This window comes from Lissotriton helveticus, chromosome 2_1, assembly GCF_964261635.1.
Source record: "Lissotriton helveticus chromosome 2_1, aLisHel1.1, whole genome shotgun sequence".
Lineage (NCBI taxonomy): Eukaryota > Metazoa > Chordata > Amphibia > Caudata > Salamandridae > Lissotriton > Lissotriton helveticus.
Window position 1 is genome coordinate 337,455,273 of NC_136059.1, and position 1,153,433 is coordinate 338,608,705.

The following is a 1,153,433-nucleotide window of genomic DNA, read 5'->3' on the forward strand; positions in this document are numbered from 1 at the left end:
AATTTCCTCCTAGCGTATGTTTGCTATCACTCTGTACATACTTATAGTTTTATTATTGTTTTTTTTTTCCTCTTAGGTTTGAGGAATGTTGGGGGGAGGGGTTAGCCAGGGGCACTACTGCTGTCTATTGTAGTATGCTCTATGGTGATTGTGTAAGCAGGTATTCAATTAGCATATGTACATATGGGTTGACCCATATGTTTGATGGTGTATTTAACTTTGACGCTCAAGGGTTTTAATGCCTTGCCATTCTGTACTGTGTATGTTCTGTGCCCAGAAAATCAAGACAGTTCGAGAGAAAAAATAAGAAATGCCATGAAAAACTTCACAACATTGCTGAACTCCTGTTTGTGGTGCTTCTTAGGCTAGTATTGGTGTTAAGTACTTATAGCAAAGGAAGGGAGATAAGAGAGTGCATTCAGAAACCATGACCTGGCAGCCTGTATCTCATTTGTCCAAACCCCAGTCTTTCATTTCGGACGTGATTCATGAATCATTACTCAACTGCTCAAATGCCATCAACAATGGTCCACATTTATTATTTATCTACAAACAAATTGGCTACAAGTTAGGAAATGTGGTACTGGTATCAAGAAACAGGAGTGTCCAACCTCCTTAATGAAGGCTAAGAGCAAAAGGTTTCTTTTCAGAAGTGTGTAAAACCTGGGGTCCGATGTACTAAATACTGGTTGCAATTTATGACCAATATTTCTTTGACCAGTATAGATATTTTAAAACCGACCTTTGTTGTAAACGGTCGGTTTGTAATAAAAATCTGATCTACCTCATGAATAATAAAGAGGCAGGTCGCAAATTGTGACTCACTCTCATTGGTGGCCATCACAGGGATGGTAGCCTGTTAGGTTCATCAGACCACAATGGCTGTTATTTCCTTTTACTAAAGTAAACCAGTTTTCCTTAAAAATTAAAACCACTGCTGCATTAAAAAAAAAAAACACTACTTTTTAGGTACTTGGCGAGATCAATTGTCGTGTTTTTAGCTACTGAAGGGGGACAGGAAATGTGCACGCTCTCAGACAGGCGAGGTGCACCAGGGACAGGAAATGTGCATGCTTGTACTGCGGTCGTAAGGACAGTTCTTCGAGTGGCCTGTAGAGAGCAACATGTTCTAAGCAGTGGATGGATTTACAGAATAAAACTGGACGGTATGGTCGATGACGTATATTGCTTTTCTACCAAAAACTGCGAATAACACGAGTTGAGTGCACTGTTAAACATGTATTCAGGAAAACTCAGATGTATGTTTGCAACTTACTTGCGCTGCAGTTTGAGACGGGCAAGCCAACAAATTAACAGAGAGCAGAGCCAGAGTGCCGCCAAGAGTCACGAGCCAAGGGTCAGCTCTGTCTCTAAGAGCCTGAGTACGACCAGAGCCCTGGACATGTATGGTACAAAAACCATACAACAAACGTGTAAAAACTTGATACTGTGTCTTCCAAAAAAAAACATTTTTTTTCATTAACTGGAGGAAGCGTTTTAATTTAGCACATCAGATTATATCTTTGCATTGTTGAAGTATCCACTAAAAGGGAGAGTTTTTAAACTTGAACCGAGAAACATACCTGCCCCCGGCCTGATGGCAATGCTATTACTGAACTATGAGACAATCTTCAGGTCTCCTATGTGAAGCCTAGATTCTTAATATAGCCTGCAGGCTAGCATGCTCGTAAAATGAAACAGCGCATGCGTATGATAAGTCCTGCATCTTGTAAGCTGTGTCACAGATGGTGGAACAGTTGTTTACAAAATGTACTGACATCAGAGATTCAAAGATTCCCTAGCTGTATTTTTATGTAGAGCAGACTATTAGGTGTGTGCGGCATCGAAGCGCTGTAAGTTACATCTTTGAATTACGAGCTACCCAAACTTAACCATACCGACTTTGTCTAACTTCTAAGCCTGGCTTTTTAGGAAGCTGGTGATTTGCAGGTTGATTAGAGCAGGGACCAGTCAAGAGATATCTTTCCTTCTTTTTCATTTAAAATTGTTTTATTTTCAAACATCCAGAACTGTGAAAATGCAAGAATAAAAAACTATTCACCTAACACACAGATTTAGAACTTCAAAAACCTCGACGTCTTCATAGACACTTTAATTAACCTGCTACAGAGATCGGTGTGGAACTTCCAGTTTCAAATCCAACTGATTTCGATTTTCATCCTTCTTTGGGATGTTAAACACAAAACAAAGAGTGAGCTGCATTATATTTCGCTTATTTACAGCTTAAAAAGGCAGTGTTAAAGTTAGCCTGTTAAAGTTAGCACTAAAAAACACCCAACAGTATAATTTTAAATTGGGATTTTTTTTGGTGCCTGGAAATAGTATTGAATTACAGATACTCATAATAAGATGTCTTTGAATGGAGACCGCATCAAAGTGCCACCTTTGACCGACATCAATTAAAGAGAATGGATGCTAATTACTTGTATCTTGCACACTGGTAACATGTAATTTAAGACACCACTAATCTTTTCAGAGTTTGGATGATTATAGTTCTCAGACACTGCGTGAAGAAGTTAGCTGATGCTTTTTTCATTCAGGCTTTTAATGCTGTATTTTTTTATTGTATATAAAAAATATATATTTACATGGAGCATGGACTATACAGGAGTGGAGGAAGAAGGAAGAAGGAAGAGAAAAAGGAAAAGGAAAGAAAAAGGCGCCGAGGGGGGGGAGGGGGGGGTGTTTGGCCGCCGGTCTTCCGTCTCTTTGCGGTAGTTCGATGGTTCGAGTAGTTCGAATAGTTCGGATGTCAGATTTCCAAGTCCTGCTTGTCACACCTATACAAAGCCCTCCGCCCCAAAAACACCAAACTCAACGATAAGGTCACTAATTTCTGGGGAGCTTTAGCAGGGAAGGAACTAAGTGAGGCCGAGAAAGCAGAGTGTTGTAACTTGGCACTTGGTATCTTCCATACTCCCCTGTTCCCCCCTCCCTTCTCTTGCCCACTTGGTATGACCTGTAGCTGTCCCTGAAGGCAGCATTAGAATGTTGTGGTTTTCAGTCCTGTCAAGCTGGGAGCACCTTATGGTTATTGTTACTGAATAAACACACCAGAAATATATCCACGTGTGGACATTCTTCACTACATTTGTGGCGACGAAGGAAACGGAGCTGAGCCAGGGTCAGTGGGGTGCTCTCCCCTGGAATGAGTTGAGCTTGGACAAGGAAAATAAAATGAAGAAATAAGTTGATAAGCTGCGTCGGGCGTTCCAAGTATATTGAGAAGCTGAAGAGGAGTAAGACCCGAGTGGAGGAACTTTGAACGGAAAAAAGTTCGTCAGGTGAGCAGCAGAAGCTGATGTGGAAAGCTGAGCGGAGCGGGAGACGAAATTGCTGTTAATCGTTCCCACCGCGTTTTGAAGTGAAATTATGAGCCTTGGTGATGAAGTGAGAAAAAGAGCTCTGTAGGAGAAAGTCCATTAAATGAGCAACTGAGGCGTGTGAAGTGATAATCTATGTCGGGCGTTCTAATGAAATTGAGTTGGTGAGGAGGAGTAAGACCCGAGTTGATGAGCATTGAAATTGATGAAATATCGTGAGGAGAGCAGTTTAAACTAATGTTAAGAGCTGAGCGGAGCTCAGGATAAGGTGAAAGATCGAGTGTAATGGGAGTGAGACCCAAGCACATGGAGATAGTTCGTGAGGTGAGCTGCGGAAGCGCATGAGAAGAGCTGGGCTGAGCGGGGGACGACATTGGTGTTAATCGTTCTTGCCGCGTCTTGAAGTTATGAATAAAAGCCTTGGCAATGAAGTTGGAAAAGGAGCAAAAGTCAGTGTGAAAAGGGACGTGTGAGAAAGTGACCGAGGCTGGAATGCCCTGCATACTCTTATTCCGAAGGTGATACTGAGAGGAATCAGAAATATTAACGTGTGAAAATAAATCCTCCTCAGCCTTTCTGTGTGCAGCCAAGGTTCAGTCACGTCCATTATTATTCCCTTTCAATACCGCCGATAATAACCAACACAGGAAAGACACTGCCACCGTGTGGACACTTTAAGCAATAAAGAGTGATTATAATCCCTGTTCAGCGCATGACCGTTGAGTCGATGAGGAAGAGGTGACGACGGAAAACATCCCTGAGGGGACCCAGGCGCAGTCGGACCTGGTGAAGGAGCGGGGCATTCCGAGTGGGTGAGCAGAACAAAAGGATAGGGAGGTTCGCCTTCGCGGGATAAAGCACCGAGAGGCGGAGAGAGACTATAGGCGGAGAGGTGCTAAAGGCAAGTTGTTTCACGGGGCCTGCTGTGGGGTATGCACTGAGGAGACCGAGGGTGCAGCGTTTCACTCATAGGTACACTAGGACAGCAAACGTCCCAAGTTTAGATCAGGTCGGCTGACTACTCTCCCCTTAAGGAGTCGAGGTACGACATCGGGCGGAGGAGGAGGGGGTCTAGCTGGTTCATGAGGAGACTATGAAATAAGTAAATGGGCTTTTCCGATCCTTAAAGAAAAAATCTGAGTGAGTCATTAACGAACTTCCTTGATTTAGAATGAGTTAAAGTATTCAAGGGTTTCCTGCGCAACGTGGAGGGTGCGCGCAAGTGAAGTATTGTATAAGGGTACAACCCAATCGATAGAAATGTGACCAGTCCCTGAATTCCCAAAAGGCACACCTAGATTTTGATCGTGAGGAGAAGAGGAAAGTGGGTTGTAGATTTACAGTCCTCCTACACAGCAGAGCAAAGTTTTGAAGTGTGACAGGCACCCGAGTCGCCCCCTACAGCTCGTAGTCGAACAAGCGCCGGATGGCACTGCCATCTGTGGGCCATTCTTTGCATCGCACTCTCGTCACAATCCCTGATTTAAAAAAAAAAAAAAAAAAAGACGTGAGGGGTATATGAAAAAATGATAAAGGTGTACAAATAAGAACATTGGCTCGTTAAGGAAGAAATCAGCCGCTGAGGAAATTGGTGGGACTGGAAGTGTCAGTTGCACGGGTCAGGGTAGACTTTGTTCCTGTTTCAGGGTCATTGGGAGCATTTGACGAGGAGGAATCCCCTACACTCGCAGGCCTTAGGATGCAAATGTAACGAGTGTAAAGCATATGCTGCAGCTGTGAATACACCCATACATCTTTTCACTCCGTATTTTGGAATCAGACCCACCCTCCTAGACCAGAGCTTCAGATTCAGTACAACTATTTTGAGGTAGGAGGCGAACTTTACATTTTCACGGTTACCCCTTTAGACAACAGCGTGTTCAACATGGAGTGGGGCCAGAAGTATAATTTTCCGCCGCCAGTGCCGTTTATGGAGGGGGATGATCAAAACGTCGCAGAATGGAGGGTATGGAAAGTATATTTTGAGAACTACATGTCACTTGTGGAGGAAGAAGCTGTGCCCTTTGTACCTAAAGAAAAAGCGGAAATACTACTATACAGTTTGGGAACTGGGGGACGGAAAAAGTACCATGTAATGGAAAAGGCATTTATGAATGGAACGATCAGGAATATTTATGAGGACATCTTGTGGGTGTTGGATGAATATTATGTACAGGTCTCGTTGGAAGAAGTACAAAGGGATGAAGTGAAAAAGGAAAGGATGGGTGGCCACGAGGAAGTCAATCTAAGTAAAATAAACCCGGGATGTACCATCTGTATTGGCGGAGTGATGACAGATATGATAACAGATTCAGGCTCGCGTCATAGTATGATAAGCAAGAGTGAATGGAACTGTAAGTTAGTAAAAAAATATGGAAACGTTTTGCAAGAGGCAAACATATCCCCGAAGTCGTATACAGGGGAGGACATTAGAGTAATAGGATGTCAAGTCATGGATTTAACGTACAAGGGAAATCATAGTAGGAGTACCATATATGTAACAGAAAGTGGACCCACCATGCTAGGGTGGATTGATCAAATGAAACTGAGAATATCACTCAATGGAAGAAGAAGAGAACAAATGAGGGAACAGGCACTGAAACATAGCATGAGTGTGACAAAGGGTGGTGCATCGAGGATCCCCACGCCTCCCTCCCAGGACGCAGAAGTTTTTAATGGGGCTGCTAGTATTAAAGAACAAGGGGAAATCACAGCCAAAGGCAACATGAAAGAAAAACTAGAATCTTACCTATGTTTGGTGGATGAGAGAGAAATACGCAAGAAACAAGAGAATGAAAACGGAGAAGGTTTAATTGGAGAAGAAGAAGAATTCGAAAGGAAGGGAGAACGCATAAGTGCAACAGCAAATGAGCGGAAAAAGATAACATGTAAGGGCAATCTATTCAGTTGCAAAGAGTCGGGGCAAATGACCACGCCGTCGGAGTTCAAGACTAAAGTGAGGGAGGAGTATGAGGTCAATAGGCAAAAGGAAAAGGAAGTGAACTCAAATTTGAAGAGTGAGAAGAAAGGCAAATATCTTCAAAGGCCCTACAGTGGGAAGGTGGAGACAGAGAGCAAGGAAACGCAAAGAATAATACTAAAAGAGTTCCAAATGCCCTACAAAATATCTTCAAAGGCCCCACAGTGGGAAGGTGGAGATAGAGAGCAAGGAAACGCAAATAATAATACTAAAAGAGTTCCAAATGTCCAGTCAGGTCTGAAGAGTTCACGCTATGATAATGGGAGCAAGCATAAGTTTCAGGATCCAGAAAACACCTCTGAGTCCTCCAAGGGAACATGCGGGATGAAACAGGAGAACGGAATTAAGACAGTAGTGGATCAGGTCGTTAAGCGAGAGCTATTTGATAAGGAAGTCAAGAAAGTATTGGGTGCTGGCAATGGCCAAGGGAGGAAGGACAAAAGATGGCCCAGACCAGTCACCGTTGATGACACTGAAATAGAGACATAGGGTGCCAGAAGGAGCTGCCGGGCCCTGCCCTGGCCCAAGTTTCTGCAAAAAGAAGTAAATATGAGCGCTACCTCCAGGACCATCCCTCCATAGGGGGATGGAAGGACTAGTAGGAGATTTGCAGTACTCCAGTTCATGATGTCCATCATTTAGACTGCAGAAGAGTAGGTGGGGTGGCTGAGGTCGCGATTTGGGGATGGGAAGTTCCTGTAACTCCCACTGTGACACTAAGCTGCTTATCCCTTTGCGACACTAGCCAGTATATAGTGTGGGACCCAGCGGAACAGTACCTCCTGCTCCTGCCTTGCCCTCCCCCACCTCTGTTAGTTCCCCATTGTGGATGGTTATAAGTTTTCCTTTACAGTTACCTTCATACAAATCCACCCCGTCGGTACAGCCTCCGCAGGCCTTGGGGGTTTGGGGTGCCACCTCTTTCCCTCCTTCTCTTGTCTCTGCTTCTTCTCTTTTGCTGTTCCTCTCATCGAGCTCTTTTCCTCTCCACTTCTGTTCCCTCGCTCCCTCTGGTCTCACTATCCTTTCTCACCCACTCTGACTCTCTCTCTCTCTCTCTCACTTCTTCCTCTGTTTCATCTTAGTCCCACTCTTCACCCTTCTCTCCTCGTTACCTCCTCGCTCTTTCATCTGCCCTATGTTCTCCCCGTTTCCCCCTTTGTCTCCTTAGGGAGGATGATGTGTTGTAACTTGGCACTTGGTATCTTCCATACTCCCCTGTTCCCCCCTCCCTTCTCTTGCCCACTTGGTATGACCTGTAGCTGTCCCTGAAGGCAGCATTAGAATGTTGTGGTTTTCAGTCCTGTCAAGCTGGGAGCACCTTATGGTTATTGTTACTGAATAAACACACCAGAAATATATCCACGTGTGGACATTCTTCACTACACAGAGCTATGGAGATCGTCCTCTAGGAAAAAGATAACGGCAACGCTAAACCAGACCAAATATTGGCTAGTGCACAAGGCATACTGGACACCGGCCCGCCTGGCCTCCCTGGGAATCCGAGAGAGTGATGCATGCTGGAATTGTGACAAAGGGAGGGGAGACTTAGAACACCTTCTGCTCAGCTGCCCTAAGATTAGGGAATTCTGGGAAAGAATTGGAACACTCATCAATGAGATCACAGGAGTAGCCATACAAATAGATTTCCCAAGTCTAGTCCTAGGCTTTGCATCCCCTTCCATCACAACGACAGAGGATCGTGACCTCATTGACCCATTCAGGCTTTTAGGCACTCACTTTGTACTCATAGTCCTAGTTTACGAGTAGCCAGTTTGGCAGTAACTGTGCTTCTTAACTGCCGGTCTTGCTTCTCGTAAGCAAGGACTATAAGAACAAAGTGTGTGTTTAAGCACCGCTTGCAGGTTTACAAAAAACATAAATTAAAGACATTTTCATTTACAATGCCAATAGTTCAAACTCTTGCAGACGCGAGACCTATTGCAAATGCTTGTTTTAATAGTTGGCAGTGGTTTGCTTCTCTGGAGCATTGCCTACTCCCCAACAAATCTTTTTTTTCATAGCATTCACAGAGAGGAAGGTGTCCCAAAGGGATCCCCATTAGTTTCCGAATGACTTGCCACCTCAACTTAGGAGCCAGTAATGTTTTCATGATTTGCAACGGCATTTCAGTTGCAAAACACTGACGTGTCAATCTGATTCAGAATTTAGAAGAGACGTCTACAACTGGCCCCTTCCAAATGCTGAATTGATATGTGGTTGCAATCATTATTATTACAATAAAAGAACATTTTCGTGTTGTAAACTCCTAATCAGAGCATTTGAGACTATAAAAATGCTTTTTACATTTGGCCCCAAGCGCTTTGGAAACACAGACAATGAACATAAATCTGCCCCTCTCTTCTGCCAGCTGACAGTTCTCCAAGTGGGATATCAAATGATATCTGCAGCAGTTGACTGGTTCTCACACAAGCAGAAATGGCCATAGTCAAATGTAAAAATGAAACAAGCACATTCAGCCATGTTTTGAAGACACAAAGCATTGTACAGCAAGCAGCCGCAAGAATGGCTTTCAATACCATCAGTCTTATCACTTTTGGAGGTCAGTATAACCCTTGACTTGCACTCTTCACACACATCTCCTTCATCACAACACAACATACATCTTCACACATGCTCAAATATAGACATCTTTTCTACCAGCACACTCCTCCTGCACACTACATACGTCTTCGCAAACTAATGAATGCGAACAGCATTTTCTCTAGCAGAGATCACACTCGCTTTCCAATACCTTGATTCCCGAGGGGATGGCTGCTTATAGTTAGCTAGCAGAAACTAGTAGAAAGAACAACATGCCAGATGTCAATGAGGTACTTGATGCAATGAAGGGATCCAGGAGGCATCTCATATTCAACCCGCTGCCTTATATCAGGCTCACAGGATGTACACCGATGCAATCTGGATATGCCTGCAGCATCTTCAATGCACTCAGGCACATATATCTGAATTCCAGTGGCACAGGACCATATCAAACATGATCCAAGCATCTCCAGATTTGCTAGAGTGAAAACTTTATAAACATGGTAAAAGAAGGCTGGTGTCAGTCAGAATTGCTAATGGCCATCTCCCAAAAGCTGCAGGGTAAATCTTTGTGAATAAGGGCAAGAGCCAGTCCACTAGTAACATGACTGGTGGATTGCCTACATTAATCTCAGCTACTGGTTATCACTCTAGGTCAAATGAACTACAACGTGGCCTGAAATAGTCGCATGAAGGGTTTTCTCTGCGCCATCCACAACAAATAAATTCAAAAGTTACCTACAGACATCTTCCTTCATAGCAAAGGTCGTCAAAAGGAGCTGTTTATTAATAGAAGAAATTTCAGGCAAATACTCCAATGTACCAGAGAAAAAGGCTACAGCTTCTGACGCATTTCCGAAAATCCTTAGAAGTTGTATTGTGTCTAATATTATTTAAAAAAGAAAAATCTTTGTAAACTTATAAAACATTGCACATCAAACAAAGTAAGAAACAGTGTGTTGCACATTCTATAATTGACTTATATCACTCAGTAGTACTATTCATGAGTGCACTCTATGTACTAGCCAATCACCATCTTAATAATAACTGCAACATATCACAGAGTAAGTCATATCATCAGTGATTTGTTGTCCGCTGTGGCGTGTGGATAACACTGATTTAAGTCTGTGACTCCTGGGCCACGGTGAGACCAAGATTGTCTACCATTGGGTGTGTTCCCGGTGTTAGGGAGTACTGTTTTGTGTATTGTAATGGAGCAGGAAGGACCTTGGGGATCCCAAATGTCTTTAGATGGCGTCACAGTAGCATAGAATTCTGAAATTTCATTGCTATGTGTAAGGTTGTTAATTGATATTTATAATAACAATTGTGACTATTTCGATAGCCATATTTAAAATTCATTTGCCCCCAGAATCGAGTACACAACTAATGTGCAAAAGCTCATTTTTCCAGTTTAGGAAGAATGAAGGGCTGATTTAGCAATGGAAGATGACCTTAAATCCTGCAGATTACCCAAAGCCCGATGACCAGGGCTTCTCAGTGTACCAGCTGAGGCACTACTTCAGGTCTGGATTTTCTCCTCGCAGTTAATCACCAAGCCACTCGTATTAAAGCATACTGTTTCTGGGCTTGATTTGTACAGATATGTTTGTCTCAGATACCCAGCTATTTGATTAAAGAGATGCTTTTACAGACAGCTCATAACAGGCACATTTACCTTATGTTAAACAAGGCTCTGTCTTGGCCTCCTCACGCCAAGGCTATTTTTATGTCGGAACATTGAGTTTTCTTTTGACAGCGCTGTTTTACTGAACCACTTCCAACAAAAACCTCCTTCAACCCTTTGAACAGTCATTACAGTGACGCTGCTTTGCAGCAAAGAATCAGAAATGTCAGTGAACGTGGTGGTGCAGAAAAAATGAATATACAGGGGAGGGCTGCAGACACCCGGCTCTGCTTAGCTGTAGAATTCTTTTTCATGGAGGCTGTACCCTTCACTAAGTGATTAAATATATGTGTTGTTTTATTTAGATTAAGGCACAGGATTTACTGGGCAGTTAAAGGGACAAACTCCATTACATTCAGAATTGTCCAATGCAAATTGAGTAGAAGATAATTAACAGCACGCATTGGCAAAGCCAATAGGCGTGGCCGTGGCAAGCTACGGAATGGGTATTGTTTTTGTTTTATTGGCAACACTTGCCACAAAAAAAATCAACCCATAATATGTCTTCAACCATCCTGCATTAAAAAAATTACATCAAAAAACAATCACCAAGGTAGCTGTCTCACTGGTGATGTTTTTAAAATAGCAAAACTTTCAGTTGTGCCATGCGTATTGTTATTAGTAGTAGTAGTAGTAGTAATAGTATAGTATTTGTGAAGAAGGCAAGAATTCATACCCAAGCACTCAAACCATAGGCAGCAACAATGTTACATAAGCACTTTTTAACTTTCACACCCCTCACCACCAATCTCTTTGACCAAGATACGCTTCTGACCTGAAATAGTCATCCTAACAGACACAAGCACCTCACTCAATGTGGTCAGAAAAAGTACACGTTTTTGGACTCCCATTATGAATAATGCACGTCAATCGCACTTCTTTTCTTATCATGGCACAGAAATTATATTGATGTCACAGCTTGATGATGTGGTTGGCACTGCATATGAAGGTGATGATTCCCTTCTGATCCTGCTACAGCTGTAGGCAGCACTCGACACAATGGATTTCAGCCTTCTTACGTTCTCTAGACTGAAGTTGGAGGTCACTGTGTAAGTCAAGCTGAATAGGACCTTCTCATAGGGCAGCACACATAGGGTAAAGACCCTTCCTTTTCAGTCATCCAAAGAGAAGGTGAAGTGTTTCTTGCCTCAAAAACCACCTCTATCTCATTTTCTATTTAACATTCTTGTCAGAAATTGGGTCTCTAATTGCAGATGTATGCACCCTGTTCATGTAGGGATAGTCCGATACACAACCCAAATTAACCTGTGCTCACCCTCTGGTAGCTTGGCACATATTAGTCAGGCTTAACTTATGAGGCAATGTGTAAAGTATTTGTGCAAAACCTAAATTACTAACATAGTTGAAACAGCAAAGAAAGACTCCACACCAGTTCAGACAAATAGAGAATATTCATATGAGTAAAACAAGGCCAAAGCAACACAAATCCAATCAGCAGAATTCGACATATGATTTTTTAAAGATTACATCTAATAACAGTGCTTAGAAGTCAATATCGCTAAAAGGTTACTTGAAGTTCAGGCCGACCACGATGAAGGGCAGGCCAGCTACAGGACCAACACAGGGCCTGCTGAAAAGTTCCTTTGTAAGAAGTAAACATCAACGTCGAGAACTCCCTGCATCTGTTCTGATTCACTCAGTCAGGTCAATGCGTCGGGATCGAGCTTCACAATTGGTGTCGAAGGAGTGACACTGCGTCAAAGTCGAGCCTCGCAGCAGAGGCTTCAGATCACAGCTGTGTCATCTGCGAACCACTCAGTCGGGACCTGCTTCATCCTCGTATCGGCACTACATCAGCGCCGGAGGACACTGTCGGTTCTGATCGGCGTAAAGGTGTCGCTGCAACGATTTTTGCAGAAAACAGCTGCAGAACTCACTTCTGAAGCCCAGGACTGGAAGGGGCACCTCAGGCAAGGGCAGCTTTCGCAGGTGGCAGAGTCCGGCAGCAACAGCAGAGTTGCAAGAAGTCTTTGTGACGCTGAGACTTCAGAGAACAGGACACAAGCTCTTGGAGAAACTTCGGTTGAAGGATGTAAATAACAGGTCCAGTCCTTCTCACTACCAGGAAAGAAGCAGCAGGATAGTACAGCAGAGCAGGTGGCAAAGTAGCATTCCCTCCTATAGCACAGCATTCAGGAGGCCAACACAGTAATACAGTCCCTCCTACAGCAGAGCAGCCCTTTTTTCAGGGAGAATGTCCTTGGTTCCAACAAAGTTCTGATTTAGTGGTGTCAGTGGTCCAGTACCTATACCCAAATGTGCCTTTGAAGTGGGGGAGACTTCAAAGAGGCTTTTGGAGATCATAAGGTCCGTGCCTTTCCTGCCTTGGCTCCAGGCTCACCACAGGGGGGTATGCAGCTCTTTGTGTGGGGACAGGCACAGCCCTATTCAGGTGCCAGTGTCAGCTCCTCCCTCCCAATGTACCTCAGGAAAGCCCATCAGGCCGGTGATGATGGGCCATCAAGATGCAAATGTCACATCCCAGCTCCCTGTGTGACTTTCCAGAGGGAAGGGAATGCACAAAGCCCAGCTGCCAGATAAGTATTATTTTTCTAAAAATTGCATTTTCAGTCTTACAATTTAAAATCCGACTTCATCATGAGTTGTGATTTTAAATTGTGAGTCCAGAGACACCAAATTCCAAATCTCTATTTTTTCCCCAATTGGAAATTAGACTTAAAAGATGTTTTAAGACAATTCCAATATTAACCTATGAGAGAGGTAGGCCTTGCAGTAGCAAAAAATTTATTTGGCAGTTTTTCACTACCAGGGCATGTATAGCTTAAAAGTACATGTCCTACCTTTTAAATACACTACACCCTGTTCATAGGGCTGTCTTAGGCCTACCTTAGGGGTGATTTGTATGTAGTAAAAGGGAAGTTTTGGGCCTCGCAAGTAGGTAAACATGCCAGTTCGATATGGGAGTTTAAAACTGCACACACAGGCTCTACAGGGGAAGGCCTGAGCCATGTTCAAGGGCTACTGAAGTGGGTGGCACAATCAGTGCTGCAGGCCCTCTAGTAGCATTTAATTATTTACAGGCACTGGGCACATATAGTTATGTTATGTTATTAATTTTATAAAGTGCAGAGCTGCCCCAGCGAAGGTACGTCCCAGCGCTGATCTCAATACAAACAGAGAGCGAAAGGAGCTAAAGAAGAGGGAAGCAGATTACTTAGGAAATAGATATGTTTTCATAGCCTTTCAGAATGACACATGATTTTGAATGCTTCTAATGTCCACAGGGAGGGAAATCAAGAGTTTAGGAGCCAGAATAGTGCACTTTATTAGGGACTTACAAGTTAATCAGATATTCCAACTATCGATAAGCCAATGTTACCATGTTTTGAGCAAATAACATGTGCAATTTAGCGCTGGTTAGCAATGGTAAAGTGCCAAGATCCTAAAGCAAGCGAAAATGAAGTCAGCAAACCAGGAGGTCAGAATCCCAAAAGTCAGGATAAACCACCCCAAGGATGCCAGGTCTAACAATTCTTATCTGGCCTCTTTTTTTGTCACCATCAGTACTAAAAGGCTGATTGATGGTCTATTACAATGATGATGATAGACAATCTATGTTCATATTAAAAGCCCTCATTGAGACTTTTTCAACTTAATATAAAAAAAGAGGGCTGGAACATTGGTAGTTGAATGTTAAACGGAGGCAAAACAAAAGTCCAACTCGTAGGGCTGGGTGGCAATCTTTGGGCTTTAAACAATCCCCTGAAACCACTGAACTCTTTACATTTCAGATCAGATTTACCAATCCTCCATGGGATCTATGTATTATTCAAGACCACAACCTCAATTCTGAACACCATTTTAGGTAGTGGTGTGTATATTCTTTTTCTGAGCAAGACAACTGAAATCAAATAACCTCTTTGTGAATGAAAAATACCACAAACGCATTCTTGGCTCATTGGTAAATTACAAACTCAAACTCGACTATCCCATTACCAAATTGGGATGTGTCACATAGTGGTAGTTTAAACAACTTTACTTTGCAGAAAAATGGCGGCAAGAATGGTTTTGAAACCATTAAATAGGATAGCATTAAGGAAGGTGTTCTTCTTTCACTGGCGTCTGGAATCAATATTGACCACATTTGTCTGTTGTTTTGTACCTTCATTGGCACCTTTCTCAAAGGACTCTTATATCAGGCAGTGATTGAATATGCCATGTTCTAGAATCCAAAGAATGGGACCACACATTTTCTGTATAGGGGCCTGCATTTGTTAATACATTGCCAGAGAATATCAAACAGCTGTCCACCACCCTCTAGAGGTTCCAGAGGGCTCTCAAAATTCAGCTTTTTAGGGCGCGCATCGGCAGCGCAGCAAGGACGGCGAGTGCTGTCCTCGTATTGAATGTTTTTATGTATTATTAGCTCTCATCTACCAGAGAGCGTGACAAGACCTAATATGGGCTCACCAAAAACTTGCAGCGGGCTTAGAGGGCGCTCACTACTTACTATTGGTTGGCTTTATTGTCAGTCTCATTTGCTCACTTCTTATTAAACGGCTTACCTTTCCTTTCTTCTGTTTGTCCCTCCATTGGAGCAAAGTCTCTTTATCATCCTTTAGATTTGATGGCTTGTATCCTTCCACTGCTCACATTAGGGAATTACTCTTTTCTCTTTGTTTCAGCAGTCCATGAGAGTGCATCTGTTTTGTAACTCCAGCCGTTGTGTGCAGCGCCCCTCCCACAAACACCTGCCTCCCCACTCTGTGTTGCTCTCGCCCTTCTGCTCTCTTGAACATGGTTCACCCCATCATCTGCGGTGCTCTCTTCCTTGTGCACTTCTTTGTTCCCCGCACCCAGTGTTGCTCTCTCTCCCTCATTTGCTGCTTAATCATTCCCCACCAGTTTTTGCAGATATTTCAATTTTTATTTTGGCAGGCCAGGCAGCCGCCATTTGCTGTGTGTGCTACACTACACAAAAAAGGATTTGAGCACTTAGCATTTCTTTTTTTTAAATTCACCTACATGAAGTGGCATCCACTATCTCAGATAGGTCAGTAAAAAAAAAAGAAAAGTGGTGCCTTCCTCATTCTGCAGGCGTCGCATTTGTGGTGAAACATGAACTCAACTACACATTGATGCGATCAGCAACAACCAGATCATAATGTATGTTTTGGTTTTTTTTGACAATGCTGTGCAGCATGTTTGCCCATGCTGTAGGAGTAAACTGCATTGGCAAAGCCAATAGGTCCAGAAGGTGAGACGTATTGGCTTTGTCGGTGCTTGTTTTTCTATGGCTCAAAGACTCATTCCACATGCTAAGTGTTGCTTTTTAAGCAAGGGAAATCTGTTTGCTAATGTCTGGTCCTATCCACTAAGCCATTGTTCATGGAACACCTATGTTCATGGAAGTGGCTTGTGCTGCAATTTACATTCATTTATCACAGTAAAAGCTGCAAATTTACATTTGCAATGTGTTTTTCTCAAACCTAGCATTACCCTGGTATGATATATTGTTGCATGTAAGGAAATGCTATGTTAATACATTTATAAAGTGCATGGCTGCCCCAGCAATGGGCCGTCCCAGCCCTGGGGCAAATCTGCTCATAGGGGTGAAGAGTTGTAGATCCAGACCACATAAGCCTTGGAAAGTTTCTGAAAATGCAGAGTTGCTAGCTTTGGGCATACACAAACCTTTGCAAGGCCCATCTCCCACCCTGGATAGGATCAGGGAATTACTCCTGCCAACAGCATCTAAGATGTATCTAAGATAAGAATGTGGAGCGAAGAACATCGAAATTCGTGGTGGGAGAAGGATCATCTTCTTGATAAAATATATTTTGTCATTAATAAACATAAACAGATGTTTTAGAAATTCAACTGTTTTGTGTTACATTCATGAATGCATAGATGGCAAGGCATTGACGTAGCAAAGAATTCACAAAAGCATTCCACAGCTCCTCTTGGAAATGATGTTCTTATTTAAATTTTTAAAACATTTTAAAGTTTTGTCGATGACATGTATTTTCTTAACATGTTCACTTTTATGGCATTGTATTGCGGAATAGAGTAGCTTTGACATGACTTGTGTGACTATTACCAATTCCCATTCTGAAATGCTTGTAACTTCCATGGCAGTCAGAACTTTACGCCAAGTTAGAAGGACATGTCCAGGAGTAAGTTATTGCTAGTGGATTGGGCAAGTAGAGTTTAAATTTGCTGTCTTACCAGATTTGGATATTCGCTCCGAACTATTATTAGTGGTTAGCTGTCAGTGTTTAATAGTGAAAAAAATGACATTTATTAAAAGAAATGTTCTTTCACATATGTTACAATATTTATAAACATATTTGATTATTGTTATTGCAAATGAGTAGGTAGTTCAAATGAATTATGCTAGTTTCACGTTTAATTTATAATGATTAAGGCTCCCTATTTTCCATTTTTACCTATTTTTTTTAGAGATAAATACAGACAAAAGACTATTTATTTTCATGTCTGTATTTATTTTTAATTGTAGATATAATCCGAAATTGAGTTGTTTTGACTGTGTTTAAATGCTGTCAGCCATGACCACTAGGCCAATAGCTGTGCAGATTGATTCTTTTTACTAGATGGTTTCAGACAATAAGTTGTATCATTCACCTACATTCTGAAAAAAAATATTTTCGCTTTAGAGGACTACTTCTCTTTTTCACACCATACTAAACCAAGTCCGCATATTTGGCCCTACTTAAACGTTAGGCTCTTGGAAGTTAGAACCAGTTACCAAAATGTAAAGAAAATGTGAAGCCAACCTTCTTTTTAGATGATACTTGAACATTAAGTAAAAGTCAATGCCATGTTGGGGCTTGGTTATATTAGATTGGAATGGTTGCTTGTGGGCTTCTTGGCACACTCAGGAGAAAATTAAGCATGCCTTGAACCCTACATTACAATGTTTTGAAAGCAAAGGAAATTCTTTGGAGCATAAAACCCTAGTGGTAGCCAGTTGAATAGTCAGCCTTTTTGTTGTCTTTTTGATTCTAGGAGCAGGTGACATCACATCCACATCAGCTCTTTGAGTTAGATAATGCCTAAGGGCCTAATTACAAGTTTGGTGGTCCACAGGACCACCAAACTTGCAGTGGAGGTGTGGTGGTGGTCGGGGACTGCCGCACCAGCGGTCCGACTGCCGTATTATGGGTATGGCTGAAGGACCTCCATGGAACCACATAAATCGACACACATCTACGATCCCTGCGTTGGTGTGGCGGTCTTGAGGTCGCAATATGCTTGGCTGTCCGCTGCGGCACCATCAAACATATTACATGTTTCCTCACCGCCAGCGGTCTCATGGCAGTTCTCACGCCATTAAACTGCTGGCGATGAGGAGAAAAAGAGGCCCTATAGGTCCCCCTCTTGCCCCTATGCATGGGGATGCAGGCAGGGGGGCACATATTGTGCCCACCTGTGTGCCTGCACCCCTGTTCCTGCACAACATGGACTGCACAGTCCATGCCTTGCAGGAATGAGCATTGGCGGTCCTGCAGTGGTACAGTTCTAATGCTCACATAAAAGCCTTTGTACTGCACCACTGCGGGACCGCCACACCACCTTCCCCCTGGACCACGGAATGACTCGTAATGTTATGGTGAGGTTTGGCGATGGGGGAGCCGGGCTATAGAGTGGCAGCCCACTTCCACACTGTCAAACTCATAATTAGGCCCTAAGTGTCTCTGATATCTAGGTATAACTGAGTGATTGTAAATTCTGGGTGACGATTACTGCATTATTATGTTCTCCTTTGGCACTTGGAGCCAATGCAGGTATCTGAAAGCTCGAACTATGTGGTCTTGGAGGGTCAGCCTCAGAATGAGATGGTCAGCCACGTTCAACATTCTCTGCAAATGGTGCATAGTGATAGCAGCAGTGATTACAACTTGTTTTTATAGAGATCTTCAGACCACACTTGTGCCCTTTCTAAGCATTGTAAATAACGTGTTAAAATGATCCCCTGTAGTAGCACTCATTTCAACATGTTAAGAAGGAAAGAAGTCTGGATGGACCTGCGCTGGATTTGAAGTCCTGACCTGCCAACCACATAACTCAATGTTGGGTGGTTAACTGAGTAAGCCACCGGCTCAACTTTATATTTTAAAGCACCACACCAATGGCCTCGCTCCATTCCAGCTCAACTCCTTATCTGATTACTGTAAGAACGTTGTTCAGAAAGCCTTTATTACACATTAGCCACTCCTTATATTCTTCCTAAGGCATCCTGGCCACAGCCCTGCATATAATCTTGTATTCATGACCCCACAATGAGAGCATTATTTCGTAAATAGCAAACAAACCAGACCTCTTGCTACCTTGAGAAAGACAAACAGCCTTGAGCACACTATCCAAAGCCCTTGACAACTTTGAATCTTCCCACTATCAAAACCTTATCAACTAACTTCAGTCTCGCTCATATTTTTCAAACACACATTAAATAACCCACTGTATTGCCTCATTAATCACTCATCTATATCAAAATGCAATATGCTTGTATGGCCTATTTGCCGAAAAAGATATATTTGACTCTCTGACTAATCCCTATCAGCCAATGGCTTCTATATGTATTTCTCCTGGAAAATTACCACCATAAGCAACCAACTAGCTACACTTCTGGCTGTCTGACCACTCCTTTCTTACCCTCTGGGCGCTTCTCAACTGCATTCATCTACACTCTTAAGCGTTAACACAACGTGCTCATCCAAGCACATTCCTACTATCAGAGTCTCCAGCCCACCCTCAGCAGCAAAAGCTTCTTTCCGTTCTCAGCATATCAAAATGATTTCCCTCACATCCAGTGTTCTTCTCTGCCTGACCTCTTTCCTCAACTATTCCCTCACACCTGGTACATACACAATTTGTTTGAAATCTGCAATGGATATACCCCTTTAACAAGCCTACTGCTGATCCCTCTTGCCACTCAAATCATCCTCCAGTACCTTAGAACAACTAATTTTCCAAGATATAACAACTTGTCTTTAATAGCTTTATATAGCAGGATTATAATAACGTCTCTGACAGCGCCAGCATTGCCCAATATAATAAAAAAGAATGTCCTAATACTCTTGGAGCTCTGCTGCATTCAAGAATTCCACCCAGCTTACTCTACCTTCCTCTCTAAATTCACCAACAATTAGTGAAATGGCTCACAACTGGTTCACATCCTACTTCTCCGAACTCTTTTTGTCAGTCACCAAAGACGAAGAGACATCAACACCTACCCTTCTACCAGTAGTCTCCATCAAAGCTCTGTCTTTGGCCCCCACCTTTCTCACTCTACCCTTCTCTCCTCAACGATATTTCCTCGTGATTTGGTTTCTGTTATCAGTTATATAATACGAACAACCAAATAATTTTCTCATTTCCTCCTTTTATACCTCAGCTCCAGTCACACATCACAATGCGCCTCATTGTGGCCATAAATCAGATGGCATTATTGTCACTCATTCTACATTTCTCTAAAATCAAGGTCCAATGTTTTTGCTGTTGAAAATTGTATTATTTGCCTGTTCAACAGAATCAATCTCTCTTACTGACTCTACCCATTTTTCACTCTTTGAAATTCACCTCCTCTGCCAGAAAACTTGCAGTTCTATCCTGCTCATCCCAAAAAAAATAGTCTTTTTACCAACAAACATACAGAAGTGGATTTCCAATTAATGAATATACACATGATATGAAACAAATGCAAAACAACATAGCTAAACATTAAGCAACTCATTAGTATTCATAATACTGAAAAATTGCAATACAGTTGATCTCTCACAACAAGATAATGTATTGTCTGAACTCTGTATAATTTACCCTTTGCAAACTGGTACATCATTATACTACCACTAAAGCCGACTAACTAACTGTCCAAGAATTAGGCTGCAAGCCTCTTTCTGACACTTGTTTCAAAGCAGTTACACTCAGTTCAAAGCTTCTTCCAGGGGCGGACTTAGGCATGTGCAAGCTGTGCACTTGCACAGGGCCGCCAAACCCCAGGGGCCGCCACGCCAATATATATCCTTAATATAATAATCCTCTGAGGATGGATACATACTTGCGAGGTGGCCCCTGGCAGGGATTTGGCGGCCTCCGGCTCTATTCCACTTCCAAACACCCTGACCCCCCCTCTTCACTGGCCTCCGCGCCTGCGTTCCTCCAGGGGCCCCCTACCTATGTTCCCTGCCGAGGGCCGCCATGAGCCTAGAGCCGCCCCTGCTTCCTCTATGACATCTTAGCCCAATTGACTTCAACTCAAAAACTAGCATTTTAGTCTTCTCATTACTCCTAAGCCACCATGCACCACCCCCACCTTTGTGGGTTAAAAGTGCATGCCATGTGCCAGTTTCCAATTATAGTACATTGAACAACTGATTTGGTGTTTAAAATGAGTGGTGGACATGTCTACTAGAGTGATCAAAATACGATGGACAAGGGGAAGTGGATTTAAAGAATGTTCTCCCACAATTTGGGGCATATTACCAAGGAATAGCGATATTTATCGCAAAATGCGCTCAGCGCATTTTTTTTATCACTGCCTTTCTCTGGATATGCTAGCAAAGAAAACATGCTATTAGCAACGTTTTTCTCCATTGTGCTAAAATATCCAGCGATAGCGGCGAAATGCGTGAATATCGCTGAAAATGCAGCGATATTCACGCATTAGCGATGAAGTGCTCTTAGCCATGTTATCCACCTCCCATTGGATAACATGGCTAAGAACTGGTCTGGGCAGGTGTTAGTATGTGGAGATATTCGCGCTTAGCGCGAATATTTCCATCGCTAGGCCTGCCTTGCTAATAGGCGATAGCAACGTTAGTGACTGCTTTCAGTCCTTAACTGGTTTGGTACGCCCACTTTGCATGTCATTAGCGATAAACATCGCTGACATGCAAAGCGGGCCCCAAACTGCTCGCTATCGCCTAAAAGCTGTCGCTAACATCAGTTAGCGACAGCTTGGTAATAGGGCGATAGAATTATCGCCGCTTGTCGGCTGAAAACGGCCACTAAAGAGGCGATAATTGCCTATCGCCCTGCTTGATAATATGCCCCTTAGTTTTTACAATGAGTAGTGCCAAATGGTAGTACTCGGTACTCTGAGAGAATATTATTGATAAAAATTAAGGTGTTTTAAAGTACCAATCAATAGAGCTTTAGTGGGAGATCTATTCTTAAGTATTTTTGGAGGGAAATTGGCTCAGTAGCAGATTTCGAGACACGCTGAGCTAGAAATGCTGCTATGAACATGAGCGTATTTAGACACAATTTTATACTTTGTGAACACACATTTAGAGGTTTTTAGGAAATATATGAGATTATTTTGTTTGGCAAAATGGCTGCACTGTCTGCACCATTTAGGGTGCATGGTCATGTCTACCGTCAAATTAGTGAGGGTGGGACATCCTCTTGTTCACCATTCTCTAAATAACCCCCAAATATCATGTTAAAACATGCTCACCAGTAAAATGGACCAAAGCTTGGGGGAATTTTTAAACTGACAGTGAATGCACCAAGATCTACATCTCCAAGAAGGTAACTGTTCATGCAGTTGCTTGTGATTCAAATGCCCAAAGAAGCTGCAAGCCTCCCTGACCCCAGTCCAAGCAGTACAACATTGCTTTCTCTCATGAAAAAATGGTGGTGTGGTCTTTCCAATAATTGTGTACAAGCAAGGGAAAGTGATGCTCTTCGATAGCATATTTGCATCTTCATGCTCTATTTCAGTATTGACAAAGCCTCTGTTCCCTCCAATAATTCGCTAACCGTGCCCAAGATTGCACTTCCCTTTAAATGGCTGTGATGAAATTTCCAGTCACCACATATATGGCATAGATCCACCAAGCAATATCTGGGTCTATTTGTATGCAACTTCTCCAACCCAAATGCATATCATTCAGCACGTGTTCAAGGGGTAGAAAATGTTATTCAAATATTGATTTAGTCCCATAGTATTATCCTGGAGAGGTCCATAAAAATCCTGAGTTTGCCCCAAATTTTCCTACTGTAATATCATCAAATTGAACCCAAAATGTCAATTTGTAGTAAAATATCCATTTGACCCGAGTTATCATGCTTGATATCTAACTGAGCCATCCATGTTTTAAAATGCTTTAACCACAGTGTTAGGAGAAGCTGCAGTACTCTGTCTGCTTACCAGAGGTCAGTCTTCTTCAGTATCACCAATGAGTACATTTGTTTAAGGCAGACATTACAGAAAGAAGGCTTCCACTGTTATTGATAAAATGGAGCAGTTGTGATAATCATCGCAAAATTAGCTTAACGCAACTCTTCACATCGCGGGAAAATAACGCTGTGTTACGTTGTATTTTCTAAATGGCGGTACCATGCGATAGTCTCACGATAACGCGTCAAATACATGCGTTAAAATCAATGCGATGCTGCAGAAATTCGAAACACGACCGCGAAATAAGCGGCAATGTCCCAAACCGTGATACAAAAATCAGTGATAACCAGTGACAGGCCTGCAATTCCCACGCGTCATGCGGAAAATGCACCTTAAAAGCAGAGAAAGAAAACGGTGAGATGACAATGTACAAGTACAACCCCACATCCGTTATGTAGAACAAATGTCCATTGTCCTGCATCAAATAGGCGTCTCCTCGCAAACAGTCACAATGTACATTGACATGCAGTCTGCATGTAACCTGCGCCAATGAGGAAACATACTTGGAACACACGCTGAAACCGCATATCCCCTTCACATTGCAGAGGGACAATAAACACCTCCTGCACACAGACGTGTCATGACTATGATCAATCAAGTATGAAAGTATGGACGAATGTAGGGGCAGTGACCCCCTTATGTACATGTTGCTCATGTAGTGAGACTTGAGTCACAGGGTGCATTCCTGCATCATGGTGGTACATATTTAACCCCAAAAGAAACCCTGTTGTCACTTGTAGGTCACAAATGACAGCCTATATGTAATGATTTGGGAAACAAGTGAAATGCCGAAGAGTGGGATTCCGTATTATCTGTGACACACAGAACTGGCATTTTGAATACGTGACACCCTAAACAACCTAGCTGCACAGAGGTGACACAGCCACCATCTATTATCAAATTATTTAATTGTCAGCCCTACATGTCACACTCACACTTGTCTGAGTGATGTGCTTGTACAGTGGAGTGACATGCACTCAGGGAATGCATTTATTTGCAGATGCTGTGCCTGTGGTCACTATTGCTAAGGACTGTCACAATGTGACGTGCTCATGTGAAGAAATTGTCAATGATGGTGTTCCTATGGGCTATTCCTGCTGGGGCTGCAGTAGGATGTGGTCCACCTGCCTCAGCCTCGTCATCATCGTCCGGTGCATCTGGCACTTGTATCCATAGGGCATTGGTGAGTACACATATGTTGTGCATCACACAACATGCAACGATCATCTTGCACACGATGTCTGGGCTGTACTGGAGCATTCCACCTGTGATGTCCAGGCACCCGAAACGTGACTTCAACACGCCAAATGTGCATTCCACGATGCCCCTGGTACGTTTGTGGGCCGCATTGTACTGCCTCTGGGCCTGTGTGTTCGGGGCTCGGAGGGGTGTCATCATCCAAGCGCAGAGCGCATAGCCTTGATCACCTGTGACAGTGCAGAGAGACATGAGTCAATAGTTGGTTATGCATGATGTGTTGGCAGGCTCACTGGTACATTGGTGTGTGATATGTGTGACTTAGTGATTCCTGTTTGACATGTACTGCTTGTAGCAAATGAGCGGCATCAATGTGTACTACGTAGCTTCATTGCTGCTCCTCCATCCCCCCGGGACTATTTACTGGTGCGCATAGCGCGATTACATCACTTGCACTCTGACGGCACACCATTGTCATGCCTGTCTGCGCATGTCCACAAGCCTGACAATGACAGTGTGATGTTGTACGCTGAAGGTGGGCGGCCATGTGTGTGTAGGCCAATGGTAAAGATAGGGCGGTCACAGATGTAGAGTACATGGATGGCTGAACTTGCCATACGGTTGTCGGTAGACCTATGGCTTATGCTGCGGTAATAGCGACACACACAACAGTTTGCATGTAAGTGCATGAATGTCGGGGCACAGACTTAGTGGCACTGGAGCTGAAAAGGTATGCAGTCTACGATGAGGCATGTAGAATGATATAAACTCTGTTATAAATAAATCAAGACTCAGTTCCAAATGTTTGACCTACTCACAGGCAGTCTAGGCTGGAGGCAGCGGTCAGCAGGGGCCACAGCCACGTGTCATTGGCTTGCGATGCACAGAGTTAGGAGTGACACCAGAGCAGTTGTTGGTAGTGTTTGATCACCTCCGTAACGATGATCCTTTTTCCTCCGGACTGAAACGCGTCTTCCTCTTACTCCTCTACTTGCGTACAATGATATGAACTCATCCATTGGGAATTCAAGAATCAGTTCCAAATGTGTGACCTACTGAACCGTAGTGTGGACCGAAGGCAGTAGTCAGCGAGGGACCACAGACACGTGTGGTTGGAATGCTATGCACAGAGTTGGTGGCACCACTTCGAAGGGAGTACAGTGATATCAAACGTCCCCTTATCATATGAATTCTGCCATCAGGATATGAAGACTCAGACTCGGAGGCAGCAGTGGAGGTGGTCAACGAGAAAGGAGTACTCTGGGCCTGTGTCGCGGAGGCCGTGATGGTCGGAGGAGGCTGCCAAGGTCATGGGCCTATGGCGTGGAGCTTGCACCGGCAAGTGGTGGCCCCTCTTTGACACACGCCGGTGTCGGCAGGTGAGCATTGAGGCCGGGGTGCAGCAGGCGCACAGGATCACAGGCAACACCACTCACGTTGTCGACCTCGTGGCGGGGTGAAAGGCGCCACCTTCCCAGACACGTTGGCCATTCCAGAAGAGAACTACACCCAGAGCTACATGCTATTTAATCGCACCCCTACGCTGGCTTGGCGTACGTGGGCCAGCCCACTCTGCTCACGCTTACAGGGGGGACGTAACAAGCTACATTTCCGCCATCTTCCCAACTGCCTGGGGTAACATAGTTATGTCCACTGTCCACTACACTCCGTACACCAGAAGTATATGTCGGCATGGACATGTCTGTGGTCTGCATACTGCAGTCTGACCAGCACATCCACAACACACTTGGCATTGTGACCATTCTCATTCATGGGTCACTTGCCTCCTTCGCACATGCCTGGTTCCCACCTCGCCCCACAATCTGTGGGGCTGAGGTGCCATGCCGTTGATGGCTCATGTACATGGCTAGCCCAGGTTACCACAGTAAGTTGTGCTGTTGTGTCTGGTGTGTGGGCATGCTGTTTGGCATGTTATATGTGAGTTTGTAACATGTGCATTACTAGAGTTTTGAGTTGCATGATTGTGGAGTTGGAGTGTGTGGTGTGTGCATTTGCTACTTACCAATGAGCAGTACATTTCTGTAGGTGCCATCCTGGAAGCGCCTGCTGATGATGAACTGTCGGAAGATGTAGGAATCATGCACACTGCCTGGGTAGTTGGCGATAGCATTGGTGAAGAGTCCCCGGTGGTCCACTACTGCTTGCACATTCATGGAGTGCATGCGCTTTCTGTTGCTGTAATTGTGTGCAGTGTCAGGAGGGGGTACAAGTAGGAAATGTGGGCAGTCAATTGCTCCCCAACACATGCGGGAAGCCAGCTATGGCATAGAAGCCTTGCTTGGTCTCCAGCTGTTCCTGTGCAGTGTGGGGGAAGTGAAGGTGCTGGGGTACCAAGATGATGATGGCATCCAAGACAGTTGTGAAGAACTTTGATAGGGCTGGCTGTGAGACTCCAATGACTCTAGCAGTTGTTGGTTGGAAGGTACCAGAGGCCAACAGATGCAGCACAGCCAGCAGCTTTGTCTGCAGAAGGATGTTGGTTGTCCGCTGTGTTGGTACCGTCAGCCTGTGGGCAATGATGTTCAGGATGCAGAGGATGGTTGTTATTTTGAGCATGTAGTGGGCAATGACATCCTCTGGTGTTAGGTCTGTGAGGCTGGAGTGTTTTCTGAAGGTGTGCTGTCTTTGTCTGCGCTGCCTCTATGGTGGTCCGTGGAGGGTGCGAGGGTGAGGGGGGGGGGGGTGCGGGCCTGGGAGTGGTGGCGGTTGGTGTTGTGGCCCTCTTGGGGCTCCGAGCTGATCGGTAGCTCCATGGCATCTGTTGTTCTTCTGGTGTGGCTCTGGGCTGGGCTCCCTTTTATGGTGCAGGTTGTTGTCCAACTTTAGTTTACACCAAGTAAGAGCAGGTGTTAAATCCCTGCTGCTAACAGGCCTTATCGCCTGTTTTGGGATCTTATCGCCGATCTGGCTGGTTGTTGTGAATATTGCAAAGTTGTGTTGTTGTGGCTTTTTGCACGGGAACGCCTACTCTGCAGCTCATTAGCGATAGTTGCCGGGGTCATCTGTGGCAATGTTTTTTGCAGCTGTTATCACAGCGAAACTGGTTATATTGGATGTTAGCACCAGCTTGTGAATGGGGCGATACATTTATTGCGACTTTGGCTGCGATAAAGTGCAGTCAACTCTGCGATAGGTCCTTGAGAATATGCCCCTGAGTGTATTGTTTACATTTTGCCTTTACAGACCCAGCTGAATGGAGAAGCAGAAAGCCCTTTGCAGAGGCGCAACTAGTGCCAAATTTTGGTGGGGGGAGAAGGGGCTACAAAATATTTCAGGGGGGGGGGGCTGATTCTTCCAGCAATATGCATACTGGAGATGCAGTGGTTCTAAGAAGGGGTGAAAACACAACTAAGCCTCGTTAGCAAGTAAGTGGTCATGTGTGTGTCCAGGAAGCTGTCTCAGCCGGGCTGACACACATGACTGGGGGGCTGAAGCCCTTTGAGCCCAATGGGTGGTCGATCTTGGAAAAGATACGGGTAGTTCCAGGGAAAGACCCTACCTGCATTAGAAAGAAAAAGGAGGTTTTTTGGATTTTTATTTTGAACGCCACACACAAGGGCCTCAACGAACACTGCCCGTGGGAAAATGCCATTTGTTTAATTACCGCTTCAACCAGTGGCCCCGCTGAGGGGATTGGTTCGGACGATCCACCTACATGTCATGTCATAGGGAGAATTCCCTAATGATGTAGCGATACTTGGGGCATTAACCTGCGTCTATGGCTTACTCCCTTGCCAGCCAATTGTAGTATCCCGCCAGAGTCGATGTGTTGGAGTTTATTTAATCCACGTCTCCCTTGGACCTTTACGTCTTGGCATGGCTAGTTCGCACCGCTGTTCTTGTCTGTTGAACCAGTGCTATAATATTGACTGCACTGTTCATCTCTTCCATCTATGAGGGGTTTCTGTTGAATTGACCCCTAAGGACTGAGCAGAGTCCACAGTCCTAAGTGAGGACCAGTATTCCCGTTCCTTATTGTTGTTGTTTTTAATTTTCCTATTTTGTTATTAGAGTGTAGTTTAGTTTCCCCTAAAACCTTCCCATCCCTTTATCTTTTTCCATCCCCTCCCATTTGACTTATTAGCCCTTGGCAGTTTCCTCTCTATTGTTGCCATGGTTTTGACAATCCAGCATCCGGCACTTTGATATTCTGTACTTGACGTTTGTGGACATTTTGTTACCTTGGTTTGGGTCTAATATGCCCTTGTGTGATCGCCCAAGATTGCTAGTATTGCAATACCTGCAGAGTTAGATCTATATGCTATGCCCTTAATTTAGTGGCGTTTGCGGATCCGTTTCGGGTTTTGACTCTCCTCGGGCTGGCTAGGAGTTACTTTCTTCCGCTCCCGCTGGGGCGGACTAATTACAACTCTAATCTCGCGGGACCTTCAAATAGGATCCATCTGCCCGCGTTCAGCCTTTCATCTCTTGTTTCGGTGTCATTCAGTCCGAACATTGGGAAGCTGCCTCCCTCTCCTTCTTTGAATTTGGTGCTCAACAGGTATGCAGCCGGGGCGTTTCTTATGTAGTCAGCTTGACGTTAGGATGCCGCTTATCCATAAACGATATACGTTATTGACCGTTGAGCACACGGCGTGTAAAAGAGTGCACTCGATTTATCCATGCGAGCGCTTGCGGACATGTTAAGTCAGTTTGGGGAATGGATGCCGGGTATCTATAAGTTGTATACTTTATCCATCATCGAGCGCATGTTCTGTCAAAGAGTGTACTCCATTTTTTTACATGAGCATACGCAGATTGATTTATACAGTCGCAGATAGTGACCCGCTGCACCCATAATGCATTGCACGCTGTTTTCAACAGGGGCTGGTATTTCGTCAATTTTCTCCTTAATCTTTTTATTTCTTCTTATGTGTATGAAATTTGTTTTTTCTTTGTCGTTAGCAGCCTCAAGCTTTTAACGTCAAGGGTGGCAGCAGGATAAAGCTTTAAATGTATTTTTACGGTAATTACTGGTTAGGCTCCACTTGAAATAGCCATCCAGGCACACTGGGGAATGATCAGGCAAAGAATTATTAATAGGTATAGATGTCCTGCCCCTGATCTCCATCTTGTCTAATTTGGTCATACGTATCCCGACATGTCCACGTTATACAGATCGGATGCCAAACTTTATATTGGAATGTTTGGGAGACGTTTTTAGGATACCACCTACCGCCTCGACAGATTGTTTGTAATTTCAATTTTGGAGTATATAGGCACCCTTAGGATCGCGCTGCTGTAAATCACGGGATCCCTTGTGTTTTCTTGTTCCTCTCGCGGACATTAGCAGCCACCGGTGTTTAGGCAATGTTGGCATCTCTATAGGAAGGCTTATGTGCTCTTTTACATTACAGAGTTGAATCTATCTGACCCTGGGACTTATCCAAGGCTACTCGGTTATCCGCCCACCCCGTTGGGGTATATCCAGATCCTAGGCCATGAACTCTGCCGCAATGTCGCAGAACTACCTTTAAAACCAGGTAAGTGTTGGTTGTCCGCTTTTTTCGACCTCCCTTATTACTGGAATGGGCCGCACCAGCAAACTAGCAAAGTCTGAATATTTCCATTGTTTCCTTAGGTGCGCTATATCATATATATGGACACGCTATTTTTGAGTTCACTCCCAAGGAACCCTCCGTCATATATACAACTCTCTGACTGAAATCTGCGCCAAAGCGATAGGAACTTTGTGACAGTTCCTCTTTATTGTTTATCAAGAAATTCCTAGTTTGGAATTTTAGGTATGCAATCGCATTGAGCAGTCCCATTGTACGTATATGCTTATATGGCCCTTATGAGATCTGGGCCACCAGAACTTGACAGACGGCTATTTCCTTGGAGATGGTTTTACATGTGCCTTGTGGTTTTTGTAGCAGCTTTTTTGTTCATTATTTGGTCACTATATATGTTGTCTGACATGTTGCTATATATTTGCACTTGTTTCCTTTTCCCGTAAAGCGCCAAGTCCCCATGGTTTAACTACGAGATCCATCAAAATGTAAATTTGAATTGTCTAAGTGAAATTATGAATTTGTGAAATTATGAATTTGTACAATTATTTAAGCCAACGTTCTTTCTTATGATTTGTTTCAGAGTGGTGTTGCTATTCCCCTCTCCTCCTTGTTGTGCCCTGATGAAGGTGTGGCCCTAGTGCAGGCCGAACACCGAAACACGTGTTGGCGCTTGAATATTGTCCCATAACTACTCCATCTGGTCTCCACTGGGTATGAGAACCCGTGGGACTTAAGTCATCAACATCAGGTGGCAATCTGTCTGTGCTGCGAGAAAGATGAATGAATTGTAGTGACGTATGTGTGTTTTGGTGTGAATGATTGAAGGGATGTGCCGGACGTTTATTGAATGAGTTGAGTATTTATTATGTGAATATAAGAACTTTCTATTCTGTTTCTGAATTGATTAATGTAAAAAAATATATAATAAAAATGAAACTATTTTTCTAATTGTGGCCCTCTTGATATTATGATGTTTATTGGTCTTGTGGGTTTTTGACTGACTGCCCTATGTTGGGACTCTATATGAGCCCATATATCTATCATACATAGGCAGCGGTTCTATTTTTTGGATCAATATCTTGTCACAGCCTGACATGTTCTCGAGTAACAAACAAGACTGGCTACAAGGAAAGACAATGTGTTTGAATTAAAGAATTCGGCATGCACCCTCTCTAGTGAGAAAAATTGGGAGAAGCAATTGGCTTCTGAAGGAGACGCATTGGATCACCATATTGCCCACAAGCTCCCACAATTTTCTGCACACATTACAATATTTTTTGCAGCTTAGCAGCTGCTGAGGCTATCCTTGTAATATTATCCCTGGAAGTCACAGCAAGGCGGTTCCTGTGAAGGCCTGTGTGTTCACTTGTGTGGCCTGGTGTAAGAGCACCCACTGCAATGCTACCTATATTGTTGTAATTCTATCTAGGACCCTAATTCGATATTCCTGATTTATGCCCTTATGTGGTTATAATAAATAATATCCTTATAAAGGCATAAGAATCATATCCATATTTAGTCGTAGCCCATGCAGTCCAAATTAAGCAAGGCTACTTCCCCAGGCTCCTAGAGAGTACAACGAGTTCTCTAAACAAAACAAACCTCCAGCAACCTGGGAAATCCCCATGGCTTCAGTTTTGATTTGTCCTAGAACTCCTGCGAGCACTGTAAGAACAGCCAGTTCTTAGTGACATCTTTATTGACGTTTTATGTCCAACCGTACGTCAAACCCGGCACCTTTCAGGTATAAATATACCAACGCTGCCTTAAGCAAACACACGGTGGTTTGGAGCAGAGCGGCTATCTACTTGCCCGAGAGCCCAGCTGATGCGAGAGCCCACGGACGCCGCCCCTCCCTTTTGACGCACTGAGAGAGACGCTGTTTTTTCTCCTGCCGAGAAATCCAGCTCCGGTGTCTCCAGTCACCCTTGCGGGTTGCTGGGATATCGAGTCCTGAAAGAGAGATACCAGACCTCCTGCATTCTATTACCAAGGTAAGGAGCTGACTAAACCCTTAAGAGAATTCTTGACTCAGATTCTTGGCAAAACCAACTTAACTTAAACTGCTACTTACTTACTCCTTCCCACGTATTAGGCTTAGGTCAGGTACACCGGGGTAGGCTATTTAGAAGCACCAGTTGAGTACGTTAGTCAATGTATATATGTATATATATATTTTATCCATTTTAAAGTATCATATGGCTAAGAAACCATATCAATGCTTTTACAGTATTATTTCATAATACTCCTTTTACTGTACGCACATTACTTTATACTAAGTATTGCAATTGTTGCAATTCATTTCTCTTGCATGAGAAAGAAGACTGCTCAATAAATAACACCTTTTATTGAAAACGCCCGTCTCTCTTTTCTCTGCACTCTGGTGAAACTAAGTATGCACGATTGACTGAGTAATATAGCTGTCTATTGTTTTCACACGACTCTAGAGATACACTCTTATTCTGAGGGAGCAAAGTTTTCATGTTTTATGGTTGTCAGAAACTAATCCCTTCTTGTCTAATCAGGAAAGTTAACTCCTTCTTGAACATTCGAGAAAGTTTCTAGTGACCTCTGAGCTAGCTGGCAAAACTAATTAAGTCTAATATAGTCAGTAGAGACCTAGTCGACCTCAGTCCTACGTCTACACTGCTGTTTATATTATTGCAATGCGCAGAGCCTATTGGGAATATAGGAACTACACTACAATATATGCCATATGTGTGTAGCTTATTGAGGGACTCTTTGGTTCAATTGTCTTACTTGTGGAACAAAAGCTCTCTTTTTGCGGTGATTTCAGCTACACATGTTACAGCTGATTAATTTGCTGAAATCCCGTTTTTATAAAGTGAAACTGAATCAAATAGGTGTTAGTGCGCTTTACAACAGAACAGTAAGTGCTTTTGATTCAATGCATATAACCAATAAAAATACTAATGTTAAAGATTGCCGGAATCGCTGTTAGCATGAGCTGAACTCATTTTGTACTTGGCAGCCATTTTAGTTAGCCATGTGCTTGCCATGTGCTATCTCCCCCTTCCAGGGCATTGCACATGCTCAGGAAGGCCAAGCTGATAGAATGCACCTGCTCCTAGTATAGAACTGTCAGACTATTCTTGCTGATGTAAGTAGAAATGTCTCTCCTCCCACATTGTTGAGCAAGCACACTTTGTATATCCATATTAGTCAATTTGCATGCTGGTATGTGCCAGGACCTCCCCTTGGTTTTATGCTGACTAATGTAACCTATGCATATATAAGGCCCCTGTTCTCTGTACTCCTTAGAATGCCTCCTACAGTGGCCTGAGGGTACCGTCTGACGCAGTCTCCCTCATCTGAGGTTAATAAAAATGTTGTTTTGATATTACAGCTTATGTGCCAATCTCTTCTTTATTGGTTTAAAAGGACCAGGTGTCTCAGTGAACCCCTTAGGAGGTTTATATTTCTTCACTAAGGAAAAAAGACTACCTCTTTACTACTCCCTTTGTATTAATGGTGGGTATAACTCCAGCTAGTCATAGATATCAATACGTTTCTTATAGAGCCATATTGACACACATAGTACATAGTACATACATATTATTTCTAATAGATTTTTATTTTCCCAATTATAATCATTTCCAGTCACTTTTTTCCTTTTTTTAATCAAAAGCGTATTTTTTAAATAGCAAAAATTCCCTATATTTGGAGAAAAAACGGTCCTCACCAGCCTATCAAAACCATTAACATACTGCACTCTCTCATACAACACATTCAGTTAAAAGCAGCAATACATGAGCAGGATGCCTCATATGTTCATAAGTACTTGTTGATCCAATATCATTTTTACTGAATTATAACGAGAAAGTATCCAAACTCACAGGTTCCAAATAGTTATACACAACCACAGAAAAATAAACATTTCATAATTTATGTGTCATCCACTAGAAATCGAAGATTAATTTTAATCAGCAGTAAATGAGCTCACACCCATTTCGGTGAAACACCATGATAATGGTGGCACTTTCCTCAGTGCAACGAGAGATGGATGAGACAATTAAAAACATTAAGGGGAGGGGAGGAACTCCAATGTAGGCTCTCCGGGGGGGACTAAGCAAAGAGATATCGCTGTTCCGTGTCTTAGCGGCAGTGGAAAAACGAGTGATCCAGGCTGCACACTACAAGGGGTGTCACCAACATATAGGTGGTAAAGACCAAAATGGTGGGTAAGCTCAACAAAGATGAGAGGAGAGAGTCCTACAGGTTACAATCGCCTTGGTGGACAGTTATCAGCTGGGAGGAATTTGTAGGTTGATAAACCACGCATGGTGTATACAGAGGACCAGCTAGATGAAGTTTCAGGCACCTTCTCCCCGTCCGGGATTCAGAGTCGGAGCCAAGCCGACCAATAATAAACCAAGGAAGGCGTAAAGTCAAAAGATAATTACATTTGAAACCTGCCAGAGTATGGTTCACAGAGGAAAGAAAACAGGCACTGTTACAAGTGTCTCTCGCAGGACAGTCATCAAGCAAGTATGTTGAGCTCCAAGTGGGCCGCAGGCCATATGAGTATCACTGTGATCCATGGTGTTGAAAGCTGCTGACAGATCTAGATTATCATCCTCTCTGGTACTGTCTTCAGTTTCCCATCTGTGGCCATCCTTCACGGCTTTCATTGCTGAAGTCTGGAGTCACATGAATCAAAATAAACTGCAGCAACTTTTGAATTACTAAGCATTATAGTATTTTTGCAGAGTAGGGCAAATTTGAGATCAGTCGATAGTTTTAGAATTTTCTATGTCTATTAGAGGTTTCTTCAGCAAAATGGTCCAGTATTTTTGTAGTGTTGTGGCAAAAGTCCTGAGGTTACTAAGGTACCCCATTATAATTTTAAGTGACCTTTTTCTGCCAGAATCATGTGAATTACTGTGAACTGTACGGGTGGATGTTTGTGTAGGTTCAAATATACACCTTTATATATGCGATGAGGTGTAGAAGGTTTTTCTGAATTAGATAAATGCTTCACAACAAACCCAGCACATACAGATACATATTCACTGAAAGTACATGTAGTAAAGTTTATTTGTAATAATGTACATTATCAGCTGTAAGAACTGGGACCACCAGTTCTCCGGGGGGGTAGATTGGCTCGAGCAGGAAGGCAGCCAGGGGCTTACGTGTAAAGCAGCTACTTAACACACTTTTCCATTGAGACGCGAAGTGGGCGCAATAATGGAGGCCACACCAGCAGTTGGGTTTGAAAATCAAGATCTTTTATGTAGGCTTTAGATCAAAGCAGTTAATGCATTAGCAAATCATCAGCATTTCATTAAAGTACCACATTAAAGCATTTCATGGACGCCTTTCAAAATGCATTTCCTGTAAAAGGGTGAAACATTTCATTAAATACTTCCAGTAAAGCAGAAAACTTGAAATAACACAGCCTGTCGCGTTATACTATTCAGCAGACTAAAAGAGTACTTTCATAAACCATGAACTAGCTTGCAAGAAGCATTGATAAACATTCCCTCTTGTAAATATCATCAATTTAGTAGCCAAAGTCAGATCATCAAAATAGTACTGGACTGAATCACTAGGAGTCAGGATTTAACCCCATCAGAATCTGTAGAAGCCCGCCCCTGCAAGAAATTCAGTACAGGGAAAAGATAACTACTTTATCAACAGTCCAAAGTCCACAAATTACTTTTTCAAGCAAAACTGTATTGCTTGAAAAAGTAATTTGTGGACTTTGGAGTGCTCGATGGAAATAATTGAATTTGTCTGAGCCATATTTATATAGCTCTATTCTCTTGTCGCGGTAACCGACTAGGCTCCATCTTGAGCACCATATCAAAAGTTAGAATAGTGATACCCTTTACCTGCTGTGCGCTCTAGATTATAACAGTTACCTTTGAGAGTTTTCACTTTATCAACAGGCTTGAAAACATTTAGGCCGGCATGAGCAATGCAGGCCACCAAACACCAACAGCCACTGACTGAACGATCTTATCACCAGGAGCTGGAAATAGTTACTTCAATATGGCCTGCTCTTCAGGCATGTACAGTTATCTGGCCCGAGTCACCTAGACACTCAATTACTGCCTCCCAGTTTCTAGAGGCACATTAGGGGGCCAACGGGGCCCAGTCTCAGTTCTCCCCAGGGGAGGGGCGACCTCTGGGCCTTACCCGGCCTTCGCCCTTCTCCCCGGGGGTTACCTTGTGTTTTCGGCCCTCCAGGGCCCTTGCGCAGTCACCAGGCGAAGGAGAGGGGTTTCAACCCTCCCGGGGCCTCGCTCGACCCGGCGCGGTGCAGGTACAGCTTTAGGGCACCAGCGCCGGGGGCGAGGCGGGACGAGCATTCGGGGCTTGGCGCCCGCAGATGGTCAAGTGCGGCGTGTGGGGCCAAGCGGAGGGGGCTCTTGTGGACCTCCACCCCCTCCGCGGTGAGACAGAGCTTCCCCGGGTGCCGGCCTTGCTGTGGCAGGCGCGGGGCGGTCGACCAATGGTTGCGTGTCTTGGGCGGGGGCGCGGCCGATGACGCGGCGGTGCTCCCGTCACGTGATGCGGGCCCAGGAAGGCTTCGGGCCTAAAGCGGCCTGGTGGCTTCGATGCGGCAGCCCTCTCCTGACACCGGGGGCCGCCAAGGGGGGAATCAATGACGCAACACTCCACCGGGGCGCCGGGGGAGTAGAAAGGAGGGTGATTTCTGGCCCAGAGCGGCCTATCAAGGATTCCGGCGGCCCTCTCCTGGCATACGGGGGCCACGGAGGGGGGGTACACGCGACCTCTGAGGAGATTCCTCGACGCCTCAGGAGGGCGCAGAAGGCTCCGGGCCATGGTGGTGAGTCAACCTGCGCTGTGCACTTAATTCCCAGACCGCTACGGGGGCAAATACGCGGCCAATGTAGCGCGTGGGTCAGAACAGCGCCGGGAATCGCCTGAGGCACTCGATGTGGGGGGCGCTCCCAGGGGCACAGCAGGGCTCAGGGCCATAGCGCTTTACAGTATAGGCAGTCCCGGATGCAGCGCTGGACAGGGGGGCACAAGATATAGCGTTTCTCACACAGTTCAGCAGATACTGCAGAGCAGTTCAGTCAGGGGGAGACAGGTAGGGCCAGGAGGGCACAGATGAAGGTGGGGAGTGCGCAGGGCAGCACAGTTCAGTACCTGGTCGATCCCCCAGCAGTCTCTGGTCAAGAGAAAGTAGTCTTCTTGGCGCTTGGATGGTTCTGCGCCCTTAGATGTTGGTTTCTTGAAGAGGGGGGGGTTGAGTTGGAGGCTGGATGAGTTTTCCTCAGTCACCGCAGATGGACCCTGGGGTTCCCTACCGCTGGGCCAGATCAGGGGGCTAGTCTAGGACACCTCACCCAGCTTAAGAGGCAGCACCTAAATCCTGTCACTCCCAGTAGCATAGGTTCCTAACTAGGCCTTCCCGCCTAAAACTCCTGCGTGGGTTCCCCAGGTCAGTGATGCCCCAACTGACTAGAAAAAGTTCCCTCCCTTGCTTAAGTATGCCCAGGTCAGGTGACCACTCTCTAAGGCGGCAAAAATCAGCCCCGCCTTTCTTCTGGAAGGTTCCAGGAGCTTCCCCACTCTGGACAGGGGATGGGTGGCTGGCATTGCAACATTGTATGGGGATCCAGCCAGCTCCTGGCAGCTAGGGTGCTACACTAAAAAGACCACGCTGCAGTAGCAGGGGCCTGTGGCAGCATGTTTGAAGTAGAGAGCACCTGCACCCTAACATGGATTAACCATGAAAAGGTGCCCGAAGACCTAAGGGCCAACAAAAAGAAGGTGGGAAAAATTAGGCAAGGGCAAAAAAAACACAGGGAAAGACCACCCTAGGGCTGACAGGTCTAACATCAGCTATGCAATACTAATAAAAGTCATGGAAAGTATTAAGAGTTCCTTCAAATACTGTAATGCAGGTATGTCACAGTGGCATAGCAGAGGGAGTGCAGGCGAGATTTCGCCAGCACCCCCACACAAAGGGCTAGCTACGCCATTGGTATGCCATGTTTACAGTCCAAAGCTTTAAAGCTTGTGACATTTGCCTTAGTAATGGCAATGCCTCCAGTGCACTTATAAACGGAACCATGTGTTATACCTGACAGTCTTAGAGTGATCTACCTCCAAGCTTCTTGCCTCTGCTCTTCATTTTTTGCTGAACGTATTTTGTTGGCCTTAAGACTTTGAGCACTGACCTCGACGAACCAGTACAAAGTGTATGTGCTCACTTTTTAAAAGATGGTAATATTGGCTTACCCCCAATTGGCACATTTAATTTACTAATAAGTCCCTAGTAAAGTGCACTACATGTAGGCAGGGTGCAGTGTATTCAAAAAGTCGGACGTGCACTTTTAAGGTTTAAGTGTCCCGGTAGTGAAAAACCCCTACATTTATTTTTCACTACTGCAATACCTACCTCTCCCACAGGGTAACTAACATTGGAGTTACTTTATTACATTCTATGTGTAATTTCCAAAGGGAAGAGATAGCCCCTTCAAGCATGGTGTCTCTGGAATCACAATTCAAAATCTTCAATCATGGTGTAGTCATATTTCCAATTGCAATTCTGAAAATGCCACTTTTATAAAGTTGGCATTTACCTGCCTTAGCAATTTGGTGCCTGCAGTCTGTCTCTGATCACATGAATGGATGCAGTTGGCACAGCTACACAATGGGAGCTTAGGTGTGACTTGTTGGGCCGTCACTGGTAGGATGGGAGGGAAGAGAAGGCCAAGACTCACTTACACTTGAATAAGCTTAATCCTGTCTTCATACAAAGGGCCTAACAACCTTCAATCAATCAATCAATCAGGGGTTTCTGTAGTGCGCTACTCACCCGTGAGGGTCTCAAGGTGCTGGGGGGAGGGAGGGGCGGGAGGGGCGGGGGCGGCTCCGGATCAGTCAAAGAGCCAGGTCTTGAAGTCCTTCCTGGACACATGCAGGGTCGAGGAGCATCTGATGTTCACAGGGAGCTCGTTCCAGGTTTTGGCTGCGATGTAGGAGAAAGCTTTCCCGCTGGTTCTGTTTCTGCGGATCGAGGGACCACTGCCAGCGCAAGGTCGACAGAGCAAAGGTTCCTCTTGGGTATGTGGAAGGATACACTCTCATTGAGTAATTTGAGTCCGATGTTGTGGAGGGATTTGTAGGCATGGGTGAGGAGTTTGAAGGTGACCCTCTTCTCTACGGGGAGCCAGTGGAGGTCTCGTAGGTGTTGGGTCATGTGCTCATGGTGCGGTGTCCCGAGGACGAGTCTAGCTGCAGCGTTCTGGATGGTCTGGAGCCTGTGCAGAAGAGTCTTGTTGATTCCAGCGTAGAGGGTGTAGCTGTAGTCCAGTATGCTGGTAATGAGTGCATGGGTGATGGTCCTTCTCCAGTCAGGGGGGATCCACTTGAAGGTCTTACGGAGGATGCGAAGGCAGTTGAAATTAGTGGAGGCAACGGCGTTGATCTGGTGGTTCATGGAGAGGGAGGAGTCAAGGATGATGCCGAGGTTCGGAGTGTGGTCTGTGAGGGTAGGTGGGCTCCCGAGGGCAGAGGGCCACTAGGTGTTGTCCCAGGCGGAGGTGCAGGGACCGAGGATGAGGACCTCAGTCTTCTCTGAGTTTAGCTTCAGACAGCTGTTCTTCATCCAGGCTGCCACGTTCTTCGTACCTTCCTGGAAACTGAGTCTGGTGTCTTCGTGATTCTTCAAGAGCGAGAGGATGAGCTGGGTGTCGTCGGCGTAGGATGCGATGCTGAGCCCATGCTGTCTGATGATGGCGGCGAGGAGGGCCATGTAGATGTTGAAGAGCGTGGGGCTGAGTGAGGATCCCTGGGGTTCTCCACAGTTGATTTCCGTGGTTTTGGAGACGAAGGGAGGGAGTCGGATCCTCTGGGTTCTGCAGTTTACAGAACTGCAATCGTTTTTGAATATATAGTTCAGAGATGTCCTCAGTTCTGGATCCATTCCCAGGGTGCAGCCCTCGTGTTTCTGATGGCTGAAGGGATGAAGAGGAGTCACATGCAACAGCTGCTAGCAGATATAATGTGTGGGGCAGCGTTTGCAAGTATGACAGACCATTGTTCCAGATGTGCGTGTCTGTACGCACGCACACACGAACTGGCTCCCATCACGCACGACCCACTCACACTGATATTAGTAATCAGTGGATGTATGCTCCTATGAGATGGCAGAAGAACAGCTCATTGTACCTGTGGAAGGACAGTGCACCAGGCAAACACTCATTGCTGTCTCTCCAGCTGCCCTTCTGAACGCTCTTCAAGATCCTCCAATCACAAATAATCAATGCCACCCTCGTTGCTGATATCATTGCTGTAGCTGGCTCATGCCTTAAATCTGACTGCAACACGCTAGAAAAAGAATGTGTGGAAGTAGATGGATTTCACAGTTAGGAGCTGTCATTCCTCTTCTTTTTATGTAGCCGGATTGATTTCAACAGTGAATGAGAAGCTTCATTGCTTGAACACGACCCTCTGATTAACAAGGGCAGTGATAATTAAGGCAGAGTGACCCTGGTGGCTAAAAATATCAAGTTTTCCTGCCCATCTAATAATGCCGCCTATCAGATTTATATGTTCACAATTTACATTTGTTAACTTTAGAACAAGGCAGTTTCAGCACAGATATTTGCTTTAAGTGCAGGGAGATAACATCTAAGCATCACCATGCCATCAATGTTCCATTGTTCATTTGAAGATGTTTTTCAGCATGAACAAAATCTGCACAGTCATAAGGATGCAAAAAAAATAGAGAAGGAAGCCTAAACGGAGATCAAATGGAATTTAAAAGAAGACAAGTATTCAGGATCGGTCTGTCAAATGTATCATGGCAAGGGAAGTCTTGAGTTTACCCATTAATGGAAGATTCAAGTCAGGGAGGAAGGGATTTCAGTGAGTAGGGAATTCCGTTTAGCGGATATGTATATCTATAGCAGGCTTGGAATTGGGTTTTGTTTATCTGTATGTTAAGGAAAAAATTTCACTTCTACATTTGTGTTTGCTGATGTTGAAATGCTCTGTGGTAGGGGTATGGCATGGTGACACATAAAGTGTATGCAGTGGCGGCTCGCATAGTTAAGAGCAGTGAGGCAGGGTGGTGGAAGTCCATAGACGACGAGATAAGTAATATTAAAGAAATAAAACCACTTACTTTATGTATTTATTTATTTATTTGAAAGGTTTTATATAGCGCTGGCTAGACCAGGAGATATCAGAGCACTTTACATGAGAATAAGCAGTCAAGAAAAGCAATTGTTCATGGTCAAAAACAAAACAAGCAAGTACATATACAATTAAGTTAAAAGGGGGACAAAACGAACTTTACGTGAGTGGAAGCAATCAAGAAAATAAATTTTTCAGGGTAATCAAAACAAGCAAGCCCAAAAATCCCAGCCCCCAGCCCTAAAAACCCCCAGGTCCCTAGCCCTGAGCCAGAAAATTCACACCTTCAATTCCCCAAACCCAATCTCACACCTGGCCAGCTTCTACAAACCTACTGCTTATGCCTTTTCTTGCTCTGAGCCCTAATACACCCTCTTGTGGTGCTCGTCTGTAATGACCGTTTTATTCCCCATGTTAGCTTCTGAAAACAGGGTCGAATTCTACCTTTTCCCCACCCAGAGCCGAAATTCAACTCTCATCTAAAATTAGTTTTCTACCACTTCCACTTGTTTAATCCTTTTAGAAAGTTGAAGGGACACAAATCCCACTTGTCCCTGATTACCTCATCAAGCTGCATTCAGATCACGGGTACAGGTACGACTTTTACCCCAAAATCCCCCCACCTGCGCCCATTCAAAAGCAAAAGACACACAATTGATGGACGGAATGCAGAACAAATCAAAACATTTTCCCCCGGTCAAAAGATATGGGTCAGTTTCACCCCTCTTCAGCCAGGATAGCTTGAATCCAGTGGCACAGTGAACCCGGAAACCACGTCTAGGCATACCCGGCGCACATAGGGCGAGAAAGCAAAAGACACACAATTGATGGACGGCAGGCAGAACAAATCAAAACATTTTTCCCCCAGTCAAGAGATCTGGGTCAAATCCATCATTCTGTTGCTCACCATGCCTCCCCAGTTTAGACCTGGCCATATGCAAATCAGTTTTGACCCTGTGCCTCATGGCAACAGTCCAGCCCGAACTGCCAAGCCAGGTTCTGCCTGGACCGGAAACAAGCACCCTAGGACCGGTTCGGGGTTTCACCCCTCTTCAGCCAGGATAGCTTGAATCCAGTGGCACAGTTATCCGCGGACCTACGTCTAGGCATACCCGGCGAACTTAGGGCGAGAAAGCAAATGACACACAATTGATGAACATTCTCCCCCAGTCAAGCGATCTGGGTCAAATCCATCATTCTTTTGCTCACCATGCCACCCCAGATTAGACCTGGCCATATGCAAATCATTCTTGACCCTGTGGCTCATGGGAACAGTCCAGCCTGAACTGCTAAGCCAGGTCCTCCCTGCAAGCAAAATTCAGCCAAAACAACTCATAAACACACCAAAATACAGCTGAACCTCGCCAAATCCTATATGCAGAAAACAAACCCATGCTGTGAGCTCTAAACTCCGGGAACCCTAGCCCACTCCAATCCTAAGCCCTAAAAACTATCCCAAAATCCTAAAAACAGCCCTGAACCCTAAAAACCAGCCCAAAGCCCCAAAAACTAACCCTAAACACTCACTCTCAACACTAAACACTAACCCTAAGCCCGAAAAACCAAGCCTGAACCCTAAGCCCTCAACACTAACCCTACACCCAACTCACTAACCCTAAGCCCAACACACTAACCCTAAGCCCTAGACGCCAGCCTTCATTCCTAACCACCAGCCCTCAGCCCTAGCAACAGCAATGGTACCAATGTGAGCATTAGCTGCTCATGTTCTACCAGGTATTAACACACTGGTATTAACTGACCAAAATCATAGAAGTAGTGCATTTGACATCAAAAGCATTTGACCTTAAAGAAGGTGACATTATGTGATCTTGAGCTCAGAGGCATCATATTAAATGACATCTTAGAGTTTCTTGCGATATGCAATTATCAGCAGGTAATATTCACAAGTGCAGCCCCTCCTGACCCCTAAATGTTGCTGCTGACATCCACCACAGATTGTCTGCCCTACTGTTCCTTGCTGACTCATGCTGGTAGGGTTCTTAACACAAAAGTGTCCACATCACCTCTCCTGCAAGTCCTGCAGGGCCAGAACATAATGACTGTTGAATAAATTATAGAGGTTCCACTTACAACCCCTGGGCATTACAGTTTTTATTCTTCAGAAATGTGGCCAAGCGTAGTGCTTCTTGTACCCGTGTTCTGAGGTTGGCCATGCATCACCAGGCAACATAGCTCTGAATAATCAGCATCTGTAATATACATACAGCACTAATATAGCCTCAGGGGTCTAACTTGACATCTTTTACAAGTAGTGATTAATTCGGCACAAAAAATATCACTGTCAAACTTGTTAGTTTGGGCTCCTAACCGTCATGAATAATTCATCGCTCTCTGACACCCTTTGAGATCTGGCTTTTGTTTAATAGAGAAAAAGTAATGAAGATCAAATGTGCATCAGTGCATCACTTTTCTTCTGATATCTGTGTCTTATTACATCCACATTGAACGTGAATCATAGTGCATCAGCCTACCCAGCTGTCCTCAGTACTATCTTGGTGTTGTCGGCATGCCTGCAAGGGCGGCTGTGTATCCCAAATGTCAACATTCCAAACTACTGTGTTCTCTTCATGTATGGAATCACAACTGTGTATCCCAAATGTTCACAATCTAAACTTGGTATGATCTTCATGTCTGGAATTGTAAGAGTGTATCCCAAATGTCCATAAATAATCTAAACAGGGTGTTCGCTTCATGTATGGAATTGTAACAGTGTTTCCCAAATGTTCACACTCAAACGGGGTGTTCTCTTTATGTGTAGAATTGCAACTTTGTATCCAACCTATCCAAAATCTTCATGTCTGGAATAGCAACTGCATATCCCATATGGCAACAACACATTCTTGGTGTTGACTTCATGTTGTGAACTGCAACTCTGTATCCTAAATGTCCACACTACCAACAGGTGTTCTCTTCATGTCTGGAATTGCAACTATGTAACCAGCCTACACACAATCTTCATGTCTGGAATTGCAACAATGTATCCCAAAAAATAAAAATTACAAACATAGTGTTTAATTATGTCTAGACTTGCAAATTTGTATCTTGACAATGCATCACGCAGGACCCATGGTTTTGGTGCACACAGTGGGGCAGTGAGATATTGGGACAGTGACAGTCTGGAATAGGAGGCCCCAGAACAGGGAGACAAAGACATGGGCACTGCAATCGACACAGGGTGATCATGCTCAGAAATTAGGAGACGTGGCCATTGAGTCTCAGAGACGTGGACAGAGCAACACACTGTGCCGCTCTGAGACCCTTCTGGCCTCCGGGGCTCTGCTGCCCTTGTACCGACACACTCGCAAGCCCCTGGAGTTGCCGCCCTCCACTGCTGCTGATTTCCGCCGTTGCGGAGTGCTCGCACCTATCCTTGGCAGCATTGGAGCCGCTTTACCGCCCAAGCGGGTGACTAGGCAGTCCCTTGGGGAGCAGTGTGCTTGTGCTCCTCTCAGCGCCATCCTTGGTGGGTGTCATTCCCAGAGTGCGTGGAGCATGACGTGCTGTCGCCCAGGAGGTGGGTTTCTGCCCTGTGCTGCACTGCGAGATCACTCGCTGTGACCTTGATCCTTGGCGTTGAGGGACTCTGCCAGAGGTGTTGCTGCTCTGGAATCGCGCCCACTGCCCCAGATTACGATTCAGCTAGTTGGGACCTCCGACATTTGGAGCAATTGTTGGCAGCCCCACGCAGGTGGGGCCTTCAATTTTCTGTGCTCCTGGGTGGTTCTTGCCACCAACCCTTGACGATTCTGGTCATTGTCTGGCCACCTGGTTTGGGGCGATCTACCACCCTGCTGGGCGCTGCCCTGTGTGACTTAGGCAACATCGTGGGGCTTGTCACCCTATACATACCCCTGGTGAAGTGCGCCTGGTAGCTGCTGAGGGCGCTTCCCGGCTGGCGGCCCCCTGTGTGCTTGGGGAGAGCTCCTATGAGTCGGAGCCCTGCTGGGGACAGCTGGTGAGGGTTTGCTCTCCCCTGCATAGCCTGCATTCGTGCCTGGCACGGCACTTGAGAAATCACTGGAAACACAGCAGTACTATTTACCCCAGATCGAGGAGCGCAAACACAGCTGAGGGTGGACACATCTCTTCCACCGCTAAGACGGGTAAAGTGGATACGACCCAAATAAAAGTGCTCTTTGACCAACGGAAGACCATAACCAGGGAGACAGAGGGGGCCACTCTTCGGGGGACGTGGTGGAAGACCCTGAGGTGGAACCCGGCGATGTAAAACAGATGTTCGCTGCAGTGCGGAAGAGCCTATTAACCATCGACAGAAAGATCGACTCGCTTGTATTCCGCATGGATAGAATGTCAGAGTGACTAGACAAACACACAGAGAGGATCCGACACAGTCCAGAAACAAATGGCCAAAGCACTGGTGGGGCTACACTATAGGGCGGAGGATTTAGAGGCCAAGCCCAGGGGCAGCAACATCCTTATTACGGGCCTACCAGAGTCCACCTCGATCGGCAACATGGAACAGTTCACGGAGAAACTCCTTGTCGTACTGCTGGGTCACGAAACCTTCTCGGAGATGTTCATGGTGGAGTGGGCCCACCGCTCGCTTGACCTCAGGCTGCCTCCGGGAGCTCCTCTGCATCCGTTAATTGTTAAGCTATTGAATTACAGGGACAGAGACGCAGCCTAAAAATAGCTAGAGAAAAAGGTGTTCTGTCATACGAGGGCTCCACAATATCCCTGTTCCCAGACTTCACCATGAAGGTTCAGGAAGCCAGACTCCAATTTGCCCCCCTGCAGCGGCACCTCAGAGAGCAGAGCATTAATTATGCTATGCTGTACTCGACCAGGCTTAGAGTTATGATGCACGGCAAAGCTAGGTTTTTTACGGATCCTAAATCCCTACAAAAATCGCTTAAAGACTTTTCTAAATCTGGAGACCGGAAATCGGACGCAAAACACCTCGATGAGTCATCTACTGGGGCATCTGGAGGCGTCCTGGATGAACAAGACTGAGGAGGAATCGACTCGCTGCTGTTTCTTATCTTTGTTGTCCCGATCATATTCATAATGTGTGTTCAACTTCTCCCCCGGTAGGCCCCTGATGTCACACTCCACTTAGCATTGAATTCTGTATGGCTCTGTGAGGATCTCCATTGAGTCGCTGAGTATCCTATTGTTGATGATAATGTGAATGTGGTCTGAGGGGAGGCTACTGTATTGGCTCGAACATGTTTTCTGTTTCAGTGGGGATTGCAAGGGGTTCATGTATAGCTGAATGATTGTTCTCTACTCCTGCAACGCGAAAAATGTTAGGTTTGTTGGTTCCGGATGTGCCTTATTAGCTTCGATGGCATAACACTTTGAGTGTTGTCTTTCTAAGCACTGGTAGTGGTGCTTTGGTAACATCCGCTCCGAGTGTTACACACTTTATCGCTTATTGCCCTTTTTTGTACACGGGGGATGGGTGGTGGGGCTTCGACTGTACTGAGTTGGGGTTTGCATGGCGTGGGTGAGGGGCGATAATGTTGTTATGGGTAGTTTCTTTTGTGTGTCTTGCTTTTGTCACAGCGTTGGTATGGTACAAGAAAAATTTGACTAAGGAGATCCGTACAAACGGGTTCCTCTGGGGTGACTTTGTGGATGGCTATCTGGGAGATACCGTGGAGAAAATGTTCCCTCCTTCCATGAGTACTAGGTAATAGGTTAAGATTGTTGACCTGGAACGTCAGAGAGTTGAATGACTATCAGAAAACCAGGATAGTGGTTGCGTACCTAACATGCATAATATAGATATTGCCCTATTACAAGAGACCTATCTTCCTTTAGAAAACCCAATAATAACGCGCAGAAAATTACAGGGTAAGTTTCATGAAGCAGGATTTTCTACACATGCACTTGTGGTCTTTATCTGATAAACCCTAGAGCTGGTCTCTCCCTTGAATGTCTTCATATGGATGCAGTGGACAGATTTGCGATTACTTAATGCAAGAGGAAAGGCATGGAATTCATCATTATAAATGTTTACCACCGGTTTGACCACTCACAATATTACTGAACACTTCTTGAGATAGCACGTCAGTTACCCCCTCTACTGCAAATATGGGGAGGTGACTTTAACTGTGTTTTAAACCCTACTCTTGACCGGTCGGGCCCTGTTAGGTGTCAATCACTAGCTGCTAAGGCAATTGTAGATGAGATAACTGAGCTGGACATGGTAGACGTTTGGCATTCACAGTTCAGAAACGAAGGCGGATACACTCATTAATCTGCTCCACACAATCTATACACTAGGATAGATTACTGGTTTCTTGCTGGTTCACTATGTTACGCAATTCGTGGCTGCAAGGTCTTCCCCCGCTCGTACTCCGACCAATCACCAATCTTATTAGACCTTGAGTGCCCACAAAAATGCCCGGCCCCATTCAAGTGGAGATTCCCTCCATATGCTCTCCATGATGAGGATTTCAGGGCTGAGATGTCTGAAGCCATTAAAGCCTTCTTTTATATGAAATAGGCTCAGTTTAGGGTTTTGTAACTATTTGGAAAACCTTTAATGTTCATATTAGAAGGATAGCAATGGCCAAACACTCAGGAGTCCTGCGCTCTATTAGAGGGCACCTTGCTTCACTAGAAATAAACTAGCTGATTTGGAATGAGAAGCCCTGGGGGAGGCAGTGACAGGAACTCAGATGAACTCAGGGCCACACTGGAGGAGTATCATGAGGAAGCAAACAGGGAGGTCAAATTCCTGGGGAAATACTCCCTAGTGAGGACATACGGGGAGAGGGATCGCCCCTGTGCTACTTTAGCAACTATAATGAAGGGTAGATGGGAGGCTTCAGGTCCCAAAGAGATCAGGTCAGCCTCGGGTGGAATGACTAACGATCTGGATGCTGCTGCTGACCGTTTTAGGAGCTATTACTTGGAGTTATATCGTACTTGATCACACAGTTCTGATGCTGCCATGCTTGATTACATAGAACACATTAAGCTGCCCTGGTTGGATGACGGTCAAAGGAAGTTCCTAATGAGGCCTCCTGAGGCCAGGGAAGTCCTTGATGCGCTAAAGACTATGCAAGCAAAAAGCGCCCCGGCCCAGGATGGTTTAACGGTGACCTTTTACAAGAAGTTCAGGGAGCAGCTAGTCCCACATTTAAGTTCTTTGTTCAAAGAGATGAGCTCAAGTGGAATAATGCCTCCTTCGATGCATGAAGCCTTGCTGGTCACACTCTTAAAGCCAGGTAGGCCTCCACATGACTGCTGTTCATACAGACCATTGTCTCTATTAAATGTAGACACCAAAATATTTGCCAAGGTCCTGGCAAATCGACTAGCCCCTCTTATCCCTGTTTTGGCACGATTCGTCCCGGGTCGCTCATTAACTCACAACTTACGCACATTATTCAGAGCTATTCAACACACCAAACATTAAGGCAGCTGCACATTTTTAGGATGACGAGAAGGCTTTTGACACAGTTGAGTGGAACTTCATGATGCTATGATGTTAAGTCATATGGGTTTGGGCGACCGTTCATTCAACTGGTGGGAGTCCTCTATAACTCCCCTATGGCTCGGTGAGAGTTGGAAATATTGTCACTTTCCCCATCACAATCTGTAGAGGCACCTATCAGGAGTGCCCGCTATCCCCTCTACTCTATGTTCTGGTCGCAGAGCCGTTGACGTGTGCCCTAAGGGAATATCACCGTCACAGAGGGCTTCGGTTCCCCAACTATAATTTAATATTTTCCACCTATGCAGATGATACGCTTCTATACATTTGAGACCCGGACACTAACCTTTCCCCGGTGTTAAGAAAGGTCGTACGTTTTGGGGAATTCTCAGGGCTAAAAATCATTTGGTCTAAATCCGCAATTTTTCCCCTTACCCCTGCAATGCTCCTGATAGATCTAGAAATCCCCCTCTCTTGGTCTACTGACCCTGTAAGATACTTGGGGATCCAGGTACACACATGCTCAGAGACGGTCTTTATGGAGAATTATGGCAAAGCGATTGCCAAATTAGAAGACAACATAAACAAATGGATGCGACTCCCTCTTTCCCCCCTGGGTCGTGTGTCCCTTATGAAGATGGTGGTGTTACCTAGATTCCTTTTCTTATTTTTAAATATACCTATGGTACTCCCCTTCCATTTTTTTAAGCACTTAAAGTCCCTACAGGTTAAGATGGCTTGGGCCGGTAAGCAACCACAGGTGAAATGGAATATCTTCACTCTCTCATATTCTATGTGTGGGCTTGGCGCTCCGGATTTGGAACTCTATTATCTTGTGGCACAGTGCTGACATGCTTTTTATTGGCTTTCATCAGCAGACTCCTCCTCCCCATTTACATATAGAAAGGGTAGATGCGGTGCCCTACCACCTTGATACAACTCTGTTCCACTCTACGGTGAGGCACACTGGCTTTTTGGTCTTGGTTAATGCAACCACGCATGCCTGGCAGCACCATTTCATAAAAAGACAAACCGTCTCCATCCTATACTCCCCCCTAACTCCAATTGAGTGGTGTGCTTGTTTCAATTATCATGGAGACGGAGGTGGTGCATGCCTTAAACAGCCTGTATATTTTAGTTATAGGCGACTTCTTCGCTGATGGGATAGGAAAAGACTGGGAAGACCTTATTGCAGGAAAGCAGGGTATTACTCCTTTTATTATGTTCCACTTCTGTAGAGCCCGTCACGCGCTCCGTGAGATGCTGGGTGAGGAGTTGATGGAACCTCCGGAGGTTTTCCTTTCTCTCTTGTGCTATGTACTGAATCTCCAAGCAAGCTTGTCCCACAAATTTACAGCAGGGTGCACGATTATAGTAAAAATCACTACACTAAAGCCAGACTTAAGTGACCGTAGGATTTAGAGGTCACGTTAGACAATGATACCTGGCGGTATTGCTGCGAAGCCACACAGCGCATCTCCCCGAATGGTCTACACCGTCTCAGTCAGTTTAAATTCCTCAACAGGGTTTATTATACTTCTGTCCGTATGCATAGATATGGCTTGAGAGACTCAGATAGGTGTGAATGGTGTGGCAAAGAGGCAGCAGGACTCTTACATCTGGCCTGGCTATGCCACCCATTCACAAATTTTTTGATTTTAGTATTTCAAACACTAAGTGACATTACCGCACACCTCCTGGCCCTGATCCCTTGCTGGCCATACTGGGCTTTTCTAAGAAGATACGTAAACATATACAGTGCCTGGTTGACATGGTTTTGTTAATAGCGAAACTGGTAGTCGCTATGCACTGGGCGCAAGGTTCTCCCCCCATTCTGACACAATGGTCTAGAGGGATGTATGACGTTACAACGCATACTTTTACATCGCATGCCTTTACAACGCGGTATTTACAACGAATACCATTACAACGCATAGTGCTTTGGGGCGCTGGATAGTGAATAGTTTAATTTACTATTCCAACTCCAGTCCCCGTGGACACTAGGGAAGGTGTTGGACAGTAAATTAAACCTATTCCCTATCCTACAGCGCCCCCCAGCGCAATGCGTTGTAATGGTTTGCGTTGTAAAAGTTGCGTCGTAAAGGCACTGCGTGGTAAAAGTTGCGTTGTAAAGGATGTTTCCCGTCTAGAGACATGTTATTTTGTAATACGCAGTCAGAACTGTATAGTGATCTGTTTCCCCCCAAGAATTTTTGGAGCCTGTATAAGAGTTTTTTAGATGGCAAAACATGATCCCCTGGGTAACGATCTCGCATTGGGTGAAGTCCGGGATGGTTTGGGTAGATACTGCAGACATTGTGGACGTCATTTGTGGATCGCTGCAACAGGTACTCATCTAACCTTTCAGGCCCTCTCTTTTCTTCATCTGAATTTGTGTAGTATTGTATTGTTTCTTGGTCACATCATTGGGCTTGTATGGAAGGAGTCCTATGACAATTGTGAACTCAAAAAGATTATATGTCTCCCTCTGGTCATTTCAGTATTGCTCTCTGCAGTGTTCTTTCAGGAACACCTTTGGATGTACATTTATACACGCTGTGACTATTTGTTGTTTTGTTCTTCCTTATTGCTTTTTCTGTTTGAGCTATATGTATTTATGTGTATAAAACCTATCAAATAAAATAATTAAAAAAAAGTTTACATAAAGATTTACAGGCTTGACTCCTAAAAGCCTGGTAAAATGTTTCACATTTTTGTACTCCTCAATCCCCTACATTAATTTTGCTTTTAACAGAGTCAACCAAATGGGAGATTTTAGCTCATGAATGATGCAAAAAGTGTGCATATGGAAATATACAAATTTCCAGCAAACAACATGAACGCTGAGCACCCTCACAGAATATGCGAGGGAGCATATCAGTACTAGCGCTCAAAGAACCAACATTTAGAGATACTACCATCACACAAAGAGTGGCCAGCCATATGGTCTGCTGTTAAGGGGACGTAAGCCAGCTTTAAGATGCTACCAGCAGGGGTAAGCAAAGAGTTCAGTATTGCATGTGGGAGCTCCATGTGTATCACATTTGCTGAGGGAAGAATACAACATAGGCAAACTATATTTTACTACTGAGCCCACTCTATTAATTTGCTCTTTGTTCTAGAAGCCATCCACCGTATTGCAAGTGCATTATATCCTGTAGCACTTGTAATAAGGCGGACGGGATATGTGTCACATTTGTGATGGTGTAACACGTCTGCCAAACTCTGAATCAGGCCATTCGTTCTGGCATTCTACAGTCCAAGCAAACATCTACCAGTGCCATTTCTCTTCTGGCTCTTTCTCACTCAGCAGAGTTCGTACTTCGCTCCCCATTGCATGGAAGGGAAATTGGGCACAGATTGACCAGATCCTTCCAAGCTCAAAACTTCCAATAAGAATGTGCCTCACTCTAATCAGGAAGACTTCTGATTGACATGTGAAGTGAAGGCCACACAGTGTGTGTAGCCCGCTGCCTGAGTTCAGCTGCAACAATAAAAGATTGAACAGTTGTTTTTGTTAAACATGGAACAAAGCTCTGAAATTAATCTGCCAGCAATGGTGCAATCCAATTGTTTAAATAAGTCGTCATTCGATGCTGAGATATTTACGGTTTGGGAATATGATCCCAAGTATTTTATCTTGCCAAAAGCAAACTGGAGAACTCTATGTTTGAAAAGTGCAACTAATCCATATCTGGACTGTTTGATGTTAGTGTGTGCCTTGGGCAGCTGGTTCAATCATTTCTAGGAATTGGAGTGATGCAATAACTTAAAAGTGTAGGGGGTGGAGGTAAGGGTGGGTGGTCCTAATGAATACATCCACACACCTGAGGAATGTAAACACAGCAGATGGGGTGAGAGTATATATGGGTAAGTGTGATTATCTGCCCTGTTTGTGATCGAGTAACCCATCTGGCAAACTCTACATCAGGCCCTAAGTCCAAGTATAGTGTTGTACTCTTCTGCAAGGCACTTATAAACGTCTAGCGAGATTTACAACATACACTAAAGGACTTTAACCAGAAATGGTTCTAAAGTCCACATTATAACATACACTAAAGGACTTTAACCAGAAATGGTTCTAAATGCCACATTAGCCTTCGATGTCAGTTTTATCTTCAAAGTAAAACAAATGTGGCACTTGTGGCAGAAAAGATTTGGATCAATGCCAATTTACATATAGTGCCAAACTTCTTCCAACAACCATCCCCTTAGCTTCATGTTTCACTTTACCTGGAAGATCAATACCTAATCTATGGGTGCATTTAACTTCTAATTGGCAGGAGTACACAAAAATCAAATAGCTGCCTCTGAGAGAAGTTAGCCACTGCACCTCTTTGAGGAACTGACATTGCTCTAGATTTAGGCCTTTTTCACAGGGCTTGCCAAACTATCCAATATATGATTAGAGCGGTACACATCGTCTTCCCAGCCTTGAAAAGTGAAACGAAAGGTTCTGGAACAAAAGACCATTCACTGGCTTTGTTTTCCGGGAGTTTCCCTTTCAAATCAGACACCTAGAACGTGAGCACTGCTTACTCGAGTTTACTACCAGAATATCAAAGCTTTCTTATCAACCTGCTAAAAACCTCATGGCAAAAATATCGACTACCAAGAATATCATGAAGGTAACTATACATAATTAAGTATAGAATTACTAAACGGTACTCCACATATATGTATCTTGATGATATCTGTATCATCAAGGTATATTGATCTGAAGTTCAGAAAAGTAAATCCATTTGCAAGTCACACAGCACTGCTGTGCTTTTCCAGTGATTGTGGGGCATATTACCAAGGAATAGCGATATTTATCGCTAAATGCACTTAGCGCAGTTTTTTTATCGCTGGATATGTTAGCGGAGAAAACATGCTATTAGCAACGTTTTTCTCCATTGTGCTAAAATATCCAGCGATAGCGGCGAAATGCGTGAATATCGCTGAGAATACAGAGATATTCACGCATTAGCGACGAAATGCTCTTAGCCATGTTATCCACCTCCCATTGGATAACATGGCTAAGAACTGGTCTGGGCAGGTGTTAGTATTTGGAGATATTCGCGCTTAGCGCGAATATTTCCATCACTACGCCTGCCTAATAGGCGATAGCGATGTTAGCGACTGCTTTCAGTCGCTAACTGGTTGGGTACACCCACTTTGCATGTCATTAGCGATAAACATCGCTGCCATGCAAAGCGGGCCCCAAACCACTCGCTATCGCCTAAAAGATGTCGCTAACATCAGTTAGCGACAGCTTGGTAATAGGGCAATAGAATTATCGCCGCTAAAGCGGCGATAATAGCATATCGCCCTGCTTGATAATATGCCCCTGTATTCTTTAAAATACAAAGTCAGGAAACACATCCCCTCCAGCCCTGTGCCATCTCCCTCTAAAACATATAGGGGAACGTAACTGATTGCATGCCCTTTGACCCCAAACACCTCACATCACGTGGTAATGCACGTCGAACTGCCATTGCAGCTTTTTGCAACACTTAAGTAAACTCTCGAGCCTGTTTCCTGTGTATAAAGAGTAAACACTGACCTAAGTTGCAAGGCAACTAGAATGGGGCTTTACAGAGCTATCTATAGGGACTGCAAGCTGGAACGAACATAGGGTTAACACCTGCTACCCCCTCGTTGCCACTAAGAGATGCTCCATCTGTTGGCTGTATGACACGCAGCCATAAAATATTAGAACCCTAGTCTGCTTGTCATGACATTTTCATTAATTGGAATGCATTCCCCAAGCATCTAGACCCTGCTTTATCTTTACATTATTGCTACTTTTTTGAGCTATCAATCTCTGTACAATGTTTGACTTTTCAAGTACGCTCTCTGCTCCAGACAGAGTGAGTCATGCTTTCAAATGTAATTGTAAACATTTTAAGCTCTTTTAGAGATAATATCTCTTGGACACTAAGAGTTATTCATGCCGTGGAATGTAATGTCAGAATTTCTAAACCCTTTCCTCCTGTTAGGGCTATTTCTGAAGCCAATAAAATGTTCAATCGCTTCTTCTTTTTAAAGCTATGGGTGCTTTCGAATGTAATCTTCGAATTTGAAAGCCCATTTCTCTTCTTAGGGCTAATCATTCATTGGGAAACAACATTTCCTATGGGTGTTCCTCTTTTAGGACGCAATTAAATAACTTCCACACTTCTCTGTGGAATTCCCTTGGAAACATTCCAGTCACTTTTCTCTATCACTGTCGTCAGGACCTATGCATACTCTCCATGTTCTGGCTGCAGAACTGCATGATTGGTGCTGCAACAAGTTCAGCATTGTGATGATGGACAGCCGATCCAGCACACTAGGTGCCCGGCTCTCAGACTGCAGTGCAGCAGGGTGTTGGGTGGCACTCGTGTGGGACCTATTCCAAAATGGCAGCTCTATTTTTGTATTAAAAAGCCAGGCATTTAATGAGCCACATCCAATATGGCACCCACTGAGAGGAGTCTGACTTTCACCTTTTTATCACATCACTTGGCAACTGTTGGAGTTGGCGGCTTTTCTCTTTCTCCGTTGAGTTTGTTTCTCCCTCCTCCCTTGCTTATTTTTTTTGTATGTTTTCAACCCAGCCCTTCCCCTGGGTTAATCTGCTAAGGCTAAGTCATTGTACTGATGTTTGTGATTCTTTACCTGTTGCTTCCAGTGGTACCTGTCTCCTTCACTTCCTCTGGGCTAGCAGTTGTAAACCTTGCGGGAGGTGGGGTTAGTTGCCTTTTCTGTGATTATTGCATTTTCCCCGTCGTGCAGCAGCACATCTAGAGCCAGATATAGAAAACACTGGTTTCATAATATTGGTTGTAATTTGCACCCGTATTTTCGTGACCAGTGTGGTAAGTTGCGAACTGACATATGTATGTACTAGTAAATATGTTTTTGAAAAAAGTAGTCTTAGTTGGTCACAATTTGACCTTCCTTATGAATATTAATGAGGTTGCAACCCACTACAATATGCAGCCATCACGGGGATTGTGGCTTTCTGGGGTCAGAGGAACAGCATGTCTGTAATTGCTTTGTAAGATATCAAACTTAGTTTAATGCAGCCCCCTTTTCTTAAAGGAGATAGGACTACATTTAAAGAGAAAAGTTTCTATTTTTTGTTAAATAGGAGGCTTTTCCTGTGGACCACTGCCTCCTCTAAAACAAACTTTTTTTTAACATTTACAAAGGGGAAAAGGTTCCTTTGTGAATGGGTTGCCACCTCCTATGAGATGTTGGTAAAATATCAATGTTATGTGAATGGATTTCTGCTGCGCTACATTGATAAATAGCATATCGATTTGGAATCCTTTATAACCCAACCTGCATCTTCCTAATGAGGGATCCCCATGGGACTCTTTACCTGGCTTTGGGCCGAATAATTTGTCAGCCTGACCTCTGTCCAGGGACTGGAAGTTCCCTATTTAAAAGCCCTTTCCAGTAGAAGGGCACTGCTTCTTTAAGAGACAATACTAGCCTTACTTGACTCATATTCCACTCCTTATTTTGATAGCCACCTCATACTCACACATTACTCAAAACTAAGGTTTCCGAATGACAAATCATTTTAAGTGGGAGGTGCTGCTACTCTGTTCACCTGCCCATGATGACACCCTATTGAAACCACTCTGAGGTTTATCTCAATCTGTAGCTCGCGGATTTTACGAATTTTTGGTAAATTCGCGATCCGCGAACTCCTGCGAATTTACCGCGAATTCGCAAATCCGCGAGCGGCGGATTCCGGGGGCAAAAGTTCAAACCTTGCTGGCCTGTTGTAACTATTTTACGATGGCGCCGGCAAGCTGCCAGCGCCATCCTCAAATAGTTACTAAGTTAGCTTCAACAGGAAGCTCTAATAGATAAAATAAAGCAGGTGCTCGAGCACCTGCTTTATTTTATCTATTAGAGCTTCCTGTTGAAGCTAATTTAGTAACTATTTTAGGATGGCGCTGGCAGCTTGCCGGCGCCATCGTAAAATAGTTACAACAGGCACAAAACGGTGGCGTCTTCTTGAATAAATATGAAGGGCAGGGTTCATTCTGGCACGATGGTCCTGGCACAAAAATTAAACCTCAACCGGAAGCACTTACAGATACCAATTAAGCATGTGCCCTAGTTGAAGCTTAAATTCAGTGACTCATTCATCGGCCCAAAAAACAATCGTGAGCATTGTCAAGGCTGGGCAGATGTGCCTTCTTCCCAAATATACCATCGAAAATCAGCTGTGATGCTGGACAGAGGCCTTTGCATCCTTGACTTTCACGAGCGCAATCCTCGTGCTGTTCCTGTGGCCAGGAGCTTCTGTATCTTCATCTGCTGCTCTGATCGGTCTCTGACCTTTTATACACACAAGAGGCATGTGCACTCGCACATGGAAGCCCCGTCCGTTTGGCCCCGCCCACACACTCGTTGTGTGCACCGTCTTCCCGCCATTTACCCACTATGGTAGCTCACTCAAGGGACCCCTGCGCCCTTCGGCGCGATTGCATAGTAACACACACCTGGTCGCTGTAGACAACTCTCTGGCACTTTAGGCAGCTGTAGTGTAGTAAAAGCACTATACATTTACCCAACGAGGTATGGCACAAAACGGTGGCGTCTTCTTGAATAAATATGAATGGCAGTGTTCATTCTGGCACGATGGTCCTGGCACAAAAATTAAACCTCAACCGGAAGCACTTACAGATACCAATTAAGCATGTGCCCTAGCTGAAGCTTAAATTCAGTGACTCATTCATCGGCCCAAAAAACAATCGTGAGCGTTGTCAATGCTGGGCAGATGTGCCTTCTTCCCAAATATAACATCGAAAATCAGCTGTGATGCTGGACAGAGGCCTTTGCATCCTTGACTTTCACGAGCGCAATCCTCGTGCTGTTCCTGTGGCCAGGAGCTTCTGTATCTTCATCTGCTGCTCTGATCGGTCTCTGACCGTTTATACACACAAGAGGCATGTGCACTCGCATGGAAGCCCCGCCCCAAATCCGCCGATCCGCAAATCCGCAAAATCCGCGGATTTTGCGGATCCACGATCCGTGAATACGCAAATCCGCGAATCGTGGATCCGCAAAATCCGCCCATGCTTACCCATAATAAGGGCAATGGCTGCTCATGGTCACCTAGCAGAGCCCCTGCCTGTTGTACCAGAGGCAGTGCTGCTAATGCAGGTGTGCCCTGCCCTGCAGACAACACTGCCTATCACCAGTGGCGGTGCGTCCATTAGGGCGCTTGGGGGTGGCCCCACTAATTATTTTGAGGCACTCAAACAAGCGTTGTGCTCGCGCCATCACTCACTCACATTTTCAATCCGAGGACAGCCGGCCAGCCACTGGACCACGCCAGAGGCAGTTGGTTCAGAAGGGGAACGGGGCAGCAGGTGTTCAGTGCCAGTGATGACATCGATAATATCAGGTGGTCGGCGTAGCACACAGCAAGAGTGCACATGTTCAGGTTTACGGCTGAAAAATGTTGCGACCAGCCCAAACCAGCACACTAGGCTGATCATTAGAAGAGTGAGGATTGTTCCATGCAGCAGCCCCCAGTCTCCCAATGAGCTGCAAGTATCACTGCTCAAGCCAATCCTGGTGCTGCTGGAGCATCATCTGGATTGGCTGAGATACACTCAGTACTTGCCAGCCAGCCAGGGGTGAGCATGATGTCTGAGCCTCCTCGAGGCAGACACACCTCGTGTTCACTGCTACTGCCTGGGGCAGTATGACTGCTTATGGGCCTGCCCTTGGTGCGAACACACAACGAGGTACCTCCTGTTGTTGGGGATAGACAGGAGGCAGGTCACCCTTCTTGCAGACTTCGCTGGCCGTCTCGGCGGGCTCCGACCCTGCTCTGGTAGTGGTATATAACCAATCTGGTCGGTGTCCCCTGAGGAGCTCCATTGAGCCAGAGCAGAAGCGATAAAGCCAGAGCACCGCCATCAGCAGTAGCAGTGCTGCGCCCGGGAGCAGAAAGGCTAGGGGAGGAGGCGACGACACCGTCAACTCAAGTGGCAGCTGCCCGCCAAGAAGGAGCTTGGCCGCCGTGCTGACCAGCAGGGAGCCAGCACAGCACCACGCTCTAAGACAAAAGAAGCTGCGGGGAACCGACTCCATGGAGGCTGCCTGTCCAGGAATTAGGCTCCGCGGGACAAACGCAAGAACTTCCTTGTGAGAACCTGACCATCAAAGTGCACCAGATACAGGTAGTTGCCAAGAACAGGGCCCACCCCTGGATATCAGTTAAGACGGCATGTGATTTAAACTGCAAATTGTTCTATACTGTAGATGTAAGTTGCAGTGTGTTGGGTGTGAGTGGGCCATATATATTATTTTTCATTGTTGTTCGTTTGCTTTTCTCTCCTATAATTGTAGGGCAACAAGTAGCAAAATGCATAGGAAACATTTCAGTAAGGGCGAATTTCAATTGACAAGTGAGTGAGACCATGGTAACCTAATTCCTAGTAGGTCCTGGATAGCTGTTGGCATTTAGGCGCCCTCTGTGACAGTACTTGTGTGTTATTCACTATTCTATAGTGATTCTGCATTTGTGGTTGTCCACTTTAATCTGCTCCAAAAAGCACTAACAATGAAGGAAGCTCTGCTGGATAACCACTGCTGTCCTCTGAAGTTTCTGCCTCCGTGAATCAGGTTACAGTTGTTCTTAAGAGTAAGTATGGGCGAAATTTGGTCCGCATAATCCGCAAATTTGTACGAATTTGCTGATTTTTTTTTTTGCGTGTTCACGGGGCGCTTTGCGTGTTCGCGGGCCGCTTTCAGCGCGCCGACCACAAAGTTACCCATGCGGTCGTACATGGGCGCGGCCATCTTGTTTGCGTTGCGTATTTCCGTTTCCGGGCGCTAGTTGCATTCTCGCGTTGTGCGCGGGCGCGATTACGTGGTCGCGTGCGCTTTTGCGTGCTCGCGGGGTAAATATCGCGCAAACGTACCCACGTGGTCCTCAATGGGTGCGGCCATCTTGTTTTTCATTTATTGCTATGGTTCTGGGCATGCTTTTTTAATACTCCCCTAATCTTTGCAATCCTTTGATTCTTTGAACTTTTTTTTAATCTTTTTTACTCATTATCCATCCCTCTCTTTTTCTACATCTATATTTTGTGTTTTTTTCTACTTTTGGTTACTTTAAAACTACTTGTTTTTAACTCTTTTCTTTTATTTACTTTTTCCCTATTCTCTTTCTATTATTTCCATTCCTGTCCAGGACCATGGCAAAGGGAGCCGGGAAGAACAAGGGGAAGGGTCCCACTTGCGGGCGATTAAGGGGGGGAGGATGTATTGGCCCGGGAGATATTCAGCACCTCCTGAAGACCGTGGCAGCAGGGGGCATGTCCGGTTCAGGGTATGGCCTCCGGGAGCGTCGCCAGCTCTGGGATAAGGTGTGCCGGGCCAGGCGTAGGAGTCGGGGGTCCGGCGCACCTATCATCAGGCGACGCACCGGTGGGCTGACCTCCTTGACCGGGAGCAGGACCTGCTCCACCTGCTAGGCGTGGCGATCCCTGGCCTTGGTGAGTAGCTATTTAATAACTACTTTGTTTTCTTCTGCTCTGTGTTATATTGCTAATATATGTTTTTCCCGAAGAGCATGAATGCTGCCGATTCGATTACATTGCAGGTAATTCAAGGTTTAAATAGCTTCTGTGATCGCCTGCTCAGTGGCGTTGCTACTATGCTTACTTGTTTGCAACTTTGTGCTCATTTGAGCAGAACTGCATAATGCTAGAGAGACTAGAGACTCAAGTCTAGTCCTTCCTTTGTACTCCTGCTGCCACTAAGAAGAGATAGTGGTGGATTGATAGGTTGAGTATATTATGACTTGTTATTTAGTAGTAGGACATTTTTTAGTGGTCTGCAATCATTATGACGGACTGTGTCTGTCACGTCGCGTGCTGCTGAGTCCTGGCAGTCGTAGTAGAACCTTTTTGTTGTTGGTTTAGTTAGTGATTTACATAACTTTCCAAGTAAACGGTCTGCGAATCCAGCAATACTGTACTATCTATCCTAGTTGACCAGATCAGATAGGTCAATCAATACATGTAGTGCAATTGTTGGTAATTTGTTTCCCCGAGATAATTTTAGATTGTGGTCAAAGAAATCAAATATTTCAACAACAAGAAAATCATCCATTTTTGTGTTTATTTTATGATCACCAGCACCTCCAAGGGGCAAGAAGACCACACCTGAGACTCCGGCGGAACAAGGTGGGCAGGATCGGTCCTCTGCAGGCTCTTCTGCTGGCCCCAGTAAGTTGTTCTGTTGTTAATATCAATAATAAGACTTCCATAACATTTACAGCTCCTATTCATTCCAAACTGTTTCCTAATTCTATTTTTTACAAAATAGTCTTTGATCTTCTTGTAGACTGTTTCTACCTTCTTATCCTGCCTCTACCATCACTCTCTGTGCTACTACTATTTACTATTATTATGAGTCGGTCTGTGTAGGTAGCTAAGCTTGCCCAGTCGGCAAACGGTGTTAAACAAAACTCTGATCCAGAAATAGCTCTAGAGGCACTGAGCACAGTCCTCTGGGTTGCCCTTGCTGTCTATTCTAGTCTTCTTAATGTTAGTGTTTTGACAATTTCCAACAACAAAATGTCAATGTCCACCAAGAATAAGCTAGTAGTTGGCGTTTTGATTTGATAGTAGCACATACCATACCGCTAGTCAGGGACTATTCTGCACATACAGAGGTATGGACAAGAGAAATAGGACATTGTTGATGATAGGTGCAGTTTGACTTTCCACATACCTTAGTCAGAACAGAAGTTGAACCCTCAATCCCCTGACCGACTGTCTAGTGTGTTTGACCAATGATTATACGACCCAGAAGAACAGAAGAAGACTACCGAGTCCCGACCTATCAGAGTCACGGAAGCATGCTTGCAAAGTGCAGTAGTGCAACTGCAAACCCTTCCGCTCACTCACTCGTGAACAAAAACCACACAGTGTTTTTTAGTTTTAAAGTTTTATTTTTAAATAAGAAATAAAAAAACAATTTCTTTATTTTTAATAGCGCAGTATTCCCAGCGAGCAGTGGTGATAGATGACGTTAAAGTTTAAACACCCTTCCCTAGTATATACTTCAACTTAACACATCTAATTATAAATAGTAACAGTGCGGGACTTGGAAGCCCTCACCTTGTTGGAACTTCAAGTCCTCCTGGTGGTGATGAGGTGTAGTTGGTTCTGTCTGTAATTAGAAAAATGTTGCACGTTAAAAAGCAAGCATTCATCAGTTGTGCCAAAAAGTGTTGTATTTTACGGCTAAGCATATAAGTTAACACCCTCCCCAAAACTGTGACTTTTTTTCTGTCCCAATAATTAAAAATTGTTTATGTATTAACATTTTCTGTATGGCATCTAAAAATATGACATGTTTTTTCTAGGCGTCATCACAACATCGTATGCGGCACTTCCCACCACCAGTGCCGGGGCCAGCAGCGTGGAGGGGTCCACTCCAGGGGCAGATGCGGCGGCGCCACAAGTGCCACCAGGAGGAGCTGCTGCGGGGGATGGCTCAGCAGCGGCGGATGGTGGTAAGTTAATATACTCCTTACTTATTGACATTTTAGAGTAGGCTCGCAAAGGGGTGTATGATGTACTGTACAGTAGACAGTACACTTGTAGAAGTACACTGTACTGTTATGAACAGTTACTAATTTAGAACAACATTTTTGCCAATCACGGAGAAGACAGTCACCCTTGACTTAGCCATAGCATTAACGGCGGTAGTTCTCGAGTAAGCAATGGCCCCCTCTATTTGACTTCAACTCAGCTGTGAAACGTTTATCGTGAAGCCAAGTCAGATCAGATGAACTTGAGGGAAGTGATGAACTAAAAGGGAAAGAAGGGTGTAAGGAAGGACAAGCGAGTCGTAACATTTATGACTGTAAAAAATGATACGTGTTTTTGAATGCATGCAGAGGTGGCTGATAGGAAGGAATCAGATGCATGGCTGCTTGAAGCAAGTATGGTTGGAGGAGAAAGAAAAGATGACTGCCTGTGTGGGTGAATCAGAAAATGCATGTGTGGTGTGCATTGCAATATATCATTTGGGTGAAACTGAAATGCAAGTCAAGACGGTGGTTTACCAAATAAAATGAATAGGGTGTTAGTTGGTTGTTGAGAAAAAGTAAAGTTGGTACAGTTGAGACATTAAGAAGAATGATAGACGTTTACTTTGGAAGCATGGATGGTATCTTCTTCCTCATAGATAGCAGAGGTGTATGTAGAGCAGACGCTCAGTGGATGAAGAGTGTTACTTTGTTTGAACAGCATGTCCGTGCCAGAATAGCAAAGCAGAGGCAATCCAAATACTAGAAGTTGTGATTGTTCAGAAATTCTCCCTTGACCAACAGTACAGTAGTTTACTTTGCAAGCACAGCCTATATTGTGTATGTATTGTATAGCTGACATTATATCAAGTCAAGTCCCTTCATCCGGCAATTATGGGTATCACACTCACTCCCTATGTTAATAATTTTCTTTCAGCTGTTTCAATCATGGGTGGACTATCGCTGTTGTTCACTCAATCTATCACAACAAAGCACCTTAAGTCATCCATCATATAAGCAAAGATCATGTGATCGGCTGGATACATGATCAGAAATGAATAATCTTCATTTTCCTTTTGTAGTACTGAAGGCCTGGGGGGGCAGGGTGAAATATAAATTACATTGAGCAGTAGCCCTTGATGTAACCGAGTATGGCCAGTGCCACCCCTATGGAAAAGTAAGAGCTTCCCTATCCCCACCTGCATGTACTGCTTAAAGTAATGCGAGTCTGCGTCATCATGGCTTGTGTCTGTTTTTCTTGGGTGCAAGCTGACTGAGCTGGCATTATGCCGGCTACCACAAGTTAACGTACAAGTACTTTCTTTCGCAAAACTAGAGAAAAAAAGAAGAAGACTGGTGTACTCTCTGACTCTCTGACTATGTAGTGAGTCCATAGTGCTGCTAGTAGAATTACTGAAACCCCCACTAATGTTACAGGCCTACAAAGATGGCAGAAAGATACATGCCAAAATGTTATACTGTGCTTGCAAGTTGCTAGTGTTACTGTGAGACAACTTTCTGTTGAATTAATTTGTGTTATTGTTAAAGAGTATTGGTTACAGTATTTTTCTTTCTTTCTTCAAATAGATGCTCCTTAAAATCTCACCAGAAAGGAGATGTCTGTCCGGGCCAGGGCCCGGAAAGCTAGAGGCCATTTGTGCAGAATATCGCCGGCTGTGGGCTCGGCAACAGCTGCATCCTCCTCCAGTGCCCCTGGGTCCACCAGCCAGCAGGCTCCAGTACGGCGCTGTGGTCCGACAGCCTCCCGCCGCCGCCGCCCCGCCGCCGCCGCTCAGCTGCAACAAAACCAGAAGCTGCCCCCCCCAGAGACTGGATGGCACGCCTGCGCCGGCTACACTGCCGAGTGGACTACCTGGAGCGCACGGTGGAGAAGCAGAAGCACCAGCTCCAGGACCTCCGCAGAGAGCTGCGTGACCACCTTTCCACAGGACACCCCTGGAAGTGACTATGTCCCTTGCCCCTTTTTTAAAGACTTTTGGGGGGGTGGGAATTGGGAGTTGGGGATTCTGAGGGACTTTTTGCGGGACATTGAAATGGGCATTTGTTGGGGTTAGGGAGGGGGGTGGTTTGGGTCATTGGACTAGTTTATTTTTGTTAGGGTAAATATATAATTATTTATTTTACATACTTCAACATAGTGTACACATTCATATTACTTTGTGGGGTGGTGGGCGGGGGTTACTGCACGTTTGGTTTCCTCAACCTTACCAGAATGAATTATCTAAAATGTCAAAAAATTTACAAAAGTGCCACTAACAGAGTTAGTGAATTCAATTGGCCTACTAGTATTTTACTAGTACTGCTGTCAGTCTCTCCTCTCCTCCGAGTCCTAGCCCATTATTCTACCTCCCCAAAATGCTTATCTTACCTGTGATTGGTATTTAAGAATAGAGCTAGGCACAGCCCTGGCTGCATGGCAAATGGCGATTACGGTTGCCCATGAAATCCATCCAAGACTGAAATTCCATTGTTGTGGTGGTACTAGGAGTGGTACCACACTAGCAGTAGGAGCATATAAAAAACAAAGGAATAAAATGAGACATTGAGTGGCCCGAGAGGAGTATTAGAAGGAACAGTATATTTGTAGACTAAGCAATGCAGAAGATAAGTATGGGGAAAAAAATTGTATGGATGGTTATGGCTACAACAAGAACAGTGAAGAAAAATTAGAGGTTTGTGGCACACCTAAGTGTAGTAAAAGTTCAGCTGGGTGATCTGTAACAAAAGATTTCCGGTCGTTTCTGGGCGCCTCAGGAATCGGCCCTTCTGGCTGGTAAGGGACTATTATAATACGAACAATGTCAAAGGAGTGTGGGGAATTCCCACACTGGTTCCTGTGGAGCTCCTACAAGGGCGAAAATGTAGCTTCTATAGGTTTTTGATGGTAATCAAGTTCATGAGTCAAAGGCAGTTTATCATGAATTTATTGGTGTGGGTCTCATATTTCAATCATATTGACTCCAAAATTATTTATCCAAAGTTTCATAATGAAGACACTTCAAGCAGAAAAATCCCTATGCATTTCGGGACAAAAGTCCCTTCATCAGGGGACACGAGTGATCTAAGAGGAAATAAACACTGATTTAGGAAATGGACGCGACCCTGTATTTGATGTAGAGAGAAAAAACGAGAAACGAGGAAAAAACCGGATGGAAAGAAAAAAGAAAGAAAAACCTCATGTTAAATTAATGCACCATGGTGTTAAAAAAGCTCAAAACGAAGTAGCAATAGGGTGATAAATGTGGTGGAAGAATGGAGGCTTCACGAATTCAACCCATGGTAGGTGTGCAAAACAACATAAACATATACGAATGTAGCAAGAGTTAGTTCGAATGAATGACGCCAAAACAGATCACCAAAAAGTCAGACTCTTTGTGCACAAAAAAAAAAGGTAGTGTGACGTAAAAAGTGAATTCTCACCAGTATTTCCAAAGAAACCGCGTTCTGTGGCGAGTGTCGGGGAAAGTCAGTTCACGGAAGTGAAGAGGTGTGTCATAGAAGTAACCGGGTAAACATGGAAGACAGACTACGAAGAGTACGAAGCAGTGTCTGTATGCTAGGTGATTATGGTGAAACGCCCGAAGAACTGGGAAAATATTGAATATACAACGGGGTCAGAACAAACAATATAATACCATCTGAAACAAAAAAATCGAATAGCGATCTAAGCATGGCCATTAAATGCTGGATACAAAATCGACTGTACATTTGAGTGTCGGCCATCTTGAATAAGGAATACATAACAAAACATTGAAATAAGGTGATATAAAATAGTGAGAAAAAAATAAAAGTCAAGAAGACAATGAGGTGGATTGAAGGAAAGAGAAATGGTCTGAGGAGTAGAAAGAAATGTGACAAGAGCGTTATTATTTTCTCTCGAGGTAAAATAGAAAATTTTTATCACGGGGTATGGTATGGAAAAAAGCATGAATATATAAAAAAGCGTGAATATAAAAAAATATAAATATGAATAAATTGTGGGGAAAAAAAAGATAAGGGGAGTACAATTGAAAAATAAGGAATGGGAGGTAGATAAGAGAGTGCGTCAATTAGAAAAGCAGGGTAAACACAGTAAGATGACAGGAGAAAGCAGTGAAAATCAAATGAAATAATAGAAGAATGTTTAAAGGCAGCAAGAACAGTGACACAGCAGTGTAACAAGTCTTGACATGTAGTAGGATGATGTTGATGTTGGATCCAATCGATGGTGGGCATGAAATTCATAATTGATTTGAAAATACTCATTGGTGTTTTTTTAAGCAGAATTACAATATCCTATGATTCCTCTAGCTGCCTTAAAATTGATTTGAGGAGGTTGCTTGCACCTTATCCTCCCCAGCAAGTGTGTGGAATTATTGCTGTCATTTAGTCACACCTCAATGAAAACCACACAGCCCGGGGAAAGAGGGTTAGGGTTTGAAAATTGGATGGGAATGGGGTTTTTTGGTAAAGTTTTGTGGAGAGAGGGGAAAAAAACACTGCATGGACAAACAACAAATGAAGAAAACAAATCTTTGGATATGAAGATATCCATAAATCTTTTAAGGGACATAAAGGAAGCGCATGCATGAAGTTGTTTGGTTCGGTTACTGAAAAGTAGTACTAACTACAACTTACTAAGTAGTACTAAACTATTAGACAAAACAGGGCTGCTGTAATTACGCAATTTCACTCAGAGAGAGAATGACTTAGTAATACATTACATTAGTTTTAAAAATAGTAAAGAAAGTTATGAAATAGCTATAGGGATGAATTTGAAGCAGAGAGTCACACTCATAGAAGTTCACAACAATAAGTTATTTAAAAGATAAGGAGAAGTGAAGAGGATACTGTAACTGTATGTTGTTGTTGTCCTGTTCAATTTGGGAAGTTGCATGCATCCAGCCATTCCTCTTATTAGCGGTACTCCTCCATTCCATCTGACGCTCCGTCGATCAATCTTGGTGACCAGACACACTGTCCACTGCCTGCCTGGCGGATGCGTAATTGCGGATTGATGTTGTTCCCATGGAACAAGGTAAAAGCCGGCCTGCAATTGTTGATGGAAAAACAGGAAGGGATATTAAAACAGCACTGAGAAAAAATATAAGGTAAGGTGTGTAGTGCACAAATAACACTTTCAGAGGTGACAGTATTTATTTATTTATTTATTTTGCCATTTGTTAAGCGCGACGAATACCCATAGGCGTCTCGGCGCTAGATAATTCACCTAATTCTTTCCCAGGAGGCTCATAAGAGGAGTAGTTAATTATTGATCGAAGAGCCACGTCTTCAATCCCCTGCGAAATTGCAACAGGGAAGAGCAGGTCCTGATGTGCTGCACAAGGTATTCCATAACTTGGATGCAGCAACTGAGAAGCGACGATCACCCCACGAGACTGTTTTAGATCGTGGGGTCACTAGTTGGTTGAGATTGGCCGATCGAAGCTGTCTGGCCGGTTTATAAGGTCTAAACTGATCCTTAAAGTACTGTGGACCTAGATCATGGAGTGTTTTATATACTATACACAGTGACTTAAATTTGATCTGGTTACGGATTGTCAGCCAGTGATATTTCCTGATGGTATCTGATATGGACGAGAACTTGGGTGTTCTCGAGAGCAGGCGTGCTGCTGCGTTCTGAATTGTCTGAAGCTTAGTGGTTACCCTTACCTGTGCATTTAAAAACAGTCCATTACAATAATCGAGGGACGATAACACTAAGGAAGTAACCAGAGTTTTGGCGGCAAAGTCAGGCAAAAACGGAATGATTTTCCTGATCAACCTTATTTTATGGTGGGCTGTTGCCGCTACCTTGTTCGCATGTGCTAGAAAGTTAAGGTTGCCGTCGAAGATTACTCCCATGTTCCTAACCTTAAGGGCTGGCCTGGGGGGGTCACCAAAAGCTGAAGGCCACCAGGTTGCTGACCAATCGGGAAAAAGGGGTCCAAAGATAAGCACCTCCGTTTTTTCGGAGTTAAGCTTAAGGCAGTTCGCTGCCATCCACTCTCCGATTGCTAGCATTCCACGTTGGAAGCGCTCTGCCACCTCGGGTCCATTGTCTTTGATGGCCAAAACCAGTTGTGTGTCATCAGCGTGTGAGGTTATGCTCATCCCGTATGCTTTGATGACATTAGCAAGGTCCGACACATATATGTTAAATAGTGTCGGACTTAGGGATGAGCCTTGAGGAACCCCACACGGTAGTGACATCTTGACAGATTGATATGGGCCCAAGGTGACTGCCTGAGATCTATCAGCCAGGAAGGATGCGATTAGATCTCTTGCAGTAAGGTGAATGGCTTTCTTTTCGACACGGTCGACCAAGATCTTATGGTCGACCGTGTCGAAGGCCGCCGATAAGTCCAACAGTACTAGCACTGCTGTTGCTCCATGATCTCGGATTGTCCTGATATCATCGGCGGCCTTAATTAAAGCGGTTTCCGTGCCATGATATCTTCGGAAACCGAATTGTGATTCATCCAGGAGAAGATGTTTCTCTAAATGATCGACCAGCTGATGATTCATGGCCTTTTCTATCACTTTGGCTAAGAATGGGAGGCTTGCGATAGGCCTGTAATTCTTTAATTCAGCCTTATCAAGAGTTGCTTTCTTCAGCAAACTGCGGTAATAACTGGGATGAGTGTGTCCATCACCAGTGGGAGCACTGAGAAAGGGCAAGGGTCTAATGTCGATCCAGTTTTAATAGAGGAGACAATAACCTTTATTTGATCTACAGTAAGTGCCTTGAAACTTGTCAAGGCTTTGTCCAGAGGGAGATCAGAGAGAGCTGATATTATAGGCCGCGGGGTAAAAACCTGGTAGATGTCATTAACTTTAGAAAAGAAGAATTTAGCCAATTCGTCACAAAGTAATTGGGAAGGGGGTGGGGTAAGATCGGGGGCATTACCTGACAATGATCTGGTAATGTCATATAATTGCCTGCTTGAGTTATTGGCTTTTTCTATTTGATCTGAGAAGAACGTTTTTTTTGCTTCTATGATCATAGCTTTATAAACAGTCAATGACTCTTTATATTTGGCCTTATCCTCCGTATCATAGTTTTTTCGCCACTGCCTTTCCCTATTTCTGTTCAGTTGTTTTTGCCTCCTTAATTCCTCTGTGTACGATGGGGCGGAGGGAGTGATTCTGTTCCTTGATAGAGTTTTAATAGGTACTAGCATATTCGTGGCATGACCTAGCCATTCATGATATTGTTGAGTGGAAATATTTGAATCAGTAGACAACAAAGGACAAGTGCTGTCCAGAAGCGTTTTTAATTCAGTCTGGTTTATATTTTTCCAGACTTTAACTGATCGTGGGGTCAGGTTATTGATCTTATTCTTCAAGTTTTCATTAATAGTCAGTCTACTAAATACCACATGGTGGTCAGTCCAGGGCATAGGTAGGATGTTTGATATATGTAGACCCTCCACATTCGAGAAAATGCCATCTAAAATGTGTCCGGCTTGATGGGTAGGGGAGGTGACCATTTGTCTAAGCCCCAGTGTGGCCATGTCAGTGACAAGTGCCCGTGTGTCCCTATCGTCTTCTTGCTCCAAATGGAAGTTCATGTCACCCATAATAGTAAAAGACTCTTCCATTACTAATGATTCCATTATGGTGTTTAGATTAGCTAGAAACGCGGTCCTTGTGCCAGGTGGTCCGTATAACAACAGTCCCTTAAAATTAAAAAGGGGAGTGAGCTTAATGCCAAACTGCAAGGCTTCACATGCAGTGGTTGGAATAGGGGATATTTTAACGGGAAACCGTTCTCGAGCTATAATTGCCAATCCACCTCCTTTTTTTCGTGCTCTGTCCTGTCGGTAAGCCTTAAAGCCCTACGGTACTGCAATTACTAAGTCCGGGTCTGACGCATCATCCATCCATGTCTCCGTAATAAACAGGACATCTAGGTTGTTATCGGTAATAAGGTCCGCTATTTCCTGCCTGTGTTTGCAGGCTGAACGTGCATTAATTAGAGCCATGAGGATGTCTTTTCCTCTATAAGGGGTTTGTGGCTTAGATTGAATCTTATGATTGTTAATACGAATCATGGTGTTACAATCAGAACATATAATATTAACATTTTGTATTAAACTTGATGGATCATGCTGTCTGCACCGAGAAATGGGAGATGATTGCAGCTCTATCAAGGATGAGCGGGAGTAAACCAACCTTTGATCCGGTAGAGCCTGGCCAGGGGTCATGGCCCTAGGCCCGGACTCAGCGCGGACGGGCGCAGACGGGCTTGCCTTTGGCGCGCCCGCTGCGCCCGCCCGCTGCACGGACGGGTAGACAAGTTATATTTAAGCATCTCTTAGGGGGATTTGGAGGAGGGCGTGAGGCGTCCAACAACAGGAGCGCGACCCTTTCCTCCCAGCAAGATGGCGTCCGAGGTGGGTGTAGTTACGGTGTCAGCCCCGAAATCGGCTGCACCGTGGATGAAAAAGTGTAATTCTAAGCTTCGGTGCGATGCTAATCTCGCCCAAAGTGCGTGAAAGTACAAGATAAAAATGCACAGTTAAAATATTTACACTCTTAAAATAATCAGGTAGTTCGTAATCAACTGCATAAATATGAACACTGAGAAAGGTTAGATTGGGAGCCCCCGGCTTCCGCCTCAGGGGTAGATTTAGTGAAAAATCGCCACAATACAATATCACAGCCCTTAAGTAAGCTGGGAGGGCGGGAGGCGTCCAACAACTGGAGCGCGACCCTTTCCTCCCAGCAAGATGGCATCCGAGGTGGGTGTAGTTACGGTGTCAGCCCTGAAATCGGCTGCACCGTGGATGAATGTGTTACATACAGGCATCATTTCTAAAGTGCATACTCTGAGTCTCCTTTTCAAGGATGGTAATTGCACACAGCAGGCCAGGGCCATGCAGACGGTCAAGGCAGGCACCACTGAGTGAACCAACCTGATGATGTAGCATACCTCTTTGACACAGACAGACAAAGCATATCTAATTTTATGCAGCAAGCCACATAGCCACAATTTTACATGAACTGCTGTCTGGTCTCTGGCATACACTACACTGGCTCAACCACTCCCATACCATGACTAGACAGACATGTAGGTCTGCTGTGGTTGTTGTTGACTTGTTTACCTGTTGTTTGCCACTCACGAAACGGCCATATTTCTTCTGTAAACCGACAATGATGATGATCCATCCATCCCAGTGAGTGACTGTGTAAAGAATAAATATAATATGTAACTTTAATCATCAAGACTCATCATCATCATGGTATGTTATTGGCAAACTCAATGTTTACACACTGAGTCCAAGGACATTAGAACACATAGATAGGATTCACTTCATGCACAACAAACAAGCAACAATTGCTTTCATCAGAGCCAGACAGCCAGTGTTGTCCACCACTTCATTACCTGTTCCACTTGTCATCATTTTATTCTTAAGTGAAGGGCCACAGGGCAGCCTCTCGTGTCAATTTCAGAAGGTGCAGTCAGCATAGTGAGTCATTCCAGTCCCACTTCTTTTGAGGGGACTCGTGTATGGACTGTAGCAAAAGTTTCTAGATTCTGCGTAATCCCGCCATCTGCCTTGAGGGAAATGGATAGGGGGAGTCTGGAGGAGGAAGAAAGAGGAGCATGACTGAGTTGTGAACTTCAGAAATGCAGACAGCGGCACCTTCAATATGGTAAAATAAGACGAAGACAGTGCTGCTGATGGATTTTTTGTGATTAAAGTTTTGTTGTGCTAAAAGTTGCAAATCAAAGAAAGACACACAGAAATAAAAGTCAAAAAGGACGGAAGAAAACAAAAAGTAAGTTTTTCAAGCCTAGTTGTCAGGGACGTAGAGCTCGTCCTCAAACTCTGTGAATTGAACATGGAGTAGGTCAGCTAACAGAGAAGAGCTTCCGTCACCTAAGTCGGTGTCCTCTTCGTCCTGCGTGGATTCACGTATTTTGTAATCTGATGGTATGAATTGCTGATTCATCTTGATCATTGTTAACCTCTCCACATTTTTGGGCGAGAGGCGGGACCTTTTTGAAGTGACAATGGCACCAGCAGCACTGAAAACTCGTTAGGAAGACACACTTGCGAGTGGACAAGACAAATAATTTATAGCCAGCCTGCTGAGCAGTGGCCAGTGAGGCCTTTTCCCATACCAATACACCAATGAGTCACGATCAATGTAGACCTCTGTTGGGTAATCCAGATAGGCCTGCACCATCCACTCAAGGGCCTCCCTGGGTGGTGCTCCACTTTGCGTACCATGTGTTGCCTTTGCATCAACACTGGAGCGAGCAAACCCTTGTTGAGTTATCCAATCCGCTTCTGACAAAATTATGGCTGGGCCTGGTGTAGGTGATGATGACAAGGATACTGTTGCTGCTGTTGGTAACGGCTGTGAGGGAAAGTGACTGCCTTCGGCCACAGAAGTGGACCTTGAAGCCGGATGGCCTGCTGCTTCAGTAGTACTTGTGGTGTTTCCTTCAATTTCCTGCCGCTCTTTTTCGAACCGAGTTGCTGGCACAGCTAGCCAATGTTTGTACTTTGAAACATCTTCTTCATCAAAAGGAATGAATACTTTGCTGGTCAGTGCCTTTTTGTACCGTGGATCCAGAATAGTATCAAAAATGTAATGTTGTTCTAAATGTCTTTTTTTAAGCCTTTCATTGACAAGTAGGCGGCTTAATAAGCTCTCCGCCAACCGATATGCGTCTTGTTTGTGAACATCAGCTCGGAACGTTGAAGACACCATCTTCAGTTGTTGCTCTAGCATGAACAACAATGGGATAGCTTTGCCCAAACTACAGTCCTCCCTGCTTACTTCACGGGTGAAGACCTCAAAAGGATGAAGCATGTCTGTCAGGCTTTTAACTAGGTCCCATGACTCCGGCTCTAGCCTCATGTCTTTCATAGCAGCAGACCGTATGTTAATGCTATTGATATACTCATTGATTACCAAGTACTGCTCAAACAGACGTTCAACCATGTAGAAGGTTGAGTTGCAACGTGTTGCCACCTCCTGGATGAGTCCTTTGACTGGCACTCCACGGCTACGTTGAATGATCCTCATCTCCTTCCGGGCCTTAAAAGAATGGCTGAAATGTGTGCAGATTCTTCGGCAGGTGGTCAGTAACTTGCTGACTGTGTATTCTATTTTCAAGAAATCTTGAACAATAATGTTAATGCAGTGCGTCAAACACGACACTCTGAAGTAGCCACCATCATGCATGGCCTTAACTATATTACTGCCATTATCCGTGGAAACATAACCAATCATGCGACTTCTTGGCACCAACCATTTAGAGACCTTACTCTTGAACTCATCCAAAATGTTTAATGCAGTATGAGATTTCTCCATGGCAAACATGGCTACTGTTGCATGTTTCCGACTCGCATGAAAAATTGTGGCATGGTCAACACCTGTAGACATCTTTTCTCTAACCCCTGCAAAAGAGACCCAGTATGCAGTGATGCACATATAATCCTTGGCTTGGCAACTGGTCCACATGTCTGTTGTCAGGTGGATAGTGTTAACAGCACTCTTCTGCAAAGCTGACCCAATCACTTCCAGCACATCTTCATGTAGTGATGGAACCGCAACTCTGGCAAAATAGGACCGGCTAGGAACCTTCCATTTAGGGCAGACTGTTGCCACAAATTCTAGAAAACCCACCACTTCCACGAAAGAAAAAGCGCTAGCATTTTAGCCAGCTTTGCGTTATACAGGCGTTCAAATGGCGCCTCCGACCAAAACATGCTTTTAATGGTGGTCTGGACCGTTTTCATATGTGATGATGATGATCCAGACTTCTTCAACCCAGTTAGGCTTGTGATGTACTTTTTCGCATTGGTGTCTCTCCCAGACTATTAATGTGCCTCATACATGTTGCTGGGGTAGAGGGTGAGGGCGCTACCACTGCAGTGCTGCTGCCAGGGGTACTCGGTATACCAGAAAAAATGCCTGTCGCTTCTTCACTTCCCCCCTGCACGATCAGCCCCTTGTCATCATCAGATGCAATATGAATGGATACATTTGGACTTGTTGTACTTTTGGCTTCCCGCATCTTCCTTATGTGTGCCTCCCAAATGATAGTGTGGTGTTTTTGGAGATGACCTCTCTGGCCTGCGGTACCATAGTTGGTACCAAGCTTACCCCGACTAACTACAGTTTTACAAATCGAACAAACGACCATGTTTTTTGCCTTTTTGCTAACACTAAAGAAGTCCCAAACTGGGGACTGGAGATATCTGCTGGTGGTGGAGGTGCTACTTTCAATGCCAGATGAAGAGGAAGATGGGCGTGGCTGAATTTGACTCTGTTGTGCACTTACAGCACCACTACTTGAGGTAATGGAGGTCGCGCTGGATGGAGGTCCCTGCCGGCCCTTCTGACAAGAAAATATGGAAGCTGTAGGTCGTGTTGGTGTAGTAGTTAACTGCATTGGTGGTGGTACCAGCGCCACGCCACCCACATCACGCTCAGCAGCATTTCGGGATAGGGTTAAAATGTCTGTCTGCTGCATGCCCGCTGGGGCTGAAGTGACGACTGTGATGACTGGGTTGTCGTCAGACTGTTCATCAGCAGCAGAATACACCACTTCGTGTTCGTCGTCATCATCAGCCATAAGTGAAAGCCTTGCGGGAACTATCCTTTTAGGCTTAGCTACCTTTGTCGGCTCATGGCGTGCCTCACTCTCAGACTGCATTGGTGGGTTCCAATCAACATCAAGATCATCAGAAGGAAGGGGGCTTGAAGAATAACTTGTAGTAGTAGCCCTCCTTGACCTTTTTCTTGCTGGGGATCTGGAAGACAATGGATCATCATCAGGAGGAGTGGCTTCCTCGGATGATACCTCCGCTTGAATCTTGATTTCCTGATACGCCTCTTCTTCTGGAGGAACAAGCATTGTGGGCAGTTGTGCCGCTCCATTCGCCTCTAGTTGCGCCTCTCCATGCGCCTCTCCATGCGCCTCTCCATGCGCCTCTACTTGCGCCTCTCCATGCGCCTCTCCATGCGCCTCAACTTGCGCCTCTCCTTGCGGCTCTCCTTGAGCACGTACTTGCGCTTGTACTAGTTGCACCTGTGGATGTTGTTGCGGCTGTGGTTGTTGAACACTCGTCAGATGAGTTACACCCTGCGTTGATTGGATGCTACTTTCTTGCGATGAGCCAACATCACTGGTCGATGGTGATTGAGCAATTAAAGTGGCTGCCTCTGCAACACTCATGGCCTTAGACCTAACTCGGCGTGGTGGCACTGAGCCCAATGAAGCGGAGGTGCTGCTCCCAGCTTGGTCCCCGGTGGACACCGCTGCTGCTGCAGGCGTAGATTTTTTTTTCCCCAAAAAAGTGTCTGTGGGCACACCAGTCTCCTTGGTAAGTGGCGCCACTTGCTTCTTCTGCTCCTTCTTACTGGCAGTGGAAACTTTTTTGCTAGAGGAGCTACGGCCACCTTTCTTTGGGCCCATCTTCTTCAGATGTCAGAACAGCTGGCCGCAGTTGCACGAGTTGCAGAGTTGTCTGTGGCCACACGTGAGGTCACGTGACGTTGTGCTGCACACACCGCTGCAGGACTTCTTCCTGGCACGGATGATGATGAACGATGACTGATGTGATTCTATTGTGCACCTCAAAGGAAAGGAAGCCAGAGGAACATCAGTTAAATAAATGTTGCATATGTCGTGCTTCAATTAATATTTGCAACTAGGCATTGGATTTATTATTATTACAACAACACACCCAAAAACGGAAAGACACAAAATAAAAATTGCAATTCTAATCCAAAATGGATGTTTAAAATAATAGAAGAGAGACCACACAGAAAGACTTGGTCCATGCTCCACTGAGTACCCCTGGGCTTAATGGATGAAAGCAAGGCAAACTGGGTGCAGGCCTGAGCACACTGCCTGGCTTCAAAATGGCCCCTTGAGCCTTGACCCCCACCACATGGCCAGGCCCTGCCTGTACCAGGCCTCAAAATGGCCCCCAACCACATGGCCAGGCCCCAACAACACCCCAAAAAGTCGGAAAGCACATAAAAATCACCACAATCCAATGCCATCCATGCCCATGCCCTCAATGATGTTTACATTCAAGAGACCCCACAGAAAGACTTGGCCCATGCACCACTGAGTACCCCTGGGCATAATGGATGAAAGCAAGGCAAACTGGGTGCAGGCCTGAGCACACTGCCTGGCTTCAAAATGGCACCTTGACCCCACCACATGGCCAGGCCCTGCCTGTACCAGGCCTCATAAATGGCCCCCACCCACATGGCCAGGCCCCAACAACACCCCAAAAAGTCGAAAAACACAAAAAATCACCTCAATCCAATGCTATCCATGCCCTCAATGATGTTTAAATTCAAGACACCCCACAGAAAGACTTGGTCCATGCACCACTGAGTACCCCTGGGCATAATGGATGAAAGCAAGGCAAACTGGGAGCAGGCCTGAGCACACTGCCTGGCTTCAATATGGCCCCTTGACCCCCACCACATGACCAGGCCCTGCCTGGTCCAGGCCTGAAAATGGCCCCCACCCACATGGCCAGGCCCCAACAACACCCCAAAAAGTCAAAAAACACACAAAAATCACCCCAATCCAATGCCATCCATGCCCTCAATGATGTTTAAATTCAAGTGACCCCACAGAAAGACTTGGCCCATGCACCACTGAGTACCCCTGGGCATAATGGATGAAAGCAAGGCAAACTGGGTGCAGGCCTGAGCACACTGCCTGGCTTCAAAATGGCCCCTTGACCCCCACCACATGACCAGGCCCTGCCTGGGCCAAGCCTCAAAATGGCCCCCACCCACATGGCCAGGCCCCAACATGACCCCAATAAGTCGAAAAACACACAAAAAACACCACAATCCAATGCCATCCATGCCCTCAATGATGTTTGAATTCAAGACACCCCACAGAAAGACTTGGTCCATGCACCACTCACTACCCCTGGGCCTACTGGCTAGTGTGGCTTTACACGCACCCCAAAAATTTTTAAAAAATCCACATATAATAGTGAGATAAAATTCCATGACATATGAGATTTAAGTTCAACCAAACTCACAGAAACAGTTGTATCATGCACCCATGACTAACCCTGGGCCTACTGGATACTGTGGCTACCCACAATATATATTTTTAAAGTTTTAAAATTGTAGTTGCAGCAACGGCAATGCCCCCAAACAAACAACACCACTTACTTGTAAAATCTCAAATCCAAAAGTGATCCAAACTCCAAAGTCCAAAAAGTCCTCAAATACAAATATCCAGCAGCAGCCACAAAAAGTAATCCTTCCAGCTCCAGATCCAAATGAAAAGTGACCAGGACATGGGCAAAGCACTGGGAGGAGCCTGCTGGACAGGGACAGGAAGTTGGAGACTCTGGGGCACTTCCTTCCTCCCAACCCCCCAAAAATGGACTCCTTGCACAAAAAATTGCAGCCAAATGTCAATCTGAGGAGTTATTCTGATCAAAATCATCATTTTCGGAAGGTTTATGCTGCCTGCGGTGGATTTCTTGTGCAGAATTGCAATTTTTGCAAGTTCGGGAAAGCGAGCTGTTCAAATCTCCCGCCGGAAGTCAGCTGCGCGCTGCATCTACGTTTTCGCAATTGTTTACTCCCGCGATGCGTGATCGCGGTCCCTTATGACGTACTCGCGTTGTCAAACTCTCGCTGTGTAAGATGGCGGGCCGCAGTGACGTACTCGCGGTCGAAAAACTCTCGCACGATCACGCAGCAAGATCCAAAATGGCGCAGCACACGCAAACCAGGAGAAAAACAACTCGGCAAACTCAGAATCACAGTAAGTCAACGGTGCGCGCGCGATATTGTATTTTTCAAGCGCGACCAAGCAAAAAAAATCCGCCAGCTTGCGAATTGCGGATTTGTGGGCAAATTCGTGGGATTCGCGGACCACGAAATTGCCAAAAATCTGCAAATTCCGCGAGCGGAACGGATTTTACGCCCATACTAACTTAAGAGCTGGTTAGTGCCCAGTGTCATTTTGGGTCTGACATGGAGGTCAGCTTTTTATGCAATTTCACTTTGAATGCAGTGTGTTTTTTGACCCTCTGCTTTGAACGGTTAAAGTCAAGATTGAGGTTCCACAGTGCCTTGTGTTGAATGTTTAAAAAACAGGAATGGCTGAAGACAGCAGACACTCAGCTGTGGTTGTGTTAGACCATGAACTGTGTGTACAACTTTAAACTAACATTCTAGGATATCTAATTATCTCTATCTCAGTGTTTTCTAGCTTCTTGCGTTTTTTCTATTTTCTGTATTCTTCTGTGTCCAGCAGTGTTTTCTAGTTGTCTAATGTGTTCTAGCTGCTGTTGTATCTTTATTATTATTGTAAAGCTTTTTGTGCCTATCTGGTTCCTCTGTGTCTATCAGGTTTTTCTAGCTTCTTATGTGTCTACCCAGTTGCTTCCTTTGTGGGGTCCTCACAACTAAGCGCCTATCCATTCAGTTGTCTGGGGTATGGGGTTACACGTGTGTCAAAGCTCTTGCGGATTCCTGACATACAGCGGCTTTACAGACTGGTGAGTCTCTCACGGCCTCCAAGCTGACTTGTGTTCTGCGCCTCGTTCCTATCAAAGCTGAGTCCAGTCCCCATGGGCCCACTGAGGACTCGTCGTGTTACTGTTTCTAGGAGCAACTTGTTTGAGCCCCTGTGTTGTTTATAGGTCTTTCTTTGCTTCTTGGCGCTACACAGACACATGGAAAGACACGGGCACAAATCTAACCTTACACCCAATAGTATATTGGTTTCTTTTTGTGAGCCTAGGATGTCAGCAGAACAAGCGGTAGACAGTTTTGCCAGTCACTGTCTTTGTTAGAACAGATTCACAATTGTTTTATTAACATTCCTGCTTTCTCAAATTTGCTTGAAAATGCACCATTTGCCCACTCTTTTTCCAAAACAATTTTCGGGGGGAGAACCCCACAAAACCCACCGTAGGTGGTTCGGGCTCGCTCTCTATGCTTGTTCTCTACAGTGCTGTACGACAATTGTTTTACGCTCACCACTTTCAAATGTCATCAGCCGCCACTGCTATCTACCCTCTCTTCTATACCGGTTTATAGTGCATACCATGTTAGGTTCATTCAACGCAAGACTGGCACACCATTCCAGGCAGACTGACACACCATTCTGGGCAGACTGGCACACCATTCCGAGCTGTAGGTTACTATCGGAACAGCGATCCGTGGCGTTCAGGTCCAGGCCAGAGCTGGCATTAGCCTTCCTTTCTGTGCACTCACGAGGCACTATGTAGCACCAAAATGATAGGTCAGAGTGTGAAGTCCTCGCTGCTGAGATCTGTGTGTAACCTGCAGCAACCGTACCTATAGCAGGCTGTGAATGGCAACTAAGATTACCAGCTGTTCCAGGCCTGTCCATCACGCTTTTGAGATGGGCACACTGATTACTACTGAGTAGGGTGGTACTGTCCTCTGCTATTAAAGCATAACGAAAAAGCAAAACTGCAGCAATTTTTTTTTACATAAAGTAGCTCGTATGCAAGTGCTCATTGGACTTTGCCCATGGCACATTACTGCTTTACATTGCTATAAATCGCTTTATTACTAATCTGAGGTCTTTAAGAAGGAATATTTAAAATAATTGAGTTCTGCTTCGTGTTTCTGGCCCAAGGTAAACACGCTTAAAATCTTTATATAGCATTGATGCGGTATTGAAGCTGGGTCAAAGGTTATAGCAGCATAGTCTTCCAAGTACAGGGTGTCCTGGACCTGGTGCTCAGCATGCCTCTTGTAGGCTGCAGCAAATCATGAGCGTGATCAGTGGGCCACTGGGTCAGCCAGTAGTTCACATGCAACAGCATGCACCGCACCATACAAGTCGAACCTAGCCTGTAACGCATGGTTACATGTATGACACATGATTATCTCAGTTACGCAGCCACCCTGAAACGTTAAACATGTGAGCTATGCTGTAATCCAACATTTAATTTTTTTGCGTTACACCGTGCGCCAGATTTGGAAGATCCTGCCCGGCAGCTGCAGTTTATGAACACTTATAAAACGTCTAAATATGTCCGCCATGGAAGAGTGGGAAAGGGGTGCACAAAAACAGTCTTGTGTTATTCAGAGGTCGGTTGGGCGATGACATTTGCAGTCACCATAGAAAATGCTTGGAAAACCTTTAAAACCAGAGGTGTGTTGGTATTCACAAATATTCCACATGACCGTAGCCACCCTGAACAAGCATTGGCATTGCCAACAGGTCTGGGTGATGAATTAAAGTCCATTTTGAGCCACGATGGTTAAGGCACTCAAAAAGTTGCCATTCGTGCACTCTGCCACTCATCTTTGCACTCATGCATCCATTCACAGACTCACTGTTGCATTCATGATGAAACAACAAAGCATGCACACTCAACAACATAAGAAGGATACATTAAATGAAAAGTAGAAAAAGAAAATATGCTGATGACTAAACATGGTGGATAAACATAATGATTCCATGGGACTCTTCTAGTTTATGGTAAATGTGACTTTAACTCTTTATGCTAATCTCCAATCAACATTTATTCTCCAACACTAGGTGTAGTTCAACATATACAATAAATCAAAAAAGTGCAGACAGCGCAGTTCTCAAGTATGTGATATTATGCTCATTGTACAGTGATGGATAAATACAAGCTGGATGTTTATTTGAGTTAATAAATTCAACAACAGTCTGTTTTTTCATCCCAGATTCTTATTTCCAATTTAATTGTGTAATACACAATTCAGTATATAATTGTCGACGTTTCGCCCCTGCAGTCAATGTGCAAGGTTCTCCTCGGGACAATAAGTGCCGTTTGGCACTTCACCTCTTAGCAGTACACTTTGTTCACATGCTGGGTACACTTTTTGTATGCTAAACCGGGTACAGTGCGTCTCTTCCGTCAGCAATAATCCGAATGCCTAGTCGAAACGATACACAGTCCACCCTTGAGACAGTTTGTGAATGACTGGAGGTGAGTGTCTGGAAAGTTTCAGTACTCTGTCCATCATCTCCTAGTGTTTGCTATGTGGAGCTGCTGCACGCTCCCTATAAATTGGGATGAACATCCTTTGAGAGAAGGCAGACGTGCTGAACTCCCCGAGCATGGGCAACACGACTTAGAGGGAGCATGCTATTCTTCATAAAGGTAGTCTCCTCAATGCCACTTTGCACACGTATGCTGCAGTTTATTGCAAAATGATAGCACAAGAACAAAGCAAACAGAATGCAAGCTTTTGTTGTTCATTGCACTTGTGTTTTTTCCACTATGACACATCTGGTGTCATAGTGTGACACATTTGTGTGCTCAATAAATCTCACTACCATAACATAACTATTGTTTTAGCCTTAAACGGATCACTCATAAGGAATCTGACACCATTTTTCCCGGTGAACCAATAAGGCTTATAGGGCCAGATCTACAACCAGTTTTTGCATGCGCAAACTGGGTTTCGACCCGTTTGTGCACTCAAAAACCTGAAGTCACATGTACAAACACTCTTTTGCGACTCGTATAATAGTGCTTAGCGACTCTGTAGTAATGACAGGAGACATCCACGAGGTTGAGTAGATTTATTTAAGGTCTGATGAGAAGATCCAACAGACAACGCCTGACGAGTGTGCAAGCACAGCACTGGCTTAGTCCCAACTGTACATTCCAACTGTCACCAGTCTCTAGACCAACTGTCAACATGAGCTTGGCTCGCACGCCAACGGGCAGTGCGAGGCAGATACTAACAGAATGTCCACGCGTCAGAGGCGCGTGTGGATAGAACACTACATAAATCTCTTTCCCTAGAATGAGGGAAGAAGAACACAAGAGCAGAGAAGGGAAAAATGGAAGTGGGAGGAAAGGAGAGAGAGAAGAGCGAATTACCTGAATCTTACAGGCACTCTGATGTCCCTGCAACTCCTCCTGGGGGAGACAACAGGGTTGTTAACAACATCCAAAACTCTGAGATTTTGAACAGACGAATGTATTGGGACTGTGTCAGAGCCTTGGACAGGCCTCTTACCACATAGGTCATTGACCTTTACAATCTTGTTCATGTTCCACTTATTACGCTTATTGACACGAACAGTAGTGCCACAGATTTTATCAATGCAGACTGGTTCGCTGAACTTGGAGTCACCTTTCCTGACAAAACCTTGTTTCTTTATTCTCACCATGTCACCCACAACAAATTTCTGGTTGGAGACATGTTTCCTGGAGTTGAAGTATGTTTTTTGTTTGGTTTGTACATTGCAGATTTTGTTTTTAACCATGTTGTCAAGCTCATGGGCAGGCATTCTACGTTTGAACCACTTTGACATCCACGCAGCTCTAAAATCAGGTCTAAAATAAGAGCAGTCCTTTCTGCCTTTAAGTAGTTCAAAGGGAGACACATCTGAGGACGAGTGGGGCGTGGTTCTGTAGAACTACAGCATGGTTCTGACAGCCATGGGTATGCTTTTGTTGTGATCAATGGTCCAGCGTATACAGTCCCCAATGACTCTATTAAGTCTCTCCACCAGCCCATTCGTTTGGGGATGATAGAGTGAGGTTTTGATGTGGATGATGGAAGATTCCTTAAAGAATTCTTCAACTTCAGCAAAGATAAACTGTACCCCATTGTCAGAGATAACAGTCTTTGGAAATCCCTCCCGCATGAAAATCTCTTTCATGAAGTCGAGAATATCTTTAGAGTCAACTTTGGCAACAAATTTGACTTCTGGCCATTTGTAGTAATAGTCCACTAAAACTATGGCGAACGGAGTCGAATGAGGTAGGGTGTGGAAGGGACCCAACACGTAGATAACTAGTTTCTCTCAGGGATTGTCTGGCAGGGGAATGGGGGTGTGGGTCGGGTTGGATACGAGTAGCGTCTTGTCACAGCCAGCACAAATGTTGCATTCTTGGACAAGTGCGTCAATGTCTCTGTCCATCTGAGGCCATCAGAAGTATGCATGTACTCTACATTTGGTGAGTGTAGCACCCGGATGACCCTCATGAGCTTTAGTGGGTAGAGTTTTCCTGAAGTTGAAAGGGGGAACAATCTTATCCAACCTGAAAATGAGACCATCTTCAACAGATAATTCCTCACAGATTTTTACATACGGTTGCACATCAACATTTAAACTCTTCTCTTTGGGCCAGCCTTCAGTAATGTATTTCCTAACACATTTAAGTACTTCATAAACAGTCCATAGCATCATACCAATCACTTTCATTGACCGAACTAACATGTTGTAGTTCAACACTTACGACTACGGCAATTTGGTTTAACTCCATCTTCTGACCTGTTTGGAATGGGTGGCAACCATGAAAGAGTGTCTGCACGTACTTTCTTTCCACCAGGGATGTGTACAATTTCAAAATTCAATTGGAGAAGTTTAGATGCAAGATGTGTGGTGTCACTTTACCGAAACCTGTGAAGTTTCTATGCTTTTGGCAATGCGAATGGACGCTTCAAGAGAGGGATTCTCAAGTGAGAGGAGCTTTTGTCTAATTGCTCTATCAGAACATTGGCTTATGAACTGATCTCGTACCAACTGCTCACTAAAGTTGTCAAACTCAGAAAAATTATAAGGGCAGTGATGTATGTACAACCAAATCCTGGGCACACATATATTGGTTTAAACAAATAAGGTCAAATGACGTAAGTCTATAGAAAAGTCAATTGGAATGAAAGTTCGCAGAAGAGTCTTTTCTTGTTTCTTTAATTCAAATCACGTAGAAAAGCAACCAGCAAACAAAAACCAGCCAACACGTGTTTCATCAAGGAGGATACTCCCATGACTTCTTCAGGGCTGTAGAGCGGAGCAGTATACTCGAGATGCCGGTGATAATTCCAACCCGGCAGGTCTGAACCGCAGGGTGAGTGAGAGCGTAACACAGTGTCTGTATAATATTGTCCGATAGTGTAGGGTCAAGGGCAAGCCAAGGGCGGGCAAAATGGTACGTGTCATGTAGTCATTGATCCATAATTAAAAGAAAGTAGAGCTTGTTCAAGTGTAGAGTAGCGATTCATCCGGACCACGTCAGTGTTGTGGATGCCAGGGGAAGACACAGGTGTGTGTTGGAATCCTTCCGGAAGGATTCTGACGCGAGCCACGGACGGAGCTTCACTGCAAACAATCGAAATCTTGGAATCTCTAACACACACCCGTGTCTTCCCCTGGCATCCACAACACTGAGGTGGTCCAGAGGAATCCGACGAGCCCCAGTGCGGGCTGCCCCTAAATCCAGGCCCCGGCCTCTGCTCGAGCCACGTGTGCTAGGCCTCCATCCCCGGGCCCGCCTCCGCTGCCGCTATGCGGTGTCCACAGCCGCCCAACACGGGTACCAGGGATGGCGATGCTGCGGGGCAATCTTCCAGAAGGGCATTTAGCTGTCTAGAACCCCTTTGAAGCTATACAAAGCTGATGTTGGTGGGCGGTGAGACGGAGCTCATGAGATCGCATCCTACCTCGCCTCCATCTTGGCCAGACCCCCAAAACATGCTTGTTTATATAAAAAAAAATATTTTTCATGAGTCAGCATTTCTTACTCTAAAATTTACAAGATAAGTCATATCTAAAATTGTAGTATGACAAACCTAGAAATAGAAAATTCTTTGTCAATCAGGCCTGAATTTTCAGGAGTAAACAAAATCTAAAAAAGAAGAAAGACAACTACTCTAAAAAAAAATCTTAGTGAATTAGGCACTATGGAGCTTATTTACAAGCCCCTTGAGCTGCAGGTGTGTCACTTTTAATATGGGACAAAGTGACGCAGCGGCGGCGTAAGCGGCTTGTAAATTAGCCCCTCTGTATTTTGAGAATTCAATCATTCAAGGCTGGGTCAGACTTGCACTCCTAGAGTACTGGATCATTATGCTTCTTAAACAACAACTTTAGCATCTGCAGAGCTTTCATGTGTACCAGATCCAGGGATGTTTAGCTCAGTTAGTGCAGGCTTTTGCTTTGCATTTGGGGAAGGTATTCGTAATTGTGTCAAGGCATACACAGGACTACAAGTCTCAGAATGCAAATGAAAATCCTGGACTGGATGAGCTACTCATGAACTTGGGAGATATGGTAGCTCTACTTCTTGGCGCAGAGGTCAGAGTGAGGTGTGGTTATCAGGATTGCTCACCTGTTGCTGGTTCGAAAAGTAGAAGGAGTATTGGACTGCGAGCACGTTGGAGCAGCTCTTCCTTTTTCCTTTATACTCCACTCCTCGCGGAACCCGCTCCGCGGGTCCCGCATCGCCTCTGGACAACTTGGACTGCGCTGTCAGAAGTGCGCTGTGCTGTGAAGCTGAAAGCCTGCTTTGAACAATACTGATTGAGCTTCGGTGGCGGTGGTGAGTGCAGGGCTGCGAGCGAGGGCAGGCGCAGGACTACCAGTCCCAGGAGCGCCTGACCCTCGGCATCTTCATCAGCTGACCCGCTCTCCCTGCTGGCTCCTCCCCCGCCTCAGCGAAGCTAAAAACCAGCGTGTCAGTTTCCTTGTTGGATTGCTCACCTGTTGCTGGTTCGAAAAGTAGAAGGAGTATTGGACTGCGAGCACGTTGGAGCAGCTCTTCCTTTTTCCTTTATACTCCACTCCTCGCGGAACCCGCTCCGCGGGTCCCGCATCGCCTCTGGACAACTTGGACTGCGCTGTCAGAAGTGCGCTGTGCTGTGAAGCTGAAAGCCTGCTTTGAACAATACTGATTGAGCTTCGGTGGCGGTGGTGAGTGCAGGGCTGCGAGCGAGGGCAGGCGCAGGACTACCAGTCCCAGGAGCGCCTGACCCTCGGCATCTTCATCAGCTGACCCGCTCTCCCTGCTGGCTCCTCCCCCGCCTCAGCGAAGCTAAAAACCAGCGTGTCAGTTTCCTTGTTGGATTGCTCACCTGTTGCTGGTTCGAAAAGTAGAAGGAGTATTGGACTGCGAGCACGTTGGAGCAGCTCTTCCTTTTTCCTTTATACTCCACTCCTCGCGGAACCCGCTCCGCGGGTCCCGCATCGCCTCTGGACAACTTGGACTGCGCTGTCAGAAGTGCGCTGTGCTGTGAAGCTGAAAGCCTGCTTTGAACAATACTGATTGAGCTTCGGTGGCGGTGGTGAGTGCAGGGCTGCGAGCGAGGGCAGGCGCAGGACTACCAGTCCCAGGAGCGCCTGACCCTCGGCATCTTCATCAGCTGACCCGCTCTCCCTGCTGGCTCCTCCCCCGCCTCAGCAAAGCTATAAATCTCCCACTTGGTACCGCAACGCGGGAGCGCGCGGGAGCGCGCCGGGTGAAGCCCGGGACAAGGGCGGGACCGTCTGAGGCCGTCAGAGGCTGAAGTAGGCTGGGCTGGGCCCCCTCCCTTTGAACTCTGGTATTATTTAGTTTGACATTTCTCTACAGGCTTGTATTGTACCTTAGGGTTGCGGGAGTTTCTATCTATTTCATCTTGTGTAAACTATTCTCATGACGGCTAAAAAACTGCGTTCTGGTCGCGTTCTAGTAGGGAAATCTGGGTCTAAAACGAAATCTAACCCTTTACGCAATAAAATTCCGTCCTCCATGCAACTGAAAGGCCAGTGTCAGCTTTTCAACTTATGGGATAAAGGGAAAGACAAGTCGATTGAGCTGCAGCCCCCGAGCGAGGTTCCAGAATATAATGTTCCTGAGTCTGCTAATATGGTTATTAACGTTTCCTCTAGCCTGAGTTTGGTTCCTAGTCAATCTTTGTTAATACCTGCTAGCCCCGAAATAGTAAGGGGTTCGCCTTTGACTTCAAACGACTCGCAACTGAGACTGAATTCTCTTCTTGAGTCTTCGGGTAGTAAGGTTTTGAAACCCGATAGTACTGTTCCCCCCCAAGCGTCTCTCATGGAAGTTCCCAAAGTTATAGTGAACACTAGCCCTTTGTCAGTTTTGCCAGTTAATCCGCCCGTCCTAGTAGGTGATTTTACATTACCTGACATCGATCTAACAGCTCACAAGGATCGGATGACATCCTTACAGGGGAAATCTAGGGGTATCCCAAATTCAAATGAAGTTATAACCATTTCAAGTGCGGGTCCTCTAAGTAGTACACCCTCTAATAAATTGGATTTTTCCCTTGCTCAATTAAATTTTACCTCTTGTTCTGGCCCTATTTTGAACAATTTAGCTGAGGGGTCTCCAAGTATTGATGGGAGGTTAATTTCCAATTCATTATTCTCTTTGGAATCTATACTATCTTCGATTCTGAGCCTACTTGAAAAATTTGTTGGAGGCTCTGAGTGTATTTTTGACACGGTAACTCAAATTTTAAAAGTTCTTTTGCAAAATAAGAATGGACCAGTGTCTGATTGCCCTCCAACGCTTGCTACTCTGATGGAGACCCCCAAAAAGAGTTCTCCAAGTGCTCAAGTAGCACTGGATTCAGCTCAAACTCCTCTCCTCATGGATGGCCAAAAAGCAATGAATCCAGTAGCGCTACCAGCTGACCTTAAGATTTTCAAGGCGGTTTCGTCTGGTGCTAATTGCATAGCTTCCATTAGTGATAAGATAGAGGTAGTATCTACGTCCCCAGTCAACCATAAAATTGAAACTCCCTCTCTTTTCCCTATATTTTCCTTACAGTCAAAAAATGAGGAGATCTTTATAGCAAATACTGGAATGGTAGAAAAATGGATTCCCCCAAAACACAAAAAGATCAGAATAAAGAAGAGAAAACTCATTCGAAGATTCTCTAAAAAAAGACAGAGAAAACTTCTATTTGATAAAAGTGTGGAACCAATTCTAGAAGATCCCCCTCAGGCTGAGCAGTCTTCTGCCTCTCAGGAAGATATGATTGCTTCCCTAAAGTGGAACTCATGTCTATAGGATTAGGTCCCATAAGTTCCACTAACCCTTTCCTCCCCAAGGTCACTTCACCTTCTGTTAATCCTTCCTCTCCTATCTCAATCCTTCAGCAAGGCCTCTCCAAGATGTACCCAAGCTCACCTCTCCTTCTGTTAATCCTTCCCTCTCCTCTCTCAATCCTTCAGCAAGGCCTTTCCAAGATGCACCCTCAATTGTAGTCATTCCTCCTAAAGAAAAAATAAATGTAGATACTTTGTTTCTTGATTTTTCCCCTTATTTGAAACTGATTTAATTTTAAATAGATCTGCCTTACTTATTTGTTTCAAAGAGATTGAAAGTTTAAAATTAATTCAAACATCTGATTTGGATGTAGTATTCCTTCTTAACTCTTTGATAGGGAGATCCACAAGGGTGAAATTCCAATCTAAAGTAGTGTTAAATCTTATTTTACAGTGGGCAGAGGAATTACAAATCAGAGGAATAGATGTTATGCCATACTTTGGGGAAAAACGAAATCAATGTGCTTTTTCCAATTTGTCATCTCCCTCCAATACGGGTTTGATGTCGTCGGATTGGTCTAGTTCTAGATCGGAGGACTTAAAAATATGTGTGTCCAGGAATGAAAGGCGAGTGTCATATAAAAATCCTCCTCTTAAACAAACTGTGAAGGATGATCAGTCTAAATGGAGTTGGTTACCTGGAGTTTTAGCGAGTAAATATGCTTCCTGCCCCAAACCGCATTCAAATTTTTAACAGAGAGCTGAAGCTCATTTCGTGGAATACTGCAGGTTTTAAAGATCATAAGGAGAAACTATGCTTCTTGCATTCCCATAAGGCGGATATAATCTGTTTACAAGAAACATGGGTGGAAGGGAGATTAGCTCTAGAAAAAGATTACTTTGTTTTGGAAAATATTGCAACCTCCTCTAGAAGAGGCCATGCAAAGGGAGGTATAGCATGCTTGTTAACAAATAGAATAAAATGGAATTATTCACATTATCTCGATCCAGGGAAATTGTTCCAGGCAATAACCTTAAAAGATGTATTTGAGGATTGCCCTAATAGATCGCTGGTAGTGATAAACATCTATATTCCCCCAAATTGTTGCTTTAATGACGGTCTAAAAACACTGTTCTCCTTTTTAACTAAAACGATGGATGCTTCCCCGTCTCCTCATGTATTAATGGTTGGGGATTTGAACTGCAATATATCCAATTGTGGGCTGGATTTGTTTAGAAACAACCTTAGGGAAGAGTCTCTGAATATACCATCGGCCCAGTTCCCTGCTAAAGTTAAAACTAACAAAAGAGGTAAACTTGTCCTAGAAGGCCTACATAAAGTTGATTGTTTAATAGTAAATGGGAGGCTCCCCTCTGACACCCCGGCAGCTTTTACGCATAAATCAAATAAGGGAAAATCTATCATTGACTATGTTATGGTAGATTATGCTTTATTTTCCCAGTTGAAAAATATGAAAGTCATAGAGTCTAATCTTAGTGACCATAATGCGTTGATGCTTATAGTCTCTGTCAGTCTTCCGAAAGTGGATTCTTGGAGTATGGATACGGATCTGGTGAATTTTGACTCCAATTCAGGGAAATGTTTCTGGAATTTTCGCTCTTTTGAAAGTTTGGTGTCCCTTTTGAATCAAACTGTCAAGAGTTTACCTCTCTGGGAAGGGAGAGAGCTGTTGGGATTTGCTAACTTTTTAGAATCGGTAATTTCCGTAGCGAAAAAGAAACTTTGTGTGAAAAAATCTTTTGCAGTCCCTCATCCACTGCGGGCTATAAATATAGAAATAAATAAAGTAATAAGGGGGCAATATTTATCATTTACCCAAGAAGCCAAGCTTAAGTTGTCAATTTTAAAAAGAAGGAGAGTTAGGCTTAAGGCCCGTTTAAAACGCAATAAGGAAGACTCTCTTTGGATACAACTGAGGGAAGCTTCTTATAACGGCCAAACCAAGATTTTCTGGTCTTTAATTGGCAAGGGTTGTGGGACTAGAGCCAGTGCCACTCCTATTGCCATTGAGGAACAGATTTGGGTCCAATATATCGAGAATTTGTACAGTAACAATAATTCACAATTATACATGGTGGAATCTAATTATGTTTCACGTGTATTTGATTGTCCATCGGAAAAGGAAATCGAATTTGCTATTATGAACATGCGTTCCTCTGGTGCGATGGGTCCAGATAAAGTCCCCATCTCTGTATTAAAACAACAGAGTGAACTTTGGAGCAAAATCCTCTTTCCAGTGTTTAAATTTTGCTTCTCTAGTGGAACAGTCCCCCCCTCTTGGAAAGGAAGTATCATTGTTCCTTTATATAAAAAAGGGGCAAGAGATCTTCCCCAAAATTATCGTCAAATCGCTTTGCTTGACGCCATTGGTAAGGTTTTCGCAAAATGTATTCTTACCTTAATGAACCAATGGGTAACTGAGTTTAAAATCCTGCCTATTGAACAAACAGGTTTCAGACAAAATCACGGAACTCTAGATAACTTGACGTCATTACAAGTTATCACGGAAAAATATGTGAAAGTCCGTGGTGGGCAGGTATATGGCGCTTTTATTGATTTCTCCACCGCATTTGATAAAGTGGATAGAATATTGCTGTGGAGAAAGTTATTTGATTTAGGTATGCCCCCCTTTCTTATTAAGTTAATTCGCGCTCTCTACTCAGATACCTGGTGCAGAGTTCTACTGGGAGGTGAACGTGGTTTATCTAAAATAATTTTTACCTCTAATGGGTTAAAGCAAGGTTGCCTTTTGGCTCCTTTGCTGTTTTCCCTTTATACAGTTGATTTACCTTTTGCCCTCTCAGCATGCGCTGGTATTGCCCCGTCTTTGGGTGGAGTTCCAATTGCATGCCTTATGTATGCAGATGATATCTTGATTTTGGATCTTACCCCGAAGGGCTTGAATAATCGCTTGCAAGCGCTTTCTGAATACGCTGAAAACCATTACCTATTGATAAACACGGCAAAAAGTAAAGTGATGTGTTTCTCCGGTAGGAAGAAACCTAAATTCCTTAACTTTCCTTGGGTTGTGGGGGATCAAAAATTGGAAATTGTGAAATCCTACACCTTCCTTGGCAAAATTGTCACAAATAATCTAAGTGACAAAGCACATATAGACAATAACTCGCGGAAGGCTATTTCACAGGGAAAGAGTTTAGTATCCTTGTATAAAGCCACAGGTAGAAGGCATTTTTCTATTCTTCTAGATGTATTTAGAGCGAAAGTTCCTGCCTCCCTGTTATACGGAATAGAGTTAATAGATCTAAAAAAGTGGAGTTTTTTAAACTCCGCGGAAGGGAAAATTTTGCGTAGTTTATTATCTGTTAGTACAGCAAATTCGACTGCTTCCCTGAGACAGGAACTTGGTATACGTAGTAGCTGGGTTCAAGGTTTGGCCAGTATCATACGTTGGGTAGTAGGTATAGCAAAAAGTGAGTCTAACACCTTAAGACATCTTATAAAAAATGAATTGCTGGGAAACTTCAATGACTATTCCATGATTGTAAAAAACTTCAGATTTGCCGTGGTACAATTGAAACTGGATAAAGAGACTTTATTTTCTTTATCCTCTTACCAATTAAAAACCATCTTGAAGTCTACCACATGGGAACTGGGGTTTTGTCAGGATAGAGATTCCCGGCTGTTAAAAAAAGGTTGTACTCCTGTTATTGAGTCCTGTATTTGGCGGAAAGCTCAACCTTATATGTACTGGAACATCTCTCATGGCGTTCGACGCTTAGTGTACTTAATAAGACAAAATCTGCTTCCGTTGAAAGTTCTTTGTGCCAGATGGTATGGCCATTCAGCACTTTGTGATCTTTGTCAGATGTATGACCAGGACTTAAATCATGTTATTTTTGTTTGTCCTGCCCTGATGCCTTTCAGGCGTAGATGGTTACGACCAATTTGCCATCAACTCAACATTCTCTCAGCTTCGTCATTTCAGGCGGCCTTGATTAACCCACCTAATGAAATGTTTTGTTTGGACTGTACAGTTTCTTTAAATGTTTTTTGGACCTGTATTAAGATGTTAACTTTTATTTTGTTCTTAGTGTTGAAATGACATTTTATGTGCTTCTTGCTTTGTATGTATATTCTGGCTTTTATGTGGACCTCATAAAGAGTTCCTTTATCATAATAAATAAAACTTGACCAAAAACTTGACTTGTGTGGTTATCTGTCCATTGCTGCTTTAGATCAATGTGTTCACCACTGCGGAGCTTACATCGTATTATGAGCCAGCCCAGGCTATATTTAACTACTTTGCTATGTATGTTTTTTCGGAATGCGCTATGTCTTTTGTTGACAGCACTATTTGGTTTGCAATTCACCCCGTTGCTCTGTTAAGTAAACAAAGCAGGTTATCTCTGTGGACAAGCAGTATCTTGGTGAAACAACACACATATCCACAGGGGATCACAGTGCTTCCGTGCGTCCTCAAGAGACCCAGAGATGAAAAGCTGGAGCTTGATTGGAAATGAGATATTGCAGCAGGGAAACTCCTTTCAAGTCTGTCTGCTGCACGTACACTGACGCATGTACGCAGCTCTGAGCTGGCACCAGGCTGATGGCATCAAACTGGTGAAGGTGAACAGCATGCATTACATTTCAAAATGCAAAAGGTGCATGTAGGCTTTACTAGACGTCGAGAGTTCAAGTGCAAAGCTTGCTCTAATAGTGCAATATGCTATTGTGTTATTGGATTTTATTGGCAGAGTAGACTGATTTGCCCACAGGTTTAAAATAGTGAGCTAAAAGCTGGGCTGTCTTTGGGTGGTCTGTGCCTTTGTACTCCTTGCCGTGCTATGCTAAATGATTCAAGGCTTGCAGGGCCTGGGATGCACCGCCATATACATGTGGCCTCCCTGCACAGCAGAGTGCTGGGGATAATGGGTGTTGTCACGCACAAGTTTGAAATTCGAAATGGTTGGACACTGTGCATCACTTGCACAGAGGTTAGTGTGTACTATCCATGATAACCACAACTACCTTCAAGTTGTACCCTCTGTGCACGCACTGGAGTCAATTCAAATGGCCGTTCACTGATGGCAGATCCACCACCAATAACACTGCCTTCAGCTGCCCTCAAAATGAGGTGGCAGGCAGAATGTACAAGAGGGCTGATGGGATATTAGCCAAATGTTGGTGGAAGTCTGATTTCTGCCCCATCTAAGTGAAGGTTTCAGTCCTTTATCTATAAACACACAAATAAGGCTTGCTTTAGAAGTGGTAGATTCTCATAAAACCATCATTAGTGTATATTGGGCCATATATGCTATATTGGTGCTTCCTGAAATATGTGGAAAAAAGTGCAATCACCACCAGTCTGACGCTATTTCTTCAAACAAACGGTTTCAAATCTGCTAAAACACGTATGCAACATAGGTTTTACTGAGTGTGGAAACAACTTAACGAAAATAGACGTTTGTGTCAAAACATGTGTACCATCAAAACATGGAGCAAATGCAAAAAACTGTCATCATACATTGAAAGGGCTATTTCGACTCACCAGCTAGTGTGAAACTCAAAGCACATGGCACGATTATCTGTGATGCTGCCAGGAAATGCTTTTAAACTTGCCTGTAAGTCGCTCATATTTGGAGGCAACATAAGGAAAGTCAACTTTTACTGTGTTTGGGAAATACATCTAGAGCATAGGCACTAAAGAGACTTCCAGAAGGAGCTGGGCTTGACATCTGTAATCTTATCATCAAGTTAACAATAAACCTTGGAGGACATCTAAATGTGCTGTCATTCCCTGTGGGACTGATAACACCATTTTATAGGGGCTGACTTTCCTGTGCAAATCACATGCAGGAACATTTCGAAAAACATTTGTAAGCAATATGTAAATGCTCCCAGGCCAAACAACGATTGGTTGGATGAAAGGATCTTCATTCCTCTCCTTACATACATGAAGCATTATGGCAGCCCTTACTAATTAATGGAGGAGTGCTCTAAGAATGACATTCTCTGTAGAGCAGGGATATTGGTTGCCGTACATAACACAGCAGCATTTATTTTTACAGTTTATATAGTGTGAAACTCGCCCATGGGGCAATGGGAATTAATGCACAATGAGAACCAGATGTTAAACTTTTTTTTAGGCGCAGGAGGTTACGTGATTTGCCCGGAATCACATAATTTTTAGCCAACTCCAGGATTCAAAGCTGGTTCCCCAGTTCCAAGGTCTGCTACTATTCCTGTATCGTATGATATATAAAGTACAGATCAGATCAAATTACAGGAACCAGGAACTGACCTAAATATAACTGGCACAGTCCCAAGCAGCAGAGTCTGCCTTGTTAAATATGTTTACTTCACCCATCGTAATGTTCCAGAAATATGTTCAAGTGCTGATGTGATGATTTGAAGCCATGTTCTTGGTGCAAAGGTTAGCCACTGGGGGTCAGATGTACGACTGTGAGAAATAGCGACTTGCAATTTACGAGAAATAGCGATTTGGAAATTACGAGTCACTAAATCTAATGTATGTACAAATCTGGACCTCGATCTGCGATTCGCAATCGAGTTACATCGCAATTACCGACCTCACATTTAGTGAGTCGGGACGTGCTTGCGAATTGCGACACTGTCGCAATTTGTAATTGCACTCGCAATTAGAGTCTGAGGCTTTAAAAATGTCTAGACACTTCCTGGAACTGCAGAAGGACCCCAAACCTGGTAGTGGTGTCTATCGTGATTCCCGCATAGCAGTAGGAGTACACTGTGGAGCCAGAACACACTCAAGACTGCATCCAGGCACCAGCTTGGCCCTGCAATGGCCAGCCGGCAGTGTGAGAAGTGAGCAAAGAAGCACAAGAGAAAAATCTAATTTTTCGACAGAGAATTAAAAATTCTCAATGATAGTTGTTGCAACAACCATGAACAGCTGATCGGGCGGGCCTACCAGACATTTCCTCAGTCTGAAAAATGCTAAATCTGGAGGGAAATTCAGCAACAGTTTAATGCCCTTGGAGATGCAGATAAGGCCATTGATGATCTGAAAAAAGATAGTAAGACCTGCACTCTCGTGCAAAGGAAATGACTGCAGCACGGCTGGGACAGTCCCAAGGGTCTGGAGCGGGGCCATCTAATGCTCCCCCCATCTGTGGAGCCCCAACAGCAGCCACGGCCCCTGCAGGTAAGAATGGTGGGGAGGTGGAGCCGGCTGGGGGGGGAGTTAGAGACGACCACAATGGAAAATTACATATTTATTTAATTTTCCCCTTGTGGTCGTCTCTCGAAATCACCCCCAAGCCGGCTCCACAGCCCCACTGCTCTTACCTGCAGCGGCCCCAGCTGCCCAACAGGATCCTGGACAGGATACAGAGGCAGCTTGTGCGTCAGGGACCGTCCACACCTCTGCACGCCCCTCTGGTAAGTGTAAAATACCTATTATTTCAGCATACCTGCCAGAACCCTGCAGTCCACAGACATGCAACACAGATACCCTTAGACACTCCATTTCATGCACCAAAGGTCACAGCTGTTGCATCATGGGATATGTAGTCAGGTTCACAAACAGTGGAGTAACTCTCTGAGATAAGTTGAATAACATGGTTCAACCACTGAGATAGTGTTTCATACATGCAGGGCAAACAGAGGAAGAAGCAGAAGAGCAGGACTTTGCCCAGATGGAGGCAAAGCTGGATGTCCAGCCAGAGTTGCAGCCAGGTACATCTGACAATCAGGGCAACACATCCCAGCAGGCAACTGCACCAGCAACAACTCCTGTCACCAGGATCCGACAGCTGCTGTGCTTACAGAGGCAGCAATGGGCGAGGCCTTATGCCAACTTCCCAGCAGGCACGGGCCACCAGGTGGAGGCCAGCGGCATCAAGCAGGCAATGCTGCTAATTCAGCGGCTGTAACAGAGACATTTGAAGGTGATTAACAGGAAGCTGTCCCAGGGATTCACAAACCTATCCCTCCAATTGGCAGACAACCAGGCCTGGCTGCATGTCAAGTTTGATGCATGCACTGATTATGGTGATTGGACAACTCTGCACCGAGCTGGTGGAGGTGAGAAGCCAGCAGAGGTACTATGTATGGAGCAGGGCAAGAAGGATGAGGGCCTTGACCTGGGCGATTGGCAGCCTGGCCCAGGTAACCACCCTCCATCCACTCAAGATATACGCTTTCCCTGGAGGTGGAAATGGCCCAATATAATAGAGATGTGGCCAGAGGTCTGCTGCATATGATCACTGCTGTTGAGGCCATACAGTCCTCCAGTCTTGTCACTGGGGTAATGAGAGATGCTCCTGACAGCAGAGTGTCCAGCCACAGCAGCCTGCACAGCAAAGACACACATGCTGCATAGGAGCAGCAGCAGGCAGCCCACATTCCCAAAGGGTAAAACCCACCAAGCAACCCAAAAAGGCAAGAAGTGACTGCATATTGCATGTTTACCATACTATTGCCACCATGGCCCATTGTTGGCGGTGGAGTAACCGCCCTTTGTCAAATACATTTTGGTTGTGTTGCCCATGAAGGACATGTTGTGCTGCAGTTCATTTCTTTTTTTTTTGTTTAAATTTTTTTTATTTGCATTTTGAATTAATATAACAATACATATGATATCAATTGTAGGAAAATAAACAAGTTAATACAGATATACAAAAAAAAAATATGCAATAAGCCATAGGCAAATAACGGGAAGGATAAAAAGTGGAAGGGAAAAGTGAGGAAAGGGGGAGAGAAAGAGAGAGAAAAACGAAAAGGGGGATAGGAAAAAGGAAGAAAGAAGTAGGTAAAGAACGTGTGGGAATATCAAAAGTCACTCAAGATGGATGGTGGGAGGAAAGATAGGAGGCAAGAGGGAGCCAGAGGAGATCTGATTTTATTTTTAGGGGAACAGAAGAGGATGAGGCAATAGCAATCCTATGTTCATCACATATAAAATTCCACCAAATGTGAACAGAGATCTTAGAGTTATCTTTCCAACACAATAAAACAACTTTAAATGCAATAGCCAGAAACAGGTCCAACAATCTTGCAGAATGAGAAATAAGAACAACATCAGTAGACAAGGAACCTAAAAAAAATGTTGTAAAGATAACGGGGCAGAACAACCAAATATGCGCATACAAATCTTCCAAACCTCTTTCCAAAATGATAGGACTGAGGGGCATTCGTATAACATGTGTTTAAGTGTCCCCGTCTCTTTAGAACAGGACCAACATAAGGAGGAAGAAGTTTGTGAAAACTTATGGATATTAACAGGAGTAAGGGTTGCTCCAAGATATATAAAAAACAAGGATTGAGTAATACGAGCAGCAGGAGAAATTTTGAACAGTTTGGACCATATACGATCCCACAGTATGGCAGAGAAGGAAGTATCAAGATCAGTTTCCCACGCAGTCTCAACAGGAGATTTAGGGCGAAGTGTGACAGTGGAGAGTAAAGACGAATAAACAAGTGCAGCCTTAGGCTGTTGAGTAGAAAATAAAGGGTATAGAGGTGAAATAGGAATAAAAGAGGGAAAAACATCAGGCAAGGAAAGAGAAGCTAAGTGTGACTGGATAGCAGATGTAATAATGGTATATTCATTTACATAAGATGGAGGCAAGTTAAATAAAATTTGCAAATTGTGAAATGTAATGATAGATTCACCATCAAAAAACTGATGTACAAATATTATATTCTTTTCTTTCCAATGCTTAAAATAAAATTATTTACCTTTATAGCGAAGAAATTTGTTATATCATACATCAGACAATAGAAAACATTGTAATGGGGAAAAGGTAGAAGAAAATACATTATGTAACATAGATTGGGAGTATTTCAAAACAGGAAATTTGGATATAAAAGAACAATTTGACATAAACACAATATGCTGAAAGGAAAAGTCCTTCATAAGAGAACGTTCTAGGAGAACCCAAGTAGGTATAGGTGTATCATTAAAATCATAAGCCAAGGAAAAGGATTGTTTAATCAGGAAGGCGGAGTGATACAGTTTAAAATGTGGAAAGCGTACACCACCTTCATTTTTAGGACGATACAGTTTATGCAGAGCTATACGGGGATGCTTATCATTCCATAGGAATTTAGAACAAATAGCATTAATGCGTGTAAAGAATGAGTTGGGAATCTTAAAGGGAAGCATAGAGACAGTATATAGTACATGGGGAGTAATCATCATTTTAATCGTATCCAGTCTGCCCCACCATGAGAGAAGTAAGGGGGACCAAATTTGGAGAAGGGATTGGATTTTCTTGATAAGGGAGTCAAAAGTAAGTTTAAGCATGACATTCAAGAAGGATGCAAACCAAATACCCAAGTATTTAATTTTAGAAGGACACCACGCAAAATCAGTATTATTAAACATGAATTGATAACAAAGCGCATTAAGTGGGAGGACTTCTGTTTTGGATAAATTCAGTTTATATCCCGATATAGAGGAATACAGCTGAACTTCATCCAAAAAAGGAGGAAGAGAGGATTCAGGATTAGACATATATATCAAAACATCATCCGCATAAGCAGACAATTTAGTTTCAATAGAGGAGAGTTTAAAACCAGTAATCGAAGGATTAGAACGAATTCTCTCTAAAAAAGGCTCAAGACACAAAACAAATAACAATGGAGAAAGGGGACATCCTTGTCTCGTGCCTCTAGATAATGAGAAAAACTTGAAAACTGATTGTTAACAAAAATACTGGCACGGGGAGAAGAATAAAGGAGTTTGACCATTGAAATAAAAGAGGGACCAAAACCAAACCATTGCAGGGTATGGAACAGGAATTGCCAATTGATACGATCAAAAGCTTTTTCAGCATCTAAGGAAAGTGCCGCCAACGGGACCTTGAGACTTTTACTGTGAGCGATGACATTGGAAAACATGCGGGCATTGTCCGCAGCCAGTATTCCTTTCACGAAGCCCACCTGGTCCGTCTTGATAAGGCGGGGGATAATGGAGTCAAGACGAGACGCAAGGATTTTAGCAAAGATTTTGCAATCGTAATTAGTTAGGGATATAGGGCGATAATTTTTGCAATGGGAATGATCTTTATCAGGTTTGGGAATTATAATAATGAGCGCCTCCAAAAAAGATCCAGAGGCCTTCGCATCTAAAATAAAAGAGTTAAAAAGTTGAAGGAGTTTTAGAGCAAAAAAAGCATGGAAAGAGGAATAAAATTCCACAGGTAGGCCATCCGGACCAGGTGCCTTTGATTTTTTGAGTGAGGTAATGGCTTTCATGACTTCTTGAAGAGTGATTTTACCTTCAAAGAGAGCAAAGTCATCCGGAAGTGATGGGGGTGGGAGAAGGCCATCAAAAAAGGACGTTAGGTTTGCATTAGAGGGATGAGTGTCATCAGTATATAAGTATTGGTAATAATTATGAAAGACTTCAGCAATGTCTTCATCTGCTGAAACCAATCTATTGAGAGAATCATTAAAAATTGGTCCGACATTTTTGCTATCAGATTTAACTTTCAAATAGTTTGCAAGCATTTTCCCCGCTTTGTTTTGGCCACCATGGAATTTGGACTTGATTTTAAGGAGAGTGTTACAGGCTTCATTAGTAATGATCTTATTGAGTTCAGTTTTAGCTAGGACTAGACCTTGAAGGGCAGAGGAGGATTTAGAGGAAAAATACAAATGTTCAAGATTTTTAATTTTCAAAAGTTGATCCTCATATCTCTTCCTATTCAGCCTCTTCTTTTTAGCCACATATGAAATAGTAAACGCTCTGAAAGCAGCCTTAAAAGTGTCCCAATTATTAGGAATGGAGGTATCGTCAGGATTATTAAAGGAAAATAATTCATTAAAAAACTCCGCACTTTCTTTAAAAAAAACTGAGTCAGATAAAATAAAGGAATTAAATTTCCACCGGCTAAATTTAGAGGAGATAAGGGAGAGGTCAAGGGTAGTATAGACAGGAGCATGGTCAGAGATAAATATGGAGCCAATTGCAGATTTTTGAATGGAAGGGAGCAACGATTTACTAACCATAATGTAATCTATTCTGGACCGGGTTTGGTGAACATTAGAAAAAAAAGTATATTCCAACACATCAGGATTGCACAATTTCCAGGAATCATACAAAGGACGCGAGGCAATGGCTGATTGAAAACACTTGTGAGATTTGTCAGGTTGGAATTTGCTAGAGGATAGTCTATCAGAGAAAGGGTATAACCATTGATTAAAATCACCAGCAATAACAAAATCGGGGCAGTCAATGGACGAAATCAGGGCTTTAATGTCATTCCAAAATTTAGGGTCAGGACGAACCGGGCCATATATATTTAGCAAAAGCAGCGTCCTATTTTGTATAATCACTTTAGCCATTGCCCAGCGTCCCTCGTAATCATGTTGAGAAGAAAGAATCTGTACATTTAGAGCTTTGTGAAATAAAATAGCAACCCCCCCCTTTTTTAAGAACAGCAGGAGAAAAAACTACTTGACCCACCCACTGCCTTTTCAGTTTAAACGATTCGACGTCAGAACAATGTGTTTCTTGGAGAAAAGCAACCTGTGAATTAAGTGTAGATAAATGAGACAATACCTTTTGACGCTTGACAGGGTGACCAAGACCTCGCACGTTCCAGGAAACAAAGTTACACACATTGAGGGAAGGCATGATTGACGACACAAGGATTGAACACATGGCAGGGGGAAGGCTACAGAAAAGGAAATAACAAAAACAAAAGAAGCATGAGGAAGGAACTCCCAAAACACTTAAAGCACAAATACAAAATCTACTCATAATGACAGAACACACCAGATATAGGAATATTCGAAAGAGAAACCACATAGGAAAAGCGAAACAAGAAGCAAAGGAAAAAGGAAAAAGAAAAAAGAAAGGAAGGTAAGGGAAAGGAAGAGGAACAAAAAACACAGAGAAAAAAATAAACAGATCAAGGCAAAGAAGCCTGATCGGAGAGAAAGGGAATAACCAAAACATTAGAGGCATGGAAACACCAGACTTGGGCCATATCCCCACAAGCTACCGACAATAAATGGACATATATAGAAGAAGAGAAGAGTAAAAAGTGTAGGAGCAAAAGTACAAGAGCAATAGGGAAGATTAGAAGGGTCACGTCAGAAGAAGTCATTGAGGAAGAGGAGAAGAATCACAACTAGAAGGATAAGAACTGCAAAGAAGAAGCAAGAAAAGGTAATATTAAGTAGCAAGGTCCATAGTTGCAGGAGAGACACTTTGCAGGAAGGCATGCAGTTTTTGAGGATCATCAAAAGAGCGTGTGCGCCCATTGTGCGTAATCTTGCAAAAACAAGGGTGTAGAATGCCATATTGGATGTTTAGCTGTCTCATGAGCGGTCTGAGATTCAAGAATTCCTTTCGTCGGGCATTCGTCGCAGATGAGAGATCTTGGGATATGAAAATATTATGACCTGACCATTGGAGACGACGCTTGAGTCTGGAAGCCTTCAAGACAGACATCAACTCTGTGAATTCCAGAAAAAGCATAATGATGCCACGAGGTTTGTTAGAGTTAGAGTTCATACGGCCCAGGCGGTGAGCCCTCTGAATATTAAGAGGGAGTGATGCAGGTTGAAGATCCAAAAGATCCTGAAGAAATTTACGTAGGAAAGACACCATGTCAGAACCTTCCACATTTTCCGGAACACCATAAACGCGTAGGTTGTTTCTACGGTTACGATTTTCCAAATCCTCCGTGTGCAACTTGAGCTTATGGATCTCTTGCTCTAAGAAAGGAATTTTAACTGAGGCATCGTGGATATCACTGACTCTGTGCTCCAAATTTAAGACTTTGCCCTCCATAAGAACCCACCAGTCCTCAATCTGTTTAAGTCTCTCACTAGTGGCTGTCATGAATGGTTGGAGACCATGGACCTCCTCAAGGATGGAGTCCAGTACAGGATTGGAGGAAGATTTAATTGGAGAGGGCGGGTCATTTTTAAGATGTTTAGGTTTAGTGCCAGTTTGAGACAATTTGGGCACAGGCGAGTCATTAGCCATATTGGAACTGTAGATGGAAGCCAGAGGTCATTGGAGAAGTAAGAGAGATACAGAGGACACTGCACAGGGCAGCCCGTGCCAATTATAATGACAGGGCCTCACCTGGTCACTCAACAACAAATACGATTAGAATGAACAGGCTAGGTACTGGAAGAGGAGATAACAGAGCGTAATACGCAAATTTAGCCGTTCAGAGTTGGTGAGGAGACATCGCAGGCGGGAAACGCAGGCAGTAAACTAATAGATAGTATCAGCTCCCATAAGATGCAAGTATGAAGATAGGTTCATATAAGTTGATCACCAGTGAAACCAATCCATATTAGCTGAGGCACAATGGCAAGAAAGACAAGGCTGAGGCAGAGAGAAACTTCTACATTGATGTATCTAAAATGGCGGCACCTCTTCCAGTCACCTCAGACAGTGGAGCATCGAAAAATCGGCATTAGGACAGATTTCAGCAGATTCCAAACATCAAAAATTCATAGAGTGAAGAATAAAAGTCATTGCCACAATTGAAATGCGAGCACAAGCACATGCGGTAAAATAGCGGGCTGTAAGATGCGATGAAAACACCGACGCGGGCACAGCGGCCAAAATGGCGGCCGCCCGCGTCTAAGGAAAGTCAATATTTACCGCCGCGTATATTATACCCTTCGCCGCATGGAATCTTCGTAGGACTGTAACACTGTGTGCACGGGTCCTTCCGCCGACTCTGCAGACGTCCAGCCGTCAAACAAAATGGTAAACAAAGCTCCTACGACACCTGCGGTTATAGTCCAGCGGGGAGCTCACAGGAACACCGTCCTCACCGGCTGCCGCGCAAGCCACGCCCCCGCTGCAGTTCATTTCTGAATATCCTGAAATCAAAGAGTTTCCCAGTTTGTAAAATCTACTACTAGTCTTGTCATTTATGGAGGGTGTTAGGTAAATGGATATATCTTGCAGTGAGAAAAATTGTCTGGCTATGTGGTCCCTGCGTCGTCTCCCCTCTGCTGTTCTACTTTACTCGGGTGGGTGTAAGACAGGTGGGCCTGGGTCATCGCCCTCTGAGTCTGTGTACAGTGTTGTACCGTCTCTTGTATGGGTTGTTGGGAGACAGGTAGGGTGTAATATCTATGGCTGCTGGGCATACACAGTCACCTAGTGAGACATATATGAGGGTGAGACAACATACAGAGAGTAATGTTTTCACTGCTACACTTCACTTTGTGCAACACATTGCATTACCTACGTGGTATTCTTCATCAAAGTCCCCCCTTTCTAGTTGCTGGTGAATGCCACTGTGGTGAAAGATGTAGGAGTCATGGATGCTCCCTGGAAATTTTGCTACAATATCTGTGATGATGTGTTGTGTATTGCAGACAACATTAATGTTTAGTGAATGCTTGGTTTTGCAGTTCCTGAATATGTATTCAGGTGGGATGGGGACATATGGGCACATGGGTCCCATCTATGCAGCCAATTACCTGTGGAAATCTGGCTATCCTGTATCACTGGCTTATTATTTTCTGAATTTCTATAGCAGTCCTGGGCAGGTAGATGTGTTCGTGTATGTGGTGGATCATGGCGTCAAGGAACTTGCAAAAGAAACATAAAAGCGCACTCTGCGACACCCCTCCGACCACTGCAATGACATCTTGGCAACTACCAGTGGCCAATAGCTAGAGGGAGAACAACATCTGGGCATGGGTGGGGATTGCATTGCTGCGCTGGGTTCTGCTTTCTAGTTGTGGCTTCAAGATGGCTATTAGCTCTACAATAACTTTGCTACTCAGCTTGTACTGCTCATATATCTCTATGTCGTGTCAAACATGGTAAGCCTGTAACTGAAAATCCTCTCCTGTCTCCGCCTCCTCTGCTGAGCAGCCAACACCCACATCCTCCTCGTTGTTGCGTACAGGGCAGCCATTGTAGTAAGATTTGTGATGCATTCTGGGCTTGTTTCTATAGGTCGGGCCCTGTTACCACCTGGTTTGGATTCATGGTAAATTGCATGTGCAAATGGGTCTTTTTGCGCTTATATGCAAATTGTGACTCGTCTGTATATGATGGTTAGCGATTCGCAAATGGCGAAACGCTAGTTGAGACACACAAATTCTGCAAGCATATTTTTGTGGCTCAGTAATCTGTTGCATCGTAAAATCTGATTTGCAAATGTCTGTCGTACATCGCGTGCGGCCCATTTTGCATGCACAAATTGTTTTGCCACTTGCAAAACGGTCATACATCCGTCCCTAAGGAAATAACCAACCATGCATTTGTTATTTTACATCTCCCTTATTAAATGCTGCTGCAGCCTGCTTCTTCATCACTTTGCTTCTGGTGGCATGCAGCTATTCTTCACTTGTAGCTGTGAATGAGGTCCGAGGGTAAATAGCGTGATTTGGTTGCAGCTCAAGTCAGCAAATTCAGGAAGGAAAGATTGGGGTGAGGTAAGAAGTTGTCAAGAATGGTCAAATGGGGGTTTGTTGCTGTAGCTGATTCACGGCCCCACAAACATAGCAGAATGTGCAGATCGAGTTTGCTGCACCATAGGTCATGATACATTTGCTGTACATTTGTTGTACATAATCAACAAGGGAAAGGATCACTAGTCCTGCGTAAACCAAGGTATGCAGGTAGGTAAGTGGGTGTCTCCCAATAAAAAGACCCTCATACACGTGTTTTGTCTTGATTTCTCGTAGCGGTATATGATGGGTGCCCGCTCGTTTTTACACGTGAGTGCGTAATCCTTGGGTCAATTCTTTTGTGTGCACCCTCCGCCAGGAGGCTTTACCTTTGGTTAAGGCAGTAGTGATCGTGGAAAGGTGGGTGGAGAGGTGGTGATGTGTGAAAAATTGCCCGGACAGCCAGAGATTGGACTTTAATAAATCTGGATTCGGACAATTATAAAATTGTTTCGTGCTGCTATGGAATTGGTTATGGATTCTAGCGCACTTTGATAATGTGATAAAAAACGGTCGACATGTTTCAGCCTGTGTTGCCAAATGGTCAGTAGGCTTTCTTCAGGACCAGTAAGTGGTGGGGTGAATAAAAGTGAAAGAATAGGTAAAATTATAACCTGATTCTTCGGATAGTAGAAGGTCGCATTGTACCTGTAAAGAAAAAGAAACGTACACACAACAACGAAGGGGGGGGGGGAGACACACAATTATGTACAATTGTACAATCTCAAAATCACTAGATTTTGAAAAGAAACTAAAAAATGGCATCAACTCTCCCATTCTCATGCTTCAGCGAAGGAAAGTGATTTTGCTATACTTATAATTAAAGCTAAGGGCACTGCACTACAGTATAGCAAAATCACTTTCCTTCGCTGAAGCATGAGAATGGGAGAGTTGACGCCTGATATGACCGTGATTCTGCGCAAAGTATTGCCATCTTTTAGTTTCTTTTCAAAGGTAAAGCCTCCTGGCGGAGGGTGCACACAAAAGAATTGACCCAAGGATTACGCACTCACGTGTAAAAACGAGCGGGGACCCATCATATACCGCTACGAGAAATCAAGACAAAACACGTGTATGAGGGTCTTTTTATTGGGAGACACCCACTTGCCTACCTGCAGACCTTGGTTTACGCAGGACTAGTGATCCTTTCCCTTGTTGATTATGAATAACTAAATGGAGACTGAAAGGATCCGATCTCTCTCTCCCCCCCCAATTGATTATACGTAAATTTGTTGTAAGCAACCTTCTTGTCAGGCACTGCTGTGATCTGCACACAAGAAATTACACACTTTGGGGACTTCATTATGGCTGATTTTTAGATCTTCAAATGTATACTAATCGTGCAATGCTGATCACTTCTTTTAGAGGTTTTCCTTGAATCTTACTAGGATACCACATCGGGGCCTGTACTGCCCGCCCTTACGCTTCTTTTGAAATAAAAAATCATGCCACGTCATTAGTGATAAAACCTGGTGACTCCCCTCTCATATTCTGCCCTTTAATGACATAGGCCAAGGGTTACTCTGTTTTTCACCCCAGCATGTTAATAAACAATAACTTATGAAGGGGGCTGAGGATCAGTTCTATGTGAAGAGAAGATATAAGGATGTTGCTCGGTTGGGGGGCGTGGCTAGCAGCCGATGCCAGCAGACGCAGCCTAACGAGGCTCCCGTCCCTAGCCCCGATAAATCCTTCTTTTATCCCCCAAACAGCGCGGACTCCCTGTGAAAACCGGGTCGAGTCTGCCCCTGATATCGGAGCCTGCCCGGGAAGAGCGCCAAGCGTGTACTTCACCCGCAACCGGTGCTGCGGCCCCCGCCGGTCCCAGACGGGACAGACACCTAAAATGGTGGCGTGGAACTCCGAGACCCGCCGGACTGAGCCCTGAGCGACCTGGCACCCGGGGAACCTGATACTCCCGACTGCGCGAGGTGAGAGCGGTCCCAGAGCGGCTGCTGGAGTGCGGAGATCAGAGCGGAGCCGGCAGCGGACTGGGAGGCGCCCAGCAGCGGCGCTGTGGAGGAGGGAGAGTTCCGTACCTCTGAGGGGCTCCAAACTCGAGGTCCCGGCTTCTGGGCCTGGGCGGCTCTGGCGGCGGCGCTGCGGCGCCCGACCCTGCGCTGGCGTGTGCAGACCACGGGGTGGACAGAGAGGACGCCGCCAAGCCCAAAGCGCCAGCGGGGCACCCCCACGCACAAACAGAGGCACCTGAGTGAGCTCGGACAGGGGAGTCTGGAGGCTGAGTGAGAGGTGACTTGCCACCAGAGAGGCGGTGAACGAGCCCGGACTGAGGACCCAGCATCCCCACTTTGTAGAGCCCGAGTGGGGGCCCGGCGGGCTCCTACGCTGGACTGAGTCTCCGAGCAGGGCGTCCAATCCCGGGGGTAGTGCCCCCCCCCCACCCCCGCACACAGCTGCCCCGCTTCGTTGCCTACCACACGGGAGGAGCCTGCGGGTGTGTGCGACACCCTGCGACGACCAGCCGGACAACCTGACCGCCGTGAGGTGAGCTCCTGGGTGTGAACGTTGGAGCGGTGGGTTGGTTGGGGCCCGGCAAGGAGCTGGGCGACACACCGACAGCTGCAAAGCGGCGACTGCCTGGCGGCCGTGCATTCAGCCGGCGGGTGGCTCCCTGGCTGGGTGAACGTAGAAACTGGCGGCCCCGCTACTGGAGCGACGTCCGGGCCCACCGCTGGGAGGCCTGCATCGGCGGCAGTGAGGATCCCTTACACGCAAACACCCTGCGCAATAGCAGAGGCCTCGGCGGCCCGAAGTGGTGGGGGAGCAGCGAGGAGACGACGCCAGTGAGCGGCACGGGGGCTTCAGCTGGCCAGTGGCGGGAAGCGGATAACGGCAGACCGACTTCGAGTGGGCGCCCCTGGCCTCACAGACCGCGGACTACAACAGACTGGTCGGTGACGGCTCTGCATCGACGGAGTGACCGGCCAACCGGCTACGTGACCTGTCGGTCTCGGCCGCCTCCACGTTTGCCCGGCGGTTGGCCCGGAGGAGGCATGGGGAAACCGAAAGGGCCAAAAGGTGACGCAGGGGCGGCCACGGAGGCCCCGGACGCCATGCCGCATACCCAGTCGGACTTGCTCACGATGCAGGACAGAATCCTGGAAGCTATAGCGGCCACGAGAACCGCCTTGCAACAAGACATTGCTCAGGTGTCGACGGGCCTGGGACTCCTGCGGGCAGACCATGGGAAACTGGCCGACAGGGTCAAAGACGCAGAAATTATCCTGAAGGAAGTGGTGCCGGGACAGAAAGCCTTGGAAGGGAAACTTACGGACGCCCTGGAGCGTATCCAGACACTGGAAAGGAGGGCGGAAGATGCGGAAAACCGAAGCCGGCGGAACAATGTACGGCTGGTAGGCCTTCCGGAGAAAAGCGAGGGGACGGACATGCTGGGTTATGTGGACAACTGGCTACGGACAGTGGTGGCGCCGGAAGGCCTCTCCCCCTTTTTCACGCTGGAAAGAGCTCACCGAGTGCCTGCCCGACCCCCCAAACCGGGGCTCCCCCCGAGACCAGTGGTGATCAAAGTCCTCCACTACAGGGACAGGGACTGGCTTCTGCAACGAGCAAGGGAAGCGGGCCCGTTCCAAGTTGACAATAGCGCAGTCACGTTGTTTCCGGACTACACCTTTCAAACCCAAAAGCAACGAGCTTCATTCCTCTCCATTAAAAAGGAACTGCGGACGGAGGGACTGCAATATTCACTGTTATTCCCGGCGAGACTCTGAATCTCGGTGGATGGGAAGGCACTGTTCTTCAATTCATCAACTGATGCCTGGGACTGGTGGGACTCCTACAAGGCTGGAACGGATGGGGCCCACCAAAGGGCGGCCGCAGAGGACTTCCAAAGGGGCGCAGTGAGGAGATCAAGACGAATTCGGAAGAGGGGCCAACACCAGAAGCGGTTGACGGAATCACAGACAACGATGGAAAGGAAGGCGGCACTGCTAGCGGTGAAGGAGGTCTCAGGCTCGGAGGTACCACAGCAGGAGGAGGACTCGAAATCGATCTCAGAGGACAAGCAAACAGGGTCGGAAACTGAACTGTCGGAGGTGGACAGCGTGAAGGGCCCGACGGTAACGCCACAAACGGCGGAGGAGATCTTCGGCAGCTGAGTTTTGAACTAGGGGATGTGGGGGCTGGCAGCGTCGATCTGGAGGGAAAGGCGAAACTGACCGATGGAGCAGGCTGCAGTGAGACTGAACTATCGTGAGTTTGGATGTACTGAGGGGGGCGAATGGGAAACGGGACGCTAATTTAGCTGCGGTAGCTAGTACTCGCACCCAGAGGCCCCTAAGGCCACCGCAGTACAGATTGCGGGCTAGAAAGTTTTGAGAGCACTTTGCTCAATTGTTTGGACGGGGGTAACTCTTCTACAGTTAGGTCCTGTTCTAGGGGGGGTGGATGTCTGGAGATGTTGGGGTTACTCAAGGCAGGGAGGGGGGTAGGGGACGGGGAACAGAGCTGGGGAGGGATGTAGGACGAAGGGGGTGGGGAACGAACAAGTTGGGGAAGGGGGGCGGGAGGGCCGTTACTGGTGTCTGGCCACTGTGGAACGGGGCTCTTGGCCTTCAATGCCAAGACTATGGATAGTGTGGGATCATTAAAATGTGTGTCATGGAACGTGCGGGGTCTGAACTCGATGACTAAAAGGCACAAAGTTCACTCATACCTAGTCCGCAGAGGGGTTCACATCGCCTTCCTACAGGAAACGCATCTGACCAAACAGGAGGGGGTGGCACTCCAAAGGAGGTGGCGGGGTCACCTGTTTTACACCACATATTCAGCGTTTGCCAGGGGGGTGCTGCTATGGATTCGGGCTGGGATCCCCTTCCAGGTCACTAGGCATACTGAGGATCCGGAGGGTCATTTTGTAGCAGTTGAGGGGTTACTCAGGGGCCGTGCCATAGCGCTCTGCAGCATTTATGCGCCCAACACTGAACAGGCACCTTACTTCACTAAACTCTCCACGAGCTTGGCAACCTACTTCGCGGGTCCGATGTTGCTGGGGGGAGACTTTAACTCTATAGCAGACACTACATTGGATAGGTCACACCCACCGCTCCATGCTTCCCCGGTGCACAGGCTAGCGAAACATAGGGTACATTGGCAAGGGCAGTGGGATCTCACTGACGCATGGCGCGCACAACACCCGGCTGAGCGGGACTATTCCTTCTATTCTGGCATGCACGACCTACATGTCCGCATCGACGCGTTCCTATGCTCTCATCAGGTTCTCCCGGCGGTTGCGCACACAGAATACCTCAAACGTACAATATCGGATCATAATCCCCTGCTGCTCACCCTGACCTGGATGAACGGGACTGCTCCGATTCCAACATGGCGGCTCCGGCCGGACACGTTGGATGACCCGCCCTTTAGAACGGACTTGGAACTCAGAATCACCCAATATTTCACTGAGAACGAGGGGACCGCCTCTTCCAGAGCCGCTGAATGGAATGCATTCAAGGTGGTGGTAAGGGGGCACTGTATAGGGAAATTTGCGGGGATGAGACGGACGCTGGTAGAGGACGTGGACAGGGCGGAACGGACGCTGCGAGCGGCCGAGCGATCGAGGCCCGGCCATCCCGAATTGCAGAGTAGAGTTAGTGAGGCGAGGGAGGCAGTGGCGGTTGAAGTAGAGCGCCTGCGCTGCTTCGATTATAAAGCTTATGTGACCAGGACACTCGCTGAGGGGGATAAGACGGGGACACTCCTAGCCTGGCTGGCCAACCCTCACAGAGGGTCCACCCCAATACTATCCCTGGCGGGAGCAAACGGGGAAACCTATCACACGCAACCGGACATAGTGCGGTGCTTCCAAGATTATTACGGTGCCTTGTACAGGAAAGGGTTGGAGTACCGACCCGAGGCGACGGAAGCCCTATTGGCAGAGACCCAATTGCCCCAATTAGACCCGGAAGACGCTACGGCTCTCGGGGGGCCGATTGGCCTTGAGGAGATTAGAGGAGCCATCAAGAGGATGGCGCGAAACAAGACGCCGGGAATGGATGGTCTCCCTATTGAGTTTTATGTGAAATATATGGAGCTCCTGGCCCCGAGACTCAGAATGGTGTATAATGAAGCCAGGGAGAAAGGTGAGCTGCCCCAATCGATGCGCGAGGCGATCATGATCCCTTTGCTTAAACCGCGCAGAGATATCGCGAACCCGACGTCATACCGACCGTTGTCGATGCTGACGACGGACTACAAAATTTTGAGCACGATTCTGGCCGGGAGATTGATCACTCATATGACGGGATTGATTCATAGGGACCAGTCGGGCTTTATCCCAACCAGGAACACGACTCACAACATTCGGCGGCTGCTCAGGCTGCTGGCGGACCCCCCACAAACGGCGTTTGCCCCAATGGTGTTGTCAGTCGACATCAAAAAGGCCTTTGATAGCCTGGAATGGGACTACCTCTATGCAGTGATGCGGAAATTCGGTCTCGGGGAGGGTTATGTGAACTGAACCACAGTGCTCTATGCACGGGCGGGGGCGAGGGTGAGAGTGGGAGCTCTGATATCGGACCGCTACGATGTGAACCGGGGGACGAGGCAGGGCTGCGCGCTTTCTCCGCTGTTGTTTGCACTGGCCATGGAACCATTTGCAATGCTGGCCAGAAGGGGCGATGCGTACCCCGGACTGGAAGTGCGCGGGACCTGCCACCATATATCATTGTATGCGGACGACCTTTTGCTGTTTTTGGAGAACGCTGATGAGGCGGTCAGGGGTGCAGAGGATCTTCTGCAGAGATTCGGGGTGCTCTCAGGCTTAAGGGTGAATTGGGAGAAGACATGCTTATTCCCGCTCCGGAAAGGGGAGGCATGCCCGACGACCACCAACAGAGTGCGCTGGGAACCTGATTGCCTGCACTATCTTGGGACCTACATATACCACGATCCCGCCAACTTGTTGGATGGGAACATCGGGCGATGTATCCGAGGATTGAAGGGCAATATGGCTTTCTGGGCTACCCTCCCCCTGTCTATGACGGGGCGAGTGTCCCTCCTCAAAATGATCGCCCTGCCGCGGCTATTATACTTTTTTAGGACCTTGCCGGTGTGGATACCGGGAGAAGTGTTCAGGCACCTGAAGTCCAGCATAGTAGCTTTTCTATGGGGAAGCGGCAGGCGGCGTATAGCACTGACGACTCTCATGCGCCCCAAGGATCAGGGCGGGCTAGATGTCCCGGACTTTGAGCTCTATTATCTGGCAGCGCAGCTTCAATTCTTTACGCAAGAAGTGGCGAGAGTGTACCGGGGGCCGGAACATGAGAGGGACGCGGGTACCCCCGCCATGTGCTGGCCTATATAGCTCTCCAGCAGAAATTATTACTGAGTGGCCTGACCCAGGAAGAAAAGACACTGCGGTTATGTTGGACTCGCATGCAAAAGCGTGCAGGCCCTGGTCACCCTTATGCCCCAGAGATGCCGTTGGGGATGCTGACGGCACTTCCACATGGGGGGGATTGGTCGAACCTCCAACTGTGGGAAGAGGCGGGACTTCAGATGGTGGGGGACTTGTACTCCGACGGGGTGCTGATGGAGTTCGGTACCCTGCAGGAACGCTATGATCTTCCACGGGGTGACTACTTGGTGCATGCAGCAATAGTGCGGGCGCTTCAGGCACATTGGGGAGAGGGACTGATGGAACCAGAGACATCGTTGGCATGTCAATACACGATGATGTCAGCAGGAACGAGGAAGGCAGTTACATGTCTTTACTCCAGAATGCACACAGAGAACATTCCACCACTCACACGTCTCAAGGCACAATGGGAAGAAGACTTGCAGAGGGAAATCCCAGACACAACATGGTCCCAACTGCTTCAGCGAGCAAGGAAGAGCACCAGAAACGCCCGTTTCCAATTAATACACCTCTATATCCTGCACAGAGCCTACCTCACTCCAAATAAGATAGCAAGATATTTTGGCGCAGTTGATGCAGCATGCCCCAGATGCACGCTAGTTGGCGCTGACTTGCAACACATGCTTAGGACCTGCCCGCGCATCCAAGAGTACTGGGAGGGAGTTGGGGACGCCCTAAATGAGGTCACGGATAGAGCACTACACTATGATAGCGCGGTCGTCCTCCTACATTGGTTCCCACACACGCGCAAAACGAAATTGACGAGCAAATTTATTGACATGGGCCTTCTGATCGCAAAGAGGGAGCTCACTAGGGGTTGGAAGTCAAAGTCAGCTCCGACACACAAAAAATGGCTGAACGAATTTCTGAAATGGGCGGCGGCAGAAAGCACACTCAGATACCAACTGGCCCGGCGGACAGCAAACGATAAGGCTCAGGAGGCGGCACTGGCGTGGGAGGCCCTAGTCCAGGCGCTCAGAGATAGTATGGAGTTGAGTGACGAGGAGGAGGGAGTGGCGCTACAGGGAGCCCCGAGGGAAGGGATATCGGACCCTGCACTGACACCTGACACAAGCACCTAATGTACTGTTTCCACAATCCTACACACACAGCGTTGCCCGAGATTTTACACTGGACAAGTAGGCTTAGACACCAGGGGGACGGGGAGGTAGGGGAGGGGAGAGGGGGGTAAAGTTGACCTGTTTATTTGGATGGAGAGAGATTACGCATAACTGTAGAGCAGGGGGGCAGGATAGGCGATGTCGAAATAAAAGCTGAGAACATTGTACAGATGAGCTGTTTCTATGAGTACCACCTGCACCACACTACAAGATTGACCGCCACCCAGCCTCCGGGATGTGGGTCGAAAGGCTGTGTATGCAAACGATAATCGGGCAGTGCCCGCAATTGTACTGGAGTTATTGTTGATGGTGGTACAAAATATTCGACCAAATCTCTGCAATAAAAATTGTTTTACAAAAAAAAAAAAAAAAGGATGTTGCTCGGTTCTGCAAAAGCCCTTTTCTATCCCCTGAGCATTAATAGTGATGTGCACCTTCACTGTAAAAAATAAGGAATCCAAAATATTGTGCCCCTTGCATTCTCACTTTTCGAGAAGGACCACTCAAAATTCAAATGACTCAGAAGAACAAGTACACATTTTGAGCTCGAATTTGCTAACATTAATAAACTCGGGAGGAAAACATTTCACAAACCTTAACACAGTTTTCGCAAAAGGTGAGCTACAGTGGCCTAGCAGTGGTGCAGTTGGTCTCAGTGCAAGCAAAGGGGCATGGGCCCTCCTTTCATTAACATCTCAGTCCCTCCCGTACAAGCCATTCCTCAAACACCTCCCACTTCATCATCCTTTACCTCGCCTATGCGCACAACCATACCACAGTCTGTGAACTGCTACTTTGGGTGTCCAAGGCATAACTTTCCCAAGAGAAGAAGCAGAGAAGAAACATTGCATTTTTTATGACTAGATTAACCAATCGCCATGGATATTAGAACAATATTTTACCAAAACGAAATTGCTTTGCAGAGTATTCACTTCTGACTGTTAAAGCCCCTGCTAATGAGCATTTATATTGTCACGCACCTAGATGTAGTAGCAGTTTGCACAGGGCAATTAAGAATCAGATCACTTCTCAGCAAACAATACAAACCTAATCTGAACTCACACATTGTCTCTGTCTATGATGAACGACAATGCATACCTATACCCCCGAAGTGGGAGTAATTTCACCAAGATATATAGAAAACATTTTTTTAACTATAAATTGTACTAGTCCTTTCCATACGGTCTACAAAGGAAAGCATGATTTGCACGATAATAGTGCTTCCTATTAGCCAAGTTGTTAATGTTTCGTTTTCTAATCATGAGTTCCCTTTTCACAAGACAGATCAGCAGGGTTGAAGTCCTGGTTGCAGTAATACACACCAATCTATGAGACATTTTCAAAAGTAAGCACACAGTTCTCCTAGGTATGGTTTGCATATTTTTTCAGTTTGTTGCACTGTGTCCAAGGCAGTTATTTAAAAACAGTTTCCCCCATTTGCGCTAAATCACAGCACTACAATCTCGAAAGAAAATATGAAATCACCTGTGATTCAGGTAGCATCACAATTTGCTTCAAACTGCACCAGCCAGCTATCATTTTCATGCACTGGTCACAGTCTATCATGACGATGATGATGTTGAATAGGATTTATAAAGCTCTCAGCTGCTCCACATGCATGCACGTTTCATCTCCGATGCCTTTCCTATTTTACACGCTGTTCATACAAATTGTCTGATAGCCACCACACCTCACTTAGGTTGAAATTCTTAAAAAAAAAATAAGACTTCTACACCCATAGATCTGTTCTGATGTTGGTTTTTTACGTTTGGGTGTTAATTTCAAATATTTGAGAATTCATAAAGCCTTCCAAAAGTACTCCTGGAAAGCTGTGGCAGTCACAGATTTCCAGCTGTACTCGTGGAAACTTTAGCAAATGTCCATTCATGTTCATACAAAGGCATTTCCACATGCCTAAATGTACATAGTGTATAAGTATGCTTGTGAAAAGGTGTAGCATGAATGCAATTACATTCTTCCATCTACAGGGAAAAATCTTTTTCTTTTGGAGAAACCTCTTTCCCCTTCATTCCCACAAATAATGATGGCATTCTGAACCCACTCCAACTTAGAAATTGATTTATTACTGTCCTTGACAGAAGTAAATCTCTGAACATCTCCATGGTGAGAATGAGCCGAGAAAAGGTTTGTGAGTTCCTCCAAACAGGTAAGCTTGTAACTGATCCCAAACTTTTTTTTTTTTTTTTTTTTTTATTTTGGTAAACCTTCATTGTACATAAAGCAGTTACAGTCACGGGCAAGCAAATCAATAGAGCCATAAGCATGCAACATTTCTTCTTCCAATTGCCCGATCGCAGCCCAGGATAGGGACCGTATCATAGCGATACCAGGATGAAGGAGGTTTCTTTTTAAGAGTTTCTAGAGAGTACAGGATAAATGCCGAGCAATCGTTTCAGGACCTACAGCAGGCCATCAGAATGTGTAGCGGCCACCAGCATAACAATTAGAGTGGGAGTGAAGGGCGAAATAAACAATACAAAGTAGCCATCATTACAATCACCATACGTGATAAACCAATGCCCCACCCCACAAAAACCGAATACACTACAGGAACCCTGTGAAACAAAAACGCAGAAAAGAAGAAAGAAAAAGGGGTCATAGAACCAAGGAGGAAACAAGAAGACAGAAAGAACCCCCCCCCTCCAACCCCCCACCCCGCACCCCTGCAGAAGGCCATGGCCTACCCCCCCAGCAGCGTGCCCGTTGCCCTAAATGGAAACCCGAAATTTAGGAAGACAAAAGAGAAAGAAAGAAAGGTGGAGGAGGAGAGAGAATTAACATACTGGCCCCCAGCCACCACACCCATCCGAATCCCAACCCTTCAAATCGGCACCAGGGTAGCCATCATTTCAATCAACGGAAGGCATGTCCCACATAGTCACCAGGAAATCAAACTCAGCAATCCAGGACACGACCTCAACCCTGTCCCGTGCGTTCCAGTGCACCAACGGAGCCCAACCGCAGTCGACCCATTCCCATAACAAATATTGCGAGGAAACGGAGCCCCAAATCTAGTCCAGACTGCAGTCCACACACAATGAGGCGACTTATCGGAACACAAACACAGTCATCAGCATGGCAGTCCAACAATCCCAATATCGCTCCGAAGTGTATCTTCCAGGTCACATGCACAAGATCCGGGAGGGAGAGGAAAAACAAAATGTCCGACAGTATCTGAGGCAGCACTAGGGTTTTCGGGAGCATAGCGTAGAACGATACTGCCACCTCTGAGTCCAGCGCCAGTCCTACCGAGCAGTCCGAATGTCCGGGAGCCTGCTCACAAGTTACCACACGAACCGGGACCTCCGATGTTGCAGCGTTCACAGGGGCCACCATCGCGCTTTTCCCGGGTACAGAACCAGGCAGGTCATTGTGAGCCTGAAGACTGTCTGGTAGCGAAAGTCTCAAGGTAGACACCATGGCATCCAGTTTACTCCCCAATGCTCGGGCGCCACTTTCCAGGGTGGAGCGCAGGGCACCAAGAGCAGCCAAAAGGTCACGACACGTCAACCCAACTCCATGTGCCAACACTGCCATGCTCCCCATTTCCACGCACTCCACTCCTTGCTGCAAGCCAGTACTTCGGGTGTTACACTCCACATTATCGATTTGGTCAGCTAGCCGCTCCACTAACGTGTGGGACCGAGCCTCAAACATAGGCACACCAGGCTCCATGACAGTGCAGCAATTCTGTAGGGGCAGTATCAATAAATGCCCAATCGGCAGCATCCGGTGCAAGCCATCCGTGAAAGGGAGCAGTTCATGTGAGAATTCGGGAGCAGCCCGCCAAAAGCGGGCCGGGCGGCCAACAGCGTCCGATCGGCGCACTTGAGGTTAGGCACATAATTACACAAACCCTCGAAATTACTACGCCAGGCGTATTCCGATCCGCACCGCTGGTTGTGCTAGCTGTCCTCGGCCAGAAACAAGCCGATCATTTCTTTGCTCCAGTTGAACGACTCCTCCCCTGCACGGGTGACCGCTGTTGTTCACTCAGTTCCCGGCCCCGTTCAGAAGGCAAAGACCCGGTTCCAGCTCCATTGCAGGCCGCAAGATGCAGATGGATATTTCTCCGGGTGCATGGCTGGGAGAGACCTCGGGATCACGCGACCTGTGACCGGGCGTCCTCACCGACGCGAGAGTGTGAGATAAGTCCAGGATTTATCACAGGATATCAAGGCGGGAGGAGAAGGGCCGCGGAGCCGAGGTCTCAGGCGGCCATCACAGTCGCTGTCTTGGCTCCTCCCCCTGATCCCAAACTTTAATGGTATTCCTGTCCTGGACTATGTCTTCCAATAGAAGATATATTCAACTAAAAATCTAAGTGTTAGTTAATCTTTTTTATTAGTGTACAACCATGTTTTATAAATGGCACAAGTGGCTTTATATTAATAAAATGCGGCTACTGGTGCATGTGAGTAAAATAAATTCAGCAAATTACTCTGAAATTGGACGTACAGGGTCAAATTATGAGTCCCTGGAAGGATAATAATTATTTATCGCACCCAATAAAAGTCTACACCCCAGGGGTCAGAATTCATCAGATGTGATAAATATCACATCTTCCAATTTTTCTCTTTGTAATAGAAATAACATGCAGATTTTGGTGTTTAGTGCACCAAAATCCACATGTTCTGGAAATTACCTAGCCATTAATCCCACATTAATTCTGCCAGATTTGACTACAAAGCAAACTAACAGGTCTCTCATAATCAGGTCCATAGTGTCCAATATCACTTTCATGAAATATTTCTCCCTTCAGGTTTTACCAAATATTTATTTCAAACCAAACTTCACACATTATCTGCCTCTTTACACACACATACCAACCCTCCGGATTCAGACGGAAGACTACCGATTTCAAGGCTAATCTCCGGCCTCCCAATTCCTGCAGGCAAAACCTGATTCCTCTGCAGGCTGCAGATGGCAGGGGCAGGTCTTGTGTGACTCTGATGATGGCCACTGGAGTCAATCTATCCTGGCTGAAGACGGCTGATAGCCAGAAACCCATCCTAGGATGCTTGATTCCGGTCCAGGGAAGACATGGCTTGGCAGTTTGGGCAGGACTGTTCCCATGAGGCACAGGGTCAAGACTGATTTGCATATGGCCATGTCTGAAGTGGGGTGGCTTGGTGAGCAAAATAACGATGGATTAAACCCAGATCTGTGACTGGGGGTGAATGTCTTGCCATTGTGCAACATTCCGTCCCTCATCTTGTGTGTTTTGATGAACTGACAGTAACCTGCTCCTGCAAGCAAGTGCAAAAATTTTTTGTCATGCCTATTCTGCCTGCCATAGTGATTTATCTGCGCTTCTGGCAGGTATGGAAAAAAATATATATTTGAATTTCTGATATCTGATCCTGCAGCAGCACACTTGCAAGTCCCAGACATGCCTATAGGCCCGATGCAGTTTGCAATAGAAGACAATGGGAGAAATACATTCTCCTGATTATTTTAAGAGGAATTCCCAGTTTCCTCTTCTAAAATGTTGGCATGTATGTCTCTACACACTCAGCTGCAGAAGCTAATCCCTACATAGCAACACACACTGTACTCTGTGAATATGCGGTGTGTAGAAGTGTTTTAGGTAACCCGTATTTACTGGAGACTGGAAGGAGAGCTAAACACAACGTATGAAACGTGTTTGCCTTTAGTGGTGCTAATGAGGATTGTGGTTGCCTGCTATTGAGTTAGTCAGACTCCGGAACCATCGAGGGACTAGTCCCAAATACTTTGATGGAGTTTGTCTACCAGACATTAGCTCAGACTCCTTTAGCATCAATGGAGGATCCCCACTTGTACACAGCTTGTGTTGGAGACAAACCTGATATCAATGATCATGCGCCAGGTTTTCGCCCTGCCCCCTTTAATACCGGGGAGAGGTCTTACTGCTCCTGTGAGTGGAACGGGGAAGCAGAAGGCTACCATACCTCACAACTACCTCTGAGTAAAGAGTCTTACATGTCTAGAAATACTTTCACTCTTTTAATATTCAAAATACTTCCCATTGACTTGAATAGTGTCACCCACTTTTCAATCCTTCGCAACCTAAAAAAAGTTTACCTCTATTGGTTGCACTAGTTTCGCTCACCATAGTAGTTGACTTTACCCTCCTTGGATTCTTAGGTTGAAGAGTATATGGCACATGCATAAAGTACATAAGGATTTTTACATCCATACTAACATGCTTTAGTCACAATATTACATCTCCACTGACCCCTGAAAAAGCATTATGGAAACAACAAATGATCAAGGAGCCCTCCCAGAACTCAGATCTTCTCCTTGTTTGGGGTTGAGGAAGTGGAATTAGAAGGGAATGGGACTAAAGATGTGGGGGACCGAAATGAACTGTCTAATTCAGCTACAAGGCCAATGTTTGAAAAAAGTAAGGGCCCCTTAGGTACCCGAAGTCCTAAGTCTATAGAATCCATAAATAAAATGGTGCGCAATAGCACACTGGGTTTAGATATAACGTCATCATCTTCAGCCTCTATGTTGGGCATTATGCTGATGTTGCAAAAAATGTTGCAAGGGCTGTTAGAAGTCTCAGTGTTAAATAATACCCTGTTAAATAATCATGAAATACAGTTTAAAAGAATGGTAGAAGAACTTCAGGGGATCAGGAGTCAGATGCCATCAATGGTTAGACCAGTGCAAGACCCCCTAACAGAAGGCCGTATCGAAGGCAGTACTGGGGTCAGTGCGCAAGGGAGTGATCAGCAAGATGTGTATGTCTCCAGATTGCCGATGTTGAAAAAGAGGCAGGGGGACTTTTCTTGGCCAAAGCTCTTGAACCGTTGGTAATATCCAAGAAGGCTAACTCAACCACAGGGGAGAAAGAAGGGCTTTACAAAAGGGAGGTGAAAGGCGGAGCAGCCCAGAGTACAAGCTTATGAGAATGAAATCCAGCAAAATAGTAAAAGGGAAAGAAGGTACCCAGAGAGTTCATCTGATTTAGCAGCAGTTGAAGCTGAAGGGAAAAGGGTCCCGCGAAAATGTACTCGCAATTACTGTAGAGAGGCCAAAAGTCTAAAAATCTGTGGAAACAAGCTGAGAGGGAAAGAATCTCCAAGAAGTTCAGCGGTTGGAGGTATTAGAACTAATACACTATCTAGAAAGGAGGAAATTGGGATACAAAAGCATCAGATTCTAGCAATAAGCTGTGGATATATTTTAAACCCATTGAATCAGAGATGGGGAGGAAAAAACAAAGGAAGATCGTACCTTAAAATCGTCCCAACTTCTATTTTCCTTTGCTAAGAGCCCAAACTTGAAAGAAATTGGGACTAAGGATTTGAGACAGGTAGGATTTAGTAGTAACAACAAAGGCATTGAATATACATAGATCCAAGTTTATTCAGGGCTTGTTTAGGCAGCAATTCAGAAAGCTGAATAGGAGACATTAAACGAGGGGATAAGGATAATATTTGAAGTAGAATTCAAAGGGGAAAAACAGTTAGACTGAATCTTTCTGAGATACCACGTAGGCTTGGGAAAAGGTAGATGAGATGGACAGCGGGGGGCATGGGGAAAGGGCAAATATTACAATCGCGGTAGAGAATCAGGAGCGTAATAAAAATTGGGGCAAATGGAGAGCAGGCAATAGCATTTTAAGTACATCCTCGTGGGATTTGAACAGGTCAGGGTGTCGATTAGGACACCGAGTTGCCGCATAGCTTGAAAATAATCTCTCGGAATATAAATCGATTTGGAGGGCAAACAAAAGTGGAAAGTTTAAAGCACATAGCACAGAACGTTGTTTGCAGGAAACATGGCTATGCTGCAACACCCCAGTAGTGGAGGGTTTGTTCAAATTCATAAACCAGCCCATAAAAAAAAAAGATTTGGCCGTCCCTCTGGGTGGATCATGACTCTCACCTCAACCAGGACAGCAAAAGAGGTGAAGCCAATAAGTACAACATGTAAATGGTTGTTGATTTGCAAGGTATCCCAATTAGTCACCGAAGAGAATGATGCCCATCTAATTCTCATAAATGTGTATATTCAATAGGGATCCCAAAACGAATATGATACTGAAATAGGGCTTTTTACAGAAGATATAAATACCTTAAATGAAATGTATGGAAATGATACGATGGTGGTAATGGGCAATTTTAACCATAAACTAAATTACGGAAAGATAGATCAATGGTTTGAGGAAATTTTCAGCGCTTATGATAAAGGACCAGCTAAATTCCCCACCTGTTCATCCACAAACAGGATGAAGCGTTAGGGAAATTTTTAGGATCTTAAGGGTTATTCTGCTTAAATGGCAGGATGGACTCTGACCGGAAATAATTAAGGAAAAACCTAATTGGACAGGGTCCATGGAAGATTTAGAAACAGTTTTTACGGCAGAAAAAGTAAAAGAAACAATTAAGAAGCTAAACTTATCTCGTGCAGCAGGGCCCGATAATCTTCCGTCCATTATAATCAAAACACAAATAGATTGGTGGGCAGGATTCCTATACCATATGTTTATTGCTATTTTAGATTCAAGTTATATCCCAAAATCTTGGAGAGGGGCGATTATTAGACCACTACATGAAAAGGGTGATAGGAAGGACCCAAGGAATTACAGATTAATCAACCTGTTGGACATTGGAGAAAAGGTATTCTCCAAAATAATCCTGGGCAGATTAAAGGAGTGGGTGGAGTGGCGGTCGATAGTGCCAGTGTAACAAGGAGGCTTCAAGGAAAGACATTCTACTATTGATCACTGCTTTTTTGTATGGGCAGTGGCACGAAAGTCCTTGGAGCAGCAAGGAAAGCTGTATTGCTGCTTTGTGGTCTTTCACGCAGCCTTCAATTTGGTGGATTGAGAGTGCTTATGGAAGACCCTGAGACACTATGAGGCCCCTGAGGATCTCCAGCTGGTAATTCAAGAGTTGCACAGCCAAAATGGAGCACAGGTTATTAAAGATACATCAGGGGGCCTAACATCTGAAATAGCGATAAATAATGGCCTCAGACAAGGCTGTGTTTTGTTCCCGCTTCTCTTTGCCATATTTTTAGAAGATCTGCCTTCTATCATGGGGTCTGCCAAAGGTGCTCGCCCAAAAGTGAATGGGAAGCATTTGTCCTTTTTTTTGCGGTTTGTCGATGACCTAGTAATTTTGGATCAAACTGAGATGGGTCTACAAAGGAAGCTAAACATCTTCAGCTCATATTGTACGACAAAACAAATTACAGTAAACATGGACAAAACGAAAATTCTGTGCTTTGGGAAGAGGAATATGAAGTTCAATTGGTATTTGGGTCAAACCAAATTAGATATTGTAAATGAATATAAATACCTTGGAATATGGTTTGTTATTTCCTTAAAGAGGGGCCTGCATTTGGAGGCGCAGAAAATAAAAGCACAACTAGCGGTATGTGGGCTGAAAAGATTTAATCGCAGCTATGGTGATATGTCCCACAGACCATTGCTAAGGGCCTACAATGCAATCATCCCCCGCAACTCCAATGTGGTACAGAAATTCTTTGAATGGATGGAAAAGCTCTTGGGATAAGGACGAAGGCGAATGTTTAAAATCATTACTGTCCCTCCCTAGTTTTTCAATGATTCAGGCAATTAGATTGGAGCTAGGATTGACCGCATGGAATGTCCAAGTACAAGTAAGCTAACTTAAATTCTGGAAACGCTTGGGATCAGGGGAGGTTACAAAAGTGTCCCAATGGTGCATGAAGGAGATTCAGCACAGTGAATTAAAATCGGCCAAAACTAAAAGAAGTACACTCCAGACCATTTGTGAACACTTGAATGTGAAAATAGATCTGTGGACCTTGCAAATCGATGTAATAAAGAGTGTACTTAAATTGCGGGGGAAGGAATTGTCTAGAGTGGTAGATAGGGAGTACCTGAGTAAGAAAGACTCTGTAAAGTTTATGAGAAATAGCTGGGAGAAAGAAATCAGTTACCCCTATCTAGACACATTACCGAACCAATGGCTGAGAAGTTTTAAGGACAAGAATTGGTATTAATCCAGCCTTGTCAAACAGAATAATAAAATCAGGCTTGATGTAACCTGATGGAAAATGTACGTGTAAGATAGAGACGAAATTTAATATTTTACACATTTTATTGGATTGCCAAAAATGTTTAAACCACCCTAAACTGTTTATACCTCCGATCTTTTTAAAATATGATGTAAGATCGCTTACACAAGCATGGGAGCTACTTGCGGATATGGAAAATTTAGATACTGCAATAGCTATTCGAAAATATAGGCAGATTGTAAATAGGTTCCCTGCTTGACTATAAGTTTAAGTGAACTTATGAGTATTGTGATTTAATATGAAGTTTTATGGTTTTAAAATTCTGCTTGCAAAAATTGTTAGGAATGAAGTTCTAAGATAAATAGATGTTTAATCCACGGAAACTTTGATTTTAAATGGCATAAGAAGATGAGTTTTCTATTGCTTTAGAATTCTTTTATTTCTTTCTGTAAGAGCTTATGTGGTTTAAAGACCTACGGTCTAAATAAACCTTACTTATCACATTGCACAGTACATGTCCTCTTCATCGTGCGTGGGGAAAAGAATGTTTTAACATTTTTCTTTTGAAATCCTAAAAATAAATTATCTGGCTTAAGCTTACTTTAGCAAACTAATCATTGAGTGTTACTGCAAACAACCATGGATTGTACTTTGCAGTGGCAAAAGGTTATCGTTTTATTATTCCTACTGCAGTCAGTAGAGGGGGCTGGCCAGAGCAGGGGGAGGAGTCAATCAATCAATCAAGAACTTGTAGAGCACTCTACTTACCGTGAGGGTCTCAAGGTGCTGGGGAAAAGGGGGGGGGTGGGCGCTACTGGTCGAACAGCCAGGTCTTGAGTAGCCTTCTGAAGGTCAGCAGGTCTTGGGTCTATCATAGGCTCAGTGGGAGGGTGTTCCAGGTCTTGGCGGCAAGGTGGGAGAAGGATCTGCCGGTGGTGGTTGTTCTTTGAATGCAAGGGACGGTGGCGAGGGCGAGGGCGGTGGAGAGGAGCTGGCTGATGGGGATGTAGAAGAAAAGTCGTCTATTGAGGTAAGTTGGCCGGTCTTGTGGAGTGCCTAGTGTGCGTGGATGAGGAGCTTGAAGGAAATCCTCTTGTTGACTGGGAGCCAGGGCAGGTTTCTCAGGTGGGGGTGATGTACCTGTGACGTGGTACGTCGAGGATCAGGTGTGCAGAGGCGTTTTGAATGTGTTGCAGTCGTTTGATGAGCTTCGCCAGGGCTCCCTCGTAGAGGGCGTTTCCATAGTCGAGCCTGATACTGATTAGGGCCTGGGTGACTGTTCTTCTTGTATCTGTCGGGATCCACCTGTAGATCTGGCGGAGCATGAGGAGGGTGTTGAGGCAGGAGGAGGAGACTGCGTTGACTTGCTTGGTCATGGAGAGTGTTGAGTCGAGGATGACTCCCAGGTTGCGTGCATGGTCGGTGGGTGTCGGGGCAGCCCCTAGTGCTGTTGGCCACCAGGAGTCGTACCAGGCTGGGGGGTTGGAGCCAGGGATGAGGACCTCCGTCTTGTCCGTGTTCAGCTTCAGGAGTGGTGTGCACTGCACTCCCTAAGTGTGCATGAACTGTCTGGCCATCCCTTTGGGGCCGACTACACATTGCATGCGCATTTTGCATGTTCCCCATCAGGCTGCATTCAACAGGCTCCCTGTTCCCATCTGAGTGCCAAACTACAGTGCTCAGACCACTCACAACGCTGTAATTGGCTCAGAGGAGCCTGTGTGCCCGGGTGCTTCCTGCTGCCGGCCCGGACAGGAAGAAGGAAGAGAACGAGGACAGAGGAGAGGCGGTGGCCAGCTGTTTTAAGTAAGCCTTTTTTTCTTTTTCTTTAATTCCTCTCCCCCCCTGCACCCCACCACCCACATCTGGTAGCAGCCCCTAAAGCCTTTTAACCAGATTATTGCTGTCTCTTTCACTACACTCTGAACCCCTGGGATTGATTTGCTTGTAACAGGACTCAGAAACGACGCTGCAGCATTTCATGCATTGTATTAATTCTCTGCTGACTGAGGGTCCAAGTGACACATTTTAAACTCGAGGAAGTGCACTGCCTCCGAACTGTGACTGTGATGAGCGCATGCACAATAAAAACACACTCTACAATGCTGCAAACCCAGCCTAAGCTGTGACTTTCCTTTGGAAGGGCTAGAGCAGCACACAGGGGGCAATATTCATGGCACCCTCCTGCTATTAGGTCAGTCGGTGGATGGCCACGTGACCCACAGGAAGGTACTAAAGGGGACAAACCCTTGATGTTTCTCTACTGCCAATAGGAGTATGTTTTCAGTAGCCACCTGGCAGAGTAAGGTAGCCATGGGCAGCGCCATACTTTGGCCCCCTGACCTCAGGCAGATTATGTCACATCCAAACCAAGTGGGGTTGGCAGGGGTAGTTAGGTGCACTTGCCACCTTGACCTGCCTCTTTTCCGATGGTGCCAAGTGCAGAGGAATTGGGGGTCACAGCAAGACGAACAGAGGCAGCGCTGGGTCCTTTCTTGGTTAGTTGAGCTAACTTAAATTCCATTCTTGGTCCTCATCTTCTTGAATAATTATATAGGATCTTGCAGGGGAAAGCGTTGCGTAATTTTACACATACGCGCAGCCATATTCAGGTCAATTCCTGCCTCTGCTTCTCTCCTGCTGTGCGGCTGGTTACTGATCTTTAGGATCCAAGTAAGAGGTAATTATAAAAGCCTACGATATTGGGTAACAAACGCCAACAAAGAGCATACCTCTTTTGGTCCAGTTAGTTGTAGTTGAAATTGGTGTAGCTGTTAACTGGGTACTCCATGGTGTATGCAGTTCTGTCAATCCAGATTGAACTGACTGGACACGAGCAGTAATAGATTGCTTAATTCCTGGCATAAGCAACCATACATCTGATGAAGGTTGGCATGTTTGTTTGGAGGCTGGCCTATGTTAATGGTAGCAGTGGAATGTCAGCGGCAATCTTGGATTGGATAGGGTCAATGGATCTGGTTTCGTAATTTGAAGTAGGGATGGCACTCTTGTGAATTGGAGGCATACAGAATGACTACTTTGTGGAAATAGTCACATAATAACAGTTTGGCTTTAGGGTATGTTATCCACCCAATAGGCGTTTCTTGCGCATTGGTAATATTATCAAGTCAATATACCAGGTTGGCACAGCAAATACTCCCACTGTTTCTTCAGAGCGCTTTTGCTTCAGGAATCCCAAATATGCCCTACAGTCGTTCTTGTTTCACTTATGATTATCCTGTACCTCCACAGTATCTTCGAACCAGATACATTTAGGGGCATATTTACAATGCCCCTGCGGCACTTTTGTGCATCAGAGCATCACTTTTGTGATGCTCTGGAGGCCGAGTGTGCTGGCCCATATTTACAAGGCCATGCAAAGCCACCCTGTATGACTTTTCATGTCCTTGTAAATATGGAGTAATGCAATGCCTTACTCTGTGTGGAAGGGGCATTGCATGGGTGTTGCTGTGGATGTTCCCACGCAACAACCATGGTTTTTGACACTGCCACAGATTTACAACATAGTTTAAATCTGGGGGAGCACCAAAACTAGCGCTTTCCCAAAGCAGGCGTAACAAGGAGAAATGTTTACATTTCGTACAGTTTTTTCCTCTTTCCACTGGCGCTGCATTCTGCAGCACAAATAGAACCAGGAAAACGTCTCCTTTGATTGTTTTTATACAGGAAGGTGCTTGGGTCTGGGCCTTTGGCTGCAATGGCACAAAGGCTTCACCCCTCCATTGATCAAACAGGCGGCCTAAATATCAAGTGAAATTGTTCTTGCTACATGTTCTGTGTCATAGTTTGCATTCATTTTTCTGACAACTTCAGCTGGCTATTCCCGTTGCAGGTTTAAGCTATCTTTCTGCTCAATATGACTACAGTTGTCCCAATGTACTTGCATATTGCCTATGTCTTATGTTCGCAAGTTTACAGTTGCCCACACATCAGCAATACCATAAGGTATGTCCATTGTTATTCATGACACTTATCAAAATGTTCCTAATAATCTACAAGGCCCCTCGGTGCAAAGCCGATTGTAGAACCCTTATTCTGTGCAAGTTCGTTAGGGTTGTCCAAGGCCTGACAAATGCATCTTTGCCTTTTCAACATACAAATACATGTTGTTAAATTTGTTGTGACCACTCCAAAATCTAGTTTAACATTACACCTACTGTGGGCATTCCATTGTTTTTGCCCTGGTTGGTCCCACAGCCGTTACCGACCGGTAAATGCCTACCTACATCTGGCCCCGAATGCCTTAGATGCCACTGGTAGTGCTGTCCACAATGGGGTCCAGCACTGACTATTTTCCATCATCATGAAAGCCAAACAACTGATTGGGATGGAGACAGGTCGGACAAAAGCATCATATTTTTTCATGTGATCTGTATTGCTAATACTTTAGATTTTTGGTAGGATACTTGTGATCAAGAAACTTTATCACAAGTAATGAGTTATATTCCACATGAATGTGTTGGCCGACAGATCACACAGCTGTCGGATAGTGGCATATTACAAATAATAATACCTGCATCTCCACAGACTACTCTTAAGTCAGAGAGAGGAAGAGTTTATTTTATCATGCATAGTTAGTTAGAACTATTACATGTACATTTAATTATTTTTACAAGACAGGCCATTACAATACAGTGTGTCCATTAAAACACTGTATAATCAAGTAGGGCTGTGCCAAGCTGACAAGAAAGTTAATGTAATTTCGGCATCACGTAGACAGCGCCATCAAATCAAATGAAATATCAGCTTATTAAAATCAATCAAAATATTGAACTCAAAATGTTAGATATCGACCAATGCCTGCTTCAATAGGGATCCACTAAAACTTTGTCTTCTAAGTGACGTGTGGCTTTCGTCAAGTAAAAGTGCTAATCGTACTGTGCAATCCTCTTGCTTTAAGGTGCCTTTTCGCTGCCTTTGTGGTATGCTGAGTAAAGTGCTATTTTCCTGCTGGATAAACCTAGGGGAATGAGGTGCATAGTATTTACAGTTCATTATACAGTCGCTGACCTGATCAGATAGCAGTGGGAACAGGTGAAATTAATGGCAGGTAGTGGAGTATAAAGTGATACTTGCCTGCTGCTTCCTAAGGTTGACCATTGCTCTAGAATTTTTCCAGCTACTTGGCGACGAGGTTCAAGATTCTCACGGCCCTGCATGATAATTGCACCGAGGACCCTTCCCAGTAAGGTGATTATAACTGGTCAGCATGATCTGATTTGCAAGGCTCTTCGGCCACATGCATCAAACGATTTTGGAGTCTCAAACGGTGCGAATCGGAAAATTCGGCCGTTTGCGATTCCAAAATCACTTTTTGGTATGCATGAAACAAACCACAATTTTTTGCAATTCCTAACAATGCGATTGCATTTAAGGAATCGCATTTGTGCGATTCCTTAAATGCAATGCATGAATGTTTCAAAAAATGCGAATTCTGAAATAGGAGGTGCAAATTAACACGAGGTTGACCCTCGTGTTAATTTGCGAAATCTTTCAAAAATGCTCAAAAAAGCATTTTTGAAAGTGTCATGTTACACACACACATGTCCTTTGGACATGTGTGTGTGAAACTTGCACTTAAAAAAACATTTCAAGGGTGCAGGGGGGTCCTTTGGACCCCCTCAGCACCCTTGAAATGCATCAACAAATTGCGATTCGCAAAACAAAAAAAATGCAAAATGCATTGAATCCTATGGGCCTCTAGGCCTATAGGAATCAATGTAATGCCATTCCTTAATTGCGATTCGCAATTAAGGAATCGCAAATACCGAAAATTAAGAAATCCCAAAAACTTTTAAGATTTCTTGATGCATAGGATTTTGCAATTCCTAAATTGCGATTCCTTATTTTCCCAATTTAGGAATAGCAAAATCCTACAATGATGCATGTGGCCACTGCTTAACCGCGGTGCAAATTCCGCCGCATTGCAGCGGTTTTAGCGAGTGAGCGGGGCAACGGACCTGCGCAGCACTAGCCAGGTAGTGCTTGTGACGGCCGTTAGCCGACAGGAGCATGGAAGGGGTGAAAGATAGTCGTAAGAATTTTTGTCTGTGTATGCACAATGCCAGTGCCAATGCACAACAGATTAAGCAGCGTTTCATTGATGTGTCCACAAAGCCATCACTGTGTTCAGGAGGGCACAAGGTCTTTCAATGAGACACACAAAGGAGTATTAGCATTAGATCATGTTTCTTGGCCTTGGAGAAATGGGAAGATCGATTTGGCTGGGGATCCCAAGCTGCGCATGATGGCATGACCATCCATGCGTGTCGTTTGCTTGCGAAAGTGGCCTTGTCTATGGCAAATGAAAGCTTGGCTGCTTTGTTGGTGAGTTATTTGAAAACAGCTTATTCCATGGGGTTGTGCCAGGCTCCCTCTAGTTGCAGTGCTGTGACTGAGTGCTGTAATGCTGGGAGCACAGAATTATTTTTGTGGGCCTGCCTTTCTGTTTCCAGCCAGCACTGATGTGCGACCGAATTTGCTTAAGCTGCCCTCATACTGAACCAAAATTTCACTAGGGCCCCCTGCCAGAATGGGCCCTGATGATGCAGGCCAAATTTAAGCCTAATTTGGGCTTGTGAGATGCACTGAGGAATTGTAAAGAGTTTTTTAAAGAAGCTTGATTGTAAAGTGTTTAAGGTTGCAGCGTCTTTTCCTTTGAGAAATTCAGATCCACAGGTTATCGAAGGGCTGTGTTTGGCTCCCACAACCTGGAGGAGATGATGAGTTGAGGTGTTTCAAGTCCTGTGTTTCAAGGTTTTAAATGCAAACAGTTGACTGTTGGCAATGACTCGTCTCCATTGTAGGTGCAGTTTGTAAGTTAAGTGGGGGGTCTAGAGGGACTCTGAGGTATTTATGGGTTTTAATCAATTCTAAGATGTTGCCATTGGCCCGCCAGGAAGATCTGGGCTGCCTTTTGCTACCTAGGCTCATAAAGCAAAGAGCCTTGATTTTTACTGTATTTCAAGCCGATTCGAAAATTGTTGGTAAACCCCAGTAATTGGTCTATCGACCGCTGCAGCCTGTTTGAAGTTTTGCTGAGGAGGATAATGTCGTCGGAGTATTGTAGGCTTCAGATTGTTCTTTGCCCTGTGCTTGGGCCAGGTGGCTGTCGAGGTCAGCCACAAAGATGTTGAATAGACTTGTTGCAAGGACGTACCCCTGTTTTAAGCCAATGTTGGCGTACATTTTTATGGTGGTTCTTTGGCCATCCCCTAGCTTGATTTGTATCCATGTGTTGGAATAGAAGTTCATGATTGCCTCCAGCAGTTTCGCCGGCACATCCCACTGTGCCATTTTTTCACAGCTGGGCCCTCTGGACTTTTTCGAAAGCTATTTTAGGTCGATGACGGAGACATGGAGCTTGTGGGATCTGGCGATTGCTTGCTCAGCCATAATGGTAACCACCAGCAGGTTGGTTAGAGTTCTCATTCCTGCTCTGAAGCCTGTCTGGATTTTTTGATTTACATTTGAGCGATTGACCCAAATCCTCTAAATCAATTAAGTCTACGGTATAGATCTTAGCTTCTAAGTCTATTAAAGAGATTAATCTATAGTTGATTGGCTGGAAGATACAAGATGTTGGTCAAGATGTAAAGAAACAGACCCCCTTTAGCCCTGCCTGTCCTTTCCTCTTTTATTGTTGAATTTATAAATATTCCTTGAATCCCACGATTTTTGATGGAGACATCTGCCAGGATTCGTGCAGCAGTAGGATCTTATTTTTGCGTAGAACAACCCTCAAGCTGCTCTGATGGGTCTGCTAATTAAAAACCTGACTTGCTGGTGACCATCAGGGTTGACTTGCTGCTTTGTTGCTCTGAATGGAGATAATGTCCTTGTTATTTATAGTCCTTCCTTGACTGGGGTGCTCTGGACCAATCACCCCTTCAACAGCCCTGCCATTGGCGGTGGTGGGAGCAGAGAGCTCAGGTGGCAGGATGTCACGGATTACCTCATGCCGATGTCCCATGCTGCAAAGTTTTCCCTGTGCTACCAGAATTGGGATGTGATATTTATATCCAACTGGTCCACTGCTGGTGATGTCATTATCTGGTTGTTTGGTTCTAAATTTGACTGCTTATATGTTGTTGGACCTGATACGGTGCAGACATTTCAATGCTTCAAGCAACCTTAATACTGAGCTTCGGTTTAAAATGTCAAGGAAGCCCCTTGATTTATTAATGAGAGATCAGCTCAATCTTTATATTTTCCTGGATTGGGATGACCTGCCCCTAGTGCCGTTCCAATTTGGTGGTGGTTCCCGTGGGTTCTACTGGCAGCTGTGCACAGATTTAGGAGGCTTGGGTGGTGGGTAGGGCCTGGGGCACTCTTTGAAGTTCTGTGTGGGTGGCTAAAATGATAACCCAGCTTGGTGCATTGTTACCCCCGCAAAAGATGGGTGCCTGTTTTGTGGCTCAGACCTGTCCGTATGGAAAGGCCTATTGAGATTGGAATAATCGGTGACTGGGAGTGGAACGCCTTCGAAGCCCCAAGGTGAAGTTGGTGGGCATGCTGTGTCGACAGAGGACTCCTGATTGTGTGTATGGAGCATTATTGGGGCTTGTGGCCCAGAGTGTCCGTTTGATTCAGTAGTTGTGGCTGGGTCCAAGGCTTCTAAGCCAAAATATCGGGTGTGGAGTGGAGATGGGAACTGTTTTTTGGGCCTTCTCTGTGGCCATCTTCTTACTTGAACAGCGACGATGTACTTAGTGTTGTGTGGAACTAGCGCCGTTGATTGCTTTTTCGCCTTTGTTTTTTCCAGCTTTTCTCAGATGCTTGCGTTCCCTGTTTTGAGTAGTAGGACTTACCTGGTCTTCTTGTGTAGCTGGATGTGTTGCTAGGATAATAACTGGTCCTTTAATTTGTGACTCCTCTGAATGCAGAGCTAAATTTATTTCTGGATCCTGCTGCGTGGAGAGTTGGAGTGATGCTCCCGTTAATTGGACACTCGAGCTGGCACTGTTCAATGTTAATCCACTGTTTGACAGAGGAGAATCTGCTTTGGGACACCCTCACTTCTTCTAGTAGTTCTGAGAGTAATGTGGGGACCATGGCAAGAGTGTCCATGGTCGAGGAGCAACTATGATAAGTTGTGGCCAGGACGTGATGTACTTGTCTTATCATGGTGTTTAACTCCTGCAGTTTGTAATCAATTACCTGGACGTGCACAGTGAGTGCATTGAGAAGGTCAACTTGTGTGTCTAGCTTGTCAGCTAATGAAATCACCTTTATTGTGCTCAATAGCTGTGGCCATATGAATGTGCCTGACTGTTAGTTTACTTAGTCTGAGGGTGACCATTTTGCCTGACCCAGAGGGCTGGTGGTTATGTCATTATGGATCTCATTTACTCAGAAGGATGGTGCAAATGGGTTAGGGTATTTCGCATTCTACTCCTTAGTGTGTCTGCTGGGGTGGGAGCTTTCTTCTAAGGAAGTGTGAGCCCCTAGGGGTAATTTGATTGGGGAGAGCAAAGTGTTGTAGTTGTGTTTTTGGGCTAAGGAGGGAGAAGAGCAGAGCTGTTCAGAGGACAAGACATGCGTCTGTTCGAAAGGTCTTAAGAGCATCTCCTTCCAAACTGAGGAGGCGTCTGGGGCCCCATCCAGTACAACGTTGTTTAACCAGTTGTATGATTGGTTTGTGCAGAGTGGCCGGGACCTGTGCTGCGGGCTGGTCTGGGTAAGGTTGGGTTCCATGGGTCCCTGTAAGCAGAGGAGCTGCATAGTCTGCTGGGTAGCCTAGTTGTAGGGGCCACTGTTCCGTCTCATGTACAAGGACCTCCACCAGGTGCTGGGCCCTGGCCTGCGTGTCCGGATGTACTATTGTGAGAAGGTAGCTATGAGGTGGAAGCAGTGGTTCTGTGACCTTGTCCGGTGTACCTGCGCCCCGTCAGGAGCGGCTCAGGCTATGGTTGCTGTTTCTTCTTGACTGAGGGCTCTGTATCTCCTTCACTGAGGGTGATTCTCTGTCACAGACTGGTTCTTGGTCGGTGGAGCTGAGCGCCTAGCAGGTGTTAGTTAGAAATGTGGTTATCTTCTTTTTTTTTCATCCCAGTGGCTAGGAGCAGGATGCTGTTGGTATGGGGAGCTGACCTCCCTGCAGTTCGCCTCTGAGGGTTGGAACTGAGGCAGGTGAGTCGAGGTTGATCATGAGCTTCTCCTTTGCACCCCCTCTGTGTTTATTTTCCTGGCTTGGGCAACCTGTGTACTCTTCCTGATCTCATGCTGTTCAGATTGTGAGTTTCGCAAGTTGGTAGGGAGTTGGCAGCAAAAGTTAATCAGGCTGAATGCGTGAGGTGTGTAAATTGTCTTGGGGAGCTTTTCAGGAGGCGCAAGCCGCATCCAGGCCTAGCCAGGCCACTTACACACCAATCCCGGCTCAACCCTTGACTGCCACCGCTAAAAGCTGCGTTGCACCCTCCGAAACCGACCTGAGCGATGAGTCTTTCTCACTTGCCTCCCTCTCTCGCCTCTGCAAACTTTTTGCACTTTCCTCTGCGCATCTCTGTGCTTCTTTAAATCTTAATCTAAATCCGGTATTTGTAAAGGGCAAACTACTCACCCTGGAGGGTCTCAAGGCGCCAGGAGCTGTCGGGGAAATTAAGTGAGCTATTGCCCAGAGTCATATGGTGCTGAGCTGCCCTCGGCGCTGGGGATCGAACCTCCTGAATCAGCTGCTCCACACCTCTCCCTTTTGCCCCTTTAGGAGGGTGGAACGGGGTTGACAGTTGAGAGCTGAGGGCTGGAGGAGGGTTGCAAAGTGGCTGATGGCCTAGAGGAGGAGAGTAGAGGATAGGCAGGGAGGGTAAATAAAATGCCTCCCCAGCCCTCACAGCTTGCTTGTGTCTCTATGGCAAGCTCCTGGCTGTTTTTCATGGCCTTCCTAACTCCTCTACTGCTATGCCGATCGCTGGGCTTCCGCAGCCCATTTATTAAAGTCGCAGATTTTTCCCTAATTGTTTCTCGATTTTATTGCTTTTTCCAGTTGCAGGTTGCAGCCCTCAGGCTGAGGGGGCTGCCGCCCCCCCCCCCTCCCTGCAGTTCAGTTCCAGCTCACTTCTTAGCGCTCCTTGGCCGACTCATGCGTTGATGCTGAGGTGACTGGGATGGCGTTGCGACTCGCCTGAGGCACAGGCACCTGAGTTTCCCACTGGGTCTGAGCCTCACTGGGCCGGGCTCCAGGCTTTTCGACCTGGAACCACATGGGGGTCTGGGGTAGCGATGCTTGAGCCGAGTGGTGTACGATGCACCTACCACACTTCGACTCACCATGTCTCCCTGCCTCATGCCTTTGTTGACGCTGAGACGTCTCTCTGTTATTTATGTATTATGTATTTATGTATTGCATAATAGGTGGATCAATTGGGTATATATATGTGTCACTGTTGCTTCTGCTTCATATTTCATTTTAGTTGTTTTCTATACCTCTAACATTACCTTTACATTCTGAATGCTTCAGGTTTGACCTTCTACAGATGAAGACATGGACTCGCAAGCCTGCGTTATTTGCCAGCCAATGACCACTGAAGGGCTGAAGTGTCCCTTCAATGAAGTAGGACCTGGAGATAAATCTCAGCTATATAAGAACTTTTTAAACCAAGCCAGTGAATTTCGTAAATTGAAACGACTCCCTGTGACCATCAACTTCAAAGAAGCCACTACATGTTAAAGATTTAATCAAGTATCAAGCTAGTTGCCATAAATCCTGTAACTAAAATGTCAACAAGTGCAAGGTGGTAAGAGCTCAGAAAAAAAGAGATTTGGAAGAAGCAGGACCATCCAACAAAGGTGCAGAAGGAAAGCAACAAAGGGATCGCCTGTCACAGATATAGAAGTTCTGCATCTTCTGCACAGCAAGTGAGGGTGACCTTAATGAGTTCAGGACAATTGATGCTGATAAGAGGAATATCAGACACATGGCCACTGACTTACAGGATACTGCTGTTGTAGCCTAGAGTAGCTGCTGGAGATGTTATAGCAATAGATGTCATGTAGCACCTGAATTGCCTCATTAAATTACAGAACTGTCATTGATCTCTCATGAAAGAAAGAAAAAACACTGATGGAGGTCATACGGAAGAAAAGAAACTAGAAGCGCCGGCTTTCATTGAACTTATCAACTTCATAGAAAACTCAGTAGAAGATGTTTTCTGCTTCAAGCTGTCTGAGTTGCATCACAAGTATGCAGATCATGTTGTGGCACTTGAAATTCAAAAGGAGGTCAACAAGGTTTGCTTCAATAAAAAGGTTCTTGGCTACTTTCCACTGGGCCAAGTGCAGAATGATCAAAAGCATGTTTGCTTATTTTTGACCAAGGCATGAAGCAAATACTGAAACATGCTTTTGCAGATTATGAAGGAGATGCAGCCATATTGGCAAACGTTGCCAATATCATTTGAGAAGACATCTTGGGATCTGATAGATTTCACTTCGATGCCACCTTCTCACCAAACTGTCACAATAACTCAGTACCAATGACATTGAAAATGCTTCTTTCAATGTTGTTGAACGGGTCTGGCATCAGCAATCAAAACTCGCAATAATCCCAGGAAAATCTATCTCCCAAACAATCAAGTTCAACTGAAAGAAGACAACAAAAGAGCAGTGAATTCCCCCCTCCCTGGCAAGGAAGTAGTGACAACATAAGGAGACTGCATTCTGATCAGAGGCAGTAACCTATCCATGTCAGCCTGTAACCATGAAGAGGCAGATACAAGACTGGTCTTCCATGTTCAATGCGCCCTGCAACAAGCCTTTGTGTCTTGTTTGGTCCACACTGTGGACACCGATGTGGTAATGATGCTGACAGGAATGATTCATCAGCTACAAGACTTGTAGAGCCAATATCTGGGGGACCATTCATTACACCGAGGAACTTTTCCTACATTCACATCAATGTCATTGCTCAGACATTCGGAAAGGAGAATTCCACAGCCTTGCAGGTGTTTGGCAGCTTCACTGGCTGTGACACTGTCTCTGCATTCCTTGGAAAAGGGAAGAAATCAGAATGGATGGCCTGGAAATCTTATACGGAAGATACAGCAGCCTTTGCCAACATTGCCAGGAATCCATTCATAGCAGTGGACATTCAGAGTGGCAAATTCCGAATTATTGAACACTTCACCGTAATCTTGTTCCAGAGAATAAGCCAACTGGAGTCAGCGAATGAAACCTGCAGAGAAATGTGTTGTCAGCACATCAAGATAATGGAAGCCATCCTACCAACATAGTCTGTTCTACTTGTACAAAGTGTGCTGTTTATCAAGTAGGCATCTGGTCCACATGTGACGTACCTCAGCAGAAACTACCTAGTCTGGAGGGATGGGGTAGAAAATAGATAGAGGCAGTCAGTGCTGGACCCCATTGTGGACAGCACTGCCGGTGGCATCTAAGGCATATGGTGTACATGTCCAGTGTGGCTGCAAAGCTGCAGCTGGTTGAACAGTAAAGTGTGCTTGCAGGAAGGCGCTGTGGACCTGCACTGAACTTTGCAAGTACACTTGCATCAGAATCCAATGACATGGAATGCTTTACAAATATGGAAAAAGATAATATAATGTGACTTCCAGTCAGGCTGTTATTAATGTCATACTGTGGTTTCTTGTATTACCAAAATACTATCAATTTCTATACTGTGAGACATTAGGTGATCCCTGTCCTTAATAGCTTCTGGGAGTCAGAATTGTACCAGGTTCATACAACAATACATGTGATTGCACAATTCATGCATACTTAAATAAATTAATATAGAAATTAATTCATGATTTCACAATGTGAACAGTCACAAATACATGTGAATTACTACACACATTAGGGAAAAGTACATATTAAATGAAGAGTTTTTATGCAGGGCAACCTCTAACCATAATCCTGTTCTACTTTCATTGGGGTGGAATAGAGGACAGGTGCGGATACCGGACTGGCACTTGGAAGTTTCACTTTGGAAGATCCTGTGTTTCGCACTGCCATAGGACAAGCAGTGGAAAATGATTTTTAAATATATTTTTATTGTATTTTCATAGACATGGTACACACAAAATAAAAACACATTTACTATTTCTCGCGCATAGGGTTTCAGGAGAATGAGCCTTTGACTGCAGCTCCTCTGATAAAGTGGGATGCGTTCAAGATCAGGAACGGTCGGGCTGCTGGAGGAGCGGGGGCAGGCGGGCGGTAAAGGGAAAAAAAAAACATTAAAATAAACTTACCTGCACTTGTCCCCATCATGCTCTTCTGCGCCTCTTCACCTCATCAGGATAGCACAGGCTCCCAGAATGCCCTGCGGCCAATCCTGAAGCTGCTCTAGCACATGAGAGCAGCTTCAGGAGATTGGCCTGAGCACCCTTGATTTGTGCTCCAGGACAGAGTGGGAGTCGTGCCTGCTCTGTTCAACCAACCCATCTGCATTGCTGGGTTGGTGAGAGCTTTCATTGTGCATGATGGTTTGGCCAGCCTCAGATGGCTGGCCAAACCATCATGGGCAGTAATGGGAGTGCACTACTACTCCCCTCAGTGCCTGTCATACTACCAGGCCCCGCGCCCCCATGACTCGTCAGGAAAGGAAAAATAAAACAAGCTTTGTTTTATTTTTCCTTTCCAGACGTTTTTGGACGTGTGGGGGGTGACGCTCCTCCGCGATAGCGGAGAAGCCGTTTCTGTTCAAGATTGTTATTCGAGGGTGCTATATAGTGGAGATAGTGTAGTTTATGCATACCCTTCTGAAAGAGATTGAGAAGCATGACAAAGTGCTGCAAGAACTAAAGTTGGTGAGGCCAGGAAAGACAGATTTGAAGCAGCAACTTTCAGACTCCAGGGATCAAGCAGCAGTAGATACAGAAAAATTATGTTGCTTTGACTACAGAGAGTATAAGAGAAAGGGGCATTCGAATCTCAAAGGCAAGTACTCTGTTGGCCTTGCTCACAAATCTTAAGAATAGAGGTACACTGGTACTGGAGGTAGATTCTGAAGATGGCACACACCTCTATATGCAGGAGGCTATCAAAAGAAGATTTAGAGAATTTTATACAGAATCACATGCTGTGCCAATGGAGCTTCCTTCACAGTTTATCAGTGAGTCTGTAGACCCAGTAGACATGCTGAGAATTACAGTGGAGGAGGTAAGGGTGGGGACGTTACTGTTCAGGAATTGAAGGCTGCTATAAAACATACGGCAAGAGTGTAAATCCCTGGGTTGAATGTGCTCCCTGACGAATTGTATTCTACTTATATGAGGCATTGCCCCCAAAGCTGGTTAATCTTTACTCGGCTGCCTGTGAGGCACAGCCTTTGCCCCACACAACTGTGGAGGCTTTTGTAATCCTGTTGTTAAAACCCAGCAGATGTATGGGCTTATTACCCACTTTCCATGCTAAATCTGGAGTACAAAATGCTTAGTATAGTCTTGGCAATGCACCTATCACCATTAATACCTAAATTAATACATAGAGACCAGTCTAGGTTCATTCCGAGCCTAAATACGGCTCTTAATATTAGGAGGGCACTGGCAATTATGGAATCTGATTCTGGTGAGAAAGAGAAAGCGGTGATTGCAACAATAGATATTAACAAGCATTTGCAATGCAATAGGTCTCGCATTAAGAAAGTTTGAGCTATTGGTATTGTAAATGTCAAATTTTTTATTTATGTGTTGGTTTTAAAAATTGCGAAATTAATAGCTTTGTCATTTACATTGGCACTAGTTATAACTTTTGCAAATGTGACACTTATAGCATTTGTAATGCAATGTGTTGTATTTTCGTGACTTACATGTATTGATATAACAAATAACATTGGCTTTTATTTTTTTAATAATTAATACTTAAATAACATTTATTGTAATTTATAATGGCAATAGCTTAAACTTTTGTAAATAACTTATGAAGATTATGTTCAGTGTATTTTATTGTGACGAAAATCCAGGAACAGAAGTGAAATATTAACATCTTTTTGTGACATTTGTAATAAAGCTTGAAACATTGAGAGAACATATTTGAACCAGTTGTTGTTGAATGGTTGCACAGATTGATGCTGTGGTGGCGCAGAGTGATGTTGTGGTGGTGACGAGTGATGCTGTGGCATTCAGTGATGCTGTGGTATTCAGTGATGCTGTGGTGGTGAATTTGTGCCCCGCTTGAGGGGCATATTATAATTGTAGTGTGGGTTCTGCAAATTTGTGCTGTATTAGTAATGCCTAATACAGTGCTGGTGGTCAAAGATGGTGTAGTGGTGGTGAATGATGCTGTGTTGATGCTGTTTAATGATTTGGTGTGCTGAGTGATGCTCTAGCGGTGTTGACTAATGCCGAAATGGTATAAATGATGCTGTGTTTGTGCTCATTGACAATTGTGTGTACCTTGAGGAGAGATGGGAGAGGGGAGGGGAGAGAAGGGAGAGTGAGGAAAGAGGGGAGAAAGGGGGGAGAGTGGGCGAGAGAGGAGAGAGAGGAGAGAGGGTAGAGGAGAGAGGAGAGAAGGGAGAGTGTGGAGAGAGATGGGAGATGGTAGAGCCGAGGGGAGAGTGAGGAGAGGGGGGAGAGAGAGAGGAGACAGGAGAGAGGAGAGTGGTGAGAGGGGAGAGTGGTGAGAGGGGAGAGTGGTGAGAGGGTGGAGAGTGGTGAGAGGGAGGAGAGTGGTGAGAGGGAGGGTAGAGTGGGGATAGAGGTGGAGGGGAAAGTGATGGGAGAGTGAGGAGAGAGGGGAAAAAGAGAGGGGAGGGGAGAGTGATGGTGAGAGGGGAGAGTGGTGAGAGTGCATACTGGTGAGGTGGGATGAGAGAAGACAGTTGTTATAGGGGATGGTGGTGAAGGGAGAGTGGTGAGAGGGGAGAGTGGTGAGAGGGGAGAGTGGTGAAAGGGTAGATTGGTGAGAGGGGTGAGAGGGCAGAGGGGTGAGAGGGCAGAGTGGTGAGGAGAGGGGAGAGTGGAGAGGGGAGAGTGGTGAGGAGAGGGGAGAGTGGTGGTGAGAGGGGAGAGTGGTGGTGAGAGGGGAGAGTGGTGAGGAGAGGGGAGAGTGGTGAGGAGAGTGGTGTTGAGAGGAGAGAGTGGTGGTGAGAGGGGGAGTGGTGAGAGGGGAGTAGAGAGTCAGGCCTGGAGAGAGTGAGGAGAGGGGTGAGTGAGGAGAGGGGAGAGAGGCGAGAGAGGGGTGAGGGAGGAGAGAGAGAGGGATTGGAGAGGGAGTGTAGTGGTGAGTGGTGAGAGGGGAGATGGGTAGAGGGGTGGGTGAGGAGAGGGGTGAGTGAGGAGAGGGGAGAGAGGAGTGAGTGAGGAGAGAGTGAGATTTGAAAGAGGGAGGGGAGAGTGGTGAGAGGGGAGAGGCGAGGGGAGAAAGGGGAGAGAATGAGGGGTGAGTGAGAAGAGAGGGGGGAGGGGAGGTTGAGGAGAGAGGGAAGATGGGAGGGGGATAGTTATTTTTCACTTTTCAAAAAGCCTTTTAAAAAAATCAATCAAGCTTTTTTTATTTGCACCTTTCTAACCAGTCCTTGGTTCCAGGGCAGCTAAGGTATGCACTTCCTGGAGACAAGCATATGATTTATGAGGTATTTGTGCTGGACTTGATAGCCATGTTATTGCATCTATTATCAGTTGCTGGAAACTTCCCTGTTATGGAGCCCCCATGTTTGTCCGGCATGAAAGTGAGTTTTACCATCTTCCCAGCCCCTTGCCAAAGCCTTCCCGGTGTAAGCTCCACATAGGCAGCGTTGAATTTTCTTTGTGCCTACATATTTAATGCCCGTGCAACAAAAACCTTGCGCTGCAGACAGACTGAGTGTTTCTTATACCTACATGTTTGATGCCTGGGGGAAATACACCCCCACTGGGCTGAATATTGTTAAAGAGATCCCTAAAACTCTTATTAGCCAAAAAAACATCACAGGCATATTCTCTAGTCAATGTTAAAGATTGTGAAGGCTAGCGCGCATCTTTGGACAAAGCCTTTAGTGATGTTTGAAAACTAAACAAGAAGAACTGTACAGCATGTATCTCGAACTGGCACTTATCAAAATGGAAGCATTACCGTTGCTTCTTTCTGCTTCCGCCGCCTCCTCCGGTCCCTGTAGCAGCCGTGCAGCACAAATAAGTAATAATTACAGCCACAGCGGCCTGGAAAAGCTGCCTCCTCCAGCCAGGGTCACAAAGCTCTCTGGCCACTTCCTGCGGAAAGCTGAATATGGCGCTCATAGCTGTGGAGCAAGTCCCGGCTAAAGAAAGACGAAAGCGGGCGCCGTGCAAATAAAATATATAGCGTGGTGCCATTGCCTAATAAAGTTATGCGCATGGCAGCCCTTGAAAGGCCATGCTGATAAAGAAAAAAATCTTAAGCAAGGAAATAAAAAACACAAGAAGACTAAAGCTGTCGCCGTGCTACAACATATATCGCGGCGCCCGTGGTTCTTAAAGTTATGCTCATGGCTGGTCAGGAAAGGGCACCATGCCGATAAAAAAACACAATAATGGACAAAACCGGGCTTGCTAAAACATACAGCGCGACGCCCGTGTCAAGGCAGGAAGCATCAATTAAAAAAAAAAAACAAGGCAGAGTGGCGGGTGGCGGTGTGCGATACTGATGGTGGGTGGCAGTAGGGGTGATGAAGGTGGGGGCATGACACAGACGTGCATCGATATTCAGCGTAACATTAAAACCTAGTTAATTATACACAAGAAGAACTGTACAGCATGTATCTCGAATTCGCACATATCACGTGGAAGGAGGGAACAGGGGAATGAAGAGGATATTACATAATGGCTGGAGTGGGAGACTGATGCGGGGAAACCGGGTTCGAGACAGCACTGATACCTTTGGAGTGCGGGTACACAAGTAAAAAAATTAAAAGTTAAAACAAGCAGTGCATAAATCATGAAAGGAGCAGGCAATTACTGAAAACTACAAAACAAGCTCTTGGCATTGCTGTGGGGAGGGGGGGGGGAGAAATGCGAGACACGGCCTGGCAGCCGTAAAAAGTGTGAAGCAGGGGGCGGGGGAGCGGATGCCTTTGAAGTGAAGCTCTCGGAGGCAGGCGGCTGGGGGAGCAAATGGTAAAAAGCGCGTGCATGTGCACATGCACTCAACGTAATCCGCGATGGTTTCAGAGCTTGGATGAGCCTCTATACTCTCGTCCTATTATCGCTTGCGCGATTAATAGGACGAGACCTAAAAAGGCCTTTGATAGTCTTCGCTGGGATTTCCTTTATAGGGTGCTCAATAAGATGGGTTTGGGTAACCAATTTATCACATGGGCGAAGATTCAGCATTTAGCACCTATTGCTCGAGTCGGAACGGGTAGGCATATTTCAGAACAATATGTGATGGGAAGGGGGATTTGACAAGGTTTTCCTACCTTTGCCATTATTATTTGAAATTGCTATGGAACCACTTGCAGGTTGTGTGAGGACTGGTGGGTTTACAGGGAACTGGAGTTACAGGGTGTCTGTCCAGCATTATTCAGCATTATATGGAGCTGATATGTTATTTCTCAGTGATGCAAATGTAGATTTACCTCATGCTATAAGCCTCCTAGATCGGTTTGGGCAAGTTTCTGTCTTATGCATAAATTGGAATAAATCATACTTGTTCCCAATACAGAAGGATGTGCCGCAATCTGAGGATCTAAGGAGGTGTGGCTCACTGGTTAGAGGAGAGGTGTGGCTCACTGGTTAGAGGAGGCAGACCTGGAAGCAGAGGTCAGCCCAGGACCAGGGTTCAATTCCCGGCTCGGCGTGGTCTTGAGTCCTAAAAAAAATGTCCATGGACTCGACAATTCTCGCTCCGGTGCCTACTCGATTCACAGGTTCACACTCTGCGACTCTGGGCAATAGCTTGCTTAATCTCCACAACGGCCCCTCGCGGCGGGATGCCTGGCTTTCACCTTGCGGATACCCTGCCAGGGTTATCTCACAGGGGAATACCAGGACGGGTTCCCTAAGCAAGCGCTTAGAAACCGCTTGGTGATTTGCGCTATATAAATTCCTGTACATTTACATTTACATTTTACTTATTTGGGAGGGAACCTGTCTAAAATATCTGAGGGTTCATTTATACCATGCACCCACTGATTTATTTAGGAGTAATATTGGTGTGAATGCAGAGGTCTACGGGCATTTGTGAATTTCTGGAGAAAACTGCCACTTCCATTCTCAGGACGAATAGTGGTAGCAAAAATGGTGGCATTGCCCCGATTGCTTTACTTCATCACAATACTGCCTATCGGGATACCTTGTAGAGTCTTTCGGGAAATTGATTCCCTGCTGATTTCTCTTATAAGGGGAACGGGCAGGCGCACAGTGGCCTTGGCTAATTTACAACGACCCACATTACATGGAGAATTTACTGCGCTAGATATGGAAACCTATTACCTAGACTACAGTTACAATGGTTTGCACAGTGGATTCACTCAAAAAGATTTCCAGAAGAGGCAAATTCGGGGAAGCTACCCAATTTAGATGTGTTGTATAGAATACTCTTGACCCCTGGCAGAGGACCTGTGCTGGGAATGCCCATGTGTTAAAGGTTGTGCGTGACTGTTGGCGTCGGTCACTCCAAGAAACTCATACTCGGATGCCCTGTGCTCCGGACATCCTGCTGAGAAGTTTGGAGCAAATCAATCCAGAGAGAAGATTGAGTGGCTAGGTAGAATGGGCTAACCACAGGGTGTTTCGTCTAGGACATCTGTATAAAGACGGGGTGCTACTACCATATGAGGAATTTCTGCATCTTTTGAAATCCCGAGAGGGCAATTTTTATTACATTGGGTGGTGATTGCCAGGGTGTGCTGCCATTGGGGTATGGGCTTAGAAGAGCCTCAATTACACAGTGCTTGTCAAACATTATGTATTACTTCAGGCTGCATGAAGGCGGTGACGTTTCTTTATCAGGCATTAAGAAATGATATGGCCACGCCTCTTGTTGGTCATTATAAATGTCAATACAATTATGTTTAAAAAAAGTACATATAAACATATGAGTACCCCAGTCATATATAAATGCATATATAAACTCAATTAAATACATACAGATATGCATGAAAAGCTGTAGTTTGTTTAAAAATGGAATAAGTATAGCGTGCATACAGCTTCTATTGCAACATTCTTCACTACATACCTACGTGAATGTACAATGTACATGCTTGTACATCTACTTATACTTTAAGGATGACGGTCTATCTCGAATGTCCATACTTTGAAAGTCAAAAGAGGGGCAATTGCGAGGATGTATGGACATTCTATTAAAGGGTCTCGCATTGATAACTGCAATAATCTCTCTATATGTCCATGGCACACCTTTTAGGTAAGTTCTAGAAAATTCTAAACTTGGTGACAACAGACTCTGACAAGATTCCCTAACTTGTGATCCATCCTTTGACCTCCCAGCGAGACTTTGGGTAATAGTCTTGGCCGCAGTTCTTCGGCACAACGCCCTCCATCTTGCCAGTCCTAGTTAATAGGCACGTCTGATTTTTTTGGTGCATGCCTAAGTAAGTAATTGCCCACTCAATACGAAATTCTTTAGGGGCAAATTTTCCATGGTCCATGGGCACCACTTGCGTCTCCTGGTATACCCAAGGTAAAGACTTAATTTTCTTTTTTTTCCTGACGGCTAGATCAATTTGATGTGTCGGTGCCTACATACAAATGGTTTAGTCTGTATTAACTGCTTTTGGATTTGGATGTGCCCCCCACAAGGATTGTCATTTTGTCCTTTTGTGCGTCATGCAAGCCCTACCTAATGTTGTCTACAGATCCACTGGCGATGCAACCCTCTGCCACCGCCAAGTGCCACTGATTCGAAGCAGGAGTTGCTACCTCACAGCGCTGTACAGAATGCTTGTTTTAAAACTCTGCGCTGCCTCTGGAAACAAACTCAATTACGCACGCCTCGGCTTGATGGTGGAAAATGGAGCTTGTCCAACTGATTGCAAACGAATCACGAGGCCTTAATGTTCCAAATCAATTTAGGGAACAACTTGTACTTCTGGCCCTCACAGCAATTAAGAAAAAAGCAATCAATTTGCATTTACCGGTGCCACAAATACATTGGCTAATGGCAGAGCAGGGCCTCCTGGACGCTTTTGGAAATATGTGAATCTTCAGATTTAGGTTTCGGATTAACCTTTGGCTTTATTTCTTATGAAAACAGGCAAGAAATTGATGTCAGACTCTGCGAGAATAACTGTTATTGACAACACAATAAATGTTTGTGATATTCATAGGCTGCACCCCTTCGACTGTAACACAGAAGAATGCAGGATCTTGCTCCAACGAGTTTGAGGGGGGTAACTAACTGACCTAGGAACATATACAAGTTCCATTATAGATTTTTCACAAGAGACTCGGAAATCTTCCCCAAGCCAAATTTTAATTAGACATTTTTGTATTTTTTATTTTCACTTAGGCTGAGTACAATTGTATCTCAGATGGGATGATGTTTTTCATTTGGATCATAGGATTTGTCTTCCTAACCTGGCAAAATCAATGTCCCCATCTTTTCTTGACACATCCCTTGATTAAACCCCACAGGTTTCTCCATCTGTTTTAAATAAATTCCTATATCCAATCTTTATGTTGTTCTTCACTTACTGTATGCCCCTCGCTGTCAAAATAGTTTTCCCGGTAATTGTTTTAAGACACTTTACAAGCGCTGGGGCATCTACGGAAAGGTCAAAATGTACAGGGCATGTATTTTTAGCAATGGATGGAAATTTGTGAAAAGTGCTCCAATGGTTAGTCGTGAGCATAAATTAGTAGAGACGAGCTCTGTGGTTCTTCAGAGCACAAAAACAAAAGAAACACCAGTAAGAACAAGATGTTACTCATTTTCTTTCTGTACAAAACATACGAAGGCAGCATTGCCTTTCTTCGAATAGATGTGGTCGGATTCAGGGACACGCAAAGCCCGTGTACTTTCGTGACATTCAGAAAGAGTGAGAATAGATATAGTAAGTGGAGAGTACCACTTACCGACAAACGCCGCCACTGCAGAGAGTCTTTCAGGGGGCAGAGAAATCCCTGTGGATAACGCCGACACCGCCAAGAGTCACCGGAACACCTGACTCCGCGCCGCCGCTCCGGGGGACTACAACTCCCGGCAGGCCACGCGGCGGCGCGTTCTGAGCGACGCGGAAGGCGCCAGTGAGCGCAAAAGGACAGGATAAAGCCGGCTGCACCCCGGCAGAGCGGGGGGAGAGTACCACTTACCGACAAACGCCGCCACTGCCGAGAGTCTTTCAGGGGGCAGAGAAATCCCTGTGGATAACGCCGACACCGCCAAGAGTCACCGGAACACCTGACTCCGCGCCGCCGCTCCGGGGGACTACAACTCCCGGCAGGCCACGCGGCGGCGCGTTCTGAGCGACGCGGAAGGCGCCAGTGAGCGCAAAAGGACAGGATAAAGCCGGCTGCACCCCGGCAGAGCGGGGGGAGAGTACCACTTACCGACAAACGCCGCCACTGCCGAGAGTCTTTCAGGGGGCAGAGAAATCCCTGTGGATAACGCCGACACCGCCAAGAGTCACCGGAACACCTGACTCCGCGCCGCCGCTCCGGGGGACTACAACTCCCGGCAGGCCACGCGGCGGCGCGTTCTGAGCGACGCGGAAGGCGCCAGTGAGCGCAAAAGGACAGGATAAAGCCGGCTGCACCCCGGCAGAGCGGGGGGAGAGTACCACTTACCGACAAACGCCGCCACTGCCGAGAGTCTTTCAGGGGGCAGAGAAATCCCTGTGGATAACGCCGACACCGCCAAGAGTCACCGGAACACCTGACTCCGCGCCGCCGCTCCGGGGGACTACAACTCCCGGCAGGCCACGCGGCGGCGCGTTCTGAGCGACGCGGAAGGCGCCAGTGAGCGCAAAAGGACAGGATAAAGCCGGCTGCACCCCCGCATCGCGGGACGCGAGCGGGATGCCCGGGGCTAAGCCCGGGCAAAGGGCGGGCCCTCTACGGCCCTCATCGGCACGACCGGCCAGGCTAGGCCACCCCCCTGATATTTCCTGCATATTTCATAAGGTACTGTTCCCAGTTCAGTTCTTATATAGATTTTGGTTATTTTAAGAGGCATTGGCCTCCATTTCCATTACTGGATGGTTGACTGACCTGCATGGTACATTGTTGCCAACATTGTCTGTACTCACCAGATCTGTGCCCTGAGGACTATCACAAACTATTTTAACAATCATGGGGAAAAAGCTGATTCCTGCCCCGGTTGAGCCAGTGAATACTATCGACTCATACTTAGTACAAGTAGTCAGTAGTATTAACAACAAGAGAAGGCAATCACTCGGGCTAAGCCAATCACCTATCTTGCATACAGATAGTCCCTCCACAAGCATCTTAAGCACAGCGACATCGGAGTCACTCATGGAAAAACAACCGTCAGTCCCTGCAGAGCAAGACCCTCATAATAATAACAGTATTGAGGTAGCGGCTGATGCCGACGCTGATGTTGACCTATCAATAGATAGAACTGATCTAATAGATCTTTCAGATAGCGTTTTTATTGATGTGAACCATCAGCCAGTTGTTCCGGAGGAAGTTTCACAATCCTTGCAGCCCTCAACACGGGCTGTTAGAGCCTGCAGAAGACTTCAAGCTAAGAGGGGGGGGAAACAATCAGGAAGGAAAAAACCCGCAACACCACCCACTAGGCGGGGGGGGAGACACACGGAGCCCGACATTGATATAGAGCCCAAATGCACTAGTGATGATGATCTTTTTATTAGGATCCAAGAAATGATAGATATCAAGATTAGGACAATAATTAAACCCCTCATCGGGAAATTAGATAAAATAACATCTGAGGTTAAAAAACTGGGTGGGGTACATATTAAACTAGTAGACGAGGTTGAGAATCTATCCTCTCTCGTCACAAATTTAATACCCACAGCTGTGGAGGTGACCCCACCCGAAAGCAATTTGCAACCCTTGCAACAAGGTCCGCTGCTTTTGCCAGCGTTGCCTTCTGTACCTATTCCTGGTCAGGATGCTGTCATAGACAATAGAGAAGGCCGAAACAGTAACACCGGCGCAACAGTAGTTATACATCAAGAGGATGTTTCAGCCCAATTTGTCGTGGAAGCTTCGCCAGTAGTGCTGGTGCTGGCGAATGTCCCGGTCCTATCAGAAGGGAAAAAAGAGTCTAATCAAGATTTAAAAGATAAAGCACTACATTGGCTCTCCAACAATATGTATATGGCACAACAAGGGCTTGATAAATTGGCAGGGGATATTGTCATGACTAGGAGGGTCTCCTGGATTGGCAGTAAGCCTAAAAAGTTCCAGGGGGACTGCGTAATCCTAAACTTTGCCAATTTCGAGGTCCTCCCAGAAATTCTGAATAATGTTTTCCCACCCCAACGTCGTAGCGGCTCTATAGTTCCTCTTACGCTTAAGTTTTTCTATGATGCGACCCGGTTTGCCACTATACCCATTATTCCAAGTCATAAAAGACACGCTAACCCCAGTAGCTGGGGCGGGGGTACCACATCTCAACATTTAAATGACTGGTCCAAGCGTACAGTATATCGTGAGCCTGGAAGATTTAATTATCATACAGAGCCAACTAATAGGCAACCCCTTGCATACGATACAAGGCCTAATGGCTGGGGTTCTGGCCATATGGGCCATGAATATAGTGCACATGTATTTAGGCCCTCACACTGGTTGAGAAATGACCACTTCCCCACGCGCCCATATATTCCACAACCTATGTGGAACCCAGCTTCACACGGACAGGGCCAGGTGGCTACTCCTTTTGAGTGGGGTTTTGCCACTGGAAATAGGTTCGGTCCTTTATCGGACCTGAATACTTGTGATTGACTCGTTCCAGGAGTTGATATGGACAGGGAGGTGTGGAATAACCCAATAGCAATATGTGGTGATTTGAACATCTTTGAGCAATTAAATATTCCTGCCCCAAATGTAGCATCAGAGCCTCAAGTGTCAATGACCTCTGCACAGCAAGTGTTTGAATCTGGTATAGTGGCTACGGTAGACTTGAGTATGGAGGGAGAGGGTATACAGAGCCCGTGTCTAGTTGGTAATAGCCATGGTATATCACGGCAACTAGCAGCGGAGGGTGATTTAGAGGTCACAAATGAATTGAGGTTACCCACTGATTCCTGCAGGATTATTAGTTGGAATGTAGCAGGCTTAGCTGCAAAACGCCGGGATGTTTCCTGGACTAGCTTTGTCACTGAGCACCATATAATCGCCTTACAAGAAACATGGGACACATCCAGCAATCTTTGGTGGGATGGGTTCACCTGCTTTACTAAACCAGCAGTGGCTAGTAGGGCAGGCAGAGCTAAAGGTGGCTTGGTGATTTTGTTTGCATTAGATCTAGCGGGCAGCTACAGGGAGATCAGTACTGACTCTGATAATATCCTTATGATTGAAAGGGTGATTAATAAAACCTCTAGGACCTTATATGTAAATTTTTACAATTCGGGGAATTTTGAGTATAGCGGTCGCAATATCTCCAGTTTGGACAACATTTTAAATTCAGCAGTACAGAATACTGAGTTAGTTTTTGAGTTTATTTTATTAGGCGATTTTAATATTCATTTATGTAACCTATCATGTAAGGGAAGAAGTACAAATGAGTTTGATGATGCAGCTTTACAGGGCCCTCATTTTGAACATTCTGCTGAGGGCCAGGAGCTTGAGGATCTGTTGGCTAATTATGACTTGTATGAACCGGTTAGTGGTCTGAGATTGCCAACTTTTACCGGTGCCCAAAATGGCACAGTGATTGACTTTATTTTTGTCTCACAAGGGATTGTAAATCAGACTATGGCTTATTGTACAGTTGCTACACACTATAGTGACCATAACCCAGTTTTACTCGAAGTGGCCTGGGGAGCCCAGATGGGTGCGCCACCAAGGAAACAAAAACCGGCTCACCCACTGAGGACCACTGATCAAGACCGACGAGTGAAGTGGGCTAAAGTGATTCCGGAAAATTTTTATGGAAAATGTTTTCCTAAAATTAAAGATAATGTGGAGATTTGCAAAAATCCGGGCACGCAAGGTTCTCACATAGTAGCGGCTTATGAGGCAATCTGTAATCAGGTATCCAAGGACCTTTTAGCAAAACCATTTCAGGTCGGACAAGGACACAAGCGATGGTTTGATTCTGCATGTTCAAAAGCCCATAGAGATTTGCTGGTAGCCTTAAAAAAGTCTCCAAGGGACAAAGATGTAATCCTGAGTTTAAGGAAAAACTATAAGTCAGCCGTCAAGAAACGCAAAGACACCATCAAAAGCGAAACATGGGACAATCTCCTCTCGGCAGCAGTGCTGAAGGATAGCAGGAGATTTTGGGAGATTGTCAAACAGCCCATATTCTCTGTTGACAGCAATGCACCTATGGACTGCGTGATCACAGATGAAAAATGGTTGTGTTTCTTCAAAAATGTTTATGGGGGTAACGAAGCCGGTTGTAATGATGTTCCTTTAACAAATGTGGATTTTCAACCAATCAACTTTAACCCACAAGAAGTGGAGAAAGCTATCCTGGCTACCACTAAACATAAGGCACCTGGTCCCGACGGAGTCCCTGCTGACTTTTTTATGTACTGTCCTAAACTGTGGGCTGAGGTCATGTCAAATGTGTTTAACGCAGTTAATTGTAACCCAGCTCCTGCCTCGTGGGCCAGATCCACCATCGTCCCTATTTTCAAAAACAAAGGACAATGGGATGATCCCGCGTTCTATAGGCCTATATCCCTCTTGGACTCAACGATAAAAATTCTGGGCAGAGTTCTTTTATCTAGATTGAGGGAGAACGTTGAGGGTTGTGGTGGGTTGTCTGACCTACAATATGGTTTTAGGGAGAGAAAAGGGACGGTCGAACAATGTATTAATCTGCATCTACTCATCTCAAAGTACACAGTGGCCAAGGAGGGTTCTGTGTTTTTAGCATTTATGGACCTATCCTCGGCCTTTGACCTCGTCAATAGGTCAAAACTTTGGTCAATTCTTTTAGAGATGGGTATTGATGAAGCCTTGGTAACGTTCATGGCAACCATGCATCAGGAGCTTTTTGCAGCTGTCCGAGTGTCAAACAACGGCAGATGTACCCCGCTTTTTAAATCATTAAAAGGGGTCCGGCAAGGCTGCATTTTAGCGCCCACGCTTTTTACCATCTATATCAATGGCTTGGGGGAATATTTGCGAGACCAGGACGCGGACGTACCACGTGCAGGAGGAGTCCATATTCCGGCGCTCCTGTACGCGGATGACGCCGTGTTGATTGCTCGCACTGGTGTAGGTCTGCAGCGTCTTCTAGACGCTTTTGGCTCGTTCATGGATAACCTAGACCTTAGGGTTAATGCCGCGAAATCGCATACTATGGTTATGGGCCGTGAACGTTTCAAAAAGAAACATAAATCATTTTTCTGCAGAGGGGCTTTGGTTGCCAAGGTAACCACATTTCCCTACCTGGGCGTTTTGTTTGACCAGAATGGATCGTGGGGGCCACAGATCAGAGCTAAGAGGCTGGCGGTCATAAGATCTTCCTCAGCGCTCCTGGGCTTTGCTGGCAAGTTGGGTGCCAGGCCCATGGAAGCCCTTCTAAAGATTTATAAGTGCAAGCCTGTTGCTATCGCCCTGTATGGATCCCCTTTGTGGGGGTATGTGAATCTTGACCCAATACAAAGGGCAGAAAATAGATTTATAAGATCATTACTCTCTATCCCCCAGTCAACTCCGACTCTTTCCATACATAAAGAGGTGGGTTTACCCTACCTGTCAGACTCATTGAGTTTAGCCCCTCTAATTCTGTGGCTGAAAATGTGGTTGAACGAAGATCTCCCTTTGAACCACATAATATTGAAGGATGTTTTATTACTTGATAAACATAGTAGCATCCCATGGTTGGCCTATTTGATCAACTCATTTACTGATCTGGGTCGCCCGGAACTCTTTTTAAGCCCAGATAAAATTAGAGCTTTGGACATAGACCTTATAAAACAGTCATTCAGGGTTATGAAGGAAACGCGTCGTGAAGAAGCTGAGATGCAGAAGCCAGCAGTTAGGGCCCATAACTTTTTGGTGAGCGAACCATCTCTTGCATCTTATCTCATTTTTGTCACAGTCCCTTACCACAGGTTTTTATTAACTAAATTTAGGTTTAACCTGATACATTTTTATTTAGGTTCTTTTACATCTTGGCAGAAGCCAGATTTAGCACCCCCCTGCAGTTGCGACCATTTTTCTGTTCAGGATACAATGCATTTCATTATGTTTTGTAGTTTATATAATGAGCAGAGAAGAAAATATTTGCTCCCTATCCTGAAAGAAGCAGCCTTTACTCAGGTGCGTCCGGCGTTGCTTTATCTACAACTCCTGACTAATCCCCGTACAACTTTTTGTATTGCAAACTTCTTAGTGGCCGCTGTAAGGGCAAAAAGGGGAGGTTAGATGTCGCCTTAAACTTTTTAAAATTGTTCTGTCTTTTCTTTGATGGATTGTAAAATGTATTTTCTATTTATTCTTGTACATAGTATTTATAACATAATATGCATTTAGTTTGATGTTTTTTAGGTAATTGAAGGGTCATTTATGTATATATCCCTTTCAGGGTTTTTATTGTTTGTTTCTTTGTATGACTTATAATAAGTCGAATAAAGATATTCTGACTGACTGATATAGTAAGTGACCATAGCAGGATAGATCCTAAAAGAATGGACCACTTAGGGACCCAAAGCACAAACAGTTGGCCTTTCATGATCAAAGTGCACTCTTGCCATAGTTCCACGTAACTATGCATTCAAGCACTGAAATGTGCATACTCCATTCATTCACCAGAATGTTATAGCAATAAGTCGTTGTAGGATTTGGTATAACAGGTATTTATTTTATATCCATTAGTTATTAGTACTTTGAATACCCTACTTATAGGCTTCCGTTATTGGTACAATTGCTATGTAATTCTCCTCCGTCGCTAGTACCATTGGTACACAGATATTTCTTACCATTATTCATTGGTACCTTTCATACGATATTTATAGCCTTAGTTTGCTGTTGCCAAGGCGCACCTTTCAGTATTGTATCGTCATTCTGCCACCGGCATTTCTATGCGGTTTCAATCTGTGCATTGTTACAAAAAAATACTGCCTATAACTATCTACTGCTAATTGTGGTCCCTTCCGAAAAACCTACTTTTTATTGTTTACCAATTTATGTGCTGCTAAATTGTGTCACTGAGTTGGAAACCCGCTTCATTAATTAACTTGCACTAGCACTCTAACGAAACGGTACAACAGTGATAAAATTCCACCTAGCCGCCATTTCTCCACCTCAAGCTAAGGTTAGCGCTCAAGTGGTTAAGGTGCACAGGCCTATCTGAACTTCTCCTGGCCTACATATGGTTCAAAGGGAGGGGATGCGACCAGCTAGGTCGCTCCCCCACTACACAGCTCCGCCTGTGCTATCCTGCCCGCTGCTGCTGCTGGTAAGCTCACGTACCCCGTTTTTGCCTTCTGTGCCACGTTTGCCTTCTGTGCCCCGTTTTGCCTCTGTGCCCCGTTTGTCTCTGTGCCCCATTTCTGCCTTCTGTGCCCCGATCCGTTCTTCCCTGATTGTTGCCCTTGCCTGTGTAACCCCTGTGTGCCCAGACTCTGTGACCTTACTGTTGCCTTCTGTGCGCTGATTCTTGCCCAGTTGCCCCCAGCAACCTCACCACTCCCAATTCCTGCTGCTGCGTCCCCTGCGGCCCCACCCCCCTCACTGACCATTCGCTGCTGCCCCTGCCTCCAGCCTGTGCTATCCTGCCCGCTGCTGCTGCTGGTAAGCTCACCCTCTGCCTGCTCTCTCTGTGCCCCGTTTTTGCCTTCTGTGCCACGTTTGCCTTCTGTGCCCCGTCTTGCCTCTGTGCCCCGTTTGTCTCTGTCCCCCGTTTTTGCCTACTATGCCACGATCCGTCCTTCCCTGATTGTTGCCATTGCCTTTGTAACACCCGTGTGCCCCGACTCTGTGACCTTGTCGTTGCCTTCTATACCCTGATTCTTGCCCAGTTGCCCCCAGCAGCCTCACCACTCCCGATTCCCACCGCTGTGTCCCCTGAGGCCCCCCCCCCCCCTCATTGACCATTTGCTGCCTCCCGCCTCCCAGCTGCTCCTCCCTCCCACCTCCCCGTATATGGCGACGCACGCAGCGTGCTAGCTGCAGGCGTGCCTAAGGCAAGCCCGTCTGCGCCCGTCCGTGTCTGGACTGCGCCCGGCGCTAGAACCCCTGGTCCTCGCGCCCCTGTGCCCACCACGACGACCGCCACCGCTACGATGCCAGCACCCTCCACGCACTCAATCCCGGATGGACACCTGCTTCAAGGCCGCCCCGAAATGCACCCATGGTCTCATCACCTGCCAGAACTGCAGCTACACCCGCTTCAGAGTCGTCGAGGCACCCGCCAAGAAGGACCCCAACCACCTCCGATGCATCCTACTGAAAACCCGCTCCGCATGCAAACACGCTGTTGAGCTCTGGGACCTTCCTGACACATCATCATTGGACGTTGCCTTCCTGACAGAGACCTGGATGAATGACTCCTCCGCACCCGACATCGCCATACCCATCCCAGACGGCTATAAGATCACCCGCAGAGAACGCACCAACGGAGCAGGAGGAGGAATCGCCATCGTCCACAAGAACACCATCAGGGTCTCGACCAGGACCAACGACAGTCTCTGCAACATCCAACACTTGCACTTCCAGATCCACACAGACCCCAACACTACCCTTGTCTACAGAACCCCCCGGACCCCGACTCCACCTCCGACTTCATCAACACGCACGCCCTGACCTCCACCCACTACATCCTCCTCAGAGACCTGAATTTTCACCTGGAGAACAACAACGACAGCAACTCCACCACTCTGATCGACAACCTCGGACTAAGACAGCTCGTCACAACGCTGACCCATTCCGCCGGCCACACGCTAGACCCCGTCTTCTCCTCAAGCTCCCACGTCTCCTTCAGCCACAACACCGAACTCCTCTGGACTGACCACTGCTGCATCCACTTCACTTTCCAGAAACCCACCACACACCACCGCACCCAACATATCCCACGGCGCTGTTGGAAGAAAGTCACTGAAGACCAACTACGGGCAAACCTTGCTCTCAGCCCACCCACTGACCCCTCCAACACCGATGACGCTGCCCACAACCTCAGACGATGGATAGACAATAGCGCCAACATGCTCGCCCTGCTGAAAAAACCCACCTACAGAGGCACCAGCAAGAGAGCCAGCTGGTTCACCCCAGAACTCCTAGCATCCAAGCGTACCTGCCGGAAACTAGAGCAAAAATGGCACAGCGGAAAGACACCAGCCATCCACGCAGCCCACAAAGACGCCGTCCGCAACCCCCATCACCTCATCAGGTCCACCAAGAGGATCTCCTTCAAAGACCGCCTTGACAACAACGCACACAATAGCAAGGAGCTCTTCAACATTGTGAAGGAACTCTCCAACCCCAGCTCCAACAACAACGACATCCCGCCGTCGCAAGCCCTGTGCAACTCCCTCGCCACCTTCTTCCACAGCAAGATCACCGATATCCACGACAGCTACAACACCCAGACAGTCCCAACAGACACGGACACACCAGACTCGCCGCCCACCATCGACCACAACCCCCTAACAGCATGGACTAACGTGAACATCGATGACACCATCAAGACCATGAGCACAATCCACTCCGGCTCCCCGTCAGACCCTTTCCCGTACCACATCTTCAACAAAGCCAGCAGCACTATCGCACTCCACCTGCGCAACGTCATGAATCTTTCCTTCAAGACCGCAACCTTCCCAGAGAGCTGGAAGCACACCGAGATTAACGCCCTACTCAAAAAACCGAAGGCGGTCCCAAGGGACCTCAAGAACTTCCGGCCCATCTCTCTGCTCCCGTTCCCAGCCAAGGTCATCGAGAAGATCGTTAACAGACAGCTAACCAGATACCTCGAAGAAAACAACATCCTGGACCCATCCCAGTCAGGGTTCCGCAGCAAACACAGCACAGAGAATGCCCTCATCGCGGCCACCGACGACATCAGGATCCTGCTGGACAACGGCGAGACCGCAGCCCTCATCCTGCTGGACCTCTCTGCCGCCTTTGACACGGTCTGCCACCGTACTCTACACGCACGACTCCACACGCACGCCTCCATGACGCAGGGATCCAAGACAAGGCCATGGAATGGACCACCTCCTTCCTCTCCGGCAGAACCCAGAGAGTCCGCCTCCCCCATTCTGATTCAAAGCCTCTGAGATGATCTGCAGCGTGCCCCAGGGTTCCTCCCTCAGCCCAACACTGTTCAACATTTACATGGTCCCGCTCGCATGCATCGCCCGACAGCACGACCTCAACATGATCTCCTACGCCGACGACACGCAACTGATCCTCTCCCTCACCAAGGACCCCCTCACCGCCAAACCCAACCTCCACAAAGGAATGAAGGCTGTCGCCGACTGGATGAAGAGCAGCCGACTAAAGCTGAACACGGACAAGACAGAGGTCCTCATTTACGTCGCCAACCCATCAGCCTGGGATGACTCCTGGTAACCAACGGCACTGGGGGCAGCCCCGACACCCACTGACCACACACGCAACCTGGGAGTCATCCTCAACTCAATGCTCTCCATGACCAAGCAAGTCAACGCCGTCTCCTCCTCCTGCTTCAACACCCTCCGCATGCTCCGCAGGATCTACAGGTGGGTCCCAACAGATACAAGAAGAACCGTCACCCAGGCCCTCGTCAGCAGCATACTCGACTATGGAAACGCCCTCTACGCTGGAGCCCCGGCCAAGCTCATCAAATGACTGCAACGCATTCAAAACACCTCTGCACGCCTCATCCTCGACGTACCACGCCACAGCCACATCACCCCCCACCTGAGAAGCCAGCACTGGCTCCCCATCGACATGAGAATCTCCTTCAAACTCCTCATCCACGCACACAAGGCACTCCACAAGACCGGCCCAGCCTACATCAACAGACGACTCCTCTTCTACGTCCCTAACCGCCAGCTCCGCTCCACCGACCTCTCCCTCGCCACCGTCCCGCGCATCCGAAGAACAACCACCGGTGGCAGAGCCCTCTCCCACCTCGCCGCCAAGACCTGGAACACCCTCCCACTCAGCCTAGGACAGACCCAAGACCTGCTGACCTTCAGGAGGTTACTCAAGACCTTGCTGCTCGACCAGTAGCAGAACCCCCCCTTTTTCCCCCAGCGCCTTGAGACTCTCAAGGGTGAGTAGGTGCGCTCTACAAATTGTATGATTGATTGATTGATTGATGCGCAGCAAGCACACCAAAGACACGCCAAAAGCAAGCCAGTCTGCACCTGTCCACATCCGGATCGCGTCCAGTGCCAGCCATGCTTTCCATCTCAACCCCATCCAGCCTCCTAGTCTACATTACGGTAAGGACTCTCTACTGGCTCTATATCCCATACCCTGCTATACCCTTCTTTTCGATGCTCAGCGGGTTAGCCACTCACCTTACTGCCCTGCTTGTAAGTTTAGAAAGAAAAGCAGCTGGGTCATAAATTACTGCACCACCTGGACTAGTCACAAAGTAAAGATGATATTGCCCACCTCAAATGATCTGCCGCTTGTAGATCATAAAAATGAATATATGGACTGGTTGGATTAGAGGCAATATATAACCACAAACAATTGGTACAGAAAAGCACATCAATAAAAACGTCAGCAGAGAGTCGTTTCTGGTCTTTTATTTTCAGATGTGCTTGATATGCGATTGATAGAACCAGCCAACGTGTTTCACCCAAACATGGGCTTCTTCAGGGCAATAGATTATGGTTTGAACTAGATCCTCAGTAGCTGGGTTAATCAATATTTAGCTTTATTCGACCATAATATTCACAGTCATAAAAGCACATAACACAATCAGTAAAATTGAAGTTAAAAAGGATTATTATAATACATAGATTAAGAGAAATAAAATGCAAAATTCACGTTTAGAAAGTTACATCAAATAGTATCCAACAGCATTTCAGATCCCACTATTACACCTAGAAAGGGGCCTCCAAGGCCTCAAAGAACATGTTTTTCCAATGCCACAGGACCTTTTTCAAAAACTTGGAGACCCTCCAAGCCACATGCTCATTCTCTAATAATTGTAAGCGAACAAGAGCTGGGTGGAATTGCCTAAGGCCTTGTTGTCTTTGGAGAGGTAGTAAACATACTTTCCTTAATTAAAAAAACAGCTTACACAAAAGGAATAGGTGAATAGTGGACTGCTCTGAGTAGGAGTCGCGCACACACGGGGATAGAGGTCTTGACCAGTCATTTATCTTGGGTGTAGTCACTAGTCTGTGTGCAGTGCCTAGTCTAAATCTGGTCAAAAGCATTCTATCATATCCACTAGGGACAAAGCTTAAATAAGGTTCCATAGCCAGAGAAGTGAGCCTTAACTGATGTTGCATAACTGTAGGTTTAACGGCTTCATCGGCTACTCTTAATAATCCTAACAAAGCAAGGCCCTCTTTCTTTGAAGTTTTTCTCGAGATTCCAGCCATAGAGCTAGGGTTTGTATAATAATCTGAGTGGCCAAGATCTATCATAAACCTGTGAACGTACCTAAGCCAGGGGATCTTGTGCGCCCCATCCAACCCAATACAATCGTGCAGATTATCTCGATTTAAATGGGTCTGTTCACTACCCCATATCCTGTACCAAAGGAATATAGGCTCCAGCTTAATTAGGTCCATTAAGTACAGTAGGCCCAGCTCCTCATGACACACAAATGAGGACGTGCCAGGAGGAACCGAAAGAATATATCTGAGGAAGGCGTTTTTCACGGTTTGTAGAGGGAAAGAATTAACAAAACCCCAGACCCCGGCCTCATAAATCACAGCGGATATACTGCGCTTCTATATTTACAGGAATTTGCCTGGTGGCTTCCTGCCCAACTTCTTCGCAAAGATGGCAAGGGCACTAGTAGATCTAATTAAGCCAAGTATTTTCGACTCCATTGAGCGGGTCCAAGTATCGTTCTAATTAAAAAGGACACCAAGGTACAAGAAAGTTCTTGTTGATGCTAACTTCCTACCATCCAGACAAATGTCCCTGCCCTTATTCTTGCGTGTCCCTATACCACAACTCATTATAAAAGTCTTTGAGACATTGATACATAAATCCAAATCAAACATAAAAGAGTTAAAACTGTCCAAAACCCTTTGCAAGCCATTTTGCGTACGCGCCATTATCACTGCGTCATCTGCATATAGCAGGGCCAGAATCGGTCGCCCGCCTGCTTGAGGGAAATCTTGTCCTCTCTTTAGGAGTGCCTTGGCCAGCCCAGTAGTGTATAGATTAAAAAGAAAGGGGGCCAGGACACACCCCTGCCTAACCCCTCTCCTTACAGGGAATGTTTTTGTGCACTGACCCTCCAAACCCATATCTGACGCTGGCCGACGCTCCCTCATAGAGTCGCTGCAGGAAGGCGATAATATTGGGCTCCCCCCCTTAGTCTACGAGTATCTCCCAAAGCCTAACATGGATTACGGAATCGAACGCTGCTGTTAGATCCATAAAAACTAAATAAAGCCTCCATTTTTTACCTCTTGTGTATTTCCCTACGAGAATAGCCAGGTTAAACTCTGTTCGATTGTACCCAGCCCCTCCCGGGCCCCCGTACTGAAAGTCTGACAGCACCTGATTTTCAGCTGCCCAATTCTGTAAACGTTGTAGGACAACTCGTCCTGCCACCTTCACCATAGAATCAATGAGGGAAATTAGTCTGTAGCAGCCAGGATCTTGACGATTTCCCTTCTTGAATATTGGGACAATGATAGACTCTGTAAAAGTCTTTAAGAAGGTAGTGGAGTCGCTAACGTTAACCAATTGAGTCAGGAGTCAGTGGTGTAACAAAGGCCCCTGCTGCCCCTGCGGTGAGGGGGGCCCTTGAGCTCCAGGGGCCCCCTAAGCACACTGTACACTTAAAGTTAACTCGTCCCTCAATGCGCTGAAAATGCACGTTTTTTCCAGAGCAGCTGGTGAATCTGGGCGGGTGACTGCCACTCTCTCCCTGCCTGCTGCATTATCACAGACTCCTTTTGCAACACTAAACTGGAGTGATTTGGAAGACTGTTATTTATAGCGCTAAGAATCGGCAGAAGTGCGGTGTTCACGCAATATAGATCACAGATTATACAGCCTGCAAAGCATTAGACACCTGAAAGCTTACCGCATCTCCCTTGACATTCGCACAAACGAGATCGGAAACTACGTCAAAACTGCTGCATAGCCGCATACCCAATTCAACCGCTGCCTCAGGTCCGTGCTCATCATGAACACGTTTAATGACCGAGGGTAGGACGGTCATTGACGGAGTGCCAAAGCACCTTGTATACACCGCCGCAAAAATTTTACCCCAAGACTCACAGTCCCCTGCCTCTGGTATCAAGTCTTTAGGCACACTAATTGTCAGAATCCTGTGTTTTTCAACAGGAGTCGTGTTAGGAAATACTGCTTCCAGCTGGTCAAATTTCTCGACAAGCCAGAAAGGCATATCATCCTTATCCTGGGGGCGCTTGCCCATCACTGCATTAACCATGACAGGACTAAGCTTCATACCGCTCGGTCCGGCTGGTAGCGCCGCAACACCTGGGGCCCCGCCCGGGAGATTGCGGGTAATGTATTGCACTAACGACCTAATTACACTAATTGCGATTGTATGTAGCAGCCGTAAATCTGCAACGGGAACCGCTCCATGTCGAGGATGCGGTGTAAATCTAGCCAAAACAGGCCAGGTAGCGCCTGGAATGGACAAAAGACCTAATCTTGAGACTAACAAAGTGTGGGGTAGGGCGCCATTAAACCAAACTCGGTGCTGCCAAGCATTAATCGGAACTTCCTGGGTCCTATATGGAACATATTCCTGTGGCACGGCAGTAGGAGAATAAGTGTCGAACACACCAGTATTTGCGTTCACAGCAGGGAAGGTCACCCACGAATAGAAAGTTTAGTAAGGGTAAGCTACTTCCGCACTCACTACCATAATAACTGCCATGCCCTCTAGCCCGACGTTATAAGCCTGCAAATGATTGCGAAACGCAATTCGACTATGCTGCGGTATGTCAACGTCAGCCATAGTGACACAGTAAGAAAGAGGTACAACAAAAAACTACGTAGCACAACAGGGTAGTAATTCAAAAGGAAACCATTTGAAAAGATTCAAGCTTGAAAAGACCTATGTAACTATAGGCAGGTTTGTACGACACCACTGTCTTCCGGAAACAATAGTGAAGGGGGTTAAGGACTGATATAAGCACTACTCAAGCGTCATGTAATATGACCACCAACGATTGGGCGCCACGTCGCAGGGATTCTGCTCCTACACAGAACTGTGCATAGAGAATTGGAACCTCAGTGAATTAGGGTGTACCAAAACTCACCTTAGTGTCCAAAAACCCCTACCAGACTAGCAATCAGTGTCTCATTGGTTCTTCCATACTTCCAATGATTAGACAACCCAGAACATGGACTTAGAACACCTCAGGTAACGTGGAACACATGAACACTCTTTCGTTATACTATCATACCAGTCCAGAACGAGGAGTAAATGAAGACACGTGCAAGTTTGAAATATTTATTTCTAATGCCGTGTTCTCAGGCGCAGTATCTTAGCTAATACAAGCAAACATATTATAAGCAACAAGGTTATCAGCATAATTACTATTCCATAAAATACAAAGAGAAAAAGCATGTTAAAATGCTAAAGGGAAGAAGGCTAAATGGCACCTCAGTCCTACCCTCCCTTGCTAGTATATTATATTATATCTACAGAAGGTCTCTTTGGGTTTTAGAAGGGTGGCCCCATACCTCTGGTCTTAGTAGAAAGGGATTACATCATCTTCTACACCAGCTCTCTGCATGCGAATATTCATCAAGTGTGTTTGCATGTTCTGTGCAGTGCATTATTAAACGCGCCAAAACCAGAGTTGGCCACAGTTGCATATGTGTTATGTCTAGGACGTGCGCTGATCAGACCGAACAACAACCACTGCGTTGAAATAACCTTGAAGGCCTCGGCACTCACTGTTCAGACATAGCTTACCAAGCAAAGCTGATACAATAGGAAAACATATTATTCTAGTGTGAAGCAAAATATTCTACTAGGCTCAAAGCATTAATAACGTGCCGTGTTCAGAAGCAGCAGAAAGGAAAAATGACGTTTAAACTTCTAATAAACTCCTGCTAACTTAACACAGTGTGAAGGCAAAGCCTATCTCCATGACACTCCCGTCCCCCTCTGCAAATAGAATAATTTTTAGGAGACTCAGGCGTTACTATCCTGCCAGATAAATATGGTCATTAGAGTGCGGAGTTTAGTGAAGAGTCCTCGATCTACTTCAATGGGAAGGCCCTGAAAAAGATATAAGAACCATGGTATGACAGTCATTTTGTTGGTTGAATGTGGCCCATCCATGATAAATACATAATGGCCCAAAATTTGAGGTCCGCTGTTAGTTGTTGAAGAAGCGGGGAATAGTTGGCCCCATACAGAGCGAATGTCTTGGGAGTGATTTTCAATCCCCAGGTACGAGAGCTCTTTTTTTGACCCATTGGAAAGGGGTGCTTATTGCTAGCGTCTCCATCTCCGATGGGGGGGCAAGTCTAGTTCAAGATAAAAGATTTGTGGAGACTAATATGATAGTGGGCTACTTTCTCAAAAATAGCTAGTTTCTTTTGTAGGTTTGCTAAGGAGGTGAAAGGCAAAGTCAGAAAAATGAGCACCTCGTCTGCAAAAAGTGATATTTTGTGATTAATAGACCAAAAGGGGAGGCTTTAAATCTCTTTCTCCTCTCTCACCCTAGCTGCAAGAGTCTCTATACTGAGGAAGAATACGAGCGGGGAGAGAGGGCACCCTTGGCAAGTTCCCCGCTCAAATTTAAAGTGGTCAGACCCCTCCCCATTAACAATTACTCGCGAAAGAGGATTCGCATAATTATCATGGACCATGTTAATAAACCGTTTGCACTTGCCAACTTTGAGGAGAGTGTAAACAAGGAAGGACGAATCCACCCAGTCAAAAGCTTTTTTGGCATCTAGCGCCAATAGGAATGCCAGTACACCTTTTCCAGTGGCCTTTTCGATCTGGTGGATCCTCCTCCTCAGAATATCATGTGTTTATCTCCCTTTAATAAACCTGCACTAATCTGGGTGGATCAGATCTGGCATGATTTCGTCCAATCGAGATGTCAAAATATTAGTATATATTTTAGCCTCTAGGTTCAGTGGAGCGATGGGCCTACACAAAGTTGTGTGGGTCCTACCCGGTTTTGGCAGAACTGAAATTAGCACTTCACTCATCGAGAATGTAACCTCTCGAGGGGTAGCTGTGTGACTGACAGTGCAGTCAAATGGGGTACCAAATCAGATCTAAAAGTTTTAATAAATTGGCCGCAAAGCAATCTGGCCTGGGTGATTTATGAATTTTAATGGCAGAGATGGCAGCGATGGCAGCCTGGACCTCGTTGTCTCTAATTGGATTATCTAGAGTCTCATTTTGGTCCTGGTAAATTGGGGAAGGGGTATGTCATTTAGATATTGCAATTGGGCTGTTGTCACAGGTGGCTCGGCTGTGTACAATTGTTTGTAGAGATCTCTAAAAGGATGCAGCTTTATCTTTTTCGCTGTTGATACACTCCCAACTTCTACATTAATGTTACCAATGTATTCCTTTTCATCTTTAATTCGCTAAATTGGTGACCTAAGAGGGCTCCCACCTTATTTCCCTGATTGTAAGTCCCAAATTTAAGACACAGCAGAGTGAACTCTGCCCTATTTGTCTTTATTGCATTTAGCTTACCCCTCAGAGTAGACAGGGAAAGGTTTCTTTGTGAGTTCGTTCTGCTTGTTGCAATTCCTCCTCTAGTGATAACCTATCTTGGGTTTTTTGCTCTATTAAAGTCACTTGGAGTGAAATGCATTTCCCCCCAACAACAGCTTTACAGGCAACCAATTATTAAGTTAGTATCCCCAGGGTCATTTGCATTAAAGAAGACTCTGATGTTCGTACTCAGTTCATCTCGAAATAGACAGTCTCTTATTAGTGAACTAGGGAAGACCCACCTATGATATTTATGTTTTGGGGGGGCCCACCCCAATGTCGAGGCCATAGATGCATGCTCTGATAAGGCTATGGAATGGATTTCTGAGTGTAATATAGAGTGTTCAAGGAATTGGCTTACAAAGACATAATTAATGTGTGCATTATCATACAATAGAACAGGGTATCACAAAGGTGATAAGTCTCTCGGTGCTAGTGGCACGGGTTAGTCAAGGAATTTAGCCATGAGGAAGGATTTAGCCTCCTAAGCGATGTTTAGGGTGAGGCGTTTTCACAGTAAATGAATTAACATGAACACATTTATTTACTTTAAAAGCATTTAACTAGGCAGGGCACTGTTGTGGTAGCATGGCGACACTGACCTTTTAATCCATGGGCATTTCCCCAGTCGGCAGGAGCCCTTGGAGATTGGTTTTGAAATTAAAAGTTCCAATCCTTCGCTTTCCTTTTAAAAATCATTTTTTTCAGGTGTGTCGGCACCTTATTTCATGAAAAGCAAATCAAACTGCCTCTCCAGAGAAGTGGAACTTTCGAAAGAAAATGTGAAGTCTTCCTTAACTAAAATGTTGCAAGATTTCCGTTTTAATGTCTGGTCAGTTTCCATAGGTTAAACAAGTGTTAACGTAAAGCACCCCTGCACTTTCCTCCCTAACGTATAATTATTTATTCTGTAAAATGCTCCTTGTACCTTTTCACCCCCTCCTTCCTTGTACATACCACTTTGACTCCCTGCCTACCATAGGACCCTCATCGCTATTTACCCCCCTGACTTATTGCTATTTTCTCTGTATTACTCCTTCAACCTGTAAAGCGCTCTGATACCCTCACAGGTCAAGTTCGCGCTCTATAAAACTTTAAATAAATAAAATAAATAAGTATGTGTGGTGCAAATCTGAAAAGTAATCACGAGCCACTGAATGGGTGGTTCTCCAAGCATCAATGAGGCCTGTGGGCGACGTAGTATCCCAGTCCAGTATAATCAGGCAGTGCCACACCGCATGCAGGAAATCTGCCATGCTGGCCCGCACCGTGGATAGCCCACAGATCAGGAGGGATAGATCACATGTAGTCTCCAAGGTGAGAGATATGTCATGTGCACTATATTACATTTGATTCATTTGAACCACATGCTAACGAAGACCCTTCGTACTGCTGTATGTATCTAACCAGTCATGAGGCTCAAATGTCTCTCCACTCTCACGCTGCCAGACTATCTCCACCCGAAGTGGAGCCACACACCAATCAGCACAGAGCATATTGTTAATATGTGTAATGAACTTATGATCCTCCTGCAATTGAAAGAAGGATCACCAAAGTCTGAGAGGGCTAAGGGGCCTCCCTCCGTTCAGATCAGAGGCCACCGAAGTCATCTGCGGCGTTCCTCAAGGCTCCCCGCTCAGCCCAACACTCTTCAACGTCTACATGAGCCCCCTCGCAGCCATCGCACGCCAGCACAACCTCAACATCATCTCCTACGCCGACGACACCCAGCTGATCCTCTCCCTCACCAAAGACCCCGCCACCGCCAGAGCCAACCTACACGAAGGGATGACAGACGTTGCCAAGTGGATGATAAACAGTCGCCTGAAACTGAACTCGGACAAGACGGAAGTCCTCATCCTGGGATCGGCACCCTCCGCCTGGGACGACTCCTGGTGGCCCCCCGCCCTGGGCAGCGCACCCAAACCCACGGACCACGCACGCAACCTGGGCTTCATCCTGGACTCATCCCTCTCCATGACCAGACAAGTCAACGCCGTCTCCTCGTCGTGCTTCAACATCCTGCGCATGCTACGTAAGATCTTCCGATGGATCCCCACCGAGACCAGGAAGACGGTCACCCAGGCCCTCGTCACCAGCCGTCTGGACTACGGCAACTCCCTCTATGCCGGAACAACCGCCAAACTCCAGAAGAGACTCCAGCGGATCCAGAACACCTCAGCACGACTCATCCTGGACATCCCCCGCCGCAGCCACATCTCCGGACACCTGAGAGATCTGCACTGGCTCCCGGTCAACAAGAGAATCACCTTCCGTCTCCTCACCCACGCACACAAAGCCCTACACAACCAAGACCCAGGATACCTCAACGGCCGCCTCAACTTCTACGCTCCCACACGCCAGCTCCGATCAACCAGCCACGCCCTCGCCGCCGTCCCCCGCATCCGAAGAGCCACCACAGGAGGAAGGTCCTTCTCCTACCTGGCCGCCAAGACTTGGAACTCCCTTCCGACCCACCTCCGCCTGACCCAAGACCACCTCGCCTTCAGGAAGCAGCTCAAGACCTGGCTGTTCGAGCAGTAGCGGACCCCCTCCCCCCAGCGCCTTGAGACCCTCCGGGTGAGTAGTGCGCTATATAAATGCTATGATTGATTGATTGATTGATTGGGAGAAGATGTTGCGCCACGGCTGCTATCTTAGCATATTGGAGAAATGTACCTCCCCCCAGTGTGAATGTCTTCATTGCATCTGTCATAATTACAAAGCGACCCGCTGGATACACATCAGACAGCTCTATACAACCTCCCTATTTCCACTGGTCTATTGCCATTATACGGGACATCTGCTCAAAAGGGCGCACTATCCATATATCTAATTCAGGTACATAGAGCACTCTACCTATTACCTATAGCACCGCTCTCTCCCACAACCAGCACATCTGGCAAATCAGATGCAGAAACACATCAGTCATGACACCTCCCATGCATCACCAACACTCCCAGCTGGTGGCCATTGTGGGTGCCATCCAGCAAGGTCCTTTCCTAATTCTGTTCCCTATCTAGCCAATGTATAGCATGTTGCAGATGTGCTGCTAAGTAATATAGTTCCAGATTGGGACCTCCATTCCCCCGGTCCCATTCTCTCTGAAGGGTCTCAGGCTTACCCAACTGTGTTTACCAGCCCAGAGGAGCTCCGCCAGCAAGCAGTCATGCTCCCGGTACACCTTTTTCAGTAACTCATACATTGCGCCCTGCAGTACATACAAGCATCACCATCTTTATGAGGGATATCTTCCTCATCAGGGATAGCCTCAGAGTCTTCCACAAAGCTATAGAGGGGCACAGATTTGCAATCACCCTCCCCATATGTCTGTTGTCCTCCGTGGGTGATGGGAACAGATTTGCAATCACCCTCCCCATATGTTCTCCGTGAGTGATGCAAATGCCTAAATATTTGAAGCTATCAACCCGCCATGGTATCTTCGCCTCCGGCAAATGGGAGTGTTAAACGTCGCATATCCGCTCTGCGTAAATATATCATCATCTGGGTAGAGAGACACAGCATTGTCTAAGCTGCCAATGCGAATTCCCCGTATCCCTTGCATCTGTCGAAGGCGACAGGCCAGTGGCTCCATAGCCAATGCAAACATTAATGGGGACAGGGGCTTCCCTATCTGATGCCGCTCTGTAAAGGGATTTCATCAGAAACATATCTACCTTTTCGTACTCTTGCCCTTGGGCGACCATACAAGAGCATTATCTCAGAAATATAGTTGTGCTCCAACCCCACCTTATCCAGGACCAACCAGATGTAGTCCCACCTCACCAAGTCAAAGGTTTGCTCTATGGCCAAAAAGGCCATAGCATAGTGGTCTTCTTCTAGCATGGGAGTATGCTTCACAGGTGTCAGGCGGCGGGTTCGCATTGTATTTCGGTTTGGTATAAACCTGATTGGTCTGTAGGGACCAACTGAGGGAGATGCGGGGCATGTCTGAGTATGTTTAGGTCTATATTAACATGGAAAGAGGCCAATATGAACTTGCCTCTAGGGGGCCCTTCCCCTGTTTTGGTATTAGGACAATAAGTGCTTCATTCATGGAATTCGGGAGCACCCCCTTCTCCAATGCATCATTGCAAACAGTTAACAGTTGGTCCACCAGTGTCCCTACAAATGCTTTGTATAATTCTGTTGGAGCCCATCACCCCCAGGTGATTTGCCATTTTTCAGTGCACCAAGGCCACCAACATTTCTTGCTGTGTCAAAGGGGCCCCATTTGAATCTCGGTCCTCACAAGAAAGATACTGCAGCTGCAGATACTCCAAATACTTCAGAAGCTAGGCAAAAACCATCTTCGCAAGGCGTCACTGTATAAACTGCCCTCAAATGTATCACAAATACATCATTTATCGTCTACTGGGCAAAGACCATATTTACCCCTTTGGCAATAAGCGCTATGACCAGGGGGACGGTCGTCTTTGACTGAATCAGGCTTGCCAGAAGGCGACCTGGTTTATCCCCCTCCATTTACCAGCGCCTCCGCCCAGTATAACAAACATGTTTTTGCAGCAGATCCCATAGCTCACATAACCCCCTTAGTACCACCTTCATGGCCCTATTCTCCGTGCTATTCTAATTGTGCTCAAAATATTGCCATATGGCCTCCAACACTACCTCTCGGAAGACCTGGTCTGACAAGACCTCTGCATTAGGCCGCCACAGGGGTACCCAGGGTAGCAGCCACTCCAAAGCATGGTCAATTGTCTGAGATATAAAGGGTAAGTAATGCATCTCAAGTGCTCTATGTGCGGCGTCTGTATGGATCAGAAAGTAATACAACCTGCTGTATGTGTTTGCCGCTGGGGTGTAACATGAATACTCCAGGCCTTGTGGATGATGAAGTCACCAGATACCAAACTTGTCTGCGCCTGCCAAAATGCTGCTGTCATATTTGGCTCTGTGTCCTGACGCGGGAGTGTTCTCTCCACCAGGCCATCCAAAACACAGTTCAAATCCCCCGCCAGAAGGATTTCCGCCGTCAGGAAACCCTACACTGCCCCTAGCACCTCTACATAAAACGCAACATGATCAATGTTAGGAGCATAAACATTAATAAGGCAAAGCTTCTAAGCATTTAACATTCTTTCCACTATGACATACCTCCCATTCCTGTCAATCTGAGTGCGTGTGTTAAGATGTCACTCCCCGGCCAATCCATATCAAAACCCCTCTGGCATATCCAAAATATGACGTGGCATACACCTGTCTTCTTCAACATCACCTCAAATACTTAACACAATCCCCCTGTAAATGGGTCTTGTGTAAGAAGGTTACTTCTACTCCGTATCGTCGGAGGTAGGCATACATTCTATTGCACTTTGCCGGATTATGGAGACCTCACGCATTCCAATTTAACTTTTCATACTTGGGCCCCAGGATGAAGATACATGCTAGGACCCACATCTGATGCAGCCCATAACACATTCCAAACAGTGTTGGAAGCACCCCTTTATAAAACTCAAACTGTAACAACTGTAGCCCCAAATATCCCTCCTGTATTGCACCCACAGGCAGAAACTGTGGACCCCGCTGATTCAACAAATGGCCATAGGTGACTGCAAACCCTGCACCATTCGCTCATCCATCCCACCCTCAACTGATGTGCCTACCGGCATTCAGAGTTGATGCTGTCCTGGTAGCCAAGACCTCAAATGTCGCAAGCCTCTAAGTGGTGCTCAGCAATCAGCGTCTTCCTCACCCCTGGTCTCACCCAGCTAGGAGGGTATGGAGCATGGGTACTCATAGTACAGCCTGCAGGCCACCAGCGGCCCGGCAAGCATTTCTTGGCTGCCCGCGGACCTTGCAGACATCGTACCTGTGGCTTTTTGGTTTTTTTGAGTGTCAGAAAACACCGCCGGTTGCCGAGAGACTCTGCTCTGTGGGGGCCGGGCGATTCCAGCAATAGTCAGAGTGGAGATGCAGGGGCGCTAAGAAGAGGTGAAATACAACAAAGCCTCATTAACATGTCAATGGTCTTTTAAAGACCTGTGAAGTACTCGGGTGCAGCTGTGTGTGTGTCTGGGAAGCTGTCTCAGCCCGGGCTGCACACACGCGGGGTGAGGTGACAGAGTGTGACAGCAGGGTGTAAGAGCCATGTGAGGTGACGAAGGGCAGCAGGGAGGGAGAGCCAAGTGAGGTGACAGAGGGCAGTAGGGAGTGGGAGCTGGGTGAGATGGCAGAGGGTGACAGAGGGAGGAAGAGAGAGGGAGACAGAGAAGGGGAGACAGTGGCAGACAGAAAGAGAGGGAGACAGAGGAAGACAGACAACGGGAGACAGACAGAGGGAGACAGACAGAGGGAGATAGAGGGAGGGAGACAGAAGGAGGGACACAGAGGGAGGGAGACAGACAGACAGAGGGAGACAGAGAGAGGGAGGGAGACAGAGGGCGACAGACAGAGTGAGACAAAGAGAGGGAGATAGAGAGAGAGGGAGACAGAGAGAGAGGGAGACAGAGAGAGAGGGAGACAGAGAGAGGGAGACAGACAGTGGGAAGGTGGGAGACAGAGGGAGGGAAACAGACAGGGAGGAGACAGACAGAGGGTTGAGGGTGACAGAGGGAGACATACAGAGGGAGGAGGGCGACAGAGGGAGGGAGACAGACAGAGGGAGAAAGACAGAGACAGACAGAGTGAGGGATACAGAGGGAGAGAGAGGGAGATGGACAGAGAGAGGGAGATAGAGAGAGGGAGGGAGACGGAGAGGGAGGGAGACAGAGAGAGAGAGGGAGACAGACAGAGTGAGTGAGACAGAGGGAGACCGAGAGAGAGGGAGGGAGGGAAAGAGAGAGAGAGAGAGGGAGAGAGAGAGAGGGAGGGAGGGAGAGATTAAGGGAGGAAGGGAGGGAGAGATCGAGAGAGGGAGGGAGACAGAGAGAGAGAGATAGAGTTAGAGAGAGAGAGAGAGAGAGAGAGATGTGTGTATGCCGGAACTGGTGGCTCAGTGGACGAAGGCGTCCGATGCAGGGGCCTGTGTTCAACCTCATGGTCACAGCTTTTTTTTTGCTCTAGCTCCACCCCCCTACTCGACTGACCCCGCCCCCACCGGTGCAGCCCTCGGCCACAAACCACACTGTAAATTTGGCCCCCGAGAAAAGGTTTGTGAGTCCCCATGGTATAGAGGCACTGTATATAGCTAAAAGAAGATATTGATGCACATGCTTGCAAGCAACAATAATAATATTTCAGGGTCTCATCATGTTCACCAACACAGCTTAGTACAAAGTCAATAGTGTTGCAGTCTCTTTTGTGCCCACCAGTTGTGGTGTACCATCGGACATCAGCTCATTCCACCTCAGCGCCGTCACTTTGTGTCTCTGGGATACAACTCAATTGCGAGACAGGGTTTTGTGTTTCCAAGGATTCCATCGCGTTCCTCAGAAAGCCATCTGCAGAAACCAGGATAGGTTCTCTCTCCAACGATACTGAGGAGCCATGTCGCTTCTCGGATGTTGGTTTGTTGCGCTGGAATCATTGCGACCTCTGGCCCTTCGGTTCCTGCCGGGTTGAGATTCTTTCCTGGCCCAGACCCAGTGACTCCAACCACTAGACCGCCGTTGCCGGTGTATCATAGATGTGCACTTCCCCATCATATTGGATATGTAGCCTGGCCCAATACATCAGACTGTACTTTATGTTTTTGTGCTCTCGCAACTATCGTTAAACAGATAAAAAAGTATTTGAGAGGTCCTGTACCCTCTTCCTGTAATCCAGAAGGACATGTATGCATTTGTCCTCATATCTCGGAGGGCAATCATTGCACTAGGTGGCAACCTTGGGAGCGGCGCCCCTGGGTGTGGCACCACCATCAGCGCTCTGTGGGCTCTCTCTGTTGAGAAGAATTTTAAATGGCACTTTTATGTGTGTGAATTGGTGATCCATTCCTCCAGGAAAATGAATGAATGAATGAATTGAATGAATGAATGAATTGAATTTTGTACCGCGCACGGTTACCCAGGGGCATCCCAGCGCATATAGACACCAAGGGCAGGCAACTGATGGAGGTAAAGAAGATGCAATTATTCTGGAAAGAGATGCGTTTTCAGATGTTTTCGGAATCTAAGAAGATTAGGTTCGGAGCGCAGTGCTAGTGGGAGGGAGTTCCAGGCGCGCGCTGTATGGATAGAAAAACTCCTGCCCCCTGAACGGGCTCTCCTAATTCTCTTTGTCTGAAGGAGATATTTATTGTCGGAGCGTAAAGCTCTTGTGGGCTTATAGGGCCGAATCATGTCCTTCAGAATAGCTGGTCCTTGCCCCTGTATGCTCTTATGGGCAATGCAGAGGGCTTTAAATGTAACTCTCTCTCTAACAGGGAGCCAATGGAGTTCTTTTAAAGCAGGCCTGGCTGACTGCCTGGCCGGAACGTTCCGCAGCAGCCTTGCTGCTGCGTTCTGCACTTGTTGCAGGATCTTGAACGTTGACTCTGGCGCTCCGAGAAAGAGTGCATTACTGTAGTCTAGGCGAGAGATGATTAAGCCTTGGACTAACAGCTTCCGAGAGGGTTCTGGCAGCAGGGGGAGAACCTTGCGGGCCGACCGGAGCATTCCATAACACACGCCAGCGGTCTTCTTGGCGTGTGTTCTAAAGGACAGATCCGGCTCCAGCCAGACCCCCAGGCTCTTAATCTCCTCCTTTGGGTCGGGCGGGGTGCCCATACAATTGGGCCAGCTGCTCGCCGAAAGGGCAAAACTAGACTGGCCCAGGATCATCAGCTCTGTTTTTGATCCGTTCAATCTGAGCGATGACCTGGACATCCAATCGAACACCTCTCTTAAGCAAGAATGGAGCGTCTCAGGTTGTTTCTCCAGCTGTGTCAAACTCACCACAAGCTGGGTGTCATCCGCGTAGCTTATGGTCTTAAAGCCAAACGGAGACACCACACCCTCCAGGGGTGCCATGTATACGTTAAATAACGTGGGGCTCAGGGATGAGCCCTGGGGCACCCCGCAATGAAGTGGGAGGGGAGGAGATTTTGCATTTCCTTCCCAGACCTCGAAGGTGCGCCCCTTCAAAAAGGAGGCCAACCATTCCAGGGCCACTCCAGCGACACCCGACTCAGCTAGACGTTGTATCAACACCCCGTGGTTGACGGTACGAAGGCCGCACTGAGGTCCAGGAGGATCACTGCCACTGACCCCCCTGCATCCAAAGTGCTCCTGGCCTCCTCTACCACTGCAAGCAGAGCCGTGTCAGTTCCATGGCCCGGTCGAAATCCCGTCTGGGAATCCCTCAACCAACCATTATCCTCAAGGAAGTTGGATAACCGATGATTCGCCAACCTCTCGGCGATCTTACTAACTCCTGATAACAAGGAGATGGGCCTGAAATTGGCCTGATTCTGCGGGTACAAGCCAGGCTTCTTCAGAAGCGCTTTGACAACCGCACTTTTCCAATCAGGTGGCACAGTCCCATGAGAGAACGAGAGATTGACCAGATCGGTCAAGGGCTCTCCTATCGCCAACGCGGCCTGCTTTAAGTACCGCATAGGGACTGGGTCCCACGGTGAGCCACTTTTCAGACTCCCGAGGACCTTCAGTACTTCGCCTGAAGATACAGGGCCAAAAGACGTCAGTAGATTTTCCGACATGCTGAGGTCCTCAGAAGGGGCCGCTGATCCCATCATCACAGGGAGAGAACTAATAATAATATCAATTTTGTTCTTAAAGTCCCATAGATGGACCCTCGACCTCCTCCGGGAAACCAATAAAGCATAGATAGTTGTGCCTGGAGCATCCTTTGGCATCTTCTACACGTTTCGCCACTTGCGTCACACTGCACTTGAAGCTAGCCACATTGGCTATAAGGTCCTTTATTTCCATCATAAGAGTCGCCACTTCAGTGGTGGTCACCCTGTCCACCACCTTACGCAGATGACAGTGCAGATGATTAATGTTGATGGATATTGCATCTATTTTGCTTTCCAGAGCCTGCCTGAATCCGAGGGATTTCAGCCAGTATTTCAGAGGTGCCCTGGTGTTGGTCCGAAGGTACCTGCGCCATATTATTCTACAGCCCCTTTTCCTGGGGGCCCAGTCCGGGGACTGTGTAAGGCACTGTTTTATTTGATTACACAACCTTTGATTCCTTATCTTTCACCATTGTAGGTCCACTTGTGGGAATGTATGAGTGGAGACCAAGGAAACCATGCTTGGCATGCCCTCACTGGATAGCAATTGCAGGCAGCCCCAGCTTCTCCTCCTGTCACTCCAAGTCATCTAATTGCACAGCAAGTCTCTGTGCAAGCAGCCCGGGAGTAGGTTTAACTATTCACTCTCTGTACTCAAAGCTGCTCAGCACCAGACCCACAGTCCTTCCAAGGGAGTAGCTCAAAGCTGCTCAGCACCAGGCCCACATCCCTTCCAAGGGAGCAGGTGCAATTCGCTCTCTACATGTGCGGTAGACATAGTTGCCTGAACCGCAGGAGTCAGCAGCCCCTAAGAGGTCTTCTTTTAGCGTCCCTGCCACTAAAATATGATGAATATTTGAGTTAAGGTGTTTCCACACACCTCACTCTAGTTTCTACTGCTTCTCTGTCCATACCGGCTCCAGCCTCAGTAGTCCTGGCATTCAATCAGCCCATCCAGGCTGCAAGACACATGTGCCAAACGCCACCTGGCCACCCGCGTCGGGCCATCTCCAAATACAGCTCATAAACCTACCACCCTGCAAGACAGGTGCGCTTACCTTGGTGTCAATGTAGGCCAGAGGATTCACTATCTGCAGGCAGCCTGCATCCACAAGTTTCAGGCCCCCAGGCGGCTCCGATAGAAGTCCAGAGCCTAAGCCGGGAAATCTCTGTGCTTGGCCCAGTCTGGTTCGGACGTGCCACTGATCTTCAGACTGCCACACCCACTGATATGCTGAGTCACTCTAGGCCGCCCTCCTGGCCATGGCCCCGCTGAAACTTTCCAGTCTCACCAGACAGCAGGCACAGGTCCGATTTGCAACATTTTGAGCACGGTGAGACCCCAACGCAATCGGCTACACAGCACCGGAGTCCATCTGTTTTGAGACCGCACAGTTTAGTAGGATTGTGCTCCTCTTGGCCGAAGCATTATGGAGACGCGCCTAGCCAGCCATTTTGGTTGTCCATGCACCCCCCCCAACATCACATCCATAAATTATTAGGCAGATCAGGGTAACAAAGTCCTGCCTGAGCAGAAAATGAAATGGTGTAGCTGAATAACATACCAGCCAGCTGCGGTATCTTCTCATGGAGGGGGAAGCGCACCCCCGCCCCCTTCAAGTCAATCAGGGAAAACAAAATTGCAATAAAAAGATTTTATTGTCATTTTATTTTTTCTGTCACAGTACGCACTGCAGCAGCCCCAACCCCAAGCCCAGAGAATTGCTGCATGTGTACTCTGCTGCCGATTGGCAGCAGCAGAAGACTGAAACAGGGCTCACTGGATGCTGCAAAGTGTGCATTTCACTTTAGTTGTTTTTTTTGGGCCGGCTAAAGTGACATGCGCACTTTGAAGCTCTCGGTCAGCTGGGTGGAGACCAAGCACAGGCCTCCAGGGTCTAAAGGAGCGTGCAGCCAGCCCACTTCATCCAATCCAGGCCCCTCTCTCATGTTGCTTAACAGCATGAGAGCAATGTCTGGATTCGTTAGGTAAGCTCTTCATGCGGATGTATGATGGTACAACGCGGTATAAAACACCGCAGACCATCACAACGCAGGTTTTACATCGCAAGGAGTTACAACAACTTGCGTTGGAGGGCGCTGGACTTAGGAGTAGTGTAATTTACTATTCCAACTCGAGTCTACATACAGTAGGGAAGGTGTTGGATAGTAAATTACACTATTCCTTGTCCTAGAGCGCCCTCCAGCGCAAGTTGTGGTAACGACTTGCGTTGTGAAACCCGCGTTGTAATGGCACTGCAGTGTCATTACTGCGTCGTAAAGGATGTTTCCCCTTCATGCATCGGGGCAGGAGAAGAACCCCGAGAAGGACACGACGTCCGTGGGTAAGTGCTGTTTTATTTTATTTTATTTGATATGTGTAATGCATGTAAGTGTAGTGGATGTGTTTTATTTTGTAGTTAGTATTATGTTTTCATTTGGAATTTTGGAGGGAGGGGGTATTTTATTTTGGGGTTTTGGAGGGGGGTTTAATTTAGTTTTTTGGAGAAGAGGTGGGGCACTTCATTCACCCCATCACTTTCATAGGGTACCAGCCGCCCCTGATAGCAGCACAATATTATTTATATATCTACCCACTGGTAATAGACATATGAATACATACATAAAATACCATTAACAATGGTAAAGGAAGGTATTTTTTGGAATCAAATTTTGTGATAAGGACGAGTGCTTGAGAAAAGCTGTTACTTTGCTTCAGATTCACAAACTATGGAGGATTTGAGGGTTATTCTAAAACTAGTATGAGCTAATACTATCCCTAATAAACAACAAACAATGATTGCATCATTAGAGGTCAATTGAGCCTAAGTGCAAAGTGATGAAATAAAGCATCTAGGGCCAAATGTACGTCAGAAACATTTTGAGAGTTCCTACTTGTGCCTTTTTAAATACTTGCAATTAGAAACTTGCAAAATGTGATGTACAACAGTGTCTCAGACACTGTTTGCAATTACCAATAGGGTCGCAGGCAAGTCGCAATTTGCGACCCATTGGGAATAGCCTGTAATCACAGGGATATGGCCTACTGGGGTCAGCAGACCTCCATGTCTGTGATTGCTTTTTAAATGAAGCAATTTTTTTCGTTTTAATGCAGCAGTTTTTCTTAAAGGAAGGAAAGGTGTTCTTTTCAATTTTTAAGAGTAGGCAGTGGTCTGTCTGACCACTAAGCATGGGCGTAAAATCCGTTACGCTCGCGGATTTTTCGGATTTTCGGAAAATCCGCAATCCGCGAACTCTCGCGGATGTGGCGAGAATACGCAAATCCGCGTGAAGCGGATTTTTTGCTTGTGTTCGCACTGCTCGCGGTCCGCGGCGCGCGCAGCAACAATCTCGCACTCGCGAAAGTACAAAAATTACAAGGGGAGGGGTAAAGGAAGTGGCCCAGTCTCCAACTTCCTGTTCCTGTCCAGCAAGCTCCTCCCACAGGGGTGGGGTGAAGGAAGTGCCCCAGTCTCCAACTTCCTGTTCCTGTCCAGCAAGCTCCTCCCATTGCTTAGTCCATTTCCTGGCCACTTTGATTTCGATCTTGACTGGGAAGGATTACTTTTTGTGGTTGCTGCTGGATATTTGGATTTGAGGCCTTTTGGATTACTTTTGGATTCGAAATTTGATTTCACAAAGAAGTAAGTTGATGTTGTTTGTTTGTGGTGATTTTTGTGTGTGTTGCTTTTTTTTCAACTTTTTGGGGGGGAAAATCTGCAAGTTCGCGAGCTGAGGATGTTTTTGCTTGTGTTCGCACTGCTCGTGTCCCGCGCAGCAACAATCTCGCACTCGCAAAATTGTAAAAATTACAATTCTGCACATGAATTGAAAACCACCAGGCTTAGTTATGGGTGCATGCATGATACAACTGTTTTGTTGATTTTTTTTTAACATGATTCTGGCCAGGGCATGGATGGCATTGGATTGTGGTGATTTTTGTGTGTTTTACGACTTTTTGGGGTGGTGTTGGGGGCTTGCTATGTGGGTGGGGGCCATTTTATTGCCTGGTCCCATGTGGGTGGGGGTCTAGGGGCCATTTTTAAGCCAGTTTGTGTGCTTTGTGCCATAGGCCTGCACCCAGTGTGCTCTGATGTCATCCATTATGCCCAGGGGGCCCAGAATCGGTCTGTTCGTGGATTTTGCTGGTTTTTCGCCACGTTCGCGCCGTGAAGCAACAATCTCGCACTCGCGAAATTGTAAAAATTGCAAATTTGCACAGGAAAACCACCAGCAGGCAGCATAAGCCTTCTGAAACTTGATGGATGGCATTGGATTGTGGTGATTTGATTTGTGTTGTGTTTTTTGACTTTTTGGAGTAGGGGTTGGGGGCTGGCTATGTTGGTGAGGGCCATTTTGAGGCATGGTCCTGGCCATGTGGATGGGGGTCAAGTGGCCATTTTGAAGGCAGGCAGTGAGCTTTGAGACATAGGCCTGCACCCATTGTGCCTTGCTTTCACCTATTGTGCCCAGGCGGAGTCAGGGGTACATGAAAGTACAACCCTCTCTGTGTGTGCTCTCTTGGATCAATGTTAAATTCCTGTTTCCCAAAAATTTAGCAAATCCTAATTTTGAAATTTCCATATTGTGTGGTGTGCACGTGTGTATTCATAAATGCCTACTTGCAAACTATTTATTGAAGCGCTACATATGCAACATATATTTACTGATGTTCCTCTGTCTTCGTTTGCTTTTAGGTGCACAAAACTCCGCATCATCGTTGAGCATCAGTGCCAGGAAGAAGTCCTGCTGCGGCCTGTTGTTCCGACATCTGAAGAAGATGGCTCCAAAAAGAGGTGCCCGTAGGTCCTCTTGCAAGACAGATGTCTCTACTAAGGAGAAGAAGAAGGAAGTGGCACCACTTACCAAGGAGACTGGTGGCTCAACCACTAAATTTTTTTGAGAAAAACAACAAAAAAAACAAAGGCCCACCATGAGTGCTGCACAGGTAGCCTGTTTAGTTGTTGAATCACCAACGACCAGTGATGTTGGTTCATCGCAAGAAAGTAGCAGCACACCATCAACACAGGTTGTAACTCATCTCACAAGTACTATTCAACAACCAAAGCCGCAGCAACAACTGCATGGGCTACTAGTACAAGCAGAAGTACATGCGCAAGGAGCTGTCCGAGAAGGAGCTGTCCGAGAAGAAGCTGTCCGAGAAGGAGCTGGCTGTGAAGGAGCTGGCCGAGAAGGAGCTGGCCGAGAAGGAGCTGGCCGAGAAGGAGAAGGCCGAGAAGGAGAAGGCCGAGAAGGAGAAGGCAGAGAAGGAGAAGGCCGAGAAGGAGAAGGCCGAGAAGGAGAAGGCCGAGAAGGAGAAGACCGAGAAGGAGAGGTCCATGGAGAGTTGCAAGTAGAGGTCAGTGAAGATGCCCATGTAGCGGCGCATGGAGCGGTGCAAGTGCCCACAATGGTTGTTCTTCCAGAAGTAGGGGCACAGGAGGAAATTGACTTTGGAGCCGGGGTATCATGTCAGGAAGACGAAGCCACTCCTCCTGATGATTCATTTTCTCCCAGCTCCCCAGCAAGGAAAAGATCAAGGAGGGTGTGTAGAAGTTCCTCTTCAAGCCCCGCTCCATCAGATGATGATCTGGATCTAGATTGGCAACCATCTCCGACGTCTGAGAGGGAGGCACACCATGAGCTGCGAAAGGTATCAAATGTTAAAAGGAAGGGCCCCGGAAAGCTCATACTTATGGATCCGAACGTCGGACTTGATGAAGTGGTGCATTCTGATGTTGTTGAACAGGATGACAGCAATGACCTAGTCATCACACATGTCAGTCCAGCCACACCGACCATGCAGCAGACAGACATTTATACCCTATCCCGACGTCATGCTGAGCGTGACCCTGGCGACGTGCCACTGGTAGCACCACCAACGCAGTCAAGTAGTACAACAAGTTCAACAAAACCTACAGCTCCCATATTTTCTCCCCAGAGGGGGACTCCATCCAGCTCGACTCCCTCAAGTAAGGTTGCTGCAATAATTGCACAACCCAGTAGATGTCTGCAAGGCTCATCCACCACTGCTTCATCTGGCATTGGCAGTATCACCTCGTGCGGCAAAACCAGAAGTTTCCAGTCCCCAGTTTGGAACTCTTTTAGTGTCCATGAAAAGTATGATAACATAGCCGTTTGATGCATTTGTAAGACTAGAGTTAGCCGTGGTAAGACTGGTACCAACTATGGAACCGGAGGCCAGATAGGTCATCTTGAAAGAAAGCACGCTGTCGAATGGTTTCCGCACCTAGCAAACGTCAAGGGAAAGCAATCCCAAAGGGCAAGTGGCCAAAATATACCCATACTAGGTGTTTCATCTGAAGATGACGGGGAGGTAGAAGAAGCGTCAGACATGTGTCCGGTTGCACCCAGTACCCCTGGCAGCACCACACCCTCCGGAACACATAGGAGGCACACTGAGAGTCTGGGAGACACACCAATGCGGAAAATGTCAACACTGATCAGAAGTGGGTCGAAGAAGGCATCAGCATCATCCCGTAAATTTGTCCAGCACACCATTTCAGCCATGTTCTCCTCAGATGTGCAATTTCAACGCAACCACCCAACTGTACGCCTGTATAACACTAAGCTGGCTAAAATGCTAGCGGTGGACCTTCTCCCTTTTTCGTTTGTCGAAAATGTGGGGTTTCTTGAACTCGTGGCAACACTGGCCCCTAAATGGAAGATTCCTAGCCGGTTCTATTTTGCCAGGGTTGCTGTTCCAGCACTACATAAAGAGGTGCTTGAGTTGGTTGGGGCAGCTTTGCAGAAGAGTGCTGTTCACACTATACACCTGACAACAGACATGTGGACCAGTTGCCAAGCCCTTGATTACATGTGCATCACTGCACACTGGGTCTCTTTTTCAGGGGTTACAAAACAGATAAATGCAGGTGGTGACTTGGTCGAGATTTTTAAGGGTGCTCGTAAACATGCAACATTAGCCATGTTTGGCATGGAGAAAAGTCATACTGCAGCCAACATTTTGGATGACTTTAACAAAAAGGTCTCACAATGGCTGCCCCCAAGAAAATGCAAGGTTGGTTATGTTTCTACTGATAATGGCAGCAATGTAGTTAGGGCCATGGAGGACGGTTTCTATTTCAGAGTGCCGTGTTTGGCGCACTGTATGAACCTTGTTGTGCAAAATTTCTTGAAAAAAGAACTTGCAGTCGACAAAATACTGACCATCTGCAGAAGAATATGCACACATTTTAACCATTCGTTTAAGGCCCGGAAGGAGCTGAGGCGCAAGCAAAATGAACGTAGTATGCCAGTGAAAGCACTTATCCAGGAGGTGGCAACACGTTGGAACTCAACCTTCTACATGCTTGAGCGTCTGCATGAGCTGTTTCCAGTAGTCAATGAGTATTTCTACAACCTGGGTGGTGATACGACAGAAATGATGCTAGCGGTGGAGCAATGGCAGCTAGTTAAAAGCCTGACAGACATGCTTCGTCCTTTTGAGGTCTTCACGCGTGACGTCAGCAGGGAGGACTGTTCTTTGAGCAAAGCTATCCCATTGTTGCTGAAGCTCGAGCACCAAGTCAAGGTGGTCTCTTTACAATTAAAAGATGCTGGAAAGAATGAAGCATATGAGTTGGCGCAGAGATTATTACAACGCCTAGTTAGCAATAAACGGCTTATAAATATCAAGAAACAACAGCACTACATTTGTGCTACTATTCTGGATCCACGTTACAAAAAGCCATTGTTTGGCAAAGTAATAATTCCTTTTGAAACATCAGATGTTACAGAGTACAAAGGTTGGCTAGCTAAGTCAGCCATTCGTTTTGAAAGAGAGCGGAAGGAAACTGTACGAGAAGACAGTACTACTAGTGAATCAGCAGGCCATCAGGCGTCCCCAAAAAGCACTTCTGCATCTGTGCCTCTGGCAGAAGTGAGTGACTTTTCCACTAAGCCGTTAACCACACCAGCAACAGTATCATCTGCACCAGGCCCAGGCGATATGTCTGAAGCGGATTGGCTAAGTGACCTAGGGTTTCCTTGTCCCAGAAAGGACACAGAAGTGCAAAGTACAGGAATCCGGGAGGACATTCTTTCAATGGTGCAGGCCTATCTGGATGACTCAACAGAGGTCAATATTACTGAGGACCCATTGGCGTATTGGCATGGGAAAAGAAAAATATGGCGAGAGCTCACCAACCTGGCTATCAATTACTTGTCTTGCCCACTCGCAAGCGTGTCCTCAGAACGTGTTTTTAGTTCTGCTGGTGGCATTGTGACTTCCAAAAGGTCCTGCCTCTTGCCCGCAAATGTGGAGCGGCTCACCTTGATAAAGATGAACCAGCACTTCATACCATCAGATTACAGAGTACGAGAATCCACGCAGGAAGAAGAGGACACCGACCTACCTGAGGAAAGTTCTCCTCAGTTACCAGAAGTGCAACCGACTGATGATTTAGCAGAGTATGAGGACGAGTTCTGCTTCCCTGACAGCGAGTTCTGAAAATGAGTCAATCATTCATTAACTGTAAATTTAGTCCTCCTTATTCACTTTTATTCCTGTGTGTCTGTCTTTCTTTGTTGAGCAAGTGCTTCATCACATTCCCAACAAAACTGTAATCAACCAATAAAACAACAAGCCCATCAACAGAACTGTCTTGATTTTGATGCCGCAGCATTCCTCAGGTTCACAACAGTTAGTTGACAAGAACTCAGTCCTGGTCGTCTATCCTGAGTCCTCCTCCTCCAGACTCACCCTATCCATTACCCATAATGCTGATGCCTGGATTCTGCACAATGAAGAAACTTACGTTGACGAGTCCCCTAACGCTTTAGGACTCTGTGAATTCCAGGTGGAGCCAGCCCTCAAACACAAATTACTGGTAAGATAAGCGTTTGGTTGGGAGGTAGTATAATGGAGTATTAGGAGAGGCGAGAGAGTGACAGTGGTACTAGCAGTAAAGTCCTAGGGCTCTTGAATTAAACTCTGTGACAGGCATTTACTTTGGAAAACATTTGGCCTATTACACGTGAACGTTTAGGCGTTATTATTGCTCGCTTGCCTGTCTCAGGGGTGCTGTCTGTGGGGCTTCTAGGTTTTTGGGTTGTGTGAGCACCGCTGCCACATTTCTAATGTTGATTGCTTTTGTTTTGCAGAAAATCCACGCCGGGAAACTCCAGTTGGGGCCCTGCTGCAGAACGCCTTAGGACACTGTGAATTCCAGGTGGAGCCAGCCCTCAAACACAAATTACAGGTAAGATAAGCGTTTGGATGGGAGGTAGTATAATGGAGTATTAGGAGAGGCGAGAGAGTGACAGTGGTACTAGCAGTAAAGTCCTAGGGCTCTTGAATTAACAAACTCTGTGACAGGCATTTACTTTGGAAAACATTTGGCCTATTACACGTGAACGTTTAGGCGTTATTATTGCTCGCTTGCCTGTCTCAGGGGTGCTGTCTGTGGGGCTTCTAGGTTATTGGGTTGTGTGAGCACCGCTGCCACATTTCTAATGTTGATTGCTTTTGTTTTGCAGAAAATCCACGCCGGGAAACTCCAGTTGGGGCCCTGCTGCAGAACGCCTTAGGACACTGTGAATTCCAGGTGGAGCCAGCCCTCAAACACAAATTACAGGTAAGATAAGCGTTTGGATGGGAGGTAGTATAATGGAGTATTAGGAGAGGCGAGAGAGTGACAGTGGTACTAGCAGTAAAGTCCTAGGGCTCTTGAATTAACAAACTCTGTGACAGGCATTTACTTTGGAAAACATTTGGCCTATTACACGTGAACCAACACGATGACAGTGTTCAGTAAAACGAACTTACTGCAAAACCACCACCCACCAGGCTCAAAAGTAGTAAAAAACAGGTATGCTCAGATAAAGTTTGAAAAAGTATATTTTTATATCCCTAACAAAATAATCTCCCGCAAGACCCTCCCTAACCCCAAATAAATAGTCCATCAAAAGTCCCCAAAAAACCCAACTCCCAATTCCCACCCCCCAAAAGTCTCTAAAAAAGGGGCAAGGGACACTCTACGGATGCAGGTTGTTCACTTTGGCCTCCAGGGCATCATGCCTTAGGGCCAGGGCATCGTACTCCTCCCGGAGCATGGCGTGATCTAAGCGGAGGCCCTCCATCACCTTTTTGTACTCTTCCCATTTCTTGACCTCCGCCTCCAGGTTGGACACTCTGCGGAGTGCACGGCGCAAGCGAGCCTTTACAGTACTGTGAGGAGGTGCAGCCTTTGCTGCTCGGCGTTGGCGTCTTCCAGCGCGGCTCTGGTTGGCTGGAGCACTGCGCTTACCGCCAGAACATGGGGTCACGGAGGAGGATGCAGAAGATGTTACATTTGATGCACTTGAGTGCGTGTCGTCCCCCTCCATTTCCACCAGCCGGCGATATTGCGCAACAGTGGCATCCAGCCTCCGTTGCCGGGCCAGTACAGCCAGCATACTCCTGCTCGGTTTTGCAGTTTTAGTATTACCAACTATATGAAGAAAGAAAGACATAATCTGTAACGAATGCTCTTTAAGAATATGATTAACACAAAATGATTCAGCAGGAAGTTGTGTCACAGTACAACTAGCAACTAGCCAGCGCAGTACAAATCTATTCAGGCCAGTATCATGGGCGTCTGCATGGAGGGGCAAGGTGGGGCGCTTGAATCACCATTTCCCTTCCCACAACTCACTTGTATCCTTGGTTTGGTGCTCTTTCATATGAAAGAGATCTGGCAGAAGTGAGTGACTTTTCCAATGAGCCGTTAACCACACCAGCAACCGTATCATCTGCACCAGGCCCAGGCGATATGTCTGTTTCCCTCTCTCTCTCTCTCTCTCTGTCTCCCTCTTTCTGTCTCCCTGTGTCTCCCTCTACCTCGCTGTCTCTCTCTCTCTGTCTCCCTCCCTCACCCTCCCTCTGGCTCCCTCCCTCTCTCTCTCTCTCCTTCTGTCTTCCTCTCTCTCTGCCTCTATCTGTCTGTCGGTCCCAGCCTGCTGTAATTACCATATTGTAATTTGTCACTTGGCCAGCACTGGATACACATCATATGCTATCTAAGAGTCAGATAGTACCATGATCCAGCTTACCTGTACTCGCCACCACCACTGCCTGCTTCCTCACAGTCTGATTGTCCTCTTGCGCCGCATCATCCCCAGAGTAGTCCTCAGACTCGGAGTCGATCACGATCACGTCCGAGCTGGCCCCGCCACCAGATGTTCCACCTAAAAAATATATTTAAGACTGTTAGATTACACCACTCACTAGTATTTGGTTTAGGAATGAAGAAATTTGAAAACAACAGAAAAAATAATTGACTGTCTACTCTAGTCTAAAGTAAAAATGTCCCTCCTTCCAGGGAAGGCTGTTGTCTTGCTGCTTTTTTTTGTCACAATTGATGAATGCTTGCTTAATTTTAACACACATCATTTTTCTCTGAACAGACAGACGCTGGACTTCTACGGACAAGAGCAACATCAACTAAACCAGGTGAAAGCTCGGCTCGACCACAAGAAATGTGTTCCATTACTCATCAACTCAGCACCAAGCACTTTTCCTTTTCCAGCTAACTTTATTTTAATATATGTGTTTACTTTTACTTTTAATAAAGCTTTTAAACTTGAATAGACTCTGTGGTTTTTGGTCCTCCAGACTAGAGTGACTGAGCGAAAGGTTTTGTAATTTTTGCAAGGAGGAGTCCGTGCCGCTGACACTACCAGGTTTATACAGTGTGCCAAACACGCCACTCTGAAATATTATTACTCTGGTCTTTGGTGTCCATAGTTTGGTTTGTGGAGAATTGTCCCTGCAACAGTAGTATTATTGATTTTGCTCCTATCTAAACACTGTTTCGAAAAAATTAAATTAGGAACGCTTGGACAACAATAGGTCCTCTATATTTAAATGAAAACTTATTGGGGCCAGCAAAGGAGCACTCGCCGCCCTGGCCTGCATCCTCCTCCTTTGGAGCCACTGCATCCGCTGTTTCTGTCCGCTTGCCCCTGGGCGGACCTGACGTACAACATGAAAGAAAGAACAGAAAAAAGTGATGATTGCTGCTTGTCGATGTCCTTGTCAACCAAATCAAACATTTAGAAAGAACAAGAACCAACTATTTCAGCCAAAAAGAGGGCTACAAAGGAAGGACTGCACCTGAGCCTCTACTCTAGGGGCAGATTTACAAGCCCCTTGCAGCTCTTTTGCTCCGTTCTTGCGTCACTTTTGTGACGCAGCGCCACAACAAGAGAGGCGCCATGGTGTGGCGTATATTAACAACGTGACGCATATGGGAGATGCATCCCATTCTAAAGCCCTGCGCCATAAGGGAGCGTTCCAGCGCAAGGGAGGGCGTTCCTGCGCAGGAACGCATGCTAAAAGTGGCTATGGGGAATAGATAAAATTTCAATCAGTCATTTAGGACAATGATGCGTCACTGAAACCCTGCGCCTGCATGAAGCAGACTTACGGCTTGACGCAGCATTGCTGGAGCTGCGCCATCGTTGCAACGCAACTCCATCAATGAGCCGCCTTTACGGCACCGATGCGTAACGCTTCGGTGACGTTTTGGCACCATGGCGTGCCGCATTGAAAATACGGCGCACCATGAGTGGTGCCGGCGTGCCTCACACTTTGCAGGGATGCGCAGGTAATTGCTAATCTGACACTTAGGGGCATACTTACGAGTTCTGAGCTGGACACCTCCAGATGTGCACCAGAACAAATGCGTAACGCAAAACTAACCTTGCGTCACGGCAGATGCACCGCAATTACAATGCGGCAAACCCTGGCGCAAGGGTAGGCAGATGCGTGACGCATCTCGTGACGAAAGAGGGGCGCATCTCTAGAGTCGCGTCGCAGGCGCGATGCAACTATAGCAATGCTCAGGGCTGCCCAATACTCAACATACCGCATCAGTCCTTACGCCTGCTTCAAGCAAGCAGGCATAAAGAATTGACGTAGCAGCGTCGCGGAAGTGCCTGCGTTAAATCTTGTAGATTTCACGCAGGCACTTTTGCGAGGCGCACATCTGCCTGACCGCCACCCTCCCCCTGCGTGGGAACGCACCCATTGTGGCGCAGGCCCAGGTCTTAACGTGGCGCATCTCCTTAGAAGCATCACGCTGTACATGACTCGCAGGGATGCGCCACGTTTACGTCGCTGTGCGTCAGGTAAGGCAGCGTAAACGTGGCGCAAGGGGCTTGTAAATCTGCCCCTTTGTGTCTAGCATTACGCAGTTCTGTAAAGTACACTCATACATTACTCAGCCCAATTAAATGAACACAAAATAGAAAACAAATAAGCAGTGGCACCGCCACAGAGAAGGAGAGCAGTGCACCTGAAATGCACAGAAGATTTTGAAATATTAATTTAGCTCTCCTATCAATGTAATCAGCAGCATTATTGCTCTTTGTAAAAAAGTTAAAGCAAACATTTGCAATATTATATAACACACAGAGCAGGAGAAAAAACAGAGTAGTGAGTGATGAAAAAATTGCTACTACTACTCACCAAGCCCAGGGACCTCCACTCCCAGCAGGTCGAGCAGGTCGTGCTCCCGGTCCAGGATATCGGTCCAGCGGTGGGTCACCTGATTATAGGTGCGCTGGACCCCCGTGATGTTAAAAAGGGCCCGGCACACCTGCCCCCACCGTTTCCGTCGCTCCTGGCTGTTGGTATAACCAGCAGCGATCCTGCCGCGATGGTCCTGGGGAGACGGCGCTGCACATAATAAACCAGTGAGCCCACCTCCTCAGGGCTGAAGATCTCCCTGGGCACCACCATTTCCGCCCTCAAGCGGCCACACGGGAGCCGGGCACGGGCTGCGGTGCCCGTCTTGGGCAGCTTGACAGCTGTCTTCACCATGTTCTGGGCAGGTAAGGAGATAAAATGAAAAAGAATAAGAGTAGAGAAGAAGGAAATAAAAGTTTAAAAAAGTAGTTGAAAAGTAAACAAAAGTAGCCTAAAACACAAAAATATAGACCTAGAAAACAAGAGGGATAGAAAAAAAGTTTAATAGATCAAAAAATAAATAAAACAAGCAAAGGATGGCAGAGATATACAGAGGATAGAAACACCATGCCCAGACACATAGGAATGAATGAAAAACAAGATGGCCGCCCGAACACGTGCGTGTAAGTAAGTTCGCACGCGATTTCTCTCGCGAACTCGTGCAAACTTGTATTCGCAAGGCGCTCATCGCGCGAGATTACACATAGCGGGCGGAAATGGAAATACGTCACGCAAACAAAATGGCGGCGCCCGTACTCAACCTTGGGGTAACTCGCACGAGTTCGCGGCTTACACGATCGATTTCGCACGACGCCGCGCCTTGCGAATAGGGAGAAATTACCGAAAAACGAGTTTTGCAAAAGCAAAACCAACGAGCAGGTGCAAAAGTTCGAGCTCATCATTTGTAACCATTTACCTGTAGTGCTTCCTGAAGGGGCCCTCCAGAATCCGGTTGCCTACTTGCAACTATTGTGTGACCCTGCTCTGACAGTCACAGAATAGTTACAAGTATGCCATTGCATCCTGTTAAAAAAAATGTACAATGCAACAAAAAGGAAAGGGAGCAGACAAGCAGGTGCCAGCCTTCATTAATGTCAGTTGAGGCAGGGCAGGTGTTGCGGTTTGCATAACTTAAAGCACTTAGCAGGTGTGCTTTGCTTTGCCTCAATAATGTACACTCACTGGTCAATCAGAGGGTGTTGTGATGACACCGAGGGTGGCATGGGTGTGCCAGCCAGAGGGTGGCATGGGTGAACCAGAGTGCCAGTGTTGACAGAGGATGGCAGTGCTTTGCTTTGCCCCAATAATGTACACTGGTGAACCAGAGGGTGCTGTGATGACACAGAGGGTGACATGGGTGAGCCAGAGGGTGGCATGGGTGACCAAAGAGAGTGCCAGTGGTGACAGAGGGTGGCAGTGATGAAGAAAGCCTTGCAAACAGGCTGGGCACGCAGAAACAACAAGTTCGCTAAACTGGCGACCCGACAAGTAAGTTCGCAATTTGCGAAATTGTACAGAACCCTCGCGAACTTGCAGAAACCCGCGCGAACACACACCCCCCAAAAAAATCCGCAAATCCGCGAGGATTCGCGGATTTTGCGTATTGTCGCAATCCGCAAATACGCAAATACGCAAATTCGCGGATTGCGAATCCGCAAAATACGCCCATGCTTAGTGACCACTGCCTGCTTTTGAAAAATGTTGGTGACCACACTCACAAAAGGGAAGGTGTCCCTTGGGGCCTGCTTCTTGTTTGCGAATGGGTTACCACCTCCTTGATGGAGTGAGTAAAATATGAATTTTTTTCTGACCGTATTCCGGTCACAAAACATTCATACATGCTCCTGCGACTCGATATTAGGAAAGAACACCCTTGAAACGCCCCTGACTAATACCGAATCACCTGTTTAACAACTCTCAAAATTGGATTAGTACATTGCAAAAGGCTCTTTAGCGGTTGCAAAACTCCCAATTCTCTGTCATACATTTGGCCCTTAAATCACAAATATAATTAACATTAATGTTGTTTGCCAAGACATATATGAGAAAGTCCCAACTGCAGTAAAATGAACAAGAGCCCCACAAATGTGGTAAAACTGAAGTGCCAATATAGTCTGCATGAGAAAAGACTGGCAACCCCATTATAGGTAACTTGATATTTCAGCTAATGCAAGTGACCAGACTGTTTCATAAAGGAATGTGCAAAGGTTTCCAACTTTGCTCCTTCAAAATACTTCTAGATTTTTTTTGCGCTTGCCTTATTGTTGACCTAGATGAAGATGGCAAAGTTTAAAAAAAAATGTAAAACATGTGAGTAATATACCCTCAAAATGAAGGCATTTATAGGAGAACAAGACGTTAACTGTTTGAATCTTCATGCAAAAATGTGCAGCTGAAAATTCTCCCCAAAAAACGTTTTTTTTGCTGAAATCTTCACACACTGGTGACGTGTAAAATACTGCACATTTTTGCAAATTTACAAAAATGTAAACTTTGCACAACTCTGCAGGCAGAATTTTAAATCTACAAGATCTGTTTTAGTCCCATGCTCTTTTTTGCATAGGCCCAGCTATTACACTGATTTTTTTTCCGGGAATGAAAATCTTTTTTTGTGGCAGTGGTTTTCTCCGGCAGTGGTTTTCTCGTTTTGTTTACAAAACCAAAATATTTTCCTGATCCCAGAGAGGAAGCCAGAGAAAAATATTTTAAGGTCTTTCAAGATTTTCAGATTTAATGAGAATTCCCAATTTCTATTAAATCCTGCCCACACCTAATTGTGGCCATTTGTCAGAGCTAACAATATATTGTCTAAAACATATTCCTTGACTGTACGGAAGAAGGAACTGGGTAAAGAGGATGACATTAGCATTTTTTGCCAGTTCATTTGGAAGAACTGTCTTTTAACTTATTTCAGTGCAGTTTATTGTGACTGTCTGCAGGTGAATAGTGCCAGGAATTTTGCAAGAGCTGTGGGTGAGAACTGGCATGTGGCACATTGTAAATGTCCAAAATGTAGGGTTCTGTGCTTTCCAATCTCTTAAGATTGTAAAACTATTTTGTCTCACTTCAAACTGCTGAACAAATTGTTCTGTAATCTACCGAACACTCATCCAGCAGCCTCAATTTATATTAAGCAGTATTCCCGGCTGACTGTGCCCCGCATAATTATATCCAATATGTAGCTTTTCCTCTGAATGAAAATTGAAAATAATAATGAGAACAAGTTATAACTAACAGACTCCAAATTCTATGAATTATTGACTAACTCTGAGTCACTGCACTGCTTCAATTCTTTATCTTAGACACGTGTTTTATTGCTATATTCTCCTCTTGAAGTTTGTTTAAACATGACTAAATCTTAGCTGTTTCTAGTTGGATATTATGTTTATGGTTTTGCTTGAAATGCACCCCCTTCTAATAGTGGGGTGATATTTCTCTCTGCGTAGGAAATTTTCACTTGTACACCAGCCTTATGTCTGAGAAGAATGTGGAACTAATTGTGGTTAGAAGACTGACATATAATTGTGTAAAAAGACAAGGGGCCTCATTTACAAGCCCATTGTGCCGCTGGTGTGTCACTTTTTTCAAGCACCAGCGGTGAAAAGGGCTTGCCCATATTTACAAGGCCACATAAAGTCACTCTGTGTGACTTTTCATGGCCTTGTAAATATGGGCTCCTTTCACGCTTTGCTCTGCATAAAAGGGGCATTCCATGGGTTACTGCGGCTGTTACCATGCAACATACACGTACCTGACACATTCCCAAATTTACAATGTTTTGTAAAGCTGGAAACGCGTCAGAATCCTAAGCCTCCCCAGGGGAAGCGTAGAAGTGGCGCAACAAGAAGAAATACTTTAATTCCTCCTAGTTGTTTCCTCTTTCTATGCCATAGAAAGAGGAAAATCCCATCTATTATTGTTTTTGTGCAGGAAGGTATTCCTTCCTGCACAAAAACAAACATCCCTGAAACACAGGCACCCTTGCAACATGATGCAAGGGTGCCTGCGCTGGCACATGAGAGCAAATTGTGCACCAGCGCAGGAGAAAGCACACGGATGCTTCGTATTGTTGTTAATACATCCCTGTGCTTTTAAAATGACGCAGCTCGGCGCAGCAAAATGGCTTATGGTGCAGCGCTGCGTCTTTCTGTTTTAAATGAGGCCTAGGGTATTGAAATTATCCCTCACCTTACAGTATGCCCATTGTCTATTCACAGGTGAAGACGCTGCCTGTGCAAAAGCAGATACCAATTTTTACAACAGTCTAGCTTAGAATGTTCTAATCAGAGAAGGATAAAAATAATCCTTGAAGATGCAAACACTAAGGGATACATTAGGATGGCGGGCGGATCCTGCATTCCTAACATTGTGGCGGGCAGTGCACTCAGCACCGCCCGCCACAATGCCAGGAAGGCATGTTGTGCACTTCTATGCACAACATGGCAGGCACCACGCGGTGCCTGCCATACTGTGCATGGAACTGCAGGGGGGTACCATAGGTACAACCCATGTGCAACCCCCAAACCCCCTGAGTCCCTGGGGGCCCGCAACATCGACCGGGCGGAAAAGCAACGGACGGTCTTTCCGTTCGCCGCGGACCTCCCAACCATTGTAATATGGCGGGGGGGTCATTTCTGCATGGATAGCGGGCGGATCGCCCCCGCCGGGCCGGCAGTGACTACCGCCGGCCCCGCGGGGGTGATCCGCCCGCCATCCTAACGGGGCCCATAATGGCTATTTACGATGCTAGCTTTATGCTCTTTGGCAAAACTGACTATATTGGAGCTCAGACCTTGGCCTAAAGTAAGAATTCCCTGGATTTGCTGCTTTAAATGGCAATGGCAAGGCTTTTCTGACCATCTTTTTTGGAGTGAAGAGAACACTCCCTCCCTCATCCCCCTACTGTGCCTGTGCGAATTTCTTGATCTAGCATCAAGCAGCTAATAAAAGACATGAACTAAATCACAATAACACAGGGAAAGTAAAGCAGAACTGAGGCACTCAAGAAGAAAAACATGGTAAAACAATTATTTGTGGGTTAAAAAGAACTCGTTAGACAGGCAGCTCCCAGGCAACCGCATTCTGGCATGAGTGCAGGTGCTGTAGCTGGAATGGGGTAATAGTGGAAAACTGTAATTAAATCAAAGACAAAAATATTAAAAGGAAGCAAGAACAAAGAAGAATTTAACTTACAATTCTTCTCCAGGCAAAACATTGCCCTGGCTCCTCAAAAACGGCAAGTTTAATCAACGAAACAGTACCTTTTGGACAGCTAAGTTCCATTACCAGAGACCCATTCAAGAGCTGTGCTCCTGTGACAAATTTATATTGGACATTCTAAAGACAAATACTGTGACTTTTTGGGAAAGAGCTTTTTCTGTTGCTGAGGTACAGGAATCGAACCATCTCCCACTAGCAATACAATCCCTCTCCAAAATAAATATAGCCAATAAGAAACATAAGTTCTTCTTGTTTTAACCATTGCTTTGATTCTTTAGTTTCCTTGAATGTTAAAAGTATTTTTAATTTTCATTCTCTTTTACATGTTATCTTTCTCCGTTGATGCCAAGAAACCTTGGCGAACATAGTGCTGACAAATGAAATTCAATGTAACATACATAATAAGTTATCCCCAAACAATTAAACGTAGTAATTGGTCAGAGTATGTTGAAAACTTAGTGTTAGACCTGGCACCATTGGCGTGGGTTTCCCCTGCATTTTTTGCCTTTGCCTTCTGTGTTTTTGCTGAGTGTTGGACTTCGTTTTGCTGGTCTAAATGCTTTGGGCACTTTGCCACTGTTTTTTCAGTGCCAAAGTGCAAGTGCTCCCTTTATAAATCATTGTTTTGGATTGGTGTTCCATAATTGGCATGTTTGACTTACTAGACAGTCCCTAGGACAGTGCTCTGTGTGTGCCCAGGGCCTGTAAATCAAATGCTGCTATTGGGCTACAGCACTGATTGTGCCACCTTCATAAGCAGCCTGTAAATGTAGCTCAGGCCTGCTAATGCAGAGCCGGTGTGCAGTCTGGTACTGCCATGTCGACCTGGCTAGTGCACCCACTTGTCAGGCCCTAACCTTCCTTTTTCTTACATGTTAGTCACCCCTAAGGTAGGCCAAGGCACCCCAGTGGGCAGGGTGCAATTTATTTAACAGGTAGGACATGCACTGATGTGTGTGGCATGTCCTGATAGTGAATTGCAGCCAATTTCGTTTTTCACTATTGCAAGGCTACCTGTTCCCATAGGATAGAATGGGGAGTTTGTTTGTAACATATTATAAACATAACTACCCCTGGGTACCAGTTAGGAAAATTAAGTTTCAGTATGCCTGAACTCAGATTGTTAAGGGGCAACTTTTAGTAAGGGTTATTTTTACATTCTGTGTTTCAAAATGCCACTTTTAGAAAGTAGGTATTTTCTTGCTTAGCCATCCAAAGACCTCTGCCAGGATGTCTATTGGCTGTCTGGCTTTTGGTATGACAGGGGCTGGGGAGGTGCAGTGGCACCAGAGAGTCTGATGAGTCAATGCTGGGCTGAACAGACCTGGACTGCATTGAGATTAGGGGGAGGATATTTCCTTTCACCTGAATGGGCCTAGTCTGCCTTCCACAATGCTGTCTCCACCTCCTGCCAGGTAGCTGCACCAGTGAGGACAGAATTGGTTTTGGCTGGGAACAGACACTCTCTGCCTTCAGAGAACAAAGGATTTTACTGTATAAAAAGAGGAGCCCAGACCCCAGACTTATAGATCACTTCTGGGAATCAAGCAGAACCTTTACCAAGGAGAAGAGCCGGAGAAAATGAAGAGGAATACTGCCCTTGTGCTGTTTGCTGTCTGGGGTTGCCTGCAGTGGCTACTTCCTGCCAAGGAAAGGAGAAAGGACTTTGCTGTTTGCTGTGTTCCCTGCTTGAAGAAGATATCCAAGGGCTTGAAACTGAGCTTGCCTCCTGTTCTGAAGTCGCAGGGACACAAAGACTTCACCACCAGCTCCCCTAAACTTCCTTGCTGGGAGTTCTGACCTGCAAAGAGGTGCCTGCTGTTGTTTTGGACCTCTATAGACTGTTTTCCGCTGGGAACTGGAAAACCAATGCAACACCGAGAAGCGTGATGCATCTGTACCTGTTTCTGACGCATTGCCGAAGAATTCGCTGCATCGCCTGCCCGCAGCTCAAGAAATAACTGCATGCCGCATCGAGTGCATAATCTCTGAAGTCCGAGATCACTGCACCGATTCCGACGCAAGCCCTGCTCTGCGGCTGCAAGAACCCACGCATTCTACCCGATCATCGCATTGTTGGGGGATGCAGTAAGAAACCTCCTCTCTGGTAAGGAACCAACGCATCACCTCCCCTGCTCAGCAGTAAGGAACCGACCCTTCACCTCTCTCTGAGCAAGGAATCGACGCATCACCTTCCATGAGTGTAAGGAACCAACGCATTATCTTCTCTGAGACCCTTTTCGTTTGTGTGCGCAATGTATCCAAGGTACTTTGTTTGAAAAGTGTCTCAGTTGCACTTTGCTTTGAACTGAACTGTTTCTACCATTTGAAAGTCATATTTGTATTACTCTATTGTGAATTTTTGTTGTTTTTGTCTTGTTTGGTTAAGATAAAGATTACTTATTTTTCTAAACTGGTGTGGTGTCCTTTTGTAGTGTTTTCACTGTATTACTGTATCTGTTCACAAATGCTTTACATACTGCCTCTGAAATAAGCCTGTCTGCTTGTGCCAAGCTACCAAGGGGGGAGCAGGAGTTATTTTAGAAGTGCATCCCCCTTACCCTGACTAGAAACAAGGGTCCCTATTTGAACAAAGGTACCTCTACCTCTGCCAACTAGAGACCCCCATTTCTCACATTGGTGGTCAGTGATGAGGAGCTGGACTTGCATTTGTGTCTTACATACAGTGATTAGTGTACGCTACTAGAATAGTGCAGACCATTACGCGACCACATACATTTAGTAGAATGTTTTCCTTGGAATTGTTTGCAACTTGAGAACTGCCAATTTTCACCATGAGTAAACCAGCATCACTCGGATCTGTGAATATTGAACTTGAAGAGGAGAGGGCTGATACCTTCACTGTACCACAACTTAAAGCAGTCTGCAAAAAATGTCAAATCTCTGTAAGAGGCCTCACCAAAAAGGAGCAACACGAAAAGGTGATGAGGGCCTGGTTGGAATCAAGGAATGCCAGTGAGCATATCGAGGAGCCTATGTTGGAGGGAGAGAATTAAGATGGGCAGCAGGATGGGCTATTGGGCCTGACTGGAGGGAAGTTGCCTTCCAGGAGGGGCAGCAGTGTGTCTTCAAAGGGTCTGACTCCAGAGGAGTTGGAGGACAGGGAGAGAAGCAGAGTGCATGAGTTGGAGCTTACAAAACACAGGCTGGGGAAGGAGTGTGACACGGAGAGTAAGAAATTGGAGTTAGAGAAGCAGAAATTGGCCATGGAAGAGAAGAAGATGCTCTCAGAGCATAGAAGTGGGTTGAGGGAGTTGGATCTGAAAGCCAAAAGTCTAGAGACCAATCCCAATGGTGGCAGCGCACCATCAGTGCCTGGTGAAGAGAAGGTATACATCCCCAAGAAGGTTATTCAGGATTTCAAGAAACATGAGGACATTGGTCGGCGATTCAAGGCTTATGAGGTAGCAATGAGATCCCACAGAGTCCATGAAGGAGATTGGGGAGCGGGGTAGTGGGGCCGCTTTATCAGTGAAGGAAGGGAAACATTGCTAGCATTGCCCACGGAGGATCAGATGTTGTATGCCCTCATGAAGGAAGCCTTAGTAGCAAGGTATGGGTTAATCACAGAGCTGTACAGGTAGAAATTTAGAAACTGTAAGAAGCAGGAGACAAGTACTTGGTTGAAGTACGTGTCCTACTTTTGCAGAGCACTGGATGGTTGGGTGAAGGGTAGCAATATGAATGATTTGCAGGGGCTTTATGATTTGGTTGCATGGGAGCACTTGTCAGATAATTGTTTTCCAGAGCTTCACCAGTACTTGATTGACAGTAAGCTGACTGACCCCAGGAAGATGTCTGTGGAGGCGGACCGCTGGGTCAGCACCAGGGTCCAAAAAGGTTGTGTGGTAGACTCTGCCAAAGATGGGGAAGGGTCCCCAGAAGAGTGGGGGGGACAAGGGTAAACAGAATGGGTTCCAAAAAGTGTCCCAAAGTAATTCCCAATGGAGCCAAGGTAAGGGTTCCCAGCATTCCAGGGAAAAGAAGCCATGGGTTGCGACAGGTAAGCCTGTTTATAGGGGTCCCAGGGCACGTTATGGTTGTGGTCAGGTGGGCCACTTCCTAAGAGATTCTAGGTGTCTCAAGAAGGGTACCATGGCACCCACTGATGCATCGCCCCGGGACATGGCTAGTGTAGCCTTGGGGGAGGAGTCGGGTGCCCAAGAGGGGGTGGGGTTCCACAGAAATGTCTGTGGTCTCTTTAGGAGACAGTGAGATTGTCCCAAGAGCTCATTTGCCTGATAACACTAAAATGTACAGGTAGCGGGTGACCATCAATGGCCAAATTGTAGAGACACCGGAGTCAGTGTGACAGCTTTCAGTTGGTGACTGGTGTCTTAAGAGCAGGTGGTCCCCAACACATTCTACCCAGTAGTTGCAGCTGACAACTCAGAGTGCCTCTGCAAAGTGGCACTGGTTCCCTTTGGATCTCGGGTACCTTGAAAGTAGCTGTGAGGCCAGCCATGCCTGTTGACTGTCTGCTAGGCAATGATTTGGAGAGATCCCCTTGGCTAAGGTTGCTGAGCCCTGGCTTCAGAGCCTTCCTACTGGGTCTGGCTCATGATGTGCCTTTGGCAGGACATTTGGGGCAAGCCAAGACCTTTGAAAGGCTTGTCACCCACTTTTACTGGCCTCAAATGCATAAGAGTTTCGATACTCATTGTAGGTCTTGCCAGTTTTGCCAGGCAAGTGGTAGAAATGGGAGGAAGTTTAAAGCCCCTCTCCAACCTTTCCCTGTGGTCAGCACCCCCTTTGAGAGGGTGGGTATGGACATTGTGGGGCCTCTGGATCCCAAGACAGTCATGGGCAACAGGTTTATCCTGGTCTTGGTGGACCATGCCACCTAGTACCCAGAAGCCATCCCTCTACAGACTGTGACGGCCCCATGGTGGGTCGTGTGTTGATGGGGATTTTTCCTGTGTGGGGTTCCCCAGAGAGGTGGTATCTGACCGGGATACCAAATCATAACTAAGTATATGAAGTCTCTACGGCAGGAGTGAGGTATTACCTATAAGTTCACCACTCCTTTGCAACCCCAAGGTAATGGGCTGGTTGAGAGATTCAACCGGAAGCTGAAGGGCATGATTATGGGTCTTGGTGAACCCATGAGGCATAAGTGGGACGTCCTCTTACCATGCCTTTTGTTTGCTTACAGGGAGGTACCGCAAAAGTCCGTAGGGTTTAGTCCCTTTGAGCACTTGTATGGGCACCCTGTGAGAGGACCTCTAAGTCTGGTCAAAAAAGGCTGGGAGAAAGCTCCCAGTAAACCTCCCCAGGATGTACATAGCTATGTGCTGACCTTCAGGAACCAGACCAAGCGCCTCAGACAACTTGCTGAGGCGAATGTGAAAGCCAGCCGGGAGGAGATGAAACGTTGGTATGATCAGAATACCACTCTGATCGAGTTTCTGTCTGGACAGAAAGTGTGGGTCATAAAGTTTACTTCTTTTTCTAAACTGCTGTGGTGTCCATTTGTAGTGTTTTCACTGTATTACTGTATGTGTTCACAAACGCTTTGCACACTGCCTCAGAGATAAGCCTGTCTGATCGTGCCAAGCTACTAAGGGGTGAGCAGGGGTTATCTAAAGTGTGTATCCCCTTTACCGTGACTAGAAGCAAGAGTCTCTATTTGGACAAAGGTACCTACATCTGCCAACTAGAGGGCCCCATTTCTAACACTTAGCAACATCTTGAAAACAACTGTCAATCAACCAAAAGATCTCTGCTTCAAAGAGATTGCTCAAATTCATGACTGAAAAAGTCAGGTTCAAATATTTGGATAAGGTAGCCCATGCACACTTACCCGAATAGAATCCCAGTACATCTCTCTTTGAGATGCTGCTCTTCTGCACCTCAATCAAAGCACTACAAACACACAATACACCCTGTTATTGTAACCTGATTCAGGTAAGTGGTCTAAGTGTTTCTGAACCCAATTGATATCGACCACTCCTATGTGTAGGTCCAACCTTACCCTAAATAATATCTGGGGATGCCTCAATGGTGAAAACAAGCGTCTCAGAAGGTTACATTGGCCTCCTGGTAACTGGCATTCGTACCTGCCGTCAACCGCTTGCTCGCTTCAGGTTACAATAACAGAGTGTATTGTGTGTTTTTCCCAAACCCCTATTCTATATTTTTCTATTCTAATCTTTTCCTGATGAATCACCATATGATTCATTATGGACCAATCAGGTGTGAAGCATCTCGACCTGACTATTGACCTATATCACTACTCACCTGATTTGAATAATAACTAACAAACCCTCCTCACTAAAAGAAGGTTATTGAGTTCCTTGCTTTTCTGTTTATAATCATATCGAACAGCCCCAAGAATAAACACTACCTAGGGTACAGTTACGCTATTTTTAATTCACTTGCACACTCCCCACACACCTGAACTCACTACTGTGGCATTCCTCTAAAAAGATCTCTGCCAAAGAGCCCTCTCGCTGTTCCCGTGGGGGACTGCAGCGCCATGCCCAATGATAAAACATTACACATTAACAGGTTTGTGAGGGCTACTCTCCAAATTGGAGGATTTCCCCTGCATCCAACCTTTACTCATTGATGTAGATAGGGGGTTTGTCAAATACTGTTGCTCTTCACCTATACTCTACACTGCTGAATGGGCTACCACCTACTCATAGGAACAGTTACCCTCTAGTGATTAAGACATATTACCTTGTGAGCACGGGTACTGGACCTTTTTTCTTAGCCCCCCGTCCCTCTCTTTGTGTTTCAGATTAATCTTAGGCCAACATCACTAAAGGCCGACAAATCATTCATAAAGAAAAGTTTTTATTATTTCGAGACACATAACAGACATAAAAGATATGTTAAAATGGTACATAGTTGTTCATGTGAGAGATACAACTGCAATAAATAATGGTAGTACACAATTCACAAGATATCATATAAGACTGTATGTATGCAAAAATAATATTATTATTATTAATCTCATGAGAGGTTGTTTAGCAACTTGTGATTATTTCTTTGGCATGCCAAATCAGGCGCCATACAATAAATTAAGCATAATGGACAAGAGTTTGGTAACAGGAACAATATGACAGAAGTGACATAATGGGCAAGAGAGTTGGCAACAGAGGGATGTTTGTGTAATATTTCTTTGACAGAGTCATTAATTGTGTATATGGCATAATGGACATGACACATAAAGGCCCTTGTTGACAGTACAGTAAGCAGAGTGTGTGTAATCGAAATATAGAACTTGTGATTTCAAACAGTAGATTCCTATTCGCAGAAATAGGATTTAGGGACTTTTCCATCTGCAGACAGCACGGTTCATGCGTGGGATAAAATTCCAGGACAAGTAAATTCTACACAGTCAAAAGGAGTGATGGAATATGGCGAGTTCCCACTGGAGCTTAATGTGAGATGGCATTAACTTTGTTGGGAATCATAAATATTTGCTTCTGACACTTGATCTGCGTACAGAGGGAGTAAACGGTGTAACACGTGTGGTAAAGTTCAATGCAGGAAAAGAGGTTTCTTCACATGGAAATAGAATTCCTGCCTAACAAAAAAGAATGACCAAAATTAACTTGAAGTCACCCTTTGATCCCAGGGGTGCATCTCTGAATTGTTCTCTTGCAGGCACATGCATCACAATTCCAAATAGCGATTTCTTAATTGCGAACAATAAAGAATCGCAAATAAAAAATCGCTATCCGGAATGCATAAAGCTACTTGCAAAGAAATAGCAATTCTCAAAAAATCGCAATAATGATTTGCGAGGACACAAATGCGAGGCGCAAAACCAACAAATCCCAAATTGCGATATTGCTATTAGCAAAATCGCTATTTGCGATATCGCTAATAGTGAAAATCGCAAAATGTTTGTCGCATTGGAAGCCGGCTGATGACTACACAACCAGGAAGTCATCCAGCTGATGCTTCATTCAGTGCCCAGAGGAGTACAGAGGAGTAGGTAGAGTACTGGAGTTGACCTGAAACACTTCCTAATCTGTATCCAGCAACTTTGTCTGACACAGGATGGAGACAACAGCATCAGTAGAGAGTGCCACGGCCATGAAGAGAAAGATGAAGTTCAGTGAGCGTGAACTGGAATATCTCATTGAGGAGGTCAGCAGAAGCCATGACAAGCTCTTTGGCAAATTGTCTCTGAAAGTGCCAGAGGCAGAAAAAAGAAAGATATGGCTGCGCATCAAGACAAAAGTGAATGCTGTGGGTGTCACACAACGCAGCATTGATGACTTGAAAAAAGGTGGTACGACCTGAGGATACGTGCCAAAGAGAGCATAGCCGAAAGGCTAAAGGAAGCAGGTGCCACAGGAGGAGGGCCATCGACTGCATCCAACAACACAGCCCTGGAGGACCTTGTGGAGGCGACAATCCAGCCTGAGGCAGTTGTTGGAGTCACACAGCTGGACACATCTGGTGCAGCAAGTACCGCACAAGGTAAGATGCATGCAAGCATTATCCTTTGCGTAATGTATAATCGTGCACAGACACCCAGGCAAATCACAGTGTACAGATCAAACTCCAGCCTACGTTTTCCTTCATACACCAGATGCATCATGGGAGTTGTAGTCATGTCAGCCAAGTGGGCATTCAAAAGCAACAATGTCAAGCAAAACACAGCAACACTGCATGGCAGCCAGTGTTTTCAGTCAGTTATTTATTGTGAGCTAAGTATGCTAAATGTAAAATAATTGTAAGATTCACCAAAATGAACATTGCACTGTTTCACATCACAGATGCAGATGAGGCAGACTCCGAAGATAGTGACCACCTCCACATCTCAGAGACACCTGCTGAGACCGATGTTGAAACTCCAGTGGCCCCAGCATGCACACCACCCCCACCACCAAAACGCAGGGCACATGTCCCCTCACTGCAGCCAATGGAAGCTGAGTTGACTCCTGCATCCACTACAGGGTCCAGCCAGCCTCGTGTTGCAACACCACCTCCACAACAAGCACAGGTCCAACCTGGCACGACGGTGCAGGTCCAGGGCCCATAATGCTGCACGTGAAGAGCAGGCTCAGAATGTGTATGGAGGTGTAGAGTCCCAAATGTTAAGCGTGCAGGGCCTGTAGGGAAGACACATGGGATCAATTAAACTCCAGATCTCAAAGCTGGCAAAGAACATCAGCACAATGGCAGACAGTGTGCATGAGTTGACAAAAGTGGTTGCAGAGGGTAACAGGCAGCCAAACTCGAGCCTACAGGAGCTTGCAGGACAAAGCACTAAGCGGAGGAGGCATCACCAGAGCATATTCCGCATGTCAGCCAACACAAGAGCCACCAACAAGCTCAGCAACACCACTGCGCTGCTAGCACGGCGCTCCGTGGCAATGCAAATTGATCTTGGACATTTTTGTGGGGATCTTGCCAGGGCCCTAGGACAAGTGACCACAGCTGTGGAACATCTCCAGACCATAACTGTGGGTGGCCTCAACTTGACAGGGGAGGAGGGGAGTGAGGAGGCATCGAGCCTAAGTAGCCTGTCTGTGCCAGTGACTACTGCCAGGAGGCGCAGTTCACACAGCACCACATCTTCAGTCACACATTAGGGTGATGTAGCAGAGGCAGGCTAAAGGAGGCTAGGGGTGCATGGCAGGAGGCGCTAGCCAGGCATGTCCTCCTTTTTTGACCGTGGTGAGGTAACCATGCTCAATTACAAACTAGTGCTTGCTATCCAGTGTGTGGAACAGTTAATTTGACTTTGGACCTTAATGCAATCACAGTCATATTTTGCACTTATATGATTTTGGATAAACATGAGCTCATGTCAATAAATACCTTTGCGTTCACCATTTAGTTGTTATGGCTCATCATTACCTACCTCAGAAATAATGTTGAGTGATGTGTACACATCTCCTCTGCCCTTCTGCTGAGTTCGCCACATGCACCTGTAGGTGTTGTGTGGGTGGTTGGTCGTCCCCATCAGACTCACTGTCGGACATCTCGATGTGTATGCCTCTTCTGATGGCAAGTGGTGGAGTGGTGTGGCTCACTGGTTAGAGGCGGCAGACCCGGAAGCAGAGGACGGCCCGGGACCAGGGTTCAATTCCCGACGCGGCAGGGTCGTGGACCAGGGTCAGCGGACTCGATAATTCTCGCCTCGGTGCCTACTCTTACCAGGGATCACACTCGGCAACTCTGGGCATTAGCTTGCCTCATCTCCACAACGGCCCCCCACAAACGCCGGGGATGCCTGGTTTCACCTTGGAGATACCCAGTAGGGACCATCTCATAGGGAAAGCCAGGACGGGTTCCCCAGCGGTCTATAGCGCAGAGATACTCCTTCGGGAGTCGATTCTAGCGCTTTAGAAACCCACAATTAATGTTGTGCAACATGGCACATGCAGCCACGATCCTGCAGCAGGTCTCTGGGCTGTACGGCAGCGCTCCATCAGTCTTGTGAAGAATGCGAAAACGACCTTTCAGTATTGCGAAGGTGGGTTCTATCACATTCTGTGTGCTGATGTGTGCCGCATTGTACCTCTGCTCATGTGGTGTGGCCGGGTTGAGGTACGGTGTCAAGATGTAGTCCCACACGGCGAATGCGCTGTCACCTACAGGGTGGAAAGCAAAGGGTTAGCCACAGTTATGCAATTACATTTGTTTGATTGATTTAGCAAATAGGTATATGTGTGTACCAAGTAGATGTCCTTCGCCAAATTCACCCCTGAGCAGATGCCTGTGGATGCCACTGTGCCAGAATATATAGGAATCATGGGTGCTTGCTGGAAATTGTGCCACGATGTCTGTTATGATATGCTTAGCATTGCACACAACTTGCAGATTAATTGAGTGATAGGATTTCCAGTTCCTGAAGATGTATTCGTTGGCTGACGGGGGACAGATAGGGACACGCCTACAGTCTATGCATCTGAACACATAAGGGAATTGAGCTACCTGGTAGGAGTCAAGTTTTGTCTTATTCAACTCCAGTGGGGTTGTGAGGAAGGTGATGTGGATGTGGATCCTTGTCATCATGGCATCAAGGAAGTTTTTGAAGAAGCGTGAGAGTGAGCTTTGTGATACCCCTCCGGCTACCGCTACTACCCCCTGGAAACTGCCAGGCAACATTGGACCTGTACATGTGCGGGGATAGCATGGGTCCTACGGGTCTGGTGCTGCAATAGGGGTTCCAATTCTGCAATTAGGCAATCCTCAGTTTGGCTTCTGCACTGAGCTGCTGCATTGATCCTCATCCTACTTGCCAGCATGTAGAGGGCTGCCATTGTGTAAGGCTTCAGGGGTCTTCTGAGTCATTTTTAAAGGGTTTCAGATTAGTGGCACCTGTGCGAATTGTTTTTCTTTACTTTACTACCTGATTGTGATTCCCCTTATTCTGCACTTGCTAAATAGCGATTTTCCTGATATTCGCTAATTTTCCATGCATAGCATTGCGATTCTTCAATTGCTAATCGCTATTTGCGGTTGCTGTTGTATGTTTCGCTGTTAAGGATTCACAATGTTGCTTCTCGCTAATTTTGAGGGAGATTTTTTGGTTTATTGCATTTTCAGTATTTTGGTTGCTGTATTGGGAAGTGCTGTTTTGCGGTCGCTAACGGTCTATTTTACCAAATCGCAATTTTTGCAAGGATATTTATCCTTCATGCATGTGCCAGTAGGTGCATACTTTCCGGATATAATTTAGGACAGCCAAACGTATGACAGAAAACCCTAAAAATCCATTCTTTACATCTTAGTAAAAATAGGTGATTTGTGCAATCAAAAATTAAGAAAACTAAACAAATCTTGTATGCTATTGCTTAAGTAGTTTACAACTTATTTTAGTGAATTAATTCATTTGTTGTGTGATGTTGAAATGCCCCTTAGTTGAACTCGCACATTCTAGATAGGTTTTGCAACTTTTAATATGCCCATCCAGCTCAATTAGCCTATAAGTTATCTGCAGGAAGTCTTATGATACCTAGAGGATGCACTCTCAATTGTGGATTAGATATATTGTTCTACAGTTATTACACAAAACATCTACAATTGTGGTTATGTAACTAAAGCTGGCTAATTCAACATCCTTTTAATAAGTGATATGACTTAAAATGTGTTGTTCACCCACCTCGTTAAGAAACACAAACTGCTTGTCAATTGATTTAAGTCCTTCATTCTGTTTCCAGCACAGACATGTTTGGTTGGTGCAAATTGAAAACCCTCCTATCAAGCCAATTACATTATACCCAATGGGTGACAGACCAAACCATTTAGTGGGAGCTTCACTACCATATAATGGATGGACTGACGTGTGGCAGACCAGTGTTAATGAGTACCACCATCCATAATTCGGTCAAATTGCCTGGCAAGTGTTACAATATGGAGTTTGGAGATCTTGGGTCAAAAACAACAGAGGCTAAGTTATACCAGAAATACAAGTTTCTTAAAGCAGTTGACAGCAGATTTCTCAAAAACTAAACAGAATCTTTTATTTGACTAAGTATGACCTTAAAACAGATTAAAAGTAATATAACTTGGTTCTACATTAGCCAGTTATGCCTCTTTTAATGCATTTAAGCGTGCCTTTTCAGTGACCCTTGAGCAGCTCGGGGCTCATAGATATGGATGTATAACATATATAAGTACTTGATGTCTCAGGAAATGGGACAAGACTCAATGAATTCAAAACCATGTTCTGTATTGGGAATGTATGTGTGATGGCTCAAACAAACAAACTCAGTAAGCATTCAGCCTTTGCTCACAAGCGTATATCCAAAAACCGTAATCATGTTAAGCATGCAGGTCTTGAACAATTGTCAACCATAATCAAAATATATTTCCGCCATATCCCATATGATCTTACCATTTATAAGGATCTTCGGTCGACTGGACCTTTTTATCTGCTGAAAAGTGTAAAGGGGAGAAAAACAATACGATCACCACCATCAATAAAACCTACCAATTCAGACTCAGAAAGGACCACCTGACTCTGACTTACAATTGAAGGGTTTTATTACAAAACAAAATATAACTGAACATACAAGCACCTCATAATGAGGTTAAAAAAATACATGGGCACTAATACGAAATTCATTCTACGGACTAACCAAATTCGATGCAACGTGAAAAGAATATTAAATTCTAGGAAAATTAAACAAGCAACAATTGCTCCAAAATCCAAATTAGTCTTCATCAGTTTTACAGAAAGGAAAAAAGTATCAGTTAATTCTGTCCCTGCTCTAGCACTAAGGTGACATCCCTACATAGCATCCTTCAGGCAGAGTCGAGAAAAGGTGTCAGCTCGTAAAGAATTCTTAAGAAGTACACTCACGTTGAAAAAGAGTCATAAGTCAAAGCTAAGTCTTCATCCTAAAAATCTATCCCTTCTCTTACCCTCCTAATGGCTCTCTGCTCTCCTCTGCCCTCTCAGCCTCGTCTGCCTCTCCTTCCCCGGTGCACTGTCCCTAATACAAAATGATCAACTCAAAGAACACGCCCGAAACACCTCCTTTGGATCGACATCTTTGGCAGGTGATTTCCCACAAACTTGTGCTTCGTCCAAGAACGGTTGAGTTGTCCTTGGGTCTCAGGCTTCTCCAGCAAGCTTCCAATTATCAATTTTTCCTTTAACATTGTAACAGGTCTCCTCCATACCTAACTCCTAAAACAAGGAGCATCAGTCTAACTAACGAGGAAAATGTCCTTGCACCTCCTACGGAAAGTATGTGAACAAATCAACCTTGCACGTACAAATCTGCTGACTGCACTAAACTGAGAGCCTTCCCAAGGAAAAATAAATTTCAGGCCTACTCGATTCTGCTAACATAAGAAACCACGGACAGGCCTTTCATGTCAAAACGTGAATACTCATTTCAATTCGGGCCTTTATACATCCAACTTACACAAAATTAATAAACGTTGCATCTATAAGCATTACATTTCTTTACTTTAAGGCACATTTAGTCATCCCTTCCCATGCAGACTTTATAGTGCACGTTTAAATCTAATTCAATACATTACACCCAAACTGATTCATTCAGCACTTGCAATAGGTTATTACATTTAAATATTGTTTACACTTTTCTACTAACACAAATTAAAATCCTAGCATTGTACATACCTAATTCATTATTACATCCACATTTTCTAATGATTAATACTTAATTCATCTCAGGATAACATATGGGTGCGGACTACCAGTGATTATGATGCACCCCTACACATTTCAGAATAACATGACGCTCTATCAGACTCTTTTATTTTATAAGACTCATGTCCTGCTGGAATATTCAGGCAATTTGATCATTCCACAAGAACATTGGGTCCCAGCACAACCATTTCCAAATTCAAAACTGCCACGCACTATCTTGGTGAATTTCACTGACTATCGTGTTAAAGAGCGCATATTAGCCAAGGCCATACAGAAGAAACAGTTTTCAACAGCAGAAAGACCTCACTGTTGTATTTGTTTAAAGTACAGGGTGCTCAAGCAACACTTGTGCATCAATCAAAGTTAAAGGTCTTGGTGAAAGGGCAGTTTCATATGTTTACCAATTTAACAGAGGCTCAGGAGCTCCTGCAAAAGATTTTTAATTGAGTATAAATATGATCTTTGTGTTGACTGCCATTCGGAGTGTTGAATTAGGTCAAGGATATTGATGATGTTGTCAGGGGAGGTTTTGACGTTTTGACTTAAGAGGTCAAGATCCTATGTGTCTTGAGTAGGTTTTTGATGGGGGCGTTGGAGCTTGGGGAGGGTGGGTTCATTGTCAACTAGAGTGCAACACCATGGCACCCCGGGAGGGTCGCTACTGTTGCAATAAGGATAATGTGGGTGAGTCTCCTACTGCAGGGTTTAGGGGCTCTTTGGGGTGGGGTGGAAGCACTGAGCAGTCTTAGGCTTGGGGGGGATCCATGGGTGGTGGGCAGTACTTATAGCAGAAATGAGCAGAATCATATTAGATCATGCATTTTCAGCAACATATCACATAGGAAAGTCACTAATAAGAAAAGGATTTATATGTAATGGGTTTTAAAGTCAGATGTATTTCCTGCAATGTCAATAGTGTGTCAAATAAGCGGAAGTACAGGGGGTTAATTAAATGGTTGACCTCTTTTTCTAAAGAAGTTCTATTTCTACAGAAGGTCCATTCAAAAGCAATTTATCCTGAAGTATAACAAAAAAGTTTATTTTGTCTCAGTTGGATTGGCTGTAAGGGGAGTTACAGTTTACCCAGGGAGAGGATTGGACTGGTTGGTTTCTCAAGTTATTAGAGAACCCCAGGGAAGGTACGCCAAGAAAGAAGTTATCCAGGCTTTGTTGGTATCCCACCTGGACTAGTGTACTGTTATCTTCCTGGATGCTTCTAAAGGCAGACTGGGGATGCTTCAAAGAGTACATAATGCTGTAGCTTTGTTACTCCTGAACATCCCTAAATGATCCACCTTAGGCACGGGACTTGTAAAACTTCACTGGCTCCCCATTATGAGCAGGATTTCTTTCAAAGTACTTTGCTTTGTGCATCAGATAATTAATCAGAAGGGCCCAGGTTACCTTTGATTCAAAAATACACTCCTTCCAGACAACTTGGGTCTTCTGGGGCTGCACTAACTGTGGTTCCAAGAGTAAACAGAATGTGCTTGGGGGTAGATCTTTTAGACTCCTAGCAACTGTGCTGTGGAACTCTATGCCCAGGGATATGAGAGCACAGTCATCTGAAGCTCGTTTTAGGAAAACACTAAAGATCTGGCTCTTTGGGAAATAGCGCAGCTCTGTTCTGCCTTGTGGTAAACTGACTGTCTGACATGTGGAGTTTTTATCAGTTAATACTAGCACAGGCACTCCAGGGGAGTAACCAGGCACTCTATACATTCCATAACATAACATAACATAACATAACATAACATAACAAGGTAGATTTGGCTGAAAGTCAGTGTAAATGGTCATTCTTTAAATTTGGTCAACTATTACGCCCCAGTTATTGATTAACCAGATTCAGTCAAACAGAATTTAATATTGCTATGGGAGCACTGGGTCCAATAATTATAGGCGGTGACTTTAATTTTATTCAGGATGTGTATGGGATAAATCTAATGAAACTCAAATGAATTAAAGCCCAAAACCAAACAAGTAGTTGATGCGCTGAAGCAAGACTTTCAACAAATTGATCCGTGGCGTAGGGATCATTTGGGAATGTCACAATTTTCTTGCTTCTCGCACCACTTTTATACAGCTTCCCATATTGATTATTTTTTATTTTTCATTCACTTAAATAGGTAAGCTCAGATATTTGGGCTAATTCATTTTCTGATCATTCTTTGGCCACCATTATTGTGGAGTTTGATGCAATCAGAGGGGAAAGGTCCAGGTGGCAGCTGGATCAGAACGTTTTTACTAACCAGGATTGGTTAAAAGACATGAGAACATTCATTTTCATCAGAACAGAGGTACAGTATCACTGTTTTTAGTCTGGAGAGCCTTTAAAGCTTCTGCATGGGGGCAAATGATTGCTTATATGGCTCAGCAATCTAAAATTCCTGTGGAGTGGATAGCTGAGCTTCAATCTGCAGTAGATGTAAGCCTTCAGGTTCCACAATCCCCCATAGAGAACCAGCTGGGTAAAGCCAAGCACAACTTGAGAGAATTTGTTATCCTGGAGGATATTAATAACTTGAGAGCTTTTCAAATGACTGGAAAATTCTTTGCATGGTCAACGTGGGTTAAATGTGATGCTGCATTTGTTAGTGAGCTACAAAAGCCACTGACTGGGGAAGTGGTTTTTGATAGGGCTGAACTCTCCCAAGTTTTTTTTGCAGCATTACAAGATTTTGTATGAAAGTAAATATACGATCCCACAGGCCAGTATATCCCAATATTTTCAGTCTATCAGGTTGCCACAATTGGTAAACTCTCAGCTAGAAAGAATGGCCTCTAACATGTCAGCACTAGAGATTCAGGAAGCTCTTGCCACAATGCCCAGTTGGAAGGCTAGTGGCAATGATGATTTTCCAGTTTGGTTTGTAAAGTATTTGCGAGTGAACTTACACCTTTTTTGACGGATTTGTTTAATTTTATTAGAGAGGTTCTCTCATCCTTTAAGAAGTCTACGGTTGTTAGTTTTTAAAAAAAATATTAGAACCTAGAGGATATCAACTCATATCGACCTATTAACTTGCTGAAAAGGGATAAGCTTTTGATGAAAATATGGGCTATTCGCCTCACTCCGACAGCCCAGGCTGTAATACATAATGCAAATACCCAGGATGCTTGTTTCCAGTCCAGGGACGACCTGGATTGGCAGTTCGGGCTGGACTGTTCCCATAAGGAACAGGGTCAGGACTGATTTTCATAGGGCTGGGTCTGAACTGGGGTAGCGAAGTGAACTAAAGAACGATGATGGATTCAACCCAGATCTGTGACTGGGGGTGAGTGTCTGAAAAGTTTCAGTACTCTGTCCATTATCTCCTTGTGTTTGCTCTGTAATACATAATGATCAGGCAGGGTTTGTGGATGGTCAAGTGATGTTGGCTAACACTCGCTTTCCAATACATGCACTGGACTACTTCGCGGTAAAGCAAACTCCTGCAGCTGCGATAATGAAATGAAATGAAATGAAAATAAGATTTATAAAGTGCTGCAGTTGCCCTGAGGCGTCCAGGCGCTGAAAAACAGAAGATGCCCTCAGAAGGTTACTCCTTATTGAACAGAAGGGTTTTGAGCTGTTTCCGGAAGCTAGTTAGGTTGGGATTATCTCGCATCTGCAGAGGGAGGGTGTTCCACAATTTAGACACATTGTACGAAAACGAACGTCCTCCTGCTCTGGCTCTAAAAATTCTATGAATTTTGGCTAATGATGCGGTTGAGGAGCGAAGTACCTTGTTGGGCAGATATGGAGAGATCAGGGGACAGTTGATTTCTGGGCCCATTTTCCAGAGAGTCTGGTGGGCAATACATAGAGCTTTAAACTTCACTCTGTCCCTCACGGGTAACCAGTGCAGAGTTCTTAGGCCAGTTTTTATTGAGGTCCTCCGTGGGACTCCCAGTAGCGCTCGGGCAGCACAATATTGAGTGCGCTGAAGTTTTCGTAGGGTGTAGTCTGGTGCTCCGAGATAAAGAGCATTGTTAAAATCCAGACGGGATTGGACAAGACCCTGTATGATTATTTGTCTGGCCTCAAAAGGGAGAAGGGGAAGAATTTTTTTGATCACCCTAAGGAGGCCAAAACAAATGGCCGACACCATGGTGGCCTGTGTATTAAGGCTCAATGATTTGTCAAGCCATACTCCCAGACTTTTGATATTATCTCTGGGGGGTGGGGCCGTACCCATACTTGTGGGCCATATCAGCTCCAAGGTGGAGGGGGCCGCCGGGCCCAGGAGCATGAGCTCGGTTTTGTCGTCATTAAGTTTCAGACATGAGCTCATCATCCAGCTCTTTACATCTTCCAGGCAAGCCGCTAGATTAGGCGGAGGTTGGAGGCCACTCTTCTGTGCAAGGGAGACCACCAGCTGGGTGTCGTCCGCATAGGAGATGATACTGACACCATGCGGACGAACAATCCCAGCCAGCGGCCTCATGTAAGCGTTGAAGAGCGTCGGGCTCAAAGATGAGCCCTGCGGAACTCCGCACCCCAAAGGCCTACTAGATGATACGGATGTGCCGTCAAAGACCTGGAAGGTTCTGTCCGATAGAAAAGACTCGAACCATACCAGGGCTTCTCCAGACACTCCTAAGTCGGCAAGACGGTTCAGCAGAGTTTTGTGATGTACCGTGTCAAACGCGGCACTCAGATCGAGGAGGATCACTGCCACTGACCCCCCTCGATCCAAGATCCGTCTTGCCTCTTCAGTTACTGCCAATAGAGCAGTCTCTGTCCCATGGTTTGGGCGAAAGCCCGTCTGGGAGGCATCGAGGAGATGGTTTTCCTCGAAGAATTTCGTCAGAGTGGTATTGACGTGCTTCTCCAGGATCTTAGATGCCCATGGGAGCAGAGAAATCGGGCGGTAGTTGCCTGGGTTAGCTGGGTCGAGAGAGGTTTTTTTTAGTAGGGCCCGCACCATTGCGTGTTTCCAGGTCGCAGGTACCGTCCCACTCAGTATGGAGGAATTCAGTAATTCCAGAAGGGTGGGGAGAATGGTTATGCTGGCCAACCCCAGTGAGCCCGGTGGAGCAGGGTCACACGGAGAGCCGGTTTTTATATGTTGAACTAAATTCTCCAATGTTTCCAGTGTCATCAGAGGTAAAGACTCTAGCCTATTGACCCTATCAGAAACTGAGACCAGGCGTTGGGAGGGCGAGTCAGTGGGTGGGTTTGAGAAGGAGTGGTAGATTTTATTCACTTTTTGAAAGAAAAAATCCGCCAACTCATTGCATTTGGACGGAGAGCTGCTATTGTCTGTGGCAGGCAGAGAAGGTTTTATCAGGGAGTTTACTATGCAATATATTTCTTTCGGCTTAGATTTTGCCGTTGTTATTTTGTGGTTATAGTAGGCTGCTTGCGAAGTTTTTATGGCCAGTTTATAGTTCCTAATCATTTCCCTATAGGCGATTTTTTCAGCAGGGCTATAGGTCATGCGCCATTTCCTCTCTTGTTTCTTACAGAGACGCTTTTGATTTCTGAGGTCTTCTGTATACCACGGGGCTGATTTACTTTGCCTTTTTGACCTGGATGAGTATATAGGGAGAACCGAGTCAAGAGAGGTGGTTATCCACTCATCATATTTGGTGTTATTTGACATCGGGTCATGGGAAAGAGTGGGTCTGGTGGTGCTGAGAGCCTTCGTCCAGTTGTCGATAGAGAGTTTGGACCAGTTTCGAATTTTCCGAGATGTAAAAGAGGATGGGGGAGGTTTGCTCGTGGTCCAGGTGAAGGCTATCAGGGAATGGTCCGATCATGGAAGGCTACTGATGGTGCCCACTTTAAGCTGGTCACTGTTACTAAATATCGGGTCTAAAAGATGCCCCTTTTCATGTGTGGCAGAGGGGACTAATTGCTCCAGTTGAATGGCAGCCAGACTTGACAGCATCTCTAGTGCCGTAGGGTCCAACAGGTTGTCAAAATGGATGTTAAAATCCCCCAATAAAGTGAAGTTGGAGGGAGAGACAACCAGTTGGGAGGCCACCGATAGAAGGGAGGTGTTAAATTGTCCGATAGGGCCAGGGGGGCGGTAGACGAGAATACCGGTGAAGCTGGTATTGGGGGTAAGCTCTATTGCAAAAGAGATATTTTCGCAGTCCTCAATCTCCTCCGCTGAACAGCGGCAGACATAGCTCTCCTTGTAGATAATCGCAAGGCCGCCACCTCTGCCCAGCGGTCGATCAGCCCGCGCTATCTGATATCCCGGGATAATGGCCTGTGCCAGATCTGGCTGAGAGTCTTGATTTAACCATGTCTCGGTCAGGAAGATTACGTCTGGTGAGTGTTCATCCAGTAGCAGGGAGATTTCTAAGCAATGTTTCACTAAAGACCTGCAATTAAGCAGAAACATTGAATAGTCCTTTCCCTCAGATCTGGCAGTGGTGGTTTTGATGATCAGCTCAGATTTGCAGTGCGTACAGCAGCGAGGGATCTCCAGGGGATGTATAGGGGGACCACAACTGGGTGTAGTAGGTGGACGAAGCTGATGTAAGAGGCTTGAGCTGTATACATATCTGTCGCCCCCGAAGGGGCCAGGGGACATGGCCCCTGGGCCCGGCCGGGCGCGGACAAGCGCAGACGAGCTTGCCTTAAGCGCGCCTTTGGCGCGCAACCGTCACGCCCGCTGCGCTCGTCCGCTGCGCTTCCGGTAAGGACACATGTTTTATAAAGCTGGAAGTTTAGTAGCAGAGGGGGCGTGGCTATGGGTGTAGGGCGTGCCTCTGAAGACCGTCCAATAGCGTGAGTGCACTGAGAATTCCCCGCCCGCGTCAGCGATCAGTCAGCTGAGCGAAGGGTTTCGATGCAAAAACGCGGTTAAAATACACAGTATTACACAAGAAATTTTTTAAAACAGTCTAGTCCCTGCTGCCGGCTGTGCCTCAGGAGGAATCTGCTGTTAGACGCCGCGCTTGCAATCAGCGAGCGTTTTAACACTAAGGGGCGTGGCTATGGGTGGAGGGCGTGCCTCTGAAGACCGTCCAATAGCGTGAGTGCACTGAGAATTCCCCGCCCGCGTGAGCGATCAGTCAGCTGAGCGAAGGGTTTTGGTGCAAAAACGCGGTTAAAATACACAGTATTACACAAGAAAATTTTTAAAACAGTCTAGTCCCTGCTCCCGGCTGTGCCTCAGGAGGAATCTGCTGTTAGACGCCGCGCTTGCAATCAGCGCGCGTTTTAACACTAAGGGGGCATGGCTATGGGTGTAGGGCGTGCCTCTGAAGACCGTCCAATAGCGTGAGTGCACTGAGAATTCCCCGCCCGCGTCAGCGATCAGTCAGCTGAGCGAAGGGTTTTGGTGCAAAAACGCGGTTAAAATACACAGTATTACACAAGAAAATTTTTAAAACAGTCTAGTCCCTGCTCCCGGCTGTGCCTCAGGAGGAATCTGCTGTGAGACAGTGATAATGGCCGATGCAGAGAAAGCATTTGACCTGTTTAGCTGGGATGCGCTTTTTTATGGCGTGGCAAGGTTTTGTTTCTCTGCCCAGTTCATCACAAAACTGCAAATCTGTATCACGGGGCACAAGCGAAGGTGTTTGTCAATTCGAATCTTGCAGGGGTAGTAGATATGTGTCACCAATCTTAATCACTTTCTTTATAGAGCCTCTGGCATGGCGACTTTGGGAGCGTAAGGGGATTGAAGCCCCTGTAATAGGGATGGCCAAATTAAAAATGTTCACAGACAATATAATTCTATTTCTTATGCCAGAGAAGCAGATCATCCAAAAGGTGTTGGATGATTTTGAGCAATTTAAAATAATTGGTGGATATGCAATTAACCTGAACAAAACTGATCTGCTTCTTTTTAATACTTCAGTTAGAAATCTTCATCCTTCTCTTCAGCAGCCGGTCCACTCTCAAAGCCCGATCCACTATCTCGGTATAATTGTAACACATTAAAATGTCCTTTTAACTCTATTGCTATTTCTTATTTTAAATGTCCCTATAAAAGTCAATACAAGCTATTTTATGGAACTGGAGGCACTTTTTAGGCATTCGTATGGAATAAGAAGGATTTCAGGGTAAACCTCTCTGCACTCCAACTAGATACCAGGCCCGGTTGGTGTACATTACCACAGGTGCAGACATATTATGAAGCATCTTTCTTAGACGAGTTAGCAAGATTAATCGATGGAAGGAAGACAGTCGATCTTTTTTTTATAGACAACATGATCCAGGAAGCGGGATACCAGCTTCTGGTTTTTATTAAGACAGCTAAACTCCCAAAGAAAACAAGATATAAGGTTGAGCAGGAGTTTGGCCCCTGACTTCAAGCACTTCACCTATCTAAGCTCATTCCAGTAGGCCTTGAGTATTTTCCATTACAGGAGTGTAAATATGTCAGCCTGAGAGTACCACAGTCAGTTAAGATTTTGGAATGCTAGTGGTTTTAAAGAACTGGGCCATTTCTTGTTGAGGGGTACATTTATTACATGGCAAGAACTGCATGCTAGGTGTGGTGATCGATTCAACTTTTTTTTCTGGGGTTTCAGCAGATTATCACTGCCCGGAATCCAGTTTAAACTCTTACCCCATAGGTCGAACTCAGGGGGATTGCTAACTGGAATAGATTGCTATGTGATCAGGGGGCAGTCAGTAGGTGAAAAGGTTTTTAGATAAAATCAGTCTGTCCACACAATGAACCTTTTCGTGGGTAGAGGGGCAGTCTATCTCACTATTAGGCCATAAGGCTCTAAGGGCAGCACATTTTATGAGGATGATTATGATTGCATGTTTTAAAATCTGATCCCACTCTTACAATATGCAGGTTTGACCCGCAGGTGAGTTCCTGGGAAAATATTGGAGTGGTGGTGACATAAAATTCTCTCTATTCTTAAATTCTAAGCAGGAGTAGGTATTATCCAACCCGCTTGTAATCAATTAATATATGTCCACCATTTCAACTGCACAGAACTCATATACAGTGTCACCTTTATTATGTACATTTCTTGTCGAAATTGCTTCTGTTTAGAATACAAACAAATAAATAAGTAAATAAGTGTGGAGCATTGTTTTGATCGATTGCGCAATGTTCTTTTTTAGAGCCATGGCTGTTTCTTAGACTGAAAGCCACACCTGCTGAATACACCACCGCATCCATGGGTTGGGCGGTGATCAAGCAGTGCATGATGTATATGGAAATATTTTCTGAGGAAGGAAATCATTTGCATATAAATGCTAGCAAATACCTCAACTTTAACCAGCTGAGCAGTGTAAACACCTGTAAAAGGATGTGGCAGGGAGCGGCAGTAGATCAAATAAAGCGACGTGCTTGACGTGATATTTGACAACAGTTTATTATTATGTGATGGGCCTTTTTAATGTCACTGGAGCATTTCTACCAGGAACTGAGTTTAAAATTCAGTTTGGCTGCGGTCCACTTCTTTCCTTTCTGCAAAAACAAAAGATTTCACCACGTAGGCCAAAAACCATGCAACAGACCAGAGCACGATTAAAAAAAATGACAGATCACTGCATAAAAATAAAAGCAGCAGTATAATTGCTCCAACTGCGTTTTACTTCTTGACATATACTTCTTGACATATTTATCCACTTCGTTTTAAGGAAGCAATTTTTTGGACTTGAATAAAAGTGTCTTCAACATTTCACTTTAACACACAACTTTGACTGGCATGGGTCTTTGCTGCGCCGTTTGTTTATCGTATTTATTTTTACAATAGCACAGATATTTGGCAGGATTGCAGCTTGCATAACTGCTAAAATATAGATGAGGTGTAGCACTCATCACATAAAGAGCTAATTGGCAAATAAGCTGCTTTAAACTGTCTTAAAATTGTAGAATGTTGGGAGCTCCACTGAAGGCATGAAGTGGCTCAGGGCTAATACTGGCAGGTACAAGGCTTCTGATCCAACAATCCAAAGTTTGTCTTTCTGCTTCTCCCTTTTTAATTTAAAACATTAAACACTCCTGCTTCTCCTTTGTTAATTTTGATCCAGCGGATTACCAGCAACAGGTAACCTAACACCACATACTCACCTGAGCCCATGAATTCAACTCACAACACACTGGCAATACCCACTGGGGTCATGTTTTTATAATTCTCTAGATTACTTATTTCTATTCCCTAACTAATCTTTTCACTTATCAAAACGTTTTTTCCTCTGGTCAATGGACCCTTAGTTGAACTAGTTGATGGTGAAATGTCATATGATTTCAATATACTTACACATTGGACATGATCACAGAGTCAGGATGACTTTTAAAAATGGTCACAGAGTCGGGATGACTTTTAAAGTTTTATCTCAAATGAATTCACGTGAACCACTTACACAGTACAGAACAAACTCCATCTCCCACAGGAAGGAAGATTTCAAATAATCAATCAAAATGCATTCATTTATACTTTGCAATGACACTGCATTAAAGAGAGAGGATAGAGAGAAAAGCACATAGGCGCATACAAAGATATATCTATAATCAGGACAAGACAGGCGACCTCTCTATCACCGACGCTTGCGTAGCACCCCTCTCTGACACTCTCTTCCTCCTTGAGATTCTTCCGCGATCATCTTCTTAATAAATTTGCTTAGATAATTGGTTCAGCTATTCAAATCTTCTTCAGCATCTCCGTCTCCAGATTCTCTGTGCTCTCAGACAGCATCACGGTCTCAAGCTTCTCACTAACTAACTAATGTTACCTCAATTATGCCTTTCTGTATGCTGGTACCACCCATTAATGTTTCAAACTTATGAAATTACTAACTCTGACTGGACAGGCCAGGGGAGGTGATTATCACACCATGCTTACATATTACTCTTTTCAGTTAGCCCTTTATTAATAAACCCATCCCCTTAATTCTTTATTTAAACTTTATTTCCCACCCACATTCACAATGTAATTGTCACAAATTATGAAACATTCTGCAGGTTCCCATGCATTTTGGTAGACTATCATTCCAGTTCTCATGAAAGCATCCACTTGAAGCCTTGGACGAAGCTCAAGTTGACATGGCGTCTTCCAGCTAGGTTGCACTACGCATGCGCGGCAGAACGAGAAGGAATAGATTGTGGCTCACGATTCTGGGCCCATAATAAGCACTATTGAAAAAGTTTAGTTTTCCAGCAAGCAGGTGGCAAGTATGTGAGTTTCAAGTGGCCATTTTGTTAACTACTGCTCAAGTGCAGTAGTTCCCTCCAAGCGAAAGATCTGTCATACTACGTAGATGCAGTAGACGCATGCGCACTGAAGAATTTCAGTCAGCGGCCATTTTAGAATCACTCTCGATTTACTGGTTAATAAAACGCATAGGCAAGCTTCATTCCCATTTATAAATGTTGTGTATTGCATGTTATTTCCATAATACAAGTTTAGTACGGGGTTAAAGGTTACATGAGAAGATTGCATCCAAGCAAGTCTCTTTTACCACGAGTCCTTGCTCCATCAATCTCCTCTCTGATGGCATTTTAAAGCCATCACAAAATTACCCATCCATCATCAGATGCCAGCTTTAGCATTTTTCAATTTATCTCCCCTTTCTGTTCTTGTTCTCATCTTTGTTCTTTAATCCTATCATTTGCTCATATAATTTGCCTTTCATTTCTTCCAACTGAATCTCTTCATACTTGTTTTTGTTTCCCTTTCCATTTATCTCATATCTCCTTCTTCTCAGTTTTTTAGTGCAACACTTACACAATGTTATTATTGCTAACACTATTATTGCTATGCCTATTATAGGAAAAACTACTTGTCCTAGGGCACCTTTCCCTATATTGGAAAACCAATTCCCTACTGAAGAAATGCTTTTTGTTAATCTTTCCCATACATTATCAACTTTCAGTGGTTTCAATTCTTCTTGCAGTTTTCTAATATTCTTTTGTCTGGTATATAAGTACAACAATGCTGTACTTTAGAGACTCCGCCCTCTTTAGCTAATAATATATCAAGCGCAAGTCAATTTTGCAAAACCATAGACCTAATTGCAACCATTTCTGCATTAATCATCAAGAAACCTCCAGCAGTATCAGTCGTAAGACGATCAACCACTGTTGACAATTGACAGATTCTATGTTTATTTAGTATGACTCCCACTGAAGGTATCAATGCACTGAATATGTCACCTATTATTTTTGAAAAACGTGCTCTTTTTCTACGTGTTATTTCGTTAGTGTTTTCATTGCTTCCAGTGATTCTTTGACATGGTACATTTCGGAAAAACATCCGAAATAGCAACTCCCATACCACCTGGCAGGCAGCTTAAAATAAGCTTTATTCCCACACACGTAGTAAACTCCAGTTCCCCCTTTAGTCCCCAACCTCCAAAGATTAGGAAGTTATGTTCGCATTCACTGGAACCAATACATTCGTTATTACAGTCTATCTTTAATCTATGGAGGAATATTTTCCCTGTCTTTTACAAAATCTAGGGTCATTGCAGAATGTTCTTTGCCAGGTGTATAAATTCCTTCTTTCTCTTCCCATGATGGAATGTGATGTTTCTGTTCAGCAGCTTTTCTTTGGAAATCTCGCCTCCTTTTCTCGACTAAATTCAAAAATACTTTCTCTTCTTCATGTAATGAACATGTTAGATTGTCTTTATGTGCCTTTTCTATACCTAGTGACTTCATTGTTAGGAAAAATTCACCGATAAACTGTGCATCTAAACTACTACATACTGGATTCATATTCTTTCGACTATGAATTTCTGTAAACACTACATCTATATTAGAATAATAATATTGTAATTTCCCTGTTCTATAAAATAAACTTGACAGTACACTATAAGAAATACCATATGTTAAAGGTAAATGGCGATACGTCACTCCCTCAGCTCCTGAAGTAGGAAATTTCATACAAACATGTTATGTTATGTTATGTTAGATGTGCTTGTATAGCGCACGGCTGCCCCAGCCAAGGGGCGTCCCGGCGCTAGCTGCCTATGTCCAAAGGACAGCAAGATGGATTTGCAGGAAGTCCAGAGGTGAATATAACATAACTAATTAAAAAGGTGAGTTTTTATAGCTTTGCGAAAGGATAAAAGGTCATTCATTGCGCGGATTTGGGCTGGAAGTCCATTCCAAAGTTTGGCGGCTAAGTATCCAAACGAGCGGCCGCCCATTCTGGATAACTTGATGCGGGGGATGATGACCAAGTTCTGACCTTCTGACCGAAGGGACCGCCTAGGGACGTAGGGTGAGAGCAGAGGACATAACATAGGTGGTGAAGAGAGTTTCAAAATTTTAAAAGCAAGACAGAGAGTTTTCAAATGAATCCTCTTTTCAACAGGTAGCCAGTGTAGGTTCCTGAGGGTGGAGGAGACCGATTTGTGCCGGGGTAGCCCTGTAAGAGCTGTTGCAGCGGCGTTTTGGACTCTTTGTAGTCTCGTTTTCTCAGCTATGTTAGTTCCCAGCAGAAGTGAACTAGCGTAGTCCAGCCGTGATAAAATAGCCGACTGTACTATCACTTGGCGGGTTTGGTGGTCGAAGAATTTTAGGATGGGCCGAAGATTTCGAAGAATCCCGAAACATGTGGCGGCGACTATTTTTGTGTGGTGGGTAAAGTTCAGCGCAGAGTCCACCCAAACTCCTAGGTTTTTTACCACCTTCTTGGGGACAGGCGGTTGGTCTAAGGTTTCAGGCCACCAGTTATTGCCCCAGACCGAAATGTCTTTGCTTAGAAGCAGAACCTCTGTTTTACCGGCGTTTACTTGGAGGTAGTTTGCTGACATCCAGCTGGTGATGTCACTGAGGGTTTGCCTAAAGTTCATGGCACTCAGGCCGTTATCGTCTTTTAGAGCCACCACCAGCTGGGAGTCATCAGCGTAGGACACCAATGTGAGTCCATGTTTCCTAGCTACCTCTGCCAGTGGGAGGATATATACATTGAACAGGGTCGGGCTAAGAGCCGACCCCTGAGGAACTCCCTGTTCAACGGGACATTCCTTCGAAATGAAGGGTGGGGTAGAGACCCTAAAGGATCTGTCGGCAAGGAAGGCCCTAAACCAGTCAAGGGCCTGGTCTACAACTCCTACTTCCTCAAGTCTGGACAACAGTACCTTGTGTGAAACTGTATCAAAGGCAGCACTGAGATCTAAAAGAATCAGTGCTGCCTTTCCTCCTGCGTCCAGTATGGTCCGAAGATTTTCAATGACGCTAAGGAGTGCAGTCTCGGTACTGTGCCCAGCTCGGAATCCATGTTGAGACCTGTCTAGAATGGAGTTAGACATTAGGAAGTTGGTCAGGATGGAATTGACGTAGGCTTCTGCCACCTTGGCAGGCCAGGGGAGCAGGGAGATAGGCCTGAAATTCTCCGGGAGGCTAGGGTCAAGTGAGGTTTTTTTTATAATAGGTGAGACCCATGCTTGTTTCCAGGTGGTGGGGATGTTGGCCGTAAGGAAGGACGAGTTGGTGATGGCTCTGAGTGGGCCCAGGACGAGCTCACCAGCTTCTCTGAAGAGTTCAGGTTTTAAAGGATCGGCGGGAGAGCCAGATTTGATATTGGCGCCGACTTTCACTACATACTGAAATAATAACTTTGTAAATACATTTAAAGAGGTATTGTTGTCAGTTACTGTGTGATGTAAATCTATCTCATATGATGCTTTTAATTATACTCCATCTCCTTTCATGTTAGCTGTCTTTTCATTAATGTTAGTGTCATTCTTTTTATCCGTTATCGTAAGTTAAGCAACTGCTAACGTTAAAAATAGCCAAACTAGTATCACTAACAACAAACTACATATACAAACCCTACAACTTCTTTTTATACAATTTCGTTTTGGTCTTTCTACAACTCCGGTCTCAACCACTTTGAGTCTGTCAGAACACAGAAAGGTTAACCACTAACCTTATATGCTGGATACAGCCGGAGCGATTTCTCTTCAGTGTCCCCCTGAGGACACAGCTGATCAGGATTGACAAGCACCCGATTGCAGTAAGGCGGGGCTTTTATATCGTCTGTTAAAAGGCCATCTGACTCCTTGCCCCTAGGACTTATGGGAGATGTAGTACTGCCTTACATGTGCTCAACAGTTGTATAGCAATCAGCGCCTGCTCATGACAGGTTCAAGAAGATGTCTCTTCTTTCTTTTAATTTGGAATCAGACTTTCTGAGTGCTTTCAAGGAGGTCTCACTTCACCTTCGTCAATCTGTTCTACGTTTACGGCTTCATCAGATTCTTCATTAATATCTAGATTCTCAAACTCTTCAAGAATAAAATAGGTCCAATCATGTTCTTTGAACTTATTGTTTAATACTTTCAATCTTGAACTTCTACGAATGTTTTTAGCAATTGACTGTTCAGCCTGATTTGACTTGTAACTTCATTTACTTGTTCTGGATCTTCATTCCTTGTTTGTAAACAATATTTTAACCGTTTGACCCCTGTTGGCCAATTGTCACCTTTCCTGACTCTTTTAACTTGCACTGCACTTTCACCGTCTTGGTCTCTTTCAAGAGCCCTTTTGTTTTTGTTACGTTGCGGCACAACTTGATTTTCTTCGTCTTCTGAGTTCCTCTCTATCTTTCCTTGTTCAGGACTTGTCTGTGTGGCTTTTTCTGCCTGAACTTGTTCCTCTGTTTCTACCTGTTACTGTTCGGGTACACTTTCAGATTGCTCTTTTCTTTCTTCTTCCTGAACTTCTTCTTCTTCTCCTAACTGGTCCTGTTCAGGTCTTACTACAATTTTGTCTTCTGCCGCCTGAACGTGTTCTTCTATACCTATCTGTCCCTGCTCAGGTCTTTGAATTGGTCCGTGTGCCTGAGTATGTTCTTCTGTCCCTATATGATCCTGCTCAGAATCTCTAGTTTCCTTGTTCAATTCTTCCTAAGCATGTTCTTCCATACCTGTCTGATCCTCACTATTCACCTGTTCTTCTAATTTTACTCCATGTTTTGATGAAGACTTCATATATGTCAACTATTGGTATCCAATCCTCCGGACTTGTGCTTGGTTGTTCGTTGTCAAACTCTCTGGAGTCCCTTGCTCTAGGATCTTCGACTGTACAACCTTCAGCAACTTCAACTGTTTGTGTCAGTTGTGGCCTTTCTTCATCAGGGGCTGGCACCCTTTTTGTATGGCTGGCATGCACCCAGTTTGGCAGGCCTTCACACTTCACTGCTGTGGTAGTAACCAATATGACCTGTCGTGGCTCATCCCACCTTGGTGCTAGGCACAACTCTCTGGTGTGGTCCTTTACCACTACCCATCCTGAGCTTGATTCCGGCTGCCTGGTGACTGCGTCTTCTCCAACCTGGTGAGAGACAGAACGCACTAGGTCAGCCAATCCATTCAAATACCAATACGAGATCATCAGTTATATTCAGCAATCTATGTCCTGGTATAAATGCCTGTCTCATTGCTCTTCCCATGATAATCTCATGGGGACTCAGACCTGTGTTCCTGTCAGGAATACCCCTGAGTCCCCTCAGAACAAGTAGTAACGCATCTGGCCAACTCATTGAAGTTGATGCACACACCGTTGCCAGTCTTGATTTTATTATGCCATTCAGTTGTTCAACCACTCCAGAAGCCTCTGGACAGTATGCACAGTGCAGTTTCTGTTTGAATTTGAATGCGTCACAGATTATTTGAATTATTTCATTTTTAAAGTGAGTTCCTCTATCTGATTCCAAAGTTACTGGAAAACCAAATCTTGGAATGAGTTCCCTCAACAATAGTCTAGCAACAGTATGCTGTCATTTCTTCTTGTGGGGTATGACTCCACCCACCATGAAATCAACCAAGCAATCACAAGGGCGTACCTCAATCCCTTGCAAGGTGGTAGCGCTATGAAATTCAGCTGTATCCTCAAAAATGGTCCCTCTGCTTTCCCAATCTTTACCCAACTAACCACTGTCTTTCTTCCTGGATTTGTTTGTTGATGAGTTAAACATCTCTGGCAAAGACTTTCTGAGACTGCCCTAAATCTTGGATTGTACCAATTCTGTCTGAATTGTTGTATCATAGGACCCCTGCCTACATGTGTGTCTCCATGCTACATTCTTGCCATTTGTGAGACCAAACACTCTGGCATAGTTGGCCTGCCATCATGGTACACCCACATACCATCTGCTTCCCTTCGTTCACAAGCCTGCTTTATCCAATGCTCCTTTTCACTTTCTTCCACTTCCTCCTGCAACTGTCTCACCTCTACCCATGTCTCAAAACCTGAAAATGACATAAGTTGGCAGCTGATTCCCTTTGTTTCCATTTTTATTTGTAGCACAATACTGAGCAACTTGGTCAGCGTAATGATTACCAGCTGCCACTTTGTCGTTTCCTGACTGGTGAGCAGCACACTTGGCCACTGCTATTTCTTTTGGCAATTGTATTGCTTCCAATATTTCTTTCACAAATTTTCCATTTCAAATAGGGGATCCTGAAGAAGTCATGTATCCCCTTTGTGATCATAACTGGTCATAATCATGCACAATCCCATAACCATATTGGCTCTCAGTAAATATGGTCACTCAATTTTTCCCAATTTTGCATGCTTTATGTAAAGCGATCAATTTGGCTACTTGTTCAGATTTCACTCCAGGTAAACAGGAAGCTTCAACAATCCCAGTAAATTTGCATACAACATAGGCTGCACTCAGTCCATCTTCTTCAAGTCTTAGACAAGAGCCATCAACGAATAACTTGTGTTCTGGCTCTTTCAGTGGTTCCTCTTGTATGTCAGGACGTGGCTTAGTGCACATCTCTGTAAAATCTAAGCAGTCGTGTTCTGTCTCATCTTTCACTTCTTCACATTTGGGATCTGGTATTAGTGTGGCTGGATTCATCATAGTACATCTGATTACTGTCACATTTTCAGGCCCAAGAATTACTCTTTTGTACTTAGTCATCCGACTAGGGGTAAGATGCTGTGTTCGATTCCTTGTTAATAAAATCTCCATTTAATGTGGGATATATACTTTCACTGGATGTCCCATCACAATTGATTCACTTTGTTCTTTACTCATACAAGTAGCAGCAGCTGCTTTTAAGCAGCCAGGTAATGCGGAATCCACAGGATCCAAAGTAGCTGAAAAATAGGCCACTGGATGTCGGCTTAATCCATGTCTCTGGGTTAAGACTGAGAGTGCACAACCTTCCCTCTCACAACAGAACAGTGTAGTCAAGCATTCCTAGGGCTGGGGCCTCACATAAACAGCTTCGTAATTTCACAAACGCTTCTACACTTTCATCATCCAAACTACTGGATCTTTTGCTCTTTTTCATGTCATCTGGATTAAAGGCTTGGCCAGTAGGGAGAATCCAACAATCCACTGTCTGCAGTCACAACTCCAAGAAACATTCTGATTTCTTTCTGCGTTTGGGGCAATTGCATTTGTCTTATTATTCTGATTCTTTCTAAGGTCACTTTTCTCATTCCTCTTTCTATTTGGTGACCCAAATATTTTACTCCTGTTTTGTAAAAGTTTTATTTGTCTGGAGACACCTTGTTTCCTCCATTAGCCAAATGAATTAATAGTGCAATTGAATCAGTGACACAAGCAGGTCATCAATATATTGCACTAGACATGATTTTCTGGGCACAATTAACTTTTCTAGACACTTTTTCAAAATGTTATTAAAAATAGATGGACTCTCAGTATACCCTTGAGGAACTTGATTGCATGTTAACATGCGATCCTCATATTCAAAAGATACTGGCAATCAGGATGTAATGGAATTGAGAAAAAGGCTTGACACAAATCAATTACAGTAAACCATCCAGCATTTCAGGGTATCTGATACAAAATCACTCCTGGATTTGGCACCACTGGACAACACAGCACTACAATTTTATTGATTTTTCTTAAATCCTTCACTATCCTGTACTTCCCACTAGACTTTTTGAGACCCAATATAGGTGAGTTACAAGGACTGCTCATTATTTCTTTTAGAATGCCTTGTTTAATCATTCGCTCAATGTCAGAAGCTACTCCTGCTTTAACTACTGGTCTCGTTTTGTATTGTCGGGTGTTCAGATAAACTGCACCTTCTTTCACAGTCACTTTTAATGGGTCCACGTTTGCCATTAAACTAATTTCCTTTCCAGTGAAATCCCACACTTCTGGATTTACTGTAGTTTTTAGCTCTTCTGGTAAGTCACTCTCTGTTATTAATGAATACATTTCACCTACTTCGGTAGCTTGCTTAGATAGCATTATTTTATAGACCATGTTTTCATCAGGGGTTTGAAGAGCAACACCATCTGGTGTGCAACAGATCATATAATTCATTTTACACAAACAGGTCTCTGCCGAATAAATTCACTGGACTTGAATCACAGACTACAAATGTATGCATATCTTTGATTTTTCTGATTTGTACCTCCATAGGTTCTGTAATTGGGGTTCTGATTTGCTGGTTAGCTACTCCAACCACTTGGATTGAATCTCCCGAGAGGGTTAGGTTTGGGATGTCTGCTGTTCTCACAGTAGAACAGGTAGCACCAGTGTGCAATAGAAAAGTGATGGCATTACCTTCCATCTTCCCATCAATAAATGGACCTGACTGATCTACCGGTAGGGATGCGCCAAGTACGGATTCCTCTTCCTCCCCCTTCAGGCACCGTCATTGCATCAACATCTCTTCTTCATTTTTGTTCTGCAAAAAATATTGTGAAACTACAGACATTTTCTTACCGCTTCCTGGAAATCTGGTGTCCGCACTGTACTGTGCCTGATTCACAAAATTCGGAATAGGGGCAGGTGGCAACTGATACTTCTGATTAACTACCTGCTGCAGTTGATTCGTAGATCCCACATTCTGTGTCTGTGGATTTAAGTTTTGATTTGGGCCATTATTATTCTGAATATTTTTACACTTGTTTTTCCAATGTCCAAGCTTTCCGCATCCATGACAAGGAAATCTTTTCTTCGCATCCTCTCTGCTCATTCGTCCCTTTTGTTTACCACTATTGGCCACATTATCACTCTGACCCTGCTCTTTTGTCTGTCCATCTGTTTGACCATCTAATGTTATTCCCTGTTGTTCTGCCAACCTCACTTGTGTCCACATCATCTTTTCTTTTCATTCCTTATGCATATCTTCAATATTGTCCCCAAAAATATTTAGCGTATTTTCATATTTCATCTATGGTCTTGCTTTGCCAACAAATCTTATGTTTTTGAATCATTTGACTAATCTCAGGTTTCAATCCAGTAACAAATCGATATACAAAATGTCACATATCTTTATCTCCAATGCTTTCAAATCCACTATACTGCTTGAATACTTGCAGTAACCTTTCACAATAGGCATAACAGATTAATTTGGCTATTGGGTAATTCGATCTATTTTTATCCAATCTGTTTCTTTTGGAGGTATCTTTCCTTTGAAGAATATAATTACTTGGTGGTATTTCTTCATTACGTCATCTGAGGGTGCTCCTGTTTTTGAATTTCTCGATATTCTTCAATAGACCAATCTACTGTGATTTTACATTCTGTCCATAAGTCTGCAGGCACCACTATATCAAACAGACCATCTAAATCTTTCAACAAAACTTTTGAAACCTTCACAAACGTTTTGACTTGTCTATACCATTCAACTGGTTTCTCTCTCAGTTTTGGGAACTCGTTTGTAAAAGATAAAATATCCTGTTGACACCATGGAACATGGAAGAAATCTTCTTCTAAATTAATTTGCTTAGATGATGGGACACAAACTTTCTACTTTCCCTGTTTCTTTCCTCAAATATGCATTAGACGTTTCCTTAGCCTGTACGTCTACAAAATACTCAATAACTCTTTCACTTGCAATTTTCTTCCTGACACATTCATATTTTCCAAATCCTTGTCAGTAAAATCCACTCGGTAAGGTTTCTGTAATGCCTTTGATCTCCCTATGTCTATTCCCATCTCAGAGTATAGTTTTGTCAATTTTTCATGAAACAGTCTAGCATTTCTAGTTATACTCCTCAATACAAACAACAATTCTACTTCATCATAAGTGTTCAATCTATCTTTTCCCACATTTATAGCAGTTCTTCCAATTCTACTTTCAATTTGTAAATATCTAATATTTTAGGAGGTGAACTCTGTTTTTCAATCCCCTGTGCCCATCTCTCTAAATCTTCTGGTGATACTGATGTGGCACTCCTGACCCCGAGGATGTTACTGTCCTTCCTTCCTTTGAACTACTAGGTATAATTCTCTTTGGGGTTTCGCTCACATTGTCTCTTATCGGTAGATCCATTAATTAAATTACTGAATCACACTCGCAGGCTTGGTCATCTGTTACTACAATTTGTTTTCTGGGATTATTCAAAGGAATTGCTGCAGTTTGTGTTTAGGACAATTTACCTTGTCTCCATACAAGGGAACAAGGGAACCTATAGTTACAGGTATTGTCAATGCTTCAGGATATAAATTTAGCCGAGTTATTTTCTGTATTAGTTCTTCTCTATTTTTATTCAATGCTACTTGTTCTTTATCATATAGTACTCTATTTACTGTCTGCTCATGTATAACATGTGGAATTAATTGTGGTCCTAACATTGTTGCACTTGGGATAACTTTACTTGGGCCTTTTTGATGCGGTGGTGAGTTTTTATTCAAAATGTCTTCTAATCATTTATCATCTGATTCTCTATACCCTGTTGCATTCAAGTGTTTCGATTTCTCTTTACACTCACTCCCTGTTTGTTCATCAGCCATTAATACAGGATACAATCCTTCTGATACCATTGCTCTTCTTCACTGTTTCATTTGTTTTTCACGATTCCCTTTCATACCTCTGGTGTAAAATCCTGAACATTTTCCTCTTCGACCCTTTTCTCTCTCAAATGACTCAGTCTCCCATTCTTCTAATGCCTCATACTGAGTTAATCTAGGTCTTGGCTCTAAATCAGACATCCGCATCCTTTGTGTATTCCATCCAATTCTCCATCCATACACATGTATGATAACCTCTCTCCATCATCATTAATGAAGCAGGCATTTTAGGTGGCGGAATAGGAATTCCCTCTCTAGGCAAAACGGGTTTATCGTTCTTGAAGAGATTTTTAATTTTATTTCTCCATACATTTTAGATGCTCAAATAAAAACAATAATCTGCAAAACTTTGAATGTTCCTTTCAAGGTGTCTCGCACCAAAGTACAGTTGAGAATTGAGCATACACAATTTCACTAGCTAATTAAAATGTAGTTCTTATTCAGGCTTCCAATCAGGCTTCAGGTCATGCTGGTAATCTGACCAATGCTTGCGCGGCCTTTCGAATGACGTCAGTTCTGCTCCTTACTACTGACTCTCCTTTACAATCCGTGTTTGTCACACACTCGCTTTTTCCACCAATCCCAGCGCGGCTCACTGTGACATCAGTGCAACCCTGGCAACTGACCCTCCCTTTACAAGGTAATGCGTAAACTTATTTTCCTTACTTTTCTTTCAAATAAAATCCACTAACCACAACATATAAACATGCACTACTCTGTCTGTTCCACTAAATCAAAGGATAGTAAATTTCTTTCTACTGCAAGTAAAACCTCCCGCTCGCCCTTTTTTTAGCAAAACCTTCCGTTTACTTTTGATACACTATGAGCAAAACTTTCAGTTTTCCCTTCAATCAAGCTCGGAAGAACTGCTACTCCTTCAGTGTTACCCTTACTAGGTAATATAACAGTTTCACCAGCGAACTCTCTGCTATCAATCACTCTCACCTTTACACAAAATAGTCCCTAGTTCAACATTGACAGCCCTACCTAGCTTCTCAGTGTTATTCCAACAGACGTGTAACCTCACTGCATTGTTTTTCCTATCGCCACCCACTATTCATTTTTTCCCCAGGAAATTTTGGACAACATAAAACAAAACATAACACAACAATAATCAATAATCAATACTAATCACCAAACTAGTCAATAATAACCATAACTCTGCTACCAGAAAACTGTTCCAGTGGGTTACCAGCAACGGGTAATCTAACAATCCACATACGCACCTGGGCCCATAAATTCAATTCACAACACACTGGCAATAACCGCTGGGGTCATGTTTTTTACAGTTCCCTAGATTAGTTATTTCTATTCCCTAACTAATCTTTTCACTGATCAAAAAGTTCTCTCCTCTGGTCAATGGACCATTATTTGACCTAGTTGATGATGAAATTACATATGATTTCAATATACTTACACATTGGAAATGATCACAGAGTCTGGATGACTTTTAAAGTTTTATCTCAGATTAATTCACGTGAACCACTTACACAGTACATAACAAACTCCGTCTCTCACAGGAAGGCGTATTCACAGATATATCTACAATCACCTAGAATGGTGTGAAAACCAACTCCCAGGTGTAGGAATTGGTAAGGGCCCCCAGGAAGGATCTGGCGTACAAAGGCTTCAGGACAGGAATTAGGACAAGAATCAGGACAAGACAGACGACCTCTCTATTACCGACGCTTGCGTAGCACCCCTCTCTGACACTCTCTTCCTCCTCGAGATTCTTCCGCGATCATCTTCTAAATTAATTTGCTTAGATAATTGGTTCAGCAATTCGATTCTTCTTCAGCATCTCCGTCTCCAGACTCTCTGTGCTCTCAGACAGCATCACGGTCTCATACTTCTCACTAACTAACTAATGTTACCTCAATTTAACCTTTCTGTATGCTGGTACCACCCATTAATGTTTCAAACTTATGAAATTACTAACTCTGATTGGACAGGCCTGGGGAGGTGATCATCACACCATGCTTACATATTACTTTTTTCAGTTAGCCCTTTATTAATAAACCCATCCCCTTAATTCTTTATTCAAATTTTATTTCCCACCCGCATTCACAATGTAATTGTCACAAATTATGAAACATTCTGCAGGTTCCCATGCATTTCTGTGGACTGTCATTCCGGTTCTCATGAAAGTATCCACTTGAAGCCTTGGTTGAAGTTCAAGTTGACCGTCTTCCAGCTAGGTTGTACTACGCATGTGCGGCAGAACGAGAGGGAGTGACTGTGGCTCACGATTCTAGGCCCATAATAAGCACTATTGAAAGAGTCAAAAATACAAATGTTAAAATCAAAAATAAATGGTTTCACCGTATACCACCTATCTCTACTCTAATCCCATTTACTTATTATTACTCTCCCCGCATTAGCATTAGTAAAATAGCTAAGTTTCGTTTTCCAGCAAGCAGGTGGCAAGCATGTGAGTTTCAAGCGGCCATTTTGTTAACTACTGCGCAAGTGCAGAAAGTTTCCACCAAGCGAAAGATACGTCATACTACGTAAATGCAGTAGACGCATGCGCACTAAAGAATTTCAGTTAGCAGCCATTTTAGAATCACTCTGGGGTTACTGGTTAATAAAACACATAGGCAAGCTTTGTTCTCATTTATAAATGTTGTGTAATGCATGTTATTTCCACAATACAAGTTTAGTATGGGGTTAGAGGTTACACGAGAAGATTGCATCCAAGCAAGTCTCTTTTTCCACGAGTCCTTGCTCCATCAATTTAAAACATTCTACTGTAAGTGTGGTGGAATGTTCTAATTGATTTATAGCCCTTCTGCCTCAAGTTATACCAGTTGTTAAAGGCCCTTGCCTGTGGCTTTGGCCTATAACTTTGGTTCAGGGCTGTAAAGTACTGTTCGCAAGAATAATTTCTTAAAGGAGGATTTATTGCGATATAGAAACACCAACAGTACAGCTTCTGATTCACGTCCTGTCTCTCCTTCTGCCCAGCTCTTCTATCCCGTTCTGCCTAATCCAGAACCTTAGAAAAAGCAATTGGAACAAAGGGAGAACTACAAATGTAAACAAAGCAAGAATGTGCAGGAAATATATAATTAAATACAATTAAAGAGACAATACCAATTATATATTAAATTGAACAGTAAAACACAAAACAACAAGGGCCTTCATCAATTGCTGTAGCCGTGGGTAGCAGGCTACAAACATATAGTAAAAATATGTACTGCATGTTCAATGAGCCTTTAGACACAATATGCACTATTTTCCAAAGCTGGCACAGACTGGGAACACACCCCAGTCCTGGCAACAAATTTCAAATCAGCTCTGCATTGTACAGTGAGGTAAGCTTAGTGAACAAGCTGACCCTCTGCAGTGGGTTTGGAAGGGGCGTCCCAGACAACATCATACAAATTGACACAAAAAGATGTATATTACAGCCAATGTTTAATTTGTGCCAGTGGTTGTAGGTGTGGGCACCGTCACTCTTTTTGGTAATCATGGCTGTTTTGTCATCATTGGAATTTGACCCACTGTCAGTGAGAAAAAGGCAAAAAATGGAGCAAAAAGGAGGAAAAGAAAGATGCTAAAACAGTGACAAAGGGCAAAACCAGGGTTGCCATGTAAGATAAAAGCCTCGATATGCAGGGTGGTGGAAGAAAGTGGCAACATGTGGAAATGGTTTGATCCTGACAGATGCCAAATTCTACCCGTAGATGGAGCAGTTAGGATTTTGTCTTAAATTAGGATTTTGGTCTTAAAACAAAATCGTGATTTAAGACACAATACTAACTGAAGACAAAATACTAACTTTACTACTACTAAATGCCTTCTGTGAATACCAAAAGTAGTAGGCTTAGGATTTTTTCTCAGATGTGAATGTGAATATTTAGGGGCCGATTACAATTTATGTCGGAAAGCCTTTTACCGATAGTTGGAAGCTTTCCTACCACGATCGGAGGCTTTCCTACCAACTGGTATGGTTTGCGGTCCAACCGCCCGATTACGATGTTGGCCTGTCTGACACGGAAAGGATGTTGAAAAGTGACTTTGGAGACCACTAGCAGTGCCCCTTGCCTCCATGGCCTACAGTTGGTGGTCGAGGAGGTACCTAGGATACCCCCCTGTAAACCCCTGCACTGTGTCGCAGGCCTCATTGGGTGCCTGCCACAGAGTGCATGATTTTACACACACACCCATTACTCTATAGGAGCCTGTATTATGGCCGGTTTTCGGCCGTGACAAAAGCTCCCATAGAGAAAGTGAGTATCCGACCGAACAGTGTTCGGTCGCAGTACAATCAGGCTGTTGGGACCGCCGACCGGAGGTCGGTCAGTCCCGAGACCGAGGCGGTGTCGGTCAGAGGTAACTCCGACACCATAATAAGCCCCTTAATGTAATTTTTTAAGAAATATCAATTATTTATGTCATATTTTTAGAATACAACATTTTTAGGAGCGTGATATTCGGTTTTGAGGGGTTAACAGTGGGGAGCAATAAATAAAATGTGTGTTGTTTTTATGTTTATAATATTAACAAAATGTTTTGTTTTTTAGGGATATTGAACCCGTTAAGTGCTGCCGTCGGCCGTTGAATGTTCGGAGCACTACCTGGCTGGTGCTGTGCATGTTCAACGGCCGACGCAGCCCCGCCCGTTCTTTAAAACAGCCGCACTGCGCGAAAAAACAGCCGCAGTTTACGGGTTAAAAAGATTAAATAAAAAATTGTTTTTTTGGGTTTGAATTTTTTTTAATAAAATGTGTAGATTATAGAAATGTTTAGTAGTTGGATGTAGTGTTTGTAGCGGATTTTTTTTTATCTGTGAAAAATGCATTGTTTAGTATTTAAAAAAATGTGTTTTCATAAAAATGTTGGTAACGTTTTTGTTTTTTGCAATATGGATTTAAGTTTTTATGTCAAAAATGTTTATGTTGACAGTATGTGTATTATTGTTTATTACTGTTTTATAATTCGTGTATAGAAATGGTATTTTATATTTTGGTAATTTTAATTGTGATTAAATTCCATAGCGGAGAATCGGGGGGAAAGGAGGCCGCTAGGGGCCCTCAAAGTAACTTTTTGCCTGCCTTTTGATGGCAGGCAAACCGCCACGAAAGGGCTGCCGAAAAGGGTCACTGTAATCCTTTACAGCAGTGTCTGAGCAGACACCGCCCCTGTTGTAGGGATTACTGTCGGACGGGCTCCTTGAGCCAGCCCGACAGCGTTGACTGTCCCTCCGCCTGCAGCCTCCAACCGCACGCATTGAAATGCATCGGTTGGACTGCAGCAGCAGATGGTGGTCAGACTACAGCCGCTGAGCTGTCAGATGTTGCCCGACCATCATCAGAATGACCCTCTTAGTTTTATTGTAGCAGTAATAGTTAATTTTTAGGGTTTGCTGTTTATTGTTATATCTGCATTTAGTTATATTGGGGAAGGAATATTTAATTTGTATGGTTTAGTGTCAACCACTTTCCATGAATTGAATTATATTGGAGCAGGAATAATTAATTTTAGGGTTTAGTGTCCAACACTTTCCTTGATTGTAGGTATATTGGAGTAGGAATAATTAATTTGTAGGGTTTAGTGTCCAGCACTTCCCTTGAATTTAGTGGCATTGAAGAAGAAATAGTAATTTTTAAGGTTTAGTGTCCAGCACTTTCCCTGAATTTAGTTATATTTGATTAGGTATATTTCATTTTTAGGGTTTAGTTTCCAGCACTTTCTCTGAATTTGGTTATATTGGTGTAAGAATAATTAATCTATAGTGTTTAGTGTCTAGCGCTTATTCTGAATTTAGTTATACTGGAGAAGGAATATTTAATTTGTAGGTTTCAGTATCCAGTAATTTCCATTAATCTAGTTTTTATGGTGTTGGAATAGTTAATTTTTAAAGTGTATAGTGTAGATTTTTTTATTTATTACAGTGGTAGTACAAAAGAGAAGTAAATCAATTTTTCATATATTTTTTTTTTTTATTAAACACCAAAAATGTTTTATTATAGAATACAACATATCATATACATTGTTAAATATTATAATTATAACAAAAATAATATTTTGCCATTTTTACATTTTATTAGAAATAGAAAAAATAACACCTGTATATGTTTACATTTATGTAAAATTGTACATATTTTTAACATACATTCGTTACAAAATAATATAGTTTTTGGAAAGTATTACATTTGTTTAATAAACATTTATATATCAACGAAAAAATAACATTTTTAATAACTCAAAAAAATATTTTTAATATGTATTTTAAAATGTAAAATAATATTATACAGCAATTGTAATGTTTTTTTTGTAAGCCAATTATTAGCACAGTTTACAGACCATTCAATTGGTGCAAAAGAATAGAACACAAAGGAAATCATTTTGGTAACATTATAACATCAATATTAAACGTTTGTACGGTATACAGTTCATACAATCTTCCGGACAACAATGGACTAGATAAGGACACGGGAATTCCGATTGCATTCCCAACCACAGGTCTTACTGCTTTATTGTATATTGACTAACATTGCATCTCAGATCCTGACACCTAAAGAATATAGATGTAACAAACATCGATGTTCTAAATATCGACTACAAAAACATCGAATACAAAAATATCGACTTCCAATACTTTAACAAGTAAGTACAATAATATTGATTAAAAAATATCGAATTTAAAAATATAGATGTAAAAAATATCGATTTGAAAATATAACTAAAATAAAACAATATAGGTTAAATATATAAAATATCAATGTTATCTTTAATAAAAATTAATTACTTTTAATATATATTCTAACTAAATATAAAAAAACGTAATTTAAAAAAATATAAACACTAACATAATAATTTAAACATATGCATATATTTACATTAAAAATAATTTATTAGCTATTAGCTATATTTAATTTTTTTACTTTTAAATCAAATAAAAATAAAATGTATACATATATCAATAATTTAAAATTAAAAAATAGCCATTCTATAATTAACAGTATGCTAAATCTTGGATAGCGGAATAATTAAATTTACTATTCCAATTCCAGTGTATGCAACAGTAGGCAAAGTGCTGGATAGCGGAGAGATAACAATTACTATTCCCACTCCAGTGAGTGCAACAGTAGAGAAAGTGTTGGATAGCGGAGGGGTAAAAAATACTATTCCCGCTCCAGTGAGTGCAACAGTAGGATAAGTGCTGGATAGCGGAGGGGTAAACATTACTAATCCCACTCCAGTGAGTGCAACAGTAGGGAAAGTGTTGGATAGCGGAGGGGTAAAAATTACTATTCCCACTCCAGTGAGTGCAACAGTAGGGAAAGTGTTGGATAGCAGAGGGGTCAACATTACTATTCCCACTCCAAGGAGTGCAACAGTAGGGAAAATTTTGGATAGCGGAGGGGTACAAATTACTATTACCACTCCAGTGAGTGCAACAGTAGGGAAAGTGTTGGATAGCGGAGGGATAAAAATTGCTATTCCCGCTCCAGTGAGTGCAACAGTAGGGAAAGTGTTGGATAGCGGAGGGGTAAAAAAAAATACTATTCCCATTTTGTTATAATTATAATATTTAACAATGTGAGTGCAACAGTAGGGAAAGTGTTGGATAGCGTAGGGGTAAAAAATACTATTCGTTCTCCAGTGAGTGCAACAGTAGGGAAAGTGTTGGATAGTGGAGGGGTAAAAATTACTATTCTGATTACACTGATAGAGACATATCCAGCCACATTAAGGCAAATAATGAAAGAAACTTAGGGGCCCATTACGATGTGGGGCAGATCGCCACCGCCATGGTGGCGGTGGCGATCCGCCTGACATCCATGCCCGCCCGCCACCCATTTCCCCCCCATATTACTATGGTGGGGGGGGACCGCGGCGAACCGAAACACCATCCGGCGCTTTTCCGCCCCGGTCGCCTTGCGGCCGGGGCGGAAAAGAGTTTATATGGTGGTGGTGTCTAGCAGACACCGCCAGCCATATTGGGATAGGCTTAAAACAAAGCCTTTCCGTGACGGCGATGCCGCCATGGAAAGGCATGCGGTCTTCACTTCCGGGGCCCACTGCGGGCCCCCGAAGTGAAGGCGAGGTGGGGGTGCACATGGGGGGTACCTGTGGTACCCCCCAGCATTTGCGTACACAATGCGGCAGGCACCGTGCGGTGCCTGCCGCTTTGTGTATGCAAATGCATACATGCATTTTTAGCATTGTAGCGGGTGGTGCTGAGAGCACCGCCCGCCACAAAGCTAAAAATGCAGGATGCACCCGCCACTGTGGCGGGCGCATCCTAATACCCCCCACGGGATCCCCGCCCTTATGGCGGGTGGTCACAAAGACCGATAGGATGGCGGGCGGACTAAGTCCGCCCACCATCCTAATGGACCCCATAGTATCCTCATATCCTGATAAAGACCCCAGGCTAAGGATAGAATAAAGAAAAACCAAAGGAAATGATGGACGGAGCGTTGACAATACAAGCACTCACCCCCAGTCAAATGATCTGGGTTTAATCCATCACCGTTCTTTAGCCCACTCTGCCACCTCAGTTCAGACATGGCCGTATGCAAATCAGTCTGACCCTGTGCCTCATGGGAACAGTCCAGCCCGAACTGGGGTGAATGTATGACATTGTTCTGCATTCTGTCCATCATCTGTTGTTTTTGCATTTGTCACCCCGAGTGGGACGGGTATGCTCAGACGTGAGTCCCGTGCTCTCCATGCCACTGGAATCAAGCTATCCAGGCTGAAGAGGGCTGAAAGCCCGAAACCGGTCCTTGGATGCTTGTTTCCAGTCCAGGGAGGACCTGGCTTAGCAGTTCGGGCTGGACTGGTCCCATGGGGCACAGGGTCAAGACTGATTTGCATATGGCTGGGTTCAAACTGGAAAGGCATGGTGAGCTAAAAAACGATGGATTTAGGCCCAGATCTCTGTACTGGGGAGAATGTATGACATTGTTCTGCATAAGGATAGAATAACCCATACACACTAAGGGGGTCGAAACATCAACAGTCTTTTTTGTTTTATCACGTATAGACAACAGAAATTGATTTCCTGTGTCACGAGGATACTATGGGGGTCATTAGGACAAGGTCCGCCCGCCATCCTGTCGGTATGCGGGACCGCCCGCCATAAGGTAGGGGGTCCCGTGGGGGGTATTAGGATGTGCCCGCCACAGTGGCGGGCACATCCTGTATTTTTAGCATTGTGGAGGGCGGTGCTCTCTGCAATGTCCGCCATAATGCTAAAAATGCATTTCAGCATTTGCATTTACAAAGCGGCAGGCACCGCGCGGTGCCTGCCGCTTTGTAAATGCAAATGAAGGGGGTACCACAGGTACCCCCCGTGTGGACCCCCCACCTCTCCTTCACTCTGGGGGCCTGCAGGGGGCCCCCAGAGTGAAGACCACATCCGCCGCGGAAAGGCACCTGAAAACGAATATCATAATATGGCTGGCGGTGTCTGATAGACACCGCCACCATATTATTCCTTTTCCGCCCCGGCCGCAAGGCGACCAGGGCCGAAAAGCAGCGGACGGTCTTTCTGTCCGCCGAGGTCCCCCCCGCCGTACTAATATGGCGGGGGGGGGAAACGAGTGTGGATGTCGGGCGGATTGCCCCTGCCAGGCTGGCGGTGGCTACCGCCAGCCTGGCGGGGGCAATCTGCCCGACATCCTAATGGGCCCCTATGTTTCTTGCATAATCTTCCTTCATGTGGCTGGATAGGCCTCTATCAGTCTGTAATGTATATATTGCACATTGGCTTTCCTTTCCTACAACCCTCACAAGCATACTCCTTTTTTGAGGACCTTCTCCTTCCCTTTCTTTGAGCACCTTTTTAGAAATGTACAGATAATTGTGCTGTCAACTAGAAATGAATATAAGCATATTTTGAATGTGAATAAATCGTATTAATTGATTTATCAAGGTGATGTTTTGATTTCATGGTAAAACAAATTTCCACTGTGAACATAATTTTTGTACTCAATGAAATTTGGAGGCCAGATAGTTCATCCCAATCTCCCCTCTTTGAATTTGGCAGCATGGCTCCTGAAATAGTGCAATATGGACATTTAAATCTGCCACAGGACTGCATGGAGATCCATAAAGAAGATAAGAGTCCTTCCACACATTCCGCTTATGCCTTCAAATGGAAGAGAGTCTGCATATGGTGTCCATCCAACAACAAGGACCCTACCACTTGCCAAGAAGATGTCATTCTTCCATACTTAATCCATATGGCAAAATCTGGTTTGCAATGCTCTTCTATAAAGGTTCACCACGCAGCTCTTAGTGCCTACAGAAAATGTTCTTCATAAACCTCTTTTTTCAAAATCCCCACCATCAAGGATTTCCTAGAGGGCTTGAAGTTGCTGTTTCCTCCTATCAGATGCCCTTCCCCCATGGGAGCTTAATGTAGTCCTTTCACACCTTATGCACGACCCATTCAAACCCATACACAATGCATCTCTCCAACACTTCCCTTGGAAAACTGCTTTCGTTGTGGCAATCACATCGGCCACAGGGTTAGTGAGATCCAAGCGCTATGTTCTCATGAACCATATACTGTATTTCATTCTAGCAAAGTGGTTATGAGAACTTACCCAAGATACTCCCTAAGGTGATATAGGACTTCCATGTCAATCAGACAATCTCTTTGCCTACATTCTTTCAGAATCCCTCTACTCCAGCAGAAAGAATTCTTCATTCCCTGGATGTGAGAAGAGATCTGAAATTCTATTTAGACAAAACAAAGGCCATTCGCAAATCAGACCAGTTATTTGTTCCGTACAGGGCTAGCTGCCTCCAAACAATCCATCTCAGGTTGGAGAGTGTCTTCCATATTATTGTGCTACCTAAAGGCTAACAAGAATCTCCCAGCTAAACCCAAGCCACACCTCACTAGGCTACTGCTGCTTTATTACGCAATATTCCTATTCCAGAGATCTGTAAAGCAGCTACCTGTAAATCAGTGCATATATTCACCAAACACTACAGCCTAGACTCTGACGCTAGAGCAGACTTTCAAGTAGGGAAGGCTTCCCTCAGAAATCTCTTTGCTTAACTTATCCACTTTATCCTCTGTCTACTCCACCAGGCTATATGGGGATGGGCTTGCTCTTCTATTCAACGCTTATGACTATAAATGAAAATCTAGTTCTAGTTCATAATCTTTAATTCGATCTCCAAGATCACAAAAGACATTCACAACAATACACACTACATTCCAATTAGGGGTGCGTACACCCTATTGTGATAGTGATTGGCATATGTACATAGGTATTTACAGTGAGAGTTTAAGGGCTTTGAGGCCATATATAGATTAAAAGATTCACAACTAATCATAAAACCATTACATCTCATATATAAAAGATTAATATAAGAACTTGAACATTTCTTATTGCATAAAAATGTCATAAAAAGACCAATTAAAATAAAAGAAAAAGAGAAAAAAATGTGTGACGGCAAGTGGCCATAAAAAGGTTTGCATAGAAACTGTCAAATATACAGCAGTAAATACAGCACTAGAATAAAAATAGAATTCTATACCTATGACCACGATTGTGCCAGACAAAAGTTTACTAGTTATTAGTTTACTAGATATTACTAGTCGGGCTACAAATATAACATTTACCTAACCATTTTGTGTGTCAACTTACTCTTTTTGCTATTCACTGGGTTAGGTGGGCACAGAGGTCTTTAACATTTTTTTGTGAATTGACCACATCCAACGTAAGAATTTGGCAGTTACTATTACACATGATTCATTTGTGTTGGTCAATAATATTCACATTGCAATTGTGCTGCACCTAATACCCATGTTTTTACATAAGGGTTTCAACCATTTATTCCGGGGTGCCTTATAGGCCGGGCAGACAAATAAAATGTGTGAATAGATCTCCTCAAATTCTACACACAAATGGCAGTTGCTATCATTTAAATTATACCTTTTGCACGTAAAGGAATGCACTGGTAGTGAACCTACACAGAATTGAAAATAGAGTTGTCTGTCTCTGGGCTTAGATATAACATCCCAGAAGGGTTTGTACTGTGGACAAGGCTTAAACTCTATGAATTAATCTGTCATCGTCACACTACTGGAAGTTTGGTACTATTCTTTACAACCATAGACCAGTAGAGCTCTTTCATTTCTTTTTTAGGGGAACTGTTGACCCTCTGGATCATACCCTAAATGGAAATCCCTTTACTTGAGAAGGAATGGTTTCTTACCTATTACTCCCTTTCTCTTGTAGGGGTATTCCTATTATAGTCATAAGAGACCCTCCCTCCCCCCCGGTGGAGTGCACACATGTGTTCCTATATTATATCATTTAACAAAAGAACTGAAGTAACTGCCACCTGCTGTGTGTGATGGGTACTGGTGGTACATATAATGGCAGCCTGTGAGGCTACTCTGTCCTGCTCCCTTAATCTCTATCATAAAAAAGGGTTTGTGAAGGATACTTATACTGTTTGTCAATTTATCCTCAAAAGCTTTAATCTGGCCCTTTTTTCTCTTCATAAAATGGATTCATCGTCCTTGTTCGGCAGAAAAAGATGAGACTTTCTGGAATAATCATACTGGGTTTGAATCACAAAAATAAGTCCTGTAGATTTTCAACTATGTCTGGAGAAAATGTTAAACTTCTTCAGAATTCACGAAGATTGCAGCAGTACTCCTGAGAACCCGTGGCAGTGGCTGCTGTGAACTTCAAACATGAATTTGGACTTGTAAATCATGCCCTTTTACAGACACAGATTGATGTTAATGGCTACCTTTATAAAGGAGGTTTAACATTAGCTCCCTTGTAGATTCTGCTCCATCAATGGCTGATCAATCATGGAGCAGCTATGTCACTTCTCAAGAACACTAGTCAAGGCTTAAGCCTTAATTGTGTACAGTCATGTGCAAATCAATTGTAAATAATCAACTGAGGCCTCTAACACATACCATGCACTATGTTTGTCATTATGATTGAAATTATTATAGGTGTTTAAATTCATCAATTCAGGATACTCTCTAAATATAACAAAGGAGAAAATGATCTGGAGGCAGGAAGAGAATGTAGAAGTAAGCTGGTGAAGCTCACCTGTGAACTACAAACTATGGTCTAATTCAATCCACGGTTCTGTCGTCACTAAAAGCACTTGTGAACTTCTATTGGATGCCCTTCAACTCTGGTAGATCATAAAGACCAGCAGAGCAAAGACTTGTATTCAACGTGTTCAAGCAGTGGAGAAGAACTAAGATGAAACAAGCTTCAGTATGAGATACCAGTACACCAAGGTAACAACGTTTCAATGTGGCAAGCTTTCCCTAAAGAAAAAAAACATAGACATCTACGAACCGAAATGGCTGGATGGATGCTCCAAATTCATTGCATTCTTCTGGAACGCCCAAACCATGCATACTCCTGTGGTGCAAAGTTCTTTTGGTAAAATTGGCATTCTTTTAGTTGCTTTCTTCTGTACTTGACTTAGGTGCCCCATCCTCTTGAATTCAGTTGTAAGGGAGTCTCTATAACTGCTGCCAGTATTCAATGGTCTATTCAGTTGAAAATCCATTAACCAGGATCATGTTAACTGATTATCACTCTCTACTGGCCCCGGGCATTCACCAACCTCCCGGGCTACAGATTTTTCAGAGAAGTTCCTTAACATGGCATAGCCACCATATATTCCATAACTCCTAACTAACAACTATATTATGTAAATAGAATCCAGTTACAGATTTGACCTATTTTAGAAAAATTTACTTCAGGATTTATTTGTAATATTAACTACTGCCATGGTTACTGAGGACTAAAACAAGACTACTTTTATATTTATCCTTTTGAGGCATGGGTCCTGCAGCAGAGCTCTCATGTGTTAGTCAGTGCTTAATTTGTAAAAGAATGAGTGCCGGTGTCCAAAGCTCTGCTCAGAGGCCCACGGCTGGTGCAATTAAATGCCAGTGCACGAAATATCACAGTTGTGTAGTCTTTAATTCACCTCATACTTCTTTAATCCCCTACCAGACACTCTGTGACCCTTTATCACACTCTTACAGGTTTTCTGCTTTCTCCTTTTGTGACGGTTTTGTCATCTTTCTCTTCCTCCATCTTTCCGTTTTGTGTGTTTTTTCCTCTCTTGCGATAGAGAACAATAAGTGCCGGTGGCCTCCACCAGAAACACCCAGCTCAAATTAAGCATTGGGGTCATAGCAGCTTTTCTAATAAATCATTGCTGTCATTTCATGTCTGACCCACATGCAACAGGCATGGTGATGTGCACATTCACTTTTACACTGTCCTATGAAAAATGAATAACATTTTATTATTCTTGGATGTTAGCCTGAGACCCTGAGACTGCCTAGCAGTCAGGGCAATCATACAGTTACTGGGGCTTGACTGGAAGAGTAAAGAGACACCATTTTACCTTATCATGTGTGGCTGAGGCTTGTGCATCTGGCTGAGTCCGGCTGTGCAAAATTAATATACAGAGGGCAGAACATAATATGCAAATAGAATTACCAAAAAGAACCATAGTGCAGCCTTATTCATCATCGAAGAACCATCCAAATATAAGCTACCATTGCTAACTTCATATACAGGTCCCGTCCAAATGAAAAAGAAATTGATGGTTAAAGCAGAACACAGCAGCATAGACCACAAAGAGAACAAAGGAAGTTCTCTGGGGATGAACCTAAATAGACTGATTGTGAAACATAAGGATAAGCTTGACGTGAGTTGATTCATGAATGGAGCTTACACACATAAATATACTTCTGTACAAACCATGGGGCCCAAACTTTAAGTACTTTTTGTTCCCATTCATGCAATTTCTTGGCACAATGATCTGGAAGAATCCTTTGGCTTGGCCTGGGTATTTGTGAAGGAGACAGCCTGGATCTGATCTGATGTTTCTTTCAGTCCTGGTACTTGTTATGATGTGCTGTGAAACATTATGGTATATTATGAGAGTTTATATTGTGCTTGGCTACCCTGAAATAGGGCTGCCCAGTCTACCAGGCACAAAACACCAGGTACCATAAAGGGACCATCACTAGAAGAGCCAGGTCTTGAGCTGTTTCCTAAAAGTGTTATAGTTTGTGTTATTTCGGATGCTAGTTGGCAACTTGTTTCATAAATTGGACCCTAAGAAGTGAAAAGATCTGCTTCCCTACATGACTAACTTAAAATGCAGAATTATTGCAAGATTAAGGTCTTCTGATATCATGCATCGAGAGCGCCGATGTGGCAATAGGAGCGAATGAAGAATGGGTGGACCAGCTTTATGCAGGGCATGAATCGTTGCCGGATTAAGCTCGGCTGATCTCAGGCATCTAGAAGGATAATACAGCATAATAAGGGAATTAAGAATGGGTTGACCAGCTTTATGCATGGCATGATGGGACAACCACATGCATTTCTCCACAGGAAGCCAATATAGAGTGTGAAACCGCTTAGAGACAGATCTAGGCACATGGCAAAGCAGCCTTGCCACTGCATTTTGGGAAATCTGCAGTTGGTTCCTGATATTCTTAGCAATGTCCAGGTAGAAGATATTGCAGTAGTCCAGGCAAAGAGTGAACAATTGTCATATGAATATAAAAAAGAAACCCCCAATGAAATTCCTTCAAACTTCTCAGTAGGTGAATGTAACAGGAAGTAACAGCCTTGGTTTGGGGTTGAAATGACAATGAGTTTTCAATCAAAATTCCCAAACTCTTTACAGCAGGTTTAGGCCCTAGTATCTCCTGCCACCAGTGGGGGACCTAATTAGAGGACTGATTACCAATAATTAAAACTTCAGTTTTGTTGCCATTAACTTTTAGACAAATTGTATTCATCCATTCTGCCACAGATGACATACCATTCCTAAAACAAATCTAACATGAATCGTTGGAGGTCAGTGACAGAATGAGCTGCGTGTCCTTAGCATAAGACACTAGTGTCAGAGCAAAAGTTCCAAAAATGTCTGAAGAAGGCCGGACATAGATATTGAAGAGTGTGCGACTCAGAGCAGAACCCTGAGGGATCCCAAACTCAAGATGAAAATTCCTGGAGGAGTACGGAGGAGATATTGCTTAAAATAATCTTCTCTCCAGGTATGACATGAACCAAGAGAGTGCCTTGCCACCAACTTCACAGTCATTCAATCTATTTAGCGGAGCCTTGTGGGAAACAGTGTCAAAGGCAACGCTAAGATTCAGTAGGATTAAGGCAGCTGACCACAATATGATGAAGCTCTTCAGTAACTTTAAGCAAGGCCATCTCCATGCTGTGAGCCGGCTGAAGGCATATCTGTTTGCACAGGATAACAAGGCAATCCAGATGTAATACTAGAAAAAGAGTTTGGATACAGTCCATACTCATTGGTTAAAAAGAGTCTAAGCCAAGACTCTGGTGAGACTGATGTCCTGGCCTATGTTAAAGTAGATGTAATTCCTTGTAAATTAGTACAAATATCCCTCAACTTCTGTAATAAATACTCTACTAATAGATTGCATTCATCATTTGATCTATTAGAGTAGACTTATCCAAGACATTGAGCAGAAAATGAACAGTGTCAAAGATTTCCTTAGCGGAATTATGACTATCTTCAATTTTCTTTGCATAGTCATTTACACATGCCTTTTTGATTGCCTTATGATCATTTTTAATGGTCGCTGAATTGACCTTTTTTGCCGTACGATCATAAGATCTATTCCATGCATGCTAAAGGACTTTACACATTGTCTTTTTTGCACTTTTATAATATTGCCAAACCAGGGCACAGGTGGTTTCTTTTTCAGTTTAACCATTGTTTCAGGAATAATGGTATCAAGTACAGTGTTGATCCGCAAATTAATATTCTTCACTGAATCTTATTAAGCTAAAGTCAATCACCGGGAAATGAAGCATTAACAAATAATTACATTTCTCTACATCAAGCTTATTCAAGTTTCTGCTTATTCATGATACACGTTTCCCAAGATGGCATTAGAATGGCGTAATGAGGGTCCATTAAGGCTAGAGGAAAAGGGGTCTGGACTTTTAAGGAAGCCTAGTCTAGAAAACACTGTATTCCAAAATATGTCTGTCTGAGTGTAGCGATTCAGAAAAGGGGGTGGTGATGGACAGAGTATCTGAATTAAGCAGATCACTCCTACCCAGTCAACAGATCAGGGCTTGATCCATCACCGTTTTTAGCGCACTGCACCATCCCAGTTCAGAACCCGGCTACATGCAAATTAGTCTGTCCCTGGCCCAGTGCATCATGGGAACAGGGCAGACCAAACTACCAAGCCAATTCTTTACTGGGAAGGAAACAAGCTTCCGGGGACTGGTTTCTGGCATTTCAGCCATCGTCGGCCCGGCTTGCTTGAATCCTGATGGTGCAGTGAGCAAGGGACTCACATCTGAGCATACCCTGCCACGCTTATGGTGACCAAAACGATTCAGAAAAGGGGGTGGTGATGGACAGAGTATCTGAATTAAGCAGAACACTCCTACCCAGTCAACAGATCAGGGCTTGATCCATCACCGTTTTTTAGCTCACTGCACCATCCCAGTTCAGAACCCGGCTACATGCAAATTAGTCTGTCCCTGGCCCAGTGCCTCATGGGAACAGGGCAGACCAAACTACCAAGCCAATTCTTTACTGGGAAGGAAACAAGCTTCCGGGGACCGGTTTCTGGCATTTCAGCCGTCGTCGGCCCGGCTTGCTTGAATCCTGATGGTGCAGTGAGCAAGGGACTCACATCTGAGCATACCCTGCCACGCTTATGGTGGCCAAAACGATTCAGAAAAGGGGGTGGTGATGGACAGAGTATCTGAATTAAGCAGAACACTCCTACCCAGTCAACAGATCAGGGCTTGATCCATCACCGTTTTTTAGCTCACTGCACCATCCCAGTTCAGAACCCGGCTACATGCAAATTAGTCTGTCCCTGGCCCAGTGCATCATGGGAACAGGGCAGACCAAACTACCAAGCCAATTCTTTACTGGGAAGGAAACAAGCTTCTGGGGACCGGTTTCTGGCATTTCAGCCGTCGTCGGCCCGGCTTGCTTGAATCCTGATGGTGCAGTGAGCAAGGGACTCACATCTGAGCATACCCTGCCACGCTTATGGTGGCCCAAACGATTCAGAAAAGGGGGTGGTGATGGACAGAGTATCTGAATTAAGCAGAACACTCCTACCCAGTCAACAGATCAGGGCTTGATCCATCACCGTTTTTTAGCTCACTGCACCATCCCAGTTCAGAACCCGGCTACATGCAAATTAGTCTGTCCCTGGCCCAGTGCATCATGGGAACAGGGCAGACCAAACTACCAAGCCAATTCTTTACTGGGAAGGAAACAAGCTTCCGGGGACCGGTTTCTGGCATTTCAGCCGTCGTCGGCCCGGCTTGCTTGAATCCTGATGGTGCAGTGAGCAAGGGACTCACATCTGAGCATACCCTGCCACGCTTGTCTGAGTGTAGCAGCATTTAAATAACTGGGTTAGCTGATAGGCTTCTATATCATTGACAGGGAAATATGGGCACAATTACCAGAGTCAAAATGTAAGTTCAGGTCTCCAAGTACATTACAATTGTCTGACTTCATAGCATATGGTAAAATAGCCTTTAGCACTGTTTATAAAAAATTCCTATCAGGGCTGGGGAGCTGATACAAAAGAATTCCAAAGAAAGTACATTTCTTAGAGAAGCCAATAGAGAAAAGGGCACTCTCGCAGTTTGGGGTAGTAAGCCGTTCTAGCACAGTATAGGGTTTGCATGAATCTCTTTAAAGATTATGGTTATACCTCCATCCCTTCTACTCATTCTCTCCAGACTCATAATTCCATAGCATTCTGGGGGAGCAAAAGCCGTATCAAGGTTGGCTGCTAATTTAAGTCAGTTGCTGTTAGAAATAGGCAAAAAGAACACTTGATGGACAGAATGTAGAATAATGTCTTACATTCACCCCAGTACAGAGGATCTGGGCCTAAATCCATTGTTTCTTTGCTCCCCATTCCATTCCAGTTTGAACCCAGCCATGTGCAAACCAGTCTTTAACCTGTGCCCAATGGGAACAGTCCAACCCAAACTGCCAGGCCAGGTCCTTCCCAAACTGGAAACAAGCATCCTAGGACCGGAGTCGGGTTTCCCCTTTTAGAGATAGGGCATCAGGAGCATAGTCCAGGGTGAGATCAAAAATATCGGCTCTATGACTAACTAGGGATCCGCAATTCAGACTTCGCAAGTTTTGCCATTGTTTACGCCCCCTAAGCTACAACCAGAGTTCGTGGAGGGTTTTAGCACAAAGTCACATGCATTACACTGATTTTCCCACTTACTAGGGCAGATAAAGTACTTGCAGGCTAGTCCCAAATTAGGGCACAGTGCGCACAGCTGAGCAGATGTATATTTTATGTTTTGCCTGAGGAAACTGACATAGATGGGAGGATGCAGACGGGCATATAGTTGCTTCAGCAGGGTGAGACCTTTGAAGAATATGCGATTACAAGGCCCCCCTCATCATGAAGACAGGGAACAATACAGTTACGCTGTAGGAGCATTCCAGCATCCAGCAGAACAGAAGGCATGGTATTTTTGTGTGTGTGCCCTCTGTGTGGCAAATTGCACGTATGCTTTCGCAGAAACAAATAGGGATTTCTTTCCTGATGAAAGCCACAGACTCTGGATGGGGCCACCTTCTGAAACATGTTGATCTGTCTGATGCAGGAGCAATAATCACTCCTGTGTATCTCCTTAAATTGTAGTGGTCTTGTTGGCCCTTCAACAAACTAAGGTATTTCCTAGGAGGAGGCTTCTAAGATGTTTACTTCTTCTCTCTGTGGATCCCATTACCCATTTCTCATCCTCAAGTGCTTCCTGTGAATACAGGAAGCCTGTCTGTCATTAGAGCATTCTTTACGGCTACCGATGAAGCATGACACCCAGGGTGTGTGTGAGGCCAGCTGTTAGATTTTTTGTAATGTGCTGTAATCTCGGGTAGCCGCATCATGATCCTAAAGTCCTATTCACACATTACACCAGAAAAAGACTCAGGGCACCCATAACTAGAGTAAATCCCAAGGGTGGGCCTAATCTCTTATATTTTGTTTGCTTTTTGTGAATGTGAAACTTTCCCAAACACACATGGAACCTCAGGTCAGCCAATAAGGGTCCAATATCTTGCAGAAGAATAAAAAAGTCCCGGATGGACGGAAGTTCTTTTAACTTTTTTGCCTCCACTCACTGGAACAAGCACCCTCAGAATTTACGCACTGTGTTAGATCTGTTGACAATTCAGAAAAAGTTGAAGTGTAGCCCCGGGATATCCCTCTGGGGATGAGTTGTGACCTTAATAAATACCCAATAGAAATAAATGGTGCCTTGCTTCCAAAGTCGTCCAGGCGCAGACGAGCTGGCTTTTGGCGCACCTTTGTTGCACCAGTGGCACGTCCGCAGAACGCATCAGCCTCTTTCGAAGGGGAGTGGGACTTGAGAGGGAGATCAACTAGACCACACATGAAACAAAACAGGCCTCAACAAATGGCTTTTCTTGCTCAATATCACTCCACAACTGACCGCAGAGCGGGAATTAGAGCAGAAACTGTTTGCACACAGCAGTCAACGGTGAAATCCCCCCAATAAATATCAACTAGGTGAAAGTAATAACCACTTAACTGCCTCACCTCAGGAGTGCGTCTGCGCATTAGCCCTCTTCTGAAGAGAAGAGGGGCTTGAGAGGGAGGTATGTGATGGTCAACTAAACTGCACATAAAACAAAATGGCCCTTGAACCAAGAACACCCAAAATGGCGACTCTCACTTAAACTCTTTCCGAAAACTGACAGGGGACAGGGAGAAGAGCAGAAAGTGTTTGCACACAGCAGTCAACAACTAGCCCTCCTCTCCAAAAAAACTCAAAAACAAGCCAAAGTAGTAGCCAGTTATGCAGCATCTAGCTGCCTCACCTGCTTGCAGTCCTTACAGAGAAAAGTGAGGTGAAGGTAATTTTCCACTGACTCATAAGGGTTTACAAAATGGTTTGATTGACTTTCTTAAATGGATTTTCTGAGCCAAAGCATTAGAACATTTCACAAATGTATTTATCACTGGCATTCCAGAGATTTATAGTCTGTGCAGCATAACTTCATGATTCCTCGCTCCTCCGTTTGGTTTGATTTGGTCTTCATCCACAAAGTAAACAGTGTCTTAATTTCTTACATTTATGTCCCCTTCAGATTAGGGTTTGCTCAAATCGAACCAATGAGAAAGTGTACACAGTTGTAAATAGTGTTGACAAACAAATGGCTCGCAGATCAGAAAGATGCAAACTTGGCCAGCACACAGCTGAAATAAAAAATAACTTAAATGACATGCTGTCTAGAATATTTCCTTATCCTCCTTAATAACTTGGAAAATTGAAAATACAGATGTGCTTTGGCATTCAGTTTCAGATGCGTTGCCTGGGTTAAAGTAGAAATAAATATTTCCATAGTAGAAAAATAAAATAATTAGGACCTGTTAAGTTGCAGTAAAGAAAACATTTCAAGGAAACGTGAGGCCATTTAAAACGTTTTAACATCAATAACAGCTTTCTAAAGGACTTGTTTGCCTCTCCTGCAGATGAATTTGAGCACCCCAACAATTTCATTCTGTTTCCTACTCTTTCCTCAACAAAAATGTGGAAATGGGAAGGGTGGTAATTTACTCTAATGGCCTTGTCACTAACGGTGATAAACGCTTGTGCACTAAGTGTTATGTCCTATTAACATGTAACATGACATGTTTGTTCTATTGCTTTGGTAACCGGATCATAGCAACAGCTGGCTCTGTCACTGGATTCTGGATTGTGGAATCCAGGGACAGTACTTGCTGAGCTGGATGAGGAATGGCTACTGGGGGGGGGGAGTACTCTTCTTATGCTTAATAAAGCACTTCATTAAAGAATACTACCGTTATCCTCTTCAAAAATGGCGATGAGGGTGGGATCCATCTTATGAAACAGAAAAGGAGGACAGCGAAACCTTCAGCATTTTTGACTTTTGATTCGGTATGTCAACTTTAAAATAGATAATTCAAGTCAAGTCAGAAACATTTGTAGCGCGCACATATCACATCCAAACAGTCTCATGGCGGTGCAGAACGGCTCTGACGAAAGGGCTAAAAAGGCTTAATTCGCAAAAAGCCAGGTCTTCAGCTTTTTGCGAAAGCAGCTGTGTTCAGAGATGACACGGAGGTTGAGGGGCATTTTGTTCCATGAGGCGGGTGCAAGGAAAGAAAAAGCGCGACCGCCATTTCTGGAAGTTTGTATTCTTAACGGGCTGAGAAGGAATTCGTTACTAGATCTTAGTTCTCTTCGCGGTAGATACCATGTTAACTTTGGGGACCAGTATTTTGGACCAGTTCCATACATATGTCTATGGACCAAACATAAGGTTTTAAAAAGAATACGCTTTTTCACCGGGAGCCAGTGAAGGCTTTGCAGACAGGGGGCCGATGGAGATCCGCCGGTAAGTTGAGGACTAGCCGGGCTGCAGTGTTCTGAAGGACCCGGAGCCTATTCAGATGGTGCTCGTTTATGGCTAGTAGGAGCGCATTTCCGTAGTCCATTCTATTTATGATTAAGCCCTGAACTAAGGGTTTCCGTGCCTCCGCAGGGATCAACTTAAAGACCTTTCTTAAGCTTCGCATTAGTCCAAAGCAGGTACCTGTGATGTGATTTATTTAGTTCCTCATGGATAATTTATTATCCATGTAGAAACCTAAGTTCCGCACTGATTCCTTGGGTATTGGACAGTTGCCCAGACTGGTTGGCCACCAGTCATGTGCCCAGTGTTCTGCAGCTTTACCAAAGAGCATGATCTCTGTTTTACTGCCATTCAACTGGAGATGATTAATACTCATCCATTTCTCCACCTGGACAATGCAATTTTTGAAACGCTGTTTTGTTTCATTCGGACCCGGACCCAGAGTGATTGAAATCTGGGTGTCGTCGGCATAGGACAGCACATCAAAGCCGAAAGCTCTGATCACTTTGGCCAATGGTGTCATATAGACATTAAAAAGCGTAGGACTTAAAATGGAGCCCTGCGGATCACCCATCTTAACAGGCCTTTCACCTGCAATGTTTTTGCCAAATTGAACAGCAGTTACCCGATCGGATAAGTAGCTGGTGAACCATTTTAGGGCAGTTCCTCTGACACCAATCTCCCAAAGCCGTTGGATTAAAATGCGATGGGAGATGGTGTCAAAGGCCGCAGACAGGTCGAGCAGGACGAGGATGGTTGATTGGTGATTATCCAAAGCCAATCTGATATTGTCAACAACCTCGACCAAAGCTGTCTCCGTACTGCGAGCAGCCCGAAAGCCAGATTGGGACTGATCTAAAAGCCCTTTGGCTTCGAGATGGCTCACGAGTTGTTTATTACCAAAAGATTCAAGCATTTTCCCAAAGTATGGGAGTAATGAAATAGGCCGGTAGTTTGAAAGGGTGTAAGGGTCAGCCAAGGGTTTCTTTAATATAGGTCTAATTCTTGCTGCTTTCCATATTATGGGAAAGTCTGCCTCTGAAAGGGATTTATTAAAGAGACCGGTCAGATATTCCGCCAATGCCGGCGCTAGTGTGGAGAAAGGTTTAGAGGAAACATGATCGTGGGGGACCCGGACTTTATTTTCATCCCGATTGACATGGTCACTTCGTTGTCAAATTTCCCAAATTCACTTAGAATATGTGATGAATTACATAATGGATCTACCAAAACTGCATTGAAGTTTGATGGAGGGGGGGGGGGAGAGAGATGAATGGCAGTTGTTTTTTCCTCAAAGAATCCAGAAAGAGCATCAGTCGACTCTTGGGAGTTAGGTATTACTGACGGGTTGCTAGAAGTGGTAAACTCTCTTAGAATTTGATACAACTCTTTAGAGGAATTCCCTGCTTTATTAATTCGCTCCGTAAGAAATGCTCGCTTTGTCGCCCTTGTCACGGATGTAGCTGGTATGCAGTACTTTATATGCTCTGAGATTGACCTGAGCTTTACTTTTCCGCCAGTTTTTTTTCGGCGCTTCTAGTTAGGGATTTAATGATTTTTAATTGTTCCGTAAACCATGGGGCGGTTCTGATCTTACATTTGGCTTTACTCCAGGGGGCGATTTTATCCAATGCTGTTTCGATGGCTTTATCAAAATGGAGTGCACCTATACTAGCACTCCTGGTAAAAGAGGTCGAATCGAAATGAAAATGTTTAGAGAACAGGGGTAGTGTAATTTTTTTCAGAGGCCTACGTAATGTAGATTACACTACATTCGCAGGAGCACTTGTCTACAGGCCCCCTGGCCCTGTGGGTAACTTTCTAGATACTCTTGGAGATTATCTGAGCCCCCTGGTGATACGCTACTCCAATTTCAGGAACCTGGGGGATTTCAATCTCCACTTAGAGGTAGCTGAATGCCCAAATACTAAAACCTTTAGGGAAATCACCAAATCTCTGGGCTTAGTAATACAGAATAGAGGGTCCACACACAAGGCAGGACATACCCTAGATAGGATATGCACTAATGCCACAAACATAATAACTGCCTCTCCAGTCACACTCACCTGGACAGACCATAAACTCATTCCCTTTAATTTCACTTATGATCACTGACAAATAACTAAAAAATCCACCATCATGGCCCCCACACGAAATTGGAATAACATGCCAGCCAATCCTGACTTACAGATACTGGCGGAAACCACAAAACCGGCCCTCACAGGTGACCCTGATATTGACAATAATCTATTCAACAAATGGATGCTGTCCATAGCTAATACCTTAGCTCCATTAAAGAAAACTACTACCAAAAAACGAAAATCAGCCCCCTGGTTTAACCCTCAATTGAAAGCCCTGAAAGGCCAGTGCAGACAAACAGAAAAACAATGGAGGAAACACTATGAGGTCGAGGATATGAAACACTTTAAAACAGCACGTAATGCATATCACAAACAAATTAAAACGGAGAAAAAAAATCACTACACCAATCTCATCAGTGGAGCAGACGAAAACCAGAAAACCATCTTTAACATAGTTAAATCCTTCACAAATCCTGCTAGCCTAGACTGTGAAATACCTCCTTCACAGGAACTATGCGATGATATCGCAGTGTTCTTCGAAAAAAAATTAAAGATCTAAAAAAATACTTTTTCGATAGCCCACCCCAGCACTCCATAGCCCAAGATATAGAAACTAAAGAAGAACTTAAGGATTTCAAAGACATCAGTCTAGAACTATCCAGGAATGCTATTCGATCTTGCAAATCAGGCTCTCCTTTCGATCCTTGCCCGCCTAAAGTTCTACATGCACTAGTGGACATAGTAAACCCTATCATCAATCAGATCATCATTACTACTTTCAAACTCGCAAAAATCCTTGATTTCTGGAAAACGGCCGCTGTCAAACCCCTCCAAAAAAAAAGAAACTCTTGGATCCCGCCACCCTTTCAAACTTGAGACCCATCTCCCTCCTTCCCTGCCTTAGTAAAATTGTGGAGAAAATAGTCAATGCCCAACTGAATGAGTTTCTGAAAAATACTAACATCCTACATCCCAAGCAATCTGGTTTCGGACTGGGCCATTCAACAGAGTCAGTGCTGCTCCATACTACAGACACCCTTAAGTTCGCACTGGATCCAGGCAAGGAGGCAGTACTGATTCTGTTGGACCTCTCCGCGGCCTTCGATACTGTCTCTAATTACATCCTGTTAGATAGACTAAAGCACGTCGGAATAAACAGCAAGGCTCTCGCCTGGATAACATCATTCTTGGATAAAAGAAACCAGATCGTAACACTCAGCAGCTACAGATCTGAAGGAAAGTGGCTTTCTTCGGGGGGGTCCCTCAGGGATCCTCCCTGAGGCCGACCCTCTTTAACCTGTACATGTCTCCCCTTCTCCCGCTGATTGACACCTTCAATATTGAAGCAATTGCTTATGCAGACGACACTCAATTGATCCTCACCTTAGACAAAAACTCCACCGCAGCGGAAGAAAAATTCCATGACTGCCTTACCGCAGTAATGAATTGGATGGAAACAAATCATCTCAGATGCAACAACTCAAAAACTGAAATTATGCTATTTGGAAAGACCAACGCTTTCAGACCCACCCTATGGTGGCCCTCCAACTCAGACGCCCCGCCCACCACAGTAGACACTGCGAAAAACCTATGCATAAAATTCGACCCCACGCTATCCTTTCATAAACAGGCACTCATTATCGCAGGCATGTGCTTTCAAACTATAAAAACCTTGAGAAAATTCTTTGACCTACTCCCACTGCATGCCAGGAAGACTGTAGCAGTGGCCCTGGTCTTGTCACGTTTGGACTACTGCAACAGTCTGTATGCAGGAACAAACAAGACGGTGGAAAAAAGATTGCAAGTAGTCCAAAACTCTGCCGCAAGGCTGGTACTTGGGCTCCCCAAGCTCTCTTCCTCGGCTGAAGCCCTAAACAATCTTCACTGGCTGCCAGTCCACAAAAGGATCTTGTTCAAAATCCTAACCATCACCTATAAAGTCATAAACGAAACAGGCCCAGAATATTTGAGAGACAAAATCAGGCCCTACAACACTAAACAAACCTTGCGGTCCACATCTGAAAATGTACTCACCATCCCCAACTTTAAAATGAAAACCCGGGGAGGTAAAACCTTGGCAGCCCTTGGTACTAAAGCCTGGAACACCCTGCCTACTCAATTAAGGCACACCCACAACGAACTCACCTTCAGGAAGCTCCTTAAAACATGGATCTTTGGTACTCCAGACCACCTAGTACTGTCACTAATATGATCCTCACAAATGGCTTTGTGATGTCCCCCTCTCTCTCTTCTTTCCTCTGTCAAACCTTCTCCTGATGTCCTTAAAAGCGCCAAGATGCTCCCTGGAGTGAACGTTGCGCTATACAAAAACCCTCTCATTCATTCATTCATTCATTCATGTCATCGAGTCAAAATCGTTTGATTGCCGCATTGGAAGCCCTGAAGACCCTCGGCAGTGTGCGTGGAGCACAGATATTGTGGAACCACATTTCTTCAAAGACCACATGTAAGTAGCATAAAAACGTACATTTCGGTGTTTGGCAGTTTTCTGGAAGTCGGAGTCTCGGTGTGCACCAGCGCCAATTCGAATCATCACTCTGGCGCGAGTGCTGAATGCGTGAGCTGTTGCAGTCATCTTGCTGAATACACCGGAGCCCTGATTCTGGTAGTACTCTGTGTGACGGTGGAGTCGCGCACTACGTATGACATGTGACGTGCTACGCACGACGTTCAATGTGCCGCCATCTTGGAGGAATAAAGTGTTCCCCTGTTCCTATTACGCTGACCGCTCACTTGAGTGAAGCTCATTGATGAGATCACGCGGTGCGCACTGACATTTCGGAGGAAGCATTTGTGTGTCAGCATCGGTAATTTTTATTTAAATTTCGCTGCATTTGCAATTTTCACCTCTAAACTCTGTAATTAATGCTGCTGTGTTGTTTACGAACTTCAGCTTGGTGGCACAGGGTGAGATTTTTCTTCATTGCATTACTTTTTATCTGTTTATATTACGATATTGGAGATTGGATGCTCTTTGCCAATTGACGTGAGTGAGTTTTTTTTCTTCACACATTTTAAGACTTTCTTAAGTAATATTTCCTGATTTGAAACTGGTGCTTCACTACGACAATGCAATCCATTCTTCCACCTCCTGTATTTTTGGAGGAGCCTGGTCCTACTGTATGGATTGGGAAGATTTGCTTGATGCTTTCACAAAGTATTTGGAAGCAATTGGTGGAGAAGTGTATGTTGCTAGCAGGAAATTAGCAATGTTGAAACTAAGCCTAGATGTAGAAGGGAGGAAACTCCTAAACTCTGCCCAAACCTGTCATCAATTTAAGAAGTACAGAAGATGATGCAACAGAAGAAGTGGAGGATGTCTATGAGCTAGCTCTTGCGGCTGAAAACTATGGAAAGAAACTGAGCATAGTGGTAGAAAGACACACATTCTTTTCCCGCAAACAATTACATGGGGAAAAGATTAAACAGTATGTAGCTGCATTAAGAAGATTATCTATAACATGTAAATTCAGGGATCTCAGAGATGAGATAATTAGAGATCAATTGATAAATGCTACTAACAATTCAAAAATTCAGGGAAAATTGCTGGATTTAAAGGATCCCACATTAGAAAAGACTTTAGAAATTGCAAAACGGATTGAGAACACGTCGCAGTATGTGAAAGAATTATCTAAAACTGAGTCTAATGTGGAGGCTAATTCGACCAAGATATGTAGTGTTATCAGCCACAATAAAACTATTCAACAAGAAGATAACAAAAACAACATGGATAAGAAACAAATGTATAATTTCAGAAGGTCATGTTATAGATGTGGAAGCAATAGGCACACTGCTGATGCGTCTCACTGTCCTGGTCTAAAAAGTAGATGTTACAAATGTAAAAAGATAGATCATTTCTCTAGGGTTTCCAAGGTGAGTGACATTTCCCGTACAAAACAAATGGTAAACGTTATTGATGATAACTCTGTAGTGAATTCAGGAAGTGAAAGTGACCTAGAAGTTCTAGTGGTCGATGAATTAAATGAGAGCAAGGAGAAACTTAAAAACATATATTGTCCACCCGAATGCATTATTAGTGTTGACAACGAAAAAATACTTATGTGGGCTGATTCATGTTCGCCTATCAACATAATTAATAGGCAGGTGTGGATAGATTTGGGTTCCAAAGAATTACAAACAGCTGATGTAAATCCTGTGGGATATTGTGGCCAAAAATTGCCTGTACTTGGTTAGTTTATCTCAAAAATGATGTTTCACAATAGAGAAGCCACTGCCAAAATATATGTTGTAGAGAAAGGTAAGTCATTATTACGTTGGTTAGATCAAAAAGCTTTAAAAATTGTATTGGTTTCTAACCATCATATACAGGTGTTGATGACAGAACCACATTGCATAGATGAATGGATATCTAGTTTTACCAATCTGTTTAAAAATAATTTAGGCTGTTTGAAGAAATTTAGACACCGCATAATTCTTAAAGACAGGTCTATACCAAAAGTACATAAGGTTCGAAACGTTCCTTTACCATTAAGAGAACCTCTCAAGAAGGAATTGAACAGTTTATGTGAGAAAGGCATAATTGAACCATAACCGCTTGAAACCCTGATGGCAATATTTGCATGTGTGTGGACTTGAGGGACTTAAATGAGTGTATATGGGTTGATCGTCATCCATTACCACACATTCATTTCAAATCGTGTTTTTCCTTTACGTGAACTGATGAAGCAGAATGTGATGTATGTGTGAACGGATGAATGTCAAAGGGCTTTTGATAATATCAATATAGCTGTTGCTAAAGCCACAGCCCTAAGATCTTTCAACCCCAATGATAAAAGCATTATTGTAACTGATGCCAGTGGTTATGGTTTGGGTGCCATATTGATGCAATTACATGCAGGAAAAGAAAGAGTGGTAGCCTTTGCTTCATGCACGCTCAAAGGTGCTGAGGGCACCTCTTCTACAATTGATAAAGAAGCTTTAGCATGCTGGTGAGGAGTACAGCATTTTCGTACTTTTGTTTGGGGAACCAATTTTGAACTTCACACAGACCACAAACCCCTTATTGATATATTTTCTACAGCTGGTGCGGGAAGAGCTTCTCCACACATAGCCAAGTGGATTTATCGTTTACAGGAATACAATTTTATTTCAAAGTATGTTCCTAAAACTAGAAATGTAAACGCTGATTGTTTATCTCGTTTACCTGTTGATAAATTGGAGAACACTGAAGAGAGGTCTGATGAAGATGAATGGATTGTGGTGAATCCGGATGATGTTTGTCATGCCATTGAGGAATCAGATTGGAAACAGACCATAGCAGAGGACGTGATCATAAGTAAAGTGATAAAAAACGTACCTAATAATAATGGATGGAAATTGCACGATGACTTGTTGCAGTATAAAGAGGTTTGGAGTGAGTTATCGGTTGTTAAAAGGATTCTGATTGATAAATTAGTAATTCCGCTAAGAAAGAGGAACAGGCTTATGGAACTTTTACATAAGGGGCATGGTGGCATGACAGCTATGAAAAGGAAAGCAAGAGATGAGTTTTGGTGGCCAGGGATGGACAGACACATAGAAAGATTTGTGAGAGAATGTATTGCATGCTCATGTAGTGATAAAACTCATGTGATGCAAGAGTCGCCAATTCATTCTGTAAGATGGCCCATGCATGCGTGGGAAAGAGTGGCTTCTGTGTGGGAGAAAAGTATGTTGTAGTGATGATGGATTATGTTGCAACATTCCGCCCATCAACTTGTGTGTTTTGTTATTCACTCTATGTGGGAAGGGTATGCCTAGACGTGGGTCCCATGCTCACTACGCCACTGGAGTCAAGCTATCCTGACTGATGATGGCTGATAGCCAGAAAGCGGTCCTAGGATGCTTGATTCCGGTACAGGGCAGACATGGCTTGGCAGCTCAGGCTGGACTGTTCCCAGGATGCCCAGGGTCAAGACTGATTTGCATATGGCCATGTCTGAACTGGTGTGGCGTGGTGAGCAAAATAACGATGGATTAAACCCAGATCTGTGGCTGGGGGTGAATGTTTTGCCAATGTGCAACATTCCGTCCATTGACTTGTGTGTTTTGCTGTTCGCCCTATGTGGGAAGGGTATCCCAAGATGTGGGTCCTGTGCTCACTACGCCACTGGAGTCAAGCTATCCTGGCTGATGACGGTTGATAGCCAGAAACCGGTCCTAGGATGCTTCATTCCGGGCCAGGGAAGACATGGCTTGGCAGTTCGGGCTGGACTGTTCCCATGAGGCACATGGTCAAGACTGATTTGCATATGGCCATGTCTGAACTGGGGTGTCGTGGTGAGCAAAATAACGATGGATTAAACCCAGATCTGTGACTGGGGGTGAATGTTTTGCCAATGTGCAACATTCCGTCCATCAACTTGTGTGTTTTACTATTTTAAGCGAGACCTAAAAGGGAAAAAGAAATCCTATATTGCGACTGGTTTCATCATTTTGTAGGCACACACCCCAAGCATGGGCAAGCGTCTGAAATGACATGAGTGTTTTTTAAACATTTTTGTTTGCCTATCCATATTGGATCGGTAAAGAAAAAGAACAGAAGCATTGCAGGTGGGGCAAAGCAACACCGGGGTGGGGCAGAGGTCGTTCTAATCACAGAGGGTAGGGCAGATTGAGGGGGAAAGAACACCGAGGGTGCAGATGGCGGAAGTAAAATAGGAAGGTCATGGGTACACATGGAAGAAAGAGCCCAACGTGAAGCTGTAGGTAGAAGCACACGAGTGAAAAAGCAATGCAGGGTATAAGCACACCAGGGAATCAAGGAAAATGGCAGAGGAGTTAAAAAGGGGCAGTGAAATAGCAACATTAGCAAGCACAGTGCAGGAGGAGAAGTACACGAAGGTGAATGCTGGAAAATACACAGTCTTATGAGAATGTAAAGAACTTTGACAAGGCCTTTGGGATCTTATAAGTGCTTAAGTATGCAGTACATTATCCTGACTGCAGGTATTAGGATGCTATTGTGGCAGTTGTTATAGTGCTGCTGGTTGTCTGGTATTATTATCCCTAAGCACATTGAGCCGGACTTGAGAGTTTAGTGGTAATGCAAATGTCTCCACTTTCTGGAAGAAATGGTAGACGCAGGTAAGATGTCTGAACCCAGATGGTAAAATTGTGTCCTCATCTGATTTCTGTTCTCCAAGATACCATAAAAAATTAATACTGAACTGAAAGTCATGCTTAACCAATAGTAGGTATCAAATTGTTGTTACCTGAAATATGTGGAACTAACGTACTGCAATTAAACATACCGTCATAACTCCCCTAGCATGCTTACAAAAGTGTAAGAAAAAAAGTACATTTGCAGAAAGCAAATTTACAGCGTACAAATTCAATAACCTGCTACTTTCCTCCCCTCCCCTAGGGTTTTAAAACCGGTGTCAACTAAATTCCACTGCTCTTTGGTCCTTTATGGCCACACTACATTAAATACCTGAAATATATAAAGAGCAGTGACAAACGGGTATTTCCAACAAATATATCAACAACGATATCTACATCCAGGGCTGATGTCACATTAAAGTAATATCAAGCAGCTGTCTAAGATCCCACCAAAAGGAGAATGTGAAACTGCCCACAGCAACATCAACTGTAGATTTGGTTCACAGAACAGGAAGCAGGGGTTGGATGTGCACTATTGGCGCTCAGTAAAAAGCAATATTTACAAAAGTGAAAAGCTGGTGGTGTTTTTATTTTAGAAATAAAACTGTCAGTTTACTGAAATATGCTTAATTCCTGTGCAACATTAATGTACATAACGGGAGAGTATATATCGGTGAATAATAACGCTGCCATTGACTAATGGCCAATCAAGATAATTTCATAGCCATTCATGCTAAATAACAGAACAAAGCTCTCATCATCCCACTGCTCGTGGGAGGGCACAGTCACCTTTGTACAGGGACAGCTCGGGAGACTGTGAAAAAGGAGCTGGCAAAAAGGGGGTGAAAATTCAATTATTAGAACTCACACAAGAATTCACGGAATGCATGCAACCCACTTAGCATCAACTGTTCCACAGCTGAATAGCAACAGAAACTACCCATGGAGGCACTGTGTCCTCATGCCTAGCGATGTGGCGGCTATCGTGATCACCGCTTTTGAGCTTGTTTAAGCTGACAGTCGATACAGAATTCTTTATCACCACGGAATGGTAAAGAGCTTTAGAACTGGTTTCTACACACGACCCCAGTGACTTGTGAGATACCTCCGCCCCCTCCCCATCCTCCCTCTATGGGAAGGTAAGCAAAGGAAAACCCAGGCTAGTTTCACCTCCAGACACCTACAATAATGTGTCTGCAGCTGGCAGGCTCCCTTCAGCCGTGCCAGTCCCTTGCCAGGCGGAGGGGGGCAAAGAAGTAGGAAACACTGGTAGAAAAAAAACAAAGGCTTAGAGGGAGGTGGTGGCGGAGGAGAAAGCTAGGCTAAAACCAGATAAAGCTGAGCAATTGTAAAGCGGGTGTCGCGTTTAGGATGAAAACAAAACATGACCATTGCAAAACATGGCCACTGGTGAGATGAACAAAATGTGTACTAAAGATAAAGAGCGGTGATAGTGAAGCGTGTGGCGCGTTAAGGAAGAAAAAAACACGACCACTGATAGGAAGTGCTGGTCCCAATTTAAAACAAGCTGGTACGTGAAGTAAACAGGAATACTTCTCACAACAGCAGGAAGGCCAATGATAAAAAAGTAACGTAGAAATAATGTTGATAAAAGCCAAATAAATGCCGACCCGCTTACAGGCAAGGCAGCACGTGGCATAACTTCTAGAGCTGCCGACTTTGGTCCTGGGAAACAGGGTTTGAGCCTTGATATAGGCTCTACCGGTGTCTTAAAATAAAAGACATGCGAGCTGTGAAAAGAGAGCGGAAAGAAAAAATAGTGCACAGAAAAAAATATATGGCCACTAGTGAAAGGATCCATGTAGCAGGGAAAGTAGCCAGAGTGGTAACAAAACAGCCACAAGTCGTGACAAATTTACACTATTCATCTATGAAATACAATGAAGTTTGTAAAAGCAGACCAAGCAACCAATGTGTGGGTGTGTTCAAAGCCCACAAAGGGATTACAGCATGCGTCGCAGAGCAGTGCATGCATGCTGACTCTAGGCTCCACCTAAAATGTAATGCCTAAAAAGGGAACAGTCGCAGGACACAAATAATGCATACATGCTCCAGTGCAAGGACAGACACAAGAAGAGGAAGGAAACAAATAAACAAGCAAATGAGAGTGGCAGTCAAGCCACCAATGGTAAATAATTAGTAGGCTATAAGACGTAAGCTAACAATAGTCTTGCTTGCACTGTCTAGTAGGTGAGACCGAAAAAGCTCAATGCAAAGAGGTATAATGGGGGTAAATATGCAAAATGTGGCCAAAATGTGTAAATGCCTCATTATAAATTAATATTGAGAGTCTGGCTGCCCAGAGTCTCAGTGCTCTTTTGGGCCCGTAATGGCCATGCAATACATTGGTGCATCTATTCCCCTACTTAGTTAATAACGCAAAGATAATAGCCTGCTGAATACTACAGTCTGGTCCTATCTATAGCCGGGTAATGCCCAAAAACATGAAGCTGGCCCTTTGCAGATTCATCATCAAGATTTTAAAATATTTATGTCTAACCCATTACAAGGTACAAAAAAGGTATTGTGCAATAGTGATCATGCTGACCTTGAGCTCTGCTATCACTCAGCGGACAAGCTTGATACCTGTGGGATGCCTGCTTGAAATGTTGTCTAGCTGGAGAAAGAACCCAGAAAATCAGATCTTTGAGCTGCATGGGCAGCCTATACACTTGTAAATCAGAGATGTGCTTCTAGTAGGACAGGTGTATGCTACAACCTCACAATCCTTGTCAGTGACTTCCACTATATCAGACCATGCAGACCATGGCCTAAACCTGACCATGACTTGCCATTGCTTTAGCTTGGCTAATTTACAATACTAATTCCAGTTCTAAATAATTTGGGTTTTAAAACAACTTTGAGGTAATGGCAATTTCTGGTCATTCTCACAGTCGATGATATGATCCATGTAAATGTACTGAGGAAATGGAAGTGTACCACTGGGACACATCACACTCACAGTTTAGGTTGGACTTTGTGCAAATGCGCATCCAAAGATTTGCTGTAAATGTTGTGCAAGTACATTTTGTGCAATATCACATCGGCACCAGTGGCGATTCCATTTGTGCAGAGTAGTTCTTTTAAGATTGCGACTAGAGAGGTCAAAGATCGAATCCAGGTAAGAATATGGCACCAGCATCTAACAACAGAGGTGACGTTATTGCAGGCTATGGCCAAGATGTCAAAAATGCAGATGTTGTTGAACAGTTAAAAAAAATTACATGACATTCTCCAGAAAAATTAAATACTTGAGAACATAGAATGATATGTGCAGAATCAGGAGGTGCGTTTGTTCAACAGTCTCAAGTTGAAAGTTTATTTGTAAGTGCATAGTTAGTTAAAACTATTACACTGATAATAACATCACAGAAATGTGTTAACAATTAAAATGCGACATTATCCAAACAATATCAATTTTGGGTCAATTATTTCTCATTTGTTTCTGTTACAGACATGTTAAAAATCGAAAAAAATTGCTAAAATGTTCAAAAGGGGCAAGGTTATGTGCACGAATTTGCTAAATTCATTGTGTACCTAATTTCCAAAACAATCTCGTCATCATGTTAAGAGAAACCTTTAGATTAAAATACAGTGCTGGCCACTCATTGGGAGTAAGACTCATTGTCCATTTGTACCAATACGTCAATGTGGCTATTTGTTATGTTACTGGGCTTTGTGACGATCATCTTGGTCTGACTGCCATTTAGTTATTCAATCCTTCGTTGAAGGCACTGCAAAGTGGACCATGTGTCAAAAAGAGCCACTCTTGTATTTAGTGGCATGAGGTAAGTTGCGGTCTATTGTGCAAAATGTTAAGAAAGCAATGACTTAGCGAGTAGATTTATTTAAAGCTGTTTAAAACCAAAAAGAATGGATATATGTGCTATTGCTGCTTCCTGCAAGCCATACATGTAAAAAACTAATATTACGTGTATTCCTCAGTGGCTTTACTTAAATCCGGTAGAGCTAAAAAGGATGGATACGTTTGTTGTTGATCCCTGGGAAAAAATTACCTCTTTGTACCCTTTTTTCGCAGCAGTTTGTTTTTCAGTGAGAAGCATTTTACTCCACGACATGCCAATTGAATTGAAGAGCCTCTCAACCAGGCAATGACGGCTTCCCTGGAGAAACAGATGTTTAGTTCCCAAAAAATTCGTTTCAGTAGATTCTTTCTTTCTTCCATTACTGTGGGACACGTGCACATAAATAATGTGGTTCATTGATACAGATTTGTAGCCACATGGTCGACATTTTGTATCTTGCATCCTGCCCTTCCATGTTGGAAGCAAGTCTTTTGAGTCGTAAAATCCAGGACAATACAGCACAATCTCCTTTTTGTTGCTGGTTGGAAGTGCGCTACGACGTATGCTTGGGGTGTGAGGATGGTGTACGAACTTATCACTGTCCAAACGTGATGCCGCTTGCCCAGGCTAGTATTATCTTCCAAAAACTGCATTTTCTTTGCTGAGGCATTACTTGACCGGGTGAATGTGATTTGATCCATCTTGCTTCCCATTTTTCTTGAATTCCCAATTCAGTTCATGCTTTTTCCAGGTGGACACCCCATGAATTGGGGTGCTTTTTCTCCATTTGGGCCTTGATTTTCAACCAAGGTTGTTCAGTAACCCACTCTCTGAGGCACGCCTACAAAGGTATTGAGTCATGGACATTTTTGGTTTTGAAGGCCAAATTCCAGGCGCACCTGGGATGGTGAGGCTGCTTTAGGGAGGCAAAGCACTGTGTGTTGTATACTTTTGTGTGTAGCTCATTTAAGATGCCTATCTCCTTTTCATGCCATATTTCCAGGCCGTATGTCAGAGAAGGTGTTAGTTGGGCTGCCATCAGTGTAAGAAGAGAAAGGGCGACTCAGTTTGAGTTTGAAGGCAAATATTAATAAGTGAGCTTTTGTTTGCCTTGTCGTGATTTGGCTTGTAATCGCCATGAGGCTCCCCACGTTTATGCCAAGATATTTCTATGTGCGAACCAACTCGACCTGCTCTTTGATTAGCCATTTATATGTCTTGTACTGAGAATCCACTAGACGTACCACCTTGGTTTTCTGTAGGTTCAGCTCCAGGCCTTACGAATCAAGTGGATGTTCATGTCAGCCAGATACAGGAAACAAGCATTGGCATAACCAATATGTCTTGCCTTTGGGGCCTTATAAGTATTTAGTTATGCAGCACAATATCCTTGATGCAACAACATCAACTGTCCGACCTTATACAGGACTACATTTATTGTTTCTTTGTGGAAAAGTATCCATATCCCAAAGCTAGTCAATCTATTTCAAGTAGGACCCGTCTTTCTTTCTTGAGCTAACTTGGAAGAATAGCCAATTTGAAAGATTTGTGTGTTTAGGAGCAAAAACACTAGCAAAATAGGTCCCTTTAATGTTTTGTATTTATGTACAGTTTTGTCAAATGCTATGTAGAGTAATGTCAAATGTTGTGTAGACAAATGTTTATGTAATGAATTTATTATCATTTTTTGATACATGTTGAATGTTTTTCTATCAAAGGAGATGATTACAAACAATGTGCTAACACCCAATTGTGTACCATTAAATAGTTCTGAAGAAAACGCAAAAGTATATATTGCTGACAATGTCAATAAATTAGGACATTGGACAAAATCATGTGTGAAATCTATGGTGTCAGAGGCAATTCCTATTTGTTTTAATTTATCTTGATTCCAGCCTCTGACTACCTTAACTGAATCTATCCCCTGCTTGTTTGCTTAACTATAGTGTAGACACCAATCTACGAGGGAAACTTCGGAATTTAGTTCCAAAACTGAGCCACAGTGCTCTAGCCAGTTGGAGTAACACTCTCCCACTGGGAAGACGTTCCAATGGCACTTGCAGGTGTGGCACTATAATAAACTTTATCATTTACTCATCCCTTTTATACTTTGTTTATTAAACTCACGTACCCCTAAATAAGAAGAAGTAAACTATATCACCGCTACTCTAGGCATCTAAATGTCTGAACCTAAAACTTTAAGTATTAGAGAGGAAGACATCGAAGCGTTACTCAGGAGGCCATCAACACTGAATCCAGGAAACACAGTATCCCAATTTATTTCCTGTCATCTCATAGAAGGTCGAAACGCGTAGGCTTATCATTTAGACCAGGAGAAGTGTATGCCTTATGACCTAGCAAATCAACAGGACATATAGTGAGAGAAGTATCTCACGCCACGGCTAAAACTTTTTTTAAAGAACTCTCCGACCTTATACAGGACTACATTTATTGTTTCTTTGTGGAAAAGTATCCATATCCCAAAGCTAGTCAATCTATTTCAAGTAGGACCCGTCTTTCTTTCTTGAGCTAACTTGGAAGAATAGCCAATTTGAAAGATTCTGTGTGTTTAGGAGCAAAAACACTAGCAAAATAGGTCCCTTTAAGGTTTTGTATTTATGTAGAGTTTTGTCAAATGCTATGTAGAGTAATGTCAAACGTTGTGTAGACAAATGTTTATGTAATGAATTTATTATCATTTTTTGATACATGTTGAATGTTTTTCTATCAAAGGAGATGATTACAAACAATGTGCTAACACCCAATTGTGTACCATTGAATAGTTCTGAAGAAAATGCAAAAGTATATATTGCAGACAATGTCAATAAATTAGGACATTGGACAAAATCATGTGTGAAATCTATGGTGTCAGAGGCAATTCCTATTTGTTATCATTTATCTTGATTCCAGCCTCTGACTACCTTAACTGAATCTATCCCCTGCTTGTTTGCTTAACAACATCAACTGTTGCATGGCTAAACACTTCTAAGGTCCCAAAGGCGAGACCTATTGGCTATGCCAATGCTTGTTAACTTTGCAACAGAACGAGCGCTGACACAGCAGAGACCATCAAACCACAGAGCAGCACACTGCGAAAGATTAGACCGTGGATGCAGCGAAGCAGACAATGGACCGCTTCAACACAGCGAAATTAGACACTGACACCTGCAAACCACATCTTCAAAAGCACAAAGTGAAATGACTACATAAATTTCAGGAACAGCCAAAAACACAATGAATCCGAAACTTTACTGATAACTACATTCACATACATGGGACCAAGAACATCATTTAGGAGGAAAAAATGGTGTTAAACTACTCACAATTCTGACTATGCCCTCTCTTGCACAAAGAAGCGTCCGCAATTTATCAATGACATGTAAATACACTAGGAAATCATGAGCAGACAAGCCGTGCTGCGGCAGACACCCACTGAAGGCCATTCATTACAACGGTATGTAGCTTGCTGTGCTTGCATGGCTGCAGTGGAATATCATTTTAATAGAGGACACGTGCTAACGGAGCGCTCTTCACGAGATGCAGTGAACTAACTTTCTATACATACACTAAATGTGTCATGCTTGTAGGAAAAGGGCACAATTCTGGCTTTATAGAAAGCATAAAAATAGCAGCGATGCACCAGAGTTAGATTACCCTTTGCATTCAAATTTATAACAAAAACTGCTATTACAAAATACTGAAGCTCGATAATAATTTTCAGTAAAATATAAATAATCACACGAGCTTATAAAGGACAACATATGGGGTAAAATATGGACAATTTTAGCACAAATGTGTTTGCATCTATAGAGCCTTGTGACATTAAAAAAGTAAAACTTCCCACGGTAGGAGTCACATCTGTTAAATGTGTAGCGGGAGGAGAGGCGTAGCTACACAAAAGATGGGCCTCACCATGGAAAGGTCCAACTAGCATCAATATTGATTATTTTGTTATTTGAAAGATAAGTGAAACATTGGGTTGTACAAATAAGTGCCATTCTAACTTTAGTCGTGCACTCGCCAAGGAGTAAAAACAATAGAAATCCTTCAATGCAGCTGCTTTATTTGTCCTGCCTAGTAGAAAAGAAACGGTCAAATCAGAAATAAAGAGATCGCACTTATGCCAAGCGTTCTATCAATATACGATTCGACAAACTGTCTCACCGTCACCGTCTTTTTGAAACGTCATGTAAATGGCAAGATGCACCATTCATTTAAATAGACACTTAAGTAAAGAATGTCCGGTGCACTAAGATTGTAACTTGGTTAACAAGAAAAGGAAATAATGATTTCTCGCCTACAGCTAAGAACTGTGATACCTAGCATCTCACTTTCGGTATAAAGTAGCCATCTTTCGGCAGTGCGATGTCAACATTCAGAAGGAAAACGTGAGATATAGTTAATTCTTGTGCTAGGTGTATATAACTGGGTCATTTCAAAATAAAATTCACATTTAGTGTGGAAATAAAGAATACGGATGTACGAAAAATACAAATCACAAGTGGCAGCGAGAGGTGACATGCTACTTTGTGGTGATCAGTTTGTTATAATGCGCATGCGCGCGCGCGCTGTTGTACGCGTTCTAGCAGGCTGATCGCCACAAAGTAGCATTTCTCAGAGCCCCACTAAAGGTCTCGGCCGAGAGCAGCGCATGCGCTGGATCAGGCCGAGACCTAAACAAGACTCAGAGCCAACACGCAACCTTGTGTTAGTCAATTACCGATCTTTATTTTTGCAGTCACTCGGCTGCCATCTCCGATTCTCACCTGGGCTCACGAAATACGAATAACACTATTATTGCGTTAAGCATTTTTTGTGGCATACTCCATGCTTTCAGTGTTATCCAAAGACGATCTCGCAGCACTCAATCGAATGTTAGGTTTTAGGTCAAAGTTTGCAAACAACCTGGTATTCCTCCTTATGGCTTTTCCCGTTAAAATGTTCAATACTGCTAAATTTGTTGTTTCCAATCCTGGCCTAAATCAATTTTTGGGAATCATACCTTTCTTCTCGACCCAAGTTTGTAGGTGCGATAAAATTCAGGAAGCGTACAGTTTGGCTTCCACGTCTATCAAGACTATTAGCTTGTAATTCTCTGGTAATTAATAACTTTAGTTTGTATATATTGGGAAAAAAATGTAACTTTTAATGAGTTCAGTATCGTATTCTGTCAGTAAATGTAATTAAAAAGAGGAGTTAAATACCAAGCCCAGAAGTCCACTTCTTCCTTAAATAGTGCATTTGGGATGCTGTTTTTTGGGCTGACCACTCCTCCTTCTGACTTAAACTTTTTTGTGATTTACAATAGTTGTAGTTGTTTTGTGTCTGTTAGGGTCTGAGCTGTTGTAGGTTCATACATGTTTATATTCAAAGATTCTGTTTTTGTTGGGTTTGGTTTTGTTCAAAGTTCTTGTTGCCTCGATATGGGTCCCTTGACCACTTCATCTCCTGGGTTATCTTCTTGTCTGGGGAAGTTGCATACATTTTGTGCACATATGGTCGCCAGGTTTCCACACTTCTGCTTGCATTTTGGTGCTGGGCCTGGCCGTTTGTTAGGCCATTTACTGTGCACCAGAACCTTTTCCGGAGCTCTTCCATGTGCCTCGTTTTTGCCTCCCTGCAGGCCTTCCTGTATTTTTTTTTTGGCCTTCCTTGCTGCTGCGGCTAGTCTTCTTACCTCCATGGCTATTGTCTTTTTCTCTTCTCGCAATTCTCTGCTGTTCCAGGGATTGTACCCTCTGACCCTCTGGACCTTTTGACCATCAATAGTCCTAGATAAAGCTGGAAATCTGGTTAGTAAGACCTTTCTTAGTTCTTCTGAAGCTTGCACAATGGGCTGCTCCACACTTCTCCGACTCGCTTACGGGCTGGTGGACCACGACCATGATTTGGTTTGCATTGACATTTGAATTTGTTTTAATTATAACTTACTGGTCTTTATACTAGGTCATGTGACTTACTTGTACTTTGCTGCAACTTGAGATCATAGTTGAAAACTTGCGGGAAATTGGTCACTTTCAGGACGAGGCTGTATTTCGAAGGAGTTCACCATGGATAGTGACTCCTTCCTGACGAGTGTTTAATCTAGGGTGGACTGGCTCTTTCTGCTTAAGTAGGTAATTGCTGCTGGGCTGTCCTCCTTTGTTTTTCTGTTAAGGCTCGTTAACCCTAGAGCTTTCAGCTGTTTTGTAGGATGACTCATCACGAAAGTGATGCTAAAGTCCCCTGAGATGACCATGTGCACTTCCTGATGCAAGTTTTGTAGCATTTTAATCAAGTTCACGAGGATTTTTGTTTTTTTCTTTCTTTCTTTTTTTATCCAGATGTTTGTATATATTTATGATGATGATTTTCTGACCCCTTATTGTGATATCACTTTTTTAGGACTTTCAGCCAGGTCTCTCGGTCTCTCTTTCTATAATTTTCCATGTGTACTCTGAGGAGGTATATATGGACATGGCAAAACTTTCATGTCTGTTCAACAGTCAAGACTGACTCTGCATGGCAACGCAGTGCATCAGAAAAGTTGCTGAACTGTACAAGGGGAGCCAAGTCGAGCCATATTGATGAATAATTCCCTGCTGCTGCTGTCATCCCCTGCGCCCATCGCACTAACAGGCTGCCAAGCATTACATGCAACATTTGCTCATCCATGGTGCAGAGGTGTGTGCGATGTCTAGTATAGGTTTTGTACTGGCAGCATTATCAGGGCACAAGTCCTATAAAAAGAAGTGGGGGGACTGAGCAAGTAAGACAATATGCAAATGACCTCATGACGTCACGACATAGCGCGATAAAATAAATCATATAGTGCTACTTAAATTATTTGTGCAAATACTGGGACAGACTAACCCATCTGACAGTCTTACAGTGCCTGCATTTATATACAGATACATGACAAAGGCAAAAGCATGCCTCTCTTAAGTACCTGTGAAGAGAAGGCGAGCTGTGTGCCTTTATTTCCCTCAGTGGCATTTACATTTAAATTGAAGGCTCCAGGTGGCCCCCAGTTAGCATACACAAACAAAAGGAGGCTGAATGGCCCCTTAACTTCGGCCCAGCCGCAGGTAAAAAAAAGGCTCCCTCGCTGCCTGATGTTGCTGCTGGGAATGGAAAGCAGGCAACATGCAGGTGCTGCTGAACGTGTTCCGTGTCGGAAAATTACACTGGGACAAGTTCAGCATATTTCTGTGGGGCCCAACATCTTGGCAGGGGGGACGGCATCCATCCTGTGAAAAGAGTGGGGGGACGCCGTGTACCTGTGTGTGCCCCCAACTTGAGCCCTGAGCATAATCTTCCACTACAAATCGTAATCCATTTGACACTTTGGATTTTGCTCTATTATGCAGCACACATACAATCTTGTGAAATGCTTAGGGAAATAAAACATTTCTCCTCATTAGTGCCTGTTTTTAAGAGGCGTTCCTTGGCATGACTTTTTGTTGCAGCAAAATCTTAGAAAATCTATCCCTTCATTTGAGTCCTGTGCTACCTCCCCACTGCGCTTCTTGAAAGTGCGCCCAGCTCCACTTTGCTCATTACGCTTGCGCATACTCAGTTTGTGTGCCCATCACACCATGGCGCCTGTTAAACTGACACCAGACAGGGAATGGAAGTAAAAGCTATATTCAGCTGCATTTATATGAGACAGTGAAGCAACGTGAACCACTTACACTGCTGAGAAACATGTCTGGAGAAGGATTACATTTCACTGCAAGCGGAACAGTGCGTGTTTGATGTAGAAATAGCCAGGGCTTTAAGTGGGCCGGGTCTCACCGGTGCTGAGCACCAGCAGTTTTTTAAAGGGGCGCTGAAAAGGGGCCTCTATTGTGCACAGGGTCAGACTGATTTGCATATGTCTGAACTGGTGTGGCAGAGTGGGCTAAAGAACGGTGATGGATTAAACTCAGATCTGTTGACTGGGTGTGAGTGTTTGATTGGTTCAGATGCTCCTTCCATCACCACCCCCTTTTGTACTGTTTTGCACCCTGGCACAGGTGGTCCGTTTTTTTCCGGACTGCATTGACAGCAGGACCATCGATGTGCGCATGCTCGTGCACTGCTCACTTCTCACTAGTGGTGAAATTACGGCATGACATCATGCCAGGTGAACGTTTTTGGGGAAAGGAAATCCTTTAAAGAGAGTCATTTTCTCTCTGGATTTCCCTTCTCCTTTTGAAACTCAGAAGCAGCAACATTGTTGCGGTGTCACCAAGGCTTTAAGTGGAATCTTTTTCAATAGTCCTGACTTGTTGTAAGTGTAACGTTATTTCTTGTATCATATATTTGGATACAATGACAGAATCAGCAAAATACAAGTCATGTGGCACACTATGCTAAGCACAGATTTTTTGCCTATGTGTTTTTAAGCCACGCCCTTAATTACATTGTCCACGCCCTTAGGGACCCCACAGTTTTTTATCCCACTGAAAGCCCTGGAAATAGCAATCTATGACCTCTGAGCTTCAGCTGCCCCATTGCTTAATTTGTAAAAAAAAGATGAGTGTCAGGACCCTCATCAGTAGGCCATTGCGGCGTGCACCACAAACTTCCACAGCCAGTGTTTTCAATGACAGTACCTAAAAGTACCTAAGTTGTCTAACAATAAGTGCCAGAGTTCCTAGACAGGAGGCCTCTGCAGCTTGCACCACCTATTGCCACTGCCAGCGTCTCCAATGACAGTACCTACACAACTAACCAGTACACTGCTTCAAGTGATTTTATTATTGGGATCAAAAAACTGCACCTACTCAGGCGGGATCGAACCTTCCAGAATACCTTAAGCACTTGTAAGAAGGAGGAAGAATTAATTGTGCAACCGCATCTCTCAGTAGGCAGGTTACAGACTTCCCACTGCATACATATGTAGTTTGGTGACCTCACAGCTAAGTCTGGCTTTGCTAGGTTACCAATAAGTGCAGTTTACATGGAGTACAAAAAGTGATATTATTATGCACGTAGACTAGCACATGGAGTCTGCCAAGTATTTGTGAACAAGCTTGTTGTCATTTCCCTAGAAACTGTAAGGTTGGTGGGCCCTAGGCCTGCATAGCACAGATGTACAACACAGGCGCTATCAAGTGGGGTAGTCAACTGCCCTAGGGTTCGTGCACCCAGCCCCCTTTATTTAGCAGGTGTCACGGCACTCATGACACCTGTGTTGGATGGTGGTCTGCGGGTGTAAGGCTCCATTGGTGGTGAGACACTCCTTTGGTAGTTACGATGATGCAGGGGATCCAGGCAGGATTCAGTTGCTTTGGAAACAGATTTCTGTACATGTACATTGTGTGATTGGTATCTTAAACTGTAAATCTCACATGTGCATGACGGGCATAATACGCTGTATATAATCTTTAGCAAGCATATGCTGGTACATTTTTAGCCCACTGTTTTTAAAAATTGCTCACCTTTAACCATGAACAAACTCCTTTGTCCACCTCGTTTCCCCCGCACTGGGATCCTGGGCCATTTTTGCTTTCCGGTTCGCCACAGCTTGTGCTGGTTGAGCGGAGAAGGCCTCTGGACTCACTTCTGGGGGACGCGTGGTTAGCACACTAGTGGTTGTGGCATACATGGCCATAAAAGCCGATGACGGGACGGCCGCGCTGTGGACCCGCACAGCGGCCGCTCCGCTATAGTGCCGAAGGCACACCAAAGGCAAGCCCGTCTGCGCCTGTCCGCGCCTGGTCATCGCCAGGAACCCTGGATCTTCAGAGGTAAATATTCAGACCTCCCAACACCTTCACTACGCAGCAGACTCCTTACATCTGCTGAGAGCACAGAAAAATGCTAGCACTCCATCACAACTTCTCTGTACCAGCCGGTACCCCATACCCTTGAAGGCCTGGTAGCCCGTTATAACTGCCAGTTTCAAAGTGTCCCCGGTTTTCTTCCCATGGACCTCTTGCAGGTCCTGTCCTGTACGTAAGACTGTGCATTTTCTCTCATCATGGGCACAAGTCCTGTCCTGTCTGTAGGACTATACCTTTTTTTTTCATGGACCTTTCACTGGACTCGTCGTGTTAGTCTCTTCAGGTTCATGTGGCATCCACCCACACTTTGCATGTCCCCTACTTAGGGATTTTCTCGGGGTCTGCTCCGTGGATGATAGATAACATTCCTTCTGCCTCGCCTTCGCTCGAAGCCACACTTCTTGGCATTGAGGTCTCACCCTCATCAGGCATGGTAATTGGGTGGGGGCACTGTGTACCTTGATGGTGCAGATGGTGGATCTCTGGTGTCTATCTAAGGGAACATCAGATGCAATGTGCTTTTATCGTGGTCTAATGGCACAGTTCCTGTTCCTCAAGGTAGTGCTTTCACTGCACTTAATCCTGCCTAGAGTTGCGTGTGCCTGTCACTCAGTGTGACCTTCTCATGGATGGGCAATGGTGGCCATCTGGTGCTAGGGTGGTTGACTGGTAAGGTCTCTTTCATGCAGCAATACATTGTCTATGCACCCCCTGGATGTCGTCTGCAGGAGTTACGGGTTGTGGATACCATGCATGCATGGTCTCCAGGCTACTGAAATGGCTCGCTGTGTTAAACTACTTCCATGTGTCCGACGTCACAGTGGGCGTGTGCGTCGGATGGCTGGGGGCCGTCCGATCTGTGCGCACGTCAAATTCAGCCGGCAGTGGTAAAGCGGTTATGTGATGCTGCTTCTTCTATGTGGGCTCTAGTGCACCTTGAGGTCACCAGGTGTCTTCTGTGTTTGTGTAGGGTCCTTAGGGCATGCTGAGAGTGGGAGTATGGTATTGCTAGGTAGACACTATTAGTACTCCTCTTACACCACTGTGGTGCAGTGCCCTGAGTCTTTGTTTTCTGATCACTTTTGTTCTCCCAGAGTTTGTGCTCTAGGTCTCTTTTCCTTAGCAGGGTGTGCCCTGGGGTGCTCGTGCCCCTCCAGGCAGTGGTGAGGCTGCTCACATCTCCAGTGCTTTGAACCAGCTTCCTTCTGCTACAGACATCCTTGACTTGTGTCCAGCCATAGACTTTCGGTGCCTCACCCTCTCTGCACTCTCCACAGACTGAAGGGGTTTCTGAGCCCAGTCCCAGTCACTGTAAGGAAGTGGCAGGCTCTGTTAATGCTGGTTCTCGAGCCCTTTTTGGGGGCGGCAGGCCTAACTTGAATCTTCCTCTGCTTTCAGGCCATAGGGGCAGCCCCCTGGGCCTCGCACAGTGCTGTCTCCACTCCAGGACTTCTCTCGATGCACCACGGATTCAGCCTGCCTCAGCACATTGACGGTGAGTTCCGTCAGTAGCATTCGGCATCCACAACACAGCACTGCAGCCAGGCCCCTTCTCTGTCACTCAGCCTGGGGCCACTCTTCCCCACTTAAACAATTAGCAATACCTGCAGACTCCCAGGCTGGACTTACACCTCCTTCTTGCTTGGCCCGGCAGTCCTACGCTTTGTTCGCAGCAGTGTACTGGCGGCTGGCTGGCGCAGTATGCTTTCCCCCTCACATAATCACGGCGTGTCACATTGCCTGTGTCTCTGTGACTTGCACGCCCAAAACAGGGTTGAGGTGCTCTGGTCCATTTATGCCTCCCCATGACAAGATGCTGTGCTCCAATCATCGCACATATAGAGTCAGACCTACTCGTCGATAAATGTAAGGTTGGTGGGCTCTACGCCCCATGGCACAGAACGACAACGCAGGTTCTTGTAAGTGGGGAAGTCAACTGGCCCATGGCTTGTGCGGCAAGCCCTCTTTATCAGCAGGCATTACGTCACACCTGTGTTGTATGGGTGTTGGGTCAGTGTAAGCCTAACCCTCAGGAAGGTGCTGAACCATGTATGTGTCCAGCAGGACACTACATCCTTCCCAAAATCCAAACAAAGGTATTAGTCCTACCTCTGGGAATAAGCAAAACAAACTAAACACCACTGAGTCTCTCAATCTCTAGAGGCAATCAACAGGACAGCAATGAACAAGTGGATGGGTGCAGCTGGCTGCACCCAGACATCACTGCATGCATCCATAATTGAACCAGGTGATTCTGAGCATGCACACAGGTGTGGATTGAGTCTGCACCCTATGACAGCATGCCGGTTGGGTTGAAGTCTAACCATATACTTTTGTTCAGTCCTGCCTACTCTTGCGGTGCTGTGGTGGGTGTCAACAGTTCAAACTGGGGTGCATCGAGAGCATCAATGTAGTCTGCAGCAGAGCTTTCTCTTGGGGTGTCTTTACTCTGTGAAGGTCAACCTTGTAAGGACTGGGATGGCATTGAGGATGTTTGGACTTCTTCCACTGAGACCCCGGCGCCACTTAGTACCTGTCGGTGGAGCATATTAAATGGGTTTGGGCAGCGCCGACTCCTCCGCTAAGTAGGAGGAGCGTCGTCCCACTGCTCTGCGAGCAGTCATTAAAGAAAAACTAAAACAATAACAACCAACTTTATTATCATTATTGTTTTCCGTTTTCTTGTGCTGGGCGGGGCTGCTCTGCTGACAGAGTAGGGGCAAGGGGGAGGAGTGGTTTACCCACTCAAAGTGAGCATGAAAGTTTGGCCCAAACATTAATGCACGCTTTGCATGTCCTCCACGCAGGCTGAATTACAGCCTGGGTGGAAAACCTGCCCAGACTCCTATTCCTTCAGCACTCAGACCAATCACAACGCTGCACTGAAGCATTGTGATTGGCTAGAGGAGTCAGGAGCCTGGGTGGTACCTGGTTCCTGATGCCGAGGAGCCGAAGAGGAGCGAGAGGCGGCGGCCGGCCCGCAGGTAAATGTTTTTTTACCCCATTTACCACCCCCGCCCCACCACCCCCGTTAAATAGCGGCCAGCCCTGGGTTTGGGTTGGGTGCAAGACCAGCCCTCAGGTAGGGGCTGAAACAGTTACATCTCCAGCAGGGCACAACAAATATCACGGTGGGTACACACAACCTTAGTTCTACACTAGGGCAACCTGTGCCAGTAAGTGGAAGGAGATTAGTGTCCTTCTGCTGCATACAGCTCCACTCTCATTTTGGACTCCTCAGGAGCAGATTTCGAAATGGAAGTACATTTGGACACTGGCACAAGCAAAGATCACACCAATTGAGAACTCTCATCTGCATTTACCGAAGGCATATGGTACCACCTACTTCTTTACTCTGCAGATGTCTTTAATTAATTTTTTTGCAGTTTTATATATCACAAACCTGACCCAAAGGTATAGGAGCGCTTTATATGAGAGCACCAGCCAGTTACATTACACAAAAACACTTTCATTTTTTGTGTTTTTTAGGAATCGGGAGATGAAGTGATATGTCCATAATCAGAGGATGTTCAGCCAACATCAAGTCTTGACAAAAAGACTTGAACCTGGCTTCCCAGTTCAAAAGATGGCCTCTGGCCGTTAGTCCACATCCTCTCTTTATCAAAAAGCAATGCGTTGTTCAACTACTGCAGACACTTGGATCTGGTGGAATATGCCTAGTGCCTCTATGCAATCGCAACAAGCAACACACAAAAACAAAACACAGCAGGCGGCAAAAAGTGGGAGTGACTCATGTAGGTGAGGAACAGCCAAAGTATCTTAATGAGTCTTTTGTACGGCAGCTATAGAACGTGCATGCCTACTTAACACAAGGCTGTGCAATCTGATTGATAACAGAACTTGGATAAAGGCTCCCGTAAGCAAATACACTGGACAAGTGGGCAGGCTATCAATGGGATTACTCCCAGAATATCGTGTGGGCAGAATATCGTGTCAAAAATACTGAGGATCAAAATATTGAGAAGGTATGTGCAAATAGGTAAGTATAGATTTATTATTCTTAGCTCCACATCTACATACATTGAAGATATATACATTGTCAAAGTACATATATGTGGAATTAAGTGTAGTAAAACTTTGCATACCCATGGAAACTTACGTTCACAATATTCTTGTTCTCGATATTCTTGACACTATATTTTGTCCACACAATCTTTTGGACTCTTTATTTTGTCCAAACACCCTCCCAATGTATAGAGGAAAGAAAAGATGATATATTTTAATCGGCTGTATGTCAGAATATCAAAGACAATAATTGTAATAGAAGCCCCTGTTAACACCAGAACATGGGCTTCTATTGGAATTCTCTATGGCATATTATCAAGCTTGTTATCGCTGTTTTAGCGGCAGTTTCCTGCCGCTAAAGCGGCGATAATTTTAAAGCCATTGATAATATGCCCCATACATCGTGCAGAGGTACATAAAAGTGGCGCTCAGAAGAATAAATCTATACTTACCTAGGTACACTTACCATCACCATATTGTCATAGTCAATATTTTAGCCAAAATATCTTGACAGCTCAATGATAAAATCTCACTAGAAAGTAATAGACAATACATTGAAAATGGATCTTGGTGAGATCTGCATCAGAGAAAGATTTACAATGATTGTGGAAATTCCTCTGTGGCAGGGAAGAACAGGCACTCAGATGAACCAGCTCATACCTTAACTGAGCCAGGGTCAGCAAAAAGGACCAATCATCGCCAACAAGACTTCTGTGATTCCAGGATCCAGGCCAGCGCATGCAGACAAAGCTAATCTGTAAAACTATGCTGTTAGAATCATGGATTTTACAAATGTAAACTCCATAGTCAGCACTCCGGAAGTCCAAACGGGGAATATTTACGAAACAGAAAACATTTGTTAGGAGGAATTCAATCTAAATAGCAGGGTCAGGCAGGCCTATAGGGAAATCAGGAGGTGTCTTAAGGACTGACAGGAGACGTTAGGGTGTGGGCAGGATTTTTTCTTTGTTTGTGGCCTGTTTTATGATCTGCTGGGTTGCTTTTTAAAGATGATTTCCCCGATATTAAAACAAACATCGATTGCAGCAAACTCAAATCCATGCAGTATTTAATACCTTTAAAACACTTTTCTGTGTGTCTTTACAAGTACAAACTGCCCCAATTTGCAAACAAGGGGCATGTTTTAGATTTCTAATTAACTGGAGTGGGGGGCACTTTTATTGTGGTGCCCGGACCTACTTTCTGTCTCACTCTGACTCTGAGCACAGTCAGTCTCCTTTAATAACACACAGGACTTAAGCCATGGTCATAATTTAGAACACTGCCTTCTTTATTGAAATAGGGTACCTTAGATTATAGAGGTCGTGGTATTTGTGGGATAATGTCATTTTGATTTTAGAGAAAATCCATCTACACCACTTTGTAGTTTAAATATGTGTTTATACGTTTAAAGGATTTTGAAGAGGTTTGGAACCAATGGTGAAATGAGATATAGAATAGCATGGCGCCAATGTTTATACTGAACATATTTCTGAATAATAAGTGTCCATTGAAACTGCCTGGTGAGCACTGTATTTTCTCCATTGTCTTATATTGAAGCAAAGGAAATTTTAGGTGGGAGACACCTAAAATCAAACCATTTTTGGCTTAAGAAATCGTGAGTCTCCTGCCTGAATCAAATCTATGTGCATGGGCTCAGAAATTAGCAAGATGGTTCTAAGATGTGAAAGCCAGCTTGGAGGTAACAGTAAAGATTGTAGCCTTATAGCCCACTGTGACTGGTCATTAAAGGCCCGCTCCAGCTTTTGGCAAGGGCCTTTAATAAGGGAGATGGACTTTAATGCCAGTATAGCACAGCTACGGAGGGCTGTAAGGCTATTAAAACATTACGCCACTAGAGAACAGAATATTCTAACAAATAAAACAAAGCCCTCACGAAGCCTGAGGAAACTGAAATCCCCTCAGGCTCCGTGAGGTCTTCGTTCACAGTAACAGCTGTGAATGACATCATTGGAATGTTGGAGCTCCGAGCTCCATTAGAAGCCCGGAGCACTCTATTGTTTTCAATGGAGCTCCCAACATTCTAATGTTTAAATACTGTCTTGAACTAGACATGCTTTGATTAAAGAACAGTTGCATATTGGAGATATACAGATGAATGAAGAAGTGTGGCTCAATGGTTAGAGCGGCAGACCCTGATGCAGAGGTCTAGCCCGGGACCAGGGTTCAATTCCCCGCCTCGGCAGGTCTTGGGCTCAAAAATTCAACGGACCTGATCATTCTCGCCTCGGTGCCTATTCCAACCATGGAGTCCAACTCTGCAACTCTGGGCAATAGCTTGCTTAATCTCCACAACGGCCCCCACAACGCTAAGGATGCCTGGCCTCCACCTTGGGGGTGCCCAGGAGTGGACACCTCACAGGGAAAGCCAGGATGGGTTCTACAGCGGTATTCGTACAAGCGCCTTGAGACCCTTGCGGGTGAGTAGTGAGCTATACAAGTATCAATTTACAATTTTACTCGAGTTCCAACAGCTGGGCACTGTGGACCCAATAATGGAGTCTATTTGCTGAAGATTGAGTCAAAAATATTAAGGATCAAAATATTGAGGAAGTAAGAGCAAAAGAGTCAACTGCAATAAATAAAAACAATTTATGTTCAAGTTGCTAGTAGTGTCATATCCTTTTCTAAGGTAGAGTTGTCACTATGTCTATATCTCATGGTGATAATATCACATCCAATGCATTTAGAATAGAATAGAAGAATAGAATATGCTCTTATATAGCGCATGGCTACCCGCAAGCATCCCAGTGCTGCGGAAGTGCGGTAGGGAGCAGATGGAGTTTTAAGGGAAAAGCCATGTCTTCAATTGTCTACGGAAAGCGAGGTGGTTGGTTTCCTGACAGATGGGGAAAGGCAGGGAGTGCCATAGCCTGGATGCATTGTAAGAGAAGAGTCGCCCTCCTGTGCGGGACTTCCTGATTCTGGCGGCCTCAGCTAGAAGTAGGTCATTAGAACGAAGGCTCCTGGTTGCTTTGTAGGGTTTAATAAGGTTGGTATAAATGGGGGGGCCTATGCCCTGCAAATTTTTATGTGTGATGCAAAGAGCTTTGAAGTGTATTCGTTCTTGTATCGGGAGCCAGTGGAGTGTTTTTAAGGCCGGTTTAGCTGAGGAACAGTTGTTAGTGCCTGTAAGGAGTCTTGCTGCTGAGTTCTGTACTACCTGGAGTTTGTGGATAACAGATGTGGGGGCTCCTAGATAAAGGGCGTTGCCATAGTCCAGCTTCGATAGGATGAGGGCTTGAATTTGAATTTTTTTAGAGTTCTCAGGTAGGAGGGGCAGTATTTTTCGTGTGAATCTCAACAGGCCAAAGAAGTGGCCGCTATTTTTCTGGCTTGGGCTCTGAAAGTGAGCTCGTGATAAAGCCAGAGGCCCAGACTCTTTATTTCCTTTTTAGGAATGGGGGCAGGTCCCATACACGATGGCCACAGAGTATGTGGGGTAAAGGTTGTTTGGTTACCCAACAGCATGAGCTCCATCTTGTCGCCATTGAGTTTGAGATGGGACTGACTCATCCAGCTGGTGACTTCTTTGAGACAGGAGCTCAGGTTTGCGGGGGCCTGCTCTGCTTGGTTCAGTGCCACTATAAGCTGTGTATCGTCCGCATAGCTGATAAGTTGAATTCCGAAGGGTGCAACTATCTCAGCCAGTGGGGACATATACACGTTAAAAAGTGTGGGCCTCAGGGAGGAGCCCTGGGGAACCACGCACTGCAGAGGTAGTGGTAGTGAGTGGGTGTTACCTTCAAACACCTGGAAGTATCTTCCTTCGATTCCAGCCAGGAAAGGGTCCTACCTGTCACTCCCAGTTTTTTGAGCCAGTGTACAAGGGTACGGTGATTCACCGTATCGAAGGCTGCACTAAGGTCTAGGAGGAGGATGACTACGGACCCTCCGGAGTCCAAGATCTTTCTGGACTCCTCCACCACCGCCACTAGTGCAGTCTCTGTGCCCTGTCCCGGGCGAAAGCCCGTCTGGGAGCGATGAAGTAGTTTGAAGGTTTCAAGATATGCAGAAAGTTGGCGGTTCACATATCTTTCTGCAACCTTACTAATACCAGGGAGAAGAGAGATAGGGTGATAATTGGACAACTCTTTAGGATCCAGATGGGGTTTTTTCAGTAGTGCTTTCACCATAGCAATCTTCCAGTCCCGGGGTACTGAACCAGATTCTAGGGAGGAATTAACCTGATTGACAATGGGAGGGATAATGACAGGCAAGGCGGATTTTAGGATGTTCAAAGGATCCGGGTCCAATGGAGAACCACTCGTGATCATATTAAGCATAGGAGGAAGTCAAGTCAAGCAAGCTTTATTCGACGATTGTCATAAAAGCATATTCCATATAAAAAATACATGCATAAAATTAATAAAATTAAGTTAAAGTTTCAAGTCTTAAAATTCATAAAGTACAATCAATTCATTACCAATACAGTTATAGGGGATACTATTGCACAGTGGTTAGCAGAAATACTTAACCTACATAAATTGAGATTATTCTTTCAACAATCGGCCTCAGATTGACCATGCCCAGCCTAAGAATTTTGCCACCGCTACATACACAGTCATGTTTGGGCAGGTACGAATAATCCTGATTGCAACTAGTCCACTACTAGTGCCCAGTAGTCTAAACATTGGGCGTAGCCACTTCCGGCGAGGTGCCGCATACACTGGGCATTCAAACAGGAGGTGGCCAATGGTTTCAAGAATACCCAAGCAAGCTGGACAGGCAACCTTGCCCCCACTGGTCCACCTATTGGCAAACGCCCTTACTGGTAAACTTCCTACTCTTAATTGGAAGTAGAGCTTGCGATCAAGGTTTTTTTTAATGATATCCCAAAAATCTTCGAGTTTAGGCCCCTCTTTAATTTCCAAAAACAGACCAGTCAAGGAATGGGAAGTAGTGCTCCTGAAGGTTTTTGAGGCCACAAGGTTCCAATACAAGTTCTTAAGTACCTTCTTGGGCGGGAACCTGGTGTTTGCTGGGTCTTCCCACAGTTCCCCTAAGCCTAAATCACGAAGAACACTCCGAATATGTCCTAGCCACTTGATTTTACGGGAACAATCACTTCTAATTACATCCATCAACCCCCTAGTGTATGTGTCCAGTTCCGGGGTGGTCCAAATCCGCCTCCAATATAGAATTGGCCGCAGAGATGCAATAAGTGCTCCTGGCGACAGGCCCAGATCATGAACTAAGGGGCTCAGTGGGGTACTCTGGGGTAACTTTATAAGTTCCCTGAGGAATGAATTTTCTGAGGCTGACATCCCCCTTAAATTCTCATTTCCCCACATTTCGACTCCATATAGAGTAGAACTAACTACTTTGCCATTGTAAACCGATAGCACTGGAGCTATCGGCTTAGTCAGAGACCTGGAATGTTCTAGACTCAGAGCTCTAGAGAGCTGGCGATGCTTAAGCGTGGCCAACTCAATCTGCTGCTTCCAGGATAGGTCCTGTTGGATACAGACACCCAGGTAGCTAAATGCCTGTACCTTCTCCAGAGGTCCATTGCTCATGCATACAGTACCCCTACATGTATTAGGTGCATTAAGAGATATGTACTTGGATTTAAGAACGTTAACCTCCAAACCTCGAGCGATGCAGAAATCTTCAAAAATTAACAGTGCCTTCTGCAACCCGCTCAGGGTTTTTGCTACTAAAAGACAATCGTCAGCAAACATTAAAATAGGGATTTTGGCTCCTGCGAGGATAGGTGCATCAACATTAGAACCAATTAGGATTTTGGCAACATCATTAATGTACAGTGAAAATAGTGTTGGCGCCAGGACACTTCCTTGGCGAACACCGGTTTCTACGGGGAACTGGGGTGTTACGTTACCAGGACTACCCCACCTAATCTGCGCAAAGTTCTCCTGGTGGAGTTTTTTAATTAATGACAGGATGGCCCCAGGCATGCCCATATCATTGAGCACTTTCCACAGTGTTGAACGCGGGACCAGATCAAATGCTGCTCTTAGATCTATGAATGCGACAAATAGGCTGCCACGTCCAATTACCACAGTCTTCCAGTACAACATTGCAAAGTGCAAGACCTGGTCGACTGTGCTGATGGAAGTTCTAAAACCAGCCTGCAAATGGGACAAGATACTATGGTCCCGTTCCCAAACCTGGACCTTATTTAGAATAAGCCTACCAATGATTTTTTGGGTGGTATCAATCAAACTGATAGGGCCATAGTTGCCAGGCTGGGATTTGTCCCCTTTCTTGTATACTGGTATGATTTCTGCCCCATTCCATGAATGGGGGATGGGCGCTCCCTTAGCAACCGCATTAGCCAAGAGAAGTATGTAGGGGCCCCAAGAATCTTTGTCCTGTAAGAATAAATCCGCGGGGATCCCGTCAATTCCAGGCGCTCTACCAGGAACAACGAGGTCTAAGGCCCGCTGGACGTCCCCCAAGGTGAATGGGTCTTCCAAAAAGGGGGTATAGGGCACCTCTATGAGTGTGTCTTGATGCTCACCCATCGCAAACTGCGGTTTAAAATGGGATACCCATTTATCTTGCGGGACCCAGTTCTGTGGCTTGTCAGGATTACCATCCGCACCCCATTTGTAGACATTCCAGAACTTTCTTGAATCTTTGTGGCGTCCTGCTTCTTTCAGGCCCAGCCACCTCTGTTCATCCCATTGACGCTTGGATCTAGCGACGGCGGATTTGCATAGGAGGAAGAAGTTCCTCATTGAGTGGGACAAAGGATTCAATCTTGGGGGGATTATTCTGAGATTCTGTTTCGGGCTGCGCGGGGATTGTTAACCGGTGGAAGGAGGTTAAGTATGCGCCGAATTTATGGTGGAGAAAAAAAACGCTAGCTCCTCACAGCGGAGGCCCGTAGAGTCTGGAGCCACGGGGGGGATCTGGGACTTTCATAAGTTTTTTTACTATCCTGAATATTTCTTTGGGTGCTTTGGAGGAGGATGATATTTTTTCCTCATAGTAGGCTGTCTATGCTGATTCAAGTGCAGTCTTATAGGAGTTAATGGATGCCCTGTAGTTGGATTTTTTATCCGTTGAAAAGTCTTTCCTCCATTCTCTTTCTAGTCTTTTGCACCTCTGTTTTTGTTTGCGGAGTTCGGTGTGAACCATGCAGCCACATGCATCAAAGGATTTTGTGATCGCAAACGGTGCGGATCGCAAAAATCGGCCGTTTGTGATCGCAAAATCTGCTTTTGGAATGCATGAAGGGTGAAGGCCCTCGCAAATTGAGAATTCGCAAATATTTGCGAATTCTCAAATTGCTATTGCATTTAAGGAATCGCATTTTGCGATTCCTTAAATGCAATGCATGAAACTTTAAAAAATTGCGATTTCGCAATTAGGGGGAGCAAATTACCATGAAGTTGAACCTCATGGTAATTTGGGAAAACTTTGAAAAATGCACTTTTGTGCATTTTTCAGTTTCATGTTGTGCACACACATGCCCTTAGGGCATGTGTGTGCACAACATATGTGCACAGATTGATTTCAGGGGTGCAACAGGGTGTCCTTTGGACACCCCTGCACCCTTGAAATCGCATTCTCAATTTGCGATTCGCTAATTGCTAATCGCAAATTGAGAATGTCTTCTCATTCATTCCTATGGGCCTCAAGGCCCATAGAAATGAATGGGGAGGTATTCCTTAATTGCGACTCGCAATTTGCGAGTCGCAATTAAGGAATATTAAGAAATCGCAATTTTTTTAACGATTCCTTGATGCATTGCATTTTGCGATTCCTTAATTGCGATTCCTTATTTTTCGCAATTAAGGAATCGCAAAAAGCAATATTGATGCATGTGCCTGTTGGTGTGTTGTTTGAGCCACCTTTATGTATTATGGATCTCCTGGGAAGTACTACGTCTAATAAATTCTCGATCCACGAGTGGAACTTGCCACTTGCTATTATGGGATCAGGGTGATGTGAAGGCATGGTAGACTGCAGTTCCTTTGTCCATTCCTCTATATTTAATTTGGGCCAATGGCGGGCTTGAGTGAGGGAGGTTGGCTCAGTCAAGCGAGGGAACGATAGCTGCCATGCAAAAGGGATTAGGAAATGGTCCGACCAGGGGGGGGGGGAACGGGCTCATTCCCTTTTAGTTCTGCAATGTTTGAGAACATCGGGTCCAGGAGGTGCTCTTTAGTATGAGTGGCTTGATGGACCTTTAAAAGCATCTCACATGCTGCAAGGTCATGGGCCAGACAATTGGCTATTATATCCTGGGGGTTGTCAAAGTGCAAATTGAAGTCACCCAGAAGATTAAAATTGGATGCGGTACTGGCTAAATTTACCACCCCTTCAAGCAATGAGTTGCATAATTGTCCCACTGCTCCAGGGGGGCGATATAGGAGAGTGACGACAAACGTGATTGTGGGGGTGAGCACAATGGAGAAATAGGCGTTTTCACAGTCTGAAAGGGGGCTGCCCAGGATGCGGCAGACTAGATGGTCTTTATAGAGGATAGCAATCCCTTCCTGGTTTCTACCGGATCTATCAACACGCTGGATCAGATATCCCGTGTGTAGTGTTTGAACAACATCAGGGTCGGAGCTAGGTCCTAGCCAGGTTTTCGTAAGGAATAGCACATCTAGTGCCGTATCCTGTAACATAAAAGACATTTCTGTGGCGTGGTTTGGCATGGATCTGCAGTTCAGCAGTGCCATGTTAAGCTGATTCCCATTCTATGATTGGTTTCCCGCTTTTGGAGATAGCTCATATGCACATGGCAAGCATTTCTGTTGCCTTTCCTCCAAGGCAATGGAATATTTACACGGTGTACCTAGGGTATTCCTAATTTGAAGGAGTGTGTCCCGTAAATATTGGGGGGGGGGGTGGAAGAAAACAGGGCAGGGGTTCTGGGCCCAGAGCCAGGTCTGGCACAGACGGGCGCAGACGGGCTTGCCTTTGGCCCCCCGCCACGCGCCGCCGGCGCGCCCGCTGCACACGTCTGCTGCGCACGTCTGCTGCGTGGAGCTGCCGGCATTTGAATATATAGCCTCCCTCCCCCACCTCTAGCCTGAAAGTGAAACCTGCTGAGCGCTCCCTCCACAACAATCGGGAAAACCCACGGTTAACCGGGAAGCGCTCAGATAAAAGGGCGTCAGAGAATAGAGTGAAGTTAGGGAGAATTGCTGTGCAAAGAGGCAAATAGTGCAAGATTTGATTTGTTTCTTTTTTTTAAACAGTGAAAGTTTTAAAAGCAAGGAGCAATTTCAAGTGTAATGGCAAGCGCTCTCACCACACGCGCATCCGCTGCGCGAGGCTACCAACACTTGACTTTAAAGCCTACCTCCCCCACCTCTAGCCTGGAAGTGAAACCTGCCTAGCGCTCCCTCCACAACAATCGGGAAAACCCCCGGTGGACCAAGAAGCGATCGGCGAAAAGGGCGTCAGAGGACAGAGTGAAGGTAGGGAGAATTGCTGTGCAAAGAGGCAAATAGCGCAAGATTTGATCGGTTTCATTTTTTAAAAACAGTGAAAGTTTTAAAAGCAAGGAGCGATTTGAAGTGAAATGGCAAGCGCTCTTACCACCTATCAAGAGGGGCATCATTGGAAAGTGTAGAACTCCCCTTTCCAATGGTGCCCCTAGTCCATAAATCCCATCTCGGGGATCGAAGCAAGGGACCATGATCACTGACCAACAATCCCACTATGCACCATGGAAACTATTTTTTGAGGGAGGGGGGCAGGAGGGGTGTGGGGTTGTCCTCTCTGGAACTAGAACTTGTGTATCTTCCAAGGGCACATATTTGTATTTAACCCACTGCTGCATACATCATGGGCAATGAGTCAGCCCACTTCATCCATTGTTAGTTTGTTGTCTCATTGACATTTGCGTTAGTCCTACTTCAGGATCCAGCAATGGGGTAATGGATCAGCCCGCTTTAGCCATTGGCTATGTTCACTGTGAGTGAGAGCATTCGGCCCTTTCACATGTAGCATATGCTCACACAAAGTAGCTCCCTTCCTTGCCACTATGCAACATGTGCTTTTTGAAGCCAAACAAATATTTTTAATTCTACAAAACAATAACGTTTTTTGAAAAGATGGATACTTTTGTGGGGTCGGCATTCGCGGGGCATAATTAATTTTCAGCATTTTCCCTTCCTTGAAAATGTAATTCAATTTTAGTTTCACTTGTTTGCGTAGCAAGTTGCTAAATATTTTATTTTATCTTTCTCTCCTTCATTAGTAAAGGTTCACCTGGCAGCTGCACAGTATAAGTCAGGCCTCTGGTGAGACAGAGACATAAAGAGAGAGTCAAACCTTAGCCTAGACTTGTTTTCATAGGGATCGCTTTTAGATAGAAGGCAGATGTGATGCACTGATTTTGCTCCATTTTGGCTGTTTTCTCGGTACCCTGCAGTCGAAATCCATACTTTCTGGGTAACTTACAGTCTCAAACATGTGGGATAAAAGTAAACAAATTTGTCCTGGATACATTTTGTGGAAAGAAATGAAGAAAGATTTAAGCATGAAGTGCCCCAAACCTCTATCACAGGGCTCAGCGGTAGGAGGGAGAAAAGCTACAGCAGCTAAGGGGTTAAGCTGCCATCTTTGAGAACATAAGTAATTAAAACTGGACGAAATGCATTCCAAGATCGGTGCTGTAGATGCATGCAGATTCAAAGCAGCAAAGCAAAAAAATATAATTTGGCCAGTATTTTTTACAGCCGAGACCCGCTGGCTTTCAACTGCTTCTTTTTCAGTTTAATGAAACATGATTAATAACCTCTCCCTTAGTATCTCGTGTTTCCCCCCATAAAACAGTTGCTTCCTCCTACAAAATTTTTAAAGTCAGAGAGAAGAGTAAACTTTCAATGGGGAGAGTATAAAATGAGCAAAGGCATAGTAGCACATTCTGCTAATAGTGAAATGATTAAATATTTTCAATGTAAACTCTCAGGTTCTCTTCTGATGCTGGTCCTGACAGCAGATAACATACAAGGGATGCCACCAATGGTGGAGTAAAGCACAGCGGACCCAGCACGCCAAGCATCCGTGTGATACTTAATTCTGCACTGATTTAAAAAAGGTGTTTTGGAGCAAGGGCCTCAAAGTAAGTAAGCCTTGAGAATGTTGGCATCACACATGCAGCTGCCACTCAGCCCCGGCTTTGCTATTTCAGGGTCAGAGCAGCTTATCAGCCAGCCTGGTTCCACACGTGATGAAAGACATCACCGACGAGTTCTAACAGAGATGTGTGATCTGAAGTCTAGATTTATCACTGTCTATTCCCATGTATCGCAACATATCTGAATATTAGACTGCCTTGCGATGCACGATTGGTCACTGCACTGCCAGGTAGACTGTCAAACCTGTCACCACAGTACGATGAAAACACTGCCTTGCAGGAAGTCTGGAGTTGTTTGTAACCAGATCAGCCACTCTCTGCACACAGGGTTTTTGTTTTGAGATCAGTGCGTCAATTTGCTGGCAGTGAATTTGCAATCTCGTTCCAGAGCATGGATTGTTTTGGAATAGTTGTGCTTCTTGGATGCTTCCCTATGGAAACACATCCGCCTGCATTTAATTTATTGTTAGATAGAGTGGAAACAAGGTAGGGTATTTTTCCATTGAAATTCTCGATTCATTAGACAAAAATAGCATGTGCACATTGTGGTTTGGAGTTAGTGATACTTCTTAATGTATCTGGTCATCTTTTCCTCGGATGCAGCAGTCAAGGCTGACCTTGTAATTCAATAGCCAGACCTATGAGTAGACCACAAAACAAGAAGGGCTGCCAAGGGTGAGCGATGGATACCAACAACCTATCACATTTCACTATGAATACATCTGTAATCCTGTGGTTTACAGAATTACCGGTGGCCTCTGCACTGCCCCATAGTGATGGTTTCATCTGCCGAAAAGCACCAATAAATAGTCTAAGGGTGCAAGCGATGGAGTGCCACGCCACTTTTAGGGTTCACCTCGAAAGTGGGAGGTCCTTTAAGCATAGCTATTAACAACATTAGCAATGCTACTAATTTCACATTAATTAAGAGCCTCATTTAAGATTAAGACGAAATCCTCCTTCAGGAATCCAAAACCTAGCAGACCATCTTTGGTTTTAGTGCCTTCTCAATGCATGGACCAAAAAAAGGGAAAAGTCAACCAATGGACAGGACATGAACGTTCAGCAAAGAAATAACCGAGGGCCTTGCTAGGTAAATAGCTATAGCACCAAACAGCAGGAATATTCTCAGAGAAATACCTGTAAAGTATTTCAGCAGCAACAACATTACAAGTCCAAAAAACAACCAGTAAAACATTTAGTAAGTAAAGCAATATTAAAAAGGTAAAAAAAATCATGTAATGTGAGAGGGTTTAGAATTTGTTTTAATTTAAAAGTAAAAAACAACCAGGAAACAGCCCAGTGCCAATATTAGTCGCTGGTCATGGGTGACTGGGCCTTATAAATGTTTTCGGGCCGACTGTAATGCAGACCTGGCCGGCCAAAACTAGCTGGTAGCCCCGCTCACCAATTTTACATTCACACTTAGGGGCCCATTAGGATGGGGGGCAGACCCTAGCGGTGCTGGGACCGGTCGCCCGTGGTGCAGCGGTCCCACACCGGTGATTAGGATGCCACAGCCGCCATTGCAGTGGCATTCTCTCTTTTTTTTTTTTTACTTGTATAAAGCGCATAGTTACGCCATCTCGGCGTGTCCCCCCGCTGGTTGAGATGGAGGTGACATTAACCACAACTGAGGACCACTTCATACTAGCCGGAAAATAGATATGTTTTAAGCAGCTTTTTAAATTTCGCTTCAGAGCTTTCCAACCTAAGTTTTAGAGGGAGCTTATTCCAGTTCTGAGCAGCCCGGACCCTGAAAGAACGACCCCCCTTTCTGGCCTTCTTTACCTTAGGAATTTCCAACAGCCCAGTCCCACTAGATCTAAGAGATCTCCTTGGCACATACCTCGTGACCAAGTCGCTCAAATAAGCAGGGCCAGCATTCCGGGAAATACGGTGACATGTACATAGAGCCTTAAACATAACTCTTTCCTTGACTGGGAGCCACTGCAATGAGTCCAGGGATTTTTTTGAAGCAGCTCTCCTAGGATGCATAAGAACCAACCTAGTGGCAGCATTTTGCAAGACCTGTAATCTCCCAAGACCCTTTTCCGTGGTCCCAAGATAGAGTATGTTACCATAGTCTAGACGAGATGTGATTAGAGCATGTACCATCGTCTTCTTAGCCCCTAACGGTAGGAGGTCCAATGTTTTACGGAGTTTGTTTAGTACTCCGAAACATTTCCCAACTACCCTCCTGATATGTCCGTCATAGGAAAGAGTGGAGTTCACCTAGATCCCCAGATTTTTTGCCTCGCTGCAGGGTATAGGGGTTGGGCCCAAACTCGGAGGCCACCATTCCGACGTCCAGCTTGATGAATCACCTCCCACCACCAGCACCTTGGTCTTGCTGCCATTCAATTTCAGGCAGTTCTTATCCATCCAGGAGGCAAGCTCCTGCATGCAAGCCCTGAAATTAGAGGCCGCAATCTCCGGTGACTGGGATAAGGAGATCAGCAGCTGGGTATCGTCAGCATAAGAGACAACCTCCACTCCAAAACCCTGAACTATCTCCGCCAAAGGAGACATGTATAGGTTAAACAGGGTGGGACTAAAGGCAGAGCCCTGAGGGACTCCCTGATCCAATTTAATGTCCTTGGAGTAGTATGCACCCTGTCTGACCTGAAAACTGCGATCTACTAGGAATGATTTAAACCACTTCAGGGCATGGCCCGAGACGCCTCCTTTATTCAGACACTGCAGCAAGGTGTAGTGGGCTACAGTGTCGAAAGCGGCACTGAGATCTAACATGATCAGAGCCATGGTGTGCCCCGCATCAGCCCTCTGTCTAATGGTTTCGGTAGCATGTAGCAGGGCGGTTTCCGAAGAATGCCTTGCCCGAAATCCCGATTGTGACGGATGGAGAAGACTCGCATCTTCCAAATAAGTCATCAGTTGGCGATTAGCCACCTTCTCCGCCACCTTTGCCAAAAATGGCAAAAGCGAGATGGGGTGCAAATTTTCTAATTTGTCTTTACTGACATTCGGCTTCTTCATGACCGGGAGAACAATGGCTCGTTTCCAGTTCCCTGGCAGCATGTGTAGACTGAACGAGACATCTAACACATGCGTAATAAATGGCTCAAGAGTATCCAAACTTTCCCCCATCACCTTAGGTGGAGCAGGATCTCTCGGTGATCCAGATTTAACACTAAGGCAGATACTCCTTAGAGTCTCAGGAGGGGGGACCGTGAAATTGTGCAGTCTCAACCCTGTCTTGCTTTCTCCCATCTGTTCTTCAAATTCAGCACCTCTCATTACAGTCCCTGAGAAGGATGAATAAATTTCCTTCACCTTCTCCGAGAAGTAAATTGCAACCCGATTGCACTCCTCATCAGAACCCCTGCTTGGCACAGCCATTGCCACCAGGGAGGAGATTTCCTTATATATTTTTAAAAGTTCTTTAGTGGAATTCTCCGCCGTTCCAATTCTGGCCTTATAATGTCTGATTTAGCCCGTCTAAACAGACCTTGGTATTTCCTCTGTTCCTCCCTATATATCAATCTGTCCTGGTTCCTCCATTCCCAGCATGGTGTCCACAATGCTGGGAATGCACTGCGTGCATTGTCATGCACAAGGTGACAGGCACCACAAGGTGCCTGCCACCATGTCCATGACAATGCAGGGGGGTACCATAGGTACCATAGGTACCCCCCTGCCCCCATACCCTGGGGGCCTGCAAAAGGTCCAGTAAGAGAATTCTGCATTTAAGGTTCCTTCTGTAGCTGAGGAGTCAACTAAACTACAGACATTTGTAAATGAATAAAGGAAAGGCTGCACTAACAGTCACTCGTTCTCATAGACTGATGGTATTAATATTAGGGCTGGATGAAGGTTTCATTACACAAGCATAATCTTGCTAAATTCCTTTTTTCACGTGTTATACATACTTTGACTAATTTTGTTGTAAGCCAGTTATTCTCTAATACACCATTTTCAGCAGTGGCAGACGGGCTTAAGACGAAAAAATGGCAGGTGTGCCCTGACAGGCATACAGGTCCCTAGGTAATGGGCCTGACAAAGGACACAGAGACACTTGTTAGTGTGGTAGTGGTGGGTGACTGACGTGCTTAGCCACACCCAATCCTTGTATTCAACCTTGTACGTGGGTGACAAACATCAAAACCATGCTGTGATGTGCTGAGAGGTGGTACAGTACATTCCTCCCCAACTTTTATAAAACATAGCAGCAAACATTTTCAAACACATAACGTTACACATCGACACCTCATAACATTACCACACCCTCATTCTTACATCTGAATAGCCAGCTCCCAGTATCACAGAGTCATCAGACTTGAAAGGCTTTCATGCGGGTGGATGGCACTGGGTAGTCTCCAAATGACACCTCCGGTGGTCACTTCGCCTTGAGGGTCATGGAGCAGAGCGCTCCAGTGCCAAGGTGCTGCTTGGGGGGCATTGTGCAGAGGCGTGGCTTGACCGTGTCACATCTGGACCCTCAGAAACCTGGGTCTGAGTCAGGGTCACAGGTGAGGATGGTGCTCCCTCATCCATCTCTAACAAAAGGTCAGTGTCCATGGAGAAGTTATCAAATTTTTTTGGTGTTCCTTTGACCTCCTTGAAGAAAGAGATGTTGCGAGAGAGTACTTCATCACCTCTGCGGGCTGTCTTCATGGTGCCCTGGCATCTCACGATAGACAGTGATTGGCGTTCAAACGGCAACGAGAACTTGCTGCTCGGGTATCTATCCTTGACAAATACAGAGTCTCCCAGTGGATGTCGGAAAGCAGAGCTCTACGCTTGTTGCTGGCTCACTGGTTGTTGATACCCTCTTGCTGAGAACACTTGCATTGTTAATGGGGTCTGGTGCCCATTTCGGTTGGTCCATGTTGGAATGCCCTGGGGCTTGGCCAGTGGTAAAATGTGGCGTCTACGGATACTCATGTAGGAACCTATAAATTGCCATCTCCATTGGTTGTTGATCGGCATGAGCAATACGGATCACCTTGGCCAAGGTGAGCATGAACCACTCCACTTTTTAATTTACCAGCAGCCAGCTTGGTGTTATTTTGTGGTGCTTGATGCCCCAGAACTGGAGGTAATCTGTGAATTCCTGGCCCTGAAAATGTGGTCCATTGTCTGTTCGTATGGAATGGGTGGCAATATTCTTTTCCATCTCCGCCATGACTTCAGAGGCTCGTTGTGACCCAAGTAGTTCTATCACTGGGATTTTGGTATAGTCATCAATCAAAGCATATCTTTCATCCAGCAGGTGCCCAAAATCAAGGCTGGCGCACTTCTTTGACTGCTGGGGACCTTCTTCATTGAGTACGGGGGCAGAGGTTTCTGGGGAACTGGCTACTTGGCATCATTGGCACGATCTTACTGCAGCCTCTACCATCCCATCCATGCCTGGGAACCAGGCTTTTGTGTGTGGCCTGTTCTTGGTCTTTACCACCCCTGGGTGGCCCTAGTGGACTTGCTACATGGCTTAAATGGTAAGGCTAGTGGGATATACCAATCCTCTGAGCAGGCACCTACCCACATCTGTTGAGATTTATTGGCTTTGAATAGAGATTCATGGACTCTTTTTGCCTCTGAGGTCCTCTGTGACAGGTGTGCTTTCAGTGTCGTTCACTCACCAGAGTGGATGGCAGCTACTGACAATTGTAGGCATTTTTCTTCTTGGGTGGCCTGCAGGCAATTGGCAACAGGAGTGGTCTGGACCTCTCAGCAACATACCAGACATACTCTTCTGTCTCCTCTGCTTCCTTGGGAGTTGCAGCACAGGGAAGGAGGGAGAAGTAGTCAGCAGTATTGGTGGTACTTGGCTAGTACTCGACACAGTAGTCATACTCCTGTGATTTGAAGCATCCATTTCTCAATAGGTGGTGGCGGCTTGGATGCCGACCCTTGGAACAGGGGAAAGACGGCATGGTAGCCAGCAAAAAAACGACCAGTGGAGATTCTGTACACAGGCACAAATATGGTGACAATCACATAGAGATGCTGCACAGAATCTCCACTGGTCGTTTTTTTGCTGGCTACCATGCCGTCTTTCTAGTCCCTTCTGAATATTCATCAGAAATAACAGACCTCTCCAATTGATACATGATCTAGAAAAATTGTGCAACTCAAATTATACTTCATAAAGACAGGTTTTTGAGCCCTGAAGAAGTCTCATTCTTGAGACGAAACGCCTTGGCTAAAGTTCAAAAAAAGAAAAAGAAATAAACCTGCTGTGAATTGGAATATATATTTTTCTATTGTTGAAAACTACATTAAAGAATTGAAAAACTACCGTGATCAAGTTCGGACCTGTTCATTTGAAGCGGACTCATTTCTGATTGAAGGACTTTTACTTTTATGAATGACACTTCCTGATGGGTGCTGATTCCATAATTTGTGTTTTGTATTAGGACTTTGTCCTTAAAGGAACAGATAGGGTTGTGTTCCTTGGTTTTGCAAGCACCATCATAATATTTACGAGTCACAACTCAAAACAGGTGCAGGTCTTTTGCCTCAACCCTTTTTTCGATGGATTGCGATGTAAAAAACGCGTTGTAAAGGCAGGCTTTGTAATAGCCTGCGTTGTAACGTCATACATCCCTGCTCTCATCCTGGCACAAGGCCTTGACCTCGTAATGCTGACTGAAACCTGGCTAAATAACTATTCTGCACCCATCCTGGACATACTAGTGCCTCCTAACTACAACATCATTAGGTTAGATAGTTCTAGTGGACAAGGTGGCGGCTTCGCTTATATACATCGTACCAGTCAAACTAGCCTGGCTGATGAGAGCTGTTAGCCCAAACCGGTCCCAGGATGCTTGTTTCCGGTCCAGGGAAGACATGGCTTGACAGTTTGGACTGGACTGTTCCCATGAGGCAGAGGGTCAACACTGATTTGCATATAGTTTTGTCTAAACTGGAGTGGCAATGTGAGCTAAAGAACGATGATGGATTCAACCCAGATCTGTTACTGGGGGTGAGTGTCTGAAAAGTTTCAGCGCTCCGTCCATCTTCTCCTTGTGTTTGCTTTGTTCGCCCTAAGTTGGCAGGGTATGCCCAGACATGGGTCCCTTGCTCACTTTGCTGCTGGATTCCTGCTAGCCTGGCTGATGAAGTGTGTTACTCAGAAACCGGACCCAGGATGCTTGTTTCTGTTTCAGGGAAGACCTCGCTTGGCAGTTTGGGCTGGACTGTTCCCATGAGGCACAGGGTCAAGACTGATTTGCATATAGCTGGGTCTGAACTGAGGCGGCAAAGTGAGCTAAAGAATGATAATTGATTCAACCCACTTCTGTGATTGAGGGTAAGTGTCTGAAAAGTTTCGTCCGTCTTCTCCTTGTGTTTGTCTCATTGAAAAAAGTGACAGGCCCTACCCATGTGGGTCTTACCGATTGGGGTTGCGAAAAAGCGAAGCAGCCCAGGGACATCTGCATCTGAGTGCATATGCGACTTCCCAACATCGCCTTCAAATTGGACCGTCACCTGAACCCCACAGTAGACAATATCCTCGGGGAGCTAAGTGAGGCGAAGAGGTTTTAAAAAGTTCAAATTATGGAATCAGCACCCATCAGGAAGTGTACAGAATCTCCACTGGTCGTTTTTTTGCTGGCTACCATGCCGTCTTTCTAGTCCCTTCTGAATATTCATCAGAAATAACAGACCTCTCCAATTGATACATGATCTAGAAAAATTGTGCAACTCAAATTATACTTCATAAAGACAGGTTTTTGAGCCCTGAAGAAGTCTCATTCTTGAGACGAAACGCGTTGGCTAAAGTTCAAAAAAAGAAAAAGATATAAACCTGCTGTGAATTGGAATATATATTTTTCTATTGTTGAAAACTACATTAAAGAATTGAAAAACTACCGTGATCAAGTTCGGACCTGTTCATTTGAAGCGGACTCATTTCTGATTGAAGGACTTTTACTTTTATGAATGACACTTCCTGATGGGTGCTGATTCCATAATTTGAACTTTTTAAAACCTCTTCGCCTCACTTAGCTCCCCGAGGATATTGTCTACTGTGGGGTTCAGGTGACGGTCCAATTTGAAGGCGATGTTGGGAAGTCGCATATGCACTCAGATGCAGATGTCCCTGGGCTGCTTCGCTTTTTCACAACCCCAATCGGTAAGACCCACATGGGTAGGGCCTGTCACTTTTTTCAATGAGGCAAACACAAGGAGAAGACGGACGAAACTTTTCAGACACTTACCCTCAATCACAGAAGTGGGTTGAATCAATTATCATTCTTTAGCTCACTTTGCCGCCTCAGTTCAGACCCAGCTATATGCAAATCAGTCTTGACCCTGTGCCTCATGGGAACAGTCCCGCCCAAACTGCCAAGCGAGGTCTTCCCTGAAACAGAAACAAGCATCCTGGGTCCGGTTTCTGAGTAACACACTTCATCAGCCAGGCTAGCAGGAATCCAGTAGCAAAGTGAGCAAGGGACCCATGTCTGGGTATACCCTGCCAACTTAGGGCGAACAAAGCAAACACAAGGAGAAGATGGACGGAGCGCTGAAACTTTTCAGACACTCACCCCCAGTAACAGATCTGGGTTGAATCCATCATCGTTCTTTAGCTCACATTGCCACTCCAGTTTAGACAAAACTATATGCAAATCAGTGTTGACCCTGTGCCTCATGGGAACAGTCCAGTCCAAACTGTCAAGCCATGTCTTCCCTGGACCGGAAACAAGCATCCTGGGACCGGTTTGGGCTAACAGCTCTCATCAGCCAGGCTAGTTTGACTGGTACGATGTATACAAGCGAAGCCGCCACCTTGTCCACTAGAACTATCTAACCTAATGATGTTGTAGTTAGGAGGCACTAGTATGTCCAGGATGGGTGCAGAATAGTTATTTAGCCAGGTTTCAGTCAGCATTACGAGGTCAAGGCCTTGTGCCAGGATGAGAGCAGGGATGTATGACGTTACAACGCAGGCTATTACAAAGCCTGCCTTTACAACGCGTTTTTTACATCGCAATCCATTACAACGCATAGCGCTTTGGGGTGCTGGATAGTGAAAAGTTTAATTTACTATTCCAACACCAGTCCCCGTGGACACTAGGGAAGGTGTTGGATAGTAAATTAAACTTATTCCCTATCCTAGAGCGCCCCCCAGTGCAATGCGTTGTAATGGTTTGCGTTGTAATGACCGCGTTGTAATGGTAGTGCGTTGTAAAAGTTTCGTTGTAAAGGTTGTTCACCGAGGGCAGCAATGTCAGCAACATGTATAACTGCTGATCTGCGGCTGAGAAGCATTCATTCAAGTTTTGGCTTGGTGTCCAGAGTGGTAGAAAGCGTGGTGGTGACTCACGTAAGGTTGTTCTCATTTAAGGATCTGGGGTTTACCCTAGGTTCTCTGAAAGGGTCTGTAAGCATTGGTTCTATTTGGTGCATGTTTGTTGTTGTGGCAGACAGAGTGTGTAGGATCATATGAGAGTAGGAGGGAATTAATATCCTTGTTAGACAGTGGATCTTTAAATCTAGAGGGCAGAGAGAGGTCATTAGAGTGGAGTGCAGTTTTCCATATGGGGGAGCCATGTTTGGTGAGGACCTTGTTGGAGGGGGGCAAGCAGGAAGACTGGTGCCAGAGTTAGATGGGAGCACGTAGTTAAGGTGGTTAGTCTTGGTGGACCAACTTAACCTCTGATTAACAGACAGCTCCAAAGTGATGTGTAATAGGCTTCTAAAATCTGCTTTGAGTTGTTGGAAGTAAAGTGTGGTCTCATCTAGTCTGGCTTCCAATGAAGTGTGGGGATGGGTTTCCAAGGCTTGGGGCAGGGGACCCTGCAGAGGAAGAACTGGTTGATGATGAGCTAGAAAGAACCTGGCCTGGAAGAGCCTGCGGATGCGAGGTGGGGTGGGATTCAGAGACTTGGGGCTGTGAGCAAGGAGGGTGAGTAAGGGAAAGAAGGGTTGGAAGGATATTGCCCTGGAAGAACCTGCAGAAGCAGGGTAGGATTGTGGAATAGGTTAGGGAATGAGAGGTGCATCCCTTGGCTAAGAGGCAATATTGGGGACGTAGGATACATGCTGCTATCCCAGTTCAATTGTTCAGATATTGGGGTGTCACCGATTCTGATATAGGGAGAGTCTTGGATGCACTCCCAATATCTGCTGTAATGGGTTTGGGGGTCAAGGGAATAACCGGGATGATGGTGTGACTTATGGAGCTTAGCCAGTCAGAGCTAGCTGCTCTAGAGACAAGGTGAACGTAAATACTAGTTTGGTGGAAGCACAGAGGGACTCAGTCCCGCCAGGAATAGAAGGAAGTTGCTATTATGTGTGGTGGTCACTAAGTGGAAGCCACGAGGGGCCAAGGTAGGGTCAAAAGAGGAGTCAAGGATGTGAGATGATACACTTTGAGGAGTCTGGGGCTCATCTGAGGAACTGGCGCCTTCTTATGATGGGGAAAATATTGTCAAACATGGCTAGGTTGCGGTCTAAGGATTGGATAAGGATAGTCCCATTTTTGTAAAGGGAGATGGTAGCTTCTGCTCTTTATACCGGAGAGAGAGCAACCATCAGTCTAAGACATGACACTGTTTCATTTTGGAACTTGTTCTTTGATCACCAACAGACCTTTGCGAAATGGTTATATTTGCTAAAGGTGCTCATTTTTTTACCTTTGGCGAGGCATTCATTCAGCTTGTGCGGGGGTCCTTCACAGTATCCGCATTCTTTAATCTTTTCCTGCATACATTTCTGATTTACCGGACTGTGGAGTGATTGGACAGCATTGACTGGCTCTGTCTTGATAGGCCTGTAAAGGGCAGCTTCCATATGGAATGCTCTGGCTTTAGATTGTTCCGTCCCAGGGCCAAAACTTCTTGCAGAGATTTCCCAGATTCCTTGGGAGCATTCTGTCTCAGTTTTCGGCGATGGGCTGACTTGTATTGTTTGACCCCATATCTCCTCCTGTTCATCATGAAAGCCTCAGGTGCTCTCAAGTTGTTTGAGCTGACCATGGAAGGTGCTGAGTGACTCTGTCGGCTCTTGTTGACCTCACCGGGCTTGTTAAAAACACAGATCTTTCATAATCCTTGTTTGCTATCAGCTCAAAATGTGCATTGAGAGCTCGGAGTAACGTTGCGTATGACTTGGGTGTCGCCTCAACCAAAATCTTGAATATTTTGCAAATGTCCTTCTTACGAAGGTGAAATAGGAGGGCTTGGTGCCTTTCCACTGCGATGTCAGCACCCTCAAAATAAACCTGGAGGCGCTCCACCCAATCTCTCCATTTGAGTGCTAGAGCTGATGGTGCACCATCAACAATAAACGGCTCTTTTGCCGGAATAGAGGCCATGGTGCTGTTTGGCTGTGCTGTGGCAAGGGAGCGTTATGGAAAGTACTGACTGAAAACTGAGGTCCTCCTGTGGCATGAACACTGTCACCACAAGGAGGGCATGGTACAGCCACCTGTTCGAGGGAAGCAGTCTATCAGGGGGTGTTTCCTAGGACTTCAAGTGTCCTCTTGACAAGGGTGTGGGCAGTCCTGAGCCTTGTTCTGGGCCACCTCCCCCGGGGCCGACATGGTCCAGCAGTCAATTTGTCCTGGGCATCTACTATACGTTGGACCAAGAGCACTGTTGGGCAGGGTGTGCTGTACTGCACCCAATCAGGAGGCGGGGTAGGCAGTACGGGGTAGGCAGTACAGGGCTGCAGCACTGAGGGTAAGGCACCATGGTAATGTAGAGCACAGATCAGATAGAGCTGGGAAGCCAGGAATGCCCACCTTGCTCGACTCCGGCCCACTGCGTGGGGTGCACACGAGTGCCATGTATGCCTAGTGGCCCTTATCTCTGTTTGGGAGGGCTTAAGTCTGCGTGGCCGATGCACAACATGCTTGGCGGGCCAGGAATAGGCTAGGGACAGGCTGTGAGTCGCGAACGAGCACCTGACTGGTGGCAGAAGGGCAAGGGTACCAATACCAGTCTTGTCGCCAGTGTAGAGGTGTCCCAGGCAGGTGTACAGGCCCTTGGTGATCGGGCCATGAGAAAGGACACAGAGACACTTGTTAGTGTAGTGTTGGCACATGACTGCCGAACTTAGCCACACCTAAAGGTTTTTATTCAACCAGCGCACGGAGTGTAGGACTCAATCAAAACCCACACATACGTGGGTGATAAACATCAAGACCACCCCACGATGTGCGGCGAGGTGGTACAGTACAAGCAACAGTCTCAAGATTGTTCTTTTAGTTGGTGGGAGCAGTCGCTTGCTGGTATTTGAAATTACTTTTGATTTCGAAGTATGTCCTAGCAGATCAGTAAAATGTATACGTTTACTTATGTGGAAAATGAGGTGTATTAAGTATAAAGAAAAGTTTACAATTGTACCCACCCCTGATTAATATCTCAAACATTACAGCAAGGCAGGCCATGTAGAACAAGGGAAGCCAGTGACGCACTGCGCATGCGCGTCTTTCAGTGCTCATGCCCAAAGAAGATGTTTTTAACACAAGGAGCGCTACCTCCTTTCCAGAAGTACTTAGGGAGGAGGAGTGAGATGACCCTAAGGGGTCAAACGAATCTATGACAAAATATCGACTACAAAATATATCTACCTACCAAAATATCGCAACAAAAATATCGATGACAATAATATCGAGATCCTATCTCTAACAAGGTAAGTACAAAAATATCGAAAAAAATATATCGATGTCAAAAATATAGTTTTTTTGAAAATATCGTTTTATTTTAATAAAAAAACACAATGTAATATTAACAAAATAATACTTATAAATGTAATAAACATAGTTAAAAATATATTATAATATTTAAAATTAATAAATAATGTAATAAAAACTAATAATAATAAAAATATAATACATAGAATATACTTCATTAATAATAACTCTAAAATAATTATTTTAATAACTTATAAATAAAATAAAATATAATTAATTACAAATACATTTATATACATAAAATAATAATATAAATAACAATTAATAACAATGTAAAACTAATGTAAAAAAAAATACATTTTGGATAGCGTACGTGTAAAAATTACTATTCCCACTCCAGAGAGTGCAACAGTAGGGAAAGTGTTGGATAGCGTAGGGGTAACAATTACTATTCCCACTCCAGAAAGTGCAACAGTAGGGAAAGTGTTGGATAGCGTAGGGGTAAAAACGTACTATTCCCACTCCAGAGAGTGCAACAGTAGGGAAAGTGTTGGATAGCGTAGGGGTAAAAATTACTATTCCCACTCCAGAGAGTGCAACAGTAGGGAAAGTGTTGGATAGCGTAGGGGTAACAATTACTATGCCAACTCCAGAGAGTACTACAACAATAGGAAAAGTGTTGGATAGCGTAGGGGTAACAATTACTATTCCAACTCCAGAGAGTGCAACAGTAGGGAAAGTGTTGGATAGCGTAGGGGTAACAATTACTATTCCAACTCCAGAGAGTGCAACAGTAGGGAAAGTGTTGGATAGCATAGGGGTAACAATTACTATTCCAACTCCAGAGAGTGCAACAGTAGGGAAAGTGTTGGATAGCGCAGGGGTAACAATTACTATTCCAACTCCAGAGAATGCAACAATAGGGAAAGTGTTGGATAGCATAGGGGTAACAATTACTATTCCAACTCCAAAGAGTGCAACAATAGGGAAAGTGTTGGATAGCGTAGGGGTAACAATTACTATTCCAACTCCAGAGAGTGCAACAATAGTGAAAGTGTTGGATAGCATAGGGGTAACAATTACTATTCCAACTCCAGAGAGTGCAACAATAGGGAAAGTGTTGGATAGTGTAGGGGTAACAATTACTATTCCAACTCCAGAGAGTGCAACAGTAGCGAAAGTGTTGGATAGTGTAGGGGTAACAATTACTATTCCAACTCCAGAGAGTGCAACAATAGGGAAAGTGTTGAATAGCATAAGGGTAACAATTACTATTCCAACTCCAGAGAGTGCAACAGTAGAGAAAGTGTTGGATAGCTTAGGGGTAACAATTACTATTCCCACTCCAGAGGGTGCAACAGTAGGGAAAGCGTTGGATAGCGTAGGGGTAAAAATTACAATTCCCACTCCAGAGAGTGCAACAGTAGGGAAAGTGTTGGATAGAGTAGGGGTAAAAATTACTATTCCCACTCCAGAGAGTGCAACAGTAGGGAAAGTGTTGGATAGCCGAGGGGTAAAAATTACTATTCCCACTCCAGAGAGTGCAACAGTAGGGAAAGTGTTGGATAGCGTAGGGGTAACAATTACTTTTCCAACTCCAGAGAGTGCAACAATAGGGAAAGTGTTGGATAGCGTAGGGGTAATAATTACTATTCCAACTCCAGAGAGTGCAACAGTAGGGAAAGTGTTGGATAGCGTAGGGGTAACAATTACTATTCCAACTCCAGAGAGTGCAACAATAGGGAAAGTGTTGGATAGCATAGGGGTAACAATTACTATTCCAACTCCAGAGAGTTCAACAGTAGGGAAAGTGTTGGATGGCGTAGGGGTAACAATTACTATTCCCACTCCGGAAAGTGCAACAGTAGGGAAAGTGTTGGATAGCGTAGGGGTAAAAATTACTATTCCCATTAAAGAGAGTTCAACAGTAGGGAAAGTGTTGGATAGCGTAGGGGTAACAATTACTATTCCCACTCCAGAGAGTGCAACAGTAGGGAAAGTGTTGGATAGCGTAGAGGTAAAAATGACTATTCCCACTCTGGAGAGTGCAATAGTAGGGAAAGTGAAGGATAGCGTAGGGGTAACAATTACTATTCCAACTCCAGAGAGTGCAACAATAGGGAAGTGTTGGATAGCGTCGGGGTAACAATTACTATTCCAACTCCAGAGAGTGCAACAGTAGGGAAAGTGTTGAATATCGTAGGGGTAACAGTTACTATTCCAACTCCAGAGAGTGCAACAGTAGGGAAAGTGTTGGATAGCGTAGAGGTAACAATTGCTATTCCAACTCCAGAGAGTGCAACAGTAGGGAAAGTGTTGGATAGCGGAGGGGTAAAAATAACAAACTTATAAATAAATGTATTTTTTTTAAATAATAAAAATATTAACTATTAACTAAATATAAACTATTTACAAATACCAATACATAATTATTAAAAACATGATTAGCAAAACATTTTTAACCAAAAAAATTAATAAAAAATACCATATAATAATATTTAATTACCAATTAATAATTAATTAACAATTATATAATTAACAAAACAAATATTTAAAGAACATTATTACTTAATTACATTTAAATTACTTCCCACCCTATTCCCTGATAAACCCACAACCCGCTACAGAACATAATCATCAATTAATCAATTAATTAAAATTAATTACCAATTAATTACAAATAATTATCAATGAATTAAATTTAATTTATAATTCTTACTAATTAATAATTAATTTAACATAATTAAATTACTTCCCACCCTATTCCCCTATAAACTCACAACACGCTACAGAACATATTTATCAATTAATCAATTAATTAAAAATAATTACCAATTAATTACAAATAATTACCAATAATTAAAATTAATTTATAATTCCTACTAATTAATAATTAATTTAACATAATTAAATTACTTCCCACCCTATTCCCCTATAAACCCACAACCCGCTACAGTACTAAAATACAAAATGTAATTAAATTACATAAAAATGAATTAAAAACATAATAAATACATAATAATATACACAAAAATAATTTAAAAATCGATATTAGTAACATCGAAATTATTAACATCGATATTACTGACATCGATATTTCTAACTTCTATATTACTAATATCGATATTAAATCTATCGATATTACTTACCTTCTATATTATGTCCCTTCGATATTTAAACTTCGATATAAATGTATATCGATATTTAAATATCGATATTTTGTCTGCATACCGGGTCAAACACCAGACTGCAGAGGGAGGCATGTCGGCAACCATGGTCCAGCAACAGGGTAAAGGAACCTTTAATCAAGAAAAATTAGAACAACTCCTGCCAAGTGCTGCAGGAAGGGAGTGGCATGTGTACTTGCGCTCAGTGTTGGAAATGAAGTCAGTAGCAAACAGAGTTAAACACTAGGATGGCAAGGCATCCCGGATTTCTTGGCTTTTCCATTATCTAATATGACAAACTTCAAACTTAGCACAGGTCCTGATACTCTGAGAGGCTTCACTGAATACAGAGGGAAGCAAATTGTATTCAATTGCTAAATTGTCATGTGTTCACAGGCAGGATTAGATGGCAGTCGCTAGCAGAAAGCCAGCTTTTGACACCGATGATACTGTCTGTGACAGTTACATTTATTTATTTCTTACTGCAGTCATCATCAGTTATTGTTCCCAGCATTTGACATAACAATACATAAATTCAAGAATAAGCATAAGAAAAGTAAAATACCTTTACAGAATTTTAAAAACATTAAAACATTAAGTGATAAATACCACACTATACAATTTAAAATTCCACTTGTGATCCAAGCACTCCAACTGTACAGAGAAACTGCACAATATATCTCTGGATGATCAGTCCTGTAATAAAGAGCTAAGGTATCTGTGCCATGGGTAATAGTTTAAGTTTCCCCCCTGGCACAATTACACACATCAGCAATCTCCTTGGTCTTACTCCATTTGGCAAAATAAGCCTTTAGTGGAAGGGTCCCCAGGTGGAATTTCATGAAGGAGGAGCGCCGTACTCCGGGGTAGATATCATTCTAATAGGATTCAAGGCCAGCAATGGATTTGTGCTTTTTTGGACAAGGATCCCCCTCTCTGTAGAATCATATATCATTTCATTTTTATATTGCCAATAAACCTCCTAAACCTCAAAGACTTTCTCCATCAGTCGCCATGGGTTCCTCACAAATAATGTTGAGTTTCAGCTGCGTTAAGGTGCTGCAAACATGGTTCCAGCAGGGCACCCCAGGATAATGGGCGACCTTACTTATAGCGTCCAAGAATATGCCTGCTAAATTATTTCTTATAGGCATACCCAGTAAATTATTGGGTCTAGGACTATAACATCAGAAATTAGTCTAATGCCCAATTCCAAATGTAGTGATGCTAATGGCATATGCCCCAGCATCAACAACGCCCTCAGAAACCTACTCTCAATTTGCTGAAGAGTAGAGGAATCTGTGTAGCCTTAAATTGTAGCTCCATATATTAGAGTTGTAACTGCCTTTGCCCTATACACATGTAGTAATGAACTCAATGACTGCCCCTATTCTTTGTTTCCATCTAATAAGTGCCACTTGTGACTGTTTTTTCCCTTTGCTGCTTCCAAGACTGTTTAGTGTCATAGTGAGTTCACAGTTAGGTAAAATAGTTTACCTGTTCTAAATTCGCACTGTTCACTGAAAACGGGTGTTTTAACTCAATACTTTGTTCCAGTATCAAATTTAAACTTAGAAACTTTGATAGTTAAGTGTTTCTTAGCACAATAATCAATACACTTCTACATAGAATGCCCGGTAAGAGAAAGCAAAACTGTGTGGTCCACATACAATACAGGCACACATGAGTTACCAAGCTTCAGCCAATCTAAATTCAGACCATCTGGGTATGTTCCGACATCGTTCAGGAATAAAGAAAAAAGCAGATGGGCCAACACACACCCTTGCTGCACCTCGGTAGTTATCAAAAAGCTCACCGTGCATTCTCCCCCCAGATCCATAATGCACTTGAGCAGCTGTATCTCTATGCAGATTCTGCAAGGCTATGACCAAATACTAGTGCAGACCATGCTGTTGTAACGCTAGCCTAGTAGGTCCCTGTCTACTAAATTAAAAGTTGATTCCAAATCAACAAACATTTAAAACAGTGGGACCTTCCTTTGTCGTGTACATTTAGTACATACAGAATATAAGCACGTGGCCTGTTCTACGGTTCAAGTGCTCCTTCTAAAGCCTGCTTCATTATCTGCTGGAATCTTTCTATCTGCAGGCCAGTCGTGATTACGATTGGAAAGCATTCTCCCATAGATCTTACCTGCCCCTTCTAATAGAAGTAATTGGATTGGACTGTTCTCACAGCTTTCTTAAATTGTGGAAGAATTATCGCCCCCCTCGCCAAGATTTTGGGTTTTTTCCAGATTTCAGAATGGCATTAAATACTTTAGTGAGAAGCAGAACCCTTAATGGAGGATCAGCCTGATAAAAACCTGTGGGTACAAAATCAGGGCCCGGGGCTTTATTAGGCTTTTGTTGTAATGTGGCTTCTTTAAACTCTGATTTGGTGAAATCCCAACCATGCACTCCCCGGGGAGATTGTCTGGATCTAGTTGGGACAATTCCTCTTCCTGTTTGAGGCATAATGACCAGTGAAATGTAAAACCCAATCCTGTGGGCCTATACACGTAGCGTTCTTGTCCCTACACTGGTTATAACACCAAGTATTGAGCGACCATAACATAACTCCTTCATTCTCAACCAACATTCAGCGTCAAACGAACTGGCAGTATGATAAAACATTTGTACACTCCACACTCTTGGAGGTCATCCTAAAGGGTATAATATCCTCAATGGTTTGTTCAAATACAACCAGTATTTTTTCCATGTAATGCCCCTGTTTTTGTTTGTGTTAACTCGTTGTTTGATGTATTGCGATTACCTTGGTTCTTGGAGTTACAGGGCATGCCAAGTTGGTTGTTACCCAGTTTTTGTTGGAACATCTATGACAATCTGATGCTCTTTACTACAGATAGGAGGACCAGGCGTGTAGCAAGGCTTTCACTATGGCAGGTTTTTATCCAGATATGCAGTGAGTATCAATTGCTACAGACATTATTTTTGGAGTGCTGCAAGGTAAAGGGGTATGCCAGCCAGCCTGTCCTACTTGACCTCATTGCTACACTATTGCAATCCATTTTAAGAACTCTCAATTTTTCCAGTTCTGTCTGCGAGAATTTCATCTAATCCAGTTTTCTCTTTGCAGACTGGGTCTTTATTTGTGTAGTTCCGGCAATCGTTCTCAGAAGGTCTCACTACAACCCTTTGTGTACAAACCGAACCAGTTCTGGTGTGGAGTCCCTCAGGGGTCAGCGTTAAGTCATCTATTGTTCAATCTCTATCTGGCTCCACTGTTCTTTCTGATAGCCAGTTGGGCGGTAAAAGCAATTTCCTATGCTGACGACACCAAGTGGTTTTCTCTTTTAAAGAGCAGTCCAAGGACTCCTTCAGGAGCTTCAGAGGCTGCCTGAGAGATATTGCGTTGTGGATGAATAACAACAAACTGAAAACTCAACCCAGGAAAGACGGAGGTGATGTTCTTCGGGAAAAGGTCACCTCCAGTTACGGATCTTTGGTGTGAAGTGGGAGTCTGATTTATCATTCTCGGCTAAGTTACGGCAGGTGACAGCCACCTGCTTCAGTAAACTAAGAAATCTGCGAACATTTCTGCATCTACTGCATGAGGCGTGCCGGAAAATCATAGTTCATGCCACTGTGACATCTAGACTGGACTATGCTAACAGCCTTTGTTTAGGTTTGCCAAAGTACCTAATTAGACAGCTTCAGATGGTACAAAATGCGGCTGCGAGACTGATTCGGCGGCTCCCTTTCTGACATCATGTCTCTCTGCATTTAAAAGAACTCCACTGGTTACCCGTGGCTAAAAGGATTGAGTTCAAGGCGCTGACACTGGCATTCAGAGCCACTCATGGTAACTGCCCCAGCTACTTGAAACAAAGACTTCGTGGCTATAAGCAGACGAGATCTCTAAGGTCCATCTCACAACGGCTGCTCAGCACGCCCCTCTTCAACAAGGCCCAGCCTAGGAGGCAGATCCTTCACGGTTGGGGCAGCTAAGTTGTGGAACTCTTTGCCAGGTGACTTACGCATCATAGAGGCAGAGCGCCTTTTTAGGAAACAAAAATGGCCACGCATAACCCCTACATCTCCTGCACCACCTGTACTTAGCAAAGATATTACTGATCCAGCTGGCCTCTGCAGGACCCTGGAGACCCTTGTTAATGACCTTAAAGCATCCTTACTGGATCAAATTTGCAGTAGTAGTTGATTCCCTTTCATCACGATTGGAAGCTACTGAGGTCAAGTTAAAGGAATTACCCCCTCCTGCCTTCCTTCATGCCGCTCAATAGCACCTTAATCTTCTATAAGTACGGGGTAGGATCAGAGAAGCCAAATCATAAACTCTGGACCCTCCATGCTAATATTAATTACCCCAATTGCATGTGGAAGTACCTCAAGCATAAGTCAGCGAAAAACAAGACCTGCATTGAAACCAGACCAAGCTGCCCCCTTTAGGAAGGGCACTTCTAGTGATGCTTTCATAACTTTAAAATCCAGGCATGCCTTCCTACAACTTCCTCCTCAATGTACTTGTTATGTTTTAGTGAAAAAAAGTTCCTATTCTTATGCAACAAGTACAAGAGGAGTTTTGGATTTGAAAAAAAAATCATTCAGTGGTTCAAAGATAAGGGGTGTTGGAAGGTGGATTTACCATCCGAAATATTGATGGTATGGAGAACCACCTGCTGAGCCCTTGCAGAAAGAAGTCAGCAGGAGATTATGTGAGGGTTAACTTTAGAACTCTGATGGTGGCAAAGCCTCTTTTGGACGCCCTGGGAAACCAACCTCGATCTTCAAGTAACATCCAGGTGCTACCTATAGGTTACTGTTCGAAATGGTACTTTAAGCAGATTTATCCCCAAACTTTTTGTTTCTTCCTACTTTATTTTTCCTGACCTGTAGTTGTTGGCTATAGGACTCAGGGCACTTTACCACTGCTGATCAGTGCTAAGGTGCATATGCTCTCTGTGTAAATTGTTATTGTGATTGGTTGTCCATGATTGGTGGGAGAGTTGTGTTCTGAGCGCACCTCTCCTGGGAGGAGAGGGCGGGACCCCAGAAGGAGAGGTAAGGGGAGGAGAGCCTCACCTGTGACCTCTGGTCAGCCTGAGGGTATAGACCCTGGGCTGGCAGGCCATTGTCAGGATGCCAAACCTGACTTGGCAGGAGGGAGAGTTGGGAAAAGGTGGCAGACACCAGGGGCTACTGCCCCCCACTTCCTGTTGACACAGAGGTTAGAGAGGCCTGAACGGCATGAGGCCTGGCTCTCATCACTGACAGCTGTCCGTGGCCACTGTGTCTGGTTGTCCTGGTGGACAGACTTACCTCTGGGAGGGGGGCAGGAGTCACAACCTGGAGTTAGACTGAGCCACACCGCTGTGTTGACCAGGTGGGTACTGTCTACCTGTGAGCAAAGTAATCTTAGGAGCTGTACAGATGGGGTCCCCAGGTGAGGAGAAAGGTCCCCCATGGGTTAGCCCAGTGGGCCCCGAGAGTATAGATAGAGGGATCCAACTGGGTTCAGGAAGGCAGAGAACAGGAATAGCGCCCTGCTGTTCGGGCCTGGTTCCATGTTCTGTCGCGCCAAGCAGGAAAGCCCATCAAGGCAATGATTGGTCTACCCTGGCTTTAGGCTGGAAGGGAGCTGTGTTGTAAATGGCCCTTTTTTCAGGGTTATCCCCAAACATTTTGCTTCTTCCTCCTTTATTTTTCCTGACCTCTGGTTGTTGGCTATAGTACTCCGGGCACTTTACCACTGCTGATCTGTGCTAAAGTGCATATGCTCTCAGTGTAAATTGTTTTTGTGATTGGTTGTCCATGATTTGGCATATTTGTTTTACCATTAGGTCCCTAGTAAAGTGCAATGAGTGTTGCAGGGCTGGAGATTCAAATGCTACTAGTGGGCCTGCAGCACTGATTGTGCCACCCACAGTAGTAGCCCTAAGATGGTGCCTCAGGCCTGCCTCCGCAGTGCCTGTGTTAGTTTGTTAACTGCCATGTTGACCTGGCCAGTGTTCACACTTGCCAGGCCTGACCCTTCCCTTTTTCTTATGCTTAGGACACCCCCTATGGTAGGCCCAATATACCCCCCTAGGCAGGGTGCAGTGTATGTGAAAGATAAGATATGTACTCTTGTGGGTAACATGTCCTGATAGTGACCTACTGCCAATTTCGTTTTTCACTATTGAAAGGCTATCTTGCCCCATAGGATAGCATGGGGAATGCTGTGCAACATGTTTACCTGCATATCTTCCCAAAGAAGCAATATAGGATTTGGAATCTGGTATCCCTGAACTCAGAATTTAATAACGCATCTTTTAGGGAGGATTGTTTTTAAATTCAGTGTTTGGAAATAGCACTTTTAGAAAGTGCCAATTTTCTTGTTCAACCTTTCAGTGTGCCTCTGCCCGTTTGTGGATTGACTGTCTGGCTTGTGAGTGACAGGGGCTTGGTGGCTCCAGGAGGCTGAGTGAGACAGCACTAGGCTGAATAGACCTATCTGCATTTGGAGTGGTGGCAGGAGTAGCACCTGGGCCTGAATATGGCGGTGCCTGCCTTCCAAAATGATGGCTCCACCTCCTGCTATGTGTCTGATGGCCCTGGCCCACACTCACAAAGGAAGAAGATGTGGACTGGTAGAGTGCACCCAGTACTGGTTTGAACTGGGTCCAGGACCCCCAACACATCCAGAACAAAGACTTTTGGGGTATAAAAATAGAGCTGAGACTCCTGTAAAATTAGACTAGGAAATGCTGTGATCAAGAAGGAATGCCTGCCAACGATAACAGATGAAGAAGACTGACGAAAAGTGCTGCCATTGCTGTGTGTCTGAGGGCTGACCTGCAGTTGCTGTTTCTGCTAAGGAAGAGGACTGAGGGACTTTCAGCTGTGTGCTGTGTCCTCCTACTTGAAGAGGAACTGTGCTGTGTGCTTTGATCTTCTGAAGACAAGAGTCTCCAAGAGCATCAGCAGAGCTGGCCTCCTGTTGTGTAAACTCAGGGTTATAAAAGTTTCCAGGTAACACTCTTCCAAGCTTCTGTGGGCGTGTCTCCCCCATAGACTGTTGTCTTTATGACCTCTGCATCATCTGCCCCTGGTGAGTTGACTCAGTGCGCTTGTCAGCACACAGCTGATGCCCATTTTGAGGTCTGCCTTGCCTCAAAGTGTGATTTGACCGAGAGTTGTCTCTGCGACCACGTGTACAAGGTCGCACACTGCCTGGGACCTTCAAAGTGCTGAAATCACAGCCGCCGGACTGGTGTGAGGGGAGAGCCCTTTGTGAGGAGGAGTAATCATGCTGTAGCCCAGCTGCGAGGCGTCGCCTTGTAGAATAAAAGGCCTTTTTAGGGGTTCACTGATGCACCGGTCCTTAAACCAACAAAGAAGAGATTGGCATGGAAGCTGGAATATCAAAATAACAAGTTTATTAACCTCACATGAGGGAGACTGCGTCAATACGGTACCCTCAGGCCACTGTATGAGGCAGTCCAAGGAGTACAGAAATCATGGACCTTTTATGGGCAGTTTATTGCTGAGTTAGCATGAACACTCAAAAAGAGGCAGTACTATTGTACACACAAATACATATAACGATACATAAAAATCGCGTAGTCAACAGAGTGAGAGGAGTTACAATATTGCTGACATTAGTTTAAATAGCCTGACAGTTCTCTTAGAGCAGGTGCATTCTGGCAGCTGCAGGCCTTTCTGAGCATGCGCAGTGTCTGGCTCAATGCTGAAGGAGTTAACTGTAACTGATGACTCAAGCAGAATACAAGGGCAGGCGGCAGTGAAGAGGGAGAAAGCACATGGCGAGTACATGATTAACTAAAATGGCTGCCAAAACAAAATGGCTTCAGATGATGCTAACAGCGATTGCAGCTAGTTTCCACAGATAGCCGTTTTAGCATTAGCTGAAGACAGCCGCTATGAATTAATAGAAGCATGGAAGTTATCCTGCACATCTATCCTCATAATCCATCAATATCCTGATCCATTGCCAGGTGGGCATTTATATTTTGAACATTTCCTTTAACTGGTGAGATACAAGTAGAAATACATGGGGAACAGAGCATTGGGTCATAATGAACACACAGATAGCAGGAGAAAACAATGGCTATTATTGCAAACTGAACTATCAATATTTTCCAACCCCAAGCAGAAAGTAAATCCCAAAACCATCAAGTCCAATTCTAAGTTTCAGGGCTCCAATGTATTTCAGTGAACATCTATTTCAACTTCAGAATAGCCAACAGCACATGTCTAATATAATATCTTAATAAAACAAAATGTAGTAGACGTTTCCAGTGTTCTTTTTAATGAGGGCTCGAGTACCAATTAATAAGTTCAGGAGGAGGGCAAAGTAATATTTGTCAACTGTTCAAAAAAACGTTTCACTTGCAGAATAAACATTATTCCAAATACTAATATTAAAGAAAATACAAGGATCATTACAAAAACAATTTTTGCTTCAGGGAACCAGGAGGACCAAACGGGGTCATGGGAATTAGGACGAGGAGCCGCAAAGGGCTGCTCCCCCTCAAAAATGGGACGACCAAAGGGGTACATTGCTAAAAAGTACTTGAAGAATAGAAGCCGTTGTACAACCAGCCAGAGGGGAGTCTTCTCCCTGTGTCCATCTGAGCCTCACAGGCAGGCTCCTATCATTCATCAAAAGTTATTTTCCAATGGTGGAGCTGCATAACTTGCAACTCAAGAAAACAATCACGTTTCTTCTTTCAGGATACGGCAATCACCCTCTGGGGCAAATGCCCTCATTGATCCTGTCCAGTGTCTCAGGCAGTGCACCAGTTGTCTTCACTTTAATCTAACAGGCACCAAAGGCACAGCACCTGTACCCAGAACTCAAGTCCTTCCCTAACTCCTGTGTTGCTCTGCTGGCGCACTGCTCTTTTGTCGGGGCCACAGATTGTACCCAGTGTGCTCAGGCATTCCTTGATCAACAAACAGAGGTGCAGACTTGCATTCACTTAAGGACCAGGACTCAGAGGCCTGATGCTGGGATATCTGACGCAACTATTTTTTCAAAGGGGGTCACCTCAAGCAAAAGCCTCCTTGCCATCCTTGTCGGTCTGTGACTCTCTCAGCTGGGCATCAAAAACTGGATCCACGCAAAGTTTTCTCCATCCTGATTTGTGGCCCCAGCTTTCGTCCAAGACAGTAGCAGGGGTACACACTCCACGTTCTTCGATAAGCCCAGTGCTTCCTGCCTTCTACCTTCACTGTGGTCCTAGTTGCCAGCAATGCCTGTGCTGGTTCCCTTTACCTCAACTCCAAGCTGGATCGGCGCTGACTCCTCAGGTTGGATCTGATGTGCGGACCCCTCTGGCAACGGTTGTAGGGCAGCAAATATCTATTGGTGGTCAGAACAAAAGATCTTTAGACAAGGCATACAAATAATCTCTCAACAGAGAGGATAGTCTATTTCCAAAAGCCTTCTTTAGGCTTGGGGCGCCCCATACATTAGCAAGGCACCTAAGAACCACTTCATCTATCTGAGAGTAAAATACACCCTGGACCTATTAGTGAGTATAAAAGGAACTTTTTGGTGAACTGACAAGCATAAAACGTTACACTAGTTGAAGCAGCCAAGGAAGTCTATGTTTATTCACAAAATTTTGGGAAAAAAATACAAACAATACGGACATACTCTAAATCCTTAGATTTGTGTATTCCTATATTGTTAATCTGAAGAACTGCAAGAAAGGGAATTTTTAGAACAAGCATTCTTTTGGGCTTCTTGTCTTAACAAGCTTGTGTTTAACCTTTCACTACTTGTACAAGACTGCAGACACTTCTAAAATGATTTTTCTTACGTAAAAACACCTACATTTTATGCTTAGGACCATGCTCTCATGTTATAGGGGCAGCGGGAAAATCTAACAAGCATTGGCATAGCCAATAGGTCTCACTTTTTGGAATGTAAGTTATTTTTTATATGAATTTTCTGTGTAGTGAGTTGTATTATGTGTTGTGTTTGTGGTATATATTGTTTTATTAATATGTATTATGTAATTATATGGTTGTGGTAGAAGGGTTGAGCGGTAGTATAGGGTTAGAAGAGGGTAGAAGGGTAGAGTTTTATAACATAGTAGAGTGTTAGAAGAGGGATAGTAGAGGGCTATCGGGTTAGTAGAGTGTTAGGGGGCATTATAGGGCTAGGATGGTAGTAAAGAGGTAGATGGGTATAGGGTTAGAAGGGTAGATGAGGGGTATAAGATGGGTAGAGCAATAGTAGAGTTTTTGAGGAGGGGTAGTAGAGTGTTAGAGTGGTAGAGGGGTAGTAAAGGATTAGATTTGTAGAATAAGTGTAGAATTGGGGTAGTATAGGTGTAGAAGATTGTTAGTGTCGTTTTTGAAAAGTGTTAGTAGAGGGGTAGTTGAATGTACATGACTGTACAGTGGTGCTGCAAAGTGGTGGTTTAGATTGGTGCTATAGAGTGGTGCTATAGTGGTGCTGTACAGTGGTGCTGCAAAGTGGTGCTGCAGAGTGGTGCTGCATATTGGTGCTGGAAAGGGGTACTGTAGAGTGGTGCTATAGTGGTGTTGCAGAGTGGTGCTGCAGAGTGGTGCTGCAGAGTGGTGCTGTACAGTGCTTCTGCAGACGGGTGGTCAGCAGTCAGCAGGCACTGAACAGTCTCGAGGTATGCAGTCCATTATAGGAGAAAGTCCTGGAAGGTAAACTCGGCATGCCATCTCGCATGACTGTGGGCGAGCTTACAACGCCTCCTTAAAGTAAGATTTCAGAAAACAGATGTGCAAGGTTAGTTACTTCTTCCGGAGGTTAACCAAGTATAAAATCAAAACTTGTGACTTCCCGCCAGCAGGGGTTGGGCTACAGTTGTGCATCGACTGAGCGGCACTCGATGACTTAATTGACAGCGTTTATCAACACAGAAAACCGACACCTGTGCACTAATTAATTATAATTGCAAACTAGTACACTCACTATCATTTGTGTTTATTAAATTCCTTCCTGAGAAGGGCGGCTACCTATTTCTCAACTGAAACTCATTAAAACCTGCCTCTGAGTCCGATGCACCAGAGCTGCAATGCAGTGGCTGGGGCAGCAGGTTCACTAGGCAGTGATGCTCTCAGGCGGACCCCGACTCAAACATCTCTGAAAACCAGGGCATGTGCCAAAATGACCGACCTTCGCCTGGGCGGATTGGAAGGAAAGTGGGGATTCTCCAGGTGAATCTGGGACGCCTGGTTATCCTGCTCCTGGTGTAGTCTCTATTGGGGAACATGCTTACATCGCACTTAGGTGTCGCGTGTAAAAACATAATATCCTGTTATTTATTGTTGTTTCTTGTACTTATTGTCATCATTTACATAGCTGTAATAGGACAGGGGGTGTGGAGACGAGTAGACACCTTACTTGCTGTTTGCAGTCTTGTGCTTTCATGCAACAACCTAATGTATTTTGGATGCTGTCATGGTTTAGTTCACTTTAACTAATTTGGCTAACACACCTGATGGCAATAATTTGTAGTTTGAACCCCAGAACTGAAAGCACGGTGTGCACGATAACATGGAGTGGGGTAGCCACCCTATGTAGGTCGTAGTCCTTGTTTTTAGCGAGTGGCACACTAAGAAAGTTGGGATTTGTAATTTACATTTTCTTACTCTATGCACTCGTGATGTTAGTTGTTGTCAGTCTGGGGTCGACCGAACCTGCCCTTCAAAAAATAGTTCAAGTTGGCATGGGAGAAGTGAAAAAAGCAATGCCAGGATGAAAAGAAAAAAATGCTACTGGGTGAGTGTAGTGTGCCTGTCGTGGGCACTTGAGTCCTGAGATCTTTGGTGGTAAGGATGGTGTGACACAACATGTTTACTTTCACTGGGGACTGAAGGGCACTGGCAATTCTCTTCTGACCCCCAGAAAGGACAATAGTGCAGAAGGATCCCGGGCACGATATGTACTCCTAAAATGGATGCCATGGCGGGCAGCACAGAGATGCCGCAGTGGAGCACGAGTGGCATCCAGCTCGTGATGAGAAAACACTGACAGCTGTGCAAAGGTCCCAGCTAGCTGACTGATAACTATGTGATATTTTTTTTAAAGTTCACGCCCCAGCTATAATATTTTGATGATACCTGGAAAACTGACTTCACACAGTGCCTCTGTGCCGAGTGCATGCTGTATTTCACTGCCACGTGATTTCATAGAGCTGCTGATTGTCTCAAGTTGTACATCGAGTCTCGGGTTTTCCTTTGCATTCATGTACTTGTACACCAGAACATACACTTTTAAATGCGAAAAAGTAATTTGATTACTTATTTGCACCTAGAGCACCAACGTTAGTATGAAGCGCTGTGCAAATGTGGGCGAATGTGAATTGCCTAAAGTGGGGAAGAAGCTGGCAAGCCACTTTGGGTCGTGCAGGATTTACTCAAATGCAAAACTGCGTTTTTTCCATTTAAAGTTGGCTGGTCTGGAGCAAGGAAGGGGGTTTCATTATGCCTCAAACACTATGATTTAAGGACATGGCAGCAAGCCAGACCTACTCTCTATCACACACTTGCGTGTCTTTGTTTTAAACAAAGACGCACTCTCATGCCCTGGAATGCCGGAGTCCCTCAGCAGAGCTGACGAGGTGCAACAAAATGTAAACATGCTATTCCTGCACAAAACCGCATGAAGTGCTCGCAAGGCGCCATTTGTCAGAGAGGAAAACGTGCTGTCCGGCTGACTGTGAGAAGCGAACTGTGGGCAAAGGCGGAGACTCCACGAGTTAGGGAACACCCGGGACGTCTGACGGCCTGGCAACAATCAACAAGCTTGCGCGGCAGCAGGGGGGCCTGCACTTGCGGTCGCAATCATTGCTGCCATAAAGCGGCGTGCACTCCCGCAAGTAGATCGCCTCACGACACACGTTGCCAATGATGGCAATGGAACTCGTGCATGTTTTGGCTGAAAAGCTAAAGCGATCGGAAAAGGTCTTTTTGCCTATGCAGCGCATGCGAGCTGTGTAGTGAGACCTGAGCGCCCGACAGCAGCATCTATGTGTAAGTTATTTTTTGAGTTTTTTTTGTAAATAACTATTTTTGACATCAACATTAAGTTCGATACATGCCCAAAGCACAAGAAGAGTTCTTGAAGGCGTACATTTTGCACAAGGTCTATGATTACGTGTTTGGTATATCATTTTGTGGGAAATTATATCAATATATTTCTGATCACTACCCAAAGATTGTTTTGAATGTGCAAGCCTAAAACAAATTATGTAAGAGTTTGCAGGTGACATAGCATACAATGCACTTATGATATAGTGGATGATTCAAACACCCCAATTGTGTGTTACTATTCTAAACAAACAATAGTGAGCATTTGAGCCAGAATAACTAGAAACATAAGATTAAATAGCTATGATTTTCATCAAAAACATATTACAAGTATGTATTTATTAAAAATGCAATTTAATTTATGTTATAAGTGACAGATTTGAGTGATGTCTTACTCCTTCATGAATTTGCATGTGAGCTAGTGAGTTTAAAAAAATTAATTTGACATAAATGAAGTGTTTAACAAAACAGACAGGAATGTGAACACATTGCTGACAGAGTAAGACATACCCAAAAACATTATTTTAATGTCCTTGATTAAGTCCAAATGATAAATCTATAATGAACAAAAATAGATTACTTAAATGGAATATTCTGTCACATATATGTTGGAATATCTCACCTGGAAAACTCAATACCAGGTACAAACAATGACTAATTAGGACATTTTAAATATGCATCAAGGTTAATATTTGTCATATACATGAAGAAAACAATATATATATCTGCATATATGAATAACTGTATTTACAGTTTACTGTAATGTTGTACCAATTTTTTACCAAATTGAAAGCCAGAATATTTGTTTGATTTTTTTCACAATGCTGAAACACAATACAATATTTTAGAGTCACATTGTAAATTGTTTAACTCTGTTCCAAAGTGGATTAGAACTGTATCAAGCAGTATGTATTTACTTATGCTGTATACGAAATGTGTAATGACCCAAAAATGTACCCAAAAAATAGTTATGAATTTCTTCAACAGCATAAGTAAATACATAGGGTGTGATACATTTATAAACAACTTAAGTACTGAATCCATAAAATTGTTAACAATTAAAAAATTACTTCATTTACTTGAAATATGTTTTACCATTGTGAAATGCCCAAACAAATTAAACACGCTTTCAGTTTATACAGGTAACAATATTGCAATACTTATTGACACACATTGATTCATGTCTAAACATTAGTGATGAAAAATTTGCAATGGACATGAACATTTGTGTGCAAGCATTCATCATGGATATCCTACATCAAATAAACTAATACTTTTCTTGTTTACGTGTGTTAATACATGTGTGTCTATTTTAACTTGTTAAATGATCAAATAAACACATATGCATTACTCCTTAAAAAATTAAAGAGAAACCTAAAATTAAATAACATACAGAAAATTAACTAGAAAAGAGATGTTACATTTATAAATATATGAAATAATTTAAGTCTAGAACTAACATTGATTTTTGCATCTATTTTAAAAAGAAACATTTTACCTTGTCTATTTCTACATTATATTACATTTAAATTATTACAATATTGAGTAATGCATATGTTTAAAATGTAATAGTTTACGAAAAATAATCGAACACACTTATATTGGCACATTTAGAATTTCTGATTAATGTTAATTTGTTTGTGTCTATTATCAAGAAGGCAGCTTGCACCACTTTGAACTTAAAATACAATTATACAGGTGTGTTTCTTTAACTTTCTTAAATAACAAATCTAGACACATACACATTAGTAAAATATTGTTTGCAAGGTAGATTTCAAAATGCACGAGTACAGAGCAAATACAAACAGAGAATGCAGACGGAAACAAGTAAAAAAGTTTAGCTTTGATTCCAGTGACAATGGGGTTTAACTTTGTAGTCGAGTAGCAGTCAATCAATCAACCATAGCATTTGTAAAGCGCAATACTTTCCAGTGAGGGTCTCAGGCGCTGGGGGTGGGGGGTGCTGCTACTGCTCGAAGAGCCAGGTCTTGAGGAGTCTTCTGAAGGTCAGCAGGTCTTGGGTCTGCCGTAGGTGGGTGGGGAGGGTGTTCCAGGTCTTGGTGGCGAGGTGGGAGAAAGATCTGCTGCCGGAGGTCCCTTTTTGGATGCTGGGGACTGCAGCGAGGGCGACGGAGCGGAGCTGGCTGATGGGGGTGTAGAAGCTGAGTCGTCTGTTGAGGTACGCTGGTCCGGTGTTGTGGAGTGCTTTGTATGCATGGGTGAGGAGCTTGAAGGTTATCCTCTCGTTGAAGGGGAGCCAGTGCAGGTCTCCCAGGTGGGGTGTGATGTGGCTGCGACGGGGGATGTCGAGGATCAGACTTGTGGACGCGTTCTGAATGTGTTGCAGTCGTCTCAAGAGTTTGGCCGAGGCTCCGTCGTTCAGTGCATTTCTGTAGTCCAACCTGCTGCTGACGTGGGCCTGGGTGACCGTTCTTCTTGTTTGGGGGGATCCACTTGTTGATCCTGCGGAGCATGCGGAGGGTGTTAAAGCAGGAGGAGGAGACGGAGTGGACCTGTTTAGTCATGAAGAGGGTGGAGTCAAGGATGACCCCTAAGTTGCGTGCGTGGTCGGTGGGTGCTGGAGCTGTTCCCAGTGCGGTCGGCCACCAGGAGTCGTCCCAGGATGAAGGGGTTGATCCGTGGATGAAGACCTCCATCTTGTCAGAGTTCAGCTTCAACCGGCTGTTCCTCATCCATTCGGCGATGGCCTTCATTCCTTCATGTAGGTTGGTTTTGGCGGTGTGGGGGTCCTTGGTGAGCGAGAGGATCAGCTGGGTGTCATCGGCGTAGGAGACAATGTTGAGGTTGTGCTGTCGGGCGACGTGGGCGAGAGGTGCCATGTAGATGTTGAACAGCGTTGGGCTGAGGGAGGAACCCTGGGGTACGCTGCAGATGATCTCGGTGGCCTCCGAGCGGAAGAAGGGGAAGGCAGATGCTCTATGTTATGACGGAGAGGAAGGAGGTTGTCCAGGGCCTTCTCTTGGATCCCGGCGTTGTGGAGGTGTGTTCGTACTGTGCGGTGGCAGGCCGTGTCGAAGGCGGCTGACAGGTCCAGGTGGATGAGTGCCGTTGTTTCTCCATTATCCAGCAGGGTCCTGATGTCATCGGTGTCGGCGATGAGGGCGGTTTCGGTGCTGTGGTTGCGACGAAACCCAGACTGGGATGGGTCCAGGATGCCGTTCTCCTCAAGGTAGCGGGTCAGTTGCTTGTTGACGGTTTTCTCAATGACCTTCGCCAGGAACGGAAGCAGGGAGATGGGTCGGATGTTCTTGAGGTCCTTGGGGTCCGACCTTGGGTTTCTTGAGTAAGGTGTTGATCTCCACGTGCTTCCACCTGTCCAGGAAGGTTGCTGTCTCGAAGAAGATGTTGATTACTTTCCGGAGATGGGATGCAATGGTGGGAGGGTGGAGGTCTCGGTGGTTGTTGGTGGGGTCATGGCGTTGAAGCGGTCGTGGATGTCGGCAAATCTTGAGGTGGAAGAAGGTGGGCAACGAGTCGCACAGGTCTTGCGAGGGTGGGATGTCATTGATGTTGGAGCTGGGGTTGGAGAGTTCCTTCACGATGTTGAAGAGCTCTTTGCTGTTGTGTGCATTGTTGTCTAGGTGGTCTTTGAATGAGGCCCTTTTGGCGGCTCTGATGAGGTGATGGTGTCTGCTGGCGGCGTTCTTGTGGGCCAGTTCTTCTCCAGTTTTCGGCATGTCCTTTTGGAGGCCTGGAGGTCTTTGGTGAACCAGCTGGCTTTCTTGCTGGTGTGACTGTAGGAGGGTTTCTTGAGCGGGGCGAGGGTGTTGGTGCAGTTGTGGATCCATTGTCTGAGGTTGCGGGTGGCGTGTCGGGGTTGGTGGGGTCGGCAGGTAGGCTCTGGGCAAGGGTGGTGGTTAACTGGTCATCGGTAACTTTGCTCCAGCTGTGGCGAGGCATCTGTTGGGTGCGGTGGTGCGTGGTGGGCTTCCTGAAGGTGAAGTGAATGCAGCGATGGTCGGTCCAGTGGTGTTCGGTGGTGTGGCTGAAGGAGACGTGGGGGCTTGCGCAGAAGATGTGGTCGAGCGTGTGGCCGGTGGCGTGGGTGGGAGTTGTGATGAGTTGTTTGAGTCAGAGGTTGGCAAGGTTGTCAATCAGGGTGGTGGAGTTGGTGTCGTTGTTGTTCTCGAGGTGGAAGTTCAGGTCCCCGAGGAGGATGTAGTCCGTGGAGGCGAGGGCGTGTGTGCTGATGAAGTCAGCGATGGAGTCGCTGAACTGTGGTCAGGGTCGGGGGGTCTGTAGATGAGGGTTCCTCTGAGGGTGGTGTTGGTGTGGATCTGGAAGTGCAGGTGTTCGGCAGTGCTGAGGGTGTCGTCGGTTTTGGTTGAGAGTCTGAGGGTGTTCCTGTGGACAATGGTGCGGTCCCTGCGGGTGATCTTGTAGCCTTCCAGGATGGCTATGGCGATGTCGGGTGCTGAGGTGGGGTTCAGCCAGGTCTCCGTCAGGAAGTCGACGTCTGGGGAGGTAGAGTCGAGTAGGTCCTAGAGTTTAACTGCGTGTTTGCGGGCAGAGCGGGTGTTGAGGAGGATGCATCTGAGGCGGTTTGGTTCATTCCTTGGCGGTGGTTTGGCGGGCGGATGCTGGTGAAGCTGCATGTCCGGCAGGAGAAGGGTCTTTGGGTGCGCTCTGGGGGGGCTGGAAGCAGGTGTGTTGTCGTCCGGTGTTGAGTGCGTGGAGGGTGCTGGTGTCGTATCGTATTCTGGCGTCGTGGCGGTCGAGGGGACCAGGGGTTCTGGCGCTGGGCGTGGTGCAGGCGTGGATGGGCGCAGACGGGCTTTGCTTAGGCGTGCCGGTGGCACAGCCACGCCGCGGCCACCATATAAGGGGAGGTGGGAGGGAGTAGCAGCTGGGAGGCGGAGCAGGGCAACAAATGGGCAAGGAGGGGAGCGGGCCGCAGGGGACTCAGCGGCGGGAACGGCGCAACGGGTAACAATGGGAAAAAAGGGGGCAGAAATGAGGACAGGGGCCAAGCAAGTATGGTCAAGGGAGAGCAGGGGCTGAGCACAAAATACAGTGGAGGGAGCACAAAGTGAAATAACAGGCGATTACAGGTCACGAAGGAACAGCAAATACAGCAACAACAGTACCAACAAGAAAGGCGCGCTTGCAGCAGCGGCAGGCAGGAGTACACAAGTACACAGGTGGCGCTGTGCGGCATGGGGAGCACCTACCCAGAACTGGGTCAAGCAGCAGCAAAGGAAGGACGAACAGGTTTATGTAGGAAATGGAAGTGGAAAAAGAAAAAAGGTAAGTTTCTACTTTATATACCTTTGACACTGCCAACTCAGGTGTGGATGTTTACCCACCATAGTTACGTCGGTGGGAAGGCAAATCGTGATTGGCCCAGCGGAAATCTTGGCTGGACTCCCTCCATCAGCCGCTTTTGCCTTTTGCGCTATTGCCACAGGAGGAAAATTCTGACGAAGACAGCGGCACTCGTGCAGACTATCGCCCATAGACCCGCCAGCATCTAAATTGAGTGGTTGGACCACGTAGTAGGCCGACGGAGAAACCGTCGGAAAAGTAATGGCTGTTCCAGATCCACCAAAATCTAAATCAGGCCCTAAATCTAGTTAAAAGAACTCTATTCCAAGTATCATCAACCTATGCTAAATACAGCTCCAGTTTATAATGGAAGTATTTAAGGCCTTGGCTTCCTCTCTTGGCCGGTGTTTCATAGTTTTAAACACATTTCAGACCCACAATAAGTCAGACTTGGACATGGCAGGTGGATTAGAAAAAGTTCAGATCTCCTCCGTCACTTGCAAGATAGTCCAGGATCACCTCCTTGTTGAAGCCTGCGTTCAGGTTTGCCCACACTGCACACCACAATGCCAGAGGGGCCAATTTATTGCTACACATACACGACACCAAGCTCTTGAACAAGCCGGGGGAATTCCAAAAAGGCACCACAAAACACTATTCTCTTTGCATGGAGGGAAGTAGATTTCGAAAAGCCTCATATTCCATCCCCATAAGTAATTATGGGGAGACATTTACTCCTAAAACCCTCCACCAAAGGACCAATTGGCTTTCTTCCAATGTTTTAGGCTGTTATAGGTGCATCCAGCTGCACTAGCACACCTTTGACAAACGTTAATCCTACATGGTCCCCAGTTCAAGCTAGCATCAAAGACTACGCCTAGATATGAAAAGTCCTGAGTGGAGGCAACGGGATGGTCCTGAAGACACACACTCTTCATCTTCTGGGACTACATAGGGCCACAAACCATAGTGTAGGTCTTAGAGCGATTGGTGACAAGCCCCAAAGACCCCAGAAAGTTGACAAACTCATGGTACAGGAAGTTTAAACTCTTAAGCGTTCTCCTGAATAAGATGCCATCATCTTCATAAAGTAATGTGGGAACCTTTTTCTTGACGATATGAGGGACCTCCCAGTACAGGCAGAAAGGGTGGAGCTAAAGCCATTAATATACAATAAAAAAGGGCCAAAACACACCTCTGGCAGATGTCTTTACCCAGCTTGAAACTAGTAGTACACAACCTTGCAGAGCCAAACCTAACAGAGGCGGAAAGGTCATAATGCAAAGGCCGCAAAAATTCAACAAACCCTAATCCACCCCCAAATCAGTCAATATGGTCCATACTGTTGAAGACACAGGGCCAGTCCATGAAGGTCAGGTTGATGGAGCCATGCTTAGTAATGGTTTACAAGCTTATAAGTAAGTGCAGGTTCAGGTATTGCTCCACCATGCCTAGTCCTTCCTGGAAACCACACTGCAACTCTGACAGAGAGCATGACTTCCCGAACCATATCAAAAGACGCTCCAGCATGACCCTCCTTGCAATCTTCACGGCTGAGTCCAACAGAGAGATTGGTCAATAACAGCTTGGAGACTGGAGGTCTCACTTTTTCAAAATAGGGACAATAATAGCATTATACCATGAATCATGAGAGTCCAATACTGGAGAAAGCATTAAACTAATTACATAGCAATGGGGCCCAAAAATCTGCTAAGGATGTGTACAAGTGCATGGATTCCCCATCAGGTCCTGGGGCCTTTATTAGATGGAGACTTCATAATGGCCTCCCATATTACTTCTAGGGTAACCTTCATGGATATAAGGATAGCAACTTCTATCTCAGAGCTCTCTGGGGGACTACCAGAGTCTTATAGAGCACTAAAATGATTAAACTATACTTCTGGACTAATAATAGTGATGACATAGTTATCAATAGCTCCCAAAGTGCCAATCTCATTAGTCACCTTCCAAAAGGCCCAGGAGTCTTTCTGCCTACAGGTCAGGACCAGCCTCCCCAGGAATCAATTTGGATCTCCTTGCACCTATTTTGTAGGACACATTTTTTGCACAGTCATATCTTACAACTGTTCTTTGGTTTCTCCTTCAGAGCCTTGTGTAGTTTTACTGATACCTTTCTGCAAGAAGAGCCGAACCAGTTGGCCCCACAGTATGCAGGTCTAGTTGACTATATAATTAGTTTATAGGCTGTGAGCCCCAACAGGGCAAATTGGTTGGCCGCAAGTAATCTGAGAGAGATAAACAATTGTTCAGCATGTCAAGATAGTTAATACACAAATGTTCCATCAGGGCCACCAGATCAGCATTCGGCCAGGCCAATCCAAGTGGAGCCCTGTGATTTGACACCTAAGGATGACGTGGACGTGCCTTTGGATACTTAATCCCAGCCACAGGGGGTTGTGATCACTCAAAACTGTCACCTCTATGCCACCCCTTCACCCATCCCATTAGAGTTCTTGAAATTAAAATGTAATCAATAATTGACCTGTACCCCCCTCACATAAGTAGCATTCAATAAACTAAATGAAAATGCACAAATAATATACAGTTTTATACACCATTAGTAACAATATGCTTTCTTGGAGGTTGACTTCAGAAATAGATATGTACCACTTATTTCTCCACTAAAACTTTAATAAAGTTACTAAAAATAATGAGTGTGTTGGTTTTCACTAACTATCACACGTATGGGAGGTGTTGCTATTCTTTGTGTCAATCTTTTTTAGAATTTGAAGTTATATCGCAGGAGCAGATAAACAGCAGAGGTTCCTCCCTTTAGGGCGGAGGAGTGTTGTCCCACCTGCTGCGAACGCAGCAACTGCGGCAAACATAATTTAATAAAATGGTCAATGGACATGACCATTTTAGTTAAGTGCACTGTGTCTTGGTTCGGGGCCATTCCTGCTGCTGATTGGCAGCAGGAATTACTTGCCTGAAGCCAAAAGTGTGCATGTCGAATTGACCAGCTGTCTTGCGATGGCCAGCTCAACATGCGCACTTCAACCCACACTAATACTAGCTGTGTAACAGCTTAGCAGACTGTAGGCACAGCCTCATAGTCTAAAAAGGAGTACTGTGTTAGCCCGCTCCGACCAATCATGGCATTACTCTCATGTTGAAAATGGCATAAAAGCAGCTCCAGGATTAGTTAGGTTTTTTGACCCTTCACTTCTGAGTCAGGCTCTGTGGTTTCTGAGAACAGTGTAGTGCCTTCCTTCTCTGAAGACACCAAATAAATGGTGGTCAGTGTCACTGGAGTTTTCCCTGCACATGTGAAACCAATGTCGGTAAGTACTTTTGTTTTTATTTATTTAAATAAATTACATTTTTCCAACTTAAAACCATCTTGATGGGGGTGCAGGGCTAATAAGTTGTTCCCATTACTCGTGAGCCCCGAGACCTGATGCTGTTGTTTTGCCCAGCACTTTCACATGTCACTGGCCGCTACTGATGATGAAGTAGGAAGGTACTTGCTTCCGATTTATTAGCTAAAACTAATCTAGCATTATTTAGTATTTGTGGCCCTGTTCAGGACCATGGCTGCTTTTGGAATACCATTTATTTTAAATGTATCATTTTAAGTAATTATATATATTTTTTCTTTTTTCTCGAAGCTTTATATAGCGCGAACTTGAACCGAAAACAGGTATCAGAGCGCTTTAGATGAGCACCAGTTGTGTTACATGAGGACACATTCATTTTTGTTAGGCACGGGGAGATTAAGTGGTTTGCCCAGAATCACAGGATGTTGAGCGTATTGAAGTCCACTGCCCTAACCGTTAGGCTACATCCACTCCCCATATATAGTTATCGATGATTTCTCCTGATTTCTCCTCTCAACACCAACCTCGAGATGCATTCATAGATTAAAGCCATCACAGCCTTAAATTGCCCACCGACCATTGTGAACTCTGCTAAATCCCTGGGCATTACCCTTGATAGCAACCTGAACATGCGGGACCACATCAACTCGATGGCCAAAACAGCCAGATTCCACCGGAGTTACCTTAGGAAATTGAAACCATTCCTCACTGCCCCCGACCTGAAAATGGCAGTCCAAGCACTCGTCATCTCTAGACTGGAATACGGCTGGTCAACCCCCTCGAGTTTACCTAAGGTCTCCCAGACACCTCTTAAAGCCTGCCTTAATGCAGCTGCCAGACTACTTACCAGCACAAGGAAATACGATCATATCTCCCCACACCTGAAAGCTCTCAACTGGCTTCCCCTGGAGGCAAGAATACAACACAAACTAGCATGCATCATGCACAAAGCGCTATACTCTAACTCCCCTGCTTATCTGTCTCAGAAACTTGTACTCTCCGGAGGAATCAGAAATTTCCGATCTTCTAGAGACCTCCTGCTCCAACCTGCACGTTTTCTGGAGAAAAAAAACTTACAATCGGGCTTTCTCAGGGGCTGCTCCAAGAATATGGAACTCTCTCCCACCCGAAATCAGAAGAATCCCCGCTCTGTCTCGCTACAAAAAGGATGCCAAAACCTTCCTTATGGGCAACTTTCTCAGTCAATTATCGCGTTAATCAACGCTATGGCCCGACCTATAGCCATCCACTACCTCCCCTCGGACTACCTTGTCACCCCTTCAGAACCTTGGGGCCTGGCTTGAACAATTGTAAACGTAATCTGTAAATTTTATATCTCGTCTTGGTTAACTGATTATGTAAACTGTAAATACGTGCTCTTCTTACCCTAGGAATGTTTAAAATCTTTGGTATATTGCTTTGCTTTCCTGTAAAGCGCTCTGATACCCTAACGGGTCAAGTTCGCACTCTATAAAACACATCAATAAATAAATTAAATAAAATATGCCTAAATATGAAAAGTCCTGAGTGGAGGCACCGGGATGGCCCTGAAGACACACACTCTTCATCTTCTGGGACTACATAGGGCCTCAAACCATAGTGTAGGTCTTAGAGCGATTGGTGACAAGCCCCAAATAAATAATAATAATAGTTAGGTAGTGAACAGCTTTCTAGATTAGAAATTAAGATACAAGTCAATTCCCACTATTACAACTGCCAGAACCCTTTCTGATACCTACAGGACATACATCCATTATTCACAGGAGATTCTTAGCTTCCATTTGGGATTCCTGTTTTGCTAGAAAATGAGGACTTTGTTAGGGGCCCTTAGGTTAAGGAATCTCCGGATATCACACAATTTCCATATTTTTGGAAACTTCATTAACATGTTGTTAGAACCGGGGTCTCTAGTTGGCAGGGGTATGCATCCTAGTCCAAATAGGGACGACCGCTTCCGACAGGATAGCCTGGCGCAGAGCAGGAAGGCATAACTTAAGAGGCAATGTGTAAAGTATTTGTGCAACAACCATCAACAGTACACAGTAATACACGCACAAAAAGACACTACACCAATGAATTATAAAAAAAAAAATATCTTTATCTGTATTTCAGGTAAGATCAACAATAAAAAAAACATTCCACAAAAATCATGAGTTCTTAACTGTCAGGTTTGTTAATAAGGAAAACAGTCATGAAATCGGGTAGTCTTTTAAGGGGGCACTATGTTGGCATCAGTTCAATCTCTGGACTATAAAGGAACCTGTGCATAGGGTTCTCCTTGGCTAATTAGGGGCTCTGTTGGCAGCAGTTTGGTGAAATAGATGGGCCCTTTAACTACTTTACTCAGTTCGGGGCAAGGCGTTTGGGCAGTAAGCTACAATGCTAAACCTGGTGCTGCCGCAGGCGTCCTCGCGTGATTACTGTAAGTGGGAGGCGTAACTTCGGCCCCCTCCTACCCCCAGCTGATTAGGGGCTCCGGGAGTAACAGTTCATTGAAGTGACGGTGCCTCTGACTAATGCTCTGTGCCCAATGCACGCTCCGATGCGTTTTGTTTCACAGGGGAACCCTCTACTCCGGGTAACCCCCTTTGAGCAGCGAGTGGCAGGAAAAGGATTATGCCCTTCTGAAATCTGGCCTCTCCTACCCCCAGCCGCTCAACCAGCAGTCCCGCTGACCACCCCCCGTAAGCCCAGGGAACGCAACAAGCGGCAGTGCATGTCAGAGTGTTGGTGTACCTGGGAGCGGGTCTCTTACGGCGGTCTGCTCCGGGGCGGCCCTCAGTCTGGGGCTTTGTAGTCCTGTTGGTGCCTCCCAAGGGGATCAGTGTAAACCAAAATAAGCACCACTATTGCCGCACTACTTATATAATGGATCTCGCTTGATCGCTCGAATTACTGACCTAAACAGTAACTCTCAGGAGATATATTTATCCGGAATCAATCCAACGATTTTTATTAATTTTGCATCAACAATATCATTTAAATGAACAATTTTTTTCTTGTTTGAAAACGAACAAAACATATATCAACTCCACGTCATATAATAAAGTACAATTATTTACAATACAAAGAGACAATTTGAAACAAACTACAAACTTTCAATCAAACACTCATACATCACAAAACATTGATAAACACACAAATACTAATTTACAATTCTACAACAATATTTACAAATTCCTGAATTATAGAAAATAGCATTGGAAGCAACGAATAACCAATTATTGAACTTTTGATAAATCAATAGGATCTTCCTAATGCTGGGTAGAGGGGTCTACGCGTTTCGATAACCCCTTGTTGTGGGGAAATCTCATCAGGACCAAATGCCTGTGAATGGAGAACAAGAATGAATCAACCAAAGGGAAGAAAAACCAATTCTCTGACACTTCAGTGAGGGGCGGGGGGCTAATCCTACCTCTTAGGTGCACGGGTATTCTCTTGCTTGGAGAAACTGAAAACAGAAATAGACCATCTTTTAGACTCTCGTTAGGGGAAGCTATTAAACTCTTTGCATACTCACACTCGTACGTGTAATACTCACATGGTGCTTGCCACGTTTCAAGACGAAATCCAAGTTAATTCGGAATTAGTGGAGGTGGTAATCTAAAAGATTAGAGGTTTTTTGTCAAGGCACGGACGTGCATGCGCTCGCTCAAATGCCATTGATTGGGAAGGGACGCCTTACTTGTTTACAGCGTGTGCGTCGGTCGGCTTCTGCTTCTCGGGACAGTCTTCTCGTTTCAGTGTTCTGAAACAGAGGGAAAGCCTGAGTCACAACTCTGTCTAAGGGGCTCGTGGTTTGGATCTCTAAACGCACCATACGGGTGAAAATTACCTGAATGATTGTAATGTGGTGAATTCATCCGGGGGTTCACGCTCTTCGGTCTCTGGCAACTAATGCAAGGGCCGGTCCCATCCAGTCGATAGTGCTAATCTCGTGTCTCTTAGTTGTACCTACTTCCTGGTTCCGAGGATTGTGGGGATTGTGGTTTGATTATCGTTGTCATGGAGACGGGGTGGAGTTGAATCAAGCCGGCGCGCAGCCGACCTCATAGTCTACAGCAGAGGCAGCGGACCTCTTTGGGCTATCTGTCTCCTCAACAGGAGGTATTTACAAGCGATCAGCATTTATTTTTCATCGTCGTGGGGACGAGGTGGAGTGGAAACGAGCCGGCACGCAGCCGACCGCATCGTCCACAGCGAACCGTTTTAGGCTCTCTATCTATTCATAGCAGGGTATTTACAAGCGATAAATCTCTGAGAGTTCATTCAGACCGCTTGTTGCGGTGTTGAATTTTACAATCAACATGGCCTCATTGCGTGATAGCTTTTCTTCTATATCCCCTCCTCTGAAGTCTTTATCAACTTTAGAAATCACTGTCCATTTTAGGTCATCTAGCGTGTGGTCGTGATTTGTCCAGTGATTCACTAGAGGGGCAGTTGTGATCTTCTTTTTTATCCGGGATTTGTGCTGGGTGATTCGGCATCTGATCTCCTGGCTTGTTTTGCCGATATACAGCATATCACAGGGGCACTTTATGCCATAAATGACATATCGTGACTTAGAATTTGTAAATTTTTCATGTTTCCAAAATTGTTGCTTGTGATGAAACAAGCTCCCTTCTTCAGTGCTAGAGCAGCAGATGCAGGATCCACATTTATGGTGACCCTGGATCGGTGGTAGGCCCAGCATCGTGCCAATTGTTGGTACAGTCTTCTTTATTGCTGCGCGCACCAAATGGTTGGCAATGCTCTGGTCTTTCTTGAATGCAAACAGTGGCTTCTCTTTCAATGATACATCGATATTTTCAACCAAATGCCAGTTTTGTAGGATGGTTTTTTTGAGAAGGTTGGAGTTAGGACAGAATGTGGAGACGCATACTATCCTATTGAGTGTTGGTTTCTCTTTTTTCACTAAGAGTGTATCTCGAGGAATCCACCACACTCTCTTCATTGTTCTTCTCAATAATTTCTTGGGATAGCCTCTTAAAGCTAGATTGTCTGTCAGATTGGTAGCGTGAAACATATATTCATCCTTAAAATGGCAGTTTCTTTTAATCCGCAAGTATTGCCCAAATGGGAGGTTTTCTTTTAGGTTCCGCGGGTGGTTGCTTTTGAAATGTAAAGCCTTATTTCTGTCTGTCTGTTTCTTAAATAATGTGGTCACCAGGCCTTCGTCTGTTGGATAAACTTCTACGTCAAGGAACGGCATTTTGATTTTTGAGAAACTCATACTGAATTTAATTTCCTCCGTTCTTGAGTTGAGCCACTCGTGAAATTTTTTGAGATCTTCTTCAGTCCCTTTCCATGTCAAGAAGACGTCGTCGATATATCGACTCCAGCTGGTGATTTGTTCCACGAATGGATTTGACTGATAAACACATTTTTCTTCGTATAAAGCCATAAAGAGTACAGCCAATTCTGGGGCAAAAGGACATCCCATGGCTACTCCGCTTGTCTGGTAAAAAAATTCCCCATTGAAGTTAAAATAGTTCTTTTTTAACGCCAATGTCGCTAGCTGAATGATAAAGTCCGTTGGTACTCTAATAGGTCTGGGTCTTTGGTCCAAGAAAAATTGAATTGAGTCCAGACCGTCATTCTGAGGGATCTGGGTGTACAATGAACAGACATCCATTGTAACTAAGAAATCTTCATTTTGTTCGAAGGGAATGGTGGGAAGTTTATTAATGAAATCAGTGGTATCACAGAGAAATGATTTTACTTCGGGCATAAAAGGTTTCAAAAAGAAGTCCACGAACTTGGACACCGGTTCAAACAGTGACTCACTACCGGAGACAATTGGTCTTCCGGGGGGGGCATTTATGTCCTTATGGATTTTTGGTAAGACATAAAATAACGGTATTCGTGGATTATTGCATTTAAGATATTCGAATTCTTTCTTACCGATAATTCCCTCAATCAAGCCTTTTTCCAGAATTGGGTTCAGTTGTTGTTGCAATTCTGCAGTGGGGTCTTTTGCTATTTTCCTATAGCACCTTGGGTTGTTGAGTTGACTCATCACTTCTGCTATGTATTTTTCAGTGTCCCATACTACAATTGAACCGCCCTTGTCTGCCTGTTTAATTGTAACTGTTGTATCCTTTTTGAGATCTTCTAGAGCACTTTTTTCTGCTTGTGTGATGTTGAATTTTGTCCAATGACGTTTTCCTTCCATTTTTGTTATGGCTGATAAGATTGTTTTTTCAAAGGTAATGATTTCTTTTGCAACTTTATTTCCTGGTGGACAAAATGTTGACTTTTTCTTCAATCCTGTGACCTCCAAAGGTGGATTGTAAGTTGTTAGTGCAAAGAAGGATTTTAATTTGATTTTTCGGCAGAATTCAAGTGCCTCCATTTTAAGTTTCACAAAATTGGTATGTCGCATTGGGACAAAGGAGAGACCTTTTTCCAAAATACTAGTTTCTGATACAGTCAGAACTTTGTTTGACAAATTGAAGATCGGGGAGACTACTAGTTTTTGTAGTTCTGCCTCCGAGTCGACATTTCCCATGGCTGATTGTAACGTGGGCGTGCTCGGTTTTGTGGTTGGCCTCTTCCTAAAAAAGGAGCTGAGGATGGTCCTGGTTGTTGTTGGAATGTTCCTCTTTTATTGGCACCTCTTCTTTGATTGTTACTCTCGCCCTCACTACTGCTTGATGCGGACGAGGTGTCCGAAAAGGAAATTAATTTGTTCGTTGATCGTCCTTGGTATTCTCCCAAGTATCTCCTTGAATCCGGTCTGGAATAGAAATCTGTTTGCAGATACGGATATGTTTTTTCAAAATTGAAATTCTTTTTATCCCTTTGGAACTGATTTTCCTTTTGGTTTATCGTGTAATCCTTGAATTCTAAGATGTCCTTTTCAACCTTTTCCACTAGTGCTTTTGCGTCCGTGATCAGTTGATTTTGTAGTATCTCACTTTCCAAGGTTTTAATCTCTTCAAGTTGTTGCAATGAGATTCTTTGAGCTGTCTCAACCGTTAGGACCATGAGGTCTCGGCTACACTTGGTCTCGATAAAACTGTAACCCTGTTTGTAAATCGGGTCGTCTGTGAATATCACGGGGATATTTTTAATCTGCAGGCCTCCTGGTATTGTACCCGCTCTCAATCCCAAGGGGATCAGAGCGGCTTCCCGGGGATCGGAGCGGCTTCCCGGGGCCCAAGCGCGGCTCCCCTGGAAGTCGACGCCCTGTTGGGCGATTCCCGCCTCGACGGCCGCACGTCCCGAGATACTCCTGCTTGTCGGGCAATGTCTCGCAACCAGGAAGCTTTTGTGTAGTTTCGTCCTCGTTGGGTGATCTTGCTGGCACCTCGAGCCAACGGCGGTGACAGCCTCACAGTAGTTCATGGGGGCCACCCTGGTCACGGGCACCCTCGCACCTAGCCTGAGGGGTGACTAAAAATGCAAAGCCCTCCCTTCTGCCTCCTGTGCCTCAATTTTTTCCAGGCAATTCTGGGGTTACTCTGGGCCCAAATGAATGAGTTGATGTCACTCTGTAGTTTGACTAAAAATGACGGCTCAAAATAAAGAGGTATTGTATTAAACAAAAAGGTGATCTTCGGCAATATGGTCATCTTTATAAGGTTAACCCTTCCCAAAATAAGAGAGGCAATGATGACCAGGAACTCATAAGTCCCCGACATTCTTTCGCTTTAGCAGAGAAGTTGGTCTCAACAATTTTGTTAATAACTTGGACAATTCTATGCCCAAGTAACACATTTTTAAACTGGGCTGAACCCCTACGTCTAGATCGCCATGATTCCAGGTCATAATCTCAGTTTTGGAGGCGTTAACCTCATATCCCGAAATTGCTCCAAAATCCAAGGCTAGTTTAATACCAGCAGGGAGTGCTGTACTTAAATCTGAGGAGAAAATCAAGATATCATCCGCGTACAGGGCCACCCTCTTCTCCCATTCTCCATACCTAAACGGCTCGATTCTAGCATCCTCCCGCAAACGTTGGGCGAAGGGTTCGATATATAAGTCGAACAGGAGGGGGCGAGAAGGCAGCCCTGACGTGTTCCCCTGGTGATATTGATGGAGCAAGGGTTCGCACGTAAAGCGACTTGCTTGTATTCATGAACCTCGAAAAACAGTATTAATACATAACCAACATGTTGTCGTACTAATTTTGTATTTTTCCCTACATTCCGGGTGTCTGAGAGAAGCTTGCTTATGTGTTTACTAATACTAATACGCTTGCAATCTAAAATGGCCACTGCTACGCGGGAATTTACACTGCGCATGCGTCGGTCATACCCATGTGACGTGACGTATTCGTTGTCTTGGTGGGAAACTGTTCCACTTGCGCACTAGAAGCTAAGATGGCTGCTTTGTGTTTTCACATGCAAGAAGTTTGCACTGCTGCTTTTGCTGAGCTGTTCATTCTGCCTAATCCTAATGCTATAGTTAATTATAAAGTAATGGGCATAGAGTAGAGATTCATGGAATATAGTGTATTCATTTTATTCTGTGTTATAAAATTGTTTCTCTTACTTTTCATGCATCGTAATCTTTGGGCCTGGGAGGTGCTCTTTACTCCATTTTGAAAAATCATTATTGCGCATGACAGTCCACAGCAAGAGGATGAACTCTGTGTTATTGAACGCAAGCCAAATGGAAACATCAGCCAAGATGTGCCTGGGAACTCACGTCTGACCCCACTAAGAAGAAGTCAAAAGACTACAATGTATTTGTCAATAGACTGTTCATTGTTATATGAAATGAAGACATCATGAGAACCTGAATTCAATAGGCGGGAACATTAATTTGAATAGGAGACGGCGAAATTCTAAAATATTAGGTGGTGTGATGACCTGTCCTCTTCCGTTGTCCAATCGAAATTGGGGATTCTTACACTTGCAACATTTGGGGGGTGGTACACTGACCTGGAAAATAGTATAACTAGCCTAGGTTTAGCTAGAGAAATTGTCCGACTTGTCCGAATAGCTGACCTGTCACTGACCCAACGCACTGAATAGCTGATCGAGAACAGAGGTGCTGCGGAACACTCTGTCAGAAGACTCGCTGACCCAATCTGGGTTCTGGGACCTAAAGTGATGGCGAAGCACTTTGCTGGGGAAATTGATAACCCAATCAGAGTTTTGACTGATAGCTGCAGAGAGGGAGTAGCGCAGGCGTTGCAACTGAACTTCGGGTGCTGGTCTCAACTTTCGGTGGTCCGGTTCTGATCCAAATCTGGCTTTCCTGTCCTATCTCTGACCTGCACTTGCTGGCCTATTGGCGTTTGCAACTTTCGGGGTTTCTGTCCTTAACTGACCCGTGGCCAGGGTTGGTCTTCACACCGTTCTAGGTAAATTTTAATCTGTGTGGGTAATGAATAGTATATTTGCGTCCTTCTCTTACCCTTCCCTTAATCTTTGCTGAAGTTATAATTGCATATGTTCTTTTTTCCCCATCCTGTGTGATAAATTACTGAATCGTGAATCTTGCCTTTATTAGCATATTCACATTTTTTCCCACCTTAAAGTTGGATGTTAAGAACTGTCTTTAAATAAATAGATGATCCTTTTTCTTTACCCTCCCTTTAAAGAATTTTGAAGTGGTTACTCTGGATTATTAGCGTGTTCCATTTTCTTACCTTCCCTATAGTTATATGGTAAACTCAGTTACGTCATTATAATTTGTGTTCCCTTTTCTTACCCATCCTCTTGAAACGATTAACTGTGACATTCTAGCATGTCCCTTATTTTTCCCATCCTTTAGAAAATTACTATTCCAAGTCTGATTTCTATATGTTCATTTCAGCATGTTCCTTGTTCTTACCTTCCTCATGAAAAGAGTATAACTATGCAAAAGATATATTATGCCAACCATTTAGAAGTCTAAAGGGCAGCTCAGCTAGTGGGGCAGCAGTTCCTGGGAGCAGTCAGCCTGAGTAGACAGGGGCAATCCTCCTGGTGCAGCAGTCTTCACTCCAGCAGAGTGTCTTCTTAGTCCAGTGGTGCAACAAAGATGTGAGGCCAGGACCCTCCCTTATATATTCTACAGTCCAGTTACTGGAAGGTGGTGGAAGTCTCTGGAAAGGCCTGGGGGAAGGGGCTTCTGGAAGAGTCCAAGGAGTTCTGGGATGTTCCCTTCCTTCCCTGACCTGGCTGTCAAAGTGACGAAGGACAGGACCATTAAGGTTGCAGTGGGCAGCTGGTCACAGCCCATTCCAGGGGAGAAGGTGTGAATCGCCACTCCCACCTCCCAACCCAGGCAGGCTATCGGTTTGCAGAGGGGAGGGGGGAATCTATAGTGCCCAGGCTAAATGTAGGCAGCAAAAGGTCCACTTTCTAAAAGTGGGATCTCTAAAGTAGTAGTGCCCAAGGTCCATATATCATTGGAAAGGGTTCCCCGCCCCGGGTCCAACAAGACCAAACATGCCAGACGTAATAGGTCCCAGTCAGAAGTTATTCCATAAAGGGGGGTCCCCAATGTTAACCTATGGAGTGTTAGGCCTCACTGCGGTAGCAGGGGCCTGTGGCAGATATGCCAGCGTCACAATGTTTAGGGGAGAGTACCTGCACCCCAGCATTGTTTAGCAGTGTTGAGGCGTCCAAGGTCCTAAGTCCAACAAAAAGGTACAGAGAAAATGGTAGGCAAAAGGGCAAAAAATGTAGGGGAAGACCACCCTAAGGCTGACCGGTCCAACATATGTGTTGAAACTATTGTGTTTGTGGTTAATGGCTTCCTGGCAATTGCGACTTACTGCAAGTCAGTCAATAAACTTTATTTGGTTTATATTTACAAAACCATAAAAGCTGCACAAATACATACATAAAATCAATTGGTTATTGACATGATGTTAAAAAGGAAACAAACTCCATGTCCATACAATAAATCATCTGTGAACATGTCTAAGTGAAGAGCCTTTACATATCCATAAAGTGCCTAGATTTCAGCGATGCTTTTAAAAACCCTACATTAAAAATAATGCAATCATCCTTCAACAGTTGTGGATACATAAGTGCTGGTCTGACTTGATGAAAATTCAATTTCCTTAAAATAGGAACTAAAAATGCCTCCTAGGGACTGCATACAGTCTACAAAAGAACATGAAGTGCAGCAAGTCCTGTGGAGACTTTCCGTCGCAGCCACAGGAAGCTAGCACTTGACCTGTTGAGGCCCCCTTGGGTCTTGCCAGCAGAAGGTGGAAAAGATTCATCTGGAACCTTGTTAGAAGGAACTTCTCGTGTGACGTCATGGAGCCCATAAGATATGGTCTGGCAGAGGCATTGATTTTAAGGGAAGGTATGCTCGCACACTCAATTTCCGTACCTCTTCTGCCTCCCGATCTAATCGCCTTCAGTTCAAAAAGGCTATCTTGGTTAATTCAGCATCCTTTTTTTCAATAACATCAGGCTTAAAGAATAGGATGCCTCTCTCAATCCGTTCAAACCCTCTTTTGATGTAATTAAGCCAGGGGATACGGACCATATTGTCTAGGGCGAGGCATTCCTTTAGAATCAGTTTGGCAAGGGTTATATCATCATTTAACCAACACTTTAGCCAGAAGAGCAGGGGGTGCAGAGCAAGAGTGTCACTTAGATAAGGGACCCCCAGGTCCTCATGTACTACCATGTTCGAGGTTCCATGCGGGACACATAGTAATCTTTTTAAGAACCCATTTTCCACTACCTGGAGGGGTTCTATTGCCGAATGTCCCCAAATCTCCCCACCGTAGGTTGCTATTATGGCTACACTTTTGGCTTGATAAACTTGTAGCATAGCTCCTGTCCGTTTCTTCCCCACTTAAGAGGCAAAATTAAAAATTGCCCTCACACTGTGGGTCTTCACTTTGAACACCATCATCAAGGGGAACTGCTGAATAATATGCTGAACGAATTAGATATGGTGGTCACAATGTCCCTAACTGACCCAGCCACTAAGTTCCCTATACCAACGTTCAAAGGAAATGGAAGAAGATCTTTAATGATTTTATTCTAATCTCTGCGTCGTTGCAATCCTTTTTTAACGGTTTTAATATCGTAGACAGCGAATTTAGCGACCATAATCCTGCAACAGTTAACATGCTGGGCCCTTCAGCGACCAAAAGAGGTAAGGTCCCCATCAGTGGTACCTTGATACCGAAGGATGGAAGGCGTAGACTAAAGTGGTCCCAAGTATCTCCTGACAGCTTTTACAATAAGGTGAAATTAGCTTGTGCCCATGAATTGAAACTATGCACATCTGAAAGGTCCACCCCCAACGAGATTCTTGAGGCCCATGAAGTATTAGCACAAAAAGTGGGGGAATTGTTAAGTGCTCCGGCCAGAGGCAATGCTGCACGTGGCCCCAGATGGTTTGACTCCCATTGCTCCAAATCGGCTAAGCGGTTGAGGGAAGCTTTGTCGGTCAACCCAAGAAATCAATCTGATGTCCATGCATGCCGCACGTAATACAAGTTAGCCCTGGCCAAACGAAAGGAAGCCCTGAAGGAAGACGTTTGGAAGGAGCTGATTGACTCTAGTGTCTTGAGGAATAGTTCGCTGATCTGGAGCGTAGTGAATGGGCCCCTATTCGACAAGGCAGGGGGGGAGGGCATTGTGGCTCACTTCACAGAAGACGAGTGGGTACTCTATTTTAAAACAATGTTGCCTCTGTATACAATGTGGCCCTGCGATTTGCAGCATGTGTGCTACCTCTTGTATTCCTAGTCCCAAGCCCCGTTCTAAATCCCGTTCCAAGACAATTCGAGACGAGCAAATGGTACTGTATGAAGTGATAGATGGTATCATGAATATTGATGTTTCCTGATGGAAACGTAGTGACAAGGAGGGAATGTGGAAAAGTAAATTTTGCCATGTTCTGTGTCCCTACGCCCCATCCATCATATGTTATGTATGCATGACCAATATGCGTATGTTATTCCCCATTTCTGATTGAAGACGCAATTACAGTTGTGTCCACCTCTAATATGTTAGTTTCCAGTTCTCGTGAATACTACGAATATCAGGCCTATGTAAAGTAATGTTGCCACGTTTCCCAGTGTGCACGTTATTCCATTATAAAGTCTCCGTTTCTAGGCCTCAAAAGGGCCCGGACCACAGATTCAGCTCCTGTTTTCTGAAAGCCTCGCTGAGGAGCGATACAGCCCCCACCTGTATCCTCGACCCTTCACTTACTTCCTGCCTCGCAGTGCCCGGTGCACCCCGGCTCTGCCTCTGAGTCTGCCAAAAGTATGTTATAGTTCCTGCTATCAGTTCAGTCCTCCTCCTCTGCATTCCTAAGCTACTGAACTGCATCAATAGTTTCCGTCATTGTCTAGCCTTCTCGTCTCCATGTTAGAGAAATACTGTATTTAATGGTCATTTAATATTCTTCACGCACTACATGTAGAATAATGCATGGTCCAGTCTTAGAGTCAGGTTAGCCTCTCCCCTCATGACTTCTAGTTTATATCAACATGTTCCCTAAACAGTAGATACCAGATAGGGTTTAGGTACATGTCGCTCCGACCCTTCAGACTTTAGTCTCTGCTCCTAGCACAGAGTTCGTAGCCCCCAGCTTCTCCTAGTAACACGTCATTGCCAGTTTTCGCGCACCATTAGGTTAGAGGTCCCGGCTCCTTAGGTAGCCCCCTCCTATGTGTCCGCCCATTCATGACATATTCTGTTACGTTTCGCATCACATGTCTATGTAAACTCCCAGTTACACCTCTTTTTACTGTTATCTCTCGCGACTGTTACACGTCACGCCTTCTGCTCCACCCACTGTTACGCCTACTGCAATGTAATGCTATGTGTTTGCGCTATGTATATAAATCAATGTTATGTTATTAAATGTTAGCGCGCTCATCCCAGACCTAGCCCCAGCAGCTGCTGGGCCTCTTTTCCCCTGCTGGGCCCTGTCATTCTGTTCCTATGCAGGTTGTCCTGATCCTGTCCTTATGCTGTAATAAACCTGCAGAAACTCCTACTACCTCGAATCTTGACTCTTATTTTATTGAGCTATCTGTTATGCTATAAGTCTAGTCAAAAATAGGGTATTATTTATTTATTTACCACATAATGGCGCCCGAACAGGGACTTGCCCTTTCCCCACGCGTCGGTGAAGCCACGCCGACCCCCTGACCCTCTGCAGTCGTGACGGAACCATACTGGCCAGTGCAGATATTTCTGCTTCAAGTATCCCTCAGGCCCACGGAGGAGACGGAGGAGGCGGTCCAGCATCCGAACGAGACGGTGGAGGAACGCGGCGAGTCCCGACCAGAGCCCAAGCCGAGAGTCCAAGGTCCGAGGTATCCGGAGGCCCACCCGTAACTGAAGTCCGAAGTCCGAAGTTCGTCGTCGTAGTCCAGTCCCGTCCGAGGCCTTCCGTTCCGTGCTGCCCGGTGAGTACCATTGCTGGGGTAGTGTCTAGACAGGGTCAGTCTAAATTGACTCCTGGTCCGTGGGTTGGTGGTACCCAAGCCCACAAACGAAGTATTCACCTAGGTGGATACGGGTCTTGATGTGTTCCTTTATGGGACCGGTATGTTCCGTACTGTTATAGCAGTGCATCCAGTAACTCTAGTCTGTTCCGTTCTCGAGAATTCTGTTCTGTTTCTGTTTTCAGTATTTTCAGGTAGTATTCTGTTCGAACTGTTATTTATAATGTTGTTTAATGTATTTCCAATGTCGTGGTATGCCTGAATTGTTTTCCCAATTGTTATTGTTTTTCGTGTATTGTATTGTGTTCCGATTCAAGTTTAGAATGCCGCTCTTTTCCAAGTTACGTCAGTTAAAAACTAGAAAGGGTCTGCTGGAAGCAGCAGTTCCTGTTCCGCCTAGGGACAGTCCAGGTCACTTTATGTATCAGAAACATGGCATAAGCGCCATATTGTATCTAGATTTATGGGTAGAATATACCAAACAGTTAGAAGAAAAGTATAGATGGCCCGTATCGGGTACATGGGATGCCGAATGTATCATGCGAGTAGAAGAAGCATTATGGAAAAAGAAAGCCAGACAGTCACAGAAAGATGCCATCGAGTTATGGCGTAAGGAAGCTCATAAAAGAACGGAAAAGGAAGTCAGAAAGTCAGAGTTAAGTAGAGAATCCCAAGAACGAGCCCAAGAAAGAGAATTAATCGAGATAGGTGAACAAGTCAAAGCCGAACAGTCAGATAGACAGAGGCATGCCCTTATTAAGGGTATGTATCCTCTCCTTGCCGAAGGCTTGCTAAAAGCGACCCCAGAGGCACCCAGTAATTTCCCGCCACCATTGGTTCCGACCAAGCTACGTCACAAACCGACCGCAGCTGATATTTTTATTTCGTCCTATTTGGACGACACAGTTCCAGAATATGCAAATCCTGTTCGTGCTCCGCCCGTCCCTGTAAATCAGGCACTTCCCGTTCCTCCAGACACCGGAGTACCTGTTGCGGTACCCCCGGGTCAGCCTGCCATACAAGTTCAACCCACGTTACAATTACCGACCCTGCAAGCACGAAGAATGTCAGTCGACGATTCTAGTCTAGGGGCCGCAGGAGGAGGTCCTCCTCAAACCCCGCCGCCACACAAGCGTTTATCAGCACTCGAATTACATGCTCAAGCATCACAGCGTACTCCTAAAAGTAATAAGTCTGTTATAGAAATCAGGCAAGCCCTTGCCGAATGTGTCTATGACGCAGTCCCAGGCGAGTATAATATGGTTTTATATTCCGTACGCGTAAGAAGGGTGACCGAGTATCTAGTTACCTTGCCGAATATGAAAGAAGATCTAGACAGAATATATCGTTTCATCCGTACAGGGGATGATCCAGAAAGTATTGGCGAAATTATGTCTCAAAGGAAAGCCGAGATTCAGCTCATGATATTAAAGTTCCTGATCAATTGTCTAATAAGAGAACAAGATTACCCGTCTAAAGATCCCGCCGAAATGAGAATCCTGACAAGGTGGAGTGATAATATAGCCGAGGGTAAGCACAAGACCATTAGTGCCATGGAAAGTATGTACAAGAAAATTCGTAAAGAAGTAATAAGGTTACACGAACAGCGTAAAGCAGCACAAGTAAGCGAGAAAGAAAGTATCTCTGATCCTGAAGAGGAAGACGAGAATCCCGCCAGAATAGCGTATGTAGGAAAATCCAGATTTCCAGATCGCCATTTACGTCTAGAACCTAAGTCTATGTTTCATCATCCAGCACCAGAACAAGGTTCTCTAGAGCAAGTATTTCAAGCTACCGATCACATTCTGAAATCACGGGTCGGTTATAGCGAATTAAGTACCATGCACGAACAAGAACTAGCCCGATCAGCAGTCCGATGGATTACTGATTCTACCACTTTTCCAGACGAAATAGTGGCACAAATGTTTCTGAAACTGCCCCCAGCCGAGCAACGACTGGTGGGTATGTATATGATCCAGCACCTCATTACTCTGTATGAGGGTCAACATTCTGATCCAGGCCCGTTACACGATATCCTGAACGAGTTACTCCAGTACAGATGGAGAGGTCTAGGTACCGATTTAATTATTGTTATTCTAGAACAGCGCCACAAGTATAGAACGTTCCTGAACCCGCATTTTGTTCATGTCTCACCCCCAGAAAGTAAACCATTCTACATAGACAGACAGAATCCACTACGAGAAGTCCACCCAGTCCAAGGGGCGGGTGGCGTAATGCAACGAGTGTTTGTATACACTCCGATTTCAAAGATGGAACTTCTCGAAATGAAAAAATTAATTCCCTGTCATGATAAAGATCCAGCAGGGTTCCACCGTGAATTAAAAGACATGCTCCGTATGGGAGAATACACGTATCCAGATATCATTAAAATGTTAAAGGTCCTGTTACCCGCAGGGGTGTATGAAAAGTTAAAAGAAAAAGAATGGGAGGTGGGAGAGAAAAAGATCGATTGGGCAGTTCTAGAAGCTGAAGACAAGGCACGAGTACCAGGTACCGGTCTTGGAGATAAATGTAAAGAGTTACCAGAATTATTGATTCAAGTTTTACCCAGATTATTGACAACTAGGAAAGAAGACTGGGATGCAATCTCAGCCTGTAAACAGAAACAAGATGAAGACATTAGTGATTTTTATTCTAGATTTGAGAAATGTTTCAGCATTAATAGTGGTCTCAAGACAAGTAGTGAGTCATACCCTCATCTTTTCGTTACCAAATTAGTCGAGAATTCAAGTCCACAAATTAAAAATCGAGTTTTGAAAGTCGAAAGCACCTGGCAAGCAAATACTCCGTCCCAGATGCTCCAGATGCTTCAGTATCACCAGAATAGAATCAGAGAAGAGCAAGAACACGAAAGAAAACGTATGAAAGACACGAAAATGAAAGTGCTAGTTGCACAATCTATTCCTCAAGACAGTCAGAAGAGGGGTCCGATTCAAGCCAGTCATCCTGCAGCTCCCGTTAAAGGGAACTGCAATTATTGTAAACAGCCAGGTCATTTTATAAACGAGTGTGCAGTTCTGAAACACAACATAGCTACTGGTAAGACTAAAGAAAGACCACGTCCGCCGAGACAAGAACAAGTTTCACAGACTCCTCAGTCACAGAATGCACCGCAGACAGTTACAGTACCGCAGCCTATTGCTGCAACACAGCATGTCACATCGCAGATGTACCAGTATGCACAGTCTGAGTATCCAGAGTACCAGTCATATTCATGAAACAGCCTAGAGAGGGAGGTAGGCTTGCCTCTCATCGAGATACCTGTAGACCAAGAAGGTCCCTATGTTCACAGTCAAGTATTAGGGAAAGACAGAAAGTTTTTGATCGATACAGGGGCAAGTAGGACCACAATTAGTCACGCCGAAGTTCCAGGGGCTCCGCTCTCAGGCTCAAGAAATGTTTCCCTTGGATTTTCAGGAAAACCCATAGTTAATGAAATATCTAAGCCAGTTACTCTAGAAGTAGGTCCATTGTCCCGTACTACTGATCTGTTACTTACTAAGTCATGTCCAGAAAATCTATTAGGTATTAAGACATTGAAAGAATTAGGTGCAGTTATTTGCTGTTCCCCAGAAGGAATACGTCTGTTCCTACGTGACTTTAAGGGTCACTATGTATTACGAGATTTTGATTCAAGATTGTCTAATGTTCCGCAGCATTTATGGGCGCAAGGTCCAACTGATGTAGGTTACATGCAAATCACACCCTATCATGTGACTCTCAAGCCAGGTGTAGTGTTACCACGAATCAGGCAGTACAGATTGCCGCCTGAGGCTGTAGCAGCCTTATCCAAAATTATTGACGAGCTCATGGCTCAAGGAGTAGTTGTAGAAACTGACTCCAATGTATGTAATTCTCCGATCATTCCAGTCATGAAACGTACTGATCCAAATGCACCCCCAGTATATCGATTAGTGATTGATTTACGAGAGCTTAATAAATGTATTATTCCTCAGTACCCAGTTGTCCCAGACATTTCTTCCCTGTTAACAGCCATTGATCCCGAAGCCATGTGTTTCACTGTTATTGACCTCAAGAATGCATTTTTTAGTGTTCCAATTCATCCAGACAGCCAGTTTCTTTTCGGATTTTGTTTAAATGGAAGGAGCTATATGTTTACACGCGCTCCTCAAGGTTTCACAGAAAGCCCTAGTATTTACAGTCAAGCACTCAAGAGACAACTAGACAATATTCACATGCCAACTGACACTGCCCTGCTCCAGTATGTCGATGATCTACTGATCACAGCCCGTTCTGAACGTGCTTGCGAGCGAGCATCACTTACAGTTCTGTATTTTCTAGCCGAGATGGGGCACAAGGTGTCACCTTCAAAGCTTCAATTCTGTGTCCAGCAAGTGGTATACTTAGGACACTTGCTGTCCAAGAGGGGTAGGCAGTTGACACCCGACCGTATCCAGTTAATAGCGAGTCTTCCCCAGCCAAGAACCCAGAAGGAGGTACGTGCCTTCATCGGCCTTACTTCTTATTGTAGACAATGGATTCCCCAGTATGCATTTCTAGCCAAGCCACTGATACAGTTAACGACACAGGAGGCAGCCGTATCGACTGTCCTCCCTTGGACATCTGAACATACACTTAGTTTCAACGAGTTAAAGAAAGCCCTATGCCAAGCTCCAGTTCTAGCTACACCGAACTACAGTAAGCCTTTTATACTTTTCGTTACAGAACGCGAAGGTACAGCATTATCTGTTCTCACACAAGATCAAGCAGGTCAATACAAGCCCTGTGCTTATTTTTCGAGCACATTAGATCCAGTCGCCCAGGCGTTGCCTGCGTGCCTCAAGTCAGTTGCAGCCACAGCACTAGCTATCAGACAAAGTGATTCTATAGTTTTAGGACATTCCCTGACAGTACAAGTCCCACATTCAGTAGAAGTTCTTTTAAACCGAACACAAACTCAGCACTTGACAATTGCACGTTTAACAGGTTATGAATTGACACTGTTCCAGCCACACATAGAAATTAGACGCTGCAACGTCCTGAATCCTGCTACACTGTTACCATCAGTTAGTTCAAATCCAGACACACATGATTGTGTGGAAGTAGTTAACATTACGACAAAGCCAAGACAAGACCTGACAGACATTCCGTTACCAGATCCTGACCTGACACTTTATGTGGATGGTTCATGTATGAGAACTAGTACAGGAGAACTAGTCGCCGCGTATGCAGTGACTACTGACACTGAAGTTATTGAAACACATCGTATTGATACTCTGTCCGCTCAAGCAGCAGAGCTAGTTGCTCTGACACAAGCCTGTATACATGCCAAGAACCTGAAAGTTAATGTTTACACAGATTCACGTTACGCATTCGGAGTTGTACACGACTTCGGAGTGCTCTGGCAGGAGAGAGGTTTTATGACTTCTCATGGAACCAAGATTCAGCATGGTCCCCTTATTCAAGCTCTGTTAGATGCCATACATTTACCGACATCTATTGCTATCATGAAATGCAAAGCACATACGAAAGTTACTGACATTATTTCCCAAGGTAATGATCTAGCAGACCGCACAGCCAAGCTTACAGCACAGACTCCAGACATTCCAGTAAACATGACACATACTCCAGATCTGATTACATGCATGACAGTTAAGGACCCTACACAAGATGTCATAGATATTCAGTCACATGCTACTCCCGATGAAATCAAGAAATGGTCTGTACAAGGAGGGGTCCAGACAGATCAAGGATGGTTAACGAAGGGTAGAGCCACATGGTTTCTCCCCGATTCTATGGTTCAAGTCATTATCAATACCGCACATAGTCCAGCACATTTAGGAGAAAAAGCTATGTTAGACAGTATCCAGACCATTTGGTTTAACAAGCATTTACGAGCTGCAGCCAAGCAGAAAGTCCGTACCTGTATGATATGTTGTCAGTTTAATCCAGGTAAAAGTGTTCCGGTGGAACAAGGTGGTTTCCAGCCCCCTGACCACCCTTTTGAGGTCCTCCAGATGGATTATATTCAGATGGAGCGATGTCGAGGTTTCAAGTATGTCCTTGTAGTTGTATGCGCTTTGTCCAGGTGGACAGAAGCATATCCAGTCCCAGATTACACAGCCGCGACCACTGCCAAGCAGTTGGTTCGTGAATTCTTCCCTAGATATGGACTCCCTAGAGTCGTATATTCTGATAACGGCCAGCCATTCTCATCTGAACTCATGAGACACGTTTCCCTGTTGTTAGGGTACCAGTGGAAGTTCCATTGTGTACGCCATCCAGAAGCAGCTGGACTAGTCGAAAGACATAATCAGACTCTGAAAATCCGTATAGCAAAAGTCTGTAAAGACAAGGGTGTGGACTGGTTAGTAGCTTTGCCAGTCGCTCTGTTTTACATGCGTATGGTCGCACATTCCAGATCAGGTCTGTCCCCGTATGAGGTCGTATTCGGCCGCCCCCCTAACATGTGGGGTACTCCTAGACCCCGAAGTATTACCGATGTTTCATGTAATATGCTGACAGATTACCTAGCTTCCTTGATGTCTGCCCTCAACTCATGTCGTTCACAGGTTGCCGCCGCATTTCCAGACAATACCGAGGTGGCACCGCACGAGATCGTTCCAGGGTCCCTTGTGATGATCAGAAATTTCGACAGATCAAGTCCGCTGGAACCACGTTGGAAGGAGCCACGTCAGGTCCTCTTGACCACCCGAACTGCCGTCAAGTTGGAAGGCAGGAAGGGGTGGGTCCACCTTTCTCATGTAAAACTTTTCAAAGGATCGAAACTAGACATTGCCAAGAACATTTCCCAGGATTCGAAGGATTGCCAGAACATTGTTTTAAAGGACTGTCCCGCACCAGACTTTATTACAACCCCTCCCTTGTTAGAGAAAACTCCGCAACAGGAGTATAAGTTAAAGCTCAGGTCTAATAAGTCAGCCAGTTTGATTGTATAAGTCCTCCCCTAGGTGAAACGGTTAGACTGTTTCTGACATGTATAAAATAGACCCCCATAGTGAGAGAGTCAGTCGAAGTTCACTTCAATGCATCGTTTTTCTAAGTTTCATATTGTTTCTCAGCATAATGATTTCCTGCACCAGTTATGCTTTCTATCTGTGTTTTCCAGTTCCTCATGTAAATATGTCTGCTCATGCTACAGTAGAGCACACGTTTAGTGATCTGCCTCCTCACGAATATTCATACCGCCTCGCAATGCGTAATAACACATTTATCCGTATGTTACATTATTCACACCAGACCAGCAATGCCACAAATTGTTGGGTGTGTGGTCGACTCCCCCCTTTCCAGACACCGAAGGGAGTTCTGCCACTTTTTCCTTATCCATTCTCACACAATGGTTCGTGTGGAGCATGGTCCATGTTAACGTCATCCTCAACAGATATGTCTTTTCTTAATAGTACATGTTTCCCAGACAAGCAAGGTTTCCCCCATAGAACAGGTTTAGATCTAGAAAATGAAGTATATAATTTAGGAAATTATTCGTCGAATTTTATGGTTCTGAATGTTCAGTCTGATACTACTCCAGACTCACCCGCTATTTCAGTACTACCAGTCAAAGGCGAATTATGTGTCCGTAGTTATGGTTCTGTACATATAGGTCATAGTGAATGTACTACTGTTATCCAGTATAGTGACAGTGGGAAATCTATTTTTATAGCTTCACGTCATTCTTATTTTGTTTGTGGTCAAACCGCATATGTCCGTCTGCCCCTCGATTGGGAGGGAACCTGTTACATTGCTTTCCTACTGCCACCTGTTTTTTTAGCCCCACCTGACTATCATAGGAATTCTTTCTTAGTACACACTAGACACAAGAGAAATCTCCCGATTGTCGATTATACTGAAACTGCCGCAGAGCAATTCATTGATATAGATAAAGGTGTTTTCCCTTATTTAGGTACAGTTGTAAATAGTAAGCTTATTCGTAGGTTAACAAGAACCCTTGAAGCAGTAGTAGATGAGACTGCCTCCGCTCTAGGTAACTTAACTGAAGAGCAATCCTTTATGAGAATTGTCGTTTTACAGAATCGTCTCGTCCTTGACGTCATACTGGCCGATAGGGGCGGGGCCTGTAGAATTCTCGGATCCAGTTGTTGCATTTTCATTCCAAATAACGCGCCGTCTGTTTATTCAGCTATAACCAGACTCCATAAAATTGCCCATCTGTTACACCAAGATCCAGGCACCTGGACATGGTCCGGTTGGTTCTGGAATATAATTTCCGCATGGGGATGGAAAGTCCTGTCCTTCCTAGGTATTGCAGTAGCGATTATATTCAGCTGCTGCCTCTGTATACAATGTGGCCCTGCGATTTGCAGCATGTGTGCTACCTCTTGTATTCCTAGTCCCAAGCCCCGTTCTAAATCCCGTTCCAAGACAATTCGAGACGAGCAAATGGTACTGTATGAAGTGATAGATGGTATCATGAATATTGATGTTTCCTGATGGAAACGTAGTGACAAGGAGGGAATGTGGAAAAGTAAATTTTGCCATGTTCTGTGTCCCTACGCCCCATCCATCATATGTTATGTATGCATGACCAATATGCGTATGTTATTCCCCATTTCTGATTGAAGACGCAATTACAGTTGTGTCCACCTCTAATATGTTAGTTTCCAGTTCTCGTGAATACTACGAATATCAGGCCTATGTAAAGTAATGTTGCCACGTTTCCCAGTGTGCACGTTATTCCATTATAAAGTCTCCGTTTCTAGGCCTCAAAAGGGCCCGGACCACAGATTCAGCTCCTGTTTTCTGAAAGCCTCGCTGAGGAGCGATACAGCCCCCACCTGTATCCTCGACCCTTCACTTACTTCCTGCCTCGCAGTGCCCGGTGCACCCCGGCTCTGCCTCTGAGTCTGCCAAAAGTATGTTATAGTTCCTGCTATCAGTTCAGTCCTCCTCCTCTGCATTCCTAAGCTACTGAACTGCATCAATAGTTTCCGTCATTGTCTAGCCTTCTCGTCTCCATGTTAGAGAAATACTGTATTTAATGGTCATTTAATATTCTTCACGCACTACATGTAGAATAATGCATGGTCCAGTCTTAGAGTCAGGTTAGCCTCTCCCCTCATGACTTCTAGTTTATATCAACATGTTCCCTAAACAGTAGATACCAGATAGGGTTTAGGTACATGTCGCTCCGACCCTTCAGACTTTAGTCTCTGCTCCTAGCACAGAGTTCGTAGCCCCCAGCTTCTCCTAGTAACACGTCATTGCCAGTTTTCGCGCACCATTAGGTTAGAGGTCCCGGCTCCTTAGGTAGCCCCCTCCTATGTGTCCGCCCATTCATGACATATTCTGTTACGTTTCGCATCACATGTCTATGTAAACTCCCAGTTACACCTCTTTTTACTGTTATCTCTCGCGACTGTTACACGTCACGCCTTCTGCTCCACCCACTGTTACGCCTACTGCAATGTAATGCTATGTGTTTGCGCTATGTATATAAATCAATGTTATGTTATTAAATGTTAGCGCGCTCATCCCAGACCTAGCCCCAGCAGCTGCTGGGCCTCTTTTCCCCTGCTGGGCCCTGTCATTCTGTTCCTATGCAGGTTGTCCTGATCCTGTCCTTATGCTGTAATAAACCTGCAGAAACTCCTACTACCTCGAATCTTGACTCTTATTTTATTGAGCTATCTGTTATGCTATAAGTCTAGTCAAAAATAGGGTATTATTTATTTATTTACCACAGCCCGCTCAACCTCAACCATAGTGAACCCCGGAACAGAAAGGGTGCTGTGATCAGCTTTGACAGGAGTGAGATCGTGGAAGGGATACTAAGGCTAACTGTTAACAAAGCACCTGGCCCAGACGGGATCCCCCTGATCTATTCAAGTCAGCCCCCTTGTTCTGGGCCCCAATTTTAGAATCTCTGTTTAATGTCGCGGAAAAGAATGGGTGCCCTCAGTCCTGGGCTTCCTCCACTATAGTCCTAGTTTTCAAGAAGGGCAACAGAAATAGTACTCACTGCTACAGACCTATTTCGCCTTATCGATTCAGTAGTCAAAGTGGTGAGTCGGGTCCTTTTACAAAGATTAACCACATGGGCAGATGAGAATAGGATCATGTCGGATGCCCAGTACGGTGTCCGGCCGGGCGCTCGACTGTTGCTCAGTGCCTTAACTTATACATGGTATTGAGCAAGTATACTGTTGCGCATTCCGGAACCATCCACCTTGCATTCATGGATCTGTCATCCGCTTTTGATTGTGTTAATAGGTCCAAGCTGTGGCAGTCCATGGGGGCAATGGGGGTTGGAAGATAGTATTGTTAATTTTCTTGAGGACTTGCACTCATCAACCAAAGCTAACGTAATGTTCTCACAAGACCTGCGGGTTTCAAGGGACATTGAGATTACGAAAGGAGTCCGCCAAGGCTGCATTCTGGCGCCATTTTTATTTAATTTTTATATTAATGAATTAGAGAGCGTGCTGTGGGCAACTGGAGCTGATTTTCCTATAGTAGGACAGCGGGGCATTCCTGTTTTGCTTTACGCGGATGACGCCGTCTTAATATCCAGAACCAAACTGGGCTTACAAACCCTTTTAACTGCCTTCTTGGGATTTATGACAGAACAGGACCTGATCATCAATAACACTAAGTCCTATGCCATGAAGGCAGGGAAACACAAAAAGGAGCTTTCAGTTTAGATCTGGCAATGATGAAATTCCTCGCACGAGTGTCTTCTCTATCTAGGGGTCCTGTTTGATGTCCATCTGAAATGGGACCCTTTAATTCAGAGGAAAAAAGGGGACCTGGCCCGGGTCAATGCAGCAATTTTTAATGTTGCCTCTAAAGTGGGGAAGAAACTGACAGGAGCTATGCTACAAGTTTATCAAGCCAAAAGTGTAGCCATAGCAACCTACGGTAGATGACTTACTGTCAAAAGGAGTCATGCTACTATGATCCAGGCAACTCTATCCAAAATGCAATTTACTTCTCTATTGTGATATGTGTGCTTTTTCATATCTATATCGGAAAATGAAAATAAACTGAGATTGTGACAATTGAAAATACATATTTAATCATGGAGCAAAATGGGCGTGGCCAAGCAGCATGGCCGAGAGAACGTGAGCTCCTTCGGCTCCCTGCTGGCCGCTGCATTAATCCTAAAATCTTAATCCTTGCAGCGCCCATCGGCGAGTGATCGGGGTGTCCACGAGCCCGGACTGCACTGGGCTCTCCCCTGCCCCGTTTTGAGACGCCTGGCGAGTGGATCGGCGGAGGACTCTGCCCGGACTGCCTGGCGCTGGACCTGCAAATACCTGAGGCCGGGGACTGCGGCCTGGCCCCGAGCGACGGAGATCTCCGGTCGCAGGGAAACCCACTGCCGTCGGGGCCCCCCGCAGTGACTGGGGCATCGGAGTAGTGCGGGGACCTTCTGGCGTCGGGGGGCCGGTGCGGAACGTCCTGGCTGGGTGGACGACTGGTCCGAAGTGGAGAAGGCGGCCGGTCCGGAACGGGGCCGCTTCTAATTGAAGCCGAGGACTGGGCCTGGCGTCGCGAGCCGCAGGCAGATTTCTACCGGGGGCCCACTGCCATCGGGACCCCCCTGGGTGAAGGAGGTGACGGCGGCAGACGGAGTGGCGTGGAACTTGTCCCAGACTGCCCTGTGCGGAGCTGTCTGGACCCGCGGCCGGGGGCTGAGGACTGGGCGTACGCGACAGAGATTTACGGGTGCGGAGGGCCCCACTGCCGTCGGGACCTTCCGCAGTGACTAGGGCACCGGAGTGGTGCTGGGGCCGTCTGGCTGCCTGGGGCCCATAACCAACGCCCTAGCTGAGCCTCGCTTGGACCTGAGTGGAGTTGGCGGCCTGCTGATTCGGGACGGGGCGGCTCAAAATCGAGGCCGGGGACTGGGCCTGTCAAAACGGACTGCGGGCGGAGTTTAGCCGGGAGGCCCGCTGCCATCGGGGCCCCCCTGAGAGTCGGAGGTGACGGAGGCCGGCGGATCGGCAGAGACCTGGACCGGGATTGCCCGAAGGAGGGGCTGCCTGTGCCCGTGGCTGAGGGTTGCGGCCTAGGCCTGAGAAACGTGACTCTCCTGGTGCGGTGGGGCCCACTGCTATCGGGGCCTCCCGCAGAGACTGGGGCGTTGGAATTGTGCTGGGGCCTTTAGGCGGACGGAGGCCCGGATTGAATACCCTTGCGGGTAGTGGCCTGCGGCGGAGTGAAGGGAGCGGCTGTCCGCCTCGGGATGGGGCCGCTCCTACTTTAGACCGGGGGCCTGGTAAGCGGCATGCGTGGCAGGCGGATTGGTCCCGGTGGGCCCAATGACACCGGGGCCCCTCTGAGTGGAGTGCGGGACGGCGGCGGACCGGGCCCTAATCATGCTGTGCAAGGCAGAGGAGGTTGTATTCTGCAACATCCCGCAGACGGAGCCTCCGGGAGCTGTGAGCAGGGTCTAAGCCTAGACATCTCCTGTGACCCTCTGGAGCCTGAACCGCAGACCAACAGTTATCCTCAGAGTTGAGCTGCACGTGCAAGGGAGTGATTGGGTCGGGGACCGAGGCCCCGCGGGCCGGCCCCTATAGGACGGCTTCTCCAGGGAGACGCCGGCTGGCGTTGGGACTGCAGCGTTCTTGGACAGTGGGGGCCCGACCTTAACACTGTGGGCCGTGGTCCTTGGCGACCTGTACGTGAGGGACACCCGGCTGCTTTGTTTGAGTCGGGGGCTAGAGGGGACTCCCGCGCCGGAGACACCTGAAAGGGACTTTGTCACTACTCATGATGCGTAAGGATAAAACGCCTAAGGCTGCGCAGCCCAACACCATAACGCAGTACACTACGCAGAGGCTCCCCTTGCAGAGACTCACGCGCCAGTCGGGACAGGATGAGGGGGGTCCGGCGCCTGAAGAGCCCTCCCGTGCGGAATTATTGAAAGCGATACAGGCGTCCCACTCGGCCTTGGAGCGACAGATCGAGACTGTGTCCATCGACGTGAAACTCCTACGGACTGACCTGCCCAAAGTGGCCGATAAGGTCACAGATGCGGAGGGGAATATCACTCAACTGCAAGGGGAGGTTGCTTCCCTTAAAAAACGGTCTCGCAACTCTCTGCCACGACGGAGGCCCTTGAGAGTAGAGCAGAAGATGCGGAAGGGAGAGCGCGCCGCAGTAACATACGTGTGCTGGGTATTCCTGAACGGGCGGAGGCGGGCAACCCGGAACGCTTCCTTGAGCACTGGATCCGTACGGTATTGTGCCCAGAAGGTCTGTCAGACGTCTTTGTGATAGAACGAACCCACAGAGCGTTGGTCCCACCCCCGAGGCCTGGAGTCCCCCCACGAGCTCTCATTGCCAAAATCCTAAACTACCGCGACAGAGACTGCTTCCTTAGAGCGGCAAGGGAGTCTAAGGGCCTCACGTTCTAGAATGAAAGGGTGTCCATCTTTCCGGACTATACACAATTGGTCCAGAAACAGCGGAAGTCCTTTTTGGCAGTCAAACAAAAGCTCAGAGAGATGCATCTTCAATATATGCTGCTCTACCCAGCGAAGTTAAAGGTCATATCCCAAGGGAAGGCACACTTCTTCGGAGCTCCTGTGGAGGTTTGGGAGTGGCTCGAGATTAGGGGGGATGCCCTCCCTCCTGGTGAACGGGGAGGGGCTCACAGCACATGGGGGAGGAGACCACAGAGGTGGCGTAGCAGGAGAAGGCGTTGAGGGTCCCGTACGGATGGAAGTGTGGAGGGCAACCGAGTTACGGTGGGAGAAGATGGCTCCCTTTGCATGGATTTGACAGAGTCAGACCATTTGCCAGCAGCATCTCAACCTTCCTCTCCTGGGGAGATCCTTGTGCCGGACACGTTGCAGCCCACTACAGAGGTGGTTTCCCCTACCAGTGCAACGGTCCTGGAGACGGCTGGAGCGCAGGGGCAGGTGCTGGACGGACTATCGTGAGGAGGGGAACTGGCGCAGCATAGATTGCTGGACTCTGAACATGGTGCTTGACCATGGTTGGCCAGTAAGGGGGCTATTGTTGATGGGGGGGGAGCCCTACCTGATTGTGAGGTTCGGGAGGGGGGGAGCGGGTAGGGGTTCGGGGGGTTTGGGTGAATGATGGACTCCTTCATTGTTATGGCCGGGGTGCTGTTTTTTAGGTCCTGTTAAGCGGCCGGTGGGGAGCCGAGTGTAGGGGAGGGGGGAGTTGTTTTCCTTTGTTTTTGTGTTCTATGGGTAGGTTTAGCAAGGGTGGCTGATGGGGAAGCTGTGCACGTCCTGGCACCAGCATGGGAAGGGCATATCGGCGGGTTTGGTTGTTGCTAGTATATTGCTCGTGGTTGAGTGTTGGGTTTGGAGGGGGTTGTTGTTAGAGAATGTTGTAGGCATTGCATGTATGACATGTCGGGCACTGGACTGGAGGGACACTGAGAGTGGAGTTCGGGGGGGAGGTGGGACACGTAGTTGACAATGGGATACAAGTTTGTGAGCTGGAATGTGAGAGGGCTAGGTACCTGCACAAAACGATACGAGTACTGTCTTGGCTTCGTAGGCATAGGGTCGCAATTGCATGCCTTCAGGAGACTCATCTTACTGAGGAGGGGGCACAGATGCTGGGTAGGAAATGGCGGGGCCAGGTGTTCCATTCTTCTTATTCTTCATATGCTAGAGGGGTGTTGATTTGGGTAGCGCCTGGGGTCCCGTTTGCAGTCCAGTATGTAGAAGCAGACATTCAGGGCAGATATTTGCTCCTCAGGGCTAAATTGGATGGTAGGGATGTTGCCCTTCTGAATTCTTATGCACCGAATGTGGATGATCCGGGCTTTTTCCCGGCTCTACAGGATGTCCTGGTTGATAACCTGGGAGCGCCGATTTTCTGGCTGGGAGACTTTAATTGTTTTGGACCCGGTCCTTGATAGGTCTCCGCCACGGGAGGGCACGAAACCCCGAATGACAGCGCAGCTTCAGGAGGTCATGAAGAATATAGGGGCTGTAGATATATGGCGGCAGGCCAATCCGACGCTGCAGGTATATACCTGTTTTTCTCCCAATCATAATACACACAGTCGACTTGATAGGGTTTTAGTAGCCAACACGGAGAGCGGTATGGCTATGGAAGTGACACATCAGGCGCGCTTTCTGTCCAACCACTCCCCAGTGGTTTGTCTGGTGAGATGGGGAGCACCGGTTTCCCGTCCACGTACTTGGAGGTTCCCAGTAGATATCCTCCGTGACTCCGTGGGAAGAGCACATGTTGAGAAGGCCCTAAAAGACTATGTAGACCTTAATTGGGAGGTGGGAGACCTGTGGCTGGCCACTAAATGGGAGGCCCTGAAGGCAGTGTTGAGGGGAGCCTGTATGGGATTGACATATGGAGTCCGGAAGCAGCTTCTCCAGGACTTGCAGACGGCAGAGGAGGGGCTCTTGCGTGTCCAGACTGCTAGGTCTCCCGACGACCTACAAAGGACGGAAGAGCGGGTAGCCCAAGGGAAGGTCCACGATATTCTGGACCGACTGGAGAAGTATACCCTGGGCCAGTATAGGCAGAGGCTTCATAGAGAGGGAGACAAATCGGGGCGACTGTTGGCCTGGATCCTTCGTAGGGAGCAAACCCCGGAACATATTGTGGCTCTACGGGACACCCAAGGGACTGTGGTCCACTCTGAGCGCGCGCTTCTTGAGACTCTTGGAGCCCACCTCCAGCGGGTATACACTGCGGACCCAGGCATCTCCGAGGCCTCTTATTTCCCTTATCTGCAGGGGCTGACCCTCCCATCTATCTCCCCAGCAGACCAGAAGGACTTGGATGCGGCGCTGATGGCGGATGAGGTGCGGGCAGCCCTCGCCCGCCTGCCGCGTGCGAAGTCACCGGGTAGTGACGGATACCCGCTGGAGTTTTACCAGGAGTTCGGCGACACGATGGCGCGTCTCCTGGTGCAGGTTTACGCCGAAGTCTTTGAGACCGGGTCTCTTCCGCGGAGCATGTCCAGTTGAGAAATTTGTATGATCCTTAAACCAGGGGGGGGGACAAGCTCGACCCTTCTGCATATCGCCCAATCACCATGATCAATACAGACATAAAGATTTTGACTAAGTTATTTGCCACCTGGTTGGCCCCGCATATGGCACAGTGGTCCATCCGGACCAAATTTTTTTTGTTTTAAAATATTTTATTAGTTTTCCAGCATTTATTTTCAGTGCACACTTAGGCATTGAGCAAGAGGAAATGATATACATAATCTGCATAACACCATAACAACTATACAACACGATGGTAATACATGGTGAGATTTTTAACACACATCACATTGCTTTGGCAGAACTGATGGAATATATGAAAAGAAATGGAAGCTTTTTGTTTTTGCGAATGTGATGCTGCATGGCGTTTTAGGCATTGTAGTCAGAGGTACGGGGATGAGATGTGATGTGAGGCGGCATGTTCTCACGGTCGCGCGCCTTCCCCTGATCTCGTCTGTTAGTTAGCATGTGGTGTATCCCCCATCGTGAAGTCGCAACGTGAATGATCCGGATTAGACAGTCATCTGTAACTAATGCTATATTCACAACTTTATAACAAACGTGTCGAAGGGAAACTGCCTTGACACCCAAACTTAACTGAGAGGGAAAGAATAAGGAGAAGAAGATAGCTTAAAGAGGAAGGATGAGGGTGAAGGGCTAGTGTAGTGGGAAGAGTGTCAATGTGTGTCTGCAGAGGTAAACCTCCAATTCCGGGGCAAAGGCGTGGGGCGATCGAGGTCATGTGGGGGGTAGGTCCCTCCCAGGGGGGAGAGTGGGGGGGAGAGCGGTTCGGCAGTGCCTGATAGGCACCAGGGCGTCGGTGCCAGGGCGGTGGGGGTTCTAAGCAGTTGTCATGTCACTACTCTGCAACAGCGCCTCGTCATACAGGTGCGGGTTGTGTCTTTCGCCTAACTGAGCGAGTGGGGTGTCAGTGGGGGCATGATGTTTTCTGGGCCGTTGCCTAGGGCCGGCCCAGAGAGGGGTGCCACCTAAGTGATTCCCTGGTCCAAGCTCGCCTGCTGGAAGGATTTCAGGGTTTCATCCCAAAGTTGTGCAATGAGGAATTTCCTCAGCCCCGCCGTCTCCTCCCTGCGCAGTATGACACCTTCTGCTCTTGCCCAGTTGTCAAAGGAAGCGTACCAGTGTTTGGCGTGTGGGGGTTCGCCCTTTTTCCAACGCTTGGTGAGTAAGCGCTTGGCTGTGACGAGTCCCAGGTTCCAGAACCTAGCCGGCACCCTGTTGAGTTTGGTCCTCTTGTATAGTCCCAGAATACAAGCCACCCATGTGTGTGGCAGGTCTTCGCCGGTACTCTGCTTCAGCAGGGTAGTCACTGTGTTCCAATATGTTAATATGATGGGACAGGCCCGGAGCATGTGTAGGAGGTCTGCATCAACTAGGGAGCATCTGGGGCACGCAGTGGTGGTGGCCGATAAGTATTTATTGATCTTGTCCGGCGACAGGTATGCGCGATGTAGTACGTAAAATTGTATGATTTTAAAGCGGGAGTTGCGTGGGATATTGACTGGGCTGGCCAGTACCACTGCCCATTCTTTGTCCGTCCATGCCCTCCCTCTATCTACTGCCCACTTGTCTCTTAGTTGTTGGGTAGGGTGTTGTGTGTGTATCAGGAGGGCCTGCGTTAGCCAGTGGACTACATGGGTGCCATTGCCTATGACATGGAGGTATTGTATAAAGTGATGCGTCTGCAGCTATCCATCCGGACCAATGCGGCTTTATTCCAGGGCGTAATACCGCCATGAACCTGAGGCGCTTGAACCACATTATACATGAGGTTCAGGGGTTGGATGATCAGATGGTGCTCGTATCGGTTGACCTCGCCAAGGCGTTCGATACCGTAGACTGGGCTTACTTGCAGGAAGTTCTCCGGGTGGTGGGCCTGGGCCCAAACTTTTGCCATTAGGTCCGTATTTTATATAACTCCCCCTGGGCTCGGGTGAGACTGGGAATGGCGGGTTCGGAGGAGTGGCAGTTGGGGCGGGGTTCACGATAGGGGTGTCCCCTTTCACCACTTCTCTTTGCTCTAGCAATAGAGCCTTTGGCCGTCCGGATCCATCTGGAGATGTCGCAATGGGGCATACAAGTGGGAGACACATGTAACATTGTCTCCTTGTATGCGGACGATGCCTTGTTTTATCTGAGGGCCCCGAGGGAGGCGCTTCCTGTGTTACTCGATCAGTTGGATCGGTTCGTGGATGCGTCGGGACTGCGACTCAACAGACGTAAGGCTCTGATCTATCCGTTGTCGGGACTGGGGTTGGTGCCCCGGGACGATCTGCCGGAGCTCGAGCTCCGTTGGGAGACGGATAGTTTTTGTTATTTGGAGATTCAGGGGGCGCCTACGGAGGAGAGTCCCTGGCCTGTAATATTGATAAGGTGCTTCAGTCTCTGCAGCACTCCGTGTCCTTTTGGAACACCCTACCGTTGTCTCTTATGGGCCGACTTGCTGTCGCTAAGATGGTGATGTTGCCTAGGACACTTTATATACTGCAAAATACGTTGTGTCCCCTTCCCCCTAGGGTCTTTCGGACTCTGAACATGCTCCTTACGTCCCTACTTTGGGCGAACCGACGTAGTCGAGTTGCCCTCCACACAGCGGTGAGATCCTATGATGAGGGAGGCCTGGAGGCCCCATGCTTTGATCTGTATTATTATGCTGCACAGCTGCTACCGGCTGCCAGATGGTTCGCAGAAGCGGACGTCTGGGAAACGCAGCTGTTGGCGGGGAGAACGACGGTGCAGGAGCTTCAAGTGGCTTTGAGGCGGGGTAGGGGGGCAAGAGAGACTTTGCCCTACATTGTGAGACATACGGCAAATGTTTGGCACCGCTTCGTGGAGAGGGTACTTCGGACAGCACCCTTTCACAGGGACCTGCCGCTTTGGATCCTGGCGCCCATGGTGTCGATGGAACAACATATGTCCTTTCCGGCCTGGCGGGAGGGAGGCTGTGAGACCTTGGCAGACCTATATCCAGGCGAAACCTTTTGCCACAACGGGGATCCGTATTACATTGACACCCTTACACTGCTTGTTGGCGTTGTTACCTAGGCCAAAGAAACGGAAATTGTCTTATATATTGATGCAATTGATGCTGGTGCTGGCCAGACATAGAGTGGCTATTACTTGGATGGGTCAGAGGGCCCCAGAGGTTCCCACGTGGTTGAGAGATGTGCGGGAATGGTCCCTAGCGGAGGAGACACATATGCAGAGCTGTAGAAGGGACGAGAAGCTGCAGGAGGACCTGTTGGCCTGGCGAATAATGTATGCTAAGATAGGGGTCCTGGAACACTCTTCCCTTAGTGATTCAGAAGGGACGAGTGGAGAGTTATTCTCGCCGATGGGTTCGGGCACTGAGGAGGACAACAGAGATGCCCCCGGAAATACAGCGGAGGTGGGGTGAAGTGTAGGGACTGGCCCAGTGCTCACAGGATGCTAGCTGCTGTCTGTAATTTGCAATGTGTCCTGGGTCGCTATGTATGTCAAGGTGGCCTTAGGTCAACAAACCGTGCCTTATTGAGTCAGTCGATGTGTGTATGTGATGTTTTGATGCCAAATGGGGGGATGTTTTTTGTATGTTTATTTTGCACCAAATGACAAAAAATAAAGTTAAAAAAAAAAAATCATGGAGCAAAATCCACGACTGTATATTCCTAGCATAAGTAAATATTTTTCATCACGCAGACAGTGAAAAGCATACCTTATTCATCACTAGGACAACTTTGAAACATAAATGCCAAATTAAATCTACAAACTGCTGAAACCAGCCTAGAAGCTCCATGGAAGTGGATTCACGAAAACGCTAAGGGTAGTGGAAGTGACATCCTGTTTACTTTGACACCTCCCCCATGACATCAAACTCGCCTTTTCAGGAAATTGTCACATATATGACCTTTGAGCATAATAACATCTCAAGTGTTACATTATTAAACTCCACAGTTAAACTCTACATGATTTTAAATATATCATAATAGTTACTGAAGGAAATAAATCTGTGTTTTTCCTACCATGTGTAGTTTCGAGTGTATAAACTCTCGGCAATTCTAGCAGCATTATAGGTTTTGATTTTCGATGCATAGAGTCAAATTTAATGAATTTATTTCATACAGTATAATTGTTTTATTGATTTGTGGCTCTGTGCGGCCTCCTTCTTAGGCCACACTTAATATATGGGTGTTGTCCGGAGTGATCAAACCATTGCACTCTGTGCCTTCGTTTACACCAACACCAGCCAGGGGGGCAGATGTAAGGGGGAGAATGTGCGGCAGCTGTTCAGGCAGAGGATTCTGTTGGGGTCCACAGGCACATTTCAAGTAAAGGACCCAAACCGTCAACTGGAGAAAAGGAGGTGCCGAAAAGGTGCACATAAATAACAAGATTCAACCTGGCAAAGCAAACAGAGCACACATTTATGTTGGGCCATTTCTTTTCTTGTGATGGTATCATCAGGGTCAGATGCCATTGTTTAATTTCATTTAAGTGAGTACCGTACAGTGTAATAAGATTTCCTGTAAAGTCATCATTATTGATCCAATCGTAGTGTGTTATCTTTTCTGCTAATTAGTGGTTTTAAAACTTGGAATTTCCTGCCTCTTTTTGGTCACAGAATGTTGACAGGTATGCAGCCAAGTATCCCTTGTGAGGCAAGCAATAGACTTGAAGACCTGCTGTTTTGCTGGATTTGATTTTCTTTTCTCCTTTCCATGGAGGATGGGTCCTGCGTGGGCATATAGGAATTTCAGCAGAATAAGAGTAAGGGAATAAACTGTGCTGCTGCTTAAAGACCTGAATTAAACTGGGTGTGTTTGTAATTCACCAGCAGAAAAGAAACATTTCAATTAATTTTAATGTGCATTGTACGCACCTAAGAATGAAACTATATGCAAAATAAAAACATTCTGAAGTGAGACACATAACCTAATGAATTAAAATGGCCCAGTTCTGTTCACTCATCAGCAAGTAAACATTGCTCATCTGAGACCCGTTTCCCTTCTATTCCTGGCTCTCCCTCTGCGATCTTGGAGTCCAGGAGTCGAAAAGCACTGTTAGGGCTCGCAGAGCACAAGCCAAGGTTCGCAGGCGCGACCCTGAAGACCCCTTGAGAATCTCTGCTAGTGGTAAGGCATCACATCATCAGGAAGCACCAATGTGAACCAGGATAATGGTGTCTTGTGGTATAAAGAAAGCGAGACAATTTATAAATTACACAAGTGATTTATTTGCCCAGTATTAAAATACAATGTTGACATTGCTGGACTAATGAGTGTACATAGTATCTATCATGTAAAAAGCATGTATTATCCACTTGCATCAGTGTGGGGCACTGTGCAGAGGAACATAATGCAGCGTACAGGTTCTTGTGAGAAGTGGAGATACACTTGTAATACATAGCTTTAGCCACTGGAAAAATATTTCATTTGTATACTATACATTATATAAAATTCTATTAGAAATGCTTCAACAGCCTGTAATCAGTATACAAGGTTGCTGCTGCTTTACATTTGTTTTACACATAATGAACAGACAATAAATCACAACCATTCATTTTCATCTAACTGGCATAGCTTTCCCCTTGAGTTTCTGCTGAAACGTAGCCTGGAACACCAGGATTCGCTGTCAGATCTTATAATCTTCCACAGTAACCCTGAGATGCACAAAACATATAAAGTGCCACGCAGGGAACAATCACCCTGCCCTTGAGTAGTGCCTCGTATATTCCTCTCTCTCCAGCTTGATAACCTCTCTCCAAAAAAGGTTCATGTGTAATATGGTAAAATGACCAGGAAAGTGGGAAGATTCCTGCTGCCTTCTGATCTGTGTTCTCATCAACATGCTGTGGGCTGGCGAGGGGGCAGCTGTCGAATAGTGCTATGCTTTATTTAATTTGTCACAACTCAAAAAATGAAAAAGTTAATTGATAATTAGTAATGTATTTAAATGTTTACATGTATTCCTGGTTCACTCATCTTATTAGATCTGACAAATACCTGATTGTCCTGTGTAAAGTAATACAATGTGGTAAGAAGCATCTTCTAAAGTAAAGCTTCTCTTATGCAACCACATTATTACAAAATAAATGTTGATAGAGATGAGGTATGGTAGGGAGACTGGGTCTCAAACATAAGGTGATGACTGTCAAAATGTGGTACAAGATAAATGGCAACTATATAGCTACAGGTTTGGGTATGGTGACCAGAGAACCTTCCTCGGATATAGATAGCATTTTACAATGATATACAATACTTTTCCTGACTAAGTGTATGAATATGCTAAAATATTTGTTTTCTAATGGCACATGCTGTGCCAACTTGTACAAGCGTAGAGGTAGCTGTAAGATCAAAGATCTATTTGCCCATGAGAAAGCACAACCAATGCCAAGCAAATCCAGCTTTACTGTATGTAGCATGAGCAGGTTTTCGATGTAAGTGCTGAAGCTACTCATTCTAAGGGCAGGCAAACACTAGATTACCCACACAAATATGACATTCATGATTAAGCATACAATAGACAGCAAACATTTGCCTGCTATGAAGAGATGCCCGCAGCATTTAACTGAAGAAAGAGGCCTTGGAAAGGGTAAGATTGGCAGCCACTTCCCTTGAAAGTGCAATTCATCCAGTAATGTGTGAAAAGATAAAATGTTAATCAATAGTTTGTGAATCAATTTAAAATGCCTATACTTCTACTCATGTTTTCCAATGAGTACTCTCTGATATATTTTTGGAACTGTTTCAGAGAGACTACATTTATAGCTGTAATTATTAATAAAAGAACCTCAGAACATGATTGTTAATCAAAAAGAAGCTCTATCGTTATGGATCAAAAGATGGGTACAGACGTTCACTGCAGTGCTTTACGTATAACACTAACTTGAAGCATTGCCAACGCTGGGAAAATTCAGTAGTCCCTCGTGGCCCTGCTTTAAGCTTGTGAGAAAGGGAAGGGTTTGGAAGAAAGGCCGAGAAGATGTGGTTCACATCCATGTAAAGCAGTCTACCAGATTTGGGCGAGATTCTTTTTTGTGATTAAAACTACTATCCCTCTTCCATCATTCTTATTTCAGATATTGACTAAAGATCAGCCGGATGACAGAGATTGTTAGGGGAGCCCACTTATGTCACACTTCAGAGGCAACCATACTGTTAGGTTGCTCATATGTGCTGATCAGCGGGACACATGCAAAGGCAGAAAAGACCCTTTTAGAAGTGGGCACGTTTCTCTTACACACCCCGTGTCCCAAGCGTATATGCTAACACCGCAAATATAAAGCTGCATAAAATAGTATTTTTTCTGGTCGTTTCCAGACTGGACATCCTGGGATTTGGTCAGGGGATTTTGGCAAAACAGATGTTACCTACAATTACATTTTAAATCCGAAATTGGGACCTTATTTTGAGTTTGGTACACAGTGTGCTTCACCACAAACATGTTGGAGGACACTATCCCTAGCAATTATCCACTAGGGGCCCTCTAATCTGCACACCTTTTGGTCACTGTGTAATCCACTATTCTATAAACTGGTTATTGGATGCTCTCAAAGAATGCCCTAAAGCCCTTTAGGGCATAACATATGAATATATGTAAAGCCTTCTCCTGAAATGAAGAAAGTTATTTGACACATTCCTTAAGAGGATAACACCATGCACTATCCATCATATATTCACACCTGATTATAACATTCATCAGCCCACTTGTAATCCATAGAGTTTCTCCCAGGTGTGTGCATTATTTATTTACTTGAATCGACTGTTATAAAAAAACATAAGGTATCATCCGTATTCCCAATAATATTCTCTGGCGTTATAATAAATCTCTTTAAAGTTGGCTGAGATATTTCGGCCAACAGATACTCTGCTCATGGAAACCTTTAACTGACGGCTCAACTGACATTGCCTATTTAGCACAGTTGTTTTGATGTACTTTTTTTCCTGTTTGGGATTGCAAATGACAGCCCAGTGATCCCGAACAGGGAAGCAAAACAATTGCTGGGAAAACACACTTAACACACAAGGGACATTTATTTTATTTTTATTTGCTGAGTGGGTACATTAAGCACTGCAACTTCCCAGCAAATTTTCACTGACTTCAACAAAGCCCTGTGATGGTATGCAGAAGGCATGGACATCTCAGGCTGCCAGGCAAGGCTATGTCTGAGGGTCCACCTACCAAACAGTAAATAAGGCCTACATTCAGAGCTAAGCTTCTCCAGTCATCATGAGGTCACTCTGACTTTAACTCCAGACAGGAACCTTCTCTTAACCATATTCACTGGAGATACAAGAGTGTTTAATCACGGAGCACATTCAGATAGTTACTCTCAACAAAATTCATTAGAATAAATATTTCTTTAAAATTCTGATAAGCGCACCATAATTCTAAAACTATTTACAGAATATCTGTTGTCAGTATACTTTTGCGTAGTTAAGAACTAAAAATGCTGGTGTTCGCTAGCTCACTGGAATTAACTGGACATGCATCTCAATGTCAATCAATACAGATGATACATTTCTACAGCTATTAAACATCTATAATTTACACAGAAAAAGAGAAATATGCAACTATGCACAAAATAGAAATTCATTTCCTGATAGCCTTAATTCACCAAAATAACAAAACATAAACAAGCTTTGTAAAGGTGTACCAGCTAAGTGTTTGGTAAATTAGTGAAGAATATTTGCACATACCATCATTTAGGATTAAAAAGTGCAGTGTTATACTGACATATATGTTCATCTATATCTAAAATAGAAGCAACATAGTTGACAAAGGCTGTAAAATGTATTCAAATCATCATTAGAAAAAGGTTAGAACACATTTACGTACTTTAGAAGCTCCCCTGTATTCGCATTTAAATATCTACTCTGTAACAAAAGGTTCTGCTAGACAGGTCACCTATGTACAACATTACACAGCAGAGGTACCAGAAATGGGCTCCATTGTACACATCAGTGCCACAGGAACAAAGTCTTGGTTAGTATGCCTGTGTACCACGCTCATGTACACTGATGGTTTTGAGAATAATGTGCATCCATCCCCTTTTGCAGAAGCATTTAAATAATTATTTTTGCAAAGGAGCTTGCTGCTATACCAAATATGTGTTGAAGTGAATGATACACAATTGATTCTGCCATTAGTACAGAACAGAACAGCCACATTTCCTAGTATAAAGTGGATGAATTAATAAAGTAGCCATTTGCAATATCTATCCGTTTAATGAGCATAATGACTTCGACTCAAAGATGAAACCTGGAACTGTGCTTGAATGCAGATTCCTGAGCAATTCTACAATAAATATTGTTAGCCCACCCTACATACTGTCAAACAGGTAACTTGGTTATGTATATCAAATGTATGTGAGCAGTGGAGAGGTAACACTACATATTTTTTAAATAAATAAATACACATATTAAAGACAAAATGGGGTTGCATGGGGGATAGCATAAAGATGATTTGTGCGTAACTGTATTTATTCAGTGGATCTGTGTGGGTAGACGGGGCTGAATTGAGCTCAGCAACACCGAGATAAATATTACATATTAAAAGTAATTCCCAGCAAGATACATTTTAGAGGTGAAGGTCTACATGGAAATTCGATGGGGAAGGTGCTCTGGAATAGTTCTGGAAAAGGTTTATAGAGAATGTGAAATAAATTAACTGTTAAAGAGCATCATACTAACACCCTCTTTGGCCATTCTAAAAGACTACAGGGGATTGTATGCACAACCTCCTGTTGAACAAGTTACACTAAATAACCCTACGTAAATTAGTATCAGAATACCCTTATGAAGGTTTTCTAAAGATCTTATGATATTTTTGACAATAGGGTTTCCTGCAAGAACCTCAGACACAGCTGAAAAGACAACCAAGGGGATGCAAGATTCCCTGAAAAAAAGATAACAGTGTAGAAAACATTAATCTATCATATAATCATGATTTTCACAAATATTTCGTGATGAAGGTTTGGAACAAGAATCCCTTATGCTGAGTATTATGATGAATGTTTTCTAAAAGATCCCTTCATACAGGATTTCCGATGATTTACTGGGAAAGGGTATTTACATGATACCTTGATTAATGGTTTCTAGTAGACCTCATGCTAAATGTTTCCTGATGGATTCTTGGCTGTAGGTTGTTGAAATGCACCCTGACAAACATTCCCTACTACATTTTTTTGACTAAAATGTCCTGAGAAGGTTTTCTGCAAGATTCTACGATTACATTATTGAGACCTCTCACTCCATATTCCCATAATGGATTCATAAAGCTACCACTCAAACGAGTGCTACCACTCAAACGAGTGCTACTACCACTCAAAGGAGTGGTAGTAGCACTCATAATATCTAGATTAGACTATTGAAACTCGCTCTACCTAGGACTCCCAGATAATCAACTGGCCAGACTTCAGATCATAATGAACGATGCGGCCAGACTGGTGTTCAAAGTTCCCCGTCGCACACACGCCTCTCCCCTCCTCCGCCAGCTTCACTGGCTTCCGATCAGGCAAAGGACAAAGTTCAAGAGTTTCTGCATTGTACACAAAGCCATCTTTGGCCAGGCCCGAGGTACATCAAAAATAGCCTAGCCAACTATATTCCAAACAGAGCACCTCGCTCCTCGGAGGCCAGGCTCCTAGTCTGCCCCCGCTCCCGACTGGTCACCCTCGGAGGCAGAGCTTTCTCCACCATCATCCCACGGATCTGGAACAAGCTACCCGACATCATTCGGAAAGAACACTCCCTGTTGCCATTCAGAAAAAAAAACTTAACACTATACTTTTCCAGGAGGCCTGGGGCACACAGTACCCTCTCCCCATCAGTAACCAAAAGCAGAATCCCTCTCTCACAGCGCTTAGAGACCGTTGGTGATAATGCGCTATATAAATGCAAATTAAAAATTACAAATTACAAATAAAGCTAAGGCTTCACTTTCGGACTGTTCCGTTGAGTGATATACCGTCTAAAGTTACTAAAGGACAAAACATTGAATAATAATGAGAAGATGTTTCCAGTAAAAGGTAATAAATGTCTCTCATGTTTAGAACTCTTTTGAGTTTTTTAATTGGTGCTATTTACCCCTTTCAAGTTATATTGTTGAAGTTGCTGTTATAGTGTGCCATTGGTCACAACTGTACATTATCTGAAGCAAGGGAAACTACCTTTGTGATGTGACTGGTCAGCCTCTGTGTTTCAGTAGGGATATGTTTTGTCTCCTATTGTCACTGTAAAAGGTCTAGTCCCAGCTGACCTTCCAACAAGAGAATGAGGAACATACAAGAAAAATGAGGTACCTCAACAGGAAGCATTACCAGAAACCACATTGTATTATCTCTAACATAGGTTCTATTCAACTATCTTCAATCATAAAAAATGTGTTTTAGGACTAAGGAAGTACACTGTATACAGGGCATCAAGTTCTATGTGCAATATATATTTTGAGCTTTAAGGGAGAGCAACAATGGCAACATTAGGACTGTGCTATGAATGTTTATAATAGGAGTGCAAATTATTGCCTACAGTTAGTGATATCTGTGATATTACCAGAATGTTCAGTTCTCTTCATTAATAATTTTCGAATGTAATGTTCTACATGTTATGTACTAATTGTGGTTTTCTGTAGTGCATGAAGAAGAAGCACACCCTGGAAATGTGTGCAGAAAAAAGAAAACCATGCGAGGACCACAAAACTTAAAACCGATTTAGCATCAGGTTTGGGAGGCATATTTCAAAAATACAACTGATGCGTCTGTCTGTATTTCTTTTAGTGAATGGTGGGTCATTTGAGCAAACTGTTGCTTTGTTTGAATCACCTGAATTACTTGCCTGTTAATATCAGACAGCAAGCTACTAAACGTTTAATAAACTGGCCTCAAGGCTAATTGTTTGACAGATGACATCATGTCCAAAAACGTAGTAGCTGCAAAAGCAGTGGAATGAAAATTTTCTAAGCTTTTGGAATGTCATTTTCAGTACTCTACAACATTTTGCCAAAGTTGATGGGAACCATTGGTGGCATTACTGCACGCTTTGGGGATTGATCCAATTTTACTATACTTTTTAGCTGAGCTACACTCAGATTTATTCATTTTAGCTCGTTTGTTGTTCTTCCTTGATATTTCTGACACTCAAAGTTTTCTTGATCAAAACAATGATTTGCGCCGCAGCTTTGCAGGGTGAAATTAGTCATATACAGATGCCCAACACAACAACTCACACTGGCCTTCGCAGAGAATGAAATCCCTTACATGAATACAATGTTCTAAATTGTTTTTGTTTAACAAAATAATGTCTTTTGTGTGTAAAAAAAAAAGACATTTAACTGGGTGGTTGATTGTTCCTCTATCTATACTTAAGTGTCATAGCTGACCGCAAATTAAATTGGAAAGACCATATGTTTTAAACTTAAAATCCAGATATTTCACTTGGCCCCTTTTCAAACAAGCACCGGGGCTGGGCAATGGGAATCAACCTTAACAGCTTCAAACTCCTGAATATTTCTCACACTGCTATATAGATCCTTAGTATCTTGCGGAAACCACTGAACTATTAGATATAAAAAAAAAAAGTTTTATACGCTGCATATGTTGTTTTAATAATCTTAGAAATCCAACACCTCATTGCAGGTTGAGACTAGAATTTAGGCTTGAGTTATTTTTATTTAACATTATTCCGTTTTTTAATTACACATGCAGTTGCACTGAAGCAGAAGAAAACTCTCTGAAAGGCATGATACACAAAGAGGCCTTTTGAAACATTTCAGGTACTCAGTCACTTATCGCAAGACACTTAAACAAAGTGATCTGTGAGTGCCAACTGCATCACTGGGCATAGTATCATCCATATGCACTGCCCAAGTTTTGACATTTTTTAAAAAGCGTAATATTTTAATGATTTATTACAGTACAGTCTGAACTAAAATGTGACTTAGGAACATTAAACATATACTATTACAACCATATTTAGATTCAAACTTGGATGCAAAAAAGAAAATAGATTTTATCAAATAAAGTCTCCTATATATTGCTATTTTACAATTTGAGTGTGCTTGGCTTGAGCTAGATAAGATACGAAAAGTGTGTCATTTTACTAAGGACGAGGAAACAATGGAGCATCTAATATGTTTATGTTCAGAATTGACTGAGTTAAGGAAAACCTTTCAAACAGCATTTTTGTGTGAAAAAGGTTGTACAAAACTATATGGGAAACGATGTACTGTTTGTATGGCAATTTTAAGAAAGCTTTTGGAGCTTCTGTAAAAATGTTTCGGAGGTTTGTCATGATGTAAACTGGAATAATTGCTACTTTTAAGTTGTTCTTCATATTAACAATATGTTATCTCTTAAGTCCTATTTTGTATTGATTTTTTAAATATACTCAATACAGAATATAAAAAAATACATGGCTGAAATCCTTTATCCACAGAAATGAAGTATATCATATCCATGTAATACTACACAGGGATGTTTGCCTTCATAGATGCAGGCTCTCAGCTTCCCTGTATAATGGAGCACTATTAGCTGCTTGAATAATGGTTCTCCATGCACCTTACCCTTGCCATGGAACCTGGCCTGAAGGTATCCCAAGCCAAAGTTCCATATACATATACAGCCTTGCTTTGTTTTTGGGGCTACGCCAATCGAGCTTTTGAAAAGTTTTACTTGATGGTTTCACAAAAATATATTAAAAAAACCAAAGTTAGAGATTCAACTACAGGCACTGAGCAAGGCATATTTATAGACTCTGACTGGCATCATGTCAATAAGAGAGAATGCATCACCCTTGTACTAGGTCAAAGGGCCCCTTTGGATTCTATGCACACATTTGTTGCTCTACCATAGTCTAAGCACATACAAAAAAGCAATTTAAAAATTAATGTTCTCAATGCCTTAACTTCTAATCATTAGAATAATAAGCATTTAACCTACAGTTGGGCAATATTAAACGAACATTTACAACAACTTACATACAACACTGTATTTTTATAGTTGTGATTGTTACATTTTCTTAGGAAACAACAAATTGAACTGGATTTTCAAAGAACCACATAAAATCAAATGGCAGATTAAAGAAATATTGCTGTTCATGTGCCAATCCAAAGCTTTAACCTAGCCTCACATTTTACACAATAATCTATTTAAGCAAACACAGACAGCTTTCCAAACAAAATAAATGAACCCAAGGTGCTCATTTCTTTGTAATGGGTTCTCAAACTATGGAACGTTTAGAGTAGTGGTGACTAGGTACGTCTTACAAGAGGACTTACATACTACTGCAGTAAATATGGCAAATATCTATATTGTGGCTGACATACCACTGACGGGCTCTGAAATATGTCTGCATGTTGTGTGCAACAGTGACCATGACACATAACCTACACAGTGTACATAATATATCGACCACTCAAAACCTGGGAAGTAACTAGAGTGATGATAGCCAGTAATGGCCCAAGTGCTCTATAAGGTCACTGAAACGCTGAAACACAGCCCCGATTCATAATCAACTCTCGTCTTCTTTCTTTGATTTTCAACACAACACCAAACTTCTTAGCTGGATGTTAACACAGAATCCTAAATGAAGTCTAAAGTGCTTTGAACATTTTATTTCATGATGGACAGCACACTGAATGTATTCACCTTGAGTCTCAACTGAAAGTTCTCAATTTCTATTATACAGTTCTTAATACTAGTGGGTAGTCTCTTTCACTCTCAGTATTAGCTAAGGAAACAGATGAGACATTTGGAGATAAGGATTTGCCTGAGATCCCTTAATTATTGGTTGAGGGGAAGAGTCAGAAAAAGAACCCTTCTGGTTCTCCAATTAGCACCCTAGAAAGATACACTGTAGTTTAAATTTCTTAAGTGAGACAGGCAAAGCATGTATATGAATATTGTGTTATAACTTGCCCATGCAAGCTGTTAGATATCTTTAACTTTGAGTGACACTCAATATCTATTATGAATTAAGTATTTATTTTTTAAATCTTTCTGTCAGAGCAGAGGAGGAACACTGGTGTATTCTAAGAGCATTCTTTCACATAAAAGCACATTGCTTCTGGCAGCAACATATTCTAATAATAATAGGACTGGACATTATTTAATAATGCTGTTTGAACGTGTTTTTCTTTCCACCTTTAAGTCTAACAGACAGAACTAATGCTTTACACAACTGAAAGTACAGAGAGTACTTGAAGAAGACAAAATGATTTAGCAAGGTTGTAAACTGGCTGAAGAGTCAAGAGTTTCTATAAATTTCAAGGGGACTGTTTACAAAGCTGAAAGTTCATTTTGCATTAAGAAGGCGCTCAAGTCAAGTCAAGTCAAGTTAGTAAGCAAAGCCAATACCTGTAAAGGACTGGCTGTGTTATTGTTGTCTGTGATAGAGAGTAACAACATGGGGATTCAATCCACAGTTAAAGACTTAAAGTTCAGAGCTCAATCTATGATAGACAGATGACAAGAAAAGTGAATTGGAAGGTTCAAACCTTATGTAGGTTATAGCCAAACACATACCAGCTGGTGGAGAAGAAATTAGAAAGTTACTCAAACAAGCACTGGTCTATCTTTTATTCTGTGTGGCAATTATATCAATATTTGTGAGTAACTGCAGTTAAGATTATACAGCAACATACTAGACAAAAAGATTATGGGGACCTAAGTGCTGTCAGTAATGTTACAGCAGAATGTAGTTAATTAAAGTTGTCTTCAAAGCTGCTAAAATAATCAAACGATAAAACACGTCTTAGATGAGGTATTGAAGGCATGCTAAAACAATACGCATCTGAAGGTGACTTCCAAAAGTTATAAGGACAGTCAAAGTGGCATATTGATGATTATTAGTTGGGCAATGATTACTGATAAATGCAGCCAAATATCAGATACTACTTGTGAAATAATGCAATTGGGACAACCCTACAAAGATGTAAATCAGAAGCAGAATGCTTGATAACTAATCCTTACGTGTACCGAATTCATTCAAGAGACTCGCTAACGCAACTCTTATGCAAAGATCCATCCAGCTCCTTTTACTGAGAGTTGCAATACCAGATGGTTAATCCTGAGAAGGACTGCATCATTAGTTTCTTTAAAAAAATTACCTTTGCTGAACACTATTTTGTTCACAGGTCATTACTGAATAGCCAGACTAATAAGAAAGAATGACTATACCTAATCCATTATAAAAATCAATCAACCAAACAAACAAATTGATAAATCAAAACCTTAATTAGGCTATAAAAGTTCTTTACTTGCGAGCTTTCCTGACGAATAGTTCACTTTAAGAGGCTCTGCAAGGAATTTTTAAAAGGCACTGAAGAACTATACAGGAAGAATCCTTGTTGATTACTATGAGTAACCCTGTATTGATGTCCTGTCATATATTTCTTTTTTACAACATTTCCATTGTGGGTATGATGAAGTGTATTTGTGGCCAAAAAGTTAGCATCATTAAGGTAGCTTTCTTCAGAGGAAAAACATTAATATATTTTCTTTCCTATCGTGGCACAAAGAACCAGAACTTTAAGCTATACATTATGTGCACATTTTTACTTTGCAACATACTTTCAGAGCTTGCTCAAAATACTTTTGTTTACCTTTCACTAGGACAGCAGATTTATAGTTGTACTTAAATCAGTGTTTACACTCGATAAACGGGCAGTGCATACTCAGCCAGAGCAACGTGCTAATATCCTGACTGGACAACTGGACGAAAGAGGAAAAGCTCAGCAATATCCCTAAAGAGAGTTAAATGTGGCTAGTCTTAGCAAATTGAACACCCAAGCTGTATGCAAAGCAAGAAAGATCTACTTGTGTTACTAAAGAAATACCACAATACACATGGACAAGTAGTCAGCAAAACATATGGGCACATATTAAGACACTAACACAAATATGTCCTTAGAGTTTCTAGGTCACAGTTCAAATAGGCCTTAGCCACCCTCATAGACCACAGTAGCAACAGTAGCTGCCAATGGTCACATTGTTTACTGTAGGAAACCACATAATGCGTATATCACAACTAGTAAAAGACTTTGTACGATTAACTGAGGTATATTATTCAGCCCTGGTGCTACCACATTTTTCTGTGTGGATTCCACTCACTACACATCCTTCCCTGTACGTCAGTAGAGACTGGCCATAAACATACAACCATAGATGCATTAAAGTAATATCAGAATAAATGTTCATTAAATGTTGCCTCTACGTTGCTACGCATTATACACTTGACTGGTGGGAGTTGCTGAATGTATTTGGAGTCTGTGGAAATCTAAGCATTCTGAAGAAGCATTGCAACATTTCTAGATGCATATGGTATAATATGCATACGTCTGAGCCAATGGCAGTTGTGATGCTGCATCGGAAACCTGATACTGGGAATTAGAAAATGGTTGGTATCAGCTAGTGATAGAAAAATATTCATCAAAAATACATTGGTATGCATGAGTGTGTACATCCTAAAGTACTGTGTTCAGGCTATTTACAGTAAGGCAGCCTAAAATAAAGTGTCTGCAGTCTTTTTTAGGGAAGCTGTAGAACGTTCTTGTGCATTGAGTTTTCATTCGGAACCTGCATTTGCAATGGCTCCTTCTGTCTAAGGAACTTTTAACAAGTGATCCTGTGATCTTTTATGGTGGCTATCATTGCGTCACCTAATTTCATTAAAACAACAAAAAAAAAAAAGACGAGCAGCAGACAAGGTCAACACAGATCAACTGTACCAAAACTATATCCATCATATATGTTGGAAATTAGTCTGCAAAAGCGTTCCTAATTGAGGTTCTACAATAAACCCCAAAAGGAAATTATTGCAGATCATATCGATGTACCCATCTCTTACAATATATTGCTGGATGCACAAAATGTGAGCAGTCTAGGAGCATACACAGTGTTTTTGTAGTAGTGGTCTTTCTTCTTAAGAGACTAGACACTAGAGACATTTTACATGGGGGTTTAGGAATCTTGGGAGACGCTTTGGAATTCGGGAAAGAATGAGAGATGATCTGAATGGTGATTTGTCCTTAATCAAATTCATAGATATTGGTTTAGTTAAGAGCAGCGTTCCAAACAAATTATGGGAAAAAAAGCAGGCTAATTTCGAAAAACAAAACAAAACATTATTGATGTAAATAGGATAGTTAGCTCCGTTTACTGCCACCAGGGTGCTCATAGCTGTCTGGATCAGGCTAATTCTAGAGACAGGAACTAACACTTACAATAAGAGATCAGTGCAATGTAGACTGAAACTTAGATAAATCACCACTTCTACCCTGGGAAGGGCTTTGAAAGGTTCATTTGTTGCAATAGAGAGAAACATCGCAGATCTAACTTGAAACTGGAATTCGGTTTACAACAGAGTTAAATCAGGAGTTTTCATGGGAAAATATACAAATTACAATTATGAACTAGCAAATTCAAAGGGTGATATAATGAGTCTTTAGCTTAGATCAATTTGTATCCAAGACATTGATGTACTGATAAATTGATGAACTGATAGAATAGTGATGAGTAAAGATATTTACTTATGTTAATAGTTGGTTGTAGTGTAATGGAGAAATTGGGAAAAACACATTCTAACTCTTCTACTTCGATGTAAACTCCGCAGTAACAAACATGACCACTAATGAAACAAGCATGATTTAAGTAAGCAAAGCACATGGAGACCGTACTTACTGCTACATGAGCAAGTATGCTTAATTTAAGTGATCAAATTACAATAAGTGTGGCATCTGCACCCCCATATCACAGACCACAACTTCCAGACTCCTGTACCACAGATCTTTAGAGGCAGATATGGTGCTTGTTACTAAGGACACTATGCCAGGTGGTTACATTTTACATTAGTAAGTTTGAGCTGCAGGCAGAAAAATAGGTGTGCACATAGGAAAAACTATGGCAATATGGTGGCTGCCCATAAATGTCTTTTCCCACAATGATTACACTTGTGATCTCATGCTGACTGGAAAAAGACATAGGTGCTGAAATGCCTAATGGAACAGGTCCCCCGCACACTTGCCTTTTCATAAATTGAAGGGGATGAAATGTCACCACATGATAACTTATATTCCAAGTGAAGAAAAAAAAAGAACAAAATTAAATGTGCAAATGAACCCTATGTCACTGGAGTTTATGTTCTGCAGGAAGTGTACTACGAAGACTGACAGGCATACACCGGGAGAACATTTTTTGTAATTGTAACTTACCCTGAATTTCAAGAAGTCACATCAACTAGTGGAAGAAAGCTAAGTAATTTGACCCTCTCAATTTACCCAGACATAAGCCTGTTTAATTTGTCACAAAATGAGTATGTATATGCCAGTCATAGGCATACCCCTAGGCTAGCTGTATTTTAGTGACTAGGTTCCACATTGCTAAAAACTACTCCTCAGACATGTAATATTTGTTTCATGCCTCTACTCTTCACCTCACTTTGTCAGTAGAGTTAGTAAAATGCAACTTTAAATTGTTCAAAGGTGTGGCACCGTTTTTTCTTATTTATGTACATAAAATCTGTATACTAATAATGATCATAAATATGTTTCGCTGCTTACAACATGGAGCTTGGCATGCAAACAAGTATCTCCTGTTCCTCACTTCACTGAGAACGTCAGGGATTGTCTGATGTGCTGTAAATCCCAATCTCTTGATGGAGGAGAGTCTACTGATTGCAAACATGGTAGCCAATGCATATGGTCCTCTCCTGGGCTCATGTAGTAGTGAAAAGGGTTTGTGCAAGTCCTCATTTCGTATTTCTTATTCATTTTATTGGTCACTGGATAGTAATATAAAATGTTGGCCTTGATAAAAGTGAACCTGGTTGCACTAGATAATAGGTGCCCAACTTTGGTTCACCAGTGCCTAACCCAAGCCATGTTTTTTTAATTATCTCATGGGAATCCTCTATATAGACAACACATCTACGGTAAATCTGGCAAGGATCTGGCCCTTGTTGATAAAAGCGGAACACTACTGTACTTGGTAAAATATTTAGAATGCTGTGAGAGATAATGAGAAAGTTAAAGACAATGTAGAATCTAGGAAGTTGTAGCAATCGAGGCAATGTAAAGCCTCCTTAAGTCTGGGACCTTCCCATACGACGTCTATTTGTATCAAAGGTGTACAATAGTCATTGGTCACAAGTGTTCCCTGCTCTTTTACATGACTTTATAATTTATGCATGCAAAAAACGAGGGGCAAACAACTAACTGGAAAATGTTTGCCAATTTATCAAAAAAGGTTAATGCCTATAAAATAGCAAGCAAGATCATTTAAACCCTTTTGCTTTCTGGTAAAAACATTCTCTTTCTCTTTTCAGGTGTTTCCATAGTCCTGTATTTTGAAGGAGGTGTCATAAGCAGGATACTGTGCTCTCCATGCCACTGGAGTCAAGCTATCCTGCCTGATGAGGGGTGAAACCCTGAAACAGGTCCTAGGATGCATGTTTCCAGTACAGGGAGGACCCGGCCTGGCAGTTCGGGCTGGACTGTTCCCATTGGGCACGGGGTCAAGACTGAATTGCATATGGCTGGGTCCAAACTGGAATGGCATGGTGATCAAAAAAACGAAGGATTTAGGCCCGGATCCCTGTACTGGGGTGAATGTTTGACAGTGTTCTGCATTCGGTCCATCAATTGTTCTTTTTACGTTTACAGAAGAGACACTTGCATTTGGCCCTGCATCTGATGCCTGCCTCCATAAAATTCGAAACAGAGCACCCACGTAGATTCTAATGTCTTTGGCCTATATCTAAAACTGTTAATCACTTCCTACGTGGTCAAAAATTCTTCTAAAGGAATGTTGAATCTCTTATTTTATGGCACATTAGTGGCCCTAGGATTTACGTTTTACTTTAAAAGAAGCAACACCACTGTGAGTAGGACAGACCTACAAGTCAGAGAAGCCCAGGACTTCAATTTCATTCTGACAGCTACATCCAAAAGTAAAGTCTAACAATGCGGCTGGAGAAGGAATTTATAACATAAAAGTTTTCTTAAAATAATACAGGTGTAGTGATAGTGTAGATCACAGTGTATGTTTCAGCAGAGGCAAGAATTTAGAACTTCGGCCATTGGATACTTTTTCTTAAAATAATACAGGTGTAGTGATAGTGTAGATCACAGTGTATGTTTCAGCAGAGGCAGGAATTTAGAACTTGGGCCATTGGATACAGTTTATAGGGAAAAATATTCACAATATAATTAAACAAATTCCAAAGAGCAGCCTAGAGATTTAATTGTAGTGTGATGGTGAAAAAAGAGCTGCAGGTTAAACAGGGTTTACCTTATACAGTAGGCAAAAAGATTAGCAGAATAACTGGATTTGAAGTCCTTATATAGCAGAATGTTGTACATATACATGTAGGTAGCTGATGGGATCACAGGCTGAGCAAGCAGCAAGACCGGATATAGACACAGCAATACGCCAACATCCCTGGCCCATAAACATGCTCAATGGACAAGGAAAAGAATGCACACATATTGCCTCTCGATTACTACGATATTGAAGAATCTGAATTCAGCTATGTGCCCCTATCTGGACAGGCCTGTCTTCATAATGCATGCTCTTGTTAAAATGTGCAAGCTGTTGCTGGCTGCTTAGTACCATACTCGCTGCTTGAACCAGAAAAATGTAGAGTATTGATAGTCCTGCAGTCTCTGCTGTATAAACATCGATTCCAATCTTGCTAAGAAATAAAATATACAATTATTCCATTCTTGCACTGAGGCAACAGTGCTACTCATGAAAGGTACTACAACCAGCATACCACTTCTACGGCACTGACCATCTAATGTACAAAGAGTTGAACTGCTTTTGAATCATAGATCTGAATGAACAGCAAGCGATCCGCTGATGTAAGTCAGTCATAGCTTTAGAAAAGTTCATCAGAACAACCCTTTTCTCTAGGGCTTGTTCTTTTTAACTAGAAAACTATGACTCTAAATGGCAGCACAATACTTCAACTAGCAAACCATCCAGTGACATGGAATTGCCCACATACCTTGCCATAGGAAGTAATCGCTAATGGAACACTTTTGCAAATGAGTACATTAGAAATTGTCTGTGCTAATCACGGTTTATCCTGCTGCAGTTTCAATATGCCTTTGACCAACAGCAAGTCAACTGTACTGGTTTGCCTGGTGCAAAGCGCAAACAGAGCTATCCAAGAAGTTTTGCTGTGTCTGCCTGTCCAAACAAAATAAATACCAGAAGAAAACATTAGGACATACAGTTTTTTTACAATGTCTCATAAAATCCTCCGACATTTTATGACTTGTTCACAAATCATTTTGGCTTTTTCCTCTATATACCAAATTTAAGTCATGCCCCATTATCGCAATCGCAATGCACATTTACTGTGTGCCAACAATTTAGTCATGTGTATATTTTCTGCACATACATGACATTTCTGTACCTGTGAGCAAGAAAGAAATCAGCAAAGATACAAATACTAGAAAACAATATCATTTGTTCTGCTGTTAGCTTTTAGAACCTACTTGATTGAACATGAAGCATAAAAGATGTGAAAAGCTACTAAGCTTTAGGCATATATTTGAGTCTGATCACATGTTATTTACTCTGTGGCTTTACCCAAACAAGTACTCATAATGATCACATTTTCATTTAACTAAACAAGGGAGCCATGGCACTTGGATCCATGTAACCCAGTGTGCTCATCTGGCCCTTGCTCTCAATGGGACTCCCTGCATTAAATTTACCCAAATTATTCTCAGCTTGTTGTGGTTGGAGGATCTGTGAATACTCTTTAAATGGTTCACGGAGCACTGGAGTGCTCTGAGATCCTGAGTCCTGCATTAGTACTAGGACATTATTATCCTCCACTCGTGCCACCTTGGTATATTCTCTGCTCGGACCCGTAGAAGGATACTGTTCCCTTCTTCCATGGCTTTCCTTCTGTTTTGGTATCAGCGCAAGTGCATTGTTTTGGTTAACTTTCTGAACCTCCACATAATCCATTGTCTTTGGAGACATGAAAGATGCCTTCAGGTTGGGCAACAGCCACATTGTGTCCTGGTCAAAAGCTCTGGAGTGCATGTACTCCAACTCGTTCTGCTTCCCTGTACTCTCCTCGCTAATCGTCTCAATGGTTTTAAAGTATTTTGGCTGCTTCTTGTCCTCATTGGCCATTAAAAGTGATGACATATTTGCATTCATGGCACCAAGGGCCAATTTACAGACTTCAGTAATGTTGTGGTAGGAGGATGTGAGAGTCTGATTACTGACGGTTCCTCCTTCAGGCCATGGGTTTGGTTTTCCATCACTTGGGTTAGACAACTGTTTGTCAGACATTGGACCTTGAATTGGCCAATTTATGGTACTTTGTCGTGCAGAATTATCTTTCATTTCACCAACATCATCGGTTTCAAGAGCTGCCGAAGAGATTCTGGAGTCCTTGCATCTCTCAGAGAGTGCCGAAGGACTGTCACAGCTCCCTCTTCCTGAATCATTATCTGTTTCAGCATGTGGTAACTTCGTGGGTTGGTTGGGGTGCCCTTTGTCGTGGCTAGAGATCAGCTGCTCTTTACTGTCATCTACCTCGAGAAATTCCACCAGAAGATCTGCACAGTCTGATGTTGGTGGAAAACCTTGACAGCCCAAGGCACTTAACAACTCTTCCGACTTTCCTGTCTGATAAGAAGAAACAAGAGAGTAAATGTCATATTGAGTGAAAGACATGGATATAACTGGGCGAAGTTTTGCAAACAGTAATTATGAACTAGGTTTTCCTGCAATGCATATATCACAAGGACGGTTTCAGGGTGCTGCAGAGTTAATGAGACATTGCCAACTTACAGGTACTCAATGCTGTGGTTGGGCCAGAAGGAAGAAGGGAATTACTACATTTTTACTATTGTATTCTCCTTGCTTTCTCAGGTTAGGTTTCATATCTAGTACATATCAGCCCCCAGGCATCTGAAACAATGCCCTTACTATGGGATTATTGGCCAATATCAAACTTCCCATTTTTACAACATACACATCAAGTAACCTTTAAACACTAAATTAGCTCTCAGTGTAAACCATGTGACCTTCAATTGAATTTTTCTGATATTAGCATTCTTTTGGCTAGTGTTATGGGTGAAGGACAAAGCTGAAAGCCTGAACCAAGAAGGATTTATCTTCTGTGTTGATGAAAACCAAACAAAATCTGCACTAAAAAGTTATTTTATAAGCACTATGAATTGTGGCATTTGTATGTAGGCCCATGTGCAAAATCATATTTTGTTCTATGTATTGCATAACACATCAAACTAATTAAGAACCATACTTTTCTGATATTAAATACAGTTGCACAGTTACGGGTTGGATGAAATACTGAGTCAATCAATCAATCAATAAATCAATCAAGCATTTGTAATGCGCACTACTTACCCATGAGGGTCACAAGGCGCTAAGGGGTGGGGGAATGCTGCTACTGTTCGAAGAGCCATGTCTTGAGAAATCTTCTGGAGGTCAGTAGGTCTTGGGTTTGCCGTAGGCGGATGGGGAGGATTTTCCATGTCTTGGCGGCGAGGTAGGAGAATGATCTGCCGCCGGTGGTCACTCTTCGGATGCGGGGGACGGTGGCGAGGGCGCGGTCGGCAGAGCCGAGCTGGCGGACGGGGGTGTAGAAGCTGAGTCAGCTGTTGAGGTACGCTGGTCCGGTGTTGTGGAGTGCTTTGTGTGCGTGGGTGAGGAGCTTGAAGGTTATCCTCTTGTTGACAGGGAGCCAGTGCATGTCTCTCAGGTGGGGTGTGATGTGGCTGCGATGGGGGATGTCGAGGATCAGGTGTGCAAAGGCGTTCTGGAGGCATTGAAGCCGTTTCAGGAGTTTGGCCGAGGCTCCCGCTTTTCGGCGTTTCCGTAGTCCAGTCTGCTGCTGATGAGGGCATGGGTGACCGTCCTTCTCGTTTCGGTGGGGATCCACTTGTAGATCCTGCTGAGCATGCGGAGGGTGCTGAAGCAGGAGGAAGAGACGGCGTTGACCTGCTTCGTCATGAAGAGGGTGGAGTAGAGGATGACCCCTAGGTTGCGTGCGTGGTTGGTGGGCGTTGGAGCTGTTCCTAGTGCAGTCGGCCACCAGGAGTCGTCCCAGGCCGAGGGGGCTGATCCGAGAATGAGGACCTCTTTCTTTCCCGAGTTCAGCTTCAGTCGGCTGAATCTCATACAGTTGGCGACGGCCTTCATTCCTTCATGGAGGTTGGTTTTGGTGGTGTGGGGGTCTTTAGTGAGGGAGAGATCAGCTGGGTGTCATCGGCATAAGAGATGATGTTAAGGTCGTGCAGTCAGGCGACGTGGGCGAGTGGTGCCACGTAGATGTTGAACAGCGTTGGGCTGAGGGATGAGCCCTGGGGTACACCGCAAATGATCTTGGTGGCTTCGGAGCGGAAGGGGGGGGAGCCGGACGCTCTGAGTTCTGCCGGAGAGGAAGGAGGTGGTCCAGTCCAGGGCCTTCTCTTGGATCCCGGCGTTGTGGAGGCGTGTTCGTAGTGTGCGGGGGCAGACCGTGTAGAAGGCGGCTGACAGGTCCAGGAGGATGAGGGCTGCGGTTTCTCCATTGTCCGGCAGGGTCCCGATGTCGTCAGTGGCTGCGATGAGGGCAGTTTCGGTGCTGTGGTTGCTGCGGAACCCGAACTAGGACGGGTCCAGGATGCTGTTCTCCTCGAGGAATCTGGTCAGTTGTTTGTTGACGGCAATCTCGATGACCTTTGTCGGGAACGGGAGCAGGGAGATGGGTCGGAAGTTCTTGAGGTCCTTGGGGTCCGCCTTGGGTTTCTTGAGTAAGGCATTGATCTCGGCGTGCTTCCAGCTCTCCGGGAAGGTAGCGGTCTTGAAGGAGATGTTGATGACTTTCCGTAGATGGGGTGCGATGGTGGTGCTGGCTTTGTTGAAGATGTGGTGTGGGCATGGGTCTGATGGGGACCCGGAGTGGACAGAGTTCATGATCTGGTGGTGTCATCGACATTAATGTTGGTCCAGGAGATCAGGCGGTTGGTGCGGGTGGTGGTCATGGGGATGGATGGAGGTCTCGATGGTTGCCGGGCGATCACGGTGTTGAAGCTGTCGTGGATGTCTGTGATCTTGCGGTAAAAGAAGGTGGCCAGTGAGTCGCACAGGTCTTGCGAGGGTGGAATGTCGTTGGTGTTGGAGCTGGGGTTGGAGATTTCCTTCACTATGTTGAAGAGCTCTTTGCTGTTGTGTGTGTTGTTGTCTAGGCGGCCTTTGAAGGAGATCCTTTTGGCAGATCTGATGAGGTGGAGGTGTCTGTGGGTGGCGTTCTTGTGGGCTACGTAGCTTTCCGATGTTCGTTCACCGATCCATTTCTCTCTAGCTTTCTGCAGGTATGCTTGGAGGCCTGAAGGTCTTTGGAGAACCAGCTCGTTTTCTTTCTGGTGTGGCTGTTGTAGAGTTTCTTGAGTGGGGCAAGGGTGTTGGCGCAGTCGTCAATCCACTGTCTGAGGTTGCGGGCTGCGGCGTCGGGGTCGGGGTCGGTCGAGTCTGCGGGAGGGCTTTGGGCGAGGGCGGTACTTAGCTGTTCTTTGGTGACTTTGCTCCAGCAGCAGCGAGACATCTGCTGGGTGCGGGGGTTTGTGGTTTAGTTTAGTTTAGTTTAGGACATTTATAAAGCGCCTGGTGACGCCAGAGGGCGTGTCCCCGCGCTATGATAAGTGAGCAGTTGCCATCCCCCCCTCCCCCAGGAGTTACCTGCTAAAAAGGTGAGTTTTTAATTTTTTCCTAAACAGGGCCTCTGATGGCTCAAGACGCAGGTCTGGGGGCAAGACATTCCAGCATTTGGGAGCAAGGTATCGGAAAGATCTCCCCCCCATCCGTGCCTTCCTAACTCTGGGCACCACCAGTAGTCCCGTCTGAGTGGTGGGTTTCCGGAAGGTGAAGTGGATGCAAGATGGGGTCCAGCGTGCGGCCGTCGGAATGGGTGGGTGTTGTGATGAGTGGTCTGAGTCCGAGGTTGGCGAGGTTGGCGATCAAGGCGCAGGAGTTGGAGTTGTTGTTGTTCTAGAGGTGGAAGTTCAAGTCCCCGAGGAGGATGTAGTCTGTGGAGGCGAAGGCGTGTGGGCTGACAAAGCGATGGAGTCGCTGAACTGTGGTCGGGGTCCGGGGGGGTCTGTAGACGAAGGTTCCTCTGAGGGTGGTGTTGGGGTCGGTGTGGATCTGGAAGTGCAGGTGTTCGGCGGTGCTGAGGGTGTCATCGGTGTATGTGTATTTTGAGAGTGTTCCTGTGGACGATGGCGATTCTTCCTCCTACTCCGTTGGTGCGGTCCATGCGGGTGATCTTGTAGCCTTCTGTGATGGCTATGGTGATGTCCGGTGCCGAGCAGGGGTTCAGCTAGGTCTCCGTCAGGAAGGCGAAGTCTACGGTGTTGGAGTCCAGTAGGTCCCAGAGTTCAACGGCTTGTTTGCTTGCAGAGGGGGTGTTGAGAAGGATGCATCTGAGGTAGTTGGGTTCTTTGGTAGGTGGGTTAGCCGGCCGGATGCTGGTGAAGCTGCAGTTCTGGCAGGAGAAGGGTCCTTGGGTGCGCTTCGGGGCAGCCAGGCAGCAGGTGCGTGATCGTCCGGCGTTGAGTGCATGGAGGGTGCTGGAGTCATAGTGGATGCGGGGGCCAGGGGTCCTGGCGCTGGGCACGGTCTAGGCGTGGACGGGCTTGCCTTAGGCACGCCTTCAGCGCGCCCGCTGCGCTGCCTCCATAAGAGGGCATGTGGGAGGGAAGAGCAGCTGGGAAGCAGGAGCGGGGCAGCGAATGGGAGCGCAGGGGGGCGGGCCGCAGGTACTCAGCGACGGGAAAATGGGCACGGGACGGCGGGGGGCCATGGGAGAACTTGGGCACAGAGACAGAATACAACAATTTGGGCACAGAGAAGAAACAATTTAAGGCACAGAAAAGGAAAACAAGTTGGGCACAGAAAAGAAAACAAGTTGGGTTACAAAAAACGAGGGTTAGGCAAAACAATGCGGGTACAGGCGGCGAGGTAGGCAAGAATGACAGGCAGAGCCGTGCAGCAGCGTGGGGAGCGACCTGCCTGCGACCAGGGTCAGAGGTCACCTCTGTACTGTGTCTCCAATGACTAAGTGCAATATTCGCAATGTCATTTACAAGTGCAAGTCTGCTTTACGTGCGCAAGTGTCTGGATTTACTACTGCAAGGTATTCATGGAAAGAAGGAGCAGTAGTGCCTTCTTTTTCTTATGTGCAGTATTACTACATGATTGGGTAATACTATGCATAAGTCCCACTCAAGGGGTGCAAAGTGGGGTTCCTGAAAACTAGCAAGACTCACATACAAACTTGAGAGTTTATGGATATTGTCAAACTCCTTTCTGACTAATTCACATCCTGGTTACAGTGACATATTTACTACTGTCAAGAACAAGAGTAAATCTCTTTTGTGAGTAAAAGGATAACAGCAACCATTAATTGTTGTGGGGAGGGGATAGGTAAAGTAATGTGTTTATGGGGAAATGTATTTTCCCTGTGGAGAAACCCATATACAAAAATTAATTGGCATTTGTAAGCCAGAAGAAATGTTCATGCGTTGATGATCACAAGAGAGTTCTTGAAGCATGCTTCAATACCTATGACTGGCGCATCGTTTGAGGCATACTCCATGAAAGCTTTAAATCAGCAACCATGTCACTGTTGGTATTAGAACATGCACTTTTTAGAAAAATCTGTTTTTTCCCTTGATGACCTACCAAAAATGGATTCTCACACTACCAAACTCCTGCAGAAAAGGACCATCTACTCTGACAACACATCAATATTACCATTCACCTCCCAGTACATACCTTAAGCAACTGCTTATCAAAGCCCATTATTTTGGGTCCTGGAACAGGCGGCAGGATGCAAGTCAACATGCTAAAAAGATAAAACAAAGCAGTAAGAACACTTGGAAAGACAGGCAAGCATGTTTCAAAGTTTTGACAAAACCAGCCCCCAAATAAAATCGTACCTTATCGGTGTTAAATTGACAAATTTCAATAGAAATGGGTTCCTTTGTTGTTTTGTTTTGCTCAACTATATTCTCTACTGTGTTGTACAAGGTATTGTTAAAGTTATGGGACAGAAAACCTGGGAAATACTGGAAAAGGAGGGTTCTCCCTTTTCCATTTGCCATTTTTATATACTGTATAATACAGATCACTAGACAGAACTGTATTATTTGCACTGGGTTGTATTGCCAGAGCAGAGAGGAAATACACACAGTAATCAGACTCACTTGGGTGGTTGAAAAACATGGTTAGCGACACCTTTATTCTGCTCTCCACTTTACTTTTGTCTGGCCCAAATACTTCCGCTTGATGGAGAGAAAGCAAAACAATCCCCTTCTGTTGAGCTGTATTTGCTATTCAGTGTCAGCAGTGGAAGGTTGTGGGACTCACTCGCAATGTGTATTTGCGAATATAAATGAAAACTGCTAAGGAGAGGGTGGGTGGTGTTAGCATCTGGTGGTGAATTTCATACCCTCTGCCACCACCAATGTCTAAAATGGACAGGTCAAAGCTATGGGAGAAAAATTGTTTAAACTTGATTACAACATTGGGAATTTTATGTAATGACCTCTTGATGTTCAGACCGGTTGCAAGCAAAGAGAAAGGATCATCTTATTTTTGTAACTGGCCTAAAAAGATGTGCCTAATAGGGGTCTTCATGGGTTTTGTATTCCATGAGAAGATGGGAGGTTGTATTTGTGCAGAATGTTTTGTGGTCTGATGTCAAAACTTTGTAACATACCGGGGGAAAGGTTGGCATCATGGCCATGGAAATATTTACAAGTAGGACGAAGCTAGCTGTTCTGCTTTTGATCTTGTATGTAGCACAACATATTTTATGGAGGAAAATGTGCATTAAAAAAGCTCCATTTGTCTACTTTGGAGCTCAGAAAGGCTTCTGGGATGGGATGCATCCTCCTGCAATTTCTGAATGGCCCTCAGAAGTTTCAAGTAGTCATTGACAGCCCTCAAAAGTTTCAAATACTAATCAACAGCTTGCAACAATTTCAGGATTTAACTTTCTTAGTGAATGAGGGAATGTAGCATGCTGATCTGTATTCCAGAATGAGCTATCAGGAGATGAAAGAACAATTCCTGCTACTGACCCAACCACTAATTAACCAACAATAATAAGCAGCACTCCAATTTCACACAAAATGTGGACGTACCTCCAGCGTTTAAGAGCCATTGTCCAAATGATTGTCAAACAAATGACAAATGATAACACAGCGATGGATATCCATAATGTCATGTCTTTTCTTGGGAAGTCTACAAGAGAGAGAATTTATAGATTATCTGCAACATTACAGTGATGCTCACATGTTTTATCGACATTAGTTTCAAACATATGTGAGAATGTTCACTGAACAGTGGCATTAATAACAGCTAATCACAATCAGTACCTGACAGGCTTGTGAACAAAAGTATTTTTGTCCTAGTGATAACTGTAAGATTCAAAATGCACAGATTTTTTTTTATTTAGTGCTATGCCTGTGGAAGTAGACTTTATTTTCCTGCTTGCCTAAAAAAAGTCAAAAATGCAATACAAAGTACAAGGCCATTCACAGCTGCCTTTTGGAAAGTCGTTAAAGTCAGTCAAAAGTGAAAAAATGTTGGCCTAACTGTCACGCCTGAAAAGTACAGGAAGTCTTACACCCGGACAGGTGTCACGTATATGCTATTAGTGCTTAGCAAGCAAACATGCCAACTTTTTTCAGTACTTTGAATAACAATTTAACTCCATGATAAAAGATCATCAAAGGGGTCCTATGCCTTAGTAAAGAACAAGAAGAAACCGCTGTTGGTTGTAAATCAGAAAATACAGCTACAGCAGTGAGCACTTCTGAATCCTTTACGGTCCCATTTAGCTGCTAGTTGTAGCTTCACCAGACACTTAAGGAGGAAAAGCCAACCCTAACCTTAGAAGACTGTAAAAACTTACCTCTCGGTAGAGAGATCAGATTGGCTGCACTCACCTAGAAGGAGTTACCTGCTGTAAGCAGTAAGTATAAAAAAATACTTTACAGTATGCATTTACTTTGCATTGATTCTAGTCATTAATTTCTCACAGATCCACTTAGCATTTAGGGTGCACATTTTTAGAAATCACAAAACACAATAACATTGGAGATGGCTGAATGTTTTAGTGGCAACATTTTACATTTGCAAGTGGGTTTGTTCATACAGAAATTACAATACACAATAATATTGGAGATGGCTAAATTTTTAGTGGCAACATTTTACATTTGCAAATGGGTTTGCTCATACAGAAAAGTTAAATTTCTGTGTGAATAAATGTAGATGCAGAGTGAGTTTATGTTAGCATTTTTGGGCGATCCATCAGGAAATGTGATAAACACCTATAAACTTGCTCTGAGGTTTTTCATCAAAAATTTGCAAGTAGATCTCCTCCATGAAACCACTTATACATATAATTGTGTTTCCATATGTTTCATAAATAACCGCATTTGCAAGGGCAATATTCTTCTTCGGAGTCAGAGAATTCTGAAATTTGCTAGAGCAAAATTTAATTTCTGATTCACAAAATGTAGGAATGATGGGAAGGTATTCTCATACACATTTCTTCTGTATGGTGGAATTTCAATGTGAGCACGTTTAGAGGCAGGTCTTACACATGAGACTACCTATATCGGTGAAGTAGCGTAAGCTGCTAAACACCGAGAATCAGTAATTTCTGGCTATTCAGCAAACAGTTTACAGGTATGGTCCCACCTTTAAAAATGCTTATAAATGTACTATGGCCAAATGTAGTAAAACTGTGTTCTGGGTCGAAATAAGAAGGGGGTAATCCCAACATTTATGGTGGTGGTACAACTATTTTCTCAAGAAGAAAGATTAAAAAAGTCTACAAGTGGAAGAATACCCTTCTTCACATCTTCGCGTGCAGAATTGTACACCTATTCTATTTCCATATGTGGAAATAGATACACACGTGGGAACTCCTGTTACTCGGCTACTTCCAGGAGTTCTCCATGAATGCTCTCTAAATACTTTAAACATCAGAAATGTGCTGAAAAACGTAGTCGTAACAAATGGGACCATATTTAGGACCTTTTCTTTGCTGTTTTGTGAACATGGTCATCAATGAATTCCTAAAAAGTTGCAAATTTGCTTCAACCCTATCAGTAGAGCTACAATTGCAAATTTGTGATTTCATGCCCAGGTGTTTTGTGAAAGAGGCCCATGTATGTTCAGCACTGCTGTGCAGTCATTACTACACAACTTGAATTTTACATGAAAATACAGTTTTTGTGAGATTAGGTCTTTATTACAGTTATTTACAATTTGGGAAGCTTTCTGTTTTGGCCACTGTGCTTGGAAAAGGCCATTGAATGGTAAACATCCTTTACAACGCAACTTTTACCACGCAGTGCCTTTACGACGCAACTTTTACAACGCAAACCATTACAACGCATTGCGCTGGGGGGCGCTCTAGGATAGGGAATAGGTTTAATGTACTATCCAACACCTTCTCTACTATCCACGGGGACTGGAGTTGGAATAGTAAATTAAACTATTCACTATCCAGCGCCCAAAAGCACTATGCGTTTTAAAGGTATTCGTTGTAAATACCGCGCTGTATAGGCATGCGATGTAAAAGCATGCGTTGTAATGTCAAACATCCCCATTGAATAAATAGAGGGGGTGTTGATTTTGGGGGCAGTTAAATGCAAACTGTCATGTATATTGCTGGACCTGGCCCTTTTTTAAAAGCTATCCCAAATTTGTATCCTTCCTCCTGAATTTCTTCTGACCTGTTTTGGTGGGCTGTAGGACTCTGGGCACTCTGCCGCTGCTGTTCAGAGCTATAGTGCATGTGCTCTCTCCTTTAAACTTGGTATGGTTGGCTTACACTTGTTTGACATATTTAATTTACCTGCAGGTCCCTTGTACAGTGGTATTCCATATCCCCAATGCCTGTAAATTAAATGTCACTTGTGGCCCTGCAGAGCTGCTACGGCCATCCACAGAAGTAGCTTTTCAACTGTGTCTCAGGCCACTACACAGTTTACTGCCCCAGTGACTTGACCTTTAAAGTTACTTGCCACGTCTTGAACTCCCCTTTTACTACATATAGGTCACCCCTAAGGTAGGTCTTATGTAGCCCTATGGGGAGGGTTATAAATCCTGAATATTGGTGAAGGTGGATTTTTCATTACTATTTTAGAAATGCCACTTTTAGAAAGTGGCCATTTCTATGAGCGTATGACTCTTTGTGCTTTGCAGCCTGACTCCAATGGTTTAGACAGACAGGGACCTGTTTGTGCATTCACTCTAGACAGTCACAGAGGGAGCTGAGGTGTGCCCTGCATATCCTGATGGGTCTTCCTGAGCTAGAGCAGTGGGAGGAATTTTCACTGACACCTGAATAAGACTGTGCCTGGCCTCTTACAATGTTCTCTCCACCGCCTGTAGTGTGTATGGAGCCAGGCCAGGGGATTGAATGGGGGTGTTGTGCACTTCTAAAGTATGTTTGAAGTAACCTCCACATCAAAGACATTTTGAGTAGAATTACAGGGGCTCTGACCCCATGACTTTAGGCACTGTGTGAGATTTGTAACCAGATGCTGCTGGCTCTACACACTGCACCTGTGGTTTGCTGTGCTGTCAGGAAAACCATCACTTGGATTTGTCTTTGTTGTGCTGACCTGCTGGAAGGTCTGCCTTTTTGCCTGTAAGGACCCTATGTGCTGGCCTGTTGCCTACTTTTCTTGCTTGTTTGGTCCCACCAGTGTTCTCAGTGCGTATTTTTCACTTCAAGTGCAGGCTAACTTGTCCCTGGCTCCAAACAGTGCGTGGCTAGTTCTATTGTGTGCTCCTGATTTGCAGCATGGAGGCGCTTTTTACTCTTCCTGTAACTAGTGCATTGGGAGTGCTTCGTTCTTCATGTCTCCCTCTCCAACAGCGCCTTTTGAGCGCTGTTTATGTACAGAGGGAATAAAAGTTGTGCGTGTCTCACGTGCTGATCGTAGTGCTGCAGGTAGTCCCGGCCCAACAGGTAGTATTGATGGAGAGTTTCCCCTGGGGCAGCATCGCCATGCCCCAGCCCCGCCTGCACCTGTGTACGAGGCACCATGTGCAAAGTTGCCGACAACTAAGGTGGGGACAGCCCGAGTGTTGCACCATTTGTTTGAAGAGCTCCCCGGACCGCAGGTCCAAGAGGGGGATCGCCCGCTCACCACAGCTAGCATCACCCCTGTAGAGTGGGGTACCCCGACCAAGGAACCCACCCGCAGCAGATGTCCAGTTCAGAAGTGACCTCGGACCCAGCCTGGCTCTTACACTGAGCTATATTGCAGCAGCTGCACAGCACGTTTGTGGGCAGCTGCCTTGTTGAAATTCTGCCGTGGTGGACCCAGTGATGTCTCCACGCCGTAATCGACAGAGCGGCCTAATTTCTCTTTGCCCTGATCACAGGGGACCCAGCACAGTCTCCCCATTTGTGTCTATAGTATCCGGGTCCCCTCCCCCAGGTTTGCCATACCTTGGGGGCCCTGAAAAGTTTAAACCAGCAGCACGACGGGGGGAAACCCTTGATGGAGGTCCTCTTCCGGCGGAGTACATGAAGTACTGCCGTTCCTGTGGTAGGTGTGCAGGTGTCCCTGTTACCTACATGTTGTGCACAGTACCATATACCATGTATTAGGAGTGCAGATTGCTGCTCCTTGTGTGTTCATGGCATGGCTTTGTGATTTCTGCCCTACGAGGGACACATTGTGATTTAAGTGTTTTCATTCTAACCTAACTGCTGCATTTCAGGCCTGATGTTATGATATGTGTAGTATTATGCCTTGCTATGACAGGGTAACGAGTATTATTTCAGAAGCTACATAATATGTACAGTGATGGTATTTTTATGAAGTGTGCAACACATAAGTCTTTATAATTTTCCACTTACTGTGATGTTATGACAATTGCCTGGTTGACAAAGTGATTATAGGTGTATGTAGTTTTGGTCTATGTTTATATGCAACACAGATATATATTTGTATATAATACTGTGTGTGTGTGACTTGCGCAAACACTTTACACATTATCTCTAGAATAAACTTGACTGCTCTGTCAAGCTACCAAGGGGGTACGCAAAGTTTATATGGATCAACCTAATAAAATATTACACCTAAAATGTAATCTCAAATAATTATGTTAACTAGCAAATGATTGTACATGCCCATTGACATGCAAGGACTGATAATGTGTTCCCTAATTTGACTCATCCATACTGAATTAGTGAATTTAAAGGGATTGTCCTGACTTGCTTGTGTAAGGGTTGACTATAGTCGAGAATGAGCGGTACAGAAGTAGTAGGGCTGTTCCATCTCTGAATCTTATGATATCATCCCTAGCATCTTCAAAGATTATGTATCCAGGTCTGGGCACATCTGTGAAAGAAACTCATCAATGATATTACTAATTTTCAGAATGCTAGTGTCCTGGTACAGACTGAATGCTAGGGATTGATTAACTATTGTCTGGTGACTTAGAGCAATCTTTTTTTCTAAAGATGAGATTACTACTGCTATTTGAGTATTCCAGGCCAGCATCTTTCCCCAGAGTTGGTTGAATTTTTTTTTCAAATACTTTTTTAAAATACCTGTTCGTTTTTAGAATTTGCCACACTGTTTGATAAAATTACTGTCTTCCGCATCACGGAGAGCGCTGAGCGCTGATTGGCTGTTTAGAGCCAATCAGGCGCGACGGGAGGTGCCTGTAGGGCTCACTGTCCTTTTAAATCGCACCTGATGCGCACCTGATGCGGACGCGCCGCGCCAAAAGCAAGCCCGTCTGCGCCCGTCCGCGCTGGGCCGCTGCCAGGTGCCTGTTGTGCTCACCGTCCTTTTAAATCGCACCTGATGCGCACCTGATGCGGACGCGCCGCGCCAAAGGCTTGCCAAACCCGTCTGCGCCCGTCCGCGCTGGGACCCTGCCAGGTGCCAGTCATTCTGTCCAAATCACAAATGTCAGGTTAATGTATACACGTTCAGAGCTCCTATCCCTTGACACAAACTGTTCTAGTTGTTCAAAGCATATTTGGTCTCCTTTGATCGATTCATTTCTGTGTGAACAATGTTCTTTTAACTATAAAACTGTTGGGAGTGGTATCCCCCTTCGGGCTCAACCAGGCTAAGGTTTGTCCGCCTAAATTGCCGATCTTTCACAAAACACCACCCAGAGATATTTGATCTACTCACAGACGAATCTCCAACTGGAATTTTTTTGACTGGGACCGGGCTAACACAGGACTCTGGTGGAGAAGGCTGGTTGGCTCTTCCCACAGGCTATAGTATGTATCAACGTAACAGATCTATTAAGCGCGGTGGAGGTATTGCACTACTCCTTAAGGAGCCTTTTTCATGTAGTTTTAGGAAGGAGGATATTCCTGAATTTGAAAGTGCTTTTTTAAAAATCACCCTTAATCACAATTTCACGGTTTCGGGGCTGCTTATCTATCGCCCGCCCGGCCATCCAATGTATTTAGGGAAGCCTTAGTGAATAAGGTTATTCCACTTGCTAGTAAAGCAGCAAACTTTACAATCTTGGGTGATTTAAATCTTCATCTGGAAGATAGCGGCAAATTGGACATTGCCTGCTTCCTAGCTGACCTAGAGGCTAATACAACATGTGACTGATTGTACCCATGTGGCCGGCCACCTGCTGGACCCTATATTTTCTAATCTGGGCTCTATTACGGTGTCATCTCCGTTTCCCTTGGTCTGGTCTGATCCCTTCCTGGTTCCTTTTTCCTTTCAGCAGCCAGGGAAACTTGCTCCGCATTGTCCCTGCCCTGTGATGAAACGTCCTTGGTATAAATTGGATGTTAGTCAATTGTCGGACTCTTTGTCAAGTTCTAAACCACAGTTCCCTTCTAATATAGAGGTAGTTGATACTCTTTTCTAGGACTGGCTGACCTAAGCATTAGATATCAGCATTCCTGCAAAACTCAGTTCAAAGAAGAAACAAGGGCCACCTAATCCTTGGTTCAATGAAACCCTGGTGAAAGCTAAAAAAGTTTGTAAACAACTGGAGCGTTCATGGAGGCATGCCTATGATCAGGAAGCAAAAAATAAATACAGCTATTCAATTAAGACATATCATAGGCTGATCCGGAAAGCTAGAGCTGAATACATTGCAGCTATAATTACGGAAAGTAAGAATCCCCCTAAAATGATCTTTTCCCTTCTCAGAAAGATGCAACATTCTAATGTGAATGCGGATCCCCAAGTCTCCTCCAAAGCTCAGTGTGATGAACTTGCAGGTTTCTTTCTGCGTAAGGTGGAGACCATTTATAATAACCTTCCAACTACTTGCTCCCATTCAGCTAGGGTCAACACTGATCAAATAGTTGAGACAGAGGGCAGGTTGGTCACTCCTGAATTAACGCTGTGTTCCTTTCCTTTACGTTCACTCTCTGAGACGGAATCTCTTTGTTTTAAAATTATATCTGGTTCCCCTGCTGATCCCTTGAGACCTGACCAACTCCGTCTTGTTTCCAACTCAATTTTACCAGCGGTTAGGGAATTGATTAATCTGTCACTGACCTCTGCATCATTCCCGGCAACATGGAAATATGCAAAAGCTGTTCCTCTGTTAAAAAAAAACGTCCTTAGAACCTTCCAACCCGGGCACCTTCCGCCCGAACTCCCAACTTCCTTTTTTAGCAAAAGCTACCGAATCCTATGTAAATACAGTTTTTGCTGAATTTATTGAGGGGTCAGAACAACATTCTCGACCCCTCACAAAATGTGTTTCGCCCACGCCACAGCACTGAGTCGGCGCTGCTGGCCGTGACCGATGATATCCGGGGCAGCCTAAATGTCGGGGATTCTGCGGCCTTGATTCTGTTGGATTTAAGTGCCGCCTTCGACACTGTTTCCCATGACATCCTGTTATGTAGGCTGCAGGATATTGGGGTCAGGGGGTTGGCCTTGGCCTGGTTTCGCTCTTTTTTGGAAGGCAGAACTTTCCAGGGTGCTGTACCAACGCACCATTCGCTGGTGTATGCCATTAAGCATGGGGCTCCACAGGGCTCAATATTGAGAACTGCGCTGTTTAACATCTATGTTCAACCCCTAGCAATGGTAGCAAGAAGTACAGGGATGTCATTGGTTTATTATGCCGATGACACCCAGCTAGTTATTGCCTTTAGAAAAAAGTTCAAAAATAATCTCCTTAAATTTAAGGAGGACCTGTTAGCAATCGCAGACTGGATGAAAGCCAACTGCTTGCAGCTTAATGCTGCTAAATCTGAAATTCTTGTGTTAGGGAGAGACAGTGCACTTTGGTCAGAACAGTCGTGGCCCGACAAACTTAAACCAGCGCCAGCGCCCAAAGAGGCGGTTAAGAATCTCGGTTTTTGGATAGATAGGGATCTCTCTTTCGATACCCAATCTTAAGTTCTTGCTGGGGTCTGTTTTGGTCTCTTGAGAGGGTTAAAACCTCTACTCTGATATTTCGAACCAAAAATCTGCCAAACTATCCTACAGGCTACAATTTTAGCCAAGTTGGATTACGGCAACTCCCTTTATCTAGGCGCTAATAAATCTTGTATTTTACACCTCCAAAGAATTCAGAGTGTTGCGGCCCGTGCTTTGCCAGCACTGACCAAGTTTTGTTTGGTATCTAATTCATTACCTAAACTTCATTGGTTACCAATAGCCAAAAGAATTCAGTTTAAGTCCTTGTGCGTAGCGCATAAAATTCTGTCACAACAAGGCCCTCTGATCTTAGCGGATCTGTTGGTTCAGTACATCACGAACCGTACCCTTCACTCCGCCAACTTGGGATTGGTGTGTACCCCCCGTTTTCAAAGAGCCAGGGCTGGTGGTCGATCATTTAAGGTCCAGGCGGCCCAACTTTGGAACTCCCTTCCGCTGTCTATCAGAGGACTTCAGAATCATCTTAACTTTCGTAAAGCTTTAAAGACCTGGCTCTTCCCGGCCTAACTGTTTGGGTTTGTTAGAGTGGCATTTGGCATTCGTTTCTTGGGTAGCACTGGAATGCCCCGTTGCTGGGGCAGCTATGCGCTGTATAAATCTATAAATAAAAATAATAATAATAATAATAATGATTGTGTTGAATCCCAATAACGAGTATGTAGCAGGTCGGCGACTGCTGATGTAAAACTACTAGCATAGCTTTTGCATTTCAAGCAGTGACAATTGAGCACTTACTGTCTGGAATCTGGATGTAGCTTTCTGGACTCCACATGCTCCAAAACCCATGGTCAGATTTGCAGCGCACTTGCACAATGTAGTTCTCACTGGGATTTAAACTAAACACCTTGAGCTGTCGTTGTTTACCAGCAGTTAGTGTCTGAAGGAAGAAGAAAGAACATTCTTTTTCAAACACAGTGGTAGAAATTACAGTTTGCAAATTAAAATCATAATGTAACATATTGATTTATGAATCAACAACCAGAGCGATCTCTAGCTAAATAGAAATATGAGTCAAACAGATGTGACTACAATCCAGACCTTCCAGGCCATGAGTGCAGTAAAATAATGAATCAGTACAATAGATTTTCTTTGACCAATTATAAAGGACCAACCTTTAGAAGCAAAATAACCTATGAGCCAAACTGATCTGACTAGTGGGATGACATCATTAGATATATTACAATAAACAGTTACGGTTAGAATAAATTGGATTATACATTTAAGGACTCTTCCTTCCAAAGACATTTTTTTTTAAATTGTGTAAAATAGCGTACTTCAGAGCGCGGTTTTCAATAAATTTGCTCAAAAGCCATAGGTTTAGAAGGGAACACATTAAAAATGTAAATGGGTTTATGGCGTGCGAAGCGAATGAAGTCCGATGCTCCCCAAGATTGGATTTTAAAATGTGGAGTGGATGCCCTCTCCAATACGTCAGTAATTATCTTCATAGTGCCATGGCAAGCATTTTGCCATGGATGCCCACCATGTTCATGGGTGCTCTCTTAAGTCAATAATTACATACAATACGGCAGTGCCAGAATTTTGCCATTGACGCCAGCCATGTATCATGGGCGACTATCCCTGTCAAAATGACTTCTAGTGCATCAGCCTGTGTTTTGTCATGGTTGCCCCCAATACCAAGAATTATATGTCTAGCCTGGCTGTGCCAACATTTTGAATGTCTTTTAAGCCAAGTATTTGCCCCTGTAGAAAAGTGCAAGAATTCTGCCATGGGTGTTCTTTATGCCAAGAATTGCCTCCAATATGATCGCATCAGCATTTTGCCACGAGTGCTCCTTAAGTCAAAAATTGCCTTCAATATGCCAGTGCCCACATTTTCCCACTAGGGCTCCTTATGCTAGTAATTACCTTCAATATCTCAGTATTAGCATTTTACCTCCATAAGCCAAGAATGACTTCCAGTACTCCAGGACCAGCAGGAGGCTTGCAAGCAAAACATTCTCACTTATAATTACTTACATTCCCTCAGTTAAACTCCCTCACACTCTCTCAGTCCCACACACTCATTCATACTCACTCACACTTATTTTTACTTGTTCACTCTCTCGTACTTGCTCAGTCTCGCTTATTCTCACACCCTCTGACTCACTCACTGTCCCTCTCTCCCCGTCACTCACTCTCGCGCATACAGACACAAGCTGACATGCTCCCACATACTATACTCTCACAAACTCGCTGTCACCCACACATATAAATGGACCATTTGAAAGATGTGAAATGTTGTTTTACTTACCTTCAGCTGACTGACTGGTCCCCCTCGGCTCCACGGGTGCTGGTGCTAGATTTGTGACGTAGCAAAGGAGTGATTTGGAGGGGGCAATTCACCCCTGGTTTCAAGAGTTTTGAGGGAGTGTACCACCCTCTCCAGCCCCCAAAGGCCACCCCTCCCCCCCGTGCTCTTACTTGCGGCCGTCACAGGGCAGCAAACGCAGGGACTGCTACGGGCAGCAAAAGGTCTAGCTACACCACTGTACTAGATAGCTCACTTGATCCCACCTCACCCAATGACATTTCATGTTAAAGGGAAAGAAAAAGGGTTTGCAATTTAAGTGCAATGGGGGAAAGTGGTTGTGCAGTCAAGAAAAGTAATAATGCACTTTTGCCCCAGTGGTATGCATTAACCACAATATCATCATTTTATCTGAACTTTTTATGCATGAACGTTTCACTTCAATGATGGAATGGAGGATCTGTGCAAAGTAAAATTGTAATAAATAATAAAATATTGAAACAAAACGAAAAGTGTCTCCAATGTTTTTACAGCTTTCTTCTTGTAGTTTGGGAGAAGAAATGGTAAATTACAATGAGGGCAACAAATTATTTTGTGAAAGGGAAATGGTCATGGTGGTAACAAAATTACAATTGGCACATAACAAAAAATGTAACACAGCAAAGGAGTGAGGAAAGAGGGAGGAGGGAGACTCTCCACTACATTACTAACATGGAATTGAAGACGTTGAAACATATCAAAATAGCTGCATCACAATTCCTGTTTAAACAATGGGACTTACTGGATGTTGGTACATGTTTTTCCTGTTAAATAGCATTTGATTGCAAGATTATCAACGATGTTAGAGGTAGTCAAACATTGTTATGTTTATTTCATTTGCACTGGGGCAGAGATCTTCCCTCAATTACCCAGAAGCGATTGTCCTGTATGTGATATGTCAATGATTTTCAATCCTAAGAATACTGTCAAGCTCCCTGCTGACCCTTTAGTGCACCTTAGGTGAGTTTGAGGAGCAGGAAAAGCAGGCGGTCATACAGGAGCGCCTGAGTATCATCACATACGGGGAACTCTTGAATACCAGTTGCGCTGTGGGTGGGGGGAGTGGACCGTTTTTAGTCATGGTTAATAGAATTAGAGGGCAATCGCCCCATTACTCAAACCAGGAACACAGAGGGTGAGCTTATGGTGTCGCAAAGTGACATACACAATGTATTTGCTCAGCATTATCAATTACTATACGGCAAGCAACCTTTCATTTCACGGGAACGTGATAGAAACTAGTTGTGGTTGGGCACCACTTACCTCCTTGCACGCTCAGTCACGTGAGGGCCTGGGAGAGTCGATAATGGAGGCAGAAATTAAGGGGGCTATCGCAGAGCAGGCGCGGGACAGGATGCCGGGAACCGACGGGCTGCTGGTAGAGTTCGACCACACCTATCAGGACAGTCTGGCGCAGTGCCTAGCTGCAATGTATGGTGGCTCTGAAGAGGGGTGTGCTGCTGGACACCTTAAGAAGCCCTGATCATATCGATCCCGAAACCTCAAAGTGATGCGCTTAATGCAATGGTGTACAGGCCCCTGTTTATGGTAAATTTTTACTACGAGTGCTTAGCAAAATACTAGCTAACCGCCTAAAGCACATCTGTCAGCGTTGATCCACTGAGAGCAGTGTGGCTTACTACCTCAACGCAAAACCTCCTTAAATATTACACGGCTATTTAGAGTGATGGACGAATACCTCCTGAACAATATTGCAATATGGCGCTGGTCCTTTAGAGACACTGAAAAGACAGTTGACACTATACACTGAGAGTACCTCAGAACCGTGATGGCACGTATGAACCTAGGACAGTGTTTTTTTTTATTTATTTTTTTATTTTTAAGGTTTTATAGAGCGCGAACATGACCTATGAGGGTATCAGAGCGCTTTACAGATACAGTAGAGTAATACAGGGTCAAATCACACGATAAACGATAAAAACTAGGTACAAAGGAGGGCTTAGGGAGAGTCAAGGGATGAAGGTGGGACAGGGTCGCAGAGGGTACTGTACCTGGGGGATGTGAGAAGCTATACAACAAGGATAAGTAGAGTACAATGAATATTATACAAATAATACAAAAAGTCAAAGTGGTGCGATAAGTGGCTTACTCTATTATGCTCAGGAGCCTCTGCTAGAGTTTGAATAGGGCGGTATATATCTGAGATGCTTAGGGTACCCCACGGCACTTGGTGGGGTTGTCCACTGTCCCCACTGCTCTTCGTGTTTATGGTTTGTTTGTGTGCTCAGGATAGAGGGAGTGGGGAGAGAGGTCCCGCTGGGGGATTGGGAGCATGTGGTGTTGCTGTATGCGAACAACTTGCTCCTGTATCTCTGGGATGCCGACACAGGGATAGCATGGAGCATTGAGCCTATTGAGGAACTGGCGAGGGTATCGAGCCTTCAGACGAACTGAAGTAAAACCTGCACTCTACCGATAACTGCTAACATTCTTACTTCAACACCAGCAGTGGTGCAGGCTGGCATTAAATTGGAACCCAGAGTACTACAGCAACTGGGGGTTAAGGTGTACCAGCTGAGACGGACGTCAGGGAGGGAAACTTGGGAGGGACATTGTGGGCCCTGCAGGCAATTGCTAAAATGTCCAATAATGGCGTGAATTGCAGTCGAAGATAGTAATGTTGCCTTGAGTCCTTTATTATGTTATGAACTTACTGATTTTGGTACCATAGACTTGGTTCGGGGAGCTACATGTGTTGCTGCAGGAATTGTTTTGGGATGGGGTTAGTCACTGGGTCTCTTTGAACATATTGCGATGCCCAATGGCTGAGGGTGGCCAGGGTGCCCTAAACTTTGAGGTCTATTTTTTCAGTGCAGCAGCAATGGCTTGCCCGATAGCTTATGGGGCTTTAGGTGGAAGAGATGGGGGAAGGCAGGAAGCCATGCAACAATGGGACACTAATCGTGCTGATGCTGGGAGTGAGGGTGTCATTGAGGAGAAAATCCACTCTCCTTGTGGTGGGGCTCCACAACTGAGAGGCTGCAATCAATAAAACAAAGCAACACATCCTTTATGCGCCAGTTCTACCTCGGGGAGGTGGGGGAAGGGTGCTACTTATCTGAGTCGAGACTGAGGGACTAGAGCAGTGTGGAAATAGAAACAATTGCTACGACGAGGAAGCCCTTCACATCATGGAGGCATTAATGGAGTATGGCGGCCTGTCGGGGACCAAATTTCTTAAATATGCACTATTGAGGAGCGCTCTGCTCCAACTGTGGGGTCCAAACATTAAAGAGCTGCGCAAGCAAGACTTTTTGCAGACCCTCCTCACCTTTGGTGGGGAGTGTAAATTAATCACCTTAATTTACCAGACATTTCTATCCCTCACACCTTTAAATACCAGATGGGAGGGTCATTGGGCAGACAGTTTAGAGTTAAAGAATGGGAATAAACCCTAGCGCAAGCCCGCTGGATATCTAGGAATACCAGATTAAAATACACCCAATTAAATTATCTTCACAAAACCTATCTCACACCTCATAGGATCAATGTTACGATGCAAGCTGACACCACCCAATGCCCTTGCTGTTCTCTGCATGACACCGATTTCATACACATGGTGCAGGGTTGCCCTATAGTGGGTCAGTTTTAGATTAAGATGATTCTGGATATCGAATGAACGCTCACTAAGCAAGACCTGGTGGCCATGGAAATATGCTTGCTGAGCTTGTACCCCGGACAAACCGAAAATAAGGTGGTATATATATTCTTGGATCTAGCACTCGTGGTTGCCCGCATGTTCATACCACTGCACTGGCAGTCGACTGGAGGGCCGCCGCATTGCTGATGGCGAAGAACGGTATAGAGCTGGGCAATAGTGGAAGGAGCTGCCCTAAGAGTGGAGTAGATTAGAGTGGTGCAATGAAAACCGGTAGAAGAGCGAAGGCTAGAGGTACTAACATCCTTTGTAGTGGGGCCTTTGTACAGGGGAATGGGAAAGTGAGTAACTGATTGCCTAGATATGGCTACTCTTTTGGGGATGGATGGCTATTGTGAGGCGGCTGCTGCTGTACTAACAACCGGACTTAAGTAGCATAAAAACGTCATTACCCACAGGAAGGGTTTTCCTAATGTTGCCAATCCACAGGTCTGACATTATTGAACTGAATGAGTGCACACAGGATATATAGAAGGTTCTTGGATTGTAGTTTGTTTCTGGTTAATATCTGAGACTCGAGGAAAATGTGCGATGCATGGGGGAGGGGAGCCAAGGTAGCCCTTCCCAGCTTGGCTGGAGAGCAGCTGGGATGTGTGCAATGCACTTTGTACTTTGGCAATTATATCTAAGTACTGGAATTGTTCCACTGCTGCATGAAAATTCCTCATAAAAACAGATAACAGATAAAAAAGAAAAAAGAAAACTGCCAACAGTCTTTCCTGGTTTCGTCTTTTAATCACTCTATAGGTTTCATGATTAAATCACAAAATTTCAGAACCAGAACGGGGCATATTTGACTATATGTATATTCTAAAATTACTCTACAGAAATCTAGATTGTTATACATTTCCCAGTTAGAAAAACGCATGGTTTTCATGTAATAAATTGTTCATAGTGTCCCACCATTCAGCTCATATTGCCTGGCTGGGATATAACTAAAAAGTAAAAGCAATTATCAAGAATTGCAAACTTCTCCAGATGAGATGTGTTTTTGAATGTGACATACTTTTTTCTCTGCAGCTTCCCCGGTAAGCAGGCCATTTAATATTTCAAATGTACCTCTTACTCAAAAAACAGATTAGTACAGCTAACAGCAAAGGTAGAAGTGTGCATATTATGCAAAAATAGATATGTTTCACTCTATGCATACTTAAATTATGGCTTCTTCAGACCCTGGCACTGATGTGAATGGTGCAGGTGTTGTAATGTCCCTACAGAAATCTAAATCTTGCAATGCTGGTTGTTTCATGTGAGACGTGTCACCCTCGAAGCTCCTGATTTGTATTTTGGCTAATGCTTCTTTACTGTAAGAGAAATGGGCAGTAGTTGAGTATTTAAAATATTAGAAGGTTGATAGTGACAATTGCAACGTAACTCTTTAGAAAGCTATTAGCAATTCAAGTCTATATTGGTTGCAATGATTCACTGTGCTTGTGAAAGAGGAGTTTTTTATAAACCCGAACTAACGTCCCAAAACTCCTACATCTTGCTTATTGCAATGGCAAATGCTGACAGGTAACACAAAGCTATACTTTTTTTAGAACTACTGCATAACACAATTTCCTAAACAGTCTTTTGAGGAACATTTTTGACACTTGCAATTCCTTGAAACCTGCTTACCTCCCATTCCTTTGCTTTCTTAGATTTGAATTGCACCTCGTATTCAATGGTTACCCAACCAGACTTGACATCGGCCTCTGAAGGTGGTGACCATTTCACCAGAAGATGTGGAGGATCATCGATTATAGACAGAGTCACGTTCAACGGGGGACGAAGCTGAACTGTTTAGAAATGGAGACAATATCAGTCATCGCCTTAGCACCACATTCAATTTCTATTTAAAAGGTTTCAAGAATTATGGAAGGAAGATCCACTTTGCTATGGCTCTATAGTTTCCACCATAGAAAGCTCAATCTGTAAACCTATAAGAAACACATCCAAGGTTTATTGGAAGGCTGTTTTAACCTGAGGTCACATAGGATTCCAGACTTTAACTCTACTTTGATTGCCAACCAAATGAAAAAGAGGAGACTGAAGAAGTTGCAGGTATCACCTGTTCAATTTTAAATAACAAGTGATACTTGTAAGTAAGATTTATAAAATAATTGAGATTTTCTATGCAGGCATAATTAATTTTGTCTCATCCACTCAAATGGATTTCTGCATCTCTTCACACTAGCATCCAGCTGAACAGCCAACCACTGAACTTGAGGAAGAATCGCTTGTGCTCCACTTGAAGGAAAGCCTTAACCTCTACCATGCTCATGACGGAACCAGGCCGCCATGAGCCACGGGCGGCGTGTGCTCATGATGGGGTGGTTCAGTCATGCGGCTGCTGCTCCGCCCACGCGGCATTAATTCCCCACCTGTGCAGGTGAATTAATGAGTGGGCGGGGCCGTGACGGAACCACGCCGTCATCAGCACATGCCGACCATGACTCATGGCGGCGTGGTTCCATCGCGAGCACGGAAGCGCTGCGCTCACCCCCCCACACCCCCGCGCCGAAATTTGTGCCGCGGCAAAGAGGTTAAAAGATAGTGTCCACCTTGACGCTGCCTACTTCACTCTTAGAAGCACCCCAGAAAATCCTATTGCTCTAAAATCAAGGGAAGGTGATGTGCAGTCTTCTACAAAATACTTCAATTAATACATGAATTATTAAAAAATACATGGTGATGTTGTTGGAAAGGTATATCCAAGCTGTTCTAAAGTGTCTCTTTTTGGTCAAGTGTGATGTGGTTGCAGCATACATCAAGGGAGGCATTACCCTTCTGGAAAGTAGGACAACTGTGCAGAACAACTGGGAGGTGTCCCAGAATCAATGAAGAGATGCTTCTCATACATATGCAATCTTGTCTTGCAATTTTAGAAATATTTCCTGATCCTCTTGCCCAAACTCTCTGCCTGATAATAGCATTTGGGACCAAAAGGGAAGGGCCCCAAAGTGTTTCATAGCAAGTTGGATATTTTATAATAATTTTCCTTGGTGTTCTGTATAATGTTTGGTGTTTTTCATTATCTCATTCATGTGACATTTTGTAAAGCCTTCAGTGTGTTGTTTAACCCACTTTGCTTTTAGAATGCCAACCTAGGCAATGACATTTTAATCTTATGTATGGTAGTTCCACGTCTTCTATGCACCACTTGTCTGTAATTCATCCAATATTTTAATGGTGAACCATTATAACATTTCTTTATTTACATTGTGAATATGCCACACTCAGCTATTGTTAACTGCACATATAATGTATCCATTTTTCTAACTATCTATAGGGTTTCTTACCATCCATATATATTTAGAAAATATTATACAACCTTAATAAAATTCTGATTCCTCTCTATATTATGCTGGGTCCACACATTGATGCCTCCAGGCTGATGTTTGCACTAAGCTAAGATTAATTACTTTGGGAGCTGACATTCTATATTCTCAAGCCTGTTTGTACTTCCAATGGCATTCAGTAAAGGGTACATAAGAAATCATAGATGCAGAGGCAAATTCCTCAGCTTGGACAATTTTTACTGTGTATTTTTATGCAAAGCAAACATTTTGATGAACATCATCGAATACTTGTATGTGTTATCTCTAGAAGGACATGAATCAAAGGGGCCAAAGCCTGGAACGCCCTTCCGCTCCACCTCATACAGACACTCCCCATCTTTGCAAGAAACCTCAAAACCTGGCCCTTTCACAGACCCCCCTCCTTGATGGACTGGACTCTGCAATCCCCCCCCCCCCCTTCAGCACCCCCACCCCAGGCGTCTTGAGACCCTTACGGGTGAGTAGTTGGCTTAACAAACACATGATTGATTGATTGTAGCTGTACTTCCCATTAATAGCCATGATCATGTCCTTTAAATGTATTAAATTCTTTGTAATAATAATTTTCTATATGATCTCTTACAAAAATCATTTACAACTTTCATAGAAGCATAGGATTGTCCCCACTGTTCACTTTGGGCAATTCAAGGCTTCTCGTACAAAGCCCTTATGAATCTACCATGAATCTTATATAATTCACTAGGAAAAGGTATGGGAGAAAAGGTTGCTCTTTGCAGAGGAATGGTGGCCGATCAAAGGATGTATTTGCACTGTGTAGGCATATATTCCCATCAGTGCTGATTACTGAAAGACTATATTCTACGAATAATATACTTTTAATCTAACGAAGGAGGAAATCTCTCATCTGAACCATGGATTTTAGCTGAGATGCCAGGATTTTCTAACACTAAATAAAAAAATGTGCACAAAAGGGCTTGGATTATTTGTTTCATTTAGAAAAAGATTAAGAAATGGCAGAAAAAGCTTCTTATTGAAGTTCAGCATTTCTACATTACTGCTTAGTTGTCATAGTGTTTTAGAGAGAGATACCTTCTCCGTAAGGGTGTCTGTGCAGTATCCTGTCAGAAGAGGAATGAGGGGGAAGGTGCATCCACTCTGCTTCGCTGACCTTGCGCTGACACTTTCTGACAGACATTACCCTTTTCCCTTTTCCAAACTCACATGCACAATATATGTGCTGAGGGTAAGAGTGAGGACACATCAGTTCTGCCAATACTAGAGTTGATCCCAAGACACTGCCTGCATTCCTCACTGGCTGAAACTGATAGAGCCTTGGCTAATTCAATTTAGACCTCGGCGAAACAGCTGCTGCCTAAGCCTGGTCTGTCTGTAGTTTCTGCCCTATCCTCTACTTGCCTGGGCCGGAGTACTGACACTGCACTGGCCGTTAGGCTCAGGGGGCATGAGAGTTGATAAGTGCAGCTATCTGCCTTATTAGTGCAGAAGGCAGGTACATGGCCAGGCCATGTGTCAAAGTGGGCACCTGTGACGCACTCTTCTGCATACTTAATGGATTGCTGCAGCCCTGTGTTCTCTCACCTTCCCACCATCACCATTTGACTTCCATCTTGATCCTTGGAGTACAGATGGACTGAGCTAGAGTTAAAAGCTGCAAGACTCAGGGTGACAGGCTAGCGAGGTTTGAAAATGCCCAAGCAATGACAGGTTCTGCACTTACTTCTAAACATGCTGTATTCTAAGGTATTATCCCAAAAACATATGTATAATGAAGAAGACTGGAAAGAAAACCGTGGACGACTTAGGGGTGGTGAAAGGCTGAGGTGGGCTCGATGGGATTTAAAGCCTGTGAACCTGCACCCAGACCATGTGAATTAGCATATGTATCACATGGCCGTGCTGCGTCATTAATGTATTCTTTCAGTCAAAAGAATACAATTTTGTCTTTGATTCTCTGGCATGTGCCAATATGTGTAAGCTTTAGTCCTTATTTTGCAAAAAGCTCAAAGAGCAATTGTCATATACACCTCTAACGTGTATTGTTGTCATTTCTATTAAATTCCCACAAGTCACTTATTTGCAACGTCTAACACACAAACAGTCAGTTAAAAGTTTATAAATATCTGCAGTGTGAGCCTGAAAGTGGGCGACATTGAGAAATCTTATATAGCATTATAGCGGAGGGCGATACCGGTTGTTAAAGGCCTGTGTCGCGGGCTTACAACAAGGAAGAGGGTGTTTAACACCTGGAGTAGCGCAAGACAAAAGGGTTACAATGCTATTGGAACATTTCGCCCATTGAGGTTAGAATGTTCTAAATGATAAAGGGAGAGGGTCAAAGACAAACTTTGGAATATTGGAGTAGGGGGGCTTTAACAACATTATTGGGCATATGTCACGTCATTGTCTTCAACGGAGCTCTCAACATTTTAAAGTTCCAAAATAGCCTTATAGCCGACCGTAGTGGCTATACCTGCCATCCGAGGCCCGCTCCCGCGTTAAAGCCAAGGGAGCGGGCCTTTAAAGGCCGATATAGCCCAGCTACAGCAGGCTAGAAGCCTATTAGAACATTTGCCACTAGAGGACAGAATGTCCTAATAAATAAAACAAAGGCGTCATGAGCCTGGTGAGGCCTTGGCTTGAAGTTGTTGCTGTGTGACAAACACTGGAATGTTGGAGCTCTGGGCCCAGCCATTAGAAGCCCGGAGCCACTCCATTTTCATCATTGGAGCTCTCAACATTCCGATGTTAATATATTTGCTAGAAGTCTGGTTATAGGAGCTGCTAACGGTGACTGAATATCTACAAGACCCACTGCTTGCAAAGCTACTAACTGTGAGGTAAGAAGAGACCCAGAGTACAGCTGGAACGCTTTCTCTTTACCTTTGGTCTTCGAGCAAAACTTAAACCTTTGTGTAATATTTAACCAAAATAAGAAGATGGTAAAATAATCTTCTAAGTTTGGGTCAACCTCTGTTAAAGTTCAGTGGTCTCAATGGAGCAAAGGACACAAGTGTAACAGTGTGATCCCTATGCTGTGTCTGCCTGAATACAACCTTAGAAATCTTTCACTTTTAACAATGCAAGGTATATTTGGAAATAGGTTTCAGTGCAATGACCTGCTGGTTAGTGTTGTGTGAGTATGACAAGTCCCTCGTTCTACACACTGCCCACGTTCACTTACACAAGTACTGTGAACAAGGCAACGGTGACAACAACATTAATGTTTGCAGCTGCTAGTTAAAGCGGTTATATGCACAGTGTAATTTTTGGATTTGTATTGCATAAGGTGCAGACTAGCCGTGTTTGAGTTTTAGTCTTGTGAATGATAAAAAAAACTTCAAAATTATTTGTGTATGTGTCCTGATAACAATAGCCACTTGCGTTCTGTTCTATAAATGCATACATGTGTACCATAGTTTGTACCTGCTGAATACAACTGAACCCTGCCTGTGAGTGTGTGCTTATGATTGCAAGTCTGTGTGCATTTAGGGCGGCTGTGTGAAAGTGTATAGCACGTATGTGTTTGCACACGCATATTTTAGAATACCTGTAAGTGACATTGCCTGCGTCTTTGGTATCAATGCGTGTGTATGTGCATATGCTTTGGCTGCATACAAGTGCACACAGCAGAGTTCAAGCATGTGTGTGTAATTGAATACATCTTTACACATGTCTCAATTCCTCTGTGTTGTTGATATGCATGTATTTTGTGACTGCATCCAAGTATAGACACTGATGAACATGCATGTAGATGTGAGTGAAAGTGTCATCTGATTATCCGTTTATAAACAAGTGAACTAGAACCCACCTTAATAGATAAATCTACATAGAATTCACCAACCTATATTGCATGTGTCAATTGATGTGCACATGCAAGCCTCTGAGTGATAAACAGGTGCTTTTGTAGTGAATTTGTTTGGATACGGGTGTAAATATGTGAGTGAGTCTGAACTCTCTTCTCCTTCTCCTCTAGGAAATTGCACAATATTCAATCTCTGTGTAAGAGTTGATTCCTACCCTGGGCTCTGAATGGGTTGGTGTTAGGGCCGATTCCTGCAATATTGCTAGGTTTGAAAGTTTATAGTTGATATTAGAATGCTGAGAAATCTAATGAAGACAATGAAGTGACTCCGGGATTGTAATGGCTGGCATAAGCCTGGAGCACCAACATTTTAATGTGTGTCTGCATGTTTCTCCCTTTTTAATTTAGAACATTCTACCCTTAGTGGGTGGAATGTTCAAACAGCCTTATAGCCCTTCTGCCTCCGGCTATCCAGGTTATTAAAAGGCCCTTTTCCTCATTATAGGCCCTTTCATGCGGCTCAGGCCTACAACTCAAGTTCAGGGCTTTTAACAACCGGTATGGCCCTCTGCAGTGGGCTATTAGACTATATTTATGCAGTTAGTGATTTTGATTGATTTATACGAGAAGACACATACCCCTTTGGCTGTTGTTTTATTATTTGCGTGGGTCATTTTGTCAGATAAAATCGAATAACTTTCTGTAACGTCTGCCTCAGTGTAGGGTTTGAGTACGTAACATCTACGTAATCTGTATACTCTTGGACCCTGCAATGTCTGTGTAACTGAGCAAGCAATATTGCTATATGAGGCTGTGGGACTTGATTAGCACTGCTGTCTATGGCAAGGGATAGTGAGATGTGCATAACTTTTCATTTTTATTCTGCTGCAGTCACCATTTCTTTCCCAAAATATACTCATAGGAAGTGACTAGTGTGGGTGAGTTTTTTGCCACTTCTTTATTCATAGAACATCGGCAAATAGAATTTGCACCAGGATGCTAATTTACCGATGCTGGCAACGTTCTAACCAGAAACCGTTAACTGAGCTTTTGTGCTTCACAGTCATGTGGTGAGTTGTTTGAGAACAAAATCTATTTAATATGTGTGGGTCATTGCTATACCACCCATGCATTGAATATGCAACACATACTTGTGAACAACATATTCATAGCTCTTACAGCAAATGTTTGCTCCATAATACAGGACATTTGGAAGAATCTATATTTTTACATCATCATTAATAACCATATACACCACGTTTTTAAGTATGGACTAATTTGAGTGTTTTACTTCTAACTCAGGATACACCATTCTACAATATACATTTCTTTCCTGATGAGACTTGTTTTCCATATTTGTATTTCTGAATTTTGTAGAAACCCAGAAATACAATAAGAATAAGTCGCAGCAAATTCTTTGTGGATGGAGCCCCAAATATTTTACCGTGTATGCACCAAGATGGAAAAAATTAGAAAAACGTTACTTACTTGGAACAGCAGAATTGCAGCCTACAGTGCTGTAGATTCACTTGCGTTGAACACTCCTGTCATTCAGTATCTGGCTTGGATTGTTTCTGGTTGTTTTTCTTTGAGGAAAAGGTTTTTGCTTTGAGGGAACTCATGATGCCTCTCCCTGAAGAAATCAACAATGCACCAGGATACAAGACTCCTCTTTAGATTGTGATTTTCCACACAGGCTGAGTGTAAGAGTGGGTGTGCGAAGCAGTACGATATCGGTGGGATGATAGGCGTGAGGAGATCCCTTCTTTTTACATGATCCCCGTCATTTCCTGGATTTGAAAGTTCATATTTGATAGTCATGCACAATTGGTGATTTTGATTGATTTATACCAGTGGGCACACACCCCTCTGGCTGTTGTTTTATGACTTTGTGAATCATTTTGTCAGATACAATAGGACATCTTTCAGTGATGTCACTGCCTTAGTGTAGTGTATGGGCATGTAAGATCTCTGTATGGTCTTGGATCTTGCAGAGTCTGAGTACCCGAGTAAACAGAATTGCTGTCAGAGACTGCATAAGCTATTTAGCATTGCTGTCCCTGGCAAGTGAGTGTGAGATGTGCATACGTTTTCATTTTTAATGTGCTGCTGTTACCATTCGTCACTTGGTATTTTCCAAACAATTCTCATAGGGAGATCTGGAAGGTTTCACCAGAAAACAGATAGTAGCTCATTGATAGATGAAGACATATAACATGAAGTGGGGATTGCTCACTTTTAGTAGAATCTAGATCTTCAGCTTTACTGAATATGCACTCATAGCATACCAATCATTGTTTAATTTTGTAATGATTCCTGGTTAGGATGTGCAAAATGTCAGTAATACCCTCCTTCCAATTAAGTAATATTTGTAAGACCTTCCAATGATTCAGCACTGAAGAAGGTTGATGGATTTCAGATGTACTTGGTTCTTCAGCTGTTGGCAGTTGATTCTGTGATGGCCTGTACTTTGGTATGTTCTTTCATTATGTCCTAGTGTACCAGAATCCAATGTAGTATCCTTCCTTGAGCAGCTGAATGCAACCATCAAGGACAAGTCCGAACCCAATCGTGGTAAAAAGCAATCAAAGCTTGAGGTAGAGTGAGTTTCATGGTACACTGTGGGTTTTAGGGAGAGTCCTCACGAGTCACCTTGAAACTTAAATCTCTTATTTACAGAAAAACAATTGGTAACGATTCTAACCCAATAGTAGATGGCAGGAGTGTGCAAAGTTTATGATCTCAAGTACACAGGTTGAAAACTTCCAGCATACAAAACATTCTCCCTCCTTTACCTGAGGGTCCATCAAAAATCATGGTAAGTGAAAATAGTGAGCAAGATTTAGGAGCTTGTGATGTCATTAATCTTAGTACATCTGATGATTAGATGGACACATTTTGCAATTTGGCCTACCTATAAAATCACAAATAAAAGAAAATCGCCTACACTGTAACTGGGCAAATCAAGAGCAATTTATTTTTTCTACTGATCTGTATCATAAAAATACAAAACACTTACCTATATACGCTACATCCACAAATTCGGGATCAGATGTAGTACTTCCCAGATCGTTGGTTGCATTCACAATGATATTATACATCGTCCAGATTGACGTGTGCTTTTTATCAAAAAAACAGGAGTTGGGACCAGAGGTTTTGTAGTCTGGACATTCAGAGTAAGTGTTTTTTCTAAAGTAAAAAGAACAGATAAAAAGACAATTGAATATATTTGCAGTGGTGGATTCACCAACAAAGGGTTGCCCTCTATCTACATTAATGAGTTTACATAACATTTTCAGCTTAGTTTATTAATTTACCATTGCAGCTTGTTCTTGCAAAGTAGTTTCCTTTTTCTGCTCCCCTGGTATTTATTATAAATATTTCTCAAACCTGCCTCTGAAAGAGTACATTCAAGTGATAGGTCCAGAAGGGCTAAAGTACTCTCATAGTAAATGGATGTCCAAAGATGGTTTATTAGTGTCAGATCTATTATAGGGTACCAGGATATCCACCTAGGATAAAGTTACATGAATCTGAATAGGAATTGATTAACTTTGTAAGTGTGAGCGTTGGCAGAATGTCGACACTCCACCACCTTCACATCGTACAAGTGTTAATCTGAAGCAGTCACTCGAACTGGAAAAGAAAATGTTTCTGGCCTTAACACCAGAAATATTTCCCTTTGGGAAACTGCTTTTAGGACACAAGGGAAGAGATTATCTCACATCATAAAACTATTTTCTTTCCAATCATTGTAACATGCTTGCTGATATTACAGTGGTTAAAAGTTAAACCAACGGGTGTCATTAGTGCTCACTAGTTTCACTTCCTGATCGGTGCAGAGAGGCATAACTCTGACTGCCCTGCACTGCTAGGGAAGTGGGAGACAGCGCTGGAAAGGGGAGTTCCACAGGTCTCCTGATAAAACAGTACCCCACTTGTGTGGCTGGGTCCAGGTGCCACGCAAAGACCATAAAGACTTTGCAAGGTCCTTATTTTGAGTGGTTCCTTTCACTGACACTAGGCGCAACCACACAAGTGTGATATCATTTGTATTGGAAGACATGTGTGAATGAAGGGTGGTAGGATTTTTGTTGATCACAGCTTTAGGAACTTTTTTCACAGAAATGTGATGGCAGTGCAAGTTTTTAGCAAAGGTTTGAGTTTGCAAGGATTCCTGGGTATGAAAATATAATGGGATCCACATGAGTCGCATAACCCTGGACTCTCCTAAGTGTCTAGTTTTCCGAAATGTTCATATGTGATAGGTTTCCCAGGGTGGTGGCCAAGCTACGGTTCAATTCCACAGCTACCCACATCGTAAAAAAATGTGCTTTTGATTGTTGACACAGGATGTCTCCATGTCTTGTTTCGTGGCTTTTTTTGTAGCGGGTGCAAGCCAGCCACACAAGGGGGGTAATATTTTTGTCTGGAGATGCGTTGGAATGCTGGGTGGTAGGAATTTTCTGGATCCACACAGCTTCTGGACTGTTCCCTAACAGAAATGTGCGGAAATGTTTTTAACCAAATTTGAGGTTTGCAAGGCCCTCCTAATCCCCAAAATATGTAATGGGATCCTTATAATTCACACTAACCTGGACTCTCTTGGGTTTGGTAGGGTGATGCAGCTACACAAATTGAGAGAAATAAAAACATGGATTTTGCTGGCTGATGTGATGTCTCTAGATTGTGTATGCCAAGACAGACAAGTGGGGTGCTTTTTTACCAGGGGAATACTGAATAGTAAAGCACTTGTTTTTACCCATTACATTTCTCTCTAATTTTGGCTTCCAAATGTAAGCAAGTGTGCAAAAAAGAGCATTTTTGTTCAAAATGCCCGCTGAATCAAATAGTATGAGTATTCCCAAATTTAAAGTTTGTAACCACTAATAACCACTGTTCCTAAACTCAGCAACTTGGGCACTTTTCAGAAATACATAGGTTCCTTTACACCTATTTTGTATTTATTACATTTTATCATATGAATTGCTGCACCGTCAGTTCATAATGAATATTCATCTCAAGGTGCAGATCAGCTGTTGGCTCTGGATATCGCATGTTTTTTTAGAACTTACAAACCCTACATATGGCTATTATATGGTTATTACCATAACAGTCCAACAGAAAAAATTATAGATGAAAACATTGTCACTAATGGGTATTTTTCCAAATTATTTTCATATTTTTATTTTCCACAATAAATGTAAATGAGAAAATCTATCTATACAAGTGACTCATTGCTGAAATCATATTTTATTTCTAATTTCCTGAAATGTGTATATTTCAGGGATCACCCATAAGCTTCATGATTTATTTCCACTATAAAGTGAGAATGGGTTGAATCCGAAAACATTAGAAAAATGAACGGACATTTAAAAAATGAAAAATCTTTCTGGAAAAAGTAGTTTTGATTTTTTAAACTCGGCTTTTTCCTAAAAGCTGAATAGTTGATGAGCCTAACACAACAAAGGTTTCATTAGTACAGTTTTTAGAAGAAAAAAACACTTTCTTGTGCAGCCCTTTTTCCCCACAAAAAAACTATAAGATGTACCTATATTTTGGCTATTTTTTCAGTGCCCTTCAGAGGAATCCACATACCTTGGGTAACTTTACAGTCCAAATGATGTTAGAAAAAAGGACACATATATGACATGGACACCATCTGTGGGGGGAGCTATGAAGCTTTAAGTTCAAAGTATGATAAATATAAAAAAAAAGGCTCCGCACTGGGGGAAGAAAAGCCTCAACAGCTAACAGATTAATTGCAGTGATTATCCTGAATATCTGGCATTGATTGGGCTGGCATGGAACAATGCTGGATGCTGTTTTGCTTGGGACTCACTGAAGTACTGTGCAGAGAATCGAGGAAAATATGCTATAAGGAATATAAATTGTGAGCTACGCCGTCTCCGAATAGGTAAATCCTCTTCTCTCTACTTCTCAAAGCAGGTGTGAATCCACTAGCACTGGTCTAACACAGACTTGAATATATCAAAAATTATCACAAAAATACTTTATCTACGAATTAAATGCATGTAAAGATGAATATCCCCAATGGAGCTACAGATGTCCAATTACCAATAGATTTTCTTTGTCCCTGAAGTGCCCCTATAGCTTTTATTTTTAGACCTAGCCTGAGGGGCCCTAGATGCCAGGGACTGTACAATTCAGATGCAGTACTCCACAGGATCACTCTTAGTTCTCCTAGGAGGCTGTAAACCCTAAGCTGGTGTCACCCTCAACCCATGCCAAGGTGCTGGCTTTGGGAAGATTTTGTATATAGTTAGGGTGCTGGAGCTGCAGCTTAGCAGGACCAGGAATCCTGTAATGTGAACAGAGTGCATCAAGAAACCCTATGTATCCCTCAGCATTCATCGACTACAGAACGGATGCCCAAGACTAACCTTCAAGTGCAGGTGAGCTAAGTGATGTCTTTGCCTGGTGAGCACACTCCCTCCCTGTGCCCACATTTACCAGGTCGTTTTAGTGAGCTCCCACCTTGTTCTTTATCAGTATCCACCTGCCTTTGTCTGAACTGATATAGAGTACAATCAGAGAGTGGCCCGAGTGCTGGAAGAAGTATGCCGGAGCTACACCTGGTGGTCCCCTTTGTAGCATCTTGCTACAAAGAACCACAGACACAGGTTCCTATATTCAGGAGCTTTATTACTTACAACTTATCTCGACCCTGTCCCTACACTAACTGCCCACCAGCCAGTCCCGGCTCCTCCTGTTCCCCTTCCTGGCTCCGCCCTCCCAAACACTAGACTGCAGAGAACAATGCTACATCTCCCCCTTTCTTAACAAAATGAAATTAACTTCTACCAAGTTCGCAATTGTCCACTCAGCCCCATGAGTCGGCAGACAGTCTGTTTGGGCCACAGGAAGGTGGCTCCATGCATGAGCTCAGACTCAGTTCTGTCCTCAAGCATCAGCAGGGTCGAATCAGTGATGGGTCCGTCTTTGGTCGATCTTTCGGTCGTCTCACCACAAACATCTTTGACCACAGGAGCGCGTTCTTGAAAGTGTGAGACATTGTGCGTGAACGGCTTGTTCTCAGATTCCACAGTTGTTATGGTTTCGTTCTGCTGTGTGACTACTGACGTCTCGGTGTGGCAGTGACAGTCCGTTCTCCATCGTGACGCATGTCTTCCTGAGCATCCGCTTGTGCGTTCACTTTCTACACCCCTTCGGTTAAGGGCATCAATGTTCTCGTGCTCACGATCCTGCATATTGGAGGATAGAGTGCTGGGTTTCTTGGTTCGGTTTTGGGACTCATGTGCAGGTTTTGTTGATCCTCTCAGTTCCCACCCGCATTTGTAAATGTTGAGCTCATTGAGCACGGAGTTATCAGGCTCTTTTGATTCTCTCTGCTCCCACTCGCGTTTGAAGATGTTGAACTCTTCGAGTATGGGAGTATGGACATGTTCCGTTCTCGCCCCTTCTTGTCTCCGCGATGTGGGCCCATCTTCGCCAACACACCTTGTCTCCTTGACGGAGTGATGAGATAGTCCTTTCCCACGCCAATGTGTAGTGCCCCATATGGCCGCCTCTTTTCTGACAACTCTTGGAGTTAGCCTCGCAAACCCCGTCAGGGGTGATGGTATCCTCCTCAAGTCCGGATATGATCGCGACAGACCGGACAAGTTGCTTGGCGAGGAAATCAAATGATCCAAGACACCTACGTGCACTATGCTGTTTTGGATGAGTGAAGTAGTCTCTGAGTTGAAGGTCGGTTCAGGTGATCGATGCCATGAATGTTGTCTTGAACTTGATCCTGTTTACCTCAGTGATTGTACCGACCTGTCCTCTGAATCGGAGAGATCTCTCGCTGCTTTTCTATGAGACCCTTCTTCCAAATGTGTTTGGACTGGTGCACTTCTTGCACTGGTAGGCTGTGACAAACGGCTCTCAGGTTTAGAGTTGTCTGTGGGACACTTCTTGGGGTATGTGTCTCGCCCCGTCTTCCCTGCTGTTTCAGTGAAGTGATTATCTGAAAGCCAAGCACGTATTTCTTTTGTGCGATCCCAAGGTTTTCCATTGCTGCCCTTCTCATATGAAGTCACTGGTCTCCTCCCAGTTCTCTCACTTTCGTGGGTGTCCTGAGTGTGCTTGCCTCTCACTTTCTGGTGTCGGAGTGAATCACCCAGTTTTGTGATGTCTCTTTCGTCTTCTGGCTCACTGGGAGCCCTGGTGTCTGTGTCCGGGGAGTGGTATCTTCTACGATTGCATGTTTCTTCGGACTTGTCTGTGAAATTCGGTGACCCGCAGATTGCTCGGGTGTGCTCGTGTACCGGCTCCCAGAGTTGACATGACTGGTCCGATATCCTATAGCTTGTCTTTTCGTCATGCTCGTTGAGTAGGCTGGCATCGGTTCCATCCCCGTGAGCTATCTCACTTGACTCTTCTTCAGAATAGCTTGTGTCAATTGCTGATTGACTCCTTGAAGTTGAGTAACTCTCCGAGGTCATGTCTGTGCGGCTGTTATGATTCTGGCTCATCCCAGTCTTTTCTCTTCGCGTTGTTGACTCAGAGTGTTTTGTGTCACTTTGCCTCTCCCACTGTCTTGTCTCTAGTCTACCTTTGCCCTTCCGTGTTCTGGTTTCAGTTGCCTCTTGAATCTTATGCTCAGACCTGAGGGAGGTCTCCTTTCGCTTATCTTCTCTTCTGGTGTTGATGTGCAACTCTCTTGACAATTCTCTTGTTTCGGCTCGCTCTCCAGCTTTGGCCCTCCTGACAATTTCCTTCAACGAGAATTGCCTTTGAAGTATCTTGCGCTGTGCGTCTGGTTCTGAGCAGCTCTCAATCACCCGCAGGCGGATAGCTTCCTCATTTGTGAATGTGTTAAATTGGCAGTATCGTACCAACTTGTGTAACCGCGTTGCAAAGTTCGATAAGGATTCTCCTGTTTCCCGTCGTGCTGCATTGAAAGCAATGCGTTCATGATTGACATCTTCCTTCGTGATGAAATGAGCACATAATGCCCTTTTGAGTTTCGTATATGTTTCGGTATCCTTCGCTGAGAAGGTTCTGATCAGGCGTCGGCCTTCGTGGCCCACCAATTGGAGTAGTAGTAGTAGACGTTTACCATCTCTTCGCTCTCCGATAACGTCCAGAAATGCATCCAGTGACTCCAGCCACCGGTCCCATTCCGGACCCAGACTCTGGTCGCTGGTTTGTGTCACTGGGGGTGCCACTCCAATGCAGGGGCTCGATATATGTGTTTCTTCTCTCACTGACATGATGGTGGAATGTGCTGGCATGCCGAGGTCACGGGACTGTTTCCTCACTTTCTTCTTGTCTTCTTTTGAATTGTGGTAAGGTTCGCCGCTCCCGGGTGACTACTGTATGTAGTCAGTCTTAGGCGCGACTGTCTCGGTATGCTTCCGTGAGTTGGATTGGGGTTTCCTGAGGGCAACTGGCCACCATTCAGCTGTACCATACGTGGCTCGTGGCTCTGCGAATTCCCGCTTTCCTTGATGTTGCGTGCGACTGCAGGTGGTCGGTGGTGCCTCCGTAATGATACGTGGCAACGTTGTCAGTGTTCTTGGGTTTCGTTCCAAGCTAATGCAGATTATCCAGTCGCTCAGTTGATGAGAGACGACTTCTTTTATACTTGTCTGCTCCAGCTTCTGGATCATTTGTTTTCTTGACTTCTTCCACTTTTGCAGCTACTTGTCTACCCGTGGTGCTGAGGTTTACTTTGGTACTTGTCTTTGCTCGTGCTTGCTCGTGTTGTTAGCTCTTGTGTTTGCTCGGGCTTGTTTGTTTGACATCCCTTTGTATTGATCAATGTTTGTTTACTTCTTGCCAATGCGTGTTTGTTTGCTCTTGTCAGTGCTTGGTTTCTTAGACTGCTTCTTGTATTTGCATGTGCTTGTTTGTATGTGTTAATGTTTGTTTTGTTACAGTCACCACTGCTTGTTTGTTTGCTCTCGCCAATGCTTGTTTGTTCCTTCTCGCCAGCGCTTGTTTGTTTACTCTCGCCAATGCTTGTTCCTTCTTGCCAATGCTTGTTTATTTGGTCGCGTCAATGCTTGTTTGTCTCTCCTCGCCAATGCTTGTTTACTCCTTCTTGCCAATGCTTGTTTCTTTTGCTGGTTGCCTGACTTCAAGATGGCCGCCTACAGTTTGCACAGGGAAGGTGTCCCAAAAGTTGCCTGACTCAAAGATGGCCGCCGTGGTTATCTGCAGGCACTACTTTCTCTCTCTTCATTCGACCCCGTTTCTTCACACAGGACTCACCGGCAGTCGTTTTCAGGAGAAGCACCCTCCAGATTCGGCTCCCTCTGGTCACTGCTACAGTCAGGTGAGGTCGGGGTGGGCTCCCGCCTTACTTTGCAGGGTCCTTCGGCGGCGGCGTGCCAAAACTCACGCATCCGGCGTGAGGTTTTCCGACGTCGGAACTCACTCGGGCTTCAATTTCACCGCGCTCAGCAGCGCTTGGCAGCAGACCTTCATGGGGGCAGTCCACACCAGGATTCACTCTTCTTCGGCCACAGCAGTCATCAGGTGAGGTTGGGGTAGGCTCCCAGCTCACTTTCTAGGTTCCCGCTCTTCGGCGCCGATAGCGTGCCAAAGCTCACGCATCGGGCGGGACTCGCGCTTTCGGCGCGAAAGGCTTCTTCTTTTCGAGCGTTTCAGCGCTCATGGTAGCGGCTCCCTCTGGGCTCCCACAATCACGGGAGGGGCAGGGTCACCTTCTGCTGATCTCTTCTTTCAACTAGCAGCATCACACGGCAGCGGATTCTTCTTTTCGACGCTGCAGGGGACAGGGCGCTCTGATGGGGTTCTGTAGGCTTCAGTCATGCCGATCCCACCCTCGTCGCCAGTTGTAGCATCTTGCTACAAAGAACCACAGACACAGGTTCCTATATTCAGGAGCTTTATTACTTACAACTTATCTCGACCCTGTCCCTACACTAACTACCCACCAGCCAGTCCCGGCTCCTCCTGTTCCCCTTCCTGGCTCCGCCCTCCCAAACACTAGACTGCAGAGAACAATGCTACACCCTTGGGGTCCAGCGTTTGGCTGATGTGGGCTCTAGCCAGATCCAGAAGCTTGGACAAGCACTTCCCTCTGGGTGACCTTTGTACCTGGGTGATGACGCACAGTGATGAAGTGCCTGCGTGATGAAATTTCCCTAGAAGATCAAACACATATCTAGCACTTCAGTAGATCTCTCGTTGATGGGGAGCCTGAACCTACGGTCAATAACACTGTTGTGTCGCAGGTTATAGATCTTTAAAGGTTCTGTCCAACATTAATGCTAGGCCTGGGGACAAAGCTGACTTACTCAATAAATAGCTCTTCATCATGAACACTGTACTAGGAACAGATTTTCTTGCTTACAGGTTACAGACATTATATTGTTTGGTTCATGGACTTTTATATTTTATATAAAGTATATTAAAAGGTAGTATTTGAAAGAAGAATTGTGATCCATAATGATCTAAAACAAATTCCGTAAATAAAATAAAACAAAAAAGGTTTGCATTTGTCAGATATCGGAGATCACACACCGTATGGTTGGAATATAAGCTGGTTAGCCTGTGTTGCTACTCCATTTTCTTTGTGTCACATTGTTGCTTTACTCATCTGAGTGAGTTACATTTGTACTATTTATAGATTTATGAATAGTAGATTTTGATCTTTAGTCTGGCTGTGGTAACTATAGTACACTTTATCTAGGCTCAACCTTCACAGCACCTGCTTTGAACTAAACCTTCACTGCTCGATGAAGCTACTCTGAGGAGTCATGGCGGCTTGTGTGGCCAACTCTTCATTTCAGAGTAAGTACCTAGTATCCTAGTTTGTAGGACTAGAGAAAGTCATAAGTGTGGCACTAGGAAGGGCTCTTCTCAAAGCGGTCCTCCAACATCTGCTATTAGCAAGTCATTATACTGTACAACAAAAGGATTTGATACTCTTAGTCGCATGGCATGAGGGAGGTGTGTCTTACTCCTTACCCCTCTGTTTTGTACAGCAGGCTGTAGTTAGTTGGAAGTCCCCCATCTGAACCTGGTAGCCACCAGCAGGAAAAAGTTTCTTTCTCTGGAGATCGGCACGTGATGTTAACAGGCTTTCCAGGAAGCGATTCTCCTGTGGAAAAAAATGATATATCGATTTCAATTATACATATTTATTATAAAGTACATCCTCAAATGATTGGCTAGAAAGTGGCTTTCACCTCACAGATGAGCCAAATACGGAATAAATGTATTGGCTCTGCTTGGTACATACCTTTACGAATGTAGTGAGGCAGAAACATTATTAAACATATCTCGTAAATATATAGTTCCACAAACATTACATTGTCCTAGATTCCAAAACTAAAAGGTTAGTGATAAGAATTCTCCTATGTAATGTATTAGCACTGTGCTCTCCTGAAGGACCTGGGACTGAGTGTGACTGGAGTACGGTGAGAATCTGAATGGATGAGGCAGGATGCGGGCTGGCATGAAAATAAAGTTTCTGCAACTGTATAATGAAAATCTCCATATTTACACCACGTCAATGAGCCCTCTAATTATTTTCCTCCATGTGCAGGCATGAATGGCGCCTGTGCACTACAGTCTTGGCTATGTGCCCCAATTAATTTAGCAAGAGCACTCTTTACTCATACCCATGAAATCACATGGAGCAAGGAGGCCACTGAGTGCAACGTACTAAGCGAGGCACCAAGTCTCAAGGTGTTGGGCCTTGGGGGCCAGGCCCTTGATTTATATTTAAACAGCCGCAAAGGTAGTTAAGCAAGTGCTCTGTTGATTTTAATATAGTTCAAGATGAACAACTGAAAAACATGTAAACGTTCAGTTTCTGATGGTGACCATCTAGCCTCCATTCAGATCAATTCTTTGAAGTTATAATGAAGATTCTCAATACAGTAATAATAATAATCATCTCTGATATTTTACTTGCTACCACAGTTTTACATTTTCGTTGATCTGATAATAATAGGTCTCTAATACAGGGGCACCATCCAACATTATAAGCAGTAAAACCTGAGCATTCAGAGTCACAACAGTTCACAAGACAACCCAATCATAGTCAACCCTTTCATGAGGACAGTCCATAATAAGACGGCCACTCCCACCACACTTGATCATGCTTGTGAGGGCATCCTTGAGCCTCATAGATTGGCTTATTTTGCTGGGTGCACCAATGGACTCCCACCGGCAACAGCCATATCGAGGGGGGTGTAGGCTGCTTCCACAGCCGAGCAACATCCCTTTTGGCTACCAGACAGGCCACCCCTATAAAGAGTCCTTCAGATTGCAGACCCCCCCAAATCCTCCACAAGTCCCAGAATCACAATTCGGGGACCCAATTCAATCAGATGCTCCTGTACCGCTGAGATCTCCAATCCACCCCAGTCCAGAAGGATCGGAGCACCAGACAGTCCCATAGGAGGGGATGGGGGGGGGGGGGGAAATGCGTAGCGTGCACACACAGCAGGAGTTGCAGAAACATCTGTTGCATCTGACACGGAGATAAATAGGTCATGTGTGGCTAATTTATCTTTACCGTACGCAGGCTTGCAGATATTGCCAACTCCGTAGGACCCAGCACACCTTCTTCCAATCATCGCTACAGCTCACCCACCCAGCCCCCTCATTTCTGCCAAAAGGTATCGAAGCCATCCGTAGCATGGAAAAATCAGGGAGCGGTAGACCCGAGATATCGCTCCCTTTCCCAGACACCCCATTAAGAGCTTGTCCTCAAGGGGGCTGTTTTCAGGGAGCCGAGCATCCACTGAAGATGTGACCACTGGGTATGTCTCAGTTGATGGTTAGCTATAGTGTATACTGATACTTTCATTTGAGGAAGAACATCAGGTTACTAGCCTTGTACACATCTCCCAGATAAGTAACTCCTTTTTAGTCCCACTGGTGGAAGTCATCTAGTTTGCCGAGCTGTTCAAGTCACATGCCCTGCCACAGGGGAGTCAGTTCCGTCAAATGGTGGTGACTTCAAATAAGGTACAATGCCATTTTCCAGTAATAAACCACCACTCGTGTACATGAGGGCACCCTCGGGGACAGACGTCTCCCATAGCGCTGGCCAAGGAGCCCTTCAAAACCCATCAAGTGGAGTACCAAGCGGTAGGCAGGGTCATCTCAACCTCCAGTGAAGCAATCATTGATGGGCACCTGCCAGGTAGTACACATAGATGTTCGACACCGCCAAACCCCCACTGAAGGGTGATTTCCGAGCTTAGTTGAATTCCACTTTAAGGCACTTACCCACCCAAATAAAGGTGGTGAGTTTGGAGGTCAGAGATCAGAACCACCTTCGGGATATGGGATACGGAAAACTCGCTAAAACATTCAAATAGCGGGGAGACGCATCATCTTAATGAGTGTGCTGTATACCATCGGGTTAAGAGGCAGGCTATTCCAATGGTGCACGTCCTCATCAAGGGCCAAGGCCAAGTGCTAAAAATGAAGAGTTCTGGCCAGGTCCTGGAGGAGAGATATGTGAATCCCTAAATATTTAAATGAGTTCCACCATAGGGGAACAGCTGAGCAACAGTCTTGTCTCCCAGAGGCCCCCTTTACCTCCACCAATACTGATTTAATTGCCAGTCTAGGAGAGGGTTCGACGTATTTGAAATCCCCGCCAAATGGAGTGGGAGGGGGAGGCCATCGGGTGGCCTGGCAATCTGGATTGCGAGTCACACTGGGTGCCAGGCGGAGCAGCTCCATACGTCTTCGCTGGACATCCAGTGTGTTCGGCTTACATGGCCCGACAAACCAGCGTGGGCCATTGTTAACGTCTACTCGCGTCCAGTAGCCTCGCCAAATGAATCACCAACCATAAACGATCTGTCCTCCTTCCTGGGCCAACTCCCGGGAGATCTCAAGGTGGTGCTTGGAGGAGACTTCAATTGCCACTTTGAACCTCTGGAGGGGTTACTGGATGTGCCCTTACGGCCGAGGATGACTACTGGGGGGTGCCACCCTCGTCTTCTCCCCACCCCAAAGCCTGGTCTCCTCTAGCACTCCAACTCATGTCCCTTACCTTGAATTGCGCACTGAGGGCTTGTAATGGTCGTACTCCTTCCGATACCCCCTCGGTGTGCACTTTCAACAGAAGGGGCCATGAGTCGAGGCTAGATTACATCATGGTGGATATTACACTTTGGCCAAAAGTACTTGACTTTGGGGTGATAAATAGGGCAGATAGTGATCATAATGCCCTTTGTCTAAACATCCAGAGCCCTCTACCCTCGGCGGTTGTATCCCCAGTAGAGCAAGGGGAAGACCTGGGGGAATTGCGCCTCTCGACAAATAGGCGCCGGGTCAAGTGGGGGAAGCTGGTTAGCTCAGAAGAGGCTATCACTAAGCTCTATGAGCTGGCACTCCCAAGGTTTATGGAGGTGGATGTACTTCTGGCTGAGCTAAGGATCCCAGAACTCAATGAGAAACTGGGTAATATACATCAGGACCTAGTGAGGGATCTGGCTGAGGTCTTCTACCCGGTGGTGCCAACCCGAAAGAAAAAGACCCATGTTCCCACCTGGTATACCTCCTCCTGCAGGGCAGCAAAATCCGAGCTTATTGCCGCAATAAAAGAGGGGTCCAATAAGGACAAGGTACGTGACCTCAGGAAACACTACAAATCAGTGATGGTGACTGCCAGGGCCGAGTGGGACTGGATCCACTGGCAGGATCTCTATGATGCTTTAAAAGCCAGGGATTCCCGGAAATTTTGGGCCCTTGTAAATAATGGGACTGGGGAGCTTATTAAGGCAACCAAACCTAATATTGCACCCGCAGTCTGGGAGGCCTACTTCGGGGTACTTTATCAGGACATTGATTCCTGCCCTGGTATAGCTCTGCAAGTGCCTCTGGGCTCCCAGGTTCCTGGTATGGAATTATCCCTGGGGGAAGTGGAATCTGCCCTGGAGCATTTACCATTGGGGAAGGCGCCAGGCCTGGATAGGCTACCCGGGGATCTCTTTAGGCATCACCCGGACATCTGGGGTCCATACCTTCTCATTCTTTTTAATGCCATCTTAGGAGGTATGCCAATCCCCGGGTCATGGCTGGGGGCAGAGATTGTACCAATCCATAAGAAGGGATCTACTCTGCTCCCCGCCAATTACAGGCCCATAAGCCTAATTGATGTCCCCCAAAAGCTTTTTGCGCGCCTCATTCTAAACCATCTCATAGATTGGGTCGAGGACAATGACATCATGAGCCCCCTTCAGGCTGGCTTCAGGAAGAACACGTCGACCATGGACCAAATTTTCCGCCTCCTTCTCCTATATTGGAAGACGGTCACGCTGGAGGGCGGACGTTTGTACATGGTCTTCGTGGACCTGAGGTCAGCCTTTGACCTCGTCCCCAGAGGCAAGCTATGGGAGGTTTTGGAAAAGCTAGGAGTACCCCCCCACCTTCTTAGTATCATCATTAGGTTGCATGAGAACAACTTTGCACAAGTAAGGTGTGGGAGGGATGGTAAGCTCTCGGGCAAATTCCCGGTCCGTCGTGGCGTCAGACAGGGCTGTGTCTTGGCCCCGACCCTGTTCTGTCTGTACATTAACAGCGTCATTCAACATCTTGACGCTGTTAAAGACAATGACGCCCCGCTTCTGGCAGGCAGGAGGGTCCCGGCAATAATGTTTGCCGACGATACCCTCCTGCTTTCCAAATCCCCAATGGGGATCCAGAGGATTGTGGACGGTTTTGGCATTTTCTGTTGTCAGCATGGGTTGGAGGTGAACACGGGAAAAACCAAGTTCATGATCTTCAACCCCCCCACCAAAACCAGACCCAACCCGACACTGGGGGATATCACTCTGGAGAGGGTCTCGACCTTTATATATTTGGGGGTATGATTGCAAGAAAATTTATCATGGGACTCCCAGGTAGCGAGATCTAGGCTTAAACTCTCCCAGCTATCGGGTGCACTCCTGAAGGTGGCCAACAAGTCCTCCTTTAAGCCTGTAAGCCCGGCCCTGGAAACTTACAGGTCCCAAGCGAAGGCGGCAGCCTCTTATGGCAGTGAGCTTTGGGGACACAAGGCAGGTAAGGTCATGGCAGGGGTGGAAAATTGTTTTCTTAGGGGTTTACTTGCTCTCCCGCAAGGTACGCCACTCCTCCCCTTAAGACTTGACCTTGGCCTTCCGTCTATTGCCGAGGATCTTTTGTCAAAGCCTGTGAAGTTCTGGCACCGGATTTGGACCACCGAGGAACTGCATCACTACAGACAGGACCTCATTCATGTCATGAGGCTGAATACCAACAGCAAAATTCCCTGGCTGGCATTTATCAAGTCGGAACTGACTAGCTTGAATCTGCCTGACCTATGGGATGATCCAGCTCAGGGCTGCCAAAGGATCTTGCGAAAAACCCTTGCCCAGCTGTACAAGAATAAACACCTTGCTGCTATGGTTAATGCTCATGACAGTGGCACCCTGACGGGACGTTTTTTAGAATCCAAAAATTCGTATGTATTCGAACCTTTTATGGATTTTATTTTTCCTCTTTTAGCGAGGAAATTGTTCCTGCAATGGAGGTTTGGTACACTCCCTACCAAAGTTTTTACTTACAAATGGTCTGCAGGGGGTGACAAACTCTGCCCATGCTGTAAAGCCCACGACGAAGATGATCTGCACATAATGTTTGGTTGTTATGCTTACCGGAGCCCGAGGAGGCGCTGGATAGCACCTTTGTGCCGGAATTTGGGCTTTAGGAAGTTCCCACAGGCCTACAGGGTTATGAAGACCAATACTCTGGGCCATATTGTGTTTGCGGTTTCAAAATTTTTAATGGCAGCATGGTTAATAAGGAAGAAAATGTCCCCCTGATTACTTTACTTTGTTCGTGTACCTTATGCAGGCCTAGCAGGACCTCTTTTATTGTATATACTGTGTTTTAAATGTATGTATTGCTTTTTATTGCATCTTTTATGGCCCTTGTGGCCGAAATAAAGAATTTTTGGAATTGGAATTGGATTTAATTGCAGTAATGCGAAGGCCAGATGCCTAGCCATAGAGACGAAGAATCTCCATGCTTCGGGAGCCAGAGGCTGGAGGGGTTCCAAGAAAAAGCAGAATATCATCAGGGTATAATGCCACACAGTCTTCAAGCCCACACCTCCACCTCCAGCCGAGTATCCACACATCGCAGCGTATGAGGCACGCCATTGGCTCAATAGCCAGAGCACAGAGTAATAGGGAGAGGGGATAGCCATGGGGCAGGCTTATGCGGATTTGGAAGGGGGTGGAAAACCGCCATTCACCTTGAGCCGTGAGGTTGTGGTAGAGGAGATGTATTATTCTGTGGAACAGCGCTCTCAAACCAACCTGCCTGCTGGATGACCACCACCAGTAAGACCTAGGAGACAGTTTCATAGGCCTTACAAAAATCCACAAGGAGGAGGTCATGGTCCTGTGAGAGAGCCATCTGCACTCGACGGATGCAGTGACATGTTCTTCTGACCGGCATGAGCACACATTAATCCAGGTGAATGAGATGTTGTAGGGTATGTGTCCGCCGAGCCATCAGAATTTCAGCAAAGATCTTAATGTCCACATTAATAAGCAAGATCAGACAGTAGGAGTAGCACCTCTCCAGAGTGAGGCCCTTCTTGGGGATAACAACAATGGTGGCACAGTCCAAGCTTCGGGAGAATGATCCCCATCGCATCACCCCCTCAGCGTAGAGCTCAGTGTAGAAGTTCAGCAAGTGGGGCGTTAAAATGGAATAGACCTGGTCCTGAATCCAGATATGGCTTGGTAGACCTCTTCCTCAGTCAATGGCTGGTCTAATTCATTGGCATAAGAAGATGGAATAAAGGGCAGCGGAATAACTCAGAGAATAGTATTCGCGCAACACCAGCTGAGTCTCTAATGGCAGGCACCACTCTGGTGGAGACATTGCACGTCGCCAACCCGTACATTAATTTACCAATACATCACCAGGTTCCTAAACTCTTTCGGTCAAGGACCTCCAGCACTGATTTGCCTCCTCATAGGCAAACTGCCGCAGCTCGGCCCATGCTAGCACCAGGAGACGCTGAGTCTTCTCTGTGTCAGATTGTTGGGAGCCGCGCTACAAATTAAAAAAAATTGTTTCAAGGTCAGTCACCCTCCTTTTGTTGCAGAGACTCTTGCTGCTTCACACAGGCCTTCAACAGCCCCCTGCTCGAAGGCTTGCTTGATGCCCACAGCACCATCGTCGATGACACTGAGCCTTCATCAGTCTGAAAGAAGGCCTCCAACACCTCTTCTACAAAGGAGGCACATTCAGGAGCCTTCAGATGCAATGGACTAGATCTCCAGATAGGACACATAATCTTCAGGTGGGCACTCCATTCCCCCATAGGTGGCCATGGTCAGATATATCGAGAGGGAGGATTTGGATGAAATGCCGCTAGAGGAGGTCCGTCGCTGGTAGCCATAGCAAATCAATCCGAAACTCTGTGTTGTGAGATGTGGACCGGTGTGTGTATGCCCGCAGCAAGAGGTGCCAGAAACACCATGCATCACATAGGCCCATGGAGTCAACCAAGGTCAATAGACATCCCGAGCGAGTCCGCTGGCCAGAGCGGAGGGGTCGCTGAGGTGTCCTGTTTGGGATCCAGGACAGCATTTAAGTCTCCTCCCACTAGGGTGTTCCCCAGAGGGAGGGCCACCATAAGGATCGGAGTGCTTGGAGGGTGGGTTGCAGTAGCTGTGGGGGCATAACGCAAGATGAAATTGTACTGTCTAGCGGCCACACAGCCCTCAACCCCTATATACCGCTCTTGGATATCCTCATGGATCTTGGTTACTGTCAAAGGAAGGGATTTGTGCAGGAGGAGGGCCACTCCCCTGGAGCCTCTCGGAAAGCCCGATAGTAGCTGAAGCGGCAGACAAAGGGGCACTGGGTGCCATATAGCTGGGTTTCCTGCAAAAGGACTATATCTGGCCTGTATCATTTGATATAGTGCAGAACAGCTGATCTCTAGATACGGTCTAAGAGACTATTATTATTCCTAGAGGTATTGTGAACATGTGAGTGTGCGATGTGATAGTGATAAGACACTTGGGGAATCTCTAGGGGCCTGAATTGTCCCTCTATGGAAATCCCAAGAACCGCTATAAAAACCTAGATTATGGCAGTGGTTGGCATGCTGAATAAAAACCTGAAAAGTAACAACAAAGTTAGAACAAAATAAAAATCCCATCAGGACCAACATAAGTCCCTCCCCCAAACTCCCCCACCCCATACTTCTTCCCATGAAGCATCTGTCGCCCAAAGCCAAAATGTAGCTGTAACAAGGAAATAAAAGAAAACACAAGAAGAAAATTCAAAAACAGTGGCATTGAGCTCACCCATAAGATGGATACTATGCCCAACAGCGTTCAGAGAGAAGATTGGTTAGGAAGTTCCCAGCAATTATAATGCACACTTAGCCATGAGGCTCAACACACTTTCAAGAGCCACAATGGAGCACACATGAGTCTCATCTCCACAGACATGGACCAGTCTGCGTCTCGCACCAAAACCTCAAGTGGCTTCAACCGACTTTAATAGGTCCCAAAATTACGCAATTCATTGGTGGTCTTTTTTATCAGCCTTAAATGGATGAAGAGTTGGGTCAGCACTTGGATAATTCAGTATAAACTTAACTTAATTGTTAGATCTTTTAACAAACAGCGAAGTAGTAATAGATGTCAAAATCTAATATATATATATATATATATATATATATATTCACTGAAAAAACCATAGGTTATAGACCATATATAGTTAGGAATTAGCATTTAAAAAACCTTATTTTACTCACACAAAACCATTGAAATTCCATATATAGTTAGTTGCACTAACTATATATTGCGCACCCGCAATCCACTGCTGATGATGTCACATATTACATCATTCATGACATGGTCAGTGACATCACTGATGACATCACTGATGACATCTCAAATGACATCACTGATGACATCACTGATGACAACATCCAGTGACTATGTTTCTGTAAAGTTAAAATATGTCTTACATATTGAAGAATGAGTGGATGTATAAGTGTCTGGACGAAGGATTTAGTAGGTGCATGACTGAATGTATGAGTGAGTGATTAAATGTGTCTCACTGAGTGCATGGGTTAGTGACTAAACTGTCTTAATTTGTGCATCATTATGTCTGTTGTTCTGTAAACTGCTGCATGTGTTGATCAGTAGCTATATGAGTAACTATATGGGTTATTGATTGATTGCCCAAGTATTTGCATGGGAGACTGAGTGTGTGTGTGGCTGGATGGGAGGTGTGTGACTCTGTACAGATCAATGTGTACTTGTATCAATGATTGTATAAGAGAGTAAGTATGTGTTAGTATATGGTTGAAAACGTAAGGTGCTCTATGTTTAACTGTATAGAGTAGAAAATGGAAGTGTGATTGATTCTTTACAGGACTGACTAGGTGTGTGAGTAACTCCATGGATGAGTGGCAGAGTGTGAGTGTCTGTATAGGTGTATGAGTGCATATGATTGTGTTGTAAACATGAGTGATTGTATGTATGAATGATTGTATGGGTGAATGAGTGAATGTGTGTGTAGACGTAGGAATCAGTGAGTACGTATGTAGTAACTAGTATTGGTGTGTCAATGGTTTCAAAAATTATACTCTGTTTTTAACACTGGGTGAAACAGAGGTTATATTAAAATGTGAGGAGATGCATTGTATTGTCACATGAATGATATCATCAGTGATGTGATCATTGATGTCAAGTGAGATGTCATCAGTGATGTCATTTGAGATGTCATCAGTGATGTCATCAGTGATGTCACTGACCATGTCATGAATGATGTAATATGTGACATCATCAGCAGTGGATTGCGGGTGCGCAATATATAGTTAGTGCAACTAACTATATATGGAATTTCAATGGTTTTGTGTGAGTAAAATAAGGTTTTTTAAATGCTAATTCCTAACTATATATGGTCTATAACCTATGGTTTTTTCAGTGAATTTTCAAGGTTTTGTAAATGCTAATTCCTAACTATATATGGTCTATAACCTATGGTTTTTTCAGTGAATTTCAATGGTTTTTTAATAGCAAATATCATAAGCTGTCGAATGTCAAGTACGTGGTAAGAATTTTTTTTTTCGTGTTTATGCACACTGATCTGCTTTGATTGCTGCCCCCCACCCCTCATTTCTATTAGGAGTACTCTCTCTTTGCAGATAGTGAAGGGTAGTTAACGCAGCCCTTTCCCCCTTTGTAATCCGTCGTGCCTGCTTCTCTCTCCATTTGATTGATTGTTCTCTTTGGTTCATTCTCTATTTACAAACAAGCACAGAGTCGCAATACTCTGTTTAGTCTTTGCAGATAGCGAAAAATCGTGTAAAAAAACAAAAGGAATCGAGCAAAATCAGTAGGCCACTAATGGGATCTCTTTTGACCTCGCTAAAATAGAAACATTAGGAACAACCTGTTGAAAATAGCAATGCGTATGTATATAAGCGGCGTTCATTTGTGTTCACAGTACCCCTTGTTGATTGTTTCAATCGAGCATTGAATTGTTCGAAGTTAATTCTCTTAACGATCTTCTCTACCTGCAAACGAGGAAGAATAGGAATATTCTATCTCCCTTTGCAGATAGTGAAGGGTAGGTAACGCAAGCCTTTAACACGTCGTACCTATTTCATTCCTCATTGATTGATTGATTGTACGAACATTGACTGTTTGGGAATTAGTTCTTTTTGGAGGTATTCCCTGTTTGCAAATAAACGTAGGAAAATCTTTGCAAGTAGTGAAAGGGTACGTAATGCGGACCGTTCTCCCCCGTTGTAATCTGTCATGCCTATCTACTCCCCACTGATTGATGCACCTTTTTCACCCGGACCATTTACTAGAGATACGTCATCTGGCCCGACCAGAGAGCACCCCTAGTGAAAAGGACATATGCAATAATAACGAAGTGATCACTGTATCCTGTTAACAGAAACTTTACCATGAAACAACCTGGAAAGAAAAAAATAGGAAAACGAAAATCAGTAGGCCACTGATGAACATGAACTTTTATTAAACAACGAACAAAGAAACGATAACATAACGTAATGATAAAACCTATTAATGTCCTAGAAACAAGAAAACGTTAAAATATGCCAGTGGTGAGAGACCAGAAAAACAGTAAGAGAAACCAAATCACCCCTCGCTGTCCCACCGCCTGCCACGCCAAAAAAATCGATAGACTAGGGAAAATGCAAGTCAGTAGAACATCCACCCCCACTCTGGAAACTTCCAAGGTGGGGCAGGGTTCCGGCTACGCCCAGCCGGGAGCAGCCCATATAAGGCAGGTCCTGCTGCCACGCCTCGGCCAGGAGATCCTAACGTAGGGTGTAGCCGGAGGAGAGGCCGAGACCAGCGGGACCCGGCCAGGGGATTGCCTTTACAACGCTGAACAGTTGCAGGGGGGGGGAATGTCTCCTCGACCCTCCCCTCTCTCTCCCAGTCCGGCCGCGGTGGCCCTTGAGAGTTGCAGGTAGTCCCGCCACATGCTCTTCCGGTCCGACCACCAACGGTCGGGGGGCCGAGGCCGACGGGATCCGGCTGCAGCCGATAAACCAAGAAACCCGTTCATGGGGCCAGAGCCAGGGGCGTCCGGCCGACATCCACCGGAAGCCCGGCCCGAAGACGGACGGGACACTTCTTTCTTTTATAATGGCTGCGACAACACTGGAGGGGGATGTCTTGCACATGCCTCCGACCCCCCCCTCGTCCTCATCGCCTGGTCCGGCCATAACAAATCTCAAGCGAGACGCCGTGGGGTGCACTGGGAGGGAGAGACGGTGCGAACAGGCCTCTCCCGCCTCCCCAGGTGGAGGCTTCCCAGCTGCACCCTCAGCGCTCCAGGCGGTGGCATCCTAACAACTACAGTGCTGCACAGTTTCGGAACGACCTAGATAACGGTTCTTCCACTGTGGCCATGCTGCAACGTCTCGCCCGGCAGGGTGGAGCCCGTCCGCTCATGTGACCCCGCGATCGCCGGTAGCTGCCGAACTCTCAAAATGGCGGTCGACCTGGCAAGAGCGGGCCCAACATAAAGAAATGGCCCGGTCACTGGTTGACTCCACCACCGTAGTCCTCCACGACCTTGAAGATTCTAGAGGAGCCGCGGGAGTCTCCGACCCCCGATGGGGAATGACTGCCATGATCGCCCGTGGAGTGACGAAACTGTATCCGCGGGACGTCGGCGCTCCCATGCTGGCGCCAGCCTCACTTTGAATTACTACAATCCTGCAGACCTTACTTCCGGTGAAAGCACAGTGTGACCCGGTAGGAAAAATTATTGCACCCCCTCCCCTTTTTGACTGATAGTTCAAACCACCGATCCTTTCCTTTGCCCTTTTAACGGAACTTTGGACTGCCTCCCCCTCTTTTACATTTTCTAGAGAAAACAAAACATTAACCACTACATTAGCATAGCAGTTGACACCAGAACTGTTTTCAAATTGAAAACCAACAACATCTTCAACAGAATCCTTTTTGTTTCTGCTGTGACCCTGCTACAGCACAGGCATTGTCCCCAGCAGTAATTCTGCAATGCCGGTAAGAATAGCTGTGGTGCCTACTGGACTCACTCACCCCCGCGGCGCCCCACGCCGTTTTTTGCTGGGCGGCAACTTACTAGACATCACTTTCGTGCCATCTAGATTTCAGCGCGTTCTGCTGCCTTGGAACTATTCGCACAACAGACCGCTACTGACAAGAATATTTCATTATTGGTGCTGTCAATTTCAATAAATCTATTGGATAATTAAAAAGAAATTGCCACGGTCTCTTCGTTGTTTAAATGTTTTTACTGTTTTTGTTTTGTTGTATATATTTATATGTTATTAAAGTTTTATATTCCTACTACTTTGTTGGAGTGCTATATATTTTTAATGTGACACATAATTGTAAAAACTTTGATGTACAAAGAGTCATTCCTGGAATCTTCCGCTTCAGGCTCGGTCCCCTCCCCAATCACAATACAGGATGGTTTTCAGATAGTAGGAACGCGTGTGCTGTGACGGATCACATCGGGTGTGGGCCTTGATCTACTATAACTCCTTTGAAGAGGGGTGATTCTTTACAGCTGGGGCCATAAACTACATCTGCAGGGCTAGCTGATAGCCTAGGACCGGCCTGGACATTCGGACACAGAGGAAGAGGAGTGTCAGAGGGTGCGGTAGTGAATAGGGCGAAAGGGAGGTGTCGGGCGGGCACAGAGTGTGATTCTCAGGGAAGAGCAGCGCAGATGGGGGAAGGTTTATTGCCCATGCATAAGACAGAGAGCGGTGGTGACCAGTGCCTGGGGGAGATGCTTACGAGGGTGAGGAGCCATGCTACGAATCGACAGCGTGCAGAGAGTGGGTCTGGTCAAGACATCTAAAATGGCTGCCGTGCACGACAAAAGTGTGGCATTTCAAAAAAGGCAAGATGGCGCAGACAATGTTTTTCAACACTTCCTCATTTCCTTCGAATCGAACGTTAACAGACGTTGGGGCATATTACCAAAGTTAAGCGATATTTATCGCTAACGATGCTTACCAACCAATTTTTTACCACTAAGCATCGTCAGAAATTATCGAAGATAAACCTTACTATTATCAAGGTTTATCGCAAATGCGATAATAAACGGCCGCAATGCATGAATATCGCTAAAAACTCAGCGATATTCATGCATTACCGAGCTAATACTCTTAGCCATGTTATCCACCTCCCATTGGATAACATGGCTAAGAACTGCTCAGGGCAGGTGTTACTTTTTGGAGATATTCGCGCTTACCGCGAATATCTCCAAAAGTTGGTAATAGGAGATAGATATCTTGCATGTTGTAATGCAAGTTATTGTGGTATATGGAACTCATACCATAATCTCTCAGGAAAGCAGAAACTGATCCTTTTGGGACCGCCTAAAAAGGCCTAGGGGGTGAGGAGTACTCTACTTTGCCCCCTTTTCACGTTCCAAACTATTTTATTTTACTCTCTTCTGTAATTACACAAAATACCAGCGATAAGATGCATCGGAGACACACAGTGAGAGAAAGGAGGCCGGAGATGAAGAAGACATGTCAAATACACATTGGAGATAATATAGTGGCAGAAGGGAAGTAAATATGAGTAAACTTACCATGTAACATAAAAATGTTGCACTCTATACTATAAGTCTCATTTTATACTACAATCACTTCGCTACAACCTCATAAATTAAAAATAAAAATGAATAATGTCTCAAACAATTTTTGATTTCTAAATATAAATTTATTCTTCAGAATTTTCTAAATTTGAAAGAACTAGTAACATGTCCTCATCAGTAATTTCCTCTTCAATCATCTCATCTGGAATCTCCTCATTAAAAGTCTGCAATGATGATTCTTGTAACTCTATGGTCTCCAAACACTCGATAAATTCGCCATCAAGAGATTGATCAAAAAAATCATTCAAGTCATCTCCTCCTTCTGACAATATTTCATTATTGGTGCTGTCAATTTCAATCAATGTAGTGGAATCATTCAAGTCATCTCCTCGTGACAATATTTCATTATTGGTGCTCTCAATTTCAATCAATGTAGTGGAATCATTCAAGTCATCTCCTCCTTGTGACAATATTTCATTATTGGTGCTGTCCATTTCAATCAATCTAATGGAATCATACAAGCCATCTCCTCCTTGTGACAATATTTCATTATTGGTGCTCTCAATTTCAATCAATGTAGTGGAATCATTCAAGTCATCTCCTTGTGACAATATTTCATTCTTGGTGCTGTCCATTTCAATCAATCTAATGGAATCATACAAGTCATGTCCTCCTTGTGACAATATTTCATTATTGGTGCTCTCAATTTCAATCAATGTGTTGGACAATTCAAAAGAAATTGCCACGGTCTCTTCATTGTGAGCCATTTTATTTTAAAATTGCTTGCTGTAAATTGCAGAAAAAAATAATCACTTTCATTTATCGTCTTTAGTAATACATAATATAAAACTAACTTTATCAAGTATTTAGTATAACAGAAGGACTGCAAATAAATAACAGAAAACATTTTTCAAATTATCTTCAAGTGTACAACATAGTTCCCCATACAAATTAACAACTCACCTTTTTAAAAGTAGCAGAAGTGTTAGTACTGTGTAAATCAAACACCAGAAATTCACCACCAAAAATTCCTCACAAATGTACCTCAGACAGTAGTATCACAAAATGGCTGTGGTTTCCTCTCATTTGACATATATACATAACCAATTAACTTTCATCACACACAAATACAAAACCAAAGTAACATTTTAATTGGTTCTAAATTTCAACACTTTCAAATGTGTTTTCCCCATGCAATTTTCCATAGGACATTTACATACGTCTACAGCCTGAATGGCTGAACGGAATTACACCAAACTTGGCAAAATGGTACATCAAACCTAAGAGGTCAGGAAGGATCTACTATGCCCCCTTATGGTCATTTCCCCCTTCGCTTTGGCCTCCTCTTGTCTCTCAATCCTACCGAGGGACAAGATGGCGGCCGCTACGGACTGTTTGGAATGTTGACAGACGCCGGAGAACCAATCAGCTTCGCAAAGCTCCGTAACGCGAAAAGTACGCGAAGCGGAGCGCTGTTACAGATATATATCTTTTTTTCAACGTTAATTTCTCAAAATCCACTGGAGCACATATATTGAGACCTAGCAAAGGCACATCGGGCTACCAGTCCCTAATATTTTGCCAAGTTTCGTGCAAATCCATTCAGCCGTTCGATTATTATTATTTTGTTGTTTTTTTGCCCCGCGGGGCCCTTTTAAAACCTCCACATCAAACCTAGGGGGTCAGCGAGGATCTACTATGCCCCCTTATAGTTATTTCCCCCTTTGTTTTGACCTCCTCTTGTCTCTCGATCCTACCGAGAGACAAGATGGCGGCCGCTACGGACTGTTTGGAATGTTGACAGACGCCGGAGAACCAATCAGCTTCGCTTCACAAAGCTCCGTTGCGCGAAAAGTCCGCGAACCAGAGCGCTAACCGGTCCGCTGGTACAGATATATATCTTTTTTTAAACGTTAATTTCTCAAAATCCACTGGAGCACATATATTGAGACCTACAAAAGGCACATCGGGCTACCAGTCCCTACAATTTTGCCAAGTTTCGTGCAAATCCATTCAGCCGTTCGGGCTAAAAGTGAGGCCAACCGCCCTATGGAAAACTCAATGTTAAAAACACGTTTTGGGACCCCCCTTTTTTCTCGGCCCCCACTGGACGAACCCCCCCCAAATTTTCAAGGGCTGCTCAGAAACAAAATGTGCCATTTTCCTGAAAATTTCAGCCGATTCCGTCCACAAACGCCAAAGTTATTAGACATAGAATTTTCAAAAAACCCATAGAGAAAAAATCCTAACTATATATACCTACTGGCGACCGCCAGTAGGTAATATATATATATATATATATATATATATATATATATATATATATATATATATATATCATTAAAGGGGATACATTGGATCCCAAATTCCCCTAAAATTAGTTAGGCCATAGATTTAACATCTAAAGTCAATTGAAGGCAATGGAGTTGCAAATGGTGCACCACCTCATGCCAGTAGGCTAGCTTTCACTAGCCTGCAATAAATACTAATTAAAGGCAGCATGTGACATAGGACCCTGTCCCCATCTTCCACAACTCACAAATAACTAAAGGAGACAAGGCCAAGGAGGCTCCGAAGGAGGCGTAGAATGTTTTGTGTGTTAGGCTGTTAAATCCTAGCCCCTGAGGTAGGGTGGAGAAAGGCAAATCGGAGGAGAATCTATGAACCTTATTCTCTCTCTCTCACACACACAGCATTTTCTTTTCCTTTGATGCGGTCAATATTTCAACAGCTGTGTACCTCCTTCACACACTTTCACATAAACTGACCATTACAAATGGCACTTGTGTGACAATTACCTTCTGTGCTCTGCATACAGGCCCAGGATTGAATCATCATGTATTCTGATCCACTGACCAACACTGTAAATGCAAACTGCAATCAGCCTCAATTAAAGAGCTTTCAATTGTTTCCAGGCAATCAATCAATCAATCATAGCATTTGTAAAGCACACTACTTACCCGCGAGGGTCTCAAGGCGCTGGGGTAGGAGGTGATGCTACTGCTCGAATAGCCAGGTCTTGCAGAGTCTTCTGAAGGACAGCAGGTCTTGGGCCTGCCGTAGGTGGACGGGGAGGGTGTTCCAGGTCTTGGCGGCGAGGTGGGAGAATGATCTGCTGCCGGAGGTCACTCTTCGGATGCGGGGGACTGTGGCGAGGGTGAGGTAGGTGGAGCGGAGCTGGCGGGTGGGGGTGTAGAAGCTGAGTCGTCTGTTGGGGTACACCGGTACGGTGTTGTGGAGTGCCTTGTGTGGGTGGGTGAGGAGCTTGAAGCTGATCCTCTTGTTTACAGGGAGCCAGTGCAGGTCTCAGGTGGGGTGTGATGTGGCAGCGGCGAGGGATGTCGAGGATCAGGCGTGCAGAAGCGTTCTGGATGCGTTGAAGCTGTTTCAGGAGTTTGGTCGAGGCTCCTGCGTAGAGGACGTTTCCATAGTCCAACCTGCTGCTCACGAGGGCCTGGGTGACCGTTCTTCTTCTTTCGATGAGGATCCACTTGTAGATCTTGCGGAGCACGCGGAGGGTGTTGAAGCAGGAGGAAGAGACGGCATTGACCTGCTTAGTCAAGGAGAGGGTGGAGTCAAGGATGACCACTAGGTTGAGTGCGTTGTCGGTGGGTGTTGGAGCTGTTCCTAGTGCGGTCGGCGACCAGGAGTCGTCCCAGGCCAAAGGGATGGGTCTGAGGATGACGACTTCAGTCGTGTCCGAGTTCAGTGTCAGTCGGCTGTTCCTCATCCATTCGGCAACGGCCTTCATTACTTCGTGGAGGTTGGTTTTGGCGGTGTGGGGGTCCTAAGTGAGGGAGAGGATCAGCTGGGTGTCATTGGTGCAAGAGATGATGTTGTGGTCGTGCAGTCGGGCGAGATGGGCGAGCGGTGCCATGTAGATGTTGGACAGCGTTGGGCTGAGGGATGAGCCCTGGGGTACGCCGCAGATGATCTCGGTGGCTTCGGAGCGGAAGGGGAAGGCGGACGCTCTGTGTTCTGCCAGAGAGAAAGGAGGTGGTCCAGTCCAGGGCCTTCTCTTAGATACCAGCGTCGCGGAGGCGTGTGCGTAGTGTGCGGTGGCAGACCGTGTCGAAGGCAGCTGATAGATCCAGGAGGATGAGGGCCGCGGTTTCTTCATTGTCTAGCAGGGTCCTGATGTCATCGGTGGCAGTGATGAGGGCAGTTTCAAGGCTGTGGTTGCTGTGGAACCGGGACTGGGACGGGTCCAAGATGCTGTTCTCCTCGAGGTAGCGGGTCAGTTGTTTGCGGACGGTCTTCTCGATGACCTTCACCAGGAACGGGAGCAGGGAGATGGGCTGGAAGTTCTTGAGGTCCTTGGGGTCCGCCTTGGGTTTCTTGAGTAAGGCGTTGATCTCGGCGTGCTTCCAGCTCTCCGGGAAGGTAACTGTCTCGAAGGAAATGTTGATGGCTTTCCGGAGATGGGGAGTGATGGTGGTGCTGGCTTTGTTGAAGACGAGGTGAGGGCATGGGTCTGACGGAGATCCGTAGTGGAAGGTGTTCATGATCTTGATGGTGTCGTCATCGTTAATGTTGGTCCAGGAGAGAAGGCGGTTGGTGCGGATGGTGGTCGTGGGGGAGGAGGTCTCAGTGGTTGTCGGGGCGGTAGTGGCAATGAAGCTGTCATAGATGTTTGTGGTCATGCGACGGAAGAAGGTGGCCAGTGAGTCGCACAGGTCTTGCGGAGGTGGGATGTCGTTGGTGTTGGAGTTGGGGACAAGCGAAGATGAACAGAGAGAAGGTAGTTTGGTACCCTTTCTGATTCTGGAGAGGGCAGCAAGATGAACCTTGACCAATGAAAAAGCAGGTCCAGACTTGGCCAGGGACAGCAAGTAAGGAAGCATTTGTTCCGCAGGAGCTTGAACAGGGTGGATGTTATTCGTCTCGCACCAATGACAGAATCGCTTCCATTTTAAACAATATGTCTTGATTGTACTGCGAGCATGAGATTTGGCCAAGATCTCACGACAGTCCTGACAGATGTTAAGATCCTTGAACTCTAAGAAATCAGGAGCCATGCGTGCAAGCGTAGCGACTGTGGATCCGGATGAACCACTTGACCCCTGTCCCTTGACAACATTGTGGGTGTCGGAGTCAGGCAGATAGGTTTGTCCTGAGATAGTAGAAGTAGCTCCTGGACCCAATACTGTCTTGGCCAATAGGGTGCAATCAGAATGAGACAGCAGCCCTCCAGCTTCATCTCGCGGAGCACTTTCGGGATCAATGGTATTGGGGAAAAAGCGTATGCACAAATCCCTGACCATCGCATGGACCGGGCATTCCCTCTTGATCCCTGTTAAGGGAACCTGCAGGCATAATACTGGCATTTCTTGTTCTCCCTCGTTGCGAATAGATCTAGTGCTGGTTTGCCCCAGGTATGGAAGACTCTGTTCACCTGCTTCTGCTCCAGCTCCCACTCTTGACAGCCTGATAGAGACCTGATCAGTGTGTCGGCCAGAGTATTGTGGAGACCCTTGACGTGTTCTGCCCTCTGGGTTATTTTGTGGAATGTGACCCACTCCCACAATTCCTGGGCTTCCTGCAAAAGCGTCGGCGATTTTGTTCCTCCTTGTTTGTTGATGTAATACATGCTGGTCGTATTGTCGGTACGGACAAGCACTGAGGAACACGCAATCCTGGGAAGGAATGTTTGCAGAGAAAGAAAGATGGTGCGGAGCTCCAACCTGTTGATGTGCTCTTGCCGGTGTTCTTGGGACCATTTTCCTTGAATCTGCAAATCTTGCAGATGACCTCCCCATCCCTCCATAGAAGGGTCGGTCGTTAAAATGAAGTCTGGAGCGGCTGGTAGGAAAGTGATGCCTAGAGCCAAATTCGCTGTCTGAGACCACCAATGCAGAGAATCTATCATGCGCGACGTGACCCTGATTGAATCGTCGAACGATCCTACGGCTTGTTGCCATTGAAGATGTAATTCCTCCTGAAGAGGTCTCATTCTGAGCCGTGCCAAGGGTATGAGGTTTATCGCAGATGAACACATCCCTAGAAGAGTAGGAAACATCCGGACAGAAACGGACTTTCTCTTTGAGATTGAGATTGCGAACTGATAGTGGACACCAGCCACTGAGAAAGCTAAGATAGTTGCGATGCCTGGGATGTATAAGGATGTGGAAGTACGCATCTTCCAAATCCAGAGAAGCTATGAAATCCCCTTCGTTTAGACAGCGTAAGACCTCGGAAAGTGTGACCATCCGGAAACTTTGCTTTTTGTGGAATTTGATCTTGCGGAGGTCCATGATCGGGCGCCATTTCCCTGACTTCTTCTTGATGAGGAAGAAACAAGAATAGAAACGAGTTCCTCTTTGAGGAAATGGAACCTTCTCTATTGCCTTCTTGAGGAGCATCTTTAAAGCTTCTTTGAACAATAAGTGAAGACGAGGGGAGGTGGACCCCTGGGCGGAGTAGGAGGTGGCTGTTTGATGAATTCCAGGGTGTGACCGTTGTTGACTAGATCGAGAACCCATTGGTCCGAAGTAATTTGTTGCCACTTGTGAACAAAAGCTAAAATGTTTGCGCCCACGGGAAGGGGGTGGCTTTGGCTGGCGCCCTGCGTAAATCATTGCTTCCTGGTGGTATCGCGACCTTGATTGTTCTGTGGAAAAGTAAATTTTGTCATGTTCTGTGTCCCTACGTGTTCCCCATCTTATGTTATATGTGCATGATTAATATGCATATGTATTCCCTTATGATCAATTAAAGACGCAATTACAGTTGTGTCCAACTCTAATATACCAGTTTCCAGTTTTCGTGAATACAACGAATATCAGGCCTATGTAAAGTTACGTTGCCACGTTTCACAGTGTGCACGTTAATTCAGTAGAAGTCCCCGTTTCTAGGCCTCAAAAGGGCCCGGACCCAGATTCAGCTCCTGTCTCCTGAACCCTCGCTGAGGAGCGATACAGCCCCCACCTGCATCCCTGACCCTTCACTTACTTCATGCCTCACAGTGCCCGGCTCGGCCTGGCTCTGCCTGCTAGTCTGCCAAGAGTATGTTATGATTCTAGTTATCAGTCCAGCCCTCCTTCTCTGCATTCCTAAAGCTACTGAATCGCATCAATAGTTTCAGTCATCGTCTAGCCTTTACGTCTCCATGTAAGAGAAATACTGTATTAATGGTCATTTCATATTCCTCAACACGCACTACATGTAGAATAATGCATGCACCAGTCTTAGAGTCTGTTAGCCTTTACCCTGATAACTTTTGGATTCTATCAGCATGTTCTCTAAACATCAGATACTAGATAGTGTTTAGGTACATGTCGCTCTGACTCTCCAGACTTTCGTCTCCTCTTCTAGCGCAGAAGTCATAGCCCCCAGCTTCTCCTAGTAACACGTCATTGCCAGTTTGCGCGCACCACTAGGTCAGAGGTCCCGGCTCCTTAGGTAGCCCCCTCCATGTTTCCGCCCCATTTTATGACATATTCTGTTACGTTTACATCACATGTGTATGTTCACGCCTCTTGTTACACCTACTTTCTGCCTTATCTTTCGCGACTGCTACAGGCCCTGCCCACTGCTACGCCTATTGTATTGAATACCATGTATTTTGTTTAACTATATATGCTTGTGCACTGTTACTAAAAGTTGCTAGCCATCCCAGATCTTCCCCGTGCAGGTTGTCCTGTTCCTGTCCTTTATGCTGTATTAAACCTGCAAACTCCAGCTACCTCGAATCTTGACTCTTATTTATTGAGCTATCTGTTATTGTATATCTAGTCAAAAATAGAGGTATTATTTATTTATTTACCACATAATGGCGCCCGAATAGGAACTTGCCTGTACCGCACGCGCCGGAGAAGCCACGCCAGCCCCCTGACCCTCTGCAGCCGTGACGGAACCATACCGTGCACGTGCAGATATTTCTGCTTCAAGTATCCCTCAGGCCCACGGAGGAGACGGAGGTTGCGGTCCAGCATCCAGACGAGGCGGTGGAGGAACGCGGCGAGTCCCGACCAGAGCCCAAGCCGAGAGTCCAAGGTCCGAGGTATCAGGAGGCCCACCCGTAACTGAAGTCCGAAGTTCGTCCGTCCGTCGTCGTAGCAGTCCAGTCCAGTCCGAGGCCTTCCGTTCTTGCTGCCCGGTGAGTACCGTTGCTGGGGTAGTATCTAGACAGGGTCAATCTAATTGTCTCTGGTCCGTGGGTTTGGGTACGCAAATCCAACACGAAGTGTCCACTTAGGTGGATGCGGGTCCTGACGTGTCTCTTTATGAGACCGGTAAGTTTCGTACTGTTTCAGCAGTGCATCTACTAATTCTAGTAAGTTCTGTTCTCGAGAAATTCACGTGTTTCTATTTTCAAGTATTCCAGGTAATGTTTCTGTTCGAACTGTTATTTTAAATGTCATTTCAATGTGTTTTTAATGTCGTGGTATGAGTGATCAGTCTTAAGTCATTATTGTGTTCATTGTGTATTGTATTGTGTCCAGATCTCAGTATAGTCATGCCTCTGTTTTCCAAATTACGTCAGTTAAAAACTAGAAAAGGTCTGCTCGAAGAAGCAGTTCCTGTCCCGCCTAGGGACAGTCCAGGTCATTTTATGTATCAAAAGCATGGCATAAGTGCCATATTATATCTAGATTTATGGGTCGAGTACACCAAGGAATTAGAAGAGAAATATAGATGGCCTGTATCAGGCACATGGGATGCCGAGTGCATCATGCGAGTAGAAGAAGTATTATGGAAAAAGAAAGCCAGACAGTCACAGAAAGATGCCATCGAGTTATGGCGCAAAGAATCTCATAAAAGAACCGAAAAAGAAATCAGAAAGTTAGAATTAAGTAGAGAATCCTCAGAAAGAGCCCAAGAAAGGGATTTAATCGAAATAGGTGAACGAGTTAAAACCGAACAGTCAGACAGACAGAGGAATGCCCTTATCAAGGGTATGTACCCTCTTCTTGCCGAGGGCTTGCCAAAAGCAACCCCGGAGGCATCCAGTAATTTTCCGCCACCACTAGTTCCGACCAAGCTACGTCACAAACCGACCGCAGCTGATATTTTTCTCTCGTCCTATTTGGATGACACAGTCCCAGAATATGCAAATCCTGCTCCGCCAGCTCCTGTAAATAATGTAATTCTTGCTCCTCCAGCCACCGGGGCACCTGTTGCAGTACCTGTTACGGTACCCCCGGTCCAGCCTACATTACAAGTTCCCGCTACACTGGTCACTCTGCCAGCACGAAGAGTATCAGTCGACGATTCCAGTTTAGGGGCCGCGGGAGGAGGTCCCCCGGGAACCCCGCCGCCACACAAACGTGTAACATCAGTCGAGTTACATGAACGTGCGTTACAGCGTACGCCCAAATATCAGTCCGTTGCAGATATCAGGCGAGCTCTTACCGAATGCCGTTATGATCCAGTCCCAGGTGATGATAGTATGGTTATATATTCATTGCGTGTAAAGTAAAGTAAAGTAAAGTCCACATTTGTAAAGCGCACAATCACCCGTAAGGGTCTCTAGGCGCTGGGGGCCGTCGGGAAGATTAAGCGAGCTATTGCCCAGAGTCACATGGTGCTGGGCTAACCTGCCGCCGGAGCCGGGGATCGAACCGTGGTCCCCAGATTCCAGCGTCAGTCGCCCTGGCCGCGGCGCCACACCTCTTCCGGGTGACCGAGTATTTGGACACCCTACCGAATATGAAAGAAGATCTAGACAGAATATATCGTTTCATTCGTACAGGAACAGACCCAGAAAGTGTTGGCGAAGTCATGTCTCTAAGGAAAGCTGAGACCCAGCTCATACTATTAAAGTTTCTAATTAATTGTTTAATAAGGGAACAAGATTCCCCGACTAAAGATCAGACCGAAATGAAAGTTCTGACAAGGTGGAGTGATAATATAGCCGAGGGTAAGCACAGGACCATCAGTAGTATAGAGAGTATGTACAAGAAAATCCGTAAGGAAATAATAAGGTTACACGAGAAACGCAAAGCAGCACAAGTAAGCGAGAAAGAAAATGACTCTTCTACTGAAGAGGTAGACGACGAGAATCCTTCCAGAATAGCGTATGTAGGTAGAACTAGACTTTCCGACCGACATTCACGTCTAGACTACAAGAAAGTTATCCCTCATCCAGCACCAGAACAAGGTTCTCTAGAGCAAGTATTTCAAGCTACCGATCACATTCTGAAATCACGAATGGTTATAGTGAACTTAGTACCATGCATGAACAAGAACTAGCCCGATCAGCAGTCCGATGGGCTACTGATTCTACCACTTTTCCAGACGAAATAGTGGCACAAATGTTTCTGAAACTGCCCCCAGCCGAGCAGCGACTGGTGGGTATGTATATGATCCAGCACCTCATTACACTGTATGAGGGTCAGCATTCTGATCCAGGTCCGTTACATGATGTTCTGAACGAGCTACTCCAGTATAAATGGAAAGGTCTAGGTACCGATTTAATTAGTATTATTCTAGAACAGCGCCACAAATACCGAACGTTTCTGAATCCGCATTTTGTTCATGTCTCACCCCCAGAAAGTAAACCGTTCTACATAGACAGACAGCATCCGCTACGAGAAGTACACCCAGTTAGGACACAGGGTGGTGAAATGCAACGAGTATTTGTTTACACCCCGATTACAAAGATGGAACTCTTAGAGATGAAAAAGTTGATTCCCTGTCACGACAAAGATCCAGCAGGGTTCCACCGTGAATTAAAAGACATGCTCCGTATGGGAGAATACACGTATCCAGATATCATTAAAATGTTAAAGGTCCTGTTGCCTGCGGGCATATATGAAAAACTCAAGGAAAAAGAATGGGAGGTGGGAGAGAAAAAGATAGATTGGGCAGCTCTAGAAGCTGAAGAAAATACACGTGTACCAGGTACCGGTCTAGGAGGTAAATGTAAAGAATTACCCGAACTGTTAATACAAGTTTTGCCAAGATTACTAGCCACGAAAAAGGAAGACTGGGATGCAATCTCAGCCTGTAAACAAAAACCAGACGAAGATACTAGTGATTTTTATTCTAGATTTGAGAAATGCTTTAGCATTAACAGTGGTCTCAAGACGAGTAGTGAGTCATACCCTCATCTTTTTGTTACTAAACTAGTCGAGAATTCAAGTCCACAAGTTAAAAATAGAGTTTTGAAAGTCGAAAGTACATGGCAAGCTAATACTCCGTCCCAAATGTTACAGATGCTCCAGTATCACCAGAATAGAATCAGAGAAGAGCAAGATCATGAAAGGAAACGTATGAAAGACACGAAAATGAAAGTATTAGTTGCACAATCTGTTCCTCAAGACAGTCAGAAGAGGGGTACGAATCAAGCCAGTCATCCTGCAGTTCCTGTTAAAGGGACCTGCAATTATTGTAAACAGCCAGGTCATTTTATAAACGAGTGTGCAGTTCTGAAACACAACATAGCTACCGGTAAGACTAAAGAAAGACCACGTCCGCCTAGACAAGAGCAAGTTTCACAGACTTCTCAGTTACCACAGAATGCACAACAGACAGTTCCAGCACCGCAGCCTATTGCTGCAACACAGCATGTTACACAACAGATGTACCAGTATGCACAGTCCGAGTATCCAGAGTACCAGCAGTATTCATGAAACAGCCTAGAGAGGGAGGTAGGCTTGCCTCTCATCGAGATACCTGTAGATCAAGAGGGTCCCTATGTTCACAGTCAAGTATTAGGGAAAGACAGAAAGTTTCTGATTGATACAGGGGCAAGTAGGACTACTATAAGTCACGACGAGGTTCCAGGGGCTCCGCTCTCAGGCTCTAGAAATGTTTCCCTTGGATTTTCAGGAAAACCAATAGTTAACGAGATATCAAAACCAGTTACTCTAGAAGTTGGTCCATTGTCCCGAACTACTGATCTATTGCTTACGAAGTCATGTCCAGAAAATTTGTTAGGTATTAAGACATTGAAAGAATTAGGTGCAGTTATTTGCTGCTCCCCAGAAGGAATACGTTTGTTTTTACGTGACTTTAAGGGTCACTATGTATTACGTGATTTTGATCCAAGATTACTGAATGTTCCGCAGCATCTATGGGCACAAGGTCCAACTGATGTTGGTTTTATGCAAATCACACCCCATCGTGTGACTCTGAAACCAGGTGTAGTGTTACCACGAATCAGACAGTACAGATTGCCACCTGAGGCTGTAGCAGCCTTATCCAAAATTATGGACGAGCTCATTGTTCAAGGAGTGGTTGTAGAAACTGACTCCAATGTATGTAATTCTCCTATCATTCCAGTCATGAAACGTACTGATCCAAATGCACCTCCAGTATATCGATTAGTGATTGACCTTCGAGAACTTAATAAATGTATCATTCCCCAGTACCCAGTTGTCCCAGATATTTCTTCCCTATTGACAGCCATTGATTCTGAAGCCACATTTTTCACAGTCATAGACCTCAAGAACGCATTTTTCAGTGTCCCGATTCATCCAGATAGCCAGTACCTTTTCGGATTCTGTTTAAATGGAAGGAGCTATAAATTTACGCGAGCTCCTCAAGGTTTCACAGAAAGTCCTAGCATTTATAGTCAAGCACTTAAGAGACAACTAGACAATATTCACATGCCAACTGACACTGCCCTGCTCCAGTATGTCGATGATCTACTGATCACAGCCCGTTCTGAACGTGACTGCGAGCGAGCGTCACTTACAGTTCTGTATTTCCTAGCCGAGATGGGGCACAAGGTGTCCCCTTCGAAGCTTCAATTCTGTGTCCAGCAAGTGGTCTACTTAGGACACTTACTGTCCAAGAGGGGTAGGCAGTTGACACCTGACCGTATCCAGTTAATAGCAAGTCTTCCTCAGCCCAAGACCCAGAAGGAGGTACGAGCTTTTATCGGCCTCACTTCTTATTGCAGACAATGGATTCCTCAATATGCATTCCTAGCCAAGCCACTGATACAGTTAACGACACAGGAGGCAGCCGTATCGACTGTCCTCCCTTGGACATCTGAACATACACTTGCTTTTAATGAATTAAAGAAAGCCTTATGTCAAGCTCCTGTTCTAGCTACACCGAACTACAGTAAGCCTTTTACACTTTTTGTTACTGAACGTAATGGTACAGCATTATCTGTTCTCACACAAGATCAAGCAGGACAATACAAGCCTTGTGCTTATTTTTCGAGCACATTAGATCCAGTGGCCCAGGCTCTGCCTGCGTGCCTCAAGTCAGTTGCAGCCACAGCACTAGCTATCAGACAAAGTGACTCCATAGTATTAGGACACTCCCTGACAGTACAAGTTCCACACTCCGTGGAAGTTCTTTTAAACCGAACACAGACTCAGCACTTGACAATTGCACGTTTAACAGGTTATGAATTGACACTGTTCCAGCCACACATAGAAATCAGACGCTGCAACGTTTTAAATCCTGCTACACTGTTACCGTCAGTTATTTCAAATCCTGCCCCACATGATTGTGTGGAAGTAGTTAACACCATGACAAAGCCAAGACAAGACCTGACAGATATTCCATTACCAGATCCCGACCTGACACTTTATGTGGATGGTTCATGTATGAGAACCAGTACAGGAGAACTAGTAGCCGCGTATGCAGTGACTACTGACACTGAAGTTATAGAGACACACCGTATTGACACTCTGTCCGCTCAAGCAGCAGAGCTAGTCGCTCTGACCCAAGCCTGCATACGTGCCAAGAACCTGAAAGTTAATATTTACACAGATTCAAGTTATGCATTCGGAGTCGTACACGACTTTGGAGTGCTCTGGCAGGAGAGAGGTTTCATGACTTCTCATGGAACCAAGATTCAGCATGGTCTCCTCATTCAAGCTCTGTTAGAAGCAATACATTTACCGACAGCTATCGCTATCATGAAGTGCAAGGCACATACGAAAGTCACTGACATTATTTCCCAAGGTAATGATCTAGCAGATCGAACAGCCAAGCTTACAGCTCAGACTCCAGACATTCCAGTTAACATGACACAGACATACACTCCAGATCCGACTACATGTATGACAGTTAAGGACCCTACTCAAGATGTCATAGATATCCAGTCACATGCTACCCCCGATGAAATCAAGAAATGGTCCGAACAAGGAGGGGTCCAGACAGATCAGGGATGGTTGACGAAGGGAAAAGCCACATGGTTTCTCCCCGACTCAATGGTTCAAGTCATTATTAATACCGCACATAGTCCTGCACATTTAGGAGAAAAAGCCATGTTAGACAGTATCCAGAACATTTGGTTCAACAAGCATTTACGAGCTGCAGCCAAGCAGAAAGTCCGTACCTGTATGATATGTTGCCAGTTCAACCCAGGTAAAAGTGTCCCGGTGGAACAAGGGGGATTTCAGCCTCCTGACCACCCTTTTGAAGTCCTCCAGATGGATTATATTCAGATGGAGCGATGTCGAGGTTTCAAGTATGTCCTTGTAGTTGTATGCGCTTTGTCCAGGTGGACAGAAGCATATCCAGTTCCAGATTACACAGCCGCGACCACTGCCAAGCAGTTGGTTCGTGAATTTTTCCCCCGTTATGGACTCCCTAGGGTCGTGTATTCAGACAACGGCCAGCCATTCTCATCTGAACTCATGAAGCATGTTTCCCTTCTGTTAGGGTACCAATGGAAGTTCCATTGTGTACGCCATCCTGAAGCAGCAGGTCTCGTAGAGAGACATAATCAGACCCTGAAAATCCGCATCGCCAAAGTATGTAAAGAAAAAGGTGTAGATTGGCTAGTAGCTCTGCCAGTCGCTTTGTTCTATATGCGCATGGTCGCACATTCCAGATCAGGTCTGTCCCCTTATGAGGTCGTATTCGGCCGCCCCCCGAACATGTGGGGTACACCTAGACCCCGAAGTATTACAGATGTTTCCAGTAACATGCTGACAGATTACCTAGCTTCCTTGATGTCTGCCCTCCACTCTTGTCGTTCACAGGTTGCCGCCGCATTTCCAGACAATACCGAGGTGAAACCGCATGAAATCGTTCCAGGAAGTCTGGTCCTTGTCCGGAATTTTGATCGTTCAAGTCCGCTGGAGCCTCGCTGGAAGGAGCCGAAGTTGGTCCTTCTGACCACCCGTACTGCCGTCAAGTTGGAAGGCAGGAAGGGGTGGGTGCACCTGTCACATGTCAAGAAATTTCACGGACTCCGACTAAAAACTGTTTCCAAGAACATTTCCAAGGATTGTCAAGATTTTAAAGACTGCCAAGATACTATTCTTAAGGACTGTCCCGCAAATGACACTGATACCAAGCCCTCCCTGTTAGAGAAAACTCCGCAGCAGGAGTATAAGTTGAAGCTCCGGTCTAGTAAAATAAGTCAGCCAGTTTCATTGTCTAAGTCCCCCTCGGGTGAAACGGTTAGACAGGTTTCTGACATGTATGAGATAGACCCCCATAGTGAGAGAGTTAGTCAAAACTCTATCAGATGTATCATTATTTTATGTTTTCTTCTATTTTTGAGTTTGATGGTTACCTGCACAAGTTATGCATTGCATTTATGTTTTCCAATTCCTCATGTAAATAAGTTTTCTAATGCTACAGTAGAGCACACATTTAGTGATCTGCCTCCTCACGAGCTATCCTATCGTCTTGCTATGCGCAATAATACATTTATCAGAATGCTACACTATTCACACCAGACCAACAATGCCACTAATTGTTGGGTGTGTGGTCGACTCCCCCCTTTCCAGACACCGAAGGGAGTTCTGCCACTCTTTCCTTATCCGTTTTCACACAATGGTTCGTGTGGAGCATGGTCCACGTTAACGTCATCCTCAACTGATATGTCCCTTCTGAATAGAACATGTTTTCCAGACAAGCAAGGTCTCACCCATAGAACCGGGTTAGATCTAGAAAATAAAGTTTATAATTTAGGTAATTATTCTTCGAATTTCATGGTCCTGAATGTTCAGTCTGATACTACTCCAGATTTACCTGCTATTTCAGTACTACCAGTCAAAGGCAAATTATGTGTTAGAAATAATGGTTCCGTACATGTAGGACATAGTGATTGTACTACTATTGTCGAGTATAGTGACAGTGGGAAATCTATTTTCAAAGCTTCACGTCATTCATATTTTGTTTGTGGTCAGACCGCATATGTTCGTCTGCCCCTCGATTGGGATGGAACCTGTTACATTGCCTTCCTACTGCCACCAGTTTTTCTAGCCCCATCCGATTATCATAGAAACACACATCTAGTACACATTAGACATAGAAGGGAGATCGAGTCCCCGATTGTCGATCAAACTGAAACTGCTCTAGAACAGTATACAGACTTCAATAGAGGTTTCTTCTTCTTTATAGGACCTATCCAGAATAGTAAGTTAATCCGTAGGTTAACCAGAACCCTTGAAGCAGTAGTGAATGAGAGTGCCTCTGCCCTAGGTAACTTAACCGAAGAGCAATCTGCTATGAGATTTGTTGTGCTCCAAAATCGTCTCGTTCTTGACGTCATACTGGCCGATAGAGGAGGAGCATGTAGAGTCATCGGATCTAGTTGCTGCATTTTCATTCCTAATAACGCGCCGTCTGTTTATTCAGCTATAACCAGACTTCATAAAATTGCCCATCAGTTACACCAGAATCCAGGCACCTGGACATGGTCCGGTTGGCTCTGGAGTATAATTTCTGCCTGGGGATGGAAAGTATTGTAATTCCTAGGTATAGCAGTAATGATCATTTTCAGTTGCTGCCTCTGTTTACAATGTGGCCCTGCGATTTGCGGCATTTGTGCTACATCCTGTATTCCAAATCCTAGTCCTAAGTCCCGTTCCAAGACAATTCGAGACGAGCAAATGATACTGTATGAAATGATAGATGGTATCATGAATATAGATGTTTCCTGATGGAAACGTAGTGACAAGGAGGGAATGTGGAAAAGTAAATTTTGCCATGTTCTGTGTCCCTACGTGTTCCCCATCTTATGTTATATGTGCATGATTAATATGCATATGTATTCCCTTATGATCAATTAAAGACGCAATTACAGTTGTGTCCAACTCTAATATACCAGTTTCCAGTTTTCGTGAATACAACGAATATCAGGCCTATGTAAAGTTACGTTGCCACGTTTCACAGTGTGCACGTTAATTCAGTAGAAGTCCCCGTTTCTAGGCCTCAAAAGGGCCCGGACCCAGATTCAGCTCCTGTCTCCTGAACCCTCGCTGAGGAGCGATACAGCCCCCACCTACATCCCTGACCCTTCACTTACTTCATGCCTCACAGTGCCCGGCTCGGCCTGGCTCTGCCTGCTAGTCTGCCAAGAGTATGTTATGATTCTAGTTATCAGTCCAGCCCTCCTTCTCTGCATTCCTAAAGCTACTGAATCGCATCAATAGTTTCAGTCATCGTCTAGCCTTTACGTCTCCATGTAAGAGAAATACTGTATTAATGGTCATTTCATATTCCTCAACACGCACTACATGTAGAATAATGCATGCACCAGTCTTAGAGTCTGTTAGCCTTTACCCTGATAACTTTTGGATTCTATCAGCATGTTCTCTAAACATCAGATACTAGATAGTGTTTAGGTACATGTCGCTCTGACTCTCCAGACTTTCGTCTCCTCTTCTAGCGCAGAAGTCATAGCCCCCAGCTTCTCCTAGTAACACGTCATTGCCAGTTTGCGCGCACCACTAGGTCAGAGGTCCCGGCTCCTTAGGTAGCCCCCTCCATGTTTCCGCCCCATTTTATGACATATTCTGTTACGTTTACATCACATGTCTATGTTCACGCCTCTTGTTACACCTACTTTCTGCCTTATCTTTCGCGACTGCTACAGGCCCTGCCCACTGCTACGCCTATTGTATTGAATACCATGTATTTTGTTTAACTATATATGCTTGTGCACTGTTACTAAAAGTTGCTAGCCATCCCAGATCTTCCCCGTGCAGGTTGTCCTGTTCCTGTCCTTTATGCTGTATTAAACCTGCAAACTCCAGCTACCTCGAATCTTGACTCTTATTTATTGAGCTATCTGTTATTGTATATCTAGTCAAAAATAGAGGTATTATTTATTTATTTACCACAGTTCGATCGCTTTCGACCACCCTGACGGGAGAAACTAGTCGAAGAGGACTGGCGGTATGACGATTGGCTGTAAGGCGGTCTACACTGTGATTGATACTGCCTGTCTGTTGGTTTGATATCCTCCTCTTGAAGCAAAACCACGTCCTCTTGCACCTCTGAATGATCTGCGCCTGTATTGCAGGGCTCCTAGTGATTTAGCAGTATCAGTATCCGTTTTAATAGCAAGGACGGCCTCGTTAATGTGCTTTCCGAATAATGACTCTCCATCATAGGCCATGTCTAAGATCTTTGTCTGTACTTCTGGTCGAAAAGATGTGACTCTAAGTCATCCCTGGAGTCTAAGTACTGCAGCACAGGCAAGTTGACGAACGTTGGTGTTTGCAGTGTCCAGAGCACAATCTATGATCTTAGATGCGGCTCGTTCTTCCTCCAAAAGGATCTTCCTTGTGTCTTGTTTACGATCCTCAGGGATGAGGTCGATAAATTCCGCCAAATCTGACCTCATCTGGTGGTCATAACGACCGATTATTTCCAGAGGATTTGCAGATTTAATAGAGGCTGCTGCCATAGTGGAGACATTTTTACCTATAAGGTCCAGCCTTCGCCCTTCCTTATCAGGTGGTGTTGTTATGGGCGTCGCCAGATTTTTAGATCTTTGTTGAGCGGCTTGTGAAATCACTGAATCTGGTTGTGGATGAAGAAATCAAACAAGATGGAATATTAGCAGGAGCACAGTACTTTTTCTCAATGCAAGGAAGTCCAGCCGGAATGGAGGCAGGCATTTTCATGATCTTAATTCCTTCATTCCAGATATAATCAATGATAGGAACAGCTTGTGTGATCTTTCTAGACTCTTCTTTGAAAACCTCTGATGTCCTCGGGGAGAATCCAAAGGCTGAAAAATGGGTGGAGAAGGCATCGGTATGACATAATGGTCCCAAGGATCAGTGATATTAGTCCTGTCAGGTAACTCACCCTATTCAACCTCCTCCTCCGAGGAGGTAGTGTTATGGTGCACTTGTTCAGATGAACGTGAAGGATGAGGCAGCGAAGCAGGAACCTCAGACTGAGGTAACGCATCAGGGATCCCCGCTGGTGGAGGTGGGTTTTTTGGAACAGCCTGTTGTGGGGGAAACCTTTGGCTGTAATCCACCAGCATGGCCTGGGGATCCTAAATGAGCGTTGGAGGAAGATGGATCATTTCTCTGTGACATGACTCCCTTCTGGGAAACCTAGGATATGGGGTCATAAGCTCCTCTTGATAATAGTGTTCCTGGTATTCTTCGTCATCCTCTTCCTGACACTTGATGTTAAGCTCCGAAGGATGGTGAGCTATGCCAAATGGTCCCTCCTTTTCTTCATCGTCATCATCATCATCATCCTCATCATCGACATAAGATTCCAAGAGGTGAGATTGCAAGAGTGGAGATATCTTAGTGTAATCCTGCCTTTCATAAGTTTTCAATTGAAAAGGAGCAGATGATATGGGCGTTGAGTGTGAAGGCAAAAGTACCACTGCTGATGGCTGGGAGACAGGTAAAATCGTCGTAGACGACTCTCTGTCGACGGGCTCTCTGTCGACGGGGCCGGCGGCGACGGGCTCCTCGTCGACGGACTCGTCGACGATGGGATGTTTACTGATATGGTCATCGACAGGACAGTCGTCGTCGACGACATTGTCAACGCGCAGACGTCGACGAAGTAGACTTTATTGATAACAGTACCTTCGTCGACAGTGGAGGCTTCGCCGATGGTACCTTTGCCGATGAGTTCGACGTCGACACAGTCGTCGACGAGGACTAAGTCGATGAACTCCTCGTCGACGAGTCTTTAAGAACAGGTTTCTTAGACGTGACAGATCTTGGTAGATAAAATAGGTGAAGTAATGGCCGTTATCGAGACAGTAGCCGTAGACGAGGGGGCAGCAGACAGAAGCCCCAAAAGCTATTGATGATGGAGTCAACGTGAGAGTTTTATCCTGGATTATACTCTGTTTTTGAAGTCGATGGTCTCTTGGATTCCTTAGAGGGCGAAGACAGCGTTGACCCAGAGGAAAGCTTAGGTGACCTCTGTGAATGGTCAGAAACCTCATGGGAAGCCTTATTATGTTTTCTTCCCTCACTTAAAGAGCGTCATGTGATCTAGCCCTTTTACTTGAAGTTGAGGCCTTCTCATCCTCCTCAGCCGAGGAAGATTTGAGCCATAAAAGTAGTCTTGCCTCTCTATCCCCAAGAGTCTTAGTAGGGAAAGTATGGCATCTTCTACAATCCTTAGCAACATGCTTTGGATGAAGACAGTAAATGCAGTCCTTATGCTGGTCATCCACATGGACCCTTTTCTTCTCACAGGTCTTGCAGGGTCTAAAAAGAGTCTTCATCCTGAAGAAATTAAGTAAAAAAGAAAGTAGGCACTCAGGGAGACTCACTTTCACACGACGTGCAGTGAAAATCTGAGGAGAACTGCCTCTGCTGGGAAGGTTCTAGAGGGTGCTGGTAGCTGATTGGTTGGACCTGACTTTTGGTTCTTTTCATTATATTGATGTAGATAGGCTACTAAAATTTAGGCCTTGGGCTTTCCTTTAGCCTACTACTGTTATTTACTTATGGCACTGCTTTTGTATTTTACAGTGTGACTCCCGCCTCGGTGACAGAGAATGATTCAGGCATGTGAATCTATGAAAGATACCCAAATACTGGATAACTCCATACAACCTTCAACTAAACCAGGCCGAGAAGGCATGTCGGATTCCAGCACTGGAAACTTGAACAAACGGGCTTCGACACAGTAAGTAGGTTTGTTGACACTACACTGTGATTAAAAAAAGGCTTCTTTATGTGCAAAGAAATAATTCCTCGCAGACACATTTCAGCAGAAAATTACTTTTTTAATGCAGCTGGTCAAGGGGCCAGACCAGCTGCATTGTCTTTGAACATATATATATAGTGTTTTCTCTGCTGCACACCAAGGATAGTTCCACACTACGGACACGGACCCAAGTAGGTGCTTTTAGAGTGTGTTTATTCTCCCGTCGCCATTACACGTTTCGGCCTTGATCACATGACATGGTTAGGTGAGTTTGTGCAATATTTAAAGTGCCAAGTACAAGCAATCAACATACCACGTGGTAAATTCACAATAGATATAGAAGACATGTATTGTTTGTAAATATCAATTTAAAAAACGATATGTGCAATTTATCAACGCATATTTGTAAACATTTCATAATGAACTTGATCATAACTGGTTAAATCCCAAGGCTCACATTTTGCTTTCGTTTTCGCGATTGACAATATATGGTTAAATCCGAAATAACAAACATTCTGTACAGTCCACTAGCTATGATTTTTACGCCATGATTGCTAAAGTGCTAGACATTCCAACAAGTGCTAAAGTGAAAAAGCTCTTTGGTCAGGACTCAACTGTGTTTGGGATCGCTTTGTAGGCATGTTTGCGATTTAATCCACTGGAAATCCCCTAAAATGAGGGGTTGGCCCTGGGTTTGGATTCTATCATGCATGGAAGAATGAATTAATCTATATTATAAACCCGACCCTAGGTGCAATTTGTATACATAAGTATATCTATAAATAAATAAATAATTATGTCCAATAAATATGAGTAAAATACTAGATAAATTATTGGTTATAAATAAATAAATACATAGCACAACTTGCAATTTACTCTCTAATTTTTTTTCCACATAGATGTAGCATACGTGCTCTTTTTTTAAATCAGAGTCCAATGGATAAAACATTACTATATAATTGAATAAAACACCTTTTTGGTTTACCCCGCTGTATCTATCCTAAGCATGTGTGCAGATCCTTAGTTGCATTCAGTCCCAATGGGTGTTTGGAATCCAGTTGTAAAATATACCTGGTTTCTAACTTTCTTCGTTTGTTTACCCTATCACCACCACGTCTGCTAGGAGGGACTGTATCAAGCACAAAATATTTGAGGTCTGCATTGTTGTAACACGTTAGTGATAGATTCCTACCTTAGAATAGATACCCCAGCAATACCAACCCCGGTGGTGGGTCTGCCAACAAGATTACACCAAAAGGTCACGGAGCACAGAACGGCCAAAGAAGCCGTCTCTCCGGACCTGACTGTCAAGGCAGTTGTGCTTGGTAAACGTGTGCAGCGAGGCCCACGTAGATGCCTGACAAATGTCCTGCAAGAGAACCCCACGTCGCAAGGCAGTAGTGGCTGCAGTTGCCCTGGTCGAATGGGCACGCAGCCCCACAGGAGGCTCCTTCTTGGCCAAGGAGTAACACTGGTCGAATGGGCACGCAGCCCCACAGGAGGCTCCTTCTTGGCCAAGGAGTAACATGCTTTGATGCACAGAATGACCTACCGGGAGATGGTCCATTTGTGAACAGCCCGACCTTTCTTTGGCGCCCACGTAGCTAACAAAAAGCTGGACATCCACGCGGAACTGCTGCTGTGTATGCTGCAGACAGAATGATAGCGCACGTTTTGGGTCAAGGCGATGGAGCCTTTCCTTTTTCCTTGAAGGATGCGGAGGCGGAAAGAAGGTGGGCAAAGTGATGGTCTGCCTGATGTGGAAGGGCGTGACAACCTTTGGCAGAAAAGAAGGACGGGTCCTTAAAACCACCTTGTCCGGATGAACAGAAAGGAAAGGAGGTTTGGAAGAAAGGTCCTGGAGCTAACTCACTCTTCTGGCAGAGGTGATAGCAACCAGGAAAGCCGTCTTGAGAGTAAGAAGACGTAAAGGGCAGTTATGAAGAGGTTCAAAGGGAGCGCACATCAGAAAAGTCAAGACAAGATTTAAGTCCCAATGAGGCATTATGAAAGGCACGGGAGGAAACGTGTGTGTAATGCCTTTGAGAAAGCAGTTAACAGCCGGGGACTTAAAAAGAGAAGGCTGATCAGGGAGCCTCAGGAAGGCAGAAATGGCAGAAAGATAGCCTTCGATGGTGCCCAGAGCAGAGCCCCCCAGGCCAAAGATAGGAGAAACAGAAGAACCTCAGAAAGAGGGTTCGAAAGGGGATCCAAAGCCTTTGCTGTACACCACGCCACAAATTTGTTCCACCGGCAGGCGTATACCGTTTTATTGGAGGGACGCCTGGCTGCCAGAATGACATCACAGATTTCGGGAGGAAGGTCGAAAGCCATCAACTTTCGCCGCTCAATCTCCACGCATGGAGGTGGAGGCTGGACAGGTTCAGGTGGAGGACCGTCCCCTGCTGATGCGACAGAAGATCCTCCCGAAGAGGCAGATGGATCGGGGGATCGATGCTCATACTGAGTAGCTCGGGATACCATACTCTTCGACACCAGTCCGGAGCCACAAGAATAACTTGGGCCCAGTCGTGCCTGATCTTCTTCAGCACTCTGGGCAGCAGTGGTATAGGCGGAAACGCGTACAACAGACCACAGCTCCACTTGAGACGAAAAGCGTCTCCGAGCGAGTGCCGCCTTGGAAATTCCAACGCGCAGAACTGATGACATTGCGCGTTCTCTTCGGTGGCGAATAGATCTAACCAAGGCTCTCCCCTTCGCAGAAAGAGACCTTGCACCACGTCCGAGTTCAGACGCCTCTTGTGATCCACCATGCACCAGCAGCTGAGTTTGTCCGCCCTGGCGTTCAGAGAACCTGCCAGGTGTTGAACAACTAAGATAATGCCTTGATTTTCCAGCCATGTCCAGAGGCACAGAGCCTCCTGACATAAGGTCCACGACCCTACCCCGCCCTGTTTGTGGCAATACCACATGGCGGTGGTGTTGTCCGTCAACACCTGCACTACACTTCCCCGGAGGACAGAGGGAAGAAATGCCTTCAGTGCAAGCCGGATCGCCCGCAGGAGACCAGATATGGAGCCGGGACTCCGCCGGAGACCAGAGGCCTCTGATCTCCGCCTCTCCCATGTGGCCTCCCCATCACAGGAGGGAAGCATCCGTCACCACTGTGTGCTCCAGTTGGGGAAGGGAGAGGCATCTGTCACGGACCCAATCGTGATTCGTGAGCCACCACTACAACTGTCGTGCAGCGCCCTCCGAGATCTGGACGTGATCGGATAGGTTGCCCTGATGCTGTGCCCACTGGAACTTCAGGTCCCACTGCAGAGCCTGTATATGCCATCCGGAATGTGTCACCAGCAGGATGCAGGAGGCCATCAGGCCCAGAAGCCGGAGGGCCATCCTGACTGAAACCCGGGATAGAGGCTGAAAGAGTGGAATCATAGCCTGAATATCCCGGACTCGCTGCTCCGGAGGATAAACCCGAAACAGCGTCGAACTCAGAACTGCTCCGATGAAAGGGAGCATCTGAGAGGGACTCAGGTGTGACTTCGGCACATTGACGGAGAACCCCAGCAAATGCAGGTGGTCGGCCATAGTCTGGAGGTGGGAGACAACCGCCTGGGGCGAGCCCGCCTTCAACAGCTAGTCATTGAGGTAGGGGAAGACTGACACCCGAGACATGCGCAGATGAGCTGCGACCACAGCCATCACTTTTGTGAACACCCGAGGGGCGCTGGCAAGGCCGAAGGGGAGCACGGCAAACTGAAAATGCTCCTGGCCCACCATGAATTGAAGGTAACGCCGGTGGGCCGGCAGGATGGGGATATGAAAATATGCGTCCTGCAAGTCCAACGCTACCATCCAGTCTCCGGGGTCCAGGGCAGTCAGGACCTGAGCCAGAGTCAGCATCTTGAACTTCTCCTTCCGGAGGAAGCGATTGACGTCCCGGAGGTCCAAGATGGGGTGCAGGCCCCCATTGTCCTTCGTGGGGACCAGAAAGTAGTGGGAATAACAACCACTCCCATACTTCCTCCTCCCTTGGCCGGGAAGGCCGAGACTTCCTGACAGAGAAGAGCCAAATGATCCCCCGACATGCGGTGGTACAGAGGTGCCATGGCTGGAGTGGAGGACAGAAAGGGGAGAGAGTAACCTTGGCAGATTATCTGCAGCACCCACTTGTCTGATGTGATTTCGCACCAGTGGTGGAGGTGGAGATGGACTCTGCCTCCTACCGGCGTGGGGTGCCCCCTGAAGCTCGGATTAGGAAGGCTTGAAGGTGGAAGCAGCGGGGGTGGAGGTGGACTGTGTTCTGCACAGGCTCTGTGGAGGAGCGCGCCTGGATGCTTTTACCCCGGCCATGTAAGGAACGAAACCCAGGCGTGGCAGTGCTCTTCGTGGAAAGACCCAGAGACTTGGCCGTGGCCCGCGAGTCTTTAAAGCGCTCCAGGGCATTGTAAGCCTTGTCACCAAAGAGGCGGGAGCCATCAAAGGGCATGTCCATGAGCGAGCTCTGGACATCAAGCCAGAACCCGGTTGACTGCAACCAGGCATGGCACCGCAACGCCACAGTCGGGGAAATCGCCCTGCCAAAGGAATCAGCCGTGTCCAGACCACACCTGATGGCAAACTTCGCCGTATCCTTGTCCTCCGCTATTGCTTGGGAAAGGACAACCTGGACCTCCTCAGAACACTGAAGCTGGACCTCCGCTACTGAATCCCACACTGCGTGGGAGTAACGGCCCATAAGCAGGTGGTATTAACGGACCGCAACCCCAAGCTGGCCGAGAACAACCTCTTGCCATATTGGTCCGGCTTCTTAGAGTCCTTATCCGGTGGAGCAGTAGGAAAGGCACTCTGCGACGTCAAAGCCAGGCTCTCAGGCGTGGGGTCAGTGGTCAAGAAAGCAGGATCACCAGGCGCCGGACTATGACGCCTGGCCAGGTTTTTATCCACTGGTGCCCCCGAGGCTGGCTGCAACCAAGTGCCCAAGAGGACTTCAGTAAGGGCCTCATTGAAATTTTAGCAGCGGTTCCGACGACGTAGACGCCGTCTGGAGCACATCCGTAAGGAGGTTGGTCTTAACGGCCTCCATAGGGAGGTTGAGATGGAGAGCCTCCGCAGCCCGACGCAGCTCCATGGTGTAGGAAGCGCCCTCCTCCATAGTAGGCGGAGCGGAGGCAAACCCAGGGTCAGAAGACACATCAAGTTCTCCCGCATCTTGAAGGTCATCCACCCAATCCTGCTCGGAGTCGCACTTTGCCAACATCATGTATGGCCTGTGGGACACCTCATCAAGTGAACATTAAAAATGTTCACTGCATGCATATGGTCCCACAAATGTGGATTCTAAATGTGCTAAAAAGGCTTTATTATAAAAAATAAAAAAAAAGAAGGTGCACAGGCAATGATACAGTTCTAGAACAGACAAATGCACTTGCTTTTGAAAGGTGTTAGCTGCTGCTGGACCCCCTGTGCAACCTCCACCATTGTTCTTTCACTATAAAGTGTATTTACGTATGTTCACATAAATGTGACACGCTTACTGTAAGTTCCGTTTTTTTAGCCAACATCCCATATGAAAACCAATACTATAAATACAAGATTTCAGGATGATGCTATTTTGAAAAAACTGTATTCCTGTCACACATGATGATGCGGACAGGTGCTTTACTTGACAGCTCAGCAGGAGGGCAATTTATCCCAGTCCTGCCTTGTCATGACATAATAAAGTTGCATAAGAAACGCCTAACAGTGTAAGGAGTGAATTCTACTTCCCTTGACTGGCAGTCACATCATTCTATGATCTCAATACGAAATACATTTCACAGCAGAAGTACCCTATTCACCTTTACACCATTCCACTGTACCACAATCCACTCTACTACACTTCACTCTACGACAGTATGTTTTTAAACACTCTTCTCCACTCTACTGTACCACACTCCACTTAATAACACTCCACTCGACAATAGTACACTCTATGATTTCAAAACTTTTTATAATTAAACATACATAGCTATTGAAATTCAATGAAAACAAAATACACAAACATTAGAAATTCTTAAGTTATATTTATTCCTTATATGTATAATTTACGCATCACATTTAAATTAATATAATTGTATCTATTCTGTAGCTACAAAAAAAGGTACAGAACAATTTACATTTATACTTGTACATCACATTTATAATTTACGCCACACTTTCAAATTAGTATAACTTGCGCATCTCCATACAGTGTATTAAACTTAGTAGCCACACTACATTACCTATAACTCTTCACTCTACCATGCACTGTGTTCTCACAGAAGATTTGATTTGTGATGTCATAACTGTTCTTGTAAATGCTATTATTTAACCTGGTATAAGTGAGATAACAAAACGGTATAAGCAGTGTATGGGGAAGGTGCAATTTATAGTTAATGGAATTTGGCGACTGAGTTAAATGCACTGTGTCTCAAGGTGCACAAGTTATAATAATGTGAAGATATTGCGTAAATTATAAGTTAAAGGTATAGGTTTAGAAATGTATATTTTTCTGCACTTTAACTTTTGTTTGTAGCTAAAGAACAAATAAAGTTATATTTAAAGATGGTTAGTAAATTATACAATTAAAGCATAACTATAAATTAGGAATTTCTATTTCTATTTTTTGTATATTTTAAGTTCAGCTTGCATAGAAAGAAAAAATAAAGTTTTCCAAACTCTGACAAATATTTAACCTTTGGCTGTTTCATTGAATATATATGTAGATGCACAAATATGAAGTTTCTTACCATAGTTGAGTGTGCGGAGAGGGCATGACTCAGGACAGGCAAAGCCTTGAGTCAGTCATGAAGCCTTCCCCTCTCAACACTCTCATGGCAATAAATAAAATATTATACTCTGTGCATTTATGCCCTGGCGTATTTGGAAGTGTTGAAGGTTTTACAAATAATATTTAGCTAAAACCAGGATGCAAGTGGTTACATTTGAGCGTATGGTAACAACACAGTAAAGAGACCTTGTGACTATTAAGAGTGTTGTTTCCCTGTACTAAGTAATTGTTACATGTGATCTGTGAAGCAGTAAGAACTGCTTTTCCCCATGCAATTTTTGCTACTCTGTGGTAATAAAATTATAGTACGGCCATTGCACTGTAGTAATAAATGTGAGACAGGCTGTGTGTTTATTAATATACTTGCTCTAAATAACAGGATTTATTTATATATATATATGAGCAAATATAAAAGATTCTTACATTAAGATTCACAAGTGTTTATTGGTGTGTAGACATTGGGACAAAAGTGGAGGGAGGGCCCCTGCTAAATTGGAGGTTTGGGGACACCTGAATCGATGGTACAAACCTGAGGGAATGATCATCTGTTCTCTCAATTTATCTAAAACTTGCCAAGTTTGCCCTCTTTAGAAAGTACTGTATGAGTACCAGGTGCTAATTTTGATGTGTGTGTTAATTTGAAGTCAAATCTATTTTTGTAGGCTGAGGTATTTCCTCCTAAATTGGTATTTGCATGCTATTTTGATTCTTTAAGAAATTGTCTTTAAACTGAAAATGACTCCAGAATTATTGGAGATAATTACATCTCCTCCACTACAACTTAACCTCCCAAAATATGGAGATCCTTCCATGGCTAACACCACTGTCAGTTTTTTACCCCAAATGAGTTGGTATGAATCTAATTTGGATCCCCGTTACCTACAGTATTCTTGTACTGTTTTTGGAGGTATTTTCCTCCAGGGAGAAGCTGGAGTTAGAAATCTTATTGTACTTCACTGACAATGATTGCGATCATTTAAACTGGGAAAACTAGTTTTATCTTTGCAACTTGTGGATTTTATAACAGCATACGTGTTTATCAGAAGTGCACTAAAGATGATTTCTTGAACAACTTTTTTACATCTTGGAAAGCTTGAAGTAAAAGATTTTGAAGTGTTTAAATTTATGTAGGGGTGTGTGAAAGGTGTCTAAATTAACATGTCTGGAAAATTACATAAAGCTTGGCAATATATTTTAGTTCAAAATGTGTCCTTGCATCCACATTGTGGAGGTTGAATTTCGTGCTAAAAAAGCACAATAAACATAATCGCCACATAAAGCAGTCACTTGTGTTATGATTATTCAAATTGTTTCATGTGGGTGTTCTAAATTTTTTGCATGGGGTGGTACTTGATTACTCCACATGGAGTAATTAAGTAATTTTGGGGGTTTTGCTTAAGGCAACACTTACCTAAACTACACAAAATTACGCCCACCAAGTAAAAATGTCACCTGCCCCTAAAGTTACTTTAATGAAAGGAGAAGTGGAAAAATGTTACCCGATTGCTTCTGGTACATTTATGGATGGCATCAATTCCATCTAGTTCTTCCAAACTAGCACGGCCCATATTTTCTAATCATTCTCTTCAACATTAGCAAGGATAAACTCTTAGGAATGCCCATGAACTGTTTCTTTAGCATGCAGCTTTGCCTTGCTATAATCTTTGTGCACTTTCTTGCGCAGTTAATGCCATCTCTTTTTTGTATCAGTTACAAGAGGTTTGGTAGTTGATATGGCATTTTTCTTTGGCAGGATAGAGTCCCAGAAACGAGTCCCAGAAACTATGTTTAATATACAGAGATGTACAATGAGATTGTGCATTAAATAAAACAACATAGTTTGCCGGAGACGAGTCAATAAGCCATTACAAACATTGTTCTGAAAATGTGTTTTTCTTATTTCTGCATGCATTTTGCACTGGTCACGTTTGCTAATGGGGTACCTTGTTAACTGATCTGCCAAACTTACCCTCTGAACAGAACACTTTCCCTGCTCAAGACCTTTCCAGCATCAGTTCTTAGAATTGATTATTCAAGCAAATTTCAAAGGCCTGATATTCTGTCATCCCATAAAAATGTACACAGCAGTGAGTCTTTGCTTTTACCTCCCAAAAATCCTATTCCACTAAACTTTTGACACATATGCGACTATTTCTGATGGTTGCTTGGCAAGCACTTCTAAATTATTGACAGAACAGCAAGTCCCTACCCTTAGTTGGATCTGTTAAAATAGGTTTATAAACAATATCATACTTCAGATGGTAATCTGTCGAACTAGACATTGATATAATTAATGGCACTACACATTGAACAAAATCGGTACCCTAAAGTATGGTTGTGAAAGGAGGGTGTCAGTGAAACACCAAATGGGACATGAACTGAGCATGATGTGCCCCGGTGCCTTGTGAGTGCGTCAGTTTACGCCCTCATCCCGCCTCTTTCCTATACTATCTCTTGTTCAGCCGGAAGCGGTGGTAACGCCTGGTCACGCCCAGATGGGCGGAGACTGGGCACAGATTAAGACACAGTTTACACAACACATGGTCAGACAATAGTCTGCTCTCCTTTCCCACGAATAGCGCAGCATGAATGTATATCACGTTGATGAATGGAAGGCATGCAATCTGCTGACGTTTACTCAAAGGAGAGGTTTGCTCTACTGGAAATATTTGGTACCAAAAGAAGTTTCTCATTATAATTTTCTGTTATTGTAATGAATGTCTCCTAGGTGGAATCGTTATTTTTTATTATTATTTTAGGTCATAACGACTAACTAAAGGTCTCTGCCAAACTTCAGTAAAACAATGAGCAATTTCAAGTAGTCTGGGACATAAAGCATACGACTGCACTTATAAAACTGTCGTTATGTCCTATAACAGACCAACGGATTGTAGATTTCGACCTTCAGTTAGGGGTTCAATTTATTCGCTTTTAACAATGTGCTTTAAAAACTCTTGGAGCATTACTCACCGTCCATCAAATCTGTGTTTATTAAAAGCAATAAAATAAACGTGACGGCTGAGGCAGTTATTTTCAGGTTTTGCCGCATGTTGATGGCTTATTTCTGTTCCGATGGGAAACGCAGGATCACTTGCTCACTGGAAAGGAAGAAAAACATCCCTCAAGTTAAACATTTAAAAATACATTTCGACGGTTCGCAAAACTATGTTGTGATGGTGCGACAAGCTGATGATAAACAATGAACATACGTAACCACTAGGGGTCGCCAGAGTAAAGGAAATAACGTCCATGACGCCCTGTTATGCTCAGCTCATGCGTTCCTGCTATGCTGCTCCTTCACTGCAAAGGTTTTTTTCCCTACTTGTCTTCTGGCCGTAGAAATACAACTATGCACCGACTCCCGCTCTGTCCCTTTTACCACCCCATCCATGCGCGTTAATGGCGTTTCGTGCACCCTACAGTCCACTCACCCCCCTCCTTCCTCTCTCCTCCCTTTAACTTATATCACCCAAAAACGTCACCTTCTCCCTTCCCCGTTTGCATCTCTCTCCACCTCCGCTCGTCTCTTTCCTTCGTCCTTACCTCGCCCTCATACTTCGATCTCCCTCTCTTGCGCCTCGGTCACTCTGAATCCTGCTGGCCTCTTGCACCGTAAACTCTTCCTCACTCATGTTCCTTTCTGCGCCTCTGCTCCCCAAGCGTCTCGCTTCTTCCTTCTCATCTCCTTCCCTCAGTGCACCCTCTCTTTGACACCACCCTCCTGTACTTCTCTCCCCCTCCTATCTTTCCACCTCCATCTCCCTTTCCCCTGTACCTCTCCCTCGTATTGCCCCTCAAGTGAAACTCTCACCGTCCTTCCCCTTCTACCGCCTCACATCCTACACCCAGGGCCATATTGATCAGGTTTGTGGTGCAGGGCTGCGTAACAAGGAAAGGGCAGGAAGGTGCCGTATTAATACAGTAATAATGCAGCCCACATAGAAAGTGGAAAATGAAATAAATATTTCTCCTCCCTAAGCCTTTCCTGCGGGGGCATATATTTTAGGCGCCTTCCCAAGTTTACAAGGTCTTGTACATCTGGGAGTGCATCAAAAACCATGGGAGTTGTGTGGGAACATCCACACAATGCCCATGGATCGCCTACCCCGGGCACAATTATGCATTTGCATTACTTCATATTTTCGGAGGGACTGTGGCTTCAAAAATATGACTTACGGTTTGCAACGCTCTTATACCACATTGCGTAATAAATATGGCCCCCGATCCTTTTACCCCTCACTCGCATGCATCCTCCCCACAACCCTTTCCCTCCAGCTCTCCCTTGCACGTCTCTAACTAACCCACCGCCTGACCGCAAACTGCCCTCCCAAGTTATAGTGCACCACCCTCCCCCACTTTGCACAGTCTTGCCCTCCCCTTCTGAAGCCTCTCACTCTCATAAGACCCCTCAAGCGTTCACACTTTGCACACCTCTCCCTCACCCCGACAGTCCTGCCCTCATCTCTCGGCCTCCCCGTTTCACCCAAATCCTTTCTGCACTGCACTCATGCATCTTTGTCCCCTTGCATTTCTCTCCTGCATATCACCCCTACATTGCACCTCTCTTTTTCTCACCCCTCAAGCATTTACCCGTTTGCCTCACCCACTTCCTTCACCCGTATGACCTCTCCACCTGTACCTCTTCTTACCATCCTGCATCTCTGCTCCTCATCCCTGACATTCCTTGCAGATTCCTCTCCACTCCTCACTTCACCAATTAATCTTTGAACACTACCCCATTTTACCCCTGTCTTTCCTCTGTTGTAGCACATTTTCACCTCCTGTTTCTTTTTTCTGGACCAGTCGCCTATGGTTGGCTGCAGCACAATTTCTGAAAATAATTCCATTCACATGCCCCTCTCAAATGTAATCTCTCTTGCTCCCTTTTTTTCACTCTCCTGTTACATCTAGTGCTTTGAGATGGTCTTAGAGCAGCATTAAGTGCCATACAAGCACACAATAAAGCAACAAGTCTTTTGGTCAGCATCTATGGGCGAATGCATGTCAGGTGATCTATGTTCATGGGTGCATGTAAGAATTTGTACGTGGGGGCCTCAGTCTATCAGTGGCTGCAGCCGTGTTAATCTAGAAGTTCCTGATGCTTGTGAATATGTTGTTCTGCTTGCATATTTGTAGGCATGTGTTATAAAACATGGCAGGCACATGCGGGAAAGGTAAACTACAAATTAAAGAATTTAAAAACAAAGAGTATGTCAGCGCAAAAAAAACAAAGGGAGTGGCTCAGCAACGCTTTGCCACTGCCGGGCCCTTGTGAACAAAACCATTTCTAAATGGAGCAGGAGGAGAGCACAGAGTGCGACAGCACAAAAAATGGAAACAAGTAGCCTGGCAGCACTTTGCAGATGCTGGGCTTTGTATAAATAGTACTAAAAATTTAAAGAATAAAATGAACATGGGATCGGGTGGGGAGCATTGAGGAGGGAAGTAAAAGAGAGCCCATGGGGGAAAGAGTGCCAAAGGAACAAGCATCTGCAATGCAATCGATCTTGCCTTTGGGGCCTTATTTGTATTTAGCTATGCAGCACATTAGCCTGGGTGCTGAAACATCTACTGTTCTTTAACATGGTGAAAAGTAAGCATCAAACTGCATGACACGCCAGGTATGGGAACACATGGAGACAAATATTGCCTTTCAGCTTGAAATTGTATAGTCCAAAGCTCTGTTTTTAGTATAAAATCAGGGCCTTCGGTCGTCATATCACTGAAAATACAAGATTTGAAAAAAATATTATTGTCTATGGGTGCTCGTGGAAGACAATTTTTATGGACTGGAATCTAGAGAATGCTAAAGTGATTCTGGTATTTTACTGACCTCTGCTGGTCGTTTTCTATCAAGAAAATTAAATAGAGGCAGTTTACCAGAAAAAAAAAAAAAAGCAAGTCCCTCATCAGAAAGCAATTCTGGTATTTTACTGACCTCTTATGGTCCTTTTTTATTAAGACAGTCAAATAGAGGAAGTTGAACAGAAAAAAGTCCCTAAGTGGAAGCAGACTAGTCCTAGGGCTGATCTCCAGAGCCCACAAATTACATACACATATAAGTATATACCAATATAAAAGTATATAGTAAAGTATATACAAGAGGAAGTATATACTAGTATATAAGTATATACTAAAGTATATACAAGAGGTCTCGAATGCTCGACCTAAAAATCAGGGAGAGAGAGAGAAAGGATACATGTGCTTTCCGATGGAGTAGCAAAAACACACAAAAAGAGAGTCCTCTTGCAGTAGCAGAAACACACACAAAAAAGAGTCCTCTCAAATCTGCAGTGGAAGGATTCAACTCATCCAAACAGAACGCATTGAGTAGAAAATGAGGTTGGGTGGAATGAACATGCAAATAGTAAGGACAGCCACCAATTCAAGAACAGACATATGACGTAGAAACAGACATGCTGTCATAAGCAAGAGGCAGTCCCAAAGCCTACTCCAAATTTATTCTGTATTGAAAAACAAAAGATCTGCCAACAAACATCTAAAACTGTCTGGGGCCGAGACCTCAAAACCTGGATGGGACGAGCTTCTCATGAATGACACATGCAGGATTACTTGAGGCCTTCTTGAAATCACCTTATGTCCTATCACACATCATACCCTGTGCCCCCTGCTGCACATTACGAGTGCTCCTCCGACCCAAAAGTGATGTCATGCTGTGCAGCATTCAGTGCTCCCAAGAGGAACAGCACGTAATACTCGGCCAGTACACATTACACAGTGTTCCATTGTCAATAGTACCTTGTGCTTCCCCGGGCTGGCATTATATGCTGGGCGCACTGGCTGTTTTTTTTTTGCTACAGTGCAGCTTAAAGTGGGTAAGTGTGGCACAGACATAGAAAGTGCGCCCAATTACTGCAAATGTGCTGTCCCCAGTACAACTGAACACTTGTGCCTGCCCTGGGAGGGCACATTAGTGAATGATGAACTAGCTGTGAAAACACCAGATGCCTCCTACTGGGCAAGCAACAACCCGGCTTGTATTTGATAGGGGTACAGAAATCCCCCTGGGTCACCCTCAGGAGTGCGTCCTCAGTGCGCCTTACGATAGCTACTGTCCCGATATGGCATGGGCGCAGAGGCAAATTGTTTCTTTATTCGCAAGGGGACATACCACCGTGAAAGCGAGGGGGCACACCCTCGTGAACGTGTTGGTGCACCAGCGCAAACCTTATTATAGAAGGGGGCCACAGAAGTTTCTGCAGAACCTACTATTATACCGAAATGCCTGACTGTGCAGACGCCTGCTGTGCCACCAGGGCACTTACTCTAATACAGCCATGCTGTAGTTCACCCTGTGCTGCCCAGCTGCAATCACCGCTTGTCACTTGCTGCACTTCACTAGTGGTCCCTAACCCGTACAATTTGTGGCCACAGTAGGGCATCTGCATGTGTGTTGATATGCATGTGTGTTGAAATGCCTGTATGTGCGGTCTATCTGTGGATGGATTCCTGCTAGCTGGGTGTTTTCGTGCGTAGGCACTAAATTTAAATCAAAGCTATTGCTTAGTCATTGCTTGTCAATAAGATGTAAACCACAGGAAAGTAAATGCAGGAGAAGGAGAAGAGTAAAGGTTGGAACCTTACTTTTGTTTGTGCAGTGTTTGAACGAGTAGAATTAAACAGCGAGAATGTGAGAATATGCTTGTTCTGGGTAGGTTAAATAACATTTTATTATAGTACACTTCGTCCTTTCAATATACATTTAAAAATTAAGATTGAATTAAAAATTGTTTCTTTTGCTCCATAGGCCTGCTTGCTGTCTGGTGTTATTCAACCTCACAGACACTTCTGCAAAAAGTCTTTTGAACTCAACCATTTCCATTTGATTTAAAACAGAAGTGTGATTGCATTTTGCTTTGGGTACTGTATGGAAATAAGGAAGTGAAGTTCTTGCTTAGCACAGAAACAGATAATCAATATCACTCACAAAGTTCAAATTCTTCGAACACCAAACTCATTGAATCAGTTCCATCCACTCACTTTTGGTGCAAAACATATGTTAAGATTAGAAGACAAATCGCACTGAGCTACTTTCAGACAGCGCCTTTTCATCTATCTTTTAATGAGATATGAAGAAAAATAAATGTGTTTGATATAAAGTTGAAATCGTATTCCTCACAACTTAGTCCGCTCTCACGTTAATCATTAGTGCTACCTTTGATTTTACTGTCTGTGTCATTTATAAATTACTAAAGTTCAAGGGTCTCAAATGTTTCTTAGGAGCAAGCTGCTGGGATAGCCAAATAACAAGGTGGACTCTATATCTATTCTATACTACTATTATAAAGAGAGAAAGGTGTCCTTTGAGCCAGGTAAACTCAAAAAGTACACTACCAATCACAACACCCAATACAGCGTTGGAAAGGGGAAGTCCAGGAGATGGACATAGGCAATACATTTGGGCAACATATACATTACAAAGTGAAAACAATATTCAGGGTAAAGTAGTTCCTTGTGGGCGTTCTTCTGCTGTTAGGGAGTAGCATGGGCATGTCAAACTAAACCTGTGGGCGGAAACATTGCCAGAGGGGCATGGCCCATACAACGTCACTCACTTCCAGAGGCTGCGAGCTTCAGGCACACAGAGCGCAGCATGCACACACAAAACACCGCGAGTTCAGTAACACAGAAACTCGCTGCATGAAGACAGAAACTCGCTGCAACATTGAGGCATCTATAGAAGTAAGCGATAGTGACGGTGGGCACATAAAGAGCGTGGGCGTGTGTAACTTACTGAGGGAAGTGACATAAACAGCGTGGGCGGGGGTTTGAGGGACGTCGCCATGTGTAAGTAAACGGAAAAAACATTCACATATGCCATGAATGTAGAAGTTGATGTGTATTCACTTCAGGAAGACACTCGGCGCATCAGTTCTGTAACTACGCCTTATAACCCCTTCCACGCTCATGACGAGCTGGGCTCGTCATGCAGTAGCCTCCTGCTACACTGATGACGAGCCCAGCTCGTCATGAATAATGGGGTTCCTGTATTTACAGCACAGGGGAAAAATCCCCATAGCGTTCAAGTGGTTAAGGGGCGCGGCTTCCATCAACGGCGCGGCTTCCATCAACAAGACACGTTACGTAGGAACGCTACATTCATGGCCCGCCTATTGCTGTTACATACGTCACAGCCTTCACGACGCCACGCAAAGGGTTCCCTAAGGAAAACAGACACAGAATCGACGCTCCTGCTGCTCCCGCTGCTGGCCACTCTGCTGAGCGTCTCCTGCAGCGGTGCTGCCCCCAGCCCCCTTCTGCCCCGGACAACATCGGGACAGGCTGCTAGTATATATATATATATATATATATATATTACCTACTGGCGGTCGCCAGTAGGTATATATAGTTAGGATTTTTTCTCTATGGGATTTTTGAAAATTCTATGTCTAATAACTTTGGCGTTTGTGGATGGAATTGGCTGAAATTTTCAGGAAAATGGCACATTTTGTTTCTGAGCAGCCCTTGAAAATTTGGGGGGGGTTTGTCAAGGGGGGGCCGAGAAAAAAGGGGGGACCCAAAACGTGTTTTTAACATTGAGTTTTCCATAGGGCGGTTGGCCTCACTTTTAGCCCGAAGGGCTGAATGGATTTGCACGAAACTTGGCAAAATTGTAGGGACTGGTAGCCCGATGTGCCTTTTGTAGGTCTCAATATATGTGCTTCAGTGGATTTTGAGAAATTAACGTTCAAAAAAAGATATATATCTGTAACAGCGGACCGGGCAGCGCTCCAGTTCGCGTACTTTTCGCGCAACGGAGCTTTGTGAAGCGAAGCTGATTGGTTCTCCGGCGTCTGTAAACATTCCAAACAGTCCGTAGCGGCCGCCATCTTGTCTCTCGGTAGGATCGAGAGACAAGAGGAGGCCAAAGCGAAGGGGCAAATGACCATAAGGGGGCATAGTAGATTCTCGCTGACCCCCTAGGTTTGATGTGGAGGTTTTAAAAGGGCCCCGCGGGGCAAAAAAAAAAAAATATATAATAATCGAACGGCTGAATGGATTTGCACGAAACTTGGCAAAATTGTAGGGACTGGTAGCCCGATGTGCCTTTGCTAGGTCTCAATATAAGTGCTCCAGTGGATTTTGAGAAATTAACGTTCAAAAAAAGATATATATCTGTAACAGCGCTCCGCTTCGGAGCTTTGCGAAGCTGATTGGTTCTTCGGCGTCTGTAAACATTCCAAACAGTCCGTAGCGGCCGCCATCTTGTCTCTCGGTAGGATCGAGAGACAAGAGGAGGCCAAAGCGAAGGGGCAAATGACCATAAGGGGGCATAGTAGGTCGTCCCTGACCCCGTAGGTTTGATGTGGAGGCTTTAAAAGGGTCTCGCAGGGCAAAAAAAAAATATATCGTTTTTTTAGTTTTTTTGCATGGAGTGCGCCCGGTTCGCGAACCGGGAAGCGTTCTGGGGAGCGTACTTTCTTGAAAATTAGTGAAAAAAGTTAAGAGTAAAATAATAATTGTGAGTGATCAGATGTAGGGTAGCTCTGAGAAGAGCTTTTGGGTTTATGGTACATTTAGGTACTTATAAGTAGGTACCAATGCACAGTCTTAAATTCAAAATGAAAACTCTGTTGCCCTCATCTGAGAAGTGAACTCCATCTCCTCTGTAGATATCTTGCATGTAGTAACGCAAGTTATTGTTGTACAGGGAGCCCATTCCATGGTCTCTCATGTAAGCTGAAACAGATTTGTTTACATGCTTCCTCGACTTCTCAATTTGTGGACAAAATTGGTTTGACCACCTCTATTTCTGTCTTTGGCATATATTTGAATATACCAAGGCAGTCTGAGGAAAAAGTGCCATCAATTGCTCAAAGGTGTCCTTTAAAAGCATTTCCAGACCTACCCCAGTCAAAGTGCCCAAATCATTACCTCCACAGTGCACAATTAACAGGTCAGGTTTTGGCAAATGCATAAAGGTTTTCACCAATGGTATCAATTGGTGACATTTTAATCCTCTGTGGCCAAACCACTTAATTTCCACATCTTGTAAATTGAGGTTAGGTAAATTCCTGTTCTCAGCATACCTCTGAGCCCAATAGATGTAACTATGTCCAACAATCCAGACAGAAAACATGGTGAGAGAAGGTTCTCCTGCAGTCAGATGAAGTGTGGCAATGAAATGGCAGTTGAAAAAATAAGAGTTTAAAATGAAAAAAACTGTGGAGTTTCTGTGTTAATGAAGCAGTAACAGTGATTGGTGGATTTTGATTGCTGAAAACAGAAAGTTAGGGTGCATAGATGAGTTGTTTGAAAGATGTATTTTGAGTGGTGAAGAAAAAATCATTAAATGAAAGAATGCAGTGGATATGAGGTGCACTGAGAGTTCAGAGTTCAATTGCAACATTGTTGTGTGAACTTGCAAACACCAGAGGTCTTCCAAGACGTGGTTGCCATGCAGAAAAGGCATGAAATGGCAGAGGGGGGAAGGGTTTTCATTTGAAAAAAAGTGAGGGAAGAGTTTTGATTGGGTGACATGAGAGATATGTGTGAAGAATTACAGCATTTCTGTGCTTTTGATAGCTGCAGACTCTGGAGTGCATAGCTTTTGCTCTGCTGAAGACAAATTGGTGTGTTTCTGAGACTGTTTTGAAACTCAAAGTATTTGCTAAGGTGAGAAAAGATTTCTTTAATTTAGATAGAAAATAGTGTGCTTTAAGGAGAAAATTATGAAGAAAGTTGTGTTTTTCAAATGTTGCTTTGTCTCAAGTGTTTTACAAATAGATTTTGTTTCTTTGAGAAATTGTAATTGGAGAAAATGTGAAGTATTAGTACTGACAGGGTTTTTATGTGCATAGGAGCTGTGGAGTGTTTTCAAATTATGACTTGTAAATCGTTTTTGAGAAAAATCAATGGTTTTAATATTGATGACAAGGACATAATGGTGTCTGCTTCTTTATAAGGTAATTGAGAGTCTCTGATGTTATTTTTCCCATTTCAATGTAAGAAGTTTGTCTGTGGAGCAAATTGCTTGTAAATATGCTCCCACCTGTGCATGGCAAATTTAGATTTTGAATGTTTGCGTTACATAGGCATGTTAAAGGTGACTGAAACATGCTGCAAAGGCAATAAAAAAACGCTTTTATGTGTCTTAAGGACATTTTAAGTCATTTCCCCATGTGCAGTGTTTTCAAATTATGAGTTGAAAATCGTTTTTGAGGTAAAGGAATGTTTTCAACATTTATGTGCGCCATATGCCCCCAAATTTCTTTTTCAGGGGTGCAGCAGGGTGTTCTTGAGACACCCCTGCACCCTCGGAAAAATTCGTAATTTGCGATGAGGTAATTGCTAATCGCAAATTGCACCTTCATTCCTATGGGCCTCCTGCTGCATGGAAATGAATGGGTAATTTGTAATTAGCAAATAGCTCATCGCAAACTAGGAATGGTAAAGAATCGCTATTTATTCCTTAAAGTTCGCTATTTAGGAAATGCAAAAAACTTTGATGATACATATGGCGGTTCATCTCTAACAAGATAAGAAGCATAGGGATAGATTTATGATGACTGGCGCATCACCAGGGATGTGTTAGTCCTTCTGTGCCGCTGTTCCGTCACCTATGGTGTGCTGCATTTACAATGCGGCGCATCATGGGGCAAAAACAGCACAGATGCGTGACGTATCTGTGCCGTAAAGGTGGGGCATTGCTGGAGTTGTATCGCAAGTGTGATGAAGCTCCAGCAAGGCTCAGGGGTGTCCCTGTCGCAGGGTTTCTGTTCTCACACAGAACTGTGGACAGAGGATTGGAACCTCGGCGAATTAGGGTGCCCCAAAACTCACCTTAGTAATCAAAAACCCCTTAGCAAGCTTGGTACCGTGTCACATTGGATATAACAAACTCTCAATGTTTAGACAATCCAGAATATGAACTTATAGTATCTCAGGATACGTGGAACTCATGAACAGTCGGTCGTTATATATTTCTTAGAAACCAGAACATGGAGTTAAGAAGAACACATGTGTATTTGAAATGTTTATTTACTAATGCCGTCTTCTCAGGCGTAGTATCTTAGATAATAGAAGTACACATATTATCAGTAGCAAAATTACCAGCATAGTTACTAGTACATAAAAAGCGAATGGTGACAGTATGTTAACATGCTGTAAATGAATAAGAGTTAGCAACACTTATAAGCAGCCGCGGGCCGTGGAGGGAGTTACGGTGGGGCAGGGAGGCGGGGAGGGGGAGGGGCAGGGTGGAGAGGGCTCCACCCTGCCCCTCCCCCTCCCCGCCTCCCTGCCTCACCGTAACTCCCTCCACGGCCCGCGGCTGCTTATATCTGACCCTCCCTAATACACATATTATATTATTTGCTAAGAAGGTCTCTTTGTGTTGGTTTAGGGCGTGCCCATACTTTAGTGTCTTAGATTTGAAGGAATCACATCAGCATACACCAGCTCTCTCTTCATGTGAACCGCATCAAGTGTTGTGTATGTGTGTTCGGCAAAGCAATATAAAACCCGCCTCATGCCCAGAATTGGCAGAAGCTGCACTTATGTTATGAGTATGAAGTCGTGGAGATCAGACCTCATAACAATTCTGTATCGTGTTGTTCTTGAAACTTCAGCAGTCGCTGTACAGATATAGTTTAACAAGCAAAGCAGATAGTAGAGCAATAACATATTATTCTCATGTAAACCACGATGAACTACTAGGTTGAAAGCTAAAGCAACAACTAAGTGTCGTGTGCAGAAGTTGCAAAAAAGGAAAAATGGCGTTTAAACCGGTAATGAGCCCATGCTAACTTAACACGGTGTAAAGATATCCAGGATCTAGATGACACTTCCCCATGATCCGGAAACGAACTGAATAAGATAATAGAAGTGGCATCTCATGAGAGCAGATTGCAACTTTATATGTGGACGGTCCGCAAGGTAAAACATTAAAAACTAGGAAAATGTAATGCTAAAGAAAAATAAAACAGCCAACTACTTTATCGAGGCTTAAGCCAATAGGCAAGCTAAATAATAAAAACTTGACAAATAAGTCAATGAAATGCTAGTACTCAGCATATCAAACATGAAAAAGGTCTATGACATAACTGTGTATGCAAAATAAGCTGCAACAGCCTCCAATAGGAAGTCACCGTCTTCATCCGAAAAGAGTTCAGCCATCCAATTTAAAAGCGGAAAAGAACATACGTGCTCTCCCAGCACCGGATCCTCTATCACCATCAGAGGACAGCTCGGTGGGTTTTCAAGAAAGCTCTGTTCCAAGAAAGACTGTGTTGCCGCCAGTAAATTCCAGGGACCAATTAGTCCATGCATCAATGCCACAGCCATAATCCTTTCGCCAGGACAAACCAACTCGTGAGTAATGATAGGAGTCATGAGCTGATTAAAGTCGACGTCAGGAGAAACCGGTCCGCAGAGACACAAATCAATGGCCCAATCGAAATCACAGGTCAGGCAGTGAAATACAGGCTGGACACAGGTGAAGTAGGAGAATCGAAAAGATAATCCATATGCCGTGCTTAATATCGCCAACGGCATTGTGCCATAATATTCAAGCATGCGATTGCGGAACAGCGTCAGCAGCTGCAGGGCGGGAGCTTGCACAGGAGGGACATCCATATTTAAAAATGTAAAAAAGCACAAGAGCGTCCGCTGGTAATGCAAGTAAATATGGGAATCCACCAAGCACAGTGGAAAAAATAGAATGAAAGAAAGCAGGGATGACTCCAAAGATTTTCTCAAATGAAGTCACGAGACCACTGGTAACAACTTTAAAAAAGTGCGCCAGGCCCTTTGTGGAGGACGCGTTAAAGATAGTCCGAACCATCTTGCTGAAATGGAAAGGCAAATCTGTATTTAAAAGGGTCTGCACCTCTGTACGGGTGTTCGCTATGTGAAGCACGAACGTTTCACGGGCCGAACTCAAGGCCACCTCTCTCTGAGACAAAAGAGCTCTTATTCTTGCCATGCCGTTGAAATCTGTTCCCAAGGTTGGTATTTGTGGCCAGATTGAAAACTCCCTATGTTCATGTGTGGGAGGAAATAGAACATTTCTGCAGCAAATAACCCGTTCACTTACTGTTACGATAAAAGGAATACTTTTAATTAACCCAGAACAATCTTCATTATTGAGCATCAAATAACTACCATTTTCCAACAACTTGAACGTGGGGATGATAGCAGGAACTGGCGTGCCTTGCAACACGCAAGCCATATTTGGTCGGTGTTTGTTGCATGAACCGTGTAACTGTATGTGCCTACACATTAGTGAATGATCTGGCGTCTCAGTGCATTCCTCTCCATTCAGATAAACTTCTTGATCATCTTTGAAACATCTGTATGTGTATGGAAGCGACCAGACCTCATGAAGAAAACCACTACCTAAAGGTGCATAACGACCTATTGGTATATATTTCATACAATTTGAAAACTTATATAAAGCAAAAGGCAGCGTTATTAAACCGTGGATAAGGCACGTTGCCAAAGCAGCCAACCTTTTGGATTTATACTGGAAATGTTAAAGGAAGAATTATGGAGTAGGGCCTGTAAATCTTTAATGGACAACCGAGTAAAATTACTCCAACCATCATATTCCTCTAACTCCGGGATAGTAGGGGTGTTTAATTTTTTAGAAGTAGCCAATCCAAAGCATTTGGTCTGGGAAATTGTTTCATTCACAAACAACATATGATTTGGGATGAGATATGCACGGTGCAAAGCCTCAGTGCCTTTTACCTGCCAGGTTTGTGAACCCCAAACTGATGTAGATCCTGGATATCTTTACACTGTGTTAAGTTAGCATGGGCTCATTATTGGTTTAAACGCCATTTTTCCTTTTTTGCAACTTATGCACACGACACTTAGTTGTTGCTTTAGCTTTCACCCTACCTGCGTCAAGATCTATGCCTGCTTCAAGCAGGCGCAGGGTTTTGATGCAGCTTTGTCCTATCTGATTGTAAATGCGGCAGACTGTGGGTGGTAGAGCAGCGGTGCACGTTAACTGGTGCATCTCTGGGGATGTGCTAGTTAATATAAATCTGCCCCTTTCCATACATACTGAGCATGTCATGAATGATGTAATATGTGACATCATCAGCAGTGGATTACGGGTAATAGTATCTCTAGTTTACTCCCCTATAGCTGTCTTTCTTTTAACATAACTATCTGTTTCCTTCCCTTATACTTACTGTTTTTTTGGTTCGCTTCCGGTTCCCGTACCGGCGAGCGAACTGGGAAGCGAACTAAGAGAAATAGAGGTTGGCACAGTTCCAAATATTGTACCAATTTTTTAATACCGGGGAGGTAGTTCTGAAAAGAACATTTTTTTTATTGTTTTATATTTTTTTAATTATTTTTCTGAACATTTTTTTTACTTTTTTTGAATTTTTCTGAACAGTTTTATATTTTTTTTGTTTTTTTTTTGGAGGGGGCAACGAAAACGATTCATTGTAAAGGGCTCAACAGGAGCAACAAAAAAAAAAAAAAAGAATTTATTGTTTGGGGCGTTTCGGACAAACATGAGCATGATGGTCAATAGCTCTGTTGATCAGAGTGATGCTACTTTCTCCGTAGCAAATGAATCCACTGCAATGTACGCAGACTTGTTTTACTTCACGAAATCTCGTTTGTATATTTGGCACCATCTCCCTGCCCTCTGGTCCCGTTAATTCCGGTACAACAGATCTTCTGGCCATAATAGGGAGATTATCTAGGTCGTTACGAAACTGTGCAGCACTGTAGTTGTTAGGATGCCACCTAGTCATATGGCGATGCATTGTGTAGTTTCCGAAACTGTATTTTTTGTCGGTCCCTCTGGACAGTCTATCTTGACATATAAGGCAAGTTACGTATCTTGCATTTACTTTTTTCTGACCTTTGGGAATTTTAAAAAATTGCCAAATGAAGTTTTCTTTCCGGTGAGACGTCCTGGGCTCCTCAGGCAAAAAGTGCCTCTCTTCGTGCTCTTCGTCCTGTTCCTCTTCTTGCTGAATTATAACTTGAGCAGGTGGTCCACTCTTCCTTGGATGTGGTGGAGGTGGTGGGGAAGCACCAGCTGAAGCTACTAAAGAAGCCATTGCTCACTGGTAACAAAGGGTCTTTCTCTCACAATGATGAAAGTCAGAGTGAGGAAAGAAGGAGGGATTTTCATCATTTAGGAAAAACAATAGTTCTCAACCAATGAAAAGTGTTCATTTTAGATTATATGACCTAGTCTTACATCATTAGGAAACCAAAAGTGAAATGAACCAATGAAAAGTGTTATTACCAAGTCACATGACCTGCTGTGTTTACGTTACGCGCTTTGCAGGGCCTCACGGTTTGCTTCCAGAAACCTGCGCTTTGCGCCTCGCTTCGCGTACCAGTTCGCTAACATAGCACGTCATATGACGTATCACGCGACAACGCGAAATGTCATGTGGACGGGAGGCGTCACAATGTTGTTTTCTAACGCGGCAGTTGCGGTAAAGAAACGTTTACCGGCTCGCGGTCTATTTCGCGGCATCAAGGTCAGCTAACGGGAAGTTTCCCGATTCGCGAAGCGGGAACGAAGAAAAAAAAATATTTAAAAAAAAATTATTAATAAACATATAAAATATATTTTTGGATTTAAAGAAGAATACATTTTACAGCTACAGATATTAGCTGTTAAAAAACCAATGAAATTCACTGAAAAAACCATAGGTTATAGACCATATATAGTTAGGAATTAGCATTTAGAAAACCTTATTTTACTCACACAAAACCATTGAAATTCCATATATAGTTAGTTGCACTAACTATATATTGCGCACCCGCAATCCACTGCTGATGATGTCACATATTACATCATTCATGACATGGTCAGTGACATCACTGATGACATCACTGATGACATCTCAAATGACATCACTGATGACATCACTGATGACATCTCAAATGACATCACTGATGATATCTCATTTGACATCAATGGTCACATCAATGATGATATCATTAATGTGACAATACAATGCATCTCCTCACACTTTAATATAACCTCTGTTACACCCAGTGTTAAATACAGAGTATAATTTTTGAAACCATTGACACACCAATACTAGTTACTACATACGCACTCACTGATTCCTACGTCTACACACACATTCACTCATTCACCCATACAATCATTCATACATACAATCACTCATCTTTACAACACTATCATATGCACTCATACACCTATACAGACACTCACACTCTGCCACTCATCCATGGAGTTACTCACACACCTAGTCAGTCCTGTAAAGAATCAATCACACTTCCATTTTCTAATCTACACAGTTAAACATAGAGTACCTTACATTTTCAAACATATACTAACACATACTTACTCTCTTATAGAATCACTGATACAAGTACACATTGATCTGCACAGAGTCACACACCTCCCAGCCAGCCATACACACACTCAGTCTCCCATACAAATACTTGTGCAACCAATCAATAACCCATATAGCTACTTATATAGCTACTGATCAACACATGCAGCAGCTTGCACAACAACAGACATACTGATGCACACTTTCAGACAGTTTAGTCACTAACCCGTGCATTTAGTAAGACGCATTTAATCACTCACTCATACAGTCAATCACGCACCTACTAAAACCTTCATTCAGACACTTATACATCCACTCATTCTTCAATATGTAAAACATATTTAAACTTTACAGAAACACATAATCACTGGATGTTGTCATCAGTGATGTCATTTGAGATGTCATCAGTGATGTCACTGACCATGTCATGAATGATGTAATATGTGACATCATCAGCAGTGGATTGCGGGTGCGCAATATATAGTTAGTGCAACTAACTATATATGGAATTTCAATGGTTTTGTGTGAGTAAAATAAGGTTTTCTAAATGCTAATTCCTAACTATATATGGTCTATAACCTATGGTTTTTTCAGTGAATATATATATATATATATCACTCTTGAAGCTTCCTTCTCATCCCTGCTGTTTCCCTTTCTTACTGTTTTCCTATTTTTATCTTCATTCTTTTATTCCTTCTAAGTTTACTTTTTCGCTCGTTTTATGTCAAAATCTGGTGATGAAAAATAAGTCCACATACCTTAAAATGGATGCAGCTGACAATTACCTGCAACATCTGCATGAATTAAGCACTGAGGTTGAGACAAAGAGACTACATGGGGGTATTGCTCTTCACTTGCATCCCCGGGGAGATTTGTGTATGGCCCACGCTTGAACTTCCATATTAAGAACGAGTGAAGAAGTGTATTTCCACCTTCTTTCATTCTGAGTCATGAATCTTTTGAATTTCCTATCATCAGAGTTAGGACCAGTTGTGTGGATTCGTGCCGCTCTGTGCTGTTATTTTTCAAGTCAGGCTAGACCATAGTGAAGTATACAAAAAGTGATAGATGGAATACTTGATTTTATTTCAGCCACTGGTAATTACTTGGGCCACATCCCAATTATTCTGCCCACTGTGCCACTTCATTTTGGACTCAGCCATATGCAAATCAATCATGACCCTGCTCCAATGGGAACAGCCCAGCTCAAATTGACAGGCCCTCCATGAAAGGGAATACAAGAAACCTAGGCCAGGTGTAGCTTGATTCCAGCGACAGTGTGTGCATGGGATCCACATCTGGGTATAGCCGGTGCACTAAAGATGTCAAATGCAAAAACAACAAGGTGATGGATGCAATGCCTGAATTAATCTCAGCCACTGGCAATCGGGCTGGACTGTTCTCATGCAATGCAGGGCCAAGACTGATTAGCATATGGCTGAGTGCAAACGGAGGTGGCATGGTGGGCAAAAACGTATGGATTGGGCCGTGGCTCTAACAATTGCCAGTTTACAGAGGTTAATTAAAGCTGAGTCAGTCGGAACCGATTCCGACAAGGAGTCGGTCGGATTGCTTTAACGACAGACATCGTAATGAGGCCATTAGTTTGAACAACACAATGGAGGAAGAGTAGGGCTAGTGTAACATTGCGCTGTACAGAGAAAAGTTGATGGGATTTGTTATTGTAACATTAAGATGAATAAACGAGGAAGTTAAGCATCCATAATAAAACATAGAAACAATCATTACTTGGCCTACAATAAAGCGAGGGGAGGGATTACAGTTACAAGTGACAGCGGAAGAATAAGATATTTAGAAGTAAATATTATCAACAGTATTCTTTGTCAAGTTAGTTGTGGTGGGACAGGAGAGTCACGGTGTACCCAGAAAAGTTTTCAGTTCCTTCTTGCCAGTGGTGAATGGAGACCAGTGGGTTCTACACTCAGGGTGGTTGCAGACATATGAAGAGTAGGTTTGGGAAAGAGTTCTCGGTCTCTTGACATGGAGGAGATCCTAGCTTTAAGGCTGAAGTATTTAACTTACACAGAAAATACTTGGGTAGCTTGAGGGTGGGGCTGCTTTGTGGATAAGGCAGACAGTGTTGAAGATACATCTGCCTTTAAAAGGGCGCAAATGCAGTGAGCATGGAACCAGTGCAATGGCATTACATCTCAGCCTAGGAAAGCGCCTAGAGGAATAGTTCTTTTGGCTATTTTTATGATGCGTTCAGGTAAATGTAAACCTTTATAATTCCTCTTTTTAAGATCTATAAATATTGTGCACTGTTTTTAAAATGCTCCATTAAACTGTATTGTATTACAAATAAATACACCTATGCTTTTTAGCAATCTCCTACAGTATTCTAAGGTATTTGATGTTTTACTTGCGCCACAGAAATGGGTTAATTAATGATTGGCTTACCCCTGCTGGGATTCAAATTTATGCTCTGAAGCATTCTGTGTGGGTGTTTCACCAAAGAAACACGATGAGCCTAGTAAAACTATTCCATACCTTCCCATCAAACTAACAAGACTATCCACAAAAACATTACACTGAATACACACAGATGGTCTTGATTGGTTTACTTTTCATTCTGCTTGTCTCCAATCCGAGAAATAGTACCACATCTAGTTTTATAATAAAATGGGATTGAAAACAATTTCTCCTATAATAAGCTTTTCAGTTTTGAACAATCGAGTATGCTTTATTAGAACCGCAACAAATTCTCCTTGCTTCAATTATCCTTTTTGCTGCGGCGGTCATTCCGACGCGTGCGCAGATCGGACGGCCCCCGACCATCCGACGCACACACCCACTGTGACGTCGGAGGGCTGGGGGGCATCCGACGCATCGAAAAGGTTAAATAAAGGACAGGGTCCTATTCATGCACCCATAGAATTACACTTTAACATGGGGGCAGGTTTACTACTTTTTACAATTTTCCACCATTCCCAGTTGTTCACCTGGAAAGCCGCCCACGGTTTAGAATTCAGCACAGGGGAAGTGGGGCAACCTGCGCAAATGCACTATTCTTTTCTCTTCTTTACACCTCTAGTAAATCTGTGGGTAAACTTTTCCCCCTTCTATTCTCAAAGGGAAGTTAAGTGGCTAGAGTAAATCTCTGACCTTTTCCAGGGTGAAAAAAGGTCGGAATGTCCCCAAAGTACTTGTTTGTGGGCATTCAAAAACTTCCAGTGCAAACCATGCTTTGCAATGTCCACCCCTTTCATAGAATTTAGCACTGTAGATTTATGTGCACCGATGACAAAGAAAGTAAAAGCATTTAAGCCTAGCTTAAATCTCTATTTAAATTTCTGCCAAGGATAAATTAAGTATTTTCAGCCCTTAACATACACTGACGGCAAAAAATAAGTTTGTGAACTAGGCCCTTTACATTTTAATGTGTATTATAACACACTCTCTGTTTTCCGTTTTTACTGACTTTTTACAGAAATCATGCCACAATAGGAGAAGACCGTAGACCAGATAGAAAGTTGTTTCTCTCCTGGAAACCATTTCGTTGGCCATGAGGCATTACATCACTTAGTAGATCATCTTCAGCTGGTCTATATATAATGAAGAGCCTCTCCATCTGGCACTACAAATCTATTCCAAATTAGGAAGGCTCCATTGTGGTTTTCTTCGGTGATTTGATCTAGCTTCATCCTTTGAACGCTATAGAATATACGTTTTTAGCACCACCTCTTCTTACTTGATGAATTCTTCATTTCTTAACAAAATCTCATGTATCCCCATTGAACCATAAATAGGCAATTCATTTACTCTGGGTCCAAATATCCATTTCGGGCCCCTCATCCTTTCTGTTTTACCAATTTAGGTTTATGTTGTGGCTGTCCTGAAGAAGGCACTCCGAAGCCGAAACGTGCATAGACAAATTGAGAACTTGTCCAACATCTAGCCACTATATTTTACTTAGAATAATCTATTGTATGTTTATTTGTTTTTGTGTTCTATGTTTGAATTACATATAGTGAATCATGCCACAATTGTCTGTATTTTGATTCTTTGCAATTATGTTTGTCTCACAAATTTGGATTTATATAGCTTTTAACATGAATTTATATAAATAAAAAATTTATATATTTTAAACAAATATTCAAGTGCACTGTAGTTTATAAATAGATCAATGAGCCTGTTGTAGGTCGTTCCATGACCAATTAATTGCCTAGGTTTTTGCTTCAAACCTGTATTTTCAGCCCTCAACATACACTGACGGCAAAAAATAAGTTTGTGAACTAGGCCCTTTACATTTTAATGTGTATTATAACTCACTCTCTGTTTTCCATTTTTACTGACTTTTTACAGATAAATAGACAAAACCCCATTTATTTTCCTGTCTGTATTTACTTTTAAATGTGGATAAAAATGGAAATAGGGTTACTTTTTGAGTGAATCTAAATAAGTCCTGACTGCCAAGTCAATAGCTTTGCACATTGCATGTAAGCGGGCAAAAAAAGAAAGACATTTTAAGTAAAGAGGCTTCCACAGCAGTAGATATGCCCATGGTAGATACTAAAATGTGCATGTTTTCATATAAGTGCATTGATTTTTGATCTGAGGATTTTCATATCATTGAAACCAGGCATTCATGGATGTGTCCACATTTATTAGTTAAATAAATGTTGAACTATACTAGTTTCATTTTTTTTTCACAAACTCCAAAATAAATATGGAAAAATACTGATAAAATTAGCAAAATGTAAATCTGGATAAATACAGACGGAAATGCTAAAAAAATAAATACTATAAAACCGGAAGCCCTAATTATAAAACTTTTCAATATACTACTGCATACTGCAGGCGCCCCAGGCACACATTACATACAGAAGTTCCACATCGTTTAGCCCCTCCTTTAAAATTTTCACTCATACACAAAGTTCTAAGCAAAGTGCAATTTTTTTAATTCACAGAAGCGAAGAATAGACCCAGGGAAAGGAAGTGGTTGATGTCCCTCGTCTCCAGGAAAACTATAGACTGCCCATCAAAGCTTACAGCAAACTACGAAACCTATCATCACGCATAGAATATTTGCTGCCCCTGAATATCATAAAAAGTTTTCATGACTTTTGGAAGTTAAAAAAAGGATATAGCAGTGTTTAATAGAATTATCTAAACTCAAGAGACTTATCATACTATGGATAGGATTTCTTTCTTCCTGTACATCAACAGAGCCATACTAAAGCATATTATATATATATATATATATATATATATATATACACACACACACACACACACACCCTACCCCCCCCTCACCCCCCTTCCCTCCCCCACTATGAAGAGCTCCAGGGTTAGGCTGCTGGTGAACCAGCTTAGGCTTTTAGGCTCTGCAGTCTTGAATCACTTGATTAAATCCTGTTGTGCTGCTTGAATGGGCTGAGGCAGGCACAGCAAGCGACTCTAAATGAGTTAAGTTGTGCCCCTGGAGTGATGAGAAGACCGGTTAAAATATATGCATGCACAACTGCTTTTGCCCTTATTAGGGCTCTCCAGCCTACACAACAGTTTGATTAATTTGCACATTCATCCGACACACTCTCAAAAACTAGGACATGTATTTGTTTTAGAAGAAAAAGCCAGTATGCCGGGACGATCCTAGAAAAACAGCAATTGTCTGGACAAAACTGGGGCGTCTGGTCACCCTAGCCTGAGCGGCTTTGTAATTGCTGCAAGTAATGACCAGAAGAGTTCTAAAAACTGCTCTGGCTCTTTTGCTTCTATGGCTCTCTCAATACCAACCACTCATTTGATATTTCTGTCACCGGTCCTTCACATCACGCCCCTTTCTTCTTCACTGCGCCCTCCCTTAGATTCTACTTAGCTCACTCTTGCAGGTAACACTTCATGTTCTTTGTCTCCATGTCGGAGCATTCAGGTGTTGTCTCTCCTATGCAAATGAGCAATTTATGCTTTGTGCAAGAAAATGTAATCTCCAAAGAAAACACGAGAATACATTTAGAAGAATGAACAACAGGGCGTAGCTTAGTCAGTGAGATTGTGGGGGGGGGGGGGGGGGGGGGGGGAGTGTGAGCATCAGATTTCCCTACTATCACGATGACATATATTGTTAAAATACATTACATGACAAGCAGGGCGCATGAGAGGGACTCAGGGGGCAGTGGAAAGGGAGAGGAACACAGATTAATAGGAGTACTAAATAAGGGAAACAATATTTTGTAAAATAAACATGTTTTAGGGTTTATAAAACAGAGATGAGAGTGTGTGTGTTTTGTCAGTGTGTGCATGCAAAAATCACAGGTGAAATCCGACTGACACCTCAACATATCTGACTGAAAGCACCTGTACCCAACTATTCATCCAAAAATACATTTATTAGGGGGTGATGTAACACCCCCCCCCCCCCCGATGACCAACAGATATCACAGGGAGAATACCTTCTGACACTGCTCACATACACTATTGTGTTTATACACCTAGGCACATATATTTATGTTTATAGACAAGGGTACTATTTACTGAGGTATGTAGACAAGTAATTGAAATGTACACCTTGAAATGAATAACATCACTTCATTCTGCGAATTACAGTTACTGATGTATTAAAACATGATCACACAGAACCGCCATTAAAAGAAGAATGCATTGCCATTATGTATCCAATGAAACTATGATTATGTACGAATTAATGAATGAAAGATTTATAAAGCGCTACAGCTCCCCAACTAGGACATCCTGGAACTTAAGGAAGTAATATTGCAGAAAGTAATATCACAAACAAATATTGTAAATAATTACAACACAGTCATACAATCACAGAGAAACATAATTAGTATTATTCAATGCCATTACTTTAAGACACCTGAGATTCTCTTTTCAAACAGTGAGAATGCCATATTTTAAAATACTGACAACTCCACATAATCACTTCTACCTAGCAGATTTGATAAAACAGCGCTGATTGTAAGCCGCTGTCATCAATCTTTAAATCTAAATCGCGAGAACAAAGGAGCAGAAATTTGTTCTCCGGCCTCAACTATCATACGTCGATCCACAATTACATAAATTAATTGACAGTATAGGGTAGCCTGAAATACCCAATGCGGCCAATTCAGCAACAGCCTGAGGGCAACAACCCGTCCTGATTTAAAGAAGCATTCAACATGTGTGGCTTCTTATGCTATAGAATTCCTCAGCACTTGAATTTGACGGCATTTACTACTCTTTTTTTCTGGCACACCCATGTCTCTTCAAAGGCATCCAACTGCGGCACCATGTCTCAGTACAAGTATAACCTTAGCTGCATAGGCCTGGTTTGTGTTAAAAAACTTAATTACCAGCATATAGATTGTAGTATCCTCGAGGCCTACTGTCAGAGCAAGAACACTATGCCCCTTTGGCAGCAATCACATGCCCTGTGTTGGTTTATTATCCACCACAACTCCCAAATAATTATGTGAGTCAACAGTCTCCAATGTATATTTCCAAAAAACAATTACACTTTACTCTCTAATTTCCCAATAGTGTAATTTTAGTTTTACATATATTTACAGACAGTTTTTATGGGACGAATAAACCTGCCTGAAGCTCCAGTTCTCTTGTAAGCCCTAATGATGTAGACTTAAGTAGCAGAATGTCATCTGCAAAGGACCAGGCTGCTACAGGTGTGAATCCCAACCTTAGAGGGAAGTCACCTAATCCAGATAATTGGACGAGATAAGCAAGAGGAGAGGGGGCAAGTACACAACAGCTATTGTACTAAGGCTCTGACCATACCTTATTATCAGGTATTTTTTAAACGCGACCATGAAAAAGTCACCTAAAATGTGGAGATGACATCGAGGACCAGTTCAGTGTAACATTTTAGACATTAGGATGGTTCAATTGACCTCATCAAAAACGGCAGAGAAATCTACACATGTACGGTATAGTGACACACCCCCATTCCCAACATCCCATGCCAAACGACCATTTCAGTCATTGAGATGTCATCACATTCCACACTCTCCAACAAGTATGGTAGAGGGAGGAGACCCTAATGATAGGAACAATCAAGCTTCCCCTTCTTATTACTGCAAAAAGAGGCTGCTTTAATATTGGTGCAGAGTATCTCACAAGTGATTCCACATCCAAGCGACTATCAAAAAACTACACTGGTTACCCGTTGATTCTAGAATCAAATTCAAGACCCTCATTATGTCCTTCAAAATCCTCAAACTCAATACCCCCCCTCTGCTTCAACCACTTCTCATTCCCTACACACCGGCACGGAATCTTAGATCCTCTAACCAAAACCTTTTATGCGTCCCACGCATTAAACTGTGCCGCATGGGCGGCCGCTCCTTCAGGGTCCTTGGAGCCAAGCTGTGGAATGACTTGCCGCAACACATTCGCTCCATAGAAAACCTACCGGCATTCCGGAAAGCAGTGAAAACATTTCTATTCCCTTTTCCGTAAATTTCCCTTCATCCTTGTTTCTCCACTCAGGCTAGGATCTGGGTTCTCAGCGCCGGGACGCCTCATTGCTGGGGCAGCTGTTTGCGCTCTACCAAAACTATAGAATAGAATAGAATAGCCTAGAGTCTTTGAACAGTTGTTTTCCAGAATCAATTTCTGGATCATATCACTGCTCATCCTCAATCCAGGGTCGGCAGGAGGGGGCGGGGAGAAAGGAAAGGGGTTTTCACTGCATCCAACTTTACAAAAAATGCAGAACCTCACATCTGTCTGATAGGTGCATCTCATACACCATCAGAATGCGATGGAAGAAAAGCGGAGCCCTGATCAATATCAATATCCCTTGATACCACCCTTTAAAAATGTACATCTTTTTTCCCTGCGTAACTTGCCATATATATCGCCAGTTACACTCTTGCGTCATATCCTTTTTATATTAAACCACATTTTTTAGATCTGTTTGCGGCTTAAAGAAGCTTCTTTCAAACACCACTGGCATCTTAATTGTGTGTATAATGCCAAACACTCCCTTCTTGTTTCCCTGGCCTTTAACTCAAGCCAAATTGACGGCCTACTCTATCCCACATGATCCCACATTTGTCTGCCAAGGAACATAACATCTGAACATCCAACAGAAAGGTCATTCAACAGGATGACAGCTTGTTGAAAATATTATGATTAAAACAATGAGGAAACATCTAAAGAGCACAACTTTGTACCGAGGAAGGCAAAGTTAGAATATTTGACATGTCATTAGGATGGAGTAAAATGACAAGGTGAAGAATCGTAACATTGATTTTAGTAGTGTTAGACCATTTTTTTTTATAGGTTTCCTGTTTTTATACTTTATCGCCCGAGCTGGTACATTTCTACTATACACGTTTCAGAAGCAATTTGTTTCTTTTCATCCCTTTTCCACCAAATGCGCCAGAAGGTAGACTCTTGGAAATAAGGTGCCAATCACCTGAAGTCAGATCAGAGGCTGTACATCAGTGAATACCTTTGCTAGGCTCTGTCTGTGCCGTTTCAGAGCAGTGCCTGGTCCAACACTACAGATGATGCTCAGGAGACTTTTCATTCTGTGGCACATTAGAGCCACATCTGGGGGAAGGACCATGGGAAGGGCCTCCACGCTTTCTGCATTAAAACATTTATTTTTGTTTTAATATTCTTTTTATTTTCTGAACAATGCTCATAGTACAAAGTCACAATGATCTGTGAACAATAATGATACCAAAAGATAACACCGTGGTGATTAGCAACGTTAAGATTAACAGTATACCACCCGGATGAACAGTTGCAAGCTTACTTTACCAGCCCCCCACCCTCCTCCCTGTACTATCACCATGGTCCCCAAATCTTTTTCCATTTCTTCGTGCTCATTAAAAAATTTCTGAGTTCCTGGGTCCATCATTGTTCATATTCACATAATATTGTTCATTTATAGGTCGTGCTCTAATTTCCAGTGCCACTACATCTTGACTTCATTTCACTTTATATTTTATTTATTTGCTTTCATAGGTACAATGTGCATTAAAATTGTTTTACTTTGGCATGTGTTTCCTACTATGCCTTTCAGATATGCTCAGTAATGTCACGTCCATACAAAAGTCACAAAAATATAAACACTTCTTTCTTCTTGTACTGAGATTACACAGAAATTACATATGCTGAAATCCATATGTCGTGCACGCACACATGTGCATGTTAATACAATTTCTGAACAAATATTTACACATGCACACACCTAACTATTTACAGCATTATGTTCATATAATGACAGTCAGCCACACCCAACTAAACTGCCAGTTTATTAAATCTGTACTTACACTTGCGAATGGGATATGCAAATTCCTCAACAAAGAATCTCCCGCCATTCCTTTGGACACAGAGACCTTGTTCAACCCACCAACAAACCTTTTTACTTAGTGCTTCGGACCGCTCATTTGCCGTTTCTAAGCACTATAAGTAAAGTGTACAATAACTACCCTGTGCATCCCCTGACTCCCGAGCTGATGTTACCATAACAAACATGAATGTGTGGAGAAGATCACCACCACCCTATCCCTCAATCATCCCACCTCATACTGGCTGCAGATATAAATTCACAATTCTCTCAGAACACAAACCTTCATTGGCTCAGCTCTAGAATGTGACCATCTAGGATTAATCCTTTGGGCTTAGTCGTATTGTCAGAAAGTACCAAGAGAGCGATGGGTCCACCATCCATTACCTCTCCTCAGGATTCCTCATTGCCAAATGTGATCATCAGATAAGTCAGAGCAATGACGTAATGACTTACGTAGTTTATTCTTTGCATCCATGGTCCCTAAAAAGTGCACCACCAATCACAGAGCAGGTTCTCTTGAGAAGCACTACTCTTCTGGTAGGACTGAGAGAGCTCGGTATAAAAGCCTGAGCCACTAAATATTCTAGCTTTCTGCCGCCACCACCAAAAAACGATACCAAATTCACTAGATTGTTGACAGAAAAATGTATTGGATATCGGAACTTAATCGCAGTAACCTACTGATGAAAGCTCCTCGCACGCCTCTGCCAGGCCACCCTTCTCTACTTCCAAAATGCCACTCAAACATGGTTCACTGACATGGGCTGTAAGGGCAACGCCGCCTGCCGGCTTTCCCAATGCTTCAAACTCCTCCAACAGGAAGAGATGGCAGCTACCAAGCCTCAATTCTGTGCACTGTACCAATGAAATGCCCGACACTAAAGAGACACAACCTCAAAAAACCCTCACTTTCACTGCCCTAACAGGCATGCTGTCAGGAAGTTGCTATCTGATCCTTTCATCAAAGCAACACCGCCTAAACCCTCTTCCAAAGACCAATCTAGACATTGAACACCCTGCAGCCACTGGAGCACCTCCAACATACTCTCTCATGTAACGTTGCTGAATGGTGGAGTGCACAGTCAAACGCCAACTTCGGTGGGGCACTGGGCCTCCAGCTTCACCAGTATTTAAGTTGACGGGGACACGAAAGTGCACCAAAGATGAGCTCTGCTCTTTGGTTGTTTGCATTAATTTTTTTAATGTTTCTATTGATGGTGTTATACAAGTGTTCACCCCAATAAAAAGAGTCTTAAATACAATTTGGGCTCGGCGTGACATACAAGCATTGACAATGCCATCTGGTTTGATTTCAGAATAGTATCCTGAGAAAATGTTTCATCGAGCTTCACAAACAGATCAGACATGTGCAGCAGGGGCAGCAGCAGTGCAAGCCTTCCTAAGAAAAACGAATGAGAAAAGGGGTGTGTGGGTGCGTGTACGTGTTATTATCAGACAGAGTGTGAGAGAGAGAGTGTGAGGGTGTGTGTGTGTGTGTGTTTTTGACAGCCCACATTTACCCAGACAGCCCAGGTTTCCCAAGGACGGAGGAAGATAATATATGTCCTAATTATAAAAGACAAAGAGGACTGTGTGCACAATAATTAAATTGATGTGCATCTTCCCACTGACCCTCCCACAGGATGCTGGATGAATTCTTTATAGAGTCGCCTGCCTCATTCCTGCAGCACAGGTTTTACTGAGGAGTGAGTCCGCAACAGGAGAGCTCATCAGCAAAGGCCCAGCCTCACCAGAATGTTCCTGGGCTCATCACAGCATGTGGAGAGGGTGTTTTCATCTGTTGGGTTTCAGCTCAGAGGGTGGCACAATTTTTTTTTATAACAAGTCAGAGAAGAGCCCACAACTGTTTTCTTTATGATTTTCATTTCACAGCCCATATAATTCCCCATCACAGTTCCATGGTCCTCTCTTCACCAATTTCCACTCCCCTGATAGTAACAGCATTTGAAGCTTATCCAATCTTATTTTTTATTTGCTTTCTGGTAATTGTAGTTTTATTTTGCCATTAGAAATATAGAAATATGATTCCCAGAATGCAAAGAAAATCCGACTTAATAACCCTCTCATGAGTGACATGAGGTAACTTGAGATCTCAGTTTTCTTTATTTGTATAATCAAACGTTTTTGAATTTAATAAATAGCTCAAGCTCTAAAACGCCCTCAGTCTTCTTTTATGCAGTTTGTTTTCAATTGAATTTTGGGATGGGACAGTGTTGCCCTTTTGTTTTGGTGGAGGTTGTATTGTAGTCCTTCAGTGTGCATAGTTGGTGCCAACAGTTTGTCCTAGTACCTAGTACTCAGTCAGTGACTTCTAAGTTATGTAATGTTGATATGTATATTATCCCAATCACCCAAGAAGGTTTCCAGGGTAAGTGGATCGTCCTGATTTCATAACAATAATAATAATAATAGCATCATAACGATAGTCATGGACATTATCTGATCCCTTGTGTCCAGTGGTCATTTAATAACATCAGTTATCCTTGTACATCTCTCCCATTGTTAGGTCTGCAATTTGATAGTGCAGTTGCCCATCAGAATGGGCTTTGGGCAAACCCATTTCAACCACTGGCTTCTATGAGCAACCCATTTCAGCCATTGGCTTAACAATTTTCCAGTCATTTCTTGGCTCAGTGGAGTATTCATCTCTCACTGAATGCTACTGGCTGTATCCTTCTACCTCCATTTGAGCCCTTGTATTGAATAGCATGAGAGACAGCCTTACAGCTATAGCCCTCTCTATCTGCTCCTAGAGGCTCCCTCCTATGTGTCTTGCTCCAATGTGCTAATATGCTATTGCTGACTGCATTAGCACATTAAACCCAGACTTATTGGTGTTGCCAATACTTATATTAAAATGTAACCCACATTTTGATTGAGTTGGTCACTCATGCAAGTTGTGTATTCTCAATTGAATCTCCCGCCTACTAAATTAGTAACAGATTGGGTTAAAGTCCATTGTGATGTAGTGAGTCCCCGCCCTCCTTCGAGACAAAAAAAGGACATCAAACTTTCAATTCTTCCCTCGAAAAATAAAAATATGATTCTTCTCAGGAGAACTTCCTCGTAGACCAGAAATCAAATGAAGCACTGGGAGATCTTCCAATGACAGCTGTACTCAAATAAAAACAATGGCAAATACCATGCACCGTTATTTCAGCCTAAATGAAAGCTAGGGTCTGCAGTCTTTCCCTGAACGTTAGACATGGCCTTGTACATAACACTTAAGTCAAAGCTTTCTTTTAGAAGTAAGAAACAAAGCAATGACTTTGTGGAATGAAGCTAAATGTCTTTTTCCACTTGTCTTAACTTTAAACAGCTGCCCGCCCAACACAGCCAGTCCACTAGTGCATCCACTGCAAGGGTGTATGTACAATTCCAAGGTCACAGGTTCGAAACCCTACAGGTCCTGCTCAGCCTTATATCCTCAGGACGCGTTTTACACATTCAAATGCAATTTCATGATAAATGCCATCCAGATGAGTCAGAAAAATAAAACACAAACATTTTTGACAGAATTGAATACAACAATCTTTTTTTTTTGTTTTACACAAATATTATGCCCAACTATTGACCATTTTTGTTGGTAACAAAATAACTGGTGCATTTGATAGCTCAAGGCACCCCTTGTATGAATGAGTTAACTCTCGAGCAACAACCTTAACGACTTGGTAAAAAATCCTTAGCTGAACAATGTTTTCCCTCTGAAAGTCACTTCCAACTAGAGGAGGGCGAGTCAACAAAATAACAGTAAAAGAAGTACCAGACCGGAGCGGAGGTCTGGCTGGACTTCAAGAGCCCAAGCACGAGCCGAGCCTTGAAAATGTTTGTCACATAAACTGTGCACCGAACACTATACAAAAATATGATAAAGACTCTTCAAAATTAAAAAAAACTATTTCTTCAACATCCATAAGAATTTCAACTTAGTTCATCGGATATAACAGCATTGAGAGACATTTATTAAAAGTGACAGTTTTTAAACATGAACGTAAAAATAATCATGCCACCTGCTCCCTTCGCCATGACAAGTCCATCAGTAACTTGAGAGGCAAGTCAGTTGTCTTGCACAATAAGTGGCCTCAGTTTTTACATGGCGCAACGCTATATTCTATTCAAATCAGACACAAGAGAAGTGTTTGGAAGAATCGCACCCAGAACTCACGTATTTCAAAGTACTCTGAAAAGCAACAAGGCAGTGGTGTAGCAAAGTCAGGTGGTACCCGGTGCGGAAAATTTCTTGTCACCCCGGGCTTGACAAAATGGCAAAAAAATGTGTTTAAAACACATATTTTTGCCATTTTGTCACCCCCATCAGTGATGACACCCGGGGCAGCCCGCACCCAGCGCACCTCTCTTCCTATGCCACTGCAACAAGGTAAAAGGAAGCACAGTAAAAAAAAGAATTTCCCAAAATTGTACAATTGGGTCAAGCAGGGACACCAGGAAAAATTCCAGGTTTTCAAATTGTGCATTGTGCCAAATCAGCCATTAGATGGATATTGTTTTCCTACTCCTGTTTTTAACTAAAGGTTAATGTTTTTTTCCTAAATTCTTGCCGCATTAAGTTAGAGCATGGATGGCAGGCAGAAGGAACTCGAGACTGGCTTGAGATATCAGTGGCTCATCTACCACTACTTAAAACTGAAAGAAAAAAAAACTGAGGCATCAGGTTCAGGCCCTTTGAAGAGGGAACATCTGTTCTCTATTTCACTTAGTGTTCTTCCCGTGCATTTAGAGCAGAGAGCAGTCTCACAACCTCTGCTCTATGTTAGCATGTATGTACTCAAAGTTGGTAGCAAGCATTCAACTTTAGTAGGAGAAACTGATAGAGGGAGCGAGCCACTGGAAGCTCGAGCCAGATGCCTGCCTCTGGCTCGGCACAAGGTCCTCCTGTAACATCAAGCCCAAAACGAGAGCACCTTTCATGTAGCTTCAACCTTGCTCCCTTGCTCTACCCTCATGCGCAAAGTTAAAAACAAGGCCTTAAAATTTGAGGTAAATATTAGAGACAAAATGAATACTCATTTAGTGGCTGATCTATGTGAAGTGAAACCAGAAAATATAGGATTAATCCTGCTTCCTCATTTAAGCAAATTATGTGATCTTAGGCAAATATTTTATTTCCACAATCCTCTTTTTTCTCCATTGCCACATATAAAAGCATCTTTAAATATATAATTTCATACCAGCTGTACAAAAATATATTGTGTTCAATTTATTTGATGATGTTGCTCTACTTTTAAGAATCTGGGTCTCAAACATGGTGCACATGACAACTGACTTGAGCCTTAGTTCACTAATGGCATTGTGGCCACTGGGGCAGGAATGGTTCGAAGTTGATGTTTGAAAAATATCACTTTTAATAAGTATCTCTCAGTGGGACACCCCCGCGCCGCACGGCCGCCAGCTGCTGCGTGTGCCCCCCTAGCTGCTCCTAGCTGCCTCGCTGCCGACTGACCCTGCTGCCGTCAGTTTGCCTTCCTTTGCCACGCGCTTGTGCTTGTTTTTATTTTTCAAATCCCTCCCCCGTGTTTAGCCTGTTTTTGCCGATCACTTGTGCCTGTACTCTTCTCTTAGGCTTTTTCTCCGTGTTTAGCCCGTTTTGCCAATCACTTGTGCCTGTATTCTTCTCTTAGGCTTTTTCTCCGTGTTTAGCTGTTTTGTCAATCACTTGTGACTGTATTTAAGCGTTTTTCCCCGTTTTAGCCTGTTTTTACATTCCTGTGTGCTTGTCCAGATTCTCTAACCTCTACCCGTGTTAGCGCTCGGTTTCCCGCCTCCCTCGCCGCCCCCGCTTCCCGCCACTACCACCGACCCCGCCCCTTTTCCCTTCTGTTCCCTCCCCGCTCCCGCCTCCCAGCTGCTCCGCCCACCCGCGCACTTGGCCTTATATGGCGACCGTGCGACACAGGTGAGTGTGACCCACTTGTGGGACACCCCCGCGCCGCACGGCCGCCAGCTGCTGCGTGTGCCCCCCTAGCTGCTCCTAGCTGCCTCGCTGCCTCGCTGCCGACTGACCCTGCTGCCGTCAGTTTGCCTTCCTTTGCCACGCGCTTGTGCTTGTTTTTATTTTTCAAATCCCTCCCCCGTGTTTAGCCTGTTTTTGCCGATCACTTGTGCCTGTACTCTTCTCTTAGGCTTTTTCTCCGTGTTTAGCCCGTTTTGCCAATCACTTGTGCCTGTATTCTTCTCTTAGGCTTTTTCTCCGTGTTTAGCTGTTTTGTCAATCACTTGTGACTGTATTTAAGCGTTTTTCCCCGTTTTAGCCTGTTTTTACATTCCTGTGTGCTTGTCCAGATTCTCTAACCTCTACCCGTGTTAGCGCTCGGTTTCCCGCCTCCCTCGCCGCCCCCGCTTCCCGCCACTACCACCGACCCCGCCCCTTTTCCCTTCTGTTCCCTCCCCGCTCCCGCCTCCCAGCTGCTCCGCCCACCCGCGCACTTGGCCTTATATGGCGACCGTGCGACACAGGTGAGTGTGACCCACTTGTGGGACACCCCCGCGCCGCACGGCCGCCAGCTGCTGCGTGTGCCCCCCTAGCTGCTCCTAGCTGCCTCGCTGCCTCGCTGCCGACTGACCCTGCTGCCGTCAGTTTGCCTTCCTTTGCCACGCGCTTGTGCTTGTTTTTATTTTTCAAATCCCTCCCCCGTGTTTAGCCTGTTTTTGCCGATCACTTGTGCCTGTACTCTTCTCTTAGGCTTTTTCTCCGTGTTTAGCCCGTTTTGCCAATCACTTGTGCCTGTATTCTTCTCTTAGGCTTTTTCTCCGTGTTTAGCTGTTTTGTCAATCACTTGTGACTGTATTTAAGCGTTTTTCCCCGTTTTAGCCTGTTTTTACATTCCTGTGTGCTTGTCCAGATTCTCTAACCTCTACCCGTGTTAGCGCTCGGTTTCCCGCCTCCCTCACCGCCCCCGCTTCCCGCCACTACCACCGACCCCGCCCCTTTTCCCTTCTGTTCCCTCCCCGCTCCCGCCTCCCAGCTGCTCCGCCCACCCGCGCACTTGGCCTTATATGGCGACCGTGCGAACGCGCAGCGTTGACGCGCAGCGGGCGCGCCGATTGTGCGCCGAAGGCGCGCCAAAGGTAAGCCCGTCTGCGCCCGTCCGCGACCGGATCGCGACCAGCGCCAGGACCCCTGGCCCCCACCGACGGAAGCCGACCCGACGAACCTACAGCGCCGCCGACCTCATCGCACTCAACACCGGCCACATCCCAGGATGTCACCGGGCCGCCCCGAAGCACACCCACGGACCCTTCAGCTGCCTCGCCTGCAAGTTCACCTGCATCCGGACCTTCCCTGCACCCGCCAAGCCGAACTCCAGCAGCACCCACCTCAAGTGTATCCTGCTCAACACCCGCTCCGTCCACAGACACGCCGTAGAACTCTGGAACCTGCTCGACACCACCGCCCCCGACGTTGCCTTCATCACCGAGACCTGGATGAACGCCTCCTCAGCCCCTGACATCGCCATCGCCATCCCAGAGGGCTACAAGATCACCCGGAGGGACCGCGACAACCAGACCGGAGGAGGCATCGCCATCATCCACAGAGACACCATCCGCATCACGACCAACACCGATGACACCCTCACCACCGCTGAACACCTGCACTTCCAGATCCACACCAACCCGAAGACCACCCTCAGAGGCACCCTGATCTACCGACCCCCGGGACCACGCACACGATTCAGCGAGGACATCGCCGACTTCATCAGCCCGCTCGCCCTCCCCTCAGCCGACTACATCCTCCTGGGGGACCTCAACTTCCACCTGGAGAACAACAACGACCGCAACACCATCACCCTGCTCGACAACCTCGACAACCTCGGACTCAAGCAACTGGTGACCACCCCCACCCACCTCGCCGGACACACACTCGACGCCGTCTTCTCATCCAGCAAAGACGTCACCTTCAGCCACGCAACAGGACTCCACTGGACGGACCACAGCTGCGTCCACTTCACCTTCAGAAGAACGACGATCCACCACCTCCAGCAACAGGTTGCTCGAAGAAGCTGGAACAAGATCACAGCCGACCAGCTCACCGCCTCCCTGAGCCAGCACCCTCCCGCCAACTCAGCGAACCCCAGCCAGGCCGCCGACAACCTCACGAAGTGGATCAGCAACTGCGCGGACGAACTCGCCCCTCTGAGGACCCCGCCCAGCAGATCCTGCAGCAGAAAAACACCATGGTTCACCGACGAACTCAAGTGCTCCAAGAAGAACTGTCGAGCCCTCGAGAAAGCCTGGAGAAGGGAACCAACGACGGACAACATGACCACCCTCAAGCTCGCCACCCGGAAACACCACCAACTGATCCGCGCCACCAAGAAAAATGCATACAAGAACCGGCTGGACAACAACGCACACAACTGCAAGGAACTCTTCAACATCGTGAAAGAGCTCTCCAACCCCAACGCCGGAAACAACGACATCACCCCGTCGCAAGACCTCTGCAACTCCCTCGCGTCCTACTTCCACAACAAGATCACGGACATACACAACAGCTTCAACAACCAACCAACGCAAGCCACAACCGCAACGACGCCACCCACCACCACCCTCCGCACCTGGACCCCGATCAGCACCGAAGACACCATCCGCACCATGAACTCCATCCATTCCGGATCTCCGACTGACCCCTGCCCTCACCACGTCTTCAACAAAGCCGACGCTGTCCTCGCACCCCACCTGCGGGACATCATCAACACCTCCTTCGACTCCGCCACCTTCCCTGAGAGCTGGAAGCACGCCGAACTCAGCGCTCTCCTCAAGAAACCCACAGCAGACCCCACCGACCTCAAGAACTACCGTCCCATCTCGCTCCTCCCGTTCCCGGCCAAAGTCATCGAGAAGACCGTCAACAAACAGCTGGCCGCCTTCCTCGAGACGAATGGATCACTCGACCCATCACAGTCCGGCTTCCGAGCGAACCACAGCACCGAGACCGCCCTCATCGCCGCCACCGACGACCTTCGAACTCTGATGGACAACGGAGAAACAGCGGCCCTCATCCTCCTGGACCTCTCCGCGGCTTTCGACACGGTCTGCCACCGCACCCTAGTACAGCGCCTCAGCAACATCGGAATCCAGGAGAAGGCACTGGACTGGATCACCTCCTTCCTCGACGGAAGAACACAAAGAGTCCGCCTACCACCGTACAAGTCAGAGGCCACCAAAGTCATCTGCGGCGTACCCCAAGGATCCTCGCTGAGCCCAACCCTCTTCAACATCTACATGAGCCCCCTCGCGGCCATCGCACGCCAACACAACCTGAACATCATCTCCTACGCCGACGACACCCAGCTGATCCTCTCCCTGACCAACGACCCCGCCACCGCCAGAGCCAACCTGCACGAAGGGATGAGAGACGTAGCCGAATGGATGACGACCAGCCGCCTGAAACTGAACTCAGACAAGACGGAGGTCCTCATCCTGGGCTCCACGCCCTCCGCCTGGGACGACTCCTGGTGGCCCCCCGCCCTGGGCACCGCACCCAAACCGACGGACCACGCACGCAACCTGGGCTTCATCCTGGACTCCTCCCTCTCCATGACCAGACAAGTCAACGCCGTCTCCTCGTCATGCTTCAACATCCTGCGCATGCTACGTAAGATCTTCCGGTGGATCCCCACCGAGACGAGGAAGACGGTCACCCAAGCCCTCGTCACCAGCCGACTGGACTACGGCAACGCCCTCTACGCCGGAACCACTGCCAAACTCCAGAAGAGACTCCAGCGGATCCAGAACGCCTCGGCGAGACTCATCCTCGACATCCCCCGACGCAGCCACATCTCCGGACACCTGAGAGACCTGCACTGGCTCCCGGTCAACAAGAGAATCACCTTCCGGCTCCTCACCCACGCGCACAAAGCCCTACACGACCAAGGCCCGAGCTACCTCAACAACCGGATCAACTTCTACACTCCCAAGCGCCTCCTCAGATCAACCAACCACGCCCTCGCCGCCGTCCCCCGCATCCGAAGAGCGACAACAGGAGGAAGATCCTTCTCCTACCTGGCCGCCAAGACCTGGAACTCACTTCCGACCAATCTGCGCCTGACCCAAGACCACCTCTCCTTCAGGAAGAAGCTCAAGACCTGGCTGTTCGAGCAGTAGCAGCATTCCCCCCCTCCCAGCGCCTTGAGACCCTACGGGTGAGTAGTGCGCTCTACAAATGACCTGATTGATTGATTGATTGAGTGCAATTATATAACCTAACATATTAATGCCAAGCCATCCACATTTTAAAAGAAATACACTTTTTTAGAATTTTAAAGAGAATTAATCATATTTTATGCAACATTTGTTGCATAATTTACACAGAAACATTTTCAGGTCTTGGCTTTTGCCTTGGTTCTTAGAGTTCAGCCAGACCCTTTTTTCGTCTCGCCCTGTTAATTTGTTGACCTACCCACCTCTAGAAACCCATCCATAAGGAGGAAGAGAAACAGGCCACATATGTTGTCAATAGTGGAGCCAGGAACATCAGGATCCTTCAGAGGACAAGACAAGCAAGGGTCCACTGCATAAAGCTCTCGTATCGTAATTTAACAGAATGGGACATCAGAACTCGGACCCACGCATACACCGAAAGATCATGCCTGCAACCTCAACATCCTCCTAGATAGCAAACTCTCCGTGAAATGGCAAGTCAACGCAGTCTCCTCACTCTGCTTTCACAATCTCTACATGCACTGCAGAATTTTCAAATGGCCACCCACCGGCACCAGAAAACAGTGACACAGGCCCTCATCACCAGCTGTCTGGACTACAGCAACGCACTCCTTGCAGGCACCATCACGGAACTCATGAGAAGACTCTACACGATCCAGAATACAGCAGCCAGACTGCTCCTCAACTTGCCCAAAAGGAACCACATCTCCCAGCACCTGAGAGACTTCCGCTGGCTCCCCATACAGAAGAGATGCCATTTCAAGCTTCACACCCACGCCTACAAAGCCCTCCACGGCAAAGGACCAGCATGCATGAACCACTTCCTAAACTTCCACCAGCCACCCAGAAATCTCTGCTCACCTCGCTTTCACACAGACACCGTGCATTCGCTGCTGCCGCACCGGAGGATGATCCTTCTCCCACCTCACCGCAAATCCTGGAACGCCCTTCCCCTCCACCTTCAAACATCACCCTCATCGGCAGACTGCAGAAAAGGATTCAACACCTGGTTCGTAGACTGAGTCCCTCAGCCCAGCGCCTGGATACCCTTACTGGTGATATGTTGCACTATGTAAGCACAGTTTGATTGATTGGTGTGGGCTTTCAAATCCAAAGCAGGCACAGCCATGTGGCCCCTGAAGCCATTCCTGGCTTTTTAATCAGCAGCGCTTTGTAAACTGGGATTTTTTTAGCACATTCCTACAACGTTAAGAGTGACCCTAAGAGGCATAAAATGCTATGCTATTTACTAACTAGAAGGGCATTTACCAGGGGCGGATTGGCACAGCGGGCACTCTGGCATGGGCCGAAGGACCGGTGTCTCAGTGCACTCTGTCGGCTGTTTTTTCCCCCTTCACAAGTCGACAGAGAGCACTGACAGGGAGAGAAAAGCAGCTCCCCTGGGTGGCCGTTCAGCGATGATCAGCTGTGGCATTTCCTTGCCCCCTGCCCTGCCAAGCAATCATGCTGATGGTGGGCTGGGAAGGGGTGATTGGGTGCCAGAATCGGCCTCCCAGGGGGCCAGGTGTTGCTTAGGCCTATCAGCCATTTTAACTTCGACCCCCCCCCACCCCACCCTTGGGCCCACGCAGTCCAGAAACAGTGCTTGCATTAGTCCTTGCCCACAGCCCTTCTCATTCAGGGCATAGTGGGCGAGGAAGAATGGTTCTCACTATGGGGGCCAGGTGATGTGGGGAACTCGCACCATCTGCACCTTAGCCTCCCCCCCACCCCCATGGATGGCCCAGAAGCTGTGTTTTTGCTTTAGCCCCTCTCCTGCCACGCCATTGCCCTGAGGCACTGAAGGGCTGGGGAGGGCTGAGTAATTTACAAATAGCTGGGGCCTCGCTGTTTTTCAGGTGCTCCTGCGTTGGAGGGCTGGGGAATCATTTTTTAAGAGAAAGGGCCCTCGCTGTTTTCAGGTGCTCCTGCGCTGGAGGGCTGGGGAATAATTTTGTAAGTGAATGGGGCCTCGCTGTTTTCAGGTGCTCCTGCGCTGGAGGACTGGGGAATAGTTTTGTAATAGAAAGGGGTCTCGCTGTTTTCAGGTGCTCCTGCGCTGGTGGGCTAGGGAATGATTTTTAAGGGAAAGGGTCCTCTCTGTTTTCAGGTGCTCCTGTGCTGGAGGGCTGGGGAATGTTTTTTTAAGAGAAAGGGCCCTCCCTGTTTTTCAAGTGCTCCTGCGCTGGAGGGCTGGGGAATAATTTTGTCACAGAAAGGGGCCTCGCTGTTTTTCAGGTTCCCCTACGCTGGAGGGCTGGAGAATGATTTTGCAATACAAAGGGGCCTCGCTGTTTTCAGGTGCTCCTGCGCTAGAGGGATGGTGAATATTTTTTAATAGAAAGGGGCCTCGCTGTTTTCAGGTGATCCTGAGCTGGAGGGCTGGGGAATAATGCTTTAATAGAAAGGGCCCTTGCTGTTTTCAGGTGTGGGCTGGGGAATATTTTTTTTTATAGAAAGGGGCCTCGCTGTTTTCAGGTGCTCCTGCGCTGGAGGGCTGGGGAATCATTTTTCAAGAGAAATGAGCCTAGCTGTTTTTCAGGTGCTCCTGCTCTGGAGGGTTGAGGAATAATTTTGTAATAGAAAAGCGTCTCGCTGTTTTCAGGTGCTCCTTCCGCTGGAGGGCAGGGGGATAATTTTTTAAGAGAAAGGGGTCTCACTGTTTTCAGATGCTCCTGCGCTGTAGGGCTGGAAATAATTTGATAATAGAAAGGGGCCTGGCTGTTTTTCAGGTGCCCAGTTTGTAGGACATTATCACCTTGGACCTGTGTCCTTCCCAAGAACAATATCCTCCTACTTACATTCCTTGTGTGTTTCATGAAAGGACACGCCCGTGAATGTGGGCCACGCCCCGCTAATGTGGGCCATGCCCCACAAATGTGGGCCACTTTTTTCGTCAGTGCCCGGGCCAAATTGTGACACCAATCTGACCCTGGCATTTAAGCCTAGCAAGGTCACACATCACACAAGGCCACTGGGAAGCCATAAGACCACTGGCCCACGCTGCACAAACGGGCAAGTCTTGGAAAGTTAAACATCAATCTTCGGGCCCACAGGAGTGTGCGATGGATGGTGCAAGTAGGGAAGAGGTCTGAATTCATGGATGCTTCTCTAATCTCGAACAGCTGCATGTCGTGGAACGACCCTTTTAGCACCTCACACCACAAAACAATGTGGGTGCTTGCATGTGAAAGGAAAACTACAAGACCCAGAAAACTTTGTGCAGTTGACTGAAAAGCCATGACTGGCAGAGCAGGCCGCATTATACACGAGCATCTGTCATTGTAGCATTGGTGGTTCTCCTAAGTAATAATAAACTTCATAGTTTTGCTCACTGGATCAACTCTGCCAGCGCGCTTTTTAAAAATGGATTTTCTGCTACTGAAAAAGCCTTGCATTATTGGATGTAGACGGGCATAACGCTTAGAGGCATGTAGCACCTTAATACCAGATATAACACGCAGGTGCTATAAAATGTGCACGGCCGGAGGACTTCGGTGAAAAGTTTGACTGGCACATTAACGGAGAACTGCGGTTATTAAAAGGTACACGTGCAGCATATGGGGAGATGCGATCTGTTTGGAGCCAGACTAAGGGGAGGAAGGCTCTTGACAGGCACGTTCTACTACTTAACTTACAGCCGGATCGATCCGGTGAAACATCAGAGCTAAGTCAGTAGACGACATCAAACACTTTGAGCAGCGCAAACGTTGACCACTGAAATCTATTTAACGAAACTCACAGTAATAATGATTCTATAATTAAAAGGAGCTATCTAGCTTTTTCATTCTTCCAAATGTGTTTCTCAGGAAAAATAAACATCGTAGTGTTGGCTACGCGACTTGAAAATGGGGCATGTTTAATGTCTCAAATCTGTGCCTATTTTATTCGAAAGACACCGGTTCCGACAAAAAAAAACGTATTTTCCCTAAAGTCTCGCCCTGCCCACCGCTCTCAATTTAACTGATGACGCTCCTATTTTACTCATCTGGAATCAAGTCAGTTCCATGAGAACACGATGAGGGCTTAAGAGGGAAGGAGAGAAAATGTTTTACCTTGATAAATACCAATGATGTAGGAAAGCTAAAAACAAACAAACAAACATGTCAAACAACATTATTAGCGGTGATAAAAAAAAATAGAGGTGATTTTATAGATTGTAATACGACCAAAAGAAATAACAGGGAAAACATGTATTATACTGTAGCTTTATTTGTATAGCGCTTTATCCCCATAGTGAGGCGCTGAAGCGCATTAGTGGACGAGTATTGCAATACACTGTCACGCTTGACTGGATGAACGCTTATTTGCCGTGGGTCTTCCGAGGGAAGCGTTTGTTGTCATGTTTGATGACAAGAGCAGTCTCTATTCTTAAGCGAGTGTGGTAGTAAAGAATGAACGATAAACACACGTTTTAATACATTTTCGTCATGTCTGATTGGAAGCGTGGGCGTGTGTGGTGTTTTAGTTATGTGTGTGATAAGTATTGGAATGCACAGCTTATGGTCTTTATGATTTAAGCACCTGTGCGTATGTCTGCGGGTTTGAGCCGTACATTGAGGAATCATTCTGCAGTAATAAGTTCCGGATCTTGGGTGTGTCTAATAAGAATACGCGATAATAATGATATTGATAATATTATGAAATCTAGTCGTAAAGTACTGTTTGGCAAATCGAGTTTTTCTTGTGCTTCCCGGCAGTTGTGATCCTCGGCTGCAAGATCCATCTCCCGGTACCTTAAATTCCATATGTGACATATAAGAGAATTTCTTAGCAGCTGACTACTGTTGCATACGTACTAATGTCTACAGCTGGGGGATATATACATACACACACACTACCTGGCGATCGTGGAAAGCGCTCTGATACCTTCGGGTCGAGTTCGCGCTACATAAAACTGCAAAAAAAAAAAGAATAACGCAGACGACATTGCAACATTCACATCTTTATCGTTCAGGCTCCCCCTGGTGCGAACATTACTGCGTCACACCTATGCCCCCTGTAGGAAAAGGACGTACACAGAGACTCGCGTGCGTCATACGTACATTGCTGCGGCCTCACGTCCTGCTGCGTCCTAGAGCCGCTGCTGGCCTTGGACTCGCGTTCGTGCGGCTCCCCGGCCTGCCCTGGGTCCCGGTACCGTCCGCTCCAGCTTCCCTCCTCTGGTTGCTCGGAGCTCGGCTGCCGCCATGGCACCGCCTCGCGCATGAAGTTCCCCGGCAGTGGCGTCCTCCTCGCCTGATCCTCTTCCCCGCGGCTCGGCGGAGCTCTGTGATCTCCAGACGGAGAGCGGAGCTCCTGTAGTCGGGACAGCTGGGCGGCAGAGAGCGCTGGGTCCCCGGCCTCTCTCCGGTTAGTCACATGTTCGTGGATGAATCGCGGCTGCTCCCTCGTGTGCGAGGCTGCTGACAATCCATGTGAAGTCCCAACCCCTTTCCTAGAACCGAGCAGGATTACTTCATGTGGTATAATTTAACCACCTTGCCAAAACACATAGCTTTGAATAAAATAATACAAAAAAGTAAACAGAGATGCTTGAGAAATTACCAATTTTAAAATTGGGCTAAATTAGGTGTGCTCCACCGGACTTGGAATACCTTGAACTGATCGGATTCAATAAATACGCGTTTTGACTATCATTCTCGTGCCGACATTTGCCCACGTTTTCCTGATTGTGTCAATGCCCACAGCGCATTGGGCACTCCCTCCTGTGACGCACGCTGCCCTGTTCTGACCCTGCAACGATCCCCTCCCCTTGTGGTACAGTGCCTCCCTCGCTCGTCGTCTCCTGCTTTCTCTCCGTTCCCACTGGAAGCGCTGCGTCCAGGCTCTGCGCAATGAATACACCGCTCCACGTGCAGACACTGCAATCAATACCGCTCATCCGCAAAATCAAGGGCGCCCACGTGCCAGGGTCGAGATGTATCGCGTTCCCACACTCCACTGGTAGCCTCCTTCGACGGTCTCTTATCTGATCATGGTAGAGAGGCTCATTACCCAGGCAATCCCCTCAGTTCACAGGGCTATAGGATTCCACGTGTCATCAACTATACATGGCCCGGCTTGAGATCGCGCGGTGTCTGGTGGCTTTCCATTGGCCACTGAGTAAACACTAACATAAAAGTGCTGCTATTGCAGCATGTTTATCCCTCATTATTTCTGAATGTTCCGCGCCTCCCGGCGTTATACTTTGGTCTCCTACCCTCTGGTTATTGCGCCTTTTCCCTTATCTCGCACCCAACTACCTCTTCCTAATACTTTCAACTATATATGCTATTTAACAATAATGTTTAGGGGGCATCATAATTCACTCGAGACAGGAGTCCTGCCCCCTTCCTTACTCAACATATGGTCATACATAGCATATGACGCTCTAATGTAAAGACTTTTTCAATACGCGGGTAGGTCAGTTTTAAAGTTATGCCATCACCAGTGTAAGTAGTTCACCTAGTCTTTGGTTTCTTTGCATTCTGGTACCTGTCTTGAATTTATTGTGGTGAAGTGAAACTACAAAAATAAATATGCAAAAAGGGCCGCAATTAGTTTAATACAGCTGATCTCCGACGTGAGATTGCACCGTAAAGGCAGTATTTTTAGCTTGAGTAGGCTGAATAAATGTTATTCCCACACAATAAATGATAGGCTCAAATCCTAGAAAAGTATAGTTTACAGATTTATATGACAAAGTGTCATCATGTTGGCATGGCTCGTTTGAAGTGAATACAAAAAGTATTGGGGCACGGTCAGAGATCTGGATAAAAAGAACAAATTATTCTGAATTCTTTTTTTTGGTCTTTCACCTTCATTTAACTTCATATAATAACACCTATAATAAATGCAAGTTAAGGTCATTCTTAGGAAATACACTCTCAAGTTATGAAAGCTTAATGTGATCACTGCAGATATCTGTGTGTCTAAAGAGACCGTGTCAGAATGGTATTCTGATTGGTTCAATGGGACATGTGTTTATAGTGCTAAGAAATCCCGAACTGTGGCAAAATGTGAAGATACATTTAATGTTTACGGTAAAGCAAATGCTTTCAAAACATATTTTAGTAAAACGCAACCAGACGGTGGAAACATTTGATATAAGGAAAACACTATTGCACTACTTCTAAAAAAGAATACGTTTTTGTCACCAAAATGCTTCTAATAACCCTACGAATAAAGCCTCTACTACCTCCCCAGCAGCCTTTTAAAGTTGCTGATTCAGCGTCCCACATTTACATTTCTTTGAGATAGCAGGAACCCTGGTGAAAAGGCTTGTTTTCTTCTTTAGCTTTCACTCGACTTCACCGCACAGGAGATCCCCTCTCCCCGCCCTTTTAGGAGGATTCCCCTCAAGGTCGGCATTAACTAGTCAGGGATGGTTGTTTTTATTAACACAAGGTATGAGAACTGTAAATTGTAAAATTAAAAATGCATGCGTCTTTCCTCAACAATCCCACCCACTTCGCCTTCTGGTCTGATTGGCTAATTGCTTTAAACAGATTCTTTGGCACATAATCCCGTTCTGCCAGTCCTGCTTTTCCAGCAAAAACACAACGCATCCTGGGACTTGTAAACTCATAATAATCAACGAAAATCTAAACTACAAGACTTGCTTGAAGTCACCCTTCTGCCTCTGCATCAGTTGGCCGCTATAGCAGTGATTTGCAGTTTATTAATCAATATATACACAGGCTGTGCCAGTTAACATGTGTATCTCCTTTCATTTGTGAGAACAGTTGTGTAAGTTTAACAGGACCAACGGAGATGCAAGCATCACCTGGCACAGGGCTGCTGCTATACATTTTCTGCACAGGTCTTTAAATTGAAGCCAGATGGGGATTCCCTTAAATAATCAGCTACCATCCGTGGGAGTTCTGGCTCCAGCCCTATGACGGGAGGGGGGCATATTACGCTGCTGGGCACTCATTCGTCATAGTTAAATCACCATACCCTGAGCAGAAGATTATTTACCTGCTCTTTTATTAAACTTAGTAGAAATAAACCAGAAAAAAAACGACATTGGCTGCCCATTTTCTACCAGAGGCCCTTTTCACAATATTTATTAAACACCCATTACCCAGAATGTGCTAAGGAAACTTAACTAAGCTAATAGAAGTTACCAGATGACGCTGCACTTTTTGAGAGAAAAATATGTTAACCACTTGGACTGGTTACGCGAATTACCTCAAGGTATATAGACTGCAACAAACATTGCTAGCAAAATATATCCCAAAGTTACAAAACAATATTAGTTTGTGTTAAATAATAAAAGGGATTAGCCAAAATGTGGTCGTAGAGAAAAAAACATTTCTAAACAAGGATTTGTAAATTCAATAGGTCTGGGTTTTATGTACTAATGCATGCATCATTAGCACATTAGTGCGAGTTACAAGGAAGAAAAGGAGAGGGCTTTTGTAGGAAGTTTTCCTTCATGCAATCTGTAAAGTCGAGTAGGACACAGGACTGCTTCAAGTATATCATTTATTTAAAGGAAACACCGGTACATAGCAAGCGTGGGGTTGCCCCTGATTCGTGACCAGCTGTATCTTTCTGAACCGCCATGCGGACCCTGACAAAGCGCTTAGAAACCCCTGGGTTATTATGCGCTACATAAATCAAATAAATAAATAAATACAGCAAAGCAAACGCCTCCGCTCCCTTCTCAGCTCCAACGTCCATTGACCAGCACTCCAAAGCCCGTGCTGACATGGTATCACAGAGCGAGACACGGAACAAAGGAAAAGAATGTTACATAACACAAAGTAATAAACACAGCACATCTTCCCGCCCTTAAGCAAAAAAATAAAACAAAGTTAAGACACATCATCACAAACAAAGTGTACCATCCACTTGGGCTTTGAGCGAATGCATTTGTCACATAGTGGTAAATTGCCATTTACATTGCAACCTCCATCATCAAATACTGCAACATTATTATTTTCAGTGGGAAAAGCTGAATCCCCACTGACACAACTAGGCTCTGTGGTGGACACCCCGGGAATGCTGTCGCAGTTGCCATCCGAATTGGTTGGAACTGTTTCCTCTGCACTAATGTCCCACCCTGCATGAGTATCAACGGATCGAGAAGTTGCAGGAAAGGCTAAATTCTTAGAGCAGCTGAGACTAGGGCGAAAAATGGCCACTCGCTTAAGGTTCCAGACCTTTCCATCAGATAATTGCACAGCATTCCTGAGGACTTTAGTAACTCTTAAGTATTGACTTTCACCTGTACTAGTTCCAAGGTTTTTTTTAACCTTGACCCAACAGCCAACCCTGATGCAAACATCTTTGGAATTGTGTTTTTGATCATACATCTCTTTGTACTTCTGTTTGTTGACAATCCTGGACCTGATAACACCAACAGGTACAGGTTTCCAACAACCATTCAGGATTACACTTAATTCTGGCACCACATCCCCTCATTACCTCAAAAGGGGACACTTCTAAAGCATCACGAGGGGTGGTTCTATTTATCCACATAGTTTTAAAGAAAAGTACTTCCCAATCACAACCATTTTAGACAGCCATTTAAATAGAGTTCTTTAACATTCTATTAATTTTTCAATCATGCCATTACCTGAAGGATTGTAAAGAGAAGCAGTTATATGTTTAATCCCAGCTCTCCTGAAATATTCTAGGTAATATTAGACATAAATTGGACACCGTTGTCTGAAATAACCTAAGCACGTAAACTTTCCTCAATGAAGGTCCTGTCAAGAAACTTCAACACTTTGTCAGAAGTGATCGTACTGGCAATTCTTATAACAGGCCACCTGGAAAAATCATCAATGAGTGCTATGACAAACTTTCTCTCCAAACCGATGGGACCCATGATATCAATTGCAATGGTATACCACGGTTTGGTTGGAACAAAAGACTCCCTCCCCCTCCCCCCCCCCCCATTTTGGGTCTCGATGTGACCAAGGATTTATCTGAATTACTGCACAACAAACAATCACATACCATTCTCTCTATAAGGACATCAATACCAGGCCACCACAACCATTGTGGTGAAGTGGAGTAGTGTGGCTCACTGGTTAGAGGAGGCAGACCTGGAAGCAGAGGTCAGCCCGGGACCAGGGTTCAATTCCCGGCTCGGCGGGGTCTTGAGTCCTAAAATGTCCATGGACTCGACAATTCTCGCTCCGGTGCCTACTCGACTCACGGGTTCACACTCTGCGACTCTGGGCAATAGCTTGCTTAATCTCCACAACGGCCCCTCGCGGCGGGATGCCTGGCTTTCACCTTGCGGATACCCTGCTGGGGTTATCTCACAGGGGAATACCAGGACGGGTTCCCTAAGCAAGCGCTTAGAAACCGCCTGGTGATTTGCGCTATATAAATTCCTGTACATTTACATTTACATTTTACATTGTTTGACACTTTGCTTAGTTTTGACAATTCCGCTATGTTCCTCATGACAAAGTTTAACAATTTTAGTTCTTAAAGAAGAAGGAGGAATAACTTCATCACCTCTGAAGATGGATCCATTGGTAATTGAGAGTTGATGTCTAATTTCCCAAAATGGTTTAAGAGCTTCAGGAAGTGTGGTTTTACAAGGCCAACTAGTGTTGATAAACCCAGACAGCCTTTGTAAATCAAAATCGAGACTATAGCAATCTGACCATTCTTTCTCGCCAAAATTTAACATACCATGGTTATGAATCAAAGCAATTTGTTGAACATCCAAATAGGAATGGTCACATCTGGACAAGAAATCGGGAATAACATTTTTCTTGCCAGGAACATACAAAATCTTGTAGATATAATCTTGTAGGCGCAAGGATAATCTAGCAATTCTAGCAGAAACATTCAAGATTCCTTCAGTAGTGAGTAATTTAACAAAAGGTTTGTGGATACTTCATATCTTGCATGGCTTCCCCCACACAAAAGATCGAAAATGCTCCATAGCCCAATCACATGTGAGGGTTTATTTTTCAGTTACGGAAAACTTCTCAGTAGGAGATAAAGCACAGGAAGCATAGGCTAATATATTTTCATTTCCATCAGCCCTAATTTCCGATAAAACACCACCCAAACCATTGTTGCTGGCGTCCATGGTGATTATGTTATCCAAATCAGGGTCGAATCACTTAAGAGCAGGGGCTTCCACAATTGCACACTTGATATTGTCAAATTCCGATTGGCATTCCAGGTCCCACAAAAATTTGACCCTATTCTTGAGTAATTGACTAATGTGAAATACTTTGGTAGAGACATTTCTCACAAATCTGGAGTAAAACTCTACAAGTGTGAGAAAAGACCAGACCTCCTGTCTATTCTTGGGACTGGGAGCATCACAAATGGCATTAATTAAGGAGGGTTTTGGAGAAACACCCTCGCAGCTGAGAATATGACTTAAATACGTGATAGACGACTGCAAATTTACACTTGGAATGCTCAACTGTTTACCCATTGGTTTCCAGAATGGTGTGAACTTCATTCAAAATCCTGTTGTGTTCTGATCTATCTGCCCAAAAACAAGAATGTCGTCTTGGAAGCACCTGACGTTTTTCATTTTGCCAAATAAATGGTACATTAATCTTTGAAAGATAGCAGCGGCTGAGGTTAAACCAAAGGGAAGTCTCATACTGAAAACAGCCAAAAGGGGTGATAAATGCAGTAAACAGCTTACTCTCTTCGGCAAGAGAAATCTGATGGCAAGCAGCAGAAATATTTATTGAAGAAAACCACTCAGCATTTTTCACAAAGGATAGCATTTCAGAGATCTTTGGAAGGGGAAATTTGTCCACTACAATATTTGTATTTAAGTGCCTACGGTCAATATACAACCTCAGCTTGCCATTGTACGTCTGGCTACTACAATTGGAGAAATCCACTACGAGGATTCAATTGGCTACATGATATCCGCCTTAACCAACTTTTCCTGTTCTTTTTCAACATCATCTCTGAGTAGAACAGGAATGTGTCTAACGTTATGTACTTTAGGACATGCATCAGTTTTTAACTCAATATGATGTTCAAAATCGTTGAGGTTGCCAATACCTCCATTGAAAATGTTGAACGGTAAAAAATGTATTCTGTTAAGTTAGCCTATACTCCTCTTCCATTTTGTCTATCAGCCCCCATTTTTGTGTTTCTGCGGGGACTTTCATAAAGTCAGAAGTTACGTGTTCACTGAAAGCTGGTTGTCCTGATAATGCTTGCGTGTCAGAGTAAGCAGCACTGCCCTGCTGAAGGGCCTACGTGCACAGATGTCTAATCTGTTAGCCCACCAACGCCTGTAACCTCCCTTGCCTATCTACAAAGTGACATTGCTAGGGGTTTATCAGGTTTCCACAGTTAAGAATGTAAGCATTGTGTAAGGATCTCGCATTGGTGCCTACTCTAATCATTGGTCCCACTCTGCAACTCTGGGCAATAGCTTGCTTAATCTCCACAACGGCCCGGTGGCGCTGGGATGCCTGGTTCCACCTTGGGGGTGCCCAGTATGGGGCATCTCACAGGGAAAACCAGGAAGGGTTCCACAGCGGTATACAGAGCCAGGATACCCTGAGTAGGGTGGCAGTGCACTTTACAAGTAAACCCACATTTACATTTACAAGGTGTTGTGTAAGGGGTTGTGCAAGCGTTATGTAAAAATGTAATTAGAGGGTTATGTAAAATGTGACGTAACCATGACAAAGGTGTTTTTGGTGAATTCCTATGGTACCCAAAATATATAAAAGGCAGGCCTTAGACTGTTCTAGTTTGTTCCCTCTCAGGCACTTGCAGTGTCTGTATGACCGAGCCATCTTATGAGATACCATAAACCTGTGTTTTGTTCCACTCCAGTGTTGATCCTCATTTTGTGAACCTGTAGACTAAAGGGTGTCCCTGCACCAGTGAGACCAATAGGAATCTCACTCCTACAAAAACGTTAGGAAATTTCTTCAAAATCTCCTCGCAAATTAAATCACCCTCATTGAGAACCATGATAGGATCAGGACTATTAGGGTTGAGGATTATATCCAATTTACCTTGGTCCTTCCAGCCTAAAACAGCAGGTCCCTTTCTAGCAACATATAATTTGCTGATGGTCTCTCTATTCTTAAATTTAAAAACTAAAGACCTGTAACCAACCCTATTTCTCCGGAAAATCCTTCAGTATGGATATCAGGCTCAAGAAGTCTATCTCCCAAACGTACAGCAAATAGGGATGTCCCAAGTTTTCTCATCAGCTATTGTGTATGGAGAGCCTAATTCTGCATACATTTACACAAAGACACCCCCAGTAGACATGGTACATAACGGTTTCTTCAAACACACGTTGCTATTATCATTAACATTCCAAATTAATATTTCTGTCATTAATAGAGATAAATACTCCCCTGGGCTGACCGAAGATGTGAATAAGAAAGTCTCAGGCCAATGACTAGCGAGGCTGGTCAAAGAAAGCCAATGGTTAAAAAGGAGAAATCCATATCCCATTTTATGCATATTGTAAGAAGTCTCTCAACACCTGTGCTGTCAATCCAGACCTAAGAATTGCAATGAAAAAACACTTGAGGGCATCAGGGCCAGGGAGGTGATGGCACTGACACAAGAGTTCACGCTAATTCAGCTAACACCATAGTAAGAGTTTTTTTCTACTGCCCTTGTGAGTAAAGAAAGCACGAATAACCCCACCATAGCTTGGGAAGGATGCCAATTTTTCCAAACTACATGACCCCGATTATTTCCCTTTCTTTTATGTTTCCCTATGTTGATAATAAAAGCAAGACTTTTCTTGTGTTTTTTTTTTAATGTGCGACCCAAAACACTGATCTGGCTTTTGCATTTTACTGTCCTTAAGCACAGACAAACTCACCTGTGTGGTACCACTAGAAGAGGAGTGTGGACATGCGCAGTACTCTCCATATCCTAGAGCATTAGGGGAGTCGACACTTCACTGAACTAATGCTACTCGCTACCACAGGCACCACAGGATATCTATCTAGGCTTTAGATTTGTGTGGTCTTGCTAGAATTCAGGGGACACACAGATCTCGCTATTGAAAAACTTTGAGCAAGTAAATTCTTCATTACTGATGAAAAATGTCCACCTTAATGAACATGTGCAACAGCTGCACAGATCATGATCTTTGGGAACCATTATTTGGGGATCACATGAAAGAGTGAGCAGGTTTTTGAAGGAAAGAAGTATAACAGAGTTTATTATTTAACCCCTTGTATGCTCATGACGAGCTGAGCCCGTCATGGCATACAGTCACGCCGTGCACATGACGAGCTCAGCTCGTCATGAGACCCACCCACGGGGGAAGCGCTGGTGCTCCCCCGTGGGTGCACGATCCTAAAGTTTTTTACGGGGAAGGCAGGGCCAAGACCTTCCCCTGCCCTCTTTGAGTGGCAGAGTAGCAGTATGTGTTTTTAGGCCCATCTACCCCCAAGGGGGACAGAAGCCACTAGACACCAGAGTTTTTTTCATTTTTGTTTTGGGGGGTGGCCTTAAGGGCAAGGGGTGCTCCCCTTTTATGGGGGTTAATATTGAATTTATACTGTTAGGCCCACCTACCCCTTAGCTTGGCAGATGGACTGGTGCATTATTTGCATATGTGATTGTAATATTTTTTTCTCCTTTTAAATCTAGTGTAAAGCTTTTGATTCCTGTTTGCGGTTTCGACAGTGGTTGTTCTGCAGTTATGTGAGGTTGCATTTTTTAGGTAAGAAAAACATTTTTGCTGTATGTACTCCAAATGAGTAATATTGTAATGTATGAATTATTTTTTTGTAAGTGGTGTCATAGTGGCATTTAGTTAGGGTTTTGAGCATGAAAATCTTTGTGATGTGTTTGCATTGTCTTATGTGTAATTTTCTTTTCTCTTTCTTTTTTTGTGGGATATTGTTGATCCATACTGTGTCTGTGCAGAGTACGTGGTGGTGAGTTTAGCTCCTTCTGGCAAGTGAGTGGTATCGTTTTGGAGTGTATAGGTATTTTTGATGATAGGTGCATTTTATTTATTACTTATTTTACAAAGTGTTTGTTGTTGTTGACTTGTTTGACAAGTTACCTTTATTAGTAATCATTATGGCTAACCGTAGAATGACTGCTCAGCAGGTGGTTGGTATGCTTCTTGAATCGTCCTCTGAGCCTGATTATGAGACTGACAGTGTGTCTGAGAGAGAGGAGAGAGGGGAAGATTCTGGCAGTGAGTTTTCTCTCCACATAGAATCATCGGATGATGAAGGTTCTCTCAGTGCAGATGAAGTGCCTGTTTTAGAGGAGGATACTGCTGTGCCAATGGTGCAAGAGGCATCTGGATTGCAGCCTGAGGCTGCTAGGCTTCCTACTGGAAGTGCTGGACTCTGGGTTGATCCAAACATGGGGCAACAGGTGTTGCCTGCCTTTAGCGGTGATGCCGGGTGTAGAGTGGATTGTGAACATTTTTTGCCTATACAGTATTTTCAGTTATTTTTGGATGATGTATTTTTGGGTGAGATTGTTGAGCAGACTAATTTGTATGCTGAACAGTTTTTGAGGGACAACAGTGACAAACTTAGGCCCCACGCTAGAGCTACCCGGTGGACTCCCACAAATCTGGAAGAGATTAAGAAGTTTTTGGGTTTGACTTTATTGATGGCTTTGCTAAGGAAGCGGAACCTGGCTTCATATTGGTCTACCAGCCCCTTCATGGCAACAGCTATATTTCCTGCAGTTATGACTCATGATCAGTATTTACTTTTGCTACGCATGCTGCATTTTGTTGATAATTCTTTGGCGTTGCCACGTAGTCACCCTGACAGTGACCGTCTTTGTAAGATTCGGCCTGTTCTTGACCACTTTGTAGATCGATTTTCAGAGATATACATTCCAGGGAAAGAAATATCTATTGATGAGTCTTTGGTTTTGTTCAAGGGTCGTTTGGTTTTTAGGCAGTACATCCCTAGCAAGAGGGCACGCTATGGAATTAAACTGTATATGTTGTCTGAGAGTAGGACAGGATATGTTTTTAATTTTCGTGTGTACACTGGTAGAGATTCCACTATTGACCCCCCTGGTTGTCCGTCCACTTTTGGAGTTTCAGAGAAAATTGTGTGGGATCTTGATAGAAGACTGTTTAACAGAGGCCACCATTTGTAGCTTGATAACGTCTACACTGCTGTGCACTTATTTTAGGAATTGTTTAAAGTGGACACTTTTGCCTGTGTCACAATCCGCTCTAACCGCAAAGGTTATCCGAAAGAGCTTGTTTGCAAAAAACTTCAGAGGGGTCAGTGCAGTTCCTTGCATAGTGATGTACTACTAGCTGTGAAATTTGTGGACAGGAGGGATGTGTACATGCTGACTACCATCCATGATGAGAGTACTTCACTTGTGCCTGTTTGGGGTCAGGTTGCTGAAGTGCATAAACCTGTGTGCATTCTAGACTACAATAGGCACATGGGTGGTGTTGACAGAGTAGATCAGAGGTTGGAACCTTACACTGCTATTCGGAAGGCTTATGTTTGGTATACGAAGTTGGCCATCCATTTTTTCAACTTAGCAACTTTCAATGCTTTTATTGTGTTCAAGGAGTGTTCTCCTGCGTCAATGTTGACATTTCTTTAGTTTCAGCACTCTGTGATATCTAGGCTTGTTGTTGTGGAACAGGTAAGTGTTCCTAGATTTGGAGTGGTGGCGGATGTGGCTCGATTGAAAGATCGTTCACACGTGATTCCAACTAGCAGTTGGTCCCATCCCTTTGTGCACACCTTCTTGTTCTTGGGCATGATTCCAAGAGCTCCACAATAAATGTTTTCGAAACACTTTCAATGAATTTTCAAATACGGTTTTATTCTTTCTGTCTTTTCTTCATTTGTCAAAATAAACGTATATCATTTTGTTATTTTCACATAATTGCAACGTTTTGAATGCATCTGGCTTCAACTCCTATGCATTTCGGGCATAGAGCCCTTCTTCAGGGAGCATCACTAAAGGAAAGATATATACATTTATGTATAACATATCAGAAAATAACTCTATATTCTCAACAGGTTGTGATACATTAACAGTACTTATACACAACAAACTCGCTTTGTGTATGGTATACAATCTAGTGCCCAAAATTGTGAATAGTGAAGTGTAAAAGCATGCTTGTGCCAACGCGAACTCTAGAAAAAGGTAAAATATCACGATGTTAACTTACATGCCAGACTCGTGGTTCTTAGGCATTCAAAAAAGGTTTATGGAACTGTGAACGAAAAGAATAATCAGCAAGTTCAGATTAGCGGTTGTGACTACTACTCGCTGTACAAAGTGCTCGTCAGATATAGGTACTTACATATGAGACACGAGAGTCTCTTAGTTCTTTATCGTTCAACGTCTTAGTAGCTCTCTAGTTTTCCGCGTCTACATCGATCAGTGTGTGACTACCGTATAATAGTGTTAAATGGTCCTGATAGGACGTCTAACTCACGTGATACTAGAGCTAGAGAACGGGCTATCAACTAAACTGTGTGTTGACCTAGCGCAAGGTAGTAACGTCTAATATGGAAAGTGACGACAGGTTATCAGAGAAACGAAAAAAGAGCTTGAATCCCCAGGATAATCTAATGTGTGAGAAAAGTATATAAACGTACGGGCACAAGTAGTGATATAATGTGTATATGTACAATCTAGAGAACAGGTAGATAACCCTCATCTTTTTCCGAACCAATGGGTTAAAACATAAAGCGTTCATAAATTCGGTCAAATTTATACATGTGATTGAAAGATCGCCACTTTCCTGATTACATTCCTCCCGCATCTGCAAAAGACTTTCCCACTAGGAGATGTAGAGTCTGTTGGCAAAGAGGTTTGCGGAAGGAGACTCATCTTTTCTGCCCCAGGTGTCCTTCTAACCCAGGGCTGTGTGTGCCTGCTTGTTATAGAGCGTACCACACGCAAAATAATTTTTGGGAGTATCCATGAGTGGTAATGTGAACTGCCTGGTCTGTATTGTTTAAAAATGTGTATTCTGTTTCAAGGTTGGCATTAGTGCAATGTATTTATTTTCAGACTTTGTGTTAGTAGATTTGTATCTATTTGCAATTTTTTTGTGTTTTTTGTGTTTGAAAAATCCTAAATATGATGGCGGTGTGTGGAGCCTGGCGGTTGGCTGGCAGGGTGCGTGGACTGGCGCTTGGCTTGCGGTATGCGTGGATTGGCGCTTGGCTGGCGGTGTGCGTGGATTGGCGTTTGGCTGGAGGTGTGCGTGGTTTGTTGCTTGGCTGGCGGTGTTCGTGGATTGGATTGAGGTTTGCAAGGGATTCTGGGTAGGGAAACGTTAGGGGATCCACACAAGCCATACCTACTTGAAAGCCCCCGGGTGTACTTTCCAGAAATGTGTGGGTTGGGTAGGTTTCCCTAGGTGCCGGCAGAGCTAGGGTTCACAAACTACAGCTAGGCACTTTCCCAGAAAAGGATACTTTTTCACTGTGAAATTGAGGTATGACCACGTTGCGTTTTGCACTGTTTCCTGTCACGGGCACTAGGCCGACCAACACAAGTGAGGTTCCATTTTTCTCAGAAGACTTTGGGGAATGCAGGGTGGGTGGTAACTTCTGAATCCACACAGATTCCAGAACTATCCACCACAGAAATGTGGGGAACATGTGTTTTTTTGGACAATTGTTTAGGTCTGCAGGGGATTCTGGGTGACAGAACCTGGTGGGAGGCAGTCAAGTCACCCCATCCTAGATTCCCCTGGGTATCTAGTTTTCGAAAATGTATAGGTTTGCTAGGTTTCCCAAGGTGCCGGCAGAGCTAGGGTTCAAAAACTACAGCTAGGCACTTTGCAAAAAAAAGGGTCATTTATCACTGCGAAATTGAGGTGTGACCACGTTGCGTTTTGCGCCGTTTCCTGTCTCAGGCACTAAGCTGACCCACACAAGTGAGGTACCATTTTTCTCGGAAGACTTTGGGGAACGCGGGGTGGAAGGAAATTTGTGGATCCCCGCAGCTTCCAGTACTTTCCACCACAGAAATGTGGGGAAAATGTGTTTTTGGGGACAATCTTTCAGGTTTGCAAGGGATTCTGGGTAACAGAACCTGGTGGGAGGCAGTCAAGTCACCCCTTCCTGGATTCCCCTGGGTGTCTACTTTTCAACAATGTGTAGGTTTGCTAGGTTTCCCTAGGTGCCAGCAGAGCTAGGGTACAAAAACTACAGCTAGGCACTTTACCAAAAAAGTGCCATTTCTCACTGCGAGATTGAGATGTGACCATGTTGCGTTTTGCGCCGTTTCCTGTCTCAGGCACTAAGCTGACCCACACAAGTGAGGTACCATTTTTCTCGGAAGACTTTGGGGAACGCGGGGTGGAAGGAAATTTGTGGATCCCCGCAGCTTCCAGTACTTTCCACCACAGAAATGTGGGGAAAATGTGTTTTTGGGGACAATCTTTCAGGTTTGCAAGGGATTCTGGGTAACAGAACCTGGTGGGAGGCAGTCAAGTCACCCCTTCCTGGATTCCCCTGGGTGTCTACTTTTCAACAATGTGTAGGTTTGCTAGGTTTCCCTAGGTGCCAGCAGAGCTAGGGTACAAAAACTACAGCTAGGCACTTTACCAAAAAAGTGCCATTTCTCACTGCGAGATTGAGATGTGACCATGTTGCGTTTTGCGCCGTTTCCTGTCGCTGGCACTAGGCTGACCCACACAAGTGAGGTACGGTTTTTCTCATAAGACTTATGGGAACGCGGGGTGGGTAGAAATGTGTGGATCCACGCAGATTCCAAAACTTTCCACCCCAGAAATGTGGGGAAAAGGTGTTTTTTTTGGTCAAGTTTTTAGGTTTGCAAGGGATTCTGGGTAACAGAACCTGGTGGCAGGCAGTCAAGTCACCCCATCCTGGATTCCCCTTGGTGTCTAGGTTTCAAAAATTTATGGGTTTGCTAGGTTTACCTAGGTGCCGGCAGAGCTATGGTTCAAAAACGACAACTACACTCTTCGCACAAAAAGGGTACATTTTCATTGTGAAAATGTGGTGTTTTCACGTTGGGTTTTGAGCCCTTTCCGGTCGTGGACACTATGCCTACACACACAGGTGAGGTACCATTTTTATCGGGAGACTTAGGGTAATTCAGATTTGTAAAGCAACTGTTATTACCTATTGAGTTTTGATGCATTTCTGCCTTCCAAATGATTGTGTAAAAAAGAAGTCATTTTGAAAAATGACCAATAATTCTCATGCTAGTATGAGTATTCCCAATTTTGAAAATGTGCAAATATGTACTGTTTATAAACTCTATAATTTGTACCCATTTCAGAAATCCATAGGTGTCTTTCATACCGATTTTTCCATGTATAAATTTTCACACAATAATTGTTATATACCCGGTACAGAATAAAAAGCCATTGCAAATTGCTACTCAGTTTTTGAATCTGGGTTCGTGTGGTTCTTGGTGAACCTACAAGTCCTATATATCCCCACAACCAGGAAGGTCCAGCGGATGTAACTGTATATTGCTTTCAAATAGCTAACATAATTACAAGTTGTTACAGGTGAAAACGTTGACACAAAAGGCTGTTTTTTAACTAATTTTCTATTTTTCCAATATTTAACAGTTAGTTTCTATAAAGAAACCTTGATGGATCTACACAAATGACCCCTTTCTGAATTCAGAATTTTGTCTACCTTTCTAAAAACCTATAGCTATCCAGGATTCACTATTACTTTCATACTCATTTTTACCATTAACTGGAAGGAGGTTGAAAGCACTAAAAATAGCAAAAATAAGCTATGTCCCAGAAAAATGCCAAAACTGTGTAAAAAATGTTGGTTTTCTGACAAAAGACTCTCATTCTCTAAAAGCTGGGAAAATGGTGATTTCATCCCCACAAACCATTTTTTGATAACATTTGCAGGGAAAAACCCAAACGCTTTCATTTGTAGCCCGTTTTTCTTAAAAAAAAAAGAATTGTGCTGTATTTTGGCTAATTTCTGGGACCCCTCCAAGGGAATCCACAAATCCTGGATACCTTTAGAATCCCCATGATGTTGGAAAAAAGGACGCAAATTTGGCATGGATACCTTATGTGGTCAAAAAGTTACAGGGGCCTAAGCGTGCACTACCCCCAATAGCCAAAAAAAGGCTTAGCACAGGAGGGGAAAAGGCCTAGCAGCGAAGGGGTCAAGCAATGTACAGCAGGTCCAAGGGCAAGATGCATAGCTACTGAGAGAGCATTCCACGTCACCCTGTTCCCAGAATTCCAAGTACATCTATTTCTCTGAAATAAATACTGTTGTGATGTTTTCTTTGGTGCTAACACTAATTAGTGACAAACTGTGCTTGTGTGATTTGTTAAATGCAATTAGAAATACATGTCATAAATAAAACTTGGCTTCAGCTCCTCTACAACCGATTTTATACCCCACCAAAATTCGCATGTGATACCTGTTCAGTTTACATTAAAATGGGAATGCCCAATGGTAGCGCATGCACTGTTTGTACACTACCCTTTATTAAGACAGACGTTTATTTTGCCAAATCTGTCCTACAGTTGCATAGTATTGTGTGTACTTCCTTTTATTTGGAGTACAAGAATGACCTATTTGCACACAGTGGTGTTAGTTGAAAAAAACAGCTCGCTGTGTGGCTGTAGTTAGTCGCTATTGATGGGAAAAAAGGTTGATGGTGCAGATTTTGAATACTATATCTGTCTGAAATGTACTATTAGTGATCTATTTCTTGGGAGTTTAAGAAGATACACGTGAACCCATATAAAACATGTATTTTGTACATATGTTAAATAATCCTACAACAGTGACAATACATTTTAGGTTTTTAAAAACATATTTTCCATATTTTTAAGAGCAGAACAAACTAATGACAGAAATTTGAAACACCTGTTAGTTCTCCTTGTTTCTTTGCACTCTTTCACCCACCTTAACAAAGGTAGGGTTGTTTGAAAACTTTACAAAGGAAAAGCATCAGACATCCACTTCTAACCCCCACTGCTAACAACCAACACTGATACCTCTTTGAAAATGAAAGCTATCAAACTCAGTTTCCCATTACTTTCCACTCCACAGACAAACCCCAGTGCTTAAAACCAATCCAGGGTTGCTTAGTGGAAACATTTTAGGTGATCTGATGAAAAGCACAGCTAAAGTAAAGTGCCCAGATCATTCATAGATCCAATCCCTGCATCTATCACTAAAGATGTGTACTAGCAGCTTTTACTCTTCTAAACAAATTAGTTAATTAATCTCTTGTACTAGATAGCTTCCTGGACTGCCTTGTAACGAGGCATGTCAACTTCTGCTGAAGAAAACCTCAACAGTAGTGAAGATTTTAGTAACATCCAGCTTATCTCTCAACTTTCCTTCCATGTACATGTAATTTAAGTGGTACAGCCTATCAACTTAAAATTATCCGTGTGGAGTTCCAATCGAGCTTCACAACAAAGTGCACTAATGAGACTGCATTGGTGCAAGTTAATGATGATGAATCCTTGACCTCAGTGATGCTTGCCTACTTGTTCTCATTGATCTATCCCTGGCCCTTCATACCAGCATTGATAGTGTAATCCTTAGTTTCATTACAAGAACGGAGGCTGACATTATGTAATATCTTTTAATACAGTCTCCAAGCAGCCGCATATGTTATAATACAAAGGTTCCAGAAAAGTACATTGAAACAAGGTAAATGGCATGAGCTGACAACAATCTGCCTCTTTTATATGCGGCTCCGAGCAGATAAGAAACTCCTTATTGTTTTTATCTAGATTTGATTTTGATGATTACTCCTTCTTTACATGTTATTTTTATTAGATTTTAATCTGTACTGTTTCTCCTTTTAGTGCGGGCTAACCCCCCTCCTTCCTTTACCCTCCTCCCTTACCGATGTCCAATTTACGGAGATCCCCCTCCCTGCCTTTCCCCTGCGTATTTCCTCACATTATTAATTGTTGATTATTAACCTTTCTTCTTCCACAGCCACTCGAGTAAGTAACCCTTTAGCACTTTTGGTTTTTTCGCCGCTGTTTTAACAACGCGCTCCTCACCCTGATTTTCTCCTTTCAAGCGCTTCTCGAACACGCGTGGTTTAATTTCCTCACCGAGTCCTTCCGACACCCTCCTTCTCCGCAATGCAGGCCTCGGTGCATTGCGGTGGAAATTAAAGAAAGGTACCTTGGCAGCAAGCGCGTCGCGCTAGAGCTGCCAAGGGCCTTTCCTCTCCTATACGGCTGATGCTAGCCCTCGGGTGATTGCTTTAGAGCATCCCCATGGTAACCAGGCTCGCGATCGTCAGTTGACGATCGGGTTTTTCACCGCAAGCCGGATTTACTTAATATTGTTCACCGCAACTCCTATTTCTACTCGTGTTGACTAAATAATCCCCCCCCCCCCTCAAAAAAGGGGGAAAAAGAGATTGAAGCCCTTAATTGTAATTACAAAATACAATTAATATTAACTAATACAAGGAAAGTATAAGGTGAGAGGACATCTAATCTGACCCTTCCCTCTCTAATATATATTTATTTAAAGGGATTCTCTATTTATTAAAAAAGAAAAAAAAAAGGGAAGGCAATGTCTGACTCTGATTCAGAGCAGGCTAGCGCATCCTTTCCCAATTTTGATAAAGAACGTTTTAGACTAATGCTCCAAAGGGAAATGAGGTCATGCATGTTAGAGACCCTTGGACAGGTCATTCCACACAAAAGACACAAAAGACAAATCTAATGGGATACCTGATTATCATGATTTAATGGGTAAACAAATTAAAAATGTAAGAATATTGAAGTCTCTACCTCTGTGAGCACTGGAGGTCCTAGCACCTCTTCGGATATGGGAGGTCTTAACACCTCTAATCTAATTGGAGTTCCTCGTAAAAGGTTGTTCCTGGCGGGACAACATCTGTGGGTGCCCATCGCGGCACAAGTAACTCGGATGCCCGTAGCAGCACAATTTCTCATAGTGCTCAACATAACATGGGAGATGACCCCCATAACGATGAATTTTCAGATGTACCTGACAAGTACATCTTGGATTTAGACAAAGAAGACGATGATCTCTTCATCACAGAATGAGGCACCTACATTCTCCAAAGACAACACTCTAGACCCCTTAGGGGAAGAAATGTTTTCTCCCTTAAACTTAAAGCACCCTAGACCTTCACAATGGTCCCCACAGGGCCTTGTTTCAAAATGTATTAAAAAATGGCTCGCAATCTCCTAGAAAGGGATACTAGAAATATCCTTATAACAGGATGCTCAAGACCTTCCATTGAAGATAAGACCTGTCAGACTCCCGAGTCCCAATCTAGACCCTGAGCTTATAAAATGTCTTTTTAAGCTTGGTCGTGACCCTAGAAAAAAAATAGAAAAATCATTTAAGGGTTGCCAGGTCAGTCTTCTAGATGTCCTTGGCCCCCTTGCAAGAATTCTCGACTCAGCTGAAGAGAGCCATATCCATGGGACACCTCTTGACACTGATCTTATCAGAGGTTGGAGCTAAAGACCCCTAATACTCTTGGGCAACGCTAACGCGAGCATTAACCCTAATTCTCTACAAAATTGATCCCAAGCTTTCCGATATGGCCGACAAAGAGCCATCTTCAAATCCAAAAGGCCTTCTTTTTGGAGAGGCACTCATCAAGTCCCTTGGGAAATATGTCTCAACATGTACAGCCCTAGACAAAGCTCAACAGAATATGAAAAGAGTGTTTAACAGTAACCTTTTTGGAAGGGCCGGAAGAAGGGGCCTTTCTTCCGGCCTCTTTAAACAGAGGCCCTATCAAAGATCCCCAGCGTGGGAGAGGAACTCGCTCAAAAGGATCTAGATCCCATGGTTCCTTCAACTCCAATCCACCAAGTAAGTCCTCCTCTCCTCCCCCTTCTATCCCCTTAAAGGTGGGAGGCAGACTCAAGCTTTTTTTCCAGAATTGGAAATTAATAACTCAAGATCCATGGGTCCTGAACACCGTCAAGGGATGTATGATAGATTTTGTTCAGGTTCCCTTTCAAACCTCCTTCCCAAAAGACATACCTCTCTTCTTGGAGAAACAAAAAATTGTAGAGGAGGAGATATCCTCTATGCTCCAGAAAGGCACAATAATAGAGGTTCCCTTTGATTCTTTAACATTCATAAGTACATTGTTCCTCGTAGAGAAAAAAGGGAAAGGTTGGAGACCTGTAATAAATTTGAAAAATCTCAACAAATTTCTAATCTACAGGCATTTCAAGATGAAGGGTATCCACCTCCGGAGAGACCTACTCTTGAAAGAAGACTGGTTGGTCAAACTAGATTTAAAGGACGCATATTTCACCATTCCTATGGCCGTAATCCACCAACCTTTCCTCCAATTTATTTGGAAAAATCATCTTTATCAGTTCCAGGCCCTTCCTTTCTGACTTTCTTCTGCCTCATGGTGTTTTACCAAGGTCATGAGGACGGTCGCCTCTTTTCTGATAGAAAGAGGTATTCGCCTTATCATTTACCTCGACGACATTCTGAAAATGTTTCAAGTCCTTCAACAAATTCTCAAAGATCTGGAAACCGTTATGAATCTTCTAGAAAGTCTAGGATTCATTAGAAACAAAGAAGAATATATCTTGACTCCCTCAAAATCTCTGGAGTTCCTCTGGTTCACTCTGGATACCTCCAAGTGTTTCCTTCTTCTACCTTCCACCAAAATAACAAAGATCAAGAAAGAAATAAGACATGTTTTAAAACAAGAAGATCTTCATATGAGGGAACTAGCCAGACTTTTAGCCCTTCTCTCTTCTTCTACTCAGGCGAATTTCCCAGGCCCTCTGAATTATCGGGCCTTACAAAAGATAAAAGGGAGAGCCCTAAGGTCCGATCTCTAGTACAAAGATCAAATTACCCTGGATCAGGATGCCAAATCAGAACTAATCTGTTGGCTGGACAACCTTGGAATAGCAAAGCAATCTTTGGTTCAGAACCAGATTTTGTTTTGAAATCAGATGCTTCCCTTCACGGTTGGGGTGCATGCCTTTTGGACCAGAACACAGGAGGGATCTTGTCTCAAGAAGAATCATCTCACCACATACATTTTCTGGAACTTACTGCTGGCCTTCATGCTCTTATGAGCTTCAAACTTTCCCTCCAGGGGAGATTGGTCATTTTAAAGATTGACAATATGTCTGCGGTGGCTTACATCAATCGTTTGGGAGGTACCGAATCTGCCGATCTCTCCAATCTAGCCAGGAGACTCTGGATGTTCTGTCTAGAACACAAAATTGCCCTCAGAGCGGAATACTTTCCAGGAAAATCTAACATCTCGGCATTGGAAGTCAATGATTCCTATTAGATCACAGCGACTGGAAGCTCAACGCCTTTGTTTTCAGTTCCCTGAACAAGATTTGGGGCCCTTTCGAGATAGACCTTTTTGCGAGCCGTCTCACGTCGCAACTAGAGAATTATTTCAGATGGATGCCGGACCCCAGTGCTCTAGCAGAGAATGCCTTCCTACAACCCTGGTCGGGGATCAACGCATATGCTTTTCCTCCCTTTACCATGATCCAAAGAGTCTTACAGAAAGTGAGACAAGACCAGTGCTCACTAGTCCTGATAACTCAGTTCTGGCGATCCCAGGCACGGTTCCCCACCACTCTGGAGCTGGCATGCGATCCCTAATCCCTTCTCTAGAGAATCTCCTTACAGACGTAAACGGAGATTCCCATCTCCTAACCCAAACAGGGAGTTTGAGCCTTCTTGCTTGGAGAGTGTCAGGAAATCCAACAAAATCTCAGAACTTTCGTTATCATCTGCAACACTCCTCAGAGAGCCTTGGGCACCTGGCACTCACTACAGATACAATAACATTTGCAAATTCTGGGTTCGTTGGTGCCTGGAAAAGAACTTGGATTCCCTACAGGCACCTATCGTTGATCAAGTGAACTTTCTGGTTGAACTATTTGATAAAGGTTTAAGCTATAGAGCTATCAATTGCTATAGATCTGCCATCTCTGCTGGTCATATACTTGTCAATAGGAAAACAGTGGGTAAAAATGTCATTGTTTTCAGAGTCATGAAGAGCATTCGACTTAAGAGACCCCCAAGACCCAAATATGATACCCTCTGGGATGTGAACTTGATTCTAGATCTTTTAAACTCCTGGCCTCATAATTCCCTTCTGAATAGAAAGCTTCTCTCGATCAAGCTTGCAACTCTTCTTTGTCTTATCTCCTGTCGTAGAATCTCTGACGTTAAAGCCCTGGAGATCTCGTAACAGATCTTACAACATTTTTGGAGTCAAATTCGAGATTTACAGAAGAACCAAAACCATGTCTGATTCGATCTTCTATCCACGTTTCGATCCTTACCCGAAACTTTGTGTGGTTGAGTGCATGAGAGTATATGATCAGAGAATGTATAGTCTACATCCTGTTGATGAGAAACAACTTCTCATTTCCTTTGTTAAGCCTCGTAAAGCTATATCCTCTACTCCATTGCTAGATGGGTTAAGACCGCCATGAACTTAGCAGGTATTGATTTAACGAAATTTGAAGCTCATTCTGTTAGAGGTTCTATGGCCAGTAAGTCTCTATGGTCTGGAGGTAAGTTAGATGACATTCTTAAAGAGGCCGACTGGTCGAACGCTAGTACCTTTGCTTGACATTATTGTAAACCTATCGAACATATGTCTAATGTTGTGTTAAAAAGCTATCAACATGCATAATGTAGCCTCCGTTCTTGTAATGAAATTGCGATTCTCCTATTACCATGACTAGAGAATCTGGATTTCATCAAAGACACGGAGCCTTTCAACATAGATTATTTGTTTACATTTATACCTATGTAATGCTTGATTATTGGTTTACATTTAGACCTATGTGTTTCTTTGAAATAACTCTTATTTCCTTGTATCTTAGTTTGTTTTGTTCTAGAGACATTCATTGTTTTTTTTCTTTTCAGGTAACCCTTCTTCATAACCTACGGTCCTTTTGGCTGAATCCTTTGGGTTACTTTCCTCTTCACATCTCCATTTGGATCCTTTAGAAGTCTTCAGGTCTTCAATCCGATACCTTTGAACGTTCTTATTTCTCTTCGCTTGATTTAAAAGAGGCAGATTGTCGTCAGCTCATGCCATTTACCTTGTTTCAATGTTCTTTTCTGGAACCTTTGTATTATTACATATGCAGCTGCTTGGAGACTGTATTAAAAGATATTGCATAATGTCAGCCTCCGTGTCTTTAATAAAATCCAGATTCTCTAGTCCTGGTAATAGGAGAATCGCAATTGGCTCACTTCATATCTGACTAATAATTCAGATGGGTTAAACATCAGCAACTCCTTTTCTAGCTCTGCTAACTCAATGCCAATTAACAGCTATTATAAGATTCCATTTTGTCTACTGTCTTTCTTAATATCTATTTTCTACCTCTTGTGTCATCCTCAGGAACTCACCAAAAAGTAGATATCACTAAACTCTAACACAAGAAATAAAGCCTGGCCTCTGGCAAGACATCGGGTTTGGATAGAGTACCAGCAGAATATTGTAAAGTATATGTTGACAAATTAGTGCCAAAGCTGTTTAAACTTTATGGGACAGCATACCACATGCAGACATTGCCTGACTCCATTTAAAGAACCTATGAATATTCCCTCCCCAAACAAGAGGTAGATATGAGTGACAAAAAGGTGTACAGACCACTGTCCATTTTGATTGTTGATAATAAGATTTTAAGTAAAATGTCAACTGACTTGGACATGCCCTGTAATAAAGAATTAATGGCTGGAGTTCCAATGGTATGAAGATGATAGACAGACCTGGCCTGCTGAAGCCACAGTGCAAGCTGTTGGATCCCTTTCCTTATCCAAATAAGAATAAGGTGGGCAATAGATGTAGTGATTTGGCTATGTTAATGGCAAAGAGAAGTTTTTTCACATCGTGGAAATCTGCTAAAGCCTCGCCCAACTAGCACAATGGATCAGCACAGAACAATATTGAGCAGAAAAAGTAGTGGAATCGCTTAGGGTAGACCACTGTAGGGGTAGAGGTAGGAAATTGACTAGAGGTCGTGCAGTCATTTAAAGATGCAAGCAGATCACGATACACCATGAGAACTTAGGCGTGCAAACTGTGGAGAGCATAACTGGATATCCAAAGAGAGCCACTTGTGATACCCAATGGCCCAAATGGTACAATTCTGTGATCCCTGTATAAGTGTCAGTCTCTAATTTCTTTATAATAAATTACGCACCCAGCTGCTGATTATATTGAAAAGACGCCAGAACTCGACAATTATAAGTTATTACAGTTGAGTTCTGATATTACAATGCCTGGTGCCTTAGGCAGCAGCAGAGGTGAAAGACATTTCAGGGCACAGAGCATAATTGAAGCAGCTGTTTAAAGCAACCAGAACAGAACATTGCCTTTCATTCTTTTGCTCTATTTTTTAGCTTACAATGACAAGCAGCGAGAACATGTTTTATTTTTTGCACTCCTTAAATATTTTGCGAAAAGCGAGAATCTTTTTGCATGTTTCCACACCTTTCGAGCTAGTGTAGCTTTATTTTTTTCAACTGACTTATTGAACTATATGTTAGTTTGCAACAAATAACTAACAGGTTTTAGTGTGTTTTCATTTTTCAGTACAGTTGTTATTTTTGTTCTTCATGTTAGCAAACATGCTCGCTCTTTTATGTGTAACAGCTACGCACCAAGGTTTTAAGATGTTTTCCAGAGGGATTATGATGTGTCCATGTATTATATCAGATAAAGTATCCCCTGGCATACATTATAATGATATTGCAAGTCTCCTTGGAGTGCCATACTGTATAAAAATAAGTGTACCTTTGGCCTCGTTCCCATACATGGTTATTGCACTCCTCTGTGACTTGCAATATCCTTTTAACGTAACGCAGGGGGTAGTTTTCCCTTATATATCACGTAGAAGCCCGGCAGAGGTAGCCCCTGACTTTGCCTCCTCTCCTGCCCCCTCCATCCCACACGTCTCAGACAAATCAGGAATCCGCTCTGGGTATTTCATGAGAACTGTCTCGGCCCTGGTGTCTGTCAATATCTTCTGATTAGCTTGCAGCAGGAATTCTGTAATAAACCTGTATATGCACCACCACCTCAATGGTTGTTTTGTTGTCAGTCTAAATGTTATCTGAGTAATCCATGGTTTGACTTCTGAGCTATATCCTGTATATAATATGAGTAAGATTGATGAACACTGAGCCCTTGAGTTGATGTTCTTCACTACTATTCTTGAAATGTAAAACCATATAATTATTATTTTTTATAAATACAACTGCTCACCTTTAATTCAGGCTCTCTTTAACTGACTACATCTTATGCCCTGCTGTCTCCCTCTACGTAATAGAAGACTAGGTGATGTTTCATCATAAGAGACCAGGGACAAGTCATACAGTAAAGAACACTGCAAATAGACTGTTCCTGATGAATAATATGGAATAACAGCACAGATTACAATAAATTGACATAATATACAGAAGACGGGTGGCATAATTTAAAGAGGAAGTTGAGAAAGGAAGGAGGCAATATAATAAAGACTAAAATTAGTAGAAGTTCATAATTAGAACTGATCTTGAGAGCGAAAGACAGTGATCACATTGACAAACAGTAAGGCGCAGGTTGGAAATACCATTCAAAAAGGAGAAGTTTAAGATCCTTCTTGAATATAAAACGTGAAGCAGTTGTGTAGTGAGGAATAGAGAAGCTCAAAATTCTAGCAGTACAACGAGAGAAAGATTGTCCCATGGTATATTGCTTGAAAGGTAGGAACTCCGGAAGGATTGAATCAGTATTGCATAGAGACCATTGATTTTAAGAGATTTTCAGCTTTTTGGCTATGGTCAGATGGCTGATGGTGTAAATGTCTTTATGAGTAATGCATGCAGTTTTGAAAATGGATCTAGTATCAGTGGAAATGCATTGAAGAGCTAATAGAATGGCGTGATGTCAATTTACTTGCTCCCAGTGACAAAACAAGCCACCTCACTCTTGAGTATTGTCATGGCTAAGTACACATTTATAAGGCCAATTAAAAGGAAGTTGCCATTTTCACGTCTTGAGAGAATGGATTACCCGTCTGATTCCTCACAACAGTCCAATTAAGAAACTTCGGAATTTTTCTCACAGCTATTTTAAATCTGCATAGGTGTGCCAAAAACTGAACAGAAGGAGGACAATAAACATATGGCCACAGAAGATAACATCCAAACTATCTATAAACTTTCACCAATCCAGGAGAGAAACAAAAGCTGCCAATTTAGATTTCAGAATAATTTGAGAGTGACTCCGTTCAAGGGTGGTCACAGACAGAAGACAAGCCTTGTATGAAAGCTAGATCCATTTTCCAGATTTATGTTTTCAAGGTAGCTAGGACGTTTCAACATAAGTCGTCTCCCTGGGGCCTCTTTTTTGCAATTAAGTTATGCTGTGTTTAAAAAGAATAATTTTGGGCAGGATACTACATCCTGCTACTACACTCCCGCTGTCTCTGACAACCCATGACTCTACGGATATGGACACAGGTGAGCAAAATTCTATATAAACCACACCAGGCTTCAAATCTAATAAAGAATATAGCGGGGGATTTAAATAGTGGCTTTAATTATTGAGAGACAACAGGCTAGAGCACACTTTGAATTTAAGGACAGACAACACTTGTTTTGGGAAATTGTGGCGGTAAATAGCTTGCTCGTCATCCTGCAAAATAAGGGGTGGGATAAGACTAAGGTAGTCCACCATGACCAGAATTTTTGATCTTGACGAGTCTCTAGATTTTTCTGGAGCTACTTGTCTACATAAAACCTAATCATTACGAAGACTCTTGAGGGCAACCCAATTTTGTAGGATATAAGGCACACTATATCACTGATGGAGGTTTATATATATATTAAAGAATTTGAAAATGTTACCAGCGGAAAGTGCTTGCAAAGGCTATATTTTCACAGTTGTGTGTCTGTGAAAGTGACAATGAAGACTGCAAGGTTGAGTTCTACAGCTTCAGGATTCATATTATAAGCAACTATTCAGACAAGGAGTTAGAGTATACATGTTGGAGAACTATTATTAAATTTTTAAACTGCGGTGTTATTCTTTGAGACTTGAGTCAATGTGACTCCAACAGATTGGCCTTATTTTGACTGACTGCTGTTGCAAAGTGACCCCTATTTGAGTGGTTACTCCTAGTTTGTAATTTTATTTGTGACTCACCAATTCCTTCTGAACTCTAATACGGCTACAGAGCTATACAATGCCCAGTGTATGTGCTTTGACCCCAAAAACAAAGATGAAATTGGCTTAAAATCGAAATTTGGTACATTTAACTTTACTGTAAGGCCAAGGTATATGATGCAAAAACTACACCGATGGCATGTAAAATTAAATATCACGTTTGGACTGAAGTACTATAGTGTGCCATACATTTAGTGACTGAAAACATGACACAGGCTTCCTCTAAAGCCTGGTCCCCTGCTACCTCAAATTTTTGAAGACAGAGCTGTACTAATAAACTCTTTTACATGCCTAAAAACCTGCTCCTAAGAGTTAATAAGTCAAACCTAAAATTACCTTATCAGTTCTAGAAACCTAAAATCACCTTATTAGCCATAGGTAGGGTGCATAGTGCCTATAAGTGGTATATGTCTAATTTATGTTCACATATACCTGTAGTGAAAGAAATCCCCAAAAGCTATTTTCCTCTATTGGCTTCAGCTCTTCTCATTGGAAATACTGGTAAAACACATTAAATCACTATTTCTGCATTATCCTCTAGGAGACAGTCACAGGAACAGTTCAAGAACTTTTCCTAACTGTTTTTAAAGAACTACAGCTCTTTGGTAGTCAATTGTTTTCTATCTGGTTGGGAAATATAACTTTCAGAAAAGTCAGATCTACTTGCTTGAGCCACTGTAGGCTAATTAGCCTTAGTCTGCAGCTGCTGGCTAGAACTGCCTGTAATGCGGTGTGAAATTCCTTCCAGGAGCCACACAATAGGCCACTTTGATTGACAGGTTGATGTGAATGGGCAATGATGATCCATCTGAGCTCAGCAGAATATTCAGGGTTGGGATCCTACTCCTGTTGGCACAACACTGTTATTTCCTACATAACAGTGGTGCAAAGGCAGCAGTAAAACATTTGCACATTTGAAACGATCAAACTGTCCGAGACCACAAGCCCTGTGCATTCCCTGTCTAGTTATTGATAGATAGAGCTTTGCTTTTCTACAAGTCTTCTCATTTTATATTGTGGTTAAACCCAAAATGTAGGATTAGATATTGGAGAACAGTACTTAGGGCCCGATGTAGGTAATCCCAGATTACCGATTCTTAAATACCGAATCATACCGAATCGGTATTTAAGAACTGGCAATCGGGATGTAGGTATATTTACCGAATTAATTACCGAATCGGTATGATTCGGTAATTAATGAATCGGTATTTACCAATTCTGTAATTGCCATTGATTCCTATGGGCCTTGAGGCCCATAGGAATCAATGTCAATTACTGAATCGGTAAATACCGATTCGGTAATTGGGGGAAACATTGAAGGGTGGCAGGGTGTCACTTTGACACCCTGTTGCACCCCTCAATTGTGCATGGGTGCACATGTTGCTGACATACATGCCCTTAGGGCATGTATGTCTGCAACATGGCACATTTTGTAAAGCAAAAAAAATGCTTTTTGAAGGGTTTTCATTATTTACCACCAACTTCTAGTTGGTGGTAAATAACGAATTCTTAAACCCTTGTAGCACTGAAAACAGTGCTACCTACATCTAAAATTACAGAATCTTTAATTTTACCAATTCGGTATTTTACCGGATCGGTAAAATTACAGAATCTGTAAAATTACCGATTCTGTAATTTTACATGCCCCTACATCTCAATATCCACATACCGGTCGGAAACGGCCGAAAATCGGTATTTTCGGCCGTTTCTGACCGGTATTTGCCTACCTACATCGGGCCCTTATTGCCATAGTAAACTCCACTATGAACCCCAGCTCTCAAAGCCCAAGTTTAGTGTGGCTGAAGACTTTGGCCATCTTGGATTTGCCTTACCACACTTCATTTTGGGCCTGTTTGAAGCAAGACAAACAATAACCAGTGAAAACCTAGGCAGGCCAGGGAACAATTACTCCACTGGTCAGAGCTGGATTAGGAGTGTCTTAGAGTGTCCCTTACCAACAGGCTGGTAAAGCTTACACAGCTGCACCCTCGCACAGCCTTCCTCAGAATACTGCTGGACTTCGAAGGATACCAGGCAGACTGAGCCTGCTGTACTTAGCAGCTGTGATCTGTGAGAAGGACCTGAGTGGACCCCGTTCCAGTCTAAATCAAAGGACAGAAAGAGCTCAAAGATCATAAGGCTGACCCCCTCAGTGGCTCCATGAACATAAAAAAGCTGAACATGTTATTTTAGGACTGGACATTAATGTTGACATCTGCCTCACACCCTGAAAGTCTCTAAATGCCTTCCCGTGAGGCCCTGTGGGCCTTAGAAGTGTATTGCTGTAGTTGTTTGGGCAACAGAAGAAAGCCTATAAACTTTGGAAAGCTCTTCCTCCAGAACTTTATTAGGACCCGCTGGTAGACTTATCCAACGGCAGTTCTAAGGAGGTAGACTGGACTTCAGCTTCGTCCTGAGTAGAGATCTCAGCACCTCTGGAAAAATGACTGAGTCCCATTTTTCAGTAAGAAATCTCAAAAGTTCCAGAGCGCCAGCAGAATCAACCTGCTTCAGGTATCTGGCCTTCGGTTCAATGGTAGCAGCTACAGTTTCAGCTGAGTGGAAAGTTTTTTTTTTCTCAAAACATGACATACCGCATTGGGAGTTAGAAGAAATGTCAATATTTTTCTTTATAAAAGTGAAAAGGTCCCTTTTTGAACTTTTTTAAAGTTCAACCAGGAACGCTGCATTTGGGGTATCCTTGCCTGGGCTACATATCATTCGGCCTGAAATTGCCCTTTAGTCCCAGTCTCTTGTTAACATTGACTTCCATTGGGCGCTTTAATTGCCTTGGTGCTTTTTCTCTTTAATTCTTGAAAAAATGATATCTCCTGTTTCCAATATTACATCTTTGTTGTTATGGTGCTTTATTGGGTGCGACCTTCTTCACCATTTATGCACTGCTCAGAGACTTAACACATTGCCTTTGATTTAAGTCTGACTGCTTTGTGTCATATTATCTGGGTTTGAGTGCAGGTTTATTTAATTTGTGTGACATCTAGCAGATAGTGACGTTATAATTTCAGGTGGACACTTGTCCACTCCAAATAATAATCCACTTACTTATAACTATCATAAATCAGTGCTGGATGCTGAACTTTAAAAAAGATATATTGTAAATATATTTATTTATTTAAAGAGTTTTATGTAGTGCGGACAAGACCACAGGGGGTATCAGAGCGCTTCACAGAAAGGTAGTTACAAGAAATATAAATGACATTAGCACAGGAAGGACCGGAAAAGGACAACATCGGTCACAACAGTAGAACGTTTCAAAAGGAGGAAAGAGTAAGAGAGCAAACCCTAGGGTGAGACTGAAGGACTGACCAAATAATTCTTTCAGCATAACCCTTTGCCTTTCTTAATAAGGGAGGAAGAGTAAATATCTTCACTATAGTACAAGTGGTAGGCGAAACAAACCAGCACACAAAGCCCCTGGGGCATGAAGTGAGGTATGTAGTATTCTATCCTATAGAGGAAATCCGAGAATATTCTTGGAAGCTCAATCACAGCGAGTTCAATAGGGAGCTTTGTGATGTATTCCAGCTCATTGTGCTTGACGATATATAGTTCTGCAACCCAAAAAATCGTTCAGAAGTATTGGAACAAACGATAACATTATTGGCCAATATTTAGCTAAACGCCCATGGGGCTTACATGCAATTCAGATAAAGGGGGTAACTTTTTAAGCTTAGTCTCATGTTTTTAACATGCATTAAATAACTTTCTTCACTTATCCCTTTTTCTTCCCACCCTCCTCTTCCACTGAGATTATTTGTCATGTAAAGTATCTGAGAACCTACTTGGGAAGGGTACGAAAGTTCTCTCCACAGAGATCCTACAAGCTCCAACCTTCAGCTTCAGAACCAACCCTCAGCATTAGAGCTCGGTTCTCCCAATCTTACAGGTTCATGCCTCTGACAAAATCTGTATATGGCAATCAGGCCATAAAAAACTAATAATAGTATGACGTGCATCCACGTGAGTCTTAAATTAATCAAGCACAGCAAGGAAATATCTTCCTTGTCTATGGGAAGTATCCCATAATATCGAAAATGCATGCCCCCAAATCTGAAACTTTCTGTACTGTACAGTAAAATTGGTGCAGCTGCCCTTATGGAATGTGGGCTGTTGTTCCTGTGAACTTTTGTCTAGTACTCGCAAGCACTCGGTGCATGCTCCCAGGTGACTGCAGCAGAATGTGTCATTCATCCATATAAGAGCAGTGTCATTATAAACAGAAGAAACATTGTTGATCTGACATCAGGTGCGGCGTCAGCATAGTTGCTACTTTCCCACGTCTTTCATCAATGTCATTATATTCCCTTTTCCATCCACTCGTCTCTTGAAAACAGCAACAGCTCAACAGCACATGGTTTGCAGAAGCGTCATAAGTAGGTTACAAATATGCAGTGTTTAGCTATTTTGTGCTCGCTGCTTGCCACTAAAAATCACCTCCCAATTAGAGAGACTTCAATAAATCTGAATCTAAAAAAAAACGGCCTTGTGCATAGTGTTGCCGAGCGGTGCCCTCTCTCGCTGCCAGATTGTCTGCACTGGGAGTTGAGGGAACTGACCTTCACCACCGACCACTCCACTAGAACCAGGGTCTTGATGCTCCTAGCACCCATTCCAGAAGCCACCCAGTCAGAGTAACCTATATATACCATTTCTGAAACTCTCTTCCCTTAGAAACAGAACAACCTCCTCAAATTCTGAAAACATCTAAAATTCTCGCTTTCCATTTCCACCAGGTCTGTCGACTCAAAAAAAATAAAAATACATCCACAACACAGACCATCCCATCACCAGGCAGCTGAATGGCTCAGCGTCAATGATGGTAGGGGTGTCCATCATCGGTCCAGTAGGGCTGGATCAAAGTCAGCTATTCAGGTTCGTGCCACAGCCCCACATACCATCCCACCCCCAGGCTCCTGAATAGCTCCCCACATCACTGTTGATTAGGGCTGTATCAACCTCCGCTCTTTAGGCTAACTCAAACCATTGATGATGTAAATAATTTCCATTTAGATCCACTGGATGCACATTTTTTCTTACATAAATAGCCAGAAAACTTGCAGTTGTATCCGGCCCTCCTGGACCTACCCTGGACAACACGCATTATATATTTCTTCGTGGCTACCGACGTGGTGTCGCCTCCTGGTGGTAACATCGCTGCATAAAACTCACCTGGATAAATAAATGGAAGAGCCGGCGTTCTCCCTTTAACCGGGTGCATCCTGTTTGTGTTTGTTTCTGCATCACTCTGCTGGTTTTACTGCGAGCACAGGGTGTCCTAACCGGGGCTCCGAGGCATGCAGTGGTTGCCAGTGTCAGAAACAGCCTGCTAATGATTAACTCATGATGCTGGTGTTTCTGTAATGCAGCCCAGAACTAAAAGCTCTGTTTTGCTCAAGGAATTAAGTCATGGTTCACCCACAACGCTCCCAGGTGGAAGACGTGCGTACACATGGGGTACAGTCGTGTGACTCAGAATCGCCAATGCTCACTCGTCACCCTGAAATGTCCTTAGGGGTCCCGAGCCCCCCTGCCACCCGCCCCATCCCAGGTGTGCCTGCTTACCTATTTCCACTGAGTCGAGTAATTTAAAGACTGTGAAAGGACACAGAACGTGAATTTCAATGGTGCAGCAGGTGCAGTGGCACCGGGGTGCGTTGCTGTGAGGGGCACTCTGAACTCTAATTTATTGAAGTTTTTACTATTCAACAAGAAGGTTTAGGAAGCCATTTTCCTTGCTAGCATTGAGGTTCGGATTTAGGCGGGGGTGAGTTGTGCACACGCCCTTGTGATTTCAGGTAGGGTGCACTGAATTTACTTAGAAATATGCTTTTAGTCATTAAGTTTATTTCGAGGTTGCCTGTACCTCTCCGTTTCTTGAGGCGCTCCATAATAATCTCATTTTCCTCCTATGGTTTCCGTCCCTTCCACCACTGTTCCCTTACAGCTCTCCCAGTGATTCTCAGGTCTATTATAGCATCCGAAAAAGGGATTCAGGTGCGGGAATAGTGAGGAGAGGACCTGACCAATGAACTCTCCAAATCACCTCCTACCCCCCCCCCCCCCCCCCACTAACACCAGCCAGGAGGAGGTGACAGATGCGGTCAGTCGCAGATCACCTGCCATTGAGAGTCCCCGCCCACCAGCCTGTTGGTGACCAGACGTGCAAACCAGGACCTTTTGTGTATATAGCCCTTTAGAGGTGCTGAAGAGCCTCTGTGTGCAAAGCTTCACTTCTTCCGGAACCTGTTGGAATACCGGAGAACCCAGCCTTGCTCTCTTGCCATAGACTGGCCTCCACTCTATTGTTCAATTTATTTGCAAGGGCACACAGGGCATTGTTGGTGACAAGCAATGGACTAGTGAGAGATCACTGCATTCGCACACCCGAACAAAATAATGCAAATAAATTGTGACCCATAGTGCGCTGCCTCACTCATGTTCCCTGCCACTGGTTTAATTTATCCTTTAAAAACAAAAGAGTGCGCTGTACACAACGTCCACTGAACATTAGGATTCCTGTGTAAAGCCTTACACTTCTAAGCCAGAGTCATCACTTACATGCCCCGCCCCTATTTTTGTGTTTCTTCCGCGCTGCAGATTTTGTATCCGCCCTCCCTCCTCCTGAAGCAGAACATGTCATTCTTTTTTTACAAGGCCCTGTTAAGTAAATTGCAGCTAGGAGTCTGCTTTTTAAATTGTTATTTTTTTCTGACAGAGAGAGACAGTGAGGGAGAGATGCCCGTTATCGCCCCCAGAAAGATGAAGGAATGAGTTACCATGCTGTGGATTGAAGCTATGGTGGTTAACCTAGTGAGCTATCTTACATATATTCTTAAATTTTAACCAGACCACTGGAATTATGTAATTCTGGGGACATTGCTTTTTCCGCATAATCCATCATCTGCTGCATAATCTGCAGGTTTTTTAAAACAAAAAAATAGTTTTTAGTTCAAACGGATCAAAAGTTATAAAAAAAAATGTGGTGACACGTGTTACCGCGCAATGGAAGTCCCTTTGCTAAGGTTGACTAGTTATTGCTGTATTTGGGTGTTGAACTAGTACTAATGAGGGTAAACATTTGCACAGGCAATGTTAATGTATGAAAATGCAGTAGTAGTGAAATAATGCTGTCACAAAATGTACCACATTACGCTGCCTTTTTTGCATAATAATTTAGTCAAGCCTGACGCATACACTGGTCAAACCCTGCAACATAATTCCAGTGGCAATGGTGGTATTTACACAGGCTTACCCAAGTGGATGCACTCTTTACATTGGACCAAACACAGATGTTTATGTTTAATTTAAGGCATTTTTAAAAGGACTTCTAGAAACTGATCTGACCTAATGAATAAAAATGTAGGAAGGGGCACCCATAGGTTTTGAGAGTAACTGGTGAGGGCTCCTGTCTACAGAAAGAGATTGGGGTGAGGGGGGAATGTTCACTGAGGGGAGCAGAGAGCAGGTGGAGCAGGCAGGGCGCTAAATTTGATTTCGCCCATGGTACTATTTTAGCAAAGGCCCGCCCTGCTTGGTCTAGGACCCGGTGCATCCTTGCTACACCGCTGAGGCCCAACGGAGGTCCGCTAGATGATGAGAGCCATATGGGCCCACATTACACACTACAGCAGGGTGGACACCTCACAGCATGTCATCACATCAGTTTCCCTTAGGTAGTCACATTAAAGTCCAGAAGTGACAACCATGTCTGCGATAACCTGGAACTACATGGTCAGGCACCCTAGCTCTGGTGACCACAGCTAGCATCTTAAGGATGCCTCTCTTCCTAAGGGAAACGCCAAGCAGCCACAGGCACTGCTGTTTAGCAAGCCCTCTGAAATAATCAAACTGACTACTGACCTTTTACATCTAAATATAGCTTTAGCTTATACAGGCTTCAGAAGCTGCAAGCTGGCTGTTTGTGCCTGTCCGCAACCAACGCTTATTAACGGGCTACAACCTTGTGTGTGTGTGTTTTTTTTTTACAAAGGTTGTTTAAAAACATATAATGGCTTGTCTTTAGTCGAAGGTCAAGTCGAAGTTCAAGTGATGCCACTGTCTGTACTGTCAAGAGGGAGAAAACATGCACTGTCACTCTCGCTGTCCGTTTGATTTGGCCAATTGGCCGCTTAGTCAACAGATATCAGTAACACTACTGAATCTTGAGTAATACAACCCACAGATTTATGTTTCGCTATAACGACTTTAATAACATGGGCACTATAATCAAGTATTAGGTTACCAGATGACTTCATATCACTAGAGCTGTGAGGAGGTCAGTGCATTCTGGGAGTTGTAGCCTTGTTTCAATTCAACTTTCCTGACACACGCTAAAACGATGATATATAAAAGGAAACGTATAATAAACAAAAAGGGGGCAGTGACTCAAGTAAGGGACTGGACAGGCCCTAATAAAAGCCCGGCTTGCTTGAATCCAGTGGCAAAGTGAGCAAGGGACTCAAGTCTGAGCATACCCTGCCACACTTATGGCGGCCAAAAGCAGTACAAAAGGGGGTGGTGATTGCCAGAAACTGGTCCTCGGAAGCTTGTTTCCGGTCCAGGGAAGGCATGGCTTGGCAGTTCGGGCTGGACTGTTCCCATAAGGCACAGGGTCAGACAGATTTGCATATAGCCATGTCTGAACTGGGGTGGCAAAGTGGGCTAAAGAACGGTGATGGATTAAACCCAGATCTTTTGACTGGGTGTGAGTGTTTGATTGGTTCAGATGCTCGGTCTATTACCACCCCCTTTTGTACCGCTTTTGGCTGCCATAAGTGTGGCAGGGTATGCTCAGACGTGAGTCCCTTGCTTAGTTTGCCACTGGATTCAGGCAAGCCGGGCTGAAGACGGCTGCAATGCCAGAAACCGGTCCTCGGAAGCTTGTTTCCGGTCCAGGGAAGGCATGGCTTGGCAGTTCGGGCTGGACTGTTCCCATAAGGCACAGGGTCAGACTGATTTGCATGTAGCCATGTCTGAACTGGGGTGGCAGAGTGGGCCAAAGAACGGTGATGGATTAAACCCAGATCTTTTGACTGGGTGTGAGTGTTTGATTGGTTCAGATGCTCCGTCCATTACCACCCCCTTTTGTACCGTATAGAAAGTTGACAAACAATAACAAGTAGTTGGCAGAGAGTCTTTGTGTGGCTTTACTTCAGGTATGCTTTGTTTGCATTCGGTGGGAACCGCCAACGCGTATCCCTCAAACGAGGGCTTCTTCAGGGCTTTGGACTCTAAAAGCCGCCTGTCGGTGTATCTCACTGTGTTATCCAGTCCTTGGAGTGGTTAACGCTCTGTGGTTATGTACGTTTGTGTCGTTGATCGCAGTAAAGTAAAGCTGGAGCTGTGTCCTGGATTCATCCTATCGTCTGCGGGTTGAAAGGCAGAGTCTAGTAGTCATGCCTATGTAGCGAAGTTGGCACAGACAGTGGAAAAGATAAATGCAAGTTTTTGGTATTCCAATTCGTGTGTTTTAGTTTTTTTAGCCAAGTGTGGGTGTCATCAAGTATTATTTTTTTGAGGATCCTGTGAGGTGACCACTAAAGTCTCCTTGGTTCCCTTAGACCCCTTTAAACCACCTCTTCACCACCCTATATCGCCCCCTCACTTGCATTCATCATACTGCGTTGTGAACAGAAGATCTCTGTGAAAGAGCCCCCTAGTGAAGGGCCCTTTAGGCATTGCAACGCCAGCCAGATGAGGAGTGCCCAATGATGAAGCATAACACCCTACCAGGTGTGTGAGGGCACTTTGATCTGATCATTCGGACCCCCCACGATCCAGCTGTTCAGACCTGCTGTTCCATCTATTAGGACCAGTCCTGTCCCTTACTTGAGGTACTGCTTCCTACGTGTTTATTATACAGTGACTTTGGAAGAGTATGGGTGCAGGACCTCTTTAAATATTAGTCCTCGCCTAGAGCATTAGAGCATTACATATTTTCCAATTCTTAATAGTGCCGCTATCCCCTCTAGAGCCCACTCCAGAGCTATGTTCGCATCTCCACGTCACCCAGGTCCCCAGTCAGGCCAAGTTTATTAGTTTTCTTTGTTTTTCTCCTTTTCTTTCCTATTCTAGTTTTGGGTTTTTTTCTCACGTTCCTTTTCTTCCTCCCATAAGTGGAATCAGTACTACAATAACTTTTCACAGGATCTTGACTCATGGAAAAGGAGAAGGATAGGGGAGGAGGGGAGGGTTAGTTTAGGGGAGTTGTTTCAAAATGTATTGTGCGCATCACGGTAATACCTGAACATGCATGTGAAGGGGAGACTACTCACATTATCCCACAATCTCTGTACAACAAAATGGATAACCAACTGCTATATGCGATGGCAAGTATTGGATGTATTACCATGTTTGATGCTTAATGTCTTGAAAATCAATAAAACAAGTTTGACAAAAAGATATATTAGTCCTCGACCCTCCTTTAATTATATATATATAGTAGGATACTCTAGGACTGCAAAAGTGGTGGCCCCATATAATAATACCCACACTCAATTTTCCAAGTACCTGTGATAGTCATCTGTGCAGAGGTTGGTCCAAACCTTGTCTTAACATGAGCAGAAGACCTGGTGATCACCTATAAGGAGAGAGAAATATGTGGTCAACAAGACTTTTATTTACCTGAAAAAAGTTGCCATGCATTTAATGCAGTCAATGTAAAGGAAGCACATATCACACACTACGGGCCAGTGTTTTGGCTCCTCAATGCACACAACACAGACATCTCAAGGATCCTTGATCCACGCGAGAGTGATTCATCCAGTCTAGATATTTTTTTTTTGTATTCCTGGACTTGTGTTTCTGGGTTCCCATTATAAAAGCAGAAACACTAGTACCCACCTGCAAAGGCGATACCTGGCCTGGATCAGCACCCACTGACCTATAGAACTCAAGAGCTCCGACCGCAAAGTTGTAATTGTATTTATATAGCGCTTATTACCTTCGCCGAGGCTTTGAGGCCGTTTGTGGTGAGTAGAATGCTATTCTGGAAACTAGGATTAATAGTTAGCAGATTATTAATAGGTGATTTCCCTTTTTTCTTTGTGCATTGGTGGTGTTAAGTTTGTCCTCTTGATTAGTAGAGTTTACAACAGGGATAAAAAGTCCCTTTATCCTCGGCTCCTGAGCAGCAAATGCCAAGAACTGGAAGTGCTTTTTAGAGAAGAAGTTTATCATTTTGCCGAAGAAGTCTCATTAAAACTAACCATCAGCAATACATTTGCTATAGTGCTTACCGGGCAGACACTTGCACCTTTTCTTTTTTGCAAACTCTGTCTCATTAGACAAAACATGCTGAGTTACCCGACAGAATTCAAACCAGTGAGGTAGGGCATACAGTCTTTTAGAGTGCATGCATTAACCCACTATGCTCTCTTACTGCCTTTGCTCCTAACTGATAAATTGCAAGAAATAACAAACGTACATGTAGTCATGCTAGTAAATCTACGTTTCTCCTTTACCTAGCTGTGAATTTAGGTATGTGTTTAATTTCGGAAGCCATCAGAAAGCTCATATTAATTGACAGAATGCTTAAAACAATGGCTTGTCCTAGTACGGTGATAATTACCCCGGCATCCTCATTGTATAATAGTTACTGCCATCCAGACTGGCCCTACTCCCTGGATGGAGAGGGATTGCATTATGGTGACCACCTCAGTCCAGATCATTAGCTGTTGAATTGAATGTTTGTAGAATCTTGTTTACTTATTTACGCTTCTCCCCTGTTGATTTGGCCCTAGCTGCTCAGCCAGTGTGAATGTTCAGCGTGGAATGTTGGAGTGGTGATGATGAATGGAATGTTTGAGTGCCTTTGAGGTTAAGTGTGACAGTTGGAGTATGGGCGAGCAGCAGGCAGGCTGCTCCTGGTGTGGCTGCTTGACATGGATTTACCAACCTGCAACTAAGACTAAATACATCTACACTTCAGCTATCTGAACTTCATTATTACAGTGTCCTAAACGTTTCACCTACAAGTTATTTATTAAGATTTGTTAGTGTAATCAGTTCAATGGAAGCAAAATAAGACAAAACACCCAGGATGCATTAATATATCACTGTAAAGTCCAGGACTGAAAACAAAGTCTAATGAGCTGAATCGAGGGGATCCCCTTAGAATGCATATTGCCACCTTTCCAGCTCAGCTAGGCACTGGAAAGGCCAAAAGGAGCAGTTTACCTTCTCTCTGATCATTTCTGCTCAGCAGTCCTAGCAGTGCTTCATTTGTGCCGACACATTTATGGGTATCAGGACTTATTTTTCATCATCTGACTAATCCAGAGCAAGAGAGAGAAAGGCAGAAAAGAAGAATGGAGGAGGCTGAGAAAGATAGGAAAATAGAGAGAAAGGGAGAAAGCAGGGGCCCGATGAGAAAAAGATACAATAAGTGTAGGGTAGGTGTTAGACGGGGACCCTGAGGGTCGGCCGGATACCGAGGGAGAGATCCCCGAGGGGGACCGTCTCCGGCGATCGTACAGACAAGTACCCTCCCTCCCCACAAACAGGCACCACACCAAGTCGAGTTCAAGGCTTTATATAAGGTTCTTAAGGCAAGGATATCAGCGATACAGGATAACTTGGACCCGGGGGTCCTCTCACTTCTAGTCTCTGTAGGGAAAGGGGGTAGCGGGACAGTCTTAGTACCGGATCGGTACAGGTGGTGGTAAAAGGCGAGCTCACAATCCTCGAGCTGGAGGGTCAGTGGATCGGGCCGCGGCAGCGCCAGCAGGCCAAGGTGATAGTCTCATAAAGCAGAGGGCCGCGGCAGCGCCAGCAGGCCAAGTCGATGGTTTCACGAGGCAGAGGGCCGCGGCAGCGCCAGCAGGCCAAGATGGTTTCACGAGGCAGAGGGCCGCGGCAGCGCCAGCAGGCCAAGACGATGGTTTCACGAGGCAGAGGGCTGCGGCAGCGCCAGCAGGCCAAGACGATGGTTTCACGAGGCAGAGGGCCGCGGCAGCGCCAGCAGGCCAAGACGATGGTTTCACGAGGCAGAGGGCCGCGGCAGCGCCAGCAGGCCAAGTCACGGATGAGTTCTTCTCGGGTCTCTCGACTCCAGGATACAACTGCCTTCCTGGTCTGGTCCTGCCCCAGTTATAGGTCTGGTCCCCTTTGATGTCCGGACCCTCGCGCCTGGGGGCCGGGAGGTCCGGGATGAGGGAGTCCAGACACCCAGCAGGGGGGTGGAGCCAGCGCCCAGGCGGCCTGGGGTGATCGACACCTGGCGGAGGAGAGCCGTTGACGATTCCTTCTCCCATTGACTCGCCAAGTGGTCACTCTGCCTCCTGGGGGGAGGTTGGTGCCTCGATGTCGGGCCCGGCCGGGCCCAGGGTGAGGGTCGAGTTGAGGCCACGCGGCCTCGTGCTGCAGTGCCCCAAGATGGCGGCCGGGTCGATGTCGTGGGGTAGATGGTGACCCGGGCCAGCTGGGTCCGGAGCTGGTGTCTTGTAGTGGAGGGATTGCAGGGTACTTCGGGTGGTCGTTGGTGGACTCTGGCTGGGGATGCAGGGAGAGCCATGGTCCTGGTCCCATTGCGGGGAGGGGGTACAGCTCGAACATGCGGCCTGTCCAACATGCGTCCCCCCCAGCTGAAGGCGGGGAGAGTCAGCCATCTTCCTGGGGACTCTCCTCGCTGAGGCGGAAAAAGCGTGACAGGCCGTCGGCGTTGGCGTGGTCCTGGCCTGGACGATGTTCCACCGTGAAGTCCATCCCCTGCAGGGAGATGGACCAGCGCAACAGCTTCGGGTTCTCCCCCCGCATTTGCATCAGCCATTGCAGGGGTCGGTGGTCTGTTTGCACCCGGAAGTGGGTGCCGAAGAGGTATGGCCGGAGCTTCTTGAGTGCCCAGACTACGGCGAAGGCCTCCCTCTCAATGGTGCTCCAGCGCTGTTCTCGGGGCAAGAGGCGTCTGCTGATGAAGACCACCGGATGGTCGACCCCTTCGGCGTTGAGTTGGGAGAGGACGGCCCCCACACCATGATCGGAGGCGTCCGTCTGCACAATGAATTCCCGGCTGTAGTCGGGAGCCTGGAGCACGGGGGCCGTGCACATGGCGGTCTTTAGCTTCTCGAAGGCTGATTGGCAGCCCGGGGTCCAGTTGACGGTTTTGGGGCTCTTTTTGGAGGTGAGCTCTGTGAGGGGCCCCACGATGCTGCCATAGTCCTTCACGAACCGCCGGTAGTATCCGGTGAGCCCCAGGAAGGCCCGGACCTCCGTTTGGCTCGTAGGGGGTTGCCAGGCCTGGATGGCAGCAATCTTGAGTTGGAGAGGGGCCACCAGCCCGCTTCCCACTTGGTGTCCCAGGTAGGTCACGGACCCTTGGCCAACTTGGCACTTGCTGGCCTTGATGGTGAGCCCGGCTTGCTGGAGGGCGTGTAGAACCTCCCGCAGGTGGCGGAGGTGGTCGGTCCACTGGTGGCTGTACACAGCAATGTCGTCCAGGTAGGCGGCGCTGAAGTCTTCCAGGCCCGCCAGTACCTGGTTTACCAGCCGTTGGAACGTTGCCGGGGCGTTTTTCATGCCGAAGGGCATGACTTTAAAGTGGTAGTGCCCGTCTGGGGTAGAGAAGGCGGATCGTTCTTGGGCCCTAGGGGTGAGGCCGATCTGCCAGTAGCCCGCTGTTAAGTCGAAGATGCTCAGGTAGCGGGCGGCCCCCATCCGGTCAATTAGCTCGTCTGCCCGGGGGATGGGATGAGCGTCGGTCCGGGTAACTGCATTCAGCCCTCGATAGTCCACGCAGAACCGGAGCTCAGGGGCAACGCCCGGGGCAGCTGCCTTGGGAACCAGGACGACTGGGCTCGCCCAGGGACTGTCTGAGGGTTCGATCACTCCTAGGGCCAGCATCTTGGACACCTCGGTCTGGATGCAGGCTCGTACCCGGTCTGGTACGCGGTATGCTCGGTGTCGAATAGGAGGGCTGTCCCCGGTGTCCACATCGTGGAGGCACCAGGGGGTGACTCCGGGGGTGAGGGAGAACAGGGAGGCGAACTGCCTCAGGAGCGTTTGGCAGTCTTGGCGTTGCTCCGGGGACAGGGCCTCGGAGAGCTGGACCCCTTCCACTGAGCCATCCTGCTCGAAGGCCCTCAGTAAGTCCGGAAGGGGTTCGGAGTCTTCTTCTGTCCCAGTATCGGTAGCCATTAGGAGGCTGAGTTCGGATCGCACAAAATGGGGTTTGAGCCTGTTGGCATGGAGGACCCGTAGGGGGTTCCGGGCAGTCTCCATGTCGATTAAATAGGTGACGGGCCCCTTGCGTTCGATTACCTTGAAGGGCCCGGACCATCTGTCTTGGAGGGCACAGGGCTCAACCGGGGACATCACCCAGACCTGTTGTCCAGGTTCGAACTCAATGGAGGACGTGTGCTGATCGTACCACCTCTTCATGTCCTCCTGACTGGCCTCGAGGTTGGCTTTGGCGGTGTCTCGGAACCGCCGGGTCTGGTTGCGGAGAGCCAGGAGATACCGGTAGATGTCCGGGGGAGTTTTCTGGGGAGGCTGCTCCCAACCTTCCTTGACTAGGCTGAGGGGGCCCCGGACGGGGTGTCCGTACAGTAGTTCAAAGGGGCTGAAGCCGAGGGACTTCTGCGGGACCTCCCGATAGGCAAACAGGAGGCATGGCAGCAGTACGTCCCACTGGCGTCGAAGGGGTTCTTCTAGACCCATAATCATCCCCTTGAGGGTGCGGTTGAATCTCTCGACCAGTCCGTTTCCTTGCGGGTGATAGGGGGTCGTGAATTTGTAGGTGACCCCGCATTGCTGCCAGAGGGACTTCATATATCTGGAGATAAAGTTCGTGCCCCTGTCACTGACGACCTCCCGGGGGAACCCCACCCGGGAGAAGATCCCCATCAGGGCCGGGCCCACCACGGGGGCCGTCACAGTCCGAAGAGGGATGGCCTCGGGATAGCGGGTGGCGTGGTCTACCAGGACCAGGATGAACCGGTGTCCTTGGGCTGTTCGAGGGTCGAGGGGCCCCACAATGTCTATTCCCACTCGTTCAAACGGGGTGGTGACGACAGGAAAGGGTTGTAATGGTGCTTTGATTTTTCGGCCACTTTTTCCGCTGGCCTGGCAGGTGGGGCAGGCCTTGCAGTGGTTGGTGACATCCTTCCGCATGTGGGGCCAGAAAAAATGGGTCACCAGGCGGTCATAGGTTTTATCCTGCCCCAGGTGTCCGGCAAGGGGGACATCGTGGGCTAAGTTCAGGAGGAAGTCTCGGAAGCGAAGGGGCACCACCAGCACCCGACTGGCCCCTAGTTCTGCAATTTTCTGCTCGCTGTAGAGCAGGTCTTGGTCCCAGTAGATCCAGTGGGCCCCCGAGGTATCCCCGGTGCTCTGGGCCAGGGCTTGCTGCCGGAGTCCTTCGAGAGAAGGACAGGTTTGTTGCTCGGCCCGGAATTGTTCCTGCGTGGGGCCTCCCTCCTGCCGCCATTGTGCCAGGTCAGGGACGTCCCGAAGCTGGTCGGGTCCTTCTTCGGTTTGGGTCAAGGGAATGGCTTCTGGGGCGGCCTCCTCTGGGATGAGCGCGGGAGGAGGTTCTGGCCACTCGGGCTCTTCTGGGCTGGGGACCGCGCGGGCGGTCATGGACCGGGTCGTGACGCAGACCCATTCGGGGAGGCCAAGCATCCCCAGGTGCTCCCTCCGTTCGACAGCTGCCCAGGGAGAGCTTTCAAGGTCGTTTCCTAGGAGGCAGTCCACGGGGGCATCATCGCGGACAGTTACTTTTAACATCCCTGTTACTCCTCCCCACTCGAAGGGGACGCAGGCCATGTGGCATAGGCTTTCGGAGTTGTCGGCTGATCGAACAGGGCAAAGAATGTTCGGCAAGATTTGGTCTGGAGTGACGAGGTGGCGTCGGACCGCCGTTACACTGGCCCCGGTGTCGCGGAGGGCTTCCGCCCGGCGGCCATTGATGTTGACCCATTGACCGTACTTCTGTGTGTTGGCGGGAAGGGGGGCCCGCGGAATCATGTCTCTCTCCCCTAAGCAGACCAGTGCCATGGCGGCGGGTGCCCATTCAGAGGGATCGGTCTCGTACTCCTCTTGGTCTTCCGGGATTATTTCTTCCCCTAGGGCCGCCGCTGCAACTTGGCGGGGAGTAGTGTTCGGATTCTTTGGGCAGTTGGGATCACTGGCGTAGTGGCCGGGTCGCTGGCACCTGTGGCACGTAATGTTGGCCCGGAAACCGGCCCGGACGGCAGGGCTTCCCCGGCCAACCGGGGTCGAGGGGTTTCTGGGGGGTGACGAGGGGCCGGGGTCTCTCCCCCGACCCTGACTTCCTCCTCCCCCTCGGGGGCGATACGATCTGGATACTTCGCTGGGTGCGCTCCGGCCAACTCGGGTGCTTTCCCACCGGTCGGCTTCGGCGGCGAGTTGTCGAGGGTCGGTTAGCTTGCTGTCCAGGAGGTGTTGCCGGAGCTCCACGAAGCAGTTGTTCGACAGGTGTTCCCATACGATAAGGTCAAAGAGTTGGTCGTAGGTGGTTACTTTGTTGCCCTTGATCCACCCCTCGAAGGCTCGGCTAAAAAAGTTCACGTACTCCACCCAAGTTGTACCCGGAATCCGTTTGCAGTCGCGGAACCGTTGGCGGTACATCTCAGGTGTGAGCCCGTATCGAGTGAGGAGGGCGGCCTTCATGTGGTCGTAGGAGGTCATCAGCTGGTCCGGGAGTTGCAGCAGGGCGTCCCGCCCTTCGTTGACAAACCTCCCCCATAATCCGGCTCCCCAATCGCTTCGGGGAATCCGGTGGGAGGTCATTGCCACCTCATAGGCTTTAAACCACTGCTGGATATCATCGTTCTCGTGGTATTCCCGGATGACATCTTTGGGGATGTGAACCTTGGGTTCGGTCGAGGCAGACGGGGTCGGTCGTTCGGGGAGCCCGAGGTCTTTATTCTGTTTCTGAATCTCCAGTGCTTTGAGATTGCGCTCATGTTCGTATTCTAGTCTCTTTTCCTCTAGCTCCCTCTGTCTTTGCTTGTCTTCCCGCTCTTCCCTGAGTCGTAAGTGTTCCAGGGTTATTTTTTGTTCTGCCAGCTTGAGTTCCCCATCCAAGCGAAGTCGGGCAAGTTCTAATTCGTGGAGTCTGGTTTTTTCTCTTTCTCGGATCTCTTCCAGGGAGAGATCCGTTCTTTCTTTAGTTGGTGCGGGGCTCGTTTCGGTTGTTTGTGTTCGGGGTACGGCCGTACCCGTTTCTGCCCAAGCTTCTAGGGCTCGTTTGAAGTCTTCCTTTGTGCTAAGACCTGTGGTTGGAAGTCCAAGTTCTATGCAATATTGCTTCAGTTCCCGGTGGTTGTAGTCTTCCAATTTTTCCATCTGAAATTTTTCCGTTGTTCCGCTCTCTATTGACATGGTTGTTGTGTGTGGTGGGGCGAGTGACTTTCTGTACGATTATGCGTAGGTTCGGATCCCGTCGCTGGCCACCAATGTTAGACGGGGACCCTGAGGGTCGGCCGGATACCGAGGGAGAGATCCCCGAGGGGGACCGTCTCCGGCGATCGTACAGACAAGTACCCTCCCTCCCCACAAACAGGCACCACACCAAGTCGAGTTCAAGGCTTTATATAAGGTTCTTAAGGCAAGGATATCAGCGATACAGGATAACTTGGACCCGGGGGTCCTCTCACTTCTAGTCTCTGTAGGGAAAGGGGGTAGCGGGACAGTCTTAGTACCGGATCGGTACAGGTGGTGGTAAAAGGCGAGCTCACAATCCTCGAGCTGGAGGGTCTGTGGATCGGGCCGCGGCAGCGCCAGCAGGCCAAGGTGATAGTCTCATAAAGCAGAGGGCCGCGGCAGCGCCAGCAGGCCAAGTCGATGGTTTCACGAGGCAGAGGGCCGCGGCAGCGCCAGCAGGCCAAGATGGTTTCACGAGGCAGAGGGCCGCGGCAGCGCCAGCAGGCCAAGACGATGGTTTCACGAGGCAGAGGGCCGCGGCAGCGCCAGCAGGCCAAGACGATGGTTTCACGAGGCAGAGGGCCGCGGCAGCGCCAGCAGGCCAAGACGATGGTTTCACGAGGCAGAGGGCCGCGGCAGCGCCAGCAGGCCAAGTCACGGATGAGTTCTTCTCGGGTCTCTCGACTCCAGGATACAACTGCCTTCCTGGTCTGGTCCTGCCCCAGTTATAGGTCTGGTCCCCTTTGATGTCCGGACCCTCGCGCCTGGGGGCCGGGAGGTCCGGGATGAGGGAGTCCAGACACCCAGCAGGGGGGTGGAGCCAGCGCCCAGGCGGCCTGGGGTGATCGACACCTGGCGGAGGAGAGCCGTTGACGATTCCTTCTCCCATTGACTCGCCAAGTGGTCACTCTGCCTCCTGGGGGGAGGTTGGTGCCTCGATGTCGGGCCCGGCCGGGCCCAGGGTGAGGGTCGAGTTGAGGCCACGCGGCCTCGTGCTGCAGTGCCCCAAGATGGCGGCCGGGTCGATGTCGTGGGGTAGATGGTGACCCGGGCCAGCTGGGTCCGGAGCTGGTGTCTTGTAGTGGAGGGATTGCAGGGTACTTCGGGTGGTCGTTGGTGGACTCTGGCTGGGGATGCAGGGAGAGCCAGGGTCCTGGTCCCATTGCGGGGAGGGGGTACAGCTCGAACATGCGGCCTGTCCAACAGTAGGGGAGAATAGAAGCATGAGGTGGTATCAATACTAGGCAGGCTTGTTATTTCACAACTTTGGTACTCGGCAATACCAGTGGTGGGCTACTAAGAAAAACCTTTGGCTCCTCTACTTACTTATGTATTTCCATATTAAGCACCAGGTGCAAAAGCACATTAATGGGACATTTCGACCTTTACTCACCTGAGAAAGGCAGGCTGCCGAAGGATGCGACTCCTTCACCCATTCTTGCACTTTTATAATGTATCTCAGAAGAATACCAGCAAAAGGCTGGGTCATTCAGGGTCATGTTTTTCCATCTACCACTGGCAGTGTAATACCAAATGGATTATGCCATCCGTGGTGGGAGGAAGCCAACAGCATCTTAATGGAGTACTCTGCTGGGGGGCGTTTATAATGGACCCCGTCAACTAACCCACTTACATGTACGAGGAAGTAACTTTCCTCTAAGCGGTAGCAGGAATTAGTACCTCATAAAAAGGTGATGGTTTTAAAGCGAGTGTTATTTCTATATTGCTTTTGTTATTTTTAAACCCATTTAAGGCAGGACCTCTTGTCAGGACATCAACAACTGGGCGTAGTCCTCCTGTGGGTCCCTTCCCTCTAGATAAATGTGGTAGTGGCATTATCTGCATCTCAATGATTCAGGACCTTAACACCTCTGAATATGTCAGAGTGGCTTAATGTAAATATTAAAGATCAGATATGAGAGTAGTGATTCCCCCACCCCCACACACCACAATTTACACGGGTGTCCGGACAGACATCAGATCTCCCACCCTCACTTGCTGTCCACAGCCAGAAAGAATGGACCCAACCCACGTTAAGGAGCCACAGAGACTATTGGAGTAATTTACAGAAGAGCCGACTAAAGAGCATGGGCCAGATGGCGCGAGATCTAAAACAACCAGCAAGAACAGGCAGCGCTGCAAAAGCACGACTAATTCGCATTGAGAATCCCGGGTCCTCCAGGAAGGGCTGCCACCAGGACACTAACTTTCCAATATTTTTGAGGGGCAACTACCCTCAGCTATAGGATAATAATGTCTTCAGACCATTAGAGCGACCATTTGTCTTTAGAAAATGCGATTCATGCTAACCTTGTGATAGTGTCGAACTGCTGTAAAATATAATTTACCTGCCCCGCTTGTGTGGTCACTTGTTCCCACCCACTCCTTATGGAGCACTTTCGAAGCACAACAATCATTGGATGTTCTTTAATTTTGAATACAAAATTCACGCATGGGTTTGAGAAGTGAGAGGACTTGGTTGTCTGCTTGTCAGTCCTAAAAGAAGATTTCATAATATGAGATAGCTCGCATTGTTTGGCTATAGATAACTACATTTTATTGAACAGAAAGACCTCTCTGCATCGTGAATACTTTTTTATCAATCTAATATGTTGAAAGGATGAATGACTAAGTCAATAGCCAAGGATTTGAGGCAACGAATTTCTGCTTCCACAAAAATATCCAAGGAAATCTCTGTTAGCTTTAGAAATATATTCTTCGCCTATTACTCAAATGACAAAATCACATCATATGGGAACCCTTGAATCGAGTTATTACCTAGGAAGGCTACAGCCTGTGACGGAAAGCTACAGCCTGTGATGGAAAGCTACAGCCTGTGACGCTACTTTCCGCCACAACTGTTTTGGAATCGGTGATGGAAAGTTATGCGGTAGACAACTCATAATTCTTTAGCAAATACTCGGGAGTCTAAAAGGGTCTTTCTAAAAATCTACTATGTGGTATTGAGCAAACAAGAAGTAAAGCATTATTAGAAGCAGATCATGCCTGCTTCTGGAAATACCCCAAACAAAGTCCAAAAAGCTAAATCTGACCTTCTGCCAAGTTCCAACATTCACGGGACGGTTCACCTGAGGCGCTCAGACTCAATCCCAACCTGCTGTCCTTTCTGAAAATAAGGTCGCCTTGAGACCTCATTCTATGTTCCTACTAAGATCCTCATTGCAAGGGGTCTGCAGGTCTGATTTGTAAGGAAGCAGGGGTCCTGCACCATGTTCATGCTCTACAAATAAGTATAATGGATACATAACAGTAACATATTACACACGGTACTGCTGCTGACATTTAGCTTACTACCCCCAAGCATGTCTGTTTAATAAGATTTTATGTGGGTTGTGCCCCTTTACCTGATTTTTTAGTATCATCTCACGAATAGATACCGGACCCTGCCCAATTAAACACTTAATTGCTTCGTAGAAATATTGCAGGGGTGACATTTACGTTTCAGTGACACAGCACATCGTGGCTGTAGTGAACACAATTAAGTCAGTGTCTGAGGGACTGAGCTCCAAAAGTGAAGAGAGCCGATTGATTGCACGAAGATGTTCTTGCAGAGAAGAGACATATTTCACTGAGGACACACACTAAGATGAAGTCGAGTGACACTGGTGCAAGGAGAATTTCTGCTTCCACAAAGAGATCCAAGGAAATCTCTGTTAGCTTTAGAAATATATTCTTCGCCTATTACTCAAATGACAAAATCATATCATAAGGGAACCCTTGAATCGAGTTATTACCTTGGAAAGCTACAGCCTGTGACGGAAAGCTACAGCCTGTGACGCTACTTTCCATATTGGTTGGACCTGCCACCACCCCTATGAGCACAAGGATCGAACCCCGGGGCACTCCGAACACAAGGGAGAGGATGGTCCCCGGAGATACCATCGTGGACAAAACGGACGAGGTCCAGGGGGGCTTATTTTAAACCAGTCCATGGACCAATCGTATTGTTCTGTATGCTCCATGAGCATTGAAATGCACCTCAATTAAATTGTTATTTAGTATGTGCTAACAAAGTCTATCAGTATAAAATATCCACTGAGCCTGCTGAACACATGCCCTAATGGGGGTGAGGTATATTTTCAAAATTATTTGGTTACAAAAGTGCATTAGAGGGGGTCTGGCGTTCAAAGTAAGAGACTGTCAATCATTGGGTCCTGAATCAAATACCCAGTAACATTATTGACTTCATCCCAGGGTAGAAGGTGGAAGCCGACCCCCTTCTACCCTAGCGAAATAGCAATGAAAGTGAAGAAAAACAAACACATACGCGTTAATAAACAATAAAGAGAACAAGACATTTCAGTGCTGAACTTATATTAGTTTACATCTGCATATTAGTTATATTTGCATACCTTTTGTAAGGTCTTCATAAAAAAGCAAAGGTATGTTGGGTCTGCCCGAAACGGGGAGAATCAAGGGTCAGAGGATGAAGTCTGTGTATTGAACACATTCAAATCCCCAGTTTTTCTTAAAAGCCTTGTGACATGGGAGCTCCTACTGAGAAATGTGTTCCCCATGTGAGAGTGACTCAGATCTGCCAGGAGGTTCCTTGTGACGTAGATTTATGATGTGACTACTGGGTAGTGTTTACCTGTGTGATTCAAGACAGCAAGCAATTTACAACCTTAAGATTGGCAGTTATCCATGCTTAAGAGCTGAGTAACATCGTAGGCGAATCATATATTACATTTCAAGCAGCTCTTCTTGCACATAGAAACAGAACTTTTGGACAGGAAAGACTTGTCCCTACCAGCATGCAACGGCAATCGCATGATGGGCTGTTGCTTTGGTGACAAAGTTGCCCTTGATAAATGATAGTCAGCTCCTTTACAAGCGTGGACAAAGTCAATAAGACTGGCTTTTTTGTTAGGGGATTTTTGTCATAGCTGTGCAACTGTTATATGTCAAGATGAAATCTCATAATTAAGTAACATGTTGGGCTACAACAATGTGGAAGCTGGAAGTAGGGACCTTTAGCTGGACAGGCTGCCCAAGCAAAGTTAAACAATGCCCTCAAAGAAGAGCATTTTTGTTAGAAATGGGGGTCTCTAGTTGGCAGGTAGTTACCCTGTCCAGGTAGGGACCCTTCGTCTTAGTCAGGATAAGGGGGATACACTACGGAAATAAACCCTGCTCACCCCCTTGATAACTTGGCATGAGCAGTCAGGCTTATCTCAGAGGCAGCGTGTGAAGCATTTGCACATAACCAACAGTAATACATTGAAAAGACTACAAAAGGACACCACACCAGTTTTAGAAGAATAACCAATATTTATCTGTGTAAAACAAGTCCAAAATGATAAAAATCCAATATACAATAATCAGAATATGCACTTTGCAAGAATTAGCTCAGAAATGCAGTTCCTTGAAGTCGGTAGCTCCGTCAGGTGCTACCACGGTGCTGAAAACAACCAAATCCAACAGTTACGGTCAACCTTGTTGGTGCAGACTGGCGTCGGTGTCAGAAGAATTGTAAACAGTACCTTATGTTCCAGCAGACTTTGGCAGTAGCGGTCGTCGAGTCTGCAGTGTGAAGCAGAGCAGAGCGCTGCAGCGTGCGGTGCCCTCGGGTAAAGGTGCAGGCAGCGGTTTGTGGCAATTGTCCAATGTCGGTGAGACGAGGGCTGCAGTGCGAAGCAGGGCGGTGCTCATCGCTGTGCTGACCGTCATGGTGCATGCTGCGGCATCCGTCTAAGATCGGTGGTCGATTGGATGGGGTGGTGCGTCGTGTAGCTTATGAGTGGTGCCCCCAGACCCTGGTGCAGACCACAGTAGCAATGTTAGCTGGCAACAGCGTGGTCGGTGAAACCAGGGCGGCGGATTGAAGGGAGGTAGTGTGGAGTGCAGTGCCCACTGGTCGCACTGCAAGCAGCGGCCAATGTCGACATCATGGGTGAGACCAGGGTTGCGGTGGGAAGTGCGGCAGTGCCCTCTGTGGTGCCTTCAGGTCACGGAACTGCCGGCGGTCTTGGTGTCGGCATTGAATTGCGGTTTCCCCCTGTGGCAACAGAGACACACGGTCCCAGGGGCAGTACCCAGAGGAAGGTGAAGTCTTTGCTGTTCCCGAGACTTCTTGAAGAGAGGGCAAGCTCTACCTCAAGCACTTGGAGAAACACAAACAAAGAAGTTGCAGAAAGTTCAGTCCAGTCCTTTCTCTGCACAAAACATAAGTAGCCACTGCAGGCCCACACAGCAAAGTGGTAGTTCCTCCTCACAGCTTCTCCAACTCTTCATGGCAGGTTTCTGAGTCCAAAAGAGTTCTAAAATTCCGGGGTCTGGATCCCAATATTTATACCACATTTCCCTTTGTTCTCTTGTGGCAAAGAGTCTCTGTGCTAAGTCCAAACCAGTTCTGGCCCAGCTTCCTGGTAGGAGGTGGAGACAGCATTGTCCAAGGCAGATCAGGGCCATTCAGGTGCAAGTAGATCTCCTCCCACTAATCTAAATGCAGCCCAGGTCTATTGAGCCCATCCCTGACTCATCCAGGAGTGGCAGGATACACCTCAACCCCCCCAGTGGCTGGCTGAAGAGAATGCACTTCCCCAACCCCTGTCACTCCAGTCCACAGCCCAGAATAGGCACATAGGATGGTTAAGCAAGAAAATACCCACTATCTAAAAGTGGTATTTTCAAACACACAACATAAAAATCATCTTTACTAAAATATACATTTTTACATTCTGAGTTCAGGCATACTAAAATCCATTTCTCTATCTTGTCCCAATGGGAAGATATACTTGTATGATGTTGCAAAGTATCTCCCATTCTATCCTATGGGGCAGATAGCCTTTCAATAGTGAAAAACAAAATCCACTGTATTTCACTATCGGGACATGTCACACACCAGTACATGTCCTACCTTTCACCTACACTGCACCTTGCCCATGGGGGGAGGGAGGGTACCTTGGGCCTACCCAAGGGGCACCTTACATGCAAGAAAAGGGAACGTTTGGGGCCTGGCAAGTGGGTGCACTTGTCAGATCGACATGGCAGTCACAGCAGTGTGCAGACACTGCAATGGCAGGTCTGAGAGCCCTTTGAAGAGATGCTTGTGTGAGTCGCACAACCAGTGCTGCAGGCCCACTAGGAGCATTTCATTTACAGGCCCTGGGCCCACACCATGCACTATACAAGGGAATTAGCAGTAAATCAAACCAAACAGGGAAACACTAATCCATAAACACAATTTCCATGGCGAGCATATGCACTTCCGCACTGAATAGCACTGAAAAAGGGCCCAGAGTTCCAAAACCAACAAAAACGTCTCTCTTCGGGAATCCAAACGTTTGGATTCCCAAAGAGAGACGTTCCTCCGATCGAAGAAATAGTGATCGAAAAGCGGCACTTATAAGAATAATACTGTTCAGATTCTCCACCGGCTGGTGGATGAATCATATGCATATACTGCATAAGATTTGGTGAAGAGAAAGACCTCGGAAGAGGGAATACCTTTGAGGAGTGAATATTGTCGGCTGACAGATCATCCTTTCCCGCCTTAGAAATAGACGCAGGTCGTGGATCGCGACAGGTTGTCCGGTCGTTTCTGTAGTCCTGATGAAGACCCGAGCTGGTTGCGAAAAATAAGCACCGTAACATAGGGTCGAAACGTCGACGTAACAACATTTATCAGTCCCTACTTAGTTTCAACCACAATTAGAAAATTACAATAGGGTTGCAACCAATGTACATGAATTTTGGACTGGTTTTTAATTGTCTTAATATATGTTTATTTGTGAATCACAGCATATGTCACTTCCCCTTTTTCATTTACATGCACTTTAATCACGTGTATATCCAATGTTTGTTTTTTGTTTTTGTTTTAGGACAACCTTCTAAATAAATGTATATCTGAGTTATTTGTACAACTAACGATTTATAAAAGAATGAAATATATAGGATTAAATCCAAAGAATGGTGTGTTTGTTGAGTTTTTAATTGGATATTTGTAATTTTGTAGTGATATTGCAAATACCTTCTGTCATTAGGACAATTGAAGCAATTTCTTCTTCCCAACAGAACCATTGTTACATATATACACTTGGAACCCAGGTTCTGAGGGTCACAGGGCCACCCCATTATAATTAATTGCTACTCAGTGGCAGCTGGCGTCTATGGAGATTGGTGAGGCGGCAAATATACCTGCCTAGCGACCATCATGTAGTAGAGTTTAAAAAAAAAAAAACCTACCGGATGTCTGTCATCCATGCACGTGCATGCAATATGGGCATCTTTTAATGGAATTCCAAAGAAACACAAGAAGCTCCAATGTGAACCTCCTACAGTTGCTTTTGATCATGTACTATGACTCTGGAATGTGAAACTTGCATCATAAAATGACGTCACCCAGTGATCCCACCGCTCTTAGTTTGCGGGAGCCCTATAGACTCTAGGAGATCTGGTCAGTGACCCCCATGGACAGTAGAAAGGATTCGAAACTGTGGCTGCAGCGGCCTAGGTGCCCATATGTTTTGGGCCTTTGGCCTTCCATAGGTCCCTATTTATTAAATGGAAAGCCCACACCCTCTCTACTAAGGGCCATACTACCCTCTCTCCTTTAGCCTAGGGGGTAAGTGTGAACGTGGAGATTGCTGAGTAGGTCCAGTGGGAACTGGACCAGCCTGTTCTTCTTAACTCAGCATGCCCTAAAGCCCATCAGCAGGGCCTTTGTCTAGTTCCCCTCTATACAGTGCTAAAACCTACTGATTGACTTACACCCTGGTTACCTGCTGGTCTCCTTTGAGTACGGCTCTGGGGACTGTCACTAAACACAATCTATATGGTGCCAAAGAAACCGTAAGCCAGTAGGATCTCTAATTTGGCAATGGCTCTGAACGCTGCACCAGACATTGGAGGAGACATGCTTTGACAAAAGAGAACCTATTATCCTCTCTTCGAGACTTTAAAAAAGAACTCCTTGGAACACCTGAAGGCAGATATTAATTCCCGGATCTCCTCACTGCTAACTGTTTGTGCCTGCACACTTGATCTCGAAACAAAGCACCAAAAGCTTACTCAGAGGTTGGACCCATGGAATCTGAGACAGTCCAGATGAAGTCACAGCTGCAAGTGGCACTTCTCAAGTGCGAAGATGAAATGAGTTACTTACCTGTAACTGCAGTTATCCAGTATTGGTGTCCTTCATAGATTCACATGCCTGATTCATTCCCCATGATCCAGATGGGAGTCCTGGTACATTAGTAAAGTAATGTACTATTAGACATAGAAAGCAATAGGCCTGAGGCCTCACATTAGTAACATATCCAGGTCCTTTTGTGATAAGGACCAAACTCTAGAGAACAACCAATCAACTGTCACCCCTCTCTGGAACCTTCCTGAAAGGAGCTCTAGTCCCACAGATTTTGGTAAGCACAGTGCTATATAGAGGTACAACTGAGAGTACTAGGTGAGCCCATCCAAGGGAGGAGGGTGGGTTACATGTGAATCTATGAAAGATACCAATACTGGATAACTGCAGTTACAGGTAAGTAACTCATTTCTTATCCAGTAGTAGGGTATCTTTCATAGATTCACATGCCTGAATCAGAATAGAAAGCAATAATGAGCACATTTCCTTTTGTACAGAAGGCATAAATGCACCAGCTGATAGAAAACTATTTTCTTCTAAAGGAAGGTAACAATATACATATACGCTCAGTAAATAAACATATCAATGTTAAAGTGCAGAGCAATAAGTTACAATTATGGCAAAAGTTATAGAAGTAACAGAGAAATGTGCATTTAGAAAGAGAGAGAGGTTGGTGGGAAGGAAGGAAGGCTCACCTTTATTGAAATAGATTACGCAACACCGCTTGTCCCACTGCAGCATCCTTCATTAGTTTCGAATCCAAGCAGTAATGCTCGGTAAATGTATGCAGCGTCTTCCATGTTGCCGCTCTGCAAATGTCTGTGATAGGCACGCCCGCAAACAATGCCATAGAAGTAGAAACTGCCCTAGTGGAATGGGTACAAATTCTTTATTGTAAAGGTTGACCAGCTAGTTGGTGACAGAAGACAATAGCACCAGAGATCCATCTAGAGATACTTTGTTTTGTAAGGGGAAAACCTTTCCTAGGTAAGCTGTAGAGCTCTTTCAGTTGCTGTTTGAGGATTTGGAAAGAAGGTCTTTAAGACAATAGGTTCGTTAAGGTGGAAGTCCGATGGGCTTTTGGGTATAAATTTCGGGTTAGTACGAAGAATCACCCTATCGTTCTTGAATTTAGAAATGGATCTTGTACTGTAAATGCGTGAAGCTCACTGACTCGTCTTGCGGATGCAAGGGCCAGAAGAAGCGCGGTCTTCCAAGAGAGGAATTTGAGGTCAGCTCTGTGTATCGTCTCAAAAGGATGCCTCATAACTTGAGCAATGACTGTTTTGAGCTGCCATGTTGGGGGAGGAGAATTTACAGAAGGGAAAGTTCGGAATAGACCTTTGAGAAATTGTTTTATCAGTCTATTTGACCAAAGAGAAGGTCCTGTGGAAGATCTCCTAAAACAGAAGATTGCTGCCAGGTGAACTTTGATGGAAGCGTGAGCGAGGCCTGAAGTTGTGAGATGGAGAATGTATGGTAAGATTTCTTCCGGAGAGGATGTGAGGGGATGCACCTTAGCAGATCTACACCAGATACAGAACCTTTTCCATTTGAAAGAATAAGTCCTGTTTGTACTATCTGCTCTTGCACGAGATAGAACCGCCCTGCAGTCTGGAGGAATGTTTAGGTGTTGAAATTCGTGGAACTCAGGAGCCAGGCCGATAATTTGAGAGGCTGTATCTGGGTGTTGGACTTGTCCCTGGTCCATTGTGAGGAGAGATGGAAACAGTGTCAACGGAATTGGAGGTTGCAGGGAGAGGAGATGGAGTTCCGTGAAACAATGTTGGCGAGGCCATGCTGGAGCTATTAGAATTAGTGTGCAGGGCTCTGCCTTCATCTTCTTGAGGACCCTGGAAATCAGGGGAATCGGTTCAAAGGCAAATACGCCAAACCATGCTATTGAAAATGCATTCCCCAGAGATCCCTGTTGGGGATGCCAGCTTGTGAAGTGTTGGCATTAGGCGTTGTGCTGTGTGGCAAGCAGATCCAACAGTGGTTCGTCCCATTGAGAGAAGATGCTCTTGAGAGTATCTTGGTTCAACTTGCACTCGTGGCAGGTTGTCTGCAGTCTGCTTAGCTAATCTGCCAATGTATTGTCTTTTCCTGGAACATATTCCGCCTTCAGAGAAATTCAGTGCTGAAGTGACCAGTTCCAAAGTTTTTGAGATTCTTGAGAGAGTGACAGAGAACGAGTTCCTCCCTGTTTGTTTAGGTAGTGCATCGTCGTAGTGTTGTCTGTTCTGACGAGCACTAGTGAACCTTTTATCCTGGGAAGAAAAGCCAGGAGGACCAGATAGACTGCTCTCAGCACTACGAGGTTTATGTGCAGCCTCTGCTCGGAAGATGACCACTTCCCGCTGATCTGAAGCTCCTGAAGGAATGCTCCCCAACCTTCTAGAGACACATCCGTGGTTATCACTTGAGGAGAGGCTGAGTTAGAAAAGGTAGGCCTCAAGAGAGATTTTGTGGATGAGTCCACCAGTTTAGAGAGGCGACCATCTGAGGAGTCACCTGTATGATGTCGTCGAAGGATCCGTTTACTTGAAACCACTGAGTGATGAGATCTTGGAGAGGACGCATGCGGAGGTGACAATAGGGAACTAGAAGAATACAGGAGTACATCATTCCGAGAAGGGATTTGAATAGGCGAACTGAAAGAGACTTTCTTTGTTGTATACGTTCTGCTAATTGCAGGAGTTTTTGTTGTCGTTCCTGTGATGGGTAAGCCTGTTTCAGGACCGTATCCAGGACAGCTCCCAGAAATGTTATCCGCTGAAAAGGTTGTAGGACCAATTCGTCTGGATTGAGGGTGAGACCCAATTTTTTTAAAAGCCTTAGACAAGCTCCGGAAGACTTTCTAGCGCTTTCGAGAGAGGGTGCCTTGACGAGCCAGTCGTCGAGATAACGAAAGACTTGGTGATGCTGCTGCCTGAGGTATTCAGCGACTGGGAAAAGACATTTTGTGAAGATGTTCGGGCCGACTTGAGCCCGAAGGGCAGAACTCAGAACTGGTAGTGCTTGCCGCCCACAGCAAACCTCAGAAATGTTTTGTGTTTTCTGTGGATAGCAATATGAAAATAGGCATCTTGGAGATCCAACAATATGTAGTCAGTCGCATTGAAAAGCTGCAAGACTTCTTGAATGGTGACCATGCAAAACGATTGTTTCTTCAGGAATTTGTTTAGATTCTGCAACTCTAGAATTGGCCTCCATTTCTTACCCTTATTGCGTACCAAGAAGAATCAGGAGTAAAAACCTTTTTCTCTTTGATGAACAGTACCCGCTCTATAGCTCCTTTCTGGATCATGGATGATTTTTCCAGGTGTAAGAGGTGTAAATGTTTGTGAGTAATAGGTTGAGGAGGTGTCGGTGGAGGAGTTTGTACACATTCTAGAGAATGTCCAAACTGTACTAGTTGGAGAACCCAACAATCTGTTGTGATCTGATTCCAATTTTGAAGGTAGTGGGATTTTTTTCCTCCTATTTTGGAGGGTGGAGGTGAAACGGAGATCAGCGGCAGAGAGAAGTCAAAAGCGTTGGGCGGAGTCCTTTTCTCATCCAGCATTTCCACAAAAGGAAGACTTGTTGTAGGAAGTTTGTGTCTGATGCCTCTGTTGAAATTGTGGTCTGTATTGCTGGTTAGAGGAGGAATAGGAAGGATACCTGTACTGCTGGTAGCCTCCTCTGTAGGAAGACGGCACTCTACCCTGTGAGCCACGACAAGGGGTGCTTTTATATTGGAGGGTACCCAAAGCTCTGGCTGTATCCGTATCTTTTTTTATCCCTTTGAGGGCTTCATCAATATGTGTTCCAAAAAGATATTGTCCATCATAGGGCATGTCAAGGATTTTGGTCCAGATCTCAGGCCAGAATGTTGTCGCTTAAAAGTTATCCTTGGCGCCTTAGGACCGCCGCCCCAGCCAATTGCGGAAACCAGTGGATGCGATGTCCATCTCACAGTCGATAGTTTCAGAAGCCGACCTTTTCCCCTCCAGCAACACCCTCTTTGCTTCCACTTTAGTGTCTTGTGGGAGGGTCTCTAAGTAAGGTACAATGTCTGACCACATCTGCCTGTTGTAGCGTCCCAATAACGCTAATGAGTTAGACACTCTTACAGTTAACGCCAACCTGGAGGAAAAACGTTTTCCAATATTGTCCAACCGCCTGCCCTCTTTATCCGGGGGTGCCGATAGTGGAGCAGATGGGTTTTTTGATCTGCGTTGAGCTGCCTGAGTAATGACTGAATCAGGCTTGGGATGACTTATAAGGCAGGCTGGAACATCATCAGGAGCTCTATATTTTTTATCCAATCTTGGCAAGACTGGAGGAACTGTAGAAGGGTTTTGCATTATTTTGATGCCTTGGTTGCAGATATAATCTATGATAGGCATAGACCTAACAGATTTTTTAAACGGTTCCTTGAATTCGTAAAGGAAACAGTCCTGTTGGTGATAAGGCTTTTGAAATTGAAAGCATTTTGCCGCTCTTTCCAGGAGATTATGGAATCCTCTGAAATCTTCTGGAGGTAAGTCTACCTGAGGAGGAGACTGCGACGCTAGAAGAGGGATAACATAGTCGTTCCATTCATCATAATGTCATTGAGTATTCTGAATTTCCCCTTCTTCCTGTGGCTCATCCTTCTCGTCGTCCATAGAGGGGGGAGGCGGCATAGGCACTTCAGTGGTAGGAAGCGGTGGGGGTGGAACTTGCACCATCTAAGGTGGAGAGAGAACTGGAGCAGGAGTCAGAGCAGAGGTAGGGAACCTCTTTTTGTTGTCTGAAATCATAAATTGTAGGTCAGAGACCAGGGCTGAAGGAAGATAAACCATTTGTGGTTGTTGGTGATGGCTTCGTTCTTGATAGTATGCCTGTTCATCAAGATCTTAATCCTCATACTCAGAGTCCTCCTGGTATTTAACATTGAGTTCAGAAGGACGTCTTGCAGCCCGAAACATACTGTCCTCGTCAGAATCATCATCTTCGTCCAAAAGATGAGAGGGAAGCAAAGGCTGGACCCTACTGGGTGATGTCAGAGAAGGCGCCAGCCTTTGTTTGCTGAATTTATGTTGAAAATATGTGTTTTCCCTTGACTTTGGCATCGTCGACGAGGTCGTAGTCGGTATATTAGTCGTCGATGAAGAATCGTTGACGGTCAAAAGTGCCACTGCCGTCGATGATGCAACCCTCGTCGTCGACAAAGCCGTCGTCGACGGAACGGTAGTCGACGGTACACTCTTCGTCAACGTGCGTATCATCGTCGACGAAGCACTCACCGTTGTGCTCGTCGTCGAGCAAGTCGTCAACGCTATCTTCTACGACGATGAAGACTTCCTGATCTTTATCGTCGACTACAAAGGGGTTTGTGCCGTCGATGAAGACGTCGTCGTCATCGACGAAAGAGATGCTGACAAGACTGAATTTGTGGAGATAGTCGTCGTTGACGAAGTCACTCCGGTAGCCGTGTGAGGAGATGTTGTCGTCGCCGAAGCCATCGTCGACGAGATGGTCGTCGACGGGGCTGAGGAAGGCTTTTTAAAAGTGTGTTTTACCCTCGGCGGAGGAGTAGGAGGGTTTGAAGCTGGTTTCTGTGAGCTTTGAAGGGGAGGAGACTCCCTGGCAGGCAAATCCTTGATTTTTGAAGCCTCTGAAGACTTTTTGTGTGCCTTCTTTGGAGGTTGCTGCGAAGGACCGGAAGAGACATCTCTGGGGCTTTTTTGAGGAGTTTTAGAGGAGGATCTTGATGAGCTTTCACTCTCCTCAGAGGACATGGGGTCTTCTTTGTCCTTAAGCCTCTGCAGCCAAGTCAAAAACCTTCCCTCACGGTCTTTTAAAGTCTTACTAGAAAAGGTACGACATACCTTGCAGTCTTTAGGTGAGTCGTTCGGATAAAGACAGTAGAGGCAGTCCTTATGGGGGTCGTCGAAGTGTACCCTCTTTTTTCTGCAGGTACCACAGGGCCTAAAAAAGCTTTTTTTAGAGTGTCCGACATGAAGACAATGGAGGACTTTACTCAGACAATGACAATCTTGAAGAGAGATACCTTGAATCCAAGAAATAGCTGAATACAAGGAGAAATAAGGAAAACCTGAGCAGAGCTCAATGGAGACTCCCTTAACACGACGTGCGGTAGATAATCTGAGGGACTAGAGCTCCTTCCAGGAAGGTTCCAGAGGGTGGTGACAGCTGATTGGTTGTTCTCTAGAGTTTGGTCCTTAATCCAGAAGGACCTGGATATGTTACTAATGTGAGGCCTTAGGCCTATTACTTTCTATGTCTAATGGGACATTACTTTACTACTGTACCGGGGACTCTCATCTCGACAACAGGGAATGATTCAGGCATGTAAATCTATGAAAGATATTCATCCAGATATGACAACATCCGCCACCGAGGACTGGAGGAGGGGGCGGAGGGTCCAGATCTAGAGACCTTAATTGTGGGCATGTTGGTTTTAAAAACTTCTCTTTATTAAACATGTGATAGAGCATACATCAGATATCATTGTCAAACAGCCAAATACATTTAAAGTGTCATTGGTATATGCAAATATATTTATCCCATTCACTAACTTGCAAACCAATTCAGGCTGTATTGTCTGGTCTGTAAGATGGGGTCACTCTCGAGGTCTCCCACCCGTGTATGTAAGGGAGGGTGGGTGCATCCTTTTCCCCTGTAGGTATTCCATTTTCCCCAGATTTGCTCCCATTTCTTGGGGTACCCCGTGCTTTCATAGACCGCTCTCTCCGCTACAATGCTCCAGTCCATGTCCTTCTTCCATTCTGCTAGAGCTGGTGTGGTCGATCCCCCCATCTCCGGGCTATATTGCGCTTGGCTATCATTGTTCCCTAGTCGCCCAGATTTTCTAATTGCGACTAAGGTCTGTGGCGTCCCATACATAGAGAGGGCACAATTTAGGCAAACTATCCTGCACACTTCTCGCAAGTACTGTATCACAGTTTCTCAAGATTTAAATCTCTGGGCAGCTCCATAATACATGAAAGAAAGATTCCACCTGCCCACAAACTCTACGACACTTGGAGTCTACTAGTCTTCCCACCTTCGCTAGAGCACTGCAGGACAGATAGGACCTGTGCAGTACCCTAAATTGATTTAATCAGAGTTTTGACGAAATGGCTGATTGTTTCAGTGAGGCCGTGGCCTCCAGCCAGTCTTCATCCTTTAATACTCCTAAGTCTGTTTGTTAGCTTTCTCTGAGTTTCTTGAGTGTATCAGCAGAGTTATTAATCAATGTCTGGTGGGTTAAGGAAATTGCTTTGTGGTCCATCTGTCCTCTAGTGGGGTTGCCTCAGGTAGCACTGTTCCCCATGGTATGGCACTCTTAAAGTGTGTCTAATTTGAAGGTGGGTACAAGGTCGTATTCTCGTTGCAATTCTATGAATGGGACGACGTCTCCTCCGTACCACAGGTTATTCACGGCGGAGATACCTATATGATCCCATCTCTCAATGCCTGGACTGTTACGTAGTGTTCCGAGTGCCTCAGTGTCTCAGAGTGATGTTGCCTGTGTTATTTTTGTGTGCCATACCAGTCTCCTGTGTACTTGGAGCCATAATGTAACAGTGTTGATTTTGGGTCCTATAGTGCGTTGATGTTTGGAATCGGTATAGAGTGCTCAAGTGTTGTGGGCATGTTTTTTAGCCTTCTGGGGAAGAGCATGCTGAAGTGTGACTGGAAAGGGTCCACAGGATTTGTCTGCATAAATCGCAGGAAGGGAAATGTCCCAGAGACATTCTCACCAAGTTGCATTCCTTTAAAACTAAGGATCTGATTCTTCGGGCACCCCGGAGGCAGGACCTGGTAACTTTCCAAGGTGCTATGTGCTCTCTGTTTCAAGATATTGCTCCAGCCAACCTGGTGAGATGTCTATATTTCAAGACAGTCACATCAGATATCACTGGACATACCCTTTTGGCATAGCCTCTGAATACAAGAACAAACAGCATAATTTTACCAATCTAGAGAGAGATGCAAATTTACTCGTCTGGATTTGATAACATCCCAGAGAGATGCAAATGATTTGAGAGACTCTTATATGGTTCAAACACGCCTCACGGCTGGCGGAAAATGGCAGACACTGTAGGGGGAAACGTGCTGGCAAATGACCTATTTTTGAAAGGGTTTGCTAATCCCTCGATCTTGAGTTTTACTGACGATCTTTAATGGATAGGTATTTGATAAATCAAGCTCGGGTAGGCTGCTCTCCATAGGCTTCCTGTGTATTTTTAGACCCCAGTGAGGTGTTAATTTGGGGAATGGTCTGAATCAGGCCCTGTTGGCAGGATGTGACAAAGCTTGATTGGACAGCTGAGCACTGCCACTTTCGACAAACCAAATGATCCTGCAGGGTGAATTAGCGGATATGAACCAACGGTCCCAGCACAAAGTGGTTCAAGATAGGTTGTGTTTTATTTGGGGAGCCTTGGCTCTCATGTTGTTGTTGTTGTTATTGTTTTTTTATATTGGTTTTTTTTTCCATGTCCAGAGTCACATGAGGATGGGTGGGGCAGGGTAGTTGGGGATTGAGGGGAATGGAGGGTCAGCGGGGCTTAGATGGCTATATACTACCTACATAGGATTCCCGGTGGGCCTGAGTCTAGAGCAAGGTATCCATGCCTTTAATCCCCATGCATGTAAATGTTAGCTCCTGGAATATTAAGGGCCTTAATTCTCCAGCTAAGATGTGAATATGTTAACAGTTTTACGCTAGGCTGGCATTTTTATGTCATTGCTTTAAAGGAAACCCACCTCAAACGCAGTGATGACAACAAGTCATACCCACCCATTTACAAATCATCGGCATGAACCAAACATAATGGAGTAGCACTGCTGCTCGCTCCTCCCTTACATTTCAAATTATGGTTATTAAGGCTGACAAGGGTAGGAGAATTCTTATGGTTAAGGGCTTTTTCAGAGGACGTAAATGTCCAACGAACGACCTCCAGGAAACTAATTACTCTACAACCTGGGATGCCTTCAAGCAATGTTCAGGGAGAAATTTATTTCATTGATGTCCATTCTCACACAACAGAAAACACAAGAGAGATTGTAGTTAGAGAAAGAGCTCCTCCAGGTCGAACAGGCCCATAAGGAAAAACCCACTTTTACTCTTCAACGAAGGGTGAGAGTGTTGAGGAAGAAAATTAATGCCAAATACACCCACAGGTCAGAACTTCCTTTGTCTTACGCAGACTACTTACACGTGGGGAAATAAGGTAGGCACTCAGATGGCCAGACAGCTCCGAGCCCAGCAGAAGAAGGACTATATAGGTCCAATTTAGAGTGTGGATGGAAAAACTGGCCCACACGGAGGAGTGGAAGGTTCATGCCTTTCGTACCTTTTATAAAACTCTTATCCTTGCACAACTGGCATACTTAGCAAAAGAGAACTTTCCCAACATCTCCCCAGACAAACGCAATCTCTTAGAATACCCCATGATTGAGGAGGAGGTTCAGAAAGTGATCTACTTCCTTAAATTTCACACATCCCGGAGCCTTACTGGTTCACTGCACAGTTCTATAGGACATTAATTTCAGACTTGGTACACTGCAGCCAGCCCGCCTCTTTGACTACTTTGCTGAGACACTCTGTGACCTTGTCCATGGGGGAGGCCCTCCTATCTGTCATTCCAAAACCTGGGAAAGACTCAATCAAGTTTGCATCCTACCAGTTGATTGCTCTGCTTAACCATGATGTGAAACTGTATACCCAAACATTAGCTAACCAGCTGGAGAAGGTTATGCCTGAATTGATCCATTCGGATCAATCCAGCCTCATTACAGGTCGACAGACCCATGACAACCTAAGACAGGTGGTCCACCTAGTGGAAAAAGCAGACAAGTAATAAATACACACAGTGCTTCTAGCACTAGACGACGAGAAGGCTTTCGACCGGGTGGACTGAACCGCTCTGTCACTTTGGTTTGGGGACAGGTTTTTTCAGAGATCAAAGCCAATTATGCTAATCTTCGTTCTAGGGTGTTGGTAAATGGGACTGCTTCAGCTTTTTTCACACTGGAACAGGTACAAGACAGGGGGGTCCTTTCTCCCCTCTCCTGTGTGCCCTGAGCATCGAGCCCCTAGCAACCAGAATACAGGCCTCCCCCTCATCCAGGACCTACCCTTCAGATCAGTACATCATACGATTTCCTTGTTTGTCGACGATGTCCTCTTAACTCTTACTTCCCCTCGAACGCCATTGATGGCCCTACAGGAGGAACTTCTGGCATTTGAGCCGGTAACTGGTTTTAAGGTCAGTCTATGTAATAATTTCTGCTTAATCGGACGGTTCCAGCTGGAGAGATGGAGGACTTAGCTTCCTTTACCTCCTTTTAACTAGCCAAGAAGGAAATTATGTATCTTGGCATCAAGAGCACGCCTAAAGTTGCTGATCTTTACTAGGCTAACTATCCACCACTCCTACAACAATTACATCAGGACCTCAAGAAATGGACCCTTCTATATTTGACGTGGCTAGGATGTATTAACGCCATACAGATGACAGTGTTAACCTAAATTTTAGATGTTTTTCAGGGGTTTCCCATTGATGTTGGTCGGATTTATTTGCTACCCTTTGATCTATGCTTACTGCTTTTATATGGCAGAGTTGTAGAACTCGACCACCACATCAAATATTGGTTCTTCCAAAGGAAGCAAAGGGATTAGCGCTTCCAAAGTTTCCCCTTTATTATAAGGTGGCACAACTACGGGTAGTGACAGAATGTTCTTTGAAGGAATCCAATAAGCATTGGCTATATATAGACAGGGCGATCACCGGAAGAACGATTTGGGATTAGCTTAATAGGTCTAGTTTTCTCTACTTACTCCTCACCTTCACAGTGGCATTCGCTGTTCCTCAACACAGGGCACTATGGGATCAGATCCTGGGTACGACAATTGCCCCAGAGCAGTGGCGGCAGCTTTCGAACAACATTCCCCGCTTTAATCGCTCAATTGGTCCCGGGCATTCCATTATACAGTCCTTTAAGACTGGCACTTACATCCCGTTAAATTGCACAAAATTAACCCAGAGACTTCGGATAAATGTTGGAGAGGTTGTGGACTTTTGCCACATTTTGGTGAGATTGTCCCATGATACAACCATCTTGGTCTGAGATTTTAGCGCAGATTAGAGAGATCTTGGGATATCCCCTTCCCCACACACCAGAATTTGTCCTGCTTGGGCTACGTGACCCATCCTTTAAATATCAAACTGTGGGAGATCGATCCGTTGTGTGGATATGTTTGGAAGCAGCTAAGATGGCATTGGCGGTGGCCTGGACGAAACCTACAGGCCCCTCAATGTCACAGTGGCATGGTCACATGTTGCAGGGCCTTACCATGGAACCCCTGACTGATATTTTAACACTCCCGAAAAAGTCTTAGGCCTGGAGACCCCTGGTGAAGTTTCTGTCTGTCAGCCTCCCTCTCTTCTCCATTCCCTCATGCACAACGATGCTCCATCTTTACCAGACCTGAGCCTTGACATTCTTTGAAAAGCCTCCTGGCCAGAACCCCCTAACAACTTGTTGGAATCTCCCGACGTGCCCATTTCCTCCAAGCTACCAATTTGATCACTCTGTACATACATATAGTTTTATTCTTGGGTATTTTTTTCCTCGGTTTCAGGGATGTTGGGGGGGAGAGGGTAAACAGGAGCACTACCGTTGTCTATTATAGTTTGCTCTATGCCGATATTGTAACCAGATATTCAATTTGCATATGTGCATACTGGCTGGCCCATATGTGTGATGCTTTGCTGAACTTTGGTGTCAATGGTTTTAATGAGGTCCTTTTGTCTTGTCATTCTGTAATGTGTACGTTCTGTGCCTAGATAATCAATAAAGACAGTTTGAAAAAAAATGCCATAAAAAAACTTCACAAAGTTGCTGAACTCCTGTTCGTGGTGCTTCTTGGGCCAGTGTTGGTGTTAAGTACACATGGCAAAGGAAGGGAGGTAGAAGAGTCCATACAAAAATTATGACCTGGCAGCCTGTATCTCATGTGTCCAAACCCCAGTCTTTCATTTCAAACATCATTCACATATCATTACTCAACTGCTCACAATGCTCTCAACAATGAGCCATATTTATTATTTAGCTACAAACAAATTGGCTTCAAGTTAGGAAATTAGGCACTGGTATGAAGAAACAGGAGTGTCCGACCTCCCTAATGCAGTCTAACAGCAAATGGTTTCTTTTCAGAAGTGTTTAAAAACCTGGGGTCCAATGTACTGGTTGCAATGAGACCAATATTTCTGTGACAAGTATAGAATTTTACGAACCGACACATGTAGTAATAAGTCGGTTTGTAATAATAACACTATCTACCTCAGTAATAATAATGAGACAGGTTGTAAATTGTGACTCACTCGGATTGGTGGTCATCATAGGGATGGTGGCCTGCTAGGTTCATAGGACCACCATGGCTTTTATTTTCTTTCATTAAAGTAAACCATTTTTTAATGCACCCTGTTTTCCTTAAAAAAACAAAAACAAAGTGCATTAAAAAACAAAATACTTGTTTTAATAGTTGGCAGTGGTTCACTTCTATGGACCATTGCCTACTCCCCAACAAACCTTTTTTTTAAAATAACATTCACCGAGAGGAAGGTGTCCCAAAGGGATCCCATTTCTTCTTCCGAATGGCTTGCCACCTCAATTTAGGAGCCAGTAATCCTTTCATGATTTGCAACGGCATTTCAGTTTCAAAACACTGACATGTCAATCTGATTCAGAATTTAGAAGGGACGCTTACAACAGGCCCCTTCCAAATGCTTTATTGTTATGTGGTTGCAATCACGATTAGTAAAATAAAAGAACATATTCTTTGTTGTAAACTCCTAATCGGAGCATTTAAGACTATACAAATGCGTTGTACATTTGACCCCTAGTGCTTTTGAAACACAGACAATGAACATAAATCTGCCCCTCTCTTCTGCCAGCTGACAATTATCCAAGTGGAACAGCAAATGATATCTGCAGAAGTTGACTTGTTCTCACACAAGCAGAAATGGCTGTAGTCAAATGTAAACAAAATGAAAGAGGCACATCCAGCCAAATTACGAGGACCTAAAGCATTGTACAGCAAGCAGGCACAAGGATGGCTTTCAATACAATCAGTCTTATCACTCTTGGGGGTCAGTGTACCCCTTGATTTGCACTTGGAAGTAGAGCAAATGGCATCACTTCTGCTCACAGACTCCAGCTCTTCTAGCAGAGGTCAAACCTCTTCACACACTGTCACACACATCTCCTTCATCACAATTCAACATACTTCTTCACACATGCTCAAATATAGACATCTTTTCTACCAGCACACTCCTCCTGCACACTACATATGTCTTCATAAACAAATGAATGCGAACAGTATTTCCTTTAGCAGAGATCACACTCACATTCCTATACCTTGATTTGCGTGGAGATGGCTGCTTGTAGTTAGCTAGCAGAAACTAATAGAAAGAGCAACATGCCAGATGTCAGTGAGGTACTTGATGCAATGAAGGGATCCAGGAAGCATCTCGTATTCAACCCGCTGCCTTCTACCATGCTCACAGGATGTACACCGAAGCAATCTGGATATGCCTGCGGCATCTTCTATACACACAGGGACATGCATCTGAATTCTACCGGCACAGGACCATATCAAACATGCTTCAAGCATCTTCAGATTTGCTACAGTGAAAACTTTGTGAACATGGTAAAAGAAGGTCAGTGTCAATCAGAGGTGCTAAGGGCCATCTCCGAATAGCTGCAGTGTAAATCTTAGCGAAGAGCCAGCCCACTACCAAAGTGATTGGTGGAATGCCTAAATTAATCTCAGCTACCACTCCAGGTCAAATGTACTACAACGTGGACTGAAATAGGCATCTGAAGGGTTTTCTCTGGGCCATCCACAACAATTAAAATCAATAGTTACCTACAGACATCTTCCTTCATAGCAAATGTCAGCAAATAGGAGCTGTTTAGTTGATGGAAGAAATTGCAGGCAAATACTACAAAATACCAGAGAAAAACACTACAGCTTCAGACGCATTTCCAATAATACTTAGAAGTTGTATTATGTCTAATATTATTTAAAAAAGAAACAACTTTGTAAACTTATAAAACATTACACATCAAACAAAGTAAAATACAGTGTGTTGTACATTCGATAACTGACTTGTATCACTCAGTAGTACTATTCATTTATATAGTAATGAGTGCACTCTATTTACCAGCAAATCACCATCTTAATTATAACCGCAACACATCACAGCCTGTGTTGTATCAAGAGCGATTTGTAGTCCACTGTGATGTGTGGATAACACTTATTTAAGCCAGTGACTCATCGCCCATGGTGAGACCAAGATTGTCTACCATTGGGTTTGTGCGGGGTGGGAGTACTGTTTTGTGTATTGTGATGGAGCAGGAATGCCCTTTGGAATCCCAAAAGTCTTTAGTTGGCGACATAGTAGCACAGAATTCCGAAATGTCATTGCTATATGTAAGTTCATTAATTAATATTTATGATAACAATTATGACTATTTCGATAGCCACATTTAAAATTGATTTGCCCCTGGAATAATATGCAGTATTGAGAACACACCTAATTTGCAAAAGCTCTTTTTTCCAGTTTAGGAAGAATGAAGGGCTGATTTAGCCTGGGAAGCTGACCTTAAATCCTGCAGATTACGCAGAGCACAGTGACCAGGGCTTCTCAGTGTACCAGCTGACCCACTCTTTCATGTCCGGATTTTCTCCTCGTAGTTAATCATCAAGCCACTCTCATTAAAGCACCCTGTTTCTGGGCTTGATTTTCATATATAGGTTTGTCTCAGATACCCGGCTGTTTGATTAAAAAGATGATTTTACAGACAGCTCATAACAGGCACATTTACCTTATGTTAAACAAGGCTCCGTCTTGGCCTCCTAAATCCAAGGCTATTTTTATGTTGGAACATTGAGTTTTCTTTTTGACAGCGCTGTTTTACTGAACCACTTCCAACAAAAACCTCCTTCAACCCTTTGAACAGTCATTACAGTGACGCTGCTTTGCAGCAAAGAATCAGAAATGTCAGTGAACGTGGTCGTGCAGAAAAAATGAATATACAGGGGAGAGCTGCAGACAGCCGACTCTGCTTAGCTGTAGAATTCTTTTTCATGGAGGCTGTACCCATTTCGGAAGCTGGCTGTCCAGCCATCACTAGGTGATTAAATATATTTGTTGTTTTATGTAGATTAAGAGGATTTACTGGCCATTTAAAGGGACAAACTCCATTACATTAAGAATTGTCCAATTCGAATTGAATAGAAAATAATTAACAACACGCATTGACATAGCCAATAGGCGTGGCTTTGGCAAGCTGCAGAATGGGGTATTTTTTTTGTTTTATTGGAAGCACAAGCCAAAAAAAAAATAAAACCAAAACATGGCTGCAATCATCCTGCATTAAAATAAATTTCATCGAAAAAACAATCAATAAGGTACTGGTGATGTTTTTAAAATAGCAACATTTTCAGTTGTGCCATGCGTATTATTATTATTATTAGTAGTAGTAGTATAGTATTTGTGAAGAAGGCAAGAATACATACACAATCACTCAAACCATTGGCAGCTACAATGTTACGTAAACACGTTTTAACTTTAACCCCCTTCTCATAACTTGAAATAGACACCCTAATCGACATACGCAGCTCCTTCAGTGTGGTCCAAAAAAGTATACATTTTTGGTCTCCCTTTATAAACATTGCATGTCAATCATTCTTCTTTCCTTATCATGACACAGAAATTGTATTGTGGTGATCTCTCCATCTATAGCTGTAAGCAGCACTCAACACAGTGGCGTTCAACCTTCTTACGTTCTCTAGACTGAGGTCGGAGGCCACTTTGTGAGTCAAGCTGAATAGGTTTTTTTCTCATCAGGCAGCACACATAGGGTAAAGATCCCTCCTTTTCAGTCATCCAAAGTGAAGGTGAAGTGATGCTTGCCTCAAGAACCACCACTATCTCTACTCCTATTTAACTTTTTTGTTAGAAATTGGGTCTCTAGTTGGCAGAGGTATACACCTTGTCCAAGTAGGGATAGTCGGATACAAAATCCACATTAACCTGTTCTTATCCTCTGGTAGCTTGGCAGAGAACAGTCAGGCTTAACTTATGAGGCAATGTGTAAAGTATTTGTGCAAAACTTAAATTACTAACACAGTGAAAACAGCACAGAAAGACTCCACACCAGTTTAGACAAATAGAGAATATTTATCTGAGTAAGACAAAACCAAAGCAACAAAAATCCAATCAATAGAAGTTGATATGATTTTTTAAAGGTGACGTCTAAAAACAGTGCTTAGAAGTCAATAGCGCTAAAAGAATACTTGAAGTTCAGGCAGACCACGATAAAGGGCAGGCCGGGTACAGGAGCCACACAAGGCCTCCTGAAAAGTTCCTCTGTAAGGCGCAAACATTGACGTCAAGAACTCCCAGAGTCTGTTCCGATTCACTTAGTCGGGTCAATGCGTCGGAGTAGAGCCTGGTAGTTGGTGACAAAGGATTGGGTCTGCATCAACTCCAGCCTTGAGGCTGGTGTCAAAGGATCAGCACTGTGTCGAAGTTGAGCCTCGCAGCAGCATCTTCAGATCAGAACGGCTAAAAGGCTGATTGATGGTCCATTACACTGATGATGACAGACAATATATATTCATAATAAAATCCCTTATTATGACTTTTCCAAATTAATATAAAAAAGAGGGCTGGAACATTGGAAGTAAATGAATGCTAAATGGAGGCAAAACAAAAGTTCAACTTTAGGGTTGGGTCGCAATCTTTGGGCTTCAAGCAATCCCCTGCAACCTCCAAACTCTTTCAGATCAAATTTAACAATGCTCCATGGGACCTATGTAGTATTCAAGACCACAACCTCAATTCTGAAGTCCATACAAGGTAGTGGCTTATATATTATTTTTTCTGAGCAAGACAACTGAAAAAATAATCTCTATGTGAAAGAAAAATACCACAAACGCATTTCTGGTTCTTTGGTAAATTTCAAACTCAACTACACCATTACCGTGTTGGGAAGTGTCACGGAATGCTAGGTTAAACAACTTTACTTTGCAAAGAAATGGCAGCAAGAATGGTCTTGAAACAATTAAAACAGGATATCTTTATGGAGGTGGCTATCTTTCACTGGCGCCTCATTTCCATATTGACCAAACCTGTCTTTTTTTTTTACCTATGGGAAAATGTCAATGGTACCTTTCTATAAGGAATCTTCAATCAGTCAGTTGTTGTATTTTCCATGTTCTAGAATCCAAAGAAACAGGACACGTATTCTGTAAAGGGTCCTAAAGTTTTGAATTCGCCGCCCGAGAATATCAAACAGCTGTCAACCAGGAAGAGGTTCCAGAGGGCTCTCAAAATCCTGCTTTTTAATCTCTAATTGTCATTGGGTGTTCTTTCTTGTTACTGTACAGACACCCACTGCATATGTTTCTTATTTAACTTCATAAGTGCCAGAGATAACTAATTCAGTAGACAGCACTACATAAATACACTTAAATAAGGAACAAATAACCACAAAATGGTACTACATAACGTATAAGTATACCTTAATATTATTAGTTTGACAGTATAGTAGCTGAAAGGCAAAACAGAGCACATTACAACACTCCTAAATAAAAAAATAAATGATAATGACTCCTTATTGTTGTTATTGTCATTATATACCTTACAACTGGCCACTAATATTTTAATGGAACAAGCTCAGTGACTTTCCAATTGGTTGGCAGATTACCATCACAAAACAAAGGTTGAGTGTACAGTAAAGTAATGCGCCTTTGTTAAGTGAATGTCAGCGCAAGCGCAGTACATTGTTGGAGGCAAGCATAAATTCAACGAGTAGGAGGAGAGGAAGCTGGATTATGGAGGTTAATCCACTGTGATTTAGAGTTCATTAAGGAGATGTGTCTTCAACTCTTTCCTAAATTGGAGCAGCATTTGGGGGTCCTGATGGATACGAAGATGTTGTTCCAGCTACTTGGTGCATGGATGGCAAAGGCCTGAAGCCTGGTTACACAGTACACACCCTGAAAACTAGTAAGTATTATTATCCACCACCTTATCGATTTGGGAATGAAGAAATGATGAGGTAACCGTGCCAGTCTTCAAGTCTGTGACCTGCAAGTCTTTGGTGGGTGCCAATCCACCTGAGCTATTCAACCAGTTCACGGTAGAATCAAGGGTCATCACGCTTGTACGGTATGAATAGCCAAGAGAGCAGGATGCTCCTTAATTGCTGTGACACATATGAAGTTGAATATATTTAACCAGACGTGCATTCAAATATGTTTTTGAAAACTTCAGATGTTGGTCTTTGATATTGGTGGGTCAAAACAAATATAGATATGTAGTATATTCGTCTCCATTTGTCACTAAATTCCTTAATCAGGCATGGCTGTCTACAAAAATATATATATTTAGAGTCAGGAAGGGCCCATCTTCCTTTGATTTTGTAATTTTCTGTAGCTGTAAACATTTACTAGACCACTGTGGTTTCCTTAAATGGCCCTACAATGTTGGAAGAGGAAGAGACTGCGGATGCTTAAAGAATTCATTACCAGCATGTAACGAGTTCTGAGGAGACACAGAAACTGAGGAAGTATTACCACATATTCCTTGAGTCAAATAAAATCACAGATTTTCTACTGATATGCTTTAATCACTCCCATTTCCCGGAACGACTTGTGCAAAGAAGCATTGTCGGCACTGCTGCACTGTGCTGAGCCAGTATAAATACAGAGAGGCCTGGTCCACGTATGGCGGCACTACAAGATGTCAGATGCAACTGAGCACAAAATAATTCTTTGTATGGAACCACTGGTCTCGGTGCCACCCTGAAAGACCATGGGTGGGAGACATTCAGGGACTCTAGCCAGAGAGAAGCCCTGCCTCCACCCACCCTTTTAGCACTGGGGAGGAGGGCAGTGAATGGTGTCTGTGAGCTCTAATCCCAGACAGTGTGCTGCCGCCGAACCCCCACAACACCCGCCTCAGCCCCTGCCCAACACCCTGCTCCTTTCCACTGTTATTTACAATCTGCTCAGAGCTAGGCAGAAAGGTTATTTTGCATTCTGAGGAGTTTGACTCAGTGTTCTTCAAGAGGAGATTCCAGTCAGTATCATTAATAAAGGCCCTCGTGTCGCTCCACAGAGGTAATAGAGGGCTTGAAGTGAGCGGATAAGTCTACAACCATTTTTGAGCCTGAATCACTGATATATCACTCAATAGGAGACAATCAGAAATCACACCTTTTAGTCGCTGTTGTGTGGAATCGTATTTGGACGATCACTTAATGTCCATTAGGAAAGATTTTATCTGGCAGTTCCAAGCAGTGTTCTCTGTTCTCCAGTGTTTATTAAGGAATGTATAACTTTGTATGAGTTGGGGAAAAATTACACACACCATGGCACTACAAATGGACAGGTCCGCTGGCTTCATTTCGGAACAGTAGCAACACCTTGTACACCAAAGCTAAAAACAATAATAAATATTCGTGTATGCCAGCAGTAAAAATAATGCAGACTCATTATTCATATTATGGAAAGAAATCCTTCAGTGGCAAGATCCATTCTTTGAGTTTACAAAGCAATGGAGTCATTTGTTCTCCCAAGTAGTAATTGGGTGCACACAAAAGAATATTGTGGCAACTGCCGGCTACTTCCTAATCTACAAATTCAAGATTTGTTTATTAAAAAAACAAAAACATTTTAACAGTTGGAAATTGGATTTACCTGGGTGGGAAATCTTCATCAATGAAATCCACCTTGTGGAAGCAGTGAAACACTCATAAGCTCTTACTAGTTTTGATTTCACCATGGAAACAAACCTCAATCTACTCCTGTGAGGGGAAAAGAGACCGTACAATACCCATATTTAATTGAGGTCCAAAGAAAGTTAATTGTGCTTATTCACAATTTTGCATGAATCGCTCATACTGATTTCCAAACTTATAAAAAGCAAGCATTGGCAAAGTCAACAGGTCTCGCTTTTGGGAACTATTGGCTTTGCTAATGGTCTTTAGTAATGCTGTGCAGCATGACTGAGAAACAAAAAAACATGTGCCGCGGACTCCCACGTAATTTTTAAAGCACGCGAACAACAGGCAAGGTGCAAGAACCTCTATCTTCTTGGTTAGCCGACAATATGTCTTTCGCACACACACAACCTGTATTGTCTGGTAGGCTTGACATACAAAGTATTTGGCTGAGGCCCCACTTGACTGTCTTGACTGCCAATTCCTTGTCACTGGATGGTTTCATGCACACTTCTTAGATAAGAACAAAATTATAAAATATATTTGAAAAAAGACTAATCAGTTCAACAAGAATATACATCTTATCGGCTACTTCCAATTTTTTGCCCCTAGTTAAGCCGTCTTCCTAGAGGCAACGGTGAGTAGAGTGAATACATTTCAGTGGTCAATCTGACCATCTCAGTAAGGTGACCTAGGCCAAATCTCTAAAGCATTCTGCTACTTGTGGACATCTCGCATGAGCAGGAAGTTCTCACAGAGCACTAACTGCCTAGAATTCCTGTATCAAAAATAATGTGGCAGAAGAAATCTGGCACCACTGGCTCAATCTCTTCATTAAATACTTCCCATAATGCTTTCCATTTTCAGGAACATACATTTTGCTAGCCCAAATTCAAGACCAGACACTTCTGAGCACAAAAACACTCCCCCAGAAAGCAGATATGGTTATCGGATCTGGCAACAAGTGGTCAGGGAATCTGGAAGTAATAAATCTAACTGCAGAACATGTTATCGGGCAAGAACATTATTTAGTCACACCTACACCTGGAATGTGCGAAGCGAGGCAGCCTGCAGCGGCATGCTTGCTGCTTTAGAGAATGCACTTTGTTTTTAAACATGATCTCCACTCACCACTACAGCTTCTGTAATTTTAGCTTTTGCTTTCAAGACAGACATAATGTAAACAGTTTGGATGGCAACTGCAGTTCGGTAAATAACAAGCAACTTGGTCAACGGAGGGACAAGAGGTGCAGTGGTGTGGCCCAAGTTTGTGGCGTTATAGTGTTTTTTTTTATCTTCTAATGGTGGGTGGTGGCCAGACAGAGACAACTGGAGGGTGGCAGGTAAGAAGCAACACGGACAACAGAAGTGTGGGAGGCTGGAGTGAAGAAGCAACTCAGACAATGACGAAGAAGAAACAAATAGTACCTAAATCACAGCGTGAGCAGCAGAAGGACACTAATCAAAGTGAAGAAATCAGTACTTGGTCCATGCTACAGATGAAAGAAGAGGAAGTGGAACTGGCACGAGCTGGACTGTTAAGAGGGAGAAAATAAGAGTGTCATGATGCCAACAAATGGTAAGCAATGGGCAGGCTCCAAGCTCTTTGTAATAAACGATATCTTTCCCAAGCGACAGTGCATGCAGGTTTGTCTTAGGTGAGACCTAAAAAGTAAATTTCGAGAACGTATCGAAATTTAAGACTGTTATAGATTTTTCTGGAGTGCCATTGGGATTTGGGAATGCCAGAGTCGGAGATCTGTGCCACACACAGGAGGTAATTTACAGGAGTAGGTTTCAAGCTTTGTGAATCCAGCACTGGGTGCTTAGAAGTATAAGGATTAATTTTAAACAAACCTTGGAAATATGGGGGTACTTTTTATAATATTCTTCAATCATTCATTTGAATTATTTTTAGTGAAACATTGTTATTCACATCCTATTAAAAAAGAGACAATTAATCATGCAAGCTGCATCATAAAAGATTATGTAACCAGTGTATCAAAAATATAATTCTACCTACTTCACCAGTGGTGTCCAACCTAGATCCAGGAGGGCTGGATCTACAAAACATTTCCAGTATGTCCACATAAGATTATTCTTTACATTGAATCTAAATGCAAACCATATGCATAATAAATTGGGCCAATAGTTGTAAAGGATGTAAGTGCTCCTGGTGACACATGTCGTTTTTAGGTCGAGCCTAGCTCAGCGCATGCGCTGCTCTATGGGGAGGCTTCTTGTAAGCACTCCAAAACTTCCTGGAGACCTTCGCGTGTGGAATTGTTTATGCCCACACATTTAATTGGCCATTGCGTATGGCTTTCAAAAATGAAAGCACGCAAATGACCAAAGGCGTGGGTATTACCCGCCTTTTCTTAAAATGTTCCCTCCCACAGCCTATGTGTCTCTGGAGCGCGCGAGTGAGCAGCGACGCGCAGTGTGTCAGATGCATTCCAGGATCAGCACACAAACGTTACATATAATATGATGTGTCAGTGTAGACACTTGTACAATTAGAAACAAAGCCTGTGGATAAACAAGAAATTCATCAACTAGTTCATAAGAAATGCAGTGTTTAATGTCCTTCAAAGCAATCCAGCCGACACATGTTTCGTCGCTAATGGGATAGTTCTCCCGCGACTCCTCAGGGCTATGATGACAAGATCAGTCTCTAGGGAAGTCGCTCCGCCGGTGATAATTCCGACCCGCGACTCTGAACACCACGTTCATGTGAGTGAGGGCTATTGCCCACTCTGTTGATGTGACCTGACTAGAGCTACCAACTTTGGGGCTGGGGAACCAGGGGCGTTGGCTCAACATCCGGTGGTTCTGAGGAAATAAATTAATCTCCCCCGCACCCCAAAAAAACGGCTTGTGTAATGTAGCACAGTGCTAAAGCGCTCTGATGCCTTTGGGCCAAGTTCGCACTATATAAAACTGCAAAATGAAAACAGTGAATGCATTCTTGGAGGTCTGCCAAACTGATGATACGATTAAATTCTCACATGGGGTCAACAGGTGGGACAGATAAAATAACTATTGTAGTCTTCTGCATAAAGAGTCCACATACAAAGCTGGTTAGATTTCTTTTCAGGCGCTCTAGCAGTTCATACGGAAGAAGCAGCTCTGCTCCGAAGCGGCCGGGGATGCGTTTCACCAGCACGCTTGAGGAGGAAGAAAACAAGTTACTTACCTGTAACTTTGGTTCGCCAGTATTGGTAACTTTCATAGATTCCCATAGCTTGTATCATTCCCCGTCGTCGGAATGGGAGTCTCGGTAACCAAAATAACATAGCAGTAGGTACAAAAGAGAAAGAAAAGGCCTAGGCCTCATCTCATTGTGTAGCATATTCACCTCTTTTTGTAAAAGAGACCAAACTAATGCAACAACCAATCAGATTAGCCTCTCCCCATAGAACCCTCCTGAGAGAACCTCAGAGCCTCAGATTTTCGTAGCCTTTGTGTAACAGTATAACAAATCATGCTGAAGGCTGAGCTTTCCCGGGGAGGAGGGTGGGTGCATGGTAATCTATGAAAGTTACCAATACTGGAGAACCACAGTTACAGGTAAGTAACTTGTTTTCTTACTCCAGTATTGGAACTTTCATAGATTCTCATAGCTTGTATCAGAGTAGCTAGCAGTCAGATGCACATTTTGCTCTCTGATTGTTGTGTCTCCCTCTCCTCTTTTTTTTCTTTTTTAAAAAGAATGCATCAAGCAAAAACATTAAAAACAGTGCAATAACATTAAGAATAAATAGCAAATGCACATATAAACCCAAAAAACAAAATTTGCCAATAACAAGAAAGACAGGAAGGAGGGAAGAAAGGAAAGCTCACCTCTCAATGGAAGAGGTTCCTCAGTACTGCCTGGCCTATAGCCGTGTCTTCCTGTGTCGAGGCTACCAGGCAGTAATGTCTTGTGAAGGTGTGTGTGCTGCTTCAAGTTGCAGCCCTGCAGATATCTTTGATCTGGACCCCAGCAAAGAGGGCCGTAGAAGAAGCCATGGACCTTGTAAAATGCGCTTGGACTCTACCCTCCAGGGGTTTTCCCGCTGCTGAATGACAAAAACGTATAGCACTAGCCACCCACCGAGCAATCCCCTGCTTGGACAGGGGCAAGCTTTTGTGGGGGGCGCTAAACGAAACAAACAGTTGAGAAGATTTTCAGAATTCTTTAGTAGGGTCCAGATAGAACTTCAAACATCTCTGCACATCCAGAGAATGGAGTGCTCTTTCCGCCGGTGTAGAGGGCTGAGGGTAGAAAGCCTTAAGAATCACTGGCTCATTTAAATGAAAGTCCGAAGGCACCTTAGGTATGAACTTTGGATTACTCCTTAGATTCACTGTATTTTTCTTAAATTGAAGGAAGGGTTCCTGGATCGTCAGAGCCTGTAACTCACCCATTCTTCTTGCAGAAGTGAGAGCTAGGGGAAGCGCCACCTTCCAAGAGAGGAATTTCAGATCTGCTCGATGAATCGCCTCAAAGAGGTGCTTCATCAGCTGGGTGAGAACCAAATTCAAATGCCACACAGGAGGAGAAGGCCTCACTGGAGGAAAGACTCTAAAGAGGCCCTTGCGAAACTGCTTGACAATCCTGGCTGACCAGAGAGAAGGTCCAGATGCAGGGCGTCTATAGCGAGAATTTGCCGCCAAATGAACCTTTATGGATGAATGAGCCAGCCCCGTTTTAGCCAAAGACAGGAAATATGGAAAAACTTGGAGAGGTTGAGATGAAAAAGGGTTAAAACCCTCCTGCTGACACCAGATACAGAATCGCTTCCATTTTAAACAGTATGTCTTGTTAGTAGAAGGAGCTCTGGCCTGAGAGAGAACCTCCTTAATCTCCTCCGAGAGATCTAGCCCAAGAAATTCTCGCTGCTCAGGAGCCATGCTGACAGGTGTAAGGAGCGAGGGTCCGGATGCCAGACTTGACCTTCTCAAATGGGACATTGTGAGAAGGTCTGGGACCATCCGTAGCGGTCGTGGAGGGTCCAGTAAGAGGAGGTGCAGTTCCGTGAACCAGAAAAGCCTCGGCCAAGCTGAGCTATTAGGACCATCCTACACGGCTCCGTTTTGATCTTCCTGACTATTTTGGGTATCAACGGAATGGGGGGAAAAGCGTATACAAATGCGCCTGACCAGGCTATTGAAAGCGCATTCCCCAGCGATCCGTGAGGGTGTAGCTTGCTGGCATAAAACTGGCATTTTTTGTTCTCCGGGGTGGCAAAGAGGTCTATTGAGGAGAGTCTGCCCCACCGGTGCAAAATTTCCTCCAAGACAGTCTGGTTCAGTACCCATTCATGGCTGACTGACGACAGCCTGCTGAGCATGTCCGCCTTTTCGTTTAGTACTCCTGGAAGATGCTCCATCGTCAGTGATATCCTGTGAAGGATAGCCCACTCCCAAATCTTCTGGGCTTCCTGTGACAACATATGAGATCTGGTACCCCCTTCCTTGTTTATATAGTGCATGGCTGTGGTGTTGTCCGTGCGAACGAGAACCGCCGATCCCTGCAGCCGAGGAAGAAAGGCCCGTAGTGCCAGACGAATCGCCTTGAGTTCCAGGAGATTGATATGGAGAAGGCGGTGCTGTGGCAGCCAATGTCTGCTTACATGTAAGTCCTGTAGCACTGTGCCCCAGTCTTCCAGCGAGGCATCTGTAGTCACTACCTAAGGAGCTGGATTGATTACAAAGGATAGACCTTGGGATATATTTTCTTCCTTCGTCCACCACAAAGCAGCCTTTTTCATAGCTGGAGTGACCACCACCTTGTCGTGGAAGGATCCATCTACTTGTCGCTATTGCAGGTCAAGCTGCTCTTGAAGTGAACACATCCGCAACCTGCAGTGAGGTATTAAAGGAATGCAAGAGGAAATTGTTCCTAGCAGGGATTTGTAACGGCAAACTGAAAGATACTTTCTTCCTCGCAACAACTGAGTCATGGACATCAGTTTCTCTTGCCTTTCTGGGGATGGAGAAGCCTTGCTGAGAGACGTGTCCAGGATGGCCCCCAGGAATCGCGCTTCCGTGGACGGACAGAGAGATGATTTCTCCCTGTTGAAAGTCAGGCCTAGATTGCAGAACAGACGCATGCATGCATCGACTGTTTCTTCCGCTGCACGTCTGGTCGGGGCCTTCAGCAACCAATCATCCAGGTAGGGGAAGATCTGAAAATGCTGCTTCCTGAGGAAGGCTGCCACCGGTGCCAGCACTTTGGTAAAGATCCACGGAGCAGACCGAAGTCCAAAAGTTAGAACCTTGAACTGGATGTGGCTCTTGGCTACTGTAAACCGTAGAAACCTCCTGTGGGCTAGATGAATGGGTATGTGAAAATATGCATCCTCGAGATCGAGAGTGGCCATAAAGTCCCCAGGGTTGAGGAGACGTAAAATGTCCTGGAGAGACACCATAAGAAAGGATTGTCTTATGAGATAGGTGTTCAGCTTCCTGAGATCTAAAATGGGGTGCCACTTCTCCAGTGTCTTCTTGACCAGAAAAAAACTGGAGTAGAAACCCTCTCCCTTCTGAGAAAAGGGGACCAGTTCTACAGCCCTCTTGAGAAGCATCTGATGAACTTCGAGCCGCAGAAGACGCAGATGCTCCAAGGCATGGCGGCAGGGGGCTTGGAAGGTGGAAGATGAACAATCTCCAGCATATGGCCACATTGAATGATGTTGAGTACCCAACGGTGTGATGTTATCTGTTGCCAGTTGTGGAGGTATTGAGATACCCTGCCCCCCACAGATGTTGCCGGGGAGGGCCAGTACGCCACTATTGTCGCTTAGTGGTGTCACGCCCCTGGTGATTTTGTTTCCCTATACAGTTAGACCTAGAAAAAGAAGGAGTCTAGCCTTGTCTTTGATGGTAAGATGGACGATAAGACTGAGGCATTGAACTATAAGAAGGTTATCATTGCTGCTGGTATGAACCCCTGAAGGTTGTAGTACTCCTTCCTCTGGCTACAAGGAAAGAAATCTTTCGATATTGTAGGGTTCCCAAGGATCTTGCTGTCTCTGTATCCTTTTTGATGTGTTGGAGGGCATCATCAATATGTTTACCAAATAACGCCTCCCCATCAAACGGAAGGTCCAGGATATTGTTTTGGACCTCCGGCCGGAACCATGTCGACCAGAGCCAGCCTTGGTGACGAAGAACAGCTGCGCCTGCTAGCGAGCGGAAAGCCGTCGTGGCAATGTCCATTTTGCAGTCCATAATCTTAGCTGATATAACCTCTCCCTCCTGCAAGATTTTTGTTGCTTCCACCTTGGACTCCTGAGGCAACTGGTCTAGATATGATGAGAGGTCACACCACATCTGACAATCATATCTGCCAAGAATCCCCAACGCATTCGCCGCTCTAATCAAAAGACTTGCCATCGAGGAAAATCTTTTCCCAGCATTATCCAGGCTTCTGCCTTCTTTATCAGTAGGAGTAGTAAGGGGCGCAAAAGGGTTGCGTGATTTTCTCTGAGCCGCCTGCGATATCACCAAATCCGGCTTCGGTTGACCTATTAAGGATGCTGGACTGTCGTCAGGACGATTCATAAAGGGGGGTGGTGATGGACAGAGTATCTGAATTAAGCAGAACACTCCTACCCAGTCAAAAGATCAGGGCTTGATCCATCACCGTTTTTTAGCTCACTGCACCATCCCAGTTCAGAACCTGGCTACATGCAAATTAGTCTGTCCCTGGCCCAGTGCATCATGGGAACAGGGCAGACCAAACTACCAAGCCAATTCTTTACTGGAAAGGAAACAAGCTTCCGGGGACCGGTTTCTGGCATTACAGCCGTCTTCGGCCCGGCTTGCTTGAATCCTGATGGTGCAGTGAGCATGGGACTCACATCTGAGCATACCCTTCCACGCTTGTGGTGGCCAAAACGATTCATAAAGGGGGGTGGTGATGGACAGAGTATCTAAATTAAGCAGAACACTCCTACCCAGTCAAAAGATCAGGGCTTGATCCATCACCGTTTTTTAGCTCACTGCACCATCCCAGTTCAGAACCTGGCTACATGCATCTGTTGACTGGGTAGGAGTGTTCTGATTAACTCAGATACTCTGTCCATCACCACCCCCTTTTTTAAATTAGGATCGTGCAGTGAGCTAAAAAACGGTGATGGATTAAGCCCTGATCTGTTGACTGGGTAGGAGTGTTCTGATTAACTCAGATACTCTGTCCATCACCACCCCCTTTTTTAAATTGGACTGTCGTCAGGGGCCTTGTATTTCTTCTCAAGGCACAGCAAGACAGGAATGACAGTAGCCGGATTCTTCATTGCCTTTATTCCTTCCTCCCAGACATGGCTGACAACAGGAATGGAACGGACCGTCTCCCTATAAGGTTCTTTAAAATCATAAAGAAAATACTCAGATTGAACTGAAGGCATGGGAAGTTCAAATCTGCATGAGGCTCTCTCCATCAATTTGTGAAACCCCCCAATGTCTGCCGGGGAAGAATCAACTGCATCCGGTGTAGGAGAAGCTGTGTCCGGTATCACAATCATCCCACTCCTCACACTGGTCCGGCCTGCTGACTGGTGACTTGCGGCTGTGATACCATCTGGGACGGTGGCCTTGGCGAAGCCACAGAAGAAGCTGACAGACCAGACACATCTTGTGCCAAAGGAAGTGAAGAAGTGAAGAAGGAGGAAGCTGGGAGAATCTCCTCCTATAGTCCAGCAACATGCCCTGAAGATCTGCAAAGAGGGAAGAAGGAACAGAAATCATGTCCTGGCTAGAGGCCTCCTGACAATGAAAAGAGTGATGATATGAGTGCCCATGAAGGTATTCACCTTCAGAATCAGTGTCCTGGCACTTGACTAGAAGCTGTGAGGGGCTATTGGCATAGCCAAAAGAATCATCCTCTCCCTCAGAATCTTCTTCCTCTTCCAGCAACAGTGAGAGAGGCAGAGGAGCAACCCTTCTTGGAGAAGTCATGTCCGGCGTGATTCCCTTCAAGCAAATGGTGATTCTCTCCGTCGATGAAGACGTCGTCGACAGTACGGTCGGCGGTGGAGAAGAAATAGAAACCATCGCCGACGAGGTCGTTGACGGAAGATCCACCGACGATGAGCAGATCGCCGACGAAGAGATGGGCATCAACGAGACCGTCGACACTCCCGATGTCGTCATTGTCGTCGTTGTTGATGCCCTTGTCGACGCCACACTCGTTGCAGCTACCGTCATCGACACCCTCGTCGACATCTTCGTCGAAGTTGTTGACATCGTCGTCGGCGAGCCCATTGACACCGGCATCGACAGATGGAATCTCAAAGGCACCGTCGACGAGCACATCGACAGTGGTACCGTTTTAACCTGTACCTTTGCAGCCTTTGTCGACGGAGTCTTTCACAGCGTCGTTGGCGACTGACTATCTTTGTCAGACTTCTCAGATGTTAGAGAAGTAGGCTGTTTGAAAGGTATAGCAGACTCCACCACTGCTGCTGCTGAAGGCAGTCCTTCCCTCTCTTTGCACCATGGTGAGGAGATTTGCTAGGACTCAGGCTCTCAGACTCACGGGGTCTTTTTGGAGGCCTTTGTGTGATGGTCTGTAGACGGTGAAGGGGAAGCCCTACCCCTCTTCACTGACCTTCTGGACGAAGTGGTAGATGACGAATCTTCACTGTCACTTGACAGTGTTTCCTTCCTCGACTTCAGCTTTTGGAGCCAGGTGAGGAGGCACCCCTCACAGTCTTCGTTGAAAAGGTGCGGCAGATTTTGCAGTTTTCTGCCTTGTGGTTTGGATACAGGCAGTAGATGCAGTCGTTATGCCTGTCCTCCACATACAACCTTTTCTTGCCACAAGTGGAACAAACCTTAAAAAGGGCTTTTTTCTCTTTGTCAGACATTCCAATATCAAACAATCCTGAAGAAAAAACTTCTGAAAAACAGTAAAATAGAGTTGAAGTGAGCAGAGCTCATAGGAGACTCCCTTGCACAACGTGCGGTAAAAAATCTGGGGCTCTGAGGATCTCAGGAGGGTTCTATGGGGTGAGGCTAATCTGATTGGTTGTTGCATTAGTTTGGTCTCTTTTACAAAAAGAGGTGGATATGCTACAAAATGAGATGGGGTCTAGGCCTTTTCTTTCTCTTTTGTATCTACTGCTATGTTATTTTGGTTACCGGAACTCCCATTCCGACGACGGGGAATGATACAAGCTATGGGAATCTATGAAAGTTCCAATACTGGAGTAAGTAAGTGTCTGGGGATTGATTCAATATCCAGACAGACACGAGCCCAGTCTGACACCTTGACACCGTTCTAGCCCTAATGCCAAACCCTGTCTGGATGTGATGTGGAATGGTTTTAAACTGACACCCTCAGCACAAACATGCCAATATGTTAGAAGAGGAAAGTGAGGGATTTAAAAAATATATATAATGGGGAGAATTTTTCCTATTGACTTCTTTTGAAGCAAAGGCAGTTTCTCGAGGGAGACAAGCAAAATAAGGCCATTTTTAATTTAAAGGATTGGTAGTCTCCAACCTGAATTGGGTTTCTTGGCATGTATGCCTGCTGGAGCTCTTTGCCTTCCATGGCATTTGCGGCCAGAGTGTCAGCTGTACACAGGGCTTCAAGTTTCCTGGTATTCAGTTGTTTAGGTCGAGTCTGGGGTAGTATAGAATGGGAGCCAAGCGACGCCCACTCTCCGCCCATATTTTTCATTAGCTTGTGTCATTGTCTTTCATAAATGCTGCCTTCAGATTTGTTAATAGACTTGTTAGTCCCTCCTTTGTACAGCCTTGTCTTCATTTGTAACCCGCCATGGCTACTGGCCCTCTTACTTCAGATGTTACACAGCATCTGTTATTTAGTCTGTAAGCACTATTTACTTTATTGAGTTTCTCTTACTGCAGGCTGGACATGGACTGGTTCAGCTGAAACCTCTTGTGGGTTATTTTAAGCAGCACGGCCGCCCCCGTAACACGGGTGCCCGGTTTCAATCACTTTCACCCGGCATTATCTTGTGTCTGCTTCAACCTCCCCCGCCTCTCCGCCCCCCCAACACCCCAAGTAAAATGGGTTTAGAAATGATTAGAAAAGTAAGTCATGTGAATTCCAGGTAGCACATGTGTTACATGTCATCTGCACCAAAGCCACCTTACCAGTTGTTTTCAAAAAGCATGTTTTATTAACAATACCACCACAAATACCATCACCACTACTAGCACCAACAATACCACCACCACCACCAATCCAATACCACTAATACCACCACCAATATCACCACCACCACCACCACCACCAATACCACCACCACCAATCCAATACCACCACCACCACCAATCCAATAACACCAATACCAGATGTTGCAAGCTCTTTGCGCACAATGTTACAGGAGATCGGAGCCCGTTCCCAAATATTGTCTCCACAGATCTGTTGTTATATTACGGTGTAAATGGATAAGAACTGCCTGGCTTGATTGGGTGCACATATTCTCGGCAATAGTGCATCTCTATAAAGTTATCCTTGTGACGCCTTGTAGTTTCCAAGGACAGAACCCAAAACGCACAGCCCGAGTCGTTTCTGCGTCGCTTATGACCCACATCTGCATTCGGGTGTCTGTTGTGACTGGGGAATGTAACAACATGCGCAGAGAGCACCCTGAGTCGGGTTTCCAGGATGCCTGGCTCTGGCATTCACTACAGGTTGCTAAGCACCTGCAGACATCCTCATTTGCTCAAGCAGTAACTCGCAGCCTACTTAAATAGACATTATCATGTTTACCCCTCCAAGCCAGGCACTCAACCCCCCCCCACCGATGTCAGCCATATGCTGCACTCTCCCTTCCCACTTGAGTTTGGTAAAAGTCCCAGAGATGTCCCAAACCCTCTCTCAGCCACGCATCTTATCTCAGTAGAGTCCCCCGCGACACCCCTCAGCCTGAGGCGACTAATTTCGCCATGTTATGCCTTTGCGAGCTGCCTCTCTGCCACTCCGGGCGGCTGTGCTCCCCATAGCCAATAGGTCTTGATTTTGGGACGTTACAAGTATATAGTTATGCAGCACAATATCTTTGGTGCAACAACATCAACCGTTGCATGGCTAAACAGTTATAAGGTCCCAAAGGAGAGACCTATTGGCTATGCCAATGCTTGTTTAATAAGTCAGCTATTTTCTCTTTACTGGGAGACAAGTCCTACGTAGTTCCACTTGACTTGCTCGGGATAGAGAAGCAGAACAGTCCATGGCATATTCAGGGCAGTTGGTGTTGGCAAACAATAATACTCAATAAATCATTGTCCAGTCGGTGCTTCCTCTTCTCAAAAGTGCTACATTATTCACACATTAATAAGTACTGCGAATTATTTATAAACACACACAATTTGGAAAATAATTTTGGTGACACCTTCATAACATGTTACACCCCTACTGGGTCCTGATCCCTATGATCACAATACCTCCACCTATACTAAGTGCAATATCACAATGTAAGGGGGTGTTATTATCAATAAGGCAGGCCTAGAGCTTTGTCAGGATGACACCATATTACTAAAAGCAGAAGACATGCTATAAGCCACCATTGCAACACCTTGGAAATCAATGAGGACCGTACCAACATTCAATACTGTTTATGATAATATAAAGCATTGCATTGTCAATCATCAACATTATCAAAGCAGTATACTGAAAAGCATGTGTCCGAGAGTCGTATTTCTACTTTTACTATGCTGCTTGTGCAGTCTTAGGACCAACCAGCATGAGTTCCCACACCACAAAGTGCTGTACTGAGAGCGCGATAATATGGAAAACCTTTCCGAAAGTCAGGGATTCAGTACCCTGGGAGACTTGGGGCTACTTTTGGGGCATCTTCCGGTAGGGATGCTGATCCTCTGGCAGCCAGCCAAACTGCCCAGAGTTAACGTTGATTGTGCCCTACCACTCCTGGAGCAGCACAAGGTACAACATGCACATTTTTGTGTCATCATTTAGGCTAATGGGGATATTCCCTTGACCCATGGCGTGTATATTATACTAGCAGCTTCTTCCTTTGCTGCCTTGTGACGCATGTCCTTTTAAAAAAAATACCTGGTGCTTGTGTCTACTGAGCACCTAGGAGCTTTTTAGTTTGGGCAGAGTGGGAAGCCTGCTCAGGCACTGGCCATCTGGCTCCCTGCCTTGCTGATAGTGCTTCTCATGCTGGCATAAGAGCCAGCAGCTTCTCTTTTCTTGCCATGGATGGGTGGCTGTGTTGTGATGTGCCACACTCTCCGTGACACTGTCACAGGGATTGAGGAGGCACACCACACAGGATGCATAGTGGTGCTCATTAGCCCTCCTGTCCAGGGGGGATGGGGTTCCCCGGTACAGTTTTTCTTGCATCAGGCCATGGGAAACGGGATTCACAGGGCCAAGGATGGCTTGAGGAGCGGACCTCCCCTTCAACTCACACCATCTCTATCAACATTTAGTAACTGAAGATGTACCTTCAATTGGATGTGGACTTCCCTGGGGAAATATTTAGCACTAAGTGCTTGCTTTCCTGCCAGGTTTCCCGGGGGAAGTAGGCTTTAAAGGCTGTTTTCTCCAGACCCAATTGGACCAATTTGGAGGATCTTGGTGTTGTGCTCCTGGTGGAAAGCTCTAACCACGAGGAGCATTTTCAACAGGCCTCAAGGGTATTTATTTATATAGCTGGAGCTTGATTTTGCTACTCTCTTGCCGGAGTTGTCCTCTGCAAACTATCCTGCTTGGGGGGTGGGGGTTGTAATTCAGAGCCCTTCCATAGCCAGCAAACAGAACACCCTTCGTGCCACATTTCCCAGCCTCCTGGCTACTTGAAGGGCACCTGTGTGTTACAGAAATCCCATGCAAACTATACAGCATCCCCCGGCAGATCTGTTCCCCCAACTAGAGAGACCTATGATAGTCGTGGGTGCGAACTAGAATCAAAGTCCTTCAGTTCATCTTTGCAGAGGTCTTATTCCTTCTAGCTGGGCAATATTCTGGCATGTCAGATCCAGGTGCAACATTTTTATTTAGTATGTCTAGCTTGTGGAAGCATTTTAAGTGGGAATGGAAAATTGTAGAAGGCAATCCTATGGCGCCACATTATTAATTCACCTAGTCCCACCCCTCCTGCACAGCAATCTAGGACATTTAAAGGTAGTGACTTCAAGTGGTCTATGAATGGAGCTTCCCTGGAAGCAACAGCTCCACCCCCAGTAGGTACAGCTGCCTGATCCCTTTCCACCAAAATATCAAATGGAAGCCCCTCCTATTTTTGACTCCAGCGGTCTGCCCTTCCTCCTTTGTTACTGGCTTGTGCAAACCTGGTGTAGTATGAAGGGTTAATTAACACATGCAGATTTCCTCCCCGCCCTTTCTTTCCCAGGAACTGCGTCAAGCATTGTTAAGGCCTCAATTGGGTGGGGAGGGCTTTGATCCTCCTGCTGGCCAGCAGAATAATTAACTTAGGGGACACAGGCCGGGAATCATATGGCTCAGCCATTGAAATATGACAATTCCTAAAGTGTCACAGGGAGTTTAGTTATGATGAAAGTGACTATTGATTTACCCTTGGGATGCATGTTTACCCTGAGATTAATACCTCACTAGATCCTGTAGGCTTAAGTGGGGCCAAACTGTAGTTTAGTGGAGATCTCATCTTTAATGTGTGATTCAGTTAAGCACCAGACTTTCAGTAAGCACTACAGACCTACACTATGAATGCCTACTTACATTGTAAGGCCTAACCCATGGCAGCACCAGCCCTTCAAGGGTCCCTTCTGTAATTGGCTACCTGTGTGCAGAGCCCAGACTGGGCAAGTCTCATATGAGCAGCCCATTCACATGTGCACACACATGTGCTTATACGTCTGTGTGTAATCAGCCCACAGTATTTTACCCTAGCTGTGCCAGCAGGGACTTATCTTAAAAGGCAGGTACGGGCAGTAAGCACACTCAGTCCATATTCAAGAAAATTTACAATGAGTGAGACTCAGCTGATGAGGCTCACTGTGACAGTAAAAGTCTAAAACCATGTAGTCCAAAAGCCAAAAATCCAGGGGGATTAAATGTGCGGAACCCATTTCCTACAATATACATGCTCAAGGGTTAGCATGACAATGTGGAAATGTTCTTGCTCTATTGGAACTAAGCCTCAACTACTCTAAGAGAGGAAAGTCATATTCCCTCTCCCTGCATAGTGACATCTGTGACATTAGGCATGGGATTTGTCCACAATACCTGTTGGAAACGGTGCTTTCTATGGTGCGTTCCCTCGACTTTTGCTTTTGCCCCTCCTGGTTTTCTGCTGATGTTTGTGCGAGCCTTAGGACTTTGATGGCGCTTTTGACACTGCCATTCAGTGGCAAAGTGCTGTGCTTGCATTATACATACTGGTAATTGGTGTATACACGATTGGCTGATTTGAGTTGGCTGTAAGTCCCTTGTCTAGGGGTAGGCTTATACCATGGACATGTAACTCAAATGCTCCTCTGTGGGCCTGCAGCACTGGTTGTGCCTTGTGCCACCCAAGGAAGTAGCTCTTCAAATGTATCACAGAGTTGCCTTTTTGGGGCCTGTGTGCGCAAAGTACTGTTACTCAGCTTTGCATTTAAAAAGCTACTTGCCAAGGTTCCACGTGCCTCTTGCTAAATTAGAGTACTAGTAAAGAAAAGGGGTTTCTTCCCTTGGTGGACAACTAAAGTTACACACACATAATGATTGTCTAGGTCAACTAAACAATCAATTTTTTAATTGATGTAAATGAATTGTGATTTAATGTGATTTAATGTGTTTTTTATCAGCATGTGTATAAAATGATGTTAATGAAACTGTAAGTTGTTTTTATAAAGCGCGCGATAATTTGTTTTTAAGTAGCATAACACACAGAAACAAAAAATTCTTTTTAAATAAACAACAAAACTATATTGATATTGTGTGGGTGCATTATAGTGTGCAGAACTTATTCTATGTGTTTAGTTGACCTAGACAATCATTATGTGTGTGTAACTTTAGTTGTCCACCAAGGGAAGAAACCCCTTTTCTTTACTGTTTAAAGTACCCTATTCCCCTGGTGTGCTAAGGGGTCACACGCAAATTATAAAACGATAAATTAGAGTACTCCCTGAGGGCAGGCTGTTGTGTCAGGAAGAGGTAGGGCATGTGCGCTTGTGTGCTACATGCACTGGTAATAAATGGCATCAGATGGTGTGTTAAGTACAGTAGGGCCTGCTTCTTGCATTGGATTGGCATGAGGTATCTGTGGAAAGGCTACTCAGCTGTATTTCCTACGTGCAGAAGAGTGGCAGTATATTGTTTGATATTGATGAGTTAGTAACGGCAAATCCTCTCCAGTGTTGCGAGGGATTTGACTTTTGGGAAAGTGAGTATTTGGATGCTCAGGGCTTTGTGCGCCTGTCAGCCTTTCTCCACTTCACAATTTGGTGCTGGGGGACAGTTATGTTATGTTATGTTATGCACATTTATATTGCGCACAGCTGCCCCAGCTAAGGGGCATCCTGGCGCATGGCAGGAAATGTGCAACAGTTACCGGAAACACAACACATCTGTGCATTACTTATTCGCAGCCATAAACTAGGGGCTCAAGGGAAACTGCAGACTTCTGACTCTGAGGGGCCTTCCTAGGAAGGATAAGAGGTGATGGAATTGGCACCTGCATACCGAAGGGACAGGGCCTTCGCCCCACTAAAGATACTGAGTAATCCTCCCAGGGTAAAATGGCAGACAGGAAAGAATTTTAGCGAGGGCCTGTGCATTTCAAAGGTGGGCTTTTGAACTGATCCCATCTTCAAAGGCCATTGTGGGTATAATTACTTGGGTTCTGTCCTCGGGAGTTAGAGACGCTTGAGGGTTTGGAACCATACTACGCTGGTTCGACACTGGGACATCGACTACTGGGGAACGAGGGACTGCAACTGGATTAGTTGCAGACTTGTGATGGATTGGTTTTTTTTTTTGCTCTAGGAAAAGGACTGTCACTTTGAAAATGTTGCCTGGAAGTTGCTGGTCTGCAGCTAATTGCCAACTGTCGTAGCCCAAGTGCCTAAGCACTCTCCAAGGTCCGGTTGGCTGCCCTCCTGTCCACAAGATCCAAGAGACAGAAAGGATCTCCCCTTTTCCATGAGATCATAAGGACCGCGGAGGGTGCGGCAGAAACAGGTGGAAGTGATCATCGGTTGGGGCAAGGAACGTCCAGACGTAGGCCGCAATCACACTGTGCAGAGGAGTGTGCTCGTAAAGCTCAGCAGTCCACCTGGAGTGCCGGAACATGAGGAGTTTGAGGAGTATGGGGGACCTGAGCTTACAACCTGGAAATCTGTGCTTGTTCACACTTCGTAGCGTGTGGTGTCTGAGGTGTCTTGGGGGAAGTTTGCTGAGTCCGTTGGACCTGACTGTCCCTGACCCCCTGACCCCCAGATCAGGAGGGCGATAGTGCCTCCATTCGAGGTTTCCGGCTCACTCTCCCCAGACCCATGCCACAAGGTACTCTGTTGTTGAGAATATCATGACTGGACCTGAGGGGTCTTGTTGTGCCTTGTGTGCACCCACAGTTGGCTGCCTGAAGCACTTGCAGTTTGCTGCTCCACCAAAGGGGCAACATTTCTCCAATTTGGAAGCATGCCAACTTCTGGTGTCTTGCTTATGGGAGGTTAGCGATCCTGCACTCGTGAAGGAGCCTCTAGGTGCTTGATGACCTAATCTGGAGGGACGAGAACACTTAATTGTTTCCTTCCGCTTTAGCTGTTCCTGACAATCTAATCAAAGTGTTGCCAGCAGGTGCAACGTGTATCGTTGGCTGGGGGTGGTTTGAGTAGCTGAGGGGCTGGGTCACGAGGCATAGTCAAAATCTGTGATTGCTTGACTTTTACAACTGGACGGGGTATGCAATATTGGAAATATTGTGTTTCATGCTAATGTATTAGCGGGAAAGTGAAATACCTCTGAACAACCTGCTTACATTTTCTTTGTTGTTGCTTTTGATGTGGGAGGAAATTGCTTGGAACATGAACACCTTGGCGACGTACGCACATGGGTTTATGTTGCTTACGGGGCTGAGGGAATAATGAGGCAAGTGTATATCCATGAGTGGTACATATATATTCATGCCGTTCTGCTGCTTATGGAAGAGTTTGAGAATTGCATATAACTGTAACTTATATATCCAATGTGTATGCCGTTTTGATTTCAGTGTGTGGTGTGTGTAATACAAAGTCCAATATTTTATACAGATGGTGTGGAGTCTCTTTGGTAGCGTATGCAGTGTGTTGCGATGGTGGTGTGGTGCCAGCACTTTACACTTTGACACTGAGGATAAGCCTGACTGCTCTGTGCAATGCTATTCAAGGGAGAGAACAGGTTATCGGACAAGTGTATCATACTCATTCCATCTAGGCTGGTGGATTCTGTCTGGCAGCGATGCGTCCCAGCCAGCCAGAAACCACTGGGTCTAACAGTATCCATTCCTCTTTGTTCTGGAATTATTGTCCAATAAGCTGCAACCAGGGAGATCCCCACTCATACTCTATTGATAAAATGCCAAACAACTCAAATAATCAAGAAACCTTGAAGAGTTCACTAAAATCCAATATAGTAGATCTAGTGCTGGACAACTCTCTGATTTTCCTTCATATTATTCAGATTTTAACAAAATAAATTGTTTGGAGCTCAAATGGATCAAAATTGACTAAAAGACGCAAATCCCAAAATGAGCTGCATAAATTGCCTTTTGTTGCCAAATAATTTAATGAACCCTGCTGTATAATCTGGTCCACTCCTGTAACATAATTCCAGTGACCGGACCATAACATAGCAGCAGAAACCTAGCGCAATCTCCCATAGTTTAGCATCAATTATTCAGGACCACAGTTCTACAGGCCTAGAAAACAGCCCTTAAAGATGCTGCACTAAGCCTTTAAACTATTGTGGGTCTCAGTAATTCTCTCAACCTTGCTACACAAAATGCAAATTTACGAGACTTTGAGGAATATTTTTTCACTTCCATTTAGTGTAATCATAACATGTATTCAATTTTTCACCCCTCAGACGGTATTCTGATTGTTTACAGAGGATTGTATGCACAAAAAAAGGTGGCATGCATAATGTGTTCATACTTTCTGGATGCCTTATATAATGCTTACCAACCCACACTAGAAGTTAATTGGAGGCGCTGCACTAATTATTTGTTTGCAATGCCCATCCTATGGCAAGGACCTTCTAATTATACTTGGTAATTATATAATTTGCAGTACTTGGGACTCTATTTCTAAATTATCTATTGCTGACAGCTAGAACATATTTACATTGTTATTGTGGAATCTTAGTCCATGCATCATAATGGTCCGGTTGTGTAGCATTTGTGGGCCAAATAGATTGTACTAACTTGCCCTGTTCCTTTAGAATGAAAGAGAAATCATAGTTGGCAACGGTGCCGAAGCAAGTAGCAACTAGTGAGAAGTGCCTCTCCCAACATTCAAAAGTAATCTGTGACTAGGTGCAACACGTCACACCATCCTCCAAGCCCTCACCTCTCCCTTGTAATCCATTTCCAATATCAGATGTTGTTCCTCCTTGCTCACCATTTTATGCATAGGATAAACCTTATCAGTTTTATCAGATTTTTTCAGCCTGATTCAGTTTTAGGCCTGCTTTTCCCGATGGTCTGTCCTCCTACTTACGTTGTGCGCTAGTCCACTGGTAAAACAAAAATTAGCAAAGCCAATACCTCCCACCTTGGCATGCTAGTGCCATGGTTCATTTTGTATTACATTTTTTTACTGTAAATATATGGCAGATAAATAAAAAGAAAACAGACTATTAAATTAAAAAAACATTCAGTGATTTGTGTGTTGTACTAGTGACGTTTTTTCCAAACAATCCTTTAATTGTGCCATGTGTTTTGCCATTTTTTTTTTAATGAAGGCGACAATAAGAAATCATCACCAAAGAAGCACGTTAAATGCAGGTAGCTACAATGTAATATGTAATTTAAATACTTTATAACAGCAACTTTCAGAAACAAGAAAGGAAATAAATCGCAATCTAACCAGGCACCTGAAGTGAAAGCAAAATAAATGGCCATTTTCTAAAGATTATATGCAAAAATAAAATTGGAAAAGCACACCTTGAAACAATATACAAAAATAAAATGATAAAGCACACTTTGGAGTAGTGGTAAAGCCACTGTGTCTCCATCATCCAATTGTTATGTCCTGTGTTCTGCGGGACTCATGGAATGTTGGTTGTGAGGGATTAAAAAAAAACGAGAATAGTGTGTGACCGTTGGAGGTGCGGTCTGTCGGCTGCGTCTGGCGGTGACTGCGAATTATCGAAAGGAATACGACTCAATGGTGTTTCTCAGCCACAACACCAATATCCAACGTGACACATTGACCACAACCAACAGCAATGATTCTGGGCTATGTGGTGATTATGTACCGAATTGGGTACAGAATGTTGGTCCAAAAAAGAGTTGATAGGAGTATTAACATCTTGTTTCAGTATAATGCCAGAAGATGTGAAATTGGCCAACAGTTACTGTGGATACTGAGGTTTGCAGAGAGCTGTTCGGCATAGGAGAGGCACAAGACGCTTCCAAATAGAAACATACATACATGTTGGAAAGAAATGAGTTGCAGAGCGCTCCAATGGTGAAAAATAATCCTTCAAACCCGGGTGCCTGGTCCCAAGACTTTGCAAGGAGAATCTGTTCGATTGTAAGGGTCATCTTGTTAACTATCTCAGGAGCGAGAGGGTCACATTAAGGGTGACAAAGGAGATAGAATTATTGGGACTGGCATTCCCCACATCTTCCAGAAAGGATGTAAAAATTATAATACCTGAGAGTGTCAGGCAGATGATTTTAATTTGAGCCCAAAAAAGTTGGTCAAACTATGCTCATTTCATACGCTGTAAGTGTTACATCAGGGATGGACTAAACAACTTATTATTAAAAAATTCTCTAGTACAATTTGAAGATGGAAAATTTAGCCCATAAGGGGCGGATCCACCGTTAAGGTGGAGGAGTGGCGCCCCACCCAATAATTATCTACAGAGCTAGAAAAGTAAAATGGTAATAAAGTTAATTTATTGCCATTTTATTTTTCAAAAACCCATCCCTCGTTGCGCGTCAGAACGGGGGGGGGGAATAGGGGTAGGGGGGGCTTTCTAATTTCTGCTGCAACAGTCAGGCAGCAGCAAAAAGCAGTGATGGGCAGGGTACTTTAAGTTTAAAGTGCACATGTCTTTTTAGCCGGCCGTCTTGCGATGGCCAGCCAAACATGCACATTTTTTTAAACCTAAAGAAAGAATAAGGGCTCCAGTGTCTTCAGGAGCGCCAAAGGAGGCTGCTCCCTCCAATCCTGGAGCTACTTTCATGCAGCATGAGAGCAGCGCCAGGACTGGTTAGCGCAGTTTCCTGGGTCCTGCTGGAGCTGCCTGCCTGCAGAAGACTGGAGTGAAGAGGATGTCACCCAGGAAGGTAAATGGAAATATTTTTTATTTGTTTATTTTTTCAATTTTATTATTATCCCACCACCCCTGCCACACCATCCTATTTACCTGCTAGCCGCCACTGCAGTCCATGTATTAAATTTTCCTACAATTATAAGACTGGCAATAGAGAACATTAATGGAATTAGAAAATTAAGAAGTGAAGACTAAAATTTGGATTACGGTGGGGGATAAATTAAAATCTGTGTAAATGAGCAGAAGAAAGAGACAAATAATTCGAAACTGAGTAATTTAGCAGCAGCAAAAGTATCTAAACTAAAACCAGTGCTTAATTTGAGCAGGTGTTTTCAGGTGCTCATCACCTGCACTTCTTTCATAGGGCCAGGGCTACAATTTCTGAACCATGCAGGTGGTGGTCTCAATATTAATTGTTCAATTCAATATAAAAAGAATAACATACATTGCATGGTGACTGGCTGGTAAATGTTCATAGGCAGGCCGGCATATGCCTGTCCAGGCAGCCATGATTGTGTATCACCACGTTAGTGATGATGTCATCACGCTGATCACAAATCCAAGAAGTCATCAACAAACTATGGCTTGCATTCCCCTAGTCTGCTGCACCCTGCCTCTGCCTGAGCCTAAACTTCCCATTGGATAATTGTAGCTGGGCGCTGGCTCATGACGGAGTTGAGGCAAGGAAGCTGCAAGAGTGCATTTGGAACTTGGGAGTGAGGGCTCTTGAGGAAGAATAAATGAAAGTAAGTGTGGACTTTTCACTTGCTGGTTAGCCAAAGTATTATATCCAGCAGCACTGCATTGCTGCTATCCTCAATGTGCTCGATGCGCCTGTGGCCCAACACAACTTTTGTGTGCGGTGTCACCAGTAGAATCTACGGCTGCACCCCAGCATGGTAATTGCTGAGAGTGAGTGAGTCCATAGGCACCACAGCCATAGTTACTGGCATTGGCAGCATTACTGCTGGGGACAATGCCTGTCCTGTAGCAGGCAGGATCACAGCAAGCTGAGCAGTGGATGCCGATGGCGTAGTCATCCCTGGACTACTAATTACAGGCAGTACTAGCAGTGACATGACCTGCTGTGCTCAAGCAGCCGCCTGTTCTGCAACAAACCCAGTCATACCACACTGATTAATATATGCAAAAAAAGCATTTTCATTTGGTGTACATTTTGTTTTTGCACTCGGGTAGGTAAGAAAGTAAAACACATCATCTTCCGCTTCTTTAGGAATGACAACAGGAAAAAGCAGAGTTCAAAATAGCAGGGACATGTACAGGTTGACGACAGGGGTCACAGGCTGCAGCAGTTTAAGAGATGAGAGACAGCAAGAGTAAAGAGGAGAAGAAACAACAAGAGAGGAGAGAGTTAAAACGGAGCAAAGTAGAAGAAAAGGAGGAAAGCAAATCAGATACAAAGAGAAAGCAGCCATGATGTGAAGAAGAGAGAAGATAGAATGAAAGAATGTGGCGGACAGGACAGAGGATAAAAAGCAGACAAATGATAAAATGGAGACACAGCTAATCATTGCTAGAGAGTGATAGTAAAGAGCCAAGATCGAGGGGAGAGAGAGCAGAGCATGAATAAAAGTGAAGAGAAAAAAGGGCAGGGCTAAAATGAATAGAGGGCAAATCAGAAATACAGGGTGTAACAAAGGTGATAGAAAACAGTTAGAGAGGCGAGAGGATAGACTCTTAGAGCAAAGACTTAGGGGACAGACAACAGTTCAAGGTTATAAGATATAGACTGAGGCAGTGAGAGTGTTGAAAGTGGGGCTCACCGGAGGAAGACGTGAGCGGTGGCCTCCTTGGCAAAATCTTCAGCACCTGCACTTCTGTTTTTTACAAATTAAGCACTGACTAAAACCCTGAAATATAGCCAGTGGGGATGGCAAAGGACAAATCCAATTAGAGGCTTCATGCAGGCATGTCTCGGTAAGAGGTTAACAATTATTTGACAAACCTCGATGGTTGTGTTGAATAAGTGAATGGAGTTGAATTTCGTACGCCATGGTGTCAGATATTAGCATTTTGCTACTGACCTGTTATGCCCATAATAAGAGGATTCAATTCACTGTAGTTTTGCCTGGAAGCGCAAGAAGCGGTGAGTTGCTGCCTTGTATAGGACAAACGAGCAGTATCTAGAGATATTTGAGTAGTGAGAGTTGCGGTGGATGAGGGTCTGCAATGGACAGGCTTGATTTTTGCGTGCCTTAATTGCGGCTGCACCTTTGCCCCATCAAAATAGACATTTGTTCCCCAATACATGCCCAGGTGCTTATAAAAAAAAAAGTATGGATCAACTGACTGATTATAGACTACGACGCAGTAGATTCCAAAGGAACAAAGAGTACTCAGAGGGTTAGCTAGCATAGGGATGCTCCAACAGGAAAGGGTAACTAAGTAGTGACAAGTAAAATGCTTATGCCCCAGTGACCTCCCTTAGTTGAGGAACCCAAAGTGCAGCCCCTTGGCTGGGCGAGTATGTCATAGATGCCTCCTCCAGGTGTACATATAGGAGGGGAGGAGGCAAAGCCCCATTTCACGGCCTACCTCCCCGACGCCTGTGAACACTCCGAAGTCATAGCTTGTATGAGGCACTTATCTCAGCGTAATTTCCTACCAAGCCATCATTAATTAACTTGATAGCACTGTCATAAAGTTGAGCAGCTTTGAATTGCCCTTATACAACATCTTCAGGCGCTCGCCCACTATGAGCACATATCTTCTCTATCTCAGTCGTTTCCTTCTCGTTTTCAAACTACCACTCTCGTAAAAAAATATATGTTGCCCCTACAATCAAATCAGAACATTCCGATCTTTTATACATAGCTAAAAATCTCCTCCTTCCGTCTAGAAATATACCCTTCTGTAATAAATTAGAGTATTACCTCATAAAGCATTGATCTTTCGTCTTAACATCTTGTCACATTAGAGGACACTCTTTTAATGTTTGAAATAAGTGTCTTCTCATATAGATATGAATGCACTCATGTACACAACCAACTTAACCCATAAAAAGTATTTCTTCCACAAGCTCACATCCCTTTTAAGAACCCCTGCGTCCACATGAAGTCCCTAGCTTTATTTACGCATTTATGTAAAAAAAAAAAAAACCTTAGCAGGGAACTCTAAACCGAATTAACAATTCCTAACGTAAAACTTCCTCTTTATCCTATTCCTCTCCTACATCCTCTTTTCCCTTTCCAATTTTTGTAGCCTCATCCTTTTCCAATGCAATGTTGCTTTTCCCTCTTTGGAAACTCCAAATTCCTAATTAAGATTTAAAATCGGCTCCAGTTCTTAAATGCCACTGTTACATCATTCAGTGAAATCCGTGAACATTGGACCACGGTGTATGAGATTCACGTGGAAACGGTGAGACAAAGCATCTTTCAGAAACAAGCTTAACTAGTGAGTCATAAAAATTAATGAACTAAAAATTGGCAGTGATGGTTGTGACAAAGAGTAATCTTTTTTTGACAGAAAGTCATTTGTATTTAATAAGCTGTTCCACGTAGTTGCGAGGCTTAAGAGATTCCATTCTGTTGAATTTTTATGTGCCACACATATTTCATTGCTTGCATATCTTACCTTTTATGTTGAATTGGTACTGAGAATGCAACTGCTAAACGAGGTTTGTGTAATGTTGAGGTTGTCAGCCACAGTGTACCCTGGGTAAGAAAAATGTTAACTGTGCTAGTCTCTTACAGGGTAACAAAATATGACGATGGCTTTAACAACAGACTTGTATCTTGTCTTTAATAAAAGTAAAAAACAGTGACCTGCATGTACAAAATCTTCGCAGGAAGGGGCCTGAACTCAAGACGATTTCTGATAGTGTTAGACCACAGTCATTGCTCCAAGCAGCACAGCACTTTGGGCCTTGTTAATAAGTGTGTAAAATAAAGGTGTGCTAATCCTGCACCCTGGAATTACCACTAGTGGCGGCACCATTACTAACAGGGATGTAGAATTAACGAGGATTCCTGGTTGAACCTGAAGAACCCTGGAGTAATATGGGATTACTGGGAAGGGGGCATAAACCATCCTCCCTCTGCCTCATTGAGGCCGCAGGGACCCTATTCTCTGAGGCTGATTATTAAATAAAGGGAAGGGGGCATGCAGCCCCTCTACCCAAGCCACTGTTAGGCCTCAGGGACAACCTACCCTGGGGCTGATTTTTTTTTTAAAAAGGGAGGGGCGCGCGCATCTCCCCTTCCCTTGCAGCTGTTGGGCCCCATGCACCAGGGACCACATTTCTTAAACAGGCATTTGCAATGAATAGGTCTCGCATTTACTTAAGTTTGAGCTATTGGCATTGTAAATGACAATGCCTTTCATTTATGTTTTCGTTTTAAAAACATAAAGAAAAGGCATTGTCATTTACAATGTCAATAACTGAAACTCCCACAAATGCTAGACCTATTGCTTTGCAAATGCTTTTTTGCTTTTAGTTTGCCTAGTGGAAGCACGTACAATGCTTTTACATTCTGGGGCATATGGTTAATTGAATGATGTGTGCACCCGCATATCAAAGCACACCTGATGCGCAGACCTCTTTTTATAGACCCAAAGAGGTGGCCTCTTCACACCACCCAAATTAATATTTCATAGCCCCATTACCGCCACCAAAGCGCCTGAGCCAGGACTGGTAAATGTGCTCTGAAGTTTTAACGTGATTTAATGAGCTAAGAGACCCATGCAGTGATATGTTACTTGTAGGTCACGGGTTCTGTTCTGCAGATGAAAAAATGAAGCACTTCTTAAGGGGCACTACGAACGACAAAAATGTTATACCAAACTGAAAACTTAAATTGAAACCAAAGGAAACTAACATGAAATGGACTTGAACTTCCAACTTCCTCCACGTGGTATACGGTGTTTTACTGGGGGGCTTGGCTGGGCTCCTGTTGCTCTGCAATAATGAAGTGATGGGGGTGGGGGCAGTACAGACGGGCGCTGAAGCTGAACAGCCACGGACAATAGCAAATGTAAACAAGCAGTGGAAAAGGGAGAGGGATGCGGTTTGGTAGGAGTCGTGAGAGAAAAAACACAATATTTTGTAAAATAACCAAAATTGTTTTAGCACTTTCAAAAAGGAGAGGATGTGTGAGAGTTTTTGTCTGAGTGTATGTGAAAATTCCTGGTGAAAACAGTCAGCCATCTCACCATATCAGACTGAAAGCACCTGTGCTCAACTGTTTATCAAAAAATAAATTTATTGTGCGGGATGGGGTTAAAATCCAAACACTGAATTATGTTACACATTTCCCGCTATTTCAAGCGCCATAATGACAAACATTGCATCATACGTTAAAGGTTGAGATGGGGAAGTATAAAAAAGTAAAATAGAGAAAAAGTTCACTTTCGGACGGGCCCCTTGGGAATGTGGGGGCCTAGGCAATTGCCCACTTGGCCCATGCATTAAAGCGCCCCGGCCTGGCACAGGGTGTCAGCTAGCTTCAACCCACGCACTTTACCTTAACTTTACTCCTACACACAACCAGCCCACTCTGTCACTGTACGTCTTCGACGAGCACCTGTCCTCGGCTGACAGCAGCGTCACTTCCTTCAGACCGTGCTATCTTTGTGAGACAGTGTATGGCACCATGAAATCTGGAATCTGGGCATTCTTGGGCGGAAGTGTGCATGGCAACAGGGACTGCTTGCTTTTTTAAATGGACTGAACTCCTTCTGCAAAAGGTTGTCAAGGTGTGCGGGTCTCCAGCTGGGGAGCATCCTTTCTAGGCGCTTTCCCCTCCTCTCACACCAGGCAGCACAATATAAACACTGGCCTGTGTGCTCACGCACACTAGCACGGAGCGGCACAAGTTCGTCGTCACTTCACACACCTTTGGAAAAGCAGAATGAATGTTTGAATGCACCACATTTCCTCTGTATCACACACTGCAAACCGAATCCCATATGGTAAGCTCCCCATTTTTTAGAAGACAAAAAAGTAAAGCATTTTTCTAAAGGGGAACACAGATTGGGCAAGGGTGTAAACGGCGATCTGAATCAAGGTCTGGTAGCGTCGGAATCTGTGATTTCACCGCTAGACTCTGTCCATTTTTTATTGTTTCCATTTCTTGAAAAAGGGGCACAGTTCCCTCGATTAATTAACGTTGATCCTCCCATGTCGTTTTAAACCATGTATGCCAATGAGAGCGCGTGTGCCAAACGATGCCCCTAAAATATCAGACGTGAAACAGCACCCTCACCCCTCCCACCTTGATACTGTCAACTCGGGGCTGATCAGCTGCCAAGCCGACCCATCCACACCCCACTCATTGTGCAGAGGTTCTCAGGGTGTACTGATAGAGCTGGGATTTTTGTACTGCTAAGTTATTGTTTTACGAACCATGCTGTTTCCTTTGTTAAAAGCATGATAGATCCTTCGACAGGCCTGTATTTTATCCTATCCCTCGTGTGGTTAGAGTGTCACTGCAGCCCCTCTGACTTGTGTTTCTTGTAACACTCTGCCTACAGTCCCTCAGAATCTCGAGCCACTAGATGGAAGTGCATACAACACCTAAAGCCGTGTCCAGCCCGAGGAAGCGTCCCACAGATGCCTTGACCCTACAAGGAAAGGCAGGAGGGGGTGGGGCTGTTCTTTTTGCAGGGGTTGTAGCCAGAGAGGAGGGATGCTGCTCAGAGAGGACCAGAGATATCGACTATGGCCCCCACCGCACTGAAGAGGAGGAGACACAATGATGCACTATTTATATAGCGCTTTTGCTAAAGCACTTTAGGCACACTTAAGGGCAAAAACATGTGTGTGTGGGCGTGTGTGTGTGTGTGTGTGCCTGCGCATGCGTGTGTGTGTGCCTGCCTGCGTGCCTGCCTGTGTGTGCCTGCCTGCATGCCTGCCTGCGTGTGTGTGTGTGTGCATGTGTGTGTTTGCGCACTTCAGGGAATCTGAGGCAGGAGATGGGCGCCGGCCTGGACGTGCGCGTCCACAGACACCAATCGCCGCGCGTGCCCGACCCCTGTCTCAGATTCCCAGGAGACGGGCAACATTAGTTGTCGAGCTGGGTCCAGCTCGACCTAAAAAGGGGGGGTTGTGCGCCCCTCTCCCTGTGCTGGTATTGACCCTGGTGACTCCCTCCTCCGTGCCATGATACTTCACAGTGTCCTAACCTCGAGCGCTTACCCCCAGTATTCTGTGGTTCCCTGGTTCCTGATTCACAGTTACAGAATGCTGTTCAGGCCCGGTGGGAGCAAATGAAATGTGTTGACTCCCGCTAGCACCCAGCATGATGCTGGCAGGGGAGCCAGATGGGGCTGCGGGGGTCTTGGGACTCTCCATGTGGCCCTCAACGAGCCCAGTAGTGTGGGTAGTGAAGGTGGGCACCCACCTACTCAAAAAGTGGCTATCTCCCACAAGGGGAGCCAGCTAGGGCTGCGGGTCCCTAGGGCTCGCCCTGCGACCCCCAACAGATTGTGAGTGCCTTGGGTGAGCACTGGGGCACCCACCTACAGAAATGAAGGGCTGGCACCTGCAAGGGTAGCTGGTTGGTGCTGCAGGGGCCCTGGCGCATCCCTTGCAGCCCCCAGTGACCCCTGCAGAGTGGATGCCCCGGAGCACCCACTTCATAAAATATATATGCCAGCTCCCGCAGGGGAACCGACTGGGGTCGCGATGGCCCCCCAAAAAATTAACTACATGAGTGTCCCTGTTGGGCATCGGGACACCCACAACAATAATTTTATCTGAAACAAAGTAAATAACAAATGAGTGGCAGGAGCCACTCATTTATTATTTACTGCTCCTTCAAGGAATGTCCCATAATGCCCTACAAGAGGCATTTTAATGTGTTTAGTTTATAGCTTGTTGATGTCCTTAGGAGGGGCCGGGTTGCTACAAAGCATTTTCTTTTTAAGGTTGTAGGGAGGGTGGCTGCAGGAAGTACAGCAGACCCCTAGCAACATTAAATGAAAAGGAAGAAAGCCTACTGGGTCATTAAATCCAGGACTCCAGGAGAACTTACCATATTTGTTTAAAATCCTCGGTGCCGGCGCTCTATGGTCTTCAGCAGGGTCATCAGGCCCTCTTGTGATTGTTTTTATTGTTGGTTTCATTTTGTGGGCTCAAAATGTTTTTTTTAAAAAGCCTCAGAGACATGTTGGTTTCATAAATAATTTAAAAAAACATAAACCATAACGTCTCGGAGTCTTTTTTTAAACATTTATCAGCCCACTAAATGTAGTCAAAGTCATTAAGTCTGCTAGAGTGCCGGCAGGACTTGTGAGACCAACCACATACTGCGCATGCCAGAAGACTGTGTGCTGCGTGCGGTAGTATGCTTGTGGGAGGTTGGTTAGGCCCGGCCTGCAGCCAATGCCACATTGTGCATGGCCAAAGGAAGAGTGCGGCAGGGGGCTGGCTGCCCATGGGGGGTTGGATGCAGAGCCTGCGGCCAACCCCAGGCCACGGCGTGGGATTGGATTTACGTATAGTGATAGTGATAAAATATCACCTTACATAAAAAATCATACAAACTCACTGAAAATAACAAGAAGTTAAAATGAGAAATTTCAGTGACGACGTAAGTTTTTAAACAACATAAAAGCACTGAAATTCACCTGTTATAGTTATCTGAAGTAACTATAACTTGTGCCCTAGAGTAATTCTAACTAGCGCCCTCACTATACGCAGCTAATTATCCCACACTTTACTTCACTCATGACATGATCTATGACTTCGTTGACAGCATGACTGCGGCATTTAAAATGGCATCATGGATGACAAAACTGTACATGGCGGGGTCTCAAGTCATAGTTACATTAGGTTACAAGGTGCAAGTTATAGTTACAAGGGACAACTATAACAGGTGAGTTTTTGTGTTTTTTTTAGTTTTAAACGTTACATTGTTAATGTCATTAGCCTTCACTCAGGGCTGGCCCAAAATCGGATTGACCAGGACAGCGTGATGGGGGGGAAAGAAAATTTGGTGTTTGTTGTGGGGGCGGACGGTCATTGTAGTGAGACGGCAGGAGGTGTGAGGGAGGGAGGGGGGGGCAGAAGGTTGATGAAGTGCTAACAATGATGCCAAGTTACATTAAATGCTGATTACAAAGTCTTTAATGGAACCCAATTGAGACCAAGTGGGATGGACGAGCTGCTGTTTGCATGATATTAAGTCAGGGAGCTCCCTGCTGCGCCCCTCGGAAATATTGGTACCCCTGGGCCCAGCTCATCCCAAGGCCGGCCCTGCCTCCAATTCAGAATTATATTTTTAGGTCTTGCTTGACAGTACAGCTGCAGGCATAACCTGTTCTTATCAATTCTTTAAACTATACACAGAGAGTCTGGACTTTGGCTCTGCTCAGAGGAGTATTTCTCTCACCTCCTAAGCTATTTGCTGCTTGGTGTATCATTGCTGCCTGTAGAGTGGTTGCATCTAAATGCACGAGGGACTATTTTATATCACAATAGTATACTGAATCATAACTCTATAGAAAGAAATAGTTTTGCATTTGTGTTTTTTTCACTGCAGTAAGCTTTGAAAAAAATCCTTTATTCATACTCAAAATGCAAGCAAGGTCTATTGGCTTTGTCAATGTATGTTTGTATTTCGGCTAATATGCCTTGATTGCTCAAGACTGGTCATGCTTTTTCCCTGAACTAATTATTCATGGCATAACAAGCATGGCAATTATCCTGTTGTTGTCTTCTCCTTCTACAAGACACATGAATACATTTAGTTCAGCATGTTGACGCAATTCCTCCTCGTGCACTTACGCACTTCTATGGAATTAAATATCGAAGGAAAAGGAGCTGAACTATGGCAGAATATACTGTATGCTTAAGTCTTAACCACTTCGAAAATTGGATGAATATTAAATTGCTTAGTTAGTCATTAGTTGTGTTCTATCCTATATTAACCCTTTCTATTGTAATATATATATATATATATATATATATATATATATGTATATATATATATATATATATATATATATATATATATACATACAGACCAGATTCCTATCAAAAGGATTTAATGCGCACTCAGATAGAGGGTAAAACTCGCCAAAGTTCTGGACACGAAGGTTACAGTACAAGACGGACGTCTAGTAACCCAATTGTACAGGAAAGATACAGCAGGCAACAGCCTACTACATGCCCAGAGCGCCCACCCCGAGAGTCTCAAATGGAGTATCCCCTACGGGGAACTCCTACGAGCCAAACGTAACTGTAGCGAAGAAAACCTCTATGAGCTGGAAAAAAACACGATGCTCAAGAGATTTCGTGAGAGAGGCTACCCAGAATGGGTTCTCAACAAGGCAGTCACCAAAGTCAGTCAAAGAACTAGGGAGAGTACCTTAGAACCCAAAAATCCAGAGACAGAGACAGAACCTACCACAAGGCTTATCACAACCTTCACTGAAGATTCTAGGAATGTAAATAAAGTATTGTTGGCCAATTGGAATATTTTAAAAAGTGATAATGTCATTGGTGCCAAAGTTGGTGATCGACCATTAGTCACTTACAGAAAAGGTAAAAGCTTGAGGGACATCCTGGTGAAAGGGGACATTAGCCCCAGAAACAGTGCAAGCCCACACAATCTCAAAGGCTTCTATCCTTGTGGACACTGTCGAGCATGCACAACCAGTACCATGGTGAAAGAAGTTGAGATACCAGGTGTTCACAACAAAAAACATAGTATAAGACAGTTCCTCACCTGCAGCAGCAACTACGTTGTATATGTCCTAGAGTGCCCCTGTAAACTCAAGTATGTGGGTAGTACCATCTGTATGGCAAAAAAGCGGGTGCAGGAACATTTGCGTGCAATCACTAATATTGATAAGAACTATCCCATTGCACGCCATTTCCAGACACATCACCAGTCTAACAATGCTTTATTGAAATACTTTGCTCTGGAACAAGTACACACAAATGGTAGAGGGGGCAATCGTCTCATGGCTTTGCGTAAAAGAGAATCAAGCTGGATAATGCAGCTCGAGACGAGATATCCCGGGGGACACAACCTTGATGAGGAGCTAGCATCACATTTATACGATACTTGATGAATTGCTAGTCCATGTTGCGAGAAAGAAAATAAGTCTGTTTTACAAGAAATTTGATGATTTAAGATGTATATATGTTTTAACAGCATTTTAATTATTTCTTTTCGTTCTGTTTAAATTTCAGGAGGAAAAGGAAGGGGCCTTTTCACAACTCACTTTTTATAAAGATGCACGGCCTCCTACCCTTTTTCTTCACATGACTAAACCTGCTGGAAGGTACAGGAAGGACATGTAGTAAAGGGATGAATTCTGTTTCACTTTTTCAATAATTCTCTGGCCTTATGACACAGTAATGTCTATTCGAGAGAATATATTTCACAACTATGTTACAAATCACTAAAATCATCACATAATCTGCACTAAGGTAAATTTATTGGGTGTATATCTATTCTGGATATGAAATTTAGAAAAGACATTGGATACCACTGACCGATATATATAGCAGTGTACAAACTAGCGGCATTATAATTTTGTTATATATGTACTTAAGGCACTAGTCCGAATATAGACATTACGTTTTCTGTTCATTAGAGATGCAATTGATTTTGAATTTAATTCCACAAATGTATTAGGGGCACTAGTCCGAATACAAAAAACATGGTTTCGTTCACCTTTCTCTAAATGGGAAAGGGAGTCAAAGCACTCATGACTGAGCTTTCCATAGTGCCATTTTTTGCGCAAATGATGGATCTAAAATGAACCACATTGTTTAATAATGGAAGTCTGCTGCATAGAATAATCAGAAAAATTAGTTAGACACTTGTCATTGAGGTTGACTCATGTATGTATATTCTATGATTTGTCTATTATAATATCACGCTCAACAGTGGGCTTAAAGAGGATGTTATTTAGCAGCATTTACAAGGCTGGGCCAGTATGCATGCAATACAGACACTGGTCGTTTTCTAAGTTCAGACATGTCAGTCTATGTTTTCAATGTATGTACCAGTCACTTTGACTAGAAAAGTATGCATTATATACTCCACTACAAAATGGCCGCTATGTTTACAAGCTTGCAGCATGTGGTTATGATTGTCTTTTCTTTGTGTTTACTCACGCAGTCACTTTGAAACTTTATGTATGCACGTTTTGGGAGACAAAGCAATTATCGTGTGATCAAGAGACCGGTGGGTCTCGAAACGCGTAGCGACTTCTGAATAATAAAACTTTGGCGAGTTTTACCCTCTATCTGAGTGCGCATTAAATCCTTTTGATAGGAATCTGGTCTGTATACATAACGAACCGGCACAATGGTTCCTGCCGGATCATGCGCCACCTGACACGGGAACCATTCAAGGAGGATCTTTTTCTGCATCTGGATATATATATACATATACACATATATATATATATATATATCAAAGATTACAAGGCCGTCATAGTTGGGTGCAGGTTTAACTCATACAAAACCACTGAAATTCAGTAGTTATAGTTAGCTGAGCTAACCATAACTCGCGCCCCGCAATGCACTGCTTATGACCTCACATATTACATCATTCATGACATGGTCAATGACATCACTGATGATATTTCATCTGAGGACCCCATTCTCTAGGGTCTGGCCACTTCTTTCTTTTCTTTTGCAGAACAGGATTGGGGTGGGGGGCATTCCATCCCAGGGGACTGGACTTAAAAGAAAAGTGGATTAATACTAGGGGATGGGGGCTGTGCGGCCCTCCAGTCTGGACCGAAGTGGGCCCTGGTGACCCCATCCCCAGACCCTGCCCATTTAAAGTGGGTGACTCCAGGGCACCCACTTCCCACTGGGACCAAAGGGGAGTCTGAAGACCCCCGCGATCCCTGCCAGATCCCCCGCATCCTCCTGGAGCTGGCATTGCTTTTAGAGAGAGAGAGCTGCTAAGATGCAGCTCCCTCTGTCCAAAAGCAATTCTACTCTGCTTTCAGGAAGTGAGAGGATTTTACATGCGCTCACTTTCTGAACCTGGATCAGTGTTTGTTATGGTTTGGCGGGTGCAGTGCTCCCGCTAAGCCATAGCAAACTGCAATGTCCTAAGGGTGGCCACCCAGGACATTGTAGGAGCTGGCCGTGGGTGGTGATCGTCCCCAGGCCCAACATTGGCTCCTGGAGAAGGGCCTCCCTCCTTTGCTGGACACAGCCACGGGGAGGTGGTGCTTGCCCGGGGCTGCAGGGGACCGTGTGGCCATGTCCTTAATTACTAACATTTGCCCCAGTGAGGTGGCAGGCCTGGGGCTGTGGGTGAGTGCCCCCTGCATTAACTTCTTATTTAGTGCCAGGGAGGTGGTGGTCCTCTGGGCTGCGGGTATGGCCCAGGGCAACCCATTCATATATTGTAATAAATGTCCTAGGGAGGTGGTGGTCCCTGGAGCTGCAGGGGGGCGGGTGTGCCCCCCTTAGTAATTTCATATTTAGCCCCGGTGAGGTGGCAGACCCCAGGGCTTAGGGGGGGGGCACACAACCCCCACATTTTTTAAATGTAGATCATTGGGGAGGTGGAGGCCCCCAGGGCTGCTGGGGATCTGTGCGGCCCCCGTGTTCAATAATACATAAAGCCCCGGGGAGTGGTGGTCCCCGGGTCGCAGGGGTGCCGCATGATAACCCCCAGCATATTTTTAAAAACATGCCCCCAGGAATTGGCTCACCTGGAGACTTCTTTCAAAAGACACGCAGAAGCCTGCATGTCTTTTTATTTTTTTATTTTGCAGTGAATCCACGGATTCACCTGCGATCACAGCAAAATAAAATAAAATGCTATTATCCCCCAGCGGGGTCCTAGTGGGACACCCTTACTATACCTCGAGGGGGGGGGGGGCGGTCAGGGTATTCCTACCCTGCCTCCATTTCTATTTTCTTTTTGGGACTCAGATTTAAGCCAAGTCCAAAGATGGCTGCCAACACTTCCTGGTTGAAGTTTTAGCAGCTAATCAAATTTTAGTAGGGTTTCAGTAGATTGTTGGGCTCTCAGATTTCTATATTTTTTAAACTTAAATATCTATGAAACGACTGAACAGATTTACACCAAATCACAAAAAAGCATGCTTTCTGGACCAACATCTGGCTTTTTGCAAAATTTTGTGTAATTCCGTTCAGCGGTTCAGGCTGTAGTCGTGTTAAAAAAATGAAAAATCCCTTTATATATAACATAGGAAAACGCATTTTGGGACCCCACTTTTTTCACAGCCCCCGCTTGACGGATCACCACGAAACTTTCAACACAGCAGCTGAACCCAAAAGGGGAAGTTCTTCAAAAATCTTGTGAAAATTCGTCAAGCGGCACCAGTTATTTGCAAAACAAACGTTTTTCCTATGGAAAATTTGGTCCTAACTATAACTACCTACTGCCAACCGCAAGTAGGTTAAACCTATAGTTGCAAAACAAGTTGTTCAGCCAAAATGTAATTTGCAAAAATATATATCGAAGAGTAACACAGGACTCGCAAACGATTTCCTGGATCAGCCTCGGGCACCCCTAACTTAGAAATTACTGCTGCATTATAATTTTCTCTAACCCTACAGTGTGTGTTGCTTTTAATGAACCCAAGCCTTTTTTTCCATTTCGCATATTCTCTGTTGACTTACATGACATAAGCTCTGGTAATTGTGGGGACATAGATGTCAGAGTTCGAACTTTCTGGACTGTGACGATGTAATGAGCACTAGAAATGTGTCAAACAGGGTCACTGGAACCATGCGGCAGGTGAGGACCGAATTATGCAGCAGGTTGACTCTGTTATGCAGCAAACACGCTACCCGCAAGCACCACCAGCTCATCCGCACCACCAAGAAGAAATCCCTGAAGGAACGACTGGACAACAACGCCCACGACAGCAAAGAGCTCTTCACTATCGTCAAGGAGTTCTCCAACCCCAGCACCGGCACCAACGACATCACTCCGTCACAAGACCTCTGCGACTCCCTCGCCTTGTTCTTCCACCGCAAGATCTCCGACATCCACAACAGCTTCGGCGCCCCACCCACGCACCCAACCGTCGAACCAACGCCCCCCACCGCCACCCTTCGCACCTGGACCACGGTGACCACCGAAGACACAGCCCGCACGATGAACACCATCCACTCCAGATCACCGACCGACCCCTGCCCACACCACGTCTTCAACAAGGCCGACTCCACCATCGCACCCCAACTCCGGAACATCATCAACGCCTCCTTCAACACCGCCACCTTCCCGGAGAGCTGGAAGCACGCCGAGATCAGCGCCCTCCTGAAGAAACCTACAGCGGACCCCACCGATCTCAAAAACTTCCGCCCCCATCTCGCTCCTCCCTTTTCCTGCTAAAGTCATCGAGAAGATCGTCAACAGACAGCTGACCGCCTTCCTCGAGACGAACGGATCCCTCGACCCCTCGCACTCCGGCTTCAGAGCCAACCACAGTACCGAGACCGCCCTCATCGCAGCCACCGACGACATCCGGACCCTGCTCGACAAGGGGGAAACAGTGGCCCTCATCCTCCTGGACCTCTCCGCTGCGTTCAACACGGTCTGCCACCGCACCCTAGTCCAGCACCTCAGCAACATCCGTATCCAAGAGAAGGCACTGGAGTGGATCATCTCGTTCCTCGCCGGAAGAACACAAAGAGTCCGCCTCCCCCCGTTTCGCTCCGAGGCCACCAAAGTCATCTGCGGCGTCCCGCAAGGATCTTCACTCAGCCCCACCCTCTTCAACATCTACATGAAACCTCTCGCAGCCATCGCACGCCAGCACAACCTCAACATCATCTCTTACGCCGACGACACCCAGCTGATCCTCTCCCTCACCAGAGACCCCGACACCGCCAGAACCTGCCTACACGAGGGGATGAAAGAAGTCGCCGAGTGGATGAAGGACAGCCGCCTGAAACTGAACTCCGTCAAGACGGAAGTCCTCATCCTGGGATCTTCGCCCTCCGTCTGGGACGACTCCTGGTGGCCCCCAGCCCTGGGCACCGCACCCAAGCCAACCGACCACGCACGCAACCTGGGCTTCATCCTGGACCCCTCCCTCTCGATGACCAGACAAGTCAATGCCGTCTCCTCATCGTGCTTCAACACCCTGCGTATGCTTCGCAAGATCTTCCGCTGGATCCCGACCGAGACCAGGAAGACTGTCACCCAGGCACTCGTCACCAGCCGACTGGACTACGGAAACGCCCTCTACGCCGGAACCACAGACAAGCTACAGAAAAGACTCCAGCGCATCCAGAACGCCTCCGCCCGACTCATCCTGGATGTCCCCCGACGCAGCCACATCTCCAGCCACCTGAGGAACCTGCACTGGCTCCCCGTCGACAAGAGGATCATGTTCCGGCTCCTCACCCACGCACACAAGTCTCTCCACGACCTGGGCCCCAAGTACCTCAACGACCGCCTGACCTTCTACACGCCCACCCGCCTGCTACGGTCCACCTCGCCCTCGCAGCCGTACCACGCATCCGAAGAGCCACCGCCGGAGGAAGATCCTTCTCTTACCTGGCTGCCAAGACTTGGAACTCCCTCCCCATCCACCTTCAGCTGACCCAGGACCATCTCGCCTTCAGGAAACAACTCAAGACCTGGCTGTTCGAGCAGTAGCATACCCCTCCCCCCAAGCGCCTTGAGACCCTCCCGGGTGAGTAGTGCGCTATACAAATGGCATGATTGATTGATTGATTGATTGAAAAGGTAAACTATGTGGCATAATGCAGCGTATTTTGTGATCATATTGCTTCGTTGTTTTGATACTTAAACTCATGGTAACACTGTCTGGGCAAATATTTCACTTAATTAGTACATGTTTAACCACATCAATGCTGATGGTATTCCCCTCCTGTGCTGAGATTTGATGATTCCCATTATTCATGACGAGCTGGGCTCGTCATGAGCGAGCGAGGAGGCTACCTCATGACGAGCCCAGCTCGTCATCAGCGTCGAAGGGGTTAACAACCAAATGCAGCAATAAGCAACAGAGCAATGACTAGTCAATGTTTGCGAAGGGCCTTCTGCTGCGCAGAAAGACATCACCATTTTATTAGTACGTTTGTTTGAGCTAGAAACTATTTTTTTTTATCTACAATTAAGTGCCTTACATTTTGAATTATTATTTATTGCAAGGATAAGACTGCAACCTACCTGGCAGAAAGCCATTTTAATCGTTTTTTTATTTCCGTTTTATATATTTGGAAAAAGAAATGCCTCCACCCTGGAAACCGCATCACTTGACAAGTCAGACGTATTGACTTTGTAAATGTTTGTTAGACTGTTGAATTGAATTTGCTTCTTAATACAGTTGTATCGCTGCTTATAATGTAATAAGCATTATTTCCTCAGGTCCTCGTTGACATAAGTGTTGTGTTTATTTACCTTTCATGAATGTGACTTGTGGCCTTCTTTTTTGTCTTACCAGTGAAAGAGAAGCTCAGTGAGAACCGATCTTGATGCAGGAAAGATGAGAGACACCAAACTATGAAATATTGGCATCTGAGGTGCTTTATCATACATTAATTCCGGTAACAATGCTAAAGGCGAGGGAAACAGGATTGCGAAGCAGGGATGGATGTCGTTAGCGTCAGCAATCGACACCATTCATGAATGCGACCTGCCTCCCAAGCTACACTCAAGATTGAAAGACTTGAGCTCTCCTTATGCAGACTCCTCTTACTGCTGCATGAACCAGCTAAGTCTAAAGGCCGGGGCTGATGAGTGTCGGCTTATCAATCGCAGGTGACCTTGTGTTCCTCTGTTTACATGGTAATAGCTCTGGTAAGCAGGTAAAAGCTGTCTCTAGGCAGACCTAAAAGGGAAAACAAAGTAATAAGGCTTCAATATCCCAGCAGGGGGATGCTTTCTCTGTCCCTCTGCGTATGTTGCTGTTCTGTTTAATTATCTTACATCGTAGAACAGAATGTTTCTTGATTTTCAATAAAACAGAGCCCGAGGTCTGTCTACATTGGAGGCTTATTAATGTTCCTTAAATCACAGTGAATCGTTTGTGCCGCTTTAGACATGTGTTTGACCCCCGAGGTCTTCTGTGGTTTGCCCCATTATGCTCGAAAGACGAAGTTCTTTGAGACTTTCGGTAAAATGTTAGTCAGTGTTTTTCACGCTTTTATGTACCTTATAAAATCGTTCTCAAAGGTCGAATTGGTTCATCCTTGTGGCTAATAACGAGCACATCAAAAGAGACAGCACGCCCCCTCCCCCCCTGGCACTCTGCAAGATGTCAGAGACCAAGCCGCACATTTCATCTGCAGCGTAGACTCTGCTAACTTTGGCCTACTTTTCTCTCAGCCTCGTCAAACTACATAACAGGTTCCACCGGTTTTTTCTTTCTTGCCATCGCCCATTATTAGCTGGGTACTTTATGCAGCACGAGGCTGGTTTGCATAACAGCCGGGAGCGTTATTTTCAGTCTTTACTGTGAGCTGCTCCACAGCCTCCATTTCACAGAGTTCCTGTACAAACCATGGCTGTCCTGTGTTCCAGGAAGACAGTGGTCGAAGTGGGAAAACAAAAGTAGGGGAACTGTGGGTGGAGAATCAGGGGGCGGGAATAACCGAAGATTGAATCAGTGGGCGGAGTCAGGGGTGTGGCTAGAAATAGCAAAACATACCAATTTTTAGTACGTTTAGCATTTCACTGACCAGTTACAGCGTATAACCTTATTTAATTAAAAGAATGGATATGTTTATTTGAGGTTTAATTCAGGAAAAAGCAAACACGCATAGGGAATACAGGTTTATGTAAAGCATGTGAAATATAAGCAGGAACAACATGTAGCCTTAATGCTTTTACTCTCATTGTTCAGAAATCCATGATTATTTTTTGTCTCAAACATTGAGGACATGAATACAGGGCATCTCCTGTACACATGTGTTAAGCAGGGCTCAGAAGAGAAAGGGACTCTTCAGGAGAATCTAGACTCAAGGAAACCCACAAAGGCTCCTGTTAGAACCGGCTATTTCTGGTAGGCTAAGGCTGATGCCAAAGCCAGGCAGAAACCACCATTCTAGTCAGGGCAAGGAAGTCACACGCCAAGATAACCCCTGCTCACCCTCTAGGTAGCTTGGCACGAGCAGTCTAGGCTAAACTCGGAGGCGATGTGTAAAGCATTTGCGTCAGCGCACAACAGCAACAACATACTAGGTACACCACAAAAGAGACTCCACACAAGGTTATATTAAAATAACTTTTGTATTGTCAAAGCATATCAGATAGAAATTACACATGTACATTGTGCCAACTGGCACGGCAATATTCACAAGGGATTATTTACAAGACAGGGCCACATGGGCCACTGTCTGAATCAACACTTTGCAGATATAGAAATACTTGTCAGTAAGTAGAATAAAAGTATATAAACTTCACTGTAACACAAAGTAACAGTTATAGATCACATCCAGTAACTACTGGGAACAGGTAAGTACCACCTACGCAACCCTAAACCCCTTAGGAGACTGTCGCGCCGGGGACCAGGACCTCACTAGGACCACCTGTACTAAAAGAACAACCACCTAAGAATCACACAGCATTTAGGGGTCTAAGAAAGAACACATTACCCATGATGCATAAATATACATTCAGAGGAGTAGTAAAGAGAAACACGTAATGTATAAACCTACACATTCAGCGGTGTTGAGAATAAAGCACATGATGCAATAAAATTACATTCAGAGGTACCAGAATAATACAGTAGCGCAATAGTCACATGATGTCTAAAAACATTCAGAGGTGCAGGAATAAAACATGATGCAAGGAAATACATTCAGAGGTGCAAGACCCATACAATTGCGCAAAACCTACATAAGCCACCATCTGTGGCAGTCCCTAGGCCCACTGGCCTTGTTGGGGCTAGAACGCCCTGAGTCTCAATGTCAGGGCCTAAACGATGCAGGGGCCCACTACTTGCTGGGCCCCTGGGAACACTCACAAGGGCCTAAACGCTGCAGCTGGCACTAAGTGCTGCGCAGCTGTGACTGGCCGGGCACCTCTGTGCCATCTCTATCCCTCTCAGGGACTCCTTCTCCATCTTGCGCCTAAACGGTGCAGCTGCCCAATAATTGCTGGGCAGCTGGAGCCTCAAAACTGCGCCTGGGCCCTCATGGCCCTAGAACAACACTGCGCAAAAGGTTGGAGCCACACAGGCTCTGAACAAATATGCCCCCTGAGCCTAGCAGGCTCTTAGAACAACTGTGGGGGTCGTTGGAGCCACACAGGCTCTGGCATGACACCTGCCCCAGTCATTGGAGCCACCCAGGCTCTTGAAAACACTGGTGTCCCCCCAAGAGCCTCACTGGGCTCTAATCACAATTAAGGGGTCGTTGGAGCCCTCCCCCGGGGGCTCGACATCAGGCACCTGGCCCCCGAGCCTCTCGGGGCTTTAGACTACGTTGGGGTGACCCGCTGCCAACCGGGGCCGCCCTGACTCTGTGCCCCGAAGCGGCACCAACACCCAGCAATGCGGGCCCTCAAGAGCCCCTCGCGGGCTCTGTAACCCCGGTGGGGCGACCCACTGCCATCCGGGGCCGCTCTTACTCGGTGCCTCGACCGGCACCGCACGGAGCTTCCTCCCCCGCAGCCCTTCACTCACCGGCTCTGCTGCGGGGGCTCCATCGTCGCGCCGCTCTCTGCGGCGTCCTCCCGGCGGCCGGCACCTCTCTCGGCTCCTAGCAAGTCCGGTCTCCCTCTCCACACGGGAGACCGGCGACGAGGCAGCCAGGCTTTTCCCTTCTCTCGGGGCTCCCTCTCGGTCACGGGAGCCCCGCAACGGCCGCCATCTTCTCCTCGGGGCTTCCTCAGCTGAGAGGACCCCGCCAACGGCCGCAATCCGCCGCACCTTCTTCAGCTTCCCCCCTCACGCCGACTGCGGGGGCGGGACTTCCGGCCGGCCGCGACAGGATTGGCCGGCCGGTCAATCACTTCCGGGTCGCCGCGGGCAGCGCGGCGGCCCGATCCAGACAGGCAGGCGGGCGGCAATCAAAGGGAATGATAAAGCGAGGTGGGCTCTCGTACCTCAGCGCGTCCAGCGCTATCACCGAGCATAAAGCGCTCCTAAGCGCTAGAGAGTCCAGAAAAAGCGTTCTCAAGCGCTTGGGTGCAATGAAGCGCTCCTAAGCGCTAGAACACAGGCAGAGCGCTCCCAGGCGCTCAGGAGGAAGCTCAGCGCCTCCAGGCGCTAGAAATACGGTTCCAGCGCTACCCACAGGAAAATGCAGCTCCTCCATGCTGCCAAAGCCCCAGAGCTTCCCAGGGGGGCAAAGCCAGGTCCCCGCATCAGCCCAGGTAGGGCAGAGGGGTCCCCCAGGACTCCAGGAAAGTCCATCAGGAGTCCAGGGGCTGGGCAGGACTCAGGGATTCCCCTGAACCCAAGCAGCAGCACGCCCCTGGCAGATTCAAGTCAGAAAACAAGAACAACTTGGAAGGGAACACAGCCCCTTCTTATACACAGAAAAGGCTTTGAAGTCTTTTGAAGTCTTTGTGTAAGCGAGCCCCTAAGCCCTGGGTGTATCTGGTTTCCCTCTCCTGTCAGCCTCAGGTCAGAGGTGACAGTGGGCCATCAGAAGGGAGAGGCAGCAGGGTGGGCTGACAGGCACAGCCCGGCACCACCAGAGCTCTTCCCTCCCATCCGTGACAGCAGATGGGGGCCTTTCATCTACGGCTGACTCAGACCCCCCCTCCTCCAGGGCCCTGCAGACCCCGTCCTACTCACCAGACAGTCCATCTAACAGCAGGCCCAGGCACATCAGCCAATCATGTGCCAGCAGACTCACTACACAATTATGCCAACTTCTAAAAGTGGCGCTTCGGGACTAGACACAGCCATGCCGCATATACCATTCTGCAGCATTCCTTACCACGAGTTCACACATATCAAACTCGACCCTGCCCTCCCCATGCATCAGGAATCTACCATGGGCATACATATTCCCCATTCATTCCTATGGGAGGGCAGGTCACTCACCATCCATACACAGAGAGCACACGCACTTTACACTGTACCACAGTGAAAAAGTGCGCAGAGGCCTAAAATTACCATCCCAGGTTCCAAAAACAGGCTAGGAAAAAGCAAAAAGTCACGGGGTGAACCTGCCCAAAGGACCGGGTCCAACAGCTCCTTCATATTCATGCCAGCCAGCTAGCTGCTCAATCATAATATAGCAAAAAGAACAACTGGTGGACAGAATCCAGAACAATATCATCATACATTCACCCCAGTACAGAGATCTGGGCCTAAATCCATTGTTTCTTTGCTCACCATGCCATTCCAGTTTGGACCCAGCCATATGCAAATCAGTCTTGATACTGCACCCAATGAGAACAGTCCAGCCCGAACTGCCAAGCCAGGTCCTCCCTGGACCGGAATCAAGCATCCTAGGACCGGTTTCGGGCTTTCAGCCCTCATCAGCCAAGATAGCTTGATTCCAGTGGCATGGAGAGCACAGGACTATTATCTGAGCATACCCGTCCCACTCGGGGTGACAAATGCAAAAAGAACAATTGATGGACAGAAGGCAGAACAATGTCATACATTCACCCCAGTTCAGAGATCTGGGCTTAAACCCATCGTTTTGTGCTCACCATGCCATTCCAGTTTGGACCGAGCCATATGCAAATCAGTCTTGTTCCTGCGCCCAATGTGAACAGTCCAGCCCGAACTGCCAGGCCATATGTATTCAAGTGTCCTTTCATTCGGGAAGTGAACACAAAGCAGTACCCACTGAACTATGCACATAACATATTGCTCTTTGATATGCATGGTACATGTTCTTTGCAGCAGGCATATTACCACTCTGCACTACCTTAGATGAGTAAAACAGCCACTAGACAAAACATGCTCCCATCTCTCTCCAGCAGGTACATTGATCACCAAAGTTATCTTGGCACTTGTATTGTTGACCAAAACCTGCTGAATATACAAAGAACTTTGCCGTGTTTTTAAAACTCCTGCACTTGTACAAAACCGGTCCCCCCAAACTAAACTGGCCCCCTACCCTTCCAGTCGCCCTGGGAAACGCCTGCTCTTGCCCTTTCACTGCTCCAGTCCAGTTAGTACTCCTGCTCATGCTCGATCAACACTCCTGCTTCGTCAATTCCCCTGCGCCCTCCCTTCTCCTGGCTCGTCACTTCTCCTGGCCCCTCCCTTCTCCTGGCCCATCACTTCTACTGGCCTGTTCCCTTCTCCTGCCCTGTTCCCTTCTCCTGCCCTGTTCACCGCTCCTGCCCTGTTCACCGCTCCTGCCCTGTTCACTGCTCCTGCCCTGTTCACCGCTCCTGCCCTGTTCACCGCTCCTGCCCTGTTCACCGCTCCTGCCCTGTTCACCGCTCCTGTCCTGTTCCCTGCTCCTGCCCCGTTCACCGCTTCTGTCCTTTCACCGCTTCTGTCCTTTCACCGCTCCTGTCCTTTCACAGCTCCTGTCCTTTCACCGCTCCTGTCCTTTCACCGCTCACGCCCGGTAACTGCTCTAGCTCATGCCCCGTCACTTCTCCTGCCCCGTCACTTCTCCTGCCCCATCACTTCTCCTGCCCCATCACCTCTCCTGTCCCATCACCTCTCCTGCCCCATCACCTCTCCTGCACCGTCACCTCTCCTGCCCGTCACCTCTCCTGCCCCGTCACCTCTCCTGCCCCGTCACCTCTCCTGCCCTGTCAATTCTCCTGCCCCGACACCTCTCCTGCCCTAGTACCTCTCCTTTCCTGTCGCCTCTTCTGTCCGGTCACTGTGGTCACTGCTCCTGCCCAGTTCACTTCACTCCGTGTACAACATTGGCAAAGGTGTCAAGTTCCCCACAGTACTCTGCTTGGGGAAAGCTCCTCTCTAATCACCAACTCCGATCTCAGGGGCACTTGATATGTTAAAGGCAGAGGGCGGCCGCATTGTCATTCTAAAGGGGCTAATCTGCCTCAATCGGAATGACAATGGCCTGCCCTCTGTCTGTGCGAGCTCAGGGGGGGCGGGGGCTGCTGCAGCCTCTGGAGTACAACAGAGAAGTGCGAGCAGCCCCTGGAAGCGGAAAGAAAAAATCATTTTAAAGTTGGACTATTCTTGCCGTCCGGGACGCTTTTTTAAAAGCAGAAGTAGGGGAACGGACTGAACAATTTTTTAGAAGTAGGGGCACGCCGTGCCCTTCCGTCCCCGCCCACTTCTATCACTGAAGGAAGAGCTGCCAAAGCAAGGCAGCCAAATTGGGTGTGTTTACTGTTCTTTTCGCACCTGGTCTCTGGAGGCGAACAGGCTAGGATCTTAGAAGAGTTCCAAGGAATCTCATTTCCAAGGGATCTGAATATGCTCTCCAGTGCTTAATTTGTAAAAAAACATAAATGCCAGGGCCGTCCTGAGGAGGTCACTGCATCTTGCACCACCAAATGTCCCTGCCAGCGCTGCCAATCGCAGTACCCTCGCAACTACTAACAATCACACTCTTACAAGTATAACAATTCTGACTATTCCATTCCCTTCAAAGATATAAGAATGGAATGGGTGGCAAATATATATATTTTTTTAATGTATGATGAATTAATACACAACTGTTGTAGTGGTCATCTCTAAATAAGACAGACAGCGCCACCATGTGGCAGACTCACATAAGTTAAGGTGCCGAGCACTTGAAACCACTGGCTCAAATGAAGTACTGATGCGCTCGCCAGAGGTGTCAAATGCAGGGCCAGACTCGTGGTAGCGGGCAACGTGCATTTCCCCAGTACGCCGCCAGGGTGGAGGCCGGTTTTCGGCCCCTGGTGGCCATTTTGTTACCGGGGGAAGGCAATATCAGCCCCATGTATCAAAATCGGATGAAACCAGCCCTTGCAAACAGCTTGGCCGCAACCCCCCTTTGCTCCCAGGGGGACCGGCCAAGCAGTTTGCCAGGGCCGGTTTCTGTTCCCAGTCCGGCCCTGATCAAATGCTGCTCCTTATCAATATTGGGTGTAGGCCCCAGTGTGTACAAAGATTCAGAGCTCTCTGATCTATGATCGGACAGGGGTACTGTCCACATATTGCATGTTTTATGTATTATTAGCTCTCATTTCCTAGAGAGCGTAACAAGACCTATTGTGGGCTTACCAAAAACTTACAGCGGGCTTAGAGGGCGCCCACTGCTTACTATTGGTTGGCTTTATTGTCAGTCTCATTTGCTGGCTTCTTATTAGATAGCTTGCTATATACTAGTTTCAGCTTCATTTTGTTAATGTTATTGTTATTTATGCTTATAGAACTGATGCCCAAAGGTGTCCTGGCGCTATGAGAAGACCTACTGTGGGCTTGGGGTGAGAGCAGGGCTGCCTAATCAGTTCGAGAATAGCCATTTTTAACACTTTTCCAAAAGGCAAAAGGTTAGGTATGTTTCTGATGTCCAATGGTAGAGCGTTCCATGATTTAGCCGCATTGACCGTAAAACTCCTGCAGCCCCAGTTAGCTTTTTTTACCCGAGGGACGTTAATGAGTTTTGCATCTGCTGGCCGCAAAGCTCTCTTTGGAAGGTACCAGTGAAAATGGCCTTTTAAAAATTTTGTTCCGATTCCATGAAGGGCTCTGAATACCAGACACAGAGATTTAAATTGAGTACATTTACTGACTGTGAGCCAATGAAGTTGTTTTATTTTAGCTGAGATAGACTTGCACTTAGGTGTAGCTGTTAGTCTGGCATTCTGCAGCATCTGTAGTTTATTAATCGACCCTTTGTGGATCGTGAGATACAGACTATTACAATAGTCTAATCTAGACATTGTAAGGGCCGAGACTACAATTTGTTGTGCTTCCTTCTGCAGAAGGGGCATTATTATTTTGCAGGATTTAAGGGTGTACAAAGTAGAAGAGGCAGCATGGTTAACCTGGTCGCTGAAACTCAGTTTAACGTCAATCAAGACTCCTAGATTTTTTACCTTCTTGATTGGCGTAGGTAGAGATCCCATCTCTTCCGGCCAAAAACTAGGAGTCCAGAATGTAGGGTTGTTACCAAAAAGCACTACCTCCGTTTTATCGGAGTTAAGCTTCAAACAATTCTGGCCATCCGAACTCCCACAGCTTTCATACAATCCTGCAACAAAGTAAATTTTAATAAATACTGATAAAATCTGCAAAAAAATAAATATGGATGAATACAGATAGAAATGTCAATAAATACCATAAAAACGGGGGCCTTTGTCATAGAAATGCAAACAAAGGAAGTCCAGATAAGGTGTCCTGATTTTCTTCATACTAGTCATAGTTTTGGTCTCTAACTATGGAAATCCTATTGAATACCAAAATGTAATTAGCCCCCTTTAATTAGGAGAGTTAATTAAATCAAGAACTTTCTATAAAATCTTCTACCCCCATTAGTGGATCAATGAGCAGCTGTCATCCCCATATTAACCCCTTGCGTGCTGATGACGGCTCCCGTCCGTCATGCATTACAGTGCTCCTGTGCTGATGACGGCCAGGAGCCGTCATGACCACGCCCGCGATCGGAATGTCCAGCACAGGAGCGGAATTCCGGCCGCGGGCAAGGGGTTAATAAAGACAACAGATACTTTTAAAACAAGTTCAGAACTGAAAACGTCATGATTAGAGCACCACCTACTAGCATTGATGTTTCCTGTTCTTTTAACTAGATGGTTTCAGGCAATACGTTGTATTATTCACCTACTTTCCAAAACACATATTTTTGCTTTAGAGCAATACTTCTCTTTTTCACACCATACTAAACCAAGTCTGCATGTTTGGCCCAACTTAAACGTTAGGGTCTTGGGAACAAGCTTCACTTCTGGCTGTCCCACCTTTCTTATCTTTCCAGCTACATCTCAACCTCAGCCATCTGCACTCTTAGACATTCCCATAACATGCTCATCCAAACTTATTCCTTCTATCAAATATTCCAGCACACCCTCAGCAGCAAAAGCTTCTTTCACTTCTCAGCATATCAAACCTTTTTCCCTCACATCCAGCATTCTTCTCTGCCTGACCTCTTTCTTCTACTATTCCCTCACACCTGGTACACGCACAACTTGTTTCAAATCTGCAAAGGATCAAACCTACTGCTGGTTCCACCTGCCACTCAAATCATCCCCCAGTATCTTAAAACAACTTATTTTCCAAGATATAACGACTTGTCTTTAATAGCTATATATAAAAAGATTATAAAACGTATCTGACTGCGCTGGCATTGCCCAATACAATCAAATTATTTCTGTCCTCATATTCTTGGAGCTCTGTGCTGCCCTAAAAACTGCCACACACCTCACTCTACCCTTTTCTCTAAATGTACCAAGCATTAGTGACATGGATCACAACTGGCTCACATCCTACTATTCTGTTTGTCAATTACCTAACACTAAGAGATATCAACACCTACCCTTCTACCAGTAATCTCCATCAAGGCTTGGTCTTTGGCCCCCACTTTGCTCACTCTACACTTCTCCCCTTAAGAGATATTATCTGGTGATTTGGATTCTATAATCAGTTATATAATACGAACAACCAAATAATTTTCTCCTTTCCTCCTTTTATACCTCAGCTCCAGTCACACATCACACAGTGCCTCACTGATCAGGAAGCAGATGGCATAATTGTCACTCATTCTGAATTTCTCTAAAATCAAGGTCCAATGTTTTTGCTGTTATCAGCATACATTGTATACTTTCCCTGTTCAACAGTATCAATCTCTCTTACTGACTCTACCCATTTTCCACTTTCTGAAATTCACCTCCTCTGCCAGAAAACTTGCGGTTCTATCCTGCTCTTCCAAAAAGAATTGATTGTTTTTACCAAAAAACATACAGAAGCGGATTTCCAATTAATGAATATACACATGATATGAAAACAAATACAATACAACTTAGATAAACACTAAGCAACTCATTAGTATTCATAAGACTGAAAAATTGCAATAATCTTCAGTTGATCTCTTTCCACTAGATAAGGCCATAAACTTTATTATCTGAACTCTGTATAGTTTACCCTATGCAAACCGCTACATCATCATACTGCCACCACGCCGGCTGAGTCACTGTCTGTCCAAGAAATAGGCCTCGTGCCTCTTTCTGGCACTTATTTTCAAAGCAGTAAACATTCCGCCCAAAGCTACCCCACTGATATCTTAGCCCAATTGACATCTACTCAAAACCTAGCATTGTAAGCTTCTCATCACTCGTAAGCCACCATGCACTGCCTCCACCTTTATGGGTTAAAGGCGCATGGCGTGTGCCCGTTTCCAATGTTAGTAGTGCCCTGAACAACTGATTTGAGGTTTAAAACGAGTGGTGGATATGTCTACTAGAGTTATCAAAATACAATGGGCAAGGAGAAGGGGATTTAAAGATTGTTCTCCCACAAAGAGTTTTTACAACGAGTGGTGCCAAATGGTAATACTTGATACTCTGAGTGAATAATCTTGATAAAAACGAAGTTGTTGTAACATACCAATAGATAGGGCTTTAATGGGAGATCTCCTCTTAGGTATTTTTGGAGGGAAATTGGCTCAGTAGCAGATTTTGACACACGCTAAGCTAAAAACGTTGGAAAGAACATGAGAACATTTAGACGCAATTGTATACTATGTGAACTACACTTAGAGGCTTTTATGATATATATTAGATTTTTTCGAGTTTGGCAACAATAAATGGCTGCCCTGTCTGCCCCATTTAGAGTGCATGGTCATGTATACCGTCTAAGTAGTGAGGATGGGAAACCCTCTTGTTCACCAAACTCTAAATAACCCCCAAATATCATGTTAAAACACGCTCACCAGTAAAATGGACCAAAGCTTAATGGAATTTTTGAACCGACACCGAGTGCACCAATATCTAAATCCCCAAGAAGGTGACTGTTCATGCAGTTGCTTGTGATTCAACTGGTCAAAGAAGCTGCAAGCCGCCCTGACCCCTGTTCAAGCAGTACAAAATTGCTTTCTATCATGAAAATGGTGGTGTGGTCTTTCCAATAATTGTGTACAAACAAGGGACAGTAATGCTCTTCGATAGCATATTTGCATCCTCGCGCTCTATTTTGGTATTGACAAAGCCTCTGTTCCCTCCTATAATTCACAAACCGTGCCTGAGATTGCACTTACCTTTAAATGGCTGTGATGACATTTCAAGTCACCACATAGATCCTCCTTCCAGTGAGCAATGTCTGGGTCTTTTTGTATGCAGCTACTCAAATGCATGTCATTCAACACGTGTTCAAGGGGTAGAAAATGTTCTTCAAATATTCAAATATTGATTTAGCCCCAAAATATTAGCTTAGAGATAGCCATAAAATACCGAGTTGGCCTCAATTTTCCGTATGTAATATCATCAAATTGAACATAAAATGTCAATTTGTAGTAAAATATCCATTTGACCCAAGTTACCATGCTTGATATCTAATTGAGCCATCCATGTTTTAAAATGCCGAAACTACAGCAGTGTTTTAGAAGAGAAGCTGCAGTACTCTGTCTGGTTACTAGAGGTCAGTCTCCTTCAGTATCACCAAGGAATACATTTAAGGCAGACATTACATAAAGAAGGCTTCTATGGTTATTGATGAAATGGAGCAGGAAATGCTGCAGAAGTTCTATTCTGTGATAGGGATATTATTGTAGGTTTTTATTTAGGTATTGCCGCCAACTGAGTGTGTTTACATTTCGCCTTTGCAAAAATGCAACCCAGCTGAGTGGAGAAGCAGAAGGTGGTGTGCCCTACTATCCTGTTACAACCTGGCATGTTCTCGAGTAACAAAAAAGACTGGCTACAAGGAAAGACAACGTGTTTGTATTAAAGATTCCGGCATATAGCATCTCTAGTGAGGAAAAATGAGAGAAGCAATTCACTTCTGACGGAGACACGTTAAATCACTATATTGTCCACAAGCTCCCACAATCGTCTATACACATCACAATATTTTTTGCAGCCTAGCAGCTGCTAAGGCTGTCCTTGTAATATTATCCCTGGAGGTCAGAGGTAGGTGGTTCCTGTGAAGGCCTGTGTGTTTACTTGTGTGCCCTAGTGTAAGAGCAACCACTGCAAAACCATTTATATATGCTATATGTGTGTAGCTTATTGAGGGACACTTTGTTCTATTTTTCTTGCTTGTGGAACAAAAGCTCTCCTTTTGCGGTTATTTCAGCAATACCCGTGACAGCTGTTTAACAAAAAAAAAAAATTAATTCTCGTTTCTATAAAGTAAAGCTGAAGCAAACAGGTGTCAGAGCGCTGTACAACAAAACAGTAAGTGATTTTAGTTCAATGGATATAACCAAGAATACTAAGGAAAAAAAAGACTACCTCTTAACCACTCCCTTTGTATTAATGGCGGGTATAACTCTAGATATTCACAGATATTTTTAACATAGGCAGCTCCTCCACTAGGGCTGCGGAGCGTCGCCCCACTGCTTCTCACAGTGCGAGAAGCAGAAACATAAAATGGTAATAACTTTCCTTTATTGACTTTTTATGGTTGGTTGCGGGCGGAGGGGTGGGCTGGGCTGCTCTGAGAGCAGAGGAGGAGATGAGTGGTGTGCCTGTCCACACCTGAGTGTGCAAAGACTGTTTGGTCGGCCCCCTGGGGCCACCCTAACTAGTCATGCGCACTCTGCCTTTATGCATGTAGGTTGCATGCAGCCTACATGGAGAAAATGGCCTCCCCATTAACCCCTGGCTGGTCGGCGTCCCGACCAATCACAACGTTGCTAAATTAACCCCCCCCCACTTAGACCCCCTTCAAGGCGCAACCCCGCGCGCCTCCACCCGCAAGTCCTGCTGGCCGGGACTGATCATTATGTTTATTATAGAGCCATATTGACATACATAGTACATGCATATTATTTCTCATTCATTTTTATTTTCACAATTATAATCATTGCCAGTCTCTTCTTTTCCTTTTTCTCAAAAGCTTATTTTTTAAAAAGCAAAAATTCCAATATATTAGGAGAAAAAACAGTCCTCACCTACCCATCAAAACCATGAACATACTGCATACAGACCGCACTCTCTCTCATACAACACATTCAGTTAAAAGCAGCAATATATTGGCAGAATGCCTCCATATTTTCAGTCCTTTTTGATGCAGTATCATTTTTACTGAATTATAATGTGACAGTATCCAAACTCACAGGTTCTAAATAGTTATACACAACCATAGAAAAATAAACTTTTAATAATGTATGTATCATCCACTAGATATCAAAGATTCATTTAAATCAGCAGACAATGTGCTGACGCGCGTTTCAGTGAAACACCATGATAACGTGGCACTTTTCTCAGGGCAACAAGAGATGGATGAGACAATTAAAAACAGAGGGGGCAGGGAGGAACAGGGAGGAACTCCAATGTAGGCTCCTCAGGGGGGGTCCAAGCAAAGAGCTATCGCTATTCTGTCTCTTAGCGGCAGTGGACAAAGGAGCGATCCATGCTGCATCCTATAGGGGGTGGCACCGAAATATAGGTATTGAACACCAAAATGGTGGGTAAGCTCAACAAAGATGAGAGGAAGGAGACCCATGGGTTACAATCACCTTGGTGGACAGTTAAAGCTGGGATGAATTTTTAGGTTGATTAACCACACATGGTTTATAAAGAGGACCAGCCAGATGAAGTTTCAGGCACCTTTGCCCCGTCCATGATTCAGAGTCGGAGCCAACCGACCAATAAGAAACCAATGAAGGCGTAAAGTCAAAATATAATTACATTTGAAACCTGCCACAGTATGTTGCACAAAGGAAAGAAAACAGGCACTGTTTCAAATGCCTCTCGCAGGACAGCCATCAAACAAGTATGTTGAGCTCTAAATGGGCCGCAGGCCATATGAGTATTAATGTGGTCAATGGTGTTGAAAGCAGCTGACAGATCTAGATAATCATCCTCTCTGGCACTGACTTCAGTGTCCCATTTGTGGCCATCCTTCACGGCTTTGATTGCTGAAGTCTGGAGTCACACATACCCCCATTAATCAAATTAAACTGTGGCAACCTATGAATTACTAAGCATTATAGTATTTTTGCAGACGAGGCCAAATTTGAGATCAGTCAATAGCTTAAGAATTTTCTATGTCTATGAGAGGCTTCTTCAGCAAAATGGTAGGTTTCCTGCCAGAATCATGTTAATCACTTTGAAGTGTGTGAGTGGATGCATTTGTAGGTTAAAATATATACTTTGATGTATGCGATAAGAGCTGAGGAGGATTTTCCTGAATTAGATAAATTCTTCACAAGACACACACAAAACCAACACATTCAGATACATATTCACGGATACATGTATTAAGGTACATTTGTATTTAGGTACATTATCAGCTATGCAAGATTAAATACTAATAAAAGTCATGGAAATGCCTTCCTTAAAATACTGAAATGCAGATATATGACAGTGGAGTAGCAAAGAGGATGCTGAAGAGATTCCACTGATTGCCCCCGCTCTACAATACGCCTGTTGTGGTTCTGAAATTCTGGACCCTACCGTTTTCCCGGTATCGAGGTCCAATACCCGTGTCCCGAAACATCAACGTACCATGACGAATTTGGTGTCGACGAACCGATAATGATTAGGACATAATTTCTATGCATTTGCGTCATGATCGAGGCATGCTAACACCCCTGAATCGTAGTTTCCGTCCCGTCCCCTCAGACACCATTTTGTAAACGGTATCCATCTTGTGTCTTGCCCTCATGATAAGTCAATTAAAGGTCGAGCTTGATCTAAAAGGACACGTCCACCTTCCCTGACTCCCCCCTGACCTGTCCCAACTGACTCCCTTGCCTCCAGCCAAACCTGTTTGAGCATCTCCTCGCCCAGTGGCCAAACACGATAGCATCAATGCACAACATACCACAAACCATTCACCGCATACAGATCATGTTTTCTACACACATACACACTTGTCCACGCTCCCTGTTTATGGCCAGTTTTATGACTAGGAGGTGCCTTCTTTTATTGGGGCTTCACCGATATCTGATGGGAGTTCCGGGCCTGGCTAGGTAATCTATCACGAATTGGACATCTAAAATACGGGCTTGCCTACATGACTTCGCTCTTTTGTATTATTGTAGAAATATGTATATAGCCATATCATAAACTCAAGAATTCTTGCTTGCAGCTATTATTTTTGTATATAAGGAGAAGGCTGGTTCTGTAAAAACGAACAGTCTCCTGAGAACACATGACCCGTGTTTGTCGTGCTTCTAGGACACCTGTTACTTGGTAGCTGCCAATAAAACTTGATCTCTGACTGCGACTAGAAGACTCTGTGTTTCTGTGGTCCGGAACAGGGAGAACTCAGAGGTCTTCGGGTGTTATCCCCTGGCACCAGCGGGTTCCTAAAAACCCGTTACCTCAGTTGGCGCCCAACTCGGGGCGGTATCAAGCGGCGACGGTCCAAGCCAGATGTTCGTGAGGAGCTTCGTGTGAAAATTCCAGAGGACGGCCAGCCACTTCAGCGACCCCTGTATGTCGACGTGGTTCCGAAGGTCTTTGCTGCGAGGTTCCCCGCGTCCCGACGGCTACGAAGGACTGCTGCCCTGACTATCGCCTTGTTTTGGACCCAGTGATCCTTGGTAGAGCGAAACGATAGACGAGTCTTCTAGCGACGTCACCGATCTTCAAATACTTCAGTTAAGTATAAGTGGAGCGTCTCCCAGTCCTTAGTTTGTCCTTAGTTTTTGGTATCCTTGAGATACGCTTTGATTTGGTACTTGCAAGCCCCAAAGCCGAAGGACTTGTGTATTCACGAGAAATATCGTAACAGATAATCCTTTGAAGTTTGAAGCTAGACTAGTGAGCAAAGATGCCTGGTTTTAGCAGACTTGGAAACTTGTTTTGTCTTGGTTAGAGTAAGGACTCCCGATTAGAGGATTCCTGTCCGGTTCCTCCGATTGGAACTCCAACATATGAGCTCTATGTAAAGCACGGCGTAGGTCCTATCACATATAATGAAGTGTGGATAAAATACACCCGCAAGGATGGTGTTTTAAAATGGCCCCAATATGGTAGTTTCGACTCAGAAATATTAGATAACCTAGAGGTCAAATTATTTAAGAGAAAAGCCCGGCCGGCGATGTTTGACTCTTTCCGCTTTTGGCGCAAAGAAGCCAAACAGAAAGAAATAAAGTTAGCAAAAAAGAATAAAAGAGGTATGTCAATGGTGCAAGCTGCCGTTGCATACAGCGATGACGAGGAAGAGCAAGAAAGCGAACAAATGCTTAGGAGCAAGAAACTAGCAGTAGATAAATGCTACCCGATGTTACCAAATAAGGGACAAGGTCAAGAGGAGAGATCCGAGAAAGATCCATTAATGTCCCACTTATTAAGCTCACCTCCACCGTATGCGTTAGACGCTACTACAACGCCAAAGCATTTTACTATACCGCGCCCCGGCGCACGAAACACAGCTCTTGCACACACGCCAGCTACTCTTCAGCTGGTTCCTACTTCTCCGGCGCAGCCTTCTCAAAGGCCGCCATCTTTGCTACATACTCCATCTACTTCTACGACTTTGCCTACAGCTCCAGCTATTGTCTATGATACTACGTCTACTACTACTTCAACTTCCTCTGCTATTGCCTCTACTTCTTCTTTGCCTCAGCCTGTTTTTTCCGATGCACTTGCTCCTCCGCAAGGTTCTCCTTCTATTAGACAAAGAGTGACAGGTACCGTCACTAGTCTATTTTCACCTTTCTTTGGGTCGCCTAAAACAACGCCTAAAACAGAAAATAGACAGTCCCGTAGTCAACTGCCTGATTACGAGGAAAGAAAAGTGCTGAATGAACTAGCACGCCAATGGATTACGGATACTGTTAGATATGATGTTCAGTCTGTTATGGAAGTTTTCCGTCAATGGAATGCACCCACTCAGAGATACGTATTCGAAGAAATGTGTGTATATCTGGGCGAAGATGTGAAGACAAATGATCCCAAATACACAATGAACGAACTATGGCGTACACGCTTTAAGTTCTATGAAGGTATGATTATAAGTGCAGATGTTGAGAAAGCGATAGAGTTATTGCTCTCTTATAGGAGTAAGGGAAACGTCTCTAGATCATGTCACGAAGACGATGCACCAGGCGGGAAAAGAGAGAGACAGTACCCCATGAGAGAGGTTCCTCCGGTTTGGAGGGAAGGTGATGCAAATGCGAATCCACCAATTCTGCCCCATTTCCTGCGTGTATGGGTACATGTCCCCTGGAAAAGATCCGATGTCTTAGCACTCAAGCAGACACTTCCTGATCCTCGTAAAAACCCGACTGGGTATTATAAGGAGTTATCGCAAACTGCAAGCTCATGTATAATGAATTTAGCGGATATAGACATGTTGTTTGGGAACGTTGTTCCACATCCTCTATGGAGCAAAATACGTCATACAAACCATGACCAAGAACTAGGTGACTCATGGGCGAACATCGCCGCTATAGATGCTAGACAAATTGGTGGTTCTAAACCTGAGCCGTTAATAGCTGAACTTCCCAGTAGAATTATCGCGTACATGAAAACGATAATGCCTGAAGTACGCGTAAACTGGGACAAGCTATATGCGTGCAAGCAGAAGAAAGATGAGAATGTGTCTGACTTTTTCACAAGATTTGAGGAGACTTTCACCGATCATAGTGGTCAGGATATGGCTACAGAGGGTGGCCAAAGATTGTTTGTAGACAAATTCGTACATAATTTAATACCTGAACTGTGTAATAAACTGAAAGATTCAGAGAGTGCTTGGGCTGTCTCTACGTCAGCACACATTTTAGCTACAGCCCAGTACTATGAAAATAGGCGCAAAGACGAGCTAGATAAAGTCGACAAAAAGACAAAAGATTTAAAAACTAAAGTTCTTCTCCAGCAAGCCTATCCGCCTCGCACGGCTAGTCAGCCCAATTATCAACCACAACAGCAGTATTCGAGAAACGCGCAAGGAAACGAGTTTTCCCATCAGCGTATTGCTTACGGCCCGAATCAATGTGCGTATTGCAAGGAAGAGGGTCACTTTAAAGGTAATTGTCCGGCTCTTGCGCAACGTTTGAGCGGTGCTTCAGGTGTAAGGGGAAGAGGTGTTCAACATGCCCCTAGAGGTAGGGGCCGTGGAAATTTCACGCAAAATACAACTTCTTTTCCGACTCAGAATTCGATGAACAGCTTTGACCAACAGAATAATACGTCGTCCAGGTCAGCTCAGTACTATGCTGACGACTATTACACCGAACACGAAAATGAGGGTAACGATTGCTAGGACAGCCATGGACAAAGAGAGGGAGTTGCTTCAGTTCCAGTAGATCAGAATGGACCTTATGTCAAGGTAATTACCTCAGGAGTGTCAGAGCCATTTCTGCTGGATACTGGTGCTACAAAAAGTTCTATCATGCACTCGAAACTTCCTGGCGCACCTTTGTCTGGCGAAATGAATGTTTCAGTAGGTTTCTCTGGCGCCCCTGTTAGAAACCCGATCTCCAGTCCTATATCTCTTTCTATTGGCCCATGCGAATTAGAAGCACCCCTCATTCTTACAACAGGTTGCGGTGAAAATTTGTTAGGCTTGGATTTGCTAAAAAGGTTATATGCAACTTTGTACTGTTCCCCCTTGGGAGTACAACTTACTTTAGGTAAGAAAGTCATTTCTCCAATGTATTTGTCAAAGGACAATATTCCGACTGAATTGTCATCACTTCCTGATATACTTTGGGCTAATGGCTCCAATGATGTAGGTCGTTTGGAGATAGCACCGTATGTCATAACATTGAAAGCCAACGTTAGGTTGCCACGTATTCCCCAATACAAAATATCTAGCGAATGTGAAAATGCATTATTAACGATCGTTTATGACCTGATTGATAAAGACGTCATCGAAGAAACAACAGGAAATGTTTGTAACAGTCCAGTTCTGCCCGTATTAAAGCGTACTGATCCTTTACAACCGCCTGTGTATAGGTTCGTCATCGACCTCAGAGAAGTGAACAAGATAGTTATCCCACAGTTTCCAGTTGTCCGTGACATTACTGCTTTATTAACGATGGTTCCAGCTTCAGCAAATTGGTTATCGGTGATTGACCTGAAGAACGCTTTCTTCAGCATCCCGATTGCTGAGGAGAGTAGAGATATTTTTGGGATTCAATTTAGGAGGACGAAGCTTCCGCTTCAAGTGCGCTCCTCAAGGCTACTGCGAAAGCCCATCAATATTCAGTCAGGCCCTGAAAACACAACTAGACACGATTGTTCTACCGAATGGTTCAACTCTGATTCAGTACGTAGACGATCTGCTGATCGCTGCAGACACTGAAGAGATTTGCAAGAAAGCTACGTTATCATTATTACGTAACTTATGTGACATGAAGCACAAAGTCTCTCTTTCCAAACTACAATTTTGCCGACAAGAAGTAACCTACTTAGGTCACATCTTGTCGAAGGAGGGAAGGAGACTGACACCAGAAAGAATACAGGCAATTGCAGAACTGAGTGCCCCAAGAACACAGAGAGAGGTTCGAGCCTTCTTGGGCATTACATCGTACTGTAGACAATGGATACCGAATTTCTCACTACTAGCTAAACCCTTGCTGGCACTACTCTGTAAAGACACGCCAAATCCTATGCCCTGGTCTGAAGATTGTCAGACGAGTTTCCACGAGTTACGTGATGCATTATGTTCGGCTCCTGTGTTGGGAAACCCCAACTACAGTAAGCCTTTTACATTATATGTCCATGAGAAGGAAGGTTGTGCATTATCAGTTTTAACACAACATTTTGGGGACAGACAGCGCCCATGCGCGTATTTTTCGGCAACTCTAGACCCTGTGGCTAAAGCCCTACCAAGTTGTCTGAGGGCTACCGCCGCAGCAGCTGTCTGCATTCGACAATCCGCTGGATTAGTCATGAATAATACTCTGATCGTTATGGTTCCGCATGCAGTAGACATTTTACTAAACAGGACGAAGACACAACACCTTACTAGCGCTCGACTATCCAGTTACGAACTTACACTGCTAGCAAGTCACATCCACATAAAGAGGTGCGATACACTGAATCCCGCAACGTTATTACCCATTCCGACAGAAACAGACAAGATTGATAACCATGACTGCTGTTTCAGGACAGAAGAAGAGACAAAAGGGAGAGTAGACTTACAGGACACTCCCCTTCCTGAATGCAACGATACTTTATGGGTTGATGGTTCATGTTTCAAGCTGCCGAATGGTGATACGACTGCAGCATATGCCGTAACGACATTACACACCATTATAGAGACCGCGCGCATTTCCCATAATTCTGCACAAGCTGCAGAGCTAATTGCGCTTACCAGAGCATGTGTGTTAGCGAAAGGAAAGCGAGTGAATGTGTACACTGACAGCCAATACGCCTTTGGTGTGGCTCACAGTTTTGGGAGATTGTGGCGTGAACGTGGGTTTCTTACGTCACATGGTACAAAGATACAACATGGTCAGCTAGTTAATGAGCTCCTCCAGTCACTGACCTTGCCACTACAAGTTGCAATTGTAAAATGCAGTGCACACAAAAAGATTCAGGATGATGTTGGCCGCGGGAATGCATTTGCAGACGAGGTTCCGAAAGAGACTGCAAGGAACACAATGAGTCGGATGTATGTTGTAGGTCCCGCTAGATGGATTACTGATGTGGGAATGTGTGAGGACACCATCGAAAGCGTGAAATCTATACAAGCCGAGGCAACTGAGAAAGAGGTGAATGAATGGAGAGAAAGTAAAGGTAGACTAGACGCGAATGGTTGTTGGGTCGAATTGTCAGAACACCAGCGATGGCTATTACCTAACGCCTATGTACTTGCAGTAGTAACAATGGCTCATGGATTTGAGCACATCAGTTCGAAAGGAATCTGTAAAGTATTGGCCCCAGTATGGCAAAATAGCAATATCCCGAAAAATGCAGAGAATGTGGTCAGAAACTGTATGGTGTGTTTGAAGTACAATCCCGGTAGGGGAACCCCAACTCCAGCTGGTCATTTTGCGCCTCCAACGTATCCGTTCGAGGTTTTGCAGCTCAATTTCATTCACATGGAGAGATGCAACAATCTGAAGTATGTGCTCGTTGTTGTTTGCGCTTTCTCCAGGTGGGTGGAAGCGTACCCCCTTAAGGACAATACTGCCTTGTCAACTGCCAAAGCCCTTGTCAAAGAGTTCTTCCCGAGATTTGGCATGCCTAGAATCGTCTGGAGTGATAATGGAAGTGAATTCATAGGACGCGTGATGAAGAGAGTGTGTGAGTGTTTAGGCATACAACAAAAGTTTCACTCTGCGAATCACCCCCAATCAGCTGGATTAGTAGAGTGCTACAATGGCACTTTAAAGCTCAAATTAGCCAAGATCCAAGCCTGTACAGGTCTTAAATGGCCTGACGCCTTGCCCCTAGCACTCTTGTCAACCAGAATGACAGTCCATTCCAGGCTAGGACTTAGCCCCCATGAGATAGTGTTTGGCCGCCCAGCCAACGTCTGGGGCGTGCCAAGGCCAAAGAAACTCAGCGAAATAGAGCACCCCGTACTGCTTGACTATTTGTGCGAATTGACAACTAAATTGCGTGTTTTACACCAACAGGTTCACAGCTCCTCTCCGCCAGCCTCTGACGATCCAGGTCACTCCATCGCACCCGGCACATGGGTCTTGGTGCGGAATTTCCAGCGCACAAACAACGGACAGCCGAGGTGGACCGGACCATACCTGGTACTTCTTTCCACGAGATCAGCAGTTCGGGTGGAAGGCAAAAAGAACTGGGTGCACGGGACCCATTGTAAACGGGTCCCTCTGCCCCTTCCATACGACCGGTGGGTCAACGAAGGAATTTCCGACTCCGAGACAGAATCCATACCTCGCTTCATCCCTTTCAGCGATGCACGTTTAAAAGAAACTGGTACCGAAAAGGAGAGTGATCATATTTTACAAGGACTTGTGCCACCGTCTATGCAGTTGGACACTACCGAACCTGAGACATTGTTTGAAGACCACACCGTACCTGGGAAACAACAATATAATCTAAGGTCAAGACAAAGAGACTAATAAAAAACAAACTAATGTGATTTCCCTTCCCCCAAGAACTATTTTTGATTTTTCAGCTCTCTCACTCTCAGGAAACTTGCTCATTTTTGATTTTCGAACCGCCATCCAGTTCTGCTGCTAGGGTCGCGGTTAAAGTCTGGGGAGTGCAACTGGGGACGTTTAGGTCAACGGTTCTGGTTGGTCCAAGGGAGTTACCCCGGACTGAACAGAGCGCACTCCCTGGCAGAACCAACCTACCACCGCGGGCAGCAACTAGAGGATGGAGTTTCCTAGGGTAAAGAGACCTACCAGACTGACGAACTTTGAAAGACAATTATGCACTATACTGGCCAAAAGAAGGTTTTTGATAACATGTATTTTAATGTTGTGTAGCATAACGATGTTTTTGACTGGTTATACTCTATTCGTATTCCGAGTTACTTTTTCAAATGACACCCGGCCACCGCCTCCTCCTACTATCTCTCCACACTACTTTCACCCTCTACCTGAACACGAGTCTGCCAGAAGACTCGAATTTGTAAATAACTCATTCATTCAACTTCTACACCAACACCAGTCCATAATGAACACATCGAACTGTTGGATATGCGGACTCATGCCACACACGACTGATAAGGGTATCCCATACTTCATCCTGCTTTCAGTTATTATGGTTCTCTGTGGGCTTTCCAGACCATGTTCCTATTCGCCCTAGAACCGTACCCGACCCGTTCTACTGAGAGTGATTCCAGTAACAAAGCACTAGTAGCAGGGATAAGAAATATGAGTAGAGAGTTCGACACCTACCTTACGATTCCCAAAGATGAACTCACTCCGTACACTCGTTGGAACGTAACTAAATATGGGGTTTACCTGAGTAAGAGCCAGACAGCAAAGAAATCCCGCCCAGTTTGGATAGTACCCAACCGAGGTCACTTATGTTTACAAGGTATCGGCAGGGAGCCCAAAGCACAATTAGGAAAGAGTATATGCACAGAAACGTATGTGTTCGCTTCCCGAACTTCCCCTATACTATTAGCAGCCAAAGGCACGTATTTCGTCTGCCATGACCAAGCCTACACCTGGTTGCCCCCTGACTTCTCAGGTACATGTTTTATCTAATTTCTGCTGCCTCCCACCTACCCGGCCAGAGCAGATTACCATCGGACAAGGACAGCTAGAGGTGTCGTGAGTAAAGACGACACCGCGGGTCAGGAATTCGCTGACTTCGCAAAGGGTTTTCTGCCATTTTGGGGGCCGATGGTGAACAGCAGGAATATTCGCCAGTTATCGAGGATAGTTGAATCCGCCGTGATTACAACGGCCGGAGCCCTTGGAAATTTGACGACCGAACTTCAGTCGGATCGACTTATGACCCTTCAGAACCGAGTTGCCCTAGATATCATACTCGCAGATCGTGGTGGTGTGTGTAGAGTGATCCAATCCAGTTGTTGCATTTTCATCCCTGATAACGCACCGACAGTGTACCAGGCCATCTCTAAGCTACACGAGATATCTGGTTCCCTTCACGTAGAAAAAGGGGACTGGTCCTTACTAGGGTGGTTCTGGGAACTGATCGCTACCTGGGGATGGAAAACACTGATCTTCATTGGGATGATCTTAGCACTTCTGTTTATGTTCTGCCTGTGTGTACAGTGCGCTCCTGCACTATGTGGCCTCTGTGCTACCTCATGTGTACGGAAGCCTGTGTCAAGAGACGAACTGAGCAACAGAATGATGCTACAACAGCATCTCCACGAATTCCTTCATACAGATTTAGACTCGGATTAACATGAATTATTGCCTTATATGAGGGCAAAAGGAGGGTCTGTGGTTCTGAAATTCTGGACCCTACCCTTTTCCCGGTATCGAGGTCCAATACCCGTGTCCCGAAACATCAACGTACCATGACGAATTTGGTGTCGACGAACCGATAATGATTAGGACATCATTTCTATGCATTTGCGTCATGATCGAGGCATGCTAACACCCCTGAATCGTAGTTTCCGTCCCGTCCCCTCAGACACCATTTTGTAAACGGTATCCATCTTGTGTCTTGCCCTCATGATAAGTCAATTAAAGGTCGAGCTTGATCTAAAAGGACACGTCCACCTTCCCTGACTCCCCCCTGACCTGTCCCAACTGACTCCCTTGCCTCCAGCCAAACCTGTTTGAGCAGCTCCTCGCCCAGTGGCCAAACACGATAGCACAACATACCACAAACCATTCACCGCATACAGATCATGTTTTCTACACACATACACACCTGTCCACGCTCCCTGTTTATGGCCAGTTTTATGACTAGGAGGTGCCTTCTTTTATTGGGGCTTCACCGACATCTGATGGGAGTTCCGGGCCTGGCTAGGTAATCTATCACGAATTGGACATCTAAAATACGGGCTTGCCTACATGACTTTGCTCTTTTGTATTATTGTAGAAATATGTATATAGCCATATCATAAACTCAAGAATTCTTGCTTGCAGCTATTATTTTTGTATATAAGGAGAAGGCTGGTTCTGTAAAAACGAACAGTCTCCTGAGAACACATGACCCGTGTTTGTCGTGCTTCTAGGACACCTGTTACTTTGTAGCTGCCAATAAAACTTGATCTCTGACTGCGACTAGAAGACTCTGTGTTTCTGTGGTTCGGAACAGGGAGAACTCAGAGGTCTTCGGGTGTTATCCCCTGGCACCAAACGGGTTCCTAAAAACCCGTTACCTCACTGTTCACCCATTGAGGGGCAACAATTGGCTGAATCTCACCAGCTGTGGGTGCCAAACACAGGAGGCGGAAGAGCTGCTACGCCACTGGTACGTCATGTTTACAAATCAAAGCTGTAAAGCTAGTGACATTTGCCTTAGTAATGGCAATGCCTCCAGTACACTGATAACAAACGTAACCATGTGTTGTACCTGACAGCCTTAGAGTGGTCTTCCCCCAAGTTTCTTGCCTCTGCTTTTAATTTTTTGCTGAACCTATTTTGTTGGCATTAGGAATCTGAGCACTTTACCACTGCGAACTAGTGCTAAAGCGCGTGTGCTCACTCCTTAAAACATGGTAATATTGGCTTATCCTCAATTGTCACATTTAATTTACTTATAAGTCCCTAGTAAAGTGCACTACATGTGCCCACGGCCTATAAATTAAATGCTACTAGTGGGCCTGCAGCACTGATTGTGTCACCCACTTAAGCAGCCCTTTAAACATGTTGCAGGGCTGCCATTGCAAAGCCTGTGTGTGCAGTTTGAATTGCCATTTTGGCCTGGTACAGTAAAGCTTTTGCCAAGCCTAAATCTTCCTTTTTAAAATGTATTAGTCACCCCTAAGGTAGACCTTAGACAGCCTAAAGGGCAGGGTACAGTGTATTTAAAAAGTTGGACATGTACTTTTGAGGTTTACATGTCCTGGTGATGAAGCAAAGCTTCGCATATTTTGCGGCTTGCCGAAATCAAGAACCTCATTTATGTGTAATAAGGTAACCCGTGTATGTTTTACTAACGTTTATATTAAGTTTGAGTAAAGTTTAAGACGCTTGCCTATGTGTATTTCTAATGAAATTAATCCATGTCCTTTTAAAATGGCCGTCGCTTGTATTTTAGTTACTGCGCATGCGTCAGCCACACTCACGTGTCCTGACGCGTCTGCAGAAGTGGAGGGAAAGTTATGCGCATGCGTAATTCATAGCTGTGCTTATCATGTGGTACTGCTCGTGCCACTGCTCTTGTGATCGTGTCAATATAGCTAACATTTAAATTGCATAAGTTTATTTCTTGATGATGAGTTAAAAGTACAAACCCTGTGATGTGTTTTCATAATGACATTATTATGTATTAATTTGTTTTCGCTTACTTTTCATGTACCGCGGGCAATGGGGGTCTGAGTGAGAGGAGAGCCATATTGGAGGTCCCTTCTGCGCCTGTGCGACATTCGGCAGCACGAGGGACCTTGGCTAATGGAACATAGCCAGCTGGCAGTGATGGGCGAGATGCTCCTGAGAAAGTCACCTCTGCCCTGCGAGAACAGCGAATGTGGCTTCTTATATGTTACATTGTATTGATGCGCTACTGTTAGCTCATGGGAACCCCAAACATGCTAGGCGGTACCAAAATATGTAAATGAAGGCTTCAAATCGCATATTGTGATTGGTGTGTTACCCAAATCCTACCTTAGGACCAATCGAAATTGAGGGATTCTGACACTTTGCAACATTGGGGGGTGGTACACTGTCCCAAAACTGTATATCTACCCTGGGTTCACCTAGTGAACCGTCCGACTTGTCTGGTTTAGCTGACCTGTCACTGACCCAACGCACTCAATAGGTGACTGAAGATACAGAGCGCTGCAGTGCACTCTGTCCGAATTTGACCATAGACTAAGGTTTTACTGAAACCTTAAAGTGCAGACAAGGCACTTAGCTGGGAGTTCGCTGACCCAATCGGGGTCTTGATCGATATCTGCAGAGCGGGTGGAGCGCAGGCGTTGCTTCCTAACTGTGGGTTCCGGTCCTGTCCTGAAGAGGGTCCTGTCCTGAGGGTTTGCTGTCCTGTCCTGAGGTCCTGTCCTGATTCTTATTCCGAGGGTATCCTGTCCTGTCCTGGGTGTCCATTCTGCACCTGCTGTCCTTTGAGGGTATCCTTCCTTGAGGGTTTCCTGTCTTTAACTGACCCGTGGCCAGGGTTTGGTTTCCACACCTTTCTAGGTAAATACTGCTCTGAAATCTCTTGAAATTCTTGCACCTTCTGAATTTCTAACTTTTGCTTCAATAAAGTTCAACATTGCATATGTGATATTTTCCATGCCTTTCCGCAAATATTGAAAGTCATTTAAATCTTTGCAAAGTGATTCCTATGTCTTCTCATTTGTTAGAAATTATATTTTGCATAGCAGTGTGTCATTTCCTGATATGGTCTAGAACTTCATTGCCTAGGTTGTTCAAAGGCCCTTTCACCTTGAGTGAAGCGTGTTATTCATTATAAGTTCTTCTATAATTACACACACTTAGTCTATCACTGTTTTAGATAATACTGACTTGTATAAGTATCTTTTCTCGTTACATTTTATTAGTACGTTGATGATTACTCTGCCATTATTTCTTTATGCATATGTGATTTACATTTTCTTGGTTATTGATTGCCTTATTTTACTGTATCTCATGCAAGAAAATATTGAACTTTAGATAAACATTTTAAAACTTCCAGTTGTCCGTGGTCATTTACACAGTATTTGAATGTTATTGGTTGGGTTTGTATTTTGCTGCTTTTCTTTACAGCTAGCTCCCTGATTCATTGTGGTCATTAGGCACCCGCATCGGTGGATGGTAAGTCGGGTGCACTGAGAATTGGTAGCAGGGAACACACATAACACCAAATTGGTAGAGCTCGTGAAGTCACCTGATCGATGTATATGGTGATTTGAAAAGTATATGGGCCCTGAAGCCGGAAACGGCGAAAACTATTGGTCGGGTGGCCTCGCGCGCTCTATCAGTTTTTCTGGTAGCTAGAGGATGGTTAGGGACTAGTTGAGAGTAAGGCAGGGACTAGTTAGACTAGTTAAGTCGGAAGCTGCTATTTTATTGCTGCTAAAAGAACGGCTGTTCTGAGGGAACTGATCACTCTCTTGTGAATACGCTGCTGAAATTCATGAATTTTTGTATTGTCATTATTCTTGTTCTTATATTGTTATATGTACTAATCCATGCATTTGTAAATCGACTTGTTAAGTGTTGTCCGAACTCCCCGGGGAATTGAAAGGGCAAGTGGTGAATAGAATCCATTGTCCTGAGGTCACAGGTTCGAGGAAAGTTAGGTGCAGGTTAGGATAACCGGGAAGCACTAACTAGGGTTTTCTGAATACATGTGTGAATAAATGACAGTAACGGGGTTCATTGGCAAAATTCCCATAGTGGCGTAACCTAGTAAGGGTCACATCGGAAGAGTAGCAGGTTCCTCGGAGCTAGCGTGAAAGCAGAGGGGTCCGCTGAGAAACCTTAAACTCGGAACATATCCCGGAAAGAAGTGGATGAGTTTAGGGGAATAACAGGTTCACCGATGCTAGAGTGAAGGGTAGGCGGAAGAGATCTGCCCGCAGCAAGTGAAAAGTAAATGGAAGTAGTTTACTTGCAGTAATAGAATTCTTACTCTGTCTAGACACTTGAGCACTGTGGCGAATGTGTATTTGTTGTAAAATAACCAAGCACTGAGCACTTTAAAAGTAAGAAAGTTTCCGTTACCTTGTGAAGGGAGGGAGTCAGTCGCGAAGCGCCTCTGACGTCACTCTGTGCCGCGCTGGGATTGGTAGAAACAGCGGGCGGGTAGCGGAGCTGAAATTGTAAAGGAGGGGTGAGCGCCGGAGCGTGGGAACTGTCTCACGAAGGGGCCGCGCACCCATTGGCAGAGCTTATTTTGTGTCGCGCACCCATTGGTTGCACGATTTTCTGAAGCGCATTCTGATTGGAGGTGGTTTGTAAACACAGTTAGCGCAGAAGTCGTATGTGGCACTCGCGGACTACAGAGACGCGACCTGATCCAAGGCATCTAGGGTTTGAAAGGGATCAGTGGAAGGCTAACAGATACGATATTATGTACGGAACCAAGAGAAAAATGTCCCTTGTAAATAAGGTGAAAAATTATTTTAAAACGGACAAACCGATTAAATCAAGGGAAGGTGTTCTTGTCCCAGCACCCAATACTCCCGCCTCATTCATGATGTTTGACCGAGGGTACAATACCTGTGTGTGGCTGGAGAATTGGGTGAAATATACAAAAGATGACGGAGTATTGGCTTTTCCGTTAGATGGTACTTTCAATGGTAGGATCTTATTTAATTTAAGAACCCGAATGAATGAACTGCATCCCAGACCGAGACTAACGCAGTATGAGGCATTAGAGGAATGGGAGATTGAGGCTTTTGAAAGAGAAAGACCCCGAATGGACAAGGGTTTGACCAAGTGGTACCCCAGGCTGAAACAGGAGTCCAGGGATAAAAGGATGAAGCAGTGGAGGCAGAGCATGATTGTTGAGGGTCTGTTTCCCATGATGCCGGCATGTCATAACCCTGCAGCGGGGGGGAAAAGTACTGAAAAATGTAAGCATTGGGGGGCCCTAGGGGATTCAGATGATGAACTAATAGATGACATCTGTACCAGAAGTCCGCCACCTTACAGTGAGGGAACCCGACCTGCCAGTGTAGGAGATGTTCCCCGACGCCCCTTCCTAAAAGAAGAAGACAGGTCCCTGGGACTGGGAGGGGGTGGTCAAGTATTACCCTATCCTGAGAAACCCGAACTGGCGGAAACAAGGGATATATATCCCAAAGTGCCCGCAAGTCAGGAAGAAAAATATTCACGTACAAAAACCTTTTTCCCCAGACCCTTGTATGAAAGCGAAGAGAAACCATCGAATTCAGGACTGCCTTTTGTTCAACCTCCATATGGGGAAGAGCGCAGGTCCTTTAATACTGGAACTTTATTCCCGAAACCAAATTATGGTGGAGGACCAAGTGAAACGCATCCTACTGCCCCGAGTTTTACTCCTCCATTGACCCCACAGATATTACATGACACAACTCTAAGAAGGGTACTAGTGGAAAAGGAGCAAGAGGCTCTAGCTAGACAAAGAACAGAAATAATTCAGAAAATTTCTCAGATAAATACCAGTCCTGAGGCATTGACTATTCCAGTAACTATTGGACCGGTGGTCCCATTATACGGAAATGGTCAGGGAAATCCGATTACTCCAGTCATGACCCCAGTCATAGCAACACCGAGACAGGAACCAATCATCATAGATGATCAGTCCAGTGAGTGCGAGTCTGAAGTTGCATTCTTGGAATTGCCAAACAAACAGACCGGAAAGGGAATACAGCAGAGGTATAATCCTTTTAATGCAAAAGAAATTAAATTAGAGACAGCAACAGGTACTAGGAATGTCTCTCTGGTAACTCCGGATGAAATTGAGAGTTGGAGTCGTGAATTAGAAAAGCAGACTCCGCAAACAAAGCCTTTAGACCTCTACAAGCTGAGGGTTGAAATAGAAGAATTAATGGCAGGAAATGTGGGGTTGAATCGATTGAATACCTACTCTGAGGAAGAATTGTCGTTCATATGTAAAAGCTTTACAAGGAACACCAGAGTGCTCCATGAAAAACTGACCGAAACAGCAGTTAGTATGGGGGTAGATATCTCAAAATCCAAGCCCTTACAGAAACCGTACAGAGCAGACTTCTCAGACAAGGATATAGAACACCTGAATGTGGCAGGAAAGAAGCTCCAGATTAAAGAATTAATGGGGGTACTGCAGAAATGGGGAGATGTGGAAAAATGGAGAAGCAGGTGGGCGAAAAAGAGGGAAGAGGTTCGCTCCCGACAAGTGACTCCCGAGTTTGCTTTAAGGGAGGTAGAAAAACCTGAGCAGTTATGCCCCATGCGCGAAGTTCCAGGAGGGAAATATGTGCATGTCCCCTGGTCTAGGCAGGATATTGTGTCCTTCACGAACGATTTTCCAAAATTAAGAGAGAAACCAGTTGACTGGTACCGGCAGGTGGAAAGGTTCGTGAAGGTACAGAAATGTCTGTGGAAAGACCTGGATGGGTTTTTCGACATTGTGGTTCCAGTAGATTTATGGACCCAGTGTAAAATAAACATAAATTGGCCCAGTGAAGAGTATCCCAGAGACAAGGACACAGGGGAGCCATCAAAGGAAGTCATGCGAAAATATGAGCAGGTAATTCAGCACTTGAAAGAAAAGGTGCCCGCCAAGGAAACTGATTGGACAAAAATAGATAGAACAACACAGGAAAGGGACGAGACAGTGCATTCCTTCTATGAGAGGTTGTTGCAGGTATTTAAAACATACAGTGGTATTGACAACATCGACCTGAAGGATATGACACACTTTATTTACAGGTTTGTAAATGGTTTAAGACCTGAAATTTGTCAGTGGATAAAAGACAATAAAATCTGTTGGCATACTAAGAAAATGGATGAGGTCCTGCGGTACGCTAAGTACTGCGAGGACGAGATGGCAGAAAAGAAAAAGGCCCTTAAGGAGAAGGTTATGTGGGCTCAGGTGAAGCTCGCAGAACAGCAGGAAAAACAATTGAGTAACATGGTTAAAAATGCTGAGAACAAAAGTCCTGGGGGAGGGGGTGGAGGAAAGCCCCGGCCCAAATTTAGCAGGGAAGAGGCTATGAAAAAATTTCCCTGCCATCAGTGCGGCGAAATTGGACACTGGCGAAACGAGTGTCCCCAATTAGTCGATGTTAATGAGACAACTCCTGATTTAATTCCACAGACGCAGAAAGAAAGACCAAGAAAGACTCAACCCCAGGTAAAAACAGTTCAGGTGCCTCGAGCACCCAAACAGGTATACAGGGGAAGACAGGCAGAAAATGAAGAGATAGAGGTTTGGGAAAGCGGGGAGAACAGAAATACAGCAACTTCGCAGTATCTGCTGAATGATACCTTCCTTTGTAATGATCAGGACTGACGGGGCCTGAGAGGGGAGGACGAGGAGTGCGTACTTGGCGCTTCCTTGCCGGTAGACCAGTCTGGACCATATATTGAAGGAAAGGTTGACGGAAATGATGTCACCTTTCTGTTGGACACTGGCGCTACCCGTTCTACTGTAAGAACAGTGGACGTTCCAAACCTGCCCCTCTCGGGAGAAAACATCCAAGTAGTAGGTGTATCTAATCAATTGATTAGTACTCCTGTTACCGAACCAATGGAGATTTCAATTGGAAATTTTAAACAGATGCATAGATTTGTAGTCTGTGACACCAGTCCAGTAAATTTACTGGGACGTGATTTGCTGTGTAAAATGAACTGTACCATCTTTTGCACACCAAAGGGTGTCGAAATACAGACCCCAGATGAAGACGGCATTTATAAATTATTGTTGCTTAGACCTGACTCAGAACTTAAAAGATTGACCCTGCAGGACTTGCCCAAAGAACTACAGGAAGCCGTAAAGCCAGAAGTGTGGGATTTCACTGGAAAAGATGTGGGTTTGATGAAAGATGTGGACCCCATACAAATAGCCATCAAGGACAATGCAGTATATCCTAACACTAGGCCCTACCGAATGAATGCTGAAGTGAAAGCAGGTGTCACTCTGGAGATACAAAAATTATTGGAAGGAAACATCATACAAGAAGTGATGAGCAGCCCATGCAACTCACCGATTATGGGCATCAAAAAGCCTAGTGGCAAGTATAGGGTAGTGCAGGACCTGAGAAAGGTTAACAAGATTGTAGTTCCTTGCTGCCCTATTGTCCCGAACCCTGCAGTAATTCTGTACCAGATTCCTTGGGATGCTGAGTGGTTCACTGTGATTGATTTGTGTCATGCATTCTTTTCGATACCCCTGCACCCCGACAGCAAATTTCTTTTCTCATTTGCCTTCGAGGGTCACGTGTATTGTTGGAACCGGGTCCCTCAAGGGTATACAGAGAGCCCCTCTATCTTTAATCAGATCTTGAAGAAATGTCTAGAGACTTTGACATTACCTGGGAACTCTGTATTAGTGCAGTACATAGACGACCTTCTATTGGCGTCTAAAAGTCACAGGGACTGTGTAGTGGACACCATTGCCCTCCTAAATCACCTGTGTGAGAAAGGGCATAAAGTGTCCCCTGACAAACTACAGTTCTGTGCGAAGTCAGTGAAATATTTGGGACACCAGATAGAAAAGGGTGTCAGAAAAGTCACTTCAGAAAGAGTGAGAATAATTCAAAAGATGCAGTTGCCCCGTACGCAAAAGGAAGTCAGAATGTTCCTGGGTGTATTAGGGTACTGCAGGCAGTGGATTCTGGGATTTGCAGCCTTAGCCAGGCCCTTGATAAAAATGACCACGAGAGGAATGCCAGATGTTGTGCAGTGGGACGATGAAAGTCTAATGGCTTTCACCAGATTGAAAAACTGTCTGTGTACAGCCCCTGCGTTGGGAATGCCAGATTATTCAAAAGAGTTTTCCCTTTTCTGTGACACTCGCGATAATTGCGCATTGTCAGTCCTGACTCAAGAACATGGCACAACCAGGAGGCCTGTGGCCTATTTCTCTGCCACACTGGACCCAGTAGCTGCTGGGTTACCAGGTTGTCTGAAAGCAGTAGCTGCTACCTGTGCAAGTTTGGAACAGAGTGAGTCCATTGTCATGGGACATCCTGTGACTGTCTATGTTTCACATGGAGTGGTAATTCTATTGACCAGAACTAAAACACAGTATCTCACCCCTAGTCGGCTGACTAAATACGAGAGGATTCTTGTGGGTGCAGCAAATGTGAGCATTGTTAGGTGCGGTATTCTGAACCCTGCCACCTTACTCCCCGACCCCTCAGAAATGGAAGGTGGGGATGATGATGAACATGATTGTATTGATCTGACAGAGTTCAGTACCAAGCCACGCCCTGACATAAAAGAAGTACCATTGCCTGAGCATGATAAAGAACTGTTTGTGGATGGTTCCTGCCTAAGACATGAATTAGGAGGCTTGAGTGCCGCTTATGCAGTAGTATCTTTTGAAAAAATTGAACAAGCAGGTTACCTATATCACATCAAGTCTGCACAAGTAGCCGAATTGATAGCCCTGATAATGGCTTGCAAAATTGGGAAGGACTTACGCATAACAGTGTATACTGACAGTCAGTACTGTTATGGCGTTGTGCATGACTTTGGCCAATTATGGATGCAGAGGGAATTCATGACTTCCTCAGGTACTCCCATTCGGAATGCAAAGGTTGTTCATGACCTTTTAGAGGCCATCCAGTTGCCCAAAGAACTGGCAGTGGTAAAATGTGCTGCTCATCAAAGGAGCATGGACAGAGTATCACTGGGAAACGATTATGCTGATCGAGTGGCTCAATGGTGTGCCAAAGATCGATATATTATAAATCCAAAACGAGGGGGGCCAGGAACCAGCTGCCAGCTTCAGGTGTTTGAGGAAGTGCCTACATGGGATGAGGTGAGAGAATGGCAGGAGTCGGCTCCTTGGCAAGAAAGAGAGAAATGGAAGGAGGATGGGTGTAGACCGAGGCGTGTGGATGGTGTGATTTTGGGCCCAACTGGTATGCCTGTGTTACCCCGACACTTGCTTGGCACAATGGCAAGATTAATACATGAAGGATCACACATTGGTAGGGATGCCATGATTCTGGTATTTCAACAGACTTGGTACAGCAAGAAATTCAGGAAGGTAGCAGAGTCCCTCTGCCAGAGGTGCCTGTCATGTCAACAGATGAACCCAGGCAAGAGGACAATGGTTGAACTGAGCAAGATTGGGAGGTCAGGGGGTCCCTTTATAAGAATACAGGTTGATTTCATCACCATGCCCCGTTGTGAAGGGAAACGATATGTCCTTGTCATTGTGTGCGTATTTTCAAAATGGGTAGAAGCTTACCCTACTCCCAAGAGTGACGCACTGACAGTAGCGAAGTGTTTACTAAAAGAACTGATACCTAGGTTCGGCATACCATACATTATTGAATCAGACCAGGGTGGACATTTCCACAATGAAATAATGGCTGAACTGTGTAAGGCCTTTGGAATAAGGCAGAAACTCCATTGTGCATACCACCCAGAGGCTTCTGGAATAGTGGAACAAGTAAATGGAACTATCAAAAACAGACTAGCAAAGCTGACAGATGCTACTGGCATGAACTGGGTGAAGGCCCTGCCCCTGGTCCTGATGGGACTGAGAAGTGTTCCAGACCGCAAGACAGGCCTAAGTCCCCATGAAATCATTATGGGAAGAGTGATGAGACAAGCATGGGTGCCAGGAAGCAAACTGTTGAGTATTACTGATGATTTGGTGCTTGAATACTGCAGAAGATTGGGTGACCAAGTGCGTTCTATCTCTCGCCAGATTGGAGACGACGGCATCCTTAATCCAACGACTCCTCTCCACAACTTGGTTCCAGGAGACTGGGTTAAAATAAAGAAGCACACTCGATCAAGCTGTCTGGCACCCAGGTGGGGAAAGAAGCGCCAAGTAATCCTGGTGACAACCACTGCAGTGAAAGTCGCAGGTGTTCCCCAGTGGATCCACGCCGGACACACCCAGAAGGTATTGCCAGACAAAGGATTTGAAGAACCAGGGCAACCAGCAGAGGACCCTGAAGAAGCCAGACCAGTAGCAACTGACAACGAGCAGCCCAGCACCAGTCAAGTTGCAGGAACAGCAGACGTTGGCCCAGGAGTAGTTGACTGCGAACTGCCAAGAAACCAGCCTGCTGAAGAGGTCCAGGAAACTGAGCCAGAAGTAGCTGAAGACGAGCTGCCAAGCATATGGCCAGAAGAATGGATACCGATGATTGATCTGACCGAAGATCCTATCAGAACAAGAGAACGACTTAGTGAAGGTAGAGAGTGGACTAGTCAGGAAAAGCAAGGCACAGGCGAAGAACCTCAGCCACTTGAGATTCAAATCAAAACTGAGGAAGGAGAAGGTCAGACAGGGACAGAGCACGTGATTGATACAGATCCAGTGAATAAGACTGAACAAATATCCGATACTGAGCAAGTACCTGAGACTGAACAAGTACCTGATACTGAACAAGTGCAGGATACAGAACAAGTGTTCGATACTCCTCCATTAACTCCTGATGTGGATAAGGGACAGACTAGACATAGAGTAATAGTTCGAGCAGAAGAAAATCAAGAGATCGAAGTGCTTGAACAGGATCAGATAAGGTTAGAAAAACGGGTTCAGGAAACAGAAACAGAAACAGAGACAATTGAAAGCCAAAAACAAAATATTCCTGAACAAGGCCAGATTTGCAACCAGGCAGAAGAATTCGATGCTAGCCCTGGAACTAGTCAGATAAGGGAAGTAGGAGAAGAAAGTGGAGAAGAATTACCACAAGATAAAGAGAACAAGAGAAGAAGAAAAGAAAGTGAAGTCCAAGTACCAACTAAGAGAATAAAGAAAAGAAACAACCTTGAGCCTAGGTTTGTAAAAAGATTGAGACTTAGGATAAAGACAGTGGAAGAAAAACGTGCAGAGGCAAGAAGAAGTGCTCGGATAGCAGAGCAAGAAGAAGACTCTTCCAAAAGAAGGAGTGAGCGAATAAAAAGACAAAACAAAAAGTACAAGTCTCCTGAATGGACACTGGTTTTGGAAGAACTTGAAGATCTTGATATAACTGACGTGAGCGACGGAGAACCTGTCCCAGAGTACTCAGCTGAAGAAGAAGACGAACCACCGTGAATTTGCACAAAGTAAGCTAGTTGTGTAAAAAAGTAAAAAGGGAGGGGTGAGAACACTCCTACTGAGCTAAAATGTCTGATTCAACAGTGAATGGTAGTCCTAGTTGCAGCCGTTTTAAAACGTGTTGCAAGGTGTGTATATGTAGTGTAGTAGTACTGATAGTTATCTGGATAGGATTAACAATTTTCATTCCCTTTGCTGTAAGTAAAGATACTAACATTGTCCCTACTGAAGTTGTAAATACTGACAGTGAGGAGCTGACAACACAGAGTGTAGAAAGACATGAGAGAGCATTGAGACAAACTAAACGAGACTTAGAAGCATCAGATGAGAAAGGACTACATTATCATGGCATGAAGAACAGGACACATTTGAATGTTTTCGCAAACTTGTTAATACACTATGTAGAGACTATGGAAATTGAAGATTGCTATGTCTGCATGAAGCTACCTACCTCTGTGGCTGAAGGCGTGACATACCATCATCTGCCATTAACTTATGGAATTTCCTGTAGCATTTTAGCTAGTTTATTTTACAAAAGGGGACCGTTACAGTATTATTACTCTAACAATGACGTGATCTTTTCTGAACTGCCTATACGTGGGAACTTGAATCCTGTACATACCAAAACTGACACCATAAGATATATGGGAGACTACTTTCTGACTATAGGGAACATTGACATAGCAGATGCACACAGAGATAACTTGACTTGTTCTTTGCGTGAGCAGGAAAAGATGTTCCTGAACATGGCAGAGAAAAGGAGAATTAAAATTCAGAAGAAGGCTAATGACGAAAGTCAGAAAAAGCCAAAGTGGGCAGAAAACATGGAAGGCACCTCATCTGGTGGAGCGGGTCCTGCTCTGTTGCTGGATTTTGAAAAGAAAGGCAAGCTATGTCTTCACCGCGAGAAGACTAGCTATTATAATAATGTTTTCATTGGTTCCAGTGAATGCGAACATAATTACAAGGTAATTGGAGGTTGGGGTTTCAAAAATGGGTCAGAGCCTGTGTTTCCTGGAATTTATTATATTTGTGGGGACAAGGCTTATTTCAAATTGCCGGATCACTGGTATGGAAGCTGCTACTTTGGCATTGTTTTCCCGAAAATATACCATGTGAATGGAAAAGCTGGAAGCAATGGAGATACTAATGGCTTAGTGCGTAGTAAAAGAGAAAGTATAGGTGAAATTATGGGTAGTATTTTCAGTGCACTGATACCTGGAGTGGGAGTGGTTCTGAACACTCACAGAATTTGCAAATTGTCTACTATAGTAGATGTGCTGTCTACTGAAACAGCTCATGGATTTCTGCTGGTCAATACCGAAATGGTTGCGATCAGATCAATGGTTTTACAAAATCGACTTGCTCTTGACACCTTATTAGCGAAAGAGGGCGGAGTCTGCCGGATGTTGAAGGCGCAACATTGTTGCACTTATATTCCGGACAAAAGTGTACAGATCAAAAGATATGTGAGAAACATTACTAATTTGGCAAAGGAACTCAAACCACTCGAGGTTGATAGTGCCTGGAAGAGACTGGTAGATGGTCTTTCAAATGTAGGTCATTGGCTTGCTGGCATAGGTAAAAGCTTATTATTCAAAATTCTGATGCCAATTGGTATTATAGGTTTTATTATACTTTCCATTTTCTTATGCTGTAAATACTGCAAGCGCACCAGAAAGCACGAGGTTAATGCAAGAGGGGTGAAACGAAGTGTGGATGAGATTGAATTAGAGGAAGTGAATGATCAGATATACAAAAAGGTGAAGACTTCTCACCCTGCTAAAACTGAAAGAGAAAAGTTAGAGCGATTGTTGGAAGAAATAGAACTTTATAAAGTGTGAAAGAAAGTTGGCATCTGGTTCCATTATAATTTGTGATGATAGTAAATATCATCAAAGAGGGGATTGATGAAGCAAAGCTTCGCATATTTTGCGGCTTGCCGAAATCAAGAACCTCATTTATGTGTAATAAGGTAACCCGTGTATGTTTTACTAACGTTTATATTAAGTTTGAGTAAAGTTTAAGACGCTTGCCTATGTGTATTTCTAATGAAATTAATCCATGTCCTTTTAAAATGGCCGTCGCTTGTATTTTAGTTACTGCGCATGCGTCAGCCACACTCACGTGTCCTGACGCGTCTGCAGAAGTGGAGGGAAAGTTATGCGCATGCGTAATTCATAGCTGTGCTTATCATGTGGTACTGCTCGTGCCACTGCTCTTGTGATCGTGTCAATATAGCTAACATTTAAATTGCATAAGTTTATTTCTTGATGATGAGTTAAAAGTACAAACCCTGTGATGTGTTTTCATAATGACATTATTATGTATTAATTTGTTTTCGCTTACTTTTCATGTACCGCGGGCAATGGGGGTCTGAGTGAGAGGAGAGCCATATTGGAGGTCCCTTCTGCGCCTGTGCGACATTCGGCAGCACGAGGGACCTTGGCTAATGGAACATAGCCAGCTGGCAGTGATGGGCGAGATGCTCCTGAGAAAGTCACCTCTGCCCTGCGAGAACAGCGAATGTGGCTTCTTATATGTTACATTGTATTGATGCGCTACTGTTAGCTCATGGGAACCCCAAACATGCTAGGCGGTACCAAAATATGTAAATGAAGGCTTCAAATCGCATATTGTGATTGGTGTGTTACCCAAATCCTACCTTAGGACCAATCGAAATTGAGGGATTCTGACACTTTGCAACATTGGGGGGTGGTACACTGTCCCAAAACTGTATATCTACCCTGGGTTCACCTAGTGAACCGTCCGACTTGTCTGGTTTAGCTGACCTGTCACTGACCCAACGCACTCAATAGGTGACTGAAGATACAGAGCGCTGCAGTGCACTCTGTCCGAATTTGACCATAGACTAAGGTTTTACTGAAACCTTAAAGTGCAGACAAGGCACTTAGCTGGGAGTTCGCTGACCCAATCGGGGTCTTGATCGATATCTGCAGAGCGGGTGGAGCGCAGGCGTTGCTTCCTAACTGTGGGTTCCGGTCCTGTCCTGAAGAGGGTCCTGTCCTGAGGGTTTGCTGTCCTGTCCTGAGGTCCTGTCCTGATTCTTATTCCGAGGGTATCCTGTCCTGTCCTGGGTGTCCATTCTGCACCTGCTGTCCTTTGAGGGTATCCTTCCTTGAGGGTTTCCTGTCTTTAACTGACCCGTGGCCAGGGTTTGGTTTCCACACCTTTCTAGGTAAATACTGCTCTGAAATCTCTTGAAATTCTTGCACCTTCTGAATTTCTAACTTTTGCTTCAATAAAGTTCAACATTGCATATGTGATATTTTCCATGCCTTTCCGCAAATATTGAAAGTCATTTAAATCTTTGCAAAGTGATTCCTATGTCTTCTCATTTGTTAGAAATTATATTTTGCATAGCAGTGTGTCATTTCCTGATATGGTCTAGAACTTCATTGCCTAGGTTGTTCAAAGGCCCTTTCACCTTGAGTGAAGCGTGTTATTCATTATAAGTTCTTCTATAATTACACACACTTAGTCTATCACTGTTTTAGATAATACTGACTTGTATAAGTATCTTTTCTCGTTACATTTTATTAGTACGTTGATGATTACTCTGCCATTATTTCTTTATGCATATGTGATTTACATTTTCTTGGTTATTGATTGCCTTATTTTACTGTATCTCATGCAAGAAAATATTGAACTTTAGATAAACATTTTAAAACTTCCAGTTGTCCGTGGTCATTTACACAGTATTTGAATGTTATTGGTTGGGTTTGTATTTTGCTGCTTTTCTTTACAGCTAGCTCCCTGATTCATTGTGGTCATTAGGCACCCGCATCGGTGGATGGTAAGTCGGGTGCACTGAGAATTGGTAGCAGGGAACACACATAACACCAAATTGGTAGAGCTCGTGAAGTCACCTGATCGATGTATATGGTGATTTGAAAAGTATATGGGCCCTGAAGCCGGAAACGGCGAAAACTATTGGTCGGGTGGCCTCGCGCGCTCTATCACTGGTAGTGAAACACCCTTAAATGTATTTTTCACTACTGCAAGGCCTACCACTCCCACAGGGTAACTGACATTGGAGTTACCTTATTACATTTTATGTGTAATTTCCAAATGGGAAGAGATAGCCCCTTCAATATGGAATCACAATTTAAAATCCTCACTCATAGTGAAGTCAGATTTTAAATTAGAATTCCGAAAATGCCACTTTTATAAAGTTGCCATTTACAGGCATCCATTGCAGCCGGTATCTGATCACATGACTGGATGCAGTTGGCACAGCCACACACAATGGGACCTTAGGTGTGATTGGTAGGGCCATCACTACCAGGATGGGAGGGAAGAGCTGGGCCAAGCCTCACTTACAGTTGAATAGGGTAAATCATGTCTTCATACAAAAGGCCTACCAACCTTGCACTGTTACTTCAGCCAGCTTGGAGCCAGGTCAGGGGAGGTAAGGAATCCCATGTACGTCAAAGACACTGTCTAGAACCTTCTCCCACCTTCCAGAACTAGGCCACCAGTGTATAAAAGAAGAACCTCAGACACCAACTCTTCAGTAAACTTCTGAACCTGTGAATACTCTGCCAGGAAGAAGTACTGATGTACTCCTCAAAGGACTGTCACTCAGCTGGACTGCTACTCCGAACGAGCTGCTGCCCTATTGTGCTGACCTGCTGCCCTCTTGCCTGGGGAGGAAGAACTGGATCTGCAACCTTTCCTGAACCCAGGACCCAGAGTGACTCAAAGTGCTAGTCTACTGGCCTTCTGATTTGAATCTCAGGGACATAAAAGGCTCCCTATCATCTCCTGGACTTGTCTTGTCCTGCCCACAAGATGTGCCTCTCAGATCCTGGCCCCCTGGTGTGGCTCAGGGAGCTCTTAAATCAAGCTTTTGGGCTATTCGCGACTGCAAACGGGCCTGTTTGCACTGGAACCATGCCACTCTCACTATAAACAAGTTTGAGCCGTCTCTTCACACAGCAAGCATCAATCGCCGCAGAGGACCACCAACGCGAGGCTCTAAACTGCCAACGGGAGGCTCCTGCCCATCCACGATGCCTGGGCTGCTCCTTGTGCCACACTGACTACCATCAGCGTTGCTCTCCTTGCTCCCAGTGTCCCTCACGAACGGGACTCTTAGCACAAAACTTGAGAAAGTAAACCTTAATGGTGACTAACCTGGGACTGTATCTGACCCGTGCTCCATCGCAGTCAGCTTGAACTTTTGATTTTGACCTGGTCCAGCGCGATCAGATAGTTGTGGTTGGAGCTCTATGCTTTTAGGAGCTATATTGCAGCTTATTCTTGAAAAATTCAAAATTCTGGTTCTACTGATTGGAGGTTTGTCGTTTTGTTCTTGTTTATTTATTACATTAAGCTCTATATTTCTATCATGGTGTAGGGTCATTTTGTGTGGTGTTTTTACTGTTTTACTGGTTGAAGTGTTGCAAAATACTTTACACATTGCCTCTAGGTTAAGCTAGAATGCCCTGTGCCAAGCTACCAGGGGGTTGAGCACAGGTTAATTTGGGGTTTTTCGTGCCTTACCCTGACTAGGATTGTGGTTGCTGCTTAACCAGGGCTCACACCCTAATCAACCAGTAACCCAATTTCTAACACCATGATATTGTAAATTACGTAAATTACAGCATTGTTGGTTACATCACATATGAATAAAGTTTCAAACATTATCATGTGATATGGTGTTTGCGATTATTTTGTGGGTTAAATACTTATTTTTAATTGAAGACTTGTGTTGTTCACCAGCAAACCAGCCACAATTAACTACAATAGATCACCCAATATGTTTTATCCCTTATTTTGGAACGTCCGGGTGTTAACAACTGTGTATTCATATGTATGTTTTGCCTCAACTGAACTACATTTGAATGTGGTGGTTAATGTATGTTGGTCCTTGTTTGTTCAGGGCTTTGTAGGCGTGGGTGTTACTTCAGGTGAGGGGTGATGTGGGCTTGCCTGGGGAGGTCGAGGATGAGTCTGGTTGCTGCATTCTGGATGGTCTGCAGTCTCTTCTGGAGGTGCATGGTAATTCCTACATAGAGTGTGTTGAAGTAGTCCAAGTGGCTGGTGACGATGGCTTGAATGTGTCTGGTGGAGACTTTTGAAGAACTTTCAGACCATGCATAGAGTGAGTAATCCCTATTTTACCACCGAAGGATTTCCAACATTCATATCCAGTTCTGGACATCTGCCTGCTACAAGAGCTATGTCAACTCACTCAACTTTCATACAAAATCCTATTTCTTCATGCTCACTCCACAGCTATCGTTCACAAAACACAATAGAAACACTACTAGATAAGATTACAGCTCTAAATTCAGAGCATTTGTGCTCTGAATTTGTGCTAGACAATACAAAGGATAATGATCTTCTCTTTGGTTCCTGAAATTGACATGCATTCTAATTAAAGTTATTCTCACTGTTACTACATGCCTACCAATGATATAAAACCTTCATATATACCACACCCACCATTATACTGTTACTCTGTGCGCTCGCCCAGGTAAAAGCGGGGTGTGGCAGGTGGTGGAAGACATCAGACGAGGGGATAATTATTATTAAATAAATAAAACCACTTAATTTGCGCTTGCTGCATTGCTTTACTTTTCACTCGCCGCATCGCCACGTCGGCGATGCGGTGAGCGCAAAGTAAGTGGTTTTATTTATTTATCTATTAAATATTACTTATCCTGTCGTCTGTCGACTTCCACCAACCCCACCTCGCCTCGCCCCACTGCTCTTACCCGTGAGAGCAGCCATAGCATGCACTGTATGTGTCAAAGTGCCATACTCCTACCACAGAGCATTTCAACATCAGCCGACACAAACATAGAAGTGAAATATTTTCCTTAAAACACAAAACAAAACCCAATTCCAAGCCTGCTATAGATATACATAACTCCAACTCCGCTAAATTGAATTCCCTATACACTGAAATCCATTCCTCCATGACCTGAATCGTCCATTTTGAGGCAAACTCAAGACTTTACTTGCCATGATACATTTGACAGACCAATGCTTAATACTTGTCTTCTCTTGAATTCCATTTGATCTTCGTTTAGGCTTCCTTCTCAAATTTGTTTTGCATCCTTAGGACTGTGCAGATTTGGTTCTTGCTGAAAAACATCTTCAAATTAACAATGGAAAATTGATGGCTTGGTGGTACTTAGGTGTTATCTCTGCACTTAAAGCATCTCAAACAGCCTTGTTCTAAAGGTAACAAATGTAAATTGGGAACATATAAATCTGCTAGGTGGCAGAGGCGATGCCGTGTGCCAGAACAAGCCCATGTCTGACTTACTCTATGCCATACATGTTTTCAGATCCTTCTGGAATGGGTTTTCCCTTATCTCTGGTGATGGATATATTAGCTGAACTGTGTGTGCTCGCTGTGGATGCAAAGCAGCGTCTGTCAGGATCAAGAATGCAACCTCATCACGTCGGCCTGTGATGTACAGTTTGTGCTGAACCCTTGAAGATACAAGTAGATTGTCATTTCAAAGATTGATTCCGTATTATTAGATGGGCAGGAAAACTTGCTATTTTTAGCAACCAGGGTCACTCTGCCTTAATTATCACTGCCCTCTGTAATCAGAGGGTCATGTTCAAGCAATGAAGCTTCTCATTCACTGTTGAACTCAATCTGTCTACATAAAAGGGAGAGGAATGACAGCTCCTCACTGTGAAATCCATCCACTTCCACATATTAGTTATCAAGCGTGCTGAGGACCTTTTATGCTGCCATGCGACAACAATGTCCTTCGAGAGTTATATGCATTACGGAGGCAGCTTTAAGGCATGAGCCAGCTGCAATAATTATATTACTAACCAGGGCGGCATTGATTATTTGTGATTGGAGGATCTTGAATGTCAGTTAGGAGGGCAGCTGGAGAGACAGCACTGGTGCACTGCCCTTCCACAGGTACAATGAGCTGTTCCTCTGCCATCTCCTAGGAGGGTATATCCATTGATTACTGATATCCATGTGAGCGGGTCGTGATAGGAGACCGTTAAGACTTGCACATTTGGAACAATGGTCTGTCATGCGTGCAAATGCTGCCCCACACAGTATACCTACTAGCAGCATTGCCACGTGACTCCACTTCATCCCTTCAGCCATTAGAAACACAGAGGCTGAACTCCGGGAATGGATCCGGAACTGTGGACAGCCCTGAACAAAACGCCTCAGCCAGACTCATCCTCGACATCCCACGATCCAGCCACATCTCCGGACATCTGAGAGACCTTCACTGGCTCCCCGTCAACAAGAGAATCACCTTCCGCCTCCTCACCCACGCACACAAAGCCCTACACGACCAAGGCCCGAGCTACCTCAACAGCCGAGTCAACTTCTACGCTCCCAAACGCCACCTCCGTTCAGCCAACCACGCCCTCGCCGCCGTCCCCCGCATCCGAAGAGCGACTACAGGAGGAAGGTCCTTCTCCTACCTGGCCGCCAAGACCTGGAACTCCCTCCCGTCCGACCTGCGCCTGACCCAAGACCACCTCTCCTTCAGGAAGAAGCTGAAGACCTGGCTGTTCGAGCAGTAGCGGCACCCCCCCCCCCCCAGCGCCTTGAGACCCTACGGGTATGTAGCGCGCTTTATAAGTGTCACTGATTGATTGATTGATTGAACTATATATTCAACAACTAATGCCAATTCTTAAAACTGATATATTCAAGAACATCTTTGCCTCAGATCTTCCAGGGTCTGCAATCAAAGGTAATGCTGCTAGCGACGGCGACATTTTAAACTATGTTTCAATTTCTGTGCCTCCGGCACCCATTTTGCTAGAATGCTGCTTTATGCCCATAGCTGACAGCAGAGTGTTTCCATCAACCACAGGTTTGCTCTTAGCATCTGACTTCATTTACCAAGCTGACCCCATAGAGCATGGATGCTTTATAATTGTCCAATTGTGCTGCACTCTGTCCACAAAACGGCCTTTGGGCTTTATGCCCTGTGTGCCCTCCAGTTCTTCTCTCATTTACTATCTTATTCAGCTATTTCTCCTACCCAACTATTACCAAACTAACTATTGGCAGCTATGGTCCAACAGCACTTTTACTGGTAAGCCCCCATGCCCCAGTTTTAATGCATGCATTAAGCACTTTCGTTCTCTTAGAGCCTTACTCTATAACACGCTGTCCAGCTCAAGGCTCAACTCCCATTCGCCTGCTTTAATGCATGCACTACGCACTTTCTCTAAGCACCCTATCCCTTGTCATGCACTTTCCTTACCACTGACATAGTAACAATGCTTTACAAATAGTACCGGTTCTAAATTGGCAAACATGCTTATTAAATGATTTTAATTTGTGATTGAATAAGACACAGAGCTCAACACTACAGCTGTCCTTTTCATTGTATTTTCTAATTGTAACGTGTTTTTAATTGTAAGTTTCATATTAACTGAACAATAAAGGTGCATTCATTCAAACATCATGTTACATACTAGATTCTAGATCATGTTACATACTAGAAATACTCCTCTGCTTGGATGTGGATCTTGTCTACAAGCAGTGTTTAGATGTCTGTTATTAAAGACCTATTGTAGACAATATCAATATTTACAAAGGGCCTTGGGTCACTACTTACCATAGGTTGGCTTTCCTCCTTCTTCCTGTGTTTGCTCCTACTCTAGAACATACCAGTTTATCAACCTTTTGACTGGATGACATGTGTCTCTACTGCTTGCAAGAAGGGAAAAACCTTTTTCCTTTTTTGAGCACTACATGTGAATGCATGTGTTTTCCCTCTATCTAATTAATTTGCTGCTTTCCTACTGAAAACCCCACCTGCATTCTATGTTGCTTCCATACAATTCATCCACTGCTAACCCTGCCCCTCCCATTTGGTTTTGTCTGTTTCTTTTGACTTTTTACACTCCTCCATCCGACCCAGATCTTTTGTTGCTACTCTTAAGCTCAGGCAATCTGTCACCCCTTATTCCACATCCTAGTAAACTGCACTGTTACTCCCTTCCCCATTTCTTTATCATTTTGTTTTCTTTTGGTGGCATCAGCAGCTGTAATTTGCTGTCGGGTTTTCACAAACTTTTAATATTTTTTAATTTGACAATCCAAGGTGGGACGTCAGGCAATTCTATGCTGACAGGGCAGGGACTAGGAGGAGGACCTTCGCTCCCCAAACCCATTCTCACACCTGGCCAGCTTCCACAAAACTACTGCCTATCCTGTTTCTTACTCTGAGCCCTAAGACACCCTTCTGTGGCACTCATTTGCCATGACCGCATTCGGCCCTATGTTAACCTATGCTTGAAAAATGGCTTCTGAAAACAGGGTCAAATTCCACCTTCATCTAAAATTAGACATTCCCACTATAGGTCCCAACCCCTCTAACCCAGCCCCAACCAGACGGAACACCCCCAATTTCGGTCCCAAAAACACGCAATACCACGACTAGGTCTCAAGTCATGCCGAAATCACGTCCAGAAACTAGGCCCGAAGCACCCCTTCCCCTGCATTGATTTCCTTAAAACCACTTGCAAACAAAACTAGAGAATCTCAGCTACTAGCGCATTCAACAAGCTTCCCTCGGAACCACCTGGAACATCCTCTCATCTCATCTCACAAATGTGCAAAACCGCTCCATCCCTTAGGCTCCAATGAAGGTGTTTTGCCATTTACAAACTGGGCCTAAGACAACCCTTCACACAGATCGATTATCTCTTAAAAAATCCCAAACAACAGATACCCCCAGTCATCACTGACAAAAGCCACTTTCACCGGGAGCAACTGGAACCACCCCAAAAGCATTTTTCGGCAACCTCCAAAAAGGTCTCATTGGATGACATTGCAAACCTCAGAAACAATTTGTTTTCTACCACTTCCACTTGTCTGATCCTTTTGAAATTTGAGGGAAACAAATCACACGTGTGCCCGATTACCTTACCAAGCGTTATCCTGATCCTACCACGGGAACGGATACGACTTTGACCCCAAAGTCCCCCCACCTGTGCTCATTCAACAACAAGCAAAATCCAGCCAAAACAACTCATAAAAACAAAAAATTGCAGCCGAACCTCGCCAATTCCTATATGCACAAAACAAACACAAGTCCTGAGCCATAAACTCTGGGAACTGTAGCCGTACAAACTAGCTCAAAATCCTAAAAACAGCCCTGAACCCTAAAAACCAGCCCAGAACCCTAAAAACTAACCATAAACACTAGCCCTAAACCCTAACTCTAAACCCTAAAAACCAACCCTGAATCCTAAAACACAACCATAAGCCCTCAACACTAGCCCCATGTTCTACACACTAGCACTAAGCCCTAGACACAAGCACTCATGCTTAACCACCAGTCATCAGCCCTAGCAACTGCAATGAAACCACATCAAAATGGATATTGTTTCCACACGTTTTCCTCATGTTACCCTTTGCACAGGTTTTGAATGCACAATAGCACAGATATGCAATGTTTTCTCAACAAGTTTAACTTTGGAAACAGTCACATTTTTCATGTCAATGTAGAAAAGTATGAATTTGCAAAGTCTTCTACAGACCTTTGTGAAGCAGACTGAGCATTAGCTGCTCATGTTGTGCCAAGCATTAAGGCACTGGTATTAACTGACCAAAGTCATAGAAGTAGCGCATTTGACATCAAAAGCATTTTTGACTCTTCCATGGACTTAAAGAAGGTGGCATTATGTGATCTTGAGCCTGGAGGCATCATATCAAATGACATCTCAGAGTTTCTTGCGATATGCTATTATCAGCAGGTAATATTCACAAGTGCAGCCCCTACTGACCCCTAAATGTTGCTGCTGACATCCAATGTCTGCACTACTGTTCCTTGCTGACTCCTGCTGGTAGAGTTCTTAACACAAAAATGTCCACATCACCTCTCCTGCAAGTGCTGTAGGGCCAGAAGACCAGATAATTCAAAACATAATGACTGTTGAATAAATTATAGAAGTTGCACTTACAACCCCTGGGCATTACAGTGCTTCTTCTACAGAAAAGTTAATTAGTGCATCTAGTCTTTGTCATAAACAAGCACAGCTACGCGTGGCCAAGCGTAGTGCTTCTTGTACCCAGTGTTATGAGGTTGGCCATGCATCACCAGGCAACATGGCTCTAAACAACCAGCATCTGCAATATACATAAAACAATAATATAGCCTCAGGGGCCTAACTTGACATCTTTTACAAGCAGTGATGAATTCGGTACAAAAAGTTATCACTGTCAAACTCGTTAGCTTGGGCTCCTAACCAGCATGAATAATTCATCGCTCTCTGACACCCTTTGAGATCTGGCTTTTGTTTAATATTGAAAAAGTAATGAAGATCAAATGTGCATCAGTGCATCACCTTTCTTCTGATATCTGTGTCTCATTACATCCGCATTGAACGTGCATTATAGTGCATCAGACTACCCAGCTGTCCTCAGTACTATCTTGGTGTTGTCGTCATGCCTGAAATGGCGACTGTGTATCCCAAATGCCTACAATCCAAACTTGTGTGTTCCCTTCATGTATGGAACCGCAACTGTGTATCCCAAATGTCCACAATCTAAACTTGGTGTGATCGTCATGTATGGAATTGAAACAGTGCATCCCAAATGTCCAGAATACAAACGTGGTGTTCTCTTTGTCAACAGTGTATCCTAAATGTTAACAATTCAAACGTGGAATTCTCTTCATATCTGGAATTGCAGCTGTGTTTCCCAAAAGTCCAGAATATAAATGCAGTGTTCTCTTCATGTCTGGAATTGCAACCATGCATCCAACCTATCCACAATCTTCATGTCTGGAATTGCAAGAGTGTATCCCAAATATCCACAGTATAAAATGGTGTTGGCTTCATGTATGGAATTGCAAGAGTGTATCCGAAATGTTCGCAAACCAACGGGGTGTTCTCTTCATGTCTAGAATTGCAACTTTGTATCCTACCTATCCCCAATCTTTATGTCTGGAATCGTAACTGCGTATCCCATACGGCCACAATACATTCTTGGTGTTGACTTCATGTCTGAACTGCAACTCTATATCCTAAATATCCACGCTACCAAGTGGTGTTCCCTTCATGTCTGGAACTGTAACCATGCATCCAACCTATCCACAATCTTCATGTCAAGAATTGCAACAGTGTATCCCGAATGATCACAATACAAACATGTTGTTTAATGATCTCTAGACTTGCAAATGTGTATCTTGACAATGCACCACACAAGACCTATAGTCACCATTATTTGCTGGCCTGTGATTACAGCCATGGTTTTGGTGCGTACAGTGGGTCAGAGTGATATTGGGATTGTGAGAGTGTAGACTAGGAGGCCCTGGAACAGGGAGACAAAGACATGGGCACTGCTGCAACCGAGCCATGGACACAGGGGGGATCATGCTCAGAGATTAGGAGACATGGCCACTGAGTCTCAGAGACTTCGACTCAGCCACACACTGCGCCGCTCTGAGACGCTTCTGGCTCATGAGCCTCTGGAGGTGTGGCCCGCCACTGCTGCTGATCTCCACCGTTGCCGAGTGCCCGCGAGCCCGCGCCCATCCTCGGCGGCATTGGAGCTGCTCCACCGCCTGAGCGGGTGACTAGGCAGTCCCTTGTGGACAGGTACTGAGAGAAAGTGAGATATGGAGCACTGGAGAAGGGAACCCAGATAGAGAGAGACAGGAACACAAGGAGACAAAGTCAGTGCTACAGGAAGACTTATACATCCAGACTGACAAACAAGATCACTTGGATAATGGTGTAACGCACAGACAGAAGGAGATGCAGATATTTATATACTGAGGTACTGGGAAAGAGAAACATGAACACTAGTAAGGCAGGCAAAAGTGCAGCAGAGAAGCACAGGCAGAGAATCTTGGTCTCTTCAAAAACTGAATCAACTATGTTTAGATCTGATTTACAGAGAAGCAGTGCTTAATTAGAGCTCGTGGTTTCCAGTGTTCAGCACCAGCACTTAATTGGTTTCAGGTGTTCGGCATCAGCACTTAATTATCAACAACACAGGTATGACAGTCTGCCACATCGTGGCACTGCTCATCTAAGTTAGAGATGAGCATAACAAAGGTTATTTATGATTACAATATCCATTCAAAATGACTAATTCCTACCTCCCCAGCAATTCCTTTAGTTTTGGGACCTCGAATAATCTGAACTGTCAAACTTACAGGCAAAAGAGTTGTTTTGGTACCGTCACTGACAGCGATGAGGGGCGATGGGTGGTGCAAGGTGCAGTGGCCTCCTGGCCAGGGCCCTGGCACTTATTATTTTACAAATTAAGCACTGCAGGGAAGAATTCGTTTTATAACAGGGTATGGCACACCTTTTCACTTTCATATTAGATTTACAACACTGGCCTTATATCAATTTCACAGTTATATCAGACTACGGCAAAGCCCTGAAAATGTCCAGAACAGGATTTCACCAACCATGGCAGGTTTAGTGTTAGTGGCGCCCAGTGTGACAATCTTTTTTGCCCCCATATGACCTCCTTCTCAGATTCCCTCACTTCCACCCGGAAAAATGTCCCCCTCATCTCTCTATAGCCCCTCACTCAAATACATTTAATTTGTTTTAAAGTGCTGGTAAAGGCTGGCTTTACTAATTCACTCAGCTATTCACAAAAAATACAGATTTGTTCTTTACAGCAGGCATTTCAACTCTCTGCGCTACTTTATGGCTAGTCAAAACTGCCACTAGAAAAAACGGATCCCTCTCTCTAGCAGGAACATTATTCACAAGAGTTATACCATACTATTTTGCCTGAAATCTGGACCCACAAGGAACTCTGCAGCAAGTGCTTTTAAATCGAACCTTACTGCTAAATACAGCGACCCCCTCCCCCCTCCACGGTTACTACCCCCATCCCGGTCAGCGCCCAGTGTGGCTGCACTGCTCGCACCGCCATAAATCGACCCTGTCACCAACATCACATCCCAGCTATAGGAATCCTTATATTTAAGAGAATAGTGATTGGACTGGTGAAGTCACAAGTGTTATAAACCTTTCAGTACTGGCTGTAACAACATGGGCAACCCAAAGAGGCAGAACACAAGGGGGAGGGTGCTAAGGAACTGCAGTCTTTTCTTTCAAGACTGTGGCGCCTGGACAAGATTATAATTAATAATAGCTAACTACAAGTGCAAAGTATTAAAATCCAGTCGTTAAAGGTTTAGCCATTAAGTCTGTCTCTGGAAGGGGTCCTTGGCAGTTCCTGTCTTCACCAGGATCACCCCTTCCATGCTTTCACAGACGTAAAGCAGTTAAGAGCAGTAGCAAGATTTGGAGATACATTTTTAGCCATCCGAGCTCTCAGATACTTTGTAAAATGTGTTCATTTTGCACACTCCGAATAAACGCCTACAGTTCAACACTTCTAATTCTATGGACTGGTATTTATGAGCAGTACTGTACAATGCTGTGTCCAGTTCTGCCACTGCTGCTCCGAAGAGTGTTACTATTGTAAACACCAGTACACTCTGCTGACAAAGCGACATCTAGTGTGCAGTGCTGTCAGTGCAACTAACAACATTCAGCACTGCCAGTATAACTTCTCTTGTTTAGTGCGGTCACTGTAAACACCAGCGTAGAGTATTACCACTGACAGCTCCAATATTCAGTGCTACATATGCAAAGTCCAGTGTAAACAAACACTGTAAAGCCAATATGTCTCTCCTTTGAGAACTACTGGCTTTGCCAATGTATGTTGGTGATGCTCTACAGCATCAGCAAGATGCACTCCAAAAGCAAAAAAAAGAAAGAAAAGGGAATGAAAAAAAATTTGATGATACGGCAACATTATGTTGTAGCTACCTGTGTGTCATGAAGCAGGCAAGCCTACAAAATGACGAGAGAACCATTTTTTTTGTTCACTGATCGAAAAAGGATGGGTAAATTAAATTAGATGAAAAAAAGTAGAATGAAAGTTCTATATTTTTAAGGCAGGGTGGGGTGCCAACAGCATTTTGTTGCTGGTCTTTTGCAAACATAAATAATTAATAAAAGATGGTGAGTGTGGGAAGGGAAACGAAGGAGAGGGTGGGGGAGCAACAGGGAGTGGGCTATCGGAGGGCAAACCGCATAGAATGAAGAGCAACATGGGCATGAGGAAAAAGCCTACAAGTGGCAAAGCAACACAGAGTGAGCAAGTCATAGAGTGTGAGGGTGGAGCAAAGTAGAAATAGGTTGCAACACAAACGCAACAGAAACAAAGAGCGCAGGGGAAAGAGGCACGTGAGGGAGAGCGCTGGAAAAAACATGAACTCTCATTGAGTGCTTAAGTAAAATTTAAAAAAGTAGTTCCCTAAAAGTGAGCAGGGGAAGGATAGAAGCTAGACAATCAGAGAGATATGAAAGAGGCTATGATCCAAGGAATGGGCAAACACAAGATGGACCAGCCAACCAATAGCAAGCAATGCGTGGGCATAGTCTCTGTAAGTTCTTGTTAAGCCCGCAATAAATCTTTTGCAACCAGATAGCTTGCACTGCATGGTGGGCTCAACTTAAAAACAACTGAAAACAACAGTATCTACTGTTTCCAGTGGACATGCAAGGCACTCCATGTAAATTCTGGTGCTACCGTTTCCAGGGCTGCCATTGTAATACCAGAATCCACTACTGCAAATAGTAGTTATTGTAAAATTGAGGTCACTGAAGTCCACACAAACTAAACTCTAAATTCTATCAGTAGAAGATTTTCTTGAGTACATTTATTATTTTCGGGGAGCTCGTTAGGTAATCAGCTAAACGATGACTAGTAAAAGGTATGCCCCAGAACTCTAATTTCTAATATGCCTGGGCCACCTTTATGTCCAAAAGCATCACAAGAAAAATATCCAAGCCCTCAGCTTCTTCTGTGAGACTACCACAAATCCCATCCTTCTTCCCCTAGCAGGAAGGTAACAAACGTAACAGAAACAACAGCAAAACACCAAGAACTTAAAGGCTCAAACCAATGGTCAAATTTAGGAGCAGGTCAGTCTTCAGAAAACAGTTGGTGAGGAATCTCATAACCCTCGTTCAATGAAGGATGAAGAAACTAAGACACAAAATTACATAGCCTACTGCCATTGAAATTTAGAGTCCCAGATATAGAAACTGTATCCACCTTCAATTTTAAATGCTCGGTCTTTTACAGCAATGCTAGACCTATATAAAAGAAAGTCTAGCGATAGCTTGCCTTTTGAACAGAACTTATCTGAGATTCCTTAGTTGCTATTATGAGGTTCTTTCAAACCAGAGGTAGAATAGATCTAACTATCTGACGGAAAACTGACCTTAAGTAGAATCTTATGCTTGAAACTAACAGACATGAAGGGAACACCACTGAAAACTCTATAGGCGCAGACCATGTCCTAGAAATGCTATCATCAATTTTGCATTAGTTAGAGGCTCAGTTTCGGGCACCAAGAATGAAGCGTGTGAAAAAACTCTTCATTATGCCATAGGCCAGAAAAATGGGATGAACACGAAGTAAAGCAACTCAAGCTGGCACACCAGTAAAGAAGGAAAGACAATTTTATTATTTACAACTGAAAATCAGGACTCGCACAAACATGTACACTCTCCAAAAATCTGTTTAAGAAACGCTCTCCATTGCCACTGAATATATATATCACATTTGGTCCATGCAGAAACGATTCACTGTTATTATTTTTTATGAGTCAGAATATTTGGCTTTTATTGATTTTCCAACAGTCTTCAAACACGTTGACAGACCCAGAAATTGGCTGATCTTGAGATACCGATGAACCTTCTAAAATTATTAACTGCTCTACATTTCTTTACATAGTGCAAGGTACTAATAGGAACAGATAGAGAACTCATTCAATTAATAGAAACATGGAATGGGCGAAGACAGGTTGTTTACAAGCTCCCCAGCTGTTCTCATTATATTTTCATGACTTAACAAGAGCATTTTTACATTTAAAGAATTATCTCCCTCAAATCTCTCTCCTCCCAGCCAGGGCCTAATTGCATACACACGGTAATGTATGCAGAACACCTGATTCTTTTTGATAATGCTCCACAATTTGGAAGAAATGTACTGCTTTGCAACCTACTATTTTCTTAGGCTGAATATGCTACAAAGTAGGGTTGTGACCTTCAGTAGTGGAAAGAAAAATAGTCACTATAATTGGATGTTAGATGCAGACAACACATGCCCACATATAGGAAGAGTATTTTCACATGACCTTAATCCTAAACATCACGTAAATCAGATGAGTAATAAGGCCATAACAGGTATCGGGTGTGACTTGCAAGCCATTTTTCTTACGAAAGGTGCGAGGTCCGTTGTTTAATTATTGTTCGGGCAGGTTGTATTTTCTTGCACAAAGTCATTGTTTACAAAAGGGGCGAGGTTCGTTTTTAAATGATATTTTATGTCACAGATGCACAATGTACCATGATTTTAAGTAATTATGCAATAAAAATATTCATTCATTCATTTGGCTGTTTCTCCGGGATGGTGGAGGTTTTGTAGGAGTGCAGCAGTTTTAAAAGCACTGCAAAACTCATTGTATATTCAGAAGTTTTTAGACAACAATAAAAGTGTCAATTTAACTCTGGTGATTAATGTACCTGCTGGGGAGAGATGGGAGTTGTGTCCAGTGACATTGTTGACTCATCTTAGGTAGCACAGAGGGTTAATATGCCTGCTGCAAAGAACGTGTACCATGCATATCAAAGAACAATATTTTATGTGCATGATGGCTCAGTGGATTACTGCTTTTGTCTCAGAGATTCTTTAGTTACTGTGCAGTTCATTTTGCAATCATACTCTAGCACATTGAGCTATGAACTGCCATCAAATTGTTGCGTCCAAGCTTCATGGTACAGGATAAAAAGTTATGGTTTTTCAGTCTTTCATTATACTGATGTTGCTAAAATGGTCTAAAAATTCTTATAACTAAAGTCAACCCTAACCACTGTTAAATTTTGTATCCTAAATTTGTGCTTCTTCAGACCAAGCACTATTAAAAAGTGTCTACCAGGATGGATGGAATATGAATCCTACACATTGTATTCCCTCTTACCTTTTATAACATTTTCTATACACTGATGTACACATGTATGCTTCATTGTCTCTGAATGTGTGCGTGATGAAAAGTGCTCCAACACCCTACACTGGTATAAGAGGTGCTATAAAACAAATAAAATACATATGAGAGAGGGGCCAAGGAGATATGAGAGGCACTGTTGGATGGTGATAGTGAAGGAATAATTGAATAGCCCCCAAAAGGACTGTTGTATGTGTCACAGAATGCACCATTTTTTTCAAATTTACTTGAGAACACCCCCCACCCCTTCCCCCACACCATTCTTTGGAGTGGTCAGCTTCACTTGCTGCACTCGGTATTCACAGTAAGGGGAGTGGTCTGACGAAATTTGACACGGATGCTATGGGTTCCTAGTCCGGCCCTGCATGGCTCATTGGGGGGAAGGGAGCGAGGGGTGTAAAAGAGCCTTCTACAGAGCTCTTGAGAAAAGACATTTTAAGCATGTTATCCATGCATAAAAAGGAAACATCTTTGCCATACTTCTAGATGAAGTGGAATACATTCCATTCAAGTCTTGATCCATTTTACAGTAAACTGAAGGAAAATATTTACATACACTCTGCATCATGGGGATGTCAGTCCTAGTCCAAACTCTAAGGCTTGAATTTGTTCTGCTGAGAATTTACTCCTTAGCCTTGGCTGCACTGATCTGCTGGGGGTATCGATTGCTTTTCTCCAGGGAGGATTTTCTGAGTAGGCCTTTGAAAAAAGAATTGGCATCAAATCATGGGACACACAGGGTTTTCCCAACACATTTTAACTATGACTGATAGACTTTTGAAATAACTGGGTATTCCTAAAAGATTGGTCATCAGGCCAACTAAAATCAATCCATAAAAGGGATATCCACCAACACAGCTATATGCTGGGTGGTGACCACTATAAAACAACTAAATAAAGCACTATAAAATAATATCAGAATTGGCTTCGGTGGATTGGATGCAACTGTGCTGTGAATTTCTGTTGTAATATAAAGCTAGAAGAATCATATTTTGTAGAGACCAGGAATCCATTTCTGTCTGTGTGTGTCTAGGGTTCAATGTTATTAGTTTAAACCTACTGCTTTTCTCTGTCAATGTGAACTCTGATTCCCAGTGATGCTAATGTGGAATTATTATTATTAGGTGAGTATGTATAGTGCGACAGCTGCCTCAGTAAAGAGGCGTCCCGGCGCTTGAAGCCTTAACAGAAGAGCGCAGAAGCTAGACCGTTGGAAATAGAAAGGTTTTGATAGCTTTACGGAAAGACAAAAGGCAATTTAGCCGGTGAATCTGTATCGGGAGGGAATTCCATAGTTTGGCGGCAAGGTACCGAAAGGACCGACCACCAGCTCTGGTGCGGTTCACCCAAGGAACCGAAGCCAGGAGTAGCTTGGCCGAGCGCAACTGGGGTGTGGGTACATGGGAGCTCAACAGATTAGACAAGATCTCAGGGGAAGACCATTTTAAGATTTTGAAGGTCAGGCAAAGTGCCTTGAATTTAATCCTTTGAGGCATAGGCAGCCAATGCAAGCGCTGCAATGCGCCCGCCGTAGAGCACTTTATAGGGAGCCGCAATAGGACACAGGCAGCTGCGTTCTGAACCCGTGAGAGGCGCATGACTTCTGCCTTGTTGGTTTCTAATAGCAGTGAGTTAGCATAATACAACCTAGACAGTCCAATGGTGGCTTGGAATATCAGCTGGCGGGTGGGTGGGTCGAAGAAATCCAGCATTGGTCTCAGACCCCTGAGGAGACCAAAGCAAGTGCCAGCGGTCTTCTTGGTATGCTCCTGAAACCCAAGATTCGAGTCCAACCACACCTCAAAGTTTTTTACAGCCGACTTAGGAGTTGGGGCACTGCCCAGAGATGACGGCCACCATAGCTTACTCCAGAGCCCCTTGTCTTTGCCCACCAACAGCACTTCTGACTTGCTGGCATTGAGTTGCAGGCAGTTGGTGGTCATCCAGTGTGCAACTGCTGCAAGGCCAGCCTGGAAATGTGCGGCACCCCGAGTATGGTCTTCAGAGAGGGTCACCACCAACTGCGTGTCATCGGCGTACGAGATCATGGTCAGGCCAGAGTCCCTTGCCACCGCTGCCAGTGGTTGGACATACAGGTTGAATAGGACAGGGCTTAAAGCCGAGCCCTGAGGAACTCCCTGCTTGATGGCATGAGTATGAGAGAGGAAAGGAGGGGCTGAGACCTGAAATGACCTGTCAGAAAGAAACGAGCGAAACCACTCCAGGGCCTAGCCGACCACCCCCACCTCCTCCAGGCGGCACAGGAGGATCATGTGAGAGATCGTGCCGAAAGCGGCACTGAGGTCGAGCAGGATGAGGGCAGCAGTCTGTCCCTCATCCAAGATGGTTCGTAGGTGTTCAGTCACGCTACAAGCGCGGTCTCGGTGCTATGACCTGGGCGAAAACCATCTGGGAGCAATCTAAAGCGTCAATGTTGCTCAGATGGACTGACAGAATGTTATTAGTGTGGGCCTCCGCAATTTTAGCTACCCAGGGCAGGAGGGATATGGGACAAACGTTTTCTGGTTTAGTTGGGTCTAATGTAAGTTTTTTCAGCAAGGGAACCACCCTAGCTTGTTTCCATGGCGGGGGCACTGTTGCCGTAGTGAAAGATGCATTTATGATCTGGCATAATGGAGTCAGTAGAACAGGTAGAGCGTCTCTAAATTGGGAAGGCCTCATGGGATCAACAGGGGAACCTGATTTAACCCTCTTACTTAAAATAAGGAATTCGTCATGGGAGATAGGAGGGATAGCAGCCAGGGTGATGGTAGGCCGAAGAACAACAGTGGTAGCAGAATCTGTAGGGCCAGTGACAAAAGATTCAGAAATAGATTCAACTTTTTGGACAAAGAAAGTGGCTAGGTCCTCACATTGTTGTTCAGATTTGATCCTTGGAGTGGAAGGATCTTTCCTTGTTTTAAAGTCATTAAGTATTTTGAAGAAGCTTTTGACCGGATTTTTGCTGGACTTAATCTCGTTGGTAAGGAAGGCCATACGTGCCTGATGAATGGCCTTATGATAGCGTTTAATCGCATCCAGGTACAGCTTTTTTGCCCCAGGGTCGTAGGTCGTAGGTCAAGGAATCTTCTTACCAGTGCTGATAATCTGCACTCCATTGTCCAGATCTGTTAATAGGAATTTCAGTGTCCAGAGTTTTCAAAGCACTCTCCAGGGAACTGTCAACCTGAACTCCAGAGTCAAGTACTGTCAATCTGAGCTTCCTTTTCAAACAATACTGATGTGATTCCTGTTTCCAAACAACAATGCAACACACGTTTACATCAAGAGCTACAGGCTTGACTCCTAAAAGCCTGGTAAAACAATTTTAAAAATGTATTACTTCTCTAGTACCTACATTTATTTTGCCTTTCACAGAGTCAAAAGGAGGGAGATTTTAGCACATGATTGATGCAACAAGTGTGCATATAGAAATATACGCATTTCCAGTAAACAGCATGAACTTTAACCATCCATACAGCATATGTTAGTAAGCATCTCAGTACTAGCATTCAAAGAACCAACATTTAGAGGATATATAGATACTACCATCACATAAAGAGTGGCCAGTCATTTGGTCTGCCCTTCAGGGGACGTACACCAAATTTAACATCCTACCAGCAGGGGCAATCAATGAGTTCAGATTTGCCTGTGGCAGCTCCAAGTATATCTCATTTTGCGGAGGGAAGAATGCAACATAGGCAAAATATACTTCACACCTGAGCCCACTCTACTAATTTGGTGCTTGTTCTACAATCACACTTACTCATATATACTCTCACCCCATCTGTTTTGTTTACATTCCTGAGGTGGGTGGATATATTCATTAGAACCCCCCTGCTTCCACACCCTGCACTTTTAAGTTACTGCAACACTCCAATTCCTCGAAATGATTGAACCAGCTGTCCAAGGCACAAAAAACACTAAACAGTCCAGATATGGATTAGTTGCACTTTTCAAACATGAAGTTCTCCAGTTTGCTTTTGGCAAGATAAAATACTTGGGATCATATTCCCAAACCGCAAACCACTCAGCATCGAATGACGACTTATTTAAACAATTGGATTGCACCATTGCTGGCAGATGTAGAGCTTTGTCCCATGTTTAACAAAAACAACTGTTCAATCTTTTATCATTACAGCAAAACTCTCAGGCAGCAGGCTACACATTCTGTTTGGCCTTCACTTCACATGTCACTCAGCAGTTTTCCTGATTAGAGTGAGACAGATTCTTATTGGAAGTTTTGAGCTTGGAAGGATCTGGTCAATCTGTGCCCAATTTCCCTTCCCTGCAAAGAGGAGCGAGGTACAAACTCTGCTAAGTGAGAAAGAGCCAGAAGAGAAATGGCACTGGTAGATGTTTGCTTGGACTGTAGAAAGCCAGAACTAACGGCCTGATGCAGATTTTGTTAGTTGAGTTACTCCATCACAACCGTGACACATATCCTGTCTACCTTATTACAAGTGCTACAGGATATAATGCACTTGTAATATGGTGGATGGATTATCTGTCCTGTTTGTGATGGAGTAACCCATCTGGCAAACTCTACATCAGGCCCTAAGTTCCAAGGGCTTTCGGAGTTTTCAGAGGGCGCATAGTACCGAGTCGGCCCTCACAGTGGTCGTCAATAACATCCGCACTAAGATCGACAGTGGCCAGACCACCTTGCTGGTACTGCTCGACCTAACTTCCGCATTTGACACCCTGTCCCCCTCCATTATGGCTACCCGCCTCAGTGAGATGGGGGTCGATGGACCTGCGCTCAGCCTCTTGACATCTTTCCTCGATCAGCGGGCGCAAAGGGTCAAACTTGGCGACTTCCTCTCCCCCGTCAAGCCTGTGCAGTGTGGGGTCCCCCAGGGCTCATCCTTGAGCCCCATGCTCTTTAACATCTACGTGACCCCACTTGCCAGGCTTGTGAGGTCGTTTGGGCTGGAAGTTCTTTCCTATGCCGATGACACTCAGATCACGGTCTCCCTTTCACAGTCAGTCGATGCTACGGCCCAAAAATGTAGGAACTGTATGGAGGCTGTCGCAGGCTGGATGGTTAGGAATTTCCTCAAACTCAATGGGGAGAAATCTGAGGTCCTTATCTTCGGAAGCAGGCAGGATATCTGGTCACTGGACTGGTGGCCCTCTGCTCTCGGTGCATGTCCCATGCCCACATCATCGGCCCGCAACCTGGGTGTTATCCTGGACACGACCCTTTCTTTTGACAAACAAGTCAACATGACGGTGTCAACCTGCTGCGGAGTCTTAAGGATCTTGAGAAAGATTACCCACTATCTTTCTTTCGAAGCCCGGAAACAAGTGGCGGTGGCTCTTATATCATCCAGGCTGGACTACTGCAATGCACTGTATCTAGGCTCTAATAAGGGCTTGATCCAGCGCTTGCAGGTAGTGCAGAACGCAGCCGCCCGGTTTGTTGCAGATGCCCCTAAGTTTTCCTCGGGCTCCTCCATTAGGAAGGATCTGCATTGGCTCCCCATGCAGGCTAGGATCAACTTCAAGGTCCTTTGTCTCACGCACTGTGCCTTGCACGGAACGGGACCTGAAGACATCCAGTCCCTCGTGTCTTATTATGCTCCTGGGAGGACTCTCCGCTCCACCAATAAAAAACTGCTTGCCGTCCCCCGAGTCTCTAAGGCCAGATGGGGAGGAAGGGCTTTCTGCTCCCTTGCACCCAAATTGTGGAATTCGCTTCCAGACGACCTCAAGGGACTTGCCTCTCTTGCGCTTTTTCACAAAGCACTTAAGACCTGGCTCTTCCTGAAAGCCTATGTATAGCCTATCCACTCTTCCCTCAGCACAAACTTCTGTACCATCTTCTAGCGACTTGATGCCTTTGGGCTTAGTTGCGCTATATAAATCCCCAATTCAAGTGTAGCGTAGAACTCTTCTGCAAGGCACTTATAAACATCTAACGAGTTTTACAACATACACTAAAGGACTTTAACCAGAAATGGTTCTAAAGGCCACATTAGCCTTCGGTGTCAGTTTTATCTTCAAAGTAGAAAAATGTGGCACTTGTGGCAGCAAAGAAAGTGGCTCAATACCAGTTCACACCGGGTGCCAAATTTCTTCCACCAACCACTCCTTTACCCTCATGTTTCTCCTTACCTGGAAGTTCAGTACGTAATCTTTGGTTACATTTATATTGCAATTGGTAGGAGTACACAAAAATCAAATACCTGCTACCATCAGCCCCTGAAAGAAGTTAGCCTCTGCACCTCTTTGAAGAACTGACCCTGCTCTAAATTAGGCCTTTTACCAGGGGTTGTCAAACTATCCATTATGGGATTACAGGGGTGCACATCATCTTCCCAGCCTTGAAAAGTGAACGTAAAGGTCCTGGGACAGAAGACCATTCAATGGATTTGTTTTCCATGAGTTTCCCTTTAAATCAAACACCTAGAATGCAGGCACTTCTTACTCAAGTTTAATACCAGCATATCAAGGCTCTAATATCAACCTGCTAAAACCTCATGGCGACAATATTGACTACCAGAATATCATGAAGGCAACTATACATAAATAGGCATGGAATTACTAAACGTCAATTCGCATATATGTACCTTGATGATATCTGTATCATCAAGGTATATCGATCTGGAGTTAAGAGTAGTTAATCCATTTGTAAGTCACATAGCACTGCTGTGCTTTCCCAGTGATTTTAATCTTTGAATTATAAGGTCAGGACACACATCCCCTTCAGCCCTTTGCCATCTCCCTTTAAAATATATAGGGGAACGAGACTGACTGCATGCCCTTTGACCCCAAAGAACTCACACCAAGTGATAATGCACCATTGTATGCTTTTTGCAACACTTAATTAAACTCTCGAGCCTGCTTCCTCTTAATAAAGAGTAAACACTGACACAAGTTACAAGGCACTAGAATGGGGCTTTACTAAGCTATATATAGGCACTGCAAGCTGGTTTGAACTTAGGTTTAACACCTGCTACCCCCTAGTTACCACTAAGGGATGCTCAATCTGTTGACTGTATGACACGCGGCCATACAATATTAGAACCCCAGTCTGCTTGTCATGACATTTTCATAAATTTGAATACCTTCCCTTCTTTATCCTTACAGCATTGATATTCCATTTAAATGCCGTCTTTTTTGAGCTATCCATCTCTGTACAATGTTTGCCTTTTCAAGTACGTTCTCTGCTCTAGACAGAGTTAGTCATGCTTTCAAATGTAATGGTAAACATTCTCAAGTCTTTTAGAGATAATATCTCTTGGACAATCGGAGTTATTCATGCCGCGGAATGTAATGTCAGAATTTCTAAACCCTTTCCTCCTGTTAGGGCTATTTCTGAAGCCAATAAAATGTTCAATCGCTTCTTCTTTTTAGGGCTATGGATGCCATGGAATGTAATGTTCGAATTGTAAAGCATATTTCTCTTGTTAGGGCTAATCAAGCATTGGGAAACAAAGTTTTGAAATTCCCTATGGGTATTCCTGCTCTAGGGTGCAATTCTTTAATTGTACCACACTTCTCTGTGGAATGCCTGGTATATATTTTAGCCACTTTTCCCTATCACTGTCAGGACCTGTGCATTCTCTCCAGGTCTGGGATCCAGAACTCCACGATTGGTCCTGCAACAAGTTCAGCATTCTGATGATGGACAGCCGATCCAGGTTAGGAGATTGAAAGACCTGGTGCCCGGCTCTCAGACTGCAGTGCAGCAGTGTGTTGGGTGGCACCGTGTGGGTCCTATCCCAAGATGGCAGCTCCATTTTTAGCAGTGTGTTGGGTGGCACCGTGTGGGTCCTATCCCAAGATGGCAGCTCCATTTTTAGCAGTGTGTTGGGTGGCACCGTGTGGGTCCTATCCCAAGATGGCAGCTCCATTTTTAGCAGTGTGTTGGGTGGCACCGTGTGGGTCCTATCCCAAGATGGCAGCTCCATTTCTGTATTAAAAGTCAGGCATTTATTGAGCCTAATCCAATTTGGCACCCACTAAGAAGAGTCTTGACTTTCTCCTTTTTCTCACATCATTTGGCATCTTTGTAAGTTTATTGATTTTCTCCTTCTCCGTGTAGTTACTTAATCAGCTCCTCTCTTGCTATATGTTTTTTTTGTTTTCTTACCATGCCTTCCCCTGGTTTAATCTGGTGCGGCTAAGTCATTGAACTGATGTTTGTGCTTCCTTACAGTTGCCTGTTGCGTGCATTGGTACCTGTCTCATTCACTTCCTCTGGGCTATCAATTGCAGAACTTACAGAAGATTTGTAACCATGTAGTTGCTTTTCTGTGATTATTGCATTTTTTAATAAATAGGGTGTAATACCTTCTTTCTATTACAGCCACTTGAACATTTCCCCGGTCCTGCAGCAGCACATCCAGAGCCAGATATAACACTGGTTACAAAATACTGGTTGCAATTTGCACCCATATTTTCATGACCAGTGCGGTATTTTGCGAACTGACCTATGTACTAGTAAATCAGTTTGTAAAAAAAAGAATCTTGGTGGGTCACAATTTGACTTTCCTTATGAATATTAATGAGGTTGCAACCCACTACTATACTCTGCCATCACAAAGATGGTGGCCTTCTCGTGTCAGCGGACCACAATGTCTGTAATTGCTGTTTAATAAAGAAACCTTTTTTATGCAGCCCCTTTTTCTTTAAAGGAGATAGGACTGCAATTAAAGAGAAAAGGTTCTTTCTTTTGTTAAATAGGAGGCCATTCCTGCCTGACGACTGCCTCCTCTTAAACAAACTTATTTTTTTTACATTTACAAAGGAGAAATTGTTCCTTTGTGAATGGGTTGCCACCTTCTTTGAGGTGTTGGTAAAATATCAATGTTTTGTGAATGGTTTTCTGTCACGCAACATTGATAGATGGCATACCGATTTGGTATATAGAAGAGGAGCCCACAACACACCCCTTCCAAATAACAAATCGGCACCCATTTCTAAACAATTTAGCAATTCACAAACACTCTTTCCGAATCAGTAAATACATTTAGTACATAGGAAAAAGGGACAATGGTTTTAGCATTTGCTAAATCTCCGATTTACAGAGTCACTAGTTTAGCAATGTTTAAACCGTGTGTGTGCGTGTGTCTGTATATACATATTATTGCAATGTTAGAGTATTCAACTCCAGTTCGCTTTTTAAGGCATTTTAATCCCTTGAAATGTTGTAGTACAATTTTAAAAGCTTAATTCTCTTTTTAAGGGGCAGCTAGCCCTTGGAATGCAATGTTAGAACATTCTGGCCATTCAAGGTATTGTTGTACTTGGCAAAGCAGCCTTATGTTTATTGGGCATGCGGTTACTGGAATTTAAGCACTGAAAATTGGAATGTACATATGAAACTTCTACCATTGTTTCAATCCCTTTTTTGTTCCATCTCGTGTTATGGAACAGTTGCTCGCTTCAATCATGGCATCTGAATTTCGTTGCTCCCAAGCAGGAACAACAACTGCAGGTGCATTTAGTTCATGGCGAAGCAAGAATCAATGGATGTTTTGTGTATCACCAGCAGGTGGCGCCAGAAATATAAAAGAATGGAATTGTATTAACTTTACCAGTAAATTAAGTGAATGAGACAAATTCACATGTCTAAGACCTGTGAGCAGTCAGTAGGTGACAATGTTGAAGCCGGCAGAGCTGACTCAGCCTTTCATCCTGTCAAGTTTGATGCGATGTGAACCACTATGTGAGGGTAATAGGAACATCTCTTATTCTCGGCATACAAAATACCACACATGTGCAATACGGCCAAAGAAATTACAAGTAGTAATTCTGTTATTTTTATGTCAAATAGGAAAAATAAAAATCTTATATAAATGTATGCGCAAAGTATCTGCCAGTGGTAGAAATGGCAAAGGAGCGAGGGCAGGGGTTGGCTAGGACTTAGGTTTATAGGTCGTGGCTGCCGGCAGCTGAAAAACTGCCTATGCAAGACATACTTCAGGAACAATTCATATCACCACTACATTGGAGCTGGCTTATTTCAACATGGCTACCACAGGTATATATTCACGATGTTTGAGAAAGGGGGAGTGTGTACTCCTTGAAAGATCAGTATTGTGCTTATTGGGATGAATGCCCGTTCTTTCAGATTCTCATACAGAGGGCACGACTACTTCAAGTTGCAGTGTGACATCTTTATTGTTGTGATGTGAGACATAGACAGCCGACACGTGTTTCGCTTCCTATTGGCGAGTTGCGCCGGGGCTTTCTCAAGGCTATTTACACAAATGCGGCGTATAATACAACTGTTTCCATAGTGTCAAAGTTCCAAAGACAAGAGTTTCAATACTCGCAATACAATATTCTTCTGTAAGGTTGCAGAAGGCTGAAAGGTGCAGTTCGGTCCCTGCCCGCGGCTCTCGGCACTCGATATGTGCGTCATGACTTTGGAACTTTGACACTATGGAAACAGTTGTATTATACGCCGCATTTGTGTAAATAGCCTTGAGAAAGCCCCGGCGCAACTCGCCAATAGGGGGCGAAACACGTGTCGGCTGTCTATGTCTCACATCACAACAATAAAGATGTCACACTGCAACTTGAAGTAGTCGTGTCCTCTATATGAGAATATGAAAGAACGGGCATTCATCCCAATAAGCACAATACTGATCTTTCAAGGAGTACACACTCCCCCTTTCTCAAACTCTCTTTTCCATACGAAGCTCAAGAGGTCCAGAGCTTTGAGTGTGTCTCCACTTAATTACAAAATCAGCTTATTAAGCGTTGTTTAGCCTTGGAATCCTTGGACCTTTTCTGTTTTGCTAGTAATTCAAATATATTCACGATGTATATCAGCAAGACGTCTATGGCAGTTTCCACTCCACAGAACACGCCTGTCTCAGAATAGGTGCAATAATATCAGCAAGGCAATGCCAGCAATGCTAAAGAGGGATGTTTTGGGTTAAGGTGAGCAACATAATCAGTTCCCATTTGAGCTGCCATACTTTTAGTGCAGGACTACCACATGTTTAATGGGACAGCACTAACACCTTTCTTCAGCAAGCAACTACTAAGGCCTGGTTCAGGGAGTGGTGGCAACTGGAGTCCCACCATTAAACAGCAGAATGCTTGCCCAACCTCCATGGTGTTCCGCTGACTTAGCAGGAATGCAGCCAAAGCCTGACTCCCCAATGACAGAGCCGCCATTACCCATGCCTTCAGAAACGCCTTTTGTGTTGGAGAGACGGCTCTGGAAATGGGACCACACTTTAGGATGGGCAGACGGCCTGAAGGCCTGAAGGGCAGCTGTGAGGAGAAAGTATGTCCGTGGTCCTGCACTTTTTTACTTTTATAAAGCAAGCCTGCCTTTTCTTTATATTATTGATTATTATTGATGAAGCAACTAACAAGAAAATGCAAACTAGTGGGTGCCAGATGTTGTATATGTATAAAAAAAAGTAAGAATGCCTGATGTCTTTCCCGGAAGAACGTTTTTTTCTCCAGACCCTTTAAAAAGTTCTGACAAGAATAGTGTCTGGCTTGGCCCCATTTTCAGCGATGCTGGCTTCATCATAGATCACCCTGTAAACCATGGCATTGTGTCACTGAATTCTCTCTAATGGAGTGTCCCCCCATGCGCTGGGAGAGAACACCTATTGTGGTGGACACCTGCGGGGTAGCCCTACTTTGGGAGTGTATTCAATTATTCACATCTGTCGAACAACAGCGAAGACTTCCAAGTCCAGGGGGTCCTGCGCCTGGTGCTAAGCGTGCCTCCTGCAGGCTGCAGCCAATCAGTGGGCCGCTGGGTCATCCAGTAGTGACGCACACGCAACAGCATGCACCGCACCATACAAGTCCAACCTACCCTGTAAAGGCATGGCTACATTTATGACATAATTACCTCAGTGTACGCAGCCACGGTGAAACGTTAAACATGTGAGCTATGCTCTAATCCAACATTTAATTTTCTGCGTTACACCGTGCGCCAGATTTGGAAGATCCTGCCCGGCAGCTGCAGTTTAGGAACACTTATAAAAAGTCTAAATATGTCTACCGTGGAGGAGTGAGAAAGCGGTGCACAAGAACAGTGTTATGCTGTTCAGAGGTAGGTTGGGCGATGGCCTTTGCAGTCACCATACAAAATGCTTGGAAAACCTATAAAAGATATTTGTTGGTATCCACAAATATTTTACATGACCATAGCCAACAAGAAGAAGCATTGGCAATGCTAAAAAGTCTAGCTGATGAATAAAGGTGCCCTTTGTTCCATGATAGTTTAGGCACTCAAAATAACGTCAGTCATACACTGTGTCACACATCTTTGCACTCATGCATCCATTCATTCACTCACAGACTCGCTGTTGCATTCACTCTGACACAACAATACATGCCCACTCAACAGCATAAGCAGGATACATGAAAAGAAAAGTGGAGAAAAGAACATATGCTAACAACTAAACAGGGTGAGCATAAACTTGCAATACAGAAAATGAATATAGCAGCATATGTCTATCTTGCAAGTAGTATTGTTCATGGTCTAGTGTTGTTTTAAAGTACGCTATGGACTATGGAATTCTAAAATGGTTTCCTGGATTAGAGGAAGGGGCCACGTGGGATGCAGCAAATTTCAGAATAATTGATTGGCAAGCAAGCAAACCTGTAGACACTGCCTAGAAGTCCTTAGTATTGTCTTAATAAAATGTAAAACAAAAAGAGAAGAGGCTCAGAAATTAAAAAGGGGCATATAATTGGAGCAAACTGAAAACTAAAGGCCTGGCCAACCGGCCCGACAATGTATTGCATTCATTTTGAGGTGGTTGTGCACATGATCAGAAACTGCCATCCTTCTTAAGGCGTGAGAGCTGACTGTGAACCATTACCCCAGGCAGTACACTGTCAAGGACAGAAGCAGAGTGTAAAAGCCACTCAGGCAGACCAATGGCCGAAAAAGGCTGACCCTAAGACGTATATATATATATATATATATATATATATATATATATATATATGAAAAAAGACAATGTTTGTCATCTATGTTTCATTTATGGGAATTCCTATTCAATAAGTTAGTCTCATCAAAATTATTGTTATGTAAAGAAAGGACAATTTTTTTCTAAAGGGTCAAAGACCTGTATATAGTTTTTATTTAAAGGTAAGACATGACAATGAAGATAACCTTATTTTCATATGGGTTTCTTCATTGCAATTGCTTACCTTTAAACACAAATGTACAACGTTACAGTTGTCAAAATAATATAAAATGGCTACTAATAGAGCCTGAACAACTACAGAGAAAATCGTATATCCCCATGGTTTGTTTAGGTGGCTCACCAAAACCCTTGCCTACTATTGTAATCTGTGAGATTATTGTTTATCAAAATAATAGGGCCTGGGTAAAAGTTAAATTATGAAAATATTATTTACATACTTTTGTGAATTTCGCGTTAAACCTGTTATGCAATATTCCAAAATGCTGCCATTATGACATGCTTCATAAATATGCTGCAGTTTATTGCAAAATTATAGCACCAAAAGAAAGCAAACAGTTAAAAGCCAAGCAGTTGTTGTACATGACACCTATGTTCATTGCACAATTATTTTTGAGTGAAATGTGTGCACACTACAAATATCTATGTATTTCTCACTAAAATATAGTGCTATTCATGTCGTTTTTCTGAAAATTCATCTAATTACGTAAACACAAATTACACACGTTTCTGGCACCCTACAAAATACCTGCCTGAAGTCTTTGGCACAATGATGCAATAACAAATAAATCTTAAAAGCGTATTGCCTTTAACAAATACTTATAAGGCCTATTTGCTTTGTCATAAGAATCTGACAAAACCTTTCCCAGCAAACCAATAAGGCCTTTAGTATTCACCAATAGCTACACACTATAACCAACACAGGTCAACTAAGTGTGCATACAACGCCAACCATCATGCATATGGTTATAAATGTACAACTATATTCAGAATTATATTTGGGAAAGCAATACACAACCCCTCTCAATAGTTCCTAATAAGAATCATCACAGTGAAAATCTTCTACTACAAAATTTTGTTAGAGTGGGGTGATAAACACCAAAACACTTGTCTACTATGGTAATTTGTGATATTACATGTAACCAGATACCTCTCTACAGATTGTAACATAGTAGGATGTTAAAGGCCTATAGGTTTTGACAAATTCTTTTCACAATAAATAAGCCAGGCCTATGGTCTTTGTCATAAAGTTTCATATTTAACAGACCAGCCGTATGGCAACCAGCATATCTTTCCCCTGCACACCAATCAGGACTATAATTGTTATCAATGGATTGTCACCATAAAATACTCAGGTCTACTGTACTGAGGGTACGCTTTCCCACATTTTATCCTCCAGGTATTTTGTCATAAATTTTCAAATGTGTACAAAATTACACCTAAATACTATGTCTTATAAACAGTCATAACAAGGATTCTCACAGTGCAAATCTTCTATACACACATTTCAACAAAACCCTTGATTACTACGATAATCTGTAAGATTCTATGTAGTAAAATACTTATCTGTAGCTTTAATACAGCGTGATAATAATCTACCTTTAAATGTTAATTGACTTTAACACATGCGTGTTCAAAATAAATACATCAAGCCTATTGCCTTTTCTGAAACATTTCTTAATAAAAAAGGTCAGGTCTATAGCCACGATCATTGGATTGCCGCCATAACTAACTAAGCCATGCTAGTCTGAATATACCTTTGCCAAAAGCAAAACAGTGCAATACAAGTACTCCTTTTAGTGGAAGCACACAACTTTGCCCAATCAAATCCTCTACTTACAGAAACCACCATGAGGGAAAGCCTAAGCTCCTCTCTCACTAGTACTCAAAGCTCGTTTTTATTGAGCACATAGGGTCCACAAACAGCTGAACTAAAAATAAATGTGGATTACTGTAACCTTGGGCATCCCACACTGCTCAAAAACACACAACTGCGCTATGAAATCTAAAATTAATGATGGAAATGGAAGGGGATCTGTGTTGCTGTCAGAGAAAACCAAACACCGTAAATTATATACTTATATCTAAGACACTTTTACAGTGCCATGAGTGTGCCCTAGAAAGTTCGAGTCTCTATGTGTGTTAGTGAACAGCCTTATTGCTGCTGGTGTATACAGCGAATAAATAAACAAAATGATCACAGCGTGTGGAGAGAAAGCAACTTTTCTGTGGAAGCAGACAACCTTTGCCCAATCAAAACATGAACCCCTATCCAACATGTGGGCACAGCCCAATACCCCCATGTAATACTCCTGCAAGCACTTTTTAGGTTAACCATATAAGTTCTGAAGACAGCTGTGCTGTCAAGCCAAACCCAAAAAGCATGAAATTCTACTCCCAAAAAACACAAGGACCATTTTCCAGGGTGGGAAATCAAACAGAACACCCCATGTTGCCTGGTTAATGTTGGTATTTCAGGCCTGATTCACAATAATTTTAAGTGAGTCCTAACTACACCCACATACTACATACTCAGATTTCCAGGAGTAGAAATCTGTAAAACATGTACAAAAATATATATATTGTTCATGAGTAGGCATTTCCTACTATTAACATTTACAAAATAATTAACATCTAAAGCTGTAGTAAGACAAACCTAATAATAGAACATTCTTTGTGAATCAGGCCTCAATATTCAGGAGTAATCCACATCTAGGAACTAAGAAAGATAACAAACAATACAGAAAAAAATCTTAGTGAATTAGGCGCTTTGTATTTTGTTAACTGTCATTCAAGGCTGGTTTCAGACCTGCACTCCTAGAGTACCGGATCATTATGCTTCTTAAACAAAAACTTTGCCATCTGCAGAGCTTTCATGTGTACCAGATCCAGGCATGTGTAGCTCATCCAGTCCAGGCTTTTGCTTTGCATTTGGGAATGTATTCATAATTGTATCATGGCATACACAGGACTACAAGTCTCAGAATGCAAATGAAAATCCTGGACTGGATGAGACACTCGTGAACTTGGTAAATGTGGTAGCTCTACTTCTTGGCGCAGAGGTCAGAGTGAGGTGTGGTTATCTGTCCATTGCTGCTTTACATCATTGTGTTCACCACTGCGGAGCTTGCATCCTATAATGAGCCAGCCCAGGCTATATTTAACTACTTTGTTATGTGTGTTTTTTCGGAATGCGCTATGTCTTTTGGTCACAGCACTATTTGGTTTGCAATTCACCCCGTTGCGCTGTTAAGTAAACAAAGCAGGTTATCTCTGTGGACAAGCTGTATCTTGGTGAAACAACACACATATCCACAGGCAATCACAGTGCTTCCGTGTGTCCTCGGGAGACACAGAGATGAAAAGCTGGAGCTTGTTTGGAGAGAGATTGAAAATGAGATATTGCAGCAGGGAAACTCCTTTCGAGCCTGTCTGATGCTGGTGAAAGTGAGCAGCAATCATTACATTTCAAAATGCAAAAGGTGCATGTAGGCCTTACTAAACATCGAGAGGTCAAGTGCAAACTTGCTTCAATAATGCAAAATGCTATTGTGTTATTGGATATTACTGATAGAGTAAATCGATTTGCCCACAGGTTTAATATACTGAGCTAAACGCTGGGCTGTCTTTGGGTGGTCTGTGCACTTTCAACCACTTGCCGTGCAATACTAAATGATAATTCAAGGCTTGTAGGGCCTGGGGTGCACCGCCATATACACAAGGCCTCCCTGCATAGCAGAGTGCTGGTGATAGCCACAAACCTGAAATTCCAAATGGCTGGACACTGCACATGCTCTAACCTATGGATATGTCTAATATACCAAGGACCCTATTCTCATTGCCACTGTTGTCCTCCCCTATGCCAAGAACTTCCTCCGAAGTGCCAGCAACAGCAGCAGCAATTTGCCACAGGTGCCACTTATGCCAAGAATTTCCTCCAGCCTGCCAGCGCTAGCATTTTTTTCACAGATGCTCCATGCTAAAATGTACCTACAGTGTGCAAGCACTAGCTTTTTGTTGTGGGTATCCCATATACAAGTATCGCCTCCAGTATGCTAGTGCCAGCATTTCACCAAGTTCACTTCTATTAGCCAGGAAACATGCCAGGTCCAGCAGCAGATTTGCAAGCATAATAACACATTCTCATGTATGCTGACTTACATTCACTCACTCGCACTCATTCGCTCATTAGCACTCATTTGCACTTGTTAGAAAAGGGGGTCTCTAGTTGGCAATGGTTTGCACCGTTGTCCAAGTAGGGACCCTTCTCCTAGTCAGGGTAAGGGGTATACACTTCTAAAATAACCAATGCTTACCCCCTGGAAGCTTGGCACGAGCAGACAGGTTTATCTCAGAGGCTTTGTATAAAGCATTTGTGAACACATACAGTAATACAGTTAAAACACTTCAAATGAACACCGCAACAGTTTAGATAAATAAGTAATCTTTATCTAAACCAAAACAAGACCAAAACGACAAAAATCCACACTACAGTACTAAAAATATGATTTTTAAAAGGTAGAAACAGTTCTGTTCAAAGAAAATGTTGGATGTGACACTTTTACACAAAGTACCTTGGATGAGTCGAAAAAATGCAAGCAAAAAGGGTCACAAGGAAGGTGATGCATCGGTTCCTTACACTCAGGAAAGGCGATGCGTCGGTTCCTTGCTCCGGGGAAGGTGATGCGTCGGTTCCTTACTGCTGCGCAGGGGAGGTGACCTGTCGGTTCCTCACCAGAGAGGAGGTGATGCAACGGTTTCTTGCTGCATCCCCAAATGATGCGACAGACTTGACGCGTCGATGCAATGTGATGATCCGTTACAATGCGATGTGTGAAGACCCAGGATGCGCTGCAATGATTTCAGCCACATCCCCTCGATGCGTCGGTTCATCTCCAACAGGGCCTACGTCAGAATCGGTGCGGTGATCTCGGATGTTGGAGATCGGTGCACAGGATTTGTCGCACGGCAGTCACTTCAGCCGCGAGCAGGTACTGCATCGAATCTTCCATGGCGGCGATGCATTCAAAACTTCTTCTTGCACCGCTGCGACGCGTCGGAAACAGGCGATGCGTTAATATTCACAGTTCTTGCAGTTTCCAGTCCCCAAACAATCTCCAGAGGCCCAGAACACTGGCAGGCACCTCTCAGCAGGTCAGAACTCCCAGCAAAGGAGTTCAGGGGGACTGGGTGAAGTATTTGTGTCCCTCAGACTTCAGAACAGGAGCCAAGCTCAAATTCAAGCTGTTGGGGATGTTCCTCAAGCAGGAGACACAGCAAACAGAAAAGTCCTTCTCCTTTCCTTGGCAGAAAGTAGCCGCTGCATGCCAACCCCAGACAGCAAACAGCACAGGGGCAGTATTCCTCCTCAGTTTCTCCAGCTCTTCTCCTATGAAAAGGTGCCACTTGATTCCCAGAAGTGATCTAGAAGTTCTGGGCCCCTCTTTTTAGAATACAAACTCCTTTGTTCTCTGTGGCAGAGAAGCTCTTTGCCCAGCCAAAACCAGTTCTATCCTCTCTTGTTCAGCTTCCTGGCAGGAGGTGGAGACAGCATTGTCCTTGGCAGACCAGGCCCATTCAGGTGTGAAAGAAATCTCCTCCCCCTACTCTGAATGCATCCCAGAGCTATTCAGCTAAGCCACGACTCACCCTGGAAAGACAGGACACACCTCAACCCCCACAACCCCCCACATGGCTGTCTGAACAGAATGCACATCCCCAGCCCCTGTCTCTCCAAAGCCAGACTGGCAATACACAACCTAGCAGAGGGACACTGGATGGTTAGGCAAGAAAATCCCTACTTTCTAAAAGTGGTATTTTCAAACCCAGAATGTAAAAATCACCCTCACTAAAAGATGCATTTTACCATGCTGAGTTCAGGCATATCAAACGTTATATTCCTATCTTGTTCCCATGGGTAGTAATGCTCATAAAATGTTATGGGCAAACTCCCCATTCTATCCAATGGGGCAGATAGTCAGTGAAAAACTAAATTAGCAGTATTTCACTATCAGGACATACCACACACATCAGGGCATGGCCTACCTTTCACATACACTGCACACTGCCCACAGGGGTACCATGGGCCTACCTTAGGGGTTACTACCATTTAAGAAAAGGGAAGGTTAGGGCCAGGCAAGTGGGTGCACTTGCCCGGATGACATGGCAGTACTAGACTGCACACAGGCACACCAATTGCAGGCCTGAGACCTTGTTGAAGGGCAGATTGTGTGTGGTACAATCAGTGCTGCAAGCCTACTAGCAGCATTTGGTTTACAGGCCCTGGGCACACACAGTGCACCATACTAGGGACTTAACAGTAAACCAAATAAACCACTCATAGAAACATCAATCCATAACTAATTGACAAATTGACAAAGGGAGCACTTGCACTTCGGCACTGAACAGCAGTGGCAAAATGCCCAAAGCATCTAGACTAGCAAAACGAAGTCCAACACACAGCAAAAACACAGGAGGCAAAGGCAAAAATACAAGGGAACCCACGCCAATTATGCAAGGTCTAACAGCACTCATTCATTTTCCCTCAGTCTCTTGGACTCAGTCTTACCCTGACTTACGCATGTGCACTCTCTCACTCACTTTTTCTGTACCTCACTTATACTTAAGGTCCCGGTTTCCCATTTCTTTTTATTTATACAGATGAATACAGAAAGAACCTAATTTGTTTCCTTGTCTGTATTTATTTCCATAAACAGAACATAACAAGCCGGTTTTATATAGAGGCAGAGGGTTTTGATAGGTTTGTACCAGTGGGAGGGAGGATGACATTTAGATACATAAACAATATTTTTTGAGCCTGTAATGTCTATCCATGCTTTAAGGTACGTGTGTTAAAAGAAATAGCTTGAGAAATGTGTCAGTGCAGTTAAAAAAAAACCACAGAAACAACCGCTGGTTGCAGTCTTCTCAAAACAATTGCTCAGGGGGTTGAGATTTTGCTGCAATGACCTGTATGTAACCTACATGTTAATGGCTACAAATGCCGTAAAGTAGCTTTGCTGGATAATGTACATGATGCAAACATGAGCTTGTATAAGGTCAAAATGTGTTTTTATTTTATGTTAAATATATGGTATAACATGAATTAAGCCTAAAATTGCTAATGAGAGACAACCCTTTTCTTCTTGGCATTGATTTTGCTACCTCCGGGATAGGGGCCGCAAAGGCCCCTGGCCTGCGACCCCTGGTGACCCCTAAATGACATCCATAGATGCTCCTGGGCTCTGCAAAAATTCTCTTCTATCCCCTCAGCAGTAATAAATTCATATGCACTTTTCACTGTGAAAAGGTAAAGGATGGTAAAATATTGTGCCCCTTGCACTTTCACTGTTGGGGAAGGACCACTCAAAATTCAAATGGCTCTGCTGAACAAGTACACATTTTGAGCTCGAATTCACTGTCAATACACTCGGGAGGGGAACATTTCACAAACGTTAACACAGAGGGGTGCAGTGAATGGAAAATGGGCCCTCCTTTCATTAACATCGCAGTCACTCCGGCGGAAGCCATTCCTCAAACACCTCCGACATAATATGCACCTCCCAGTTCATCACCCTTTATCTAGCCTATATGCACAACCATACCCCAGGCCGGGCACTGCAAAACCATACTTATCTGAAGAGAAGGAACAGCGAACAAACAACACGTGTTAGCATTTTTTATGGCTAGATCAACCAATCCGGCATGGATATTGGAACAATAGTTTACCAAATGCAAATTAATTCCCAGAGTATTCACTTCTGACTGTTAAAGCCCCTGCTAATGAGTATTTATACTGTCATGCACCTAGATGTAGTAGCAGTTTGCACAGAACAATTAAGAATCCTGTCAGATGAGTTCACTTCCCAGCAAACAATGCAAACCTATTCTGAAGTCACACATTGTCTCTGATGAACGTCAATCCAAGCCTATGTATTCGAGGTGGGAGTAATGTCACCAAGATATATAGAGAATATATCTTTAACTATACATTGTACTTGTCCTTTTCATACTGTCTACAAAGGAAAGCATGATAATAGCGCTTCTTATAAGTGAAGTTGAGGATGATTTGTTTTTTAATCATGATTTGATAAGAGGCTGAGGGCCAGATGTATGACCGTTTTTTGCAGTCGCAAACGCGTAATCGGCCCGTTAGCGACCGCAAAGTAGGTCTGGGCCATGTACAAACCCTATTTTGCGGGTTGGTAACCTATTACCGACTCACAAAATAGAGTGTGCGATTCGCTATTAGGAAGGGGCGCACCTTCTTAATAGTGGCTCGCACCTTAATGTACGCTTGGTTTGCGACCGTAATTGCAGTCGCAAAACACTCGTAGTTTACCACCTACTTCAAGCAGGTGGTAAGCCACTCGCAAATGGGAAGGGATCCACAGGGGAACCCTTCCCCTTTGTGACTACCATTGAATTTTTTTTTACAAGCAGACAGTGGTCCCACGGACCCCAGCCTACTCTTAAACAAGCATTTCCAATGCAATAGGTCTCGCATTAACGAGAATTTAAGCTATTGTCAATTCAATAGCTTAAACTCTGGCAAATTCTAGACCTATTGCATTGCAAATATTTGTTTTTTACTAGCGCCCATGTGGCGCGTTCACATTCAGGAAGGCTGCACCCCTTTCTTTAGACAAGCCACATCTAAAGAAAGGAGCGTGTCTGACATTAAAGTGAAACCGCAGCATGGGGGTTTTGACAAAAAAAAGCATACGTTTGTCAAGTTGACAAACATATGGTTATTTCGGGTAAAAACGCCCATGCCGCGCTTTCACTTTAATGTCAGCCACGTACATTTCTTTAGATGCCGTTTGTGTAAAGATAGGGGAACGGCCTCTATGAATGTGAAAGTGCAGCATGGGTGCTAGTAAACAAAATAAATAAATAAGCGCAGCCGCTAAATGTGGACCGGGCTTCCAAAATAAATAAATAAATAACACGGCTGCTATAGTAAAGCGAACCGCCATAAGTAAAAATTAAAATAAAAGAGGACGGTGTGCTGCGAGGTAATGGGTGGAATAGGGGAAGAACATTAAATAAAATAACAATCACCGACTTATAAAGCAGACTATGTAACAACACCAGTGAAAGGTCCAGCCGTTATGGAAGGTAACAAATGCAGACAAGGCGGTAACAAGGAGGAACTAACAAGCCTAATAATGACTTGGATGCCAGCGTTTATGAAAGACAATGACACAAGCCAATGAAAAATATGGGCGGAGAGTGGGCGAGGCTTCAAAGTCATACATCACTTCTGCATGCCTCGCAGTAGCACTTGCGCTACTCAGGCTCAACCTAAAAATTAAACAGTAACATTTCGTTAACTTTTTTTTAAATGCAGCCCGTTTTCCTTTAAGGAAAATGGGCTGCATTTAAAAAAAACTGCTTTATTTATAAAGCAGTCACAGACATGGTGGTCTGCTGACCCCTGCAGGCCACCATCCCCGGGAGTGCTAGCCATTTCTAATGGAGCCGCATATTGCATCTACCTCTTGAATATTAATGAGGCAGGCAATTTGCGAATCCATAAGGAATCGCAAACAGTGTCTGAGACACTGTTGTACATTCCTATTTGCGAGTCGCAAAACAACGCAATTTGCGACTTGCAAATTGGTAGGGTCGTACATCTGGCCCGAATGCCTTTTCAATAGACAAATCAATTGGGTTAAAGTCCGGGTTGCAGAAATCCATTCTAATCTATGGGACATTTTTAAATCCATAATGGAAACACTCAGTTCTCCTAGGTGCGGTTTGCATATTTTTTTAGTTTGTTACACTGTGTCCAAAGCAGTTATTTAAAAACTGTTTTCCGCATTTGTGCTAAATCACAACACTACCATTTCAAAAGGGAATATAAATTCAGCTGTGATTCAGGTAGCATCACAATCTACTTCAAACTTCACCCGCAAGCTATGATTTTCATGCACTGGTCACAGTCTATCATGACAATGATGATGATGAATAGGATTTATAATGCGAGCATCTGCATGCACGTTTCATCTCCGATGCCTTCCTATCGCATACGCAGTTCATACAAATTGTCATATGATAGCCCCAAAACTCACTAACGTTCAAATTCTTTAATTAAATACATCTAATCCCTTAGATTTGTTCTGATGTTGGTTTACTACGTTTGGGTGTGGATTTCCAATTTTTGACAATTAACAAACGCTTCCAAGGGTACTCCTGGAAAGCTGTTAAAGTCACAGATTTCCAGCTGGACTAACAAATGTCTATTGACGTTCATTAAAAGGCATTTCCATAAGCATAAATGTGCTTAGTATATAAGTATGCATGTGAAAAAGTGTAGTATGAATTCAATAGGATTTTTCCCTTCACTGGCAAAATTATTTTTCTTGTGGAGAAACCTCTTACCCCTTCAATCCCCCCAATTATGATGGCATTCTAGACCCACTCCCACCATAGAAATAGATTTACTACTGCCCTTGACAGAAGTAAATCTCTGAACATTTCCAGGGTGAGAATGAGCTGAGGAAAAGTTTTTGAGTACCTCCAAACAACTAAACTTGTAACTGATCCCAAACTTTAATGCATGCCAGTCCTAGAATATGCCTTCTAATAGAAGATATTTTCAGCTAAAAATATGTGTTAGCAAATCTTTTTTATTAGTGTACAATCATGTTTTGTAAACATGGCTTTGCATTTATAGTACAAAGCTACTCAATAAGTCTCTCATAATCAGGTCCATAGTGTCCAATATCCGTCCTCACGGCTCTAGATACTATGATCTCCGTGCCTATCTCGAGATCCCCACTTTTATCCCTTCTAGGATACACTGAACAAATCCCTGCTCAGCACCGGAAATTTGTGTCCTTTGGTCTTGTGCTGGCTAAGCAGTGGGTGGCCTGCAGATGGGGTAGGGGACAGGCATCCAAATTTAAACATTGGTTGTCAGACATGAAACTATGGCATGATCAACTATGCCCGTATGCTGAATTACTTGTGCGCTCCTCCCGTCCTCGTGACATTTGGGGCCCACTATAGACATACTCAGTGGAGCACCCTAGCAATGATGTGGACAAGCCCTAAAACCCTGAGTCGCTTACCCACGGTTGAGCCACTGAATGTATGATACAGTCCTCCCTAATGACGGCCCAGAGAGAACATATTTCTGTTCTCTAACTACGTTATATCCTCTGACGTTCCGTATCTGCTGCAGTTTGTACTGGTGAATACCAGATTTCTAGTTACCCTTCTTTTTTTCATATTGGTATTCATTGGTAATGCATGATTGTCCTCACTGCTAACCTATGTCCATGCCTGCTGACACTTATGTATTCTGATTTTTGTTTACCATATGTCTCCTCATGTTTTTGCTGTATATTCATCGCACATGCCAAACAATGCTTGTATGTTACTGATGAAAAAATTCAATAAATAAAAGTTTTACAAAAAAAATAAAATAGTGTCCAATATCACTTTCACAAACTACCGCTCCCCTCTGGTGTCAACAAATATTTGTTTCAAACAAAGCTTTTTACATTATCTGGCTCTTTACACACTCAGCTGCAGAAGCTAATCCCTACACAACAACACACACTGCACTGTGTGAACATGTGGAGTGTAGGAGTGTTTTTGGTGACCCATATTTACTGGAGACTGGAAGGAGGGCTAAACACAACTTATGAAACGCGTTTACCTTTAGAGATGCTGATGGTGAATGTGGATACCTAGCGCTGAGCCACACAGACTCCAGAACCATCGGGTGACTAGCCCCAAATATTTTGATGCAGTGACCCACCAGACATTAGCTCAGACTCCTTTAGCATCAATGGAGAGTCCCCCCCTTGTACACAGCTTGTGTTGGAGACACACCTGATATCAATGATCATCCGCTAGGCTTTCGCCCTGCCCCCTCTAACACCGGGGAGTGGTCTTAGAGCTCCTGTGAGCAAAAAGGGGAAGCAGAATGCTACCATATCTCACTACCTCTGAGTAAAGAGTCTTACATGTCCAGAAATACTTTCACTCTTTCAATATTCCAAATACTTTCCATTGACTTGAATAGGGTCACCCCTTGTCAGGCCTTCTCACCCTCAAAAAAAGCTTACCTCCATTGATTGCACTGGTATCGCCCACCATAGCAGCTGACTTTGCCCTCCCTTGATTCTCAGTTTGAGAAGTATATGGCACATGCATAAGTACATGAGGATTGTTACTTCTACACTAACATGCTTCAGTCACAATATTACATCTGCACGGACCCCTGAAAAGAATTATGGAAACAACAAATGATCAAGGAGTCCTCACAGAACTTTCACTTCTATTATACGAAGTGCAGACAAGTAGGCGTCACATTGCACATCACATGTCCTCTTCATCGTGCGTGGGGAATAGAATGTTTTAGCATTTTACTTTTGAAATCTTAGTTCTAAATTATGTGGCTTTAGGTTTACTTCTGTAAACTAATCATTGAGTGTTACTGCAAACAAACACAGATTATTGCTGTCTCTTTCACTAACCTATGAACTCCTGAGATTGATCTGCTTGTAACAGGAGACTAGGGCAGCTCGTGCTGATTTTTAGTGCCAGGAGCTTGTTCTGTGCTTGAAAATCAACACTGCTGCAAACCCAGCTGAATGTGGAACTTTTCTTTGGAAGTGTCACAGCAGCAGACAGGCGACAATATCCATGGCACCTGCCTGCTATTAAGTCAGTCAGTCCCCTGAAGGTTTGGACTGTGAAACAGCATGTCCGCGCCTAAGAAGCAGCATCTAGAGGCGACAATGCCGGTGCAGTTGCGACCCTTTCATACCCGGTGCCTTTTACTGGCTGCACCAGTGGTAGGTAAACCACTCTGATCAATAAAGGTCTGGTTACATTTTCAAACGTGAACTTGAGGGGGTTAGTACTTGAACTTTGACTGTGACTGCTCGCTTAACACAAATGGCTTTCTTGTAAAACGTGCACTAAAATGTAAACAACATTTTGCATGATTTTTTCAATTTATTCGGCCCTTGTGCACTGTAAAGTCATCTTAGACTAAGGCCACGTCACATGGTTCATTCAACAATACATGTGAATGTGCAATTCATGCATACATAAACACATAAATATATACATTCATTCATAATTTCACAACGTGAATAGTCACAAATATGAATGAAACTCTACGCACATAGATACAAATACATATTAACACATGAGTATCCCATTCTCATAAAAATGCACATATAAACTCGACTGAATAGATACAGTACTACAGATGTGCATGAAAAGGTACGGTTTGATGCAACATTAAATAAGTATATGTGCACACAGCTTCCTGACACAGTGACTTCTATTGCAAGATTCTTCCCTGCATACCTACGTGAATGTATAATGTGCACGCTTGTACATCTACTTATACTTTAGGAATAAGGCTCTCGACTGTTTGAAACTCAAAACATTTATTGGGTCTCACATTGAAAATTGTAGTTGTCTCTTTCTTGGTAGATTCCAGAAAATTCAAAAAGCTGCTTCTTGGGCTGAAATGGGTGACAACAGACTCTGACAAGATTCCCTATCTTGTGATCCATCCTTTGGCCTTCCAGTGAAGCTTTGGGCAATATTAATGGACTCAGTTCTTAAGCACTAGGCCCTCCATCTTGCAAGTCCTAGTTATTAGGCCACTCTGATTTCTTTGGTACATGCCTAAGTGAGAACTAGATATAGAAAATTTTGACCGAGCAGTATTTGCCCTCTCAATACGAAATTCTTTAGGTGCAAGTTTTCCAAAGTATTGGTCCATGGATTGAGCCCACACTCACTTGAGTCTCCTGGCAGACCCAAGATAAAGACGTAAAAGTTATTTTTTTCTGTGACGGCTAGATCAATTTGATGTGTCCTACCAATGGTTTAGTCTGTATTAACTGTTTTTGGATTTGGATGTGCCCCCCCCACCCACCCAATAGGACAAAAAAGATTGTCATTTTGTGTTCTTGGTCTCTGCATAATGGACATTCAAGAACTTCCTAATGATGTCTACAGGACCATTGGTGATGCAACCTTCTGTCATCGCCAAGTGCCATTGATTCGAAGCAGGAGTTCCTACCTCACAGCTCTTTGCAGAATGCTTGTTTCAAAACTCTGCGCTGCCTCTGGAAACAAACTCAATTAAGCACGCCTCGGCTTGAGGGTACAAAATGGAGATTTTCCAACTGATTACAAATGAATCATGAGGCCTTAATGTTCCAAATCAATTTAGGGAACAACTTACACTTCTGGCCTTCCCAGCAATTAAGAAAAAAACAATCAATTTACATTTGCCGGTTGCCACAAATACATTGACAGATGGCAGAGCACGGCCTCCCGGACGCCTTTGGAAATAACTGAATGTTCAGATTTAGGTTTATGATTGCCCTACAGCTTTATCTCCTATGAAAACAGACAGAAAATTACTATCAGACTCAGATAGAACACTTTTTATTAACAACACAATAAATGTTTGTGATTTTAGTAGGTTGCACCCATCCGACAGCAACACAGAAGAATGCAGGATCTTGTTCCAACTAGTTTTAGGGGGTTACTGAGATAGGAACATAAAAAATTCCCTCAGAGATTTTTCCCAAGAGAATTGGAAATCTTTCCCCATCAAATTTGAGTTCAACATTTTTGTAAATTTTTTTTTCACTTTTATCTCAGATGGGATGATTTTTTTCATTTGCATCATATGATTTTTCTTCCTATCCTGGCAAAATCAGTGCTCCCATTTTTTCTTGAAACAATCCTTGATTAAACCCACGGGCTTTCTTCATCTGTTGTAAATGTAATTCCTTTATCCAAAGTTTATGTTGTTCTTCACCTAATTTATACCCTTCCACTGAAAAAATTGTTTTTTCGGTAATTGTTTCTAGACACATTACCAGTTCAAAGGCATCTTTGGAAAGGTTAAAATCTACAGGGCATTTATTTTTAGCAATGGATGGCAATTTATGAAAACTGCCCTAATGGTTAGTTGTGAGCATAAATTAGTAGAGACGAGCGTTGTGGTTATTCAGAACACACCAACAACAGTTACTCCAGTGAGAACAAGATGTTACTCATTTTCTTTTTGTTCAAAACATATGGAGTCAGCATTGCTCTCCTTCTAATGGATGTGGTGTGATTCAAGGACACGTAAAGCTGTGTACTTTCACAACATGTGGAAATAGTGAGGATGGACATCATAAGCAACCATCCCAGGATAGATGCTAAAATACTTGACCAATTAGAAACTCAAAGCACAAACAGTTTGCATTTAATGATCAAAGTACACTCTTGCCATAGTTCCAGATAATTATGCATCTAAGTACTGATATTTTCAGACTCCAACCATTAACCAGAATTTTATAGCATGCAGTTGTTGGTAGGATTAGTATATCAGATATTTATTTTATAGCCATTAGTTATTGGTACTTTGAATACACTACTTATCGGCTTCTGATATTGGTACAATTGCTATGCAATTCCCCATAGTCACTAGTACCATTGGTACACAGATATTTCTAACTGGTATTCATTGGTAACTTTCGTATGATATTTATAGCCTTCAGTTTGCTGTGCAGGATGATAATAGTGCTCTGTTACCAGTGCCAATGGTACACCAGATATTTATTGCCTTTAGTCATAGGTATAGGTAATATACTGGCTGTTTATTGCCTTCATGTATTGGTTCTGATTGTTGTGGCAGATATTAATAATCTTAGTCACAGTACCATTGGTACACCACATTTTTTCATACCTTCAAGTATAGATACAATTGCTACTCCAGATATTTGTAGCCCTCAGCTATTAGTATATTAGATATTTGTAGCAGTAGGACATCAAACAAGCATGTGCAATGCAATCGGTCTCTCCTTTGGGACCTTATATGTATTTAGCTATGCAGCACATTAGCCCATTAGCTACTGTTCTTTAACAAGTAGAGAAAGTAAGCACCAACCTGCGTGACACGCCAGGTATAGGAACACGTGGAAAGAAATATTGCCTTTCAGCTGGAAATGGTATAGTTGTCAGATTCCGCCGTCCTTGCGCCTGCCACGTTGCGGAACTACATGTCCCATGAGGCTCCGCCCAGGAAGTACTTCAAGGGGCGAGAGACATTTCCGGATGCGCGTTATTCTGAATTTTCCTGTCCCCGGCGTGAGAGCGGCTGCTCTGCACGCCAGTTCCGGGTTCCCAGTTCTGCAGGGCGATTTGTGGTGAAACTAGGATTGCCTGTGGTCCGCTGTGACTTCTGGCCCTTCGCGCTGACTCTTCTTCCCCCACACTGCAGTAAGGCTTTGTCTTCTCGGCAGGTAAAGTTACCTAAAACATTCAGCCGCGTCTCGCGGCAACTGGTGTGTGTGCTCCTGTTCTCCCGAGCGTAACTTTATTTACGAACAAACCTTTGCCGTCTGAAGGCTCCTTGATTTCTGGGTTTTGATGTGCGGAACACGGTGGCGGTCGAAACCACGTGTTACCGTACATTCTCGGCATATATCATATTGAACTACGATGCGGAGCGCTGTAGTGAGGATTAACTACGCGTTACCGTGATTTGCTATTGTATGGCTGTGTATGGATTGAGACAGAATTCAGTGGTGGTCGCAACTACGTTTTTCTGTTGAAAGCCTTTTTTCTTTTGTTTGTGGTTACCTGTACTCTGAAGAGTGGAGGGGCGGAGTGTTGTGGTTATTGCCTCCTACACACTTCCGTGTCCTACGTATTGTGTATGGAAATAATATACATTACATTTGCTTTCATGGACCCCCTAGATACATTGAGTCCTCTGAGCAGCTTGTGGTATGTAGTGTGTGGTTGTTTCCGGTTGTCAGTTGGGGTGTGAATGTGCCTATCAGGGTGAGGACCTCATTCACGTCTTGTCTATATTTTCCTTAGGACATTCCAAAGGCTGTGGTGGAGTGGCTATATTGGTTCACTATCAAAGGCCTTTTCTTCCTTTATCTGCAGGTATATAAGTGCATATATATAGCGAGAATTTATGAGTGTAGACTTGTTTGGAATTCAGCATATATTTGAAACGTGTCTTGTTTTCTATTACAGGCATCCTTTCCCTGCTGACCCTTTCCTTTTTCCCTCCCCTCGTTTTTTATTTGAGTTTGTTATTTTTCTCCCTCGCCTAATGGCTCGAACACCCTGTGTATACCTTTCAGGGTGTTGGTGACATTTGGAGGTGGAACCATTATTGCAACGGCTGGATCCCGTGGAGGTAACCTGACAATAGTCCTCTGTTTTTAATATAAAGCAGTGCCTTCGCTGGTCACATCACTGAAAATACAAGATTAAAAAAATATATTATTGTCTACGGGTGCTTGTGGAAGACAATTTCTATGGACTGGAATCTAGAGAATGCTAAAGTCCCTCATCAGAAAGCAATTCTGGTATTTTACTGACCTCTGCTGGTCGTTTTCTATCAAGACAGTTAAATAGAGGCAATTGAACAGGAAAAAACGTCCCTAAGCGGAAGCAGACAAGTGCTAGGACTGATCTGCAGAGCCCACAAAGTACATACACATATAGGTATATATTAAAGTATATATACTAAAGTATATACTATAGGTCTTGAATGCTTGAACTAAAAATGAGTGCATCATTAGATCAAGCATACCACCTCTGGCCATAATCACAGTCTAGACTGTGACCCTTAGTAACTTCAGATGCCAAATTATTGAAAGTGATGCAAGGCGCATATGCACCCACTTTCTGTGCCCCCGGGCACTTTTTTACTACTATTGGAGGACTTCTGCCTATTTTGTATTACAGGCCTAGTTGTCATCTTTAAACCGAAAGGCAGACCAGTTGCTTCAAACTGCTGGTCCCCCTTTCATAAGTGTGCTGCCTTCTGAGCAGGCACGAGTTTGAGGCTGGTCTGGGAACATATTAACTGTAATATGGGGTAATTGCCTGGTCTGTGGCTGGCGCATCCAGGTAAAGATGTGCCGCAGCTCAGACCTGAAGTGTACAGGACCAACCCTTCCCACTCCTGTACGGAAAAAGGGTACAACGCCCAATAATAACAAAGGTTCCATGGGTCTTATTTCAAAAGCTAATCACAGCTTCACTTGTTTCGCTTTCCACTGATGAGCACTACGCCATCCACAGTAATGTATAGCACAATACCCTTTAAAGTTAGATAAATGTTTAACATTTCTGCAACTGAAAGGCTGAGTTCATTTGTGTCCGTGTAGATTGTAGCTAGTCAAAGTAAAAGAGTTTGCTCATACATGCATTATTTTTTTTAAAAGCTCCACAAAACCTCTGTTTTTGTTGTGCAGACCAGGGCAAGCCATCCTTTACATAATCTGAGTCCAGGTGGTTGTAACGGTGCATCACACTTCATACCTCTCTAGTTGCAAGAAATCTAGTCAGTTCTTCTCAAATGTTTGCCAAACACTAATGTTTTACAGAGTCGTACCTTTGGTAATGGTGATTTTCTCCCACATCCGCTTACAGATAGGATTAAAGTCTTCCCATTGGCAGGTCCACAGCGTATGTCTCTCAGTGTTATAATGAGCCCTTGGGATGTGATGCCAGAATAACATTCAGTATATCATCAGATATGACAATGTAATCTGCAAATTATTGTCCTAGTGCAGTTAATATTAGAAAATTTACATCCAGTGGGAAAATACTTTTGGAAACAATATTCAGGGCACAATATTTATTTTAAATGATATTTCTGTATACAATAATTTGACAATACAACAGTGAGAGGGTGTAATTACCTAGCTCTATATAAAAGACATTTCCTCGAGCATTAAAATGGCAATTTCCAATGCCACATTACAGAGTGCCCAAGTGATTTAACTTAATTTGTATCCACCTTCAAGGCTTAACTCTTGAGCCTATACTCTATCACAGGTACTACAAGGGACAAACAGTTCACACAGGGTAAAATTAGACATGAAATCTCAATCGAATGTCATTGAGTCAATAGAAAGTAAATGGCGTAAGATCCTCTAGAAAGGGAGCTTATTGAACATGGTGCTTACAACTGCCTCTGGACCTATGTGTGTGAACTCCAGCTCACAGCCTCTAATCCTATGGGTGGGTCAGCTCTTCACCTGTCTAAGGTCGATAAATGGAGTCCCACTAAATAGAAGAATTGTAACCAGAGTTATTTACAATGCTGAGAAGAATCAAATATGTGCTAGCAAGCACTATATAACAAGATTCAGAGCATTATGGAAATACTAATAGATGACAGAGATACCAATCTCTAGTTCCTAGTATGGCTGCGCCTGAATATGATAAGCTGCACAAACGTAAAGCATAGTAGTGATTAACCTATGAAAAAATGTGCCTCGCTTTTAATTGAGCAACGTACCAGTGTTATGGGTGCTAGAATATTTCTAGGGACTGAGAACAAAACTATGCCTTAGACATGGCACAACAAATAGTATTTAAAGTGGACATTATTTTAACATATTATATATATATATATATATATATATATATATATATATATATATATATATATATATATATATTCATATCTATATTCAGTTTATTGTGAACACTGAGGGAAAGAACTGGACAAGGGTCATTCAGTCATCGGACACCGCAGAAACTGCGTGCACATCATCCAGACTTGGATGTTCAGTGCCTACCTGAAGCTCAACCTAACTAAGGCAGAATTTCTGTTATTTGCCAAGAACAACAAACAAGATACAGCACAAACCGGGCTTCAAACCTCAACTTTTATCACTTGGATTCACCCCGGACACCAATCTCACCCTCCAAATGTCAGATTGCCAAAAAACAAGCATGTGCAATGCAATAGGTCTCGCATTTACAATGCCAATAGCTTAAAATCTTGCAAATGCGAGACCTATTGTATTCCAAATGCTTGAAGGTATCACTAAGTTGCCCCTTTCTGTCTCCCATGGCGCCTGAAGATTTCCCTGTTTGTTATGGGCTAAATGAATAAGCAGGTGGTCACAAATGCACATGAGAGACACTCCTGCAGTAAGATAAACTCATTAAAGAAAATAGTGCTTACAGACTAAAGAAGATGTACCATGTAAGAGCCAAAGTAAAAGGGCAAATCCCCATGGGAGGTTACAATTTAAGACAAGGCGGTACTAAGTAGGGATTAACCAGCCTAATAACGAATCAGAGACCGGCATTTACGAAGGACAATGAAGCAAGCCATTGAAAAATATGGGTGGAGATTGGACAGGGCTTCACGTACATACTCCAATACAGCATGGTTCGCAGATCAGCGCATGCACTAGCCAGGCTTGTCCTAAAAACCACAATTACATCCTGCTACCTGCCTCCTTTTCTAAAGAAAGTCAAATAGTTTCTTCCAGACAGCAACTAAAGAAATGCAGTTGAAGCCCTTGAAATTTTCCTTATGGAAAATGTTCTCTATGGCCTCCCAGATGCTACACTGGCACCCCTTAAGGACATCATACACACTACAGCATGTCTCATCCAGGTTGTGAAGAAATTTGATCACATCACCCCATCCTAATGGAACTCCATTGGCTCCCCTGCAGGCCGCGCCATCATAAAAAATAACTTCATCATTTACAAAGCTATCACGGCCAGCACCCCTGCTTATCTAGTTGACAAGCTCACCATCTCTTGTGGCTCTCTGCATAGCCAGATGCCATCTGACTGCAGACTAAGAAGTGCAAAAAAGGAAAAACAAGATAGCATTCCTTTTCGATCCATTCACCCAGGGCCTGAAAAACATCCCGTTATCGATGAGAACCACCGAAAAGCTGTTATATTTTAGAGAAGAGTGCGGATGTACCTCTTTAAAGAACACTACATTACAATGCATTAACCATCCACAAACCAGCTACCTCTCTTATCACTTGTTAATTCATGCTCGTCTTCTATCCTGTTAATGGCTCCACTGACTGACTAATGGTCAGGTTCATACTCTAGAAATACCACATACATGAGTCTGTGTTGCAATTAGTTATTCAAATGCAAGAGAATGTCTGCAATTGGAAGAGCCCATCCAATTTTATTCTAAACCCTAAAACGATTTGCAAACATTATGAAAGCCAACATTTCTTACTTAAATTATCACTTTATCAGTAAGTTAATGCAGTGTGTCTAATCCTTAAATTCTGGAAAGAAATAGGATTGGGAGAAGTGGGGGAATTTGTGTTATTCACAGACAACAGAATAAATGGGAGCCTATTTGATAAAACCAAATAACAACTAACATGGGGTAGTATCAGTTTTCCTACTTACATATTCTCAGATCAACATGCAGATTCTCCTCTATTGAAATAGAGAATACGAGACAACAACCAAGCACCTTTATAAGGAAAGTTCAATCCAGTTAGTGTTTGGCTTCTGGCCCGCCTATATCTGCCCTTTGAAGAAACATCCCTTGTGCTATTTAAGAACACATTTTTATAAAATGGAAACCAGAAACATCAACAGAAATTCATTTCACATATTGGAGAGAAGCTTCGGGGTATATTGTAATGGCTCTTTGGGGCACAAACTTTACAAGGATGCATCTTTAAGCCCAAGGGCTCGTACAATAAACCCAGGAGCTTCTCCACAACCATACTCCAAATAGTTCAGAAGAATGCCCAAGGTGTACTAAACTCAGGAACTGTATCGACACAATAGGGTCTTGCCACAGTTTTAAAGCCATGAATTTGTAAAGAATCGTCTTGAAATACAGATAAATTCAGACGGTGATGTGATTCTGCTGGGCAGCACCGGCCATTTGGGACCTAAACCTGTAAGACATTGGTGGTTTATTTAGGCTTTAGTAGATAGGACGGTAATGACTACCTATTGGCAGATGAAAACCCCACCATGCTTTTATGCTTAGCTTGACAAAATGAAAGGAGTAAATAGGTGCCAGTAAAACATTTCATAAGATTTGGATTTAATATGAGAATAATATTGAAATTAATTGATTCCTTTTTAAGTTTAGTTGAAAGCTGGCAAAGATCTGAATATGTATTTTATTTACTGGGATGTATATTGACAGTCTTTTTTATGTACTATGTAAAATGTAAGTTCAATGCATTTGCATAAAATTTACTATTATTAAAATGAGCTTGAAACCATAACATTTTTAAAAAAAAGGTTGTGCTAACCAGGCCAAGGGTGCAACAAAGGGAATAGTTTTGTTTACCAAACACCATGTATACCCAAGAATCAACAATTCAGTTGTACAGGCAAAAATAGCTGGAATCTTATGGTATGTTATAGAGATTTGAATACCTCAATGAACCAGTCAGTCATAGGCGACAGGAAAAACGTTTATGGAAAAAGATATGTGACCTCCCTCAATCAAAAAACACCAACCCTTTCAAAGAGGCCAGGCTTTACATCCAAAAACGACAGGGTTGCAGACACACTTGTATTGTAACCCTTTTTTTAAATTCAGCCCCACAATTCACCTAATTGGCAGCACTTGGAAGGAAGTCATGTTATCCAAACACCATCAATGTTCCACTTGCAAAAACAGCTAGCTGACCTGAAAAAAACCTTAAAAAAAGAATCATTAATTTCTAAATGCACTAAAGAGGGCACTGTGACATGCTGCACTATTGAGACAACACCATATCAAACAATCAGGTTGTTCCCAGGAGCTGTAGACAACTAGAACTGTAGATAGATGTGAAGATGGGTCGGCCCTAGCAGCAATGGCAGCCCGGGATAAAGATACCCCTTTACCCTGGAAGCAGAGCTGCAAATGGAGAATATTTACTTTGGGAAGTCAAAAATTGTGGAGTGATGGAATCAAGCATGGCAATTTGATGGGGTACAGAGTCATGAAGAGCAAAGTCAATTACATTCATCCTGTGGGCCACCAGTAAATTACAGGTTCATGTGCATTATTTTTACCAAATACTGCCCTCAATCAATTCCCTATTCCATCACACCTTTACAGGAAGCCACTGCACGTTGTATGTATTTTTTAGTGATGTGTGTTTCATAGCATCCGAACTGTTGTTGGTCAAAGGACAACTTATGGTCATGGAGCAGAAATCGGGCCACACTGTGTGACACCAATATTTCAATCAAATACAAACACCCGGAAAATAAGATTGTTAAGCTGCTTATTTAACTGCCACAGACTGACTGCATTTTAAGCAAGCTTAGTGAGCTAAAGCACCTGCTGTAAACAACATTTTGTATCCAGCGAGCCACCGGATATAATCTTGGTCAAACAGCTTAATGTTTTGTTCATCTAAGGCTGATAAAATAGGTTAAAAAATAATTAATTGCATTTTCCGCTATTTCTGCCTGCCATTATTAGCAGGCAGAGGATGAGAAAGAGAACCACTCTTTGAGATGTACCTTTATGCCAACACAGTAGGCGAGAGATGTCACAGAACGTGCAACATGCACAAGAGGAGAAGCAATTTTACAGGACCACCTAAGTGCCCTCAGCAGTACCTGGATCAGCCTGATGTGGAAGGAACACTTCGGTGGGATTTTCACCATAGGGATCATCAGATAATTCAGGGCTTTGGGAGCGTGTAAGTGTGGATGGTATACCAGGATTCTTTCTTTTCAGGGACTGCGCTAAAGTCAGACTCAAGTTGTAATGTTTAACCTGCAATCTGTTGGTTTTTAAATGTGAAATAATCTAAGTCAGAGGCAAGCTGTATGTTGCCCATAGAAAGTCTAGGTTTTGGTTTAGATGGTCAGACCAAAGAATTGACTAAGGATCCATGTTGGGCTCTATAACATTCCATCAACACACCAAAGCATCACTTTATTAAACATTACATTCAACTAAATCTGTGCACGCCAACGTCAGATCAGCCAGCGTCAGACTGTAGAATGGCTCAATGGGAGGCATACAGTGTGGCTCAATCTCTGCTTCATGAGCATAAGTCGTCCTTTGACACAGTGTGGATGCTGCGAAGCACACCACTACAAATGCACACAAGATGCAGTGGCTTCCAGTAAAGGTGTTATGGAATAGGGAATTGAACTTCAGTAGGGGGAGGCCACATTGGCTATCTGGGCTTATGACGGGTGTGGCCTGTGCCTGCCCCTGTGCCCGGAGTTCCTTACACTGCGCTGTGACGTGGGCCTTCTCAACTGCAGGGTTAGAGCTAGGACCAGTCTACCTCTAGAAGTAAATGCAAGATGAAGGACATTTTTAGAAACTAATTTCAGAAACGAATTTCTCTTATCTGGCCTTTCCCTGACTCTAGTCTTTTGTTTTATGATGCTTGGACCGTAACTCTTGTTTATGTTCCTATTTATTTGTAATGCATTACATGTTCCTTGAATGGGGGTGAGCGTTATTCTGTAAATAAACACTCTGGATTTGTTTTCCAATAAACAATGAAACCACGAAAATATGTCCCTTGGGAAATCTTACTGAAGCGTTTCTTAGGTTTGGACTGAGAACACGATCACAATATTTTTAAAAAGCCTGCTGCAGTAAATAAAAAAACTGAACAAAAAATCTGGTTGCTTTCTGTGTACAATGCATCTAAGAGAAAACTAACTTAATGTGAGATAATTCAGAGTACTTTTGAGATGTGAAATAGTCTCTCATACATTGGAATCGAAGCACTCTATAGAAAGAGGAATGATATACCAAACAGCAAAAAACGTGAGGTGAGACAGTAATACTCCTATAGGGTGATGCCTAACCCACTTTATGTTATCTTAAAGAATTAATTATAATAGCTCTTGCAGGCAGCTGTACTGTCAAATCAGGCAAACAAATGTACTGGTGAGTCAGCGAGCCCCACAATTTAATTGTAGTTGAAAGCGCGAAGACTTGAACCAGAATAGTTGGGTAACTAGTTTCTTTATTTATCGTATTTTATTCATATGGTGTTTCATATGCCATTAGTTGCGTAGAGGTTTATGTAAATGTGCCAGCACACACATGTTTTACCCCTTAATGGTGCACAGGCCTGGGGCTTTCTCAATGCCATACACTAATGTTTAGTTTCAAGGTGGCTTCAGAATCTAGATGGAATATGACTGGTTTTTTGTCGATAGCAGTGGTTTGTCACTAAATCCAAAATAGATAAATGGCAAAATCCTCTAAAAGTCAACGTGGAGACTCCGGTCGGCAGCTGCAGTCGTCAGCAAAGAGCAAGAATCCCTATCAGTTGAGGCCTGTCTGCATGACTGGTGCTTTCACACTTGTTGACAGTGGATGTCGGTGCTGTTCATGCATAGTTATGTGCATTAGAAATCGGTGACTACGGGTAAGCATGAGGCAATCCAATGAGAAGAAGAGGCGGTATTACCACTACTGAACAATATAGCAACTGAGCGCGCGTGTGATCACAGGCAACACAGGAGCGGGACCTGTAGCGTGCTGCCTGCCCACAAAGAATCTCAACATTTGCAGCGTTATCACTAACACAAAACCTGGACAATTATTGCTACTAATTTCTAACATAACACTTGAGGGTATGTCCAAAGAGATTTGGTAAGATGAACCTTTAAAAAATACAAAAAAAGAAACAAAGTAATTGGAGCCCATAGTTAATAAAAAAGAACTATTTTGACTTAAGTAAAGTCTAAACTATGGTTTCAGAGGTACCTGTTTGTGTTAATATGATTATTTGATTCCAGCCTCTGAACTCCTGAACCAAATCGCTCCTGTACTTTTGTCGCTACCTCCTTAGAAAGGCGGCAGTTGCCACTACATGGCTTTGCATAACACCATTTTCATACACAATAAGCAAATGCTGAATTGAAGACAAGTCTGACACACACTGTAATTATAAATTGCAAACCATATAAGCAGCAACATTATAATCTAATTTATTTTTCTCATACATGACCGTTGTACAGAAGTCTGCACATTATAGAGGAACGCAGATTCAAACACAAAGACCTGAACGTGGCATAAAGTGGTAAATATAAAATAACACAGCATTGCATAGTAAAATACAACATAATATTCAATAATACAACATGATATGACATAACACAACATAACACCTAATAACACAACAGAGGATAACATAACACCTCAAAACACATCTCATACAGTAGAACATATATCATGCCCTCTCTTTGGATGCCAGTCATTGTAATGTAAAGTTTATCCTACTCTATGAGAACACTTTTAAAGACTCACACAAACAGTCACAAAGACACTCATTGAAGATATAATTAATATACAATGCCAGAGCACATCACTTGTGCATTTCACATGCTTAAACAGATCACCTGCCAGTACCTGTTAAGTGGTAATTGCATTCTCAGAAATTACATAACACAGTTCCTCCTCCACTCACTCCAAATCTGTAGTGTCCCAGCCTGCATTAAAATGTTCTCTCTCCACCCCTAAGGCAGTAAGCCTTATGCCTCTTATGACGCACTTTGCACAGCCCATGTTTTCATGAGGAGGTTCACCGTGGGGTGAAATGTGAAGAAAGCATGTAAAATCTAGTTATACAATTTGAAATCAGGTGCTGATCTTCATCATCAGAAAGAACGAAGAGAGTAACTAATGCAAGCAGAAATATGTGGAGCTACCGACTGAGTCAGACGACGGCACTGGTGTATCCCAACTGGTGGCAACTCAGTAGGTAGCCCAGAACACTGAGACCCACATATGCAGCCTGTGCACAGCCAACTAGTCACGTCCACTTATCCTTCTACAATGCAGGTATGGTACCCCTACACCGCTCCTGTGAGCTGCTGTGCCTTACTTCTCCTTTAGAGATGACTTACTCTTGAATTTCCAGTAAGAATTTGATTATTCTTTACAAAAGCTTTGTGAACTTGGCTCAAAGGCGTCTCTAGTACATGACTTTTGGCCTTGGATTCACTGCCAGTATAATGGCTAAAAATAACCAATTTCCATAGGGGCTTTGAAAAGTGATTCTTATGAAAGATTTGTAATATTTAATGATTATTACAAACAGCTCTAAAATAAAGTACTCATATGCTAGACTCGGCATCTTTAGAGTAGTTTCCCCTGACTTTTTGCCTGTACATCCTGTATTTTTTATGCTGTGCTGGATTTTGTTGTTGCTGGCTTAGATGCTTTGGGCACTTTGCCACTGCTGTGTCAAAGTGCAAGTGCTCCCTGTGTACATTGTTATTACAATTGGTTCTCCCTGATTGGCATATTTGTTTTACTGGTAAGTCCCTAGTAATGTGCACTGAGTGTGCTAGGGCCTGTAAATGAAATGCTACTAGTGGGCCTCCAGCACTGATTGTGCCACCCACATGAGTATCCCTGCATGCAGTTTTAAACTGCTAAGTTGACCTAGCAAGTGCACCCACTTTCCAGGCCCTAACCTTCCCTTTCCTTACATGTATGGCACCTCACGGTAGGCCCTAGGTACTCCATGGGCAGGGCACAGTGTATGCAAAAGGCAGGACATGCACAGTTGTGTGTGACCTGTCCTGTTAGTGAAATACTGCCAATTTGATTTTTCACTATTGAAAGGCTATCTGTCCCATAGGACAGAATGGGAAATACTTAGTACCGAACTACAAGTATATCTTCCCATTGGGACAATATGAAGAAATAAAGTTTAGGCTCTCTGAACTCAAAATTTAATGACACATCTTTTAGTAAAGATGGTTTTTAAATTGTGTATTTGAAAATGCCACTTTTAGAAAGTAGGCATTTTCTTGTTTAACCATTCTGTGTACCCCTGCCTGTTTGTGTATTGACTGACTGGTTTTGGAGTGACAGGGACTGGGGATGTGCATTCACAGTAGACAGCCACTGGAGGTGGGTGGGTTGAGGGTGTCTGGCCCTTCATGGATGACTCAGATGTAAGCTGATTAGGGGCTTGCCTACATTTAGAGAAGTGGGAGGAGATTTCGAGGCACCTGAATAGGGCCTTGTACAATGTAAACTCACCGCCCCCCTGTGGTCATACTGCACCAGTGAGGACCGAACTGGTTTGGACCGGGCTCAGAGACCTTTGCACAAAAAGAACAAAGACAAAATGGGGTATAAGTAGTAGATCTTAAACCTCAGAACTTTAGATCACTTCTGGACTCAAGAGGAACCTTTGGAAATGAGAAGAGCTGAAGAGCTGTGAGGAGGAGTACTGCCCCTTTGCTGTGTGCTGTGTAGGGTTGTCCTGCAGTTGTAGTTTCTGCCACGAAAGAGAAAAAGACTGGAACTTTGCTGTGACCCTGCTTGAAGAAGAATGTCCAAGGGCCTGAGTGTGCTGGTCTCCATTTCTGAAGTCTCAGGGTCACAAAGACTTCACCTCCCAGCTCCCCTTGAATCTATTGCTGAGAGTTCTGACCCGACAGGAGGTGCCTATTCCAGTTTTGGGCCTCTGGAGGTTGTTTCAGCTATTGGGAGCTCAAAGAAACCTAAGAGAAGTAAGAAAACCTGTCTCTGAGGTTGTCAAAGACGCCACTGTGATCCAGCAACCTGCACCAAGGCCAGGGGCACCACTCGTGAAGTGAACAATGCACCGCCCAGCCTGTAGCGCAGCTCGGACGCCCTTCTACGCCTGCAGTTATCAGCATTTCCTGACGCCAGCGCTCGCACCGACTCCTCCATCCTGTTATCGCGGAGCCGATAACCGCCGAGGGTGACTCCACGAAGTTGCCAACTTTACATTATCACCAGAACCAATGCTTCACCACCGATGCAACCGTCTACCCGTTTCCTCGACTCAACAAGTCGCCTCCTAGCGATCATGTCGCCTCACCTCCCCCGTGGCAGCCAGGGAGCCAGCCTCAACCTCGGTACTGACACCTCATCGCCTCAACGCTGTGCATCTTCATAGAATTTGTTTCCAAGGTACTGTTTGTTTGGGGTCCATGTGACTCCGTGCCCGACACGGTGCTCCTTGCGGAAGGCACCATACTTTGGATTTATTGATATCACGAAGTCGCAATAGTCCTAGGTGGAGCTATTTGTTTTCTACAAGCTTTCTTTTTGCAATAACTGTTCTAAATTCATATCTTATTACCTGTATGTTGGATTTTTGTCGTTTTAGCCTTGTTGAGTTTAGACAAAGACACTTTATTTAGCTAAACTGGTGTGGTGTCCATTTGTTGTGTTATCACTGTATTCCTGTGTGTTTTGAGTGCAAATACTTTACAAATTGCCTTTGGGATAAGTCTGTCTTCTCATGCCAAGCTACCGAGGTTGTGAGCAGGTGTTATCTAAAGTGTGCATCCCCCTTATAGTGACTAGAAGCAAGGGTCCCTATTTGAACAAAAGTACCTACCTCTGCCAACCAGAGACCCCCATTTCTAACATCGTATCATGGACGTTTTAGATTGGATTGCTGCATGCAACAAGAAAATAAGCTCCTTCAAGTTGTTCTACGCCTTGTAATGGTCCCCATCTGTTACTAATAGTTAAATATCAATGACCAAGATTTACCTAGACTAAAGACTAGTGCACATTAGACAAACACTGGACTGTTTCCAGCTTGGCTGGGCTGTGTTGTGTAAGGGTCAGGGTGTTCAGCCAAAGATCTTCTAGCTCTACTCTTCTGGAACAACAGCTCATTGGTCTGTCACAGGCTTCAGTAAAAGAGCTGCTCAGTTGCATTCGTGGTCCCTCGTTGCTGAGTTTGGCAGTAGCTGCTTATTAAACAAGAGGTGATAGAGATTGTTTTCAGTTCCAAGTGGATTCAGTTCCATAGCCTGATGTAATGGACAGAGAATGCTCAGCTCTCACACTGGATTCCAGAACTGGCGGGCTTGTAGTCACTCTGCATGTGTGGATTGTAAATATATACAAGCAACGTATTTGGAAAATGTGTTATTCCAAAATTAAGGGCCAGTTTTGTAGTAAGCTTTTTCTACAAAGCACTGTGTCTTAAATCAAGCCATTTTCACAACGGGGTGCCAATGAAGCATCTTCGGGGTTCAGTATGATTTGTACTCTGACTAGCATACGTAGAGCTAAGTTGTACAGTCACCACAGTTGTTCCTTTGGGAGACATAGATAGAATCTTTGTTCAGTCTAATCTTGTATGTTAAAATGCTGTCCTACTCGGTCACTAGTGGGGAAAAGGTCATATGAGGGACCGAGTAAAAATCATAAAATTGGTGTTCAGCATGCATGCTGTGTGCACAGCTAAAGACAGGTGCTCCCAGACTGTGGCCTCCAGGACAAGTGCGAGAAATATGCCTCTAGGTGATATCCGCAGAGCTTGGATTTCTGGCGTAGAGTGTGGGTGGACAGTAAGTATTTCAGTTTTAAGTGGACAAAGATTTAGTCCCTTACACAGAATTGCTGCTGGCAGCTTAATGTCAGAGTGCTCTCATCTACACCAGGTACCCAAGCATCAAAATGGCTACTGCATTCCTAATATATTAATTTTATTCAGTTAACCAAGTCAAGCAATCATTAAGAGAGGATAATGTATTGGTCTGTTCCCTGCTGAACACATTATCAGATTTGTCTGCAACAATTACGCCATACATTTATAATGATGTTATCTCCAGGAACGCTTTCATAAATCTATGTTCTATTTTTCTGCACAATATGTCCACTAAAGTTGTGCATGTGTGATTAATGTGCGATACAGGTGCACCTTAAAGACAACCCTACATTTAATTTTATTTGTCATCCTCATCATTTAATATTTGTAAAGAACTTGTTCACTCAGAGCATATTGGCACTGTAGGGACACATGTGGCCGCAGAAACAGAAAAAGCATCCAAGGCAGTATCAGTACTTATTTGTTACTACTTTACATGTAATTCATTGTTGTTGGTGATGAAGATATTTGTTTCATCTCAATAGGTGTACATACATTAGCACAACAAGAAGGACACAACAGGCTCATAATGTTGCAATATCGGGTTCCGACAGCCAGGACACACCGCTTTTACAGTGAAAGGTCTGCCACTTACCTGTAGAATTGAATATGTTTGAAATGAGAGCGCTAGAACCAAATAATAATTTATGGTTGTGGGTTTTGTGAGACAAATCATTTTAACTGGACAATGGCCATTAAATAAATAAATAAACTCCTTGTAATTTAGCTGGGCAATATTGTTCATTCCTTGCTTGACGGTGGCATTACAAGACCAAACGTATGCAAACCAGCCCACGTCTTCCACAAAAATAGCGACTGATTGAAACACCCAGGGTGTATCTATTATTTTCCAGAGACTTTAATATTTTCTAAACCGGCTTCCTCTTCTCCGCGTATTCTCTGCGTATTTGACTGCGAGACCCAGTGATCCAAGGTGCAGTATGGAGGATTTTCTGACACTAAAAAGATCTCTTCTTGCAGCACAGACTTTCATTTTCATATGTCTCACAACTCCCCATAAAGTCAATAAGTCTGGAAAAGGGGTGAAACCGTTCATGATGCAGGTTACCACTGATACATTTTAGCTACCTACATTGGGTTTATTTCACCCCCAAACCGACTCTGGAAAATGTGCAAAACACAATTTCCGAATGGCACCAGATGTAGGGTGGAAATGGATGACTACCTCCATGCCATCAATGTGTCCAATAATCAAAGTCTTTTGGCACAAGGTTATTGATTCATTGTCTACTACACTGATAAGGCCCAGTGACTTCTCACCACAGCAATGCTTTCGGAAGTGATAGATGAGCTGAGGAGCTCAAGAGGACAGAGGACCCTGGTAGGCCTGGCCACGCGTCTGTCCTAGAGAAATAATAGAATCTAGAGGTCAGAAGCGGTAACACCCCATAAGGTGTGTCTAAGGGGCATGGATTGGCACCCAAAAATAGAACTGTTTTACCACTCCAGAGGTATGTTCACGTAAGCACAATAAAATATGGGGCCATGGTAGAACTACTTTCAGTTGTTACCAGTATAAGTGACGTTGATTTTAATGTTATTCCTTGACCTGAAGGTGCCTGTGCCCAAATACAGGATAGTATATTTCATTCATGTTGTAATGGATAGGCGTCAATTATGTCTGTTATATATAGAGAAACTCAATAAAAAAGAGATTTATTAAACACATATTGATTGAGCAAAGTTATTTTGGTGAGCAATGCTACTACTTCTCCTCAGTACAGAGGTCAGAATTGACTGAGCAATGGGTCCGAAATACATCCAAGGCTCCCGGCTTGGTAAGGGAGGGACAGCGCGAGGAAGATTGCAGAATAAGCAAGCTTGTGCTGCTCCGAAGGACTTCAGTCCGTAGAGCTCTGTTTTTGGCGACTTTTAACAGATTTACATTTACATCCCATTTTAGACAACCATATCAAGGTGACTCCGATCACAGTACTTACAAAAACTCAGACAAATTCCATGCTAGCATCTGGAAATGAAGAAAAGGCAAAAAACAAGTGTGTGTTTCTTGTTTATGCCATCATGCCTCCAAGATCTAAAACATGCTTGAGGCAAAGTTCGCAAAATTAAGCATTAGGGTTTTCAGAGAGGTAAAGTACATATAGGCAGAAAGGGAAATTCAATTGGCTTTATTTGATGAGTCACTTAATGTACCTCTTGAGTAAACGGCGCTCGTCAGATGGCAGAATAGTGCAAGGAAAGAACTACTGAACACTTGTGCTTCAGTCTGCACCGATTGAACTTGAAACCTGAACAAGTATCACTGGTATTAGAAGTGTAGCCTACTATTAGCTAGACCTGCGGGAGACAGCACTTTGCTCAAATAATACCCCCCAGAGTGTTTCACTGCAAGTAGCACTAACCCATTCCAAATATTATGCTATTTTTAACGTCTACAAAGACAGAATAAATAATTTCATTCAATTTGCAATAGCAGAGTAGGTGCTTAAAAATGGATCGCAGCGTGCCCACAGACTCTGTAATCTGTTCCATGTTGTTCTTTCTTTTCTCTGCTGCTGTCATCGCTCGAGCGAAATAGATATATTTATTAACTCATCCCACTTTTCTTCTCTAATGCTTCCTGCTTCTTGAGGAGGTCTTATGAATTCATTATGATTCCCTTTTCTGACTCTGAAGACTCCATCTGCTGTTCCCCATTAAGAATATTCACCAATTAGATTAAATGCATGCTTCCACCAAGACTCACTGGAGTTTTTGCTACATCATTCCAAAACCCTAATTCCCTCCTATTTTAGCTTCAGACAGACAGCATTTTACGCTGAACATACCTGCAGATTCCTTCCATTTTGGGTTGAAACACCTACTGTCTCCCAACCAAGAATATATTCAAAAACATTTGTGCTATCTAAGCGGGATCAGCACTTTAAACCTGTTTCTGACTTATATGTCGATGTGGGACTTATTATCCAGTATGAGGACTTGGTAAGGCAACATCAGCTGTCTCATTCACAATTTTTTTAATTCCTCCAAATGCGATATTTTTTAAGTCGTAGAAATTTGAAATTGAGGCCAAACCCACTTATTGAGGCTGTTAGATCTCATGGCAAGATAGGGGTGTCGTATAGAATATTATCTTCATATAGAATGGATAATTTGGAGAAACGCAACGCACAGTGGATTGTCATATTGGGAGAGGAAATATCAGCAGAAGAGGCAATTGTTAGATCTAATGAAGTCTCCTTATCTGCAAATTTAAAAGTAACATTTTTTAAAACTGTATTTAACGTGTACTACACTCCTGCACGCATGCATAAGTGGGGAGATCGCTATGATGGCAAATGTTTCCGTTGTGGGGGAGATGTTCAGATAGCCTCCATATATTCTTTAGCTGTGCTAAATTAAATAAATTTTTGCAGGATATTGAAAATTATGTACTAATATTTTTGGAGCACTATTTACTATTACACCAGCTCTAATGCTGTTAGGGATCGGGCAAGCGGTTAACAAAGGAAATTTCTTCTATATACAGCGGTATTTTGTATTTGTGGCAATGACTGTGGCTCGATTATGTATAGCCTCTGAGTGGCTTTGTCCAGAGCTCCCTAGGTTTGAGTTTTGGCGTATGAAAATGTACTATTTAGCTAATTTAGAAACAAGCCTGTATTCTATAAAAGGAACTAGGAAACGAAAACTAGGAGAGTATTTATGGGGAGTCTTTTCTGAGTATATGAATGTATGATGCTAGGCCTCTGATTAATTATTTTTTTATGCTATATTATTCATGTATCTGGATTATGGTTGTAAACTTTGTTTTGGTTGTAATTCTCCTTTGCTAAACTGTGAAAATAAAAAATAAAAAAAATAAAAAAATTAAACCTGTTTTTGTTTAAACCATATATTTAGCATTTGTAAAATCAAGATATTCATATGATGATACATGGTTGATTAAGCCTGGTAACTGTATATTCAACTCACATCATGTACTTTGTTGCACTCAGTAATAGGAGCCCACATTTTGAAATTAGTAAACTGTTACCATGAATGATACCTAGGAAGCCATTGTATTATAGGACCTGTTACCTATCCACATTGCGTGATCAATGTTAATTGAGGCACACAATGTGGTTACTGTCCTCAAAAGTAGAAAAAAGCCTTCTCCTAGGTCTCACTGAAAGCTCCCACAACACCAACTCATAGCTGATGATGCCCTTGAAGCTGAATGGAAAGGAGTGAAACGTAGAGAGAACTTCTTCTAAGAAACATCTTGAATCGGTTATATTGGAATTGAGCTAAAAAAGAAAAAGGACTTGGGCTACCCAAACTAAATAACTTAAGATATGGCCATGAATGAGTTGTCCAATTCTAGCCTGCCTGCATGGAGCCCAACAACCTGTGGCATTGCCACAATGGGGAGAGAAAAGCACCCCGTGCAGTGATTAAAACAAAACAGTGTATCTAACCTCGTGAATATAGCAGTGTAGGTTTGTAAAAAGTCCACATTTGTAAAGCGCACAATCACCCGTAAGGGTCTCTAGGCGCTGGGGGCCGTCGGGAAGATTAAGCGAGCTATTGCCCAGTTTGTGAAGTTTGAACTTCTTGAAGTTGTGAAAGTCCTAATTTAACTTTGTCCACCAGACCTAATTTCAAAGCCCTTTCCAAGCATGTGCAGTTTGTGAGTCAACCTAACTTTTGTCCAGGTCCTGCTTAGTCACAATAGGTCGATTTCCTGGCTTTTAGCAGTTCCCCGAAGGATAACATTGGTTTCTATAGGGTTCAATGCCAAGGTTCGCTCTCATGGACTTAGCACTGAAATTGTCAGAGTTAATATTATCCCATTTTACCCGCAATGCTTTAAGATGTGCTTTACCTTGCAGTGGACTTAATGAAAGTGCTGAGCATCCACCAATACCCATATCAGACACAGATATTGCAGAGTGTTCCATGGTACGCCTAGCAAGGTTGTTTTAAGAAGCTTAGCCAAGAAATACTTAACATTAGTTGGCCATGATACTGACTCAGTCAGCCAACAATATTCCTCCAGAATCCCGGCTTACTTACAAGAATTCATGATTTTGACACTTCAAAGATGTAAGAGTCAAAATATATGAATACAAGACCTGTAATGAAAAATCTGTATCTTACTCCCATGTGCTTATACCTATATTTTGAATAAGTTCCCACAATGGTAAGCACTCTCATTGACCTCGTATAGTACTACTGGATATCTACACTAGTCATAGACTTTGAAAATACTCAAACACATAACTAAATATGTAAGTATAAATGTAACAGGTGTACATTACTGCACACTACTATATACAAGGTAAAACTGCATTCACATTCGTAAACTACGTTTGCCCTTTTTGCTCAGTAAGAATAACGTGTTTTCTTCTGATAAAACTTCTCCCTCTGATCCCCATCAATGCTGCAGGAGTTTGTTCCTGTTCCTCACCTCGAAATCTCATTCTTGCCTTGACAACAGAAATGTATTCGAGTATTTTGGGGGATTGAGATGTATTGGAGGAAACTACCTGCAAACTTTTGGTGAATAATCACAAACCCAAGAACGCCTAGACCTTATCCCCAATCATGAATATGTCACAAAAGCTCCGTTCCAGGTGGCCAAAAGGTAGATAGTTGTTGGTCAACTAGCAATCTCTCAGCATATGAGTGAGTTGAGTGATCAAATGAGTGCTGTCCGAGAGATGCTAGCTGACCAGCCCTAGGAGAAATTTCCTCACGTATATGTCACTCCGCAAGACCAAATGCCATTTAATGTCATCTGTGCACAAAAGCTATATTTACTTAAGATATAGTTCTGCTGTTGTTTAATGAATTAATACTGGAAGGTAAGAACTTAGGATTGTAGAAGAACAGGAAATCAGCAATACAAAAATGAAATGAGAAAGAATAACATGTGAAAAATAAAATATTAAATATGTGGAATAAATAGCATAAAACTCCACTCACAAATACATTGACATGCATATGTTCCTCCAATAATTTCAAAGTAATTTGATAAAATTTTAACAAGAACTATAAGTGACTGAGTCCACCACTAGATAGCTTCTTACGTCATTACTTTAAGCCAACTCGTCATAAATGCGATCACATGGAGTAGGAGTGTCCATTTGAGGTTAAGGATGGCCGATGTCACTCTGACTATGGTTAAAGGTTGCACTGAGGCTCATTGTGAACATATGTATCTTATATGACTATCCCAAAAATCTAGTATAGTTCCAACCTCCAGGACCCAAGTTGCACTCCCCTTTATAGAGTTTAAGAATCACATTTGATGTACTTATGTATTGTATAGGTTTTTTTTAAGTAGATTTCAGTTTAGTTACACAGAAAAAAACGCAAAGTAGTAGATCTGTGGACAAGCAAGCACAGAGATTAACGTTGCAACCAGTGCAGTGACTTGAATCTGTATGCAGTGGGTTAACAGTGGGTCGTTCTTGAGTCCCATGGTCAGGTTCGAAATAGATCTGCAGTGGGACACATTTTAGAAGGCGGAGGCTCAGTAGTGAACAGATGTATTGTCAAAATGCATGTATGTTAGATCATATGTTTTGAGAGTGGAAAAGCACTTTGGCCTGAAAGCCATTTACTGGTCTTACAGATAAGCCAGACAAGTAGTTCATCAAATATTTAAGGGAAAAGTATTGTGGGGTCAAAATATCAGTATTTTAGTTATTGACATTTCGGCGTTCAACATTTTGATTTCACAATATTGTTGTTCTTGATTTGCTGACATGCAACCCACAAAACAGGTCACTTCAACATTAGACGCTTTCAAAAGAACAACATGAACAGATCTTCAGTATGAGGCAGAAGGAGCCAGAACAACTTCCATAATTAAAATTGGACATGCTGATAACAGCAGATTGATGACTGAAGATCCTCCACAAAGTAGGAAAAAAAGGCAATAGCAAAATAAGTCAAAACTACACAGGAGCAACATAAGAATCCCTCAACTGAAGAAACAAAAAATACAGTTAAATCTATGAGAATCCTCGCAATTATAGCCTGTATCTACGATATAAGTTGTTTCAAAGACAGCAGGGTACCCACAGCAGTCTACCATCGCGATTTGTAACTAACTCTATTTACATGGATATATGAAAACAGGAAATGCTGATGAATTCAGTTCTTGCCACAAACCTCTAGCTCTTTACTATGGTAGAGAGATGTTATGCACAAGAGGGACAGCACATACATTAGACATTCTGTAAATAGCGTAATATTCCAAATACGCAAAAACACTGGGATAGTATCTAAAACAAAATTATCGGAAAGGAAAGAATGGCGTTGATTCACTGTTGATTGATTGCCTGTAGGCAACTTATCCAGTCCAGGCTTGACTACCTGAACTGGCAGCACTTTGCATTCTCAAAGCTATAAACTCTTTGATGTTACTAATTTGGCCCAACAAATCACACGATGCATAGGATTGCTAGCGAAAAATCAAGCACCAGGAAAAACCAGCCAGTCTTGCTTATAAGTAAAAGTGCATCTTCATTTTTAGGCTGAGCCTGGGCAGCCCATGTGCTGTTCTGCGAGGCATGCAGTATTCAGGTAGGGACTTGAAGCTCCACTCACTCTCCGCCCATATTTTTCATTGGCTTATGTCATTGTGAACATGTAAACTGTGGCTGTTCATTGGTTAATAGGCTTAGTAGTGCCTTCTTGTCTCATTTTGTAACCCCCAAGTACCTACAGAGTAACCCCCTGTTATGAGTGATGTTACTCAGTAGGCTTTAATTACAGGCTCTGAGCACTATTTTCTCAAATAGCTTTGTCCTAATTGTTGTTGCAGGCAGGATAGGCCACCTCCTAATGCTTTAAAAAAAATATTTATAGCATGGGCACCCAACGCATTTGCATTGCAATAGATCTCGCATTTGCAAGAGTTTAAGCTATTGGCATTGTAAATGACAATGCCTTTTATTTATTTGTTTTAAAAATAACACATAAATAACAGGCATTTACCATGCCAATAGCTCAAACTCTCGTAAATGCAAGACATATTGCATTGAAAATGCTTGTTAGTGTATGTGATTGTGTGGATGGGTGAGTGGATCAAGGTGACTGTGAAAATCAGTCAATGGTTAGATGAATGGATAGATGCGTGAGAACATCAATGGGCCGATAAATAAGTAAGTAGCGTGGATGGATGGCTACATTAAAGGGTAAATGCATGAATGAATTTAAAGGAGCAATGTAGGAGCAAATTTAGCGAGGTGAGGTGAGGATAGAAAGGACTGCAGTGTACGAGTCGTATATGGGTGAATGATTAAGACAGCTTGAAGGCAGTTTCCCTGACTTAAGAGGGATGGCAGCATTTAAAAAGAGCAGATTATGAATAACCAACAGGCAAATGCAGGGATCATAAAAAAGAAAACTCTGAAAAAATAGAAAAGTTAAAATTGTATATTACCATACATCTCGTAAACAAAAACTACCAAGCAAGCCTAAACATGCTGGCTTTAGCGACAGCCAGTAAAATTCCAGAAACAGCCAACCTGTGGCACAGAGCTGTACCAGGAAGACCATTTTCAGTTAACTCGATAAATTAGTTATGCAGAACATTATCCTGGCATGCCCTGGCTTGAGAATGAGGTTTATTCTTGTGAAGGCATGTAGACAAAATTTGACTTCGCTTGGCGAGTCTCAGAAGCGATTATATAATGCAAGGTCGTAAGAATTTAATAATTAATCACAGCATGGAGCCCATTATTTCTCACAGTGTGAAGTCCAGCACAAAATCACAGAGTTCTAATCATACAAAAACAGGATGAATCTATTACATTTGCCTCCGTGAGGCCTTCAAGACTGATTTAGAAGTTTCCATTCATTAGTGCAGCATGAACTACCACATTATTATCCCTGGAATAGACCCGAAAGGGCATATGAGGCAGGAACATTTTGCATCTTGCCTCTATCTTCCAGGGAGGCCATTAATCTCCCCATTTTAGGATAACTTACCAGGAACAATCCCTGATTCAGTCTTTTTTCCTTGTCCCCCATCAGAGACCTGGTCGGATTAAATTGCTGCTTATTTTCATAACCGAGAACAAAACACCAGGCACCTTGGTATTCCTGGGTACCAGGAAAAAGAGCTAGGAATCCTAAACAATGGTTCCCTCGGATTTAAATTAAGAAAACCACTAAAATAGATTGTAGCAATAGGGTAAGTTGGAGTATTTCTCAACATTACACTGCTGAGAACATAGTAATTACACTGTATTGTGCACTGGATTCATACATTTTAATTCTATGAAAATAAAATGCAGCAGCTCCATCTGATGACGCGGTGCTGTTGAATTGTGACATAAGTCTAAAACTGACAGTGGGTCTGGTGGTGTCTAAGGATGCAATGCAGCCACGTGGCTTATAACAAATGGTAGAATTCATTTGTCTCATCAATTGATGCACATGGACACGCATCATACAATTTCTTAGACTCTATAATTGCCCTCTATGAGGATAATACAATGTTTTCTGTCCTGATTTAGAGCCTGCCTTTAACTAACTTATTATAGTCGAAGTGTTGGAGTATTGTGCACTATTTGTTTGGACATTTCATGTATTATACACGATCAGTGGTGGCTCCTCTGCTAAAGCTATGCAGTGCAAAAAATAAAAAATGAAATGATAATAACCTCAAGTTATTATCATTTAATTTTTTCCAGTTGTGGCGTCTTTGTGGGGCGCGGCTGCTCTAAGAGCAGGGGGAGGAGTGGTTTGCACTCTCTATGTGAGCATGAGGGATTGGCCAGCCAAACAGTAATGCACACATAGCATGTTCTCAATGCAAGCTGCATTACAGCCGGAGTGGAGAACATGCTAGCCCCTGGCTGAGCGCCGTGTCACAGCGCTCAGACCAATCACAACACTCCATTGCAGCATTGTGATTGGCTGCCGGGAGAGTGGGAGCCCAGGTGCTTCCTGCTTTCTGTTTCCCCAAGATGCCGGGAAGAGGATGCAGGAGAGGTGGCGGTGGACGGCCAGCGCCCAGCTCAGAGGTAAATGAATTTATTTTTAACCTGATCCCCACCTGTTCCCCCTACCCTGCCACACTGCTGCTTCCAGGTAGCAGCTGCCACTGTACACAATACCAGTACTGCTTAGGTATAAATTTCCTAGGCAACAAATGTCCTGAAGATGCTCAGGTAAAGAGTTCAGCTGTGAATATATGTAGACCTCAATGTACTGACTCAAACACATATTTAGTAAAAATATATATATATATATATTTATTCAAGATTATGTCATACACAGCATACACAAATCAATTGTTAAAATAGGTGTCCACAAAGATGAAAAGGTAGCCCCTTTGATATTCAATTAAAAAAACATAATGTCTGCCTTAATACAAAGAAAGAATACAGTAAGTTTTATATTGGTTAAAACAATTTTCACACAGTCGTAAACAGGTTTTAACATCTAAACAGTACATGAATTGTCGTCATCCGTCTCTACGCGTGTTTCGCTGAGTAACTGCCTTCTTCAGGAGAGTCACACGATATTCGTACTAAGGTAATATTCTGCACTTCACATGAGCAGATATGGAACAAGGATGTATGAAACAGCTGTCACTGATAATATGTTAAAAGATCGCCTTGAGTACTGCAAAGGCCACTTGAGAATAAAATAACTACAACAGGATTCAGGCACTTTTCGGATCTGAATCGTGGTGCCCGGCATATATATTGATGGTACAAAGCCACACGTATATAATTATTATTGTAGGAGCACTGGGCGATCCAGGTGAAAAAAGAGATGCATCTTGATGATTTTGTGGATTGCACTGTATCTTGAATTGTTACGATGATCGAAATAGGTTCAAAAGTAAAAAAGACTTCTTATTTAGTGGTTCTGGTTCTATCGACAAGAGAGCGCGAAGGATTTTATGACACACATCAATCCTTATCACCCTCACGCCTCAAGCCTACAGAAAATTAGCACCATAAAGATTTCAGGTGTCGCCTATATCCTTGCGTCGCCCCTAGAACCAGAACCACTAAATAAGAAGTCTTTTTTACTTTTGAACCTATTTCGATCATCATAACAATTCAAAATACAGTGCAATCCATAAAATCAAGATTCCTACAAAGATGCTCCTACAATAATAATTATATACGTGTGGCTTTGTACCATCAATATATATGCCGGGCACCACGATTCAGATCCGAAAAGTGCCTGAATCTTGTTGTAGTTATTTTATTCTCAAGTGGCCATTGCAGTAGTCAAGGCGATCTTTTAACATATTATCAGTGACAGCTGTTTTATACATCCTTGTTCCATATCTGCTCATGTGAAGTGCAGAATATTACCTTAGTACGAATATCGTGTGACTCTCCTGAAGAAGGCGGTTACTCGCCGAAATGCGCGTAGAGACGCATGACGACAATTCATGTACTGTTTAGATGTTAAAACCTGTCTACGACTGTGTGAAAATTGTTTTAACCAATATAAAACTTACTGTATTCTTTCTTTGTATTAAGGCAGACATTATGTTTTTTTAATTGAATATCAAAGGGGCTACCTTTTCATCTTTGTAGCCACCTATTTTAACAATTGATTTGTGTATATTGTGTATGACATAATCTTGAATAAATATATATTTTTATTTTTTCACTAAATATGTGTTTGAGTCAGTACATTGAGGTCTAAATATATTCACAGCTGAACTCTTTACCTGAGCATCTTCAGGACATTTGTTGCCTAGGAAATGTATACCCAAGTTGTATATGCCCTGTCCTAGGAACATTATTTGTTTTACTTGAAATCTACCCACAATACCAGTCCTGAACATTGGAGTCGGATTACTGAATTGCATTTTCAACCAACAGTATTTTGTTATTTCACCATTTTCCTACACACTTTTACATTTATCTCACAATTAACCAGCACTGCGCCATTACATGGAGCACGTGCATTTTCTTCTACAATTTGCCATTGTACATTTTAAGAAAGTAAAATGTACGTATTTAATGTACAATACATTGTAATTTCTACATTCTCAGGAGTGTAATGTTGAGAAATACTCCCAACTCACTCTTTTTCCTGCTGCCATCGATTTTAGTCACTTTCTTAGTTTAAATCTCCCAGTGGTTGAGCATTCCAGAGACTGTTCCAAATAGCTAAAGACTTCATACCAGCCAATTAATAGACGAACACTGCACAAATGGCTACCAATAAAAAATACAACAGGTCAGCGCACCTGTATCGCACTCCACTAACGACAACCTTGTAAAGAGTGCTGAAGCGAGTTCAGGAAGTCAGTGCCACCTTGGCTCCTTTATTCTGTACCACATATTTCTGCTACACTTGTATCCTCAGCACTAACTGTGTACCCAGGACTGACTCGAAGGGACACTCAAGTGATAATTTGTTTTTCAATTTCAATTATCTTTGCAACATTCTTGGAATGTTAAAGAATTTCATGGTGATCTTTCTCCCCATGCAGTGTCATCAACCTTCGATGCTACCTGCATTGCATGTAAGTATGAAAATATTTAATATACCTGCCACCTCATGTTGAATTTCTGTGGAAGAGATAGGGGGTTTAATGACATGGTGCACTGTTTCTAGTTCTTGTTGGGCACAGTATAGATAATCCTTGCCATTACTGGAGTTGGAGTACTGGCTATATATAGTTCATGAGACTCTGCCACACTATCTGCATGGCCCGATACTATGCCCAGTAGGTAGCGGGCCTAGTGCCCACCAGGTTCTGGGGGTAGACGCGCTGCTAAATTGTGACCATTTATTAAAATATTTTATTAGAATACCCTGAGCTGAACTGACATATTTTAGTAAAGGCACACTGTTGTTTGCTCTTGAGATGGGTTTCTAAGCTGGTAAAATGACTAAGTATGCAAAGGGGCCACTGCTAAGATATGTTAATATTGTTATTTATCTACTTGATTAAAACATTTCTCTGAAAATGTTTATTTTAGTCATAATTCCCTGATAATGGCCATTATAGTAATGATCAATCCCTCAATTTCCTAGTTAAGGAGAGCTATATAATCATAGCACCCCTAATCCCCTTCTTATGACATCACATTACAAATGGCATAATGACTGACATCAATTGTACCAACACCAGCAATTTCATTGATGGCACCCCTGAAGGGCCACCACCTTGTACTTTGTGACATTTGTTTCCAGATAGTTGAAATTCAGCCTTTTCCTCAATAAGGGGCTCTGTTGGTAACAATCGTACTGCAACCTAAGAATTATTTTGAACATCTGTGAGATGTTTTATCAATTATTAGCGTAAATGGAGCATCTTTTCTTCTTTATTTCATCTCTGGAGGACACCTAGATAATGATGGCTGAACTACAGTTGGAAAAACATATGTCGGGCTAGATCATAAAGCAATTTGCATACATAAGTTGAATTCAAGTGGCAAATGTTAATTTTGTGCACCGATTTCCAAGCCTGATTCACTGAACCAGCACAATCAAACTTTGGCCATGGGCAAATTACATCTGCAAATAAGATAATTCTGTCAGTGTAGTTGAATGTTGGGATCCCCAAATTTGGTTGTAGGTTCAGGAGTGTGGATGTTTCTGAGTAAGTTCACTTGAAAAATCTGGTGGAAATCCACGAACTGGTATTTTTCTAGATAGTCACAAAGACTTTTACAATAGTTATCTAACCTGGAACATTACAATTAAATTACTATTGTCAAGTACAATAGAAGAGCTTTTAAGGGTGGGAATGCGGATGGTACACTCCTATATTTGAAGGGGCTCCTCTATAGGAACAGAAAATATGTTGAACTATATCTCCATATGAAGAAAGCATGTGTACAAGTGAATACTCTTTAAAAACTACAGCTCCTGGCATTTTTTGAGAATTTAAAAAAAACATCAAACATTTTACTCTAAATGTCTGGCACTCTGAACCTGCCTCTTGTGAATCAGGTCTCTAATTACTTGATGGAGTTCTATGACCTGGACGTGTAACTACAATACGCTGCCTTCCCTAGTCAATCTCCATGAGGACATCTGGTTGCTGACAGTGGACCTGAAGGATTACATCTCTATTAAAGTCTGCCATGATCCCAATAATATGTGAATGAAGAAGCTGCATCCTTTCCTCGTTCTATAATTCCTCTGAGGACATTTAGTTGCTGAGAGAAGTACTGCAGACATCTAGCTGTTGAGTGTGGTTGGTGTATGTGATGTCGATCAGTGGTAATATTTGTGACCTTATTGGTGGTGTCATGTTTGAGGCTATGAGTAAGTGAGTATTGATGTTAGATAATCATCCATGACTGCAGAAATTCAGAGTTAGAATGAAAATGTCCTTTCAAATGATGAATCTAGAGTTTGAGAACACTAATTAGCAACTGATATGTGTAGACAAGCATAGCATACCTAACGCAAATTGTTCAGCACATATGTTTACATTTATATGCACACACACGCATATAAAATACCCCTCTCGCTCCTTGTCTTTGTGACTTCACACTGTAAAGTTTCAGTGTCTGCTGCATTTCCCTAATTAAAAGTAGAACGGAAGAGTGTGTGTTCCTGTTTTTATTTGTTTATTATGTATTTTATTCTGGGTGCAAGAAATATAATAATTTAAACTGTAGAAATCCAGGTCTTTTAATTTGTTCCATTTTCAATCTTCCACAGTTTTGTACTTTATTTGACTTACGTGCCGTTCTTTTCCACCAATAGGCGCTGTCATTTCCCTTTTCAGGCCCCTTAGTGAAGTCTTGTCACAATGTCAAAGTGTGTCTGCAAAGAAAAATACACAACAAAGGTCAGCATAAAGAACTGAACGTGGTGTATTTGAAGGGTGCAGTGGGTGATGAAACGCATATCAAACAACAACTACATTCTGAGAAACAAAAAAGGACAGTAATGAAAAACACAATTACCTGAAAGAATGTAGAGCAACACCTAAATTTAATACTTAATCTTCACCAGCTGGGGGATCCCCCATCACCCTCCACCACCATGTTGTACCTACAGTTAGTATAGCAGTTTGCAGTCTATATGAAACAAGCTTTTGCAATGCAATAGGTCTCTCCTTTACGCAAGTTTGAGCTATTGGCCTTGTAAATGACAATGCCTTTTATTATGTTTTGGGTTTTAAAACATAAATAAAAGGCATTGTCATTTACAATACTAATAGCTTAAACGCTTGCAAATGTGAGACCTATTGCATTACAATAAGGGGCCTTCTCAACGCTAGTTAGATTGTAAATATCAGAGGAAGAGACCGTCCTGCGACCTTTCAAAGTAGTGATAAATAGTGCAGTGAAGAAGATGTGTAAGAGTTGTAAATTACACAGACACAAAGTGTGAATGAAGTGAGAGCTACATATGATCTGAGTGATAAACACTAACAAAGTGCTCCAACACCTTTCGCTCTGTGACTACACTGTTGTGGCTCAGGAGGAAGAGCGGGAGGGTGGAGCTAGTTCCTGCCCTCTCCGTGATATAAGTGTGCAGTGTGGCATTGTGTAATGTCATTGCTATCTTTGGCCTAACAAAAAACACTCGAGCTGTAGTAGGGCCCCGGCTTCACCTCCTGGTGCAGGGTGGGCTGTGCTTTATGGCAGGCATGGTGGGAGGGAGAGATGGTCTCAACTGCAGCTCCTGCCTCGTAGAGTGCCCCTACTATTACCAGTGAGCGAGAAGCGCTGAGGTGGTGGTATTGGTATTTGTGGTGGTCGTATTGGTGTTAGCGGTATTGGTGGTGGTGGTACAGCTATTGGTGGTATTGGTGGTGGTGGTGGTACTGGTATTCGTGGTTGTATTGGTATTGTGGGTTCTGGTGTTGGTGGTGGTTTTGGTGGTGGGGGTACTGGTATTGGTGGTGGGGGTACTGGTATTGGTGGTGGTGGTATTGGTGGTTGAATTGGTATTGGTGATGCTGGTATTGGTGGTGGTGGTATTGGTGGTGGGATTGGTATTGATGGTAAAGGTACTGGTATTGGTGGTGGTACTGGTATTGGTGGGGAAGGTAATGGTGGTGGTGGTGGTGGTATTGGTGGTACTGGTATTGGTGGTGGTGTTATTGCGGTGGTGGTATTGGTGGTGGTATTGGTATTGGTGGTGGTGGTAATGGTAATGGTGGTGGTAGTACTGGTATTGTTGGTGGTGGTCTTGGTATTGGTGGTGGTGGTATTGGAGGTGGTATTGGTACTGGTGGTATTGGTGGTGGTGGTATTGGTGGTGGCGTTATTGGTGGTGGTGATATTGGTGGTGGTGGTACTGCTATTGGTGGTGGTATTGGTATTGGTGGTATTGGTGGTGGCGGTACTGGTATTGGTGGTGGTATTGGTGGTTGTATTGGTATTGGTGGTATATTGGTGGTGGTGGTGGTATTGGTGGTGGTATTGGTAATGGTGGTGGTGGTATTGGTGGTGGCGGTAGTGGTGGTATTGGTGGTGGTGGTACTGCTATTGGTGGTGGTGGTATTGGTTTTGGTGGTGGTGGTACTGATATCGGTGGTGGTATTGGCATTGGTGGTGCTGGTAATTGTATTGGGGTGGTGGTATTGGTGGTGCTGGTATTGGTGATATTGATGGTATTGTGGTATTGGTGGTGGTAGTATTGGTGGTGCTATTGGTATTGGTGGTTAAGGTACTGGTATTGGTGGTGGTACTGGTATTTGTGTGGAAGGTATTGGTATTAGTGGTGGTGGTGTTATTGCGATGGTGGTATTGGTGGTGGTACTGGTATTGGTGGTGGTACTGGTATTGGTGGTGGTGGTGGTGGTGGTACTGGTATCAGTGGTGGTGGTACTGGTATAGTTGGGGGTGGTCTTGCTGGTGGTGGTATTGGTGGTGTATTGGTGGTGGTGGTATTGGTGGTGTTATTGGTGGTGGTATTGGTACTGGTGGTGGTGGTGGTATTGATGGTGGTGGTATCGTTGGTGGTGGTGGAATTGGTGGTGGTAGTGGTGGTGATATTGGTGGTGGTGGTATTAGTGGTGGTATTGGTGGTGGTATTGGTGGTGGTGGTGATATTGGTGGTGGTGGTGGTATTGGTGGTGGTATTCGTGGTGGTATTGATGGTGGTGGTATTGGTTGTGGTGGTGGTGACACTGGTGGTTGTATTTGGTGGTGGTATTGGTGGTGAGGTTGTTTTAATAAAACAGGCTTTTGAACACAACCGGTCAGGTGGCTTTAGTACATATGACATGTAACACAGATGTGCTTCAGCCCATTAACACAGGATTATGTGCTACCTGGATTTCACATGACTTTCGCTAATCAGTTCTAAACCCATTTTACTTGGGGGGTGGGGGTTGAAACAGACACAAGATAATGCTGGGTTAAAATGATTGAATGCATGCACCAGTGTTACGGGGGCAGCCATGCTGCTTAAAAAAACACAAGCGGTTTCAGCTGAAGCAGCGCATGTCTGGCCTGCAGTAAGAGAAACTCAATAAAGTAGATCGTGCTTACAGACTAAACAACAGGTCCCGTGTAACAACCGAAGTAAAAGGGTCAGTCACCATGGTTGGGTACAAATGAAGGCCATACTAAGGAGGGACTAACAAGCCCATAAATGAATCCGAAGGCAGCATTTACGAAAGACAATGACACAAGCCAATGAAAAAGATAGGAGAGTGGGCGCGGCCTCTCTCCCATATTCTACTACAGCATGCACTCTGCCGCTAGGCTCGACCTAAAAAACACAATTACCTGAAAGAATTTATCACAATATTTAAGTTTCATACTTAAACTTCACCAGCTGGGGCACGTAACCACCCCATCACCATGGTGTGCCTACAATTAGTACAGCAGGTTGCACTCTACATTTACAAAACCTAAGGTAGACTCTATTTTCCAGGTAAATATAAACATTTAAAGAGTTACTGAAGGTTCTTGCTTTACAATATTTTTTTTACTGTTTTCAGTAGTTTAATCTAGGGTCAAACCTGTCAGTTTTGGGGCACACCAAGACAATTTGTCAAACTTGCACATTTATCATTGAGCACTTACCCAGCACCTCTATAGTTATTATTACAACAAATAGACACTGTGGTACTAATTGCTGGTCAATAATCAACTTTTAAAATTTAAAGTTCACATGATAATTAAAGATGTGTAATGATTCGTGAAGACAGGACAAGGAAGTGTAAATTTAACTTCCCATGTAACTTTTTACATGGCAGAGTTCTGAGAAACACCACTAAAACGATTGAATTGCTAAATAGTAATATGGCATTCCCACTAGTAGGCAAGTTATTACCTTGGATTAAATATACCAACAGTGGAAGGCATCGGTTTCGGTTTTACAGCATTTACTGTCGGAGGTGAAAAACATATCAGTGGTAAGAAGCAGAAGGGTGAATTGAAGATGCCGTAAGGGGAACTGATTGATAACACTCCTCTGCCACTACCTCAGTGTGGGCTGACCGTACCTACACCTCTTAAAGGCAAACTCGGGTTAAATTTCATTTTAATGGTAAACACAACCATTTTGGAGCAGTCTTACTACATACAATGGGGTAAGGCCCTTGTAATGCACTTATTACAAGTCGTAATTTAATTATCAGTGCTAAGTAGGTGTAGTGATTTTCAACAACCAGCAGTATTTTTCCCTCTCTAAAGAAAGAATTTTGGTTCTTTCTGTTTACCACCAGTGGTAAGAATACCTAATTTCTGAAGCAAGATCTATTTTTTGTTTTAAAGGTTACTATATTCTGGGCATGCCCTATGAATACTGATTCCTTTCTTTTCTGTTTTATTTCCACCACCATCTATACCATTAGATCTGACCTGCAGGAGAAAGCTACAAGTTGTGAAAATGAGACTTGATAGAAAATGAGACTTGATATAAATATGCAATTTTTTTGTCTGATCACTCTGATGTCTGTTCTCCTACCACCTATAAATTGTAGCTGAGGAATGCCAGCCTTGGTTTTAATGTTACACTGTGTAGTCAGTATTTCACCTGTTAAATCTACACACCACACAAGGACACGCTTATCTTCAGGTGTAAACCACAGGTAGAAACCCTTCACAAGATTACCAAGGAATTATAATCATTTTACAGTCATGTGAACAACTGCAGACGTTTTTCCAGATATGTTACTACTTATACTCTGAACAATACTCAATCTCAAAAGACTTCTAGTAAGAACTAAATTGCATGCCAATATAATGAAAAATAGAACAATGCCACCCAAAATAAAAGGTGTCTCCACAATGATTAGCATTTTTTGCTATGATCAGTTTAGCGAACACAGAAAAAAATACTAAATAAACATCAAGCAGTCTGTGCCTTAAACCATGTATCATATGTGTGCTCAGCGAGTAGCTACTGTGTTAGAGAACAGGGTCAGGCTGGCCTATCGGGCAATCAGGTACTATCCGATGGGCTAAAATGACAGATCAGTGTACGGGCCAGTTTTGTAGCAGTTGCATCTAGTTTTATAGCCACATTTACCATGTTTCTAGTTATTTGCTTCACAAATAGGGGCCACTATTATTTTGGTGCGTGGGCCTATTTTTTTGTCCCAGTTCGACCCTGTTGGAGAAGCTTTCATAAGCAACTGAATCTTCATCAGCAGAGCCTTAAGAAACCAGACAAATAGTATGCTTCGCTGAGAATTTTTCAGGACTCAACAGTGAATCCAAGATCTAAGGATTACAATACTCAACCGTAATTTCAAGATAGATATTAAGAGAACAGTTTAGGTGTATAAATCTACAGGCAGCTGCACAATACTCCGAGGACTGTTTGGCCAGAAAGTGCAGCTTTCTAAGTTACTGCCCTGTCTTAAGAACATCTAAGTCATGACATTCTAGCCAAGACTTCTTTAACGAGTAGCTCATAAGCTACTAGTAGCTCACCACATATATGTGGGTCGCCTCTGTGCAGCCCAGCCTGCTAAATTAGAAGCTTTCGCTTTGTTGAATGAATAGAATATATGTATACCAAAAGTGAAAAGTGAGAAGAGATGGGAATGTGTGTATTTTCAGAACTCAATGACTGATGTTTGGAGAAACATGGTTGCTTTACCGAAATATATTTAATGCTGATATCATAATGTGCTGTTGGGGAGACTTCTTACTAATATTATCAACTTGGTGCCCGGGGCCATGCAGCTATGGCTTTTATGTATTACACATGCATTGGTATTCCACAGTGGCAAAGCATTTTTTACATTACAGTTGGCAACTGTGCCTGATGCACTGAGGTGATTGTTACTGGCAATCTTGCACTTGTTGGCCACTAATATAATCTTGTCTGATGTGGTCATAAAAACAATTCTAATAAGAGTAGTAATTCATTAGTATTGTGTGTTAGTTTTAATTGAACATAAGTAACTCCTATTACAAAAAAGGTTGGAGAGCCTGCTTCTAAACTGACACCTCAACCCATTATCTGAGGCACTCTTCTTTCACATGAAAGACCTAGACCTTGACCTGCTATCCTACAAATTGACATGACATTTAACTGGCTGCACCCAAGCCCATCCTGTTTTTTTTTAATAGCAACATATAATTCAACAAGTTCTGCCACCAATCCAAGGCACTGACCTGCCTCCAGTTAATACTTACTCTTTGAATCACATGGTAGGGCGCTGGGGTCAGGCATTATTTACTACAGTTCCACCATACATAGAAACCTACAGTACAGTCATGTTTAATTCATTGTATTTTTGTAGTGTGCAAATGGAAAGCATCCACCTACATGCACAGGCATTCTCTTTCTCTTTTACACACACACACACACGCACACACACACACACACACACACACAGGCAATGAACATGTCACTGATCAAATTTAGGTTTGCATTTTTCTAATTACAGACATATAATGCCCACAGTTACATCTTTCAAGAAGAAGAATTTCTGTCAACTAACACAACAAATCAGTCTCCCTATTACACTCTCTATCCAAAAGTTCCACATCAAACTCCTATCTACAGATCAAGTACATATTATTCATGCTTTGTGAAAGAGACGTTGATTACAAAACACAAGAGCACAAGCTGTTCTTTTTGTGTTTGGTTTGAATATAAACTTGTGGTTAAATATTCCTTTTTGTTTTAGATGTTTTAAACTCGTAGATTAGTTTGCATGACCTTCATTTAATATATTTCAGGTCACTGATCCCACAGCCAGCAAAAAACATACTTGTCTGATTGGTTGTGACACCAGAACAGGAGATTCGGGATCCCTTACTTAGTAGCACAAATTGGACGTGGGAATGTAATGGCTAAAGCAGCCTGCAAACTCAGCTGTCCACAGAGGCGACTATTCACTAAACAATTTTAACACCTAACTATAACCTAGCTGCAGAAAAATTGAGAATTTGGAAGGGCAACGTCCCAATCCTGATACACAGATTCAGGATTGCCACATGTTAATCCTTGAAAATAGTATTTGCCCATAAAAAAGTTCCATTCCTGCAATGGGAAACTTAGTATAATAATCCACATTTGTAAGCGCGAACCATCACCCGTTAGGGCCTCTAGGCACTGGGGGCCGTCGGGAAGATTAAGCAAGCTATTGCCCAGAGTCACATGGTGCTGGGCTAACCTGCCGCCGGAGCCGGGGATCGAACCCTGATCCCCAGATTCCGGAGTCAGTCACCCTGGCCGCGGCACCACATCTCTCCCTATAGGTTTGATTGAAGGGTAGTACAGACAGGTCCTGCCTACAAACGTTAGTGAAAATAAAGTTACCTCCAGTTTTGTAGGTACTCACATACCCCTTGTGTGAACAGTTGTGGGGAGAAGGCACACAGAGAGAAGAGACTTGACAGGGTAAAGTGACAGCTTCATATTTATTGTGCAAACGACGTATCCACCGAAGTAGGTTCAACCATTAAATAATCATGACTGCCACCCCACACCCATATATACACTCCTCCCCTCACCCCCCACCCCCGGGTTTGAGAGATGCTCACCTTCATAAGCCAAACCCACAAAACAACCTGCTCATGAAAGCAGCTCATGAATTAGATATAAGTGTTTCACAATGTGTCCTACTAGTGTCTACTTCATACAATAACAAGCTACATGTAAGCAAGCAATAACGCCCAAGCGCGACAACGCGAATGGCATGCTCGTGCATACAGCACCTTGCAAGAGATTTCCCTCCTGGAACTTTTCAGAAGTAATTCGAAAGGGTACTTAGGGACAAGGTCATTTGCAACTAATTTTATTATGCAAACTTTTTCACCTGTTTAGGTTTGTATATGTTTGCCTGCTACCCATTTGCTTACTCCAGCCCTTCTCTGAGAACCGGAAAAAAGTAAGATATTGAATGTAACTCTGAAGTAGTAGTAACCAATGGGGAGAACATATCTGACTTGCTTCCCTACCTCTTACGATTCAAACCCAGTGGGCAGAGTTACCAGTTGTGTTTATCCTTTTGGACCATTAGACCAGATTCTGGCGGGTACAATAAAACGGGTAGAATGAAGAGCATGCAAAAGGTGTTGAACTGAATGATAACACATCTTATGCCTTATTACATGAAGTAAACTTGGGGTACAACCAAGGTTAAACCTTAGTATGCACTGCTTTTTGACCATCACCACACTATTGCAAAAAAGGATGTAGGTCACAGTAAATGCAACAAGAGACAGCAACAGCTGTTAAAGCTGCCCCCGCACAAAGCAGGGCCATTTAAATCACTAAATACATGGATAAGACTCCATTTCATGTTAGCAAAGCAATATGTTTCTGTCTCTTCACAGCCTTTAACGGTTAAGGAAACATATGAATAAACTTATAGGAAACACTTCAACAAGTGGACCAAAAATATATAAAGCAAACAAGTACTGACCCAAATGGACACACAAATATCAATTCAAAATGTATTAATACAAATAAATATATTTTTTATTTCATATTTTATTTTTAACGTATATATATCTGAATATAGAAATGTAATACAGTGACACCAAATGAACATAGATAAATCTGTACATGCAATAGACTGCAATTAATACCATGGTTATTACGTCAGTTTCTATTAAGCATCCTAATTCATTAGGTTCATGGTTCACCAGGTGTATAATGGTGCACTAACATATTTCAAAAATTCATTCGGTTATAAAAAGAGGCTAGAAAATATGCCTCATACAATCAATTGACACAAAACATATAACTTATCACAAATATGTAATGGCTAAAAATATACCATCTACGCGTGTTTCGGTTACGGTTAAGGAAATATCCACCATGGGTCCACCATGGGTCACCATTGCGGTTCTTAGCAGACACCATTAAGCTGCTTGTTGCCAAGCATTTAAAACAGTCAGTTGTGTTGGAAAGTGGCTTACATTAAAGTGGTTTGAGCTTGACGGCTCTGCAGCCAAAAAGGTCTCTTGCTTCAGAGGAAGCATAACAGGAAGCATGGAGTGAAGGAGAGGAAAGATGGTCACTATGTATTAAAAGGAACAAAGCACCCCAAAGCATAGGAAAATAGAGGATACGTAAAATGGGTTTCAGTCTGATACGCATGCAAGATAATGGTACTCTAAGACTTGCAATATCTTTTTAACGCTCAGCAGAGTGTACTTTGTTGTTATATAAGTGAATCCTAATAATGTATCATTTACTCGTATGGATTGAACCTGTCGTTCAACATCATTAATGAAACAAGAGCGATAATGTAGACCTACAAATCAGTTCTGAAACCTCCGAGTTGATTCATTTTTGGGCATCATTCTTGCTTCAGGCCGTGAATGCAAGGTATGCTGCTGTACCAAAACCTTTTATCAAATCCTATGACCCACAATATTGCCTACAAAAAACTCCTGCCATGTTCAATGACAGTTTATTAAAAAATTAGCAAGCAATGATTATATCAACGATTTTAGGCTACATTCTTTCAGAAATTATCTAAATTGTGTTACATAGCAAACAGAAAATCCTTTCTTTAAACAAGATTGGTGTCAATGTTTTGGTCAAGGATGGTATTTTCAGCTTGTGACCCATTCTTCAATATTTGGGGGAAATCATGTTCAAAAGACAGCGGGCAATCACACATTCTTCTCAGTTTACTATTTTGTCAATTACTTATTTTATGGCATATTGAAATTATCTTGCTTTTCCAAACTAGGCTACGTGAGCAGATTGATTCAAATGTAGGTTTTTGGAAACACCTTACAAGAGTTAACCTTTGGCTGTCAGTTCTGTGTGTTTTGGAATTTTCCACCAACCACCCTGATGCATGCCCAAGCTCCCGATATATTGTACATGACATCTAGAACTTGCCAGGAGACAAATGGGCTACAGCTCCATGGTGAAAGAGAAAGTTCAGCCCCAATACATAAAGGGTTAATGGAAAAATGCATTTGTTGGTATCTCTTCAGGAGTATTACCTTAGTAAGCACCTACCCTTTCTGATTACACTGTCTCCTATATTCCGTGTCATCTCTAGTTCTTAATTTTTCCACTGGTTATGCAACAGGTGTTTTCCATTTCAGAATCCATCCTGCTTGGCAACGTGTCTCTTGTTTCCAGGACTCACATTCCTATGTTTGGCGATGTCTCCCTGCCCTGATGACGCACGCTCTTCATTATTTAATTTGGATCACAACGCCATCAACAGCTTTAACTATTTAGCATGTGGTTCCTGTGCCACTGCCAACACCGGGGGCAGCACTGCCTGGTTTGCCAGCAGTGGAAATGATTAAAGACATGTCACTGAGAACAATGCCAGCATACAGAAAGGTATTATCACTTGCTAACATTTGTATGAAAGGCGAATCATCTATAAAATATTAGTTAACTTTGAATGTGCTCTCTCAGACTTATGCACAAGCCATTCTACTAGATATGAAGGAAATGTTATACTTAACTCTTAATGGAAGAGCAAAACCACTAATGTAGATTCCAAATCTACCAAGTGCTGTACTAAACGCCCTTTTTGAATCCCTGTTTGAAAGTTTGTGCTCTTAAAAGAGTTTAGCGCTTGTGTTAGACACTCCAGCCCGCATCCCCCAAGAGTAAATGTTTTGGTGGTGGTAGTACTCATTTGGGGCGTCCTATTTCCTTTATCAATATTTCGATCTATTACCCTTCTGGTAAACAGAGTTCGCACACTGATTACTCAAAACTCACACTCTAACTTATCTCGATTATAGACATGCAAGCAGACTATGTCACGTACCATCAAGTCCATAAGAGTTCTCAGCATTACTAATATTCTGCTGTTCTTAATGTATTAACTTTTCTCTGATACAGTAAAGTAAGTATGTTCTTGGTAAGTGTCCACGATTTATCAAACAATATTAGGTCGAACCTGGGCAGTACAGGTGCTGCTTTGCGAGGCATGCTGTATTCAGCTATGAACTTGAAGCTCCGCCCATATTTTCCATTGGCTTGTGTCATTTTCCACTGGAAACCGTTGGTTTTCATTGGTCAATAGGCTTAGTAGTCCCTCCTTAGTACCGCCTTGCCTCATTTTGTAACCTCCCATGAGGACACCCCTTGTTATGTGTGTTGTTACTTGTAGGCTTTAATTTCAGCCTTCGAGCACTGTTTTCTCAAATCGCTTTAACCTGTCTGCCTTGGCAGGCAGGATATAATCTCTCCTATCATTTGTTTTTATCTTTATTGCAATGCAATAGGTCTTGCATTTGCTAGAGTTTAAGCTATTGGCATTGGAAATTACAAGGCCTTTTATTTATCTGTTTTAAAAAAACACATATATAAAAGCCTTGTCGTTTACAATGCCAATAGCTCAAACTCTCAAAATGCGAGACCTATTGAATTGCAAATGCTTGTTTTTGCCTAATGTCTCTTGTTTTGAGAAGACACACATTCAAGAAAGATATCAGTAGGGGGAACACAATGTTATTAGCCATAATATAAAACTACAGGAAGAAACAGCTGCAATATCAAGCAAGAACATTCTAAGGTGGGGAGGAAAATAAATATTTGTCAATACTCAGGCGTATTTGTTGAAGGAAACATTCCAGTGCCTGAGATTTAGGGGAATGAACGATCATCCAGATATGGAGGTGCATGATAACACCCTTTATATATGACAAGGTTTAATTTTACAGCAGCTAATCATTATGAGCACTCATAACATGGCGTATTTGATGGAATTTGAATGGTGCATCTGGATTCAGCCATCCCTGCATTCCTAGAGGGTGTACTACTAGATGCCAGCAACACTGATAGAAACTGAAAACGCTCCTCTCCTGGTCCGCCAGATATAATCAAAGTCCTTCTGAGAGCCTGCTACAGCCATGAACTGGTGCTAAGCAGGACAATACTAGGCGTATCTTGAATTACACCATCAAAGGACAGCGGTGATTTCCTCCTAGTCGCGAATGTACCACAGATGCCGCATATTACATCACCAGATTGCAACAGAAAAAGTAGTTTCTAGGTCCAACGGATCAAAAGTTACTAAAAAAAGAAGCACGAAAAAAAACGCCGCATTTGTGGCAGACACTTTCTAATCAGTATTAATGAGTTAAAACCGTTGCTCCTACAGAAAAATCCGTATTTGTTTAAATGTAAGTCAAACAGGGTAGAAATGAAGAATTTTTCTTTGTCATGAAAATGGTTTGTTTCATTATTCATGCAAACTGATGTTGCCACAGATATATTGTTCTCAAAGCAGTTATTATTTCAAGAGGGCACTTGAGTACAGAAAAGTTCCAGACATTTTACTTCTCTTTTAAAGGTGTAATAAATGAACCTTGCAGTTTCCCAAATCGAGTCACTTACATGATATATATAAAATGAGCAATAGTGTCTGCAACTCTCTGGGAGCTGTGCTCGGGAGCTGTGCTTCTTGAAGCCGGTTGGACAGATCGAGTAAACCCCAAACTGGAGACCAGCTCTAAATATTAACTATAAAAGAGACACACCTTCTACTACAAGATGTGTGGACATGCAGGGACTTCTGCTTAGCACTTAACAACTGCTACACTCAGCAGACAAGGTTATATGTTCATGAGTGCAGTAAACAGTGTTGCATTCAAGTGAAAACAAGGCTACCTATACACATTTTCTTAACAGGTGCATTGTTAATCTTGGAGTTAGAAGGGATGGTGTTAAGAAAAAAGTGTTCCTAAGCCTTTCTTGCCAAACAACATTATCATTTGCTGATAAATAACGTTTTAATAGTTACTGAGGAGTGAGCGCATGTTTCTTTCCTATGAAGCCTTTGAAATTTGCATAGTAATTGGAATCCACTTTGTATCAAGCGGCATTAATATGAAAAAAATATATAATTTATAGTTATAGGGCCACAAAATGCATCGAATATTGCAGCATAATTTGCCTTATTTATCCCATAATTTAGTCACGTTGCAACAAAACGTGACCCTCCATTGCCACATAATTCAAGTGACCCTGATAATACTGCATAACCCCCCTTTAAGGAGCTGTTGCAAAAAATAATTAAAATGTTTGACATTCACCCGCTATGTACTCAGCAATGCAGTGAGTACATCATTGACTGAGTTCTTATTGTCCATGTTTTTCACCAACATCACATCCTTAAACAGATATGGGTAACAAAGACCTGCCTAAGCAGAACATGAAATGGTGTCGCGGAATAACATATCATCACAACATTGTACATAGCTACCCACTGGCAGTAGAATTATGAATGCATAAGAAACAATGGTAGAGGCAGGTATTTTTCAGATTCAAAGTTTGTGATAAGGACGGGTGCTTTGTCACTCTGCGGCACAAGAGTATTACATTGAGTAAAGTTGTTACTTTGCTTCAGATTCACAGACTTTGGGGCATTTGAGGGTTATTCTAAAACTAGTATGAGCTAATACTATTCCTAATAAACAACAAAGAATGATTGCCTCATAAGAGGTCAATGGAGCAGAAGTGCAGACTGATGAAATGAAGAATTTAAATCACAAAAAATAATTAACATAAATGTTGTTTGCCAAAACATAAAAGAAAAATGCCAAACTGTAGTAAAATGAACCAAGCCCCACAAATCTACTTTTTCAAAGTGGTAAAACAGAAGTGCCAATAGAGCCTGCATGAGAAAAAAATGGCAACCACATGAAAGGTAACTTGATATTTCAGCAAATGCGAGTCGCCCTGAGTGACCAGACTGTCTCATTAAAGGATGTGCAAAGGTTTCGAACTTGGCTTCTTCCAAACACTTCAAGATTTTGTGTACACCTGCCTTATTGTTGACCAGTTGATGCCAAAGTTGTTTTTTAATAGAAAAATGCAAGTAATGCACCACAAAAAATCGAAAAGCAAACAAATAGGCTTTAGCTGTTTGAATTCATGTGAAAACATGTCTGTGCTGTGAACCTCACAGTGGTGATATTTTGTAAAGGCCCCACACTTCACATCGTTGTAAATTTGAGAATATTTGAACTTAGTACACCTCTTCCAGCAGAATTTTAAATCTACAAGATCAGTTTTAGTCCCATTCTCTTTTTGCATATGTCCCATATATTCCACTGATTTTATTCTGCGACTGAAAATCACTTTTTGTTCCATTGACTTGCTAATTTTGTTTTCAAAACCTACATTTTTTTCCATTATCCCAGAAATGAAGCCAGCAAAATATATTTAAGATTTTACTAATTGTTCCGATTTAATGGTAATTCCCATTTTCTATCTTTTCTATTAAACCCTGCCCATTCCTAATTGTGGACATGTGTCAGAACTATAAATATACTGTCTACAACAAATTCCTGGACTGTACTGAAGAAACAACTGAGTAAAGAGCATTAGCATTTTCTGCCAGCTCATTTTGGAAGAACTGTCCTTTAACTAAATTCAGTGCAGTTTATGGCGACTGTCTGCAGATGAACAGTGCCGGGGATTTTGCAAGAGCGGTCGATGAGAACTGGCATGTGGGACATTGTAAATGTTCAAAATGTAGGGTTCTGTGCTTTCCAATCTCTCAATATTGCAAAACTATTATGTCTTACTTCATACTCCTGAACAAATTGTTCTGTAATCTACCAGCAACATCAATTTATATTCAACAGTATTCCCGGCTGACTGCTCCCCACATAATTATACATAAAATGTAGCTTTTTCTCTGAACGAAAAATTAAAATTATAATGAGAAAAAGTTACAGCTAACAAGCTCCAAATTCTATGAAATATTTAACAGTAACTCTGAGTCGTTGCATTGCTTCAATTCTTTATCTACAAAACCTGTGTTTTATTTCTATATTCTCCTCTTGAAGTTTGTTTAAACATGACTAGATCTTAGCTGTTTTTAGTTGGATATTATGTTTACGGTGGTTGCTTGAAATGCACCCCCTTCTAAATGCGGGATGTTATTTCTCTTTCTGCAGGACATTTTCACTTATATACCCGCTCCATGTCTGAGAAGAATGTGGAACTAGGTGTGGTCAGAAGACTGAAATATATCTGTGTGAAAAGACAGGGTATTGAATTCAGCCCTCACCTCACAGTATGTCCATTATCTGTTCATAGGTGAAGAGCCTGCCTGAGCAAAGCATACCTGAGGCTGACTTAAGTGCTTGAGTCAAAGCTATTACAATGCAAGACCAGCTTGAGCCTTAATTGGCCATCTTAATTTTAAAAGACAAACACCAGGCAAATGACACCTAGGCGCATACGCAGGTCTGTTTCAAAAGCAGGTACCAAATTACACAACAGTCGAGCTTAGAACGTTCTAATCATAGAAGGATAAAAACAAGCATTGATGTCAGAAAGGCTAAATGCCTATTTACCATGTTGACCTTATGCACTAAGAGTGCTCTCGCTCTTTGGCAAACTGACTGTATTGGACCTCAGTCCTTGGCCCAAAGTAAGAAGAATTCCCTGGATATTCTGCTTTAAATGGCAACTGTACAACTTTTCTGACCTCCTTATTTGAAGTGAAGAGAACACCCTCTTACTAGCATGAAGTATCTACGTGGACACCTCATTCATCCTCCTACTGTGCCCATGAGAATATTACTGTTCTTGGAATCAACTGACTAAGAAAAGACATGAGCTCAATCACAATAACACAAGGAAAATAAAGCAGTACTGAGGCATTCAAGAATACAAACATGGTAAAAGCAATCATTTGTGGGTTAAAAACGACTCTTTAGAAAGGCAGCTCCCATGCAGCCGCATTCTGGCAAGAGTACAGGTGCTGCAGGCTGGAATTTGACAATAGTGGAAAACTGGAATTAAATCAAAGACAAAAATATAAAAAGGAAGCAAGAACAATGAAGACCCTAACTTAAAGATGTTCTTCAGGCAAAAAGTTCCCCAGGCTCCTTAAAAACAGCAAGTTCACTCAATGAAACACTACCTTTTGGACAGCTAAATTCAATTACTAGAGACCGAGAGCTGTGCTTCTGTGAAAAATTTCTATTGGAAATTCCAAAGACAAATAGAGTGACGTTTGGGGAAATGAACTTTCTGTAGATGTAGAAAAGGAATGGGACCATCTCCCTCAACAACTACAATCACTCTCCAACATAAATACATCCCGTAAGAAACGTAAGATCTTACTGTTTTAACCACTGCATTGATTGTTTAGTTTTCCTGTATTGTATTTGTTTTTGTAGTTTACCTACTTTTTGTATTTTTAATTTTCCTTCGTTATGTTTCTCAGTTGATGCCAAGAAACCTCGGTGAATATGGTGCTGACAAATGAAATACAATACAACATATATAATAATCAATTAACAATTGAATGTAGTATTTCTCAAAGTATATTGAAAACTGTCAATCAGCCATAATGTCCCCAATGTCAGAGAGTTTGCTCAAATTCATGACTGAAAGAGTCAGTTTCCAATATTCGGATAAGCTGGCCCATGAGCACTTACACTAATTGGATCCCAGTACCTCTCTCTCCAAGAAACTGCTCTTCTCCTCCTCAGTCAAAGCACTGCATACAAGCTTTGAATTGTATTCCTAACCCTTTCCCATGCACCTCCTCTACACTACAAATCAAATGCATACAATAAACTGACAGTATAGCTCCAGTGATACTGTAGTGAATACATGTAACACTGGCTGAGATAGATAAACAATCATTGGCAAAGCCAATAGGTCTGATTTTATGTGCCAACAAAGGCCTTCACAAATGCTGTTTACACGTCTAGCATGCATAAATGCTGGTAATCACAATGACGCCACCCTATTTGCTTTGACAATGGTAGGAAAACTAAAAATGCAATTGCTTACTATACAGGCTGCATAAAGGAGATAAAGAATTGAATGTGAGAAAAAGTGTGTTGATTAAACCTATTTTTCCGGTTTAAATTAGTCCCTCGTGCAATCCAATATACAGCACTTCCCTAATTCTATTTTATTCTGTAGCTTTTGTATAGCATGGCTACCAAAAGGCTTCCCAGCACTGCAACAGATGCCAAAAAAACATGGGAGACCTAGAAGTTATTGGCTGAATAGTACACCAAATAACCAATAGCATGAGGCGAGAGAACAATATATACCTGGGTGAAGGCAAAAAACAATCTATGTATATTTTAAAGAATGGGGCACATGCATCAATATAGGCTTTTTTGATTCCTTAATTGCAATTATGAAGGAATCGCAAAAGCCTATGCATGTAGGAATCGCAATAAAATTAGCGATTCCCAAACATTCCTTAATTGCGACTCGCAAATTGCGAGTCGCAATTAAGGAATCCCTTCCCATTCATTGGCTCATAGGAATGAATGGGAAATTGCATGCGCAATTTGCGAGTACCCAATAGGTACTCGCACATTGAGCATGCAATTTCAAGGGTGCAAGGGTGTCAAAAGAACACCCTGTTGCACCCCTGAAATTGATCTGTGCACAAATGTTGCGCACACACATGCCCCAAAGGAATGTGTGTGTGTAACCTACAACTCTGAAAAATGCACTTTGGTGCATTTTTCATAGTTTTTGCAAATTATGATCAAGTTCAAATTGATGGTAATTTGCAACCCCTATTAGCGAAATCGCTATTTGCAAGTTCATCATGCATTTCATTTAAGGAATCGCAATTTGCGATTCCTTAAATGCAATCGCAATTTAAGAAATCACAAATTGCGATTTCTTAAATTGCGAGAGCCTTACAGTTTGATGCATCGCAGAAGACTTTTTTGGTTGGGCAAACAGCTGATTTTTGCGAATCGCACCGTTTGCGCTTGCAAAAAAGGTTGATGCATGTGCCTGAATATGTCTCGCAGGCAGCTGCGCTGCCAATCAAGACCTAATAAAAGTGACACTAGTCATGTCCATTTAAACACCAGATGCCCAGCTCAATGTATGTGTGTGTGTTTGGCAAGCCACTAAAGGCTCAAGCATTCAATTATTATTGATTTTGAGAGTTGGGTAGTAACCCTAGAATAATCCGAATAAATTCCACAAGCAAAGGAAAGATAGGGGAAGATGTAGCTAGGTATTAATCCTAGGCCAACGTCACTGAAGGCCCACAATTCATTGATAAAATGTATGTTTTTGTTATTTTGAGTCACATGACAGACATAAAAGACGATTTAAAATGGTCGATAGTTATTCATGTGAAAGATACAACTGCAATAAAGTGACGGTAGTACACAGTTGACCAGATATGATATAAGACTGGCTGTGGGCAAAAAATAATATTAGTAATATTCACCTAATGAGAGGTTGTTCAGCCTATCCTGGTTATTCTTTTGGCATGCTAAATCCGTCCCCATAAAACAGATTAAGCATAATGGACAAGAGAGTTGGTAACAGGGACAAGATGAGACAAGAGACATTATGGACAAAAGAGTTGGTAACAGGGACAAGATGAGACAAGAGACATAGGGTCCCATTAGGAGTCTGGCGGTACTTACAGGGACGGTCTCCTGACCGCCCGATTACAAGTTGGGCGGTGGGACTGCCACAGCACTGCCGCAGCCACCAGGCAGTGTTGTGGCGGTCAGGAGGCATCCGTATTTGTGGAAGGACTGCAATGATCCCACCAAGCATATTACCAGTTTCCTCTCTGGTAGGGTTTACATGGAGGTTCTTACTCCATGTAAACCCTGGCGGCGAGAAAACCTGTGCCTCCTTCACCTGTGGATGCACACAGGGGGGCACAACATGTACCCCCCTGTGTACAAGCACACACGTTTCTTCATTGCATTAACTATTCAGTCTGTGCCATGCAGGAACTGTTTTTGGCATTCACATTACGGTGCCTGTTTTTTAAGTCACCGCGTGGGAACACCAAAAAAAGCCATCCAGACACAAGAAATAATAATAATCTGGCGGGTGGCCTCATCAGGGGTTTAGTGGTGGGAAAGGAGGTGGACCTGGTGCCACACCACCAAACTCGTAATCAGACCCATAATAGACAAGAGAGTTGGCAACAGGGGTGTGTATGTAATATTCTTTGAAAGGCCGAATAGTTGGGTATAATGGATATATGGAGTGAAACATAGTGGCACTTATTGACAATACAGCAAGCAAATGACGTGTAATCAAAATATAGCACTTATGAATGCAAATAGTAGATTCTTATTCACAGAATTAGGATTTACAGAATTTTCCATCTGCAGATGATGTTCATGCTTAGCTAAAAAACCCAAGACAAGTAATTTCCACACATTCATAAGGAGTGATGGAATATGGTGTTTTCCCACGGGAGCTTAATGCGAGATGAAATTAACTTTGTTGGCAATCACAAATATTTATTTCTAACACTTCATTTGCATACAGTGGGAGTAAATGGTTTAGAAAGTGTGGTAAAGTTCAAAGGGATGCAGGGAAAGGGATTTCTTCATATGGCCAAAATTAATTTGAAGATCCCTTTGATCCCATCCATGCATCTACAAATTGCTCTAGGAGTGTACTTTTTGGATACAATTTAGGGGAGCAAGAATATGACAGGAAATCCAAAAATTAAATAGTTTATTTCTTAGTACAAACAGCTGATTTGTGAAAGCAAAAATGAAGAACACTTCACAAATTTTGTATGCTAATGCCTAAGTGGATTTACAAATTATTTTAGTGAATCAAATCCTTTATTTTTTTACTTTTAACATGCCTATCCAGCATAATCAGCCTACATCCTATATGCAGGAAGGGTTAAGATACCTAGAGGGCGCACTCTCAATTGTGGGTTACGTATATTGCACTATTTATTACACGAAACACCTACAATTGTGGCATTCATCGTGGAAAAGAATCCTTGGTTGGCTGATGCGTATAATTAGCAGCGGCGAGAGACAAATCAATATAGGCCAAATGGTGTTATTGAGTCGTAAGAATGACTCATTATTCTATTTGGTGGAACCATTTTCGGGAAAGCGTTTTCTTCCTGGAAAGCTGGCATTTTGTAAAAGTACTATTTGATGTAAACTGCCCTTCGGAATTACCTTCTCAATCTGGAAAGTGGATGCACCTAAAACAATCATCTTGACTCTCATCCATCTGCCACCAACATGTAATGTATGCATATATGATCTGTGTTTGTTAATCTTGTGTACTATTTCTTAATCATCATTCATCGTGTTTCATACGCAAAAAATTATGTCCTTGAATACGAGCATAGCCCGAATGCAATAATTATTTTACCTGTTAAAATCCGATCCCTTGATAAATATTTGCAGATTTGACCCGCTGTTGAGTTCCTAGGAAAAATATTGGAGTGGTGACCCAAACTTCTCAATACTCTTAAATTTGAAGTAGGAGGTGTTATTATCTAACCTGTTTGTAATGAAGTCATATACGTACACCATGTAAACTGTACAGAACTGATAAACAGTGTCACTATTATTATGTAAATTTCTTGCCAAAATAGCTTCTGTTTCGAATGCAAAAAACAAAATAAGTGAGGAGCAATGATTTGTTTCATTGCACAATGTTCTTTTTTAGGGCCATGGCCGTTTCTCGGACTGAAAGCCACACCACCGCATCCATGGGTTGGGCAATGATCAAGAAGCACATGATGTATATGGAAATATTTTCTGAGGAAGGAAATAATTTGCATATAAGTACTTATAAATCCCTCAAACTAAACCAGGATGAGTAGTGTAAACACCTGTTGTCAAAAGGGTAAAAGGATATGGCAGGGAGCGGCAGAAGATCAAATATAGCTACGTGCTTGACGTGATATCCAACATCGATTTATTCTCATGTGATGGCCCTACCAGGAACTGTGTGTAAAATTCAGTTTGGCTGAGATCCACTTCTTACCTTTCTGCAAAAACAAAAGATTTCACTATGTAGGCCAAATACCACACAACAAAGCACAGCACGATTAAACAAATTGCCGGATAGCTGCATATAAATAACACCAGCGGTATAATTGCTCAGACTGCGTTTAACTTCTTGACATATTTGTCTACTTCATTTTAAAGAAGCAATTTTTGGGCTTGCATATAATTGGCTTCAACATTTCTCCGTAATACAGGCAAATTTGACTGGCCTAGGTCTTTGCTGTTTCATTTGTTTATCGTATTTATGTTTACAATAGCACAGATTTTTGGCAAGAGTGCAGCTGGCATAGCTGCCAAAATATAGACGAGGTTTATCACTCAGCATGCAAAGAACTAATTGGCAAATAAGCTGCTTTAAACTGTGTTAAAACTTTAGAATGTTGGGAACTCCATTGAAGACAATAAAGTGGTTCAGGGCTAATAATGGCTGGTATAAGCCTTCTGCTTCAACATTCCAAAGTGTGTCTTTCTGTTTTTCCCTTTTTAATTTAAAACATTCTACTCTCAGTTGGTGGAATGTTTGGAATGTTCTAATTGTCTTATAGCCCTTTGCCTCATGCAATACTGGCTGTTAAAGTCCCTCTCACTTGTTAGAGGCCCTTGCCTGGGGCTCGGGCCTATAACTTGGGTTCAGAGCCTTTATCAATCGATGTGGCCCTGCACAGCAGGCTATAAACCTATAGTAAAAAGGTGGACTCCACGTTCTGTGAGCATGTAGACACAATATGTGCTAGTTACCAAAGCTGGGCCAGACAGGGAACAATCCCCAGTCCTGACTAATAGTTTTAAATTAGCTGTGCGTTGCACAGTTGGGTAAGCATAGCGAGCAATCTGACTCTCTCCAGTGGGTTTGGAAGAGGCATCCCACTCAAAGACAAAATCCTTGGGATATATGCATATTACAGCCAGTGCTCAATTTGTGCCATTAGTCGCAGGTGTGGGCACCATCACTCTTTTTGGGTGCCAGGACTGATTTTTTCCTCAGAATTTGACCCAGAATAAGCACGACAAAGGCAAAAAAGGGAGAAAAAATGAGGGAAAGAAATATGTTAAAACAGCAACAAAGGACAAAACCAGGGTTGCAACGTGAGATAAAGAGCTACGATATGTATGGTGGTGGAAGAAATAGGCAAGATGTTTAAATGGTTTCATCCTGACAGACCCCAAAATCTGCCCATAGATGGAGGGCATCTAAGAAAAAACGCTGGCCTCTGCACTTATTATTTTACAAATTAGGCACGGATTCCAGCATATAGTTTCAAACATATTGGCTGAGTGCTTTCAAGGGTTGGAAACTGCCTCCCATCCAGTCTTAAAGGCACCCCTCATGCTTGGAATCTACTGGAAAATACAGAATGGACAGCCTGACCTTGTACGAGAGGGTTAACCCAGTGCTGTCCAAACAAAGCAATATTTGTACTTAACAGAGAACCATCATCAACTCATCTGTCTAGAGGAACGGACAGGTCTATAGTGGTATCATGAGTTTTTATTGATGCTGAGAATCTTATGTTGCTCTTCTCTTCTTGTGACTTGTTGGATCTTATTCAAAGATACAATTGTCTCTGCTTCCCACAAACAATATCTGTGCTTTAAATCGGTGGTCTTGTATGACCTGCCCACAATGAGGCTACCAACGTGCCATGTTTTCAATTAGGAATATCTTAAATATTCTACCACTTTTATGTGGTTCCAACTTGTGTTCCTACTTCTGAACAGGTATCAGTATTGTGAAAGCACCAAGTTTGGTTCTTTAATTTTGATACAAATCGTTTACTTGCAAATATTACATGGGAAGGTTTGGGTGTGGTGCAGGTTGATTCTGCTTTTGGGAAATATATACATAATTCGATATATATTTTTGATTCTGTAATTAGTGTTAATACTGGTGTAGATACAGCCATGAAGAAGTCGAGGTATCACTTACCTATTGATGAAATATGTGTAGGCTGAACCGGATTATTGGCTAAACTGTTGCATTTTGTCTGTACAATCCTACCATTGATGGGACTTTACATTGGCTGTGTGGAACTTTGCAAGCCTGGTTTGTGAAGATTTATGGACTACACCTCCTTTGAACCAAACAGATGAATTGGATAAAAGTGGACTTTACATCATTTACTGTCAGAATGGATATTGACACTTTATTATAACCTGAGTGCTGGGATTATTCTGTTGAGATTGTATGTCCTCCTGTTGGAGGGACATATATAGGGTTGTTTGGTAACCAACACTTTTTCCTTTGAGCACCATCTAAGCTAATTGTATATGTTTTCTACGTTCCTCACACGTAGTGGAGAGTGCCTATTGTTGCTTCTTCGATCTGGTTACCAAAGTGTTTATCAGGTACTCCTATAAAGTTAACCTATCGCTAAGAAACTTGAGTGAATGCCATGGAATGGTTTCAGATTGAGGGCACAGGACTAATCTCAATGAGCAACAATACCCAATAACTTTGAACTAACCTCTAACCTTGGGTTCCGGAGCAGCGTGCTGCCTGGTGTAAAACGCTCCAACGCCTCGTCTGGGGTAGTAAGCACTATGCAAATACAAGTACAGTATGTACTTCTTTTTTTTAATTGTGGGAACATGAGGCCACCCAATGGTTAAGGCTGGTTATAGAAACATCTAAAACTACTCAAAACACCATGTATATGTGAATTTACATTGACAACTTATAGTGACTGTACATTATCAGTGACATGGACAATACAACAGATAAGCAATGCAAACATCCCCATGCAACTGGGTAATTTCGTTCTGTAGTATTCTGGCACCAGACTTTCTAGGAATTAATTCAGAAAAGCTACAGTATACCAGGAGAAAGTTACCATGAGGAACTTTGGGAATAAAATCAATGGAAACAAACACAAAGAAAGAATAATGTTTTTGCTTTCTGTCACTTTGAGTACTCCAAATAAAAAACAGTTGGAGTGTCTGGTGCCAAACTGCACAGGTGAGACTTGGGACATAAGCACAGCTGACAAGGAGTTGTGGGAACGGGTTCACAAATGGACTGTAGATATAAAAAAACTGCCAATGTATACTCCACTTATATATCTGTATGTTCCCTTTTTATAACAATAAAAACTTTTAAAATAAACCTTCCCTAGATGCGTGTAGGGAGACTCTCCTTGGAAGAAAAGTTTTAGTATTTATTGGGTTATTATATTTTCAAATCATGACTAAAATTCCATATCTGTTCAAAGTCATTCAGCCCACCCTTACCATCAAACGAACCCCAGAGAAAACTAGGGCTGGTTCTACCAGCACGTGTGAAATGACTGGACTTGACTTGCAAAAAACAAAGACGAAGAAGATGCGGCGGAGTGTGAAAGGACACTGAAAGGAAGCCAGGAAGGGCTGGGAGGAGGTGCAAAGAGCACACAGGGTAGAAAAGAAAAGGTAAACAGATTAAACTCTGTTTTACGAAAACATGGAAAGAGGGAAGGAAAGTAAACAGCAACCACAACGTTCTCCAAAATGTGGCACAAGACGTCGTTCTATAAACATTGTTATATTGAAACCTCACGGGTTTCGTGTTTTAAAACAAATGTTTCCCATGAAAATATTTTTGGTGCTTGTGCTTAGTATCAGTTGTGAAGAGAGAAAATAGATTGTCAGGAAGCCCCCAGGGGATTGGCTGCGCTGGATGGTTGATCGGCACCTATTGAGGCCAAGGAACCTGTCAGAAAAATGTAAGTATCCCCACTTTGACCCATATACAGCAATAAAAGCAAGCGTATGTGTCAAAAGGGAGTGTACCCCTGTGGAAAGTTTCAGAAGATTATGCAAAATAATGACTATTATGGCATGATTTTAAAGGAATTTGGCCAAAAACGACACATTTACCTGTATTACCCTATTTCTCACATTCATCCTTTCAAACTTCTTTCTTATTATGCTTTATTTCCTTCTGTCCATCGTCTTTTTTTATTTTATGTGTAGTTCATTCTTTCTTTCCATCTATTTTTCTCCCATCCCATCAGTCCTCTTTTCTAGCGTTGTGTTCTTCATATATCTGTTTTTGTTATGTTGGTCCTAGCATTGTTTTACACCGTCTTTGCATTGTCTCTTGTTGTATTCCTTCAATTTGTTCATTCTTTCTTTCTCTTCTTTCCTTCAATTGTCCATCCTTTCATCTCACATTTCTTCATTATATTTTTCTGCTTTTCTTTTTCCTTTATATTTCTTTGATCTTTCCTTTTCTTCTTTCCACCCTTCATTCTTTATTTTCTTTTTTTACACCTTTTTCCTTATTTCCTGTGTCCATTTGTACCCTTTTGGCTTCATGCTTCATTTTTCTTTTCTTAACAACTTACATTTTACTTGCTTTCCTTGGCCTCTAAAAAAAATCTCTGTCATGTTAATAGTTTGTCTTTCTCTTTGTCAACGTTTTAGGCTTTCATACTTCTATAATTCGAGTGCCAATACATAATAAAATTAATTGTGTGCTCTCTCAAAATTATCAATATTATTATAATTAGGAAATACATGAATTGCCCAAATTTGTGTTTTGCTCCTTTTTGTGGTCTTTAGCCTCAGCAACACCTATTCATAGTTAAAGGATAAAGTGAAATACATGAAAGCACCGTAATCCAGAAAGCAATGCAAATACAAAATGATGGGCCCACCCTGCAGAGTGCGAAAAGGGGTCGCCCATATCTATTAGATGTGTATTCACAGTTTATTCTTGTAGAATGTATTGGTTTTAACTTCTGACTTGTGATGACCTAAGAGCCATAAAACAATGGAATGTGCTGCAACAGCACCAGGGCCGGACTGGGAACGAAAACCGCCCTCCCTCCCCCCGCAGGGGAGAGGGGGGGGCGTTGGGGGTGTGACCGAGCTCTTTGCCAGGGCCGGTTTTCGTCCGATTTTGTTACAGTTCCGATTTTGAAGCTATGCTGCAAAACGGTCCTGTAACAAAAACGGCCCCCAGGGGCCCAAAACCGTCCCCCACCCTCGCCGCACACCGGGGGATTGTCCGCAAAGGCCAGTCCGGCCCTGAATAGCAGACCTGCTCAACCAGGTAGTGCGGGTGGGTCCCTACGCCCTTGATTGAAGCCCTCTGGGTGGGTGTTTTGGAGGAATCTGATGCAGACATATTCTCTTCCGTTTTGAATACATTCTCCGTAGGGCAGAACAGAATATTCAGACTAAACACAATCTCATCTTAAATGTCTTTAACAAGGCGTAATGATCAAGAAGCTTTGAAGTAAATTCTTCCTTCTTGTTCTTTTTTTGCTTTAGAAAATAATTCTCACAGGCACAGACAGAGGCGAGAGCATCATCTTACCCCAGCCAGGTATTTTTAGCTGCTGTTTTGTGACAAGACAATAAGAATGACTCATTCAGACACCAGGCAATTTGCATTCTCTTTCCAGAGATATTTTTTACCCATTTTTAAAACTCTTCCTAAACCTTTCCTACCTTTTTTTGACATGTTTTTGTCCTGCGTACCGCTGTAACTGCAGGCTGCCTGTAGCACCCGCGCAGATTCAATTTCCAATGCAAGACTCTCTGTCCATCAAGAACCCTCCTCTCACAGAGGGGCGAACACTTCTCTATGGTGTTCTCCACTCTTATAGACAGACTTCTCCATCTCATGTTTGCATGAAATATAATTTTGAAAGGAAGGAGAGGGGAACTATTTCCTCAAAACTGTGGGGCAGATTTACAAGCCCCTTGCGCCTCTTTCACGCCGCCGTTGCGTCACTTTTGTGACACAGCGGCGGCGCAAAGTCAGCGCCATGCTGCGGGTGTTGACAACATGATGCATCTGGGAGATGCGTCACGTTGTAAAGCCCTGCGCCACATGTAGGCATTCCGGCGCAGGGTGGGGGGGGCGGGGGTTTCCTAAAAGTGGCTGAGTGAAATCTGCACGTTTTCACTCAGTCACATTTAAGGCCATGCTGCGTCAAAAACCTGCTTGAAGCAGGCGTGCAAATTGATGCAGCATGTTAGGGATAGGGCACCCCCGAGCCTTGCTAGAGCTGTGTCGCGCTTGCGATGCAACTCCAGCAATGCGCCGCCTTTCCGACTGGGGATGCGACAAGCATCTGCCCATCCGTGCGCCACGGTGTGCCGCATTGTAAATGCGCTGCATCAGTGGTGGCGCACGGGTGGGCAAATGCATCGCAACTCTTCTGGCGCATCCCTGCTGATTAGCAGAGATGCACCAGAAGTAGTAAATCTGCCCCAGGGTTTTCAAATAGGGGAGAAGTTCCATCCCCCTTCCCCACCCTCCCATCCCATTTTTGGCCTGAGTTCTGGCAGCACAGCTGTCCCATACAGTTATCACTAACAATACACATAGGCCCTCATTACAAGTTAAGGGTGAAATTACAATACCTGTACACACAAATCGGAAATAAAAGTTGTATGATAATTAACACACCCTGTTTTCCCCTGATAAAAATGTCCTGACATTTATTGGAAGAAAAGGTTTGGAAAAAAGGAGAAATATGCAGAATTTGGGTTGTTAAAATAGATCCTGCACACTATACCCCATTTTCTTAAAAACAGGAGGCACTATCTATGCACGCACCCAATCACACAGGCACTACCCTTGCACTCATCCATTCATTGAGGCAGTATGCATACACTCATCCACTCACCCTGGAGCTACACTTGCACTCATCTTGTCACCCAGGCACTATCCATGCACTCTTCCAATCACCAGGCAATATCCATGCACTCACCCAATCTCATGGTAAGCACTCTGTGGCAATGGTGGTCGCCATATTTGGTAATGCCACCTTGTAACAATATCCATGTGAGAGACCACTGGGGCCTTCCATTCTGAAACAGTGAAGATGTCCATGGGTGAGTGGGACAGGCCCTGAGTACTTTCAGGATCTTTTTTCGTGGTACAGGCCAAACAGAAATCTGAGATCTAGCTCCTTACGAAGTATCATCATTCCCAAGTCAAATAAAGCAAGATGGGGAGGTAGGACCTTCTCCACAGGGGCAGGAAAATGCTGGAACTCATTATCTTTCAAGCTGGGTTGATAACCATCCCTGATGCAATTTAGAAAGCAGTTGAAGACCTGGCTATTTACCAAAGATGTCGACTAATTTTGCTGTCACAATCTATGACATTTTTTCGGTATTGGACTAGTTTCTGATACTTTGCCCATAGCGCTAAGACACCTCAGGGTATTCGTGCACTTTATAAGATCATTTCATTAATTCAGAGTCCTCTAGGGACATCCCTTTGGAACAGTGAAGGTTTGGGTGCAATAGTCTATGAGGGCCATCTCTTCGGACGCATGAAGATGTCCATGAGAGAGTCCACTAGGCCACCTATTTTGAAACAGTGAAGCTAACCATGGAAAAGTCCACTGTGGTCATTGCTTCTGAAACCGTGAAGCTTCTTACAGGAAAGTCAACCAGGCTGTTCCTTCTGAAGTAGTAAAGCTACACACAAGAGAGCCCATTGGGACCTTCCATATTGAAACAAAGGAGTTTCTTACAGGAAAGCCAACCGGGGCCATCTCTACCGAGGCAGTGACTGTGTTCATAGGAGAGTCCACTGTGGCCATCAATTTTGAAATAGCAAAGATGTCCTTGGGAGAGTCAACAAAGTCGAACACCTTCAGAAACAGTGTAGCTACCCTTGAGAGAATCTGCTGGGACTATCTCTTTTGAGACAGTCTACCAGAACCTCCTCTTGTAAGACAAAGAGCATTCCCATGGGACAGTCTATCAGGTCCTTTCCTTTTCAGCCAACAAAGATGTACAAGGGGAGTCTATCAGGCCTTTTTTTTTTAGGACAGTGAACATGTCCATGGGAGAGTCAATCAGGTCATCCATTTAGAGACAATCAAGCTGCATAATGGAGTGTATGTGACTATCTGTATCATCCACAGTGTGACATGTGGGTGGCAAGTTATTTAGTGCTGCAATGTTCTGACAAGATACATACTTCTATGACCTCTCACTTCGTAGAGCAGGCAGCAGTCTGAGGAGAGAGATACCCACCCCCTTTGGGTTTTGTCACATCTGGGGAAGGGCAGCGACTTTAACAGACAAAACCGGGTTGTGTTCTTATCTTCTTCATTGTGTGCCTATGAGACTCAGTCAAGTATACAGACATTACTCCACCCATTCTTTCATAATTGTGTTGTGATCACTGCCTTGAAAGCTGGCCCTTGAGCAGATCAAAATTCCAGGACAAGCACAAATTGTACATCAAGCCTAAACAAAGAGCCTTTAGTTACAAACATGTACATGCAATTTTTGTTTCCTTTGTTATAGATGTGGGTATTGACATATTCTTGTTGGCTTTGCAGGAGGCACTAGAGTGGTTGGTTGTAGTTAAAAGGGTGAATATAATTTTTTTCTGGTAAGGGGAGGTTTCAGTGCCGGCGTTTGTTACCCCCTGAAGATTGGTGACGTTGTAGGGATAACCAAATGCCTTTGATAGAAAAAACAACTACAAGTAAGAGCCTTAAAAAAGGTTGGGGGAGGGGGAAGGACACATCAGGCCAATAATCCATGAGACCTTATGGCAGAACCCCAGGAAGAAAGAAAAGGCCCAAGGTTAGTCCCATGGGAAGGTCTAAGTCTGCACAACTAGAGGCTTGCCTTGGTACCATTTTGTCCTGCACTAGGGAATGCAGATGTGGAGGTGGGTTCCTAAGATTCAGTACTAGATGTAGTGTATCCCTGCCACTTGATGGGCAGCCAAACAGACAGCCACACAGATCTTAACATTGCTTGCAACCTTTGGATTACCCGTAAATGAATTCATTACTTTGCTTACTGAACCTGCAACTTAATATTCTCCCACCAAAACCAGTGTGGTCTCGGTATTTGGCCATGTAGTCTTTTATGCATCTACTGAGCTTGAGTAAGTGTGCCTGGATAGCTGTGCTATGGTGGGACCATCCCTCCTGAGGGGGTGAAGCTGCCCACAGAGAGTTTGTCCGGCCATCCCTTCTGAGGCAGTGAAGATGCCCATGAGAAAGTCTGCTAGGACCACCCCAACAGAGGCAGTGAAACTATCCAAGGAGAGTTCTTCAGGACCACCCGTTTTGAGACGGTGAAGCTGGTCCAGGGATAGTCCGCAAGGGCCATCCCTTTTGAAATTGTGAATAGTGAGTGCAGCAGCTAGATAATGCAAAGGAAAACAAAAGCAATCCCTGTACCTAAACCAGGATGTGGAAGAACAAATGTAACAGCAAACAATTGAAGTACATCAAGAACATTGATTTTGGCAACCAACAGTGTTTACCAAGCATTATATTTAAGGATAAAGCATAGTTATAGTTAGATTCTATCATATCAACTACAGACAACCATAATTTAACCCTGTTTTTAACTGCAGTATATCATGTTTATTTTTTATTTCTATAACGCTTTTGTCAATGTGCGTTACATGCAAACTTGTAATATATAATTATTGATACATGGGGCCACATGTACAAAAATCTAGAATTGTGATTTCCTCATTACGATTCTTTCTGAATTGCAATTAGAAAATTGCAATTCCTGATGTAAAAAAATGTACGTTTCAAACAGCGACTTCTAGTGAGTCGCAAATCGACCCACTTCATGAATATTAATGAGCTAGGTCGCAGTTTGCAACCAATTAGGAATGATAGCATAGGGACGGTGGCCTTTGGGGTCTGTGATTGGATTTTAACAAAGCAATCTTTTTTTTTATGCAGGCCGTATACATTTAAAAAAAATTGAAAATTATACTTTGAAGTTTCATTTTTTTAAGTGTAGGCAGTGGTGTATGGGCCCATGCCTGCTCTTAAAAAATATAATTTTTCCATTCTCAAAAGAGAACGGGTCCCACTGGACCCTTCCCATTTGCGAATGGGTTACCACCTCCTTCAAGGACTCGGTGAATTATTAATGTTTTTCAACCAGAATTCTGTTGTAAAACATTAATACATCCCATTCAGATATGGTATTTGGAAGCAACATCCAAAACACACCAACTCAAACTATCGAATTTCAAACACAATTTGATATTCAGCTTTGAACATATGTGCGCACATTTTTGCGCTGGAAATGTTCTGATCGTAAAAATGCTTTTTATTGAAAACTATTTTCCAATGACATTATAATTAGTTCTGAAGATAAGAACACATGTCAGCAGGGAACATTTAACTAACTAGACCATTGTACCAGCTACATATGGCTCCAGGTGTTACTCGATCTGTCTTACATCCTATCTAACCTATACATTAGTTGATCTACTTTACTCTACTTTGTAGCCACTGGTTCCCTACCTTTTTCAGTGTCATTTCCTGTGTCTAATTTTAAAGTGCCAGCACTCTTCTGCCCTTATATGCTTCCCTGATCGCCCTTACACACCTGCCTGATATGGTACCACCTTTTCAAAGCTCACTTGAACTCTCTTTGCCCTATACCTGATTCATTCCCTCCTTGAGTTCTGTATAAGTGCTGGTTGCTCACAATGTTGACGCTAATGCGGTGCAATCTCTTACTCTCATTTGATCCACTCTGTGCTGTGTGTGGCTTCAAGATCCCGCATTGCCTTACCCTTTCATTGATCTCTGTAATGACCTTGACAAATCAGAATTTTTATTTCCTTGCTGTGCTTTCATTTTCCTTTTGTATTGTGGCTTTTGATATGTTCACTGCTTTGGATAAGAGGGCTATTTATTGCTGATATTACAGGGTACTTGAGAGAAAGAAGAAAGCACATAAAAAAGAGAGATGATAGTGAAAAACAAGATGTTAGTCAAAGCAGTACTTGCCCAGCTGCTTTAGTCGCAATACAATTCCTGTGTATCAGGCTGGAGACCTTGTGGAGGGAGTGGAACTCTTTCCTACAGTGGCCATCCTGACCAAGTCATTGGCTGGAGCTGACCGGGCGGGCGGGACCCATAATGTTTATTGAGCCAGGTATGCCTGGCAAGGAGATAGGAACTAATGTTCATATATCAGCAGTGGGAAGATGACATGATGACATGTTATTCAATGTAGCTTCCTAGTATTCAGCTGGTGGGACAGAACAGCAGTGGGTCCCGCTTAGATATGCCTATGAAGAGCAGGCTACTTCTGCGCCCAGATGGGTGGAAAGTGAACACTGTCTAGTGAATGCATTTGGAAAGCTTCTGTGAACACCAATGCTAGGGCATCGGTCTGTTTTAGGACAAGATTGGTGACTGTTCTCACCATTAACAATGATACTGAACCGGTCATTTGAGAGGGTATTTAATAAATCCCGGTATTTGCTGCTAGAGGCCTTCTGCACATAACAACCCGCATGCCCTATGGCAAATATAACCAGATCAGCATGTAAACATTTTTTGGGAAAAGCTGCCTTCAGTACACTGAATTACATCACTGGCTAACCTTTACTGAGGTACCAAAGACTACTTCACAAGTCTGGAGCCAGGGTGTTCTTTCCAGCCTCACTTGCAATAGTGGTAAAGAGAAAAATCCAAGACTATCTGTTTTTGAGGTTTCAAAAGAGTTCATTGTCATTGTCACTCCAAGAAAGAAATGAGTATGTTGTTGATAATGTTTTATTTGGCCAGTGAAATATGTACAAATGTAGATTACACATTTCTTGTTAACAGATATCTTACTGCAAACGGGTATTGATGAGTAATGAATAGATACAACAGGAGCAAACAGATCCCACTCACCTGGTAAAATTAGAAACATATGTGACAGACAGAACATCATTAGTGTGAGATGGGAAGCTTAGCTGAGAACTTCTTGTCTCTGTGAGTCACTTCTAGTCGCAGGCGGCTTCCTGCAGTTAGCTTGCAGCTTCCAAGCAGAATTTCTTGGCCATGGCAGGCCCATTTCTTGCTGATTGTGGCTTAGATTCAATCAAAACCCTGTAGCCCCTGAATCGGAACTGATTCTCCAACGCCGTCAATGTTGTGTGGTGGTGATAATGGCCATAAGTTGTCTTCCTACTGATTGTAATTATCTTCTTTTGACTCACCCCAAATCTTACTTCAGCTCATTATTTGCTGATGACTAAGTGCCAGCAATGTAATCACAATTACCAACAGCTTCGAAAAACTGACGTAGAAAGGCTTAGTCACGACATGTCCTATACTTCTCAGTTGCATCACTCCACTATTTAGTTCAAGTGCAACAAGTCTTGGGATGGATTTAGAATGGAATGTCCTCATTATTTACTGATATTCTTCATTACTCGGAGTCTGACCTTCATGGTCACAGCCTTCCAACCCGCCCTCACTCAACTATGCCTCCTCGTACAGGAAGTGATGACACTTCCTCGGTTGATACAGTGGTGTGCCTCTGAAGGTGGTTACACCTAGGAAGGGGCAGTGCCACCGTAAGGATTTTGGTGGCCCTGGAAAATAAATATTTGGGGGCCCTTGTATGGAAATTATAAGCAAAACAAAACCCACTCTTCCAGCTAATTCAAGCCTGCATGATGACAATACTCAAGTATATGGTGGACTTTAACAGGGTCCCACCAAAAACAGTTCAAATATATCTTGCTTTGGACCCTATAAAATCATTAAAATGACATTGGGTTGAGAAATACAGTCAAAAGTAGAGACAGACAGAGGGGGAGAGAGGTTTAGATTGGTGTATAGGATAGAGGTCAAATAGAGAGACAATTCACTTTCCCAGTGGACCCTCGGAAGGTTATTTTATGTTAGATTGCCTTATAAAGTGTAACAACTACTCAGTAATAGGCCTCACGGTGCTGATAAAAAGAGACAACTGAATCACAGAAGGTAGGAGCCCTGGGCAATCGTCCACTTTTCCCATGCCTTAAATGCCTCTAGGAAGAGGGGCAAGCCTTTTGTAACTAGTACAGGGGTCAATAGAATAGATTGTCTCCTGGTTGAGGCCTTACCTCACGCCTTAAGACTGTGACAAAGAATGCTGCGGAGGTCGTAATGTGTGATGTATAATAGAGACATAGGGCAATGATAACAGCAACCGCTGGAATAGTCACAGTCAAAGACCAAAGACTGCATTTTTGCACAATTGTTACTATTATACGACTCAACACTGCTCACCCCTTAGATTCAATCCTGTAAACATAAGGCTGATTTCAAGAGGCTGCCTGAAAGTACTGAGCCATCTTGTTATTGAAGTAGAAATCTCTGGTTCCTACACACCTTTTATGCCATTTTTGGCACCATTATTTAATGCAATTGTATTTACTTATTTAGAAGTTTTGTAAAGCGCTGCATATCTGATTTAATTCATTAGGAAACTTTGATCATTATAGAGGAAAAAGTATTTCTTTTTCAAATGTAATATTATTGCAGTTACTCTGATTGGCAGCACTGTGGTGCATATGTAAAACTTTATTTTACTCTGCAAAGTAAAAGCCATCTCTTGATTAATGATTTCCTGTGCAATATTTTGTTATTTGGCTTCAGTGTGGACAAGGCCCACAGCGGCGCCAGAGCCCTAAACCGGGCACACAGATGTAGGCAAACTTGAGGTATCCTGTATTCACATAACGAGACATACTTTCTAATTATAATACAGTGTTCAGAGCTCAATTAAGCAGAACAGATATATAGTCATGGAGACAATCATTATTGTAACTGGAGAGAACATTCAAGGAATATTAGTTAGGTCCAAATAGGGTATACTCGGCCATGGAGAGTAAGTAAGGAGTTGGTGAAGTCAGATCTTAGAGGCGGTCACAGACGGGTATCAGTTCGCGTGGAACCGATGGAGAGGGTCGCAAACAGAGACCCAATTGTAAGCAGAGCGAGCGATGGAGGTGACGGACCATCTGCAGTCATGGGCACCATACTCAGTGGGGGGTTATCTACAAGCCGGAGAGCAGTTGGAGTAAAGGGTCAGCGTGAAGGTGGGCACCTAGGCTTCCTACAGCGTTAACGCGAACAGTGAAGCACCCAGGTTGAACTTCATCAGAAGTATCCTAGGTAAGGGGACAAGAGAGAAGAAGACAGAAGTAAACCAGGTATGAAGTGAAGCCGATAGGAGGAGGCGGTATAACCTTCCACCTGGAGAGCACGGGAGGCAGAAGCAAGCCACCAGGAGATCTGCTTGAGGCTGGAGAGAGAATACAGATGTAGAGCATATTAGGCAGAAAGCAAAGCTAGGTAAAGGCACCCTACTTCTGAAACCTTACGCATGGTGCTGTTAAACCAAGCATGGGGAGAACAGCATTTCTACCAGAGAGAACCCGCGTAGAAGTGGCAGGCTTTGTTGTAACTGAAGGGGCGCGTACAGGAAAGATCTACCTGCACTGTGACGGATTGGGTAAAGCTTTACGTGTGATGTATTTCCTGAACAGCCATCTCTTCTCTCCGGAATATGACAGGGAAGGAGCACAGAGCAAATCGGAGGCGCAACAGTTCCAGATCTCCGGGGTCCTAGGAGCCACCTGCCAGGGCTGTTTGCTTTTTTCCCAGTCTGGCCCGGTTTATGAGTACAGAACATAGTACTACTATTCTTTTACACACCCTTACATTATGAAATGGCAGTGAAAGTTGTGATCCCTGTCACTAAAACTGCAAAAGAGGCACGGGCCTTTTGATTTGCACGAAGTGTTAGTGAACATTTACTGAAGAATCTTATTCTATTCCCATTTTAGACGGTCTTGGGGCAATTCACAAAGACATATAGAAGAGCATAAATGCACTACAGACAGTAATTCATTCGTAAAAATAGAAGTGCCCGGGCCCTCTGTAGAAGGTTGCTTCCGCCTGCACCGCCCATTGCTGCTGTCAGCGCTGCCAATAACAGGAACAACACAACTACTAACCATCACACACCTACAAGTGTGACAATTCTGACTATTCCAGACCCCCAAAGCTATAAGAATAGCTACGGCAGCGAGTATTAGTAATTTTCAAAATGTATTGAACTAATAAACAACTGTTGTTATGCTCGTCTCTAAATGAAACAAAGAGCACCACCATGCAAGAGACTGTCATAAGTACCGGCTCAAATTAAGCGCTGACTACAGAAGTACTGCTTTACAAATTTCAAACTGTGTTTGTGGCCCCAATGAGTGTGCGTCTGCTGCTTCTTTACATGGCCACAATACTTCTTCCCTGACCGCCTTCACGGCCCACCGCTCTCTCTCCATGACTTCACAACATATACACGTCCTCTTGTTTCCAAGCTATGCCTCTCGGTCGTGTTAATTCCATTGTAAATGAGATACTGGTTTAGAACTGTCACTAGCACATATCGTGTCATTAGCGTGTAAACCAATTTCCATTTTCTCAGAAAATGAGGTGGGGAAATATTTAATTATGGTTGGTGTTCCTGCCAACGACACACATCTGACTTAAAATACAGATTGTATTTAAACAACGTAAAACAGGAGGCAAACTAAAGCATTGTTTAATGTCTTCATTAAACATGGGCACATCAAAAAGTTAGAAATAGAGGGAAACAAAAGTCACAGGATTGAAAAAGCTCAGGAACTGGTTGAGAGTTGTTTTAATGTCTCAGTTCTGTGGTAAAACCCAGCAATTAAGCCTGGATAAAATTTCTGTTTCGCCATTGTAATTTCCTACAGTTTTGGTAATTTTGTGTTACATTTGTGAAATGAAATTCCCCAAATTATGTTTTTATACCACATTATGTAATCCCACGCTGTTCACTGCACAAATGTAACACAAGAGCATGGGAACAGTGGAAATGGCATGACACGAGTGGCAACTGGTTACAGGGTTTGTTTTGTTGTGCTATTTTTAGCACAAAATGCATCCTTGCATCCAAAATGGAATCAATTATGCTTTTTTTCAGTGAATTTCTAGAGTTTGTGTTAAGCCAAGTATGATCTTACTACCATACCTAACTATAACATCTCTGCGCCAAACCAGGCAGATGGCGGCCAACCCACCTCCCTTTCCCCCCGTGCACAGTCAGCCAATGAGAGCGCTCATCACTGTATAAAAGGGGTGTCATTTTGAATAAGGCATGTCTATTGGCTTTGTCAAGGGATGACCAAATCAATCTAAAAGGCAAGCCGATTGCCTTTGTCAAGGGGTCACATCATTATATCAAGGCAATCCTATTGGCTTTGTCAAGAGGCGACCATATCACTATACAAGTTAAGCCTATTGACTTTGTCAGGGTGTCATCAAGTCAATATATGAAGCCAAGTCTATTGCTTGTTTCAAGAATTCATAACCCTAGTAAAACAGTAATCGCTAGTTAGGATTCAACATTAAAAGCCAATGAAATCCAAAACAATATTCATAGACATTTATTATTAGTAAAAACATTGCAAAGTGTATCAATAAACCTTCATATAAAGTATTTTTATACTACACAACATTAAATATGAGTGTGAGTCTTTCTTTTACACACCTCGGACCTTATACTGCAGGGATAAAACCAGCCACAAAGGGTCCCTGCAATACCCAACTGGAGAGCAAAAGCTCCAGTCCTGGGAATGCTTGAAAAGTTCATTAAAGTATCATGGGGTCACGTTCTTTAAGGCCCAGGAAATATAAGCTTACTTTAAAATTATTAAAACAATTTCTAGGAACTGCTGCACTCATTACAGGGCCTCAAATATGTAGTAGCTGGCCCTGCCCAGATTGGTGCACCATAAAGCAGAAAACAATATGCGAATGCAGTGTGTGCAACGAAATTCGTTTTATTTATTTTTATGTTTACCTAGCTTTTAAAGTCCGTAATCCATACATTACTACCCCCCACCCTGCCCCACCCCGTCTCCACGTCACCGCCCGGCTGGTACTCCCACTACCGGCTGCGGCTGCATTTAGTACTGTTTTTTTTGCAGCCACATGCCCCATTCTTTAATTTTATTTTTGGGGGAACTGCTCCCACCCAGAACACTCACAGTTTCCCCATTGTTTGACACTCTAGGGGGAGCCCAATGCCAGCTTCAGTGCAGGAACCCAAGGATGAGTCCTAACTGGTGAGCCGCCCCATGTGTATTTTAGAAAATGTTTTGGTTTTTGGTGAGTGTTCATGTCCCACCCAGATCACCCACAACTTGCCTACTATTGAATGCAAATCTGGAGAGGGGCTCAAGGGCTCCAAGGCCCTTGGCACCCTAACCAGCACCCATCCTGGCTGGCGATCGGAGCCAGCCTTTTGGTTTTGGTGGGTGCCCCAGAGCTAACTGGTACACTCACATTTCTGGACATTAGGGGCCACAGGGGGGAACCAAGGGCTTTGAGGCACTACTTGCTTCTCAGCCTGCACCCATTCTGGGTGCCAGTGGGAGCCGGCAATAGAGAATGTGCTCCCGCCTTATGAGAGCAGCTTTCATTTGGGCTCCTGCAGCTGGAGCAATGCACTGCTCCTTGTTCACAGTCTCGTGGCAATAAAAGTTGATTTTTTTCTCCTGCCCGAGGCAGGAACAATCATGTATGTCAACCCTGGGGAATGGGGCCCCCAGGCTCAATACCTGGCTCTGGAACAACACCCACACCTTATTTTAAATATAAAAGAATGCAACCCCTCCCCCTTGGATCAACCCAGGGAGGTTATAATGTGAAAGGGCGGATCCACCCTTATAAAAAATGCGTTTTTGTGACGTACCGCGGTACTGCCATGGTAACAACTTTTTTTTTTTTTATTGCAGAAGTGGCCACAATGCCTAGGGAGCCACGGTATCCCTACCCTGCCCCATATATGTTATTTGGTTTTTTTTAGGCTTCGGGGACTGATTCGCTGAGACCTAAAATGACTGCCAGACATCTTTGTTCATGTTGTTGGCAGCCAATCAGACCTTATCTTTTGATCTACCAGTCCAGCAGAAATATACCAGCTCTACATGTCTACAATTTTCTTTCAAATTACTGATTTGGAACTCTTCACCATCGTCAAGGAGTTCTCCAACCCCAGCACCGGCAACAACGGCATCACTCCCTCACAAGATCTCTGCGACTCTCTCGCCTCGTTCTTCCACCGCAAGATTGCCGACATCCACAACAGTTTCGGCGCACCATCCACGCACCCAACCGTCGAACCAACGCCCCCCACCGCCACCCTCCGCACCTGGACCACGGTGACCACCGAAGACACAGCCCGCACGATGAACACCATCCACTCCGGATCTCAGACCGACCCCTGCCCCCACCACGTCTTCAACAAGGCCCACTCCACCATCGCACCCCAACTCCGGGACCTCATCAACACCTCCCTCAACACCGCCACTTTCCCGGAGAGCTGGAAGCATGCCGAGCTCAGCGCGCTACTGAAGAAACCAACAGCGGACCCCACCGACCTCAAAAACTTCCGCCCCATCTCGCTCCTCCCTTTTCCCGCCAAAGTCATCGAGAAGATCGTCAACAGACAGCTTGCCGCCTTCCTCGAGACGAACGGATCCCTCGACCCCTCGCAGTCCGGTTTCAGAGCCAACCACAGCACAGAGACCGCCCTCATCGCAGCCACCGACGACATCCGAGCCCTGCTCGACAACGGGGAAACAGCGGCACTCATCCTCCTGGACCTCTCGGCAGCGTTCAACACTGTCTGCCACCGCACCCTAGTTCCACGCCTCAGCAACATCGGCATCCAAGAGAAGGCACTGGAGTGGATCATCTCGTTCCTCGCCGGTAGAACACAGAGAGTCCGCCTCCCCCCGTTTCGATCCGAGGCCACCGAAGTCATCTGCGGCGTTCCACAAGGATCATCTCTCAGCCCCACCCTCTTCAACATCTACATAAGCCCTCTTGCTGCCATCCACGCCAACACAACCTCAACATCATCTCCTACGCCGACGACACCCAGCTGATCCTCTCTCTCACCAGAGACCCCGACACCGCCAGAACCAGCCTGCACGAAGGGATGAAAGACGTCGCCGAGTGGATGAAGAACAGCCGCCTGAAACTGAACTCAGACAAGACGGAAGTCCTCATCCTGGGACCATCGCCCTCCGCCTGGGACGACTCCTGGGGGCCCCCAGCCCTGGGCACCGCTCCCAAGTCAACAGACCACGCACGCAACCTAGGCTTCATCCTGCACTCCTCCCTCTCGACGACCAGACAAGTCAACGCCGTCTCCTCATCATGCTTTCACACCCTACGCATGCTTCGCAAGATATTCAGATGGATCCCGACTGAAACCAGGAAGACGGTCACCCAGGCCCTCGTCACCAGCCGACTGGACTACGGAAACACCCTCTACGCCGGAACCACAGCCAAGCTACAGAAAAGACTCCAACGCATCCAGAACGCCTCCGCCCGACTCATCCTGGACATCCCCCGACGCAGCCACATCTCCGGCCACCTGAGGGATCTGCACTGGATCCCTGTCAACAAGAGGATCACGTTCAGGCTCCTCACCCACGCACACAAGTCCCTCCACGACCTGGGCCCCAAGTACCTCAACGACCGCCTGACCTTCTACACGCCCACCCGCCAGCTACGGTCTACTAGCCTCGCCTTCGCCGCCGTACCACGCATTCGAAGAGCCACCGCCGAAGGCAGATCCTTCTCCTACCTGGCGGCCAAGACATGGAACTCCCTCCCAATCCACTTTCGGCTGACCCAGGACCACCTCGCCTTCAGGAGACAACTCAAGAACTGGCTGTTCGAGCAGTAGCGGACCCCTTCCCCCAAGCGCCTTGAGACCCTTCCGGGTGAGTAGTGCGCTATACAAGTTTTTTGATTGATTGATTGATTGATTGATTTACACAAATCTCAAAAAGCCTGATTTCTGGGTAAAGATCTAGATTTCTGGCAACTTTGGTGTAATTCTGTTCTTCCATTTCTTGAAGCTTTGTGTAATTTTCCCTATGGAAAATGTGTTGGGAAAAGGCATTTCGGGACCCCCTTAATTTTATCTGCCCTCATTTGATAGATGAGCATGAAACACTCCTGCGGGAGTCCCACAAGATCACATGGGGTCTGCGCCAGCTCCCACTGGAGTCCCATGGAATCACACAAAAAATAGATATTCTTTTTCAATTTTGGCCGCTTAGGGTGGTCCCTCTAGCCCCCCCCCCCTAGGGCTAGGTGGTCAAGGTATCCCTACCCTGCCCCCTTCAATGTTTTTTCAATTGCTAGGACTCAGGGACCGAATCCCCTGGTCCTTTAATGGCAGCCACAGCATTTCTGATCATCGTGCGATCACCAAATAACATTGCTTGGTCCCATTAGAGTCTCAGTGGACAAGCAAATGTTTATTTCCCTGCAGGACTCCCACAGCACTAGATATCGCGATTTTGTTTAACCCCTTTGGCGCTCATGACGAGCGTAACCTGCGCTACGCGGATGATGAGCTGAGCTCGTCATGTAACGCAGGTTTTTTTAAATCGCAGCACGAAGCGGGAAAACCGCTAGCGCGCATGCGGTTAATTCCTCAAACCACAGAACGAATTTACATCAAATCACAAAAAGCACAATTTTTGCATAAAGTTCTAGCTTCAGTCAAATTTCTTGTTAGTCTGTTCAACCGTATTTTATGTAGCATTGTTTAATTTTTCTTATGGAAATTGCACGAGGAAAAAAGTGTTTTGGGTCCTCACTTTTTCTTGGTCTCTGGTTGACAGATCACCCCGAAACATTCCAGGAAGAAGCTGGGGTGGATGAACTTTTTTATGTAAAGTTTCATGAAGATTCATCAAACCCCATCCAGAGTTATAAACAAACAAAAAATGCTCTTCCTTTGGAAACTCTGGCTTACCTATAACTACACAGTGCTGACTGTTACTGTGCAATATACATTTACATATATATATAACTATTTCTGTGTGTGTGGGTATGTGTGTGTGTGTTTACAGATGAGCAGAGTGTAATATGCCATGTATTACCATTGATGAGTGTGTTATATTTTTTGAGTAGTGGCAAGGTTGTGAGACCAACCACTTTCCTCAAGAGTTACAATGAATAGGTTACTGCACTCTGCATCTGTGATTATATATTCTATACTATGGTATGTTTTTCCAATCAACCAATTACTGGATATAACGGGTTACATTTGTGTAATAAGGTAAAATTACTTTGCAGAGGCATCTTAACCTGTAAGATGGTTTAAGTTTATTGTTAGGTTGGTAAAAGCCATTACAATATAATCAAACATAAGCACAAGATTACCATTCAAACAGCTGACCTGGCCTCAAAATAAAAGAGCTAGAAAATGTTAGACACAAGATCAAATAATTAGTTTCAAACAGCAATAGTACTATCAGTTTTCTGGTTGAAAAGTTTGAAAACTACGTCCATAATAAATGTACCAAATAACAATGGATAGTAATCTAGTAGTAACTTGCAATCTATGAGTCAACAAATGGTGTTCGTTCGACAATTTCGCTGCATTGTGGAAATAAACTGGAATTTGACGCTGGGCACCTGATTGGATCTACATTAATCTTATTGGCATGTGCCCAGGTATCATAAGTATTACAATCTTAAATATTCCATAAAAAGGAGATCCGAGACCATTGAGTTCAAATTCTTCTAGTTATTCTAGTCTGCAAAATGTATGTATATGATAATACTTAATATGTTGGGTGAACTACCCCACACTGTATGTTCTGCAACTCTTTATAAAGTCACGAAACGCTAACTTGATGTGTCGTAGCCTGAAGATGGACATGGTTTGGGGTTCTAATTCGTTGTAAGGCATAGGATCTTATCCCCAAACTCTAAATATACCTTATGCAAACCAGTGTTGCCTAATTAAGCCCTTAAAAGGGCAGTCCGGCGCAGAATACAGCTACAAATCTCTGTATAACAGGAACAAGAGAAAAGATTTTTCTGCCTTATTGGATTTAATGGCAGCTTGAGATCCTGTGGTACAGGTAGAGGCGATGCCTCATCAGGGCATACCTGTGACATGTAAGATTGCTCTTCCTCTCTGAATAAAAATAGTCACCGTTTGCAAGTGGGTGAATATTGGGCTTCTGAAAATGCTGTTTTGTGCTTGCATCCGAGGCTTCGTCATAGTGTCGTCTCACTAATCGCTGATGGTAAAACTGATGTGAAAGATCATCCCCACATGTCCCAGGATCCATCAGAGCCTCTTCATCTCTTATGATCTTTAGAACGGAAGGTTCTACGATAAAACCGGCGACATTCAGTGATGATGTAACATGTTACGACCCCCTCCTGCTCCCTAGCAGTCACAACCTCCTCTTGCGCCCTCTGCTTAGTGGTCTCACACGCAGGGCTCACGTTGCTTTATGTAGTGGTCTAGCATGCAGAACTCATGTTGCTTTACCCCTTTGGCGCCCTATGCTATGATATTCCAGACTGATGCTTCCCCCGCATCCCTCATAACTCCTGTTCCCCCAGCTCCCTCATGGATGATGCTACCCCAGCATCCCTCATAACTAAATTTCCCCCAACTCCCTCATGACTGATGCTCCTCCAGCATCCCTCATAACTGATGTTCCCCCAGCACCCTCATGACAGATGCGGCCCCAGCATTCCTCATGGCTAGTCCTCCCCAACACCCTTATGACTGATGCGCCAACACCATCCTTTATGACTAGTGTTCCCCCGGCAACCTCATGACCGATGCTTCCCTACCTCCCATAATTTCCAATCCCGTGACCCAATGGATTAGCTACTTGTGCAGTTTCTAGTGCCTTTGTGTAGTTTTCCCCTTAAATCCCTGCAAGCTTCCCCCAGAACCTCATGAGCCAATGGCAAGTCTTGCTTTTGCTGTTACTGAGGCCTTGGTGTTGTTTTCCACATTGCACATTCAAGCGAAAACAATACAATAGTTTCCGGTTATTTGGTCTAGATCATCATGTTGTACCTGCTCATTCTGTAAGGTAATGGATAAGGTAATGGAGAGTGTACTAACACGTGTTTTCTCCAAGGTTTGAAAACCTTCCCGATAGACATGTGCCTCACATGCTGCACGAGATCTGGCTTCTTCCATTGAGCCTTAGAGAGGGTATGTAACCCCACCTAAACCTGAATTGTGGCTTGGCCTCACTCTCTGCAGAACAATCTTAACCCGTCCCACTCACCTGAAGAATCCGTCTGGAACCAATAACCACATCAGTTTCCTGAAAGTCCTTCCAAACTGGTGGTTTCCGTGGCATCCGCTACCTCAACGTCTTCCTCCTATCTCCCTTCTGCACAGCTGCTCGAGACCCCTTCAGATGTCTCCCTGAGTCAAGGCTTTGAGATCATCCTCGAACTTCAGATAAGTTGAAGAACTAGGTGAAGTACAGCAGCGGCTCCTTCGCAATGGCGGAGGTGCGTCGCACCACTGGCTAAGAGCCAGCAGCTGAAAAATAAAACGGTATGTTATTATTGTTTTATTTTTCAGTTGCCGACCGAACCAGAGTGTGTACGGCGGGGCAGGGCTGAGGTCACAGGGAGGAGTGGTTGTGCACTTCTAAGTGCGCATGTCTGTTTGGCTAGCCATCTTAGGTGAGCCAAACAGACATACACCGTTAGGTTTTTTTCTAAACCGGCTGTGGAGAAAGGGCACGTACTCCCTATGCCTGAGTGGAATGTAAAAGCAGCCCACTAAGGCCACTCCCAGCACTACTCTCATAGTATGAGATCAGCGTCTAGATTGGTTGGGGAGTCAGCCTCATGGACCATCGGGAGCATCAGGTGATAAGGAGCACCGAAGCGCGAGGCGGCTGCAGGATCAGATACTTTTTTTTCATTCAACGCACCCACACCCTGCCGCCACTGCTGCTGCCTTGCCTCCCCCCAATTGGATATTGGCAACTGCTACGACTTGCTAAGTACTTGATATTAGGGTAGTGTGCACTAAACCTCCTACAGTAGTAAACATGACTGAGTATCCCCGTCTTCAAAGACTTGTGTGTTTCTACTTCGGACTCTCCCTGCAACCTTGATGCTAGAACTGTCACCACTCAAGGATTAAAGATTTGACGTCAGTGTTTCTCTGATGAACAGTAGTAGCAAGAGAAAGCACTTCCAAGTCTTTGATGTATTCATTAACCGTGTACCTCATTTTGTGTTTCGAGTGTATCTTGAGGAGCGCTGATAACTCCAATCTGTATTTTAAGTTTATTTCTAGGAGCGTCTAGGACACGCCAATCTGTGATTTTGGTATTTCTGCTCTCAAGCCGAGCGGCTGAGGACATGTGTAGGTTTATGTCAATAAAGTCAATGTATATTCATTATATGTAAAGACTTGTTATTGTACTGATGGTAACTGCTTCCTCTTGTTATTTCCAGTGCATTGCGTCATCGCAAAGCCAGAGGTTCTGGTCTAGTGTACATCTACCTCGCAAACGTAGATGGTCTCAGAAGTGACAAATCCTGTAATGCAGTTTTGCACAGACGCTGAACAGATACAGTAAAGTATGTCTCTCTTTTCAACTTTTATGTCAATCCTGCTTTCCCCCAGGAGGACAGTGTGAGTTCTAACGTTTCAGTTCCTTAACTTGCATTGTCTTTGGGTGTGAAAGGAGGTCTCGCAGCGTCTCTAATGTCGTCTCTGTGGTTGGGACCAGGTAAGTGCATGACATACCACACCAAATCCACCTCCCATGGCTGAGAGTCTCCCTCAGTCATGGATAGTTTTATGGGCTGTACGACCATACTGATGCAGTACAGGTGGCTGCTATTCAATATTATAAGCCCTCTATCCCGTTTTAGGGAAAGAATGCCAGATAGAGTTGCTTATAAATAAAGAATGTCTCCTTTTTAATATTATAAGCCAATAACATACTCCCAATAGAGTCCTATGGACCTAAAATCTAGCTAGAGAAATTCTCAGAAATTCACCAAACTTGAGCAGTTAAATAACTAACTCGAAAACAATTGATAGTAGCGAGACCCCACAGGCCCTAAAACTAAAATAACATGTATTCCTATGAATCCTATGTACCACGGTTCATTGGACTATGCTACACTGCGAATGCTCCCCAGAATGCCATATTTCTATCTTCAGACACAAAATCCTATTTTTCATGGAAGCAAAATTAGTAACTATGTTACAATTTGTAGCTAATTAGATTAGCATTCGAATTGCCTACATTAACCTCACATGATATATCATCACACTCAGAGAAATTAGTCCAGGAATGTTTAAATGTGATCTGAAATGAAGCATTTTCAACGTTAAAAAAGTATTATTAGGAAATCCAATTTCTGTTGAATTACTTCTTAGAAAAATCATGTAAAAGGTAATGTGAGAATTTTGTGGATATGACCTTTCTTTATTAAACAGGATCACCACGTGAGGCTTTGATTTGCCAACAATTTGGTGGCTACATAATTAATTTACGAACTGATGTTTTTAATAAAAGCAAACCATATACTTGATAAGTAGAGCAGTTGTTCCAAAACACAACACTGGAATTGACACTGGCATCGGATGGAATCCACCTTGCTTAGGCAACATGCTATAAATGAAGCTCCAGCCAACAATTTTAGAGTTCTGTCTGCCAACGCAGATAGGCTTTTACACCTGATGAAGGCAACACATGCACATGCCCTCAAGAAGTTGCTTAATACTGTTGCACAACAGGAAACCTGACAAACAACTTTTTGATTCACTGGACAAACACGCAGTGTGCTCCAAGTTTAGACGACTTCACTTTAAGGCCAATTTCTATGTACGGTGCGTATCTGTCGAAATGTCATTGGATAGAGTAATCAGGTGTAACCCAGCCAGTTTTAACCAGAAGTCTCCAGTTCTGCCTGCCAGATTTGTGGCACTGTTTTGTGCAAAGTCCACCTTCATTTTCTTTTCATAAGAACCTGGCTTGCCCCATGTCTTCACGCTTTATGAGGCACTGACGTTTAAGGAATACTCATAATAACCCTATCATCCAACTTTCTTCTTCATTCATTTGTTTTACATATTTTATTATTGGGTGTCCATTGGGTGAAAGTGTAAGAATTCTTGATACTTCTATTGATAAATTCAGTACCACCAGTTGGATTGTGAGAACTCAAATCAGAAACGTCAAATGAGAAGGAAGATTCACATTTAGTCTACTATGTAGTGGTCCCCCTTCCCATCTTCCATCTGGAGGATGCAGACCCAGACACTTGAACCCATTTCATTTTCCTCCCAATACACATATACAGACAGCCCACTTCCATTCTCAGAAACCAGCTACCCCGCCAATCACTTATTGACTGTATCTTTGTCCAGGTATAGCGATTTGCTGCCTTTCTGCTAGGTTATCATGGTACAAGTACAACATATCTACATAAAACTAAGTTTTAATGAAGACGGACTAAAGTGGAGAAATGTGCACACATTACAGTGCCACAATGCTTGCTCAAATTTCACATTAAAAATGATTAATCATTTCAAGTAAAACTCTCTCAATTGTGGTACATTTTATTGAATAAACAGAGTCCCTGTCTCAGTGTCAGTATCCATGTCACCACACTCTAGTGTCAGTATGTTGATGTCTGTGTTCCTTTCTGAGTATCAGAATCCATGTGTCCACTTCTTACTGTCAGTGTGCCAGTGGCCCAGTGTAAGTGTGTCCCTGTTTTGGTATCAATATCCCTGGCTCCACATGTTAAAATCATTATGGCAGTGGCCCATTACTGGCTCTAATTTCACTTTAAATAATATTAATCTGTCCAATTAAATCTCTCTCCATTGTGGTACATGTTATTGAGAAAACAGTGTCTCAGTCTCAGTGTCAGTATCCATGTCAATACATTCTAGTGTCACTATGTCAGTGTCAGTGTCACTGCTTCAGTGCCAGTATCCATATTTGCACATTCTAACATCAGGGTGTACCTTTCTCGGTGTAAGTATCCATGCCACCACATTCTAGTGTGAGTATGTTGGTGTCAGTTTCCCTGCCTTGGTGTCGGTATCCATGTTTCCACTTTCTAGTGTCAGTATGCTTGCACCCCAGTGTTAGTGTGTCCCGGTCTCGGTGTCAGTAACCATGATTCCACAGCCTAGTGTCAGTATGTCAGTGTCCCTGTCTTGGTGTCAGTACCCATGATTCCACAGCCTAGTGTCAGTATGTCAGTGTCCCTGTCTCGGTGTCAGTATCCATGTCAACAAGTTCTAGTGTCAGTATGTCAGTGTCAGTAACTCTTTCTCCTTGTCCGTATCCATATTTCCACATTCTAGTGTCAGTATGAGTGTAGCCCAGTGTTAGTGTGTCCCTGCCTCGGTGTCAGTATTCATATTTCCACATTCTAGTGTCAGTATGCTTGCACCCTAGTGTTAGTGTGTCCCTGTATCGGTGTCAGTATCCATATTTCCACATTCTAGTGTCAGCATGTCAGTGTCCCTGTCTCGGTGTCAGTATCCATGTCAACACATTTTAGTGTCAGCATGTCAGTGTCCCTGTCTTGGTGTCAGTATCCATGATTCCACAGCCTAGTGTCAGTATGTCAGTGCCCCTGTCTCGGTGTCAGTATCCATGACAAACACATTCTAGAGTCAGTATGAGTGTAGCCCAGTGTTAGTGTGTCCCTGCCCATGTTTCCACATTCTAGTGTCAATGTATGTCAGTGTATGTGTACCTTCCTCAATGTCAGTATCATATTTCCACATTCTAGTGTCAGTATATCAGTGTCAGCGTCCCTGTCTCGGTGTCAGTATCCATGACAACTACAATCTAGTGTCAGTACGTGTGTAACCTAGTATTAGTGTGTCCCTGTCTCGGTGTCAGTATCCAAGTTTCCACATTCTAGTGCCAGTATATCAATGTCAGTGTCCCTGCCTCAGTGTCAGTATCAAATACAAACACATGATGTCACTAGTGTCAGTATGAGCGTAGCCCAGTGTCAGTGTGTCAGTGCCCCTGTCTCGGTGTCAGTATCCATGACAAACCCCTCCTAGAGTCAGTATGAGTGTAGCCCAGTGTTAGTGTGTCCCTGCCCATGTTTCCACAATCTAGTGTCAATGTATGTCAGTGTCTGTGTACCTTCCTCAATGTCAGTATCATATTTCCACATTCTAGTGTCAGTATATCAGTGTCAGCGTCCCTGTCTCGGTGTCAGTATCCATGACAACCACAATCTAGTGAAAGTACGTGTGTAACCTAGTATTAGTGTGTCCCTGTCTCAATGTCAGTATCCATATTTCCACATTCTAGTGTCAGTATATCAGTGGCAGAGTCCCTGCCTCAGTGTCAGTATCAAATATAAACACATAATGTCACTAGTGTCAGTAAGAGTGTAGCCCAGTGTTGGTGTGTCCCTGTCTCAATGTCAGTATCCATATTTCCACATTCTAGTGTCAGTATATCAGTGTCAGTGTACCCGCCTCAGTGTCAGTATCCTTTTCCACATTCTAGTGGCAGTAGGTTTGTAGCCAAGTGTTAGTATGTCCCTGTGTCACTGTTGCTATCCCACATTCCTGTGCAAGTATGACCGTGTCTCGGAGCCAATATTCATGTCTCGCCACCTGGTGTCATTATACCAAAGCCCCAGTGTCTCCGTAGCCCTGTGATTTAAAATATTAAACATTATGCCTAATTGAAGCACCAGATGTTGTACTTGGAACCCTCCTTGTTGTAGCTCCCAATAAAACATTATATGTTGGAATCTGAAACCGCTCCAAGATACCTATGAAAACACCAGATGTAGAGAGCAGTGCCTATGGAAAACCAGCGGTCTGGTTCACAAAGCCATTTGTGTGTTTAATTCCATTTTACAAGTCCAAATGTCATTCTCTACAGGTGCAACATATTCACAAAACGTGCATTTCCAATCCAACATCAATTTGCTCTTCAGTGCTATATAAAAATCTAGCAATTATTTTCATCAGTACATCTGTTATCCGAGTGGTGATGCCCAGGCAGGTTGAGAAACACCAAGAAACTTGAAAATGTGTGACTATTCACAATGTTATCCAAGAGCCCTTCCCACTTTGGAAGCAGTCAAATATGTATTCCTATCTTGCATATCGAGAAAGAAAATTGCAATTTCGCCTTTGTGAAACCATTTCTCATGCACAGCTGTTCTCTGTGCACAAATATGTACGAGAAACTGTCTCACATAGACAAAATTAAAAATTCACAAATATTTTCCAGCAGTTCCTCGGGAAACTGAAATGTTAGTATTTGTATGCATTCACGATGTAAACTTGGGGGAGCAGATTTTCACATTTCTTTGTGAATTGGGTCCAAGGCGTTTCGCGTGAACATTCTCAAACCTGCCCACGGAGGCACAGCACGTCAGGGCTCTCAAAGTACATTTCACCTTTCAGATGCGTTGAAGATTTTATGTTTTTTAATACCAAAGCGAAAGAGAAAAAAAAATCCTTTCACAAATTCAGTCAATAATAAAAAAGGCTTCTGAATGAGGCATATTTTTCAGACGTGAAAATGTACTCGTTTCACAGGCAACACACTGTGCCTTTCATGTTGTTTTCAGACGCTTTGTGTGGGATTTCGTTTGCATAGAGCTTAGCAGCGCAGCACATTAGGGCTGATTCATGGAGTTAAGATGCTATTTTTAACGTTAATTAGCTTTTGTGAACAAGCTGACAGTAGCTCAGCCCCTCTACAGTCTATTCTCTTTGCTGTTTAATGTTCGAGACTGCAAGATCCCGGCTAACCCACACCTGTCTGGCCCCCAAGCTTGTTATCGGCAGCAATCGATGTATAGGGGGCAATGCAGAGGTGCAGCATATGTGGAAATGTTCTAACTAATAGATATATTTATGATCATAGCTAAAGTGTTGCACGAGGCTAACACAAGCCCTTAATTTATCGGAATGTGAGCATCAACTTGTCATATGTCCCAAAGTTCACCAGGGAAACTTTAATTACCTTGAATTTTCAACTCATAGGAAGCTCATAACGAGAAAAATATACATTTACATGTGTTATGGATCTGCAGTGCCATAAAAGGGACATGGATGTCACTTCACCAAAATGCCCGCGGTAGCGGAAGTGACATTGCACGCCATCTGACCTTTACTTTGACTCACATGCACATGCTTACACATGCTAACACATTCACACACTCTCGTGCACATAAACACACTCTCACCCGCAAGCATGCATACAACATACATTTAACAGAATGTTTTACTTACCTTAGCTTTCAGATAGGGTCATATTCCAGCTAATGTATTCAATATCTTATTCCACTAATAGTGCATAATATTATTCACTATTTGTAAAATAAAAAAAAGGCAGGCACCAGTTAAGTGGAGCTCCAACCAGCTCCCATAAGGAAGAGCTGCCCCTGTGTTCCGAGCACTCATTTTGCCACCTCTGATGCCAGGGGTTGCAAAAGCAGTGCCAGGGGTAGCAAGAGGCAAGCCAGGGGTCGCAGCTGTGACCCACGGCTCCCCTAAATGATGTCCATGAGAAGGGATCCAGTGGCATGTCCTAACTAGACAGCGTTAAATAAATGAATAGATTTAAATACACAGTCTAAACCATGTGTTTTTGCATTTTAGATAAATTTAACCCCTGACGAAGGGCCGAATGGAAGGCCCGAAATGCATTGGGTAATTAAGAATCATGCTAGTGGATTAAGACTTACGTACACCCTCGGGGTGCAGGATGAAGCTTGGATAAGCATTTTTGTATCTTTTAGAAAATGGTGAAAACGTAAGAGTCTCTCCTGTGACTTGTGTTAAAATGATGACGTTCTGGATTAAATGAGGATTATAAAGACTAACAAAGGAATGTGGATTACGAAGATAAAATAAAAGAATTTGGAAGAAAAAATGAGAAGAGGATTGGCATTTGTTAATGCAATGTATATTAAGCTGTGCATCCATCACGGGCGACATGTTGCTCCGATTCAGTGTAGATTTAAATACTATCACTCTTAAAGTGTTTTCATCTGTACATTGACTTAAAGCCAGAACAAAATTGCCAATGCTCCTTTTTAGGTTTGAAGTGTATGGCACTGGCGGCATTCGTGGCAAACATATATCATTCTACACTTAACTGTAGAGGCTTTGGGTCAGCCTCCTGCAACCATTAGCTTCTTAAGCTTGAGAAGTTGTCAATCAATTCTTGGCTCAGCTGCTAGGCGCATGTCGGTCTCACTTTTTTTCTATTGGCAGCTTGGGTGTGTCCTTTCATCTCCATTGTAATTTGTGAGGGGTTACTTCACAGTTAGCACGTGGCCCGTTAGCACTACTGAGCAAGTGCTACATAAGCATCTGGAAAAAATACATGCTACAGAAAAAAAGCATTTCTTTTGTCTTTAGCATCCATTTTTCAAATGATGTCTGAGCTTGCGCCTCACTTCATATACAAGCTCTTGGAAGCGTCAATATTACGTCATAAATGTCAAACCTATTGGCTTTGCCAGTGCTTGTTTAACTTTACCATATTTTCATAAAAGGGCAGAGCATGGCATCTGGTTCAGCCTGAGCCTACACCTTATGGAATCTCAACCCGAAGCAATTGGTGACCCAGATCTATTGTCCATTAGTTATTCTAATTGGCTTAATACCACTATTTCCACCCTGGCACCAATAAAGAGTCCGCAAAATCCTAAACGGAAACTATCTGCACCTTGGTTGTCAAACAGACTGAAAACACTCAAATTGCAATGTAGGAGACAAGAACATGAATGGAGACTAAACTACAGTAACCTAGAAAAAGAAAAATACATACTATATCTTGCAGAATATAAATTAGCTATAGAAAAAGTGAAAATACAATACTTCTTGCAAAAAATCAAATTGGCTAACAATTCAACCAAAGAACTCTTTTGGACAGTTAATAATATTGGCACTTACTCTAATGCCTCTGTTACCAAATCTAGTCATTTTGTAACACTAGCCAATGGCTTTCTTAATAAAGGTAAAGCGATTTTTATCAAATTCGCCCTCCACACTAACTCAGTTAGTTCTGACCTTCCTCAAACGGAATCTCTAGGTCTAAATCAATTGTCGCCCCAAAAACAAGGAGCAAGAAATAAAACTTCTTAGTGCCATCAAATCAGGCACCCCACTTGACCCTTGACCCCCTTCAGAGGTCAAATTGGCAAAGTACATTATTGCTGATCAATTAACCACTATCTTTAACAACATGTTCATTACTGGAATATTCCCTAAATAATTGAAATGGGTCTTTATCCTTCCACTGCTGGAAAAAATCTAATCTGGACACCCAAGATCCCAATAATTACGGCCCCATTTCAGGTTATCCATTCCCAGCCAAAATTGTTGAAAAATTGATTAACCAACAGTTATCAACCTATCTACAGGATAGTCAACTCCTGGATTCAACTCAATATGGTTTCAGGAGTGACCATAGCACAGGAACTACTCTGCTCATAGCTACAGAAACAAATTAGGACCACATTAGACAGTGGCATTAAAGCAGCACTTATTGTGCTTGATCTCTCAGCCATCTTCGATACGGTCATTCACAAGGTGATGTTTGATCGTCTCTCAGAATTGGCATAAAAGAGAAACCGGCTGTAACCTTGTGTTTGTTTGTCTCCAAACCTTTTTCTCTGGCTTGTGGAGTCCCTCAGGGATCTTCACTTAGCCCTACATTATTCAATATTTATGTTAAATCCTTGGCCACCGTTGTCAAATGCTATGGATTCTCCATTACGTCATATGCTGATGCCACCCAAATTGTTGTATCTCTGGCCAACAGCAATGAAAACACCAATAGTAAATTCAGCAATTGCATGATAGCACTCAATGAATGGATGAGATCAAACTGCCTTAAGTCGAACTAGGGAAAGACAGAGGTTATCCTTATTGGCAAAGACACCTCTTTTTGGTCACCAAGTTGGTGGCCGCAAGAACTGGGAAACCTTCCGACACCAGTAAATAAAGTCAAAAATCTCAGAGTCGAAATTGACAATAAACCCACCAATGGAAACCAAATAAAATCTGTAATTTCTTCTGCTTTTTACACCATCAAAAACAAATCTAAATAAATTGCAAGTCCTTCAAAACACCGCTACACACATGCTTCAGGGTCTTCCCAAATATCATTCTACGTGACAAGCACTTCATATGGTCCACTGTCTACCTGTCCGACAAATAATCATTTTTTAAGCCCTATGTATCACCAATGAGGCACCCCACATTAAAGACCCAGAATGCCTACAAAAAAGCTTCAGGTGGAACAATCCACCAAGACAACTATACGTTCTAGCAGTGCAAATATTTGTTGATTCCCAACTGTAAACTCGCCTCCTGGGAGGACTAGGCTTTGTATTAAATGCCTCGAAACTCTGGAACTCTCTTACAACACATATGAAATCTATCCCTGACCTCTGGCATTTCGGAAAAGTTTTTAAAACTTGCTTTTTCAATAGCTAATGTTTAATATTCTCTTAGATTAGGTCAGATTACTTTTAATGCTAAAGCAGTGCCAAGATACCTACGAGTAAACGTTCCGCTTTATAAATAAATGATAACATTTAACATAGCATGTAACATAAAAGATGTCATCAGATAAGGGGAAAATCGGTTTGATATGGGGCTGGAAGGCATATGGTGGGACTGATAATTCATATAGTTTCAGTCTATTAGAAAAAAGGTGTAAGTGAGAGAATAAAAAGGAGGTGGGTCCCTCATGCATCATACTTTTCCAGAAAAAAATCAGATTGTACTTTTTCAGTGTTCTCATCTTAAAACGCAAGATGATCTAATTATCTACCTTTTATGTTAATCATTCACTAATTTGAAGTGGGTGTTTGCATTTATCTGCGTTTGTATTAATTGAGAGGTAAGTAAGCGTTAAGTAAATGTAAGTGTTTTTCAATAAAAATAATTATATAGTATATATGAAATAATTTCCAGCTATAACGTTTCTAATTATAAAAAATGTAAAAGCCCTACTGGTCCGTCAAGTGCTTGTTTTATCCAGGTTTTAAATTGGGCTGGAGACTTATAGCTTTTTTGTTATTGTCGAACATTGCGATTAGACCAATCAAACAACTTGTTTTCATACACAGTTCAATATCAGGAATACATGATGCTGGTGTTTTCCCTGGTCCAGGGATAGTGCCAGTGGGTACGTAATGCAGACAAGCCTCAGCTCCATGTAAACAATATTGTACATTTGACTGCCAGGTCTGAAATTCATATTGCGCTGCATGTCCCTAACGAGGCACCACAGTGCTTCTGATAGACGGGAAGCACGCTACTCCATAGACTGGGCTTGGTTTTGAAGACCGTGGGTTGTTGGTTTGGCCGACGTGGAAAGCATTCTTGGGGAGTACCTGATGGTGCTCTTGTCACATGGAGTGGGAGATAGAACGTCTTAAGTTGGCACAGCATCATTGTGTACGGTACACAATGGAAAGGTGTGAGCTCCCAGCGAGGCCTGCATCGGAAGTGTGCTGTGTCCTGTGTGATGAGTATGAACATTAAAGGCCAGAATGCGCAGAACTCAAGACGCTGCGTAGATGAGCCAAAAGGCACAGGAAGAGGATTACAAATACAATTGGAATTGAAGACATAAGGTGACGTAATGTACTTGCAAAATTAACTAAAACCATAGCAAACAAGTAAAAAGATTTAAAAAAAATTAAATGCCATACATAACATAAGCGACAATGCTACCCATTAAAAAACAATTTACTTCAAAAAAGTCATTTACACGTTCTTCTATTCTCTTACTGAATTAAAACTATAAAATCAGACATACATAATGTATGTCACACCTGTATAAGGCAGAAATCATCTCAAGTACAGCCAATTCTGGCATAAAAGGTGACAAATGAGCTTGAGCTACATTGCCCATGAATATGTGAGTTTACATAATTAATTATATGACAATCCTTTAATCACTTCATCTAAAAATCTACAAAGGCTACCCACTAGCTAAAGAACAGACCGCTGAAACCAGGCTTTCACAGCCTTCTTAGATTAAGCATTCATATTTTTCTCCTCACAGGTGGGGACAGTGACAAACAATCCTTTCATTCGTCACAATTCATTCATCCTTTGTAGATTATGCTGTGGAAAGCAAAAAGTATTTGAAATGAATACGTTTATACCAAATATATTCTTTCAAAGGCTTTTTTTACATTATTTTTTTTTTTTTTTTTTTTATATAGCGCGAACTAGACCCGAGACATTGAGCATCATAGCGCTTTACATTAGCATCAGGTTGTTACAGAAGGACACATTCATTTTTGTTAGGCATGGGGAGATTGAGTGATTTGCCCGGAATCACAGGATGTTGAGCGTCGTTGACGAGACTCGAACCCGGTTCTCCAACTCCGAGGTTGACCGTTCTAGGCTACATCCTCTCCCCTATTTGTAGTATAAAGTTGCTGCATTAACAAACAATAGGTCTACTTGGGTAATTCAATTTTTTCAGCATGCTAACATTACAAGGTCGGTCTGATGGGAGTATTCATTCCAACAGTCTTCATTTATTACTGAAGTTAAAACTGTCATAGGATCCTTTTTCAATCTAAATGGCATTTGTTGACACCTTATTTAAACAGCCCACACAAAACTGAACCCATTTTTAACCAAATTACAACGTTAATGCTCTCCAATTATTTGGTTAAGGCCACAACAATACATAATATAAAGTGAGTCTCCAACCAATTTTTGTTTTAGTAAGCCACAATATAATCATAATTCCCCAAGTGGGACGATGTACAAAGCTTAAATACAGTAGTGTAATATTAACCAAAAGCTTTACCCTTCCGGGGTCCTAATTCATCTGTAAAAGCAGATGCCCACTAGATGAGTGCAGTACACAGTTTGCTTTGAAATACAGTCAAAACTGGAACTAGTGTGAGACTGTGAACATTTACAAGAGCCTGAGTCAAGAAGGAATACTAAGATTTCAAGCAATTGATACGGGCTTAAGAGCCCTATCGCGATTTCAGCAAACTCCCCAAATAATTATAAGATTCCACCTTTTCTAATTTCTTATCACCAATTCTTTTCCCACTAAATTAATACATCTTTGTTTTCTTATATTTAACTTCAAAATAATTTTTATATTATATTGCTCCATGACATGCAATGCCTATTGTGGAGCTACAACTGTTTGATTCATTATGACCGTATCATCAGCGTAGTGAAGTAGGGATATTAACTGCTGATCCAATTTGGATGGAAAGTGCTTATATCCCAAAAAACATGTCCCCATATCTGCTACATATGTTTTGAAGAGCATGTAGCCTAGCATATATTACTGCTCCAAACCTCCATTTAAGAAAATATTTACAGACATTCTTGGCCCATCTGCTACTTTCACTTAAACCCAAATATTCTTATTTAAAACTCGGTGCCTCAGCATTTTCCCATTGATCCTCCATATCACAAGCTTTTGCCATATAATGTTCTGTTTACTTTGTCAAAAAATGCAGAGTAATCCAGGAGCAGGCAAATAATGTTGTTCCCCTCACCCCACCACCACAACAGCATTCTGACTAAGAATATGTCAGATAGTATTTACATGATAGTAAGGTTAATCGAGGTTTAGCTACCCTTCCCGAATGTCTCCTGTTACAATGCGAGAAAAGGATGTTATTTACCTGTAATCCTAGTTCTCTTCCAGGGGTATACTCATCAAAGTCATAAGCAGTGAATTATCCCCGCCCACATGCGGGATTCCGGGATCCCGCACGTGGGCGGGGATAATTCACTGCTTATGACAATTGATGAGTATCCCCTGGAAGAGAAGGATAAGTTACTTACCTGTAATCCTAGTTCTCTTCTAGGGGTAAACTCCTAAAAGTCATAAGCAGTGAATTATCCCCACCCACGTGCGGGATTCCGGGATCTCGCACGTGGGCGGGGATAATTCACTGCTTATGACTATTAATGAGTATCCCCTGGAAGAGAAGGATAAGTTACTTACCTGTAATCCTAGTTCTCTTCCAGGGGTATACTCATAAAAGTCATAAGCAGTGAATTATCCCCTCCCACGTGCGGGATCCCGGAATCCCGCACATGGGCGGGGATAATTCACCGCTTATGACTATTGATGAGTATCCCCTGGAAGAGAACCTTTATTTTCAAGCCAAGTGTTCGAGCTCCTCCTGCAACAACTTTGCATTCAGTTTAGATTCAGAGTCCAAAAGTTATACAGTTACCTACATACAGAACCTGGACATGTTTGGACTAGACATTTGCAGAACTACAGTTAGGGCAGTGACTGCATACTTTCCCATCAATATTATTGATCAATTGCCATAATTTCCTTGGGTCTTTAATAGTAGCCAACTACAATATTTCAATCAAATTTTCAATCCATTTTAGGAAAGAAGCTGACTTGAATAATTTCAGCTCGTTATAGAGCAGATTTAGCAGATCAGCCCGCATTTGGGATTTGCACAGTGTTATACCTCCAAAATTGCTTCAAATGGAGAGGGTGGTGAGGGATATGAGCTGCCATCCATGAAGCTATACCTTGTTCCCTCATCTGGCAACCAGGGCACATTTGTTTCTTTTAGAGACGTTCTGCCACCGACTACGCTTGGTACCTTTGTGGCTGCATCAAACTGCTTTGCACTAGACACACTACAGAAGATCGGAGACATAACTTCAAGAGAGTCCTGAAAAAGTAAATTAAATATTTATTTAGGCCTCTGCCAATATTAACCACGCATTGAAATGCCAACAGGCCTGGCTTTGAAGTTTTGAAGTTAGTCAATATAATATTTTACTATTAGATTGCATTAGATTACTGTGGCTGAGCCTGTAGAGCATGGCCTGTCTCTCTCTGAGGCACAGCAGGGTTTGTGCTGCACTTGAAGCACAGCCAATGAAGGCAGCAAATTAAAGCTGGCATGGGGGGGTTCATATTTGAGAATAATAGTGATTCAAGTTCAGAAATACAGATTGGCACTTCTGTCTCTACATTTCATAGAGCAGCATAAGGAGGTAATATTTTCAGCAAGTATGTAGTCCCTTGGAGAATAACTGCACGAGCTGGCCATGCTGGCATTTGGCATTTTTATCTGTGGATTACAAACAGATGCCTGCAACAATGGTCAATCACTGAAACATCTGACTCACAGGAACAAGGAAGTACTGAAAAGCAAGAGGGGTTTTGCTGTGTGATATCTTGCTATGTTTTGCCACTGCCTGCAGAAGAAGAGAGAAGGCACTCCCCCCCCCTCCTCAAGTGACTAAAGGATGTTTGGAGTAGCAGCAGAAGTAGAGATGGAGGGTAGTGTGGGGTAGTAAGACTGGAAACCGAGCCTCGCTCAGTCCTGCTTCCAGGCTCCCTAAAGACAAGGGCCTGCTTCCTTGGCCACAGAATCAGAGGTCTCTGTTTTCTTGTGGAAAACTCTGGCTACTGACAATGAACATTGTGCGACAATCCAAGAAAAATCCTCTCAATCATTTGAAAGCGCAGGTCTTCAGGCTAAAGTTAACAGAAAAGAGTAACCACGAGTTCCCCAGACTTGGTAGCTCTTCCAGTCCAATATTCACATCGCATTATAGTACTTGAAGTACTGAATATAAACTAGAATGCAGAAAACTGCCAGCCCCAGAATGTCGAGTGAAAACCTGGGGCTGGATGTGATACTTGTCCATGAACCTCATAAACGCAAAGCTCCGGTGTAACACTTTCTTTTATAAATATGGGGCAATGTTTACAAACATAAACATAAGCATACGTTTATGTTTTTGAGATTCACAAACATTCCCAAACGTACACCAGGAAAAGTGCGCGAGGTGCAGATTTCCAGGCATACCGAGGTGCACATTTTCCAGGCACACTTCTGGGAATGTCAAATGACTTTTCCCAAAGGTTTCTCTTTCTGCTATGCAGGGTTGTCTATAGCAGAGAACTCTGCAAAGGGCCTTCCTTGACTGGAGAAAATCTCAGGCTATTTCCAGGGTGGGTAGGGGCATTGAGATTGAGAATTCCTCAATTATGCGCATTTATTAGCATTACCAACTTCCAAGACTTGGACCACTCACTTCCTACCCTTTGAATGGAATGCACTACTGTGGATTTACCCACTTGCAGCAGACAGATATGCACTAGTAAATGCATTTAAACTCACCAGGACTCTCTTTTCAAATTCCTGGCAGACGTAGAAAGGTAAATTCAGATTTAAATTTACACTCACAACCAAATTTACTTTTGTGAATAGGGCCCACTAAGTTCAAATTATTATGCAATTCCTCTGTCCAGTGGAAGGGGTCTCCTGGTTGCTGGCCACAGTGGTAGCTATATATATTTTAATTCTGGATTCTACATTACTAATCCCAAAGAATGTAGGTTGGTTATCCAGGGCACCAGTCTGTGCATCTTGTAGAATGTAAAGGCAGTAAATATTACTTTACAAGCTTTTGTTTCAAACCTCTAGTTAGGTTTCAAGCTTTCATTTGGGCTCACTCCTAGTTTCACTGTACAGACATTTATACAGTCTGTGCTGAAAGCAACTAAAATGGTATACTCATTGTAGGCATAGGCAGGGCTTCTGGAATTATGTGATTGCGCATCCACAGCGTGTTTCACATCATTATAGATTTACTGTGCTTATTACTTATTTATTATTATTTTATTTATTTATAGTGTTTTATATAGCGCGAACAAGACCCGTGGGTATCAGAGCGCTTAACATAGAAGATTACAGATTGACATTATAATAGCAATTATAACAGCAAAACAGATATGAGGTAGAAGGTGATATGCTATTTAGGGCGGTTTAGATAAATATATTCTTAACGCCTGTGCCATTAGCATTGAGAGGTGCATAACGTATAGCTTGAGTCATAGTCATATATTCGGCTCAGTGAGGTAGGGTTACATAGTATTATAAGTACAATTACCTGAGTAATTCGCAATGAGAGTTGAGAGAGTCTAGCTAGTAGCAAGGATCATAAAGGTAAACAAAGTAAGGTAGTGGTAGTATCTTTTCAGGTGGGAGATACAGTGTAGAGATCACATAAATATGAGGTAGCAGTAAAGTGTACAGCCGGTGTTTGAGCGGTAATCAGTCCTTTGTCTTGTTGATCTTCAGATTATTCATGATGAGTCTGATCCTCTTTTGGCATAAATGTTCATACCGGTGGTCTGTAGGGATCTTTATGTAGGGTATTTACTCATCATGTGGTTCTTCAGTTCCCGTTTAAATGTTGCAGTGTTTTTAATCTTCCTGATGTTAGAGGGAGTGAATTCCAGACTCTGGGGGCGGCTCCGGAGAATGCTCGGTCATATGTCTTTTTCTTTCGGAAGAAGGCCGGCTTCAATAGCAATTCTTTAGCGCTTCTAGTTGGTCTGTTACCTCCCGATAGCTTAATTTTCTTGGCTAGATATCTAGGCGTGTTGTAGTGGACCGCTTTGTGGGTAATACAGGCTATCTTCATCTTAATTCTAGCTTCATAAGGTAACCAGTTTAGTGCCTTCAGGTGAGGAGATATGTGGTCGAATTTCCTAGTTCCCGTGATGAGTCTTGCCGCTGCGTTGAGACAGGCTTTTAGTGGTGCAGTCGATGTTTTCGGTAGGCCAGCTAACGTGGTGCAGCCATATTCGATCCTTGAAATAACTAGCGATTGGATGGCAAGTTTTAGATCCGCTTCTGAGATAAAGGGTTTCAGTTTTCTTAGATAGTTCAAGTGGAAACGGGCGCTCTTAGCCATTGAGTTGATGTGTTCTTTCATGTCGAGGTTCTCGTCTAATGTAATTCCTAGTGATTTGGCTGAGTTAACTAGGGTCGGAGTGCAGTTAAGCGCAGTCACCAATTTCGCCCATTCCTTTACCTCTGGTTGACTCCTTGTCGGTGAGATTAACAGGAATTCTGTTTTGTTGGCATTAAGTTTCAGATGATTGGCTGTTAGCCATTGCAGCGCTTTCTTTAAAGTTGCATTCATTAGGTCAATGTCATCACTGCAGGCGATCTTCATATATATTTGCGTGTCGTCTGCATACATATGGTAGGAGATCTGTGATTTTCGAAGAATCTCCGTGAGGGGTTCTACATACAAGTTGAAAAGATCTGGGGATAATGTTGAGCCTTGTGGTACCCCCATTGCGTTAGGGCATGGGGAGGAGATTGCTTGGTTGACCAGGAATAGTTGAGTCCTGTTCTGCAGGAAGGAGTTAAACCATTTCAGTACTTTTCCCGATAAACCCATCCTGTCTTGTAGCCTGGTCATCAGGATCTCATGATTTACTGTGTCAAATGCAGATGACAAATCTAGAAGGATCAGTAGACACGCATGATTTTGGTCAAGGGCTTGTAGGGCGTCATCAACAATATGTAGGATCGCAGTTTCAGTACTGTGCCCTGTTCTGAAACCTGATTGGCAGTCATCAAGTAATGAGAACTTAGCGATGTGTTGACTCAGTTGGCCCTGCACGCATTTCTCAATAAGTTTGGCGAGTAAAGGGATGTTGGTCACTGGTCGATAGTTTTTCGGGTCTGTTGCATCCGCTGTCGGTTTTTTGATGATGGGAACTACCTGCCCTGTTTTTAGGCAGTCAGGGAGGGTCCCTTGTGCAAGTGAGGCATTTATTATCTCAGTCCAGATCGGAACTAGAGTGTGGTTGATTTCTCTTACACATTTTGCCGGTAACGGGTCTTGATAGTGGTTGTTCGGTCTAAGTTCTGCTAGTGTTTTGGCGATCTTTCCCTGGTCATATAGTTCAAATGTGTCCCAATTTGCCTTATTTTTTGTTAGGAGATCTTCCGTTGTCACATTAGCCTCATTTTCAGATGAGGGAAGGGTCGTGATATTAGCAGCTGCACTTGTGAGCTCAACTTCTAGCAGTTTGGTTTTTTCCGTGAACAATGAGGAGAATTCCTCGCAGCTTATGGGATTTTTCGGGTTCTCTTGTGCCGTTTTAGTTAGTTTATTTGACTGTTGTTTTAGGATCTCAAAGAGTTTTCGTGGTCTGTTTTTGGCATTGTCCAGTTCAGCCCTTATAAATTCTTTCTTGGAGTTGATTATCTTTTTGTTATATTGTTTCCTTATTTTCCTGAGGGTTTCAGCTCGGGGGAGGACGGATGTTGTCTCCATTTCCTTTCAGCCATTCTCAGTCTTCGCCTGTCCTCGTTCAGTGCCTCATTAAACCAAGGATTTTTTGGCTTTTCCGAGACTCTTTTTAACTTTTGAGGCAATGTGTCATTAACTATCTTACCGATCGAAGTTAAGTAGTGATCCGTCAGCTCATTGACATTCTGCCTGTTGTTACTAGGCTTCAGGTCTTTCTCACATCTTTCGACCAAAAGTTCCATATTAGCTTCTTTTGTATCTCGTATCAATTTTTTGAACTTACGGGGTTGCACGGTCCAATAATCCATCATCTGCTGTACAATCTTCAAAGGAAACTATAACCCGTGCCCCCGCCATGCCTGCAGCCAGGACTTGTGGCCAGCTCCTCGAAGGAGGTGGACTACAGCAGGAGGACACGGGCTATGTTGGCTTCTGCAGGAGTCCAACGCGACCAATAATTTGATTTTTTATTTTGTTGCCAGGGACGGTTCCTCTAGGACCTCCGGGTCAGGGTATCCCGATAATGTTCCCATGTATGGTTTTTATATTTTTGTTTTGTTGGGAGTCCTTGAGTCCTGTAATGGCTGACGCAACATTTCTCTTCATACTGCAGCCAGTAAATATCAGTTCTTGGTCCCGCGGGTCCAGCAAATTACAATGCTGTATTTTGAAGCTTTTACCGCAGGAGTACCAGAGCTAGATATCGCTATTGTTTCAACCTTAATTTCTTCAAAATGACTGAATAGATTGGCAGATTAACTGCAAATAACAAAAAGGCATGTCTTCCGGGTAAAGATTTAGCTTTCTGCCAAACCTGTTGTGATTCTGTTCAGCTGTTTTTTGTTTACTTTTTTTTTCCAATGGAAGTTGCATGGGGAAAAAGTGTTTGGGGTCCCGCACTTTTTCTCTGCCCCCGCTTGAAAGAACACCCCAAAACTTTCCAGTAAGAAGCTGAAGTGGAGGTACTTTTTGGGTAAAATTTTGTGAAGAATCGCCAAATGGTGTCAAAGTTATTAGCAAACCAAAATAAGCTCTTCCTATGTGAAATATATATATATATATATATATATATATATATATATATATATATATATATATATATATATATGAAACTATAACCCGCGCCCCGCCATATATATATGTTCAATGTATTGTATGGTATTCATATAGATAGTATCCACATGCAGCTTGCATGGAAATCTGAAATTCTGGCATGGATCTGGTCTTCATAGACTAGCACTGTGCTATATTGGATTGAAAGTTTAGGTCAGTTTTATATAATTTTGGCAGCACTAAGAAACATTTACTAAAGTCAAAACCAAGCCTATCCTTTTTAGAATAGCGAAAAAGGTTTGGTTTCCCTGCCCATTACAAGTGTATTATTATGCAAGGAGTATACCTTTTAGTGTGACTATGAGACTCCAGGCTCTGACTTTAAACACAAGATCAACTACAGTGTGTTTCTTGAATGCAATGGAAAGAGCATACAAAGACCACATGTCACTAACAATGTACCTGGACTTTATTCTAAAACGTATGTGTCGATTCACATACCATACAGAAACAACTATGAACAATGTTTAATGTACGGCTGCGCGGGTGTCTACAACATATAGGTGGTTTATACACACTGGCCCTCATTGATAGTGTCTTAGTATAAAATCCACATTTCACTCCCCTTTGACCTATTAATATGTGGCAATGAGGCCCACCATGTCGATTCCTGCATGTTTTCAACTGGACACTTTGCCTGCTTGCAGAAAATAAAATCTCCAGGTGAACTAGCCCCGATATGTGGAATTTCCACATAACTTATACTACTAATAAGTTGGGTTGGTGTCTCCCATTAATGGCTTCATTGGATTGGACTTTTAAGGAGAGGTTAATTGCTGGGAATATCTTGTGCAAGTTATGCATTGAATACATTGCCTATCTAAAGGTATAATATTCACAACTGTTTCCTTATGACTTATCCCTCACATATGTACCTTTTCTCCTAAGCACTTAGGATAAGGAAGTATAAGTAATGTACTCTGTCCAATATGGATACGCTGGGTTAGCCTTTCACAAGATAGGTGTTTCGAACATTTGCTGACCTGATTTTTTTTTTTAAAACATATTTTATTGGATTTTTTATAGCCATCATACAATGCAAAACAAATATTACATCATCCAAATCTGTCAAATAGGTCCCCGTATTAATTCCCAACTCACCCTATAACACCCTCCCCCTACATATTCGGTGGTGTGGGCATATTCAAGACTCATAATCCATTATAGTATCAGCTGTACAGAAAGCTTACATATCATTGTTCCTTGTTTGATGATCACATGCACGACTATTGTTCATTCATCCCCTTCATCCAGCTGGTAGTCCCTCAAAGCTTGAGCCACGGCCTCCCATGCTCTTGCCATCTCCAAAGCCTTATCATTGCCAACCCGTGTTGCTTGTCGGAGCCTGACAACACTCTCACAGTTTGCCCATTTACAGAATTCAGTGCGCTAGCGCTTGCTCGAAGGCCCCTCCCGTGATTTCCAATGCCAAGTTATTTCTCGTTTGGCTAACAATAGCCCTAAATCAATAAATTTGCTGGTTATTTTAGTTTTAGCTGTGTGAGGGAACCAATGCAGCAAACAAGTAGGCATGTCGTATTCTAGCTGTCTATCCGTGATTGCATTCAAAAGGTCCCCTATGTCTGCCCAATAATTCCCAATACTCGGGCAGAGCCATAGCTAGTTCGACATCCTCCTCCAAACATCTGGGACATGCTGCATCTTGGACCTGGAAGTATTTCCGGATCTTAACCGGGGTCATGTAAGCTCGATGCAGAATAAAAAACTGTACCTGTTGGAACCGAGCATTTCTGCTCCCCTTCCAGGCGCTTTTAATAATGTGTTCCCATGCTGTATCTGGGATCGAACGGCCTATTCCCGCCTCCCATTTTGCTTTGAGGTCCTCCAGTGGGCGCAATCCTTCACGCAGCATCCGAGATTGGAGGCACGTGACCGCTTTAACGGTCCCCGCAGCCATCACAACATATTGGCAGGCCAGTGTGGTCACAGGTTCAGTTCGCCCACCACTCCAGTGCTTCCGAATCGCTGTGTGACCGCTGCATGAATCAGAAAGCCACCCTCGGAGAGGCCATACATGTCTTGTAGCGCCTGAAAGGGCATCAGTTCTCCATTCATATATAAATCCCCCACCATTTGAATACCTAGTTGTTCCCAATCCGCTGGGGGAGTTCAGTCCCCACCGTGCGGAAGCGCCGTCAGCATTCCCAGCGGAATTTCCGGCACATATGGGTGATTTACCCCCGCTTTACGCTGGCTTCTATTCCAGCAAAGCCTCAGGGTCCTCTCCTCCATGGTCAGGTCCCTCACATCAAGCTTCTGTTGCAAAACTATGTAAGAGAGGATGTGTCGTTGTATCCCCTGTCCCCGCTGATCTTCAGGGCCCCGGAATTCCCATGCTATACCTTGTGTTAGGACCTGCAGCTGTGCTGCCAAATAATAGAGCTCAAAATCGGGCACCGCCAGGCCACCGTCCGATTTAGGCCTCATCAAGGTTGTCAGCGCTACTCGCCGTCAGCCACTGCCCCACAGGAAGCCTACCGTCATGGAACGTAATTCTTTAAATAGTCATGGTGGAATCCAGACCGGCAAAGTGCGGAAATAGTAAAGCAGTGTGGGGAGTGCCACCATCTTAAGTAAAGCTATTCTGCCCACCACCGATAGGGGGAGTGTCGACCAAAACACCATACATCCCTTCAGGGCCCTGATACAGCGCCCCACGTTCCCCTCCAGCAAATCCTCGTCAAGATATATCCGAACCCCCAAATATGTGAGGCAGATCGGTTCCCAGGTGATCTCACCAATAGATAGTGGCGGAGTCATACAAGGTCTGATCGGGAAGAGGCATGTCTTGTTCCAGTTCACCTTGAGTCCTGATACCGCCCCATATTGCGACAACAAAATTTGCTGACCTGATGGTTTATGTTGTGTTTCTACGCCTCTCAGCTTGTACTTAGGATCTTGTGGCATGGAAACAATGTTACATCTTGGATCCATGTAAAATACATGTGAGATTGGTAATTTATGCTCTAAAACTAAAGGTAGAACCCCCAGTTAGGTCTCATGAATGGGAGGTAGGTGCATCTCCTACCAAACCACAAACAGTTCAGTGTTGCAAGCGAAAAGGTTCATAGGTGGGCGCCTTTGAAATGAATACTGGGAGTAAGTTCACAAGTCTGAGAGTGGAAAGGCATGATCAGCAAACACTTATTTTTCCATCAGCCATCCATCGCACACTATTTACCCTGGCAAATGAAACTAACTCTCTCTTAAGCCAGACCTAAAAAGCAGTTTCAGGGCTACACAAAAAACAGCCTTCTTCTGAAAACATTTAAATATGCATCCATCAAAGCCCCTTATGTTTTGTATGCATAAAGGTGGCAGGTAAAAATAAAGCTTTTTTCAGCCAGACCTAAAAATAGTGCGTGAGGAACCCAGAGTGACATGTGAAGGACGCTAGTGGGCGGCTGCCACTCGCCAAGCCCTGCCTGCCGTGCCAGAATTTTATGTAATGCTGTGAGCGTGATATTCTCTATATTTTAACAGTTACGTAATCTGCAATATGATGTGGTTATTCATTTAAATGTATGACCCTATAACTCTGTTATTATGTACGTGCTGCCAGGGAGCTGGCATCAGGCGTGCTGGAAAGATCACAAGACACGCGGGCGAGGCGCTGCAGCTGTTATGTTCGGTATTAAACCCACCTTAGAGACACAGAAACAATATTGACCAAACTAACACACACGAAATGAAAGGAAGGCACTAAAAACACACACAGGAGCCGGGAAGACTTGAAAAGGTTCGATTTTAGTGAAGTCACCATTAGGTTACGAGTTCCAGATCCACCTTATGGTGGTCAGCAGGACCCACAAGAAGGAAGGCAGACACAGAGGTGGAACAACTGCAAAAGGAGATTGATTCTGGCTTGTAGTTTGCCTGGTGAAGAGTGCTGTTTGTGTTAGTGCTGTTATGTCTCTCGCTGCGCTGGTGCTTGATTCTGGCTTGTGGTTTGCCTGGTAAAGAGTGCTGTTTGTGTTAGTGCTGTTGGTCTCTAGCAGCGGTGGTGCTTGATTCTGGCTTGTGGTTTGCCTGGTGAAGAGTGCTGTTTGTGTTAGTGCTGTTGGTCTCTCGCTGTGGTGGTGCTTGATTCTGGCTTGTGGTTTGCCTGGTGAAGAGTGCTATTTGTGTTAGTGCTGTTATGTCTCTCGCTGCGCTAGTGCTTGATTCTGGCTTGTGGTTTGCCTGGTAAAGAGTGCTGTTTGTGTTAGTGCTGTTGGTCTCTAGCAGCGGTGGTGCTTGATTCTGGCTTGTAGTTTGCCTGGTGAAGAGTGCTGTTTGTGTTAGTGCTGTTGGTCTCTCGCTGTGGTGGTGCTTGATTCTGGCTTGTGCTTTGCCTGGTGAAGAGTGCTGTTTGTGTTAGTGCTGTTATGTCTCTCGCTGCGCTGGTGCTTGATTCTGGCTTGTGGTTTGCCTGGTAAAGAGTGCTGTTTATGTTAGTGCTGTTGGTCTCTAGCAGCGGTGGTGCTTGATTCTGGCTTGTGGTTTGCCTGGTGAAGAGTGCTGTTTGTGTTAGTGCTGTTATGTCTCTCGCTGCGCTGGTGCTTGATTCTGGCTTGTGGTTTGCCTTGTAAAGAGTGCTGTTTGTGTTAGTGCTGTTGGTCTCTAGCAGCGGTGGTGCTTGATTCTGGCTTGTGGTTTGCCTGGTGAAGAGTGCTGTTTGTGTTAGTGCTGTCACGTCTCTCGCTGCAGTTATTCCTGTAGTTATTACATCTCTTCTGGTCCACGTTACGTTATCAGAAGCAGCCAGGCGATGTGTGCAATGCGTTGAGTGTTGCGGGGGTGCGGGTGGGAGTCTAGCTACGCCCCCCACAAACCTATAAAAGTCTCTAAATCCTTACAGAAGAAAAATGTTACCCGACAGTGTCGAAGACGGCAAATAACGACAGACCAGCTACCAAAACAACCTGAGGCATTTAGAAAAAAAAAGAAGACATTTTATGAGTGAGCAGTTAACATTTCTGAGCTAGTTACTATGGGTGCTTAACGTTTTAACTAGGCTTCTGTCAAAGTTGATTTGTGAGCTGAAACAAAAGGCTCCATTCTCCATTCCCCCTTCTGCATCTAATGCGAATGATGCCAGGGGATTCGCTGTTATTATTTGGCAGAAAAAGAGGAGATTTTCAGGATCAATCATTCTGGGCTCGATTCAGGAAAATAAGTCCGATATTAACTCCTGTAAATTTTCAACTACGTCTGGAGAAAAGCTTAGACTTTTTTCAGAATTCACAAACATTACAGCAGTGCTCCTGAGAACCCTCGACTGTGGCTGCAGTGAACTGAATACATGAATTTGCACTTGAAAATTGTTTCCTTTTACAGACACAGATTGATGTTAATGGCTTCCTTAATATAGGAGGTTTCAACATTAGCTCTCTATCAGATTGTGCGCCATCAGTAGGTAGACAGTCATGGAGCAGCTATGCCACTTCTTTTTGTTGGAAGATTAATTTACAATATATAATTTAAATTATGCAAGAACACTAGTCAAGGCTTATGCCTTATTTGGTTCTAGTGTGTGCAGTCATGTGCAAATCAATTGAAAATAATCAACGAAGGCCTCCAATACATTCCGTGCACTATGTTTGTCATTATGATTGAATTTATTATAGGTGTTTAAATTCAAACAATCAGGATACCTTCCAAGCCGTTCAACTGGAAAAATATAACAAACAAGAAGATGATCTGGAGGCAGGAAGAGAATGTACGAATACGTTGGTGAAGCTCACCTATTAACTACATGCTATGGTCTAATTTAATCCACTGTTTTGTCGTCACTAAAAGCACTTGTGAACTTCTATCCCCAATCAGAGGACTGATTACTAATAATTGAAACCTCTGTTTTGTTGGCATTATGTTTTGGACAATCTGTATTCATCTATTCTCCCACAGCGCCGAGGCACCTTTGGGTATTTGTGCGCTTTACAAATTGCATAAATAAATAAATACCATTCCTGAAGAAAATCTAAAACGAATCATTAGAGGACAGTGACAGAATGAGCTGCGGGTCATCAGAATAAGACACCAGTGATGGACCAAAAGTTTTGAGAATGTCTGAAGAAAGCAGGACATAGATATTGAAGAGCGTGGTACTCAAAGCAAAACCCTGAGGGATCCCAAACTCAAGTTGAAAATTCCTGAAGGAGAATGGAGGGGATATTACTTAAAACAAACATCCCTCCAGGAATGATGAACCAAAAAAGTACCTTGCCACCAACTCCACAGTCATTCAATCTATTTATCAGAGCCTTGAGGGAAACAGTGTCAAAGGCGGCCCTAAGATCCAGTAGAATCAAGACGGCTGGCCCGCCCTTGTCCAACAATATTAGAAAGCTCTTCAGTAACTTTTAGCAAGGCCGTCTCCATGCTGTGAGCTGGCCGAAATCCGATTTGTGAGGAGTGTAGGAGGTGGTGTTCCTTTAAATAGTTTACCAGTTGCCTATTGATGAATTTCTCTAGTACTTTAGTTAGAATTGGCAAAAGAGAAATAGGCCGGTAGTTTTCTGGTAGCTTATGATTTAATTAAGGTTTTTTTCAATAGAAGAATAACCATCATGTTTCTAGCTGGGCAGAACAACTGCAGTCAAGATAAATAGATTTAGCGATCTAAGAAAAATCAGAAAAGTAATATCTCCCGTCTATTTTAATATATCCGGTTACGCAGGGTAACAAGGCAAACCAGATTTAATACTAGAAAAAGAGTTTGGAATCAGTCCATACTCATAGGCTCAATTGAGTCTAGGCCAGAACTCTGGTGAGACTTATGTCTTGACCTATGCTAAGGAAGATGTCATTCCTTGTAAATTAATATAAATATCCCTCACTTTCTGTACAATATAATCTGCTAATAGATTGCATTTGAGCTATCTATTAGAGTAGACTTATCTGAGAAGTTGAGCAGGTAGTGAACAATGTCATAAATTTCCCTTGCGGAATTATGACTACCTTCAATATTCATAATAATTCACACATGCCTTTTTGATTGCCTTATTGTTAGACCTGGCATCTTTGGCGTGGTTTCCCCTGACTTTTTGCCTCCACCTGCTGTATTTTTGACGCTGTGCTGGATTTTGTTTTTGCTGGTTTAGATGCTTTGGGCACTTTGCCACTGCTGATCAGTGTCAAAGTGCAAGTGCTCCCTAGGTAAATTGTTATTGTGATTGGTTATCCAGGATTGGCATATTTGTTTTACCAGTAGGTCCCTAGTAAAGTGCACTGAGTGGGCCATGTCTGGTGATTCAAATGCTACTAGTGGGCCTGCAGCAATTATTGTGCCACCCACATGAGTAGCCCTAAAATGGTGTCTCAGGCCTGCCACCGTAGTGCATGTGTGCAGTTGCTAACTGCCATGCTGACCTGACCAGGGTCCTCACTGGCCAGGCCTAACCTTTCCCTTTCTGTACACAATGGACACCCCTATGGAAGGCCCAAGGTACCCCCCTGGGCAGGGTGCAGTGTGTGTGAAAGGTAGAGCATGTACTAGTGAAGGTGACATGCTCTGATAGTGAATTACAGACATTTTCGTTTTTCACTATTCAAAAGCTATAATGTGGAATGCTGTGTATAATGTTTACCTGCATATCTTCCCATAGGAGCAAGATAGAACATTGAAGTCTGGTATCCCTGAACTCAGAATTTAATAACCCATATTTTAGGAAGGGTGGTTTTTAAATCCTGTGTTTGGAAACAGCACTTTAAGAAAGTAGTTGTTTCCTTGTCTAACCTTTCTATGTAAAACCAACAGTTGATGGACAGAATGCAGAACAATGTCATACATTCACCCCAGTACAGAGATCTGGGCCTAAATCCATTGTTTTTTTGCACTCCACACCACCCCAGTTCAGACATGGCCATATGCAAATCAGCCTTGACCCTGTGCCTCATGGGAACAGTCCAGCCCAAACTGCCAAGCCATGTCTTTCCTGGACCGGAATCAAGCATCCTAGGACTGGTTTCTGGCTATCAGCCGTCTTCAGCCAGGATAGCTTGACTCCAGTGGTGTGGAGAGCATGGGACTCACGTCTGAGCATACCCATCCCACTCGGGGTGACAAATGCAAAACCAACAGTTGATGGACAGAATGCAGAACAATGTCATACATTCACCCCAGTACAGAGATCTGGGCCTAAATCCATCGTTTTTTTGCACTCCACACCACCCCAGTTCAGACATGGCCATATGCAAATCAGCCTTGACCCTGTGCCTCATGGGAACAGTCCAGCCCGAACTGCCAAGCCATGTCTTTCCTGGACGGGAATCAAGCATCCTAGGACCGGTTTCCGGCTATCAGCCGTCTTCAGACAGGATAGCTTGACTCCAGTGGTGTGGAGAGCATGGGACTCACGTCTGAGCATACCCATCCCACAGGGACAGCAAGAACTGTATTAGGGTTGACTGCTGAGTAAAGTCATGCTTCTGTTAGAACTAGCATATCAGGACCATAGTCCATAATGAGATTAAAAATATCGGCTCCATGACTAACCAGGGTTGGCAATTCAGACAAGTTCTCCATCTTGCTGTTGTTTATGCCCCCAGAACATAACCGGTTCGTGTCGGGTTTTAGCATGAAGTCGCATGCATTACACTGATTTTCCCAGTTACCAGGGTAGATAAAGTCTTTGTAGGCCAGTTCCAAATTGAGGTGCAACTGAGCAGACATATAATTTATATTTTGCCTGGGGAAACTGACATAGTTGGGATGAAGTAGGCGCGCATGTAGGTGCTTCGACAGGGTGAGACCTTTGTAGAATGTGCAACTACAAGGCTCCCCTTGTCGTATTACTCCACGAGGTTCTCTACAAGCTAATACGGGGGACCATACAGTTATGCTGTAGAAGCATTCCAGCATCTATCAGGAACAGAAGACATGGTATTTTTGTGTGAGTGCCTCTATGTAGCAAACTGCATGTATGCTTACTGCAGAAGCATATAGGGATTCTTAGTCCTGATGAAAGCCATGGACCACAGCTGAAACATGTTGATATGTCTGATGCAGGAGGAGAAATCACTGTCGTGCATCGCTTAAAATGTTATGCTCTTGTTGCCCCCTTGCCAAATAAAGGTATTTCCTGGGAGCAGGCTTTAATGATTTTTTTACTTCATCTCTCTGTGGCTCCCATTATGTATTTCTTGTCCTCGAGTGCTTCCTGCCAACACAGGAAACCTGCCTGCCATTTGAGCATTCTTTGGTGAGCAGGGATGACTAATGATGAAGCATTATGCTCAGAGGGTGTGTGAGGCCAGCACTTGCTTTTTTGGTAATATGCTGTAGTCTTCGCCTAATCCTACAGTTCCATTCACACATTGCAGCAGACAGAGTCTCATGCCCCCCACAGCTAGGGTAATTCCCATGGGCGGGCCTCCTCTCTTATATTTTGTTTGCTTTTTGTGAATGTGAAACTGACATAGTGCCAGGACCCTGATGCCATCCACCCTGGCACCAACCAGGTGCAGACAGGCTTGCTTTTGGCGTTCTTTTGGGGCACCAGTGACGTGCCCACTGCACGCATCAGCCTCTTTTCAGGGCGTAACACAGGCCCCCGCAGCCCACGCGGTGTGGGGGTCCCCTAGCTCTAAGGGGCCCCCTCGGCACTGAACTCTGGTCGGGAGAGCTCCTGATTGAGCCCGGAGGGTGCCCCCCTAAGTATCGTGCAGGGAGGCCCCCTCACTTTTCGTTACGCCAGTGCCTCTTTTGAAGGGCGCAAATGGCCCTCAAACACAGCACACCCAAAATGGCTGCTCTCACTTGAACTCCCTTCGCCACTGACAGTGGACGGCGAGAAGAGCAAAAAGAGTTTGCACACAATAGTCAACTGTTAAAACCCTCGTAATAAAACTTAAAAACAAATGTATTATCCCAGGAAAAGAACTTGTAGAAAGCAAGAAAGCTAAAGGAATAATCACTTTGCGGCGTCTAGCTGCCTCAACTGCTTTCAGGCCTTACAGAGAAGAGGGAGGTGAAATTAATTTTCCACTGACCCATAATGGTTTCCAAAATAACTTAGGCTTACATTCAGATGCATAACTCTCATACAATTTGAATAGTTGCCATGAATTAAGCTTCTACATTTAATGATTTGATTGACTTTCTCAAATGGATTTTCTGAGCCAAAGCATTAGAACATTTCACAAATGTATTTATCACTGGCATTCCAGAGATTTATAGGTCTGTGCAGCATAAATTCATGATTCCTCGCTCCTCAGTATGGTTTTATTTGGTCTTCATCCACAAAGTGGACAGCGTCCTATTTCTTGCATTTATTTCGCCTTCAGACTAGGGCTTGGTTAAATCGAACCAATGAGCAAGTGTACAAAGTTGTAAATAGTGATGACAGAGAAATGGCTCGCAGATCAGAAAGATGCAAACTTGGCCAAAGCACACAGTTGAAATAAAAAATAACTCAAATGACATGCTGTCTAGAATATTTCCTTATCCTGCTTAATAATTTGGCAAATTGAAAATACTGATGTGGTTTGGAATTTAGTTTCAGATGCGTTGCCTGGGTGAACGGAGAAATACAATTTTCCGTAGTAGAAAAATAAAATAATTAAGACATGTTGCAGTATAGAAAACATTTCAAGGAAACGTGAGGCCATTTAAAACGGTATAACATCAATAGCAGCTTTCTGAAGGACATGCTTGCCTCTTCTGCAGATGAATTCGAGCACCCCAAATAATGTCATCCTGTCCCACCCTCTCCTCAAAAAGAATGTAGAAATGAGAAGGCTGGAATATACTCCTATGGCCTTGGTACTAACCGTGATAAACGCTTGTGCACTAAAGATAACTGACAGTGACCACAGAGATTACCTCCTCATAATCAGCAATGATGAAAACATTATCTAAACACAAGATGATGGTTACATGAAGATCTGGTGAACTTGTACCTCAAGCATCACTTATTGTTAGTCTGACCTTTGGGAATTTTTCAACTTATGCTATATTATCACTAGTATGTTTCGCATGTTTCTAAAAAAAACTATGACAAATATGGGAACACACTGATGCTGTGAAGTATGGCTTTTTAAAAATGTGAGTTATTGCTTTCTCAATGTATTTCAGCCATGTTGTAGAGCAGCGTGACTGCTGCGCAGCATAAGAGAAATTGCTCTGATGTGGAAACAGAAAGCTAAAAACGAAAAAGCAATATGACATTCCCACTACAGGCACGTCATATCTCTTTTTCTTGTTATGGTGGGTCGGGGGCAACTCAGACAACGGGAAGGTGGGGGAGAAGACAGCACGGAGAATTGGAGGGTGGGGCATGGGAGGGAAGAGGGAATGGGGTGGGAAGCAAGAAGCAACAAGGACAGCAGGGAGGGAGTATGAGGGGGAGAAGCAATACGGACACCAGAAGAGTGAGGAATGGGGGTGAAGAAGCAACAACAATGAATGTAAGAACAATAGTACCTCTGCAGTGGACAGACCCTAATCAGAATGGAGCAATCAGTACTTGGTCTGTTCTCCAAATGAAAGAAGAGGAAGTGAATCCTGCACGTGCTGTCCAATTGGAAGGCAGCAAATGAGAGACTATGAAGGCCTCAAAGTGTAAGCATTGGGTGCGCTCCAAGCCCCTTGTAGAAAACACTATCTCTCATGAGTGAGAGCATATGCACAGTTGCAGGAGAGATCAAAAAAGGAAAACAAATCCTATAACTTGTCTGGTCACATCATTGACTAGGTGCACGCACCAAGCATGCGCAAGCGTCCGAAATGACGTGTATTTTTTTAAAAATGTTTGTTTGCCTACCCTTGTTGGATCGGTAAACAAAACAAGCATTGGAAATGCAATAGGTCTCGCACCATTAGAGTTAGTGCTTTTAGAATTGTTTATGGGTTTTTTTTGTAAATGTTTAGCATTTTTGTTTCCTGTAGCCAATGCTAAAGTATTACAAATAAAAAAAGCCATAAACATTTCTAAAAGCTCTAACTGAAATGGTCTGAGAACTATTGCACTGTGTGAGGGTGAGTGAGGGTGAGGGTGAGTGAGGGTGAGGGTGAGTGAGGGTGAGTGAGGGTGAGTGAGGGTGAGTGAGGGTGAGTGAGGGTGAGTGAGGGTGAGTGAGGGTGAGTGAGGGTGAGGGGTTGAGGTTGAGGGTGAGGTGTTGAGGGTGAGTGAGGGTGAGGGTGAGTGAGGGTGAGGGTGAGGGTGAGTGAGGTGTTGAGGGTGAGTGAGGGTGAGGGTGAGGGGTTTTGGGTGAGTGAGGGTGAGGGGGAGTAGTTGAGGCTGAGTGAGGGTGAGTGAGAGTGAGGGTGAGTGAGGGGTTGAGGGTGAGGGGTTGAGGGTGAGTGAGTGAGGGTGAGGGGTTGAGGGTGAGTGAGGGTGAGGGTGAGGGAGGGTGAGGGGTTGAGGGTGAGTGAGGATGAGTGAGAGTGAGGGTGAGGGGTTGAGGGTGAGGGGTTGAGGGTGAGGGGTTGAGGGTGAGTGAGGGTTTGAGGGTGAGGGGTTGAGGGTGAGTGAGGGTGAGGGGGAGGGGTTGAGGGGGAGGGGTCGAGGGGGAGGGGTCGAGGGGGAGGGGTTGAGGGTGAGTGAGGGTGAGTGAGTGAGGGTGAGGGGTTGATGGTGAGTGAGGGTGAGGGGTTGAGGGTGGGTGAGTGAGGGTGAGGGTTTGAGGGTGAGGGGTTGAGAGTGAGTGAGTGAGGGTGAGGGGTTGAGGGTGAGTGAGGATGAGTGAGAGTGAGAGTGAGTGAGGGGTTGAGGGTGAGGGGTTGAGGGTGAGTGAGGGTGAGGGTGAGTGAGGGTGAGGGGTTGAGGGTGAGTGAGGGTGAGTGAGGGTGAGGGGTTGAGGGTGAGTGAGGATGAGTGAGAGTGAGGGTGAGTGAGGGGTTGAGGGTGAGTGAGGGGTTGAGGGTGAGTGATGGTCAGGGTGAGTGAGGGTGAGGGTGGGTGAGGGGTTGAGGGTGAGTGAGGGTGAGTTTGAGGGGTTGAGGGTGAGGGTGAGGGTGAGTGAGGGTGAGGGGTTGAGGGTGAGTGAGGGTGAGGGTGAGTGAGGGTGAGGGGTTGAGGGTGAGGGGTTGAGGGTGAGGGGTTGAGGGTGAGTGAGTGAGGGTGAGGGGTTGAGGGTGAGTGAGGGTGAGGGGTTGAGGGTGAGTGAGGGTGAGGGGTTGAGGGGGAGGGGCTGAGGGTGAGTGAGGGTGAGGGGTTGAGGGTGAGTGAGGGTGAGGGGTTGAGGGTGAGTGAGGGTGAGGGCGAGTGAGGGTGAGGGGTTGAGGGTGAGGGGTTGAGGGTGAGGGGTTGAGGGTGAGTGAGGGTGAGGGTGAGTGAGGGTGAGTGAGGGTGAGGGGTTGAGGGGGAGGGGTTGAGGGTGAGTGAGGGTGAGGGGTTGAGGGTGAGTGAGGGTGAGGGGTTGAGGGTGAGTGAGGGTGAGTGAGGGTGAGGGGTTGAGGGTGAGTGAGGGTGAGGGGTTGAGGGTGAGTGAGGGTGAGGGGTTGAGGGTGAGTGAGGGTGAGGGGTTGAGGGTGAGTGAGGGTGAGTGAGGGTGAGGGTGAGGCTGAGGGGTTGAGGGTGAGTGAGAGTGAGTGTTGTGAGAGAGGGGTGATGAGGCCTGGTCGTTGTGAGAGAGGGGTGATGAGTCCTGGTTGTTTTGAGGTACAGCTGATGAGGCCTGGTTGTTGTGAAGTATCTGACTTTCTTGTGAAGACAAGTGCGTCATAAGCTTAAACGAGAGCCTTGCATTCTCTGTTCCCGATCCTTGCACCCATGCATGGCTCGGGTCTCAGGGCAGCTACCAGGAGTTCTAACAGCTCTCATCAGGTTTCTACAGCTAGTTCCCCGGTTTTGTGGGCTGGGCATGAATAGTGGGCAAGAAACAGCTAATTATAGAAGGGCCGCTTTTGAATGAATTAATTAATAAACCTTTACACCGCAGATATTCAAAGGTCAAGCCACTGATGAGTTGTGATGTTTTGTTTTGTAAGAGGTGTTAAGCTGACTTGCAGGCGCCGGAGAGAATTCACACGGCAATTTGCCCGCCTCCGTTTCAGTTGCAGACTGTTTATGAACTCAGCAGCAAGGTTTTGGTTGGTTAATCACAGGAACCCTCAAGAGGTGTAGAATTAAATGTTAAACCTGAGGTAGGATGGGGCCTTCCCACGGCTGCATTTATCCACAGTCCGGCTTCCAGGAAGAGGTGAGGTGAGTGGCACACGTCTGTCTCGTACAGCTTTTCCTTGGGTTGGTGAGCCTGTGGGGGCTCTCGTAAGTCAGGCTGCCCTGTTTGCCTCTGGAGAAAGACAAGCCCTAGCTCGTCTGCAGCGAAAGTGGGGGTGCTGGCTTGTGGCCATGACAGACGGTACACTGAAAAGCAGAGTGGAGGGCGGCCTCTGAATTCCAGCATGCCCTGACGTGTCGGCGGGGACAGAAGTGTATGCACCCCCTCCTCCCCCCACGCTCAAGGCTGGCAGCCTGAAGGAAGAGACAGCTGGAGCGGTGGGTTATGTGAGGAATCTTTCACTCGAGTGTGCCGGGTCAGAGGCCTACCTCTAGGGTCAGTGAGCAGAGCCTTGTGTAATGTGTGCACCTGCAAACAAACCAGGACAAGCACAAGCGCTAATACACACAGCCCTGTACACACAACGAGTAACGGCTTGAGGAGGTGAGGGAAGGGCTAAAGCCAACAATGTCACCGGGTGAAAAGAAAGAGAAAGCAGGGTAACCTGACCCAGGAGGGGGGAGGAGGGAGGAGAAATGCGTCTCGGCTGGAGCAGGGGGCGGAGCAGGGAGAGCGGGCTTAGAAATGTACTTCACACGGCCGGCCGGTCGTGAAACTGAAAGCATGGCCGGCCGGCCGTGAAAGCCTTTGATGCCGCAGGGGGTGGAGCGGCACCAGCTGGGAGAGTAGGCAAGGCAGGCGGCTGGGGGCATGTGCACGCGCTTTTAAGCTCAATGCGCATGCGCATTGAGCTTAAATTTCTCGTGCACTGCAAGGAATCGCCACGATTCCTTGCAAGTTGGATAAAGAGTGGATAAGCCACCATAGTCTTGCTTGCTCGATGCGCATGCGCATCGACAGGCGAGACCTAAAAAGATGCAGGTGGGGCAAATCAACACTGAGGTGGGGGGTGTTCGTAATCACCGGGGATGGGGTAAGTAAGAGGAGGGCAGAGTGAGGAGGAAAGAACACAGAGGGTGTGGGTGAGGGCAGCAAATGGAGACAGAGGAAGGTGGGAGTGCAAATGGACAAGGGAGCTCAACATGAAGCTGGAAGGAGACGCGCATGGGTGAAAACACAATGCATGGTATAATCACACAAAGGCATCAAGGAGGATGGCAGTGGAGGTAAACAGAGGTAGCGAAATAGCAACATGAGCGAGCACGGTGCAAAGGGAGAAGTACACGAGGGAGATGCTGGAAAATACACACGGTCTCGTGAGAATGTAAACAAATAGTAAAAAGCAGTGCCTAAAAAGAAACAGTTGAAAGACACAAATACTACGCCCATGCTCAGGGGAAATGTACAAACACAAGAAAAGCCCACACATGCTAACAAATAAGAAGCAAGCAAATGAGAGTGACAATGAAGCCTACCAATTGTAAGTAATGGGTGGGCTGTAAGACACAATGGTCTTGCAACAGACAGTGCGTGCACTGTCTAGTAGCTGAGACCTAAAAAGGTCAATGCCAAAGGGATCATGGGGGTCAATATGAAAAATGTGGGCAACATGTGTAAATGACTTGTAACCAAATTTTGAGAGTGTGGCTGCCTAGAGTCTCAGTGCTCTATTGGGTCAGTAATGGTCATGCAATAAATCCGGTGCATCTATGCTCCTTCACAGTTGAAAACGCATGGATAATGGTCTGCTGAAGTCTAGAGTATGGCCCTATCTTCAGCCCGGTGATGCCCAAAGACATGAAGCTAGCACTTTGAAGATCCATTATCAATACAATAAAATATTTATTGCTAACCTTTACAAGGCACACAAAAAGTATTGTGCAATAGTGATCATGCTGACCCTGAGCTCTGCTATCACTCAGAGGACAAGATTGACACCTGTGAGATGTCTGCTTGATCTTCAGTCGATCAGTAGATAGAACACAGAAAATAAGATCTTGGAGCTGCATAGGCAGTCTGTACACTTTTAAATCAGAAATTTGCTTCGAGTAGGACAGGTATATGCCACAACCTCACATTCCTTTTCAGTGACTTCCACTATATCAGACCATGGCATTTAGCTGACCATGACTTGCCATTGCTTTAGCTTGGCCAATTTACAATACAAATTCCAGTTCTAAACATTTTGGCTGTTAAAGTTACTTTAAGGTAATGGGACGTACCAGTCATTCTCACAGTCGATGAAATGATCCATGTAATGGTACTGAGGGAATGGAGGTGTGCCACTGGGACACATCTCACTCACAGTTTAGGTTCAAATGCGCATCCAAAAATATTTTTTGTAAATGGCCCACATTTTGTGCAAAATCCCATTGGCACCAGTGGCAAACCCATTTGTGCAGAGTAAAGGTTTTTGAGAACTGATCCCAGAGAGTTTAAAGATCGAATTAGGTAGCAAGATGTCACCATCATCTAACAACAGATGTGGCATAATTTCTGGCTATGGCCATGATGTCATATAGGCAGATGCTGAGATGTATAAAAAATGAGATTCCATTCAGTAATACAATGAATGAGAGTTGTTCTTCAGAAAAATGACTTGCGAACATAGAATGATAGATGCAGACTGGGGAGGTGCGTCTGTTCAACAGTCAAGACTGGCTCTGCATGGCGAGTTTATTAATGTTTAGCACAACGCAGTGCAACAAGAAAGTGGCAGCAGGGCACAAGGGGAGCCATGTCAAGCCATTTTTATTCAAAATGCCCTGCTGCTGCTGTCAGCCCCTGTGCCTGGTGCGCTAACAGGCTGCCAAGCAAGCATCACGCACAACCTTTGCTTTATGGTGCACAAGTGTGTGTGACGTCTAGTATAGGATTTGTACAGGAAGCATAATCTTCCACTCCAAATCGTAATCCATTTCACAGATTGGATGTGTGCGCTCTATGAAGATGTGCACATAAAATCTGCGAAATTGTTTGAGAAATAAAAACATTTCTCCACAATAGCGCCTGCTTCAAGGAGGCGATACTTTGCATGACCCTTGGTGAAAGGTATAATTCGAAAACCTGTCTTCATTTGAGCGCTGCGCTACCCCTCTGCCGAGTTAACAGAAGTAAAGTAATTGTTGAAAGAGCGCACAGCTCCGCTCGGCGCCTGCGCAGACTCGGTCTGTGCGCCCATCACACCATGGCGCCTGTTAAACCGACACCAGCGAGGGAATGAAAACAACAGCTGTGCGCCGAATGTGCCTCTGCATTCATCTGAGATAGTGGGGCGCTGCTGAGAAACGTGCCTGGAGCGGGGTCCGTTTCACTGCAACGCAAGAGGAACAGAGCGTGTTTGCGGTAGAAATAGTCCTCTGATGACCTCAGCGCTCCAGCTGCCCCCTCCGAAAGGGGACATTTGATTTTATTATTGGGATCAAAACTGCATCTACGCGCGGGCGGGGCTGAACCTTCCAGACCACCTTGAGATGCTAAAAACCTGTAAAAAGCAATAAGAATAGGGTGACCAGAATTTTAATGCCAAAAACCGGGACATTCTGGTTCCCACCGCTCCGAAGTCAGCTCAGGCCCTTACCCACATAATCTAGGATGTAATTATATATAGATAAATATAGATTTAGTCTTTTTAACTTCACATCCACATAACCTTAAGATATATATCGTGCAGAGGTACATAAAAGTGGAGTTCAGAAGAGTAAATCTATACTTACCTAGGTACACTTACCATCACCATATTGTCATAGTCAATATTTTAACCAAAATATCTTGACAGCTCAGTAATAAAATCTCACTAGAAAGTAATAGACAAGACATTTAAAATTGAACTTGGTGAGATCTGCATCAGAGAAACATTTACAGTGATTGTGGAAATGTATGTGTGACAGGGAAGAACAGGCACTTAGATGAACCAGCTCATACCTAAATGAGCCACCCACGGTCAGCAAAAAGACCAATCATCACCAACAAGACTTCTGGATCCAGGCCAGCGCATGCAGACAAAGCTAATCTGTAAGACTAAGCTGTTAGAATCATGGATTTTACAACTGTAAACTCCATAGTCAGCACTCCGGAAGTCCAAAAGGGGAATCTTTACTAAACAGAAAATAAGTTTGATAGGAGGAATTCAATCGAAATAGCACGGCCAGTGTCAGACAGGCCTATAGGGCAATCAGGCAGTGCCCAATGGGCTGGCCGAACAGGTCAGGGTTTGGGCTGTATTTTGGTGGTTTGTGGCCTAGTTTATGGTTTGCTGGGTTGGTTCTTAAAGATTATTCCCTGATATTAAACCAAACATTGACTGCAGCAAGCTCAAATCCATGAGGTTTTCATACTTTAAAAACACGCATACTATCCGTCTTTACAAGTTCAAAACTTCCCCAATTTGCAAACAAGGTTTATTTTTTAGATTTCTAATTAACTAAAAGGGAGGGGCACTTTAGTTTGGTGCCGGCGCCTATTTTCTGTCCAAGTCCGACCTTGAGCACGGCCAGTCTCCTTCAATAACATTTCAGACTTGAGCCATGGTCATCATTTGGAACACTGCTTTCTTTACTGGAATAAGGTCATAGTGGTCTTGGTATTTGTGGGATAATATTGTTTTCGTTTTAGAGGAAACCCATCTACAACACTTTGAGTTTAAGAATATGTTTATATGTTTAAAGGATTTTGAAGAGGTTGGGAACCAATGGTGGGACAATGAGACGTGGAACAACATGGCACCCAATGATTATACTGAATATATTTCTGAATAATAAGTGCCCACTGAAGCAGCCTGGTGAACATTGTATTTTCCTCTTTGGCCTATAGTGAAGCAGAGGCAATTGTATGTGGGAGACTCCTAAAATCAAGCCCCTTTGTTCTAAAAAATCGCGAGTCTCCTGCCTGATGTGTATGGGGTCAGAAAATAGCAAGATGGTACTAGGACGTGAAAGTCAGCTAGGAGGATAACAGTACAGAGTGAACTTATTTGTTCACTTATTCCCTCTTTCATCACGTTTAGGTATATACACTTATTCGGTGGTGGTAAATATCTTTTGTCTCAGTTTTTTCCTTTACCTTGATTTTTTGGAATGGTTAGTTACTCCCATTTTTAATGAAAACATTATCTTTATTTGAATTATTCATTACATGTTTTCCTCCCACAGGCGGAAAACATGCTCTATTGCATGCTCTATTGTGAAAGAAGCACGGTACCTATTTGAATATGGGTTAACAGCCAAGATATGGTTATTTCTAAAATATATAAATAAATTGCGCCCTAAAGAAGGAGCTTGTTGATATACATGGGATCTCCGAAACGCGCGTCAGCGCTTTTTTAAAATTTATTTTTGTTATATATTGTATTTTGTCATGATTTGTTTTGTCTAGCTTATTGTCAGTTATTGTTGTTTTTTTTCCTTATGTGGTGGTTGGGGTGGTTACGGTTCCATGTACATTTACTCATAGGTACCCTACGACATCATTGTGCTGGGTTTATGTCTTGTTTTATTGAATGTTTGTGATGTCTCATGCATTATATATGAAAATGAAAAAAAATGCATAGAAAATCATATAGATTTATGTATCTTGATAAATAAATGAACTAAAAATTATTTTATAAAAATATTCTTGGTCTTTGGGAGTCTCTAATTAATGGACCTACTGCCAATGTTAGATTTATATGTGTGAGGGGAGTTTTGTGTGTTTTGGTCTTGTTATTTCCCTAGTGTCTTCACCCACTCATTCAATTTTTTCAGGGACCCTTTTCCGTTTATTGTTAACAGTACAGATTACACTGTCTAGAACTAGACATGGTGTGATCAAAGACCAGTTCCATATTGGAGCTACACAGATGAATTTATCTACTTGAGGTCCAACAGCTGGTCACGGTGGACCCGATAGTGGAGTCTATTTGGAGATGTGGTATCTATTTGGAGATGTGATAATTACCCTAATTTTTAACCACACTTTCTCTTCCTGGAAACGTAGGCAAAAGTGTTAACTGCAATAAATAAAATCAATTTATGTTTTAGTGGGTTCAAGTCGCCAGTGGTGCCATGTCCTCTTTTAAGGTGGAGGTGTCACTATGTCCATATCCCATGGTGATAATATCGCATCCAATGAATTTGACCCACGACTTCATTGTAGGGAAAGGACATAATAATGTTCATAAGTCCATAAATACCGATACCCTAAGGCAGTGGTTCCCAAACTGTGCGCCGCGGCGCCCTGGTGCGCCGTTATGAGTAGCCAGGGGCACCGCGCACGAGGTGGGAAAGATAGCATTTGGACGTGTGTAGGCAGTAAAACATTATGCGTCTTTTGACGCCCTAGCAGGGCCTGAATGCAGGATGAAGATTATTCCAGCCGCAACATACGGGGGAAGACAGTCCTCGCTCATTAACTAATTTATTTAGTTTATTTTGAGAAGCTGAGTTTGAAAGGGACAAGTTATAAATGTGCAGTTTCCCCCGCAGTCACTCGAACAGATTCTGAGTTAATGAACACGTAGTAGGCCCCTCACAGAACGCGATGATTTTAAATAATGCTACAACTTGAAAACGTAAAATACAGCCATGTATAATTATATCCTGGCTGTTGTTCCCGCACTTTGTGTGAACTTGAAGAAACACTACGCCTGATTTTATAAATCAGAAATTCAAGTGAGCAAACTCACATTACAGTCCAGTGAACGTAACTAGGCAGTCTCTGCAAAAGGGTGCGTGCAGTGTGCAAGGCACGAGTTAAAGCCAGTCCTTCAATAAAGATAAGGTTAACAAATGTATTTATTAAGTGGCAAAACAAGTTTGTAACCCCTGAACACAATTTAAGGCACATTGTTATCACTCACTGTCTATTTCCTGAAAAACGTTTCTGAATAAAAAAGTAATGCAAGTATTAGAATAAATTCGCAGCTGGCTCGAAAATGAAAAGACAATTTGCACCAAAAGCAATATTTCTCAGAGACATCTCCGAAGTATGACATCAGCTTTGAAGCAGGAGTGGGCTTTTAAGCGTGGGGGAAGCAGACCTATGTGATAAAAGGCACGTGGGCAGGGACTGGCAGTGGGCCCACGTGTGGTCAATTCAAAGTAATTCATGTCCTGTGCCCCATACTGACCTGGGATGTAACTGGGTCTACTACCACCTCCACCTAGTGCAACTGACTCTACCTTATCCATACCAGCACGCTACAAAACTGCCTCTTGCCTGTCCATTCTTCCGGCCATGAGACTGGCTCTACCCCAGCCCCACTGAGCTGGCTGGATCTTATGCAGCCCTGTCTTCTGCCAGTCATCTCGTTCTGCCCCCAACCTTACTGTCCTGCCCTGCCTCAGCCCCTGTGACCTGAAGTGTGCCTACTTATAGCTCTACCAATGCTCGCTGATCTACCCCCACTGACAGTGTATATTACTTGCTGTTCACCAGCCCTCCCAGTCTGCCACCCAACTGACTGCCCCATCACTACTGTACTAACTTTGCTAGGCGACTAACTTTGCCCGTGCGCAGTGACATGGCATGCGACTGTCACTGCATCACCCCGCGTACTACCATCTTTCTGGTAAGTAACTTAACCTGACCTGTTTTGGCCTGCCAGGGAAGCTTTAATGATCACAAATGCTCCAAAACATGACTCCTCTGCTTGTCATCAATTGGAAAATAAAAAAGCGTCCCAATTAATTTAAGGAAGACAACTGGAAGTACTCCCGAGGTCGGGCGTACACCCCCCCCCCCCACGGTAAAAAATGGTGGGGAGCCACGGCCAACTGCCAATTTAGTCAAGGGAGCCACAGGTCAAAAAAGTTTGGGAACCACTGCCCTAAGGTAAGCTTGGGTGGAGTTAAGATGTAAATATTTAATATGATATAGATAATTTAACCTTGATATAGTGACACACATCCACAGGTAAGTACTATGGGTTAAGGGCAATGTTAATGGAAAGAGAACAACAATGGTAAAGTAATGGTAAGAGGAGGCTTAAAGTTAAATAAGCAAAGGGAAATGAGTTTAGTTAGAGGAAGGAGAAACACAGCCAGTAAACAAAAAAAAGAACAAAATAAAACGGGAAGGACAAAAAATACTTATGGTTAACGGAAACGTTTTAACTAGTAGGATCAAGGGAAGGTGGGGGCACAAGGGGTCACCCACCTCGTAATTAAAAAAAACAAAAAAGGATTTCTGAGATTTAACATTGACATTTTCGATTTCAAAATAGATATTTTTGAAATAAACTAAATCAAAAAACATAAAACACGTGCTTCATCGCTCCAAAAATAAGGGATTATGCAGCCCAATATAAACACATGCAAACCTGAAATAAACATTGCATACAAATTAAAATAAAGTTCCAGAAGAAGGCGATGGGTGTGCAATACAAAGCGAGGTTAATTAGAAAAAAAAGGTAAAAGAGAACAAGAATGTGCTTGAATACAAACATTGACTCATATGTGTAAGCATGATTACTGCAAATGCATAACAGAAGAGAGGGGAGAAGGGGCTGGCCTGACCGGTGTTCCGCGCTGCGCCCTTCAATCTGTTTCACAATATTCAATGACTACAGGTATGATGCAATATTTTTCCTTACGGACAGCACATTTTTCCACGTTCTTTTGTGCCTGATCTCTAAATAAACGTGGTCCGTGTTGACCAAATCCATGCTTACTGTGCAATTTTGTATCATCATATTGAAACCACAATTCTCTAGTAGTCTGAGCTTTGGGATCAGGGAGTGAAGATAGAAGATACATTGATAGAGGTGTAGGGTAAAGGTAGGACAGAGTAAAGCTTTTGAGAGTGTCATTTTTTTCTTGTACAATAGGATAAAAATAATAAATATATAGATACACGATTACATAGTAAGGGGATATATGTGTAAGGGAAATAATACATTGAGATTTGTGAGTTTTTAGGGCTCGGCTGAACGCGCGGAAGCGCGTCTCCGCCGAAGCTCTTTTGTCGGCATGTGTGCTTCCCAGGAGACAATCCTGGCCGCGCGCATCGCCTTGGAGGCGATTTGAAAGTGACACGCGCACGCGAACGAGCGCTGCGGCCTGGCGCTGTCTCCTGGGAAGCACACACGCATGCGCATACACACACACACAAGCGCCCACGCACATACATACAGAGACACCCACCCCCCCTCCGCAGACATACACACACGCGCGCACACACACACGAGTGCACCCCCCCTCTCCCCCGCCGTCACACACACCCCCCTCTCCCCCGCCGTCACACACATGCATACACACACAGGCACACACACAACGAGGGAACCGAGCCCCCCAGCCCTTTGTAACTTACCAGATCAATTCTGAGGGACTCCGCTCTCCTTCTGGCGTCGCAAGACGCTTTCACTCCGCCTTCTCTTCCGGTCACGTATGCAGCTCCGCCCCCGTCACAGGCGACTTTGCCTGACTTCCCGCATTGGCATCTCCATTGGAAAAGCAAGTAGGTTGTTTTGAGAATCTGCACTTTCACAGCAACCAGGCTCTCTAAGCGCTGTGGCAGAGGTAACCAGGGCTGGGGGTTTAAAATCACTCCATGTCACAGCATACTAGTACCAGGGGGCACGTGAGAGTGGGTAACTCTCTGTAGCGCCCTCGGGTGTAAACTTCTGTGAGGGTGCCCTGGCTCAGAAGACGAGCGCCGATAGTGTCTGGGTGCATAGGGTTCGGTGTGTTGCAGCTGGCACGCACTTTACAGCGCCAAACCTGCGTGTGTGGCGTAGTGTGTGAATGCACAGCTCCAACTGGTCATCGAGGAGCACGACTGCCTGCAGCGCACTTGGACCGGTGGTGAGAAATGGAAGCGCTATAATCATTGCACCCCCACCTCGCAAGTTTGCACCGTGTGAGATGTAAAGATGATTGAAGTGCATGAACCAGGGGCAAGGGGCATGCAGTGGCTTTGGGTCACTGTGCATCGACAGTTCAGCAAGGATCTGTTTGCAGCGTCCTCAGGCTTGTGCTGGCGGCGCTATAAAAGGGCAGCGCTACCTCCTAGGCTTAAAATGTGGGAGATGTAAAGATGCTAGAAGTGCGTCTACCTGCGGCTTCGGAAGTGTGTAGAGGACTGGTGTCAGTGCAAGAGAAAAAGCTACATGCACTTCTCAGCGGGCATTCATTACTATCAGTGGGAGGGTACCAGCACTTTTCAGCAGAGATTCATTACTGTCACTGGAAGTTTACAAGCACTTCTCAGCAGTGGGAGGACACCAGCACTTCTCAGCCAGGATTCATTACTACCAGTGGGAGGATACAAGCACTTCTCATCAGTGATTCATTACTATCACAGGAAGTTTACAATTAATTCAGAAGTGGGAGTATATCAGCACTTCTCAGCCAGGATTATTGCTACCAATGAGAGGCTACATGCACTTCTCAGCAGAGATGCATTTCTATCAGTGGGAGGCTTCAGGCACTTCTCAGCATAGATTCATTACTTTCATTAAATTTTACCAGCACTTTTCAGCAGTGGGAGGATGCGAGCACTTCTCAGACAGGATTCATTGCTACCAGTGGAAGGGGACCAGAACGTCTCAGCTGGGATGGTACTCAGCACTCATAAGGCGATTGGAAGAATGCTTGCACTAAGCCTACCCCCTGGCAATTGGTCGGGGTAACAATCCGACCCATCCTTTTTAGCCCACAGTTTTATTAAGTTAAAGCCATTTGCTTTGCTATGCAATCCTATTAGCAAAGCAAATGGCTTTCTATGTTTCCCTGTGTTCCCGGTGTGCCCGTGTCCTGTGAGCTGTGTTTGCAGTTGTGGCTGTCCGGCTTTCTCCGTGTTATCGTCATCCCGCCGTGTATGGCCCCCTTCTTCCGGTGTGTCCAATACTTTCACTGAAGAGTAGAACTTCAAGTTAGTAATTTACAGATCATGAAGCTGAAATCGTAAACGGATTTAACCATGCTTCAATGTACACATTATGGTACCATTGTAGTGTGCAAGATGATTATGTCCAGAATCTACTAAAGATATTCAAGCCGTGAAAAACGTTTTTTAATGCAGATTTACCGATATGCTGCATTTACACACACGACGTGCTATATTTCTGTATGCATAAATATTTACTCATGGAAGTACTCATGGGACTCTTGACAGTCGTAGCACCTTGGAAGAATACATTATTCTTTATGCATTTCAAGAAAGATGAAAGTGTCTGTAAAACATGGGCATAAATTGGCGAATGTCCTACTTTCCTTGTGAAAGTAGACAGAAAGAGGGAAGGGCCGAACCACTCTCTTCCCACACACCACTCTTCCCCCACACCACTCTTCCCCCACACCACTCTCTTCCCCCACACCACTCTCTTCCCCCACACCACTCTCTTCCCCCACACCACTCTTCCCCCACACCGCTCTCTTCCCCCACACCGCTCTCTTCCCCCACACCGCTCTCTTCCCCCACACCGCTCTCTTCCCCCACACCGCTCTCTTCCCCCACACCGCTCTCTTCCCCCACACCGCTCTCTTCCCCCACACCGCTCTCTTCCCCCACACCACTCTCTGCCCACACCACTCTCCGCCCACACCACTCTCTTCCCCCACACCACTCTCTTCCGCCCACACCACTCTCTTCCACCACACCACTCTCTTCCACCACACCACTCTCTTCCACCACACCACTCTCTTCCACCACACCACTCTTCCCCCACACCACTTTTCCCCCCCACCACTCTTCCCCCCACCACTCTTCCCCCACACCACTCTTCCCCCACACCACTCTCTTCCCCCACACCACTCTCTTCCCCCACACCACTCTCTTCCCCCACACCACTCTCTCACTTTACTACTCGATCACTAACTCTATAACTCACTATTCAACTATCTCTCACAGCAACACAATATAACTACAAAAGTAACTACCTCTCACTCTAACACAATACTCAAAATTCAATCTCTATCTCACTCAATCTATCAGTACATCACTATCTATTTCGGTATCACTCTCTCACTATATCACCACACACTCTCAAAAAATAACTACATCACTCTCACTAACTCACAAATTCACTCTCTTTCTAAATTACTAATTTACTCACTCACTACATCACTCTCAAATACACTAAGTCACTAACACGCTCTCTTTCACTACCTCACTATCTAACAAAGTTTCCTAGTAGGTTTGTCCCATCAAATGACCATGCCATTTATTTATGATTTAAAGAAATGTAATGAGCAATGCCAATAACTCTACCTTTAATGCTGCCGAGACCATTGCTTGTTTTTATTGTGGACTAGTGAGAGGAGATATTGATGTAGTGGTTTTCTGTGACAGATTTGTATGTGCAGTACTGTTGATGAGTAGTATTTGAGTAGTACAGGGGGTGGTGATGTGTTTTGGACAAGAATGTGTGGTGTGTAAGAGGCAATGGACAAGAGTTATGAGTGTTTGTGTTATATTTGATCACTTGAATAGGAAATGTGTGTGGTGAAGTCGAGTGTAAGCATTGTATGGTTGTGTGTAATTGGTATAAGGATGAGGTGGTGTTGGTGGATGGTGAGATGGAAGGCTGAGTATAGGTTTTGTGATAATAAAAGGGGATCTGTTAGGAGCAAGTAGATAGAGCTGGTGTTCTGTTTGAACAGGGAGTGTGTGTCTGTATGCATTAAAGTTATGAATGTGGGTTTGTTTTGTGTCGCTGATGTGTTAGTAGACGGAGTTGTGTTTTGTGTGAGAATGCAGGTGCCTTAGGGTTGTAGTTGGGGTAGAAATTCGTTTTTTTCCCCAGAGTTTTTTAATAGCGCAAACTTGACCCTAAGGTATATGATGAACACATTCATTTTTTGTTAGGCACAAGGAGATTAAGTGATTTGCCCAGAATCACAGGATATTGAGTGTCCCAGCGAGTCTCGAACTCGATTCTCCAGCGTCGAGGTTGACCAACATTCTAGCTGTAAGGCCACATCCTCTCCCCAGAATTGTCTGTAGGTGTGGTTTGTTGGGTTTGTAGTGGTTGTGTAGTTGTTCAATACACATTGAAATCTGTATGAGTTTGTTTGTATGGCACAAGTAGAATGCCTTATATTGTGTTTGGATGTTGGTGGATGTTCAGGACTTAAGGTGTTAGCTCGGAAGGGAAAATTGGGCAGCATCTCTGGCCCAATGCCCTAGGCCTGACCCCAATAGGCCCAGACAGGCAACAGTACTTGTCCTTTCTGCCAAGCCCAAACAGCTAACTTCCCTTGTCCTTTCCGCCCAGCCCGAACAGGCAACTGCCCTTGTCCTCTCTGCCCTAAGCCTAGACACCTGGGTTGAGACTCCTTGAGCCATATGCTTAAAATTGCCCTATTGGCCAGTGGAATCCTAGCCCTAAACCTAACCCATCAGAACCCTAACCCTAAACCATTGAGAGACTGGGCCCTTTTAACTAATCACAGCCCTAGCCCTAACAGTCAATCAAAGCCCCAATCCCTAAATACAATAGGAAACCCTAGCCCCAGTAGCCAATCAGAACCCTAGCCCAAACAGCCCATGCAGTAACCCCTCTGACAACAAGAACCACATATAACAGCACTCAGCACTTGTCAACTAAAAGCTTGGTGCTGTGTTGTCTGCATCTACAACATCTATGCCATCTGAGCACGCTCATGAGCACGAAAAACATCAGAGTGTAATTTGATTATTATTAAAGTAATTACACTATTAAGACTTTGGGACATGCCCTGTTACTTACCCAAAAGCATAAAGATTGTTAAGCTAAAGAAGAAAAGAAAACTGTTAGTACAGCCAAAGGATTTCACAAACGTAATATTTGACCCACCCCAGAAGCAAAGGGCTATATTACACCACACCCACCCTCTCTTGCACACATCAGCAGCATGCTTCATTGTGTACCCTGCATAATTTGCCTCCTCAGTCACTGTCCGAGGAATATACAGGATGAAGCTCAGCAATCCGAAGACTGCGGGAAAAGCTTGTTCTCCAAAAGCGTGGATCTGGACTGTACATCATGGGCCAAAGGCCTGGGCACCCATATGCCCCTTTGACAGCTGAGAGAGAGCAACCATACCCAGGTATCTCTGTTCGGTCACCGATTTGCACATTATTTCTGCTGCTGCTCTAACTCTAGCCTAGAGCTGTGTTATTTTATGCTGCCACTTTTCGAAATATAATTTTTAAAACTTACGTGTGATCCAATACTGCGGGGAATACTGTGGGGAACTTGACTCTTTACCAGCGGGGCTTTACTCACTTCCTGCTTGTCGGTCAGCCACTGAGAGATGCCATTTTTTGGGAGTGCGCTCTCTAGCTTTTCTGGCTGCCGACCTCTAAAGATGCACGCTGCGCGGACACGCGCATCGGTCTTGCACGGCGGGCGTGCTGCAGGTGCGCCGAAGGCGCGCCTAAGGCAAGCCCGTCTGCGCCCGTCAGCGTCCCGGAGGCGGCCACAGCCACTCACTCTGCTCGACGGTCTACTGACAGCCCGGAGAGTCTTTGCTACTCTAGGAATACACTATGGGCGCTTCGTTTGCCAGCATGTCACCCCCAATCTCAGTTTGACTTGCGGGCTGCCCAGGATAACATTTGTGCCAGATGTGGTTTTAGTTTATGGCCAGACCTTGTCTTATCTCCACTATCCCTAGCCTTTCGATCTAGGCCATCTAGACCGCTGTCTATTTCAGCGGCTCAGACTAATATGTGCTCCTTAACTGATACCGCGCTACCGCGTTTTCCCGCTGTGCGCTGATTTCTGAAAATGGCGCGGTTTGTGACAAAGCCAGTTTGTCATCCGCGTAGCGCAGGTAACGCCCATGACGAGCTGGCTTTGTCATCAATGCGGAAGGGGTTAAGAAAGCACCATTCTGAGGTGTTTGAGCTCCTCTCGGACAGACCAGTAGGCATACTGTTCATTACAGAAACGTGGTTGGATAACACATTGGACTCGTTTGTTGCTCTTGCCACCCCTAAGGGCTTTAAAATTGCCAGGGCGGATCGCCTGGTAGGAAGAGGGGGTGGAGTAGCGATCATGTACAGGGACACGTGGGACTTCATGAGGGGCGACGCTCACGCCTGGGGGGACTGCGAAGCTCTGGATTTTAGCATCAGGTTCTCCCCCCATTCTTTGTTGGGAGGTTCTCTGATCTATCGTCCCCCGAGCCCCGCTAGGTCTTTCCTGCAATCATGGGGTGATGCAGTGACCTCCAGGGCTCTTCAATTCCCACAATACTTGGTATTGTGGGATCTGAATATTCATCTTGACCAGGCCGAATTAAGTGAATCACTTGCTTTTGGTGTCATCCTCCAGCTGGCCCAATTGTCTCAATGGGTCAACCGCCCTACTTATAAAGGAGGTCATATTCTTGACCCAATCTGTTCCAATTTCGCTACCATGGCTAAAGATCCTCTTCCAGTCGCTTGGTCAGACCATTGTCTCACCTATTTTTCCTCGGTGCTAGCCTCGGCTTGCCCTCTGGGCTCTTGCTACCGGAAACCAGCTTTCAAAAAAATTTAACCGTCTATACTGGCCACCCGCACTTACCCCAGATCTTGACCGAAGTCTGGCAGGCTTCTCTAATTGGTTATCCAATTCTACGAACATGCTTGCTACACCGACCTCGTCCAGGTTCTCCAGAGGATCGCCGTCTAAACCCTGGTTTACCCCGGACTGTCCGTTCTTAAGCAGGAGTGTAAAAAACTGGAACGTGCTTGGCGCATCAGTGAGTACTGTCCCCTGGCTAAGGCCACTCTCAAAGGCAGACAAAAAATCTATTATACTGCGATATCACAGGCTAAGAGGCAGTATTTTGCCACCCGCATTGAACAGGCACAAAAAAACTCCAAGGAGATTTTCTCCATTGTCCCCTGCAGCACAATCGTGCCCTCTCCCAGCCACTGTGGGCTGATATAACAGTTTATCCAATTTTTTAATGGATAAAATACGCACTTTATCCTATTTTTTAATGGATAAAATACGCACGATTCAGGCTGCCTTCACCTCCTGCTCCGGACCTTCGGCTGTCGCTGCGCCTATTTCCATCTTGCGTACTGCTTCCAGGCACTCCCTGCTGGCCTTTTCATCCGTGGATCTGTCTGGCTCTCTTAAAATCCTGAAGGGCTTGAAATCGGGCTCGCCCACGGACCCCTGTATGGGGAGATTACTTGCCGCAGTCGCGGAGATCATCAACCCCGAAGTTAATTTGATCATAAACGCCTCCCTTCGTGAAGCGCGGGTACGGGAGGCCTGGAAACAGGCTAAAATCCTTCCCCTCTTGAAAAAGCCCTCTCTTGATCCCCTGATCCCTGGGAATTATCGCCCCATCTCCCTCCTGCCCAGCTTAGCAAAACTCTGTGTGAAGGTGGTGACCAGACAACTTGCAGAGTTTGGTGAGGGGTCTCATGTTCTGCATCCAGCACAGTCTGGGTTTTGCCCCTCTTACAGCACCGAGTCAGCGCTGGTGGAAATATCCGAGGCCATCCGCGAGTGCTTAGACGCCGGCGGGAGAACTGCACTGGCAATGCTTGACCTATCGGTGGCATTTGACACAGTACCACACTTCCTGCTGCTCACCCGACTCACTGAGATAGGTGTCTCAGGCGCTGCTTGGGGCTGGCTGAGGTCCTTCCATGAAGGGCGGGCCCAACAGGTCTGGCTGCCACCGGCCACCTCAACACCGCAGCCGGTCACCACTGGGGTCCCACAGAGGTCTTCCCTTAGCCCCCATCTTTTTAACATCTACGCCACTCCTCTGGTTTATCTAGCTGAGAAGTTGGGGGCAAAGTTGATAGCCTACGCTGATCACACACAGCTTCTCTTTACCTGGGGAAAGGATGAGGACTCTGTATCCTTCAGTCAGCATTGCCTGTCTTCGGTCTTCGAGTGTCTTGCGTTGGCCCAACTCAAATGTAACGAAGACAAGTCAGAGATCCTTCTCTAAGGCAAATTCCTGATTTGGACTCACGGGTTCCCCCTACCAACCTCTAATGGCAAATCCGCAAAAAACCTACGAGTGTGGTTCGAGGATGACCTCTCCTTTTCCATCCAGATGAAAAAGCTCTCAGGCAGCTGCTCCGGCCTTCTTAAAACACCAAAGAGTTTTTACCCCTCCGCCCTAGGCAGGCCAAAGATCCATGCCTTGATCCTCTCCGGATTGGACTGTGCTAACGCGTTGTACATAGGCATCCCTGGATATTCTTTGAATAGACTCCAGGTCATTCAGACTGCGGCTGCCAGGCTTCTCTTGGGAATTGCTAAGAAGTGCAGCGTGAGGGAACATCTCCGCGTTCTCTACTGGCTTCCCGTGGCGAACCGGGTTAAATTTCAATCTCAGTTATGTCAATTGTGTGAATTGTTTTGGCATGGTTTTTGTAAAACCTTATTGGTGTGGGAGCTGTCGGGCCCTCACCATTATAACAAACATTGGCAAAAGCAAAAACAGTTTTTGGTCTCATAAAGCACACACTGCCACAGTAGTCACTGGCACTGAACAAAACTACCTTGTATGTCGATATGCTCCTTGTGAAACAGCAGAATGCAATCACTCACAGTGAAGCCGGCCGATGTAGAGAGTGACAGAGACAGGATTTTAACAAACGCAAAAGGTCAAGGTCAACGCCTGACCAAATTAGGGGCCCAATTATTAAAGAAAGTCTCAAAAGTGCACCCTTTCTTTGAGTGCAGCTATACGGCTTTCAAGAATTCCTAAGGATTTACAGAAGTAGGACAAGAAATAGTATTCCTAGAAAATATTTGTGAACTGCATTTTAGCATGAGGAAATATGCATGTCTAGATTTGCTCATGCGAACATTTGAGTGTTTTGCCAGTTCACGTTCCCTCCAACCACTTTTTTCCCCAACTCTGGAAGAAGGTTTATGCTTGCCATTGTCAGAAGTAAATTTCCAACATTTCTCAATATGGGAAAAGATTAGAGAAGAGCTGTTGAAAACCCTTAAAACATGCCAGTTCGTAGTTATGCACAGTCTCAAAAGGGCATTCTAAACCTGGAACTATTGCTTACCACTACCTTCAGCCCCAGCATGTAGATCTGCAGAAACAAGCAAAATAAGGGGTTTGCAAGTTCTTCATTCAAACACTACTATGGTAAGAGCCCTGGCATAATCAGAGAGGCTATATCAAAGCTCTTATATAATGAGATTGCTGCCATAATTTGTCGCCGTACCACATGGTACCAAAGGGACAAGTGGATTTTGTTACAGGACAAGTAGATTTAAGAAGCAACCTGCCCAATGGACAAGTAGATATTTTATTAAATTCCACATCCCTTTGGCATAAGATGGGCGGTGGCTCCCTGGCCGTTAAGGCTGCTCAGGCTTGGAATGCCCTTCCGTTTTCACTGCGCAATACTCATGATCCGTTAGCCTTCAAGAAACTTTTAAAAACCTATCTGTTTCCGTAATTGAGGGTGGTGTAGTTCAGGGACTTCTCTTGGATTCGCGCCGGGACACTCCTTGGAGTAGCTGTTGCGCGTTATAAGAGCACTTAACATTAAACTTACATATTACAATCCAAATGAAATAACTTCTAATCACAGCCAGCAAGCCACAGCCAACCCGAAGTTGTTCCAACTTCAGTGCCTGTGTAGTTTTACATAGGTAACGTTCTGCTTCGTACAAGTTAAGGATTTTCACCAAATTGTGCCACATAATCTGTGCTAGAAAAGTGTTCTATTATCACATTTTAACTCAGTTCTCCAGATTAGCTAAAGTGAAGAGATTAATGATTAGACACAATGTGCCTGATCTTGACCAGTTTACACATTCCGACCTAGAAAATGTAGTAAACCAGACAAGTGAGCCATCATGATTCAGACATAGTACTATGGCAAGTCTCTTAGTTTGACCATCATTAGACTATCTGGCACCATGCAATAAATAGTTAGTACACGCTAGGGTCCGTTACTGAAATTGTTTTAAACTGGTGCCAAACTGACATTCAAGGTAACCTAGAGGAAACGAAATGCCAACTTATTTATTTATTTTTTATTTATGAAGTTTTGTATAGCGCTAGCCTGACCGGAGGGTATCGGAGCGCTTCACAGCAATAGCTAAAGCCAGGGGACGCCATTCCTAGCTCAAAGAATTGCTATTACATACGCAACGATAAATACGACTCAAAACAACTTTCTTAACGCAAACCACAGAGAAATATACTATGACGTGGGAAGTGCGACTTACCAGATTTGGTACAGACTAAACACCTGCAATTGTGCTGTGTTTACCAAACAGTAACGTTTTTAAAAAACATGGATTTTTTGGGGAGGGAGGTCAACAAACCAAGTGGGCTTAATTAGTTTTCAACATTTCACCTTCCCTGAAAATGTAATTGCATTTTAGTGTACCTTATTTTGCGTAGCAAGTTGCCAAGTATTTTCTTTTATTTTCTCTTTCAGATTCTTAGATGTAGTGACTTCCTATAAGCTAAGTGTTCTGTCTTGTTTCTAGAGGCAATTGCTTTTCTTGCCTCTATTACTTTTATAGTACACGCTCAGTTGCACGGTATTGTTTTGCTATCTAACTTTCAGCTTGTATCATGCACACAGAATTCTCAGTGCATTATCATTTCCAATAGTAACTCTTCATTCTCTTTAGCAGCAGAATTTAAGGAAGAGTTTTAGATAGTTAACTGAGATGGCATCATACTGGATGACAGCTACTCACCCAGGCATTATTTCAGATAATGGAAGATAACTCTTATGCAGGTTCTGATAGTAAGACTGCACCTGAGGGAGAGGATCATGGATAAAAAATCTGGAAGTGATTATTCAGTTGGTGGATTCCAACCGATGATGACTTGTCTTTCAGTGTTTCTGAAGACGATGGGCATGACAGTCGTGCTGTCCCTTTGCAAGCACAATTGGTGCAGCCGGGAGGCAGTGTAAAGCAATCCAGCTTTCAGCCACAAATTCCCCCATATACTGGAGATGCTGGATATAAAGTAAATTCTGCAAATTGTTTTGCCAATTGCCTACTTCCATCCTTGTGTGGATAATGTGTTCCTTGAGGAAACCGTGCACCAAACAATCTAATGTGCTGAACAGTTTCAGAGAGAGCATGGGGGTAGTCTGGTGTCTCGTTCTAGTTCCCACCTGTAGATTCCCACTTCATGGGTGGAGCAGAAAAAATTTGGCCCTTACACTCCTCATGGTAGAAATGCACAAACCAATCATACAGTCTTATGGATATACTCTTATCGTTTGGACAGCAGCCAGCTTTGCATCAGTCATGATCCGATATTGTCTTTTGATTCTGCAGCGTATGCGGCATTTCAATGATAATTCTGCATAATTTCCGCTGCACCGTCCTGACCATGACAGGTTGTTTAAAATTAAGCCTGTCATGGAACATTTCCCTTCCAAGTTTTCAGAGGTGTATAGTCTTGAAAAGAATATAGCAGCCAGCAAGTGGTTGACCCTGTACAAAGGGCGGCTGCTGCTCAGGCAGTATACCAAACAAAAGAGTTAATTACCATATCAAGCTGTACATGCTGTGCACCAATTGTGCTTGCAAAGGGACATCACGACTGCCATGGGCATCTTATTCAGAAACACTGAAAGACAAGTTATCATCGGTTTGAACTCCACCAACTGAATAATCACTTTCAGATTTTTAGCCTTGATCCTCTCCCTCAGATGCAGAATTACTATCAGAACCTGCATCAGAGTTAACCTCCATTATCAGAGATAATGCCTGGGTGAGTAGCTGTAATTCAGTTAGATGCCATCTCAGTTAACCATCTAAAACTCTTCCTTAAATTCTGCTGCTAAAGAGAACGAAGAGTTACTATTGGAAATGGTAATGCACTGAGAATTCTGTGTGGAAATGATAATGCACTGAGAATTCTGTGTGCGTGAAACAAGCCAAAGTGAATCCACAAAACCTAGGTAATTTACAGTCTTCAATAGTTGGAAAAAAATAAAGAATTTGGCCTGGATTTTGTGTAAAAAATGATGAAGACTTAAGCATTAAGTGCCCCAAACCTCAATCGAAGGACTCCCCGCTGGGAGGGAGAAAAGCTACAGCAGCTAAGGGGTTAAGCTGCCATCAGTAATTAATACTCAACAAAATGCATTTCAAGATCACTGCTGTAGATTCAAAGACGCAAAGTAATTGGCCGGTAGGTTTCACGACTGAGACCTGTTGGCTGTGCCAATGCTTATTTTATTTCGCCGACATATGCGTAATAACCTCTCCCTTAGTGCCTCGTGAGTAAATGTGTGGTACCACATTCTGCTAATAGTGAAATGATTAAATATTTTCAATGTAAACTCTCAGGATCTCTTCTGATGCTGGTCCTGACAGCAGATCACATACAAGGGATGCCGCCAATGGTGGAGTAAAGCACAGCGGACCCAGCACGCCAAGCATCCGTGTGTTACTTAATTATGCACTGATTTAAAAAAGGTGTTTTGGAACGAGGGCTTCAAAGTAAGTAAGCCTTGAGAATGTTGGCATCACACATGCAGCTGCCACTCAGCCCCGGCTTGGCTATTTCAGGGTCAGAGCAGCTTATCAGCCAGCCTGGTTCCACACGTGATGAAAGACATCACCGACGAGTTCTTACAGAGATGTCTGATCTGAATTCAAGATTTATCACTGTCTATTTCCATGTATCGCAACATATCGGAATACTGAACTGCCGTGCAATGCACGATTGGTCACTGCAATGCCTGTTAGACTGTCAAACCTGTCACCACAGTATGATGAAAACACTGCCTTGCAGGAAGTCTGGAGTTATTTGTAACCAGATCAGCCACTCTCTGCACACAGGGTTTTGTTTTGGGATCAGTGCGTCAATTTGCTGGCAGTGAATTTGCAATCTCGGTCCAGAGCATGTATTGTTTTGGAATAGTTGTGCTTCTTGGATGCTTCCCTATGGAAACACATCCGCCTGCATTTAATTTATTGTTAGATAGAGTGGAAACAGGGTAGGGTATTTTTCCATTGAAATTCTCGATTTGTTAAACAAAAATTACATTTGCACATTGTGACAGAGTTAGTGATACTTTTTAATGTAGCTGGTCATCTTTTCCTCGGATGCAGCAGTCAAGGCTGACCTTGTAATTCAATAGCCAGATTTGTGAGTAGACCATCAATAAACACGAAGGGCTGCCAAGGGTGAGCGATGGATACCAACAACCTATCACTATGCACATCTGTAATCCTATGGTGTACGGAATTACTGTTGCCCTGTGCAGAGCCACAAAGCACCAATGACAGTAAATTGTAAATTGATACTTGTATAGCGCACTACTCACCCGCAAGGGTCTCAAGGCGCTTGTACGAATACCGCTGTGGAACCCATCCTGGCTTTCCCTGTGAGGTGTCCACTCCTGGGCACCCCCAAGGTGGAGGCCAGGCATCCTTAGCGTTGTGGGGGCCGTTGTGGAGATTAAGCAAGCTATTGCCCACAGTTGCAGCATGGGGCCCGTGATTGGAATAGGCACCGAGGCAAGAATTATCAGGTCCGTGGAATTTTTGAGCCCAAGACCCGCCGAGGCAGGGAATTGAACCCTGGTCCCAGGCTAGACCTCTGCATCAGGGACTACCGCTCTAACCATTGAGCCACACTTCTCCACAGTCTATAGGTGCAGGTGATCAAGTGCTATGCTTTTTTTAGGGCTCATCTTGACAGGGCGTGGGCCTGTAAGACTAGGTATTGATGACATTTGCAATGCTACTCATTTCAGTTTCATTAAGAGCTGACTTTTAAGTTTGGAAGTAACACACCATCCTTCAAGGGGGCAGGAAATGCAGTGGATAATACTCTGGTACTTATTCATCCTTCACAGGATAGTATGGTGCTGTGCCTTCTGTTGGCTGACAGGTGTCACTTACCATGAAAGCACATACAAAATATGTCCAGGCTCCCACGCTTAAGTAGATTGGCTCTTCTATGCCACTTACCACAAAATCCATTTTATTTCCACACATACTGATCCTTACAGGATGCCTTACTAGATGCCACCGCAGCCCCTAAAGCCTCAGGCCAATCAGGAAAAATGCCAAGTAAAGAGCAATGTGAGCATGCCTCTTAAAATGCCTAAGGTGTGGGCCCTGCCGCAATCAAGGGCGTGACAGAAACTCATAAAATGAGCTGGCACTTTTGATGAATGTTAGTTATTGCACTGCTGTATTTTGTAGGGCAAGCACACATCGCTATGGCGAAATCTGTGCTCTGCTTGGCATTCCTCCACACTGTGAGTGTACACTAAATTCCCAGTGCAGTTCTATGTCAAAACCAAGTCACATGAAGGCAGTGAGAAATGATGGTTAGGTTTCAGTCCCGGGGGTTGGTGCAAAACCAAATGCTAGCACGAGCAGCGGTCTGTGTAGGTAAGTGGGCAGACAGAATAGGAGTTAATTATTGATTTAATTGTCCCTATTCCGTCGACTTCGCCCCGCCCCACTGTGTTTACCTGCACGGACCCCAGCTGGCTAGTACACCGTTCAAAATCTAGATTTCTAACTTCAGATGTTAAAATCTGTTAGAAGTGTCCAACTGGTCCATGGGCTGGAAGAGATATTGGCCATTGCCTTCCTTGACCCCTTCCAACACACGTGGTGAAGACTCGCTTAAAACGTTGGCTGGCTGCTACATAGATACTTTAGGTCTTGTAGAAAAGTGGAGGTTACGGATTGGTTGAGGCAGGGATGTCTTAAGGATTTGGGGGGCCCTGTTGGGAACATATTTGAATTTGTGATCCAGTCACAGCTCTTTCATGCCCTCTTTGTCCAAGTCACTGACAGCTCACAAACCCACTGGTCCAAATTCTAAATGTGTTTACAACTAATATTCAGGGATAATGAGGTGGTTTTCAATATTGTAACACAGCAGCAGCTCACTAATATTTACTGCAAATAATTTATTTCCCCTTCCTCCCATGTGAGGGCCTGTTTTGATCTAAAAGAAACTTGTTTAAGAATGTTGCATGGAACATAAACACAACATTTGTCTGGAAAATGTCTGCAAAATGTCTCTCACACATTCCCCTCATGAAAAATAATTTAAAAGAAAAAGCTACGTACAACAATCGGTTTAAGAATTATTCAAGTATATCAGGGCAAGACTCTCTCAGGAGGCCCCAGGAAGGCTGGGGCCCTGGGCCAGAACCCACTTTGCCCATGCCTTAAAACATCTCTGGGTTGAGGTCCATCTCAGAGGCAGGGAGCCAAGGCCATGCTAATGATACCCTTCAGTATTAAGAGTAATTGATGATGTTATGGTGAGTACAATATTGTGGCAGGCTTTGTGCATGGAGACTGGAGACTGGAGACCTTCCATTCTTACAAGCCATATTGGCCACTGTTGTGGCTTAATACAACGTTCAGCTATAGCAACTGAAACCAAACGAATGGGCAGCTGCGTATTTTAAGTAATGTCGGTGACTCAGCAAGAGACAGATGAACACACTGCACCAAAACCTAACTTAGAAAAGGAAGACAGCTGTAAGACAGGCTGGCTATTTTGAAGGTCCATATTACCCTCAAGGACAGGGCTGTCCTCTGCATGATTGTTATTCCACATTCAGAAAAATAAATAACCAGCAACCAAGGTGGCAGATCACGAATGTTGCTGAACACGATACCAGCGCAGCAGGGCTACTGATCACGAGCTGAGCTTTCAGAAAGTTGCATGTGGATGCCTTTACTGAGAGTCTGACACTCAACACCTTCCACACAGAGCGGGCCCTATATTTGTAATTTCAGACGTTAAAAGCTGGTAAGAAGAGAGGTTGGCCATTAGCTTCCTTGATCCCTTCCAACTTGCACAGCCTTCATTACAGTGAACTGCAGAAAATGAAAATATGTTTTACAAAAAAAAAATATTTTGAGATAGGTTTCTATATTATTTGTTGTAAGAAGCAACCTGACACTTCCATGGAGCCCAGCCACTAAGGGCTTCATCAGCTGTGCTTAACCCTTAATCGCTGCGTTCTTAATCTTCAGGTGTGAGGCTCAGAATGGTCTGTCAAGACTTCTCAGGGAGATGAGGATTAGAACTGGATTATTTTAGTAGTGTGGTCAGCAATTAAATGGTAGCAACACATTCTCTTTAGTTTCAAGTTTCTTAAATTATACACCAATCCAGCGAGTCTTTAGAAATTGATGCAAAGACCCATGAATTTCATACCAGGCATCTGCACAAATCAACTGCCCATGCAGGTGAAATTGCCAGGAATCAGATTGCTAAATGTTATACAAAGGCGTTCCTTGAAACAAGCACACCAATTGTGAAACCTTAACGAAACAGTCCAGTAATGAGGCTCATCACCACGCCTAAGCATACCTGTTTATCCTGTCTCAATGACACCACCATCAAAATAGGGCGGAGAGGGAAATGGATAATATGTCTACCTCTTAAAGTATACTTCAACATTTTAAGAAATCAGTCTGCAGATTTACTCAGGCCAGTAGTACCCAACAGTCTCCTGTAGCAGCTCCTACACCGAAAGTTGAAGTATGTCAAATAAAGGCACTTCAGTAAGCACTAGTCCACAATTTCGATGCAAGAATGAGTTGTAAACATTAAACCACAATTCATAGTACACAACACATTAACCAATAAATTGCAGGTGAAAAATATGAATCAGCTGCCAAATTGGGTGTTAATACCCTCTCAATAAAGAATGGACCAAAACAATGGGAATGCCAACGAATGGACCAAAACAATGGGAATGCCAACCAATGGACAGGGCAAGAAACTTCACTCAAGAAATGACTGCGGACCTTGCTAGGAGAAAAGTGCAAGGAGAAACCCAGGACTTAACCTGTAGCTATTGCACACATTCGCAGGCTTATTCTCAGTGTAAAATATTTAAGCCGCAAGAACAATACAAGTCTAAAAAATCAGTAAAATTCCCAAACCAATTTAGCAAAAAGGAGAAACATTTAACAAGTAAAGCAACGTTAAAATGATAGAAATCATATCATGGGAAATGGTTTATGTTTTTTTTAAGTTTGAAAGCCATAAAGCACCAGGAAACAACACAGTGCCAATATTAGTCTGTGGTCATGGGTAACTAGGTCTTATGCAACTCTTCTTGCTGACTGTATTGCAGCCGGCTGAGTAAACATAGCTTTTGTCTCTACTCACCAGTTTTACTTTCACACTTAATCGTCAAAGTGGAAGTTGACTTTTTCCAGTGGGCTGATGGAGGACACTATGAGTGGCAAGGGTTCCAGAAGGCCACATACAATGAAGCTGAGGACCTACTTAAACACCTTCAGTTTTGGTGTCAAATGTTCTGAGTGGGACCATCTGAGGCCAGTAGCCGGATCACCTAGCCACCTTTTCCCAATGGCTATTTTTATGTTGCCTTTGACTATTTTATTGCCATAGACGGTCTATGTGCTAATGTAGGCTATCTTAAATGCCAACATTTGGAGCACCAGACCCTTTTATGGCCCATGATTTGGACCACCAGGCCAACTTATGTGCCAACAAGGGGGAAAATTGTAGACCGTTACCTTTCTTATTCCCTTGATTTGATTGAAGGAAGTTTTATGTGCAAGGGAGATCAAATAATATCAATTTAGCTTACAAATGTGGAATAGTTATGTATGGACCATGCCCCTCCACATGGACTACTGATATCATGTAACTTGCAGGTCAAAGTAGAAAACACCATTGCACGTGTGTAGTTAGAAGCTGAGGGAGTGGAGTAGCAAAGGTGCAATGGGCGCTACTGCAAACAAGGAGACTGGGACCCTCAGTGCCTGGAACTGGCGGTACAATTAAAAGTACAAAACAATTATTTTTGAGTGCAGCGAGTCCCTCAGACGCCTGGGCTGATAGCTATGTCCTTGCTCAGAATTAATATTCAAGATTCCTTCTGTGGCTAAGGAGTAAATTAAAATACAGACACTTTTAAAGGAATCAACGAAAGGATGCACTAATAAACTGGCGCTTGTTTTAATAGATGCATGGTATTAATTTTAGGGTTGGATGAAGCTTTCACTGAACAAGCGTAATCTTGCCTAATTACTTTTTTTACCGTTATCATGTAACAGGTAATTTTCGTTTCGGCAGACGGATGTTTAAAAGCGGGAAGTGCTTGCCTCTAGAATGTTTTTTCTTCCCTCGAAGCAGTCGCTGGCTGGTATCCGGGATTTATTTTGTATTCAACGTCCATCCGAGCAAACGAGTGAAAAGAATGAGCTTATTTTTTCGGAAAATTATGTGCATTAAATGGATCACAATAATGGCGATTTCGGCCAGCCCTAAAAAATACTTTAACCATTGCAGTTCAGCAGACCTGTCCATCACGGGAAGCCAGTGCTGCATTGCGCATGCGCGTCTTTCCGTGCTCCGGAGCAGCAGGACAGGCTGGGAATACTGTAGCAATGGAAACAAGGCGCGGAGAGCAACAAGGCACTTGTTTTTCTCACAAGCAGCACTACTCGTTACCGGAAGTGATTTGTGAAGCGCAGTGAGATGTCCTCAGACATGTTACCTTCTATGTTGGTCAGACAGGTGGCGCACAATCCGGAAGCAAGCGCCCATGTACCCCATATTCCAAAGTTCAGCCTGCACCCTGGAAAGCTCCGAGGAAGTAGAACAAGCAGTGACAAAGTCAAATGATCTGACATGTAGGGGAAGAGTTTTTTTGTGTTGCTACAACAGTGTTTGCGCACTAACAAGTCCAAACACAGATGGCCTGTGTGTGTGTTGTATACCAGTGGCAACGTGTGAAAATGTGACAGGCTAAAGAGGAAAGCAGGGGTCAAACATCAGACTGCAGAGGGCGGTCTGTTGGTGACTACGAGTCCTGCCAGGCGCTGCAGGAAGGGAGTGGCATCTGTACTTGGGCCGAGTGTTGGAAATTAAGTCAGTAGTAAACAGACTTAAACACCAGGGTGACAAGGCGTCCCGGATTTGCTGGTTTTTCCATCATCTGTCCTGACAACCTTCACAATTTGGCTCACGTTCCTATTTTCGGAGACGCTCCTCTGAATACAGAGGGAGGCAAAATGTGTTCTATTAAAATATTTTCAAGTGTTGCAATGCAGGATTAGTTAGCAGCCGCTAGCAGAAAGTAACATAGTTAACACAAAGAATACGGTGCGTAAAAATTGCATTAATGATTTACCCCTTATTGCGTCATTGTCTGTAGTTTCTACGGCAATTTAGTATTTTTATCCTTCTTGACAGATGCAACGTTGTAGTCCTTCTATGTTCATATAATGCCCCAATTTTTGTTTGTATGAAACACTGTTGTTGATATATTGTAATTACTCAGGTTCTTAGGGTTACAGGATCTGCCACGTTGGTGGTTACCTGGTTGTTGTTGGAGCACCTATGACAAACCAAGGCCATAGGATATGGATTAAAAAAAATCATAAAATGAGGCAAATAACAAATCACAAATTGTGATTTCTTAAATGAAATGTGCTTAAATGCATTTGGGAGAAGTGGTTGCAATCAGCGCAATGACTTCTACCAACTGCATTGATATTTTGCGAACCAACCTATGGGTATAGGTTCGTTCATTAAATATTGAATTGTAATGGGTCACAATTCGACCTACCTCCATTATTATGAATACAATTGGCTACCTTCAAAGACATAGTGGCCTGCTGGAGTCAGGAAGCAATTTTTAAATAAAGCAATCTTTTTTTTAATGCAGCCTATTTTACTCAAAAGCAAACGTAATGCATTAAAAAAATAGAAAAATACACAAACCTTTTAGGAGAAGGCTTGGACCACTGCCTACTCCTAAGCAACGTTTTTGTGACTATTCACAAAGGGGAACAGGTCACTAACTGTTTGTAAATGACTTAGACCTCCTTTGAGTTGGCGGTAACATATTCATCTTCTGTGACTGAATTTTGATTGCAAAATATTAATACATACCTTAAGGAATCAGTATCTGGAAAGGAGGCCCTTAACATGCTCCTTCAAAATAACAATTTGGTATGTATTCCCAAACCCAAATTGTGATTCAATAACTTGTTACTGAATCGAAATGTTGGTTATATGAATATAACAATGCAATTTTGGGTCACAAAGGATCCGATTTTATGAATCAGAGCCTTTCCAGCCATAAAATAGCTTTGTATATAAGGGCCCTAGAATATAAAAGAGAACAAGTGAGAAGCATTTACAATAAAGACAAGCACTGGCAATGCAAATTGGTCTGACTTTAAAGGAACGTTGCACGGCAGTGGGAAGCATTAGAAGTAGATAGCATGGGAATGGATATATATTTCTTTTAAAGCAAAGAAGTGTATGATAATATTTGTGTAGGTTAAAAGGTGAGGTGGCAGTTGCACTTTAAGGCAGACCTAAAAATCAATGTTGTTTAATGATTACCCTCCTTCCACATATGATGCTTCCATACAAAAACAGCATACATTATCTAGTTATCTAAGCCAAGTCAACCTTTATTGTTAGATTAATTAAAATCATTACACTATGCGAAGGGCTAGTGCAGAAAGGAGGTATCATTTGAAGAAAATCAAAGCATTAAGCGAAGTACAAATGCAAATGGGAACAATAAAGTAGTAGTTGAAGATTTTTGCATGAGCAAAAGAAGCAATTTGTTAAAACTAAGTGCCAGTTAAAAATACTGGGGTACAGCTAAAAATTTCAATGTACACAGAATCAATTTATAGGAGGGAGTGTGATTTTATTTATGTCTTAGGGGCAGTTTGGTAGCTTTCGCCTTTTTAATGGCCCCCTCTATTCCTAGGAGATATTTTACACTCCGGGAAATTATTTTCTTGTCTGCTGAGTTGAGGCAGGCCAAAATGGCTTTTTTGCAGGAGCGCACCCTTACAGGTTCGAAAGAGGGTGCAGCCATTATCAATGTATTCCTAAAGTGGAATTGCAGTGTCAGATGATGTGCACCAGGTCTTTAGTCGCGAGGCCTCATAGGCGACAGGTCATTTCCCCTTCTGCCCTCAGCCAGCGCATATTTTGCGTGTAGGACGGCCAGATCTCAAGGCGGTAATTCAAGTATTTACTTTTTGCCCTTCAGTTTAGAACTTCTCCCAGGTATTGCTGTGGTTTCAGGATCTTGTAGCTGTTTAATACTGACCAGGCTTGGGAACGTTTTTCTAGAGTTGTCATATCTTCTAATTAAGATGTTATTTTGGTTGTTTTATTAAAGGCACTTTTGAAAATGTCATGGCTCGAAAGTGCCGGGCATAGTTCTGATAAACCTAACAGTTTCATTGTTTCATCAAGGTAGTCTCCTGCTGATGAATGTGATCTCTTAGAAATTTCCTCCCATATATGATGGTTGATTGAATGTTCCTCAGCGGATTTAAATTTATGGCAGAAGATAGCAAAGATTGCACACCTGGCATAAGACTGTTTTGTTATCCAAACTACAGCCTGATATGGGCTGGTAATGTGTGATGCGGGAGCTGGGAAATGTGCCCCAGAGAGCCTCCCAGCCGTAGACCAGAGTTTGAACCCCCTTTGCCCTGGCGAATTCTAATTTGGGGCTGAATGAGTGCTGATTTAGATTCCTGAACATGCCTGAGAGCCCACCTACCAAGGCAATCCTTTCCCTCCTAATCTCCTCCTTATGCGGTTCGAATGAGCCGGTGTTATCAAAATAGAGGCAAAAGTATGTGTAATCTTTTGTTTCCACAATATTTTTCCAGTTGAGATAACAGCTGGCCTTTTCTCTGGGTATGCTCCTGGCGAGGATCATGATTTTTGTTTTTTTGCTGTTTATTTCCAACCAATTCGCCATGGAGTAAGCTTGAGTGGCTCCAGGAGGCGCTGCATGCCGACCCTGGTTCAGCTTAGTAACACCAGATCGTCGGCATAGAGAAGGTTGATAGTTATATCAACCCCAATTTTGGAGTGTGTCAGTTTATGGAGGACAGAGCTGGGGAAAGGTCGCCAGGAATAAATGAAATAGTATGGGTGCCAAGACACACCCCTGTTTGAGACTGCTTGTTCTTAGAATAGTGCTCGATAGATTGTCTCTGTTCCCCAGCTTGATTCTAACCTATGTGATGGCGTATAGGTTTTCAATTACTTTCTATAGAAGCAGGAAGTGCGCCTTTTGTGAGCTACACAATCAAAGATGGCTTGATAATTGATGTAACAGAGGTAGAAAGGGAGTTTTGCAATTTTGGAGAAGTAAAAAATGAGTGAAATAGCCATTGTGTTTAGTTAAGGGGGATGATTTGAATGCCCAATCACAGAGATGATCCAGTAGGATCTCATTGTCAATTAGGGCCATTAACTTGTAGTTCCCTGGCTCGAGCTTGTTGTCTCCTTTGAAAAAAGGGGAAATAATCGAGCCTCTCCATAAGGCGGGGATCATTGCTCCTGTTAAAACGTGATTAAAAAGTGGCAACATTGCTCAGCTCATTTTGTCAGGTCTGTCTTGTAGATAGCCCGAGGAATACAATTTGGGCCCGGTGCTCCTGTGGTGCGCCCCTTTGCTATCTGCCGAAGTACATGGTTGGCAACAATGATAAGCGTGCTGCCTGTAACTGACGTCGACGGTTAGTTCCCTTGTGGGGGTTGACCTCTGAGTCTTGCTAGGTTGCGTTTGAGCTGATTTGCGAATTCAAATGGACATGTAATTAGGCAGCCCAGACTTCTTCTGAGATGCTAGATTCCAACATGCAATGGGCAGGGTTTTGTAGGGCATTCACCGTTTTCCAAAACATTAGAATTGTGGTGCTTAAGGTCCCAGATAAGTTTGGCCCTTAAAGTGTTCTGCCTCTTGATGTCCCATGTTGCTTGTCTGAATTCCTGTTTAGTGGCCCTCAGGTTGGCAATGTGTGTCTTGTTAAGTAGGGACCTGCGGACAGTTCAGAGGGCCATGTTAACTTTCCATTCTAATTGCCAACCTTGTGTAGTTATTGGCTTTTCGAGGAAATGGGTTTGAATTGGGTCCTGGATGAGTTTACTCTTGTGGCGAACTATTTGGTGAAGGTGTCGATGAATGTCTCCCATTATTCACTAACTGAGCATTTTAATTGTTGAGTATTTAGCAGGTTTAGTTTGGCTTCTTGTGCCAAAGTACCTATCGTTCCAGAGGATCATTTGACTCTTTTTAGATCTGTTGAGTAAATGGCGCCGCGGGCTCTGCCTTGCATTTTTTCTCGGTCAGATTGAACGCAAGTTTCAGTTCTTGGGGAAGATGATTGCTTTCAGGTCTCGGTACCATTTAAAAGGAGAGGACTGAGTATAGCAGGGGGAAGGATGCTGGTGTGTAGTCTATTAGTGAGTTTCCATTTGTTGAATGAAATGAGATGGCTGGGGGGATGCCCCTGTAGGTGCGACCATTTAGGTCCTGCAAACCTAGGTGCTTTAATTTGCAGAGCGGGTTTTGGCCCATTGAGACCCTCCTTCCTAGGTTTGTTTGTGCTTCTTTTCGGATTTTCCATTGGCGTTCCTGAGCCTCTGTAACTTTATTCTTTATAGATTGGCGGAACAGTTTCATGTTGAAATCTCCCTTCACTATTAGCGGGGAACATGGGTGGCACCCCGGTAATTTTAGAATGTTTTCTATCAGGTTTTTTTTATCTCTCCCCACGGTTCTTGCATAGGTGATGCATAGAACTGCCTGTTCCTTCCCACGGTTTTCCAACATCAGGTGCGCTATTTGGAGATTTTAAGAACCTATTGTTAATTCCTTGCTCCTAAGTTTAATCACTGTTGATAGGTATATTCCTAGCCCTCCTTCACTTAGGACACATTTTGCATCCTTGATGGGTGGGATAAAGGTATAGAAGAAGGCTTTAATTGAGACTAGCTCCAGGACCCAAGTTTCTTGCAAGGCTATGACTGTGACTGCAAAGGATTGGAGGTATCTTAGTAGTTTTTGGTCTTTGGAGTTATCTAAGTAGTTCCTGATCTTCTAGCTTATCCCTCAGGTCGTGGATGTTCCATGAGCACAGCCTTAGGTTAGATTCTCCTTGGTCCGGCCCTACTTCTTTAACGGTTGTTCACTTTGATGGTGGCTGCCGGTTGATTGTTCCTGTGATCCACCCCCATTTGTTCATAGAGGTCTCCCCTCTGCGTGGATTTGTTGAGTGGGTGTTTAGGTACGGGCCTCTGACTTTATTTGCTTTCGTGGAGATGCCCCTTTCGCTTTCATGAGGACAAAGTAGGGTATGGATGAGACTATTGTTTTCTCCATCTGAGCGTCTTTGAGCCAACTCAGAGGGTGTGGATACCCTAGTTCAAGAAAGATATCCACAACGATCCCCTAGTCCATAAATTGTTTGCTCTTCTTTAGGACTTTCTGGGCTGTTTCTGTGGATCTCCAATGACCTTGGTTGAGTCACTGTGGTGCCCTGTTGCTGAACTAATGAATTGGACGGGCTCAATTTCAGTGGAAGGGACCCCTACTAGTGTGGGAATCTGCTTTTGCAGTCTGATTATGTTCCATCGATTTAAAGTGTCTTCATTTGCCATTGAACGATTTTGTTTGTGGAACAGAGTTACACTTGGTGGCCCTATTGGGGATTCTCTGATGTGTTCCTCTATACCGGCGTCAAGTTGGTTATGGCCCCTTAAGCCTGGTCGCTATTGAAGGCAAATGGACCTTGTATGGGCTTGTTTGGGAGGGATCTGCTTGGAGGTGGTTGCCCGTGGTTGATGTAAGCTGAATCAAGAATAGGAAAGTCTGTGTTACCTCCTGTCCTGGGGCATTTGAAAGAGGCCAAACCCTACTGTGATGTTTAAGACCATCCTTTTTCAGGAGGCAGTATTTTTAGGATTCGTTCTTTCCAGAATTGGAATGGGGAGGTTTGGATTTCAGAATTTTCCTTACCCCTATGCATGACGGTGGAGGCCTGGGACCTGGTTGGGGGTTTCTAATGTCCTGTGCTGATCGCTATTTGGAACTGGAAGGCGATTGGCAGATTCTGGATGGTCAGTTACAGGATTGTTTGCTGTGTGAGTCTCTGGGACATAATCCGGGAGCAGAATGGGATCCCTGGTGGGGACCCTTTGGGTCTCAGTGTCTGGGTTGGATGGCTTAAATAGTTTATTTTCATTAGTGACTTGTTCTGATGTACCTCATTCAGTGTTGGATGGTCTTTGTTATGTCTTCCTTATCTAAGACCTGACTTATCAAAGATGGCATAGTTTGTAAACCAAGTTGTTTTTGGGAAGTTTTTGTTTCGTGATTTCAGGTTTTGCTTCCTGCCGCAGCAGTAGAGGGGCTTCTTCTTTGATGGATGGTTGATTTTGTTGACAAACTCTGAAGTTATTCAGTTTTTAACCTCGCCTCCTTATCCTCGCTGCCTTGCATTCCTTCTGTGGGCTGCCCGTTGTTGGGGTCCTGATCTAACTGGACTGAAAGTCTGGGAGGGGCTGTGCAGGTTCCACCACTGTAGATTTTGTTTGTTCTATAGCCTAAGCATCCCTACTAAGAGCTTCACATTCCTGCCATGGGGGCGGTTCTATGTTTGGTTTTGGCATGTTGATTGCTTTTAAGTCCTCAATGACCTCCCACAGGAACTCAGGTGCTTAGCTTCTCCAGGATTGGGTAGCACATACATCTAGGAGTAAGTTCCATTGTATCATCTTGAGCTCTTTTAATTAGCTTATTCAAGTTGGCAATGTTGCCGTCGATTCTGGCAACATGGGCTGGTACAGTATTCAGTACCTCAATTTGTACATCCATTTAACTGAGTAGGATGCCAAAGTGTCGACCAGCATGGAATGCCAAATGTTATTATTTGACTGGTCTGTTTGCTTTGGTGCATTTCCATGGGACAGACCCCTAGGTGTTGATAGGATTTCCTCTGTTGAGCTCTTGTGGTCCTTGTGGTCCTTCTCTGACACGTATGAGGCTAGCAGCTTGTTCCATTCTTCTTGTGTTAGATCAGAGAATTCTGTTTCTGCTTCTGTAGCATTCTTTGCCAGAGACAAGCAGATTTGGGCTGTGTCAATCCTTACTTTACTATTTGGCCTGCCTGAGCCCTCCTCCCCCTTCCTATTGGGTTATATCGGGGGTCAGTTTTGGGGTGTTTCTTCGCGAACTGACCCCAACCACAGAGCCTGATGGTTGGTTCACCGATTACCGGGGGATACTGTAGGAGTTCTCAGAGTATCTAGCAGGCCCGGACTGGCCGTTGCAGGCACCGGGCAATCCCCCGGTCGGCTGCGAGGGTGGGGGCCGGTTTTGGGCCCCAGGGGGCCGGTTTTGTTACAGGATCGTTTTTTGCAGCATAGCTGCAAAAACGGCACTGTAACAAAATCGGCCGAAAACCGGCCCTAGCAAAGAGCGCGGTCGCACCCCCCAACCCCCTGGGGGAGGGGGGGCCGGCCGAGCACTTTGCCAGGGCCGGTTTCGGTTCCCAGTCCGGCCCTGGTACTAGTAGTCTGTGTATATACTTGAATCTGGATTTTGTTCCCTGTTGCCGCAGCTGGGCTGGTTGAGCTATTTTTGCTAACACTCTGCTCCAGCTTGCTTTCCTCTTTCTCTATTATGCTTTCATGACTCGGTGAGCATCCCCTTGTTGTTTCATCTGGGCTGACAGAAATTCCCAAACGTTGATTTATTGTGTCGCTGAGCATGTTGACTGTATGATCAAATGCAGGAACTGTCATTATTTCGGAGTCACTGAGAGGAGTCTGAATAGAGATTTGTCCTTTCATTTGTGTAGAAACTGTTGATGTGAGTGGGCCTGCCAACCCCACGATTGGTCTAATGGTCGAGTAAGATGGTGGCTCTTGCATCTTTCAAAAGTTGAAACTTTGTGGTAATTTTTGTCTGGCCATCAGAGACTCCAAGCTCACAGACGTTTACAAATGATGTCGCCCTGGGGATAGGTTTCTTTCATTTGCTTCTATGCTGTGGTGAATTTCTCAATCTCCCCAACATCATGGTTGGCTATGACTATTGTAATTAGTGGCACCATAACGCATTGCTGGGATGATTGGGCAGGTTGATACCCTGTCTTGTGTGGCCCGGTTGTACTGCACTGGCTCTCGACTCTTGGCTGTGGCAAACTTTATAGCAGTTTTTGTTACTGGTGAGCCATTCTTTAATTAGGACCTAATCTACGACTCTTTAATAGCTTTACAGTGTTATTTGTGTGCCCCTGAAAGTTTAAGCTCAGGCAGCTGGATGAATAAACAAAATAACAGTTGTGTGGAGGTTAAGCACTTGTTTGTGGAAGCACAAAACTTCTGCCCAATCTAAATGTACTCCTGGCTCCCATCACGTGAGTGGAGCCAAAGCCGCTCACATGGTGATTCTTCTCACATAACTGTCTGGCGACAGCTGCGCTGTCAAGCCAGACCTTAAAAACACAAAGATGCTATGTGCTGTCCCTTCTATGGAATCTGTCTTTTCAGGGAGCAAGAAAGTGTTAAGAAGAACTGTCTTCAGTACTGTCCTCTTTGTGTTCATATATGCAACGGAGTGGGGGTAAGGATTCCGAGGCCCATTCAGCCTTCCACATTCCGAATCCTCCACTAAGGCTCCCTTGTACCAGACCAAGTTAAAAAAAAGAATGAAGAACATATCTTAATATCTTTGGTTTCCGATTACTGTGAGGTCCTCTCTGTGTCTGAATTTCCAAGAAAAATTATTTCTAATGTTTCACCTAATGTAAAACCTATTTGATCCCACATCCCTGCCTAGCGACAGCCTGCCAAAACTGATTGGCTTTTCTGTTGTATTAACTCTTAAGGAGTTTTAGTATCTCTAGATTTCTTTCCCACTTCTTTTCTTTAACTGCATGCACAATTACATTCTTCTGCCTCTGTGCCCGGTGAAGAGCTGTACCCACATATGTTCATGGGCAGGTCACATAAGATGCCTGTGGTCTCAGAAGATGCAATATGGAGCTCTCCATCTCCCAGTCTGCCTGCCTATCTACATGCCTTCCGTGATACGACCTACAGGGCACACAGGCTGTATCAATTTCACACGTTTTTAGTGGTAAATATTTAAAATTTCAACACAGAGTCACGTTATATAGTGCTGTGTGGAGCTTACACCATCTACAACTTCATTCGTAAGAAACCCATCACCAGACACTAAAGACGAAAAAAACAGGCAGCCAGATTGTGCTTAAACCTCTGTAAGCGAGACTGCATCAAAGCTCCCCTTAAAGGAATCCACTGACTGGTGCCAAGGCTCACAATACCAGCAGAATCTGACTCCCCACTATTCATCAGAAACCCAACAGCACCCGTCATCTGTACAACGATTGATCTTTTAAGAAGCTTCCTGGGTGCATAAGGCTTCAAAACTTGGAACACCCAAAAGGCAACCCAGTGTTTACCAAACATGCTGTATCAATATATACTTTGTGAATTAACATGAGTTTTTACTGAACATTTTTTCTTTTTTTTTAACAAAATAAGTCGTTGTTTCTTCTCAGTCAAAACTATCAATTGGCCTAGCTTATGACAGGCTGGATGGAGACACCGAGGCTGAGAGGATTTTATCACGCTCGCGACGCCTGCTTTCCAATCCTCACGTCAATAATGGGACCTAGGCACGGTAAGTGCATTTCCATACTCATTTTTCTATAGAATGACTTGCGACCAACTCACACCAGTTATGTCGGTGATGTCAGCCCATTTCTTAGAGGGATGTAAGTTTACACTGGCTGCCACTTCATGGACAGCCACGGTCTTTCCCGAAACGAGAGCTTAAACTCCTGGCTCCAGTAATATTAATAATAAAACTCAATTAAAAAAAGAGGTGTTGTTTTACCTTGTCTCATGCAAGTTCAGCGGAACTTCAGGGATTGTATGGCGACCTCAGAACCCTCCGAATGAACCAAAGCAACACGCTAAGTTTTGGATAGTGATAATAAAACACAGCAACACCCAGAAATATTCTGTGGTGCCGAAGAGAAACACCCATGTCTTCGTCTATATTTAAACTACGCACCTAAGGGCCACATATAAAATATATTTCCATTTCGAGGCAGGTATTAAATTGGAATGAGGAATCCCGGGCTTTGTCCCACAGCAGATGACATAATCATTGAAGATTCAGGAGTGAAGTCATCACGGTGCGGCAGCTTGTCCTTCATGTATTCATTTACAAATTGTACTTATGTAGTGCTTGCCCAAAGGCTTCTTTCGGCTAAAAACTGCCCAAAGAGTCAAAGTGTTGAGCCATTTATCAGTCATAGCAAGGCACAAGTCGGAGGTACACGCGGGTTGACGGCGTCCAACCTGCAAAGAATTTGAGACCCACTGAATAATGTGCTGAACTCGTCCCGGTGTAATTTTCAAACACCGGGACACTTTCAGCAGCGTCTGCTTGTTGGCTGCTTTTTATCTGCAAAAACGTGCTTTCTTATTTAAGACTCCTGCTAGGCACCTAACAAAGGCCGAATTTGAGGGGTCATCAGGCCTCCTTTTGTTCCAGCCTCTTGTTTGGGAGCCGTCAGCAGCCTTACAGGTGATGTAAATGAAGCGCAGGGGAAACAAAGGCTCACACCTTGTTAGCACTTCACACATACTTAAGAGAGGCAGCTTTTCACTTTGTTCAGTCCCTGTTTAGGAGATATGCATGCACTGTAAGAATGTAAGATGTGTTGGTCTTTCCCAGTATTTACACAAAGCAAATTGCATTTAAATAGAGCTTACTACACCTGAGGAGGCGTTGAAATAATTTAAGTACCACTATTTAGGTCTCGCCTGAGCCAGCGCATGCGCTGCACTGGTGAGACTTTTAGTAAGTGGGCTTCAGAAAATGCTACCACGCGCTTTTGCTGGTGACCTAGAACTTGCTGTTACATGTGCAGGCGCGCGCTTATGAGCAGAGGCGCCATCTGGCTTTCCTCTCTCGTCAGCAGCGCATGTCTTGGTCCCCACTCCCTTCTGTGTTCTACCTGCTTGGAGGAGCGCTGCTATCACCAGCGCGCGCATGCGCATCAATCACAAGCTCACCTCCTGCTCCCCCTCTCACAATTAACTTTTGTGGCCACGGGCTGTGCCTGTATTTCAGTGCTTGGTGTGCTCAAGCGATCACGTTGCTCCTTCCATTATGGCGACTCCCTTCCCCAGTCGAGTTTACTCCTTTGTTTATGTCATTGTTGGTTCTTGGATCGAAATTGACACACCGGCTTGTGGCTTGTTTGCTGAGCTGAGAGTTTCATGGCATTTGATGCATGACAGGCTTTCCATGTTACTCGTGAGGAGCAGCACGCTTTTGAACATTCTTTTTCTCAACTAGGATATATTTTTGACATGCTAACGTTAAAGTTGAATTTTGTGTCTTTGTTACAGTTTCCAGCAATTCTGGAGGTAACAGAGTATTTGATTGCCATCAAGGGCTGGGTAAATATTGCTCTATAAGCCCACACCCCAGATAAAGACCTGCGAGTTGTTTACATTTTTTCATTTTGAAACAGCTTTAATCATCTCCAGGATTTGATTGTTTCTATTTTGTTCATCATAAGTGCGTTTGTGTGGCAGCTTTCAACCAGGGGGGGCCTTCTGTCAGATTTTCATGCCAGTACCTTTTTGTTTCAAAGCTCGGTGGAGTTAGCGCGCCAAAGGCTGGTTAATTGTTTCATTTTGTAGACGGCTGGAAGCAGCGTATGTTTCATGTGGCTGCCCTCACTGGCCCCCTTTACTGCTTCTCCAATTCTCAGTTGGGTCGTGTTTGAAAGACGTGGAAATAAAGTGAATGCACCAGGAAATTGCACCAGTTGACACTTTGCAGAAAAGTTTTTATAAACACATTTGATTTACTTTTCCTCATGAACGCCTTCCACAGCTGCCGTTTTCTACAGAAATTTACCAGTGCTCTGCAGAATGTTAGTGAGGAAAGTCAGATGTGATAATTATACATTTGTATTTAATGTTGTGTCAGAGTTTCATCTTGTGATGTACGGATTTCGTGATTGCATTTCACTATTGGATGTGTATGTTTCATTCTTATATACTTTCTCCTGTTAGACATCTCTCCGGGGACTTGTAGTGGACATTTATTCCACATTTTCTTTAATCTGGGGTAAGATTGATTTCATGCACAACCTTTCTGCATCTTATACCTCATTTCAAGGAAGTCCAGTCCAGAAATTTGCATTTGGTTGATTTGTGGGTTGTCAGTGTAATATGTTTGTTAAACTGGTGTAACACAAATTGTGGAGAGGAGTCCCTTGCACTCCCAAATCTCACAAATATAAGCCTTTGGCTGAATTTGAGACACTTTCAAGGGCAGGGCTCCATTGCACATCAGAAGCATGTCAGGTCTCTCGGTTGACTTGCTCGATAGAGGTGACGGAAGATTATCCAATAACAAATCCAATGAAAGACAAAAATGTATTCAAACTCTTATGTGCAGAATTCACTAGCAATATGGTATCTGTTTGGGCTACTAACAAAACAAACGACTGACAAGCTTAAGAACAAGCATTGGCATAGCCAATAGGTCTCGCCTTTGGGACCTTGTAAGTGTTTAGCCATGCACCAGTTGATGTTGTTGCACCAAGGATTTTAAGCTGGATAACTAAATACCTATAAGATCCCAAAGGTGAGACCTATTGGCTATGCCAATGCTTGTTCTTAAGCTTGTCAGTGGTTTGTTTTGTTAGTAGCCCAAACAGATACCATATTGCTTGTTTTTCTTGTATAGCCCTACTCATCCCAATGCAGGGTGTCCGAGCGCTTTCCATCAACACGCGCATATTAAATGTACAATAAATTATATACGTTTGTAAATGAATGTACTTGATGTATTACATAAACTGGGGGATTGCAAGGTGTCCTCACAATGCGCTCAAACGTACACATGATAGACCTGCTAAACATATATGTTGTGAGTCGAGGTAATGTTACGTCTTTGCACACACTCCATATTTGCATTATTATCACATTTTGTGTATGGTGGTTAAGGTGTATCCTCGCCCTGTGTCTCCAGAACCTGACCTTTCTTTACCTGCAGCCTGTCACGGTCTTTTAGTTCCAGGCTCCTGGCTGTTTTAGTGACAGTGGAAAGGTAAAGCTGAAAGCATCTAGTCAGGGTCTGTTAGGCTGTCAACTTCAATATATAAATTTCCAAGTTACTTTATATTCGCGAGCGCACATGGGAGTGTCAAGAGCTGCATCCACAACAAATGGCTTAGGTGGGAATTGTGCGCCCCCCGGGTGTTTGCCAGCACGAATTATGTGTGGAAACCTGGCACAAAGTTTGCACGCAAACACCCAACATTTAGAGTTTGTGCACCAAGGAATGGGAAAAAACATGCTTGTGGGACGTTTTCCCATATTCCCAGGTCCGAAACCCAGCATGATGTTACTGAGCCTCCATGAATTACCCAATAAAAGCCAAACCCAGTGGTATCAATATTTACTCAGTGCACAGTTCCCACTAGGGATTGAGTGGGTAGAGGAGTACGCGTGTTAGAGGCAAGGAGCTCCAGAATTGAGTGGCTTGGGTACAGAACATCATGTCAACTGTGTGTACGCTATGATGCAGAACATCTATAGGAGAGCGAGACAGGAGAAGAAAAGAACCCATAATAAGTTGGAATCCACGATATGTCTTGAGCCAGATTATATAAATTTAACAGGCAACCAGTGGAGTTGAGCATGCACTGGAGGTAGGTGATCTCATCACCTGCATTTAGAGAAAAATCCGTGGTTAGGCCTAAGTCACAGGAGTCTATGATGACTAAATATTTTAGTACAGGCATTATGGGAGGAAAAGTTTAGATCAGCGCTTGGAATTCAGATTTGTGGAATCGGGATTTGAAATTTTCACAAATGCAAATCACCTTATTCATGCAGAAAACACTGTCAACTTAATTGAATGAGAAATTTTACGCTGGAGAAGGAAAAATGAGAGAAAAGTGGTTGTTATACAGGGCGAAAACCCAGTTTTGCACAACCACAAATGCAGAACTTTTTGAGTATCCATAATAATTCTCTCTGGCTTTCCCCACTTTGGATGCACATCTAATCTTCTCTGGCAAAAGGCTGTCATAGGCAGGGTATACTTGTCTTATGGGTTTTCCTACATAACCACTTTTTTTGCTGTGGTCTGACATACTGTGGATATGTGCAGTCCTCACTCAAATACATTTTGGCAGGACCAAAATTGAACTAAGGTAAGGCTCACAAAATTTAAGCAACTGATTCACGGATGCTGGATCTGTGGATATTTGCACTTGCAGACTAACTTAGAAAAGCGGAGAATCTGCTAGCACGGTTGGTTTTTCATGGTACTAAGTTTAAGGCTAGATAGTGTGAAGGGTGATTGCCAGTGGTGGCCTGGCAAAATGGTTTCAAATACCTGCAAATTCGTAGGATATCAATAATTCTCAACATATTACATGTTGTGTCCCATGCTAGACTCACACAAAATTACTTCAGCAAACTACAGGAAGAATAGTGTTCTTGAGATCGGAAGGGGACATGCCACATTTTCGTTGGAGCCTTCAGGAAGAGCTATTTGTGAAGAAGACCCTGCAAGCTATTAACTGCACCCTTCATCATCACCACCACCACCAATTGTGTATGAAGATTCACTTGGCTGTCGGAGCACTCAGTTGGCTCTTTCAGTGCTGAAGAGCTCTCTCTGCAACTAAATCATGATGGCCTTTAGTCCAGAGGTCAATCAAATTATAATCATTCACTGTGATTAAAGCTGCTTGTTGGGTGTCTACAGATAATTCAGTTATAATTATAGTAATTATATATAGTTACAAGGTGTACTATTTCATATTTATTATACGTATAATTACATGTAAATCATATTTATAATTGGAAATGTAGGTACAATAATTTGGCATGTGGCCTATAAATAGCATTTGTGCAGGTGAGTGTAAGATGATGTTACTACAGATCAAAGGACACATCCCACACTAGGGCCATAGCAGAGCTCCATAGTTTGTGCCTTCTGTATCATCCTGCTCATGGATCCTCACTGCTAGTACAGTGGCCCTGTTCAATGAGACTGTGTTCTGGTTCTGCCTAAATACCTTTCTGTATAATCAATAAAGCATAACAAACAGCATGGCCTAAGCCACGCATGCAGCTGAGCATTGCGAAGAATGCTATAGCAGCATTGTTGATGTGGGGAGGAGCAACAATACCCATTTGAGCTTTCTGCCCTTAAGATGCTGCAGCTCAGAAACAGTAATACATATTCAAGTCAAGTCAAGTCAAAATGTTAAGTTTATTTAGATCATTGATCTCTAAACCACAAGGAATACACATTTATTTTAAAATTCTTAAAATAATTACTAAAACCACATATCGTTTCCATATGTACTTATGATGTTCCATATCCTCCATCATAGTTAAAACCAATTTCATACAGCAATAAAATACATTCCAACATCCTATGGGTAGATCGACTTCATTAAAACCTGTTTTAAAATATAAAAAAAATAAAACGTAATTCTCCATTCTTCATTACTTGATCTAATCCTCCATAATACATATTCAACCCTGCACATCTGCATATATATGATACATGCCATGCTTTTTGGTTCTATGCGTATAGGTTATAAACAAGAGTAATTATCCTGAACGCGAACGGTTACATCTCTGCTTTGAGGTTCAATCACATTGAATCAACATGATGAGAGGAGTTGGCCTAACGGCTAGGGCGCTCGACCTTGGACCTGGGGATCTGGGTTCGAGTCTCGGTAACGACGCCATAAACCTCCTGTGATTCTGGGCAAATCACTTAATCTCCCCGTGCCTTAAAAAATGGAAAGTGTGTCCTCATGTAACGTAACTGGTGCTAAAGCGCTCTGATACCTGATTCGGTTCGGGTCTAGTTCGCGCTATATAAAACTCTAAAAAAAAAAAGAAAAAAAAAAAGATGAGCATAACTACAGCTGTCTTCCTCTGTTAAATAATTGGAACATGGAATCCGTGACACTGTGAGGTTTGACTTCTCTAGCTAGTTGATTGAAGTCTGGCCATCGTAATGTCTGCCCATAGTACAAAAACTTTCTTGATCCGGTAGCATGCCACCATAGCAGAGATCCCTTGGCCAAGAGGTGTGAAGAATTGGCCTTCTTTTTTAGGAACAAAATTGTAGAATTTTAAAGTAGCCTCATCACACTAGGTCTCTCAGTCTTCTGTCTTCCTTCCCCCAAGTCATCACCTTCATACTCTCCTCCTTTGATCCGTTCTCGACAGAGGATTCAAACCTTGCCATTCCTTCAGTTATAGCAAAGAGAGTGAATGCTATCAATCCAGTGCTGAATTCCATACTGAACAAATCTCTGTCATCTGGGATAGTCCCTTCTAACTGGAAACAGGCCAAGAAGTTGCCTCTTCTAAAAAAAAACAATGCATACCCCAATTTTGCAAGTAAGTATAGACCTATCTCCCTGCTGCCAGCGTCATCTAAAACTGTGGAGACATTCGTGAATCAGCAGCTTTCCAAATACATAGGGTTCAACCGGCTCCTCCACTCGAGCCAGTCTAAAATTAGGCCTACATTTAGCACAAAAACTGCAGTCTTGGAAGTTTCTGAAGTGAGCAAATGCACTTTAGAAGCAAGTGGAAAAGCAGTCTTGGTACTGTTGGACCTATCTGCTGTGTTTAATAGGGTCCCACACTTCAGGCGATTGCCTGTCTTCATTACATAGGCATCAGGGGCACTGCACTGAAGTGACTGAATTCCTTTCTTGATGACATATCAAAAGGTCTGTTTGCTACCTTTTTCGTTGGGCATGAGCAGTGGCTCGATGGGAGTGCACCAGGGCTCAGCCCTGAGCCCAACTTTGTTCAACATCTACATGAACCCCTTGGCAGCATTTGTTCAGTCTTTTGGGGCCAAGATAATCTCCTACGCCTATGATTATCAGCTACTGTTTTATTTCAAGAAAGGTGAACCTATTGCCCAAGATGCCATTAAACCCTGCCTATCAGTAGTATTCAAGTGGATGGGTACTAATTGGCTCAAATGCAACTCTGACAAGACAGAGAGTTCCTTAGCTTTGACATAATTTCACTCTTAACCTGCAAGCTCAATGGTTGGATGGGGCCCCCTCACCCAACAACCAAGCAGAAGAGGTGAAAAACTTGGCAGGCAAGTTTTACAAACAGCTGACTCTACAAAATCTAATTAACACAATTGTCTGCACATGTTTCGATCTGATGCAAACAGCAAAAAAATTCCTTCCGATACTTTCCTTGCCTGTGAGGATAACAGTTATCTTGACCTTCATTGTATTCAGACTGGACCATGCACTCTAGAAATCCAGCTATTCATTCATTCAAATATAGGTAATTTATTTTTATATAGCACTTAATACCACATTTCTGCAGTTTCTAAGCACTGTAAGTAGCACATCATTATCCCTTAATTGAAGAGTCGTCAAATTAATGATCAAATAATGGGCTTGTTGTATAGTGTATAATCTGATGTCTAATAATGTTATATGATATTAAAAACTTCAGAAACTTTTCATTCCTTATTACGAAGGACTTATCGTATGAAATCTCTTGTCTTTTTAACTCAAACACACTAGGTCACTTTCCCAAGCTGGTTTTTAAATCAGAAATCCAGAAAGGAATAAGGCATAAATGATGACATCAACACTTGGAGAGAAAAGTGGAACCAGAGTATGTGTGGGGAAAACGATGCCACTACTGCTCGCCGTTCGTTTCTCCATGTTTTAGGTATATCGGACTTGTAACCCAAAACTATTTTTCCAAAAGCATTAGGGATACAACGTGGGGCCTGATTTAGAGTTTGGTGGACAGGATAATATGCCACAAACATGGTGGCGTACCCTGTCCACCAGACTGATGGCCAGCTTGTACTGTTTACAGTCTGATGGGCCATCATGTTTCTTCCCCCGCTGGCTCTGGTAGAAATCATACAGCAACAGGCCTATCGACTTATGGTCATTGGTGTAGGTACAGAAAAACATCCACCTTGTTAACAGTTTGGGGTCTCTTCGGGACTGTCAGGAAAAGCCTGGCAGTCCCAAAGAGAATTTTGTTTTATAAAAATAAACTCCAGCTTTGGGAGTTTGTTTGGGAAAACACAAAGTTTGCTGAGTGGCTACATAAAACATGTTGGCTGCTCAACAAATTGCATTTAGAGAAGCCCCCATGGGCGGCAGCTCCTCTGGAGCTCAGAGATCTCCAGCAGAACAGCAGAGATCTCTAAATATGGCAATATGGCAGGTTACCTGATGAACTCTAAGTGAGGCTCTTGACCATGCTGGAATTGAATCAACCTTACACTGTTTGTGAAGGTTTTTAGACTTAGTTTCAGACAGAGAAACACTACACTTTAATTTTTGCAAAATAATTATTGCATTTTAAAAATGACTGTCTGTTATTCCATCTATTTCACTCTCCCTTTCTAAAACTGAATCCACTTTAAATGCATTATGGGAGTATTTTTACCCATCTGAGAGTTGTTTTTTTATAAATATATATATTTCCATGAGTTATGGTGGGAATAGCATTAGCAAGGATATGTCTAGCTAAAACAGGAGCCTCCATACAAGTTGGGTGTATCTGATGAGTCAGCAGAAGTGTTTTAAATCATTAGGTTGGGGCTATACAAATCTTTACTGCAATTATTTGAAAGTTTACTTCATTTAGTGCAATAGGTGCCTTCCTTAGATGAGAATGGTCAAAAATATTTTATGTGCTTTAATGAAAGCAAATCTGCTAAAATACTATAGAACTGGCACTTTGCCTCCGTATATTCGTATAACTCTACTGATGATAACTTCCAAAATAGTTTCATACCATTGCACCACGTTAACAATGACAAAAATGCTGCCAGCCGCCATGAGGCCATGCAACACCACTGCAGCCAGCCTGCCAAAACCATATCACACAAGAGCTTCAGGCTCTTTTATATCATACCATGACTACTGACATTTCTTCACTAGGCAATTTGAGCCTCCAGCTACTGATCTGCACTCATACACACTATTGCTGCAATGTGTTAGCAAACCCATTAGCACCATAGGTGGAGAAGGCCTATTGTTGTATTTTATTTTCTTTTTTACACTTCCCTGCCTCCAGTATGACTGATGGTCTCTGGGCTGTAGATGTGCCAAGTGCCATAAAAGATAGTGCACTTGTCAGTCAGACAGGTGGGGGTGCAGCCGGTGATGGCTTTGAATGGTGCAGCTATATTTATAGATAGTGCAAGTTGGTAAAGGGAGCCGATAAAGTTACATCACAATAGGTGTCATGTGATCATATTTCTTCAGGCCCTGGATGATACATGTTTCCTTATATATGATGCCCTTAAGGAGTATGGATTCTGGGAGGCCATGAAGCAGGGTGTTGGACTCTTTTTACAGGGTTATCCCCAATATTTTGCCTTCATCTGCCTATTTTACTTACATTATTTTTATTGGATTAAGGGGTCTGAACAATTTACCACTGTGAATCAGTGCTAACGTGCATTTGCTCTCTCCTCCCTAGTACAGTGCACTGTGTGTGCCCAGAGCCTGTAAATCAAATGCTACTATTGGGCCAGCAGCACTGTTTCTGCCACCCAAATGAGTAGCCATTCAAACATGTTATAGGCCTGCCACTGCAGAGCCTGCGAGTGCAGTTTTAAACTGCCATGTCAACCTGGAAAGTTCACCTACTTGCCAGGTCAAACTCTTCCCTTTTATTACATGTAAGGCACACCTAAGGTAGGCCCTAGGTAGACCCACAGGCAGGGTGCAGTGTATTTAAAAGGTAGGACGTGCTTGTAAGTTGTACATGTCCTGGTAGTGAAAAACTGTTATATTTATTTTTCACTACAGCAAGGCCTATTTCTCCCATAGGCTAGCATTGGAGTTGCTTTCTAACACTTTACGAGTGTAACTTCCAATTAGGAGGAGATAGAAAATTGGAGTTTGGCGACTCTGGACTCACAATTTAAAAAACATCTTTTACTGGAATTGGTTTTCAAACTGCAAGTCTGAAAATGCCACTTTAGTCAGTTAAGAATAGCAACAATGTCTCAACTGGTATTATTGAAAAAGACTATTTCACAAGTATGCACAAAACATTACTAGAAAAGGAAAAAGGGAGACTCCTGGTTTCTTGTAAAATGCGCCCAAGGCATCATGTATTAGAGATATAGAATTGAATTGCACAAACAATATAAGACAGTTGTATCAGCACTGCAGGCAGAAATTGCAGGGGCAACCCAAAATCTTGTGCACACTAATGTGCTCCTGACACGCATAGTGATGGCGCAAGTGACAAGTGCGAGAAAAATAGTGAACGGCTCAACGTTACCAAGTGACAATTATATACAGGAATATACGGTTCATTAAAGTTATTCACAGACATAGATCATGTATTAAGTCATTCGACATTAACCATAGTTGACTGGGTGCCGTGAATTGCGCTGTAATGTCGACTGCGTTTTGATCCTAATAATTCAGGATCATCTTTAGGACAGAGTTGCGGATTTGTGGGTGCAAGGCTGGTGCGTCGTGGGAATGACGGTCCAAGAGGATGAGTCCAGTAAGTGCGGGAGACTGTTCAGTGGTAGGTGGAGCTGAAACCAGTGCGGGCGATCAGAGCAACAGAAAGTTCAGAGGGCCCAGCAGTCGTGAAGTTCGATCTGCCTGGAGTCGCGGTTTTCTAAAGACAGAGGTCCCTAGACGAAAAAGGAACTACTATAGTACAATAAATATAGACTAAATAGGTGCTATATTCTTTGTCCAACCGGACAGGATTTAATATCAGATAAACAAATCACATCAAATTTACACAAAAATTCAAGTGGGACACATCCAGCGTCCTATTGTCAGAAGGGGAAAAGGGAAAAAAACAATAAAGGCAGGGTTCAGGCAAGGGAAAACGTGTCTGCGTGGCATAGAATTATAGCCGACTTAGGTAACATACAAACACCATTGCACACAAACCTTCACAGTATATTACATGCATATGGTGTAAAGACTGTCGACGGCGTTTCGATCCCTATTAGAGAGTTAAATGGGATCATCTTCAGGACATATATTTATACATGCCTGTGTACATATTGTTCAAGACATTAAATAATGACTGTGCACTTTCAATAATAAGTGCTATACAGTGAACGGCCGGTATTGATGGCAATACGAGATAATTAAGTGGAGGGGATATCCTCGGTTTCTCCATGGGAGCCGGGAAAAGTTTAAGAATTGATGGCGCCGGGGTCGCTTAGTGGAGTTACATTCTGTGATAGAAATCCGGTGATTAGTGTTGCGATCCGAGGCTGTGATGGCCAAGTCGCGAGGAGGTTCCCGAGGGTGATCTCGGACTTGTCCCACGTTACGAGGTCCCGGCGGCTGTCTTCATGAGTTGATACTCATGGAGGAGGTATCCGGATGACAGGGTCGGAGCCCCGATCCACTGTCACGGAAGGAGGAGTCGGTCAGGAGGGTTCGTTCAAGTTGGAAGAGAGGATCCGAAGGCAGGAATAAATCTGTGTACTTCAATGTGGCCAGAGATCAACGCGGGGCCCCACGTATGTGTACAGCATGCCGGTGTCCTGTTTAATGTTAGAAAGAGGGCATTTTCTTACTTTAACCATGTTGTGCCGTAGCCTGAACGTAGAATGCACATCCTGGTTGGATGACAGCTGGGCTTTGTTAATTAACTCTAGACAGTCACACACAAATGGAGCTGAGGTGCTCCCTGCATATCCTCATGGCCCATCACCAGGCTGATGAGTCTTTCTTAACTAGAGTAGTGGAAGAAGTTGCCACGCACCTGAAAAGGGCTGGGCCTGTACCCACACATAGAGCTGCATATCCCCCACCCCGTAGTGTGTTTGGTGCCAGGGCCAGAAATAGTAGGGACTTGTGCACTACAAAGACATTTCTTTGAAGTGTCCCTACTTCAAAGGCTAATACGGGTATACGTACTGGACCTCTGATACCATATACCCAGCACACTTCTGAACTGAGGACATTCTACCAGGAAGAAGAGCTGTTGTACTGCCAGGAAGGACTGCCACTTTACTGTTTGCTTGCCTGTATTGGCCCACTGCCTGCTGTTTCTTGCCTGGGAGTGAAAGGATTGAGATTTACTATCTGGCTGGACTGAGATTGCCTCCTGTTGCTGAAGTCTTAGGGACATCAAAGACTTGACCAGCATCTTGCAACCAGCACCTGTGCTCCTCTACTGCGAGTCCTGACTGGTGCCAAACTCAGTACTGGGCCCTTGGAGGTGAATTTGGTGCTGCAAACCAAGAAAATCGATGCTGAGCATCAGTTGGAACCTTTACCTTTCTATGAAATTGACACATCGCTGCTGCGTGCACCAAAGGCATGGAAACCACTAAGCGGGCTTGCAACGCCACAACTGCAACTTCAACTAAGCCCTGACCTTGCTGCAGCGCCACCAAGAACCACAGCAGCATGAGTCTCGACACCTTGTCACCGACGTTCGTGGTGCGCCATCCTGACGCATACCCGACCCTGAGTGACTCCGAGCAATGCTGCGCCTTGGGCCCAGTGGTTTGACTCAGATGATGAGGAATCGACTCTCGGTGCTCTCAACATTGTCGCCTTGACAACACATCGCCTTCTGGAACCAAGGACACGCACCCGCAACCAACGCATTACCTCCTCTGTGCAATGCATTGTCTCGGAGCGGCAAAAGCTTCAACGTCCCTGCACCGCCTTAATGTATTGACGCCTCACTTGTAACCCTGACACCTCACCTCCACTGCACAATGCCGAGTTTTGGTTTCCGATGCCGTGTCCTTGGACCAACGCAGTGTTTTTTGTTTTCAATGCCATCAATGTGCTGACGCACAACTAGATAGTCCCAGTTGGAGCTACAGATTTCTAAGCACTGCAATTGTGATTTAATTTTTTTAAATGTATAGCTTGACTTGTGTATGTTGGACTTTTGTCATTTTGGTCTTGTTTGACTCAGATGTTTAAACTGGTGTGGAGTACTTTTACAATGTTTTTACTGTGTGTGTGTGCGTGTGCACAAATACTTTAAACATTGCCTCTTTAGTTTAGCCTGGCTGCTCTCTGCCAAGCTCCCAGAGGGTAAGCACAGGTAAACCCTTAGTGTGTACTACACTTACCCTGACTAGAGTGTGGGCACTTCCCTCTGCCAACTACAGACATCATTTGTAACACAGGATATTGCCAACATCAAGATGCGAGAATTGGATGGCTTAAACAGCAGTTGTGAAGTCGCATTCTGGGCGGAACTGTTTCACTTTATTAAGCAGAGAGAGCAGGTTCGAAGCCTCTTTCTTTTTGGCAATGTGTTCCTTTAGGATGAGGTTTGTGTTTGTCCAGGGTAAATCCAACTGACTTGAAATTGGGTGGAAGTTGGAATTCGAAGCCATCATGTCACTGAACCAGGTTAGTACTATTTCTTGTTTGTAGTTCTTAGCAAACAACATGAATAATGTCTTGTTGGGGCTGAGTCTCAGGTAAGTGCAAGACTTCTAGGTCTGGATGAAGCGCAGGCAGTGTTTGAGAATTTGAATGGTGGGCAGGGAGTAGACTTTCAAGTAGAGTTGTGTATTGTCAACATATTCGTGAATTCTGATGCTGACATTGGTGAGTAGAACCCAAGGAGATCCTTGTAAAGGATGTAGATGACAATGGACAGAAGGAACCATCAGGCACTCCACGGGTGATAGGGATCTTCTGGGACCTGGGGCTGCCCATTTGAATGAGCTGGTGTTGGTAGGAAGGAGAACCATTAAATGATATTGTCCGTGAATCCCAATTGAGACTTCAGGATGTGGATAAGGATGGCATGGTCAGTGGTGTCAAAGATTTTTATTTATTTAAAGAGTTTTATATAGGGCTAGCTAGACCCCTAGGTATCAGAGCGCTTTACATTAGATTACACAAAGTTACTAAAATGATGACAATTACACGTTACATCAAATAAGCAACACATACAAGGAGAAAAGAAGGTGAGACAAATCGAGAAGAGAGGGGGACGGGGAAAGTGTGAAGGGAGAGGATGAGTGAAAAGACAGCAGGAGAGACACTGGGAAGTTTGCCCAGTGACCGACTGGGTAGATGACGACCGAGGAGGCAATCCATATTCCTTCTCCCCTATAGCTAGCAAGGTAGCTCCATCGGGCATCAGTCAAAATAGCTAGGTCCCCACAGACAAGGGAAAGTTCACAGAAGAATGTCCAAGTGTTTAACAGGATGGAAACAGTGAACAAGATCGGGAGAGGGCAATGGTCCAAAACTGGAAAGAAGAGATGAATAGAGCAGATAGGTGTAAGGGGGTCGAGTGAAGGGTGAGGAGGAGGCTTAGAGGTCAGGTGAGACGAAGGAGGTCCAACAATATGACTGTTGCATCAATGTTATCACATGAGCATTTCAAATCACTAATACCACATACTCATATCACCCCATTGCTACCACATAGCCATGTCATGCTACTGCCATCACATAATTACATTACAGGATTACTATGACATACACTTGTCACACCACTGCTATCTCAAACATGTTATCTCCTCCCACCCCCAGTAGCTTTACAGGCATTTCACAGCACTGTGCCATATAATATCAAACTTCTGATACCCCATAACTATAACCCACCACTGCTCCCCATGATTGTGTTACATCAATCCTGTCACATAACAATGTTAAACCACTGATGTCACATCCACAAGTCACTCTTCTGCTACCACACCGCCTGCCTAGACACCTCTTCTACCAAATAACCATGTCAAAAACCTTGCTATTTTCACACAGTGACCAAATCCTATCACATAGCCATGTCGCCCCATATTACTACATAAGTATAACACAACTCTATTACTTATTTCATATCTACATTGTCACAAAGGTCATGTGGAACCACTCCTATTACACGTGCCACCACACAGCCATGCCACAGACCCATGTAACATTTTTACTTAGAATTATGCATATCATAGAACTGCTACTACATAACAAAGTCATCACTATTACCTCAAAGACATCTTTTTGCTGCTACCACATAGATATGTTATATCATTGCTGCCACTTATCCATGTTGCAATACTGCTATCACAGAGCCAGGTCCTCCGCTGCTACCATAGAGCCATTTCAGGTTACTTGCGAAACACATGTCGGTTGTTTGCAGAGACTATTATAATGAGGGAAAATCTCTTTGAAGGAAATGTCAAAGATATTTTTTGATGGTAAACTGGATGAATAAAATGAATGGTCAGTATTTATTATGAAGAATAAATAAACAGTACATGGACTTTAAGTTGTCTGGATAATTTGGGGGATATTCAACAAAAGTATCTATACAGTACCTCAAATGTCTTTTAAATTTAGTTAACTACTACATTAGAAGGTAACTAATGCTGAGAGAACTAAGCATAAGGCAATTATTCATCTGTACCCTATAATTAATTTTTGCACGCATGTAACATTTTTGCATCAGAAATTGTTCACTTGATTTCCATAAGTGGCAGTAGTTAAGTATATGAGGAATGTTTACTCATGATGTCATTCATAATCCAATCCTTTCAAGTATAACATCAATCGTTCCGCATCCCTTTTGCATATGCATGAGAAATTGTTTTTGTGCATGTGTGAAAGGGATGTGGAACAAACTGATGTTATACTTCAAAGAATTGGATTAAGAGTGAGATCATGAGTAAACAGTATCTGCTGGATGGAGACTTGGATTGAGAGCCAATTATTTCTGTCCTTGATGAAGTCCTCTTGTGAAGGACAAAACGCGTTGGCTGGGTTGAAAATCTTGGTTTGAAGAATAAAAAATGTTGGGCTCAACACCACTGACTCCTGTACTAATGGGCTGAAAGAATGATCATCATTTCAATGGTCTGTTTCATATTATTTGGATACGAGTGATGAAAAATGACAGGATGTTTTTTGTGATATTTAAAGCACTTCCCTTGTCAGTCTGTATATTCTTTCATTGGGGTAAAGGGGTAATGAACAGTAGAACTCTAAGGGTTGAAGCACAACTAATCTCTACTGGTTGGTTATTGTCTTGCCTGTGGTTCTAATGGGCCATTACTGCTCTTTTTATAGTTGTATGTATATTAGTACTCAAGGATATGAATGACTTGTATAATGATCCAAGAGTACTAGTGGATTTTTTTTTATCCCAGAAAGTCGGTAATGCTATGGGGCTACATTTCTTTTATTATTAGTTCTTTGATTCTGGCCCATCGTGGTTCCTGCCATGAAATGTAGTGTCACTTTACATGTATTTACAAGGACAGACGCTGTCTGGCGGGTGCCTACTGCAGGCAGGGATAATATTGACCTGGGTGTTTATAGACGATAATACAATCAGAAACAAATTAGTATAAGGTGAAAGGTGCATATAGATAATATGTAATGCTTAGTCCTGTCGTATACATATACCAATGCTCAGTCCCTACACACATTCCCTGACAGGCAATTACCAATAGTTGAAGGCAGAATGTGCCGAATTTACAAAACATGCAACTTTCACTTGAACGACCCATCCTGCAAAAGGCTCCGATTTCCACCTTAGGTTCAGAGGGCAACAAGCTCCAGCAGCACTTTATGGAGCACCGTTGTGCATGCGGCAACATGTAGGGTGTCTTAAGAAATGTTGGAAAAAGGCAGGGCACAAGTCCTAAAAAAAGAAGTGGGGGGACATCGCGGTGCGCGACATCACGATGCACGACATCACAGCGCATAACATATGGCGCACGACATCACACGTGGCATCACAGGAATTGACATCATAAAGAGTGGCATCACAAGCCACGACTTTACAGGAAGTGGCATCACAAGAAGTGGCATCAGATCTAAAGCCCTCACATATGTGTTTAGCAGGTCTATCATGTGTACGTTTGGGCGCATTGCGAGGATAATAGCTCAGTGTGCCATGGAAGATAATATGTGGCTTCTACACCTTGCAAATCCCCCAGTTTTATGTAACACATCCTGTACTTTAATTTACAAACATATAATTTATTGTACATGTAATATGCATGTGTTGATGTAAAGCGCTCCGGCACCCTGTATTAGAAAGAGTAGGGCTATACAAGAATAAATATTGGTACTTAAATTATTTTAACGCCTCCTCTGGGGAAGTAAGCTCTATATAAATGCAATCTCATTTGTGTAAATACTGGGAAAGACCAACTCATCTGATATTCTTACAGTGCATGCATATCTCCTAAATAGGGATTGAACAAAGTGAAAAGCTGCCTCTTAAGTATGTGTGAAGTGCTAACAAGGTGTGAGTCTTTGTTTCCCCTCCCCTTCATCTGCATCAGGTGTGAGGCTCCTGACTGCTCCCAGCCAAGAGACTGAACAAAAGGAGGCCGGATGACCCTTCAAATTCGGCCTTTTTTATGGGCCCAGCAGTATTCCTAATGCCTTAACCGCAGTGGCAATTTTTGCCGCGGTGCGGGCGTTCTAAAGAGTGGGCGGGGCTGTGACGGCCATTGGCCGTTCGCAGCACCAGGGAGCACGCAATGGGTTAAATAAGAAAGCCCCGCCCCCGGCTGCACATTGTTGCTTGTTGGAGATCGAAAGCAGACAATGTGCAGGGACTGCTGAAAGTGTCCAGGTGTTTGTAAATTACACCGGGACGAGTTCAGCACATTATTCAGTGGGCCCAAATTCTTGGCAGGGTGGATGGCGTTCACCCTGTGGAAAAAGTGGGTGGACGCCGTCCACCCGCGTGTACCCCCGACTTGTGTCCTGGATAAAGGCCACACAAAATAAATAAATCCTGCCATTATGATGGCAACTCATGCAGTGCTTTTGTTAATCATGCCCTGCTGCTGTATCCGAAAAATGTACGCAGTATACTTATTTGTTGGCGAAGACAGTACAATAAGAACGAACAAATGTTTGCAGGGCTCAGAAAAAAACGTGTAGAATATGTAGATATACTTTTTCTCAAGAGATATGGGCTTAGAGTGGATATAAGCAGTCTACTGTTAGTCTCTTTGTTTTTACAGAAACCATTTAATCAGGAGAAGGCAGCTGCAAAGAATGATCTAATCATTTTAACTACCTGTATAGGTAAAGTATTTACGGAATCAGAAAGCATAAAAGAAAGGTGGAACATCCAGATGCTTTACACATAGGGGAGGCCTCCTGAAACTTACAGGCAACTATTTTGGAAGAAAGATCTGTGCACCGTCTAGGCCTTTTAGTCTTTAATTCCCAATCACACCTTCTCTCCTTTAATATTGTTCCTCTGATGTGCAGAAGTACTTCGCTCGCTTCCAAGGCTGCGGAACTACTCTTCAGGCATTCTCGACAACTCCATCCCATTTCCTCTCTCTACATTATACCCTAACGCTCCATGTTCCCAGAGCACCCTACAAAAATCATATATAGAGTTAATAAATGACTGGGTACATCTCAACATGGCTGCTCCACTTTTAATAAGTCATAATCCGCACTTCACATGATAGATGACCAGCAAGGAACTTGCACTTCTTGCTTCATTTAAAGCATCAACCTCCATCACTGGCATTACAGCTTCCATAAATGCAAAGTTTAACATTGGGCATCAAACTGGTGACTGTTGTGCTATCTGAAGATAGTTTATGAAGTGCAGATCCCACTGGGAAGCTATGTCTAGTTGTTGGGTTGTTGAATTTTTGCTTTATTGCTTGAGGTATCATTGCTCCTGGAATCAACTAAGGAGCCTGAGATCAGTTACCATAATAACTCGCCACCGCAGAGTATTTGGAAGTACGCCATCTAAATGGTATCCCGGTCTTAATGTTGCATCCCAGGTTGAATTTTTAGTGGCAGGGATTTTTCTGTCTTTGAAGCGTGGCAAGGTAGGAACACAGGTGGCTTTCGGTGTAATGGCTGGATGGGATGGCCCATGAGATTAGTGATAGCTCTCTGAACCAGGGTTGCCTTCTTTGGGCAACATGTTCCAGACTTCTCTATTGGGATGAAAGATGACCCCCAGCTATGCGATACATATTTTTCCTTTTGTAGTAAACTGACAGACCGCATTCTTACTGGTTAGCTCTGTAACTAAACTGAGAGGATTCAGTGGAACTCTCAGTTGTACTGGCAATGGCATGAGTGTCTCCACCAGGGCAACAAGCCATATCCCCTGTTCATAGATTGACAATTTATGGTGGTATCTTACAATCATTTCATTCTTCTTTTATACTTTAGCGCAGCCTTAGTAGATGCCTGTAGAAGGTTTCCAGTAAAGAAACGCTTATCTCTGCACTTTCTAAGCAAGCATGGCTCTAATTTCTAACCAGATAAACACTAGACATGCAAATGGGTTTGCAGTAATAATTTTGCTCTGATTTCCAACAATTCCTCTATACTTTAGGTACCTTTTTGGCGAGTCTGTGAATCCCATTTGTAATATGGAAGGTACCACATATCACTTTCTGTACAAGTAAGCTGCCATCCTTGTGAAAAATTATGAATGCTTTTGTCCTGAAGAAGGCAGGTAACAAAACCGATTAACTAGGATCGAAATGTTTGTATACTAAACTGCATCTGTGTGAAAGCATACTATATTCAATTGATAACTTGGCTGCTTTATTAACAACCTTTTATCCTTTGTGTTTTGAGGAATACTGCCATGTGTGAAGTACGAATTAATGATGACTTTATTTTATCTGTTGAATGAATCGTGTCGTTTTGTAGTAACTTTTTTTATTTGATATTATTTGCTTTTCCACTCAGAATCTCCTGATAATCTTTACTTTGTTTCAGAAAATACCAATGATCTAATGTAATGTGACGTGCTTGTATGATGTGAGCTACAGGGACTCCTCCGGGCACAATAGTACTCACTTTTGCACTTCACCATATTGTGATATTATCTCTACTATTTTAAATATTACATTTCTTGAAAAATGCTAGATTTGTCAATTTAACAGCTTATTGTGATCGTCTCTATCTACTGCATTTGTTCACTATGATACAAATCTGAACAGCTGAAGCATTTTCTCATTCTATTTATTCTTTTCTCGGTTCCCTTGTTCATTATGTTTGTCAGTTCGCGCTATATAAAACTCAATGGGAAAAAACAATTTTTAAAAATGCATTGACATTGTTCACACTGTCTGATAGAACCACCCAGCAGAATCCGTCAGTGACATACAGGATAATAATTTCTATGCCGATAAAGCAGCGCATTAGTTTAGCTAAAGAACTGTAAAGTAATACCGGTGTGAATACTCAGTCCAGTCCTTTCAGATTTATAATGCACCACAACCCTACTGTATATAGGAACAGGCTTGGCGGCGAGGCACCTTCCTATAATACCTACAATTTCCAAAAGCACAAAACCATCACCAGTAAAAAAAAGAAAAAGTCAAACGGATGCACTCACCGACGAGCACATCAAGATTGATGCTCTAATAAAATAACAGAAGGAGGACGCACAATCTTCTCTCCAGCGATGCAAATTTCTAAACCTATTATTGGACTCAGGACAGTTTATCATACAAATACTTCTGCTGGCGATGTCAATACTCAAAAATAATTTAATGTGCGTCTCGAATTTCGCCTTCTCAGAAAAAGCAAGAACAAAAATCAGACAAGACACGTTCTTTTCCTAAACTATCTCTGCAGGGATCTTTTCCGAGTATTTCGTGTTTCAGCTAAATTTAGGTCCTCAAATGTATCCCCATTGAACGGATAATGCCCCTTAGCCTCAGAAGCAATAACCCTGACCTGTGTGGGCTTAAGTGCCTACGGTGCAAGATGTACTGTGAGCATCTAGACAGCGGAGTTCTCCAAATCCGACTTTACTGAAGGGTTCCCGTTCTCATCTCATAACACAAGTGTGGTGGCCATACACTCTTCCCAGGCCCCATCTTCCTGGAATGTCCCCCATTTCATTTACGCTCCACTTCCTCGCATTCCTGTTTCAGGAAGCATTTGAAAAGTTTCATATTTAATTTACAGTTTTTGTGCATTTACAACTTGTAGGAGTGGTCTTCTGTTGATCTCAGTACCAGGAGACCCTACCGGTGACAGTGTGCTCCACTAGAAGTCACTTACATAGCATGCACAGTTGTTCTTACTGCTTGTCTAGAGGAGGCAAGGTAAGTGCAGGTGGAAACCTTCAACCAGTCCATTGGCATTTGCTTACGAGGATGCTAAATGCTTCCTGTTCTATAGGCTTACCTTTCAAAATGGCGGCAGCTCTTATGAACTCGTATTTAAATGACATATTCAGACTTCTCTGACACAATGAAGGGCCTGCAGGGTAAGCACTGCGCAACTCCTGCCTTCAGTTTATTTTTGTAGGACAATTACTTTACGCATGTGTTTTGTAAAAAACAGCTGCACTGCCACAGAAACCAGTAACTTCTGTAAGTGTTCTGATGTTAATTTTGAGCTTCGTGACCCAACCATTCTTTGTATGGTCAAATTCAACCAACCATTTAACACGGCGTCTGGACAGCTCCAGCTATAAAGATAGGGATAAGCTACATGGAGCCCCCACAAACCATTTTTTTACAGGGTTTCTTTTCACTATGCGGAGAAGCTCTAGGTTTACTCCGCTAATAAAAAGGTTATGATTTCCTTTCCAGTATTCAGCATGCCATTTTATGCTATTTGGGAACAAGAGATGCGGCACAAAAGAACATTTGTATTTTGGTCTGGCCTCTGTGGCATGTAACTTTTTGCAGGGAGGCACACATCACTATGCGCAACTTGTACATTTAAACAGGTCGTAAAGTGGTAGGAAACTCAAGCACTTTTGACTTTGACATTTTCTTAGTCGCCATTTTTGGCGCTCCTTCATATTAGCCAATGATATACATCTGCAGCTGCACACCATCTTTTACAGCTAACTGGCTTTGAGTATAGCCACTAGAAACAGTCCACATTTTAACCCCTTATTAACAATGTCATAGGTCTTAAACATCTAACAATTTTTACAAAATCCCTACCGGCCTCCTATTAATTCCAATATTTTCCAGTCCCCCAAGTAGGGATGTGTTCCCAGCTGGCACCATATTTGCATTCTATGTTCTCTGCTCCCATTTCCAAACTCCCAAGGACAGACTCAGTATCATGGACAAATAAAAATGGAGAATTTCTGGCATTATCTATCAAGTATTTCTTAGACTCCCCCTCAAAAGAAGGAGGTAGGAATGACTGTTTATCACTATTTTCTTCATGCATGCACAAGACTGGGGCTATCGTAAAGGCAGAAACGTGTGGATGCTTGGAAAAACTTCATTGTACATTTTTCGACTAATTCAATTTAAATACATAAGATTGCGTCCAATTAAAGTTGCTTAGCCAATGTAACATATTTTTGGATGTTATAGCATCCTCACAGAGTGATGGCAGAGATCTTTGTTAGTATATTGATTTTGCACCTGCTTTTTTAAACTCATGTATAAACAAAGGTTGTTTGGAGTAGGATACAAACCTGTGAGACATTCTAATAACGTGAAAGCCAAACAAGATAAATGAATCCATGCATGATTATGGACCTCATATACTTGATCCTATGATTCAATGAATGGCCTGAGGACAAATGTAATGCCTTCTACTACGATGCACCAAATATAATGAGAAGTTCCATGTGCAAACCAGTCCTAGACTCAAGTACTAACAATTCTTTATCAAATTCTTCTTTTAAGATAGAGGGCCTTATGCCTCACTTGGAAGTGAAGGAATTAACAGGTATGTAATGCTCACAAATGGAGTGGGACCAACATGAGAAGGTCCCGAAAAGTAGCAAGGGGGATTTTTTTTACCGTAGTTCCCCCAATAATCGAAGATATGACAACCTGTTACTTTTGTACATCCTTGTATAGTTGAAACTGCCCCGCCAATCTTTTGCCTCGGAAGCCCTTAAAACCCTTCATTGGCTGCCTATTCACAAAAGAATTCTATTGAAAGTTCTGCTTATTACTTTTAGAGCCTTTAGAGACTTAGGACCCACATACTTAGCCGCCAGGTTCACTTTTTACATCACTGCTAGGACACTTAGACCCTCCTCAGCAAACCTTCTAAAACGACCTACATTTAGATACAAAACCAAAGGAGGAAAATCCTTGGCAGTGCTGAGAGGCAGAGCATAGAACATCATGCCTACACAGTTAAGGCTGATAAAATCAGAAACCCAATTCAGGAAAGCCTTGAAGACTTGGATCTTTGGGTCCACTGACATATATTTTGTTCTTCACTTGTATAAATTGACATACAGCATATGACTACCTGACACTCTTTGCTCATTTCCTCATAGCGCCAGGATGCTCCTTTGGGAGTGATAGTTGCGCTCTACAAATACTTCAATAGATAAATCAATCGTAGTTTTGGAGTAGCTAGGTGAATTCTCTTTAGTTTTGTGGCGTAAAGTCTCTAAGCTTGTTATCAACTCTTTAGTTTTGCTGGTGTTAACTGTCTAAGCTGGTTATCAACTCTCTTTAGGGTTTCTGGTATATAGCTTCTCAGCAGATTATAAATTATCTTTAGTTTTGTTGGTGTAAAGTGTCTAAGCTGGTTATCAATTCTCTTTAGTTTTGCTGGTGTATAGTGTCTAAGCTGGTTATCAATTCTCTTTAGTTTTGCAGGTGTTAACTGTCTAAGCTGGTTATCAACTCTCTTTAGGTTTGCTGGTATATAGCATTTAAGCATATTATAAATTCTCTTCAGTTTTGCTGGTGTAAAGTGTCTAAACTGGTCATCAATTCTCTTTCGTTTTTGGTGGTGTGAAGTGTGTAAGTAGGTTATCAACTCTCTTTTGTTTTGCTGGTGTATGGTGTCTTCATAGCTGGCCCTTCTGATTCTTTGTCAAAAACAATGGCCATATTTCCACATATATTCTTTATCATAGGACAGTCCGTAATGTTGAGCTCGCCAATTAAGTGAATTGCTGTGCAAGTTCCCCTATTTCATCAAGAAACATTTGATTTGGAATGAGTAAATTTTCAGGGTCTTGTTTTGATTTGGAATGGGTACATTTTCAGGGTCTTGTTTTCTATCAGTTTAATCTTCATATACAGTGTAAAAGGTATTAAACACAGGATAGTTTGGAACCCCGAATCTTGATAAAGTTAATTAGTCCAGCTACCTTAAAATCCTTGTGGGGCCTACCAAAAACTTGCCGTCACCTGAATCTATGAGCATTGGGGAATCCTTAATGTATCTCTAAAATTCATCTATGTTCTTGTTAGTCAGTAAATGGCCTTCAACTTTTTTTTAAACTACTCCTTGTAGACTACATATTTGCAAGATGATCATTGTCCTTTATGTCTTAATTTATTCACCACCTAAAACGGTTTACATTTTGTCTATTACAATTGTGAAGTGTTATTAGATTACCCAAACTCATCCAAAAAGCCATGGATGTCAGCATCCCTATTAATGCCCTCTGTATGTTTTACCTTCCCGTATGGCTACTCCTCAAATCACTTCTTCCCTATTTCACAGTAAGTGTATCACAAATGATTCTGTAACTTTATCAACCATATGTATTTTCAATTCCTCTGCAAAGCTGTTACATTTTCGTGTTTTTCCCTGCTTTTGGTGATTTCTTCCAGCACTTTCCATACTGAACCTTACTGTCCTTGAGGCCCAATGACGCTTTCTTTTCTAAAATCTCAGCGGGATATTCCTTCAAAATCTACAAGCTCACTTAAATCCTCTAAATTTGCAGTTCCACATTTTGAACTATAATACAATTCAGCAGGATTTGGCTGAAATCTGTAATTAAAGTTCACATATGAACAGCTTTTCTTTTACATTCCATACCTCAGCAGTACTGCACCTTTCTTGGTTGTTAAGCCATTTTATGTACTGCCGAGCTTGCTTTATTTTTTGCTTTGGTTTAAGACTGGCGTTTGAATTTGCATTTTCACTACCTTTTAGGGATACATTTTCTGTTGCTATAATACTTTTAATATGTTCCTCTCCCATCCCTGACTCGGTCGAAAAGTTAGTAAGACTGTAGTCTTAATTCATTTTTCCCACATAAGTCCGTTCCCTTTCATCTGCTGCGGGCTAGCTTCTACTGTGTTTTGGAGGTAATACTGAGAGGCTTCCTTCCCATCTTTTTACTTTGGTTCAGGTCTTTTAATTTGTCCCACTTTGTACTTTTCAGCTTTCTCTCTTCTCTACCAAATTGTAGCTTCCAATCCAGGCACAATAAATGCTGCCCTTCTTTCGGTTACGGCATGGGTAATATCAGTGTCGGGGAAAACGCTTTTTAAAAGTCTGGCACCATGTTGTTAATCTAATGTTGCATCACATCTGTTACTTGCCTTTCTTAATGTTGAGAATTTTACGCTCACTTAACCTAAGAGTGAGTAGGCCATTTTGAGTTGTCAGATAAAATCTGGGTATCATTTACGGTATCAGTGACAGTATTTGTGAATACTTTACATCGTTTGTGCTGCATATGATTAGGACTTTAGGTTATTCTCTTTGGGGTCTGAGGCTCTTTTCTCACCCATAATATATATTCACCCCTTTACCAGCTTAGTATAATAAGTAGCTGTTTACTTTTGATGTTTGCCAGCAATCAATGAGTTCCGTTTAATGGCAGCCTGTCTTCTCCGCTCTTTTTGAGAGGGTCACACTGGGATTATAAGTGATACACTCCAGTCACCTCTGCAGCACTATCACGAATCTTATCCCAGAATGAGGTGGGCCCTCACTTCTCCCTCTTAGGGCTTCCTCGGAGTCTGCCAGACCATGAGGCTTTCCAGAACAGAGAACCACTCCGCTCACATCTGTATCTTCCATCCCTTCCTCCCTCAAGCTCGGACCGCCCTTAAACTCTACTAAGGCCATGGGCATGTGCAAGACATAAAAGAAGGTAGTGATGGGGCCATGGTTCTTGATAGCTCTTGGCATTGAATGCACAGCATAATACACACGATAAGGTTTCTTGTAGGTATATTAAAAATCAGAATCTGCTTAACTCTACTCCACAGTGAAAACCATGGAGCCCTCTCCTACGCTGCCCACAAGTGTATCTTCCCTCATACCATCATATTACTCCCCCTGCAAATAAAAGTCTTCCCTGGCCTGATGCTTTACAACTGCCCTCGATAGGAAGCCGTAGAATCTTTAATGAGGGCTGTACGCTCCGGAATGGCTTGCCAGAAGCTCTTCTTTCTGAGCATATATTGATCTGCCCAAGAAGAGCACAAGAGCCCTGTTAATGTACTGAGACCTCTTCCCCTACCCTCTCATATGTCTCTCTAGTCCAGCAGGGTTCAGTGTCAGTGGCCACCTCTTTTCTAGAAAGTATATGCCCGAGCAGATCTGAGTCCAAGGTGAATGTTTTACAACACTCCCATGCTTTCCAGCTAGGTCTGCACAACGGAAACACATTTGCGTACCTAAACCTATGTCACTGGACTCTTCAGGTTCCCCAAATGCCCAAGCCTAAACTGTAAAGGGCTATAACTGCATGACTATTCTAGTGTGCTGTTTCTCCAGGGATCACTTCATTCTGGGCGTTAATGTGCAAACTCCAAACTTGACATGACCTCGCATGTATATTTGTAAAGACACATTCACCCCAGCAGGGGAATCATGGCACTGACAGCAACAACGTATGTTTATTGTTACCCAACCCAACTGTACTCCTCTCCTGTCATCGACCTTTGAAGAATGAAAGCCTGAGAGCCCCCCAGGGTTTTGAATATGTTGACCATGCTGGCGAACACAGGTTCCTGCCTGAATGTGTTATCACACCGAGCCACCTGACCAGGTTACATATTTCTGGGACATGTGATTCCGCTGTGACACTTCTAAAGTGTGTCCTTTTGCCTGGAAGCAGAAACGCGGGTTTTCTCATTTCTTTCAGGGGGATGGTCGCCGCATGCACCCCTCTGTGAGAGGAGCAGGCGCAATAACCTTGCATCGCAAGGTGGGCTGATATCATGTGCTGTGTTACATCTTGCATAACATGGGCCCTGGCGCTTAAAAGCCCTAGTCCAGGACTGTTTCAGCATAAAAGTAACTTGTTTTTGATGACTCGGAGTAGCTACGCTGCCTCGGAACGCCAATATGCTGGGATTTTGCAAAAACATTGCTTGCGTACTAAACATTCAAGGCACCCCTGACATGCAGGTCTGTTACGCCCCCGAGTCACCTCACTGGGAGGAACAGAGGGACCGGAGATGAACCTGCGTCTAACCTAGCACAGCTGTTTTTTTGGCCGTCGCTAATAAATTGCGTACACAAGCCTTGTGCAAACTGGGACCGCGATGGGCTGTTCGATGAAGCGAAGGCCGCGTTATCACCAGGGCGCCGTGACTCACTACGTCTCAGCGAGGGTGACATCCCTCGCCGTTCTGCCACGGATACCTCTGAAAGGCCATGTGTGTCTAAAGAAAACAAAACATTTCTCGGGGTACGGGGCTACGCTTGAAGGGCTCACGCGGAATGTATTGCTAGGTAATGCCGTCTCATCATACAATGCAACGCCTTAGAGCCGTCGAGCACTTGGAAAATAGAGACTTTTTCGCGACTAATAGTTTAAGAAGAATAAGGCCTGAAAAAACATACAAGGCCACAAACCCCGGCAAAACTAAACACAGATAAGATTAGAAATGAGAAAAAAGTCTCTGACGTTCCTCCACAATCATCCGGTTGGTACTGCAAACACGAGCAGAAAGCATGGGTGTTCGTATGACCTCCTGAGAGGTCAGTCTCCTCCATGAAACCCGTTTTTGACCACAGTCGTCCCCCCTCCTCCCCGAAGATGCACAAATTAACTAGCAGCGTCCCTTAAAGTTAGTAAGATTGGTACAATTACTCCATGTCTCCGATGAGAGTACACATGAATGCAGAGGGATGCTGACAATGGGGTGACTAAAATGAACACACAATGCAAACCCCCTATTTTTTTGATACACTTAAATGTATCAATCCTAATTGTATTTGGTATGCATATGCAAAGTAATAAGTTGGTTATTAGGAATATACATTATGCTATTTTTGAATTCGACAGAAGGCCGCCTCCACCCAAGTCCCGCCTCCAGCTCCACCCTATCAGGAGCAATGGGCATAGTCATCCTCATTTAGGAGGCAGCCCTTCTGACTTCAAGTTCAACCCGGCAGCCATGCAGGGGTTACTGCAGCCATGGAGCATGGAGAACCCCAGAGATCCAAAGGTATCAGAGTGCTTGATTTGAGCTTATTCAACACACGGATTCTACTGCCTTTATCTAGATATATTCGTGCATTTGAATGTGCTAATCATAATTAAGTGCTAAACAAATGAAAACGGTGTGAAAAAATCAAGCACCTCCTTTTGTTTTTGGAAGGCAATATTTTAGAAATTGTAAAATACCCCTCACACACTGAAACCTGATTCAGTGTCATGCTTCATCATTGGGGTCTTTCCGCCCCTCTACAGGACGGGGCGTGCTACGACCTACGTAGACGTGGAAGCACTTTGAATTGTGATTGTGATTATGTGCAGTGCGTGGGATCGTGAAAAATATGTGCAGTAATTAAAAATTCCCTCGCTATTGGAAAAAAAATTGTATTGCCTTTTTTTCCAATAGCGAGGGAATTTTTAACTACTGCACATATTTTTCACGATCCCACGCACTACACATAAACACCAATCACGATTCAAAGTGCTCCCGCATCTACGTAGGTCGTAGCACACCCCGTTCCATAGAAGGGTGGGAACTCCCCGATGATGAAGCATGACACTGAATCAGGTTTCAGTGTGTGATGGGTATTTTACAATTTCTAAAATATTGCCCTTTCAAAAACAAAAGGGGGTGCTTGATTTTTTCACACCATTGTCATTTGTTTACCACTTAAATATGATTAGCACATTCAAATGCACGAATATATCTAGATAAAGGTGGTAGAATCCTTGTGTTGAATAACAATATCAAGAGGAGGACGATTCTGCCTTTTCCCTCTTCACTCCCCCTTTGATTTCTTGATGCTTTAGATGAGCACCAGTAACGTTACACAAACACACATTAATTTTTGTTAGAAACAAGGAGATTAAGTGATTTACCCAGAATCACAAGAAGTTGAGCGTCCCTGCCGAGAATCAAACCTGGGTCCCCAGCTTCAAAATCGACCTCTCTAGCCGTTAGGCCACATCTTTCTTCTCTGCTGCAAGGTATGTGCATTTGTGTATAGGGGTAGCATGTCCATCAAGCCCTGGTAACATAGGTACACCAATAGATGAACCCCCCACGGTGCATTCTCCCTGCACTTGTACATACGTTATGTGGACCTTCTACTTATCTGAGAGGATGCGCCCCATGGAGAATGGTAATCCTTTGCATTACCTTTGCCCCCAAGGGCGGAATGCACATTGTTCTCTCTTCTGAAGCAGTTCATGGAGTCTTAGTATTCAACAGTGCCTGTTGTCTGGGTACTGGTACAGGGGGGAGCTTCTGCTTAGGCCACCCTTACTGTCACTGTGTAACTTCTCATGACTCCCCTAACAGTATGTTGATATGGATAGGAAATCTGCTAACACCATGTTTGCCCCCCCCCCAAACCCTGCCTGGCCTGCCTCCAAATCAGAGCTCCAGACAAACTAACTTCTCCATTTGGTGCTACCATAACCCAGCAACAAGACCATTTTGTGATCTGGATCAACAGTGTAGCTAACGCCACACTATATGTGGCGAACATAAAAAAACAAAAAAACTTTCAGGAATACTACTGAGAGGGTCTGCACCCACTTGTTGGTAGCTAGTAGCACATTTTAATTGTTCAGAAGTTCTGTGCGTCCACAGAAAGTAGTTGCTCCTCTACACACAGCTTTGTTTATTTTATTTAATTATCCAGCTGCCTGAGCCACCAGCAGTGTGGCTGTCTGAGCTTGAACTTTCAGGGGCTAACGCATGACACTGTAATGCTGTTAATTTGTCTTGGATAACTGGATAATTTACAGCGTCTGTTTTTCTCTTACAGAAGTGCAGAAGGGAGGAGGGTAGTCATGCGGAATGTATTGCAGTCGCAGCACTTTAGACTTCAAAGTGCAGTTTTGTGTTTGAGAGCAGTATGGAATGCCCAGAGCTACACTAATCTACATGGATTTTTAGGTTTGGCTTGACAGTGCAACTGTCATCTGACCTTGTATGATCAACAAAAAAGAGCTTTCACAGTACTACTGAGAGAGGGGCTTATTCTCCACCGACATGTTGTTTCCCCTCGGAACAGGATATGAACAGCAGACTTTGTGTGCTTCCACTAAAAGGACTGCTTGTATTGCACTTTTTTGGCTTGCGGTATAGCTTATACTTGATACTGCAGGATTGAGTCGCTTATGGTGGTAAATCAATGACCATGGCTATCAACATGATCTGTTTATTATGAAATGCTATAATAAAGGCAGAAGGCCTGGAGCAATTACTGTGAAAAGCATATGCTAAAGTTAATAAGCATTTCGGTGTAGATTTGTATTACTATGTGTGTGCAAAATTCACATGATTTGCATTTGTGTAATGACAGCAAAGTTAAGTGAAATTATATGAAAGGGAAATCTATCATATTGTGCTATATTTTAGCATAAAACGGGTCCCGCTTCACGTTTTGGTGCAGGAAAGCATTCAAACAAAACCGCCAAAACCAACAACAGTTTGCATTCAGTTGTTCCTCTGTTTCCATGGTAAATTTTTACTGTGTAGGGCATGTTTCACTGTAAATATATACCACAAATGGAACATAAGCAAAGTGAAGTGATGGGGTAATTTCGGGAATTTCACATAACAACCGGAATGCGAAATTCCCAAAATGACATGAATTACACTGGTGTCATTTAAATTTTACCCAGGCCTAGTTATTGTTCTATATTAAAGCCTACAGATAAATATCTTGTCAAATGAAACCTCACAGATTACCGTAGAAAGCTATAGTTTTGTTGCTGGTTACCCCACATGCCAAAACATGGATATAAAAGATTTACCCACCGATTTAGAGGTTTGCGGTTAGGAGAGAGAGTATTTTTCTCAGCCAACTGCAATTTTTTATATCTTTCTAATTCAGTGACTATGTCTTGTAGAAAAGTTTACACTTCAAACAGGATGCCTGAGTTGTTTATGGTGACAAGCTTTAAGCCTGATTGGTGTGTTGGGATCCGTTATGTCTGATGCCATAGGTCTAATATGCTTATTATGAAATATTACGATCAAAGCAGTACACCTAGCTTATTAATTGTGATAAGCATGTGCTAGAGCTAGTTGGCCCTTATCAGTGGATTGTTAAACCATTATGTTGGGGAGAGGAGTTGGCCTAACGGCTAGGGCGCTCGACCTCGGACCTGGGGATCTGGGTTTGAGTCTCGGTAACGACGCCAAAACCTCCTGTGATTCTGGGCAAATCACTTAATCTCCCCGTGCCTAAAAAATGAAAGTGTGTCCTCTTGTGTGACGTAACTGGAAAATATGTAAAGCGCTCTGAAACCTGATTCGGTTCGGGTCTAGTTCGCGCTATATAAAACTCTGCAAAAAAAATATATATATATGTTACCAGTTTAAATAGGATTTGAAACGAAAATAGCTCCCAGCGTATAGGGGGATGCAAGTGGATCCAGCACGGGCCTGTTATACAGTACTCCTCTTGCTTCTGGCAGTAGCAGCACAATGAGACTCCTACTCAACAACACATCTCAAAAGAACATGCCCTCAAAACTATCTGGGACTTTGTTAACGAGGCAGGAAATGTAATCACCTAAATTGAAAATAAATAAATAGGGGAGAGGGCTGGATTCATAGACCGGTGCGTGTCAGCAGCATTAAGCAGCATTACAGGATTTTCTTGTCTGCGTGACATTAGCATCCATCTGATGTGGTTTGCTTTTACATTGAGGTTGCTTTGACCTGCACCACATCTGCTTCTCGTTCTTTGTGTGTTGTTGTCTCCTCGCCTGCCACACCAATTGACCTGTTTTTTTTCAACAGTAATGCTTCCTGGTGCAAAATAACAGGAAGAACTCAAACTGAACAAGGCACAGGGCCAGCAGTGACTGACAGACTCCTCTAGCCGGCCTGCTTACCTGGCCGCTGGAGCACCAGCTGTTTCTCTCACCCTATGATTACTCCCATGTGTTTGTCAGACGCCTGGTCCTCATCTTACTCCCATGATTCCTGCTCGCAGACAGTTTCCTGACTTTCCCATTGGTTCTGTAAAGAACTTCTTAATGGCATTTTTGAGATCAGCCTCTAACCTTCTGCTACAAATGCTCACTTTCTCTGTTTTAGTAATACCTCTCAGTTAATTACAAGTCATTTTTATTCCCCCAAGTCATGCATGTCCATTGCCTATTGCTTGTTTAGACCGTCACCACTTTTGTACTTTTCGTCTTAGCACAATTTCCAGCATATTCTTATCCTTTTGCGTGTGGCCTCTAAAACTGGACACAACGCACCAGAGGTGCTGGTTTGTACATTAATAACATAACATAAATTTCCTTTCCGTTAAACATCTTATGCTCCGAGAGACATTCACCGGGCTTTGTAGACAGCAGTGTAAATAGCTCTGAAAGCCACCACAAATATGTTATTGCTGCCCATGCTCCCCCAAAAACTGTACATCTCATCAGAGAATGAGTCAAGTATTGTGAGAATACACTATATGGTCTCATGATTTTCCGGGCTAATGCTATATATAGGGAGTAGTATGGGACAGTACACTCAATTAACTACCTTTTATCCATCACTATGTTTTTGCAAGTATATTTAAAAATGTACTCTTTGCACTTGTAAAAGACAATATTTTTTCCCTTTTCTCCTGTGCTACATTTTTTTGATTACAATGATGCTTTTCATCTTCAAGTTAATATAAACTTACACGGAGGTCGAACACAGTGCATTTCTGTAAATAAACAGGGCTGGTTCTTTTACAGGTATCAGAGACCTTATGAGTCATTGTTTGTCTCTGTACTGTTCTCAGGGATCACTGCATTAACTTATTTAATTATTTAGTAATCTGCAAATTAAATACCACTAAATTAACCATGTATTTGTTGATTAGCTTCCGATATATGTAATACATGGACCTTGTTTATCCTTATTTATTTAACCCTTCAATAATGATTTATTTTTATCTTTGCTCGGGTTTCTGATTGGGCACATAGCACCACTATGTTAGCTGGTCATTGACAGCTTCTCTTATATGTGCACCTGCGTTTCCAGGTACACCGCACTTTACTTCAGCTGTATCCCTGCCATCACACTATGTACCTCCATTTCCGTAACAAACCACAGTGCAAACTCTACACAGATGTTATCAACAGGGGTAGCAGTGCACATTCTATCAGTGTGTGAGCCTAACATATATTTCCTGTGCTATGAACAAGAATATGTGATGTGTTGCTGTTTTGTATTGAAGGGACAAGTGGACTGGAGATCTGAAGTATATTCTCAAATCACTTCTTCGTTTGGTTGTCGTCAATTTAAATTTCTGGAATGATATGCTATGACATGCTGCTAATATATCTTGAATACTCCATGTGGTCTGTATATCTATCTCAATGTGTAAATATGGCCATTTACATTGTCTGCATCGCTTCTAACAACATTTGTACAAATAGAAATGTGCTTTAACCGCTACCGCGCTACCGCGTTTTCCCGCTGTGCGCTGATTTTTAAAAATTGCGCTGTTTATGACAAAGCCAGCTCGTCATCCGCGTAGCGCAGGTAACGCCCATGACGAGCTGGCTTTGTCATTAGCATCGAAGGGGTTAATATACCTTCTCTTAACATATTGTAAAACATTTGCTATGCCTCCCCTACCACGGTAAGAAAGCCACGGTGAGACATCTCCAAACAGAAAATAAATTATATTAAATACAATATATACGTAATAGCACAAAAGGAGGCTAAGAGAAAACTAGTGCTGAATAAAGCAAAACATTTTTTATATAAATCATGAAAGAAGGCGTGTTCACATATAAAAGGGGGCTTACAGGTCTCATCATTGTCATCAACTGATTCAAATCCATTTAAGGGCATATTGGCAATATATTGGCTCATAGCAAAGAAAGACTTTTTTATATCAGACATTGATTGAGTCCACTCAGTAAAATATATTCAGTGAAGTGGAATGCTAAATCTTCAAGAGGTCACAATTAACTATTTGCAAGACGAGACATGCTAGATGTGTCCAAGTATGAATTATTTTACAGGATCTCTATACAGAGCTGAATGGGCCAAAGCTTATTGTTACTTGCCTGAAGAAAATCATGCCTATTAAGAGAGAGAGAGGTCTATGCTTGAAATGTAATATTAAAAACAGTGAAAAATTGTTCTGATGAAGGCTGTTCTATTATGTTTGGACTGTAAAACATGCACTCAACATTTATCTACATCTATAAATTGCCTCATTTTAAGAAAAAGGCAATGTTATAAAACTGAATGAACTATGGTCTGTTTCAGTAGTAATTTCTCATGTATGATACATTCATTATCTAAATATTACTTTGTTAAATCTCTATTTGATTTTGGTGTGCTTTCTAGACATCAGGTTCACAGCAAATTTAAATCATTTCATGGTTACACCCCATACCAATTTTCCATACACAACCCTAAGATGTGGAATTGATGTCTCAAGTAGCTCAAATCTTTTCTCTTTTCGGTATTCTGCATCCGCCATTATACAGGGGATGAATGAATATGCCTTCAAACTATAAACCCCCCATAAATAGTTACATATACTTGACAGCACAGTTAGGCTCAACCTCGCAAAAGTCTATATATACATGTACACAAACACACACTCACACAACCATACATATATATTTACATTGAAAAAACCAAAGGTTAATACTGTGTTATAGTTAGGTAAGGTAACAACAGCATAGCTTACATAAAAAAACTAGAAGTTTACTGAAATAAACAAAGATCAAAGTGATGTTATGGTTAAGTGTCAAAATAAGATGAAATCTAAGGTTTAAAAACGAAAAATCACTGAAGTTCACCCATTGAAGTTTACTAAGCTAACTGTAATGTATACCCCGCCATGAATTGCTTATGACCTCACATATTACATAATTCATGACATTTTAGAGTTTTATGTAGCGCAAACTAGACTCGAGACAGCGGGTATCAGACCGCTTTACACGAGCACCAGTTTTGTTACAGATGAACATATTCATTTTTGGTTAGGCATGGGGAGATTAAGTCATTTGCCAAGAATCACAGGATGTTGAGAGTCGTTGCCGAGATTCGAACCAGGTTTCCCAGCTTCAAGGTCGATCGCTTTTGCTGTTAGGCTACATCCTCTCATTAATGACCATTCAATCATTGTGACACCATGGTCTTGAAGTAATTAAACACCCTACACTTGTGGCCAGCCTTTACATTGTTTAACATGGGGTAATACAACCCAAAATTTAGTGATTTGTAGGCCGAGCACCACATAACGTTCTACATGCACAATCACACTTCCCTCCAAGCTATTTTCATCTTGGGACCCACATATACACTAAGTAGCTATGCCCTATGTGACTATGGGTTCATCACTGATGCCACCAACTCTCCCTTCGTTCGTGAACAGCAGTGAGGGGTTAGCCACAGGGCCTGGCTTCTTACACGTTTTGTGTACTATGATACCACTGCAGTACCTGCTGCTCAGGCTTCACCCCCTTGTTATTGTGCTACCATGCAAACTTCCTCTGGGAAGCTTGCTTGGTTCTATATGGAAGAAGCTTCGGCTGCTGCTCCCCCAGCGTACCATGTACCTCATAGAAGGGCTGCATTGGGTCCCGGGAGAGTACCGTTGTACTTCAAGAGAGGGCCACACTAGATCCCACTGGAGTATTGTGGTACCCATGGCACAAAAAATACATCTAGGTATTCGGGGGTCCCTTGGACGCCTCCTACCACAAGTGCCTTGGAGTCAGGATGTCCCTATCCTGCCTCCTCACATCCTGTTTATTTGAACTTTTGCAGGAAACTGTGAGATTCCCGAGTCCTGCAATGGCAGGCACAGCATTTTGTTTTAACTTGTACCTACACATTCACACCTGAGAAACATCATCATTTCAATAGCATTCTTCATTATTAATGTTGTATTCGTATGATAAATGTAGCAATATTTCAGAAAAACTATGAGGCCGCTCTATCCTCCTCCTGTGGGATATACACAGGTCCCAACAATTATTGGCAACCAAACAAAGTCCGGAAGACGCGTTAGCAAACATCTAGTAGTTGCTTTATTCTTAGGCTCCAGACATAAGTCAAGGAGTGGATGTGTTTTGTCTTTTTCACTTGTTAAGATGATGTAACCAGACTTTCCATAGTGCTAGTTGCACCAGTGGTTTTTAGCAGGTGTGTCCAATTTTATAAAATAGCTACTTGTCCATGTGGCAGGATGCTTCCTAATTATACTTGTCCTGTTAAAAAATCCGCTTATCCATTATGGTGCCATGCAGTGAGGTGACATTTTGACAGCATTCTCATTGTAAGGCAACCTTGAAAATAGCTTCTCTGATATTGCCAGTGCTCCTATTATAGCAGTAGCAGTAGCGCCTTGAGACCCTCATGGGTAAGTAGTACGCTCTACAAATGCAATGATTGATTGATTCTAACAATGCTCTTATGTTGCCACTTTTTCACAAATCTATTCACAGGTGCTGAAAGTAGATAGGAAGTTGTCATTCCAGGACTAGGATTCCCTGTAAGTCTGTTCACATCTACAAATTTACATTTTTAAGGTATTCACCATTTCCTTTCAAACTTTTCCACACTGGAAAATGTTGGAAATGTATTCCCGACAAGGGCAGAAGTAAACCATTTTCCAGGGTGGGAAAAAGGACCATACAGGGAAAGTGAGTTTGCAAACGCCCAGCAAATTTTCACATTAGCAAATGTGTTCATGTAGGTTTGCTCATTCGAAAGGGGAATTCACAATTTTTCTAGGAGTATGGTTTACTTCTGTAAACACTGCACTAATACAAGGATGTATACCAGCATGTACATTTTTGAAACTTTGTGAGTTTCTTTAGGAATTGGTCTAGTAATTTATTTTCATGTTGCCCATGATGTTGTCCATATTGACTTTTTGCTGGTTCTCAAATAGTAATATACGTTTTTTAAATACTGGCATGCATCAAATATGTTTTACCAAATGATGCCTTAAAGAAATTGTATCCAAAATTGCACAACTTTTTAGTAAAACATTGTATTCAAGTTATCTTTTTTTTGCACATTTTATTGTAAAAGACAATCAAGAGATTCTAGCTTTCCGACTTGTGTGCATATTAGCATATAACCAGAGAGCATTCTGGGAGCATTATAAGTATCCTTGAATTGTTAAACTTTGCAAACACGTGTCAATGTTTTTATACTGGAACCACTGTTAGTAATGCAAACTGAGTTCACAGCACTTCCTGAGAGCATTTCCTTAAGGCAGTCACCCTTACCCTAAACGTTTTGCATTCATGCCTGAACAGCTTATGCATGAAGATACAAATCTTACGGTTGGATGCTAAGCATTTACTTTCAAAGATCCATAATTTGATACTTTAAATCAGCAGTGAAAAAGTTTGTGCTGCAAAGTGTTTGCCCTACAGGTCCACTAGGCAAAAAAAACATGAAAACTTGTTGTCCTTGACCCCAAATAATATCTCCGTGTTGTCAGGTGATAGATATTACACACCCCAAATTTCTTTTGATTCGCATGAGTGCCTGTGTATCACCAACAAGCCATGACAGCGGATTTGGAGGACTTAAATCTTTCTGAATTCTGCAGTTGGAGAACCACAGACCACATACAGGACGAGAACAAGACAGACTGGAAATTCATGCTCGATTATAGGGATAACTCTTACTGCCTTTCCACGCACATTTAGGGGATCACAGAACTAGTTAAAACAAAAATTAAAGGTTCTAAAGAAACTGAAGTGGCTTTAGCAGTAGCAATTCTCTGCTGGTAGTACCCTTCTCATACTACAGAGTGCACATTCTATTTCACCTATGCTCGACTGACATACAACGCTTATAACTTCCAAGCAACCACACGATGTCTCTTACCAATGATCTCTACAGAGGTATTTTGGTTCAGATGGCTGCACTGTGCTACACAAAACAGTACACAATCAGGAGAACTATCTTCCTTTGTATTCCATTTTGGAAGTGTTCTGTCCCTTTCCCACCCTGGAAAGGGATTTTCTCCTGCTTTGTAAATTACCTATAGGCATTTCAGCCTGATATGGCCGCTGCCAGCCAATAAGTAGATGTCTGAGTAAATCACTTTACGAGTGCAAAATTAATTTATGAATTCGAAAACTCCTTCCAATACATAACAAAAGACTAAGTGCGAGTGAAACTTACACAAGTAAATAGCTTTGTGAATAGGCCCGAGGTTTCCATAATGTTTAAATTTGTTAAAATGTTTTTATTCATGCTTCTGTGTTTAATTCACTCTGGCTCGAGATGCGGATCCTCAACTCTGTGTACAGAGCCCTGTACCACCTAGTCCTTCTTGCACCTGTTCCTTTTAAAAGAACTTTTGAATACGCACACCAGCGGCGACTCCTTCACTAAGGCGGAGGAGCGTAGCCCCACTGCTTTACAGCAGTACAAAAAAGGAAAAATAAAATGTTATTTATTTTTTCAGTGCGGGCAAGGTTAGGATGGCGTGAGGCTGGGCTGTGGAGGGGGAAATATGTGCACTTAAGTGCGCATGAGGGTTTGGCTGGCCGGCCAAACAGTCGTGCTCCACTTAGCATGCTCTACACCTGACTGTATTGCACAGCCTGGGTGGAGAAAATGCACAGGCTCTCACTCCCTGTCTGAGCGCCGAACCAGGCTGCTCAGACCAATCATGATGCTGCTGTCATGCTGGTGACAGCAGTGTCGTAATTGGCTTAGGGGAGCTTTCTGCTTCTAGGAGTCGGGAAGAGAAGCAGAGGGGTGATGGAGGAGAGAAGGTGCCCTGCAGAGGTAAGTGTCATATTTGTTTTCCACCCCGCCACCTCTGTTGCAGACCAGCCGCTCTGACTCACGTGCTCTTTTTTACAATAAATTGAATGACACTGAAAGTGCCCTGGGAAAAAACAGCATTTTGGGTGCAAGGAATAATGCTTTTTCTGCAGACGTATCACCTACGCTATTCATTTCGATATTCTTTCTGGTTTGCCGTTTCTGAATGTGTATCTGTCTCCTCCACACCCACCTTTTGACTGTGGCATTGCAATGGTCCCAAGGATCCAAACAGAAGCAGTGAAAACACTCCCCACCCCACCAGCTTCAGTGTGGTAGCAAATGACAGCCACAATTAGGATTCAGTGGGACGCGGTGCTACGGCACATGATAAAACTGGTTGGTGACACTATTGCTACCTAATACATAGCAGTGAATTTACGGTGAAGGGGGGATCTATCCACTTGAAGAGCAGTGGGAGCCCTCTTTCGTGGTTTTTATCATGATGTTATGTTGATTGCTTCACAGGGGTGGTTGATGCACTAGCAGAGAGAGCATCCCCGCTGCTTCATGTCATGGAACATTGCAGTGAGCAAAACAAGTGTCCAACGAGAGGCCCATAAATATAGTGTGACACTGTACCCATATGAGGCAGACCCAGCTGGGGGCACGAGGAGGGTAGTACAGCAGAGGAGAAATAAGACACTGACAAATTGTTTTCATGCAGAGTTTAGCTCTTTTTTTTTAACGTAACATTATTCCTTGTTTTTTTTATATGTTTTTATTGAGTTTCATCCACAAACCATCACAGTATGTAGCAAGTATAATTATAATCCAAACACAAGCAGCCTGTCCTTGTATCTAACACAACGGTACATTTTATATTGTTAAGGATCCCCTTGGGTGGTTCATCCGGTGCTGCATTTTTCCTGCTATTGTGGAATATGGAAAAACAATATCCAAAACGTATTTAAATAATTTTAACTGTAAACAACACCCCTCCTACCCCCTAGAGTCATCAGGTTATACACCACCTGTGTATCATGGGCCTCAAAATTGTGTTCAGTGCCAGTTGCTGCAGCCCACCCGTAGGCTCACCTGCCCACGGTGCTCTATACGGGATCTCAGTCCTCCAGGTAGTGGCAGAAAATTTGTATCCTCTGTGAGCTGCGAAAGGGAACCCCCCTGCTCTTCCTCTAGCGGGACCTCTGTTATCATACCCTGCTGTGCTCTTCCATCATCTTCTAATTTTTCGTCCATCTGGACTCGTCGCATGCAAATCAATTCCACTGTAGCCCTCTCCACCAGATCTTTTGTCCAATTGTTCAGTGTGGGTGGCTATACGCTCATCCAGCGAATTGCTATCTGTCATTTTGCTAGCACGAGCCCCAGCTGCAGAAATCGCCTCGTAAGCTTTTTGCTCTTGGGTTTTGGTAGTAGTCCCAGGAGCACCTGTTGGCTTGAGTGCAGAATCGACCATCCCGTTACGTCTTTCAAGTGTTTCAAAACCGCCTCCCAGAATGCGACATTATTCCTTGTTAATATAGCATCACACAATAGTGCAATTTTTATTGTACATCTATGATCATTTGCAGTAAAAAGGGGAGTTACTTCTACGTTTGTGGGCATTTCCAAAGCAAGGCGCGGGGACACGCCGCTGTGCGTCACCAAGCGCTTTACAAAACCCCCTAAATAAAATAAAATAAAATAAGGCAAACCGAGTTTTGGAAAGCCAACTTCTCAATCCTTGGGTTATGATTTAAGAGTGTACATTTTTCTCCACTCACAGTGGAGCAATCGTTAATGCATATGCCTCTGTCTGGAATCCCTTTGTGAGTTCTCTGAAGGCATAGAAAAGACACCTTTGTGAATCAGGTCTATACTGTATAATTAAAATAAAATATTAGCCACTGTCTAGCCCCTCTTACTCATCTTTTCTCATATTACTGCATTTTTTTTAGGCTAAACAACTCTTATTTAGCTTAAAATTGCACGTCGTATTTAGTTGTTGAAATTTAATTATACTTCGTTACAAAACAGGTGTTTTTAAATATTGGCATTATTTTTATACCTGTATATTTATTTATTTGTTAACATTTTAATTGTAAGTTTTAGTGACAGGTATGTATATAAATATACTGAAAACAAAGATAACAAGTATTGGCATAACCAATAGGTCTCGCTTTTGGGACCTTATAAGTATTTAGTTATGCAGCAAAATATCCTTGATGCAACAACATCAACTGTTGCATGGCTAAGCACTTATAAGGTCCCAAAGGCGAGACCTATTGGCATGCCAATGCTTGTTTTTAATGAAGTGGCCTCTGCGCTAATACTTATGAATTGTGCTTTTTTATATGCAGTCTCGTCTGTTCCACTCTAATGGCTCCCGAACGGGGCTCACAAACTGTTGAGTCAGCAGAAAAAAATAATGCAGGTAAAGAAAAAAGAAGAGAGCTGAGTGGCACAGGTTTACAAAGGAAGTCAGAGCACAACTACCCCTAAAAAGAATTTTTACGTGAGATAGCTACACCATTGAAAATATTTGCATGTAACACAATTCAAAACGCCCTCTGTTTTACTAAGCATATGATTTCGCAGTGCACTTCAGAGATCTCTTTCGGTAGCGAACTCAGCCGTCTCTTCAAGCACGTAAACAAAACTTAAGTGAAAGACCCAGCACATCAGCTACAGGTCATGGCGGTCTACCAAGGTTACTGAAGGCATGGGGATCTAATCAGGGTATTCGTGTTTTATGGTGGTTTCAGCCCCTTTGGTAAACCGGTTTCACAACTTTTTCTCTTTGATGACTCCACAACAGTGGGTATGAATCTATTTGTGATCGGGTGGTTTGGGCGGATACATTTAAATAATGTGACAAAGGCAATTTGCTATCCATGGGTTAAAAAAGGAAAGTTTTGATATAGTAACTGAAACTTGTGATTCTGAATTTAGCAGTAAGCCTTGTCCTGTGGTTATAAAGCCTGCGTACAGAAGTTAGTGTTTGTATTAAAAGTTGATTGAATTGAAGGGCTTACGTGGCTTACATAAACGCTGTTCTCCCTCTTAAAACACAGAATACTAATGGAACTTGGTGCAGGCTTTTAACTTGGTATGTTTTTAAGTATTATGAGCAGATAATGTTTTGCCCCTCAAACCTCTTTGAAAGCATTCACAGCATGAAAAGTTCGGATTTTAAAAATCAGTTTATAGTTTGCCGATTACACTACTAATGGTATAAGTTGTTGCAAATCAACTGAAATCGGTCATTCCTGCAGGTGCGAAATGAACGCCAAGTATGCTTAAAGGCGAGTTTCATGCTTACAAAAAATACATTCAGAGCAAAGTTTTTAATAAACCGGATTGCTCTTTCTATGTTGTCTTCCAAATAATTTTTTCTCACTGTAATAGTGGTGTTTCGCCCAGATAAACTGCAAGAGTTTCTATAAGTGCAAAGTTCCACATATCACATTGCAATTTTTGGGGTCCCTATTTGGGCAAACGTATTGCTCTGAATTCCTCCACCCACAGTCACAGCCATGACGCCTCGTGCCATGCTGCCCTCTCCTCACTCTTCGGACCACTAGGAATTCGGTGGAATGAAGAGACCAGTGCATGTGTTGCAGTTTCAGACACCTTACACCCATGAATCTGAAAAGGATATGAAGGGCAAATTTCAGCAAACATGTTTTCAGGTTATTAAATTGCACGCATTGTAAAATGCCAGAACTCATCCAGTCATTTTATTTCTTTCAGGATAACTTGTCACTTGTTTCTTTCTTTTGGAGCTACCATATTTTATACCCTGTGAAACTAAAAGTAACAAGTGCGAGCGGTGGGGGAGTGCGGCCGAGAGCAGGAACACGCAGCGTTTACCTTGCGGGAGCGCGCGCGATAATTGCTAACACATGACACCACTCGCTCCTGCAAGGGAATCGCCAAACGTGCACGCGTTGACATTCAAGGCAATGCAACGCGTGCACGTATTTTCCAGAAAAAACAAATCCATTCCTAAAGGTCTTTTTCCTATGCAGCGCATGTACGCTGCGTAGGCGATACCTAGAAACCTCTAACCGATTGTGAAGGAGTTTCTATAAAAAGAATCCTCCTAAGCCTATTGCTCCAGCTCTGATTTCCAAATGCTGTCAACTTTTCCGTTTCTTTTAACTGCTACTCTCCAGCTCCATTTTATAGGTACTTTACTCTGCCCCCTAGTTTGACCTGCTACTTCTTGTTATAATACGTTTTCCCTAAATAATTGTCACTTTGTCCAAGGAAGCAATGGGCAATTGTACTTCAGACAAGTTCTCTTGTGCCACAACTTCTTTAAGACTGTAAGCTACAACTTTAATAATACATTTGAAAAAGTGCAGATGTAGCCTTAGGAGAGCCAGAGAACTTTACAAAGAACAATTTTATTGTAGCAGGAGCAACTCGGATATGAGGTTCTATAAATAAGGAAGTCTAGTGCGTGTCTCCAGTTGAGATCAGAGTATAGAAATTAGAATGTGAAAAGGAGGGGGTTGGGACATTTTATTGGGACAATATTTGACAATGCATTAGTTCCTTTCATATTTATAATCTAAATATGTGTACACTATATATATATATGTACATTGCATTGTAGATACTTACAAATTTGGGCAGGTTGACATAAAGTAATTTACCCAGAATCGCAGGTGGCAAATATACAAAGGCAGGGTCCATTGCCCAACTAACAGACCCTTTGACATATTCGGTAACACGGTCTCATAAGCTGTCAACTACCCCTGCACCTTAGAAACATTCACATCGAAGACCCATCATCCACAGCCACGGATAAAACCATGCAACCATGCACTCCGGAGACGAGTCCGCTCTTGCTTTCACATATGGTGGGAATTTCACACCCAGAAGACCTTAATGCATACACATGGCTTAAAAGTACTTTTACCCCTTTCCTTTATTCAACTAAATTCACGGACTTCCTCAACCTTATATACTCGTTAAAATTCCAGCCCTCGCAACTGTCCCACACAATCACATCCTTCCTTTACTCTTACTTACATTAGCTGCAAAATAATAGCACCCTTTATCTTACTCTTCTAAGATATTACTTTTTGATGTATGCCCCTGACAGCCCCACACCCTCTTATGCTCCATCCCACATAAACTCTTACCCTACATAGCGCAACTGATTTTCCAGCACCTTACTTCTAGACTGATCATCATCCTCAGAACAGAAAATAAAAACATCACCAATTAATCAAGCCCATAGCTCTTTAATTCAGTGTTCTGGCCTGTCTCATCCTGCTCTTCGTCTTCGCATGCTCATTGGCTCCACTATGGAATATTTTCAAACTTGTCTAATCCTGCCTCTGTAGACCCTTCTTCCCATCTAAACACTGCTTTGGAATTCAAGATTCATCTTCTACCTCTCATCTTTCAATTTAATTACAGTCTGGAACCCACCAGCCTCAATGGAATGAGACCGCTCTCACTTATGTTCTAAGCGTCATCGCTTCTGATCGTCTTTATCATTTTCCTCCAGCCCTAGCCTCTTGATCTTACTGTTGCCTTCAACCACTCGAATGACCTACCTAGTTAGTGACAGCAGCTTCCCTGGGCATCCCAGATAAGGCTCTTGAATGATTCTCCTCTAATCTCCCTGTCCTTTTTGCTCTCCACTTCTCTTCACGCTCGCCAGCACACCCTCTTCAATGTGGTGAGCCCTAGGGTTCAGTTTGTGAACTCACCTCTTCAACTTTCATAGCTCTGCCCTCTGTCACATAATCAGCTCTGTCTCTTTCATCATCTATCCACCTGTGAAATACAAATATTCTTTACCTTTTCATAGATTTGATCTGTTCTCCAGACTATAATTTCTGATTGACTCACTGCCTTCAGCGACGTGATGCCTTCCACTTTTAATTCTTACTATTCGGAAACCAAAATTCTCTATTTACCTGACTTCTCTGCCATACCACCCTTTCCTTCACCATCTGTTTTACTCCCAGATACTGTATATATTGTGCCGTCCAACAAAAACCTAGGTATACCATTGAACTCGAGCATGCTCCTGGAATCATTAACCTTTCCCTACTGCTCGCTTTGGTTACTTAAAACAAGTAAAAGCAACCCACATCTCTGTAGATAAATACGGAACAATATACTTGTATTGGGGATCATTATAAGAATTTACTTACAGGTCTCCACCTTCATGCCTTTCTTAACTGGACAAAATAGGTATTTTTTTCACAGACAAATTTGAGTAATACCCACCTTAGCATTCACGCACCGCATCCTTCAGTCATCAACTGGTTGCAGGGCCAGCTTTAGAGCTGTTGACGCCCGGTGCGACGATCATTGTTGGTGCCCCCCATGAACACATCCTTGGATTCCCACACGAAAACCAAGCAAAAGTACCCCTCATCTCTACATAGCCCCTCTCTCACATACAGTTAATTTGTTTGCAAGCACCTGTAAAGGCCGATTTTACTAATAAGAATGTATATCTTCCCAAGCAAAGATTTTTCAGCAACATTAGGAATAGTTAACAAAAGACTGGGGGCAAAAACAGAACGTCCTAACCTATTTTCTGCAGTTTGCATGCAGCTCTTTGATGACAGTTCGTAACAGTCACTGTTCTATATTAGGGTTGTACCTTGTGAACTGTGGTAACAAAAGGATCTCTGTGACTAAAGCAGTAATCCACGCAGCTATCCACATAAAATAAGGATCTGCGATTTACACGATATGCATTCTTTGCATCAGGCATACAGATTCAAGAACATTCCCTCACAGAAGTGTGACAAAAATTCTGTGAATTTAGCCGAGGTTTTAATTTGCAAGTCATTCCGAGTATGAATACGTAGTGGGGTCCATGCTAGCCACACAAGTCTGCACTCACCAAAGTCCCCAGTTTTAAAAAATGTCTGGGGTTCGTGGACTTTCCTGTGTGCAGGCCAAACCTTAGCCCAAAAAAGACGGCTACCACTTCCCAGAACGACTGAAACTCATTGGAAAAATCTTGATGTTTCCATGTTGCATTTTGGGAAATTTCCTGTTGCAGGCAATAGGCCCACCCACATAAGTGGGGTACCGCTTTGATTGGGCGACACATGAAAATGGTGGGTGGTAAGGCTTTTGTCAATTCCTGCAGATTCTGAAACTTTCCATCACCGTAATGTACGAAAATTCTGTGATTTGAGCGAATAACTGGCTTTTGCACTGCATTCTGAGTGAGAGAAACCAGCTGCATCCTTGCAGGCCACATCGCCCTAGACTCATCTGGGTATCTAGTTTTCAGACATGTCTGGAGCTGGCAGGATTCCCTGGATGCCAGGCCCAAGTACCACAGGTACCCACCGACGTGCCGAGAATGACTGAAATTCAAAGGAGCAATATTGCTGTATCCACGTCACATTAGGGCCTTTTTGAGGACATCCTATTATTGGGAACGGTGTATAAATGCAGAATAGTATCACATTTGTTATCTATTGAATTTCATTACATTTATGTCTACAAAATATGTGAAAGGAGCACCTATAGTATGACTGAATATTATGGATAAATTCAGAGTAGTAAGAACAACCCCTATTCCTAAACTCAAACATTTATGCACATTAAAAAAATACACAGCATCCCCTTATAATCGTATTTCATTCATTAAATATTGCATTATGATTTGATGCAAGGTCAAAACACAATGGAAAATCATTAAAAGCTGCAGCTTGTTTGATGGTTCTGAGCATTTCATGCTTTTGACAACAGACAAAAAGAGAATATATCTCTGTGATCGGAATAGGGTGACAGATGTAACACGCCTACTCCCCTTACAGACTGCAAATGAGGAGAACCTCAAAAATAGGAAATATTGACCACGTCTAAGAAAATTGCAAAACATTTAGTGAATAATAGCAATATTTGTTCCAACTCTGCCTGCTTCTAAAAGCTGGGGAAATTGTGATCTTAGCTCAGTAAACTTTTGCTTATGCCATTTTATGAAACAAAACACTTTTTTACTCACCAGTTTGATACCATTTTCTAAAATAATTCCCACATATTGGCCATTTTCTTTGCTTACTATAGGCGAACTTGTAAAACCTGGGCACCTACAGAATGATCAAAATGAGAGGAAAATGCTGAAAGCTTGGCTTGAATACTTTTTGTGGGAAAAAGTTATGAATGATTAAGTGTGAACTGCACCAATTATCAATCAAGCATTGTCAAAGCCAATAGGTCTCCCCTTTGGGTCTTGCTAGCCTTGCCAATGCTTGATGTTGATGCTGTACAACATTGGAAATTGTTTTTTTTGCTGATGCTGTGCTGTATAGGCCAAGAGAAAACAACAGGTGCAATGAAGCATGCGTCCTCATGCAATCACACACGTATCGTAGATGGCTATGAAAAGATGGAGGCGCCATTTTTTTTATTTACTAATCTAAGATGGATCTGTAACTAAATCTTCATCCAGCTCAGGGCAAAGTGGCTTTGGCAAGTGTGGTTCACACGACCCTCGTGCCTCTTGTCCTGGGCAAGCGGTGACTATTGGCTGATCTGCGACCGTGTGACGAGTTGTAAGACTTTTTTCCCCTTTACTGCCCTCTGATAGTCCAATTTGGGAAGCAACAAAAACAGCAGTGAGGTTCAGTGCTTGCTTTGTGAACTCAAGGCAACACAATCCAGCCAACCCTAGTTGATTTACAATCTTTACAGTTTGCCTTCCATTGAAAAGAAATATTCGTAGAACTTATCTGCATCTTTAATTTTAAATGGAGTTGCAGGAAGAAAACTGTACACACCGTTGTTATTTTGCACATATAAAGAGCACGACTGTCTCCCAGTAGCGCACTGCAGCACTTTCAGTAGTCAGGAATAACTCTGGCCATTACCAATCATCCACACAAGTTAACCAATATTCCTGCTGAAGAAAGAAACACCACTGACCCACAACACCAAAAGTTAAAAGGACATTTTCTCCTTTGAAAGTGAGACGTGGAAATCAATACAAATGGAATGGACATCTGTGTAAGGCAATGTGTCAAGTGTAAAAACGCATACATAGGTCAGGCATATCTAGAGACTGTATCTGTGTAATTTCAGAAGCTTACCAGTGGTACCGAATTAGCAAAAAGCTTTTCTAGAAGGTCTAAACCACTGTCATTCTTGGATTTGAAGCACTCCAAGATACCTCCATGGTCTATATCAAGGGAGTCCAACAGTAACACCCATGCAATATGTTCAGAATACCTACTGATTATTTAATCATTTCCTTAGAAACATTTATGTAAATATATTTGTTGGGCGTTTCCTGAATATCTGGCGTGGAACCAGCTCTTGTTGACCAATGTTAGGAACAGCTCGTCCGAAGAGTATTCTGGTATTTTAGTAGAAGCAGAGATAGCTACATCTATGTAAACTACATGCTGTCATATTATAAATAGAGCAATATCTGCAGTTCGACTAGTCTATTATAAGACGCTATTGTAGTGAACCACATGTGTAAACACATGCAAATATAGCGCGTCCTGGGTCCTTGGGCCTTTAGTTCCCAAGATGAACTTAAGGCCCTGTGTTGGAAATGTATGCATATGCGAAAGCGGTTGCAAAATGCCCGACTACAAACAATGATTTCATTCAACGTTCATAATTGTTGGGAAACACCAGTCACGCACACTACCCTCTCTCCGCAGTGATCGAGCAGGAAGGCTTAAGAGAAAAGCGTAGTGTACACAAAACAAGGCACTCCCTGTTGGCAGACGTTTTAGTCCTACCTCCTGCACCTTCCTGGAAGAGGTCAGCGGTGAAGCAGGAAGGCAAGAACACAGAATTCAGGGAATATAGATAATGGGTCTGGAACAATTTTCAGAGTGGGGATGCTGCCATGAGTATTACGTCACTGAAGTAATAAGGACTGTGAAAAACAAGTGTAGCAAATGAGCCACACCCGTTCAGCAGGAGAGTGGTATGGGTGTGGTATATAGCTGGTGTTCCATTTTGGAGCACACTGTCATTAATATATTACTTAAGCATGGTGTGGTAGCATATTATCATTTACATACAGAATATTTTCCAGTGAAATGGCCACTGAATTTGCACTGACATGTAGTTCTACTGACAACACTATACACAAACAATAATATATGGAAATTCGGTTGCAGTGAAAATTTATAATTTGTGCACCACCAAGTAAAGGGTCTTGGTTTGTTTTGATCGTATTAAAATATTTGTTCTATCACACTTCAGAAATACAAAAGAAAATGCTTCATTTGTGCTCTCCAATATACTGATATAGTTTGAAATATTAGGACAGTTCAAGTTTTGTTGTATGTTAGAAAAAAGTTAACAATCTTCAGCCTTTCCTTTCACACTAAGCAAGATGATCACATTACAAAATCATCTCACTTTGTAGTCAGAGAAAAACGCCGATTTCCATGTTAAAACAATAAGCAGCAATTTTTCAAGACAGCCTGACATTTGACCTATATTGTATTGTAATTGCATTTATATATGACAACTTAAAATGCTAAAGTATCTTTATTGCTCATTTATCATCTGAACTCCAGCATGCTTATTTTGGGGGTGCTGCAGCACCCCCTGTACCCCTACTTCCCACGCCTCTGAATACAGATGATTATGAGTTTAGCGGCTCTCTTCTGAGTAATGTCTACCCGTGACTAGAGTAAGTGACCAGAACCTGCAGGAAAGCAGGCTTTTAAATACTCAGCTATCAATCACAAGTTTTAATCCTAAAGTGGCCGACCCAGTCCTTTATCCTTCCGAGGTCAATTAATTGAGTAGCATAATTGAGGTAAAACAAATCTTAACGATATTAAGAAAGTAAACCCGTGGAAACAAGTACTATAAAAAACGTTTGAGGAACTCAACTCTCTAACCCTCTAGTGGACTTCCAGCCTAAGAGGTCACATCTGGACGTTATTCTTAAATAAGAGTGTGACAGCGTCTTCAGGATACATGTCACATATGTCTTGTACCATTGACCAATCCTGTGATCGCCTATGAAGAATTATCAATAAACATATTCAACTACATGATAACTACAGGCAAACATTCAACGTAGACAGCAGAAATCCTGGCAATATTTTAAAGTGACATAATTCTAGAGGTTTCTAGAGTTATAAGGACCATCCAGAGAAAGATGCTGTTCTCAAGACTCAAGCAGAAATTATCACCAAAAGAGAACCCTCATTGTTGGGGACTGTTTCTGAAACAGGATTAGGATTCTCTGCCTTTTGCCAAAAATGCACAAGGGTTCACAACCCTTATTGTATAACTGTAAACACTGCTATTTGTTCTAAATATCCTACGAAGTTTACACTTTGAAATATCTTTCCACAGCTCTGAAATGGCTTTTCTATCCGTTTCTCCATTGAGCCCAGCTGGTGCAGACCCTGTCCTAAACATAATCACTTGTGATTAGGTTACTATGCACTCTATGCTGGAGATAAGCACATGGCGATAGAGGGGCTTTCCTTGGACTACCTGAGGCTTAAAATAAGCTTTGAGACATCTCATAAGGTGTGGTCTGAAAAGAATAATTTGACAACATTTACTAAAGTTATTCTAGAGGAGGACTTTTTCTGTTTCTTGTACTTTAAGCTATAAATACGCTTGTATGATTATGAAGGCGAAGAAGTCAACATCTTTGGCGACCTATATGTTGTAAGCTGGAGCAGTCATTTCCTAGGAGACAAGTCCATGTTCTTTCTAATGAAAACCACAATACTATGGAGAGCCTGCATTATATTCAATAAACCAGAACGACATTATAGTCAGGTCGACTGACCAATGAAGTATTTGTCCAGACAAACCTGCAGAATAAAAAGCATACTGATAGTAAGTGAGAAGTAAAATGAGGTCAAGTTGTGAGGCATTCTGACCAGCACATGTTAAGGTAGATTAACTAGATTAACTGTCAATTAGCAGAGTGACCGGTGAATATGAGGCAGGATGACCGACTACTATACAGCAGGGGGACAAGTGTTTGAGGCAGAATGCCCAGCAGAGCTGTGGTAAGCACCGCCCTGTGATAGTAAAATGTGTACCTAAGGCTGCATGTGTACACTGGCACGGTGGCCAGGTATACGTGGAAGAGCAGAAGGAAGACACTGCTCAGCCATGGAGGAAAACGCACGAGTGCCAGACAGGTAGCTCTACATCGGTTATGTTATGTTATGTTAATTTATATTTGTAGAGCGCCAAATCACCAAAAGGTCTCTAAGTGCTTACAGCATAGACCAGATAGGTTCTAAAGTGCCGGTCCTGTCACCCAAACAGACTCACACAGCAACCATTTGGCTGGAAATGAACGAAGCAAACATTAGAGTGCTTTGAGGAGAGCCCTCCATATCCCTAATCTCGACCTCAATGCTGAAGCTCAGTGATATGACAGACGTTGTTGCAGGTTTGGTTGAAAGTGCATCATAGTTCATCCAGTGCTATTATGCTTTCCCCAGGTCCATCTGTCCTGGTTTTTGCTTGTCCCAGTGACACTCCCTGGGAGCAGTAGCTTCGGCTGAGACAATGTAGAAAGAGTGCAGAAGCTCAGTTCATGCAACTCTTCCGCGTCTGTCTTCAACCATGTCAATCCAAGTCCATCCACTGAGCTCTGCGGGTTCAATCGCGGTCCAACAGGAAGTATTGTTATTAGTTTACTAGGGTAGCTCATTGATTTCCTTTCCATCACACCTGCTAGGGTCAAGTCGACTTCTTAGCAGTTTTTTCTGAAGACTTCGACCTACTTATTCATACATCACCATGATCTTAATATAATAATTAATCTTATTTTATAGCGCCTTGCACCACACTTCTTGCATTGTCTATGAACTGTAAACAACAGTCTTAATATTATACCCAATTTAAAACGTCTTAAGTTACAACCACGGAGGCATGGAGGGCTATGATGACATACTGGGATTCATAATGGAGACTGGCGTGTCACAGAATATGGCAGTGGAGAGGGTTTAACTGGCTCACTCAGCCTGCCATCTTGTCTGCATAGTCCATCTACAATTCCCTTCTGTTTCTCCTATCCCCAGTGACGATTCAGTACTGCTCTTGCCCGGGCAACAGATACCGCCGTGTAGTATTATAAAACAGTTTTTTTTTATTCTGAAGTAAATCAACACTATTTACCTTGTCTGCAAATACACTTTTGGGCCAAAACTTGACTGCAGGGCTTTTGAAAGAGAACACCCACCATCAATGCAAATGATGCAGTTTTCAATTTATTTAAAAGTGCCTCCGCTGTTACTACAATTGGGATCTTCAAAAAACTATGGCCTGCATTATCTTCAACAATAATGTAGTACAACTTCGTTTGCAGAACATCTAAAATGGATGACAGCCAAGAGAGATCTACAAGAGTTCAAAGTCTAGTTTGTTTGGCTCCAGTAAACGAACCTATCAGAGACACATAGAAGTAAACATAAAACACTTTATCATACTTGTCATTTGATATGCGTTAATTCTCTCCCTTTGTGCTACGCAGGTGTTGAACTCATAGATACTATTGTAAATCAAAAGTTGCAACGTTCACTGCAGTACAGAGTTCCTCTTAACGTTGCTTAGCAAAACACTGTAAGAACATTGCCACAACATAAGTCACCTTCAGGGCACAATCTGGGAGTTGTCAAGGGCAGCCTCAAAACCACCTCTTTAACACGAGTCACCTTCAGGACACAATCTAGGAGTGGTCGAGGGCAACCTCAAAACCTCATCTATGGCATGAGTCTACAGGGCCTCCTTCAGGCCAAACCTCAGGAAATGATCCAGGTGGGCCCCAGAGCTACCACAAAATCACAGATCTTGTCTCATTTGTTTTTTTTAAATGTACATGCCATTAACTTCAAGGAGAGGCACTGACATATTTCCATCATAAGTTCAAGCGAGGTTCTTGCAGTGGCTTCTTTTCTAGACAGAAGGATATTTTCTTTCTTCCTGAGCATTCTCTGATTCTCTTGATCTAATTAAACTGTCAAAAATTAATTCAATCTATCAGTGCTCTAGATCAAGAGCATCCAAAGCTGGTCCGATGTTGCTCCATGATGGGCTAAGCGACGGCATATTTCAGGATGACTATTCCCTTAGAGGATATTCTTGTGTAGTTGATATATCCCGTTTACAATAATTTTTAGTACATTTACTACATCTGGATGTCCTGAAAATTAGGATGGCTTCAGCATATGCAAAACAGAGTTGGACACCCCTGGTTTAGAAGAATGGATTTAATTGTTGATTACTTCAGTTTGTTTCAGATTCTTAAAGACAACATTTAAGGGAAATTTCTTCTAGTAATTGTCACTAAATCATGCTTTTGGGTTACCAAATATTAGCAAGCAGTTAAGTACTGCAAAATAATACACTGTTGTTGTTCCTTGTATCCTGTCACACTTTCCCTCAGTGAAGCTACTGTTCATAGGCATAACCCATGTGGATCATTTAGTAATGCCTGACTTGCATGTTACAGGCTTGATTGTTTTAGTGACAAAAGGTGTCCATTTATGAAGCTCAGGTTTATGATTCTGGGAGTACATCTCTCCTCTCCCATCAAGACCGGACACAACCTAAATTAGTCGTTCTTTATTTTAGTTGACTTTATTATAATACAAACACATGAGAGTTCCAAATTACACATAACCAGCGTTCTACTCAATACTACTGTGGCTGGTAAAAGTGAACATAATTGTATGGAATGAAATTCCAAACTAATATCAGTAAAGAACATGAATGTGTTTTTTTAATATTGGTGAAGACCTACCCATCCAGGCCCCTAGTGTGTTCACTTCTTTCCCTCTGGTGCAAGGGAGCTCAGCCCAGCAGTTTTTGCTTTACGTCTTCTGCCTCACTATTGGCTGCAGTAGTCAAATGATTTGCCCATTTCTCTTACTAGGCATTCCCATCGCTTCCAGGCCGGACGTCTTTGCGAAGCAGTGCCAGAGCATCAGAGGACTACCCATGTAGTAACTTCCAAATGCCTTGCAACCCATGTGGTGACTTCTATATACCCTTCCTTTCATCCGCTGCCCTCAGGAAGGTGATGTTTGCAACCCTCTGTTCTTGCCCAACCCACCACAGACTGGTTGTTTTAGGCACCTAAATCATTTGCAAACCGAAGAAAAATACACTTTGTTTCTGGCCTCTGATATCCAAACCATTAACTCTTCCAGCCTCCCAGATATTATCTGAAATGAAAAAGAAATTTATAGAGCGCTCTGTGGCCATGCGGCTTCCTGGCGCTGAGGAACACATCGGAATCTGCCTAACTGGTGCGGGAGAGATTAGCCCGGGAAAGCCTGAAGAAAGAAAAAAGTTTTGAGGGCTTTCCGAAAATGGGAAAAAATGGGAATGGAGCGGATAGAGAGGGGAAGAGAGTTTCAGATTTGTGGAGCACGCACAGAGAAGCGGGTGCCCCCTGTGCGGGACTTACGGAAGCGGGGAACGTGAAGAAGAGAGAGGGAGGAAGATCGGAGGGAGCGAAGAGGGGCATGGGAGGAGATCAGAGAATTAATGAAGAGAGGAGCGGACCGGGCCTGCGCCCTAAAGGCCAGGCAGGCAAGTTTGAACTGGGACCTGAACTGAACGGGGAGCCAGTGAAGGGTTTTTAGGGCGGGAGTGATGTGAGAGAACTTAGGTAAACGAAGGACAAGACGGGCCGCCTGGTTCTGGATGGCCTGGAGACGACGGGTCTCGTAGGCAGGAATGCCTACATACAGTCCATTACCATAATCCAGGCGGGATGTGATGAGGGCAGTGATGATAACTTTAAGGGCATCAACAGAAAAAAACCGGGAGATCTTACGGATGAGGCGGAGGGAGAGAAAACAAGAGGATACGACAGAACTAATGTGCGCATGCATCGAGAGGTCATTGCTGACCTTGATGCCCAGAGTCCGGACAGAGGGAACCGGGGAAGGTGGGGGACCAAAAGAAAGGGGCCAGTGGGCCGAGGACCAGGGGTTAGAGGGGCCACCAGTGAGGACAAGCTCTGTCTTGTCAGGGTTGAGCTTCAAGTGATTGAAGCTCATCCACTGAGAAATAAAGACAAGAGTTGACCTGAGCTTGGGAAGAGAGTGAGTGGGAGAGGATAGATCAAAGACGAGCTGGAGGTCATCAGCGTAATTATACACTGAGACCCCCAGCTCAAGAAGAGAGGAAATGAGGGGGCGGATATAGAGGTTAAAGAGGAGGGGGGAAAGAGAGGAACCTTGGGGTACCCCACACGTGACCGGGAGGGGAGGGGCCGAGAAAGAGGAGAGGTGGACTGCCTGCGAGCGTCCCTGCAGAAAGGACGCGATCCAAGAAAGGGCAACGCCCTGAATGCCCGCTGCGCTGACACGGTCAAGAAGAATAGTATGATCGACCGTGTCAAACGCAGCGGACAGATCCAAAAGGACTAAGGCCTGAGGAAGATTACCATCGGCCTTGCCCTTCAGTTCGTCAAGGACCGCAAGGACCACGCCCTCAGTGGAGTGGCCCGGTCGAAAGCCGGCCTGATGGGAGGCCAAGATGTTATTCCCCTCGATGTAGGAAGAGAGGCAAGATGTTACGTGGCTCTCGAGAATCTTCCCTAGATAGGGGAGGAGGGAGATCGGCCTAAAGTTCGATGGAAGGGAGGGATCCAGGCCAGCTTTCTTCAGGATGGGGAGCACGATGGCAGACTTGAAAAAAGAGGGGACAGAACCCAGAGCCAGACAGGAGTTGAGGAAGGTTAGGGGGGGGGTGGGACAACTAGTGAATAAGGTTCTGAGGATGCGAGCAGGTGCGCAATCCACCGGGGAGCCAGACTTGACCTTAGCAAGGAGGTCAAGAAAAATCTCAGGTGAAATGGGTGTGAAGTGATCAAAAACGGGGGAAGAAAGGGGGGAATGGTCCGGTATATCAGGGGGAGGAACAATCGGGATATTGGCCTTAATGATGGTTATTTTATTGATGAAATAGGTGTTCAAGGAGTGACAGAGGGATTGCGAAGGAGCAGGGGAAAGACCAGCACGGTCAGAAGTGGCCAGGCTACGGACCAGAGAAAAGATCTCGCGAGTTTTGTTAGCCGAAAAGGCAACGCGGTCCGAGAAGTATTTGGATTTGGCTGTTAAAATAGCGGATTTGTAAATATTGAGCAGGGCCCTATATTTCAGGCGGAGAGTGGGGCAATAAGTGCGGCGCCAACGACGTTCCGACCGTCTGAGCTCAAGCTTCAGAGATCTGAGGTCATCGGAAAACCACCTATGGGCGTCGTGAGGACGGGCCGATCGAATCTTTTTAAGAGGGGCGGCCAGATCGCAGGCCGCGGAAAGCCAAGTGTGGATGGCATCCGCCTGATTCTCCACAGAGAGGTCAGTCAGAGCGGGGGCAGATAGAGAGAGAGAGGAGGACAGATCATTAAGATCAACCTTATTCCAGCACCGGGCCCAGATGTTCTTGGGCAAAGTAGATTTCTCGGGCTGACCTAAGGGGATTGAAAAGGAGATCAGAAAATGATCAGACCACCCACAAGGGGAAATAGAAGACACCAGAGGATTGCAACGGAGAGACCAGATCTGGTCAAGAGTATGACCATGGATGTGGGTAGGGGTCAAGACGTGGGATGAAAAGTTGAGACAACAGAGAGTAGCAGAAAAGTCTTTCGAAAGGGGGTCCTCCTGCGGGTCGCCCGGCCAGAAATTAAAATCCCCCAGCAGAATTAGCGACGAATTGTCTACAGCCAGGGTGGCCAGGAGATCCTGCAAAGAGGACACAAAAGAGGACATGTACTGAGGGGGGCGGTACAGAAGAATCACCGTGAGGGGGACCGGGAGGTTGAGAGAGCGGGCCACCAGAAAATCTACATTGGTAATGCCAGGATGCGAAAGAAGCTGGAATTGCAGGGATCGACGGACTATCATCGCCACGCCGCCCCCAGGTCTTCCATCTGGACGGTCGGCGCGGAGGGCATAGTGAGTTGCAGGGAGAATGGCAAGAAGGTCAGGAAGTGAATGAGAGGAAAACCAAGTCTCAGTGAGGAAGAGAAAGTCCGGGGGGTCCGTGTCCAGTAGATTGAAGAGAGCGGTTTGATTTTTTACGGCGGAGCGTGTGTTCAGGAGTATAGCAGAGGCATTAAGGGAGACAGGGGAAACACAAGGAGGGGGGGACGGAGAGGAGATCGGAGAAGACAAAGGAGGCAAGGCGACACCGGGGAGGGGGGGGCGTAGATGCCATGCGAGGATAAGTGAAGAGCTATAGATGGGGAAAGAGGGATTGAGGCAGAGAAAGATGAGAGTTGGGCCGAAGAATACGCCAAACGAGGATCAGAGTCTGTGGCCCCTGGTCCCGGTCGGTCGCGGACGGGCGCAGACGGGCTTGCCTTAGGCGCGCCCGCTGCGCCCGTCCGCTGCGCGAACGGTAGAGGCACATGTTAAGTAGTGAGAGTGGGAGGTGAGATCCGGGGGGCGTGGCCAAGAAGTGGGCGTGGCCGGGAGGGCGCCCGCTGAAGGCGGGAAGCGAGTGTGAGGGCTACCGCTGCAGCGTCCAACTCGGCTGCGCGGGAGGGAGAGAACAAGGGCAAGGACCCTGAACAGGTAAGGAGAGGGTGGGTTTAAAAAGCGCACTCAGGCGCTGAGAACGCAAAATAATCAGGGCTGGTAAAATATGGCTGCTAAAAGCTCCAGCGGAAGGCAGGGAGTGATCCTGTGGCGAGTCAGCTAGCACTCAGCTGCTAAATAGTGTCCCAGGGGGCGTGGCCAAGAAGTGGGCGTGGCCGGGAGGGCGCCCGCTGAAGGCGGGAAGCGAGTGTGAGGGCTACCGCTGCAGCGTCCAACTCGGCTGCGCGGGAGGGAGAGAACAAGGGCAAGGACCCTGAACAGGTAAGGAGAGGGTGGGTTTAAAAAGCGCACTCAGGCGCTGAGAACGCAAAATAATCAGGGCTGGTAAAATATGGCTGCTAAAAGCTCCCGCGGAAGGCAGGGAGTGATCCTGTGGCGAGTCAGCTAGCACTCAGCTGCTAAATAGTGTCCCAGGGGGCGTGGCCAAGAAGTGGGCGTGGCCGGGAGGGCGCCCGCTGAAGGCGGGAAGCGAGTGTGAGGGCTACCGCTGCAGCGTCCAACTCGGCTGCGCGGGAGGGAGAGAACAAGGGCAAGGACCCTGAACAGGTAAGGAGAGGGTGGGTTTAAAAAGCGCACTCAGGCGCTGAGAACGCAAAATAATCAGGGCTGGTAAAATATGGCTGCTAAAAGCTCCCGCGGAAGGCAGGGAGTGATCCTGTGGCGAGTCAGCTAGCACTCAGCTGCTAAATAGTGTCCCAGGGGGCGTGGCCAAGAAGTGGGCGTGGCCGGTAGGGCGCCCGCTGAAGGCGGGAAGCGAGTGTGAGGGCTACCGCTGCAGCGTCCAACTCGGCTGCGCGGGAGGGAGAGAACAAGGGCAAGGACCCTGAACAGGTAAGGAGAGGGTGGGTTTAAAAAGCGCACTCAGGCGCTGAGAACGCAAAATAATCAGGGCTGGTAAAATATGGCTGCTAAAAGCTCCCGCGGAAGGCAGGGAGTGATCCTGTATATCTGCAACATGTTGTAGCGTTGACGAGGCGTTGAACCTTGCACATCACACCCAAACAAAAACTGGAGTTACCTAGAGATACTCCTTGACTTAGAAATGTCATTTGTTCTATAAATCAAAAGGGTCAATTTCCAGCTCTCTCTTCTCTTTCAAATACTCCAAACTGACCATGCGGAAAAAATGACCAGAACTACTGACTGCCCCAAATCACTTCTGGTCAGGCTACAACAGTTACAAAAGCAGGAGGCCAGAATGTGCTACAACCTTTGTAAGAGGAACCATATAAAAGCTAATGGCTCTCCACAGGACATCAATCGAAACTGGTATCAAATTAAAGGGGGAAAGGCCCAAAATACTTGCACCACAGTCCGCCCCAGCATTAAGTCTCCGCTCATTGGCTCCCAGCTCTATCGAACAACTATCATTCAAGACGATACGATGACACACAAAGGTAGATCCGTCCGTTGGAGTACAAGGTCCCAAATTGTAGAACACACTCAGCCTCATCTGCAGTAAACTCCTGAACTATTCAGACTCGCTTTCCACATGGTCCAAACTCTCAGGGGCCATGGTCGCAGAACATCAGCTCACCTGCTCAACCTAAAGGACACATTCTCCACCCTACACACCTTTCTTCACATTCAACGCTTATAATATCGCCTTTCTGTGCTGAAGCACCTGAAAGACAACCATCAAAAGATTATTAAGCACTAAATAAGAAGTTACTACCCTGTTTATTTAGTTGGGAATTCTAGAAAGTCATTTTGCCGTTTTATGCTATTCTAAATAATATTTTAAAAATGATCACTCAATTCAACAGTGTATAAAATATCAACTTGGAAAGGGATTCGAACTCATGACGCGCAGTATTTGAGTGACAGAACTGTACAAGTGTGTGAACACACTGGTGCACCATGTTTATATTTCACAGCAGCAAGTGAGCCCGAGCGGGACTGACTCCAGGGCGCAGCCCCTGAGAAGAACAATGTCGGTTGTGTATATCTACCTGTTGACTTCTGCTTACTGATGTTCTGAGGGAGCGAGGCCGCCAGTGCTCAGTGGTTTCTCATGCAAAGGGTGTTGCTGAAATAAATGATTGTTAGCATATCTGCCCATGCTTAGTAAACTCCCAGACACCAGATCTTTAATCAGAGCACCCTGAAAGGTCCGGCGGGATGTCTCCTCCCTGTCGCCTCGGTATCTGGTGTCGGTGAAAGCATGAAGCACACGGCGCAGTTCGACAAGGCCTGCGGACATTTCTTAGTGAAATTCAATGAAGCTTCACGCAAGACTCTTTCAAGATCTATTTTAGTGGATTACCTTCCGATGTGTGCCTTCAACAAAGACAGAGCAAAAGATGAATGAAGTGAAAAGCACAATTGTACTTTGCTATTAATAGAATTGGTTTCAAGACAATATGTGTGAGAAGGCGCCTTATTTCCCTTAAAGAAAGAGGGCGATCAGCGCACCGGAGGCCAACGCGTTGGGTGACACTGTTATTTATTTGTTTGTTGCAGTTTCATATAGCATGAACTCGACCCGAAGGTATCGGAGCGCTTTATATGAGCCTCAGTTGTATTACAGACGGATACATTCATTTTAGGCACATGGAGATTAAGTGATTTGCCCAAAATCACAGGATGCTTGAGCCTCCCACCAGACTCGAACCTGGTTCCCTAGCTTCAAAGTCAGCAACTCTAGCTGCTAAGCCACATCTATCTAGTTTGTTGTTCTTATTTCTACCTGCAGCAACTACCTGCAGCAAGAGGCCCTCCGCTTTCATTCACTCATTCTTTTCCCCAGGGCCGGACTAGGAACCAAAGCCGGCCCTGGCAAAGTGCTCGGCCGGCCCCCCCACCCCCGGGGGGGGGTTTGGGGGTGCGACCACGCTCTTTGCCAGGGACGGTTTTCGGCCGATTTTGTTACAGGGCCGTTTTTGCAGCAACACTGCAAAAACGGCCGTATAACAAAAACGGCCCCCAGGGGCCCAAAACCGGCCCCCACCCTTGCGGCGCACCGGGGGATTGCCCGGTGCCCGCAACTGCCAGTCCGGGCCTGCTTTTCCCCAGAGTATATGGCCTGTTCCAACGTTCTCTACATTCTCTCTTATCTAGATCAATTAATGTGGTTCAGCTCTCTTTTGTTTAAAGGACCATATTATTTCTAACTCATAGTCCTACAGCACAGAACTCATGATATTCCATGCACAATTTCAATGGCTCATGTTCTTCGTTAAGTGTATTTAAAAAAAATCTTTATTCTTGTTCAAATTCTTCTTCCATTAAAATTAAGAGCCATAGCAGCCAAAGCATTTCGTCCTGAGCGACATCTTCAGGGCTTCATTTTAAAGCTGTTATTATTGAAGACAATAAATTCAAACGTATTTTATCAATTTCAGTGAAAAAGAGCTTATTTCTTGGATAATGTGGTACATATGAGTTCTCACAGGAGACCACTTTGCATTTTACTTTGTTGTACATCGCAACCCAATTCCATGTTCCGGAGCAATCGCACTCCTAAAATGTCACAAGAAACACATCAGTAAGTTGTGGCAACAACTTCTGTGCCAAATCCAAAGTGTTCCCCTTTAACAACTCATATGTACCACAGGATCCAAGAAATAAGCTCTTTTAAATACACTTAAGAAGAACATAAGTCATTACAATTGTGCATGGAATATCATGAGTTCTGTGTTGTATGACTATGAGTTAGAAAAAATATGGTCTTTTAAACAAAAGAGTGCTGAACCACAATAATTGATCTATGTTGGATTTTTCTTTCATTGAAAGTTGTAAGGGGTTGAACTTTCAGTTCTGTGCACCTTTATACGTGTTTACTTACTTTTCCCACGGTAGGGTCAGATGCGGAAGGATATTGCCTCAACCTCTTTTGTATATCTGTTTTACCCTCTCTAATCTACCTTCCCCATTTACTCACCTTTACCTTCTTGTTCTGTGTATTTCTTTTCGTTTTTGCCTCTCCCTGATGACTGCACTCTGCTGTTATCCTACATCTTCTCTACTGCACTACTTTCCACCTCGCATACTCCTTTTTCCACACCCTTCTCTTACATCTCCCACTCTTTAAATTGGCATGCACCACCCTGATAGCTATTTAGCATTTTTAATGTCCTACTGCTCCCTTTGTAATTTGAAGTTTGACTTCCTTCAGTTTCACATACACCCCTAAATTGAGTGTGCTTTATAGTAAAGTATAAACAAATAATTATGTAAAATTCTCTTTTAAGTGAAATACCTCAAGGTGATTTTTGCTTAGGAATAATGGGCACACAGAGAAGGCAGAACATACGATTTTAGGGCTGCCTACTTTACATCTTTAGTTTGTAGAAGACCTCTTGTTTACAGCACATAGAGAGTGATTTGGGTCAGCCTCTTCCTCAAGATTGGTTGGCTTGCTCGGCTAGCTCAGTCATCTGCATCGTTATTCAATGGCTTTCCTCCCTATTCTTCCGTTTGTCCAGCCCTTGCAGCACAGCTGCTTTTCAATAGATCTCATTGAGTGATTTCGACCCTTCCACTGCTGGAATCAGGAAAATATTGTTCTGGGTATTTTATTAATCTTTGGGACCACATCCTTTCTTGCTCTATCCATGTTCACTCATTTCCCCACTCCTGTACTCTGTTCCTGCTTCTCACACATAGTTGCGCTCATCTGTTAACACTTCACTGTTATTTTTTATTTTTTTTCCCCTTTTTTTATTAAACATTATTTTGTCGAGTTCCCAGCAGCTTCACTCTGCTATTGTGCAACTCACTTCTTTCAATGTGACATCCTGTGCACTTAAAAAATATATATAATGTTTGAAAATGGCCATCAGCCTACTCCGAACTGTAAACATAACTTTTAAAAGAATGCCAAAATGGCAGCCGATACGGCACACAAGAGCTTCCACCTTAGAATGCTTTTCCTATATGAGGAATACAATTTCAAGATGACACCTGTATGTGCTCGTACTTGCTGATAAATACATGGACATCCTAGAATGGTTTTTCTCATAAATTACGAGACAAAACATTCAAAGATGGCTTCCCATGCATGTGCATTTCTAATCATGTCCCAGCTGCCATTTTGAGTTTTTAAAACTTTTTTTTTAACTTTTTGACAAGACTAAAACAAACAAACAAACAAACACTCGCAAACCCAATAGCTCAGTCAGTACTCACATGTTAAAAACAAGCCATACTGCTCGTGTTCTAAGAGGAAAACACCTAATTGGCTGGGCTCAATGGGCTCCAAAGGAGCTGCTTTTTCTTGATCTAATTCCCTGGCTCCTTCGACTATACACCGACGCTGGAAGACTGCATTTCGAGTAGCTGCTGGATGCTTGATTGAAATGAATGCACTGTCATGCTTCACAGACATTTTGGTTTGTAGATGGGTAACAGTTACATTAAAGCCTGAGGCCGATGGATGGACAAAGTACATTTCACAATGGCCTCTGCCCATAACTGGGGAGACGAAGGTGAGCCTTCTGCACTCAGACTGGCAGTATGCTATTAGTGGGATGCACTGCTGTTGGAGGGGACAAGTAACATATATATATATATTTCAAGGAACATCATTCCACAGCTTTGTGATGCACTGGGTCTGCTGTGGTTAACGTCCGCCCCCGGTGGGAAATTACACAGAGGTGGGCTGGAAAATAGCACGGGTTGCAGGGAAACGGAGACACGTGCTGTTATCGACCAGGATCAAAGAAATATAGGGCATGTTCAGCGATCGGGCTGGATGAAAGGAACATGGAGTCATGGCCAGTGAGTGAGACACACCGCCAACCCTTCAGTCTGAGGGTTTCTCCACTGGAACAGGACTGTGGTGAGTGACAGAAGACAAGGAATTCCAGTGCCTAATCCTGAGGCACTTTAGGTTTTGGAAGCCATGCTGCTAAATTGTGGCATTCCTTCAAACATTTCGATGCGTGGAACAGCAGTGTGAATCAGACAGTCCTAATACCGCCTAAAGAAGCAAGTCGAAAGGGCACTTTCATCCCAGATTCCCACCCCTCCTTTTAAGTAGGGAGCACATAGGTGGCATCTCACCAGGTTCTTCCCAGAATAAGCCACTAATCAGTGGCTAAGTCAAAAGGTTTTGCATGAGTTGTAGCAAAACACCAAGTACAGTCATAGAAAAGCAGGAGTCATTGGAGAGTGCTACTTAACACCTGGAAACATCTGAAAAAAAAGCTTTTTAGGGGAGTAAAATTTAGAGTGGGCAATGGAAGCAGAGTTGTTGAGCCTTGAAAGTAAATTATTAGGGTGCACCTAAATTCTTCAGAAAATGCATGTCAGGTAAACACTATGGAAGTGCAACTGGAACATACGAGAAATGGAATCTGAGCACCTACTTGTCCTCTCCTTTGAGTACCAGCAGATACCGAGGGAGAATATCCAAGTAACTGACTTCCTGAATTTGTAAGACCTTCCTGTTAACTCCTGCCACACGCTTTATTTGGCATAAAGCTTGCAGATTAGTAGGCAGAAATCCTGTGGTAAAGAGGAAGCAGTGGGTTGGCCTATCATTGTTAAACTTGGAAGCCTGCTGTGTTTACAGAAAGCAGCAATTTTTCCTGACATATACTTAACAGTCCACACTGAGTGGCAAGAACTGCAGTACACTGTGAAACAGGTGTTCAGTTTAAAGACACTGTACTATCAGTGACACACCACCAAGCTTATGGTCTGTTAGGACTACATCACCAAGGCCAGGCTCTGGTTGCATTACAGAGTTCATTTCTTGGGTCACTCTGAAACAACACATAACCTTTTGTAAAAGTTCGAAAGAGAATTGCAGCACATGATGTATTGTTGATAGAGCTTGAACTCTGAGGACTGTACAATGAAAGAAATTTCACAATAGGCCATGGTAAGGACAACGGAGACTGCACCATGAATGCCCTTCCCTAGAAGTTTCTATGAGATGCTAATCAAAAGCTCTCTGGTCCTTTAACCCTCTGTCTTTCACCCACTGTTGCTTTGCAAGAGAGGCAATAGGGAAACAAGGCAGTCATTACATCGCACTACCTTTACATAGCAGTCATTACACTACAACATCTTTTACATCGCATGTCATTACAACGCAGCCATTACATTGCATGTCAAAAACAAAGCATGTCATTACAATGCATGTCACTACAGTGAAGGCATGACATCACAATGCATACCATTACAACGCATAATACCCTCACACTATCCAACACTTACCCTACTGTTGCCCTCACTGGAGTTAGAATAGTAATTTTTACCCCTACACTATCCAATACTTACCGTACTGTTGCACTCACTCACTGTAGTTAGAATAGTCATTATTACCGCTATACTATCCAAAACTTACCTTAAATGCAATGTAATGGAATGCATTGTAATGGTATGCGTTGTAAAGGTATAATGCAATGTAATGGAATGGGTTGTAAAGGTAGTTTCTGAAAATGCGATGTAATGGCATGCTATGTAAGAGAATGCTTTGTAAAGGATGTTGCGATGTAAAAACTGTGTTGTAAAGGCATGCATTGTAAATGTATGAGTTGTAACGTCATACATTTGAGGCAATAACCTTGATAGTTCTCTTAAGAAAGATTTCCCAATTTGAACAGTGAGAAATATTGAGCATTTCTGCTACCTGAGATTTTATTTGATGTGAAATGCAGTGGAGTATGTCGCTTCAAAAAAGATATTAAAAACGAACTGGTTGGCTTTTTTGCAGATTGTCAGAGAGCAGAGGGGTCCGAAATATGTCTAGGTGGGCAGGGTGCTTACAAGGTTTTCAGAATATCCATGGAAAATAAATGTGTAACCTTATTTCCATAGTCAGTGATTATCCTGAATATATTGCATGGATATGAGTAGCCTGTACTTACACTAGTGATCAGTGTTGTTAGTTTGTGCCCTTCCACTTTGGCCCATTTACTACTTTTTGTGTTGTACTGAGTTTAAATATGTTGATTCTAGGAAATGAAAAATAATAATAACTATTCCAGAGTCTTTACGACAACATTCAGTTGGGTTCAGCCGGTGGTGCATCGGAGTTGTTCACCATGATGCTTTTGAAGGTATTATTAATAAACTGGCACAATCAAAGGAAGCTCTTTTTAAAGCAAAAGGTCGGCTGTTACAAAGTTGGCAAGAAAAAGTGATTTGTTGTGTCATGGCCAAGCTAAATGTGATTGCAACCGAAATGTGTAAACATGCAGCTCCTCTGATAAGGAAAGGGCTAATGGGTCCAGTTGTGTGAATAGGCATGCTGTAACCATAAAAAGGCTACTATTGGAATTGGGTAACGGAGTGAGACTCAAAGGACTTGGGTCAATATCGGTACTCTGCCCTGGATACATTCTCAGGATACTTCAACTGCCATTCAGACTTCTGATGCGCACTGAGGGTTCAATTTAGAATGTTGGTGGATAGGGTCCTCCTTTGTAAAGATGACGAAGTACACTGTCCAACAAATCCTCGGTCTGCCCGCCTCATTTACAGAAGGAAGGACGAGCAGACATTTAGGGGCCTAATATGATGGTGGGCGGATCGCCACCCCCAACTTGCGGTGGCGATCTGTCCGCCATAACTCCCTGCCATATTAACATGGCGGGGGTACCGCGACAGATAGAAAGTCCGTCCGTCGCTCGGCAATCTGCATGATTGCCGGGCGGAAAAGGCCCACAACTTGGTGGCGGTGCCTTGCAGGGACCGCCATCCATATTATGATGCTGGGGGTGGGTGTGCCTTTCCATGGCGGAGACTCCGCCATGGAAAGGCATACGGTAAATCACTTTGGGGCCCCGTTGCGGGCCCCCGGGGTCGGGTGAGGGGTTGGGTGGCTGCACTTGGGGGGTACCTATGATAACCCTCTTCATTGCCACGCACAAGGTGGCAGGCATCGCGAAGTGCCTCTCACGTTTTGCATGGCAATGCACAACATGCCACTTTAACATTGCACGGGTGCTGCTTACAGCACCGCCCGCTGTAATGCTAAAGATGCTGGATGCGACCGCCAGTGTGGCGGTCGCATCCTAATTGGTCCCGCGGGACCGCTGCACCTCTGGCAGTTGGTCCCGTTTCCGTTAAGGTGGCGAGCGGAAAGTCCGCCTGCCATCGTAATGGGACCCTACTTTTTTTATCAACGGAGTCTACGTTGGCTCAATAGATGGAAAACTCCCTGCAATAGAATAGGGGTTGGTGGAGGAAGGACACTACTTTGCCCGCCCAATTTACGATGGACAGTGTAATGTATTTTTTTCCTTGTCGATCACCCACAAGAAAAACGAGGCAGTAAGGCAGTGGTTCCCAAACTGTGCGCCGTGGCTCCCTGCGGAGCCATCAAACCTAGCCAGGGAAGTCATACACCAAGCACTTTAATGCATTTAATGTTCAAGGGTCTGTTGGATTCAGTTAAACTAATTAGACTTAAATGCATGATGTTGATGATTTGTAAGTGACATACCTAAAGCTGTAAACCTAGCATGTCCAATTTTTACTGGATCTCCACGTTCACACACCCCAAAGTAAGCAGATGATGCCTGATTAATTTTGTTAGACTTGTTAATAGTTTTGTTTTTTCCAAGTGCATTTTATACCAATACAAGATACCAGGAAAGTACAGTTGTCCTGTCTTTAAACACACTAACTGTAATTAAGTATTGAAATTTGTACTTGAATCATAGGTACTTCTAGTCCACATTTCTTTCAGTACACACACATTTCCAGACAGTCCTGCTCTCTCCATGAGCACAGGGAAGTAAAACACCATATACGGCATATGGCCAACATTTGGAAGCAAGAAAGAAGGATGTTAAAAAAAATCTGAGGAATTTAATTTACTTGCATAGATTTTTAGGCAATATCTGGGAGGAGACAGCAAAATAAAGCTGTATGTGGGTTAAACAATTGTGAGTCATCCTGCTGAGATAGGTGTGTTGGCATGTATTACATGGGTAGAAATGGAAGTGCATGCAAATATTCTTCAAGTGCAGAAACACTTTGGCAATGGGGGACAATATGCATAGGGGTGCTATCTGGCAGTGTAAGTGGGATAAAACATTTGAAAGGATACTGTAAAAAAGGCATTGGCGAGGAAGTGTAGCTAGTAATATTTTATTAGAGGGGCTGCCTTAGTATTACGAAACACTCATCATATATAATTATAATACCGTCATCAGCTTCATCTCAATTATTTTCATGGAGAAAAATGCGAGTACTACAGAGGCTGGGGCTTACATCCTCCACCACCCTGCAAAAGATGTAACAGTGGGGAGCCACAGGCAATGGCCAATGGGTCAAGGGAGTCGCGGGTCAAAAAAGTTTGGGAAACACTGCAGTAAGGGACAAAAAACATAAACACCCCCCACGCCCTGTGAGAAAACTGCCAGGGCGTGGTGGTCATTAGTCAGTTCTTTTTTTCTGAAATAACTCCGCTTCAGTAGTTTGTTTCTGAAAAACAAAAACAAAATGTTAAAAGTTCGCTGATTAGCTGTCAAAACTAAGGCAACCAGCCCATTTTGTACATTGAAAGTAACTGAAAAGTTGGCAGTTACTTTCAGTGTACAGGGATGACCCTGGGTCTGGCGTCCATCTCTAAATTTGTTGGACGGTAGTCCGGGAGGATGGCAAAAAGTACCTCCCCCACTCTGGCAGACGGTTGGCCATCAAACACTACACCAGACCATAAGTTACTGTGACGCAAAAAGCCATTAAAGGGGGTGAACACCGTCTCTGAAGTCATAATGAGGAAAAAGTAAAGCAGGATGAGAGATAATTCTGTAAGGACATTTCTGTTTAGAATTTGGTTAGAGGTCAGACTTTAAAGGGCTGTTCTCCTACTCTTTTCTTTACCATTGCTAAAATAATTGATATATAATGGCCGATCATGGGTCACTCACTCTTTTGACGCCATTGAACCTTTTTACCAAATTGTTTTGGAGATTTTCTAGATTTCCAAAATCTGTACCAAAATACCACGAATTTCAATACCTGTAAGGAATATATAAAATGTACTTTATGTACAACAAAGCTGGTGTGTTAAGTTGAGGTTCCAAGTGCATCCATCGGCTAATGTAATGTGCTCTTTAAAAATGTCCGTCTTTCATCATTGCTACACAGTAGACTGTGCACAAGAGATAGGACTGCGCTACAGGAGCAGGGGTCACAGAGTATTGGCTACCAGCTATGGAATGCGCTCAGGCCACGTCACCTAAAGTTGCATAAAAAACAGCTTTGTAATTGTCGAGCACCCGTTAATTTGTAACAGAGCACTGATGCCGAAGTCTTTACAAGAGACTCACTCCACTCGCGAGCCCAAGGCCTCTTACTTTAAGTGAACATGGAGAAAAATATATATTTTTAGGTCCTAAAACGTTCACACACTTTTACCCTTCCTCATTTTCACAGATGCCCTAAGGCCGACCAGTCATTTCAAGTGAGAAAATCGTGCTTGTATCAGTCAGACACCTGCATTATTAATGCGTTATTAACAATGTATGCGTTCTTTCGCTGGGGAAGTTGATGGACAATAAACATCTGTAAAGAAGATAGACAAAAGAAAAAAGGAGCATCCAATTCAAAAGTAGGCAGAAAACGAAATGCAATGACAAAGCGAAGATGAATTTTAATAGTACTCTGTTTTTGAAACTACGCCACAGCTTTGAGCTCTAAGGCCCGCATTCCAAGATGGCCAGGAAAACCGCACAGGTATTCCAGCATCCGGAATAACCAATATCGCGGGTACCCATAATTGTGTAACGCGAAAATATAGTGGTAGTCTAAGTTTTCCTTGAGCGGTCCCTAAGAAATGGGGAGTTGCCATGGAAATCACGATCGAGGTTTTTTTTTTTACATCAAGAGTCATTACAGCAGGAATCTTTACATGCAGGTAAGTCTTCAGCCTTTGACTTGCAGGGAAGTTAGATATAAGTGCACGAACCATATATGTATATTTATATATATTTTTTTTAAGGTCATGCCGCTTAAAAATGCAAAATTAATTTAAATGTAAGTAATTATGAGATACATTTTTTACTGTAATTAAACGTAATGTGAGTAATAAATATTAAGTAATCACGTTTTAAAACATAATATATATATATATATATATATTCTTCAACAAAACTCCACCAATTATGGAAAGATGCAGGACACTCGTAGTTCAGTAGTATCAGATTTATTCAGCAGATGAAAAGTTACGACGCGTTTCGCCAATACGGCTTGATCACGCTCGTCTGCCTGTAAACACAGCCATTTTTTTATACATACAACACCCTAGTGCATAGTTACAAACTTGGAAAGTAAGCAGCCATCTTGGAAAGGTAAAATGTTAATAGTAAATATTTGATAACCAGTCCGGGTCATTGTTCCTGACATTCATATAATTCAAAAACGTATAGCATGAATTATGTATATATTTAAACCAAAGATATTAATTGCGGTAAAAAAATATTATTTTTGATCACATTAAGTCTTTTGAACCTCCAAATTGTTATTAACATGTCAGAATCTCGTAAATGCATAATTCTATCATCATTTACATATGTAATCCTTGATATCTTTCTCGGGAGAAACAGCGTGAATGATAGAATCTCATTCGCTCCTGACTTATCTTACGCGCCATTGGTTGCACGTTGTTATGGCTGCGTGCTGTCAACAGTCGGGTTATTCGACAAAATAAAACATGCAAATCTGCCCCAGTGGGCTGAAAACCTCCCAATTGTCAAAGTCACGTGAAATGATATAAACCCCAGTGGGTGATTCAGTTCAAACAATAATACTGCATTGATAGATTCTTCCAATATAGTCCAATAGCTTCTGCTACCCCAAGTTGTGTGAAATCTAAAAACAATACAAAGATTGTGTTAAAATCAAGAAGACTACGGATATAATGTTACATTCAATTAGCTACAGTCTATATGTGAACACATTTTCATTCATATAGATGTACAGCAAGTTCTTCACTCATATTAAATCCTTTCGGAGTCAGACACTCGAAATCCACAATATATTTCGATTCGAGTTTCCTAAGTGACAACTCACGATTGCCTCCTCGGATCCCCAAATCAACACTGTCAATAACCACTAACTGCACCAATTTCTCATCTTGCATGTGTTCTGAGAAGAAATGTCGCGCTATAGGATATTGTCTATTGTTGTTATGTATTGCGCGAAGGTGCTCCAGTACTCTCTTCTTGGCCTCATGTTTGGTACTTCCCACATACCATTTATTACATGGACAGATGAGCACATATACACTATATGGTGTATTGCATGTTAGATGTTTGCGTATTGTGAAAGTCCTATTTGTAGTGGGCACAAGAAGAGTCTGGCAATCATGACTAAATTTACACGCTTTACAACGCCTGCAACATTTAAAGCCAACATCCTGATTTGTTGTATTTGCAGATGTGACATAATTTCTACTTAGTTCATCTCTTAATGATCTCCCTTTCCGGAAAGTTATTTGTGGGTTGTCACTCAAATACTTTTTGAGATGTATGTCAGTATGCAATACATGCCAATGTTTTTCGAATATTTTGCGCACCTCACGTGCTTGACCTGAAAAAGTAGTGATAAATCTCACTTGGTTTGCATCATCCGATGTAACTCTAGGAATTAGTAATTCATCTCTTGTTTTCAGTGCTACTCTTTCCTTGGCAGTGTTGATCATATTCGGACTATACCCCCTATTCCGGAATCTAAGACACATTCTCTTCTCTTCATCAAGAAATGAACTCTCGGTACTGCAATTCCGTTTGGCGCGGAGTAACTCGCCATAGGGAATGCTGTAAACCAAGCTACGGGGATGGCAACTGTTCGCATTTAAAATGCTGTTACCAGCAGTTTTTTTGCGAAACAGCTTGGTGACCAGCTGCTTATTCTCAACTTCTACAAGAACATCGAGAAACTCAAGTTTTACATCACTGATATGTTCAGTAAATGCAAGATTCAAATTGTTGGTATTTAACTTCTGTATAAAAAGTTTCACAGATGTCTCATCCCCATTCCAAATAAAAAAAATGTCATCTATGTATCGCAGCCACAGGGCCACGTTGTTAAAGTCTGCCATCTCACTGACAACCTGCTCCTCCCACCAGCCCATGAATAAATTCGCATAGCTGGGGGCGAAGCAGGTTCCCATGGCTGTGCCCTGTGACTGACGATACAAGATGTTGTCAAAGAAAAAAAAATTATTTCTAAGACAGAAATCAATCATAGATATGATCATTTTCGAGTGTTGCAAGTACGAAACAGAGCGTGTTCTTAAAAAATGTTCGATGGCTTTCAGTCCCTGCTCATGAAAAATACTCGTATATAGACTTGTCACATCTAGTGTGACAAGAATAAATTGATCTTCCCAATGAATCCCATTTATGGCGGTCAAAAAATGGGTAGTATCTTTGATATACGATGGGAGAGCGACCACATACGGTCTAAGGTAGTGGTCGATATATTGTGAAGTTTAGGTAGTAAATTACTACCTAAACTTCACAAGGACCCCCTAGTTCCACCAGGACGTCCAATTGTATCTTCAATTGGGTCACTACTGGAACATACATCTAAATATATCGACCACTACCTTAGACCGTATGTGGTCGCTCTCCCATCGTATATCAAAGATACTACCCATTTTTTGACCGCCATAAATGGGATTCATTGGGAAGATCAATTTATTCTTGTCACACTAGATGTGACAAGTCTATATACGAGTATTTTTCATGAGCAGGGACTGAAAGCCATCGAACATTTTTTAAGAACACGCTCTGTTTCGTACTTGCAACACTCGAAAATGATCATATCTATGATTGATTTCTGTCTTAGAAATAATTTTTTTTTCTTTGACAACATCTTGTATCGTCAGTCACAGGGCACAGCCATGGGAACCTGCTTCGCCCCCAGCTATGCGAATTTATTCATGGGCTGGTGGGAGGAGCAGGTTGTCAGTGAGATGGCAGACTTTAACAACGTGGCCCTGTGGCTGCGATACATAGATGACATTTTTTTTATTTGGAATGGGGATGAGACATCTGTGAAACTTTTTATACAGAAGTTAAATACCAACAATTTGAATCTTGCATTTACTGAACATATCAGTGATGTAAAACTTGAGTTTCTCGATGTTCTTGTAGAAGTTGAGAATAAGCAGCTGGTCACCAAGCTGTTTCGCAAAAAAACTGCTGGTAACAGCATTTTAAATGCGAACAGTTGCCATCCCCGTAGCTTGGTTTACAGCATTCCCTATGGCGAGTTACTCCGCGCCAAACGGAATTGCAGTACCGAGAGTTCATTTCTTGATGAAGAGAAGAGAATGTGTCTTAGATTCCGGAATAGGGGGTATAGTCCGAATATGATCAACACTGCCAAGGAAAGAGTAGCACTGAAAACAAGAGATGAATTACTAATTCCTAGAGTTACATCGGATGATGCAAACCAAGTGAGATTTATCACTACTTTTTCAGGTCAAGCACGTGAGGTGCGCAAAATATTCGAAAAACATTGGCATGTATTGCATACTGACATACATCTCAAAAAGTATTTGAGTGACAACCCACAAATAACTTTCCGGAAAGGGAGATCATTAAGAGATGAACTAAGTAGAAATTATGTCACATCTGCAAATACAACAAATCAGGATGTTGGCTTTAAATGTTGCAGGCGTTGTAAAGCGTGTAAATTTAGTCATGATTGCCAGACTCTTCTTGTGCCCACTACAAATAGGACTTTCACAATACGCAAACATCTAACATGCAATACACCATATAGTGTATATGTGCTCATCTGTCCATGTAATAAATGGTATGTGGGAAGTACCAAACATGAGGCCAAGAAGAGAGTACTGGAGCACCTTCGCGCAATACATAACAACAATAGACAATATCCTATAGCGCGACATTTCTTCTCAGAACACATGCAAGATGAGAAATTGGTGCAGTTAGTGGTTATTGACAGTGTTGATTTGGGGATCCGAGGAGGCAATCGTGAGTTGTCACTTAGGAAACTCGAATCGAAATATATTGTGGATTTCGAGTGTCTGACTCCGAAAGGATTTAATATGAGTGAAGAACTTGCTGTACATCTATATGAATGAAAATGTGTTCACATATAGACTGTAGCTAATTGAATGTAACATTATATCCGTAGTCTTCTTGATTTTAACACAATCTTTGTATTGTTTTTAGATTTCACACAACTTGGGGTAGCAGAAGCTATTGGACTATATTGGAAGAATCTATCAATGCAGTATTATTGTTTGAACTGAATCACCCACTGGGGTTTATATCATTTCACGTGACTTTGACAATTGGGAGGTTTTCAGCCCACTGGGGCAGATTTGCATGTTTTATTTTGTCGAATAACCCGACTGTTGACAGCACGCAGCCATAACAACGTGCAACCAATGGCGCGTAAGATAAGTCAGGAGCGAATGAGATTCTATCATTCACGCTGTTTCTCCCGAGAAAGATATCAAGGATTACATATGTAAATGATGATAGAATTATGCATTTACGAGATTCTGACATGTTAATAACAATTTGGAGGTTCAAAAGACTTAATGTGATCAAAAATAATATTTTTTTACCGCAATTAATATCTTTGGTTTAAATATATACATAATTCATGCTATACGTTTTTGAATTATATGAATGTCAGGAACAATGACCCGGACGGGTTATCAAATATTTACTATTAACATTTTACCTTTCCAAGATGGCTGCTTACTTTCCAAGTTTGTAACTATGCACTAGGGTGTTGTATGTATAAAAAAATGGCTGTGTTTACAGGCAGACGAGCGTGATCAAGCCGTATTGGCGAAACGCGTCGTAACTTTTCATCTGCTGAATAAATCTGATACTACTGAACTACGAGTGTCCTGCATCTTTCCATAATTGGTGGAGTTTTGTTGAAGAATTTTATGTGGCTGGCTGGTAGCTTCATGCAGGACCGCCCGTGACAGCTGACCCCTTCTACCAGCAATAGTGGAGCGCATATATATATATATATATATATATATATAAAAGCCACACCTCTATTTACTTAGGTCATGGCCATTTACGGACCCGCCCACCCACTTTTTTCATTCCACTTAAAGCCCTGGATGAAGGTTCAAAGTCGGCCCCTTGCCATGGTACATGATGTGGTATTGTCCATTGCTCTGGAGTGAGTCCTCCACTACTTTCATCCCACTGTTTAATTTTCCAATCATGTGGTGCAATATGCGGGTGCCACACTGGTATGCCCAGAGAACATGGGGGCAAGCCACCCTTCGGTATGTTAGCATGCAAAGGATCTATCTGAGAAAGGAATCTCTGTTGCAGTAGGAGACCATCCTTGTCTCCTCTAGCTGCACAAGATCAGACTGTGCATCACAGCTTTCGGAGTTCAAATCAGCGTAAGGGCTGAAGGGGTCGTCGTTCATATACACAGAACAAACACAAATGCCAACTCTGTGGTTTCTTCTTCATCCTAAATAACCACAACTATCTCAAAAAGATACACATAATAATCAAGAGAGGTAAAAGGTGCAAATGAAATACTGAAGAGGCAGTAAAAAGCATCAACTATAATGCAAGTGCTATTCAGAAACCTGAAATGTGCAAGTGTTATTCTGAGACCTACAGTGAGCAACTAACAGTTTACTTGGCTAAGAAGAATGCTGCACTTCACCACCACACTCACAATACACACCATTAACTTGAAAATACTACAACCTTACCTTAAAATCTCACCAGTGAGTTACACTCTTAAGCTCTAATCATGACTGGACAACATTAAAACATGGATGCCCCCCAAACTGAATCCCACCAAGCCCATGATTGTGATCCAAACTTAATTTCAGTCAAGGCTCAGCAGGATGAACCCAGAAGGCTCGCAATCTCCCCACCTCTCACATGTGCTAAATGTCTAGATTTTTACTAAGACATAAGCCTCTCCAGCAAGGACCATGTGAAGGAAAAGGCCCAGACTGCATGGTTGTGGGCCAGTCTACTGCACAAAAGCAAGTCTTTTATTCTCCTACCTTATCAATCCTGCCCCATAGTCAAGGCTCTCATAATTTACATATTGAAAGGGGAATAACCACACTAACTGGAAATACCCTCTAACCACAAGTATGCACAATATTCAACAGCGGTGTAACCACAACCAGGGAAATTCAAACCTACCCCACCTACTTTGAAACATAACTTGATGCAGTTTATATATAAGGCCTTTCACATGAATAAACCAGAATACTTGGTAAGCAAGGTGCAAAGCATCTTCACTGGCTAAGAACTGGGATCGCAGCACATACATGGATTTAATTCCCTAGCCAGGCTCGAAAAACAAACAAAAAAATCCACACTGAGAGAGACAGGCTTAATTTTCATAGTGGACTGCTGACACCTAAGACATGCCCACCCCTCTGCGCCTTTCCCCACTTGATAAAACTAAGCGGAGATCTGCCTACTACCCAATGATGTTTTCCCTTCTTCATTTCACCCTGATGCCACCTTTCCTTTTAGGGGGCACACTTACCCCATGACTTGTATCACCTGTGGATTTGGCATCACTACTGCCAGGGACAGTACTGTGCGCCTCCCCCAAGCTGTGAACTCTATAAATACCCCTAGTAAATTAGGTGCATTTACTCACTCAGACAATAAAAAGGTGCATCAAAATGCAAACCTCAAGCCCTTCCAAATTCCTCGCACTGCTCTCAGACTTGCATGTTTTCCACAAACGCCTTTGTCAGTTGTATGACAGAACCACGCATTGCTAAACCACACGTGCCTTAACAACGCTGTCAGAACAACAAACTCGGCTTAACCCCACATTCCTTTACCACGCAAGCAGGGGCGGCCTTCGGCATGTGCAAGCTATGCACCTGCACAGGGCCACCAAACCCCAGGGGCCACCACGCCTATATATATCCTTAATATTATAATCCTCTGAGGATGGATACATATTTGCGTTGGGGCCCCTGGCAGGGATTTGGTGGCATCCGGCTCTGTTCCAATTCCAAACACCCTCACCCCCCTCTCTTCATTGACCTCCGCGCTCCGTCCTGCCCGGACCCCCTCTTCCGGGGCCCCCTACCTACACTCCCTGCCCAGGGCCGCCATGAGCCTAGAGCCGCCCCTGACGCACGTCTTTACAATGACTTACCTTAGGGAAAGCACTGGACTTCGGAGCAAAATACTTTACTATTCCAACTCCAGTCTGTGCAACAATAGGGAAAACGTTGGACTTTGAAGTCCGACGCGTTTTATCTAAGGCATATCATCGTGGCGACATGTGTGGCAAAGGAATGCGTGGTTAAGGCCCATTCGTTGTTCTGACCACGTTGCAAAGCTAACCGCGCTCCGCCCTGCCCGGACCCCCTCTTCCGGGGCCCCCTACCTACACTCCCTGCCCAGGGCCGCCATGAGCCTAGAGCCGCCCCTGACGCACGTCTTTACAATGACTTACCTTAGGGAAAGCACTGGACTTCGGAGCAAAATACTTTACTATTCCAACTCCAGTCTGTGCAACAATAGGGAAAACGTTGGACTTTGAAGTCCGACGCGCTTTATCTAAGGCATATCATCGTGGCGACATGTGTGGCAAAGGAATGCGTGGTTAAGGCGCATTCGTTGTTCTGACCACGTTGCAAAGCTAACCGCGCTCCGCCCTGCCCGGACCCCCTCTTCCGGGGCCCCCTACCTACACTCCCTGCCCAGGGCCGCCATGAGCCTAGAGCCGCCCCTGACGCACGTCTTTACAATGACTTACCTTAGGGAAAGCACTGGACTTCGGAGCAAAATACTTTACTATTCCAACTCCAGTCTGTGCAACAATAGGGAAAACGTTGGACTTTGAAGTCCGACGCGCTTTATCTAAGGCATATCATCGTGGCGACATGTGTGGCAAAGGAATGCGTGGTTAAGGCGCATTCGTTGTTCTGACCACGTTGCAAAGCTAACCGCGCTCCGCCCTGCCCGGACCCCCTCTTCCGGGGCCCCCTACCTACACTCCCTGCCCAGGGCCGCCATGAGCCTAGAGCCGCCCCTGACGCACGTCTTTACAATGACTTACCTTAGGGAAAGCACTGGACTTCGGAGCAAAATACTTTACTATTCCAACTCCAGTCTGTGCAACAATAGGGAAAACGTTGGACTTTGAAGTCCGACGCGCTTTATCTAAGGCATATCATCGTGGCGACATGTGTGGCAAAGGAATGCGTGGTTAAGGCGCATTCGTTGTTCTGACCACGTTGCAAAGCTAACACGTGGTTCGCCCGCCATTGTCATTGCTAGCCCCTGCCTTTGTCTTCGTCTTCTTAACTCACAGTAAATGGGACCCAGGCCAGACCTGCACTTAAACGAACAAATATAGCTTTCGCCACCAAAGATTATCCTGTCTTAAGGGGGATGAAAGGTGGAATTAGGCCCTTGATCCCTGATGCTCTTCACCTTCCTTCAGAGGTCTTGGCGCTACAGAGCACTCTACCGCTCTACAGGTCTGGCATGGCAGTGTAAGCTTGAGACATAAAACACCTGCAAGTGATTGCGATTTTTTGGTTTTATTTTGATGGTCTGGGTCTTTGACTCTGATATAAGATACTCTTGTGATAGCAGAACACGAGGACAGGTTTGCACCCGCCCATAACATCTGAACATATGCACCGGCCAGAAGGGAAATATATTTGCTATACATGGAATATTCTCGGGTCTGCCGGAAGCCCATCTGGAGACGAATGAAAAATAGTAAATGTACTTTTTCAGCCCTGCTATATCATTTGGCAGAAGGTGCAGATTACAGCTTCTGCTGCTCCATGTGAAACACAACAGCTGTTTGTCATCACTGAAAACAATACCACTACAAAAAGAATGCGCTACTGTCGTGTTCAAGCCAGGAAAGGGATTTAAAAAAAAAAAGCGATAAAACGAATATAGCTTCAAGATAACCGTGTGAAAGCGGTAAACGACCTAGGTTGTAAACGGGAAAAGTTTGCAACCACATATTTGAAAGCCTCACCAAAATAACCAGTGCATGTTCAGATTTGTATCGGCGTCTGAGTCATTTTATTTTACCATTTTCTATAGGTGAAGGAACCTTCCGGAGAGAGCAGCTTTAAGGGGTCTGTGAAACAGTTTTTTTCTGCACCTAACCGTCTGGAAAGGGCTTTAAGGGGTCTGTGAAACAGTTTTTTTCTGCACCTAACCGTCTGGAAAGGATTCCCCCCCGTAGAAATCAAAGTCCAACAGTTCCCACTAAGATCAACGGAATCTAGGTGATTTCATTTGTTTTTGGACATCTACAAAACATCTAAGCAGACCGTTTCATAATTCAGATGGGTCCGAGAACTTGCTCTTGACGTTTCTGTCTATTGTTTCCAGAGGATACTTTTATTTACCCCGTAACGTGTCCCTATTTGTTTCCACTGGACAGATCGAGGCGGGCAAGGTACAAATATCGAGCACGTCTGACCAAGTAGAAACCATCTGGAAATCCCACTGGCATTCATCACAGGCCCCCTACCTGCTGTCCGCCATTATGTAAGTTGTTTACTGTCAGTACCCTCCCCGCGGCCGCATCCCCAGCCGTTGGGACTCGGTCCATGTAGGGTGTTGGATCAAAGCTGCAGTTCTACAGTTCCTCATACCTATGACAATGTGCCAAAGCTGTGTGACACAGAGTCACGGTCCCTGGTGCACCTGGCTACTGACACCCCCAGGGCGCAGTTCTTATCCCATGAAGCTGTCAGGAAGCCACCCAGTGAGGGGTCTTCATCTCGAGTCTTTAATATCCACAGTCAGACCATCACTAATCACCAAAGCCTTAGATCTCAACCCATCTGGATGACAGCACGAGCGCACAATATATGACCCTCCGGGGGGGAGGGGTGGGGGCTTTACGTTTTAAATATAACGATGGGGAGACAAGGGGCACAACACGTATACATAGAAGACAAGGGGCACAACACGTATACATAGAAGCACAGACAAATAGGAAGAGAGGCACGGCAAAACGCAAGCAGCAGAAACATACGCTTGAAAATTACGTACAAGTAAAAATGTAGACGACAATACTGGCTACAAAGGAAAACACATGCAGTTATATGTCTGTCTACCTGCTAAGCTTCCTATCTACCTATCTGCCTATGCATCTATGCACCGATCTTAGTACTTATTGTTATAACTATACATGTATGCATCCACCTGTAAACCTAACTATATGTATACTCATCAATCTTTTGACCTACACTACTATATATCCGTGTCTGTCCATTTAACTATAGTCTTCGCAGACTATAGCTACATGCCTATCTATTCATATATCTGCCATTATCTTCTTGTATTTCTCTAGATCTATGTGCCAATATAAGTGTCTTTCTTGCCATACAAGGCTCTATTGATACTCCTTTATATATTTAAAACAATATGCCCCTCCATTTGACCACATATCTCTCTACATACTATATCTCACTCTTACCATAAACATATCTTAGAAAATCCCTTGATATGCTTACCTATATATTCATCTACTCAATGTATGCATATATTGCAATATGCCTCCCAATTTAACTATGTATATATCTGTCCACTCGAGTGCCATTATATCCTTTTATGCACCTGTTGATCTGTCTAACTATATATCTATCTAGGCATATGTCTCTCTCACAATAACCCTTTGACACATTCACCTACATATCCATTGACTTAATGTGTGTCTTACCGTATAATACGCCTCTCTGTCAGTCTACCTGTATATCTATCCAGTCAAATGTTTATCGTATTTTGTGCCTCTCATAACCCGACCTATCCATAAATATATCTTCCTTATTCATTACCTCTTAATCTACCAATGTATTTATGTTGCCATATACTATCCTGTCAGTTCATATATATCTTATGAATCATACATATTGGTGTCTTGTGAAACATAGCTTATGATATAAACTTTAAAATATCTAACTATCCGTATGCCTTTTTTTTGTTATAACCCTCGACCTACCTGTACATGTACGTAGCAATAACCCTGTCGTAGTATAAATATTCCAGCCCACAATATACCTAGATGTCTGTCTGACAATATATATATATCATCCTGTCTGCTAGCATGGCGGCCATCAATCTATCAGTATCAATATAATGAACGATATGTTTGCAAAGCTATATGAACCATCAGGAAGTGCAATTACACATGTATTTTTGTAGAGATTTGAATACACCTTGATCACTGAGTGGGCCAGCCCACCCTGCCCTACTCATAAGCAAGAAGCGATGTGTAACAACACTGCCCACTGCTGCACATCACATTTATACTACTGTGTCTAAAACAGTAGAAATGACTAGTGGAGATAACTCCACTTTAGCGGCAGTTGAGCAGAACTTCACCAATGTCAGTATTATTTGGATACCAGCGGATGGATGGGTTGATTGGCAGACTGTACGGTACATAAAAACACAAACTCATGTACAGATATAGAGACACAAAGATACACATCCAGAGAAATAGATAGCTAGATAGATAGATAGATAGATGATAGATAGATAGATAGATAGAATCAAAGGTACACGGAGACACCAGCAGAACAGAGACAATAAATGCAGAGCTATCAAGGCAGGTTCATAAAAATACACTTGGGCATACGGATATGTGTATAGACAAAACCAAACACACATACGTAGGTAGACTAATACATACTTAGGTAGGGAGATAGGTTAATGGTTATTACCTTGACCACTCACAACATAACAACAATGGAGCAACGACAATGAATCGACAATATTAAAATAATGACAAATGTAAAACGTGGAAAATTGACACGTGTGTACGAATATAAGCAGAACAGAACCGACACACAGGTAGATAGGTACACCGAAGATGCATAAAAAGATACACAAAGATAGATGTGTGGACATACACAGACCAAGAGACAAATAAACACACACATCACCTCTTCTACAATATAGTCAGAGAGCCCGCGGATATGGAAACATTACACACACATACGAACAGACAAAATCACCAATACACGAACTATACCAATATAGCCGAACATGCATATAATACGCATATGTTTACAAACATGCACGCATGGCTACATATGTGCTGTGCAAGACAAACACTGAAAAACAATGCAGTAATATTAAGGCAAAACGACCGGGTAAATGCAAACACTTGCATTAACCTACGTCACATGCACATACATAACCAAGACATCATATGTTCGAAGTAACAGACATTCGCTTGTGACTCACGCCTGCTCACACATACACAGCAGGCACCATTACACACACGCACGGAAGGCAGACACGCACGCCATCAGCGCAGCACCGGAGCCCACGCACAGCAGCTGAAATACGACGAGAACACCGGGGCCGTGGGGTCCACGCACAGCGGCGCACGCCTCGCTCACGCGCGGTAATGACACCGCACGCAGGTAAACAGGGCTGCGAGAACAGGTTTAGCCGGAGCACTCACCCCTTCCTGGCTGCCGCGATCCATGCCGGTTCACAGGCTTCTCCTTGCCGTTGGGGGGCTTGATTCCCGGTCTGTGAGTCCCTTGACAAGACCGCGAGCCGCGGGGTACCGGGGCTCTCCTGGGCCGGGCTTGGAAGGGGCTGCTCGGGGAGAACAAGCGCTGGGAAAGCCTGGGAGACCCGCAGCCGGATGCTCTGCGGCCGCCGTCTACTCTGTGAGGATTACAGCGAGCAGAGCGGCTCTCCTCAGCAGAGGCGGAGCCAGGCTTGCAACATTCATGTTCCTTGCTGCGGGCGAAACTGATTTTCTTCTGAACTCAAAATGTCCAGAGTTTGCCAGTAACCAGGGTTAAGGGGCAATTAACTTTCCAGAATGTGGGAAACAAATTAAAACATTTCAAATTGGGTGCATGTGATAAGAGTACATTACATACGTGAAGAAAAAATAATCACATGAGGAAAGTTATGTACTGACAATCAAATCTAGGCGCTTCTAGGGTAGGATGACCACCGGACACGGAGGCAAATTCTGCATTCAGGACCAAGGGTCAAAATTCAGGACAAAAGGCCAAGTTTACAAACACATCCAAGGAGAGGCTATAATACCCCACAACTTTATCAGTGCATTTCTTTACTGTTTTTTACACTGCACACTTTATTCACCTTGGTGTTTAAGTGATTGACTTTGGGTATGGTATATTTATGTAGCACATTATGTCATTGTTCAATAATAAATTAACGTCCTTGAACATTGTGTCAAGGGCATCACCCCTACCCAAGTCTATCCAATCTTTATTGTGGAGAAAGCAACAGCAAAAGTGATTATCTTTCTAAACATTATAAAATCCTTGGCAAACAGGTTGGGAAACATTAAGGTAAGTGACTATCTGCTAGTTTAGACAAGTTGAACAAAAACATTTAGCTTTTTCTTATCCACAGTGAAAAACAGGACCAAGTGTTTTGTCCCGACCATAGATTTACAAGAACTCCCAGGGGAGATTAGCTTCCTCAGGTTGAGTCTGCCGGGGAGGCATTGTTCCTACCACGGTGTGAGAAGTCTTCAAATGATTAAGCATGTCTCAATAAGTTGAGGGTAAAAGAACCCCTCAAAAACCTTTTGATGACCCACACTCCTAATTAAGCTTTTAATAAACATGAGGTCTGTGATGACCTAAAAAAATCCCTCAAGTGACTGTGCTTGTGTTGTATAGGATGAAAACAAGTTACTTACCTGTAACTTTGGTTCTCCAGTATTGGAAGCTTTCATAGATTCCCATGCTTGTATCTTTCCCCGTCGTCAGAATGGGAGTCCCCGGTATACATAAAATAGTAATAGAAACCATCACTAAAACAGAACCTAGGCCTAGGCCCATTCCTGTTTTGCAACCTGTCCACCTCTTTTTGTAAAAGAGACCAAAAAAAATGAACAACCAATCAGATTGGCCTCACCCCCTTGAAACCTCCTGAGAGAACCTCAGGTTTTCGTACCCGTTGTGTAATCAACCCACTGAAGATGGAAGGGGCTGAGCTTTCCCAGGGAAGGCGGGTGGGTCGCATGGGAATCTATGAAAGATTCCAATACTCGAGAACCAAAGTTACAGGTAAGTAACTTGTTCTTTTACTCCAGTATTGGAACTTTCATAGATTCCCATGCTTGTATCAGAGTAGCTAGCCGTTATCAGCCCATTTTTGGAACCATGAGTAATATAAAACTATGAACAAAGTCATAGTAAAAATATATCATAAAGACAGTTCCCATGGTCAACAACATACTTAGAAACTTCAAAAAACATAAACACATGCGGTTCAGTCAGTCAGTCATAAAATCTTTATTCGGCTATAACCAGCCATAAAAGAATGCATCACTTCATAATAAAAATACAATACAAGGATCCAATGTAAATGCCATAAACAAGGAAACAACTACAAGCGTAACACACATCAGCAACACAATTCATGATTGAGTTTCAACAATAATCACTTTGGGAAAAATAAATAGGATAAAAAGTCATTTTCCAACAATATTTTGTATCCGAACTGCGGAAGAAATATATTTATAAACCATTAGGCAAGTGAATTCGTCATTTAAAAGCTGAAGATGACAGAGGGCGGCCCGACATTTTCTAATATCTAGGAGTTTTAACAATAGTTTTAAAAAGGCACGTCTTTCATTAGTATACAATTTACAAAAAAACATAAAGTGCAATGTGCTCTGAGCTGATTCTGAGTCGCAGGGGCATAAATCTAATTTGGCATCAGAATATACATTTCGGGGATATGAAACCAACAGATGAGAGATTCCAAACCTGAACCTAATAAGATAATACAATTTGGCATGGTTAAGGTGAAGGGATAAATAAAACTCCACGCCTGGAGAACAGACTAGAAGTGAGTGGTCAACAACCCTTTTTTCGTTGTTTCCTGTATGTCTCTCAGAAAGCGCGAGTGAGCTAAAAAGTCCCTTTACAGCTTTGCCCTTGATGTTTTGGCAATATTCCCGGGATTCTTAAAACAATCCAACAATCCCAGAGTCTCCAGTTGTACCTTGACATAGGAGATCCATGGGATTTTACTCACCCATTCCAATTTTAAATAGTCTGTAATAATAGCGCGATTTAAAACTGCTGCTTCCTTCGCCCAAATGTTATGCCACAATAACAAAGGAGCCAAGTGTATACGAAAGGACAGGGGAATCACCCCAAGCTCACTATGACAAATAGTAGCAGCAGTGGATTTAGGAACACTCAGCAAGCGTTTCAAAAACATATTCTCAGCTCCCTGCAGACGTTCAACATTGCAAAAGCCCCAAACTCCAGCACCATACAGGGTGACAGTTACAAAAAGGGTGGTCGGTTACATAACATTTCCAAACGTTAATTTCATCTATGGTTGCTAAAAGGTACACACATAAACAGAATAAATATGGAACTGAATTTAATTCAGCTGTATAAAGTGATATCCAGTACTTTCACAGGTATTATATTTCATTTCATACAATACATGGCAATTGATGAAGTCATCATTCAATATAGTGCTCGGAGGGTGTCAAAGAAAAAGGGTTTGTTTTTTTGAATCAGTAGGGTAGGGTGTGGTTGGGATAGATTGAGGGACATAGAAAAGGAATTGTGTCCTGTGAACAATTCTGTATCAATCCGAGAACATTTCCAGTCTACAATAGATCACACGGTTCCCAATATAAACATTACACGGAGGTCATATATGGCTAATTCTGTTGTAGCGTGTATGTTGAAAATAATGTTGTCGACGTTTCGACCCCTATGGTAAGGGCAGGTGATACCTCAGTCTGGGGTCTTCATCAGGACTATAGAAATAGTGAGCACCTACGGAAATAGATACGCATATCACTCAGTAGGATGAATTAGAAATTAAAAATTAAAAAGGGCATCACTTGTTGGCCCACAAACAGGTGTACCTACATATATTATGGCGTTTGGAGACGTCCCACTTCAGTTGGAGACTCGCGCCGTTGGGGGTATTCTGTGGGAGAACAATTTGACATTAGGGAGGATGACGTTGGGCAGGTGAAGGAGGGATGGACCCTAAGGGAACCACCAACACTTACTAGATTCTTCTGCAGATGAGAACCAGATGAGTTGAGAATTAGCGTGGTTGAGATGAATCTGTGGGTACAAAATATGTATCCATGTGTATATATCCCAGTGGGAGGGTTAAACAGCACGTGAGAAGCTCGATAAATGGGTGTGGCGTTTAGCGACATGGACTTACTTGAAGGTCCCCTTCAATTGTGTCCATTAGTTGGTGTGGTGTAAATCAGACACCAGCTGGAAGAATTATTCAGGGAGAGGGTCTTGGTGTAGATCAATGATACCATCTGTAAGAATCAGAGAGACAGTGTTGGCTAGACTCTCTATGTACTCAAGTCGGCTTGTACAAACGGTGCTAGTTAATGAGGCTAAGACAGTTACTGATTCATTAGAGTATCTGTGTACTCAAGTCTGCTTGCACACACGGTGCTAGTTATTGAGGCTAAGATAGTTACTGAGGTCCCTTTGATTTCTTAGACAGAACGGGATCTGGGACTGAGATGGAAAGCATGAAGCGCATTGTACCCGTAGTGTCAGATCTTGTTTATCTGCTTCCACTGCTGTTGAAAAGAGAAGGGAAGCCCGTATACGCAGCCTCTCTATCTGACTCGCTAAGGCAGTTCTAGCTCAGCATACCTGTGGCTCTTCAGCGGGAGCCACCGGCGCTTGCACGGTGTGGCTAGAAATGCTCCGTGCAGTTACTGATTCCTTGGAGTATCTAAGTTCTCAAGTCAGCCTTTCCACAACATGCTAGTTATTGAGGCTAAAATAGTTACTGGAGTCCCTTTGATTCCTTAGACAGAACGGGATCTGGAACTGAATTGAAAAGCATGAAGCGCAATATATCTATGTCCGTTATTGGGGCTAAAATAGTTACTGGAGTCCCTTTGATTCCTTAGACAGAACGGGTTCTGGAACGCAATGTATCCATAGTGTCCGCTCTTGTTTATGTGCTTCCACTGCTGTTAAAAAGAGAGAGGGGCCGCCTGTGTTCGCTCTAACTGACTCGCTAAGGGAGTTCTAGCTTAGCGTACCTGTGGATCTGCTGGCGTTAATCATCAGCGGGAACCACCGGCGATAGCACGGTGTGGCTAGAAATGCTCCGTGCTGGGCAGGGGGCGTGCCTCTAGGGGCGTGTCGAGGCACCTCGCGGTGCCGCCGCTAGCTGCTGGCTCCGCGGATGTTTCCTCACTGCGCATGCGTGCTGACAGAAACATACTGTAATGTGAGAGCGGGCGAATCGCAGAGGCGCATGTGCGTGTAAAGAGACATCATCATTGCAGAGCGGTACAAAGAGTTAACACTAGCATATACAAAGGCATCATGTGCTTGTAATAGCGCATATGTGTTCACACAAACCTTATCGTTATGGAATAGTATATAGTTTCAAAAGGAATTAGCATTGACTTAAACATGTAATAACGCAGTAATTTTTACAGCATTCTCACACAATGTTCGTGAGTGGCAACATTAGATGTTAACAAGTTATCAGTTGTCATTAGCCAAACTCACTCCATATTAGATACACAAGAGGTCTCTTTCTATAAGATGTGTCACAGAATTTTGGTCACTACTGATATACACTGTGAAACACATCCTAGCAAGCCATTTTCTCTGCAAAGGGCATCATGTAAGTATCATTAATCAAGGGTCAGATGTAAGTCCTGCTAATTGTGAGTAGGTCGCATCAAGTTCATTGAGACCATTGTCCACAGTGTCCAGTGTGTGCATCCATTTACATTCCCTCAAATTAAGTAGCGAATTCAGATCGCCCCCTCTTGGTCCAATCACAATTTTCTCAACCACCAGCCATTTGAATGATTCTGGAGTATGAGCTTTGGACACAAAATGCTCGACCAAGGGGGAACCTGGTCTTTGACATCTTATACGACTACAGTGTTGAAGAATTTGTTTCTTTACATGTTGTTTTGTTTGTCCAATATATACCAGGTCACAAGGACATACAATGGCATAGATCACGTCACTCGTGTTACAATTAGTCATGGATTTAAGAATCACCTTGTGGTTCCGATAGTTCCATACCTTGGTCTCTAAGGTGAGTGGGCAGGCTTTACACTTAGTGCATTTAAAGTGACCAACTACTTGGGGAAGGTTCCAGATGCTCTGTAGGGTAGGTGGAGCTGGAGTTTCCAAAAGCGAACACACTACTTTATCCCTGATATTCTTTGCCTTTTTGAAAGCGTGCATCGGAGTTTCTTTGTGATCAATGACATCTGATACCATATTCCAGTGTTTGTTAACCGCCTTCTTGATCAAGTTGCTCTTTGTACAAAACGTAGTGACACAGACAATCCTGTCTGGATTGGCAAGGCGTTCTCTTGGTTTCAGCAGATCTTCACGTGGGCTGAACCAAGCCCTCTTTCTTGCCCTTGTCACCAGTCGTCTCGGATATCCCCTTTCCATCAGTCTACCGATCAGGAGGTCCGACTCCAAAAAATAATCTTCTTTGAGCGAGCAATTTCTCCTCACCCGGAGGAACTGGCCAAATGGTAGATTGTCACCTAGACTTCTTGTATGATGGCTCGAGTACCGTAGCAGGCTATTTCTTTCCGTGGGCTTACGGAGGAGGGTGGTCTAAAGATGTCCATCTTGAGCCTTAATGCTGATGTCTAGGAAATCGATAGAGGTTCTACTCATATTCATAGTGAATTGAATGTCTTGGGATTGAATATTCAACCATGTGAAAAATGAGTTCAGTTCAGCTTCGTTTCCAGTCCACAACATCAGCACATCATCGATGTACCGTCGCCACATCCAAATGTTGTTTTCATATGGATTTCTAGATGTCAAGATGTAGTCCTGTTCATATTCCGCCATGTATAGTATGGCCAGGTCAGGAGCGAAGGCTGCCCCCATCGCTACTCCCTTGCTCTGGAAAAAGAATTCATCTTGGAATACGAAGAAATTTTTCTTCATTGCCACCTCCAGGAGCTCAATGATGAAGTCCGTTGGTACCTGAGTTGGTTGGATTCTTCTGTCCAGTGCCTTTCTCATTGTTGCCAACGCCGGGTCTTGAGGAATGCTTGTATATAGTGACACTATATCAAGCGTTACTAGTAGTTGTTTATCCTGGTCAAATGCGATGTCATCTACCTGATTGATGATTTGCATGGTATCACGGACATAAGTGGGGGTCCCCGCTGCTAGTGGTTTCAAGAAAGTGTCAATATATTTGCATAGGGGTTCGAGCAGGGAGCCACAGCCCGATACAATGGGGCGTCCCGGCGGTTTTGTCATGTTCTTATGAATCTTTGGTAGTGTATAAATTGTTGGGGTTCTCGGCTGTGCGACATTCAGATATTCATATTCCTTAGTGCTCAGAAAGCCCGACTCCTTGACTCTTCCTGTGATCTCTTGAATCTGCCTTCTGATATCCCTGGTGGGGTTGGTGTTACTCACAGTATAGCTTACCCCGTCTCGAAGTTGGGAATAAATTTCTTCTTTGTATTGTTGGACATCCTGTAGGACAATTGCCCCACCCTTGTCCACAGGTTTAATCACAAGTAGTTTATTGTTCCTCAAGGTCTCCAAGGCTAGTCTTTTGCCTTGAGTAATGTTATGCTGTACATAGGAGCGTGTGGTGCAAATATTCATCACATCTCTCATCACCATACTTTCATATGCAAGGATCCTATGTGATGTCTGATGAGCTTTGGGAGTAAATGTCGAGGGAGGTCTTAATCCGGTCACTGAGGTTGTAGTCGGGGATGGCGAATGCATAAAGAAATATTTTAGTCGGATCTTGCGGAAGAAGCGAGTTAACTCAGATCGCATGTTGAATTGGTTGGGGTAAGAGGTGGGTACAAATGACAACCCCTTGTTCAACACGCTGGATTCTTCCGGTGTCAGAACATGTTGAGAGAGATTGACTATAGGGCTGGATTGTCTCACCATCTGTACGTCTTGCGTCTCGTGCTGATTTCTCCATGGCCCCCCGGTTGGAAACGGACCTGTTTCTGTGGATGGTCTTGGGGGTGTCCACCTTCCCATTGACGTTGAGTGTTTCCACCTCTTGCTCGAGTTGGCCATGTCTGTCCTCTGCCTCTGTTCGGGTAATTGCCTCTCCCTCGGGGCGGTCGCCATGGGGTCCCCCCTAAAAAAGGCCGCCAATCAGGCTGGGGTTGATACCACTGGTCCTGGTAGCCGTCGTAAGAGGTAGGTCCCGGCGTGCCCGAGTCGCTGCCTGAGCTATATGAGGAATCGGAAAAATTGGTGAATTTCCTCCTGCCCCGGTAACCACCTCTTCCCCTGTTGGTAAATCTTCCTTGAGTATCTTGGTTGTAGTAATCTTCTGACAAGTAAGGATAAGTCTTCTTCTTATCGTAGTTGGCGATATCCTTGCTTAGTTTGTCCAGTTTTTTGGATTGAGCTTCAACATCAAAGTCATTGAGAGTCTTTTTCAGTTTGTCTAAGGTGTCTCGTGCGTTGGCAAATGCACTATGGCTCTTTATCTCTGCCTTAAGTAAGTCGATCTCATTCATAAGAGTTTCTACCTGTATTTTAGCTGTGTCTATGCCCAACACCATCCAATGGCGCGAGCAGGTGTTTGCCACAAAACTAAATCCCTCCTTAAATTTAGGGTTGTCTACAAATATCGCTGGTTCATTTCTGACTTGGAGTCCTGTAGGTATTACATTGGCCTGCAGATATTGAGTCAGGGCATATCCATGAAGTCTAGTACGGACCAATTTTTTCTCAAGTCTTTCCAACTTGACGATCTTTTCATTAAGTGATTGATCCAAGAGTGTGGTCTTTGTGGATAGAAATGCCTGCCCCGTTTCTCCTTCCAAAAGACTTTATATATATTCTTCAGTGTATGATAGGGTTTCACGGTCACTCATGATATACCCTAATTAGTGATTTATAAGTAAATAACCCTCGCAGGTGTGCACCTGCTAGTGAGAGTGGTAGGTAATAACGGGGTAAACCCTTTATTCACCGACCTGGGTCAACATGTAGTTACAAAAAGGGTGGTCGGTTACATAACATTTCCAAACGTTAATTTCATCTATGGTTGCTAAAAGGTACACACATAAACAGAATAAATATGGAACTGAATTTAATTCAGCTGTATAAAGTGATATCCAGTACTTTCACAGGTATTATATTTCATTTCATACAGTACATGGCAAATGATGAAGTCATCATTCAATATAGTGCTCGGAGGGTGTCAAAGAAAAAGGTTTTTTTTTTTTTAATCAGTAGGGTAGGGTGTGGTTGGGATAGATTGAGGGACATAGAAAAGGAATTGTGTCCTGTGAACAATTCTGTATCAACCCGAGAACATTTCCAGTCTACAATAGATCACACGGTTCCCAATATAAACACTACACGGAGGTCATATATGGCTAATTCTGTTGTAGCGTGTATGTTGAAAATAATGTTGTCGACGTTTCGACCCCTATGGTAAGGGCAGGTGATACCTCAGTCTGGGGTCTTCATCAGGACTATAGAAATAGTGAGCACCTACGGAAATAGATACGCATATCCCTCAGTAGGATGAATTAGAAATTAAAAATTAAAAAGGGCATCACTTGTTGGCCCACAAACAGGTGTACCTACATATATTATGGCGTTTGGAGACGTCCCACTTCAGTTGGAGACTCGCGCCGTTGGGGGTATTCTGTGGGAGAACAATTAGACATTAGGGAGGATGACGTTGGGCAGGTGAAGGAGGGATAGACCCTAGGGGAACCACCAACACTTACTAGCACGGAGCATTTCTAGCCACACCGTGCTATCGCCAGTGGTTCCCGCTGATGATTAACGCCAGCAGATCCACAGGTACGCTAAGCTAGAACTCCCTTAGCGAGTCAGTTAGAGCGAACACGGGCTGCCCCTCTCTCTTTTTAACAGCAGTGGAAGCACATAAACAAGAGCTGACACTATGGATACATTGCGTTCCAGAACCCGTTCTGTCTAAGGAATCAAAGGGACTCCAGTAACTATTTTAGCCCCAATAACGGACATAGATATATTGCGCTTCATGCTTTTCAATTCAGTTCCAGATCCCGTTCTGTCTAAGGAATCAAAGGGACTCCAGTAACTATTTTAGCCTCAATAACTAGCATGTTGTGGAAAGGCTGACTTGAGAACTTAGATACTCCAAGGAATCAGTAACTGCACGGAGCATTTCTAGCCACACCGTGCAAGCGCCGGTGGCTCCCGCTGAAGAGCCACAGGTATGCTGAGCTAGAACTGCCTTAGCGAGTCAGATAGAGAGGCTGCGTATACGGGCTGCCCTTCTCTTTTCAACAGCAGTGGAAGCAGATAAACAAGATCTGACACTACGGGTACAATGCGCTGCATGCTTTCTATCTCAGTCCCAGATCCCGTTCTGTCTAAGAAATCAAAGGGACCTCAGTAACTATCTTAGCCTCAATAACTAGCACCGTGTGTGCAAGCTGACTTGAGTACACAGATACTCTAATGAATCAGTAACTGTCTTAGCCTCATTAACTAGCACCGTTTGTACAAGCCGACTTGAGTACATAGAGAGTCTAGCCAACACTGTCTCTCTGATTCTTACAGATGGTATGATTGATCTACACCAAGACCCTCTCCCTGAATAATTCTTCCAGCTGGTGTCTGATTTACACCACACCAACTAATGGACACAATTGAAGGGGACCTTCAAGTAAGTCTATGTCGCTAAACGCCACACCCATTTATCGAGCTTCTCACGTGCTGTTTAACCCTCCCACTGGGATATATACACATGGATACATATTTTGTACCCACAGATTCATCTCAACCACGCTAATTCTCAACTCATCTGGTTCTCATCCGCAGAAGAATCTAGTAAGTGTTGGTGGTTCCCCTAGGGTCCATCCCTCCTTCACCTGCCCAACGTCATCCCCCCTAATGTCAAATTGTTCTCCCACAGAATACCCCCAACGGCGCGAGTCTCCAACTGAAGTGGGACGTCTCCAAACGCCATAATATATGTAGGTACACCTGTTTGTGGGCCAACAAGTGATGCCCTTTTTAATTTTAATTTCTAATTCATCCTACTGAGTGATATGCGTATCTATTTCCGTAGGTGCTCACTATTTCTATAGTCCTGACGAAGACCCCAGACTGAGGTATCACCTGCCCTTAACATAGGGGTCGAAACGTCGACAACATTATTTTCAACATACACGCTACAACAGAATTAGCCATATATGACCTCCGTGTAATGTTTATATTGGGAACCGTGTGATCTATTGTAGACTGGAAATGTTCTCGGATTGATACAGAATTGTTCACATGACACAATTCCTTTTCTATGTCCCTCAATCTATCCCAACCACACCCTACCCTACTGATTAAAAAAAAAAAAACCTTTTTCTTTGACACCCTCCGAGCACTATATTGAATGATGACTTCATTAATTGCCATGTATTGTATGAAATGAAATATAATACCTGTGAAAGTACTGGATATCACTTTATACAGCTGAATTAAATTCAGTTCCCTATTTATTCTGTTTATGTGTGTACCTTTTAGCAACCATAGATGAAATTAACGTTTGGAAATGTTATGTAACCGACCACCCTTTTTGTAACTACATGTTGACCCAGGTCGGTGAATAAAGGGTTTACCCCGTTATTACCTACCATACAGGGTGACAGCACACGTACGTGCTTTATAGATTTCAGTCATTACCTTAATGGGTTGGGAGCCTAGTTTTTTTGTAAACCTGAAAATTGCCTCCAAGCTTTGATTAAAACCCCCTGATCTTTGACTCTAACAGATGAGATCAGGTATTTTTTGATTCGAAAAGACTTCCCAGATAAGAGAAAGTGGGCACATAAAGCAATTTCTCATTATTTATGAAACATGTCTTTAGCGTTGCAGGGGATTTGCCCACCACCATGATGTGAGATTTAGCTACATTTGTCTTCAGGCCAAGGTCATCCATAAAATTATTAAAACTAATTAAAAGCCTTTGCAACCCCACTCCAGTTCTGGACATTAGGACAGAATCGTCTGCATATAATAACGCTGGTAACAACCTGCCACCTATCTGAGGAGCATCCACATTCCTGGTTTTAATGTGGCTCTCTAGGTCATTTATATACTGACAGAATAATAATGGGGCAAGCACGCAGCCATGTCATACCCCGCGGTTCATCTCAATTGGAGCTGCGAGTTCCTCAACTGATCCATAACGTACCCTCCCCGTGACATCCCAATGCATTGCTGCTAGGAAGTGCACAATTAATTCAACAACAACAAGGGACCCCAATATTAGTCAGCAGGGACCTCGGGGAGCATACTTTTATCAAACAACATTGGTCCCCAGCATAGGAAACTTTCAGCACAAAATGAAATATAGACAGAGTCAATCTATATTTTAGAAGGACATGTCCAGCCGGACAGAGGTCTTTCAGAGATTTTACTCAAGATTCATGTATTAAATCACACGAAGTACCTTCCAACTATCCGCCAGTGTGGACCACAAGCCTGTGTCCAGTATTAACCGAGCAAGTACATAGGGTTGATATAAACAGCAAAGAAGGGCTTTTTAAGGCAAATCAAGTACTCTACCAACAATACAATTGTACAGAGTATCACAACTAAGCACTACACATCCTATAGTAATCACAGTTTAGTTTTCGTGCTTATGAGGTCGACGGCGTTTCGGACCCTTAGTAAATCACAGGGTCCATCATCAGGACAATTACAATGAAAAGCCTTAACGTTTTTTGAGCCTCTAAAATGCCTAAAGGGGGGAAAAGGAAATATGTACATTAAGTTTACATGAACACTGTCTACAGAGGTACAATTGTGACATGTATGCGGCCAGTGAGCAATCCAACAGTAGTAGGGTGTACTGGATTTATAAACGAACTGGGGTGGTGTGCACAGGTTTGGGGTGACCCACGAATATGCAGGGAGTGGGAGGACGACGTGATTTGTGACAATAACGTAGAGATTGGGAGGAGGAGGACCTTGTGTCAATACGGTAGTGAAAGTGCTAAGTGAGGCGGACTGCGTGGTCGAGTCCGTTGTGACTTAAAACAATACCGCAGTGATTTCAGGAGGGTTAACAATGGCAGTATGCTGCTTACCGAAGTGCCTCAAGCGATAGAGGCTCGGTTCGAGGGTAGCGGATTCAAACAACGACCACCCTAAATAAACAAAATAAGGAGATGAGAAACGCGGCCAACCAGTCGGGGGCCCGAGGTTGATAAGGGAGGAGAGAGAGGGTAGAGAAGGTCCTATCTTACCACAGTCGGGCGGCGGGAGCCGCGGTACTCAGTGGTGTACGTGGGCTGCCAGGAGACCTAGGGGTCAAAAGGGGGAATAACTAAGGTATAGCGATAAACGGCGGAGGGCACGAATAACGGGGATCGGTGGAATCAACTTACCGGATTAGTCGGTAAAGAATCACTCTTCCTGGCGTGCTCACAGAGGAGTGGTGTGGCAAGCAATATAATCGATTGTGATAGGTCAGAGGAATCATAAAAATAAAAATAAAAGAAGGACTCTCATGGGCGCCATCTTAGGTCAGTGAAGGGGTAGGTGAGGGAGTGACTAAAAATAAAGATAGGACTATGGAGAGTAGTCCAGGGGGTGACGTGAAGAACTGGTGACATGCTTAAAAACAAGCATTTAAACATTACAATTAAAATTCATATTTACAACAGAATACACATATGACTTCATTCAGCACCAAGTTCTAAATAAGGGCAGTCCATTCATCTTGACGGTTAAGACCAGAGTTAAGACTGTCAGTCTTCAAGATCCATTTGAGTTCCTCTCTGTTCAGGAGGCGGGTGAGATCCCCACCCCTAGGTGGTATGATGATTTGGGAAATTACTGTCCAACGAATATCATTCTCCGAGTGTCCTTTCTCCAAGAAATGTTCCACCAATGGGGCATTAGGTGTTTTACACCGGATGCGGCTGCGGTGTTGGGATATCCTCAGCTTAATCTTCTGTTTAGTTTGGCCCACGTATATCATGTTGCATGGGCAAAAAATGGCATACACAATGTTCTGACTGTTGCAATTCGTGAATGTTTTTAGTACATTTCTCAAATTTTTATACACAAATTCTTTGCCATCCACTGAGAAGTCACATACAACGCAAGAACCACACCGAGAGTGACCAAGGAGTGGGGGTAATTGCCAATGATCGTGAAGGGTTGTATTTCTAACAGATGGTAATGCAGCCCTAACCAGTTGGTCTCTGAGATTTATATTTTTCTTGAAGGCAAAGAGGGGAGTATCCCAGTTCAACACCCCTGAGTTCAAGATGTGCCAGTTCTTTTTGACACATTGTTTTACACGGTTGGAAATTGGAGAGTAGGTAGTAACACACACCAATTTATCAGCCGGTTGTTTGGGTTTGGGTTCAAGGAGGGTTTCACGAGGGCAGTACCATGCTCTTTTCATAGAGTTCTTAATCAATCGCCTTGGGTACCCTCTAAACTTAAGTTTCTCTGATAATGTTTTTGCCTCAGAAAAATAATCTTCCTTTTTATAGCAATTTCTCCTCAATCGCAAGACCTGGGAGTATGGCAGACTGTCCCTTAGAGCCCGAGGGTGACAGCTGTCATTGCGTAGTAACGTGTTTCTCTCCGTTGATTTACGGAACAGGGAGGTATAAAGAATCCCTTCTTGGTGTTGAATATTTATTTATTTATTTATTTATTTATTCAAAGTTTTATATAGCGCGAACAGGATCCTTACAGATATCAGAGCGCTTCACAAAGACAGGGTAGGGGCAGTAGGAGTCAACAGAGATAATGGGAACAGTATAATAATCAATAACATGGTACTAACAGGGATAATAATAATATACATAAAACCAATCAATATACAATCAGGTAAGGAAGTAATATATATGTGTATCATATCTTGGTCGGTAGTAAGAGAGTAGCGTAGTAGTGTCCCCTACAGGTAGAGTATAGTGTATAGTGCCAAAGGATAGAGGTGAGCAGTGATACAAAGCAATGCAAAGTCTCTGAACCAACATCTATAACGATCAGGAGATCTTGGCCAGAAGGATGGTTTTCACCTCTTTCTTGAAGAGTGCAGTGGAGGAGATCAGCCTGGTTTCCGGAGGGAGCGCATTCCAGATCCTGGGTGCCATTCCTGAGAAGGACCGCTTGTATGTTTTCACTTTCCGGAATCTCCGTGGTTTCAGGAGTAGATTTTTTGTACTCCTATTGGATCTCGCACCTCCTGATATAGACAACTTTTGAGCGAGGTAGTTGGGTGCCTTGTGGTGCACGGCCGCGTGTGTCATAACTGCAATTTTTAGCTGTATTCTGGCTTCAAAAGGCAGCTATTTTAGAGACTTTAAGTCTGGGGATATGTGCGAGTGCTTTCTTGAGCCAGTAATGAGTCTCGCGGCAGCGTTCAGGGAGGCTCTTAGGGGTGCTGTTGTGGATAGCAGGAGACCGCTGAGGGCCGCAATTCCGTAGTCTATTCGAGGGATGACTAAAGCTTGTACAGCAGTTTGGAAGTCTTTGGCCGGGAGGAAGGGTTTAATTTTCCTCAGCGTGTTAATTTGGAAATTAGCTGCTTTTGTGGCTTTGCTGACGTGCTGCTGCATGTTGAGCTTGGCGTCGAGTGTGATGCCTAGGGATTTCGCCGAGTCCACGATGGTAGGTTGGACATTGAGTGCTGTTAGGTTGTTGAGCCAGGTTTGGGTGGTGGAGATTTTCGCCGGGGGTGAGATGAGTAGGAACTCAGTTTTCAGAGCATTTAGTTTGAGGTGATTATCGGCCAGCCAAGATTGGGTGTTAATAAGCGTGGAATTCAGATGTTTGATATCTTCCGGGGATTGTAACTTTAAATAGAGTTGTGTGTCATCGGCGTACATATGGAATTGAACATTGGATGCTTGGAGCAAGGTGGCGAGCGGTTCCATGACGAGGTTGAACAGTGTAGGGGAGAGGGTGGATCCTTGTGGAACACCTAGATCTGCAGGCACAGGTGTAGACAGCACATTGTCGATCTTGAACCTCTGAGACCAGTTGTGAAGGAAGGACGAAAACCAATTGAGAACAGTTCCCGATAGCCCCATTCTAGTACTTAGCAGCTCCAGCAAGTTCTCATGTTTGACCGTGTCAAATGCTGACGAGAGGTCAAGAAGGATGAGGAGGCAGGACTCATTGCGATCCAGAATTTGGAGGGCGTCATCAATTATGTGTGTCATAGCAGTTTCCGTGCTATGTTTCGCTCTGAAGCCTGATTGATGAGGGTTGAGGAGGTCAAATTGATCAATGTGTTTTGTTAGTTGGAGTTGGACACATTTCTCCAGCAGTTTGGCCAGGGTGGGGATATTGGTGATGGGCCGATAGTTGTTTAGGTCGGACGGATCAGCTGTAGGTTTCTTGAGTATAGGCGTGACTTGCCCCACCTTAAGGGAGTCTGGAATGTGGCCTTGTTGCAAAGAGCTGTTGATGATCTTGGTCCAGAGAGGGAGGAGCAAGGGGATAAAGTCTTTTACAGCATTAGCCGGTAGAGGGTCTGTGAGGTGATTAGAGGGCTTCAAGGTGCAGAGCAGTTTGTGTATTGCTTCTTCCGAGTAGGTGTCGAAGTAAAGCCAGGATGCCTTGTTTTTAGGTTGAGTGTCTGCCATTCTGGTGCGGTTGGGGTATCGGCTTACATCCATGATGAGGTCATTTCTTATGTTGTCAGTCTTTAGTTTAAAGAAAGCAGAGAAGGCTTCACAGTGTGGGATGTCATTTGTTGTGCTGTTTGATTGTGCGGGTTGTGCCTTTGTTTGGGTCTTGATTAGCTCGAACAGCTTTCTTGGCCTGTTCTTCGCTCGATTTAAATCAAGAAAAGAAATACAGTTTGAGTTATGAGTGATGGTGAAAGTAAGGCCATTACAATTGTGATTTAGCCAATGTAGGAGGCCTTGGAGCTCAAGGACAGTGCCACCCCAGATTAAAAAGATATCGTCTATATATCTCTTCCACGTGTTAAGTCCTAGGTAAAAGGGGTTGGTGGGAGACAAGATAGTGTTAGTCTCCAACCAATCCATGTACACTATTGCCAGGGTGGGGGCAAAAATAGCCCCCATGGATGTCCCCCTTACCTGTTGGTAGTACTGGGAATCGTACATGAAGAAGTTTTGGGTTAGACTGATTTCTAAGAGTTGTATAATAAATAGGGTGGGAACTCTGTGGGGACAAGGCCTGGTATCGAGAATTCTTTCCATCACCAACAGGGAGTCTCTCTGAGGTATGTTCGTATACAGAGACTCGACGTCTAGAGTACACAAGGTCTCTGTTTCAGGATCAAATGCATGATTTTCTATGATGTTTATCATATGCATACTATCTCTGATATAGCACTGAGTTGTTGGTACAAAGTCCTTTAGAAAATGGTTGACGTAATGGCCCAGTGGTTCTAATACCGAGCCACAGCCTGACACTATCGGCCTACCTGGGGGGTTTTCAAGTCTTTTATGGATCTTCGGTAAAGTGTAGATCACTGGTATCCTGGGGTTGGTGGTGTTCAAAAAGTTATACTCATGTTGGCTAATGATGCCATTAGACATGGCGTCTGTAGTAAGGCGCCTGATAAGAGTCTGTAATTCCTTTGTAGGATTCCAAGGTAGCTTACAATAATGATCAGTATTTGAAACCTGACGTAGTAATTCCTCTTTGTAATTATCAATGTCCTGTAGGACAATGCCTCCACCCTTGTCAGCAGGTTTAATTATTAGCTGGTTGTTGTTTTTCAGAGTGGAAATGGCGTTCTTTTCTTCAATTGAAATGTTAAACGGTATGAAGAGATGGGATTTTTCTAACTCAGAGATTTCTTTGAGAATAACCTTCTCAAAGGTGACAATTTCTCTTGGTATCATGCCGGTGGTAGGGGAAAAGGTGGATGGTGGCCTAAAAGGTGTTACAGTGATTTTAGGTTCAGATGGATTAAGTTCAAAAAAGGAACGCAATCTTAATTTACGGAAGAAGGCCATCAGTTCGGATTGCAGGTCCAAGAAATTTGGGTAGGTAGCCGGGACAAATGATAATCCTCTCTGGAGGAGTAATGATTCGTTGTCAGTAAGTAAGTGGTTGGAGATGTTAAAAATGGGTATAGGGTTAGGAGCACAATCAAGGTCTACCATTGGTAGAATTTGTGTCTCGTCTGACGTTCCCCGGGGGGATTGTGCCATCTCTGCTGTTGTTTGACCCTTCCTCTCTTTTGGGGTTCTGAGTTGCCTCTGGATAAAAAATGAGGGGGATTACGTTGTTGGCCACTACCTCCTTCTCCAGGATCGGAGCTATCAGAGGATTCTGCTGAAGAGTCCGTAAAGCCTACTACTGTATTCCTTTTATTGAAACGGCCCCAGGGTCTAGGGTTTTGCTGGTGTGGGTTAAAGTTACGGTTAAGATAAAAATCTTTCTGTAGATACGGATAAGCACGTTCCAGGGAGAAAAATGTAATGTCCTTCTTTACTTTATTAGATTTCTTGTTTTGTTCTATCCGGTAGAACTCAGCAACTGTTTTGTACTGCCCTCGTGAACCCCTCCTTGAACCCAAACCCAAACAACCGGCTGATAAATTGGTGTGTGTTACTACCTACTCTCCAATTTCCAACCGTGTAAAACAATGTGTCAAAAAGAACTGGCACATCTTAAACTCAGGGGTGTTGAACTGGGATACTCCCCTCTTTGCCTTCAAGAAAAATAAAAATCTCAGAGACCAACTGGTTAGGGCTGCATTACCATCTGTTAGAAATACAACCCTTCACGATCATTGGCAATTACCCCCACTCCTTGGTCACTCTCGGTGTGGTTCTTGCGTTGTATGTGACTTCTCAGTGGATGGCAAAGAATTTGTGTATAAAAATTTGAGAAATGTACTAAAAACATTCACGAATTGCAACAGTCAGAACATTGTGTATGCCATTTGTTGCCCATGCAACATGATATACGTGGGCCAAACTAAACAGAAGATTAAGCTGAGGATATCCCAACACCGCAGCCGCATCCGGTGTAAAACACCTAATGCCCCATTGGTGGAACATTTCTTGGAGAAAGGACACTCGGAGAATGATATTCGTTGGACAGTAATTTCCCAAATCATCATACCACCTAGGGGTGGGGATCTCACCCGCCTCCTGAACAGAGAGGAACTCAAATGGATCTTGAAGACTGACAGTCTTAACTCTGGTCTTAACCTTCAAGATGAATGGACTGCCCTTATTTAGAACTTGGTGCTGAATGAAGTCATATGTGTATTCTGTTGTAAATATGAATTTTAATTGTAATGTTTAAATGCTTGTTTTTAAGCATGTCACCAGTTCTTCACGTCACCCCCTGGACTACTCTCCATAGTCCTATCTTTATTTTTAGTCACTCCCTCACCTACCCCTTCACTGACCTAAGATGGCGCCCATGAGAGTCCTTCTTTTATTTTTATTTTTATGATTCCTCTGATCTATCACAATCGATTATATTGCTTGCCACACCACTCCTCTGTGAGCACGCCAGGAAGAGTGATTCTTTACCGACTAATCCGGTAAGTTGATTCCACCGATCCCCGTTATTCGTGCCCTCTGCCGTTTATCGCTATACCTTAGTTATTCCCCCTTTTGACCCCTAGGTCTCCTGGCAGCCGACGTACACCACTGAGTACCGCGGCTCCTGCCGCCCGACTGTGGTAAGATAGGACCTTCTCTACCCTCTCTCTCCTCCCTTATCAACCTCGGGCCCCCGACTGGTTGGCCGCGTTTCTCATCTTCTTATTTTGTTTATTTAGGGTGGTCGTTGTTTGAATCCGCTACCCTCGAACCGAGCCTCTATCGCTTGAGGCACTTCGGTAAGCAGCATACTGCCATTGTTAACCCTCCTGAAATCACTGCGGTATTGTTTTCAGTCACGACGGACTCGACCACGCAGTCCGCCTCACTTAGCACTTTCACTACCGTATTGACACAAGGTCCTCCTCCTCCCAATCTCTACGTTATTGTCACAAATCACGTCGTCCTCCCACTCCCTGCATATTCGTGGGTCACCCCAAACCTGTGCACACCACCCCAGTTCGTTTATAAATCCAGTACACCCTACTACTGTTGGATTGCTCACTGGCCGCATACATGTCACAATTGTACCTCTGTAGACAGTGTTCATGTAAACTTAATGTACATATTTCCTTTTCCCCCCTTTAGGCATTTTAGAGGCTCAAAAAACGTTAAGGCTTTTCATTGTAATTGTCCTGATGATGGACCCTGTGATTTACTAAGGGTCCGAAACGCCGTCGACCTCATAAGCACGAAAACTAAACTGTGATTACTATAGGATGTGTAGTGCTTAGTTGTGATACTCTGTACAATTGTATTGTTGGTAGAGTACTTGATTTGCCTTAAAAAGCCCTTCTTTGCTGTTTATATCAACCCTATGTACTTGCTCTGTTAGTACTGGACACAGGCTTGTGGTCCACACTGGCGGATAGTTGGAAGGTACTTCGTGTGATTTAATACATGAATCTTGAGTAAAATCTCTGAAAGACCTCTGTCCGGCTGGACATGTCCTTCTAAAATATAGATTGACTCTGTCTATATTTCATTTTTTGCTGAAAGTTTCCTATGCTGGGGGACCAATGTTGTTTGATAAAAGTATGCTCCCCGAGGTCCCTGCTGACTAATATTGGGGTCCCTTGTTGTTGTTGAATTAACTGTGCGCAATCGACTGATTGCAAGGGTTTCTTTATCCTTCCACTTCTCCTAAGTGGCCTTTGCCTCCCGGTACCAACAGCTGTGTACCTTTTTTCCCCTCCCTTTGTCCCTGTGTTATGTCTGACCCAGCACCCCTATACTCCCTTGAGTATATTAATAAAATCTGCGCAGGCCCTTCCTTGTTTGATACTCCAGATGCACCTTCCCCAACAGGGAACACTAGTCTACTAGAAGATCTAGAAAAACATAAGAAAAAACATGCCCGTTTTGAATTAATGATGCTCATGTTGACACAATATTTGAAATCTAACACCATTCCTCTTGGTTTACAAGTGAGAAATATTCCAGGAGTGTTTACCGACAACCCCAAATACATTACTGGTTTTAGCGGTATTGGCACTACTTGCTCCCGTCACTGGTTAGTGCTTGGTATTGAAACCGCGGTTGAGGAACTCACTAAACTCGATGAGATTATCAAAGATCTGGACAAACAGATCAAAGACGATAAAACCATTGTTGATACAAAGTCCTTATTAGAAAAAATTGACAAAACAGTTGCTGAGTTCTACCGGATAGAACAAAACAAGAAATCTAATAAAGTAAAGAAGGACATTACATTTTTCTCCCTGGAACGTGCTTATCCGTATCTACAGAAAGATTTTTATCTTAACCGTAACTTTAACCCACACCAGCAAAACCCTAGACCCTGGGGCCGTTTCAATAAAAGGAATACAGTAGTAGGCTTTACGGACTCTTCAGCAGAATCCTCTGATAGCTCCGATCCTGGAGAAGGAGGTAGTGGCCAACAACGTAATCCCCCTCATTTTTTATCCAGAGGCAACTCAGAACCCCAAAAGAGAGGAAGGGTCAAACAACAGCAGAGATGGCACAATCCCCCCGGGGAACGTCAGACGAGACACAAATTCTACCAATGGTAGACCTTGATTGTGCTCCTAACCCTATACCCATTTTTAACATCTCCAACCACTTACTTACTGACAACGAATCATTACTCCTCCAGAGAGGATTATCATTTGTCCCGGCTACCTACCCAAATTTCTTGGACCTGCAATCCGAACTGATGGCCTTCTTCCGTAAATTAAGATTGCGTTCCTTTTTTGAACTTAATCCATCTGAACCTAAAATCACTGTAACACCTTTTAGGCCACCATCCACCTTTTCCCCTACCACCGGCATGATACCAAGAGAAATTGTCACCTTTGAGAAGGTTATTCTCAAAGAAATCTCTGAGTTAGAAAAATCCCATCTCTTCATACCGTTTAACATTTCAATTGAAGAAAAGAACGCCATTTCCACTCTGAAAAACAACAACCAGCTAATAATTAAACCTGCTGACAAGGGTGGAGGCATTGTCCTACAGGACATTGATAATTACAAAGAGGAATTACTACGTCAGGTTTCAAATACTGATCATTATTGTAAGCTACCTTGTAATCCTACAAAGGAACTACAGACTCTTATCAGGCGCCTTACTACAGACGCCATGTCTAATGGCATCATTAGCCAACATGAGTATAACTTTTTGAACACCACCAACCCCAGAATACCAGTGATCTACACTTTACCGAAGATCCATAAAAGACTTGAAAACCCCCCAGGTAGGCCGATAGTGTCAGGCTGTGGCTCGGTATTAGAACCACTGGGCCATTACGTCAACCATTTTCTAAAGGACTTTGTACCAACAACTCAGTGCTATATCAGAGATAGTATGCATATGATAAACATCATAGAAAATCATGCATTTGATCCTGAAACAGAGACCTTGTGTACTCTAGACGTCGAGTCTCTGTATACGAACATACCTCAGAGAGACTCCCTGTTGGTGATGGAAAGAATTCTCGATACCAGGCCTTGTCCCCACAGAGTTCCCACCCTATTTATTATACAACTCTTAGAAATCTGTCTAACCCAAAACTTCTTCATGTACGATTCCCAGTACTACCAACAGGTAAGGGGGACATCCATGGGGGCTATTTTTGCCCCCACCCTGGCAATACTGTACATGGATTGGTTGGAGACTAACACTATCTTGTCTCCCACCAACCCCTTTTACCTAGGACTTAACACGTGGAAGAGATATATAGACAATATCTTTTTAATCTGGGGTGGCACTGTCCTTGAGCTCCAAGGCCTCCTACATTGGCTAAATCACAATTGTAATGGCCTTACTTTCACCATCACTCATAACTCAAACTGTATTTCTTTTCTTGATTTAAATATTCAACACCAAGAAGGGATTCTTTATACCTCCCTGTTCCGTAAATCAACGGAGAGAAACACGTTACTACGCTATGACAGCTGTCACCCTAGGGCTCTAAGGGACAGTCTGCCATACTCCCAGTTCTTGCGATTGAGGAGAAATTGCTATAAAAAGGAAGATTATTTTTCTGAGGCAAAAACATTATCAGAGAAACTTAAGTTTAGAGGGTACCCAAGGCGATTGATTAAGAACTCTATGAAAAGAGCATGGTACTGCCCTCGTGAAACCCTCCTTGAACCCAAACCCAAACAACCGGCTGATAAATTGGTGTGTGTTACTACCTACTCTCCAATTTCCAACCGTGTGAACAATGTGTCAAAAAGAACTGGCACATCTTGAACTCAGGGGTGTTGAACTGGGATACTCCCCTCTTTGCCTTCAAGAAAAATAAAAATCTCAGAGACCAACTGGTTAGGGCTGCATTACCATCTGTTAGAAATACAACCCTTCACGATCATTGGCAATTACCCCCACTCCTTGGTCACTCTCGGTGTGGTTCTTGCGTTGTATGTGACTTCTCAGTGGATGGCAAAGAATTTGTGTATAAAAATTTGAGAAATGTACTAAAAACATTCACGAATTGCAACAGTCAGAACATTGTGTATGCCATTTTTTGCCCATGCAACATGATATACGTGGGCCAAACTAAACAGAAGATTAAGCTGAGGATATCCCAACACCGCAGCCGCATCCGGTGTAAAACACCTAATGCCCCATTGGTGGAACATTTCTTGGAGAAAGGACACTCGGAGAATGATATTCGTGGACAGTAATTTCCCAAATCATCATACCACCTAGGGGTGGGGATCTCACCCGCCTCCTGAACAGAGAGGAACTCAAATGGATCTTGAAGACTGACAGTCTTAACTCTGGTCTTAACCTTCAAGATGAATGGACTGCCCTTATTTAGAACTTGGTGCTGAATGAAGTCATATGTGTATTCTGTTGTAAATATGAATTTTAATTGTAATGTTTAAATGCTTGTTTTTAAGCATGTCACCAGTTCTTCACGTCACCCCCTGGACTACTCTCCATAGTCCTATCTTTATTTTTAGTCACTCCCTCACCTACCCCTTCACTGACCTAAGATGGCGGCCATGAGAGTCCTTCTTTTATTTTTATTTTTATGATTCCTCTGACCTATCACAATCGATTATATTGCTTGCCACACCACTCCTCTGTGAGCACGCCAGGAAGAGTGATTCTTTACCGACTAATCCGGTAAGTTGATTCCACCGATCCCCGTTTTTCGTGCCCTCCGCCGTTTATCGCTATACCTTAGTTATTCCCCCTTTTGACCCCTAGGTCTCCTAACAGCCGACGTACACCACTGAGTACCGCGGCTCCCGCCGCCCGACTGTGGTAAGATAGGACCTTCTCTACCCTCTCTCTCCTCCCTTATCAACCTCGGGCCCCCGACTGGTTGGCCGCGTTTCTCATCTCCTTATTTTGTTTATTTAGGGTGGTCGTTGTTTGAATCCGCTACCCTCGAACCGAGCCTCTATCGCTTGTGTGATGTATTCCTATAGGTTCTGTATCGATCCCCCTATTCCTGACCCTATTCTGGTTAACAAGTTAACTAGCAGCCATCCCATGAGGCAGAAAACCCCCATGATGCAGGAACCGTTATCTGATTAAGCCACACTACGGCACAGGAACGTGTTATCTGATTAGGTCATAACGCTTGGCATCTAATTAGACAAGCGATATTCCTCCAGCCCCTGATAAGGCATACGGAGTTCTCAAAACAAATCAAACCTATGACAGACCTGGGAAAAACCCTGCGGCCATTGTTTTGATTTCACCGAGAACTTCAGCAAAGAATGTGCTAACGACCAGGTCGTATGACATCCTTATTGACGTATCTATGTCCATCCTTACGTCAATCTCGGCACCTTAAAGGTATAAATATTACCGATATTGCCCTATGCTAACACACGCGGTGGTGACGAGATCGGAGCAGCCAGACTTGCCGAAGCCCAGAGCAGAGCAGACCCCGCTGGCGCAGCCCCGCCTTCCTGACGCGCTGAGAACGAGACGCTGCTTTCTCCTGCCGAGAAATCCAGCTCCGGCGCTTCCGGGTAGCCCTCGCAGGCAGCCTGGAATATCGAGACCAGAGACGAGAGATACCATCCCTCATTCATCCTAGATTCCAGGTACAGAACTGAATAACCCCTTGCAGAGAATTCTTTAGTCAGTCACTTGGCAAAACAAACTTAACTTAAACTATAACTTTCTATTCCCGCCCACGTATTAGGCTTAGGTCAGGTACACGGGGTAGGCGTAGTTAGAAACACCAGTTGAGTACGATTAGTCAAATGTATATGTGTATGTATTCATTTTATTCATTTTAAACCATCATATGGCTATGAAACCATATCAATGTTTTCACAGTATTATTTTATACTTCTGCTTTTAATGTATGCACTTTACTTAACCATAAGTATTGCAATAATATCGATCCATTTCTCTTGTACGAGAAAAGAGACTGATCAATAAATAACATCTTTTATTGAACACGCCCGTCTCTTCCTTTTCTCTACAATCTGGTGAGACTAAGAATGCACGTACTGACTGAGTAAAATAAGTCGTCTTTTGTTTTCACACGACTCTAGAGATACACTCTTGATTAGGGGAGAGCAAAGTTGTCATGTTCTATGGTTGTCAGAAACTAAATCCCTTCTTGTCTATCCAGGGAGGTTCAACTCCTCCTTGCCTATTCGGGAAAGTTTCTAGTGAACTCTGAGCTAGCTGGCAAACCCAAAACTTTAAGTCTAATATCGACAGTAGTAGACCTAGTTAACGTCTGGTCTAGGCCTATACTATTGAAGGTATTATTCCAACGCGCAGAGCCTATTGGGATAATAGGAACTACACTACATGGCGCCCAACGCGTTTGGAAGGGCGATAAAACTAACGTAAGACATTTAGAGTAACTCAGTCGTGCTTTTTCACTCAGACCCCTTTTTTCCCATAATACTCCAAAGACGTCTGGAGTGGGTGAAAGGTAATATCCGCCAGACCTCGCAGGAGGAAACTCCTATGTATGGTTCTTGGTTTAGTCAACGTTGAAGGATACACTGTTCCAAAATATTGTGCATCTAATCTTTGTTTCCATAAGAACCTGATCTGCAAACAAACTAAATAACCTTCTGGACAGTACAATGTCAGACACTGAAGGAGAAAGAGAGGCAGTTAGGATAGCAACTGAACTCGCAGCAGCTGATAATGCACTGCAAGACGCTGACCAGGATATAATACTCATCCCGGTCAACACAAGAAAATCTATAACTTTAAAACTTATAGAAAATGGACTGACACCTAGAGGTGGCACAGTCATATTCGTAATTGAGGCACACGAATATCGGCAGACAGAGGTATTCTATTCATGGATACACTTTCCAGCAGCAAATGCTGTAACAAAGGTCTTCCACTATTACAAAACAGAGGAACCTCCTAATGAGTACACTCCTTTCGAGGAGGTGGAAGTACCACTTAAATTTCAAGAGCATCTGCTCTTATTTAATGGCGCCCTAAAACATAATAATCACATCACCAGGCTCGGTCCCTTAGGTAGACCAGGAGCAACGTGGCCGGTCCTAGCCGGATACACACCACATCCAGACATCGAAAGAATGCCTGCACCAGAGCTTTTGACACAGCTAAAACAATTAATAAAAGTACATAGACAATTAGTCCAATATGTAATGCAGACTTCAACAATTCAACCAGCAATTAAAATTCCACAGCTGACCCCTCACCAGGGGAACACAAATAAAATTACACCACAGAACATACAATCCTGCCTAGGTAAAGTACCAGCTAAACGGGAACAAATACCATTCTGGTTAGCACAAAAAATCACCCAAATAGAGGCGGTGTTTCCAGACACCACCCCGTTAGAAAAACACAGGATTCTGACTATCTGTCTTCCAATGGGAATCGCACCACACGTGGAGGACTGTGACACTTGGGGTACAGTCTTTGCTTCCATCTACACAAAAACGCACGGTGTTCCATCCATTTCGGTAATACCAGATGTGCTAAAACAAATTCAAGACGAATACGGTCCAGAACCTGCTTTAACTCTTGGTATGAAATTACTAAAAGACTTCAAGCAGGTCTCGGCTATATTATTAGCCAACATAAAGGGAGAAGCAGCAAACGTGGCGATCCGCCAGAGGTTAAAGGAGACAGATATAGCAGACCAACCAGCTGAAATTGCCAGAATTATAGAAAAGTCCTATGAGGAACTAGGTAGAGATAGTTTAGGTGGAATACCAGTAAAACCACAACTGATTGAAAGTCCTGAAAAAATATTTTTTAATAATAATTCAACATCACAAAAAAAGAGCTGGGATGGAAACAAACAATCCAATCCTAAAGAAAAGAAATTCCAGTCCAGAGGAAGGTCTCCTCGGCGAAGAGAAAAGTCTCCGAACCAAAGACACAGGTCACCCCAAAGTGACCCCTCTGGGAAAAGATATAACCTTAGAAATAGGGATAATATAAAGAAGCCTGATAGATATCAAGACATTGATACACGTCCCTCTCAATCTTTTCAGACTTCCTCGCAGAAATCGGAAAGAAGAGGACGATCAGAACAAAGAGAAGAGCACGCCAAGTCCAAAGACAAGGAACCTGCTCATCTAAAAAAGAAACTACAATTTCCAAAAAAGAAGGTAGCCAGTATCAAGGTAGTTAACAATGCCGAGAATACTGAGGACACAACTGAAAAACGGAGAATGGGCTCAGACAATGCTAGACAGCGCAGCAGAAGTGAGCATAGCTCGCAAAGTCCTTATGAATCATCTGGAGACAGTGGACACGAATGAATATCTTCAAGTGGAAACTGCAGACACCAGAGTTAGCAAACCTCACAAAATATATGAAATAACTTTACGTATAGAAGGGGATAAGACTAGAAAAATAAGGGGACTATTTTGGGATAATCTCTCCAAGGGCTATGACATCCTTCTAGCTGAAAAAGACTGGCCACCAGAGTTTGTCAGGGAGTGCCCTCATGGCGAAGAAATAATTATGCCTGCCTTCTCAAATCATATCCCAATTCATAAAAAATATACACTTGCCAGAAAGTGGGCAGTAGCTCTAGCTCCTGCTTTATATAAAAATCATGTAGGATGGGATGAGGACTCTCCTCCTCACAAAATCCAGTTAAAATCACAACCTACTGCACAAAGACAGTACCCAATTAAGCAAGAAGCTAAAAAACAGGTAAAAGAAATCCTAGATCAATTAGAATACCAGGGGGTGATTGAAACTTGCACCTCACAAATGAACAACCCTTTGTTTCCGGTCTCCAAACCAGACAATTCATATCGTCTAGTTTTGGATTACCGACACCTTAACTCATGTTGCAAAACTTTTGCAGTACAAAACTCGCATAGTGCTGCACTAATGAATAACATAGTGCGCAAAAAATACAAAACAACATTAGACATCTCTAATGGATTCTTTTGTCAAAACATAGCACCAGAGAGCAGATATTTGTCTGCGTTCTCAATAAATGGCACTCAAAAACAATTCTGTCGGTTAGCCCAGGGGTACAAGAATAGCCCAGGGGTATTCTCAGCGAGAGTAACAGAATTACTACAAACATACGATGACGACTCATTATCTTATGTCGACGACATATACCTAACAGATGATGACTTGGATACTCACTTGAAGAGAGTGAACACCATAATACTTGGGTTCGCAGCAGAGGGTTACAAATTCAACTTTAAAAAATCCAGAATTGCCCATCTAACAGTCCTGTTCTTAGGATATGAATTATCAAGTGAAGGCAAAAGCCTGGCTGACAATTTCCTAGAGAAATGTGCCGTACTCCAAGCACCTAGAACACTAAAAAACCTACAGTCAATTCTAGGCTTCCTAAATTTCAGAAGAATATACATTGCAAATTACGCAGAAAGGGTCAAACCCCTTTATGATCTAATAAAACCAGATTTTAAAAGAACCAATTGGACTCAAATACACACAGAAATGTTGAGATCCTTACAAACAGACATGTTAATTAAAACAAAATTAGAAACACGTGATAACACACGCAATCTTGTGATTCGAGTCATCCCAGGAAGATGCGGATTCACATACCTGACATCTAATGAGGGAGAAAAGGTACCAATTGCATTCAAATCACACTTGTACACAGAAGCTGAAAAGAAATTCAGCGTTAAGGAAAACATTGTTCATGCAGTTCAAACCGCAATAGCTAGAGAAAAAGATCAAGCGGACGGTAGACACATCACAGTCAGAACAGCAGAATCAGCCTTTGAGGCATTAACAACACCGTGTAATTTACCAACAACAACATTGAATCCGGAATGGATACAATGGGTAAATTCAATTACAACGGACAAAGTATACTACTACTTTGATCCAGAACTAAAGGAATTGAAAAATCTAGAATATGAAAGAACATTCCCTCTGCCAATCGACATTCTGCCCTTACGACAATACGCTTGTGTAATCTATACAGACGGACATGCTCAACCCTCCGTTTGGGGAGAACAAGCATACAACCCCACATGTGAGATTACAAAAGAAGTGTGGCGCGGAGGTAATCTAAGACCTCTATTAACAAAAACACACTCGGACAAAGTATACTACTACTTTGATCCAGAACTAAAGGAATTGAAAAATCTAGAATATGAAAGAACATTCCCTCTGCCAATCGACATTCTGCCCTTACGACAATACGCTTGTGTAATCTATACAAACGGACATGCTCAACCCTCCGTTTGGGGAGAACAAGCATACAACCCCACATGTGAGATTACAAAAGAAGTGTGGCGCGGAGGTAATCTAAGACCTCTATTAACAAAAACACACTCAGTAGAAACTAATTCAGAACAACAGACTGAAATAATAGCATTGAAAATGGCGCTAGATAATGCGGATCGCGAATTCCAGACACTTATAGTGTCCGATTCATATTACTGCGTCAAATCATATAACAAGGATTTGCAGACATGGATTCAAAACGGTTACAAAGATGACACAGATGCGACAATAAAGCAGAAACTGCTTTGGGAACAAATAGCTCTTTTACAAAAAGAACTACCAAAGACTCACGTGACACACTCACTGAGTCATCAGCGTGATGGCGTTCACGCTGCAGGGAATTCATTGGCTGAAACAGCCACAGCGGTAGCAACTAAATCGGCTTCCGTAGCTCGGAAAAAGCGTACAGTGAAGTATATTGACGGTGAAACAGTGCTGGCGGTGAAAACGTCATCAAAAGGCAACTGCTCAGTGCTACCGATCGACTATCCACTCAATTATACATACATAATCGATGCAAACTCCGTCCCTTTTGCTCGAATCCCTGGAGTGGGGGATAGAGTAATTCCAAACATGGACAGGAGAAACTTGTTAATAGCAGACGCACATATGGGCGAGGGTCTCAGACACCTCAAACTAAAAGATTCTCTGGAAGAATTACAATCAAGGTACTGGTGGCCAGGCATGAGCCTACATCATACCATGTTTGTAAATAACTGCCCAAACTGTAACAGAAATCGCAGTGGTGAGAGAAACGGTGTAATACCGTGTCGTTTCACTCCAGTAAACAGTAAAAAGCAAAGCGTCCGATTAACATATACAGGCTAGTTTCCACTTATAATGTAGATCACCAGCACTCGGCTGACGTCTGGACTGTTATACAAAGATTTGCGAGTCTAAATGGCATATACGCCAAGAGCATGCTACGTTTGACCATTGTTCCCACTCTAGCCCTCCAGCCTGAGTGGAAACATGGCCAAATGAGCATAGCACAGCGGGAATCTTCTCACTTCCTTCCTGAGGGATACGGGATGGTGTAAAGAAAAAACCAAGGCATAAAGCTATCTATAACAGAAAGGTATTAGGTTCGGGAGCTGGGTGGGTCAAACATCTAATAAGTGTCCAACGTAGTCTAAATAACTTGCCAAGAAATTCTCTGAAGGGATTCAGTCCGTACGAATTATTGTTTGGAACTAGGATGTTAGTCTTAGACCTCGACAGTCAGACTTCAGTGGTGAAGGAAAAAAGCTTTGATATCAAAGATCGTTTGGCTATTTTGCAGGACTTAAACGAAACAAGAAAAGACCTGAGCAACATAAAGTTGAAACAGCAGCCAACAACCACTGAAGAACCACCACCTGTCCCAGCAAGACCTGTCTGGATCCCAAAAGTCGGGGATCTAGTCAGAGAAAAGATCGCGGTAAAGAAGGAATTTGGGCCTTCTTACAGAAAAGCAGTTCCTGTCTTGTCCATCAACGGGACAAGATCAGTTGTACTACCGCCGCTTGCTGGTAAAAAGGAGAACCGAGTTGTATCCATCGACCTGGTAAAACCACAATCATGTGGCCGATAACAAATAGTAGGCCAAGTGGACTCCCGATAAGTAGTAGAACACCAAGATTTGCTACAAACACAGAGGTTCAATCTAAGAGGCTAATCACATTTGAAACGCCTACAGAACTACAACAAGGACTATGCAACAATGCAATGGAACTTAGACCTCTGAAAACCCAAATAAAAACATTTAGCAGAGACACACCAATCTATAATGAAGTAACAAACGACTATGCAAGAAACAGTAATCCTGAAGCAATTGGAACAATTGACAGAACTGCATCCGACTACTTCATAAACTTCGATTATTCCTCTGAAGGCTTCACTGAATCAAAAACACAGCCATCAACAAAAACCTTTAAAGATAAAGTTAAAGTACTTTTGAAACAACTGAAAGAAACATATCTGATTTCTCCATGGATTGAATTTTGGGTGGGTTTTGGTGCATTTATCCTCATACTTTGGCTCATCACAATACTAACTTTGGGACGCTTCATTGAGGGAAAATATGCTAAAATGGACACAGCAAGTCAGAAAATCAACTTGATCCTCAAACCGCACACATCTTCACACGTCGAGAAAAGAGAACTTTCTTCAGTCAACTTCACAGCCAATCCTATACCGGGTGGGGTAGCATGGGACAACACTGACTACGAAATTTATGGTCCGGTTGAAATTCTGAAATATCCACACCAAATTAAGATCTCGTTGAGTGACTTTGTAAAACCAAGCTCATTTGCTGATGATTGGGACTTTGAAAGTATAAATATTATGATGTCTGACTTAGTAATGTCTGCTAAATTTACCAAACATGATTATTTGCAGGGTTCGACAAATTATGATAGTATGTATTGTTATAACCACTATGGTAACCATTTTCTACATAGATCTGCACAACCTAGAAATGTTTTAAATTATAATCAATGGGAACACTGTGCAACCCCTCCAAAAGGAAGCTCAAGAACCGTTTATGACAAATATTCATACTTCTCAGGTTTTAACATAAGTAATGCTGAAATATTTTATTTCAAATTGTCAAATAAGACAGGGACAAAGACCATGATAACAAACACGAAATTGATATATTCAGACTCATTCTTTGAACAAATGAATACTTTTGGTTTTGATTATTGGGACAAAAATGTTGAAGTAAAGAGTGTTTGGGGTACAAAAGAATGGCAAGTACAGGGTGTAGAATCTTTGTTTAGAGCCTGCATGATCCCAGAACAAATTATATTTTTAAATGACACTGTTCAACAAACTACCTGTCTTGGCTTAGCCAAAATCAAAGACTTAAATAAACTGTCTATTCCAAAACCAACAATGAACAGCAATAGCTCTACAGATGAGGAGATAGACGTAAATTATGTATTAAACCAAAACAGAACACATCCTGATTGGAAAAAGTGGTTGATCTGGCCCACAGATACTAATAACTGTCAAGACAGATTCCTGAACAAAACACAGGGGTTCAAAATGACCAGGCCAGACCCTATATATTCCCAAAGACAACACCCAGGGATAATAACCACCTACAGTGTGGGCAAATTATGCCTTCAGTGGCTACAAACTTCCACACTGGCAGAAATTAAGCAACACCTAACTTTACTTACTGATGGTGCTGACTTGCGTGATTTCATTATGGGACCGCGCAAACAGCGTCAGAAACGTTTCATAGCAGCCTCTGTATATGCAGCATACAACGAGGCCTAGAAGGTGACTCAAATTGAGACAGCAGAAAGTATACGGGAAATTGACCGTATTAATTTGGAAAAATCACTTTCTGTAGTGGACAATGGGTTAATGACTCTGTCCTCCAGAATTTTTTCTCTGGACAGCATTGTGTCTTCAGCAATCGACATATTATCGCAAGACTTACTGTTGTTACAACACGGTCAGTCTCAATTGCGTTCTATTGTACAGCTTGGCTGGACGTTACAAAATCTGCGTTCAGGCTATGTGCCTTGGCGTTTAATCAACACAACGTCACTGTTCAATATCTTTAACCTTACTGATAAACAAATCAGTATGGCACAAAAGGGTGCTGATTATACAATCCTGAGCATTGAGAAACTTGAGAGATTACCAGTGACAATGTCAGAACGACCTGTCAGTGAATGGATAATACATGGGATAATTAATATTCCAATATCAACCTTCAGGTTTTAATACTGCCAAAAATATATACAGGCTGGCATGTACGAAAAATTGGGAAAGGGGTACATTAAAACAACATGGAACCTGCCCTATTCACATGCATGTGTCAGTAATAAAGGACAGAAAGTGTTTCTTAGTGGCAATAATTGTGCAATGTCACTAAGCGGTACACTTCTGTGTAACGGAATTAGTTTGCATGGAGCCTGTGAAGGGAACTCAAATAACCTTTCATGTCACCAGCTAGGCACACCTGCAACAGAGATAGAACCATTCTTTCAAAGACTCTATAATGGGAGTTACATTCTAATTGTGGACCGCAGATGTTGTAGTCTTATGCCCGGGACTCCTTATCTCGTAACTACGACTGCGAAGGTCAAGTGCTGTGGACGCTTATTGTTCCCCAGCTCCCTTCCAGACAGGGAGGCAAGGGCATGGCCCAACTTGAAAATTACTTCTATTCGAATAGATACTTTAAGCAGAATGAAAACAGTGCTTCTTCAGACGCCGACCAGGCTCACGTCATCAAAAGAAACGTATGATCTCCTAGTCGCAAGGACAACTGCAGAGATTCACTCCTTATTATCAACTAATTCCCCCATACATTTCGCAGAAATCCTGAATGAAATCTTAAATATTTCTGATACCAGTGGAGTCTCAAAAGTATTTAAGACAGTATTTTCGATGGCATTAACACCATTCAAAGCCATACTGGGTATTTTTCCAGATTTCGTCCATTCGATTTTTGGCGGACTTCCCCTCATTTTGGGACTAATTGCAGGAATCCTATTCTTAGTCCTTATATTTCGTTATGGCAAACCATGTCACAGACAAAACACCTGCGACAAGGGAAGAAACAATCCTAGCCATTGGATACCGGGACCGGATATCAAAAATCCTGGGACTATCCCGGCTTAGAGACCTGAACATGACTTGGTTTCTTTCATTTCGACCAATGTGGCATCGATGTGTTTTACCTGTATTAAGGTGCTTGCTATGCGGAGAAGAATGCGTGTTAGACACCTGTCTGACGCTACAATCAGATGCGCCAATGGATGCAGAAACATTGTTGAGTCCGATAAAGGCTCATGCTTTGTGCTGCCCTCAACGGCTACCAATCCTGATGACGGCATTCGTGGAAGCTTCACCACTACGATTAAGGGGTAGTGAAGTTCAAGATGAAAGCAGCATTGATCAGGTACGACCTTCTGTCAGCAATACTAATCAAAATGTCAATGGAGACAATCATGCGCACGAATGCATGGTTACACCTTTTTCCGAGTTAGTGGAACTCTCCCAGGAAGCTGTTGACAACTTTTTCGAGAGTCTAAATGATATGATGTTCTCACCAGAGCAGAAATAGAGACTTTTGAGCAAGCTCGTACACGGCGTTCCCTGAATTTGGCCTTCAACTAGAAAAGCAAAATACCATGAACACTTTTCCCTCCAGTTCACGGACAGCAATTTTTTCAGCAGCCCCAAAATATTTTTGCATATTTTTCGGGACACTATCTTCTGCTTAAAGTAAGAACTATTCTTAGAGAACTAAAATTTCTAATTTTAGATAGTTTACAGACATTAGCTGCCCGCTGGTATGTTCATAATTATTTTATTTTGTGATGGAATGGTCTCGAACCTTTTTTCTGTATTAAGAGCCATTTCATGTGTAAATTCTCATATACAAATTAGTGATAATGTATAGATATGCGTGATTACTTTAGCATTATTCTACAGCTTGAGTGCATATATTACATGTGACTGTTTTTTCCGTATATTTGATAATTTCAAAATGCATTTATGTATTTTGGGGTGGTAAGGTATACACGATACTCTACAGTATGTTTTACTATGCATAGATTCGTAAATATGTCCATAGTTAGCGTGGAGTGGGTGTGATGTATTCCTATAGGTTCTGTATCGATCCCCCTATTCCTGACCCTATTCTGGTTAACAAGTTAACTAGCAGCCATCCCATGAGGCAGAAAACCCCCATGATGCAGGAACCGTTATCTGATTAAGCCACACTACGGCACAGGAACGTGTTATCTGATTAGGTCATAACGCTTGCATCTAATTAGACAAGCGATATTCCTCCAGCCCCTGATAAGGCATACGGAGTTCTCAAAACAAATCAAACCTATGACAGACCTGGGAAAAACCCTGCGGCCATTGTTTTGATTTCACCGAGAACTTCAGCAAAGAATGTGCTAACGACCAGGTCGTATGACATCCTTATTGACGTATCTATGTCCATCCTTACGTCAATCTCGGCACCTTAAAGGTATAAATATTACCGATATTGCCCTATGCAAACACACGCGGTGGTGACGAGATCGGAGCAGCCAGACTTGCCGAAGCCCAGAGCAGAGCAGACCCCGCTGGCGCAGCCCCGCCTTCCTGACGCGCTGAGAACGAGACGCTGCTTTCTCCTGCCGAGAAATCCAGCTCCGGCGCTTCCGGGTAGCCCTCGCAGGCAGCCTGGAATATCGAGACCAGAGACGAGAGATACCATCCCTCATTCATCCTAGATTCCAGGTACAGAACTGAATAACCCCTTGCAGAGAATTCTTTAGTCAGTCACTTGGCAAAACAAACTTAACTTAAACTGTAACTTTCTATTCCCGCCCACGTATTAGGCTTAGGTCAGGTACACGGGGTAGGCGTAGTTAGAAACACCAGTTGAGTACGATTAGTCAAATGTATATGTGTATGTATTCATTTTATTCATTTTAAACCACCATATGGCTTAGAAACCATATCAATGTTTTTACAGTATTATTTTATACTTCTGCTTTTAATGTATGCACTTTACTTAACCATAAGTATTGCAATAATATCGATCCATTTCTCTTGTACGAGAAAAGAGACTGATCAATAAATAACATATTTTATTGAACACGCCCGTCTCTTCCTTTTCTCTACAATCTGGTGCGACTAAGAATGCACGTACTGACTGAGTAAAATAAGTCGTCTTTTGTTTTCACACGACTCTAGAGATACACTCTTGATTAGGGGAGAGCAAAGTTGTCATGTTCTATGGTTGTCAGAAACTAAATCCCTTCTTGTCTATCCAGGGAGGTTCAACTCCTCCTTGCCTATTCGAGAAAGTTTCTAGTGAACTCTGAGCTAGCTGGCAAACCCAAAACTTTAAGTCTAATATCGACAGTAGTAGACCTAGTTAACGTCTGGTCTAGGCCTATACTATTGAAGGTATTATTCCAATGCGCAGAGCCTATTGGGATAATAGGAACTACACTACACTTGAGGCACTTCGGTAAGCAGCATACTGCCATTGTTAACCCTCCTGAAATCACTGCGGTATTGTTTTAAGTCACGACGGACTCGACCACGCAGTCCGCCTCACTTAGCACTTTCACTACCGTATTGACACAAGGTCCTCCTCCTCCCAATCTCTACGTTATTGTCACAAATCACGTCGTCCTCCCACTCCCTGCATATTCGTGGGTCACCCCAAACCTGTGCACACCACCCCAGTTCGTTTATAAATCCAGTACACCCTACTACTGTTGGATTGCTCACTGGCCGCATACATGTCACAATTGTACCTCTGTAGACAGTGTTCATGTAAACTTAATGTACATATTTCCTTTTCCCCCCTTTAGGCATTTTAGAGGCTCAAAAAACGTTAAGGCTTTTCATTGTAATTGTCCTGATGATGGACCCTGTGATTTACTAAGGGTCCGAAACGCCGTCGACCTCATAAGCACGAAAACTAAACTGTGATTACTATAGGATGTGTAGTGCTTAGTTGTGATACTCTGTACAATTGTATTGTTGGTAGAGTACTTGATGTGCCTTAAAAAGCCCTTCTTTGCTGTTTATATCAACCCTATGTACTTGCTCTGTTAGTACTGGACACAGGCTTGTGGTCCACACTGGCGGATAGTTGGAAGGTACTTCGTGTGATTTAATACATGAATCTTGAGTAAAATCTCTGAAAGACCTCTGTCCGGCTGGACATGTCCTTCTAAAATATAGATTGACTCTGTCTATATTTCATTTTGTGCTGAAAGTTTCCTATGCTGGGGACCAATGTTGTTTGATAAAAGTATGCTCCCCGAGGTCCCTGCTGACTAATATTGGGGTCCCTTGTTGTTGTTGAATTAACTGTGCGCAATCGACTGATTGCAAGGGTTTCTTTATCCTTCCACTTCTCCTAAGTGGCCTTTGCCTCCCGGTACCAACAGCTGTGTACCTTTTTTCCCCTCCCTTTGTCCCTGTGTTATGTCTGACCCAGCACCCCTATACTCCCTTGAGTATATTAATAAAATCTGCGCAGGCCCTTCCTTGTTTGATACTCCAGATGCACCTTCCCCAACAGGGAACACTAGTTTACTAGAAGATCTAGAAAAACATAAGAAAAAACATGCCCGTTTGGAATTAATGATGCTCATGTTGACACAATATTTGAAATCTAACACCATTCCTCTTGGTTTACAAGTGAGAAATATTCCAGGAGTGTTTACCGACAACCCCAAATACATTACTGGTTTTAGCGGTATTGGCACTACTTGCTCCCGTCACTGGTTAGTGCTTGGTATTGAAACCGCGGTTGAGGAACTCACTAAACTCGATGAGATTATCAAAGATCTGGACAAACAGATCAAAGACGATAAAACCATTGTTGATACAAAGTCCTTATTAGAAAAAATTGACAAAACAGTTGCTGAGTTCTACCGGATAGAACAAAACAAGAAATCTAATAAAGTAAAGAAGGACATAAAATTTTTCTCCCTGGAACGTGCTTTTCCGTATCTACAGAAAGATTTTTATCTTAACCGTAACTTTAACCCACACCAGCAAAACCCTAGACCCTGGGGCCGTTTCAATAAAAGGAATACAGTAGTAGGCTTTACGGACTCTACAGCAGAATCCTCTGATAGCTCCGATCCTGGAGAAGGAGGTAGTGGCCAACAACGTAATCCCCCTCATTTTTTATCCAGAGGCAACTCAGAACCCCAAAAGAGAGGAAGGGTCAAACAGCAGCAGAGATGGCACAATCCCCCCGGGGAACGTCAGACGAGACACAAATTCTACCAATGGTAGACCTTGATTGTGCTCCTAACCCTATACCCATTTTTAACATCTCCAACCACTTACTTACTGACAACGAATCATTACTCCTCCAGAGAGGATTATCATTTGTTCCGGCTACCTACCCAAATTTCATGGACCTGCAATCCGAACTGATGGCCTTCTTCCGTAAATTAAGATTGCGTTCCTTTTTTTAACTTAATCCATCTGAACCTAAAATCACTGTAACACCTTTTAGGCCACCATCCACCTTTTCCCCTACCACCGGCATGATACCAAGAGAAATTGTCACCTTTGAGAAGGTTATTCTCAAAGAAATCTCTGAGTTAGAAAAATCCCATCTCTTCATACCGTTTAACATTTCAATTGAAGAAAAGAACGCCATTTCCACTCTGAAAAACAACAACCAGCTAATAATTAAACCTGCTGACAAGGGTGGAGGCATTGTCCTACAGGACATTGATAATTACAAAGAGGAATTACTACGTCAGGTTTCAAATACTGATCATTATTGTAAGCTACCTTGTAATCCTACAAAGGAACTACAGACTCTTATCAGGCGCCTTACTACAGACGCCATGTCTAATGGCATCATTAGCCAACATGAGTATAACTTTTTGAACACCACCAACCCCAGAATACCAGTGATCTACACTTTACCGAAGATCCATAAAAGACTTGAAAACCCCCCAGGTAGGCCGATAGTGTCAGGCTGTGGCTCGGTATTAGAACCACTGGGCCATTACGTCAACCATTTTCTAAAGGACTTTGTACCAACAACTCAGTGCTATATCAGAGATAGTATGCATATGATAAACATCATAGAAAATCATGCATTTGATCCTGAAACAGAGACCTTGTGTACTCTAGACGTCGAGTCTCTGTATACGAACATACCTCAGAGAGACTCCCTGTTGGTGATGGAAAGAATTCTCGATATCAGGCCTTGTCCCCACAGAGTTCCCACCCTATTTATTATACAACTCTTAGAAATCCGTCTAACCCATAACTTCTTCATGTACGATTCCCAGTACTACCAACAGGTAAGGGGGACATCCATGGGGGCTATTTTTGCCCCCACCCTGGCAATACTGTACATGGATTGGTTGGAGACTAACACTATCTTGTCTCCCACCAACCCCTTTTACCTAGGACTTAACACGTGGAAGAGATATATAGACAATATCTTTTTAATCTGGGGTGGCACTGTCCTTGAGCTCCAAGGCCGCCTACATTGGCTAAATCACAATTGTAATGGCCTTACTTTCACCATCACTCATAACTCAAACTGCATTTCTTTTCTTGATTTAAATATTCAACACCAAGAAGGGATTCTTTATACCTCCCTGTTCCGTAAATCAACGGAGAGAAACACGTTACTACGCTATGACAGCTGTCACCCTAGGGCTCTAAGGGACAGTCTGCCATACTCCCAGTTCTTGCGATTGAGGAGAAATTGCTATAAAAAGGAAGATTATTTTTCTGAGGCAAAAACATTATCAGAGAAACTTAAGTTTAGAGGGTACCCAAGGCGATTGATTAAGAACTCTATGAAAAGAGCATGGTACTGCCCTCGTGAAACCCTCCTTGAACCCAAACCCAAACAACCGGCTGATAAATTAGTGTGTGTTACTACCTACTCTCCAATTTCCAACCGTGTAAAACAATGTGTCAAAAAGAACTGGCACATCTTGAACTCAGGGGTGTTGAACTGGGATACTCCCCTCTTTGCCTTCAAGAAAAATAAAAATCTCAGAGACCAACTGGTTAGGGCTGCATTACCATCTGTTAGAAATACAACACTTCACGATCATTGGCAATTACCCCCACTCCTTGGTCACTCTCGGTGTGGTTCTTGCGTTGTATGTGACTTCTCAGTGGATGGCAAAGAATTTGTGTATAAAAATTTGAGAAATGTACTAAAAACATTCACGAATTGCAACAGTCAGAACATTGTGTATGCCATTTTTTGCCCATGCAACATGATATACGTGGGCCAAACTAAACAGAAGATTAAGCTGAGGATATCCCAACACCGCAGCCGCATCCGGTGTAAAACACCTAATGCCCCATTGGTGGAACATTTCTTGGAGAAAGGACACTCGGAGAATGATATTCAATGGACAGTAATTTCCCAAATCATCATACCACCTAGGGGTGGGGATCTCACCCGCCTCCTGAACAGAGAGGAACTCAAATGGATCTTGAAGACTGACAGTCTTAACTCTGGTCTTAACCTTCAAGATGAATGGACTGCCCTTATTTAGAACTTGGTGCTGAATGAAGTCATATGTGTATTCTGTTGTAAATATGAATTTTAATTGTAATGTTTAAATGCTTGTTTTTAAGCATGTCACCAGTTTTTCACGTCACCCCCTGGACTACTCTCCATAGTCCTATCTTTATTTTTAGTCACTCCCTCACCTACCCCTTCACTGACCTAAGATGGCGCCCATGAGAGTCCTTCTTTTATTTTTATTTTTATGATTCCTCTGACCTATCACAATCGATTATATTGCTTGCCACACCACTCCTCTGTGAGCACGCCAGGAAGAGTGATTCTTTACCGACTAATCCGGTAAGTTGATTCCACCGATCCCCGTTATTCGTGCCCTCCGCCGTTTATCGCTATACCTTAGTTATTCCCCCTTTTGACCCCTAGGTCTCCTGGCAGCCGACGTACACCACTGAGTACCGCGGCTCCCGCCGCCCGACTGTGGTAAGATAGGACCTTCTCTACCCTCTCTCTCCTCCCTTATCAACCTCGGGCCCCCGACTGGTTGGCCGCGTTTCTCATCTCCTTATTTTGTTTATTTAGGGTGGTCGTTGTTTGAATCCGCTACCCTCGAACCGAGCCTCTATCGCTTGTGTGATGTATTCCTATAGGTTCTGTATCGATCCCCCTATTCCTGACCCTATTCTGGTTAACAAGTTAACTAGCAGCCATCCCATGAGGCAGAAAACCCCCATGATGCAGGAACCGTTATCTGATTAAGCCACACTACGGCACAGGAACGTGTTATCTGATTAGGTCATAACGCTTGCCATCTAATTAGACAAGCGATATTCCTCCAGCCCCTGATAAGGCACACGGAGTTCTCAAAACAAATCAAACCTATGACAGACCTGGGAAAAACCCTGCGGCCATTGTTTTGATTTCACCGAGAACTTCAGCAAAGAATGTGCTAACGACCAGGTCGTATGACATCCTTATTGACGTATCTATGTCCATCCTTACGTCAATCTCGGCACCTTAAAGGTATAAATATTACTGATATTGCCCTATGCAAACACACGCGGTGGTGACGAGATCGGAGCAGCCAGACTTGCCGAAGCCCAGAGAAGAGCAGACCCCGCTGGCGCAGCCCCGCCTTCCTGACGCGCTGAGAACGAGACGCTGCTTTCTCCTGCCGAGAAATCCAGCTCCGGCGCTTCCGGGTAGCCCTCGCAGGCAGCCTGGAATATCGAGACCAGAGACGAGAGATACCATCCCTCATTCATCCTAGATTCCAGGTACAGAACTGAATAACCCCTTGCAGAGAATTCTTTAGTCAGTCACTTGGCAAAACAAACTTAACTTAAACTATAACTTTCTATTCCCGCCCACGTATTAGGCTTAGGTCAGGTACACGGGGTAGGCGTAGTTAGAAACACCAGTTGAGTACGATTAGTCAAATGTATATGTGTATGTATTCATTTTATTCATTTTAAACCATCATATGGCTTAGAAACCATATCAATGTTTTTACAGTATTATTTTATACTTCTGCTTTTAATGTATGCACTTTACTTAACCATAAGTATTGCAATAATATCGATCCATTTCTCTTGTACGAGAAAAGAGACTGATCAATAAATAACATCTTTTATTGAACACGCCCGTCTCTTCCTTTTCTCTACAATCTGGTGAGACTAAGAATGCACGTACTGACTGAGTAAAATAAGTCGTCTTTTGTTTTCACACGACTCTAGAGATACACTCTTGATTAGGGGAGAGCAAAGTTGTCATGTTCTATGGTTGTCAGAAACTAAATCCCTTCTTGTCTATCCAGGGAGGTTCAACTCCTCCTTGCCTATTCGAGAAAGTTTCTAGTGAACTCTGAGCTAGCTGGCAAACCCAAAACTTTAAGTCTAATATCGACAGTAGTAGACCTAGTTAACGTCTGGTCTAGGCCTATACTATTGAAGGTATTATTCCAATGCGCAGAGCCTATTGGGATAATAGGAACTACACTACATGGCGCCCAACGCGTTTGGAAGGGCGATAAAACTAACGTAAGACATTTAGAGTAACTCAGTCGTGCTTTTTCACTCAGACCCCTTTTTTCCCATAATACTCCAAAGACGTCTGGAGTGGGTGAAAGGTAATATCCGCCAGACCTCGCAGGAGGAAACTCCTATGTATGGTTCTTGGTTTAGTCAACGTTGAAGGATACACTGTTCCAAAATATTGTGCATCTAATCTTTGTTTCCATAAGAACCTGATCTGCAAACAAACTAAATAACCTTCTGGACAGTACAATGTCAGACACTGAAGGAGAAAGAGAGGCAGTTAGGATAGCAACTGAACTCGCAGCAGCTGATAATGCACTGCAAGACGCTGACCAGGATATATTACTCATCCCGGTCAACACAAGAAAATCTATAACTTTAAAACTTATAGAAAATGGACTGACACCTAGAGGTGGCACAGTCATATTCGTAATTGAGGCACACGAATATCGGCAGACAGAGGTATTCTATTCATGGATACACTTTCCAGCAGCAAATACTGTAACAAAGGTCTTCCACTATTACAAAACAGAGGAACCTCCTAATGAGTACACTCCTTTCGAGGAGGTGGAAGTACCACTTAAATTTCAAGAGCATCTGCTCTTATTTAATGGCGCCCTGAAACATAATAATCACATCACCAGGCTCGGTCCCTTAGGTAGACCAGGAGCAACGTGGCCGGTCCTAGCCGGATACACACCACATCCAGACATCGAAAGAATGCCTGCACCAGAGCTTTTGACACAGCTAAAACAATTAATAAAAGTACATAGACAATTAGTCCAATATGTAATGCAGACTTCAACAATTCAACCAGCAATTAAAATTCCACAGCTGACCCCTCACCAGGGGAACACAAATAAAATTACACCACAGAACATACAATCCTGCCTAGGTAAAGTACCAGCTAAACGGGAACAAATACCATTCTGGTTAGCACAAAAAATCACCCAAATAGAGGCGGTGTTTCCAGACACCACCCCGTTAGAAAAACACAGGATTCTGACTATCTGTCTTCCAATGGGAATCGCACCACACGTGGAGGACTGTGACACTTGGGGTACAGTCTTTGCTTCCATCTACACAAAAACGCACGGTGTTCCATCCATTTCGGTAATACCAGATGTGCTAAAACAAATTCAAGACGAATACGGTCCAGAACCTGCTTTAACTCTTGGTATGAAATTACTAAAAGACTTCAAGCAGGTCTCGGCTATATTATTAGCCAACATAAAGGGAGAAGCAGCAAACGTGGCGATCCGCCAGAGGTTAAAGGAGACAGATATAGCAGACCAACCAGCTGAAATTGCCAGAATTATAGAAAAGTCCTATGAGGAACTAGGTAGAGATAGTTTAGGTGGAATACCAGTAAAACCACAACTGATTGAAAGTCCTGAAAAAATATTTTTTAATAATAATTCAACATCACAAAAAAAGAGCTGGGATGGAAACAAACAATCCAATCCTAAAGAAAAGAAATTCCAGTCCAGAGGAAGGTCTCCTCGGCGAAGAGAAAAGTCTCCGAACTAAAGACACAGGTCACCCCAAAGTGACCCCTCTGGGAAAAGATATAACCTTAGAAATAGGGATAATATAAAGAAGCCTGATAGATATCAAGACATTGATACACGTCCCTCTCAATCTTTTCAGACTTCCTCGCAGAAATCGGAAAGAAGAGGACGATCAGAACAAAGAGAAGAGCACGCCAAGTCCAAAGACAAGGAACCTGCTCATCTAAAAAAGAAACTACAATTTCCAAAAAAGAAGGTAGCCAGTATCAAGGTAGTTAACAATGCCGAGAATACTGAGGACACAACTGGAAAACGGAGAATGGGCTCAGACAATGCTAGACAGCGCAGCAGAAGTGAGCATAGCTCGCAAAGTCCTTATGAATCATCTGGAGACAGTGGACACGAATGAATATCTTCAAGTGGAAACTGCAGACACCAGAGTTAGCAAACCTCACAAAATATATGAAATAACTTTACGTATAGAAGGGGATAAGACTAGAAAAATAAGGGGACTATTTTGGGATAATCTCTCCAAGGGCTATGACATCCTTCTAGCTGAAAAAGACTGGCCGCCAGAGTTTGTCAGGGAGTGCCCTCATGGCAAACAAATAATTATGCCTGCCTTCTCAAATCATATCCCAATTCATAAAAAATATACACTTGCCAGAAAGTGGGCAGTAGCTCTAGCTCCTGCTTTATATAAAAATCATGTAGGATGGGATGAGGACTCTCCTCCTCACAAAATCCAGTTAAAATCACAACCTACTGCACAAAGACAGTACCCAATTAAGCAAGAAGCTAAAAAACAGGTAAAAGAAATCCTAGATCAATTAGAATACCAGGGGGTGATTGAAACTTGCACCTCACAAATGAACAACCCTTTGTTTCCGGTCTCCAAACCAGACAATTCATATCGTCTAGTTTTGGATTACCGACACCTTAACTCATGTTGCAAAACTTTTGCAGTACAAAACTCGCATAGTGCTGCACTAATGAATAACATAGTGTGCAAAAAATACAAAACAACATTAGACATCTCTAATGGATTCTTTTGTCAAAACATAGCACCAGAGAGCAGATATTTGTCTGCGTTCTCAATAAATGGCACTCAAAAACAATTCTGTCGGTTAGCCCAGGGGTACAAGAATAGCCCAGGGGTATTCTCAGAGAGAGTAACAGAATTACTACAAACATACGATGACGAAGCATTATCTTATGTCGACGACATATACCTAACAGATGATGACTTGGATACTCACTTGAAGAGAGTGAACACCATAATACTTGGGTTCGCAGCAGAGGGTTACAAATTCAACTTTAAAAAATCCAGAATTGCCCATCTAACAGTCCTGTTCTTAGGATATGAATTATCAAGTGAAGGCAAAAGCCTGGCTGACAATTTCCTAGAGAAATGTGCCGTACTCCAAGCACCTAGAACACTAAAAAACCTACAGTCAATTCTAGGCTTCCTAAATTTCGGAAGAACATACATTGCAAATTACGCAGAAAGGGTCAAACCCCTTTATGATCTAATAAAACCAGATTTTAAAAGAACCAATTGGACTCAAATACACACAGAAATTTTGAGATCCTTACAAACAGACATGTTAATTAAAACAAAATTAGAAACACGTGATAACACACGCAATCTTGTGATTCGAGTCATCCCAGGAAGATGCGGATTCACATACCTGACATCTAATGAGGGAGAAAAGGTACCAATTGCATTCAAATCACACTTGTACACAGAAGCTGAAAAGAAATTCAGCGTTAAGGAAAACATTGTTCATGCAGTTCAAACCGCAATAGCTAGAGAAAAAGATCAAGCGGACGGTAGACACATCACAGTCAGAACAGCAGAATCAGCCTTTGAGGCATTAACAACACCGTGTAATTTACCAACAACAACATTGAATCCGGAATGGATACAATGGGTAAATTCAATTACAACGGACAAAGTATACTACTACTTTGATCCAGAACTAAAGGAATTGAAAAATCTAGAATATGAAAGAACATTCCCTCTGCCAATCGACATTCTGCCCTTACGACAATACGCTTGTGTAATCTATACAAACGGACATGCTCAACCCTCCGTTTGGGGAGAACAAGCATACAACCCCACATGTGAGATTACAAAAGAAGTGTGGCGCGGAGGTAATCTAAGACCTCTATTAACAAAAACACACTCAGTAGAAACTAATTCAGAACAACAGACTGAAATAATAGCATTGAAAATGGCGCTAGATAATGCGGATCGCGAATTCCCGACACTTATAGTGTCCGATTCATATTACTGCTTCAAATCATATAACAAGGATTTGCTGACATGGATTCAAAACGGTTACAAAGATGACACAGATGCGACAATAAAGCAGAAACTGCTTTGGGAACAAATAGCTCTTTTACAAAAAGAACTACCAAAGACTCACGTGACACACTCACTGAGTCATCAGCGTGATGGCGTTCACGTTGCAGGGAATTCATTGGCTGAAACAGCCACAGCGGTAGCAACTAAATCGGCTTCCGTAGCTCGGAAAAAGCGTACAGTGAAGTATATTGACGGTGAAACAGTGCTGGCGGTGAAAACGTCATCAAAAGGCGACTGCTCAGCGCTACCGATCGACTATCCACTCAATTATACATACATAATCGATGCAAACTCCGTCCCTTTTGCTCGAATCCCTGGAGTGGGGGATAGAGTAATTCCAAACATGGACAGGAGAAACTTGTTAATAGCAGACGCACATATGGGCAAGGGTCTCAGACACCTCAAACTAAAAGATTCTCTGGAAGAATTACAATCAAGGTACTGGTGGCCAGGCATGAGCCTACATCATACCATGTTTGTAAAGAACTGCCCAAACTGTAACAGAAATCGCAGTGGTGAGAGAAACGGTGTAATACCGTGTCGTTTCACTCCAGTAAACAGTAAAAAGCAAAGCGTCCGATTAACATATACAGGCTAGTTTCCACTTATAATGTAGATCACCAGCACTCGGCTGACGTCTGGACTGTTATACAAAGATTTGCAAGTCTAAATGGCATATACGCTAAGAGCATGCTACGTTTGACCATTGTTCTCACTCTAGCCCTCCAGCCTGAGTGGAAACATGGCCAAATGAGCATAGCACAGCGGGAATCTTCTCACTTCCTTCCTGAGGGATACGGGATGGTGTAAAGAAAAAACCAAGGCATAAAGCTATCTATAACAGAAAGGTATTAGGTTCGGGAGCTGGGTGGGTCAAACATCTAATAAGTGTCCAACGTAGTCTAAATAACTTGCCAAGAAATTCTCTGAAGGGATTCAGTCCGTACAAATTATTGTTTGGAACTAGGATGTTAGTCTTAGACCTCGACAGTCAGACTTCAGTGGTGAAGGAAAAAAGCTTTGATATCAAAGATCGTTTGGCTATTTTGCAGGACTTAAACGAAACAAGAAAAGACCTGAGCAACATAAAGTTGAAACAGCAGCCAACAACCACTGAAGAACCACCACCTGTCCCAGCAAGACCTGTCTGGATCCCAAAAGTCGGGGATCTAGTCAGAGAAAAGATCGTGGTAAAGAAGGAATTTGGGCCTTCTTACAGAAAAGCAGTTCCTGTCTTGTCCATCAACGGGACAAGATCAGTTGTACTACCGCCGTTTGCTGGTAAAAAGGAGAACCGAGTTGTATCCATCAACCTGGTAAAACCACAATCATGTGGCCGATAACAAATAGTAGGCCAAGTGGACTCCCGATAAGTAGTAGAACACCAAGATTTGCTACAAACACAGAGGTTCAATCTAAGAGGCTAATCACATTTGAAACGCCTACAGAACTACAACAAGGACTATGCAACAATGCAATGGAACTTAGACCTCTGAAAACTCAAATAAAAACATTTAGCAGAGACACACCAATCTATAATGAAGTAACAAACGACTATGCAAGAAACAGTAATCCTGAAGCAATTGGAACAATTGACAGAACTGCATCCGGCTACTTCATAAACTTCGATTATTCCTCTGAAGGCTTCACTGAATCAAAAACACAGCCATCAACAAAAACCTTTAAAGATAAAGTTAAAGTACTTTTGAAACAACTGAAAGAAACATATCTGATTTCTCCATGGATTGAATTTTGGGTGGGTTTTGGTGCATTTATCCTCATACTTTGGCTCATCACGATACTAACTTTGGGACGCTTCATTGAGGGAAAATATGCTAAAATGGACACAGCAAGTCAGAAAATCAACTTGATCCTCAAACCGCACACATCTTCACACGTCGAGAAAAGAGAACTTTCTTCAGTCAACTTCACAGCCAATCCTATACCGGGTGGGGTAGCATGGGACAACACTGACTACGAAATTTATGGTCCGGTTGAAATTCTGAAATATCCACACCAAATTAAGATCTCGTTGAGTGACTTTGTAAAACCAAGCTCATTTGCTGATGATTGGGACTTTGAAAGTATAAATAATATGATGTCTGACTTAGTAATGTCTGCTAAATTTACCAAACATGATTATTTGCAGGGTTCGACAAATTATGATAGTATGTATTGTTATAACCACTATGGTAACCATTTTCTACATAGATCTGCACAACCTAGAAATGTTTTAAATTATAATCAATGGGAACATTGTGCAACCCCTCCAAAAGGAAGCTCAAGAACCGTTTATGACAAATATTCATACTTCTCAGGTTTTAACATAAGTAATGCTGAAACATTTTATTTCAAATTGTCAAATAAGACAGGGACAAAGACCATGATAACAAACACAAAATTGATATATTCAGACTCATTCTTTGAACAAATGAATACTTTTGGTTTTGATTATTGGGACAAAAATGTTGAAGTAAAGAGTGTTTGGGGTACAAAAGAATGGCAAGTACAGGGTGTAGAATCTTTGTTTAGAGCCTGCATGATCCCAGAACAAATTATATTTTTAAATGACACTGTTCAACAAACTACCTGTCTTGGCTTAGCCAAAATCAAAGACTTAAATAAACCGTCTATTCCAAAACCAACAATTAACAGCAATAGCTCTACAGATGAGGAGATAGACGTAAATTATGTATTAAACCAAAACAGAACACATCCTGATTGGAAAAAGTGGTTGATCTGGCCCACAGATACTAATAACTGTCAAGACAGATTCCTGAACAAAACACAGGGGTTCAAAATGACCAGGCCAGACCCTAGATATTCCCAAAGACAACACCCAGGGATAATAACCACCTACAGTGTGGGCAAATTATGCCTTCAGTGGCTACAAACTTCCACACTGGCAGAAATTAAGCAACACCTAACTTTACTTACTGATGGTGCTGACTTGCGTGATTTCATTATGGGACCGCGCAAACAGCGTCAGAAACGTTTCATAGCAGCCTCTGTATATGCAGCATACAACGAGGCCTGGAAGGTGACTCAAATTGAGACAGCAGAAAGTATACGGGAAATTGACCGTATTAATTTGGAAAAATCACTTTCTGTAGTGGACAATGGGTTAATGACTCTGTCCTCCAGAATTTTTTCTCTGGACAGCATTGTGTCTTCCGCAATCGACATATTATCGCAAGACTTACTGTTGTTACAACACGGTCAGTCTCAATTGCGTTCTATTGTACAGCTTGGCTGGACGTTACAAAATCTGCGTTCAGGCTATGTGCCTTGGCGTTTAATCAACACAACGTCACTGTTCAATATCTTTAACCTTACTGATAAACAAATCAGTATGGCACAAAAGGGTGCTGATTATACAATCCTGAGCATTGAGAAACTTGAGAGATTACCAGTGACAATGTCAGAACGACCTGTCAGTGAATGGATAATACATGGGATAATTAATATTCCAATATCAACCTTCAGGTTTCAATACTGCCAAAAATATATACAGGCTGGCATGTACGAAAAATTGGGAAAGGGGTACATTAAAACAACATGGAACCTGCCCTATTCACATGCATGTGTCAGTAATAAAGGACAGAAAGTGTTTCTTAGTGGCAATAATTGTGCAATGTCACTAAGCGGTACACTTCTGTGTAACGGAATTAGTTTGCATGGAGCCTGTGAAGGGAACTCAAATAACCTTTCATGTCACCAGCTAGGCACACCTGCAACAGAGATAGAACCATTCTTTCAAAGACTCTATAATGGGAGTTACATTCTAATTGTGGACCGCAGATGTTGTAGTCTTATGCCCGGGACTCCTTATCTCGTAACTACGACTGCGAAGGTCAAGTGCTGTGGACGCTTATTGTTCCCCAGCTCCCTTCCAGACAGGGAGGCAAGGGCATGGCCCAACTTGAAAATTACTTCTATTCGAATAGATACTTTAAGCAGAATGAAAACAGTGCTTCTTCAGACGCCGACCAGGCTCACGTCATCAAAAGAAACGTATGATCTCCTAGTCGCAAGGACGACTGCAGAGATTCACTCCTTATTATCAACTAATTCCCCCATACATTTCGCAGAAATCCTGAATGAAATCTTAAATATTTCTGATACCAGTGGAGTCTCAAAAGTATTTAAGACAGTATTTTCGATGGCATTAACACCATTCAAAGCCATACTGGGTATTTTTCCAGATTTCGTCCATTCGATTTTTGGCGGACTTCCCCTCATTTTGGGACTAATTGCAGGAATCCTATTCTTAGTCCTTATATTTCGTTATGGCAAACCATGTCACAGACAAAACACCTGCGACAAGGGAAGAAACAATCCTAGCCATTGGATACCGGGACCGGATATCAAAAATCCTGGGACTATCCCGGCTTAGAGACCTGAACATGACTTGGTTTCTTTCATTTCGACCAATGTGGCATCGATGTGTTTTACCTGTATTAAGGTGCTTGCTATGCGGAGAAGAATGCGTGTTAGACACCTGTCTGACGCTACAATCAGATGCGCCAATGGATGCAGAAACATTGTTGAGTCCGATAAAGGCTCATGCTTTGTGCTGCCCTCAACGGCTACCAATCCTGATGACGGCATTCGTGGAAGCTTCACCACTACGATTAAGGGGTAGTGAAGTTCAAGATGAAAGCAGCATTGATCAGGTACGACCTTCTGTCAGCAATACTAATCAAAATGTCAATGGAGACAATCATGCGCACGAATGCATGGTTACACCTTTTTCCGAGTTAGTGGAACTCTCCCAGGAAGCTGTTGACAACTTTTTCGAGAGTCTAAATGATATGATGTTCTCACCAGAGCAGAAATAGAGACTTTTGAGCAAGCTCGTACACGGCGTTCCCTGAATTTGGCCTTCAACTAGAAAAGCAAAATACCATGAACACTTTTCCCTCCAGTTCACGGACAGCAATTTTTTCAGCAGCCCCAAAATATTTTTGCATATTTTTCGGGACACTATCTTCTGCTTAAAGTAAGAACTATTCTTAGAGAACTAAAATTTCTAATTTTAGATAGTTTACAGACATTAGCTGCCCGCTGGTATGTTCATAATTATTTTATTTTGTGATGGAATGGTCTCGAACCTTTTTTCTGTATTAAGAGCCATTTCATGTGTAAATTCTCATATACAAATTGGTGATAATGTATAGATATGCGTGATTACTTTAGCATTATTCTACAGCTTGAGTGCATATATTACATGTGACTGTTTTTTCCGTATATTTGATAATTTCAAAATGCATTTATGTATTTTGGGGTGGTAAGGTATACACGATACTCTACAGTATGTTTTACTATGCATAGATTCGTAAATATGTCCATAGTTAGCGTGGAGTGGGTGTGATGTATTCCTATAGGTTCTGTATCGATCCCCCTATTCCTGACCCTATTCTGGTTAACAAGTTAACTAGCAGCCATCCCATGAGGCAGAAAACCCCCATGATGCAGGAACCGTTATCTGATTAAGCCACACTACGGCACAGGAACGTGTTATCTGATTAGGTCATAACGCTTGCCATCTAATTAGACAAGCGATATTCCTCCAGCCCCTGATAAGGCATACGGAGTTCTCAAAACAAATCAAACCTATGACAGACCTGGGAAAAACCCTGCAGCCATTGTTTTGATTTCACCGAGAACTTCAGCAAAGAATGTGCTAACGACCAGGTCGTATGACATCCTTATTGACGTATCTATGTCCATCCTTACGTCAATCTCGGCACCTTAAAGGTATAAATATTACCGATATTGCCCTATGCAAACACACGCGGTGGTGACGAGATCGGAGCAGCCAGACTTGCCGAAGCCCAGAGCAGAGCAGACCCCGCTGGCGCAGCCCCGCCTTCCTGACGCGCTGAGAACGAGACGCTGCTTTCTCCTGCCGAGAAATCCAGCTAGGCCTATACTATTGAAGGTATTATTCCAATGCGCAGAGCCTATTGGGATAATAGGAACTACACTACACTTGAGGCACTTCGGTAAGCAGCATACTGCCATTGTTAACCCTCCTGAAAACACTGCGGTATTGTTTTAAGTCACGACGGACTCGACCACGCAGTCCGCCTCACTTAGCACTTTCACTACCGTATTGACACAAGGTCCTCCTCCTCCCAATCTCTACGTTATTGTCACAAATCACGTCGTCCTCCCACTCCCTGCATATTCGTGGGTCACCCCAAACCTGTGCACACCACCCCAGTTCATTTATAAATCCAGTACACCCTACTACTGTTGGATTGCTCACTGGCCGCATACATGTCACAATTGTACCTCTGTAGACAGTGTTCATGTAAACTTAATGTACATATTTCCTTTTCCCCCCTTTAGGCATTTTAGAGGCTCAAAAAACGTTAAGGCTTTTCATAGTAATTGTCCTGATGATGGACCCTGTGATTTACTAAGGGTCCGAAACGCCGTCGACCTCATAAGCACGAAAACTAAACTGTGATTACTATAGGATGTGTAGTGCTTAGTTGTGATACTCTGTACAATTGTATTGTTGGTAGAGTACTTGATGTGCCTTAAAAAGCCCTTCTTTGCTGTTTATATCAACCCTATGTACTTGCTCTGTTAGTACTGGACACAGGCTTGTGGTCCACACTGGCGGATAGTTGGAAGGTACTTCGTGTGATTTAATACATGAATCTTGAGTAAAATCTCTGAAAGACCTCTGTCCGGCTGGACATGTCCTTCTAAATTATAGATTGACTCTGTCTATATTTCATTTTGTGCTGAAAGTTTCCTATGCTGGGGACCAATGTTGTTTGATAAAAGTATGCTCCCGAGGTCCCTGCTGACTAATATTGGGGTCCCTTGTTGTTGTTGAATTAACTGTGCGCAATCGACTGATTGCAAGGGTTTCTTTATCCTTCCACTTCTCCTAAGTGGCCTTTGCCTCCCGGTACCAACAGCTGTGTACCTTTTTTCCCCTCCCTTTGTCCCTGTGTTATGTCTGACCCAGCACCCCTATACTCCCTTGAGTATATTAATAAAATCTGCGCAGGCCCTTCCTTGTTTGATACTCCAGATGCACCTTCCCCAACAGGGAACACTAGTTTACTAGAAGATCTAGAAAAACATAAGAAAAAACATGCCCGTTTGGAATTAATGATGCTCATGTTGACACAATATTTGAAATCTAACACCATTCCTCTTGGTTTACAAGTGAGAAATATTCCAGGAGTGTTTACCGACAACCCCAAATACATTACTGGTTTTAGCGGTATTGGCACTACTTGCTCCCGTCACTGGTTAGTGCTTGGTATTGAAACCGCGGTTGAGGAACTCACTAAACTCGATGAGATTATCAAAGATCTGGACAAACAGATCAAAGACGATAAAACCATTGTTGATACAAAGTCCTTATTAGAAAAAATTGACAAAACAGTTGCTGAGTTCTACCGGATAGAACAAAACAAGAAATCTAATAAAGTAAAGAAGGACATAACATTTTTCTCCCTGGAACGTGCTTATCCGTATCTACAGAAAGATTTTTATCTTAACCGTAACTTTAACCCACACCAGCAAAACCCTAGACCCTGGGGCCGTTTCAATAAAAGGAATACAGTAGTAGGCTTTACGGACTCTACAGCAGAATCCTCTGATAGCTCCGATCCTGGAGAAGGAGGTAGTGGCCAACAACGTAATCCCCCTCATTTTTTATCCAGAGGCAACTGAGAACCCCAAAAGAGAGGAAGGGTCAAACAGCAGCAGGGATGGCACAATCCCCCCGGGGAACGTCAGACGAGACACAAATTCTACCAATGGTAGACCTTGATTGTGCTCCTAACCCTATACCCATTTTTAACATCTCCAACCACTTACTACTGACAACTAATCATTACTCCTCCAGAGAGGATTATCATTTGTCCCGGCTACCTACCCAAATTTCTTGGACCTGCAATCCGAACTGATGGCCTTCTTCCGTAAATTAAGATTGCGTTCCTTTTTTTAACTTAATCCATCTGAACCTAAAATCACTGTAACACCTTTTAGGCCACCATCCACCTTTTCCCCTACCACCGGCATGATACCAAGAGAAATTGTCACCTTTGAGAAGGTTATTCTCAAAGAAATCTCTGAGTTAGAAAAATCCCATCTCTTCATACCGTTTAACATTTCAATTGAAGAAAAGAACGCCATTTCCACTCTGAAAAACAACAACCAGCTAATAATTAAACCTGCTGACAAGGGTGGAGGCATTGTCCTACAGGACATTGATAATTACAAAGAGGAATTACTACGTCAGGTTTCAAATACTGATCATTATTGTAAGCTACCTTGTAATCCTACAAAGGAACTACAGACTCTTATCAGGCGCCTTACTACAGACGCCATGTCTAATGGCATCATTAGCCAACATGAGTATAACTTTTTGAACACCACCAACCCCAGAATACCAGTGATCTACACTTTACCGAAGATCCATAAAAGACTTGAAAACCCCCCAGGTAGGCCGATAGTGTCAGGCTGTGGCTCGGTATTAGAACCACTGGGCCATTACGTCAACCATTTTCTAAAGGACTTTGTACCAACAACTCAGTGCTATATCAGAGATAGTATGCATATGATAAACATCATAGAAAATCATGCATTTGATCCTGAAACAGAGACCATGTGTACTCTAGACGTCGAGTCTCTGTATACGAACATACCTCAGAGAGACTCCCTGTTGGTGATGGAAAGAATTCTCGATACCAGGCATTGTCCCCACAGAGTTCCCACCCTATTTATTATACAACTCTTAGAAATCTGTCTAACCCAAAACTTCTTCATGTACGATTCCCAGTACTACCAACAGGTAAGGGGGACATCCATGGGGGCTATTTTTGCCCCCACCCTGGCAATACAGTACATGGATTGGTTGGAGACTAACACTATCTTGTCTCCCACCAACCCCTTTTACCTAGGACTTAACACGTGGAAGAGATATATAGACAATATCTTTTTAATCTGGGGTGGCACTGTCCTTGAGCTCCAAGGCCTCCTACATTGGCTAAATCACAATTGTAATGGCCTTACTTTCACCATCACTCATAACTCAAACTGTATTTCTTTTCTTGATTTAAATATTCAACACCAAGAAGGGATTCTTTATACCTCCCTGTTCCGTAAATCAACGGAGAGAAACACGTTACTACGCTATGACAGCTGTCACCCTAGGGCTCTAAGGGACAGTCTGCCATACTCCCAGTTCTTGCGATTGAGGAGAAATTGCTATAAAAAGGAAGATTATTTTTCTGAGGCAAAAACATTATCAGAGAAACTTAAGTTTAGAGGGTACCCAAGGCGATTGATTAAGAACTCTATGAAAAGAGCATGGTACTGCCCTCGTGTAACCCTCCTTGAACCCAAACCCAAACAACCGGCTGATAAATTGGTGTGTGTTACTATCTACTCTCCAATTTCCAACCGTGTAAAACAATGTGTCAAAAACAACTGGCACATCTTGAACTCAGGGGTGTTGAACTGGGATACTCCCCTCTTTGCCTTCAAGAATAATAAAAATCTCAGAGACCAACTGGTTAGGGCTGCATTACCATCTGTTAGAAATAATACAACACTTCACGATCATTGGCAATTACCCCCACTCCTTGGTCACTCTCGGTGTGGTTCTTGCGTTGTATGTGACTTCTCAGTGGATGGCAAAGAATTTGTGTATAAAAATTTGAGAAATGTACTAAAAACATTCACGAATTGCAACAGTCAGAACATTGTGTATGCCATTTTTTGCCCATGCAACATGATATACGTGGGCCAAACTAAACAGAAGATTAAGCTGAGGATATCCCAACACCGCAGCCGCATCCGGTGTAAAACACCTAATGCCCCATTGGTGGAACATTTCTTGGAGAAAGGACACTCGGAGAATGATATTCGTTGGACAGTAATTTCCCAAATCATCATACCACCTAGGGGTGGGGATCTCACCCGCCTCCTGAACAGAGAGGAACTCAAATGGATCTTGAAGACTGACAGTCTTAACTCTGGTCTTAACCTTCAAGATGAATGGACTGCCCTTATTTAGAACTTGGTGCTGAATGAAGTCATATGTGTATTCTGTTGTAAATATGAATTTTAATTGTAATGTTTAAATGCTTGTTTTTAAGCATGTCACCAGTTCTACACGTCACCCCCTGGACTACTCTCCATAGTCCTATCTTTATTTTTAGTCACTCCCTCACCTACCCCTTCACTGACCTAAGATGGCGCCCATGAGAGTCCTTCTTTTATTTTTATTTTTATGATTCCTCGGACCTATCCAATCGATTATATTGCTTGCCTCACCACTCCTCTGTGAGCACGCCAGGAAGAGTGATTCTTTACCGACTAATCCGGTAAGTTGATTCCACCGATCCCCGTTATTCGTGCCCTCCGCCGTTTATCGCTATACCTTAGTTATTCCCCCTTTTGACCCCTAGGTCTCCTGCCAGCCGACGTACACCACTGAGTACCGCGGCTCCCGCCGCCCGACTGTGGTAAGATAGGACCTTCTCTACCCTCTCTCTCCTCCCTTATCAACCTCGGGCCCCCGACTGGTTGGCCGCGTTTCTCATCTCCTTATTTTGTTTATTTAGGGTGGTCGTTGTTTGAATCCGCTACCCTCGAACCGAGCCTCTATCGCTTGAGGCACTTCGGTAAGCAGCATACTGCCATTGTTAACCCTCCTGAAATCACTGCGGTATTGTTTTAAGTCACGACGGACTCGACCACGCAGTCCGCCTCACTTAGCACTTTCACTACCGTATTGACACAAGGTCCTCCTCCTCCCAATCTCTACGTTATTGTCACAAATCACGTCGTCCTCCCACTCCCTGCATATTCGTGGGTCACCCCAAACCTGTGCACACCACCCCAGTTCGTTTATAAATCCAGTACACCCTACTACTGTTGGATTGCTCACTGGTCGCATACATGTCACAATTGTACCTCTGTAGACAGTGTTCATGTAAACTTAATGTACATATTTCCTTTTCCCCCCTTTAGGCATTTTAGAGGCTCAAAAAACGTTAAGGCTTTTCATTGTAATTGTCCTGATGATGGACCCTGTGATTTACTAAGGGTCCGAAACGTTGTCGACCTCATAAGCACGAAAACGAAACTGTGATTACTATAGGATGTGTAGTGCTTAGTTGTGATACTCTGTACAATTGTATTGTTGGTAGAGTACTTGATTTGCCTTAAAAAGCCCTTCTTTGCTGTTTATATCAACCCTATGTACTTGCTCTGTTAGTACTGGACACAGGCTTGTGGTCCACACTGGCGGATAGTTGATAGTTGGAAGGTACTTCGTGTGATTTAATACATGAATCTTGAGTAAAATCTCTGAAAGACCTCTGTCCGGCTGGACATGTCCTTCTAAAATATAGATTGACTCTGTCTATCTACTTGGTGACCGTCCTGTTCTCAACAGACATGGTCGCTCCAGACGCTGCTCCCCGCTCCGCCTGCCTGCTGAAGTGCCTTTGCTTCCCCACCTCGCTCTTCCGCAAGTACCCACAGAGTGTGAATTGATCTGCCTTAAGGAAGGAACCTCGTTGTGCATTAGTGTGTCATAGCGCTCCGCTTGCATAACAACGCTGCTATTAATCACCTGGCATCTAGAATATTGTAGCGCTGCTGTTACTATTGTCTGCCTGATCTCACCGGTGCCTTTATTATTAAGATCGCGCTATTCGATTTCTGTGCCCCATTCCGGTCAGATATCGGCTGAGGCCATTTTGTGATTGCTGTTGTTGTTGTTTGCTTCCTGTGCCTTCCACGACCAGTCCCCGCCCAGCTCCCGCCTCCCAGCTGACCACCCCTCCCACTGACACCATTTGCCCCGCTCGCCCGCTACAGCGCTGTGACCGTCATCTTCTCAACAGACACGGTCGCTCCAGACGCTGCTCCCCGCTCCGCCTGCCTGCTGAAGTGCCTCTGCTTCCCCACCTCGCGCTTCCGCAAGTACCCACAGAGTGTGAATTGATCTGCCTTAAGGAAGGAACCTCGTTGTGCATTAGTGTGTCATAGCGCTCCGCCTGCATAACAACGCTGCTATTAATCACCTGGCATCTAGAATATTGTAGCGCTGCTGTTACTATTGTCTGCCTGATCTCACCGGTGCCTTTATTATTAAGATCGCGCTATTCGATTTCTGTGCCCCATTCCGGTCAGATATCGGCTGAGGCCATTTTGTGATTGCTGTTGTTGTTGTTGTTTGCTTCCTGTGCCTTCCACGACCAGTCCCCGCCCAGCTCCCGCCTCCCAGCTGACCACCCCTCGCCCCTCCCCCCTCTCCATCCACTTATGACAGTTGTAGATTCGCGCAGCGTTCACGCGCAGCGTCCGCGCCCCAGCCGCGCCGAAGGTGCGCCAAAGGTAAGCCCGTCTACGCCCGTCCGCGCCTGGACCGCGCCCAGCGCCAGACCCCCTGGTCCCCGCCTCACCCATCCTCCTCGCGTTATATACGACGCCTCCTCCCTCCTTGCACTCAACCCCGGCAGACTCACTAACTGCGCCCAAGCAGCACCAGGACACACCCATGGACCCTTCACCTGCAACTCTTGCAAATTCACCTGTGTCAAGTCCCAAACCAAATCCACAAACACCAAACAGAGAGCCAACACCAACCACCTCAAATGCATCCTTCTCAACACCCGCTCGGTTCACAAACACGCCATCGACCTTTGGAATATACTCGACACCATTTCTCCGGACATCGCCTTCCTAACAGAAACCTGGATGAATGCCTCTTCAGCTCCAGACATCACCATAGCCATCCCGGACGGCTACAAGATCATCCGTAAGGACCGCCCCATCCAAACAGGAGGAGGCATCGCCATCGTCCACAAGAACACCATCCGCGTCTCAACCAGCTCAGATGACAACCTCGCTATCGCCGAACACCTTCACTTCCAGATCCACACCGACCCCAAGACTACACTTAGGGGCACCCTCCTTTACAGGCCACCAGGACCCCGTACAAAATTCAGCGAAGACATCACTGACTTTATCACCCCACACGCCCTCCCTTCGGAAGAATACATTCTACTTGGAGACCTCAATTTCCATCTGGAAAAAAGCAATGACAGTAACACCACCACCCTTCTGGACAACCTTGCCAATATCGGACTCAAACAACTTGTTAACACCCCCACACACTATGCAGGACACACACTCGACCCTATCTTCACCTCCAGCAAGCATATCTCCTTCACTCATACTACACCCCTCCACTGGACGGACCACAGCTGCATCCACTTTACTTACAATAAGACCTCGATCCACAACCACCCTCAACCAACGCTGCGAAGAAATTGGAACAAAATCACCATCGACCAGATCTCAACATCGCTTCTTCAAAAACCCCCTACCTATTCAACGAGCCCCAACAAAGCCGCCATCAACCTCACACAATGGTTAACACAAACCGCCGACAAATTAGCACCCTTTAAAAAACATCAAATCAAGCAAGGAAGCAAGAACGCCCCCTGGTTCAACGATGAACTTAAGATATCCAAGAAGCTCTGTCGCTCCCTTGAGAAAACTTGGAAAGCAGACCCAAACACTATCACCCAAGCCGCCTTCAAAAACGCCACCCGCAAACACCACCAACTAATCCGGACAGCCAAGAAATCAGCACTCAAAGACAGACTAGACAACAATGCCCACAACAGCAAGGAACTTTTCAACATCATCAAAGAATTCACCAACCCCACCGCCAGCTCTAACGACATCACCCCCTCTCAAGTACTCTGCGACTCCCTTGCCTCATTTTTTCATGACAAAATCGCCGACATCCATAACAGCTTCGACAACCAACCTGTAAACCAGTCCACCCCACTCACCTCTAAACCGTTACCTCCTCCGAATATACTTTTCGAATGGAACCCAATGACCACAGAAGAGACCATTCGCCTGATGAACTCCATCCACTCAGGGTCCCCTACAGACCCATGTCCCCATCACATCTTCAACAAAGCAGACACCATTATCGCACCCCATCTCCGAGATGTCATCAACTGCTCCCTTAACTCCGCCACATTCCCAGAAAGCTGGAAACATGCCGAACTCAGCGCCCTTCTGAAGAAACCCACAGCTGACCCCACCGAACTCAAAAACTACCGTCCCATCTCGCTCCTCCCATTCCCTGCCAAAGTCATTGAGAAAGCTGTCAACAACCAGCTCGCCGCCTTCCTCGAAACGAACAAATCACTCGACTCCTCACAGTCTGGCTTCCGAGCCAAACACAGCACCGAGACCGCCCTCATCGCAGCAACAGACGACATTCGAACACTACTGGACAACGGAGACACAGTCGCCCTTATCCTCCTTGACCTCTCCGCAGCCTTCGACACAGTCTGCCATAGCACCCTGACACAACGCCTCAGAAACATCGGAATTCAAGGAAAAGCATTGGACTGGATCATTTCGTTCCTCGCGGGAAGAACTCAGAGAGTCCGCCTCCCCCCTTTTAAGTCAGAGGCCACCAAAGTCATCTGCGGCGTCCCGCAAGGATCATCTCTCAGCCCCACCCTCTTCAACATCTACATGAGCCCCCTCGCAACGATTGCACGTCAACACAACCTCAATATCATCTCCTAGGCTGATGACACTCAGCTGATCCTCTCACTCACCAAAGACCCAACAACCGCCAAAACCAACCTACACGAAGGGATGAAAGAAGTAGCCGAGTGGATGAAGCACAGCCGTCTGAAACTGAACTCGGACAAAACGGAAGTCCTTATCTTAGGCTCTTCCCTTTCCGCCTGGGACGACTCTTGGTGGCCAACGGCCCTAGGAAAAGCCCCCATACCGACGGACCATGCACGGAACCGGGGCATCATCCTGGACTCCTCACTCTCGATGACTAGACAAGCCAACGCCGTCTCATCTTCATGCTTCAACATCCTACGCATGCTCAAAAAAACATTTCACTGGATCCCCACCGAAACAAGAAAAACGGTCACCCACGCACTGGCTACAAGCCGTCTGGACTACGGAAACACCCTTTACGCCGGTACCACCGCGAAACTACAGAAAAAACTCCAACGCATCCAAAATGCTTCAGCCAGGCTCATACTAGACATCCCCCGCACAGACCACATCTCCGCTCACCTGAAAGACCTTCACTGGCTCCCCGTCAATAAGAGAATAACGTTCCGTCTCCTCACCCACGCACACAAAGCCCTATACAAACTTGGACCTGATTGTCTCAACACGCGTCTTTCCTTTTACACCCCCACCCGCGAGCTGCGTTCGTCCAACCAAGCCCTCGCCGCTGTTCCGCGCATCCACAAAGCCACCATGGGAGGAAGATCCTTCTCCTACTTAGCAGCCAAGACCTGGAACTCCCTTCCCATCCACCTCCGCCTTACTCAGGATCACCTATCCTTCAGAAAACAACTTAAAACATGGATATTCGATAAGTAAACCTCCCCCCCCCTTCCTCAAGTGCCTTGAGACCCCATGGGTATGTAGTGCGCTATATAAATTCTGACTTGACTTGACTTGACTTGTCTATATTTCATTTTGTGCTGAAAGTTTCCAATGCTGGGGACCAATGTTGTTTGATAAAAGGAAGTGCACAATGGCCGGTTCAATGCCCATTTGCAACATCTTCTCCCAGAGCCTCCCTCTCTGCACCCAATCACAGGTGGACGTCAAGTCCATGTACCCTAACACATGCGGTTCAAAAATGCGCAAGAGCTGATAAAACAGTAACATGGAAGGAGGGATAAAAGGAAAAGCTCACCACTACTGAAGGAGGTACCTCAGGACTGCTTGGCCGACCGCTGTGTCACTCTGTGTTGCCTCATCCAGGCAGTAATGTCTTGTAAACATATGTGTACTGCTCCAGGTTGCTGCATGGCAGACCTCCTGGATAGAAACACCAGAAAAGAGGGCTGTAGAAGAGGAAATTGCCCTTGTGGAATGAGCACGGACTCGACCTTCCAGGGACTTGCCTTCTGCCTTGTGACAATATTGGATAGCATTGGTAATCCAACGTGCGATCCCCTGTTTGGAAAGGGGAAACCCCTTACAAGGGTCGCTGAAAGACACAAACATTTGAGAAGACTTTCTGAAGTCTTTAGTCCTTTGAAAATAGAACTTTAAGCACCTTTGAACGTCCAGAGAGTGAAATGCTTTCTCCGCGGCAGTAGCCGGTTGAGGGAAAAAAGTCTTGAGAATTACCGGCTCATTCAAATGAAAGTCCGAAGGAACTTTAGGTATGAATTTTGGGTTAGTACGAAGAATCACCGTTCCTTTTTTGAACTGGAGAATATGTTCCTGAATGGTGAGAGCCTGCAATTCAGCCACATGCCTAGCTGAAGTCAAAGCTAGAAGAAGCGTTACCTTCCAGGAGAGGAATTTCAGCTCTGCCTTGTGAATAGGTTCAAAAGGAGGCTTCATAAGCTGGGCGAGAACCAAGTTCAGATGCCACAGAGGAGGAGGAGGCTTAACCAGAGGGAATATTCTGAAAAGTCCCTTGAGAAACTGTTTAATGATCCTAGCTGACCAGAGTGAAGGACCTGCAGAAGTGCGTCTGAAGCGAGAAATCGCCACCAGGTGCACCTTGATTGAAGAGTGAGCCAGTCCCGCTTTTGTTAATGATAGAATGTGTGGAAGAACTTCATGAGGCTCCGAATTAAAAGGATGGAGTCGGTTGTGCTGGCACCAAATACAGAAACGCCTAATTTTTAATCTGTAAGTCTTATTTGTACTTGGGGCTCTTGTCTGAGAAAGTACTTCTTTACACTCTGCTGAGAGATTCAGCCCACAAAATTCTCGCTGCTCAGGAGCCATGCCGAGAGCTGAAGAGAATGAGGATCCGGATGACAGATTTGGCCCTGAGACATCGTCAGCAGCAAAGGAATCGGCTGCAGCAGTAGAGGAAGGTCCAGGGAGAGAAGGTGAAGTTCTGTGAACCAAAACTGTCTGGGCCACGTCGGAGCTATCAGAATAATCCTGCAGGGCTCTGCTTTGAGCTTCCTGAGAATCCTGGGGATCAGAGGAATGGGGAGAAAAGCGTAATCAAATGCGCCTGACAAGGCCATCGAAAGCGCATTCCCCAACGATCCCGGATGGTGATTCCTGCTTGTATAGAACCGGCATTTCTTGTTCTCCGGAGTGGCGAAGAGATCTATGGAAGGTGTGCCCCATCTGTGAAAAACCTCTTGAAGAGTGAAGTTGTCCAGTTCCCACTCATGGCTGACCAACTTCAGTCTGCTGAGCTTGTCTGCTGCTTTGTTGAGGACACCTGGAAGATGTTGTGCTCAGAGTGATACCTCTTGTTGAATTACCCACTCCCAGATTGTTTGGGCTTCCTGCAACAACAGTCGAGATCTGGTGCCTCTCTCTTTGTTTATATAATGCATGGCTGTCGTGTTGTCTGTACGTATAAGGACTGTAGACTGTTGTATTCGTGGAAGAAAGGCTTGTAAGGCTAGGCGAATCGCCCTGAGCTCTAGCAGATTGATATGCAATAGCTGATGATGTGGCCGCCACCGGCCGCTTATATGAAGGTCTTGCAACACCGCTCCCCAGCCTTCGAGAGAGGCGTCCGTAGTTATAATGTGAGGAGCGGGGGCTAGCTTGAAATAGAGACCCTGAGAAATGTTTTCCTTGGTCATCCACCAAGATGCGGCGTCTCGCATGGCCTCGGTAACTGAGATTTGTCGACAAAGGATCTGTCGACTTGGTGCCACTGCAAGTCCAACTCTTCCTGGAGTGGACGCATTCTTAGTCTGCAGTGAGGAATCCAGTGGCATGCATGAGGAGATGGAACCCAGCAGGGACTTTTAGAGGCGAACTGAAAGTGACCTTCTTTTTAACAATCGGGAAACCATGGACATTAGATTCCCTTGCCTCTCCAAGGTTGGGAAAGCCTTGTGTAAGGATGTGTTCAGAATGGCCCCCAGAAATCTGGCTGTTCTTGACTGGCGGAGAGAAGACTTCTGCTCGTTGGGTGTTAGCCCGAGATTGGCAAACATGCGTGTACATTTTATGACTGATTCTTCTGCTGCCTGTTTGGAAGGAACTTTTATCAACCAATCGTCCAGGTAAGGGAAGACCTGAAGCTTTTGTCCTCGTAGAAAGGCTTCTACCGGAGCTAATACTTTTGTGAAGATCCGTGGAGCAGATCGCAGACCAAAGTGAAGAACCCTGAATTGAAAATGGCTCTTGGCTACTGTGAAGCGAAGATACCTCCTGTGAACTGGGTGAATGGGTACTTGAAAATAAGCGTCCTCTAGATCCAGAGTGGCCATGAAATCCCCTGAGTTGAGAAGACGAAGGATGTCTTGTAGAGAAACCATCCGAAAAGATTGCTTGATGTGATAGGTGTTGAGTTCAGAAACACATTGATCCATCATTTACTAGGACTTTTTTGGAACAAAAACATACTCCTGCCTACGAACGTTATTGGGACCTCATTACTATCCCTGCCGATAGGAAACTCTTCCATCAATACATTTACAAGCAAATGGTCAATTAACAAAGATCAGTATTTGTGTCCTTTTTGTGTTGCCCAATCTGAAAGTTTAGCCCATGTTCTGTTTATATGCCCAGCATATAAAGCCCCCCGCCTTAAATGGATTAGAACAATTTGCATACAGAAAGGTATCCAAAGCGGCACCGAAGCGCTAAGGATTGTAAAAACAGACTGTACGGATAGCATGGTAATTGCACTTGCAAAATTTTTTAAATGGATGTGGTCAATACGCAGGGATAAACTCAAGCTATTGTAGACTGCATTGTTTTAATCTGGCCCTAAATACAAAAATGTCTGAATTATAAAACTGGTAATAATTTAAAAAAAAAATGTATATCCATAAATATTTATTATTTTAAATTGTTATGTTTGGGACACCCTGTACATGGTATCAATTGGATGGATTAACTAATGAATCTTCTTAGCTCAATATGAATAATGGATGTAATAAGTATGAAATGTCTAGCTTCTTTTATTGCTTTTACTGTGTTGTCTTTTATGACTTGTAGTCGAAATAAAGACTTATTTGACTTGACTAGGTGTTGAGTGTGGTAATGGGGTTTCTTCTTACTAACTTATCTCCTACTATCTTGCCACCTACCTATCCTGTCTATAAAGAGTTATCTACAACTACACCTGGACTACGGATCATCATTTGTGTACCACATTGAGCTCCCTCAGATCTAGTATAAGGCACCACTTTTCTAACGTCTTGCGCATCAGGAAGAACCAGGAGTAAAATCCCTTTCCCCTTTGAGAGACAGGGACCGATTCTATAGCTCCTTTGAGGAGCATTTGATGAACCTCTAACTGTAGCAAATGGAGATTTTTGATATCGTGGTGCGAGGGGGCTTGGATGGTGGTGGTTGGACAAACTCCAGGGTATGGCTGTAAAGAATGATGTTCAATACCCAACGGTCCGATGTTATTTGTTGCCAGTTCTGGAGGAAATATGAAACTCTGCCTCCCACTGATGACACAGGAGGAGAAGGGGGTAATAGTCAGAGCCAGCAAGCCGCTATTGGCGCTTAGAGTTATCTCTGCCCTGACGACCTTGTCTTCCTCTGTTTTTCAAACGAGGGAAAGACGAAGAAGATTGGCTCTGCCGTTGATTGTAATTAGGCCTGTAGGATTGTGATTGGGAACCATATGAGGAGTAACGCCGTTGTTGATAACTTCCCCTGTAAGAAGAGTTACCTCTTCCCCTCGCTCTTCGGAATGGGAACTTGCAGTACTGCAGAGTCCTCAAGGATTTTGAGGCAGATGTATCATCACCATCATTTGCGATTCTCAAATTGCGATTTTTTAGAAATCGCTATTTGAAACCTGCAATTTGGGATCTATGTAGAAAATCGCAATTTTTTAGCGATTTCTTAATATTCCTAAATTGTGATTTGCAAATTGCAAAATTGCAATTAAGGAATAATTTCCCCTTTAATTCTATGGGCCAGGAGGCCCATAGGAATGATTGGGAAGTTATTCTCAAATTGCGATTCGCAATTTGAGAATCACAAATTGATAATAATTTCAAGGGTGCAAGGGTGTCTTGAGGACACCCTGCTGCACCCCTGAATTTTACATGTGTGCGCATATGACGCATAAACATGCCCTAAGGGCATGTATGAGCGCCACATGGCACCTTCACAAATGCCAAAAAGTGCATTTGTGACAGAAATTGCAAATTAACACCAACTTGAAGTGGTGGTAATTTGCGATTTCTTAAGGTGAATTTGCTAAACGTAAGTGTTTCTTACATAGCATTTAAGAAATCGCTTTTTGCAATTCCTTAAATGCTTGCGCAAAGTTAAGGAATCGCAAAAAGATGGGCCTGCCATGAGAGGAGAGAAACAGAAGAGGCACTGTCAAGTGATTGAACAAGTAGTACCCACCCCCGCTGACAAAGTCTGCTGGTGCAATGGGCTGTGGGACGTGCTTGGGAAGGGTAAGCAGGGACCAGACCCAGTAAAAGGTTGTGCCTTGGGCAATTGCCTACCCTGTCCATGTCTTAAAATGGTTCTGGCTCTTCCCTTAGTGCCAAAGTTCATGCAGTAGCTTCAAGCTGTTTGGGATGTAAATACCACAAGCAACATTTAAGAACAGAATAAAGGTTTTGTAATGTAAAAGTGTTTCTTTAACATATGGTAGTGTTTTCCAATTTCTATACAATTAGAGCCTAGATTGAAAATAGGAATCAGTTAACTTTCGATATTCAGGGATTAATATCTACTATTCCCCCACTGATTTGCAGGATGTAAATCCGGATAGAGAGGCATGGTCCCTCCAAGCCCAGTTTGCTTTCTGGTCTTCTCTTACGCTTTCAGTTATGGGCCACATAGCACTAGTGAAGATGGTGGTGCTACGTTGGTTATTGTATTGAATTATTTTACACACCTTCCCCAGCTCGTCCCTAATTCCTTCTTCAGACAACTCAACATGTCTGATTTGGGCACTGGGGCGCCACCGGGTAGCTCTTTCCACTCTAAAGCTACCCTTGACTGTAGCTAGATTAGCACTTCTGGACTTGGAGCACTATTATTTAGCTGCACAGTTCCAATGGGTGTTTTGCAGGCTGTCTGGCCTCCTCCTGCATGAGACAGGGTTTACCTGTAAATCTTTTGAAGGCTTGCTGCACTACTCTTTGTTTTCTAGTGACCCTTTTAACCGGCGCCTCCTGGGGTTATTCCACATGTCTTTCTCTTACCTTATTAGAACCTGTAAAAACTCACTGCGCTCCTACAATGCCTTCGCTAGGCCTCCCCACTCACACAGGACAGCTTCACTCAGGGCAACTCTGTCAGTGGCATGCTTCAGGCCTTTCAAGATTGGGGGATTTATTTGTTGACGACGAGCTACTAGATTTCCAAACCCTTATGGCAGACTACAGTCTTCACCGGGGTCAATTCCTTTCTGACAAACATCTTAAGCAACCATTAGATGTCATATTTCATGTCCACCACCTAACACAAACCCCATATGAGGTGTACCAGATTCTCTACACCATAGGGAGTGGCGGCAAACAGATAATATGGGTTTACAGGGCTTTCCTGTAACATGGGAACCACTCAAAGGCTTCTCTCTGTACTAACTGGGAGACTGGCATGGCTAAACCTCTGTATGAATCAGACTGGGCTAAAATATTGGAATATCCCCACAAAGTATCTCACAACTCCTGTGTCAAGTATATTCAATTTAATATTCTGAACTAAGTCTACCTTAAATTGGCCATATTAACAAAATATACCCAGGAGCCCCTATGGCATGTCCTCGCTGTATGAAATTAGATGCATATTTGCTGTATATGGTTTGATCTTCCCCTACACTCCTTTCAGTTCTCCAGTGCTGTCAAACACAACCAACTGTGTACTAACAACTTCCACTGACGTGGGCCTATTGGGCGTATTACCTGCCCTAAATTTGAGAAACCCTTCACCAAGTTCCTCCACCTGGCTCTTCTTCCAGTAAACTGCAATATATATATTGCACTGGAAGGATTCACTTCCTCCAACTATCGTAAGTCGGAACAAGGTCTTGCTCTCTTTGCTTCGATCGGAGAGCTCCCTGTTACATGGGGAGGAATGAACTTGTCTGAGAAAATCTTTTATTGCACAGGTGTGTGAGATTTTGGTGAAGGGCTTTAAAGACTGCACCGAGGATCCTATGCTCCCCCTGTAATCAACCCCTAACACATAAACTCTCGGTTTCTATGTACTAGTTGCTTATGCCACATCTAAGCATCTACACAAGGCAGTGGTTCAAGGGCACCTATCTCTAACACATTGTCATGATGTCCCCACTAGAACTCTTTCTTCCAAGCACCACATGGTTCATTAAACTACTTCCCTATCCTGATAGTTAACACAGCCGCAACTGGGCAGGAGGGTGGGATAGACAGTTTATTATGGGCCAGTTTGTTACACAGGAAAATAAAAAAAATTGTGTGCTAACTCTTCCTAAATAACCCAATGCTGTTCTTCTGTAATTGTATGATGGAATCTTTCACACATACCTGGCCACTCTCATGCTACATAACCTCTTAACATATACAATAAAAACTTAAACATATTGTAGTGCTTTAATTTAGTATATTAGAGCAAAACATTGCATTGACATTTATTTGAAGTGAACATTTCTAAACATGAAGTTTAAAACATTAATTTACACTCCCTCTTCATAACACCAGGAGGGATCTGTCAGGATTACAGTCAGAGTGTGCCGCTGTCCGCGTAATGCGTGACAATCGGCATTCCGCCAGGACCGAACTACATTACCCAGCACCACAAGCGGCTACGCAACGTAGCGACGCAAAGCACGCAATACCAGGAAACTACAGCGCTGTGGAGTCTACTGATGGCGCCCATAATTCTTGCCGAGTTGGGGTTCTGGTCGGTAAGCGAGGTAGCTGCGTACTCGTGAGTAACAAACCTTCTTTGCATTGAGGTCTGATGGCGCCCGGCTGGGTGTCACGTTGGGTTCGAGTGTGGCTGTCCAATGATACACGCGGCTGTGTGTATCAAGCAAAGTATTACTGACGTTTGTTCTTCTGTAGAACCCACATAGTTTTCCCTGTTGGAGGAGAAGAGCGGCTGCTTTCTCATGCAGGGAAAAGTCGGATATTTGTTCGAAGTTAAAATAGGAGTTGTTCAGTAACAGAGTCTGTTTCAGGAACTTTCAACTCTTGTTCTTGGTCAAGGTGGAATTGACTCAAAACTGCTTTTACGAGTAATTCGCCTTTCTAAACAAAGACTATTCCTGTGTTTCAAGGATCCATTTCTGCTCATAAACTTTACATGAAAAAGAAAGAAATGTTGGTGAAGTAACCTACAGTGTTCTCCTTTGTATCCTTTTATGCACAATTTTTTTCTGCATTATTCTTTTCTCCAGTGCAGGAGAGAAAATCCCTGGGGGGGTATCTACTCAGAGAGAAAAGTGCAGCCCAAATCAGAACACAGCATTAATGTGGTATGTCAAGACTTGATGTTTATGTGTATGCAACCTTTAAGGAATATCGAATCACCTTACTATATTCATTGTTCTTTCCTAGTTGGTTGCAGTCTCTGGTATTACCCTAAGCCCATCTCTCCTGTAGACAAAGCATTCGTTATTTTCCTTTTCAGGTATGGGTTCAGAGACAAATGTGATTTGATATAAAACTGTTTGTTAAGAGGAATCCATAGAGGACAAAAGGGGGGGTTTATTCTAAACATAGTGTCTTTTGTCGTTACAGATCTCCCTCCCCGCTGTTCCCTTCCTTTCCCGCGCTCGCGGAACGGTTCTGTGAGTCTGTGTTGATTACTTCAGGCTCCGGGATTGTTGTGTGGATGTGGGTATAGGCTTTTCTGCACAGCCCAGAGGAGCATAGAGACGGTGCCTGACAGAATTATCGGCCCAAGAATACTGTTCTCCTCTTGGCTGTGTTGAAAAGAAATGGCCTCGCTTGACGATGTTCTGGCAGCCTTGGCCTTGGTTCAGACAGAGCTGGCAGCCTCCAATAGAGAAGTGGCGGCTTCCAGAACTGAGAACGCACAATTAAGGGCCAGAATGGATCGTTTGCAGGGGAATCCTTTTGATGTTGGGGCTCACGCTACACCTACCCCCTCCTTAGTTGTAGAAATGCCCACACAAATACCACTAGCTCCCCCTGAATGGTTTTATGGGGACAACAAAAAGGTCCAGGTATTCCTAACTCAAGTACTATTACACTTCATGTGTAAACCAAAGATGTTTTCTACTAACCAGGCTCGGGTGGCTTTTCTCATTTCTTACCTTGGGGGGGAAGCTTCACAATGGGCTGTCCCAGTGGTTAGGAGAGATGACCCCCTGCTCTATGATTGGGGCGAATTCAGAGTAGAGTTCGAAAAAACGTTTGACCGTAGAGCTGAGACGTCTTCAGCTGACAGAGAGCTTGGTAATAAAAGGTAATTCTGACTTAGTAACCTACCTGAATAATTTCCGTCGACTGGTAGCAGAAACTGATTGGCCTGAAGTTAAACAATCAGCGTTGTTCTATCAAGGCCTGTGCGATGAAATGAAGGATGTGTTGGCACACATCGATCCGCAACCTCGTACCTGTTCCGCTCTTATTGACCTTGCTCTACGCCTGGATCACAGGATTAGGGAGCGAAAAGGTGAACTAAGGAAGAAAGAACCTACAGTGGTGGCTTATAATCGAGGAGGAGGAGGAGAAAAGACCACCTCTACATCTGACTCTATGGAAATAGGAGCAGTCAGGGCTGCCTTAACCCTCAGTGAAAAGGAACATCGTCGGAAAAACGGCCTCTGTTTATATTGTGGGAGAAAGGGGCATTATCTAAGGGAGTGTCCAGTGAAGCCCAAAACCGGAAGATATAAGACCGGACAAGTCGCAGCAGGAGCTTCTGACAAAAAGGCGGAAAACTCCAGTGCTTGAGAGTGGATGGAGGGGAACCCTCAAGCAGGAACATCATCCCTTCGAATACTCCTGGTTGTGATCAAGAAAAGAATCATGTGTTTTTGGCCATGTCTCTGATGGTCGAGTCAGGAGAAAAAGAAATCAATGCTATGGTGGACTCTGGGGCGACTGGTTGCTTCATGGATTATGCAGAAGCCACAAGACTAGGTATCCAGCTTATCACCAAGAAACAACCCGAAATGGTATACGCAGTGGATGGTAGTGAATTGATAGCTGGTCCCATAAAGTACCATACACCTGAGTATAAACTAGTCCACAACGGTATACATCAAGAGATGATATCATTCAACGTTATTCAAGCCCCACAATATGGTATCATATTAGGACTACCCTGGCTCCAAAAACATGAACCCCAAATACATTGGACATCCAAAACGATTAGTTTCGTTTCTGAGTTTTGTAAAGAACAGTGCATGGTAGTATCGGAGTGCCCGTCTCGGACTCTGGCCTTGTTACATAGCATCGCCACTGTAGCAGAGAAAGAAGTGGTGTTACCTTCTTGTTATTCAGCCTTCGAAAAGGTGTTCAGCGATACCCAAGCCGAGGAGCTTCCACCACATAGAGCCTTTGATTGTCGGATCGATCTTATTCCGGGATCCATCGTTCCGAACGGAAGGCTCTACGCTCTTACGGTGCCCGAAAATGACTATTTACGCGCTTATTTGGACAAATATTTGGCTATCGGGTACATACGTCCTTCGAGATCGCCTGCGTCGTCGCCTTTGTTTTTTATACCCAAGGCGAACGGAGAGAAGAGGTGCTGTATCGACTATCGTGCCCTCAATTCCATCACGATTAAAAATCAGTACCCGTTGCCTTTGATCCCGGTCTTATTGGAGCAAGTCAGAGCAGCCAAGATATACACCAAGCTCGACCTGCGAGGAGCATACCATCTGGTTCGCATAAGACGGGGGGATGAATGGAAGACAGCATTCAAGATGCGGTATGGGCTCTGTGAATATCTGGTGATGCCCTTCGGGCTTTGTAACGCCCCCGCCGCCTTCCAGTTTGTCTTGAATGAGGTGCTAAGAGAATTTCAGGATCTCTTCGTAGTCGTTTACATCGATGACATCCTGGTGTATTCTGACTCAACAGATGAACATCGCATACACGTGAGCAGGGTGTTGGGAGCCTTGGAGCATCATCATCTCTATTGCAAAATCACAAAGTGTGAATTTCATGTGACCACCGTTGAATTCCTGGGGGTAATGCTCACACCATCCGGTCAGGTTATTTCAGAAAGAAAAGTTAAAGCTATAAAAGATTGGCCTCGTCCATGCAATGTCAAAGACATCCAGTGCCTATTGGGGTTTGCTAACTTTTATAGACGCTTTATTTTTGGTTTTTCTGCCTTGGTAACCCTCTTAACCCGTCTCACAAGAAAGAATGTTCTGTTTCTTTGGGATACTGAAACACAAGGTGCTTTTAATGGATTGAAAGATGCTTTTACCAAGGCTCCTGTCTTGACTCATGCCAATCCGGAACTGCCCTTTGTGGTGGAAGCTGATGCCTCCGAAGTAGCGTTAGGGGCTGTTCTATCTCAATGGCACGAAACCACCGGTAACTTACATCCTATTGCTTTCATGTCACGGAAACTCAGTCCCGCAGAAATCAACTACACCATAGCGGAAAAAGAGTTACTGGCAATACGAGATGCGTTTATGGAGTGGAGACATTGGTTGTTAGGAGCGGCTCATCAGGTTACTGTTTATACCGACCATCGCAACCTACAATTCATCAGAGCAGCCCGTCATCTCACCCCCAGACAGTTACGCTGGATGTTGTTTTTTGAGGAGTATAGATTTATCGTTACCTACAAGCCCGGAGTCAACAACAAAAAGGCTGACGCTTTAACCCGGCAAGAAAATCCTGCAATGCATACCATAACCCCACACAGATCCATCATCGATCCCTCCAAAGTGGTGGGTGTTACCCATTCAGGGGACTTTTTGCAAGCAGTGCGTTCTGGGATACAGTCCTGTGCCTGGAGAACATGGCTTCGTCGCCATCCCGAGTGGAGGATGAAACAGGGAGTGGCCATGAAGGGGTCACAAGTTCTTGTACCTACCAAATCCTTGCAAAAAACTGTGTTTAACTGGTGCCACGATACCCCCAGTGCAGGACATATGGGATGGGCGAAAACACTTGAGAAGGCTTTGAGACAGTTCTGGTGGGCTTCCATTCGCCTCGATATGGGCCTTTGGGGAAAAAAGTGCGTGCTGTGTGCCCAAATGAAATCAGACCGTCAACAGCCCCAAGGCTATTTGCAACCTCTGCCCACTCCTGAAGCACCATGGGAGAGCTTCTCTGTGGATTTCATCGTCGGCCTCCCCAAGGACCAAGGAAAAACGGCAATTTTGGTCGTAGTGGATTATCTTACAAAGATGGGACATTTTATTGCTTGTGATCAGGTTCCTACAGCGGGTCGTTTAGCCCATCTCCTACTGACACACGTGGTGAGGTTACATGGTCTCCCGAGGGTGATAGTGTCAGACAGAGGGGCCCAATTCACAGCACGCTTTTGGAAGTTCTGGTGTGAGGCCTAACACATATCTTCTTCCTTATCCACTAGCTTTCACCCTCAGTCCGATGGCCAAACGGAAAGACTTAATCAATCCTTGAAACAATATCTCCGTTGTTATGTTCAGGCTGATACAGATTCATGGGTAGATTGGCTGTGGGTGGCAGAACTGGCGTACAATAGCACGCAACATTCCTCTACAGGTCATTCCCCTTTCTACAGTTCATATGGTCATCACCCTAGGGTTAATCCCCTGGTGCTTCCTAGTAACACCGTGAGGCTGCCGGATGTCAAGACAAGATTGGTGCGCATTCGCAGAATTCTTCTGGCGACGCGTAGGAATCTTGTTCAGGCCAAGGGGAAGTACAAAGCGCAGGCGGACAAACATCGCAGGCCGTGCCCTGTCTACAAGCCGGGTGACCTGGTGTGGTTGTCCACTAAACACATTAGGTTTCGGAGACATAGTGTGTTTAATCCCAGGTTCATTGGTCCCTATCGGGTGGTAAAACGGGTGAATCCAGTGGCTGTTAAGTTGCGTTTGCCTGCTCATTTCAAGATCCATCCTGTTTTTCATGTGTCTTTGTTGAAGCCCTCTCTTGTACCTGTTCGTCGTGCTCCCTTGCCTGTCTGGGTGCAGCACGACCGTGAATATGAGGTGCTGAAGATTCTTGATTCCAGGTGGGTGAGAGGGCGACTGCAATACTTGCTTTCCTGGAAGGGCTATGGCCCGGAGGAGAATTCCTGGGAACCAGCGGGTTCGGTGCATGCCCCCAGGCTTGTGTCTCGGTTCCATAGACTGCATCCCGACCGGCCCGCTCTTGGACAGCGTCCCTTGTGAGGGGGGATGTACTGTCAGGATTACAGTCAGAGTGTGCCGCTGTCCGCGTAATGCATGACAATCGGCATTCCGCCAGGACCGAACTACATTACCCAGCACCACAAGCGGCTACGCAACGTAGCAACGCAAAGCACGCAATACCAGGAAACTAAAGCGCTGTGGAGTCTACTGATGGCGCCGATAATTCTTGCCGAGTTGGGGTTCCTGTCGGTAAGCGAGGTAGCTGCGTACTCGTGAGTAACAAACCTTCTTTGGATTGAGGTCTGGTGGCGCCCGGCTGGGTGTCACGTTGGGTTCGAGTGTGGCTGTCCAATGATACACGCGGCTGTGTGTATCAAGCAAAGTATTACTGACGTTTGTTCTTCTGTAGAACCCACATAGTTTTCCCTGTTGGAGGAGAAGAGCGGCTGCTTTCTCATGCAAGGAAAAGTCGGATATTTGTTCGAAGTTAAAATAGGAGTTGTTCAGTAACAGAGTCTGTTTCAGGAACTTTCAACTCTTGTTCTTGGTCAAGGTGGAATTGACTCAAAACTGCTTTTACGAGTAATTCGCCTTTCTAAACAAAGACTATTCCTGTGTTTCAAGGATCCATTTCTGCTCATAAACTTTACATGAAAAAGAAAGACATGTTGGTGAAGTAACCTACAGTGTTCTCCTTTGTTTCCTTTTATGCGCAACCTTTTTCTGCATTATTCTTTTCTCCAGTGCAGGAGAGAAAATCCCTGGGGGGGTATCTACTCAGAGAGAAAAGTGCAGCCCAAATCAGAACACAGCATTAATGTGGTATGTCAAGACTTGATGTTTATGTGTATGCAACCTTTAAGGAATATCGAATCACCTTACTATATTCATTGTTCTTTCCTAGTTGGTTGCAGTCTCTGGTATTACCCTAAGCCCATCTCTCCTGTAGACAAAGCATTCGTTATTTTCCTTTTCAGGTATGGGTTCAGAGACAAATGTGATTTGATATAAAACTGTTTGTTAAGAGGAATCCATAGAGGACAAAAGGGGGGGTTTATTCTAAACATAGTGTCTTTTGTCGTTACAGATCTCCCTCCCCGCTGTTCCCTTCCTTTCCCGCGCTCGCGGAACGGTTCTGTGAGTCTGTGTTGATTACTTCAGGCTCCGGGATTGTTGTGTGGGTGTGGGTATAGGCTTTTCTGCACAGCCCTGAGAAGCATAGAGACAGTGCCTGACAGGATCAAAGTGCACCAATTATCTGGTTTCCTTACATCATGGCCAATGTTATTATCTCTGGTGGAACATTACAGGCTAATAAAATATACAAGTGAGTTTTTTGTACACAGTCCATCTTAAACTGAATTACTTGAAAGTGCTCTCAAATGTCTCTTATCAAGGAAATTAGACACACGAAGTAGATTTATTTGACTTAGGTCAGCCAATTTACTAATGCAGGAAATCTGGGATTTGAACCCAGGCGTCCAGGTAACACATAGTGCACTTAAGCCACTGACTAAATAAATTTTTCCTCAATCCTCTTTAAAACCAGAAGACAGTGTTTTTGTAATTTGTATAAGATGAATAGTACACTGTGTTAAATAAAAACAGATCACAGGTTAATCTGACACAATATAAAAAAAACATAATGAAGGCAACGAAACGCAGGATGCCATATGCTAATATCAGTGGCTTTTTTGCCATTATATAGCTATTCTAGAGTAGGGGGAGCCACTGAAAGCTTGAGCCAGGCTTGAGTCTAAAGCCTGGCTCTGGCTCAGCTCGAGGTCCTGTTGGAACCTCGGCCCATAACGAGCGGAGCTTTCATGTGGCTTTTGTTTGCCTCCTTCCTTCTACACAGGATGTGGTGTTAGAGTCAGGACTGCCGACTTTGGACCTGGGGAATCCAGTTCGAGTCTCAGCATCGGCTCAACATCCTGTGATTCTGGCCAAACTACTCCCATGTCTATAAACAATGGATGTGACCTGGTGTAATATAAGTGGTGCTCACGTAAAGTGCACCAGTACCTTTGGGTCGAGTTCAAACTATATAAAAGCTGCAGAAAAAATACACAAAGAAGTAAAACCAAAACCTTACCATAGAGAAAGACAAATGCATGCCCATTTCCTGGCTGATTTGTACAAAGTTAACTTAGGAACGTGGATAAATCATGGCTTCCCTGCTTAAATTGTGTGCTCTTAGGCAAATATATTATTTCTATATATACACAGAAGGGGGCTGAGGAGATTTAAAAGACCAGTGAGGGGCAAACAGTTACAGTGCTCAATGCACACAAAGCCCTCAGGTCTGGTGAAACAATGGAACGCAAAAAGGGGCTGACTACAGGGGGGTGTCCCTTTTAAGGACGGTTTTCCTCACACACCAATGGTGTTATGCTTCATCATTGGGAATCCTCCTCGCACCATGAAGCCTAGTCATGGTGCAGGCTACAACCCCCTCGCTACGAGGAAGGAGCTCATTGATGTTTTATATCAGAGGTCTTATTACTAAAACCCAATGAGAGCTAGCGGGGTGTCGTGAGAAGTGCAGTGCAAATACGTGAGTGAGTTAACACTAACTACAAGGTTAGCCTCCTGACCTTTATTCTGGCTACCCCTTGTGCTAGAGTTAAAAACAAAACATATGACTGAAACCATTAGATTCAGTTGTACTGGATAGTGATCAACATGTTTCAGCCAATGACCTTCTCAGTATCGTGGCTAACTTCAGGATCTCTTTGTTAGCTACTGCTGTGTAAAGTGAAAAAAAACATGAAAAATAACATTGCATCGGCGTATCAAGTATGAATACTAAATCAATGATCCAGGCAATTCAAAAGGACAGATTCACCGGTAGGACCTCTGGGTGAAACATAAACATCATAACGTGCAATTTAGTCAGTTTGTAAATGTGATGTACATCAACCCATATTTGACAATTCAAACTGCGAAGAAAACAAAACACAGTCATTTCATCAATGTCGCTGACAGGAAACAATCAGAATCTGTAATTTCTCAGAGGATGTATGTATTTATAAGAATGATATACCCTCGTAGAAAATATCTATGATTAGAGCCACTGACCTGCAGTAATCAGGTAAAATGACCCATCTGTCCTTGACTAATTGCCTATGGTGCACACGCTACTCCAACCTGTTAGGTAAAGGTTGTGGCATTGGAGATATTCCTCAATTTGTGGTGATGGAGAAAAGCATAAAAAAGAAGTAGAGACCATATTCAACTCAGATAGAAGATTAAAAACTAGATGTAGGTGGATTCTACATTCATCAGATACAGACCCTAAAAATAATTGCTAGATTTTTGTGATTCTGGCAGTAGACCCGATATTTATAGCATAATGAGTAATGAGTGGAGTGGAGGCGTGTTCGCAATCCAACTCGAAAAACCATAGACTGTGCCTAAACCCTTGCAGCCTATGCTCTCTGTGCCCAATATTTATAGTATGTTAGCTACCGTTGCATTTAATGTTGCTGGTCTATGATGGCCATCAGGTAAATGACACAAGTCTTGACTGAGGCGACGCATCAGAGGTGCAAAAAAAGGGAAGAACTAGGGAAGTGTATGTTATATCCTGTATTCAATGTTACATACTGTATTAATCATCTCTCTCATAGTTACTGCTGTCATCTGGCTTGTGATGTCATGATATCAGATTCAAATGTGGTCAGTGGTACCTAGGATAAGTACCAACTCCTCGAGCACAACCTTCAGCGAAAAAATTCACAATTTGTTCCAAAACTGTATGAATTACGTGTCCATGTTTAATTCACATGTATTAGTTCATGTCCATAATCCAATCTTTATCAATTGTATCATATATGCAATCCACTTATAGTGTTTCATTGTTTAAACATTTTCCCTCCCGATGCATTTCGGACCTCAGTCCTTCGTCAGGGGATTCCTACAAGGCAAAGACATAGTCTAAACATTTCACCCCGAGGTTCAAGAAATCAAAAATAGCTCTGTAATTAATGCGCTTGAAAAGTAAAGAAACCGTGAACTACAGTGTTCAACCAATATTCAATCATTGTCCAATTCTCGTAGTATTCATGCATTATCTTAATATTACCGCTGTGTTTGCTCAAAATGAGTGATAAAATCAACACAAGATAAGTAAAGTCCAGATCACTTCTGTAACACCCAGTGTTCGGTAAACAGTGCTCGTATTACATACATACATCAATCATCGTGTGCTCTGTGCCTAAACGTTCTTAGCAAAGTTCCTACATCGAAACACTCAAAAATAATAAAGCCAAACTTACAGAAAAGTGGTGCCTGTGAGAGCCCGCGTCCCACTCGTGTGCTATCTGGCGTTTGCCGGCTGTGTTTGAACCTAACCACAGACATAAATGAGGGGTGCTCAGGTGCGTGTAAGCCTAAACTGTTGTAGCGGCCATCTTGTAGTGGTGAAGAATGATTAACCACATCTATACAAAGCAATCCAAGTAGTGCATCAATGTTCATCTATGTGCATGAATAAACCTAAGAGGATGAACAAACAACATATATACAGGCTGTAGCAATGGTAAATTCAAATAAACATCAAAATGAAAAATAATAATAAGCGCTAATATTCAACATAGCGGTGACATTCAACATATAGTACAGACACATATAAGTGTCCAGCATGGTCCATTACAGGTAACATGTAAACTCCATCCGATCATTGAGACCGGATGGCTTCATGGATTGAAGAAACTTAATCCAATGATTCTCACGTTGCAGTAAAAAGTCATTATTGTCTCTGCCTTCCCGTTTTTTCACCACTTCCACAGCAGCGAACCTCAATTGACTGATGTTGTGTCGGTTTTCTTTGAAATGTACAGCAAGGTTGGATTTCAAGTTCACTGTTCTTATATTACTTTTGTGTTCATTTATCCTCACTTTAAGTTTCCTTGACGTCTTGCCAGTATAAACCAAGCCGCACGGGCATTTAATAATGTAGATCACATTCTCAGTGTCACATGTGGCGTTCAGTTTGAGTCTGATATTGGTACCCTTCAGGGGGTGTTTCAGTGTAGAACCTTTGATCATGTTATTGCAGTTTTTGCAATTCAAGCACGGCTGATTTCCTTTGTAAGTGATTTGCTCATGTTGGCTAGGATGTGTAATGATCTCTTTCAAATTTCTACCCCTTTTGTAGGCGAATAATGGCTGTTGATTGAAAATGCCGTTGAAATCTTGTTCTCCACTAATGATCGGCCAATGCCGCAAGATTGAAGTCTTGTATGCCTGAGAGGCTTCAGAAAATTTAGATACTATTACTGGTCTTTTGGTATCTCCTTTGGCTTTTGTTGTTAGTGTGTCCTGTCTAGTGAGACTATCACAACGCTCCTTAGCTTTCATTAGGATACTCTCTGGGTATCCTCTGCGTTCAAAACGTTCTAACATTTGTTGTGCTTGTAACTCATATTCAGATTCGTTGGATACGATTCTTTTCACCCGAAGAAGCTGTGAGAAGGGCAAGTGATTCTTTAATGGTCTTTGGTGGTATGATTTATAATGTAAGATATTGTTTTTGTCCGTTTCCTTTCTATACAGATTGGTTTCCAGATGGTCCCCAACCCGTGTCACCCGTGTCACTCTGACATCAAGAAATGTGATCGTTGACTGGTTCACTTCATGCGTGAACTGGATGCGGTCGTTGATGGTGTTCAAATTTGTTAACACCATCAACGACCGCATCCAGTTCACGCATGAAGTGAACCAGTCAACGATCACATTTCTTGATGTCAGAGTGACACGGGTTGGGGACCATCTGGAAACCAATCTGTATAGAAAGGAAACGGACAAAAACAATATCTTACATTATAAATCATACCACCAAAGACCATTAAAGAATCACTTGCCCTTCTCACAGCTTCTTCGGGTGAAAAGAATCGTATCCAACGAATCTGAATATGAGTTACAAGCACAACAAATGTTAGAACGTTTTGAACGCAGAGGATACCCAGAGAGTATCCTAATGAAAGCTAAGGAGCGTTGTGATAGTCTCACTAGACAGGACACACTAACAACAAAAGCCAAAGGAGATACCAAAAGACCAGTAATAGTATCTAAATTTTCTGAAGCCTCTCAGGCATACAAGACTTCAATCTTGCGGCATTGGCCGATCATTAGTGGAGAACAAGATTTCAACGGCATTTTCAATCAACAGCCATTATTCGCCTACAAAAGGGGTAGAAATTTGAAAGAGATCATTACACATCCTAGCCAACATGAGCAAATCACTTACAAAGGAAATCAGCCGTGCTTGAATTGCAAAAACTGCAATAACATGATCAAAGGTTCTACACTGAAACACCCCCTGAAGGGTACCAATATCAGACTCAAACTGAACGCCACATGTGACACTGAGAATGTGATCTACATTATTAAATGCCCGTGCGGCTTGGTTTATACTGGCAAGATGTCAAGGAAACTTAAAGTGAGGATAAATGAACACAAAAGTAATATAAGAACAGTGAACTTGAAATCCAACCTTGCTGTACATTTCAAAGAAAACCGACACAACATCAGTCAATTGAGGTTCGCTGCTGTGGAAGTGGTGAAAAAACGGGAAGGCAGAGACAATAATGACTTTTTACTGCAACGTGAGAACCATTGGATTAAGTTTCTTCAATCCATGAAGCCATCCGGTCTCAATGATCGGATGGAGTTTACATGTTACCTGTAATGGACCATGATGGACACTTATATGTGTCTGTACTATATGTTGAATGTCACCGCTATGTTGAATATTAGCGCTTATTATTATTTTTCATTTTGATGTTTATTTGAATTTACCATTGCTACAGCCTGTATATATGTTGTTTGTTCATCCTCTTAGGTTTATTCATGCACATAGATAGACATTGATGCACTACTTGGATTGCTTTGTATAGATGTGGTTAATCATTCTTCACCACTACAAGATGGCCGCTACAACAGTTTAGGCTTACACGCACCTGAGCACCCCTCATTTATGTCTGTGGTTAGGTTCAAACACAGCCGGCAAACGCCAGATAGCACACGAGTGGGACGCGGGCTCTCACAGGCACCACTTTTCTGTAAGTTTGGCTTTATTATTTTTGAGTGTTTCGATGTAGGAACTTTGCTAAGAACGTTTAGGCACAGAGCACACGATGATTGATGTATGTATGTAATACGAGCACTGTTTACCGAACACTGGGTGTTACAGAAGTGATCTGGACTTTACTTATCTTGTGTTGATTTTATCACTCATTTTGAGCAAACACAGCGGTAATATTAAGATAATGCATGAATACTACGAGAATTGGACAATGATTGAATATTGGTTGAACACTGTAGTTCACGGTTTCTTTACTTTTCAAGCGCATTAATTACAGAGCTATTTTTGATTTCTTGAACCTCGGGGTGAAATGTTTAGACTATGTCTTTGCCTTGTAGGAATCCCCTGACGAAGGACTGAGGTCCGAAATGCATCGGGAGGGAAAATGTTTAAACACTGAAACACTATAAGTGGATTGCATATATGATACAATTGATAAAGATTGGATTATGGACATGAACTAATACATGTGAATTAAACATGGACACGTAATTCATACAGTTTTGGAACAAATTGTGAATTTTTTCGCTGAATGTTGTGCTCGAGGAGTTGGTACTTATCCTAGGTACCACTGACCACATTTGATGACTACACCTCTCAGTCAGGGGGTGATATTCTTGAAGCACACCACAACCATACAGACTGATACATAAGAGGTGTGCGTGACCCGCACCACAAATGATATCATATTCCTCATAGAATGTTATGCTTTAACTTGGACAACCAACTGACTGTGGAGATGGATGTGCCAAGCAGATGATCAGCTGTGTAGTCTACTATCAAATAAACTACTCTTTCAAGACATTTCTATTGAGTGGCTTACTACAGTGACCTCGTGTGGTAATGCTCATAATCATTAAGCACAATGCAATTAAAACTAGCAGGCATGTATCGCCAAGTCCAGCAAGTAAATGGACTGATTTACGCCCAGTACCTGCTATTGACCATCTCGTTTGGTAGACACCAACCTCGGTAAAATCTATAATTATTTAGTCCATGATATAGTAGAATCACCCATTATTAGCGATTTGGGGGGTCGTGAAGTACCCCCCCGTAAGTTAATGAAACCAATACGTGCAACGGATATCAAATAACTACCTGGAATGTCTCCGGTATTAAAAGCAAATTAGGCACGCCTTCCTGGTCTGATTTCTTAGCGGCTCAACACAATATCATATGCCTACAAGAAACATGGAGCACTGATTCAATCTATGTAGAGGGTTTCACCTCTCACTGGCTTCCAGCCCAGGCCTACCCCTTAGGTAGAGCTAAAAGGGGTCTACTGATTCTAGTTTCTACTACTCTGATAAAATGTAGTATTAAGAGCTGCACCAATGTTGGTACCCATTCCCAGATTATGTGGCTGTCATCTAGTGTGGGCAAGGATGTCATATTGATTAATTTTTACAATAATGTGTTTAAGTCTCCAAGAGGGCAAGTTGTTTATGCCCTGGAAAAGGAACTCGATAGGTTGACCAACACCAGTAAAGAACCGCATACACTCCTTTGGGTAGGTGATTTTAATATTCGGGCATGCCCTTTTTCTCTAACTAAAGTCTGTGGGACCAGGAGAGGGGATTTTGATGATGATAGCTATATGCATTTTCCTCACTGCGAATATGGATTAGCACTAAATAACATAATGGAGAAGTTGGACTTAGAATTGTTGTCATGTGCCACAGATAAACAAAAGGTGAAATGCCCCACTTTTATAGGAAGGAATGCTATGTCCAATATTGACCACATTGGTATTTCATGCAATAGCTCATCTTAGTTTTCCCTCCCCTGGATAACGACCCAACCTTCTAGTGACTACAATAGTGTTTCTCTTTATCTATTTTGTTGGGGTTTCAAAAAAGTAACTGAGGTCCTTAATAGCCCACCCATAGCTCCTACTAGACCGAATGGTGTTCGTATAAAATTGGCTGGTCTAAATCCCATAAAAATTCAGTACGAGGTCATCAAATATTGTCAAAGTGAAATCCAAGTATGTCTAAGGGACGAGGTTGACCCCCGATTGATTCTTACTAATTTTATGAAGATCAATACCACAATTGACAGCTTACTGACAAAACCAGCCCGAGGAAATATTAAAGCTAAGGTTAGCTGGTATGATAATAATTGTACCACAGCTCTTTGCCACTTGAAACAAGCCTTAAGGGGGGAACCGCGTAATCCCGACACTATTAAGGTCGTACGTGCAGCTTATGCTTTAGCTACCAAAATTAGGAAAGTGGAGCTTCAAGAAACAGCATGGGACAGCCTTAGTCAAGCTGCCGAAACAAAAAACAGTAAACTGTTTTGGGATGGGGTCAACAGTCCTTTTCTAAAAGATGTACATATCCCAGAACTCAATTCCCATATTAATTGTAATAGCTGGCAGGAGCATTTTTCAAAAATCTTTAATCCCACTGACAGAGAGGACTCCTTGACCGTTAAACCCTTAAAGGAGTGGCCAACTTTCCTGTTGTCAATCAGGATTGATGAGGTCACTGAGGCTATAACTAGGTGCAAGGGAGGGAAGGCACCGGGACCCGACGGGGTCCCGATTGACCTTTATAAAAATGAAATGGGCTTATGGTCCCCGATTTTAACCAGAGTTTTTAACACTGCCGCTGAGACCCAATTTCCCCTATCATGGGGACAGTCAATCATAATACCTATTTTTAACCCCATTCGACGCTGATGATGGCGCGGTTCCACCATCACCGTCGATTCGGCTGTGCTGATGACGGAACTGCTCCGTCATCGGCACAGCCCTCGGGAGGAGCGCTGGCGCTCCCCCCTGGTGCATTGATTTTCTGCATTATAGCAGGGGTGGCAGCGGAAGACTTTCCGCTGCCACCCCCCCGGACCCCCCACGCTTCCTGGTGATGTCAGCGTGCACAGCGCGTGCAGACGTCATCAGCAAGCGCTGGACGCGCTGGAAGCCATTTGTTTCCAGCGCGTCCAAGGAGCAAGGTAGGTGTGTGCTCTCCGGTGGGGCAGGGGGGCCGTTTCTCGGTGCCTTGAGGCATCGGGGGGAGGAAACAGTGTTTCCTCTCCCCTGATGTCCCAATGCAGGACATTTCTGGTGCAGGATCGTGCACAGCGTCGCGATCCTGCACCAGAAATGCCCCCACTAGACACCAGGGATGTTTTTTTGTTGGTATAGGAAGCGACCCCTTGGGCAAGGGTCGCTTCTTTGGGGTGCAATTATAATTTCAGACTTTTCTGCCCCCACCTGGGGGCAGATCGGGAGTATTTACCCCGAATCTGGACCCAGGGGGGGTAGAAAAGCCCACTAGATACCAGGGATTGTTCTTTTTTTTATGAAGGAAGCGACCCCTTGGGCATGGGTCGCTTCCTAAGGGCAAACATTTTTTTAGACTTTTCTGCCCCTCCTGGGGGCAGATCGGCCATTTTTTGGGCCGAACCTGGACCCAGGGGGGGGTAGGAAAGCCCACTAGATACCAGGGATTATTTTTTTTTTATAAAGGACGCGACCCCTTGGGCAAGGGTCGCTTCCAGGGGGCAATATAAATATTTTAGACTGTTCTAGATCGGCTGTTTTTTTACCGATTCTGGACCCAGGGGGGGTAGAAAAGCCCACTAGACACCAGGGATTGTTTTTTTTTGTATAGGAAGCGACCCCTTGGCCAAGGGTCGCTTCCTTGGGCCCATATGTTTTCAAAAATATGTTCTGCCTCGTGTCTTAATTTGGCCTTTCTGCCCTCTGGAGGAAGCAAAAAAAAACACTAGACACCAGGGAAATCTTTTTTTTAAAAATGTAAGCGACCTCTTGGGCAAGGGTTGCTTCCACGGGGCCCAAATTTAAAAAGATTTATATTCTGCCCCCCATGGGGACAGACACCCCATTTGTGACATACCCTGTGACATAGCCTGTTGTAATGTGTATTGTTTTTTTTACTTCTAAAGTGAATTGTTTTATTTTCTCTTTAGACTGTTGCAGTGTGCGGTTCCGTTACTGGTGGTTTTGCTGTTTTTGTAGTTGCATGTGTTTGGTAAGAGACCTTTTTTGTTCAATTTTAATGTAAATGGTTTTTTTTGCAAAGTGTGTAATAATACGAGTATGTTTGGTTTCTTTTTTTGTGATTGTAAAACATGTTTTGCATTTGTGCTTGATGTGTACTTTGCTTTCTGTAGATGTAAGTTTTTTTTTCTTCTTTCTAGTGGGATATCATTGCCTATTTGCTGTGTCTTTGCAGAGTAGGTGCTGGTGAGTGTAGCTGTCTCTTGTAAGTGAATTGTATATTTTTTCAATATATAGATCTTTGTGATAAAGGCTTATATTTTTTTACTTACTTTTCACAGTGTTGGTTGTTGAGTTGTTTGTGCAGACTCCTTTCTTAGTAAGGATAATGGCTAGCCGCCGGATTACTGCTCAGCAAGTTGTTGGAATGCTTTTTGATTCTTCCTCTGACCATGGTCCAGAGACTGACTCTGATTCTGAGGCAGAGGTGGGAGGTGAAGATTCAGGTAGTGAGTTTTCTCTACACATGGCTTCATCTGATGATGAAGATACTCTGAGTGCTGATGAAGCTACTTTTGGTGTGGATGAAGTGCTTGTGGTTGCGGAGGACATTGCTGTGCCGATAGTGTAGCAAGAGGCATCTGGGCTGCAGCCTGGGGCTGCTAGACTTCCAGTTGGTGTAGTGAGACAAGAGGCAGCTGGGCGGCAGCCTGAAGCTGCAAGACTTGTCGTTGAAAGTTCTGACCTCTGGGTTGCCCCAGGCATGGTGCAGCCGGCATTGCCTGAATTTACTGGTGTTCCAGGGTGTAGGGTGAACACTGAAAACTTTTTGCCAATTGATTTTTTCAAGTTGTTTATGGATGATGTGTTTTTGGCAGAGATTATAGAGCAGACTAATTTGTATGCAGAACAGTTTTTGTGGGAGAACAGTGCCAGCCTCAAGCCCCACGCTAGAGCTACCCGATGGACTCCCACAAATTTGGAGGAGATGAAAAAGTTTTTGGGTTTAACTTTTTTGATGGGCTTGCTTAGGAAACCATCAATGGTTTCATATTGGTCTACTAGTCCCTTGATGGCAACAGCTATATTTCCGGCAGTCATGAGTCGTGATAGGTATTTGCTTCCGCTTCGGATGATGCATTTTGTTGATAATGGTTTAGCTTTGCCACGAGATCACCCTGATTGTGACCGTCTTTTCAAGATTCGGCCTTTCATTGATCATTTTGTTGATCGATTTCCAGAGATCTTTGCTCCTGGGAAAGAAATTGCAGTGGATGAGTCTTTGGTGTTGTTCAAGGGCCGCTTGGTATTTAGGCAATACATTCCTAGTAAGAGGGCACGCTATGGAATTAAGCTTTATATGCTGTGTGACAGTCGGACTGGATATGTCTCTAATTTCAGGGTGTACACTGGTAAGGAATCCAGGATTAACCCCCCTGGTTGTCCGTCCACTTTTGGAGTGACTGAGAAAATTGTATGGGAACTTGGTAGAGGATTTTTTAACAAAGGCCATCATTTAAATGTAGATAACTTCTACACTGGTGTGCGGTTGTTCAGGGAATTGGCCAAAGTGGACACTGTTGCTTGTGGCACAATCCGCTCTAACCGTAAAGGTTTCCCAAAGGAACTTGTTTGTCAAAAGCTTGCTCGGGGACAGTGCAGTGCATTGCGTTGTGAGGAGCTTCTAGCTGTGAAGTTTTCAGACAGGAGAGATGTCTACATGTTGACTTCCATACATGATGAAAGCACTGAACCGGTGACTGTTTGGGGTCAGGTTGCAGAAGCGCGCAAACCTGTGTGTATTTTAGACTATAATAGGCACATGGGTGGTGTTGACAGAGTAGATCAGAGGTTGGAACTGTATGCTGCTCTTCGTAAGGCTTACATTTGGTACAAGAAGTTGGTTATCCATCTTTTCCACTTGGCAACCTTTAATGCTTTTGTTGTGTTCCAGCAATCTTGTCCTCAGTCAAAGATGACTTTTGTAATGTTTCAGGAGTCTGTAATAGGCAGCCTTGTTTTAGTAGAACAGGCAAGTGTTCCTAGAGTTGGAGTGGTGGAGGATGTTGCCAGATTGAAAGATCTAAAGAACTGAGAAATTCCCAATATTCAGTAAATGAAAGGCCTCTTGTATATTCCCCTCATAACTCAAGAACCCGGATGGGTAACAACCACATTATCAGGTAGATGTACAGTTTTAAACATAAAATAAAAACAATAAATTAAAAAAAACAGTATTAAAAAATTGAACAGTTTATTACATTCAATTCAATGTTTGATAACAGCAATGCAGTGCCATACATTAAAAATTAAAAATGTGCCAATACACATGAAGAACATTAAAAATACAAAGTTCAAAGTTGACTGGGAAGTGTTGATAAGTGCGGTGGCAAAAGGGGCAATGGTGGGTCCAACCAATGACAGGATGTTGGGGGGGCGGTGTCTAGGGGTGAGCCACTTTTCAATGAGGATAGAAGGGTGAGGAAGGTATCCAGAGTTAAAGGTGGAATGGTCCTAAGTTCTAGTTTGTCATGTTGTGGGCCCTCATTTGTGGAGCTAATGAGATTGATATGGTAATTTTGAGGAAGGTGAGTGAGGATTTTCTGGATTTTGGAGCGAAAGAAGTTTGCCAATTCAGTGCAGTGGTGATTTGAGGAGTCTGGGGATGTCGTGGGGCCGGTATTCTTCATAAGTTTAGTGGCGATGCGGAAAATTTCTCAGGGGGAGTTGCTTGCTGCTAGGATCTTTTCCTCATAGAAGGAGGCTTGTACAGTTTTGATTTCTGAATGGAGATGAAAATTAACTCCCTTACTGCTGATTTCCTTTACTTACAGCAAAACCTCCTCAACAGAGCCAAGCCACAGTGATCCCTCCCCCTGGGTACTTCTGCCCCTACCCTACTCAATACACCTCCCATGGCCCCACTCAATACACCTCCCATGGCCCCCCAGAACACCCCTCGACCCCCCAGTCTAGCAGCGAGTCAGGCACTTAGACCCAACTGGGATAGCCAGCCCTTTTTGATACCGAAACCAGATGAGTTCAATGACTCTTACCTCGCTTCCAAACAGAAGTCTGCCCCTTTCCACATCCCTGTTATTATTGGCACTAACAGAATCCCTAATACTGTCCACTGCTCAATACACCTCTATCCACCTAACTCCCCCCATCAGCGAGGCTCCTCGTCCTCTCTTGTATGCTCCTAAACTGCAGATCAGCAGTACAGCAAGCTACTGACATCGCTGAAGCTCTTCTCGCTGAAGAAATTGACATTTAAGAAATTGACATCTCTTTCCTCACTGAATCCTGGCTCAATGTCCACTCTACCCCCATCCTTGACATTCTCACCCCCTCCCCCAGGGTACAACATAATCAGACAAGACAGGCAGATCAAAACGGGGGGAGGGGGACTAGCCATCATCCACAAAGCTGGAATACAGATTACCAATCTCAAACCTGCAGAATACCTATCGTTTGAAAACCTGGGTGTCGAACTCACCACCAAGGGCACCTCATCCATCAAATTCCACACATCTACCATCCGCCAGGAGAACGTTCTCTTTTTCCTGAAGAACTAACAGACCTAATAACACGTTCTCCTTGACAGATACCAAAGACGTGTTCCTGGGAGACCTCAATATCCACTGGAACAACCCAAAAAACTCCACTGTCCTGAACCTATCCAACCTTCTGGAGATACATAACCTCTAACAACTCTGCAATAAGCCAACTCACATCAAAGGTGCAACACTAGATGCGATCATTACCAACAACGAACTGGTCTCTCTGAGAGCGATTTCTCCCATTGACTGGTCCGACCACCACCTCATTCTGTTCAGGATTGACACACCTGTCAGCCACTAATCTATTCGTTTCATCTAACCTAAACTCTTGACCAGAAACATCAAAAAAGTCCCTTTATCCGAACTTGAATCCATGATTCATCCCCATCTGCAACTCCATCCCTCATCATAGATGGCTGATGACCTCACTACACACTTTAACTAAAAAATTACAGAGGTTTTAGACCAAGTAGCTCCACTCAAACTCAAACAACAGAGGCGAAACAAATCGAAACCCTGGTTTAACGTGGAGCTAAACGATGAACGGCGTCAACTCAGACAAACGGAAAGGGCTTGGAGGCTTAACCCCTCGACCTTACACCTAACGCAACTTAGATCTGCTCGGCAGGCATACAAAAAACACATTTTCAGTGCAAAGGCGTCCTTTTTCCGCAGCCAACTAGATCTGGCGAAAAACAGACCGAGAGAACTCTTCAGCATTGTCAAAAGCCAAACTAACGGCACTCCCTCTCAAGATATAGATGCCACAAATGAGCAATGTGAAGAAATTGCCACCTTCTTCACTAATAAAGTCTCTAAAATTGATCAATCATTCATACAAATCCCTCATAACCTGCCCCCTTCTGCTTCCCTTGACCACGCAGAAAGAGTTCTGTATAAGAACAATCCGTTCGGCCTCCAGCTAAAAAACAATGCGCACTGGTCCAACTTTGAGCAAATGGCAGAAAACGAGGTCTTCAAGATAATTTCTAATCTAAAACCTTCCCCCCACACCATGGACCCCCTCCCTTCCACAATCATAAACGAACTCAACCACACCATTTCCCCTTTCTGGACAAAAATCATCAACGCCTCTCTCACCTCAGGCTGTGTCCCAGACTCCCTTCAACTAGGACAAATCACGCCCATTCTCAAGAAACCAGGCTCCGACGCTAATGATCTTAACAACTTCAGACCTATCTCAAACCTCCCATTCCTTGCAAAAACATTGGAGTCATGTGTTCTCCACCAACTCAATAAGCACATTGATGAGTTCAACCTCCTTGACACCTTTCAATCGGGATTCAGGAAAGGCTGTAGCACGGAAACAGCCATACTCAACATCTCGGATGACATTCGCAAAGCCTTAGATGATGGGGATGCCTGCCTATTCATCCTTATTGACCTATCTGCGGCATTCGACACAATAAATCATCCAGCTCTTCTGGAGACCTTGTCGAAGCGCTCCGGTATAAATGGTACTGTACTAAAATGGTTCACCTCTTTCCTCCAACATCGCTCACAACAAATTAAAATCAACTCCTGTCTCTTGAAGCCAACAAAAGTCACACTTGGGGTACCACAAGGCTCGATCCTCTCCCTGTCCCTCTTCAATCTCTTCATGGAGCCCCTCACAATCATCTTGAAAAAAACTGGAGTGAGTTACCACCTTTACGCGGATGACACCCAAATCTATTTCAAAATCAAGTCCCCCGATGACATCCAACACCTCAATACCACTCTAACGGAGATCCAAACTTGGTTCAACGTCAACCACTTAAAGCTCAATCCAAATAAAACTGAACTGATCCTATTCTCTCCAAAAAGCAACCATCGTCCTATCCAAGAGTGGCTCACGAATCTGGTTGCCCTAAACTGACCCCTCGTTCTATCCAATTCAGTTAAGTCTCTAGGCATTACCCTTGACAAGAACCTAACAATGGAGGCCCACATCAAAAACTCTGCAAAAAGTGCTCTTTTCTCTCTAAAACACCTCAAGAAATTTAAACCTTTTCTTCCCCATGATGACCTCAAGACATTAGTTCAATCCCTGGTTCTCTCTAAAATCGACTACGGGAACGCCATCCTTACAGGGACTCCAAAAGCTCACCTAGCCCCTCTAAGGGCAGTGCTGAACATGGCCGCTTGACTTGTATCTGGAGGGAAAAGATTTGAACACATCACTCCAGCTCTTAACTCCCTCAAATGGCTTCCCATGGAAGGGAGATGTATTTACAAACTGGCCTGTATCACACACAAAACCCTCCACTCTCCGGCCCCCAACTACCTGAACAACAAACTGGTAAGAGCAGGTCAAGCCAGAACACTTAGAAGCTCCAACTCACTCATTCTCATTCCGCCAAAAATGAAAAAGAAAACCACCCAATACTGATCGTTTTCTGGCAATGCTCCCAGGATATGGAATGCTCTCCCTGGAGTCCTCAGATGCAACCCCTCCTTCTCCTGTTTCAAAAGGGACCTCAAACTCCATCTCCTTAACAAATACTTTCCTGAACAATGTCCACTAACCTAGACCTCAATATTCCGAGTTGACTCCCATTCAAGGATTGTTGGTGAACCGACTATGCTAATCACCCTGTTTTCTTTTTTTTTTTTCTCTCCCCCTCCATTGCACAGTTATTTATTGTTCATGCTGTATTCTTTATCTGTGGTTTGCTTACCTGCTGTCAGTCTTCTAGGTAATGTAAGGCCCTTCTGTTTTTCACAATGTGTATGTGGAGCGCTCTGAAAACCTACGGGTCTAGCTAGCGCTATACAAAACTTGAAAAAAATATAAAGATGTCTAATTTCCTCTGCAGGGCATGTTTCAGAGTATATTCAGCTTGCTGATGATTATCATATAGCCCCTGCATAAACTGTCTTTGTTGCTTTTGAACATGCAATCTGAAGCTCAGGATTTCCCCCCTGAGCCCCGCCTTTAAAGCATCCCTTAAAATGCCGCATTTTGTGGAGTTGTGATTGATGGCCAGGAATTGATTTAAACACTGTTGCATATGACAGATAAAAAGTTAATTAAGTAAAAGCTTCCTATCAAAGGAGAAAGAGGCACAGGGACGTGCCACACCATATATTACGAGTTTAAGCAACAATGGATTGTGGTCCGAGGTAATTCTAGGAAAAATCTGTATATGTGCCTCTGATAAATATGTGTTAGTGACAAAAAAGTAATCTAACCTGGCCATCTTTTGATGTGGGCAAGAATAATCCGTATACCCTGGATCCGGGTGTTTTAACCTAGACCAAGCATCATCTAGGCCATGGTCATAGAGAAGCTGCTGTAGAACCTTATAAACCCTAGGCTTCCGACCTAGATTCTTGTCTCCAGTCATACCCTGGGTAACTTCTTCCAGCTGAATATTAAAATCCCCACACAATATCAAAGGGGAGGCCCATGAAGCCAGCTCTGTGTTCAAATACTCTAGAATCTGTGCTTCATCATGGTTAGATCCATATACCGAGCATATTGTAAACTTCTTATTAGCGATCACGCATTCCAACATTGCCCAGCGACCATATTTGTCTGCAAGACTTCTGACAACCATTAAAATGTTATTCTTGGCAAGAATGGCCACACCTCTTGTACTAGTGCCTTGCAAAGTACATACCAAAAGCTTGTACCCTAGCTCCCTTAACACCTTATGCTTACTCAAAGGAATATGCGTCCTTTGAAGGCAGACCACATCGGGGACATAGTCCTAATTTCCTGTGCAACTCTTTGTTACTTGGCCCTGTCATTAAGACCCAGTACATTGAACGAACATATAGACAAAACATTCATCATTAACCTGTTTTAAAACTACATTGACAAGTCCCTCTCTCCCAAACTATCACATCCTTTCCTCTTATATGCTTTAACATATCTATTGGCTTATTTTCACTTTTCACCCCGTGCCTCTAAGACAGTCAGTCACCCCCCTCCCAGGTACCCCGCCTCGCCCACCCCGGCGCCTCCTTTGTCAGCGGAGACTTCCCCAACCCTACCAACATCGAGGCTGCAAGACCCAAGGTCTAAAGTGATGGAGAGCCTCGCAACCCCCGCCGATCGCTCTCTCCCTCCTCCCAGTTCACCCAATCCCTACAGACCATAAGAAGATTTCAAAGCTCAGCACATTTTGAAATCCGACAAGCTAATGTTAGAGATATACATCTGACACTGGTCTCAGCAAACCGCACTCTAAGCAGAGTTTATCTACTTCTGAACCCTTTCCTAAGATGTAATAACATGTAAAAAAATCCTTAGCTTTAACCTCAGATGTGAAAAACTGCATCTCGTCCGTGTATAATATCTTAAGTTTTGCGAGGTTCAAAAGAAATGCCTGAGCTCCTTTAGCCTGAAATAGATTTATCCACTGCCGCAGCTGCCATCTTTTTTCCACTGTCATTTGACAGTAGTCAAGACGCACAAAAAACTCAGACCCATTCACCTTTCTCCGCCTCTCGGGTCTGGCCTGATCATATAGAACCTGCCTAGATAAAAAGTTAGAAATACATATCAGTATAGCTCTAGGTTGTGAACCAGACTGGGTGGGCCTTATACGAATGCTCAACAGAAATCGGGGAGCTTGTTGCACCTCAATGTCCCATGTCCTTTGTGTCAGTTCCTGGAAAACTTCAGTTAGAAGTCCCACAACAAACTTCTGCAGATCGGAACCTTCAACACCTTTGGTTACCCCAAGAATGCTTAAGTAGTTGCGCCTCAGGCGATTTTCCATGTCCTCTAAATTTCAGGCAATGTCACTCTTTTGCGCAGTCAAAGCGTCTGTAGCCGCATTCTGGACTGTCATCTCGTCTTCGAGGATAGAACTCTGAGTAGGACTTAGCCACTCGTCGAACTGAATTTTGAAGTTTTCGACAGGCGCAATGTGTTTTCTGGCTCTCAGCCCGGGTTTCATCCCTAAGTGACATAATTGTCTCATTGATAACGGCCAGGGCGAAATCTTCCTCATGCTTAGATACATTAGGCTGGTCTTGTCCCATTACGCCTGAGGCTATATCTATACCCGAAGAGGTGGAAAGCAGCTGTTCCTGGGCAGGTACAGTGGTTAAGTCAGTTATTTCTCCCTGGGAGGACATAGGTAATCTCTTCCGTACTATGCTGAGGGCAGGTGACATAATCCGAGCACCAGGGGTCTCCTCTTCCTGGTGTGTACTACTAGCCTCACACCACTGGCTGTTTGGTGAGCCTTAGGGGCCATCAGATAATTGCAGTGATTCATCACCTGATGAATTAGAGTGATCAGACATTGAAAAAAAATGATCTCCTGCCTTAGCCTCAGGCACTTCTACCACATCCATTATGTGGGGCCTACCATCAACCACTTTACTGGGCTCTACTTCCAAATCAGCAGCCACAGACTCTGGAGTGTTTTTGTCCGAGGCATACCCTGATGTTGTCTGCACTTGGAGTTCCTGCCCCCCCAGAGCATGTATTGCGTGGTCACATTGGGAGCTTTCCTGCCTTCCCTGGGTCGTCACGGCCTCAGCCTCACCCCTGCAACCTGAGTCACCCAACCGGCGAGGGCTCACCTCATAGACCTGTGCAGTCAAGACAGCCTCCTCCATCAGGCTCTCATCCTGCTTAGCCTCTTTTCCCTTCTTGACCAACAAGAAGTTTGCAGGAGTTGTTTTCTTCCTTGGAGCCAGCATGCAGCTATTTCCAGATCCAGCTGCAGAATCCATAGCTGCTCCCTGTTGTTGTCTGCTTTCGGCATTTTCCGGGTGTTTCAGGGAGGCAGTGCTTTCACCGGCAGTGCACAGCTTAGCTGCTCAAGCGTTCCTTGGAAGCATCCTTGTCCCAGCCGCCCAAGGCCAATCCCACAACGAGACCCAGTTGATTCCACACGGGGGTGCCACACCAATCGAGCGCACAGGAGTGTGAACCGAAGACCACCAACGAGCCACTGGGACGTAAGTGAGTCCCATAGCATCTCACACTAATCGTCAAAGTATGGCAGGCTTTAGCCGCAGGAAAAAACCCTCATTGCAGTGCTGCCATGCTACTGGTAGAAGGTGGGGAGAACAATTGGCAGCGAGAGCTCACTTGGCCACCCGTGCGGCCGCCATCTTGCCCCATGAAATCCTAATGGGGACAGCGATGCGATTACCAGAAGCGCCATCTACAGCATTGATAAACATCACTGATGATTTGAATCTTGATTATTGCAGAGGACTGGTTGACGTGGCCCGTTCTGTGCCTCATCAGGTTGAAACTGCAACTGCACTAACTTCGAAGGACCTCTGTCATGACGTGTCTAGGTGATTGGATACTGGTCCGGAAGCATGTGAGGAAGAACTGTCTTGATGCTCGCTGGAGAGGTCCGTACCAAGTGATTTTGGTGAGAAATACAGCTGTAAAATGTGGAGGCTTGCCGAGCTGGATTCACACCTCTCACACCCGCAGAGCTTCAGGACCCTTGGTAGAAATAGTGCCTTTCACTGAAGTAAGACCAGCAGTGGTTGCGAGTTCACTGGAGAGGACAAGCCAAGCTGTGGGGGCTCCTGGACGAGGCTGGTTACCCACCAGAGCAAGCCTACGGGGGTCACGCTACACAAGGCCCAGGTATAGACTGAGGGAGACGGTACTGTTGCGAGTGGTACAGAGTCAGACTCAGCTGAAGAGACTGGTGTGGAAAGTGGTCAGGTGTCCAGAAGAAGAGCAGAGGGTGCAAGGGAGTCGTGGCCTGTGAGACAGAAGAGATAGAATTTGAGACTTGCTCCTGAAAGGGACCTAGCCCTGTATCGGAAATGTCTGAATCAGAACTGAGTGTCACAGAGGAAGCACAAGACGGAGTAAGGAGATCAAGGAGAGCAAGAGTGCCATGCCAGAGGTACACTGCTACAGATTAAACTTATCTGATAACAGATGCTGGGAACAGTGGGAAACAGGAGACTGAGGTCTTCACGAGTGACCCGCAGAGGTCCAGAACTGAAAATTGAGATGGAATTGTTGGTCCCAGGAATAGAAGCTACTGGAGTGTTGACAGTGACTGTACCAAACCCTCCGATACTGGGTGGCTCGCGCAGTTTGATTTTGTGAGATTTGTTGTTTCCAACTTCCGGTTATCAACCACCAGCTCAGGAGATCGCAGCAGTGCATCTTGAAATTTTACAGTGTGTCATTGATGAAGTTGGCTCTGATCATGTGAGGGATTGTTGATTGAACTGTGAACTGTAAACAAAACACTTTCCGTTTAAAGAAGATAACCTATGCCTGAGTAGAAGAAGAAGAAATTTAGGGACTTTCCGTAGAAGAAGAAAGAGATATAAGGAAGACTTTTTGAATTGTGTAAATAATTGAATAACAAACTGCTGTGAAATTGGTTTCAAGGACTCAGAGGAACTGTGCATGAACTTTGTTAATTGAAAGTAAGAAAGTTTGTGCTAATCCCCTTGCTTTGTTAACTCGAACTCAGTCAAAAATGGAGCCTGGAAATCCGAACTGTAGAACTAAGTGTATAATAGGTACACTTATAGTAGGAGTAATAGTAGTTATAGCGATAGTTATTATGATGTCCGTAAAAATATCACACGAGGCAGAAGTTGAGGGGGTGGGAATACAAGGGACATCCACACCTACCACTTCTAGCACAAAAGAGGGTACATTAGGAGCTGATAAGACTATGCTAGATCAGACTAGTCACCTGTTGCATGTATCTTTGTCCAAGGGTGCCCACACGTTGAATGTCTATGTGAAGTTGCTGTATGAATATGTAAACACGATTGATGTGAAAAACTGTTATGTGTGTATGCAGTTGCCTGCGTCAGTCATGGACGGGATTCGTTACCACCATTTGCCGCTGACGCATGGTATCACATGTAGTTTGTTGCTTAGTATGTTTTGCGGGAAGGGTCATTATAAATACTACTTTTCTAATTATGACGTGGTGCTTTCAGACGTTCCCGCTTACAAGCACCTGAATAAGTATGATCATTATAAGCAGGAGGAGAGACTAGGGAAGTATTTCATATCTACCGCAAACTTAGACACAGCTTACACTCATCGCCACAATTTTACTTGCATAATGACTGACATAGAGAAGAAATTTGTAGATCAAGTAGAGGATAGACATAGACAACTAACAGTTACATTTAATAGTAGAGGAGGAAAATTTGAGTGGTTCAAGGAGGAGTTATCGCACATGGCGAAGGGGAGTTACGCTCCAATAGCTTTAGATTTTGAAGTGCGAGGAAAACTTTGTATTAAACAGATACAGACCTATTATGATAAGATTCATGTTGGACAGAGTGTGTGTGATCACATTTTCACAATTGAAGCCACTGGGAAGAGGTTTTTGCAAGAGGTGGTACAAATGGTGCAGAATGTGTTTTTTGTGTGTGGGAAGAATGCGAATGTGCAATTGCCATTGAATTGGTATGGTACATGTTATGTGGCTGTTGTGTTTCCCAAGATTTATCACATTGAAGATTTGGGTCCATTGGAAGGGGGATCATCCTATAGGGAAAAGTGAGGTCCAATTGCAGGAGAGATTGTTGGAGATGTTGGAGCAATGATACCAAGTTTGTGAGTGGTTTAGGTAAAGATTAGAAGGTTGTCAACTTTTGTGGCTATGTTGTCAGCGAATACAGCTCAGTCTCTGCTGCTTGTAGATGGAGAAATGGTGTTGATAAGAGCTATGGTGAAGCAGAACCGTCCTGCTTTAGATGTGTTGTTAGAGAAAGAGGGCGGAGTCTGTGAAATGCTGAGGGTCCAACAGTGTTGTACTTATATACCAGACCATAGCAAGGATCTGAGAAAGTACATAGGTAACATCCCTAAGATTCACCATGAGATACATGATCTGGAAATTGAAGAGGCTTGGGACAAGGTCGGAAAAGGATTTGGAAAAATTGGAAGTTGGTTGGCAAATCTTGGTAAGGGAATTCTTGATTACATTCTGAAGCCCATCATAATAGTAGTAGTTTGTGTGAGTCATTTGATTGGAGCAATAAGAGCTTACAAATGGCATAAGTCAGAAAAGGTTGAGAGATCTCTTAGGGAATAAAAGAGGAGAATGGAGAGACTGCAGGTCAGTCACTATGAGAATCTAACGAGCATAGAAAAGTTTCGACAGGGAAGACTGGCTATAACTTCTGTTTAGGTTGGTTCTTTCTACAAGGAATTGTGATTGATTGTGATGACATTAGTCATCAGAGGGGGGGACGGCTAGAGCACAATAGTGCTCTTTAATTTGTTGGGGTGCATTATAATAACAAGTAGTTTTCACCTGCATATATTCTTGTATTGTGTTAATCTTTGATCATTAGAATGTGAAAAGTAATAACGTGTAAAGTAATGCGGTAGAGGGATTTCGTGCAATGTGGAGAAATTAACATTGTAACTGTGCTTTGAATGGAAAAGTCTTAATGCTCGTTTTGAAAATGACCAATGAGAAATTATTTACTGCCATGCAACACACTGATTTAAACATGCAGAGTAATAATGCTCATGAATATGTGTATTTAACGAAGATATAGTGATTCTGATGTTAGCCGATTTTGTAGGCCTCATGGATATTTCTCCCTGGCTCTCATAACTGAATCATTTGTAATGATCATGTGTATGCAGAATCTTTACTTTCTCACATTTCTGTTCAGGTGGAGGAATGCATCTTTGTTAGTTAAAATAACGCTTTGTTTTAGGCAAAGGGAGGAGAGGATACATTTGAACAAGGTGTGCTGATAATGTGGTAGGGTGCTCTTACTGGAGAAGGCCTGGGAATCTAGGTCATTGAGCCAGAGGCTGGGAGGATTGGAGTCGACTGGAAAGTTACCCACAAGGAAGTGTCCAGTCGGATGGGATTATCTTGTGATGTGATCTGAAGGAGAGAAAAGGAGCATCTTAGAACGAGCTTTGTAGCTTGACCCATTTAACGTGAGTGTACTTCTTAGGAAGTCTTCATGCGTTGACACCTTTTTCCTGAACTTGCCTAGGGAAATGTAAAGTAGAGATGTCACGTTAGCTGTATTGTAGGGACAGACTAATGCTTTTCACTTACGAATCTCAAATGAAGAATACTCTTGAAGAATGAAGAATGAGGAATACTCTTGATGTTGGCACAGTGATTATCTGTGTTCTGATTTTAGAACAGGTGGAGGAATGCATCTTTGTTAGTTAAAATAACGCTTTGTTTTAGGCAAAGGGAGGAGAGGATACATTTGAACAAGGTGTGCTGATAATGTGGTAGGGTGTTCTTACTGGAGAAGGCCTGGGAATCTAGGTCATTGAGCCAGAGGCTGGGAGGATTGGAGTCGACTGGAAAGTTACCCACAAGGAAGTGTCCAGTCGGATGGGATTATCTTGTGATGTGATCTGAAGGAGAGAAAAGGAGCATCTTAGAACGAGCTTTGTAGCTTGACCCATTTAACGTGAGTGTACTTCTTAGGAAGTCTTCATGCGTTGACACCTTTTTCCTGAACTTGCCTAGGGAAATGTAAAGTAGAGATGTCACGTTAGCTGTATTGTAGGGACAGACTAATGCTTTTCACTTACGAATCTCAAATGAAGAATACTCTTGAAGAATGAAGAATGAGGAATACTCTTGATGTTGGCACAGTGATTATCTGTGTTCTGATTTTAGAACTGGTCATTCTTTGTATACTTCGTAAAATGAACTTTGCCAGTAGATTTGACTTTGTTTCGTTCTGATGTATTTCTGCACCCTGGTTCTGAGGTGTGTGTATGTCCAATTGTTCTTGGCTTTGTAATAAACTAACTAAACGTAGAACCTGTAGTCAGTGATTCTTCGAAGTCATGGTATATCTGAATAGTGAAATTTAATTAGACAAGATATTTCTCCCTTCTACACTTCTAAGCAGGAACCAAAGGTCTTTTTACCAGGGGTTCAAGTAAAATAAATGATCAAACTTGAAAAACAATGGGTTGGTCACATTTTTGCTCCCCCAGGTAAAGGAAAATGTAATGGAGTGACTATACTATGTAAAAAAGCCTTAGACATCCAAGTTATCTACCAAGATTCAGACTCCATGGGCAGAAGGGTTGCTCGCTCCTGTCCCTTGGGCTGAGTGGTCGCTCCCCAGTGTCTTCCTGCATCAGTCGGTATCGTTGCTTGGCTGCCTATCTGCATTTTGCCTCATTATTGCTGCCTGCTGTGTGCCTGCTTGCCGCTCTGTACATTTAGCATTTGTGGATTTTAAAAGCGCCGCTTTTTCAGCATTTGCGCATTTCCGCTGGGCTCCCCCCTCCGCCTCCATCTTGCCTGTGTTGTTGTTGTGCTGATCTTTAGCCCGCCCCGCCTCCCAGCTGAGACGCCCTCCCACTGACCAGAACAGCGCTCCACCACCGGAAAGCGCCGTGACTCGCTCCTGTCCCTTGGGCTGAGTGGTCGCTCCCCAGTGTCTTCCTGCATCAGTCGGTATCGTTGCTTGGCTGCCTATCTGCATTTTGCCTCATTATTGCTGCCTGCTGTGTGCCTGCTTGCCGCTCTGTACATTTAGCATTTGTGGATTTTAAAAGCGCAGCTTTTTCAGCATTTGCGCATTTCCGCTGGGCTCCCCCCTCCGCCTCCATCTTGCCTGTGTTGTTGTTGTGCTGATCTTTAGCCCGACCCGCCTCCCAGCTGAGACGCCCTCCCACTGACCAGAACAGCGCTCCACCACCGGAAAGCGCCGTGACTCGTTCCTGTCCCTTGGGCTGAGTGGTCGCTCCCCAGTGTCTTCCTGCATCAGTCGGTATCGTTGCTTGGCTGCCTATCTGCATTTTGCCTCATTATTGCTGCCTGCTGTGTGCCTGCTTGCCGCTCTGTACATTTAGCATTTGTGGATTTTAAAAGCGCCGCTTTTTCAGCATTTGCGCATTTCCGCTGGGCTCCCCCCTCCGCCTCCATCTTGCCTGTGTTGTTGTTGTGCTGATCTTTAGCCCGCCCCGCCTCCCAGCTGAGACGCCCTCGCCCCTCCCCTCCACCACCCATATATGACAGTTCTTCCCGCGCGCAGCGTTTACGCGCAGCGTCCGCGCCCAATCCGCGCCGAAGGTGCGCCAAAGGTAAGCCCGTCTACGCCCGTCCGCGCCTGGCCCGCGCCCAGCGCCAGACCCCCTGCCCCTCGCGCTCCCCAGCCCTCCCGCATTACCTACGATGCCGCCACCCTCCTAGCCCTTAACTCCGGTCGCGCCCCAAACTGCGTCCAAGCCGCTCCCGGACACACCCATGGACCTTTCTCCTGCTTCTCCTGCAAATTCATCGGCACCGACAACATCTCCGCTACGACCACAACACAGACTCCTGACCCCAACCACCTACAATGCATCCTTCTCAACACCCGATCAGTCCACAGACACGCCATTGACCTATGGAATCTACTAGACACCATCTCTCCAGACGTCGCCTTCCTAACGGAAACTTGGATGAACGCCTCCTCCGCCCCAGACATCACCATTGCCATCCCTGAAGATTATAAGATCATTCGTAAGGACCGCGCCGACCACACAGGAGGAGGAATCGCTATCGTCCATAAGAAGTCAATCCGCATCTCAACCAGCTCTGACGCCAATCTCACCAACTCTGAACACCTTCACTTCCAGATCCACATCGACCCCAAGACCACACTCAGAGGCACCCTCCTCTACAGACCACCAGGACCCCGCGCAAAATTCAGTGAAGACATCACGGACTTCATCACTCCTCACGCGCTCCCCTCCAAAGACTACATCCTTCTGGGAGACCTCAACTTTCACCTTGAAAAGTTCAACGACCGCAACACCACCACCCTCCTGGACAATCTCGCCAACCTCGGACTTAAACAACTGGTCACGTCCCCCACCCACATCGCAGGTCACACACTCGACCCCATCTTCACCTCCAGCAATCATGTCTCCTTCAGCCACACTACGGAGCTCCTCTGGACTGACCACAGCTGCGTTCACTTCACCTACAACAAACCAAAACCCACCAACCACCTCCAACCAACTCTGCAAAGAAACTGGAACAAAATCACCACGGACCAGATCTCCGCATCGCTCCTTCTAAACACCCCAGCCCACTCTTCTAACGCAAACGAAGCCGCCACCAACCTCACCCTATGGTTATCCAACACCGCCGACACCTTAGCACCACTGAAGAGACGTCAAAACAAACCTGCCAGCAAAAAGACCTCATGGTTCAACGATGATCTTAAGAAGTCCAAGAAACTCTGCCGCTCCCTCGAAAAGGCCTGGAAAAAAGACCCAACTACTAGCACCAAGGACGCCTTCAAAAACGCCACCCGCACTCACCACCAACTAATCCGAAAGGCCAAGAAAACAGCATTCAAGGATCGTCTTGACAACAACGCCCACAACAGCAAGGAACTTTTCAACATCGTCAAGGAATTTTCCAACCCCTCGGCCAACTCCAACGACATCACCCCCTCTCAAGCCCTCTGCGACTCCCTAGCCTCATTCTTCCACAACAAGATTGCAGACATCCACAACAGCTTCGACGACCAACCCGGAAACCAACCCACCCTACCTTTTGCTGAACATTCTCCCCCCGTGAACACCCTTAACGACTGGAACCCAATCTCCACTGAGGACACAATCCGCCTGATGAATTCCATCCACTCAGGATCCCCCACAGACCCATGTCCTCACCACATCTTCAACAAAGCAGACTCCGTCATAGCACCGCACCTCCGAGACGTCATCAACAGCTCCCTCAACTCCGCCACCTTCCCGGAAGACTGGAAACACGCTGAACTCACCGCCCTCCTGAAGAAACCCACAGCGGACCCCACCGAACTCAAAAATTACCGCCCCATCTCGCTCCTTCCATTCCCGGCCAAAGTCATCGAGAAAGCTGTCAACAACCAGCTCGCCGCCTTCCTCGAAGCCAACAAATCCCTCGACTCCTCACAATCTGGCTTCCGAGCAAAACACAGCACTGAGACCGCCCTCATCGCAGCAACAGACGACATTCGAACTCTACTGGACAATGGAGACACAGTCGCCCTCATCCTCCTCGACCTCTTTGCAGCATTTGACACAGTCTGCCACAGCACCCTTTTACAACGCCTCAAGAACATCGGAATCCAAGGAAAAGCACTGGAATGGATCACCTCGTTCCTCACCGGAAGAACTCAGAAAGTCCGCCTCCCACCATTCAAGTCCGAGGCCACTGAAGTCATCTGTGGCGTACCACAAGGATCCTCACTCAGTCCCACCCTCTTCAACGTATACATGAGCCCCCTTGCGGCCATCGCCCGCCAACACAACCTCAACATCATCTCTTACGCGGATGACACTCAACTGATCCTTTCTCTCACCAATGACCCCAGCACCGCCAAAACTAACCTACACGAAGGAATGAAAGAAGTTGCAGAATGGATGAAACAAAGTCGTCTGAAACTGAACTCAGACAAAACAGAAGTCCTCATCTTAGGTACTTCCCCCTCTGCATGGGACGACTCCTGGTGGCCGGAAGCCCTCGGAAAAGCACCCATCCCGACAGACCACGCACGGAACTTAGGCGTCATCCTGGATTCTTCACTCTCTATGAATAGACAAGTCAGCGCCGTATCCTCTTCCTGCTTCAACATTCTTCGCATGCTTAGAAAAACATTTCGCTGGATCCCCACCGAAACAAGGAAAACAGTCACCCATGCTCTGGTCACGAGCCGACTGGACTACGGAAACACCCTCTACGCAGGCACTACCGCTAAACTCCAGAAGAAACTCCAACGAATCCAAAACGCCTCAGCCAGGATCATATTAGACATCCCACGCAACGAACACATCTCTGGTCACCTTAAAGACCTCCACTGGCTACCCGTCAATAAGAGGATAACTTTCCGACTGCTAACCCACGCACACAAATCACTCTACGACATCGGACCAGAATGCCTCAACTCACGACTGTCCTTCTACACCCCCTCCCGCCAACTACGTTCTTCCAGCCAAGCCCTCGCCACTGTACCTCGCATCAACAAGACCACCATGGGAGGCAGATCCTTCTCATACCTGGCTGCTAAAACATGGAACTCACTCCCCGCTTACCTTCGCCTTACCCAGAACCACCTAGCATTCAGAAAGCAACTTAAAACGTGGATATTTGACAAGTAATCCTTCTCCCCTTTCTAAGCGCCTTGGGACCCTCTGGGTATGTAGTGCGCTATATAAATTCTCTGACTTGACTTGACTTGACTTGCTTCTATGAACTATCAATAAAATACCTGTAACAATATTGATTTTGTTTGCCCCAAAACATTTAGATAGATCTTTCTGGCATGATGTTTTATCTAAATCGATGTCTTTAGATGATAATTATTAAATTTTTTGGTGGTGATTGAAATATGGTTATGGACCCCTTCATTGATCGTTAATCCAACTTTATCCCATCACCCAGTCATTCACAATTAACATATTATAAAACAGAGATCTCTATTCAATGCATGGAGACTCTGTAACCCTACTCTACAAGAGTACACTTTTTCCACTTTCCATTTCTCCCAATCTAGAATTGACTATCTGTTTGTGTGTCTTGCACAACATATTATATACTCAGAAATTGATCCCATATCAATTTCTGATCATGCCCCTGTCACACTGAATTTAGACCTTATTCCAGATACTCCTGGCACTAAGAGATAGAGATTTAACAATTCTCTTCTCCTGGATATTAATTTTCCTCAAAACTTTGAGAGTTTTGCAAAAAACCTTTTTTATTGATAATGAGACAACTGGATATTTCTCCTCAGACTCTCTGGGATACCTTTAAAGTTGCCTCCAGAGATTTCATCATTTCTTTTGTAGCCCACAAAGAGAAGTCCTCCTCCAAGAAGTTAACTCAAACTATGAATCGTATTACATTATTAGAACACACTTATTACCTTTCTAAATCTAAAAACTATCTGGAGGTTTTGATTCATACTAAATTTGCCTTTTATACGATTTCCATAGAGAATGCTACTTCATATCTCCTTAAATCCAACCCCAAGTATTACGGACAATAAAATAAAGCCAGGAAACTTCTTGTTAATTATCACAAAATTAAAAAATATCCGACTAATGTAGACTCCATCTTGTCCACCACTAACTGCACTGTTCATCAAGATTTAGATATATTATCTGAATTTACTAACTTGTTCTGGAATTTAAACACTCCAGAATCCCATGAAAATCAGGAAGATATACTTCTGTATTTACCCTCTATCAAACCATCTATCGATCCTGATATAGATTTTTCCTCACTGGATGATGACATTCTCATTGATGACATTCTCACTGCTATGTGCTCCAGCAAAAAGGGAAAAGCCTGATGGATTTACTATAGAATTTATATGCATTTCTCCAAATGTCTCACCCCTAAATTACATCAGCTAAACATATGCTATTCAAGTGTCCCTTCACATATCAATTTTGGTTAAAAGTCTGGAAGCAGATCAATGATATTTTTCACACGCACATCCATTTCACTTTCAACTAATATTTTTCTTGGAAGTATTTCAGACAACTGGTCTCCTCATTCAGACAATATCGATGTACTGGATTTACCTCTTGCAGGTGCCTTTCAGCAGACCATCAAAGCATAGAAAAAGTATTTTAATGTATCTTTTAAAGCCTGATGGTCTGGTGTCTGCTACAATAACAGACTTGACTGAGCATACGTCAATCCAATATCTCTTGAAATCAAAAGAGGCATTCTCTGGTTACCCGCAAGGACTTTCTTGGACTTAACTGCAAAGTCTGCCAGCTCACATAATCCTCGGGTTGAAGAGGGACCCTCCATGACTCTTTATTATCAGTATAGATAATTGCTCTAAATGTCTGTAATTCACAAACATTTATTTTAATTAGAATACACGTATATTATGTATGTTCTTTTTTCTGTCTATTCTTTCCTTTTTGTTCTTCTCCACTGTAACTATTAAGCTTATTATGATCTCTCAAACTCCGCTCATCATAATATACTTACATGCTAGTATACTTATCTATTTTGTTATTCCAATTGCTAAAAAATCTTTTTCTTTTAAACTTAAAAAATAAATGTTTCTTTTATTCTCGTTTAGAATGTGCTCTATTGCTGTGTTTATGATATTCTATGTAGTTGTTTTAGTTGTACTGAGAAACAGATTGTTTGGTCCTGCAGAAATAAATACTTTGTAATAAATACTCCACAAACGGTTTGCCTGAAGACTACTTTATTTGTTAGGAATGGGCCCCATCAAGATCAGGAGCAAACCGGTACCACTGCTCCTCTTAAAGCCTCTCCATCTCATCTGCCATGTCAACATTCTAAATGACATCAGAATAAATCTGATGACATCGGAATACAATACTAAGGCTGTCTATATGGGACACATTTATACCTAATATTCTATAGCTAAATACCTCCTTTACAACACATCCCCTCCACTATAATTACAAAACAAAAAAAAGAAACCTGGAAGCACAGTTCCTATATACATGTTATACGTTTCCCAAATATACTTTACTAAAAGAAAAGAACAACAAAAAAAACATTCCTAGTCCAAACACTATATTGCATTAAAAATGAATGCAAAATTACTAATATAGATTACTTCAAACATAATCTAAGTTTCACACGCACTTTCTTTCTTCTTTCCAATCTACCCTCCTTCTCAACGCCTAGTAAGGGTTGTTCACCCCAACCTGTTGTGTCTCTTTTTCTGACCCTGTGGTAGAGGGTAAAGCTTGTTCACTTAAGTCATGATGTGCACATTAGTACTTTTGTTCAACCTTACTTCTATCTCAGTAGCCACACTTTATCATCACTCAGTTGGACTGAGTTACATAGCACTTTAACAGCTTGCAGAGAACGAAAATATTTCCCCTTGTTTTCATAGATACACCAGGTTTCCTAATAATTACCCAGTTTCCCACTTGTATTTTTGCATATTTGCATTTGTTTTGTCTGTCAAAATAATATTTGCATTCCTCCTGGGCCATACACAAATTCTCCTTCACTACAGCAGGTGTTCAAACACTAATTCTAGAAGTAGACATCCATCCAGTATTGCCTTTCATAACAGGTATCCTTCCTCTCATGACTTTAAGGAGACTGAAACCAGTAGCCTCACTTGGGTCACCCAATAGGCCCACACAGTTCTCCATGCATCCTTGACTCAACCTAAATTTGCTTATTTGGCTAACTGCATAGTATTTTTAGGCACTCTATTGAAGCGCTCCACTGCTCCATCGCCAGCCGGGTGATAGACAGACGTGGCCATATGTACAACGCTGTTCCTCCTCAAATATGTGTTGAACACTTATGAAGAAAATTGAGGCCCATAATCAGTCAAAATAACTCTAGGTAGCTGTTCTATTAAGAATACTTTATCCAAAAGTTTCACAATGGTCTGGGAATCTACCCTAGACACCACTTTACATTTTACAAAATGATCAACCAACACAATACCACATTTAGACACATTCCCTTCTAAAACAGGGCCTAAAATATCCAATCCAATTATCTCGGAAGGTATCGCTGGAGATTTTAAGGGGCACATGGGAGGTTTACATGTGACCATTGACTTGTCAGATTTGTTACATAAAACTCATTCTCTAACTTTTCTTTCAGTTGCTCGGTCTAAACACGGCCAATAGAACAAAAGTTTAACTCTGTTTTTCATCTTGGAAATGCCTAAATCCCCTTCATGACATAAATGTAAAACTTTTCTCTGAGATATTCTGGAGGAATTATTCTGCCACAATGTAGTATTCTGTTTTCCTCCACAGGTTTGTGTCGCAACTTCCAGTATACCTACAAAATTTCAACAACATTCTTCTTGGAGGGCCAACAAATCCATTCTTTGATTTTTTTTAAAACGGTATCCTCGTCCATTGATTTTTCCCATTCTTCATCGCCAATGCTATCCATACACTCATCAATTTCCACAACACAACATTTCTCTAAATCCTCATCTGGCATGATCTTCATAGGAAGGGCAATCTACTCAAGAAATCCGCAATTGTGTTTTCTTAGAAGCCTTCAGCAAGCCATTTGTCGTTAGAACTTTTGTTAATGGCTTTTGGTCACTATGAAGGATGACATGTGCTACCCAAATATAAGCCCCGAAGGGATCCAACCCCCACACACATGCTAATGTCTCTTGTTCGATTACAGCATATTTTTCTTCTGTAAGGGTCTGAGATCTCGAGGCAAAAGCTATGATGTATTTACAACAAGGGGTGGTGAGGGACAGAGTCTCTGAATTAAGCAGAATACTCTCACCCTGTCAAGAGATCAGGGCTAGATCCAACACCGTTTTTTAGCTCACTGCACCATCCCAGTTTCAGAACCTGGCTGTATGCAAATTAGTCTGTTCCTGTCCCAGTGCATGATGGGAACAGGGCAAACCAAACTACAAAAGCCAATTCTTACACTGGGATATTTACAACAAGGGGTGGTGAGGGACAGAGTCTCTGAATTAAGCAGAATACTCTCACCCTGTCAAGAGATCAGGGCTAGATCCAACACCGTTTTTTAGCTCACTGCACCATCCCAGTTTCAGAACCTGGCTGTATGCAAATTAGTCTATGATGTATTCATTGCTATTACTGTCTAATTGCATTGAGACTGCCCCAAGCCCTTTGCAGCTAGCGTCAGTAGTGACCACCGATCTTAAATTGTGATCAAAACCCTGTAATGCTGGTAAACAAAAAAATACACTTTTGAATTCCTGGAATGCTTCCTGGCATTCTTTCATCCACAACAAATCTAAGTATTTCAATAACTAACTAATGGGAAAAGTTTTTATTGAAAAATTCATTACGAACTTGGAATAAAATACCTAAAAAATTTCTCACCTCATGTTTTTAGATGGAGCAGCAGCAATTTTCCATAGCCTCAACCAATGATGTTTTAGGTTCAATTCCATTTCCCCTATTTCATGGCCATAATAGGTTACTGTTTTCCTCGCAAATTTGCATTTAATATACTCAGCAGTTAATCCTTTATTTTGGAAAATAGTTAACACTGTTCTAAATCTGTAATCATGCTCATCTCTTGTTCTTCCCATTACCAGGATTTAATCCTGGAAAAAGATCAAATTCTTTTCTTGCTTAAATAACTTGAACATTAACCTTTGGAACATTGCTGCTGCAGATGCCAGACCAAAAGGTCCCCTGACAAACTGGAAGTAGCCAAAAGGTGTAATGAATGCAGACGATCGACGACTCTCAGGGTGTAAAGGTACCTGATGGTATGCAGCAGTTAAATCAATAGTTGTAAACCACTGAATACCTTTAGTCGGCGATAACATTTAATTAATTCTGGTTAGTGGAAACGGGTCCACTAGAATATTTGTATTTAAATCTTTTAGGTCTACACACACTTTGCCATTAGCACTTCTTGCTATAACTAAGGAAGAAAACCCAATCCGAAGATTCCACAGACTCTATGATACCTTTTGTAGTTTGTTCAATTCTTTCAACACTTCTTCTCTAATTGCCATCGGAATATTTCCCCGCCTTATGGAGACCTGGGACAGCATTGCCTTTTAAAGTTATCTTGTGCTGGAATCCCTTAAGCTCGCCTATAGTACCTGAAAATACTCCAGCAAATTCTTTTAGAATTTTTTCTTAATAATCTAGCTGACTCTGGGCTACCATAACAGGATCAGCGCAGTTGGGATTCAAAATAATGTGCAGTTTGCCCCTGTCCCACCACCACAACAATGAGGGACCTACTTTAGCAGCATATAATTTACATTCCGCATCACAGTCCTTAAATAAGAACTGCAATTTACTGTAACCAATAATTCCTGTAACCAAGAAGGATGATAGACTCCCCTGTAAAGCATTTTGGAGCCATATCCAGTATTTCTAATCTGTTTCCCAAAACTGGCTTAAAATTCACTTTCAACACTGTTTAATTGTTAGACCTGTCATCCTTGGCGTGGTTTCCCCAGACTTTATGCTTGTACCTTCAGAATTTTTTACTGTGTGCTGGATTTTATTATTGCTGGTTTAGGTACTCTGGGCACTTTACCACAGCTGATCAGTGCCAAAGTGCAAGTGCTTCCTGTGTATATTGCTATTCTGATTAGTTATCCATGATTGGCATATTTGATTTACTGGTAAGTCCCTAGTAAAGAGCACTGTGGGGGTCCAGGGCCTGTAAATCAAATGCTGCTAGGGGGCCTGCAGCACAGAATGTACCATCCACACCAGACCTGCCAATGCAGTGTCTGTGCATGCAGTTGTTGTGCCAAGCCTAATCTTCCCTTTTCTCAAATGTAAGTCTTTCCTAAGGTAGGCCCCAGCTGCCCCCAGGGGTAGGGTGCAGTGTATGTTAAAGGTAGGACATGTCCTGGCATGTTGTACATGTCCTGGTAGTGAAATACTGTGTATTTCGTTTTTCACTATTGCAAGGACTAGCTCTCTGTTAGGCTATTATTGGAGCTCTCTTGTAAAATTTTATAGGTGTAACTTTTATTTGGAAACAGCTAGCGATTTGGAGTTTAGGCTCTCTCAACTCGGAATTTTATAACACAACTTTTAGTAAAGGAGATTTTCAAATTGTTTGTTTGAAAAAGCCACTTTTAGAAAGTGGTAATTTTCTTGTTTAACCATACTTTGTGCCTCTGCCTCCTTGTGGATTCACAGTCTGGTTTAAGACTGACGTGGGCTGTTTGTGCATTCATTCCAGATACTCACACAAAGGGAGCTGAGGTGTGGCCACCATATGCTGATGGGCCATCCTGGGCTAGAGTGGTGAGAGGAGTTGTCACTGACACCTGAATAGGCTGTGGCTGCTTTGCACAATGCTGTCTTCGCCGCCTGTAGTGAAATTGGACCAGAAAGGACAGAACTGATTATACTGAGCAAGAGACCTCAAAGGGAAAAAGGTGTATAAGTATTAGATCTAAAACCCCAACTTCTGGATCAAGAGGACCCTCTGCTAAAAAAGAAGGGCTGAAGAGCTGTGAGGAGGAGTACTGCCCCTTTTCTGTGTGTTGCTCTGCTGAGTTATTTTTTTATTTGTTATTCATACGTTTTATATAGCACTAGCTAGACCTGAAGGTGTCAGAGCGCTTCACATGATCATGACAGAATACAGTAAAACAGGCATGCAATAACACATGAGGCTAGGATTAAAAAATTATAATAGAAAAACAAAAAGTAAGAGACACTATTCGAGTAGATCAATAGACAGCATAAGCAAATAAACAGCCACCTATGACAGAGGGTCTAGATCTGACTAAGCGATAAGTTCAGTAGTCTAGGAGTTAAACTATTTGTTGAGGAGGAAGAGTTTCAGGTTTCTTTTGAAGCAAGGAAAGGAAGGGTTACATTGAAGGTAACACAGTAGGGATTTCCATATGCTGGAAGCATTTCTGGAAAAAAATTCAACTTGGTTGCTGACTTTTTTAGATTGGGAGGAATGAGCAAAAGTGTGCCAGAGCTTCTCAATGATATAGTGGTTACTGCTTTCAACAGCTTATTTTCTAAGTAGTTGGGTGTATGTGCGTGAAGGGCTTTGCGAATCATACTGTAGTCTTGGAAATACATCTTCCTTCGATGGGAAGCCAGTTGAGGCTCTTGAGGGCAGGAGTGATGCGTTCAAACCGTTTAAAATCTGAAATGAGCCAAACCGCCATGTGAAGAACTGATCTAAGGGGGGGGGGGGCGAGTTGAGTTTTTGGCCTCCCACTGAGACTGGCATTACCATAGTCTAGTGTGGAGAGGACCAGAGATTGCACCACAATCCTTAAATCATCAACGGGAATAAATGGTTTAATTTTCTTGATGTTTTTTACTGTGTACAGCGCTTCTTTTGCTGTACTCTTGATGTGCTCTTACATTGACATGTTGTTGTCCAGGAAGGAGCCATGGGATTTTGCAGAGTTGGATAGAGTAAGAGAGCAATTTACAGCATTCAGGTTGCTGAGCCATTCATGGATTGTTAGGTGGTTGCTTTTGGGGGAGAATAGAGTTACTTCTGTTTTGATGGGGTTTAGCTTTAAGTGATTAGAGTAAAACCAGGATTGTAACTTGTTCAGTGTGGCGCTGAGAGGTCGAATGTCACTGGGTGATTTGATTTTGTAGTAACGTTGAGTGTCATCAGCATACAGATGACATTTAATCCCTGCCTGTTTCACGATGACCGTGAGGGGTTCCATGAAGAGATTGAAAAGGGAGGGGGATAGGTTTAAGCCCTGAGGAATGCCAAGATTGACCCGAGTGTGTTTTGAAAGACATGAGTTGATTTTTATTTGCTGCGAGCGGTGTTGTTGGTGGGATGTGAACCATTTTAAAACGGTGCAATTAATACCGAAGCAAAACTTCAGAGATTCAAGTAGGGCTGGGTGATTAACAGTATCGAACGCCACCAATGGGTCAAGTAGGATAAGTAGGCAAGTGTCACCCTCGTCAAGGATCTGTGCATGTCATCAGATATATTCAGCATCGCTGTTTCAGTACTACAGCCTTCTCTAAACACGAATTGGAAGGTGTCAAGGAGGGAAGATTTTCGTATATGATGATTAAGTTGTTGTAAGACACATTTTTCCAAAGTCTTGGCAAGGAACGGGAGGTTGGAGATAGGTCTGAGGTTGTTGAGATCGTTAGGGTCAGCCCCGGGATTTTTGGGAATGGGTGTGATTTATCCTAGTTGGAGGGAGCTCAGTACACAACCCGTGGTGTGAGATGTGTTGATGATTAGAGTCCAGAACAGGGCGATGATGTGGTTGAGATTTTTCACCATTGTGGATGGGAGGGGATCCTTGGTGTGGGCTGATGGCTTTAGATTCGTGAATATATTGAAGACTTCCTTTTCAGTCAAGGGTTTGAAGTCCGACCACTTGGCATTATTTTTCAGATTGTAAAGACTCAGGAAGTAATTAGATCCTTTAGTGATCATTTGGTCAACAATGGTATCTGGAGGTGGAGCCGCCAAGAGGTGAGGTGCGACGGAGTGGGTCGAAAGGACGGAGGGAAGAGAGGAGACTTGTAACAAGGATTGCTCAATTTTGCCAACGTTGTCAGAGAAAAGGCTAGTGATTACTTCACATCATTCATTTGTAGTGTTTTCACTGTATTACTGTGGATTATATACAAATGCTTTACACATTGCCTTTCTAGTTTAGCCTGACTGCTCTTTGCCAAGCTACCAGAGGGGGAACATAGGCAAACTTAGGTGTGTACTTCACTCGTACTGACTAGAAGGAAGGTTCCCTACTTGGACAGGGTGTATACAACTGCCAACTATTTCTAACATTTGTATAGTGTACAGTGATCCTGAATGAACAGTAACAATAATAAACACACCACCCATGAATATTTCACATTTAGGTTTCTATTTCCCATTATGAATACTTAAAACCTCACAGTCCAAACACACACCTAACACAGCCTTGTTAAAAATTGTACTCTCAGTGTGTAGAGGAATAGAACTATTAACCTCCTCTGAATCTACACTTAACACACATATTGGTATCCTCATTGTCGGTGTCTTTATTATCAGAATAATCTTCTAGCACTTTTACAGACACGCTCTTATAATTATTAGTGTTTCACCTACATACATTTTTAAAGTGACCAACAATCATACATCCTGAACATCTTTGACTACAGTCTGGACATCTTTTATCATTGGCAAAATGCCCATCAAGACCACCAACATTTAAAATCACTGGAACCTTCTGTTTGTTTTTTTCCTAAAATTGAGCCTGGTCTGGCTACTTTTACTCCTTCAAGGGTTGTCTGGCTCATTATTTGCTTTAATTTTATTTGCCACATCTTTTCTATCATGCTTAGTTCTAATCTCACATATTTTCTTGTTATCCACCAGAACAGCTTTAGCACACCTGCGAGAAAGTTCTGTGCATTTCACCAAGTCAATATCTTCCTGTAAGGTAGATTCCCTCTTAGCCTTTAGTTTCTCCTGTAAAGAACTATCTGCAGCATGCATGACTATCTGGTCTCTGATCAGTTCATGGTGCAATTTACCGAACCAACATGTCAGAGCCAAATTCTTCGGGACAGAAATGTAAGCATTAATTCCTTCATCCTTAGACTCCTTTATTGGAAAAATGTAAATGTATCTATACCTACACGTACAGTAGGGGCATAGTATGTATCCAAATCATCTATAGAATGAAGGAAAATATCAGGTAGATCTGTAGGTCTAGTTTTATTCTCTATACAATTCTACACTTTTATTTCAATAGGACCTAAAGAATCTAGTAATATTTCCTTTTTCTTTTCCGGTGTGAAATCATCATCCTCATCCCAAGTTGAAATATAATTCATAAAATATTCCTTCCATTCTCTCCAAGTTACAGAATTGTCACCAGATAATGATGGTACAAAACGTTGAGCTGGCGGCAACTTCAAATTACTTGATGCCTTGCTGAACTGTTATAGAATTGCTTTAGATTTGCTGAATTAATGTTACCTCAGAAATGTAGGAGCTGGCAGTCAAATACACATGCAGGTAACCAGGTACACCTACGAGCGATGTTATGCGTGAGTGCGTCCTCAATAACAACTTCGACAGGCACTGATTAACAGGACAGTGCAAAGTAGTAAGGCAATGGGAAGAAAGATAAGTACCAGAAAGTCAAAATCTAGACTAGAGCGCTCAATACAATTCTTTATAACCAGCCGCACTGCATAGGATGTAAAGCATACCTAAAATGGCTGCAGTGTTATGCGTAACTAGGTGCACTAACATCAGCTTCAATCCACCTGCGTGTGACTTCTGTGCGCTGGCTGTGACATGCAAATGAGCAGCCAACATGGAACGAGCGGACATCGAATACTCAGGCGGTAAGAGACGGTTGGCACTGACGCACTATCAATTGCAGTAAGACGTTGCCGCAGAATATTAAAATGCAGTTTGCTCACCCCGCTTCCATCATAGACCTGTTTTGTTCACATTCTCCAAGTATAGTTCAGGTGATGGCCAGCTCAGTTTTCAGCAACCCCAGTTCCTAGCAAAAGAATATACCTTGCCACTCCGTGGGGGTTGCGTAGGTTCAATGTTAGAGAGACTCTTTGCCAAAATTGTAATACATACTCCACAAATCGTACTTTATTTGTCCAGAATAGGCCCCAGCAAGATCGGGAGCGAATGGGTACCACGGCTTCTCTTAAAGCCTCTCTATCTCATCTGCTGTTTGAACATTCTAAATTAGATCACAGCAAATCTGTTGACCTGGGAATACAATACTAAGGCTGACTATTTGGGAAATGCCTATACCTAGTTTTCTATAGCTAAATACCTCAATTACAAGTGTTCATTCTTTTTAGTGCATAGGGTGTGTGATATTATGAATAATGACATTGATCTGTTACTGTTACCACAGTGTCCCTAATCCCTTCATAGAGATTGTTAGTAACCCAAAAGCAATAACTCTATTTTCATAACACATTTAGTAGAGTTCTGCGTGGCTACAATAACCTATATTTCACAATCATCTTTGGTGCATTGAACCAAGTTCACCCATTTCACCCATGTGTGGAAACGCACACCTTGTAGAGCAATGCCAAAGTTGTAGCTTATGCAATAGTTGGTGGCCAACATGGGGCCTGTATCTTGCGATTATGCAGTGAGTAATTTTTTTCACTATTCACATGCACATGAACCATTATTACGTAAATACGGAGATGTCCATAGTAATTGTGGGAGCAGGTACATCCATAGGGTTGTCAAGACGGACTCATAACAGGTTATTCCCCATTCTGTGGGTTTTCTAATTCTATGATTGCAACTTTCAATTTAATCTGTTCACTTATGCAACACCTACTGCAATAGGGGCCAGTTACAGAGAAGCAGTCACCCAGCATCTCAAATTTTGAGGTGTTCCCTGATGAGGAGGGGGACAGTTACTTTTTTATTAGCTTCACAAGTGGTGTATGCTTTTGTGCTTTTTAAGACTTTAACTCATGAATGGAGTTTGAGCCTACTGATGCTGCCTGAGGACAGTTTCAAGTCTATACAGTGGTAGATCTGCCTTTACACTATAGGCCTTACCAAGATTTGGAAATCCCTTTTACTTACCAGGAACTGGTTTGGTAGTGGATTGCCACATGCACACAGAAATGTCAGTTTGGGGCCCTGAATAAAGAAGGGGCAGCATGGCCAGTCTTAGCTGGATACACTCATATTCCTCGCCCTGACAACTTAACAAACGCTGAGGTGATAGGGGTGGTAAATTATACAGTCTCCTTATACAGGAGACTTGTAAAGTATGTCTGGGAGGTGAACTCCGCTACGTTTGTGGAGTTTTCAGCACTCCGCGGGCACGCAGAGTTTCAAAAAACATTGCAGAGCGGAGTTCTTTCCTCACTCGTGCTTGCCAACATTAAGTTGGTGGGCGCAAGCGAGGAACATACAATGCTAGACCACCTCCAAGTGAGATTTCTCAATGCAGGCGATCGCGGATGGTCGCAACCGCTTACGTTGAGAAACCCTCTGTTCGTGTTGAGGGAGCTGCCGCTCGATTAGAACCTCTACTTGAGTGGCAGAAAGAAGCAGTGCCCTCTTGCACTGTACATGGTGCCTTTCACACTGATTTTCCAGCATGGGACAAACATCCAGCGCTAAAAACCAGCGCAAACAGCGCGACTTAACGCACTCTTTTTTTTTTTTTTTTGCAGAGTTTTATATAGCGCTAGCTAGACCCGAACTGAATCAGGTATCAGAGCGCTTTACATAGCACCAGTTACAGGCACGGGGAGATTAAGTGATTTGCCCAGAATCACAGGAAGTTTTGGCGTCATTACCGAGACTCGAACCCAGATCCCCAAGTCCGAGGTCGAGCGCCCTAGCCGTTAGGCCAACTCCTCTCCCCATGCAGAACTCTGTGTGGCGGGGGGAGTGTTTTGGTCACTTTGCCGAGTTCCACGTAGCAGAACTCCGCAAACTCTGCCCAGGCTTATTGTATAGTTTGTACAATTTATTTATTTATTTATTTGTGCGTTTTTATATAGCGTGGACTTTACCCGAAGGTGTCAGAGCGCTTCACAATAGGAACAGAACTGATACATGAGAACATTACAAGTGAACAAAATACAAAGGCAAACGTTACATTAAATGAAGCAATAATGACAATCGTGAGCCAACAAAATACAAGAGGTAGCAAACGGTGCATTACAAAAGTGACAATCGTGAACCAACAAAATACAAGAGGTAGCAAACGGTGCATTACAGGAGGAAAAAGTGACGTGTGCAGGTTACAAAAGCGTACAAAGTAACCAGAGGTATAATACTGCAATATAAGGAGGGCCCTCAAGCACAGGAACAAACGTTACGTAGGCCATGGTGGCACTTGTGCAGGTATCGAAAATAAACAAATGTAAGAGGTAGAAAACAGTGTGTTACAAGAGAAAGTGACGGGTGCATGTTACACACGAGTACCAAACACAGGTAGAAAGATAATACCGCCATAAATGGCAGACTCTCAAACCACAAGAACACACTGGGAAGACACTTCCATAGTCATGTACAGTAGATTTTTCTATAATGGAAGGGCTTCCTTCAGATAATAGAGAGGGCATGGATTACATTTGGAAGTGTCTTTGAAGGAGGAGAACTTTGAGGTTAGTTTTGAAGGCCTGGGAGGAGGTGGTGGTCCGGAGCTGCGGCGGAAGGGAGTTCCAGATTCTCACCGCGTTGCCTGAGAAGGATTGTGCCATCGTTCTTTCCTTCTTGAAAGTGGGAGGTTCAAGCAGAAGGTTTTCCGCATTACGTGATGGTCTAGAGCCTCCAGAGAGTTTCAGTTTATTCGCCAGGTAGCGAGGAGAGGAGGAGTGCAAGGCTTTGTGGGTGATACAAGCAGTGTTGTTGATAGCTCTAGCCTCGATTGGAAGCCATCGGAGGGTGGGAAACATTGGTGTGATGTGGTCGCTTCTTTTGGCCCCATAAATGAAACGAGCTGCTGAATGGAAAACAGATTTAAGGGGGGACAGGTGGGATTTGGGGAGGCCAGTAAGAAGAGAATTGCAGAAGTCAAATCTGGAGAGGACCAGCGATTGCACCAGGGTTATAAGGTCCTGCTCCGGGAAGAAGCGACGGATCCTCCAAAGAAGGCACAGATGGTATCGAGCAGATGGAATTGATGTGGGGGGTTAGATTGAGTTTTTTGTCAAGAATGACACCCAGGGATTTTGCGCTGTCGGCAATGATGGGTTTAGTGTTCAGTAGATTCAACTGATCCATCCATGATTGCACCGGGGGAGGAGAGATTGAAGAGGAGAAGAGGAGGAATTCGGTTTTGGAGGGATTCAGAATCAGTTGATGCGTAAACATCCAGTTATGAATGGAGTCGAGAGTAGAGCTTAGGATAGAGAGATCGTGAGTGGAGGCAACCTTGAGGTATATTTGAGTGTCATCAGCATAGAGATGATAGTGGATCCCGGATTTACTTAGGAGATTTCCTAGTGGTTCTAAATAGAGGTTGAACAATGTGGGTGCAAGTATAGAGCCTTGAGGAACACCTTGACCTACCGCCACAGGAGATGAAAGACTGTTCGCTATTTTGATCATTTGTGATCTATCAGAGAGGAAGGAGGCAAACCATTTAAGCACAGTGCCCTCCATGCCCATTCTCTGTTTAAGAATGTTGAGAAGGGTGTTGTGATTGACGGTGTCAAAGGCTGCAGAAAGGTCAAGGGGAATTAGAAGACAGGAACCCCCCGAGTCGAGGATCCTCAGCGCATCATCAACCACTTGCAGTAGGGCTGTTTCAGTGCTGCAGTTTTGAATGAAGCCAGACTGGAAATTGTCAAGAAGATCATTGTCCTTGATATGACGAGAGAGTTGTTTCGCTACACATCTTTCTGTAATCTTCGCAAGAAAGGGTAAGTTAGTGATGGGGCGGAAGTTGTTGAGGTCAGACGCATCAGCAGTTGGTTTTTTAAGAAGCGGGGTGACCTGCCCAGTTTTGAAGGAGACAGGAAGGGAGCCTTGATAGAGGGAGAGGTTGACCAGAGTGGTCCAGTAGGAGAGGGAAAGGGTATAAAAGTGAATGGCAATGGCACTAGGGATGGGGTCCAGATGATGGTTGGAGAGCTTTGTTTCGCGGATGCACTTGAGAAGGGCATCTTCAGAAATGGGGTCAAAGTTTTGCCAAATGGCTAAGGATTTGCAATCCTCTGGAGGGGTAGGATGAGCGACCTGATCCACAAGTGATTTCACTTTTTCGTCGAAGAATATAGCGAAATCCGCTGCTCTCTTTGCAGAATCCTCCAGCTTGGAGGAAGGGGGAGAGCAGTCAGGACTCTTGATGAGATCAAATAGTTTTTTAGGTCTATTTTTGGCTGAGTCAAGGAGGGTTTTGAAGTGCGCCGCTTTCTCAAGGAAGATGTTTTTGTGGTACTTGGATCTTGCGGAGCGAAGCGTGGACAAGTTATCGGTGTAGGGCACTTGCCTCCATTGTTTCTCCAGGAATCTTAGTTGCTTCCTTTCTTCATAGAGGGATTTGTTGAACCAAGGTGCTGAGGGGGTGGGCCTTAACCTTTTGCTTTTGAGTGGAGCGACGTTGTTAATTTCATCTGCAAGAACTGTGAGGCATTGGGAGGTGAGATCGTCAACATCTGGGTTCGGGTCTAGCCTTGGAAGTGATAACAAAGCTGATTCACAGAGGGGACCAACATCAATATTTTTAACATCACGGAACCAGGAGATAGCCCTCTTGGGTTGGCCAAGTGTTATAGCGTGTGATAGTTGAATAGAGAATGGGATGAGGAGGTGGTCAGACCAGTCTACGTGAATAGGGGTAGTGATGGAAAGCATGCCTGCTTTAGAATAACAAGGTCCAGGATTGAGCCCTTAGAGTGTGTTGATTCTGTGCAGTGTTGGATGAGATCGTTAACAGAGAGGAAGGTGGCCAGGGAGTTTGCGTAGGAGTCTTGCGGTGAGCCCCAGTGGAGATTGAAGTCACCTACGAAGGTCTGATTGTCACTTTGCGAGTATTGGTCACTGATGAAGTCAGTGAGTTCCTCCAAAAACGAAGGGCCACTACGAGGCGGGCGGTAAATGATATGGAATCTAAGGGGTGAACGGTGGTGCACTTGTAGCTCAAAAGAAAGGCATTCAAAGGTTTGGAAGGAGCTGATAGGAGAGGCCTTAAGTTGAAGGGAGTTTCTAAAGATGACTGCAACACCTCCCCCCGTGTTGTCAGTTCTGTCATTCCTAAGTATAGAATAGCCTGTAGGTAATAGGAGATCAAACGTAGAATGTGAGGTATCTTTCAACCAGGTCTCTGTGAGGAAGAGCATGTCAATATTGTGGTAGGTGATGGTATCTGAGATTTCAAGTTTGTGTTTTACTGCAGATCTACAGTTGTGGAGCAGACAGCGCAGCTCTGTCAGGACTGTTTTGGTGACGGGGGCACTTGGGCTCTGAAGGGTGATCAGGATGTTGTGCTTATGTGGGTGTGCTCGGGAGGGTTTAGGTGGATGCTTGGTTCTGACAGAGGAGATGGTTGGAATAGTGTAGATAGTAGGGTTGCTAGGGTATGCAGGTTGAGGAAGGGCGGCGTTCAAAGGCTTGTGCGAGTTAACCAAGTTTGCAGACGACTGATTGAGCTTGGCTAAATTGAGGTGAGGGGGCGAGGTGCATCTCGTGGGAAGTTGGGAAGGAGAGGGGGTGCAAGGAAAGGTGGAAATCTTAGAGCTTAGAAGTGAAATTGCAGCTGTAAGCTGGGAGATGGAGGTGATAAGGGAACCTAGCTTATTTTCCAGCGAGAGTAATGCAGAGCACGGAAGGTTGGGTGGATCGATGGAAACAGGTGGGGGTGGAAATGGTGGTGGAAGGCAGGGAGAGGTGGGGGGATAGGAGGTGGTTTGGGGTGTACGGTTCAAAAGTGGGGAAAGGTGGAGGTTGAGAGCGGGAGTTAATGAATCGGAGGTTAAGGGAGAGTTGCCTTTGTTGGTGTTGCAAGAAGGAGAGAAATTAGGGATAACTTTAGGGGGAGAAGGGTGCGGAACACAGCGGTAGGGAAGAAGGAGAGGGGAGGACTGTGTCGAGTCATGGGAATGAAGGAGGTTTGGGAGGAAAAGAGGTGAGGTGGTTGTGGAGGGCATGTCAGGTAGGAGAGAAGACTGTGAGGGAACGGGCATCTGGCAGAGTGGGGGGGGTTGAGAGAAAGGGAAGTTAGGGAAAGGAAGTGGTACTGTTGGACCCGAGGGAGGGAAATGGACAGGGTTACAAGGGGGGGGGGAAAGGGAGTAGCATAGCATTGCTGGAGGAGTGGGAGGGAGGAGAGAGATGCAGTGAGATTGAGGCGAAATCCGGGTGAATAACGAGGGGAGGGGGAGGTGGACAGGAGGTATGGAAGAAGTGATAAGGGGAGCGTAGGGAAAGTTCACTGGGGGAGAAGGTTGGAGGAGAGGTGGACTAAAAAGGGTGGTGACTGGAAGGAAAATGGGGGAGGGGAAGAGATTGGAGTACCGGGATGATGCAGATTGAATGAGGAGTGCATTAGCTAGCGGTGAGGCTGAAGTCAAGTGGGAGGGGGCATATTGTGAGGGGGGAGGAAAAGGAGAGGAGGTCACAGGGGAGGGGGCGAGATGAGGGACAATGTACTTTGAGTTCCAGACCGGCTGTTACAGCGCGACCTGCCTGTCCTGCACAAATACAAACTATTAGCGATATCGTGGGAAAAGCATCCACGAATCGTGATGAAATGGCTTACTCGTAAGGGTAATCAATTAGAAGCAGTGTATCCATACACTACCCCCCCCCCCAGACAAACATATAATATTGACTATGTGTCTCCCTCTTGAAATGGTGCCTCCCGTAGAAGAGTGTAATACCCGGGGAAGCATCATTTCATGCATTTATACTTGTCATATAGATACGCTTTGCCTATATGCTGTGTTAAGTTAGCATGCGCTTATTAGAAGTTTAAACGCCATTTTACCTTTCTGCTGCTTCTGCACCCAACAGATAACTGTTGTTTTAGCTTTGAGCCTAGTAGAGCGTTTTGATTCACACGAGAATAATATGTTATTACTCTGATATCAGCTTTGCTTAGTGAGCTGTGTCTGTACAGTGAGTGCTGAAGCCTTCAAGGATAACTCGACACAGTGGTTGTTGTGAGGTCTGATCTTCGCACCTTCCTAGACATAACATAAATGCAGCTGCTGCCAAATTCTGGCTTTAGGCACGTTTTATATTGCTTTGCAAAGAGCATACACACACACTTGATGGTGCTTCGCATGCAGAGCGCTGGTGGAAGATGATGTGATCCCTTACCACTAGGATCTTAAGGTATGGGGCCGCCCTGCTAAAACCCAATGAGACCTTCTTAGATATAAAATAATATATTAGATAGGGAGGGTGAGAATTAGGTGTTGTTGAACCCTAGTCATTTTAGCATTTTAGCATGCTGTCACCTTTTGTATTCTATGGACTAGTAACAATGCTGATTACTTTGCTTCTTATAATATGTTTGCTTGTATTAGCTAAGATACTGCGTTTGAGAACACTGCATTAGTAAATAAACATTTCAAATGTGCACGCGTCCTCATTTACTCCTAGTTCTGGATTGAAATGATTGTATAACGAAAGAGTGTTCATGTGTTCCACGTTACCTGAGGTATTCTAAGTCCATGTTCTGGCTTGTCTAAGCATTGGGAGTTTGTAATGACCAATGAGACACTGTAGCTAGTCTGGTAGGGAATTTTGGGTACTAAGGTGAGTTTTGGCACACCCTAATTCACTGAGGTTCCAAATCTCTATGCACAGTTCTGTAGGAGAACAGAATCCCTGCGACATACTAGTATGCATGGTGCATTGGCTTTTCTACCTGATGTACTTAGACAGGTTCAGAATGAGCATGGAGCTGCACCACATCTGTACTAAGGAATGAAGTTAATGTGGAACTTCTGTACAGTGTCCTCTATCACCCTAAGCAATATTAAGGGAGAAGCTTCCGTTCTGGTTCTTCGTCAGAGACTGGAAGCAGTTCCTGTTAAAGATCAAGAATGGGAACTTCCAAAAATTATTGCAGAAGTTTACACCTCTGTGGGTTGAGATACCTTGAGTACTCGACCCAATAAGCCATATTTAAAACCTACAAAATTAAACTGAGGGTTTGTCATAGAAAAACTTGCAACAGAAAGGAAGAGCAAGCTGTATAGAAAATGCCTGGTAAGACTTAATGATTAAAGTGGCTGGAGTTGGTGCAATGTCCTGTTCATACTGGATAAAAGCTTGTTTACAAAGAAAGTGATCATACTGAAACTTTATATCCACTGCACTTAAAGAAGAGGCCCACTGTACCCATCTCGGGTCTGATATGTTTTGCCTGCACCAAAGGGGGCTCTTTTAAAATAGTTGTTTACAAAGCTGTCAAGATTTTTTCGATGGAAGCAAAACATGCTTCAGCCAAGGCATACACGTAAGACTTGTAAGCAATAGGCATGTTCTGTCCTTCATAATAGGTCACATAGGTATAACCTTAGTGGGCCCAATTCGCAAAGGTAAACTTAGACTTAGGTCCAAGTTTACTACTTTTTGGTATTCATAAAGGCAACTTACGACCAGTCACTTTACTACTAGTAATTTTGCTAGCATTAACTTTACTAGTAGTAACTTCAGTACTATTAAGTTTACTAATGGTAACTTACCTTTGTAAGTACCAAAAAGTAGTAAACTTAGACTTAAGTAGTAAACGTAGATTTAAGTCGAAATGTACTACTTTTTGGTATTCACAAAGGTAAGTTACTATGAGTAAGTTTACTACAAGTAATTTTACTACAAGTAACTTTACTACTAGTAACTTTACTAGTAGTAACTAACCTTTGTTAAAAAAAAGAAGGGATAAACTTAATTCTATGTTTACTTTTGTGAATTGGGCCCATAGTTCTGGGTATGACTCTAATAACTAGGTTGTAGTACTATTGTAGTACTGAAAGAAGTCCGACAAAATGCGCTTTGGGAACCGGACACTGAGGCTAGCTGTGCATTAGTATACTATGTGGAGTCCTGAGAAGTAATGGGAACTGAAATGCCTATTTGTTTTTGTTAGAACTGGCTATTTCTGGTAGGCTAAGGCTGACGCCAAAGCCAGGCAGAAACCACCATTCTAGTCAGGGCAAGGAAGTCACACGCTAAGATAACCCCTGCTCACCCCCTTGGTAGCTTGGCACGAGCAGTGAGGCTAAACTCGGAGGCAATGTGTAAAGCATTTGCGCCAGCACACAACAGCAACAACATCCTAGGCACACCACAAAAGGAACTCCACACAAGGTTATGTAAAAATAACTTCTGTATTGTCAAAACACATTAGATAAAGATCACACATGTACATTGTGCCAACTGGCACGGGCAATATTCATAAGGGATTATTTACAAGACAGGGTCACTGTCAGAATCAACACATTTAGAAATAGTACTTTGTAGATCATAGCCAATAAGATATAAAACAAAATAACAGTTATAAATCACATCCAGTAACTACTGGGAACAGGTAAGTACCACCTACGCAACCCAAAACACCTTAGAAGAATGTCACGCAGGGAACCAGGACCTCACTAGGACCACCTGTATTAGAAAGAACAACCACCTAAGAATAAAATACATTTAGGGGTATAAACAAGAACACCTTACCCATGATGCATGAAACACATTCAGAGGAGTAGTAAAGGAAAACACATGATACCTAAAAACATTCAGAGGTGTACGGACAACCACCTAAGTATCACACAGCATTTAGGGGTCTAGGAAAGAACACATTACCCATGATGCATAAATATACATTCAGAGGAGTAGTAAAGGGAAACACATGATGCATAAACCTACACATTCAGCGGTGTTAAGAACAAAGCACATGATGCAATAAAAATACATTCAGAGGTACCAGAACAATACAATAGCGCAAAAATCACATGATTTCTAAAAACATTCAGAGGTGCAGGAATAACACATGATGCAAGAAATCACATTCAGAGGTGCAATAACCATACAATTGCGCAAAACCTACATAAGCCACCACCTGTGGCAGTCCCTAGGCCAACTGGCCTTGTTGGGGCTTTGACGCCCTGTGTCCCAAAGTCAGGGGCCTAAACGGTGCAGGTGCCCACTACTTGCTGGGCAGCTGGGAGTTAACAAAAACTGCGACAGGGTGCTCACTGACCCTTAGGCGCAAACTGCGCCACTGTTGGAGCCACACAGGCTCTGAAAACAATAGGCCCCGTGGAGCCCTCAGGCTCTGAAAACAATGGTGCCCCCTAGAGCCTCACTGGACTCTAAGCACAAAATGGCACTCGAGCCTCGCTGGGCTCGTAAATCAGATATGCCCCCCTAGAGCCTCCGTGGCTCTAAACATAATAATAGGGGCAGGGAGCCTCTCAGGGCTCTACACACGTTGGGGCGACCCACTGCCAACCGGGGCCGCCCTTGAAGCCCTCGTGGCTTCACACTGACAATGACGCGAGCTCGCGCTACTGGGGGGGGGCGGACACCGACAATGTGTCCCGGCGCCCCTCCCTTTCTTCTGCCCCACTCACCAGCTCAGAGCTCCCCCCAGCCCGGGATACTCACCGGGCTGCTTCCTCGGGGAATCCGCGGCTCTGCTCTTCTCCGGGCTGCGGCGTGGCGGTGCTTCACCTGGGCCCCCTTCTGGGACCCGGGGCTCCTCCATGCACCACGGGGCTCCCTCCGCTCATGGGAGCCCCGCAACACCTCTACCCTTCCTCCTCTGATGCCGGCACGGGCGCGAGACTCCTCTCGCAAAACCGGAAGTCCCGCCCGCCGCCAGGCAAAGCATTGCCTGACTTCCTTCGCGTCCTCCTCCCCCTCTGACGTGGCGGGAGGCTCGGCCGGCTGGGCCAATCCCAGCGCGGCCTTTGCAAAATGCCGGCAGCTGCTTTTTCGGGGAGACTCGGCCTCGGGGCCGCGGCGGTGATACACGGGGCAATGCCGGGTGGGCTCCGGTTTCAAATATCAATATAAGTCGATGTGGGCACTCGATGGAGGGGCATGGGAGTCAGCAACATAGCGGAGTGGGCTCCCGCGCCGCTCTCCACGCAAAATGCGGGCCAATGCACCGGCTGTGCACAAAAGCGCTCCCCAGCGCTAGGACAACAAATAAAGCGCTCTCAAGCGCTTGGGGGAAATAAAGCGCTCCAAAGTGCTAGAAAACAGGCAGAGCGCTCCCAGGCGCTCAGTGGGAAGCCCAGCGCTTCCAGGCGCTAGAAATGCAAATCAAGCACTTCCTGCAGGAAAATGCAGCTTCTCCATGCTGCAAAAGGTCCCAGAGATTCCCAGGGGGCAAAGCCAAGTCCCTTCCATCAGCCCAAGCAAGGCAGAGGGGTCCCCCAAGAGTCCAGGAAAGTCCATCAGGTGTCCAGGGGCTGGGCAGGGCCCAGGGTTTCCCCTGAGCCCAAGCAGCAGCACGCCCCTGGCAGATTCAAGTCCAAAAACAAGAACATTTTGGAAGGGGACACAGCCCCTTCTTATACAGAGAAAAGTCTTTGAAGTCTTTGTGCAGGCAGTGTGAGAACCAGCTAGGACTGGTTATAGGGAAGTCCTGTCAGTATCAGGGACAGAGGTGACAGTCGCCCGGGGGGGGGGGTGGAGCCAGCATTGTGGCAGGCAGGCACAGCCTCATTCACTATCAGGTGCAATCTCCACCTACTTCCCTGGCAGCAGATGCTGCCTTTCATCCACGGGCTGACTCAGACAACCTCCTGGGGGCTCTGCAGCCCCTGTCACCCTCAAACCAGACAGTCAATCCACAAGGAGGCCCAGGCACTCTGGGCCAGGCTCACCAGCCAATCACATGCCAGCAGACTTACTACACAAATATGCCAACTTCTAAAAGTGGCACTTCTAGACTAGACACAACCATGCCGCATACACCATTACACAGCATTCAATCTCACGAGTTCGCACATATCAAACTCGACCCTGCACTCCCCACACATCAGGAACTATGGGCATACATATTCCCCATTCATTCCTATGGGGGGGCAGGTCACTCACCACACATACACAGAGAGCACACGCACTTTACACTGTACCACAGTGAAAAAGTGCGCAGAGGCCTAAAATCACCAACCCAGGTTCCAGAAACAGGCTAGGAAAAAGCAAAAAGTTTCGGGGTGAACCTGCCAAAAGGGCCAGGTCCAACCGTTTTCTTAAATGTTAGCGCCAAGACACCTCCGGGTAAACGCAGTGCTCTATAAATTGGCTAAACACCGTAACAAATCCCTCCTGGGTATTTGTGCACTCGGAATGACAGGCATTACTAGTTAATCTCTCTCTATATTGTCATGCCATGGAGTATGTATCCTCTCGTAGACTCGGTTCACCCCTTCCTAGGAGGTGGAGGGGTGAGAGCGGCAGCAAAGGGCTTTATGCAGTGACCGGAGACAGTGAGCTCTTGGGCAGAGTGTTAAAGAGGAAAAGAAGAGTGAAAGGAAGTGGTCAGTGTCTAGGTTTGGACATTAGAAACAATAAGACTGTGGGTAGAGGTGGCAGCTGTATGGTTCAAAGTGCAAGCAATTTATGGAGAGGAGGTAAGTACATTTTAAAAACTTTTTTAATATTATAAATTGGAGTGTGTATGTGTGTTTTAGTAATGCTACAAAAATAACCAGTGTGACGTTTTGGAGCTTTCCTGCAGAGCATCCCTCTAAAGGCAGTGTTTCAAATACTGATATCGAAGGACTTAGATTTCCCTTTAATGAGTGGGACAGGGCATATAGCAGGTTGCCAGTAAACAAGAAAAGTAAGTGAGGTGTCCTAAGATTGTACAAAAGGGAGATTTAAAAACAAGAAGAAGAAGAGTGAACCAGGGCGTGCAACATTTAGGTACAGCAGATAAGACCCTCAGAAGCCTCTCAGACACCCGATTGTACAAACGATCAGCTAGTAATCTAGAAGGTGTGAATTAACATCTCAGAAAGGACTCACAGGCTATTTCAACACCCTCCATACCGTTCCGGGCTGTTTCTATAAAAGTTGTAAGGAAGAATTTTATAGTAAGAGATGAAGGAGATTCAGTTAAATCAAATGAGTACATGGGGGTTAATATGTTCTTTCTAGAAGAAGTCTAACTACAGAAGAATATGTCACAGAGCCTTGAGACCCTCACGAGTGAGTAGCGTGCTCTATAAACCACTGATTGATTGATTGATTGAACTTAATGGAACTCTAGCTGCATGATTGGATTTGCTAAAATTGCCAGCCCCAAGGTTTTTGTCTTCCTCCAATCTGGTATCTGAGATGCAGAGTTGCATAAGGGAAACTGATGAGCCTAGAGGTGGTAGTAAGGATGAGAGAATCGTTGTGGGAACATTAGACACCTAGAATCAGGGTTAGGGAATGAAAGAAGACCCTGGATAGTTGTCATGATCGGAATAGTAGTGACTATTTTCAAGCGCTCTCAGACACCTCAGTCTGCCACTCTTAATCCATGTTATATGTATTTTTATTAATGCAGAAAGCATTTCACAGGATATTGGAGTCTGCATTATTGAATAATGCAGCAATGAAAAATAAAGCAGTCCTGCAAAAAACATTAGCTGCTGATTTAAAAAGTGTAAATTCTTGTTTTCCAGCTCTTGGTAGGCTAGTGTGGGCATGCATGATTAGTGTTGAGGTTAATACGAATGAGGCAAGCACAGTTTCATATAGACCTGATGTAGTGGAAACAGCATCTTATTTGTAGGGATGCATTCTAATCACACGTGTAGAGTGACCCGCACATAATCCTTTATTGTATTAACGTGAAGTGTTAGAATTCGAAATGTAACAACATAAAACGTGATGTGTTTAGACCATTTAAAGTAACATGAAAAATTAAGGTAGATAGTGGAAGCAACTAGTAGAAAACATTAACGTGGAGAACTAGTGTTGTGTAACTGATCACGATTCATTTATTAAATGTGTTATTAATGTGTCATTTTATATGTAGTACCAGGGGTGTGGAATTCCTATAGCCCGATGCCCAGGACATATTGTTTGGGGTCAAGGGCAACAAGTTTTCATGTGTATTTTGTCCTTGGGACAAGCAGGCCCACGCCCCTGCAGCACCAACCCTCTGGCTGCCAGTTTGCAGTATCACATTAGGGATTAGGGAAGGGTACTGTCTACAGTTACGGTAATATTTTTGTCCTGTTGCTGTTCAAATTTGTATGTATGGTTCATTATTTAAAAGCCTTTAGTATTAGGGTGAGCGCTCTAAGTAAATGTTGTAAGCTCTGACTGCACTACTGACAGTGGTTTCAGTATAAAAGTGTGCACATACTTCAAAGTTTTGCAATATGAGGCTATGTATAATGCTCCCAGAATCCTCTCTGATTTGATGCAAATATTTGCAGAAGCTTGAAAGCAAGATTGCTGATTCTTTGCTTTCAAAATAAAATGTTGGAAAAAATGATAGCAGGAAAAAATACATTTTGCTAAACTACTGTAAAAAATCAGGTACCATTTCTTTGCAGCATAATTTAGCAACATGTGTTGATGCATGCTAGTATTTCCCAAAAATATTCATAATGGAAAATCAGTGTAACCAGTTTCAATAAGATTATGGGTAACAAAAATAAACAAGCATTGGCAGTTGGTTGTCAGCTTTTTAGTTTTATCAATTTGTGACTTGTTTTGGCAGGATTTTTGTAAAACCTTATTGGTGTGAAAGCTGCTGGGCCCTCACCATTATAACAAGCATTGGCAAAAACAAAACTTTTGTTTGGTCTCAAAAAGCACACACTGCCACAGAAGTTACTGGCATTGAACAAAACTGCTTTGTGTGCAGATATGCTCCTTGTGAAAGAGAAGAATGATGTCGCTCACAGTGAAGCCAGCTGATACAGAGAGAGAGACAGAATTTTACTAAACGCAAAAGGTCATCGTCAGCGGCAGACCAAAGTAGGGGCCCAATTATTAAAGAAAGCCTCAAAAGTGCACCATGGTATATGTCCTTGCATTAAGTGCAGCTATACAGCTTTTGTGAGTTCTCAAGAATTTACAGAAGTAGGAGAAGAAATAGTACCCCATAAAAATATTTGTGAACTGCATTTTAGCATGAGCAAATATGCATGTGTAGATATGCTCATACAAAAAACTGAGTGTTTGCAAGTTCACATTCCCTCCAACCAGTTTTTCCCAACTCTGGAAGAAGGTTTACGTCTGCCATTGTCAGGAGTAAATGTCCAACATTTCTCAGTGTGGGAAAAGAGTAGAGAAGAGTTGTTGAAAACCCTTAAACATGCAAATTAGTAGGTTTGCACTGACTCAAAGGGCATTCTAACCCTGGAGCTATTGCTTACCACTACCTTCAGGCCCAGTATGTAGATCTGTGGAAACATGGCAACATAAGGAGATTGCAAGTATTCAAACATTACTATGATATGAGCATAAAAACAGGATGCCTATTGCAGACAACCAAAGAGTGATTTCTTCTCTTACAGTAAGTATATGTCTCAATGGACAATTAGACAAAAAATTAAACAAATATAGCTGTCAGAGAAAGTACAAATTCTTGAACTCAGATATGAGAAGTATGTTCTTCTTTAATAACTTCAGCAGCCAGCCGACACGTGTTTCGTCACAAAATACTGTGACTCCTCAGGGCTGGGGAAGATACAAAAAGCGTACTGTGGAGTAAACAATACTTAAAACAAAAAAAAAAAATTCTTTTTTTTGGTCGAGATTTGTGCAATATGGTGAAAATTTACCTTATTGTAACGTGAGCAGATAATGTGAATGACGCTGCTTAACGGATTGTATTAGAGTGGAAACCAAAGATGTGCCTCTTTGTGGCGACAATAATAGTGACAAGGTTCTGCGGGATAGGTGCTCTCGAGTGGAAATTTAAAAGTGACTATGATGAAGGTCTAGATTGTAAATTTGAGAAAGTCGCAATGCTCCCATACGATTGCTGTGACTAAGTGTGAAAGGACCTCTATTAACCAGTGATTGAAGTGAATAATAATTACGCAAGCTACTATGAGTGGGTATATGTCTCACTGGAGGTGAATTAATAAATAGCCACTCATACCTGTATATATTTTGCTTAAAGGAAGAAGGTCTGTTAATAGAAAATAAGCAGAGACAAAGAAAGGCGAGAGAAAAGAAGAAAACAGAAAAAATGAGGATATGAAATTTGTGTCACGGTCAAGTGAGGCATAAATAAAAGAACAGTCGTTAAAATTTGGGAAGATTTAAGAAAATGGTGCTCACCGCTTAGCCGGTGATAATTCCAACCCGGCTGGGCTCTGGACCAAATGATATGAATTGATGTCAGCCATGTCAGCAATGGATGCGCCGGGTTCTAGTGTGAAAAGAACAACCATGAAATGAAAAGAAAAGTGAAAAGTAAAAAGTAAAAAAAGGGGGGAAAGTTGTTTTTGGACGTGGTATCATGTAACCAATTATTGCATCACCTATAACATGATATTAAAGTAAGGTGATGACTACATTGAAAATAAACAGGGGGCTCACCCAATAAAACTCGAGTGTGAGTAGATATCGAATTGCATCTAATATCGTGTTGTCAAGTATCAACGAAGTTGCCTCGTGAAGATAATGTGTCTTGAAGCTGTGAATTTAAAGTCAACAGGGCTCGTTCAGTACCGTTAAGTCATGAAGTCAAAACATGAGCACAGATTGGCACGATCTGTCAAGAACATTGATCGTTTCAGTGTGAGCATGCAAAAGAGCGATACCTAGAGGGAGACCATGCAAGCAAGTTTACCTAATAATGGAGGATCCGCTGTACGGATAAATATGGCAGCCGCTATGAAAAGTAGGAGGAAAGAGAAGCGGGTACGCTTCCTACAGTATCTGTCCTAAAACGGTACAAAAACAACGAAAGAGCAATCGGAACAGTCGCCACACGTTGTATCAAGGATATTGCTGGTAAAGATTGGGTCTACTTCCTGAGTTACGGGACACTTACCGAAAAAATGGAGATCTAGTATATCGAGGACTGCTTACCAATGCCAAAAGTTGTCACTGTGTTCCGGATGCGGACAGGTGACCCTAACCCGGAAGTGTTTTTAAACGAAAGAGAATGAGACCCGTATCTTAAAACACTAGAGCGAGAGCCCTCAAGGGTGGTCTCATTAGGCTAAGTGTAGAAAGACTAAGATAGTGTGTTGTAGAAGTGATGAATGTCCCAAAGGTGAACTGAAGGTACAGGGATTGATAGCTTGATAGAGCCATGGAATTGGAGATAAAATGGAAAAATAGGGTAAAGACAAAAGAACAGAGAACAGAGCGGAGGGAGGTGGAAAGATCAGAAAGCGGAGAGAAACGAAATTACCGCGTGTCAAAAATATTTTTGTCCCGAGCACTTGCAGAGTCATGTAGTGCCTATGGAGTAGATCTGTGATAGCAGTGAATATGTAGCAGGATAAACACCAGTGGGCGGAGATAGTCCCTTAAAATCACAAAAATACATTTCACGTTATAAACAATGTCATATAGCAGAAAATGCTAAAAGAAGTTACACGGCTAAAATCATAAGTGCGGTACTCTGGTCATGGGAATACATTTGGATGATAAGTAACATTTCTCACAAATTCAGGAGGTGAATTCTATAACACGTATTTACATTTCTTTGCAACACTGAATATCCATAGTGGTGCAACAAGTCTTTGTTGTAAGATCAATATCACCTCCTCATAATCTAATATTACTGGATTCAAAAGGCATTTAGATGTGCATTCGGACTAGTTCAATTGTAATCATTAATCACCATTAATGTCAAGCAGACTTAGAGAGTTCGATTTCTAAAGAGGATGGCAGACAATCTAAAGTAAAAAACCCTACTGGTGTCACATATTCTTTAGATTTCACAAGAAATATTATGTGTCATTTTGGGATCAGAAAGTGTCTACAGATAGGTCATATTAGAATTAGTCACCCAAGAAATATTGCATCTCGTGGTCGAAATTGAGACCCAGTTCCACTGAGCGAAGACGAAGTATCCAACTGGCTTCTAGGCGTCTCAGCCTAAGTTCTCTATTCCCACCTCTTGGGCTGATGGGTGCAGTGTCAATGCCAAAGTAAGTAACTTTTTTGTCCAACAGTTGGTCCCGATATGCAGCCGCATGGAGTGCCACGGGATATTTAGGGGCCTGCTTGTGTATGGCCCGCATGTGTTCCGAAATTCCGTCTTTAAGTGGACGAATTGAACTGCCCACGTAGTATTTGCCACAGTTACATTCAATTATGTAAACTACAAAGTGGGTAGTACAGTTAATGTTAGCCTTAATTGAGAAAGATTCTCCACCTGCGCCATTGAAATGTTTGGTACCATGTTTGGCCCATCGGCACATCGAGCAAAGGCCACATTTAAAGAAACCCATGTTGTGATGTGTGAGCCAAGTCGTTGGCACTGTAGTGTGTGGAATCGTGGGACTGAGTCTATTCTTCAGAGTCTTCCCCCTTCGAAAGGTTAATTGAGGGTACTCAGCAATGTGCTCCTTGAGCCCTTTGTCCGCTCTTAGTATACCCCAGTGTTTAGTAAAGCTTTTACGGATAGTGTGGTGAAGTCCATTGTAGTCCAATATCATTCGTATGTTTGATGCCCCGGAGTGTGTTCGGACTTTAGGACCTAGTGTTTCTTGTCTTTTCACCCTACTGATACGGTTTGTAGCTTTCTCCAGTGTGCCTTCATTGTAACCTCTCCTGCGAAATCTATGTTGCATCTCATGGAGGTTATGGGTAAACATATCGTCTCTACTGCAGTTTCTGCGAGATCTTAGGAATTCTTCATAAGGTATTGCCTCTTTTTGGTGTAGTGGGTGGGAGCTAGAAGAATGTAGAGTGGCATTGCATGCCGTACTTTTTCTGTATAGTTTACTTTGCAGAGTTTCATTTTCCACGTAAATTTCAAGATCCAGAAACTCCACTTTAGTGGTGCTGGATTCCATTGTAAAGTTCATTGCCCAAGTATTGTTATTAAGATGTGTGTAGAATGCATCTAAGTGTTCTTGAGTGCCTGACCATAGGAGGATGCAGTCATCTATGTACCTCCCCCAAAAAACAATAGAATCAACAAAATTAGCGCCTTTAGGTCCCCAAATTACATCTTGTTCCAAAGCACCCATGAATAGGTTAGCAAAAGATGGAGAGAATTTCGAGCCCATGACTACACCTCTTTTTTGCCTATACCAAATGTTGTCGAACACAAAGTAATTGTTTTCAAGAATGAGTTTCATCATTGCTACCAGCATGTTTGTGTGTTGTCCTAAAGGTGCAGGTCTGTTCTGTAGTGTTTTGGTGATCACCTGTATGCCCAGATCTGGTAATATACTGGTGTAGAGAGCAACAACATCTAAAGTTGCTAGACTAGTCCCATTTTGCCATTGTAAATCTGAGAGTGTGTTCAGAATATGTTTAGTGTCCTGGATGTAGGACGGAAGATTCCGTACTAAGGGTCTTAGGAACAGGTCCACATATTCGGTCAACCTTTCTGTGGGACCACCAATGCCTGATATGATCGGCCTTCCATGTGGGAAGGGCATATGTTTGTGGACTTTGGATAAGGTGTATAACCACGGTTATGAAGGTCTAAATACCTTGAGGTATAGAAATTTGTCATCGCTCAGTAATCCAACTTCTTTCCATGTCCTCAAGCTTTGGTTTATTTCAATGGTCAGAGGTCCCATAGGGTTATAGTTGAGTTGTTCATAGTACAAATTGTCTCTTAACTGACCTAGGATTTCCCCATGACAGTCGTCCTTATTCATTATCACTACGTTGCCACCTTTGTCGGCCTCACGTATGATGATGTCTGTATCCTTTGTAAGTAGATCTAGCGCCACCCGTTCCCCTGGGTGAGATTGTCTGTGTACTTAAAAGTCTTGAGATGTTTCTTAGTGTCAATTTTGTCAATGTCTTCCAGAATCCGTTTATGGACGTTATCAATAGCATTCCCCCTCCTGGCAAGGTGGGAATCCACTTTGATTTGGATTTGAGGCCACTTACAATACTGAAATCGGATTCTATGTCTAATTCTTCCAGAAGCCTATCCATGTGTGTTCCTGATCAGTCAAAGACAGCAGTAAATGAGTAGCTTGTATATCATTAATACTCAGTGTATCAGATTCAAAATGAGTCGGGATGTTTTTTGATGCTTTATCAATTGACAAGTGGTTAGAAAAATGTTTCTTTAACTTCAAGCTTCTGATAAATCTGAAGATATCAATTTTCAACCTGCAAATATCTGCATTAGCATGGGGATTGAAGTTCAAACCTTTGCATAGTAGTGTTGTCATGTCAGGTGTTAGTTGTTTTGAAGAGAGATTAATGACTTGTACATCATCTATCCTTGTATCTATGGATTTTTCGTGTTCCCTGATCTTAGTTTCCTCTTGTACTCTTCTGTATTTACCCCTCCTGCCCCTACGGGTTTTGGATCTGGTATACGAATGCTTCTTCTGATGCGTTGTACTTCGCATAAAAAAGAGCTTCTGTCTTGTCCTACATTATTTGTATTGTCAAGATCGCTCCCGCCTGTGCTGGAAGCGCTCAGCGATGTATTACTTGAGGACACTGAGCTGGGGCCTGCCGATGACAAATTGTTCTTATCAGGAAGGGTGGGTTTGCGCATCATGGAATCGTATTTTCTAGCATATGTGAAAACCCTCCCATCCGAGTAATCAGCCTCATCTCTCTTCAAATGTCGTGCTTTGCGATTTTTTATTTCATTCTGATGTTTGAGAAGGATTTCATCTAGGATGGTGTAGTTTTTAATGGTTACCTCTGGAAGATTCAGGTCTTTAATCTCCTGCTCTAGTATGGCAATGTCTGCTTGAAATTTGGCGACTTTTCGGTCCGCACTCTCTATGAGAATGTCCATTAGAGTGACCGAATTGTGAATGAGTGCCTCCTCCCATTTACCTAAGAGATCTGGGTCCAGATCATCATAAGTAGGGAAAATTTGGGCTATAAGCCCTCTAGGTATGCGTTTGAGTCGCATATATTGCTTTAAAGTGGTTCCGTCCCACCACTTTGAGTTTTCCTGTTTTTTGAGCCTTCTAAACTTGTCTTTAAGTCCTTCTTTTGTTGGTGGGTTTCCACTGGTGGTAGCTTTCTGTGTGGACATGCATTTTGCAAGATTTTCAAAGAGTTCCTCTGCAGCTTTGTCCCTGTTCATGATGGGCACGGTAAGGAGTATCTGTAGAGAAGTTAGAGGTACTATTTATCAAATATGTGTTTTTAGGTGCGTTGCGGCTGCCCCCCCTAGATACGAAACATCTATCAAAAAAAGGGTTTTTAGAATGAGGGTAAAGAGCGCTCAGCTACTATCGACGCTTGGATCACTGAAAATGTCACTGGTAGGCGTTGGTGCATATAGGCGAGGGGATATAACCCCTCAAAACGTTGGTTCAGGGAACCTACGTGTATGAACATAAAAACAGGATGCCTATTGCACACAACCAAAGAGTGATTTCTTCTCTTACAGTAAGTAAACGTCTCAATGGGCAATTAGACAAAAAATTAAACAAATATAGCTGTCAGAGAAAGTACAAAGTCTTGAACTCAGATATGAGAAGTATGTTCTTCTTTAATAACTTCAGCAGCCAGCCGACACGTGTTTCGTCACAAAATACTGTGACTCCTCAGGGCTGGGTAAGATACAAAAAACGTACTGTGGAGTATACAATACTTAAAACAAAACATATTTTTCTTTTTTTTTTTCGAGATTTGTGCAATATGGTGAAAATGTACCTTATTGTAACGTGAGCAGATAACGTGAATGACGATGCTTAACGGATTGTATTAGAGTGGAAACCAAAGATGTGCCTCTTTGTGGCGACAATAATAGTGACAAGGTTCTGCGGGATAGGTGCTCTCGAGTGGAAATTTAAAAGTGACTATGATGGAGGTCTAGATGGTAAATTTGAGAAATTCGCAATGCTCCCATACGATTGCTGTGACTAAGTGTGAAAGGACCTCTATTAACCAGTGATGAAGTGAATAATAATTACGCAAGCTACTATGAGTGGGTATATGTCTCACTGGAGGTGAATTAATAAAAAGCCACTCATACCTGTATATATTTTGCCTAAAGGAAGGAGGTCTGTGAATAGAAAATAAGCAGAGAAAAAGAAAGGCCAGAGAAAAGAAGACAACAGAAAAAATGAGGATATGACATTTGTGTCATGGTCAAGTGAGGCATAAATAAAAGAACAGTCGTTAAAAGTTGGGAAGATTTAAGAAAATGGTGCTCACCGCTTAGCCGGTGATAATTCCAACCCGGCTGGGCTCTGGACCAAATGATATGAATTGATGTCAGCAATGTCAGCAATGAATGCGCTGGGTTCTAGTGTGAAAAGAACAACCATGAAATGAAAAGAAAAGTAAAAAGTAAAAAAAGGGGGGAAAGTTGTTTTTGGATGTGGTATCATGTAACCAATCATTGCATCACCTATGACATGATATTAAAGTAAGGTGATGACTACATTGAAAATAAACAGGGGGCTAACCCGATAAAACTCGAGTGTGAGTAGATATCGAATTGCATCTAATATCGTGTTGTCAAGTATCAACGAAGTTGCCTAGTGTAGATAATGTGTCTTGAAGCTGTGAATTTAAAGTCAACAGGGCTCGTTCAGTACCGTTAAGTCATGAAGTCAAAACATGAGCACAGATTGGCACGATCTGTCAAGAACATTGATCGTTTCAGTGTGAGCATGCAAAAGAGCGATACCTAGAGGGAGAACATGCAAGCAAGTTTACCTAATAATGGAGGATCCGCTGTACGGATAAATATGGCAGCTGCGATGAAAAGTAGGATGAAAGAGAAGCGGGTACGCTTCCTACAGTATCTGTCCTAAAACGGTACAAAAACAACGAAAGAGCAATTGGAACAGTTGCCACACGTTGTATCAAGGATATTGCTGGTAAAGATTGGGTCTAGTTCCTGAGTTACTGGACACTTACCGAAAAAATGGAGATCTAGTATATCAAGGACTGCTTCCCAAGGCCAAAAGTTGTCACTGTGTTCCGGATGCGGACACGTGACCCTGACCCGGAAGTGTTTTTTATCGAAAGAGAATGGGACCCGTATCTTAAAACACTAGATCGAGAGCCCTCAAGGGTGGTCTCATTAGGCTAAGTGTAGAAAGACTACGATAGTGTGTGTTGTAGAAGTGATGAATATCCCAAAGGCGAACTGAAGGTACAGGGATTGATAGCTTGATAGAGCCATGGAATTGGAGATAAAATGTAAAAATAGGGTAAAGACAAAAGAACAGAGAACAGAGCGGAGGGAGGGGGAAGATCAGAAAGCGGAGAGAAACGAAATTACCGTGTGTCAAAAATATTTTTGTCCCGAGCACTTGCAGAGTCATGCAGTGCCTATGGAGTAGATCTGTGATAGCAGTGAATATGTAGCAGGATAAACACCAGTGGGCGGCGATAGTCCCTTAAAATCACAAAAATACATTTCAAGTTATAAACAATGTCATATAGCAGAAAATGCAAACAAGAAGTTACACGGCTAAAAATCATAAGTGCGGTACTCTGGTCATGGGAATACATTTGGACGATAAGGAAAATTTCTCACAAATTCAGGAGGTGAATTCTATAACTCGTATTTACATTTCTTTGCAACACTGAATGTCCATAGTGGTGCAACAAGTCTTTGTTGTAAGATCAATATCATCTCCTCATAATCTATTATTACTGGATTCAAAAGGCATTTAGATGTGCATTGGTACTAGTTCAATTGTAATCATTAATCACCATTAATGTCAAGCAGACTTAGAGAGTTCGATTTCTAAAGAGGATGGCAGACAATCTAAAGTAAAAAATCCAACTGGTGTCACATATTCTTTAGATTTCACAAGAAATATTATGTGTCATTTTGGGATCAGAAAGTGTCTACAGATAGGTCATATTAGAATTAGTCACCCAAGAAATATTGCATCTCGTGGTCGAAATTGAGACCCAGTTCCACTGAGCGAAGACAAAGTATCCAACTGGCTTCTAGGCATCTCAGCCTAAGTTCTCTATTCCCACCTCGTGGGCTGATGGGTGCAGTGTCAATGCCAAAGTAAGTAACTTTTTTGTCCAACAGTTGGTCCCCACATGCAGCCGCATGGAGTGCCACGGGATATTTAGGGTCCTGATTGTGTATGGCCCGCATGTGTTCCGAAATCCGGTCTTTAAGTGCATGTGGAGACCAACTGTTGGACAAAAAAGTTACTTACTTTGGCATTAACACTGCACCCATCAGCCCACGAGGTGGGAATAGAGAATTTAGGCTGAGACGCCTAGAAGGGTGACTAATTCTAATATGACCTATCTGTAGACACTTTCTGATCCCAAAATGACACATAATATTTCTTGTGAAATCTAAAGAATATGTGACACCAGTAGGGTTTTTTACTTTAGATTGTCTGCCATCCTCTTTAAAAATCAAACTCTGTAAGTCTGCTTGACATTAATGGTGATTAATGATTACAATTGAGCTAGTACGAATGCACATCTAAATGCCTTTTGAATCCAGTAATAATAGATTATGAGGAGGTGATATTGATCTTACAACAAAGACTTGTTGCACCACTATGGACATTCAGTGTTGCAAAGAAATGTAAATACGTGTTATAGAATTCACCTCCTGAATTTGTGAGAAATTTAACTTATCGTCCAAATGTATTCCCATGACCAGAGTACCGCACTTATAATTTTTAGCCGTGTAACTTCTTGTTTGCATTTTCTGCTATATGACATTGTTTATAACTTGAAATGTATTTTTGTGATTTTAAGGGACTATCGCCGCCCACTGGTGTTTATCCTGCTACATATTCACTGCTATCACAGATCTACTCCATAGGCACTGCATGACTCTGCAACTGCTCGGGACAAAAATATTTTTGACACGCGGTAATTTCGTTTCTCTCCCCTTTCTGATCTTTCCCCCTCCCTCCGCTCTGTTCTCTGTTCTTTTGTCTTTACCCTATTTTTCCATTTTATCTCCAATTCCATGGCTCTATCAAGCTATCAATCCCTGTACCTTCAGTTCGCCTTTGGGATATTCATCACTTCTACAACACACACTATCGTAGTTTTTCTACACTTAGCCTAATGAGACCACCCTTGAGGGCTGTCGCTCTAGTGTTTTAAGATACGGGTCCCATTCTCTTTCGTTTAAAAACACTTCCGGGTCAGGGTCACGTGTCCGCATCCGGAACACAGTGACAACTTTTGGCCTTGGGAAGCAGTCCTCGATATACTAGATCTCCATTTTTTCGGTAAGTGTCCCGTAACTCAGGAACTAGACCCAATCTTTACCAGCAATTTCCTTGATACAACGTGTGGCAACTGTTCCAATTGCTCTTTCGTTGTTTTTGTACCGTTTTAAGACAGATACTGTAGGAAGCGTACCCGCTTCTCTTTCATCCTACTTTTCATCGCGGCTGCCATGTTTAACCGTACAGCGGATCCTGCTTGCATGTTCTCCCTCTAGGTATCGCTCTTTTGCATGCTCACACTGAAACAATCCATGTTCTTGACAGATCGTGCCAATCTGTGGTCATGCTTTGACTTCTTGACTTAACGGTACTGAACGAGCCCTGTTGACTTTAAATTCACAGCTTCAAGACACATTATCTTCACGAGGCAACTTCGTTGATACTTGACAACACGATATTAGATGCAATTCGATATCTACTCACACTCGAGTTTTATCGGGTGAGCCCCCTGTTTATTTTCAATGTAGTCATCACCTTACTTTCATATCATGTTATAGGTGATGCAATAATTGGTTACATGATACCACGTCCAAAAACAACTTTCCCCCCTTATTTTACTTTTTACTTTTCTTTTCATTTCAAGGTGGTTCTTTTCACACTAGAAGCCTGAGCATTTATTGCTGACATTGCTGACATCAATTCATATCATTTGGTCCAGAGCCCAGCCGGGTTGGAATTATCACCAGCTAAGCGGTGAGCACCCTTTTCTTAAATCTTCCCAACTTTTAACGACTGTTCTTTTATTTATGCCTCACTTGACCATGACACAAATTTCATATCCTCATTTTTTCTGTTGTCTTCTTTTCTCTGGCCTTTCTTTTTCTCTGCTTATTTTCTATTCACAGACCTCCTTCCTTTAAGCAAAATATATACAGGTATGAGTGGCTTTTTATTAATTCACCTCCAGTGAGACATATACCCACTCATAGTAGCTTGCGTAATTATTATTCACTTCATCACTGGTTAATAGAGGTCCTTTCACACTTAGTCACAGCAATCGTATGGGAGCATTGCGAATTTCTCAAATTTACAATCTAGACCTCCATCATAGTCACTTTTAAATTTCCACTCAAGAGCACCTATCCCGCAGAACCTTGTCACTATTATTGTCGCCACAAAGAGGCAAATCTTTAGTTTCCACTCTAATACAATCCGTTAAGCATCGTCGTTCACGTTATCTGCTCACGTTACAATAAGGTAAATTTTCACCATATTGCACAAATCTCGACCAAAAAAAAGAAAAAAATGTTTTGTTTTAAGTATTGTATACTCCACAGTACTTTTTTTGTATCTTACCCAGCCCTGAGGAGTCACAGTATTTGGTGACGAAACACGTGTCGGCTGGCTGCTGAAGTTATTAAAGAAGAACATACTTCTCATATCTGAGTTCAAGAATTTGTACTTTCACTGACAGCTATATTTGTTAAATTTTTCGTCTAATTCTCTATTGAGACATATACTTACTGTAAGAGAAGAAATCACTCTTTGGTTGTGTGCAATAGGCATCCTGTTTTCGTGTTCATACGTTAGGTTCCCTGAACCAACGTTTTGAGGTGTTATAGGGCTTATCCCCTCGCTTATATGCACCAACGCCTACCAGTGACATTTTCAGTGATCCAAGCGTCGATAGTAGCTGAGCGCCCTTTACCCTCATTCTAAAAACCCTTTTTTTGATAGATGTTACTATGATATGAGCCTTGGCATAATCAGAGAGGCAATATCAGAGCTCGTATATAAAGAGATTGCTGCCATAATTTGACGCCGCACTACATGCACCAAAGGTACACGTGGATTTTGTTACAGGACACGTAGATTTATGAAGCAACCTGCCCATGGACAAGTAGATATTTTATTAAATTCCACACCCCTGATGTAGGTAAATGTATCAATTGAATGTGCCTTATTTCCTATGCAATTTCATAAAGCTCACTTGCCATTTCTTTATGTTAGTCAAATCTTGTAGGCCTCAAACTCTTGCTTTAGAATTAATAGCTGAATTTCATGTGTGCTGTGGAATTTGTTCTTTCTCACTTTTTGTTAGCTAGAATAATGTCTTTGTGTTACTAGTCAGGCAAGGAGAGAAAATGTTACATAGTTCAGTCTGAATCAATAAAGGAAGTCTGTTGTCCTTCGCACAGTAGAAGGCTTGGGAACAAAGGACAAAAATGGTGAGAGAAGAACACAGCAAACCCATGGAAAATTACCTTTAGGGTGAAGCCCAGAGCAGATGGTATGACCCGCAAGGACTCTTGGGAAAGATACCTTTAATAATGGGATGTTGAAAGTAGGAAAACTGCACACTTCTCCTTATGCCTATGGAGAGATAGCATAGTAGAACAAGCTCTGTCTCAATAGCTTTATCCCATTAGACCCATCTATAATGGAGAGACTTCTTAGGAATACTCCACATGCTGACACCTTTTATCGCTTGTCCCAGAAGATGCAAAGATAGGGATGTCATTTTAGCGTTAGTGTAGGGATAGACTAAAGCAATATGTTCACCTATCCTCAATGCAGGGGAATTTGGACTCATGCTTTCTGATCCTGTGCATCCTATTTCTTAAGTTATTTGTTTTGTGCATGTTGCATCGCCTCAACTTGATTTGCAGATTTGGATTTATGCTGATTCCGATGTACTTCTATACTCTTGTTTTGAGGTGTCTTTATGTCCAGTTATTTTTGCCTTTGAAATAAATTCACTAACCTTACATATTTGTAGGTGGTTACAATGTGTCCAGACTAATTTATTTTAAATTGATTAGCATTATTAATAACTTTCTCCCCTCTTCGCTTATATGCTGATAAAAAGAACCATAGGATTGTGATTCTAGAATAGGTCCAGAACTTATGGGCACAGCCCTTTCAGTTGGTAACAGAGTATGAAGCAAGGGGAGAATCCAAAACTATTAAAGAACAATTACGAAATTTAAGACAATTGTGTGAGTGAATGTGTACGAGGAATTGTAAAGAAGGGTGGGTCGCTGCGAGGAGTGACGGTGACGTCAGTGTGCAGCCCTGTAATAGGTTGGTTAATGTACTGCCGCGCTGGGATTCCTTAGCACTCATTGGGAGGTTGTCGTTGGACAATATTGTTCCGTCTTCAAAACTTTTAACAACTTGCAAATGAATCATGTGTTGTTTTAGAGTGTTGCAGAATCTTTTCAGGGGTGATCAAGGGGTTGTTATTAGAGTGGGCAAAGAGGTGCAGCACTATAATTTGGCTTCAAAGTTGGCATAAAATCACTGAAAAAGAGGGTGAATTGCCATTTCTGCATTTTGGTGCATTTCATAATGTTTGTGCTGCGACCTTTGCCTAAATCAACACAGTATGAGGCATTAGATGCATGGATTTATGCAGCACATGCGAAGAAGAGGGAGATATACCAACGGAAGATGAGGGAAGTTCTGAGAGCATGTCAGGAAACACAATGGGATGCACAGCTCAAGAGATGGAGAGTGGATACTATTGAGGGAGAAAGGTTGTACCCAATGCTGGTAGGAGAGGGAGATTCTCAGAACAGGAATCAAAGGGAAAATGGAAATGACGGGAGTGATACTGCCGACACCTTGTTGGAAGGCTTGTTACCTGAGCGTCCACCACCCTGTAATCCCCAATCAGAGGAGGGAAGGCGAGACTTGGCGAATTCAGTGAACATGGAAAGTGTGTCAGCACCTCAAACAGGTCCTAGTACGGGAGTTGTGGGAAGGATATCTACAGGGGCAGTGGGGACAGGAGTGTCCGCCTTAAGAGGTATGGAACAGAATGGAGTAAATGCTGCTTCACGGTTACCGAAAGCTCTTACATTGGTCCGGTTGTTCCTGTGTATGACCCGAGTTCAGTGTGAAATTTTAGTCAGCGACAGTTTGTCCAAGTAGAAGGAACAGAATTGGGAAGGTCAGGAAACCTGGTTGAAATGGTCCGTCTTTAGTGTATGTAGAATCTGGTACCCCTTTACCAACTACTGCCGATCCTTCGGCAGTGTGCATTGGTTCCAGTACTATACGGTCTATACCTATACCAAGCACTAACTCAGACCTTAGGATGTGGGAAACTCCAGTGAGAGGACCAGTGGGTGTAGCTTCAGAAGCAAGTACAAGTCAGGGAGTAACAGGGAATCAACATGCCTTAGATGTTGCAGACTTGGAGACTTGGTTGAGAGATCACAATAACCACCATAAAGGCCAGAGTAGTACATCAAGTCAAGGAACCATCAAAGCTGCAATAAAGGCAATACTACTGGATGTGGAGAGGTTGAAGGCTGAGGTAGAAGAGATCATCAGTGGGAACTTACCTTTGGAGAGAATAGAGACCTATGAGCTAGATGACCTGTTGTTTGTAGCGAAGGATGTCACCCGCAAAGCGAGACAAGTGCATTTGAAGTTTTCAGAACTTGCTCAGAGGTATGCATTAGACATTTCTCAAACAAAAATGTTACAGGTAAATCATAGGTTTAACTACAGTGACCAGGTGCTGGAGGGAAAGAGAGTGACGGGACTGCAACCACATATCCAAGAGTTTGTTATAGGAATAAGGGATTGGAGTATGCTGAATAAGTGGGAGGAAAGGTGGTCTAAGAAGAAGAGTACGAGAAGGGTGACAGGTGAAACACCACATCCAGGAGGGGGAACGCAGGGTATTGAGGCATATCCTTCACGGGAGGTGCCTAACGGAGGGTATGTGCATGTTCCATGGAGCAGATGTTATCTTGCTGCATTCAGAAATGATTTCCCTAGGTTGGGAGAGAACCCTGCTGAATGGTACAAGCAAGTTGATTGTTTTATTAAGATCTCAAAGATGTTAGGATTGACTTAAATACTCTGTTCGAAATTGTGGTTCCTAGTGATCTATGATCTGCATGCAAAATCACTATTGAGTGGCCTGCTGCTGAGCCAGAGAGGGATCCTGTAACTCATGGTCCTTCACCCTTGGTTTTGGAAAAAATACTGTTAGGTGATCACATAGTTGTAGTCTAAAATATCTCCTCAAGACATCGATTGGGTTAAAATAGATCAAATGACCCAGGAGCCTAATGAGTCAGTACATCCCTATTATGAAAGGCTCTTGCAAGCCTTTAAGCCAGTGGCAGAGTTGGCGATGCAGTGAGCGCAAGGTTATTAGTTTTATTTATTTACTTACTTACTTTATTCCTTGCCGTCATATGTCTGACTCCACTACCCCCCAACCTGCTCGTCCCCCGCCCTGCCCCACCTCCCTGCAGCACTCCCTCTGCGAGCCACCACTGCTTTAAGCAGTACAGTGAGTTGGACACACTCAACCCTAAAGACAGGGGCCAATTCGTCTCACAATTTGGGACAGGACTGAGGCCAGAAATCAGCCTCATTTTCCAGCAACGTTTAATCTGCTGGTAAAATAAGTCCATGGATGTAATTCTATGTTAGGCCTGGTATTACAGTGTTGAGGTGGATTCCAAACATAGGAGGATAAAGGAAAAGTTAATGTTGATTCAAATGCGAAATGCACAGAACGGAGAACAGGTACAGACAACCGGAGGAACCGTAATTCGTAATCAAGGGAATGTCCCAAGAGGAGTTCAGGTTACATCAGCTGCAGGTCTGGCGGGATAGGAAAGAGGAAGATGAGTCCCCATAGATCCTAAAACAGGATAGTTGTTGCTATGCTGAAAAGAACACCTGCATGTCATTTTTGTCACAAGATCGGGCATGGGAAGCACGAGTGCCGCTTAAATCCGATGAATCAGGTGCAGGAGGGAGAACTCGTGTAAATGACAGATGTGGTAAATCAGTTACCGATGGTAACAAGGCCAAGATCCTTTAATGCAGGGGTATCAGAACCAGTTAGTGCAAGTGCTCCAACCTCTGAGAATCTCGCCGGGCAATTGAACCTACCATCAGATCCCTCTAATGGAAGCATTGGATGGATTTGATAAGGACTCATCCTTATGACGGTGCCTGAGGGGGGAGAAAGACTGTACACTTGGTGCAGTCTTAGAGGTGGGCCATATGTAGAAGCTGACATAGATAGTCATCCTATTGTATTTTAGATTGATACTGGTGCTACCCATTCTACTGTGAGATCTGCAGAAGTCCCAAACCTACCCATCTAGGGAAAATCGATCCAAGTTGTAGGAGTTGCTAACACGAAAATTACAAACCCTTTGACAGAAGTACCATTGATATTCTGAACCTTTCAGGATCATCACTAGTTCATAGTATGTGATTCAAGTCCAGTCTGTTTGTTAGGGCGTGATCTCTTATGTACATTGAATTGCACCATCTATTCATCTATTGCATGCTGAAGGGAATTGGACTGCAGCCTAGTGTTGATGACATTGCTTTCAAGTTGGCAAGTCAGAATCATTAAACAGCTTTGTTTCCTTTACTGACAGTGGAAGATATGCCGCTGGACTTGATCGACACCGTCTCTCCAGTGGTATGGGACTTCACAGGAGAGGAAATCAGACTGATTCGAGGAGCCTAGCCAATCCACATATAGCTCAAGCCTAATGTAGAATTACCAAGAACAAACAAGCCTAATGCAGAATTACCAAGAACACCTCAGTACAACCTAACCCCGGAAACGGTGGCAGGGATTGCACCTGTAATTGAGTCCATGATCACACAGGGCATACCAAACGAGATCATACGAAGTCTTTGCAATTCTCCCATTATGGCATTGCAGAAACCGAGCAGAAAGTATTGCACAGTCCAGGACCTTAGAAAGGTGAATAATATTCATGATTCCATGTTGTCCTGTGGTACCAAATCCGTCTGTGATCTAATTCCAGATTTCTTGTGAAGCTGGCTGGTTTGTGTGATTGACCTGTGTCAGACATTTTTTTCCATTCTATTGCATGAGGAAGGCCAATTTTTATTTGCTTGCCATCCTGAAAGAAAATAAGTTACTTACCTGTAACTTCGGTTTTCCAGTATTGGTGTCTTTCATAGATTCACATGCTTGTATCATCCCCGTCGTCGTAGTGGGAGTCCCACGGTATATATATACATAAGCAGTACCAAATTACCATAGGCTACCATGCAATGAATAGTCAGTGCCATAGCCTTTCCACCTTCTTTTGTAAAAAGAACCAAAACCAATCAACAACCAATCAGGAAATAGCACCCTCTAGAACATGGGTACTCACAAACTTTCTCTTGGGGGCCAGATTTACACTGTGGTTTATGTCTGAGGGCCACACCAGTGGGGGCGGGGCCAGTGGGGGAGGGGGCGGGGCTAGAGCAACCCAAAAAAAACTGACCATGAGGTTGATCACTGGTCCCTGCAGCGAACACCTTCGTCCACTGAGCCACCAGACTCGGCATACACACCTCTCTCTCTCGCTCTCTTTCTCTCTCCGTCTTCGCTGTAGGATGCCATGTCCAGGCAGTAGTGCCGCGTGAAGGTATGAGCATTCTTCCAAGTAGCGGCAAATCTTGTCAAGAGGGATACCCGCAAAGAGAGCAGCAGAAGAAGAAACTGCCCTTGTGGAATGCGCCTTGGTCTTGGTGTTAACAGGTTTTCCCTCTTTCACATGACATAGTTGAATAGTAAAAGCAATCCAACGTGCGACAGTCCTTTCTGTAACAGCAGATCCTAACTTAACGGGATCATAGGATACCAGGAGTTGGTCTGTTCTGCGTAGATTCTTAGTTCTTTGCAAATAGAATTTGAGGCACCTTTTTACACCAAGAGAGTGAAGAGATTTCTCCGCTGGAGATGAAGGATGCGGAAAGAAGTTGCGTAGAATTACTGGGATGGCACCATTGGAATAAAGTTAGGATTTGTTCGGACATTACAAAGTCCTCTGTGAAACATAAGAAAGGTTCCTTGATTGTGAATGATTGGATTTCACTCACTCTTCAAGCTGATGTGAACACAAGAAGCAAAGCTACCTTCCATGAGAGATATTTGAGCTCAGACTTGTGAATCGGCTCAAAAGGCGGCTTCATTAACCGTGATAAGACAATATTCAGGCGCCATTCAGGCGGAGGAGGCCTGATAGGAGGAAAAGTTCTGAAAAGGCCTTTCATAAACTGTTTGATGATACGAGCAGAGCAAAGAGAAGAGATATCCGATGTTCGTCTGTATCGAGAGATAGCCGCAAGATGTACTCTTACTAAAGCATAAGCAAGACCTGACCTCACCAGTGATAAAAGGTAAGGCAAGATTTTTCTGGGGCAGAGTCAACGGGGTGAATACTGTTGCGATGGCACTAAGAGCAGAAACGTTTCCATTTCAGTCTATACGTTTTTGACGTTGATTTAGCTCTTGCGTTTGTCAACATAAATTTACAATCTTGAGGAATGTCTAAATCTTTGTACTCATTGTGCTCAGGTTCCAGGTATGCAATTGCAGCGAACACGGATGAGGATGCAGGATCTGCCCCTTGCTCATCGTCAATAACGTGAGAGATGCAGGAAGGGGATAAGGACTGTACTGCGATAGCAGGAAAAGCTCTGTGAACCTGCTGACGAGGCCAACGTGGGGCAATGAGGATGAGTTGTCATGGTTCCCTCTTCATTTTCATCAACACTCAGGAGATTAGAGGATATGGGGGAAAAGTGTACGCAAAGATCCCTGACCATCTTATCGAAAACGCATTCCCCATAACCCTGGCTGACGATACCTGCTGGCATAGAACCAGCATTTCTGGTTCTCCTGAGATGCAAATAGTTCCAGGTTGGGTGTTCCCCACTTTTGAAATATACGGTTGAGAATCATTTGGTTTAGTTCCCATTCGTGGTTCGATACAGTTAACCTGCTCAATGTGTCTGCTAGGTTGTTCTTTATACCTGGTTATCTGGTGCTGTAATGCCCAAGATTGAATCGGGGATCTCGCCCCTCCCTGCTTGTTGAGGTAATGCATACAGGTAGTGTTGTCCGTGGGTATGACGACTGAGGATGGTTTTATCCTTGGTAGGAATGATTGAAGGGCTAGAGAAATTGCCCGTAGCTCCAGAAAATTGATATGCATTTTGGAGAGAGAGAGACTCCATTTGCCATTGATTTGCAGGTCTTGTAGATGAGCTCCCCAGCCTTCCAAAGATGCATCTGTCACCAGAACAAATTCTGGAAGAGGACAAAGGAATGACTGACCCAGAGAGAGATTGAGAGGATTTGCCACCAAAGAAGTGCTTTCTTCATGATCGGAGTTATCCGAACTATGTCGTCGAATGATCCTGATATCTGAAGCCAATGAGCAACCAATTGTTCTTGAAGTGGTCCTATTCTCAGCCGAGCATGAGGAGCTATGAGAATGGCGGAAGACAACATCCTGAGAAAGGATTTGAGGAGACAGACAGAAGCACACTTTCTTCTGTGAAGGTCGTGAGCCAGAGACAAAATGGCGTTCATTCTTTCCGTTGACAAGTATACCTTGTTTTGTAGAGTATCAGTGCTCCTAGGAACATTATCCTCTGAGAAGGATCTAGAATGGACTTTCGGATATTGACTGCCAGACCAAGAGAACAGAACAGTCGTTAAAAGAAAGAGATGTCTTCCGAAGCCTGACGAAGAGAAGAAGCTTTTACCAACCAATTGTCGAGGTATGGGAAGACTTGTAAGCCTTTCAGTCTCAGGAAGGCTGCCACATCATGACTTCATCAGCCCGCACGCCCTCCCCTCCACCGACTACATCCTCCTGGGGGACCTCAACTTCCACTTGGAGAACAACAATGACCGGAACACCATCAGCCTGGTCGACAACCTCGCCAACCTCGGACTCAAGCAACTGGTGACCACCCCCACCCACCTCGCCGGACACACACTCGACGCCGTCTTCTCATCCAGCAAAGACGTCACCTTCAGCCACGCAACAGGACTCCACTGGACAGACCACAGCTGCGTCCACTTCACCTTCAAAAGATCAACGATCCACCACCACCAGCAACAGGTTGCCCGAAGAAGCTGGAACAAGATCACAGCCGACCAGCTCACCGCTTCCCTGAGCCAGCACCCTCCCGCCAGCTCAGCGAACCCCAGCCAGGCCGCCGACAACCTCACGAAGTGGATCAACAACTGCGCGGACGAACTCGCCCCTCTGAGAACGCCACCCAGCAGACCCTGCAGCAGAAAAACACCATGGTTCACCGACGAACTCAAGAGCTCCAAGAAGAACTGTCGAGCCCTCGAGAAAGTCTGGAGAAGGGAGCCAACCACGGACAACATGACCACCCTCAAGATCGCCACCCGTAAACACCACCAACTGATCCGCGCCACCAAGAAAAATACATTTAAGGACCGGCTGGACAACAACGCACACAACTCCAAGGAACTCTTCAACATCTTGAAAGAGCTCTCCAACCCCAACGCCGGAAACAAGGACATCACCCCGTCGCAAGTCCTCTGCAACTCCCTCGCCTCCTACTTCCACAACAAGATCGCGGACATACACAACAGCTTCAGCAACCAACCAACGCAAGCCACAACCACAACAACGCCACCCACCACCACCCTCCGCACCTGGACTCCGATCAGCACCGAAGACACCATCCAAACAATGAACTCCATCCATTCCGGATCTCCGACTGACCCCTGCCCTCACCACGTCTTCAACAAGGCCGACGCTGTCATCGCACCCCACCTGCGGGACATCATCAACACTTCCTTCGACACCGCCACCTTCCCTGAGAGCTGGAAGCACGCCGAACTCAGCGCTCTACTAAAGAAACCCACAGCAGACCCCACCGACCTCAAGAACTACCGTCCCATCTCGCTCCTCCCGTTCCCGGCCAAAGTCATCGAGAAGACCGTCAACAAACAGCTGTCCGCCTTCCTCGAGACAAATGGATCCCTCGACCCCTCACAGTCTGGCTTCCGAGCGAACCACAGCACCGAGACCGCCCTCATCGCCGCCACCGATGACATACGAACTCTGATGGACAACGGAGAAACAGCGGCCCTCATCCTCCTGGACCTCTCCGCGGCCTTCGACACTGTCTGCCACCGCACCCTAGTACAGCGCCTTGGCAACATCGGAATCCAGGACAAGGCATTGGAATGGATCACCTCCTTCCTCGACGGAAGAACACAGAGAGTCTGCCTACCACCGTACAAGTCAGAGGCCACCAAAGTCATCTGCGGCGTCCCTCAAGGATCCTCCCTGAGCCCCACCCTCTTCAACGTCTACATGAGCCCCCTCGCGGCCATCGCACGCCAACACAACCTCAACATAATCTCCTACGCCGACGACACCCAGCTAATCCTCTCCCTGACCAATGACCCCGCCACCGCCAGAGCCAACCTGCACGAAGGGATGAGAGAGGTAGCCGAATGGATGACGACCAGCCGCCTGAAACTGAACACGGACAAGACGGAGGTCCTCATCCTGGGCTCCTCGCCCTCCGCCTGGGACGACTCCTGGTGGCCCCCCGCCCTGGGCACCGCACCCAAACCGACGGACCACGCACGCAACCTGGGCTTCATCCTGGACTCCTCCCTCTCCATGACCAGACAAGTAAACGCCGTCTCCTCGTCTTGCTTCAACATCCTGCGCATGCTACGGAAGATCTTCCGGTGGATCCCCACCGAGACGAGGAAGACGGTCACCCAGGCCCTCGTCACCAGCCGACTGGACTACGGCAACGCCCTTTACGCCGGAACCACCGCCAAGCTCCAGAAGAGACTCCAGCGGATCCAGAACGCCTCGGCCAGACTCATCCTCGACATCCCCCGACGCAGCCACATCTCCGGACACCTGAGAGATCTGCATTGGCTCCCGGTCAACAAGAGAATCACCTTCCGTCTCCTCACCCACGCGCACAAAGCCATACACGACCAAGGCCCGAGCTACCTCAACAACCGGATCAACTTCTACACTCCCAAGCGCCTCCTCAGATCAACCAGCCACGCCCTCGCCGCCGTCCCCCGCATCCGAAGAGCGACAACAGGAGGAAGGTCCTTCTCCTACCTGGCCGCCAAGACCTGGAACTCACTCCCGACCGACCTACGCCTGACCCAAGACCACCTCTCCTTCAGGAGGAAGCTCAAGACCTGGCTGTTCGAGCAGTAACGGCACCCCCCCCCCCATCCCAGCGCCTTGAGACCCTACGGGTGAGTAGTGCGCTCTACAAATGACCTGATTGATTGATTGATTGATTGACAGGGGCAAGGCACTTGGTAAAAACCCATGGAGCTGAGCGAAGGTCAAATGGAAGGACCATGAACTGATAGTGTGCACCTGCCACTGTGAACCGTAGAAATTTGCGATGTTTGGGGTTGATCGGGAAATGGATGTATGCATCTCCCAGACCCAGGCTCGTTAAAAAATCCATATGATTCAAAAGCTGTAAAATCTCTTCAAGGGTAACCATGCGAAAGGATTTCTTTAACCGGTATTTGTTGAGTTTTCTGAGGTCTAAAATGGGACGCCAAACCCCAGGTCTCTTCTTTTTTATGAGGAAAAAACGAGAGTAAAATCCTTTCCCTTTCTGAAAATCTAGAACAAGCTCTATTGCTCCTTTTTGTAGCATTGTCAAAGCCTCCTTCTTTAATAAATGGAGATGATGAGTTGTCGATTTTTGGGGAGGGTGATGAGGTGGCGTTGTGGTAAATTCTAGGGTATGACCATACCTTATTATATCCAGGACCACCGTGTCTGATGTTATACTCTCCCATTGGTCCAAGAAAAAGGAGAGAGGGACTTTATTTTTAGAAGACAGAGGACCGGCAGGCAGCAAAGCATTGTCACTGCTTAAGGCCCGTGTCTCTAGATTGGACCTGTTGCTTTCTCCTGGGCTGTCTGGAATAAGCAGCCTCTCGTGGTGCGCAATATTGTTGTTGCTGCTGATAAGTTGGCCTGTAAGAGGTGTATGATTGAGGCTGGTATCTATGATAACCTCCTCAAAAGGAATAATTTCTTCTGCCCCACGCTCCATGAAATGGGGTTTTCCTGTATTGTAGCTCACCTAGGGCTCTCGCAGTGTCTGTGTCTGTTTTTACTGCTTGCAAAGCATCATCAACATGCTTGCTGAATAGTGACTCGCCATTAAATGGCATATCCCATACTTTTCCTTGTACGGGCGGAACTTGGTTGCCTTTAGCCAACCCTGACGTCTTAAAACAGCCGCTCCGGCCAATTAGCGAAAACCCAGAGACGCAATATCCATGGATGTGTCTATGATCTCGGAGGCCGACCTTTCTCCTTCAAGAAGTAATTTTCCTGCATCCATCCTCTTGTCCTCCGGAACTAGTTCTAAAAATTGGGCAATATCCGACGACATCTGCCGATCGTACCTGGCCAGAATTGCAATAGCATTTGCAGCTCAACAGTTGCCCCTAATGTGGTTGTAAATCTCTTCCCAAAATTATCTAAACTCCTCCCTTCCTTCTCAGGAGCAGCCGTGACAGGCGTTGGAGGATTCCTCGACATCCGCTGCACAGCCTGTGAGATGACAGAATCAGGCTTAGGGTGACTTACAAGGCACGCTGGCGCATCGTCCGGACCCTTGTATTTTTTGTGAATTCTAGGCAAAACCGGAATGACAGTGGTTGGTGTTTTCATCACTTTCACTCCGTCCTCCCATATGTGATTAACGATAGGGATAGATCTAATCGGCTTCCTAGCAGCGTCTTTAAAATCATAAAGAAAGCAATCTGTTTGCTTCACTGAAAGAGACAGTTAGAAGTGTTCCGCTGCTCTCTCAATTAAGGCGTGAAAACCACCAATGTCCGCTGGCGGAGATTCTACCATTTGAGGAGAAGGAGAAGCTAGCGTAGATATGACGTAATCATCCCACTCGTCCCCTTTTTGAGCATCCTTCTGAGGAGGCATATCTTCGATCTCACCTTCATCAAAGGTATCTGGATGTAGCAGTGGTATCTGGATGTATCTCTGTGTGCAACAGGCATGTGAACCATAGGTAAGGAGACCAGTTCCAGGTTTTGCATCCTTGCTTGTGGAGGACGGTATTCTTGTTGATAGTATTTACTATAATCCTCTTCATCATCATCCTGATACTTCACATGTAACTGTGATTGACTATCTGCTTGTGCAGACATTCCTTCATCTTCATCAGATTCCTCCAGTAATGTTGAAGGAGGTAAAGGAGAAATTATTGCTGGATTCTGTAAAAATTGCCTCGTCGACAGTGTCATTGACAAGTACATCGATCGTGGATATAACGGTAAAAGCTGAAGAGAAGATGGTCGCTTGGTACCAGGCATAGTGTAAAATGACTTCGTCGATGGTAAAGGTGTCTGCATCATCGACGAGGACATGATTGGACCAGATACAGCCGTTGTCGGTATCGTCGACGAGATCGTCGTCGTCATGACCGTAGATGCGCCGTCAACTAAATCACCGTCGTTTACAGGATAACCATCGTCGACGAGACCCACTTTGTTGACTAGGACGCAGACGAAAAAAGTGTTGTCGTCAATGTTGTCGTCGACAATGAAACTGTCGGCGGCAGAGTACTCATCGTCACCTGAAGTGTCGTCGAAAGAATCGTAGTCAAAACCGTCATCGGCGATGGAGATTTCTTCGTCGACGATGAAGGAGAAACTTGCTTTGGAGATGATTTTCTCGACGACGAAGCCTTAGAAATTAACGGCCTCGGCGGCAAAAGCTTCTTAGAGACAGATATCTTCATCGACTGATAAGAATTATATTTTTTTTGTCTTTTTTAAAGCTTTTCTCCTCAGAAGGAAATGTTGACTTTCCTTTTTGTGAGATACTATCTTCCTCATGGCTAGATTTCTTTGAGGCCTTCTTTTTTGACACCTTTAGGAGAATCAATAAGAGGTTTCTCTCCTTTTAGGCGTTTCTCTATATGTCAATGAGGTAGAGCTCTCCTCATCCTCAGAGAGAACATCAGATTTTGCATTAAGTTTTTGAAGCCAAATCAGTAGTCTACCCTCTCTATCTTTGAGAGTCTTAGTAGAAAAAGTCCTGCATATCTTACCATCTTTTACCCTGTGTTGAGGGTAAAGGCAGTAGATACAATACGTATGTGGATTTTCTGAATGCAGCCTCTTCTATCCACTCAATCCACATGACCAGGAAAGGCCTTTCTTAGACGTTTCAGACATTCTTGAAGAAATATTGAGAGAAATCTGAAGAAAACAGAGAACAACTGAGCAGAGCTCAGAGAGACTCCCTTTCACACAACGTGCGGTAGAAAATCTACGGAACCTAGCCTCTCTTGGGATTGTTCTAGAGGGGGCTGTCGCCTGATTAGTTGTTGATTGTTTTTTTTACAAAAGAAGGTGGATAGGCTATGCACTGTCTATTCATTGTATGGTAGCCTATGGTAATTTGGTACTGCTTAAGTATGTATATACCGTGGGGCTCCCACTACGACGATTGTGAATCTATGAACACTGGAGAAATTGTGTCTTAACCTGGTGTTGTATCCCTCAAGGGTATACTGAAAGTCCACCCATCTTCAATTAGGTCTTCAAAGAAGAACCCAGAGAGCTTGATTTTGCCCCCAAAATCACGGCTAGTTCAGTACATTGATGACCTCCTCATTATATCTGAAATGCAGGAGGCTTGTCGGGGCGATACTATTGCTTTACTGAACCATCTAACTGACAATGGGCATAAATTGACTCCAAGCAAACTTCAGTACCGTCTGACTGAAGTTCAGTATTTGGGTTATCGAATTGAGAGAGGATAGAGCAAGGTGTCACCAAAACGAGTGGAGGCGATCATGAAAATGAATATACCTACTACCCAGAAAGAGGTCAGGATGCTTTTGGGAATGGTTGGCTACTGCCCACAATAAATTCCGAATTTCTCCTTGATGGCAAAGCCTTTTCAGATGCTTAGCCTCAAAGATGTGAGTGATCCAATACCTTGGGATAATGACTGCTTACTTCCCTTCTTGGAGCTGATAGAGTGCCAGTGTCACGGTCCAGATTAAGGAATGTGTTGGGACCTGGTCCAGAGCATGGGTGCGTGGGCCACCTTGGCAACCTTGCTGTTGTGGATTGTGAATGTGTGCTAACTCAGCAGTTGCAGTCTTGCCGTTAGCTCTGCTGGTCGCTTCTGTGCAACTAAGAAATAAACATCCTCTATCTTACCTATGGCTTCCTCATCTGTGGATCCTTTCATTTGGCGGTGAGGATGGGAGACGGACCATGATCCACCGACCAGCAGAGCAGGCAGGCTTTTTTGTGTTGGAGGCATTTCCTGGAAGCAGCATAGCAGTGTGGGGACATCAGAGAAGCAGCATCTCCTCATCGAACCTTTTCCCTCGCTACATTTGCCGTGCATGTCCCCAAGGCTGGACGGTGATTTCTTTCTGTTTCCGCTCTCAGCTGTTCTGCCCACATTATGTCATCGTAATACGTCCAAATGTGTATGCACATAGTAGTCTGACTAGCAACAGCGTTTCTGGCCTACTCTCCTTGCTAATACCAAATCCTTTGGGTTGCCTAGCAACTTTGAAGCTGGGGTCGTTAGTCTTCACACGGCAGGCAAGAAGGAAGCAGATCCACGGTGACCTGCGCACCATTACATACATTTGGCAATCACCAGCAAAAGAGGAAAACCTTTACGGCAATTTGCACACTATTATGTGAATTTTGGCAAGTGCAGATCTTCAAACGGCAGGCAAGGAAGAAGCAGATCTATGGTAATTTATTTCAATTTGGCAAGCTCGAGCAAAAGATGAAACAATTTTGCGCATCAGTGATTAAGCACACCTAGGTGTCGTGACTACTTTTTAATCCTTGTGCTAGTGATATATTTGTACAATTTGGTACTTCTAATGTTTAACCACAAGGTTGCATTTTTAGATGCTCTGCACACATTGCTATATATTTACCAATATTTATTAAATGCTTTTCATGTGCTAAGCCTTCCCAGAACATGAAAATACCAGTGTTTAAGCATTTAAATGTTGGCTATATCTACAGATTTTCTGTAATCCCTCTTTTAACATGCAACAGGGGGTGCTTCCCCCCATTCATTTTCTCTCCACCCCAGGCGATCCTCAAGTAGAGTGGGAAGCATGGTTGGAGGGTTTTGAAGCTTACTTAGAAGCCATAGCAGGGCAAAAATTCCCATAAAAAAGAAGTTGGCATTGTTACACCACTGTGTAGGTACTTTGGGTAGGAAGGTTCTTAAACATCTACCTACAGTTGTAGTTATGATTGAAAGGGAGGCCATTGATGAATATGTGTCTGCAGTTAAAATATGTTGGACTCTCGTTTAAAAAAAAAAAACCTCAACATCATCATGAAACGCCACAAATTTTACATGAGAAAACAAATTCCTGGAGAGAGAGTATAGAATTTCATGAGTGACCTCAGAGTTTTCGCTTCCACTTGTGAGTACAAATACTTTACAGATGAGATGTTGAGAGATCAATTGGTAGAGAAGACTAGCAGTAAAAAAGTACAGGAAAAACTATTGACTGCAGAGAACTTAACCGTAGGCAAGGCTTTAGAAATAGCAAAGGGTGTACAGGCAACCGCCAGATACATGGACCAAATGGCGTTGGAGTTACAATTGTATACCGTGGTTCCTGATACTGCAGCAAGGAAAACAGAGAGGAAAAAATGTTTTAAACAAAAAGTGTCCTTGGAATGTTATAGATGTGGAACCAAGAACCATTTAGGGAATGCTCCTTCATGTCCAGCTTTTGACAAGACTTGTGCAAAATGTAAAAAAAGGGGACATTTTGCTAACGTTTGCAAATCTAAAGCTAAGAATGTCATGTCTTTTCCTGGCTCTAGAATGTGGATCAGACCACAGTTCTGATTCAGGTAACGAGGAAAACAATGATGTCATGATAATTTCCAATGCACATAATATGGAGCAAAATTAAGTACTTAAATTAGACACTGTAGGCATGAAAAAAACAGTGTGTCAAATTGGTCTTGTAAACATTTGTATTTCAACTGTGGCAGATTCAGGGTCGTTTTTTACCCTCATTGGTCCAGATGATTGGAACAAAATTGACAATGTCACCTAGAAGAAGTCACAAAATCAAACCTGTTGCTTATGGGGGTAAGCCAGTGGAGATCCTGGGGGAATTTGACAGTGAGTTGCACTGTAAAGGTCACAGTACTCGTGCCGCAATTTATGTGGCAAAGGAAGGGCCTACTTTGTTAGGATGGTTGGAATAAAATAATTTAGGAATCTTTCCAGACCCTAACAGCCCTGAGCATGTTGTTGTTCAAGGAAGAATCAAATCTGTGTGCGCAGTTCAGGGTAGGAGTTGGAAGTCAGCTTTCCCTGAAGTTTTCCGGGAGAACTTGGGAAGAATTAAAGGATTCTCCCATCGCATAATTCTGAAGGATGGTGTCCAGCCAGAGTGCTTTTTGCCATGAGAGAGAGTTAGAGCAAGAACTGAAACACTTATGTCAACAGGGTAAAATTGAGCCAATAGAAATCTCTGAGTGGTTAGCCCGGGTAGTTTTGGACAGGAAAACCAATGGCTTTCTCAGAATGTGCATTGACTTGAGGGACCTGAACAAAAGGATTTGGGTAGACAGACATCCCTTGGCCAACATCACTGAAATCTAAAGTTGGCTTAAGGGTGACAAATCTTTTTCTACCTTAGACATGTCTCTGCCTATCATCAGGTCACACTGCACAAAGAAAGTCGTCATCTGACGTCTTTCATTACTCTTTCTGGTTCGTACAGGTTTAAAAGAATACCATTTGGATTATCGTCAGCTGCCACAGTATTTCAAAGAGTCATTGAGGCAATGCTTAAAGAGGTTCCACATGTGAGGTGTTTCCAGAATTACATTTTAGTGTACGGGAAAGATATGAAGTCTCATGATAAGACAGTAGCTGATGTGTTGTCCATCTTGACAAATGTACGTTTGCAGTAGATACTGTAGATTATTTGGGATACAGGTTGTCCGCCCATGGTGTAAAACCTATGGATGATCTAGTTAAGGAGATCCCAATCCTACTCAACAAGGATCAACTTCGCTCCTTCTTTGGAATGTTGGAATTCTATACTAGATCAATTCCTAATTGCAGTGGGAGAACACAGCACATGAGAGAGCTGCTGAAAAAGAATCAGGTGCTTGTGTGGTCAGAGGTGTAGGTACATACATTTCAAGATGTAAAATGTGAACTTGAGAATGCCATTCCTCTCCAACCATTTGATACCAATGATCCAATCAATTGTAGTAACTGATGCCAGTCAACATGGTTTGGGTGCTGTTCCATTGCAGAAAAGAGAGAGCAGAGAAGTGGTAGTAGGTTTCGCTTCGAGGACACTGAAAGGATACATACCTACTTACTCAGTTATTGAGAGAGAAGCTTTAGCCTGCTGGTGGGGAGTAGATCATTTCAGGAACTATTTGCGGGGTTCAGAGTGTACGATCTGCATAGACCACAAGCCGTTGTTGCATCTGTTTACCACCAAAGGTGCTTGTAAACCACTCCCGCATAACTAAGTGGCATTATAGAATGATGGAGTATCACTTCACTCTAGAATATATTTCAGGAACAAAGAATGTGTTTGTGGATTGTTTATCCAGGCTGCCTATCCAATGATGTCACAGAGGTGGTGTGTGATGAGGATTGTATAGTGGTTACACTGGGAGAATCTGGTTTGGGGTGCATCTCAGATGAAGAAGCGAAGGAGGCTGTTTTGATTAATGAGGTGATGTAAGTAGTTATGAGTATGCTGGGTAAAGGTTGTACACCCAATGATTTCAATGCTGGTGTAAATTCAAATAAGCATGTATTTTCTGAGTTGAGCATTGATTTGGAGAAATGAGGAGAATGGATTGCTTGGTGGTCCCAATGAAGCTACAAAGTAAGAGTTTAACATTGGCTCACGAGGGACATGTGGATATGAGAGCTATGAAGAGGAGGATCAGGGAACTGTTCTGGTTATCTGGAATGTATCGGAGTGTAGAGAATTTTGTCAAGGACTGTGCAGCATGTGCAGTCGGTGATAAGACTTAGGTGACTTTTCCCAGCCCTGTTGAAGCAATTCTAGTTCCAGACAAGCCTTAGTTTAAGTTAGGTTTGGATATCATTGGTGCCATGTATATTTTGAACGAGCACAGTAGGTATGTGTGCATCTGAAAGAGAACTTCCATCCATATGTTAGTCATTTGAGTCTGATCTGAGAGAGTCCGAGCAAGCCACAGGGAGTGTAAGGAGATCAAGAGTGCTATGTCAGAAGTTTTCTCCTCCTGAGTGGACCTATGTGGTTACCAATGCCGGGGAGAGCGAGGTGTGAGTTCTCAATACTGATCGTCGAGATTTTATGGAGAATTCCTGCAATTCTGGCAATAGAGGCTAATGCAATCCTGTCACTGATTGCGCCTTATCCACCAAGACTGAGGGCCATATGTATCAAGCTAATTAGCATTTGCAAAGGCCGAAATTCTGCGAATTTCGGCCTTTGCGAATGCTAATTAGATAAATGGTATGTATCAAACATGTTTGATGCAAAATAAGGAATTGCAAAATTTGCTATTCCTTATTTTGCGATTGCACTTAAGGAATCGCAAATTTTGCGATTCCTTAAATGCAATGTATTAAACAAAAAATATTCAAAAATTACCATTAAGGATTCACAAATTACCACCAACTTCTAGTTGGTGGTAAGTTGCGAATTATTTCAAAAAGCTTTTTTACAAAAAACCAAAGGTGCCATATGACGCCTATACATGCCCTTAGGGCATGTATGTGCGCCATATGCCCCCAAATGTCTTTTTCAGGGGTGCAGCAGGGTGTTCTTGAGACACCCCTGCACCCTTGAAAATATTCCTAATTTGCGATTAGCAAATTGCTAATCGCAAATTGCACTTTCATTCCTATGGGCCTCCTGGCCAATAGAAATGAATGGGTAATTTGCGATTAGAAATTTGCTAATCGCAAATTAGGAATGGTAAGGAATCGCTATTGAAAAGCGATTTTGTACATACATAACGTTTTGCGAATTCCAAATAGCGATTCCTTAAAATTCGCTATTTCGAATTCGCTAAACGGAAGTATGATACATATGGCCCTGAGTGGCTTATGGACTCTGATTCTGGAAGACATCGAATTCTCAAGCTTTGGAATTCCACCATCTCCTCAAGAAATTGGCTCTGATCTCATAAGGGATGTAAATTGAAATTTTGACCCGCAAATAGAAATTTGCTTGAAGGAAGATAACCTAGGCACGTGTGGAAAATGAATAAAAATAGGGACTTTTCCTTTAGAAGAAGAAAGAGGGCTAAGGAAATCTTACAAGCTGTGTAAATAGTGTGCCAAAGACTATTATACGAATTTTCTAAGACCCAAAAAGAATCTGCTCAAGGACTTTGTTGCCGGTGTATGCGAGGGAGAGAAAAGAGCCTCTGTGTGTTGATCATCTTACGGCTGCAATCCAAAGTGGCCAGAGGTCCAATTTGTCAAATCAGCCAACACGGAGGAGGTACTAAACTTATTGCAATCATTATTCTTTAGAGAGGGGGCACCAGCGGAACTAGTCACAGATAATGGGGTGCAATTTACATCGATGGAATTTCAAAAGGTTGTATCTCATTGGAGTATTAAACATGTTACCACTTCCCTTTACCAAGCCCGCAGTAATGGTTTAGTAGAACACTACAACCGAATCATCAAGGATATTCAACTTTCAGTAACCAATGGTTGGAACTGGGAGAAAGAGCTTTAGGATTTGTTTTGAGTACCACTCCTGGTGCCTCCACCAACGTGCCACATTTTGTTTTACTGACTGGCTGCTACCAAACTGGTCAGACCTTGAATTAATGATTCGGAAGTGTCACATGTGGAGAAGTGTGGCTCACTGGTTAGAGCAGGCAGACCCAGAAGCAGAGAACGGCCTGGGACCAGGGTTCAATTCCCGACGCGGCAGGGTCGTGGACCAGGGTCAGCGGACTCGATAATTCTCACTTCGGTGCCTACTCGAATCACGGGTTCACACTCTGCAACTCTGGGCATTAAGCTTCTCAAGCTTTGGAATTCCACCATCTCCTCAAGAAATTGGCTCTGATCTCATAAGGGATGTAAATTGAAATTTTGACCCGCAAATAGAAATTTGCTTGAAGGAAGATAACCTAGGCACGTGTAGAAAATGAATAAAAATAGGGACTTTTCCTTTAGAAGAAGAAAGAGGGCTAAGGAAATCTTACAAGCTGTGTAAATAGTGTGCCAAAGACTGTTATACGAATTTTCTAAGACCCAAAAAGAATCTGCTCAAGGACTTTGTTGCCGGTGTGTGCGAGGGAGAGAAAAGAGCCTCTGTGTGTTGATCATCTTACGGCTGCAATCCAAAGTGGCCAGAGGTCCAATTTGTCAAATCAGCCAACACGGAGGAGGTACTAACATTTTTGCAATCATTAGTCTTTAGAGAGGGGGCACCAGCGGAACTAGTCACAGATAATGGGGTGCAATTTACATCGATGGAATTTCAAAAGGTTGTATCTCATTGGAGTATTAAACATGTTACCACTTCCCTTTACCAAGCCCGCAGTAATGGTTTAGTAGAACACTACAACCGAATCATCAAGGATATTCAACTTTCAGTAACCAATTGTTGGAACTGGGAGAAAGAGCTTTAGGATTTGTTTTGAGTACCACTCCTGGTGCCTACACCAACGTGCCACATTTTGTTTTACTGACTGGCTGCTACCAAACTGGTCAGACCTTGAATGAATGGTTCGGAAGTGTCACATGTGGAGAAGTGTGGCTCACTGGTTAGAGCAGGCAGACCCAGAAGCAGAGAACGGCCTGGGACCAGGGTTCAATTCCCGACGCGGCAGGGTCGTGGACCAGGGTCAGCGGACTCGATAATTCTCACTTCAGTGCCTACTCGAATCACGGGTTCACACTCTGCAACTCTGGGCATTAAGCTTGCTTAATATCCACACCGGCCCCCCTGCGGCGGGATGCCTGGCTTTTACCTGGGGGATACCCAGTACGGGTTATCTCACTGGGAAAAGCCAGGACGGGTTCCCAAGGCAAGCGCCGAGATGCCTCTCGGTGATTCGAGCGCTATATAAGTAGCCTAAAAAAAAAAAAAAAACATGCCAAACTGGAGTGCGCCAAGGAGAAATGTAAGGAGGCTCAAGGGAAGTATGCTAGAACTGATCCTATAAAAGGTATACATCTACTCATTTTTATCAAAGGGGATTTGGTGAGAGTAAAACTTCCTGTAAATTGTGGCTAAGGGCCATTCCAAGTTCTCCCAGCCATTGAGGATTGAGGTGGTCAAGGAGAGAGTGGTGAGATTGAGCGACAGCAAATGATGGAACAAAGAAATTTGTATAAGCAAAAAATAATAGGCATAGGACATGGTGTGGAGCCCAATAGTGCCTCTGAAGTTTGTGGGAAGCCTAATAAGGCCTCTGGAACTACATATATACACCTCGATATTAACTCACAAAGTTCTATGAGAGTTAAGAAAGCGCCACCTAAATTCAATGATTATGGCAATTTCATTGTTTAATTACTGCTATTCTATGTTTAATGTTTCACTGTGTAGTTATATTGTGACCATTGTTCCTCTTCTGCTCATTATTGACTATGATCCTTGTTGTTAGGAAGTTATATGTTTTTATTTGTTTGTTAGTTTATTTGCTATATTGTTTATTATGAGGGGCAAGATGTGTTAGGACCTGGGTCAGACCGTGGGTGTGTGGGGCACCTTGGCAACCATGTTGTTGTGGAATGTGAATGCGTGCTAACTCAGCAGTTGCTGTCTTGCTGTTAGCTCTGCCGGTCGCTTCTGTGAAACTAAGAAATAAACATCCTCCATCTTACCTGTGGCTTCCTCATCTTTGTATCCTTTCAGAATGCCTTATTACAGCAAAGCATTTTTACTGTTCTGCTCTTTCTGTACTCACCCAGACACTTATAGGTGCATAGACCAGTGGCCTATTTCTCAGCTACATTAGATCCAGTGGCTTCAGCATTGCCAGATGTCTCAAATGTGTTGTTGCAACAGGTGTCAGTATTGAATGATGTGAAAGGATTGTGATGGGTCGTCCACTGTTGTGTATGCATCACACTCAAATGAACTGCTGATGACCGGGACTAAAACACAGCATTTGACTAATAAAAGGCTGAAAAGATATGACCAGGTGTTGCTTGCAGCAGAAAATGTATCTCTGAAGCGCTGTTCTGTGCTAAAATCTTGCTACCTTGTTACCTGTTCCAAATGCTGATAGGGATGATTGTGAAGACCATGACTGTCTGGACGTAACTGAGCTTTGCACCAAGCCGAGATCTGACATTGTCGATGAACTATTGTCTGATCCCGACCAACTCCTTTTTGTTGATGGTTTATGTCAAAGAGACAATGAAGGTAATTTGAAAGCAACATTTGCTGTTCGTACCATCTCAGAGTTGTGGAAGCTGCTTGTTTACAAGGAGTATACTCTGCACAAGTGGCTGAATTCGTTGCCTTGACCTTTGCATGTCTTGCCTTTGAGTAGATGGTTTCGGTGTGGTTCATGAATTCGGACAGTTATGGTCACATAGAGGGTTCCTATCATCATCAGGTTATCCCATTAAGAACAGGAAATATGTGAGAATTCAGTTGGAAACATTGCAGTTACCAAAGGAAGTGGCGGCTAAGTGCGCTGCACATAGGAAGGGAGATGACTTTGTCATGATGTGAAGTTGCTCATTTTTGTGCCACACATACATGGATTTTCAATGGGGAAAATGTTGGCGAGAGCGCAGAGAAGACCGAACTCAGCATGATCCTAGCTCTTACTGACACATGGGATGAAGTTAGGCGTTTGTAAATGGAAGCAACAGATCAGGAACAAGTGGATTGGATAAGCCCAGGTTGTGAGAAGGGGGAAAGTGGCATATGGGTTTCAACTGATGGTAGGGCTGTGTTGCCGTATTGTCTGTTAAACCCAATGGCAAGGCAGATTCATGAAGCAGCTCAAATAGGAAGGGATGCGATGGTGACCTTGTTCAAGCAGACTTGGTTCAATCCAAAGTTTTGTGTGATTGTTGAAGCAGTGTCTCATCACTGTGTTACGTTTCAACAGATGAATGCTGGAAAGAAAACTGTTGCTTTGAGCCAATACAGCAGATTAGAGGGTCCTTTCAATTGGATCCAATTGGACTTTGTTGAGATGCCTGTGTGTAATGGATTGAGATACATCTTAGTTGTTGTGTGCATCTTTTCTCGGTGGGTGGAAGCATATCCAACTAGAAGGTGTGACAGTCTCACAATAGAAAAGTTATTGTTGATGGAGCTTATACCTCATTTCGGTTTCTAACTACGTTGGAGTCGGATAGAGGCAGGCACTTTCACAGCAAGATCATGAAGCTGTTGTGTACCGCCTTAAGTGTGGATCAAAGACTGCATTGTAATTATAGTCCAGAGGCATCAGGCATTATGGAACAGATAAATGGCACTTCAAAGGTGAGGCTGGCAAAAGCGTGTGCTTCAACATCTTTGAAATAGCCCAATGTGTTTCCCTTTGTTCTATTGAGCTTTCACAGCATTCCTTATAGAAGAACTGGGTTCTTGCCCCATAAGATCCTCACGGGAAGGGCAATGCGCTTACCCGCCGTGCCAGCTACTTCTATGATCAGTATCACAGATGACTTGATCCTTGACTACTGTAAAGGATTGGCTGATGGAGTTCGTTCTGTGTCTCATCAGGTTTAAACAGCGACTGCACTGACTCCGAAATACCTTTGTCACAATCTGATGCTAGGAGATTGGGTTGTTGTTTGAAAACATGTAAGCAAGACCTGTCTTGACTCTCGGTGTCGCGGAGCATATCATATTTATTTATTTATTTACTTAAAAGGTTTTATATAGCGCTGGCTGGACCCAAGAGTATCAGAGCGCTTTACAGGCATTTAGTTAATACAGGCTTAGGTAAAAAAGCACAAGTTACTTACCTTCGGTAACAATATATCTGTAAGAAACAATAGTTAGTGTTAGATTCCTTACCTTAGAAAATCCCCAGGCATCATACTGGATCCGGAAAGTTTTTGTCAGCAGTACCCCTGCGCTTCGCTAGGCATCGTCTGCACTCCTCGTCCGTCGTCGGCGTCGTGATCGCTGGGATGACGTCGTCGGAGTACTTAGACGCCGCCCTCGCGCTATGACGTCAGTTCTGTACATAGCTTTCCGCGCCAGAGCGATGATAGAAACCGACACTGGTGCCATGAAACTAGGCGCCTGAAAGGGATGTCCTTAAACCTAGGTATCGGTTCGCAGAACGGGGAGGATGGGTGGGGCGGTAAGGAATCTAACACAAACTATTGTTTCTTACACATATATCATTACTGAAGGTAAGTAACTTGTGCATCTATAAGAAACAGGTTAGTGTTAGATTCCTTACCTTAGAATAGATACCCCAGCAATACCAACCCCGGTGGTGGGTCTGCAAACCAAGATCACACTAGAAAGTCGTGGAGAACGGAATGGCCGAAAAAGCCATCTCTCCGGACTTGGCTGTCCAGGTAGTAGTGTCTAGCAAATGTGTGCAGCAAGGCCCACGTAGTTGCCTGGCAGATATCCTGCAAGGGGACTCCCCGACCGAGAGCAGTAGTAGCTGCCGTGGCCCGAGTGGAATGGGCGCGCAGCCCAACAGGAGGCTCCTTTTTCGCCAAGGAGTATCAAACCTTGATGCACAAGACGTCCCACCGAGAGATGGTCCGTTTGTGCAACGCCTGTCCCTTCTTAGCGCCCACGTAACCAACAAAGAGCTGGTCTTCCACCCGGAACTGGTGTGTGGAATCTAGATATAAGGAGCGCGCACATTTTGGGTCCAGATGGTGGAGCCTCTCTTCCTCTTTTGAGGGATGCGGAGGCAGAATGAAGGTGGGCAAGGTGATAGACTGCTCGATGTGAAAGGCTGTGACTACCTTGGGCAGGAAAGAAGGACGAGTCCTCAGAACAACTTTTTCCGGATGGACAGAGAGGAAAGGAGGTTTTGAAGATAGATCCTGGAGCTCACTCACTCTCCTGGCAGAGGTGATGGCAACCAGGAATGCAGTTTTAAGAGTCAGAAGACGAAGAGGACAGTTATGAAGTGGCTCAAAGGGAGCGCACATCAGATATGTTAGAACAAGATTCATGTCCCACTGAGGCATCACGAAGGGAACAGGAGGAAACATGTGTGTGATGCCTTTCAAGAATCTATTTACAACAGGGGACTTGAAAAGAGAAGGCTGATCAGGAAGCCTGTAGAAGGCTGAAATGGCCGAGAGGTAGCCCTTGATAGTGCCCAGAGCAGAGCCCTGCTGGGCAAGAAAAAGAAGGAAGAGGAGAACCTCTGAAAGGAGAGCAGAGAGCGGATCCACAGCCTTTGCTGTGCACCATGCCACAAGTGTGTTCTACCTGCAGGCGTATACCGTTTTTTGTGCAGGGACGCCTGGCTGCCAGAATCACATCGCAAACTTCAGGAGGCAAGTCAAAGGGCCCCAACTGCCACCGCTCAATCTCCACGCATGTAGGTGGAGACTGGTGGAGGACCGTCCCCTGCTGCTGCCACAGAAGTTCCTCCTGAAGAGGCAGATGAATCGGGGGATCAACTGACATGCTGAGTAGCTCGGGATACCAGTATCTTCGTGCCCAGTCCGGAGCCACAAGGATGACTTGGGCCTGGTCTCGCCTGATCTTCTTCAGCACTCTGGGCAGAAGTGGTATAGGCGGTAAGGCGTACAAGAGACTGCAGCTCCAGTGAGTGAGTGCCGCCTTTGAAATTCCAACGTGCAGAACTGATGACATTGCGCGTTCCCTTCGGTGGCGAATAGATCTAATCAAGGCTCTCCCCACTGCTGAAAGAGACCTTGCGCCACGTCCGAGTTCAGACGCCATTCGTGATCCATCATGCACCGGCAGCTGAGTTCGTCCGCCCTGGCGTTCAGGGAACCTGCCAGGTGTTGAAACACCAGGGTGACGCCCTGGTGTTCCAGCCACTGCCAGAGGTGCAGAGCCTCCTGGCAAAGGGTCCAAGACCCCACCCCGCCCTGTTTGTTGCAGTACCACATGGGGTGGTATTGTCTGTGAACACCTGCACTACACTACCCCGGACAGAGGGAAGGAATGCCTTCAGTGCAAGTCGGATCGCCCGCAGCTCCAGAAGGTTGATATGGAGCTGGGACTCCGACGGAGACCAGAGGCCTCTGATCTCCCTCTCTCCCATGTGGCCCCTCCATCCCAGGAGGGACGCATCCGTCACCACTACATGCTCTGGTTGGGGTAGGGAGAGAGATCTGCCGCTGACCCAATCGCGGTTCGTGAGCCACCACTGCAACTGACTCACAGTGCCCTCCGAGATCAGGACGTGGTCGGACAGGATGCCCTGATGCTGTGCCCACTGAAACTTCAGGTCCCACTGCAGAGCCCGCATCCGCCACCTGGCGTGATGCACCAGAAGGATGCAGGAGCCATCCGCCCCAGGAGCTGCAGCGTCAACCTGACCGAAACTCAGGATAAAGGCTGAAAGATCGGAATCAGAGCCTGAATATCCCAAACCAGCTGTTTGGGGGGAAAAACCAGAAACTGCGCCGAGTCCAGGACCACTCCGATGAAAAGGAGCGTCTGAGAGGGGCACAAGTGTGAATTTGGCACGTTGATGAAGAACCCCAGTGAGTGCAGGATATCGGCCGTAGTCTGTAGGTGGGAGACGACTGTCTGAGGCGAGCCCGCCTTCAACAACCAGTCGTCGAGATAGGGGAAGACTCAAACCCCTGATCTGCACAGGGAAGCTGCGACCACCGCCATCACTTTCGTGAACACCCGTGGGGCGCTGGTAAGGCAGAAGGGGAGCACGCTAAACTGAAAGTGCTCGTGGCCTACCATGAACTGCAGGTAGGCCGGCAGGACGGGGATGTGGAAATACGCGTCCTGCAAGTCCAACACTACCATCCAGTCTCCTGGGTCCAGGGCAGCCAGGACCTGAGCCAAAGTCAGCATCTTGAACTTCTCTTTTCGTAGGAAGTCGTTGACGCTCCGTAGGTCCAAGATAGGGCGTAGGCCTCCTTTGCCCTTCTTGGGTACCAGAAAGTAGTGGGAATAGCAACCACTTCCTACTTCTGGCCCAGGAACGCGCTCAATGGCCCCCTTGGCCAAGAGGGCCATAACTTCCTCCTGCAGAAGTTTCAAGTGATCCCCCGACATGCGGTGGTACTGCGGTGGCATGGCTGGAGGGGTTGCCTCAAAGGGGAGAGAGAAGCCCCTTCGGACGATTTGCAGCACCCACCTGTCCGACTTGATGGTGCACCTGTGGAGGAGGTGATGGCATACCTTGCCCCCCACTGGCGTCGAATGGGCCTGAAATGCTGGACTAGGAAGGCTTAGAGGCAGATTCTGCGGGAGCGGATGTGGACTGACCCTGCCGTTGTCCCTAGGCACCGCCATGGCGGTAACCACATCTGCGACCGCGTTGAGACTGGTTTTGCGGCCTTTGGCTGGCTGGACGTGTGGGGGCGCCCCTTCCTTTGCCAGGAAAGGGGTGAATTGCAGAAGTTTGCTGGCGCTGGCCTAGGCCCAAGGACTTGGCCGTAGCCCTGGAGTCCTTAAAACGTTCCAGCGCACTGTCCGCTTTGCCGCCAAAAAGGCGACGGCCATCGAAGGGCATGTCCATGAACGAGGCCTGGACATTCTCCAAAAAGTTGGCGGACCTCAACCAGGCGTGGCGGCGAACCGCCACTGTCGTTGCAATCGCCCTACCCAGTGAATCCGTGGTGTCGAGTCCACACCGTATTAAGTAGCGTGCTGCATCCCGCCCTTCCGCCAGGGCTTGGGTGAGCTTTGCCCGGGCCTCCTCTGGGCACTGAGGCAGAACCTCCACAACGTATCCCACAAATAGTGGGTGTAATGGCCCAAAAGGCAGGCGGTGTTGACAGACCGCAGCCCCAAACTCAAGGAGGAGAACAGTTTCTTCCCAAACTCATCTACCTTTTGGATTCCCGATTTGGAGGAGCGGTCGGAATGCGGTTTGGGACGTAGAGGCCTGGATCACCAGGCTCTTGGGGGTGGGGTGAACGGACAGGAAGCTAGGGTCGCCCGGAGCCGGGCGTTGGCGTCGTGCCACGTTCCAATCCACAGGAAGGCGTGTGGAGGGCTTGGACCAAGTGCCCAGCAGAACGTCAGTGAGGGCCTCGTTAAACGGCAGTAGAGGCTCCGTGGAGCTTGCCTGCGGTTTGAGCACCTCAGTGAGGAGGTTAGTCATCACGGCCGCGACAGGGAGCTCAAGAGCCAAGGCCTTGGCCGCCCTAGTCAACACCACGCTGTAAGCAGCCCCCTTCTCCGTAGCCACGGGGGGAGGAGAGACTAATCCAGTGTCGAGCGAAGTGTCCAGACCACTGGCCTCCCCTAGCTCGTCTGCCCAGTCCTGGCACAACTGGCACTACAGTGCCAGAGGGTCCTCAGACCCCTCCCAGTCCTCCTCATCATCCATCTCCTGATAGTCAGGGAAAAATGGTGGAGCTGGGTCGTAGGTGAATTGCTCACCCATCGGCGCTGGAGACGGCGCCGGGTGGCGCCGGTCTGACGCCGGACCCGGACCCGGGTTGGGACTGGGGACGACATCATCCGGAGATGGCGTTGTGGGCGGCATCCTCGGGGTCGGCGCCAGCGGAGGAGTCATAAGGTCAACTGGCAACAACCTGGATCCAGGTCTGGATCCTGTGGGGCACTGTGGCATCGGGACCGAAGTCGACAATGGTGCCGGGGCCAAAGCACCCGGCGGCGATGGGGCCGGAGCTGCCGGCCTGCTACGGCTCCCAGATGGACCCGCGGGGCGCAAGGGCACCTCGACAGGGTCCGACGGAGGGAAGTGAGTCCTCGGCCACGAGGAAGTCACATATCTCCTCCGGGGTCGCGTGCAGCCCAGGGACCGGCAGGTGTGGGGCTGGATGCGGCGCTTGCGGCTCCGGTGGAGCCGCGTGGGCGGTGTCGCCTGAACCCCTGGCCGCGTTGCGCGAGCATCGGGGGGGAGTCGGAAGAGTGATGACGCCTCTTCGACTTCTTTTTTGAATGCCTCGACTTACCTGAGGACTTGGAGCCCGACAAGTGGTGGTGACTCATCGAGCAGCGATGACTGCAGCTCCGCGACTGGTCCCTCGACTTCCTCCTAGACCGGGACCTCGAGCGGCGCGGAGCCGACTGCTGGATCTCGAGCCGCTTACGGGACTACTCCCGTCTAGCCTTCAAGGTCAAGGTCCAGCAGTCGGGGCACGACTTTTCATCGTGGTCGGCCCCGAGACAGTAAAGGCACCGATGGTGGGGGTCGGTCACCGACATCAAGCGGTGACAGTCCTCGCAAGGTTTAAACCCAGGCATCCCTATGGCACCGCGAGTCGAAGGTCGACTCAAGAAGTGATCAAAATAGATCAAAAAAGTTAGTCAAAAAATGACTAAGAGGACTGCTCTTCCCAGATCTGCGCTTGCTTGCGTGGAAAAAAAGAAGAACTGACGTCAGCGCGCGAGGGCGGCGTCTAAGTACTCTGACGACGTCATCCCGGCGATCACGACACCGACAACTGACGGGGAGCTGCAGACGACGCCTAGCGACGTGCAGGGGTACTGCTGACGAAAACTTTCCGGATCCAGTCTGACGCCTGGGGATATTCTAAGGTAAGGAATCTAACACTAACCTGTTTCTTTCATATACAGAAATTACAGTATGTCTTAAGTACATCAGGGTCCATAGACGATTAGAAGGTTAGAGACATAATAGGCTAAAATGGAGAGAAATTTGCTAGGTTGAACAGCAGATCAAAGATAGAGGGACAGGAAGAATGCGAGGTAAGGAAAGAGGGAGAGGAGGGCTGGGGAGTGAGGGCAACTAGGGAGGGAGAGGGGAAGGAGAGAGCAGGGGTATGAAATAAGGTAAATCCTGGGAAGTAGGGCAGGGGTGGCCCGAATGAGAGAATACAATGGGATGGGGGGTGACACATAAAAGAAGAGAGAGTAAAGAGGTTAGGAAGGGAGGTAGGTAGTAGCCAGTGACGATATCTTAAGGACCCCAGTATTTGTTGAGAAGTAGAAGCTTGAGGTTGTTTTTGAAGCTGGAGTAGGAGGAGTTACAAAGTAGTTCTTTGGGGAGAGCATTCCAAATGGAGGGTGCGTTGCCAGAGAACGATTGAGATTGTGTTGAGTTCTTTTTTAATCGAGGGGGGACAAGGACAAGAGCGTTGGTGCTCCTCAATGATCTAGAACAACTAGCTTTGTGGAGTTTGTTGGAGAGGTAGGATGGGGTATTTTGATGGAGAGCTTTGTCAGTGATGCAAGCAGTCTTGTAGGTGAATCTGCCTTCAACAGGGAGCCAATTGAGGTCTTTGAGGACCTGAGAGATGTGTTCAAAACGCTTACAGTCAGAGATGAGCCTGGCAGCAAGGTTCAGGATGGATTTGAGAGGGTCAAGGTGAAATTTAAGGGTACCGGTGAGAGTGGCATTGCCGTAGTCGATTCTAGACAGGACCAATGATTGCACCACTGATTTGAAGTTTTCAGCAGGAATAAAGGGTTTCATTTTTTTTAGATGATGTAGTGGGAAGAGAGCACCTTTGGCCAAATGTTTTATGTGTGGTGTAAGACTGAGGCTCAGGTCGACGTTGATGCTGAGAGATTTGACAGAGTTAGAGATGAAGAGAGAGCAGTTAAGGGCTTTGATGTCAGAAATCCAGAGTTGAATAGGGAGAGAGTTGTTTTTGGGAGAGAATAGGATGATTTCAGTTTTTTTAGGGTTAAGTTTCAGGTGGTTACTGTGGAACCACAATTGGATCTTGGACAGGGCATCGTTCAGATGAAGGACATCAGCATGAGATTTGACCTTATAGTAAAGTTGGGTGTCATCAGCATAGAGTTGATAACTGATTTTAGCTTGTTTGAGAATGAGGGTGAGGGGTTCCATGAAGAGGTTGAATAGAGTGGGAGAGAGAATAGAGCCCTGAGGGACCCCCAAGGTGATTGCAGGGGTTTGGACAGGCAGTCGCTGATTTTGATTTGTTGGTTTCTGTGTTGGAAGAAGGGGGTGAACCATTTGAGGACAGTACCGTCAAAGCCAAAGCAGACTTTGAGAACATTAAGTAAGGCAGCATGGTTAACAGTATCAAAAGCAGCCGAGAGGTCAAGAAGAATGAGAAGGGAGGATTCCCCTTTGTCAAGGGAGTGGTGTATGTCATCAATGATGTTAAGCATGGCTGTTTCAGTGCTCCAACCCTTTGGAAAACCTGATTGTAAGGGATCCAAAAGGTTGAACGCATCAATGTGGTTGTCCAATTGAGGTAGGGCGCATTTTTCCAAGGCCTTAGATAGTAAAGGAAGGTTAGAAATCAGGCGTAAGTTATTTAAGTCATTAGGGTCGTTTGTGGCTTTTTTGATGATGGGGGTGATTTGACCTAGTTGGAGGGACGCAGGAACAACTCCAGAGGCAAAGGTAATTGATGATAGTGGTCCAGTATGGGGCTATGATGTGTTTCAGGTCTTGCACACGATAGGCCGGGAGGGGATCTTTGCTATGGGATGATGGTTTGAGCTTGGAGATGATTTTGAGGACATCCCTTTCTGAGACTGGACAGAAATTATTCCAGGAAGCCATGTTTTTTATATGAGGGGTGGGGTAGGAGGCATCAGAGGAGGTGACAGCTAGAGGGAGAAGGGCCGAATCCTGTGGGGGCGTAGGGGTGGGGGGGAGAAAAAGATGGCGAATTGAGACTGGCATTAGGGGAGGGTGGATAGTACGAAGGATTGATCGATCTTAGAGATTTTATCTGAGAAGAAGCTGGTAATTTCTTCACATCTCTTGACCATGGGCAGTAGTTTGGGAGGGGCGGAGGCAGTTTGTTTTTTAACTATGTTAAAGAGTTCCCTTGGTCGATTTCTAGCCCGGTCTAGTTGAGAGCGGAAAAAGGAAGCTTTTTTATTGAAGATGTGTTTTTTATAGTTGGCCCTTGCGGCTCTGATGTTGACCAGATTGGAGGGGGAAGGCTGTTGCCTCCAGGTGTGTTCAGTCAGTCTGAGAGCGCGTCTCTCATTGTTGAAGTCGGTATTGAACCAGGATTTAGAGGGTTTATTTTTTTCCAGTTTTAGTTTGGCCGGGGCGATTTCGTCAAGAGCTTCAATGATAGAATTGTTGTAATGCTCTATAAGATTGCAAGCACTTTGGGAGTGGGGAGTGGCCTGGAGGTGAGCTTTGATTTTAGACTCCATTTCGTCCGGTGGAATAAGGTGAAGATTTCTGGTCAGCTTCTTCTGTTTGAATGAGTTAGGGAAAGGGGGGGCACAGAGCAGTTGATCGAGAAGAGGATGAGGTGGTGGTCGGACCAGTCAACGGGGATGATGTGTGAGAGGCCAGGTCCTAGCTGAGGGAGGAGGAGAGAGGTTGGTATACGGAGAGTTGGGGGGGGGTAATTTTGGTTAAGGTCAAGGAGGTCAGGGGAGGGGAGATGGTTAAGGGAGAGGGGTGAACTAGGTGGACAATTACTTCAAGGCGGAAGAGGTGGAGAAATGTCATAAGGGGTGGGGTTCATTAGGTTGGGGGGTATGGGGTGGGTTTGAGTGGAGTCCGAGGGAGAGGAGTGATTAGAGAGGTTCCTTGTGGGGAGGGAGTTAAAGTCATTTCTGAGAGAGGAGAGTTCAAATACGAGGGTGGAGAGGTGGAGTTCAATATTGAAGAGAGATTGGGTAAGGAGAGAGAAAGGGAAGGGGGTTAGGAGATCAGAGGGGAGGGGAGTTAGGTCCCAGTTGGACAGGAAGGACCGTCTATGGTGAGGAAAGGGTGGGAAGCCGGGCTGGGGAGAGAGAGGGTTGTTAATGTAAATGTAAATGTGTGTATACTTGTAAAGCGCACTATCACCTAGAAGGTATCTTGGCGCTGTATACCGCTGTGGAACACTTCCTGGCTTTCCCTGTGAGATGCCCCTTACTGGGCACCTCCAAGGTGAGGCCAGGCATCCTAGCGCTTTCGAGGCCGTTGTGGAGATTAAGCAAGCTATTGCCCAGAGTTGCAGAGTGGGACCCATGATTAGATTGGGCACCTATGCGAGAATTATCGAGTCTGTGGACACTGAGCCCAAGACCCTGCTGCGTCGGGAATTGAACCCTGGTCCCGGGCCAGACCTCTGCCTCAGGGTCTGCCGCTCTAATCGGTGAGCTTAAGGTAGTAAAGTAGAGGTTGTGTTGTAGGGGGTGAGGGGGGCGTTATCGGGGGTCATCTGGGAGACCTGTGGGGGGGATGGGGGATGGTAAGAGGGTGGGCAGCAATAGGTTAGATCGAGTGGTAGATGACTATTAGGAGAAGAGATGGAAGTTATTGGAGGAGCTGATGGGAGTTCGAGGGGAGGTGTAGCAGGAGGAGGTGGTGTTAGGGTAGTCGATGAGATCGAAGTTATTCGCGGAGTTGATGGGAGATCACAGGGAGGTGTAGCAGGAGGAGGGGGATAGGTTTGTCGATGAGATAGGAGTAATTCATGGAGCTGATGGAGGATCTAGGGGAGGTGGAGCAAGAGGAGGTGGGGTGGAGGTAGTAGAAGTCATTATGGTAGGGTAACTAAGAGAGAGGGAGATAGAAGATATTTGAGAGGTCGAAGGGGGATCAGGGGGCGGGGAGCCGGGGGGGACGTTGAGGAAGTAGTAAGAGAGACGGGGAGAGGGGGGATGCTGAGGAAGTATTAAGAGAGTCGGGAGGAGGGGGATGCTAATGCGCCCATGGGGGACTACATCCGAGCGTCGGGAGACTCAATGAAGTTAAGTGAGTCAGGGACTGAGAGGTAAGGGGTAGGAGAGATGGGGGACAAAGCGGCAGCATGTGTTTGGGAGCCTGGGAGGTCAGGGGTAAGGGAAGGTAGAAGGTATTGTGAAAAGGAGCTGTAGTGACTATCAAAGATGGAGAGGTGGTATTCGGAGGTTTGGATAATGATTTTACCCGATTTAAAAATAGAGATGTCAATTTCACCAGAGAAAGTGGGGGAAGGAGTGGTGGAAAGTTTCATACCATTAGGGATTTTGCAGTATTTGGAGATGGGAAGGTGTAGGAGGAAGATACTTTTCCATTTAGAGGGACGTTTAGAATAGATGTAGTTTGTTTTTATGATGGAGGTAGGGCTAAGGTAGATGTCAGCAAATAGGGTTTCTTGGTGACGCATAAGAAGTTTGTGTTTGAAGTTTTTCTTGCCATTTTTGGTAAGGTTCGGGGGGTACAGGATGGACCAAGAGTTCGGGCCATGTCTAAGGATGGGTGATTCTGGAGTCAGGGGGGTATGGATGAAGGGAGGCATGATGAGATTCGCTACAGTGGTCAGGTGGTGAAAAGGGGAGATGAGCAGGGGGGAAGTGGTGAGTGTAGTGGTGAAATTGGGGGAAAAGGGGCAGAGGGACGACAGTGAGGGGCTGTATCACCAAGAGATAAGGGGGGTCGAGAAAGGAGGAGGATTACGTGTGAGGTGAGAAGAGGGAGGGGAAGGTGGGAGAGGGGGGAGAGTGGAAGGTGGAACCAGCAGGAGTGAATGAGAGTAGAAAGAAGTAAGGGGAGATCAGGGGGGAGAACGAGACTGAGGGGGATAATGAAAATAAAGAAGTCAGAGGGATAATAGTAAGAAGAAGAGGGACAAATTAGAGAGGACCAAGGAGATGAAAGAGAGAGAGAGCAGATTGGGCAGAAGGAGGGGGGGAGAACGAGACTGAAGGTGGTAATGAGAATAAAGAAGTCCGTGGGATAATAGTACGAGGAGTACTGATACTAGTACTGTAATAGTACTATTAATAGTACAAATAGTACTGTTATGAAGTGTTAGGAGTGCCAAACGGGATGCAGGCTTCCCATACCCGACGAGTCACAGGTCCCTCTGATGAAACAGCTCCTCTCCCAGAAGGAATTCCAGCCGTGACCGAGGGGTCCCCAGAGAGGGCAAACCAAGCTGTGGAGGTTCCTGACAAGGCTGGATATACACCAGGTCAAGCTGAGTGAGGTCAATCTACATGAGATCCAGGTATAGACTCTGAGGAAGTTGGTAATGTTTTGAGTGATATACAGCCTGTCTCAGCAAAAGAGACTGGTGTGGAACTCGGTCATGTGCAGTCAACAAAGAAAGATGGCGCAGATAAAATGTGGCCTGTGAGACAGAAAAGAAGGAACTTGAGGTTTGCATCTAAAAGAGAACTTGCATCTATAAGTTAATCATTTGAGTCTGATCTGAAAGAGTCCGAGCAAGCCCCAGGAAGTGTAAGGAGATCAAGGAGAACAAGAGGTCTGTGTCAGAAGTATTCTCCTCCCAAGTGGACCTATGTGGTACCAATGCAGGCGAGAGCGAGGTAAGAGTTCTCGATACTGATTGTCAAGATTTTGCGGAGAATTCCTGCAATAGAGGCTAATAATATCCTGTCATTGACTGTGCTTTATCCACCAAGCCTGAGTGGCTTATGGACTCTGAAAGACATTGAATTCTCGAGTTTCGGAATTCCACCATCTCCTCAAGAGATTGCAGCATTCAGAGCTGAACTGTTATCAATCAATCAATCTCTGAACTTGTAAAGCGCACTACTCACCCATGAGGGTCTCAAGGCGCTGAGGGGGAAGGGGGTTGGCTGCTGCTAGTGCTCGAAGAGCCAGGTCTTGAGGAGCTTCCTGAAGGTGAGCAGGTCCTGGGTCTGCCGCAGGTGGGTGGGGAGGATGTTCCAGGTCTTGGCAGCGAGGAAGGAGAAGGATCTGCCTCCGGAGGTGGTACGAAGGATTCGTGGGATGGCGGTGAGGGAGAGGCTGACGGAGCGAAGCTGGCAGGAGGGGGTGTAGAAGTTGAGTCTGTTGTTCAGGTAGGCTGGTCCGGAGTTGTGGAGTGCTTTGTGTGAGTGGGTAAGGAGCTTGAAGGTGATCCTCTTGTTGATGGGGAGCCAGTGAAGGTCTCTGAGGTGGGGGGTGATGTGGCTGCGTCGGGGGAGGTTGAGGATCAGGCGGGCCGAGGCGTTCTGGATGCGTTGTAGTCGCTGTAGGTGTTTGGTCGGGATTCCTGCGTAGAGTGCGTTGCCGTAGTCCAGCCTGCTGCTGACGAGGGCTTGGGTCACCGTTCTTCTGGTTTCGATCGGGATCCACTTGTAGATCCTGCGAAGCATGTGGAGGGTGTTGTAGCAGGAGGAGGAGACGGCGCTGACCTGCTTGGACATGGAGAGGGAGGAGTCGAGGATGAATCCTAAGTTGCGTGCGTGGTCCGCGGGCTTCGGTGCTGTTGCTATTGTTGTCGGCCACCAGGAGTCGTCCCAGGCAGACGGGGTAGGGCCGAGGATGAGGACTCCCGTCTTGTCCGAGTTCAGCTTCAGGCGGCTGCTCCTCGTCCACTCGGCGACGGCCTTCATACCCTCGTGGAGGTTGGTTTTGGCGGTAGGCGGGTCTTTGGTAAGGGAGAGGATGAGCTGGGTGTCGTCGGCGTAGGAGATGGTGTTCAGGTCGCGCTGGTGGGCCACTTGTGCGAGGGGGGCCATGTAGATGTTGAACAGCGTCGGGCTGAGGGATGAGCCCTGGGGTACGCCGCAGACGAGGTTGGTTGCTTTGGATCGGTAGGGTGGAGGCGGACACTCTGGGTTCTGCCAGAGAGGAAGGAAGTGGTCCAGTGTAGGGCTTTCTCCCGAATTCAGGCTTCTTGGAGGCGTGTTCTAAGTGTGTGGTGGCAGACCGTGTCGAAGGCGGCTGACAGGTCCAGGAGGATGAGGGCTGAGGTGTTGTCGTTGTCTAGTTGGCATCGGATGTCGTCTGTGGCGGCAATGAGGGCAGTCTCGGTGCTGTGGTTCTGTGTGAATCCGGGTTGGGACGGGTCTAGGATGTTGTTGTCCTCGAGGTGGCGGGTCAGCTGTATGTTGGGGTCCGCCTTGGGCTTCTTGAGGAGGGCGTTGATATCGGTGTGATTCCAGCTTTCCGGGAATGTCGCTGAGTCGAAGGAGATGTTGATGACCTTTCGTAGTTGGGGTGCGATGGTGGCGTCTGCTTTGTTGAACACGTGGTGTGGGCAGGGGTCTGCTGGCGATCCCGAGTGGATGGAGTTCATGCTCTTTCGTGTCTTGTCGTCATTGACGTGGGCCCATGAGGTCAGCTGGTTGGTGCAGGTGGCGTTCTGGGTGGGGTCTTTCGTGGTCGGGGCTGGCGGTGCATTGAAACTGTCGTGGATGTCGATGATCTTGCAGTGGAAGAAGGTGGCCAGTGAGTCGCACAGTCCTTGCGAGGGCGGGATGTCGTTGGTGTTGGTGCTGGGGTTGGAGAGTTCCTTCACGATGCTGAAGAGCTCTTTGCAATCGTGTGCGTTGTTGTCCAGGCGGGCTTTGAAGGAGGATCTCTGGGTTGTTCTGATGAGTTGGTGGTGTCTGCGAATGGTGTCCTTGTGGGCAGAGTGGTTGTCTGACGTGCGATCTTGGAGCCATTTTTCTCTAGCATCGGGCATGTGTGCGTGGATGTCTGGAGTTCTTCGGTGAACCAGGCCGCTTTCTTGCTGGAGTTGTTAATGGAGGGCTTCTTTAGCGGGGCGAGGGTGTTGACGCAGTTTTCAATCCACTGTCTGAGGTCCCGGGCGGCGGTGTCTGGACCGGTGGGATCGGTTGGAGGGTCCAGGGCAAGGGCGGAGGTCAGTTGGTTCTCGTGATTTTGCCCCAGCAGCGGCGAAGTAGCTGTTGGGTGTGGTGGTGCGTGGTTGCTTTCTTGAATGTGAAGTGGATGCAGTGGTGGTCAGTCCAGTGGAGTTCGGTGGTGTGGTTGAACGCGACGTGGGTGCTTGTGGAGAAGATGGGGTTGAGCATGTGGCTGGCGGTGTGGGTGGTTTCGGTGACGAGTTGTCGGAGGCCGAGGTTGGCGAGGTTGTCGATCAGCAACTCATTGACGAAATTGGCTCTGATCTCATAAGGGATGTAAATTGAACTTTCGAACTGTAAACAAAATTTTTCTTGAAGGAAGATAACCTAGGCCCATGTGGAAGAAGAATAAAAATACAGACTTTTCCTATAGAAGAAGAAAGAGGGCTAATGAAGTCTTCCAAGCCGTGTAAATAGTGTGCCAGACTGTTATATGAATTTTCTAAGATCCAAAAAGAATCTGCTCAAGGACTTTGTTGCCGGAGCATGCACGGTGGAGTAAAGAGACTCTGTGTGTTGATCCTCTTACTGCTACAATCCGAACCGCTTTGAAAATAGAGTCTGGAAATCCGAATCGTAGGCAAAAATTTATTATAGGCACACTTATTGTAGGGGTAATCATAATAATAGCTGTAAACATTATTGAGTCCATTTTAAAAGCACATAAAGTTGAGGAACAGGGAGTGGGGGTACATAGGGCATCCACATCTACCACTGCTGCCTTAAAGGAGTGTACATTAGGATCTGATAAAGGCTCAATAGAGCAATCTAGTTGCTTTTGGCATGTAGATTTGTCTAAAGGTGATTATACAATGAATGCTTAAGCTAAGCTGCTGTATGAATATGTGAATATTATGGATGTGAGAGATTGTTACGTATCTATGCAATTTCCTGCTTCGGTCGAGGAAGGTATTAGGTATCACTACCTACCTCTGACATAAGGTATTAGTTGTAGTTGGCTCCTTAGGATGTTCTATGGAAAGGGTCATTACGAGTACTATTTCTCAAATCATGATTTGGTACTCTCAGAAGTTCCAGTTTATATACATCTGAACAAATATGATAATTACAAGCAAAAAGAGAGAATGGGAAAGTATTTTGTACCCACAGTAACATTAGACTCTGCTTACGTGCATGGACATTATCTAACTTGCACGTTAACAGATATAGAAAAGACATTTGTAGATCAAGTAAAGGATAGACATAGGGGCTTAACTATTAAACTTAACAATAGGGAAGAAAACTTTGAATGGACTAAGGAGGAGCTAGCTCACAAGGCAGTTGTGTTTCCAAAGATTTATCATGTGGAAGATTTGGAGAGTTTGGATGGAAGAACGAACCATAGAGAAAAGCGTGGACTGAGTGCTGGTGAAATAGTGGGAGACATTTTAGGAGCAATGATACCTAGTTTGGGTGTAGTGTTGAATAACCAAGAAAAGGAGGTTGTCTACCATTGTGGATAAGTTGTCGGTTAACACAGCTCAGTCATTTTTGCTGATGAATGAAGAAATGGTTTCAATAAGGGTGAGGATAATGCAAAGCAGTCTTGCTTTAGATTTGTTATTAGCAAAAAAAGGCAGCGTCTGTCGGATTCTGAAGGTACAACAGTGTTGCACTTACATTCCTGATAAAAGTAAAGATCTGAGGGGATATATAAGTAACATCACTGAGATTCATCATGAGATACATGATTTGGCAACTGAGGGAGTTTGGGATAAGATTGGAAAGGGATTTGGAGCAGCTGGAAGTTAGTTTGCTAACCTAGGAAAGGGAATTCTTGGATGTATCTTGAAGCCAGTTATAGTTGTTGTGGTTTGTGTTATCATTTTGATAGGTATTATATGAACAGCAAATGGAGTATTCCTTTAGGGAGAGAGAAAGAAGGGTGGGAAGACTGCAGGACAGTCATTACAATAATCTGAAGCAGTTGGAGGAGTTCAGACAGAGTAGACTAGCTATGACGTCTGTTTAGATTAGTTTACTCTACAGAGATTTAATGTTTTTTGCGATGACTTAACATCATCAAAGGGGGGGTACTGATGTAGCGGAAGCTGCATCTTATTTGTAGGGGTGCATTATAAATACACATGTAGAGGGCACCCACATATAATCCTTTATTGAATTAACGTGAAGTATCAGAATTCGAAATGTAATAACATAAAACTTGATGTGTTTAGGCCATTTAAAGTAACATGAAGAATTAAGGTAGAAACTGGATGTAACTAGTGGAAAATAATAACGTGAAGAACTTGTGTTGTGCAACTGACCACCATTCATTTATTAAATGTGTTTTTAATGTGTCATTTTACATATATGTAAATGTATTAATTGAATTGCCTTATTTCCTATCCGATTTCATAAAGCTTACTTGTCATTTTTTTATGTTAGCCGATGGAGGTTGGAAATAAGAGTTAAAGGCATCTGTGCCATAGGAATTTCCGGCTCGGGCTGCTTGTTACAAGTAGAAACATCTTCTTCTTCTTGTAGGTCCTCATCATCATCAGAGTCCTGATATTTTATAAGAAGCTCAGAGGGACTGCGAGCAGCCCAAAATCTTTCATCGTCCTCAGATTCCTCCTCATCAGAAGAAAATAACTCAGCTGGAGGTTAAGAAGGAGTTTGAATTGGCATTAGGGTATCCAAAGATGAATGTCGCCGTTGAAGTAAAGAGCTTGAAGATTTCAATGGTACCAGATCCATGGAAGCAGTTGTTGCTGTCACCGTTGACGATAGATGCACCATTGACGCAGCTGCCGCCGATGCAGCCACTGCCGATGAAGCCACCGCCGACGAAGCCACCGTCGACGAAGCCATTGTCAACAAGGCTATCGCGACGACGAAGTGCGCATCGACTAAATCTTCTTCTGCTTGCTTGACACCGTCGACGAGATCAAAGGCACCGTAGGCAAAATAGGCCTCATCTTAACGGATACAAACGTAGACGGTGAAGATGCAGACGACAGGATCATAGCCGGCTTCCTAGACGTTGATGTTGAAGCAGACGACATAGACGTGACGACGGCAGCTCTCGTCAACGGGGGAAGCGATGACAAGCTCGTCGACGAGATAGGCAGTTTCTGAGGTAAAAACTGCGCAGATAGAGTCGTTGACGCCTGAGAGTCAGATCTCGGGGGCGGAAAAGGTGCAGAAAGACTCTGAGGGGGAGAACTCACCCCTTTTGAAGTTGAAGGTTGAATATTGGGCTTATCCACATGATGTTTCTTCACCACTTTAGGTTTTGGAGAAAACTTTTGATACTCACTGGTTCTCTTTAATGATGAAGAAGTCTTGACTGATGACACACTCTCCACATCTGAGAGAGGGTTCTCTGAAGTCTTCAACTTCTGTAGCCACAGAAGGAGACGCCCTTCTCTGTCCTTCAGAGTCTTCTGAGAGAAGGTTCTACAAATTTTACAATAATTTACCTGGTGTTCAGGATATAGGCAATATATACACTTTTTATGAGTGTCTTCAGAATGAAGTCTCTGTTTTCCACAGGTTCCACAAGGTCTGAAGAGGGACTTCTTGGTGGTAGACATCATAAAGTTGACTTTCTGAAAAGAAATGAGAAGAAAACTGAGCTGAGCTCAGGGAGACTCCCTTCATACGACGTGCGGTAGAAAATCTGAGGGCCTGAGCCTCTGAGGAGAACATTCTAAGAGGGTGTTTGTGCCGGATTGGCTGGAGTTTGGACCAAAACATAATGACTGTGATATGTTATAGAAGTGACAAGTTGTCTAGCTAGAAAAACTCTATGGTTTTTTCTTTCTTATATGTTTATATACTTATGTTATTACTACACTGCTATGTTATGTACCGTAGGACTCCCACTTCAACGACGGGGAATATTCAAGCATGTGAATCTATGAAAGATACCCCAATACTGGAGAATTTCCTGTTTCTCTCGAGAGCTGTAAGGAAAAAGAAAAAGGACAAGGTTAAACTAAGGCATTTATTTCTGCATTTACGTCTTGTTGCTGCAGTCCCAAGAACAATCAGGTACTTTTGAAACTTCAAATCTTATGCATAAGAGACTTCCGTGAACAAACATTATTCACGAACCAGAACTATTCTTTTGGCATGTAACACTTGTCGTCTTTAGAAAACAGGAATTCTAATTGAATCAGAACAATGGTTAAAGACAGTGAGCAATAATATTTAACCCTGTGATGGCTAATACATGTGAACATACTGGTTGTTAGTGTAAGAGCAATTTTTTCTTGTTTCTTTCTTTAGTGCGTGAGTAAATTAAGAAATCTCATTTAAAGAATAATCCCAACAATATTTGGAAAAGCAGATACAGTCTATAAGGGTCATAGACTGTTTTGAGAGATATACAGAAATCACATATATTGGATGATTACTGTGTTGTATAATATGATAGCAAATAGAACATATAACTGAACAGTTGTATATCATTTGTTGTTTAGATAAACATACCATACTGCAAATAGTGCCAGACGGGAGACAGCCATGACAACGCAGGCTTTACCCCGCACTGCCATTACGACGCTGCCATTACAACGCAAGTCGTTACAACGACTTGCGCTGGATGGCGCTAGAGACTAAGGAATAGTAGATTTACTATTCCAACACCTTCCCTACTGTTGCGTAGGCTGGAGTTGGAATAGTAAATCATACTATTCCAAAATCCAGCACCTACAGCGCAAGTCGTTCTAACGACTTGCGTTGTAGTGGATGCGTCGTAATGGCAGCGCGGTGTAAAAGCCCGCATTGTCCTGACGTACATCCGTGCCAGACAGTGCTGAAGAAAGAAGAAGCTTGTCAGGTCATCAGAAGTGCACGAAACCAGAGATCGCTGTGTTTTTTATCTCTCTTTTTTATTTTATCCAATTCCCCTTTCCCCTCGGATTCTTTCTTCACGCAAAGTATTTTTAATCGCTTTGGTGGAGGTAGGGTCTTGGGAGTATTGGGAGTCAGCGTCTCATCTCCCTAATAGAACATTCTGGTTTTCAGGAGGCCAAGCCACAACAATTAAAGTTCCTTTGGGAGATATAGACCTAGACCAAGACCATATTGATACCCAAGACATGACCCAAGCTCTAATGAGCAATGCTAATAGGCAACACGAAATGGAAGATTTGTTGCAGACTAAATTTACATTTAGAATTGCAAAGTTTAAGAGATTAAAATGCAGAATTGCATAGTGAGTTACTACGTTATAGACCCAGAGACAGTCCCTGGAATACCCCTATGCAAAAGCCTTTTAAGAATCCCTTTGAAACGGGTAAAAAGAGTAAAAATCCAACTATTTAGATAACATCAGACTCCTCCTCACCACCAGTACAGGTTACAGTAGCGGTTCCTAGTCCTGTGCCCTTAGAAGCCCCTGAAAGATTTTTTGGAGATACTTCTAAATTCAATGTTTTTATTAGTCAGTGTCAATTACACTTTCTTTGCAAGCCTTAGACATTTCCAACCGACGCAAGTAAGGTGGCATTTGTTCTTTCTTATTTAGGAGGGGTAGCTGCTAATTGGTCAATTCCATTAATTGATAATAATGACTCCATCCTATATAACTGGCCAGCTTTTAAATTAACCATGACAACATTATTTGCTAAACATACCTTTGTGCAACCAAGAGATAACAAACTTTTGACTCTCAGACAAGGTAACAAAGACTTACTGAGTTATATTACTAATTGTAACCGTTTATTGATGGAAACTCAGTGGCCTGAGGAGAAAAGAACCTTGTTATTTTATAGAGGTTTACGTGACAAGTTAAAAGATGCCTTTGCTCATATTGTTGAACTTCTGGATGACTGTTCTGCATTTATAGATCTTGTCATGAAACTGGATCACCGTTTAAGGGAACGCAAGGGGGAAAGGTCACTTTTTGATGGTAAAAATATTCCTATGAAGACCGAAAGAAAAGAGCCAGAAGTCAAAATGCCAGAACGTGAAACTATGCAAAGAGGGGCCATAAAGGGTCTGTTATCCACTGAAGAAAAAGAACGTTGGCAAAACTTTAATTTGTGCTTATATTGCAGAAAGTCTGGACATTTTACCCGAGATTGTACCATTAAGCCAAAAGATTTCAAGAAGGGCAACCTTGCCACTACTATGACTCAGGAAAACGAGAAATCTCATCAGGAAAGGAGGCCGTCCTGTTGAGAGGAATAACTCCACAGATCTCCTAACATTTAGCAAATACTGTAGCGCGTATTCCATGACATTTTACTATTCAGGTCACCCTCATTTTAACTGTACTATTAAGACACACAATTCCAGTACTCTTAGACTCAGGAGCTACAGGCAATTTTTTTGATATACAATTAGCAAAACAATTGAGTATTTCTACAGTCTTAAAGACACAATCTGAACCGGTCAGTGCTGTAGATGGCTCTGAGTTATCATCCGGTTTAATTACCACTCACACGATTCCTATCACACTAGTTTGTCAGAATGGTCAACCAGACAAATCAGTTTCGATTTGAATGACACAGCCACTTTAGGAATCATTCTTTGGGTTCCATGGTTAATTTCACACAACCCTAAATTTGATTGGGGGGCAAGAAAAGTTACCTTGGACACTTTATATTGCCGTACACTTCGCTATCAAGAAGCACATATAGAGTCAACAACTTCATTGTGCTAATATCACGAATTCTTTCGATACAATACCTGTAGAATTTCAAGATATTAGTGATATTTTCAATCCAGTGAAGGCCACTACACTACCTCCACATGGGTCGTATGACCGCAGCATCGACTTATATCCAGATGCCAATTTTCCTACTAGTCGAGTGTACGCACTCACAGAAGCCGAGACACAATACTTGAGACAGTATTTGGATAAGTTATTAGAACTAGGTTTTATTCTTCATTCCACCTCACCTGTATCTTCGCCTCTATTCTTCGTCCCAAAACAGGATGGAGGTTTAAGGGCTTGATTATCGCAGACTAAATAAGGCTACAATGAAAAACAATATCCATTACCACTGATACCACTGATACCACTGATTCCTATACTCTTGGATCAGTTACGGCATTCAACTATCTACATAAAATTGGATCTGCGTGGAGCGTATCATCTTATACGGGTCAAAGAGGGTGACGAGTGGAAAGTAGCATTTAGAACTTAGGGGCCTATTATGATTGCGGTGAATCCGCATCCTCGGGGCCGGCGGAAGCCACCGCCGGCCCCGAGGATGCGGATTCACTGCTGCGGTGATTCACAAGACCCCCCGCCGGATTAGGATGGCAGGGGGGTCGGGAAGTCCGTACGCAGCTTTTCCGCTGCGGTCCCGCGGCGGAAAAGCTCTAATATGGTGGCGGTGTCTCTCAGACACCGTCCACCATATTAGGAAATGCCTGAAAAGATGCTTTTCCGCGGCGGATTTTCCGCCGTGGAAAAGCATGTGGTACTTCACTGCGGGGGCCCGTTGCGGGCCCCCTAGGTGAAGGGGGGGAGGGGTGCACATGGGGGGTACCTATGGTACCCCCTGCATTTGTATGCAGAGATCGGCAGGCACCGCGCGGTGCCTGCCGCTTTCTGCATACAAATGCAAAGTATGCATTTTTCACATTGCGGCGGGTGCAGCTTGAAGCTGCACCCGCCACAATGTTAAGGATAGAGGATGTGACCGCCACCCTGGCGGTCACATCCTAATCTTCACGGGGGGAACGCCGCTGCCCATGCGGACGTTCCCCCCTACTCTATGGTGGCGGACGGACTCAGGTCCGTCCGCCATCATTATCGGCCCCTAAATTTGGATTATTTGAGTACACCATCATGCCCTTTGGCCTGTGTAATGCTCCTGCAGCATTCCAATACTTCATACATGAAGTATTGCATGAATTTCTTGACATATGTGTAGTAGTCTACATCAATGACATTCCTATTTATTCTAAAAATAGGTATGAACAAATTCAACAGGTCAGGACTGTGTTAAAAATATCGCAAGAAAACTATCTATTCATCAAATTGGAAAAATGCACCTTCAATACTGATACTGTCAAGTTTTTAGGATACCTCCTGTCTCCAACAGTAATTATGATGGACCCAAAGAAAATAACTGCAATACTTGATTGGCCAGAACCTAGTTCCGTTAAAGAAGTTCAAAAGGTATTAGGGTTCGCAAATTTCTATAGACGTTTCATCCATCAGTTTTCGGAAATCTTCTCTAAAATTCACTAAAATTCTGTGAAAAGGACAACCTTTCCTATGGTCAGAAGAAGCGGCTCAGGCCTTTCTGAAATTGAAACAGAAATTTACGTCTGCACTTATTTTGAGACATCCCGACCCAGATCTTCCTTTTTTTGTTGAAGCTGATGCTCAGGTCGCTGTAGCAGGAGTGCTCTTCCAAAGAAATCCCATCAATGGACAAATACACCCAATAGCCTTTTATTTTTAAAAAAACTGCTCCCTGCGGAGCAAAATTACACTGTGGCAGAGAGAGAGTTATTAGCCATAACATTGTTTTTCACAGAATGGTGCATCACTTAGTGGGGACTAAGCATCCAGTAACCATATTTACTGATCATAAAAATCTTCAGTTTTTCAGTTCAGTAAAAGCATAAACACCGCAACAGATGAGATGGTTACATTTCTTTAGTGGTTTTGATTTTGTAATAACGTATCAACCAGGTTCCAAACAAACACAGTCAGATATCCTCCAATTATACCTGATGGCACCAACAATCCAACAATTCTTTCTATTTTTATTAAGACAAGAAAGTCTAAAACAAGATATATACGAATGGTTGTCGTATCCTAAAAATACAATCATTGATGGAATATTATTTCATGACAAATGTGTGTTTGTGCCCACTCCAGTATTAGAAAAACAAATCCTGAGTTGGAATCACGACTCTGCTTTAGCAGGTCATCCTGGAAGGCAAAAAACTTTAGCAAATTGCAAAAATACAGTTCTGGTGGCCATCAGTTGCTAAGGATGTTAAAGAATATGTTGAGACATGCCCAGTCTGTGTTAGAAATAAAGTCTTGCATAAAGCTCCTGCAGGTTTTTTACAACCTTTGGCCTCTATCACTAGTGATTGGGTTAAAGCCTTACCAATTGCAGAGATTATTTACAATAACAGCACCCATGTAGCTACTCATTGTACTCCATCTTATTTCCTAACAGGACATCATCCCAAGGATTTACCAGTTTCCATTGAACCTTCTTTCATTCCTGCAGTCACTGAGCGTTTACAAGTATTAGATATTCAAGAGCAGGCTAAAATCTATTTAAATAAGTATAAGGAAAGTATGAAAAAATAAGTAGACAACAAAAGAGAACCCACTCCAAAATATAAGGTAGGAGACAAAGTCTGGCTTTTCACAAAACACCTAAAAATTGCAGCCCCAAGAAAGTTACAACCTCGATATATATTGGACCTTTTTCAATTCTAAGGATTCTTACTCCAGTCACAGTTCAATTAGAAATAACTTTAGAATATCCTGTGCACCCTACCTTCCATGTATCCTTATTAAAATTCTTTAATCCAGAAACCAGAAAAAAAACCTCCCCACCACTTCCTGTCGAAGGTCATTTGGAATACGAAGTCCAATGTATTCTTGATTCAAAAAGATTGCATGGTCATTTGTATTATTTAATAGCATGGAAAGGTTTTGATTGAGTGAGAATTCATGGTAACCAGCATCTTTTGTTAATGCACCAAGATTGATACGCCATTTTCACCTTAGATGTCCCCACAAACCACGTCTGGTAGGACGTTCTTTAAGAGTGGCGACTGTTAGGAATTACGCACGAAGCTTAACCAATTCTGGAACCACAGAATGACAGGAAGCAAGACCTTTAAGTTGAGGTTATGGTCCGACACACACCTTGAAGTTGTGCCAAACATTAGAAAGTGGACATGTAGTTTTGTTTGTTTTATTTTATAGTCCGACATATACGCCTTGAAGTTGTGCAAAACATTAGAAAATGGACATGTAGTTTTGTTTGTTTTATTTTTTTACATGCTTAAATACCATTAGTGTATTGGAAGTGAATTGTAAGAATAACTAAAGTCTTGTGTTTAGTAAACAGACTTATTTGCAAGCATGACTAAGGCCTTCAAGTTCTCTCCACATGTGTTGTCACACCCGTTTTCCATGTGCAGCACTCTGTCAGTTGATGACGAGTCATACATCCTGCACAAGTAAACCCCACCCATCCCAGAGCTATAAAAAGGAACATCTCTCTAGCATAAACACTTGACCTCGTTGTTTCTTCCGCTTACCCGCATTCCAGCTTGTGAAGGTCTTCGACTTCTGTCTTCTTCGACTTCAGTTCCTGACTTCGTCTTCCCCTTCCGGACGTCTCGAGTTACTGCCTTTGCTGACTTCGGTTGCCTGGACAACTATCCGGGGTCCCGCATCATTTTCTGTTTCCCTCGAGAGCTGTAAGGAAAACGAAAAAGGACAAGGTTAAACAAAGGTATTTCTTTTTGCATTTGCGTCTTACTGATGAAGTCCCAAGAACAATCAGGTACTTTCTAAACTTCAAATCTGATGCATAAGAGACTTCAGTGAATGAACATTAATCCACGGACCAGGACTATTCTCTTGGCATGTAACGCTTGTCGTCTTTAGAAAACAGGAATTCTAATTGAATCAGAACATTGGTTAAATAAAGACAGTAAGCAATAATATTTAACCCTGTGATAGATAATACATGTGAATTGGTTGTTAGTGTAAGAGCTAATTTTTTTTTGTTTCTTTCTTTAGTGCATGACTAAACTATGAAATCTCATCTAAAGAATAATCCCTAGGGCGTGGCCATGCTGCGAATGGTGTGAGACGCACGCTGAGGGAGCTCCCGTAAACCACCACCTATAGCCGCCTACAGAGAGGAGCTGGGACCCTATCTGTGCCACACAACCGGGGCGCAAGGGTAGCGGAGCAGCTGGGGCACCTCTTCGTGAGCGGACAGCGGCTTGGGTTTACCCGTTGCGGGGCCCCGGACCTCCTGCCCTCCACGGCCGGACCCGACGGCAGTGGCCGCAATCTTGCCTTCTGTGGTCCCAGGCCTCGTCTAGTACTACACGCCGCCACTTACCCTCGCTGGCCCGGCTAACGATTCTGTTGACCTGAAGGGAGCCCCTGGTCCTGTGTGAAGCTCCATCGTGCCCGGGACGCAGCTGGACTAAAGGGCACGCCGGCTTCCTTGCCTGCGGCAGCCGCCATCTTGGGCCTACCCCTTACCTGGAGCGGACCTGGCACGGGAAGCAGCTGCCACGATCCTCTGAAACAGCGGCTTTTTCCTGCACTGGCTGATGAGTACGGGCGACCTGTGGTGATCCAAGGGGGCACCTGGCGACTACTGGACCTTGGAAGAGCTGATTGCGTCCCCGCAGAGACCCGGCCTGTGAGCAGTGGCCCCTCGGTCTGGCGGGTCTGCATATGGGTGTGAACAGGCATTTCTTCCTGCCCACTCCAAGCCACCTACCTATTGGGCTCCTGTGATGCCGACATTCTGTGTAGGGGTGGGTGCTCCCCTATGCACTGTGGCCCCGATTGACTGACCCGCTTGGACTTGGCGCTACAAACCACTCCCTGGAGACTGCACCTCGCTAGCTGCACGCGTCACCAGCGCGTTGGAGCTACCTGAGGCATATCCCAGAGGCGACCTAGAAACCTCGCTGTGGACTGCACTTTGTACTCTTGGGTGTTCGGCTGACCCCGAGAGCGAGGGGCTTTTAGTGACTGCACCTTCTGCTGTTGGTGGGCCCTTCGTGTACCTCGAACCCTCGGGCCCGACCTTTCTGGGCTGGCATGCAATCGTCTTGTTGCTGGATTGCCTTATTGCTGGGCCCTCAGCTCTGGTGGGCGAGGCCTGGGCTGAGGGGACTTCCCCTAGTGACCACCACGCAGGGGATGGTATTCTCTGCACCTTCTTGTCCCCTTGAGGTCAGCGCTGCCCGGCTGTGGGTAATTCTCTCGCCCCTCATTGCCTAGTGGCCCCAATACTGCTGCCTGTACTGTTGCCTTGAACACTGTGGCCCAACATTGGTTCTTGATTCCCGAACTTCCTCTCAACATCCCGCTTGGAGTGTGGCCCACAACAGCTCCGGCCTTTACGACTCGGCCATACGGCGATTGGCCTCCCTGGCGACAAGGCCTCTTCGGCCATATTGACTCCTCCAACGTTGCTTGTCCCCTTTGTAACCTGCAGTTCACTGCCTTCAGTGCCCTTTGTGGGATCCTGCGCCCTACCACCCGGGCACTGCGGGTGCCCTTGGGGGACCCCCAGCACCCCGTCGCCCAACTCTGCCGCCTTATCTGGAGCCGAAGAGTGCTCGGCCTTGAGGGGAGATGACGCGCACTAAATCGGGGAAGGACTCTGCAGCACCTCAGAAGGGCAAACCGGTAGCTGCGCTTTGGAACAACCCGGGTCCTGCTGCTCCTGGAGCAATGGCGTCGTCGACTGAAGAAGAGGCGCCAGTTACGCAGTCCTTCAAGGCCAACTTCATGTTGGAGCTCAGGTCCGAAAGTGGCTCTTTACGCTCAGAGGTCCATTCCTGTGTCCAGGAACTCAGAAAAGAGGTCGCCGACCTTGGAAAGAGAGTAGATGACCTCGATAAGACCATGGACGCACAAATCGAGGACAAAGAGCACCTCTGGCAGCAGCTGGCCATCCTAGAAGAGCAGCATGTTGACTTACAATTAAAACAGGAGGATTTGGAAAACCGGAGCCGCCTCAACAACCTCTGCATTAGGGGGATTCCGGTTGTCGCAAAGCTACTACTTGAAATCTGGGGTGATGACGATGCCACCCCACCGGCTTTGGACAGGGCACACTGAGTATTGGGCCCTTCCAATCGAGCGGTCCTTATCCCAGACACCCTGACATGGGGTCCACTTTTTTAATGAAAAAGGGGAAATTCTCAAGGGGGCGCGCTCCAAACCAGAGCTCACTTATAAAAGTGCCAACATATAGATCTTCCAAGACCTTGCACCCACTATGCTGCGAAGACACCGGGATTTTAAACCAGTGACCGATAAGTTGAGAAGTCTGAACATCCAGTATCAGTGGGGCCACCCCTTCGGGCTTATCTGTTCTCTTATCAGTAGGAGTCTAAACACCAGATGGTGCGATCCTTCCAGGAAGCGGCACGACTCCTGCATCTCTCCCTCACGCCGCCATCAAGCCCGACACACCTACCCTTCCACACCTGGGAGCCGACAAAGCAGTCTTGGTCCAAAGTACACCGCTCTAGGAGAAACTCGGACCCAGAAGAGCAATCTTCCTCTCGAGCTAAACAGGACATCATCCAGCACATCCGCTCCATGGAAGAGAGCAGTTCCCCAGCTAGCTCTCAACCTTCCACACCCTGAAAGAAAGGATGCACGCTTCTGCCTGTTTCTCTCTGACACACTGCTCACACCTGCTACCTGGAAGCAATGATTCTGTGCCCGGCTCTGCGAGCTGGCAATCTCCCAGCTCCACACAGTCAGGGCTGGTGGCGCAGAGTTGTCTTCCTTGCTGTTACGCTCTAAGTTGGAAGATCTGCCCCCCTCCTGCTCCTGGGAGATTGACTTCTCCGGGATGACCTGTGCCTTTGGGCCGCGATTATCCTTGGACTGGAAGAGGACACTGTGGCCCTGTTGGCCAATGTTGCATTTGTTATATCTCGATCTCTTATTCTCTTCTTTTTCCCTTCCCTCTTCTCTATCTCTCCCTATGGCGGGTGGGGGTGCTCCCCACGACGATCCCCCCTCTCAACAGGAGCAACATCCCTCTGCCCTTCCCTGTTATTGCAATGCCCCGCTCCTTACTATGGCGCAACAGGTTCCCCCAGACCCTGGCACACCCATGGCTACTGTCCCTTGCCTGAACTCCCCTAACAAACAACACCAGATATGGTGCTACCTCCTGCAACAAAACCCAGACATCATCCTCCAACAGGAGACCCACCTGATGAAGGCTGATGTCCTTCGTATGGCCTGTCCTCGCTATCCTCTTCAATTCTGGGCTACAGCTAAAACAGCTGGAGTGGTGATATTCTGTAGATCTGGCATCCGACAGGGGGAATCCAAAGTATTTCGTAGCCAAGATGGGTGCTTCGTCAAGGTGGGGGGCAAGATCGGATACCGCTCCTTTACTTTGTGCAATATTTATGCACCTAACCAGGTGCAGGACTCATACCTCTGGGCGCTCCTGCGGGATCATATACCACAGGCGGATCCTTCACTAATCATAGGGGGCAATTATAACATGGGGTGGGACGCAGCAATGAATTGCAGTGAGGCCTCATTTCACGTGGCAGGGGCTATATCCTCGGCCCTCAAGAGGCAGCTATCGGACCTTGGCCTGCTGGATTCTTGGCGCTATCACTCTCCCGACACAAAATTATTCTTACTACTCACATGTGCACCACTCATATTCGTGTATTGACCACATTTTTATTTCCCACGCCCTGAACGGCGAGTCGCTCTCGGCCTCCATGCCCAACACCGCTGTCTGTGATCAAACCCATCTTGAACTCCTCCTGAGGGATCCGGCTGCATTTGCCCCTCAGACCTCTCGTTGGCGCCTGGGGCTAAGGCCTGGGCCCTCAAGAGTCAGCTATCGGACCATGGCCTGCTGGATTCTTGGTGCTATCACTCTCTCGACATCCACAATTATTCTTACTACTCACATGTGCACCGCTCATATTCACGTATTGACCACATTTTTATTTCCCACGCCCTGATCGGCGCGGTGCTCTCGGCCTCCATGCCTGACACCGCTGTCTCAGATCATACCCATCTTGAACTCCTCACGAGGGATCCGGCTGCAATCACCCCTCGGACCCCTCGTTGCCACCTACCTCCGGGACCCAGTGGATGTGGCGAGCTTGTGAGCTGCCATTGAGTCTTATTTTGCAAACAATAACATACCCGAAACCCCCTTCCCTATAGTGTGGGACACATTCAAGGCCACGATCCAAGGCCATATCACGTCTCTTGCAATTGCACGGGCATTAGAAGCGGACCTCCTGGAAAACAACCTCTGTAGGGATATCAAGGCCCTTCAGTGACAGAACCAGGAGCACCCCTCACTTACACATAAAAGAAGCCTGGCAAATCTCCGAGGCCAACTGCGCTCTTTTCGAACTAATAAAGCTGAACAGGCTCTTCTAGCGCTGAAGCAACGCTATTTCGAAGGGGGGGACAAAGTAAGTACGGTCCTGGCTAGGTGCCTGCGTGCACGAGCTGCCAAAGCACACATAACCAACGTCCAGAATGGTGATGGCACTCGGGCTATTACTGAGGCGGCTAAATGCAATGCCTTCCATACATATTACTCAGCACTCTATGCCGAAGCCACACCATCTCCGGACCGGGTACAAGCCATTCTGGATGAATGCACCTGGACACCGATCAGTCAATACCTCACTCAGCAGCTGGAGGAACCAATTACCCGAGTGGAGCTTGCGTGGGCTCTGAAGGACCACCCCTCGGAAAATCACTGGGCACGGATGGCCTTCCCCTGTCCTTCTATTGCTTCTTCTTACCACAGCTCCAGGCACACTTATTGCGTCTTTTTAACTCGTTTACTGACACTGCTGGACCGTCCCCTTCTATGGGGCTAGCAGAGATTGCCCTCATTCCCAAACCGGGCAAGGACCCCACTCTCTGTTCATCGTTTCGCCCCATAGCCTTTTTGAATACGGACCTTACAATATACACTAAAATATTGGCTAAGCGACTTGATCCCCATCTACCCGGCCTTATTGAACCTGACCAGGTTGGCTGTATCTGGCATCGCCAGGGAGCGGACAATGTGCGTCGTATTGCACATCTCGTAGGGAATGCCCACCATTGGAACATACCTGCATGTTTACTATCGCTCGGCGTGGAAAAAGCATTTGAACAAGGGGATTGGACCTTCCTTCAGGCTGTCCCACACAAAATCGGGCTGGGCCCGATAATGATAGCCCAGATCATGGCCCCTTACCTCTCCCCACAGGCTCAGGTGCGGGTTAGTGGTCAGCTCACGAATCTCATCTGCATACATAAAGGCACGCGGCAGGGATGCCTTCTATACAGCCTGTTGTTCGCACTTGTGGTAGAAACTTTGGCCGTGATGATCCGACAAGCCCCCGAAGTCCATGGCACCCCCCTTGGAGGCCAACAACACAAAGTGGCTCTCTTTGCGGACGACTTGATTCTCACGCTTTCCCACCCGCACACCTCTCTCCCGGCACTCCTCTCTTTGCTGTGGTCCTTTGAATTGGCGTCTGGTCTCAAAGTTCACCATGAGAAGTCTTGGGCACTGAACCTTACGATCCTGAGGAAGGAGATCCGTACACTTCAGTCCCTCGTCACTTACCAGTGGGTTACAGGCTCCATTCGCTACCTGGGACTCCAATTGACTCCCTCACTTGCTACGTGGTCCCAAACAAACTGGCGGGATTGCAGGAGGGCAGCTTTGGAGGATCTAAGAGTTTGGAAGCCTCTCACCCTCTCCTGGCTGGGCCGCCTGATCGCCATCAAAATGTTGGTGCTTCCCCAAATGTTATACCTGTTTCAATGCCTCCCTACCCTTATCCCGCAGCAACAGATCCAAAGTCTTCAATACGAAATCACTAATTTCATCTGGGGGTGCGTAGACCGCGATTCTCAAACAAAATTCTTATGCTCCACGAGACAGGGGTGGGCTTGCATGTCCCAACTTGCTAGAGTACTACTGGGCCTCCCACCTTTGCTTTATCTCTGAGTGGATGGTGAGGGATAGAAAAAAGGTCTGGTTCCATATGGACAGGGCGGTAACTGGACGATTCATTTGGGACCTTCCCGGGCTATCCCGGATCTCACGCTCCCGTAGGCCTACATTGTTCTCCCTACCAGGACGGTACTGGATATTTAGAACAAAGTGGCCGTCTCTAAGGGACTTACTACTTTTCCATCGCCCCACATCCCCATCGCTGGAAATTCGTTCTTCCCGCCGGCTGTTAACCCCCAGGTATTGTGTGACTGGCTGGAGGGTGGGTGTAGAACAATCCGGGATCTGTTCCTAGGGAATAGATTCAAAACCTTTGACCATTGCAAGGAAGAGTTCTAACTCTCGGAGGAAGCCAGGCTACAATACGTACAGCTCCATCACTGGGTATACACGTCTTCCTTAATGCAGGCCACCACTCGAGCGTTCACCCCTTTTGAACGCTTGGTATGCTTCTTTGATGATTCTAAGGGACTCATATCCCGGACTTACCAGGTTTTACAACATCCCCCGCTTGTGACTCTTCATCCATATCAGCGTCAATGGCAATCGACAGCTTCTTCCTAAATCGCCCAAGCTCAATGGAACCGCCTGTGGCGGGATATTCTGAAGGTTTATCGCAGCATCTCTCAACGGGATACGGCATATACGATTATGACGCACTGATACTACACCCCCCTTCGACTGCACAAGATGTTCCCTACTTCCTCTCCTCTGTGCTGGAGATGCTCGAGCTCACCAGGTGATATTATTCATATATGGTGGGCCTGTCCGCACTTGAATCTATATTGGAAAGAGGTTCTTAGCCATATCAAAATGGTGCTTGGCTTCCCACTACCTGAAACTCCAGTTACAATGCTCCTAGGCCTTAACCTGACAATCTACGTGCACTTACCTGCAGGGATTGGCATATCGCCCTCCACATGTTAGGTGCCGCTAAACAACTCATTGCCTTGTACTGGAAAAAAGCAGAGACTCCTCCAATTAACATCTGGTTCACGTGTTTGTGGCGTACAGTGACTATGGAATTGCTTACCACGTGCTTGCAGTCTCGCAACACCCACTTCACCAAAATATGGCGCCACTGGTTACCTACCTTTGTAAGATGGAACATGTTCGTCTTCTGCCCCCGAAGCTCCGGGCTCTACGCCTCTTTGAGAATGCAGTGTATCCCCCTGACCCCAACAGGCTATCTGCATAACCAGTCCGGCAATATCCCAAGAACACCACAGTGCTCCCTGGAGGGCGTTCTGACTATTCTACACCTTTGCTCATCCCTCCTACCCCCACCCTGCCACCCTACTCCTCTTCGATACTGGACCTCACAAACAACTCTGCTTCTACTCCCTGCCTCTTTCTATCTGTCTTTATCCCCTCCGTATTAGTCCCCCTCTCTTTTCATACTCTCTTCTCCTCTTTAAACTTCCCTGTCATTCAATCCTTCTCTATCTCTTTCTTCAGGTTCATGTCTTTTTTCCTATCCATGTTGGCTTTGGTTTTCATGGTTCTTCCCGACTAGAGGCTCCTCATAATTTAACTTCTAAGCAGTGCCTCTTGTACTACACGGCCGGCCCAGCATGGGTTGTAGGCGACTTGCTGTGTAACATCTGCACCGATAACAATTGCCTGCGCTTTATATGTCTATTTTAAATTATGCGGCTGGCGCCAAACAGGGTTGTAGGCGATATGCTATGTACATGTAACCCTTCCTTCTGGTTCGCCTTTGAAAATAAAAACAGATTGAAATCAAAAGAATACTTCCAACAATATTTGGAAAAGTAGATACAGTTTTTAAGGGTCATAGACTGTTTTGAGAGACATACAGAAATCATAGACATTGGATGATTAGTGTGTTGTATAATATGATAGCAAATAGAACATATAACTGAACAGTTGTATATAATTTGTTGTTTAGATAAACATACTGTACTGCAAATAGTGCCAGACAGTACTGAAGAAAGAAGAAGCTTCTCAGGTCTTCAGAAGTGCGCCAAACCAGAGATTGCTGTGTTTGTTATCTCTCTTTTTTTATTTTATCCAATTCCCCTTTCCCCTGGATTCTTTCTTTACGCAAAGTGTTTTTAATCGTTTTGGTGGAGGTAGGGTCTTGGGGGTATTGGAAGCCAGCGTCTCATCTCCCCAAAGGAACAACCTGGTTTTCAGGTGAGTGGTTTCCTCAAATCCACATGCTGACCTCTTTTATCTCTTGTCCCATAAGATTAAAAAATAGGGATGTTATTTTGTTTGTGCATGTTGCATCGCCTCAACTTGATTTGCAGATGTATTTCTACATTCTCATTTTGAGGTGTCTTTATGTGCATTTATTTTTGGCTTTGCAATAAGTTAACTAATCTTACCTAGTTGTCTGTGGTTACTATGTGTCTAGAGAAATTCCTGTTGAATTGAGGGGAGTTATTAACGACTTTCTTCCCTCTACGCATACATGCTGCCAAAAATGAACCTTCGGATTGTCATTCTAGAATAGGTCCAGAACTTATGGGCCCAGCCCTTTCAGACCCATGCTGATTGAAAAGAGAGATACGCAAACAAATGATGGACGGAATGCTGAATAAATCATACATTCACCCCCAGTCAAGAGATCTGGGTTAAATCCATATTCTTTTTGCTTACCATGCCATTCCAGTTTGAATCCAGCCATATGCAAATCAGTCTTGACCCTGGGAACAGTCTAGCCCAAACTGCCAGGCCAGGTCCTCCTTGAACTGGATACAAGCATCCTAGGACCAGTTTCTGGGTTTCACTCCTATTCAGCCAGGATAGCTTGACTCCAGTGGCATGGAGAGCACGGGACCCACGTTGGGCATACCCGTCCCACTCGGGGTGACAAATGCAAAAAGAACAATGGTCCAATCCTTAAGGAAGGGAATCCAGCATCCCCCCTCGCCCCCCCCAGATAGGGCATGTAGAAGTGAGGAGGAAGATGGGTAAATCAAGAACACTTATAGTAGAGGAGAATAGGAATTTGTAGATATACTTGGATATTCTTGTGGAATGGAAATGGAAAAAGACCAAATCAAGACAATTACATTGAGAAATTGAGAATATTTAGAAAATGTAAGCCATTAGCCTCAATTTTGTCAGACAATATAAGCTAAATGAACTACCTAATTGTTAACGAAGGGAAGAAAATCACACAGCTGGAGCTTTGCTACTGTTTAGTGAGTGACTTAATAATAAAGGATGGAATTTGAATGGGAAGGGTATTAGAATAATTTCTAATAATGAAATCGAAAAGCCCCAACCTTCATCATTCCTGCACTATCATGCAGCTATAACAAATTAACACATTGGGAATCAGTGGAAAGAGAAAAATGGGTGCAGAGTAGGTCATGGTGGAGAAGAGGATAAGAGAGATTGCAGATAAGAATATATAAATCATATGGAAAGGTAGGGTGCAAAAAAGACAATCAATGGATTGTTAAGCTCAAGATGAATAGGAGACAGTGGGTTTAATTGATATTGATTAGGGAAATCCCACTCTCCCGCACAACCTTAGAGTAGTGAGTTGGAATGTGTATTGTTTAGGAAGATTAAGAAGTACATGGAATTTAGGCATGACGTCAAAAGAGAATGAAGTTATATGCATCCAGGAATCATGGCTGTGCAGGCAGTTGAAGAAGATTGAACGTTTCTTACAAATCAATTCTAAAGCAAGAGAAAACCCTCTGAGCACTGTTAAGTCTTTATTCTCCAAGAAGTTCTGACAGTCACATGTGAGAAACAATCTCTATTCACTCCACCAACATAGCAAGCTGGGCAGCACTCTAAATCCAGCAGAGCCATCTCTAGACTGATCAACCACCCTCCCCCCTAAGCCCTCACAGACTAGCATCAGTAGTCAAAATATTCTGCTAGGTGTTGTCAAAATGCCCCAATGTGGGCATCTTGCCAATTTCTGTTTTCACTCCTGAGAAGGCCTGATCACAATCCTCAGACCGTACAAGTTTAATTTCTTTCTTCAACAGTGACCTCAGAGGTGACACCTTACTTGCAAAATATGGCATAAATGTGGAGTAATACTATTCTAAGCCTAGGAATGATCTTACTTCATCCTTGTCTGTAGGAGAGAGTGCTTTAACAATAGATTCTGCTAAATCCAAGTTTAGACTAACCCCCTCTCCAAATATGGTGTGATCAAGGTATGACACTGTTCTCACCTTAAACCAGCACTTTTCTCTCTTCAAAATAAGGCATTTCTTTCTTAGCCTGTTCAAAACTTCCTTCAGTGTAGCTCGCCATATCAATACCATAAAGAAGGATGTCATTCTAAAAACAAAAGACATTGTTGATACCTTTCAAGACTTCCTACATCAAACCTTGAAAACATGCAGCCTCCGATACTAGAGCAAATGGCATCCTGACAAATCTAAACGCTCCCAGTGGCATAACAAAAGATGTGAGAGGTCTTGACTTCTCTTGCAGTAATACTTCATGGTATGCTGCAGAAAGATCCATAACACTGAATATATTTTGGCTCCTTTACGCTTAGATAATGATTCAACAATGTTTGGTAATAGTTGGCGATCCACCTATTTGCACTGATTTAAATCCCTGAGACCATACACACCCTGATATTGATACCTTTGTCCTTGGGTGCTAACACTACAGGTCTCAATCATTCCGAGTTCTCAATCTTCTCCACCACACCAACTTCAGTAACCTGTCCAACTCTTCCCTGAAGGGTTCAAGCATGGGATTTAGCACTTTTCTCACCTGATACACAACTGGTTTGGCATTGGTCTTCAATATGATCTTGTGCTTGAAGTCTTTGAGCAAACCAACCTTCTCACTGAACACCTCAGGGAACCCCTGGCTAAAATCTTCATATTCACTAAGGTTCATTACTTTAGAACTTGATCTGGGTGAATTGGAATTAAGTCTGAAACTAAAGTTCCTCTGCTGCCGCCAACCTAAAATGTTGTCCCCTTGTATCGCTACATTGACCTTGCCCACGGTCTCTCTACCCTTATTCATCACATTGCATCCAATTAAATCATTATTGACATCTTCAGGGTTTGTGTCCAGAGGAAGTAATTCTAAGTTTTCCTCTCCAAAGAAGGACTCCCAATTCTTGTCTCCAATAAGTGTATAATATGAAACTGAATCCACCAAAAGTGGCACCCTCTTAACATCAACTGTTATTTCATACTTAGGTATAAAACAAGCAATGCAATCGGGAGTTACAGCTATTGGCATTGTAAAAGACAATGTCTTTTACCCATGTGTTTTGGTTTGGTGTGGAGTGGATGTATGTGGTTTGTAGTGGAATTATGTGGGTTGAATTAGGATAGTTGTGGAATTGTGTGGTGTGTGGTATAGTTGTGTAGTGGAATTATGTGTCCTAGTCAATAGATGGGATGAGAGCTGCTTAGAATATATTGAAAGGAAGAGAGGGATAGGTAGTTTGTGCAAGAAGTGGTAAATGAATTCCAGACAGAGAAGCAGAAAGAGAGAACGAAGGGGAGAGCAGGCCATAGACGGAGAAAGAGGGTGCACCTGAGTACACAGAAGACATCCCAAGAAGAGGAGGAGAGAGAGAGAGTGGGTTTGCGGGACGGATATCTTGAAAAGTCATAGGAAAGAAAGTGTGCTAGAAGATCTGAAGGGAACCTATATGAGAGAGGTGTGAAGAGTGTGTGAGAGAGAATGTGAGAGAGAGGCCAGAATTGAAAGATGAAAACTATTTTTTGGCATGAGTAACCATTCATGATGACCTACATGCAGGGATGCTGCCTAATCGGTATTGTGAGTCCAAGTGAAACATGTGAATCCTAATCGAATAGTTGATCAATGAATCAAACAGATTTAATTCTTAAAGAAATATTAGATGTAACTTAAGGCCAAAAATGTATCCAGCAAGGGTATACAACCTTTACAACGCAACTTTTACCACGCAGTGCCTTTACAACGCAACTTTTACAATGCAAACCATTACAACGCATTGCACTGGGGGGCGCTCTAGGATAGGGAATATGTTTAATGTACTATCCAACACCTTCCTACTATCCACGGGGACTGGAGTTGGAATAGTAAATTAAACAATTCACTATCCAGCGCCTAAAAGCACTATGCATTGTAATGGTATGCGTTGTAAAAACCGCGTTGTAAAAGCATGCGATGTAAAATAATGCGTTGTAATGTCATACATCCCTAGCAAGTGCTAATCCATTAGAGATAATTGTTTTGCATGGATAAAATAGTCATGCGCTTTTAGTTTTAGCATTATATAGTTATGAAACTTGCTCATTTACAGTCAATTAACAAAGCTAGAGTCCATCCTGACATTTGGTAATTTCATTACCAGCATACAAGTATGATTTTGCATTGTTGAATTAAAAAAAATGTTTGATGCTCTCATGTATACGAATATAAAATAGTGCAGCACTGAGAGAAAGATGAATCGAGATTTTTTAAAAATACTTAAAGAATAGAGACCTCTTTTAAAGGAAGTGTGTCAAATCTTTAAAGCATGCATGCACAAAACGGACTTAGATTACAAAAAAGAGAATCAAGTGAAGGAAGGCAACAACATGATGGCTTAAATGTATGGAGAGGCTCAATTTGCCACAATTGACATTGGTGTGATTTGGTAATAATGGTGGTTATGTAAAACCAACATAGCGTGTATATTGCGGGGTAAATATGGAAACAGAGTGGTGTTTATGAATGAGAAGGCATGTGGGAGGGAGAAGAGAGATATTTAACAAAGCAGATGCTCAAAGAAAGGGCTGAGCTCAAGGACAGATAGCACATCGAACGAAATAGAGGTGCATATGTAGACAATATGGATACCTATGGAATGAGAGGTGCCTGTACAAACCAGATCTATGTTTGCAGACGCCTATAAAAAGAGGACGTAAATAACGACAGTCAGATGTGTGTATGGTAGGATTACATGAATTTGGGAAAAGTGTCTATCCTTGGAAGGGGAGGGGAATAATACGTAGCGTTATGTGAATACCCATGGATGGAGGTGAATGATTGTTAACGGTGCGAAGGTGCTACCCACAGTGCTATGGTTGGCTCGATCCCTGGGCCTCGTTCTCCTCAGGCAGCAACGAGAGGAGCAGCAACAAAAGGAAAGGGGCTATGGCTCCCACCGTACTGTCTTTGCCAGCTGCTCCTTCTTGTTTATATAATGAGCACTTGGCTCCTAGTGCGAAGGTATTGGAGAGCTTTGTATGAGCATCAGTTAAATTACACACGGTCAGTTTCATTTTTCAGACTCATGAAGTTGATCCAACTCTGAGATTGTAACCTAGGTCCCAACTTCTAAAGCTCTGTCAGGAACGCCACATACTCTCTTTCTGTTAACAGTGCCTCTGCGAGTGACCCTCCAGCTTTCAGACGCAATGAGGCTTGAAAAAACAATGGTGTGTGAATAACAAGCTTACCGCACCTTAAAAGTGAAAACCTCTTTCAAGTAATCAGTATACGCCAGATTCTTGGAAGAATCACATGATGACCGGGGAAGCCAATTTGAGGAATGCCGTAGCAAGAAACAAAAAGAGGACTATAACAGTGAGTAGCTCAGTGTAGCTCATGATTATTTCAACTGTGACAGTTAAAATTTGAAGGTGCTGCGGCACGCTTATAACTGTGCACAGGATGCAAATGACTCTAAAAGTGTTGACAAATTGGCGGGGAGGGTTTCAGTACCTGCCATTCCATACCTTTGTCCCTGCACACTTGTCTAGAAACTCCCTCAGCTCTCTGCGCACAGGCTCCCGAAAAACATTAAGATTCACTCTCACGTCAGTGGCGTAACAAAACTTGAGGGGGCCCCCCCGCAAAACACATGGAGCCCCCCCCCAGTGGCCCAGCCCACCACCTACCACTTTGTCCCACCACCCAAAAATCTGGAATATTTCGATTTGAAAACTCCAACATTTAAATGAAATACCTCTATATTGTCTTTCTCAAAGTTCTAATGAGAAAGTGGGAAACCCTCTTAACATATAAGCTACGCAATTTGTAATAATAATGTCAAAAGCAGATTATTTAACTGAGGCAGCAATCAGAACAATGCCAAGGAGTGATCCTATTGTCTCAGGAACAGCAGCAATAAGAACAAGGCCAAGGAGCGATCCTATTGTCTCAGGAATGGCAGCAATCAGAACAATGCCAAAGAGCGTTCCTATTGTCTCAGGAACTGCCTATGGCTGAAGATTAACTATGAAGGGTCTGAATTAGAATTGATATTAATGGACAATAACATGACACTTTGAAAGCCTAAGCCAAACCTGGAATCCATAAAAACTGGACTGACAACCAGCGGTGGCTGGTGACATTTGAAAATGGTGAGGTGTAAATGTTGTGTCTGAGAGCACCATGGCGAGCGAGCGCAGCGAGTGAACCTGAACCATTAAAGCACAAGTTACTAATTGTGTAACGATATATCTGTAAGAGACATTAGTTAGTGATAGATTCCTTACCTTAGAATATCCCCAGGCGTCAGACTGGATCCGAAATTTTTTGCGTAGCAGTACCCTTGCGCGTTGGTAAGCCTCGTCTGCGGCTCCGCGGCCGTCGTCGGCGTCGAGGGCGCTGTGATGACGTCGTCAGAGTACTTTGACGCCGCCTCTGCGTGCTGACGTCAGTTCTTAGACACAGCTTTTCCGCGCCAGAAGCGCTGAGCCATGTTAAAAACCAACACTGGTGCCATGGAAACTAGGGCCCTGAAAGGGGATGACCATAACCCTAGATATCGGTTCGCAGAACGGGGAGGATGGGTGGGTCGGTAAGGAATCTATCACTAACTAATGTCTCTTACAGATATATCGTTACACAAGTAGTAACTTGTGCATCTGAAAGAGACACGTTAGTGATAGATTCCTTACCTTAGAATAGATACCCCAGCAATACCAACCCCGGTGGTGGGTCTGCGAACCAATAATCACACCAGAAAGTCCTGAAGACGGGACGTCCAAAAAAGCCATCCCTCCGGACTTGACTGTCCAGGCAGTAGTGTCTTGCAAACGTGTGCAGCGAGGCCCACGTAGCTGCCTGGCAAATGTCCTGCAAGGGCACTCCCGGGCCCAGGGCAGTTGTTGTCGCCGTGGCCCGGGTGGAATGAGCCCGCAATCCAACAGGGGGCTCCTTTCTAGCCAAGGAGTAACATGCCTGGATACACAAGATGATCCACCGAGAGATGGTCCGCTTGTGCACCGCTTTTCCCTTCTTAGCGCCCACGTAACCAACAAAGAGTTGGTCATCCACCCGGAACTGGAGTGTGCGATCCAAGTAGAATGAAAGCGCACGTTTTGGGTCCAGACGGTGGAGCCGCTCTTCCTCTTTAGAGGGATGCGGTGGCGGAAAGAAGGTGGGCAAGGTGATAGACTGCCCGATGTGGAAGGCCGTGACAACCTTGGGCAGGAAAGATGGCTTAGTACGCAACACAACCTTGTCCAGATGGACAGAAAGGAAACGAGGAGTACATGAAAGAGCCTGGAGCTCACTCACTCTCCTGGCAGAGGTGATGGCAACCAGGAAAGCAGTCTGCAAAGTGAGAAAACGGAGAGGACAGTTGTGAAGTGGCTCAAAGGGAGCGCACATCAGAAATGTAAGAACAAGGTTCAAGTCCCACTGAGGCATCACAAACGGAACAGGAGGGAACATGTGTGTGATGCCCTTCGGAAAACGATTTACAATAGGGGACTTGAACAAAGAAAGTTGATCAGGCAGCCTTAAAAAGGCTGAAAGGGCAGAGAGGTAGCCCTTGATAGTGCCCAGAGCAGAGCCCTGCTGGGCAAGAGAAAGAAGGAAGGTAAGAACCTCAGAAAGAGGGGCAGCAAGAGGATCCACAGCCTTTGCTGTGCACCATGCCACAAATCTGTTCCACCTGCAGGCGTATACCGACTTCGTGGAGGGACGCCTGGCTGCCAGAATGACATTACAGACTTCAGGAGGCAAGTCAAAAGGCCTCAACTGTCGCCGCTCAATCTCCAAGCATGGAGGTGGAGACTGGACAGGTTCGGGTGGAGGACCGTCCCCTGCTGCTGCGACAGAAGGTCCTCCTGAAGAGGCAGACGAACCGGGGGATCGACTGACATACTGAGTAGCTCTGGATACCAGTATCTTCGTGCCCAGTCCGGAGCCACAAGAATGACTTGGGCCCGGTCGCGCTTGATCTTCTTCAGAACTCTAGGCAGAAGTGGTATAGGCGGAAAGGCGTACAATAGACCGCAACTCCACTCGTGACGAAAAGCGTCTCCGAGCGAGTGCCGCCTTGGAAATTCCAATGCGCAGAACAGATGACATTGCGCGTTCTCTTCTGTGGCGAATAGATCTAACCAAGGCTCTCCCCACTGCTGAAAGAGGCCTTGCGCCACGTCCGAGTTCAGACGCCATTCGTGATCCATCATGCACCGATGGCTGAGCTTGTCCGCCCTGGCGTTCAGAGAACCTGCCAGGTGTTGAGCCACCATGGTCACGCCCTGACGTTCCAGCCACTGCCAGAAGCGCAGAGCCTCCTGGCAAAGGGTCCACGACCCCACCCCGCCCTGTTTGTTGCAGTACCACATGGAGGTGGTGTTGTCCGTGAACACCTGCACTACACTCCCCCGGACAGAGGGGAGGAATGCCTAGGGTGCCAGACGAATCGCCCACAGCTCCAAAAGGTTGATATGGAGCCGGGACTCCGCCGGAGACCAGAGGCCTCTGATCTCCGCCTCTCCCATGTGGCCTCCCCAGCCCTGGAGGGACGCGTCCGTCACAACTACGTGCTCCGGTTGGGGAAGGGAGAGGGATCTGCCGCTGACCCAATCGCGGTCCGTGAGCCACCACTGCAGCTGACTCGCCGTGCCGTCCGAGATCAGGACATGGTCGGACAGGTTGCCCTGATGCTGGGCCCACTGAAACTTCAGGTCCCACTGCAGAGCCCGCATCCACCACCTGGCGTGATGCACCAAAAGGATGCAGGAGGCCATCAGCCCCAGAAGCCGCAGCGTCAACCTGACCGAGACCCCGGATAAAGGCTGAAAGAGTGGAATCAGAGCCTGAATATCCCGGACCCGCTGTTCGGGAGGATAAACCCGAAACTGCGCCGAGTCGAGAACCGCTCCGATGAAGAGGAGCTTCTGAGAGGGACACAGGTGTGACTTCGGCATATTGGTGGAAAACCCCAGCTGGTGCAGGAGGTCTGCCGTCGTCTGGAGGTGGTTGACGACTGTCTGGGGCGAGCCCGCCTTCAACAACCAGTCGTCGAGGTAGGGGAAGACTGAAACCCCTAACCTGCGCAGATGAGCTGCGACCACCGCCATCACCTTTGTGAACACCCGTGGGGCGCTGGTAAGGCCGAAGGGGAGCACAGTAAACTGAAAGTGCTCGCGGCCAACCGTGAACCGCAGGTAGCGCCGGTGGGCCGGCAGGACGGGGATGTGAAAATAAGCGTCCTGCAAGTCCAACGCTACCATCCAGTCTCCTGGGTCCAGGGCAGCTAAGACCTGAGCCAGAGTCAGCATTTTTAACTTCTCCTTCCGGAGGAAGCCGTTGACGTTCCTTAGGTCCAAGATTGGGCATAGGCCCCCTTTGCCCTTCTTGGGTACCAGAAAGTAGTGGGAGTAGCAACCACACCCTACTTCTGGCCCAGGAACGCGCTCGATGGCCCCCTTGGCCAAGAGGGCCGTAACTTCCTCCTGCAGAAGTCGCAAATGATCCCCCGATACGCGGTGGTTCTGCGGTGGCATGGCTGGAGGGGTCGCCTCGAAGGGGAGGGAGTAGCCCCTTCGGACGATTTGCAGCACCCACCTGTCCGACGTGACAGTGCACCAGTGGAGGAGGTGATGGCGAACCCTGCCCCCCACTGGCGTCACATGGGCCTGAAAGCACGGACTAGGAGGGTTTTGAGGCGGATGCTGCGGGGAAAGGCGTGGATTGACCTCGCCGTTGTCCCCGACTTCCTCCAAGGCGGTTTCCACGGCCGCCACCGTGTTGGATGTTAGTCTGTGGTGCGTGGCTGGCGGCACGTGTGGGGGCGCCCCTTCCTTGGCCACGAAAGGAGCGAAAGGCACCCGTTTGTTGGCGCGGGCCGAGAGGCCCAAGGACCTGGCCGTAGCCCTGGAGTCCTTAAAGCGCTCAAGCGCATGGTCTGCCTTGTCGCCAGAGAAGTGGACATCGGCTGAAAAGTTGGCGGACCTCAACCAGGCGTGGCGACGAATCGCCACCGTCGTTGCCATCGCTCTGCCCAGAGAGTCAGTGGTGTCCAATCCACACCGGATAGAGTAACGTGCCGCATCTCGGCCTTCCACAAGGGCTTGGCTGAGTTTAGCCCGTACCTCCAACGGGCATTCTGGCAGCACGTCCGCGACCGTGTCCCACAGAGAGTGAGTGTAACGGCCCAAGAGGCACACAGTGTTGGAAGACCGCAGTCCCAGACTCAGGGATGAGAATACCTTCTTGCCGTATTGCTCGTACCTCTTGGATTCCCTGTCAGTCGGGGCCGACGGGAATGCGGTCTGGGAATTGGAGGCCTGGATCACCAGGCTCTCAGGGGTGGGGTGGGTGGACAGGAAACAAGGGTCGGAGCCGAAGCACCCGGCAGCGTCGGAGCTGAAGCACCCGACCCGCTAGGGCCCCCAGACGGGTCCGCTGGGCCCAAAGGTGCCGCGGAGCCCATCGGAGAAGAGAGGGACCTCATGGCCATGAGGAACAGCTCGATCTCCTCCTGCGTCGCGCGCGGCCCAGGGACCGGAGAGTATGGGGCCGGACGCGGCGCCTGCGACTCCGACGGAGCCGCGTGGGCGGTGCCACCAGCACCCCCGGCCCCGTCGGGGGGGGGTCGGAAGAGCGATGACGTCTCTAAGACTTCTTATGCTTACCTGACGACTTCAACCCGGAGGAGTGATGTCGACTCCCGGAGCTCCGATGGCTCCGCTCCCGCAACTGGTCCCTCGACCTCCGTCCGGACCGGTACCTCTCCTGGTGCAGGGCCGACTGCCGGAGCTCGAGTCGCTTGCGGGACCGCTCCCGCCTAGCTTCCGAAGTCAGGGCCCGGCAGTCGGAACAGGTTTTGTTGACGTGGTCGACGCCGAGACAGTGGAGACACCGACGGTGAGGGTCGGTGACCGACATCAGTCGGTCGCAGTCCTCACAGGGCTTAAAACCTGGCATCCCTACCGGCACCGTTTCGGAGTCGAAGACTCGAAAAAGAATGATCAAAAGAGATCCAAAAAGTTTAGTAAGGTGACCATATGAATTTGGGTGTGGATGTAAGTGCAGAGTGGGACAAAAGAATGCATGGTTACTGATGGGCTTGTTTAAGTGAGTTTGCAGATTGAGCAGTGAGTGGGACATCTGAGTGAAGTGTGACATGAGTGCAGGGTGAGTAGTGTGCTCGTGTGACTGCAGGGTGAGGTACAGGCAGGGTAAAAAGTGCATTGTGAGTGCAGAGTCATCACTGTGAGTGCAGGGTGAGCGGGTGAATGGTGGGAGTACATGGTGATCAGTGAGTGCATTGTGATTGCAGGTGAGTGCATGGTGAGTGTAAAAGTGAAGGGCGAGAATGAGGAGTGAGTTGTCTGAATGCAGGGTGCATTTCCAGACACTTGAAGTAACTCAGCATGTTATTGACGGCGGCGTAAGGTTTTCAGATATAATTGAAACTATTGCTATTATGGCGGTAATCAGGGATCGATGGTTGAGGAAATAAATCATGTGCTGATCCTCCAACAAACTTCCTGTCTTATGATTAGGGTTGCCAGCTCATTATTTTGATGTCCCAGACTGGACAAAAATAAGCAGTCACCTAAAGCCGTATTTTCGGCACCTATCTGTTCATACTTCGAACAACAAATAGAAATAGAAAGCACTTTTAATTGTGTTCTAGGGCTGCCTGAATGATCCATGACTGATCATTAAAGTGAACAAAGCCAGGAAAGTCATATTACAAATCAATACATACTTTATTTATAACCCTATTTAGTGTCAAGACAAGGTCTTTTCAAGCTCTTCAACAACACATTGCTGGCATTTTTCTTTTGACAACCTTACTTTATATTCCTTTTCATGAAATGCATTCTCACTCTATGGCAGTAAATGTAAAATACAAATGTAAGTAATAGGCAAAGTGCCGGCCTAGGGGGTACTGGAACCAGAAAAAAAAAAAGCCTTTGTAACCAGTTTACAAAGGTATGTAAATATGCAAATGGTCTCTGGCCTCGAGGCAGTTGCCTTCAACCCCCTTGCTTCTGGGCCTGGAAGCTGAGGTCACCTGCACCCACCGCACAAGGCACGCACCATTTAATTTATGAGGGAGGACTGTTATGAGGCAACTCACTGGTGCAATCAATGCCGGCGAGAGAGTGTAGAGCTGCCTGCCTGCGCTACAGCGCTGATGGGGCCCCTGGAGACTGGAAAACTGGGGCTGCTTGGGCATAGCTGCCAATGTTTCAGATTGCTTATGTGTGACATTTTCATAATTTCAGTGTAATTATTAGTGACATTTCAACGACTAGGAGTGACACTTTCTAGTGTGCCAAATCAAGCAATGAAGATGAGGGACACATATAAATATCAGAAATGACACCCATTGAAATGACAAATAACTCTAAGAAGATCTTAAAACAGCTACAAAGCACCAGAAATGTAAGGGCACAAACCTAATGCCCTTACATAGGAGTGCTACATGGATGCTGTGCTTTGCTGCAGCCAGGCCCCAGAGTCAGGGTTTTGCGGAAAGCGAGAGGTGTGAGAAGGCTCCATGCATTGGGTTGCTACCTGGAGACTCTGTGTCACTGCAGCTAGGCCCCGGATTCTGGGGTTTTGAGGGAAGCAGAGGCCTGTGAGAAGGCTGCATACACATAGCTGTCAAGTTTTCAGATTCTGTGACATCACCATGGATTCAGTGTACTTATGAATGACCCTCAACTGCCAAATGTGTGAAACTTAGGGGTCGATTCCGATTCGGGAAAAAACGCTCCGAATAGCTGTACGGAGCGTTTTTCCCGTACGAATCGTACCCTGCAACGTCCCCGTACGTACGACGAAGTACAATTCGTACCAGGAGATGGACTCCGTACGAATCGTAGAGAGACCATACGAATCAAATCCCCGTACAAATCTCCCTCGGAACCCGCTGTACGCGACATCCGTACGGTTCGGGGCTGGTTCTTCCGACCCAGCAAGTACGATTTGTGTAGGGTACGCACCATACAACGCTTTTTCTACCGGTGCCGAAAACATCCGGAGAAGCAGAGTTCGCCTCGAAACAGGTACAGAACGCCCCCCGGGTACGGTCCGTACACCCAGTGATCGCAGGGGTACGGTGCGTACCCCTGCGATCATGGGGTGTACACACTATACCCCATGTTCGCTGGGTGTATGGTGCGTACACCCTGCGATCACGGGGTACGGTGCGTACACCCCACGATCGCAGGGGTATGCACCGTACCCCTGCGATCATGGGGTATACGGACCGTACAGTGTGTATGTGATTGTGTGCTTTTCCGTACGAATCGCCCTTGCCTGACGTGGACCGTACGAATCGTGTCCTCATACCCCGGTCCGGATCGTACTCGTCGGGTCACACGGCATGTTTACGATTCGTTCGGAGAGGGCTCTGGATACGAATCATACGGACGTTTTTTTTCCAGGATCGGAATCGACCCCCTGGTGTGACATTGTCTTGCGAGCAAAACCAAGCAATAAAGTGCAAGGAAATAAATAAATATTAGAAATTATACCCCTTTGATCAATGAAAAGCCCTAAAATATATTTCAACTGCTTCAAAACCATGAAATGAAAGGTTAAAATACTGATACAAAACAATTTGTCTACCAAGAACATAGAAAAGTAAAGCAATCAGCACCATAAAATGTCTTACACCCAGATGCTATTGAATTTTATTGCGTCCTATTAGTACAGTGAAGTACGTGCTGCTGAGATTGAAAAAAGACAGGGTTGATATGTTGATATTTCGGCCAGTAAAAGAAAAAGAAAAATCACAGCTGGTACATATTTTTACCGTTTATCCCTATACTTCACACATATAAATAGAAAGCACGCTTAAATGTGTTCTGACCAACTCATACTTAATGTAAACAAACACAGAAATTGCACATTACAAATGAGTAAATATGATTTTGTTTCCAGTTAGAATAAGGCATGTCCAGGATCCAGGCCTTTGCAGACTCTTAAAATAACAATTAATGTCCGGGATTTTTCTCTTGGAAAGGTGTGAATTCTGAATGCATGACTCACCCGAGTGCTGCCATTCCAGAGCTGCAGTTTAAAGCTGTCTCAGAGCACACGGCGAGCCACTGACTCTCGCTGGTGGCAGTTTTCAGTGATCCGAAGATCCCCCTGAATGTTGTTTTTTCGGTGGGCCCTCCTTAAGCAGCAGTGATGCCTTCCTGCGGGCAGGCAGGATAGCAGGGGGTTCCACTTCCTGTCAGCACGTCAACAAGCCTGTGAAGGCTTGGTTGTTAGCACAAATAGTGACCAATAGTGTCGCGTGGGCCTGAGCCTCACACTCTCTCTTGATCTGCAGCGGGCGTGCGAACCATTTAAGTTATTAAGAGGCCAGGCGTGAGCATGAAGAGGCTTGCCATGGCTCCGCTGAGTGAGGGGGCCCCTGGAGCGCGGGTCGCCAAGGGCCAACTTAAGCTCCAGCGATAGGCCCTGCGCCTCAGACGTGCCTGTGAAGTGTGGGTGCCTGATGGGGAAGGATCTGGGAGTCCTTTCCGTGCTCCTCAGTCCTCAGTACTGGACAGACTGACCACGAAGTTCCAGATCTGCCAGACTTGATCTCAACAGAAGTTTGCAAAAAGACAACTTCAGAAATAAAAGATAAACATATATTCAAAGACACCCTCAGTTCTTGGGGAGCCTTCCCAATCCAAATGCGACTGCAGTCATGTGCACACGCATGGAACAATAACAGAGACAGACAGTCCATTATATTCTGGACAAACACAGCTCTGCAGCGGAACGTGGCAAATAACGCATGTAGCCCTTCCCTTTCTATACCTGTCTTGGCTGGCCATCCAGAAGGAGAAGGGTGCCCCGTTGTTCATCGTGCAGGGTGAGTTTGGGGCAGTTCTTTCCTGTCACATTCTTGCTGCCTTGGACGGTGCTGGACTGTAGCTGGCAGTGCCGTGGACGCCTCGGGTGCGCAGAAACCTGACACTGTCACTCTCCATAATGATGCTGAGCGTTCATGACTTCTTCCAGCAACCACCGCCAATCTACTTCCCCGAACTGTCCTTTCACTTGCTAAGGTGTCTCTGGCGCTCCCCAAAACTGGGCGATCTTGTGCTAGTAAAGGTTTTGATTAATCAGAAATCCAGTACTTCGATCAACTTGTTTAGGACGATATGTGGTTTGAAATGAACCGAGGTGCTTATTAGCTGGGCATCTGCTGCTGTGCTTTCCTGGACTTCACATTCTTGTGTTAATTTCCTGAAATTTCAGTTTCCCACACAAGATTCAAGCTGTCTCGGGGATAGTATATTACAAAAGCAAATATACACCTGTCCTAGTCCCTTCTTACAGTCTAGCCAGACCTCGAGGTGCTATTGGCCCATGTTAAGGAGTGCATAATCCAGCCTCGCGTAAGGAGTGCATAATCCAGCCTCGCGTAAGGAGTGCATAATCCAGCCTCGCACTTTAGATCTATCTCTCGGTCATATTACGTCATATACTCGGTGTACACTCAGCCAGCAACCATATGTTTCCAGAGGCGGAGTAGAACAATAGAGGGATCCCCAGCGATTGAATCTGTCCTTAAAGGCCTGCATTTGAAGTTTACTATAACCTATGTAAACCATGCGCCTGTAACGTATAATTGTGCAAAGGTTTATATTTTGTAAATGCCAAGTAGAAGAATGCTGGGTATGCAGCCTGCTAGCAGGTGGCAGCCAGGAGCTGATCTTGATCTCCAGTGATTTTTGTGAGCCCGAGAAAATCTGAAAATCTTTAATTGTAACGCGGTTGCCGGAGCACGGAGCTGACCAGTCACTCCTGCCCAACCTGACTCTTCTCGGACAGACAGACAGACTCACTCACCTGGCTGCAGCTTCAGCCTTCAGAGGCAGACACAAGGGGGCAGGAGGACAGGGCAGTCGTGGTCTCGGGCTGGGTCGGGTCGCTGTAATGCGCATGACAATAGCATTGTGCCCCACATTGAAGACCGTGCACAGGTGTCGGTTCGGCGGTGACAACACTGCGCGCCGCCGCGCACTATTTGATTTAATTAGAGAGAGTGGGAGTCTCAGTGGCCCGGCTGGGGACCGGGCGTGCGCATGGCACTGTTTAAATTAGTAATGAAGAGCACCATTTAATGTATAGGGATTGGAGCGAGCCTGAGGCTGTGCACAACTGTGCGCACCATTTAAATTGATTAATGAAGACTAGTTTTTAAGAGAAGAGGGCGAGACCTGCTTGCTGGCTCTGCTGAGTGAGGGGCCCCCTGGACTGCGGAGAAATGTAGATTGTGGCCCAAAGTGGAGGCCATTTTAGACTGCCACGCAATGGTGAAAATATATCATAAAACAAGTACCACAGGGGGCGTGGCTTGGACGGCGTTGGAAATGGCCGCCTAGCTCGTTCGCTGCGATGCAGGAGAGCGGACCTTCAGCCCTAAAGGACGAAATATCGTAGCCACGATAGTGGGAGTGGAAGGATTTCCCTCCAGACTGCCTGGTGCACTCTCGGTGTAACTTTGAACACTCAGCACCCAACGGAAACACCTATACCGCAACCCGACAACCCACGAGAAGAGATGTGCGGAGGTTCGGCGCGCTAAGGGTCAGCCACCACATGGCGTAAGACGGAATCCGCCAGGGAATCAGCGGAAGCGCACTCGGCAAGGAGGTGAGCCCAGATGTATGCGCACAGTGTCGGCTGAATATCGGCAGCATTTGTAGCCCTTCAGAGTGAACGCTTCAGATTTTTCCGCCCCGGAGCCCGGCAGCTCGCCTGACTTAAAGATGGCTGCCCGCTACCTAACTCGCACCTAGAGCGCTGGCAAAAATATCGTTCCACTGCCAATAAGAAGCGTTTTACCTTGTAAAAACGAAGTGGCTGCCCTACGCCCTCAAAATAAAGCCCCACAGGAAAGGGGATATCTTCCCCCATCAGCGACTGGCCTGTAAATTGAACATGATCATTACCAATAGCGCCTGACTTAAAAATGGCGTCCGTTTGTGTTCATTTTGTCATTTTTCGGCGCGAAAAATTGAGGATTATAGGAAATATATGAAAGGTTGATGGGAAAGCTTGTCTTCTACAGCCTAAAGCTATGAAATACTGAATTCTACCACATACACACGCATGGCACTACCTTTTCTCAACACTGCTATGTCTACAATTGTTCTGGTGAAAGGAGCCATAATCAGCGCAATCCTGGTGTAAACACTCTGTTAAACGCTGTTAAGCTTTGTTAAAGCCTCTGTGCCATTCTGAGATGTACTAGCCTACCTCACAACGCAACAGGTAGCCAAAGCCCTAAAGCAAAAGATTGAGCCCTCCTCGGGAAGCCACCGGCAACATCAGCCAGTACCCCATTACCCCACAGACCTTCTGGTAGTACGGAAACGAACCCCTCAACATGGCGGACAGAGACGAGAAGAAGAACGCAAAAAAGGTAAAACCGGCACCCTCTCTGTCGGATTCCCCCATCAAGGCAAAGTCAGACGTCAACAGTACCCTAGAAGTGATCCTGATAAAACTGGCAGAAGTACACGATCTAGCAAAATCAACCAAATCCAATACTGACGCTATGCAATTGGAGCTCACTGCAATTAGAGCCGACATGAGCTCGGTCCACAAAAGCATAGATGAAGCGGAGCAAAGGATTAGCGACTTGGAAGATAAGACCAAAAATGCCTCCGCATCCATGCGGCAAATTCAGGGATCAACGGACCAGCTCAGACGCCAGGTATCGGAGTTGGAAGACAGAAACAGGAGGGGAAATGTGCGCATTTTTGGAATCCCGGAAAATGCAGAGAAAGACGCGAATTCCTGTGTGGACTTTTTAGAAGCTTGGATTACGAAAATAACAGGGATTTCCTTCCACGACGAATTTGAACTCGACAGAGCCCATAGGGTGCCGAGCTATATCCCTCATGACTACAGAGGTCCGCGCCCACTGATCTGCAAACCATTAAGACATCAACATACAGAAGCTATACTGCAGTTCGCGCGGCAAAACCATAAAATCACTTGGGAGGGCCACACTATAACTTTCACCCAAGACTACTCGAAAGACACGCTTGAAATCAGGAAGGGCTTCCTGGCACAAAGAGAAAGACTAAGATCGAAAGGAATTCAATACTCTTTCGCTGGCCCGGCGAAATTCAAAATCACCATTCAAGGCAAACCGAAATTCTTCACGAGCCCAAACGCATTAGCGCAATTCATTGGAGACTCCACTTCACAAAGCATGGACTTGTCAAACAACCCCTCGAATAAACGCAAGACGAATTCGCTAGAAAATGTGAACTCAGACTCTGGTCATGGCTGATCCCATCGTTCTAGTCTCATACCTCAAACGTGTTGTCTTATTAATACAGCGTCCAGGTTTTCCTCCTGGAATTGGTTAGACAAGCTAATACTTACCTTTTGGCAAAATCATTTCCTTGTAGACACTTCCATCTCAGTTTCAAGTAACATTGTGTTCTGATGTGTTTGTCGCCATCAGGTAAGACCACTCAGGGTACAGATCCTTGATCACTCATGGTAAACTGACGTATTCATTGAACCTCCTATCACGATACATAGCTCCTAGACCACAGCTCAATACACGTGTTAAGATATGTTTTGTAAACCATTAATGGAACAAAATGTTTTGGGATATGATCCCTATCATTACTCCATATAGATCTTTAGAGATCACTCGAGAGAAAGATCCTTTTCTGCAGAAAATCCTCTTCTGATTACCTTGTTCCAGAGCACGTCTGTTTTCACAAACTAATCCTTCACAGTATATACAAATGAACAGTCATGGAGTTACATCCTTTTAACTCCTACTTCTATCTAATGCGATTATAAGATATACTCTCTCAGACAATTTTATGTCCTCCTTAAGGTTCACTGTATCACAACTTTCTGTGTACATGCTTATTATGTTTAGCTGAAACTGACTGTTACTTAACAAAGCGCCTTAAGCGCAGTAAGAACTTGATGTTACTGATGTTATTCCCTGTTATTTCTACCATTCTAAAACCTTCCTGCGTTGCAGATGAACGGCAATGCCGTCGCAGCTCCTAAGTTCTTCTGGAAGGGTAGGGGGGAGGGGGGGGTGTGGAGAGCAGGGGGGAGGGAGGAAGGGGGGGAGGGTAGTGGGGGAAAGGGGGAAAAAAAATTCTGGATTGTTTCAGCATGTGTTCAATGTTTATGGTTAATGATTCCACTCACCTTTTTAGCTTTAGAAGTAATGCTAACTGTGACCTTCCTTATAATTGACCACAGTAGCACATCAAACATGATCTCAAGACACGATAATTCAAGACACGATAATCCTGCGAAAGCCACTACAGATGGAACTCACGCGAGACAGAACCACACTAAGGGAACAAATCGTTCGCCCATACTTGCCATCCACTTAATATCCTATAGCTTAATGATCACGGCTCTACCACTTGATCAAGAGCGACGACCTAGCTATCAATGACCCACAATTCCTCTATCACGGAGGGCCTTAACATTGTCTCCTTTAACGTTATAGGACTCAATCACCCAGTCAAGAGGAGGAAAGTTCTAGAATATTTGTCAAAATCCAAGGGCGACATCCTCCTCTTGCAGGAGACTAAATTATCGAAGGATGACGCTGAACTGATAAGTCAACATTGGATCTCACACACTCTTTGTTCGCCAGCAATTGGCAAAACACGTGGAGTCCTCACCCTAATAGCTAAAAAATCCAACATCTCTGTAATATCGCACACTCAGGATCAGGATGGCCGCTTCATCATGGCTCACCTGCAAAGAAACGATGACCATATCCACGTCATGAACATTTACGGTCCCAACACTGACGACCCAGAATTCTGGGACTCATTGGCCCCGACCCTAGAATGTGTACCTCAGGGAGAATTACTGATAATGGGAGGCGACTTTAATTTACCCCTTGACCCTATAACGGACCGCCACTCTACCTGTTCCTACCAACCGACCCGCTCACATACTAGTCTACACCGCCTATGCTCCAGATTCAACTTACACGACTCATGGAGACTCCAACACCCTGACGGCCGCGATTACACATTTTACTCACCTCCTCACAATTCCTACTCAAGGATAGATTATATCCTCGTCAATAGCCCCTTCACACACCTCATAGAGGAAACCAGCATTGCCCCTAAGTTGATTTCTGACCACTCGAGCATCCAGACCAAATTAGTGGGTTCCAGGTCCATTCTCCCCCCTAAAAGATGGAGGTTCAATGATGAAATATTTTCTGAACCAGAAAACAAGCAAAAGATCGAGAACGCCATCCGAGACTACCTCGCCTTAAACGACACCCATGACGCGGACATAGCAACTGTTTGGGAGGCGCTTAAGGCCACCCTGAGGGGTGTAATCATAGGAATTAGAGCTCATGCTAATAAAAAACTAAACAAGGATTTAACCACTCTAGAAGTCAACATTAAAAAACTAGAAGCCACTCATATTGCAAATCTCCAAAATCCTATGATTTTAAACGAACTTACTAAGCTGAAATATGAATACAACTCGATACTCAGCAAAAGAGCGGGGGTCTGGGTTAACAAGTTCAAGGCTCTTAGGACATGCAAAGGTAATAGAGCTGGTAAAGTCTTAGCGTCATACTTAAAACACAAACAAAAACAATTCAATATCGCCTCAGTCAAAGATAGTAATAATATCGTCCAAACAAAACAGGACCTAATCTTACATACCTTTAAATCATTCTATCAAGACCTGTATAAAAATAATTTGACCTTTGACTCGGAAGAGTGTAATAAGTACCTAAACTCATTAGGCCTACCTAAACTCAATGACACGGATAATGCCACTCTGAATTCTCCATTCACCCTACAAGAGGTAACAACATCTATTAAAACCCTTAAAGGTAACAAGGCACCTGGCCCTGGCGGTTTCTCCGCCAGTTTCTACAAAGAACTAACGAATTCGCTGAGCCCGACTCTCTTAAAACTATTTAAGTCCTTTAATGTAACGAAAGGAATAACAAAATCGATGAGTGAAGCCACCATTATAGTCATTCCTAAAGACGGCAAAGACCCACTGTTAAGCAAAAACTACAGACCGATTTCCCTAATCAACTTAGACTGCAAGATATATGCAAAGATCCTAGCCACACGACTAAATTCGCAACTGCCAAAACTAATTAGTACGTCACAAGTAGGCTTCATGAAACAGCGCATGTCCAACGATAATACAAGACTACTCTGTCACGTCATTGAAAAAGCCAGACTGCTCGCAGACCCCGCAGTTGCTATTACTCTGGACGCAGAAAAGGCGTTCGACAGAGTGTCCTGGCTTTTCCTTAAGAGCTGTATGTCCGTCTTTAATCTTGGGGACACATTAATTAACTTGGTAATGGCCCTGTATCTCTCACCTACCGCACGCATTGCCATAAATGGATCATTATCAGACCCTTTCTCCCTTGAGCAGGGGACGAGGCAGGGCTGCCCCCTTTCCCCCTCGCTCTTCCTATTAGCAATGGAACCCCTAATAGCTAATATAAAAAACAACAAATCCATTAAAGGTGTGAAATTTGGGAATAAATGCGTCAAACTTGCCGCCTATGCGGACGATATCCTGATTGTGACAGAATCACCAGATACCTCTATCCCTGCACTAATGTCCACCATTGACAGATACTCCACATACTCGGGATACAAGCTCAACCGGGATAAATCTGAGGTCAAACCACTCAATATTTTAACAGCCAAAGAGGTACTAGGGAACTCAGGGCTTTGCTGGCAAACAGAATTTGTGAAATACCTTGGAATTGAATTCGGCGACTCCCTTATGGAGACCCTCCAACGGAATGAAAAGTTAACCTTAAACAAAATCAAAACCCATCTGGAGGGTTGGTCCCCTCGCTTCATTACGTGGTGGGGTAGAGTGGAGACCATCAAGATGATGATATCACCACCGGTTAATTATCTCCTATCTATGCTCCCTCTTACTCTTATGCCTGACTTCTACCACAAACTAGACATGACTATATTAAACTTCCTTTGGAAAGGGAAAAGAGCCAGAATAAGCATAAAAAAACTCCGCTTAGACAAAACCGCTGGTGGGGTCAACCTACCTGATTTCAAACGATATGAAACCGCCTTTCTCGCCAAGCAGGGAGCCCATTGGCTCTCTCCTTCACCTGACTATACTCCAGTTTGGCTAGAAATTGAGAACGAGATTCTAGAGGGTATCTCCCCTAGCGCGGCCCTCTCATCTAATTTGAATAGACTAACCCAATCCAAATCAATATTCCATAACACAAAATGTGCTCTTCTAAAGTTCGACAGACTCCTGGAAAACAGCATTCGGGGATCACACTGGGAATCCTTATGGGACAACCGTAACATTCTATATCAGGGGTACTCAAAGTACGGCCCGCGGGCCAGTAGCGGCCCGGCAAGCCTTCCCTGGCGGCCCTCGGAGCTTGAGACACATCGCACCTGTGTGTGCTGTGTGTGTTTTGTTTTTTTACTTCAGCAAACACCTCGCTGAGCAGCAGTGCGAGTCAGAGACACTGCTCTGTGGGGGCCGGGCGATTCCAGCCACAGTCAAGAGTGGAGCTGCAGGGGCGCTAAGAGGTGAACAAAGCCTCATTAACAAACAAATGGTTTTTTAAAGACGTGTTAAGTACTGGGGTGCCCAGGAGGCTGTGTCAGCCAGGCTGACGCACAGGGGAGAGGGGGTGGGGGGTGGGAGGGGGGAGGTGAGAGGACAGCAGGAACTGAGAGCTGGGTGAGGTGGGAGGGCAGCGCAGGGAGTGAGAGCCCGGGTGAGGGAGGTGGAGGGCAGCGCAGGGAGGAGTGAGAGCCCGGGTGAGGTGGGAGGGCAGCGCAGGGAGTGAGAGCCCGGGTGAGGGAGGTGGAGGGCAGAGCAGGGAGGAGTGAGAGCCCGGGTGAGGGAGGTGGAGGGCAGCGCAGGGAGTGAGAGCCCGGGTGAGGGAGGTGGAGGGCAGCAGGGAGTGAGAGCCTGGGTGAGGGAGGTGGAGGGCAGCAGGGAGTGAGAGCCTGGGTGAGGGAGGTGGAAGGCAGCAGGGAGTAAGAGCCTGGGTGAGGGAGGTGGAGGGCAGAGCAGGGAGTGAGAGCCCGGGTGAGGGAGGTGGAGGGCAGAGCAGGGAGGAGTGAGAGCCCGGGTGAGGGAGGTGGAGGGCAGAGCAGGGAGTGAGAGCCCGGGTGAGGGAGGTGGAGGGCAGAGCAGGGAGTGAGAGCCCGGGTGAGGGAGGTGGAGGGCAGAGCAGGGAGGAGTGAGAGCCTGGGTGAGGGAGGCGGAGGGCAGAGCAGGGAGGAGTGAGAGCCTGGGTGAGGGAGGTGGAGGGCAGAGCAGGGAGGAGTGAGAGCCCGGGTGAGGGAGGTGGAGGGCAGAGCAGGGAGGAGTGAGAGCCCGGGTGAGGGAGGTGGAGGGCAGAGCAGGGAGGAGTGAGAGCCCGGGTGAGGGAGGTGGAGGGCAGAGCAGGGAGTGAGAGCCCGGGTGAGGGAGGTGGAGGGCAGCAGGGAGTGAGAGCCCGGGTGAGGGAGGTGGAAGGCAGCAGGGAGTGAGAGTCTGGGTGAGGGAGGTGGAGGGCAGAGCAGGGAGTGAGAGCCCGGGTGAGGGAGGTGGAGGGCAGAGCAGGGAGGAGTGAGAGCCCGGGTGAGGGAGGTGGAGGGCAGAGCAGGGAGGAGTGAGAGCCCGGGTGAGGGAGGTGGAGGGCAGAGCAGGGAGTGAGAGCCCGGGTGAGGGAGGTGGAGGGCAGAGCAGGGAGGAGTGAGAGCCTGGGTGAGGGAGGTGGAGGGCAGAGCAGGGAGTGAGAGCCCGGGTGAGGGAGGTGGAGGGCAGAGCAGGGAGGAGTGAGAGCCCGGGTGAGGGCGGTGGAGGGCAGAGCAGGGAGTGAGAGCCTGGGTGAGGGAGGTGGAGGGCAGCAGGGAGTGAGAGCCTGGGTGAGGGAGGTGGAGGGCAGCAGGGAGTGAGAGCCTGGGTGAGGGAGGTGGAGGGCAGCAGGGAGTGAGAGCCTGGGTGAGGGAGGTGGAGGGCAGCAGGGAGTGAGAGCCCGGGTGAGGGAGGTAGAGGGCAGAGCAGGGAGTGAGAGCCCGGGTGAGGGAGGTGGAGGGCAGCAGGGAGTGAGAGCCTGGGTGAGGGAGGTGGAGGGTAGAGCAGGGAGTGAGAGCCCGGGTGAGGGAGGTGGAGGGTAGAGCAGGGAGTGAGAGCCCGGGTGAGGGAGGTGGAGGGCAGAGCAGGGAGGAGTGAGAGCCCGGGTGAGAGAGGTGGAGGGCAGAGCAGGGAGGAGTGAGAGCCCGGGTGAGGGAGGTGGAGGGCAAAGGAGGGAGTGAGAGCCGGGTGAGGTGACAGAGGGCAGCAGGGAGTAAGAGCCGGGTGTTGTGAGACAGATAGAGATAGAGACAGATAAAGACATATAGAGACAGATAGAGGCAGATAGAGGCAGAGACAGAGACAGGGACAGACGGAGCTAGATAGGGTCAGAGACAGGGACAGACGGAGCTAGATAGGGTCAGAGACAGGGACAGACGGAGACAGACAGCGATAGAGACAGACAGCGATAGAGACAGACAGCGATAGAGACAGACAGCGATAGAGACAGACAGAGAGAGAGAGAGACAGAGAGAGACAGAGGGAGAGAGGGAGACAGACATAGGAAGGGATGGAGACTGACAGAGGGAGACAGACAGAGGGAGAGAGGGAGACAGACAGAGGGAGACAGACATAGGAAGGGATGGAGACAGACAGAGAGACAGACAGAGGGAGACAGACAGAGGGAGACAGACAGAGGGAGACAGACAGAGGGAGACAGACAGACGGAGGGAGACAGACAAAGGGAGGGAGACAGACAAAGGGAGGGAGACAGACAAAGGGAGGGAGACAGACAAAGGGAGGGAGACAGACAAAGGGAGGGAGACAGACAAAGGGAGGGAGACAGACAGAGGGAGGGAGACAGACAGAGGGAGGGAGACAGACAGAGGGAGGGAGACAGACAGAGGGAGGGAGACAGAGGGAGAGAGGGAGACAGACAGAGGGAGACAGAGGGAGAGAGGGAGACAGACATAGGAAGGGATGGAGACAGACTGAGAGAGACAGACAGAGGGAGACAGACAGAGGGAGACAGACAGAGGGAGACAGACAGAGGGAGAGGGAGACAGAGGGAGAGAGGGAGAGAGAGAGACAGACAAAGGGAGGGAGACAGACGGAGGGAGACAGACAGAGGGAGGGAGACAGACAGAGGGAGGGAGACAGACAAAGGGAGACAGACAGAGGGAGGGAGACAGACAAAGGGAGACAGACAGAGGGAGGGAGGGAGACAGACAAAGGGAGGGAGACAGACAGAGGGAGGGAGACAGACAGAGGGAGGGAGGCAGACAGAGGGAGGGAGACAGACAGAGGGAGGGAGACAGACAGAGGGAGGGAGACAGACAGAGGGAGGGAGACAGACAGAGGGAGGGAGACAGACAAAGGGAGGGAGACAGACAAAGGGAGGGAGACAGACAAAGGGAGGGAGACAGACAGAGGGAGGGAGACAGACAGAGGGAGGGAGACAGACAGAGGGAGGGAGACAGACAGAGGGAGGGAGACAGACAGAGGGAGGGAGACAGACAGAGGGAGGGAGACAGAGGGAGGGAGGGAGACAGAGAGGGAGACAGAGGGAGACAGACAGAGGGAGAGAGAGAGACAGACAGAGGGAGGGAGACAGACAGAGGGAGGGAGACAGATGAAGGGAGGGAGACAGAGGGAGGGAGGGAGACAGAGGGAGGGAGACAGAGGGAGGCAGAGGGATAGAGGGAGACAGACAGAGGGAGATAGACAGAGGGAGGGAGACAGAGGGACAGAGGGAGGGAGACAGAGGGAGACAGACAGAGGGAGACAGACAGACAGACAGAGACAGACAGACAGAGGGAGGGAGACAGACAGAGGGAGGGAGACAGACAGAGGGAGTGTGACAGAAAGACAGAGGGAGGCAGACAGACAGAGGGAGGGAGGGAGGGAGACTGACAGAGGGCAGACGGAGGGAGAGAGACAGAGGGAGATGGACAGTGGGACACAGAGGGAGACTGATGGAGGGAGACGGACAGAGGGAAGGAAAGAGAGGGAGGGAGACAGAGAAAAAGAGAGGTAAGACAGAGAGACAGAGGGAGAGAGAGAGAGAGATAGGAGGGAGGGAGAGATAGGGAGAGATAGGGAGAGAGAGAGAGAGAGAGAGAGAGAGAGAGAGAGAAAGAGATGTGTGTGTATGCTGGTCTGTTGGCTCAGTGGATGAACGCGTCAGCTGCAGGTGCCTGTGTCCAACTTCATGGTCACAGTTTTTTTCTTTCTAGCCCCGCCCCCTCCCCCAGTGACCCCGCCCCCACCGGTGCGGCCCTCGGCCACAAACCACACTGTAAATTTGGCCCCCGAGAGAAAGTTTGTGAGTACCCATGTTCTATATAAAGGTAAACCCCTACACATTACATCATGGATCAAAAAAGGCATACTTTTTCCGCATC

General features: G+C 44.4%; 1 protein-coding gene and 1 pseudogene across 3 annotated transcripts; both read right to left on the reverse strand.

The window, feature by feature from the left end:
• Positions 1 to 376,463: 376,463 nt before the first annotated feature.
• LOC144817963 (prolactin receptor-like) lies at positions 376,464 to 928,621 on the reverse strand. 3 transcript variants are annotated; one of them, XM_078674936.1, is made up of 12 exons: positions 928,372 to 928,585; positions 731,416 to 731,498; positions 704,969 to 705,069; positions 542,216 to 542,285; positions 463,724 to 463,851; positions 419,020 to 419,152; positions 410,069 to 410,238; positions 401,563 to 401,723; positions 394,709 to 394,850; positions 385,685 to 385,784; positions 384,312 to 384,381; positions 376,464 to 379,157 (listed from the first exon to the last, which is right to left on the reverse strand). In XM_078674936.1, exons 5-12 carry the CDS (start codon positions 463,800 to 463,802, stop codon positions 378,132 to 378,134), a joined length of 1,881 nt encoding a protein of 626 aa, XP_078531062.1. In that variant the 5' UTR covers positions 463,803 to 463,851; positions 542,216 to 542,285; positions 704,969 to 705,069; positions 731,416 to 731,498; positions 928,372 to 928,585; the 3' UTR covers positions 376,464 to 378,131. The 3 variants fall into 3 exon arrangements, with proteins under 3 accessions (XP_078531062.1, XP_078531061.1, XP_078531063.1); XM_078674935.1 differs by lacking the exon at positions 704,969 to 705,069 and having other exon boundaries at positions 928,372 to 928,621; XM_078674937.1 differs by lacking the exons at positions 542,216 to 542,285; positions 704,969 to 705,069; positions 731,416 to 731,498; positions 928,372 to 928,585 and adding an exon at positions 504,601 to 505,353.
• LOC144820570 (small nucleolar RNA SNORA73 family) lies at positions 822,585 to 822,785 on the reverse strand (annotated as a pseudogene).
• Positions 928,622 to 1,153,433: the final 224,812 nt, after the last annotated feature.

Bases quoted from the DNA above. Each gene is read 5' to 3' on its own strand.
- LOC144817963 (XM_078674935.1), bottom strand. From the start codon at position 463,802: ATGCGGCAAAACCTGAAAATAACTGCCTCAGCCGTCACGTTTATTTTA. The intron at 410,239-419,019 runs GTAAGGAGTAAG...TTTTTACTTTAG, and splicing joins CTGCTGTACAAAACAGAGGG to AAAAAACACTTACTCTGAAT. The intron at 401,724-410,068 runs GTAAGTGTTTTG...ATTTCTAAACAG, and splicing joins TGTGGATGTAGCGTATATAG to TTCAGCTTCGTCCCCCGTTG.